Genomic DNA, 1,153,433 nt, shown 5'->3' on the forward strand with positions numbered 1-1,153,433 from the left:
GTGATGTCCGAAGTGGCTGACAAAATTAGGTACTAACACGATATATATGCATATTGCAAGGTATATGTATACCTTGCAAATTGTGATCGTTGCTCGCTCGCTCCGCTCGCTCGTAAAAATTTATTCCAACCTCACATCCGATCCGACACGTTCGCAAATTCGAAATAAGTCGCCACCATATCGAATAATGAACGCAAGATGGATTGGTTTTAGGTTACGCTATAGTTTTCGAGCGAGCGCAGCGAACGAGAGACGCGTAAAGGTGTGTCACAATCCAACGGTTTGGCACACACGGACATTGAAACATTCGCACCAGCCCGAGGAGCCGGAAGTCTTTATCCTATTGCCTGCTGACAAATGTTTACAGTTTGTGAATAGTTTCACATAAATAGTACTATTTCCACATACTACAGTCCAATGTGATGTCCGAAGTGGCTGACAAAATTAGGTACTAACACGATATATATGCATATTGCAAGGTATATGTATACCTTGCATATTGTGATCGATGCTCGCTCGCTCCGCTCGCTCGTAAAAATTTAGTCCAACCTCACATCCGATCCGACACGTTCGCAAATTCGAAATAAGTCGCCACCATATCGAATAATGAACGCAAGATGCATTGGTTTTAGGTTACGCTATAGTTTTCGAGCGAGCGCAGCGAGCGAGAGACGCGTAAAGGTGTGTCACAATCCAACGGTTTGGCACATACTGACATTGAAACATTCGCACCAGCCCGAGGAGCCGGATGTCTTTATCCTATTGCCTCCTGACAAATGTTTACAGTTTGTGAATAGTTTCACATAAATAGTACTATTTCCACATACTACAGTCCAATGTGATGTCCGAAGTGGCTGACAAAATTAGGTACTAACACGATATATATACATATTGCAAGGTATATGTATACCTTGCAAATTGTGATCGTTGCTCGCTCGCTCCGCTCGCTCGTAAAAATTTAGTCCAACCTCACATCCGATCCGACACGTTCGCAAATTCGAAATAAGTCGCCACCATATCGAATAATGAACGCAAGATGGATTGGTTTTAGGTTACGCTATAGTTTTCGAGCGAGCGCAGCGAACGAGAGACGCGTAAAGGTGTGTCACAATCCAACGGTTTGGCACACACGGACATTGAAGCATTCGCACCAGCCCGAGGAGCCGGAAGTCTTTATCCTATTGCCTGCTGACAAATGTTTACAGTTTGTGAATAGTTTCACATAAATAGTACTATTTCCACATACTACAGTCCAATGTGATGTCCGAAGTGGCTGACAAAATTAGGTACTAACACGAAATATATGCAAGGCAATATAAGGTATATGTATACCTTGCAAATTGTGATCGTTGCTCGCTCGCTCCGCTCGCTCGTAAAAATTTAGGCCAACCTCACATCCGATCCGACACGTTCGCAAATTCGAAATAAGTCGCCACCATATCGATTAATGAACGCAAGATGGATTGGTTTTAGGTTACGCTATAGTTTTCGAGCGAGCGCAGCGAACGAGAGACGCGTAAAGGTGTGTCACAATCCAACGGTTTGGCACATACGGACATTGAAACATTCGCACCAGCCCGAGGAGCCGGAAGTCTTTATCCTATTGCCTGCTGACAAATGTTTACAGTTTGTGAATAGTTCCACATAAATAGTACTGTTTCCACATTGTACAGTGCAATGTGATGTCCGAAATGGCTGACAAAATTAGGTAATAACACGAAATATATGCATGGCAATATAAGGTATATGTATAGCTTGGAAATTGTGATCGTTGCTCGCTCGCTCCGCTCGCTCGTAAAAATTTAGTCCAACCTCACACCCGATCCGACACGTTCGCAAATTCGAAATAAGTCGCCACCATATCGAATAATGAACGCAAGATGGATTGGTTTTAGGTTACGCTATAGTTTTCGAGCGAGCGCTGCGAACGAGAGACGCGTAAAGGTGTGTCACAATCCAACGGTTTGGCACATACGGACATTGAAACATTCGCACCAGCCCGAGGAGCCGGAAGTCTTTATCCTATTGCCTGCTGACAAATGTTTACAGTTTGTGAATAGTTTCACATAAATAGTACTATTTCCACATACTACAGGCCAATGTGATGTCCGAAGTGGCTGACAAAATTAGGTACTAACACGAAATATATGCAAGGCAATATAAGGTATATGTATACCTTGCAAATTGTGATCGTTGCTCGCTCGCTCCGCTCGCTCGTGAAAATTTAGGCCAACCTCACATCCGATCCGACACGTTCGCAAATTCGAAATAAGTCGCCACCATATCGATTAATGAACGCAAGATGGATTGGTTTTAGGTTACGCTATAGTTTTCGAGCGAGCGCAGCGAACGAGAGACGCGTAAAGGTGTGTCACAATCCAACGGTTTGGCACATACTGACATTGAAACATTCGCACCAGCCCGAGGAGCCGGATGTCTTTATCATATTGCCTGCTGACAAATGTTTACAGTTTGTGAATAGTTTCACATAAATAGTACTATTTCCACATACTACAGAGCAATGTGTTGTCCGAAGTGGCTGACGAAATTAGGTACTAACACGATATATATGCATATTGCAAGGTATATGTATACCTTGCATATTGTGATCGATGCTCTCTCGCTCCGCTCGCTCGTAAAAATTTAGTCCAACCTCACATCCGATCCGACACGTCCGCAAATTCGAAATAAGTCGCCACCATATCGAATAATGAACGCAAGATGGATTGGTTCTAGGTTACGCTATAGCTTTCGAGCGAGCGCAGCGAACGAGAGACGCGTAAAGGTGTGTCACAATCCAACGGTTTGGCACATACTGACATTGAAACATTCGCACCAGCCCGAGGAGCCGGATGTCTTTATCATATTGCCTACTGACAAATGTTTACAGTTTGTGAATAGTTTCACATAAATAGTACTATTTCCACATACTACAGTGCAATGTGATGTCCGAAGTGGCTGACAAAATTAGGTACTAACACGATATATATGTATATTGCAAGGTATATGTATACCATGCAAATTGTGATCGTTGCTCGCTCGCTCCGCTCGCTCGTAAAAATTTAGTCCAACCTCACATCCGATCCGACACGTTCGCAAATTCGAAATAAGTCGCCTTCATATCGAATGACTAACGCAAGAGGGATTGGTTTTAGGTTAGGCTATAGTTTTCGAGCGAGCGCAGCGAGCGAGAGACGCGTAAAGGTGTATCACAATCTAACGGTTTGTCACATACGGACATTGAAACATTCGCACCAGCCCGAGGAGCCAGAAGTCTTTATCCTATTGCCTGCTGACAAATGTTTACAGTTTGTGAATAGTTTCACATAAATAGTACTATTTCCACATACTACAGTCCAATGTGATGTCCGAAGTGGCTGACAAAATTAGGTACTAACACGAAATATATGCAAGGCTACATAAGGTATATGTATACCTTGCAAATTGTGATCGTTGCTCGCTCGCTCCGCTCGCTCGTAAAAATTTAGTCCAACCTCACATACGATCCGACACGTTCGCAAATTCGAAATAAGTTGCCTTCATATCGAATGACTAACGCAAGATGGATTGGGTTTAGGTTAGGGTACAGCTTTCGAGCGAGCGCAGCGAGCGAGAGACGCGTAAAGGTGTGTCACAATCCAACGGTTTGGCACATACTGACATTGAAACATTCGCACCAGCCCGTGGAGCCGGATGTCTTTATCATATTACCTGCTGACAAATGTTTACAGTTTGTGAATAGTTTCACATAAATAGTACTATTTCCACATACTACAGGGCAATGTGATGTCCGAAGTGGCTGACGAAATTAGGTACTAACACGATATATATGCATATTGCAAGGTATATGTATACCTTGCATATTGTGATCGATGCTCGCTCGCTCCGCTCGCTCGTAAAAATTTAGTCCAACCTCACACCCGATCCGACACGTTCGCAAATTCGAAATAAGTCGCCACCATATCGAATAATGAACGCAAGATGGATTGGTTTTAGGTTACGCTATAGTTTTCGAGCGAGCGCAGCGAACGAGAGACGCGTAAAGGTGTGTCACAATCCAACGGTTTGGCACATACGGACATTGAAACATTCGCACCAGCCCGAGGAGCCGGAAGTCTTTATCCTATTGCCTGCTGACAAATGTTTACAGTTTGTGAATAGTTTCACATAAATAGTACTATTTCCACATACTACAGTCCAATGTGATGTCCGAAGTGGCTGACAAAATTAGGTACTAACACGAAATATATGCAAGGCAATATAAGGTATATGTATACCTTGCAAATTGTGATCGTTGCTCGCTCGCTCCGCTCGCTCGTAAAAATTTAGGCCAACCTCACATCCGATCCGACACGTTCGCAAATTCGAAATAAGTCGCCACCATATCGATTAATGAACGCAAGATGGATTGGTTTTAGGTTACGCTATAGTTTTCGAGCGAGCGCAGCGAACGAGAGACGCGTAAAGGTGTGTCACAATCCAACGGTTTGGCACATACGGACATTGAAACATTCGCACCAGCCCGAGGAGCCGGATGTCTTTATCCTATTGCCTGCTGACAAATGTTTACAGTTTGTGAATAGTTTCACATAAATAGTACTATTTCCACATACTACAGGGCAATGTGATGTCCGAAGTGGCTGACGAAATTAGGTACTAACACGATATATATGCATATTGCAAGGTATATGTATACCTTGCATATTGTGATCGATGCTCGCTCGCTCCGCTCGCTCGTAAAAATTTAGTCCAACCTCACATCCGATCCGACACGTTCGCAAATTCGAAATAAGTCGCCACCATATCGAATAATGAACGCAAGATGGATTGGTTTTAGATTACGCTATAGTTTTCGAGCGAGCGCAGCGAGCGAGAGACGCGTAAAGGTGTGTCACAATCCAACGGTTTGGCACATACTGACATTGAAACATTCGCACCAGCCCGAGGAGCCGGAAGTCATTATCATATTGCCTACTGACAAATGTTTACAGTTTGTGAATAGTTTCACATAAATAGTACTATTTCGACATACTACAGTGCAGTGTGATGTCCGAAGTGGCTGACAAAATTAGGTACTAACACGATATATATACATATTGCAAGGTATATGTATACCTTGCAAATTGTGATCGTTGCTCGCTCGCTCCGCTCGCTCGTAAAAATTTAGTCCAACCTCACATCCGATCCGACACGTTCGCAAATTCGAAATAAGTCGCCTTCATATCGAATGACTAACGCAAGAGGGATTGGTTTTAGGTTAGGCTATAGTTTTCGAGCGAGCGCAGCGAGCGAGAGACGCGTAAAGGTGTATCACAATCTAACGGTTTGGCACATACGGACATTGAAACATTCGCACCAGGCAGAGGAGCCGGAAGTATTTATCCTATTGCCTGCTGACAAATGTTTACAGTTTGTGAATAGTTCGTTGGAATGATGGCGGCAAGCCGAACGGACACGTGCACGTTGCTCCGTAGGCATATCCGAAATATCCCGGTATATTAAAGAATTCGGGCGGAAAGTGCACGAAAGTGAAGTTTCTAGTGCGCCGGAATGAGTGGGAACACAAGTGATAGGTGAGCTCGCTGGTATAAAAGCGAGAGAAACGATTGAAAGTGCTGTGTGTGAAAAGTGTGGTTAGGGGCAGAGCGGGGGCCATCTTGGGTCGCGCGATCGAAGCGCCACCGTGCGGGCCACCTGGGTAACCAAGGAGTGGTGGAGAGCGCCCCCGTGGAGGGCCAGTCAAACTCCCCGCGGCGAACAGTCACGAATCGCATACACGCGGAAGGATACAGCGGGATTATACGACGACCGGCTACGTTGAAGGACACCCATCTCAAACAACATATATATATATATATATTTATATATATATATATATATATATATATAATATATATAATATAATATAATAATATAATATAATATAATATAATAATATAATATAATAATATATATATATATATATAAATATATATATATATATATATATATATATATATACGTATATAAGACAAGCACAATATGGACAAGTACTGTAAGTCAAGTAAACTTACGGCTCAGGGGGTTTCGGAGCTTCCAGGCCCCGTCGGGGATTCGAGCAGCGTCCCAGGCTCGACCCGACGGTCACCCAACGACTGGACGAACGGCGAGGGGAAGGTCGATCCCAGGGCCTCCCCTCGTTCGGTAAACACGACCGGGGACCAAGAAACACCCGCAGTTGTCACAGAGGAAATGACGGGCATGAAAAGCACTAGAAGATGCCTCGAATTTGATGAAGACAACGCGGGAATCAGCGAGGATGTCGAGATGCCAATGCAGGCACTCAAGGACAAGACACCACTCACCGAAAAGGCGACCCGAATCGCCAAGGAAAGAATCTTCAGAGGTGACAAGATCACCAGATATATGAGAAAGTCCCCAATGGAGGGGGGCGCGTGCATGACAACGAGAAGCCTGGCCAGGAGCCAGCCGGGGGCAACGAGGGACGAAGCGGCCAGCACCTCGGAGCCAGACACGCCGGCGGAAATGTCGGACAGCGGCAGCGAAGCGGCGGCACCAAGAGAATGGCTCAGGAGGAAGGCCATGGCGAACAGAGCAACGGCCGAGACCGAAGGCAACGACGAGGACAGCATCGTCATTAAGATGAGCGAATGGAAGGCGATGACGGAAATCATCACAGAAGTCTTCCGCGAAATCCAACACATAGGTAGCAGACTCTACCTCATGAGCAAAAAGGATACCGACATCAAGAAAAGGAGGGACGCCATCAGTAAAAAAGCAATCAAGCTCCACTCGATGTTGGACGAGATGAGGCTCAAGAGGAACGCGAGGACAGTCACGGCCACCAGGATGACCACCCCTCCGGGGAGGACTGAGGAGAAGGAAGGAAAAAGGAAGGAGATATCGCCCGTCGAGGGGAAGGGAGACACCAAGAGAAAGAGACCAACGACCGCGGAGGCCTCCTACGCAGGAGCCTGTGCCGGCAACAGCTCAGTAAAAGCGACTACGGAATGCACGGACAGCGATGTAAAGGAAGACTGGATCCCTGCCCGCGGAAGGAGAGGAAAAGGAACGGACACCCCGACGGTGGTCAGGAAGGCGAACGCAGGAAGGGCGGCATTGGACAAGCCAATGAGGCCGGAGGGACCGAAGAGGATACGTAACAGACCCGAAGCCATCCTCGTCAAAGTAGGGCAGGACAAGGAGTGGATCCAGGTCTACAAAGACTTGATGGGGGCAAGGGAATCCCTCAAAGAGAGCTGCGGGATCAGGAGGACCAGAACAGGTGACATCCTGATCGAGCTGAAAGCAGGTAGCAACGCCAAAAAGACCGCGGCGGATATGAACACGGCGCTAAGAGGCAAGGTGAGAGCGCTACCAATGCGCGACAAGACCTCCGTAGAGATCAGGGATATAGACCCGCTCGTAGGCAAGGAAGAACTAGCCAGGGAGATAGTAGAGCAACTGGGCGTAAGCGACATCACTGAGGTCGAAGTAAAGACCCTAAAAATGGCGCCGTGGGGCACCCAATCGGCAATAGTGACGATGCCGAAAGCCTACCTGGCCAAAGAGGGGGCGAGCCGGAAGATCAGAACCGGCTTGACGATAGCCTCGATAAAGGCACTACCTAATGTGGTAAAGTGCTTCAGATGTCACATGTTTGGGCATATCGCGAACAAGTGCACGGCGATAAGCCCTGGAAAGGAGATTTGCAGGAAGTGCGGAGCCAAAGACCACACGATAGCTGACTGCGCCAACGCACCCTGCTGCTCCATCTGCAGCAAGGAGAAAGGAGTGAAATTTGACCACGTAACCGGATCCCTGGCTTGTCCAGAATATAGAAGGCGGTTGAAAGCGGGTAAATGAGGATACTGCAGATAAACCTCAATAGATGCAAGCTGGCGCAGGACATGATGCACCAATGCGCGATCGAACTTAGGCCGGATATAATAATAATTTCCGAGCCGAACAGGCAGCTACCGCACTGGTTTAATGACACCAAAGGAGACGCCTCGATATGGGTCACACTCCTCAATGGCAAGCTGCCTGATGAAGCATCGGAGGTCACGAGCGACGGGATAGTGGGCGTCCGTGTTGGCGACGTCTTCTGCTTCAGCGGATACTGTTCGCCCAACATAAACAAGCCAGCATACTGCAAATACATAGACACGCTGTCGGCTATGACGAAGAGTGTTACTAGAAGACACGACAAGGTCGTCGTGGCCGGAGACTTCAACGCAAAGTCAACCTGTTGGGGAGGATCGACCACAGACAAGAGAGGGAGAGTCTTAATGGAGGCACTAAGCGCCCACCGGGTGTTTCCATTGAGGCTCAAGGAAAAGTACACCTTCTTCATGAACGGGAAGACGAGCTTCCCCGACATAATGAGCGTATCCAACAAGGTCAGCGAGATACACGCCGGAAGCGCGGTCTTAGACAAATACTCGGCCTCGGACCATCTGTACGTGCTCCACAGGTTTAAGACGAGAAGGACCCGAACCGTATCGAAGTTCTACAGGTATGTGACCAAGGACATGTCGCCGGAGGAGTTCCTGAGCAGATTCGACGTCACACTGAAGAAGGAGGACCTCAACGCGGCTAGCGGTGAGGATGGGGCCGAGCTCTTGCAAAAGAGCATAGAAGGTGCGTGCGAAGGGATGCTAAGGAAGTCGAACGGCGCAGCGAGCCACAAGTACGCGAACTACTGGTGGAACCAGAGGATCGCGGAACTGAGAGCGCAGGCGCACAAAGCGCTCAGGAAGGTGACGAGAGAAAGAAAGAAGAACGCCGGCAACACCGAGCCCCTCGTCAACGCCTTCAAGGAGATCCGTAGGCAGTTAAAAAAGGAGATCGCCTGTAGCAAAAAAACAGCTTGGGCTGAATGCTGCAAGATACTGGAGAGCGACCCTTGGGGCAAACCCTATCGCACGGTCATGAAGAAGTGTAAAAGCAAGGGACCAACAAACGACATGCCGATCGACATGGTGAAGGCAGTCCTACAGAGGCTATTCACCCTGGGACACGGACCCTCCAATTATGAGGGCCGCGAAGAGGCAGAGCACGAAGAAGAAGGAGATATTAGCCTCAGCGTCGCCATCGGCGAAGGCGATGTCGTCGATGCCGCCGGAAGAATGAACTCCAAGAAGGCTGCAGGAGTCGATGGCGTGCCGGGCGAGATCGCGAAGCTGGTAGCGAGTCGCAGGAGCGAGCTCGTGACAAGAGCGTTCAACGGCATCACCGAATCAGGAAGGAACCCAGACAGCTGGAAGACGGCCAGAGTAATACTGCTAAGGAAACCAGGAAAGGATCCCAGTCTCCCCAACGCGTACCGGCCGATAAGCATACTCCCAACCATGAGCAAGATCTGGGAAAAATGCTTTAAGAGGATCATCGAGAGATGCATCGGGACGGACCCGTTCCATCGGAGGCAATATGGCTTCAGAAGGAAGAGGAGCACAGTAGATGCCATCACGCAGGTGATGAAGTTTGCCAACATCTGCAAACAGAAGAAGGTAATATGCGTGATGATCACCCTGGATATTAGCAATGCCTTCAATTCGCTCAGCTGGAAGAGCATATACGAGGAATTTGACAAGAGGAAGCTGCCATGGAAGGTCAAAAGACTAATCGGCAGTTACCTATCCGGAAGGAGGATCATCGTGAGCAACCAGCACGGCACGGTGGAGCACGAGGTGGCGGCGGGAGTCCCGCAGGGATCCATCCTCGGACCATTCCTGTGGAACTTGGTATACGACCGGTTGCTCGAGAGACTCGACAACATGCCAATGGTCAGAGCAACCGCCTTCGCGGATGATCTGGCCATCACATGTTCCGTCGGGAGGAGCGAAGATGCCTCCGCCAAGGTCAACACGATGCTAAGGATCGCCAACGATTGGTGCATGAGTGTCGGGCTCACCCTGGCGAGGGAAAAGACGGAGGTTATGCTCATCACAAGCTTGCGAGTGCCGAGAGTGGTGAAACTCAGGTTGGGCCCCTCGGACATCGAAACGGTCGACCGCATCAGGTATCTCGGAGTCGTCATCGACTCCAGTCGGAGGTTCGGTGCGCATATCGAGATGGTGTGTAACAGAGCCGACAAGTTAATAGGAGCCCTTAGGGGAATCCTACCCAACATCAATGGGCCGCCCAGCCTGGCTCGTAGGCTCTACTACAATGTGTGGGAGTCCATCGTAACCTATGGAGCACCGGTGTGGGCTAGAGCAGCGAATACCGATAAGAACAGGAAAAAGCTGAAACGAGCACAACGAACGGCCCTGTGCATAACAACGACGGCATACCGTACCGTCTCCCACGCGGCACTTTGTGTGTTGACCGGGAATCTCCCGATCTACATAAAGATAAAGATGCTCGGAGAGACCTACGAGAGGAACAAGAACCATGGGACCAGGATTGGCACGGAGGACGGCTCCAAGCTGAAGGAGGAACTGGAGGCGATCCGCAAGAAGGCCCAAGAGGATTGGCAGAAGGAGTGGAACAACTACAAAAAAGAAAATATCACAAAGAAGCTAATACCGAGTGCGTTGCTATTTACCAAAAAGAAGATGGACATCGATCACCACACCATGCAGCTGCTAACCGGGCATGGGAGCTTCGGTGTCTATAGGAAAAGGATTGGCAGGGACAGCGACAGCAACTGCCTCGACTGCGGAGACCCGAACGACGATGCAGAGCACGCCCTATTCGCGTGCCCGAAGTGGACGGACAGAAGGATCGAGCTGGAGAACGCTTTGGGCGGGAAGATAGACGTGGGCAATCTGATCGCCACGGTGACCGCCAAGGACGAGAGCTGGAATAAATTCAGGCAATTCTGCAAGACCGTCATGTGTCACAGGAGGGTGACAGTGAGGGCCTGGGAAGAGGCAAGGAGGAGAACGAGCGAAACAACAACTACGCGGAGCAATGAGGGCAAGATCATGAAACAACGGCAAACCGTAGAAGGAGACCAGCCCAGTATTCTGAACTGGCTGAGAGGACGACATGAGCAGTAACTGCCCGAAGAAGTAGACACAACGGGGCACGAAAGGACAACTCTGATGACTGCCGACAGGTTTTACCGGGGTTGTCTGCCCCCTAAGCGGAGGAAGAAGGAGGAGGGGTTTTTAGTGGGTATGGCAACGACATCCGACCGACTCCCACATAACCCAGTGATGCGGGTCACTGGGCATGCGTAATAGCATTTTCCCCTCCCCACGCAAAAAAAAAAAAAAAAAAAAAAAAAACAGTTTGTGAATAGTTTCACATAAATAGTAATATTTCCACATACTACAGTCCAATGTCATGTCCGAAGTGGCTAACAAAATTAGGTGCTAACACGATATATATGCATATTGCAAGGTATATGTATACCTTGCAAATTGTGATCGTTGCTCGCTCGCTCCGCTCGCTCGTAAAAATTTAGGCCAACCTCACATCCGATCCGACACGTTCGCAAATTCGAAATAAGTCGCCACCATATAGATTAATGAACGCAAGATGGATTGGTTTTAGGTTACGCTATAGTTTTCGAGCGAGCGCTGCGAACGAGAGACGCGTAAAGGTGTTTCACAATCCAACGGTTTGGCACATACGGACATTGAAACATTCGCACCAGCCCGAGGAGCCGGAAGTCTTTATCCTATTGCCTGCTGACAAATGTTTACAGTTTGTGAATAGTTTCACATAAATAGTACTATTTCCACATACTACAGTCCAATGTGATGTCCGAAGTTGCTGACAAAATTAGGTACTAACACGAAATATATGCAAGGCAATATAAGGTATATGTATACCTTGCAAATTGTGATCGTTGCTCGCTCGCTCCGCTCGCTCGTAAAAATTTAGTCCAACCTCACATACGATCCGACACGTTCGCAAATTCGAAATAAGTTGCCTTCATATCGAATGACTAACGCAAGATGGATTGGGTTTAGGTTAGGCTACAGCTGTCGAGCGAGCGCAGCGAGCGAGAGACGCGTAAAGGTGTGTCACAATCCAACGGTTTGGCACATACTGACATTGAAACATTCGCACCAGCCCGAGGAGCTGGATGTCTTTATCATATTGCCTGCTGACAAATGTTTACAGTTTGTGAATAGTTTCACATAAATAGTACTATTTCCACATACTACAGGGCAATGTGATGTCCGAAGTGGCTGACAAAATTAGGTACTAACACGAAATATATGCAAGGCAATATAAGGTATATGTATACCTTGCAAATTGTGATCGTTGCTCGCTCGCTCCGCTCGCTCGTAAAAATTTAGTCCAACCTCACATACGATCCGACACGTTCGCAAATTCGAAATAAGTGGCCTTCATATCGAATGACTAACGCAAGAGGGATTGGTTTTAGGTTAGGCTATAGTTTTCGAGCGAGCGCAGCGAACGAGAGACGCGTAAAGGTGTGTCACAATCCAACGGTTTGGCACATACGGACATTGAAACATTCGCACCAGCCCGAGGAGCCGGAAGTCTTTATCCTATTGCCTGCTGACAAATGTTTACAGTTTGTGAATAGTTCCACATAAATAGTACTGTTTCCACATTGTACAGTGCAATGTGATGTCCGAAATGGCTGACAAAATTAGGTAATAACACGAAATATATGCAAGGCAATATAAGGTATATGTATAGCTTGGAAATTGTGATCGTTGCTCGCTCGCTCCGCTCGCTCGTAAAAATTTAGTCCAACCTCACACCGGATCCGACACGTTCGCAAATTCGAAATAAGTCGCCACCATATCGAATAATGAACGCAAGATGGATTGGTTTTAGGTTACGCTATAGTTTTCGAGCGAGCGCAGCGAACGAGAGACGCGTAAAGGTGTGTCACAATCCAACGGTTTGGCACATACGGACATTGAAACATTCGCACCAGCCCGAGGAGCCGGATGTCTTTATCATATTGCCTGCTGACAAATGTTTACAGTTTGTGAATAGTTTCACATAAATAGTACTATTTCCACATACTACACGGCAATGTGATGTCCGAAGTGGCTGACGAAATTAGGTACTAACACGATATATATGCATATTGCAAGGTATATGTATACCTTGCATATTGTGATCGATGCTCGCTCGCTCCGCTCGCTCGTAAAAATTTAGGCCAACCTCACATCCGATCCGACACGTTCGCAAATTCGAAATAAGTCGCCACCATATCGATTAATGAACGCAAGATAGATTGGTTTTAGGTTACGCTATAGTTTTCGAGCGAGCGCAGCGAACGAGAGACGCGTAAAGGTGTGTCACAATCCAACGGTTTGGCACATACGGACATTGAAACATTCGCACCAGCCCGAGGAGCCGGAAGTCTTTATCCTATTGCCTGCTGACAAATGTTTACAGTTTGTGAATAGTTTCACATAAATAGTACTATTTCCACATACTACAGTCCAATGTGATGTCCGAAGTGGCTGACAAAATTAGGTACTAACACGAAATATATGCAAGGCAATATAAGGTATATGTATACCTTGCAAATTGTGATCGTTGCTCGCTCGCTCCGCTCGCTCGTAAAAATTTAGTCCAACCTCACATACGATCCGACACGTTCGCAAATTCGAAATAAGTTGCCTTCATATCGAATGACTAACGCAAGATGGATTGGGTTTAGGTTAGGCTACAGCTGTCGAGCGAGCGCAGCGAGCGAGAGACGCGTAAAGGTGTGTCACAATCCAACGGTTTGGCACATACTGACATTGAAACATTCGCACCAGCCCGAGGAGCTGGATGTCTTTATCATATTGCCTGCTGACAAATGTTTACAGTTTGTGAATAGTTTCACATAAATAGTACTATTTCCACATACTACAGGGCAATGTGATGTCCGAAGTGGCTGACAAAATTAGGTACTAACACGAAATATATGCAAGGCAATATAAGGTATATGTATACCTTGCAAATTGTGATCGTTGCTCGCTCGCTCCGCTCGCTCGTAAAAATTTAGTCCAACCTCACATACGATCCGACACGTTCGCAAATTCGAAATAAGTGGCCTTCATATCGAATGACTAACGCAAGAGGGATTGGTTTTAGGTTAGGCTATAGTTTTCGAGCGAGCGCAGCGAACGAGAGACGCGTAAAGGTGTGTCACAATCCAACGGTTTGGCACATACGGACATTGAAACATTCGCACCAGCCCGAGGAGCCGGAAGTCTTTATCCTATTGCCTGCTGACAAATGTTTACAGTTTGTGAATAGTTCCACATAAATAGTACTGTTTCCACATTGTACAGTGCAATGTGATGTCCGAAATGGCTGACAAAATTAGGTAATAACACGAAATATATGCAAGGCAATATAAGGTATATGTATAGCTTGGAAATTGTGATCGTTGCTCGCTCGCTCCGCTCGCTCGTAAAAATTTAGTCCAACCTCACACCGGATCCGACACGTTCGCAAATTCGAAATAAGTCGCCACCATATCGAATAATGAACGCAAGATGGATTGGTTTTAGGTTACGCTATAGTTTTCGAGCGAGCGCAGCGAACGAGAGACGCGTAAAGGTGTGTCACAATCCAACGGTTTGGCACATACGGACATTGAAACATTCGCACCAGCCCGAGGAGCCGGATGTCTTTATCATATTGCCTGCTGACAAATGTTTACAGTTTGTGAATAGTTTCACATAAATAGTACTATTTCCACATACTACACGGCAATGTGATGTCCGAAGTGGCTGACGAAATTAGGTACTAACACGATATATATGCATATTGCAAGGTATATGTATACCTTGCATATTGTGATCGATGCTCGCTCGCTCCGCTCGCTCGTAAAAATTTAGGCCAACCTCACATCCGATCCGACACGTTCGCAAATTCGAAATAAGTCGCCACCATATCGATTAATGAACGCAAGATAGATTGGTTTTAGGTTACGCTATAGTTTTCGAGCGAGCGCAGCGAACGAGAGACGCGTAAAGGTGTGTCACAATCCAACGGTTTGGCACATACGGACATTGAAACATTCGCACCAGCCCGAGGAGCCGGAAGTCTTTATCCTATTGCCTGCTGACAAATGTTTACAGTTTGTGAATAGTTTCACATAAATAGTACTATTTCCACATACTACAGTCCAATGTGATGTCCGAAGTGGCTGACAAAATTAGGTACTAACACGAAATATATGCAAGGCAATATAAGGTATATGTATACCTTGCAAATTGTGATCGTTGCTCGCTCGCTCCGCTCGCTCGTAAAAATTTAGTCCAACCTCACATACGATCCGACACGTTCGCAAATTCGAAATAAGTTGCCTTCATATCGAATGACTAACGCAAGATGGATTGGGTTTAGGTTAGGCTACAGCTTTCGAGCGAGCGCAGCGAGCGAGAGACGCGTAAAGGTGTGTCACAATCCAACGGTTTGGCACATACTGACATTGAAACATTCGCACCAGCCCGAGGAGCCGGATGTCTTTATCATATTGCCTGCTGACAAATGTTTACAGTTTGTGAATAGTTTCACATAAATAGTACTATTTCCACATACTACAGGGCAATGTGATGTCCGAAGTGGCTGACGAAATTAGGTACTAACACGATATATATGCATATTGCAAGGTATATGTATACCTTGCATATTGTGATCGATGCTCGCTCGCTCCGCTCGCTCGTAAAAATTTAGTCCAACCTCACATCCGATCCGACACGTCCGCAAATTCGAAATAAGTCGCCACCATATCGAATAATGAATGCAAGATGGATTGGTTTTAAGTTACGCTATGGTTTTCGAGCGAGCGCAGCGAGCGAGAGACGCGTAAACGTGTGTCACAATCCAACGGTTTGGCACATACTGACATTGAAACATTCGCACCAGCCCGAGGAGCCGGATGTCTTTATCATATTGCCTACTGACAAATGTTTACAGTTTGTGAATAGTTTCACATAAATAGTACTATTTCGACATACTACAGTGCAATGTGATGTCCGAAGTGGCTGACAAAATTAGGTACTAACACGATATATATGTATATTGCAAGGTATATGTATACCATGCAAATTGTGATTGTTGCTCGCTCGCTCCGCTCGCTCGTAAAAATTTAGTACAACCTCACATCCGATCCGACACGTTCGCAAATTCGAAATAAGTCGCCTTCATATCGAATGACTAACGCAAGATGGATTGGTTTTAGGTTAGGCTATAGTTTTCGAGCGAGCGCAGCGAGCGAGAGACGCGTAAAGGTGTGTCACAATCCAACGGTTTGGCACATACGGACATTGAAACATTCGCACCAGCCCGAGGAGCCGGAAGTCTTTATCCTATTGCCTGCTGACAAATGTTTACAGTTTGTGAATAGTTTCACATAAATAGTACTATTTCCACATACTACAGTCCAGTGTGATGTCCGAAGTGGCTGACAAAATTAGGTACTAACACGAAATATATGCAAGGCAATATAAGGTATATGTATACCTTGCAAATTGCGATCGTTGCTCGCTCGCTCGTAAAAATTTAGGCCAACCTCACATCCGATCCGACACGTTCGCAAATTCGAAATAAGTCGCCACCATATCGATTAATGAACGCAAGATGGATTGGTTTTAGGTTACGCTATAGTTTTCGAGCGAGCGCTGCGAACGAGAGACGCGTAAAGGTGTTTCACAATCCAACGGTTTGGCACATACGGACATTGAAACATTCGCACCAGCCCGAGGAGCCGGAAGTCTTTATCCTATTGCCTGCTGACAAATGTTTACAGTTTGTGAATAGTTTCACATAAATAGTACTATTTCCACATACTACAGTCCAATGTGATGTCCGATGTGGCTGACAAAATTAGGTACTAACACGAAATATATGCAAGGCAATATAAGGTATATGTATACCTTGCAAATTGTGATCGTTGCTCGCTCGCTCCGCTCGCTCGTAAAAATTTAGTCCAACCTCACATACGATCCGACACGTTCGCAAATTCGAAATAAGTTGCCTTCATATCGAATGACTAACGCAAGATGGATTGGGTTTAGGTTAGGCTACAGCTTTCGAGCGAGCGCAGCGAGCGAGAGACGCGTAAAGGTGTGTCACAATCCAACGGTTTGGCACATACTGACATTGAAACATTCGCACCAGCCCGAGGAGCCGGATGTCTTTATCATATTGCCTGCTGACAAATGTTTACAGTTTGTGAATAGTTTCACATAAATAGTACTATTTCCACATACTACAGGGCAATGTGATGTCCGAAGTGGCTGACGAAATTAGGTACTAACACGATATATATGCATATTGCAAGGTATATGTATACCTTGCATATTGTGATCGATGCTCGCTCGCTCCGCTCGCTCGTAAAAATTTAGTCCAACCTCACATCCGATCCGACACGTCCGCAAATTCGAAATAAGTCGCCACCATATCGATTAATGAACGCAAGATGGATTGGTTTTAGGTTACGCTATAGTTTTCGAGCGAGCAAAGCGAACGAGAGACGCGTAAAGGTGTGTCACAATCCAACGGTTTGGCACATACGGACATTGAAACATTCGCACCAGCCCGAGGAGCCGGAAGTCTTTATCCTATTGCCTGCTGACAAATGTTTACAGTTTGTGAATAGTTTCACATAAATAGTACTATTTCCACATACTACAGTCCAATGTGATGTCCGAAGTGGCTGACAAAATTAGGTACTAACACGAAATATATGCAAGGCAATATAAGGTATATGTATAGCTTGGGAATTGTGATCGTTGCTCGCTCGCTCCGCTCGCTCGCTCCGCTCGCTCGTAAAAATTTAGTCCAACCTCACACCCGATCCGACACGTTCGCAAATTCGAAATAAGTCGCCACCATATCGAATAATGAACGCAGGATGGATTGGTTTTAGGTTACGCTATAGTTTTCGAGCGAGCGCAGCGAACGAGAGACGCGTAAAGGTGTGTCACAATCCAACGGTTTGGCACATACGGACATTGAAACATTCGCACCAGCCCGAGGAGCCGGAAGTCTTTATCCTATTGCCTGCTGACAAATGTTTACAGTTTGTGAATAGTTTCACATAAATAGTACTATTTCCACATACTACAGTCCAATGTGATGTCCGAAGTGGCTGACAAAATTAGGTACTAACACGAAATATATGCAAGGCAATATAAGGTATATGTATACCTTGCAAATTGTGATCGTTGCTCGCTCGCTCCGCTCGCTCGTAAAAATTTAGGCCAACCTCACATCCGATCCGACACGTTCGCAAATTCGAAATAAGTCGCCACCATATCGATTAATGAACGCAAGATGGATTGGTTTTAGGTTACGCTATAGTTTTCGAGCGAGCGCAGCGAACGAGAGACGCGTAAAGGTGTGTCACAATCCAACGGTTTGGCACATACGGACATTGAAACATTCGCACCAGCCCGAGGAGCCGGAAGTCTTTATCCTATTGCCTGCTGACAAATGTTTACAGTTTGTGAATAGTTTCACATAAATAGTACTATTTCCACATATTACAGTCCAATGTGATGTCCGAAGTGGCTAACAAAATTAGGTACTAACACGATATATATGCATATTGCAAGGTATATGTATACCTTGCAAATTGTGATCGTTGCTCGCTCGCTCCGCTCGCTCGTAAAAATTTAGTCCAACCTCACATACGATCCGACACGTTCGCAAATTCGAAATAAGTTGCCTTCGTATCGAATGACTAACGCAAGATGGATTGGGTTTAGGTTAGGCTACAGCTTTCGAGCGAGCGCAGCGAGCGAGAGACGCGTAAAGGTGTGTCACAATCCAACGGTTTGGCACATACTGACATTGAAACATTCGCACCAGCCCGAGGAGCCGGATGTCTTTATCATATTGCCTGCTGACAAATGTTTACAGTTTGTGAATAGTTTCACATAAATAGTACTATTTCCACATACTACAGGGCAATGTGATGTCCGAAGTGGCTGACGAAATTAGGTACTAACACGATATATATGCATATTGCAAGGTATATGTATACCTTGCATATTGTGATCGATGCTCGCTCGCTCCGCTCGCTCGTAAAAATTTAGTCCAACCTCACATCCGATCCGACACGTCCGCAAATTCGAAATAAGTCGCCACCATATCGAATAATGAATGCAAGATGGATTGGTTTTAAGTTACGCTATAGTTTTCGAGCGAGCGCAGCGAGCGAGAGACGCGTAAACGTGTGTCACAATCCAACGGTTTGGCACATACTGACATTGAAACATTCGCACCAGCCCGAGGAGCCGGATGTCTTTATCATATTGCCTACTGACAAATGTTTACAGTTTGTGAATAGTTTCACATAAATAGTACTATTTCGACATACTACAGTGCAATGTGATGTCCGAAGTGGCTGACAAAATTAGGTACTAACACGATATATATGTATATTGCAAGGTATATGTATACCATGCAAATTGTGATTGTTGATCGCTCGCTCCGCTCGCTCGTAAAAATTTAGTCCAACCTCACATCCGATCCGACACGTTCGCAAATTCGAAATAAGTCGCCTTCATATCGAATGACTAACGCAAGATGGATGGTTTTAGGTTAGGCTATAGTTTTCGAGCGAGCGCAGCGAGCGAGAGACGCGTAAAGGTGTGTCACAATCCAACGGTTTGGCACATACGGACATTGAAACATTCGCACCAGCCCGAGGAGCCGGAAGTCTTTATCCTATTGCCTGCTGACAAATGTTTACAGTTTGTGAATAGTTTCACATAAATAGTACTATTTCCACATACTACAGTCCAGTGTGATGTCCGAAGTGGCTGACAAAATTAGGTACTAACACGAAATATATGCAAGGCAATATAAGGTATATGTATACCTTGCAAATTGTGATCGTTGCTCGCTCGCTCGTAAAAATTTAGGCCAACCTCACATCCGATCCGACACGTTCGCAAATTCGAAATAAGTCGCCACCATATCGATTAATGAACGCAAGATGGATTGGTTTTAGGTTACGCTATAGTTTTCGAGCGAGCGCTGCGAACGAGAGACGCGTAAAGGTGTTTCACAATCCAACGGTTTGGCACATACGGACATTGAAACATTCGCACCAGCCCGAGGAGCCGGAAGTCTTTATCCTATTGCCTGCTGACAAATGTTTACAGTTTGTGAATAGTTTCACATAAATAGTACTATTTCCACATACTACAGTCCAATGTGATGTCCGAAGTGGCTGACAAAATTAGGTACTAACACGAAATATATGCAAGGCAATATAAGGTATATGTATACCTTGCAAATTGTGATCGTTGCTCGCTCGCTCCGCTCGCTCGTAAAAATTTAGTCCAACCTCACATACGATCCGACACGTTCGCAAATTCGAAATAAGTTGCCTTCATATCGAATGACTAACGCAAGATGGATTGGGTTTAGGTTAGGCTACAGCTTTCGAGCGAGCGCAGCGAGCGAGAGACGCGTAAAGGTGTGTCACAATCCAACGGTTTGGCACATACTGACATTGAAACATTCGCACCAGCCCGAGGAGCCGGATGTCTTTATCATATTGCCTGCTGACAAATGTTTACAGTTTGTGAATAGTTTCACATAAATAGTACTATTTCCACATACTACAGGGCAATGTGATGTCCGAAGTGGCTGACGAAATTAGGTACTAACACGATATATATGCATATTGCAAGGTATATGTATACCTTGCATATTGTGATCGATGCTCGCTCGCTCCGCTCGCTCGTAAAAATTTAGTCCAACCTCACATCCGATCCGACACGTCCGCAAATTCGAAATAAGTCGCCACCATATCGAATAATGAATGCAAGATGGATTGGTTTTAAGTTACGCTATAGTTTTCGAGCGAGCGCAGCGAGCGAGAGACGCGTAAACGTGTGTCACAATCCAACGGTTTGGCACATACTGACATTGAAACATTCGCACCAGCCCGAGGAGCCGGATGTCTATCATATTGCCTACTGACAAATGTTTACAGTTTGTGAATAGTTTCACATAAATAGTACTATTTCGACATACTACAGTGCAATGTGATGTCCGAAGTGGCTGACAAAATTAGGTACTAACACGATATATATGTATATTGCAAGGTATATGTATACCATGCAAATTGTGATCGTTGCTCGCTCGCTCCGCTCGCTCGTAAAAATTTAGTCCAACCTCACATCCGATCCGACACGTTCGCAAATTCGAAATAAGTTGCCTTCATATCGAATGACTAACGCAAGATGGATTGGGTTTAGGTTAGGCTACAGCTTTCGAGCGAGCGCAGCGAGCGAGAGACGCGTAAAGGTGTGTCACAATCCAACGGTTTGGCACATACTGACATTGAAACATTCGCACCAGCCCGAGGAGCCGGATGTCTTTATCCTATTGCCTGCTGACAAATGTTTACAGTTTGTGAATAGTTTCACATAAATAGTACTATTTCCACATACTACAGTCCAATGTGATGTCTGAAGTGGCTGACAAAATTAGGTACTAACACGAAATATATGCAAGGCAATATAAGGTATATGTATACCTTGCAAATTGTGATCGTTGCTCGCTCGCTCCGCTCGCTCGTAAAAATTTAGTCCAACCTCACATACGATCCGACACGTTCGCAAATTCGAAATAAGTTGCCTTCATATCGAATGACTAACGCAAGATGGATTGGGTTTAGGTTAGGCTACAGCTTTCGAGCGAGCGCAGCGAGCGAGAGACGCGTAAAGGTGTGTCACAATCCAACGGTTTGGCACATACTGACATTGAAACATTCGCACCAGCCCGAGGAGCCGGATGTCTTTATCATATTGCCTGCTGACAAATGTTTACAGTTTGTGAATAGTTTCACATAAATAGTACTATTTCCACATACTACAGGGCAATGTGATGTCCGAAGTGGCTGACGAAATTAGGTACTAACACGATATATATGCATATTGCAAGGTATATGTATACCTTGCATATTGTGATCGATGCTCGCTCGCTCCGCTCGCTCGTAAAAATTTAGTCCAACCTCACATCCGATCCGACACGTTCGCAAATTCGAAATAAGTCGCCACCATATCGAATAATGAACGCAAGATGGATTGGTTTTAGGTTACGCTATAGTTTTCGAGCGAGCGCAGCGAGCGAGAGACGCGTAAAGGTGTGTCACAATCCAACGGTTTGGCACATACTGACATTGAAACATTCGCACCAGCCCGAGGAGCCGGATGTCTTTATCATATTGCCTGCTGACAAATGTTTACAGTTTGTGAATAGTTTCACATAAATAGTACTATTTCCACATACTACAGTCCAGTGTGATGTCCGAAGTGGCTGACAAAATTAGGTACTAACACGAAATATATGCAAGGCAATATAAGGTATATGTATACCTTGCAAATTGTGATCGTTGCTCGCTCGCTCGTAAAAATTTAGGCCAACCTCACATCCGATCCGACACGTTCGCAAATTCGAAATAAGTCGCCACCATATCGATTAATGAACGCAAGATGGATTGGTTTTAGGTTACGCTATAGTTTTCGAGCGAGCGCTGCGAACGAGAGACGCGTAAAGGTGTTTCACAATCCAACGGTTTGGCACATACGGACATTGAAACATTCGCACCAGCCCGAGGAGCCGGATGTCTTTATCATATTGCCTGCTGACAAATGTTTACAGTTTGTGAATAGTTTCACATAAATAGTACTATTTCCACATACTACAGGGCAATGTGATGTCCGAAGTGGCTGACGAAATTAGGTACTAACACGATATATATGCATATTGCAAGGTATATGTATACCTTGCATATTGTGATCGATGCTCGCTCGCTCCGCTCGCTCGTAAAAATTTAGTCCAACCTCACATCCGATCCGACACGTCCGCAAATTCGAAATAAGTCGCCACCATATCGAATAATGAATGCAAGATGGATTGGTTTTAAGTTACGCTATAGTTTTCGAGCGAGCGCAGCGAGCGAGAGACGCGTAAACGTGTGTCACAATCCAACGGTTTGGCACATACTGACATTGAAACATTCGCACCAGCCCGAGGAGCCGGATGTCTTTATCATATTGCCTACTGACAAATGTTTACAGTTTGTGAATAGTTTCACATAAATAGTACTATTTCGACATACTACAGTGCAATGTGATGTCCGAAGTGGCTGACAAAATTAGGTACTAACACGATATATATGTATATTGCAAGGTATATGTATACCATGCAAATTGTGATCGTTGCTCGCTCGCTCCGCTCGCTCGTAAAAATTTAGTCCAACCTCACATCCGATCTGACACGTTCGCAAATTCGAAATAAGTCGCCTTCATATCGAATGACTAACGCAAGAGGGATTGGTTTTAGGTTACGCTATAGTTTTCGAGCGAGCGCAGCGAACGAGAGACGCGTAAAGGTGTGTCACAATCCAACGGTTTGGCACATACGGACATTGAAACATTCGCACCAGCCAGAGGAGCCGGAAGTATTTATCCTATTGCCTGCTGACAAATGTTTACAGTTTGTGAATAGTTTCACATAAATAGTACTATTTCCACGTACTACAGTCCAATGTGATGTCCGAAGTGGCTAACAAAATTAGGTACTAACACGAAATATATGCAAGGCAATATAAGGTATATGTATGCCTTGCAAATTGTGATCGTTGCTCGCTCGCTCCGCTCGCTCGTAAAAATTTAGTCCAACCTCACACCCGATCCGACACGTTCGCAAATTCGAAATAAGTCGCCACCATATCGATTAATGAACGCAAGATGGATTGGTTTTAGGTTACGCTATAGTTTTCGAGCGAGCGCAGCGAACGAGAGACGCGTAAAGGTGTGTCACAATCCAACGGTTTGGCACATACGGACATTGAAACATTCGCACCAGCCCGAGGAGCCGGAAGTCTTTATCCTATTGCCTGCTGACAAATGTTTACAGTTTGTGAATAGTTTCACATAAATAGTACTATTTCCACATACTACAGTCCAATGTGATGTCCGAAGTGGCTGACAAAATTAGGTACTAACACGAAATATATGCAAGGCAATATAAGGTATATGTATAGCTTGGGAATTGTGATCGTTGCTCGCTCGCTCCGCTCGCTCGTAAAAATTTAGTCCAACCTCACACCCGATCCGACACGTTCGCAAATTCGAAATAAGTCGCCACCATATCGAATAATGAACGCAAGATGGATTGGTTTTAGGTTACGCTATAGTTTTCGAGCGAGCGCAGCGAACGAGAGACGCGTAAAGGTGTGTCACAATCCAACGGTTTGGCACATACGGACATTGAAACATTCGCACCAGCCCGAGGAGCCGGAAGTCTTTATCCTATTGCCTGCTGACAAATGTTTACAGTTTGTGAATAGTTTCACATAAATAGTACTATTTCCACATACTACAGTCCAATGTGATGTCCGAAGTGGCTGACAAAATTAGGTACTAACACGAAATATATGCAAGGCAATATAAGGTATATGTATACCTTGCAAATTGTGATCGTTGCTCGCTCGCTCCGCTCGCTCGTAAAAATTTAGGCCAACCTCACATCCGATCCGACACGTTCGCAAATTCGAAATAAGTCGCCACCATATCGATTAATGAACGCAAGATGGATTGGTTTTAGGTTACGCTATAGTTTTCGAGCGAGCGCAGCGAACGAGAGACGCGTAAAGGTGTGTCACAATCCAACGGTTTGGCACATACGGACATTGAAACATTCGCACCAGCCCGAGGAGCCGGAAGTCTTTATCCTATTGCCTGCTGACAAATGTTTACAGTTTGTGAATAGTTTCACATAAATAGTACTATTTCCACATATTACAGTCCAATGTGATGTCCGAAGTGGCTAACAAAATTAGGTACTAACACGATATATATGCATATTGCAAGGTATATGTATACCTTGCAAATTGTGATCGTTGCTCGCTCGCTCCGCTCGCTCGTAAAAATTTAGTCCAACCTCACATCCGATCCGACACGTTCGCAAATTCGAAATAAGTCGCCACCATATCGGATAATGAACGCAAGATGGATTGGTTTTAGGTTACGCTATAGTTTTCGAGCGAGCGCAGCGAACGAGAGACGCGTAAAGGTGTGTCACAATCCAACGGCTTGGCACACACGGACATTGAAACATTCGCACCAGCCCGAGGAGCCGGAAGTCTTTATCCTATTGCCTGCTGACAAATGTTTACAGTTTGTGAATAGTTTTACATAAATAGTACTATTTCCACATACTACAGTCCAATGTGATGTCCGAAGTGGCTGACAAAATTAGGTACTAACACGATATATATGCATATTGCAAGGTATATGTATACCTTGCATATTGTGATCGATGCTCGCTCGCTCCGCTCGCTCGTAAAAATTTAGTCCAACCTCACATCCGATCCGACACGTTCGCAAATTCGAAATAAGTCGCCACCATATCGAATAATGAACGCAAGATGGATTGGTTTTAGGTTACGCTATAGTTTTCGAGCGAGCGCAGCGAGCGAGAGACGCGTAAAGGTGTGTCACAATCCAACGGTTTGGCACATACTGACATTGAAACATTCGCACCATCCCGAGGAGCCGGATGTCTTTATCATATTGCCTGCTGACAAATGTTTACAGTTTGTGAACAGTTTCACATAAATAGTACTATTTCCACATACTACAGGGCAATGTGATGTCCGAAGTGGCTGACGAAATTAGGTACTAACACGATATATATGCATATTGCAAGGTATATGTATACCTTGCATATTGTGATCGATGCTCGCTCGCTCCGCTCGCTCGTAAAAATTTAGTCCAACCTCACATCCGATCCGACACGTCCGCAAATTCGAAATAAGTCGCCACCATATCGAATAATGAACGCAAGATGGATTGGTTTTAGGTTACGCTATAGTTTTCGAGCGAGCGCAGCGAGCGAGAGACGCGTAAAGGTGTGTCACAATCCAACGGTTTGGCACATACGGACATTGAAACATTCGCACCAGCCCGAGGAGCCGGAAGCCTTTATCCTATTGCCTGCTGACAAATGTTTACAGTTTGTGAATAGTTTCACATAAATAGTACTATTTCCACATATTACAGTCCAATGTGATGTCCGAAGTGGCTGACAAAATTAGGTACTAACACGATATATATGTATATTGCAAGGTATATGTATACCATGCAAATTGTGATCGTTGCTCGCTCGCTCCGCTCGCTCGTAAAAATTTAGTCCAACCTCACATCCGATCCGACACGTTCGCAAATTCGAAATAAGTCGCCTTCATATCGAATGACTAACGCAAGAGGGATTGGTTTTAGGTTAGGCTATAGTTTTCGAGCGAGCGCAGCGAGCGAGAGACGCGTAAAGGTGTATCACAATCTAACGGTTTGGCACATACGGACATTGAAACATTCGCACCAGCCCGAGGAGCCGGAAGTCTTTATCCTATTGCCTGCTGACAAATGTTTACAGTTTGTGAATAGTTTCACATAAATAGTACTATTTCCACATACTACAGTCCAATGTGATGTCCGAAGTGGCTGACAAAATTAGGTACTAACACGATACATATGCATATTGCAAGGTATATGTATACCTTGCATATTGTGATCGATGCTCGCTCGCTCCGCTCGCTCGTAAAAATTTAGTCCAACCTCACATCCGATCCGACACGTTCGCAAATTCGAAATAAGTCGCCACCATATCGAATAATGAACGCAAGATGGATTGGTTTTAGGTTACGCTATAGTTTTCGAGCGAGCGCAGCGAGCGAGAGACGCGTAAAGGTGTGTCACAATCCAACGGTTTGGCACATACTGACATTGAAACATTCGCACCAGCCCGAGGAGCCGGAAGTCTTTATCATATTGCCTACTGACAAATGTTTACAGTTTGTGAATATTTTCGCATAAATAGTACTATTTCGACATACTACAGTGCAATGTGATGTCCGAAGTGGCTGACAAAATTAGGTACTAACACGATATATATGCATATTGCAAGGTATATGTATACCTTGCAAATTGTGATCGTTGCTCGCTCGCTCCGCTCGCTCGTAAAAATTTAGTCCAACCTCAAATCCGATCCGACACGTTCGCAAATTCGAAATAAGTCGCCTTCATATCGAATGACTAACGCAAGAGGGATTGGTTTTAGGTTAGGCTATAGTTTTCGAGCGAGCGCAGCGAGCGAGAGACGCGTAAAGGTGTATCACAATCTAACGGTTTGGCACATACGGACATTGAAACATTCGCACCAGCCAGAGGAGCCGGAAGTATTTATCCTATTGCCTGCTGACAAATGTTTACAGTTTGTGAATAGTTTCACATAAATAGTACTATTTCCACGTACTACAGTCCAATGTGATGTCCGAAGTGGCTAACAAAATTAGGTACTAACACGATATATATGCATATTGCAAGGTATATGTATACCTTGCAAATTGTGATCGTTGCTCGCTCGCTCCGCTCGCTCGTAAAAATTTAGTCCAACCTCACATCCGATCCGACACGTTCGCAAATTCGAAATAAGTCGCCACCATATCGAATAATGAACGCAAGATGGATTGGTTTTAGGTTAAGCTATAGTTTTCGAGCGAGCGCAGCGAACGAGAGACGCGTAAAGGTGTGTCACAATCCAACGGTTTGGCACATACGGACATTGAAACATTCGCACCAGCCCGAGGAGCCGGAAGTCTTTATCCTATTGCCTGCTGACAAATGTTTACAGTTTGTGAATAGTTTCACATAAATAGTACTATTTCCACATACTACAGTCCAATGTGATGTCCGAAGTGGCTGACCAAATTAGGTACTAACACGATATATATGCATATTGCAAGGTATATGTATACCTTGCATATTGTGATCGATGCCCGCTCGCTCCGCTCGCTCGTAAAAATTTAGTCCAACCTCACATCCGATCCGACACGTTCGCAAATTCGAAATAAGTCGCCACCATATCGAATAATGAACGCAAGATGGATTAGTTTTAGGTTACGCTATAGTTTTCGAGCGAGCGCAGCGAACGAGAGACGCGTAAAGGTGTGTCACAATCCAACGGCTTGGCACACACGGACATTGAAACATTCGCACCAGCCCGAGGAGCCGGAAGTCTTTATCCTATTGCCTGCTGACAAATGTTTACAGTTTGTGAATAGTTTCACATAAATAGTACTATTTCCACATACTACAGTCCAATGTGATGTCCGAAGTGGCTGACAAAATTAGGTACTAACACGATATATATGCATATTGCAAGGTATATGTATACCTTGCATATTGTGATCGATGCTCGCTCGCTCCGCTCGCTCGTAAAAATTTAGTCCAACCTCACATCCGATCCGACACGTTCGCAAATTCGAAATAAGTCGCCACCATATCGAATAATGAACGCAAGATGGATTGGTTTTAGGTTACGCTATAGTTTTCGAGCGAGCGCAGCGAGCGAGAGACGCGTAAAGGTGTGTCACAATCCAACGGTTTGGCACATACTGACATTGAAACATTCGCACCATCCCGAGGAGCCGGATGTCTTTATCATATTGCCTGCTGACAAATGTTTACAGTTTGTGAACAGTTTCACATAAATAGTACTATTTCCACATACTACAGGGCAATGTGATGTCCGAAGTGGCTGACGAAATTAGGTACTAACACGATATATATGCATATTGCAAGGTATATGTATACCTTGCATATTGTGATCGATGCTCGCTCGCTCCGCTCGCTCGTAAAAATTTAGTCCAACCTCACATCCGATCCGACACGTCCGCAAATTCGAAATAAGTCGCCACCATATCGAATAATGAACGCAAGATGGATTGGTTTTAGGTTACGCTATAGTTTTCGAGCGAGCGCAGCGAGCGAGAGACGCGTAAAGGTGTGTCACAATCCAACGGTTTGGCACATACGGACATTGAAACATTCGCACCAGCCCGAGGAGCCGGAAGCCTTTATCCTATTGCCTGCTGACAAATGTTTACAGTTTGTGAATAGTTTCACATAAATAGTACTATTTCCACATATTACAGTCCAATGTGATGTCCGAAGTGGCTGACAAAATTAGGTACTAACACGATATATATGTATATTGCAAGGTATATGTATACCATGCAAATTGTGATCGTTGCTCGCTCGCTCCGCTCGCTCGTAAAAATTTAGTCCAACCTCACATCCGATCCGACACGTTCGCAAATTCGAAATAAGTCGCCTTCATATCGAATGACTAACGCAAGAGGGATTGGTTTTAGGTTAGGCTATAGTTTTCGAGCGAGCGCAGCGAGCGAGAGACGCGTAAAGGTGTATCACAATCTAACGGTTTGGCACATACGGACATTGAAACATTCGCACCAGCCCGAGGAGCCGGAAGTCTTTATCCTATTGCCTGCTGACAAATGTTTACAGTTTGTGAATAGTTTCACATAAATAGTACTATTTCCACATACTACAGTCCAATGTGATGTCCGAAGTGGCTGACAAAATTAGGTACTAACACGATACATATGCATATTGCAAGGTATATGTATACCTTGCATATTGTGATCGATGCTCGCTCGCTCCGCTCGCTCGTAAAAATTTAGTCCAACCTCACATCCGATCCCACACGTTCGCAAATTCGAAATAAGTCGCCACCATATCGAATAATGAACGCAAGATGGATTGGTTTTAGGTTACGCTATAGTTTTCGAGCGAGCGCTGCGAACGAGAGACGCGTAAAGGTGTTTCACAATCCAACGGTTTGGCACATACGGACATTGAAACATTCGCACCAGCCCGAGGAGCCGGAAGTCTTTATCCTATTGCCTGCTGACAAATGTTTACAGTTTGTGAATAGTTTCACATAAATAGTACTATTTCCACATACTACAGTCCAATGTGATGTCCGAAGTGGCTGACAAAATTAGGTACTAACACGAAATATATGCAAGGCAATATAAGGTATATGTATACCTTGCAAATTGTGATCGTTGCTCGCTCGCTCCGCTCGCTCGTAAAAATTTAGTCCAACCTCACATACGATCCGACACGTTCGCAAATTCGAAATAAGTTGCCTTCATATCGAATGACTAACGCAAGATGGATTGGGTTTAGGTTAGGCTACAGCTTTCGAGCGAGCGCAGCGAGCGAGAGACGCGTAAAGGTGTGTCACAATCCAACGGTTTGGCACATACTGACATTGAAACATTCGCACCAGCCCGAGGAGCCGGATGTCTTTATCATATTGCCTGCTGACAAATGTTTACAGTTTATGAATAGTTTCACATAAATAGTACTATTTCCACATACTACAGGGCAATGTGATGTCCGAAGTGGCTGACGAAATTAGGTACTAACACGATATATATGCATATTGCAAGGTATATGTATACCTTGCATATTGTGATCGTTGCTCGCTCGCTCCGCTCGCTCGTAAAAATTTAGTCCAACCTCACATCCGATCCGACACGTCCGCAAATTCGAAATAAGTCGCCACCATATCGAATAATGAATGCAAGATGGATTGGTTTTAAGTTACGCTATAGTTTTCGAGCGAGCGCAGCGAGCGAGAGACGCGTAAACGTGTGTCACAATCCAACGGTTTGGCACATACTGACATTGAAACATTCGCACCAGCCCGAGGAGCCGGATGTCTTTATCATATTGCCTACTGACAAATGTTTACAGTTTGTGAATAGTTTCACATAAATAGTACTATTTCGACATACTACAGTGCAATGTGATGTCCGAAGTGGCTGACAAAATTAGGTACTAACACGATATATATGTATATTGCAAGGTATATGTATACCATGCAAATTGTGATCGTTGCTCGCTCGCTCCGCTCGCTCGTAAAAATTTAGTCCAACCTCAAATCCGATCCGACACGTTCGCAAATTCGAAATAAGTCGCCTTCATATCGAATGACTAACGCAAGAGGGATTGGTTTTAGGTTAGGCTATAGTTTTCGAGCGAGCGCAGCGAGCGAGAGACGCGTAAAGGTGTATCACAATCTAACGGTTTGGCACATACGGACATTGAAACATTCGCACCAGCCAGAGGAGCCGGAAGTATTTATCCTATTGCCTGCTGACAAATGTTTACAGTTTGTGAATAGTTTCACATAAATAGTACTATTTCCACGTACTACAGTCCAATGTGATGTCCGAAGTGGCTAACAAAATTAGGTACTAACACGATATATATGCATATTGCAAGGTATATGTATACCTTGCAAATTGTGATCGTTGCTCGCTCGCTCCGCTCGCTCGTAAAAATTTAGTCCAACCTCACATCCGATCCGACACGTTCGCAAATTCGAAATAAGTCGCCACCATATCGAATAATGAACGCAAGATGGATTGGTTTTAGGTTAAGCTATAGTTTTCGAGCGAGCGCAGCGAACGAGAGACGCGTAAAGGTGTGTCACAATCCAACGGTTTGGCACATACGGACATTGAAACATTCGCACCAGCCCGAGGAGCCGGAAGTCTTTATCCTATTGCCTGCTGACAAATGTTTACAGTTTGTGAATAGTTTCACATAAATAGTACTATTTCCACATACTACAGTCCAATGTGATGTCCGAAGTGGCTGACCAAATTAGGTACTAACACGATATATATGCATATTGCAAGGTATATGTATACCTTGCATATTGTGATCGATGCCCGCTCGCTCCGCTCGCTCGTAAAAATTTAGTCCAACCTCACATCCGATCCGACACGTTCGCAAATTCGAAATAAGTCGCCACCATATCGAATAATGAACGCAAGATGGATTGGTTTTAGGTTACGCTATAGTTTTCGAGCGAGCGCAGCGAGCGAGAGACGCGTAAAGGTGTGTCACAATCCAACGGTTTGGCACATACTGACATTGAAACATTCGCACCAGCCCGAGGAGCCGGATGTCTTTATCCTATTGCCTGCTGACAAATGTTTACAGTTTATGAATAGTTTCACATAAATAATACTATTTCCACATACTACAGTCCAATGTGATGTCCGAAGTGGCTGACAAAATTAGGTACTAACACGATATATATGCATATTGCAAGGTATATGTATACCTTGCATATTGTGATCGATGCTCGCTCGCTCCGCTCGCTCGTAAAAATTTAGTCCAACCTCACATCCGATCCGACACGTTCGCAAATTCGAAATAAGTCGCCACCATATCGAATAATGAACGCAAGATGGATTGGTTTTAGGTTACGCTATAGTTTTCGAGCGAGCGCAGCGAGCGAGAGACGCGTAAAGGTGTGTCACAATCCAACGGTTTGGCACATACTGACATTGAAACATTCGCACCAGCCCGGGGAGCCGGAAGTCTTTATCCTATTGCCTGCTGACAAATGTTTACAGTTTGTGAATAGTTTCACATAAATAGTACTATTTCCACATACTACAGTCCAATGTGATGTCCGAAGTGGCTGACAAAATTAGGTACTGACACGAAATATATGCAAGGCAATATAAGGTATATGTATACCTTGCAAATTGTGATCGTTGCTCGCTCGCTCCGCTCGCTCGTAAAAATTTAGTCCAACCTCACACCCGATCCGACACGTTCGCAAATTCGGAATAAGTCGCCACCATATCGAATGACTAACGCAAGATGGATTGGGTTTAGGTTAGGCTACAGCTTTCGAGCGAGCGCAGCGAGCGAGAGACGCGTAAAGGTGTGTCACAATCCAACGGTTTGGCACATACTGACATTGAAACATTCGCACCAGCCCGAGGAGCCGGATGTCTTTATCATATTGCCTGCTGACAAATGTTTACAGTTTGTGAATAGTTTCACATAAATAGTACTATTTCCACATACTACAGGGCAATGTGATGTCCGAAGTGGCTGACGAAATTAGGTACTAACACGATATATATGCATATTGCAAGGTATATGTATACCTGGCAAATTGTGATCGTTGCTCGCTCGCTCCGCTCGCTCGTAAAAATTTAGTCCAACCTCACACCCGATCCGACACGTTCGCAAATTCGGAATAAGTCGCCACCATATCGAATAATGAACGCAAGATGGATTGGTTTTAGGTTACGCTATAGTTTTCGAGCGAGCGCAGCGAACGAGAGACGCGTAAAGGTGTGTCACAATCCAACGGTTTGGCACATACGGACATTGAAACATTCGCACCAGCCCGAGGAGCCGGAAGTCTTTATCCTATTGCCTGCTGACAAATGTTTACAGTTTGTGAATAGTTTCACATAAATAGTACTATTTCCACATACTACAGGGCAATGTGATGTCCGAAGTGGCTAACGAAATTAGGTACTAACACGATATATATGCATATTGCAAGGTATATGTATACCTGGCAAATTGTGATCGTTGCTCGCTCGCTCCGCTCGCTCGTAAAAATTTAGTCCAACCTCACACCCGATCCGACACGTTCGCAAATTCGGAATAAGTCGCCTTCATATCGAATGACTAACGCAAGAGGGATTGGTTTTAGGTTAGGCTATAGTTTTCGAGCGAGCGCAGCGAGCGAGAGACGCGTAAAGGTGTATCACAATCTAACGGTTTGGCACATACGGACATTGAAACATTCGCACCAGCCAGAGGAGCCGGAAGTATTTATCCTATTGCCTGCTGACAAATGTTTACAGTTTGTGAATAGTTTCACATAAATAGTACTATTTCCACGTACTACAGTCCAATGTGATGTCCGAAGTGGCTAACAAAATTAGGTACTAACACGATATATATGCATATTGCAAGGTATATGTATACCTTGCAAATTGTGATCGTTGCTCGCTCGCTCCGCTCGCTCGTAAAAATTTAGTCCAACCTCACATCCGATCCGACACGTTCGCAAATTCGAAATAAGTCGCCACCATATCGAATAATGAACGCAAGATGGATTGGTTTTAGGTTAAGCTATAGTTTTCGAGCGAGCGCAGCGAACGAGAGACGTGTAAAGGTGTGTCACAATCCAACGGTTTGGCACATACGGACATTGAAACATTCGCACCAGCCCGAGGAGCCGGAAGTCTTTATCCTATTGCCTGCTGACAAATGTTTACAGTTTGTGAATAGTTTCACATAAATAGTACTATTTCCACATACTACAGTCCAATGTGATGTCCGAAGTGGCTGACAAAATTAGGTACTAACACGAAATATATGCAAGGCAATATAAGGTATATGTATACCTTGCAAATTGTGATCGTTGCTCGCTCGCTCCGCTCGCTCGTAAAAATTTAGTCCAACCTCACATCCGGTCCGACACGTTCGCAAATTCGAAATAAGTCGCCACTATATCGAATAATGAACGCAAGATGGATTGGTTTTAGGTTACGCTATAGTTTTCGAGCGAGCGCAGCGAACGAGAGACGCGTAAAGGTGTGTCACAATCCAACGGTTAAGCATATACAGACATTGAAACATTCGCACCAGCCCGAGGAGCCGGAAGTCTTTATCCTATTGCCTGCTGACAAATGTTTACAGTTTGTGAATAGTTTCACATAAATAGTACTATTTCCACATACTACAGTCCAATGTGATGTCCGAAGTGGCTGACAAAATTAGGTACTAACACGAAATATATGCAAGGCAATATAAGGTGTATGTATACCTTGCAAATTGTGATCGTTGCTCGCTCGCTCCGCTCGCTCGCAAAAATTTATTCCAACCTCACATACGATCCGACACGTTCGCAAATTCGAAATAAGTCGCCACCATGTCGAATAATGAACGCAAGATGGATTGGTTTTAGGTTACGCTATAGTTTTCGAGCGAGCGCAGCGAGCGAGAGACGCGTAAAGGTGTGTCACAATCCAACGGTTTGGCACATACTGACATTGAAACATTCGCACCAGCCCGAGGAGCCGGATGTCTTTATCATATTGCCTGCTGACAAATGTTTACAGTTTGTGAATAGTTTCACATAAATAGTACTATTTCCACATACTACAGGGCAATGTGATGTCCGAAGTGGCTGACGAAATTAGGTACTAACACGATATATATGCATATTGCAAGGTATATGTATACCTTGCATATTGTGATCGATGCTCGCTCGCTCCTCTCGCTCGTAAAAATTTAGTCCAACCTCACATCCGATCCGACACGTTCGCAAATTCGAAATAAGTCGCCACCATATCGAATAATGAACGCAAGATGGATTGGTTTTAGGTTACGCTATAGTTTTCGAGCGAGCGCAGCGAGCGAGAGACGCGTAAAGGTGTGTCACAATCCAACGGTTTGGCACATACTGACATTGAAACATTCGCACCAGCCCGAGGAGCCGGAAGTCTTTATCATATTGCCTACTGACAAATGTTTACAGTTTGTGAATATTTTCACATAAATAGTACAATTTCGACATACTACAGTGCAATGTGATGTCCGAAGTGGCTGACAAAATTAGGTACTAACACGATATATATGCATATTGCAAGGTATATGTATACCTTGCAAATTGTGATCGTTGCTCGCTCGCTCCGCTCGCTCGTAAAAATTTAGGCCAACCTCACATCCGATCCGACACGTTCGCAAATTCGAAATAAGTCGCCACCATATCGATTAATGAACGCAAGATGGATTGGTTTTAGGTTACGCTATAGTTTTCGAGCGAGCGCAGCGAACGAGAGACGCGTAAAGGTGTGTCACAATCCAACGGTTTGGCACATACGGACATTGAAACATTCGCACCAGCCCGAGGAGCCGGAAGTCTTTATCCTATTGCCTGCTGACAAATGTTTACAGTTTGTGAATAGTTTCACATAAATAGTACTATTTCCACATACTACAGTCCAATGTGATGTCCGAAGTGGCTGACAAAATTAGGTACTAACACGAAATATATGCAAGGCAATATAAGGTATATGTATACCTTGCAAATTGTGATCGTTGCTCGCTCGCTCCGCTCGCTCGTAAAAATTTAGTCCAACCTCACATACGATCCGACACGTTCGCAAATTCGAATTAAGTTGCCTTCATATCGAATGACTAACGCAGGATGGATTGGGTTTAGGTTAGGCTACAGCTTTCGAGCGAGCGCAGCGAGCGAGAGACGCGTAAACGTGTGTCACAATCCAACGGTTTGGCACATACTGACATTGAAACATTCGCACCAGCCCGAGGAGCCGGATGTCTTTATCATATTGCCTGCTGACAAATGTTTACAGTTTGTGAATAGTTTCACATAAATAGTACTATTTCCACATACTACAGGGCAATGTGATGTCCGAAGTGGCTGACGAAATTAGGTACTAACACGATATATATGCATATTGCAAGGTATATGTATACCTTGCATATTGTGATCGATGCTCGCTCGCTCCGCTCGCTCGTAAAAATTTAGTCCAACCTCACATCCGATCCGACACGTCCGCAAATTCGAAATAAGTCGCCACCATATCGAATAATGAACGCAAGATGGATTGGTTTTAGGTTACGCTATAGTTTTCGAGCGAGCGCAGCGAGTGAGAGACGCGTAAAGGTGTGTCACAATCCAACGGTTTGGCACATACGGACATTGAAACATTCGCACCAGCCCGAGGAGCCGGAAGTCTTTATCCTATTGCCTGCTGACAAATGTTTACAGTTTGTGAATAGTTTCACATAAATAGTACTATTTCCACATACTACAGTCCAATGTGATGTCCGAAGTGGCTGACAAAATTAGGTACTGACACGAAATATATGCAAGGCAATATAAGGTATATGTATACCTTGCAAATTGTGATCGTTGCTCGCTCGCTCCGCTCGCTCGTAAAAATTTAGGCCAACCTCACATCCGATCCGACACGTTCGCAAATTCGAAATAAGTCGCCACCATATCGATTAATGAACGCAAGATGGATTGGTTTTAGGTTACGCTATAGTTTTCGAGCGAGCGCAGCGAACGAGAGACGCGTAAAGGTGTGTCACAATCCAACGGTTTGGCACATACGGACATTGAAACATTCGCACCAGCCCGAGGACCCGGAAGTCTATCCTATTGCCTGCTGACAAATGTTTACAGTTCGTGAATAGTTTCACATAAATAATACTATTTCCACATAATACAGTCCAATGTGATGTCCGAAGTGGCTGACAAAATTAGGTACTAACACGAAATATATGCTAGGCAATATAAGGTATATGTATACCTTGCAAATTGTGATCGTTGCTCGCTCGCTCCGCTCGCTCGTAAAAATTTAGTCCAACCTCACATACGATCCGACACGTTCGCAAATTCGAAATAAGTTGCCTTCATATCGAATGACTAACGCAAGATGGATTGGGTTTAGGTTAGGCTACAGCTTTCGAGCGAGCGCAGCGAGCGAGAGACGCGTAAAGGTGTGTCACAATCCAACGGTTTGGCACATACTGACATTGAAACATTCGCACCAGCCCGAGGAGCCGGATGTCTTTATCATATTGCCTGCTGACAAATGTTTACAGTTTGTGAATAGTTTCACATAAATAGTACTATTTCCACATACTACAGGGCAATGTGATGTCCGAAGTGGCTGACGAAATTAGGTACTAACACGATATATATGCATATTGCAAGGTATATGTATACCTTGCACATTGTGATCGATGCTCGCTCGCTCCGCTCGCTCGTAAAAATTTAGTCCAACCTCACATCCGATCCGACACGTCCGCAAATTCGAAATAAGTCGCCACCATATCGAATAATGAACGCAAGATGGATTGGTTTTAGGTTACGCTATAGTTTTCGAGCGAGCGCAGCGAGTGAGAGACGCGTAAACGTGTGTCACAATCCAACGGTTTGGCACATACTGACATTGAAACATTCGCACCAGCCCGAGGAGCCGGAAGTCTTTATCATATTGCCTACTGACAAATGTTTACAGTTTGTGAATATTTTCACATAAATAGTACAATTTCGACATACTACAGTGCAATGTGATGTCCGAAGTGGCTGACAAAATTAGGTACTAACACGATATATATGCATATTGCAAGGTATATGTATACCTTGCAAATTGTGATCGTTGCTCGCTCGCTCCGCTCGCTCGTAAAAATTTAGGCCAACCTCACATCCGATCCGACACGTTCGCAAATTCGAAATAAGTCGCCACCATATCGATTAATGAACGCAAGATGGATTGGTTTTAGGTTACGCTATAGTTTTCGAGCGAGCGCAGCGAACGAGAGACGCGTAAAGGTGTGTCACAATCCAACGGTTTGGCACATACGGACATTGAAACATTCGCACCAGCCCGAGGAGCCGGAAGTCTTTATCCTATTGCCTGCTGACAAATGTTTACAGTTTGTGAATAGTTTCACATAAATAGTACTATTTCCACATACTACAGTCCAATGTGATGTCCGAAGTGGCTGACAAAATTAGGTACTAACACGAAATATATGCAAGGCAATATAAGGTATATGTATACCTTGCAAATTGTGATCGTTGCTCGCTCGCTCCGCTCGCTCGTAAAAATTTAGTCCAACCTCACATACGATCCGACACGTTCGCAAATTCGAATTAAGTTGCCTTCATATCGAATGACTAACGCAGGATGGATTGGGTTTAGGTTAGGCTACAGCTTTCGAGCGAGCGCAGCGAGCGAGAGACGCGTAAAGGTGTGTCACAATCCAACGGTTTGGCACATACTGACATTGAAACATTCGCACCAGCCCGAGGAGCCGGATGTCTTTATCATATTGCCTGCTGACAAATGTTTACAGTTTGTGAATAGTTTCACATAAATAGTACTATTTCCACATACTACAGGGCAATGTGATGTCCGAAGTGGCTGACGAAATTAGGTACTAACACGATATATATGCATATTGCAAGGTATATGTATACCTTGCATATTGTGATCGATGCTCGCTCGCTCCGCTCGCTCGTAAAAATTTAGTCCAACCTCACATCCGATCCGACACTTCCGCAAATTCGAAATAAGTCGCCACCATATCGAATAATGAACGCAAGATGGATTAGTTTTAGGTTACGCTATAGTTTTCGATCGAGCGCAGCGAGTGAGAGACGCGTAAACGTGTGTCACAATCCAACGGTTTGGCACATACTGACATTGAAACATTCGCACCAGCCCGAGGAGCCGGATGTCTTTATCATATTGCCTGCTGACAAATGTTTACAGTTTGTGAATAGTTTCACATAAATAGTACTATTTCCACATACTACAGGGCAATGTGATGTCCGAAGTGGCTGACGAAATTAGGTACTAACACGATATATATGCATATTGCAAGGTATATGTATACCTGGCAAATTGTGATCGTTGCTCGCTCGCTCCGCTCGCTCGTAAAAATTTAGTCCAACCTCACACCCGATCCGACACGTTCGCAAATTCGGAATAAGTCGCCACCATATCGAATAATGAACGCAAGATGGATTGGTTTTAGGTTACGCTATAGTTTTCGAGCGAGCGCAGCGAACGAGAGACGCGTAAAGGTGTGTCACAATCCAACGGTTTTGCACATACGGACATTGAAACATTCGCACCAGCCCGAGGAGCCGGAAGTCTTTATCCTATTGCCTGCTGACAAATGTTTACAGTTTGTGAATAGTTTCACATAAATAGTACTATTTCCACATACTACAGTCCAATGTGATGTCCGAAGTGGCTGACAAAATTAGGTACTGACACGAAATATATGCAAGGCAATATAGGGTATATGTATACCTTGCAAATTGTGATCGTTGCTCGCTCGCTCCGCTCGCTCGTAAAAATTTAGGCCAACCTCACATCCGATCCGACACGTTCGCAAATTCGAAATAAGTCGCCACCATATCGATTAATGAACGCAAGATGGATTGGTTTTAGGTTACGCTATAGTTTTCGAGCGAGCGCAGCGAACGAGAGACGCGTAAAGGTGTGTCACAATCCAACGGTTTGGCACATACGGACATTGAAACATTCGCACCAGCCCGAGGAGCCGGAAGTCTTTATCCTATTGCCTGCTGACAAATGTTTACAGTTTGTGAATAGTTTCACATAAATAGTACTATTTCCACATAATACAGTCCAATGTGATGTCCGAAGTGGCTGACAAAATTAGGTACTAACACGAAATATATGCAAGGCAATATAAGGTATATGTATACCTTGCAAATTGTGATCGTTGCTCGCTCGCTCCGCTCGCTCGTAAAAATTTAGTCCAACCTCACATACGATCCGACACGTTCGCAAATTCGAAATAAGTTGCCTTCATATCGAATGGCTAACGCAAGATGGATTGGGTTTAGGTTAGGCTACAGCTTTCGAGCGAGCGCAGCGAGCGAGAGACGCGTAAAGGTGTGTCACAATCCAACGGTTTGGCACATACTGACATTGAAACATTCGCACCAGCCCGAGGAGCCGGATGTCTTTATCATATTGCCTGCTGACAAATGTTTACAGTTTGTGAATAGTTTCACATAAATAGTACTATTTCCACATACTACAGGGCAATGTGATGTCCGAAGTGGCTGACGAAATTAGGTACTAACACGATATATATGCATATTGCAAGGTATATGTATACCTTGCATATTGTGATCGATGCTCGCTCGCTCCGCTCGCTCGTAAAAATTTAGTCCAACCTCACATCCGATCCGACACTTCCGCAAATTCGAAATAAGTCGCCACCATATCGAATAATGAACGCAAGATGGATTGGTTTTAGGTTACGCTATAGTTTTCGATCGAGCGCAGCGAGTGAGAGACGCGTAAACGTGTGTCACAATCCAACGGTTTGGCACACACGGACATTGAAACATTCGCACCAGCCCGAGGAGCCGGAAGTCTTTATCATATTGCCTACTGACAAATGTTTACAGTTTGTGAATAGTTTCACATAAATAGTACTATTTCCACGTAATACAGTCCAATGTGATGTCCGAAGTGGCTAACAAAATTAGGTACTAACACGATATATATGCATATTGCAAGGTATATGTATACCTTGCAAATTGTGATCGTTGCTCGCTCGCTCCGCTCGCTCGTAAAAATTTAGTCCAACCTCACATCCGATCCGACACGTTCGCAAATTCGAAATAAGTCGCCACCATATCGAATAATGAACGCAAGATGGATTGGTTTTAGTTTACGCTATAGTTTTCGAGCGAGCGCAGCGAGCGAGAGACGCGTAAAGGTGTGTCACAATCCAACGGTTTGGCACATACTGACATTGAAACATTCGCACCAGCCCGAGGAGCCGGAAGTCTTTATCATATTGCCTACTGACAAATGTTTACAGTTTGTGAATATTTTCACATAAATAGTACAATTTCGACATACTACAGTGCAATGTGATGTCCGAAGTGGCTGACAAAATTAGGTACTAACACGATATATATGCATATTGCAAGGTATATGTATACCTTGCAAATTGTGATCGTTGCTCGCTCGCTCCGCTCGCTCGTAAAAATTTAGTCCAACCTCAAATCCGATCCGACACGTTCGCAAATTCGAAATAAGTCGCCTTCATATCGAATGACTAACGCAAGAGGGATTGGTTTTAGGTTAGGCTATAGTTTTCGAGCGAGCGCAGCGAGCGAGAGACGCGTAAAGGTGTATCACAATCTAACGGTTTGGCACATACGGACATTGAAACATTCGCACCAGCCAGAGGAGCCGGAAGTATTTATCCTATTGCCTGCTGACAAATGTTTACAGTTTGTGAATAGTTTCACATAAATAGTACTATTTCCACGTACTACAGTCCAATGTGATGTCCGAAGTGGCTAACAAAATTAGGTACTAACACGATATATATGCATATTGCAATGTATATGTATACCTTGCAAATTGTGATCGTTGCTCGCTCGCTCCGCTCGCTCGTAAAAATTTAGTCCAACCTCACATACGATCCGACACGTTCGCAAATTCGAAATAAGTTGCCTTCATATCGAATGACTAACGCAAGATGGATTGGTTTTAGGTTACGCTATAGTTTTCGAGCGAGCGTAGCGAGCGAGAGACGCGTAAACGTGTGTCACAATCCAACGGTTTGGCACATACTGACATTGAAACATTCGCACCAGCCCGAGGAGCCGGATGTCTTTATCATATTGCCTACTGACAAATGTTTACAGTTTGTGAATAGTTTCACATAAATAGTACTATTTCGACATACCTACAGTGCAATGTGATGTCCGAAGTGGCTGACAAAATTAGGTACTAACACGATATATATGTATATTGCAAGGTATATGTATACCATGCAAATTGTGATCGTTGCTCGCTCGCTCCGCTCGCTCGTAAAAATTTAGTCCAACCTCACATCCGATCCGACACGTTCGCAAATTCGAAATAAGTCGCCTTCATATCGAATGACTAACGCAAGAGGGATTGGTTTTAGGTTAGGCTATAGTTTTCGAGCGAGCGCAGCGAGCGAGCGACGCGTAAAGGTGTGTCACAATCCAACGGTTTGGCACATACGGACATTGAAACATTCGCACCAGCCCGAGGAGCCGGAAGTCTTTATCCTATTGCCTGCTGACAAATGTTTACAGTTTGTGAATAGTTTCACATAAATAGTACTATTTCCACATACTACAGTCCAATGTGATGTCCGAAGTGGCTGACAAAATTAGGTACTGACACGAAATATATGCAAGGCAATATAAGGTATATGTATACCTTGCAAATTGTGATCGTTGCTCGCTCGCTCCGCTCGCTCGTAAAAATTTAGGCCAACCTCAAATCCGATCCGACACGTTCGCAAATTCGAAATAAGTCGCCTTCATATCGAATGACTAACGCAAGAGGGATTGGTTTTAGGTTAGGCTATAGTTTTCGAGCGAGCGCAGCGAGCGAGAGACGCGTAAAGGTGTATCACAATCTAACGGTTTGGCACATACGGACATTGAAACATTCGCACCAGCCAGAGGAGCCGGAAGTATTTATCCTATTGCCTGCTGACAAATGTTTACAGTTTGTGAATAGTTTCACATAAATAGTACTATTTCCACGTACTACAGTCCAATGTGATGTCCGAAGTGGCTAACAAAATTAGGTACTAACACGATATATATGCATATTGCAATGTATATGTATACCTTGCAAATTGTGATCGTTGCTCGCTCGCTCCGCTCGCTCGTAAAAATTTAGTCCAACCTCACATACGATCCGACACGTTCGCAAATTCGAAATAAGTTGCCTTCATATCGAATGACTAACGCAAGATGGATTGGTTTTAGGTTACGCTATAGTTTTCGAGCGAGCGTAGCGAGCGAGAGACGCGTAAACGTGTGTCACAATCCAACGGTTTGGCACATACTGACATTGAAACATTCGCACCAGCCCGAGGAGCCGGATGTCTTTATCATATTGCCTACTGACAAATGTTTACAGTTTGTGAATAGTTTCACATAAATAGTACTATTTCGACATACCTACAGTGCAATGTGATGTCCGAAGTGGCTGACAAAATTAGGTACTAACACGATATATATGTATATTGCAAGGTATATGTATACCATGCAAATTGTGATCGTTGCTCGCTCGCTCCGCTCGCTCGTAAAAATTTAGTCCAACCTCACATCCGATCCGACACGTTCGCAAATTCGAAATAAGTCGCCTTCATATCGAATGACTAACGCAAGAGGGATTGGTTTTAGGTTAGGCTATAGTTTTCGAGCGAGCGCAGCGAGCGAGCGACGCGTAAAGGTGTGTCACAATCCAACGGTTTGGCACATACGGACATTGAAACATTCGCACCAGCCCGAGGAGCCGGAAGTCTTTATCCTATTGCCTGCTGACAAATGTTTACAGTTTGTGAATAGTTTCACATAAATAGTACTATTTCCACATACTACAGTCCAATGTGATGTCCGAAGTGGCTGACAAAATTAGGTACTGACACGAAATATATGCAAGGCAATATAAGGTATATGTATACCTTGCAAATTGTGATCGTTGCTCGCTCGCTCCGCTCGCTCGTAAAAATTTAGGCCAACCTCACATCCGATCCGACACGTTCGCAAATTCGAAATAAGTCGCCACCATATCGATTAATGAACGCAAGATGGATTGGTTTTAGGTTACGCTATAGTTTTCGAGCGAGCGCAGCGAACGAGAGACGCGTAAAGGTGTGTCACAATCCAACGGTTTGGCACATACGGACATTGAAACATTCGCACCAGCCCGAGGAGCCGGAAGTCTTTATCCTATTGCCTGCTGACAAATGTTTACAGTTTGTGAATAGTTTCACATAAATAGTACTATTTCCACATACTACAGTCCAATGTGATGTCCGAAGTGGCTGACAAAATTAGGTACTAACACGAAATATATGCAAGGCAATATAAGGTATATGTATACCTTGCAAATTGTGATCGTTGCTCGCTCGCTCCGCTCGCTCGTAAAAATTTAGTCCAACCTCACATACGATCCGACACGTTCGCAAATTCGAAATAAGTTGCCTTCATATCGAATGACTAACGCAAGATGGATTGGGTTTAGGTTAGGGTACAGCTTTCGAGCGAGCGCAGCGAGCGAGAGACGCGTAAAGGTGTGTCACAATCCAACGGTTTGGCACACACTGACATTGAAACATTCGCACCAGCCCGAGGAGCCGGAAGTCTTTATCATATTGCCTACTGACAAATGTTTACAGTTTGTGAATAGTTTCACATAAATAGTACTATTTCCACATACTACAGTGCAATGTGATGTCCGAAGTGGCTGACAAAATTAGGTACTAACACGATATATATGCATATTGCAAGGTATATGTATACCTTGCAAATTGTGATCGTTGCTCGCTCGCTCCGCTCGCTCGTAAAAATTTAGTCCAACCTCACATCCGATCCGACACGTTCGCAAATTCGAAATAAGTCGCCTTCATATCGAATGACTAACGCAATAGGGATTGGTTTTAGGTTACGCTATAGTTTTCGAGCGAGCGCAGCGAGCGAGAGACGCGTAAACGTGTGTCACAATCCAACGGTTTGGCACATACTGACATTGAAACATTCGCACCAGCCCGAGGAGCCGGATGTCTTTATCATATTGCCTACTGACAAATGTTTACAGTTTGTGAATAGTTTCACATAAATAGTACTATTTCGACATACTACAGTGCAATGTGATGTCCGAAGTGGCTGACAAAATTAGGTACTAACACGATATATATGTATATTGCAAGGTATATGTATACCATGCAAATTGTGATCGTTGCTCGCTCGCTCCGCTCGCTCGTAAAAATTTAGCCCAATCTCACATCCGATCCGACACGTTCGCAAATTCGAAATAAGTCGCCTTCATATCGAATGACTAACGCAAGAGGGATTGGTTTTAGGTTAGGCTATAGTTTTCGAGCGAGCGCAGCGAGCGAGAGACGCGTAAAGGTGTATCACAATCTAACGGTTTGGCACATACGGACATTGAAACATTCGCACCAGCCAGAGGAGCCGGAAGTATTTATCCTATTGCCTGCTGACAAATGTTTACAGTTTGTGAATAGTTTCACATAAATAGTACTATTTCCACATACTACAGTCCAATGTGATGTCCGAAGTAGCTGACAAAATTAGGTACTAACACGAAATATATGCAAGGCAATATAAGGTATATGTATACCTTGCAAATTGTGATCGTTGCTCGCTCGCTCCGCTCGCTCGTAAAAATTTAGGCCAACCTCACATCCGATCCGACACGTTCGCAAATTCGAAATAAGTCGCCACCATATCGATTAATGAACGCAAGATGGATTGGTTTTAGGTTACGCTATAGTTTTCGAGCGAGCGCAGCGAACGAGAGACGCGTAAAGGTGTGTCACAATCCAACGGTTTGGCACATACGGACATTGAAACATTCGCACCAGCCCGAGGAGCCGGAAGTCTTTATCCTATTGCCTGCTGACAAATGTTTACAGTTTGTGAATAGTTTCACATAAATAGTACTATTTCCACATACTACAGTCCAATGTGATGTCCGAAGTGGCTGACAAAATTAGGTACTAACACGAAATATATGCAAGGCAATATAAGGTATATGTATACCTTGCAAATTGTGATCGTTGCTCGCTCGCTCCGCTCGCTCGTAAAAATTTAGTCCAACCTCACATCCGATCCGACACGTTCGCAAATTCGAAATAAGTCGCCTTCATAACGAATGACTAACGCAAGAGGGATTGGTTTTAGGTTAGGCTATAGTTTTCGAGCGAGCGCAGCGAGCGAGAGACGCGTAAAGGTGTGTCACAATCCAACGGTTTGGCACATACGGACATTGAAACATTCGCACCAGCCCGAGGAGCCGGAAGTCTTTATCCTATTGCCTGCTGACAAATGTTTACAGTTTGTGAATAGTTTCACATAAATAGTACTATTTCCACATACTACAGTCCAATGTGATGTCCGAAGTGGCTGACAAAATTAGGTACTGACACGAAATATATGCAAGGCAATATAAGGTATATGTATACCTTGCAAATTGTGATCGTTGCTCGCTCGCTCCGCTCGCTCGTAAAAATTTAGTCCAACCTCACATACGATCCGACACGTTCGCAAATTCGAAATAAGTTGCCTTCATATCGAATGACTAACGCAAGAGGGATTGGTTTTAGGTTAGGCTATAGTTTTCGAGCGAGCGCAGCGAGCGAGAGACGCGTGAACGTGTGTCACAATCCAACGGTTTGGCACATACTGACATTGAAACATTCGCACCAGCCCGAGGAGCCGGATGTCTTTATCATATTGCCTACTGACAAATGTTTACAGTTTGTGAATAGTTTCACATAAATAGTACTATTTCGACATACCACAGTGCAATGTGATGTCCGAAGTGGCTGACAAAATTAGGTACTAACACGATATATATGTATATTGCAAGGTATATGTATACCATGCAAATTGTGATCGTTGCTCGCTCGCTCCGCTCGCTCGTAAAAATTTAGTCCAACCTCACATCCGATCCGACACGTTCGCAAATTCGAAATAAGTCGCCTTCATATCGAATGACTAACGCAAGAGGGATTGGTTTTAGGTTACGCTATAGTTTTCGAGCGAGCGCAGCGAGCGAGAGACGCGTAAAGGTGTATCACAATCTAACGGTTTGGCTCATACGGACATTGAAACATTCGCACCAGCACGAGGAGCCGGAAGTCTTTATCCTATTGCCTGCTGACAAATGTTTACAGTTTGTGAATAGTTTCACATAAATAGTACTATTTCCACATACTACAGTCCAATGTGATGTCCGAAGTGGCTGACAAAATTAGGTACTAACACGAAATATATGCAAGGCAATATAAGGTATATGTATACCTTGCAAATTGTGATCGTTGCTCGCTCGCTCCGCTCGCTCGTAAAAATTTAGTCCAACCTCACATACGATCCGACACGTTCGCAAATTCGAAATAAGTTGCCTTCATATCGAATGACTAACGCAAGAGGGATTGGTTTTAGGTTAGGCTATAGTTTTCGAGCGAGCGCAGCGAGCGAGAGACGCGTAAACGTGTGTCACAATCCAACGGTTTGGCACATACTGACATTGAAACATTCGCTCCAGCCCGAGGAGCCGGATGTCTTTATCATATTGCCTACTGACAAATGTTTACAGTTTGTGAATAGTTTCACATAAATAGTACTATTTCGACATACCACAGTGCAATGTGATGTCCGAAGTGGCTGACAAAATTAGGTACTAACACGATATATATGTATATTGCAAGGTATATGTATACCATGCAAATTGTGATCGTTGCTCGCTCGCTCCGCTCGCTCGTAAAAATTTAGTCCAACCTCACATCCGATCCGACACGTTCGCAAATTCGAAATAAGTCGCCTTCATATCGAATGACTAACGCAAGAGGGATTGGTTTTAGGTTAGGCTATAGTTTTCGAGCGAGCGCAGCGAGCGAGAGACGCGTAAAGGTGTATCACAATCTAACGGTTTGGCTCATACGGACATTGAAACATTCGCACCAGCACGAGGAGCCGGAAGTCTTTATCCTATTGCCTGCTGACAAATGTTTACAGTTTGTGAATAGTTTCACATAAATAGTACTATTTCCACATACTACAGTCCAATGTGATGTCCGAAGTGGCTGACAAAATTAGGTACTAACACGAAATATATGCAAGGCAATATAAGGTATATGTATACCTTGCAAATTGTGATCGTTGCTCGCTCGCTCCGCTCGCTCGTAAAAATTTAGTCCAACCTCACATACGATCCGACACGTTCGCAAATTCGAAATAAGTTGCCTTCATATCGAATGACTAACGCAAGAGGGATTGGTTTTAGGTTAGGCTATAGTTTTCGAGCGAGCGCAGCGAGCGAGAGACGCGTAAACGTGTGTCACAATCCAACGGTTTGGCACATACTGACATTGAAACATTCGCTCCAGCCCGAGGAGCCGGATGTCTTTATCATATTGCCTACTGACAAATGTTTACAGTTTGTGAATAGTTTCACATAAATAGTACTATTTCGACATACCACAGTGCAATGTGATGTCCGAAGTGGCTGACAAAATTAGGTACTAACACGATATATATGTATATTGCAAGGTATATGTATACCATGCAAATTGTGATCGTTGCTCGCTCGCTCCGCTCGCTCGTAAAAATTTAGTCCAACCTCACATCCGATCCGACACGTTCGCAAATTCGAAATAAGTCGCCTTCATATCGAATGACTAACGCAAGAGGGATTGGTTTTAGGTTAGGCTATAGTTTTCGAGCGAGCGCAGCGAGCGAGAGACGCGTAAACGTGTGTCACAATCCAACGGTTTGGCACATACTGACATTGAAACATTCGCACCAGCCCGAGGAGCCGGATGTCTTTATCATATTGCCTACTGACAAATGTTTACAGTTTGTGAATAGTTTCACATAAATAGTACTATTTCGACATACCACAGTGCAATGTGATGTCCGAAGTGGCTGACAAAATTAGGTACTGACACGAAATATATGCAAGGCAATATAAGGTATATGTATACCTTGCAAATTGTGATCGTTGCTCGCTCGCTCCGCTCGCTCGTAAAAATTTAGTCCAACCTCACATACGATCCGACACGTTCGCAAATTCGAAATAAGTTGCCTTCATATCGAATGACTAACGCAAGATGGATTGGGTTTAGGTTAGGGTACAGCTTTCGAGCGAGCGCAGCGAGCGAGAGACGCGTAAATGTGTCACAATCCAACGGTTTGGCACATACTGACATTGAAACATTCGCACCAGCCCGAGGAGCCGGAAGTCTGTATCATATTGCCTACTGACAAATGTTTACAGTTTGTGAATAGTTTCACATAAATAGTACTATTTCCACATACTACAGTCCAATGTGATGTCCGAAGTGGCTGACAAAATTAGGTACTAACACGATATATATGCATATTGCAAGGTATATGTATACCTTGCAAATTGTGATCGTTGCTCGCTCGCTCCGCTCGCTCGTAAAAATTTAGTCCAACCTCACATACGATCCGACACGTTCGCAAATTCGAAATAAGTCGCCTTCATATCGAATGACTAACGCAAGAGTGATTGGTTTTAGGTTACGCTATAGTTTTCGAGCGAGCGCAGCGAACGAGAGACGCGTAAAGGTGTGTCACAATCCAACGGTTTGGCACATACGGACATTGAAACATTCGCACCAGCCAGAGGAGCCGGAAGTCTTTATCCTATTGCCTGCTGACAAATGTTTACAGTTTGTGAATAGTTTCACATAAATAGTACTATTTCGACATACTACAGTGCAATGTGATGTCCGAAGTGGCTGACAAAATTAGGTACTAACACGATATATATGTATATTGCAAGGTATATGTATACCATGCAAATTGTGATCGTTGCTCGCTCGCTCCGCTCGCTCGTAAAAATTTAGCCCAATCTCACATCCGATCCGACACGTTCGCAAATTCGAAATAAGTCGCCTTCATATCGAATGACTAACGCAAGAGGGATTGGTTTTAGGTTAGGCTATAGTTTTCGAGCGAGCGCAGCGAGCGAGAGACGCGTAAAGGTGTATCACAATCTAACGGTTTGGCACATACGGACATTGAAACATTCGCACCAGCCAGAGGAGCCGGAAGTATTTATCCTATTGCCTGCTGACAAATGTTTACAGTTTGTGAATAGTTTCACATAAATAGTACTATTTCCACATACTACAGTCCAATGTGATGTCCGAAGTGGCTGACAAAATTAGGTACTAACACGAAATATATGCAAGGCAATATAAGGTATATGTATACCTTGCAAATTGTGATCGTTGCTCGCTCGCTCCGCTCGCTCGTAAAAATTTAGGCCAACCTCACATCCGATCCGACACGTTCGCAAATTCGAAATAAGTCGCCACCATATCGATTAATGAACGCAAGATGGATTGGTTTTAGGTTACGCTATAGTTTTCGAGCGAGCGCAGCAAACGAGAGACGCGTAAAGGTGTGTCACAATCCAACGGTTTGGCACATACGGACATTGAAACATTCGCACCAGCCCGAGGAGCCGGAAGTCTTTATCCTATTGCCTGCTGACAAATGTTTACAGTTTGTGAATAGTTTCACATAAATAGTACTATTTCCACATACTACAGTCCAATGTGATGTCCGAAGTGGCTGACAAAATTAGGTACTAACACGAAATATATGCAAGGCAATATAAGGTATATGTATACCTTGCAAATTGTGATCGTTGCTCGCTCGCTCCGCTCGCTCGTAAAAATTTAGTCCAACCTCACATACGATCCGACACGTTCGCAAATTCGAAATAAGTTGCCTTCATATCGAATGACTAACGCAAGATGGATTGGTTTTAGGTTACGCTATAGTTTTCGAGCGAGCGCAGCGAGCGAGAGACGCGTAAACGTGTGTCACAATCCAACGGTTTGGCACATACTGACATTGAAACATTCGCACCAGCCCGAGGAGCCGGATGTCTTTATCATATTGCCTACTGACAAATGTTTACAGTTTGTGAATAGTTTCACATAAATAGTACTATTTCGACATACCACAGTGCAATGTGATGTCCGAAGTGGCTGACAATATTAGGTACTAACACGATATATATGTATATTGCAAGGTATATGTATACCATGCAAATTGTGATCGTTGCTCGCTCGCTCCGCTCGCTCGTAAAAATTTAGTCCAACCTCACATCCGATCCGACACGTTCGCAAATTCGAAATAAGTCGCCTTCATAACGAATGACTAACGCAAGAGGGATTGGTTTTAGGTTAGGCTATAGTTTTCGAGCGAGCGCAGCGAGCGAGAGACGCGTAAAGGTGTGTCACAATCCAACGGTTTGGCACATACGGACATTGAAACATTCGCACCAGCCCGAGGAGCCGGAAGTCTTTATCCTATTGCCTGCTGACAAATGTTTACAGTTTGTGAATAGTTTCACATAAATAGTACTATTTCCACATACTACAGTCCAATGTGATGTCCGAAGTGGCTGACAAAATTAGGTACTGACACGAAATATATGCAAGGCAATATAAGGTATATGTATACCTTGCAAATTGTGATCGTTGCTCGCTCGCTCCGCTCGCTCGTAAAAATTTAGTCCAACCTCACATACGATCCGACACGTTCGCAAATTCGAAATAAGTTGCCTTCATATCGAATGACTAACGCAAGAGGGATTGGTTTTAGGTTAGGCTATAGTTTTCGAGCGAGCGCAGCGAGCGAGAGACGCGTAAACGTGTGTCACAATCCAACGGTTTGGCACATACTGACATTGAAACATTCGCACCAGCCCGAGGAGCCGGATGTCTTTATCATATTGCCTACTGACAAATGTTTACAGTTTGTGAATAGTTTCACATAAATAGTACTATTTCGACATACCACAGTGCAATGTGATGTCCGAAGTGGCTGACAAAATTAGGTACTAACACGATATATATGTATATTGCAAGGTATATGTATACCATGCAAATTGTGATCGTTGCTCGCTCGCTCCGCTCGCTCGTAAAAATTTAGTCCAACCTCACATCCGATCCGACACGTTCGCAAATTCGAAATAAGTCGCCTTCATATCGAATGACTAACGCAAGAGGGATTGGTTTTAGGTTAGGCTATAGTTTTCGAGCGAGCGCAGCGAGCGAGAGACGCGTAAAGGTGTATCACAATCTAACGGTTTGGCACATACGGACATTGAAACATTCGCACCAGCACGAGGAGCCGGAAGTCTTTATCCTATTGCCTGCTGACAAATGTTTACAGTTTGTGAATAGTTTCACATAAATAGTACTATTTCCACATACTACAGTCCAATGTGATATCCGAAGTGGCTGACAAAATTAGGTACTAACACGATATATATGCATATTGCAAGGTATATGTATACCTTGCAAATTGTGATCGTTGCTCGCTCGCTCCGCTCGCTCGTAAAAATTTAGTCCAACCTCACATACGATCCGACACGTTCGCAAATTCGAAATAAGTTGCCTTCATATCGAATGACTAACGCAAGATGGATTGGGTTTAGGTTAGGGTACAGCTTTCGAGCGAGCGCCGCGAGCGAGAGACGCGTAAATGTGTCACAATCCAACGGTTTGGCACATACTGACATTGAAACATTCGCACCAGCCCGAGGAGCCGGAAGTCTCTATCATATTGCCTACTGACAAATGTTTACAGTTTGTGAATAGTTTCACATAAATAGTACTATTTCCACATACTACAGTGCAATGTGATGTCCGAAGTGGCTGACAAAATTAGGTACTAACACGATATATATGCATATTGCAAGGTATATGTATACCTTGCAAATTGTGATCGTTGCTCGCTCGCTCCGCTCGCTCGTAAAAATTTAGTCCAACCTCACATACGATCCGACACGTTCGCAAATTCGAAATAAGTCGCCTTCATATCGAATGACTAACGCAAGAGTGATTGGTTTTAGGTTACGCTATAGTTTTCGAGCGAGCGCAGCGAACGAGAGACGCGTAAAGGTGTGTCACAATCCAACGGTTTGGCACATACGGACATTGAAACATTCGCACCAGCCAGAGGAGCCGGAAGTCTTTATCCTATTGCCTGCTGACAAATGTTTACAGTTTGTGATTAGTTTCACATAAATAGTACTATTTCGACATACTACAGTGCAATGTGATGTCCGAAGTGGCTGACAAAATTAGGTACTAACACGATATATATGTATATTGCAAGGTATATGTATACCATGCAAATTGTGATCGTTGCTCGCTCGCTCCGCTCGCTCGTAAAAATTTAGCCCAATCTCACATCCGATCCGACACGTTCGCAAATTCGAAATAAGTCGCCTTCATATCGAATGACTAACGCAAGAGGGATTGGTTTTAGGTTAGGCTATAGTTTTCGAGCGAGCGCAGCGAGCGAGAGACGCGTAAAGGTGTATCACAATCTAACGGTTTGGCACATACGGACATTGAAACATTCGCACCAGCCAGAGGAGCCGGAAGTATTTATCCTATTGCCTGCTGACAAATGTTTACAGTTTGTGAATAGTTTCACATAAATAGTACTATTTCCACATACTACAGTCCAATGTGATGTCCGAAGTGGCTGACAAAATTAGGTACTAACACGAAATATATGCAAGGCAATATAAGGTATATGTATAGCTTGGAAATTGTGATCGTTGCTCGCTCGCTCCGCTCGCTCGTAAAAATTTAGTCCAACCTCACACCCGATCCGACACGTTCGCAAATTCGAAATAAGTCGCCACCATATCGAATAATGAACGCAAGATGGATTGGTTTTAGGTTACGCTATAGTTTTCGAGCGAGCGCAGCGAACGAGAGACGCGTAAAGGTGTGTCACAATCCAACGGTTTGGCACATACGGACATTGAAACATTCGCACCAGCCCGAGGAGCCGGAAGTCTTTATCCTATTGCCTGCTGACAAATGTTTACAGTTTGTGAATAGTTTCACATAAATAGTACTATTTCCACATACTACAGTCCAATGTGATGTCCGAAGTGGCTGACGAAATTAGGTACTAACACGATATATATGCATATTGCAAGGTATATGTATACCTTGCATATTGTGATCGATGCTCGCTCGCTCCGCTCGCTCGTAAAAATTTAGTCCAACCTCACATCCGATCCGACACGTCCGCAAATTCGAAATAAGTCGCCACCATATCGAATAATGAACGCAAGATGGATTGGTTTTAGGTTACGCTATAGTTTTCGAGCGAGCGCAGCGAACGAGAGACGCGTAAAGGTGTGTCACAATCCAACGGTTTGGCACATACTGACATTGAAACATTCGCACCAGCCCGAGGAGCCGGATGTCTTTATCCTATTGCCTGCTGACAAATGTTTACAGTTTGTGAATAGTTTCACATAAATAGTACTATTTCGACATACTACAGTGCAATGTGATGTCCGAAGTGGCTGACAAAATTAGGTACTAACACGATATATATGTATATTGCAAGGTATATGTATACCATGCAAATTGTGATCGTTGCTCGCTCGCTCCGCTCGCTCGTAAAAATTTAGCCCAATCTCACATCCGATCCGACACGTTCGCAAATTCGAAATAAGTCGCCTTCATATCGAATGACTAACGCAAGAGGGATTGGTTTTAGGTTAGGCTATAGTTTTCGAGCGAGCGCAGCGAGCGAGAGACGCGTAAAGGTGTATCACAATCTAACGGTTTGGCACATACGGACATTGAAACATTCGCACCAGCCAGAGGAGCCGGAAGTATTTATCCTATTGCCTGCTGACAAGTGTTTACAGTTTGTGAATAGTTTCACATAAATAGTACTATTTCCACATACTACAGTCCAATGTGATGTCCGAAGTGGCTGACAAAATTAGGTACTAACACGAAATATATGCAAGGCAATATAAGGTATATGTATACCTTGCAAATTGTGATCGTTGCTCGCTCGCTCCGCTCGCTCGTAAAAATTTAGTCCAACCTCACATACGATCCGACACGTTCGCAAATTCGAAATAAGTTGCCTTCATATCGAATGACTAACGCAAGATGGATTGGTTTTAGGTTACGCTATAGTTTTCGAGCGAGCGCAGCGAGCGAGAGACGCGTAAACGTGTGTCACAATCAAACGGTTTGGCACATACTGACATTGAAACATTCGCACCAGCCCGAGGAGCCGGATGTCTTTATCATATTGCCTACTGACAAATGTTTACAGTTTGTGAATAGTTTCACATAAATAGTACTATTTCGACATACCACAGTGCAATGTGATGTCCGAAGTGGCTGACAAAATTAGGTACTAACACGATATATATGTATATTGCAAGGTATATGTATACCATGCAAATTGTGATCGTTGTTCGCTCGCTCCGCTCGCTCGTAAAAATTTAGTCCAACCTCACATCCGATCCGACACGTTCGCAAATTCGAAATAAGTCGCCTTCATATCGAATGACTAACGCAAGAGGGATTGGTTTTAGGTTAGGCTATAGTTTTCGAGCGAGCGCAGCGAGCGAGAGACGCGTAAAGGTGTGTCACAATCCAACGGTTTGGCACATACGGACATTGAAACATTCGCACCAGCCCGAGGAGCCGGAAGTCTTTATCCTATTGCCTGCTGACAAATGTTTACAGTTTGTGAATAGTTTCACATAAATAGTACTATTTCCACATACTACAGTCCAATGTGATGTCCGAAGTGGCTGACAAAATTAGGTACTGACACGAAATATATGCAAGGCAATATAAGGTATATGTATACCTTGCAAATTGTGATCGTTGCTCGCTCGCTCCGCTCGCTCGTAAAAATTTAGTCCAACCTCACATAAGATCCGACACGTTCGCAAATTCGAAATAAGTTGCCTTCATATCGAATGACTAACGCAAGATGGATTGGTTTTAGGTTACGCTATAGTTTTCGAGCGAGCGCAGCGAGCGAGAGACGCGTAAACGTGTGTCACAATCCAACGGTTTGGCACATACTGACATTGAAACATTCGCACCAGCCCGAGGAGCCGGATGTCTTTATCATATTGCCTACTGACAAATGTTTACAGTTTGTGAATAGTTTCACATAAATAGTACTATTTCGACATACCACAGTGCAATGTGATGTCCGAAGTGGCTGACAAAATTAGGTACTAACACGATATATATGTATATTGCAAGGCATATGTATACCATGCAAATTGTGATCGTTGCTCGCTCGCTCCGCTCGCTCGTAAAAATTTAGTCCAACCTCACATCCGATCCGACACGTTCGCAAATTCGAAATAAGTCGCCTTCATATCGAATGACTAACGCAAGAGGGATTGGTTTTAGGTTAGGCTATAGTTTTCGAGCGAGGGCAGCGAGCGAGAGACGTGTAAAGGTGTATCACAATCTAACGGTTTGGCACATACGGACATTGAAACATTCGCACCAGCCCGAGGAGCCGGAAGTCTTTATCCTATTGCCTGCTGACAAATGTTTACAGTTTGTGAATAGTTTCACATAAATAGTACTATTTCCACATACTACAGTCCAATGTGATGTCCGAAGTGGCTGACAAAATTAGGTACTAACACGAAATATATGCAAGGCAATATAAGGTATATGTATACCTTGCAAATTGTGATCGTTGCTCGCTCGCTCCGCTCGCTCGTAAAAATTTAGTCCAACCTCACATACGATCCGACACGTTCGCAAATTCGAAATAAGTTGCCTTCATATCGAATGACTAACGCAAGATGGATTGGTTTTAGGTTACGCTATAGTTTTCGAGCGAGCGCAGCGAGCGAGAGACGCGTAAACGTGTGTCACAATCCAACGGTTTGGCACATACTGACATTGAAACATTCGCACCAGCCCGAGGAGCCGGATGTCTTTATCATATTGCCTACTGACAAATGTTTACAGTTTGTGAATAGTTTCACATAAATAGTACTATTTCCACATACTACAGTCCAATGTGATGTCCGAAGTGGCTGACGAAATTAGGTACTAACACGATATATATGCATATTGCAAGGTATATGTATACCTTGCATATTGTGATCGATGCTCGCTCGCTCCGCTCGCTCGTAAAAATTTAGTCCAACCTCACATCCGATCCGACACGTCCGCAAATTCGAAATAAGTCGCCACCATATCGAATAATGAACGCAAGATGGATTGGTTTTAGGTTACGCTATAGTTTTCGAGCGAGCGCAGCGAACGAGAGACGCGTAAAGGTGTGTCACAATCCAACGGTTTGGCACATACTGACATTGAAACATTCGCACCAGCCCGAGGAGCCGGATGTCTTTATCCTATTGCCTGCTGACAAATGTTTACAGTTTGTGAATAGTTTCACATAAATAGTACTATTTCGACATACTACAGTGCAATGTGATGTCCGAAGTGGCTGACAAAATTAGGTACTAACACGATATATATGTATATTGCAAGGTATATGTATACCATGCAAATTGTGATCGTTGCTCGCTCGCTCCGCTCGCTCGTAAAAATTTAGCCCAATCTCACATCCGATCCGACACGTTCGCAAATTCGAAATAAGTCGCCTTCATATCGAATGACTAACGCAAGAGGGATTGGTTTTAGGTTAGGCTATAGTTTTCGAGCGAGCGCAGCGAGCGAGAGACGCGTAAAGGTGTATCACAATCTAACGGTTTGGCACATACGGACATTGAAACATTCGCACCAGCCAGAGGAGCCGGAAGTATTTATCCTATTGCCTGCTGACAAGTGTTTACAGTTTGTGAATAGTTTCACATAAATAGTACTATTTCCACATACTACAGTCCAATGTGATGTCCGAAGTGGCTGACAAAATTAGGTACTAACACGAAATATATGCAAGGCAATATAAGGTATATGTATACCTTGCAAATTGTGATCGTTGCTCGCTCGCTCCGCTCGCTCGTAAAAATTTAGTCCAACCTCACATACGATCCGACACGTTCGCAAATTCGAAATAAGTTGCCTTCATATCGAATGACTAACGCAAGATGGATTGGTTTTAGGTTACGCTATAGTTTTCGAGCGAGCGCAGCGAGCGAGAGACGCGTAAACGTGTGTCACAATCCAACGGTTTGGCACATACTGACATTGAAACATTCGCACCAGCCCGAGGAGCCGGATGTCTTTATCATATTGCCTACTGACAAATGTTTACAGTTTGTGAATAGTTTCACATAAATAGTACTATTTCGACATACCACAGTGCAATGTGATGTCCGAAGTGGCTGACAAAATTAGGTACTAACACGATATATATGTATATTGCAAGGTATATGTATACCATGCAAATTGTGATCGTTGTTCGCTCGCTCCGCTCGCTCGTAAAAATTTAGTCCAACCTCACATCCGATCCGACACGTTCGCAAATTCGAAATAAGTCGCCTTCATATCGAATGACTAACGCAAGAGGGATTGGTTTTAGGTTAGGCTATAGTTTTCGAGCGAGCGCAGCGAGCGAGAGACGCGTAAAGGTGTGTCACAATCCAACGGTTTGGCACATACGGACATTGAAACATTCGCACCAGCCCGAGGAGCCGGAAGTCTTTATCCTATTGCCTGCTGACAAATGTTTACAGTTTGTGAATAGTTTCACATAAATAGTACTATTTCCACATACTACAGTCCAATGTGATGTCCGAAGTGGCTGACAAAATTAGGTACTGACACGAAATATATGCAAGGCAATATAAGGTATATGTATACCTTGCAAATTGTGATCGTTGCTCGCTCGCTCCGCTCGCTCGTAAAAATTTAGTCCAACCTCACATAAGATCCGACACGTTCGCAAATTCGAAATAAGTTGCCTTCATATCGAATGACTAACGCAAGATGGATTGGTTTTAGGTTACGCTATAGTTTTCGAGCGAGCGCAGCGAGCGAGAGACGCGTAAACGTGTGTCACAATCCAACGGTTTGGCACATACTGACATTGAAACATTCGCACCAGCCCGAGGAGCCGGATGTCTTTATCATATTGCCTACTGACAAATGTTTACAGTTTGTGAATAGTTTCACATAAATAGTACTATTTCGACATACCACAGTGCAATGTGATGTCCGAAGTGGCTGACAAAATTAGGTACTAACACGATATATATGTATATTGCAAGGCATATGTATACCATGCAAATTGTGATCGTTGCTCGCTCGCTCCGCTCGCTCGTAAAAATTTAGTCCAACCTCACATCCGATCCGACACGTTCGCAAATTCGAAATAAGTCGCCTTCATATCGAATGACTAACGCAAGAGGGATTGGTTTTAGGTTAGGCTATAGTTTTCGAGCGAGGGCAGCGAGCGAGAGACGTGTAAAGGTGTATCACAATCTAACGGTTTGGCACATACGGACATTGAAACATTCGCACCAGCCCGAGGAGCCGGAAGTCTTTATCCTATTGCCTGCTGACAAATGTTTACAGTTTGTGAATAGTTTCACATAAATAGTACTATTTCCACATACTACAGTCCAATGTGATGTCCGAAGTGGCTGACAAAATTAGGTACTAACACGAAATATATGCAAGGCAATATAAGGTATATGTATACCTTGCAAATTGTGATCGTTGCTCGCTCGCTCCGCTCGCTCGTAAAAATTTAGTCCAACCTCACATACGATCCGACACGTTCGCAAATTCGAAATAAGTTGCCTTCATATCGAATGACTAACGCAAGATGGATTGGTTTTAGGTTACGCTATAGTTTTCGAGCGAGCGCAGCGAGCGAGAGACGCGTAAACGTGTGTCACAATCCAACGGTTTGGCACATACTGACATTGAAACATTCGCACCAGCCCGAGGAGCCGGATGTCTTTATCATATTGCCTACTGACAAATGTTTACAGTTTGTGAATAGTTTCACATAAATAGTACTATTTCGACATACCACAGTGCAATGTGATGTCCGAAGTCGCTGACAAAATTAGGTACTAACACGATATATATGTATATTGCAAGGTATATGTATACCATGCAAATTGTGATCGTTGTTCGCTCGCTCCGCTCGCTCGTAAAAATTTAGTCCAACCTCACATCCGATCCGACACGTTCGCAAATTCGAAATAAGTCGCCTTCATATCGAATGACTAACGCAAGAGGGATTGGTTTTAGGTTAGGCTATAGTTTTCGAGCGAGCGCAGCGAGCGAGAGACGCGTAAAGGTGTGTCACAATCCAACGGTTTGGCACATACGGACATTGAAACATTCGCACCAGCCCGAGGAGCCGGAAGTCTTTATCCTATTGCCTGCTGACAAATGTTTACAGTTTGTGAATAGTTTCACATAAATAGTACTATTTCCACATACTACAGTCCAATGTGATGTCCGAAGTGGCTGACAAAATTAGGTACTGACACGAAATATATGCAAGGCAATATAAGGTATATGTATACCTTGCAAATTGTGATCGTTGCTCGCTCGCTCCGCTCGCTCGTAAAAATTTAGTCCAACCTCACATACGATCCGACACGTTCGCAAATTCGAAATAAGTTGCCTTCATATCGAATGACTAACGCAAGATGGATTGGTTTTAGGTTACGCTATAGTTTTCGAGCGAGCGCAGCGAGCGAGAGACGCGTAAACGTGTGTCACAATCCAACGGTTTGGCACATACTGACATTGAAACATTCGCACCAGCCCGAGGAGCCGGATGTCTTTATCATATTGCCTACTGACAAATGTTTACAGTTTGTGAATAGTTTCACATAAATAGTACTATTTCGACATACCACAGTGCAATGTGATGTCCGAAGTGGCTGACAAAATTAGGTACTAACACGATATATATGTATATTGCAAGGCATATGTATACCATGCAAATTGTGATCGTTGCTCGCTCGCTCCGCTCGCTCGTAAAAATTTAGTCCAACCTCACATCCGATCCGACACGTTCGCAAATTCGAAATAAGTCGCCTTCATATCGAATGACTAACGCAAGAGGGATTGGTTTTAGGTTAGGCTATAGTTTTCGAGCGAGGGCAGCGAGCGAGAGACGTGTAAAGGTGTATCACAATCTAACGGTTTGGCACATACGGACATTGAAACATTCGCACCAGCCCGAGGAGCCGGAAGTCTTTATCCTATTGCCTGCTGACAAATGTTTACAGTTTGTGAATAGTTTCACATAAATAGTACTATTTCCACATACTACAGTCCAATGTGATGTCCGAAGTGGCTGACAAAATTAGGTACTAACACGAAATATATGCAAGGCAATATAAGGTATATGTATACCTTGCAAATTGTGATCGTTGCTCGCTCGCTCCGCTCGCTCGTAAAAATTTAGTCCAACCTCACATACGATCCGACACGTTCGCAAATTCGAAATAAGTTGCCTTCATATCGAATGACTAACGCAAGATGGATTGGTTTTAGGTTACGCTATAGTTTTCGAGCGAGCGCAGCGAACGAGAGACGCGTAAAGGTGTGTCACAATCCAACGGTTTGGCACATACTGACATTGAAACATTCGCACCAGCCCGAGGAGCCGGATGTCTTTATCCTATTGCCTGCTGAAAAATGTTTACAGTTTGTGAATAGTTTCACATAAATAGTACTATTTCGACATACTACAGTGCAATGTGATGTCCGAAGTGGCTGACAAAATTAGGTAGTAACACGATATATATGTATATTGCAAGGTATATGTATACCATGCAAATTGTGCTCGTTGCTCGCTCGCTCCGCTCGCTCGTAAAAATTTAGCCCAATCTCACATCCGATCCGACACGTTCGCAAATTCGAAATAAGTCGCCTTCATATCGAATGACTAACGCAAGAGGGATTGGTTTTAGGTTAGGCTATAGTTTTCGAGCGAGCGCAGCGAGCGAGAGACGCGTAAAGGTGTATCACAATCTGACGGTTTGGCACATACGGACATTGAAACATTCGCACCAGCCAGAGGAGCCGGAAGTATTTATCCTATTGCCTGCTGACAAGTGTTTACAGTTTGTGAATAGTTTCACATAAATAGTACCATTTCCACATACTACAGTCCAATGTGATGTCCGAAGTGGCTGACAAAATTAGGTACTAACACGAAATATATGCAAGGCAATATAAGGTATATGTATACCTTGCAAATTGTGATCGTTGCTCGCTCGCTCCGCTCGCTCGTAAAAATTTAGTCCAACCTCACATACGATCCGACACGTTCGCAAATTCGAAATAAGTTGCCTTCATATCGAATGACTAACGCAAGATGGATTGGTTTTAGGTTACGCTATAGTTTTCGAGCGAGCGCAGCGAGCGAGAGACGCGTAAACGTGTGTCACAATCCAACGGTTTGGCACATACGGACATTGAAACATTCGCACCAGCCCGAGGAGCCGGATGTCTTTATCATATTGCCTACTGACAAATGTTTACAGTTTGTGAATAGTTTCACATAAATAGTACTATTTCGACATACCACAGTGCAATGTGATGTCCGAAGTGGCTGACAAAATTAGGTACTAACACGATATATATGTATATTGCAAGGTATATGTATACCATGCAAATTGTGATCGTTGTTCGCTCGCTCCGCTCGCTCGTAAAAATTTAGTCCAACCTCACATCCGATCCGACACGTTCGCAAATTCGAAATAAGTCGCCTTCATATCGAATGACTAACGCAAGAGGGATTGGTTTTAGGTTAGGCTATAGTTTTCGAGCGAGCGCAGCGAGCGAGAGACGCGTAAAGGTGTATCACAATCTAACGGTTTGGCACATACGGACATTGAAACATTCGCACCAGCCAGAGGAGCCGGAAGTATTTATCCTATTGCCTGCTGACAAGTGTTTACAGTTTGTGAATAGTTTCACATAAATAGTACTATTTCCACATACTACAGTCCAATGTGATGTCCGAAGTGGCTGACAAAATTAGGTACTAACACGAAATATATGCAAGGCAATATAAGGTATATGTATACCTTGCAAATTGTGATCGTTGCTCGCTCGCTCCGCTCGCTCGTAAAAATTTAGTCCAACCTCACATACGATCCGACACGTTCGCAAATTCGAAATAAGTTGCCTTCATATCGAATGACTAACGCAAGATGGATTGGTTTTAGGTTACGCTATAGTTTTCGAGCGAGCGCAGCGAGCGAGAGACGCGTAAACGTGTGTCACAATCCAACGGTTTGGCACATACGGACATTGAAACATTCGCACCAGCCCGAGGAGCCGGATGTCTTTATCATATTGCCTACTGACAAATGTTTACAGTTTGTGAATAGTTTCACATAAATAGTACTATTTCGACATACCACAGTGCAATGTGATGTCCGAAGTGGCTGACAAAATTAGGTACTAACACGATATATATGTATATTGCAAGGTATATGTATACCATGCAAATTGTGATCGTTGTTCGCTCGCTCCGCTCGCTCGTAAAAATTTAGTCCAACCTCACATCCGATCCGACACGTTCGCAAATTCGAAATAAGTCGCCTTCATATCGAATGACTAACGCAAGAGGGATTGGTTTTAGGTTAGGCTATAGTTTTCGAGCGAGCGCAGCGAGCGAGAGACGCGTAAAGGTGTGTCACAATCCAACGGTTTGGCACATACGGACATTGAAACATTCGCACCAGCCCGAGGAGCCGGAAGTCTTTATCCTATTGCCTGCTGACAAATGTTTACAGTTTGTGAATAGTTTCACATAAATAGTACTATTTCCACATACTACAGTCCAATGTGATGTCCGAAGTGGCTGACAAAATTAGGTACTGACACGAAATATATGCAAGGCAATATAAGGTATATGTATACCTTGCAAATTGTGATCGTTGCTCGCTCGCTCCGCTCGCTCGTAAAAATTTAGTCCAACCTCACATACGATCCGACACGTTCGCAAATTCGAAATAAGTTGCCTTCATATCGAATGACTAACGCAAGATGGATTGGTTTTAGGTTACGCTATAGTTTTCGAGCGAGCGCAGCGAGCGAGAGACGCGTAAACGTGTGTCACAATCCAACGGTTTGGCACATACTGACATTGAAACATTCGCACCAGCCCGAGGAGCCGGATGTCTTTATCATATTGCCTACTGACAAATGTTTACAGTTTGTGAATAGTTTCACATAAATAGTACTATTTCGACATACCACAGTGCAATGTGATGTCCGAAGTGGCTGACAAAATTAGGTACTAACACGATATATATGTATATTGCAAGGCATATGTATACCATGCAAATTGTGATCGTTGCTCGCTCGCTCCGCTCGCTCGTAAAAATTTAGTCCAACCTCACATCCGATCCGACACGTTCGCAAATTCGAAATAAGTCGCCTTCATATCGAATGACTAACGCAAGAGGGATTGGTTTTAGGTTAGGCTATAGTTTTCGAGCGAGGGCAGCGAGCGAGAGACGTGTAAAGGTGTATCACAATCTAACGGTTTGGCACATACGGACATTGAAACATTCGCACCAGCCCGAGGAGCCGGAAGTCTTTATCCTATTGCCTGCTGACAAATGTTTACAGTTTGTGAATAGTTTCACATAAATAGTACTATTTCCACATACTACAGTCCAATGTGATGTCCGAAGTGGCTGACAAAATTAGGTACTAACACGAAATATATGCAAGGCAATATAAGGTATATGTATACCTTGCAAATTGTGATCGTTGCTCGCTCGCTCCGCTCGCTCGTAAAAATTTAGTCCAACCTCACATACGATCCGACACGTTCGCAAATTCGAAATAAGTTGCCTTCATATCGAATGACTAACGCAAGATGGATTGGTTTTAGGTTACGCTATAGTTTTCGAGCGAGCGCAGCGAACGAGAGACGCGTAAAGGTGTGTCACAATCCAACGGTTTGGCACATACTGACATTGAAACATTCGCACCAGCCCGAGGAGCCGGATGTCTTTATCCTATTGCCTGCTGAAAAATGTTTACAGTTTGTGAATAGTTTCACATAAATAGTACTATTTCGACATACTACAGTGCAATGTGATGTCCGAAGTGGCTGACAAAATTAGGTACTAACACGATATATATGTATATTGCAAGGTATATGTATACCATGCAAATTGTGATCGTTGCTCGCTCGCTCCGCTCGCTCGTAAAAATTTAGCCCAATCTCACATCCGATCCGACACGTTCGCAAATTCGAAATAAGTCGCCTTCATGTCGAATGACTAACGCAAGAGGGATTGGTTTTAGGTTAGGCTATAGTTTTCGAGCGAGCGCAGCGAGCGAGAGACGCGTAAAGGTGTATCACAATCTAACGGTTTGGCACATACGGACATTGAAACATTCGCACCAGCCAGAGGAGCCGGAAGTATTTATCCTATTGCCTGCTGACAAGTGTTTACAGTTTGTGAATAGTTTCACATAAATAGTACCATTTCCACATACTACAGTCCAATGTGATGTCCGAAGTGGCTGACAAAATTAGGTACTAACACGAAATATATGCAAGGCAATATAAGGTATATGTATACCTTGCAAATTGTGATCGTTGCTCGCTCGCTCCGCTCGCTCGTAAAAATTTAGTCCAACCTCACATACGATCCGACACGTTCGCAAATTCGAAATAAGTTGCCTTCATATCGAATGACTAACGCAAGATGGATTGGTTTTAGGTTACGCTATAGTTTTCGAGCGAGCGCAGCGAGCGAGAGACGCGTAAACGTGTGTCACAATCCAACGGTTTGGCACATACTGACATTGAAACATTCGCACCAGCCCGAGGAGCCGGATGTCTTTATCATATTGCCTACTGACAAATGTTTACAGTTTGTGAATAGTTTCACATAAATAGTACTATTTCGACATACCACAGTGCAATGTGATGTCCGAAGTGGCTGACAAAATTAGGTACTAACACGATATATATGTATATTGCAAGGTATATGTATACCATGCAAATTGTGATCGTTGCTCGCTCGCTCCGCTCGCTCGTAAAAATTTAGCCCAATCTCACATCCGATCCGACACGTTCGCAAATTCGAAATAAGTCGCCTTCATATCGAATGACTAACGCAAGAGGGATTGGTTTTAGGTTAGGCTATAGTTTTCGAGCGAGCGCAGCGAGCGAGAGACGCGTAAAGGTGTATCACAATCTAACGGTTTGGCACATACGGACATTGAAACATTCGCACCAGCCAGAGGAGCCGGAAGTATTTATCCTATTGCCTGCTGACAAGTGTTTACAGTTTGTGAATAGTTTCACATAAATAGTACTATTTCCACATACTACAGTCCAATGTGATGTCCGAAGTGGCTGACAAAATTAGGTACTAACACGAAATATATGCAAGGCAATATAAGGTATATGTATACCTTGCAAATTGTGATCGTTGCTCGCTCGCTCCGCTCGCTCGTAAAAATTTAGTCCAACCTCACATACGATCCGACACGTTCGCAAATTCGAAATAAGTTGCCTTCATATCGAATGACTAACGCAAGATGGATTGGTTTTAGGTTACGCTATAGTTTTCGAGCGAGCGCAGCGAGCGAGAGACGCGTAAACGTGTGTCACAATCCAACGGTTTGGCACATACTGACATTGAAACATTCGCACCAGCCCGAGGAGCCGGATGTCTTTATCATATTGCCTACTGACAAATGTTTACAGTTTGTGAATAGTTTCACATAAATAGTACTATTTCGACATACCACAGTGCAATGTGATGTCCGAAGTGGCTGACAAAATTAGGTACTAACACGATATATATGTATATTGCAAGGTATATGTATACCATGCAAATTGTGATCGTTGTTCGCTCGCTCCGCTCGCTCGTAAAAATTTAGTCCAACCTCACATCCGATCCGACACGTTCGCAAATTCGAAATAAGTCGCCTTCATATCGAATGACTAACGCAAGAGGGATTGGTTTTAGGTTAGGCTATAGTTTTCGAGCGAGCGCAGCGAGCGAGAGACGCGTAAAGGTGTGTCACAATCCAACGGTTTGGCACATACGGACATTGAAACATTCGCACCAGCCCGAGGAGCCGGAAGTCTTTATCCTATTGCCTGCTGACAAATGTTTACAGTTTGTGAATAGTTTCACATAAATAGTACTATTTCCACATACTACAGTCCAATGTGATGTCCGAAGTGGCTGACAATATTAGGTACTGACACGAAATATATGCAAGGCAATATAAGGTATATGTATACCTTGCAAATTGTGATCGTTGCTCGCTCGCTCCGCTCGCTCGTAAAAATTTAGTCCAACCTCACATACGATCCGACACGTTCGCAAATTCGAAATAAGTTGCCTTCATATCGAATGACTAACGCAAGATGGATTGGTTTTAGGTTACGCTATAGTTTTCGAGCGAGCGCAGCGAGCGAGAGACGCGTAAACGTGTGTCACAATCCAACGGTTTGGCACATACTGACATTGAAACATTCGCACCAGCCCGAGGAGCCGGATGTCTTTATCATATTGCCTACTGACAAATGTTTACAGTTTGTGAATAGTTTCACATAAATAGTACTATTTCGACATACCACAGTGCAATGTGATGTCCGAAGTGGCTGACAAAATTAGGTATTAACACGATATATATGTATATTGCAAGGCATATGTATACCATGCAAATTGTGATCGTTGCTCGCTCGCTCCGCTCGCTCGTAAAAATTTAGTCCAACCTCACATCCGATCCGACACGTTCGCAAATTCGAAATAAGTCGCCTTCATATCGAATGACTAACGCAAGAGGGATTGGTTTTAGGTTAGGCTATAGTTTTCGAGCGAGGGCAGCGAGCGAGAGACGTGTAAAGGTGTATCACAATCTAACGGTTTGGCACATACGGACATTGAAACATTCGCACCAGCCCGAGGAGCCGGAAGTCTTTATCCTATTGCCTGCTGACAAATGTTTACAGTTTGTGAACAGTTTCACATAAATAGTACTATTTCCACATACTACAGTCCAATGTGATGTCCGAAGTGGCTGACAAAATTAGGTACTAACACGAAATATATGCAAGGCAATATAAGGTATATGTATACCTTGCAAATTGTGATCGTTGCTCGCTCGCTCCGCTCGCTCGTAAAAATTTAGTCCAACCTCACATACGATCCGACACGTTCGCAAATTCGAAATAAGTTGCCTTCATATCGAATGACTAACACAAGATGGATTGGGTTTAGGTTAGGGTACAGCTTTCGAGCGAGCGCAGCGAGCGAGAGACGCGTAAAGGTGTGACACAATCCAACGGTTTGGCACACACTGACATTGAAACATTCGCACCAGCCCGAGGAGCCGGAAGTCTTTATCATATTGCCTACTGACAAATGTTTACAGTTTGTGATTAGTTTCACATAAATAGTACTATTTCCACATACTACAGTGCAATGTGATGTCCGAAGTGGCTGACAAAATTAGGTACTAACACGATATATATGTATATTGCAAGGTATATGTATACCATGCAAATTGTGATCGTTGCTCGCTCGCTCCGCTCGCTCGTAAAAATTTAGTCCAACCTCACATCCGATCCGACACGTTCGCAAATTCGAAATAAGTCGCCTTCATATCGAATGACTAACGCAAGAGGGATTGGTTTTAGGTTAGGCTATAGTTTTCGAGCGAGCGCAGCGAGCGAGAGACGCGTAAAGGTGTATCACAATCTAACGGTTTGGCACATACGGACATTGAAACATTCGCACCAGCCCGAGGAGCCGGAAGTCTTTATCCTATTGCCTCCTGACAAATGTTTACAGTTTGTGAATAGTTTCACATAAATAGTACTATTTCCACATACTACAGTCCAATGTGATGTCCGAAGTGGCTGACAAAATTAGGTACTAACACGAAATATATGCAAGGCAATATAAGGTATATGTATACCTTGCAAATTGTGATCGTTGCTCGCTCGCTCCGCTCGCTCGTAAAAATTTAGTCCAACCTCACATACGATCCGACACGTTCGCAAATTCGAAATAAGTTGCCTTCATATCGAATGACTAACGCAAGATGGATTGGGTTTAGGTTAGGGTACAGCTTTCGAGCGAGCGCAGCGAGCGAGCGACGCGTAAATGTGTCACATTCCAACGGTTTGGCACATACTGACATTGAAACATTTGCACCAGCCCGAGGAGCCGGAAGTCTTTATCATATTGCCTACTGACAAATGTTTACAGTTTGTGAATAGTTTCACATAAATAGTACTATTTCCACATACTACAGTGCAATGTGATGTCCGAAGTGGCTGACAAAATTAGGTACTAACACGATATATATGCATATTGCAAGGTATATGTATACCTTGCAAATTGTGATCGTTGCTCGCTCGCTCCGCTCGCTCGTAAAAATTTAGTCCAACCTCACATCCGATCCGACACGTTCGCAAATTCGAAATAAGTCGCCTTCATATCGAATGACTAACGCAAGAGGGATTGGTTTTAGGTTACGCTATAGTTTTCGAGCGAGCGCAGCGAGCGAGAGACGCGTAAACGTGTGTCACAATCCAACGGTTTGGCACATACTGACATTGAAACATTCGCACCAGCCCGAGGAGCCGGATGTCTTTATCATATTGCCTACTGACAAATGTTTACAGTTTGTGAATAGTTTCACATAAATAGTACTATTTCGACATACCACAGTGCAATGTGATGTCCGAAGTGGCTGACAAAATTAGGTACTAACACGATATATATGTATATTGCAAGGTATATGTATACCATGCAAATTGTGATCGTTGCTCGCTCGCTCCGCTCGCTCGTAAAAATTTAGTCCAACCTCACATCCGATCCGACACGTTCGCAAATTCGAAATAAGTCGCCTTCATATCGAATGACTAACGCAAGAGGGATTGGTTTTAGGTTAGGCTATAGTTTTCGAGCGAGCGCAGCGAGCGAGAGACGCGTAAACGTGTGTCACAATCCAACGGTTTGGCACATACTGACATTGAAACATTCGCACCAGCCCGAGGAGCCGGATGTCTTTATCATATTGCCTACTGACAAATGTTTACAGTTTGTGAATAGTTTCACATAAATAGTACTATTTCGACATACCACAGTGCAATGTGATGTCCGAAGTGGCTGACAAAATTAGGTACTAACACGATATATATGTATATTGCAAGGTATATGTATACCATGCAAATTGTGATCGTTGCTCGCTCGCTCCGCTCAATCGTAAAAATTTAGTCCAACCTCACATCCGATCCGACACGTTCGCAAATTCGAAATAAGTCGCCTTCATATCGAATGACTAACGCAAGAGGGATTGGTTTTAGGTTAGGCTATAGTTTTCGAGCGAGCGCAGCGAGCGAGAGACGCGTAAAGGTGTATCACAATCTAACGGTTTGGCACATACGGACATTGAAACATTCGCACCAGCCCGAGGAGCCGGAAGTCTTTATCCTATTGCCTGCTGACAAATGTTTACAGTTTGTGAATAGTTTCACATAAATAGTACTATTTCCACATACTACAGTCCAATGTGATGTCCGAAGTGGCTGACAAAATTAGGTACTAACACGAAATATATGCAAGGCAATATAAGGTATATGTATACCTTGCAAATTGTGATCGTTGCTCGCTCGCTCCGCTCGCTCGTAAAAATTTAGTCCAACCTCACATACGATCCGACACGTTCGCAAATTCGAAATAAGTTGCCTTCATATCGAATGACTAACGCAAGATGGATTGGTTTTAGGTTACGCTATAGTTTTCGAGCGAGCGCAGCGAGCGAGAGACGCGTAAACGTGTGTCACAATCCAACGGTTTGGCACATACTGACATTGAAACATTCGCACCAGCCCGAGGAGCCGGATGTCTTTATCATATTGCCTACTGACAAATGTTTACAGTTTGTGAATAGTTTCACATAAATAGTACTATTTCGACATACCACAGTGCAATGTGATGTCCGAAGTGGCTGACAAAATTAGGTACTAACACGATATATATGTATATTGCAAGGTATATGTATACCATGCAAATTGTGATCGTTGTTCGCTCGCTCCGCTCGCTCGTAAATATTTAGTCCAACCTCACATCCGATCCGACACGTTCGCAAATTCGAAATAAGTCGCCTTCATATCGAATGACTAACGCAAGAGGGATTGGTTTTAGGTTAGGCTATAGTTTTCGAGCGAGCGCAGCGAGCGAGAGACGCGTAAAGGTGTATCACAATCTAACGGTTTGGCACATACGGACATTGAAACATTCGCACTAGCCCGAGGAGCCGGAAGTCTTTATCCTATTGCCTGCTGACAAATGTTTACAGTTTGTGAATAGTTTCACATAAATAGTACTATTTCCACATACTACAGTCCAATGTGATGTCCGAAGTGGCTGACAAAATTAGGTACTAACACGAAATATATGCAAGGCAATATAAGGTATATGTATACCTTGCAAATTGTGATCGTTGCTCGCTCGCTCCGCTCGCTCGTAAAAATTTAGTCCAACCTCACATACGATCCGACACGTTCGCAAATTCGAAATAAGTTGCCTTCATATCGAATGACTAACGCAAGATGGATTGGGTTTAGGTTAGGGTACAGCTTTCGAGCGAGCGCAGCGAGCGAGCGACGCGTAAATGTGTCACATTCCAACGGTTTGGCACATACTGACATTGAAACATTCGCACCAGCCCGAGGAGCCGGAAGTCTTTATCATATTGCCTACTGACAAATGTTTACAGTTTGTGAATAGTTTCACATAAATAGTACTATTTCCACATACTACAGTGCAATGTGATGTCCGAAGTGGCTGACAAAATTAGGTACTAACACGATATATATGCATATTGCAAGGTATATGTATACCTTGCAAATTGTGATCGTTGCTCGCTCGCTCCGCTCGCTCGTAAAAATTTAGTCCAACCTCACATCCGATCCGACACGTTCGCAAATTCGAAATAAGTCGCCTTCATATCGAATGACTAACGCAAGAGGGATTGGTTTTAGGTTACGCTATAGTTTTCGAGCGAGCGCAGCGAGCGAGAGACGCGTAAACGTGTGTCACAATCCAACGGTTTGGCACATACTGACATTGAAACATTCGCACCAGCCCGAGGAGCCGGATGTCTTTATCATATTGCCTACTGACAAATGTTTACAGTTTGTGAATAGTTTCACATAAATAGTACTATTTCGACATACCACAGTGCAATGTGATGTCCGAAGTGGCTGACAAAATTAGGTACTAACACGATATATATGTATATTGCAAGGTATATGTATACCATGCAAATTGTGATCGTTGCTCGCTCGCTCCGCTCGCTCGTAAAAATTTAGTCCAACCTCACATCCGATCCGACACGTTCGCAAATTCGAAATAAGTCGCCTTCATATCGAATGACTAACGCAAGAGGGATTGGTTTTAGGTTAGGCTATAGTTTTCGAGCGAGCGCAGCGAGCGAGAGACGCGTAAAGGTGTATCACAATCTAACGGTTTGGCACATACGGACATTGAAACATTCGCACCAGCCCGAGGAGCCGGAAGTCTTTATCCTATTGCCTGCTGACAAATGTTTACAGTTTGTGAATAGTTTCACATAAATAGTACTATTTCCACATACTACAGTCCAATGTGATGTCCGAAGTGGCTGACAAAATTAGGTACTAACACGAAATATATGCAAGGCAATATAAGGTATATGTATACCTTGCAAATTGTGATCGTTGCTCGCTCGCTCTGCTCGCTCGTAAAAATTTAGTCCAACCTCACATACGATCCGACACGTTCGCAAATTCGAAATAAGTTGCCTTCATATCGAATGACTAACGCAAGATGGATTGGTTTTAGGTTACGCTATAGTTTTCGAGCGAGCGCAGCGAGCGAGAGACGCGTAAACGTGTGTCACAATCCAACGGTTTGGCACATACTGACATTGAAACATTCGCAGCAGCCCGAGGAGCCGGATGTCTTTATCATATTGCCTACTGACAAATGTTTACAGTTTGTGAATAGTTTCACATAAATAGTACTATTTCGACATACCACAGTGCAATGTGATGTCCGAAGTGGCTGACAAAATTAGGTACTAACACGATATATATGTATATTGCAAGGTATATGTATACCATGCAAATTGTGATCGTTGTTCGCTCGCTCCGCTCGCTCGTAAAAATTTAGTCCAACCTCACATCCGATCCGACACGTTCGCAAATTCGAAATAAGTCGCCTTCATATCGAATGACTAACGCAAGAGGGATTGGTTTTAGGTTACGCTATAGTTTTCGAGCGAGCGCAGCGAACGAGAGACGCGTAAAGGTGTGTCACAATCCAACGGTTTGGCACATACGGACATTGAAACATTCGCACCAGCCAGAGGAGCCGGAAGTATTTATCCTATTGCCTGCTGACAAATGTTTACAGTTTGTGAATAGTTTCACATAAATAGTACTATTTCCACATACTACAGTCCAATGTGATATCCAAAGTGGCTAACAAAATTAGGTACTAACACGATATATATGTATATTGCAAGGTATATGTATACCATGCAAATTGTGATCGTTGCTCGCTCCCTCCGCTCGCTCGTAAAAATTTAGTCCAACCTCACATCCGATCCGACACGTTCGCAAATTCGAAATAAGTCGCCTTCATATCGAATGACTAACGCAAGAGGGATTGGTTTTAGGTTAGGCTATAGTTTTCGAGCGAGCGCAGCGAGCGAGAGACGCGTAAACGTGTGTCACAATCCAACGGTTTGGCACATACTGACATTGAAACATTCGCACCAGCCCGAGGAGCCGGATGTCTTTATCATATTGCCTACTGACAAATGTTTACAGTTTGTGAATAGTTTCACATAAATAGTACTATTTCGACATACCACAGTGCAATGTGATGTCCGAAGTGGCTGACAAAATTAGGTACTAACACGATATATATGTATATTGCAAGGTATATGTATACCATGCAAATTGTGATCGTTGCTCGCTCGCTCCGCTCAATCGTAAAAATTTAGTCCAACCTCACATCCGATCCGACACGTTCGCAAATTCGAAATAAGTCGCCTTCATATCGAATGACTAACGCAAGAGGGATTGGTTTTAGGTTAGGCTATAGTTTTCGAGCGAGCGCAGCGAGCGAGAGACGCGTAAAGGTGTATCACAATCTAACGGTTTGGCACATACGGACATTGAAACATTCGCACCAGCCCGAGGAGCCGGAAGTCTTTATCCTATTGCCTGCTGACAAATGTTTACAGTTTGTGAATAGTTTCACATAAATAGTACTATTTCCACATACTACAGTCCAATGTGATGTCCGAAGTGGCTGACAAAATTAGGTACTAACACGAAATATATGCAAGGCAATATAAGGTATATGTATACCTTGCAAATTGTGATCGTTGCTCGCTCGCTCCGCTCGCTCGTAAAAATTTAGTCCAACCTCACATACGATCCGACACGTTCGCAAATTCGAAATAAGTTGCCTTCATATCGAATGACTAACGCAAGATGGATTGGTTTTAGGTTACGCTATAGTTTTCGAGCGAGCGCAGCGAGCGAGAGACGCGTAAACGTGTGTCACAATCCAACGGTTTGGCACATACTGACATTGAAACATTCGCACCAGCCCGAGGAGCCGGATGTCTTTATCATATTGCCTACTGACAAATGTTTACAGTTTGTGAATAGTTTCACATAAATAGTACTATTTCGACATACCACAGTGCAATGTGATGTCCGAAGTGGCTGACAAAATTAGGTACTAACACGATATATATGTATATTGCAAGGTATATGTATACCATGCAAATTGTGATCGTTGTTCGCTCGCTCCGCTCGCTCGTAAAAATTTAGTCCAACCTCACATCCGATCCGACACGTTCGCAAATTCGAAATAAGTCGCCTTCATATCGAATGACTAACGCAAGAGGGATTGGTTTTAGGTTAGGCTATAGTTTTCGAGCGAGCGCAGCGAGCGAGAGACGCGTAAAGGTGTATCACAATCTAACGGTTTGGCACATACGGACATTGAAACATTCGCACTAGCCCGAGGAGCCGGAAGTCTTTATCCTATTGCCTGCTGACAAATGTTTACAGTTTGTGAATAGTTTCACATAAATAGTACTATTTCCACATACTACAGTCCAATGTGATGTCCGAAGTGGCTGACAAAATTAGGTACTAACACGAAATATATGCAAGGCAATATAAGGTATATGTATACCTTGCAAATTGTGATCGTTGCTCGCTCGCTCCGCTCGCTCGTAAAAATTTAGTCCAACCTCACATACGATCCGACACGTTCGCAAATTCGAAATAAGTTGCCTTCATATCGAATGACTAACGCAAGATGGATTGGGTTTAGGTTAGGGTACAGCTTTCGAGCGAGCGCAGCGAGCGAGCGACGCGTAAATGTGTCACATTCCAACGGTTTGGCACATACTGACATTGAAACATTCGCACCAGCCCGAGGAGCCGGAAGTCTTTATCATATTGCCTACTGACAAATGTTTACAGTTTGTGAATAGTTTCACATAAATAGTACTATTTCCACATACTACAGTGCAATGTGATGTCCGAAGTGGCTGACAAAATTAGGTACTAACACGATATATATGCATATTGCAAGGTATATGTATACCTTGCAAATTGTGATCGTTGCTCGCTCGCTCCGCTCGCTCGTAAAAATTTAGTCCAACCTCACATCCGATCCGACACGTTCGCAAATTCGAAATAAGTCGCCTTCATATCGAATGACTAACGCAAGAGGGATTGGTTTTAGGTTACGCTATAGTTTTCGAGCGAGCGCAGCGAGCGAGAGACGCGTAAACGTGTGTCACAATCCAACGGTTTGGCACATACTGACATTGAAACATTCGCACCAGCCCGAGGAGCCGGATGTCTTTATCATATTGCCTACTGACAAATGTTTACAGTTTGTGAATAGTTTCACATAAATAGTACTATTTCGACATACCACAGTGCAATGTGATGTCCGAAGTGGCTGACAAAATTAGGTACTAACACGATATATATGTATATTGCAAGGTATATGTATACCATGCAAATTGTGATCGTTGCTCGCTCGCTCCGCTCGCTCGTAAAAATTTAGTCCAACCTCACATCCGATCCGACACGTTCGCAAATTCGAAATAAGTCGCCTTCATATCGAATGACTAACGCAAGAGGGATTGGTTTTAGGTTAGGCTATAGTTTTCGAGCGAGCGCAGCGAGCGAGAGACGCGTAAAGGTGTATCACAATCTAACGGTTTGGCACATACGGACATTGAAACATTCGCACCAGCCCGAGGAGCCGGAAGTCTTTATCCTATTGCCTGCTGACAAATGTTTACAGTTTGTGAATAGTTTCACATAAATAGTACTATTTCCACATACTACAGTCCAATGTGATGTCCGAAGTGGCTGACAAAATTAGGTACTAACACGAAATATATGCAAGGCAATATAAGGTATATGTATACCTTGCAAATTGTGATCGTTGCTCGCTCGCTCCGCTCGCTCGTAAAAATTTAGTCCAACCTCACATACGATCCGACACGTTCGCAAATTCGAAATAAGTTGCCTTCATATCGAATGACTAACGCAAGATGGATTGGTTTTAGGTTACGCTATAGTTTTCGAGCGAGCGCAGCGAGCGAGAGACGCGTAAACGTGTGTCACAATCCAACGGTTTGGCACATACTGACATTGAAACATTCGCACCAGCCCGAGGAGCCGGATGTCTTTATCATATTGCCTACTGACAAATGTTTACAGTTTGTGAATAGTTTCACATAAATAGTACTATTTCGACATACCACAGTGCAATGTGATGTCCGAAGTGGCTGACAAAATTAGGTACTAACACGATATATATGTATATTGCAAGGTATATGTATACCATGCAAATTGTGATCGTTGTTCGCTCGCTCCGCTCGCTCGTAAAAATTTAGTCCAACCTCACATCCGATCCGACACGTTCGCAAATTCGAAATAAGTCGCCTTCATATCGAATGACTAACGCAAGAGGGATTGGTTTTAGGTTAGGCTATAGTTTTCGAGCGAGCGCAGCGAGCGAGAGACGCGTAAAGGTGTGTCACAATCCAACGGTTTGGCACATACGGACATTGAAACATTCGCACCAGCCCGAGGAGCCGGAAGTCTTTATCCTATTGCCTGCTGACAAATGTTTACAGTTTGTGAATAGTTTCACATAAATAGTACTATTTCCACATACTACAGTCCAATGTGATGTCCGAAGTGGCTGACAAAATTAGGTACTAACACGAAATATATGCAAGGCAATATAAGGTATATGTATACCTTGCAAATTGTGATCGTTGCTCGCTCGCTCCGCTCGCTCGTAAAAATTTAGTCCAACCTCACATACGATCCGACACGTTCGCAAATTCGAAATAAGTTGCCTTCATATCGAATGACTAACGCAAGATGGATTGGTTTTAGGTTACGCTATAGTTTTCGAGCGAGCGCAGCGAGCGAGAGACGCGTAAACGTGTGTCACAATCCAACGGTTTGGCACATACTGACATTGAAACATTCGCACCAGCCCGAGGAGCCGGATGTCTTTATCATATTGCCTACTGACAAATGTTTACAGTTTGTGAATAGTTTCACATAAATAGTACTATTTCGACATACCACAGTGCAATGTGATGTCCGAAGTGGCTGACAAAATTAGGTACTAACACGATATATATGTATATTGCAAGGTATATGTATACCATGCAAATTGTGATCGTTGTTCGCTCGCTCCGCTCGCTCGTAAAAATTTAGTCCAACCTCACATCCGATCCGACACGTTCGCAAATTCGAAATAAGTCGCCTTCATATCGAATGACTAACGCAAGAGGGATTGGTTTTAGGTTAGGCTATAGTTTTCGAGCGAGCGCAGCGAGCGAGAGACGCGTAAAGGTGTGTCACAATCCAACGGTTTGGCACATACGGACATTGAAACATTCGCACCAGCCCGAGGAGCCGGAAGTCTTTATCCTATTGCCTGCTGACAAATGTTTACAGTTTGTGAATAGTTTCACATAAATAGTACTATTTCCACATACTACAGTCCAATGTGATGTCCGAAGTGGCTGACAATATTAGGTACTGACACGAAATATATGCAAGGCAATATAAGGTATATGTATACCTTGCAAATTGTGATCGTTGCTCGCTCGCTCCGCTCGCTCGTAAAAATTTAGTCCAACCTCACATACGATCCGACACGTTCGCAAATTCGAAATAAGTTGCCTTCATATCGAATGACTAACGCAAGATGGATTGGTTTTAGGTTACGCTATAGTTTTCGAGCGAGCGCAGCGAGCGAGAGACGCGTAAACGTGTGTCACAATCCAACGGTTTGGCACATACTGACATTGAAACATTCGCACCAGCCCGAGGAGCCGGATGTCTTTATCATATTGCCTACTGACAAATGTTTACAGTTTGTGAATAGTTTCACATAAATAGTACTATTTCGACATACCACAGTGCAATGTGATGTCCGAAGTGGCTGACAAAATTAGGTATTAACACGATATATATGTATATTGCAAGGCATATGTATACCATGCAAATTGTGATCGTTGCTCGCTCGCTCCGCTCGCTCGTAAAAATTTAGTCCAACCTCACATCCGATCCGACACGTTCGCAAATTCGAAATAAGTCGCCTTCATATCGAATGACTAACGCAAGAGGGATTGGTTTTAGGTTAGGCTATAGTTTTCGAGCGAGGGTAGCGAGCGAGAGACGTGTAAAGGTGTATCACAATCTAACGGTTTGGCACATACGGACATTGAAACATTCGCACCAGCCCGAGGAGCCGGAAGTCTTTATCCTATTGCCTGCTGACAAATGTTTACAGTTTGTGAATAGTTTCACATAAATAGTACTATTTCCACATACTACAGTCCAATGTGATGTCCGAAGTGGCTGACAAAATTAGGTACTAACACGAAATATATGCAAGGCAATATAAGGTATATGTATACCTTGCAAATTGTGATCGTTGCTCGCTCGCTCCGCTCGCTCGTAAAAATTTAGTCCAACCTCACATACGATCCGACACGTTCGCAAATTCGAAATAAGTTGCCTTCATATCGAATGACTAACACAAGATGGATTGGGTTTAGGTTAGGGTACAGCTTTCGAGCGAGCGCAGCGAGCGAGAGACGCGTAAAGGTGTGACACAATCCAACGGTTTGGCACACACTGACATTGAAACATTCGCACCAGCCCGAGGAGCCGGAAGTCTTTATCATATTGCCTACTGACAAATGTTTACAGTTTGTGATTAGTTTCACATAAATAGTACTATTTCCACATACTACAGTGCAATGTGATGTCCGAAGTGGCTGACAAAATTAGGTACTAACACGATATATATGTATATTGCAAGGTATATGTATACCATGCAAATTGTGATCGTTGCTCGCTCGCTCCGCTCGCTCGTAAAAATTTAGTCCAACCTCACATCCGATCCGACACGTTCGCAAATTCGAAATAAGTCGCCTTCATATCGAATGACTAACGCAAGAGGGATTGGTTTTAGGTTAGGCTATAGTTTTCGAGCGAGCGCAGCGAGCGAGAGACGCGTAAAGGTGTATCACAATCTAACGGTTTGGCACATACGGACATTGAAACATTCGCACCAGCCCGAGGAGCCGGAAGTCTTTATCCTATTGCCTGCTGACAAATGTTTACAGTTTGTGAATAGTTTCACATAAATAGTACTATTTCCACATACTACAGTCCAATGTGATGTCCGAAGTGGCTGACAAAATTAGGTACTAACACGAAATATATGCAAGGCAATATAAGGTATATGTATACCTTGCAAATTGTGATCGTTGCTCGCTCGCTCCGCTCGCTCGTAAAAATTTAGTCCAACCTCACATACGATCCGACACGTTCGCAAATTCGAAATAAGTTGCCTTCATATCGAATGACTAACGCAAGATGGATTGGGTTTAGGTTAGGGTACAGCTTTCGAGCGAGCGCAGCGAGCGAGCGACGCGTAAATGTGTCACATTCCAACGGTTTGGCACATACTGACATTGAAACATTCGCACCAGCCCGAGGAGCCGGAAGTCTTTATCATATTGCCTACTGACAAATGTTTACAGTTTGTGAATAGTTTCACATAAATAGTACTATTTCCACATACTACAGTGCAATGTGATGTCCGAAGTGGCTGACAAAATTAGGTACTAACACGATATATATGCATATTGCAAGGTATATGTATACCTTGCAAATTGTGATCGTTGCTCGCTCGCTCCGCTCGCTCGTAAAAATTTAGTCCAACCTCACATCCGATCCGACACGTTCGCAAATTCGAAATAAGTCGCCTTCATATCGAATGACTAACGCAAGAGGGATTGGTTTTAGGTTACGCTATAGTTTTCGAGCGAGCGCAGCGAGCGAGAGACGCGTAAACGTGTGTCACAATCCAACGGTTTGGCACATACTGACATTGAAACATTCGCACCAGCCCGAGGAGCCGGATGTCTTTATCATATTGCCTACTGACAAATGTTTACAGTTTGTGAATAGTTTCACATAAATAGTACTATTTCGACATACCACAGTGCAATGTGATGTCCGAAGTGGCTGACAAAATTAGGTACTAACACGATATATATGTATATTGCAAGGTATATGTATACCATGCAAATTGTGATCGTTGCTCGCTCGCTCCGCTCGCTCGTAAAAATTTAGTCCAACCTCACATCCGATCCGACACGTTCGCAAATTCGAAATAAGTCGCCTTCATATCGAATGACTAACGCAAGAGGGATTGGTTTTAGGTTAGGCTATAGTTTTCGAGCGAGCGCAGCGAGCGAGAGACGCGTAAAGGTGTATCACAATCTAACGGTTTGGCACATACGGACATTGAAACATTCGCACCAGCCCGAGGAGCCGGAAGTCTTTATCCTATTGCCTGCTGACAAATGTTTACAGTTTGTGAATAGTTTCACATAAATAGTACTATTTCCACATACTACAGTCCAATGTGATGTCCGAAGTGGCTGACAAAATTAGGTACTAACACGAAATATATGCAAGGCAATATAAGGTATATGTATACCTTGCAAATTGTGATCGTTGCTCGCTCGCTCCGCTCGCTCGTAAAAATTTAGTCCAACCTCACATACGATCCGACACGTTCGCAAATTCGAAATAAGTTGCCTTCATATCGAATGACTAACGCAAGATGGATTGGTTTTAGGTTACGCTATAGTTTTCGAGCGAGCGCAGCGAGCGAGAGACGCGTAAACGTGTGTCACAATCCAACGGTTTGGCACATACTGACATTGAAACATTCGCACCAGCCCGAGGAGCCGGATGTCTTTATCATATTGCCTACTGACAAATGTTTACAGTTTGTGAATAGTTTCACATAAATAGTACTATTTCGACATACCACAGTGCAATGTGATGTCCGAAGTGGCTGACAAAATTAGGTACTAACACGATATATATGTATATTGCAAGGTATATGTATACCATGCAAATTGTGATCGTTGTTCGCTCGCTCCGCTCGCTCGTAAAAATTTAGTCCAACCTCACATCCGATCCGACACGTTCGCAAATTCGAAATAAGTCGCCTTCATATCGAATGACTAACGCAAGAGGGATTGGTTTTAGGTTAGGCTATAGTTTTCGAGCGAGCGCAGCGAGCGAGAGACGCGTAAAGGTGTGTCACAATCCAACGGTTTGGCACATACGGACATTGAAACATTCGCACCAGCCCGAGGAGCCGGAAGTCTTTATCCTATTGCCTGCTGACAAATGTTTACAGTTTGTGAATAGTTTCACATAAATAGTACTATTTCCACATACTACAGTCCAATGTGATGTCCGAAGTGGCTGACAAAATTAGGTACTGACACGAAATATATGCAAGGCAATATAAGGTATATGTATACCTTGCAAATTGTGATCGTTGCTCGCTCGCTCCGCTCGCTCGTAAAAATTTAGTCCAACCTCACATACGATCCGACACGTTCGCAAATTCGAAATAAGTTGCCTTCATATCGAATGACTAACCCAAGATGGATTGGGTTTAGGTTAGGGTACAGCTTTCGAGCGAGCGCAGCGAGCGAGAGACGCGTAAAGGTGTGACACAATCCAACGGTTTGGCACACACTGACATTGAAACATTCGCACCAGCCCGAGGAGCCGGAAGTCTTTATCATATTGCCTACTGACAAATGTTTACAGTTTGTGAATAGTTTCACATAAATAGTACTATTTCCACATAATACAGTGCAATGTGATGTCCGAAGTGGCTGACAAAATTAGGTACTAACACGATATATATGCATATTGCAAGGTATATGTATACCTTGCAAATTGTGATCGTTGCTCGCTCGCTCCGCTCGCTCGTAAAAATTTAGTCCAACCTCACATCCGATCCGACACGTTCGCAAATTCGAAATAAGTCGCCTTCATATCGAATGACTAACGCAAGAGGGATTGGTTTTAGGTTACGCTATAGTTTTCGAGCGAGCGCAGCGAACGAGAGACGCGTAAAGGTGTGTCACAATCCAACGGTTTGGCACATACGGACATTGAAACATTCGCACCAGCCCGAGGAGCCGGAAGTCTTTATCCTATTGCCTGCTGACAAATGTTTACAGTTTGTGAATAGTTTCACATAAATAGTACTGTTTCCACATTGTACAGTGCAATGTGATGTCCGAAATGGCTGACAAAATTAGGTAATAACACGAAATATATGCAAGGCAATATAAGGTATATGTATAGCTTGGAAATTGTGATCGTTGCTCGCTCGCCCCGCTCGCTCGTAAAAATTTAGTCCAACCTCACACCCGATCCGACACGTTCGCAAATTCGAAATAAGTCGCCACCATATCGAATAATGAACGCAAGATGGATTGGTTTTAGGTTACGCTATAGTTTTCGAGCGAGCGCAGCGAACGAGAGACGCGTAAAGGTGTGTCACAATCCAACGGTTTGGCACATACGGACATTGAAACATTCGCACCAGCCCGAGGAGCCGGAAGTCTTTATCCTATTGCCTGCTGACAAATGTTTACAGTTTGTGAATAGTTTCACATAAATAGTACTATTTCCACATACTACAGTCCAATGTGATGTCCGAAGTGGCTGACGAAATTAGGTACTAACACGATATATATGCATATTGCAAGGTATATGTATACCTTGCATATTGTGATCGATGCTCGCTCGCTCCGCTCGCTCGTAAAAATTTAGTCCAACCTCACATCCGATCCGACACGTTCGCAAATTCGAAATAAGTCGCCACCATATCGAATAATGAACGCAAGATGGATTGGTTTTAGGTTACGCTATAGTTTTCGAGCGAGCGCAGCGAGCGAGAGACGCGTAAAGGTGTGTCACAATCCAACGGTTTGGCACATACTGACATTGAAACATTCGCACCAGCCCGAGGAGCCGGAAGTCTTTATCATATTGCCTACTGACAAATGTTTACAGTTTGTGAATAGTTTCACATAAATAGTACTATTTCCACATACTACAGTGCAATGTGATGTCCGAAGTGGCTGACAAAATTAGGTACTAACACGATATATATGCATATTGCAAGGTATATGTATACCTTGCAAATTGTGATCGTTGCTCGCTCGCTCCGCTCGCTCGTAAAAATTTAGTCCAACCTCACATCCGATCCGACACGTTCGCAAATTCGAAATAAGTCGCCTTCATATCGAATGACTAACGCAAGAGGGATTGGTTTTAGGTTACGCTATAGTTTTCGAGCGAGCGCAGCGAACGAGAGACGCGTAAAGGTGTGTCACAATCCAACGGTTTGGCACATACGGACATTGAAACATTCGCACCAGCCAGAGGAGCCGGAAGTATTTATCCTATTGCCTGCTGACAAATGTTTACAGTTTGTGAATAGTTTCACATAAATAGTACTATTTCCACATACTACAGTCCAATGTGATATCCAAAGTGGCTAACAAAATTAGGTACTAACACGATATATATGTATATTGCAAGGTATATGTATACCATGCAAATTGTGATCGTTGCTCGCTCCCTCCGCTCGCTCGTAAAAATTTAGTCCAACCTCACATACGATCCGACACGTTCGCAAATTCGAAATAAGTCGCCTTCATATCGAATGACTAACGCAAGAGGGATTGGTTTTAGGTTAGGCTATAGTTTTCGAGCGAGCGCAGCGAGCGAGAGACGCGTAAACGTGTGTCACAATCCAACGGTTTGGCACATACTGACATTGAAACATTCGCACCAGCCCGAGGAGCCGGATGTCTTTATCATATTGCCTACTGACAAATGTTTACAGTTTGTGAATAGTTTCACATAAATAGTACTATTTCGACATACCACAGTGCAATGTGATGTCCGAAGTGGCTGACAAAATTAGGTACTAACACGATATATATGTATATTGCAAGGTATATGTATACCATGCAAATTGTGATCGTTGCTCGCTCGCTCCGCTCAATCGTAAAAATTTAGTCCAACCTCACATCCGATCCGACACGTTCGCAAATTCGAAATAAGTCGCCTTCATATCGAATGACTAACGCAAGAGGGATTGGTTTTAGGTTAGGCTATAGTTTTCGAGCGAGCGCAGCGAGCGAGAGACGCGTAAAGGTGTATCACAATCTAACGGTTTGGCACATACGGACATTGAAACATTCGCACCAGCCCGAGGAGCCGGAAGTCTTTATCCTATTGCCTGCTGACAAATGTTTACAGTTTGTGAATAGTTTCACATAAATAGTACTATTTCCACATACTACAGTCCAATGTGATGTCCGAAGTGGCTGACAAAATTAGGTACTAACACGAAATATATGCAAGGCAATATAAGGTATATGTATACCTTGCAAATTGTGATCGTTGCTCGCTCGCTCCGCTCGCTCGTAAAAATTTAGTCCAACCTCACATACGATCCGACACGTTCGCAAATTCGAAATAAGTTGCCTTCATATCGAATGACTAACGCAAGATGGATTGGTTTTAGGTTACGCTATAGTTTTCGAGCGAGCGCAGCGAGCGAGAGACGCGTAAACGTGTGTCACAATCCAACGGTTTGGCACATACTGACATTGAAACATTCGCACCAGCCCGAGGAGCCGGATGTCTTTATCATATTGCCTACTGACAAATGTTTACAGTTTGTGAATAGTTTCACATAAATAGTACTATTTCGACATACCACAGTGCAATGTGATGTCCGAAGTGGCTGACAAAATTAGGTACTAACACGATATATATGTATATTGCAAGGTATATGTATACCATGCAAATTGTGATCGTTGTTCGCTCGCTCCGCTCGCTCGTAAAAATTTAGTCCAACCTCACATCCGATCCGACACGTTCGCAAATTCGAAATAAGTCGCCTTCATATCGAATGACTAACGCAAGAGGGATTGGTTTTAGGTTAGGCTATAGTTTTCGAGCGAGCGCAGCGAGCGAGAGACGCGTAAAGGTGTATCACAATCTAACGGTTTGGCACATACGGACATTGAAACATTCGCACCAGCCCGAGGAGCCGGAAGTCTTTATCCTATTGCCTGCTGACAAATGTTTACAGTTTGTGAATAGTTTCACATAAATAGTACTATTTCCACATACTACAGTCCAATGTGATGTCCGAAGTGGCTGACAAAATTAGGTACTAACACGAAATATATGCAAGGCAATATAAGGTATATGTATACCTTGCAAATTGTGATCGTTGCTCGCTCGCTCCGCTCGCTCGTAAAAATTTAGTCCAACCTCACATACGATCCGACACGTTCGCAAATTCGAAATAAGTTGCCTTCATATCGAATGACTAACGCAAGATGGATTGGGTTTAGGTTAGGGTACAGCTTTCGAGCGAGCGCAGCGAGCGAGCGACGCGTAAATGTGTCACATTCCAACGGTTTTGCACATACTGACATTGAAACATTCGCACCAGCCCGAGGAGCCGGAAGTCTTTATCATATTGCCTACTGACAAATGTTTACAGTTTGTGAATAGTTTCACATAAATAGTACTATTTCCACATACTACAGTGCAATGTGATGTCCGAAGTGGCTGACAAAATTAGGTACTAACACGATATATATGCATATTGCAAGGTATATGTATACCTTGCAAATTGTGATCGTTGCTCGCTCGCTCCGCTCGCTCGTAAAAATTTAGTCCAACCTCACATCCGATCCGACACGTTCGCAAATTCGAAATAAGTCGCCTTCATATCGAATGACTAACGCAAGAGGGATTGGTTTTAGGTTACGCTATAGTTTTCGAGCGAGCGCAGCGAGCGAGAGACGCGTAAACGTGTGTCACAATCCAACGGTTTGGCACATACTGACATTGAAACATTCGCACCAGCCCGAGGAGCCGGATGTCTTTATCATATTGCCTACTGACAAATGTTTACAGTTTGTGAATAGTTTCACATAAATAGTACTATTTCGACATACCACAGTGCAATGTGATGTCCGAAGTGGCTGACAAAATTAGGTACTAACACGATATATATGTATATTGCAAGGTATATGTATACCATGCAAATTGTGATCGTTGCTCGCTCGCTCCGCTCGCTCGTAAAAATTTAGTCCAACCTCACATCCGATCCGACACGTTCGCAAATTCGAAATAAGTCGCCTTCATATCGAATGACTAACGCAAGAGGGATTGGTTTTAGGTTAGGCTATAGTTTTCGAGCGAGCGCAGCGAGCGAGAGACGCGTAAAGGTGTATCACAATCTAACGGTTTGGCACATACGGACATTGAAACATTCGCACCAGCCCGAGGAGCCGGAAGTCTTTATCCTATTGCCTGCTGACAAATGTTTACAGTTTGTGAATAGTTTCACATAAATAGTACTATTTCCACATACTACAGTCCAATGTGATGTCCGAAGTGGCTGACAAAATTAGGTACTAACACGAAATATATGCAAGGCAATATAAGGTATATGTATACCTTGCAAATTGTGATCGTTGCTCGCTCGCTCCGCTCGCTCGTAAAAATTTAGTCCAACCTCACATAAGATCCGACACGTTCGCAAAGTCGAAATAAGTTGCCTTCATATCGAATGACTAACGCAAGATGGATTGGTTTTAGGTTACGCTATAGTTTTCGAGCGAGCGCAGCGAGCGAGAGACGCGTAAACGTGTGTCACAATCCAACGGTTTGGCACATACTGACATTGAAACATTCGCACCAGCCCGAGGAGCCGGATGTCTTTATCATATTGCCTACTGACAAATGTTTACAGTTTGTGAATAGTTTCACATAAATAGTACTATTTCGACATACCACAGTGCAATGTGATGTCCGAAGTGGCTGACAAAATTAGGTACTAACACGATATATATGTATATTGCAAGGTATATGTATACCATGCAAATTGTGATCGTTGTTCGCTCGCTCCGCTCGCTCGTAAAAATTTAGTCCAACCTCACATCCGATCCGACACGTTCGCAAATTCGAAATAAGTCGCCTTCATATCGAATGACTAACGCAAGAGGGATTGGTTTTAGGTTAGGCTATAGTTTTCGAGCGAGCGCAGCGAGCGAGAGACGCGTAAAGGTGTGTCACAATCCAACGGTTTGGCACATACGGACATTGAAACATTCGCACCAGCCCGAGGAGCCGGAAGTCTTTATCCTATTGCCTGCTGACAAATGTTTACAGTTTGTGAATAGTTTCACATAAATAGTACTATTTCCACATACTACAGTCCAATGTGATGTCCGAAGTGGCTGACAAAATTAGGTACTGACACGAAATATATGCAAGGCAATATAAGGTATATGTATACCTTGCAAATTGTGATCGTTGCTCGCTCGCTCCGCTCGCTCGTAAAAATTTAGTCCAACCTCACATACGATCCGACACGTTCGCAAATTCGAAATAAGTTGCCTTCATATCGAATGACTAACGCAAGATGGATTGGGTTTAGGTTAGGGTACAGCTTTCGAGCGAGCGCAGCGAGCGAGAGACGCGTAAAGGTGTGACACAATCCAACGGTTTGGCACACACTGACATTGAAACATTCGCACCAGCCCGAGGAGCCGGAAGTCTTTATCATATTGCCTACTGACAAATGTTTACAGTTTGTGAATAGTTTCACATAAATAGTACTATTTCCACATAATACAGTGCAATGTGATGTCCGAAGTGGCTGACAAAATTAGGTACTAACACGATATATATGCATATTGCAAGGTATATGTATACCTTGCAAATTGTGATCGTTGCTCGCTCGCTCCGCTCGCTCGTAAAAATTTAGTCCAACCTCACATCCGATCCGACACGTTCGCAAATTCGAAATAAGTCGCCTTCATATCGAATGACTAACGCAAGAGGGATTGGTTTTAGGTTACGCTATAGTTTTCGAGCGAGCGCAGCGAACGAGAGACGCGTAAATGTGTGTCACAATCCAACGGTTTGGCACATACGGACATTGAAACATTCGCACCAGCCCGAGGAGCCGGAAGTCTTTATCCTATTGCCTGCTGACAAATGTTTACAGTTTGTGAATAGTTTCACATAAATAGTACTATTTCCACATACTACAGTCCAATGTGATGTCCGAAGTGGCTGACAAAATTAGGTACTAACACGAAATATATGCAAGGCAATATAAGGTATATGTATACCTTGCAAATTGTGATCGTTGCTCGCTCGCTCCGCTCGCTCGTAAAAATTTAGTCCAACCTCACATACGATCCGACACGTTCGCAAATTCGAAATAAGTTGCCTTCATATCGAATGACTAACGCAAGATGGATTGGGTTTAGGTTAGGGTACAGCTTTCGAGCGAGCGCAGCGAGCGAGCGACGCGTAAATGTGTCACATTCCAACGGTTTGGCACATACTGACATTGAAACATTCGCACCAGCCCGAGGAGCCGGAAGTCTTTATCATATTGCCTACTGACAAATGTTTACAGTTTGTGAATAGTTTCACATAAATAGTACTATTTCCACATACTACAGTGCAATGTGATGTCCGAAGTGGCTGACAAAATTAGGTACTAACACGATATATATGCATATTGCAAGGTATATGTATACCTTGCAAATTGTGATCGTTGCTCGCTCGCTCCGCTCGCTCGTAAAAATTTAGTCCAACCTCACATCCGATCCGACACGTTCGCAAATTCGAAATAAGTCGCCTTCATATCGAATGACTAACGCAAGAGGGATTGGTTTTAGGTTACGCTATAGTTTTCGAGCGAGCGCAGCGAGCGAGAGACGCGTAAACGTGTGTCACAATCCAACGGTTTGGCACATACTGACATTGAAACATTCGCACCAGCCCGAGGAGCCGGATGTCTTTATCATATTGCCTACTGACAAATGTTTACAGTTTGTGAATAGTTTCACATAAATAGTACTATTTCGACATACCACAGTGCAATGTGATGTCCGAAGTGGCTGACAAAATTAGGTACTAACACGATATATATGTATATTGCAAGGTATATGTATACCATGCAAATTGTGATCGTTGCTCGCTCGCTCCGCTCGCTCGTAAAAATTTAGTCCAACCTCACATCCGATCCGACACGTTCGCAAATTCGAAATAAGTCGCCTTCATATCGAATGACTAACGCAAGAGGGATTGGTTTTAGGTTAGGCTATAGTTTTCGAGCGAGCGCAGCGAGCGAGAGACGCGTAAAGGTGTATCACAATCCAACGGTTTGGCACATACGGACATTGAAACATTCGCACCAGCCCGAGGAGCCGGAAGTCTTTATCCTATTGCCTGCTGACAAATGTTTACAGTTTGTGAATAGTTTCACATAAATAGTACTATTTCCACATACTACAGTCCAATGTGAGGTCCGAAGTGGCTGACAAAATTAGGTACTAACACGAAATATATGCAAGGCAATATAAGGTATATGTATACCTTGCAAATTGTGATCGTTGCTCGCTCGCTCCGCTCGCTCGTAAAAATTTAGTCCAACCTCACATACGATCCGACACGTTCGCAAATTCGAAATAAGTTGCCTTCATATCGAATGACTAACGCAAGATGGATTGGTTTTAGGTTACGCTATAGTTTTCGAGCGAGCGCAGCGAGCGAGAGACGCGTAAACGTGTGTCACAATCCAACGGTTTGGCACATACTGACATTGAAACATTCGCACCAGCCCGAGGAGCCGGATGTCTTTATCATATTGCCTACTGACAAATGTTTACAGTTTGTGAATAGTTTCACATAAATAGTACTATTTCGACATACCACAGTGCAATGTGATGTCCGAAGTGGCTGACAAAATTAGGTACTAACACGATATATATGTATATTGCAAGGTATATGTATACCATGCAAATTGTGATCGTTGTTCGCTCGCTCCGCTCGCTCGTAAAAATTTAGTCCAACCTCACATCCGATCCGACACGTTCGCAAATTCGAAATAAGTCGCCTTCATATCGAATGACTAACGCAAGAGGGATTGGTTTTAGGTTAGGCTATAGTTTTCGAGCGAGCGCAGCGAGCGAGAGACGCGTAAAGGTGTGTCACAATCCAACGGTTTGGCACATACGGACATTGAAACATTCGCACCAGCCCGAGGAGCCGGAAGTCTTTATCCTATTGCCTGCTGACAAATGTTTACAGTTTGTGAATAGTTTCACATAAATAGTACTATTTCCACATACTACAGTCCAATGTGATGTCCGAAGTGGCTGACAAAATTAGGTACTGACACGAAATATATGCATATTGCAAGGTATATGTATACCTTGCAAATTGTGATCGTTGCTCGCTCGCTCCGCTCGCTCGTAAAAATTTAGTCCAACCTCACATCCGATCCGACACGTTCGCAAATTCGAAATAAGTCGCCTTCATATCGAATGACTAACGCAAGAGGGATTGGTTTTAGGTTACGCTATAGTTTTCGAGCGAGCGCAGCGAACGAGAGACGCGTAAATGTGTGTCACAATCCAACGGTTTGGCACATACGGACATTGAAACATTCGCACCAGCCCGAGGAGCCGGAAGTCTTTATCCTATTGCCTGCTGACAAATGTTTACAGTTTGTGAATAGTTTCACATAAATAGTACTGTTTCCACATTGTACAGTGCAATGTGATGTCCGAAATGGCTGACAAAATTAGGTAATAACACGAAATATATGCAAGGCAATATAAGGTATATGTATAGCTTGGAAATTGTGATCGTTGCTCGCTCGCCCCGCTCGCTCGTAAAAATTTAGTCCAACCTCACACCCGATCCGACACGTTCGCAAATTCGAAATAAGTCGCCACCATATCGAATAATGAACGCAAGATGGATTGGTTTTAGGTTACGCTATAGTTTTCGAGCGAGCGCAGCGAACGAGAGACGCGTAAAGGTGTGTCACAATCCAACGGTTTGGCACATACGGACATTGAAACATTCGCACCAGCCCGAGGAGCCGGAAGTCTTTATCCTATTGCCTGCTGACAAATGTTTACAGTTTGTGAATAGTTTCACATAAATAGTACTATTTCCACATACTACAGTCCAATGTGATGTCCGAAGTGGCTGACGAAATTAGGTACTAACACGATATATATGCATATTGCAAGGTATATGTATACCTTGCATATTGTGATCGATGCTCGCTCGCTCCGCTCGCTCGTAAAAATTTAGTCCAACCTCACATCCGATCCGACACGTTCGCAAATTCGAAATAAGTCGCCACCATATCGAATAATGAACGCAAGATGGATTGGTTTTAGGTTACGCTATAGTTTTCGAGCGAGCGCAGCGAGCGAGAGACGCGTAAAGGTGTGTCACAATCCAACGGTTTGGCACATACTGACATTGAAACATTCGCACCAGCCCGAGGAGCCGGAAGTCTTTATCATATTGCCTACTGACAAATGTTTACAGTTTGTGAATAGTTTCACATAAATAGTACTATTTCCACATACTACAGTGCAATGTGATGTCCGAAGTGGCTGACAAAATTAGGTACTAACACGATATATATGCATACTGCAAGGTATATGTATACCTTGCAAATTGTGATCGTTGCTCGCTCGCTCCGCTCGCTCGTAAAAATTTAGTCCAACCTCACATCCGATCCGACACGTTCGCAAATTCGAAATAAGTCGCCTTCATATCGAATGACTAACGCAAGAGGGATTGGTTTTAGGTTACGCTATAGTTTTCGAGCGAGCGCAGCGAACGAGAGACGCGTAAAGGTGTGTCACAATCCAACGGTTTGGCACATACGGACATTGAAACATTCGCACCAGCCAGAGGAGCCGGAAGTATTTATCCTATTGCCTGCTGACAAATGTTTACAGTTTGTGAATAGTTTCACATAAATAGTACTATTTCCACATACTACAGTCCAATGTGATATCCAAAGTGGCTAACAAAATTAGGTACTAACACGATATATATGTATATTGCAAGGTATATGTATACCATGCAAATTGTGATCGTTGCTCGCTCCCTCCGCTCGCTCGTAAAAATTTAGTCCAACCTCACATCCGATCCGACACGTTCGCAAATTCGAAATAAGTCGCCTTCATATCGAATGACTAACGCAAGAGGGATTGGTTTTAGGTTAGGCTATAGTTTTCGAGCGAGCGCAGCGAGCGAGAGACGCGTAAACGTGTGTCACAATCCAACGGTTTGGCACATACTGACATTGAAACATTCGCACCAGCCCGAGGAGCCGGATGTCTTTATCATATTGCCTACTGACAAATGTTTACAGTTTGTGAATAGTTTCACATAAATAGTACTATTTCGACATACCACAGTGCAATGTGATGTCCGAAGTGGCTGACAAAATTAGGTACTAACACGATATATATGTATATTGCAAGGCATATGTATACCATGCAAATTGTGATCGTTGCTCGCTCGCTCCGCTCGCTCGTAAAAATTTAGTCCAACCTCACATCCGATCCGACACGTTCGCAAATTCGAAATAAGTCGCCTTCATATCGAATGACTAACGCAAGAGGGATTAGTTTTAGGTTAGGCTATAGTTTTCGAGCGAGGGCAGCGAGCGAGAGACGCGTAAAGGTGTATCACAATCTAACGGTTTGGCACATACGGACATTGAAACATTCGCACCAGCCCGAGGAGCCGGAAGTCTTTATCCTATTGCCTGCTGACAAATGTTTACAGTTTGTGAATAGTTTCACATAAATAGTACTATTTCCACATACTACAGTCCAATGTGATGTCCGAAGTGGCTGACAAAATTAGGTACTAACACGAAATATATGCAAGGCAATATAAGGTATATGTATACCTTGCAAATTGTGATCGTTGCTCGCTCGCTCCGCTCGCCCGTAAAAATTTAGTCCAACCTCACATACGATCCGACACGTTCGCAAATTCGAAATAAGTTGCCTTCATATCGAATGACTAACGCAAGATGGATTGGGTTTAGGTTAGGGTACAGCTTTCGAGCGAGCGCAGCGAGCGAGCGACGCGTAAATGTGTCACATTCCAACGGTTTGGCACATACTGACATTGAAACATTCGCACCAGCCCGAGGAGCCGGAAGTCTTTATCATATTGCCTGCTGACAAATGTTTACAGTTTGTGAATAGTTTCACATAAATAGTACTATTTCCACATACTACAGTCCAATGTGATGTCCGAAGTGGCTGACAAAATTAGGTACTGACACGAAATATATGCAAGGCAATATAAGGTATATGTATACCTTGCAAATTGTGATCGTTGCTCGCTCGCTCCGCTCGCTCGTAAAAATTTAGTCCAACCTCACATACGATCCGACACGTTCGCAAATTCGAAATAAGTTGCCTTCATATCGAATGACTAACGCAAGATGGATTGGGTTTAGGTTGGGGTACAGCTTTCGAGCGAGCGCAGCGAGCGAGAGACGCGTAAAGGTGTGACACAATCCAACGGTTTGGCACACACTGACATTGAAACATTCGCACCAGCCCGAGGAGCCGGAAGTCTTTATCATATTGCCTACTGACAAATGTTTACAGTTTGTGAATAGTTTCACATAAATAGTACTATTTCCACATAATACAGTGCAATGTGATGTCCGAAGTGGCTGACAAAATTAGGTACTAACACGATATATATGCATATTGCAAGGTATATGTATACCTTGCAAATTGTGATCGTTGCTCGCTCGCTCCGCTCGCTCGTAAAAATTTAGTCCAACCTCACATCCGATCCGACACGTTCGCAAATTCGAAATAAGTCGCCTTCATATCGAATGACTAACGCAAGAGGGATTGGTTTTAGGTTACGCTATAGTTTTCGAGCGAGCGCAGCGAACGAGAGACGCGTAAAGGTGTGTCACAATCCAACGGTTTGGCACATACGGACATTGAAACATTCGCACCAGCCCGAGGAGCCGGAAGTCTTTATCCTATTGCCTGCTGACAAATGTTTACAGTTTGTGAATAGTTTCACATAAATAGTACTGTTTCCACATTGTACAGTGCAATGTGATGTCCGAAATGGCTGACAAAATTAGGTAATAACACGAAATATATGCAAGGCAATATAAGGTATATGTATAGCTTGGAAATTGTGATCGTTGCTCGCTCGCCCCGCTCGCTCGTAAAAATTTAGTCCAACCTCACACCCGATCCGACACGTTCGCAAATTCGAAATAAGTCGCCACCATATCGAATAATGAACGCAAGATGGATTGGTTTTAGGTTACGCTATAGTTTTCGAGCGAGCGCAGCGAACGAGAGACGCGTAAAGGTGTGTCACAATCCAACGGTTTGGCACATACGGACATTGAAACATTCGCACCAGCCCGAGGAGCCGGAAGTCTTTATCCTATTGCCTGCTGACAAATGTTTACAGTTTGTGAATAGTTTCACATAAATAGTACTATTTCCACATACTACAGTCCAATGTGATGTCCGAAGTGGCTGACGAAATTAGGTACTAACACGATATATATGCATATTGCAAGGTATATGTATACCTTGCATATTGTGATCGATGCTCGCTCGCTCCGCTCGCTCGTAAAAATTTAGTCCAACCTCACATCCGATCCGACACGTTCGCAAATTCGAAATAAGTCGCCACCATATCGAATAATGAACGCAAGATGGATTGGTTTTAGGTTACGCTATAGTTTTCGAGCGAGCGCAGCGAGCGAGAGACGCGTAAAGGTGTGTCACAATCCAACGGTTTGGCACATACTGACATTGAAACATTCGCACCAGCCCGAGGAGCCGGAAGTCTTTATCATATTGCCTACTGACAAATGTTTACAGTTTGTGAATAGTTTCACATAAATAGTACTATTTCCACATACTACAGTGCAATGTGATGTCCGAAGTGGCTGACAAAATTAGGTACTAACACGATATATATGCATATTGCAAGGTATATGTATACCTTGCAAATTGTGATCGTTGCTCGCTCGCTCCGCTCGCTCGTAAAAATTTAGTCCAACCTCACATCCGATCCGACACGTTCGCAAATTCGAAATAAGTCGCCTTCATATCGAATGACTAACGCAAGAGGGATTGGTTTTAGGTTACGCTATAGTTTTCGAGCGAGCGCAGCGAACCAGAGACGCGTAAAGGTGTGTCACAATCCAACGGTTTGGCACATACGGACATTGAAACATTCGCACCAGCCAGAGGAGCCGGAAGTATTTATCCTATTGCCTGCTGACAAATGTTTACAGTTTGTGAATAGTTTCACATAAATAGTACTATTTCCACATACTACAGTCCAATGTGATATCCAAAGTGGCTAACAAAATTAGGTACTAACACGATATATATGTATATTGCAAGGTATATGTATACCATGCAAATTGTGATCGTTGCTCGCTCCCTCCGCTCGCTCGTAAAAATTTAGTCCAACCTCACATCCGATCCGACACGTTCGCAAATTCGAAATAAGTCGCCTTCATATCGAATGACTAACGCAAGAGGGATTGGTTTTAGGTTAGGCTATAGTTTTCGAGCGAGCGCAGCGAGCGAGAGACGCGTAAACGTGTGTCACAATCCAACGGTTTGGCACATACTGACATTGAAACATTCGCACCAGCCCGAGGAGCCGGATGTCTTTATCCTATTGCCTACTGACAAATGTTTACAGTTTGTGAATAGTTTCACATAAATAGTACTATTTCGACATACCACAGTGCAATGTGATGTCCGAAGTGGCTGACAAAATTAGGTACTAACACGATATATATGTATATTGCAAGGTATATGTATACCATGCAAATTGTGATCGTTGCTCGCTCGCTCCGCTCGCTCGTAAAAATTTAGTCCAACCTCACATCCGATCCGACACGTTCGCAAATTCGAAATAAGTCGCCTTCATATCGAATGACTAACGCAAGAGGGATTGGTTTTAGGTTAGGCTATAGTTTTCGAGCGAGCGCAGCGAGCGAGAGACGCGTAAAGGTGTATCACAATCTAACGGTTTGGCACATACGGACATTGAAACATTCGCACCAGCCCGAGGAGCCGGAAGTCTTTATCCTATTGCCTGCTGACAAATGTTTACAGTTTGTGAATAGTTTCACATAAATAGTACTATTTCGACATACTACAGTGCAATGTGATGTCCGAAGTGGCTGACAAAATTAGGTACTAACACGAAATATATGCAAGGCAATATAAGGTATATGTATACCTTGCAAATTGTGATCGTTGCTCGCTCGCTCCGCTCGCTCGTAAAAATTTAGTCCAACCTCACATACGATCCGACACGTTCGCAAATTCGAAATAAGTTGCCTTCATATCGAATGACTAACGCAAGATGGATTGGTTTTAGGTTACGCTATAGTTTTCGAGCGAGCGCAGCGAGCGAGAGACGCGTAAACGTGTGTCACAATCCAACGGTTTGGCACATACTGACATTGAAACATTCGCACCAGCCCGAGGAGCCGGATGTCTTTATCATATTGCCTACTGACAAATGTTTACAGTTTGTGAATAGTTTCACATAAATAGTACTATTTCGACATACCACAGTGCAATGTGATGTCCGAAGTGGCTGACAAAATTAGGTACTAACACGATATATATGTATATTGCAAGGTATATGTATACCATGCAAATTGTGATCGTTGTTCGCTCGCTCCGCTCGCTCGTAAAAATTTAGTCCAACCTCACATCCGATCCGACACGTTCGCAAATTCGAAATAAGTCGCCTTCATATCGAATGACTAACGCAAGAGGGATTGGTTTTAGGTTAGGCTATAGTTTTCGAGCGAGCGCAGCGAGCGAGAGACGCGTAAAGGTGTATCACAATCTAACGGTTTGGCACATACGGACATTGAAACATTCGCACCAGCCCGAGGAGCCGGAAGTCTTTATCCTATTGCCTGCTGACAAATGTTTACAGTTTGTGAATAGTTTCACATAAATAGTACTATTTCCACATACTACAGTCCAATGTGATGTCCGAAGTGGCTGACAAAATTAGGTACTAACACGAAATATATGCAAGGCAATATAAGGTATATGTATACCTTGCAAATTGTGATCGTTGCTCGCTCGCTCCGCTCGCTCGTAAAAATTTAGTCCAACCTCACATACGATCCGACACGTTCGCAAATTCGAAATAAGTTGCCTTCATATCGAATGACTAACGCAAGATGGATTGGGTTTAGGTTAGGGTACAGCTTTCGAGCGAGCGCAGCGAGCGAGCGACGCGTAAATGTGTCACATTCCAACGGTTTGGCACATACTGACATTGAAACATTCGCACCAGCCCGAGGAGCCGGAAGTCTTTATCATATTGCCTACTGACAAATGTTTACAGTTTGTGAATAGTTTCACATAAATAGTACTATTTCCACATACTACAGTGCAATGTGATGTCCGAAGTGGCTGACAAAATTAGGTACTAACACGATATATATGCATATTGCAAGGTATATGTATACCTTGCAAATTGTGATCGTTGCTCGCTCGCTCCGCTCGCTCGTAAAAATTTAGTCCAACCTCACATCCGATCCGACACGTTCGCAAATTCGAAATAAGTCGCCTTCATATCGAATGACTAACGCAAGAGGGATTGGTTTTAGGTTACGCTATAGTTTTCGAGCGAGCGCAGCGAGCGAGAGACGCGTAAACGTGTGTCACAATCCAACGGTTTGGCACATACTGACATTGAAACATTCGCACCAGCCCGAGGAGCCGGATGTCTTTATCATATTGCCTACTGACAAATGTTTACAGTTTGTGAATAGTTTCACATAAATAGTACTATTTCGACATACCACAGTGCAATGTGATGTCCGAAGTGGCTGACAAAATTAGGTACTAACACGATATATATGTATATTGCAAGGTATATGTATACCATGCAAATTGTGATCGTTGCTCGCTCGCTCCGCTCGCTCGTAAAAATTTAGTCCAACCTCACATCCGATCCGACACGTTCGCAAATTCGAAATAAGTCGCCTTCATATCGAATGACTAACGCAAGAGGGATTGGTTTTAGGTTAGGCTATAGTTTTCGAGCGAGCGCAGCGAGCGAGAGACGCGTAAAGGTGTATCACAATCTAACGGTTTGGCACATACGGACATTGAAACATTCGCACCAGCCCGAGGAGCCGGAAGTCTTTATCCTATTGCCTGCTGACAAATGTTTACAGTTTGTGAATAGTTTCACATAAATAGTGCTATTTCCACATACTACAGTCCAATGTGATGTCCGAAGTGGCTGACAAAATTAGGTACTAACACGAAATATATGCAAGGCAATATAAGGTATATGTATACCTTGCAAATTGTGATCGTTGCTCGCTCGCTCCGCTCGCTCGTAAAAATTTAGTCCAACCTCACATACGATCCGACACGTTCGCAAATTCGAAACAAGTTGCCTTCATATCGAATGACTAACGCAAGATGGATTGGTTTTAGGTTACGCTATAGTTTTCGAGCGAGCGCAGCGAGCGAGAGACGCGTAAACGTGTGTCACAATCCAACGGTTTGGCACATACTGACATTGAAACATTCGCACCAGCCCGAGGAGCCGGATGTCTTTATCATATTGCCTACTGACAAATGTTTACAGTTTGTGAATAGTTTCACATAAATAGTACTATTTCGACATACCACAGTGCAATGTGATGTCCGAAGTGGCTGACAAAATTAGGTACTAACACGATATATATGTATATTGCAAGGTATATGTATACCATGCAAATTGTGATCGTTGTTCGCTCGCTCCGCTCGCTCGTAAAAATTTAGTCCAACCTCACATCCGATCCGACACGTTCGCAAATTCGAAATAAGTCGCCTTCATATCGAATGACTAACGCAAGAGGGATTGGTTTTAGGTTAGGCTATAGTTTTCGAGCGAGCGCAGCGAGCGAGAGACGCGTAAAGGTGTGTCACAATCCAACGGTTTGGCACATACGGACATTGAAACATTCGCACCAGCCCGAGGAGCCGGAAGTCTTTATCCTATTGCCTGCTGACAAATGTTTACAGTTTGTGAATAGTTTCACATAAATAGTACTATTTCCACATACTACAGTCCAATGTGATGTCCGAAGTGGCTGACAAAATTAGGTACTGACACGAAATATATGCAAGGCAATATAAGGTATATGTATACCTTGCAAATTGTGATCGTTGCTCGCTCGCTCCGCTCGCTCGTAAAAATTTAGTCCAACCTCACATACGATCCGACACGTTCGCAAATTCGAAATAAGTTGCCTTCATATCGAATGACTAACGGAAGATGGATTGGGTTTAGGTTAGGGTACAGCTTTCGAGCGAGCGCAGCGAGCGAGAGACGCGTAAAGGTGTGACACAATCCAACGGTTTGGCACACACTGACATTGAAACATTCGCACCAGCCCGAGGAGCCGGAAGTCTTTATCATATTGCCTACTGACAAATGTTTACAGTTTGTGAATAGTTTCACATAAATAGTACTATTTCCACATAATACAGTGCAATGTGATGTCCGAAGTGGCTGACAAAATTAGGTACTAACACGATATATATGCATATTGCAAGGTATATGTATACCTTGCAAATTGTGATCGTTGCTCGCTCGCTCCGCTCGCTCGTAAAAATTTAGTCCAACCTCACATCCGATCCGACACGTTCGCAAATTCGAAATAAGTCGCCTTCATATCGAATGACTAACGCAAGAGGGATTGGTTTTAGGTTACGCTATAGTTTTCGAGCGAGCGCAGCGAACGAGAGACGCGTAAAGGTGTGTCACAATCCAACGGTTTGGCACATACGGACATTGAAACATTCGCACCAGCCCGAGGAGCCGGAAGTCTTTATCCTATTGCCTGCTGACAAATGTTTACAGTTTGTGAATAGTTTCACATAAATAGTACTGTTTCCACATTGTACAGTGCAATGTGATGTCCGAAATGGCTGACAAAATTAGGTAATAACACGAAATATATGCAAGGCAATATAAGGTATATGTATAGCTTGGAAATTGTGATCGTTGCTCGCTCGCCCCGCTCGCTCGTAAAAATTTAGTCCAACCTCACACCCGATCCGACACGTTCGCAAATTCGAAATAAGTCGCCACCATATCGAATAATGAACGCAAGATGGATTGGTTTTAGGTTACGCTATAGTTTTCGAGCGAGCGCAGCGAACGAGAGACGCGTAAAGGTGTGTCACAATCCAACGGTTTGGCACATACGGACATTGAAACATTCGCACCAGCCCGAGGAGCCGGAAGTCTTTATCCTATTGCCTGCTGACAAATGTTTACAGTTTGTGAATAGTTTCACATAAATAGTACTATTTCCACATACTACAGTCCAATGTGATGTCCGAAGTGGCTGACGAAATTAGGTACTAACACGATATATATGCATATTGCAAGGTATATGTATACCTTGCATATTGTGATCGATGCTCGCTCGCTCCGCTCGCTCGTAAAAATTTAGTCCAACCTCACATCCGATCCGACACGTTCGCAAATTCGAAATAAGTCGCCACCATATCGAATAATGAACGCAAGATGGATTGGTTTTAGGTTACGCTATAGTTTTCGAGCGAGCGCAGCGAGCGAGAGACGCGTAAAGGTGTGTCACAATCCAACGGTTTGGCACATACTGACATTGAAACATTCGCACCAGCCCGAGGAGCCGGAAGTCTTTATCATATTGCCTACTGACAAATGTTTACAGTTTGTGAATAGTTTCACATAAATAGTACTATTTCCACATACTACAGTGCAATGTGATGTCCGAAGTGGCTGACAAAATTAGGTACTAACACGATATATATGCATATTGCAAGGTATATGTATACCTTGCAAATTGTGATCGTTGCTCGCTCGCTCCGCTCGCTCGTAAAAATTTAGTCCAACCTCACATCCGATCCGACACGTTCGCAAATTCGAAATAAGTCGCCTTCATATCGAATGACTAACGCAAGAGGGATTGGTTTTAGGTTACGCTATAGTTTTCGAGCGAGCGCAGCGAACCAGAGACGCGTAAAGGTGTGTCACAATCCAACGGTTTGGCACATACGGACATTGAAACATTCGCACCAGCCAGAGGAGCCGGAAGTATTTATCCTATTGCCTGCTGACAAATGTTTACAGTTTGTGAATAGTTTCACATAAATAGTACTATTTCCACATACTACAGTCCAATGTGATATCCAAAGTGGCTAACAAAATTAGGTACTAACACGATATATATGTATATTGCAAGGTATATGTATACCATGCAAATTGTGATCGTTGCTCGCTCCCTCCGCTCGCTCGTAAAAATTTAGTCCAACCTCACATCCGATCCGACACGTTCGCAAATTCGAAATAAGTCGCCTTCATATCGAATGACTAACGCAAGAGGGATTGGTTTTAGGTTAGGCTATAGTTTTCGAGCGAGCGCAGCGAGCGAGAGACGCGTAAACGTGTGTCACAATCCAACGGTTTGGCACATACTGACATTGAAACATTCGCACCAGCCCGAGGAGCCGGATGTCTTTATCCTATTGCCTACTGACAAATGTTTACAGTTTGTGAATAGTTTCACATAAATAGTACTATTTCGACATACCACAGTGCAATGTGATGTCCGAAGTGGCTGACAAAATTAGGTACTAACACGATATATATGTATATTGCAAGGTATATGTATACCATGCAAATTGTGATCGTTGCTCGCTCGCTCCGCTCGCTCGTAAAAATTTAGTCCAACCTCACATCCGATCCGACACGTTCGCAAATTCGAAATAAGTCGCCTTCATATCGAATGACTAACGCAAGAGGGATTGGTTTTAGGTTAGGCTATAGTTTTCGAGCGAGCGCAGCGAGCGAGAGACGCGTAAAGGTGTATCACAATCTAACGGTTTGGCACATACGGACATTGAAACATTCGCACCAGCCCGAGGAGCCGGAAGTCTTTATCCTATTGCCTGCTGACAAATGTTTACAGTTTGTGAATAGTTTCACATAAATAGTACTATTTCGACATACTACAGTGCAATGTGATGTCCGAAGTGGCTGACAAAATTAGGTACTAACACGAAATATATGCAAGGCAATATAAGGTATATGTATACCTTGCAAATTGTGATCGTTGCTCGCTCGCTCCGCTCGCTCGTAAAAATTTAGTCCAACCTCACATACGATCCGACACGTTCGCAAATTCGAAATAAGTTGCCTTCATATCGAATGACTAACGCAAGATGGATTGGTTTTAGGTTACGCTATAGTTTTCGAGCGAGCGCAGCGAGCGAGAGACGCGTAAACGTGTGTCACAATCCAACGGTTTGGCACATACTGACATTGAAACATTCGCACCAGCCCGAGGAGCCGGATGTCTTTATCATATTGCCTACTGACAAATGTTTACAGTTTGTGAATAGTTTCACATAAATAGTACTATTTCGACATACCACAGTGCAATGTGATGTCCGAAGTGGCTGACAAAATTAGGTACTAACACGATATATATGTATATTGCAAGGTATATGTATACCATGCAAATTGTGATCGTTGTTCGCTCGCTCCGCTCGCTCGTAAAAATTTAGTCCAACCTCACATCCGATCCGACACGTTCGCAAATTCGAAATAAGTCGCCTTCATATCGAATGACTAACGCAAGAGGGATTGGTTTTAGGTTAGGCTATAGTTTTCGAGCGAGCGCAGCGAGCGAGAGACGCGTAAAGGTGTATCACAATCTAACGGTTTGGCACATACGGACATTGAAACATTCGCACCAGCCCGAGGAGCCGGAAGTCTTTATCCTATTGCCTGCTGACAAATGTTTACAGTTTGTGAATAGTTTCACATAAATAGTACTATTTCCACATACTACAGTCCAATGTGATGTCCGAAGTGGCTGACAAAATTAGGTACTAACACGAAATATATGCAAGGCAATATAAGGTATATGTATACCTTGCAAATTGTGATCGTTGCTCGCTCGCTCCGCTCGCTCGTAAAAATTTAGTCCAACCTCACATACGATCCGACACGTTCGCAAATTCGAAATAAGTTGCCTTCATATCGAATGACTAACGCAAGATGGATTGGGTTTAGGTTAGGGTACAGCTTTCGAGCGAGCGCAGCGAGCGAGCGACGCGTAAATGTGTCACATTCCAACGGTTTGGCACATACTGACATTGAAACATTCGCACCAGCCCGAGGAGCCGGAAGTCTTTATCATATTGCCTACTGACAAATGTTTACAGTTTGTGAATAGTTTCACATAAATAGTACTATTTCCACATACTACAGTGCAATGTGATGTCCGAAGTGGCTGACAAAATTAGGTACTAACACGATATATATGCATATTGCAAGGTATATGTATACCTTGCAAATTGTGATCGTTGCTCGCTCGCTCCGCTCGCTCGTAAAAATTTAGTCCAACCTCACATCCGATCCGACACGTTCGCAAATTCGAAATAAGTCGCCTTCATATCGAATGACTAACGCAAGAGGGATTGGTTTTAGGTTACGCTATAGTTTTCGAGCGAGCGCAGCGAGCGAGAGACGCGTAAACGTGTGTCACAATCCAACGGTTTGGCACATACTGACATTGAAACATTCGCAGCAGCCCGAGGAGCCGGATGTCTTTATCATATTGCCTACTGACAAATGTTTACAGTTTGTGAATAGTTTCACATAAATAGTACTATTTCGACATACCACAGTGCAATGTGATGTCCGAAGTGGCTGACAAAATTAGGTACTAACACGATATATATGTATATTGCAAGGTATATGTATACCATGCAAATTGTGATCGTTGCTCGCTCGCTCCGCTCGCTCGTAAAAATTTAGTCCAACCTCACATCCGATCCGACACGTTCGCAAATTCGAAATAAGTCGCCTTCATATCGAATGACTAACGCAAGAGGGATTGGTTTTAGGTTAGGCTATAGTTTTCGAGCGAGCGCAGCGAGCGAGAGACGCGTAAAGGTGTATCACAATCTAACGGTTTGGCACATACGGACATTGAAACATTCGCACCAGCCCGAGGAGCCGGAAGTCTTTATCCTATTGCCTGCTGACAAATGTTTACAGTTTGTGAATAGTTTCACATAAATAGTGCTATTTCCACATACTACAGTCCAATGTGATGTCCGAAGTGGCTGACAAAATTAGGTACTAACACGAAATATATGCAAGGCAATATAAGGTATATGTATACCTTGCAAATTGTGATCGTTGCTCGCTCGCTCCGCTCGCTCGTAAAAATTTAGTCCAACCTCACATACGATCCGACACGTTCGCAAATTCGAAACAAGTTGCCTTCATATCGAATGACTAACGCAAGATGGATTGGTTTTAGGTTACGCTATAGTTTTCGAGCGAGCGCAGCGAGCGAGAGACGCGTAAACGTGTGTCACAATCCAACGGTTTGGCACATACTGACATTGAAACATTCGCACCAGCCCGAGGAGCCGGATGTCTTTATCATATTGCCTACTGACAAATGTTTACAGTTTGTGAATAGTTTCACATAAATAGTACTATTTCGACATACCACAGTGCAATGTGATGTCCGAAGTGGCTGACAAAATTAGGTACTAACACGATATATATGTATATTGCAAGGTATATGTATACCATGCAAATTGTGATCGTTGTTCGCTCGCTCCGCTCGCTCGTAAAAATTTAGTCCAACCTCACATCCGATCCGACACGTTCGCAAATTCGAAATAAGTCGCCTTCATATCGAATGACTAACGCAAGAGGGATTGGTTTTAGGTTAGGCTATAGTTTTCGAGCGAGCGCAGCGAGCGAGAGACGCGTAAAGGTGTGTCACAATCCAACGGTTTGGCACATACGGACATTGAAACATTCGCACCAGCCCGAGGAGCCGGAAGTCTTTATCCTATTGCCTGCTGACAAATGTTTACAGTTTGTGAATAGTTTCACATAAATAGTACTATTTCCACATACTACAGTCCAATGTGATGTCCGAAGTGGCTGACAAAATTAGGTACTGACACGAAATATATGCAAGGCAATATAAGGTATATGTATACCTTGCAAATTGTGATCGTTGCTCGCTCGCTCCGCTCGCTCGTAAAAATTTAGTCCAACCTCACATACGATCCGACACGTTCGCAAATTCGAAATAAGTTGCCTTCATATCGAATGACTAACGGAAGATGGATTGGGTTTAGGTTAGGGTACAGCTTTCGAGCGAGCGCAGCGAGCGAGAGACGCGTAAAGGTGTGACACAATCCAACGGTTTGGCACACACTGACATTGAAACATTCGCACCAGCCCGAGGAGCCGGAAGTCTTTATCATATTGCCTACTGACAAATGTTTACAGTTTGTGAATAGTTTCACATAAATAGTACTATTTCCACATAATACAGTGCAATGTGATGTCCGAAGTGGCTGACAAAATTAGGTACTAACACGATATATATGCATATTGCAAGGTATATGTATACCTTGCAAATTGTGATCGTTGCTCGCTCGCTCCGCTCGCTCGTAAAAATTTAGTCCAACCTCACATCCGATCCGACACGTTCGCAAATTCGAAATAAGTCGCCTTCATATCGAATGACTAACGCAAGAGGGATTGGTTTTAGGTTACGCTATAGTTTTCGAGCGAGCGCAGCGAACGAGAGACGCGTAAAGGTGTGTCACAATCCAACGGTTTGGCACATACGGACATTGAAACATTCGCACCAGCCCGAGGAGCCGGAAGTCTTTATCCTATTGCCTGCTGACAAATGTTTACAGTTTGTGAATAGTTTCACATAAATAGTACTGTTTCCACATTGTACAGTGCAATGTGATGTCCGAAATGGCTGACAAAATTAGGTAATAACACGAAATATATGCAAGGCAATATAAGGTATATGTATAGCTTGGAAATTGTGATCGTTGCTCGCTCGCCCCGCTCGCTCGTAAAAATTTAGTCCAACCTCACACCCGATCCGACACGTTCGCAAATTCGAAATAAGTCGCCACCATATCGAATAATGAACGCAAGATGGATTGGTTTTAGGTTACGCTATAGTTTTCGAGCGAGCGCAGCGAACGAGAGACGCGTAAAGGTGTGTCACAATCCAACGGTTTGGCACATACGGACATTGAAACATTCGCACCAGCCCGAGGAGCCGGAAGTCTTTATCCTATTGCCTGCTGACAAATGTTTACAGTTTGTGAATAGTTTCACATAAATAGTACTATTTCCACATACTACAGTCCAATGTGATGTCCGAAGTGGCTGACGAAATTAGGTACTAACACGATATATATGCATATTGCAAGGTATATGTATACCTTGCATATTGTGATCGATGCTCGCTCGCTCCGCTCGCTCGTAAAAATTTAGTCCAACCTCACATCCGATCCGACACGTTCGCAAATTCGAAATAAGTCGCCACCATATCGAATAATGAACGCAAGATGGATTGGTTTTAGGTTACGCTATAGTTTTCGAGCGAGCGCAGCGAGCGAGAGACGCGTAAAGGTGTGTCACAATCCAACGGTTTGGCACATACTGACATTGAAACATTCGCACCAGCCCGAGGAGCCGGAAGTCTTTATCATATTGCCTACTGACAAATGTTTACAGTTTGTGAATAGTTTCACATAAATAGTACTATTTCCACATACTACAGTGCAATGTGATGTCCGAAGTGGCTGACAAAATTAGGTACTAACACGATATATATGCATATTGCAAGGTATATGTATACCTTGCAAATTGTGATCGTTGCTCGCTCGCTCCGCTCGCTCGTAAAAATTTAGTCCAACCTCACATCCGATCCGACACGTTCGCAAATTCGAAATAAGTCGCCTTCATATCGAATGACTAACGCAAGAGGGATTGGTTTTAGGTTACGCTATAGTTTTCGAGCGAGCGCAGCGAACGAGAGACGCGTAAAGGTGTGTCACAATCCAACGGTTTGGCACATACGGACATTGAAACATTCGCACCAGCCAGAGGAGCCGGAAGTATTTATCCTATTGCCTGCTGACAAATGTTTACAGTTTGTGAATAGTTTCACATAAATAGTACTATTTCCACATACTACAGTCCAATGTGATATCCAAAGTGGCTAACAAAATTAGGTACTAACACGATATATATGTATATTGCAAGGTATATGTATACCATGCAAATTGTGATCGTTGCTCGCTCCCTCCGCTCGCTCGTAAAAATTTAGTCCAACCTCACATCCGATCCGACACGTTCGCAAATTCGAAATAAGTCGCCTTCATATCGAATGACTAACGCAAGAGGGATTGGTTTTAGGTTAGGCTATAGTTTTCGAGCGAGCGCAGCGAGCGAGAGACGCGTAAACGTGTGTCACAATCCAACGGTTTGGCACATACTGACATTGAAACATTCGCACCAGCCCGAGGAGCCGGATGTCTTTATCATATTGCCTACTGACAAATGTTTACAGTTTGTGAATAGTTTCACATAAATAGTACTATTTCGACATACCACAGTGCAATGTGATGTCCGAAGTGGCTGACAAAATTAGGTACTAACACGATATATATGTATATTGCAAGGTATATGTATACCATGCAAATTGTGATCGTTGCTCGCTCGCTCCGCTCGCTCGTAAAAATTTAGTCCAACCTCACATCCGATCCGACACGTTCGCAAATTCGAAATAAGTCGCCTTCATATCGAATGACTAACGCAAGAGGGATTGGTTTTAGGTTAGGCTATAGTTTTCGAGCGAGCGCAGCGAGCGAGAGACGCGTAAAGGTGTATCACAATCTAACGGTTTGGCACATACGGACATTGAAACATTCGCACCAGCCCGAGGAGCCGGAAGTCTTTATCCTATTGCCTGCTGACAAATGTTTACAGTTTGTGAATAGTTTCACATAAATAGTACTATTTCCACATACTACAGTCCAATGTGATGTCCGAAGTGGCTGACAAAATTAGGTACTAACACGAAATATATGCAAGGCAATATAAGGTATATGTATACCTTGCAAATTGTGATCGTTGCTCGCTCGCTCCGCTCGCTCGTAAAAATTTAGTCCAACCTCACATACGATCCGACACGTTCGCAAATTCGAAATAAGTTGCCTTCATATCGAATGACTAACGCAAGATGGATTGGTTTTAGGTTACGCTATAGTTTTCGAGCGAGCGCAGCGAGCGAGAGACGCGTAAACGTGTGTCACAATCCAACGGTTTGGCACATACTGACATTGAAACATTCGCACCAGCCCGAGGAGCCGGATGTCTTTATCATATTGCCTACTGACAAATGTTTACAGTTTGTGAATAGTTTCACATAAATAGTACTATTTCGACATACCACAGTGCAATGTGATGTCCGAAGTGGCTGACAAAATTAGGTACTAACACGATATATATGTATATTGCAAGGTATATGTATACCATGCAAATTGTGATCGTTGTTCGCTCGCTCCGCTCGCTCGTAAAAATTTAGTCCAACCTCACATCCGATCCGACACGTTCGCAAATTCGAAATAAGTCGCCTTCATATCGAATGACTAACGCAAGAGGGATTGGTTTTAGGTTAGGCTATAGTTTTCGAGCGAGCGCAGCGAGCGAGAGACGCGTAAAGGTGTGTCACAATCCAACGGTTTGGCACATACGGACATTGAAACATTCGCACCAGCCCGAGGAGCCGGAAGTCTTTATCCTATTGCCTGCTGACAAATGTTTACAGTTTGTGAATAGTTTCACATAAATAGTACTATTTCCACATACTACAGTCCAATGTGATGTCCGAAGTGGCTGACAAAATTAGGTACTGACACGAAATATATGCAAGGCAATATAAGGTATATGTATACCTTGCAAATTGTGATCGTTGCTCGCTCGCTCCGCTCGCTCGTAAAAATTTAGTCCAACCTCACATACGATCCGACACGTTCGCAAATTCGAAATAAGTTGCCTTCATATCGAATGACTAACGCAAGATGGATTGGTTTTAGGTTACGCTATAGTTTTCGAGCGAGCGCAGCGAGCGAGAGACGCGTAAACGTGTGTCACAATCCAACGGTTTGGCACATACTGACATTGAAACATTCGCACCAGCCCGAGGAGCCGGATGTCTTTATCATATTGCCTACTGACAAATGTTTACAGTTTGTGAATAGTTTCACATAAATAGTACTATTTCGACATACCACAGTGCAATGTGATGTCCGAAGTGGCTGACAAAATTAGGTACTAACACGATATATATGTATATTGCAAGGCATATGTATACCATGCAAATTGTGATCGTTGCTCGCTCGCTCCGCTCGCTCGTAAAAATTTAGTCCAACCTCACATCCGATCCGACACGTTCGCAAATTCGAAATAAGTCGCCTTCATATCGAATGACTAACGCAAGAGGGATTAGTTTTAGGTTAGGCTATAGTTTTCGAGCGAGGGCAGCGAGCGAGAGACGCGTAAAGGTGTATCACAATCTAACGGTTTGGCACATACGGACATTGAAACATTCGCACCAGCCCGAGGAGCCGGAAGTCTTTTTCCTATTGCCTGCTGACAAATGTTTACAGTTTGTGAATAGTTTCACATAAATAGTACTATTTCCACATACTACAGTCCAATGTGATGTCCGAAGTGGCTGACAAAATTAGGTACTAACACGAAATATATGCAAGGCAATATAAGGTATATGTATACCTTGCAAATTGTGATCGTTGCTCGCTCGCTCCGCTCGCCCGTAAAAATTTAGTCCAACCTCACATACGATCCGACACGTTCGCAAATTCGAAATAAGTTGCCTTCATATCGAATGACTAACGCAAGATGGATTGGGTTTAGGTTAGGGTACAGCTTTCGAGCGAGCGCAGCGAGCGAGCGACGCGTAAATGTGTCACATTCCAACGGTTTGGCACATACTGACATTGAAACATTCGCACCAGCCCGAGGAGCCGGAAGTCTTTATCATATTGCCTACTGACAAATGTTTACAGTTTGTGAATAGTTTCACATAAATAGTACTATTTCCACATACTACAGTGCAATGTGATGTCCGAAGTGGCTGACAAAATTAGGTACTAACACGATATATATGCATATTGCAAGGTATATGTATACCTTGCAAATTGTGATCGTTGCTCGCTCGCTCCGCTCGCTCGTAAAAATTTAGTCCAACCTCACATCCGATCCGACACGTTCGCAAATTCGAAATAAGTCGCCTTCATATCGAATGACTAACGCAAGAGGGATTGGATTTAGGTTACGCTATAGTTTTCGAGCGAGCGCAGCGAACGAGAGACGCGTAAAGGTGTGTCACAATCCAACGGTTTGGCACATACGGACATTGAAACATTCGCACCAGCCCGAGGAGCCGGAAGTCTTTATCCTATTGCCTGCTGACAAATGTTTACAGTTTGTGAATAGTTTCACATAAATAGTACTGTTTCCACATTGTACAGTGCAATGTGATGTCCGAAATGGCTGACAAAATTAGGTAATAACACGAAATATATGCAAGGCAATATAAGGTATATGTATAGCTTGGAAATTGTGATCGTTGCTCGCTCGCTCCGCTCGCTCGTAAAAATTTAGTCCAACCTCACACCCGATCCGACACGTTCGCAAATTCGAAATAAGTCGCCACCATATCGAATAATGAACGCAAGATGGATTGGTTTTAGGTTACGCTATAGTTTTCGTGCGAGCGCAGCGAGCGAGAGACGCGTAAAGGTGTGTCACAATCCAACGGTTTGGCACATACTGACATTGAAACATTCGCACCAGCCCGAGGAGCCGGAAGTCTTTATCATATTGCCTACTGACAAATGTTTACAGTTTGTGAATAGTTTCACATAAATAGTACTATTTCCACATACTACAGTGCAATGTGATGTCCGAAGTGGCTGACAAAATTAGGTACTAACACGATATATATGCATATTGCAAGGTATATGTATACCTTGCAAATTGTGATCGTTGCTCGCTCGCTCCGCTCGCTCGTAAAAATTTAGTCCAACCTCACATCCGATCCGACACGTTCGCAAATTCGAAATAAGTCGCCTTCATATCGAATGACTAACGCAAGAGGGATTGGTTTTAGGTTACGCTATAGTTTTCGAGCGAGCGCAGCGAACGAGAGACGCGTAAAGGTGTGTCACAATCCAACGGTTTGGCACATACGGACATTGAAACATTCGCACCAGCCAGAGGAGCCGGAAGTATTTATCCTATTGCCTGCTGACAAATGTTTACAGTTTGTGAATAGTTTCACATAAATAGTACTATTTCCACATACTACAGTCCAATGTGATATCCAAAGTGGCTAACAAAATTAGGTACTAACACGATATATATGTATATTGCAAGGTATATGTATACCATGCAAATTGTGATCGTTGCTCGCTCCCTCCGCTCGCTCGTAAAAATTTAGTCCAACCTCACATCCGATCCGACACGTTCGCAAATTCGAAATAAGTCGCCTTCATATCGAATGACTAACGCAAGAGGGATTGGTTTTAGGTTAGGCTATAGTTTTCGAGCGAGCGCAGCGAACGAGAGACGCGTAAAGTGTGTCACAATCCAACGGTTTGGCACATACTGACATTGAAACATTCGCACCAGCCCGAGGAGCCGGATGTCTTTATCATATTGCCTACTGACAAATGTTTACAGTTTGTGAATAGTTTCACATAAATAGTACTATTTCGACATACCACAGTGCAATGCGATGTCCGAAGTGGCTGACAAAATTAGGTACTAACACGATATATATGTATATTGCAAGGTATATGTATACCATGCAAATTGTGATCGTTGCTCGCTCGCTCCGCTCGCTCGTAAAAATTTAGTCCAACCTCACATCCGATCCGACACGTTCGCAAATTCGAAATAAGTCGCCTTCATATCGAATGACTAACGCAAGAGGGATTGGTTTTAGGTTAGGCTATAGTTTTCGAGCGAGCGCAGCGAGCGAGAGACGCGTAAAGGTGTATCACAATCTAACGGTTTGGCACATACGGACATTGAAACATTCGCACCAGCCCGAGGAGCCGGAAGTCTTTATCCTATTGCCTGCTGACAAATGTTTACAGTTTGTGAACAGTTTCACATAAATAGTACTATTTCCACATACTACAGTCCAATGTGATGTCCGAAGTGGCTGACAAAATTAGGTACTAACACGAAATATATGCAAGGCAATATAAGGTATATGTATACCTTGCAAATTGTGATCGTTGCTCGCTCGCTCCGCTCGCTCGTAAAAATTTAGTCCAACCTCACATACGATCCGACACGTTCGCAAATTCGAAATAAGTTGCCTTCATATCGAATGACTAACGCAAGATGGATTGGTTTTAGGTTACGCTATAGTTTTCGAGCGAGCGCAGCGAGCGAGAGACGCGTAAACGTGTGTCACAATCCAACGGTTTGGCACATACTGACATTGAAACATTCGCACCAGCCCGAGGAGCCGGATGTCTTTATCATATTGCCTACTGACAAATGTTTACAGTTTGTGAATAGTTTCACATAAATAGTACTATTTCGACATACCACAGTGCAATGTGATGTCCGAAGTGGCTGACAAAATTAGGTACTAACACGATATATATGTATATTGCAAGGTATATGTATACCTTGCAAATTGTGATCGTTGTTCGCTCGCTCCGCTCGCTCGTAAAAATTTAGTCCAACCTCACATCCGATCCGACACGTTCGCAAATTCGAAATAAGTCGCCTTCATATCGAATGACTAACGCAAGAGGGATTGGTTTTAGGTTAGGCTATAGTTTTCGAGCGAGCGCAGCGAGCGAGAGACGCGTAAAGGTGTGTCACAATCCAACGGTTTGGCACATACGGACATTGAAACATTCGCACCAGCCCGAGGAGCCGGAAGTCTTTATCCTATTGCCTGCTGACAAATGTTTACAGTTTGTGAATAGTTTCACATAAATAGTACTATTTCCACATACTACAGTCCAATGTGATGTCCGAAGTGGCTGACAAAATTAGGTACTGACACGAAATATATGCAAGGCAATATAAGGTATATGTATACCTTGCAAATTGTGATCGTTGCTCGCTCGCTCCGCTCGCTCGTAAAAATTTAGTCCAACCTCACATACGATCCGACACGTTCGCAAATTCGAAATAAGTTGCCTTCATATCGAATGACTAACGCAAGATGGATTGGTTTTAGGTTACGCTATAGTTTTCGAGCGAGCGCAGCGAGCGAGAGACGCGTAAACGTGTGTCACAATCCAACGGTTTGGCACATACTTACATTGAAACATTCGCACCAGCCCGAGGAGCCGGATGTCTTTATCATATTGCCTACTGACAAATGTTTACAGTTTGTGAATAGTTTCACATAAATAGTACTATTTCGACATACCACAGTGCAATGTGATGTCCGAAGTGGCTGACAAAATTAGGTACTAACACGATATATATGTATATTGCAAGGCATATGTATACCATGCAAATTGTGATCGTTGCTCGCTCGCTCCGCTCGCTCGTAAAAATTTAGTCCAACCTCACATCCGATCCGACACGTTCGCAAATTCGAAATAAGTCGCCTTCATATCGAATGACTAACGCAAGAGGGATTAGTTTTAGGTTAGGCTATAGTTTTCGAGCGAGGGCAGCGAGCGAGAGACGCGTAAAGGTGTATCACAATCTAACGGTTTGGCACATACGGACATTGAAACATTCGCACCAGCCCGAGGAGCCGGAAGTCTTTATCCTATTGCCTGCTGACAAATGTTTACAGTTTGTGAATAGTTTCACATAAATAGTACTATTTCCACATACTACAGTCCAATGTGATGTCCGAAGTGGCTGACAAAATTAGGTACTAACACGAAATATATGCAATGCAATATAAGGTATATGTATACCTTGCAAATTGTGATCGTTGCTCGCTCGCTCCGCTCGCTCGTAAAAATTTAGTCCAACCTCACATACGATCCGACACGTTCGCAAATTCGAAATAAGTTGCCTTCATATCGAATGACTAACGCAAGATGGATTGGGTTTAGGTTAGGGTACAGCTTTCGAGCGAGCGCAGCGAGCGAGCGACGCGTAAATGTGTCACATTCCAACGGTTTGGCACATACTGACATTGAAACATTCGCACCAGCCCGAGGAGCCGGAAGTCTTTATCATATTGCCTACTGACAAATGTTTACAGTTTGTGAATAGTTTCACATAAATAGTACTATTTCCACATACTACAGTGCAATGTGATGTCCGAAGTGGCTGACAAAATTAGGTACTAACACGATATATATGCATATTGCAAGGTATATGTATACCTTGCAAATTGTGATCGTTGCTCGCTCGCTCCGCTCGCTCGTAAAAATTTAGTCCAACCTCACATCCGATCCGACACGTTCGCAAATTCGAAATAAGTCGCCTTCATATCGAATGACTAACGCAAGAGGGATTGGTTTTAGGTTACGCTATAGTTTTCGAGCGAGCGCAGCGAACGAGAGACGCGTAAAGGTGTGTCACAATCCAACGGTTTGGCACATACGGACATTGAAACATTCGCACCAGCCCGAGGAGCCGGAAGTCTTTATCCTATTGCCTGCTGACAAATGTTTACAGTTTGTGAATAGTTTCACATAAATAGTACTGTTTCCACATTGTACAGTGCAATGTGATGTCCGAAATGGCTGACAAAATTAGGTAATAACACGAAATATATGCAAGGCAATATAAGGTATATGTATAGCTTGGAAATTGTGATCTTTGCTCGCTCGCTCCGCTCGCTCGTAAAAATTTAGTCCAACCTCACACCCGATCCGACACGTTCGCAAATTCGAAATAAGTCGCCACCATATCGAATAATGAACGCAAGATGGATTGGTTTTAGGTTACGCTATAGTTTTCGAGCGAGCGCAGCGAGCGAGAGACGCGTAAAGGTGTGTCACAATCCAACGGTTTGGCACATACTGACATTGAAACATTCGCACCAGCCCGAGGAGCCGGAAGTCTTTATCATATTGCCTACTGACAAATGTTTACAGTTTGTGAATAGTTTCACATAAATAGTACTATTTCCACATACTACAGTGCAATGTGATGTCCGAAGTGGCTGACAAAATTAGGTACTAACACGATATATATGCATATTGCAAGGTATATGTATACCTTGCAAATTGTGATCGTTGCTCGCTCGCTCCGCTCGCTCGTAAAAATTTAGTCCAACCTCACATCCGATCCGACACGTTCGCAAATTCGAAATAAGTCGCCTTCATATCGAATGACTAACGCAAGAGGGATTGGTTTTAGGTTACGCTATAGTTTTCGAGCGAGCGCAGCGAACGAGAGACGCGTAAAGGTGTGTCACAATCCAACGGTTTGGCACATACGGACATTGAAACATTCGCACCAGCCAGAGGAGCCGGAAGTATTTATCCTATTGCCTGCTGACAAATGTTTACAGTTTGTGAATAGTTTCACATAAATAGTACTATTTCCACATACTACAGTCCAATGTGATATCCAAAGTGGCTAACAAAATTAGGTACTAACACGATATATATGTATATTGCAAGGTATATGTATACCATGCAAATTGTGATCGTTGCTCGCTCCCTCCGCTCGCTCGTAAAAATTTAGTCCAACCTCACATCCGATCCGACACGTTCGCAAATTCGAAATAAGTCGCCTTCATATCGAATGACTAACGCAAGAGGGATTGGTTTTAGGTTAGGCTATAGTATTCGAGCGAGCGCAGCGAACGAGAGACGCGTAAAGTGTGTCACAATCCAACGGTTTGGCACATACGGACATTGAAACATTCGCACCAGCCAGAGGAGCCGGAAGTATTTATCCTATTGCCTGCTGACAAATGTTTACAGTTTGTGAATAGTTTCACATAAATAGTACTATTTCCACATACTACAGTCCAATGTGATGTCCGAAGTGGCTGACAAAATTAGGTACTAACACGAAATATATGCAAGGCAATATAAGGTATATGTATACCTTGCAAATTGTGATCGTTGCTCGCTCGCTCCGCTCGCTCGTAAAAATTTAGGCCAACCTCACATCCGATCCGACACGTTCGCAAATTCGAAATAAGTCGCCACCATATCGATTAATGAACGCAAGATGGATTGGTTTTAGGTTACGCTATAGTTTTCGAGCGAGCGCAGCGAGCGAGAGACGCGTAAACGTGTGTCACAATCCAACGGTTTGGCACATACTGACATTGAAACATTCGCACCAGCCCGAGGAGCCGGAAGTCTTTATCCTATTGCCTGCTGACAAATGTTTACAGTTTGTGAATAGTTTCACATAAATAGTACTATTTCCACATACTACAGTCCAATGTGATGTCCGAAGTGGCTGACAAAATTAGGTACTAACACGAAATATATGCAAGGCAATATAAGGTATATGTATACCTTGCAAATTGTGATCGTTGCTCGCTCGCTCCGCTCGCTCGTAAAAATTTAGTCCAACCTCACATACGATCCGACACGTTCGCAAATTCGAAATAAGTTGCCTTCATATCGAATGACTAACGCAAGATGGATTGGTTTTAGGTTACGATATAGTTTTCGAGCGAGCGCAGCGAGCGAGAGACGCGTAAAGGTGTGTCACAATCCAACGGTTTGGCACATACTGACATTGAAACATTCGCACCAGCCCGAGGAGCCGGAAGTCTTTATCATATTGCCTACTGACAAATGTTTACAGTTTGTGAATAGTTTCACATAAATAGTACTATTTCCACATACTACAGTGCAATGTGATGTCCGAAGTGGCTGACAAAATTAGGTACTAACACGATATATATGCATATTGCAAGGTATATGTATACCTTGCAAATTGTGATCGTTGCTCGCTCGCTCCGCTCGCTCGTAAAAATTTAGTCCAACCTCACATCCGATCCGACACGTTCGCAAATTCGAAATAAGTCGCCTTCATATCGAATGACTAACGCAAGAGGGATTGGTTTTAAGTTACGCTATAGTTTTCGGGCGAGCGCAGCGAACGAGAGACGCGTAAAGGTGTGTCACAATCCAACGGCTTGGCACATACGGACATTGAAACATTCGCACCAGCCAGAGGAGCCGGAAGTATTTATCCTATTGCCTGCTGACAAATGTTTACAGTTTGTGAATAGTTTCACATAAATAGTACTATTTGCACATACTACAGTCCAATGTGATGTCCGAAGTGGCTAACAAAATTAGGTTCTAACACGATATATATGCATATTGCAAAGTATATGTATACCTTGCAAATTGTGATCGTAGCTCGCTCGCTCCGCTCGCTCGTAAAAATTTAGTCCAACCTCACATCCGATCCGACACGTTCGCAAATTCGAAATAAGTCGCCTTCATATCGAATGACTAACGCAAGAGGGATTGGTTTTAGGTTAGGCTATAGTCTTCGAGCGAGCGCAGCGAACGAGAGAAGCGTAAAGGTGTGTCACAATCCAACGGTTTGGCACATACGGACATTGAAACATTCGCACCAGCCCGAGGAGCCGGAAGTCTTTATCCTATTGCCTGCTGACAAATGTTTACAGTTTGTGAATAATTTCACATAAATAGTACTATTTCCACATACTACAGTCCAATGTGTTGTCCGAAGTGGCTGACGAAATTAGGTACTAACACGATATATATGCATATTGCAAGGTATATGTATACCTTGCATATTGTGATCGATGCTCGCTCGCTCCGCTCGCTCGTAAAAATTTAGTCCAACCTCACATCCGATCCGACACGTTCGCAAATTCGAAATAAGTCGCCACCATATCGAATAATGAACGCAAGATGGATTGGTTTTAGGTTACGCTATAGTTTTCGAGCGAGCGCAGCGAGCGAGAGACGCGTAAAGGTGTGTCACAATCCAACGGTTTGGCACATACTGACATTGAAACATTCGCACCAGCCGGAAAGGCCGGAAGTCTTTATCATATTGCCTACTGACAAATGTTTACAGTTTGTGAATAGTTTCACATAAATAGTACTATTTCGACATACTACAGTGCAATGTGATGTCCGAAGTGGCTGACAAAATTAGGTACTAGCACGATATATATACATATTGCAAGGTATATGTATACCTTGCAAATTGTGATCGTTGCTCGCTCGCTCCGCTCGCTCGTAAAAATTTAGTCCAACCTCACATCCGATCCGACACGTTCGCAAATTCGAAATAAGTCGCCTTCATATCGAATGACTAACGCAAGAGGGATTGGTTTTAGGTTAGGCTATAGTTTTCGAGCGAGCGCAGCGATTGAGAGACGCGTAAAGGTGTATCACAATCTAACGGTTTGGCACATACGGACATTGAAACATTCGCACCAGCCAGAGGAGCCGGATGTCTTTATCATATTGCCTACTGACAAATGTTTACAGTTTGTGAATAGTTTCACATAAATAGTACTATTTCGACATACTACAGTGCAATGTGATGTCCGAAGTGGCTGACGAAATTAGGTACTAACACGATATATATGCATATTGCAAGGTATATGTATACCTTGCATATTGTGATCGATGCTCGCTCGCTCCGCTCGCTCGTAAAAATTTAGTCCAACCTCACATCCGATCCGACACGTTCGCAAATTCGAAATAAGTCGCCACCATATCGAATAATGAACGCAAGATGGATTGGTTTTAGGTTACGCTATAGTTTTCGAGCGAGCGCAGCGAGCGAGAGACGCGTAAAGGTGTGTCACAATCCAACGGTTTGGCACATACTGACATTGAAACATTCGCACCAGCCCGAGGAGCCGGAAGTCTTTATCATATTGCCTACTGACAAATGTTTACAGTTTGTGAATAGTTTCACATAAATAGTACTATTTCGACATACTACAGTGCAATGTGATGTCCGAAGTGGCTGACAAAATTAGGTACTAGCACGATATATATACATATTGCAAGGTATATGTATACCTTGCAAATTGTGATCGTTGCTCGCTCGCTCCGCTCGCTCGTAAAAATTTAGTCCAACCTCACATCCGATCCGACACGTTCGCAAATTCGAAATAAGTCGCCTTCATATCGAATGACTAACGCAAGAGGGATTGGTTTTAGTTTAGGCTATAGTTTTCGAGCGAGCGCAGCGATTGAGAGACGCGTAAAGGTGTATCACAATCTAACGTTTTGGCACATACGGACATTGAAACATTCGCACCAGCCAGAGGAGCCGGATGTCTTTATCATATTGCCTACTGACAAATGTTTACAGTTTGTGAATAGTTTCACATAAATAGTACTATTTCGACATACTACAGTGCAATGTGATGTCCGAAGTGGCTGACAAAATTAGGTACTAACACGATATATATGTATATTGCAAGGTATATGTATACCATGCAAATTGTGATCGTTGCTCGCTCGCTCCGCTCGCTCGTAAAAATTTAGTCCAACCTCACATCCGATCCGACACGTTCGCCAATTCGAAATAAGTCGCCTTCATATCGAATGACTAACGCAAGAGGGATTGGTTTTAGGTTAGGCTATAGTTTTCGAGCGAGCGCAGCGAGCGAGAGACGCGTAAAGGTGTATCACAATCTAACGGTTTGGCACATACGGACATTGAAACATTCGCACCAGCCCGAGGAGCCGGAAGTCTTTATCCTATTGCCTGCTGACAAATGTTTACAGTTTGTGAATAGTTCCACATAAATAGTACTGTTTCCACATTGTACAGTGCAATGTGATGTCCGAAATGGCTGACAAAATTAGGTAATAACACGAAATATATGCAAGGCAATATAAGGTATATGTATAGCTTGGAAATTGTGATCGTTGCTCGCTCGCTCCGCTCGCTCGTAAAAATTTAGTCCAACCTCACACCCGATCCGACACGTTCGCAAATTCGAAATAAGTCGCCACCATATCGAATAATGAACGCAAGATGGATTGGTTTTAGGTTACGCTATAGTTTTCGAGCGAGCGCAGCGAACGAGAGACGCGTAAAGGTGTGTCACAATCCAACGGTTTGGCACATACGGACATTGAAACATTCGCACCAGCCAGAGGAGCCGGAAGTATTTATCCTATTGCCTGCTGACAAATGTTTACAGTTTGTGAACAGTTTCACATAAATAGTAATATTTCCACATACTACAGTCCAATGTCATGTCCGAAGTGGCTAACAAAATTAGGTACTAACACGATATATATGCATATTGCAAGGTATATGTATACCTTGCAAATTGTGATCGTTGCTCGCTCGCTCCGCTCGCTCGTAAAAATTTAGTCCAACCTCACATCCGATCCGACACGTTCGCAAATTCGAAATAAGTCGCCTTCATATCGAATGACTAACGCAAGAGGGATTGGTTTTAGGTTAGGCTATAGTTTTCGAGCGAGCGCAGCGAGCGAGAGACGCGTAAAGGTGTATCACAATCTAACGGTTTGGCACATACGGACATTGAAACATTCGCACCAGCCAGAGGAGCCGGAAGTATTTATCCTATTGCCTGCTGACAAATGTTTACAGTTTGTGAATAGTTTCACATAAATAGTAATATTTCCACATACTACAGTCCAATGTGATGTCCGAAGTGGCTAACAAAATTAGGTACTAAAACGATATATATGCATATTGCAAGGTATATGTATACCTTGCAAATTGTGATCGTTGCTCGCTCGCTCCGCTCGCTCGTAAAAATTTAGTCCAACCTCACATCCGATCCGACACGTTCGCAAATTCGAAATAAGTCGCCACCATATCGATTAATGAACGCAAGATGGATTGGTTTTAGGTTACGCTATAGTTTTCGAGCGAGCGCAGCGAACGAGAGTCGCGTAAAGGTGTGTCACAATCCAACGGTTTGGCACATACGGACATTGAAACAATCGCACCAGCCCGAGGAGCCGGAAGTCTTTATCCTATTGCCTGCTGACAAATGTTTACAGTTTGTGAATGGTTTCACATTAATAGTACTATTTCCACATACTACAGTCCAATGTGATGTCCGAAGTGGCTGACAAAATTAGGTACTAACACGAAATATATGCAAGGCAATATAAGGTATATGTACACCTTGCAAATTGTGATCGTTGCTCGCTCGCTCCGCTCGCTCGTAAAAATTTAGTCCAACCTCACATCCGATCCGACACGTTCGCAAATTCGAAATAAGTTGCCTTCATATCGAATGACTAACGCACGATGGATTGGGTTTAGGTTAGGCTACAGCTTTCGAGCGAGCGCAGCGAGCGAGAGACGCGTAAAGGTATGTCACAATCCAACGGTTTGGCACATACGGACATTGAAACATTCGCACCAGCCCGAGGAGCCGGATGTCTTTATCATATTGCCTGCTGACAAATGTTTACAGTTTGTGAATAGTTTCACATAAATAGTACTATTTCCACATACTACAGGGCAATGTGATGTCCGAAGTGGCTGACGAAATTAGGTACTAACACGATATATATGCATATTGCAAGGTATATGTATACCTTGCATATTGTGATCGATGCTCGCTCGCTCCGCTCGCTCGTAAAAATTTAGTCCAACCTCACATCCGATCCGACACGTCCGCAAATTCGAAATAAGTCGCCACCATATCGAATAATGAACGCAAGATGGATTGGTTTTAGGTTACGCTATAGTTTTCGAGCGAGCGCAGCGAGCGAGAGACGCGTAAACGTGTGTCACAATCCAACGGTTTGGCACATACTGGCATTGAAACATTCGCACCAGCCCGAGGAGCCGGATGTCTTTATCATATTGCCTGCTGACAAATGTTTACAGTTTGTGAATAGTTTCACATAAATAGTACTATTTCCACATATTACAGTCCAATGTGATGTCCGAAGTGGCTAACAAAATTAGGTACTAACACGATGTATATGCATATTGCAAGGTATATGTATACCTTGCAAATTGTGATCGTTGCTCGCTTGCTCCGCTCGCTCGTAAAAATTTAGTCCAACCTCACATCCGATCCGACACGTTCGCAAATTCGAAATAAGTCGCCTTCATATCGAATGACTAACGCAAGGGGGATTGGTTTTAGGTTAGGCTATAGTTTTCGAGCGAGCGCAGCGAGCGAGAGACGCGTAAAGGTGTATCACAATCTAACGGTTTGGCACATACGGACATTGAAACATTCGCACCAGCCCGAGGAGCCGGAAGTCTTTATCCTATTGCCTGCTGACAAATGTTTACAGTTTATGAATAGTTCCACATAAATAGTACTGTTTCCACATTGTACAGTGCAATGTGATGTCCGAAATGGCTGACAAAATTAGGTAATAACACGAAATATATGCAAGGCAATATAAGGTATATGTATAGCTTGGAAATTGTGATCGTTGCTCGCTCGCTCCGCTCGCTCGTAAAAATTTAGTCCAACCTCACACCCGATCCGACACGTTCGCAAATTCGAAATAAGTCGCCACCATATCGAATAATGAACGCAAGATGGATTGGTTTTAGGTTACGCTATAGTTTTCGAGCGAGCGCAGCGAACGAGAGACGCGTAAAGGTGTGTCACAATCCAACGGTTTGGCACATACGGACATTGAAACATTCGCACCAGCCAGAGTAGCCGGAAGTATTTATCCTATTGCCTGCTGACAAATGTTTACAGTTTGTGAACAGTTTCACATAAATAGTAATATTTCCACATACTACAGTCCAATGTCATGTCCGAAGTGGCTAACAAAATTAGGTACTAACACGATATATATGCATATTGCAAGGTATATGTATACCTTGCAAATTGTGATCGTTGCTCGCTCGCTCCGCTCGCTCGTAAAAATTTAGTCCAACCTCACATCCGATCCGACACGTTCGCAAATTCGAAATAAGTCGCCTTCATATCGAATGACTAACGCAAGAGGGATTGGTTTTAGGTTAGGCTATAGTTTTCGAGCGAGCGCAGCGAGCGAGAGACGCGTAAAGGTGTATCACAATCTAACGGTTTGGCACATACGGACATTGAAACATTCGCACCAGCCAGAGGAGCCGGAAGTATTTATCCTATTGCCTGCTGACAAATGTTTACAGTTTGTGAATAGTTTCACATAAATAGTAATATTTCCACATACTACAGTCCAATGTCATGTCCGAAGTGGCTAACAAAATTAGGTACTAAAACGATATATATGCATATTGCAAGGTATATGTATACCTTGCAAATTGTGATCGTTGCTCGCTCGCTCCGCTCGCTCGTAAAAATTTAGTCCAACCTCACACCCGATCCGACACGTTCGCAAATTCGAAATAAGTCGCCACCATATCGATTAATGAACGCAAGATGGATTGGTTTTAGGTTACGCTATAGTTTTCGAGCGAGCGCAGCGAGCGAGAGTCGCGTAAAGGTGTGTCACAATCCAACGGTTTGGCACATACGGACATTGAAACAATCGCACCAGCCCGAGGAGCCGGAAGTCTTTATCCTATTGCCTGCTGACAAATGTTTACAGTTTGTGAATGGTTTCACATTAATAGTACTATTTCCACATACTACAGTCCAATGTGATGTCCGAAGTGGCTGACAAAATTAGGTACTAACACGAAATATATGCAAGGCAATATAAGGTATATGTACACCTTGCAAATTGTGATCGTTGCTCGCTCGCTCCGCTCGCTCGTAAAAATTTAGTCCAACCTCACATCCGATCCGACACGTTCGCAAATTCGAAATAAGTTGCCTTCATATCGAATGACTAACGCACGATGGATTGGGTTTAGGTTAGGCTACAGCTTTCGAGCGAGCGCAGCGAGCGAGAGACGCGTAAAGGTATGTCACAATCCAACGGTTTGGCACATACGGACATTGAAACATTCGCACCAGCCCGAGGAGCCGGATGTCTTTATCATATTGCCTGCTGACAAATGTTTACAGTTTGTGAATAGTTTCACATAAATAGTACTATTTCCACATACTACAGGGCAATGTGATGTCCGAAGTGGCTGACGAAATTAGGTACTAACACGATATATATGCATATTGCAAGGTATATGTATACCTTGCATATTGTGATCGATGCTCGCTCGCTCCGCTCGCTCGTAAAAATTTAGTCCAACCTCACATCCGATCCGACACGTCCGCAAATTCGAAATAAGTCGCCACCATATCGAATAATGAACGCAAGATGGATTGGTTTCAGGTTACGCTATAGTTTTCGAGCGAGCGCAGCGAGCGAGAGACGCGTAAACGTGTGTCACAATCCAACGGTTTGGCACATACTGGCATTGAAACATTCGCACCAGCCCGAGGAGCCGGATGTCTTTATCATATTGCCTGCTGACAAATGTTTACAGTTTGTGAATAGTTTCACATAAATAGTACTATTTCCACATACTACAGGGCAATGTGATGTCCGAAGTGGCTGACGAAATTAGGTACTAACACGATATATATGCATATTGCAAGGTATATGTATACCTTGCAAATTGTGATCGTTGCTCGCTCGCTCCGCTCGCTCGTAAAAATTTAGTCCAACCTCACATCCGATCCGTCACGTTCGCAAATTCGAAATAAGTCGCCACCATATCGAATAATGAACGCAAGATGGATTGGTTTTAGGTTACGCTATAGTTTTCGAGCGAGCGCAGCGAGCGAGAGACGCGTAAAGGTGTGTCACAATCCAACGGTTTGGCACATACGGACATTGAAACATTCGCACCAGCCCGAGGAGCCGGAAGTCTTTATCCTATTGCCTGCTGACAAATGTTTACAGTTTGTGAATGGTTTCACATAAATAGTACTATTTCCACATATTACAGTCCAATGTGATGTCCGAAGTGGCTAACAAAATTAGGTACTAACACGATATATATGCATATTGCAAGGTATATGTATACCTTGCAAATTGTGATCGTTGCTCGCTCGCTCCGCTCGCTCGTAAAAATTTAGTCCAACCTCACATCCGATCCGACACGTTCGCAAATTCGAAATAAGTCGCCACCATATCGAATAATGAACGCAAGATGGATTGGTTTTAGGTTACGCTATAGTTTTCGAGCGAGCGCAGCGAACGAGAGACGCGTAAAGGTGTGTCACAATCCAACGGTTTGGCACATACGGACATTGAAACATTCGCACCAGCCAGAGGAGCCGGAAGTATTTATCCTATTGCCTGCTGACAAATGTTTACAGTTTGTGAACAGTTTCACATAAATAGTAATATTTCCACATACTACAGTCCAATGTCATGTCCGAAGTGGCTAACAAAATTAGGTACTAACACGATATATATGCATATTGCAAGGTATATGTATACCTTGCAAATTGTGATCGTTGCTCGCTCGCTCCGCTCGCTCGTAAAAATTTAGTCCAACCTCACATCCGATCCGACACGTTCGCAAATTCGAAATAAGTCGCCTTCATATCGAATGACTAACGCAAGAGGGATTGGTTTTAGGTTAGGCTATAGTTTTCGAGCGAGCGCAGCGAGCGAGAGACGCGTAAAGGTGTATCACAATCTAACGGTTTGGCACATACGGACATTGAAACATTCGCACCAGCCAGAGGAGCCGGAAGTATTTATCCTATTGCCTGCTGACAAATGTTTACAGTTTGTGAATAGTTTCACATAAATAGTAATATTTCCACATACTACAGTCCAATGTCATGTCCGAAGTGGCTAACAAAATTAGGTACTAACACGATATATATGCATATTGCAAGGTATATGTATACCTTGCAAATTGTGATCGTTGCTCGCTCGCTCCGCTCGCTCGTAAAAATTTAGTCCAACCTCACACCCGATCCGACACGTTCGCAAATTCGAAATAAGTCGCCACCATATCGATTAATGAACGCAAGATGGATTGGTTTTAGGTTACGCTATAGTTTTCGAGCGAGCGCAGCGAACGAGAGTCGCGTAAAGGTGTGTCACAATCCAACGGTTTGGCACATACGGACATTGAAACAATCGCACCAGCCCGAGGAGCCGGAAGTCTTTATCCTATTGCCTGCTGACAAATGTTTACAGTTTGTGAATGGTTTCACATTAATAGTACTATTTCCACATACTACAGTCCAATGTGATGTCCGAAGTGGCTGACAAAATTAGGTACTAACACGAAATATATGCAAGGCAATATAAGGTATATGTACACCTTGCAAATTGTGATCGTTGCTCGCTCGCTCCGCTCGCTCGTAAAAATTTAGTCCAACCTCACATCCGATCCGACACGTTCGCAAATTCGAAATAAGTTGCCTTCATATCGAATGACTAACGCACGATGGATTGGGTTTAGGTTAGGCTACAGCTTTCGAGCGAGCGCAGCGAGCGAGAGACGCGTAAAGGTATGTCACAATCCAACGGTTTGGCACATACGGACATTGAAACATTCGCACCAGCCCGAGGAGCCGGATGTCTTTATCATATTGCCTGCTGACAAATGTTTACAGTTTGTGAATAGTTTCACATAAATAGTACTATTTCCACATACTACAGGGCAATGTGATGTCCGAAGTGGCTGACGAAATTAGGTACTAACACGATATATATGCATATTGCAAGGTATATGTATACCTTGCATATTGTGATCGATGCTCGCTCGCTCCGCTCGCTCGTAAAAATTTAGTCCAACCTCACATCCGATCCGACACGTCCGCAAATTCGAAATAAGTCGCCACCATATCGAATAATGAACGCAAGATGGATTGGTTTTAGGTTACGCTATAGTTTTCGAGCGAGCGCAGCGAGCGAGAGACGCGTAAACGTGTGTCACAATCCAACGGTTTGGCACATACTGGCATTGAAACATTCGCACCAGCCCGAGGAGCCGGATGTCTTTATCATATTGCCTGCTGACAAATGTTTACAGTTTGTGAATAGTTTCACATAAATAGTACTATTTCCACATATTACAGTCCAATGTGATGTCCGAAGTGGCTAACAAAATTAGGTACTAACACGATGTATATGCATATTGCAAGGTATATGTATACCTTGCAAATTGTGATCGTTGCTCGCTTGCTCCGCTCGCTCGTAAAAATTTAGTCCAACCTCACATCCGATCCGACACGTTCGCAAATTCGAAATAAGTCGCCTTCATATCGAATGACTAACGCAAGGGGGATTGGTTTTAGGTTAGGCTATAGTTTTCGAGCGAGCGCAGCGAGCGAGAGACGCGTAAAGGTGTATCACAATCTAACGGTTTGGCACATACGGACATTGAAACATTCGCACCAGCCCGAGGAGCCGGAAGTCTTTATCCTATTGCCTGCTGACAAATGTTTACAGTTTATGAATAGTTCCACATAAATAGTACTGTTTCCACATTGTACAGTGCAATGTGATGTCCGAAATGGCTGACAAAATTAGGTAATAACACGAAATATATGCAAGGCAATATAAGGTATATGTATAGCTTGGAAATTGTGATCGTTGCTCGCTCGCTCCGCTCGCTCGTAAAAATTTAGTCCAACCTCACACCCGATCCGACACGTTCGCAAATTCGAAATAAGTCGCCACCATATCGAATAATGAACGCAAGATGGATTGGTTTTAGGTTACGCTATAGTTTTCGAGCGAGCGCAGCGAACGAGAGACGCGTAAAGGTGTGTCACAATCCAACGGTTTGGCACATACGGACATTGAAACATTCGCACCAGCCAGAGTAGCCGGAAGTATTTATCCTATTGCCTGCTGACAAATGTTTACAGTTTGTGAACAGTTTCACATAAATAGTAATATTTCCACATACTACAGTCCAATGTCATGTCCGAAGTGGCTAACAAAATTAGGTACTAACACGATATATATGCATATTGCAAGGTATATGTATACCTTGCAAATTGTGATCGTTGCTCGCTCGCTCCGCTCGCTCGTAAAAATTTAGTCCAACCTCACATCCGATCCGACACGTTCGCAAATTCGAAATAAGTCGCCTTCATATCGAATGACTAACGCAAGAGGGATTGGTTTTAGGTTAGGCTATAGTTTTCGAGCGAGCGCAGCGAGCGAGAGACGCGTAAAGGTGTATCACAATCTAACGGTTTGGCACATACGGACATTGAAACATTCGCACCAGCCAGAGGAGCCGGAAGTATTTATCCTATTGCCTGCTGACAAATGTTTACAGTTTGTGAATAGTTTCACATAAATAGTAATATTTCCACATACTACAGTCCAATGTCATGTCCGAAGTGGCTAACAAAATTAGGTACTAAAACGATATATATGCATATTGCAAGGTATATGTATACCTTGCAAATTGTGATCGTTGCTCGCTCGCTCCGCTCGCTCGTAAAAATTTAGTCCAACCTCACACCCGATCCGACACGTTCGCAAATTCGAAATAAGTCGCCACCATATCGATTAATGAACGCAAGATGGATTGGTTTTAGGTTACGCTATAGTTTTCGAGCGAGCGCAGCGAGCGAGAGTCGCGTAAAGGTGTGTCACAATCCAACGGTTTGGCACATACGGACATTGAAACAATCGCACCAGCCCGAGGAGCCGGAAGTCTTTATCCTATTGCCTGCTGACAAATGTTTACAGTTTGTGAATGGTTTCACATTAATAGTACTATTTCCACATACTACAGTCCAATGTGATGTCCGAAGTGGCTGACAAAATTAGGTACTAACACGAAATATATGCAAGGCAATATAAGGAATATGTACACCCTGCAAATTGTGATCGTTGCTCGCTCGCTCCGCTCGCTCGTAAAAATTTAGTCCAACCTCACATCCGATCCGACACGTTCGCAAATTCGAAATAAGTTGCCTTCATATCGAATGACTAACGCACGATGGATTGGGTTTAGGTTAGGCTACAGCTTTCGAGCGAGCGCAGCGAGCGAGAGACGCGTAAAGGTATGTCACAATCCAACGGTTTGGCACATACGGACATTGAAACATTCGCACCAGCCCGAGGAGCCGGATGTCTTTATCATATTGCCTGCTGACAAATGTTTACAGTTTGTGAATAGTTTCACATAAATAGTACTATTTCCACATACTACAGGGCAATGTGATGTCCGAAGTGGCTGACGAAATTAGGTACTAACACGATATATATGCATATTGCAAGGTATATGTATACCTTGCATATTGTGATCGATGCTCGCTCGCTCCGCTCGCTCGTAAAAATTTAGTCCAACCTCACATCCGATCCGACACGTCCGCAAATTCGAAATAAGTCGCCACCATATCGAATAATGAACGCAAGATGGATTGGTTTCAGGTTACGCTATAGTTTTCGAGCGAGCGCAGCGAGCGAGAGACGCGTAAACGTGTGTCACAATCCAACGGTTTGGCACATACTGGCATTGAAACATTCGCACCAGCCCGAGGAGCCGGATGTCTTTATCATATTGCCTGCTGACAAATGTTTACAGTTTGTGAATAGTTTCACATAAATAGTACTATTTCCACATATTACAGTCCAATGTGATGTCCGAAGTGGCTAACAAAATTAGGTACTAACACGATATATATGCATATTGCAAGGTATATGTATACCTTGCAAATTGTGATCGTTGCTCGCTCGCTCCGCTCGCTCGTAAAAATTTAGTCCAACCTCACATCCGATCCGACACGTTCGCAAATTCGAAATAAGTCGCCACCATATCGAATAATGAACGCAAGATGGATTGGTTTTAGGTTACGCTATAGTTTTCGAGCGAGAGCAGCGAACGAGAGACGCGTAAAGGTGTGTCACAATCCAACGGTTTGGCACATACGGACATTGAAACATTCGCACCAGCCCGAGGAGCCGGATGTCTATCATATTGCCTACTGACAAATGTTTACAGTTTGTGAATAGTTTCACATAAATAGTACTATTTCGACATACTACAGTGCAATGTGATGTCCGAAGTGGCTGACAAAATTAGGTACTAACACGATATATATGCATATTGCAAGGTATATGTATACCTTGCAAATTGTGATCGTTGCTCCCTCGCTCCGCTCGCTCGTAAAAATTTAGTCCAACCTCACATCCGATCCGACACGTTCGCAAATTCGAAATAAGTCGCCACCATATCGAATAAAGAACGCAAGATGGATTGGTTTTAGGTTACGCTATAGTTTTCGAGCGAGCGCAGCGAACGAGAGACGCGTAAAGGTGTGTCACAATCCAACGGTTTGGCACATACGGACATTGAAACATTCGCACCAGCCCGAGGAGCCGGAGGTCTTTATCCTATTGCCTGCTGACAAATGTTTACAGTTTGTGAATAGTTTCACATAAATAGTACTATTTCCAAATACTACAGTCCAATGTGATGTCCGAAGTGGCTGACAAAATTAGGTACTAACACGAAATATATGCAAGGCAATATAAGGTATATGTATACCTTGCAAATTGTGATCGTTGCTCGCTCGCTCCGCTCGCTCGTAAAAATTTAGTCCAACCTCACATCCGATCCGACACGTTCGCAAATTCGACATAAGTCGCCACCATATCGAATAATGAACGCAAGATGGATTGGTTTTAGGTTACGCTATAGTTTTCGAGCGAGCGCAGCGAACGAGAGACGCGTAAAGGTGTGTCACAATCCAACGGTTTGGCACATACGGACATTGAAACATTCGCACCAGCCCGAGGAGCCGGAAGTCTTTATCCTATTGCCTGCTGACAAATGTTTACAGTTTGTGAATAGTTTCACATAAATAGTACTATTTCCACATACTACAGTCCAATGTGATGTCCGAAGTGGCTGACAAAATTAGGTACTAACACGAAATATATGCAAGGCAATATAAGGTATATGTATACCTTGCAAATTGTGATCGTTGCTCGCTCGCTCCGCTCGCTCGCAAAAATTTATTCCAACCTCACATACGATCCGACACGTTCGCAAATTCGAAATAAGTTGCCTTCATATCGAATGACTAACGCAAGATGGATTGGGTTTAGGTTAGGCTACAGCATTCGAGCGAGCGCAGCGAGCGAGAGACGCGTAAAGGTGTGTCACAATCCAACGGTTTGGCACATACTGACATTGAAACATTCGCACCAGCCCGAGCAGCCGGATGTCTTTATCATATTGCCTGCTGACAAATGTTTACAGTTTGTGAATAGTTTCACATAAATAGTACTATTTCGACATACTACAGTGCAATGTGATGTCCGAAGTGGCTGACGAAATTAGGTACTAACACGATATATATGCATATTGCAAGGTATATGTATACCTTGCATATTGTGATCGATGCTCGCTCGCTCCGCTCGCTCGTAGAAATTTAGTCCAACCTCACATCCGATCCGACACGTCCGCAAATTCGAAATAAGTCGCCACCATATCGAATAATGAACGCAAGATGGATTGGTTTTAGGTTACGCTATAGTTTTCGAGCGAGCGCAGCGAGCGAGAGACGCGTAAACGTGTGTCACAATCCAACGGTTTGGCACATACTGACATTGAAACATTCGCACCAGCCCGAGGAGCCGGATGTCTTTATCATATTGCCTACTGACAAATGTTTACAGTTTGTGAATAGTTTCACATAAATAGTACTATTTCCACATACTACAGGGCAATGTGATGTCCGAAGTGGCTGACGAAATTAGGTACTAACACGATATATATGCATATTGCAAGGTATATGTATACCTTGCATATTGTGATCGATGCTCGCTCGCTCCGCTCGCTCGTAAAAATTTAGTCCAACCTCACATCCGATCCGACACGTTCGCAAATTCAAAATAAGTCGCCACCATATCGAATAATGAACGCAAGATGGATTGGTTTTAGGTTACGCTATAGTTTTCGAGCGAGCGCAGCGAGCGAGAGACGCGTAAAGGTGTGTCACAATCCAACGGTTTGGCACATACTGACATTGAAACATTCGCACCAGCCCGAGGAGCCGGAAGTCTTTATCATATTGCCTACTGACAAATGTTTACAGTTTGTGAATAGTTTCACATAAATAGTACTATTTCGACATACTACAGTGCAATGTGATGTCCGAAGTGGCTGACAAAATTAGGTACTAACACAATATATATGCATATTGCAAGGTATATGTATACCTTGCAAATTGTGATCGTTGCTCGCTCGCTCCGCTCGCTCGTAAAAATTTAGTCCAACCTCACATCCGATCCGACACGTTCGCAAATTCGAAATAAGTCGCCACCATATCGAATAATGAACGCAAGATGGATTGGTTTTAGGTTACGCTATAGTTTTCGAGCGAGCGCAGCGAACGAGAGACGCGTAAAGGTGTGTCACAATCCAACGGTTTGGCACATACGGACATTGAAACATTCGCACCAGCCCGAGGAGCCGGACGTCTTTATCCTATTGCCTGCTGACAAATGTTTACAGTTTGTGAATAGTTTCACATAAATAGTACTATTTCCAAATACTACAGTCCAATGTGACGTCCGAAGTGGCTGACAAAATTAGGTACTAACACGAAATATATGCAAGGCAATATAAGGTATATGTATACCTTGCAAATTGTGATCGTTGCTCGCTCGCTCCGCTCGCTCGTAAAAATTTAGTCCAACCTCACATCCGATCCGACACGTTCGCAAATTCGAAATAAGTCGCCACCATATCGAATAATGAACGCAAGATGGATTGGTTTTAGGTTACGCTATAGTTTTCGAGCGAGCGCAGCGAACGAGAGACGCGTAAAGGTGTGTCACAATCCAACGGTTTGGCACATACGGACATTGAAACATTCGCACCAGCCCGAGGAGCCGGAAGTCTTTATCCTATTGCCTGCTGACAAATGTTGACAGTTTGTGAATAGTTTCACATAAATAGTACTATTTCCACATACTACAGTCCAATGTGATGTTCGAAGTGGCTGACAAAATTAGGTACTAACACGAAATATATGCAAGGCAATATAAGGTATATGTATACCTTGCAAATTGTGATCGTTGCTCGCTCGCTCCGCTCGCTCGTAAAAATTTAGGCCAACCTCACATCCCATCCGACACGTTCGCAAACTCGAAATAAGTCGCCACCATATCGATTAATGAACGCAAGATGGATTGGTTTTAGGTTACGCTATAGTTTTCGAGCGAGCGCAGCGAACGAGAGACGCGTAAAGGTGTGTCACAATCCAACGGTTTGGCACATACGGACATTGAAACATTCGCACCAGCCCGAGGAGCCGGAAGTCTTTATCCTATTGCCTGCTGACAAATGTTTACAGTTTGTGAATAGTTTCACATAAATAGTACTATTTCCACATACTACAGTCCAATGTGATGTCCGAAGTGGCTGACAAAATTAGGTACTAACACGAAATATATGCAAGGCAATATAAGGTATATGTATACCTTGCAAATTGTGATCGTTGCTCGCCCGCTCCGCTTGCTCGTAAAAATTTAGTCCAACCTCACATACGATCCGACACGTTCGCAAATTCGAAATAAGTTGCCTTCATATCGAATGACTAACGCAAGATGGATTGGGTTTAGGTTAGGCTACAGCTTTCGAGCGAGCGCAGCGAGCGAGAGACGCGTAAAGGTATGTCACAATCCAACGGTTTGGCACATACTGACATTGAAACATTCGCACCAGCCCGAGGAGCCGGAAGTCTTTATCATATTGCCTACTGACAAATGTTTACAGTTTGTGAATAGTTTCACATAAATAGTACTATTTCGACATACTACAGTCCAATGTGATGTCCGAAGTGGCTAACAAAATTAGGTACTAACACGATATATATGCATATTGCAAGGTATATGTATACCTTGCAAATTGTGATCGTTGCTCGCTCGCTCCGCTCGCTCGTAAAAATTTAGTCCAACCTCACATCCGATCCGACACGTTCGCAAATTCGAAATAAGTCGCCACCATATCGAATAATGAACGCAAGATGGATTGGTTTTAGGTTACGCTATAGTTTTCGAGCGAGCGCAGCGCACGAGAGACGCGTAAAGGTGTGTCACAATCCAACGGTTTGGCACATACTGACATTGAAACATTCGCACCAGCCCGAGGAGCCGGATGTCTTTATCATATTGCCTGCTGACAAATGTTTACAGTTTGTGAATAGTTTCACATAAATAGTACTATTTCCACATACTACAGGGCAATGTGATGTCCGAAGTGGCTGACGAAATTAGGTACTAACACGATATATATGCATATTGCAAGGTATATGTATACCTTGCATATTGTGATCGATGCTCGCTCGCTCCGCTCGCTCGTAAAAATTTAGTCCAACCTCACATCCGATCCGACACGTTCGCAAATTCGAAATAAGTCGCCACCATATCGAATAATGAACGCAAGATGGATTGGTTTTAGGTTACGCTATAGTTTTCGAGCGAGCGCAGCGAGCGAGAGACGCGTAAACGTGTGTCACAATCCAACGGTTTGGCACATACTGGCATTGAAACATTCGCACCAGCCCGAGGAGCCGGATGTCTTTATCATATTGCCTGCTGACAAATGTTTACAGTTTGTGAATAGTTTCACATAAATAGTACTATTTCCACATATTACAGTCCAATGTGATGTCCGAAGTGGCTAACAAAATTAGGTACTAACACGATGTATATGCATATTGCAAGGTATATGTATACCTTGCAAATTGTGATCGTTGCTCGCTTGCTCCGCTCGCTCGTAAAAATTTAGTCCAACCTCACATCCGATCCGACACGTTCGCAAATTCGAAATAAGTCGCCTTCATATCGAATGACTAACGCAAGAGGGATTGGTTTTAGGTTAGGCTATAGTTTTCGAGCGAGCGCAGCGAGCGAGAGACGCGTAAAGGTGTATCACAATCTAACGGTTTGGCACATACGGACATTGAAACATTCGCACCAGCCCGAGGAGCCGGAAGTCTTTATCCTATTGCCTGCTGACAAATGTTTACAGTTTATGAATAGTTCCACATAAATAGTACTGTTTCCACATTGTACAGTGCAATGTGATGTCCGAAATGGCTGACAAAATTAGGTAATAACACGAAATATATGCAAGGCAATATAAGGTATATGTATAGCTTGGAAATTGTGATCGTTGCTCGCTCGCTCCGCTCGCTCGTAAAAATTTAGTCCAACCTCACACCCGATCCGACACGTTCGCAAATTCGAAATAAGTCGCCACCATATCGAATAATGAACGCAAGATGGATTGGTTTTAGGTTAAGCTATAGTTTTCGAGCGAGCGCAGCGAACGAGAGACGCGTAAAGGTGTGTCACAATCCAACGGTTTGGCACATACGGACATTGAAACATTCGCACCAGCCAGAGTAGCCGGAAGTATTTATCCTATTGCCTGCTGACAAATGTTTACAGTTTGTGAACAGTTTCACATAAATAGTAATATTTCCACATACTACAGTCCAATGTCATGTCCGAAGTGGCTAACAAAATTAGGTACTAACACGATATATATGCATATTGCAAGGTATATGTATACCTTGCAAATTGTGATCGTTGCTCGCTCGCTCCGCTCGCTCGTAAAAATTTAGTCCAACCTCACATCCGATCCGACACGTTCGCAAATTCGAAATAAGTCGCCTTCATATCGAATGACTAACGCAAGAGGGATTGGTTTTAGGTTAGGCTATAGTTTTCGAGCGAGCGCAGCGAGCGAGAGACGCGTAAAGGTGTATCACAATCTAACGGTTTGGCACATACGGACATTGAAACATTCGCACCAGCCAGAGGAGCCGGAAGTATTTATCCTATTGCCTGCTGACAAATGTTTACAGTTTGTGAATAGTTTCACATAAATAGTAATATTTCCACATACTACAGTCCAATGTCATGTCCGAAGTGGCTAACAAAATTAGGTACTAAAACGATATATATGCATATTGCAAGGTATATGTATACCTTGCAAATTGTGATCGTTGCTCGCTCGCTCCGCTCGCTCGTAAAAATTTAGTCCAACCTCACACCCGATCCGACACGTTCGCAAATTCGAAATAAGTCGCCACCATATCGATTAATGAACGCAAGATGGATTGGTTTTAGGTTACGCTATAGTTTTCGAGCGAGCGCAGCGAACGAGAGTCGCGTAAAGGTGTGTCACAATCCAACGGTTTGGCACATACGGACATTGAAACAATCGCACCAGCCCGAGGAGCCGGAAGTCTTTATCCTATTGCCTGCTGACAAATGTTTACAGTTTGTGAATGGTTTCACATTAATAGTACTATTTCCACATACTACAGTCCAATGTGATGTCCGAAGTGGCTGACAAAATTAGGTACTAACACGAAATATATGCAAGGCAATATAAGGTATATGTACACCTTGCAAATTGTGATCGTTGCTCGCTCGCTCCGCTCGCTCGTAAAAATTTAGTCCAACCTCACATCCGATCCGACACGTTCGCAAATTCGAAATAAGTTGCCTTCATATCGAATGACTAACGCACGATGGATTGGGTTTAGGTTAGGCTACAGCTTTCGAGCGAGCGCAGCGAGCGAGAGACGCGTAAAGGTATGTCACAATCCAACGGTTTGGCACATACGGACATTGAAACATTCGCACCAGCCCGAGGAGCCGGATGTCTTTATCATATTGCCTGCTGACAAATGTTTACAGTTTGTGAATAGTTTCACATAAATAGTACTATTTCTACATACTACAGGGCAATGTGATGTCCGAAGTGGCTGACGAAATTAGGTACTAACACGATATATATGCATATTGCAAGGTATATGTATACCTTGCATATTGTGATCGATGCTCGCTCGCTCCGCTCGCTCGTAAAAATTTAGTCCAACCTCACATCCGATCCGACACGTCCGCAAATTCGAAATAAGTCGCCACCATATCGAATAATGAACGCAAGATGGATTGGTTTCAGGTTACGCTATAGTTTTCGAGCGAGCGCAGCGAGCGAGAGACGCGTAAACGTGTGTCACAATCCAACGGTTTGGCACATACTGGCATTGAAACATTCGCACCAGCCCGAGGAGCCGGATGTCTTTATCATATTGCCTGCTGACAAATGTTTACAGTTTGTGAATAGTTTCACATAAATAGTACTATTTCCACATATTACAGTCCAATGTGATGTCCGAAGTGGCTAACAAAATTAGGTACTAACACGATATATATGCATATTGCAAGGTATATGTATACCTTGCAAATTGTGATCGTTGCTCGCTCGCTCCGCTCGCTCGTAAAAATTTAGTCCAACCTCACATCCGATCCGACACGTTCGCAAATTCGAAATAAGTCGCCACCATATCGAATAATGAACGCAAGATGGATTGGTTTTAGGTTACGCTATAGTTTTCGAGCGAGAGCAGCGAACGAGAGACGCGTAAAGGTGTGTCACAATCCAACGGTTTGGCACATACGGACATTGAAACATTCGCACCAGCCCGAGGAGCCGGATGTCTATCATATTGCCTACTGACAAATGTTTACAGTTTGTGAATAGTTTCACATAAATAGTACTATTTCGACATACTACAGTGCAATGTGATGTCCGAAGTGGCTGACAAAATTAGGTACTAACACGATATATATGCATATTGCAAGGTATATGTATACCTTGCAAATTGTGATCGTTGCTCGCTCGCTCCGCTCGCTCGTAAAAATTTAGTCCAACCTCACATCCGATCCGACACGTTCGCAAATTCGAAATAAGTCGCCACCATATCGAATAAAGAACGCAAGATGGATTGGTTTTAGGTTACGCTATAGTTTTCGAGCGAGCGCAGCGAACGAGAGACGCGTAAAGGTGTGTCACAATCCAACGGTTTGGCACATACGGACATTGAAACATTCGCACCAGCCCGAGGAGCCGGAGGTCTTTATCCTATTGCCTGCTGACAAATGTTTACAGTTTGTGAATAGTTTCACATAAATAGTACTATTTCCAAATACTACAGTCCAATGTGATGTCCGAAGTGGCTGACAAAATTAGGTACTAACACGAAATATATGCAAGGCAATATAAGGTATATGTATACCTTGCAAATTGTGATCGTTGCTCGCTCGCTCCGCTCGCTCGTAAAAATTTAGTCCAACCTCACATCCGATCCGACACGTTCGCAAATTCGACATAAGTCGCCACCATATCGAATAATGAACGCAAGATGGATTGGTTTTAGGTTACGCTATAGTTTTCGAGCGAGCGCAGCGAACGAGAGACGCGTAAAGGTGTGTCACAATCCAACGGTTTGGCACATACGGACATTGAAACATTCGCACCAGCCCGAGGAGCCGGAAGTCTTTATCCTATTGCCTGCTGACAAATGTTTACAGTTTGTGAATAGTTTCACATAAATAGTACTATTTCCACATACTACAGTCCAATGTGATGTCCGAAGTGGCTGACAAAATTAGGTACTAACACGAAATATATGCAAGGCAATATAAGGTATATGTATACCTTGCAAATTGTGATCGTTGCTCGCTCGCTCCGCTCGCTCGCAAAAATTTATTCCAACCTCACATACGATCCGACACGTTCGCAAATTCGAAATAAGTTGCCTTCATATCGAATGACTAACGCAAGATGGATTGGGTTTAGGTTAGGCTACAGCTTTCGAGCGAGCGCAGCGAGCGAGAGACGCGTAAAGGTGTGTCACAATCCAACGGTTTGGCACATACTGACATTGAAACATTCGCACCAGCCCGAGGAGCCGGATGTCTTTATCATATTGCCTGCTGACAAATGTTTACAGTTTGTGAATAGTTTCACATAAATAGTACTATTTCGACATACTACAGTGCAATGTGATGTCCGAAGTGGCTGACGAAATTAGGTACTAACACGATATATATGCATATTGCAAGGTATATGTATACCTTGCATATTGTGATCGATGCTCGCTCGCTCCGCTCGCTCGTAGAAATTTAGTCCAACCTCACATCCGATCCGACACGTCCGCAAATTCGAAATAAGTCGCCACCATATCGAATAATGAACGCAAGATGGATTGGTTTTAGGTTACGCTATAGTTTTCGAGCGAGCGCAGCGAGCGAGAGACGCGTAAACGTGTGTCACAATCCAACGGTTTGGCACATACTGACATTGAAACATTCGCACCAGCCCGAGGAGCCGGATGTCTTTATCATATTGCCTACTGACAAATGTTTACAGTTTGTGAATAGTTTCACATAAATAGTACTATTTCCACATACTACAGGGCAATGTGATGTCCGAAGTGGCTGACGAAATTAGGTACTAACACGATATATATGCATATTGCAAGGTATATGTATACCTTGCATATTGTGATCGATGCTCGCTCGCTCCGCTCGCTCGTAAAAATTTAGTCCAACCTCACATCCGATCCGACACGTTCGCAAATTCAAAATAAGTCGCCACCATATCGAATAATGAACGCAAGATGGATTGGTTTTAGGTTACGCTATAGTTTTCGAGCGAGCGCAGCGAGCGAGAGACGCGTAAAGGTGTGTCACAATCCAACGGTTTGGCACATACTGACATTGAAACATTCGCACCAGCCCGAGGAGCCGGAAGTCTTTATCATATTGCCTACTGACAAATGTTTACAGTTTGTGAATAGTTTCACATAAATAGTACTATTTCGACATACTACAGTGCAATGTGATGTCCGAAGTGGCTGACAAAATTAGGTACTAACACAATATATATGCATATTGCAAGGTATATGTATACCTTGCAAATTGTGATCGTTGCTCGCTCGCTCCGCTCGCTCGTAAAAATTTAGTCCAACCTCACATTCGATCCGACACGTTCGCAAATTCGAAATAAGTCGCCACCATATCGAATAATGAACGCAAGATGGATTGGTTTTAGGTTACGCTATAGTTTTCGAGCGAGCGCAGCGAACGAGAGACGCGTAAAGGTGTGTCACAATCCAACGGTTTGGCACATACGGACATTGAAACATTCGCACCAGCCCGAGGAGCCGGACGTCTTTATCCTATTGCCTGCTGACAAATGTTTACAGTTTGTGAATAGTTTCACATAAATAGTACTATTTCCAAATACTACAGTCCAATGTGACGTCCGAAGTGGCTGACAAAATTAGGTACTAACACGAAATATATGCAAGGCAATATAAGGTATATGTATACCTTGCAAATTGTGATCGTTGCTCGCTCGCTCCGCTCGCTCGTAAAAATTTAGTCCAACCTCACATCCGATCCGACACGTTCGCAAATTCGAAATAAGTCGCCACCATATCGAATAATGAACGCAAGATGGATTGGTTTTAGGTTACGCTATAGTTTTCGAGCGAGCGCAGCGAACGAGAGACGCGTAAAGGTGTGTCACAATCCAACGGTTTGGCACATACGGACATTGAAACATTCGCACCAGCCCGAGGAGCCGGAAGTCTTTATCCTATTGCCTGCTGACAAATGTTGACAGTTTGTGAATAGTTTCACATAAATAGTACTATTTCCACATACTACAGTCCAATGTGATGTTCGAAGTGGCTGACAAAATTAGGTACTAACACGAAATATATGCAAGGCAATATAAGGTATATGTATACCTTGCAAATTGTGATCGTTGCTCGCTCGCTCCGCTCGCTCGTAAAAATTTAGGCCAACCTCACATCCCATCCGACACGTTCGCAAACTCGAAATAAGTCGCCACCATATCGATTAATGAACGCAAGATGGATTGGTTTTAGGTTACGCTATAGTTTTCGAGCGAGCGCAGCGAACGAGAGACGCGTAAAGGTGTGTCACAATCCAACGGTTTGGCACATACGGACATTGAAACATTCGCACCAGCCCGAGGAGCCGGAAGTCTTTATCCTATTGCCTGCTGACAAATGTTTACAGTTTGTGAATAGTTTCACATAAATAGTACTATTTCCACATACTACAGTCCAATGTGATGTCCGAAGTGGCTGACAAAATTAGGTACTAACACGAAATATATGCAAGGCAATATAAGGTATATGTATACCTTGCAAATTGTGATCGTTGCTCGCCCGCTCCGCTTGCTCGTAAAAATTTAGTCCAACCTCACATACGATCCGACACGTTCGCAAATTCGAAATAAGTTGCCTTCATATCGAATGACTAACGCAAGATGGATTGGGTTTAGGTTAGGCTACAGCTTTCGAGCGAGCGCAGCGAGCGAGAGACGCGTAAAGGTATGTCACAATCCAACGGTTTGGCACATACTGACATTGAAACATTCGCACCAGCCCGAGGAGCCGGAAGTCTTTATCATATTGCCTACTGACAAATGTTTACAGTTTGTGAATAGTTTCACATAAATAGTACTATTTCGACATACTACAGTCCAATGTGATGTCCGAAGTGGCTAACAAAATTAGGTACTAACACGATATATATGCATATTGCAAGGTATATGTATACCTTGCAAATTGTGATCGTTGCTCGCTCGCTCCGCTCGCTCGTAAAAATTTAGTCCAACCTCACATCCGATCCGACACGTTCGCAAATTCGAAATAAGTCGCCACCATATCGAATAATGAACGCAAGATGGATTGGTTTTAGGTTACGCTATAGTTTTCGAGCGAGCGCAGCGCACGAGAGACGCGTAAAGGTGTGTCACAATCCAACGGTTTGGCACATACTGACATTGAAACATTCGCACCAGCCCGAGGAGCCGGATGTCTTTATCATATTGCCTGCTGACAAATGTTTACAGTTTGTGAATAGTTTCACATAAATAGTACTATTTCCACATACTACAGGGCAATGTGATGTCCGAAGTGGCTGACGAAATTAGGTACTAACACGATATATATGCATATTGCAAGGTATATGTATACCTTGCATATTGTGATCGATGCTCGCTCGCTCCGCTCGCTCGTAAAAATTTAGTCCAACCTCACATCCGATCCGACACGTTCGCAAATTCGAAATAAGTCGCCACCATATCGAATAATGAACGCAAGATGGATTGGTTTTAGGTTACGCTATAGTTTTCGAGCGAGCGCAGCGAGCGAGAGACGCGTAAAGGTGTGTCACAATCCAACGGTTTGGCACATACTGACATTGAAACATTCGCACCAGCCCGAGGAGCCGGAAGTCTTTATCATATTGCCTACTGACAAATGTTTACAGTTTGTGAATAGTTTCACATAAATAGTACTATTTCGACATACTACAGTGCAATGTGATGTCCGAAGTGGCTGACAAAATTAGGTACTAACACGATATATATACATATTGCAAGGTATATGTATACCTTGCAAATTGTGATCGTTGCTCGCTTGCTCCGCTCGCTCGTAAAAATTTAGTCCAACCTCACATCCGATCCGACACGTTCGCAAATTCGAAATAAGTCGCCTTCATATCGAATGACTAACGCAAGAGGGATTGGTTTTAGGTTAGGCTATAGTTTTCGAGCGAGCGCAGCGAGCGAGAGACGCGTAAAGGTGTATCACAATCTAACGGTTTGGCACATACGGACATTGAAACATTCGCACCAGCCAGAGGAGCCGGAAGTATTTATCCTATTGCCTGCTGACAAATGTTTACAGTTTGTGAATAGTTTCACATAAATAGTAATATTTCCACATACTACAGTCCAATGTGATGTCCGAAGTGGCTAACAAAATTAGGTACTAACACGAAATATATGCAAGGCAATATAAGGTATATGTATACCTTGCAAATTGTGATCGTTGCTCGCTCGCTCCGCTCGCTCGTAAAAATTTAGGCCAACCTCACATCCGATCCGACACGTTCGCATATTCGAAATAAGTCGCCTTCATATCGATTAATGAACGCAAGATGGATTGGTTTTAGGTTACGCTATAGTTTTCGAGCGAGCGCAGCGAACGAGAGACGCGTAAAGGTGTGTCACAATCCAACGGTTTGGCACATACGGACATTGAAACATTCGCACCAGCCCGAGGAGCCGGAAGTTTTTGTCCTATTGCCTGCTGACAAATGTTTACAGTTTGTGAATAGTTTCACATAAATAGTACTATTTCGACATACTACAGTGCAATGTGATGTCCGAAGTGGCTGACAAAATTAGGTACTAACACGATATATATACATATTGCAAGGTATATGTATACCTTGCAAATTGTGATCGTTGCTCGCTCGCTCCGCTCGCTCGTAAAAATTTAGTCCAACCTCACATCCGATCCGACACGTTCGCAAATTCGAAATAAGTCGCCTTCATATCGAATGACTAACGCAAGAGGGATTGGTTTTAGGTTAGGCTATAGTTTTCGAGCGAGCGCAGCGAGCGAGAGACGCGTAAAGGTGTATCACAATCTAACGGTTTGGCACATACGGACATTGAAACATTCGCACCAGCCAGAGGAGCCGGAAGTATTTATCCTATTGCCTGCTGACAAATGTTTACAGTTTGTGAATAGTTTCACATAAATAGTAATATTTCCACATACTACAGTCCAATGTCATGTCCGAAGTGGCTAACAAAATTAGGTACTAACACGAAATATATGCAAGGCAATATAAGGTATATGTATACCTTGCAAATTGTGATCGTTGCTCGCTCGCTCCGCTCGCTCGTAAAAATTTAGTCCAACCTCACATACGATCCGACACGTTCGCAAATTCGAAATAAGTTGCCTTCATATCGAATGACTACTGCAAGATGGATTGGGTTTAGGTTAGGCTACAGCTTTCGAGCGAGCGCAGCGAGCGAGAGACGCGTAAAGGTATGTCACAATCCAACGGTTTGGCACATACTGACATTGAAACATTCGCACCAGCCGGAGGAGCCGGATGTCTTTATCATATTGCCTGCTGACAAATGTTTACAGTTTGTGAATAGGTTCACATAAATAGTACTATTTCCACATACTACAGGGCAATGTGATGTCCGAAGTGGCTGACGAAATTAGGTACTAACACGATATATATGCATAATGCAAGGTATACATATACCTTGCATATTGTGATCGATGCTCGCTCGCTCCGCTCGCTCGTAAAAATTTAGTCCAACCTCACATCCGATCCGACACGTTCGCAAATTCGAAATAAGTCGCCACCATATCGAATAATGAACGCAAGATGGATTGGTTTTAGGTTACGCTATAGTTTTCGAGCGAGCGCAGCGAGCGAGAGACGCGTAAAGGTGTGTCACAATCCAACGGTTTGGCACATACTGACATTGAAACATTCGCACCAGCCCGAGGAGCCGGAAGTCTTTATCATATTGCCTACTGACAAATGTTTACAGTTTGTGAATAGTTTCACATAAATAGTACTATTTCGACATACTACAGTGCAATGTGATGTCCGAAGTGGCTGACAAAATTAGGTACTAACACGATATATATGTATGTTGCAAGGTATATGTATACCTTGCATATTGTGATCGATGCTCGCTCGCTCCGCTCGCTCGTAAAAATTTAGTCCAACCTCACATCCGATCCGACACGTTCGCAAATTCGAAATAAGTCGCCACCATATCGAATAATGAACGCAAGATGGATTGGTTTTAGGTTACGCTATAGTTTTCGAGCGAGCGCAGCGAACGAGAGACGCGTAAAGGTGTGTCACAATCCAACGGTTTGGCACATACGGACATTGAAACATTCGCACCAGCCCGAGGAGCCGGAAGTCTTTATCCTATTGCCTGCTGACAAATGTTTACTGTTTGTGAATAGTTTCACATAAATAGTACTATTTCCACATACTACAGTCCAATGTGATGTCCGAAGTGGCTGACAAAATTAGGTACTAACACGAAATATATGCAAGGCAATATAAGGTATATGTATACCTTGCAAATTGTGATCGTTGCTCGCTCGCTCCGCTCGCTCGTAAAAATTTAGGCCAACCTCACATCCGATCCGACACGTTCGCAAATTCGAAATAAGTCGCCACCATATCGATTAATGAACGCAAGATGGATTGGTTTTAGGTTACGCTATAGTTTTCGAGCGAGCGCAGCGAACGAGAGACGCGTAAAGGTGTGTCACAATCCAACGGTTTGGCACATACGGACATTGAAACATTCGCACCAGCCCGAGGAGCCGGAAGTCTTTATCCTATTGCCTGCTGACAAATGTTTACAGTTTGTGAATAGTTTCACATAAATAGTACTATTTCCACATACTACAGTCCAATGTGATGTCCGAAGTGGCTGACAAAATTAGGTACTAACACGAAATATATACAAGGCAATATAAGGTATATGTATACCTTGCAAATTGTGATCGTTGCTCGCTCGCTCCGCTCGCTCGTAAAAATTTAGTCCAACCTCACATACGATCCGACACGTTCGCAAATTCGAAATAAGTTGCCTTCATATCGAATGACTACTGCAAGATGGATTGGGTTTAGGTTAGGCTACAGCTTTCGAGCGAGCGCAGCGAGCGAGAGACGCGTAAAGGTATGTCACAATCCAACGGTTTGGCACATACTGACATTGAAACATTCGCACCAGCCGGAGGAGCCGGATGTCTTTATCATATTGCCTGCTGACAAATGTTTACAGTTTGTGAATAGGTTCACATAAATAGTACTATTTCCACATACTACAGGGCAATGTGATGTCCGAAGTGGCTGACGAAATTAGGTACTAACACGATATATATGCATAATGCAAGGTATATGTATACCTTGCATATTGTGATCGATGCTCGCTCGCTCCGCTCGCTCGTAAAAATTTAGTCCAACCTCACATCCGATCCGACACGTTCGCAAATTCGAAATAAGTCGCCACCATATCGAATAATGAACGCAAGATGGATTGGTTTTAGGTTACGCTATAGTTTTCGAGCGAGCGCAGCGAGCGAGAGACGCGTAAAGGTGTGTCACAATCCAACGGTTTGGCACATACTGACATTGAAACATTCGCACCAGCCCGAGGAGCCGGAAGTCTTTATCATATTGCCTACTGACAAATGTTTACAGTTTGTGAATAGTTTCACATAAATAGTACTATTTCGACATACTACAGTGCAATGTGATGTCCGAAGTGGCTGACAAAATTAGGTACTAACACGATATATATGTATGTTGCAAGGTATATGTATACCTTGCATATTGTGATCGATGCTCGCTCGCTCCGCTCGCTCGTAAAAATTTAGTCCAACCTCACATCCGATCCGACACGTTCGCAAATTCGAAATAAGTCGCCACCATATCGAATAATGAACGCAAGATGGATTGGTTTTAGGTTACGCTATAGTTTTCGAGCGAGCGCAGCGAACGAGAGACGCGTAAAGGTGTGTCACAATCCAACGGTTTGGCACATACGGACATTGAAACATTCGCACCAGCCCGAGGAGCCGGAAGTCTTTATCCTATTGCCTGCTGACAAATGTTTACTGTTTGTGAATAGTTTCACATAAATAGTACTATTTCCACATACTACAGTCCAATGTGATGTCCGAAGTGGCTGACAAAATTAGGTACTAACACGAAATATATGCAAGGCAATATAAGGTATATGTATACCTTGCAAATTGTGATCGTTGCTCGCTCTCTCCGCTCGCTCGTAAAAATTTAGTCCAACCTCACATACGATCCGACACGTTCGCAAATTCGAAATAAGTTGCCTTCATATCGAATGACTAACGCAAGATGGATTGGGTTTAGGTTAGGCTACAGCTTTCGAGCGAGCGCAGCGAGCGAGAGACGCGTAAAGGTATGTCACAATCCAACGGTTTGGCACATACTGACATTGAAACATTCGCACCAGCCCGAGGAGCCGGATGTCTTTATCATATTGCCTGCTGACAAATGTTTACAGTTTGTGAATAGTTTCACATAAATAGTACTATTTCCACATACTACAGGGCAATGTGATGTCCGAAGTGGCTGACGAAATTAGGTACTAACACGATATATATGCATATTGCAAGGTATATGTATACCTTGCATATTGTGATCGATGCTCGCTCGCTCCGCTCGCTCGTAAAAATTTAGTCCAACCTCACATCCGATCCGACACGTCCGCAAATTCGAAATAAGTCGCCACCATATCGAATAATGAACGCAAGATGGATTGGTTTTAGGTTACGCTATAGTTTTCGAGCGAGCGCAGCGAACGAGAGACGCGTAAAGGTGTGTCACAATCCAACGGTTTGGCACATACGGACATTGAAACATTCGCACCAGCCCGAGGAGCCGGAAGTCTTTATCCTATTGCCTGCTGACAAATGTTTACAGTTTGTGAATAGTTTCACATAAATAGTACTATTTCCACATATTACAGTCCAATGTGATGTCCGAAGTGGCTAACAAAATTAGGTACTAACACGATATATATGCATATTGCAAGGTATATGTATACCTTGCAAATTGTGATCGTTGCTCGCTCGCTCCGCTCGCTCGTAAAAATTTAGTCCAACCTCACATCCGATCCGACACGTTCGCAAATTCGAAATAAGTCGCCACCATATCGAATAATGAACGCAAGATGGATTGGTTTTAGGTTACGCTACAGTTTTCGAGCGAGCGCAGCGAACGAGAGACGCGTAAAGGTGTGTCACAATCCAACGGTTTGGCACACACGGACATTGAAACATTCGCACCAGCCCGAGGAGCCGGAAGTCTTTATCCTATTGCCTGCTGACAAATGTTTACAGTTTGTGAATAGTTTCACATAAATAGTACTATTTCCACATACTACAGTCCAATGTGATGTCCGAAGTGGCTGACAAAATTAGGTACTAACACGATATATATGCATATTGCAAGGTATATGTATACCTTGCATATTGTGATCGATGCTCGCTCGCTCCGCTCGCTCGTAAAAATTTAGTCCAACCTCACATCCGATCCGACACGTTCGCAAATTCGAAATAAGTCGCCACCATATCGAATAATGAACGCAAGATGCATTGGTTTTAGGTTACGCTATAGTTTTCGAGCGAGCGCAGCGAGCGAGAGACGCGTAAAGGTGTGTCACAATCCAACGGTTTGGCACATACGGACATTGAAACATTCGCACCAGCCCGAGGAGCCGGAAGTCTTTATCCTATTGCCTGCTGACAAATGTTTACAGTTTGTGAATAGTTTCACATAAATAGTACTATTTCCACATACTACAGTCCAATGTGATGTCCGAAGTGGCTGACAAAATTAGGTACTAACACGAAATATATGCAAGGCAATATAAGGTATATGTATACCTTGCAAATTGTGATCGTTGCTCGCTCGCTCCGCTCGCTCGTAAAAATTTAGGCCAACCTCACATCCGATCCGACACGTTCGCAAATTCGAAATAAGTCGCCACCATATCGATTAATGAACGCAAGATGGATTGGTTTTAGGTTACGCTATAGTTTTCGAGCGAGCGCAGCGAACGAGAGACGCGTAAAGGTGTGTCACAATCCAACGGTTTGGCACATACGGACATTGAAACATTCGCACCAGCCCGAGGAGCCGGAAGTCTTTATCCTATTGCCTGCTGACAAATGTTTACAGTTTGTGAATAGTTTCACATAAATAGTACTATTTCCACATACTACAGTCCAATGTGATGTCCGAAGTGGCTGTCAAAATTAGGTACTAACACGAAATATATACAAGGCAATATAAGGTATATGTATACCTTGCAAATTGTGATCGTTGCTCGCTCGCTCCGCTCGCTCGTAAAAATTTAGTCCAACCTCACATACGATCCGACACGTTCGCAAATTCGAAATAAGTTGCCTTCATATCGAATGACTACTGCAAGATGGATTGGGTTTAGGTTAGGCTACAGCTTTCGAGCGAGCGCAGCGAGCGAGAGACGCGTAAAGGTATGTCACAATCCAACGGTTTGGCACATACTGACATTGAAACATTCGCACCAGCCGGAGGAGCCGGATGTCTTTATCATATTGCCTGCTGACAAATGTTTACAGTTTGTGAATAGGTTCACATAAATAGTACTATTTCCACATACTACAGGGCAATGTGATGTCCGAAGTGGCTGACGAAATTAGGTACTAACACGATATATATGCATTATGCAAGGTATACATATACCTTGCATATTGTGATCGATGCTCGCTCGCTCCGCTCGCTCGTAAAAATTTAGTCCAACCTCACATCCGATCCGACACGTTCGCAAATTCGAAATAAGTCGCCACCATATCGAATAATGAACGCAAGATGGATTGGTTTTAGGTTACGCTATAGTTTTCGAGCGAGCGCAGCGAGCGAGAGACGCGTAAAGGTGTGTCACAATCCAACGGTTTGGCACATACTGACATTGAAACATTCGCACCAGCCCGAGGAGCCGGAAGTCTTTATCATATTGCCTACTGACAAATGTTTACAGTTTGTGAATAGTTTCACATAAATAGTACTATTTCGACATACTACAGTGCAATGTGATGTCCGAAGTGGCTGACAAAATTAGGTACTAACACGATATATATGTATGTTGCAAGGTATATGTATACCATGCATATTGTGATCGATGCTCGCTCGCTCCGCTCGCTCGCAAAAATTTAGTCCAACCTCACATCCGATCCGACACGTTCGCAAATTCGAAATAAGTCGCCACCATATCGAATAATGAACGCAAGATGCATTGGTTTTAGGTTACGCTATAGTTTTCGAGCGAGCGCAGCGAACGAGAGACGCGTAAAGGTGTGTCACAATCCAACGGTTTGGCACATACGGACATTGAAACATTCGCACCAGCCCGAGGAGCCGGAAGTCTTTATCCTATTGCCTGCTGACAAATGTTTACTGTTTGTGAATAGTTTCACATAAATAGTACTATTTCCACATACTACAGTCCAATGTGATGTCCGAAGTGGCTGACAAAATTAGGTACTAACACGATATATATGCATATTGCAAGGTATATGTATACCTTGCATATTGTGATCGATGCTCGCTCGCTCCGCTCGCTCGCAAAAATTTAGTCCAACCTCACATCCGATCCGACACGTTCGCAAATTCGAAATAAGTCGCCACCATATCGAATAATGAACGCAAGATGGATTGGTTTTAGGTTACGCTATAGTTTTCGAGCGAGCGCAGCGAACGAGAGACGCGTAAAGGTGTGTCACAATCCAACGGTTTGGCACATACGGACATTGAAACATTCGCACCAGCCCGAGGAGCCGGAAGTCTTTATCCTATTGCCTGCTGACAAATGTTTACTGTTTGTGAATAGTTTCACATAAATAGTACTATTTCCACATACTACAGTCCAATGTGATGTCCGAAGTGGCTGACAAAATTAGGTACTAATACGATATATATGCATATTGCAAGGTATATGTATACCTTGCATATTGTGATCGATGCTCGCTCGCTCCGCTCGCTCGTAAAAATTTAGTCCAACCTCACATCCGATCCGACACGTTCGCAAATTCGAAATAAGTCGCCACCATATCGAATAATGAACGCAAGATGGATTGGTTTTAGGTTACGCTATAGTTTTCGAGCGAGCGCAGCGAGCGAGAGGCGCGTAAAGGTGTGTCACAATCCAACGGTTTGGCACATACTGACATTGAAACATTCGCACCAGCCCGAGGAGCCGGATGTCTTTATCCTATTGCCTGCTGACAAATGTTTACAGTTTGTGAATTGTTTCACATAAATAGTACTATTTCCACATACTACAGTCCAATGTGATGTCCGAAGTGGCTGACAAAATTAGGTACTAACACGATATATATGCATATTGCAAGGTATATGTATACCTTGCATATTGTGATCGATGCTCGCTCGCTCCGCTCGATCGTAAAAATTTAGTCCAACCTCACATCCGATCCGACACGTTCGCAAATTCGAAATAAGTCGCCACCATATCGAATAATGAACGCAAGATGCATTGGTTTTAGGTTACGCTATAGTTTTCGAGCGAGCGCAGCGAGCGAGAGACGCGTAAAGGTGTGTCACAATCCAACGGTTTGGCACATACGGACATTGAAACATTCGCACCAGCCCGAGGAGCCGGATGTCTTTATCCTATTGCCTGCTGACAAATGTTTACAGTTTGTGAATTGTTTCACATAAATAGTACTATTTCCACATACTACAGTCCAATGTGATGTCCGAAGTGGCTGACAAAATTAGGTACTAACACGATATATATGCATATTGCAAGGTATATGTATACCTTGCATATTGTGATCGATGCTCGCTCGCTCCGCTCAATCGTAAAAATTTAGTCCAACCTCACATCCGATCCGACACGTTCGCAAATTCGAAATAAGTCGCCACCATATCGAATAATGAACGCAAGATGCATTGGTTTTAGGTTACGCTATAGTTTTCGAGCGAGCGCAGCGAGCGAGAGACGCGTAAAGGTGTGTCACAATCCAACGGTTTGGCACATACTGACATTGAAACATTCGCACCAGCCCGAGGAGCCGGATGTCTTTATCATATTGCCTGCTGACAAATGTTTACAGTTTGTGAATAGTTTCACATAAATAGTACTATTTCCACATACTACAGGGCAATGTGATGTCCGAAGTGGCTGACGAAATTAGGTACTAACACGATATATATGCATATTGCAAGGTATATGTATACCTTGCATATTGTGATCGATGCTCGCTCGCTCCGCTCGCTCGTAAAAATTTAGTCCAACCTCACATCCGATCCGACACGTTCGCAAATTCGAAATAAGTCGCCACCATATCGAATAATGAACGCAAGATGGATTGGTTTTAGGTAACGCTATAGTTTTCGAGCGAGCGCAGCGAGCGAGAGACGCGTAAAGGTGTGTCACAATCCAACGGTTTGGCACATACTGACATTGAAACATTCGCACCAGCCCGAGGAGCCGGATGTCTTTATCATATTGCCTACTGACAAATGTTTACAGTTTGTGAATAGTTTCACATAAATAGTACTATTTCGACATACTACAGTGCAATGTGATGTCCGAAGTGGCTGACAAAATTAGGTACTAACACGATATATATGTATATTGCAAGGTATATGTATACCATGCAAATTGTGATCGTTGCTCGCTCGCTCCGCTCGCTCGTAAAAATTTAGTCCAACCTCACATCCGATCCGACACGTTCGCAAATTCGAAATAAGTCGCCACCATATCGAATAATGAACGCAAGATGGATTGGTTTTAGGTTACGCTATAGTTTTCGAGCGAGCGCAGCGAGCGAGAGACGCGTAAACGTGTGTCACAATCCAACGGTTTGGCACATACTGACATTGAAACATTCGCACCAGCCCGAGGAGCCGGATGTCTTTGTCATATTGCCTGCTGACAAATGTTTACAGTTTGTGAATAGTTCCACATAAATAGTACTGTTTCCACATTGTACAGTGCAATGTGACTTCCGAAATGGCTGACAAAATTAGGTAATAACACGAAATGTATGCAAGGCAATATAAGGTATATGTATAGCTTGGAAATTGTGATCGTTGCTCGCTCGCTCCGCTCGATCGTAAAAATTTAGTCCAACCTCACATCCGATCCGACACGTTCGCAAATTCGAAATAAGTCGCCACCATATCGAATAATGAACGCAAGATGCATTGGTTTTAGGTTACGCTATAGTTTTCGAGCGAGCGCAGCGAGCGAGAGACGCGTAAAGGTGTGTCACAATCCAACGGTTTGGCACATACTGACATTGAAACATTCGCACCAGCCCGAGGAGCCGGATGTCTTTATCATATTGCCTGCTGACAAATGTTTACAGTTTGTGAATAGTTTCACATAAATAGTACTATTTCCACATACTACAGGGCAATGTGATGTCCGAAGTGGCTGACGAAATTAGGTACTAACACGATATATATGCATATTGCAAGGTATATGTATACCTTGCATATTGTGATCGATGCTCGCTCGCTCCGCTCGCTCGTAAAAATTTAGTCCAACCTCACATCCGATCCGACACGTTCGCAAATTCGAAATAAGTCGCCACCATATCGAATAATGAACGCAAGATGGATTGGTTTTAGGTAACGCTATAGTTTTCGAGCGAGCGCAGCGAGCGAGAGACGCGTAAAGGTGTGTCACAATCCAACGGTTTGGCACATACTGACATTGAAACATTCGCACCAGTCCGAGGAGCCGGAAGTCTTTATCATATTGCCTATTGACAAATGTTTACAGTTTGTGAATATTTTCACATAAATAGTACTATTTCGACATACTACAGTGAAATGTGATGTCCGAAGTGGCTGACAAAATTAGGTACTAACACGGTATATATGCATATTGCAAGGTATATGTATACCTTGCAAATTGTGATCGTTGCTCGCTCGCTCCGCTCGCTCGTAAAAATTTAGTCCAACCTCACATCCGATCCGACACGTTCGCAAATTCGAAATAAGTCGCCACCATATCGAATAATGAACGCAAGATGGATTGGTTTTAGGTTACGCTATAGTTTTCGAGCGAGCGCAGCGAGCGAGAGACGCGTAAACGTGTGTCGCAATCCAACGGTTTGGCACATACTGACATTGAAACATTCGCACCAGCCCGAGGAGCCGGATGTCTTTGTCATATTGCCTGCTGACAAATGTTTACAGTTTGTGAATAGTTCCACATAAATAGTACTGTTTCCACATTGTACAGTGCAATGTGACTTCCGAAATGGCTGACAAAATTAGGTAATAACACGAAATGTATGCAAGGCAATATAAGGTATATGTATAGCTTGGAAATTGTGATCGTTGCTCGCTCGCTCCGCTCGCTCGTAAAAATTTAGTCCAACCTCACATACGATCCGACACGTTCGCAAATTCGAAATAAGTTGCCTTCATATCGAATGACTAACGCAAGATGGATTGGGTTTAGGTTAGGCTACAGCTTTCGAGCGAGCGCAGCGAGCGAGAGACGCGTAAAGGTGTGTCACAATCCAACGGTTTGGCACATACTGACATTGAAACATTCGCACCAGCCCGAGGAGCCGGATGTCTTTATCATATTGCCTGCTGACAAATGTTTACAGTTTGTGAATAGTTTCACATAAATAGTACTATTTCCACATACTACAGGGCAATGTGATGTCCGAAGTGGCTGACGAAATTAGGTACTAACACGATATATATGCATATTGCAAGGTATATGTATACCTTGCATATTGTGATCGATGCTCGCTCGCTCCGCTCGCTCGTAAAAATTTAGTCCAACCTCACATCCGATCCGACACGTCCGCAAATTCGAAATAAGTCGCCACCATATCGAATAATGAACGCAAGATGGATTGGTTTTAGGTTACGCTATAGTTTTCGAGCGAGCGCAGCGAACGAGAGACGCGTAAAGGTGTGTCACAATCCAACGGTTTGGCACATACGGACATTGAAACATTCGCACCAGCCCGAGGAGCCGGATGTCTTTATCATATTGCCTACTGACAAATGTTTACAGTTTGTGAATAGTTTCACATAAATAGTACTATTTCGACATACTACAGTGCAATGTGATGTCCGAAGTGGCTGACAAAATTAGGTACTAACACGATATATATGTATATTGCAAGGTATATGTATACCATGCAAATTGTGATCGTTGCTCGCTCGCTCCGCTCGCTCGTAAAAATTTAGTCCAACCTCACATCCGATCCGACACGTTCGCAAATTCGAAATAAGTCGCCTTCATATCGAATGACTAACGCAAGAGGGATTGGTTTTAGGTTAGGCTATAGTTTTCGAGCGAGCGCAGCGAGCGAGAGACGCGTAAAGGTGTATCACAATCTAACGGTTTGGCACATACGGACATTGAAACATTCGCACCAGCCAGAGGAGCCGGAAGTATTTATCCTATTGCCTGCTGACAAATGTTTACAGTTTGTGAATAGTTTCACATAAATAGTACAATTTCCACATACTACAGTCCAATGTGATGTCCGAAGTTGCTGACAAAATTAGGTACTAACACGAAATATATGCAAGGCAATATAAGGTACATGTATACCTTGCAAATTGTGATCGTTGCTCGCTCGCTCCGCTCGCTCGTAAAAATTTAGTCCAACCTCACATACGATCCGACACGTTCGCAAATTCGAAATAAGTTGCCTTCATATCGAATGACTAACGCAAGATGGATTGGGTTTAGGTTAGGCTACAGCTTTCGAGCGAGCGCAGCGAGCGAGAGACGCGTAAAGGTGTGTCACAATCCAACGGTTTGGCACATACTGACATTGAAACATTCGCACCAGACCGAGGAGCCGGATGTCTTTATCATATTGCCTGCTGACAAATGTTTACAGTTTGTGAATAGTTTCACATAAATAGTACTATTTCCACATACTACAGGGCAATGTGATGTCCGAAGTGGCTGACGAAATTAGGTACTAACACGATATATATGCATATTGCAAGGTATATGTATACCTTGCATATTGTGATCGATGCTCGCTCGCTCCGCTCGCTTGTAAAAATTTAGTCCAACCTCATATCCGATCCGACACGTTCGCAAATTCGAAATAAGTCGCCACCATATCGAATAATGAACGCAAGATGGATTGGTTTTAGGTTACGCTATAGTTTTCGAGCGAGCGCAGCGAGCGAGATACGCGTAAACGTGTGTCACAATCCAACGGTTTGGCACATACTGACATTGAAACATTCGCACCAGCCCGAGGAGCCGGATGTCTTTATCATATTGCCTACTGACAAATGTTTACAGTTTGTGAATAGTTTCACATAAATAGTACTATTTCGACATACTACAGTGCAATGTGATGTCCGAAGTGGCTGACAAAAATTAGGTACTAACACGATATATATGTATATTGCAAGGTATATGTATACCATGCAAATTGTGATCGTTGCTCGCTCGCTCCGCTCGCTCGTAAAAATTTAGTCCAACCTCACATCCGATCCGACACGTTCGCAAATTCGAAATAAGTCGCCTTCATATCGAATGACTAACGCAAGAGGGATTGGTTTTAGGTTAGGCTATAGTTTTCGAGCGAGCGCAGCGGGCGAGAGACGCGTAAAGGTGTATCACAATCTAACGGTTTGGCACATACGGACATTGAAACATTCGCACCAGCCAGAGGAGCCGGAAGTATTTATCCTATTGCCTGCTGACAAATGTTTACAGTTTGTGAATAGTTTCACATAAATAGTACTATTTCCACATACTACAGTCCAATGTGATGTCCGAAGTGGCTAACAAAATTAGGTACTAACACGATATATATGCATATTGCAAGGTATATGTATACCTTGCAAATTGTGATCGTTGCTCGCTCGCTCCGCTCGCTCGTAAAAATTTAGTCCAACCTCGCATCCGATCCGACACGTTCGCAAATTCGAAATATGTCGCCACCATATCGAATAATGAACGCAAGATGGATTGGTTTTAGGTTACGCTATAGTATTCGAGCGAGCGCAGCGAACGAGAGACGCGTAAAGGTGTGTCACAATCCAACGGTTTGGCACATACGGACATTGAAACATTCGCACCAGCCCGAGGAGCCGGAAGTCTTTGTCATATTGCCTGCTGACAAATGTTTACAGTTTGTGAATAGTTCCACATAAATAGTACTGTTTCCACATTGTACAGTGCAATGTGACTTCCGAAATGGCTGACAAAATTAGGTAATAACACGAAATGTATGCAAGGCAATATAAGGTATATGTATAGCTTGGAAATTGTGATCGTTGCTCGCTCGCTCCGCTCGCTCGTAAAAATTTAGTCCAACCTCACATACGATCCGACACGTTCGCAAATTCGAAATAAGTTGCCTTCATATCGAATGACTAACGCAAAATGGATTGGGTTTAGGTTAGGCTACAGCTTTCGAGCGAGCGCAGCGAGCGAGAGACGCGTAAAGGTGTGTCACAATCCAACGGTTTGGCACATACTGACATTGAAACATTCGCACCAGCCCGAGGAGCCGGATGTCTTTATCATATTGCCTGCTGACAAATGTTTACAGTTTGTGAATAGTTTCACATAAATAGTACTATTTCCACATACTACAGGGCAATGTGATGTCCGAAGTGGCTGACGAAATTAGGTACTAACACGATATATATGCATATTGCAAGGTATATGTATACCTTGCATATTGTGATCGATGCTCGCTCGCTCCGCTCGCTCGTAAAAATTTAGTCCAACCTCACATCCGATCCGACACGTCCGCAAATTCGAAATAAGTCGCCACCATATCGAATAATGAACGCAAGATGGATTGGTTTTAGGTTACGCTATAGTTTTCGAGCGAGCGCAGCGAGCGAGATACGCGTAAACGTGTGTCACAATCCAACGGTTTGGCACATACTGACATTGAAACATTCGCACCAGCCCGAGGAGCCGGATGTCTTTATCATATTGCCTACTGACAAATGTTTACAGTTTGTGAATAGTTTCACATAAATAGTACTATTTCGACATACTACAGTGCAATGTGATGTCCGAAGTGGCTGACAAAATTAGGTACTAACACGATATATATGTATATTGCAAGGTATATGTATACCATGCAAATTGTGATCGTTGCTCGCTCGCTCCGCTCGCTCGTAAAAATTTAGTCCAACCTCACATCCGATCCGACACGTTCGCAAATTCGAAATAAGTCGCCTTCATATCGAATGACTAACGCAAGAGGGATTGGTTTTAGGTTAGGCTATAGTTTTCGAGCGAGCGCAGCGAGCGAGAGACGCGTAAAGGTGTATCACAATCTAACGGTTTGGCACATACGGACATTGAAACATTCGCACCAGCCAGAGGAGCCGGAAGTATTTATCCTATTGCCTGCTGACAAATGTTTACAGTTTGTGAATAGTTTCACATAAATAGTACAATTTCCACATACTACAGTCCAATGTGATGTCCGAAGTTGCTGACAAAATTAGGTACTAACACGAAATATATGCAAGGCAATATAAGGTACATGTATACCTTGCAAATTGTGATCGTTGCTCGCTCGCTCCGCTCGCTCGTAAAAATTTAGTCCAACCTCACATCCGATCCGACACGTTCGCAAATTCGAAATAAGTCGCCTACATATCGAATGACTAACGCAAGAGGGATTGGTTTTAGGTTAGGCTATAGTTTTCGAGCGAGCGCAGCGAGCGAGAGACGCGTAAAGGTGTATCACAATCTAACGGTTTGGCACATACGGACATTGAAACATTCGCACCAGCCAGAGGTGCCGGAAGTATTTATCCTATTGCCTGCTGACAAATGTTTACAGTTTGTGAATAGTTTCACATAAATAGTACTATTTCCACATACTACAGTCCAATGTGATGTCCGAAGTGGCTAACAAAATTAGGTACTAACACGATATATATGCATATTGCAAGGTATATGTATACCTTGCAAATTGTGATCGTTGCTCGCTCGCTCCGCTCGCTCGTAAAAATTTAGTCCAACCTCGCATCCGATCCGACACGTTCGCAAATTCGAAATATGTCGCCACCATATCGAATAATGAACGCAAGATGGATTGGTTTTAGGTTACGCTATAGTATTCGAGCGAGCGCAGCGAACGAGAGACGCGTAAAGGTGTGTCACAATCCAACGGTTTGGCACATACGGACATTGAAACATTCGCACCAGCCCGAGGAGCCGGAAGTCTTTGTCATATTGCCTGCTGACAAATGTTTACAGTTTGTGAATAGTTCCACATAAATAGTACTGTTTCCACATTGTACAGTGCAATGTGACTTCCGAAATGGCTGACAAAATTAGGTAATAACACGAAATGTATGCAAGGCAATATAAGGTATATGTATAGCTTGGAAATTGTGATCGTTGCTCGCTCGCTCCGCTCGCTCGTAAAAATTTAGTCCAACCTCACATACGATCCGACACGTTCGCAAATTCGAAATAAGTTGCCTTCATATCGAATGACTAACGCAAAATGGATTGGGTTTAGGTTAGGCTACAGCTTTCGAGCGAGCGCAGCGAGCGAGAGACGCGTAAAGGTGTGTCACAATCCAACGGTTTGGCACATACTGACATTGAAACATTCGCACCAGCCCGAGGAGCCGGATGTCTTTATCATATTGCCTGCTGACAAATGTTTACAGTTTGTGAATAGTTTCACATAAATAGTACTATTTCCACATACTACAGGGCAATGTGATGTCCGAAGTGGCTGACGAAATTAGGTACTAACACGATATATATGCATATTGCAAGGTATATGTATACCTTGCATATTGTGATCGATGCTCGCTCGCTCCGCTCGCTCGTAAAAATTTAGTCCAACCTCACATCCGATCCGACACGTCCGCAAATTCGAAATAAGTCGCCACCATATCGAATAATGAACGCAAGATGGATTGGTTTTAGGTTACGCTATAGTTTTCGAGCGAGCGCAGCGAGCGAGATACGCGTAAACGTGTGTCACAATCCAACGGTTTGGCACATACTGACATTGAAACATTCGCACCAGCCCGAGGAGCCGGATGTCTTTATCATATTGCCTACTGACAAATGTTTACAGTTTGTGAATAGTTTCACATAAATAGTACTATTTCGACATACTACAGTGCAATGTGATGTCCGAAGTGGCTGACAAAATTAGGTACTAACACGATATATATGTATATTGCAAGGTATATGTATACCATGCAAATTGTGATCGTTGCTCGCTCGCTCCGCTCGCTCGTAAAAATTTAGTCCAACCTCACATCCGATCCGACACGTTCGCAAATTCGAAATAAGTCGCCTTCATATCGAATGACTAACGCAAGAGGGATTGGTTTTAGGTTAGGCTATAGTTTTCGAGCGAGCGCAGCGAGCGAGAGACGCGTAAAGGTGTATCACAATCTAACGGTTTGGCACATACGGACATTGAAACATTCGCACCAGCCAGAGGAGCCGGAAGTATTTATCCTATTGCCTGCTGACAAATGTTTACAGTTTGTGAATAGTTTCACATAAATAGTACAATTTCCACATACTACAGTCCAATGTGATGTCCGAAGTTGCTGACAAAATTAGGTACTAACACGAAATATATGCAAGGCAATATAAGGTACATGTATACCTTGCAAATTGTGATCGTTGCTCGCTCGCTCCGCTCGCTCGTAAAAATTTAGTCCAACCTCACATCCGATCCGACACGTTCGCAAATTCGAAATAAGTCGCCTACATATCGAATGACTAACGCAAGAGGGATTGGTTTTAGGTTAGGCTATAGTTTTCGAGCGAGCGCAGCGAGCGAGAGACGCGTAAAGGTGTATCACAATCTAACGGTTTGGCACATACGGACATTGAAACATTCGCACCAGCCAGAGGTGCCGGAAGTATTTATCCTATTGCCTGCTGACAAATGTTTACAGTTTGTGAATAGTTTCACATAAATAGTACAATTTCCACATACTACAGTCCAATGTGATGTCCGACGTTGCTGACAAAATTAGGTACTAACACGAAATATATGCAAGGCAATATAAGGTACATGTATACCTTGCAAATTGTGATCGTTGCTCGCTCGCTCCGCTCGCTCGTAAAAATTTAGTCCAACCTCACATACGATCCGACACGTTCGCAAATTCGAAATAAGTTGCCTTCATATCGAATGACTAACGCAAGATGGATTGGGTTTAGGTTAGGCTACAGCTTTCGAGCGAGCGCAGCGAGCGAGAGACGCGTAAAGGTGTGTCACAATCCAACGGTTTGGCACATACTGACATTGAAACATTCGCACCAGACCGAGGAGCCGGATGTCTTTATCATATTGCCTGCTGACAAATGTTTACAGTTTGTGAATAGTTTCACATAAATAGTACTATTTCCACATACTACAGGGCAATGTGATGTCCGAAGTGGCTGACGAAATTAGGTACTAACACGATATATATGCATATTGCAAGGTATATGTATACCTTGCATATTGTGATCGATGCTCGCTCGCTCCGGTCGCTTGTAAAAATTTAGTCCAACCTCATATCCGATCCGACACGTTCGCAAATTCGAAATAAGTCGCCACCATATCGAATAATGAACGCAAGATGGATTGGTTTTAGGTTACGCTATAGTTTTCGAGCGAGCGCAGCGAGCGAGATACGCGTAAACGTGTGTCACAATCCAACGGTTTGGCACATACTGACATTGAAACATTCGCACCAGCCCGAGGAGCCGGATGTCTTTATCATATTGCCTACTGACAAATGTTTACAGTTTGTGAATAGTTTCACATAAATAGTACTATTTCGACATACTACAGTGCAATGTGATGTCCGAAGTGGCTGACAAAAATTAGGTACTAACACGATATATATGTATATTGCAAGGTATATGTATACCATGCAAATTGTGATCGTTGCTCGCTCGCTCCGCTCGCTCGTAAAAATTTAGTCCAACCACACATCCGATCCGACACGTTCGCAAATTCGAAATAAGTCGCCTTCATATCGAATGACTAACGCAAGAGGGATTGGTTTTAGGTTAGGCTATAGTTTTCGAGCGAGCGCAGCGGGCGAGAGACGCGTAAAGGTGTATCACAATCTAACGGTTTGGCACATACGGACATTGAAACATTCGCACCAGCCAGAGGAGCCGGAAGTATTTATCCTATTGCCTGCTGACAAATGTTTACAGTTTGTGAATAGTTTCACATAAATAGTACTATTTCCACATACTACAGGGCAATGTGATGTCCGAAGTGGCTGACGAAATTAGGTACTAACACGATATATATGCATATTGCAAGGTATATGTATACCTTGCATATTGTGATCGATGCTCGCTCGCTCCGCTCGCTTGTAAAAATTTAGTCCAACCTCATATCCGATCCGACACGTTCGCAAATTCGAAATAAGTCGCCACCATATCGAATAATGAACGCAAGATGGATTGGTTTTAGGTTACGCTATAGTTTTCGAGCGAGCGCAGCGAGCGAGATACGCGTAAACGTGTGTCACAATCCAACGGTTTGGCACATACTGACATTGAAACATTCGCACCAGCCCGAGGAGCCGGATGTCTTTATCATATTGCCTACTGACAAATGTTTACAGTTTGTGAATAGTTTCACATAAATAGTACTATTTCGACATACTACAGTGCAATGTGATGTCCGAAGTGGCTGACAAAAATTAGGTACTATCACGATATATATGTATATTGCAAGGTATATGTATACCATGCAAATTGTGATCGTTGCTCGCTCGCTCCGCTCGCTCGTAAAAATTTAGTCCAACCTCACATACGATCCGACACGTTCGCAAATTCGAAATAAGTTGCCTTCATATCGAATGACTAACGCAAAATGGATTGGGTTTAGGTTAGGCTACAGCTTTCGAGCGAGCGCAGCGAGCGAGAGACGCGTAAAGGTGTGTCACAATCCAACGGTTTGGCACATACTGACATTGAAACATTCGCACCAGCCCGAGGAGCCGGATGTCTTTATCATATTGCCTGCTGACAAATGTTTACAGTTTGTGAATAGTTTCACATAAATAGTACTATTTCCACATACTACAGGGCAATGTGATGTCCGAAGTGGCTGACGAAATTAGGTACTAACACGATATATATGCATATTGCAAGGTATATGTATACCTTGCATATTGTGATCGATGCTCGCTCGCTCCGCTCGCTCGTAAAAATTTAGTCCAACCTCACATCCGATCCGACACGTCCGCAAATTCGAAATAAGTCGCCACCATATCGAATAATGAACGCAAGATGGATTGGTTTTAGGTTACGCTATAGTTTTCGAGCGAGCGCAGCGAGCGAGATACGCGTAAACGTGTGTCACAATCCAACGGTTTGGCACATACTGACATTGAAACATTCGCACCAGCCCGAGGAGCCGGATGTCTTTATCATATTGCCTACTGACAAATGTTTACAGTTTGTGAATAGTTTCACATAAATAGTACTATTTCGACATACTACAGTGCAATGTGATGTCCGAAGTGGCTGACAAAATTAGGTACTAACACGATATATATGTATATTGCAAGGTATATGTATACCATGCAAATTGTGATCGTTGCTCGCTCGCTCCGCTCGCTCGTAAAAATTTAGTCCAACCTCACATCCGATCCGACACGTTCGCAAATTCGAAATAAGTCGCCTTCATATCGAATGACTAACGCAAGAGGGATTGGTTTTAGGTTAGGCTATAGTTTTCGAGCGAGCGCAGCGAGCGAGAGACGCGTAAAGGTGTATCACAATCTAACGGTTTGGCACATACGGACATTGAAACATTCGCACCAGCCAGAGGAGCCGGAAGTATTTATCCTATTGCCTGCTGACAAATGTTTACAGTTTGTGAATAGTTTCACATAAATAGTACAATTTCCACATACTACAGTCCAATGTGATGTCCGAAGTTGCTGACAAAATTAGGTACTAACACGAAATATATGCAAGGCAATATAAGGTACATGTATACCTTGCAAATTGTGATCGTTGCTCGCTCGCTCCGCTCGCTCGTAAAAATTTAGTCCAACCTCACATCCGATCCGACACGTTCGCAAATTCGAAATAAGTCGCCTACATATCGAATGACTAACGCAAGAGGGATTGGTTTTAGGTTAGGCTATAGTTTTCGAGCGAGCGCAGCGAGCGAGAGACGCGTAAAGGTGTATCACAATCTAACGGTTTGGCACATACGGACATTGAAACATTCGCACCAGCCAGAGGTGCCGGAAGTATTTATCCTATTGCCTGCTGACAAATGTTTACAGTTTGTGAATAGTTTCACATAAATAGTACAATTTCCACATACTACAGTCCAATGTGATGTCCGACGTTGCTGACAAAATTAGGTACTAACACGAAATATATGCAAGGCAATATAAGGTACATGTATACCTTGCAAATTGTGATCGTTGCTCGCTCGCTCCGCTCGCTCGTAAAAATTTAGTCCAACCTCACATACGATCCGACACGTTCGCAAATTCGAAATAAGTTGCCTTCATATCGAATGACTAACGCAAGATGGATTGGGTTTAGGTTAGGCTACAGCTTTCGAGCGAGCGCAGCGAGCGAGAGACGCGTAAAGGTGTGTCACAATCCAACGGTTTGGCACATACTGACATTGAAACATTCGCACCAGACCGAGGAGCCGGATGTCTTTATCATATTGCCTGCTGACAAATGTTTACAGTTTGTGAATAGTTTCACATAAATAGTACTATTTCCACATACTACAGGGCAATGTGATGTCCGAAGTGGCTGACGAAATTAGGTACTAACACGATATATATGCATATTGCAAGGTATATGTATACCTTGCATATTGTGATCGATGCTCGCTCGCTCCGGTCGCTTGTAAAAATTTAGTCCAACCTCATATCCGATCCGACACGTTCGCAAATTCGAAATAAGTCGCCACCATATCGAATAATGAACGCAAGATGGATTGGTTTTAGGTTACGCTATAGTTTTCGAGCGAGCGCAGCGAGCGAGATACGCGTAAACGTGTGTCACAATCCAACGGTTTGGCACATACTGACATTGAAACATTCGCACCAGCCCGAGGAGCCGGATGTCTTTATCATATTGCCTACTGACAAATGTTTACAGTTTGTGAATAGTTTCACATAAATAGTACTATTTCGACATACTACAGTGCAATGTGATGTCCGAAGTGGCTGACAAAAATTAGGTACTAACACGATATATATGTATATTGCAAGGTATATGTATACCATGCAAATTGTGATCGTTGCTCGCTCGCTCCGCTCGCTCGTAAAAATTTAGTCCAACCACACATCCGATCCGACACGTTCGCAAATTCGAAATAAGTCGCCTTCATATCGAATGACTAACGCAAGAGGGATTGGTTTTAGGTTAGGCTATAGTTTTCGAGCGAGCGCAGCGAGCGAGAGACGCGTAAAGGTGTATCACAATCTAACGGTTTGGCACATACGGACATTGAAACATTCGCACCAGCCAGAGGTGCCGGAAGTATTTATCCTATTGCCTGCTGACAAATGTTTACAGTTTGTGAATAGTTTCACATAAATAGTACAATTTCCACATACTACAGTCCAATGTGATGTCCGACGTTGCTGACAAAATTAGGTACTAACACGAAATGTATGCAAGGCAATATAAGGTATATGTATAGCTTGGAAATTGTGATCGTTGCTCGCTCGCTCCGCTCGCTCGTAAAAATTTAGTCCAACCTCACATACGATCCGACACGTTCGCAAATTCGAAATAAGTTGCCTTCATATCGAATGACTAACGCAAAATGGATTGGGTTTAGGTTAGGCTACAGCTTTCGAGCGAGCGCAGCGAGCGAGAGACGCGTAAAGGTGTGTCACAATCCAACGGTTTGGCACATACTGACATTGAAACATTCGCACCAGCCCGAGGAGCCGGATGTCTTTATCATATTGCCTGCTGACAAATGTTTACAGTTTGTGAATAGTTTCACATAAATAGTACTATTTCCACATACTACAGGGCAATGTGATGTCCGAAGTGGCTGACGAAATTAGGTACTAACACGATATATATGCATATTGCAAGGTATATGTATACCTTGCATATTGTGATCGATGCTCGCTCGCTCCGCTCGCTCGTAAAAATTTAGTCCAACCTCACATCCGATCCGACACGTCCGCAAATTCGAAATAAGTCGCCACCATATCGAATAATGAACGCAAGATGGATTGGTTTTAGGTTACGCTATAGTTTTCGAGCGAGCGCAGCGAGCGAGAGACGCGTAAACGTGTGTCACAATCCAACGGTTTGGCACATACTGACATTGAAACATTCGCACCAGCCCGAGGAGCCGGATGTCTTTATCATATTGCCTACTGACAAATGTTTACAGTTTGTGAATAGTTTCACATAAATAGTACTATTTCGACATACTACAGTGCAATGTGATGTCCGAAGTGGCTGACAAAATTAGGTACTAACACGATATATATGTATATTGCAAGGTATATGTATACCATGCAAATTGTGATCGTTGCTCGCTCGCTCCGCTCGCTCGTAAAAATTTAGTCCAACCTCACATCCGATCCGACACGTTCGCAAATTCGAAATAAGTCGCCTTCATATCGAATGACTAACGCAAGAGGGATTGGTTTTAGGTTAGGCTATAGTTTTCGAGCGAGCGCAGCGAGCGAGAGACGCGTAAAGGTGTATCACAATCTAACGGTTTGGCACATACGGACATTGAAACATTCGCACCAGCCAGAGGAGCCGGAAGTATTTATCCTATTGCCTGCTGACAAATGTTTACAGTTTGTGAATAGTTTCACATAAATAGTACAATTTCCACATACTACAGTCCAATGTGATGTCCGACGTTGCTGACAAAATTAGGTACTAACACGAAATATATGCAAGGCAATATAAGGTACATGTATACCTTGCAAATTGTGATCGTTGCTCGCTCGCTCCGCTCGCTCGTAAAAATTTAGTCCAACCTCACATCCGATCCGACACGTTCGCAAATTCGAAAGAAGTCGCCTTCATATCGAATGACTAACGCAAGAGGGATTGGTTTTAGGTTAGGCTATAGTTTTCGAGCGAGCGCAGCGAGCGAGAGACGCGTAAAGGTGTATCACAATCTAACGGTTTGGCACATACGGACATTGAAACATTCGCACCAGCCAGAGGAGCCGGAAGTATTTATCCTATTGCCTGCTGACAAATGTTTACAGTTTGTGAATAGTTTCACATAAATAGTACAATTTCCACATACTACAGTCCAATGTGATGTCCGAAGTTGCTGACAAAATTAGGTACTAACACGAAATATATGCAAGGCAATATAAGGTACATGTATACCTTGCAAATTGTGATCGTTGCTCGCTCGCTCCGCTCGCTCGTAAAAATTTAGTCCAACCTCACATACGATCCGACACGTTCGCAAATTCGAAATAAGTTGCCTTCATATCGAATGACTAACGCAAGATGGATTGGGTTTAGGTTAGGCTACAGCTTTCGAGCGAGCGCAGCGAGCGAGAGACGCATAAAGGTGTGTCACAATCCAACGGTTTGGCACATACTGACATTGAAACATTCGCACCAGACCGAGGAGCCGGATGTCTTTATCATATTGCCTGCTGACAAATGTTTACAGTTTGTGAATAGTTTCACATAAATAGTACTATTTCCACATACTACAGGGCAATGTGATGTCCGAAGTGGCTGACGAAATTAGGAACTAACACGATATATATGCATATTGCAAGGTATATGTATACCTTGCATATTGTGATCGATGCTCGCTCGCTCCGCTCGCTTGTAAAAATTTAGTCCAACCTCATATCCGATCCGACACGTTCGCAAATTCGAAATAAGTCGCCACCATATCGAATAATGAACGCAAGATGGATTGGTTTTAGGTTACGCTATAGTTTTCGAGCGAGCGCAGCGAGCGAGATACGCGTAAACGTGTGTCACAATCCAACGGTTTGGCACATACTGACATTGAAACATTCGCACCAGCCCGAGGAGCCGGATGTCTTTATCATATTGCCTACTGACAAATGTTTACAGTTTGTGAATAGTTTCACATAAATAGTACTATTTCGACATACTACAGTGCAATGTGATGTCCGAAGTGGCTGACAAAAATTAGGTACTAACACGATATATATGTATATTGCAAGGTATATGTATACCATGCAAATTGTGATCGTTGCTCGCTCGCTCCGCTCGCTCGTAAAAATTTAGTCCAACCACACATCCGATCCGACACGTTCGCAAATTCGAAATAAGTCGCCTTCATATCGAATGACTAACGCAAGAGGGATTGGTTTTAGGTTAGGCTATAGTTTTCGAGCGAGCGCAGCGGGCGAGAGACGCGTAAAGGTGTATCACAATCTAACGGTTTGGCACATACGGACATTGAAACATTCGCACCAGCCAGAGGAGCCGGAAGTATTTATCCTATTGCCTGCTGACAAATGTTTACAGTTTGTGAATAGTTTCACATAAATAGTACTATTTCCACATACTACAGTCCAATGTGATGTCCGAAGTGGCTAACAAAATTAGGTACTAACACGATATATATGCATATTGCAAGGTATATGTATGCCTTCCAAATTGTGATCGTTGCTCGCTCGCTCCGCTCGCTCGTAAAAATTTAGTCCAACCTCGCATCCGATCCGACACGTTCGCAAATTCGAAATATGTCGCCACCATATCGAATAATGAACGCAAGATGGATTGGTTTTAGGTTACGCTATAGTATTCGAGCGAGCGCAGCGAACGAGAGACGCGTAAAGGTGTGTCACAATCCAACGGTTTGGCACATACGGACATTGAAACATTCGCACCAGCCCGAGGAGCCGGAAGTCTTTGTCATATTGCCTGCTGACAAATGTTTACAGTTTGTGAATAGTTCCACATAAATAGTACTGTTTCCACATTGTACAGTGCAATGTGACTTCCGAAATGGCTGACAAAATTAGGTAATAACACGAAATGTATGCAAGGCAATATAAGGTATATGTATAGCTTGGAAATTGTGATCGTTGCTCGCTCGCTCCGCTCGCTCGTAAAAATTTAGTCCAACCTCACATGCGATCCGACACGTTCGCAAATTCGAAATAAGTTGCCTTCATATCGAATGACTAACGCAAAATGGATTGGGTTTAGGTTAGGCTACAGCTTTCGAGCGAGCGCAGCGAGCGAGAGACGCGTAAAGGTGTGTCACAATCCAACGGTTTGGCACATACTGACATTGAAACATTCGCGCCAGCCCGAGGAGCCGGATGTCTTTATCATATTGCCTGCTGACAAATGTTTACAGTTTGTGAATAGTTTCACATAAATAGTACTATTTCCACATACTACAGGGCAATGTGATGTCCGAAGTGGCTGACGAAATTAGGTACTAACACGATATATATGCATATTGCAAGGTATATGTATACCTTGCATATTGTGATCGATGCTCGCTCGCTCCGCTCGCTCGTAAAAATTTAGTCCAACCTCACATCCGATCCGACACGTCCGCAAATTCGAAATAAGTCGCCACCATATCGAATAATGAACGCAAGATGGATTGGTTTTAGGTTACGCTATAGTTTTCGAGCGAGCGCAGCGAGCGAGAGACGCGTAAACGTGTGTCACAATCCAACGGTTTGGCACATACTGACATTGAAACATTCGCACCAGCCCGAGGAGCCGGATGTCTTTATCATATTGCCTACTGACAAATGTTTACAGTTTGTGAATAGTTTCACATAAATAGTACTATTTCGACATACTACAGTGCAATGTGATGTCCGAAGTGGCTGACAAAATTAGGTACTAACACGATATATATGTATATTGCAAGGTATATGTATACCATGCAAATTGTGATCGTTGCTCGCTCGCTCCGCTCGCTCGTAAAAATTTAGTCCAACCTCACATCCGATCCGACACGTTCGCAAATTCGAAATAAGTCGCCTTCATATCGAATGACTAACGCAAGAGGGATTGGTTTTAGGTTAGGCTATAGTTTTCGAGCGAGCGCAGCGAGCGAGAGACGCGTAAAGGTGTATCACAATCTAACGGTTTGGCACATACGGACATTGAAACATTCGCACCAGCCAGAGGAGCCGGAAGTATTTATCCTATTGCCTGCTGACAAATGTTTACAGTTTGTGAATAGTTTCACATAAATAGTACAATTTCCACATACTACAGTCCAATGTGATGTCCGAAGTTGCTGACAAAATTAGGTACTAACACGAAATATATGCAAGGCAATATAAGGTACATGTATACCTTGCAAATTGTGATCGTTGCTCGCTCGCTCCGCTCGCTCGTAAAAATTTAGTCCAACCTCACATACGATCCGACACGTTCGCAAATTCGAAATAAGTTGCCTTCATATCGAATGACTAACGCAAGATGGATTGGGTTTAGGTTAGGCTACAGCTTTCGAGCGAGCGCAGCGAGCGAGAGACGCGTAAAGGTGTGTCACAATCCAACGGTTTGGCACATACTGACATTGAAACATTCGCACCAGACCGAGGAGCCGGATGTCTTTATCATATTGCCTGCTGACAAATGTTTACAGTTTGTGAATAGTTTCACATAAATAGTACTATTTCCACATACTACAGGGCAATGTGATGTCCGAAGTGGCTGACGAAATTAGGTACTAACACGATATATATGCATATTGCAAGGTATATGTATACCTTGCATATTGTGATCGATGCTCGCTCGCTCCGCTCGCTCGTAAAAATTTAGTCCAACCTCATATCCGATCCGACACGTTCGCAAATTCGAAATAAGTCGCCACCATATCGAATAATGAACGCAAGATGGATTGGTTTTAGGTTACGCTATAGTTTTCGAGCGAGCGCAGCGAGCGAGATACGCGTAAACGTGTGTCACAATCCAACGGTTTGGCACATACTGACATTGAAACATTCGCACCAGCCCGAGGAGCCGGATGTCTTTATCATATTGCCTACTGACAAATGTTTACAGTTTGTGAATAGTTTCACATAAATAGTACTATTTCGACATACTACAGTGCAATGTGATGTCCGAAGTGGCTGACAAAAATTAGGTACTATCACGATATATATGTATATTGCAAGGTATATGTATACCATGCAAATTGTGATCGTTGCTCGCTCGCTCCGCTCGCTCGTAAAAATTTAGTCCAACCACACATCCGATCCGACACGTTCGCAAATTCGAAATAAGTCGCCTTCATATCGAATGACTAACGCAAGAGGGATTGGTTTTAGGTTAGGCTATAGTTTTCGAGCGAGCGCAGCGGGCGAGAGACGCGTAAAGGTGTATCACAATCTAACGGTTTGGCACATACGGACATTGAAACATTCGCACCAGCCAGAGGAGCCGGAAGTATTTATCCTATTGCCTGCTGACAAATGTTTACAGTTTGTGAATAGTTTCACATAAATAGTACTATTTCCACATACTACAGTCCAATGTGATGTCCGAAGTGGCTAACAAAATTAGGTACTAACACGATATATATGCATATTGCAAGGTATATGTATACCTTGCAAATTGTGATCGTTGCACGCTCGCTCCGCTCTCTCGTAAAAATTTAGTCCAACCTCGCATCCGATCCGACACGTTCGCAAATTCGAAATATGTCGCCACCATATCGAATAATGAACGCAAGATGGATTGGTTTTAGGTTACGCTATAGTATTCGAGCGAGCGCAGCGAACGAGAGACGCGTAAAGGTGTGTCACAATCCAACGGTTTGGCACATACGGACATTGAAACATTCGCACCAGCCCGAGGAGCCGGAAGTCTTTGTCATATTGCCTGCTGACAAATGTTTACAGTTTGTGAATAGTTCCACATAAATAGTACTGTTTCCACATTGTACAGTGCAATGTGACTTCCGAAATGGCTGACAAAATTAGGTACTAACACGATATATATGTATATTGCAAGGTATATGTATACCATGCAAATTGTGATCGTTGCTCGCTCGCTCCGCTCGCTCGTAAAAATTTAGTCCAACCACACATCCGATCCGACACGTTCGCAAATTCGAAATAAGTCGCCTTCATATCGAATGACTAACGCAAGAGGGATTGGTTTTAGGTTAGGCTATAGTTTTCGAGCGAGCGCAGCGGGCGAGAGACGCGTAAAGGTGTATCACAATCTAACGGTTTGGCACATACGGACATTGAAACATTCGCACCAGCCAGAGGAGCCGGAAGTATTTATCCTATTGCCTGCTGACAAATGTTTACAGTTTGTGAATAGTTTCACATAAATAGTACTATTTCCACATACTACAGTCCAATGTGATGTCCGAAGTGGCTAACAAAATTAGGTACTAACACGATATATATGCATATTGCAAGGTATATGTATATCTTGCAAATTGTGATCGTTGCTCGCTCGCTCCGCTCGCTCGTAAAAATTTAGTCCAACCTCGCATCCGATCCGACACGTTCGCAAATTCGAAATATGTCGCCACCATATCGAATAATGAACGCAAGATGGATTGGTTTTAGGTTACGCTATAGTATTCGAGCGAGCGCAGCGAACGAGAGACGCGTAAAGGTGTGTCACAATCCAACGGTTTGGCACATACGGACATTGAAACATTCGCACCAGCCCGAGGAGCCGGAAGTCTTTGTCATATTGCCTGCTGACAAATGTTTACAGTTTGTGAATAGTTCCACATAAATAGTACTGTTTCCACATTGTACAGTGCAATGTGACTTCCGAAATGGCTGACAAAATTAGGTAATAACACGAAATATATGCAAGGCAATATAAGGTATATGTATAGCTTGGAAATTGTGATCGTTGCTCGCTCGCTCCGCTCGCTCGTAAAAATTTAGTCCAACCTCACACCCGATCCGACACGTTCGCAAATTCGAAATAAGTCGCCACCATATCGAATAATGAACGCAAGATGGATTGGTTTTAGGTTACGCTATAGTTTTCGAGCGAGCGCAGCGAACGAGAGACGCGTAAAGGTGTGTCACAATCCAACGGTTTGGCACATACGGACATTGAAACATTCGCACCAGCCCGAGGAGCCGGAAGTCTTTATCCTATTGCCTGCTGACAAATGTTTACAGTTTGTGAATAGTTTCACATAAATAGTACTATTTCGACATACTACAGTGCAATGTGATGTCCGAAGTGGCTGACGAAATTAGGTACTAACACGATATATATGTATATTGCAAGGTATATGTATACCATGCAAATTGTGATCGTTGCTCGCTCGCTCCGCTCGCTCGTAAAAATTTAGTCCAACCACACATCCGATCCGACACGTTCGCAAATTCGAAATAAGTCGCCTTCATATCGAATGACTAACGCAAGAGGGATTGGTTTTAGGTTAGGCTATAGTTTTCGAGCGAGCGCAGCGGGCGAGAGACGCGTAAAGGTGTATCACAATCTAACGGTTTGGCACATACGGACATTGAAACATTCGCACCAGCCAGAGGAGCCGGAAGTATTTATCCTATTGCCTGCTGACAAATGTTTACAGTTTGTGAATAGTTTCACATAAATAGTACTATTTCCACATACTACAGTCCAATGTGATGTCCGAAGTGGCTAACAAAATTAGGTACTAACACGATATATATGCATATTGCAAGGTATATGTATACCTTGCAAATTGTGATCGTTGCTCGCTCGCTCCGCTCGCTCGTAAAAATTTAGTCCAACCTCGCATCCGATCCGACACGTTCGCAAATTCGAAATATGTCGCCACCATATCGAATAATGAACGCAAGATGGATTGGTTTTAGGTTACGCTATAGTATTCGAGCGAGCGCAGCGAACGAGAGACGCGTAAAGGTGTGTCACAATCCAACGGTTTGGCACATACGGACATTGAAACATTCGCACCAGCCCGAGGAGCCGGAAGTCTTTGTCATATTGCCTGCTGACAAATGTTTACAGTTTGTGAATAGTTCCACATAAATAGTACTGTTTCCACATTGTACAGTGCAATGTGACTTCCGAAATGGCTGACAAAATTAGGTAATAACACGAAATGTATGCAAGGCAATATAAGGTATATGTATAGCTTGGAAATTGTGATCGTTGCTCGCTCGCTCCGCTCGCTCGTAAAAATTTAGTCCAACCTCACATACGATCCGACACGTTCGCAAATTCGAAATAAGTTGCCTTCATATCGAATGACTAACGCAAAATGGATTGGGTTTAGGTTAGGCTACAGCTTTCGAGCGAGCGCAGCGAGCGAGAGACGCGTAAAGGTGTGTCACAATCCAACGGTTTGGCACATACTGACATTGAAACATTCGCACCAGCCCGAGGAGCCGGATGTCTTTATCATATTGCCTGCTGACAAATGTTTACAGTTTGTGAATAGTTTCACATAAATAGTACTATTTCCACATACTACAGGGCAATGTGATGTCCGAAGTGGCTGACGAAATTAGGTACTAACACGATATATATGCATATTGCAAGGTATATGTATACCTTGCATATTGTGATCGATGCTCGCTCGCTCGTAAAAATTTAGTCCAACCTCACATCCGATCCGACACGTCCGCAAATTCGAAATAAGTCGCCACCATATCGAATAATGAACGCAAGATGGATTGGTTTTAGGTTACGCTATAGTTTTCGAGCGAGCGCAGCGAGCGAGAGACGCGTAAACGTGTGTCACAATCCAACGGTTTGGCACATACTGACATTGAAACATTCGCACCAGCCCGAGGAGCCGGATGTCTTTATCATATTGCCTACTGACAAATGTTTACAGTTTGTGAATAGTTTCACATAAATAGTACTATTTCGACATACTACAGTGCAATGTGATGTCCGAAGTGGCTGACAAAATTAGGTACTAACACGATATATATGTATATTGCAAGGTATATGTATACCATGCAAATTGTGATCGTTGCTCGCTCGCTCCGCTCGCTCGTAAAAATTTAGTCCAACCTCACATCCGATCCGACACGTTCGCAAATTCGAAATAAGTCGCCTTCATATCGAATGACTAACGCAAGAGGGATTGGTTTTAGGTTAGGCTATAGTTTTCGAGCGAGCGCAGCGAGCGAGAGACGCGTAAAGGTGTATCACAATCTAACGGTTTGGCACATACGGACATTGAAACATTCGCACCAGCCAGAGGAGCCGGAAGTATTTATCCTATTGCCTGCTGACAAATGTTTACAGTTTGTGAATAGTTTCACATAAATAGTACAATTTCCACATACTACAGTCCAATGTGATGTCCGAAGTTGCTGACAAAATTAGGTACTAACACGAAATATATGCAAGGCAATATAAGGTACATGTATACCTTGCAAATTGTGATCGTTGCTCGCTCGCTCCGCTCGCTCGTAAAAATTTAGTCCAACCTCACATACGATCCGACACGTTCGCAAATTCGAAATAAGTTGCCTTCATATCGAATGACTAACGCAAGATGGATTGGGTTTAGGTTAGGCTACAGCTTTCGAGCGAGCGCAGCGAGCGAGAGACGCGTAAAGGTGTGTCACAATCCAACGGTTTGGCACATACTGACATTGAAACATTCGCACCAGACCGAGGAGCCGGATGTCTTTATCATATTGCCTGCTGACAAATGTTTACAGTTTGTGAATAGTTTCACATAAATAGTACTATTTCCACATACTACAGGGCAATGTGATGTCCGAAGTGGCTGACGAAATTAGGTACTAACACGATATATATGCATATTGCAAGGTATATGTATACCTTGCATATTGTGATCGATGCTCGCTCGCTCCGCTCGCTCGTAAAAATTTAGTCCAACCTCATATCCGATCCGACACGTTCGCAAATTCGAAATAAGTCGCCACCATATCGAATAATGAACGCAAGATGGATTGGTTTTAGGTTACGCTATAGTTTTCGAGCGAGCGCAGCGAGCGAGATACGCGTAAACGTGTGTCACAATCCAACGGTTTGGCACATACTGACATTGAAACATTCGCACCAGCCCGAGGAGCCGGATGTCTTTATCATATTGCCTACTGACAAATGTTTACAGTTTGTGAATAGTTTCACATAAATAGTACTATTTCGACATACTACAGTGCAATGTGATGTCCGAAGTGGCTGACAAAATTAGGTACTAACACGATATATATGTATATTGCAAGGTATATGTATACCATGCAAATTGTGATCGTTGCTCGCTCGCTCCGCTCGCTCGTAAAAATTTAGTCCAACCACACATCCGATCCGACACGTTCGCAAATTCGAAATAAGTCGCCTTCATATCGAATGACTAACGCAAGAGGGATTGGTTTTAGGTTAGGCTATAGTTTTCGAGCGAGCGCAGCGGGCGAGAGACGCGTAAAGGTGTATCACAATCTAACGGTTTGGCACATACGGACATTGAAACATTCGCACCAGCCAGAGGAGCCGGAAGTATTTATCCTATTGCCTGCTGACAAATGTTTACAGTTTGTGAATAGTTTCACATAAATAGTACTATTTCCACATACTACAGTCCAATGTGATGTCCGAAGTGGCTAACAAAATTAGGTACTAACACGATATATATGCATATTGCAAGGTATATGTATACCTTGCAAATTGTGATCGTTGCTCGCTCGCTCCGCTCGCTCGTAAAAATTTAGTCCAACCTCGCATCCGATCCGACACGTTCGCAAATTCGAAATATGTCGCCACCATATCGAATAATGAACGCAAGATGGATTGGTTTTAGGTTACGCTATAGTATTCGAGCGAGCGCAGCGAACGAGAGACGCGTAAAGGTGTGTCACAATCCAACGGTTTGGCACATACGGACATTGAAACATTCGCACCAGCCCGAGGAGCCGGAAGTCTTTATCCTATTGCCTGCTGACAAATGTTTACAGTTTGTGAATAGTTTCACATAAATAGTACTATTTCGACATACTACAGTGCAATGTGATGTCCGAAGTGGCTGACAAAATTAGGTACTAACACGATATATATGTATATTGCAAGGTATATGTATACCATGTAAATTGTGATCGTTGCTCGCTCGCTCCGCTCGCTCGTAAAAATTTAGTCCAACCTCACATCCGATCCGACACGTTCGCAAATTCGAAATAAATCGCCTTCATATCGAATGACTAACGCAAGAGGGATTGGTTTTTGGTTAGGCTATAGTTTTCGAGCGAGCGCAGCGAGCGAGAGACGCGTAAAGGTGTGTCACAATCCAACGGTTTGGCACATACGGACATTGAAACATTCGCACCAGCCCGAGGAGCCGGAAGTCTTTATCCTATTGCCTGCTGACAAATGTTTACAGTTTGCGAATAGTTCCACATAAATAGTACTGTTTCCACATTGTACAGTGCAATGTGACTTCCGAAATGGCTGACAAAATTAGGTAATAACACGAAATATATGCAAGGCAATATAAGGTATATGTATAGCTTGGAAATTGTGATCGTTGCTCGCTCGCTCCGCTCGCTCGTAAAAATTTAGTCCAACCTCACACCCGATCCGACACGTTCGCAAATTCGAAATAAGTCGCCACCATATCGAATAATGAACGCAAGATGGATTGGTTTTAGGTTACGCTATAGTTTTCGAGCGAGCGCAGCGAACGAGAGACGCGTAAAGGTGTGTCACAATCCAACGGTTTGGCACATACGGACATTGAAACATTCGCACCAGCCCGAGGAGCCGGAAGTCTTTATCCTATTGCCTGCTGACAAATGTTTACAGTTTGTGAATAGTTTCACATAAATAGTACTATTTCCACATACTACAGGGCAATGTGATGTCCGAAGTGGCTGACGAAATTAGGTACTAACACGATATATATGCATATTGCAAGGTATATGTATACCTTGCATATTGTGATCGATGCTCGCTCGCTCCGCTCGCTCGTAAAAATTTAGTCCAACCTCACATCCGATCCGACACGTCCGCAAATTCGAAATAAGTCGCCACCATATCGAATAATGAACGCAAGATGGATTGGTTTTAGGTTACGCTATAGTTTTCGAGCGAGCGCAGCGAGCGAGAGACGCGTAAACGTGTGTCACAATCCAACGGTTTGGCACATACTGACATTGAAACATTCGCACCAGCCCGAGGAGCCGGATGTCTTTATCATATTGCCTACTGACAAATGTTTACAGTTTGTGAATAGTTTCACATAAATAGTACTATTTCGACATACTACAGTGCAATGTGATGTCCGAAGTGGCTGACAAAATTAGGTACTAACACGATATATATGTATATTGCAAGGTATATGTATACCATGCAAATTGTGATCGTTGCTCGCTCGCTCCGCTCGCTCGTAAAAATTTAGTCCAACCTCACATCCGATCCGACACGTTCGCAAATTCGAAATAAGTCGCCTTCATATCGAATGACTAACGCAAGAGGGATTGGTTTTAGGTTAGGCTATAGTTTTCGAGCGAGCGCAGCGAGCGAGAGACGCGTAAAGGTGTATCACAATCTAACGGTTTGGCACATACGGACATTGAAACATTCGCACCAGCCAGAGGAGCCGGAAGTATTTATCCTATTGCCTGCTGACAAATGTTTACAGTTTGTGAATAGTTTCACATAAATAGTACAATTTCCACATACTACAGTCCAATGTGATGTCCGAAGTTGCTGACAAAATTAGGTACTAACACGAAATATATGCAAGGCAATATAAGGTATATGTATACCTTGCAAATTGTGATCGTTGCTCGCTCGCTCCGCTCGCTCGTAAAAATTTAGGCGAACCTCACATCCGATCCGACACGTTCGCAAATTCGAAATAAGTCGCCACCATATCGATTAATGAACGCAAGATGGATTGGTTTTAGGTTACGCTATAGTTTTCGAGCGAGCGCAGCGAACGAGAGACGCGTAAAGGTGTGTCACAATCCAACGGTTTGGCACATACGGACATTGAAACATTCGCACCAGCCCGAGGAGCCGGAAGTCTTTATCCTATTGCCTGCTGACAAAATGTTACAGTTTGTGAATAGTTTCACATAAATAGTACTATTTCCACATACTACAGTCCAATGTGATGTCCGAAGTGGCTGACAAAATTAGGTACTAACACGAAATATATGCAAGGCAATATAAGGTATATGTATAACTTGCAAATTGTGATCGTTGCTCGCTCGCTCCGCTCGCTCGTAAAAATTTAGGCGAACCTCACATCCGATCCGACACGTTCGCAAATTCGAAATAAGTCGCCACCATATCGATTAATGAACGCAAGATGGATTGGTTTTAGGTTACGCTATAGTTTTCGAGCGAGCGCAGCGAACGAGAGACGCGTAACGGTGTGTCACAATCCAACGGTTTGGCACATACGGACATTGAAACATTCGCACCAGCCCGAGGAGCCGGAAGTCTTTATCCTATTGCCTGCTGACAAATGTTTACAGTTTGTGAATAGTTTCACATAAATAGTACTATTTCCACATACTACAGGGCAATGTGATGTCCGAAGTGGCTGACGAAATTAGGTACTAACACGATATATATGCATATTGCAAGGTATATGTATACCTTGCATATTGTGATCGATGCTCGCTCGCTCCGCTCGCTCGTAAAAATTTAGTCCAACCTCATATCCGATCCGACACGTTCGCAAATTCGAAATAAGTCGCCACCATATCGAATAATGAACGCAAGATGGATTGGTTTTAGGTTACGCTATAGTTTTCGAGCGAGCGCAGCGAGCGAGATACGCGTAAACGTGTGTCACAATCCAACGGTTTGGCACATACTGACATTGAAACATTCGCACCAGCCCGAGGAGCCGGATGTCTTTATCATATTGCCTACTGACAAATGTTTACAGTTTGTGAATAGTTTCACATAAATAGTACTATTTCGACATACTACAGTGCAATGTGATGTCCGAAGTGGCTGACAAAAATTAGGTACTATCACGATATATATGTATATTGCAAGGTATATGTATACCATGCAAATTGTGATCGTTGCTCGCTCGCTCCGCTCGCTCGTAAAAATTTAGTCCAACCACACATCCGATCCGACACGTTCGCAAATTCGAAATAAGTCGCCTTCATATCGAATGACTAACGCAAGAGGGATTGGTTTTAGGTTAGGCTATAGTTTTCGAGCGAGCGCAGCGGGCGAGAGACGCGTAAAGGTGTATCACAATCTAACGGTTTGGCACATACGGACATTGAAACATTCGCACCAGCCAGAGGAGCCGGAAGTATTTATCCTATTGCCTGCTGACAAATGTTTACAGTTTGTGAATAGTTTCACATAAATAGTACTATTTCCACATACTACAGTCCAATGTGATGTCCGAAGTGGCTAACAAAATTAGGTACTAACACGATATATATGCATATTGCAAGGTATATGTATACCTTGCAAATTGTGATCGTTGCTCGCTCGCTCCGCTCTCTCGTAAAAATTTAGTCCAACCTCGCATCCGATCCGACACGTTCGCAAATTCGAAATATGTCGCCACCATATCGAATAATGAACGCAAGATGGATTGGTTTTAGGTTACGCTATAGTATTCGAGCGAGCGCAGCGAACGAGAGACGCGTAAAGGTGTGTCACAATCCAACGGTTTGGCACATACGGACATTGAAACATTCGCACCAGCCCGAGGAGCCGGAAGTCTTTGTCATATTGCCTGCTGACAAATGTTTACAGTTTGTGAATAGTTCCACATAAATAGTACTGTTTCCACATTGTACAGTGCAATGTGACTTCCGAAATGGCTGACAAAATTAGGTACTAACACGATATATATGTATATTGCAAGGTATATGTATACCATGCAAATTGTGATCGTTGCTCGCTCGCTCCGCTCGCTCGTAAAAATTTAGTCCAACCACACATCCGATCCGACACGTTCGCAAATTCGAAATAAGTCGCCTTCATATCGAATGACTAACGCAAGAGGGATTGGTTTTAGGTTAGGCTATAGTTTTCGAGCGAGCGCAGCGGGCGAGAGACGCGTAAAGGTGTATCACAATCTAACGGTTTGGCACATACGGACATTGAAACATTCGCACCAGCCAGAGGAGCCGGAAGTATTTATCCTATTGCCTGCTGACAAATGTTTACAGTTTGTGAATAGTTTCACATAAATAGTACTATTTCCACATACTACAGTCCAATGTGATGTCCGAAGTGGCTAACAAAATTAGGTACTAACACGATATATATGCATATTGCAAGGTATATGTATATCTTGCAAATTGTGATCGTTGCTCGCTCGCTCCGCTCGCTCGTAAAAATTTAGTCCAACCTCGCATCCGATCCGACACGTTCGCAAATTCGAAATATGTCGCCACCATATCGAATAATGAACGCAAGATGGATTGGTTTTAGGTTACGCTATAGTATTCGAGCGAGCGCAGCGAACGAGAGACGCGTAAAGGTGTGTCACAATCCAACGGTTTGGCACATACGGACATTGAAACATTCGCACCAGCCCGAGGAGCCGGAAGTCTTTGTCATATTGCCTGCTGACAAATGTTTACAGTTTGTGAATAGTTCCACATAAATAGTACTGTTTCCACATACTACAGTCCAATGTGATGTCCGAAGTTGCTGACAAAATTAGGTACTAACACGAAATATATGCAAGGCAATATAAGGTACATGTATACCTTGCAAATTGTGATCGTTGCTCGCTCGCTCCGCTCGCTCGTAAAAATTTAGTCCAACCTCACATACGATCCGACACGTTCGCAAATTCGAAATAAGTTGCCTTCATATCGAATGACTAACGCAAGATGGATTGGGTTTAGGTTAGGCTACAGCTTTCGAGCGAGCGCAGCGAGCGAGAGACGCGTAAAGGTGTGTCACAATCCAACGGTTTGGCACATACTGACATTGAAACATTCGCACCAGACCGAGGAGCCGGATGTCTTTATCATATTGCCTGCTGACAAATGTTTACAGTTTGTGAATAGTTTCACATAAATAGTACTATTTCCACATACTACAGGGCAATGTGATGTCCGAAGTGGCTGACGAAATTAGGTACTAACACGATATATATGCATATTGCAAGGTATATGTATACCTTGCATATTGTGATCGATGCTCGCTCGCTCCGCTCGCTCGTAAAAATTTAGTCCAACCTCATATCCGATCCGACACGTTCGCAAATTCGAAATAAGTCGCCACCATATCGAATAATGAACGCAAGATGGATTGGTTTTAGGTTACGCTATAGTTTTCGAGCGAGCGCAGCGAGCGAGATACGCGTAAACGTGTGTCACAATCCAACGGTTTGGCACATACTGACATTGAAACATTCGCACCAGCCCGAGGAGCCGGATGTCTTTATCATATTGCCTGCTGACAAATGTTTACAGTTTGTGAATAGTTTCACATAAATAGTACTATTTCGACATACTACAGTGCAATGTGATGTCCGAAGTGGCTGACAAAATTAGGTACTAACACGATATATATGTATATTGCAAGGTATATGTATACCATGCAAATTGTGATCGTTGCTCGCTCGCTCCGCTCGCTCGTAAAAATTTAGTCCAACCACACATCCGATCCGACACGTTCGCAAATTCGAAATAAGTCGCCTTCATATCGAATGACTAACGCAAGAGGGATTGGTTTTAGGTTAGGCTATAGTTTTCGAGCGAGCGCAGCGGGCGAGAGACGCGTAAAGGTGTATCACAATCTAACGGTTTGGCACATACGGACATTGAAACATTCGCACCAGCCAGAGGAGCCGGAAGTATTTATCCTATTGCCTGCTGACAAATGTTTACAGTTTGTGAATAGTTTCACATAAATAGTACTATTTCCACATACTACAGTCCAATGTGATGTCCGAAGTGGCTAACAAAATTAGGTACTAACACGATATATATGCATATTGCAAGGTATATGTATACCTTGCAAATTGTGATCGTTGCTCGCTCGCTCCGCTCGCTCGTAAAAATTTAGTCCAACCTCGCATCCGATCCGACACGTTCGCAAATTCGAAATATGTCGCCACCATATCGAATAATGAACGCAAGATGGATTGGTTTTAGGTTACGCTATAGTATTCGAGCGAGCGCAGCGAACGAGAGACGCGTAAAGGTGTGTCACAATCCAACGGTTTGGCACATACGGACATTGAAACATTCGCACCAGCCCGAGGAGCCGGAAGTCTTTATCCTATTGCCTGCTGACAAATGTTTACAGTTTGTGAATAGTTTCACATAAATAGTACTATTTCGACATACTACAGTGCAATGTGATGTCCGAAGTGGCTGACAAAATTAGGTACTAACACGATATATATGTATATTGCAAGGTATATGTATACCATGTAAATTGTGATCGTTGCTCGCTCGCTCCGCTCGCTCGTAAAAATTTAGTCCAACCTCACATCCGATCCGACACGTTCGCAAATTCGAAATAAATCGCCTTCATATCGAATGACTAACGCAAGAGGGATTGGTTTTAGGTTAGGCTATAGTTTTCGAGCGAGCGCAGCGAGCGAGAGACGCGTAAAGGTGTGTCACAATCCAACGGTTTGGCACATACGGACATTGAAACATTCGCACCAGCCCGAGGAGCCGGAAGTCTTTATCCTATTGCCTGCTGACAAATGTTTACAGTTTGCGAATAGTTCCACATAAATAGTACTGTTTCCACATTGTACAGTGCAATGTGACTTCCGAAATGGCTGACAAAATTAGGTAATAACACGAAATATATGCAAGGCAATATAAGGTATATGTATAGCTTGGAAATTGTGATCGTTGCTCGCTCGCTCCGCTCGCTCGTAAAAATTTAGTCCAACCTCACACCCGATCCGACACGTTCGCAAATTCGAAATAAGTCGCCACCATATCGAATAATGAACGCAAGATGGATTGGTTTTAGGTTACGCTATAGTTTTCGAGCGAGCGCAGCGAACGAGAGACGCGTAAAGGTGTGTCACAATCCAACGGTTTGGCACATACGGACATTGAAACATTCGCACCAGCCCGAGGAGCCGGAAGTCTTTATCCTATTGCCTGCTGACAAATGTTTACAGTTTGTGAATAGTTTCACATAAATAGTACTATTTCCACATACTACAGGGCAATGTGATGTCCGAAGTGGCTGACGAAATTAGGTACTAACACGATATATATGCATATTGCAAGGTATATGTATACCTTGCATATTGTGATCGATGCTCGCTCGCTCCGCTCGCTCGTAAAAATTTAGTCCAACCTCACATCCGATCCGACACGTCCGCAAATTCGAAATAAGTCGCCACCATATCGAATAATGAACGCAAGATGGATTGGTTTTAGGTTACGCTATAGTTTTCGAGCGAGCGCAGCGAGCGAGAGACGCGTAAACGTGTGTCACAATCCAACGGTTTGGCACATACTGACATTGAAACATTCGCACCAGCCCGAGGAGCCGGATGTCTTTATCATATTGCCTACTGACAAATGTTTACAGTTTGTGAATAGTTTCACATAAATAGTACTATTTCGACATACTACAGTGCAATGTGATGTCCGAAGTGGCTGACAAAATTAGGTACTAACACGATATATATGTATATTGCAAGGTATATGTATACCATGCAAATTGTGATCGTTGCTCGCTCGCTCCGCTCGCTCGTAAAAATTTAGTCCAACCTCACATCCGATCCGACACGTTCGCAAATTCGAAATAAGTCGCCTTCATATCGAATGACTAACGCAAGAGGGATTGGTTTTAGGTTAGGCTATAGTTTTCGAGCGAGCGCAGCGAGCGAGAGACGCGTAAAGGTGTATCACAATCTAACGGTTTGGCACATACGGACATTGAAACATTCGCACCAGCCAGAGGAGCCGGAAGTATTTATCCTATTGCCTGCTGACAAATGTTTACAGTTTGTGAATAGTTTCACATAAATAGTACAATTTCCACATACTACAGTCCAATGTGATGTCCGAAGTTGCTGACAAAATTAGGTACTAACACGAAATATATGCAAGGCAATATAAGGTATATGTATACCTTGCAAATTGTGATCGTTGCTCGCTCGCTCCGCTCGCTCGTAAAAATTTAGGCGAACCTCACATCCGATCCGACACGTTCGCAAATTCGAAATAAGTCGCCACCATATCGATTAATGAACGCAAGATGGATTGGTTTTAGGTTACGCTATAGTTTTCGAGCGAGCGCAGCGAACGAGAGACGCGTAAAGGTGTGTCACAATCCAACGGTTTGGCACATACGGACATTGAAACATTCGCACCAGCCCGAGGAGCCGGAAGTCTTTATCCTATTGCCTGCTGACAAAATGTTACAGTTTGTGAATAGTTTCACATAAATAGTACTATTTCCACATACTACAGTCCAATGTGATGTCCGAAGTGGCTGACAAAATTAGGTACTAACACGAAATATATGCAAGGCAATATAAGGTATATGTATAACTTGCAAATTGTGATCGTTGCTCGCTCGCTCCGCTCGCTCGTAAAAATTTAGGCGAACCTCATATCCGATCCGACACGTTCGCAAATTCGAAATAAGTCGCCACCATATCGATTAATGAACGCAAGATGGATTGGTTTTAGGTTACGCTATAGTTTTCGAGCGAGCGCAGCGAGCGAGAGACGCGTAAACGTGTGTCACAATCCAACGGTTTGGCACATACTGACATTGAAACATTCGCACCAGCCCGAGGAGCCGGATGTCTTTATCATATTGCCTACTGACAAATGTTTACAGTTTGTGAATAGTTTCACATAAATAGTACTATTTCGACATACTACAGTGCAATGTGATGTCCGAAGTGGCTGACAAAATTAGGTACTAACACGATATATATGTATATTGCAAGGTATATGTATACCATGCAAATTGTGATCGTTGCTCGCTCGCTCCGCTCGCTCGTAAAAATTTAGTCCAACCACACATCCGATCCGACACGTTCGCAAATTCGAAATAAGTCGCCTTCATATCGAATGACTAACGCAAGAGGGATTGGTTTTAGGTTAGGCTATAGTTTTCGAGCGAGCGCAGCGAGCGAGAGACGCGTAAAGGTGTATCACAATCTAACGGTTTGGCACATACGGACATTGAAACATTCGCACCAGCCAGAGGCGCCGGAAGTATTTATCCTATTGCCTGCTGACAAATGTTTACAGTTTGTGAATAGTTTCACATAAATAGTACTATTTCCACATACTACAGTCCAATGTGATGTCCGAAGTGGCTAACAAAATTAGGTACTAACACGATATATATGCATATTGCAAGGTATATGTATACCTTGCAAATTGTGATCGTTGCTCGCTCGCTCCGCTCGCTCGTAAAAATTTAGTCCAACCTCGCATCCGATCCGACACGTTCGCAAATTCGAAATATGTCGCCACCATATCGAATAATGAACGCAAGATGGATTGGTTTTAGGTTACGCTATAGTTTTCGAGCGAGCGCAGCGAACGAGAGACGCGTAAAGGTGTGTCACAATCCAACGGTTTGGCACATACGGACATTGAAACATTCGCACCAGCCCGAGGAGCCGGAAGTCTTTATCCTATTGCCTGCTGACAAATGTTTACAGTTTGTGAATAGTTTCACATAAATAGTACTATTTCCACATACTACAGTCCAATGTGATGTCCGAAGTGGCTGACAAAATTAGGTACTAACACGAAATATATGCAAGGCAATATAAGGTATATGTATACCTTGCAAATTGTGATCGTTGCTCGCTCGCTCCGCTCGCTCGTAAAAATTTAGGCCAACCTCACATCCGATCCGACACGTTCGCAAATTCGAAATAAGTCGCCATCATATCGATTAATGAACGCAAGATGGATTGGTTTTAGGTTACGCTATATTTTTCGAGCGAGCGCAGCGAACGAGAGACGCGTAAAGGTGTGTCACAATCCAACGGTTTGGCACATACGGACATTGAAACATTCGCACCAGCCCGAGGAGCCGGAAGTCTTTATCCTATTGCCTGCTGACAAATGTTTACAGTTTGTGAATAGTTTCACATAAATAGTACTATTTCGATATACTACAGTCCAATGTGATGTCCGAAGTGGCTAACAAAATTAGGTACTAACACGATATATATGCATATTGCAAGGTATATGTATACCTTGCAAATTGTGATCGTTGCTCTCTCGCTCCGCTCGCTCGTAAAAATTTAGTCCAACCTCGCATCCGATCCGACACGTTCGCAAATTCGAAATAAGTTGCCTTCATATCGAATGACTAACGCAAGATGGATTGGGTTTATGTTAGGCTACAGCTTTCGAGCGAGCGCAGCGAGCGAGAGACGCGTAAAGGTGTGTCACAATCCAACGGTTTGGCACATACTGACATTGAAACATTCGCACCAGCCCGAGGAGCCGGATGTCTTTATCATATTGCCTGCTGACAAATGTTTACAGTTTGTGAATAGTTTCACATAAATAGTACTATTTCCACATACTACAGGGCAATGTGATGTCCGAAGTGGCTGACGAAATTAGGTACTAACACGATATATATGCATATTGCAAGGTATATGTATACCTTGCATATTGTGATCGATGCTCGCTCGCTCCGCTCGCTCGTAAAAATTTAGTCCAACCTCACATCCGATCCGACACGTCCGCAAATTCGAAATAAGTCGCCACCATATCGAATAATGAACGCAAGATGGATTGGTTTTAGGTTACGCTATAGTTTTCGAGCGAGCGCAGCGAGCGAGAGACGCGTAAACGTGTGTCACAATCCAACGGTTTGGCACATACTGACATTGAAACATTCGCACCAGCCCGAGGAGCCGGATGTCTTTATCATATTGCCTGCTGACAAATGTTTACAGTTTGTGAATAGTTTCACATAAATAGTACTATTTCCACATACTACAGTCCAATGTGATGTCCGAAGTGGCTAACAAAATTAGGTACTAACACGATATATATGCATATTGCAAGGTATATGTATACCTTGCAAATTGTGATCGTTGCTCGCTCGCTCCGCTCGCTCGTAAAAATTTAGTCCAACCTCACATCCGATCCGACACGTTCGCAAATTCGAAATAAGTCGCCACCATATCGAATAATGAACGCAAGATGGATTGGTTTTAGGTTACGCTATAGTTTTCGAGCGAGCGCAGCGAACGAGAGACGCGTAAAGGTGTGTCACAATCCAACGGTTTGGCACATACGGACATTGAAACATTCGCACCAGCCCGAGGAGCCGGAAGTCTTTATCCTATTGCCTGCTGACAAATGTTTACAGTTTGTGAATGGTTTCACATAAATAGTACTATTTCCACATATTACAGTCCAATGTGATGTCCGAAGTGGCTAACAAAATTAGGTACTAACACGATATATATGCATATTGCAAGGTATATGTATACCTTGCAAATTGTGATCGTTGCTCGCTCGATCCGCTCGCTCGTAAAAATTTAGTCCAACCTCACATCCGATCCGACACGTTCGCAAATTCGAAATAAGTCGAGACCATATCGAATAATGAACGCAAGATGGATTGGTTTTAGGTTACGCTATAGTTTTCGAGCGAGCGCAGCGAGCGAGAGACGCGTAAAGGTGTGTCACAATCCAACGGTTTGGCACATACTGACATTGAAACATTCGCACCAGCCCGAGGAGCCGGATGTCTTTATCATATTGCCTGCTGACAAATGTTTACAGTTTGTGAATAGTTTCACATAAATAATACTATTTCCACATACTACAGGGCAATGTGATGTCCGAAGTGGCTGACGAAATTAGGTACTAACACGATATATATGCATATTGCAAGGTATATGTATACCATGCAAATTGTGATCGTTGCTCGCTCGCTCCGCTCGCTCGTAAAAATTTAGTCCAACCTCACATCCGATCCGACACGCTCGCAAATTCGAAATAAGTCGCCTTCATATCGAATGACTAACGCAAGAGGGATTGGTTTTAGGTTAGGCTATAGTTTTCGAGCGAGCGCAGCGAGCGAGAGACTCGTAAAGGTGTATCACAATCTAACGGTTTGGCACATACGGACATTGAAACATTCGCACCAGCCAGAGGAGCCGGAAGTATTTATCCTATTGCCTGCCTACAAATGTTTACAGTTTGTGAATAGTTTCACATAAATAGTACTATTTCCACATACTACAGTCCAATGTGATGTCCGAAGTGGCTGACAAAATTAGGTACTAACACGAAATATATGCAAGGCAATATAAGGTATATGTATACCTTGCAAATTGTGATCGTTGCTCGCTCGCTCCGCTCGCTCGTAAAAATTTAGTCCAACCTCACATACGATCCGACACGTTCGCAAATTCGAAATAAGTTGCCTTCATATCGAATGACTAACGCAAGATGGATTGGGTTTAGGTTAGGCTACAGCTTTCGAGCGAGCGCAGCGAGCGAGTGACGCGTAAAGGTGTGTCACAATCCAACGGTTTGGCACATACTGACATTGAAACATTCGCACCAGCCCGAGGAGCCGGATGTCTTTATCATATTGCCTGCTGACAAATGTTTACAGTTTGTGAATAGTTTCACATAAATAGTACTATTTCCACATACTACAGGGCAATGTGATGTCCGAAGTGGCTGACGAAATTAGGTACTAACACGATATATATGCATATTGCACGGTATATGTATACCTTGCATATTGTGATCGATGCTCGCTCTCTCCGCTCGCTCGTAAAAATTTAGTCCAACCTCATATCCGATCCGACACGTTCGCAAATTCGAAATAAGTCGCCACCATATCGAATAATGAACGCAAGATGGATTGGTTTTAGGTTACGCTATAGTTTTCGAGCGAGCGCAGCGAGCGAGAGACGCGTAAACGTGTGTCACAATCCAACGGTTTGGCACATACTGACATTGAAACATTCGCACCAGCCCGAGGAGCCGGATATCTTTATCATATTGCCTACTGACAAATGTTTACAGTTTGTGAATTGTTTCACATAAATAGTACTATTTCGACATACTACAGTGCAATGTGATGTCCGAAGTGGCTGACAAAATTAGGTACTAACACGATATATATGTATATTGCAAGGTAAATGTATACCATGCAAATTGTGATCGTTGCTCGCTCGCTCCGCTCGCTCGTAAAAATTTAGTCCAACCACACATCCGATCCGACACGTTCGCAAATTCGAAATATGTCGCCTTCATATCGAATGACTAACGCAAGAGGGATTGGTTTTAGGTTAGGCTATAGTTTTCGAGCGAGCGCAGCGAGCGAGAGACGCGTAAAGGTGTATCACAATCTAACGGTTTGGCACATACGGACATTGAAACATTCGCACCAGCCAGAGGAGCCGGAAGTATTTATCCTATTGCCTGCTGACAAATGTTTACAGTTTGTGAATAGTTTCACATAAATAGTACTATTTCCACATACTACAGTCCAATGTGATGTCCGAAGTGGCTAACAAAATTAGGTACTAACACGATATATATGCATATTGCAAGGTATATGTATACCTTGCAAATTGTGATCGTTGCTCGCTCGCTCCGCTCGCTCGTAAAAATTTAGTCCAACCTCGCATCCGATCCGACACGTTCGCAAATTCGAAATATGTCGCCACCATATCGAATAATGAACGCAAGATGGATTGGTTTTAGGTTACGCTATAGTATTCGAGCGAGCGCAGCGAACGAGAGACGCGTAAAGGTGTGTCACAATCCAACGGTTTGGCACATACGGACATTGAAACATTCGCACCAGCCCGAGGAGCCGGAAGTCTTTATCCTATTGCCTGCTGACAAATGTTTACAGTTTGTGAATAGTTTCACATAAATAGTACTATTTCCACATACTACAGTCCAATGTGATGTCCGAAGTGGCTAACAAAATTAGGTACTAACACGATATATATGCATATTGCAAGGTATATGTATACCTTGCAAATTGTGATCGTTGCTCGCTCGCTCCGCTCGCTCGTAAAAATTTAGTCCAACCTCGCATCCGATCCGACACGTTCGCAAATTCGAAATATGTCTCCACCATATCGAATAATGAACGCAAGATGGATTGGTTTTAGGTTACGCTATAGTTTTCGAGCGAGCGCAGCGAACGAGAGACGCGTAAAGGTGTGTCACAATCCAACGGTTTGGCACATACGGACATTGAAACATTCGCACCAGCCCGAGGAGCCGGAAGTCTTTATCCTATTGCCTGCTGACAAATGTTTACAGTTTGTGAATAGTTTCACATAAATAGTACTATTTCCACATACTACAGTCCAATGTGATGTCCGAAGTGGCTGACAAAATTAGGTACTAACACGAAATATATGCAAGGCAATATAAGGTATATGTATACCTTGCAAATTGTGATCGTTGCTCGCTCGCTCCGCTCGCTCGTAAAAATTTAGGCCAACCTCACATCCGATCCGACACGTTCGCAAATTCGAAATAAGTCGCCACCATATCGATTAATGAACGCAAGATGGATTGGTTTTAGGTTACGCTATAGTTTTCGAGCGAGCGCAGCGAACGAGAGACGCGTAAAGGTGTGTCACAATCCAACGGTTTGGCACATACGGACATTGAAACATTCGCACCAGCCCGAGGAGCCGGAAGTCTTTATCCTATTGCCTGCTGACAAATGTTTACAGTTTGTGAATAGTTTCACATAAATAGTACTATTTCCACATACTACAGTCCAATGTGATGACCGAAGTGGTTGACAAAATTAGGTACTAACTCGAAATATATGCAAGGCAATATAAGGTATATGTATACCTTGCAAATTGTGATCGTTGCTCGCTCGCTCCGCTCGCTCGTAAATATTTAGTCCAACCTCACATACGATCCGACACGTTCGCAAATTCGAAATAAGTTGCCTTCATATCGAATGACTAACGCAAGATGGATTGGGTTTAGGTTAAGCTACAACTTTCGAGCGAGCGCAGCGAGCGAGAGACGCGTAAAGGTGTGTCACAATCCAACGGTTTGGCACATACTGACTTTGAAACATTCGCACCAGCCCGAGGAGCCGGATGTCTTTATCATATTGCCTGCTGACAAATGTTTACAGTTTGTGAATAGTTTCACATAAATAGTACTATTTCCACATACTACAGGGCAATGTGATGTCCGAAGTGGCTGACGAAATTAGGTACTAACACGATATATATGCATATTGCAAGGTATATGTATACCTTGCAAATTGTGATCGTTGCTCGCTCGCTCCGCTCGCTCGTAAAAATTTAGTCCAACCTCACATCCGATCCGTCACGTTCGCAAATTCGAAATAAGTCGCCACCATATCGAATAATGAACGCAAGATGGATTGGTTTTAGGTTACGCTATAGTTTTCGAGCGAGCGCAGCGAGCGAGAGACGCGTAAAGGTGTGTCACAATCCAACGGTTTGGCACATACGGACATTGAAACATTCGCACCAGCCCGAGGAGCCGGAAGTCTTTATCCTATTGCCTGCTGACAAATGTTTACAGTTTGTGAATGGTTTCACATAAATAGTACTATTTCCACATATTACAGTCCAATGTGATGTCCGAAGTGGCTAACAAAATTAGGTACTAACACGATATATATGCATATTGCAAGGTATATGTATACCTTGCAAATTGTGATCGTTGCTCGCTCGCTCCGCTCGCTCGTAAAAATTTAGTCCAACCTCACATCCGATCCGACACGTTCGCAAATTCGAAATAAGTCGCCACCATATCGAATAATGAACGCAAGATGGATTGGTTTTAGGTTACGCTATAGTTTTCGAGCGAGCGCAGCGCACGAGAGACGCGTAAAGGTGTGTCACAATCCAACGGTTTGGCACATACGGACATTGAAACATTCGCACCAGCCCGAGGAGCCGGAAGTCTTTATCCTATTGCCTGCTGACAAATGTTTACAGTTTGTGAATAGTTTCACATAAATAGTACTATTTCCACATACTACAGTCCAATGTGATGTCCGAAGTGGCTAACAAAATTAGGTACTAACACGATATATATGCATATTGCAAGGTATATGTATACCTTGCAAATTGTGATCGTTGCTCGCTCGCTCCGCTCGCTCGTAAAAATTTAGTCCAACCTCGCATCCGATCCGACACGTTCGCAAATTCGAAATATTTCGCCACCATATCGAATAATGAACGCAAGATGGATTGGTTTTAGGTTACGCTATAGTATTCGAGCGAGCGCAGCGAACGAGAGACGCGTAAAGGTGTGTCACAATCCAACGGTTTGGCACATACGGACATTGAAACATTCGCACCAGCCCGAGGAGCCGGAAGTCTTTATCCTATTGCCTGCTGACAAATGTTTACAGTTTGTGAATAGTTTCACATAAATAGTACTATTTCCACATACTACAGTCCAATGTGATGTCCGAAGTGGCTAACAAAATTAGGTACTAACACGATATATATGCATATTGCAAGGTATATGTATACCTTGCAAATTGTGATCGTTGCTCGCTCGCTCCGCTCGCTCGTAAAAATTTAGTCCAACCTCGCATCCGATCCGACACGTTCGCAAATTCGAAATATGTCTCCACCATATCGAATAATGAACGCAAGATGGATTGGTTTTAGGTTACGCTATAGTTTTCGAGCGAGCGCAGCGAACGAGAGACGCGTAAAGGTGTGTCACAATCCAACGGTTTGGCACATACGGACATTGAAACATTCGCACCAGCCCGAGGAGCCGGAAGTCTTTATCCTATTGCCTGCTGACAAATGTTTACAGTTTGTGAATAGTTTCACATAAATAGTACTATTTCCACATACTACAGTCCAATGTGATGTCCGAAGTGGCTGACAAAATTAGGTACTAACACGAAATATATGCAAGGCAATATAAGGTATATGTATACCTTGCAAATTGTGATCGTTGCTCGCTCGCTCCGCTCGCTCGTAAAAATTTAGGCCAACCTCACATCCGATCCGACACGTTCGCAAATTCGAAATAAGTCGCCACCATATCGATTAATGAACGCAAGATGGATTGGTTTTAGGTTACGCTATAGTTTTCGAGCGAGCACAGCGAACGAGAGACGCGTAAAGGTGTGTCACAATCCAACGGTTTGGCACATACGGACATTGAAACATTCGCACCAGACCGAGGAGCCGGAAGTCTTTATCCTATTGCCTGCTGACAAATGTTTACAGTTTGTGAATAGTTTCACATAAATAGTACTATTTCCACATACTACAGTCCAATGTGATGACCGAAGTGGTTGACAAAATTAGGTACTAACTCGAAATATATGCAAGGCAATATAAGGTATATGTATACCTTGCAAATTGTGATCGTTGCTCGCTCGCTCCGCTCGCTCGTAAATATTTAGTCCAACCTCACATACGATCCGACACGTTCGCAAATTCGAAATAAGTTGCCTTCATATCGAATGACTAACGCAAGATGGATTGGGTTTAGGTTAGGCTACAGCTTTCGAGCGAGCGCAGCGAGCGAGAGACGCGTAAAGGTGTGTCACAATCCAACGGTTTGGCACATACTGACATTGAAACATTCGCACCAGCCCGAGGAGCCGGATGTCTTTATCATATTGCCTGCTGACAAATGTTTACAGTTTGTGAATAGTTTCACATAAATAGTACTATTTCCACATACTACAGGGCAATGTGATGTCCGAAGTGGCTGACGAAATTAGGTACTAACACGATATATATGCATATTGCAAGGTATATGTATACCTTGCATATTGTGATCGATGCTCGCTCGCTCCGCTCGCTCGTAAAAATTTAGTCCAACCACACATCCGATCCGACACGTCCGCAAATTCGAAATAAGTCGCCACCATATCGAATAATGAACGCAAGATGGATTGGTTTTAGGTTACGCTATAGTTTTCGAGCGAGCGCAGCGAGCGAGAGACGCGTAAACGTGTGTCACAATCCAACGGTTTGGCACATACTGACATTGAAACATTCGCACCAGCCCGAGGAGCCGGATGTCTTTGTCATATTGCCTACTGACAAATGTTTACAGTTTGTGAATAGTTTCACATAAATAGTACTATTTCGACATACTACAGTGCAATGTGATGTCCGAAGTGGCTGACAAAATTAGGTACTAACACGATATATATGTATATTGCAAGGTATATGTATACCATGTAAATTGTGATCGTTGCTCGCTCGCTCCGCTCGCTCGTAAAAATTTAGTCCAACCTCACATCCGATCCGACACGTTCGCAAATTCGAAATAAGTCGCCTTCATATCGAATGACTAACGCAAGAGGGATTGGTTTTAGGTTAGGCTATAGTTTTCGAGCGAGCGCAGCGAGCGAGAGACGCGTAAAGGTGTATCACAATCTAACGGTTTGGCACATACTGCCATTGAAACATTCGCACCAGCCAGAGGAGCCGGAAGTATTTATCCTATTGCCTGCTGACAAATGTTTACAGTTTGTGAATAGTTTCACATAAATAGTACTATTTCCACATACTACAGTCCAATGTGATGTCCGAAGTGGCTAACAAAATTAGGTACTAACACGATATATATGCATATTGCAAGGTATATGTATACCTTGCAAATTGTGATCGTTGCTCGCTCGCTCCGCTCGCTCGTAAAAATTTAGTCCAACCTCACATCCGATCCGACACGTTCGCAAATTCGAAATAAGTCGCCACCATATCGAATAATGAACGCAAGATGGATTGGTTTTAGGGTACGCTATAGTTTTCGAGCGAGCGCAGCGAACGAGAGACGCGTAAAGGTGTGTCACAATCCAACGGTTTGGCACATACGGACATTGAAACATTCGCAACAGCCCGAGGAGCCGGAAGTCTTTATCCTATTGCCTGCTGACAAATGTTTACAGTTTGTGAATGGTTTCACATAAATAGTACTATTTCCACATATTACAGTCCAATGTGATGTCCGAAGTGGCTAACAAAATTAGGTACTAACACGATATATATGCATATTGCAAGGTATATGTATACCTTGCATATTGTGTTCGATGCTCGCTCGCTCCGCTCGCTCGTAAAAATTTAGTCCAACCTCACATCCGATCCGACACGTTCGCAAATTCGAAATAAGTCGCCACCATATCGAATAATGAACGCAAGATGGATTGGTTTTAGGTTACGCTATAGTTTTCGAGCGAGCGCAGCGAGCGAGAGACGCGTAAAGGTGTGTCACAATCCAACGGTTTGGCACATACGGACATTGAAACATTCGCACCAGCCCGAGGAGCCGGAAGTCTTTATCCTATTGCCTGCTGACAAATGTTTACAGTTTGTGAATGGTTTCACATAAATAGTACTATTTCCACATATTACAGTCCAATGTGATGTCCGAAGTGGCTAACAAAATTAGGTACTAACACGATATATATGCATATTGCAAGGTATATGTATACCTTGCATATTGTGTTCGATGCTCGCTCGCTCCGCTCGCTCGTAAAAATTTAGTCCAACCTCACATCCGATCCGTCACGTTCGCAAATTCGAAATAAGTCGCCACCATATCGAATAATGAACGCAAGATGGATTGGTTTTAGGTTACGCTATAGTTTTCGAGCGAGCGCAGCGAGCGAGAGACGCGTAAAGGTGTGTCACAATCCAACGGTTTGGCACATACGGACATTGAAACATTCGCACCAGCCCGAGGAGCCGGAAGTCTTTATCCTATTGCCTGCTGACAAATGTTTACAGTTTGTGAATGGTTTCACATAAATAGTACTATTTCCACATATTACAGTCCAATGTGATGTCCGAAGTGGCTAACAAAATTAGGTACTAACACGATATATATGCATATTGCAAGGTATATGTATACCTTGCAAATTGTGATCGTTGCTCGCTCGCTCCGCTCGCTCGTAAAAATTTAGTCCAACCTCACATCCGATCCGACACGTTCGCAAATTCGAATTAAGTCGCCACCATATCGAATAATGAACGCAAGATGGATTGGTTTTAGGTTACGCTATAGTTTTCGAGCGAGCGCAGCGAAAGAGAGACGCGTAAAGGTGTGTCACAATCCAACGGTTTGGCACATACTGACATTGAAACATTCGCACCAGCCCGAGGAGCCGGATGTCTTTATCATATTGCCTGCTGACAAATGTTTACAGTTTGTGAATAGTTTCACATAAATAATACTATTTCCACATACTACAGGGCAATGTGATGTCCGAAGTGGCTGACGAAATTAGGTACTAACACGATATATATGCATATTGCAAGGTATATGTATACCATGCAAATTGTGATCGTTGCTCGCTCGCTCCGCTCGCTCGTAAAAATTTAGTCCAACCTCACATCCGATCCGACACGCTCGCAAATTCGAAATAAGTCGCCTTCATATCGAATGACTAACGCAAGAGGGATTGGTTTTAGGTTAGGCTATAGTTTTCGAGCGAGCGCAGCGAGCGAGAGACTCGTAAAGGTGTATCACAATCTAACGGTTTGGCACATACGGACATTGAAACATTCGCACCAGCCAGAGGAGCCGGAAGTATTTATCCTATTGCCTGCCTACAAATGTTTACAGTTTGTGAATAGTTTCACATAAATAGTACTATTTCCACATACTACAGTCCAATGTGATGTCCGAAGTGGCTGACAAAATTAGGTACTAACACGAAATATATGCAAGGCAATATAAGGTATATGTATACCTTGCAAATTGTGATCGTTGCTCGCTCGCTCCGCTCGCTCGTAAAAATTTAGTCCAACCTCACATACGATCCGACACGTTCGCAAATTCGAAATAAGTTGCCTTCATATCGAATGACTAACGCAAGATGGATTGGGTTTAGGTTAGGCTACAGCTTTCGAGCGAGCGCAGCGAGCGAGTGACGCGTAAAGGTGTGTCACAATCCAACGGTTTGGCACATACTGACATTGAAACATTCGCACCAGCCCGAGGAGCCGGATGTCTTTATCATATTGCCTGCTGACAAATGTTTACAGTTTGTGAATAGTTTCACATAAATAGTACTATTTCCACATACTACAGGGCAATGTGATGTCCGAAGTGGCCGACGAAATTAGGTACTAACACGATATATATGCATATTGCACGGTATATGTATACCTTGCATATTGTGATCGATGCTCGCTCTCTCCGCTCGCTCGTAAAAATTTAGTCCAACCTCATATCCGATCCGACACGTTCGCAAATTCGAAATAAGTCGCCACCATATCGAATAATGAACGCAAGATGGATTGGTTTTAGGTTACGCTATAGTTTTCGAGCGAGCGCAGCGAGCGAGAGACGCGTAAACGTGTGTCACAATCCAACGGTTTGGCACATACTGACATTGAAACATTCGCACCAGCCCGAGGAGCCGGATGTCTTTATCATATTGCCTACTGACAAATGTTTACAGTTTGTGAATAGTTTCACATAAATAGTACTATTTCGACATACTACAGTGCAATGTGATGTCCGAAGTGGCTGACAAAATTAGGTACTAACACGATATATATGTATATTGCAAGGTAAATGTATACCATGCAAATTGTGATCGTTGCTCGCTCGCTCCGCTCGCTGGTAAAAATTTAGTCCAACCACACATCCGATCCGACACGTTCGCAAATTCGAAATATGTCGCCTTCATATCGAATGACTAACGCAAGAGGGATTGGTTTTAGGTTAGGCTATAGTTTTCGAGCGAGCGCAGCGAGCGAGAGACGCGTAAAGGTGTATCACAATCTAACGGTTTGGCACATACGGACATTGAAACATTCGCACCAGCCAGAGGAGCCGGAAGTATTTATCCTATTGCCTGCTGACAAATGTTTACAGTTTGTGAATAGTTTCACATAAATAGTACTATTTCCACATACTACAGTCCAATGTGATGTCCGAAGTGGCTAACAAAATTAGGTACTAACACGATATATATGCATATTGCAAGGTATATGTATACCTTGCAAATTGTGATCGTTGCTCGCTCGCTCCGCTCGCTCGTAAAAATTTAGTCCAACCTCGCATCCGATCCGACACGTTCGCAAATTCGAAATATGTCGCCACCATATCGAATAATGAACGCAAGATGGATTGGTTTTAGGTTACGCTATAGTATTCGAGCGAGCGCAGCGAACGAGAGACGCGTAAAGGTGTGTCACAATCCAACGGTTTGGCACATACGGACATTGAAACATTCGCACCAGCCCGAGGAGCCGGAAGTCTTTATCCTATTGCCTGCTGACAAATGTTTACAGTTTGTGAATAGTTTCACATAAATAGTACTATTTCCACATACTACAGTCCAATGTGATGTCCGAAGTGGCTAACAAAATTAGGTACTAACACGATATATATGCATATTGCAAGGTATATGTATACCTTGCAAATTGTGATCGTTGCTCGCTCGCTCCGCTCGCTCGTAAAAATTTAGTCCAACCTCGCATCCGATCCGACACGTTCGCAAATTCGAAATATGTCTCCACCATATCGAATAATGAACGCAAGATGGATTGGTTTTAGGTTACGCTATAGTTTTCGAGCGAGCGCAGCGAACGAGAGACGCGTAAAGGTGTGTCACAATCCAACGGTTTGGCACATACGGACATTGAAACATTCGCACCAGCCCGAGGAGCCGGAAGTCTTTATCCTATTGCCTGCTGACAAATGTTTACAGTTTGTGAATAGTTTCACATAAATAGTACTATTTCCACATACTACAGTCCAATGTGATGTCCGAAGTGGCTGACAAAATTAGGTACTAACACGAAATATATGCAAGGCAATATAAGGTATATGTATACCTTGCAAATTGTGATCGTTGCTCGCTCGCTCCGCTCGCTCGTAAAAATTTAGGCCAACCTCACATCCGATCCGACACGTTCGCAAATTCGAAATAAGTCGCCACCATATCGATTAATGAACGCAAGATGGATTGGTTTTAGGTTACGCTATAGTTTTCGAGCGAGCGCAGCGAACGAGAGACGCGTAAAGGTGTGTCACAATCCAACGGTTTGGCACATACGGACATTGAAACATTCGCACCAGCCCGAGGAGCCGGAAGTCTTTATCCTATTGCCTGCTGACAAATGTTTACAGTTTGTGAATAGTTTCACATAAATAGTACTATTTCCACATACTACAGTCCAATGTGATGACCGAAGTGGTTGACAAAATTAGGTACTAACTCGAAATATATGCAAGGCAATATAAGGTATATGTATACCTTGCAAATTGTGATCGTTGCTCGCTCGCTCCGCTCGCTCGTAAATATTTAGTCCAACCTCACATACGATCCGACACGTCCGCAAATTCGAAATAAGTTGCCTTCATATCGAATGACTAACGCAAGATGGATTGGGTTTAGGTTAGGCTACAACTTTCGAGCGAGCGCAGCGAGCGAGAGACGCGTAAAGGTGTGTCACAATCCAACGGTTTGGCACATACTGACTTTGAAACATTCGCACCAGCCCGAGGAGCCGGATGTCTTTATCATATTGCCTGCTGACAAATGTTTACAGTTTGTGAATAGTTTCACATAAATAGTACTATTTCCACATACTACAGGGCAATGTGATGTCCGAAGTGGCTGACGAAATTAGGTACTAACACGATATATATGCATATTGCAAGGTATATGTATACCTTGCAAATTGTGATCGTTGCTCGCTCGCTCCGCTCGCTCGTAAAAATTTAGTCCAACCTCACATCCGATCCGTCACGTTCGCAAATTCGAAATAAGTCGCCACCATATCGAATAATGAACGCAAGATGGATTGGTTTTAGGTTACGCTATAGTTTTCGAGCGAGCGCAGCGAGCGAGAGACGCGTAAAGGTGTGTCACAATCCAACGGTTTGGCACATACGGACATTGAAACATTCGCACCAGCCCGAGGAGCCGGAAGTCTTTATCCTATTGCCTGCTGACAAATGTTTACAGTTTGTGAATGGTTTCACATAAATAGTACTATTTCCACATATTACAGTCCAATGTGATGTCCGAAGTGGCTAACAAAATTAGGTACTAACACGATATATATGCATATTGCAAGGTATATGTATACCTTGCAAATTGTGATCGTTGCTCGCTCGCTCCGCTCGCTCGTAAAAATTTAGTCCAACCTCACATCCGATCCGACACGTTCGCAAATTCGAAATAAGTCGCCACCATATCGAATAATGAACGCAAGATGGATTGGTTTTAGGTTACGCTATAGTTTTCGAGCGAGCGCAGCGAAAGAGAGACGCGTAAAGGTGTGTCACAATCCAACGGTTTGGCACATACGGACATTGAAACATTCGCACCAGCCCGAGGAGCCGGAAGTCTTTATCCTATTGCCTGCTGACAAATGTTTACAGTTTGTGAATAGTTTCACATAAATAGTACTATTTCCACATACTACAGTCCAATGTGATGTCCGAAGTGGCTAACAAAATTAGGTACTAACACGATATATATGCATATTGCAAGGTATATGTATACCTTGCAAATTGTGATCGTTGCTCGCTCGCTCCGCTCGCTCGTAAAAATTTAGTCCAACCTCGCATCCGATCCGACACGTTCGCAAATTCGAAATATGTCTCCACCATATCGAATAATGAACGCAAGATGGATTGGTTTTAGGTTACGCTATAGTTTTCGAGCGAGCGCAGCGAACGAGAGACGCGTAAAGGTGTGTCACAATCCAACGGTTTGGCACATACGGACATTGAAACATTCGCACCAGCCCGAGGAGCCGGAAGTCTTTATCCTATTGCCTGCTGACAAATGTTTACAGTTTGTGAATAGTTTCACATAAATAGTACTATTTCCACATACTACAGTCCAATGTGATGTCCGAAGTGGCTGACAAAATTAGGTACTAACACGAAATATATGCAAGGCAATATAAGGTATATGTATACCTTGCAAATTGTGATCGTTGCTCGCTCGCTCCGCTCGCTCGTAAAAATTTAGGCCAACCTCACATCCGATCCGACACGTTCGCAAATTCGAAATAAGTCGCCACCATATCGATTAATGAACGCAAGATGGATTGGTTTTAGGTTACGCTATAGTTTTCGAGCGAGCACAGCGAACGAGAGACGCGTAAAGGTGTGTCACAATCCAACGGTTTGGCACATACGGACATTGAAACATTCGCACCAGCCCGAGGAGCCGGAAGTCTTTATCCTATTGCCTGCTGACAAATGTTTACAGTTTGTGAATAGTTTCACATAAATAGTACTATTTCCACATACTACAGTCCAATGTGATGACCGAAGTGGCTGACGAAATTAGGTACTAACACGATATATATGCATATTGCAAGGTATATGTATACCTTGCATATTGTGATCGATGCTCGCTCGCTCCGCTCGCTCGTAAAAATTTAGTCCAACCGCACATCCGATCCGACACGTCCGCAAATTCGAAATAAGTCGCCACCATATCGAATAATGAACGCAAGATGGATTGGTTTTAGGTTACGCTATAGTTTTCGAGCGAGCGCAGCGAGCGAGAGACGCGTAAACGTGTGTCACAATCCAACGGTTTGGCACATACTGACATTGAAACATTCGCACCAGCCCGAGGAGCCGGATGTCTTTGTCATATTGCCTACTGACAAATGTTTACAGTTTGTGAATAGTTTCACATAAATAGTACTATTTCGACATACTACAGTGCAATGTGATGTCCGAAGTGGCTGACAAAATTAGGTACTAACACGATATATATGTATATTGCAAGGTATATGTATACCATGTAAATTGTGATCGTTGCTCGCTCGCTCCGCTCGCTCGTAAAAATTTAGTCCAACCTCACATCCGATCCGACACGTTCGCAAATTCGAAATAAGTCGCCTTCATATCGAATGACTAACGCAAGATGGATTGGGTTTAGGTTAGGCTACAACTTTCGAGCGAGCGCAGCGAGCGAGAGACGCGTAAAGGTGTGTCACAATCCAACGGTTTGGCACATACTGACTTTGAAACATTCGCACCAGCCCGAGGAGCCGGATGTCTTTATCATATTGCCTGCTGACAAATGTTTACAGTTTGTGAATAGTTTCACATAAATAGTACTATTTCCACATACTACAGGGCAATGTGATGTCCGAAGTGGCTGACGAAATTAGGTACTAACACGATATATATGCATATTGCAAGGTATACATATACCTTGCAAATTGTGATCGTTGCTCGCTCGCTCCGCTCGCTCGTAAAAATTTAGTCCAACCTCACATCCGATCCGTCACGTTCGCAAATTCGAAATAAGTCGCCACCATATCGAATAATGAACGCAAGATGGATTGGTTTTAGGTTACGCTATAGTTTTCGAGCGAGCGCAGCGAGCGAGAGACGCGTAAAGGTGTGTCACAATCCAACGGTTTGGCACATACGGACATTGAAACATTCGCACCAGCCCGAGGAGCCGGAAGTCTTTATCCTATTGCCTGCTGACAAATGTTTACAGTTTGTGAATGGTTTCACATAAATAGTACTATTTCCACATATTACAGTCCAATGTGATGTCCGAAGTGGCTAACAAAATTAGGTACTAACACGATATATATGCATATTGCAAGGTATATGTATACCTTGCAAATTGTGATCGTTGCTCGCTCGCTCCGCTCGCTCGTAAAAATTTAGTCCAACCTCACATCCGATCCGACACGTTCGCAAATTCGAAATAAGTCGCCACCATATCGAATAATGAACGCAAGATGGATTGGTTTTAGGTTACGCTATAGTTTTCGAGCGAGCGCAGCGAAAGAGAGACGCGTAAAGGTGTGTCACAATCCAACGGTTTGGCACATACGGACATTGAAACATTCGCACCAGCCCGAGGAGCCGGAAGTCTTTATCCTATTGCCTGCTGACAAATGTTTACAGTTTGTGAATAGTTTCACATAAATAGTACTATTTCCACATACTACAGTCCAATGTGATGTCCGAAGTGGCTAACAAAATTAGGTACTAACACGATATATATGCATATTGCAAGGTATATGTATACCTTGCAAATTGTGATCGTTGCTCGCTCGCTCCGCTCGCTCGTAAAAATTTAGTCCAACCTCGCATCCGATCCGACACGTTCGCAAATTCGAAATATTTCGCCACCATATCGAATAATGAACGCAAGATGGATTGGTTTTAGGTTACGCTATAGTATTCGAGCGAGCGCAGCGAACGAGAGACGCGTAAAGGTGTGTCACAATCCAACGGTTTGGCACATACGGACATTGAAACATTCGCACCAGCCCGAGGAGCCGGAAGTCTTTATCCTATTGCCTGCTGACAAATGTTTACAGTTTGTGAATAGTTTCACATAAATAGTACTATTTCCACATACTACAGTCCAATGTGATGTCCGAAGTGGCTAACAAAATTAGGTACTAACACGATATATATGCATATTGCAAGGTATATGTATACCTTGCAAATTGTGATCGTTGCTCGCTCGCTCCGCTCGCTCGTAAAAATTTAGTCCAACCTCGCATCCGATCCGACACGTTCGCAAATTCGAAATATGTCTCCACCATATCGAATAATGAACGCAAGATGGATTGGTTTTAGGTTACGCTATAGTTTTCGAGCGAGCGCAGCGAACGAGAGACGCGTAAAGGTGTGTCACAATCCAACGGTTTGGCACATACGGACATTGAAACATTCGCACCAGCCCGAGGAGCCGGAAGTCTTTATCCTATTGCCTGCTGACAAATGTTTACAGTTTGTGAATAGTTTCACATAAATAGTACTATTTCCACATACTACAGTCCAATGTGATGTCCGAAGTGGCTGACAAAATTAGGTACTAACACGAAATATATGCAAGGCAATATAAGGTATATGTATACCTTGCAAATTGTGATCGTTGCTCGCTCGCTCCGCTCGCTCGTAAAAATTTAGGCCAACCTCACATCCGATCCGACACGTTCGCAAATTCGAAATAAGTCGCCACCATATCGATTAATGAACGCAAGATGGATTGGTTTTAGGTTACGCTATAGTTTTCGAGCGAGCACAGCGAACGAGAGACGCGTAAAGGTGTGTCACAATCCAACGGTTTGGCACATACGGACATTGAAACATTCGCACCAGACCGAGGAGCCGGAAGTCTTTATCCTATTGCCTGCTGACAAATGTTTACAGTTTGTGAATAGTTTCACATAAATAGTACTATTTCCACATACTACAGTCCAATGTGATGACCGAAGTGGTTGACAAAATTAGGTACTAACTCGAAATATATGCAAGGCAATATAAGGTATATGTATACCTTGCAAATTGTGATCGTTGCTCGCTCGCTCCGCTCGCTCGTAAATATTTAGTCCAACCTCACATACGATCCGACACGTTCGCAAATTCGAAATAAGTTGCCTTCATATCGAATGACTAACGCAAGATGGATTGGGTTTAGGTTAGGCTACAGCTTTCGAGCGAGCGCAGCGAGCGAGAGACGCGTAAAGGTGTGTCACAATCCAACGGTTTGGCACATACTGACATTGAAACATTCGCACCAGCCCGAGGAGCCGGATGTCTTTATCATATTGCCTGCTGACAAATGTTTACAGTTTGTGAATAGTTTCACATAAATAGTACTATTTCCACATACTACAGGGCAATGTGATGTCCGAAGTGGCTGACGAAATTAGGTACTAACACGATATATATGCATATTGCAAGGTATATGTATACCTTGCATATTGTGATCGATGCTCGCTCGCTCCGCTCGCTCGTAAAAATTTAGTCCAACCGCACATCCGATCCGACACGTCCGCAAATTCGAAATAAGTCGCCACCATATCGAATAATGAACGCAAGATGGATTGGTTTTAGGTTACGCTATAGTTTTCGAGCGAGCGCAGCGAGCGAGAGACGCGTAAACGTGTGTCACAATCCAACGGTTTGGCACATACTGACATTGAAACATTCGCACCAGCCCGAGGAGCCGGATGTCTTTGTCATATTGCCTACTGACAAATGTTTACAGTTTGTGAATAGTTTCACATAAATAGTACTATTTCGACATACTACAGTGCAATGTGATGTCCGAAGTGGCTGACAAAATTAGGTACTAACACGATATATATGTATATTGCAAGGTATATGTATACCATGTAAATTGTGATCGTTGCTCGCTCGCTCCGCTCGCTCGTAAAAATTTAGTCCAACCTCACATCCGATCCGACACGTTCGCAAATTCGAAATAAGTCGCCTTCATATCGAATGACTAACGCAAGAGGGATTGGTTTTAGGTTAGGCTATAGTTTTCGAGCGAGCGCAGCGAGCGAGAGACGCGTAAAGGTGTATCACAATCTAACGGTTTGGCACATACTGCCATTGAAACATTCGCACCAGCCAGAGGAGCCGGAAGTATTTATCCTATTGCCTGCTGACAAATGTTTACAGTTTGTGAATAGTTTCACATAAATAGTACTATTTCCACATACTACAGGGCAATGTGATGTCCGAAGTGGCTGACGAAATTAGGTACTAACACGATATATATGCATATTGCAAGGTATATGTATACCTTGCATATTGTGATCGATGCTCGCTCGCTCCGCTCGCTCGTAAAAATTTAGTCCAACCGCACATCCGATCCGACACGTCCGCAAATTCGAAATAAGTCGCCACCATATCGAATAATGAACGCAAGATGGATTGGTTTTAGGTTACGCTATAGTTTTCGAGCGAGCGCAGCGAGCGAGAGACGCGTAAACGTGTGTCACAATCCAACGGTTTGGCACATACTGACATTGAAACATTCGCACCAGCCCGAGGAGCCGGATGTCTTTGTCATATTGCCTACTGACAAATGTTTACAGTTTGTGAATAGTTTCACATAAATAGTACTATTTCGACATACTACAGTGCAATGTGATGTCCGAAGTGGCTGACAAAATTAGGTACTAACACGATATATATGTATATTGCAAGGTATATGTATACCATGTAAATTGTGATCGTTGCTCGCTCGCTCCGCTCGCTCGTAAAAATTTAGTCCAACCTCACATCCGATCCGACACGTTCGCAAATTCGAAATAAGTCGCCTTCATATCGAATGACTAACGCAAGAGGGATTGGTTTTAGGTTAGGCTATAGTTTTCGAGCGAGCGCAGCGAGCGAGAGACGCGTAAAGGTGTATCACAATCTAACGGTTTGGCACATACTGCCATTGAAACATTCGCACCAGCCAGAGGAGCCGGAAGTATTTATCCTATTGCCTGCTGACAAATGTTTACAGTTTGTGAATAGTTTCACATAAATAGTACTATTTCCACATACTACAGTCCAATGTGATGTCCGAAGTGGCTAACAAAATTAGGTACTAACACGATATATATGCATATTGCAAGGTATATGTATACCTTGCAAATTGTGATCGTTGCTCGCTCGCTCCGCTCGCTCGTAAAAATTTAGTCCAACCTCACATCCGATCCGACACGTTCGCAAATTCGAAATAAGTCGCCACCATATCGAATAATGAACGCAAGATGGATTGGTTTTAGGGTACGCTATAGTTTTCGAGCGAGCGCAGCGAACGAGAGACGCGTAAAGGTGTGTCACAATCCAACGGTTTGGCACATACGGACATTGAAACATTCGCAACAGCCCGAGGAGCCGGAAGTCTTTATCCTATTGCCTGCTGACAAATGTTTACAGTTTGTGAATGGTTTCACATAAATAGTACTATTTCCACATATTACAGTCCAATGTGATGTCCGAAGTGGCTAACAAAATTAGGTACTAACACGATATATATGCATATTGCAAGGTATATGTATACCTTGCATATTGTGTTCGATGCTCGCTCGCTCCGCTCGCTCGTAAAAATTTAGTCCAACCTCACATCCGATCCGTCACGTTCGCAAATTCGAAATAAGTCGCCACCATATCGAATAATGAACGCAAGATGGATTGGTTTTAGGTTACGCTATAGTTTTCGAGCGAGCGCAGCGAGCGAGAGACGCGTAAAGGTGTGTCACAATCCAACGGTTTGGCACATACGGACATTGAAACATTCGCACCAGCCCGAGGAGCCGGAAGTCTTTATCCTATTGCCTGCTGACAAATGTTTACAGTTTGTGAATGGTTTCACATAAATAGTACTATTTCCACATATTACAGTCCAATGTGATGTCCGAAGTGGCTAACAAAATTAGGTACTAACACGATATATATGCATATTGCAAGGTATATGTATACCTTGCATATTGTGTTCGATGCTCGCTCGCTCCGCTCGCTCGTAAAAATTTAGTCCAACCTCACATCCGATCCGTCACGTTCGCAAATTCGAAATAAGTCGCCACCATATCGAATAATGAACGCAAGATGGATTGGTTTTAGGTTACGCTATAGTTTTCGAGCGAGCGCAGCGAGCGAGAGACGCGTAAAGGTGTGTCACAATCCAACGGTTTGGCACATACGGACATTGAAACATTCGCACCAGCCCGAGGAGCCGGATGTCTTTATCATATTGCCTGCTGACAAATGTTTACAGTTTGTGAATAGTTTCACATAAATAATACTATTTCCACATACTACAGGGCAATGTGATGTCCGAAGTGGCTGACGAAATTAGGTACTAACACGATATATATGCATATTGCAAGGTATATGTATACCATGCAAATTGTGATCGTTGCTCGCTCGCTCCGCTCGCTCGTAAAAATTTAGTCCAACCTCACATCCGATCCGACACGCTCGCAAATTCGAAATAAGTCGCCTTCATATCGAATGACTAACGCAAGAGGGATTGGTTTTAGGTTAGGCTATAGTTTTCGAGCGAGCGCAGCGAGCGAGAGACTCGTAAAGGTGTATCACAATCTAACGGTTTGGCACATACGGACATTGAAACATTCGCACCAGCCAGAGGAGCCGGAAGTATTTATCCTATTGCCTGCCTACAAATGTTTACAGTTTGTGAATAGTTTCACATAAATAGTACTATTTCCACATACTACAGTCCAATGTGATGTCCGAAGTGGCTGACAAAATTAGGTACTAACACGAAATATATGCAAGGCAATATAAGGTATATGTATACCTTGCAAATTGTGATCGTTGCTCGCTCGCTCCGCTCGCTCGTAAAAATTTAGTCCAACCTCACATACGATCCGACACGTTCGCAAATTCGAAATAAGTTGCCTTCATATCGAATGACTAACGCAAGATGGATTGGGTTTAGGTTAGGCTACAGCTTTCGAGCGAGCGCAGCGAGCGAGTGACGCGTAAAGGTGTGTCACAATCCAACGGTTTGGCACATACTGACATTGAAACATTCGCACCAGCCCGAGGAGCCGGATGTCTTTATCATATTGCCTGCTGACAAATGTTTACAGTTTGTGAATAGTTTCACATAAATAGTACTATTTCCACATACTACAGGGCAATGTGATGTCCGAAGTGGCCGACGAAATTAGGTACTAACACGATATATATGCATATTGCACGGTATATGTATACCTTGCATATTGTGATCGATGCTCGCTCTCTCCGCTCGCTCGTAAAAATTTAGTCCAACCTCATATCCGATCCGACACGTTCGCAAATTCGAAATAAGTCGCCACCATATCGAATAATGAACGCAAGATGGATTGGTTTTAGGTTACGCTATAGTTTTCGAGCGAGCGCAGCGAGCGAGAGACGCGTAAACGTGTGTCACAATCCAACGGTTTGGCACATACTGACATTGAAACATTCGCACCAGCCCGAGGAGCCGGATGTCTTTATCATATTGCCTACTGACAAATGTTTACAGTTTGTGAATAGTTTCACATAAATAGTACTATTTCGACATACTACAGTGCAATGTGATGTCCGAAGTGGCTGACAAAATTAGGTACTAACACGATATATATGTATATTGCAAGGTAAATGTATACCATGCAAATTGTGATCGTTGCTCGCTCGCTCCGCTCGCTGGTAAAAATTTAGTCCAACCACACATCCGATCCGACACGTTCGCAAATTCGAAATATGTCGCCTTCATATCGAATGACTAACGCAAGAGGGATTGGTTTTAGGTTAGGCTATAGTTTTCGAGCGAGCGCAGCGAGCGAGAGACGCGTAAAGGTGTATCACAATCTAACGGTTTGGCACATACGGACATTGAAACATTCGCACCAGCCAGAGGAGCCGGAAGTATTTATCCTATTGCCTGCTGACAAATGTTTACAGTTTGTGAATAGTTTCACATAAATAGTACTATTTCCACATACTACAGTCCAATGTGATGTCCGAAGTGGCTAACAAAATTAGGTACTAACACGATATATATGCATATTGCAAGGTATATGTATACCTTGCAAATTGTGATCGTTGCTCGCTCGCTCCGCTCGCTCGTAAAAATTTAGTCCAACCTCGCATCCGATCCGACACGTTCGCAAATTCGAAATATGTCGCCACCATATCGAATAATGAACGCAAGATGGATTGGTTTTAGGTTACGCTATAGTATTCGAGCGAGCGCAGCGAACGAGAGACGCGTAAAGGTGTGTCACAATCCAACGGTTTGGCACATACGGACATTGAAACATTCGCACCAGCCCGAGGAGCCGGAAGTCTTTATCCTATTGCCTGCTGACAAATGTTTACAGTTTGTGAATAGTTTCACATAAATAGTACTATTTCCACATACTACAGTCCAATGTGATGTCCGAAGTGGCTAACAAAATTAGGTACTAACACGATATATATGCATATTGCAAGGTATATGTATACCTTGCAAATTGTGATCGTTGCTCGCTCGCTCCGCTCGCTCGTAAAAATTTAGTCCAACCTCGCATCCGATCCGACACGTTCGCAAATTCGAAATATGTCTCCACCATATCGAATAATGAACGCAAGATGGATTGGTTTTAGGTTACGCTATAGTTTTCGAGCGAGCGCAGCGAACGAGAGACGCGTAAAGGTGTGTCACAATCCAACGGTTTGGCACATACGGACATTGAAACATTCGCACCAGCCCGAGGAGCCGGAAGTCTTTATCCTATTGCCTGCTGACAAATGTTTACAGTTTGTGAATAGTTTCACATAAATAGTACTATTTCCACATACTACAGTCCAATGTGATGTCCGAAGTGGCTGACAAAATTAGGTACTAACACGAAATATATGCAAGGCAATATAAGGTATATGTATACCTTGCAAATTGTGATCGTTGCTCGCTCGCTCCGCTCGCTCGTAAAAATTTAGGCCAACCTCACATCCGATCCGACACGTTCGCAAATTCGAAATAAGTCGCCACCATATCGATTAATGAACGCAAGATGGATTGGTTTTAGGTTACGCTATAGTTTTCGAGCGAGCGCAGCGAACGAGAGACGCGTAAAGGTGTGTCACAATCCAACGGTTTGGCACATACGGACATTGAAACATTCGCACCAGCCCGAGGAGCCGGAAGTCTTTATCCTATTGCCTGCTGACAAATGTTTACAGTTTGTGAATAGTTTCACATAAATAGTACTATTTCCACATACTACAGTCCAATGTGATGACCGAAGTGGTTGACAAAATTAGGTACTAACTCGAAATATATGCAAGGCAATATAAGGTATATGTATACCTTGCAAATTGTGATCGTTGCTCGCTCGCTCCGCTCGCTCGTAAATATTTAGTCCAACCTCACATACGATCCGACACGTTCGCAAATTCGAAATAAGTTGCCTTCATATCGAATGACTAACGCAAGATGGATTGGGTTTAGGTTAGGCTACAACTTTCGAGCGAGCGCAGCGAGCGAGAGACGCGTAAAGGTGTGTCACAATCCAACGGTTTGGCACATACTGACTTTGAAACATTCGCACCAGCCCGAGGAGCCGGATGTCTTTATCATATTGCCTGCTGACAAATGTTTACAGTTTGTGAATAGTTTCACATAAATAGTACTATTTCCACATACTACAGGGCAATGTGATGTCCGAAGTGGCTGACGAAATTAGGTACTAACACGATATATATGCATATTGCAAGGTATATGTATACCTTGCAAATTGTGATCGTTGCTCGCTCGCTCCGCTCGCTCGTAAAAATTTAGTCCAACCTCACATCCGATCCGTCACGTTCGCAAATTCGAAATAAGTCGCCACCATATCGAATAATGAACGCAAGATGGATTGGTTTTAGGTTACGCTATAGTTTTCGAGCGAGCGCAGCGAGCGAGAGACGCGTAAAGGTGTGTCACAATCCAACGGTTTGGCACATACGGACATTGAAACATTCGCACCAGCCCGAGGAGCCGGAAGTCTTTATCCTATTGCCTGCTGACAAATGTTTACAGTTTGTGAATGGTTTCACATAAATAGTACTATTTCCACATATTACAGTCCAATGTGATGTCCGAAGTGGCTAACAAAATTAGGTACTAACACGATATATATGCATATTGCAAGGTATATGTATACCTTGCAAATTGTGATCGTTGCTCGCTCGCTCCGCTCGCTCGTAAAAATTTAGTCCAACCTCACATCCGATCCGACACGTTCGCAAATTCGAAATAAGTCGCCACCATATCGAATAATGAACGCAAGATGGATTGGTTTTAGGTTACGCTATAGTTTTCGAGCGAGCGCAGCGAAAGAGAGACGCGTAAAGGTGTGTCACAATCCAACGGTTTGGCACATACGGACATTGAAACATTCGCACCAGCCCGAGGAGCCGGAAGTCTTTATCCTATTGCCTGCTGACAAATGTTTACAGTTTGTGAATAGTTTCACATAAATAGTACTATTTCCACATACTACAGTCCAATGTGATGTCCGAAGTGGCTAACAAAATTAGGTACTAACACGATATATATGCATATTGCAAGGTATATGTATACCTTGCATATTGTGATCGATGCTCGCTCTCTCCGCTCGCTCGTAAAAATTTAGTCCAACCTCATATCCGATCCGACACGTTCGCAAATTCGAAATAAGTCGCCACCATATCGAATAATGAACGCAAGATGGATTGGTTTTAGGTTACGCTATAGTTTTCGAGCGAGCGCAGCGAGCGAGAGACGCGTAAACGTGTGTCACAATCCAACGGTTTGGCACATACTGACATTGAAACATTCGCACCAGCCCGAGGAGCCGGATGTCTTTATCATATTGCCTACTGACAAATGTTTACAGTTTGTGAATAGTTTCACATAAATAGTACTATTTCGACATACTACAGTGCAATGTGATGTCCGAAGTGGCTGACAAAATTAGGTACTAACACGATATATATGTATATTGCAAGGTAAATGTATACCATGCAAATTGTGATCGTTGCTCGCTCGCTCCGCTCGCTGGTAAAAATTTAGTCCAACCACACATCCGATCCGACACGTTCGCAAATTCGAAATATGTCGCCTTCATATCGAATGACTAACGCAAGAGGGATTGGTTTTAGGTTAGGCTATAGTTTTCGAGCGAGCGCAGCGAGCGAGAGACGCGTAAAGGTGTATCACAATCTAACGGTTTGGCACATACGGACATTGAAACATTCGCACCAGCCAGAGGAGCCGGAAGTATTTATCCTATTGCCTGCTGACAAATGTTTACAGTTTGTGAATAGTTTCACATAAATAGTACTATTTCCACATACTACAGTCCAATGTGATGTCCGAAGTGGCTAACAAAATTAGGTACTAACACGATATATATGCATATTGCAAGGTATATGTATACCTTGCAAATTGTGATCGTTGCTCGCTCGCTCCGCTCGCTCGTAAAAATTTAGTCCAACCTCGCATCCGATCCGACACGTTCGCAAATTCGAAATATGTCGCCACCATATCGAATAATGAACGCAAGATGGATTGGTTTTAGGTTACGCTATAGTATTCGAGCGAGCGCAGCGAACGAGAGACGCGTAAAGGTGTGTCACAATCCAACGGTTTGGCACATACGGACATTGAAACATTCGCACCAGCCCGAGGAGCCGGAAGTCTTTATCCTATTGCCTGCTGACAAATGTTTACAGTTTGTGAATAGTTTCACATAAATAGTACTATTTCCACATACTACAGTCCAATGTGATGTCCGAAGTGGCTAACAAAATTAGGTACTAACACGATATATATGCATATTGCAAGGTATACATATACCTTGCAAATTGTGATCGTTGCTCGCTCGCTCCGCTCGCTCGTAAAAATTTAGTCCAACCTCGCATCCGATCCGACACGTTCGCAAATTCGAAATATGTCTCCACCATATCGAATAATGAACGCAAGATGGATTGGTTTTAGGTTACGCTATAGTTTTCGAGCGAGCGCAGCGAACGAGAGACGCGTAAAGGTGTGTCACAATCCAACGGTTTGGCACATACGGACATTGAAACATTCGCACCAGCCCGAGGAGCCGGAAGTCTTTATCCTATTGCCTGCTGACAAATGTTTACAGTTTGTGAATAGTTTCACATAAATAGTACTATTTCCACATACTACAGTCCAATGTGATGTCCGAAGTGGCTGACAAAATTAGGTACTAACACGAAATATATGCAAGGCAATATAAGGTATATGTATACCTTGCAAATTGTGATCGTTGCTCGCTCGCTCCGCTCGCTCGTAAAAATTTAGGCCAACCTCACATCCGATCCGACACGTTCGCAAATTCGAAATAAGTCGCCACCATATCGATTAATGAACGCAAGATGGATTGGTTTTAGGTTACGCTATAGTTTTCGAGCGAGCGCAGCGAACGAGAGACGCGTAAAGGTGTGTCACAATCCAACGGTTTGGCACATACGGACATTGAAACATTCGCACCAGCCCGAGGAGCCGGAAGTCTTTATCCTATTGCCTGCTGACAAATGTTTACAGTTTGTGAATAGTTTCACATAAATAGTACTATTTCCACATACTACAGTCCAATGTGATGACCGAAGTGGTTGACAAAATTAGGTACTAACTCGAAATATATGCAAGGCAATATAAGGTATATGTATACCTTGCAAATTGTGATCGTTGCTCGCTCGCTCCGCTCGCTCGTAAATATTTAGTCCAACCTCACATACGATCCGACACGTTCGCAAATTCGAAATAAGTTGCCTTCATATCGAATGACTAACGCAAGATGGATTGGGTTTAGGTTAGGCTACAACTTTCGAGCGAGCGCAGCGAGCGAGAGACGCGTAAAGGTGTGTCACAATCCAACGGTTTGGCACATACTGACTTTGAAACATTCGCACCAGCCCGAGGAGCCGGATGTCTTTATCATATTGCCTGCTGACAAATGTTTACAGTTTGTGAATAGTTTCACATAAATAGTACTATTTCCACATACTACAGGGCAATGTGATGTCCGAAGTGGCTGACGAAATTAGGTACTAACACGATATATATGCATATTGCAAGGTATATGTATACCTTGCAAATTGTGATCGTTGCTCGCTCGCTCCGCTCGCTCGTAAAAATTTAGTCCAACCTCACATCCGATCCGTCACGTTCGCAAATTCGAAATAAGTCGCCACCATATCGAATAATGAACGCAAGATGGATTGGTTTTAGGTTACGCTATAGTTTTCGAGCGAGCGCAGCGAGCGAGAGACGCGTAAAGGTGTGTCACAATCCAACGGTTTGGCACATACGGACATTGAAACATTCGCACCAGCCCGAGGAGCCGGAAGTCTTTATCCTATTGCCTGCTGACAAATGTTTACAGTTTGTGAATGGTTTCACATAAATAGTACTATTTCCACATATTACAGTCCAATGTGATGTCCGAAGTGGCTAACAAAATTAGGTACTAACACGATATATATGCATATTGCAAGGTATATGTATACCTTGCAAATTGTGATCGTTGCTCGCTCGCTCCGCTCGCTCGTAAAAATTTAGTCCAACCTCACATCCGATCCGACACGTTCGCAAATTCGAAATAAGTCGCCACCATATCGAATAATGAACGCAAGATGGATTGGTTTTAGGTTACGCTATAGTTTTCGAGCGAGCGCAGCGAAAGAGAGACGCGTAAAGGTGTGTCACAATCCAACGGTTTGGCACATACGGACATTGAAACATTCGCACCAGCCCGAGGAGCCGGAAGTCTTTATCCTATTGCCTGCTGACAAATGTTTACAGTTTGTGAATAGTTTCACATAAATAGTACTATTTCCACATACTACAGTCCAATGTGATGTCCGAAGTGGCTAACAAAATTAGGTACTAACACGATATATATGCATATTGCAAGGTATATGTATACCTTGCAAATTGTGATCGTTGCTCGCTCGCTCCGCTCGCTCGTAAAAATTTAGTCCAACCTCGCATCCGATCCGACACGTTCGCAAATTCGAAATATGTCTCCACCATATCGAATAATGAACGCAAGATGGATTGGTTTTAGGTTACGCTATAGTTTTCGAGCGAGCGCAGCGAACGAGAGACGCGTAAAGGTGTGTCACAATCCAACGGTTTGGCACATACGGACATTGAAACATTCGCACCAGCCCGAGGAGCCGGAAGTCTTTATCCTATTGCCTGCTGACAAATGTTTACAGTTTGTGAATAGTTTCACATAAATAGTACTATTTCCACATACTACAGTCCAATGTGATGTCCGAAGTGGCTGACAAAATTAGGTACTAACACGAAATATATGCAAGGCAATATAAGGTATATGTATACCTTGCAAATTGTGATCGTTGCTCGCTCGCTCCGCTCGCTCGTAAAAATTTAGGCCAACCTCACATCCGATCCGACACGTTCGCAAATTCGAAATAAGTCGCCACCATATCGATTAATGAACGCAAGATGGATTGGTTTTAGGTTACGCTATAGTTTTCGAGCGAGCACAGCGAACGAGAGACGCGTAAAGGTGTGTCACAATCCAACGGTTTGGCACATACGGACATTGAAACATTCGCACCAGCCCGAGGAGCCGGAAGTCTTTATCCTATTGCCTGCTGACAAATGTTTACAGTTTGTGAATAGTTTCACATAAATAGTACTATTTCCACATACTACAGTCCAATGTGATGACCGAAGTGGCTGACGAAATTAGGTACTAACACGATATATATGCATATTGCAAGGTATATGTATACCTTGCATATTGTGATCGATGCTCGCTCGCTCCGCTCGCTCGTAAAAATTTAGTCCAACCGCACATCCGATCCGACACGTCCGCAAATTCGAAATAAGTCGCCACCATATCGAATAATGAACGCAAGATGGATTGGTTTTAGGTTACGCTATAGTTTTCGAGCGAGCGCAGCGAGCGAGAGACGCGTAAACGTGTGTCACAATCCAACGGTTTGGCACATACTGACATTGAAACATTCGCACCAGCCCGAGGAGCCGGATGTCTTTGTCATATTGCCTACTGACAAATGTTTACAGTTTGTGAATAGTTTCACATAAATAGTACTATTTCGACATACTACAGTGCAATGTGATGTCCGAAGTGGCTGACAAAATTAGGTACTAACACGATATATATGTATATTGCAAGGTATATGTATACCATGTAAATTGTGATCGTTGCTCGCTCGCTCCGCTCGCTCGTAAAAATTTAGTCCAACCTCACATCCGATCCGACACGTTCGCAAATTCGAAATAAGTCGCCTTCATATCGAATGACTAACGCAAGAGGGATTGGTTTTAGGTTAGGCTATAGTTTTCGAGCGAGCGCAGCGAGCGAGAGACGCGTAAAGGTGTATCACAATCTAACGGTTTGGCACATACTGCCATTGAAACATTCGCACCAGCCAGAGGAGCCGGAAGTATTTATCCTATTGCCTGCTGACAAATGTTTACAGTTTGTGAATAGTTTCACATAAATAGTACTATTTCCACATACTACAGTCCAATGTGATGTCCGAAGTGGCTAACAAAATTAGGTACTAACACGATATATATGCATATTGCAAGGTATATGTATACCTTGCAAATTGTGATCGTTGCTCGCTCGCTCCGCTCGCTCGTAAAAATTTAGTCCAACCTCACATCCGATCCGACACGTTCGCAAATTCGAAATAAGTCGCCACCATATCGAATAATGAACGCAAGATGGATTGGTTTTAGGGTACGCTATAGTTTTCGAGCGAGCGCAGCGAACGAGAGACGCGTAAAGGTGTGTCACAATCCAACGGTTTGGCACATACGGACATTGAAACATTCGCAACAGCCCGAGGAGCCGGAAGTCTTTATCCTATTGCCTGCTGACAAATGTTTACAGTTTGTGAATGGTTTCACATAAATAGTACTATTTCCACATATTACAGTCCAATGTGATGTCCGAAGTGGCTAACAAAATTAGGTACTAACACGATATATATGCATATTGCAAGGTATATGTATACCTTGCATATTGTGTTCGATGCTCGCTCGCTCCGCTCGCTCGTAAAAATTTAGTCCAACCTCACATCCGATCCGTCACGTTCGCAAATTCGAAATAAGTCGCCACCATATCGAATAATGAACGCAAGATGGATTGGTTTTAGGTTACGCTATAGTTTTCGAGCGAGCGCAGCGAGCGAGAGACGCGTAAAGGTGTGTCACAATCCAACGGTTTGGCACATACGGACATTGAAACATTCGCACCAGCCCGAGGAGCCGGAAGTCTTTATCCTATTGCCTGCTGACAAATGTTTACAGTTTGTGAATGGTTTCACATAAATAGTACTATTTCCACATATTACAGTCCAATGTGATGTCCGAAGTGGCTAACAAAATTAGGTACTAACACGATATATATGCATATTGCAAGGTATATGTATACCTTGCATATTGTGTTCGATGCTCGCTCGCTCCGCTCGCTCGTAAAAATTTAGTCCAACCTCACATCCGATCCGTCACGTTCGCAAATTCGAAATAAGTCGCCACCATATCGAATAATGAACGCAAGATGGATTGGTTTTAGGTTACGCTATAGTTTTCGAGCGAGCGCAGCGAGCGAGAGACGCGTAAAGGTGTGTCACAATCCAACGGTTTGGCACATACGGACATTGAAACATTCGCACCAGCCCGAGGAGCCGGAAGTCTTTATCCTATTGCCTGCTGACAAATGTTTACAGTTTGTGAATGGTTTCACATAAATAGTACTATTTCCACATATTACAGTCCAATGTGATGTCCGAAGTGGCTAACAAAATTAGGTACTAACACGATATATATGCATATTGCAAGGTATATGTATACCTTGCAAATTGTGATCGTTGCTCGCTCGCTCCGCTCGCTCGTAAAAATTTAGTCCAACCTCACATCCGATCCGACACGTTCGCAAATTCGAAATAAGTTGCCTTCATATCGAATGACTAACGCAAGAGGGATTGGTTTTAGGTTAGGCTATAGTTTTCGAGCGAGCGCAGCGAGCGAGAGACGCGTAAAGGTGTATCACAATCTAACGGTTTGGCTCATACGGACATTGAAACATTCGCACCAGCCAGAGGAGCCGGAAGTATTTATCCTATTGCCTGCTGACAAATGTTTACAGTTTGTGAATAGTTTCACATAAATAGTACTATTTCCACATACTACAGGGCAATGTGATGTCCGAAGTGGCTGACGAAATTAGGTACTAACACGATATATATGCATATTGCAAGGTATATGTATACCTTGCATATTGTGATCGATGCTCGCTCGCTCCGCTCGCTCGTAAAAATTTAGTCCAACCTCACATCCGATCCGACACGTTCGCAAATTCGAAATAAGTCGCCACCATATCGAATAATGAACGCAAGATGGATTGGTTTTAGGTTACGCTATAGTTTTCGAGCGAGCGCAGCGAGCGAGAGACGCGTAAAGGTGTGTCACAATCCAACGGTTTGGCACATACTGACATTGAAACATTCGCACCAGCCCGAGGAGCCGGAAGTCTTTATCATATTGCCTACTGACAAATGTTTACAGTTTGTGAATAGTTTCACATAAATAGTACTATTTCGACATACTACAGTGCAATGTGATGTCCGAAGTGGCTGACAAAATTAGGTACTAACATGATATATATGCATATTGCAAGGTATATGTATACCTTGCAAATTGTGATCGTTGCTCGCTCGCTCCGCTCGCTCGTAAGAATTTAGTCCAACCTCACATCCGATCCGACACGTTCGCAAATTCGAAATAAGTCGCCTTCATATCGAATGACTATCGCAAGAGGGATTGGTTTTAGGTTAGGCTATAGTTTTCGAGCGAGCGCAGCGAGCGAGAGACGCGTAAAGGTGTATCACAATCTAATGGTTTGGCACATACGGACATTGAAACATTCGCACCAGCCAGAGGAGCTGGAAGTGTTTATCCTATTGCCTGCTGACAAATGTTTACAGTTTGTGAATAGTTTCACATAAATAGTACTATTTCCACATACTACAGTCCAATGTGATGTCCGAAGTGGCTAACAAAATTAGGTACTAACACGATATATATGCATATTGCAAGGTATATGTATACCTTGCATATTGTGTTCGATGCTCGCTCGCTCCGCTCGCTCGTAAAAATTTAGTCCAACCTCACATCCGATCCGTCACGTTCGCAAATTCGAAATAAGTCGCCACCATATCGAATAATGAACGCAAGATGGATTGGTTTTAGGTTACGCTATAGTTTTCGAGCGAGCGCAGCGAGCGAGAGACGCGTAAAGGTGTGTCACAATCCAACGGTTTGGCACATACGGACATTGAAACATTCGCACCAGCCCGAGGAGCCGGAAGTCTTTATCATATTGCCTACTGACAAATGTTTACAGTTTGTGAACAGTTTCACATAAATAGTACTATTTCGACATACTACAGTGCAATGTGATGTCCGAAGTGGCTGACAAAATTAGGTACTAACACGATATATATGCATATTGCAAGGTATATGTATACCTTGCATATTGTGATCGATGCTCGCTCGCTCCGCTCGCTCGTAAAAATTTAGTCCAACCTAACATCCGATCCGACACGTTCGCAAATTCGAAATAAGTCGCCACCATATCGAATAATGAACGCAAGATGGATTGGTTTTAGGTTACGCTATAGTTTTCGAGCGAGCGCAGCGAGCGAGATACGCGTAAAGGTGTATCACAATCTAACGGTTTGGCACATACGGACATTGAAACATTCGCACCAGCCAGAGGAGCCGGAAGTATTTATCCTATTGCCTGCTGACAAATGTTTACAGTTTGTGAATAGTTTCACATAAATAGTACTATTTCCACATACTACAGTCCAATGTGATGTCCGAAGTGGCTAACAAAATTAGGTACTAACACGATATATATGCATATTGCAAGGTATATGTATACCTTGCAAATTGTGATCGTTGCTCGCTCGCTCCGCTCGCTCGTAAAAATTTAGTCCAACCTCACATCCGATCCGACACGTTCGCAAATTCGAAATAAGTCGCCTCCATATCGAATAATGAACGCAAGATGGATTGGTTTTAGGTTACGCTATAGTTTTCGAGCGAGCGCAGCGAACGAGAGACGCGTAAAGGTGTGTCACAATCCAACGGTTTGGCACATACGGACATTGAAACATTCGCACCAGCCCGAGGAGCCGGAAGTCTTTATCCTATTGCCTGCTGACAAATGTTTACAGTTTGTGAATATTTTCACATAAATAGTACTATTTCCACATACTACAGTCCAATGTGATGTCCGAAGTGGCTAGCAAAATTAGGTACTAACACGATATATATGCATATTGCAAGGTATATGTATACCTTGCAAATTGTGATCGTTGCTCGCTCGCTCCGCTCGCTCGTAAAAATTTAGTCCAACCTCACATCCGATCCGACACGTTCGCAAATTCGAAATAAGTCGCCACCATATCGAATAATGAACGCAAGATGGATTGGTTTTAGGTTACGCTATAGTTTTCGAGCGAGCGCAGCGAACGAGAGACGCGTAAAGGTGTGTCACAATCCAACGGTTCGGCACATACGGACATTGAAACATTCGCACCAGCCCGAGGAACCGGAAGTCTTTATCCTATTGCCTGCTGACAAATGTTTACAGTTTGTGAATAGTTTCACATAAATAGTACTATTTCCACATACTACAGTCCAATGTGATGTCCGAAGTGGCTGACAAAATTAGGTACTAACACGAAATATATGCAAGGCAATATAAGGTATATGTATACCTTGCAAATTGTGATCGTTGCTCGCTCGCTCCGCTCGCTCGTAAAAATTTAGTCCAACCTCACATCCGATCCGACACGTTCGCAAATTCGAAATAAGTCGCCACCATATCGAATAATGAACGCAAGATGGATTGGTTTTAGGTTACGCTATAGTTTTCGAGCGAGCGCAGCGAACGAGAGACGCGTAGAGGTGTGTCACAATCCAACGGTTTTTCACATACGGACATTGAAACATTCGCACCAGCCCGAGGAGCCGGAAGTCTTTATCCTATTGCCTGCTGACAAATGTTTACAGTTTGTGAATAGTTTCACATAAATAGTACTATTTCCACATACTACAGTCCAATGTGATGTCCGAAGTGGCTAACAAAATTAGGTACTAACACGATATATATGCATATTGCAAGGTATATGTATACCTTGCATATTGTGTTCGATGCTCGCTCGCTCCGCTCGCTCGTAAAAATTTAGTCCAACCTCACATCCGATCCGTCACGTTCGCAAATTCGAAATAAGTCGCCACCATATCGAATAATGAACGCAAGATGGATTGGTTTTAGGTTACGCTATAGTTTTCGAGCGAGCGCAGCGAGCGAGAGACGCGTAAAGGTGTGTCACAATCCAACGGTTTGGCACATACGGACATTGAAACATTCGCACCAGCCCGAGGAGCCGGAAGTCTTTATCATATTGCCTACTGACAAATGTTTACAGTTTGTGAACAGTTTCACATAAATAGTACTATTTCGACATACTACAGTGCAATGTGATGTCCGAAGTGGCTGACAAAATTAGGTACTAACACGATATATATGCATATTGCAAGGTATATGTATACCTTGCATATTGTGATCGATGCTCGCTCGCTCCGCTCGCTCGTAAAAATTTAGTCCAACCTAACATCCGATCCGACACGTTCGCAAATTCGAAATAAGTCGCCACCATATCGAAAAATGAACGCAAGATGGATTGGTTTTAGGTTAGGCTATAATTTTCGAGCGAGCGCAGCGAGCGAGAGACGCGTAAAGGTGTATCACAATCTAATGGTTTGGCACATACGGACATTGAAACATTCGCACCAGCCAGAGGAGCTGGAAGTATTTATCCTATTGCCTGCTGACAAATGTTTACAGTTTGTGAATAGTTTCACATAAATAGTACTATTTCCACATACTACAGTCCAATGTGATGTCCGAAGTGGCTAACAAAATTAGGTACTAACAAGATATATATGCATATTGCAAGGTATATGTATACCTTGCAAATTGTGATCGTTGCTCGCTCGCTCCGCTCGCTCGTAGAAATTTAGTCCAACCTCACATCCGATCCGACACGTTCGCAAATTCGAAATAAGTCGCCACCATATCGAATAATGAACGCAAGATGGATTGGTTTTAGGTTACGCTATAGTTTTCGAGCGAGCGCAGCGAACGAGAGACGCGTAAAGGTGTGTCACAATCCAACGGTTCGGCACATACGGACATTGAAACATTCGCACCAGCCCGAGGAGCCGGAAGTCTTTATCCTATTGCCTGCTGACAAATGTTTACAGTTTGTGAATAGTTTCACATAAATAGTACTATTTCCACATACTACAGTCCAATGTGATGTCCGAAGTGGCTAACAAAATTAGGTACTAACACGATATATATGCATATTGCAAGGTATATGTATACCTTGCATATTGTGTTCGATGCTCGCTCGCTCCGCTCGCTCGTAAAAATTTAGTCCAACCTCACATCCGATCCGTCACGTTCGCAAATTCGAAATAAGTCGCCACCATATCGAATAATGAACGCAAGATGGATTGGTTTTAGGTTACGCTATAGTTTTTGAGCGAGCGCAGCGAGCGAGAGACGCGTAAAGGTGTGTCACAATCCAACGGTTTGGCACATACTGACATTGAAACGTTCGCACCAGCCCGAGGAGCTGGAAGTCTTTATCGTATTGCCTACTGTCAAATGTTTATAGTTTGTGAATAGTTTCACATAAATAGTACTATTTCTACATACTACAGTGCAATGTGATGTCCGAAGTGGCTGACAAAATTAGGTACTAACACGATATATATGCATATTGCAAGGTATATGTATACCTTGCAAATTGTGATAGTTGCTCGCTCGCTCCGCTCGCTCGTAAAAATTTAGTCCAACCTCACATCCGATCCGACACGTTCGCAAATTCGAAATAAGTTGCCTTCATATCGAATGACTAACGCAAGAGGGATTGGTTTTAGGTTAGGCTATAGTTTTCGAGCGAGCGCAGCGAGCGAGAGACGCGTAAAGGTGTATCACAATCTAACGGTTTGGCACATACGGACATTGAAACATTCGCACCAGCCAGAGGAGCCGGAAGTATTTATCCTATTGCCTGCTGACAAATGTTTACAGTTTGTGAATAGTTTCACATAAATAGTACTATTTCCACATACTACAGTCCAATGTGATGTCCGAAGTGGCTAACAAAATTAGGTACTAACACGATATATATGCATATTGCAAGGTATATGTATACCTTGCAAATTGTGATCGTTGCTCGCCCGCTCCGCTCGCTCGTAAAAATTTAGTCCAACCTCACATCCGATCCGACACGTTCGCAAATTCGAAATAAGTCGCCACCATATCGAATAATGAACGCAAGATGGATTGGTTTTAGGTTACGCTATAGTTTTCGAGCGAGCGCAGCGAAAGAGAGACGCGTAAAGGTGTGTCACAATCCAACGGTTTGGCACATACGGACATTGAAACATTCGCACCAGCCCGAGGAGCCGGAAGTCTTTATCCTATTGCCTGCTAACAAAAGTTTACAGTTTGTGAATAGTTTCACATAAATAGTACTATTTACACATACTACAGTCCAATGTGATGTCCGAAGTGGCTAACAAAATTAGGTACTAACACGATATATATGCATATTGCAAGGTATATGTATACCTTGCAAATTGTGATCGTTGCTCGCTCGCTCCGCTCGCTCGTAAAAATTTAGTCCAACCTCACATCCGATCCGACACGTTCGCAAATTCGAAATAAGTCGCCACCATATCGAATAATGAACGCAAGATGCATTGGTTTTAGGTTACGCTATAGTTTTCGAGCGAGCGCAGCGAACGAGAGACGCGTAGAGGTGTGTCACAATCCAACGGTTTGGCACATACGGACATTGAAACATTCGCACCAGCCCGAGGAGCCGGAAGTCTTTATCCTATTGCCTGCTGACAAATGTTTACAGTTTGTGAATAGTTTCACATAAATAGTACTATTTCGACATACTACAGTGCAATGTGATGTCCGAAGTGGCTGACAAAATTAGGTACTAACACGATATATATGCATATTGCAAGGTATATGTATACCTTGCAAATTGTGATCGTTGCTCGCTCGCTCCGCTCGCTCGTAAAAATTTAGTCCAACCTCACATCCGATCCGACACGTTCGCAAATTCGAAATAAGTCGCCTTCATATCGAATGACTAACGCAAGAGGGATTGGTTTTAGGTTAGGCTATAGTTTTCGAGCGAGCGCAGCGAGCGAGAGACGCGTAAAGGTGTGTCACAATCCAACGGTTTGGCACATACGGACATTGAAACATTCGCACCAGCCCGAGGAACCGGAAGTCTTTATCCTATTGCCTGCTGACAAATGTTTACAGTTTGTGAATAGTTTCACATAAATAGTACTATTTCCACATACTACAGTCCAATGTGATGTCCGAAGTGGCTGACAAAATTAGGTACTAACACGAAATATATGCAAGGCAATATAAGGTATATGTATACCTTGCAAATTGTGATCGTTGCTCGCTCGCTCCGCTCGCTCGTAAAAATTTAGTCCAACCTCACATCCGATCCGACACGTTCGCAAATTCGAAATAAGTCGCCACCATATCGAATAATGAACGCAAGATGGATTGGTTTTAGGTTACGCTATAGTTTTCGAGCGAGCGCAGCGAACGAGAGACGCGTAGAGGTGTGTCACAATCCAACGGTTTGGCACATACGGACATTGAAACATTCGCACCAGCCCGAGGAGCCGGAAGTCTTTATCCTATTGCCTGCTGACAAATGTTTACAGTTTGTGAATAGTTTCACATAAATAGTACTATTTCCACATACTACAGTCCAATGTGATGTCCGAAGTGGCTAACAAAATTAGGTACTAACACGATATATATGCATATTGCAAGGTATATGTATACCTTGCATATTGTGTTCGATGCTCGCTCGCTCCGCTCGCTCGTAAAAATTTAGTCCAACCTCACATCCGATCCGTCACGTTCGCAAATTCGAAATAAGTCGCCACCATATCGAATAATGAACGCAAGATGGATTGGTTTTAGGTTACGCTATAGTTTTCGAGCGAGCGCAGCGAGCGAGAGACGCGTAAAGGTGTGTCACAATCCAACGGTTTGGCACATACTGACATTGAAACATTCGCACCAGCCCGAGGAGACGGAAGTCTTTATCATATTGCCTACTGACAAATGTTTACAGTTTGTGAATAGTTTCACATAAATAGTACTATTTCGACATACTACAGTGCAATGTGATGTCCGAAGTGGCTGACAAAATTAGGTACTAACACGATATATATGCATATTGCAAGGTATATGTATACCTTGCAAATTGTGATAGTTGCTCGCTCGCTCCGCTCGCTCGTAAAAATTTAGTCCAACCTCACATCCGATCCGACACGTTCGCAAATTCGAAATAAGTTGCCTTCATATCGAATGACTAACGCAAGAGGGATTGGTTTTAGGTTAGGCTATAGTTTTCGAGCGAGCGCAGCGAGCGAGAGACGCGTAAAGGTGTATCACAATCTAACGGTTTGGCTCATACGGACATTGAAACATTCGCACCAGCCAGAGGAGCCGGAAGTATTTATCCTATTGCCTGCTGACAAATGTTTACAGTTTGTGAATAGTTTCACATAAATAGTACTATTTCCACATACTACAGGGCAATGTGATGTCCGAAGTGGCTGACGAAATTAGGTACTAACACGATATATATGCATATTGCAAGGTATATGTATACCTTGCATATTGTGATCGATGCTCGCTCGCTCCGCTCGCTCGTAAAAATTTAGTCCAACCTCACATCCGATCCGACACGTTCGCAAATTCGAAATAAGTCGCCACCATATCGAATAATGAACGCAAGATGGATTGGTTTTAGGTTACGCTATAGTTTTCGAGCGAGCGCAGCGAGCGAGAGACGCGTAAAGGTGTGTCACAATCCAACGGTTTGGCACATACTGACATTGAAACATTCGCACCAGCCCGAGGAGCCGGAAGTCTTTATCATATTGCCTACTGACAAATGTTTACAGTTTGTGAATAGTTTCACATAAATAGTACTATTTCGACATACTACAGTGCAATGTGATGTCCGAAGTGGCTGACAAAATTAGGTACTAACATGATATATATGCATATTGCAAGGTATATGTATACCTTGCAAATTGTGATCGTTGCTCGCTCGCTCCGCTCGCTCGTAAAAATTTAGTCCAACCTCACATCCGATCCGACACGTTCGCAAATTCGAAATAAGTCGCCTTCATATCGAATGACTATCGCAAGAGGGATTGGTTTTAGGTTAGGCTATAGTTTTCGAGCGAGCGCAGCGAGCGAGAGACGCGTAAAGGTGTATCACAATCTAATGGTTTGGCACATACGGACATTGAAACATTCGCACCAGCCAGAGGAGCTGGAAGTGTTTATCCTATTGCCTGCTGACAAATGTTTACAGTTTGTGAATAGTTTCACATAAATAGTACTATTTCCACATACTACAGTCCAATGTGATGTCCGAAGTGGCTAACAAAATTAGGTACTAACACGATATATATGCATATTGCAAGGTATATGTATACCTTGCATATTGTGTTCGATGCTCGCTCGCTCCGCTCGCTCGTAAAAATTTAGTCCAACCTCACATCCGATCCGTCACGTTCGCAAATTCGAAATAAGTCGCCACCATATCGAATAATGAACGCAAGATGGATTGGTTTTAGGTTACGCTATAGTTTTCGAGCGAGCGCAGCGAGCGAGAGACGCGTAAAGGTGTGTCACAATCCAACGGTTTGGCACATACGGACATTGAAACATTCGCACCAGCCCGAGGAGCCGGAAGTCTTTATCATATTGCCTACTGACAAATGTTTACAGTTTGTGAACAGTTTCACATAAATAGTACTATTTCGACATACTACAGTGCAATGTGATGTCCGAAGTGGCTGACAAAATTAGGTACTAACACGATATATATGCATATTGCAAGGTATATGTATACCTTGCATATTGTGATCGATGCTCGCTCGCTCCGCTCGCTCGTAAAAATTTAGTCCAACCTAACATCCGATCCGACACGTTCGCAAATTCGAAATAAGTCGCCACCATATCGAATAATGAACGCAAGATGGATTGGTTTTAGGTTACGCTATAGTTTTCGAGCGAGCGCAGCGAACGAGAGACGCGTAAAGGTGTGTCACAATCCAACGGTTCGGCACATACGGACATTGAAACATTCGCACCAGCCCGAGGAACCGGAAGTCTTTATCCTATTGCCTGCTGACAAATGTTTACAGTTTGTGAATAGTTTCACATAAATAGTACTATTTCCACATACTACAGTCCAATGTGATGTCCGAAGTGGCTGACAAAATTAGGTACTAACACGAAATATATGCAAGGCAATATAAGGTATATGTATACCTTGCAAATTGTGATCGTTGCTCGCTCGCTCCGCTCGCTCGTAAAAATTTAGTCCAACCTCACATCCGATCCGACACGTTCGCAAATTCGAAATAAGTCGCCACCATATCGAATAATGAACGCAAGATGGATTGGTTTTAGGTTACGCTATAGTTTTCGAGCGAGCGCAGCGAACGAGAGACGCGTAGAGGTGTGTCACAATCCAACGGTTTTTCACATACGGACATTGAAACATTCGCACCAGCCCGAGGAGCCGGAAGTCTTTATCCTATTGCCTGCTGACAAATGTTTACAGTTTGTGAACAGTTTCACATAAATAGTACTATTTCGACATACTACAGTGCAATGTGATGTCCGAAGTGGCTGACAAAATTAGGTACTAACACGATATATATGCATATTGCAAGGTATATGTATACCTTGCATATTGTGATCGATGCTCGCTCGCTCCGCTCGCTCGTAAAAATTTAGTCCAACCTAACATCCGATCCGACACGTTCGCAAATTCGAAATAAGTCGCCACCATATCGAAAAATGAACGCAAGATGGATTGGTTTTAGGTTAGGCTATAATTTTCGAGCGAGCGCAGCGAGCGAGAGACGCGTAAAGGTGTATCACAATCTAATGGTTTGGCACATACGGACATTGAAACATTCGCACCAGCCAGAGGAGCTGGAAGTATTTATCCTATTGCCTGCTGACAAATGTTTACAGTTTGTGAATAGTTTCACATAAATAGTACTATTTCCACATACTACAGTCCAATGTGATGTCCGAAGTGGCTAACAAAATTAGGTACTAACAAGATATATATGCATATTGCAAGGTATATGTATACCTTGCAAATTGTGATCGTTGCTCGCTCGCTCCGCTCGCTCGTAGAAATTTAGTCCAACCTCACATCCGATCCGACACGTTCGCAAATTCGAAATAAGTCGCCACCATATCGAATAATGAACGCAAGATGGATTGGTTTTAGGTTACGCTATAGTTTTCGAGCGAGCGCAGCGAACGAGAGACGCGTAAAGGTGTGTCACAATCCAACGGTTCGGCACATACGGACATTGAAACATTCGCACCAGCCCGAGGAGCCGGAAGTCTTTATCCTATTGCCTGCTGACAAATGTTTACAGTTTGTGAATAGTTTCACATAAATAGTACTATTTCCACATACTACAGTCCAATGTGATGTCCGAAGTGGCTAACAAAATTAGGTACTAACACGATATATATGCATATTGCAAGGTATATGTATACCTTGCATATTGTGTTCGATGCTCGCTCGCTCCGCTCGCTCGTAAAAATTTAGTCCAACCTCACATCCGATCCGACACGTTCGCAAATTCGAAATAAGTTGCCTTCATATCGAATGACTAACGCAAGAGGGATTGGTTTTAGGTTAGGCTATAGTTTTCGAGCGAGCGCAGCGAGCGAGAGACGCGTAAAGGTGTATCACAATCTAACGGTTTGGCACATACGGACATTGAAACATTCGCACCAGCCAGAGGAGCCGGAAGTATTTATCCTATTGCCTGCTGACAAATGTTTACAGTTTGTGAATAGTTTCACATAAATAGTACTATTTACACATACTACAGTCCAATGTGATGTCCGAAGTGGCTAACAAAATTAGGTACTAACACGATATATATGCATATTGCAAGGTATATGTATACCTTGCAAATTGTGATCGTTGCTCGCTCGCTCCGCTCGCTCGTAAAAATTTAGTCCAACCTCACATCCGATCCGACACGTTCGCAAATTCGAAATAAGTCGCCACCATATCGAATAATGAACGCAAGATGCATTGGTTTTAGGTTACGCTATAGTTTTCGAGCGAGCGCAGCGAACGAGAGACGCGTAGAGGTGTGTCACAATCCAACGGTTTGGCACATACGGACATTGAAACATTCGCACCAGCCCGAGGAGCCGGAAGTCTTTATCCTATTGCCTGCTGACAAATGTTTACAGTTTGTGAATAGTTTCACATAAATAGTACTATTTCGACATACTACAGTGCAATGTGATGTCCGAAGTGGCTGACAAAATTAGGTACTAACACGATATATATGCATATTGCAAGGTATATGTATACCTTGCATATTGTGTTCGATGCTCGCTCGCTCCGCTCGCTCGTAAAAATTTAGTCCAACCTCACATCCGATCCGTCACGTTCGCAAATTCGAAATAAGTCGCCACCATATCGAATAATGAACGCAAGATGGATTGGTTTTAGGTTACGCTATAGTTTTTGAGCGAGCGCAGCGAGCGAGAGACGCGTAAAGGTGTGTCACAATCCAACGGTTTGGCACATACTGACATTGAAACGTTCGCACCAGCCCGAGGAGCTGGAAGTCTTTATCGTATTGCCTACTGTCAAATGTTTATAGTTTGTGAATAGTTTCACATAAATAGTACTATTTCTACATACTACAGTGCAATGTGATGTCCGAAGTGGCTGACAAAATTAGGTACTAACACGATATATATGCATATTGCAAGGTATATGTATACCTTGCAAATTGTGATCGTTGCTCGCTCGCTCCGCTCGCTCGTAAAAATTTAGTCCAACCTCACATCCGATCCGACACGTTCGCAAATTCGAAATAAGTCGCCACCATATCGAATAATGAACGCAAGATGCATTGGTTTTAGGTTACGCTATAGTTTTCGAGCGAGCGCAGCGAACGAGAGACGCGTAGAGGTGTGTCACAATCCAACGGTTTGGCACATACGGACATTGAAACATTCGCACCAGCCCGAGGAGCCGGAAGTCTTTATCCTATTGCCTGCTGACAAATGTTTACAGTTTGTGAATAGTTTCACATAAATAGTACTATTTCGACATACTACAGTGCAATGTGATGTCCGAAGTGGCTGACAAAATTAGGTACTAACACGATATATATGCATATTGCAAGGTATATGTATACCTTGCAAATTGTGATCGTTGCTCGCTCGCTCCGCTCGCTCGTAAAAATTTAGTCCAACCTCACATCCGATCCGACACGTTCGCAAATTCGAAATAAGTCGCCTTCATATCGAATGACTAACGCAAGAGGGATTGGTTTTAGGTTAGGCTATAGTTTTCGAGCGAGCGCAGCGAGCGAGAGACGCGTAAAGGTGTATCACAATCTAATGGTTTGGCACATACGGACATTGAAACATTCGCACCAGCCAGAGGAGCTGGAAGTATTTATCCTATTGCCTGCTGACAAATGTTTACAGTTTGTGAATAGTTTCACATAAATAGTACTATTTCCACATACTACAGTCCAATGTGATGTCCGAAGTGGCTAACAAAATTAGGTACTAACAAGATATATATGCATATTGCAAGGTATATGTATACCTTGCAAATTGTGATCGTTGCTCGCTCGCTCCGCTCGCTCGTAGAAATTTAGTCCAACCGCGCATCCGATCCGACACGTTCGCAAATTCGAAATAAGTCGCCACCATATCGAATAATGAACGCAAGATGGATTGGTTTTAGGTTACGCTATAGTTTTCGAGCGAGCGCAGCGAGCGAGAGACGCGTAAAGGTTTGTCACAATCCAACGGTTTGGCACATACGGACATTGAAACATTCGCACCAGCCCGAGGAGCCGGAAGTCTTTATCATATTGCCTACTGACAAATGTTTACAGTTTGTGAATAGTTTCACATAAATAGTACTATTTCGACATACTACAGTGCAATGTGATGTCCGAAGTGGCTGACAAAATTAGGTACTAACACGATATATATGCATATTGCAAGGTATATGTATACCTTGCATATTGTGATCGATGCTCGCTCGCTCCGCTCGCTCGTAGAAATTTAGTCCAACCTCACATCCGATCCGACACGTTCGCAAATTCGAAATAAGTCGCCACCATATCGAATAATGAACGCAAGATGGATTGGTTTTAGGTTACGCTATAGTTTTCGAGCGAGCGCAGCGAGCGAGAGACGCGTAAAGGTGTATCACAATCTAACGGTTTGGCACATACGGACATTGAAACATTCGCACCAGCCAGAGGAGCCGGAAGTATTTATCCTATTGCCTGCTGACAAATGTTTACAGTTTGTGAATAGTTTCACATAAATAGTACTATTTCCACATACTACAGTCCAATGTGATGTCCGAAGTGGCTAACAAAATTAGGTACTAACACGATATATATGCATATTGCAAGGTATATGTATACCTTGCAGATTGTGATCGTTGCTCGCTCGCTCCGCTCGCTCGTAAAAATTTAGTCCAACCTCACATCCGATCCGACACGTTCGCAAATTCGAAATAAGTCGCCACCATATCGAATAATGAACGCAAGATGGATTGGTTTTAGGTTACGCTATAGTTTTCGAGCGAGCGCAGCGAACGAGAGACGCGTAAAGGTGTGTCACAATCCAACGGTTTGGCACATACGGACATTGAAACATTCGCAACAGCCCGAGGAGCCGGAAGTCTTTATCCTATTGCCTGCTGACAAATGTTTACAGTTTGTGAATAGTTTCACATAAATAGTACTATTTCCACATACTACAGTCCAATGTGATGTCCGAAGTGGTTAACAAAATTAGGTACTAACACGATATATATGCATATTGCAAGGTATATGTATACCTTGCAAATTGTGATCGTTGCTCGCTCGCTCCGCGCGCTCGTAAAAATTTAGTCCAACCTCACATCCGATCCGACACGTTCGCAAATTCGAAATAAGTCGCCTTCATATCGAATGACTAACGCAAGAGGGATTGGTTTTAGGTTAGGCTATAGTTTTTGAGCGAGCGCAGCGAGCGAGAGACGCGTAAAGGTGTATCACAATCTAACGGTTTGGCACATACGGACATTGAAACATTCGCACCAGCCAGAGGAGCCGGAAGTGTTTATCCTATTGCCTGCTGACAAATGTTTACAGTTTGTGAATAGTTTCACATAAATAGTACTATTTCCACATACTACAGTCCAATGTGATGTCCGAAGTGGCTGACAAAATTAGGTACTAACACGATATATATGCATATTGCAAAGTGTATGTATACCTTGCAAATTGTGATCGTTGCTCGCTCGCTCCGCTCGCTCGTAAAAATTTAGTCCAACCTCACATCCGATCCGACACGTTCGCAAATTCGAAATAAGTCGCCACCATATCGAATAATGAACGCAAGATGGATTGGTTTTAGGTTACGCTATAGTTTTCGAGCGAACGCAGCGAGCGAGAGACGCGTAAAGGTGTGTCACAATCCAACGGTTTGGCACATACGGACCCTGAAACACTCGCACCAGCCGGAGGAGCCGGAAGTCTTTATCCTATTGCCTGCTGACAAATGTTTACAGTTTGTGAATAGTTTCACATAAATAGTACTATTTCCACATACTACAGTCCAATGTGATGTCCGAAGTGGCTAACAAAATTAGGTACTAACACGATATATATGCATATTGCAAGGTATATGTATACCTTGCAAATTGTGATCGTTGCTCGCTCGCTCCGCTCGCTCGTGAAAATTTAGTCCAACCTCACATCCGATCCGACACGTTCGCAAATTCGAAATAAGTCGCCACCATATCGAATAATGAACGCAAGATGGATTGGTTTTAGCTTACGCTATAGTTTTCGAGCGAGCGCAGCGAACGAGAGACGCGTAAAGGTGTGTCACAATCCAACGGTTTGGCACATACGGACATTGAAACATTCGCACCAGCCCGAGGAGCCGGAAGTCTTTATCCTATTGCCTGCTGACAAATGTTTACAGTTTGTGAATAGTTTCACATAAATAGTACTATTTCCACATACTACAGTCCAATGTGATGTCCGAAGTGGCTGACAAAATTAGGTACTAACACGAAATATATGCAAGGCAATATAAGGTATATGTATACCTTGCAAATTGTGATCGTTGCTCGCTCGCTCCGCTCGCTCGTAAAAATTTAGTCCAACCTCACATCCGATCCGTCACGTTCGCAAATTCGAAATAAGTCGCCACCATATCGAATAATGAACGCAAGATGGATTGGTTTTAGGTTACGCTATAGTTTTCGAGCGAGCGCAGCGAGCGAGAGACGCGTAAAGGTGTGTCACAATCCTACGGTTTGGCACATACTGACATTGAAACATTCGCACCAGCCCGAGGAGACGGAAGTCTTTATCATATTGCCTACTGACAAATGTTTACAGTTTGTGAATAGTTTCACATAAATAGTACTATTTCGACATACTACAGTGCAATGTGATGTCCGAAGTGGCTGACAAAATTAGGTACTAACACGATATATATGCATATTGCAAGGTATATGTATACCTTGCAAATTGTGATCGTTGCTCGCTCGCTCCGCTCGCTCGTAAAAATTTAGTCCAACCTCACATCCGATCCGACTCCGTTCGCAAATTCGAAATAAGTCGCCTTCATATCGAATGACTAACGCAAGAGGGATTGGTTTTAGGTTAGGCTATAGTTTTCGAGCGAGCGCAGCGAGCGAGAGACGCGTAAAGGTGTATCACAATCTAACGGTTTGGCACATACGGACATTGAAACATTCGCACCAGCCAGAGGAGCCGGAAGTATTTATCCTATTGCCTGCTGACAAATGTTTACAGTTTGTGAATAGTTTCACATAAATAGTACTATTTCCACACACTACAGTCCAATGTGATGTCCGAAGTGGCTAACAAAATTAGGTACTAACACGATATATATGCATATTGCAAGGTATATGTATACCTTGCAAATTGTGATCGTTGCTCGCTCGCTCCGCTCGCTCGTAAAAATTTAGTCAAACCTCACATCCGATCCGACACGTTCGCAAATTCGAAATAAGTCGCCACCATATCGAATAATGAACGCAAGATGGATTGGTTTTAGGTTACGCTATAGTTTTTGAGCGAGCGCAGCGAGCGAGAGACGCGTAAAGGTGTGTCACAATCCAACGGTTTGGCACATACTGACATTGAAACGTTCGCACCAGCCCGAGGAGCTGGAAGTCTTTATCGTATTGCCTACTGTCAAATGTTTATAGTTTGTGAATAGTTTCACATAAATAGTACTATTTCTACATACTACAGTGCAATGTGATGTCCGAAGTGGCTGACAAAATTAGGTACTAACACGATATATATGCATATTGCAAGGTATATGTATACCTTGCAAATTGTGATAGTTGCTCGCTCGCTCCGCTCGCTCGTAAAAATTTAGTCCAACCTCACATCCGATCCGACACGTTCGCAAATTCGAAATAAGTTGCCTTCATATCGAATGACTAACGCAAGAGGGATTGGTTTTAGGTTAGGCTATAGTTTTCGAGCGAGCGCAGCGAGCGAGAGACGCGTAAAGGTGTATCACAATCTAACGGTTTGGCACATACGGACATTGAAACATTCGCACCAGCCAGAGGAGCCGGAAGTATTTATCCTATTGCCTGCTGACAAATGTTTACAGTTTGTGAATAGTTTCACATAAATAGTACTATTTCCACATACTACAGTCCAATGTGATGTCCGAAGTGGCTAACAAAATTAGGTACTAACACGATATATATGCATATTGCAAGGTATATGTATACCTTGCAAATTGTGATCGTTGCTCGCCCGCTCCGCTCGCTCGTAAAAATTTAGTCCAACCTCACATCCGATCCGACACGTTCGCAAATTCGAAATAAGTCGCCACCATATCGAATAATGAACGCAAGATGGATTGGTTTTAGGTTACGCTATAGTTTTCGAGCGAGCGCAGCGAAAGAGAGACGCGTAAAGGTGTGTCACAATCCAACGGTTTGGCACATACGGACATTGAAACATTCGCACCAGCCCGAGGAGCCGGAAGTCTTTATCCTATTGCCTGCTAACAAATGTTTACAGTTTGTGAATAGTTTCACATAAATAGTACTATTTACACATACTACAGTCCAATGTGATGTCCGAAGTGGCTAACAAAATTAGGTACTAACACGATATATATGCATATTGCAAGGTATATGTATACCTTGCAAATTGTGATCGTTGCTCGCTCGCTCCGCTCGCTCGTAAAAATTTAGTCCAACCTCACATCCGATCCGACACGTTCGCAAATTCGAAATAAGTCGCCACCATATCGAATAATGAACGCAAGATGGATTGGTTTTAGGTTACGCTATAGTTTTCGAGCGAGCGCAGCGAGCGAGAGACGCGTAAAGGTGTGTCACAATCCAACGGTTTGGCACATACGGACATTGAAACATTCGCACCAGCCCGAGGAGCCGGAAGTCTTTATCCTATTGCCTGCTGACAAATGTTTACAGTTTGTGAATAGTTTCACATAAATAGTACTATTTCCACATACTACAGTCCAATGTGATGTCCGAAGTGGCTAACAAAATTAGGTACTAACACGATATATATGCATATTGCAAGGTATATGTATACCTTGCAAATTGTGATCGTTGCTCGCTCGCTCCGCTCGCTCGTAAAAATTTAGTCCAACCTCACATCCGATCCGACACGTTCGCAAATTCGAAATAAGTCGCCACCATATCGAATAATGAACGCAAGATGCATTGGTTTTAGGTTACGCTATAGTTTTCGAGCGAGCGCAGCGAACGAGAGACGCGTAGAGGTGTGTCACAATCCAACGGTTTGGCACATACGGACATTGAAACATTCGCACCAGCCCGAGGAGCCGGAAGTCTTTATCCTATTGCCTGCTGACAAATGTTTACAGTTTGTGAATAGTTTCACATAAATAGTACTATTTCGACATACTACAGTGCAATGTGATGTCCGAAGTGGCTGACAAAATTAGGTACTAACACGATATATATGCATATTGCAAGGTATATGTATACCTTGCAAATTGTGATCGTTGCTCGCTCGCTCCGCTCGCTCGTAAAAATTTAGTCCAACCTCACATCCGATCCGACACGTTCGCAAATTCGAAATAAGTCGCCTTCACATCGAATGACTAACGCAAGAGGGATTGGTTTTAGGTTAGGCTATAGTTTTCGAGCGAGCGCAGCGAGCGAGAGACGCGTAAAGGTGTGTCACAATCCAACGGTTTGGCACATACGGACATTGAAACATTCGCACCAGCCCGAGGAACCGGAAGTCTTTATCCTATTGCCTGCTGACAAATGTTTACAGTTTGTGAATAGTTTCACATAAATAGTACTATTTCCACATACTACAGTCCAATGTGATGTCCGAAGTGGCTGACAAAATTAGGTACTAACACGAAATATATGCAAGGCAATATAAGGTATATGTATACCTTGCAAATTGTGATCGTTGCTCGCTCGCTCCGCTCGCTCGTAAAAATTTAGTCCAACCTCACATCCGATCCGACACGTTCGCAAATTCGAAATAAGTCGCCACCATATCGAATAATGAACGCAAGATGGATTGGTTTTAGGTTACGCTATAGTTTTCGAGCGAGCGCAGCGAACGAGAGACGCGTAGAGGTGTGTCACAATCCAACGGTTTGGCACATACGGACATTGAAACATTCGCACCAGCCCGAGGAGCCGGAAGTCTTTATCCTATTGCCTGCTGACAAATGTTTACAGTTTGTGAATAGTTTCACATAAATAGTACTATTTCCACATACTACAGTCCAATGTGATGTCCGAAGTGGCTAACAAAATTAGGTACTAACACGATATATATCCATATTGCAAGGTATATGTATACCTTGCATATTGTGTTCGATGCTCGCTCGCTCCGCTCGCTCGTAAAAATTTAGTCCAACCTCACATCCGATCCGTCACGTTCGCAAATTCGAAATAAGTCGCCACCATATCGAATAATGAACGCAAGATGGATTGGTTTTAGGTTACGCTATAGTTTTTGAGCGAGCGCAGCGAGCGAGAGACGCGTAAAGGTGTGTCACAATCCAACGGTTTGGCACATACTGACATTGAAACGTTCGCACCAGCCCGAGGAGCTGGAAGTCTTTATCGTATTGCCTACTGTCAAATGTTTATAGTTTGTGAATAGTTTCACATAAATAGTACTATTTCTACATACTACAGTGCAATGTGATGTCCGAAGTGGCTGACAAAATTAGGTACTAACACGATATATATGCATATTGCAAGGTATATGTATACCTTGCAAATTGTGATAGTTGCTCGCTCGCTCCGCTCGCTCGTAAAAATTTAGTCCAACCTCACATCCGATCCGACACGTTCGCAAATTCGAAATAAGTTGCCTTCATATCGAATGACTAACGCAAGAGGGATTGGTTTTAGGTTAGGCTATAGTTTTCGAGCGAGCGCAGCGAGCGAGAGACGCGTAAAGGTGTATCACAATCTAACGGTTTGGCACATACGGACATTGAAACATTCGCACCAGCCAGAGGAGCCGGAAGTATTTATCCTATTGCCTGCTGACAAATGTTTACAGTTTGTGAATAGTTTCACATAAATAGTACTATTTCCACATACTACAGTCCAATGTGATGTCCGAAGTGGCTAACAAAATTAGGTACTAACACGATATATATGCATATTGCAAGGTATATGTATACCTTGCAAATTGTGATCGTTGCTCGCCCGCTCCGCTCGCTCGTAAAAATTTAGTCCAACCTCACATCCGATCCGACACGTTCGCAAATTCGAAATAAGTCGCCACCATATCGAATAATGAACGCAAGATGGATTGGTTTTAGGTTACGCTATAGTTTTCGAGCGAGCGCAGCGAAAGAGAGACGCGTAAAGGTGTGTCACAATCCAACGGTTTGGCACATACGGACATTGAAACATTCGCACCAGCCCGAGGAGCCGGAAGTCTTTATCCTATTGCCTGCTGACAAATGTTTACAGTTTGTGAATAGTTTCACATAAATAGTACTATTTCCACATACTACAGTCCAATGTGATGTCCGAAGTGGCTAACAAAATTAGGTACTAACACGATATATATGCATATTGCAAGGTATATGTATACCTTGCAAATTGTGATCGTTGCTCGCTCGCTCCGCTCGCTCGTAAAAATTTAGTCCAACCTCACATCCGATCCGACACGTTCGCAAATTCGAAATAAGTCGCCACCATATCGAATAATGAACGCAAGATGCATTGGTTTTAGGTTACGCTATAGTTTTCGAGCGAGCGCAGCGAACGAGAGACGCGTAGAGGTGTGTCACAATCCAACGGTTTGGCACATACGGACATTGAAACATTCGCACCAGCCCGAGGAGCCGGAAGTCTTTATCCTATTGCCTGCTGACAAATGTTTACAGTTTGTGAATAGTTTCACATAAATAGTACTATTTCGACATACTACAGTGCAATGTGATGTCCGAAGTGGCTGACAAAATTAGGTACTAACACGATATATATGCATATTGCAAGGTATATGTATACCTTGCAAATTGTGATCGTTGCTCGCTCGCTCCGCTCGCTCGTAAAAATTTAGTCCAACCTCACATCCGATCCGACACGTTCGCAAATTCGAAATAAGTCGCCTTCATATCGAATGACTAACGCAAGAGGGATTGGTTTTAGGTTAGGCTATAGTTTTCGAGCGAGCGCAGCGAGCGAGAGACGCGTAAAGGTGTATCACAATCTAATGGTTTGGCACATACGGACATTGAAACATTCGCACCAGCCAGAGGAGCTGGAAGTATTTATCCTATTGCCTGCTGACAAATGTTTACAGTTTGTGAATAGTTTCACATAAATAGTACTATTTCCACATACTACAGTCCAATGTGATGTCCGAAGTGGCTAACAAAATTAGGTACTAACAAGATATATATGCATATTGCAAGGTATATGTATACCTTGCAAATTGTGATCGTTGCTCGCTCGCTCCGCTCGCTCGTAGAAATTTAGTCCAACCGCGCATCCGATCCGACACGTTCGCAAATTCGAAATAAGTCGCCACCATATCGAATAATGAACGCAAGATGGATTGGTTTTAGGTTACGCTATAGTTTTCGAGCGAGCGCAGCGAGCGAGAGACGCGTAAAGGTGTGTCACAATCCAACGGTTTGGCACATACGGACATTGAAACATTCGCACCAGCCCGAGGAGCCGGAAGTCTTTATCATATTGCCTACTGACAAATGTTTACAGTTTGTGAATAGTTTCACATAAATAGTACTATTTCGACATACTACAGTGCAATGTGATGTCCGAAGTGGCTGACAAAATTAGGTACTAACACGATATATATGCATATTGCAAGGTATATGTATACCTTGCATATTGTGATCGATGCTCGCTCGCTCCGCTCGCTCGTAGAAATTTAGTCCAACCTCACATCCGATCCGACACGTTCGCAAATTCGAAATAAGTCGCCACCATATCGAATAATGAACGCAAGATGGATTGGTTTTAGGTTACGCTATAGTTTTCGAGCGAGCGCAGCGAGCGAGAGACGCGTAAAGGTGTATCACAATCTAACGGTTTGGCACATACGGACATTGAAACATTCGCACCAGCCAGAGGAGCCGGAAGTATTTATCCTATTGCCTGCTGACAAATGTTTACAGTTTGTGAATAGTTTCACATAAATAGTACTATTTCCACATACTACAGTCCAATGTGATGTCCGAAGTGGCTAACAAAATTAGGTACTAACACGATATATATGCATATTGCAAGGTATATGTATACCTTGCAGATTGTGATCGTTGCTCGCTCGCTCCGCTCGCTCGTAAAAATTTAGTCCAACCTCACATCCGATCCGACACGTTCGCAAATTCGAAATAAGTCGCCACCATATCGAATAATGAACGCAAGATGGATTGGTTTTAGGTTACGCTATAGTTTTCGAGCGAGCGCAGCGAACGAGAGACGCGTAAAGGTGTGTCACAATCCAACGGTTTGGCACATACGGACATTGAAACATTCGCACCAGCCCGAGGAGCCGGAAGTCTTTATCCTATTGCCTGCTGACAAATGTTTACAGTTTGTGAATAGTTTCACATAAATAGTACTATTTCGACATACTACAGTCCAATGTGATGTCCGAAGTGGTTAACAAAATTAGGTACTAACACGATATATATGCATATTGCAAGGTATATGTATACCTTGCAAATTGTGATCGTTGCTCGCTCGCTCCGCGCGCTCGTAAAAATTTAGTCCAACCTCACATCCGATCCGACACGTTCGCAAATTCGAAATAAGTCGCCTTCATATCGAATGACTAACGCAAGAGGGATTGGTTTTAGGTTAGGCTATAGTTTTTGAGCGAGCGCAGCGAGCGAGAGACGCGTAAAGGTGTATCACAATCTAACGGTTTGGCACATACGGACATTGAAACATTCGCACCAGCCAGAGGAGCCGGAAGTATTTATCCTATTGCCTGCTGACAAATGTTTACAGTTTGTGAATAGTTTCACATAAATAGTACTATTTCCACATACTACAGTCCAATGTGATGTCCGAAGTGGCTGACAAAATTAGGTACTAACACGATATATATGCATATTGCAAAGTGTATGTATACCTTGCAAATTGTGATCGTTGCTCGCTCGCTCCGCTCGCTCGTAAAAATTTAGTCCAACCTCACATCCGATCCGACACGTTCGCAAATTCGAAATAAGTCGCCACCATATCGAATAATGAACGCAAGATGGATTGGTTTTAGGTTACGCTATAGTTTTCGAGCGAACGCAGCGAGCGAGAGACGCGTAAAGGTGTGTCACAATCCAACGGTTTGGCACATACGGACCCTGAAACACTCGCACCAGCCGGAGGAGCCGGAAGTCTTTATCCTATTGCCTGCTGACAAATGTTTACAGTTTGTGAATAGTTTCACATAAATAGTACTATTTCCACATACTACAGTCCAATGTGATGTCCGAAGTGGCTAACAAAATTAGGTACTAACACGATATATATGCATATTGCAAGGTATATGTATACCTTGCAAATTGTGATCGTTGCTCGCTCGCTCCGCTCGCTCGTGAAAATTTAGTCCAACCTCACATCCGATCCGACACGTTCGCAAATTCGAAATAAGTCGCCACCATATCGAATAATGAACGCAAGATGGATTGGTTTTAGCTTACGCTATAGTTTTCGAGCGAGCGCAGCGAACGAGAGACGCGTAAAGGTGTGTCACAATCCAACGGTTTGGCACATACGGACATTGAAACATTCGCACCAGCCCGAGGAGCTGGAAGTATTTATCCTATTGCCTGCTGACAAATGTTTACAGTTTGTGAATAGTTTCACATAAATAGTACTATTTCCACATACTACAGTCCAATGTGATGTCCGAAGTGGCTAACAAAATTAGGTACTAACAAGATATATATGCATATTGCAAGGTATATGTATACCTTGCAAATTGTGATCGTTGCTCGCTCGCTCCGCTCGCTCGTAGAAATTTAGTCCAACCGCGCATCCGATCCGACACGTTCGCAAATTCGAAATAAGTCGCCACCATATCGAATAATGAACGCAAGATGGATTGGTTTTAGGTTACGCTATAGTTTTCGAGCGAGCGCAGCGAGCGAGAGACGCGTAAAGGTGTGTCACAATCCAACGGTTTGGCACATACGGACATTGAAACATTCGCACCAGCCCGAGGAGCCGGAAGTCTTTATCATATTGCCTACTGACAAATGTTTACAGTTTGTGAATAGTTTCACATAAATAGTACTATTTCGACATACTACAGTGCAATGTGATGTCCGAAGTGGCTGACAAAATTAGGTACTAACACGATATATATGCATATTGCAAGGTATATGTATACCTTGCATATTGTGATCGATGCTCGCTCGCTCCGCTCGCTCGTAGAAATTTAGTCCAACCTCACATCCGATCCGACACGTTCGCAAATTCGAAATAAGTCGCCACCATATCGAATAATGAACGCAAGATGGATTGGTTTTAGGTTACGCTATAGTTTTCGAGCGAGCGCAGCGAGCGAGAGACGCGTAAAGGTGTATCACAATCTAACGGTTTGGCACATACGGACATTGAAACATTCGCACCAGCCAGAGGAGCCGGAAGTATTTATCCTATTGCCTGCTGACAAATGTTTACAGTTTGTGAATAGTTTCACATAAATAGTACTATTTCCACATACTACAGTCCAATGTGATGTCCGAAGTGGCTAACAAAATTAGGTACTAACACGATATATATGCATATTGCAAGGTATATGTATACCTTGCAGATTGTGATCGTTGCTCGCTCGCTCCGCTCGCTCGTAAAAATTTAGTCCAACCTCACATCCGATCCGACACGTTCGCAAATTCGAAATAAGTCGCCACCATATCGAATAATGAACGCAAGATGGATTGGTTTTAGGTTACGCTATAGTTTTCGAGCGAGCGCAGCGAACGAGAGACGCGTAAAGGTGTGTCACAATCCAACGGTTTGGCACATACGGACATTGAAACATTCGCAACAGCCCGAGGAGCCGGAAGTCTTTATCCTATTGCCTGCTGACAAATGTTTACAGTTTGTGAATAGTTTCACATAAATAGTACTATTTCCACATACTACAGTCCAATGTGATGTCCGAAGTGGTTAACAAAATTAGGTACTAACACGATATATATGCATATTGCAAGGTATATGTATACCTTGCAAATTGTGATCGTTGCTCGCTCGCTCCGCGCGCTCGTAAAAATTTAGTCCAACCTCACATCCGATCCGACACGTTCGCAAATTCGAAATAAGTCGCCTTCATATCGAATGACTAACGCAAGAGGGATTGGTTTTAGGTTAGGCTATAGTTTTTGAGCGAGCGCAGCGAGCGAGAGACGCGTAAAGGTGTATCACAATCTAACGGTTTGGCACATACGGACATTGAAACATTCGCACCAGCCAGAGGAGCCGGAAGTGTTTATCCTATTGCCTGCTGACAAATGTTTACAGTTTGTGAATAGTTTCACATAAATAGTACTATTTCCACATACTACAGTCCAATGTGATGTCCGAAGTGGCTGACAAAATTAGGTACTAACACGATATATATGCATATTGCAAAGTGTATGTATACCTTGCAAATTGTGATCGTTGCTCGCTCGCTCCGCTCGCTCGTAAAAATTTAGTCCAACCTCACATCCGATCCGACACGTTCGCAAATTCGAAATAAGTCGCCACCATATCGAATAATGAACGCAAGATGGATTGGTTTTAGGTTACGCTATAGTTTTCGAGCGAACGCAGCGAGCGAGAGACGCGTAAAGGTGTGTCACAATCCAACGGTTTGGCACATACGGACCCTGAAACACTCGCACCAGCCGGAGGAGCCGGAAGTCTTTATCCTATTGCCTGCTGACAAATGTTTACAGTTTGTGAATAGTTTCACATAAATAGTACTATTTCCACATACTACAGTCCAATGTGATGTCCGAAGTGGCTAACAAAATTAGGTACTAACACGATATATATGCATATTGCAAGGTATATGTATACCTTGCAAATTGTGATCGTTGCTCGCTCGCTCCGCTCGCTCGTGAAAATTTAGTCCAACCTCACATCCGATCCGACACGTTCGCAAATTCGAAATAAGTCGCCACCATATCGAATAATGAACGCAAGATGGATTGGTTTTAGCTTACGCTATAGTTTTCGAGCGAGCGCAGCGAACGAGAGACGCGTAAAGGTGTGTCACAATCCAACGGTTTGGCACATACGGACATTGAAACATTCGCACCAGCCCGAGGAGCCGGAAGTCTTTATCCTATTGCCTGCTGACAAATGTTTACAGTTTGTGAATAGTTTCACATAAATAGTACTATTTCCACATACTACAGTCCAATGTGATGTCCGAAGTGGCTGACAAAATTAGGTACTAACACGAAATATATGCAAGGCAATATAAGGTATATGTATACCTTGCAAATTGTGATCGTTGCTCGCTCGCTCCGCTCGCTCGTAAAAATTTAGTCCAACCTCACATCCGATCCGTCACGTTCGCAAATTCGAAATAAGTCGCCACCATATCGAATAATGAACGCAAGATGGATTGGTTTTAGGTTACGCTATAGTTTTCGAGCGAGCGCAGCGAGCGAGAGACGCGTAAAGGTGTGTCACAATCCTACGGTTTGGCACATACTGACATTGAAACATTCGCACCAGCCCGAGGAGACGGAAGTCTTTATCATATTGCCTACTGACAAATGTTTACAGTTTGTGAATAGTTTCACATAAATAGTACTATTTCGACATACTACAGTGCAATGTGATGTCCGAAGTGGCTGACAAAATTAGGTACTAACACGATATATATGCATATTGCAAGGTATATGTATACCTTGCAAATTGTGATCGTTGCTCGCTCGCTCCGCTCGCTCGTAAAAATTTAGTCCAACCTCACATCCGATCCGACTCCGTTCGCAAATTCGAAATAAGTCGCCTTCATATCGAATGACTAACGCAAGAGGGATTGGTTTTAGGTTAGGCTATAGTTTTCGAGCGAGCGCAGCGAGCGAGAGACGCGTAAAGGTGTATCACAATCTAACGGTTTGGCACATACGGACATTGAAACATTCGCACCAGCCAGAGGAGCCGGAAGTATTTATCCTATTGCCTGCTGACAAATGTTTACAGTTTGTGAATAGTTTCACATAAATAGTACTATTTCCACACACTACAGTCCAATGTGATGTCCGAAGTGGCTAACAAAATTAGGTACTAACACGATATATATGCATATTGCAAGGTATATGTATACCTTGCAAATTGTGATCGTTGCTCGCTCGCTCCGCTCGCTCGTAAAAATTTAGTCAAACCTCACATCCGATCCGACACGTTCGCAAATTCGAAATAAGTCGCCACCATATCGAATAATGAACGCAAGATGGATTGGTTTTAGGTTACGCTATAGTTTTCAAGCGAGCGCAGCGAGCGAGAGACGCGTAAAGGTGTATCACAATCTAACGGTTTGGCACATACGGACATTGAAACATTCGCACCAGCCAGAGGAGCCGGAAGTATTTATCCTATTGCCTGCTGACAAATGTTTACTGTTTGTGAATAGTTTCACATAAATAGTACTATTTCCACATACTACAGTCCAATGTGATGTCCGAAGTGGCTAACAAAATTAGGTACTAACACGATATATATGCATATTGCAAGGTATATGTATACCTTGCAAATTGTGATCGTTGCTCGCTCGCTCCGCTCGCTCGTAAAAATTTAGTCAAACCTCACATCCGATCCGACACGTTCGCAAATTCGAAATAAGTCGCCACCATATCGAATAATGAACGCAAGATGGATTGGTTTTAGGTTACGCTATAGTTTTCGAGCGAGCGCAGCGAACGAGAGAGGCGTAAAGGTGTGTCACAATCCAACGGTTTGGCACATACGGACATTGAAACATTCGCACCAGCCCGAGGAGCCGGAAGTCTTTATCCTATTGCCTGCTGACAAATGTTTACAGTTTGTGAATAGTTTCACATAAATAGTACTATTTCCACATACTACAGTCCAATGTGATGTCCGAAGTGGCTGACAAAATTAGGTACTAACACGAAATATATGCAAGGCAATATAAGGTATATGTATAGCTTGCAAATTGTGATCGTTGCTCGCTCGCTCCGCTCGCTCGTAAAAATTTAGTCCAACCTCACATCCGATCCGTCACGTTCGCAAATTCGAAATAAGTCGCCACCATATCGAATAATGAACGCAAGATGGATTGGTTTTAGGTTACGCTATAGTTTTCGAGCGAGCGCAGCGAGCAAGAGACGCGTAAAGGTGTGTCACAATCCAACGGTTTGGCACATACTGACATTGAAACATTCGCACCAGCCCGAGGAGACGGAAGTATTTATCATATTGCCTACTGACAAATGTTTACAGTTTGTGAATAGTTTCACATAAATAGTACTATTTCGACATACTACAGTGCAATGTGATGTCCGAAGTGGCTGACAAAATTAGGTACTAACACGATATATATGCATATTGCAAGGTATATGTATACCTTGCAAATTGTGATCGTTGCTCGCTCGCTCCGCTCGCTCGTAAAAATTTAGTCCAACCTCACATCCGATCCGACTCCGTTCGCAAATTCGAAATAAGTCGCCTTCATATCGAATGACTAACGCAAGAGGGATTGGTTTTAGGTTAGGCTATAGTTTTCGAGCGAGCGCAGCGAGCGAGAGACGCGTAAAGGTGTATCACAATCTAACGGTTTGGCACATACGGACATTGAAACATTCGCACCAGCCAGAGGAGCCGGAAGTATTTATCCTATTGCCTGCTGACAAATGTTTACAGTTTGTGAATAGTTTCACATAAATAGTACTATTTCCACATACTACAGTCCAATGTGATGTCCGAAGTGGCTAACAAAATTAGGTACTAACAAGATATATATGCATATTGCAAGGTATATGTATACCTTGCAAATTGTGATCGTTGCTCGCTCGCTCCGCTCGCTCGTAAAAATTTAGTCCAACCTCACATCCGATCCGACACGTTCGCAAATTCGAAATAAGTCGCCACCATATCGAATAATGACCGCAAGATGGATTGGTTTTAGGTTACGCTATAGTTTTCGAGCGAGCGCAGCGAGCGAGAGACGCGTAAAGGTGTGTCACAATCCAACGGTTTGGCACATACGGACATTGAAACATTCGCACCAGCCCGAGGAGCCGGAAGTCTTTATCATATTGCCTACTGACAAATGTTTACAGTTTGTGAATAGTTTCACATAAATAGTACTATTTCGACATACTACAGTGCAATGTGATGTCCGAAGTGGCTGACAAAATTAGGTACTAACACGATATATATGCATATTGCAAGGTATATGTATAGCTTGCAAATTGTGATCGTTGCTCGCTCGCTCCGCTCGCTCGTAAAAATTTAGTCCAACCTCACATCCGATCCGACACGTTCGCAAATTCGAAATAAGTCGCCTTCATATCGAATGACTAACGCAAGAGGGATTGGTTTTAGGTTAGGCTATAGTTTTCGAGCGAGCGCAGCGAGCGAGAGACGCGTAAAGGTGTATCACAATCTAACGGTTTGGCACATACGGACATTGAAACATTCGCACCAGCCAGAGGAGCCGGAAGTATTTATCCTATTGCCTGCTGACAAATGTTTACAGTTTGTGAATAGTTTCACATAAATAGTACTATTTCCACATACTACAGTCCAATGTGATGTCCGAAGTGGCTAACAAAATTAGGTACTAACACGATATATATGCATATTGCAAGGTATATGTATACCTTGCAAATTGTGATCGTTGCTCGCTCGCTCCGCTCGCTCGTAAAAATTTAGTCCAACCTCACATCCGATCCGACACGTTCGCAAATTCGAAATAAGTCGCCTTCATATCGAATGACTAACGCAAGAGGGATTGGTTTTAGGTTAGGCTATAGTTTTCGAGCGAGCGCAGCGAGCGAGAGACGCGTAAAGGTGTATCACAATCTAACGGTTTGGCACATACGGACATTGAAACATTCGCACCAGCCAGAGGAGCCGGAAGTATTTATCCTATTGCCTGCTGACAAATGTTTACAGTTTGTGAATAGTTTCACATAAATAGTACTATTTCCACATACTACAGTCCAATGTGATGTCCGAAGTGGCTAACAAAATTAGGTACTAACACGATATATATGCATATTGCAAGGTATATGTATAGCTTGCAAATTGTGATCGTTGCTCGCTCGCTCCGCTCGCTCGTAAAAATTTAGTCCAACCTCACATCCGATCCGACACGTTCGCAAATTCGAAATAAGTCGCCACCATATCGAATAATGAACGCAAGATGGATTGGTTTTAGGTTACGCTATAGTTTTCGAGCGAGCGCAGCGAACGAGAGACGCGTAAAGGTGTGTCACAATCCAACGGTTTGGCACATACGGACATTGAAACATTCGCACCAGCCCGAGGAGCCGGAAGTCTTTATCCTAATGCCTGCTGACAAATGTTTACAGTTTGTGAATAGTTTCACATAAATAGTACTATTTCCACATACTACAGTCCAATGTGATGTCCGAAGTGGCTAACAAAATTAGGTACTAACACGATATATATGCATATTGCAAGGTATATGTATACCTTGCAAATTGTGATCGTTGCTCGCTCGCTCCGCTCGCTCGTAAAAATTTAGTCCAACCTCACATCCGATCCGACACGTTCGCAAATTCGAAATAAGTCGCCACCATATCGAATAATGAACGCAAGATGGATTGGTTTTAGGTTACGCTGTAGTTTTCGAGCGAGCGCAGCGAACGAGAGACGCGTAAAGGTGTGTCACAATCCAACGGTTTGGCACATACGGACATTGAAACATTCGCACCAGCCCGAGGAGCCGGAAGTCTTTATCCTATTGCCTGCTGACAAATGTTTACAGTTTGTGAATAGTTTCACATAAATAGTACTATTTCGACATACTACAGTGCAATGTGATGTCCGAAGTGGCTGACAAAATTAGGTACTAACACGATATATATGCATATTGCAAGGTATATGTATACCTTGCAAATTGTGATCGTTGCTCGCTCGCTCCGCACGCTCGTAAAAATTTAGTCCAACCTCACATCCGATCCGACACGTTCGCAAATTCGAAATAAGTCGCCTTCATATCGAATGACTAACGCAAGAGGGATTGGTTTTAGGTTAGGCTATAGTTTTCGAGCGAGCGCAGCGTGCGAGAGACGCGTAAAGGTGTATCACAATCTAATGGTTTGGCACATACGGACATTGAAACATTCGCACCAGCCAGAGGAGCTGGAAGTATTTATCCTATTGCTTGCTGACAAATGTTTACAGTTTGTGAATAGTTTCACATAAATAGTACTATTTCCACATACTACAGTCCAATGTGATGTCCGAAGTGGCTAACAAAATTAGGTACTAACACGATATATATGCATATTGCAAGGTATATGTATACCTTGCAAATTGTGATCGTTGCTCGCTCGCTCCGCTCGCTCGTAAAAATTTAGTCCAACCTCACATCCGATCCGACACGTTCGCAAATTCGAAATAAGTCGCCTTCATATCGAATGACTAACGCAAGAGGGATTGGTTTTAGGTTAGGCTATAGTTTTCGAGCGAGCGCAGCGTGCGAGAGACGCGTAAAGGTGTATCACAATCTAATGGTTTGGCACATACGGACATTGAAACATTCGCACCAGCCAGAGGAGCTGGAAGTATTTATCCTATTGCTTGCTGACAAATGTTTACAGTTTGTGAATAGTTTCACATAAATAGTACTATTTCCACATACTACAGTCCAATGTGATGTCCGAAGTGGCTAACAAAATTAGGTACTAACAAGATATATATGCATATTGCAAGGTATATGTATACCTTGCAAATTGTGATCGTTGCTCGCTCGCTCCGCTCGCTCGTAAAAATTTAGTCCAACCTCACATCCGATCCGACACGTTCGCAAATTCGAAATAAGTCGCCACCATATCGAATAATGACCGCAAGATGGATTGGTTTTAGGTTACGCTATAGTTTTCGAGCGAGCGCAGCGAGCGAGAGACGCGTAAAGGTGTGTCACAATCCAACGGTTTGGCACATACGGACATTGAAACATTCGCACCAGCCCGAGGAGCCGGAAGTCTTTATCATATTGCCTACTGACAAATGTTTACAGTTTGTGAATAGTTTCACATAAATAGTACTATTTCGACATACTACAGTGCAATGTGATGTCCGAAGTGGCTGACAAAATTAGGTACTAACACGATATATATGCATATTGCAAGGTATATGTATACCTTGCATATTGTGATCGATGCTCGCTCGCTCCGCTCGCTCGTAAAAATTTATTCCAACCTCACATCCGATCCGACACGTTCGCAAATTCGAAATAAGTCGCCACCATATCGAATAATGAACGCAAGATGGATTGGTTTTAGCTTACGCTATAGTTTTCGAGCGAGCGCAGCGAACGAGAGAGGCGTAAAGGTGTGTCACAATCCAACGGTTTGGCACATACGGACATTGAAACATTCGCACCAGCCCGAGGAGCCGGAAGTCTTTATCCTATTGCCTGCTGACAAATGTTTACAGTTTGTGAATAGTTTCACATAAATAGTACTATTTCCACATACTACAGTCCAATGTGATGTCCGAAGTGGCTGACAAAATTAGGTACTAACACGAAATATATGCAAGGCAATATAAGGTATATGTATACCTTGCAAATTGTGATCGTAGCTCGCTCGCTCCGCTCGCTCGTAAAAATTTAGTCCAACCTCACATCCGATCCGTCACGTTCGCAAATTCGAAATAAGTCGCCACCATATCGAATAATGAACGCAAGATGGATTGGTTTTAGGTTACGCTATAGTTTTCGAGCGAGCGCAGCGAGCGAGAGACGCGTAAAGGTGTGTCACAATTCAACGGTTTGGCACATACTGACATTGAAACATTCGCACCAGCCCGAGGAGACGGAAGTCTTTATCATATTGCCTACTGACAAATGTTTACAGTTTGTGAATAGTTTCACATAAATAGTACTATTTCGACATACTACAGTGCAATGTGATGTCCGAAGTGGCTGACAAAATTAGGTACTAACACGATATATATGCATATTGCAAGGTATATGCATACCTTGCAAATTGTGATCGTTGCTCGCTCGCTCCGCTCGCTCGTAAAAATTTAGTCCAACCTCACATCCGATCCGACTCCGTTCGCAAATTCGAAATAAGTCGCCTTCATATCGAATGACTAACGCAAGAGGGATTGGTTTTAGGTTAGGCTATAGTTTTCGAGCGAGCGCAGCGAGCGAGAGACGCGTAAAGGTGTATCACAATCTAACGGTTTGGCACATACGGACATTGAAACATTCGCACCAGCCCGAGGAGCCGGAAGTATTTATCCTATCGCCTGCTGACAAATGTTTACAGTTTGTGAATAGTTTCACATAAATAGTACTATTTCGACATACTACAGTCCAATGTGATGTCCGAAGTGGCTAACAAAATTAGGTACTAACACGATATATATGCATATTGCAAGGTATATGTATACCTTGCAAATTGTGATCGTTGCTCGCTCGCTCCGCTCGCTCGTAAAAATTTAGTCCAACCTCACATCCGATCCGACACGTTCGCAAATTCGAAATAAGTCGCCACCATATCGAATAATGAACGGAAGATGGATTGGTTTTAGGTTACGCTATATTTTTCGAGCGAGCGCAGCGAACGAGAGACGCGTAAAGGTGTGTCACAATCCAACGGTTTGGCACACACGGACATTGAAACATTCGCACCAGCCCGAGGAGCCGGAAGTCTTTATCCTATTGCCTGCTGACAAATGTTTACAGTTTGTGAATAGTTTCACATAAATAGTACTATTTCCACATACTACAGTCCAATGTGATGTCCGAAGTGGCTGACAAAATTAGGTACTAACACGATATATATGCATATTGCAAGGTATATGTATACCTTGCAAATTGTGATCGTTGCTCGCTCGCTCCGCTCGCTCGTAAAAATTTAGTCCAACCTCACATCCGATCCGACACGTTCGCAAATTCGAAATAAGTCGCCACCATATCGAATAATGAACGCAAGATGGATTGGTTTTAGGTTACGCTATAGTTTTCGAGCGAGCGCAGCGTGCGAGAGACGCGTAAAGGTGTGTCACAATCCAACGGTTTGGCACATACGGACATTGAAACATTCGCACCAGCCCGAGGAGCCGGAAGTCTTTATCCTATTGCCTGCTGACAAATGTTTACAGTTTGTGAATAGTTTCACATAAATAGTACTATTTCCACATACTACAGTCCAATGTGATGTCCGAAGTGGCTAACAAAATTAGGTACTAACACGATATATATGCATATTGCAAGGTATATGTATACCTTGCAAATTGTGATCGTTGCTCGCTCGCTCCGCTCGCTCGTAAAAATTTAGTCCAACCTCACATCCGATCCGACACGTTCGCAAATTCGAAATAAGTCGCCACCATATCGAATAATGAACGCAAGATGGATTGGTTTTAGGTTACGCTATAGTTTTCGAGCGAGCGCAGCGAACGAGAGACGCGTAAAGGTGTGTCACAATCCAACGGTTTGGCACACACGGACATTGAAACATTCGCACCAGCCCGAGGAGCCGGAAGTCTTTATCCTATTGCCTGCTGACAAATGTTTACAGTTTGTGAATAGTTTCACATAAATAGTACTATTTCCACATACTACAGTCCAATGTGATGTCCGAAGTGGCTGACAAAATTAGGTACTAACACGATATATATGCATATTGCAAGGTATATGTATACCTTGCAAATTGTGATCGTTGCTCGCTCGCTCCGCTCGCTCGTAAAAATTTAGTCCAACCTCACATCCGATCCGACACGTTCGCAAATTCGAAATAAGTCGCCACCATATCGAATAATGAACGCAAGATGGATTGGTTTTAGGTTACGCTATAGTTTTCGAGCGAGCGCAGCGTGCGAGAGACGCGTAAAGGTGTGTCACAATCCAACGGTTTGGCACATACGGACATTGAAACATTCGCACCAGCCCGAGGAGCCGGAAGTCTTTATCCTATTGCCTGCTGACAAATGTTTACAGTTTGTGAATAGTTTCACATAAATAGTACTATTTCCACATACTACAGTCCAATGTGATGTCCGAAGTGGCTAACAAAATTAGGTACTAACACGATATATATGCATATTGCAAGGTATATGTATAGCTTGCAAATTGTGATCGTTGCTCGCTCGCTCCGCTCGCTCGTAAAAATTTAGTCCAACCTCACATCCGATCCGACACGTTCGCAAATTCGAAATAAGTCGCCTTCATATCGAATGACTAACGCAAGAGGGATTGGTTTTAGGTTAGGCTATAGTTTTCGAGCGAGCGCAGCGTGCGAGAGACGCGTAAAGGTGTATCACAATCTAATGGTTTGGCACATACGGACATTGAAACATTCGCACCAGCCAGAGGAGCTGGAAGTATTTATCCTATTGCTTGCTGACAAATGTTTACAGTTTGTGAATAGTTTCACATAAATAGTACTATTTACACATACTACAGTCCAATGTGATGTCCGAAGTGGCTAACAAAATTAGGTACTAACACGATATATATGCATATTGCAAGGTATATGTATACCTTGCAAATTGTGATCGTTGCTCGCTCGCTCCGCTCGCTCGTAAAAATTTAGTCCAACCTCACATCCGATCCGACACGTTCGCAAATTCGAAATAAGTCGCCTTCATATCGAATGACTAACGCAAGAGGGATTGGTTTTAGGTTAGGCTATAGTTTTCGAGCGAGCGCAGCGTGCGAGAGACGCGTAAAGGTGTATCACAATCTAATGGTTTGGCACATACGGACATTGAAACATTCGCACCAGCCAGAGGAGCTGGAAGTATTTATCCTATTGCTTGCTTACAAATGTTTACAGTTTGTGAATAGTTTCACATAAATAGTACTATTTCCACATACTACAGTCCAATGTGATGTCCGAAGTGGCTAACAAAATTAGGTACTAACAAGATATATATGCATATTGCAAGGTATATGTATACCTTGCAAATTGTGATCGTTGCTCGCTCGCTCCGCTCGCTCGTAAAAATTTAGTCCAACCTCACATCCGATCCGACACGTTCGCAAATTCGAAATAAGTCGCCACCATATCGAATAATGACCGCAAGATGGATTGGTTTTAGGTTACGCTATAGTTTTCGAGCGAGCGCAGCGAGCGAGAGACGCGTAAAGGTGTGTCACAATCCAACGGTTTGGCACATACGGACATTGAAACATTCGCACCAGCCCGAGGAGCCGGAAGTCTTTATCATATTGCCTACTGACAAATGTTTACAGTTTGTGAATAGTTTCACATAAATAGTACTATTTCGACATACTACAGTGCAATGTGATGTCCGAAGTGGCTGACAAAATTAGGTACTAACACGATATATATGCATATTGCAAGGTATATGTATACCTTGCATATTGTGATCGATGCTCGCTCGCTCCGCTCGCTCGTAAAAATTTATTCCAACCTCACATCCGATCCGACACGTTCGCAAATTCGAAATAAGTCGCCACCATATCGAATAATGAACGCAAGATGGATTGGTTTTAGCTTACGCTATAGTTTTCGAGCGAGCGCAGCGAACGAGAGAGGCGTAAAGGTGTGTCACAATCCAACGGTTTGGCACATACGGACATTGAAACATTCGCACCAGCCCGAGGAGCCGGAAGTCTTTATCCTATTGCCTGCTGACAAATGTTTACAGTTTGTGAATAGTTTCACATAAATAGTACTATTTCCACATACTACAGTCCAGTGTGATGTCCGAAGTGGCTGACAAAATTAGGTACTAACACGAAATATATGCAAGGCAATATAAGGTATATGTATACCTTGCAAATTGTGATCGTTGCTCGCTCGCTCCGCTCGCTCGTAAAAATTTAGTCCAACCTCACATCCGATCCGTCACGTTCGCAAATTCGAAATAAGTCGCCACCATATCGAATAATGAACGCAAGATGGATTGGTTTTAGGTTACGCTATAGTTTTCGAGCGAGCGCAGCGAGCGAGAGACGCGTAAAGGTGTGTCACAATCCAACGGTTTGGCACATACTGACATTGAAACATTCGCACCAGCCCGAGGAGACGGAAGTCTTTATCATATTGCCTACTGACAAATGTTTACAGTTTGTGAATAGTTTCACATAAATAGTACTATTTCGACATACTACAGTCCAATGTGATGTCCGAAGTGGCTGACAAAATTAGGTACTAACACGATATATATGCATATTGCAAGGTATATGTATACCTTGCAAATTGTGATCGTTGCTCGCTCGCTCCGCTCGCTCGTAAAAATTTAGTCCAACCTCACATCCGATCCGACTCCGTTCGCAAATTCGAAATAAGTCGCCTTCATATCGAATGACTAACGCAGGAGGGATTGGTTTTAGGTTAGGCTATAGTTTTCGAGCGAGCGCAGCGAGCGAGAGACGCGTAAAGGTGTATCACAATCTAACGGTTTGGCACATATGGACATTGAAACATTCGCACCAGACAGAGGAGCCGGAAGTATTTATCCTATCGCCTGCTGACAAATGTTTACAGTTTGTGAATAGTTTCACATAAATAGTACTATTTCCACATACTACAGTCCAATGTGATGTCCGAAGTGGCTAACAAAATTAGGTACTAACACGATATATATGCATATTGCAAGGTATATGTATACCTTGCAAATTGTGATCGTTGCTCGCTCGCTCCGCTCGCTCGTAAAAATTTAGTCCAACCTCACATCCGATCCGACACGTTCGCAAATTCGAAATAAGTCGCCACCATATCGAATAATGAACGCAAGATGGATTGGTTTTAGGTTACGCTATAGTTTTCGAGCGAGCGCAGCGAACGAGAGACGCGTAAAGGTGTGTCACAATCCAACGGTTTGGCACACACGGACATTGAAACATTCGCACCAGCCCGAGGAGCCGGAAGTCTTTATCCTATTGCCTGCTGACAAATGTTTACAGTTTGTGAATAGTTTCACATAAATAGTACTATTTCCACATACTACAGTCCAATGTGATGTCCGAAGTGGCTGACAAAATTAGGTACTAACACGAAATATATGCAAGGCAATATAAGGTATATGTATACCTTGCAAATTGTGATCGTTGCTCGCTCGCTCCGCTCGCTCGTAAAAATTTAGTCCAACCTCACATCCGATCCGTCACGTTCGCAAATTCGAAATAAGTCGCCACCATATCGAATAATGAACGCAAGATGGATTGGTTTTAGGTTACGCTATAGTTTTCGAGCGAGCGCAGCGAGCGAGAGACGCGTAAAGGTGTGTCACAATCCAACGGTTTGGCACACACTGACATTGAAACATTCGCACCAGCCCGAGGAGACGGAAGTCTTTATCATATTGCCTACTGACAAATGTTTACAGTTTGTGAATAGTTTCACATAAATAGTACTATTTCGACATACTACAGTGCAATGTGATGTCCGAAGTGGCTGACAAAATTAGGTACTAACACGATATATATGCATATTGCAAGGTATATGTATACCTTGCAAATTGTGATCGTTGCTCGCCCGCTCCGCTCGCTCGTAAAAATTTAGTCCAACCTCACATCCGATCCGACACGTTCGCAAATTCGAAATAAGTCGCCTTCATATCGAATGACTAACGCAAGAGGGATTGGTTTTAGGTTAGGCTATAGTTTTCGAGCGAGCGCAGCGAGCGAGAGACGCGTAAAGGTGTATCACAATCTAACGGTTTGGCACATACGGACATTGAAACATTCGCACCAGCCAGAGGAGCCGGAAGTATTTATCCTATTGCCTGCTGACAAATGTTTACAGTTTGTGAATAGTTTCACATAAATAGTACTATTTCCACATACTACAGTCCAATGTGATGTCCGAAGTGGCTAACAAAATTAGGTACTAACACGATATATATGCATATTGCAAGGTATATGTATACCTTGCAAATTGTGATCGTTGCTCGCTCGCTCCGCTCGCTCGTAAAAATTTAGTCCAACCTCACATCCGATCCGACACGTTCGCAAATTCGAAATAAGTCGCCACCATATCGAATAATGAACGCAAGATGGATTGGTTTTAGGTTACGCTATAGTTTTCGAGCGAGCGCAGCGAACGAGAGACGCGTAAAGGTGTGTCACAATCCAACGGTTTGGCACATACGGACATTGAAACATTCGCACCAGCCCGAGGAGCCGGAAGTCTTTATCCTATTGCCTGCTGACAAATGTTTACAGATGTGAATAGTTTCACATAAATAGTACTATTTCGACATACTGCAGTGCAATGTGATGTCCGAAGTGGCTGACAAAATTAGGTACTAACACGATATATATGCATATTGCAAGGTATATGTATACCTTGCAAATTGTGATCGTTGCTCGCTCGCTCCGCTCGCTCGTAAAAATTTAGTCCAACCTCACATCCGATCCGACACGTTCGCAAATTCGAAATAAGTCGCCTTCATATCGAATGACTAACGCAAGAGGGATTGGTTTTAGGTTAGGCTATAGTTTTCGAGCGAGCGCAGCGTGCGAGAGACGCGTAAAGGTGTATCACAATCTAATGGTTTGGCACATACGGACATTGAAACATTCGCACCAGCCAGAGGAGCTGGAAGTATTTATCCTATTGCTTGCTGACAAATGTTTACAGTTTGTGAATAGTTTCACATAAATAGTACTATTTCCACATACTACAGTCCAATGTGATGTCCGAAGTGGCTAACAAAATTAGGTACTAACAAGATATATATGCATATTGCAAGGTATATGTATACCTTGCAAAGTGTGATCGTTGCTCGCTCGCTCCGCTCGCTCGTAAAAATTTAGTCCAACCTCACATCCGATCCGACACGTTCGCAAATTCGAAATAAGTCGCCACCATATCGAATAATGACCGCAAGATGGATTGGTTTTAGGTTACGCTATAGTTTTCGAGCGAGCGCAGCGAGCGAGAGACGCGTAAAGGTGTGTCACAATCCAACGGTTTGGCACATACGGACATTGAAACATTCGCACCAGCCCGAGGAGCCGGAAGTCTTTATCATATTGCCTACTGACAAATGTTTACAGTTTGTGAATAGTTTCACATAAATAGTACTATTTCGACATACTACAGTGCAATGTGATGTCCGAAGTGGCTGACAAAATTAGGTACTAACACGATATATATGCATATTGCAAGGTATATGTATACCTTGCATATTGTGATCGATGCTCGCTCGCTCCGCTCGCTCGTAAAAATTTATTCCAACCTCACATCCGATCCGACACGTTCGCAAATTCGAAATAAGTCGCCACCATATCGAATAATGAACGCAAGATGGATTGGTTTTAGCTTACGCTATAGTTTTCGAGCGAGCGCAGCGAACGAGAGAGGCGTAAAGGTGTGTCACAATCCAACGGTTTGGCACATACGGACATTGAAACATTCGCACCAGCCCGAGGAGCCGGAAGTCTTTATCCTATTGCCTGCTGACAAATGTTTACAGTTTGTGAATAGTTTCACATAAATAGTACTATTTCCACATACTACAGTCCAATGTCATGTCCGAAGTGGCTGACAAAATTAGGTACTAACACGAAATATATGCAAGGCAATATAAGGTATATGTATACCTTGCAAATTGTGATCGTTGCTCGCTCGCTCCGCTCGCTCGTAAAAATTTAGTCCAACCTCACATCCGATCCGTCACGTTCGCAAATTCGAAATAAGTCGCCACCATATCGAATAATGAACGCAAGATGGATTGGTTTTAGGTTACGCTATAGTTTTCGAGCGAGCGCAGCGAGCGAGAGACGCGTAAAGGTGTGTCACAATCCAACGGTTTGGCACACACTGACATTGAAACATTCGCACCAGCCCGAGGAGACGGAAGTCTTTATCATATTGCCTACTGACAAATGTTTACAGTTTGTGAATAGTTTCACATAAATAGTACTATTTCGACATACTACAGTGCAATGTGATGTCCGAAGTGGCTGACAAAATTAGGTACTAACACGATATATATGCATATTGCAAGGTATATGTATACCTTGCAAATTGTGATCGTTGCTCGCCCGCTCCGCTCGCTCGTAAAAATTTAGTCCAACCTCACATCCGATCCGACTCCGTTCGCAAATTCGAAATAAGTCGCCTTCATATCGAATGACTAACGCAAGAGGGATTGGTTTTAGGTTAGGCTATAGTTTTCGAGCGAGCGCAGCGAGCGAGAGACGCGTAAAGGTGTATCACAATCTAACGGTTTGGCACATACGGACATTGAAACATTCGCACCAGCCAGAGGAGCCGGAAGTATTTATCCTATCGCCTGCTGACAAATGTTTACAGTTTGTGAATAGTTTCACATAAATAGTACTATTTCCACATACTACAGTCCAATGTGATGTCCGAAGTGGCTAACAAAATTAGGTACTAACACGATATATATGCATATTGCAAGGTATATGTATACCTTGCAAATTGTGATCGTTGCTCGCTCGCTCCGCTCGCTCGTAAAAATTTAGTCCAACCTCACATCCGATCCGACACGTTCGCAAATTCGAAATAAGTCGCCACCATATCGAATAATGAACGCAAGATGGATTGGTTTTAGGTTACGCTATAGTTTTCGAGCGAGCGCAGCGAACGAGAGACGCGTAAAGGTGTGTCACAATCCAACGGTTTGGCACACACGGACATTGAAACATTCGCACCAGCCCGAGGAGCCGGAAGTCTTTATCCTATTGCCTGCTGACAAATGTTTACAGTTTGTGAATAGTTTCACATAAATAGTACTATTTCCACATACTACAGTCCAATGTGATGTCCGAAGTGGCTGACAAAATTAGGTACTAACACGATATATATGCATATTGCAAGGTATATGTATACCTTGCAAATTGTGATCGTTGCTCGCTCGCTCCGCTCGCTCGTAAAAATTTAGTCCAACCTCACATCCGATCCGACACGTTCGCAAATTCGAAATAAGTCGCCACCATATCGAATAATGAACGCAAGATGGATTGGTTTTAGGTTACGCTATAGTTTTCGAGCGAGCGCAGCGTGCGAGAGACGCGTAAAGGTGTGTCACAATCCAACGGTTTGGCACATACGGAGATTGAAACATTCGCACCAGCCCGAGGAGCCGGAAGTCTTTATCCTATTGCCTGCTGACAAATGTTTACAGTTTGTGAATAGTTTCACATAAATAGTACTATTTCCACATACTACAGTCCAATGTGATGTCCGAAGTGGCTAACAAAATTAGGTACTAACACGATATATATGCATATTGCAAGGTATATGTATAGCTTGCAAATTGTGATCGTTGCTCGCTCGCTCCGCTCGCTCGTAAAAATTTAGTCCAACCTCACATCCGATCCGACACGTTCGCAAATTCGAAATAAGTCGCCTTCATATCGAATGACTAACGCAAGAGGGATTGGTTTTAGGTTAGGCTATAGTTTTCGAGCGAGCGCAGCGAGCGAGAGACGCGTAAAGGTGTATCACAATCTAACGGTTTGGCACATACGGACATTGAAACATTCGCACCAGCCAGAGGAGCCGGAAGTATTTATCCTATTGCCTGCTGACAAATGTTTACAGTTTGTGAATAGTTTCACATAAATAGTACTATTTCCACATACTACAGTCCAATGTGATGTCCGAAGTGGCTAACAAAATTAGGTACTAACACGATATATATGCATATTGCAAGGTATATGTATACCTTGCAAATTGTGATCGTTGCTCGCTCGCTCCGCTCGCTCGTAAAAATTTAGTCCAACCTCACATCCGATCCGACACGTTCGCAAATTCGAAATAAGTCGCCTTCATATCGAATGACTAACGCAAGAGGGATTGGTTTTAGGTTAGGCTATAGTTTTCGAGCGAGCGCAGCGAGCGAGAGACGCGTAAAGGTGTATCACAATCTAACGGTTTGGCACATACGGACATTGAAACATTCGCACCAGCCAGAGGAGCCGGAAGTATTTATCCTATTGCCTGCTGACAAATGTTTACAGTTTGTGAATAGTTTCACATAAATAGTAGTATTTCCACATACTACAGTCCAATGTGATGTCCGAAGTGGCTAACAAAATTAGGTACTAACACGATATATATGCATATTGCAAGGTATATGTATAGCTTGCAAATTGTGATCGTTGCTCGCTCGCTCCGCTCGCTCGTAAAAATTTAGTCCAACCTCACATCCGATCCGACACGTTCGCAAATTCGAAATAAGTCGCCACCATATCGAATAATGAACGCAAGATGGATTGGTTTTAGGTTACGCTATAGTTTTCGAGCAAGCGCAGCGAACGAGAGACGCGTAAAGGTGTGTCACAATCCAACGGTTTGGCACATACGGACATTGAAACATTCGCACCAGCCAGAGGAGCCGGAAGTATTTATCCTATTGCCTGCTGACAAATGTTTACAGTTTGTGAATAGTTTCACATAAATAGTACTATTTCCACATACTACAGTCCAATGTGATGTCCGAAGTGGCTGACAAAATTAGGTACTAACACGAAATATATGCAAGGCAATATAAGGTATATGTATACCTTGCAAATTGTGATCGTTGCTCGCTCGCTCCGCTCGCTCGTAAAAATTTAGTCCAACCTCACATACGATCCGACACGTTCGCAAATTCGAAATAAGTCGCCACCATATCGAATAATGAACGCAAGATGGATTGGTTTTAGGTTACGCTATAGTTTTCGAGCGAGCGCAGCGAACGAGAGACGCGTAGAGGTGTGTCACAATCCAACGGTTTGGCACATACGGACATTGAAACATTCGCACCAGCCCGAGGAGCCGGAAGTCTTTATCCTATTGCCTGCTGACAAATGTTTACAGTTTGTGAATAGTTTCACATAAATAGTACTATTTCCACATACTACAGTCCAATGTGATGTCCGAAGTGGCTAACAAAATTAGGTACTAACACGATATATATGCATATTGCAAGGTATATGTATACCTTGCAAATTGTGATCGTTGCTCGCTCGCTCCGCTCGCTCGTAAAAATTTAGTCCAACCTCACATCCGATCCGACACGTTCGCAAATTCGAAATAAGTCGCCTTCATATCGAATGACTAACGCAAGAGGGATTGGTTTTAGGTTAGGCTATAGTTTTCGAGCGAGCGCAGCGTGCGAGAGACGCGTAAAGGTGTATCACAATCTAATGGTTTGGCACATACGGACATTGAAACATTCGCACCAGCCAGAGGAGCTGGAAGTATTTATCCTATTGCTTGCTGACAAATGTTTACAGTTTGTGAATAGTTTCACATAAATAGTACTATTTCCACATACTACAGTCCAATGTGATGTCCGAAGTGGCTGACAAAATTAGGTACTAACACGATATATATGCATATTGCAAGGTATATGTATACCTTGCATATTGTGATCGATGCTCGCTCGCTCCGCTCGCTCGTAAAAATTTATTCCAACCTCACATCCGATCCGACACGTTCGCAAATTCGAAATAAGTCGCCACCATATCGAATAATGAACGCAAGATGGATTGGTTTTAGCTTACGCTATAGTTTTCGAGCGAGCGCAGCGAACGAGAGAGGCGTAAAGGTGTGTCACAATCCAACGGTTTGGCACATACGGACATTGAAACATTCGCACCAGCCCGAGGAGCCGGAAGTCTTTATCCTATTGCCTGCTGACAAATGTTTACAGTTTGTGAATAGTTTCACATAAATAGTACTATTTCCACATACTACAGTCCAATGTGATGTCCGAAGTGGCTGACAAAATTAGGTACTAACACGAAATATATGCAAGGCAATATAAGGTATATGTATACCTTGCAAATTGTGATCGTTGCTCGCTCGCTCCGCTCGCTCGTAAAAATTTAGTCCAACCTCACATCCGATCCGTCACGTTCGCAAATTCGAAATAAGTCGCCACCATATCGAATAATGAACGCAAGATGGATTGGTTTTAGGTTACGCTATAGTTTTCGAGCGAGCGCAGCGAGCGAGAGACGCGTAAAGGTGTGTCACAATCCAACGGTTTGGCACACACTGACATTGAAACATTCGCACCAGCCCGAGGAGACGGAAGTCTTTATCATATTGCCTACTGACAAATGTTTACAGTTTGTGAATAGTTTCACATAAATAGTACTATTTCGACATACTACAGTGCAATGTGATGTCCGAAGTGGCTGACAAAATTAGGTACTAACACGATATATATGCATATTGCAAGGTATATGTATACCTTGCAAATTGTGATCGTTGCTCGCCCGCTCCGCTCGCTCGTAAAAATTTAGTCCAACCTCACATCCGATCCGACTCCGTTCGCAAATTCGAAATAAGTCGCCTTCATATCGAATGACTAACGCAAGAGGGATTGGTTTTAGGTTAGGCTATAGTTTTCGAGCGAGCGCAGCGAGCGAGAGACGCGTAAAGGTGTATCACAATCGAACGGTTTGGCACATACGGACATTGAAACATTCGCACCAGCCAGAGGAGCCGGAAGTATTTATCCTATCGCCTGCTGACAAATGTTTACAGTTTGTGAATAGTTTCACATAAATAGTACTATTTCCACATACTACAGTCCAATGTGATGTCCGAAGTGGCTAACAAAATTAGGTACTAACACGATATATATGCATATTGCAAGGTATATGTATACCTTGCAAATTGTGATCGTTGCTCGCTCGCTCCGCTCGCTCGTAAAAATTTAGTCCAACCTCACATCCGATCCGACACGTTCGCAAATTCGAAATAAGTCGCCACCATATCGAATAATGAACGCAAGATGGATTGGTTTTAGGTTACGCTATAGTTTTCGAGCGAGCGCAGCGTGCGAGAGACGCGTAAAGGTGTGTCACAATCCAACGGTTTGGCACATACGGAGATTGAAACATTCGCACCAGCCCGAGGAGCCGGAAGTCTTTATCCTATTGCCTGCTGACAAATGTTTACAGTTTGTGAATAGTTTCACATAAATAGTACTATTTCCACATACTACAGTCCAATGTGATGTCCGAAGTGGCTAACAAAATTAGGTACTAACACGATATATATGCATATTGCAAGGTATATGTATAGCTTGCAAATTGTGATCGTTGCTCGCTCGCTCCGCTCGCTCGTAAAAATTTAGTCCAACCTCACATCCGATCCGACACGTTCGCAAATTCGAAATAAGTCGCCTTCATATCGAATGACTAACGCAAGAGGGTTTGGTTTTAGGTTAGGCTATAGTTTTCGAGCGAGCGCAGCGAGCGAGAGACGCGTAAAGGTGTATCACAATCTAACGGTTTGGCACATACGGACATTGAAACATTCGCACCAGCCAGAGGAGCCGGAAGTATTTATCCTATTGCCTGCTGACAAATGTTTACAGTTTGTGAATAGTTTCACATAAATAGTACTATTTCCACATACTACAGTCCAATGTGATGTCCGAAGTGGCTAACAAAATTAGGTACTAACACGATATATATGCATATTGCAAGGTATATGTATACCTTGCAAATTGTGATCGTTGCTCGCTCGCTCCGCTCGCTCGTAAAAATTTAGTCCAACCTCACATCCGATCCGACACGTTCGCAAATTCGAAATAAGTCGCCTTCATATCGAATGACTAACGCAAGAGGGATTGGTTTTAGGTTAGGCTATAGTTTTCGAGCGAGCGCAGCGAGCGAGAGACGCGTAAAGGTGTATCACAATCTAACGGTTTGGCACATACGGACATTGAAACATTCGCACCAGCCAGAGGAGCCGGAAGTATTTATCCTATTGCCTGCTGACAAATGTTTACAGTTTGTGAATAGTTTCACATAAATAGTAGTATTTCCACATACTACAGTCCAATGTGATGTCCGAAGTGGCTAACAAAATTAGGTACTAACACGATATATATGCATATTGCAAGGTATATGTATAGCTTGCAAATTGTGATCGTTGCTCGCTCGCTCCGCTCGCTCGTAAAAATTTAGTCCAACCTCACATCCGATCCGACACGTTCGCAAATTCGAAATAAGTCGCCACCATATCGAATAATGAACGCAAGATGGATTGGTTTTAGGTTACGCTATAGTTTTCGAGCAAGCGCAGCGAACGAGAGACGCGTAAAGGTGTGTCACAATCCAACGGTTTGGCACATACGGACATTGAAACATTCGCACCAGCCCGAGGAGCCGGAAGTCTTTATCCTATTGCCTGCTGACAAATGTTTACAGTTTGTGAATAGTTTCACATAAATAGTACTATTTCCACATACTACAGTCCAATGTGATGTCCGAAGTGGCTGACAAAATTAGGTACTAACACGAAATATATGCAAGGCAATATAAGGTATATGTATACCTTGCAAATTGTGATCGTTGCTCGCTCGCTCCGCTCGCTCGTAAAAATTTAGTCCAACCTCACATACGATCCGACACGTTCGCAAATTCGAAATAAGTCGCCACCATATCGAATAATGAACGCAAGATGGATTGGTTTTAGGTTACGCTATAGTTTTCGTGCGAGCGCAGCGAACGAGAGACGCGTAGAGGTGTGTCACAATCCAACGGTTTGGCACATACGGACATTGAAACATTCGCACCAGCCCGAGGAGCCGGAAGTCTTTATCCTATTGCCTGCTGACAAATGTTTACAGTTTGTGAATAGTTTCACATAAATAGTACTATTTCCACATACTACAGTCCAATGTGATGTCCGAAGTGGCTAACAAAATTAGGTACTAACACGATATATATGCATATTGCAAGGTATATGTATACCTTGCATATTGTGTTCGATGCTCGCTCGCTCCGCTCGCTCGTAAAAATTTAGTCCAACCTCACATCCGATCCGTCACGTTCGCAAATTCGAAATAAGTCGCCACCATATCGAATAATGAACGCAAGATGGATTGGTTTTAGGTTACGCTATAGTTTTCGAGCGAGCGCAGCGAGCGAGAGACGCGTAAAGGTGTGTCACAATCCAACGGTTTGGCACATACTGACATTGAAACATTCGCACCAGCCCGAGGAGACGGAAGTCTTTATCATATTGCCTACTGACAAATGTTTACAGTTTGTGAATAGTTTCACATAAATAGTACTATTTCGACATACTACAGTGCAATGTGATGTCCGAAGTGGCTGACAAAATTAGGTACTAACACGATATATATGCATATTGCAAGGTATATGTATACCTTGCAAATTGTGATCGTTGCTCGCTCGCTCCGCTCGCTCGTAAAAATTTAGTCCAACCTCATATCCGATCCGACTCCGTTCGCAAATTCGAAATAAGTCGCCTTCATATCGAATGACTAACGCAAGAGGGATTGGTTTTAGGTTAGGCTATAGTTTTCGAGCGAGCGCAGCGAGCGAGAGACGCGTAAAGGTGTATCACAATCTAACGGTTTGGCACATACGGACATTGAAACATTCGCACCAGCCAGAGGAGCCGGAAGTATTTATCCTATTGCCTGCTGACAAATGTTTACAGTTTGTGAATAGTTTCACATAAATAGTACTATTTCCACATACTACAGTCCAATGTGATGTCCGAAGTGGCTAACAAAATTAGGTACTAACACGATATATATGCATATTGCAAGGTATATGTATACCTTGCAAATTGTGATCGTTGCTCGCTCGCTCCGCTCGCTCGTAAAAATTTAGTCCAACCTCACATCCGATCCGACACGTTCGCAAATTCGAAATAAGTCGCCACCATATCGAATAATGAACGCAAGATGGATTGGTTTTAGGTTACGCTATAGTTTTCGAGCGAGCGCAGCGAACGAGAGACGCGTAAAGGTGTGTCACAATCCAACGGTTTGGCACACACGGACATTGAAACATTCGCACCAGCCCGAGGAGCCGGAAGTCTTTATCCTATTGCCTGCTGACAAATGTTTACATTTTGTGAATAGTTTCACATAAATAGTACTATTTCCACATACTACAGTCCAATGTGATGTCCGAAGTGGCTGACAAAATTAGGTACTAACACGATATATATGCATATTGCAAGGTATATGTATACCTTGCAAATTGTGATCGTTGCTCGCTCGCTCCGCTCGCTCGTAAAAATTTAGTCCAACCTCACATCCGATCCGACACGTTCGCAAATTCGAAATAAGTCGCCACCATATCGAATAATGAACGCAAGATGGATTGGTTTTAGGTTACGCTATAGTTTTCGAGCGAGCGCAGCGAACGAGAGACGCGTAAAGGTGTGTCACAATCCAACGGTTTGGCACATACGGACATTGAAACATTCGCACCAGCCCGAGGAGCCGGAAGTCTTTATCCTATTGCCTGCTGACAAATGTTTACAGTTTGTGAATAGTTTCACATAAATAGTACTATTTCGACATACTACAGTGCAATGTGATGTCTGAAGTGGCTGACAAAATTAGGTACTAACACGATATATATGCATATTGCAAGGTATATGTATACCTTGCAAATTGTGATCGTTGCTCGCTCGCTCCGCTCGCTCGTAAAAATTTAGTCCAACCTCACATCCGATCCGACACGTTCGCAAATTCGAAATAAGTCGCCTTCATATCGAATGACTAACGCAAGAGGGATTGGTTTTAGGTTAGGCTATAGTTTTCGAGCGAGCGCAGCGAGCGAGAGACGCGTAAAGGTGTATCACAATCTAACGGTTTGGCACATACGGACATTGAAACATTCGCACCAGCCAGAGGAGCCGGAAGTATTTATCCTATTGCCTGCTGACAAATGTTTACAGTTTGTGAATAGTTTCACATAAATAGTACTATTTCCACATACTACAGTCCAATGTGATGTCCGAAGTGGCTAACAAAATTAGGTACTAACACGATATAAATGCATATTGCAAGGTATATGTATAGCTTGCAAATTGTGATCGTTGCTCGCTCGCTCCGCTCGCTCGTAAAAATTTAGTCCAACCTCACATCCGATCCGACACGTTCGCAAATTCGAAATAAGTCGCCACCATATCGAATAATGAACGCAAGATGGATTGGTTTTAGGTTACGCTATAGTTTTCGAGCGAGCGCAGCGAACGAGAGACGCGTAAAGGTGTGTCACAATCCAACGGTTTGGCACATACGGACATTGAAACATTCGCACCAGCCCGAGGAGCCGGAAGTCTTTATCCTATTGCCTGCTGACAAATGTTTACAGTTTGTGAATAGTTTCACATAAATAGTACTATTTCCACATACTACAGTCCAATGTGATGTCCGAAGTGGCTAACAAAATTAGGTACTAACACGATATATATGCATATTGCAAGGTATATGTATACCTTGCAAATTGTGATCGTTGCTCGCTCGCTCCGCTCGCTCGTAAAAATTTAGTCCAACCTCACATCCGATCCGACACGTTCGCAAATTCGCAATAAGTCGCCACCATATCGAATAATGAACGCAAGATGGATTGGTTTTAGGTTACGCTATAGTTTTCGAGCGAGCGCAGCGAACGAGAGACGCGTAAAGGTGTGTCACAATCCAACGGTTTGGCACATACGGACATTGAAACATTCGCACCAGCCCGAGGAGCCGGAAGTCTTTATCCTATTGCCTGCTGACAAATGTTTACAGTTTGTGAATAGTTTCACATAAATAGTACTATTTCGACATACTACAGTGCAATGTGATGTCCGAAGTGGCTGACAAAATTAGGTACTAGCACGATATATATGCATATTGCAAGGTATATGTATACCTTGCAAATTGTGATCGTTGCTCGCTCGCTCCGCTCGCTCGTAAAAATTTAGTCCAACCTCACATCCGATCCGACACGTTCGCAAATTCGAAATAAGTCGCCTTCATATCGAATGACTAACGCAAGAGGGATTGGTTTTAGGTTAGGCTATAGTTTTCGAGCGAGCGCAGCGTGCGAGAGACGCGTAAAGGTGTATCACAATCTAATGGTTTGGCACATACGGACATTGAAACATTCGCACCAGCCAGAGGAGCTGGAAGTATTTATCCTATTGCCTGCTGACAAATGTTTACAGTTTGTGAATAGTTTCACATAAATAGTACTATTTCCACATACTACAGTCCAATGTGATGTCCGAAGTGGCTAACAAAATTAGGTACTAACAAGATATATATGCATATTGCAAGGTATATGTATACCTTGCAAATTGTGATCGTTGCTCGCTCTCTCCGCTCGCTCGTAAAAATTTAGTCCAACCTCACATCCGATCCGACACGTTCGCAAATTCGAAATAAGTCGCCACCATATCGAATAATGACCGCAAGATGGATTGGTTTTAGGTTACGCTATAGTTTTCGAGCGAGCGCAGCGAGCGAGAGACGCGTAAAGGTGTGTCACAATCCAACGGTTTGGCACATACGGACATTGAAACATTCGCACCAGCCCGAGGAGCCGGAAGTCTTTATCATATTGCCTACTGACAAATGTTTACAGTTTGTGAATAGTTTCACATAAATAGTACTATTTCGACATACTACAGTGCAATGTGATGTCCGAAGTGGCTGACAAAATTAGGTACTAACACGATATATATGCATATTGCAAGGTATATGTATACCTTGCATATTGTGATCGATGCTCGCTCGCTCCGCTCGCTCGTAAAAATTTAGTCCAACCTCACATCCGATCCGACACGTTCGCAAATTCGAAATAAGTCGCCACCATATCGAATAATGAACGCAAGATGGATTGGTTTTAGGTTACGCTATAGTTTTCGAGCGAGCGCAGCGAGCGAGAGACGCGTAAAGGTGTATCACAATCTAACGGTTTGGCACATACGGACATTGAAACATTCGCACCAGCCAGAGGAGCCGGAAGTATTTATCCTATTGCCTGCTGACAAATGTTTACAGTTTGTGAATAGTTTCACATAAATAGTACTATTTCCACATACTACAGTCCAATGTGATGTCCGAAGTGGCTAACAAAATTAGGTACTAACACGATATATATGCATATTGGAAGGTATATGTATACCTTGCAAGTTGTGATCGTTGCTCGCTCGCTCCGCTCGCTCGTAAAAATTTAGTCCAACCTCACATCCGATCCGACACGTTCGCAAAATCGAAATAAGTCGCCACCATATCGAATAATGAACGCAAGATGGATTGGTTTTAGGTTACGCTATAGTTTTCGAGCGAGCGCAGCGAACGAGAGACGCGTAAAGGTGTGTCACAATCCAACGGTTTGGCACATACGGACATTGAAACATTCGCACCAGCCCGAGGAGCCGGAAGTCTTTATCCTATTGCCTGCTGACAAATGTTTACAGTTTGTGAATAGTTTCACATAAATAGTACTATTTCCACATACCACAGTCCAATGTGATGTCCGAAGTGGCTAACAAAGTTAGGTACTAACACGATATATATGCATATTGCAAGGTATATGTATACCTTGCAAATTGTGATCGTTGCTCGCTCGCTCCGCTCGCTCGTAAAAATTTAGTCCAACCTCACATCCGATCCGACACGTTCGCAAATTCGAAATAAGTTGCCACCATATCGAATAATGAACGCAAGATGGATTGGTTTTAGGTTACGCTATAGTTTTCGAGCGAGCGCAGCGAACGAGAGACGCGTAAAGGTGTGTCACAATCCAACGGTTTGGCACATACGGACATTGAAACATTCGCTCCAGCCGGAGGAGCCGGAAGTCTTTATCCTATTGCCTGCTGACAAATGTTTACAGTTTGTGAATAGTTTCACATAAATAGTACTATTTCCACATACTACAGTCCAATGTGATGTCCGAAGTGGCTAACAAAATTAGGTACTAACACGATATATATGCATATTTCAAGGTATATGTATACCTTGCAAATTGTGATCGTTGCTCGCTCGCTCCGCTCGCTCGTAAAAATTTAGTCCAACCTCACATCCGATCCGACACGTTCGCAAATTCGAAATAAGTCGCCACCATATCGAATAATGAACGCAAGATGGATTGGTTTTAGGTTACGCTATAGTTTTCGAGCGAGCGCAGCGAACGAGAGACGCGTAAAGGTGTGTCACAATCCAACGGTTTGGCACATACGGACATTGAAACATTCGCACCAGCCCGAGGAGCCGGAAGTCTTTATCCTATTGCCTGCTGACAAATGTTTACAGTTTGTGAATAGTTTCACATAAATAGTACTATTTCCACATACTACAGTCCAATATGATGTCCGAAGTGGCTGACAAAATTAGGTACTAACACGAAATATATGCAAGGCAATATAAGGTATATGTATACCTTGCAAATTGTGATCGTTGCTCGCTCGCTCCGCTCGCTCGTAAAAATTTAGTCCAACCTCACATCCGATCCGACACGTTCGCAAATTCGAAATAAGTCGCCTTCATATCGAATAATGAACGCAAGATGGATTGGTTTTAGGTTACGCTATAGTTTTCGAGCGAGCGCAGCGAACGAGAGACGCGTAAAGGTGTGTCACAATCCAACGGTTTGGCACATACGGACATTGAAACATTCGCACCAGCCCGAGGAGCCGGAAGTCTTTATCCTATTGCCTGCTGACAAATGTTTACAGTTTGTGAATAGTTTCACATAAATAGTACTATTTCGACATACTACAGTGCAATGTGATGTCCGAAGTGGCTGACAAAATTAGGTACTAACACGATATATATGCATATTGCAAGGTATATGTATACCTTGCAAATTGTGATCGTTGCTCGCTCGCTCCGCTCGCTCGTAAAAATTTAGTCCAACCTCACATCCGATCCGACACGTTCGCAAATTCGAAATAAGTCGCCTTCATATCGAATGACTAACGCAAGAGGGATTGGTTTTAGGTTAGGCTATAGTTTTCGAGCGAGCGCAGCGTGCGAGAGACGCGTAAAGGTGTGTCACAATCCAACGGTTTGGCACATACGGACATTGAAACATTCGCACCAGCCCGAGGAGCCGGAAGTCTTTATCCTATTGCCTGCTGACAAATGTTTACAGTTTGTGAATAGTTTCACATAAATAGTACTATTTCCACATACTACAGTCCAATGTGATGTCCGAAGTGGCTGACAAAATTAGGTACTAATAAGATATAAATGCATATTGCAAGGTATATGTATACCTTGCAAATTGTGATCGTTGCTCGCTCGCTCCGCTCGCTCGTAAAAATTTAGTCCAACCTCACATCCGATCCGACACGTTCGCAAATTCGAAATAAGTCGCCACCATATCGAATAATGACCGCAAGATGGATTGGTTTTAGGTTACGCTATAGTTTTCGAGCGAGCGCAGCGAGCGAGAGACGCGTAAAGGTGTGTCACAATCCAACGGTTTGGCACATACGGACATTGAAACATTCGCACCAGCCCGAGGAGCCGGAAGTCTTTATCTTATTGCCTACTGACAAATGTTTACAGTTTGTGAATAGTTTCACATAAATAGTACTATTTCGACATACTACAGTGCAATGTGATGTCCGAAGTGGCTGACAAAGTTAGGTACTAACACGATATATATGCATATTGCAAGGTATATGCATACCTTGCATATTGTGATCGATGCTCGCTCGCTCCGCTCGCTCGTAAAAATTTAGTCCAACCTCACATCCGATCCGACACGTTCGCAAATTCGAAATAAGTCGCCACCATATCGAATAATGAACGCAAGATGGATTGGTTTTAGGTTACGCTATAGTTTTCGAGCGAGCGCAGCGAGCGAGAGACGCGTAAAGGTGTATCACAATCTAACGGTTTGGCACATACGGACATTGAAACATTCGCACCAGCCAGAGGAGCCGGAAGTATTTATCCTATTGCCTGCTGACAAATGTTTACAGTTTGTGAATAGTTTCACATAAATAGTACTATTTCCACATACTACAGTCCAATGTGATGTCCGAAGTGGCTAACAAAATTAGGTACTAACACGATATATATGCATATTGCAAGGTATATGTATACCTTGCAAATTGTGATCGTTGCTCGCTCGCTCCGCTCGCTCGTAAAAATTTAGTCCAACCTCACATCCGATCCGACACGTTCGCAAATTCGAAATAAGTCGCCACCATATCGAATAATGAACGCAAGATGGATTGGTTTTAGGTTACGCTATAGTTTTCGAGCGAGCGCAGCGAACGAGAGACCCGTAAAGGTATGTCACAATCCAACGGTTTGGCACATACTGACATTGAAACATTCCCACCAGCCCGAGGAGACGGAAGTCTTTATCATATTGCCTACTGACAAATGTTTACAGTTTGTGAATAGTTTCACATAAATAGTACTATTTGGACATACTACAGTGCAATGTGATGTCCGAAGTGGCTGACAAAATTAGGTACTAACACGATATATATGCATATTGCAAGGTATATGTATACCTTGCAAATTGTGATCGTTGCTCGCTCGCTCCGCTCGCTCGTAAAAATTTAGTCCAACCTCACATCCGATCCGACACGTTCGCAAATTCGAAATAAGTCGCCTTCATATCGAATGACTACCGCAAGAGGGATTGGTTTTAGGTTAGGCTATAGTTTTCGAGCGAGCGCAGCGAGCGAGAGACGCGTAAAGGTGTATCACAATCTAACGGTTTGGCACATACGGACATTGAAACATTCGCACCAGGCAGTGGAGCCGGAAGTATTTATCCTATTGCCTGCTGACAAATGTTTACAGTTTGTGAATAGTTTCACATAAATAGTACTATTTCCACATACTACAGTCCAATGTGATGTCCGAAGTGGCTAACAAAATTAGGTACTAACACGATATATATGCATATTGCAAGGTATATGTATACCTTGCAAATTGTGATCGTTGCTCGCTCGCTCCGCTCGCTCGTAAAAATTTAGTCCAACCTCACATCCGATCCGACACGTTCGCAAATTCGAAATAAGTCGCCACCATATCGAATAATGAACGCAAGATGGATTGGTTTTAGGTTACGCTATAGTTTTCGAGCGAGCGCAGCGAACGAGAGACGCGTAGAGGTGTGTCACAATCCAACGGTTTGGCACATACGGACATTGAAACATTCGCACCAGCCCGAGGAGCCGGACGTCTTTATCCTATTGCCTGCTGACAAATGTTTACAGTTTGTGAATAGTTTCACATAAATAGTACTATTTCCACATACTACAGTCCAATGTGATGTCCGAAGTGGCTAACAAAATTAGGTACTAACACGATATATATGCATATTGCAAGGTATATGTATACCTTGCATATTGTGTTCGATGCTCGCTCGCTCCGCTCGCTCGTAAAAATTTAGTCCAACCTCACATCCGATCCGTCACGTTCGCAAATTCGAAATAAGTCGCCACCATATCGAATAATGAACGCAAGATGGATTGGTTTTAGGTTACGCTATAGTTTTCGAGCGAGCGCAGCGAGCGAGAGACGCGTAAAGGTGTGTCACAATCCAACGGTTTGGCACATACTGACATTGAAACATTCGCACCAGCCCGAGGAGACGGAAGTCTTTATCATATTGCCTACTGACAAATGTTTATAGTTTGTGAATAGTTTCACATAAATAGTACTATTTCGACATACTACAGTGCAATGTGATGTCCGAAGTGGCTGACAAAATTAGGTACTAACACGATATATATGCATATTGCAAGGTATATGTATACCTTGCAAATTGTGATCGTTGCTCGCTCGCTCCGCTCGCTCGTAAAAATTTAGTCCAACCTCACATCCGATCCGACACGTTCGCAAATTCGAAATAAGTCGCCTTCATATCGAATGACTAACGCAAGAGGGATTGGTTTTAGGTTAGGCTATAGTTTTCGAGCGAGCGCAGCGAGCGAGAGACGCGTAAAGGTGTATCACAATCTAACGGTTTGGCACATACGGACATTGAAACATTCGCACCAGCCAGAGGAGCCGGAAGTATTTATCCTATTGCCTGCTGACAAATGTTTACAGTTTGTGAATAGTTTCACATAAATAGTACTATTTCCACATACTACAGTCCAATGTGATGTCCGAAGTGGCTAACAAAATTAGGTACTAACACGATATATATGCATATTGCAAGGTATATGTATACCTTGCAAATTGTGATCGTTGCTCGCTCGCTCCGCTCGCTCGTAAAAATTTAGTCCATCCTCACATCCGATCCGACACGTTCGCAAATTCGAAATAAGTCGCCACCATATCGAATAATGAACGCAAGATGGATTGGTTTTAGGTTACGCTATAGTTTTCGAGCGAGCGCAGCGAACGAGAGACGCGTAAAGGTGTGTCACAATCCAACGGTTTGGCACATACGGACATTGAAACATTCGCACCAGCCCGAGGAGCCGGAAGTCTTTATCCTATTGCCTGCTGACAAATGTTTACAGTTTGTGAATAGTTTCACATAAATAGTACTATTTCGACATACTACAGTGCAATGTGATGTCCGAAGTGGCTGACAAAATTAGGTACTAACACGATATATATGCATATTGCAAGGTATATGTATACCTTGCAAATTGTGATCGTTGCTCGCTCGCTCCGCTCGCTCGTAAAAATTTAGTCCAACCTCACATCCGATCCGACACGTTCGCAAATTCGAAATAAGTCGCCACCATATCGAATAATGAACGCAAGATGGATTGGTTTTAGGTTACGCTATAGTTTTCGAGCGAGCGCAGCGAACGAGAGACGCGTAAAGGTGTGTCACAATCCAACGGTTTGGCACATACGGACATTGAAACATTCGCACCAGCCCGAGGAGCCGGAAGTCTTTATCCTATTGCCTGCTGACAAATGTTTACAGTTTGTGAATAGTTTCACATAAATAGTACTATTTCGACATACTACAGTGCAATGTGATGTCCGAAGTTGCTGACAAAATTAGGTACTAACACGATATATATGCATATTGCAAGGTATATGTATACCTTGCAAATTGTCATCGTTGCTCGCTCGCTCCGCTCGCTCGTAAAAATTTAGTCCAACCTCACATCCGGTCCGACACGTTCGCAAATTCGAAATAAGTCGCCTTCTTATCGAATGACTAACGCAAGAGGGATTGGTTTTAGGTTAGGCTATAGTTTTCGAGCGAGCGCAGCGTGCGAGAGACGCGTAAAGGTGTGTCACAATCCAACGGTTTGGCACATACGGACATTGAAACATTCGCACCAGCCCGAGGAGCCGGAAGTCTTTATCCTATTGCCTGCTGACAAATGTTTACAGTTTGTGAATAGTTTCACATAAATAGTACTATTTCCACATACTACAGTCCAATGTGATGTCCGAAGTGGCTGACAAAATTAGGTACTAACACGAAATATATGCAAGGCAATAGAAGGTATATGTATACCTTGCAAATTGTGATCGTTGCTCGCTCGCTCCGCTCGCTCGTAAAAATGTAGTCCAACCTCACATACGATCCGACACGTTCGCAAATTCGAAATAAGTCGCCACCATATCGAATAATGAACGCAAGATGGATTGGTTTTAGGTTACGCTACAGTTTTCGAGCGAGCGCAGCGAACGAGAGACGCGTAGAGGTGTGTCACAATCCAACGGTTTGGCACATACGGACATTGAAACATTCGCACCAGACCGAGGAGCCGGTAGTCTTTATCCTATTGCCTGCTGACAAATGTTTACAGTTTGTGAATAGTTTCAAATAAATAGTATTATTTCCACATACTACAGTCCAATGTGATGTCCGAAGTAGCTAACAAAATTGGGTACTAACACGATATATATGCATATTGCAAGGTATATGTATACCTTGCATATTGTGTTCGATGCTCGCTCGCTCCGCTCGCTCGTAAAAATTTAGTCCAACCTCACATCCGATCCGACACGTTCGCAAATTCGAAATAAGTCGCCACCATATCGAATAATGAACGCAAGATGGATTGGTTTTAGGTTACGCTATAGTTTTCGAGCGAGCGCAGCGAACGAGAGACGCGTAAAGGTGTGTCACAATCCAACGGTTTGGCACATACGGACATTGAAACATTCGCACCAGCCCGAGGAGCCGGAAGTCTTTATCCTATTGCCTGCTGACAAATGTTTACAGTTTGTGAATAGTTTCACATAAATAGTACTATTTCCACATACTACAGTCCAATGTGATGTCCGAAGTGGCTAACAAAATTAGGTACTAACACGATATATATGCATATTGCAAGGTATATGTATACCTTGCAAATTGTGATCGTTGCTCGCTCGCTCCGCTCGCTCGTAAAAATTTAGTCCAACCTCACATCCGATCCGACACGTTCGCAAATTCGAAATAAGTCGCCACCATATCGAATAATGAACGCAAGATGGATTGGTTTTAGGTTACGCTATAGTTTTCGAGCGAGCGCAGCGAGCGAGAGACGCGTAAAGGTGTGTCACAATCCAACGGTTTGGCACATACGGACATTGAAACATTCGCACCAGCCCGAGGAGCCGGAAGTCTTTATCATATTGCCTACTGACAAATGTTTACAGTTTGTGAATAGTTTCACATAAATAGTACTATTTCGACATACTACAGTGCAATGTGATGTCCGAAGTGGCTAACAAAATTAAGTACTAACACGATATATATGCATATTGCAAGGTATATGTATACCTTCCAAATTGTGATCGTTGCTCGCTCGCTCCGCTCGCTCGTAAAAATTTAGTCCAACCTCACATCCGATCCGACACGTTCGCAAATTCGAAATAAGTCGCCACCATATCGAATAATGAACGCAAGATGGATTGGTTTTAGGTTACGCTATAGTTTTCGAGGGAGCGCAGCGAACGAGAGACGCGTAAAGGTGTGTCACAATCCAACGGTTTGGCACATACGGACATTGAAACATTCGCACCAGCCCGAGGAGCCGGAAGTCTTTATCCTATTGCCTGCTGACAAATGTTTACAGTTTGTGAATAGTTTCACATAAATAGTACTATTTCCACATACTACAGTCCAATGTGATGTCCGAAGTGGCTAACAAAATTAGGTACTAACACGATATATATGCATATTGCAAGGTATATGTATACCTTGCAAATTGTGATCGTTGCTCGCTCGCTCCGCTCGCTCGTAAAAATTTAGTCCAACCTCACATCCGATCCGACACGTTCGCAAATTCGAAATAAGTCGCCACCATATCGAATAATGAACGCAAGATGGATTGGTTTTAGGTTACGCTATAGTTTTCGAGCGAGCGCAGCGAACGAGAGACGCGTAAAGGTGTGTCACAATCCAACGGTTTGGCACATACGGACATTGAAACATTCGCACCAGCCACAGGAGCCGGAAGTATTTATCCCATTGCCTGCTGACAAATGTTTACAGTTTGTGAATAGTTTCACATAAATAGTACTATTTCCACATACTACAGTCCAATCTGATGTCCGAAGTGGCTAACAAAATTAGGTACTAACACGAAATATATGCAAGGCAATATAAGGTATATGTATACCTTGCAAATTGTGATCGTTGCTCGCTCGCTCCGCTCGCTCGTAAAAATTTAGTCCAACCTCACATCCGATCCGACACGTTCGCAAATTCGAAATGAGTCGCCACCATATCGAATAATGAACGCAAGATGGATTGGTTTTAGGTTACGCTATAGTTTTCGAGCGAGCGCAGCGAGCGAGAGACGCGTAAAGGTGTGTCACAATCCAACGGTTTGGCACATACGGACATTGGAACATTCGCACCAGCCCGAGGAGCCGGAAGTCTTTATCATATTGCCTACTGACAAATGCTTACAGTTTGTGAATAGTTTCACATAAATAGTACTATTTCGACATACTACAGTGCAATGTGATGTCCGAAGTGGCTGACAAAATTAGGTACTAACACGATATATATGCATATTGCAAGGTATATGTATACCTTGCAAATTGTGATCGTTGCTCGCTCGCTCCGCTCGCTCGTAAAAATTTAGTCCAACCTCACATCCGATCCGACACGTTCGCAAATTCGAAATAAGTCGCCACCATATCGAATAATGAACGCAAGATGGATTGGTTTTAGGTTACGCTATAGTTTTCGAGCGAGCGCAGCGAACGAGAGACGCGTAAAGGTGTGTCACAATCCAACGGTTTGGCACATACGGACATTGAAACATTCGCACCAGCCCGAGGAGCCGGAAGTCTTTATCCTATTGCCTGCTGACAAATGTTTACAGTTTGTGAATAGTTTCACATAAATAGTACTATTTCGACATACTACAGTGCAATGTGATGTCCGAAGTGGCTGACAAAATTAGGTACTAACACGATATATATGCATATTGCAAGGTATATGTATACCTTGCAAATTGTGATCGTTGCTCGCTCGCTCCGCTCGCTCGTAAAAATTTAGTCCAACCTCACATCTGATCCGACACGTTCGCAAATTCGAAATAAGTCGCCACCATATCGAATAATGAACGCAAGATGGATTGGTTTTAGGTTACGCTATAGTTTTCGAGCGAGCGCAGCGAACGAGAGACGCGTAAAGGTGTGTCACAATCCAACGGTTTGGCACATACGGACATTGAAACATTCGCACCAGCCCGAGGAGCCGGAAGTCTTTATCCTATTGCCTGCTGACAAATGTTTACAGTTTGTGAATAGTTTCACATAAATAGTACTATTTCGACATACTACAGTCCAATGTGATGTCCGAAGTGGCTAACAAAATTAGGTACTAACACGATATATATGCATATTGCAAGGTATATGTATACCTTGCAAATTGTGATCGTGCTCGCTCGCTCCGCTCGCTCGTAAAAATTTAGTCCATCCTCACATCCGATCCGACACGTTCGCAAATTCGAAATAAGTCGCCACCATATCGAATAATGAACGCAAGATGGATTGGTTTTAGGTTACGCTATAGTTTTCGATCGAGCGCAGCGAACGAGAGACGCGTAAAGGTGTGTCACAATCCAACGGTTTGGCACATACGGACATTGAAACATTCGCACCAGCCCGAGGAGCCGGAAGTCTTTATCCTATTGCCTGCTGACAAATGTTTACAGTTTGTGAATAGTTTCACATAAATAGTACTATTTCGACATACTACAGTGCAATGTGATGTCCGAAGTGGCTGACAAAATTAGGTACTAACACGATATATATGCATATTGCAAGGTATATGTATACCTTGCAAATTGTGATCGTTGCTCGCTCGCTCCGCTCGCTCGTAAAAATTTAGTCCAACCTCACATCCGATCCGACACGTTCGCAAATTCGAAATAAGTCGCCACCATATCGAATAATGAACGCAAGATGGATTGGTTTTAGGTTACGCTATAGTTTTCGAGCGAGCGCAGCGAACGAGAGACGCGTAAAGGTGTGTCACAATCCAACGGTTTGGCACATACGGACATTGAAACATTCGCACCAGCCCGAGGAGCCGGAAGTCTTTATCCTATTGCCTGCTGACAAATGTTTACAGTTTGTGAATAGTTTCACATAAATAGTACTATTTCCACATACTACAGTCCAATGTGATGTCCGAAGTGGCTAACAAAATTAGGTACTAACAAGATATATATGCATATTGCAAGGTATATGTATACCTTGCAAATTGTGATCGTTGCTCGCTCGCTCCGCTCGCTCGTAAAAATTTAGTCCAACCTCACATCCGATCCGACACGTTCGCAAATTCGAAATAAGTCGCCACCATATCGAATAATGAACGCAAGATGGATTGGTTTTAGGTTACGCTATAGTTTTCGAGCGAGCGCAGCGAACGAGAGACGCGTAAAGGTGTGTCACAATCCAACGGTTTGGCACATACGGACATTGAAACATTCGCACCAGCCCGAGGAGCCGGAAGTCTTTATCCTATTGCCTGCTGACAAATGTTTACAGTTTGTGAATAGTTTCACATAAATAGTACTATTTCCACATACTACAGTCCAATGTGATGTCCGAAGTGGCTAACAAAATTAGGTACTAACACGATATATATGCATATTGCAAGGTATATGTATACCTTGCAAATTGTGATCGTTGCTCGCTCGCTCCGCTCGCTCGTAAAAATTTAGTCCAACCTCACATCCGATCCGACACGTTCGCAAATTCGAAATAAGTCGCCACCATATCGAATAATGAACGCAAGATGGATTGGTTTTAGGTTACGCTATAGTTTTCGAGCGAGCGCAGCGAGCGAGAGACGCGTAAAGGTGTGTCACAATCCAACGGTTTGGCACATACGGACATTGAAACATTCGCACCAGCCCGAGGAGCCGGAAGTCTTTATCATATTGCCTACTGACAAATGTTTACAGTTTGTGAATAGTTTCACATAAATAGTACTATTTCGACATACTACAGTGCAATGTGATGTCCGAAGTGGCTAACAAAATTAAGTACTAACACGATATATATGCATATTGCAAGGTATATGTATACCTTCCAAATTGTGATCGTTGCTCGCTCGCTCCGCTCGCTCGTAAAAATTTAGTCCAACCTCACATCCGATCCGACACGTTCGCAAATTCGAAATAAGTCGCCACCATATCGAATAATGAACGCAAGATGGATTGGTTTTAGGTTACGCTATAGTTTTCGAGGGAGCGCAGCGAACGAGAGACGCGTAAAGGTGTGTCACAATCCAACGGTTTGGCACATACGGACATTGAAACATTCGCACCAGCCCGAGGAGCCGGAAGTCTTTATCCTATTGCCTGCTGACAAATGTTTACAGTTTGTGAATAGTTTCACATAAATAGTACTATTTCCACATACTACAGTCCAATGTGATGTCCGAAGTGGCTAACAAAATTAGGTACTAACACGATATATATGCATATTGCAAGGTATATGTATACCTTGCAAATTGTGATCGTTGCTCGCTCGCTCCGCTCGCTCGTAAAAATTTAGTCCAACCTCACATCCGATCCGACACGTTCGCAAATTCGAAATAAGTCGCCACCATATCGAATAATGAACGCAAGATGGATTGGTTTTAGGTTACGCTATAGTTTTCGAGCGAGCGCAGCGAACGAGAGACGCGTAAAGGTGTGTCACAATCCAACGGTTTGGCACATACGTACATTGAAACATTCGCACCAGCCCGAGGAGCCGGAAGTCTTTATCCTATTGCCTGCTGACAAATGTTTACAGTTTGTGAATAGTTTCACATAAATAGTACTATTTCCACATACTACAGTCCAATGTGATGTCCGAAGTGGCTAACAAAATTAGGTACTAACACGATATATATGCATATTGCAAGGTATATGTATACCTTGCAAATTGTGATCGTTGCTCGCTCGCTCCGCTCGCTCGTAAAAATTTAGTCCAACCTCACATCCGATCCGACACGTTCGCAAATTCGAAATAAGTCGCCACCATATCGAATAATGAACGCAAGATGGATTGGTTTTAGGTTACGCTATAGTTTTCGAGCGAGCGCAGCGAACGAGAGACGCGTAAAGGTGTGTCACAATCCAACGGTTTGGCACATACGGACATTGAAACATTCGCACCAGCCACAGGAGCCGGAAGTATTTATCCCATTGCCTGCTGACAAATGTTTACAGTTTGTGAATAGTTTCACATAAATAGTACTATTTCCACATACTACAGTCCAATCTGATGTCCGAAGTGGCTAACAAAATTAGGTACTAACACGAAATATATGCAAGGCAATATAAGGTATATGTATACCTTGCAAATTGTGATCGTTGCTCGCTCGCTCCGCTCGCTCGTAAAAATTTAGTCCAACCTCACATCCGATCCGACACGTTCGCAAATTCGAAATGAGTCGCCACCATATCGAATAATGAACGCAAGATGGATTGGTTTTAGGTTACGCTATAGTTTTCGAGCGAGCGCAGCGAGCGAGAGACGCGTAAAGGTGTGTCACAATCCAACGGTTTGGCACATACGGACATTGGAACATTCGCACCAGCCCGAGGAGCCGGAAGTCTTTATCATATTGCCTACTGACAAATGTTTACAGTTTGTGAATAGTTTCACATAAATAGTACTATTTCGACATACTACAGTGCAATGTGATGTCCGAAGTGGCTGACAAAATTAGGTACTAACACGATATATATGCATCTTGCAAGGTATATGTATACCTTGCAAATTGTGATCGTTGCTCGCTCGCTCCGCTCGCTCGTAAAAATTTAGTCCAACCTCACATCCGATCCGACACGTTCGCAAATTCGAAATAAGTCGCCACCATATCGAATAATGAACGCAAGATGGATTGGTTTTAGGTTACGCTATAGTTTTCGAGCGAGCGCAGCGAACGAGAGACGCGTAAAGGTGTGTCACAATCCAACGGTTTGGCACATACGGACATTGAAACATTCGCACCAGCCCGAGGAGCCGGAAGTCTTTATCCTATTGCCTGCTGACAAATGTTTACAGTTTGTGAATAGTTTCACATAAATAGTACTATTTCGACATACTACAGTGCAATGTGATGTCCGAAGTGGCTGACAAAATTAGGTACTAACACGATATATATGCATATTGCAAGGTATATGTATACCTTGCAAATTGTGATCGTTGCTCGCTCGCTCCGCTCGCTCGTAAAAATTTAGTCCAACCTCACATCTGATCCGACACGTTCGCAAATTCGAAATAAGTCGCCACCATATCGAATAATGAACGCAAGATGGATTGGTTTTAGGTTACGCTATAGTTTTCGAGCGAGCGCAGCGAACGAGAGACGCGTAAAGGTGTGTCACAATCCAACGGTTTGGCACATACGGACATTGAAACATTCGCACCAGCCCGAGGAGCCGGAAGTCTTTATCCTATTGCCTGCTGACAAATGTTTACAGTTTGTGAATAGTTTCACATAAATAGTACTATTTCGACATACTACAGTCCAATGTGATGTCCGAAGTGGCTAACAAAATTAGGTACTAACACGATATATATGCATATTGCAAGGTATATGTATACCTTGCAAATTGTGATCGTGCTCGCTCGCTCCGCTCGCTCGTAAAAATTTAGTCCAACCTCACATCCGATCCGACGCGTTCGCAAATTCGAAATAAGTCGCCACCATATCGAATAATGAACGCAAGATGGATTGGTTTTAGGTTACGCTATAGTTTTCGAGCGAGCGCAGCGAGCGAGAGACGCGTAAAGGTGTGTCACAATCCAACGGTTTGGCACATACTGACATTGAAACATTCGCACTAGCCCGAGGAGACGGAAGTCTTTATCATATTGCCTACTGACAAATGTTTACAGTTTGTGAATAGTTTCACATAAATAGTACTATTTCGACATACTACAGTGCAATGTGATGTCCGAAGTGGCTGACAAAATTAGGTACTAACACGATATATATGCATATTGCAAGGTATATGTATACCTTGCAAATTGTGATCGTTGCTCGCTCGCTCCGCTCGCTCGTAAAAATTTAGTCCAACCTCACATCCGATCCGACACGTTCGCAAATTCGAAATAAGTCGCCTTCATATCGAATTACTAACGCAAGAGGGATTGGTTTTAGGTTAGGCTATAGTTTTCGAGCGAGCGCAGCGAGCGAGAGACGCGTAAAGGTGTATCACAATCTAACGGTTTGGCACATACGGACATTGAAACATTCGCACCAGCCAGAGGAGCCGGAAGTCTTTATCATATTGCCTACTGACAAATGTTTACAGTTTGTGAATAGTTTCACATAAATAGTACTATTTCGACATACTACAGTGCAATGTGATGTCCGAAGTGGCTGACAAAATTAGGTACTAACACGATATATATGCATATTGCAAGGTATATGTATACCTTGCAAATTGTGATCGTTGCTCGCTCGCTCCGCTCGCTCGTAAAAATTTAGTCCAACCTCACATCCGATCCGACACGTTCGCAAATTCGAAATAAGTCGCCTTCATATCGAATGACTAACGCAAGAGGGATTGGTTTTAGGTTAGGCTATAGTTTTCGAGCGAGCGCAGCGAGCGAGAGACGCGTAAAGGTGTATCACAATCTAACGGTTTGGCACATACGGACATTGAAACATTCGCACCAGCCAGAGGAGCCGGAAGTATTTATCCTATTGCCTGCTGACAAATGTTTACAGTTTGTGAATAGTTTCACATAAATAGTACTATTTCCACATACTACAGTCCAATGTGATGTCCGAAGTTGCTAACAAAATTAGGTACTAACACGATATATATGCATATTGCAAGGTATATGTATACCTTGCAAATTGTGATCGTTGCTCGCTCGCTCCGCTCGCTCGTAAAAATTTAGTCCAACCTCACATCCGATCCGACACGTTCGCAAATTCGAAATAAGTCGCCACCATATCGAATAATGAACGCAAGATGGATTGGTTTTAGGTTACGCTATAGTTTTCGAGCGAGCGCAGCGAACGAGAGACGCGTAAAGGTGTGTCACAATCCAACGGTTTGGCACATACGGACATTGAAACATTCGCACCAGCCCGAGGAGCCGGAAGTCTTTATCCTATTGCCTGCTGACAAATGTTTACAGTTTGTGAATAGTTTCACATAAATAGTACTATTTCCACATACTACAGTGCAATGTGATGTCCGAAGTGGCTGACAAAATTAGGTACTAACACGATATATATGCATATTGCAAGGTATATGTATACCTTGCATATTGTGATCGATGCTCGCTCGCTCCGCTCGCTCGTAAAAATTTATTCCAACCTCACATCCGATCCGACACGTTCGCAAATTCGAAATAAGTCGCCACCATATCGAATAATGAACGCAAGATGGATTGGTTTTAGCTTACGCTATAGTTTTCGAGCGAGCGCAGCGAACGAGAGAGGCGTAAAGGTGTGTCACAATCCAACGGTTTGGCACATACGGACATTGAAACATTCGCACCAGCCCGAGGAGCCGGAAGTCTTTATCCTATTGCCTGCTGACAAATGTTTACAGTTTGTGAATAGTTTCACATAAATAGTACTATTTCGACATACTACAGTGCTCTGTGATGTCCGAAGTGGCTGACAAAATTAGGTACTAACACGATATATAAGCATATTGCAAGGTATATGTATACCTTGCAAATTGTGATCGTTGCTCGCTCGCTCCGCTCGCTCGTAAAAATTTAGTCCAACCTCACATCCGATCCGACACGTTCGCAAATTCGAAATAAGTCGCCTTCATATCGAATGACTAACGCAAGATGGATTGGTTTTAGGTTACGCTATAGTTTTCGAGCGAGCGCAGCGAGCGAGAGACGCGTAAAGGTGTGTCACAATTCAACGGTTTGGCACATACTGACATTGAAACATTCGCACCAGCCCGAGGAGACGGAAGTCCTTATCATACTGCCTACTGACAAATGTTTACAGTTTGTGAATAGTTTCACATAAATAGTACTATTTCGACATACTACAGTGCTCTGTGATGTCCGAAGTGGCTGACAAAATTAGGTACTAACACGATATATAAGCATATTGCAAGGTATATGTATACCTTGCAAATTGTGATCGTTGCTCGCTCGCTCCGCTCGCTCGTAAAAATTTAGTCCAACCTCACATCCGATCCGACACGTTCGCAAATTCGAAATAAGTCGCCTTCATATCGAATGACTAACGCAAGAGGGATTGGTTTTAGGTTAGGCTATAGTTTTCGAGCGAGCGCAGCGAGCGAGAGACGCGTAAAGGTGTATCACAATCTAACGGTTTGGCACATACGGACATTGAAACATTCGCACCAGCCAGAGGAGCCGGAAGTATTTATCCTATTGCCTGCTGACAAATGTTTACAGTTTGTGAATAGTTTCACATAAATAGTGCTATTTCCACATACTACAGTCCAATGTGATGTCCGAAGTGGCTAACAAAATTAGGTACTAACACGATATATATGCATATTGCAAGGTATATGTATACCTTGCAAATTGTGATCGTTGCTCGCTCGCTCCGCTCGCTCGTAAAAATTTAGTCCAACCTCACATCCGATCCGACACGTTCGCAAATTCGAAATAAGTCGCCACCATATCGAATAATGAACGCAAGATGGATTGGTTTTAGGTTACGCTATAGTTTTCGAGCGAGCGCAGCGAACGAGAGACGCGTAAAGGTGTGTCACAATCCAACGGTTTGGCACATACGGACATTGAAACATTCGCACCAGCCCGAGGAGCCGGATGTCTTTATCATATTGCCTGCTGACAAATGTTTACAGTTTGTGAATAGTTACACATAAATAGTACTATTTCCACATACTACAGGGCAATGTGATGTCCGAAGTGGCTGACGAAATTAGGTACTCACACGATATATATGCATATTGCAAGGTATATGTATACCTTGCAAATTGTGATCGTTGCTCGCTCGCTCCGCTCGCTCGTAAAAATTTAGTCCAACCTCACATCCGATCCGACACGTTCGCAAATTCGAAATAAGTCGCCTTCATATCGAATGACTAACGCAAGATGGATTGGTTTTAGGTTACGCTATAGTTTTCGAGCGAGCGCAGCGAGCGAGAGACGCGTAAAGGTGTGTCACAATTCAACGGTTTGGCACATACTGACATTGAAACATTCGCACCAGCCCGAGGAGACGGAAGTCCTTATCATACTGCCTACTGACAAATGTTTACAGTTTGTGAATAGTTTCACATAAATAGTACTATTTCGACATACTACAGTGCTCTGTGATGTCCGAAGTGGCTGACAAAATTAGGTACTAACACGATATATAAGCATATTGCAAGGTATATGTATACCTTGCAAATTGTGATCGTTGCTCGCTCGCTCCGCTCGCTCGTAAAAATTTAGTCCAACCTCACATCCGATCCGACACGTTCGCAAATTCGAAATAAGTCGCCTTCATATCGAATGACTAACGCAAGAGGGATTGGTTTTAGGTTAGGCTATAGTTTTCGAGCGAGCGCAGCGAGCGAGAGACGCGTAAAGGTGTATCACAATCTAACGGTTTGGCACATACGGACATTGAAACATTCGCACCAGCCAGAGGAGCCGGAAGTATTTATCCTATTGCCTGCTGACAAATGTTTACAGTTTGTGAATAGTTTCACATAAATAGTGCTATTTCCACATACTACAGTCCAATGTGATGTCCGAAGTGGCTAACAAAATTAGGTACTAACACGATATATATGCATATTGCAAGGTATATGTATACCTTGCAAATTGTGATCGTTGCTCGCTCGCTCCGCTCGCTCGTAAAAATTTAGTCCAACCTCACATCCGATCCGACACGTTCGCAAATTCGAAATAAGTCGCCACCATATCGAATAATGAACGCAAGATGGATTGGTTTTAGGTTACGCTATAGTTTTCGAGCGAGCGCAGCGAACGAGAGACGCGTAAAGGTGTGTCACAATCCAACGGTTTGGCACATACGGACATTGAAACATTCGCACCAGCCCGAGGAGCCGGAAGTCTTTATCCTATTGCCTGCTGACAAATGTTTACAGTTTGTGAATAGTTTCACATAAATAGTACTATTTCCACATACTACAGTCCAATGTGATGTCCGAAGTGGCTAACAAAATTACGTACTAACACGATATAAATGCATATTGCAAGGTATATGTATACCTTGCAAATTGTGATCGTTGCTCGCTCGCTCCGCTCGCTCGTAAAAATTTAGTCCAACCTCACATCCGATCCGACACGTTCGCAAATTCGAAATAAGTCGCCACCATATCGAATAATGAACGCAAGATGGATTGGTTTTAGGTTACGCTATAGTTTTCGAGCGAGCGCAGCGAACGAGAGACGCGTAAAGGTGTGTCAAAATCCAACGGTTTGGCACATACGGACATTGAAACATTCGCACCAGCCCGAGGAGCCGGAAGTCTTTATCCTATTGCCTGCTGACAAATGTTTACAGTTTGTGAATAGTTTCACATAAATAGTACTATTTCGACATACTACAGTGCAATGTGATGTCCGAAGTGGCTGACAAAATTAGGTACTAACACGATATATATGCATATTGCAAGGTATATGTATACCTTGCAAATTGTGATCGTTGCTCGCTCGCTCCGCTCGCTCGTAAAAATTTAGTCCAACCTCACATCCGATCCGACACGTTCGCAAATTCGAAATAAGTCGCCACCATATCGAATGACTAACGCAAGAGGGATTGGTTTTAGGTTAGGCTATAGTTTTCGAGCGAGCGCAGCGAGCGAGAGACGCGTAAAGGTGTATCACAATCTAACGGTTTGGCACATACGGACATTGAAACATTCGCACCAGCCAGAGGAGCCGGAAGTATTTATCCTATTGCCTGCTGACAAATGTTTACAGTTTGTGAATAGTTTCACATAAATAGTGCTATTTCCACATACTACAGTCCAATGTGATGTCCGAAGTGGCTAACAAAATTAGGTACTAACACGATATATATGCATATTGCAAGGTATATGTATAACTTGCAAATTGTGATCGTTGCTCGCTCGCTCCGCTCGCTCGTAAAAATTTAGTCCAACCTCACATCCGATCCGACACGTTCGCAAATTCGAAATAAGTCGCCACCATATCGAATAATGAACGCAAGATGGATTGGTTTTAGGTTACGCTATAGTTTTCGAGCGAGCGCAGCGAACGAGAGACGCGTAAAGGTGTGTCACAATCCAACGGTTTGGCACATACGGACATTGAAACATTCGCACCAGCCCGAGGAGCCGGAAGTCTTTATCCTATTGCCTGCTGACAAATGTTTACAGTTTGTGAATAGTTTCACATAAATAGTACTATTTCCACATACTACAGTCCAATGTGATGTCCGAAGTGGCTAACAAAATTACGTACTAACACGATATATATGCATATTGCAAGGTATATGTATACCTTGCAAATTGTGATCGTTGCTCGCTCGCTCCGCTCGCTCGTAAAAATTTAGTCCAACCTCACATCCGATCCGACACGTTCGCAAATTCGAAATAAGTCGCCACCATATCGAATAATGAACGCAAGATGGATTGGTTTTAGGTTACGCTATAGTTTTCGAGCGAGCGCAGCGAACGAGAGACGCGTAAAGGTGTGTCACAATCCAACGGTTTGGCACATACGGACATTGAAACATTCGCACCAGCCCGAGGAGCCGGAAGTCTTTATCCTATTGCCTGCTGACAAATGTTTACAGTTTGTGAATTGTTTCACATAAATAGTACTATTTCGACATACTACAGTCCAATGTGATGTCCGAAGTGGCTAACAAAATTAGGTACTAACACGATATATATGCATATTGCAAGGTATATGTATACCTTGCAAATTGTAATCGTTGCTCGCTCGCTCCGCTCGCTCGTAAAAATTTAGTCCAACCTCACATCCGATCCGACACGTTCGCAAATTCGAAATAAGTCGCCACCATATCGAATAATGAACGCAAGATGGATTGGTTTTAGGTTACGCTATAGTTTTCGAGCGAGCGCAGCGAGCGAGAGACGCGTAAAGGTGTGTCACAATCCAACGGTTTGGCACATACTGACAATGAAACATTCGCACCAGCCCGAGGAGACGGAAGTCTTTATCATATTGCCTACTGACAAATGTTTACAGTTTGTGAATAGTTTCACATAAATAGTACTATTTCCACATACTACAGTCCAATGTGATGTCCGAAGTGGCTGACAAAATTAGGTACTAACACGATATATATGCATATTGCAAGGTATATGTATACCTTGCAAATTGTGATCATTGCTCGCTCGCTCCGCTCGCTCGTAAAAATTTAGTCCAACCTCACATCCGATCCGACACGTTCGCAAATTCGAAATAAGTCGCCTTCATATCGAATGACTAACGCAAGAGGGATTGGTTTTAGGTTAGGCTATAGTTTTCGAGCGAGCGCAGCGAGCGAGAGACGCCTAAAGGTGTATCACAATCTAACGGTTTGGCACATACGGACATTGAAACATTCGCACCAGCCAGAGGAGCCGGAAGTATTTATCCTATTGCCTGCTGACAAATGTTTACAGTTTGTGAATAGTTTCACATAAATAGTACTATTTCCACATACTACAGTCCAATGTGATGTCCGAAGTGGCTAACAAAATTAGGTACTAACACGATATATATGCATATTGCAAGGTATATGTATACCTTGCAAATTGTGATCGTTGCTCGCTCGCTCCGCTCGCTCGTAAAAATTTAGTCCAACCTCACATCCGATCCGACACGTTCGCAAATTCGAAATAAGTCGCCACCATATCGAATAATGAACGCAAGATGGATTGGTTTTAGGTTACGCTATAGTTTTCGAGCGAGCGCAGCGAACGAGAGACGCGTAAAGGTGTGTCACAATCCAACGGTTTGGCACATACGGACATTGAAACATTCGCACCAGCCCGAGGAGCCGGAAGTCTTTATCCTATTGCCTGCTGACAAATGTTTACAGTTTGTGAATAGTTTCACATAAATAGTACTATTTCCACATACTACAGTCCAATGTGATGTCCGAAGTGGCTAACAAAATTAGGTACTAACACGATATATATGCATATTGCAAGGTATATGTATACCTTGCAAATTGTGATCGTTGCTCGCTCGCTCCGCTCGCTCGTAAAAATTTAGTCCAACCTCACATCCGATCCGACACGTTCGCAAATTCGAAATAAGTCGCCACCATATCGAATAATGAACGCAAGATGGATTGGTTTTAGGTTACGCTATAGTTTTCGAGCGAGCGCAGCGAACGAGAGACGCGTAAACGTGTGTCACAATCCAACGGTTTGGCACATACGGACATTGAAACATTCGCACCAGCCCGAGGAGCCGGAAGTCTTTATCCTATTGCCTGCTGACAAATGTTTACAGTTTGTGAATAGTTTCACATAAATAGTACTATTTCGACATACTACAGTGCAATGTGATGTCCGAAGTGGCTGACAAAATTAGGTACTAACACGATATATATGCATATTGCAAGGTATATGTATACCTTGCAAATTGTGATCGTTGCTCGCTCGCTCCGCTCGCTCGTAAAAATTTAGTCCAACCTCACATCCGATCCGACACGTTCGCAAATTCGAAATAAGTCGCCTTCATATCGAATGACTAACGCAAGAGGGATTGGTTTTAGGTTAGGCTATAGTTTTCGAGCGAGCGCAGCGAGCGAGAGACGCGTAAAGGTGTATCACAATCTAACGGTTTGGCACATACGGACATTGAAACATTCGCACCAGCCAGAGGAGCCGGAAGTATTTATCCTATTGCCTGCTGACAAATGTTTACAGTTTGTGAATAGTTTCACATAAATAGTGCTATTTCCACATACTACAGTCCAATGTGATGTCCGAAGTGGCTAACAAAATTAGGTACTAACACGATATATATGCATATTGCAAGGTATATGTATACCTTGCAAATTGTGATCGTTGCTCGCTCGCTCCGCTCGCTCGTAAAAATTTAGTCCAACCTCACATCCGATCCGACACGTTCGCAAATTCGAAATAAGTCGCCACCATATCGAATAATGAACGCAAGATGGATTGGTTTTAGGTTACGCTATAGTTTTCGAGCGAGCGCAGCGAACGAGAGACGCGTAAAGGTGTGTCACAATCCAACGGTTTGGCACATACGGACATTGAAACATTCGCACCAGCCCGAGGAGCCGGAAGTCTTTATCCTATTGCCTGCTGACAAATGTTTACAGTTTGTGAATAGTTTCACATAAATAGTACTATTTCCACATACTACAGTCCAATGTGATGTCCGAAGTGGCTAACAAAATTAGGTACTAACACGATATATATGCATATTGCAAGGTATATGTATACCTTGCAAATTGTGATCGTTGCTCGCTCGCTCCGCTCGCTCGTAAAAATTTAGTCCAACCTCACATCCGATCCGACACGTTCGCAAATTCGAAATAAGTCGCCTTCATATCGAATGACTAACGCAAGAGGGATTGGTTTTAGGTTAGGCTATAGTTTTCGAGCGAGCGCAGCGAGCGAGAGACGCGTAAAGGTGTATCACAATCTAACGGTTTGGCACATACGGACATTGAAACATTCGCACCAGCCAGAGGAGCCGGAAGTATTTATCCTATTGCCTGCTGACAAATGTTTACAGTTTGTGAATAGTTTCACATAAATAGTACTATTTCCACATACTACAGTCCAATGTGATGTCCGAAGTGGCTAACAAAATTAGGTACTAACACGATATATATGCATATTGCAAGGTATATGTATACCTTGCAAATTGTGGTCGTTGCTCGCTCGCTCCGCTCGCTCGTAATAATTTAGTCCAACCTCACATCCGATCCGACACGTTCGCAAATTCGAAATAAGTCGCCACCATATCGAATAATGAACGCAAGATGGATTGGTTTTAGGTTACGCTATAGTTTTCGAGCGAGCGCAGCGAACGAGAGACGCGTAAAGGTGTGTCACAATCCAACGGTTTGGCACATACGGACATTGAAACATTCGCACCAGCCCGAGGAGCCGGAAGTCTTTATCCTATTGCCTGCTGACAAATGTTTACAGTTTGTGAATAGTTTCACATAAATAGTACTATTTCGACATACTACAGTGCAATGTGATGTCCGAAGTGGCTGACAAAATTAGGTACTAACACGATATATATGCATATTGCAAGGTATATGTATACCTTGCAAATTGTGATCGTTGCTCGCTCGCTCCGCTCGCTCGTAAAAATTTAGTCCAACCTCACATCCGATCCGACACGTTCGCAAATTCGAAATAAGTCGCCACCATATCGAATAATGAACGCAAGATGGATTGGTTTTAGGTTACGCTATAGTTTTCGAGCGAGCGCAGCGAACGAGAGACGCGTAAAGGTGTGTCACAATCCAACGGTTTGGCACATACGGACATTGAAACATTCGCACCAGCCCGAGGAGCCGGAAGTCTTTATCCTATTGCCTGCTGACAAATGTTTACAGTTTGTGAATAGTTTCACATAAATAGTACTATTTCGACATACTACAGTGCAATGTGATGTCCGAAGTGGCTGACAAAATTAGGTACTAACACGATATATATGCATATTGCAAGGTATATGTATACCTTGCAAATTGTGATCGTTGCTCGCTCGCTCCGCTCGCTCGTAAAAATTTAGTCCAACCTCACATACGATCCGTCACGTTCGCAAATTCGAAATAAGTCGCCACCATATCGAATAATGAACGCAAGATGGATTGGTTTTAGGTTACGCTATAGTTTTCGAGCGAGCGCAGCGAGCGAGAGACGCGTAAAGGTGTGTCACAATTCAACGGTTTGGCACATACTGACATTGAAACATTCGCACCAGCCCGAGGAGACGGAAGTCTTTATCATACTGCCTACTGACAAATGTTTACAGTTTGTGAATAGTTTCACATAAATAGTACTATTTCGACATACTACAGTGCTCTGTGATGTCCGAAGTGGCTGACAAAATTAGGTACTAACACGATATATAAGCATATTGCAAGGTATATGTATACCTTGCAAATTGTGATCGTTGCTCGCTCGCTCCGCTCGCTCGTAAAAATTTAGTCCAACCTCACATCCGATCCGACACGTTCGCAAATTCGAAATAAGTCGCCTTCATATCGAATGACTAACGCAAGAGGGATTGGTTTTAGGTTAGGCTATAGTTTTCGAGCGAGCGCAGCGAACGAGAGACGCGTAAAGGTGTGTCACAATCCAACGGTTTGGCACATACGGACATTGAAACATTCGCACCAGCCCGAGGAGCCGGAAGTCTTTATCCTATTGCCTGCTGACAAATGTTTACAGTTTGTGAATAGTTTCACATAAATAGTACTATTTCCACATACTACAGTCCAATGTGATGTCCGAAGTGGCTAACAAAATTAGGTACTAACACGATATATATGCATATTGCAAGGTATATGTATACCTTGCAAATTGTGATCGTTGCTCGCTCGCTCCGCTCGCTCGTAAAAATTTAGTCCAACCTCACATCCGATCCGACACGTTCGCAAATTCGAAATAAGTCGCCACCATATCGAATAATGAACGCAAGATGGATTGGTTTTAGGTTACGCTATAGTTTTCGAGCGAGCGCAGCGAACGAGAGACGCGTAAACGTGTGTCACAATCCAACGGTTTGGCACATACGGACATTGAAACATTCGCACCAGCCCGAGGAGCCGGAAGTCTTTATCCTATTGCCTGCTGACAAATGTTTACAGTTTGTGAATAGTTTCACATAAATAGTACTATTTCGACATACTACAGTGCAATGTGATGTCCGAAGTGGCTGACAAAATTAGGTACTAACACGATATATATGCATATTGCAAGGTATATGTATACCTTGCAAATTGTGATCGTTGCTCGCTCGCTCCGCTCGCTCGTAAAAATTTAGTCCAACCTCACATACGATCCGTCACGTTCGCAAATTCGAAATAAGTCGCCACCATATCGAATAATGAACGCAAGATGGATTGGTTTTAGGTTACGCTATAGTTTTCGAGCGAGCGCAGCGAGCGAGAGACGCGTAAAGGTGTGTCACAATTCAACGGTTTGGCACATACTGACATTGAAACATTCGCACCAGCCCGAGGAGACGGAAGTCTTTATCATACTGCCTACTGACAAATGTTTACAGTTTGTGAATAGTTTCACATAAATAGTACTATTTCGACATACTACAGTGCTCTGTGATGTCCGAAGTGGCTGACAAAATTAGGTACTAACACGATATATAAGCATATTGCAAGGTATATGTATACCTTGCAAATTGTGATCGTTGCTCGCTCGCTCCGCTCGCTCGTAAAAATTTAGTCCAACCTCACATCCGATCCGACACGTTCGCAAATTCGAAATAAGTCGCCTTCATATCGAATGACTAACGCAAGAGGGATTGGTTTTAGGTTAGGCTATAGTTTTCGAGCGAGCGCAGCGAGCGAGAGACGCGTAAAGGTGTATCACAATCTAACGGTTTGGCACATACGGACATTGAAACATTCGCACCAGCCAGAGGAGCCGGAAGTATTTATCCTATTGCCTGCTGACAAATGTTTACAGTTTGTGAATAGTTTCACATAAATAGTGCTATTTCCACATACTACAGTCCAATGTGATGTCCGAAGTGGCTAACAAAATTAGGTACTAACACGATATATATGCATATTGCAAGGTATATGTATACCTTGCAAATTGTGATCGTTGCTCGCTCGCTCCGCTCGCTCGTAAAAATTTAGTCCAACCTCACATCCGATCCGACACGTTCGCAAATTCGAAATAAGTCGCCTTCATATCGAATGACTAACGCAAGAGGGATTGGTTTTAGGTTAGGCTATAGTTTTCGAGCGAGCGCAGCGAGCGAGAGACGCGTAAAGGTGTATCACAATCTAACGGTTTGGCACATACGGACATTGAAACATTCGCACCAGCCAGAGGAGCCGGAAGTATTTATCCTATTGCCTGCTGACAAATGTTTACAGTTTGTGAATAGTTTCACATAAATAGTACTATTTCCACATACTACAGTCCAATGTGATGTCCGAAGTGGCTAACAAAATTAGGTACTAACACGATATATATGCATATTGCAAGGTATATGTATACCTTGCAAATTGTGATCGTTGCTCGCTTGCTCCGCTCGCTCGTAAAAATTTAGTCCAACCTCACATCCGATCCGACACGTTCGCAAATTCGAAATAAGTCGCCACCATATCGAATAATGAACGCAAGATGGATTGGTTTTAGGTTACGCTATAGTTTTCGAGCGAGCGCAGCGAACGAGAGACGCGTAAAGGTGTGTCACAATCCAACGGTTTGGCACATACGGACATTGAAACATTCGCACCAGCCCGAGGAGCCGGAAGTCTTTATCCTATTGCCTGCTGACAAATGTTTACAGTTTGTGAATAGTTTCACATAAATAGTACTATTTCCACATACTACAGTCCAATGTGATGTCCGAAGTGGCTAACAAAATTAGGTACTAACACGATATATATGCATATTGCAAGGTATATGTATACCTTGCAAATTGTGATCGTTGCTCGCTCGCTCCGCTCGCTCGTAAAAATTTAGTCCAACCTCACATCCGATCCGACACGTTCGCAAATTCGAAATAAGTCGCCACCATATCGAATAATGAACGCAAGATGGATTGGTTTTAGGTTACGCTATAGTTTTCGAGCGAGCGCAGCGAACGAGAGACGCGTAAAGGTGTCTCACAATCCAACGGTTTGGCACATACGGACATTGAAACATTCGCACCAGCCCGAGGAGCCGGAAGTCTTTATCCTATTGCCTGCTGACAAATGTTTACAGTTTGTGAATAGTTTCACATAAATAGTACTATTTCGACATACTACAGTGCAATGTGATGTCCGAAGTGGCTGACAAAATTAGGTACTAACACGATATATATGCATATTGCAAGGTATATGTATACCTTGCAAATTGTGATCGTTGCTCGCTCGCTCCGCTCGCTCGTAAAAATTTAGTCCAACCTCACATACGATCCGTCACGTTCGCAAATTCGAAATAAGTCGCCACCATATCGAATAATGAACGCAAGATGGATTGGTTTTAGGTTACGCTATAGTTTTCGAGCGAGCGCAGCGAGCGAGAGACGCGTAAAGGTGTGTCACAATTCAACGGTTTGGCACATACTGACATTGAAACATTCGCACCAGCCCGAGGAGACGGAAGTCTTTATCATACTGCCTACTGACAAATGTTTACAGTTTGTGAATAGTTTCACATAAATAGTACTATTTCGACATACTACAGTGCTCTGTGATGTCCGAAGTGGCTGACAAAATTAGGTACTAACACGATATATAAGCATATTGCAAGGTATATGTATACCTTGCAAATTGTGATCGTTGCTCGCTCGCTCCGCTCGCTCGTAAAAATTTAGTCCAACCTCACATCCGATCCGACACGTTCGCAAATTCGAAATAAGTCGCCTTCATATCGAATGACTAACGCAAGAGGGATTGGTTTTAGGTTAGGCTATAGTTTTCGAGCGACCGCAGCGAGCGAGAGACGCGTAAAGGTGTATCACAATCTAACGGTTTGGCACATACGGACATTGAAACATTCGCACCAGCCAGAGGAGCCGGAAGTATTTATCCTATTGCCTGCTGACAAATGTTTACAGTTTGTGAATAGTTTCACATAAATAGTGCTATTTCCACATACTACAGTCCAATGTGATGTCCGAAGTGGCTAACAAAATTAGGTACTAACACGATATATATGCATATTGCAAGGTATATGTATACCTTGCAAATTGTGATCGTTGCTCGCTCGCTCCGCTCGCTCGTAAAAATTTAGTCCAACCTCACATCCGATCCGACACGTTCGCAAATTCGAAATAAGTCGCCACCATATCGAATAATGAACGCAAGATGGATTGGTTTTAGGTTACGCTATAGTTTTCGAGCGAGCGCAGCGAACGAGAGACGCGTAAAGGTGTGTCACAATCCAACGGTTTGGCACATACGGACATTGAAACATTCGCACCAGCCCGAGGAGCCGGAAGTCTTTATCCTATTGCCTGCTGACAAATGTTTACAGTTTGTGAATAGTTTCACATAAATAGTACTATTTCCACATACTACAGTCCAATGTGATGTCCGAAGTGGCTAACAAAATTAGGTACTAACACGATATATATGCATATTGCAAGGTATATGTATACCTTGCAAATTGTGATCGTTGCTCGCTCGCTCCGCTCGCTCGTAAAAATTTAGTCCAACCTCACATCCGATCCGACACGTTCGCAAATTCGAAATAAGTCGCCACCATATCGAATAATGAACGCAAGATGGATTGGTTTTAGGTTACGCTATAGTTTTCGAGCGAGCGCAGCGAACGAGAGACGCGTAAAGGTGTGTCAAAATCCAACGGTTTGGCACATACGGACATTGAAACATTCGCACCAGCCCGAGGAGCCGGAAGTCTTTATCCTATTGCCTGCTGACAAATGTTTACAGTTTGTGAATAGTTTCACATAAATAGTACTATTTCGACATACTACAGTGCAATGTGATGTCCGAAGTGTCTGACAAAATTAGGTACTAACACGATATATATGCATATTGCAAGGTATATGTATACCTTGCAAATTGTGATCGTTGCTCGCTCGCTCCGCTCGCTCGTAAAAATTTAGTCCAACCTCACATCCGATCCGACACGTTCGCAAATTCGAAATAAGTCGCCTTCATATCGAATGACTAACGCAAGAGGGATTGGTTTTAGGTTAGGCTATAGTTTTCGAGCGAGCGCAGCGAGCGAGAGACGCGTAAAGGTGTATCACAATCTAACGGTTTGGCACATACGGACATTGAAACATTCGCACCAGCCAGAGGAGCCGGAAGTATTTATCCTATTGCCTGCTGACAAATGTTTACAGTTTGTGAATAGTTTCACATAAATAGTACTATTTCCACATACTACAGTCCAATGTGATGTCCGAAGTGGCTAACAAAATTAGGTACTAACACGATATATATGCATATTGCAAGGTATATGTATACCTTGCAAATTGTGATCGTTGCTCGCTTGCTCCGCTCGCTCGTAAAAATTTAGTCCAACCTCACATCCGATCCGACACGTTCGCAAATTCGAAATAAGTCGCCACCATATCGAATAATGAACGCAAGATGGATTGGTTTTAGGTTACGCTATAGTTTTCGAGCGAGCGCAGCGAACGAGAGACGCGTAAAGGTGTGTCACAATCCAACGGTTTGGCACATACGGACATTGAAACATTCGCACCAGCCCGAGGAGCCGGAAGTCTTTATCCTATTGCCTGCTGACAAATGTTTACAGTTTGTGAATAGTTTCACATAAATAGTACTATTTCCACATACTACAGTCCAATGTGATGTCCGAAGTGGCTAACAAAATTAGGTACTAACACGATATATATGCATATTGCAAGGTATATGTATACCTTGCAAATTGTGATCGTTGCTCGCTCGCTCCGCTCGCTCGTAAAAATTTAGTCCAACCTCACATCCGATCCGACACGTTCGCAAATTCGAAATAAGTCGCCACCATATCGAATAATGAACGCAAGATGGATTGGTTTTAGGTTACGCTATAGTTTTCGAGCGAGCGCAGCGAACGAGAGACGCGTAAACGTGTGTCACAATCCAACGGTTTGGCACATACGGACATTGAAACATTCGCACCAGCCCGAGGAGCCGGAAGTCTTTATCCTATTGCCTGCTGACAAATGTTTACAGTTTGTGAATAGTTTCACATAAATAGTACTATTTCGACATACTACAGTGCAATTTGATGTCCGAAGTGGCTGACAAAATTAGGTACTAACACGATATATATGCATATTGCAAGGTATATGTATACCTTGCAAATTGTGATCGTTGCTCGCTCGCTCCGCTCGCTCGCAAAAATTTAGTCCAACCTCACATACGATCCGTCACGTTCGCAAATTCGAAATAAGTCGCCACCATATCGAATAATGAACGCAAGATGGATTGGTTTTAGGTTACGCTATAGTTTTCGAGCGAGCGCAGCGAGCGAGAGACGCGTAAAGGTGTGTCACAATTCAACGGTTTGGCACATACTGACATTGAAACATTCGCACCAGCCCGAGGAGACGGAAGTCTTTATCATACTGCCTACTGACAAATGTTTACAGTTTGTGAATAGTTTCACATAAATAGTACTATTTCGACATACTACAGTGCTCTGTGATGTCCGAAGTGGCTGACAAAATTAGGTACTAACACGATATATAAGCATATTGCAAGGTATATGTATACCTTGCAAATTGTGATCGTTGCTCGCTCGCTCCGCTCGCTCGTAAAAATTTAGTCCAACCTCACATCCGATCCGACACGTTCGCAAATTCGAAATAAGTCGCCTTCATATCGAATGACTAACGCAAGAGGGATTGGTTTTAGGTTAGGCTATAGTTTTCGAGCGAGCGCAGCGAGCGAGAGACGCGTAAAGGTGTATCACAATCTAACGGTTTGGCACATACGGACATTGAAACATTCGCACCAGCCAGAGGAGCCGGAAGTATTTATCCTATTGCCTGCTGACAAATGTTTACAGTTTGTGAATAGTTTCACATAAATAGTGCTATTTCCACATACTACAGTCCAATGTGATGTCCGAAGTGGCTGACAAAATTAGGTACTAACACGATATATATGCATATTGCAAGGTATATGTATACCTTGCAAATTGTGATCGTTGCTCGCTCGCTCCGCTCGCTCGTAAAAATTTAGTCCAACCTCACATCCGATCCGACACGTTCGCAAATTCGAAATAAGTCGCCACCATATCGAATAATGAACGCAAGATGGATTGGTTTTAGGTTACGCTATAGTTTTCGAGCGAGCGCAGCGAACGAGAGACGCGTAAAGGTGTGTCACAATCCAACGGTTTGGCACATACGGACATTGAAACATTCGCACCAGCCCGAGGAGCCGGAAGTCTTTATCCTATTGCCTGCTGACAAATGTTTACAGTTTGTGAATAGTTTCACATAAATAGTACTATTTCCACATACTACAGTCCAATGTGATGTCCGAAGTGGCTAACAAAATTAGGTACTAACACGATATATATGCATATTGCAAGGTATATGTATACCTTGCAAATTGTGATCGTTGCTCGCTCGCTCCGCTCGCTCGTAAAAATTTAGTCCAACCTCACATCCGATCCGACACGTTCGCAAATTCGAAATAAGTCGCCACCATATCGAATAATGAACGCAAGATGGATTGGTTTTAGGTTACGCTATAGTTTTCGAGCGAGCGCAGCGAGCGAGAGACGCGTAAAGGTGTGTCAAAATCCAACGGTTTGGCACATACGGACATTGAAACATTCGCACCAGCCCGAGGAGCCGGAAGTCTTTATCCTATTGCCTGCTGACAAATGTTTACAGTTTGTGAATAGTTTCACATAAATAGTACTATTTCGACATACTACAGTGCAATGTGATGTCCGAAGTGGCTGACAAAATTAGGTACTAACACGATATATATGCATATTGCAAGGTATATGTATACCTTGCAAATTGTGATCGTTGCTCGCTCGCTCCGCTCGCTCGTAAAAATTCAGTCCAACCTCACATACGATCCGACACGTTCGCAAATTCGAAATAAGTCGCCACCATATCGAATAATGAACGCAAGATGGATTGGTTTTAGGTTACGCTATAGTTTTCGAGCGAGCGCAGCGAACGAGAGACGCGTAGAGGTGTGTCACAATCCAACGGTTTGGCACATACGGACATTGAAACATTCGCACCAGCCCGAGGAGCCGGAAGTCTTTATCCTATTGCCTGCTGACAAATGTTTACAGTTTGTGAATAGTTTCACATAAATAGTACTATTTCCACATACTACAGTCCAATGTGATGTCCGAAGTGGCTAACAAAATTAGGTACTAACACGATATATATGCATATTGCAAGGTATATGTATACCTTGCAAATTGTGATCGTTGCTCGCTCGCTCCGCTCGCTCGTAAAAATTTAGTCCAACCTCACATCCGATCCGACACGTTCGCAAATTCGAAATAAGTCGCCACCATATCGAATAATGAACGCAAGATGGATTGGTTTTAGGTTACGCTATAGTTTTCGAGCGAGCGCAGCGAACGAGAGACGCGTAAAGGTGTGTCACAATCCAACGGTTTGGCACATACGGACATTGAAACATTCGCACCAGCCCGAGGATCCGGAAGTCTTTATCCTATTGCCTGCTGACAAATGTTTACAGTTTGTGAATAGTTTCACATAAATAGTACTATTTCGACATACTACAGTGCAATGTGATGTCCGAAGTGGCTGACAAAATTAGGTACTAACACGATATATATGCATATTGCAAGGTATATGTATACCTTGCAAATTGTGATCGTTGCTCGCTCGCTCCGCTCGCTCGTAAAAATTTAGTCCAACCTCACATCCGATCCGACACGTTCGCAAATTCGAAATAAGTCGCCACCATATCGAATAATGAACGCAAGATGGATTGGTTTTAGGTTACGCTATAGTTTTCGAGCGAGCGCAGCGAACGAGAGACGCGTAAAGGTGTCTCACAATCCAACGGTTTGGCACATACGGACATTGAAACATTCGCACCAGCCCGAGGAGCCGGAAGTCTTTATCCTATTGCCTGCTGACAAATGTTTACAGTTTGTGAATAGTTTCACATAAATAGTACTATTTCGACATACTACAGTGCAATGTGATGTCCGAAGTGGCTGACAAAATTAGGTACTAACACGATATATATGCATATTGCAAGGTATATGTATACCTTGCAAATTGTGATCGTTGCTCGCTCGCTCCGCTCGCTCGTAAAAATTTAGTCCAACCTCACATCCAATCCGACACGTTCGCAAATTCGAAATAAGTCGCCACCATATCGAATAATGAACGCAAGATGGATTGGTTTTAGGTTACGCTATAGTTTTCGAGCGAGCGCAGCGAACGAGAGACGCGTAAAGGTGTGTCACAATCCAACGGTTTGGCACATACGGACATTGAAACATTCACACCAGCCCGAGGAGCCGGAAGTCTTTATCCTATTGCCTGCTGACAAATGTTTACAGTTTGTGAATAGTTTCACATAAATAGTACTATTTCCACATACTACAGTCCAATGTGATGTCCGAAGTGGCTGACAAAATTAGGTACTAACACGAAATATATGCAAGGCAATATAAGGTATATGTATACCTTGCAAATTGTGATCGTTGCTCGCTCGCTCCGCTCGCACGTAAAAATTTAGTCCAACCTCACATACGATCCGACACGTTCGCAAATTCGAAATAAGTCGCCACCATATCGAATAATGAACGCAAGATGGATTGGTTTTAGGTTACGCTGTAGTTTTCGAGCGAGCGCAGCGAACGAGAGACGCGTAGAGGTGTGTCACAATCCAACGGTTTGGCACATACGGACATTGAAACATTCGCACCAGCCCGAGGAGCCGGAAGTCTTTATCCTATTGCCTGCTGACAAATGTTTACAGTTTGTGAATAGTTTCACATAAATAGTACTATTTCCACATACTACAGTCCAATGTGATGTCCGAAGTGGCTAACAAAATTAGGTACTAACACGATATATATGCATATTGCAAGGTATATGTATACCTTGCAAATTGTGATCGTTGCTCGCTCGCTCCGCTCGCTCGTAAAAAATTAGTCCAACCTCACATCCGATCCGACACGTTCGCAAATTCGAAATAAGTCGCCACCATATCGAATAATGAACGCAAGATGGATTGGTTTTAGGTTACGCTATAGTTTTCGAGCGAGCGCAGCGAACGAGAGACGCGTAAAGGTGTGTCACAATCCAACGGTTTGGCACATACGGACATTGAAACATTCGCACCAGCCCGAGGAGCCGGAAGTCTTTATCCTATTGCCTGCTGACAAATGTTTACAGTTTGTGAATAGTTTCACATAAATAGTACTATTTCCACATACTACAGTCCAATGTGATGTCCGAAGTGGCTAACAAAATTAGGTACTAACACGATATATATGCATATTGCAAGGTATATGTATACCTTGCAAATTGTGATCGTTGCTCGCTCGCTCCGCTCGCTCGTAAAAATTTAGTCCAACCTCACATCCCATCCGACACGTTCGCAAATTCGAAATAAGTCGCCACCATATCGAATAATGAACGCAAGATGGATTGGTTTTAGGTTACGCTATAGTTTTCGAGCGAGCGCAGCGAACGAGAGACGCGTAAAGGTGTGTCACAATCCAACGGTTTGGCACATACGGACATTGAAACATTCGCACCAGCCCGAGGAGCCGGAAGTCTTTATCCTATTGCCTGCTGACAAATGTTTACAGTTTGTGAATAGTTTCACATAAATAGTACTATTTCGACATACTACAGTGCAATGTGATGTCCGAAGTGGCTGACAAAATTAGGTACTAACACGATATATATGCATATTGCAAGGTATATGTATACCTTGCAAATTGTGATCGTTGCTCGCTCGCTCCGCTCGCTCGTAAAAATTTAGTCCAACCTCACATCCGATCCGACACGTTCGCAAATTCGAAATAAGTCACCACCATATCGAATAATGAACGCAAGATGGATTGGTTTTAGGTTACGCTATAGTTTTCGAGCGAGCGCAGCGAACGAGAGACGCGTAAAGGTGTGTCACAATCCAACGGTTTGGCACATACGGACATTGAAACATTCGCACCAGCCCGAGGAGCCGGAAGTCTTTATCCTATTGCCTGCTGACAAATGTTCACAGTTTGTGAATAGTTTCACATAAATAGTACTATTTCGACATACTACAGTGCAATGTGATGTCCGAAGTGGCTGACAAAATTAGGTACTAACACGATATATATGCATATTGCAAGGTATATGTATACCTTGCAAATTGTGATCGTTGCTCGCTCGCTCCGCTCGCTCGTAAAAATTTAGTCCAACCTCACATCCGATCCGACACGTTCGCAAATTCGAAATAAGTCGCCTTCATATCGAATGACTAACGCAAGAGGGATTGGTTTTAGGTTACGCTATAGTTTTCGAGCGAGCGCAGCGAACGAGAGACGCGTAAAGGTGTGTCACAATCCAACGGTTCGGCACATACGGACATTGAAACATTCGCACCAGCCCGAGGAGCCGGAAGTCTTTATCCTCTTGCCTGCTGACAAATGTTTACAGTTTGTGAATAGTTTCACATAAATAGTACTATTTCCACATACTACAGTCCAATGTGATGTCCGAAGTGGCTAACAAAATTAGGTACTAACACGATATATATGCATATTGCAAGGTATATGTATACCTTGCAAATTGTGATCGTTGCTCGCTCGCTCCGCTCGCTCGTAAAAATTTAGTCCAACCTCACATCCGATCCGACACGTTCGCAAATTCGAAATAAGTCGCCACCATATCGAATAATGAACGCAAGATGGATTGGTTTTAGGTTACGCTATAGTTTTCGAGCGAGCGCAGCGAACGAGAGACGCGTAAAGGTGTGTCACAATCCAACGGTTTGGCACATACGGACATTGAAACATTCGCACCAGCCCGAGGAGCCGGAAGTCTTTATCCTATTGCCTGCTGACAAATGTTTACAGTTTGTGAATAGTTTCACATAAATAGTACTATTTCCACATACTACAGTCCAATGTGATGTCCGAAGTGGCTGACAAAATTAGGTACTAACACGATATATATGCATATTGCAAGGTATATGTATACCTTGCAAATTGTGATCGTTGCTCGCTCGCTCTGCTCGCTCGTAAAAATTTAGTCCAACCTCACATACGATCCGACACGTTCGCAAATTCGAAATAAGTCGCCACCATTTCGAATAATGAACGCAAGATGGATTGGTTTTAGGTTACGCTATAGTTTTCGAGCGAGCGCAGCGAACGAGAGACGCGTAGAGGTGTGTCACAATCCAACGGTTTGGCACATACGGACATTGAAACATTCGCACCAGCCCGAGGAGCCGGAAGTCTTTATCCTATTGCCTGCTGACAAATGTTTACAGTTTTTGAATAGTTTCACATAAATAGTACTATTTCCACATACTACAGTCCAATGTGATGTCCGAAGTGGCTAACAAAATTAGGTACTAACACGATATATATGCATATTGCAAGGTATATGTATACCTTGCAAATTGTGATCGTTGCTCGCTCGCTCCGCTCGCTCGTAAAAATTTAGTCCAACCTCACATCCGATCCGACACGTTCGCAAATTCGAAATAAGTCGCCACCATATCGAATAATGAACGCAAGATGGATTGGTTTTAGGTTACGCTATAGTTTTCGAGCGAGCGCAGCGAACGAGAGACGCGTAAAGGTGTGTCACAATCCAACGGTTTGGCACATACGGACATTGAAACATTCGCACCAGCCCGAGGAGCCAGAAGTCTTTATCCTATTGCCTGCTGACAAATGTTTACAGTTTGTGAATAGTTTCACATAAATAGTACTATTTCGACATACTACAGTCCAATGTGATGTCCGAAGTGGCTGACAAAATTAGGTACTAACACGATATATATGCATATTGCAAGGTATATGTATACCTTGCAAATTGTGATCGTTGCTCGCTCGCTCTGCTCGCTCGTAAAAATTTAGTCCAACCTCACATACGATCCGACACGTTCGCAAATTCGAAATAAGTCGCCACCATATCGAATAATGAACGCAAGATGGATTGGTTTTAGGTTACGCTATAGTTTTCGAGCGAGCGCAGCGAACGAGAGACGCGTAGAGGTGTGTCACAATCCAACGGTTTGGCACATACGGACATTGAAACATTCGCACCAGCCCGAGGAGCCGGAAGTCTTTATCCTATTGCCTGCTGACAAATGTTTACAGTTTGTGAATAGTTTCACATAAATAGTACTATTTCCACATACTACAGTCCAATGTGATGTCCGAAGTGGCTAACAAAATTAGGTACTAACACGATATATATGCATATTGCAAGGTATATGTATACCTTGCAAATTGTGATCGTTGCTCGCTCGCTCCGCTCGCTCGTAAAAATTTAGTCCAACCTCACATCCGATCCGACACGTTCGCAAATTCGAAATAAGTCGCCACCATATCGAATAATGAACGCAAGATGGATTGGTTTTAGGTTACGCTATAGTTTTCGAGCGAGCGCAGCGAACGAGAGACGCGTAAAGGTGTGTCACAATCCAACGGTTTGGCACATACGGACATTGAAACATTCGCACCAGCCCGAGGAGCCAGAAGTCTTTATCCTATTGCCTGCTGACAAATGTTTACAGTTTGTGAATAGTTTCACATAAATAGTACTATTTCGACATACTACAGTGCAATGTGATGTCCGAAGTGGCTGACAAAATTAGGTACTAACACGATATATATGCATATTGCAAGGTATATGTATACCTTGCAAATTGTGATCGTTGCTCGCTCGCTCCGCTCGCTCGTAAAAATTTAGTCCAACCTCACATCCGATCCGACACGTTCGCAAATTCGAAATAAGTCGCCTTCATATCGAATGACTAACGCAAGAGGGATTGGTTTTAGGTTAGGCTATAGTTTTCGAGCGAGCGCAGCGAGCGAGAGACGCGTAAAGGTGTATCACAATCTAACGGTTTGGCACATACGGACATTGAAACATTCGCACCAGCCAGAGGAGCCGGAAGTATTTATCCTATTGCCTGCTGACAAATGTTTACAGTTTGTGAATAGTTTCACATAAATAGTACTATTTCGACATACTACAGTGCAATGTGATGTCCGAAGTGGCTAACAAAATTAGGTACTAACACGATATATATGCATATTGCAAGGTATATGTATACCTTGCAAATTGTGATCGTTGCTCGCTCGCTCCGCTCGCTCGTAAAAATTTAGTCCAACCTCACATCTGATCCGACACGTTCGCAAATTCGAAATAAGTCGCCACCATATCGAATAATGAACGCAAGATGGATTGGTTTTAGGTTACGCTATAGTTTTCGAGCGAGCGCAGCGAACGAGAGACGCGTAAAGGTGTGTCACAATCCAACGGTTTGGCACATACGGACATTGAAACATTCGCACCAGCCCGAGGAGCCGGAAGTCTTTATCCTATTGCCTGCTGACAAATGTTTACAGTTTGTGAATAGTTTCACATAAATAGTACTATTTCGACATACTACAGTGCAATGTGATGTCCGAAGTGGCTGACAAAATTAGGTACTAACACGATATATATGCATATTGCAAGGTATATGTATACCTTGCAAATTGTGATCGTTGCTCGCTCGCTCCGCTCGCTCGTAAAAATTTAGTCCAACCTCACATCCGATCCGACACGTTCGCAAATTCGAAATAAGTCGCCACCATATCGAATAATGAACGCAAGATGGATTGGTTTTAGGTTACGCTATAGTTTTCGAGCGAGCGCAGCGAACGAGAGACGCGTAAAGGTGTGTCACAATCCAACGGTTTGGCACATACGGACATTGAAACATTCGCACCAGCCCGAGGAGCCGGAAGTCTTTATCCTATTGCCTGCTGACAAATGTTCACAGTTTGTGAATAGTTTCACATAAATAGTACTATTTCGACATACTACAGTGCAATGTGATGTCCGAAGTGGCTGACAAAATTAGGTACTAACACGATATATATGCATATTGCAAGGTATATGTATACCTTGCAAATTGTGATCGTTGCTCGCTCGCTCCGCTCGCTCGTAAAAATTTAGTCCAACCTCACATCCGATCCGACACGTTCGCAAATTCGAAATAAGTCGCCTTCATATCGAATGACTAACGCAAGAGGGATTGGTTTTAGGTTAGGCTATAGTTTTCGAGCGAGCGCAGCGAGCGAGAGACGCGTAAAGGTGTATCACAATCTAACGGTTTGGCACATACGGACATTGAAACATTCGCACCAGCCAGAGGAGCCGGAAGTATTTATCCTATTGCCTGCTGACAAATGTTTACAGTTTGTGAATAGTTTCACATAAATAGTACTATTTCCACATACTACAGTCCAATGTGATGTCCGAAGTGGCTAACAAAATTAGGTACTAACAAGATATATATGCATATTGCAAGGTATATGTATACCTTGCAAATTGTGATCGTTGCTCGCTCGCTCCGCTCGCTCGTAAAAATTTAGTCCAACCTCACATCCGATCCGACACGTTCGCAAATTCGAAATAAGTCGCCACCATATCGAATAATGAACGCAAGATGGATTGGTTTTAGGTTACGCTATAGTTTTCGAGCGAGCGCAGCGAACGAGAGACGCGTAAAGGTGTGTCACAATCCAACGGTTTGGCACATACGGACATTGAAACATTCGCACCAGCCCGAGGAGCCGGAAGTCTTTATCCTATTGCCTGCTGACAAATGTTTACCGTTTGTGAATAGTTTCACATAAATAGTACTATTTCGACATACTACAGTGCAATGTGATGTCCGAAGTGGCTGACAAAATTAGGTACTAACACGATATATATGCATATTGCAAGGTATATGTATACCTTGCAAATTGTGATCGTTGCTCGCTCGCTCCGCTCGCTCGTAAAAATTTAGTCCAACCTCACATCCGATCCGACACGTTCGCAAATTCGAAATAAGTCGCCACCATATCGAATAATGAACGCAAGATGGATTGGTTTTAGGTTACGCTATAGTTTTCGAGCGAGCGCAGCGAACGAGAGACGCGTAAAGGTGTGTCACAATCCAACGGTTTGGCACATACGGACATTGAAACATTCGCACCAGCCCGAGGAGCCGGAAGTCTTTATCCTATTGCCTGCTGACAAATGTTTACAGTTTGTGAATAGTTTCACATAAATAGTACTATTTCGACATACTACAGTGCAATGTGATGTCCGAAGTGGCTGAGAAAATTAGGTACTAACACGATATATATGCATATTGCAAGGTATATGTATACCTTGCAAATTGTGATCGTTGCTCGCTCGCTCCGCTCGCTCGTAAAAATTTAGTCCAACCTCACATCCGATCCGACACGTTCGCAAATTCGAAATAAGTCGCCTTCATATCGAATGACTAACGCAAGAGGGATTGGTTTTAGGGTAGGCTATAGCTTTCGAGCGAGCGCAGCGAGCGAGAGACGCGTAAAGGTGTATCACAATCTAACGGTTTGGCACATACGGACATTGAAACATTCGCACCAGCCAGAGGAGCCGGAAGTATTTATCCTATTGCCTGCTGACAAATGTTTACAGTTTGTGAATAGTTTCACATAAATAGTACTATTTCCACATACTACAGTCCAATGTGATGTCCGAAGTGGCTAACAAAATTAGGTACTAACAAGATATATATGCATATTGCAAGGTATATGTATACCTTGCAAATTGTGATCGTTGCTCGCTCGCTCCGCTCGCTCGTAAAAATTTAGTCCAACCTCACATCCGATCCGACACGTTCGCAAATTCGAAATAAGTCGCCACCATATCGAATAATGAACGCAAGATGGATTGGTTTTAGGTTACGCTATAGTTTTCAAGCGTGCGCAGCGAGCGAGAGACGCGTAAAGGTGTGTCACAATCCAACGGTTTGGCACATACGGACATTGAAACATTCGCACCAGCCCGAGGAGCCGGAAGTCTTTATCATATTGCCTACTGACAAATGTTTACAGTTTGTGAATAGTTTCACATAAATAGTACTATTTCGACATACTACAGTGCAATGTGATGTCCGAAGTGGCTGACAAAATTAGGTACTAACACGATATATATTCATATTGCAAGGTATATGTATACCTTGCATATTGTGATCGATGCTCGCTCGCTCCGCTCGCTCGTAAAAATTTAGTCCAACCTCACATCCGATCCGACACGTTCGCAAATTCGAAATAAGTCGCTACCATATCGAATAATGAACGCAAGATGGATTGGTTTTAGGTTACGCTATAGTTTTCGAGCGAGCGCAGCGAGCGAGAGACGCGTAAAGGTGTGTCACCATCCAACGGTTTGGCACATACTGACATTGAAACATTCGCACCAGCCCGAGGAGACGGAAGTCTTTATCATATTGCCTACTGACAAATGTTTACAGTTTGTGAATAGTTTCACATAAATAGTACTATTTCGACATACTACAGTGCAATGTGATGTCCGAAGTGGCTGACAGAATTAGGTACTAACACGATATATATGCATATTGCAAGGTATATGTATACCTTCCAAATCGTGATCGTTGCTCGCTCGCTCCGCTCGCTCGTAAAAATTTAGTCCAACCTCACATCCGATCCGACACGTTCGCAAATTCGAAATAAGTCGCCTTCATATCGAATGACTAACGCAAGAGGGATTGGTTTTAGGTTAGGCTATAGTTTTCGAGCGAGCGCAGCGAGCGAGAGACGCGTAAAGGTGTATCACAATCTAACGGTTTGGCACATACGGACATTGAAACATTCGCACCAGCCAGAGGAGCCGGAAGTATTTATCCTATTGCCTGCTGACAAATGTTTACAGTTTGTGAATAGTTTCACATAAATAGTACTATTTCCACATACTACAGTCCAATGTCATGTCCGAAGTGGCTAACAAAATTAGGTACTAACAGGATATATATGCATATTGCAAGGTATATGTATACCTTGCAAATTGTGATCGTTGCTCGCTCGCTCCGCTCGCTCGTAAAAATTTAGTCCAACCTCACATCCGGTCCGACACGTTCGCAAATTCGAAATAAGTCGCCACCATATCGAATAATGAACGCAAGATGGATTAGTTTTAGGTTACGCTATAGTTTTCGAGCGAGCGCAGCGAACGAGAGACGCGTAAAGGTGTGTCACAATCCAACGGTTTGGCACATACGGACATTGAAACATTCGCACCAGCCCGAGGAGCCGGAAGTCTTTATCCTATTGCCTGCTGACAAATGTTTACAGTTTGTGAATAGTTTCACATAAATAGTACTATTTCCACATACTACAGTCCAATGTGATGTCCGAAGTGGCTAACAAAATTAGGTACTAACACGATATATATGCATATTGCAAGGTATATGTATACCTTGCAAATTGTGATCGTTGCTCGCTCGCTCCGCTCGCTCGTAAAAATTTAGTCCAACCTCACATCCGATCCGACACGTTCGCAAATTCGAAATAAGTCGCCACCATATCGAATAATGAACGCAAGATGGATTGGTTTTAGGTTACGCTATAGTTTTCGAGCGAGCGCAGCGAACGAGAGACGCGTAAAGGTGTGTCACAATCCAACGGTTTGGCACATACGGACATTGAAACATTCGCACCAGCCCGAGGAGCCGGAAGTCTTAATCCTATTGCCTGCTGACAAATGTTTACAGTTTGTGAATAGTTTCACATAAATAGTACTATTTCGACATACTACAGTGCAATGTGATGTCCGAAGTGGCTGACAAAATTAGGTACTAACACGATATATATGCATATTGCAAGGTATATGTATACCTTGCAAATTGTGATCGTTGCTCGCTCGCTCCGCTCGCTCGTAAAAATTTAGTCCAACCTCACATCCGATCCGACACGTTCGCAAATTCGAAATAAGTCGCCTTCATATCGAATGACTAACGCAAGAGGGATTGGTTTTAGGTTAGGCTATAGTTTTCGAGCGAGCGCAGCGAGCGAGAGACGCGTAAAGGTGTATCACAATCTAACGGTTTGGCACATACGGACATTGAAACATTCGCACCAGCCAGAGGAGCCGGAAGTCTTTATCCTATTGCCTGCTGACAAATGTTTACAGTTTGTGAATAGTTTCACATAAATAGTACTATTTCCACATACTACAGTCCAATGTGATGTCCGAAGTGGCTGACAAAATTAGGTACTAACACGATATATATGCATATTGCAAGGTATATGTATACCTTGCATATTGTGATCGATGCTCGCTCGCTCCGCTCGCTCGTAAAAATTTAGTCCAACCTCACATCCGATCCGACACGTTCGCAAATTCGAAATAAGTCGCCACCATATCGAATAATGAACGCAAGATGGATTGGTTTTAGGTTACGCTATAGTTTTCGAGCGAGCGCAGCGAACGAGAGACGCGTAAAGGTGTGTCACAATCCAACGGTTTGGCACATACGGACATTGAAACATTCGCACCAGCCCGAGGAGCCGGAAGTCTTTATCCTATTGCCTGCTGACAAATGTTTACAGTTTGTGAATAGTTTCACATAAATAGTACTATTTCCACATACTACAGTCCAATGTGATGTCCGAAGTGGCTAACAAAATTAGGTACTAACACGATATATATGCATATTGCAAGGTATATGTATACCTTGCATATTGTGTTCGATGCTCGCTCGCTCCGCTCGCTCGTAAAAATTTAGTCCAACCTCACATCCGATCCGTCACGTTCGCAAATTCGAAATAAGTCGCCACCATATCGAATTATGAACGCAAGATGGATTGGTTTTAGGTTACGCTATAGTTTTCGAGCGAGCGCAGCGAGCGAGAGACGCGTAAAGGTGTGTCACAATCCAACGGTTTGGCACATACTGACATTGAAACATTCGCACCAGCCCGAGGAGACGGAAGTCTTTATCATATTGCCTACTGACAAATGTTTACAGTTTGTGAATAGTTTCACATAAATAGTACTATTTCGACATACTACAGTCCAATGTGATGTCCGAAGTGGCTAACAAAATTAGGTACTAACACGATATATATGCATATTGCAAGGTATATGTATACCTTGCAAATTGTGATCGTTGCTCGCTCGCTCCGCTCGCTCGTAAAAATTTAGTCCAACCTCACATCCGATCCGACACGTTCGCAAATTCGAAATAAGTCGCCACCATATCGAATAATGAACGCAAGATGGATTGGTTTTAGGTTACGCTATAGTTTTCGAGCGAGCGCAGCGAACGAGAGACGCGTAAAGGTGTGTCACAATCCAACGGTTTGGCACATACGGACATTGAAACATTCGCACCAGCCCGAGGAGCCGGAAGTCTTTATCCTATTGCCTGCTGACAAATGTTTACAGTTTGTGAATAGTTTCACATAAATAGTACTATTTCCACATACTACAGTCCAATGTGATGTCCGAAGTGGCTAACAAAATTAGGTACTAACACGATATATATGCATATTGCAAGGTATATGTATACCTTGCATATTGTGTTCGATGCTCGCTCGCTCCGCTCGCTCGTAAAAGTTTAGTCCAACCTCACATCCGATCCGTCACGTTCGCAAATTCGAAATAAGTCGCCACCATATCGAATAATGAACGCAAGATGGATTGGTTTTAGGTTACGCTATAGTTTTCGAGCGAGCGCAGCGAGCGAGAGACGCGTAAAGGTGTGTCACAATGCAACGGTTTGGCACATACTGACATTGAAACATTCGCACCAGCCCGAGGAGACGGAAGTCTTTATCATATTGCCTACTGACAAATGTTTACAGTTTGTGAATAGTTTCACATAAATAGTACTATTTCCACATACTACAGTCCAATGTGATGTCCGAAGTGGCTGACAAAATTAGGTACTAACACGAAATATATGCAAGGCAATATAAGGTATATGTATACCTTGCAAATTGTGATCGTTGCTCGCTCGCTCCGCTCGCTCGTAAAAATTTAGTCCAACCTCACATCCGATCCGACACGTTCGCAAATTCGAAATTAGTCGCCACCATATCGAATAATGAACGCAAGATGGATTGGTTTTAGGTTACGCTATAGTTTTCGAGCGAGCGCAGCGAGCGAGAGACGCGTAAAGGTGTGTCACATTCCAACGGTTTGGCACATACTGACATTGAAACATTCGCACCAGCCCGAGGAGACGGAAGTCTTTATCATATTGTCTGCTGACAAATGTTTACAGTTTGTGAATAGTTTCACATAAATAGTACTATTTCCACATACTACAGTCCAATGTGATGTCCGAAGTGGCTGACAAAATTAGGTACTAACACGAAATATATGCAAGGCAATATAAGGTATATGTATACCTTGCAAATTGTGATCGTTGCTCGCTCGTAAAAATTTAGTCCAACCTCACATCCGATCCGTCACGTTCGCAAATGCGAAATAAGTCGCCACCATATCGAATAATGAACGCAAGATGGATTGGTTTTAGGTTACGCTATAGTTTTCGAGCGAGCGCAGCGAGCGAGAGACGCGTAAAGGTCTGTCACAATCCAACGGTTTGGCACATACTGACATTGAAACATTCGCACCAGCCCGAGGAGACGGAAGTCTTTATCATATTGCCTACTGACAAATGTTTACAGTTTGTGAATAGTTTCACATAAATAGTACTATTTCGACATACTACAGTCCAATGTGATGTCCGAAGTGGCTAACAAAATTAGGTACTAACACGATATATATGCATATTGCAAGGTATATGTATACCTTGCAAATTGTGATCGTTGCTCGCTCGCTCCGCTCGCTCGTAAAAATTTAGTCCAACCTCACATCCGATCCGACACGTTCGCAAATTCGAAATAAGTCGCCACCATATCGAATAATGAACGCAAGATGGATTGGTTTTAGGTTACGCTATAGTTTTCGAGCGAGCGCAGCGAACGAGAGACGCGTAAAGGTGTGTCACAATCCAACGGTTTGGCACATACGGACATTGAAACATTCGCACCAGCCCGAGGAGCCGGAAGTCTTTATCCTATTGCCTGCTGACAAATGTTTACAGTTTGTGAATAGTTTCACATAAATAGTACTATTTCCACATACTACAGTCCAATGTGATGTCCGAAGTGGCTGACAAAATTAGGTACTAACACGAAATATATGCAAGGCAATATAAGGTATATGTATACCTTGCAAATTGTGATCGTTGCTCGCTCGCTCCGCTCGCTCGTAAAAATTTAGTCCAACCTCACATCCGATCCGACAAGTTCGCAAATTCGAAATTAGTCGCCACCATATCGAATAATGAACGCAAGATGGATTGGTTTTAGGTTACGCTATAGTTTTCGAGCGAGCGCAGCGAGCGAGAGACGCGTAAAGGTGTGTCACAATCCAACGGTTTGGCACATACGGACATTGAAACATTCGCACCAGCCCGAGGAGCCGGAAGTCTTTATCCTATTGCCTGCTGACAAATGTTTACAGTTTGTGAATAGTTTCACATAAATAGTACTATTTCCACATACTACAGGGCAATGTGATGTCCGAAGTGGCTGACGAAATTAGGTACTAACACGATATATATGCATATTGCAAGGTATATGTATACCTTGCATATTGTGATCGATGCTCGCTCGCTCCGCTCGCTCGTAAAAATTTAGTCCAACCTCACATCCGATCCGACACGTTCGCAAATTCGAAATAAGTCGCCACCATATCGAATAATGAACGCAAGATGGATTGGTTTTAGGTTACGCTATAGTTTTCGAGCGAGCGCAGCGAGCGAGAGACGCGTAAAGGTGTGTCACAATCCAACGGTTTGGCACATACGGACATTGAAACATTCGAACCAGCCCGAGGAGCTGGAAGTCTTTATCATATTGCCTACTGACAAATGTTTACAGTTTGTGAATAGTTTCACATAAATAGTACTATTTCGACATACTACAGTGCAATGTGATGTCCGAAGTGGCTGACAAAATTAGGTACTAACACGATATATATGCATATTGCAAGGTATATGTATACCTTGCAAATTGTGATCGTTGCTCGCTCTCTGCGCTCGCTCGTAAAAATTTAGTCCAACCTCACATCCGATCCGACACGTTCGCAAATTCGAAATAATTCGCCACCATATCGAATAATGAACGCAAGATGGATTGGTTTTAGGTTACGCTATAGTTTTCGAGCGAGCGCAGCGAGCGAGAGACGCGTAAAGGTGTGTCACAATCCAACGGTTTGGCACATACTGACATTGAAACATTCGCACCAGCCCGAGGAGCCGGAAGTCTTTATCGTATTGCCTGCTGACAAATGTTTACAGTTTGTGAATAGTTTCACATAAATAGTACTATTTCCACATACTACAGTCCAATGTGATGTCCGAAGTGGCTGACAAAATTCGGTACTAACACGATATATATGCATATTGCAAGGTATATGTATACCTTGCAAATTGTGATCGTTTCTCGCTCGCTCCGCTCGCTCGTAAAAATTTAGTCCAACCTCACATCCGATCCGACACGTTCGCAAATTCGAAATAAGTCGCCACCATATCGAATGACTAACGCAAGAGGGATTGGTTTTAGGTTACGCTATAGTTTTCGAGCGAGCGCAGCGAGCGAGAGACGCGTAATGGTGTATCACAATCTAACGGTTTGGCACATACGGACATTGAAACATTCTCACCAGCCAGAGGAGCCGGAAGTATTTATCCTATTGCCTGCTGACAAATGTTTACAGTTTGTGAATAGTTTCACATAAATAGTACTATTTCCACATACTACAGTCCAATGTGATGTCCGAAGTGGCTAACAAAATTAGGTACTAACACGATATATATGCATATTGCAAGGTATATGTATACCTTGAAAATTGTGATCGTTGCTCGCTCGCTCCGCTCGCTCGTAAAAATTTAGTCCAACCTCACATCCGATCCGACACGTTCGCAAATTCGAAATAATTCGCCACCATATCGAATAATGAACGCAAGATGGATTGGTTTTAGGTTACGCTATAGTTTTCGAGCGAGCGCAGCGAGCGAGAGACGCGTAATGGTGTGTCACAATCCAACGGTTTGGCACATACTGACATTGAAACATTCGCACCAGCCCGAGGAGCCGGATGTCTTTATCATATTGCCTGCTGACAAATGTTTACAGTTTGTGAATAGTTTCACATAAATAGTACTATTTCCACATACTACAGTGCAATGTGATGTCCGAAGTGGCTGACAAAATTAGGTACTAGCACGATATATATGCATATTGCAAGGTATATGTATACCTTGCAAATTGTGATCGTTGCTCGCTCGCTCCGCTCACTCGTAAAAATTTAGTCCAACCTCACATCCGATCCGACATGTTCGCAAATTCGAAATAAGTCGCCTTCATATCGAATGACTAACGCAAGAGGGATTGGCTTTAGGTTAGGCTATAGTTTTCGAGCGAGCGCAGCGAGCGAGAGACGCGTAAAGGTGTATCACAATCTAACGGTATGGCACATACGGACATTGAAACATTCGCACCAGCCCGAGGAGCCGGAAGTCTTTATCCTATTGCCTGCTGACAAATGTTTACAGTTTGTGAATAGTTTCACATAAATAGTACTATTTTCACATACTACAGTGCAATGTGATGTCCGAAGTGGCTGACAAAATTAGGTACTAACACGATATATATGCATATTGCAAGGTATATGTATACCTTGCAAATTGTGATCGTTGCTCGCTCGCTCCGCTCGCTCGTAAAAATTTAGTCCAACCTCACATCCGATCCGAGACGTTCGCAAATTCGAAATAAGTCGCCTTCATATCGAATGACTAACGCAAGAGGGATTGGTTTTAGGTTAGGCTATAGTTTTCGAGCGACCGCAGCGAGCGAGAGACGCGTAAAGGTGTGTCACAATCCAACGGTTTGGCACATACGGACATTGAAACATTCGCACCAGCCCGAGGAGCCGGAAGTCTTTATCCTATTGCCTAATGACAAATGTTTACAGTTTGTGAATAGTTTCACATAAATGGTACTATTTCCACATACTACAGTCCAATGTGATGTCCGAAGTGGCTGACAAAATTAGGTACTAACACGAAATATATGCAAGGCAATATAAGGTATATGTATACCTTGCAAATTGTGATCGTTGCTCGCTCGCTGCGCTCGCTCGTAAAAATTTAGTCCAACCTCACATCCGATCCGACACGTTCGCAAATTCGAAATAAGTCGCCTTCATATCGAATGACTAACGCAAGAGGGATTGGTTTTAGGTTAGGCTATAGTTTTCGAGCGAGCGCAGCGAGCGAGAGACGCGTAAAGGTGTATCACAATCTAACGGTTTGGCACATACGGACATTGAAACATTCGCACCAGCCAGAGGAGCCGGAAGTATTTATCCTATTGCCTGCTGACAAGCGTTTACAGTTTGTGAATTGTTTCACATAAATAGTACTATTTCCACATAATACAGTCCAATGTGATGTCCGAAGTGGCTAACAAAATTAGGTACTAACACGATATATATGCATATTGCAAGGTATAAGTATACCTTGCAAATTGTGATCGTTGCTCGCTCGCTCCGCTCGCTCGTAAAAATTTAGTCCAACCTCACATCCGATCCGACACGTTCGCAAATTCGAAATAAGTCGCCACCATATCGAATAATGAACGCAAGATGGATTGGTTTTAGGTTACGCTATAGTTTTCGAGCGAGCGCAGCGAGCGAGAGACGCGTAAAGGTGTGTCACAATCCAACGGTTTGGCACATACTGACATTGAAACATTCGCACCAGCCCGAGGAGCTGGAAGTCTTTATCGTATTGCCTGCTGACAAATGTTTACAGTTTGTGAATAGTTTCACATAAATAGTACTATTTCCACATACTACAGTGCAATGTGATGTCCGAAGTGGCTGACAAAATTCGGTACTAACACGATATATATGCATATTCCAAGGTATATGTATACCTTGCAAATTGTGATCGTTGCTCGCTCGCTCCGCTCGATCGTAAAAATTTAGTCCAACCTCACATCCGATCCGACACGTTCGCAAATTCGAAATAAGTCGCCTTCATATCGAATGACTAACGCAAGAGGGATTGGTTTTAGGTTAGGCTATAGTTTTCGAGCGAGCGCAGCGAGCGAGAGACGCGTAAAGGTGTGTCACAATCCAACGGTTTGGCACATACGGACATTGAAACATTCGCACCAGCCCGAGGAGCCGGAAGTCTTTATCATATTGCCTACTGACAAGTGTTTACAGTTTGTGAATAGTTCCACATAAATAGTACTGTTTCCACATAGTACAGTGCAATGTGATGTCCGAAATGGCTGACAAAATTAGGTAATAACACGAAATATATGCAAGGCAATATAAGGTATATGTATAGTTTGGAAATTGTGATCGTTGCTCGCTCGCTCCGCTCGCTCGTAAAAATCTACTCCAACCTCACAACCGACCCGACACGTTCGCAAATTCGAAATATGTCGCCACCATATCGAATAATGAACGCAAGATGGATTTCTTTTAGGTTAGGCTATAGTTTTCGAGCGAGCGCAGCGAGCGAGAGACGCGTACAGGTGTGTCACAATCCAACGGTTTGGCACATACTGACATTGAAACATTCGCACCAGCCCGAGGAGCCGGAAGTCTTTATCGTATTGCCTACTGACAAATGTTTACAGTTTATGAATAGTATCACATAAATAGTACTGTTTCCACATAGTACAGTGCAATGTGATGTCCGAAATGGCTGACAAAATTAGGTAATAACACGAAATATATGCAAGGCAATATAAGGTATATGTATAGCTTGGAAATTGTGATCGTTGCTCGCTCGCTCCGCTCGCTCGTAAAAATCTACTCCAACCTCACAACCGATCCGACACGTTCGCAAATTCGAAATATGTCGCCACCATATCGAATAATGAACGCAAGATGGATTTCTTTTAGGTTAGGCTATAGTTTTCGAGCGAGCGCAGCGAGCGAGAGACGCGTACAGGTGTGTCACAATCCAACGGTTTGGCACATACTGACATTGAAACATTCGCACCAGCCCGAGGAACCGGAAGTCTTTCTCGTATTGCCTACTGACAAATGTTTACAGTTTATGAATAGTATCACATAAATAGTACTATTTCCACATACTACAGTGCAATGTGATGTCCGAAGTGGCTGACAAAATTAGGTACTAACAAGATATATATGCATATTGCAAGGTATATGTATACCTTGCAAATTGTGATCGTTGCTCGCTCGCTCCGCTCGCTCGTAAAAATTTAGTCCAACCTCACATACGATCCGACACGTTCGCAAATTCGAAATAAGTTGCCTTCATATCGAATGACTAACGCAAGATGGATTGGGTTTAGGTTAGGCTACAGCTTTCGAGCGAGCGCAGCGAGCGAGAGACGCGTAAAGGTGTGTCACAATCCAACGGTTTGGCACATTCTGACATTGAAACATTCGCACCAGCCCGAGGAGCCGGAAGTCTTTATCCTATTGCCTGCTGACAAATGTTTACAGTCTGTGAATAGTTTCACATAAATAGTACTATTTCTACATACTACAGTGCAATGTGATGTCCGAAGTGGCTGACAAAATTAGGTACTAGCACGATATATATGCATATTGCAAGGTATATGTATACCTTGCAAATTGTGATCGTTGCTCGCTCGCTCCGCTCGCTCGTAAAAATTTAGTCCAACCTCACATCCGATCCGACACGTTCGCAAATTTGAAATAAGTCGCCTTCATATCGAATGACTAACGCAAGAGGGATTGGTTTTAGGTTAGGCTATAGTTTTCGAGCGAGCGCAGCGAGCGAGAGACGCGTAAAGGTGTATCACAATCTAACGGTTTGGCACATACGGACATTGAAACATTCGCACCAGCCAGAGGAGCCGGAAATATTTATCCTATTGCCTGCTGACAAATGTTTACAGTTTGTGAATAGTTTCACATAAATAGTACTATTTCCACATACTACAGTCCAATGTGATGTCCGAAGTGGCTAACAAAATTAGGTACTAACACGATATATATGCATATTGCAAGGTATATGTATACCTTGCAAATTGTGATCGTTGCTCGCTCGCTCCGCTCGCTCGTAAAAATCTACTCCAACCTCACAACCGATCCGACACGTTCGCAAATTCGAAATATGTCGCCACCATATCGAATAATGAACGCAAGATGGATTTCTTTTAGGTTAGGCTATAGTTTTCGAGCGAGCGCAGCGAGCGAGAGACGCGTACAGGTGTGTCACAATCCAACTGTTTGGCACATACTGACATTGAAACATTCGCACCAGCCCGAGGAGCCGGAAGTGTTTATCGTATTGCCTACTGACAAATGTTTACAGTTTATGAATAGTATCACATAAATAGTACTATTTCCACATACTACAGTGCAATGTGATGTCCGAAGTGGCTGACAAAATTAGGTACTAACACGATATATATGCATATTGCAAGGTATATGTATACCTTGCAAATTGTGATCGTTGCTCGCTCGCTCCGCTCGCTCGTAAAAATTTAGTCCAACCTCACATACGATCCGACACGATCGCAATTTCGAAATAAGTTGCCTTCATATCGAATGACTAACGCAAGATGGATTGGGTTTAGGTTAGGCTACAGCTTTCGAGCGAGCGCAGCGAGCGAGAGACGCGTAAAGGTGTGTCACAATCCAACGGTTTGGCACATACTGACATTGAAACATTCGCACCAGCCAGAGGAGCCGGAAGTATTTATCCTATTGCCTGCTGACAAATGTTTACAGTTTGTGAATAGTTTCACATATATAGTACTATTTCCACATACTACAGTCCAATGTGATGTCCGAAGTGGCTAACAAAATTAGGTACTAACACGATATATATGCATATTGCAAGGTATATGTATACCTTGCAAATTGTGATCGTTGCTCGCTCGCTCCGCTCGCTCGTAAAAATTTAGTCCAACCTCACATCCGATCCGACACGTTCGCAAATTCGAAATAAGTCGCCTTCATATCGAATGACTAACGCAAGAGGGATTGGTTTTAGGTTAGGCTATAGTTTTCGAGCGAGCGCAGCGAGCGAGAGACGCGTAAAGGTGTGTCACAATCCAACGGTTTGGCACATACTGACATTGAAACATTCGCACCAGCCCGAGGAGCCGGAAGACTTTATCATATTGCCTACTGACAAGTGTTTACAGTTTGTGAATAGTTCCACATAAATAGTACTGTTTCCACATAGTACAGTGCAATGTGATGTCCGAAGTGGCTAACAAAATTAGGTACTAACACGATATATATGCATATTGCAAGGTATATGTATACCTTGCAAATTGTGATCGTTGCTCGCTCGCTCCGCTCGCTCGTAAAAATCTACTCCAACCTCACAACCGATCCGACACGTTCGCAAATTCGAAATATGTCGCCACCATATCGAATAATGAACGCAAGATGGATTTCTTTTAGGTTAGGCTATAGTTTTCGAGCGAGCGCAGCGAGCGAGAGACGCGTACAGGTGTGTCACAATCCAACGGTTTGGCACATACTGACATTGAAACATTCGCACCAGCCCGAGGAGCCGGAAGTCTTTATCGTATTGCCTACTGACAAATGTTTACAGTTTATGAATAGTATCACATAAATAGTACTATTTCCACATACTACAGTGCAATGTGATGTCCGAAGTGGCTGACAAAATTAGGTACTAACACGATATATATGCATATTGCAAGGTATATGTATACCTTGCAAATTGTGATCGTTGCTCGCTGGCTCCGCTCGCTCGTAAAAATTTAGTCCAACCTCACATACGATCCGACACGATCGCAATTTCGAAATAAGTTGCCTTCATATCGAATGACTAACGCAAAATGGATTGGGTTTAGGTTAGGCTACAGCTTTCGAGCGAGCGCAGCGAGCGAGAGACGCGTACAGGTGTGTCACAATCCAACGGTTTGGCACATACTGACATTGAAACATTCGCACCAGCCAGAGGAGCCGGAAGTATTTATCCTATTGCCTGCTGACAAATGTTTACAGTTTGTGAATAGTTTCACATAAATAGTACTATTTCCACATACTACAGTCCAATGTGATGTCCGAAGTGGCTAACAAAATTAGGTACTAACACGATATATATGCATATTGCAAGGTATATGTATACCTTGCAAATTGTAATCGTTGCTCGCTCGCTCCGCTCGCTCGTAAAAATTTAGTCCAACCTCACATCCGATCCGACACGTTCGCAAATTCGAAATAAGTCGCCTTCATATCGAATGACTAACGCAAGAGGGATTGGTTTTAGGTTAGGCTATAGTTTTCGAGCGAGCGCAGCGAGCGAGAGACGCGTAAAGGTGTGTCACAATCCAACGGTTTGGCACATACTGACATTGAAACATTCGCACCAGCCCGAGGAGCCGGAAGTCTTTATCATATTGCCTACTGACAAGTGTTTACAGTTTGTGAATAGTTCCACATAAATAGTACTGTTTCCACATAGTACAGTGCAATGTGATGTCCGAAATGGCTGACAAAATTAGGTAATAACACGAAATATATGCAAGGCAATATAAGGTATATGTATAGCTTGGAAATTGTGATCGTTGCTCGCTCGCTCCGCTCGCTCTTAAAAATCTACTCCAACCTCACAACCGATCCGACACGTTCGCAAATTCGAAATATGTCGCCACCATATCGAATAATGAACGCAAGATGGATTTCTTTTAGGTTAGGCTATAGTTTTCGAGCGAGCGCAGCGAGCGAGAGACGCGTACAGGTGTGTCACAATCCAACGGTTTGGCACATACTGACATTGAAACATTCGCACCAGCCCGAGGAGCCGGAAGTCTTTATCGTATTGCCTACTGACAAATGTTTACAGTTTATGAATAGTATCACATAAATAGTACTATTTCCACATACTACAGTGCAATGTGATGTCCGAAGTGGCTGACAAAATTAGGTACTAACACGATAAATATGCATATTGCAAGGTATATGTATACCTTGCAAATTGTGATCGTTGCTCGCTCGCTCCGCTCGCTCGTAAAAATTTAGTCCAACCTCACATACGATCCGACACGTTCGCAAATTCGAAATATGTCGCCATCATATCGAATAATGAACGCAAGATGGATTTCTTTTAGGTTAGGCTATAGTTTTCGACCGAGCGCAGCGAGCGAGAGACGCGTACAGGTGTGTCACAATCCAACGGTTTGGCACATACTGACATTGAAACATTCGCACCAGCCCGAGGAGCCGGAAGTCTTTATCGTATTGCCTACTGACAAATGTTTACAGTTTATGAATAGTATCACATAAATAGTACTATTTCCACATACTACAGTGCAATGTGATGTCCGAAGTGGCTGACAAAATTAGGTACTAACACGATATATATGCATATTGCAAGGTATATGTATACCTTGCAAATTGTGATCGTTGCTCGCTCGCTCCGCTCGCTCGTAAAAATTTAGTCCAACCTCACATACGATCCGACACGTTCGCAATTTCGAAATAAGTTGCCTTCATATCGAATGACTAACGCAAGATGGATTGGGTTTAGGTTAGGCTACAGCTTTCGAGCGAGCGCAGCGAGCGAGAGACGCGTAAAGGTGTGTCACAATCCAAAGGTTTGGCACATACTGACATTGAAACATTCGCACCAGCCAGAGGAGCCGGAAGTATTTATCCTATTGCCTGCTGACAAATGTTTACAGTTTGTGAATAGTTTCACATAAATAGTACTATTTCCACATACTACAGTCCAATGTGATGTCCGAAGTGGCTAACAAAATTAGGTACTAACACGATATATATGCATATTGCAAGGTATATGTATACCTTGCAAATTGTGATCGTTGCACGCTCGCTCCGCTCGCTCGTAAAAATTTAGTCCAACCTCACATCCGATCCGACACGTTCGCAAATTCGAAATAAGTCGCCTTCATATCGAATGACTAACGCAAGAGGGATTGGTTTTAGGTTAGGCTATAGTTTTCGAGCGAGCGCAGCGAGCGAGAGACGTGTAAAGGTGTGTCACAATCCAACGGTTTGGCACATACTGACATTGAAACATTCGCACCAGCCCGAGGAGCCGGAAGTCTTTATCGTATTGCCTACTGACAAATGTTTACAGTTTATGAATAGTATCACATAAATAGTACTATTTCCACATACTACAGTGCAATGTGATGTCCGAAGTGGCTGACAAAATTAGGTACTAACACGATAAATATGCATATTGCAAGGTATATGTATACCTTGCAAATTGTGATCGTTGCTCGCTCGCTCCGCTCGCTCGTAAAAATTTAGTCCAACCTCACATACGATCCGACACGTTCGCAAATTCGAAATATGTCGCCACCATATCGAATAATGAACGCAAGATGGATTTCTTTTAGGTTAGGCTATAGTTTTCGAGCGAGCGCAGCGAGCGAGAGACGCGTACAGGTGTGTCACAATCCAACGGTTTGGCACATACTGACATTGAAACATTCGCACCAGCCCGAGGAGCCGGAAGTCTTTATCGTATTGCCTACTGACAAATGTTTACAGTTTATGAATAGTATCACATAAATAGTACTATTTCCACATACTACAGTGCAATGTGATGTCCGAAGTGGCTGACAAAATTAGGTACTAACACGATATATATGCATATTGCAAGATATATGTATACCTTGCAAATTGTGATCGTTGCTCGCTCGCTCCGCTCGCTCGTAAAAATTTAGTCCAACCTCACATACGATCCGACACGTTCGCAAATTCGAAATAAGTTGCCTTCATATCGAATGACTAACGCAAGATGGATTGGGTTTAGGTTAGGCTACAGCTTTCGAGCGAGCGCAGCGAGCGAGAGACGCGTAAAGGTGTGTCACAATCCAACGGTTTGGCACATACTGACATTGAAACATTCGCACCAGCCCGAGGAGCCGGAAGTCTTTATCGTATTGCCTACTGACAAATGTTTACAGTTTATGAATAGTATCACATAAATAGTACTATTTCCACATACTACAGTGCAATGTGATGTCCGAAGTGGCTGACAAAATTAGGTACTAACACGATATATATGCATATTGCAAGGTATATGTATACCTTGCAAATTGTGATCGTTGCTCGCTCGCTCCGCTCGCTCGTAAAAATTTAGTCCAACCTCACATCCGATCCGACACGTTCGCAAATTCGAAATAAGTCGCCACCATATCGAATAATGAACGCAAGATGGATTGGTTTTAGGTTACGCTATAGTTTTCGAGCGAGCGCAGCGAACGAGAGACGCGTAAAGGTGTGTCACAATCCAACGGTTTGGCACATACTGACATTGAAACATTCGCACCAGCCCGAGGAGCCGGAAGTCTTTATCATATTGCCTACTGACAAATGTTTACAGTTTGTGAATAGTTTCACATAAATAGTACTATTTCGACATACTACAGTGCAATATGATGTCCGAAGTGGCTGACAAAATTAGGTACTAACACGATATATATGCATATTGCAAGGTATATGTATACCTTGCAAATTGTGATCGTTGCACGCTCGCTCCGCTCGCTCGTAAAAATTTAGTCCAACCTCACATCCGATCCGACACGTTCGCAAATTCGAAATAAGTCGCCTTCATATCGAATGACTAACGCAAGAGGGATTGGTTTTAGGTTAGGCTATAGTTTTCGAGCGAGCGCAGCGAGCGAGAGACGCGTAAAGGTGTATCACAATCTAACGGTTTGGCACATACGGACATTGAAACATTCGCACCAGCCAGAGGAGCCGGAAGTATTTATCCTATTGCCTGCTGACAAATGTTTACAGTTTGTGAATAGTTTCACATAAATAGTACTATTTCCACATACTACAGTCCAATGTGATGTCCTAAGTGGCTGACAAAATTAGGTACTAACACGAAATATATGCAAGGCAATATAGGGTATATGTATACCTTGCAAATTGTGATCGTTGCTCGCTCGCTCCGCTCGCTCGTAAATATTTAGTCCAAACTCACATACGATCCGACACGTTCGCAAATTCGAAATAAGTCGCCTTCATATCGAATGACTAACGCAAGAGGGATTGGTTTTAGGTTAGGCTATAGTTTTCGAGCGAGCGCAGCGAGCGAGAGACGCGTAAAGGTGTGTCACAATCCAACGGTTTGGCACATACTGACATTGAAACATTCGCACCAGCCCGAAGAGCCGGAAGTCTTTATCATATTGCCTACTGACAAGTGATTACAGTTTGTGAATAGTTCCACATAAATAGTACTGTTTCCACATAGTACAGTGCAATGTGATGTCCGAAATGGCTGACAAAATTAGGTAATAACACGAAATATATGCAAGGCAATATAAGGTATATGTATAGCTTGGAAATTGTGATCGTTGCTCGCTCGCTCCGCTCGCTCGTAAAAATCTACTCCAACCTCACAACCGATCCGACACGTTCGCAAATTCGAAATATGTCGCCACCATATCGAATAATGAACGCAAGATGGATTTCTTTTAGGTTAGGCTATAGTTTTCGAGCGAGCGCAGCGAGCGAGAGACGCGTACAGGTGTGTCACAATCCAACGGTTTGGCACATACTGACATTGAAACATTCGCACCAGCCCGAGGAGCCGGAAGTCTTTATCGTATTGCCTACTGACAAATGTTTACAGTTTATGAATAGTATCACATAAATAGTACTATTTCCACATACTACAGTGCAATGTGATGTCCGAAGTGGCTGACAAAATTAGGTACTAACACGATAAATATGCATATTGCAAGGTATATGTATACCTTGCAAATTGTGATCGTTGCTCGCTCGCTCCGCTCGCTCGTAAAAATTTAGTCCAACCTCACATACGATCCGACACGTTCGCAAATTCGAAATATGTCGCCACCATATCGAATAATGAACGCAAGATGGATTTCTTTTAGGTTAGGCTATAGTTTTCGAGCGAGCGCAGCGAGCGAGAGACGCGTACAGGTGTGTCACAATCCAACGGTTTGGCACATACTGACATTGAAACATTCGCACCAGCCCGAGGAGCCGGAAGTCTTTATCATATTGCCTACTGACAAATGTTTACAGTTTGTGAATAGTTTCACATAAATAGTACTATTTCGACATACTACAGTGCAATATGATGTCCGAAGTGGCTGACAAAATTAGGTACTAACACGATATATATGCATATTGCAAGGTATATGTATACCTTGCAAATTGTGATCGTTGCACGCTCGCTCCGCTCGCTCGTAAAAATTTAGTCCAACCTCACATCCGATCCGACACGTTCGCAAATTCGAAATAAGTCGCCTTCATATCGAATGACTAACGCAAGAGGGATTGGTTTTAGGTTAGGCTATAGTTTTCGAGCGAGCGCAGCGAGCGAGAGACGTGTAAAGGTGTGTCACAATCCAACGGTTTGGCACATGCTGACATTGAAACATTCGCACCAGCCCGAGGAGCCGGAAGTCTTTATCATATTGCCTACTGACAAGTGTTTACAGTTTGTGAATAGTTCCACATAAATAGTACTGTTTCCACATAGTACAGTGCAATGTGATGTCCGAAATGGCTGACAAAATTAGGTAATAACACGAAATATATGCAAGGCAATATAAGGTATACGTATAGCTTGGAAATTGTGATCGTTGCTCGCTCGCTCCGCTCGCTCGTAAAAATCTACTCCAACCTCACAACCGATCCGACACGTTCGCAAATTCGAAATATGTCGCCACAATATCGAATAATGAACGCAAGATGGATTTCTTTTAGGTTAGGCTATAGTTTTCGAGCGAGCGCAGCGAGCGAGAGACGCGTACAGGTGTGTCACAATCCAACGGTTTGGCACATACTGACATTGAAACATTCGCACCAGCCCGAGGAGCCGGAAGTCTTTATCGTATTGCCTACTGACAAATGTTTACAGTTTATGAATAGTATCACATAAATAGTACTATTTCCACATACTACAGTGCAATGTGATGTCCGAAGTGGCTGACAAAATTAGGTACTAACACGATATATATGCATATTGCAAGGTATATGTATACCTTGCAAATTGTGATCGTTGCTCGCTCGCTCCGCTCGCTCGTAAAAATTTAGTCCAACCTCACATACGATCCGACACGTTCGCAAATTCGAAATAAGTTGCCTTCATATCGAATGACTAACGCAGGATGGATTGGGTTTAGGTTAGGCTACAGCTTTCGAGCGAGCGCAGCGAGCGAGAGACGCGTAAAGGTGTGTCACAATCCAACGGTTTGGCACATACTGACATTGAAACATTCGCACCTGCCCGAGGAGCCGGATGTCTTTATCATATTGCCTGCTGACAAATGTTTACAGTTTGTGAATAGTTTCACATAAATAGTACTATTTCCACATACTACAGGGCAATGTGATGTCCGAAGTGGCTGACGAAATTAGGTACTAACACGATATATATGCATATTGCAAGGTATATGTATACCTTGCAAATTGTGATCGTTGCTCGCTCGCTCCGCTCGCTCGTAAAAATTTAGTCCAACCTCACATCCGATCCGACACGTTCGCAAATTCGAAATAAGTCGCCTTCATATCGAATGACTAACGCAAGAGGGATTGGTTTTAGGTTAGGCTATAGTTTTCGAGCGAGCGCAGCGAGCGAGAGACGCGTAAAGGTGTATCACAATCTAACGGTTTGGCACATACGGACATTGAAACATTCGCACCAGCCAGAGGAGCCGGAAGTATTTATCCTATTGCCTGCTGACATATGTTTACAGTTTGTGAATAGTTTCACATAAATAGTACTATTTCCACATACTACAGTGCAATGTGATGTCCGAAGTGGCTGACAAAATTCGGTACTAACACGATATATATGCATATTGCAAGGTATATGTATACCTTGCAAATTGTGATCGTTGCTCGCTCGCTCCGCTCGCTCGTAAAAATTTAGTCCAACCTCACATCCGATCCGACACGTTCGCAAATTCGAAATAAGTCGCCTTCATATCGAATGACTAACGCAAGAGGGATTGGTTTTAGGTTAGGCTATAGTTTTCGAGCGAGCGCAGCGAGCGAGAGACGCGTGAAGGTGTATCACAATCTAACGGTTTGGCACATACGGACATTGAAACATTCGCACCAGCCAGAGGAGCCGGAAGTATTTATCCTATTGCCTGCTGACAAATGTTTACAGTTTGTGAATAGTTTCACATAAATAGTACTATTTCCACATACTACAGTGCAATGTGATGTCCGAAGTGGCTAACAAAATTAGGTACTAACACGATATATATGCATATTGCAAGGTATATGTATACCTTGCAAATTGTGATCGTTGCTCGCTCGCTCCGCTCGCTCGTAAAAATTTAGTCCAACCTCACATACGATCCGACACGTTCGCAAATTCGAAATAAGTTGCCTTCATATCGAATGACTAACGCAAGATGGATTGGGTTTAGGTTAGGCTACAGCTTTCGAGCGAGCGCAGCGAGCGAGAGACGCGTAAAGGTGTGTCACAATCCAACGGTTTGGCACATACTGACATTGAAACATTGGCACCAGCCCGAGGAGCCGGATGTCTTTATCATATTGCCTGCTGACAAATGTTTACAGTTTGTGAATAGTTTCACATAAATAGTACTATTTCCACATACTACAGGGCAATGTGATGTCCGAAGTGGCTGACGAAATTAGGTACTAACACGATATATATGCATATTGCAAGGTATATGTATACCTTGCAAATTGTGATCGTTGCTCGCACGCTCCGCTCGCTCGTAAAAATTTAGTCCAACCTCACATCCGATCCGACACGTTCGCAAATTCGAAATAAGTTGCCTTCATATCGAATGACTAACGCAAGAGGGATTGGTTTTAGGTTAGGCTATAGTTTTCGAGCGAGCGCAGCGAGCGAGGGACGCGTAAAGGTGTATCACAATCTAACGGTTTGGCACATACGGACATTGAAACATTCGCACCAGCCAGAGGAGCCGGAAGTATTTATCCTATTGCCTGCTGACAAATGTTTACAGTTTGTGAATAGTTTCACATAAATAGTACTATTTCCACATACTACAGTCCAATGTGATGTCCGAAGTGGCTGACAAAATTAGGTAATAACACGAAATATATGCAAGGCAATATAAGGTATATGTATAGCTTGGAAATTGTGATCGTTGCTCGCTCGCTCCGCTCGCTCGTAAAAATCTACTCCAACCTCACAACCGATCCGACACGTTCGCAAATTCGAAATATGTCGCCACCATATCGAATAATGAACGCAAGATGGATTTCTTTTAGGTTAGGCTATAGTTTTCGAGCGAGCGCAGCGAGCGAGAGACGCGTACAGGTGTGTCACAATCCAACGGTTTGGCACATACTGACATTGAAACATTCGCACCAGCCCGAGGAGCCGGAAGTCTTTATCGTATTGCCTACTGACAAATGTTTACAGTTTATGAATATTATCGCATAAATAGTACTATTTCCACATACTACAGTGCAATGTGATGTCCGAAGTGGCTGACAAAATTAGGTACTAACACGATATATATGCATATTGCAAGGTATATGTATACCTTGCAAATTGTGATCGTTGCTCGCTCGCTCCGCTCGCTCGTAAAAATTTAGTCCAACCTCACATACGATCCGACACGTTCGCAAATTCGAAATAAGTTGCCTTCATATCGAATGACTAACGCAAGATGGATTGGGTTTAGGTTAGGCTACAGCTTTCGAGCGAGCGCAGCGAGCGAGAGACGCGTAAAGGTGTGTCACAATCCAACGGTTTGGCACATACTGACATTGAAACATTCGCACCAGCCCGAGGAGCCGGATGTCTTTATCATATTGCCTGCTGACAAATGTTTACAGTTTGTGAATAGTTTCACATAAATAGTACTATTTCCACATACTACAGGGCAATGTGATGTCCGAAGTGGCTGACGAAATTAGGTACTAACACGATATATATGCAAGGCAATATAGGGTATATGTATACCTTGCAAATTGTGATCGTTGCTCGCTCGCTCCGCTCGCTCGTAAATATTTAGTCCAAACTCACATACGATCCGACACGTTCGCAAATTCGAAATAAGTCGCCTTCATATCGAATGACTAACGCAAGAGGGATTGGTTTTAGGTTAGGCTATAGTTTTCGAGCGAGCGCAGCGAGCGAGAGACGTGTAAAGGTGTGTCACAATCCAACGGTTTGGCACATGCTGACATTGAAACATTCGCACCAGCCCGAGGAGCCGGAAGTCTTTATCATATTGCCTACTGACAAGTGTTTACAGTTTGTGAATAGTTCCACATAAATAGTACTGTTTCCACATAGTACAGTGCAATGTGATGTCCGAAATGGCTGACAAAATTAGGTAATAACACGAAATATATGCAAGGCAATATAAGGTATACGTATAGCTTGGAAATTGTGATCGTTGCTCGCTCGCTCCGCTCGCTCGTAAAAATCTACTCCAACCTCACAACCGATCCGACACGTTCGCAAATTCGAAATATGTCGCCACCATATCGAATAATGAACGCAAGATGGATTTCTTTTAGGTTAGGCTATAGTTTTCGAGCGAGCGCAGCGAGCGAGAGACGCGTACAGGTGTGTCACAATCCAACGGTTTGGCACATACTGACATTGAAACATTCGCACCAGCCCGAGGAGCCGGAAGTCTTTATCGTATTGCCTACTGACAAATGTTTACAGTTTGTGAATAGTTTCACATAAATAGTACTATTTCCACATACTACAGTGCAATGTGATGTCCGAAGTGGCTGACAAAATTAGGTACTAACACGATATATATGCATATTGCAAGGTATATGTATACCTTGCAAATTGTGATCGTTGCTCGCTCGCTCCGCTCGCTCGTAAAAATTTAGTCCAACCTCACATACGATCCGACACGTTCGCAAATTCGAAATAAGTTGCCTTCATATCGAATGACTAACGCAAGATGGATTGGGTTTAGGTTAGGCTACAGCTTTCGAGCGAGCGCAGCGAGCGAGAGACGCGTAAAGGTGTGTCACAATCCAACGGTTTGGCACATACTGACATTGAAACATTCGCACCAGCCCGAGGAGCCGGATGTCTTTATCATATTGCCTGCTGACAAATGTTTACAGTTTGTGAATAGTTTCACATAAATAGTACTATTTCCACATACTACAGGGCAATGTGATGTCCGAAGTGGCTGACGAAATTAGGTACTAACACGATATATATGCAAGGCAATATAGGGTATATGTATACCTTGCAAATTGTGATCGTTGCTCGCTCGCTCCGCTCGCTCGTAAATATTTAGTCCAAACTCACATACGATCCGACACGTTCGCAAATTCGAAATAAGTCGCCTTCATATCGAATGACTAACGCAAGAGGGATTGGTTTTAGGTTAGGCTATAGTTTTCGAGCGAGCGCAGCGAGCGAGAGACGTGTAAAGGTGTGTCACAATCCAACGGTTTGGCACATGCTGACATTGAAACATTCGCACCAGCCCGAGGAGCCGGAAGTCTTTATCATATTGCCTACTGACAAGTGTTTACAGTTTGTGAATAGTTCCACATAAATAGTACTGTTTCCACATAGTACAGTGCAATGTGATGTCCGAAATGGCTGACAAAATTAGGTAATAACACGAAATATATGCAAGGCAATATAAGGTATACGTATAGCTTGGAAATTGTGATCGTTGCTCGCTCGCTCCGCTCGCTCGTAAAAATCTACTCCAACCTCACAACCGATCCGACACGTTCGCAAATTCGAAATATGTCGCCACAATATCGAATAATGAACGCAAGATGGATTTCTTTTAGGTTAGGCTATAGTTTTCGAGCGAGCGCAGCGAGCGAGAGACGCGTACAGGTGTGTCACAATCCAACGGTTTGGCACATACTGACATTGAAACATTCGCACCAGCCCGAGGAGCCGGAAGTCTTTATCGTATTGCCTACTGACAAATGTTTACAGTTTATGAATAGTATCACATAAATAGTACTATTTCCACATACTACAGTGCAATGTGATGTCCGAAGTGGCTGACAAAATTAGGTACTAACCCGATATATATGCATATTGCAAGGTATATGTATACCTTGCAAATTGTGATCGTTGCTCGCTCGCTCCGCTCGCTCGTAAAAATTTAGTCCAACCTCACATACGATCCGACACGTTCGCAAATTCGAAATAAGTTGTCTTCATATCGAATGACTAACGCAAGATGGATTGGGTTTAGGTTAGGCTACAGCTTTCGAGCGAGCGCAGCGAGCGAGAGACGCGTAAAGGTGTGTCACAATCCAACGGTTTGGCACATACTGACATTGAAACATTCGCACCAGCCCGAGCAGCCGGATGTCTTTATCATATTGCCTGCTGACAAATGTTTACAGTTTGTGAATAGTTTCACATAAATAGTACTATTTCCACATACTACAGGGCAATGTGATGTCCGAAGAGGCTGACGAAATTAGGTACTAACACGATATATATGCATATTGCAAGGTATATGTATACCTTGCAAATTGTGATCGTTGCTCGCTCGCTCCGCTCGCTCGTAAAAATTTAGTCCAACCTCACATCCGATCCGACACGTTCGCAAATTCGAAATAAGTCGCCTTCATATCGAATGACTAACGCAAGAGGGATTGGTTTTAGGTTAGGCTATAGTTTTCGAGCGAGCGCAGCGAGCGAGAGACGCGTAAAGGTGTGTCACAATCCAACGGTTTGGCACATACTGACATTGAAACATTCGCACCAGCCCGAGGAGCCGGAAGTCTTTATCATATTGCCTACTGACAAGTGTTTACAGTTTGTGAATAGTTCCACATAAATAGTACTGTTTCCACATAGTACAGTGCAATGTGATGTCCGAAATGGCTGACAAAATTAGGTAATAACACGAAATATATGCAAGGCAATATAAGGTATATGTATAGCTTGGAAATTGTGATCGTTGCTCGCTCGCTCCGCTCGCTCGTAAAAATCTACTCCAACCTCACAACCGATCCGACACGTTCGCAAATTCGAAATATGTCGCCACCATATCGAATAATGAACGCAAGATGGATTTCTTTTAGGTTAGGCTATAGTTTTCGAGCGAGCGCAGCGAGCGAGAGACGCGTACAGGTGTGTCACAATCCAACGGTTTGGCACATACTGACATTGAAACATTCGCACCAGCCCGAGGGGCCGGAAGTCTTTATCGTATTGCCTACTGACAAATGTTTACAGTTTATGAATAGTATCACATAAATAGTACTATTTCCACATACTACAGTGCAATGTGATGTCCGAAGTGGCTGACAAAATTAGGTACTAACACGATAAATATGCATATTGCAAGGTATATGTATACCTTGCAAATTGTGATCGTTGCTCGCTCGCTCCGCTCGCTCGTAAAAATTTAGTCCAACCTCACATACGATCCGACACGTTCGCAAATTCGAAATATGTCGCCACCATATCGAATAATGAACGCAAGATGGATTTCTTTTAGGTTAGGCTATAGTTTCCGAGCGAGCGCAGCGAGCGAGAGACGCGTACAGGTGTGTCACAATCCAACGGTTTGGCACATACTGACATTGAAACATTCGCACCAGCCCGAGGAGCCGGAAGTCTTTATCGTATTGCCTACTGACAAATGTTTACAGTTTATGAATAGTATCACATAAATAGTACTATTTCCACATACTACAGTCCAATGTGATGTCCGAAGTGGCTGACAAAATTAGGTACTAACACGATATATATGCATATTGCAAGGTATATGTATACCTTGCAAATTGTGATCGTTGCTCGCTCGCTCCGCTCGCTCGTAAAAATTTAGTCCAACCTCACATCCGATCCGACACGTTCGCAAATTCGAAATAAGTCGCCACCATATCGAATAATGAACGCAAGATGGATTGGTTTTAGGTTACGCTATAGTTTTCGAGCGAGCGCAGCGAACGAGTGACGCGTAAAGGTGTGTCACAATCCAACGGTTTGGCACATACTGACATTGAAACATTCGCACCAGCCCGAGGAGCCGGAAGTCTTTATCATATTGCCTACTGACAAATGTTTACAGTTTGTGAATAGTTTCACATAAATAGTACTATTTCGACATACTACAGTGCAATATGATGTCCGAAGTGGCTGACAAAATTAGGTACTAACACGATATATATGCATATTGCAAGGTATATGTATACCTTGCAAATTGTGATCGTTGCACGCTCGCTCCGCTCGCTCGTAAAAATTTAGTCCAACCTCACATCCGATCCGACACGTTCGCAAATTCGAAATAAGTCGCCTTCATATCGAATGACTAACGCAAGAGGGATTGGTTTTAGGTTAGGCTATAGTTTTCGAGCGAGCGCAGCGAGCGAGAGACGTGTAAAGGTGTGTCACAATCCAACGGTTTGGCACATGCTGACATTGAAACATTCGCACCAGCCCGAGGAGCCGGAAGTCTTTATCATATTGCCTACTGACAAGTGTTTACAGTTTGTGAATAGTTCCACATAAATAGTACTGTTTCCACATAGTACAGTGCAATGTGATGTCCGAAATGGCTGACAAAATTAGGTAATAACACGAAATATATGCAAGGCAATATAAGGTATACGTATAGCTTGGAAATTGTGATCGTTGCTCGCTCGCTCCGCTCGCTCGTAAAAATCTACTCCAACCTCACAACCGATCCGACACGTTCGCAAATTCGAAATATGTCGCCACAATATCGAATAATGAACGCAAGATGGATTTCTTTTAGGTTAGGCTATAGTTTTCGAGCGAGCGCAGCGAGCGAGAGACGCGTACAGGTGTGTCACAATCCAACGGTTTGGCACATACTGACATTGAAACATTCGCACCAGCCCGAGGAGCCGGAAGTCTTTATCGTATTGCCTACTGACAAATGTTTACAGTTTATGAATAGTATCACATAAATAGTACTATTTCGACATACTACAGTGCAATGTGATGTCCGAAGTGGCTGACAAAATTAGGTACTAACACGATATATATGCATATTGCAAGGTATATGTATACCTTGCAAATTGTGATCGTTGCTCGCTCGCTCCGCTCGCTCGTAAAAATTTAGTCCAACCTCACATACGATCCGACACGTTCGCAAATTCGAAATAAGTTGCCTTCATATCGAATGACTAACGCAAGATGGATTGGGTTTAGGTTAGGCTACAGCTTTCGAGCGAGCGCAGCGAGCGAGAGACGCGTAAAGGTGTGTCACAATCCAACGGTTTGGCACATACTGACATTGAAACATTCGCACCTGCCCGAGGAGCCGGATGTCTTTATCATATTGCCTGCTGACAAATGTTTACAGTTTGTGAATAGTTTCACATAAATAGTACTATTTCCACATACTACAGGGCAATGTGATGTCCGAAGTGGCTGACGAAATTAGGTACTAACACGATATATATGCATATTGCAAGGTATATGTATACCTTGCAAATTGTGATCGTTGCTCGCTCGCTCCGCTCGCTCGTAAAAATTTAGTCCAACCTCACATCCGATCCGACACGTTCGCAAATTCGAAATAAGTCGCCTTCATATCGAATGACTAACGCAAGAGGGATTGGTTTTAGGTTAGGCTATAGTTTTCGAGCGAGCGCAGCGAGCGAGAGACGCGTAAAGGTGTATCACAATCTAACGGTTTGGCACATACGGACATTGAAACATTCGCACCAGCCAGAGGAGCCGGAAGTATTTATCCTATTGCCTGCTGACATATGTTTACAGTTTGTGAATAGTTTCACATAAATAGTACTATTTCCACATACTACAGTGCAATGTGATGTCCGAAGTGGCTGACAAAATTCGGTACTAACACGATATATATGCATATTGCAAGGTATATGTATACCTTGCAAATTGTGATCGTTGCTCGCTCGCTCCGCTCGCTCGTAAAAATTTAGTCCAACCTCACATCCGATCCGACACGTTCGCAAATTCGAAATAAGTCGCCTTCATATCGAATGACTAACGCAAGAGGGATTGGTTTTAGGTTAGGCTATAGTTTTCGAGCGAGCGCAGCGAGCGAGAGACGCGTAAAGGTGTATCACAATCTAACGGTTTGGCACATACGGACATTGAAACATTCGCACCAGCCAGAGGAGCCGGAAGTATTTATCCTATTGCCTGCTGACAAATGTTTACAGTTTGTGAATAGTTTCACATAAATAGTACTATTTCCACATACTACAGTGCAATGTGATGTCCGAAGTGGCTAACAAAATTAGGTACTAACACGATATATATGCATATTGCAAGGTATATGTATACCTTGCAAATTGTGATCGTTGCTCGCTCGCTCCGCTCGCTCGTAAAAATTTAGTCCAACCTCACATACGATCCGACACGTTCGCAAATTCGAAATAAGTTGCCTTCATATCGAATGACTAACGCAAGATGGATTGGGTTTAGGTTAGGCTACAGCTTTCGAGCGAGCGCAGCGAGCGAGAGACGCGTAAATGTGTGTCACAATCCAACGGTTTGGCACATACTGACATTGAAACATTGGCACCAGCCCGAGGAGCCGGATGTCTTTATCATATTGCCTGCTGACAAATGTTTACAGTTTGTGAATAGTTTCACATAAATAGTACTATTTCCACATACTACAGGGCAATGTGATGTCCGAAGTGGCTGACGAAATTAGGTACTAACACGATATATATGCATATTGCAAGGTATATGTATACCTTGCAAATTGTGATCGTTGCTCGCACGCTCCGCTCGCTCGTAAAAATTTAGTCCAACCTCACATCCGATCCGACACGTTCGCAAATTCGAAATAAGTTGCCTTCATATCGAATGACTAACGCAAGAGGGATTGGTTTTAGGTTAGGCTATAGTTTTCGAGCGAGCGCAGCGAGCGAGGGACGCGTAAAGGTGTATCACAATCTAACGGTTTGGCACATACGGACATTGAAACATTCGCACCAGCCAGAGGAGCCGGAAGTATTTATCCTATTGCCTGCTGACAAATGTTTACAGTTTGTGAATAGTTTCACATAAATAGTACTATTTCCACATACTACAGTCCAATGTGATGTCCGAAGTGGCTGACAAAATTAGGTAATAACACGAAATATATGCAAGGCAATATAAGGTATATGTATAGCTTGGAAATTGTGATCGTTGCTCGCTCGCTCCGCTCGCTCGTAAAAATCTACTCCAACCTCACAACCGATCCGACACGTTCGCAAATTCGAAATATGTCGCCACCATATCGAATAGTGAACGCAAGATGGATTTCTTTTAGGTTAGGCTATAGTTTTCGAGCGAGCGCAGCGAGCGAGAGACGCGTACAGGTGTGTCACAATCCAACGGTTTGGCACATACTGACATTGAAACATTCGCACCAGCCCGAGGAGCCGGAAGTCTTTATCGTATTGCCTACTGACAAATGTTTACAGTTTATGAATATTATCGCATAAATAGTACTATTTCCACATACTACAGTGCAATGTGATGTCCGAAGTGGCTGACAAAATTAGGTACTAACACGATATATATGCATATTGCAAGGTATATGTATACCTTGCAAATTGTGATCGTTGCTCGCTCGCTCCGCTCGCTCGTAAAAATTTAGTCCAACCTCACATACGATCCGACACGTTCGCAAATTCGAAATAAGTTGCCTTCATATCGAATGACTAACGCAAGATGGATTGGGTTTAGGTTAGGCTACAGCTTTCGAGCGAGCGCAGCGAGCGAGAGACGCGTAAAGGTGTGTCACAATCCAACGGTTTGGCACATACTGACATTGAAACATTCGCACCAGCCCGAGGAGCCGGATGTCTTTATCATATTGCCTGCTGACAAATGTTTACAGTTTGTGAATAGTTTCACATAAATAGTACTATTTCCACATACTACAGGGCAATGTGATGTCCGAAGTGGCTGACGAAATTAGGTACTAACACGATATATATGCAAGGCAATATAGGGTATATGTATACCTTGCAAATTGTGATCGTTGCTCGCTCGCTCCGCTCGCTCGTAAATATTTAGTCCAAACTCACATACGATCCGACACGTTCGCAAATTCGAAATAAGTCGCCTTCATATCGAATGACTAACGCAAGAGGGATTGGTTTTAGGTTAGGCTATAGTTTTCGAGCGAGCGCAGCGAGCGAGAGACGTGTAAAGGTGTGTCACAATCCAACGGTTTGGCACATGCTGACATTGAAACATTCGCACCAGCCCGAGGAGCCGGAAGTCTTTATCATATTGCCTACTGACAAGTGTTTACAGTTTGTGAATAGTTCCACATAAATAGTACTGTTTCCACATAGTACAGTGCAATGTGATGTCCGAAATGGCTGACAAAATTAGGTAATAACACGAAATATATGCAAGGCAATATAAGGTATATGTATAGCTTGGAAATTGTGATCGTTGCTCGCTCGCTCCGCTCGCTCGTAAAAATCTACTCCAACCTCACAACCGATCCGACACGTTCGCAAATTCGAAATAAGTTGCCTTCATATCGAATGACTAACGCAAGATGGATTGGGTTTAGGTTAGGCTACAGCTTTCGAGCGAGCGCAGCGAGCGAGAGACGCGTAAAGGTGTGTCACAATCCAACGGTTTGGCACATACTGACATTGAAACATTCGCACCTGCCCGAGGAGCCGGATGTCTTTATCATATTGCCTGCTGACAAATGTTTACAGTTTGTGAATAGTTTCACATAAATAGTACTATTTCCACATACTACAGGGCAATGTGATGTCCGAAGTGGCTGACGAAATTAGGTACTAACACGATATATATGCATATTGCAAGGTATATGTATACCTTGCAAATTGTGATCGTTGCTCGCTCGCTCCGCTCGCTCGTAAAAATTTAGTCCAACCTCACATCCGATCCGACACGTTCGCAAATTCGAAATAAGTCGCCACCATATCGAATAATGAACGCAAGATGGATTGGTTCTAGGTTACGCTATAGTTTTCGAGCGAGCGCAGCGAACGAGAGACGCGTAAAGGTGTGTCACAATCCAACGGTTTGGCACATACTGACATTGAAACATTGGCACCAGCCCGAGGAGCCGGATGTCTTTATCATATTGCCTGCTGACAAATGTTTACAGTTTGTGAATAGTTTCACATAAATAGTACTATTTCCACATACTACAGGGCAATGTGATGTCCGAAGTGGCTGACGAAATTAGGTACTAACACGATATATATGCATATTGCAAGGTATATGTATACCTTGCAAATTGTGATCGTTGCTCGCACGCTCCGCTCGCTCGTAAAAATTTAGTCCAACCTCACATCCGATCCGACACGTTCGCAAATTCGAAATAAGTTGCCTTCATATCGAATGACTAACGCAAGAGGGATTGGTTTTAGGTTAGGCTATAGTTTTCGAGCGAGCGCAGCGAGCGAGGGACGCGTAAAGGTGTATCACAATCTAACGGTTTGGCACATACGGACATTGAAACATTCGCACCAGCCAGAGGAGCCGGAAGTATTTATCCTATTGCCTGCTGACAAATGTTTACAGTTTGTGAATAGTTTCACATAAATAGTACTATTTCCACATACTACAGTCCAATGTGATGTCCGAAGTGGCTGACAAAATTAGGTAATAACACGAAATATATGCAAGGCAATATAAGGTATATGTATAGCTTGGAAATTGTGATCGTTGCTCGCTCGCTCCGCTCGCTCGTAAAAATCTACTCCAACCTCACAACCGATCCGACACGTTCGCAAATTCGAAATATGTCGCCACCATATCGAATAATGAACGCAAGATGGATTTCTTTTAGGTTAGGCTATAGTTTTCGAGCGAGCGCAGCGAGCGAGAGACGCGTACAGGTGTGTCACAATCCAACGGTTTGGCACATACTGACATTGAAACATTCGCACCAGCCCGAGGAGCCGGAAGTCTTTATCGTATTGCCTACTGACAAATGTTTACAGTTTATGAATAGTATCGCATAAATAGTACTATTTCCACATACTACAGTGCAATGTGATGTCCGAAGTGGCTGACAAAATTAGGTACTAACACGATATATATGCATATTGCAAGGTATATGTATACCTTGCAAATTGTGATCGTTGCTCGCTCGCTCCGCTCGCTCGTAAAAATTTAGTCCAACCTCACATACGATCCGACACGTTCGCAAATTCGAAATAAGTTGCCTTCATATCGAATGACTAACGCAAGATGGATTGGGTTTAGGTTAGGCTACAGCTTTCGAGCGAGCGCAGCGAGCGAGAGACGCGTAAAGGTGTGTCACAATCCAACGGTTTGGCACATACTGACATTGAAACATTCGCACCAGCCCGAGGAGCCGGATGTCTTTATCATATTGCCTGCTGACAAATGTTTACAGTTTGTGAATAGTTTCACATAAATAGTACTATTTCCACATACTACAGGGCAATGTGATGTCCGAAGTGGCTGACGAAATTAGGTACTAACACGATATATATGCATATTGCAAGGTATATGTATACCTTGCATATTGTGATCGTTGCTCGCTCGCTCCGCTCGCTCGTAAAAATTTAGTCCAACCTCACATCCGATCCGACACGTTCGCAAATTCGAAATAAGTCGCCACCATATCGAATAATGAACGCAAGATGGATTTCTTTTAGGTTAGGCTATAGTTTTCGAGCGAGCGCAGCGAGCGATAGACGCGTAAAGGTGTGTCACAATCCAACGGTTTGGCACATACTGTCATTGAAACATTCGCACCAGCCCGAGGAGCCGGAAGTCTTTATCGTATTGCATACTGACAAATGTTTACAGTTTGTGAATAGTTTCACATAAATAGTACTATTTCGACATACTACAGTGCAATGTGATGTCCGAAGTGGCTGACAAAATTAGGTACTAACACGATATATATGCATATTGCAAGGTATATGTATACCTTGCAAATTGTGATCGTTGCTCGCTCGCTCCGCTCGCTCGTAAAAATTTAGTCCAACCTCACATCCGATCCGACACGTTCGCAAATTCGAAATAAGTCGCCTTCATATCGAATGACTAACGCAAGAGGGATTGGTTTTAGGTTAGGCTATAGTTTTCGAGCGAGCGCAGCGAGCGAGAGACGCGTAAAGGTGTATCACAATCTAACGGTTTGGCACATACTGACATTGAAACATTCGCACCAGCCCGAGGAGCCGGATGTCTTTATCATATTGCCTGCTGACAAATGTTTACAGTTTGTGAATAGTTTCACATAAATAGTACTATTTCCACATACTACAGTCCAATGTGATGTCCGAAGTGGCTAACAAAATTAGGTACTAACACGATATATATGCAAATTGCAAGGTATATGTATACCTTGCAAATTGTGATCGTTGCTCGCTCGCTCCGCTCGCTCGTGAAAATTTAGTCCAACCTCACATCCGATCCGACACGTTCGCAAATTCGAAATAAGTCGCCACCATATCGAATAATGAACGCAAGATGGATTTCTTTTAGGTTAGGCTATAGTTTTCGAGCGAGCGCAGCGAACGAGAGACGCGTAAAGGAGTGTCACAATCCAACGGTTTGGCACATACGGACATTGAAACATTCGCACCAGCCCGAGGAGCCGGAAGTATTTATCCTATTGCCTGCTGACAAATGTTTACAGTTTGTGAATAGTTTCACATAAATAGTACTATTTCCACATACTACAGTCCAATGTGATGTCCGAAGTGGCTGGCAAAATTAGGTACTAACACGAAATATATGCAAGGCAATATAAGGTATATGTATACCTTGCAAATTGTGATCGTTGCTCGCTCGCTCCGCTCGCTCGTAAAAATCTACTCCAACCTCACAACCGATCCGACACGTTCGCAAATTCGAAATATGTCGCCACCATATCGAATAATGAACGCAAGATGGATTTCTTTTAGGTTAGGCTATAGTTTTCGAGCGAGCGCAGCGAGCGAGAGACGCGTACAGGTGTGTCACAATCCAACGGTTTGGCACATACTGACATTGAAACATTCGCACCAGCCCGAGGAGCCGGAAGTCTTTATCGTATTGCCTACTGACAAATGTTTACAGTTTATGAATAGTATCACATAAATAGTACTATTTCCACATACTACAGTGCAATGTGATGTCCGAAGTGGCTGACAAAATTAGGTACTAACACGATATATATGCATATTGCAAGGTATATGTATACCTTGCAAATTGTGATCGTTGCTCGCTCGCTCCGCTCGCTCGTAAAAATTTAGTCCAACCTCACATACGATCCGACACGTTCGCAAATTCGAAATAAGTTGCCTTCATATCGAATGACTAACGCAAGATGGATTGGGTTTAGGTTAGGCTACAGCTTTCGAGCGAGCGCAGCGAGCGAGAGACGCGTAAAGGTGTGTCACAATCCAACGGTTTGGCACATACTGACATTGAAACATTCGCACTAGCCAGAGGAGCCGGAAGTATTTATCCTATTGCCTGCTGACAAATGTTTACAGTTTGTGAATAGTTTCACATAAATAGTACTATTTCCACATACTACAGTCCAATGTGATGTCCGAAGTGGCTGACGAAATTAGGTACTAACACGATATATATGCATATTGCAAGGTATATGTATACCTTGCATATTGTGATCGTTGCTCGCTCGCTCCGCTCGCTCGTAAAAATTTAGTCCAACCTCACATCCGATCCGACACGTTCGCAAATTCGAAATAAGTCGCCACCATATCGAATAATGAACGCAAGATGGATTTCTTTTAGGTTACGCTATAGTTTTCGAGCGAGCGCAGCGAGCGAGAGACGCGTAAAGGTGTGTCACAATCCAACGGTTTGGCACATACTGACATTGAAACATTCGCACCAGCCCGAGGAGCCGGAAGTCTTTATCATATTGCATACTGACAAATGTTTACAGTTTGTGAATAGTTACACATAAATAGTACTATTTCGACATACTACAGTGCAATGTGATGTCCGAAGTGGCTGACAAAATTAGTTACTAACACGATATATATGCATATTGCAAGGTATATGTATACCTTGCAAATTGTGATCGTTGCTCGCTCGCTCCGCTCGCTCGTAAAAATTTAGTCCAACCTCACATCCGATCCGACACGTTCGTAAATTCGAAATAAGTCGCCTTCATATCGAATGACTAACGCAAGAGGGATTGGTTTTAGGTTAGGCTATAGTTTTCGAGCGAGCGCAGCGAGCGAGAGACGCGTAAAGGTGTATCACAATCTAACGGTTTGGCACATACGGACATTGAAACATTCGCACCAGCCAGAGGAGCCGGAAGTATTTATCCTATTGCCTGCTGACAAATGTTTACAGTTTGTGAATAGTTTCACATAAATAGTACTATTTCCACATACTACAGTCCAATGTGATGTCCGAAGTGGCTAACAAAATTAGGTACTAACACGATATATATGCATATTGCAAGGTATATGTATACCTTGCAAATTGTGATCGTTGCTCGCTCGCTCGTAAAAATTTAGTCCAACCTCACATCCGATCCGACACGTTCGCAAATTCGAAATAAGTCGCCACCATATCGAATAATGAACGCAAGATGCATTGGTTTTAGGTTACGCTATAGTTTTCGAGCGAGCGCAGCGAACGAGAGACGCGTAAAGGTGTGTCACAATCCAACGGTTTGGCACATACGGACATTGAAACATTCGCACCAGCCCGAGGAGCCGGAAGTCTTTATCCTATTGCCTGCTGACAATTGTTTACAGTTTGTGAATAGTTTCACATAAATAGTACTATTTCCACATACTACAGTCCAATGTGATGTCCGAAGTGGCTGACAAAATTAGGTACTAACACGAAATATATGCAAGGCAATATAAGGTATATGTATACCTTGCAAATTGTGATCGTTGCTCGCTCGCTCCGCTCGCTCGTAAAAATTTAGTCCAACCTCACATACGATCCGACACGTTCGCAAATTCGAAATAAGTTGCCTTCATATCGAATGACTAACGCAAGATGGATTGGGTTTAGGTTAGGCTACAGCTTTCGAGCGAGCGCAGCGAGCGAGAGACGCGTAAAGGTGTGTCACGATCCAACGGTTTGGCACATACTGACATTGAAACATTCGCACCAGCCCGAGGAGCCGGAAGTCTTTATCGTATTGCCTACTGACAAATGTTTACAGTTTATGAATAGTATCACATAAATAGTACTATTTCCACATACTACAGTGCAATGTGATGTCCGAAGTGGCTGACAAAATTAGGTACTAACACGATATATATGCATATTGCAAGGTATATGTATACCTTGCAAATTGTGATCGTTGCTCGCTCGCTCCGCTCGCTCGTAAAAATTTAGTCCATCCTCACATACGATCCGACACGTTCGCAAATTCGAAATAAGTTGCCTTCATATCGAATGACTAACGCAAGATGGATTGGGTTTAAGTTAGGCTACAGCTTTCGAGCGAGCGCAGCGAGCGAGAGACGCGTAAAGGTGTGTCACAATCCAACGGTTTGGCACATACTGACATTGAAACATTCGCACCAGCCCGAGGAGCCGGATGTCTTTATCATATTGCCTGCTGACAAATGTTTACAGTTTGTGAATAGTTTCACATAAATAGTACTATTTCCACATACTACAGGGCAATGTGATGTCCGAAGTGGCTGACGAAATTAGGTACTAACACGATATATATGCATATTGCAAGGTATATGTATACCTTGCATATTGTGATCGTTGCTCGCTCGCTCCGCTCGCTCGTAAAAATTTAGTCCAACCTCACATCCGATCCGACACGTTCGCAAATTCGAAATAAGTCGCCACCATATCGAATAATGAACGCAAGATGGATTTCTTTTAGGTTAGGCTATAGTTTTCGAGCGAGCGCAGCGAGCGATAGACGCGTAAAAGTGTGTCACAATCCAACGGTTTGGCACATACTGACATTGAAACATTCGCACCAGCCCGAGGAGCCGGAAGTCTTTATCGTATTGCATACTGACAAATGTTTACAGTTTGTGAATAGTTTCACATAAATAGTACTATTTCGACATACTACAGTGCAATGTGATTTCCGAAGTGGCTGACAAAATTAGGTACTAACACGATATATATGCATATTGCAAGGTATATGTATACCTTGCAAATTGTGATCGTTGCTCGCTCGCTCCGCTCGCTCGTAAAAATTTAGTCCAACCTCACATCCGATCCGACACGTTCGCAAATTCGAAATAAGTCGCCTTCATATCGAATGACTAACGCAAGAGGGATTGGTTTTAGGTTAGGCTATAGTTTTCGAGCGAGCGCAGCGAGCGAGAGACGCGTAAAGGTGTATCACAATCTAACGGTTTGGCACATACGGACATTGAAACATTCGCACCAGCCAGAGGAGCCGGAAGTATTTATCCTATTGCCTGCTGACAAATGTTTACAGTTTGTGAATAGTTTCACATAAATAGTACTATTTCCACATACTACAGTCCAATGTGATGTCCGAAGTGGCTAACAAAATTAGGTACTAACACGATATATATGCATATTGCAAGGTATATGTATACCCTGCAAATTGTGATCGTTGTTCGCTCGCTCCGCTCGCTCGTAAAAATTTAGTCCAACCTCACATCCGATCCGACACGTTCGCAAATTCGAAATAAGTCGCCACCATATCGAATAATGAACGCAAGATGGATTGGTTTTAGGTTACGCTATAGTTTTCGAGCGAGCGCAGCGAACGAGAGACGCGTAAAGGTGTGTCACAATCCAACGGTTTGGCACATACGGACATTGAAACATTCGCACCAGCCCGAGGAGCCGGCAGTCTTTATCCTATTGCCTGCTGACAAATGTTTACAGTTTGTGAATAGTTTCACATAAATAGTACTATTTCCACATACTACAGTCCAATGTGATGTCCGAAGTGGCTGACAAAATTAGGTACTAACACGAAATATATGCAAGGCAATATAAGGTATATGTATACCTTGCAAATTGTGATCGTTGCTCGCTCGCTCCGCTCGCTCGTAAAAATTTAGTCCAACCTCACATACGATCCGACACGTTCGCAAATTCGAAATAAGTTGCCTTCATATCGAATGACTAACGCAAGATGGATTGGGTTTAGGTTAGGCTACAGCTTTCGAGCGAGCGCAGCGAGCGAGAGACGCGTAAAGGTGTGTCACAATCCAACGGTTTGGCACATACTGACATTGAAACATTCGCACCAGCCCGAGGAGCCGGATGTCTTTATCATATTGCCTGCTGACAAATGTTTACAGTTTGTGAATAGTTTCACATAAATAGTACTATTTCCACATACTACAGGGCAATGTGATGTCCGAAGTGGCTGACGAAATTAGGTACTAACACGATATATATGCATATTGCAAGGTATATGTATACCTTGCATATTGTGATCGTTGCTCGCTCGCTCCGCTCGCTCGTAAAAATTTAGTCCAACCTCACATCCGATCCGACACGTTCGCAAATTCGAAATAAGTCGCCACCATATCGAATAATGAACGCAAGATGGATTTCTTTTAGGTTACGCTATAGTTTTCGAGCGAGCGCAGCGAGCGAGAGACGCGTAAAGGTGTGTCACAATCCAACGGTTTGGCACATACTGACATTGAAACATTCGCACCAGCTCGAGGAGCCGGAAGTCTTTATCATATTGCATACTGACAAATGTTTACAGTTTGTGAATAGTTTCACATAAATAGTACTATTTCGACATACTACAGTGCAATGTGATGTCCGAAGTGGCTGACAAAATTAGGTACTAACACGAAATATATGCAAGGCAATATAAGGTATATGTATACCTTGCAAATTGTGATCGTTGCTCGCTCGCTCCGCTCGCTCGTAAAAATTTAGTCCAACCTCACATCCGATCCGACACGTTCGTAAATTCGAAATAAGTCGCCTTCATATCGAATGACTAACGCAAGAGGGATTGGTTTTAGGTTAGGCTATAGTTTTCGAGCGAGCGCAGCGAGCGAGAGACGCGTAAAGGTGTATCACAATCTAACGGTTTGGCACATACGGACATTGAAACATTCGCACCAGCCAGAGGAGCCGGAAGTATTTATCCTATTGCCTGCTGACAAATGTTTACAGTTTGTGAATAGTTTCACATAAATAGTACTATTTCCACATACTACAGTCCAATGTGATGTCCGAAGTGGCTAACAAAATTAGGTACTAACACGATATATATGCATATTGCAAGGTATATGTATACCTTGCAAATTGTGATCGTTGCTCGCTCGCTCGTAAAAATTTAGTCCAACCTCACATCCGATCCGACACGTTCGCAAATTCGAAATAAGTCGCCACCATATCGAATAATGAACGCAAGATGCATTGGTTTTAGGTTACGCTATAGTTTTCGAGCGAGCGCAGCGAACGAGAGACGCGTAAAGGTGTGTCACAATCCAACGGTTTGGCACATACGGACATTGAAACATTCGCACCAGCCCGAGGAGCCGGAAGTCTTTATCCTATTGCCTGCTGACAATTGTTTACAGTTTGTGAATAGTTTCACATAAATAGTACTATTTCCACATACTACAGTCCAATGTGATGTCCGAAGTGGCTGACAAAATTAGGTACTAACACGAAATATATGCAAGGCAATATAAGGTATATGTATACCTTGCAAATTGTGATCGTTGCTCGCTCGCTCCGCTCGCTCGTAAAAATTTAGTCCAACCTCACATACGATCCGACACGTTCGCAAATTCGGAATAAGTTGCCTTCATATCGAATGACTAACGCAAGATGGATTGGGTTTAGGTTAGGCTACAGCTTTCGAGCGAGCGCAGCGAGCGAGAGACGCGTAAAGGTGTGTCACAATCCAACGGTTTGGCACATACTGACATTGAAACATTCGCACCAGCCCGAGGAGCCGGATGTCTTTATCATATTGCCTGCTGACAAATGTTTACAGTTTGTGAATAGTTTCACATAAATAGTACTATTTCCACATACTACAGTCCAATGTGATGTCCGAAGTGGCTAACGAAATTAGGTACTAACACGATATATATGCATATTGCAAGGTATATGTATACCTTGCAAATTGTGATCGTTGCTCGCTCGCTCCGCTCGCTCGTAAAAATTTAGTCCAACCTCACATCCGATCCGACACGTTCGCAAATTCGAAATAAGTCGCCTTCATATCGAATGACTAACGCAAGAGGGATTGGTTTTAGGTTAGGCTATAGTTTTCGAGCGAGCGCAGCGAGCGAGAGACGCGTAAAGATGTATCACAATCTAACGGTTTGGCACATACGGACATTGAAACATTCGCACCAGCCAGAGGAGCCGGAAGTATTTATCCTATTGCCTGCTGACAAATGTTTACAGTTTGTGAATAGCTTCACGTAAATAGTACTATTTCCATATACTACAGTCCAATGTGATGTCCGAAGTGGCTAACAAAATTAGGTACTAACACGATATATATGCAAATTGCAAGGTATATGTATACCTTGCAAATTGTGATCGTTGCTCGCTCGCTCCGCTCGCTCGTGAAAATTTAGTCCAACCTCACATCCGATCCGACACGTTCGCAAATTCGAAATAAGTCGCCACCATATCGAATAATGAACGCAAGATGGATTGGTTTTAGGTTACGCTATAGTTTTCGAGCGAGCGCAGCGAACGAGAGACGCGTAAAGGTGTGTCACAATCCAACGGTTTGGCACATACGGACATTGAAACATTCGCACCAGCCCGAGGAGCCGGAAGTCTTTATCCTATTGCCTGCTGACAAATGTTTACAGTTTGTGAATAGTTTCACATAAATAGTACTATTTCCACATACTACAGTCCAATGTGATGTCCGAAGTGGCTGACAAAATTAGGTACTAACACGATAAATATGCATATTGCAAGGTATATGTATACCTTGCAAATTGTGATCGTTGCTCGCTCGCTCCGCTCGCTCGTAAAAATTTAGTCCAACCTCACATCCGATCCGACACGTTCGCAAATTCGAAATAAGTCGCCACCATATCGAATAATGAACGCAAGATGGATTGGTTTTAGGTTACGCTATAGTTTTCGATCGAGCGCAGCGAACGAGAGACGCGTAAAGGTGTGTCACAATCCAACGGTTTGGCACATACGGACATTGAAACATTCGCACCAGCCAGAGGAGCCGGAAGTATTTATCCTATTGCCTGCTGACAAATGTTTACAGTTTGTGAATAGTTTCACATAAATCGTACTATTTCCACATACTACAGTCCAATGTGATGTCCGAAGTGGCTAACAAAATTAGGTACTAACACGATATATATGCATATTGCAAGGTATATGTATACCTTGCAAATTGTGATCGTTGCTCGCTCGCTCCGCTCGCTCGTAAAAATTTAGTCCAACCTCACATCCGATCCGACACGTTCGCAAATTCGAAATAAGTCGCCACCATATCGAATAATGAACGCAAGATGGATTGGTTTTAGGTTACGCTATAGTTTTCGAGCGAGCGCAGCGAACGAGAGACGCGTAAAGGTGTGTCACAATCCAACGGTTTGGCACATACGGACATTGAAACATTCGCACCAGCCCGAGGAGCCGGAAGTCTTTATCCTATTGCCTGCTGTCAAATGTTTACAGTTTGTGAATAGTTTCACGTAAATAGTACTATTTCCACATACTACAGTCCAATGTGATGTCCGAAGTTGCTAACAAAATTAGGTACTAACACGATATATATGCAAATTGCAAGGTATATGTATACCTTGCAAATTGTGATCGTTGCTCGCTCGCTCCGCTCGCTCGTAAAAATTTAGTCCAACCTCACATCCGATCCGACACGTTCGCAAATTCGAAATAAGTCGCCACCATATCGAATAATGAACGCAAGATGCATTGGTTTTAGGTTACGCTATAGTTTTCGAGCGAGCGCAGCGAACGAGAGACGCGTAAAGGTGTGTCACAATCCAACGGTTTGGCACATACGGACATTGAAACATTCGCACCAGCCCGAGGAGCCGGAAGTCTTTATCCTATTGCCTGCTGACAATTGTTTACAGTTTGTGAATAGTTTCACATAAATAGTACTATTTCCACATACTACAGTCCAATGTGATGTCCGAAGTGGCTGACAAAATTAGGTACTAACACGAAATATATGCAAGGCAATATAAGGTATATGTATACCTTGCAAATTGTGATCGTTGCTCGCTCGCTCCGCTCGCTCGTAAAAATTTAGTCCAACCTCACATCCGATCCGACACGTTCGCAAATTCGAAATAAGTTGCCACCATATCGAATAATGAACGCAAGATGGATTGGTTTTAGGTTACGCTATAGTTTTCGATCGAGCGCAGCGAACGAGAGACGCGTAAAGGTGTGTCACAATCCAACGGTTTGGCACATACTGACATTGAAACATTCGCACCAGCTCGAGGAGCCGGAAGTCTTTATCATATTGCATACTGACAAATGTTTACAGTTTGTGAATAGTTTCACATAAATAGTACTATTTCGACATACTACAGTGCAATGTGATGTCCGAAGTGGCTGACAAAATTAGGTACTAACACGAAATATATGCAAGGCAATATAAGGTATATGTATACCTTGCAAATTGTGATCGTTGCTCGCTCGCTCCGCTCGCTCGTAAAAATTTAGTCCAACCTCACATCCGATCCGACACGTTCGTAAATTCGAAATAAGTCGCCTTCATATCGAATGACTAACGCAAGAGGGATTGGTTTTAGGTTAGGCTATAGTTTTCGAGCGAGCGCAGCGAGCGAGAGACGCGTAAAGGTGTATCACAATCTAACGGTTTGGCACATACGGACATTGAAACATTCGCACCAGCCAGAGGAGCCGGAAGTATTTATCCTATTGCCTGCTGACAAATGTTTACAGTTTGTGAATAGTTTCACATAAATAGTACTATTTCCACATACTACAGTCCAATGTGATGTCCGAAGTGGCTAACAAAATTAGGTACTAACACGATATATATGCATATTGCAAGGTATATGTATACCTTGCAAATTGTGATCGTTGCTCGCTCGCTCGTAAAAATTTAGTCCAACCTCACATCCGATCCGACACGTTCGCAAATTCGAAATAAGTCGCCACCATATCGAATAATGAACGCAAGATGCATTGGTTTTAGGTTACGCTATAGTTTTCGAGCGAGCGCAGCGAACGAGAGACGCGTAAAGGTGTGTCACAATCCAACGGTTTGGCACATACGGACATTGAAACATTCGCACCAGCCCGAGGAGCCGGAAGTCTTTATCCTATTGCCTGCTGACAATTGTTTACAGTTTGTGAATAGTTTCACATAAATAGTACTATTTCCACATACTACAGTCCAATGTGATGTCCGAAGTGGCTGACAAAATTAGGTACTAACACGAAATATATGCAAGGCAATATAAGGTATATGTATACCTTGCAAATTGTGATCGTTGCTCGCTCGCTCCGCTCGCTCGTAAAAATTTAGTCCAACCTCACATACGATCCGACACGTTCGCAAATTCGGAATAAGTTGCCTTCATATCGAATGACTAACGCAAGATGGATTGGGTTTAGGTTAGGCTACAGCTTTCGAGCGAGCGCAGCGAGCGAGAGACGCGTAAAGGTGTGTCACAATCCAACGGTTTGGCACATACTGACATTGAAACATTCGCACCAGCCCGAGGAGCCGGATGTCTTTATCATATTGCCTGCTGACAAATGTTTACAGTTTGTGAATAGTTTCACATAAATAGTACTATTTCCACATACTACAGTCCAATGTGATGTCCGAAGTGGCTAACGAAATTAGGTACTAACACGATATATATGCATATTGCAAGGTATATGTATACCTTGCAAATTGTGATCGTTGCTCGCTCGCTCCGCTCGCTCGTAAAAATTTAGTCCAACCTCACATCCGATCCGACACGTTCGCAAATTCGAAATAAGTCGCCTTCATATCGAATGACTAACGCAAGAGGGATTGGTTTTAGGTTAGGCTATAGTTTTCGAGCGAGCGCAGCGAGCGAGAGACGCGTAAAGATGTATCACAATCTAACGGTTTGGCACATACGGACATTGAAACATTCGCACCAGCCAGAGGAGCCGGAAGTATTTATCCTATTGCCTGCTGACAAATGTTTACAGTTTGTGAATAGCTTCACGTAAATAGTACTATTTCCATATACTACAGTCCAATGTGATGTCCGAAGTGGCTAACAAAATTAGGTACTAACACGATATATATGCAAATTGCAAGGTATATGTATACCTTGCAAATTGTGATCGTTGCTCGCTCGCTCCGCTCGCTCGTGAAAATTTAGTCCAACCTCACATCCGATCCGACACGTTCGCAAATTCGAAATAAGTCGCCACCATATCGAATAATGAACGCAAGATGGATTGGTTTTAGGTTACGCTATAGTTTTCGAGCGAGCGCAGCGAACGAGAGACGCGTAAAGGTGTGTCACAATCCAACGGTTTGGCACATACGGACATTGAAACATTCGCACCAGCCCGAGGAGCCGGAAGTCTTTATCCTATTGCCTGCTGACAAATGTTTACAGTTTGTGAATAGTTTCACATAAATAGTACTATTTCCACATACTACAGTCCAATGTGATGTCCGAAGTGGCTGACAAAATTAGGTACTAACACGATAAATATGCATATTGCAAGGTATATGTATACCTTGCAAATTGTGATCGTTGCTCGCTCGCTCCGCTCGCTCGTAAAAATTTAGTCCAACCTCACATCCGATCCGACACGTTCGCAAATTCGAAATAAGTCGCCACCATATCGAATAATGAACGCAAGATGGATTGGTTTTAGGTTACGCTATAGTTTTCGATCGAGCGCAGCGAACGAGAGACGCGTAAAGGTGTGTCACAATCCAACGGTTTGGCACATACGGACATTGAAACATTCGCACCAGCCAGAGGAGCCGGAAGTATTTATCCTATTGCCTGCTGACAAATGTTTACAGTTTGTGAATAGTTTCACATAAATCGTACTATTTCCACATACTACAGTCCAATGTGATGTCCGAAGTGGCTAACAAAATTAGGTACTAACACGATATATATGCATATTGCAAGGTATATGTATACCTTGCAAATTGTGATCGTTGCTCGCTCGCTCCGCTCGCTCGTAAAAATTTAGTCCAACCTCACATCCGATCCGACACGTTCGCAAATTCGAAATAAGTCGCCACCATATCGAATAATGAACGCAAGATGGATTGGTTTTAGGTTACGCTATAGTTTTCGAGCGAGCGCAGCGAACGAGAGACGCGTAAAGGTGTGTCACAATCCAACGGTTTGGCACATACGGACATTGAAACATTCGCACCAGCCCGAGGAGCCGGAAGTCTTTATCCTATTGCCTGCTGTCAAATGTTTACAGTTTGTGAATAGTTTCACATAAATAGTACTATTTCCACATACTACAGTCCAATGTGATGTCCGAAGTTGCTAACAAAATTAGGTACTAACACGATATATATGCATATTGCAAGGTATATGTATACCTTGCAAATTGTGATCGTTGCTCGCTCGCTCGTAAAAATTTAGTCCAACCTCACATCCGATCCGACACGTTCGCAAATTCGAAATAAGTCGCCACCATATCGAATAATGAACGCAAGATGCATTGGTTTTAGGTTACGCTATAGTTTTCGAGCGAGCGCAGCGAACGAGAGACGCGTAAAGGTGTGTCACAATCCAACGGTTTGGCACATACGGACATTGAAACATTCGCACCAGCCCGAGGAGCCGGAAGTCTTTATCCTATTGCCTGCTGACAATTGTTTACAGTTTGTGAATAGTTTCACATAAATAGTACTATTTCCACATACTACAGTCCAATGTGATGTCCGAAGTGGCTGACAAAATTAGGTACTAACACGAAATATATGCAAGGCAATATAAGGTATATGTATACCTTGCAAATTGTGATCGTTGCTCGCTCGCTCCGCTCGCTCGTAAAAATTTAGTCCAACCTCACATACGATCCGACACGTTCGCAAATTCGGAATAAGTTGCCTTCATATCGAATGACTAACGCAAGATGGATTGGGTTTAGGTTAGGCTACAGCTTTCGAGCGAGTGCAGCGAGCGAGAGACGCGTAAAGGTGTGTCACAATCCAACGGTTTGGCACATACTGACATTGAAACATTCGCACCAGCCCGAGGAGCCGGATGTCTTTATCATATTGCCTGCTGACAAATGTTTACAGTTTGTGAATAGTTTCACATAAATAGTACTATTTCCACATACTACAGTCCAATGTGATGTCCGAAGTGGCTAACGAAATTAGGTACTAACACGATATATATGCATATTGCAAGGTATATGTATACCTTGCAAATTGTGATCGTTGCTCGCTCGCTCCGCTCGCTCGTAAAAATTTAGTCCAACCTCACATCCGATCCGACACGTTCGCAAATTCGAAATAAGTCGCCTTCATATCGAATGACTAACGCAAGAGGGATTGGTTTTAGGTTAGGCTATAGTTTTCGAGCGAGCGCAGCGAGCGAGAGACGCGTAAAGATGTATCACAATCTAACGGTTTGGCACATACGGACATTGAAACATTCGCACCAGCCAGAGGAGCCGGAAGTATTTATCCTATTGCCTGCTGACAAATGTTTACAGTTTGTGAATAGCTTCACGTAAATAGTACTATTTCCATATACTACAGTCCAATGTGATGTCCGAAGTGGCTAACAAAATTAGGTACTAACACGATATATATGCAAATTGCAAGGTATATGTATACCTTGCAAATTGTGATCGTTGCTCGCTCGCTCCGCTCGCTCGTGAAAATTTAGTCCAACCTCACATCCGATCCGACACGTTCGCAAATTCGAAATAAGTCGCCACCATATCGAATAATGAACGCAAGATGGATTGGTTTTAGGTTACGCTATAGTTTTCGAGCGAGCGCAGCGAACGAGAGACGCGTAAAGGTGTGTCACAATCCAACGGTTTGGCACATACGGACATTGAAACATTCGCACCAGCCCGAGGAGCCGGATGTCTTTATCCTATTGCCTGCTGACAAATGTTTACAGTTTGTGAATAGTTTCACATAAATAGTACTATTTCCACATACTACAGTCCAATGTGATGTCCGAAGTGGCTGACAAAATTAGGTACTAACACGATAAATATGCATATTGCAAGGTATATGTATACCTTGCAAATTGTGATCGTTGCTCGCTCGCTCCGCTCGCTCGTAAAAATTTAGTCCAACCTCACATCCGATCCGACACGTTCGCAAATTCGAAATAAGTCGCCACCATATCGAATAATGAACGCAAGATGGATTGGTTTTAGGTTACGCTATAGTTTTCGAGCGAGCGCAGCGAACGAGAGACGCGTAAAGGTGTGTCACAATCCAACGGTTTGGCACATACGGACATTGAAACATTCGCACCAGCCAGAGGAGCCGGAAGTATTTATCCTATTGCCTGCTGACAAATGTTTACAGTTTGTGAATAGTTTCACATAAATAGTACTATTTCCACATACTACAGTCCAATGTGATGTCCGAAGTGGCTAACAAAATTAGGTACTAACACGATATATATGCAAATTGCAAGGTATATGTATACCTTGCAAATTGTGATCGTTGCTCGCTCGCTCCGCTCGCTCGTAAAAATTTAGTCCAACCTCACATCCGATCCGACACGTTCGCAAATTCGAAATAAGTCGCCACCATATCGAATAATGAACGCAAGATGGATTGGTTTTAGGTTACGCTATAGTTTTCGAGCGAGCGCAGCGAACGAGAGACGCGTAAAGGTGTGTCACAATCCAACGGTTTGGCACATACGGACATTGAAACATTCGCACCAGCCCGAGGAGCCGGAAGTCTTTATCCTATTGCCTGCTGTCAAATGTTTACAGTTTGTGAATAGTTTCACATAAATAGTACTATTTCCACATACTACAGTCCAATGTGATGTCCGAAGTTGCTAACAAAATTAGGTACTAACACGATATATATGCATATTGCAAGGTATATGTATACCTTGCAAATTGTGATCGTTGCTCGCTCGCTCCGCTCGCTCGTAAAAATTTAGTCCAACCTCACATCCGATCCGACACGTCCGCAAATTCGAAATAAGTCGCCACCATATCGAATAATGAACGCAAGATGGATTGGTTTTAGGTTACGCTATAGTTTTCGAGCGAGCGCAGCGAACGAGAGACGCGTAAAGGTGTGTCACAATCCAACGGTTTGGCACATACGGACATTGAAACATTCGCACCAGCCCGAGGAGCCGGAAGTATTTATCCTATTGCCTGCTGACAAATGTTTACAGTTTGTGAATAGTTTCACATAAATAGTACTATTTCCACATACTACAGTCCAATGTGATGTCCGAAGTGGCTGACAAAATTAGGTACTAACACGATATATATGCATATTGCAAGGTATATGTATACCTTGCAAATTGTGATCGTTGCTCGCTCGCTCCGCTCGCTCGTAAAAATTTAGGCCACCCTCACATCCGATCCGACACGTTCGCAAATTCGAAATAAGTCGCCACCATAGCGAATAATGAACGCAAGATGGATTGGTTTTATGTTACGCTATAGTTTTCGAGCGAGCGCAGCGAACGAGAGACGCGTAAAGGTGTGTCACAATCCAATCGTTTGGCACATATGGACATTGAAACATTCGCACCAGCCCGAGGAGCCGGAAGTTTTTATCCTATTGCCTGCTGACAAATGTTTAGTTTGTGAATAGTTTCACATAAATAGTACTATTTCCACATACTACAGTCCAATGTGATGTCCGAAGTGGCTGACAAAATTAGGTACTAACACGAAATATATGCAAGGCAATATAAGGTATATGTATACCTTGCAAATTGTGATCGTTGCTCGCTCGCTCCGCTCGCTCGTAAAAATTTAGTCCAACCTCACATCCGATCCGACACGTTCGCAAATTCGAAATAAGTCGCCTTCATATCGAATGACTAACGCAAGAGGGATTGGTTTTAGGTTAGGCTATAGTTTTCGAGCGAGCGCAGCGAGCGAGAGACGCGTAAAGGTGTATCACAATCTAACGGTTTGGCACATGCGGACATTAAAACATTCGCACCAGCCAGAGGAGCCGGAAGTATTTATCCTATTGCCTGCTGACAAATGTTTACAGTTTGTGAATAGTTTCACATAAATAGTACTATTTCCACATACTACAGTCCAATGTGATGTCCGAAGTGGCTAACAAAATTAGGTACTAACACGATATATATGCATATTGCAAGGTATATGTATACCTTGCAAATTGTGATCGTTGCTCGCTCGCTCCGCTCGCTCGTAAAAATTTAGTCCAACCTCACATCCGATCCGACACGTTCGCAAATTCGAAATAAGTCGCCACCATATCGAATAATGAACGCAAGATGGATTGGTTTTAGGTTACGCTATAGTTTTCGATCGAGCGCAGCGAACGAGAGACGCGTAAAGGTGTGTCACAATCCAACGGTTTGGCACATACGGACATTGAAACATTCGCACCAGCCAGAGGAGGCGGAAGTATTTATCCTATTGCCTGCTGACAAATGTTTACAGTTTGTGAATAGTTTCACATAAATAGTACTATTTCCACATACTACAGTCCAATGTGATGTCCGAAGTGGCTAGCAAAATTAGGTACTAACACGATATATATGCAAATTGCAAGGTATATGTATACCTTGCAGATTGTGATCGTTGCTCGCTCGCTCCGCTCGCTCGTAAAAATTTAGTCCAACCTCACATACGATCCGACACGTTCGCAAATTCGAAATAAGTCGCCACCATATCGAATAATGAACGCAAGATGGATTGGTTTTAGGTTACGCTATAGTTTTCGAGCGAGCGCAGCGAACGAGAGACGCGTAAAGGTGTGTCACAATCCAACGGTTTGGCACATACGGACATTGAAACATTCGCACCAGCCCGAGGAGCCGGAAGTCTTTATCCTATTGCCTGCTGTCAAATGTTTACAGTTTGTGAATAGTTTCACATAAATAGTACTATTTCCACATACTACAGTCCAATGTGATGTCCGAAGTGGCTAACAAAATTAGGTACTAACACGATATATATGCATATTGCAAGGTATATGTATACCTTGCAAATTGTGATCGTTGCTCGCTCGCTCCGCTCGCACGTAAAAATTTAGACCAACCTCACATACGATCCGACACGTTCGCAAATTCGAAATAAGTTGCCTTCATATCGAATGACTGACGCAAGATGGATTGGGTTTAGGTTAGGCTACAGCTTTCGAGCGAGCGCAGCGAGCGAGAGACGCGTAAAGGTGTGTCACAATCCAACGGTTTGGCACATACTGACATTGAAACATTCGCACCAGCCCGAGGAGCCGGATGTCTTTATCATATTGCCTGCTGACAAATGTTTACAGTTTGTGAATAGTTTCACATAAATAGTACTATTTCCACATACTACAGGGCAATGTGATGTCCGAAGTGGCTGACGAAATTAGGTACTAACACGATATATATGCATATTGCAAGGTATATGTATACCTTGCATATTGTGATCGATGCTCGCTCGCTCCGCTCGCTCGTAAAAATTTAGTCCAACCTCACATCCGATCCGACACGTTCGCAAATTCGAAATAAGTCGCCACCATATCGAATAATGAACGCAAGATGGATTGGTTTTAGGTTACGCTATAGTTTTCGAGCGAGCGCAGCGAACGAGAGACGCGTAAAGGTGTGTCACAATCCAACGGTTTGGCACATACGGACATTGAAACATTCGCACCAGCCAGAGGAGCCGGAAGTATTTATCCTATTGCCTGCTGACAAATGTTTACAGTTTGTGAATAGTTTCACATAAATCGTACTATTTCCACATACTACAGTCCAATGTGATGTCCGAAGTGGCTAACAAAATTAGGTACTAACACGATATATATGCATATTGCAAGGTATATGTATACCTTGCAAATTGTGATCGTTGCTCGCTCGCTCCGCTCGCTCGTAAAAATTTAGTCCAACCTCACATCCGATCCGACACGTTCGCAAATTCGAAATAAGTCGCCACCATATCGAATAATGAACGCAAGATGGATTGGTTTTAGGTTACGCTATAGTTTTCGAGCGAGCGCAGCGAACGAGAGACGCGTAAAGGTGTGTCACAATCCAACGGTTTGGCACATACGGACATTGAAACATTCGCACCAGCCCGAGGAGCCGGAAGTCTTTATCCTATTGCCTGCTTACAAATGTTTACAGTTTGTGAATAGTTTCACATAAATAGTACTATTTCGACATACTACAGTGCAATGTGATGTCCGAAGTGGCTGACAAAATTAGGTACTAACACGAAATATATGCAAGGCAATATAAGGTATATGTATACCTTGCAAATTGTGATCGTTGCTCGCTCGCTCCGCTCGCTCGTAAAAATTTAGTCCAACCTCACATCCGATCCGACACGTTCACATATTCGAAATAAGTCGCCACCATATCGAATAATGAACGCAAGATGGATTGGTTTTAGGTTACGCTATAGTTTTCGAGCGAGCGCAGCGAACGAGAGACGCGTAAAGGTGTGTCACAATCCAACGGTTTGGCACATACGGACATTGAAACATTCGCACCAGCCCTAGGAGCCGGAAGTCTTTATCCTATTGCCTGCTGACAAATGTTTACAGTTTGTGAATAGTTTCACATAAATAGTACTATTTCCACATACTACAGTCCAATGTGATGTCCGAAGTGGCTAACAAAATTAGGTACTAACACGATATATATGCATATTGCAAGGTATATGTATACCTTGCAAATTCTGATCGTTGCTCGCTCGCTCCGCTCGCTCGTAAAAATTTAGTCCAACCTCACATCCGATCCGACACGTTCGCAAATTCGAAATAAGTCGCTTTCATATCGAATGACTAACGCAAGAGGGATTGGTTTTAGGTTACGCTATAGTTTTCGAGCGAGCGCAGCGAACGAGAGACGCGTAAAGGTGTGTCACAATCCAACGGTTTGGCACATACGGACATTGAAACATTCGCACCAGCCCGAGGAGCCGGAAGTCTTTATCCTATTGCCTGCTGACAAATGTTTACAGTTTGTGAATAGTTTCACATAAATAGTACTATTTCGACATACTACAGTGCAATGTGATGTCCGAAGTGGCTGACAAAATTAGGTACTAACACGAAATATATGCAAGGCAATATAAGGTATATGTATACCTTGCAAATTGTGATCGTTGCTCGCTCGCTCCGCTCGCTCGTAAAAATTTAGTCCAACCTCACATCCGATCCGACACGTTCGCATATTCGAAATAAGTCGCCACCATATCGAATAATGAACGCAAGATGGATTGGTGTTAGGTTACGCTATAGTTTTCGAGCGAGCGCAGCGAACGAGAGACGCGTAAAGGTGTGTCACAATCCAACGGTTTGGCACATACGGACATTGAAACATTCGCACCAGCCCGAGGAGCCGGAAGTCTTTATCCTATTGCCTGCTGACAAATGTTTAGTTTGTGAATCGTTTCACATAAATAGTACTATTTCCACATACTACAGTCCAATGTGATGTCCGAAGTGGCTGACAAAATTAGGTACTAACACGAAATATATGCAAGGCAATATAAGGTATATGTATACCTTGCAAATTGTGATCGTTGCTCGCTCGCTCCGCTCGCTCGTAAAAATTTAGTCCAACCTCACATCCGATCCGACACGTTCGCAAATTCGAAATAAGTCGCCTTCATATCGAATGACTAACGCAAGAGGGATTGGTTTTAGGTTAGGCTATAGTTTTCGAGCGAGCGCAGCGAGCGAGAGACGCGTAAAGGTGTATCACAATCTAACGGTTTGGCACATGCGGACATTGAAACATTCGCACCAGCCAGAGGAGCCGGAAGTATTTATCCTATTGCCTGCTGACAAATGTTTACAGTTTGTGAATAGTTTCACATAAATAGTACTATTTCCACATACTACAGTCCAATGTGATGTCCGAAGTGGCTAACAAAATTAGGTACTAACACGATATATATGCATATTGCAAGGTATATGTATACCTTGCAAATTGTGATCGTTGCTCGCTCGCTCCGCTCGCTCGTAAAAATTTAGTCCAACCTCACATCCGATCCGACACGTTTGCAAATTCGAAATAAGTCGCCACCATATCGAATATTGAACGCAAGATGGATTGGTTTTAGGTTACGCTATAGTTTTCGATCGAGCGCAGCGAACGAGAGACGCGTAAAGGTGTGTCACAATCCAACGGTTTGGCACATACGGACATTGAAACATTCGCACCAGCCAGAGGAGGCGGAAGTATTTATCCTATTGCCTGCTGACAAATGTTTACAGTTTGTGAATAGTTTCACATAAATAGTACTATTTCCACATACTACAGTCCAATGTGATGTCCGAAGTGGCTAGCAAAATTAGGTACTAACACGATATATATGCAAATTGCAAGGTATATGTATACCTTGCAGATTGTGATCGTTGCTCGCTCGCTCCGCTCGCTCGTAAAAATTTAGTCCAACCTCACATACGATCCGACACGTTCGCAAATTCGAAATAAGTCGCCACCATATCGAATAATGAACGCAAGATGGATTGGTTTTAGGTTACGCTATAGTTTTCGAGCGAGCGCAGCGAACGAGAGACGCGTAAAGGTGTGTCACAATCCAACGGTTTGGCACATACGGACATTGAAACATTCGCACCAGCCCGAGGAGCCGGAAGTCTTTATCCTATTGCCTGCTGTCAAATGTTTCCAGTTTGTGAATAGTTTCACATAAATAGTACTATTTCCACATACTACAGTCGAATGTGATGTCCGAAGTGGCTAACAAAATTAGGTACTAACACGATATATATGCATATTGCAAGGTATATGTATACCTTGCAAATTGTGATCGTTGCTCGCTCGCTCCGCTCGCTCGTAAAAATTTAGTCCAACCTCACATACGATCCGACACGTTCGCAAATTCGAAATAAGTTGCCTTCATATCGAATGACTGACGCAAGATGGATTGGGTTTAGGTTAGGCTACAGCTTTCGAGCGAGCGCAGCGAGCGAGAGACGCGTAAAGGTGTGTCACAATCCAACGGTTTGGCACATACTGACATTGAAACATTCGCACCAGCCCGAGGAGCCGGATGTCTTTATCATATTGCCTGCTGACAAATGTTTACAGTTTGTGAATAGTTTCACATAAATAGTACTATTTCCACATACTACAGGGCAATGTGATGTCCGAAGTGGCTGACGAAATTAGGTACTAACACGATATATATGCATATTGCAAGGTATATGTATACCTTGCATATTGTGATCGATGCTCGCTCGCTCCGCTCGCTCGTAAAAATTTAGTCCAACCTCACATCCGATCCGACACGTTCGCGAATTCGAAATAAGTCGCCACCATATCGAATAATGAACGCAAGATGGATTGGTTTTAGGTTACGCTATAGTTTTCGAGCGAGCGCAGCGAACGAGAGACGCGTAAAGGTGTGTCACAATCCAACGGTTTGGCACATACGGACATTGAAACATTCGCACCAGCCAGAGGAGCCGGAAGTATTTATCCTATTGCCTGCTGACAAATGTTTACAGTTTGTGAATAGTTTCACATAAATCGTACTATTTCCACATACTACAGTCCAATGTGATGTCCGAAGTGGCTAACAAAATTAGGTACTAACACGATATATATGCATATTGCAAGGTATATGTATACCTTGCAAATTGTGATCGTTGCTCGCTCGCTCCGCTCGCTCGTAAAAATTTAGTCCAACCTCACATCCGATCCGACACGTTCGCAAATTCGAAATAAGTCGCCACCATATCGAATAATGAACGCAAGATGGATTGGTTTTAGGTTACGCTATAGTTTTCGAGCGAGCGCAGCGAACGAGAGACGCGTAAAGGTGTGTCACAATCCAACGGTTTGGCACATACGGACATTGAAACATTCGCACCAGGCCTAGGAGCCGGAAGTCTTTATCCTATTGCCTGCTGACAAATGTTTACAGTTTGTGAATAGTTTCACATAAATAGTACTATTTCCACATACTACAGTCCAATGTGATGTCCGAAGTGGCTAACAAAATTAGGTACTAACACGATATATATGCATATTGCAAGGTATATGTATACCTTGCAAATTCTGATCGTTGCTCGCTCGCTCCGCTCGCTCGTAAAAATTTAGTCCAACCTCACATCCGATCCGACACGTTCGCAAATTCGAAATAAGTCGCTTTCATATCGAATGACTAACGCAAGAGGGATTGGTTTTAGGTTACGCTATAGTTTTCGAGCGAGCGCAGCGAACGAGAGACGCGTAAAGGTGTGTCACAATCCAACGGTTTGGCACATACGGACATTGAAACATTCGCACCAGCCCGAGGAGCCGGAAGTCTTTATCCTATTGCCTGCTGACAAATGTTTACAGTTTGTGAATAGTTTCACATAAATAGTACTATTTCGACATACTACAGTGCAATGTGATGTCCGAAGTGGCTGACAAAATTAGGTACTAACACGAAATATATGCAAGGCAATATAAGGTATATGTATACCTTGCAAATTGTGATCGTTGCTCGCTCGCTCCGCTCGCTCGTAAAAATTTAGTCCAACCTCACATCCGATCCGACACGTTCGCATATTCGAAATAAGTCGCCACCATATCGAATAATGAACGCAAGATGGATTGGTGTTAGGTTACGCTATAGTTTTCGAGCGAGCGCAGCGAACGAGAGACGCGTAAAGGTGTGTCACAATCCAACGGTTTGGCACATACGGACATTGAAACATTCGCACCAGCCCGAGGAGCCGGAAGTCTTTATCCTATTGCCTGCTGACAAATGTTTAGTTTGTGAATCGTTTCACATAAATAGTACTATTTCCACATACTACAGTCCAATGTGATGTCCGAAGTGGCTGACAAAATTAGGTACTAACACGAAATATATGCAAGGCAATATAAGGTATATGTATACCTTGCAAATTGTGATCGTTGCTCGCTCGCTCCGCTCGCTCGTAAAAATTTAGTCCAACCTCACATCCGATCCGACACGTTCGCAAATTCGAAATAAGTCGCCTTCATATCGAATGACTAACGCAAGAGGGATTGGTTTTAGGTTAGGCTATAGTTTTCGAGCGAGCGCAGCGAGCGAGAGACGCGTAAAGGTGTATCACAATCTAACGGTTTGGCACATGCGGACATTGAAACATTCGCACCAGCCAGAGGAGCCGGAAGTATTTATCCTATTGCCTGCTGACAAATGTTTACAGTTTGTGAATAGTTTCACATAAATAGTACTATTTCCACATACTACAGTCCAATGTGATGTCCGAAGTGGCTAACAAAATTAGGTACTAACACGATATATATGCATATTGCAAGGTATATGTATACCTTGCAAATTGTGATCGTTGCTCGCTCGCTCCGCTCGCTCGTAAAAATTTAGTCCAACCTCACATCCGATCCGACACGTTTGCAAATTCGAAATAAGTCGCCACCATATCGAATAATGAACGCAAGATGGATTGGTTTTAGGTTACGCTATAGTTTTCGATCGAGCGCAGCGAACGAGAGACGCGTAAAGGTGTGTCACAATCCAACGGTTTGGCACATACGGACATTGAAACATTCGCACCAGCCAGAGGAGGCGGAAGTATTTATCCTATTGCCTGCTGACAAATGTTTACAGTTTGTGAATAGTTTCACATAAATAGTACTATTTCCACATACTACAGTCCAATGTGATGTCCGAAGTGGCTAGCAAAATTAGGTACTAACACGATATATATGCAAATTGCAAGGTATATGTATACCTTGCAGATTGTGATCGTTGCTCGCTCGCTCCGCTCGCTCGTAAAAATTTAGTCCAACCTCACATACGATCCGACACGTTCGCAAATTCGAAATAAGTCGCCACCATATCGAATAATGAACGCAAGATGGATTGGTTTTAGGTTACGCTATAGTTTTCGAGCGAGCGCAGCGAACGAGAGACGCGTAAAGGTGTGTCACAATCCAACGGTTTGGCACATACGGACATTGAAACATTCGCACCAGCCCGAGGAGCCGGAAGTCTTTATCCTATTGCCTGCTGACAAATGTTTACAGTTTGTGAATAGTTTCACATAAATAGTACTATTTCCACATACTACAGGGCAATGTGATGTCCGAAGTGGCTGACGAAATTAGGTACTAACACGATATATATGCATATTGCAAGGTATATGTATACCTTGCATATTGTGATCGATGCTCGCTCGCTCCGCTCGCTCGTAAAAATTTAGTCCAACCTCACATCCGATCCGACACGTTCGCGAATTCGAAATAAGTCGCCACCATATCGAATAATGAACGCAAGATGGATTGGTTTTAGGTTACGCTATAGTTTTCGAGCGAGCGCAGCGAACGAGAGACGCGTAAAGGTGTGTCACAATCCAACGGTTTGGCACATACGGACATTGAAACATTCGCACCAGCCAGAGGAGCCGGAAGTATTTATCCTATTGCCTGCTGACAAATGTTTACAGTTTGTGAATAGTTTCACATAAATCGTACTATTTCCACATACTACAGTCCAATGTGATGTCCGAAGTGGCTAACAAAATTAGGTACTAACACGATATATATGCATATTGCAAGGTATATGTATACCTTGCAAATTGTGATCGTTGCTCGCTCGCTCCGCTCGCTCGTAAAAATTTAGTCCAACCTCACATCCGATCCGACACGTTCGCAAATTCGAAATAAGTCGCCACCATATCGAATAATGAACGCAAGATGGATTGGTTTTAGGTTACGCTATAGTTTTCGAGCGAGCGCAGCGAACGAGAGACGCGTAAAGGTGTGTCACAATCCAACGGTTTGGCACATACGGACATTGAAACATTCGCACCAGGCCTAGGAGCCGGAAGTCTTTATCCTATTGCCTGCTGACAAATGTTTACAGTTTGTGAATAGTTTCACATAAATAGTACTATTTCCACATACTACAGTCCAATGTGATGTCCGAAGTGGCTAACAAAATTAGGTACTAACACGATATATATGCATATTGCAAGGTATATGTATACCTTGCAAATTCTGATCGTTGCTCGCTCGCTCCGCTCGCTCGTAAAAATTTAGTCCAACCTCACATCCGATCCGACACGTTCGCAAATTCGAAATAAGTCGCTTTCATATCGAATGACTAACGCAAGAGGGATTGGTTTTAGGTTACGCTATAGTTTTCGAGCGAGCGCAGCGAACGAGAGACGCGTAAAGGTGTGTCACAATCCAACGGTTTGGCACATACGGACATTGAAACATTCGCACCAGCCCGAGGAGCCGGAAGTCTTTATCCTATTGCCTGCTGACAAATGTTTACAGTTTGTGAATAGTTTCACATAAATAGTACTATTTCGACATACTACAGTGCAATGTGATGTCCGAAGTGGCTGACAAAATTAGGTACTAACACGAAATATATGCAAGGCAATATAAGGTATATGTATACCTTGCAAATTGTGATCGTTGCTCGCTCGCTCCGCTCGCTCGTAAAAATTTAGTCCAACCTCACATCCGATCCGACACGTTCGCATATTCGAAATAAGTCGCCACCATATCGAATAATGAACGCAAGATGGATTGGTGTTAGGTTACGCTATAGTTTTCGAGCGAGCGCAGCGAACGAGAGACGCGTAAAGGTGTGTCACAATCCAACGGTTTGGCACATACGGACATTGAAACATTCGCACCAGCCCGAGGAGCCGGAAGTCTTTATCCTATTGCCTGCTGACAAATGTTTAGTTTGTGAATCGTTTCACATAAATAGTACTATTTCCACATACTACAGTCCAATGTGATGTCCGAAGTGGCTGACAAAATTAGGTACTAACACGAAATATATGCAAGGCAATATAAGGTATATGTATACCTTGCAAATTGTGATCGTTGCTCGCTCGCTCCGCTCGCTCGTAAAAATTTAGTCCAACCTCACATCCGATCCGACACGTTCGCAAATTCGAAATAAGTCGCCTTCATATCGAATGACTAACGCAAGAGGGATTGGTTTTAGGTTAGGCTATAGTTTTCGAGCGAGCGCAGCGAGCGAGAGACGCGTAAAGGTGTATCACAATCTAACGGTTTGGCACATGCGGACATTGAAACATTCGCACCAGCCAGAGGAGCCGGAAGTATTTATCCTATTGCCTGCTGACAAATGTTTACAGTTTGTGAATAGTTTCACATAAATAGTACTATTTCCACATACTACAGTCCAATGTGATGTCCGAAGTGGCTAACAAAATTAGGTACTAACACGATATATATGCATATTGCAAGGTATATGTATACCTTGCAAATTGTGATCGTTGCTCGCTCGCTCCGCTCGCTCGTAAAAATTTAGTCCAACCTCACATCCGATCCGACACGTTTGCAAATTCGAAATAAGTCGCCACCATATCGAATAATGAACGCAAGATGGATTGGTTTTAGGTTACGCTATAGTTTTCGATCGAGCGCAGCGAACGAGAGACGCGTAAAGGTGTGTCACAATCCAACGGTTTGGCACATACGGACATTGAAACATTCGCACCAGCCAGAGGAGGCGGAAGTATTTATCCTATTGCCTGCTGACAAATGTTTACAGTTTGTGAATAGTTTCACATAAATAGTACTATTTCCACATACTACAGTCCAATGTGATGTCCGAAGTGGCTAGCAAAATTAGGTACTAACACGATATATATGCAAATTGCAAGGTATATGTATACCTTGCAGATTGTGATCGTTGCTCGCTCGCTCCGCTCGCTCGTAAAAATTTAGTCCAACCTCACATACGATCCGACACGTTCGCAAATTCGAAATAAGTCGCCACCATATCGAATAATGAACGCAAGATGGATTGGTTTTAGGTTACGCTATAGTTTTCGAGCGAGCGCAGCGAACGAGAGACGCGTAAAGGTGTGTCACAATCCAACGGTTTGGCACATACGGACATTGAAACATTCGCACCAGCCCGAGGAGCCGGAAGTCTTTATCCTATTGCCTGCTGTCAAATGTTTCCAGTTTGTGAATAGTTTCACATAAATAGTACTATTTCCACATACTACAGTCGAATGTGATGTCCGAAGTGGCTAACAAAATTAGGTACTAACACGATATATATGCATATTGCAAGGTATATGTATACCTTGCAAATTGTGATCGTTGCTCGCTCGCTCCGCTCGCTCGTAAAAATTTAGTCCAACCTCACATACGATCCGACACGTTCGCAAATTCGAAATAAGTTGCCTTCATATCGAATGACTGACGCAAGATGGATTGGGTTTAGGTTAGGCTACAGCTTTCGAGCGAGCGCAGCGAGCGAGAGACGCGTAAAGGTGTGTCACAATCCAACGGTTTGGCACATACTGACATTGAAACATTCGCACCAGCCCGAGGAGCCGGATGTCTTTATCATATTGCCTGCTGACAAATGTTTACAGTTTGTGAATAGTTTCACATAAATAGTACTATTTCCACATACTACAGGGCAATGTGATGTCCGAAGTGGCTGACGAAATTAGGTACTAACACGATATATATGCATATTGCAAGGTATATGTATACCTTGCATATTGTGATCGATGCTCGCTCGCTCCGCTCGCTCGTAAAAATTTAGTCCAACCTCACATCCGATCCGACACGTTCGCGAATTCGAAATAAGTCGCCACCATATCGAATAATGAACGCAAGATGGATTGGTTTTAGGTTACGCTATAGTTTTCGAGCGAGCGCAGCGAACGAGAGACGCGTAAAGGTGTGTCACAATCCAACGGTTTGGCACATACGGACATTGAAACATTCGCACCAGCCAGAGGAGCCGGAAGTATTTATCCTATTGCCTGCTGACAAATGTTTACAGTTTGTGAATAGTTTCACATAAATCGTACTATTTCCACATACTACAGTCCAATGTGATGTCCGAAGTGGCTAACAAAATTAGGTACTAACACGATATATATGCATATTGCAAGGTATATGTATACCTTGCAAATTGTGATCGTTGCTCGCTCGCTCCGCTCGCTCGTAAAAATTTAGTCCAACCTCACATCCGATCCGACACGTTCGCAAATTCGAAATAAGTCGCCACCATATCGAATAATGAACGCAAGATGGATTGGTTTTAGGTTACGCTATAGTTTTCGAGCGAGCGCAGCGAACGAGAGACGCGTAAAGGTGTGTCACAATCCAACGGTTTGGCACATACGGACATTGAAACATTCGCACCAGGCCTAGGAGCCGGAAGTCTTTATCCTATTGCCTGCTGACAAATGTTTACAGTTTGTGAATAGTTTCACATAAATAGTACTATTTCCACATACTACAGTCCAATGTGATGTCCGAAGTGGCTAACAAAATTAGGTACTAACACGATATATATGCATATTGCAAGGTATATGTATACCTTGCAAATTCTGATCGTTGCTCGCTCGCTCCGCTCGCTCGTAAAAATTTAGTCCAACCTCACATCCGATCCGACACGTTCGCAAATTCGAAATAAGTCGCTTTCATATCGAATGACTAACGCAAGAGGGATTGGTTTTAGGTTACGCTATAGTTTTCGAGCGAGCGCAGCGAACGAGAGACGCGTAAAGGTGTGTCACAATCCAACGGTTTGGCACATACGGACATTGAAACATTCGCACCAGCCCGAGGAGCCCGAAGTCTTTATCCTATTGCCTGCTGACAAATGTTTACAGTTTGTGAATAGTTTCACATAAATAGTACTATTTCCACATACTACAGTCCAATGTGATGTCCGAAGTGGCTGACAAAATTAGGTACTAACACGAAATATATGCAAGGCAATATAAGGTATATGTATACCTTGCAAATTGTGATCGTTGCTCGCTCGCTCCGCTCGCTCGTAAAAATTTAGTCCAACCTCACATCCGATCCGACACGTTCGCATATTCGAAATAAGTCGCCACCATATCGAATAATGAACGCAAGATGGATTGGTTTTAGGTTACGCTATAGTTTTCGAGCGAGCGCAGCGAACGAGAGACGCGTAAAGGTGTGTCACAATCCAACGGTTTGGCACATACGGACATTGAAACATTCGCACCAGCCCTAGGAGCCGGAAGTCTTTATCCTATTGCCTGCTGACAAATGTTTACAGTTTGTGAATAGTTTCACATAAATTGTACTATTTCCACATACTACAGTCCAATGTGATGTCCGAAGTGGCTAACAAAATTAGGTACTAACACGATATATATGCATATTGCAAGGTATATGTATACCTTGCAAATTCTGATCGTTGCTCGCTCGCTCCGCTCGCTCGTAAAAATTTAGTCCAACCTCACATCCGATCCGACACGTTCGCAAATTCGAAATAAGTCGCTTTCATATCGAATGACTAACGCAAGAGGGATTGGTTTTAGGTTACGCTATAGTTTTCGAGCGAGCGCAGCGAACGAGAGTCGCGTAAAGGTGTGTCACAATCCAACGGTTTGGCACATACGGACATTGAAACATTCGCACCAGCCCGAGGAGCCGGAAGTCTTTATCCTATTGCCTGCTGACAAATGTTTACAGTTTGTGAATAGTTTCACATAAATAGTACTATTTCGACATACTACAGTGCAATGTGATGTCCGAAGTGGCTGACAAAATTAGGTACTAACACGAAATATATGCAAGGCAATATAAGGTATATGTATACCTTGCAAATTGTGATCGTTGCTCGCTCGCTCCGCTCGCTCGTAAAAATTTAGTCCAACCTCACATCCGATCCGACACGTTCGCATATTCGAAATAAGTCGCCACCATATCGAATAATGAACGCAAGATGGATTGGTTTTAGGTTACGCTATAGTTTTCGAGCGAGCGCAGCGAACGAGAGACGCGTAAAGGTGTGTCACAATCCAACGGTTTGGCACATACGGACATTGAAACATTCGCACCAGCCCTAGGAGCCGGAAGTCTTTATCCTATTGCCTGCTGACAAATGTTTACAGTTTGTGAATAGTTTCACATAAATTGTACTATTTCCACATACTACAGTCCAATGTGATGTCCGAAGTGGCTAACAAAATTAGGTACTAACACGATATATATGCATATTGCAAGGTATATGTATACCTTGCAAATTCTGATCGTTGCTCGCTCGCTCCGCTCGCTCGTAAAAATTTAGTCCAACCTCACATCCGATCCGACACGTTCGCAAATTCGAAATAAGTCGCTTTCATATCGAATGACTAACGCAAGAGGGATTGGTTTTAGGTTACGCTATAGTTTTCGAGCGAGCGCAGCGAACGAGAGACGCGTAAAGGTGTGTCACAATCCAACGGTTTGGCACATACGGACATTGAAACATTCGCACCAGCCCGAGGAGCCGGAAGTCTTTATCCTATTGCCTGCTGACAAATGTTTACAGTTTGTGAATAGTTTCACATAAATAGTACTATTTCGACATACTACAGTGCAATGTGATGTCCGAAGTGGCTGACAAAATTAGGTACTAACACGAAATATATGCAAGGCAATATAAGGTATATGTATACCTTGCAAATTGTGATCGTTGCTCGCTCGCTCCGCTCGCTCGTAAAAATTTAGTCCAACCTCACATCCGATCCGACACGTTCGCATATTCGAAATAAGTCGCCACCATATCGAATAATGAACGCAAGATGGATTGGTGTTAGGTTACGCTATAGTTTTCGAGCGAGCGCAGCGAACGAGAGACGCGTAAAGGTGTGTCACAATCCAACGGTTTGGCACATACGGACATTGAAACATTCGCACCAGCCCGAGGAGCCGGAAGTCTTTATCCTATTGCCTGCTGACAAATGTTTAGTTTGTGAATCGTTTCACATAAATAGTACTATTTCCACATACTACAGTCCAATGTGATGTCCGAAGTGGCTGACAAAATTAGGTACTAACACGAAATATATGCAAGGCAATATAAGGTATATGTATACCTTGCAAATTGTGATCGTTGCTCGCTCGCTCCGCTCGCTCGTAAAAATTTAGTCCAACCTCACATCCGATCCGACACGTTCGCAAATTCGAAATAAGTCGCCTTCATATCGAATGACTAACGCAAGAGGGATTGGTTTTAGGTTAGGCTATAGTTTTCGAGCGAGCGCAGCGAGCGAGAGACGCGTAAAGGTGTATCACAATCTAACGGTTTGGCACATGCGGACATTGAAACATTCGCACCAGCCAGAGGAGCCGGAAGTATTTATCCTATTGCCTGCTGACAAATGTTTACAGTTTGTGAATAGTTTCACATAAATAGTACTATTTCCACATACTACAGTCCAATGTGATGTCCGAAGTGGCTAACAAAATTAGGTACTAACACGATATATATGCATATTGCAAGGTATATGTATACCTTGCAAATTGTGATCGTTGCTCGCTCGCTCCGCTCGCTCGTAAAAATTTAGTCCAACCTCACATCCGATCCGACACGTTTGCAAATTCGAAATAAGTCGCCACCATATCGAATAATGAACGCAAGATGGATTGGTTTTAGGTTACGCTATAGTTTTCGATCGAGCGCAGCGAACGGGAGACGCGTAAAGGTGTGTCACAATCCAACGGTTTGGCACATACGGACATTGAAACATTCGCACCAGCCAGAGGAGGCGGAAGTATTTATCCTATTGCCTGCTGACAAATGTTTACAGTTTGTGAATAGTTTCACATAAATAGTACTATTTCCACATACTACAGTCCAATGTGATGTCCGAAGTGGCTAGCAAAATTAGGTACTAACACGATATATATGCAAATTGCAAGGTATATGTATACCTTGCAGATTGTGATCGTTGCTCGCTCGCTCCGCTCGCTCGTAAAAATTTAGTCCAACCTCACATACGATCCGACACGTTCGCAAATTCGAAATAAGTCGCCACCATATCGAATAATGAACGCAAGATGGATTGGTTTTAGGTTACGCTATAGTTTTCGAGCGAGCGCAGCGAACGAGAGACGCGTAAAGGTGTGTCACAATCCAACGGTTTGGCACATACGGACATTGAAACATTCGCACCAGCCCGAGGAGCCGGAAGTCTTTATCCTATTGCCTGCTGTCAAATGTTTACAGTTTGTGAATAGTTTCACATAAATAGTACTATTTCCACATACTACAGTCGAATGTGATGTCCGAAGTGGCTAACAAAATTAGGTACTAACACGATATATATGCATATTGCAAGGTATATGTATACCTTGCAAATTGTGATCGTTGCTCGCTCGCTCCGTTCGCTCGTAAAAATTTAGTCCAACCTCACATACGATCCGACACGTTCGCAAATTCGAAATAAGTTGCCTTCATATCGAATGACTGACGCAAGATGGATTGGGTTTAGGTTAGGCTACAGCTTTCGAGCGAGCGCAGCGAGCGAGAGACGCGTAAAGGTGTGTCACAATCCAACGGTTTGGCACATACTGACATTGAAACATTCGCACCAGCCCGAGGAGCCGGATGTCTTTATCATATTGCCTGCTGACAAATGTTTACCGTTTGTGAATAGTTTCACATAAATAGTACTATTTCCACATACTACAGGGCAATGTGATGTCCGAAGTGGCTGACGAAATTAGGTACTAACACGATATATATGCATATTGCAAGGTATATGTATACCTTGCATATTGTGATCGATGCTCGCTCGCTCCGCTCGCTCGTAAAAATTTAGTCCAACCTCACATCCGATCCGACACGTTCGCAAATTCGAAATAAGTCGCCACCATATCGAATAATGAACGCAAGATGGATTGGTTTTAGGTTACGCTATAGTTTTCGAGCGAGCGCAGCGAACGAGAGACGCGTAAAGGTGTGTCACAATCCAACGGTTTGGCACATACGGACATTGAAACATTCGCACCAGCCAGAGGAGCCGGAAGTATTTATCCTATTGCCTGCTGACAAATGTTTACAGTTTGTGAATAGTTTCACATAAATCGTACTATTTCCACATACTACAGTCCAATGTGATGTCCGAAGTGGCTAACAAAATTAGGTACTAACACGATATATATGCATATTGCAAGGTATATGTATACCTTGCAAATTGTGATCGTTGCTCGCTCGCTCCGCTCGCTCGTAAAAATTTAGTCCAACCTCACATCCGATCCGACACGTTCGCAAATTCGAAATAAGTCGCCACCATATCGAATAATGAACGCAAGATGGATTGGTTTTAGGTTACGCTATAGTTTTCGAGCGAGCGCAGCGAACGAGAGACGCGTAAAGGTGTGTCACAATCCAACGGTTTGGCACATACGGACATTGAAACATTCGCACCAGCCCGAGGAGCCGGAAGTCTTTATCCTATTGCCTGCTGACAAATGTTTACAGTTTGTGAATAGTGTCACATAAATAGTACTATTTCCACATACTACAGTCCAATGTGATGTCCGAAGTGGCTGACAAAATTAGGTACTAACACGAAATATATGCAAGGCAATATAAGGTATATGTATACCTTGCAAATTGTGATCGTTGCTCGCTCGCTCCGCTCGCTCGTAAAAATTTAGTCCAACCTCACATCCGATCCGACACGTTCGCAAATTCGAAATAAGTCGCCACCATATCGAATAATGAACGCAAGATGGATTGGTTTTAGGTTACGCTATAGTTTTCGAGCGAGCGCAGCGAACGAGAGACGCGTAAAGGTGTGTCACAATCCAACGGTTTGGCACATACGGACATTGAAACATTCGCACCAGCCAGAGGAGCCGGAAGTATTTATCCTATTGCCTGCTGACAAATGTTTACAGTTTGTGAATAGTTTCACATAAATCGTACTATTTCCACATACTACAGTCCAATGTGATGTCCGAAGTGGCTAACAAAATTAGGTACTAACACGATATATATGCATATTGCAAGGTATATGTATAGCTTGCAAATTGTGATCGTTGCTCGCTCGCTCCGCTCGCTCGTAAAAATTTAGTCCAACCTCACATCCGATCCGACACGTTCGCATATTCGAAATAAGTCGCCACCATATCGAATAATGAACGCAAGATGGATTGGTTTTAGGTTACGCTATAGTTTTCGAGCGAGCGCAGCGAACGAGAGACGCGTAAAGGTGTGTCACAATCCAACGGTTTGGCACATACTGACATTGAAACATTCGCACCAGCCCTAGGAGCCGGAAGTCTTTATCCTATTGCCTGCTGACAAATGTTTACAGTTTGTGAATAGTTTCACATAAATAGTACTATTTCCACATACTACAGTCCAATGTGATGTCCGAAGTGGCTAACAAAATTAGGTACTAACACGATATATATGCATATTGCAAGGTATATGTATACCTTGCAAATTGTGATCGTTGCTCGCTCGCTCCGCTCGCTCGTAAAAATTTAGTCCAACCTCACATCCGATCCGACACGTTCGCAAATTCGAAATAAGTCGCTTTCATATCGAATGACTAACGCAAGAGGGATTGGTTTTAGGTTACTCTATAGTTTTCGAGCGAGCGCAGCGAACGAGAGACGCGTAAAGGTGTGTCAGAATCCAACGGTTTGGCACATACGGACATTGAAACATTCGCACCAGCCCGAGGAGCCGGAAGTCTTTATCCTATTGCCTGCTGACAAATGTTTACAGTTTGTGAATAGTTTCACATAAATAGTACTATTTCGACATACTACAGTGCAATGTGATGTCCGAAGTGGCTGACAAAATTAGGTACTAACACGAAATATATGCAAGGCAATATAAGGTATATGTATGCCTTGCAAATTGTGATCGTTGCTCGCTCGCTCCGCTCGCTCGTAAAAATTTAGTCCAACCTCACATCCGATCCGACACGTTCGCATATTCGAAATAAGTCGCCACCATATCGAATAATGAACGCAAGATGGATTGGTGTTAGGTTACGCTATAGTTTTCGAGCGAGCGCAGCGAACGAGAGACGCGTAAAGGTGTGTCACAATCCAACGGTTTGGCACATACGGACATTGGAACATTCGCACCAGCCCGAGGAGCCGGAAGTCTTTATCCTATTGCCTGCTGACAAATGTTTACAGTTTGTGAATAGTTTCACATAAATAGAACTATTTCCACATACTACAGTCCAATGTGATGTCCGAAGTGGCTGACAAAATTAGGTACTAACACGAAATATATGCAAGGCAATATAAGGTATATGTATACCTTGCACATTGTGATCGTTGCTCGCTCGCTCCGCTCGCTCGTAAAAATTTAGTCCAACCTCACATACGATCCGGCACGTTCGCAAATTCGAAATAAGTTGCCTTCATATCGAATGACTAACGCAAGATGGATTGGGTTTAGGTTCGGCTACAGCTTTCGAGCGAGCGCAGCGAGCGAGAGACGCGTAAAGGTGTGTCACAATCCAACGGTTTGGCACATACTGACATTGAAACATTCGCACCAGCTCGAGGAACCGGATGTCTTTATCATATTGCCTGCTGACAAATGTTTACAGTTTGTGAATAGTTTCACATAAATAGTACTATTTCCACATACTACAGAGCAATGTGATGTCCGAAGTGGCTGACGAAATTAGGTACTAACACGATATATATGCATATTGCAAGGTATATGTATGCCTTGCATATTGTGATCGATGCTCTCTCGCTCCGCTCGCTCGTAAAAATTTAGTCCAACCTCACATCCGATCCGACACGTTCGCAAATTCGAAATAAGTCGCAACCATATCGAATAATGAACGCAAGATGGATTGGTTTTAGGTTACGCTATAGTTTTCGAGCGAGCGCAGCGAACGAGAGACGCGTAAAGGTGTGTCACAATCCAACGGTTTGGCACATACGGACATTGAAACATTCGCACCAGCCAGAGGAGCCGGAAGTATTTATCCTATTGCCTGCTGACAAAAGTTTACAGTTTGTGAATAGTTTCACATAAATCGTACTATTTCCACATACTACAGTCCAATGTGATGTCCGAAGTGGCTAACAAAATTAGGTACTAACACGATATATATGCATATTGCAAGGTATATGTATACCTTGCAAATTGTGATCGTTGCTCGCTCGCTCCGTTCGCTCGTAAAAATTTAGTCCAACCTCACATCCGATCCGACACGTTCGCAAATTCGAAATAAGTCGCCACCATATCGAATAATGAACGCAAGATGGATTGGTTTTAGGTTACGCTATAGTTTTCGAGCGAGCGCAGCGAACGAGAGACGCGTAAAGGTGTGTCACAATCCAACGGTTTGGCACATACGGACATTGAAACATTCGCACCAGCCAGAGGAGCCGGAAGTATTTATCCTATTGCCTGCTGACAAATGTTTACAGTTTGTGAATAGTTTCACATAAATCGTACTATTTCCACATACTACAGTCCAATGTGATGTCCGAAGTGGCTAACAAAATTAGGTACTAACACGATATATATGCATATTGCAAGGTATATGTATACCTTGCAAATTGTGACCGTTGCTCGCTCGCTCCGCTCGCTCGTAAAAATTTAGTCCAACCTCACATCCGATCCGACACGTTCGCATATTCGAAATAAGTCGCCACCATATCGAATAATGAACGCAAGATGGATTGGTTTTAGGTTACGCTATAGTTTTCGAGCGAGCGCAGCGAACGAGAGACGCGTAAAGGTGTGTCACAATCCAATCGTTTGGCACATACGGACATTGAAACACTCGCACCAGCCCGAGGAGCCGGAAGTCTTTATCCTATTGCCTGCTGACAAATGTTTAGTTTGTGAATAGTTTCACATAAATAGTACTATTTCCACATACTACAGTCCAATGTGATGTCCGAAGTGGCTGACAAAATTAGGTACTAACACGAAATTTATGCAAGGCAATATAAGGTATATGTATACCTTGCACATTGTGATCGTTGCTCGCTCGCTCCGCTCGCTCGTAAAAATTTAGTCCAACCTCACATACGATCCGGCACGTTCGCAAATTCGAAATAAGTTGCCTTCATATCGAATGACTAACGCAAGATGGATTGGGTTTAGGTTAGGCTACAGCTTTCGAGCGAGCGCAGCGAGCGAGAGACGCGTAAAGGTGTGTCACAATCCAACGGCTTGGCACATACTGACATTGAAACATTCGCACCAGCCCGAGGAGCCGGATGTCTTTATCATATTGCCTGCGGACAAATGTTTACAGTTTGTGAATAGTTTCACATAAATAGAACTATTTCCACCTACTACAGAGCAATGTGATGTCCGAAGTGGCTGACGAAATTAGGTACTAACACGATATATATGCATATTGCAAGGTATATGTATACCTTGCATATTGTGATCGATGCTCGCTCGCTCCGCACGCTCGTAAAAATTTAGTCCAACCTCACATCCGATCCGACACGTTCGCAAATTCGAAATAAGTCGCCACCATATCGAATAATGAACGCAAGATGGATTGGTTTTAGGTTACGCTATAGTTTTCGAGCGAGCGCAGCGAACGAGAGACGCGTAAAGGTGTGTCACAATCCAACGGTTTGGCACATACGGACATTGAAACATTCGCACCAGCCCGAGGAGCCGGAAGTCTTTATCCTATTGCCTGCTGACAAATGTTTAGTTTGTGAATCGTTTCACATAAATAGTTCTATTTCCACATACTACAGTCCAATGTGATGTCCGAAGTGGCAGACAAAATTAGGTACTAACACGAAATATATGCAAGGCAATATAAGGTATATGTATACCTTGCAAATTGTGATCGTTGCTCGCTCGCTCCGCTCGCTCGTAAAAATTTAGTCCAACCGCACATCCGATCCGACACGTTCGCAAATTCGAAATAAGTCGCCTTCATATCGAATGACTAACGCAAGAGGGATTGGTTTTAGGTTAGGCTATAGTTTTCGAGCGAGCGCAGCGAACGAGAGACGCGTAAAGGTGTATCACAATCTAACGGTTTGGCACATACGGACATTGAAACATTCGCACCAGCCAGAGGAGCCGGAAGTATTTATCCTATTGCCTGCTGACAAATGTTTACAGTTTGTGAATAGTTTCACATAAATAGTACTATTTCCACATACTACAGTCCAATGTGATGTCCGAAGTGGCTAACAAAATTAGGTACTAACACGATATATATGCATATTGCAAGGTATATGTATACCTTGCAAATTGTGATCGTTGCTTGCTCGCTCCGCTCGCTCGTAAAAATTTAGTCCAACCTCACATCCGATCCGACACGTTCGCAAGTTCGAAATAAGTCGCCACCATATCGAATAATGAACGCAAGATGGATTGGTTTTAGGTTACGCTATAGTTTTCGAGCGAGCGCAGCGAACGAGAGACGCGTAAAGGTGTGTTACAATCCAACGGTTTGGCACATACGGACATTGAAACATTCGCACCAGCCCGAGGAGCCGGAAGTCTTTATCCTATTGCCTGCTGACAAATGTTTACAGTTTGTGAATAGTTTCACATAAATAGTACTATTTCCACATACTACAGTCCAATGTGATGTCCGAAGTGGCTGACAAAATTAGGTACTAACACGAAATATATGCAAGGCAATATAAGGTATATGTATACCTTGCAAATTGTGATCGCTGCTCGCTCGCTCCGCTCGCTCGTAAAAATTTAGTCCAACCTCACATACCATCCGACACGTTCGCAAATTCGAAATAAGTTGCCTTCATATCGAATGACTAACGCATGAGGGATTGGTTTTAGGTTAGGCTACAGCTTTCGAGCGAGCGAGAGACGCGTAAAGGTGTGTCACAATCCAACGGTTTGGCACATACTGACATTGAAACATTCGCACCAGCCCGAGGAGCCGGAAGTCTTTATCATATTGCCTACTGACAAAGGTTTACAGTTTGTGAGTAGTTTCACATAAATAGTACTATTTCGACATACTACAGTGCAATGTGATGTCCGAAGTGGCTGACAAAATTAGGTACTAACACGATATATATGCATATTGCAAGGTATATGTATACCTTGCAAATTGTGATCGTTGCTCGCTCGCTCCGCTCGCTCGTAAAAATTTAGTCCAACCTCACATCCGATCCGACACGTTCGCAAATTCGAAATAAGTCGCCACCATATCGAATAATGAACGCAAGATGGATTGGTTTTAGGTTACGCTATAGTTTTCGAGCGAGCGCAGCGAACGAGAGACGCGTAAAGGTGTGTCACAATCCAACGGTTTGGCACATACTGACATTGAAACATTCGCACCAGCCCGAGGAGCCGGAAGTCTTTATCATATTGCCTGCTGACAAATGTTTACAGTTTGTGAATAGTTTCACATAAATAGTACTATTTCCACATACTACAGGGCAATGTGATGTCCGAAGTGGCTGACGAAATTAGGTACTAACACGATATATATGCATATTGCACGGTATATGTATACCTTGCATATTGTGATCGATGCTCGCTCGCTCCGCTCGCTCGTAAAAATTTAGTCCAACCTCACATCCGATCCGACACGTTCGCAAATTCGAAATAACTCGCCACCATATCGAATAATGAACGCAAGATGGATTGGTTTTAGGTTACGCTATAGTTTTCGAGCGAGCGCAGCGAGCGAGAGACGCGTAAAGGTGTGTCACAATCCAACGGTTTGGCACATACTGACATTGAAACATTCGCACCAGCCCGAGGAGCCGGAAGTCTTTATCATATTGCCTACTGACAAATGTTTACAGTTTGTGAATAGTTTCACATAAATAGTACTATTTCCACATACTACAGTCCAATGTGATGTCCGAAGTGGCTGACAAAATTAGGTACTAACACGAAATATATGCAAGGCAATATAAGGTATATGTATACCTTGCAAATTGTGATCGTTGCTCGCTCGCTCCGCTCGCTCGTAAAAATTTAGTCCAACCTCACATACGATCCGACACGTTCGCAAATTCGAAATAAGTTGCCTTCATATCGAATGACTAACGCAAGATGGATTGGGTTTAGGTTAGGCTACAGCTTTCGAGCGAGCGCAGCGAGCGTGCGACGCGTAAAGTTGTGTCACAATCCAACGGTTTGGCACATACTGACATTGAAACGTTCGCACCAGCCCGAGGAGCCGGATGTCTTTATCATATTGCCTGCTGACAAATGTTTACAGTTTGTGAATAGTTTCACATAAATAGTACTATTTCCACATACTACAGGGCAATGTGATGTCCGAAGTGGCTGACGAAATTAGGTACTAACACGATATATATGCATATTGCAAGGTATATGTATACCTTGCATATTGTGATCGATGCTCGCTCGCTCCGCTCGCTCGTAAAAATTTAGTCCAACTTCACATCCGATCCGACACGTTCGCAAATTCGAAATAAGTCGCCTTCATATCGAATGACTGACGCAAGAGGGATTGGTTTTATGTTAGGCTATAGTTTTCGAGCGAGCGCAGCGAGCGAGAGACGCGTAAAGGTGTATCACAATCTAACGGTTTGGCACATACGGACATTGAAACATTCGCACCAGCCAGAGGAGCCGGAAGTATTTATCCTATTGCCTGCTGACAAATGTTTACAGTTTGTGAATAGTTTCACATAAATAGTACTATTTCCACATACTACAGTCCAATGTGATGTCCGAAGTGGCTGACAAAATTAGGTACTAACACGAAATATATGCAAGGCAATATAAGGTATATGTATACCTTGCAAATTGTGATCGTTGCTCGCTCGCTCCGCTCGCTCGTAAAAATTTAGTCCAACCTCACATCCGATTCGACACGTTCGCAAATTCGAAATAAGTCGCCACCATATCGAATAATGAACGCAAGATGGATTGGTTTTAGGTTACGCTATAGTTTTCGAGCGAGCGCAGCGAACGAGAGACGCGTAAAGGTGTGTCACAATCGAACGGTTTGGCACATACGGACATTGAAACATTCGCACCAGCCCGAGGAGCCGGAAGTCTTTATCCTATTGCCTGCTGACAAATGTTTACAGTTTGTGAATAGTTTCACATAAATAGTACTATTTCCACATACTACAGTCCAATGTGATGTCCGACGTGGCTGACAAAATTAGGTACTAACACGAAATATATGCAAGGCAATATAAGGTATATGTATACCTTGCAAATTGTGATCGTTGCTCGCTCGCCCCGCTCGCTCGTAAAAATTTAGTCCAATCTCACATCCGATCCGACACGTTCGCAAATTCGAAGTAAGTCGCCACCATATCGAATAATGAACGCAAGATGGATTGGTTTTAGGTTACGCTATAGATTTCGAGCGAGCGCAGCGAACGAGAGACGCGTAAAGGTGTGTCACAATCCAACGGTTTGGCACATACGGACATTGAAACATTCGCACCAGCCCGAGGAGCCGGAAGTCTTTATCCTATTGCCTGCTGACAAATGTTTACAGTTTGTGAATAGTTTCACATAAATAGTACTATTTCCACATACTACAGTCCAATGTGATGTCCGAAGTGGCTAACAAAATTAGGTACTAACACGATATATATGCATATTGCAAGGTATATGTATACCTTGCAAATTGTGATCGTTGCTCGCTCGCTCCGCTCGCTCGTAAAAATTTAGTCAACCTCACATCCGACCCGACACGTTCGCAAATTCGAAATAAATCGCCACCATATCGAATAATGAACGCAAGATGGATTGGTTTTAGGTTACGCTATAGTTTTCGAGCGAGCGCAGCGAACGAGAGACGCGTAAAGGTGTGTCACAATCCAACGGTTTGGCACATACGGACATTGAAACATTCGCACCAGCCCGAGGAGCCGGAAGTCTTTATCCTATTGCCTGCTGACAAATGTTTACAGTTTGTGAATAGTTTCACATAAATAGTACTATTTCCACATACTACAGTCCAATGTGATGTCCGAAGTGGCTGACAAAATTAGGTACTAACACGAAATATATGCAAGGCAATATAAGGTATATGTATACCTTGCAAATTGTGATCGTTGCTCGCTCGCTCCGCTCGCTCGTAAAAATTTAGTCCAACCTCACATACGATCCGACACGTTCGCAAATTCGAAATAAGTTGCCTTCATATCGAATGACTAACGCAAGATTGATTGGGTTTAGGTTAGGCTACAGCTTTCGAGCGAGCGAGAGACGCGTAAAGGTGTGTCACAATCCAACGGTTTGGCACATACTGACATTGAAACATTCGCACCAGCCCGAGGAGCCGGATGTCTTTATCATATTGCCTGCTGACAAATGTTTACAGTTTGTGAATAGTTTCAAATAAATAGTACTATTTCCACATACTACAGGGCAATGTGATGTCCGAAGTGGCTGACGAAATTAGGTACTAACACGATATATATGCATATTGCAAGGTATATGTATACCTTGCATATTGTGATCGATGCTCGCTCGCTCCGCTCGCTCGTAAAAATTTAGTCCAACCTCACATCCGACCCGACACGTTCGCAAATTCGAAATAAATCGCCACCATATCGAATAATGAACGCAAGATGGATTGGTTTTAGGTTACGCTATAGTTTTCGAGCGAGCGCAGCGAACGAGAGACGCGTAAAGGTGTGTCACAATCCAACGGTTTGGCACATACGGACATTGAAACATTCGCACCAGCCCGAGGAGCCGGAAGTCTTTATCCTATTGCCTGCTGACAAATGTTTACAGTTTGTGAATAGTTTCACATAAATAGTACTATTTCCACATACTACAGTCCAATGTGATGTCCGAAGTGGCTGACAAAATTAGGTACTAACACGAAATATATGCAAGGCAATATAAGGTATATGTATACCTTGCAAATTGTGATCGTTGCTCGCTCGCTCCGCTCGCTCGTAAAAATTTAGTCCAACCTCACATCCGATCCGACACGTTCGCAAATTCGAAATAAGTTGCCTTCATATCGAATGACTAACGCAAGATTGATTGGGTTTAGGTTAGGCTACAGCTTTCGAGCGAGCGAGAGACGCATAAAGGTGTGTCACAATCCAACGGTTTGGCACATACTGACATTGAAACATTCGCACCAGCCCGAGGAGCCGGATGTCTTTATCATATTGCCTGCTGACAAATGTTTACAGTTTGTGAATAGTTTCACATAAATAGTACTATTTCCACATACTACAGGGCAATGTGATGTCCGAAGTGGCTGACGAAATTAGGTACTAACACGATATATATGCATATTGCAAGGTATATGTATACCTTGCATATTGTGATCGATGCTCGCTCGCTCCGCTCGCTCGTAAAAATTTAGTCCAACCTCACATCCGATCCGACACGTTCGCAAATTCGAAATAAGTTGCCTTCATATCGAATGACTGACGCAAGATGGATTGGGTTTAGGTTAGGCTACAGCTTTCGAGCGAGCGCAGCGAGCGAGAGACGCGTAAAGGTGTGTCACAATCCAACGGTTTGGCACATACTGACATTGAAACATTCGCACCAGCCCGAGGAGCCGGATGTCTTTATCATATTGCCTGCTGACAAATGTTTACAGTTTGTGAATAGTTTCACATAAATAGTACTATTTCCACATACTACAGGGCAATGTGATGTCCGAAGTGGCTGACGAAATTAGGTACTAACACGATATATATGCATATTGCAAGGTATATGTATACCTTGCATATTGTGATCGATGCTCGCTCGCTCCGCTCGCTCGTAAAAATTTAGTCCAACCTCACATCCGATCCGACACGTTCGCAAATTCGAAATAAGTCGCCACCATATCGAATAATGAACGCAAGATGGATTGGTTTTAGGTTACGCTATAGTTTTCGAGCGAGCGCAGCGAACGAGAGACGCGTAAAGGTGTGTCACAATCCAACGGTTTGGCACATACGGACATTGAAACATTCGCACCAGCCAGAGGAGCCGGAAGTATTTATCCTATTGCCTGCTGACAAATGTTTACAGTTTGTGAATAGTTTCACATAAATCGTACTATTTCCACATACTACAGTCCAATGTGATGTCCGAAGTGGCTAACAAAATTAGGTACTAACACGATATATATGCATATTGCAAGGTATATGTATACCTTGCAAATTGTGATCGTTGCTCGCTCGCTCCGCTCGCTCGTAAAAATTTAGTCCAACCTCACATCCGATCCGACACGTTCGCAAATTCGAAATAAGTCGCCACCATATCGAATAATGAACGCAAGATGGATTGGTTTTAGGTTACGCTATAGTTTTCGAGCGAGCGCAGCGAACGAGAGACGCGTAAAGGTGTGTCACAATCCAACGGTTTGGCACATACGGACATTGAAACATTCGCACCAGCCCGAGGAGCCGGAAGTCTTTATCCTATTGCCTGCTGACAAATGTTTACAGTTTGTGAATAGTTTCACATAAATAGTACTATTTCCACATACTACAGTCCAATGTGATGTCCGAAGTGGCTGACAAAATTAGGTACTAACACGAAATATATGCAAGGCAATATAAGGTATATGTATACCTTGCAAATTGTGATCGTTGCTCGCTCGCTCCGCTCGCTCGTAAAAATTTAGTCCAACCTCACATCCGATCCGACACGTTCGCAAATTCGAAATAAGTCGCCACCATATCGAATAATGAACGCAAGATGGATTGGTTTTAGGTTACGCTATAGTTTTCGAGCGAGCGCAGCGAACGAGAGACGCGTAAAGGTGTGTCACAATCCAACGGTTTGGCACATACGGACATTGAAACATTCGCACCAGCCAGAGGAGCCGGAAGTATTTATCCTATTGCCTGCTGACAAATGTTTACAGTTTGTGAATAGTTTCACATAAATCGTACTATTTCCACATACTACAGTCCAATGTGATGTCCGAAGTGGCTAACAAAATTAGGTACTAACACGATATATATGCATATTGCAAGGTATATGTATACCTTGCAAATTGTGATCGTTGCTCGCTCGCTCCGCTCGCTCGTAAAAATTTAGTCCAACCTCACATCCGATCCGACACGTTCGCATATTCGAAATAAGTCGCCACCATATCGAATAATGAACGCAAGATGGATTGGTTTTAGGTTACGCTATAGTTTTCGAGCGAGCGCAGCGAACGAGAGACGCGTAAAGGTGTGTCACAATCCAACGGTTTGGCACATACTGACATTGAAACATTCGCACCAGCCCTAGGAGCCGGAAGTCTTTATCCTATTGCCTGCTGACAAATGTTTACAGTTTGTGAATAGTTTCACATAAATAGTACTATTTCCACATACTACAGTCCAATGTGATGTCCGAAGTGGCTAACAAAATTAGGTACTAACACGATATATATGCATATTGCAAGGTATATGTATACCTTGCAAATTGTGATCGTTGCTCGCTCGCTCCGCTCGCTCGTAAAAATTTAGTCCAACCTCACATCCGATCCGACACGTTCGCAAATTCGAAATAAGTCGCTTTCATATCGAATGACTAACGCAAGAGGGATTGGTTTTAGGTTACGCTATAGTTTTCGAGCGAGCGCAGCGAACGAGAGACGCGTAAAGGTGTGTCACAATCCAACGGTTTGGCACATACGGACATTGAAACATTCGCACCAGCCCGAGGAGCCGGAAGTCTTTATCCTATTGCCTGCTGACAAATGTTTACAGTTTGTGAATAGTTTCACATAAATAGTACTATTTCGACATACTACAGTGCAATGTGATGTCCGAAGTGGCTGACAAAATTAGGTACTAACACGAAATATATGCAAGGCAATATAAGGTATATGTATACCTTGCAAATTGTGATCGTTGCTCGCTCGCTCCGCTCGCTCGTAAAAATTTAGTCCAACCTCACATCCGATCCGACACGTTCGCATATTCGAAATAAGTCGCCACCATATCGAATAATGAACGCAAGATGGATTGGTGTTAGGTTACGCAATAGTTTTCGAGCGAGCGCAGCGAACGAGAGACGCGTAAAGGTGTGTCACAATCCAACGGTTTGGCACATACGGACATTGGAACATTCGCACCAGCCCGAGGAGCCGGAAGTCTTTATCCTATTGCCTGCTGACAAATGTTTACAGTTTGTGAATAGTTTCACATAAATAGAACTATTTCCACATACTACAGTCCAATGTGATGTCCGAAGTGGCTGACAAAATTAGGTACTAACACGAAATATATGCAAGGCAATATAAGGTATATGTATACCTTGCACATTGTGATCGTTGCTCGCTCGCTCCGCTCGCTCGTAAAAATTTAGTCCAACCTCACATACGATCCGGCACGTTCGCAAATTCGAAATAAGTTGCCTTCATATCGAATGACTAACGCAAGATGGATTGGGTTTAGGTTCGGCTACAGCTTTCGAGCGAGCGCAGCGAGCGAGAGACGCGTAAAGGTGTGTCACAATCCAACGGTTTGGCACATACTGACATTGAAACATTCGCACCAGCTCGAGGAACCGGATGTCTTTATCATATTGCCTGCTGACAAATGTTTACAGTTTGTGAATAGTTTCACATAAATAGTACTATTTCCACATACTACAGAGCAATGTGATGTCCGAAGTGGCTGACGAAATTAGGTACTAACACGATATATATGCATATTGCAAGGTATATGTATACCTTGCATATTGTGATCGATGCTCGCTCGCTCCGCTCGCTCGTAAAAATTTAGTCCAACCTCACATCCGATCCGACACGTTCGCAAATTCGAAATAAGTCGCCACCATATCGAATAATGAACGCAAGATGGATTGGTTTTAGGTTACGCTATAGTTTTCGAGCGAGCGCAGCGAACGAGAGACGCGTAAAGGTGTGTCACAATCCAACGGTTTGGCACATACGGACATTGAAACATTCGCACCAGCCAGAGGAGCCGGAAGTATTTATCCTATTGCCTGCTGACAAATGTTTACAGTTTGTGAATAGTTTCACATAAATCGTACTATTTCCACATACTACAGTCCAATGTGATGTCCGAAGTGGCTAACAAAATTAGGTACTAACACGATATATATGCATATTGCAAGGTATATGTATACCTTGCAAATTGTGATCGTTGCTCGCTCGCTCCGTTCGCTCGTAAAAATTTAGTCCAACCTCACATCCGATCCGACACGTTCGCAAATTCGAAATAAGTCGCCACCATATCGAATAATGAACGCAAGATGGATTGGTTTTAGGTTACGCTATAGTTTTCGAGCGAGCGCAGCGAACGAGAGACGCGTAAAGGTGTGTCACAATCCAACGGTTTGGCACATACGGACATTGAAACATTCGCACCAGCCAGAGGAGCCGGAAGTATTTATCCTATTGCCTGCTGACAAATGTTTACAGTTTGTGAATAGTTTCACATAAATCGTACTATTTCCACATACTACAGTCCAATGTGATGTCCGAAGTGGCTAACAAAATTAGGTACTAACACGATATATATGCATATTGCAAGGTATATGTATACCTTGCAAATTGTGACCGTTGCTCGCTCGCTCCGCTCGCTCGTAAAAATTTAGTCCAACCTCACATCCGATCCGACACGTTCGCATATTCGAAATAAGTCGCCACCATATCGAATAATGAACGCAAGATGGATTGGTTTTAGGTTACGCTATAGTTTTCGAGCGAGCGCAGCGAACGAGAGACGCGTAAAGGTGTGTCACAATCCAATCGTTTGGCACATACGGACATTGAAACACTCGCACCAGCCCGAGGAGCCGGAAGTCTTTATCCTATTGCCTGCTGACAAATGTTTAGTTTGTGAATAGTTTCACATAAATAGTACTATTTCCACATACTACAGTCCAATGTGATGTCCGAAGTGGCTGACAAAATTAGGTACTAACACGATATATATGCATATTGCAAGGTATATGTATACCTTGCAAATTGTGATCGTTGCTCGCTCGCTCCGCTCGCTCGTAAAAATTTAGTCCAACCTCACATCCGATCCGACACGTTCGCAAATTCGAAATAAGTCGCTTTCATATCGAATGACTAACACAAGAGGGATTGGTTTTAGGTTACGCTATAGTTTTCGAGCGAGCGCAGCGAACGAGAGACGCGTAAAGGTGTGTCACAATCCAACGGTTTGGCACATACGGACATTGAAACATTCGCACCAGCCCGAGGAGCCGGAAGTCTTTATCCTATTGCCTGCTGACAAATGTTTACAGTTTGTGAATAGTTTCACATAAATAGTGCTATTTCGACATACTACAGTGCAATGTGATGTCCGAAGTGGCTGACAAAATTAGGTACTAACACGAAATATATGCAAGGAAATATTAGGTATATGTATACCTTGCAAATTGTGATCGTTGCTCGCTCGCTCCGCTCGCTCGTAAAAAATTAGTCCAACCTCACATCCGATCCGACACGTTCGCAAATTCGAAATAAGTCGCCACCATATCGAATAATGAACGCAAGATGGATTGGTTTTAGGTTACGCTATAGTTTTCGAGCGAGCGCAGCGAACGAGAGACGCGTAAAGGTGTGTCACAATCCAACGGTTTGGCACATACGGACATTGGAACATTCGCACCAGCCCGAGGAGCCGGAAGTCTTTATCCTATTGCCTGCTGACAAATGTTTAGTTTGTGAATCGTTTCACATAAATAGTTCTATTTCCACATACTACAGTCCAATGTGATGTCCGAAGTGGCAGACAAAATTAGGTACTAATACGATATATATGCATATTGCAAGGTATATGTATACCTTGCAAATTGTGATCGTTGCTCGCTCGCTCCGCTCGCTCGAAAAAATTTAGTCCAACCTCACATCCGATCCGACACGTTCGCAAATTCGAAATAAGTCGCCACCATATCGAATAATGAACGCAAGATGGATTGGTTTTAGGTTACGCTATAGTTTTCGAGCGAGCGCAGCGAACGAGAGACGCGTAAAGGTGTATCACAATCTAACGGTTTGGCACATACGGACATTGAAACATTCGCACCAGCCAGAGGAGCCGGAAGTATTTATCCTATTGCCTGCTGACAAATGTTTACAGTTTGTGAATAGTTTCACATAAATAGTACTATTTCCACATACTACAGTCCAATGTGATGTCCGAAGTGGCTAACAAAATTAGGTACTAACACGATATATATGCATATTGCAAGGTATATGTATACCTTGCAAATTGTGATCGTTGCTTGCTCGCTCCGCTCGCTCGTAAAAATTTAGTCCAACCTCACATCCGATCCGACACGTTCGCAAGTTCGAAATAAGTCGCCACCATATCGAATAATGAACGCAAGATGGATTGGTTTTAGGTTACGCTATAGTTTTCGAGCGAGCGCAGCGAACGAGAGACGCGTAAAGGTGTGTTACAATCCATCGGTTTGGCACATACGGACATTGAAACATTCGCACCAGCCCGAGGAGCCGGAAGTCTTTATCCTATTGCCTGCTGACAAATGTTTACAGTTTGTGAATAGTTTCACATAAATAGTACTATTTCCACATACTACAGTCCAATGTGATGTCCGAAGTGGCTGACAAAATTAGGTACTAACACGAAATATATGCAAGGCAATATAAGGTATATGTATACCTTGCAAATTGTGATCGTTGCTCGCTCGCTCCGCTCGCTCGCAAAAATTTAGTCCAACCTCACATCCGATCCGACACGTTCGCAAATTCGAAATAAGTTGCCTTCATATCGAATGACTAACGCAAGAGGGATTGGTTTTAGGTTAGGCTATAGTTTTCGAGCGAGCGCAGCGAGCGTGCGACGCGTAAAGGTGTGTCACAATCCAACGGTTTGGCACATACTGACATTGAAACATTCGCACCAGCCCGAGGAGCCGGAAGTCTTTATCATATTGCCTACTGACAAATGTTTACAGTTTGTGAGTAGTTTCACATAAATAGTACTATTTCGACATACTACAGTGCAATGTGATGTCCGAAGTGGCTGACAAAATTAGGTACTAACACGATATATATGCATATTGCAAGGTATATGTATACCTTGCAAATTGTGATCGTTGCTCGCTCGCTCCGCTCGCTCGTAAAAATTTAGTCCAACCTCACATCCGATCCGACACGTTCGCAAATTCGAAATAAGTCGCCACCATACCGAATAATGAACGCAAGATGGATTGGTTTTAGGTTACGCTATAGTTTTCGAGCGAGCGCAGCGAACGAGAGACGCGTAAAGGTGTGTCACAATCCAACGGTTTGGCACATACTGACATTGAAACATTCGCACCAGCCCGAGGAGCCGGAAGTCTTTATCATATTGCCTGCTGACAAATGTTTACAGTTTGTGAATAGTTTCACATAAATAGTACTATTTCCACATACTACAGTGCAATGTGATGTCCGAAGTGGCTGACAAAATTAGGTACTAATACGATATATATGCATATTGCAAGGTATATGTATACCTTGCAAATTGTGATCGTTGCTCGCTCGCTCCGCTCGCTCGAAAAAATTTAGTCCAACCTCACATCCGATCCGACACGTTCGCAAATTCGAAATAAGTCGCCACCATATCGAATAATGAACGCAAGATGGATTGGTCTTAGGTTACGCTATAGTTTTCGAGCGAGCGCAGCGAACGAGAGACGCGTAAAGGTGTGTCACAATCCAACGGTTTGGCACATACGGACATTGAAACATTCGCACCAGCCCGAGGTGCCGGAAGTCTTTATCCTATTGCCTGCTGACAAATGTTTACAGTTTGTGAATAGTTTCACATAAATAGTACTATTTCCACATACTACAGTCCAATGTGATGTCCGAAGTGGCTGACAAAATTAGGTACTAACACGAAATATATGCAAGGCAATATAAGGTATATGTATACCTTGCAAATTGTGATCGCTGCTCGCTCGCTCCGCTCGCTCGTAAAAATTTAGTCCAACCTCACATACCATCCGACACGTTCGCAAATTCGAAATAAGTTGCCTTCATATCGAATGACTAACGCATGAGGGATTGGTTTTAGGTTAGGCTATAGTTTTCGAGCGAGCGCAGCGAGCGTGCGACGCGTAAAGGTGTGTCACAATCCAACGGTTTGGCACATACTGACATTGAAACATTCGCACCAGCCCGAGGAGCCGGAAGTCTTTATCATATTGCCTACTGACAAATGTTTACAGTTTGTGAGTAGTTTCACATAAATAGTACTATTTCGACATACTACAGTGCAATGTGATGTCCGAAGTGGCTGACAAAATTAGGTACTAACACGATATATATGCATATTGCAAGGTATATGTATACCTTGCAAATTGTGATCGTTGCTCGCTCGCTCCGCTCGCTCGTAAAAATTTAGTCCAACCTCACATCCGATCCGACACGTTCGCAAATTCGAAATAAGTCGCCACCATATCGAATAATGAACGCAAGATGGATTGGTTTTAGGTTACGCTATAGTTTTCGAGCGAGCGCAGCGAACGAGAGACGCGTAAAGGTGCGTCACAATCCAACGGTTTGGCACATACTGACATTGAAACATTCGCACCAGCCCGAGGAGCCGGAAGTCTTTATCATATTGCCTGCTGACAAATGTTTACAGTTTGTGAATAGTTTCACATAAATAGTACTATTTCCACATACTACAGGGCAATGTGATGTCCGAAGTGGCTGACGAAATTAGGTACTAACACGATATATATGCATATTGCACGGTATATGTATACCTTGCATATTGTGATCGATGCTCGCTCGCTCCGCTCGCTCGTAAAAATTTAGTCCAACCTCACATCCGATCCGACACGTTCGCAAATTCGAAATAACTCGCCACCATATCGAATAATGAACGCAAGATGGATTGGTTTTAGGTTACGCTATAGTTTTCGAGCGAGCGCAGCGAGCGAGAGACGCGTAAAGGTGTGTCACAATCCAACGGTTTGGCACATACTGACATTGAAACATTCGCACCAGCCCGAGGAGCCGGAAGTCTTTATCATATTGCCTACTGACAAATGTTTACAGTTTGTGAATAGTTTCACATAAATAGTACTATTTCCACATACTACAGTCCAATGTGATGTCCGAAGTGGCTGACAAAATTAGGTACTAACACGAAATATATGCAAGGCAATATAAGGTATATGTATACCTTGCAAATTGTGATCGTTGCTCGCTCGCTCCGCTCGCTCGTAAAAATTTAGTCCAACCTCACATACGATCCGACACGTTCGCAAATTCGAAATAAGTTGCCTTCATATCGAATGACTAACGCAAGATGGATTGGGTTTAGGTTAGGCTACAGCTTTCGAGCGAGCGCAGCGAGCGTGCGACGCGTAAAGTTGTGTCACAATCCAACGGTTTGGCACATACTGACATTGAAACGTTCGCACCAGCCCGAGGAGCCGGATGTCTTTATCATATTGCCTGCTGACAAATGTTTACAGTTTGTGAATAGTTTCACATAAATAGTACTATTTCCACATACTACAGGGCAATGTGATGTCCGAAGTGGCTGACGAAATTAGGTACTAACACGATATATATGCATATTGCAAGGTATATGTATACCTTGCATATTGTGATCGATGCTCGCTCGCTCCGCTCGCTCGTAAAAATTTAGTCCAACTTCACATCCGATCCGACACGTTCGCAAATTCGAAATAAGTCGCCTTCATATCGAATGACTGACGCAAGAGGGATTGGTTTTATGTTAGGCTATAGTTTTCGAGCGAGCGCAGCGAGCGAGAGACGCGTAAAGGTGTATCACAATCTAACGGTTTGGCACATACGGACATTGAAACATTCGCACCAGCCAGAGGAGCCGGAAGTATTTATCCTATTGCCTGCTGACAAATGTTTACAGTTTGTGAATAGTTTCACATAAATAGTACTATTTCCACATACTACAGTCCAATGTGATGTCCGAAGTGGCTGACAAAATTAGGTACTAACACGAAATATATGCAAGGCAATATAAGGTATATGTATACCTTGCAAATTGTGATCGTTGCTCGCTCGCTCCGCTCGCTCGTAAAAATTTAGTCCAACCTCACATCCGATCCGACACGTTCGCAAATTCGAAATAAGTCGCCACCATATCGAATAATGAACGCAAGATGGATTGGTTTTAGGATACGCTATAGTTTTCGAGCGAGCGCAGCGAACGAGAGACGCGTAAAGGTGTGTCACAATCGAACGGTTTGGCACATACGGACATTGAAACATTCGCACCAGCCCGAGGAGCCGGAAGTCTTTATCCTATTGCCTGCTGACAAATGTTTACAGTTTGTGAATAGTTTCACATAAATAGTACTATTTCCACATACTACAGTCCAATGTGATGTCCGACGTGGCTGACAAAATTAGGTACTAACACGAAATATATGCAAGGCAATATAAGGTATATGTATACCTTGCAAATTGTGATCGTTGCTCGCTCGCCCCGCTCGCTCGTAAAAATTTAGTCCAATCTCACATCCGATCCGACACGTTCGCAAATTCGAAGTAAGTCGCCACCATATCGAATAATGAACGCAAGATGGATTGGTTTTAGGTTACGCTATAGATTTCGAGCGAGCGCAGCGAACGAGAGACGCGTAAAGGTGTGTCACAATCCAACGGTTTGGCACATACGGACATTGAAACATTCGCACCAGCCCGAGGAGCCGGAAGTCTTTATCCTATTGCCTGCTGACAAATGTTTACAGTTTGTGAATAGTTTCACATAAATAGTACTATTTCCACATACTACAGTCCAATGTGATGTCCGAAGTGGCTAACAAAATTAGGTACTAACACGATATATATGCATATTGCAAGGTATATGTATACCTTGCAAATTCTGATCGTTGCTCGCTCGCTCCGCTCGCTCGTAAAAATTTAGTCAACCTCACATCCGACCCGACACGTTCGCAAATTCGAAATAAATCGCCACCATATCGAATAATGAACGCAAGATGGATTGGTTTTAGGTTACGCTATAGTTTTCGAGCGAGCGCAGCGAACGAGAGACGCGTAAAGGTGTGTCACAATCCAACGGTTTGGCACATACGGACATTGAAACATTCGCACCAGCCCGAGGAGCCGGAAGTCTTTATCCTATTGCCTGCTGACAAATGTTTACAGTTTGTGAATAGTTTCACATAAATAGTACTATTTCCACATACTACAGTCCAATGTGATGTCCGAAGTGGCTGACAAAATTAGGTACTAACACGAAATATATGCAAGGCAATATAAGGTATATGTATACCTTGCAAATTGTGATCGTTGCTCGCTCGCTCCGCTCGCTCGTAAAAATTTAGTCCAACCTCACATACGATCCGACACGTTCGCAAATTCGAAATAAGTTGCCTTCATATCGAATGACTAACGCAAGATTGATTGGGTTTAGGTTAGGCTACAGCTTTCGAGCGAGCGAGAGACGCGTAAAGGTGTGTCACAATCCAACGGTTTGGCACATACTGACATTGAAACATTCGCACCAGCCCGAGGAGCCGGATGTCTTTATCATATTGCCTGCTGACAAATGTTTACAGTTTGTGAATAGTTTCACATAAATAGTACTATTTCCACATACTACAGGGCAATGTGATGTCCGAAGTGGCTGACGAAATTAGGTACTAACACGATATATATGCATATTGCAAGGTATATGTATACCTTGCATATTGTGATCGATGCTCGCTCGTTCCGCTCGCTCGTAAAAATTTAGTCCAACCTCACATCCGACCCGACACGTTCGCAAATTCGAAATAAATCGCCACCATATCGAATAATGAACGCAAGATGGATTGGTTTTAGGTTACGCTATAGTTTTCGAGCGAGCGCAGCGAACGAGAGACGCGTAAAGGTGTGTCACAATCCAACGGTTTGGCACATACGGACATTGAAACATTCGCACCAGCCCGAGGAGCCGGAAGTCTTTATCCTATTGCCTGCTGACAAATGTTTACAGTTTGTGAATAGTTTCACATAAATAGTACTATTTCCACATACTACAGTCCAATGTGATGTCCGAAGTGGCTGACAAAATTAGGTACTAACACGAAATATATGCAAGGCAATATAAGGTATATGTATACCTTGCAAATTGTGATCGTTGCTCGCTCGCTCCGCTCGCTCGTAAAAATTTAGTCCAACCTCACATCCGATCCGACACGTTCGCAAATTCGAAATAAGTTGCCTTCATATCGAATGACTAACGCAAGATTGATTGGGTTTAGGTTAGGCTACAGCTTTCGAGCGAGCGAGAGACGCATAAAGGTGTGTCACAATCCAACGGTTTGGCACATACTGACATTGAAACATTCGCACCAGCCCGAGGAGCCGGATGTCTTTATCATATTGCCTGCTGACAAATGTTTACAGTTTGTGAATAGTTTCACATAAATAGTACTATTTCCACATACTACAGGGCAATGTGATGTCCGAAGTGGCTGACGAAATTAGGTACTAACACGATATATATGCATATTGCAAGGTATATGTATACCTTGCATATTGTGATCGATGCTCGCTCGCTCCGCTCGCTCGTAAAAATTTAGACCAACCTCACATCCGATCCGACACGTTCGCAAATTCGAAATAAGTCGCCACCATATCGAATAATGAACGCAAGATGGATTGGTTTTAGGTTACGCTATAGTTTTCGAGCGAGCGCAGCGAACGAGAGACGCGTAAAGGTGTGTCACAATCGAACGGTTTGGCACATACGGACATTGAAACATTCGCACCAGCCCGAGGAGCCGGAAGTCTTTATCCTATTGCCTGCTGACAAATGTTTACAGTTTGTGAATAGTTTCACATAAATAGTACTATTTCCACATACTACAGTCCAATGTGATGTCCGACGTGGCTGACAAAATTAGGTACTAACACGAAATATATGCAAGGCAATATAAGGTATATGTATACCTTGCAAATTGTGATCGTTGCTCGCTCGCCCCGCTCGCTCGTAAAAATTTAGTCCAATCTCACATCCGATCCGACACGTTCGCAAATTCGAAGTAAGTCGCCACCATATCGAATAATGAACGCAAGATGGATTGGTTTTAGGTTACGCTATAGATTTCGAGCGAGCGCAGCGAACGAGAGACGCGTAAAGGTGTGTCACAATCCAACGGTTTGGCACATACGGACATTGAAACATTCGCACCAGCCCGAGGAGCCGGAAGTCTTTATCCTATTGCCTGCTGACAAATGTTTACAGTTTGTGAATAGTTTCACATAAATAGTACTATTTCCACATACTACAGTCCAATGTGATGTCCGAAGTGGCTAACAAAATTAGGTACTAACACGATATATATGCATATTGCAAGGTATATGTATACCTTGCAAATTGTGATCGTTGCTCGCTCGCTCCGCTCGCTCGTAAAAATTTAGTCAACCTCACATCCGACCCGACACGTTCGCAAATTCGAAATAAATCGCCACCATATCGAATAATGAACGCAAGATGGATTGGTTTTAGGTTACGCTATAGTTTTCGAGCGAGCGCAGCGAACGAGAGACGCGTAAAGGTGTGTCACAATCCAACGGTTTGGCACATACGGACATTGAAACATTCGCACCAGCCCGAGGAGCCGGAAGTCTTTATCCTATTGCCTGCTGACAAATGTTTACAGTTTGTGAATAGTTTCACATAAATAGTACTATTTCCACATACTACAGTCCAATGTGATGTCCGAAGTGGCTGACAAAATTAGGTACTAACACGAAATATATGCAAGGCAATATAAGGTATATGTATACCTTGCAAATTGTGATCGTTGCTCGCTCGCTCCGCTCGCTCGTAAAAATTTAGTCCAACCTCACATACGATCCGACACGTTCGCAAATTCGAAATAAGTTGCCTTCATATCGAATGACTAACGCAAGATTGATTGGGTTTAGGTTAGGCTACAGCTTTCGAGCGAGCGAGAGACGCGTAAAGGTGTGTCACAATCCAACGGTTTGGCACATACTGACATTGAAACATTCGCACCAGCCCGAGGAGCCGGATGTCTTTATCATATTGCCTGCTGACAAATGTTTACAGTTTGTGAATAGTTTCACATAAATAGTACTATTTCCACATACTACAGGGCAATGTGATGTCCGAAGTGGCTGACGAAATTAGGTACTAACACGATATATATGCATATTGCAAGGTATATGTATACCTTGCATATTGTGATCGATGCTCGCTCGCTCCGCTCGCTCGTAAAAATTTAGTCCAACCTCACATCCGACCCGACACGTTCGCAAATTCGAAATAAATCGCCACCATATCGAATAATGAACGCAAGATGGATTGGTTTTAGGTTACGCTATAGTTTTCGAGCGAGCGCAGCGAACGAGAGACGCGTAAAGGTGTGTCACAATCCAACGGTTTGGCACATACGGACATTGAAACATTCGCACCAGCCCGAGGAGCCGGAAGTCTTTATCCTATTGCCTGCTGACAAATGTTTACAGTTTGTGAATAGTTTCACATAAATAGTACTATTTCCACATACTACAGTCCAATGTGATGTCCGAAGTGGCTGACAAAATTAGGTACTAACACGAAATATATGCAAGGCAATATAAGGTATATGTATACCTTGCAAATTGTGATCGTTGCTCGCTCGCTCCGCTCGCTCGTAAAAATTTAGTCCAACCTCACATCCGATCCGACACGTTCGCAAATTCGAAATAAGTTGCCTTCATATCGAATGACTAACGCAAGATTGATTGGGTTTAGGTTAGGCTACAGCTTTCGAGCGAGCGAGAGACGCATAAAGGTGTGTCACAATCCAACGGTTTGGCACATACTGACATTGAAACATTCGCACCAGCCCGAGGAGCCGGATGTCTTTATCATATTGCCTGCTGACAAATGTTTACAGTTTGTGAATAGTTTCACATAAATAGTACTATTTCCACATACTACAGGGCAATGTGATGTCCGAAGTGGCTGACGAAATTAGGTACTAACACGATATATATGCATATTGCAAGGTATATGTATACCTTGCATATTGTGATCGATGCTCGCTCGCTCCGCTCGCTCGTAAAAATTTAGTCCAACCTCACATCCGATCCGACACGTTCGCAAATTCGAAATAAGTCGCCACCATATCGAATAATGAACGCAAGATGGATTGGTTTTAGGTTACGCTATAGTTTTCGAGCGAGCGCAGCGAACGAGAGACGCGTAAAGGTGTGTCACAATCGAACGGTTTGGCACATACGGACATTGAAACATTCGCACCAGCCCGAGGAGCCGGAAGTCTTTATCCTATTGCCTGCTGACAAATGTTTACAGTTTGTGAATAGTTTCACATAAATAGTACTATTTCCACATACTACAGTCCAATGTGATGTCCGACGTGGCTGACAAAATTAGGTACTAACACGAAATATATGCAAGGCAATATAAGGTATATGTATACCTTGCAAATTGTGATCGTTGCTCTCTCGCCCCGCTCGCTCGTAAAAATTTAGTCCAATCTCACATCCGATCCGACACGTTCGCAAATTCGAAGTAAGTCGCCACCATATCGAATAATGAACGCAAGATGGATTGGTTTTAGGTTACGCTATAGATTTCGAGCGAGCGCAGCGAACGAGAGACGCGTAAAGGTGTGTCACAATCCAACGGTTTGGCACATACGGACATTGAAACATTCGCACCAGCCCGAGGAGCCGGAAGTCTTTATCCTATTGCCTGCTGACAAATGTTTACAGTTTGTGAATAGTTTCACATAAATAGTACTATTTCCACATACTACAGTCCAATGTGATGTCCGAAGTGGCTAACAAAATTAGGTACTAACACGATATATATGCATATTGCAAGGTATATGTATACCTTGCAAATTGTGATCGTTGCTCGCTCGCTCCGCTCGCTCGTAAAAATTTAGTCAACCTCACATCCGACCCGACACGTTCGCAAATTCGAAATAAATCGCCACCATATCGAATAATGAACGCAAGATGGATTGGTTTTAGGTTACGCTATAGTTTTCGAGCGAGCGCAGCGAACGAGAGACGCGTAAAGGTGTGTCACAATCCAACGGTTTGGCACATACGGACATTGAAACATTCGCACCAGCCCGAGGAGCCGGAAGTCTTTATCCTATTGCCTGCTGACAAATGTTTACAGTTTGTGAATAGTTTCACATAAATAGTACTATTTCCACATACTACAGTCCAATGTGATGTCCGAAGTGGCTGACAAAATTAGGTACTAACACGAAATATATGCAAGGCAATATAAGGTATATGTATACCTTGCAAATTGTGATCGTTGCTCGCTCGCTCCGCTCGCTCGTAAAAATTTAGTCCAACCTCACATACGATCCGACACGTTCGCAAATTCGAAATAAGTTGCCTTCATATCGAATGACTAACGCAAGATTGATTGGGTTTAGGTTAGGCTACAGCTTTCGAGCGAGCGAGAGACGCGTAAAGGTGTGTCACAATCCAACGGTTTGGCACATACTGACATTGAAACATTCGCACCAGCCCGAGGAGCCGGATGTCTTTATCATATTGCCTGCTGACAAATGTTTACAGTTTGTGAATAGTTTCACATAAATAGTACTATTTCCACATACTACAGGGCAATGTGATGTCCGAAGTGGCTGACGAAATTAGGTACTAACACGATATATATGCATATTGCAAGGTATATGTATACCTTGCATATTGTGATCGATGCTCGCTCGCTCCGCTCGCTCGTAAAAATTTAGTCCAACCTCACATCCGACCCGACACGTTCGCAAATTCGAAATAAATCGCCACCATATCGAATAATGAACGCAAGATGGATTGGTTTTAGGTTACGCTATAGTTTTCGAGCGAGCGCAGCGAACGAGAGACGCGTAAAGGTGTGTCACAATCCAACGGTTTGGCACATACGGACATTGAAACATTCGCACCAGCCCGAGGAGCCGGAAGTCTTTATCCTATTGCCTGCTGACAAATGTTTACAGTTTGTGAATAGTTTCACATAAATAGTACTATTTCCACATACTACAGTCCAATGTGATGTCCGAAGTGGCTGACAAAATTAGGTACTAACACGAAATATATGCAAGGCAATATAAGGTATATGTATACCTTGCAAATTGTGATCGTTGCTCGCTCGCTCCGCTCGCTCGTAAAAATTTAGTCCAACCTCACATCCGATCCGACACGTTCGCAAATTCGAAATAAGTTGCCTTCATATCGAATGACTAACGCAAGATTGATTGGGTTTAGGTTAGGCTACAGCTTTCGAGCGAGCGAGAGACGCATAAAGGTGTGTCACAATCCAACGGTTTGGCACATACTGACATTGAAACATTCGCACCAGCCCGAGGAGCCGGATGTCTTTATCATATTGCCTGCTGACAAATGTTTACAGTTTGTGAATAGTTTCACATAAATAGTACTATTTCCACATACTACAGGGCAATGTGATGTCCGAAGTGGCTGACGAAATTAGGTACTAACACGATATATATGCATATTGCAAGGTATATGTATACCTTGCATATTGTGATCGATGCTCGCTCGCTCCGCTCGCTCGTAAAAATTTAGTCCAACCTCACATCCGATCCGACACGTTCGCAAATTCGAAATAAGTCGCCACCATATCGAATAATGAACGCAAGATGGATTGGTTTTAGGTTACGCTATAGTTTTCGAGCGAGCGCAGCGAACGAGAGACGCGTAAAGGTGTGTCACAATCCAACGGTTTGGCACATACGGACATTGAAACATTCGCACCAGCCAGAGGAGCCGGAAGTATTTATCCTATTGCCTGCTGACAAATGTTTACAGTTTGTGAATAGTTTCACATAAATAGTACTATTTCCACCTACTACAGGGCAATGTGATGTCCGAAGTGGCTGACGAAATTAGGTACTAACACGATATATATGCATATTGCAAGGTATATGTATACCTTGCATATTGTGATCGATGCTCGCTCGCTCCGCTCGCTCGTAAAAATTTAGTCCAACCTCACATCCGATCCGACACGTTCGCAAATTCGAAATAAGTCGCCACCATATCGAATAATGAACGCAAGATGGATTGGTTTTAGATTACGCTATAGTTTTCGAGCGAGCGCAGCGAGCGAGAGACGCGTAAAGGTGTGTCACAATCCAACGGTTTGGCACATACTGACATTGAAACATTCGCACCAGCCCGAGGAGCCGGAAGTCTTTATCCTATTGCCTGCTGACAAATGTTTACAGTTTGTGAATAGTTTCACATAAATAGTACTATTTCCACATACTACAGTGCAATGTGATGTCCGAAGTGGCTGACAAAATTAGGTACTAATGCGATATATATGCATATTGCAAGGTATATGTATACCTTGCAAATTGTGATCGTTGCTCGCTCGCTCCGCTCGCTCGAAGAAATTTAGTCCAACCTCACATCCGATCCGACACGTTCGCAAATTCGAAATAAGTCGCCTTCATATCGAATGACCAACGCAAGAGGGATTGGTTTTAGGTTAGGCTATAGTTTTCGAGCGAGCGCAGCGAGCGAGAGACGCGTAAAGGTGTATCACAATCTAACGGTTTGGCACATACGGACATTGAAACATTCGCACCAGCCAGAGGAGCCGGAAGTATTTATCCTATTGTCTGCTGACAAATGTTTACAGTTTGTGAATAGTTTCACATAAATAGTACTATTTCCACATACTACAGTCCAATGTGATGTCCGAAGTGGCTAACAAAATTAGGTACTAACACGATATATATGCATATTGCAAGGTACATGTATACCTTGCAAATTGTGATCGTTGCTCGCTCGCTCCGCTCGCTCGTAAAAATTTAGTCCAACCTCACATCCGATCCGACACGTTCGCAAATTCGAAATAAGTCGCCACCATATCGAATAATGAACGCAAGATGGATTGGTTTTAGGTTACGCTATAGTTTTCGAGCGGGCGCAGCGAACGAGAGACGCGTAAAGGTGTGTCACAATCCAACGGTTTGGCACATACGGACATTGAAACATTCGCACCAGCCCGAGGAGCCGGAAGTCTTTATCCTATTTCCTGCTGACAAATTTTTACAGTTTGTGAATAGTTTCACATAAATAGTACTATTTCCACATACTACAGTCCAATGTGATGTCCGAAGTGGATGACAAAATTAGGTACTAACACGAAATATATGCAAGGCAATATAAGGTATATGTATACCTTGCAAATTGTGATCGTTGCTCGCTCGCTCCGCTCGCTCGTAAAAATTTAGTCCAACCTCACATACGATCCGACACGTTCGCAAATTCGAAATAAGTTGCCTTCATATCGAATGACTAACGCAAGATGGATTGGGTTTAGGTTGGGCTACAGCTTTCGAGCGAGCGCAGCGAGCGTGCGACGCGTAAAGGTGTGTCACAATCCAACGGTTTGGCACATACTGACATTGAAACGTTCGCACCAGCCCGAGGAGCCGGATGTCTTTATCATATTGCCTGCTGACAAATGTTTACAGTTTGTGAACAGTTTCACATAAATAGTACTATTTCCACATACTACAGGGCAATGTGATGTCCGAAGTGGCTGACGAAATTAGGTACTAACACGATATATATGCATATTGCAAGGTATATGTATACCTTGCATATTGTGATCGATGCTCGCTCGCTCCGCTCGCTCGTAAAAATTTAGTCCAACTTCACATCCGATCCGACACGTTCGCAAATTCGAAATAAGTCGCCTTCATATCGAATGACTAACGCAAGAGGGATTGGTTTTAGGTTAGGCTATAGTTTTCGAGCGAGCGCAGCGAGCGTGCGACGCGTAAAGGTGTGTCACAATCCAACGGTTTGGCACATACTGACATTGAAACATTCGCACCAGTCCGAGGAGCCGGAAGTCTTTATCATATTGCCTACTGACAAATGTTTACAGTTTGTGAGTAGTTTCACATAAATAGTACTATTTCCACATACTACAGTCCAATGTGATGTCCGAAGTGGCTAACAAAATTAGGTACTAACACGATATATATGCATATTGCAAGGTACATGTATACCTTGCAAATTGTGATCGTTGCTCGCTCGCTCCGCTCGCTCGTAAAAATTTAGTCCAACCTCACATCCGATCCGACACGTTCGCAAATTCGAAATAAGTCGCCACCATATCGAATAATGAACGCAAGATGGATTGGTTTTAGGTTACGCTATAGTTTTCGAGCGAGCGCAGCGAACGAGAGACGCGTAAAGGTGTGTCACAATCCAACGGTTTGGCACATACGGACATTGAAACATTCGCACCAGCCCGAGGTGCCGGAAGTCTTTATCCTATTGCCTGCTGACAAATGTTTACAGTTTGTGAATAGTTTCACATAAATAGTACTATTTCCACATACTACAGTCCAATGTGATGTCCGAAGTGGCTGACAAAATTAGGTACTAACACGAAAAATATGCAAGGCAATATAAGGTATATGTATACCTTGCAAATTGTGATCGCTGCTCGCTCGCTCCGCTCGCTCGTAAAAATTTAGTCCAACCTCACATACCATCCGACACGTTCGCAAATTCGAAATAAGTTGCCTTCATATCGAATGACTAACGCAAGAGGGATTGGTTTTAGGTTAGGCTATAGTTTTCGAGCGAGCGCAGCGAGCGTGCGACGCGTAAAGGTGTGTCACAATCCAACGGTTTGGCACATACTGACATTGAAACATTCGCACCAGCCCGAGGAGCCGGAAGTCTTTATCATATTGCCTACTGACAAATGTTTACAGTTTGTGAGTAGTTTCACATAAATAGTACTATTTCGACATACTACAGTGCAATGTGATGTCCGAAGTGGCTGACAAAATTAGGTACTAACACGATATATGTGCATATTGCAAGGTATATGTATACCTTACAAATTGTGATCGTTGCTCGCTCGCTCCGCTCGCTCGTAAAAATTTAGTCCAACCTCACATCCGATCCGACACGTTCGCAAATTCGAAATAAGTCGCCACCATATCGAATAATGAACGCAAGATGGATTGGTTTTAGGTTACGCTATAGTTTTCGAGCGAGCGCAGCGAACGAGAGACGCGTAAAGGTGTGTCACAATCCAACGGTTTGGCACATACGGACATTGAAACATTCGCACCAGCCCGAGGAGCCGGAAGTCTTTATCCTATTTCCTGCTGACAAATGTTTACAGTTTGTGAATAGTTTCACATAAATAGTACTATTTCCACATACTACAGTCCAATGTGATGGCCGAAGTGGCTGACAAAATTAGGTACTAACACGAAATATATGCAAGGCAATATAAGGTATATGTATACCTTGCAAATTGTGATCGTTGCTCGCTCGCTCCGCTCGCTCGTAAAAATTTAGTCCAACCTCACATACGATCCGACACGTTCGCAAATTCGAAATAAGTTGCCTTCATATCGAATGACTAACGCAAGATGGATTGGGTTTAGGTTAGGCTACAGCTTTCGAGCGAGCGCAGCGAGCGTGCGACGCGTAAAGGTGTGTCACAATCCAACGGTTTGGCACATACTGACATTGAAACGTTCGCACCAGCTCGAGGAGCCGGATGTCTTTATCATATTGCCTGCTGACAAATGTTTACAGTTTGTGAACAGTTTCACATAAATAGTACTATTTCCACATACTACAGGGCAATGTGATGTCCGAAGTGGCTGAAGAAATTAGGTACTAACACGATATATATGCATATTGCAAGGTATATGTATACCTTGCATATTGTGATCGATGCTCGCTCGCTCCGCTCGCTCGTAAAAATTTAGTCCAACCTCACATCCGATCCGACACGTTCGCAAATTCGAAATAAGTCGCCACCATATCGAATAATGAACGCAAGATGGATTGGTTTTAGGTTACGCTATAGTTTTCGAGCGAGCGCAGCGAGCGAGAGACGCGTAAAGGTGTGTCACAATCCAACGGTTTGGCACATACTGACATTGAAACATTCGCACCAGCCCGAGGAGCCTGATGTCTTTATCATATTGCCTGCTGACAAATGTTTACAGTTTGTGAATAGTTTCACATAAATAGTACTATTTCCACATACTACAGGGCAATGTGATGTCCGAAGTGGCTGACGAAATTAGGTACTAACACGATATATATGCATATTTCAAGGTATATGTATACCTTGCATATTGTGATCGATGCTCGCTCGCTCCGCTCGCTCGTAAAAATTTAGTCCAACCTCACATCCGATCCGACACGTACGCAAATTCGAAATAAGTCGCCTTCATATCGAATGACTAACGCAAGAGGGATTGGTTTTAGGTTAGGCTATAGTTTTCGAGCGAGCGCAGCGAGCGAGAGACGCGTAAAGGTGTATCACAATCTAACGGTTTGGCACATACGGACATTGAAACATTCGCACCAGCCAGAGGAGCCGGAAGTATTTATCCTATTGCCTGCTGACAAATGTTTACAGTTTGTGAATAGTTTCACATAAATAGTACTATTTCCACATACTACAGTCCAATGTGATGTCCGAAGTGGCTAACAAAATTAGGTACTAACACGATATATATGCATATTGCAAGGTATATGTATACCTTGCAAATTGTGATCGTTGCTCGCTCGCTCCGCTCGCTCGTAAAAATTTAGTCCAACCTCACATCCGATCCGACACGTTCGCAAATTCGAAATAAGTCGCCACCATATCGAATAATGAACGCAAGATGGATTGGTTTTAGGTTACGCTATAGTTTTCGAGCGAGCGCAGCGAACGAGAGACGCGTAAAGGTGCGTCACAATCCAACGGTTTGGCACATACGGACATTGAAACATTCGCACCAGCCCGAGGAGCCGGAAGTCTTTATCCTATTGCCTGCTGACAAATGTTTACAGTTTGTGAATAGTTTCACATAAATAGTACTATTTCCACATACTACAGTCCAATGTGATGTCCGAAGTGGCTGACAAAATTAGGTACTAACACGATATATATGCATATTGCAAGGTATATGTATACCTTGCATATTGTGATCGATGCTCGCTCGCTCCGCTCGCTCGTAAAAATTTAGTCCAACCTCACATCCGATCCGACACGTTCGCAAATTCGAAATAAGTCGCCACCATATCGAATAATGAACGCAAGATGGATTGGTTTTAGGTTACGCTATAGTTTTCGAGCGAGCGCAGCGAGCGAGAGACGCGTAAAGGTGTGTCACAATCCAACGGTTTGGCACATACTGACATTGAAACATTCGCACCAGCCCGAGGAGCCGGAAGTCTTTATCCTATTGCCTGCTGACAAATGTTTACAGTTTGTGAATAGTTTCACATAAATAGTACTATTTCCACATACTACAGTGCAATGTGATGTCCGAAGTGGCTGACAAAATTAGGTACTAATACGATATATATGCATATTGCAAGGTATATGTATACCTTGCAAATTGTGATCGTTGCTCGCTCGCTCCGCTCGCTCGAAAAAATTTAGTCCAACCTCACATCCGATCCGACACGTTCGCAAATTCGAAATAAGTCGCCTTCATATCGAATGACTAACGCAAGAGGGATTGGTTTTAGGTTAGGCTATAGTTTTCGAGCGAGCGCAGCGAGCGAGAGACGCGTAAAGGTGTATCACAATCTAACGGTTTGGCACATACGGACATTGAAACATTCGCACCAGCCAGAGGAGCCGGAAGTATTTATCCTATTGCCTGCTGACAAATGTTTACAGTTTGTGAATAGTTTCACATAAATAGTACTATTTCCACATACTACAGTCCAATGTGATGTCCGAAGTGGCTAACAAAATTAGGTACTAACACGATATATATGCATATTGCAAGGTATATGTATACCTTGCAAATTGTGATCGTTGCTCGCTCGCTCCGCTCGCTCGTAAAAATTTAGTCCAACCTCACATCCGATCCGACACGTTCGCAAATTCGAAATAAGTCGCCACCATATCGAATAATGAACGCAAGATGGATTGGTTTTAGGTTACGCTATAGTTTTCGAGCGAGCGCAGCGAACGAGAGACGCGTAAAGGTGTGTCACAATCCAACGGTTTGGCACATACGGACATTGAAACATTCGCACCAGCCCGAGGAGCCGGAAGTCTTTATCCTATTGCCTGCTGACAAATGTTTACAGTTTGTGAATAGTTTCACATAAATAGTACTATTTCCACATACTACAGTCCAATGTGATGTCCGAAGTGGCTGACAAAATTAGGTACTAACACGAAATATATGCAAGGCAATATAAGGTATATGTATACCTTGCAAATTGTGATCGTTGCTCGCTCGCTCCACTCGCTCGTAAAAATTTAGTCCAACCTCACATCCGATCCGACACGTTCGCAAATTCGAAATAAGTAGCCACCATATCGAATAATGAACGCAAGATGGATTGGTTTTAGGTTACGCTATAGATTTCGAGCGAGCGCAGCGAGCGAGAGACGCGTAAAGGTGTGTCACAATCCAACGGTTTGGCACATACTGACATTGAAACATTCGCACCAGCCCGAGGAGCCGGATGTCTTTATCTTATTGCCTGCTGACAAATGTTTACAGTTTGTGAATAGTTTCCCATAAATAGTACTATTTCGACATACTACAGTGCAATGTGATGTCCGAAGTGGCTGACAAAATTAGGTACTAACACGATATATATGCATATTGCAAGGTATATGTATACCTTGCAAATTGTGATCGTTGCTCGCTCGCTCCGCTCGCTCGTAAAAATTTAGTCCAACCTCACATCCGATCCGACACGTTCGCAAATTCGAAATAAGTCGCCACCATATCGAATAATGAACGCAAGATGGATTGGTTTTAGGTTACGCTATAGTTTTCGAGCGAGCGCAGCGAACGAGAGACGCGTAAAGGTGTGTCACAATCCAACGGTTTGGCACATACGGACATTGAAACATTCGCACCAGCCCGAGGAGCCGGAAGTCTTTATCCTATTTCCTGCTGACAAATGTTTACAGTTTGTGAATAGTTTCACATAAATAGTACTATTTCCACATACTACAGTCCAATGTGATGGCCGAAGTGGCTGACAAAATTAGGTACTAACACGAAATATATGCAAGGCAATATAAGGTATATGTATACCTTGCAAATTGTGATCGTTGCTCGCTCGCTCCGCTCGCTCGTAAAAATTTAGTCCAACCTCACATACGATCCGACACGTTCGCAAATTCGAAATAAGTTGCCTTCATACCGAATGACTAACGCAAGATGGATTGGGTTTAGGTTAGGCTACAGCTTTCGAGCGAGCGCAGCGAGCGTGCGACGCGTAAAGGTGTGTCACAATCCAACGGTTTGGCACATACTGACATTGAAACGTTCGCACCAGCCCGAGGAGCCGGATGTCTTTATCATATTGCCTGCTGACAAATGTTTACAGTTTGTGAACAGTTTCACATAAATAGTACTATTTCCACATACTACAGGGCAATGTGATGTCCGAAGTGGCTGAAGAAATTAGGTACTAACACGATATATATGCATATTGCAAGGTATATGTATACCTTGCATATTGTGATCGATGCTCGCTCGCTCCGCTCGCTCGTAAAAATTTAGTCCAACCTCACATCCGATCCGACACGTTCGCAAATTCGAAATAAGTCGCCACCATATCGAATAATGAACGCAAGATGGATTGGTTTTAGGTTACGCTATAGTTTTCGAGCGAGCGCAGCGAGCGAGAGACGCGTAAAGGTGTGTCACAATCCAACGGTTTGGCACATACTGACATTGAAACATTCGCACCAGCCCGAGGAGCCTGATGTCTTTATCATATTGCCTGCTGACAAATGTTTACAGTTTGTGAATAGTTTCACATAAATAGTACTATTTCCACATACTACAGGGCAATGTGATGTCCGAAGTGGCTGACGAAATTAGGTACTAACACGATATATATGCATATTTCAAGGTATATGTATACCTTGCATATTGTGATCGATGCTCGCTCGCTCCGCTCGCTCGTAAAAATTTAGTCCAACCTCACATCCGATCCGACACGTACGCAAATTCGAAATAAGTCGCCTTCATATCGAATGACTAACGCAAGAGGGATTGGTTTTAGGTTAGGCTATAGTTTTCGAGCGAGCGCAGCGAGCGAGAGACGCGTAAAGGTGTATCACAATCTAACGGTTTGGCACATACGGACATTGAAACATTCGCACCAGCCAGAGGAGCCGGAAGTATTTATCCTATTGCCTGCTGACAAATGTTTACAGTTTGTGAATAGTTTCACATAAATAGTACTATTTCCACATACTACAGTCCAATGTGATGTCCGAAGTGGCTAACAAAATTAGGTACTAACACGATATATATGCATATTGCAAGGTATATGTATACCTTGCAAATTGTGATCGTTGCTCGCTCGCTCCGCTCGCTCGTAAAAATTTAGTCCAACCTCACATCCGATCCGACACGTTCGCAAATTCGAAATAAGTCGCCACCATATCGAATAATGAACGCAAGATGGATTGGTTTTAGGTTACGCTATAGTTTTCGAGCGAGCGCAGCGAACGAGAGACGCGTAAAGGTGTGTCACAATCCAACGGTTTGGCACATACGGACATTGAAACATTCGCACCAGCCCGAGGAGCCGGAAGTCTTTATCCTATTGCCTGCTGACAAATGTTTACAGTTTGTGAATAGTTTCACATAAATAGTACTATTTCCACATACTACAGTCCAATGTGATGTCCGAAGTGGCTGACAAAATTAGGTACTAACACGATATATATGCATATTGCAAGGTATATGTATACCTTGCATATTGTGATCGATGCTCGCTCGCTCCGCTCGCTCGTAAAAATTTAGTCCAACCTCACATCCGATCCGACACGTTCGCAAATTCGAAATAAGTCGCCACCATATCGAATAATGAACGCAAGATGGATTGGTTTTAGGTTACGCTATAGTTTTCGAGCGAGCGCAGCGAGCGAGAGACGCGTAAAGGTGTGTCACAATCCAACGGTTTGGCACATACTGACATTGAAACATTCGCACCAGCCCGAGGAGCCGGAAGTCTTTATCCTATTGCCTGCTGACAAATGTTTACAGTTTGTGAATAGTTTCACATAAATAGTACTATTTCCACATACTACAGTGCAATGTGATGTCCGAAGTGGCTGACAAAATTAGGTACTAATACGATATATATGCATATTGCAAGGTATATGTATACCTTGCAAATTGTGATCGTTGCTCGCTCGCTCCGCTCGCTCGAAAAAATTTAGTCCAACCTCACATCCGATCCGACACGTTCGCAAATTCGAAATAAGTCGCCTTCATATCGAATGACTAACGCAAGAGGGATTGGTTTTAGGTTAGGCTATAGTTTTCGAGCGAGCGCAGCGAGCGAGAGACGCGTAAAGGTGTATCACAATCTAACGGTTTGGCACATACGGACATTGAAACATTCGCACCAGCCAGAGGAGCCGGAAGTATTTATCCTATTGCCTGCTGACAAATGTTTACAGTTTGTGAATAGTTTCACATAAATAGTACTATTTCCACATACTACAGTCCAATGTGATGTCCGAAGTGGCTAACAAAATTAGGTACTAACACGATATATATGCATATTGCAAGGTATATGTATACCTTGCAAATTGTGATCGTTGCTCGCTCGCTCCGCTCGCTCGTAAAAATTTAGTCCAACCTCACATCCGATCCGACACGTTCGCAAATTCGAAATAAGTCGCCACCATATCGAATAATGAACGCAAGATGGATTGGTTTTAGGTTACGCTATAGTTTTCGAGCGAGCGCAGCGAACGAGAGACGCGTAAAGGTGTGTCACAATCCAACGGTTTGGCACATACGGACATTGAAACATTCGCACCAGCCCGAGGAGCCGGAAGTCTTTATCCTATTGCCTGCTGACAAATGTTTACAGTTTGTGAATAGTTTCACATAAATAGTACTATTTCCACATACTACAGTCCAATGTGATGTCCGAAGTGGCTGACAAAATTAGGTACTAACACGAAATATATGCAAGGCAATATAAGGTATATGTATACCTTGCAAATTGTGATCGTTGCTCGCTCGCTCCACTCGCTCGTAAAAATTTAGTCCAACCTCACATCCGATCCGACACGTTCGCAAATTCGAAATAAGTAGCCACCATATCGAATAATGAACGCAAGATGGATTGGTTTTAGGTTACGCTATAGATTTCGAGCGAGCGCAGCGAGCGAGAGACGCGTAAAGGTGTGTCACAATCCAACGGTTTGGCACATACTGACATTGAAACATTCGCACCAGCCCGAGGAGCCGGATGTCTTTATCATATTGCCTGCTGACAAATGTTTACAGTTTGTGAATAGTTTCCCATAAATAGTACTATTTCGACATACTACAGTGCAATGTGATGTCCGAAGTGGCTGACAAAATTAGGTACTAACACGATATATATGCATATTGCAAGGTATATGTATACCTTGCAAATTGTGATCGTTGCTCGCTCGCTCCGCTCGCTCGTAAAAATTTAGTCCAACCTCACATCCGATCCGACACGTTCGCAAATTCGAAATAAGTCGCCACCATATCGAATAATGAACGCAAGATGGATTGGTTTTAGGTTACGCTATAGTTTTCGAGCGAGCGCAGCGAACGAGAGACGCGTAAAGGTGTGTCACAATCCAACGGTTTGGCACATACGGACATTGAAACATTCGCACCAGCCCGAGGAGCCGGAAGTCTTTATCCTATTTCCTGCTGACAAATGTTTACAGTTTGTGAATAGTTTCACATAAATAGTACTATTTCCACATACTACAGTCCAATGTGATGTCCGAAGTGGCTGACAAAATTAGGTACTAACACGAAATATATGCAAGGCAATATAAGGTATATGTATACCTTGCAAATTGTGATCGTTGCTCGCTCGCTCCGCTCGCTCGTAAAAATTTAGTCCAACCTCACATACGATCCGACACGTTCGCAAATTCGAAATAAGTTGCCTTCATATCGAATGACTAACGCAAGATGGATTGGGTTTAGGTTAGGCTACAGCTTTCGAGCGAGCGCAGCGAGCGTGCGACGCGTAAAGGTCTGTCACAATCCAACGGTTTGGCACATACTGACATTGAAACATTCGCACCAGCCCGAGGAGCCGGAAGTCTTTATCCTATTGCCTGCTGACAAATGTTTACAGTTTGTGAATAGTTTCACATAAATAGTACTATTTCCACATACTACAGTCCAATGTGATGTCCGAAGTGGCTGACAAAATTAGGTACTAACACGAAATATATGCAAGGCAATATAAGGTATATGTATACCTTGCAAATTGTGATCGTTGCTCGCTCGCCCCGCTCGCTCGTAAAAATTTAGTCCAACCTCACATCCGATCCGACACGTTCGCAAATTCGAAGTAAGTCGCCACCATATCGAATAATGAACGCAAGATGGATTGGTTTTAGGTTACGCTATAGATTTCGAGCGAGCGCAGCGAACGAGAGACGCGTAAAGGTGTGTCACAATCCAACGGTTTGGCACATACGGACATTGAAACATTCGCACCAGCCCGAGGAGCCGGAAGTCTTTATCCTATTGCCTGCTGACAAATGTTTACAGTTTGTGTATTGTTTCACATAAATAGTACTATTTCCACATACTACAGTCCAATGTGATGTCCGAAGTGGCTGACAAAATTAGGTACTAACACGAAATATATGCAAGGCAATATAAGGTATATGTATACCTTGCAACTTGTGATCGTTGCTCGCTCGCTCCGCTCGCTCGTAAAAATTTAGTCCAACCTCACATCCGATCCGACACGTTCGCAAATTCGAAATAAGTCGCCTTCATATCGAATGACTAACGCAAGAGGGATTGGTTTTAGGTTAGGCTATAGTTTTCGAGCGAGCGCAGCGAGCGAGAGACGCGTAAAGGTGTATCACAATCTAACGGTTTGGCACATACGGACATTGAAACATTCGCACCAGCCAGAGGAGCCGGAAGTATTTATCCTATTGCCTGCTGACAAATGTTTACAGTTTGTGAATAGTTTCACATAAATAGTACTATTTCCACATACTACAGTCCAATGTGATGTCCGAAATGGCTAACAAAATTAGGTACTAACACGATATATATGCATATTGCAAGGTATATGTATACCTTGCAAATTGTGATCGTTGCTCGCTCGCTCCGCTCGCTCGTAAAAATTTAGTCCAACCTCACATCCGATCCGACACGTTCGCAAATTCGAAATAAGTCGCCACCATATCGAATAATGAACGCAAGATGGATTGGTTTTAGGTTACGCTATAGTTTTCGAGCGAGCGCAGCGAACGAGAGACGCGTAAAGGTGTGTCACAATCCAACGGTTTGGCACATACGGACATTGAAACATTCGCACCAGCCCGAGGAGCCGGAAGTCTTTATCCTATTGCCTGCTGACAAATGTTTACAGTTTGTGAATAGTTTGACATAAATAGTACTATTTCCACATACTACAGTCCAATGTGATGTCCGAAGTGGCTGACAAAATTAGGTACTAACACGAAATATATGCAAGGCAATATAAGGTATATGTATACCTTGCAAATTGTGATCGTTGCTCGCTCGCTCCACTCGCTCGTAAAAATTTAGTCCAACCTCACATCCGATCCGACACGTTCGCAAATTCGAAATAAGTCGCCACCATATCGAATAATGAACGCAAGATGGATTGGTTTTAGGTTACACTATAGATTTCGAGCGAGCGCAGCGAGCGAGAGACGCGTAAAGGTGTGTCACAATCCAACGGTTTGGCACATACTGACATTGAAACATTCGCACCAGCCCGAGGAGCCGGATGTCTTTATCATATTGCCTGCTGACAAATGTTTACAGTTTGTGAATAGTTTCCCATAAATAGTACTATTTCGACATACTACAGTGCAATGTGATGTCCGAAGTGGCTGACAAAATTAGGTACTAACACGATATATATGCATATTGCAAGGTATATGTATACCTTGCAAATTGTGATCAATGCTCGCTCGCTCCGCTCGCTCGTAAAAATTTAGTCCAACTTCACATCCGATCCGACACGTTCGCAAATTCGAAATAAGTCGCCTTCATATCGAATGACTAACGCAAGAGGGATTGGTTTTAGGTTAGGCTATAGTTTTCGAGCGAGCGCAGCGAGCTAGAGACGCGTAAAGGTGTATCACAATCTAACGGTTTGGCACATACGGACATTGAAACATTCGCACCAGCCAGAGGAGCCGGAAGTATTTATCCTATTGCCTGCTGACAAATGTTTACAGTTTGTGAATAGTTTCACATAAATAGTACTATTTCCACATACTACAGTCCAATGTGATGTCCGAAGTGGCTGACAAAATTAGGTACTAACACGAAATATATGCAAGGCAATATAAGGTATATGTATACCTTGCAAATTGTGATCGTTGCTCGCTCGCTCCGCTCGCTCGTAAAAATTTAGTCCAACCTCACATCCGATCCGACACGTTCGCAAATTCGAAATAAGTCGCCACCATATCGAATAATGAACGCAAGATGGATTGGTTTTAGGTTACGCTACAGTTTTCGAGCGAGCGCAGCGAACGAGAGACGCGTAAAGGTGTGTCACAATCCAACGGTTTGGCACATACGGACATTGAAACATTCGCACCAGCCCGAGGAGCCGGAAGTCTTTATCCTATTGCCTGCTGACAAATGTTTACAGTTTGTGAATAATTTCACATAAATAGTACTATTTCCACATACTACAGTCCAATGTGATGTCCGAAGTGGCTGACAAAATTAGGTACTAACACGAAATATATGCAAGGCAATATAAGGTATATGTATACCTTGCAAATTGTGATCGTTGCTCGCTCGCCCCGCTCGCTCGTAAAAATTTAGTCCAACCTCACATCCGATCCGACACGTTCGCAAATTCGAAGTAAGTCGCCACCATATCGAATAATGAACGCAAGATGGATTGGTTTTAGGTTACGCTATAGATTTCGAGCGAGCGCAGCGAACGAGAGACGCGTAAAGGTGTGTCACAATCCAACGGTTTGGCACATACGGACATTGAAACATTCGCACCAGCCCGAGGAGCCGGAAGTCTTCATCCTATTGCCTGCTGACAAATGTTTACAGTTTGTGAATAGTTTCACATAAATAGTACTATTTCCACATACTACAGTCCAATGTGATGTCCGAAGTGGCTGACAAAATTAGGTACTAACACGAAATATATGCAAGGCAATATAAGGTATATGTATACCTTGCAAATTGTGATCGTTGCTCGCTCGCTCCGCTCGCTCGTAAAAATTTAGTCCAACCTCACATCCGATCCGACACGTTCGCAAATTCGAAATAAGTCGCCTTCATATCGAATGACTAACGCAAGAGGGATTGGTTTTAGGTTAGGCTATAGTTTTCGAGCGAGCGCAGCGAGCGAGAGACGCGTAAAGGTGTATCACAATCTAACGGTTTGGCACATACGGACATTGAAACATTCGCACCAGCCAGAGGAGCCGGAAGTATTTATCCTATTGCCTGCTGACAAATGTTTACAGTTTGTGAATAGTTTCACATAAATAGTACTATTTCCACATACTACAGTCCAATGTGATGTCCGAAGTGGCTAACAAAATTAGGTACTAACACGATATATATGCATATTGCAAGGTATATGTATACCTTGCAAATTGTGATCGTTGCTCGCTCGCTCCGCTCGCTCGTAAAAATTTAGTCAACCTCACATCCGACCCGACACGTTCGCAAATTCGAAATAAGTCGCCACCATATCGAATAATGAACGCAAGATGGATTGGTTTTAGGTTACGCTATAGTTTTCGAGCGAGCGCAGCGAACGAGAGACGCGTAAAGGTGTGTCACAATCGAACGGTTTGGCACATACGGACATTGAAACATTCGCACCAGCCCGAGGAGCCGGAAGTCTTTATCCTATTGCCTGCTGACAAATGTTTACAGTTTGTGAATAGTTTCACATAAATAGTACTATTTCCACATACTACAGTCCAATGTGATGTCCGAAGTGGCTGACAAAATTAGGTACTAACACGAAATATATGCAAGGCAATATAAGGTATATGTATACCTTGCAAATTGTGATCGTTGCTCGCTCGCCCCGCTCGCTCGTAAAAATTTAGTCCAACCTCACATCCGATCCGAAACGTTCGCAAATTCGAAGTAAGTCGCCACCATATCGAATAATGAACGCAAGATGGATTGGTTTTAGGTTACGCTATAGATTTCGAGCGAGCGCAGCGAACGAGAGACGCGTAAAGGTGTGTCACAATCCAACGGTTTGGCACATACGGACATTGAAACATTCGCACCAGCCCGAGGAGCCGGAAGTCTTTATCCTATTGCCTGCTGACAAATGTTTACAGTTTGTGAATTGTTTCACATAAATAGTACTATTTCCACATACTACAGTCCAATGTGATGTCCGAAGTGGCTGACAAAATTAGGTACTAACACGAAATATATGCAAGGCAATATAAGGTATATGTATACCTTGCAAATTGTGATCGTTGCTCGCTCGCTCCGCTCGCTCGTAAAAATTTAGTCCAACCTCACATCCGATCCGACACGTTCGCAAATTCGAAATAAGTCGCCTTCATATCGAATGACTAACGCAAGAGGGATTGGTTTTAGGTTAGGCTATAGTTTTCGAGCGAGCGCAGCGAGCGAGAGACGCGTAAAGGTGTATCACAATCTAACGGTTTGGCACATACGGACATTGAAACATTCGCACCAGCCAGAGGAGCCGGAAGTATTTATCCTATTGCCTGCTGACAAATGTTTACAGTTTGTGAATAGTTTCACATAAATAGTACTATTTCCACATACTACAGTCCAATGTGATGTCCGAAGTGGCTAACAAAATTAGGTACTAACACGATATATATGCATATTGCAAGGTATAGGTATACCTTGCAAATTGTGATCGTTGCTCGCTCGCTCCGCTCGCTCGTAAAAATTTAGTCCAACCTCACATCCGATCCGACACGTTCGCAAATTCGAAATAAGTCGCCACCATATCGAATAATGAACGCAAGATGGATTGGTTTTAGGTTACGCTATAGTTTTCGAGCGAGCGCAGCGAACGAGAGACGCGTAAAGGTGTGTCACAATCCAACGGTTTGGCACATACGGACATTGAAACATTCGCACCAGCCCGAGGAGCCGGAAGTCTTTATCCTATTGCCTGCTGACAAATGTTTACAGTTTGTGAATAGTTTCACATAAATAGTACTATTTCCACATACTACAGTCCAATGTGATGTCCGAAGTGGCTGACAAAATTAGGTACTAACACGATATATATGCATATTGCAAGGTATATGTATACCTTGCAAATTGTGATCGTTGCTCGCTCGCTCCGCTCGCTCGTAAAAATTTAGTCCAACCTCACATCCGATCCGACACGTTCGCAAATTCGAAGTAAGTCGCCACCATATCGAATAATGAACGCAAGATGGATTGGTTTTAGGTTACGCTATAGATTTCGAGCGAGCGCAGCGAACGAGAGACGCGTAAAGGTGTGTCACAATCCAACGGTTTGGCACATACGGACATTGAAACATTCGCACCAGCCCGAGGAGCCGGAAGTCTTCATCCTATTGCCTGCTGACAAATGTTTACAGTTTGTGAATAGTTTCACATAAATAGTACTATTTCCACATACTACAGTCCAATGTGATGTCCGAAGTGGCTGACAAAATTAGGTACTAACACGAAATATATGCAAGGCAATATAAGGTATATGTATACCTTGCAAATTGTGATCGTTGCTCGCTCGCTCCGCTCGCTCGTAAAAATTTAGTCCAACCTCACATCCGATCCGACACGTTCGCAAATTCGAAATAAGTCGCCTTCATATCGAATGACTAACGCAAGAGGGATTGGTTTTAGGTTAGGCTATAGTTTTCGAGCGAGCGCAGCGAGCGAGAGACGCGTAAAGGTGTATCACAATCTAACGGTTTGGCACATACGGACATTGAAACATTCGCACCAGCCAGAGGAGCCGGAAGTATTTATCCTATTGCCTGCTGACAAATGTTTACAGTTTGTGAATAGTTTCACATAAATAGTACTATTTCCACATACTACAGTCCAATGTGATGTCCGAAGTGGCTAACAAAATTAGGTACTAACACGATATATATGCATATTGCAAGGTATATGTATACCTTGCAAATTGTGATCGTTGCTCGCTCGCTCCGCTCGCTCGTAAAAATTTAGTCAACCTCACATCCGACCCGACACGTTCGCAAATTCGAAATAAGTCGCCACCATATCGAATAATGAACGCAAGATGGATTGGTTTTAGGTTACGCTATAGTTTTCGAGCGAGCGCAGCGAACGAGAGACGCGTAAAGGTGTGTCACAATCGAACGGTTTGGCACATACGGACATTGAAACATTCGCACCAGCCCGAGGAGCCGGAAGTCTTTATCCTATTGCCTGCTGACAAATGTTTACAGTTTGTGAATAGTTTCACATAAATAGTACTATTTCCACATACTACAGTCCAATGTGATGTCCGAAGTGGCTGACAAAATTAGGTACTAACACGAAATATATGCAAGGCAATATAAGGTATATGTATACCTTGCAAATTGTGATCGTTGCTCGCTCGCCCCGCTCGCTCGTAAAAATTTAGTCCAACCTCACATCCGATCCGACACGTTCGCAAATTCGAAGTAAGTCGCCACCATATCGAATAATGAACGCAAGATGGATTGGTTTTAGGTTACGCTATAGATTTCGAGCGAGCGCAGCGAACGAGAGACGCGTAAAGGTGTGTCAGAATCCAACGGTTTGGCACATACGGACATTGAAACATTCGCACCAGCCCGAGGAGCCGGAAGTCTTTATCCTATTGCCTGCTGACAAATGTTTACAGTTTGTGAATTGTTTCACATAAATAGTACTATTTCCACATACTACAGTCCAATGTGATGTCCGAAGTGGCTGACAAAATTAGGTACTAACACGAAATATATGCAAGGCAATATAAGGTATATGTATACCTTGCAAATTGTGATCGTTGCTCGCTCGCTGCGCTCGCTCGAAAACTATAGTCCAACCTCACATCCGATCCGACACGTTCGCAAATTCGAAATAAGTCGCCTTCATATCGAATGACTAACGCAAGAGGGATTGGTTTTAGGTTAGGCTATAGTTTTCGAGCGAGCGCAGCGAGCGAGAGACGCGTAAAGGTGTATCACAATCTAACGGTTTGGCACATACGGACATTGAAACATTCGCACCAGCCAGAGGAGCCGGAAGTATTTATCCTATTGCCTGCTGACAAATGTTTACAGTTTGTGAATAGTTTCACATAAATAGTACTATTTCCACATACTACAGTCCAATGTGATGTCCGAAGTGGCTAACAAAATTAGGTACTAACACGATATATATGCATATTGCAAGGTATATGTATACCTTGCAAATTGTGATCGTTGCTCGCTCGCTCCGCTCGCTCGTAAAAATTTAGTCCAACCTCACATCCGATCCGACACGTTCGCAAATTCGAAATAAGTCGCCACCATATCGAATAATGAACGCAAGATGGATTGGTTTTAGGTTACGCTATAGTTTTCGAGCGAGCGCAGCGAACGAGAGACGCGTAAAGGTGTGTCACAATCCAACGGTTTGGCACATACGGACATTGAAACATTCGCACCAGCCCGAGGAGCCGGAAGTCTTTATCCTATTGCCTGCTGACAAATGTTTACAGTTTGTGAATAGTTTCACATAAATAGTACTATTTCCACATACTACAGTCCAATGTGATGTCCGAAGTGGCTGACAAAATTAGGTACTAACACGATATATATGCATATTGCAAGGTATATGTATACCTTGCAAATTGTGATCGTTGCTCGCTCGCTCCGCTCGCTCGTAAAAATTTAGTCCAACCTCACATCCGATCCGAGACGTTCGCAAATTCGAAATAAGTCGCCACCATATCGAATAATGAACGCAAGATGGATTGGTTTTAGGTTACGCTATAGTTTTCGAGCGAGCGCAGCGAACGAGAGACGCGTAAAGGTGTGTCACAATCCAACGGTTTGGCACATACGGACATTGAAACATTCGCACCAGCCCGAGGAGCCGGAAGTCTTTATCCTATTTCCTGCTGACAAATGTTTACAGTTTGTGAATAGTTTCACATAAATAGTACTATTTCCACATACTACAGTCCAATGTGATGTCCGAAGTGGCTGACAAAATTAGGTACTAACACGAAATATATGCAAGGCAATATAAGGTACATGTATACCTTGCAAATTGTGATCGTTGCTCGCTCGCTCCGCTCGCTCGTAAAAATTTAGTCCAACCTCACATACGATCCGACACGTTCGCAAATTCGAAATAAGTTGCCTTCATATCGAATGACTAACGCAAGATGGATTGGGTTTAGGTTAGGCTACAGCTTTCGAGCGAGCGCAGCGAGCGTGCGACGCGTAAAGGTGTGTCACAATCCAACGGTTTGGCACATACTGACATTGAAACGTTCGCACCAGCCCGAGGAGCCGGATGTCTTTATCATATTGCCTGCTGACAAATGTTTACAGTTTGTGAATAGTTTCACATAAATAGTACTATTTCCACATACTACAGGGCAATGTGATGTCCGAAGTGGCTGACGAAATTAGGTACTAACACGATATATATGCATATTGCAAGGTATATGTATACCTTGCATATTGTGATCGATGCTCGCTCGCTCCGCTCGCTCGTAAAAATTTAGTCCAACTTCACATCCGATCCGACACGTTCGCAAATTCGAAATAAGTCGCCTTCATATCGAATGACTAACGCAAGAGGGATTGGTTTTAGGTTAGGCTATAGTTTTCGAGCGAGCGCAGCGAGCGAGAGACGCGTAAAGGTGTATCACAATCTAACGGTTTGGCACATACGGACATTGAAACATTCGCACCAGCCAGAGGAGCCGGAAGTATTTATCCTATTGCCTGCTGACAAATGTTTACAGTTTGTGAATAGTTTCACATAAATAGTACTATTTCCACATACTACAGTCCAATGTGATGTCCGAAGTGGCTGACAAAATTAGGTACTAACACGAAATATATGCAAGGCAATATAAGGTATATGTATACCTTGCAAATTGTGATCGTTGCTCGCTCGCCCCGCTCGCTCGTAAAAATTTAGTCCAACCTCACATCCGATCCGACACGTTCGCAAATTCGAAGTAAGTCGCCACCATATCGAATAATGAACGCAAGATGGATTGGTTTTAGGTTACGCTATAGATTTCGAGCGAGCGCAGCGAACGAGAGACGCGTAAAGGTGTGTCACAATCCAACGGTTTGGCACATACGGACATTGAAACATTCGCACCAGCCCGAGGAGCCGGAAGTCTTTATCCTATTGCCTGCTGACAAATGTTTACAGTTTGTGAATAGTTTCACATAAATAGTACTATTTCCACATACTACAGTCCAATGTGATGTCCGAAGTGGCTGACAAAATTAGGTACTAACACGAAATATATGCAAGGCAATATAAGGTATATGTATACCTTGCAAATTGTGATCGTTGCTCGCTCGCTCCGCTCGCTCGTAAAAATTTAGTCCAACCTCACATCCGATCCGTCACGTTCGCAAATTCGAAATAAGTCGCCTTCATATCGAATGACTAACGCAAGAGGGATTGGTTTTAGGTTAGGCTATAGTTTTCGAGCGAGCGCAGCGAGCGAGAGACGCGTAAAGGTGTATCACAATCTAACGGTTTGGCACATACGGACATTGAAACATTCGCACCAGCCAGAGGAGCCGGAAGTATTTATCCTATTGCCTGCTGACAAATGTTTACAGTTTGTGAATAGTTTCACATAAATAGTACTATTTCCACATACTACAGTCCAATGTGATGTCCGAAGAGGCTAACAAAATTAGGTACTAACACGATATATATGCATATTGCAAGGTATAGGTATACCTTGCAAATTGTGATCGTTGCTCGCTCGCTCCGCTCGCTCGTAAAAATTTAGTCCAACCTCACATCCGATCCGACACGTTCGCAAATTCGAAATAAGTCGCCACCATATCGAATAATGAACGCAAGATGGATTGGTTTTAGGTTACGCTATAGTTTTCGAGCGAGCGCAGCGAACGAGAGACGCGTAAAGGTGTGTCACAATCCAACGGTTTGGCACATACGGACATTGAAACATTCGCACCAGCCCGAGGAGCCGGAAGTCTTTATCCTATTGCCTGCTGACAAATGTTTACAGTTTGTGAATAGTTTCACATAAATAGTACTATTTCCACATACTACAGTCCAATGTGATGTCCGAAGTGGCTGACAAAATTAGGTACTAACACGATATATATGCATATTGCAAGGTATATGTATACCTTGCAAATTGTGATCGTTGCTCGCTCGCTCCGCTCGCTCGTAAAAATTTAGTCCAACCTCACATCCGATCCGACACGTTCGCAAATTCGAAGTAAGTCGCCACCATATCGAATAATGAACGCAAGATGGATTGGTTTTAGGTTACGCTATAGATTTCGAGCGAGCGCAGCGAACGAGAGACGCGTAAAGGTGTGTCACAATCCAACGGTTTGGCACATACGGACATTGAAACATTCGCACCAGCCCGAGGAGCCGGAAGTCTTCATCCTATTGCCTGCTGACAAATGTTTACAGTTTGTGAATAGTTTCACATAAATAGTACTATTTCCACATACTACAGTCCAATGTGATGTCCGAAGTGGCTGACAAAATTAGGTACTAACACGAAATATATGCAAGGCAATATAAGGTATATGTATACCTTGCAAATTGTGATCGTTGCTCGCTCGCTCCGCTCGCTCGTAAAAATTTAGTCCAACCTCACATCCGATCCGACACGTTCGCAAATTCGAAATAAGTCGCCTTCATATCGAATGACTAACGCAAGAGGGATTGGTTTTAGGTTAGGCTATAGTTTTCGAGCGAGCGCAGCGAGCGAGAGACGCGTAAAGGTGTATCACAATCTAACGGTTTGGCACATACGGACATTGAAACATTCGCACCAGCCAGAGGAGCCGGAAGTATTTATCCTATTGCCTGCTGACAAATGTTTACAGTTTGTGAATAGTTTCACATAAATAGTACTATTTCCACATACTACAGTCCAATGTGATGTCCGAAGTGGCTAACAAAATTAGGTACTAACACGATATATATGCATATTGCAAGGTATATGTATACCTTGCAAATTGTGATCGTTGCTCGCTCGCTCCGCTCGCTCGTAAAAATTTAGTCAACCTCACATCCGACCCGACACGTTCGCAAATTCGAAATAAGTCGCCACCATATCGAATAATGAACGCAAGATGGATTGGTTTTAGGTTACGCTATAGTTTTCGAGCGAGCGCAGCGAACGAGAGACGCGTAAAGGTGTGTCACAATCGAACGGTTTGGCACATACGGACATTGAAACATTCGCACCAGCCCGAGGAGCCGGAAGTCTTTATCCTATTGCCTGCTGACAAATGTTTACAGTTTGTGAATAGTTTCACATAAATAGTACTATTTCCACATACTACAGTCCAATGTGATGTCCGAAGTGGCTGACAAAATTAGGTACTAACACGAAATATATGCAAGGCAATATAAGGTATATGTATACCTTGCAAATTGTGATCGTTGCTCGCTCGCCCCGCTCGCTCGTAAAAATTTAGTCCAACCTCACATCCGATCCGACACGTTCGCAAATTCGAAGTAAGTCGCCACCATATCGAATAATGAACGCAAGATGGATTGGTTTTAGGTTACGCTATAGATTTCGAGCGAGCGCAGCGAACGAGAGACGCGTAAAGGTGTGTCAGAATCCAACGGTTTGGCACATACGGACATTGAAACATTCGCACCAGCCCGAGGAGCCGGAAGTCTTTATCCTATTGCCTGCTGACAAATGTTTACAGTTTGTGAATTGTTTCACATAAATAGTACTATTTCCACATACTACAGTCCAATGTGATGTCCGAAGTGGCTGACAAAATTAGGTACTAACACGAAATATATGCAAGGCAATATAAGGTATATGTATACCTTGCAAATTGTGATCGTTGCTCGCTCGCTGCGCTCGCTCGAAAACTATAGTCCAACCTCACATCCGATCCGACACGTTCGCAAATTCGAAATAAGTCGCCTTCATATCGAATGACTAACGCAAGAGGGATTGGTTTTAGGTTAGGCTATAGTTTTCGAGCGAGCGCAGCGAGCGAGAGACGCGTAAAGGTGTATCACAATCTAACGGTTTGGCACATACGGACATTGAAACATTCGCACCAGCCAGAGGAGCCGGAAGTATTTATCCTATTGCCTGCTGACAAATGTTTACAGTTTGTGAATAGTTTCACATAAATAGTACTATTTCCACATACTACAGTCCAATGTGATGTCCGAAGTGGCTAACAAAATTAGGTACTAACACGATATATATGCATATTGCAAGGTATATGTATACCTTGCAAATTGTGATCGTTGCTCGCTCGCTCCGCTCGCTCGTAAAAATTTAGTCCAACCTCACATCCGATCCGACACGTTCGCAAATTCGAAATAAGTCGCCACCATATCGAATAATGAACGCAAGATGGATTGGTTTTAGGTTACGCTATAGTTTTCGAGCGAGCGCAGCGAACGAGAGACGCGTAAAGGTGTGTCACAATCCAACGGTTTGGCACATACGGACATTGAAACATTCGCACCAGCCCGAGGAGCCGGAAGTCTTTATCCTATTGCCTGCTGACAAATGTTTACAGTTTGTGAATAGTTTCACATAAATAGTACTATTTCCACATACTACAGTCCAATGTGATGTCCGAAGTGGCTGACAAAATTAGGTACTAACACGATATATATGCATATTGCAAGGTATATGTATACCTTGCAAATTGTGATCGTTGCTCGCTCGCTCCGCTCGCTCGTAAAAATTTAGTCCAACCTCACATCCGATCCGAGACGTTCGCAAATTCGAAATAAGTCGCCACCATATCGAATAATGAACGCAAGATGGATTGGTTTTAGGTTACGCTATAGTTTTCGAGCGAGCGCAGCGAACGAGAGACGCGTAAAGGTGTGTCACAATCCAACGGTTTGGCACATACGGACATTGAAACATTCGCACCAGCCAGCGGAGCCGGAAGTATTTATCCTATTGCCTGCTGACAAATGTTTACAGTTTGTGAATAGTTTCACATAAATAGTACTATTTCCACATACTACAGTCCAATGTGATGTCCGAAGTGGCTAACAAAATTAGGTACTAACACGATATATATGCATATTGCAAGGTATATGTATACCTTGCAAATTGTGATCGTTGCTCGCTCGCTCCGCTCGCTCGTAAAAATTTAGTCAACCTCACATCCGACCCGACACGTTCGCAAATTCGAAATAAGTCGCCACCATATCGAATAATGAACGCAAGATGGATTGGTTTTAGGTTACGCTATAGTTTTCGAGCGAGCGCAGCGAACGATAGACGCGTAAAGGTGTGTCACAATCCAACGGTTTGGCACATACGGACATTGAAACATTCGCACCAGCCCGAGGAGCCGGAAGTCTTTATCCTATTGCCTGCTGACAAATGTTTACAGTTTGTGAATAGTTTCACATAAATAGTACTATTTCCACATACTACAGTCCAATGTGATGTCCGAAGTGGCTGACAAAATTAGGTACTAACACGAAATATATGCAAGGCAATATAAGGTATATGTATACCTTGCAAATTGTGATCGTTGCTCGCTCGCTCCGCTCGCTCGTAAAAATTTAGTCCAACCTCACATCCGATCCGACACGTTCGCAAATTCGAAATAAGTCGCCACCATATCGAATAATGAACGCAAGATGGATTGGGTTTAGGTTAGGCTACAGCTTTCGAGCGAGCGCAGCGAGCGAGAGACGCGTAAAGGTGTGTCACAATCCAACGGTTTGGCACATACTGACATTGAAACATTCGCACCAGCCCGAGGAGCCGGAAGTCTTTATCCTATTGCCTGCTGACAAATGTTTACAGTTTGTGAATGGTTTCACATAAATAGTACTATTTCCACATACTACAGTCCAATGTGATGTCCGAAGTGGTTAACAAAATTAGGTACTAACACGATATATATGCATATTGCAAGGTATATGTATACCTTGCAAATTGTGATCATTGCTCGCTCGCTCCGCTCGCTCGTAAAAATTTAGTCCAACCTCACATCCGATCCGACACGTTCGCAAATTCGAAATAAGTCGCCACCATATCGAATAATGAACGCAAGATGGATTGGTTTTAGGTTACGCTATTGTTTTCGAGCGAGCGCAGCGAGCGAGAGACGCGTAAAGGTGTGTCACAATCCAACGGTTTGGCACATACTGACATTGAAACATTCGCACCAGCCCGAGGAGCCTGATGTCTTTATCATATTGCCTGCTGACAAATGTTTACAGTTTGTGAATAGTTTCACATAAATAGTACTATTTCCACATACTACAGGGCAATGTGATGTCCGAAGTGGCTGACGAAATTAGGTACTAACACGATATATATGCATATTTCAAGGTATATGTATACCTTGCATATTGTGATCGATGCTCGCTCGCTCCGCTCGCTCGTAAAAATTTAGTCCAACCTCACATCCGATCCGACACGTTCGCAAATTCGAAATAAGTCGCCTTCATATCGAATGACTAACGCAAGAGGGATTGGTTTTAGGTTAGGCTATAGTTTTCGAGCGAGCGCAGCGAGCGAGAGACGCGTAAAGGTGTATCACAATCTAACGGTTTGGCACATACGGACATTGAAACATTCGCACCAGCCAGAGGAGCCGGAAGTATTTATCCTATTGCCTGCTGACAAATGTTTACAGTTTGTGAATAGTTTCACATAAATAGTACTATTTCCACATACTACAGTCCAATGTGATGTCCGAAGTGGCTAACAAAATTAGGTACTAACACGATATATATGCATATTGCAAGGTATATGTATACCTTGCAAATTGTGATCGTTGCTCGCTCGCTACGCTCGCTCGTAAAAATTTAGTCCAACCTCACATCCGACCCGACACGTTCGCAAATTCGAAATAAGTCGCCACCATATCGAATAATGAACGCAAGATGGATTGGTTTTAGGTTACGCTATAGTTTTCGAGCGAGCGCAGCGAACGAGAGACGCGTAAAGGTGTGTCACAATCCAACGGTTTGGCACATACGGACATTGAAACATTCGCACCAGCCCGAGGAGCCGGAAGCCTTTATCCTATTGCCGGCTGACAAATGTTTACAGTTTGTGAATAGTTTCACATAAATAGTACTATTTCCACATACTACAGTCCAATGTGATGTCCGAAGTGGCTGACAAAATTAGGTACTAACACGAAATATATGCAAGGCAATATAAGGTATATGTATACCTTGCAAATTGTGATCGTTGCTCGCTCGCCCCGCTCGCTCGTAAAAATTTAGTCCAACCTCACATCCGATCCGACACGTTCGCAAATTCGAAGTAAGTCGCCACCATATCGAATAATGAACGCAAGATGGATTGGTTTTAGGTTACGCTATAGTTTTCGAGCGAGCGCAGCGAACGAGAGACGCGTAAAGGTGTGTCACAATCCAACGGTTTGGCACATACGGACATTGAAACATTCGCACCAGCCCGAGGAGCCGGAAGTCTTTATCCTATTGCCTGCTGACAAATGTTTACAGTTTGTGAATAGTTTCACATAAATAGTACTATTTCCACATACTACAGTCCAATGTGATGTCCGAAGTGGCTGACAAAATTAGGTACTAACACGAAATATATGCAAGGCAATATAAGGTATATGTATACCTTGCAAATTGTGATCGTTGCTCGCTCGCTCCGCTCGCTCGTAAAAATTTAGTCCAACCTCACATCCGATCCGACACGTTCGCAAATTCGAAATAAGTCGCCTTCATATCGAATGACTAACGTAAGAGGGATTGGTTTTAGGTTAGGCTATAGTTTTCGAGCGAGCGCAGCGAGCGAGAGACGCGCAAAGGTGTATCACAATCTAACGGTTTGGCACATACGGACATTGAAACATTCGCACCAGCCAGAGGAGCCGGAAGTATTTATCCTATTGCCTGCTGACAAATGTTTACAGTTTGTGAATGGTTTCACATAAATAGTACTATTTCCACATACTACAGTCCAATGTGGTGTCCGATGTGGCTAACAAAATTAGGTACTAACACGATATATATGCATATTGCAAGGTATATGTATACCTTGCAAATTGTGATCGTTGCTCGCTCGCTCCGCTCGCTCGTAAAAATTTAGTCAACCTCACATCCGACCCGACACGTTCGCAAATTCGAAATAAGTCGCCACCATATCGAATAATGAACGCAAGATGGATTGGTTTTAGGTTACGCTATATTTTTCGAGCGAGCGCAGCGAACGAGAGACGCGTAAAGGTGTGTCACAATCGAACGGTTTGGCACATACGGACATTGAAACATTCGCACCAGCCCGAGGAGCCGGAAGTCTTTATCCTATTGCCTGCTGACAAATGTTTACAGTTTGTGAATAGTTTCACATAAATAGTACTATTTCCACATACTACAGTCCAATGTGATGTCCGAAGTGGCTGACAAAATTAGGTACTAACACGAAATATATGCAAGGCAATATAAGGTATATGTATACCTTGCAAATTGTGATCGTTGCTCGCTCGCCCCGCTCGCTCGTAAAAATTTAGTCCAACCTCACATCCGATCCGACACGTTCGCAAATTCGAAGTAAGTCGCCACCATATCGAATAATGAACGCAAGATGGATTGGTTTTAGGTTACGCTATAGATTTCGAGCGAGCGCAGCGAACGAGAGACGCGTAAAGGTGTGTCACAATCCAACGGTTTGGCACATACGGACATTGAAACATTCGCACCAGCCCGAGGAGCCGGAAGTCTTTATCCTATTGCCTGCTGACAAATGTTTACAGTTTGTGAATTGTTTCACATAAATAGTACTATTTCCACATACTACAGTCCAATGTGATGTCCGAAGTGGCTGACAAAATTAGGTACTAACACGAAATATATGCAAGGCAATATAAGGTATATGTATACCTTGCAAATTGTGATCGTTGCTCGCTCGCTCCGCTCGCTCGTAAAAATTTAGTCCAACCTCACATCCGATCCGACACGTTCGCAAATTCGAAATAAGTCGCCTTCATATCGAATGACTAACGTAAGAGGGATTGGTTTTAGGTTAGGCTATAGTTTTCGAGCGAGCGCAGCGAGCGAGAGACGCGCAAAGGTGTATCACAATCTAACGGTTTGGCACATACGGACATTGAAACATTCGCACCAGCCAGAGGAGCCGGAAGTATTTATCCTATTGCCTGCTGACAAATGTTTACAGTTTGTGAATGGTTTCACATAAATAGTACTATTTCCACATACTACAGTCCAATGTGGTGTCCGATGTGGCTAACAAAATTAGGTACTAACACGATATATATGCATATTGCAAGGTATATGTATACCTTGCAAATTGTGATCGTTGCTCGCTCGCTCCGCTCGCTCGTAAAAATTTAGTCAACCTCACATCCGACCCGACACGTTCGCAAATTCGAAATAAGTCGCCACCATATCGAATAATGAACGCAAGATGGATTGGTTTTAGGTTACGCTATATTTTTCGAGCGAGCGCAGCGAACGAGAGACGCGTAAAGGTGTGTCACAATCGAACGGTTTGGCACATACGGACATTGAAACATTCGCACCAGCCCGAGGAGCCGGAAGTCTTTATCCTATTGCCTGCTGACAAATGTTTACAGTTTGTGAATAGTTTCACATAAATAGTACTATTTCCACATACTACAGTCCAATGTGATGTCCGAAGTGGCTGACAAAATTAGGTACTAACACGAAATATATGCAAGGCAATATAAGGTATATGTATACCTTGCAAATTGTGATCGTTGCTCGCTCGCCCCGCTCGCTCGTAAAAATTTAGTCCAACCTCACATCCGATCCGACACGTTCGCAAATTCGAAATAAGTCGCCACCATATCGAATAATGAACGCAAGATGGATTGGTTTTAGGTTACGCTATAGATTTCGAGCGAGCGCAGCGAACGAGAGACGCGTAAAGGTGTGTCACAATCCAACGGTTTGGCACATACGGACATTGAAACATTCGCACCAGCCCGAGGAGCCGGAAGTCTTTATCCTATTGCCTGCTGACAAATGTTTACAGTTTGTGAATTGTTTCACATAAATAGTACTATTTCCACATACTACAGTCCAATGTGATGTCCGAAGTGGCTGACAAAATTAGGTACTAACACGAAATATATGCAAGGCAATATAAGGTATATGTATACCTTGCAAATTGTGATCGTTGCTCGCTCGCTCCGCTCGCTCGTAAAAATTTAGTCCAACCTCACATCCGATCCGACACGTTCGCAAATTCGAAATAAGTCGCCTTCATATCGAATGACTAACGCAAGAGGGATTGGTTTTAGGTTAGGCTATAGTTTTCGAGCGAGCGCAGCGAGCGAGAGACGCGTAAAGGTGTATCACAATCTAACGGTTTGGCACATACGGACATTGAAACATTCGCACCAGCCAGAGGAGCCGGAAGTATTTATCCTATTGCCTGCTGACAAATGTTTACAGTTTGTGAATAGTTTCACATAAATAGTACTATTTCCACATACTACAGTCCAATGTGATGTCCGAAGTGGCTAACAAAATTAGGTACTAACACGATATATATGCATATTGCAAGGTATATGTATACCTTGCAAATTGTGATCGTTGCTCGCTCGCTCCGCTCGCTCGTAAAAATTTAGTCCAACCTCACATCCGATCCGACACGTTCGCAAATTCGAAATAAGTCGCCACCATATCGAATAATGAACGCAAGATGGATTGGTTTTAGGTTACGCTATAGTTTTCGAGCGAGCGCAGCGAACGAGAGACGCGTAAAGGTGTGTCACAATCCAACGGTTTGGCACATACGGACATTGAAACATTCGCACCAGCCCGAGGAGCCGGAAGTCTTTATCCTATTGCCTGCTGACAAATGTTTACAGTTTGTGAATAGTTTCACATAAATAGTACTATTTCCACATACTACAGTCCAATGTGATGTCCGAAGTGGCTGACAAAATTAGGTACTAACACGAAATATATGCAAGGCAATATAAGGTATATGTATACCTTGCAAATTGTGATCGTTGCTCGCTCGCCCCGCTCGCTCGTAAAAATTTAGTCCAACCTCACATCCGATCCGACACGTTCGCAAATTCGAAGTAAGTCGCCACCATATCGAATAATGAACGCAAGATGGATTGGTTTTAGGTTACGCTATAGATTTCGAGCGAGCGCAGCGAACGAGAGACGCGTAAAGGTGTGTCACAATCCAACGGTTTGGCACATACGGACATTGAAACATTCGCACCAGCCCGAGGAGCCGGAAGTCTTTATCCTATTGCCTGCTGACAAATGTTTACAGTTTGTGAATTGTTTCACATAAATAGTACTATTTCCACATACTACAGTCCAATGTGATGTCCGAAGTGGCTGACAAAATTAGGTACTAACACGAAATATATGCAAGGCAATATAAGGTATATGTATACCTTGCAAATTGTGATCGTTGCTCGCTCGCTCCGCTCGCTCGTAAAAATTTAGTCCAACCTCACATCCGATCCGACACGTTCGCAAATTCGAAATAAGTCGCCTTCATATCGAATGACTAACGCAAGAGGGATTGGTTTTAGGTTAGGCTATAGTTTTCGAGCGAGCGCAGCGAGCGAGAGACGCGTAAAGGTGTATCACAATCTAACGGTTTGGCACATACGGACATTGAAACATTCGCACCAGCCAGAGGAGCCGGAAGTATTTATCCTATTGCCTGCTGACAAATGTTTACAGTTTGTGAATAGTTTCACATAAATAGTACTATTTCCACATACTACAGTCCAATGTGATGTCCGAAGTGGCTAACAAAATTAGGTACTAACACGATATATATGCATATTGCAAGGTATATGTATACCTTGCAAATTGTGATCGTTGCTCGCTCGCTACGCTCGCTCGTAAAAATTTAGTCCAACCTCACATCCGACCCGACACGTTCGCAAATTCGAAATAAGTCGCCACCATATCGAATAATGAACGCAAGATGGATTGGTTTTAGGTTACGCTATAGTTTTCGAGCGAGCGCAGCGAACGAGAGACGCGTAAAGGTGTGTCACAATCCAACGGTTTGGCACATACGGACATTGAAACATTCGCACCAGCCCGAGGAGCCGGAAGCCTTTATCCTATTGCCGGCTGACAAATGTTTACAGTTTGTGAATAGTTTCACATAAATAGTACTATTTCCACATACTACAGTCCAATGTGATGTCCGAAGTGGCTGACAAAATTAGGTACTAACACGAAATATATGCAAGGCAATATAAGGTATATGTATACCTTGCAAATTGTGATCGTTGCTCGCTCGCCCCGCTCGCTCGTAAAAATTTAGTCCACCCTCACATCCGATCCGACACGTTCGCAAATTCGAAGTAAGTCGCCACCATATCGAATAATGAACGCAAGATGGATTGGTTTTAGGTTACGCTATAGATTTCGAGCGAGCGCAGCGAACGAGAGACGCGTAAAGGTGTGTCACAATCCAACGGTTTGGCACATACGGACATTGAAACATTCGCACCAGCCCGAGGAGCCGGAAGTCTTTATCCTATTGCCTGCTGCCAAATGTTTACAGTTTGTGAATAGTTTCACATAAATAGTACTATTTCCACATACTACAGTCCAATGTGATGTCCGAAGTGGCTGACAAAATTAGGTACTAACACGAAATATATGCAAGGCAATATAAGGTATATGTATACCTTGCAAATTGTGATCGTTGCTCGCTCGCTCCGCTCGCTCGTAAAAATTTAGTCCAACCTCACATCCGATCCGACACGTTCGCAAATTCGAAATAAGTCGCCTTCATATCGAATGACTAACGTAAGAGGGATTGGTTTTAGGTTAGGCTATAGTTTTCGAGCGAGCGCAGCGAGCGAGAGACGCGCAAAGGTGTATCACAATCTAACGGTTTGGCACATACGGACATTGAAACATTCGCACCAGCCAGAGGAGCCGGAAGTATTTATCCTATTGCCTGCTGACAAATGTTTACAGTTTGTGAATGGTTTCACATAAATAGTACTATTTCCACATACTACAGTCCAATGTGGTGTCCGATGTGGCTAACAAAATTAGGTACTAACACGATATATATGCATATTGCAAGGTATATGTATACCTTGCAAATTGTGATCGTTGCTCGCTCGCTCCGCTCGCTCGTAAAAATTTAGTCAACCTCACATCCGACCCGACACGTTCGCAAATTCGAAATAAGTCGCCACCATATCGAATAATGAACGCAAGATGGATTGGTTTTAGGTTACGCTATATTTTTCGAGCGAGCGCAGCGAACGAGAGACGCGTAAAGGTGTGTCACAATCGAACGGTTTGGCACATACGGACATTGAAACATTCGCACCAGCCCGAGGAGCCGGAAGTCTTTATCCTATTGCCTGCTGACAAATGTTTACAGTTTGTGAATAGTTTCACATAAATAGTACTATTTCCACATACTACAGTCCAATGTGATGTCCGAAGTGGCTGACAAAATTAGGTACTAACACGAAATATATGCAAGGCAATATAAGGTATATGTATACCTTGCAAATTGTGATCGTTGCTCGCTCGCCCCGCTCGCTCGTAAAAATTTAGTCCAACCTCACATCCGATCCGACACGTCCGCAAATTCGAAGTAAGTCGCCACCATATCGAATAATGAACGCAAGATGGATTGGTTTTAGGTTACGCTATAGATTTCGAGCGAGCGCAGCGAACGAGAGACGCGTAAAGGTGTGTCACAATCCAACGGTTTGGCACATACGGACATTGAAACATTCGCACCAGCCCGAGGAGCCGGAAGTCTTTATCCTATTGCCTGCTGACAAATGTTTACAGTTTGTGAATTGTTTCACATAAATAGTACTATTTCCACATACTACAGTCCAATGTGATGTCCGAAGTGGCTGACAAAATTAGGTACTAACACGAAATATATGCAAGGCAATATAAGGTATATGTATACCTTGCAAATTGTGATCGTTGCTCGCTCGCTCCGCTCGCTCGTAAAAATTTAGTCCAACCTCACATCCGATCCGACACGTTCGCAAATTCGAAATAAGTCGCCTTCATATCGAATGACTAACGTAAGAGGGATTGGTTTTAGGTTAGGCTATAGTTTTCGAGCGAGCGCAGCGAGCGAGAGACGCGCAAAGGTGTATCACAATCTAACGGTTTGGCACATACGGACATTGAAACATTCGCACCAGCCAGAGGAGCCGGAAGTATTTATCCTATTGCCTGCTGACAAATGTTTACAGTTTGTGAATGGTTTCACATAAATAGTACTATTTCCACATACTACAGTCCAATGTGGTGTCCGATGTGGCTAACAAAATTAGGTACTAACACGATATATATGCATATTGCAAGGTATATGTATACCTTGCAAATTGTGATCGTTGCTCGCTCGCTCCGCTCGCTCGTAAAAATTTAGTCAACCTCACATCCGACCCGACACGTTCGCAAATTCGAAATAAGTCGCCACCATATCGAATAATGAACGCAAGATGGATTGGTTTTAGGTTACGCTATATTTTTCGAGCGAGCGCAGCGAACGAGAGACGCGTAAAGGTGTGTCACAATCGAACGGTTTGGCACATACGGACATTGAAACATTCGCACCAGCCCGAGGAGCCGGAAGTCTTTATCCTATTGCCTGCTGACAAATGTTTACAGTTTGTGAATAGTTTCACATAAATAGTACTATTTCCACATACTACAGTCCAATGTGATGTCCGAAGTGGCTGACAAAATTAGGTACTAACACGAAATATATGCAAGGCAATATAAGGTATATGTATACCTTGCAAATTGTGATCGTTGCTCGCTCGCCCCGCTCGCTCGTAAAAATTTAGTCCAACCTCACATCCGATCCGACACGTTCGCAAATTCGAAATAAGTCGCCACCATATCGAATAATGAACGCAAGATGGATTGGTTTTAGGTTACGCTATAGATTTCGAGCGAGCGCAGCGAACGAGAGACGCGTAAAGGTGTGTCACAATCCAACGGTTTGGCACATACGGACATTGAAACATTCGCACCAGCCCGAGGAGCCGGAAGTCTTTATCCTATTGCCTGCTGACAAATGTTTACAGTTTGTGAATTGTTTCACATAAATAGTACTATTTCCACATACTACAGTCCAATGTGATGTCCGAAGTGGCTGACAAAATTAGGTACTAACACGAAATATATGCAAGGCAATATAAGGTATATGTATACCTTGCAAATTGTGATCGTTGCTCGCTCGCTCCGCTCGCTCGTAAAAATTTAGTCCAACCCCACATCCGATCCGACACGTTCGCAAATTCGAAATAAGTCGCCTTCATATCGAATGACTAACGCAAGAGGGATTGGTTTTAGGTTAGGCTATAGTTTTCGAGCGAGCGCAGCGAGCGAGAGACGCGTAAAGGTGTATCACAATCTAACGGTTTGGCACATACGGACATTGAAACATTCGCACCAGCCAGAGGAGCCGGAAGTATTTATCCTATTGCCTGCTGACAAATGTTTACAGTTTGTGAATAGTTTCACATAAATAGTACTATTTCCACATACTACAGTCCAATGTGATGTCCGAAGTGGCTAACAAAATTAGGTACTAACACGATATATATGCATATTGCAAGGTATATGTATACCTTGCAAATTGTGATCGTTGCTCGCTCGCTCCGCTCGCTCGTAAAAATTTAGTCCAACCTCACATCCGATCCGACACGTTCGCAAATTCGAAATAAGTCGCCACCATATCGAATAATGAACGCAAGATGGATTGGTTTTAGGTTACGCTATAGTTTACGAGCGAGCGCAGCGAACGAGAGACGCGTAAAGGTGTGTCACAATCCAACGGTTTGGCACATACGGACATTGAAACATTCGCACCAGCCCGAGGAGCCGGAAGTCTTTATCCTATTGCCTGCTGACAAATGTTTACAGTTTGTGAATAGTTTCACATAAATAGTACTATTTCCACATACTACAGTCCAATGTGATGTCCGAAGTGGCTGACAAAATTAGGTACTAACACGAAATATATGCAAGGCAATATAAGGTATATGTATACCTTGCAAATTGTGATCGTTGCTCGCTCGCCCCGCTCGCTCGTAAAAATTTAGTCCAACCTCACATCCGATCCGACACGTTCGCAAATTCGAAGTAAGTCGCCACCATATCGAATAATGAACGCAAGATGGATTGGTTTTAGGTTACGCTATAGATTTCGAGCGAGCGCAGCGAACGAGAGACGCGTAAAGGTGTGTCACAATCCAACGGTTTGGCACATACGGACATTGAAACATTCGCACCAGCCCGAGGAGCCGGAAGTCTTTATCCTATTGCCTGCTGACAAATGTTTACAGTTTGTGAATTGTTTCACATAAATAGTACTATTTCCACATACTACAGTCCAATGTGATGTCCGAAGTGGCTGACAAAATTAGGTACTAACACGAAATATATGCAAGGCAATATAAGGTATATGTATACCTTGCAAATTGTGATCGTTGCTCGCTCGCTCCGCTCGCTCGTAAAAATTTAGTCCAACCTCACATCCGATCCGACACGTTCGCAAATTCGAAATAAGTCGCCTTCATATCGAATGACTAACGCAAGAGGGATTGGTTTTAGGTTAGGCTATAGTTTTCGAGCGAGCGCAGCGAGCGAGAGACGCGTAAAGGTGTATCACAATCTAACGGTTTGGCACATACGGACATTGAAACATTCGCACCAGCCAGAGGAGCCGGAAGTATTTATCCTATTGCCTGCTGACAAATGTTTACAGTTTGTGAATAGTTTCACATAAATAGTACTATTTCCACATACTACAGTCCAATGTGATGTCCGAAGTGGCTAACAAAATTAGGTACTAACACGATATATATGCATATTGCAAGGTATATGTATACCTTGCAAATTGTGATCGTTGCTCGCTCGCTACGCTCGCTCGTAAAAATTTAGTCCAACCTCACATCCGACCCGACACGTTCGCAAATTCGAAATAAGTCGCCACCATATCGAATAATGAACGCAAGATGGATTGGTTTTAGGTTACGCTATAGTTTTCGAGCGAGCGCAGCGAACGAGAGACGCGTAAAGGTGTGTCACAATCCAACGGTTTGGCACATACGGACATTGAAACATTCGCACCAGCCCGAGGAGCCGGAAGCCTTTATCCTATTGCCGGCTGACAAATGTTTACAGTTTGTGAATAGTTTCACATAAATAGTACTATTTCCACATACTACAGTCCAATGTGATGTCCGAAGTGGCTGACAAAATTAGGTACTAACACGAAATATATGCAAGGCAATATAAGGTATATGTATACCTTGCAAATTGTGATCGTTGCTCGCTCGCCCCGCTCGCTCGTAAAAATTTAGTCCAACCTCACATCCGATCCGACACGTTCGCAAATTCGAAGTAAGTCGCCACCATATCGAATAATGAACGCAAGATGGATTGGTTTTAGGTTACGCTATAGATTTCGAGCGAGCGCAGCGAACGAGAGACGCGTAAAGGTGTGTCACAATCCAACGGTTTGGCACATACGGACATTGAAACATTCGCACCAGCCCGAGGAGCCGGAAGTCTTTATCCTATTGCCTGCTGACAAATGTTTACAGTTTGTGAATAGTTTCACATAAATAGTACTATTTCCACATACTACAGTCCAATGTGATGTCCGAAGTGGCTGACAAAATTAGGTACTAACACGAAATATATGCAAGGCAATATAAGGTATATGTATACCTTGCAAATTGTGATCGTTGCTCGCTCGCTCCGCTCGCTCGTAAAAATTTAGTCCAACCTCACATCCGATCCGACACGTTCGCAAATTCGAAATAAGTCGCCTTCATATCGAATGACTAACGTAAGAGGGATTGGTTTTAGGTTAGGCTATAGTTTTCGAGCGAGCGCAGCGAGCGAGAGACGCGCAAAGGTGTATCACAATCTAACGGTTTGGCACATACGGACATTGAAACATTCGCACCAGCCAGAGGAGCCGGAAGTATTTATCCTATTGCCTGCTGACAAATGTTTACAGTTTGTGAATGGTTTCACATAAATAGTACTATTTCCACATACTACAGTCCAATGTGGTGTCCGATGTGGCTAACAAAATTAGGTACTAACACGATATATATGCATATTGCAAGGTATATGTATACCTTGCAAATTGTGATCGTTGCTCGCTCGCTCCGCTCGCTCGTAAAAATTTAGTCAACCTCACATCCGACCCGACACGTTCGCAAATTCGAAATAAGTCGCCACCATATCGAATAATGAACGCAAGATGGATTGGTTTTAGGTTACGCTATATTTTTCGAGCGAGCGCAGCGAACGAGAGACGCGTAAAGGTGTGTCACAATCGAACGGTTTGGCACATACGGACATTGAAACATTCGCACCAGCCCGAGGAGCCGGAAGTCTTTATCCTATTGCCTGCTGACAAATGTTTACAGTTTGTGAATAGTTTCACATAAATAGTACTATTTCCACATACTACAGTCCAATGTGATGTCCGAAGTGGCTGACAAAATTAGGTACTAACACGAAATATATGCAAGGCAATATAAGGTATATGTATACCTTGCAAATTGTGATCGTTGCTCGCTCGCCCCGCTCGCTCGTAAAAATTTAGTCCAACCTCACATCCGATCCGACACGTTCGCAAATTCGAAGTAAGTCGCCACCATATCGAATAATGAACGCAAGATGGATTGGTTTTAGGTTACGCTATAGATTTCGAGCGAGCGCAGCGAACGAGAGACGCGTAAAGGTGTGTCACAATCCAACGGTTTGGCACATACGGACATTGAAACATTCGCACCAGCCCGAGGAGCCGGAAGTCTTTATCCTATTGCCTGCTGACAAATGTTTACAGTTTGTGAATTGTTTCACATAAATAGTACTATTTCCACATACTACAGTCCAATGTGATGTCCGAAGTGGCTGACAAAATTAGGTACTAACACGAAATATATGCAAGGCAATATAAGGTATATGTATACCTTGCAAATTGTGATCGTTGCTCGCTCGCTCCGCTCGCTCGTAAAAATTTAGTCCAACCTCACATCCGATCCGACACGTTCGCAAATTCGAAATAAGTCGCCTTCATATCGAATGACTAACGTAAGAGGGATTGGTTTTAGGTTAGGCTATAGTTTTCGAGCGAGCGCAGCGAGCGAGAGACGCGCAAAGGTGTATCACAATCTAACGGTTTGGCACATACGGACATTGAAACATTCGCACCAGCCAGAGGAGCCGGAAGTATTTATCCTATTGCCTGCTGACAAATGTTTACAGTTTGTGAATGGTTTCACATAAATAGTACTATTTCCACATACTACAGTCCAATGTGGTGTCCGATGTGGCTAACAAAATTAGGTACTAACACGATATATATGCATATTGCAAGGTATATGTATACCTTGCAAATTGTGATCGTTGCTCGCTCGCTCCGCTCGCTCGTAAAAATTTAGTCAACCTCACATCCGACCCGACACGTTCGCAAATTCGAAATAAGTCGCCACCATATCGAATAATGAACGCAAGATGGATTGGTTTTAGGTTACGCTATATTTTTCGAGCGAGCGCAGCGAACGAGAGACGCGTAAAGGTGTGTCACAATCGAACGGTTTGGCACATACGGACATTGAAACATTCGCACCAGCCCGAGGAGCCGGAAGTCTTTATCCTATTGCCTGCTGACAAATGTTTACAGTTTGTGAATAGTTTCACATAAATAGTACTATTTCCACATACTACAGTCCAATGTGATGTCCGAAGTGGCTGACAAAATTAGGTACTAACACGAAATATATGCAAGGCAATAAAAGGTATATGTATACCTTGCAAATTGTGATCGTTGCTCGCTCGCCCCGCTCGCTCGTAAAAATTTAGTCCAACCTCACATCCGATCCGACACGTTCGCAAATTCGAAGTAAGTCGCCACCATATCGAATAATGAACGCAAGATGGATTGGTTTTAGGTTACGCTATAGATTTCGAGCGAGCGCAGCGAACGAGAGACGCGTAAAGGTGTGTCACAATCCAACGGTTTGGCACATACGGACATTGAAACATTCGCACCAGCCCGAGGAGCCGGAAGTCTTTATCCTATTGCCTGCTGACAAATGTTTACAGTTTGTGAATTGTTTCACATAAATAGTACTATTTCCACATACTACAGTCCAATGTGATGTCCGAAGTGGCTGACAAAATTAGGTACTAACACGAAATATATGCAAGGCAATATAAGGTATATGTATACCTTGCAAATTGTGATCGTTGCTCGCTCGCTCCGCTCGCTCGTAAAAATTTAGTCCAACCTCACATCCGATCCGACACGTTCGCAAATTCGAAATAAGTCGCCTTCATATCGAATGACTAACGCAAGAGGGATTGGTTTTAGGTTAGGCTATAGTTTTCGAGCGAGCGCAGCGAGCGCGAGACGCGTAAAGGTGTATCACAATCTAACGGTTTGGCACATACGGACATTGAAACATTCGCACCAGCCAGAGGAGCCGGAAGTATTTATCCTATTGCCTGCTGACAAATGTTTACAGTTTGTGAATAGTTTCACATAAATAGTACTATTTCCACATACTACAGTCCAATGTGATGTCCGAAGTGGCTAACAAAATTAGGTACTAACACGATATATATGCATATTGCAAGGTATATGTATACCTTGCAAATTGTGATCGTTGCTCGCTCGCTCCGCTCGCTCGTAAAAATTTAGTCCAACCTCACATCCGATCCGACACGTTCGCAAATTCGAAATAAGTCGCCACCATATCGAATAATGAACGCAAGATGGATTGGTTTTAGGTTACGCTATAGTTTTCGAGCGAGCGCAGCGAACGAGAGACGCGTAAAGGTGTGTCACAATCCAACGGTTTGGCACATACGGACATTGAAACATTCGCACCAGCCCGAGGAGCCGGAAGTCTTTATCCTATTGCCTGCTGACAAATGTTTACAGTTTGTGAATAGTTTCACATAAATAGTACTATTTCCACATACTACAGTCCAATGTGATGTCCGAAGTGGCTGACAAAATTAGGTACTAACACGAAATATATGCAAGGCAATATAAGGTATATGTATACCTTGCAAATTGTGATCGTTGCTCGCTCGCCCCGCTCGCTCGTAAAAATTTAGTCCAACCTCACATCCGATCCGACACGTTCGCAAATTCGAAGTAAGTCGCCACCATATCGAATAATGAACGCAAGATGGATTGGTTTTAGGTTACGCTATAGATTTCGAGCGAGCGCAGCGAACGAGAGACGCGTAAAGGTGTGTCACAATCCAACGGTTTGGCACATACTGACATTGAAACATTCGCACCAGCCCGAGGAGCCGGAAGTCTTTATCCTATTGCCTGCTGACAAATGTTTACAGTTTGTGAATGGTTTCACATAAATAGTACTATTTCCACATACTACAGTCCAATGTGATGTCCGAAGTGGCTGACAAAATTAGGTACTAACACGAAATATATGCAAGGCAATATAAGGTATATGTATACCTTGCAAATTGTGATCGTTGCTCGCTCGCCCCGCTCGCTCGTAAAAATTTAGTCCAACCTCACATCCGATCCGACACGTTCGCAAATTCGAAGTAAGTCGCCACCATATCGAATGACTAACGCAAGAGGGATTGGTTTTAGGTTAGGCTATAGTTTTCGAGCGAGCGCAGCGAGCGAGAGACGCGTAAAGGTGTATCACAATCTAACGGTTTGGCACATACGGACATTGAAACATTCGCACCTGCCAGCGGAGCCGGAAGTATTTATCCTATTGCCTGCTGACAAATGTTTACAGTTTGTGAATAGTTTCACATAAATAGTACTATTTCCACATACTACAGTCCAATGTGATGTCCGAAGTGGCTAACAAAATTAGGTACTAACACGATATATATGCATATTGCAAGGTATATGTATACCTTGCAAATTGTGATCGTTGCTCGCTCGCTCCGCTCGCTCGTAAAAATTTAGTCAACCTCACATCCGACCCGACACGTTCGCAAATTCGAAATAAGTCGCCACCATATCGAATAATGAACGCAAGATGGATTGGTTTTAGGTTACGCTATAGTTTTCGAGCGAGCGCAGCGAACGAGAGACGCGTAAAGGTGTGTCACAATCGAACGGTTTGGCACATACGGACATTGAAACATTCGCACCAGCCCGAGGAGCCGGAAGTCTTTATCCTATTGCCTGCTGACAAATGTTTACAGTTTGTGAATAGTTTCACATAAATAGTACTATTTCCACATACTACAGTCCAATGTGATGTCCGAAGTGGCTGACAAAATTAGGTACTAACACGAAATATATGCAAGGCAATATAAGGTATATGTATACCTTGCAAATTGTGATCGTTGCTCGCTCGCCCCGCTCGCTCGTAAAAATTTAGTCCAACCTCACATCCGATCCGACACGTTCGCAAATTCGAAGTAAGTCGCCACCATATCGAATAATGAACGCAAGATGGATTGGTTTTAGGTTACGCTATAGATTTCGAGCGAGCGCAGCGAACGAGAGACGCGTAAAGGTGTGTCACAATCCAACGGTTTGGCACATACGGACATTGAAACATTCGCACCAGCCCGAGGAGCCGGAAGTCTTTATCCTATTGCCTGCTGACAAATGTTTACAGTTTGTGAATTGTTTCACATAAATAGTACTATTTCCACATACTACAGTCCAATGTGATGTCCGAAGTGGCTGACAAAATTAGGTACTAACACGAAATATATGCAAGGCAATATAAGGTATATGTATACCTTGCAAATTGTGATCGTTGCTCGCTCGCTCCGCTCGCTCGTAAAAATTTAGTCCAACCTCACATCCGATCCGACACGTTCGCAAATTCGAAATAAGTCGCCTTCATATCGAATGACTAACGCAAGAGGGATTGGTTTTAGGTTAGGCTATAGTTTTCGAGCGAGCGCAGCGAGCGAGAGACGCGTAAAGGTGTATCACAATCTAACGGTTTGGCACATACGGACATTGAAACATTCGCACCAGCCAGAGGAGCCGGAAGTATTTATCCTATTGCCTGCTGACAAATGTTTACAGTTTGTGAATAGTTTCACATAAATAGTACTATTTCCACATACTACAGTCCAATGTGATGTCCGAAGTGGCTAACAAAATTAGGTACTAACACGATATATATGCATATTGCAAGGTATATGTATACCTTGCAAATTGTGATCGTTGCTCGCTCGCTCCGCTCGCTCGTAAAAATTTAGTCCAACCTCACATCCGATCCGACACGTTCGCAAATTCGAAATAAGTCGCCACCATATCGAATAATGAACGCAAGATGGATTGGTTTTAGGTTACGCTATAGTTTTCGAGCGAGCGCAGCGAACGAGAGACGCGTAAAGGTGTGTCACAATCCAACGGTTTGGCACATACGGACATTGAAACATTCGCACCAGCCCGAGGAGCCGGAAGTCTTTATCCTATTGCCTGCTGACAAATGTTTACAGTTTGTGAATAGTTTCACATAAATAGTACTATTTCCACATACTACAGTCCAATGTGATGTCCGAAGTGGCTGACAAAATTAGGTACTAACACGAAATATATGCAAGGCAATATAAGGTATATGTATACCTTGCAAATTGTGATCGTTGCTCGCTCGCTCCGCTCGCTCGTAAAAATTTAGTCCAACCTCACATCCGATCCGACACGTTCGCAAATTCGAAATAAGTCGCCACCATATCGAATAATGAACGCAAGATGGATTGGGTTTAGGTTAGGCTACAGCTTTCGAGCGAGCGCAGCGAGCGAGAGACGCGTAAAGGTGTGTCACAATCCAACGGTTTGGCACATACTGACATTGAAACATTCGCACCAGCCCGAGGAGCCGGAAGTCTTTATCCTATTGCCTGCTGACAAATGTTTACAGTTTGTGAATGGTTTCACATAAATAGTACTATTTCCACATACTACAGTCCAATGTGATGTCCGAAGTGGCTGACAAAATTAGGTACTAACACGAAATATATGCAAGGCAATATAAGGTATATGTATACCTTGCAAATTGTGATCGTTGCTCGCTCGCCCCGCTCGCTCGTAAAAATTTAGTCCAACCTCACATCCGATCCGACACGTTCGCAAATTCGAAGTAAGTCGCCACCATATCGAATGACTAACGCAAGAGGGATTGGTTTTAGGTTAGGCTATAGTTTTCGAGCGAGCGCAGCGAGCGAGAGACGCGTAAAGGTGTATCACAATCTAACGGTTTGGCACATACGGACATTGAAACATTCGCACCTGCCAGCGGAGCCGGAAGTATTTATCCTATTGCCTGCTGACAAATGTTTACAGTTTGTGAATAGTTTCACATAAATAGTACTATTTCCACATACTACAGTCCAATGTGATGTCCGAAGTGGCTAACAAAATTAGGTACTAACACGATATATATGCATATTGCAAGGTATATGTATACCTTGCAAATTGTGATCGTTGCTCGCTCGCTCCGCTCGCTCGTAAAAATTTAGTCAACCTCACATCCGACCCGACACGTTCGCAAATTCGAAATAAGTCGCCACCATATCGAATAATGAACGCAAGATGGATTGGTTTTAGGTTACGCTATAGTTTTCGAGCGAGCGCAGCGAACGAGAGACGCGTAAAGGTGTGTCACAATCGAACGGTTTGGCACATACGGACATTGAAACATTCGCACCAGCCCGAGGAGCCGGAAGTCTTTATCCTATTGCCTGCTGACAAATGTTTACAGTTTGTGAATAGTTTCACATAAATAGTACTATTTCCACATACTACAGTCCAATGTGATGTCCGAAGTGGCTGACAAAATTAGGTACTAACACGAAATATATGCAAGGCAATATAAGGTATATGTATACCTTGCAAATTGTGATCGTTGCTCGCTCGCCCCGCTCGCTCGTAAAAATTTAGTCCAACCTCACATCCGATCCGACACGTTCGCAAATTCGAAGTAAGTCGCCACCATATCGAATGACTAACGCAAGAGGGATTGGTTTTAGGTTAGGCTATAGTTTTCGAGCGAGCGCAGCGAGCGAGAGACGCGTAAAGGTGTATCACAATCTAACGGTTTGGCACATACGGACATTGAAACATTCGCACCAGCCAGCGGAGCCGGAAGTATTTATCCTATTGCCTGCTGACAAATGTTTACAGTTTGTGAATAGTTTCACATAAATAGTACTATTTCCACATACTACAGTCCAATGTGATGTCCGAAGTGGCTAACAAAATTAGGTACTAACACGATATATATGCATATTGCAAGGTATATGTATACCTTGCAAATTGTGATCGTTGCTCGCTCGCTCCGCTCGCTCGTAAAAATTTAGTCAACCTCACATCCGACCCGACACGTTCGCAAATTCGAAATAAGTCGCCACCATATCGAATAATGAACGCAAGATGGATTGGTTTTAGGTTACGCTATAGTTTTCGAGCGAGCGCAGCGAACGAGAGACGCGTAAAGGTGTGTCACAATCCAACGGTTTGGCACATACGGACATTGAAACATTCGCACCAGCCCGAGGAGCCGGAAGTCTTTATCCTATTGCCTGCTGACAAATGTTTACAGTTTGTGAATAGTTTCACATAAATAGTACTATTTCCACATACTACAGTCCAATGTGATGTCCGAAGTGGCTGACAAAATTAGGTACTAACACGAAATATATGCAAGGCAATATAAGGTATATGTATACCTTGCAAATTGTGATCGTTGCTCGCTCGCTCCGCTCGCTCGTAAAAATTTAGTCCAACCTCACATCCGATCCGACACGTTCGCAAATTCGAAATAAGTCGCCACCATATCGAATAATGAACGCAAGATGGATTGGGTTTAGGTTAGGCTACAGCTTTCGAGCGAGCGCAGCGAGCGAGAGACGCGTAAAGGTGTGTCACAATCCAACGGTTTGGCACATACTGACATTGAAACATTCGCACCAGCCCGAGGAGCCGGAAATCTTTATCCTATTGCCTGCTGACAAATGTTTACAGTTTGTGAATGGTTTCACATAAATAGTACTATTTCCACATACTACAGTCCAATGTGATGTCCGAAGTGGCTAACAAAATTAGGTACTAACACGATATATATGCATATTGCAAGGTATATGTATACCTTGCAAATTGTGATCATTGCTCGCTCGCTCCGCTCGCTCGTAAAAATTTAGTCCAACCTCACATCCGATCCGACACGTTCGCAAATTCGAAATAAGTCGCCACCATATCGAATAATGAACGCAAGATGGATTGGTTTTAGGTTACGCTATTGTTTTCGAGCGAGCGCAGCGAGCGAGAGACGCGTAAAGGTGTGTCACAATCCAACGGTTTGGCACATACTGACATTGAAACATTCGCACCAGCCCGAGGAGCCTGATGTCTTTATCATATTGCCTGCTGACAAATGTTTACAGTTTGTGAATAGTTTCACATAAATAGTACTATTTCCACATACTACAGGGCAATGTGATGTCCGAAGTGGCTGACGAAATTAGGTACTAACACGATATATATGCATATTTCAAGGTATATGTATACCTTGCATATTGTGATCGATGCTCGCTCGCTCCGCTCGCTCGTAAAAATTTAGTCCAACCTCACATCCGATCCGACACGTTCGCAAATTCGAAATAAGTCGCCTTCATATCGAATGACTAACGCAAGAGGGATTGGTTTTAGGTTAGGCTATAGTTTTCGAGCGAGCGCAGCGAGCGAGAGACGCGTAAAGGTGTATCACAATCTAACGGTTTGGCACATACGGACATTGAAACATTCGCACCAGCCAGAGGAGCCGGAAGTATTTATCCTATTGCCTGCTGACAAATGTTTACAGTTTGTGAATAGTTTCACATAAATAGTACTATTTCCACATACTACAGTCCAATGTGATGTCCGAAGTGGCTAACAAAATTAGGTACTAACACGATATATATGCATATTGCAAGGTATATGTATACCTTGCAAATTGTGATCGTTGCTCGCTCGCTCCGCTCGCTCGTAAAAATTTAGTCCAACCTCACATCCGACCCGACACGTTCGCAAATTCGAAATAAGTCGCCACCATATCGAATAATGAACGCAAGATGGATTGGTTTTAGGTTACGCTATAGTTTTCGAGCGAGCGCAGCGAACGAGAGACGCGTAAAGGTGTGTCACAATCCAACGGTTTGGCACATACGGACATTGAAACATTCGCACCAGCCCGAGGAGCCGGAAGCCTTTATCCTATTGCCGGCTGACAAATGTTTACAGTTTGTGAATAGTTTCACATAAATAGTACTATTTCCACATACTACAGTTCAATGTGATGTCCGAAGTGGCTGACAAAATTAGGTACTAACACGAAATATATGCAAGGCAATATAAGGTATATGTATACCTTGCAAATTGTGATCGTTGCTCGCTCGCCCCGCTCGCTCGTAAAAATTTAGTCCAACCTCACATCCGATCCGACACGTTCGCAAATTCGAAGTAAGTCGCCACCATATCGAATAATGAACGCAAGATGGATTGGTTTTAGGTTACGCTATAGATTTCGAGCGAGCGCAGCGAACGAGAGACGCGTAAAGGTGTGTCACAATCCAACGGTTTGGCACATACGGACATTGAAACATTCGCACCAGCCCGAGGAGCCGGAAGTCTTTATCCTATTGCCTGCTGACAAATGTTTACAGTTTGTGAATAGTTTCACATAAATAGTACTATTTCCACATACTACAGTCCAATGTGATGTCCGAAGTGGCTGACAAAATTAGGTACTAACACGAAATATATGCAAGGCAATATAAGGTATATGTATACCTTGCAAATTGTGATCGTTGCTCGCTCGCTCCGCTCGCTCGTAAAAATTTAGTCCAACCTCACATCCGATCCGACACGTTCGCAAATTCGAAATAAGTCGCCTTCATATCGAATGACTAACGTAAGAGGGATTGGTTTTAGGTTAGGCTATAGTTTTCGAGCGAGCGCAGCGAGCGAGAGACGCGCAAAGGTGTATCACAATCTAACGGTTTGGCACATACGGACATTGAAACATTCGCACCAGCCAGAGGAGCCGGAAGTATTTATCCTATTGCCTGCTGACAAATGTTTACAGTTTGTGAATGGTTTCACATAAATAGTACTATTTCCACATACTACAGTCCAATGTGGTGTCCGATGTGGCTAACAAAATTAGGTACTAACACGATATATATGCATATTGCAAGGTATATGTATACCTTGCAAATTGTGATCGTTGCTCGCTCGCTCCGCTCGCTCGTAAAAATTTAGTCAACCTCACATCCGACCCGACACGTTCGCAAATTCGAAATAAGTCGCCACCATATCGAATAATGAACGCAAGATGGATTGGTTTTAGGTTACGCTATATTTTTCGAGCGAGCGCAGCGAACGAGAGACGCGTAAAGGTGTGTCACAATCGAACGGTTTGGCACATACGGACATTGAAACATTCGCACCAGCCCGAGGAGCCGGAAGTCTTTATCCTATTGCCTGCTGACAAATGTTTACAGTTTGTGAATAGTTTCACATAAATAGTACTATTTCCACATACTACAGTCCAATGTGATGTCCGAAGTGGCTGACAAAATTAGGTACTAACACGAAATATATGCAAGGCAATATAAGGTATATGTATACCTTGCAAATTGTGATCGTTGCTCGCTCGCCCCGCTCGCTCGTAAAAATTTAGTCCAATCTCACATCCGATCCGACACGTTCGCAAATTCGAAGTAAGTCGCCACCATATCGAATAATGAACGCAAGATGGATTGGTTTTAGGTTACGCTATAGATTTCGAGCGAGCGCAGCGAACGAGAGACGCGTAAAGGTGTGTCACAATCCAACGGTTTGGCACATACGGACATTGAAACATTCGCACCAGCCCGAGGAGCCGGAAGTCTTTATCCTATTGCCTGCTGACAAATGTTTACAGTTTGTGAATTGTTTCACATAAATAGTACTATTTCCACATACTACAGTCCAATGTGATGTCCGAAGTGGCTGACAAAATTAGGTACTAACACGAAATATATGCAAGGCAATATAAGGTATATGTATACCTTGCAAATTGTGATCGTTGCTCGCTCGCTCCGCTCGCTCGTAAAAATTTAGTCCAACCTCACATCCGATCCGACACGTTCGCAAATTCGAAATAAGTCGCCTTCATATCGAATGACTAACGCAAGAGGGATTGGTTTTAGGTTAGGCTATAGTTTTCGAGCGAGCGCAGCGAGCGAGAGAAGCGTAAAGGTGTATCACAATCTAACGGTTTGGCACATACGGACATTGAAACATTCGCACCAGCCAGAGGAGCCGGAAGTATTTATCCTATTGCCTGCTGACAAATGTTTACAGTTTGTGAATAGTTTCACATAAATAGTACTATTTCCACATACTACAGTCCAATGTGATGTCCGAAGTGGCTAACAAAATTAGGTACTAACACGAAATATATGCAAGGCAATATAAGGTATATGTATACCTTGCAAATTGTGATCGTTGCTCGCTCGCCCCGCTCGCTCGTAAAAATTTAGTCCAACCTCACATCCGACCCGACACGTTCGCAAATTCGAAATAAGTCGCCACCATATCGAATAATGAACGCAAGATGGATTGGTTTTAGGTTACGCTATATTTTTCGAGCGAGCGCAGCGAACGAGAGACGCGTAAAGGTGTGTCACAATCGAACGGTTTGGCACATACGGACATTGAAACATTCGCACCAGCCCGAGGAGCCGGAAGTCTTTATCCTATTGCCTGCTGACAAATGTTTACAGTTTGTGAATGGTTTCACATAAATAGTACTATTTCCACATACTACAGTCCAATGTGATGTCCGAAGTGGCTAACAAAATTAGGTACTAACACGATATATATGCATATTGCAAGGTATATGTATACCTTGCAAATTGTGATCGTTGCTCGCTCGCTCCGCTCGCTCGTAAAAATTTAGTCCAACCTCACATCCGATCCGACACGTTCGCAAATTCGAAATAAGTCGCCTTCATATCGAATGACTAACGTAAGAGGGATTGGTTTTAGGTTAGGCTATAGTTTTCGAGCGAGCGCAGCGAGCGAGAGACGCGCAAAGGTGTATCACAATCTAACGGTTTGGCACATACGGACATTGAAACATTCGCACCAGCCAGAGGAGCCGGAAGTATTTATCCTATTGCCTGCTGACAAATGTTTACAGTTTGTGAATAGTTTCACATAAATAGTACTATTTCCACATACTACAGTCCAATGTGGTGTCCGATGTGGCTAACAAAATTAGGTACTAACACGATATATATGCATATTGCAAGGTATATGTATACCTTGCAAATTGTGATCGTTGCTCGCTCGCTCCGCTCGCTCGTAAAAATTTAGTCAACCTCACATCCGACCCGACACGTTCGCAAATTCGAAATAAGTCGCCACCATATCGAATAATGAACGCAAGATGGATTGGTTTTAGGTTACGCTATATTTTTCGAGCGAGCGCAGCGAACGAGAGACGCGTAAAGGTGTGTCACAATCGAACGGTTTGGCACATACGGACATTGAAACATTCGCACCAGCCCGAGGAGCCGGAAGTCTTTATCCTATTGCCTGCTGACAAATGTTTACAGTTTGTGAATAGTTTCACATAAATAGTACTATTTCCACATACTACAGTCCAATGTGATGTCCGAAGTGGCTGACAAAATTAGGTACTAACACGAAATATATGCAAGGCAATATAAGGTATATGTATACCTTGCAAATTGTGATCGTTGCTCGCTCGCCCCGCTCGCTCGTAAAAATTTAGTCCAACCTCACATCCGATCCGACACGTTCGCAAATTCGAAGTAAGTCGCCACCATATCGAATAATGAACGCAAGATGGATTGGTTTTAGGTTACGCTATAGATTTCGAGCGAGCGCAGCGAACGAGAGACGCGTAAAGGTGTGTCACAATCCAACGGTTTGGCACATACGGACATTGAAACATTCGCACCAGCCCGAGGAGCCGGAAGTCTTTATCCTATTGCCTGCTGACAAATGTTTACAGTTTGTGAATTGTTTCACATAAATAGTACTATTTCCACATACTACAGTCCAATGTGATGTCCGAAGTGGCTGACAAAATTAGGTACTAACACGAAATATATGCAAGGCAATATAAGGTATATGTATACCTTGCAAATTGTGATCGTTGCTCGCTCGCTCCGCTCGCTCGTAAAAATTTAGTCCAACCTCACATCCGATCCGACACGTTCGCAAATTCGAAATAAGTCGCCTTCATATCGAATGACTAACGTAAGAGGGATTGGTTTTAGGTTAGGCTATAGTTTTCGAGCGAGCGCAGCGAGCGAGAGACGCGCAAAGGTGTATCACAATCTAACGGTTTGGCACATACGGACATTGAAACATTCGCACCAGCCAGAGGAGCCGGAAGTATTTATCCTATTGCCTGCTGACAAATGTTTACAGTTTGTGAATGGTTTCACATAAATAGTACTATTTCCACATACTACAGTCCAATGTGGTGTCCGATGTGGCTAACAAAATTAGGTACTAACACGATATATATGCATATTGCAAGGTATATGTATACCTTGCAAATTGTGATCGTTGCTCGCTCGCTCCGCTCGCTCGTAAAAATTTAGTCAACCTCACATCCGACCCGACACGTTCGCAAATTCGAAATAAGTCGCCACCATATCGAATAATGAACGCAAGATGGATTGGTTTTAGGTTACGCTATTGTTTTCGAGCGAGCGCAGCGAGCGAGAGACGCGTAAAGGTGTGTCACAATCCAACGGTTTGGCACATACTGACATTGAAACATTCGCACCAGCCCGAGGAGCCTGATGTCTTTATCATATTGCCTGCTGACAAATGTTTACAGTTTGTGAATAGTTTCACATAAATAGTACTATTTCCACATACTACAGGGCAATGTGATGTCCGAAGTGGCTGACGAAATTAGGTACTAACACGATATATATGCATATTTCAAGGTATATGTATACCTTGCATATTGTGATCGATGCTCGCTCGCTCCGCTCGCTCGTAAAAATTTAGTCCAACCTCACATCCGATCCGACACGTTCGCAAATTCGAAATAAGTCGCCTTCATATCGAATGACTAACGCAAGAGGGATTGGTTTTAGGTTAGGCTATAGTTTTCGAGCGAGCGCAGCGAGCGAGAGACGCGTAAAGGTGTATCACAATCTAACGGTTTGGCACATACGGACATTGAAACATTCGCACCAGCCAGAGGAGCCGGAAGTATTTATCCTATTGCCTGCTGACAAATGTTTACAGTTTGTGAATAGTTTCACATAAATAGTACTATTTCCACATACTACAGTCCAATGTGATGTCCGAAGTGGCTAACAAAATTAGGTACTAACACGATATATATGCATATTGCAAGGTATATGTATACCTTGCAAATTGTGATCGTTGCTCGCTCGCTCCGCTCGCTCGTAAAAATTTAGTCCAACCTCACATCCGACCCGACACGTTCGCAAATTCGAAATAAGTCGCCACCATATCGAATAATGAACGCAAGATGGATTGGTTTTAGGTTACGCTATAGTTTTCGAGCGAGCGCAGCGAACGAGAGACGCGTAAAGGTGTGTCACAATCCAACGGTTTGGCACATACGGACATTGAAACATTCGCACCAGCCCGAGGAGCCGGAAGTCTTTATCCTATTGCCTGCTGACAAATGTTTACAGTTTGTGAATAGTTTCACATAAATAGTACTATTTCCACATACTACAGTCCAATGTGATGTCCGAAGTGGCTGACAAAATTAGGTACTAACACGAAATATATGCAAGGCAATATAAGGTATATGTATACCTTGCAAATTGTGATCGTTGCTCGCTCGCCCCGCTCGCTCGTAAAAATTTAGTCCAACCTCACATCCGATCCGACACGTTCGCAAATTCGAAGTAAGTCGCCACCATATCGAATAATGAACGCAAGATGGATTGGTTTTAGGTTACGCTATAGATTTCGAGCGAGCGCAGCGAACGAGAGACGCGTAAAGGTGTGTCACAATCCAACGGTTTGGCACATACGGACATTGAAACATTCGCACCAGCCCGAGGAGCCGGAAGTCTTTATCCTATTGCCTGCTGACAAATGTTTACAGTTTGTGAATTGTTTCACATAAATAGTACTATTTCCACATACTACAGTCCAATGTGATGTCCGAAGTGGCTGACAAAATTAGGTACTAACACGAAATATATGCAAGGCAATATAAGGTATATGTATACCTTGCAAATTGTGATCGTTGCTCGCTCGCTCCGCTCGCTCGTAAAAATTTAGTCCAACCTCACATCCGATCCGACACGTTCGCAAATTCGAAATAAGTCGCCTTCATATCGAATGACTAACGCAAGAGGGATTGGTTTTAGGTTAGGCTATAGTTTTCGAGCGAGCGCAGCGAGCGAGAGAAGCGTAAAGGTGTATCACAATCTAACGGTTTGGCACATACGGACATTGAAACATTCGCACCAGCCAGAGGAGCCGGAAGTATTTATCCTATTGCCTGCTGACAAATGTTTACAGTTTGTGAATAGTTTCACATAAATAGTACTATTTCCACATACTACAGTCCAATGTGATGTCCGAAGTGGCTAACAAAATTAGGTACTAACACGAAATATATGCAAGGCAATATAAGGTATATGTATACCTTGCAAATTGTGATCGTTGCTCGCTCGCCCCGCTCGCTCGTAAAAATTTAGTCCAACCTCACATCCGACCCGACACGTTCGCAAATTCGAAATAAGTCGCCACCATATCGAATAATGAACGCAAGATGGATTGGTTTTAGGTTACGCTATATTTTTCGAGCGAGCGCAGCGAACGAGAGACGCGTAAAGGTGTGTCACAATCGAACGGTTTGGCACATACGGACATTGAAACATTCGCACCAGCCCGAGGAGCCGGAAGTCTTTATCCTATTGCCTGCTGACAAATGTTTACAGTTTGTGAATGGTTTCACATAAATAGTACTATTTCCACATACTACAGTCCAATGTGATGTCCGAAGTGGCTAACAAAATTAGGTACTAACACGATATATATGCATATTGCAAGGTATATGTATACCTTGCAAATTGTGATCGTTGCTCGCTCGCTCCGCTCGCTCGTAAAAATTTAGTCCAACCTCACATCCGATCCGACACGTTCGCAAATTCGAAATAAGTCGCCTTCATATCGAATGACTAACGTAAGAGGGATTGGTTTTAGGTTAGGCTATAGTTTTCGAGCGAGCGCAGCGAGCGAGAGACGCGCAAAGGTGTATCACAATCTAACGGTTTGGCACATACGGACATTGAAACATTCGCACCAGCCAGAGGAGCCGGAAGTATTTATCCTATTGCCTGCTGACAAATGTTTACAGTTTGTGAATGGTTTCACATAAATAGTACTATTTCCACATACTACAGTCCAATGTGGTGTCCGATGTGGCTAACAAAATTAGGTACTAACACGATATATATGCATATTGCAAGGTATATGTATACCTTGCAAATTGTGATCGTTGCTCGCTCGCTCCGCTCGCTCGTAAAAATTTAGTCAACCTCACATCCGACCCGACACGTTCGCAAATTCGAAATAAGTCGCCACCATATCGAATAATGAACGCAAGATGGATTGGTTTTAGGTTACGCTATATTTTTCGAGCGAGCGCAGCGAACGAGAGACGCGTAAAGGTGTGTCACAATCGAACGGTTTGGCACATACGGACATTGAAACATTCGCACCAGCCCGAGGAGCCGGAAGTCTTTATCCTATTGCCTGCTGACAAATGTTTACAGTTTGTGAATAGTTTCACATAAATAGTACTATTTCCACATACTACAGTCCAATGTGATGTCCGAAGTGGCTGACAAAATTAGGTACTAACACGAAATATATGCAAGGCAATATAAGGTATATGTATACCTTGCAAATTGTGATCGTTGCTCGCTCGCCCCGCTCGCTCGTAAAAATTTAGTCCAACCTCACATCCGATCCGACACGTTCGCAAATTCGAAGTAAGTCGCCACCATATCGAATAATGAACGCAAGATGGATTGGTTTTAGGTTACGCTATAGATTTCGAGCGAGCGCAGCGAACGAGAGACGCGTAAAGGTGTGTCACAATCCAACGGTTTGGCACATACGGACATTGAAACATTCGCACCAGCCCGAGGAGCCGGAAGTCTTTATCCTATTGCCTGCTGACAAATGTTTACAGTTTGTGAATTGTTTCACATAAATAGTACTATTTCCACATACTACAGTCCAATGTGATGTCCGAAGTGGCTGACAAAATTAGGTACTAACACGAAATATATGCAAGGCAATATAAGGTATATGTATACCTTGCAAATTGTGATCGTTGCTCGCTCGCTCCGCTCGCTCGTAAAAATTTAGTCCAACCTCACATCCGATCCGACACGTTCGCAAATTCGAAATAAGTCGCCTTCATATCGAATGACTAACGTAAGAGGGATTGGTTTTAGGTTAGGCTATAGTTTTCGAGCGAGCGCAGCGAGCGAGAGACGCGCAAAGGTGTATCACAATCTAACGGTTTGGCACATACGGACATTGAAACATTCGCACCAGCCAGAGGAGCCGGAAGTATTTATCCTATTGCCTGCTGACAAATGTTTACAGTTTGTGAATGGTTTCACATAAATAGTACTATTTCCACATACTACAGTCCAATGTGGTGTCCGATGTGGCTAACAAAATTAGGTACTAACACGATATATATGCATATTGCAAGGTATATGTATACCTTGCAAATTGTGATCGTTGCTCGCTCGCTCCGCTCGCTCGTAAAAATTTAGTCAACCTCACATCCGACCCGACACGTTCGCAAATTCGAAATAAGTCGCCACCATATCGAATAATGAACGCAAGATGGATTGGTTTTAGGTTACGCTATATTTTTCGAGCGAGCGCAGCGAACGAGAGACGCGTAAAGGTGTGTCACAATCGAACGGTTTGGCACATACGGACATTGAAACATTCGCACCAGCCCGAGGAGCCGGAAGTCTTTATCCTATTGCCTGCTGACAAATGTTTACAGTTTGTGAATAGTTTCACATAAATAGTACTATTTCCACATACTACAGTCCAATGTGATGTCCGAAGTGGCTGACAAAATTAGGTACTAACACGAAATATATGCAAGGCAATATAAGGTATATGTATACCTTGCAAATTGTGATCGTTGCCCGCTCGCCCCGCTCGCTCGTAAAAATTTAGTCCAACCTCACATCCGATCCGACACGTTCGCAAATTCGAAGTAAGTCGCCACCATATCGAATAATGAACGCAAGATGGATTGGTTTTAGGTTACGCTATAGATTTCGAGCGAGCGCAGCGAACGAGAGACGCGTAAAGGTGTGTCACAATCCAACGGTTTGGCACATACGGACATTGAAACATTCGCACCAGCCCGAGGAGCCGGAAGTCTTTATCCTATTGCCTGCTGACAAATGTTTACAGTTTGTGAATTGTTTCACATAAATAGTACTATTTCCACATACTACAGTCCAATGTGATGTCCGAAGTGGCTGACAAAATTAGGTACTAACACGAAATATATGCAAGGCAATATAAGGTATATGTATACCTTGCAAATTGTGATCGTTGCTCGCTCGCTCCGCTCGCTCGTAAAAATTTAGTCCAACCTCACATCCGATCCGACACGTTCGCAAATTCGAAATAAGTCGCCTTCATATCGAATGACTAACGCAAGAGGGATTGGTTTTAGGTTAGGCTATAGTTTTCGAGCGAGCGCAGCGAGCGAGAGACGCGTAAAGGTGTATCACAATCTAACGGTTTGGCACATACGGACATTGAAACATTCGCACCAGCCAGAGGAGCCGGAAGTATTTATCCTATTGCCTGCTGACAAATGTTTACAGTTTGTGAATAGTTTCACATAAATAGTACTATTTCCACATACTACAGTCCAATGTGATGTCCGAAGTGGCTAACAAAATTAGGTACTAACACGATATATATGCATATTGCAAGGTATATGTATACCTTGCAAATTGTGATCGTTGCTCGCTCGCTCCGCTCGCTCGTAAAAATTTAGTCCAACCTCACATCCGATCCGACACGTTCGCAAATTCGAAATAAGTCGCCACCATATCGAATAATGAACGCAAGATGGATTGGTTTTAGGTTACGCTATAGTTTTCGAGCGAGCGCAGCGAACGAGAGACGCGTAAAGGTGTGTCACAATCCAACGGTTTGGCACATACGGACATTGAAACATTCGCACCAGCCCGAGGAGCCGGAAGTCTTTATCCTATTGCCTGCTGACAAATGTTTACAGTTTGTGAATAGTTTCACATAAATAGTACTATTTCCACATACTACAGTCCAATGTGATGTCCGAAGTGGCTGACAAAATTAGGTACTAACACGAAATATATGCAAGGCAATATAAGGTATATGTATACCTTGCAAATTGTGATCGTTGCTCGCTCGCTCCGCTCGCTCGTAAAAATTTAGTCCAACCTCACATCCGATCCGACACGTTCGCAAATTCGAAATAAGTCGCCACCATATCGAATAATGAACGCAAGATGGATTGGGTTTAGGTTAGGCTACAGCTTTCGAGCGAGCGCAGCGAGCGAGAGACGCGTAAAGGTGTGTCACAATCCAACGGTTTGGCACATACTGACATTGAAACATTCGCACCAGCCCGAGGAGCCGGAAGTCTTTATCCTATTGCCTGCTGACAAATGTTTACAGTTTGTGAATGGTTTCACATAAATAGTACTATTTCCACATACTACAGTCCAATGTGATGTCCGAAGTGGCTGACGAAATTAGGTACTAACACGATATATATGCATATTGCAAGGTATATGTATACCTTGCAAATTGTGATCGTTGCTCGCTCGCTCCGCTCGCTCGTAAAAATTTAGTCCAACCTCACATCCGATCCGACACGTTCGCAAATTCGAAATAAGTCGCCACCATATCGAATAATGAACGCAAGATGGATTGGTTTTAGGTTACGCTATAGTTTTCGAGCGAGCGCAGCGAACGAGAGACGCGTAAAGGTGTGTCACAATCCAACGGTTTGGCACATACGGACATTGAAACATTCGCACCAGCCCGAGGAGCCGGAAGTCTTTATCCTATTGCCTGCTGACAAATGTTTACAGTTTGTGAATAGTTTCACATAAATAGTACTATTTCCACATACTACAGTGCAATGTGATGTCCGAAGTGGCTGACAAAATTAGGTACTAACACGAAATATATACAAGGCAATATAAGGTATATGTATACCTTGCAAATTGTGATCGTTGCTCGCTCGCTCCGCTCGCTCGTAAAAATTTAGTCCAACCTCACATCCGATCCGACACGTTCGCAAATTCGAAATAAGTCGCCACCATATCGAATACTGAACGCAAGATGGATTGGTTTTAGGTTACGCTATAGTTTTCGAGCGAGCGCAGCGAACGAGAGACGCGTAAAGGTGTGTCACAATCCAACGGTTTGGCACATACGGACATTGAAACATTCGCACCAGCCCGAGGAGCCGGAAGCCTTTATCCTATTGCCGGCTGACAAATGTTTACAGTTTGTGAATAGTTTCACATAAATAGTACTATTTCCACATACTACAGTTCAATGTGATGTCCGAAGTGGCTGACAAAATTAGGTACTAACACGAAATATATGCAAGGCAATATAAGGTATATGTATACCTTGCAAATTGTGATCGTTGCTCGCTCGCCCCGCTCGCTCGTAAAAATTTAGTCCAACCTCACATCCGATCCGACACGTTCGCAAATTCGAAGTAAGTCGCCACCATATCGAATAATGAACGCAAGATGGATTGGTTTTAGGTTACGCTATAGATTTCGAGCGAGCGCAGCGAACGAGAGACGCGTAAAGGTGTGTCACAATCCAACGGTTTGGCACATACGGACATTGAAACATTCGCACCAGCCCGAGGAGCCGGAAGTCTTTATCCTATTGCCTGCTGACAAATGTTTACAGTTTGTGAATAGTTTCACATAAATAGTACTATTTCCACATACTACAGTCCAATGTGATGTCCGAAGTGGCTGACAAAATTAGGTACTAACACGAAATATATGCAAGGCAATATAAGGTATATGTATACCTTGCAAATTGTGATCGTTGCTCGCTCGCTCCGCTCGCTCGTAAAAATTTAGTCCAACCTCACATCCGATCCGACACGTTCGCAAATTCGAAATAAGTCGCCTTCATATCGAATGACTAACGTAAGAGGGATTGGTTTTAGGTTAGGCTATAGTTTTCGAGCGAGCGCAGCGAGCGAGAGACGCGCAAAGGTGTATCACAATCTAACGGTTTGGCACATACGGACATTGAAACATTCGCACCAGCCAGAGGAGCCGGAAGTATTTATCCTATTGCCTGCTGACAAATGTTTACAGTTTGTGAATGGTTTCACATAAATAGTACTATTTCCACATACTACAGTCCAATGTGGTGTCCGATGTGGCTAACAAAATTAGGTACTAACACGATATATATGCATATTGCAAGGTATATGTATACCTTGCAAATTGTGATCGTTGCTCGCTCGCTCCGCTCGCTCGTAAAAATTTAGTCAACCTCACATCCGACCCGACACGTTCGCAAATTCGAAATAAGTCGCCACCATATCGAATAATGAACGCAAGATGGATTGGTTTTAGGTTACGCTATATTTTTCGAGCGAGCGCAGCGAACGAGAGACGCGTAAAGGTGTGTCACAATCGAACGGTTTGGCACATACGGACATTGAAACATTCGCACCAGCCCGAGGAGCCGGAAGTCTTTATCCTATTGCCTGCTGACAAATGTTTACAGTTTGTGAATAGTTTCACATAAATAGTACTATTTCCACATACTACAGTCCAATGTGATGTCCGAAGTGGCTGACAAAATTAGGTACTAACACGAAATATATGCAAGGCAATATAAGGTATATGTATACCTTGCAAATTGTGATCGTTGCTCGCTCGCCCCGCTCGCTCGTAAAAATTTAGTCCAACCTCACATCCGATCCGACACGTTCGCAAATTCGAAGTAAGTCGCCACCATATCGAATAATGAACGCAAGATGGATTGGTTTTAGGTTACGCTATAGATTTCGAGCGAGCGCAGCGAACGAGAGACGCGTAAAGGTGTGTCACAATCCAACGGTTTGGCACATACGGACATTGAAACATTCGCACCAGCCCGAGGAGCCGGAAGTCTTTATCCTATTGCCTGCTGACAAATGTTTACAGTTTGTGAATTGTTTCACATAAATAGTACTATTTCCACATACTACAGTCCAATGTGATGTCCGAAGTGGCTGACAAAATTAGGTACTAACACGAAATATATGCAAGGCAATATAAGGTATATGTATACCTTGCAAATTGTGATCGTTGCTCGCTCGCTCCGCTCGCTCGTAAAAATTTAGTCCAACCTCACATCCGATCCGACACGTTCGCAAATTCGAAATAAGTCGCCTTCATATCGAATGACTAACGCAAGAGGGATTGGTTTTAGGTTAGGCTATAGTTTTCGAGCGAGCGCAGCGAGCGAGAGACGCGTAAAGGTGTATCACAATCTAACGGTTTGGCACATACGGACATTGAAACATTCGCACCAGCCAGAGGAGCCGGAAGTATTTATCCTATTGCCTGCTGACAAATGTTTACAGTTTGTGAATAGTTTCACATAAATAGTACTATTTCCACATACTACAGTCCAATGTGATGTCCGAAGTGGCTAACAAAATTAGGTACTAACACGATATATATGCATATTGCAAGGTATATGTATACCTTGCAAATTGTGATCGTTGCTCGCTCGCTCCGCTCGCTCGTAAAAATTTAGTCCAACCTCACATCCGATCCGACACGTTCGCAAATTCGAAATAAGTCGCCACCATATCGAATAATGAACGCAAGATGGATTGGTTTTAGGTTACGCTATAGTTTTCGAGCGAGCGCAGCGAACGAGAGACGCGTAAAGGTGTGTCACAATCCAACGGTTTGGCACATACGGACATTGAAACATTCGCACCAGCCCGAGGAGCCGGAAGTCTTTATCCTATTGCCTGCTGACAAATGTTTACAGTTTGTGAATAGTTTCACATAAATAGTACTATTTCCACATACTACAGTCCAATGTGATGTCCGAAGTGGCTGACAAAATTAGGTACTAACACGAAATATATGCAAGGCAATATAAGGTATATGTATACCTTGCAAATTGTGATCGTTGCTCGCTCGCTCCGCTCGCTCGTAAAAATTTAGTCCAACCTCACATCCGATCCGACACGTTCGCAAATTCGAAATAAGTCGCCACCATATCGAATAATGAACGCAAGATGGATTGGGTTTAGGTTAGGCTACAGCTTTCGAGCGAGCGCAGCGAGCGAGAGACGCGTAAAGGTGTGTCACAATCCAACGGTTTGGCACATACTGACATTGAAACATTCGCACCAGCCCGAGGAGCCGGAAGTCTTTATCCTATTGCCTGCTGACAAATGTTTACAGTTTGTGAATGGTTTCACATAAATAGTACTATTTCCACATACTACAGTCCAATGTGATGTCCGAAGTGGCTGACAAAATTAGGTACTAACACGAAATATATGCAAGGCAATATAAGGTATATGTATACCTTGCAAATTGTGATCGTTGCTCGCTCGCCCCGCTCGCTCGTAAAAATTTAGTCCAACCTCACATCCGATCCGACACGTTCGCAAATTCGAAGTAAGTCGCCACCATATCGAATGACTAACGCAAGAGGGATTGGTTTTAGGTTAGGCTATAGTTTTCGAGCGAGCGCAGCGAGCGAGAGACGCGTAAAGGTGTATCACAATCTAACGGTTTGGCACATACGGACATTGAAACATTCGCACCTGCCAGCGGAGCCGGAAGTATTTATCCTATTGCCTGCTGACAAATGTTTACAGTTTGTGAATAGTTTCACATAAATAGTACTATTTCCACATACTACAGTCCAATGTGATGTCCGAAGTGGCTAACAAAATTAGGTACTAACACGATATATATGCATATTGCAAGGTATATGTATACCTTGCAAATTGTGATCGTTGCTCGCTCGCTCCGCTCGCTCGTAAAAATTTAGTCCAACCTCACATCCGATCCGACACGTTCGCAAATTCGAAATAAGTCGCCACCATATCGAATAATGAACGCAAGATGGATTGGTTTTAGGTTACGCTATAGTTTTCGAGCGAGCGCAGCGAACGAGAGACGCGTAAAGGTGTGTCACAATCCAACGGTTTGGCACATACGGACATTGAAACATTCGCACCAGCCCGAGGAGCCGGAAGTCTTTATCCTATTGCCTGCTGACAAATGTTTACAGTTTGTGAATAGTTTCACATAAATAGTACTATTTCCACATACTACAGTGCAATGTGATGTCCGAAGTGGCTGACAAAATTAGGTACTAACACGAAATATATACAAGGCAATATAAGGTATATGTATACCTTGCAAATTGTGATCGTTGCTCGCTCGCTCCGCTCGCTCGTAAAAATTTAGTCCAACCTCACATCCGATCCGACACGTTCGCAAATTCGAAATAAGTCGCCACCATATCGAATACTGAACGCAAGATGGATTGGTTTTAGGTTACGCTATAGTTTTCGAGCGAGCGCAGCGAACGAGAGACGCGTAAAGGTGTGTCACAATCGAACGGTTTGGCACATACGGACATTGAAACATTCGCACCACCCGGAGGAGCCGGAAGTCTTTATCCTATTGCCTGCTGACAAATGTTTACAGTTTGTGAATAGTTTCACATAAATAGTACTATTTCCACATACTACAGTCCAATGTGATGTCCGAAGTGGCTGACAAAATTAGGTACTAACACGAAATATATGCAAGGCAATATAAGGTATATGTATACCTTGCAAATTGTGATCGTTGCTCGCTCGCCCCGCTCGCTCGTAAAAATTTAGTCCAACCTCACATCCGATCCGACACGTTCGCAAATTCGAAGTAAGTCGCCACCATATCGAATAATGAACGCAAGATGGATTGGTTTTAGGTTACGCTATAGATTTCGAGCGATCGCAGCGAACGAGAGACGCGTAAAGGTGTGTCACAATCCAACGGTTTGGCACATACGGACATTGAAACATTCGCACCAGCCCGAGGAGCCGGAAGTCTTTATCCTATTGCCTGCTGACAAATGTTTACAGTTTGTGAATAGTTTCACATAAATAGTACTATTTCCACATACTACAGTCCAATGTGATGTCCGAAGTGGCTGACAAAATTAGGTACTAACACGAAATATATGCAAGGCAATATAAGGTATATGTATACCTTGCAAATTGTGATCGTTGCTCGCTCGCTCCGCTCGCTCGTAAAAATTTAGTCCAACCTCACATCCGATCCGACACGTTCGCAAATTCGAAATAAGTCGCCTTCATATCGAATGACTAACGTAAGAGGGATTGGTTTTAGGTTAGGCTATAGTTTTCGAGCGAGCGCAGCGAGCGAGAGACGCGCAAAGGTGTATCACAATCTAACGGTTTGGCACATACGGACATTGAAACATTCGCACCAGCCAGAGGAGCCGGAAGTATTTATCCTATTGCCTGCTGACAAATGTTTACAGTTTGTGAATAGTTTCACATAAATAGTACTATTTCCACATACTACAGTCCAATGTGATGTCCGAAGTGGCTGACAAAATTAGGTACTAACACGAAATATATGCAAGGCAATATAAGGTATATGTATACCTTGCAAATTGTGATCGTTGCTCGCTCGCTCCGCTCGCTCGTAAAAATTTAGTCCAACCTCACATCCGATCCGACACGTTCGCAAATTCGAAATAAGTCGCCACCATATCGAATAATGAACGCAAGATGGATTGGGTTTAGGTTAGGCTACAGCTTTCGAGCGAGCGCAGCGAGCGAGAGACGCGTAAAGGTGTGTCACAATCCAACGGTTTGGCACATACTGACATTGAAACATTCGCACCAGCCCGAGGAGCCGGAAGTCTTTATCCTATTGCCTGCTGACAAATGTTTACAGTTTGTGAATGGTTTCACATAAATAGTACTATTTCCACATACTACAGTCCAATGTGATGTCCGAAGTGGCTAACAAAATTAGGTACTAACACGATATATATGCATATTGCAAGGTATATGTATACCTTGCAAATTGTGATCATTGCTCGCTCGCTCCGCTCGCTCGTAAAAATTTAGTCCAAACTCACATCCGATCCGACACGTTCGCAAATTCGAAATAAGTCGCCACCATATCGAATAATGAACGCAAGATGGATTGGTTTTAGGTTACGCTATAGTTTTCGAGCGAGCGCAGCGAACGAGAGACGCGTAAAGGTGTGTCACAATCGAACGGTTTGGCACATACGGACATTGAAACATTCGCACCAGCCCGAGGAGCCGGAAGTCTTTATCCTATTGCCTGCTGACAAATGTTTACAGTTTGTGAATAGTTTCACATAAATAGTACTATTTCCACATACTACAGTCCAATGTGATGTCCGAAGTGGCTGACAAAATTAGGTACTAACACGAAATATATGCAAGGCAATATAAGGTATATGTATACCTTGCAAACTGTGATCGTTGCTCGCTCGCCCCGCTCGCTCGTAAAAATTTAGTCCAACCTCACATCCGATCCGACACGTTCGCAAATTCGAAGTAAGTCGCCACCATAACGAATAATGAACGCAAGATGGATTGGTTTTAGGTTACGCTATAGATTTCGAGCGAGCGCAGCGAACGAGAGACGCGCAAAGGTGTGTCACAATCCAACGGTTTGGCACATACGGACATTGAAACATTCGCACCAGCCCGAGGAGCCGGAAGTCTTTATCCTATTGCCTGCTGACAAATGTTTACAGTTTGTGAATAGTTTCACATAAATAGTACTATTTCCACATACTACAGTCCAATGTGATGTCCGAAGTGGCTGACAAAATTAGGTACTAACACGAAATATATGCAAGGCAATATAAGGTATATGTATACCTTGCAAATTGTGATCGTTGCTCGCTCGCTCCGCTCGCTCGTAAAAATTTAGTCCAACCTCACATCCGATCCGACACGTTCGCAAATTCGAAATAAGTCGCCACCATATCGAATAATGAACGCAAGATGGATTGGTTTTAGGTTACGCTATAGTTTTCGAGCGAGCGCAGCGAGCCAGAGACGCGTAAAGGTGTGTCACAATCCAACGGTTTGGCACATACTGACATTGAAACATTCGCACCAGCCCGAGGAACCGGAAGTCTTTATCATATTGCCTAGTGACAAATGTTTACAGTTTGTGAATAGTTTCACATAAATAGTACTATTTCCACATACTACAGTGCAATGTGATGTCCGATGTGGCTGACAAAATTAGGTACTCACACGATATATATGCATATTGCAAGGTATATGTATACCTTGCAAATTGTGATCGTTGCTCGCTCGCTCCGCTCGCTCGTAAAAATTTAGTCCAACCTCACATCCGATCCGACACGTTCGCAAATTCGAAATAAGTCGCCTTCATATCGAATGACTAACGCAAGAGGGATAGGTTTTAGGTTAGGCTATAGTTTTCGAGCGAGCGCAGCGAGCGAGAGACGCGTAAAGGTGTATCACAATCTAACGGTTTGGCACATACGGACATTGAAACATTCGCACCAGCCAGAGGAGCCGGAAGTATTTATCCTATTGCCTGCTGACAAAAGTTTACAGTTTGTGAATAGTTTCACATAAATAGTACTATTTCCACATACTACAGTCCAATGTGATGTCCGAAGTGGCTAACAAAATTAGGTGCTAACACGATATATATGCATATTGCAAGGTATATGTATACCTTGCAAATTGTGATCGTTGCTCGCTCGCTCCGCTCGCTCGTAAAAATTTAGTCCAACCTCACATCCGATCCGACACGTTCACAAATTCGAAATAAGTCGCCACCATATCGAATAATGAACGCAAGATGGATTGGTTTGAGGTTACGCTATAGTTTTCGAGCGAGCGCAGCGAACGAGAGACGCGTAAAGGTGTGTCACAATCCAACGGTTTGGCACATACGGACATTGAAACATTCGCACCAGCCCGAGGAGCCGGAAGTCTTTATCCTATTGCCTGCTGACAAATGTTTACAGTTTGTGAATAGTTTCACATAAATAGTACTATTTCCACATACTACAGTCCAATGTGATGTCCGAAGTGGCTAACAAAATTAGGTACTAACACGATATATATGCATATTGCAAGGTATATGTATACCTTACAAATTGTGATCGTTGCTCGCTCGCTCCGCTCGCTCGTAAAAATTTTGTCCAACCTCACATCCGATCCGACACGTTTGCAAATTCGAAATAAGTCGCCACCATATCGAATAATGAACGCAAGATGGATTGGTTTTAGGTTACGCTATAGTTTTCGAGCGAGCGCAGAGAACGAGAGACGCGTAAAGGTGTGTCACAATCCAACGGTTTGGCACATACGGACATAGAAACATTCGCACCAGCCCGAGGAGCCGGAAGTCTTTATCCTATTGCCTGCTGACAAATGTTTACAGTTTGTGAATAGTTTCACATAAATAGTACTACTTCGACATACTACAGGGCAATGTGATGTCCGAAGTGGCTGACAAAATTAGGTACTAACACGATATATATGCATATTGCAAGGTATATGTATACCTTGCAAATTGTGGAGGTTGCTCGCTCGCTCCGCTCGCTCGTAAAAATTTAGTCCAACCTCACATCCGATCCGACACGTTCGCAAATTCGAAATAAGTCGCCACCATATCGAATAATGAACGCAAGATGGATTGGTTTTAGGTTACGCTATAGTTTTCGAGCGAGCGCAGCGAGCCAGAGACGCGTAAAGGTGTGTCACAATCCAACGGTTTGGCACATACTGTCATTGAAACATTCGCACCAGCCCGAGGAGCCTGATGTCTTTATCATATTGCCTGCTGACAAATGTTTACAGTTTGTGAATAGTTTCACATAAATAGTACTATTTCCACATACTACAGGGCAATGTGATGTCCGAAGTGGCTAACAAAATTAGGTACTAACACGATATATATGCATATTGCAAGGTATATGTATACCTTGCAAATTGTGATCGTTGCTCGCTCGCTCCGCTCGCTCGTAAAAATTTAGTCCAACCTCACATCCGACCCGACACGTTCGCAAATTCGAAATAAGTCGCCACCATATCGAATAATGAACGCAAGATGGATTGGTTTTAGGTTACGCTATAGTTTTCGAGCGAGCGCAGCGAACGAGAGACGCGTAAAGGTGTGTCACAATCCAACGGTTTGGCACATACGGACATTGAAACATTCGCACCAGCCAGATGAGCCGGAAGTCTTTATCCTATTGCCTGCTGACAAATGTTTACAGTTTGTGAATAGTTTCACATAAATAGTACTATTTCCACATACTACAGTCCAATGTGATGTCCGAAGTGGCTGACAAAATTAGGTACTAACACGAAATATATACAAGGCAATATAAGGTATATGTATACCTTGCAAATTGTGATCGTTGCTCGCTCGCTCCGCTCGCTCGTAAAAATTTAGTCCAACCTCACATCCGATCCGACACGTTCGCAAATTCGAAATAAGTCGCCACCATATCGAATAATGAACGCAAGATGGATTGGGTTTAGGTTAGGCTACAGCTTTCGAGCGAGCGCAGCGAGCGAGAGACGCGTAAAGGTGTGTCACAATCCAACGGTTTGGCACATACTGACATTGAAACATTCGCACCAGCCCGAGGAGCCGGAAGTCTTTATCCTATTGCCTGCTGACAAATGTTTACAGTTTGTGAATGGTTTCACATAAATAGTACTATTTCCACATACTACAGTCCAATGTGATGTCCGAAGTGGCTAACAAAATTAGGTACTAACACGATATATATGCATATTGCAAGGTATATGTATACCTTGCAAATTGTGATCATTGCTCGCTCGCTCCGCTCGCTCGTAAAAATTTAGTCCAACCTCACATCCGATCCGACACGTTCGCAAATTCGAAATAAGTCGCCACCATATCGAATAATGAACGCAAGATGGATTGGTTTTAGGTTACGCTATAGTTTTCGAGCGAGCGCAGCGAGCGAGAGACGCGTAAAGGTGTGTCACAATCCAACGGTTTGGCACATACTGACATTGAAACATTCGCACCAGCCCGAGGAGCCTGATGTCTTTATCATATTGCCTGCTGACAAATGTTTACAGTTTGTGAATAGTTTCACATAAATAGTACTATTTCCACATACTACAGGGCAATGTGATGTCCGAAGTGGCTGACGAAATTAGGTACTAACACGATATATATGCATATTTCAAGGTATATGTATACCTTGCATATTGTGATCGATGCTCGCTCGCTCCGCTCGCTCGTAAAAATTTAGTCCAACCTCACATCCGATCCGACACGTTCGCAAATTCGAAATAAGTCGCCACCATATCGAATAATGAACGCAAGATGGATTGGTTTTAGGTTACGCTATAGTTTTCGAGCGAGCGCAGCGAACGAGAGACGCGTAAAGGTGTGTCACAATCCAACGGTTTGGCACATACGGACATTGAAACATTCGCACCAGCCCGAGGAGCCGGAAGTCTTTATCCTATTGCCGGCTGACAAATGTTTACAGTTTGTGAATAGTTTCACATAAATAGTACTATTTCCACATACTACAGTCCAATGTGATGTCCGAAGTGGCTGACAAAATTAGGTACTAACACGAAATATATGCAAGGCAATATAAGGTATATGTATACCTTGCAAATTGTGATCGTTGCTCGCTCGCTCCGCTCGCTCGTAAAAATTTAGTCCAACCTCACATCCGACCCGACACGTTCGCAAATTCGAAATAAGTCGCCACCATATCGAATAATGAACGCAAGATGGATTGGTTTTAGGTTACGCTATAGTTTTCGAGCGAGCGCAGCGAACGCGAGACGCGTAAAGGTGTGTCACAATCCAACGGTTTGGCACATACGGACATTGAAACATTCGCACCAGCCCGAGGAGCCGGAAGTCTTTATCCTATTGCCTGCTGACAAATGTTTACAGTTTGTGAATAGTTTCTCATAAATAGTACTATTTCCACATACTACAGTCCAATGTGATGTCCGAAGTGGCTAACAAAATTAGGTACTAACACGATATATATGCATATTGCAAGGTATATGTATACCTTGCAAATTGTGATCGTTGCTCGCTCGCTCCGCTCGCTCGTAAAAATTTTGTCCAACCTCACATCCGATCCGAAACGTTCGCAAATTCGAAATAAGTCGCCACCATATCGAATAATGAACGCAAGATGGATTGGTTTTAGGTTACGCTATAGTTTTCGAGCGAGCGCAGCGAACGAGAGACGCGTAAAGGTGTGTCACAATCCAACGGTTTGGCACATACGGACATTGAAACATTCGCACCAGCCCGAGGAGCCGGAAGTCTTTATCCTATTGCCTGCTGACAAATGTTTACAGTTTGTGAATAGTTTCACATAAATAGTACTACTTCGACATACTACAGGGCAATGTGATGTCCGAAGTGGCTGACAAAATTAGGTACTAACACGATATATATGCATATTGCAAGGTATATGTATACCTTGCAAATTGTGATCGTTGCTCGCTCGCTCCGCTCGCTCGTAAAAATTTAGTCCAACCTCACATCCGATCCGACACGTTCGCAAATTCGAAATAAGTCGCCACCATATCGAATAATGAACGCAAGATGGATTGGTTTTAGGTTACGCTATAGTTTTCGAGCGAGCGCAGCGAGCCAGAGACGCGTAAAGGTGTGTCACAATCCAACGGTTTGGCACATACTGACATTGAAACATTCGCACCAGCCCGAGGAACCGGAAGTCTTTATCCTATTGCCTGCTGACAAATGTTTACAGTTTGTGAATAGTTTCACATAAATAGTACTATTTCCACATACTACAGTCCAATGTGATGTCCGAAGTGGCTAACAAAATTAGGTACTAACACGATATATATGCATATTGCAAGGTATATGTATACCTTGCAAATTGTGATCTTTGCTCGCTCGCTCCGCTCGCTCGTAAAAATTTTGTCCAACCTCACATCCGATCCGAAACGTTCGCAAATTCGAAATAAGTCGCCACCATATCGAATAATGAACGCAAGATGGATTGGTTTTAGGTTACGCTAAATTTTTCGAGCGAGCGCAGCGAACGAGAGACGCGTAAAGGTGTGTCACAATCCAACGGTTTGGCACATACGGACATTGAAACATTCGCACCAGCCCGAGGAGCCGGAAGTCTTTATCCTATTGCCTGCTGACAAATGTTTACAGTTTGTGAATAGTTTCACATAAATAGTACTACTTCGACATACTACAGGGCAATGTGATGTCCGAAGTGGCTGACAAAATTAGGTACTAACACGATATATATGCATATTGCAAGGTATATGTATACCTTGCAAATTGTGATCGTTGCTCGCTCGCTCCGCTCGCTCGTAAAAATTTAGTCCAACATCACATCCGATCCGACACGTTCGCAAATTCGAAATAAGTCGCCACCATATCGAATAATGAAGGCAAGATGGATTGGCTTTAGGTTACGCTATAGTTTTCGAGCGAGCGCAGCGAACGAGAGACGCGTAAAGGTGTGTCACAATCCAACGGTTTGGCACATACGGACATTGAAACATTCGCACCAGCCCGAGGAGCCGGAAGTCTTTATCCTATTGCCTGCTGACAAATGTTTACAGTTTGTGAATAGTTTCACATAAATAGTACTATTTCCACATACTACAGTGCAATGTGATGTCCGAAGTGGCTGACAAAATTAGGTACTCACACGATATATATGCATATTGCAAGGTATATGTATACCTTGCAAATTGTGATCGTTGCTCGCTCGCTCCGCTCGCTCGTAAAAATTTAGTCCAACCTCACATCCGATCCGACACGTTCGCAAATTCGAAATAAGTCGCCTTCATATCGAATGACTAACGCAAGAGGGATAGGTTTTAGGTTAGGCTATAGTTTTCGAGCGAGCGCAGCGAGCGAGAGACGCGTAAAGGTGTATCACAATCCAACGGTTTGGCACATACGGACATTGAAACATTCGCACCAGCCCGAGGAGCCGGAAGTCTTTATCCTATTGCCTGCTGACAAATGTTTACAGTTTGTGAATAGTTTCACATAAATAGTACTATTTCCACATACTACAGTCCAATGTGATGTCCGAAGTGGCTAACAAAATTAGGTACTAACACGATATATATGCATATTGCAAGGTATATGTATACCTTGCAAATTGTGATCGTTGCTCGCTCGCTCCGCTCGCTCGTAAAAATTTAGTCCAACCTCACATCCGACCCGACACGTTCGCAAATTCGAAATAAGTCGCCACCATATCGAATAATGAACGCAAGATGGATTGGATTTGGTTACGCTATAGTTTTCGAGCGAGCGCAGCGAGCCAGAGACGCGTAAAGGTGTGTCACAATCCAACGGTTTGGCACATACTGACATTGAAACATTCGCACCAGCCCGAGGAACCGGAAGTCTTTATCATATTGCCTAGTGACAAATGTTTACAGTTTGTGAATAGTTTCACATAAATAGTACTATTTCCACATACTACAGTGCAATGTGATGTCCGAAGTGGCTGACAAAATTAGGTACTCACACGATATATATGCATATTGCAAGGTATATGTATACCTTGCAAATTGTGATCGTTGCTCGCTCGCTCCGCTCGCTCGTAAAAATTTAGTCCAACCTCACATCCGATCCGACACGTTCGCAAATTCGAAATAAGTCGCCTTCATATCGAATGACTAACGCAAGAGGGATAGGTTTTAGGTTAGGCTATAGTTTTCGAGCGAGCGCAGCGAGCGAGAGACGCGTAAAGGTGTATCACAATCTAACGGTTTGGCACATACGGACATTGAAACATTCGCACCAGCCAGAGGAGCCGGAAGTATTTATCCTATTGCCTGCTGACAAAAGTTTACAGTTTGTGAATAGTTTCACATAAATAGTACTATTTCCACATACTACAGTCCAATGTGATGTCCGAAGTGGCTAACAAAATTAGGTGCTAACACGATATATATGCATATTGCAAGGTATATGTATACCTTGCAAATTGTGATCGTTGCTCGCTCGCTCCGCTCGCTCGTAAAAATTTAGTCCAACCTCACACCCGATCCGACACGTTCGCAAATTCGAAATAAGTCGCCACCATATCGAATAATGAACGCAAGATGGATTGGTTTTAGGTTACGCTATAGTTTTCGAGCGAGCGCAGCGAGCGAGAGACGCGTAAAGGTGTGTCACAATCCAACGGTTTGGCACATACTGACATTGAAACATTAGCACCAGCCCGAGGAACCGGAAGTCTTTATCATATTGCCTAGTGACAAATGTTTACAGTTTGTGAATAGCTTCACATAAATAGTACTATTTCCACATACTACAGTGCAATGTGATGTCCGAAGTGGCTGACAAAATTAGGTACTCACACGATATATATGCATATTGCAAGGTATATGTATACCTTGCAAATTGTGATCGTTGCTCGCTCGCTCCGCTCGCTCGTAAAAATTTAGTCCAACCTCACATCCGATCCGACACGTTCGCAAATTCGAAATAAGTCGCCTTCATATCGAATGACTAACGCAAGAGGGATTGGTTTTAGGTTAGGCTATAGTTTTCAAGCGAGCGCAGCGAACGAGAGACGCGTAAAGGTGTGTCACAATCCAACGGTTTGGCACATACGGACATTGAAACATTCGCAACAGCCCGAGGAGCCGGAAGTCTTTATCCTATTGCCTGCTGACAAATGTTTACAGTTTGTGAATAGTTTCACATAAATAGTACTATTTCCACATACTACAGTCCAATGTGATGTCCGAAGTGGCTGACAAAATTAGGTACTAACACGAAATATATGCAAGGCAATATAAGGTATATGTATACCTTGCAAATTGTGATCGTTGCTCGCTCGCTCCGCTCGCTCGTAAAAATTTAGTCCAACCTCACATCCGATCCGACACGTTCGCAAATTCGAAATAAGTCGCCACCATATCGAATAATGAACGCAAGATGGATTGGTTTTAGGTTACGCTATAGTTTTCGAGCGAGCGCAGCGAGCGAGAGACGCGTAAAGGTGTGTCACAATCCAACGGTTTGGCACATACTGACATTGAAACATTCGCACCAGCCCGAGGAACCGGAAGTCTTTATCCTATTGCCTGCTGACAAATGTTTACAGTTTGTGAATAGTTTCACATAAATAGTACTATTTCCACATACTACAGTCCAATGTGATGTCCGAAGTGGCTAACAAAATTAGGTACTAACACGATATATATGCATATTGCAAGGTATATGTATACCTTGCAAATTGTGATCTTTGCTCGCTCGCTCCGCTCGCTCGTAAAAATTTTGTCCAACCTCACATCCGATCCGAAACGTTCGCAAATTCGAAATAAGTCGCCACCATATCGAATAATGAACGCAAGATGGATTGGTTTTAGGTTACGCTAAATTTTTCGAGCGAGCGCAGCGAACGAGAGACGCGTAAAGGTATGTCACAATCCAACGGTTTGGCACATACGGACATTGAAACATTCGCACCAGCCCGAGGAGCCGGAAGTCTTTATCCTATTGCCTGCTGACAAATGTTTACAGTTTGTGAATAGTTTCACATAAATAGTACTACTTCGACATACTACAGGGCAATGTGATGTCCGAAGTGGCTGACAAAATTAGGTACTAACACGATATATATGCATATTGCAAGGTATATGTATACCTTGCAAATTGTGATCGTTGCTCGCTCGCTCCGCTCGCTCGTAAAAATTTAGTCCAACATCACATCCGATCCGACACGTTCGCAAATTCGAAATAAGTCGCCACCATATCGAATAATGAAGGCAAGATGGATTGGCTTTAGGTTACGCTATAGTTTTCGAGCGAGCGCAGCGAACGAGAGACGCGTAAAGGTGTGTCACAATCCAACGGTTTGGCACATACGGACATTGAAACATTCGCACCAGCCCGAGGAGCCGGAAGTCTTTATCCTATTGCCTGCTGACAAATGTTTACAGTTTGTGAATAGTTTCACATAAATAGTACTATTTCCACATACTACAGTGCAATGTGATGTCCGAAGTGGCTGACAAAATTAGGTACTCACACGATATATATGCATATTGCAAGGTATATGTATACCTTGCAAATTGTGATCGTTGCTCGCTCGCTCCGCTCGCTCGTAAAAATTTAGTCCAACCTCACATCCGATCCGACACGTTCGCAAATTCGAAATAAGTCGCCTTCATATCGAATGACTAACGCAAGAGGGATAGGTTTTAGGTTAGGCTATAGTTTTCGAGCGAGCGCAGCGAGCGAGAGACGCGTAAAGGTGTATCACAATCTAACGGTTTGGCACATACGGACATTGAAACATTCGCACCAGCCAGAGGAGCCGGAAGTATTTATCCTATTGCCTGCTGACAAATGTTTACAGTTTGTGAATAGTTTCACATAAATAGTACTATTTCCACATACTACAGTCCAATGTGATGTCCGAAGTGGCTAACAAAATTAGGTACTAACACGATATATATGCATATTGCAAGGTATATGTATACCTTGCAAATTGTGATCGTTGCTCGCTCGCTCCGCTCGCTCGTAAAAATTTAGTCCAACCTCACATCCGACCCGACACGTTCGCAAATTCGAAATAAGTCGCCACCATATCGAATAATGAACGCAAGATGGATTGGATTTGGTTACGCTATAGTTTTCGAGCGAGCGCAGCGAACGAGAGACGCGTAAAGGTGTGTCACAATCCAACGGTTTGGCACATACGGACATTGAAACATTCGCACCAGCCCGAGGAGCCGGAAGTCTTTATCCTATTGCCGGCTGACAAATGTTTACAGTTTGTGAATAGTTTCACATAAATAGTACTATTTCCACATACTACAGTGCAATGTGATGTCCGAAGTTGCTGACAAAATTAGGTACTAACACGATATATATGCATATTGCACGGTATATGTATACCTTGGAAATTGTGGAGGTTGCTCGCTCGCTCCGCTCGCTCGTAAAAATTTAGTCCAACCTCACATCCGATCCGACACGTTCGCAAATTCGAAATAAGTCGCCACCATATCGAATAATGAACGCAAGATGGATTGGTGTTAGGTTACGCTATAGTTTTCGAGCGAGCGCAGCGAGCCAGAGACGCGTAAAGGTGTGTCACAATCCAACGGTTTGGCACATACTGACATTGAAACATTCGCACCAGCCCGAGGAACCGGAAGTCTTTATCATATTGCCTAGTCACAAATGTTTACAGTTTGTGAATAGTTTCACATAAATAGTACTATTTCCACATACTACAGTGCAATGTGATGTCCGAAGTGGCTGACAAAATTAGGTACTCACACGATATATATGCATATTGCAAGGTATATGTATACCTTGCAAATTGTGATCGTTGCTCGCTCGCTCCGCTCGCTCGTAAAAATTTAGTCCAACCTCACATCCGATCCGACACGTTCGCAAATTCGAAATAAGTCGCCTTCATATCGAATGACTAACGCAAGAGGGATAGGTTTTAGGTTAGGCTATAGTTTTCGAGCGAGCGCAGCGAGCGAGAGACGCGTAAAGGTGTATCACAATCTAACGGTTTGGCACATACGGACATTGAAACATTCGCACCAGCCAGAGGAGCCGGAAGTATTTATCCTATTGCCTGCTGACAAAAGTTTACAGTTTGTGAATAGTTTCACATAAATAGTACTATTTCCACATACTACAGTCCAATGTGATGTCCGAAGTGGCTAACAAAATTAGGTACTAACACGATATATATGCATATTGCAAGGTATATGTATACCTTGCAAATTGTGATCGTTGCTCGCTCGCTCCGCTCGCTCGTAAAAATTTAGTCCAACCTCACACCCGATCCGACACGTTCGCAAATTCGAAATAAGTCGCCACCATATCGAATAATGAACGCAAGATGGATTGGTTTTAGGTTACGCTATAGTTTTCGAGCGAGCGCAGCGAGCGAGAGACGCGTAAAGGTGTGTCACAATCCAACGGTTTGGCACATACTGACATTGAAACATTAGCACCAGCCCGAGGAACCGGAAGTCTTTATCATATTGCCTAGTGACAAATGTTTACAGTTTGTGAATAGTTTCACATAAATAGTACTATTTCCACATACTACAGTGCAATGTGATGTCCGAAGTGGCTGACAAAATTAGGTACTCACACGATATATATGCATATTGCAAGGTATATGTATACCTTGCAAATTGTGATCGTTGCTCGCTCGCTCCGCTCGCTCGTAAAAATTTAGTCCAACCTCACATCCGATCCGACACGTTCGCAAATTCGAAATAAGTCGCCTTCATATCGAATGACTAACGCAAGAGGGATTGGTTTTAGGTTAGGCTATAGTTTTCAAGCGAGCGCAGCGAACGAGAGACGCGTAAAGGTGTGTCACAATCCAACGGTTTGGCACATACGGACATTGAAACATTCGCAACAGCCCGAGGAGCCGGAAGTATTTATCCTATTGCCTGCTGACAAATGTTTACAGTTTGTGAATAGTTTCACATAAATAGTACTATTTCCACATACTACAGTCCAATGTGATGTCCGAAGTGGCTGACGAAATTAGGTACTAACACGAAATATATGCAAGGCAATATAAGGTATATGTATACCTTGCAAATTGTGATCGTTGCTCGCTCGCTCCGCTCGCTCGTAAAAATTTAGTCCAACCTCACATCCGATCCGACACGTTCGCAAATTCGAAATAAGTCGCCACCATATCGAATAATGAAGGCAAGATGGATTGGCTTTAGGTTACGCTACAGCTTTCGAGCGAGCGCAGCGAGCGAGAGACGCGTAAAGGTGTGTCACAATCCAACGGTTTGGCACATACTGACATTGAAACATTCGCACCAGCCCGAGGAGCCGGATGTCTTTATCATATTGCCTGCTGACAAATGTTTACAGTTTGTGAATAGTTTCACATAAATAGTACTATTTCCACATACTACAGGGCAATGTGATGTCCGAAGTGGCTGACGAAATTAGGTACTAACACGATATATATGCATATTGCAAGGTATATGTATACCTTGCATATTGTGATCGATGCTCGCTCGCTCAGCTCGCTCGTAAAAATTTAGTCCAACCTCACTTCCGATCCGACACGTTCGCAAATTCGAAATAAGTCGCCACCATATCGAATAATGAACGCAAGATGGATTGGTTTTAGGTTACGCTATAGTTTTCGAGCGAGCGCAGCGAGCGAGAGACGCGTAAAGGTGTGTCACAATCCAACGGTTTGGCTCATACTGACATTGAAACATTAGCACCAGCCCGAGGAACCGGAAGTCTTTATCCTATTGCCTGCTGACAAATGTTTACAGTTTGTGAAAAGTTTCACATAAATAGTACTATTTCCACATACTACAGTGCAATGTGATGTCCGAAGTGGCTGACAAAATTAGGTACTCACACGATATATATGCATATTGCAAGGTATATGTATACCTTGCAAATTGTGATCGTTGCTCGCTCGCTCCGCTCGCTCGTAAAAATTTAGTCCAACATCACATCCGATCCGACACGTTCGCAAATTCGAAATAAGTCGCCACCATATCGAATAATGAAGGCAAGATGGATTGGCTTTAGGTTACGCTATAGTTTTCGAGCGAGCGCAGCGAACGAGAGACGCGTAAAGGTGTGTCACAATCCAACGGTTTGGCACATACGGACATTGAAACATTCGCACCAGCCCGAGGAGCCGGAAGTCTTTATCCTATTGCCTGCTGACAAATGTTTACAGTTTGTGAATAGTTTCACATAAATAGTACTATTTCCACATACTACAGTGCAATGTGATGTCCGAAGTGGCTGACAAAATTAGGTACTAACACGATATATATGCATATTGCAAGGTATATGTATACCTTGCAAATTGTGATCTTTGCTCGCTCGCTCCGCTCGCTCGTAAAAATTTTGTCCAACCTCACATCCGATCCGAAACGTTCGCAAATTCGAAATAAGTCGCCACCATATCGAATAATGAACGCAAGATGGATTGGTTTTAGGTTACGCTAAATTTTTCGAGCGAGCAGAGCGAACGAGAGACGCGTAAAGGTGTGTCACAATCCAACGGTTTGGCACATACGGACATTGAAACATTCGCACCAGCCCGAGGAGCCGGAAGTCTTTATCCTATTGCCTGCTGACAAATGTTTACAGTTTGTGAATAGTTTCACATAAATAGTACTACTTCGACATACTACAGGGCAATGTGATGTCCGAAGTGGCTGACAAAATTAGGTACTAACACGATATATATGCATATTGCAAGGTATATGTATACCTTGCAAATTGTGATCGTTGCTCGCTCGCTCCGCTCGCTCGTAAAAATTTAGTCCAACATCACATCCGATCCGACACGTTCGCAAATTCGAAATAAGTCGCCACCATATCGAATAATGAAGGCAAGATGGATTGGCTTTAGGTTACGCTATAGTTTTCGAGCGAGCGCAGCGAACGAGAGACGCGTAAAGGTGTGTCACAATCCAACGGTTTGGCACATACGGACATTGAAACATTCGCACCAGCCCGAGGAGCCGGAAGTCTTTATCCTATTGCCTGCTGACAAATGTTTACAGTTTGTGAATAGTTTCACATAAATAGTACTATTTCCACATACTACAGTGCAATGTGATGTCCGAAGTGGCTGACAAAATTAGGTACTCACACGATATATATGCATATTGCAAGGTATATGTATACCTTGCAAATTGTGATCGTTGCTCGCTCGCTCCGCTCGCTCGTAAAAATTTAGTCCAACCTCACATCCGATCCGACACGTTCGCAAATTCGAAATAAGTCGCCTTCATATCGAATGACTAACGCAAGAGGGATAGGTTTTAGGTTAGGCTATAGTTTTCGAGCGAGCGCAGCGAGCGAGAGACGCGTAAAGGTGTATCACAATCTAACGGTTTGGCACATACGGACATTGAAACATTCGCACCAGCCAGAGGAGCCGGAAGTATTTATCCTATTGCCTGCTGACAAATGTTTACAGTTTGTGAATAGTTTCACATAAATAGTACTATTTCCACATACTACAGTCCAATGTGATGTCCGAAGTGGCTAACAAAATTAGGTACTAACACGATATATATGCATATTGCAAGGTATATGTATACCTTGCAAATTGTGATCGTTGCTCGCTCGCTCCGCTCGCTCGTAAAAATTTAGTCCAACCTCACATCCGACCCGACACGTTCGCAAATTCGAAATAAGTCGCCACCATATCGAATAATGAACGCAAGATGGATTGGATTTGGTTACGCTATAGTTTTCGAGCGAGCGCAGCGAACGAGAGACGCGTAAAGGTGTGTCACAATCCAACGGTTTGGCACATACGGACATTGAAACATTCGCACCAGCCCGAGGAGCCGGAAGTCTTTATCCTATTGCCGGCTGACAAATGTTTACAGTTTGTGAATAGTTTCACATAAATAGTACTATTTCCACATACTACAGTGCAATGTGATGTCCGAAGTTGCTGACAAAATTAGGTACTAACACGATATATATGCATATTGCACGGTATATGTATACCTTGCAAATTGTGGAGGTTGCTCGCTCGCTCCGCTCGCTCGTAAAAATTTAGTCCAACCTCACATCCGATCCGACACGTTCGCAAATTCGAAATAAGTCGCCACCATATCGAATAATGAACGCAAGATGGATTGGTGTTAGGTTACGCTATAGTTTTCGAGCGAGCGCAGCGAGCCAGAGACGCGTAAAGGTGTGTCACAATCCAACGGTTTGGCACATACTGACATTGAAACATTCGCACCAGCCCGAGGAACCGGAAGTCTTTATCATATTGCCTAGTGACAAATGTTTACAGTTTGTGAATAGTTTCACATAAATAGTACTATTTCCACATACTACAGTGCAATGTGATGTCCGAAGTGGCTGACAAAATTAGGTACTCACACGATATATATGCATATTGCAAGGTATACATATACCTTGCAAATTGTGATCGTTGCTCGCTCGCTCCGCTCGCTCGTAAAAATTTAGTCCAACCTCACATCCGATCCGACACGTTCGCAAATTCGAAATAAGTCGCCTTCATATCGAATGACTAACGCAAGAGGGATAGGTTTTAGGTTAGGCTATAGTTTTCGAGCGAGCGCAGCGAGCGAGAGACGCGTAAAGGTGTATCACAATCTAACGGTTTGGCACATACGGACATTGAAACATTCGCACCAGCCAGAGGAGCCGGAAGTATTTATCCTATTGCCTGCTGACAAAAGTTTACAGTTTGTGAATAGTTTCACATAAATAGTACTATTTCCACATACTACAGTCCAATGTGATGTCCGAAGTGGCTAACAAAATTAGGTGCTAACACGATATATATGCATATTGCAAGGTATATGTATACCTTGCAAATTGTGATCGTTGCTCGCTCGCTCCGCTCGCTCGTAAAAATTTAGTCCAACCTCACACCCGATCCGACACGTTCGCAAATTCGAAATAAGTCGCCACCATATCGAATAATGAACGCAAGATGGATTGGTTTTAGGTTACGCTATAGTTTTCGAGCGAGCGCAGCGAGCGAGAGACGCGTAAAGGTGTGTCACAATCCAACGGTTTGGCACATACTGACATTGAAACATTAGCACCAGCCCGAGGAACCGGAAGTCTTTATCATATTGCCTAGTGACAAATGTTTACAGTTTGTGAATAGTTTCACATAAATAGTACTATTTCCACATACTACAGTGCAATGTGATGTCCGAAGTGGCTGACAAAATTAGGTACTCACACGATATATATGCATATTGCAAGGTATATGTATACCTTGCAAATTGTGATCGTTGCTCGCTCGCTCCGCTCGCTCGTAAAAATTTAGTCCAACCTCACATCCGATCCGACACGTTCGCAAATTCGAAATAAGTCGCCTTCATATCGAATGACTAACGCAAGAGGGATTGGTTTTAGGTTAGGCTATAGTTTTCAAGCGAGCGCAGCGAACGAGAGACGCGTAAAGGTGTGTCACAATCCAACGGTTTGGCACATACGGACATTGAAACATTCGCAACAGCCCGAGGAGCCGGAAGTATTTATCCTATTGCCTGCTGACAAATGTTTACAGTTTGTGAATAGTTTCACATAAATAGTACTATTTCCACATACTACAGTCCAATGTGATGTCCGAAGTGGCTGACAAAATTAGGTACTAACACGAAATATATGCAAGGCAATATAAGGTATATGTATACCTTGCAAATTGTGATCGTTGCTCGCTCGCTCCGCTCGCTCGTAAAAATTTAGTCCAACCTCACATCCGATCCGACACGTTCGCAAATTCGAAATAAGTCGCCACCATATCGAATAATGAAGGCAAGATGGATTGGCTTTAGGTTACGCTACAGCTTTCGAGCGAGCGCAGCGAGCGAGAGACGCGTAAAGGTGTGTCACAATCCAACGGTTTGGCACATACTGACATTGAAACATTCGCACCAGCCCGAGGAGCCGGATGTCTTTATCATATTGCCTGCTGACAAATGTTTACAGTTTGTGAATAGTTTCACATAAATAGTACTATTTCCACATACTACAGGGCAATGTGATGTCCGAAGTGGCTGACGAAATTAGGTACTAACACGATATATATGCATATTGCAAGGTATATGTATACCTTGCATATTGTGATCGATGCTCGCTCGCTCAGCTCGCTCGTAAAAATTTAGTCCAACCTCACTTCCGATCCGACACGTTCGCAAATTCGAAATAAGTCGCCACCATATCGAATAATGAACGCAAGATGGATTGGTTTTAGGTTACGCTATAGTTTTCGAGCGAGCGCAGCGAGCGAGAGACGCGTAAAGGTGTGTCACAATCCAACGGTTTGGCTCATACTGACATTGAAACATTAGCACCAGCCCGAGGAACCGGAAGTCTTTATCCTATTGCCTGCTGACAAATGTTTACAGTTTGTGAAAAGTTTCACATAAATAGTACTATTTCCACATACTACAGTGCAATGTGATGTCCGAAGTGGCTGACAAAATTAGGTACTCACACGATATATATGCATATTGCAAGGTATATGTATACCTTGCAAATTGTGATCGTTGCTCGCTCGCTCCGCTCGCTCGTAAAAATTTAGTCCAACATCACATCCGATCCGACACGTTCGCAAATTCGAAATAAGTCGCCACCATATCGAATAATGAAGGCAAGATGGATTGGCTTTAGGTTACGCTATAGTTTTCGAGCGAGCGCAGCGAACGAGAGACGCGTAAAGGTGTGTCACAATCCAACGGTTTGGCACATACGGACATTGAAACATTCGCACCAGCCCGAGGAGCCGGAAGTCTTTATCCTATTGCCTGCTGACAAATGTTTACAGTTTGTGAATAGTTTCACATAAATAGTACTATTTCCACATACTACAGTGCAATGTGATGTCCGAAGTGGCTGACAAAATTAGGTACTAACACGAAATATATGCAAGGCAATATAAGGTATATGTATACCTTGCAAATTGTGATCGTTGCTCGCTCGCTCCGCTCGCTCGTAAAAATTTAGTCCAACCTCACATCCGATCCGACACGTTCGCAAATTCGAAATAAGTCGCCACCATATCGAATAATGAACGCAAGATGGATTGGTTTGAGGTTACGCTATAGTTTTCGAGCGAGCGCAGCGAACGAGAGACGCGTAAAGGTGTGTCACAATCCAACGGTTTGGCACATACGGACATTGAAACATTCGCACCAGCCCGAGGAGCCGGAAGTCTTTATCCTATTGCCTGCTGACAAATGTTTACAGTTTGTGAATAGTTTCACATAAATAGTACTATTTCCACATACCACAGTCCAATGTGATGTCCGAAGTGGCTAACAAAATTAGGTACTAACACGATATATATGCATATTGCAAGGTATATGTATACCTTGCAAATTGTGATCGTTGCTCGCTCGCTCCGCTCGCTCGTAAAAATTTTGTCCAACCTCACATCCGATCCGACACGTTCGCAAATTCGAAATAAGTCGCCACCATATCGAATAATGAACGCAAGATGGATTGGTTTTAGGTTACGCTATAGTTTTCGAGCGAGCGCAGAGAACGAGAGACGCATAAAGGTGTGTCACAATCCAACGGTTTGGCACATACGGACATAGAAACATTCGCACCAGCCCGAGGAGCCGGAAGTCTTTATCCTATTGCCTGCTGACAAATGTTTACAGTTTGTGAATAGTTTCACATAAATAGTACTACTTCGACATACTACAGGGCAATGTGATGTCCGAAGTGGCTGACAAAATTAGGTACTAACACGATATATATGCATATTGCAAGGTATATGTATACCTTGCAAATTGTGGAGGTTGCTCGCTCGCTCCGCTCGCTCGTAAAAATTTAGTCCAACCTCACATCCGATCCGACACGTTCGCAAATTCGAAATAAGTCGCCACCATATCGAATAATGAACGCAAGATGGATTGGTGTTAGGTTACGCTATAGTTTTCGAGCGAGCGCAGCGAGCCAGAGACGCGTAAAGGTGTGTCACAATCCAACGGTTTGGCACATACTGACATTGAAACATTCGCACCAGCCCGAGGAACCGGAAGTCTTTATCATATTGCCTAGTGACAAATGTTTACAGTTTGTGAATAGTTTCACATAAATAGTACTATTTCCACATACTACAGTGCAATGTGATGTCCGAAGTGGCTGACAAAATTAGGTACTCACACGATATATATGCATATTGCAAGGTATATGTATACCTTGCAAATTGTGATCGTTGCTCGCTCGCTCCGCTCGCTCGTAAAAATTTAGTCCAACCTCACATCCGATCCGACACGTTCGCAAATTCGAAATAAGTCGCCTTCATATCGAATGACTAACGCAAGAGGGATAGGTTTTAGGTTAGGCTATAGTTTTCGAGCGAGCGCAGCGAGCGAGAGACGCGTAAAGGTGTATCACAATCTAACGGTTTGGCACATACGGACATTGAAACATTCGCACCAGCCAGAGGAGCCGGAAGTATTTATCCTATTGCCTGCTGACAAAAGTTTACAGTTTGTGAATAGTTTCACATAAATAGTACTATTTCCACATACTACAGTCCAATGTGATGTCCGAAGTGGCTAACAAAATTAGGTGCTAACACGATATATATGCATATTGCAAGGTATATGTATACCTTGCAAATTGTGATCGTTGCTCGCTCGCTCCGCTCGCTCGTAAAAATTTAGTCCAACCTCACATCCGATCCGACACGTTCGCAAATTCGAAATAAGTCGCCACTATATCGAATAATGAACGCAAGATGGATTGGTTTTAGGTTACGCTATAGTTTTCAAGCGAGCGCAGCGAACGAGAGGCGCGTAAAGGAGTGTCACAATCCAACGGTTTGGCACATACGGACATTGAAACATTCGCACCAGCCCGAGGAGCCGGAAGTCTTTATCCTATTGCCTGCTGACAAATGTTTACAGTTTGTGAATAGTTTCACATAAATAGTACTATTTCCACATACTACAGTCCAATGTGATGTCCGAGGTGGCTGACAAAATTAGGTACTAACACGATATATATGCATATTGCAAGGTATATGTATACCTTGCAAATTGTGATCGTTGCTCGCTCGCTCCGCTCGCTCGTAAAAATTTAGTCCAACCTCACATACGATCCGACACGTTCGCAAATTCGAAATAAGTTGCCTTCATATCGAATGACCAATGCAACATGGATTGGGTTTAGGTTAGGCTACAGCTTTCGAGCGAGCGCAGCGAGCGAGAGACGCGTAAAGGTGTGTCACAATCCAACGGTTTGGCACATACTGACATTGAAACATTCGCACCAGCCCGAGGAGCCGGATGTCTTTATCATATTGCCTGCTGACAAATGTTTACAGTTTGTGAATAGTTTCACATAAATAGTACTATTTCCACATACTACAGGGCAATGTGATGTCCGAAGTGGCTGACGAAATTAGGTACTAACACGATATATATGCATATTGCAAGGTATATGTATACCTTGCATATTGTGATCGATGCTCGCTCGCTCAGCTCGCTCGTAAAAATTTAGTCCAACCTCACACCCGATCCGACACGTTCGCAAATTCGAAATAAGTCGCCACCATATCGAATAATGAACGCAAGATGGATTGGTTTTAGGTTACGCTATAGTTTTCGAGCGAGCGCAGCGAGCGAGAGACGCGTAAAGGTGTGTCACAATCCAACGGTTTGGCACATACTGACATTGAAACATTAGCACCAGCCCGAGGAACCGGAAGTCTTTATCATATTGCCTAGTGACAAATGTTTACAGTTTGTGAATAGTTTCACATAAATAGTACTATTTCCACATACTACAGTGCAATGTGATGTCCGAAGTGGCTGACAAAATTAGGTACTCACACGATATATATGCATATTGCAAGGTATATGTATACCTTGCAAATTGTGATCGTTGCTCGCTCGCTCCGCTCGCTCGTAAAAATTTAGTCCAACCTCACATCCGATCCGACACGTTCGCAAATTCGAAATAAGTCGCCTTCATATCGAATGACTAACGCAAGAGGGATTGGTTTTAGGTTAGGCTATAGTTTTCAAGCGAGCGCAGCGAACGAGAGACGCGTAAAGGTGTGTCACAATCCAACGGTTTGGCACATACGGACATTGAAACATTCGCAACAGCCCGAGGAGCCGGAAGTCTTTATCCTATTGCCTGCTGACAAATGTTTACAGTTTGTGAATAGTTTCACATAAATAGTACTATTTCCACATACTACAGTCCAATGTGATGTCCGAAGTGGCTGACAAAATTAGGTACTAACACGATATATATGCATATTGCAAGGTATATGTATACCTTGCAAATTGTGATCGTTGCTCGCTCGCTCCGCTCGCTCGTAAAAATTTAGTCCAACATCACATCCGATCCGACACGTTCGCAAATTCGAAATAAGTCGCCACCATATCGAATAATGAAGGCAAGATGGATTGGCTTTAGGTTACGCTATAGTTTTCGAGCGAGCGCAGCGAACGAGAGACGCGTAAAGGTGTGTCACAATCCAACGGTTTGGCACATACGGACATTGAAACATTCGCACCAGCCCGAGGAGCCGGAAGTCTTTATCCTATTGCCTGCTGACAAATGTTTACAGTTTGTGAATAGTTTCACATAAATAGTACTATTTCCACATACTACAGTCCAATGTGATGTCCGAAGTGGCTGACAAAATTAGGTACTAACACGAAATATATGCAAGGCAATATAAGGTATATGTATACCTTGCAAATTGTGATCGTTGCTCGCTCGCTCCGCTCGCTCGTAAAAATTTAGTCCAACCTCACATCCGATCCGACACGTTCGCAAATTCGAAATAAGTCGCCACCATATCGAATAATGAAGGCAAGATGGATTGGTTTTAGGTTACGCTATAGTTTTCGAGCGAGCGCAGCGAGCGAGAGACGCGTAAAGGTGTGTCACAATCCAACGGTTTGGCACATACGGACATTGAAACATTCGCACCAGCCCGAGGAGCCGGAAGTCTTTATCCTATTGCCTGCTGACAAATGTTTACAGTTTGTGAATAGTTTCACATAAATAGTACTATTTCCACATACTACAGTGCAATGTGATGTCCGAAGTGGCTGACAAAATTAGGTACTAACATGAAATATATGCAAGGCAATATAAGGTATATGTATACCTTGCAAATTGTGATCGTTGCTCGCTCGCTCCGCTCGCTCGTAAAAATTTAGTCCAACCTCACATCCGATCCGACACGTTCGCAAATTCGAAATAAGTCGCCACCATATCGAATAATGAACGCAGGATGGATTGGTTTTAGGTTACGCTATAGTTTTCGAGCGAGCGCAGCGAACGAGAGACGCGTAAAGGTGTGTCACAATCCAACGGTTTGGCACATACGGACATTGAAACATTCGCACCAGCCCGAGGAGCCGGAAGTCTTTATCCTATTGCCTGCTGACAAATGTTTACAGTTTGTGAATAGTTTCACATAAATAGTACTATTTCCACATACTACAGTCCAATGTGATGTCCGAAGTGGCTAACAAAATTAGGTACTAACACGATATATATGCATATTGCAAGGTATATGTATACCTTGCAAATTGTGATCGTTGCTCGCTCGCTCCGCTCGCTCGTAAAAATTTTGTCCAACCTCACATCCGATCCGACACGTTCGCAAATTCGAAATAAGTCGCCACCATATCGAATAATGAACGCAAGATGGATTGGTTTTAGGTTACGCTATAGTTTTCGAGCGAGCGCAGCGAACGAGAGACGCGTAAAGGTGTGTCACAATCCAACGGTTTGGCACATACGGACATTGAAACATTCGCACCAGCCCGAGGAGCCGGAAGTCTTTATCCTATTGCCTGCTGACAAATGTTTACAGTTTGTGAATAGTTTCACATAAATAGTACTACTTCGACATACTACAGGGCAATGTGATGTCCGAAGTGGCTGACAAAATTAGGTACTAACACGATATATATGCATATTGCAAGGTATATGTATACCTTGCAAATTGTGGAGGTTGCTCGCTCGCTCCGCTCGCTCGTAAAAATTTAGTCCAACCTCACATCCGATCCGACACGTTCGCAAATTCGAAATAAGTCGCCACCATATCGAATAATGAACGCAAGATGGATTGGTTTTAGGTTACGCTATAGTTTTCGAGCGAGCGCAGCGAGCCAGAGACGCGTAAAGGTGTGTCACAATCCAACGGTTTGGCACATACTGACATTGAAACATTCGCACCAGCCCGAGGAACCGGAAGTCTTTATCATATTGCCTAGTGACAAATGTTTACAGTTTGTGAATAGTTTCACATAAATAGTACTATTTCCACATACTACAGTGCAATGTGATGTCCGAAGTGGCTGACAAAATTAGGTACTCACACGATATATATGCATATTGCAAGGTATATGTATACCTTGCAAATTGTGATCGTTGCTCGCTCGCTCCGCTCGCTCGTAAAAATTTAGTCCAACCTCACATCCGATCCGACACGTTCGCAAATTCGAAATAAGTCGCCTTCATATCGAATGACTAACGCAAGAGGGATAGGTTTTAGGTTAGGCTATAGTTTTCGAGCGAGCGCAGCGAGCGAGAGACGCGTAAAGGTGTATCACAATCTAACGGTTTGGCACATACGGACATTGAAACATTCGCACCAGCCAGAGGAGCCGGAAGTATTTATCCTATTGCCTGCTGACAAAAGTTTACAGTTTGTGAATAGTTTCACATAAATAGTACTATTTCCACATACTACAGTCCAATGTGATGTCCGAAGTGGCTAACAAAATTAGGTGCTAACACGATATATATGCATATTGCAAGGTATATGTATACCTTGCAAATTGTGATCGTTGCTCGCTCGCTCCGCTCGCTCGTAAAAATTTAGTCCAACCTCACATCCGATCCGACACGTTCGCAAATTCGAAATAAGTCGCCACCATATCGAATAATGAACGCAAGATGGATTGGTTTTAGGTTACGCTATAGTTTTCGAGCGAGCGCAGCGAGCGAGAGACGCGTAAAGGTGTGTCACAATCCAACGGTTTGGCACATACTGACATTGAAACATTAGCACCAGCCCGAGGAACCGGAAGTCTTTATCATATTGCCTAGTGACAAATGTTTACAGTTTGTGAATAGTTTCACATAAATAGTACTATTTCCACATACTACAGTGCAATGTGATGTCCGAAGTGGCTGACAAAATTAGGTACTCACACGATATATATGCATATTGCAAGGTATATGTATACCTTGCAAATTGTGATCGTTGCTCGCTCGCTCCGCTCGCTCGTAAAAATTTAGTCCAACCTCACATCCGATCCGACACGTTCGCAAATTCGAAATAAGTCGCCTTCATATCGAATGACTAACGCAAGAGGGATTGGTTTTAGGTTAGGCTATAGTTTTCAAGCGAGCGCAGCGAACGAGAGACGCGTAAAGGTGTGTCACAATCCAACGGTTTGGCACATACGGACATTGAAACATTCGCAACAGCCCGAGGAGCCGGAAGTCTTTATCCTATTGCCTGCTGACAAATGTTTACAGTTTGTGAATAGTTTCACATAAATAGTACTATTTCCACATACTACAGTCCAATGTGATGTCCGAAGTGGCTGACAAAATTAGGTACTAACACGATATATATGCATATTGCAAGGTATATGTATACCTTGCAAATTGTGATCGTTGCTCGCTCGCTCCGCTCGCTCGTAAAAATTTAGTCCAACATCACATCCGATCCGACACGTTCGCAAATTCGAAATAAGTCGCCACCATATCGAATAATGAAGGCAAGATGGATTGGCTTTAGGTTACGCTATAGTTTTCGAGCGAGCGCAGCGAACGAGAGACGCGTAAAGGTGTGTCACAATCCAACGGTTTGGCACATACGGACATTGAAACATTCGCACCAGCCCGAGGAGCCGGAAGTCTTTATCCTATTGCCTGCTGACAAATGTTTACAGTTTGTGAATAGTTTCACATAAATAGTACTATTTCCACATACTACAGTCCAATGTGATGTCCGAAGTGGCTGACAAAATTAGGTACTAACACGAAATATATGCAAGGCAATATAAGGTATATGTATACCTTGCAAATTGTGATCGTTGCTCGCTCGCTCCGCTCGCTCGTAAAAATTTAGTCCAACCTCACATCCGATCCGGCACGTTCGCAAATTCGAAATAAGTCGCCACCATATCGAATAATGAAGGCAAGATGGATTGGTTTTAGGTTACGCTATAGTTTTCGAGCGAGCGCAGCGAGCGAGAGACGCGTAAAGGTGTGTCACAATCCAACGGTTTGGCACATACGGACATTGAAACATTCGCACCAGCCCGAGGAGCCGGAAGTCTTTATCCTATTGCCTGCTGACAAATGTTTACAGTTTGTGAATAGTTTCACATAAATAGTACTATTTCCACATACTACAGTGCAATGTGATGTCCGAAGTGGCTGACAAAATTAGGTACTAACATGAAATATATGCAAGGCAATATAAGGTATATGTATACCTTGCAAATTGTGATCGTTGCTCGCTCGCTCCGCTCGCTCGTAAAAATTTAGTCCAACCTCACATCCGATCCGACACGTTCGCAAATTCGAAATAAGTCGCCACCACATCGAATAATGAACGCAAGATGGATTGGTTTTAGGTTACGCTATAGTTTTCGAGCGAGCGCAGCGAACGAGAGACGCGTAAAGGTGTGTCACAATCCAACGGTTTGGCACATACGGACATTGAAACATTCGCACCAGCCCGAGGAGCCGGAAGTCTTTATCCTATTGCCTGCTGACAAATGTTTACAGTTTGTGAATAGTTTCACATAAATAGTACTATTTCCACATACTACAGTCCAATGTGATGTCCGAAGTGGCTAACAAAATTAGGTACTAACACGATATATATGCATATTGCAAGGTATATGTATACCTTGCAAATTGTGATCGTTGCTCGCTCGCTCCGCTCGCTCGTAAAAATTTTGTCCAACCTCACATCCGATCCGACACGTTCGCAAATTCGAAATAAGTCGCCACCATATCGAATAATGAACGCAAGATGGATTGGTTTTAGGTTACGCTATAGTTTTCGAGCGAGCGCAGCGAACGAGAGACGCGTAAAGGTGTGTCACAATCCAACGGTTTGGCACATACGGACATTGAAACATTCGCACCAGCCCGAGGAGCCGGAAGTCTTTATCCTATTGCCTGCTGACAAATGTTTACAGTTTGTGAATAGTTTCACATAAATAGTACTATTTCCACATACTACAGTCCAATGTGATGTCCGAAGTGGCTGACAAAATTAGGTACTAACACGAAATATATGCAAGGCAATATAAGGTATATGTATACCTTGCAAATTGTGATCGTTGCTCGCTCGCTCCGCTCGCTCGTAAAAATTTAGTCCAACCTCACATCCGATCCGGCACGTTCGCAAATTCGAAATAAGTCGCCACCATATCGAATAATGAAGGCAAGATGGATTGGTTTTAGGTTACGCTATAGTTTTCGAGCGAGCGCAGCGAGCGAGAGACGCGTAAAGGTGTGTCACAATCCAACGGTTTGGCACATACGGACATTGAAACATTCGCACCAGCCCGAGGAGCCGGAAGTCTTTATCCTATTGCCTGCTGACAAATGTTTACAGTTTGTGAATAGTTTCACATAAATAGTACTATTTCCACATACTACAGTGCAATGTGATGTCCGAAGTGGCTGACAAAATTAGGTACTAACATGAAATATATGCAAGGCAATATAAGGTATATGTATACCTTGCAAATTGTGATCGTTGCTCGCTCGCTCCGCTCGCTCGTAAAAATTTAGTCCAACCTCACATCCGATCCGACACGTTCGCAAATTCGAAATAAGTCGCCACCACATCGAATAATGAACGCAAGATGGATTGGTTTTAGGTTACGCTATAGTTTTCGAGCGAGCGCAGCGAACGAGAGACGCGTAAAGGTGTGTCACAATCCAACGGTTTGGCACATACGGACATTGAAACATTCGCACCAGCCCGAGGAGCCGGAAGTCTTTATCCTATTGCCTGCTGACAAATGTTTACAGTTTGTGAATAGTTTCACATAAATAGTACTATTTCCACATACTACAGTCCAATGTGATGTCCGAAGTGGCTAACAAAATTAGGTACTAACACGATATATATGCATATTGCAAGGTATATGTATACCTTGCAAATTGTGATCGTTGCTCGCTCGCTCCGCTCGCTCGTAAAAATTTTGTCCAACCTCACATCCGATCCGACACGTTCGCAAATTCGAAATAAGTCGCCACCATATCGAATAATGAACGCAAGATGGATTGGTTTTAGGTTACGCTATAGTTTTCGAGCGAGCGCAGCGAACGAGAGACGCGTAAAGGTGTGTCACAATCCAACGGTTTGGCACATACGGACATTGAAACATTCGCACCAGCCCGAGGAGCCGGAAGTCTTTATCCTATTGCCTGCTGACAAATGTTTACAGTTTGTGAATAGTTTCACATAAATAGTACTACTTCGACATACTACAGGGCAATGTGATGTCCGAAGTGGCTGACAAAATTAGGTACTAACACGAAATATATGCAAGGCAATATAAGGTATATGTATACCTTGCAAATTGTGATCGTTGCTCGCTCGCTCCGCTCGCTCGTAAAAATTTAGTCCAACCTCACATCCGATCCGACACGTTCGCAAATTCGAAATAAGTCGCCACCATATCGAATAATGAACGCAAGATGGATTGGTTTTAGGTTACGCTATAGTTTTCGAGCGAGCGCAGCGAGCCAGAGACGCGTAAACGTGTGTCACAATCCAACGGTTTGGCACATACTGACATTGAAACATTCGCACCAGCCCGAGGAACCGGAAGTCTTTATCATATTGCCTAGTGACAAATGTTTACAGTTTGTGAATAGTTTCACATAAATAGTACTATTTCCACATACTACAGTGCAATGTGATGTCCGAAGTGGCTGACAAAATTAGGTACTCACACGATATATATGCATATTGCAAGGTATATGTATACCTTGCAAATTGTGATCGTTGCTCGCTCGCTCCGCTCGCTCGTAAAAATTTAGTCCAACCTCACATCCGATCCGACACGTTCGCAAATTCGAAATAAGTCGCCTTCATATCGAATGACTAACGCAAGAGGGATAGGTTTTAGGTTAGGCTATAGTTTTCGAGCGAGCGCAGCGAGCGAGAGACGCGTAAAGGTGTATCACAATCTAACGGTTTGGCACATACGGACATTGAAACATTCGCACCAGCCAGAGGAGCCGGAAGTATTTATCCTATTGCCTGCTGACAAAAGTTTACAGTTTGTGAATAGTTTCACATAAATAGTACTATTTCCACATACTACAGTCCAATGTGATGTCCGAAGTGGCTAACAAAATTAGGTGCTAACACGATATATATGCATATTGCAAGGTATATGTATACCTTGCAAATTGTGATCGTTGCTCGCTCGCTCCGCTCGCTCGTAAAAATTTAGTCCAACCTCACATCCGATCCGACACGTTCGCAAATTCGAAATAAGTCGCCACTATATCGAATAATGAACGCAAGATGGATTCGTTTTAGGTTACGCTATAGTTTTCAAGCGAGCGCAGCGAACGAGAGACGCGTAAAGGAGTGTCACAATCCAACGGTTTGGCACATACGGACATTGAAACATTCGCACCAGCCCGAGGAGCCGGAAGTCTTTATCCTATTGCCTGCTGACAAATGTTTACAGTTTGTGAATAGTTTCACATAAATAGTACTATTTCCACATACTACAGTCCAATGTGATGTCCGAGGTGGCTGACAAAATTAGGTACTAACACGATATATATGCATATTGCAAGGTATATGTATACCTTGCAAATTGTGATCACTGCTCGCTCGCTCCGCTCGCTCGTAAAAATTTAGTCCAACCTCACATACGATCCGACACGTTCGCAAATTCGAAATAAGTTGCCTTCATATCGAATGACTAATGCAACATGGATTGGGTTTAGGTTAGGCTACAGCTTTCGAGCGAGCGCAGCGAACGAGAGACGCGTAAAGGTGTGTCACATTCCAACGGTTTGGCACATACGGACATTGAAACATTCGCACCAGCCCGAGGAGCCGGAAGTCTTTATCCTATTGCCTGCTGACAAATGTTTACAGTTTATGAATAGTTTCACATAAATAGTACTATTTCCACATACTACAGTCCAATGTGATGTCCGAAGTGGCTAACAAAATTAGGTACTAACACGATATATATGCATATTGCAAGGTATATGTATACCTTGCAAATTGTGATCGTTGCTCGCTCGCTCCGCTCGCTCGTAAAAATTTTGTCCAACCTCACATCCGATCCGACACGTTCGCAAATTCGAAATAAGTCGCCACCATATCGAATAATGAACGCAAGATGGATTGGTTTTAGGTTACGCTATAGTTTTCGAGCGAGCGCAGCGAACGAGAGACGCGTAAAGGTGTGTCACAATCCAACGGTTTGGCACATACGGACATTGAAACATTCGCACCAGCCCGATGAACCGGAAGTCTTTATCATATTGCCTAGTGACAAATGTTTACAGTTTGTGAATAGTTTCACATAAATAGTACTATTTCCACATACTACAGTGCAATGTGATGTCCGAAGTGGCTGACAAAATTAGGTACTAACACGATATATATGCATATTGCAAGGTATATGTATACCTTGCAAATTGTGATCGTTGCTCGCTCGCTCCGCTCGCTCGTAAAAATTTAGTCCAACCTCACATCCGATCCGACACGTTCGCAAATTCGAAATAAGTCGCCTTCATATCGAATGACTAACGCAAGAGGGATAGGTTTTAGGTTAGGCTATAGTTTTCGAGCGAGCGCAGCGAGCGAGAGACGCGTAAAGGTGTATCACAATCTAACGGTTTGGCACATACGGACATTGAAACATTCGCACCAGCCAGAGGAGCCGGAAGTATTTATCCTATTGCCTGCTGACAAAAGTTTACAGTTTGTGAATAGTTTCACATAAATAGTACTATTTCCACATACTACAGTCCAATGTGATGTCCGAAGTGGCTAACAAAATTAGGTGCTAACACGATATATATGCATATTGCAAGGTATATGTATACCTTGCAAATTGTGATCGTTGCTCGCTCGCTCCGCTCGCTCGTAAAAATTTAGTCCAACCTCACATCCGATCCGACACGTTCGCAAATTCGAAATAAGTCGCCACTATATCGAATAATGAACGCAAGATGGATTGGTTTTAGGTTACGCTATAGTTTTCAAGCGAGCGCAGCGAACGAGAGACGCGTAAAGGAGTGTCACAATCCAACGGTTTGGCACATACGGACATTGAAACATTCGCACCATCCCGAGGAGCCGGAAGTCTTTATCCTATTGCCTGCTGACAAATGTTTACAGTTTGTGAATAGTTTCACATAAATAGTACTATTTCCACATACTACAGTCCAATGTGATGTCCGAGGTGGCTGACAAAATTAGGTACTAACACGATATATATGCATATTGCAAGGTATATGTATACCTTGCAAATTGTGATCGTTGCTCGCTCGCTCCGCTCGCTCGTAAAAATTTAGTCCAACCTCACATACGATCCGACACGTTCGCAAATTCGAAATAAGTTGCCTTCATATCGAATGACTAATGCAACATGGATTGGGTTTAGGTTAGGCTACAGCTTTCGAGCGAGCGCAGCGAACGAGAGACGCGTAAAGGTGTGTCACAATCCAACGGTTTGGCACATACGGACATTGAAACATTCGCACCAGCCCGAGGAGGCGGAAGTCTTTATCCTATTGCCTGCTGACAAATGTTTACAGTTTGTGAATAGTTTCACATAAATAGTACTACTTCGACATACTACAGGGCAATGTGATGTCCGAAGTGACTGACAAAATTAGGTACTAACACGATATATATGCATATTGCAAGGTATATGTATACCTTGCAAATTGTGATCGTTGCTCGCTCGCTCCGCTCGCTCGTAAAAATTTAGTCCAACCTCACATCCGATCCGACACGTTCGCAAATTCGAAATAAGTTGCCTTCATATCGAATAATGAACGCAAGATGGATTGGTTTTAGGTTACGCTATAGTTTTCGAGCGAGCGCAGCGAGCCAGAGACGCGTAAAGGTGTGTCACAATCCAACGGTTTGGCACATACTGACATTGAAACATTCGCACCAGCCCGAGGAACCGGAAGTCTTTATCATATTGCCTAGTGACAAATGTTTACAGTTTGTGAATAGTTTCACATAAATAGTACTATTTCCACATACTACAGTGCAATGTGATGTCCGAAGTGGCTGACAAAATTAGGTACTCACACGATATATATGCATATTGCAAGGTATATGTATACCTTGCAAATTGTGATCGTTGCTCGCTCGCTCCGCTCGCTCGTAAAAATTTAGTCCAACCTCACATCCGATCCGACACGTTCGCAAATTCGAAATAAGTCGCCTTCATATCGAATGACTAACGCAAGAGGGATAGGTTTTAGGTTAGGCTATAGTTTTCGAGCGAGCGCAGCGAGCGAGAGACGCGTAAAGGTGTATCACAATCTAACGGTTTGGCACATACGGACATTGAAACATTCGCACCAGCCAGAGGAGCCGGAAGTATTTATCCTATTGCCTGCTGACAAAAGTTTACAGTTTGTGAATAGTTTCACATAAATAGTACTATTTCCACATACTACAGTCCAATATGATGTCCGAAGTGGCTAACAAAATTAGGTGCTAACACGATATATATGCATATTGCAAGGTATATGTATACCTTGCAAATTGTGATCGTTGCTCGCTCGCTCCGCTCGCTCGTAAAAATTTAGTCCAACCTCACATCCGATCCGACACGTTCGCAAATTCGAAATAAGTCGCCACTATATCGAATAATGAACGCAAGATGGATTGGTTTTAGGTTACGCTATAGTTTTCAAGCGAGCGCAGCGAACGAGAGACGCGTAAAGGAGTGTCACAATCCAACGGTTTGGCACATACGGACATTGAAACATTCGCACCAGCCCGAGGAGCCGGAAGTCTTTATCCTATTGCCTGCTGACAAATGTTTACAGTTTGTGAATAGTTTCACATAAATAGTACTATTTCCACATACTACAGTCCAATGTGATGTCCGAGGTGGCTGACAAAATTAGGTACTAACACGATATATATGCATATTGCAAGGTATATGTATACCTTGCAAATTGTGATCGTTGCTCGCTCGCTCCGCTCGCTCGTAAAAATTTAGTCCAACCTCACATACGATCCGACACGTTCGCAAATTCGAAATAAGTTGCCTTCATATCGAATGACTAATGCAACATGGATTGGGTTTAGGTTAGGCTACAGCTTTCGAGCGAGCGCAGCGAGCGAGAGACGCGTAAAGGTGTGTCACAATCCAACGGTTTGGCACATACTGACATTGAAACATTCGCACCAGCCCGAGGAGCCGGATGTCTTTATCATATTGCCTGCTGACAAATGTTTACAGTTTGTGAATAGTTTCACATAAATAGTACTATTTCCACATACTACAGGGCAATGTGATGTCCGAAGTGGCTGACGAAATTAGGTACTAACACGATATATATGCATATTGCAAGGTATATGTATACCTTGCATATTGTGATCGATGCTCGCTCGCTCAGCTCGCTCGTAAAAATTTAGTCCAACCTCACATCCGATCCGACACGTTCGCAAATTCGAAATAAGTCGCCACCATATCGAATAATGAACGCAAGATGGATTGGTTTTAGGTTACGCTATAGTTTTCGAGCGAGCGCAGCGAGCGAGAGACGCGTAAAGGTGTGTCACAATCCAACGGTTTGGCACATACTGACATTGAAACATTAGCACCAGCCCGAGGAACCGGAAGTCTTTATCATATTGCCTAGTGACAAATGTTTACAGTTTGTGAATAGTTTCACATAAATAGTACTATTTCCACATACTACAGTGCAATGTGATGTCCGAAGTGACTGACAAAATTAGGTACTAACACGATATATATGCATATTGCAAGGTATATGTATACCTTGCAAATTGTGATCGTTGCTCGCTCGCTCCGCTCGCTCGTAAAAATTTAGTCCAACATCACATCCGATCCGACACGTTCGCAAATTCGAAATAAGTCGCCACCATATCGAATAATGAAGGCAAGATGGATTGGCTTTAGGTTACGCTATAGTTTTCGAGCGAGCGCAGCGAACGAGAGACGCGTAAAGGTGTGTCACAATCCAACGGTTTGGCACATACGGACATTGAAACATTCGCACCAGCCCGAGGAGCCGGAAGTCTTTATCCTATTGCCTGCTGACAAATGTTTACAGTTTGTGAATAGTTTCACATAAATAGTACTATTTCCACATACTACAGTCCAATGTGATGTCCGAAGTGGCTGACAAAATTAGGTACTAACACGAAATATATGCAAGGCAATATAAGGTATATGTATACCTTGCAAATTGTGATCGTTGCTCGCTCGCTCCGCTCGCTCGTAAAAATTTAGTCCAACCTCACATCCGATCCGACACGTTCGCAAATTCGAAATAAGTCGCCACTATATCGAATAATGAACGCAAGATGGATTGGTTTTAGGTTACGCTATAGTTTTCAAGCGAGCGCAGCGAACGAGAGACGCGTAAAGGAGTGTCACAATCCAACGGTTTGGCACATACGGACATTGAAACATTCGCACCAGCCCGAGGAGCCGGAAGTCTTTATCATATTGCCTGCTGACAAATGTTTACAGTTTGTGAATAGTTTCACATAAATAGTACTATTTCCACATACTACAGTCCAATGTGATGTCCGAGGTGGCTGACAAAATTAGGTACTAACACGATATATATGCATATTGCAAGGTATATGTATACCTTGCAAATTGTGATCGTTGCTCGCTCGCTCCGCTCGCTCGTAAAAATTTTGTCCAACCTCACATCCGATCCGACACGTTCGCAAATTCGAAATAAGTCGCCACCATATCGAATAATGAACGCAAGATGGATTGGTTTTAGGTTACGCTATAGTTTTCGAGCGAGCGCAGCGAACGAGAGACGCGTAAAGGTGTGTCACAATCCAACGGTTTGGCACATACGGACATTGAAACATTCGCACCAGCCCGAGGAGCCGGAAGTCTTTATCCTATTGCCTGCTGACAAATGTTTACAGTTTGTGAATAGTTTCACATAAATAGTACTATTTCCACATACTACAGTCCAATGTGATGTCCGAAGTGGCTGACAAAATTAGGTACTAACACGAAATATATGCAAGGCAATATAAGGTATATGTATACCTTGCAAATTGTGATCGTTGCTCGCTCGCTCCGCTCGCTCGTAAAAATTTAGTCCAACCTCACATCCGATCCGGCACGTTCGCAAATTCGAAATAAGTCGCCACCATATCGAATAATGAAGGCAAGATGGATTGGTTTTAGGTTACGCTATAGTTTTCGAGCGAGCGCAGCGAGCGAGAGACGCGTAAAGGTGTGTCACAATCCAACGGTTTGGCACATACGGACATTGAAACATTCGCACCAGCCCGAGGAGCCGGAAGTCTTTATCCTATTGCCTGCTGACAAATGTTTACAGTTTGTGAATAGTTTCACATAAATAGTACTATTTCCACATACTACAGTGCAATGTGATGTCCGAAGTGGCTGACAAAATTAGGTACTAACATGAAATATATGCAAGGCAATATAAGGTATATGTATACCTTGCAAATTGTGATCGTTGCTCGCTCGCTCCGCTCGCTCGTAAAAATTTAGTCCAACCTCACATCCGATCCGACACGTTCGCAAATTCGAAATAAGTCGCCACCACATCGAATAATGAACGCAAGATGGATTGGTTTTAGGTTACGCTATAGTTTTCGAGCGAGCGCAGCGAACGAGAGACGCGTAAAGGTGTGTCACAATCCAACGGTTTGGCACATACGGACATTGAAACATTCGCACCAGCCCGAGGAGCCGGAAGTCTTTATCCTATTGCCTGCTGACAAATGTTTACAGTTTGTGAATAGTTTCACATAAATAGTACTATTTCCACATACTACAGTCCAATGTGATGTCCGAAGTGGCTAACAAAATTAGGTACTAACACGATATATATGCATATTGCAAGGTATATGTATACCTTGCAAATTGTGATCGTTGCTCGCTCGCTCCGCTCGCTCGTAAAAATTTTGTCCAACCTCACATCCGATCCGACACGTTCGCAAATTCGAAATAAGTCGCCACCATATCGAATAATGAACGCAAGATGGATTGGTTTTAGGTTACGCTATAGTTTTCGAGCGAGCGCAGCGAACGAGAGACGCGTAAAGGTGTGTCACAATCCAACGGTTTGGCACATACGGACATTGAAACATTCGCACCAGCCCGAGGAGCCGGAAGTCTTTATCCTATTGCCTGCTGACAAATGTTTACAGTTTGTGAATAGTTTCACATAAATAGTACTACTTCGACATACTACAGGGCAATGTGATGTCCGAAGTGGCTGACAAAATTAGGTACTAACACGAAATATATGCAAGGCAATATAAGGTATATGTATACCTTGCAAATTGTGATCGTTGCTCGCTCGCTCCGCTCGCTCGTAAAAATTTAGTCCAACCTCACATCCGATCCGACACGTTCGCAAATTCGAAATAAGTCGCCACCATATCGAATAATGAACGCAAGATGGATTGGTTTTAGGTTACGCTATAGTTTTCGAGCGAGCGCAGCGAGCCAGAGACGCGTAAACGTGTGTCACAATCCAACGGTTTGGCACATACTGACATTGAAACATTCGCACCAGCCCGAGGAACCGGAAGTCTTTATCATATTGCCTAGTGACAAATGTTTACAGTTTGTGAATAGTTTCACATAAATAGTACTATTTCCACATACTACAGTGCAATGTGATGTCCGAAGTGGCTGACAAAATTAGGTACTCACACGATATATATGCATATTGCAAGGTATATGTATACCTTGCAAATTGTGATCGTTGCTCGCTCGCTCCGCTCGCTCGTAAAAATTTAGTCCAACCTCACATCCGATCCGACACGTTCGCAAATTCGAAATAAGTCGCCTTCATATCGAATGACTAACGCAAGAGGGATAGGTTTTAGGTTAGGCTATAGTTTTCGAGCGAGCGCAGCGAGCGAGAGACGCGTAAAGGTGTATCACAATCTAACGGTTTGGCACATACGGACATTGAAACATTCGCACCAGCCAGAGGAGCCGGAAGTATTTATCCTATTGCCTGCTGACAAATGTTTACAGTTTGTGAATAGTTTCACATAAATAGTACTATTTCCACATACTACAGTCCAATGTGATGTCCGAAGTGGCTAACAAAATTAGGTGCTAACACGATATATATGCATATTGCAAGGTATATGTATACCTTGCAAATTGTGATCGTTGCTCGCTCGCTCCGCTCGCTCGTAAAAATTTAGTCCAACCTCACATCCGATCCGACACGTTCGCAAATTCGAAATAAGTCGCCACTATATCGAATAATGAACGCAAGATGGATTGGTTTTAGGTTACGCTATAGTTTTCAAGCGAGCGCAGCGAACGAGAGACGCGTAAAGGAGTGTCACAATCCAACGGTTTGGCACATACGGACATTGAAACATTCGCACCAGCCCGAGGAGCCGGAAGTCTTTATCCTATTGCCTGCTGACAAATGTTTACAGTTTGTGAATAGTTTCACATAAATAGTACTATTTCCACATACTACAGTCCAATGTGATGTCCGAGGTGGCTGACAAAATTAGGTACTAACACGATATATATGCATATTGCAAGGTATATGTATACCTTGCAAATTGTGATCGTTGCTCGCTCGCTCCGCTCGCTCGTAAAAATTTAGTCCAACCTCACATACGATCCGACACGTTCGCAAATTCGAAATAAGTTGCCTTCATATCGAATGACTAATGCAACATGGATTGGGTTTAGGTTAGGCTACAGCTTTCGAGCGAGCGCAGCGAACGAGAGACGCGTAAAGGTGTGTCACAATCCAACGGTTTGGCACATACGGACATTGAAACATTCGCACCAGCCCGAGGAGGCGGAAGTCTTTATCCTATTGCCTGCTGACAAATGTTTACAGTTTGTGAATAGTTTCACATAAATAGTACTACTTCGACATACTACAGGGCAATGTGATGTCCGAAGTGACTGACAAAATTAGGTACTAACACGATATATATGCATATTGCAAGGTATATGTATACCTTGCAAATTGTGATCGTTGCTCGCTCGCTCCGCTCGCTCGTAAAAATTTAGTCCAACCTCACATCCGATCCGACACGTTCGCAAATTCGAAATAAGTTGCCTTCATATCGAATAATGAACGCAAGATGGATTGGTTTTAGGTTACGCTATAGTTTTCGAGCGAGCGCAGCGAGCCAGAGACGCGTAAAGGTGTGTCACAATCCAACGGTTTGGCACATACTGACATTGAAACATTCGCACCAGCCCGAGGAACCGGAAGTCTTTATCATATTGCCTAGTGACAAATGTTTACAGTTTGTGAATAGTTTCACATAAATAGTACTATTTCCACATACTACAGTGCAATGTGATGTCCGAAGTGGCTGACAAAATTAGGTACTCACACGATATATATGCATATTGCAAGGTATATGTATACCTTGCAAATTGTGATCGTTGCTCGCTCGCTCCGCTCGCTCGTAAAAATTTAGTCCAACCTCACATCCGATCCGACACGTTCGCAAATTCGAAATAAGTCGCCTTCATATCGAATGACTAACGCAAGAGGGATAGGTTTTAGGTTAGGCTATAGTTTTCGAGCGAGCGCAGCGAGCGAGAGACGCGTAAAGGTGTATCACAATCTAACGGTTTGGCACATACGGACATTGAAACATTCGCACCAGCCAGAGGAGCCGGAAGTATTTATCCTATTGCCTGCTGACAAAAGTTTACAGTTTGTGAATAGTTTCACATAAATAGTACTATTTCCACATACTACAGTCCAATATGATGTCCGAAGTGGCTAACAAAATTAGGTGCTAACACGATATATATGCATATTGCAAGGTATATGTATACCTTGCAAATTGTGATCGTTGCTCGCTCGCTCCGCTCGCTCGTAAAAATTTAGTCCAACCTCACATCCGATCCGACACGTTCGCAAATTCGAAATAAGTCGCCACTATATCGAATAATGAACGCAAGATGGATTGGTTTTAGGTTACGCTATAGTTTTCAAGCGAGCGCAGCGAACGAGAGACGCGTAAAGGAGTGTCACAATCCAACGGTTTGGCACATACGGACATTGAAACATTCGCACCAGCCCGAGGAGCCGGAAGTCTTTATCCTATTGCCTGCTGACAAATGTTTACAGTTTGTGAATAGTTTCACATAAATAGTACTATTTCCACATACTACAGTCCAATGTGATGTCCGAGGTGGCTGACAAAATTAGGTACTAACACGATATATATGCATATTGCAAGGTATATGTATACCTTGCAAATTGTGATCGTTGCTCGCTCGCTCCGCTCGCTCGTAAAAATTTAGTCCAACCTCACATACGATCCGACACGTTCGCAAATTCGAAATAAGTTGCCTTCATATCGAATGACTAATGCAACATGGATTGGGTTTAGGTTAGGCTACAGCTTTCGAGCGAGCGCAGCGAGCGAGAGACGCGTAAAGGTGTGTCACAATCCAACGGTTTGGCACATACTGACATTGAAACATTCGCACCAGCCCGAGGAGCCGGATGTCTTTATCATATTGCCTGCTGACAAATGTTTACAGTTTGTGAATAGTTTCACATAAATAGTACTATTTCCACATACTACAGGGCAATGTGATGTCCGAAGTGGCTGACGAAATTAGGTACTAACACGATATATATGCATATTGCAAGGTATATGTATACCTTGCATATTGTGATCGATGCTCGCTCGCTCAGCTCGCTCGTAAAAATTTAGTCCAACCTCACATCCGATCCGACACGTTCGCAAATTCGAAATAAGTCGCCACCATATCGAATAATGAACGCAAGATGGATTGGTTTTAGGTTACGCTATAGTTTTCGAGCGAGCGCAGCGAGCGAGAGACGCGTAAAGGTGTGTCACAATCCAACGGTTTGGCACATACTGACATTGAAACATTAGCACCAGCCCGAGGAACCGGAAGTCTTTATCATATTGCCTAGTGACAAATGTTTACAGTTTGTGAATAGTTTCACATAAATAGTACTATTTCCACATACTACAGTGCAATGTGATGTCCGAAGTGACTGACAAAATTAGGTACTAACACGATATATATGCATATTGCAAGGTATATGTATACCTTGCAAATTGTGATCGTTGCTCGCTCGCTCCGCTCGCTCGTAAAAATTTAGTCCAACATCACATCCGATCCGACACGTTCGCAAATTCGAAATAAGTCGCCACCATATCGAATAATGAAGGCAAGATGGATTGGCTTTAGGTTACGCTATAGTTTTCGAGCGAGCGCAGCGAACGAGAGACGCGTAAAGGTGTGTCACAATCCAACGGTTTGGCACATACGGACATTGAAACATTCGCACCAGCCCGAGGAGCCGGAAGTCTTTATCCTATTGCCTGCTGACAAATGTTTACAGTTTGTGAATAGTTTCACATAAATAGTACTATTTCCACATACTACAGTCCAATGTGATGTCCGAAGTGGCTGACAAAATTAGGTACTAACACGAAATATATGCAAGGCAATATAAGGTATATGTATACCTTGCAAATTGTGATCGTTGCTCGCTCGCTCCGCTCGCTCGTAAAAATTTAGTCCAACCTCACATCCGATCCGACACGTTCGCAAATTCGAAATAAGTCGCCACCATATCGAATAATGAAGGCAAGATGGATTGGTTTTAGGTTACGCTATAGTTTTCGAGCGAGCGCAGCGAGCGAGAGACGCGTAAAGGTGTGTCACAATCCAACGGTTTGGCACATACTGACATTGAAACATTCGCACCAGCCCGAGGAGCCGGAAGTCTTTATCATATTGCCTACTGACAAATGTTTACAGTTTGTGAATAGTTTCACATAAATAGTACTATTTCCACATACTACAGGGCAATGTGATGTCCGAAGTGGCTAACGAAATTAGGTACTAACACGATATATATGCATATTGCAAGGTATATGTATACCTTGCATATTGTGATCGATGCTCGCTCGCTCCGCTCGCTCGTAAAAATTTAGTCCAACCTCACATCCGAACCGACATGTTCGCAAATTCGAAATAAGTCGCCTTCATATCGAATGACTAACGCAAGAGGGATTGGTTTTAGGTTAGGCTATAGTTTTCGAGCGAGCGCAGCGAGCGAGAGACGCGTAAAGGTGTATCACAATCTAACGGTTTGGCACATACGGACATTGAAACATTCGCACCAGCCAGAGGAGCCGGAAGTATTTATCCTATTGCCTGCTGACAAATGTTTACAGTTTGTGAATAGTTTCACATAAATAGTACTATTTCCACATAATACAGTCCAATGTGATGTCCGAAGTGGCTAACAAAATTAGGTACTAACACGATATATATGCATATTGCAAGGTATATGTATACCTTGCATATTGTGATCGATGCTCGCTCGCTCCGCTCGCTCGTAAAAATTTAGTCAACCTCACATCCGACCCGACACGTTCGCAAATTCGAAATAAGTCGCCACCATATCGAATAATGAACGCAAGATGGATTGGTTTTAGGTTACGCTATAGTTTTCGAGCGAGCGCAGCGAACGAGAGACGCGTAAAGGTGTGTCACAATCCAACGGTTTGGCACATACGGACATTGAAACATTCGCACCAGCCCGAGGAGCCGGAAGTCTTTATCCTATTGCCTGCTGACAAATGTTTACAGTTTGTGAATAATTTCACATAAATAGTACTATTTCCACATACTACAGTCCAATGTGATGTCCGAAGTGGCTGACAAAATTAGGTACTAACACGAAATATATGCAAGGCAATATAAGGTATATGTATACCTTGCAAATTGTGATCGTTGCTCGCTCGCTCCGCTCGCTCGTAAAAATTTAGTCCAACTTCACATCCGATCCGACACGTTCGCAAATTCGAAATAAGTCGCCACCATATCGAATAATGAACGCAAGATGGATTGGGTTTAGGTTAGGCTACAGCTTTCGAGCGAGCGCAGCGAGCGAGAGACGCGTAAAGGTGTGTCACAATCCAACGGTTTGGCACATACTGACATTGAATATTTGGAACCAGCCCGAGGAGCCAGAAGTCTTTATCCTATTGCCTGCTGATAAATGTTTACAGTTTGTGAATGGTTTCACATAAATAGTACTAATTCCACATACTACAGTCCAATGTGATGTCCGAAGTGGCTAACAAAATTAGGTACTAACACGATATATATGCATATTGCAAGGTATATGTATACCTTGCAAATTGTGATCATTGCTCGCTCGCTCCGCTCGCTCGTAAAAATTTAGTCCAACCTTACATCCGATCCGACACGTTCGCAAATTCGAAATAAGTCGCCACCATATCGAATAATGAACGCAAGATGGATTGGTTTTAGGTTACGCTATAGTTTTCGAGCGAGCGCAGCGAACGAGAGACGCGTAAAGGTGTGTCACAATCCAACGGTTTGGCACATACGGACATTGAAACATTCGCACCAGCCCTAGGAGCCGGAAGTCTTTATCCTATTGCCTGCTGACAAATGTTTACAGTTTGTGAATAGTTTCACATAAATAGTACCATTTCCACATACTACAGTCCAATGTGATGTCCGAAGTGGCTGACAAAATTAGGTACTAACACGAAATATATGCAAGGCAATATAAGGTATATGTATACCTTGCAAATTGTGATCGTTGCTCGCTCGCTCCGCTCGCTCGTAAAAATTTAGTCCAACCTCACATCCGATCCGACACGTTCGCAAATTCGAAATAAGTCGCCTTCATATCGAATGACTAACGCAAGAGGGATTGGTTTTAGGTTAGGCTATAGTTTTCGAACGAGCGCAGCGAGCGAGAGACGCGTAAAGGTGTATCACAACCTAACGGTTTGGCACATACGGACATTGAAACATTCGCACCAGCCAGAGGAGCCGTAAGTATTTATCCTATTGCCTGCTGACAAATGTTTACAGTTTGTGAATAGTTTCACATAAATAGTACTATTTCCACATACTACAGTCCAATGTGATGTCCGAAGTGGCTAACAAAATTAGGTACTAACACGATATATATGCATATTGCAAGGTATATGTATACCTTGCAAACTGTGATCGTTGCTCGCTCGCTCCGCTCGCTCGTAAAAATTTAGTCCAACCTCACATACGATCCGACACGTTCGCAAATTCGAAATAAGTTGCCTTCATATCGAATGACTAATGCAACATGGATTGGGTTTAGGTTAGGCTACAGCTTTCGAGCGAGCGCAGCGAGCGAGAGACGCGTAAAGGTGTGTCACAATCCAACGGTTTGGCACATACTGACATTGAAACATTCGCACCAGCCCGAGGAGCCGGATGTCTTTATCATATTGCCTGCTGACAAATGTTTACAGTTTGTGAATAGTTTCACATAAATAGTACTATTTCCACATACTACAGGGCAATGTGATGTCCGAAGTGGCTGACGAAATTAGGTACTAACACGATATATATGCATATTGCAAGGTATATGTATACCTTGCATATTGTGATCGATGCTCTCTCGCTCAGCTCGCTCGTAAAAATTTAGTCCAACCTCACATCCGATCCGACACGTTCGCAAATTCGAAATAAGTCGCCACCATATCGAATAATGAACGCAAGATGGATTGGTTTTAGGTTACGCTATAGTTTTCGAGCGAGCGCAGCGAGCGAGAGACGCGTAAAGGTGTGTCACAATCCAACGGTTTGGCACATACTGACATTGAAACATTAGCACCAGCCCGAGGAACCGGAAGTCTTTATCATATTGCCTAGTGACAAATGTTTACAGTTTGTGAATAGTTTCACATAAATAGTACTATTTCCACATACTACAGTGCAATGTGATGTCCGAAGTGGCTGACAAAATTAGGTACTAACACGAAATATATGCAAGGCAATATAAGGTATGTGTATACCTTGCAAATTGTGATCGTTGCTCGCTCGCTCCGCTCGCTCGTAAAAATTTAGTCCAACCTCACAAACGATCCGACACGTTCGCAAATTCGAAATAAGTTGCCTTCATATCGAATGACTAACGCAAGATGGATTGGGTTTAGGTTAGGCTACAGCTTTCGAGCGAGCGCAGCGAGCGAGAGACGCGTAAAGGTGTGTCACAATCCAACGGTTTGGCACATACTGACATTGAAACATTCGCACCAGCCGAGGAGCCGGAAGTCTTTATCATATTGCCTGCTGACAAATGTTTACAGTTTGTGAATAGTTTCACATAAATAGTACTATTTCCTCATACTGCAGGGCAATGTGATGTCCGAAGTGGCTGACGAAATTAGGTACTAACACGAAATATATGCAAGGCAATATAAGGTATATGTATACCTTGCAAATTGTGATCGTTGCTCGCTCGCTCCGCTCGCTCGTAAAAATTTAGTCCAACCTCACATCCGATCCGACACGTTCGCAAATTCGAAATAAGTCGCCTTCATATCGAATGACTAACGCAAGAGGGATTGGTTTTAGGTTAGGCTATAGTTTTCGAGCGAGCGCAGCGAGCGAGAGACGCGTAAAGGTGTGTCACAATCCAACGGTTTGGCACATACGGACATTGAAACATTCGCACCAGCCCGAGGAGCCGGAAGTCTTTATCCTATTGCCTGCTGACAAATGTTTACAGTTTGTGAATAGTTTCACATAAATAGTACTATTTCCACATACTACAGTCCAATGTGATGTCCGAAGTGGCTGACAAAATTAGGTACTAACACGATATATATGCATATTGCAAGGTATATGTATACCTTGCAAATTGTGATCGTTGCTCGCTCGCTCCGCTCGCTCGTAAAAATTTAGTCCAACCTCACATCCGATCCGACACGTTCGCAAATTCGAAATAAGTCGCCACCATATCGAATAATGAACGCAAGATGGATTGGTTTTAGGTTACGCTATAGTTTTCGAGCGAGCGCAGCGAACGAGAGACGCGTAAAGGTGTGTCACAATCCAACGGTTTGGCACATACGGACATTGAAACATTCGCACCAGCCCGAGGAGCCGGAAGTCTTTATCCTATTGCCTGCTGACAAATGTTTACAGTTTGTGAATAGTTTCACATAAATAGTACTATTTCCACATACTACAGTCCAATGTGATGTCCGAAGTGGCTGACAAAATTAGGTACTAACACGATATATATGCATATTGCAAGGTATATGTATACCTTGCAAATTGTGATCGTTGCTCGCTCGCTCCGCTCGCTCGTAAAAATTTAATCCAACCTCACATCCGATCCGACACGTTCGCAAATTCGAAATAAGTCGCCTTCATATCGAATGACTAACGCAAGAGGGATTGGTTTTAGGTTAGGCTATAGTTTTCGAGCGAGCGCAGCGAGCGAGAGACGCGTAAAGGTGTGTCACAATCCAACGGTTTGGCACATACTGACATTGAAACATTCGCACCAGCCCGCGGAGCCTGAAGTCTTTATCCTATGCCTGCAGACAAATGTTTACAGTTTGTGAATAGTTTCACATAAATAGTACTATTTCCACATACTACAGGGCAATGTGATGTCCGAAGTGGCTGACGAAATTAGGTACTAACACGATATATATGCATATTGCAAGGTATATGTATACCTTGCATATTGTGATCGATGCTCGCTCGCTCCGCTCGCTCGTAAAAATTTAATCCAACCTCACATCCGATCCGACACGTTCGCAAATTCGAAATAAGTCGCCTTCATATCGAATAACTAACGCAAGAGGGATTGGTTTTAGGTTAGGCTATAGTTTTCGAGCGAGCGCAGCGAGCGAGAGACGCGTAAAGGTGTATCACAATCTAACGGTTTGGCACATACGGACATTGAAACATTCGCACCAGCCAGAGGAGCCGGAAGTATTTATCCTATTGCCTGCTGACAAATGTTTACAGTTTGTGAATAGTTTCACATAAATAGTGCTATTTCCACATACTACAGTCCAATGTGATGTCCGAAGTGGCTGACAAAATTAGGTACTAACACGATATATATGCATATTGCAAGGTATATGTATACCTTGCAAATTGTGATCGTTGCTCGCTCGCTCCGCTCGCTCGTAAAAATTTAATCCAACCTCACATCCGATCCGACACGTTCGCAAATTCGAAATAAGTCGCCTTCATATCGAATGACTAACGCAAGAGGGATTGGTTTTAGGTTAGGCTATAGTTTTCGAGCGAGCGCAGCGAGCGAGAGACGCGTAAAGGTGTGTCACAATCCAACGGTTTGGCACATACTGACATTGAAACATTCGCACCAGCCCGCGGAGCCTGAAGTCTTTATCCTATGCCTGCAGACAAATGTTTACAGTTTGTGAATAGTTTCACATAAATAGTACTATTTCCACATACTACAGGGCAATGTGATGTCCGAAGTGGCTGACGAAATTAGGTACTAACACGATATATATGCATATTGCAAGGTATATGTATACCTTGCATATTGTGATCGATGCTCGCTCGCTCCGCTCGCTCGTAAAAATTTAATCCAACCTCACATCCGATCCGACACGTTCGCAAATTCGAAATAAGTCGCCTTCATATCGAATAACTAACGCAAGAGGGATTGGTTTTAGGTTAGGCTATAGTTTTCGAGCGAGCGCAGCGAGCGAGAGACGCGTAAAGGTGTATCACAATCTAACGGTTTGGCACATACGGACATTGAAACATTCGCACCAGCCAGAGGAGCCGGATGTCTTTATCATATTGCCTGCTGACAAATGTTTACAGTTTATGAATAGTTTCACATAAATAGTACTATTTCCACATACTACAGTCCAATGTGATGTCCGAAGTGGCTGACAAAATTAGGTACTCACACGATATATATGCAAGGCAATATAAGGTATGTGTATACCTTGCAAATTGTGATCGTTGCTCGCTCGCTCCGCTCGCTCGTAAAAATTTTGTCCAACCTCACATACGATCCGACACGTTCGCAAATTCGAAATAAGTTGCCTTCATATCGAATGACTAACGCAAGATGGATTGGGTTTAGGTTAGGCTACAGCTTTCGAGCGAGCGCAGCGAGCGAGAGACGCGTAAAGGTGTGTCACAATCCAACGGTTTGGCACATACTGACATTGAAACATTCGCACCAGCCCGAGGAGCCGGAAGTCTTTATCCTATTGCCTGCTGACAAATGTTTACAGTTTGTGAATAGTTTCACATAAATAGTACTATTTCCACATACTACAGTCCAATGTGATGTCCGAAGTGGCTGACAAAATTAGGTACTAACACGAAATATATGCAAGGCAATATAAGGTATATGTATCCCTTGCAAATTGTGATCGTTGCTCGCTCGCTCCGCTCGCTCGTAAAAATTTAGTCCAACCTCACATCCGATCCGACACGTTAGCAAATTCGAAATAAGTCGCCACCATATCGAATAATGAACGCAAAATGGATTGGTTTTAGGTTACGCTATAGTTTTCGAGCGAGCGCAGCGAACGAGAGACGCGTAAAGGTGTGTCACAATCCAACGGTTTGTCACATACGGACATTGAAACATTCGCACCAGCCCGAGGAGCCGGAAGTCTTTATCCTATTGCCTGCTGACAAATGTTTACAGTTTGTGAATAGTTTCACATAAATAGTACTATTTCCACATACTACAGTCCAATGTGATGTCCGAAGTGGCTGACAAAATTAGGTACTAACACGAAATATATGCAAGGCAATATAAGGTATGTGTATACCTTGCAAATTGTGATCGTTGCTCGCTCGCTCCGCTCGCTCGTAAAAATTTAGTCCAACCTCACATACGATCCGACACGTTCGCAAATTCGAAATAAGTTGCCTTCATATCGAAAGACTAACGCAAGATGGATTGGGTTTAGGTTAGGCTACAGCTTTCGAGCGAGCGCAGCGAGCGAGAGACGCGTAAAGGTGTGTCACAATCCAACGGTTTGGCACATACTGACATTGAAACATTCGCACCAGCCCGAGGAGCCGGAAGTCTTTATCATATTGCCTACTGACAAATGTTTACAGTTTGTGAATAGTTTCACATAAATAGTACTATTTCGACATACTACAGTGCAATGTGATGTCCGAAGTGGCTGACAAAATTAGGTACTAACACGATATATATGCATATTGCAAGGTATATGTATACCTTGCAAATTGTGATCGTTGCTCGCTCGCCCCGCTCGCTCGTAAAAATTTAGTCCAACCTCACATCCGATCCGACACGTTAGCAAATTCGAAATAAGTCGCCACCATATCGAATAATGAACGCAAAAGGGATTGGTTTTAGGTTACGCTATAGTTTTCGAGCGAGCGCAGCGGACGAGAGACGCGTAAAGGTGTGTCACAATCCAACGGTTTGGCACATACGGACATTGAAACATTCGCACCAGCCAGTGGAGCCGGAAGTATCTATCCTATTGCCTGCTGACAAATGTTTACAGTTTGTGAATAGTTTCACATAAATAGTACTATTTCCACATACTACAGTGCAATGTGATGTCCGAAGTGGCTGACAAAATTAGGTACTCACACGATATATATGCATATTGCAAGGTATATGTATACCTTGCAAATTGTGATCGTTGCTCGCTCGCTCCGCTCGCTCGTAAAAAATTAGTCCAACCTCACATCCGATCCGACACGTTCGCAAATTCGAAATAAGTCGCCTTCATATCGAATGACTAACGCAAGATGGATTGGGTTTAGGTTAGGCTACAGCTTTCGAGCGAGCGCAGCGAGCGAGAGACGCGTAAAGGTGTGTCACAATCCAACGGTTTGGCACATACTGACATTGAAACATTCGCACCAGCCCGAGGAGCCGGAAGTCTTTATCCTATTGCCTGCTGACAAATGTTTACAGTTTGTGAATAGTTGCACATAAATAGTACTATTTCCACATACTACAGTCCAATGTGATGTCCGAAGTGGCTGACAAAATTAGGTACTAACACGAAATATATGCAAGGCAATATAAGGTATGTGTATACCTTGCAAATTGTGATCGTTGCTCGCTCGCTCCGCTCGCTCGTAAAAATTTAGACCAACCTCACATACGATCCGACACGTTCGCAAATTCGAAATAAGTTGCCTTCATATCGAATGACTAACGCAAGATGGATTGGGTTTAGGTTAGGCTACAGCTTTCGAGCGAGCGCAGCGAGCGAGAGACGCGTAAAGGTGTGTCACAATCCAACGGTTTGGCACATACTGACATTGAAACATTCGCACCAGCCCGAGGAGCCGAAAGTCTTTATCATATTGCCTGCTGACAAATGTTTACAGTTTGTGAATAGTTTCACATAAATAGTACTATTTCCACATACTACAGGGCAATGTGATGTCCGAAGTGGCTGACGAAATTAGGTACTAACACGAAATATATGCAAGGCAATATAAGGTATATGTATACCTTGCAAATTGTGATCGTTGCTCGCTCGCTCCGCTCGCTCGTAAAAATTTAGTCCAACCTCACATCCGATCCGACACGTTCGCAAATTCGAAATAAGTCGCCACCATATCGAATAATGAACGCAAGATGGATTGGTTTTAGGTTACGCTATAGTTTTCGAACGAGCGCAGCGAACGAGAGACGCGTAAAGGTGTGTCACAATCCAACGGTTTGGCACATACGGACATTGAAACATTCGCACCAGCCCGGGGAGCCGGAAGTCTTTACCATATTGCCTGCTGACAAATGTTTACAGTTTGTGAATAGTTTCACATAAATAGTACTATTTCCACATACTACAGGGCAATGTGATGTCCGAAGTGGCTGACGAAATTAGGTACTAACACGAAATATATGCAAGGCAATATAAGGTATATGTATCCCTTGCAAATTGTGATCGTTGCTCGCTCGCTCCGCTCGCTCGTAAAAATTTAGTCCAACCTCACATCCGATCCGACACGTTAGCAAATTCGAAATAAGTCGCCACCATATCGAATAATGAACGCAAAATGGATTGGTTTTAGGTTACGCTATAGTTTTCGAGCGAGCGCAGCGAACGAGAGACGCGTAAAGGTGTGTCACAATCCAACGGTTTGGCACATACGGACATTGAAACATTCGCACCAGCCCGAGGAGCCGGAAGTCTTTATCCTATTGCCTGCTGACAAATGTTTACAGTTTGTGAATAGTTTCACATAAATAGTACTATTTCGACATACTACAGTGCAATGTGATGTCCGAAGTGGCTGACAAAATTAGGTACTAACATGATATATATGCATATTGCAAGGTATATGTATACCTTGCATATTGTGATCGATGCTCGCTCGCTCCGCTCGCTCGTAAAAATTTAATCCAACCTCACATCCGATCCGACACGTTCGCAAATTCGAAATAAGTCGCCTTCATATCGAATAACTAACGCAAGAGGGATTGGTTTTAGGTTAGGCTATAGTTTTCGAGCGAGCGCAGCGAGCGAGAGACGCGTAAAGGTGTATCACAATCTAACGGTTTGGCACATACGGACATTGAAACATTCGCACCAGCCAGAGGTGCCGGATGTCTTTATCATATTGCCTGCTGACAAATGTTTACAGTTTATGAATAGTTTCACATAAATAGTACTATTTCCACATACTACAGTCCAATGTGATGTCCGAAGTGGCTGACAAAATTAGGTACTCACACGATATATATGCAAGGCAATATAAGGTATGTGTATACCTTGCAAATTGTGATCGTTGCTCGCTCGCTCCGCTCGCTCGTAAAAATTTTGTCCAACCTCACATACGATCCGACACGTTCGCAAATTCGAAATAAGTTGCCTTCATATCGAATGACTAACGCAAGATGGATTGGGTTTAGGTTAGGCTACAGCTTTCGAGCGAGCGCAGCGAGCGAGAGACGCGTAAAGGTGTGTCACAATCCAACGGTTTGGCACATACTGACATTGAAACATTCGCACCAGCCCGAGGAGCCGGAAGTCTTTATCCTATTGCCTGCTGACAAATGTTTACAGTTTGTGAATAGTTTCACATAAATAGTACTATTTCCACATACTACAGTCCAATGTGATGTCCGAAGTGGCTGACAAAATTAGGTACTAACACGAAATATATGCAAGGCAATATAAGGTATATGTATCCCTTGCAAATTGTGATCGTTGCTCGCTCGCTCCGCTCGCTCGTAAAAATTTAGTCCAACCTCACATCCGATCCGACACGTTAGCAAATTCGAAATAAGTCGCCACCATATCGAATAATGAACGCAAAATGGATTGGTTTTAGGTTACGCTATAGTTTTCGAGCGAGCGCAGCGAACGAGAGACGCGTAAAGGTGTGTCACAATCCAACGGTTTGTCACATACGGACATTGAAACATTCGCACCAGCCCGAGGAGCCGGAAGTCTTTATCCTATTGCCTGCTGACAAATGTTTACAGTTTGTGAATAGTTTCACATAAATAGTACTATTTCCACATACTACAGTCCAATGTGATGTCCGAAGTGGCTGACAAAATTAGGTACTAACACGAAATATATGCAAGGCAATATAAGGTATGTGTATACCTTGCAAATTGTGATCGTTGCTCGCTCGCTCCGCTCGCTCGTAAAAATTTAGTCCAACCTCACATACGATCCGACACGTTCGCAAATTCGAAATAAGTTGCCTTCATATCGAAAGACTAACGCAAGATGGATTGGGTTTAGGTTAGGCTACAGCTTTCGAGCGAGCGCAGCGAGCGAGAGACGCGTAAAGGTGTGTCACAATCCAACGGTTTGGCACATACTGACATTGAAACATTCGCACCAGCCCGAGGAGCCGGAAGTCTTTATCATATTGCCTACTGACAAATGTTTACAGTTTGTGAATAGTTTCACATAAATAGTACTATTTCGACATACTACAGTGCAATGTGATGTCCGAAGTGGCTGACAAAATTAGGTACTAACACGATATATATGCATATTGCAAGGTATATGTATACCTTGCAAATTGTGATCGTTGCTCGCTCGCCCCGCTCGCTCGTAAAAATTTAGTCCAACCTCACATCCGATCCGACACGTTAGCAAATTCGAAATAAGTCGCCACCATATCGAATAATGAACGCAAAAGGGATTGGTTTTAGGTTACGCTATAGTTTTCGAGCGAGCGCAGCGGACGAGAGACGCGTAAAGGTGTGTCACAATCCAACGGTTTGGCACATACGGACATTGAAACATTCGCACCAGCCAGTGGAGCCGGAAGTATCTATCCTATTGCCTGCTGACAAATGTTTACAGTTTGTGAATAGTTTCACATAAATAGTACTATTTCCACATACTACAGTGCAATGTGATGTCCGAAGTGGCTGACAAAATTAGGTACTCACACGATATATATGCATATTGCAAGGTATATGTATACCTTGCAAATTGTGATCGTTGCTCGCTCGCTCCGCTCGCTCGTAAAAAATTAGTCCAACCTCACATCCGATCCGACACGTTCGCAAATTCGAAATAAGTCGCCTTCATATCGAATGACTAACGCAAGATGGATTGGGTTTAGGTTAGGCTACAGCTTTCGAGCGAGCGCAGCGAGCGAGAGACGCGTAAAGGTGTGTCACAATCCAACGGTTTGGCACATACTGACATTGAAACATTCGCACCAGCCCGAGGAGCCGGAAGTCTTTATCCTATTGCCTGCTGACAAATGTTTACAGTTTGTGAATAGTTGCACATAAATAGTACTATTTCCACATACTACAGTCCAATGTGATGTCCGAAGTGGCTGACAAAATTAGGTACTAACACGAAATATATGCAAGGCAATATAAGGTATGTGTATACCTTGCAAATTGTGATCGTTGCTCGCTCGCTCCGCTCGCTCGTAAAAATTTAGACCAACCTCACATACGATCCGACACGTTCGCAAATTCGAAATAAGTTGCCTTCATATCGAATGACTAACGCAAGATGGATTGGGTTTAGGTTAGGCTACAGCTTTCGAGCGAGCGCAGCGAGCGAGAGACGCGTAAAGGTGTGTCACAATCCAACGGTTTGGCACATACTGACATTGAAACATTCGCACCAGCCCGAGGAGCCGAAAGTCTTTATCATATTGCCTGCTGACAAATGTTTACAGTTTGTGAATAGTTTCACATAAATAGTACTATTTCCACATACTACAGGGCAATGTGATGTCCGAAGTGGCTGACGAAATTAGGTACTAACACGAAATATATGCAAGGCAATATAAGGTATATGTATACCTTGCAAATTGTGATCGTTGCTCGCTCGCTCCGCTCGCTCGTAAAAATTTAGTCCAACCTCACATCCGATCCGACACGTTCGCAAATTCGAAATAAGTCGCCACCATATCGAATAATGAACGCAAGATGGATTGGTTTTAGGTTACGCTATAGTTTTCGAACGAGCGCAGCGAACGAGAGACGCGTAAAGGTGTGTCACAATCCAACGGTTTGGCACATACGGACATTGAAACATTCGCACCAGCCCGGGGAGCCGGAAGTCTTTACCATATTGCCTGCTGACAAATGTTTACAGTTTGTGAATAGTTTCACATAAATAGTACTATTTCCACATACTACAGGGCAATGTGATGTCCGAAGTGGCTGACGAAATTAGGTACTAACACGAAATATATGCAAGGCAATATAAGGTATATGTATCCCTTGCAAATTGTGATCGTTGCTCGCTCGCTCCGCTCGCTCGTAAAAATTTAGTCCAACCTCACATCCGATCCGACACGTTAGCAAATTCGAAATAAGTCGCCACCATATCGAATAATGAACGCAAAATGGATTGGTTTTAGGTTACGCTATAGTTTTCGAGCGAGCGCAGCGAACGAGAGACGCGTAAAGGTGTGTCACAATCCAACGGTTTGGCACATACGGACATTGAAACATTCGCACCAGCCTGAGGAGCCGGAAGTCTTTATCCTATTGCCTGCTGACAAATGTTTACAGTTTGTGAATAGTTTCACATAAATAGTACTATTTCCACATACTGCAGTCCAATGTGATGTCCGAAGTGGCTGACAAAATTAGGTACTAACACGAAATATATGCAAGGCAATATAAGGTATGTGTATACCTTGCAAATTGTGATCGTTGCTCGCTCGCTCCGCTCGCTCGTAAAAATTTAGTCCAACCTCACATACGATCCGACACGTTCGCAAATTCGAAATAAGTTGCCTTCATATCGAATGACTAACGCAAGATGGATTGGGTTTAGGTTAGGCTACAGCTTTCGAGCGAGCGCAGCGAGCGAGAGACGCGTAAAGGTGTGTCACAATCCAACGGTTTGGCACATACTGACATTGAAACATTCGCACCAGCCCGAGGAGCCGGAAGTCTTTATCATATTGCCTACTGACAAATGTTTACAGTTTGTGAATAGTTTCACATAAATAGTACTATTTCGACATACTACAGTGCAATGTGATGTACGAAGTGGCTGACAAAATTAGGTACTAACACGATATATATGCATATTGCAAGGTATATGTATACCTTGCAAATTGTGATCGTTGCTCGCTCGCCCCGCTCGCTCGTAAAAATTTAGTCCAACCTCACATCCGATCCGACACGTTAGCAAATTCGAAATAAGTCGCCACCATATCGAATAATGAACGCAAAAGGGATTGGTTTTAGGTTACGCTATAGTTTTCGAGCGAGCGCAGCGGACGAGAGACGCGTAAAGGTGTGTCACAATCCAACGGTTTGGCACATGCGGACATTGAAACATTCGCACCAGCCAGTGGAGCCGGAAGTATCTATCCTATTGCCTGCTGACAAATGTTTACAGTTTGTGAATAGTTTCACATAAATAGTACTATTTCCACATACTACAGTGCAATGTGATGTCCGAAGTGGCTGACAAAATTAGGTACTCACACGATATATATGCATATTGCAAGGTATATGTATACCTTGCAAATTGTGGTCGTTGCTCGCTCGCTCCGCTCGCTCGTAAAAAATTAGTCCAACCTCACATCCGATCCGACACGTTCGCAAATTCGAAATAAGTCGCCTTCATATCGAATGACTAACGCAAGATGGATTGGGTTTAGGTTAGGCTACAGCTTTCGAGCGAGCGCAGCGAGCGAGAGACGCGTAAAGGTGTGTCACAATCCAACGGTTTGGCACATACTGACATTGAAACATTCGCACCAGCCCGAGGAGCCGGAAGTCTTTATCCTATTGCCTGCTGACAAATGTTTACAGTTTGTGAATAGTTGCACATAAATAGTACTATTTCCACATACTACAGTCCAATGTGATGTCCGAAGTGGCTGACAAAATTAGGTACTAACACGAAATATATGCAAGGCAATATAAGGTATGTGTATACCTTGCAAATTGTGATCGTTGCTCGCTCGCTCCGCTCGCTCGTAAAAATTTAGACCAACCTCACATACGATCCGACACGTTCGCAAATTCGAAATAAGTTGCCTTCATATCGAATGACTAACGCAAGATGGATTGGGTTTAGGTTAGGCGACAGCTTTCGAGCGAGCGCAGCGAGCGAGCGACGCGTAAAGGTGTGTCACAATCCAACGGTTTGGCACATACTGACATTGAAACATTCGCACCAGCCCGAGGAGCCGGAAGTCTTTATCATATTGCCTGCTGACAAATGTTTACAGTTTGTGAATAGTTTCACATAAATAGTACTATTTCCACATACTACAGGGCAATGTGATGTCCGAAGTGGCTGACGAAATTAGGTACTAACACGAAATATATGCAAGGCAATATAAGGTATATGTATACCTTGCAAATTGTGATCGTTGCTCGCTCGCTCCGCTCGCTCGTAAAAATTTAGTCCAACCTCACATCCGATCCGACACGTTCGCAAATTCGAAATAAGTCGCCACCATATCGAATAATGAACGCAAGATGGATTGGTTTTAGGTTACGCTATAGTTTTCGAACGAGCGCAGCGAACGAGAGACGCGTAAAGGTGTGTCACAATCCAACGGTTTGGCACATACGGACATTGAAACATTCGCACCAGCCCGGGGAGCCGGAAGTCTTTACCATATTGCCTGCTGACAAATGTTTACAGTTTGTGAATAGTTTCACATAAATAGTACTATTTCCACATACTACAGGGCAATGTGATGTCCGAAGTGGCTGACGAAATTAGGTACTAACACGAAATATATGCAAGGCAATATAAGGTATATGTATACCTTGCAAATTGTGATCGTTGCTCGCTCGCTCCGCTCGCTCGTAAAAATTTAGTCCAACCTCACATCCGATCCGACACGTTCGCAAATTCGAAATAAGTCGCCACCATATCGAATAATGAACGCAAGATGGATTGGTTTTAGGTTACGATATAGTTTTCGAGCGAGCGCAGCGAGCGAGATACGCGTAAAGGTGTGTCACAATCCAACGGTTTGGCACATACTGACATTGAAACATTCGCACCAGCCCGAGGAGCCGGAAGTCTTTATCATATTGCCTACTGACAAATGTTTACGGTTTGTGAATAGTTTCACATAAATAGTACTATTTCGACATACTACAGTGCAATGTGATGTCCGAAGTGGCTGACAAAATTAGGTACTAACACGAAATATATGCAAGGCAATATAAGGTATGTGTATACCTTGCAAATTGTGATCGTTGCCCGCTCGCTCCGCTCGCTCGTAAAAATTTAGTCCAACCTCACATACGATCCGACACGTTCGCAAATTCGAAATAAGTTGCCTTCATATCGAATGACTAACGCAAGATGGATTGGGTTTAGGTTAGGCTACAGCTTTCGAGCGAGCGCAGCGAGCGAGAGACGCGTAAAGGTGTGTCACAATCCAACGGTTTGGCACATACTGACATTGAAACATTCGCACCAGCCCGAGGAGCCGGAAGTCTTTATCATATTGCCTACTGACAAATGTTTACAGTTTGTGAATAGTTTCACATAAATAGTACTATTTCGACATACTACAGTGCAATGTGATGTCCGAAGTGGCTGACAAAATTAGGTACTAACACGATATATATGCATATTGCAAGGTATATGTATACCTTGCAAATTGTGATCGTTGCTCGCTCGCCCCGCTCGCTCGTAAAAATTTAGTCCAACCTCACATCCGATCCGATACGTTCGCAAATTCGAAATAAGTCGCCTTCATATCGAATGACTAACGCAAGAGGGATTGGTTTTAGGTTAGGCTATAGTTTTCGAGCGAGCGCAGCGAGCGAGAGACGCGTAAAGGTGTATCACAATCTAACGGTTTGGCACATACGGACATTGAAACATTCGCACCAGCCAGTGGAGCCGGAAGTATTTATCATATTGCCTACTGACAAATGTTTACGGTTTGTGAATAGTTTCACATAAATAGTACTATTTCGACATACTACAGTGCAATGTGATGTCCGAAGTGGCTGACAAAATTAGGTACTAACACGATATATATGCATATTGCAAGGTATATGTATACCTTGCAAATTGTGATCGTTGCTCGCTCGCTCCGCTCGCTCGTAAAAATTTAGTCCAACCTCACATCCGATCCGACACGTTCGCAAATTCGAAATAAGTCGCCTTCATATCGAATGACTAACGCAAGATGGATTGGGTTTAGGTTAGGCTACAGCTTTCGAGCGAGCGCAGCGAGCGAGAGACGCGTAAAGGTGTGTCACAATCCAACGGTTTGGCACATAGTGACATTGAAACATTCGCACCAGCCCGAGGAGGCGGAAGTCTTTATCATATTGCCTGCTGACAAATGTTTACAGTTTGTGAATAGTTTCACATAAATAGTACTATTTCCACATACTACAGGGCAATGTGATGTCCGAAGTGGCTGACGAAATTAGGTACTAACACGAAATATATGCAAGGCAATATAAGGTATATGTATACCTTGCAAATTGTGATCGTTGCTCGCTCGCTCCGCTCGCTCGTAAAAATTTAGTCCAACCTCACATACGATCCGACACGTTCGCAAATTCGAAATAAGTTGCCTTCATATCGAATGACTAACGCAAGATGGATTGGGTTTAGGTTAGGCTACAGCTTTCGAGCGAGCGCAGCGAGCGAGAGACGCGTAAAGGTGTGTCACAATCCAACGGTTTGGCACATACTGACATTGAAACATTCGCACCAGCCCGAGGAGCCGGAAGTCTTTATCATATTGCCTACTGACAAATGTTTACAGTTTGTGAATAGTTTCACATAAATAGTACTATTTCGACATACTACAGTGCAATGTGATGTCCGAAGTGGCTGACAAAATTAGGTACTAACACGATATATATGCATATTGCAAGGTATATGTATACCTTGCAAATTGTGATCGTTGCTCGCTCGCCCCGCTCGCTCGTAAAAATTTAGTCCAACCTCACATCCGATCCGATACGTTCGCAAATTCGAAATAAGTCGCCTTCATATCGAATGACTAACGCAAGAGGGATTGGTTTTAGGTTAGGCTATAGTTTTCGAGCGAGCGCAGCGAGCGAGAGACGCGTAAAGGTGTATCACAATCTAACGGTTTGGCACATACGGACATTGAAACATTCGCACCAGCCAGTGGAGCCGGAAATATTTATCCTATTGCCTGCTGACAAATGTTTACAGTTTGTGAATAGTTTCACATAAATAGTACTATTTCCACATACTACAGTGCAATGTGATGTCCGAAGTGGCTGACAAAATTAGGTACTCACACGATATATATGCATATTGCAAGGTATATGTATACCTTGCAAATTGTGATCGTTGCTCGCTCGCTCCGCTCGCTCGTAAAAAATTAGTCCAACCTCACATCCGATCCGACACGTTCGCAAATTCGAAATAAGTCGCCTTCATATCGAATGACTAACGCAAGAGGGATTGGTTTTAGGTTAGGCTATAGTTTTCGAGCGAGCGCAGCGAGCGAGAGACGCGTAAAGGTGTGTCACAATCCAACGGTTTGGCACATACTGACATTGAAACATTCGCACCAGCCCGAGGAGCCGGAAGTCTTTATCATATTGCCTGCTGACAAATGTTTACAGTTTGTGAATAGTTTCACATAAATAGTACTATTTCCACATACTACAGTCCAATGTGATGTCCGAAGTGGCTGACAAAATTAGGTACTAACACGAAATATATGCAAGGCTATATAAGGTATATGTATACCTTGCAAATTGTGATCGTTGCTCGCTCGCTCCGCTCGCTCGTAAAAATTTAGTCCAACCTCACATCCGATCCAACACGTTAGCAAATTCGAAATAAGTCGCCACCATATCGAATAATGAACGCAAAATGGATTGGTTTTAGGTTACGCTATAGTTTTCGAGCGAGCGCAGCGAACGAGAGACGCGTAAAGGTGTGTCACAATCCAACGGTTTGGCACATACGGACATTGAAACATTCGCACCAGCCCGAGGAGCCGGAAGTCTTTATCCTATTGCCTGCTGACAAATGTTTACAGTTTGTGAATAGTTTCACATAAATAGTACTATTTCGACATACTACAGTGCAATGTGATGTCCGAAGTGGCTGACAAAATTAGGTACTAACACGATATATATGCATATTGCAAGGTATATGTATACCTTGCAAATTGTGATCGTTGCTCGCTCGCTCCGCTCGCTCGTAAAAATTTAGTCCAACCTCACATCCGATCCGACACGTTCGCAAATTCGAAATAAGTCGCCACCATATCGAATAATGAACGCAAGATGGATTGGTTTTAGGTTACGCTATAGTTTTCGAGCATGCGCAGCGAACGAGAGACGCGTAAAGGTGTGTCACAATCCAACGGTTTGGCACATACGGACATTGAAACATTCGCACCAGCCCGAGGAGCCGGAAGTTTTTATCCTATTGCCTGCTGACAAATGTTTACAGTTTGTGAATAGTTTCACATAAATAGTACTATTTCGACATACTACAGTAAAATGTGATGTCCGAAGTGGCTGACAAAATTAGGTACTAACACGAAATATATGCAAGGCAATATAAGGTATATGTATACCTTGCAAATTGTGATCGTTGCTCGCTCGCTCCGCTCGCTCGTAAAAATTTAGTCCAACCTCACATACGATCCGACACGTTCGCAAATTCGAAATAAGTTGCCTTCATATCGAATGACTAACGCAAGATGGATTGGGTTTAGGTTAGGCTACAGCTTTCGAGCGAGCGCAGCGAGCGAGAGACGCGTAAAGGTGTGTCACAATCCAACGGTTTGGCACATACTGACATTGAAACATTCGCACCAGCCCGAGGAGCCGGAAGTCTTTATCATATTGCCTGCTGACAAATGTTTACAGTTTGTGAATAGTTTCACATAAATAGTACTATTTCCACATACTACAGGGCAATGTGATGTCCGAAGTGGCTGACGAAATTAGGTACTAACACGAAATATATGCAAGGCAATATAAGGTATATGTATACCTTGCAAATTGTGATCGTTGCTCGCTCGCTCCGCTCGCTCGTAAAAATTTAGTCCAACCTCACATCCGATCCGACACGTTCGCAAATTCGAAATAAGTCGCCACCATATCGAATAATGAACGCAAGATGGATTGGTTTTAGGTTACGCTATAGTTTTCGAACGAGTGCAGCGAACGAGAGACGCGTAAAGGTGTGTCACAATCCAACGGTTTGGCACATACGGACATTGAAACATTCGCACCAGCCCGGGGAGCCGGAAGTCTTTACCATATTGCCTGCTGACAAATGTTTACAGTTTGTGAATAGTTTCACATAAATAGTACTATTTCCACATACTACAGGGCAATGTGATGTCCGAAGTGGCTGACGAAATTAGGTACTAACACGAAATATATGCAAGGCAATATAAGGTATATGTATACCTTGCAAATTGTGATCGTTGCTCGCTCGCTCCGCTCGCTCGTAAAAATTTAGTCCAACCTCACATCCGATCCGACACGTTCGCAAATTCGAAATAAGTCGCCACCATATCGAATAATGAACGCAAGATGGATTGGTTTTAGGTTACGCTATAGTTTTCGAGCGAGCGCAGCGAGCGAGATACGCGTAAAGGTGTGTCACAATCCAACGGTTTGGCACATACTGACATTGAAACATTCGCACCAGCCCGAGGAGCCGGAAGTCATTATCATATTGCCTACTGACAAATGTTTACGGTTTGTGAATAGTTTCACATAAATAGTACTATTTCGACATACTACAGTGCAATGTGATGTCCGAAGTGGCTGACAAAATTAGGTACTAACACGAAATATATGCAAGGCAATATAAGGTATGTGTATACCTTGCAAATTGTGATCGTTGCCCGCTCGCTCCGCTCGCTCGTAAAAATTTAGTCCAACCTCACATACGATCCGACACGTTCGCAAATTCGAAATAAGTTGCCTTCATATCGAATGACTAACGCAAGATGGATTGGGTTTAGGTTAGGCTACAGCTTTCGAGCGAGCGCAGCGAGCGAGAGACGCGTAAAGGTGTGTCACAATCCAACGGTTTGGCACATACTGACATTGAAACATTCGCACCAGCCCGAGGAGCCGGAAGTCTTTATCATATTGCCTACTGACAAATGTTTACAGTTTGTGAATAGTTTCACATAAATAGTACTATTTCGACATACTACAGTGCAATGTGATGTCCGAAGTGGCTGACAAAATTAGGTACTAACACGATATATATGCATATTGCAAGGTATATGTATACCTTGCAAATTGTGATCGTTGCTCGCTCGCCCCGCTCGCTCGTAAAAATTTAGTCCAACCTCACATCCGATCCGATACGTTCGCAAATTCGAAATAAGTCGCCTTCATATCGAATGACTAACGCAAGAGGGATTGGTTTTAGGTTAGGCTATAGTTTTCGAGCGAGCGCAGCGAGCGAGAGACGCGTAAAGGTGTATCACAATCTAACGGTTTGGCACATACGGACATTGAAACATTCGCACCAGCCAGTGGAGCCGGAAGTATTTATCATATTGCCTACTGACAAATGTTTACGGTTTGTGAATAGTTTCACATAAATAGTACTATTTCGACATACTACAGTGCAATGTGATGTCCGAAGTGGCTGACAAAATTAGGTACTAACACGATATATATGCATATTGCAAGGTATATGTATACCTTGCAAATTGTGATCGTTGCTCGCTCGCTCCGCTCGCTCGTAAAAATTTAGTCCAACCTCACATCCGATCCGACACGTTCGCAAATTCGAAATAAGTCGCCTTCATATCGAATGACTAACGCAAGATGGATTGGGTTTAGGTTAGGCTACAGCTTTCGAGCGAGCGCAGCGAGCGAGAGACGCGTAAAGGTGTGTCACAATCCAACGGTTTGGCACATACTGACATTGAAACATTCGCACCAGCCCGAGGAGCCGGAAGTCTTTATCATATTGCCTACTGACAAATGTTTACAGTTTGTGAATAGTTTCACATAAATAGTACTATTTCCACATACTACAGTGCAATGTGATGTCCGAAGTGGCTGACAAAATTAGGTACTAACACGATATATATGCATATTGCAAGGTATATGTATACCTTGCAAATTGTGATCGTTGCTCGCTCGCCCCGCTCGCTCGTAAAAATTTAGTCCAACCTCACATCCGATCCGATACGTTCGCAAATTCGAAATAAGTCGCCTTCATATCGAATGACTAACGCAAGAGGGATTGGTTTTAGGTTAGGCTATAGTTTTCGAGCGAGCGCAGCGAGCGAGAGACGCGTAAAGGTGTATCACAATCTAACGGTTTGGCACATACGGACATTGAAACATTCGCACCAGCCAGTGGAGCCGGAAATATTTATCCTATTGCCTGCTGACAAATGTTTACAGTTTGTGAATAGTTTCACATAAATAGTACTATTTCCACATACTACAGTGCAATGTGATGTCCGAAGTGGCTGACAAAATTAGGTACTCACACGATATATATGCATATTGCAAGGTATATGTATACCTTGCAAATTGTGATCGTTGCTCGCTCGCTCCGCTCGCTCGTAAAAAATTAGTCCAACCTCACATCCGATCCGACACGTTCGCAAATTCGAAATAAGTCGCCTTCATATCGAATGACTAACGCAAGAGGGATTGGTTTTAGGTTAGGCTATAGTTTTCGAGCGAGCGCAGCGAGCGAGAGACGCGTAAAGGTGTGTCACAATCCAACGGTTTGGCACATACTGACATTGAAACATTCGCACCAGCCCGAGGAGCCGGAAGTCTTTATCATATTGCCTGCTGACAAATGTTTACAGTTTGTGAATAGTTTCACATAAATAGTACTATTTCCACATACTACAGTCCAATGTGATGTCCGAAGTGGCTGACAAAATTCGGTACTAACACGAAATATATGCAAGGCTATATAAGGTATATGTATACCTTGCAAATTGTGATCGTTGCTCGCTCGCTCCGCTCGCTCGTAAAAATTTAGTCCAACCTCACATCCGATCCGACACGTTAGCAAATTCGAAATAAGTCGCCACCATATCGAATAATGAACGCAAAATGGATTGGTTTTAGGTTACGCTATAGTTTTCGAGCGAGCGCAGCGAACGAGAGACGCGTAAAGGTGTGTCACAATCCAACGGTTTGGCACATACGGACATTGAAACATTCGCACCAGCCCGAGGAGCCGGAAGTCTTTATCCTATTGCCTGCTGACAAATGTTTACAGTTTGTGAATAGTTTCACATAAATAGTACTATTTCGACATACTACAGTGCAATGTGATGTCCGAAGTGGCTGACAAAATTAGGTACTAACACGATATATATGCATATTGCAAGGTATATGTATACCTTGCAAATTGTGATCGTTGCTCGCTCGCTCCGCTCGCTCGTAAAAATTTAGTCCAACCTCACATCCGATCCGACACGTTCGCAAATTCGAAATAAGTCGCCACCATATCGAATAATGAACGCAAGATGGATTGGTTTTAGGTTACGCTATAGTTTTCGAGCATGCGCAGCGAACGAGAGACGCGTAAAGGTGTGTCACAATCCAACGGTTTGGCACATACGGACATTGAAACATTCGCACCAGCCCGAGGAGCCGGAAGTTTTTATCCTATTGCCTGCTGACAAATGTTTACAGTTTGTGAATAGTTTCACATAAATAGTACTATTTCGACATACTACAGTAAAATGTGATGTCCGAAGTGGCTGACAAAATTAGGTACTAACACGAAATATATGCAAGGCAATATAAGGTATATGTATACCTTGCAAATTGTGATCGTTGCTCGCTCGCTCCGCTCGCTCGTAAAAATTTAGTCCAACCTCACATACGATCCGACACGTTCGCAAATTCGAAATAAGTTGCCTTCATATCGAATGACTAACGCAAGATGGATTGGGTTTAGGTTAGGCTACAGCTTTCGAGCGAGCGCAGCGAGCGAGAGACGCGTAAAGGTGTGTCACAATCCAACGGTTTGGCACATACTGACATTGAAACATTCGCACCAGCCCGAGGAGCCGGAAGTCTTTATCATATTGCCTGCTGACAAATGTTTACAGTTTGTGAATAGTTTCACATAAATAGTACTATTTCCACATACTACAGGGCAATGTGATGTCCGAAGTGGCTGACGAAATTAGGTACTAACACGAAATATATGCAAGGCAATATAAGGTATATGTATACCTTGCAAATTGTGATCGTTGCTCGCTCGCTCCGCTCGCTCGTAAAAATTTAGTCCAACCTCACATCCGATCCGACACGTTCGCAAATTCGAAATAAGTCGCCACCATATCGAATAATGAACGCAAGATGGATTGGTTTTAGGTTACGCTATAGTTTTCGAACGAGCGCAGCGAACGAGAGACGCGTAAAGGTGTGTCACAATCCAACGGTTTGGCACATACGGACATTGAAACATTCGCACCAGCCCGGGGAGCCGGAAGTCTTTACCATATTGCCTGCTGACAAATGTTTACAGTTTGTGAATAGTTTCACATAAATAGTACTATTTCCACATACTACAGGGCAATGTGATGTCCGAAGTGGCTGACGAAATTAGGTACTAACACGAAATATATGCAAGGCAATATAAGGTATATGTATACCTTGCAAATTGTGATCGTTGCTCGCTCGCTCCGCTCGCTCGTAAAAATTTAGTCCAACCTCACATCCGATCCGACACGTTCGCAAATTCGAAATAAGTCGCCACCATATCGAATAATGAACGCAAGATGGATTGGTTTTAGGTTACGCTATAGTTTTCGAGCGAGCGCAGCGAGCGAGATACGCGTAAAGGTGTGTCACAATCCAACGGTTTGGCACATACTGACATTGAAACATTCGCACCAGCCCGAGGAGCCGGAAGTCATTATCATATTGCCTACTGACAAATGTTTACGGTTTGTGAATAGTTTCACATAAATAGTACTATTTCGACATACTACAGTGCAATGTGATGTCCGAAGTGGCTGACAAAATTAGGTACTAACACGAAATATATGCAAGGCAATATAAGGTATGTGTATACCTTGCAAATTGTGATCGTTGCCCGCTCGCTCCGCTCGCTCGTAAAAATTTAGTCCAACCTCACATACGATCCGACACGTTCGCAAATTCGAAATAAGTTGCCTTCATATCGAATGACTAACGCAAGATGGATTGGGTTTAGGTTAGGCTACAGCTTTCGAGCGAGCGCAGCGAGCGAGAGACGCGTAAAGGTGTGTCACAATCCAACGGTTTGGCACATACTGACATTGAAACATTCGCACCAGCCCGAGGAGCCGGAAGTCTTTATCATATTGCCTACTGACAAATGTTTACAGTTTGTGAATAGTTTCACATAAATAGTACTATTTCGACATACTACAGTGCAATGTGATGTCCGAAGTGGCTGACAAAATTAGGTACTAACACGATATATATGCATATTGCAAGGTATATGTATACCTTGCAAATTGTGATCGTTGCTCGCTCGCCCCGCTCGCTCGTAAAAATTTAGTCCAACCTCACATCCGATCCGATACGTTCGCAAATTCGAAATAAGTCGCCTTCATATCGAATGACTAACGCAAGAGGGATTGGTTTTAGGTTAGGCTATAGTTTTCGAGCGAGCGCAGCGAGCGAGAGACGCGTAAAGGTGTATCACAATCTAACGGTTTGGCACATACGGACATTGAAACATTCGCACCAGCCAGTGGAGCCGGAAGTATTTATCATATTGCCTACTGACAAATGTTTACGGTTTGTGAATAGTTTCACATAAATAGTACTATTTCGACATACTACAGTGCAATGTGATGTCCGAAGTGGCTGACAAAATTAGGTACTAACACGATATATATGCATATTGCAAGGTATATGTATACCTTGCAAATTGTGATCGTTGCTCGCTCGCTCCGCTCGCTCGTAAAAATTTAGTCCAACCTCACATCCGATCCGACACGTTCGCAAATTCGAAATAAGTCGCCTTCATATCGAATGACTAACGCAAGATGGATTGGGTTTAGGTTAGGCTACAGCTTTCGAGCGAGCGCAGCGAGCGAGAGACGCGTAAAGGTGTGTCACAATCCAACGGTTTGGCACATACTGACATTGAAACATTCGCACCAGCCCGAGGAGCCGGAAGTCTTTATCATATTGCCTACTGACAAATGTTTACAGTTTGTGAATAGTTTCACATAAATAGTACTATTTCCACATACTACAGTGCAATGTGATGTCCGAAGTGGCTGACAAAATTAGGTACTAACACGATATATATGCATATTGCAAGGTATATGTATACCTTGCAAATTGTGATCGTTGCTCGCTCGCCCCGCTCGCTCGTAAAAATTTAGTCCAACCTCACATCCGATCCGATACGTTCGCAAATTCGAAATAAGTCGCCTTCATATCGAATGACTAACGCAAGAGGGATTGGTTTTAGGTTAGGCTATAGTTTTCGAGCGAGCGCAGCGAGCGAGAGACGCGTAAAGGTGTATCACAATCTAACGGTTTGGCACATACGGACATTGAAACATTCGCACCAGCCAGTGGAGCCGGAAATATTTATCCTATTGCCTGCTGACAAATGTTTACAGTTTGTGAATAGTTTCACATAAATAGTACTATTTCCACATACTACAGTGCAATGTGATGTCCGAAGTGGCTGACAAAATTAGGTACTCACACGATATATATGCATATTGCAAGGTATATGTATACCTTGCAAATTGTGATCGTTGCTCGCTCGCTCTGCTCGCTCGTAAAAAATTAGTCCAACCTCACATCCGATCCGACACGTTCGCAAATTCGAAATAAGTCGCCTTCATATCGAATGACTAACGCAAGAGGGATTGGTTTTAGGTTAGGCTATAGTTTTCGAGCGAGCGCAGCGAGCGAGAGACGCGTAAAGGTGTGTCACAATCCAACGGTTTGGCACATACTGACATTGAAACATTCGCACCAGCCCGAGGAGCCGGAAGTCTTTATCATATTGCCTGCTGACAAATGTTTACAGTTTGTGAATAGTTTCACATAAATAGTACTATTTCCACATACTACAGTCCAATGTGATGTCCGAAGTGGCTGACAAAATTCGGTACTAACACGAAATATATGCAAGGCTATATAAGGTATATGTATACCTTGCAAATTGTGATCGTTGCTCGCTCGCTCCGCTCGCTCGTAAAAATTTAGTCCAACCTCACATCCGATCCGACACGTTAGCAAATTCGAAATAAGTCGCCACCATATCGAATAATGAACGCAAAATGGATTGGTTTTAGGTTACGCTATAGTTTTCGAGCGAGCGCAGCGAACGAGAGACGCGTAAAGGTGTGTCACAATCCAACGGTTTGGCACATACGGACATTGAAACATTCGCACCAGCCCGAGGAGCCGGAAGTCTTTATCCTATTGCCTGCTGACAAATGTTTACAGTTTGTGAATAGTTTCACATAAATAGTACTATTTCGACATACTACAGTGCAATGTGATGTCCGAAGTGGCTGACAAAATTAGGTACTAACACGATATATATGCATATTGCAAGGTATATGTATACCTTGCAAATTGTGATCGTTGCTCGCTCGCTCCGCTCGCTCGTAAAAATTTAGTCCAACCTCACATCCGATCCGACACGTTCGCAAATTCGAAATAAGTCGCCACCATATCGAATAATGAACGCAAGATGGATTGGTTTTAGGTTACGCTATAGTTTTCGAGCATGCGCAGCGAACGAGAGACGCGTAAAGGTGTGTCACAATCCAACGGTTTGGCACATACGGACATTGAAACATTCGCACCAGCCCGAGGAGCCGGAAGTTTTTATCCTATTGCCTGCTGACAAATGTTTACAGTTTGTGAATAGTTTCACATAAATAGTACTATTTCGACATACTACAGTAAAATGTGATGTCCGAAGTGGCTGACAAAATTAGGTACTAACACGAAATATATGCAAGGCAATATAAGGTATATGTATACCTTGCAAATTGTGATCGTTGCTCGCTCGCTCCGCTCGCTCGTAAAAATTTAGTCCAACCTCACATACGATCCGACACGTTCGCAAATTCGAAATAAGTTGCCTTCATATCGAATGACTAACGCAAGATGGATTGGGTTTAGGTTAGGCTACAGCTTTCGAGCGAGCGCAGCGAGCGAGAGACGCGTAAAGGTGTGTCACAATCCAACGGTTTGGCACATACTGACATTGAAACATTCGCACCAGCCCGAGGAGCCGGAAGTCTTTATCATATTGCCTACTGACAAATGTTTACAGTTTGTGAATAGTTTCACATAAATAGCACTATTTCGACATACTACAGTGCAATGTGATGTCCGAAGTGGCTGACAAAATTAGGTACTAACACGATATATATGCATATTGCAAGGTATATGTATACCTTGCAAATTGTGATCGTTGCTCGCTCGCCCCGCTCGCTCGTAAAAATTTAGTCCAACCTCACATCCGATCCGATACGTTCGCAAATTCGAAATAAGTCGCCTTCATATCGAATGACTAACGCAAGAGGGATTGGTTTTATGTTAGGCTATAGTTTTCGAGCGAGCGCAGCGAGCGAGAGACGCGTAAAGGTGTATCACAATCTAACGGTTTGGCACATACGGACATTGAAACATTCGCACCAGCCAGTGGAGCCGGAAGTATTTATCCTATTGCCTGCTGACAAATGTTTACAGTTTGTGAATAGTTTCACATAAATAGTACTATTTCCACATACTACAGTGCAATGTGATGTCCGAAGTGGCTGGCAAAATTGGGTACTCACACGATATATATGCATATTGCAAGGTATATGTATACCTTGCAAATTGTGATCGTTGCGCGCTCGCTCCGCTCGCTCGTAAAAAATTAGTCCAACCTCACATCCGATCCGACACGTTCGCAAATTCGAAATAAGTCGCCTTCATATCGAATGACTAACGCAAGAGGGATTGGTTTTAGGTTAGGCTATAGTTTTCGAGCGAGCGCAGCGAGCGAGAGACGCGTAAAGGTGTGTCACAATCCAACGGTTTGGCACATACTGACATTGAAACATTCGCACCAGCCCGAGGAGCCGGAAGTCTTTATCCTATTGCCTGCTGACAAATGTTTACAGTTTGTGAATAGTTTCACATAAATAGTACTATTTCCACATACTACAGTCCAATGTGATGTCCGAAGTGGCTGACAAAATTAGTTACTAACACGAAATATATGCAAGGCAATATAAGGTATATGTATACCTTGCAAATTGTGATCGTTGCTCGCTCGCTCCGCTCGCTCGTAAAAATTTAGTCCAACCTCACATCCGATCCGACACGTTCGCAAATTCGAAATAAGTCGCCACCATATCGAATAATGAACGCAAGAGGGATTGGTTTTAGGTTAGGCTATAGTTTTCGAGCGAGCGCAGCGAGCGAGAGACGCGTAAAGGTGTATCACAATCTAACGGTTTGGCACATACGGACATTGAAACATTCGCACCAGCCAGTGGAGCCGGAAATATTTATCCTATTGCCTGCTGACAAATGTTTACAGTTTGTGAATAGTTTCACATAAATAGTACTATTTCCACATACTACAGTGCAATGTGATGTCCGAAGTGGCTGACAAAATTAGGTACTCACACGATATATATGCATATTGCAAGGTATATGTATACCTTGCAAATTGTGATCGTTGCTCGCTCGCTCCGCTCGCTCGTAAAAAATTAGTCCAACCTCACATCCGATCCGACACGTTCGCAAATTCGAAATAAGTCGCCTTCATATCGAATGACTAACGCAAGAGGGATTGGTTTTAGGTTAGGCTATAGTTTTCGAGCGAGCGCAGCGAGCGAGAGACGCGTAAAGGTGTGTCACAATCCAACGGTTTGGCACATACTGACATTGAAACATTCGCACCAGCCCGAGGAGCCGGAAGTCTTTATCATATTGCCTGCTGACAAATGTTTACAGTTTGTGAATAGTTTCACATAAATAGTACTATTTCCACATACTACAGTCCAATGTGATGTCCGAAGTGGCTGACAAAATTAGGTACTAACACGAAATATATGCAAGGCTATATAAGGTATATGTATACCTTGCAAATTGTGATCGTTGCTCGCTCGCTCCGCTCGCTCGTAAAAATTTAGTCCAACCTCACATCCGATCCGACACGTTAGCAAATTCGAAATAAGTCGCCACCATATCGAATAATGAACGCAAAATGGATTGGTTTTAGGTTACGCTATAGTTTTCGAGCGAGCGCAGCGAACGAGAGACGCGTAAAGGTGTGTCACATTCCAACGGTTTGGCACATACGGACATTGAAACATTCGCACCAGCCCGAGGAGCCGGAAGTCTTTATCCTATTGCCTGCTGACAAATGTTTACAGTTTGTGAATAGTTTCACATAAATAGTACTATTTCGACATACTACAGTGCAATGTGATGTCCGAAGTGGCTGACAAAATTAGGTACTAACACGATATATATGCATATTGCAAGGTATATGTATACCTTGCAAATTGTGATCGTTGCTCGCTCGCTCCGCTCGCTCGTAAAAATTTAGTCCAACCTCACATCCGATCCGACACGTTCGCAAATTCGAAATAAGTCGCCACCATATCGAATAATGAACGCAAGATGGATTGGTTTTAGGTTACGCTATAGTTTTCGAGCATGCGCAGCGAACGAGAGACGCGTAAAGGTGTGTCACAATCCAACGGTTTGGCACATACGGACATTGAAACATTCGCACCAGCCCGAGGAGCCGGAAGTTTTTATCCTATTGCCTGCTGACAAATGTTTACAGTTTGTGAATAGTTTCACATAAATAGTACTATTTCGACATACTACAGTAAAATGTGATGTCCGAAGTGGCTGACAAAATTAGGTACTAACACGAAATATATGCAAGGCAATATAAGGTATATGTATACCTTGCAAATTGTGATCGTTGCTCGCTCGCTCCGCTCGCTCGTAAAAATTTAGTCCAACCTCACATTCGATCCGACACGTTCGCAAATTCGAAATAAGTTGCCTTCATATCGAATGACTAACGCAAGATGGATTGGGTTTAGGTTAGGCTACAGCTTTCGAGCGAGCGCAGCGAGCGAGAGACGCGTAAAGGTGTGTCACAATCCAACGGTTTGGCACATACTGACATTGAAACATTCGCACCAGCCCGAGGAGCCGGAAGTCTTTATCATATTGCCTACTGACAAATGTTTACAGTTTGTGAATAGTTTCACATAAATAGCACTATTTCGACATACTACAGTGCAATGTGATGTCCGAAGTGGCTGACAAAATTAGGTACTAACACGATATATATGCATATTGCAAGGTATATGTATACCTTGCAAATTGTGATCGTTGCTCGCTCGCCCCGCTCGCTCGTAAAAATTTAGTCCAACCTCACATCCGATCCGATACGTTCGCAAATTCGAAATAAGTCGCCTTCATATCGAATGACTAACGCAAGAGGGATTGGTTTTATGTTAGGCTATAGTTTTCGAGCGAGCGCAGCGAGCGAGAGACGCGTAAAGGTGTATCACAATCTAACGGTTTGGCACATACGGACATTGAAACATTCGCACCAGCCAGTGGAGCCGGAAGTATTTATCCTATTGCCTGCTGACAAATGTTTACAGTTTGTGAATAGTTTCACATAAATAGTACTATTTCCACATACTACAGTGCAATGTGATGTCCGAAGTGGCTGACAAAATTGGGTACTCACACGATATATATGCATATTGCAAGGTATATGTATACCTTGCAAATTGTGATCGTTGCGCGCTCGCTCCGCTCGCTCGTAAAAAATTAGTCCAACCTCACATCCGATCCGACACGTTCGCAAATTCGAAATAAGTCGCCTTCATATCGAATGACTAACGCAAGAGGGATTGGTTTTAGGTTAGGCTATAGTTTTCGAGCGAGCGCAGCGAGCGAGAGACGCGTAAAGGTGTGTCACAATCCAACGGTTTGGCACATACTGACATTGAAACATTCGCACCAGCCCGAGGAGCCGGAAGTCTTTATCCTATTGCCTGCTGACAAATGTTTACAGTTTGTGAATAGTTTCACATAAATAGTACTATTTCCACATACTACAGTCCAATGTGATGTCCGAAGTGGCTGACAAAATTAGTTACTAACACGAAATATATGCAAGGCAATATAAGGTATATGTATACCTTGCAAATTGTGATCGTTGCTCGCTCGCTCCGCTCGCTCGTAAAAATTTAGTCCAACCTCACATCCGATCCGACACGTTCGCAAATTCGAAATAAGTCGCCACCATATCGAATAATGAACGCAAGATGGATTGGTTTTAGGTTACGCTATAGTTTTCGAGCGAGCGCAGCGAGCGAGAGACGCGTAAAGGTGTGTCACAATCCAACGGTTTGGCACATACGGACATTGAAACATTCGCACCAGCCCGAGGAGCCGGAAGTCTTTATCCTATTGCCTGCTGACAAATGTTTACAGTTTGTGAATAGTTTCACATAAATAGTACTATTTCGACATACTACAGTGCAATGTGATGTCCGAAGTGGCTGACAAAATTAGGTACTAACACGATATGTATGCATATTGCAAGGTATATGTATACCTTGCAAATTGTGATCGTTGCTCGCTCGCTCCGCTCGCTCGTAAAAATTTAGTCCAACCTCACATCCGATCCGACACGTTCGCAAATTCGAAATAAGTCGCCACCATATCGAATAATGAACGCAAGATGGATTGGTTTTAGGTTACGCTATAGTTTTCGAGCGAGCGCAGCGAGCGAGATACGCGTAAAGGTGTGTCACAATCCAACGGTTTGGCACATACTGACATTGAAACATTCGCACCAGCCCGAGGAGCCGGAAGTCTTTATCATATTGCCTACTGACAAATGTTTACGGTTTGTGAATAGTTTCACATAAATAGTACTATTTCGACATACTACAGTGCAATGTGATGTCCGAAGTGGCTGACAAAATTAGGTACTCACACGATATATATGCATATTGCAAGGTATATGTATACCTTGCAAATTGTGATCGTTGCTCGCTCGCTCCGCTCGCTCGTAAAAATTTAGTCCAACCTCACATCCGATCCGACACGTTCGCAAATTCGAAATAAGTCGCCACCATATCGAATAATGAACGCAAGATGGATTGGTTTTAGGTTACGCTATAGTTTTCGAGCGAGCGCAGCGAGCGAGATACGCGTAAAGGTGTGTCACAATCCAACGGTTTGGCACATACTGACATTGAAACATTCGCACCAGCCCGAGGAGCCGGAAGTCTTTATCATATTGCCTGCTGACAAATGTTTACAGTTTGTGAATAGTTTCACATAAATAGTACTATTTCCACATACTACAGTCCAATGTGATGTCCGAAGTGGCTGACAAAATTAGGTACTAACACGAAATATATGCAAGGCAATATAAGGTATATGTATACCTTGCAAATTGTGATCGTTGCTCGCTCGCTCCGCTCGCTCGTAAAAATTTAGTCCAACCTCACATCCGATCCGACACGTTAGCAAATTCGAAATAAGTCGCCACCATATCGAATAATGAACGCAAAATGGATTGGTTTTAGGTTACGCTATAGTTTTCGAGCGAGCGCAGCGAACGAGAGACGCGTAAAGGTGTGTCACAATCCAACGGTTTGGCACATACGGACATTGAAACATTCGCACCAGCCCGAGGAGCCGGAAGTCTTTATCCTATTGCCTGCTGACAAATGTTTACAGTTTGTGAATAGTTTCACATAAATAGTACTATTTCGACATACTACAGTGCAATGTGATGTCCGAAGTGGCTGACAAAATTAGGTACTAACACGATATATATGCATATTGCAAGGTATATGTATACCTTGCAAATTGTGATCGTTGCTCGCTCGCTCCGCTCGCCCGTAAAAATTTAGTCCAACCTCACATCCGATCCGATACGTTCGCAAATTCGAAATAAGTCGCCTTCATATCGAATGACTAACGCAAGAGGGATTGGTTTTAGGTTAGGCTATAGTTTTCGAGCCAGCGCAGCGAGCGAGAGACGCGTAAAGGTGTATCACAATCTAACGGTTTGGCACATACGGACATTGAAACATTCGCACCAGCCAGTGGAGCCGGAAGTATTTATCCTATTGCCTGCTGACAAATGTTTACAGTTTGTGAATAGTTTCACATAAATAGTACTATTTCCACATACTACAGTGCAATGTGATGTCCGAAGTGGCTGACAAAATTAGGTACTCACACGATATATATGCATATTGCAAGGTATATGTATACCTTGCAAATTGTGATCGTTGCTCGCTCGCTCCGCTCGCTCGTAAAAAATTAGTCCAACCTCACATCCGATCCGACACGTTCGCAAATTCGAAATAAGTCGCCTTCATATCGAATGACTAACGCAAGAGGGATTGGTTTTAGGTTAGGCTATAGTTTTCGAGCGAGCGCAGCGAGCGAGAGACGCGTAAAGGTGTGTCACAATCCAACGGTTTGGCACATACTGACATTGAAACATTCGCACCAGCCCGAGGAGCCGGAAGTCTTTATCCTATTGCCTGCTGACAAATGTTTACAGTTTGTGAATAGTTTCACATAAATAGTACTATTTCCACATACTACAGTCCAATGTGATGTCCGAAGTGGCTGACAAAATTAGGTACTAACACGAAATATATGCAAGGCAATATAAGGTATATGTATACCTTGCAAATTGTGATCGTTGCTCGCTCGCTCCGCTCGCTCGTAAAAATTTAGTCCAACCTCACATCCGATCCGACACGTTAGCAAATTCGAAATAAGTCGCCACCATATCGAATAATGAACGCAAAATGGATTGGTTTTAGGTTACGCTATAGTTTTCGAGCGAGCGCAGCGAACGAGAGACGCGTAAAGGTGTGTCACAATCCAACGGTTTGGCACATACGGACATTGAAACATTCGCACCAGCCCGAGGAGCCGGAAGTCTTTATCCTATTGCCTGCTGACTAATGTTTACAGTTTGTGAATAGTTTCACATAAATAGTACTATTTCCACATACTACAGTCCAATGTGATGTCCGAAGTGGCTGACAAAATTAGGTACTAACACGAAATATATGCAAGGCAATATAAGGTATGTGTATACCTTGCAAATTGTGATCGTTGCTCGCTCGCTCCGCTCGCTCGTAAAAATTTAGTCCAACCTCACATACGATCCGACACGTTCGCAAATTCGAAATAAGTTGCCTTCATATCGAATGACTAACGCAAGATGGATTGGGTTTAGGTTAGGCTACAGCTTTCGAGCGTGCGCAGCGAGCGAGAGACGCGTAAAGGTGTGTCACAATCCAACGGTTTGGCACATACTGACATTGAAACATTTGCACCAGCCCGAGGAGCCGGAAGTCTTTATCATATTGCCTGCTGACAAATGTTTACAGTTTGTGAATAGTTTCACATAAATAGTACTATTTCCACATACTACAGGGCAATGTGATGTCCGAAGTGGCTGACGAAATTAGGTACTAACACGAAATATATGCAAGGCAATATAAGGTATATGTATACCTTGCAAATTGTGATCGTTGCTCGCTCGCTCCGCTCGCTCGTAAAAATTTAGTCCAACCTCACATCCGATCCGACACGTTCGCAAATTCGAAATAAGTCGCCACCATATCGAATAATGAACGCAAGATGGATTGGTTTTAGGTTACGCTATAGTTTTCGAGCGAGCGCAGCGAACGAGAGACGCGTAAAGGTGTGTCACAATCCAACGGTTTGGCACATACTGACATTGAAACATTCGCACCAGCCCGAGGAGCCGGAAGTCTTTATCATATTGCCTGCTGACAAATGTTTACAGTTTGTGAATAGTTTCACATAAATAGTACTATTTCCACATACTACAGGGCAATGTGATGTCCGAAGTGGCTGACGAAATTAGGTACTAACACGAAATATATGCAAGGCAATATAAGGTATATGTATACCTTGCAAATTGTGATCGTTGCTCGCTCGCTCCGCTCGCTCGTAAAAATTTAGTCCAACCTCACATCCGATCCGACACGTTCGCAAATTCGAAATAAGTCGCCACCATATCGAATAATGAACGCAAGATGGATTGGTTTTAGGTTACGCTATAGTTTTCGAGCGAGCGCAGCGAGCGAGATACGCGTAAAGGTGTGTCACAATCCAACGGTTTGGCACATACTGACATTGAAACATTCGCACCAGCCCGAGGAGCCGGAAGTCTTTATCATATTGCCTACTGACAAATGTTTACGGTTTGTGAATAGTTTCACATAAATAGTACTATTTCGACATACTACAGTGCAATGTGATGTCCGAAGTGGCTGACAAAATTAGGTACTAACACGATATATATGCATATTGCAAGGTATATGTATACCTTGCAAATTGTGATCGTTGCTCGCTCGCTCCGCTCGCTCGTAAAAATTTAGTCCAACCTCACATCCGATCCGACACGTTCGCAAATTCGAAATAAGTCGCCTTCATATCGAATGACTAACGCAAGAGGGATTGGTTTTAGGTTAGGCTATAGTTTTCGAGCGAGCGCAGCGAGCGAGAGACGCGTAAAGGTGTATCACAATCTAACGGTTTGCCACATACGGACATTGAAACATTCGCACCAGCCAGAGGAGCCGGATGTATTTATCCTATTGCCTGCTGACAAATGTTTACAGTTTGTGAATAGTTTCACATAAATAGTACTATTTCGACATACTACAGTGCAATGTGATGTCCGAAGTGGCTGACAAAATTAGGTACTAACACGATATATATGCATATTGCAAGGTATATGTATACCTTGCAAATTGTGATCGTTGCGCGCTCGCTCCGCTCGCTCGTAAAAAATTAGTCCAACCTCACATCCGATCCGACACGTTCGCAAATTCGAAATAAGTCGCCTTCATATCGAATGACTAACGCAAGAGGGATTGGTTTTAGGTTAGGCTATAGTTTTCGAGCGAGCGCAGCGAGCGAGAGACGCGTAAAGGTGTGTCACAATCCAACGGTTTGGCACATACTGACATTGAAACATTCGCACCAGCCCGAGGAGCCGGAAGTCTTTATCCTATTGCCTGCTGACAAATGTTTACAGTTTGTGAATAGTTTCACATAAATAGTACTATTTCCACATACTACAGTCCAATGTGATGTCCGAAGTGGCTGACAAAATTAGGTACTAACACGAAATATATGCAAGGCAATATAAGGTATATGTATACCTTGCAAATTGTGATCGTTGCTCGCTCGCTCCGCTCGCTCGTAAAAATTTAGTCCAACCTCACATCCGATCCGACACGTTCGCAAATTCGAAATAAGTCGCCACCATATCGAATAATGAACGCAAGATGGATTGGTTTTAGGTTACGCTATAGTTTTCGAGCGAGCGCAGCGAGCGAGAGACGCGTAAAGGTGTGTCACAATCCAACGGTTTGGCACATACGGACATTGAAACATTCGCACCAGCCCGAGGAGCCGGAAGTCTTTATCCTATTGCCTGCTGACAAATGTTTACAGTTTGTGAATAGTTTCACATAAATAGTACTATTTCGACATACTACAGTGCAATGTGATGTCCGAAGTGGCTGACAAAATTAGGTACTAACACGATATATATGCATATTGCAAGGTATATGTATACCTTGCAAATTGTGATCGTTGCTCGCTCGCTCCGCTCGCTCGTAAAAATTTAGTCCAACCTCACATCCGATCCGACACGTTCGCAAATTCGAAATAAGTCGCCACCATATCGAATAATGAACGCAAGATGGATTGGTTTTAGGTTACGCTATAGTTTTCGAGCGAGCGCAGCGAACGAGAGACGCGTAAAGGTGTGTCACAATCCAACGGTTTGGCACATACTGACATTGAAACATTCGCACCAGCCCGAGGAGCCGGAAGTCTTTATCATATTGCCTGCTGACAAATGTTTACAGTTTGTGAATAGTTTCACATAAATAGTACTATTTCCACATACTACAGGGCAATGTGATGTCCGAAGTGGCTGACGAAATTAGGTACTAACACGAAATATATGCAAGGCAATATAAGGTATATGTATACCTTGCAAATTGTGATCGTTGCTCGCTCGCTCCGCTCGCTCGTAAAAATTTAGTCCAACCTCACATCCGATCCGACACGTTAGCAAATTCGAAATAAGTCGCCACCATATCGAATAATGAACGCAAAATGGATTGGTTTTAGGTTACGCTATAGTTTTCGAGCGAGCGCAGCGAACGAGAGACGCGTAAAGGTGTGTCACAATCCAACGGTTTGGCACATACGGACATTGAAACATTCGCACCAGCCCGAGGAGCCGGAAGTCTTTATCCTATTGCCTGCTGACAAATGTTTACAGTTTGTGAATAGTTTCACATAAATAGTACTATTTCGACATACAACAGTGCAATGTGATGTCCGAAGTGGCTGACAAAATTAGGTACTAACACGATATATATGCATATTGCAAGGTATATGTATACCTTGCAAATTGTGATCGTTGCTCGCTCGCTCCGCTCGCCCGTAAAAATTTAGTCCAACCTCACATCCGATCCGATACGTTCGCAAATTCGAAATAAGTCGCCTTCATATCGAATGACTAACGCAAGAGGGATTGGTTTTAGGTTAGGCTATAGTTTTCGAGCCAGCGCAGCGAGCGAGAGACGCGTAAAGGTGTATCACAATCTAACGGTTTGGCACATACGGACATTGAAACATTCGCACCAGCCAGTGGAGCCGGAAGTATTTATCCTATTGCCTGCTGACAAATGTTTACAGTTTGTGAATAGTTTCACATAAATAGTACTATTTCCACATACTACAGTGCAATGTGATGTCCGAAGTGGCTGACAAAATTAGGTACTCACACGATATATATGCATATTGCAAGGTATATGTATACCTTGCAAATTGTGATCGTTGCTCGCTCGCTCCGCTCGCTCGTAAAAATTTAGTCCAACCTCACATCCGATCCGACACGTTCGCAAATTCGAAATAAGTCGCCTTCATATCGAATGACTAACGCAAGAGGGATTGGTTTTAGGTTAGGCTATAGTTTTCGAGCGAGCGCAGCGAGCGAGAGACGCGTAAAGGTGTATCACAATCTAACGGTTTGCCACATACGGACATTGAAACATTCGCACCAGCCAGAGGAGCCGGAAGTATTTATCCTATTGCCTGCTGACAAATGTTTACAGTTTGTGAATAGTTTCACATAAATAGTACTATTTCGACATACTACAGTGCAATGTGATGTCCGAAGTGGCTGACAAAATTAGGTACTAACACGATATATATGCATATTGCAAGGTATATGTATACCTTGCAAATTGTGATCGTTGCTCGCTCGCTCCGCTCGCTCGTAAAAATTTAGTCCAACCTCACATCCGATCCGACACGTTCGCAAATTCGAAATAAGTCGCCACCATATCGAATAATGAACGCAAGATGGATTGGTTTTAGGTTACGCTATAGTTTTCGAGCGAGCGCAGCGAACGAGAGACGCGTAAAGGTGTGTCACAATCCAACGGTTTGGCACATACTGACATTGAAACATTCGCAACAGCCCGAGGAGCCGGAAGTCTTTATCATATTGCCTGCTGACAAATGTTTACAGTTTGTGAATAGTTTCACATAAATAGTACTATTTCCACATACTACAGGGCAATGTGATGTCCGAAGTGGCTGACGAAATTAGGTACTAACACGAAATATATGCAAGGCAATATAAGGTATATGTATACCTTGCAAATTGTGATCGTTGCTCGCTCGCTCCGCTCGCTCGTAAAAATTTAGTCCAACCTCACATCCGATCCGACACGTTCGCAAATTCGAAATAAGTCGCCACCATATCGAATAATGAACGCAAGATGGATTGGTTTTAGGTTACGCTATAGTTTTCGAGCGAGCGCAGCGAACGAGAGACGCGTAAAGGTGTGTCACAATCCAACGGTTTGGCACATACTGACATTGAAACATTCGCACCAGCCCGAGGAGCCGGAAGTCTTTATCATATTGCCTGCTGACAAATGTTTACAGTTTGTGAATAGTTTCACATAAATAGTACTATTTCCACATACTACAGGGCAATGTGATGTCCGAAGTGGCTGACGAAATTAGGTACTAACACGAAATATATGCAAGGCAATATAAGGTATATGTATACCTTGCAAATTGTGATCGTTGCTCGCTCGATCAGCTCGCTCGTAAAAATTTAGTCCAACCTCACATCCGATCCGACACGTTCGCAAATTCGAAATAAGTCGCCACCATATCGAATAATGAACGCAAGATGGATTGGTTTTATGTTACGCTATAGTTTTCGAGCGAGCGCAGCGAGCGAGATACGCGTAAAGGTGTGTCACAATCCAACGGTTTGGCACATACTGACATTGAAACATTCGCACCAGCCCGAGGAGCCGGAAGTCTTTATCATATTGCCTACTGACAAATGTTTACGGTTTGTGAATAGTTTCACATAAATAGTACTATTTCGACATACTACAGTGCAATGTGATGTCCGAAGTGGCTGACAAAATTAGGTACTAACACGATATATATGCATATTGCAAGGTATATGTATACCTTGCAAATTGTGATCGTTGCTCGCTCGCTCCGCTCGCTCGTAAAAATTTAGTCCAACCTCACATCCGATCCGACACGTTCGCAAATTCGAAATAAGTCGCCTTCATATCGAATGACTAACGCAAGAGGGATTGGTTTTAGGTTAGGCTATAGTTTTCGAGCGAGCGCAGCGAGCGAGAGACGCGTAAAGGTGTATCACAATCTAACGGTTTGGCACATACGGACATTGAAACATTCGCACCAGCCAGAGGAGCCGGAAGTCTTTATCCTATTGCCTGCTGACAAATGTTTACAGTTTGTGAATAGTTTCACATAAATAGTACTATTTCCACATACTACAGTCCAATGTGATGTCCGAAGTGGCTGACAAAATTAGGTACTAACACGAAATATATGCAAGGCAATATAAGGTATATGTATACCTTGCAAATTGTGATCGTTGCTCGCTCGCTCCGCTCGCTCGTAAAAATTTAGTCCAACCTCACATCCGATCCGACACGTTAGCAAATTCGAAATAAGTCGCCACCATATCGAATAATGAACGCAAAATGGATTGGTTTTAGGTTACGCTATAGTTTTCGAGCGAGCGCAGCGAACGAGAGACGCGTAAAGGTGTGTCACAATCCAACGGTTTGGCACATACGGACATTGAAACATTCGCACCAGCCCGAGGAGCCGGAAGTCTTTATCCTATTGCCTGCTGACAAATGTTTACAGTTTGTGAATAGTTTCACATAAATAGTACTATTTCCACATACTACAGTCCAATGTGATGTCCGAAGTGGCTGACAAAATTAGGTACTAACACGAAATATATGCAAGGCAATATAAGGTATGTGTATACCTTGCAAATTGTGATCGTTGCTCGCTCGCTCCGCTCGCTCGTAAAAATTTAGTCCAACCTCACATACGATCCGACACGTTCGCAAATTCGAAATAAGTTGCCTTCATATCGAATGACTAACGCAAGATGGATTGGGTTTAGGTTAGGCTACAGCTTTCGAGCGTGCGCAGCGAGCGAGAGACGCGTAAAGGTGTGTCACAATCCAACGGTTTGGCACATACTGACATTGAAACATTCGCACCAGCCCGAGGAGCCGGAAGTCTTTATCATATTGCCTGCTGACAAATGTTTACAGTTTGTGAATAGTTTCACATAAATAGTACTATTTCCACATACTACAGGGCAATGTGATGTCCGAAGTGGCTGACGAAATTAGGTACTAACACGAAATATATGCAAGGCAATATAAGGTATATGTATACCTTGCAAATTGTGATCGTTGCTCGCTCGCTCCGCTCGCTCGTAAAAATTTAGTCCAACCTCACATCCGATCCGACATGTTCGCAAATTCGAAATAAGTCGCCACCATATCGAATAATGAACGCAAGATGGATTGGTTTTAGGTTACGCTATAGTTTTCGAGCGAGCGCAGCGAACGAGAGACGCGTAAAGGTGTGTCACAATCCAACGGTTTGGCACATACGGACATTGAAACATTCGCACCAGCCCGAGGAGCCGGAAGTCTTTATCCTATTGCCTGCTGACAAATGTTTACAGTTTGTGAATAGTTTCACATAAATAGTACTATTTCGACATACAACAGTGCAATGTGATGTCCGAAGTGGCTGACAAAATTAGGTACTAACACGATATATATGCATATTGCAAGGTATATGTATACCTTGCAAATTGTGATCGTTGCTCGCTCGCTCCGCTCGCCCGTAAAAATTTAGTCCAACCTCACATCCGATCCGATACGTTCGCAAATTCGAAATAAGTCGCCTTCATATCGAATGACTAACGCAAGAGGGATTGGTTTTAGGTTAGGCTATAGTTTTCGAGCCAGCGCAGCGAGCGAGAGACGCGTAAAGGTGTATCACAATCTAACGGTTTGGCACATACGGACATTGAAACATTCGCACCAGCCAGTGGAGCCGGAAGTATTTATCCTATTGCCTGCTGACAAATGTTTACAGTTTGTGAATAGTTTCACATAAATAGTACTATTTCCACATACTACAGTGCAATGTGATGTCCGAAGTGGCTGACAAAATTAGGTACTCACACGATATATATGCATATTGCAAGGTATATGTATACCTTGCAAATTGTGATCGTTGCTCGCTCGCTCCGCTCGCTCGTAAAAATTTAGTCCAACCTCACATCCGATCCGACACGTTCGCAAATTCGAAATAAGTCGCCTTCATATCGAATGACTAACGCAAGAGGGATTGGTTTTAGGTTAGGCTATAGTTTTCGAGCGAGCGCAGCGAGCGAGAGACGCGTAAAGGTGTATCACAATCTAACGGTTTGCCACATACGGACATTGAAACATTCGCACCAGCCAGAGGAGCCGGAAGTATTTATCCTATTGCCTGCTGACAAATGTTTACAGTTTGTGAATAGTTTCACATAAATAGTACTATTTCGACATACTACAGTGCAATGTGATGTCCGAAGTGGCTGACAAAATTAGGTACTAACACGATATATATGCATATTGCAAGGTATATGTATACCTTGCAAATTGTGATCGTTGCTCGCTCGCTCCGCTCGCTCGTAAAAATTTAGTCCAACCTCACATCCGATCCGACACGTTCGCAAATTCGAAATAAGTCGCCACCATATCGAATAATGAACGCAAGATGGATTGGTTTTAGGTTACGCTATAGTTTTCGAGCGAGCGCAGCGAACGAGAGACGCGTAAAGGTGTGTCACAATCCAACGGTTTGGCACATACTGACATTGAAACATTCGCAACAGCCCGAGGAGCCGGAAGTCTTTATCATATTGCCTGCTGACAAATGTTTACAGTTTGTGAATAGTTTCACATAAATAGTACTATTTCCACATACTACAGGGCAATGTGATGTCCGAAGTGGCTGACGAAATTAGGTACTAACACGAAATATATGCAAGGCAATATAAGGTATATGTATACCTTGCAAATTGTGATCGTTGCTCGCTCGCTCCGCTCGCTCGTAAAAATTTAGTCCAACCTCACATCCGATCCGACACGTTCGCAAATTCGAAATAAGTCGCCACCATATCGAATAATGAACGCAAGATGGATTGGTTTTAGGTTACGCTATAGTTTTCGAGCGAGCGCAGCGAACGAGAGACGCGTAAAGGTGTGTCACAATCCAACGGTTTGGCACATACTGACATTGAAACATTCGCACCAGCCCGAGGAGCCGGAAGTCTTTATCATATTGCCTGCTGACAAATGTTTACAGTTTGTGAATAGTTTCACATAAATAGTACTATTTCCACATACTACAGGGCAATGTGATGTCCGAAGTGGCTGACGAAATTAGGTACTAACACGAAATATATGCAAGGCAATATAAGGTATATGTATACCTTGCAAATTGTGATCGTTGCTCGCTCGATCAGCTCGCTCGTAAAAATTTAGTCCAACCTCACATCCGATCCGACACGTTCGCAAATTCGAAATAAGTCGCCACCATATCGAATAATGAACGCAAGATGGATTGGTTTTATGTTACGCTATAGTTTTCGAGCGAGCGCAGCGAGCGAGATACGCGTAAAGGTGTGTCACAATCCAACGGTTTGGCACATACTGACATTGAAACATTCGCACCAGCCCGAGGAGCCGGAAGTCTTTATCATATTGCCTACTGACAAATGTTTACGGTTTGTGAATAGTTTCACATAAATAGTACTATTTCGACATACTACAGTGCAATGTGATGTCCGAAGTGGCTGACAAAATTAGGTACTAACACGATATATATGCATATTGCAAGGTATATGTATACCTTGCAAATTGTGATCGTTGCTCGCTCGCTCCGCTCGCTCGTAAAAATTTAGTCCAACCTCACATCCGATCCGACACGTTCGCAAATTCGAAATAAGTCGCCTTCATATCGAATGACTAACGCAAGAGGGATTGGTTTTAGGTTAGGCTATAGTTTTCGAGCGAGCGCAGCGAGCGAGAGACGCGTAAAGGTGTATCACAATCTAACGGTTTGGCACATACGGACATTGAAACATTCGCACCAGCCAGAGGAGCCGGAAGTCTTTATCCTATTGCCTGCTGACAAATGTTTACAGTTTGTGAATAGTTTCACATAAATAGTACTATTTCCACATACTACAGTCCAATGTGATGTCCGAAGTGGCTGACAAAATTAGGTACTAACACGAAATATATGCAAGGCAATATAAGGTATATGTATACCTTGCAAATTGTGATCGTTGCTCGCTCGCTCCGCTCGCTCGTAAAAATTTAGTCCAACCTCACATCCGATCCGACACGTTCGCAAATTCGAAATAAGTCGCCTTCATATCGAATGACTAACGCAAGAGGGATTGGTTTTAGGTTAGGCTATAGTTTTCGAGCGAGCGCAGCGAGCGAGAGACGCGTAAAGGTGTGTCACAATCCAACGGTTTGGCACATACTGACATTGAAACATTCGCACCAGCCCGAGGAGCCGGAAGTCTTTATCATATTGCCTACTGACAAGTGTTTACAGTTTGTGAACAGTTCCACATATATAGTACTGTTTCCACATAGTACAGTGCAATGTGATGTCCGAAATGGCTGACAAAATTAGGTAATAACACGAAATATATGCAAGGCAATATAAGGTATATGTATAGCTTGGAAATTGTGATCGTTGCTCGCTCGCTCCGCTCGCTCGTAAAAATCTACTCCAACCTCACATCCGATCCGACACGTTCGCAAATTCGAAATAAGTCGCCACCATATCGAATAATGAACGCAAGATGGATTGGTTTTAGGTTACGCTATAGTTTTCGAGCGAGCGCAGCGAACGAGAGACGCGTAAAGGTGTGTCACAATCCAACGGTTTGGCACATACGGACATTGAAACATTCGCACCAGCCCGAGGAGCCGGAAGTCTTTATCCTATTGCCTGCTGACAAATGTTTACAGTTTGTGAATAGTTTCACATAAATAGTACTATTTCAACATACTACAGTGCAATGTGATGTCCGAAGTGGCTGACGAAATTAGGTACTAACACGATATATATGCATATTGCAAGGTATATGTATACCTTGCAAATTGTGATCGTTGCTCGCTCGCTCCGCTCGCTCGTAAAAATTTAGTCCAACCTCACATCCGATCCGACACGTTCGCAAATTCGAAATAAGTCGCCACCATATCGAATAATGAACGCAAGATGGATTGGTTTTAGGTTACGCTATAGTTTTCGAGCGAGCGCAGCGAACGAGAGACGCGTAAAGGTGTGTCACAATCCAACGGTTTGGCACATACGGACATTGAAACATTCGCACCAGCCCGAGGAGCCGGAAGTCTTTATCCTATTGCCTGCTGACAAATGTTTACAGTTTGTGAATAGTTTCACATAAATAGTACTATTTCGACATACAACAGTGCAATGTGATGTCCGAAGTGGCTGACAAAATTAGGTACTAACACGATATATATGCATATTGCAAGGTATATGTATACCTTGCAAATTGTGATCGTTGCTCGCTCGCTCCGCTCGCCCGTAAAAATTTAGTCCAACCTCACATCCGATCCGATACGTTCGCAAATTCGAAATAAGTCGCCTTCATATCGAATGACTAACGCAAGAGGGATTGGTTTTAGGTTAGGCTATAGTTTTCGAGCCAGCGCAGCGAGCGAGAGACGCGTAAAGGTGTATCACAATCTAACGGTTTGGCACATACGGACATTGAAACATTCGCACTAGCCAGTGGAGCCGGAAGTATTTATCCTATTGCCTGCTGACAAATGTTTACAGTTTGTGAATAGTTTCACATAAATAGTACTATTTCCACATACTACAGTGCAATGTGATGTCCGAAGTGGCTGACAAAATTAGGTACTCACGCGATATATATGCATATTGCAAGGTATATGTATACCTTGCAAATTGTGATCGTTGCTCGCTCGCTCCGCTCGCTCGTAAAAATTTAGTCCAACCTCACATCCGATCCGACACGTTCGCAAATTCGAAATAAGTCGCCTTCATATCGAATGACTAACGCAAGAGGGATTGGTTTTAGGTTAGGCTATAGTTTTCGAGCGAGCGCAGCGAGCGAGAGACGCGTAAAGGTGTATCACAATCTAACGGTTTGCCACATACGGACATTGAAACATTCGCACCAGCCAGAGGAGCCGGAAGTATTTATCCTATTGCCTGCTGACAAATGTTTACAGTTTGTGAATAGTTTCACATAAATAGTACTATTTCGACATACTACAGTGCAATGTGATGTCCGAAGTGGCTGACAAAATTAGGTACTAACACGATATATATGCATATTGCAAGGTATATGTATACCTTGCAAATTGTGATCGTTGCTCGCTCGCTCCGCTCGCTCGTAAAAATTTAGTCCAACCTCACATCCGATCCGACACGTTCGCAAATTCGAAATAAGTCGCCACCATATCGAATAATGAACGCAAGATGGATTGGTTTTAGGTTACGCTATAGTTTTCGAGCGAGCGCAGCGAACGAGAGACGCGTAAAGGTGTGTCACAATCCAACGGTTTGGCACATACTGACATTGAAACATTCGCAACAGCCCGAGGAGCCGGAAGTCTTTATCATATTGCCTGCTGACAAATGTTTACAGTTTGTGAATAGTTTCACATAAATAGTACTATTTCCACATACTACAGGGCAATGTGATGTCCGAAGTGGCTGACGAAATTAGGTACTAACACGAAATATATGCAAGGCAATATAAGGTATATGTATACCTTGCAAATTGTGATCGTTGCTCGCTCGCTCCGCTCGCTCGTAAAAATTTAGTCCAACCTCACATCCGATCCGACACGTTCGCAAATTCGAAATAAGTCGCCACCATATCGAATAATGAACGCAAGATGGATTGGTTTTAGGTTACGCTATAGTTTTCGAGCGAGCGCAGCGAACGAGAGACGCGTAAAGGTGTGTCACAATCCAACGGTTTGGCACATACTGACATTGAAACATTCGCACCAGACCGAGGAGCCGGAAGTCTTTATCATATTGCCTGCTGACAAATGTTTACAGTTTGTGAATAGTTTCACATAAATAGTACTATTTCCACATACTACAGGGCAATGTGATGTCCGAAGTGGCTGACGAAATTAGGTACTAACACGAAATATATGCAAGGCAATATAAGGTATATGTATACCTTGCAAATTGTGATCGTTGCTCGCTCGATCAGCTCGCTCGTTAAAATTTAGTCCAACCTCACATCCGATCCGACACGTTCGCAAATTCGAAATAAGTCGCCACCATATCGAATAATGAACGCAAGATGGATTGGTTTTATGTTACGCTATAGTTTTCGAGCGAGCGCAGCGAGCGAGATACGCGTAAAGGTGTGTCACAATCCAACGGTTTGGCACATACTGACATTGAAACATTCGCACCAGCCCGAGGAGCCGGAAGTCTTTATCATATTGCCTACTGACAAATGTTTACGGTTTGTGAATAGTTTCACATAAATAGTACTATTTCGACATACTACAGTGCAATGTGATGTCCGAAGTGGCTGACAAAATTAGGTACTAACACGATATATATGCATATTGCAAGGTATATGTATACCTTGCAAATTGTGATCGTTGCTCGCTCGCTCCGCTCGCTCGTAAAAATTTAGTCCAACCTCACATCCGATCCGACACGTTCGCAAATTCGAAATAAGTCGCCTTCATATCGAATGACTAACGCAAGAGGGATTGGTTTTAGGTTAGGCTATAGTTTTCGAGCGAGCGCAGCGAGCGAGAGACGCGTAAAGGTGTATCACAATCTAACGGTTTGGCACATACGGACATTGAAACATTCGCACCAGCCAGAGGAGCCGGAAGTCTTTATCCTATTGCCTGCTGACAAATGTTTACAGTTTGTGAATAGTTTCACATAAATAGTACTATTTCCACATACTACAGTCCAATGTGATGTCCGAAGTGGCTGACAAAATTAGGTACTAACACGAAATATATGCAAGGCAATATAAGGTATATGTATACCTTGCAAATTGTGATCGTTGCTCGCTCGCTCCGCTCGCTCGTAAAAATTTAGTCCAACCTCACATCCGATCCGACACGTTAGCAAATTCGAAATAAGTCGCCACCATATCGAATAATGAACGCAAAATGGATTGGTTTTAGGTTACGCTATAGTTTTCGAGCGAGCGCAGCGAACGAGAGACGCGTAAAGGTGTGTCACAATCCAACGGTTTGGCACATACGGACATTGAAACATTCGCACCAGCCCGAGGAGCCGGAAGTCTTTATCCTATTGCCTGCTGACAAATGTTTACAGTTTGTGAATAGTTTCACATAAATAGTACTATTTCCACATACTACAGTCCAATGTGATGTCCGAAGTGGCTGACAAAATTAGGTACTAACACGAAATATATGCAAGGCAATATAAGGTATGTGTATACCTTGCAAATTGTGATCGTTGCTCGCTCGCTCCGCTCGCTCGTAAAAATTTAGTCCAACCTCACATACGATCCGACACGTTCGCAAATTCGAAATAAGTTGCCTTCATATCGAATGACTAACGCAAGATGGATTGGGTTTAGGTTAGGCTACAGCTTTCGAGCGTGCGCAGCGAGCGAGAGACGCGTAAAGGTGTGTCACAATCCAACGGTTTGGCACATACTGACATTGAAACATTCGCACCAGCCCGAGGAGCCGGAAGTCTTTATCATATTGCCTGCTGACAAATGTTTACAGTTTGTGAATAGTTTCACATAAATAGTACTATTTCCACATACTACAGGGCAATGTGATGTCCGAAGTGGCTGACGAAATTAGGTACTAACACGAAATATATGCAAGGCAATATAAGGTATATGTATACCTTGCAAATTGTGATCGTTGCTCGCTCGCTCCGCTCGCTCGTAAAAATTTAGTCCAACCTCACATCCGATCCGACACGTTCGCAAATTCGAAATAAGTCGCCACCATATCGAATAATGAACGCAAGATGGATTGGTTTTAGGTTACGCTATAGTTTTCGAGCGAGCGCAGCGAACGAGAGACGCGTAAAGGTGTGTCACAATCCAACGGTTTGGCACATACGGACATTGAAACATTCGCACCAGCCCGAGGAGCCGGAAGTCTTTATCCTATTGCCTGCTGACAAATGTTTACAGTTTGTGAATAGTTTCACATAAATAGTACTATTTCAACATACTACAGTGCAATGTGATGTCCGAAGTGGCTGACGAAATTAGGTACTAACACGATATATATGCATATTGCAAGGTATATGTATACCTTGCAAATTGTGATCGTTGCTCGCTCGCTCCGCTCGCTCGTAAAAATTTAGTCCAACCTCACATCCGATCCGACACGTTCGCAAATTCGAAATAAGTCGCCACCATATCGAATAATGAACGCAAGATGGATTGGTTTTAGGTTACGCTATAGTTTTCGAGCGAGCGCAGCGAACGAGAGACGCGTAAAGGTGTGTCACAATCCAACGGTTTGGCACATACGGACATTGAAACATTCGCACCAGCCCGAGGAGCCGGAAGTCTTTATCCTATTGCCTGCTGACAAATGTTTACAGTTTGTGAATAGTTTCACATAAATAGTACTATTTCGACATACTACAGTGCAATGTGATGTCCGAAGTGGCTGACAAAATTAGGTACTAACACGATATATATGCATATTGCAAGGTATATGTATACCTTGCAAATTGTGATCGTTGCTCGCTCGCTCCGCTCGCCCGTAAAAATTTAGTCCAACCTCACATCCGATCCGATACGTTCGCAAATTCGAAATAAGTCGCCTTCATATCGAATGACTAACGCAAGAGGGATTGGTTTTAGGTTAGGCTATAGTTTTCGAGCCAGCGCAGCGAGCGAGAGACGCGTAAAGGTGTATCACAATCTAACGGTTTGGCACATACGGACATTGAAACATTCGCACCAGCCAGTGGAGCCGGAAGTATTTATCCTATTGCCTGCTGACAAATGTTTACAGTTTGTGAATAGTTTCACATAAATAGTACTATTTCCACATACTACAGTGCAATGTGATGTCCGAAGTGGCTGACAAAATTAGGTACTCACACGATATATATGCATATTGCAAGGTATATGTATACCTTGCAAATTGTGATCGTTGCTCGCTCGCTCCGCTCGCTCGTAAAAAATTAGTCCAACCTCACATCCGATCCGACACGTTCGCAAATTCGAAATAAGTCGCCTTCATATCGAATGACTAACGCAAGAGGGATTGGTTTTAGGTTAGGCTATAGTTTTCGAGCGAGCGCAGCGAGCGAGAGACGCGTAAAGGTGTGTCACAATCCAACGGTTTGGCACATACTGACATTGAAACATTCGCACCAGCCTGAGGAGCCGGAAGTCTTTATCCTATTGCCTGCTGACAAATGTTTACAGTTTGTGAATAGTTTCACATAAATAGTACTATTTCCACATACTACAGTCCAATGTGATGTCCGAAGTGGCTGACAAAATTAGGTACTAACACGAAATATATGCAAGGCAATATAAGGTATATGTATACCTTGCAAATTGTGATCGTTGCTCGCTCGCTCCGCTCGCTCGTAAAAATTTAGTCCAACCTCACATCCGATCCGACACGTTAGCAAATTCGAAATAAGTCGCCACCATATCGAATAATGAACGCAAAATGGATTGGTTTTAGGTTACGCTATAGTTTTCGAGCGAGCGCAGCGAACGAGAGACGCGTAAAGGTGTGTCACAATCCAACGGTTTGGCACATACGGACATTGAAACATTCGCACCAGCCCGAGGAGCCGGAAGTCTTTATCCTATTGCCTGCTGACAAATGTTTACAGTTTGTGAATAGTTTCACATAAATAGTACTATTTCCACATACTACAGTCCAATGTGATGTCCGAAGTGGCTGACAAAATTAGGTACTAACACGAAATATATGCAAGGCAATATAAGGTATGTGTATACCTTGCAAATTGTGATCGTTGCTCGCTCGCTCCGCTCGCTCGTAAAAATTTAGTCCAACCTCACATACGATCCGACACGTTCGCAAATTCGAGATAAGTTGCCTTCATATCGAATGACTAACGCAAGATGGATTGGGTTTAGGTTAGGCTACAGCTTTCGAGCGTGCGCAGCGAGCGAGAGACGCGTAAAGGTGTGTCACAATCCAACGGTTTGGCACATACTGACATTGAAACATTCGCACCAGCCCGAGGAGCCGGAAGTCTTTATCATATTGCCTGCTGACAAATGTTTACAGTTTGTGAAAAGTTTCACATAAATAGTACTATTTCCACATACTACAGGGCAATGTGATGTCCGAAGTGGCTGACGAAATTAGGTACTAACACGAAATATATGCAAGGCAATATAAGGTATATGTATACCTTGCAAATTGTGATCGTTGCTCGCTCGCTCCGCTCGCTCGTAAAAATTTAGTCCAACCTCACATCCGATCCGACACGTTCGCAAATTCGAAATAAGTCGCCACCATATCGAATAATGAACGCAAGATGGATTGGTTTTAGGTTACGCTATAGTTTTCGAGCGAGCGCAGCGAACGAGAGACGCGTAAAGGTGTGTCACAATCCAACGGTTTGGCACATACTGACATTGAAACATTCGCACCAGCCCGAGGAGCCGGAAGTCTTTATCATATTGCCTGCTGACAAATGTTTACAGTTTGTGAATAGTTTCACATAAATAGTACTATTTCCACATACTACAGGGCAATGTGATGTCCGAAGTGGCTGACGAAATTAGGTACTAACACGAAATATATGCAAGGCAATATAAGGTATATGTATACCTTGCAAATTGTGATCGTTGCTCGCTCGCTCCGCTCGCTCGTAAAAATTTAGTCCAACCTCACATCCGATCCGACACGTTCGCAAATTCGAAATAAGTCGCCACCATATCGAATAATGAACGCAAGATGGATTGGTTTTAGGTTACGCTATAGTTTTCGAGCGAGCGCAGCGAGCGAGATACGCGTAAAGGTGTGTCACAATCCAACGGTTTGGCACATACTGACATTGAAACATTCGCACCAGCCCGAGGAGCCGGAAGTCTTTATCATATTGCCCACTGACAAATGTTTACGGTTTGTGAATAGTTTCACATAAATAGTACTATTTCGACATACTACAGTGCAATGTGATGTCCGAAGTGGCTGACAAAATTAGGTACTAACACGATATATATGCATATTGCAAGGTATATGTATACCTTGCAAATTGTGATCGTTGCTCGCTCGCTCCGCTCGCTCGTAAAAATTTAGTCCAACCTCACATCCGATCCGACACGTTCGCAAATTCGAAATAAGTCGCCTTCATATCGAATGACTAACGCAAGAGGGATTGGTTTTAGGTTAGGCTATAGTTTTCGAGCGAGCGCAGCGAGCGAGAGACGCGTAAAGGTGTATCACAATCTAACGGTTTGCCACATACGGACATTGAAACATTCGCACCAGCCAGAGGAGCCGGAAGTATTTATCCTATTGCCTGCTGACAAATGTTTACAGTTTGTGAATAGTTTCACATAAATAGTACTATTTCGACATACTACAGTGCAATGTGATGTCCGAAGTGGCTGACAAAATTAGGTACTAACACGATATATATGCATATTGCAAGGTATATGTATACCCTGCAAATTGTGATCGTTGCTCGCTCGCTCCGCTCGCTCGTAAAAATTTAGTCCAACCTCACATCCGATCCGACACGTTCGCAAATTCGAAATAAGTCGCCACCATATCGAATAATGAACGCAAGATGGATTGGTTTTAGGTTACGCTATAGTTTTCGAGCGAGCGCAGCGAACGAGAGACGCGTAAAGGTGTGTCACAATCCAACGGTTTGGCACATACTGACATTGAAACATTCGCACCAGCCCGAGGAGCCGGAAGTCTTTATCATATTGCCTGCTGACAAATGTTTACAGTTTGTGAATAGTTTCACATAAATAGTACTATTTCCACATACTACAGGGCAATGTGATGTCCGAAGTGGCTGACGAAATTAGGTACTAACACGAAATATATGCAAGGCAATATAAGGTATATGTATACCTTGCAAATTGTGATCGTTGCTCGCTCGCTCCGCTCGCTCGTAAAAATTTAGTCCAACCTCACATCCGATCCGACACGTTCGCAAATTCGAAATAAGTCGCCACCATATCGAATAATGAACGCAAGATGGATTGGTTTTAGGTTGCGCTATAGTTTTCGAGCGAGCGCAGCGAACGAGAGACGCGTAAAGGTGTGTCACAATCCAACGGTTTGGCACATACGGACATTGAAACATTCGCACCAGCCCGAGGAGCCGGAAGTCTTTATCCTATTGCCTGCTGACAAATGTTTACAGTTTGTGAATAGTTTCACATAAATAGTACTATTTCGACATACTACAGTGCAATGTGATGTCCGAAGTGGCTGACAAAATTAGGTACTAACACGATATATATGCATATTGCAAGGTATATGTATACCTTGCAAATTGTGATCGTTGCTCGCTCGCTCCGCTCGCCCGTAAAAATTTAGTCCAACCTCACATCCGATCCGATACGTTCGCAAATTCGAAATAAGTCGCCTTCATATCGAATGACTAACGCAAGAGGGATTGGTTTTAGGTTAGGCTATAGTTTTCGAGCCAGCGCAGCGAGCGAGAGACGCGTAAAGGTGTATCACAATCTAACGGTTTGGCACATACGGACATTGAAACATTCGCACCAGCCAGAGGAGCCGGAAGTCTTTATCCTATTGCCTGCTGACAAATGTTTACAGTTTGTGAATAGTTTCACATAAATAGTACTATTTCCACATACTACAGTCCAATGTGATGTCCGAAGTGGCTGACAAAATTAGGTACTAACACGAAATATATGCAAGGCAATATAAGGTATGTGTATACCTTGCAAATTGTGATCGTTGCTCGCTCGCTCCGCTCGCTCGTAAAAATTTAGTCCAACCTCACATACGATCCGACACGTTCGCAAATTCGAAATAAGTTGCCTTCATATCGAATGACTAACGCAAGATGGATTGGGTTTAGGTTAGGCTACAGCTTTCGAGCGTGCGCAGCGAGCGAGAGACGCGTAAAGGTGTGTCACAATCCAACGGTTTGGCACATACTGACATTGAAACATTCGCACCAGCCCGAGGAGCCGGAAGTCTTTATCATATTGCCTGCTGACAAATGTTTACAGTTTGTGAATAGTTTCACATAAATAGTACTATTTCCACATACTACAGGGCAATGTGATGTCCGAAGTGGCTGACGAAATTAGGTACTAACACGAAATATATGCAAGGCAATATAAGGTATATGTATACCTTGCAAATTGTGATCGTTGCTCGCTCGCTCCGCTCGCTCGTAAAAATTTAGTCCAACCTCACATCCGATCCGACACGTTAGCAAATTCGAAATAAGTCGCCACCATATCGAATAATGAACGCAAAATGGATTGGTTTTAGGTTACGCTATAGTTTTCGAGCGAGCGCAGCGAACGAGAGACGCGTAAAGGTGTGTCACAATCCAACGGTTTGGCACATACGGACATTGAAACATTCGCACCAGCCCGAGGAGCCGGAAGTCTTTATCCTATTGCCTGCTGACAAATGTTTACAGTTTGTGAATAGTTTCACATAAATAGTACTATTTCAACATACTACAGTGCAATGTGATGTCCGAAGTGGCTGACAAAATTAGGTACTAACACGATATATATGCATATTGCAAGGTATATGTATACCTTGCAAATTGTGATCGTTGCTCGCTCGCTCCGCTCGCTCGTAAAAATTTAGTCCAACCGCACATCCGATCCGACACGTTCGCAAATTCGAAATAAGTCGCCACCATATCGAATAATGAACGCAAGATGGATTGGTTTTAGGTTACGCTATAGTTTTCGAGCGAGCGCAGCGAACGAGAGACGCGTAAAGGTGTGTCACAATCCAACGGTTTGGCACATACTGACATTGAAACATTCGCATCAGCCCGAGGAGCCGGAAGTCTTTATCATATTGCCTGCTGACAAATGTTTACAGTTTGTGAATAGTTTCACATAAATAGTACTATTTCCACATACTACAGGGCAATGTGATGTCCGAAGTGGCTGACGAAATTAGGTACTAACACGAAATATATGCAAGGCAATATAAGGTATATGTATACCTTGCAAATTGTGATCGTTGCTCGCTCGATCAGCTCGCTCGTAAAAATTTAGTCCAACCTCACATCCGATCCGACACGTTCGCAAATTCGAAATAAGTCGCCACCATATCGAATAATGAACGCAAGATGGATTGGTTTTAGGTTACGCTATAGTTTTCGAGCGAGCGCAGCGAGCGAGATACGCGTAAAGGTGTGTCACAATCCAACGGTTTGGCACATACTGACATTGAAACATTCGCACCAGCCCGAGGAGCCGGAAGTCTTTATCATATTGCCTACTGACAAATGTTTACGGTTTGTGAATAGTTTCACATAAATAGTACTATTTCGACATACTACAGTGCAATGTGATGTCCGAAGTGGCTGACAAAATTAGGTACTAACACGATATATATGCATATTGCAAGGTATATGTATACCTTGAAAATTGTGATCGTTGCTCGCTCGCTCCGCTCGCTCGTAAAAATTTAGTCCAACCTCACATCCGATCCGACACGTTCGCAAATTCGAAATAAGTCGCCTTCATATCGAATGACTAACGCAAGAGGGATTGGTTTTAGGTTAGGCTATAGTTTTCGAGCGAGCGCAGCGAGCGAGAGACGCGTAAAGGTGTATCACAATCTAACGGTTTGGCACATACGGACATTGAAACATTCGCACCAGCCAGAGGAGCCGGAAGTCTTTATCCTATTGCCTGCTGACAAATGTTTACAGTTTGTGAATAGTTTCACATAAATAGTACTATTTTCACATACTACAGTCCAATGTGATGTCCGAAGTGGCTAACAAAATTAGGTACTAACACGATATATATGCATATTGCAAGGTATATGTATACCTTGCAAATTGTGATCGTTGCTCGCTCGCTCCGCTCGCTCGTAAAAATTTAGTCCAACCTCACATCCGATCCGACACGTTCGCAAATTCGAAATAAGTCGCCACCATATCGAATAATGAACGCAAGATGGATTGGTTTTAGGTTACGCTATAGTTTTCGAGCGTGCGCAGCGAACGAGAGACGCGTAAAGGTGTGTCACAATCCAACGGTTTGGCACATACGGACATTGAAACATTCGCACCAGCCCGAGGAGCCGGAAGTCTTTATCCTATTGCCTGCTGACAAATGTTTACAGTTTATGAATAGTTTCACATAAATAGCACTATTTCCACATACTACAGTCCAATGTGATGTCCGAAGTGGCTGACAAAATTAGGTACTAGCACGAAATATATGCAAGGCAATATAAGGTATGTGTATACCTTGCAAATTGTGATCGTTGCTCGCTCGCTCCGCTCGCTCGTAAAAATTTAGTCCAACCTCACATCCGATCCGATACGTTCGCAAATTCGAAATAAGTCGCCTTCATATCGAATGACTAACGCAAGATGGATTGGGTTTAGGTTAGGCTACAGCTTTCGAGCGAGCGCAGCGAGCGAGAGACGCGTAAAGGTGTGTCACAATCCAACGGTTTGGCACATACTGTCATTGAAACATTCGCACCAGCCCGAGGAGCCGGAAGACTTTATCATATTGCCTACTGACAAATGTTTACAGTTTGTGAATAGTTTCACATAAATAGTACTATTTCGACATACTACAGTGCAATGTGATGTCCGAAGTGGCTGACAAAATTAGGTACTAACACGATATATATGCATATTGCAAGGTATATGTATACCTTGCAAATTGTGATCGTTGCTCGCTCGCCCCGCTCGCTCGTAAAAATTTAGTCCAACCTCACATCCGATCCGATACGTTCGCAAATTCGAAATAAGTCGCCTTCATATCGAATGACTAACGCAAGAGGGATTGGTTTTAGGTTAGGCTATAGTTTTCGAGCGAGCGCAGCGAGCGAGAGACGCGTAAAGGTGTGTCACAATCCAACGGTTTGGCACATACTGACATTGAAACATTCGCACCAGCCCGAGGAGCCGGAAGTCTTTATCATATTGCCTGCTGACAAATGTTTACAGTTTGTGAATAGTTTCACATAAATAGTACTATTTCCACATACTACAGTCCAATGTGATGTCCGAAGTGGCTGGCAAAATTAGGTACTAACACGAAATATATGCAAGGCAATATAAGGTATATGTATACCTTGCAAATTGTGATCGTTGCTCGCTCGCTCCGCTCGCTCGTAAAAATTTAGTCCAACCTCACATCCGATCCGACACGTTAGCAAATTCGAAATAAGTCGCCACCATATCGAATAATGAACGCAAAATGGATTGGTTTTAGGTTACGCTATAGTTTTCGAGCGAGCGCAGCGAACGAGAGACGCGTAAAGGTGTGTCACAATCCAACGGTTTGGCACATACGGACATTGAAACATTCGCACCAGCCCGAGGAGCCGGAAGTCTTTATCCTATTGCCTGCTGACAAATGTTTACAGTTTGTGAATAGTTTCACATAAATAGTACTATTTCCACATACTACAGTCCAATGTGATGTCCGAAGTGGCTGACAAAATTAGGTACTAACACGAAATATATGCAAGGCAATATAAGGTATATGTATACCTTGCAAATTGTGATCGTTGCTCGCTCGCTCCGCTCGCTCGTAAAAATTTAGTCCAACCTCACATCCGATCCGACACGTTCGCAAATTCGAAATAAGTCGCCACCATATCGAATAATGAACGCAAGATGGATTGGTTTTAGGTTACGCTATAGTTTTCGAGCGAGCGCAGCGAACGAGAGACGCGTAAAGGTGTGTCACACTCCAACGGTTTGGCACATACGGACATTGAAACATTCGCACCAGCCCGAGGAGCCGGAAGTCTTTATCCTATTGCCTGCTGACAAATGTTTACAGTTTGTGAATAGTTTCACATGAATAGTACTATTTCGACATACTACAGTGCAATGTGATGTCCGAAGTGGCTGACAAAATTAGGTACTAACACGATATATATGCATATTGCAAGGTATATGTATACCTTGCAAATTGTGATCGTTGCTCGCTCGCTCCGCTCGCTCGTAAAAATTTAGTCCAACCTCACATCCGATCCGACACGTTCGCAAATTCGAAATAAGTCGCAACCATATCGAATAATGAACGCAAGATGGATTGGTTTTAGGTTACGCTATAGTTTTCGAGCGAGCGCAGCGAACGAGAGACGCGTAAAGGTGTGTCACAATCCAACGGTTTGGCACATACTGACATTGAAACATTCGCACCAGCCCGAGGAGCCGGAAGTCTTTATCATATTGCCTGCTGACAAATGTTTACAGTTTGTGAATAGTTTCACTTAAATAGTACTATTTCCACATACTACAGGGCAATGTGATGTCCGAAGTGGCTGACGAAATTAGGTACTAACACGAAATATATGCAAGGCAATATAAGGTATATGTATACCTTGCAAATTGTGATCGTTGCTCGCTCGCTCCGCTCGCTTGTAAAAATTTAGTCCAACCTCACATCCGATCCGACACGTTCGCAAATTCGAAATAAGTCGCCACCATATCGAATAATGAACGCAAGATGGATTGGTTTTAGGTTACGCTATAGTTTTCGAGCGAGCGCAGCGAGCGAGATACGCGTAAAGGTGTGTCACAATCCAACGGTTTGGCACATACGGACATTGAAACATTCGCACCAGAACGAGGAGCCGGAAGTTTTTATCCTATTGCCTGCTGACAAATGTTTACAGTTTGTGATTAGTTTCTCATAAATAGTACTATTTCCACATACTACAGTCCAATGTGATGTCCGAAGTGGCTGACAAAATTAGGTACTAACACGAAATATATGCAAGGCAATATAAGGTATATGTATACCTTGCAAATTGTGATCGTTGCTCGCTCGCTCCGCTCGCTCGTAAAAATTTAGTCCAACCTCACATCCGATCCGACACGTTCGCAAATTCGAAATAAGTCGCAACCATATCGAATAATGAACGCAAGATGGATTGGTTTTAGGTTACGCTATAGTTTTCGAGCGAGCGCAGCGAACGAGAGACGCGTAAAGGTGTGTCACAATCCAACGGTTTGGCACATACTGACATTGAAACATTCGCACCAGCCCGAGGAGCCGGAAGTCTTTATCATATTGCCTGCTGACAAATGTTTACAGTTTGTGAATAGTTTCACTTAAATAGTACTATTTCCACATACTACAGGGCAATGTGATGTCCGAAGTGGCTGACGAAATTAGGTACTAACACGAAATATATGCAAGGCAATATAAGGTATATGTATACCTTGCAAATTGTGATCGTTGCTCGCTCGCTCCGCTCGCTCGTAAAAATTTAGTCCAACCTCACATCCGATCCGACACGTTCGCAAATTCGAAATAAGTCGCCACCATATCGAATAATGAACGCAAGATGGATTGGTTTTAGGTTACGCTATAGTTTTCGAGCGAGCGCAGCGAGCGAGATACGCGTAAAGGTGTGTCACAATCCAACGGTTTGGCACATACGGACATTGAAACATTCGCACCAGAACGAGGAGCCGGAAGTTTTTATCCTATTGCCTGCTGACAAATGTTTACAGTTTGTGATTAGTTTCTCATAAATAGTACTATTTCCACATACTACAGTCCAATGTGATGTCCGAAGTGGCTGACAAAATTAGGTACTAACACGAAATATATGCAAGGCAATATAAGGTATATGTATACCTTGCAAATTGTGATCGTTGCTCGCTCGCTCCGCTCGCTCGTAAAAATTTAGTCCAACCTCACATCCGATCCGACACGTTCGCAAATTCGAAATAAGTCGCAACCATATCGAATAATGAACGCAAGATGGATTGGTTTTAGGTTACGCTATAGTTTTCGAGCGAGCGCAGCGAACGAGAGACGCGTCAAGGTGTGTCACAATCCAACGGTTTGGCACATACTGACATTGAAACATTCGCACCAGCCCGAGGAGCCGGAAGTCTTTATCATATTGCCTGCTGACAAATGTTTACAGTTTGTGAATAGTTTCACTTAAATAGTACTATTTCCACATACTACAGGGCAATGTGATGTCCGAAGTGGCTGACGAAATTAGGTACTAACACGAAATATATGCAAGGCAATATAAGGTATATGTATACCTTGCAAATTGTGATCGTTGCTCGCTCGCTCCGCTCGCTCGTAAAAATTTAGTCCAACCTCACATCCGATCCGACACGTTCGCAAATTCGAAATAAGTCGCCACCATATCGAATAATGAACGCAAGATGGATTGGTTTTAGGTTACGCTATAGTTTTCGAGCGAGCGCAGCGAGCGAGATACGCGTAAAGGTGTGTCACAATCCAACGGTTTGGCACATACGGACATTGAAACATTCGCACCAGCCCGAGGAGCCGGAAGTCTTTATCATATTGCCTACTGACAAATGTTTACGGTTTGTGAATAGTTTCACATAAATAGTACTATTTCGACATACTACAGTGCAATGTGATGTCCGAAGTGGCTGACAAAATTAGGTACTAACACGATATATATGCATATTGCAAGGTATATGTATACCTTGCAAATTGTGATCGTTGCTCGCTCGCTCCGCTCGCTCGTAAAAATTTAGTCCAACCTCACATCCGATCCGACACGTTCGCAAATTCGAAATAAGTCGCCTTCATATCGAATGACTAACGCAAGAGGGATTGGTTTTAGGTTAGGATATAGTTTTCGAGCGAGCGCAGCGAGCGAGAGACGCGTAAAGGTGTATCACAATCTAACCGTTTGGCACATACGGACATTGAAACATTCGCACCAGCCAGTGGAGCCGGAAGTATTTATCCTATTGCCTGCTGACAAATGTTTACAGTTTGTGAATAGTTTCACATAAATAGTACTATTTCCACATACTACAGTGCAATGTGATGTCCGAAGTGGCTGACAAAATTAGGTACTCACACGATATATATGCATATTGCAAGGTATATGTATACCTTGCAAATTGTGATCGTTGCTCGCTCGCTTCGCTCGCTCGTAAAAATTTAGTCCAACCTCACATCCGATCCGACACGTTCGCAAATTCGAAATAAGTCGCCACCATATCAAATGACTAACGCAAGATGGATTGGTTTTAGGTTACGCTATAGTTTTCGAGCGAGCGCAGCGAACGAGAGACGCGTAAAGGTGTGTCACAATCCAACGGTTTGGCACATACGGACATTGAAACATTCGCACCAAAACGAGGAGCCGGAAGTTTTTATCCTATTGCCTGCTGACAAATGTTTACAGTTTGTGATTAGTTTCTCATAAATAGTACTATTTCCACATACTACAGTCCAATGTGATGTCCGAAGTGGCTGACAAAATTAGGTACTAACACGAAATATATGCAAGGCAATATAAGGTATATGTATACCTTGCAAATTGTGATCGTTGCTCGCTCGCTCCGCTCGCTCGTAAAAATTTAGTCCAACCTCACATCCGATCCGACACGTTCGCAAATTCGAAATAAGTCGCAACCATATCGAATAATGAACGCAAGATGGATTGGTTTTAGGTTACGCTATAGTTTTCGAGCGAGCGCAGCGAACGAGAGACGCGTAAAGGTGTGTCACAATCCAACGGTTTGGCACATACTGACATTGAAACATTCGCACCAGCCCGAGGAGCCGGAAGTCTTTATCATATTGCCTGCTGACAAATGTTTACAGTTTGTGAATAGTTTCACTTAAATAGTACTATTTCCACATACTACAGGGCAATGTGATGTCCGAAGTGGCTGACGAAATTAGGTACTAACACGAAATATATGCAAGGCAATATAAGGTATATGTATACCTTGCAAATTGTGATCGTTGCTCGCTCGCTCCGCTCGCTCGTAAAAATTTAGTCCAACCTCACATCCGATCCGACACGTTCGCAAATTCGAAATAAGTCGCCACCATATCGAATAATGAACGCAAGATGGATTGGTTTTAGGTTACGCTATAGTTTTCGAGCGAGCGCAGCGAGCGAGATACGCGTAAAGGTGTGTCACAATCCAACGGTTTGGCACATACGGACATTGAAACATTCGCACCAGAACGAGGAGCCGGAAGTTTTTATCCTATTGCCTGCTGACAAATGTTTACAGTTTGTGATTAGTTTCTCATAAATAGTACTATTTCCACATACTACAGTCCAATGTGATGTCCGAAGTGGCTGACAAAATTAGGTACTAACACGAAATATATGCAAGGCAATATAAGGTATATGTATACCTTGCAAATTGTGATCGTTGCTCGCTCGCTCCGCTCGCTCGTAAAAATTTAGTCCAACCTCACATCCGATCCGACACGTTCGCAAATTCGAAATAAGTCGCAACCATATCGAATAATGAACGCAAGATGGATTGGTTTTAGGTTACGCTATAGTTTTCGAGCGAGCGCAGCGAACGAGAGACGCGTCAAGGTGTGTCACAATCCAACGGTTTGGCACATACTGACATTGAAACATTCGCACCAGCCCGAGGAGCCGGAAGTCTTTATCATATTGCCTGCTGACAAATGTTTACAGTTTGTGAATAGTTTCACTTAAATAGTACTATTTCCACATACTACAGGGCAATGTGATGTCCGAAGTGGCTGACGAAATTAGGTACTAACACGAAATATATGCAAGGCAATATAAGGTATATGTATACCTTGCAAATTGTGATCGTTGCTCGCTCGCTCCGCTCGCTCGTAAAAATTTAGTCCAACCTCACATCCGATCCGACACGTTCGCAAATTCGAAATAAGTCGCCACCATATCGAATAATGAACGCAAGATGGATTGGTTTTAGGTTACGCTATAGTTTTCGAGCGAGCGCAGCGAGCGAGATACGCGTAAAGGTGTGTCACAATCCAACGGTTTGGCACATACTGACATTGAAACATTCGCACCAGCCCGAGGAGCCGGAAGTCTTTATCATATTGCCTACTGACAAATGTTTACGGTTTGTGAATAGTTTCACATAAATAGTACTATTTCGACATACTACAGTGCAATGTGATGTCCGAAGTGGCTGACAAAATTAGGTACTAACACGATATATATGCATATTGCAAGGTATATGTATACCTTGCAAATTGTGATCGTTGCTCGCTCGCTCCGCTCGCTCGTAAAAATTTAGTCCAACCTCACATCCGATCCGACACGTTCGCAAATTCGAAATAAGTCGCCTTCATATCGAATGACTAACGCAAGAGGGATTGGTTTTAGGTTAGGATATAGTTTTCGAGCGAGCGCAGCGAGCGAGAGACGCGTAAAGGTGTATCACAATCTAACCGTTTGGCACATACGGACATTGAAACATTCGCACCAGCCAGTGGAGCCGGAAGTATTTATCCTATTGCCTGCTGACAAATGTTTACAGTTTGTGAATAGTTTCACATAAATAGTACTATTTCCACATACTACAGTCCAATGTGATGTCCGAAGTGGCTGACAAAATTAGGTACTAACACGAAATATATGCAAGGCAATATAAGGTATATGTATACCTTGCAAATTGTGATCGTTGCTCGCTCGCTCCGCTCGCTCGTAAAAATTTAGTCCAACCTCACATCCGATCCGACACGTTCGCAAATTCGAAATAAGTCGCAACCATATCGAATAATGAACGCAAGATGGATTGGTTTTAGGTTACGCTATAGTTTTCGAGCGAGCGCAGCGAACGAGAGACGCGTAAAGGTGTGTCACAATCCAACGGTTTGGCACATACTGACATTGAAACATTCGCACCAGCCCGAGGAGCCGGAAGTCTTTATCATATTGCCTGCTGACAAATGTTTACAGTTTGTTAATAGTTTCACTTAAATAGTACTATTTCCACATACTACAGGGCAATGTGATGTCCGAAGTGGCTGACGAAATTAGGTACTAACACGAAATATATGCAAGGCAATATAAGGTATATGTATACCTTGCAAATTGTGATCGTTGCTCGCTCGCTCCGCTCGCTCGTAAAAATTTAGTCCAACCTCACATCCGATCCGACACGTTCGCAAATTCGAAACAAGTCGCCACCATATCGAATAATGAACGCAAGATGGATTGGTTTTAGGTTACGCTATAGTTTTCGAGCGAGCGCAGCGAGCGAGATACGCGTAAAGGTGTGTCACAATCCAACGGTTTGGCACATACGGACATTGAAACATTCGCACCAGAACGAGGAGCCGGAAGTTTTTATCCTATTGCCTGCTGACAAATGTTTACAGTTTGTGATTAGTTTCTCATAAATAGTACTATTTCCACATACTACAGTCCAATGTGATGTCCGAAGTGGCTGACAAAATTAGGTACTAACACGAAATATATGCAAGGCAATATAAGGTATATGTATACCTTGCAAATTGTGATCGTTGCTCGCTCGCTCCGCTCGCTCGTAAAAATTTAGTCCAACCTCACATCCGATCCGACACGTTCGCAAATTCGAAATAAGTCGCAACCATATCGAATAATGAACGCAAGATGGATTGGTTTTAGGTTACGCTATAGTTTTCGAGCGAGCGCAGCGAACGAGAGACGCGTAAAGGTGTGTCACAATCCAACGGTTTGGCACATACTGACATTGAAACATTCGCACCAGCCCGAGGAGCCGGAAGTCTTTATCATATTGCCTGCTGACAAATGTTTACAGTTTGTGAATAGTTTCACTTAAATAGTACTATTTCCACATACTACAGGGCAATGTGATGTCCGAAGTGGCTGACGAAATTAGGTACTAACACGAAATATATGCAAGGCAATATAAGGTATATGTATACCTTGCAAATTGTGATCGTTGCTCGCTCGCTCCGCTCGCTCGTAAAAATTTAGTCCAACCTCACATCCGATCCGACACGTTCGCAAATTCGAAATAAGTCGCCACCATATCGAATAATGAACGCAAGATGGATTGGTTTTAGGTTACGCTATAGTTTTCGAGCGAGCGCAGCGAGCGAGAGACGCGTAAAGGTGTGTCACAATCCAACGGTTTGGCACATACTGACATTGAAACATTCGCACCAGCCCGGGGAGCCGGATGTCTTTATCATATTGCCTGCTGACAAATGTTTACAGTTTGTGAATAGTTTCACATAAATAGTACTATTTCCACATACTACAGGGCAATGTGATGTCCGAAGTCGCTGACAAAATTAGGTACTCACACGATATATATGCATATTGCAAGGTATATGTATACCTTGCAAATTGTGATCGTTGCTCGCTCGCTCCGCTCGCTCGTAAAAATTTAGTCCAACCTCACATCCGATCCGACACGTTCGCAAATTCGAAATAAGTCGCCTTCATATCGAATGACTAACGCAAGAGGGATTGGTTTTAGGTTAGGCTATAGTTTTCGAGCGAGCGCAGCGAGCCAGAGACGCGTAAAGGTGTGTCACAATCCAACGGTTTGGCACATACTGACATTGAAACATTCGCACCAGCCCGAGGAGCCGGAAGTCTTTATCCTATTGCCTGCTGACAAATGTTTACAGTTTGTGAATAGTTTCACATAAATAGTACTATTTCCACATACTACAGTCCAATGTGATGTCCGAAGTGGCTGACAAAATTAGGTACTAACACGATATATATGCATATTGCAAGGTATATGTATACCTTGCAAATTGTGATCGTTGCTCGCTCGCTCCGCTCGCTCGTAAAAATTTAGTCCAACCTCACATCCGATCCGACACGTTCGCAAATTCGAAATAAGTCGCCTTCATATCGAATGACTAACGCAAGAGGGATTGGTTTTAGGTTAGGATATAGTTTTCGAGCGAGCGCAGCGAGCGAGAGACGCGTAAAGGTGTATCACAATCTAACCGTTTGGCACATACGGACATTGAAACATTCGCACCAGCCAGTGGAGCCGGAAGTATTTATCCTATTGCCTGCTGACAAATGTTTACAGTTTGTGAATAGTTTCACATAAATAGTACTATTTCCACATACTACAGTGCAATGTGATGTCCGAAGTGGCTGACAAAATTAGGTACTCACACGATATATATGCATATTGCAAGGTATATGTATACCTTGCAAATTGTGATCGTTGCTCGCTCGCTCCGCTCGCTCGTAAAAAATTAGTCCAACCTCACATTCGATCCGACACGTTCGCAAATTCGAAATAAGTCGCCTTCATATCGAATGACTAACGCAAGAGGGATTGGGTTTAGGTTACGCTATAGTTTTCGAGCGAGCGCAGCGAACGAGAGACGCGTAAAGGTGTGTCACAATCCAACGGTTTGGCACATACGGACATTGAAACATTGGCACCAGCCCGAGGAGCCGGAAGTCTTTATCCTATTGCCTGCTGACAAATGTTTACAGTTTCTGAATAGTTTCACATAAATAGTACTATTTCCACATACTACAGTCCAATGTGATGTCCGAAGTGGCTGACAAAATTAGGTACTAACACGAAATATATGCAAGGCAATATAAGGTATGTGTATACCTTGCAAATTGTGATCGTTGCTCGCTCGCTCCGCTCGCTCGTAAAAATTTAGTCCAACCTCACATACGATCCGACACGTTCGCAAATTCGAAATAAGTTGCCTTCATATCGAATGACTAACGCAAGATGGATTGGGTTTAGGTTAGGCTACAGCTTTCGAGCGAGCACAGCGAGCGAGAGACGTGTAAAGGTGTGTCACAATCCAACGGTTTGGCACATACTGACATTGAAACATTCGCACCAGCCCGAGGAGCCGGAAGTCTTTATCATATTGCCTACTGACAAATGTTTACAGTTTGTGAATAGTTTCACATAAATAGTACTATTTCCACATACTACAGTCCAATGTGATGTCCGAAGTGGCTGACAAAATTAGGTACTAACACGAAATATATGCAAGGCAATATAAGGTATATGTATACCTTGCAAATTGTGATCGTTGCTCGCTCGCTCCGCTCGCTCGTAAAAATTTAGTCCAACCTCACATCCGATCCGACACGTTCGCAAATTCGAAATAAGTCGCCACCATATCAAATGACTAACGCAAGATGGATTGGTTTTAGGTTACGCTATAGTTTTCGAGCGAGCGCAGCGAACGAGAGACGCGTAAAGGTGTGTCACAATCCAACGGTTTGGCACATACGGACATTGAAACATTCGCACCAGAACGAGGAGCCGGAAGTTTTAATCCTATTGCCTGCTGACAAATGTTTACAGTTTGTGATTAGTTTCTCATAAATAGTACTATTTCCACATACTACAGTCCAATGTGATGTCCGAAGTGGCTGACAAAATTAGGTACTAACACGAAATATATGCAAGGCAATATAAGGTATATGTATACCTTGCAAATTGTGATCGTTGCTCGCTCGCTCCGCTCGCTCGTAAAAATTTAGTCCAACCTCACATCCGATCCGACACGTTCGCAAATTCGAAATAAGTCGCAACCATATCGAATAATGAACGCAAGATGGATTGGTTTTAGGTTACGCTATAGTTTTCGAGCGAGCGCAGCGAACGAGAGACGCGTAAAGGTGTGTCACAATCCAACGGTTTGGCACATACGGACATTGAAACATTCGCACCAGCCCGAGGAGCCGGAAGTCTTTATCCTATTGCCTGCTGACAAATATTTACAGTTTGTGAATAGTTTCACATAAATAGTACTATTTCCACATACTACAGTCCAATGTGATGTCCGAAGTGGCTGACAAAATTAGGTACTCACACGATATATATGCATATTGCAAGGTATATGTATACCTTGCAAATTGTGATCGTTGCTCTCTCGCTTCGCTCGCTCGTAAAAATTTAGTCCAACCTCACATCCGATCCGACACGTTCGCAAATTCGAAATAAGTCGCCTTCATATCGAATGACTAACGCAAGAGGGATTGGTTTTAGGTTAGGCTATAGTTTTCGAGCGAGCGCAGCGAGCGAGAGACGCGTAAAGGTGTGTCACAATCCAACGGTTTGGCACATACTGACATTGAAACATTCGCACCAGCCCGAGGAGCCGGATGTCTTTATCATATTGCCTGCTGACAAATGTTTACAGTTTGTGAATAGTTTCACATAAATAGTACTATTTCCACATACTACAGGGCAATGTGATGTCCGAAGTCGCTGACAAAATTAGGTACTCACACGATATATATGCATATTGCAAGGTATATGTATACCTTGCAAATTGTGATCGTTGCTCGCTCGCTCCGCTCGCTCGTAAAAATTTAGTCCAACCTCACATCCGATCCGACACGTTCGCAAATTCGAAATAAGTCGCCTTCATATCGAATGACTAACGCAAGAGGGATTGGTTTTAGGTTAGGCTATAGTTTTCGAGCGAGCGCAGCGAGCCAGAGACGCGTAAAGGTGTGTCACAATCCAACGGTTTGGCACATACTGACATTGAAACATTCGCACCAGCCCGAGGAGCCGGAAGTCTTTATCCTATTGCCTGCTGACAAATGTTTACAGTTTGTGAATAGTTTCACATAAATAGTACTATTTCCACATACTACAGTCCAATGTGATGTCCGAAGTGGCTGACAAAATTAGGTACTAACACGATATATATGCATATTGCAAGGTATATGTATACCTTGCAAATTGTGATCGTTGCTCGCTCGCTCCGCTCGCTCGTAAAAATTTAGTCCAACCTCACATCCGATCCGACACGTTCGCAAATTCGAAATAAGTCGCCTTCATATCGAATGACTAACGCAAGAGGGATTGGTTTTAGGTTAGGATATAGTTTTCGAGCGAGCGCAGCGAGCGAGAGACGCGTAAAGGTGTATCACAATCTAACCGTTTGGCACATACGGACATTGAAACATTCGCACCAGCCAGTGGAGCCGGAAGTATTTATCCTATTGCCTGCTGACAAATGTTTACAGTTTGTGAATAGTTTCACATAAATAGTACTATTTCCACATACTACAGTGCAATGTGATGTCCGAAGTGGCTGACAAAATTAGGTACTCACACGATATATATGCATATTGCAAGGTATATGTATACCTTGCAAATTGTGATCGTTGCTCGCTCGCTCCGCTCGCTCGTAAAAAATTAGTCTAACCTCACATCCGATCCGACACGTTCGCAAATTCGAAATAAGTCGCCTTCATATCGAATGACTAACGCAAGAGGGATTGGGTTTAGGTTACGCTATAGTTTTCGAGCGAGCGCAGCGAACGAGAGACGCGTAAAGGTGTGTCACAATCCAACGGTTTGGCACATACGGACATTGAAACATTCGCACCAGCCCGAGGAGCCGGAAGTCTTTATCCTATTGCCTGCTGACAAATGTTTACAGTTTATGAATAGTTTCACATAAATAGTACTATTTCCACATACTACAGTCCAATGTGATGTCCGAAGTGGCTGACAAAATTAGGTACTAACACGAAATATATGCAAGGCAATATAAGGTATGTGTATACCTTGCAAATTGTGATCGTTGCTCGCTCGCTCCGCTCGCTCGTAAAAATTTAGTCCAACCTCACATACGATCCGACACGTTCGCAAATTCGAAATAAGTTGCCTTCATATCGAATGACTAACGCAAGATGGATTGGGTTTAGGTTAGGCTACAGCTTTCGAGCGAGCGCAGCGAGCGAGAGACGTGTAAAGGTGTGTCACAATCCAACGGTTTGGCACATACTGACATTGAAACATTCGCACCAGCCCGAGGAGCCGGAAGTCTTTATCATATTGCCTACTGACAAATGTTTACAGTTTGTGAATAGTTTCACATAAATAGTACTATTTCCACATACTACAGTCCAATGTGATGTCCGAAGTGGCTGACAAAATTAGGTACTAACACGAAATATATGCAAGGCAATATAAGGTATATGTATACCTTGCAAATTGTGATCGTTGCTCGCTCGCTCCGCTCGCTCGTAAAAATTTAGTCCAACCTCACATCCGATCCGACACGTTCGCAAATTCGAAATAAGTCGCCACCATATCAAATGACTAACGCAAGATGGATTGGTTTTAGGTTACGCTATAGTTTTCGAGCGAGCGCAGCGAACGAGAGACGCGTAAAGGTGTGTCACAATCCAACGGTTTGGCACATACGGACATTGAAACATTCGCACCAGAACGAGGAGCCGGAAGTTTAAATCCTATTGCCTGCTGACAAATGTTTACAGTTTGTGATTAGTTTCTCATAAATAGTACTATTTCCACATACTACAGTCCAATGTGATGTCCGAAGTGGCTGACAAAATTAGGTACTAACACGAAATATATGCAAGGCAATATAAGGTATATGTATACCTTGCAAATTGTGATCGTTGCTCGCTCGCTCCGCTCGCTCGTAAAAATTTAGTCCAACCTCACATCCGATCCGACACGTTCGCAAATTCGAAATAAGTCGCAACCATATCGAATAATGAACGCAAGATGGATTGGTTTTAGGTTACGCTATAGTTTTCGAGCGAGCGCAGCGAACGAGAGACGCGTAAAGGTGTGTCACAATCCAACGGTTTGGCACATACGGACATTGAAACATTCGCACCAGCCCGAGGAGCCGGAAGTCTTTATCCTATTGCCTGCAGACAAATATTTACAGTTTGTGAATAGTTTCACATAAATAGTACTATTTCCACATACTACAGTCCAATGTGATGTCCGAAGTGGCTGACAAAATTAGGTACTCACACGATATATATGCATATTGCAAGGTATATGTATACCTTGCAAATTGTGATCGTTGCTCGCTCGCTTCGCTCGCTCGTAAAAATTTAGTCCAACCTCACATCCGATCCGACACGTTCGCAAATTCGAAATAAGTCGCCTTCATATCGAATGACTAACGCAAGAGGGATTGGTTTTAGGTTAGGCTATAGTTTTCGAGCGAGCGCAGCGAGCGAGAGACGCGTAAAGGTGTGTCACAATCCAACGGTTTGGCACATACTGACATTGAAACATTCGCACCAGCCCGAGGAGCCGGATGTCTTTATCATATTGCCTGCTGACAAATGTTTACAGTTTGTGAATAGTTTCACATAAATAGTACTATTTCCACATACTACAGGGCAATGTGATGTCCGAAGTCGCTGACAAAATTAGGTACTCACACGATATATATGCATATTGCAAGGTATATGTATACCTTGCAAATTGTGATCGTTGCTCGCTCGCTCCGCTCGCTCGTAAAAATTTAGTCCAACCTCACATCCGATCCGACACGTTCGCAAATTCGAAATAAGTCGCCTTCATATCGAATGACTAACGCAAGAGGGATTGGTTTTAGGTTAGGCTATAGTTTTCGAGCGAGCGCAGCGAGCCAGAGACGCGTAAAGGTGTGTCACAATCCAACGGTTTGGCACATACTGACATTGAAACATTCGCACCAGCCCGAGGAGCCGGAAGTCTTTATCCTATTGCCTGCTGACAAATGTTTACAGTTTGTGAATAGTTTCACATAAATAGTACTATTTCCACATACTACAGTCCAATGTGATGTCCGAAGTGGCTGACAAAATTAGGTACTAACACGATATATATGCATATTGCAAGGTATATGTATACCTTGCAAATTGTGATCGTTGCTCGCTCGCTCCGCTCGCTCGTAAAAATTTAGTCCAACCTCACATCCGATCCGACACGTTCGCAAATTCGAAATAAGTCGCCTTCATATCGAATGACTAACGCAAGAGGGATTGGTTTTAGGTTAGGATATAGTTTTCGAGCGAGCGCAGCGAGCGAGAGACGCGTAAAGGTGTATCACAATCTAACCGTTTGGCACATACGGACATTGAAACATTCGCACCAGCCAGTGGAGCCGGAAGTATTTATCCTATTGCCTGCTGACAAATGTTTACAGTTTGTGAATAGTTTCACATAAATAGTACTATTTCCACATACTACAGTGCAATGTGATGTCCGAAGTGGCTGACAAAATTAGGTACTCACACGATATATATGCATATTGCAAGGTATATGTATACCTTGCAAATTGTGATCGTTGCTCGCTCGCTCCGCTCGCTCGTAAAAAATTAGTCCAACCTCACATCCGATCCGACACGTTCGCAAATTCGAAATAAGTCGCCTTCATATCGAATGACTAACGCAAGAGGGATTGGGTTTAGGTTACGCTATAGTTTTCGAGCGAGCGCAGCGAACGAGAGACGCGTAAAGGTGTGTCACAATCCAACGGTTTGGCACATACGGACATTGAAACATTCGCACCAGCCCGAGGAGCCGGAAGTCTTTATCCTATTGCCTGCTGACAAATGTTTACAGTTTATGAATAGTTTCACATAAATAGTACTATTTCCACATACTACAGTCCAATGTGATGTCCGAAGTGGCTGACAAAATTAGGTACTAACACGAAATATATGCAAGGCAATATAAGGTATGTGTATACCTTGCAAATTGTGATCGTTGCTCGCTCGCTCCGCTCGCTCGTAAAAATTTAGTCCAACCTCACATACGATCCGACACGTTCGCAAATTCGAAATAAGTTGCCTTCATATCGAATGACTAACGCAAGATGGATTGGGTTTAGGTTAGGCTACAGCTTTCGAGCGAGCGCAGCGAGCGAGAGACGTGTAAAGGTGTGTCACAATCCAACGGTTTGGCACATACTGACATTGAAACATTCGCACCAGCCCGAGGAGCCGGAAGTCTTTATCATATTGCCTACTGACAAATGTTTACGGTTTGTGAATAGTTTCACATAAATAGTACTATTTCCACATACTACAGTCCAATGTGATGTCCGAAGTGGCTGACAAAATTAGGTACTAACACGAAATATATGCAAGGCAATATAAGGTATATGTATACCTTGCAAATTGTGATCGTTGCTCGCTCGCTCCGCTCGCTCGTAAAAATTTAGTCCAACCTCACATCCGATCCGACACGTTCGCAAATTCGAAATAAGTCGCCACCATATCAAATGACTAACGCAAGATGGATTGGTTTTAGGTTACGCTATAGTTTTCGAGCGAGCGCAGCGAACGAGAGACGCGTAAAGGTGTGTCACAATCCAACGGTTTGGCACATACGGACATTGAAACATTCGCACCAGAACCAGGAGCCGGAAGTTTTAATCCTATTGCCTGCTGACAAATGTTTACAGTTTGTGATTAGTTTCTCATAAATAGTACTATTTCCACATACTACAGTCCAATGTGATGTCCGAAGTGGCTGACAAAATTAGGTACTAACACGAAATATATGCAAGGCAATATAAGGTATATGTATACCTTGCAAATTGTGATCGTTGCTCGCTCGCTCCGCTCGCTCGTAAAAATTTAGTCCAACCTCACATCCGATCCGACACGTTCGCAAATTCGAAATAAGTCGCAACCATATCGAATAATGAACGCAAGATGGATTGGTTTTAGGTTACGCTATAGTTTTCGAGCGAGCGCAGCGAACGAGAGACGCGTAAAGGTGTGTCACAATCCAACGGTTTGGCACATACGGACATTGAAACATTCGCACCAGCCCGAGGAGCCGGAAGTCTTTATCCTATTGCCTGCTGACAAATATTTACAGTTTGTGAATAGTTTCACATAAATAGTACTATTTCCACATACTACAGTCCAATGTGATGTCCGAAGTGGCTGACAAAATTAGGTACTCACACGATATATATGCATATTGCAAGGTATATGTATACCTTGCAAATTGTGATCGTTGCTCGCTCGCTTCGCTCGCTCGTAAAAATTTAGTCCAACCTCACATCCGATCCGACACGTTCGCAAATTCGAAATAAGTCGCCTTCATATCGAATGACTAACGCAAGAGGGATTGGTTTTAGGTTAGGCTATAGTTTTCGAGCGAGCGCAGCGAGCGAGAGACGCGTAAAGGTGTGTCACAATCCAACGGTTTGGCACATACTGACATTGAAACATTCGCACCAGCCCGAGGAGCCGGATGTCTTTATCATATTGCCTGCTGACAAATGTTTACAGTTTGTGAATAGTTTCACATAAATAGTACTATTTCCACATACTACAGGGCAATGTGATGTCCGAAGTCGCTGACAAAATTAGGTACTCACACGATATATATGCATATTGCAAGGTATATGTATACCTTGCAAATTGTGATCGTTGCTCGCTCGCTCCGCTCGCTCGTAAAAATTTAGTCCAACCTCACATCCGATCCGACACGTTCGCAAATTCGAAATAAGTCGCCTTCATATCGAATGACTAACGCAAGAGGGATTGGTTTTAGGTTAGGCTATAGTTTTCGAGCGAGCGCAGCGAGCCAGAGACGCGTAAAGGTGTGTCACAATCCAACGGTTTGGCACATACTGACATTGAAACATGCGCACCAGCCCGAGGAGCCGGAAGTCTTTATCCTATTGCCTGCTGACAAATGTTTACAGTTTGTGAATAGTTTCACATAAATAGTACTATTTCCACATACTACAGTCCAATGTGATGTCCGAAGTGGCTGACAAAATTAGGTACTAACACGAAATATATGCAAGGCAATATAAGGTATATGTATACCTTGCAAATTGTGATCGTTGCTCGCTCGCTCCGCTCGCTCGTAAAAATTTAGTCCAACCTCACATCCGATCCGACACGTTCGCAAATTCGAAATAAGTCGCCACCATATCAAATGACTAACGCAAGATGGATTGGTTTTAGGTTACGCTATAGTTTTCGAGCGAGCGCAGCGAACGAGAGACGCGTAAAGGTGTGTCACAATCCAACGGTTTGGCACATACGGACATTGAAACATTCGCACCAGAACGAGGAGCCGGAAGTTTTTATCCTATTGCCTGCTGACAAATGTTTACAGTTTGTGATTAGTTTCTCATAAATAGTACTATTTCCACATACTACAGTCCAATGTGATGTCCGAAGTGGCTGACAAAATTAGGTACTAACACGAAATATATGCAAGGCAATATAAGGTGTATGTATACCTTGCAAATTGTGATCGTTGCTCGCTCGCTCCGCTCGCTCGTAAAAATTTAGTCCAACCTCACATCCGATCCGACACGTTCGCAAATTCGAAATAAGTCGCAACCATATCGAATAATGAACGCAAGATGGATTGGTTTTCGGTTACGCTATAGTTTTCGAGCGAGCGCAGCGAACGAGAGACGCGTAAAGGTGTGTCACAATCCAACGGTTTGGCACATACTGACATTGAAACATTCGCACCAGCCCGAGGAGCCGGAAGTCTTTATCCCATTGCCTGCTGACAAATGTTTACAGTTTGTGAATAGTTTCACTTAAATAGTACTATTTCCACATACTACAGGGCAATGTGATGTCCGAAGTGGCTGACGAAATTAGGTACTAACACGAAATATATGCAAGGCAATATAAGGTATATGTATACCTTGCAAATTGTGATCGTTGCTCGCTCGCTCCGCTCGCTCGTAAAAATTTAGTCCAACCTCACATCCGATCCGACACGTTCGCAAATTCGAAATAAGTCGCCACCATATCGAATAATGAACGCAAGATGGATTGGTTTTAGTTTACGCTATAGTTTTCGAGCGAGCGCAGCGAGCGAGATACGCGTAAAGGTGTGTCACAATCCAACGGTTTGGCACATAATGACATTGAAACATTCGCACCAGCCCGAGGAGCCGGAAGTCTTTATCATATTGCCTACTGACAAATGTTTACGGTTTGTGAATAGTTTCACATAAATAGTACTATTTCGACATACTACAGTGCAATGTGATGTCCGAAGTGGCTGACAAAATTAGGTACTAACACGATATATATGCATATTGCAAGGTATATGTATACCTTGCAAATTGTGATCGTTGCTCGCTCGCTCCGCTCGCTCGTAAAAATTTAGTCCAACCTCACATCCGATCCGACACGTTCGCAAATTCGAAATAAGTCGCCTTCATATCGAATGACTAACGCAAGAGGGATTGGTTTTAGGTTAGGCTATAGTTTTCGAGCGAGCGCAGCGAGCGAGAGACGCGTAAAGGTGTATCACAATCTAACCGTTTGGCACATACGGACATTCAAACATTCGCACCAGCCAGTGGAGCCGGAAGTATTTATCCTATTGCCTGCTGACAAATGTTTACAGTTTGTGAATAGTTTCACATAAATAGTACTATTTCCACATACTACAGTGCAATGTGATGTCCGAAGTGGCTGACAAAATTAGGTACTCACACGATATATATGCATATTGCAAGGTATATGTATACCTTGCAAATTGTGATCGTTGCTCGCTCGCTCCGCTCGCTCGTAAAAAATTAGTCCAACCTCACATCCGATCCGACACGTTCGCAAATTCGAAATAAGTCGCCTTCATATCGAATGACTAACGCAAGAGGGATTGGGTTTAGGTTACGCTATAGTTTTCGAGCGAGCGCAGCGAACGAGAGACGCGTAAAGGTGTGTCACAATCCAACGGTTTGGCACATACGGACATTGAAACATTCGCACCAGCCCGAGGAGCCGGAAGTCTTTATCCTATTGCCTGCTGACAAATGTTTACAGTTTATGAATAGTTTCACATAAATAGTACTATTTCCACATACTACAGTCCAATGTGATGTCCGAAGTGGCTGACAAAATTAGGTACTAACACGAAATATATGCAAGGCAATATAAGGTATGTGTATACCTTGCAAATTGTGATCGTTGCTCGCTCGCTCCGCTCGCTCGTAAAAATTTAGTCCAACCTCACATACGATCCGACACGTTCGCAAATTCGAAATAAGTTGCCTTCATATCGAATGACTAACGCAAGATGGATTGGGTTTAGGTTAGGCTACAGCTTTCGAGCGAGCGCGGCGAGCGAGAGACGTGTAAAGGTGTGTCACAATCCAACGGTTTGGCACATACTGACATTGAAACATTCGCACCAGCCCGAGGAGCCGGAAGTCTTTATCATATTGCCTACTGACAAATGTTTACAGTTTGTGAATAGTTTCACATAAATAGTACTATTTCCACATACTACAGTCCAATGTGATGTCCGAAGTGGCTGACAAAATTAGGTACTAACACGAAATATATGCAAGGCAATATAAGGTATATGTATACCTTGCAAATTGTGATCGTTGCTCGCTCGCTCCGCTCGCTCGTAAAAATTTAGTCCAACCTCACATCCGATCCGACACGTTCGCAAATTCGAAATAAGTCGCCACCATATCAAATGACTAACGCAAGATGGATTGGTTTTAGGTTACGCTATAGTTTTCGAGCGAGCGCAGCGAACGAGAGACGCGTAAAGGTGTGTCACAATCCAACGGTTTGGCACATACGGACATTGAAACATTCGCACCAGAACGAGGAGCCGGAAGTTTTTATCCTATTGCCTGCTGACAAATGTTTACAGTTTGTGATTAGTTTCTCATAAATAGTACTATTTCCACATACTACAGTCCAATGTGATGTCCGAAGTGGCTGACAAAATTAGGTACTAACACGAAATATATGCAAGGCAATATAAGGTATATGTATACCTTGCAAATTGTGATCGTTGCTCGCTCGCTCCGCTCGCTCGTAAAAATTTAGTCCAACCTCACATCCGATCCGACACGTTCGCAAATTCGAAATAAGTCGCAACCATATCGAATAATGAACGCAAGATGGATTGGTTTTAGGTTACGCTATAGTTTTCGAGCGAGCGCAGCGAGCGAGAGACGCGTAAAGGTGTGTCACAATCCAACGGTTTGGCACATACTGACATTGAAACATTCGCACCAGCCCGAGGAGCCGGATGTCTTTATCATATTGCCTGCTGACAAATGTTTACAGTTTGTGAATAGTTACACATAAATAGTACTATTTCCACATACTACAGGGCAATGTGATGTCCGAAGTGGCTGACGAAATTAGGTACTCACACGATATATATGCATATTGCAAGGTATATGTATACCTTGCAAATTGTGATCGTTGCTCGCTCGCTCCGCTCGCTCGTAAAAATTTAGTCCAACCTCACATCCGATCCGACACGTTCGCAAATTCGAAATAAGTCGCCTTCATATCGAATGACTAACGCAAGAGGGATTGGTTTTAGGTTAGGCTATAGTTTTCGAGCGAGCGCAGCGAGCCAGAGACGCGTAAAGGTGTGTCACAATCCAACGGTTTGGCACATACTGACATTGAAACATTCGCACCAGCCCGAGGAGCCGGAAGTCTTTATCCTATTGCCTGCTGACAAATGTTTACAGTTTGTGAATAGTTTCACATAAATAGTACTATTTCCACATACTACAGTCCAATGTGATGTCCGAAGTGGCTGACAAAATTAGGTACTAACACGAAATATATGCAAGGCAATATAAGGTATATGTATACCTTGCAAATTGTGATCGTTGCTCGCTCGCTCCGCTCGCTCGTAAAAATTTAGTCCAACCTCACATCCGATCCGACACGTTCGCAAATTCGAAATAAGTCGCCACCATATCAAATGACTAACGCAAGATGGATTGGTTTTAGGTTACGCTATAGTTTTCGAGCGAGCGCAGCGAACGAGAGACGCGTAAAGGTGTGTCACAATCCAACGGTTTGGCACATACGGACATTGAAACATTCGCACCAGAACGAGGAGCCGGAAGTTTTTATCCTATTGCCTGCTGACAAATGTTTACAGTTTGTGATTAGTTTCTCATAAATAGTACTATTTCCACATACTACAGTCCAATGTGATGTCCGAAGTGGCTGACAAAATTAGGTACTAACACGAAATATATGCAAGGCAATATAAGGTGTATGTATACCTTGCAAATTGTAATCGTTGCTCGCTCGCTCCGCTCGCTCGTAAAAATTTAGTCCAACCTCACATCCGATCCGACACGTTCGCAAACTCGAAATAAGTCGCAACCATATCGAATAATGAACGCAAGATGGATTGGTTTTCGGTTACGCTATAGTTTTCGAGCGAGCGCAGCGAACGAGAGACGCGTAAAGGTGTGTCACAATCCAACGGTTTGGCACATACGGACATTGAAACATTCGCACCAGCCCGAGGAGCCGGAAGTCTTTATCCTATTGCCTGCTGACAAATGTTTACAGTTTGTGAATAGTTTCACATAAATAGTACTATTTCCACATACTACAGTCCAATGTGATGTCCGAAGTGGCTGACAAAATTAGGTACTCACACGATATATATGCATATTGCAAGGTATATGTATACCTTGCAAATTGTGATCGTTGCTCGCTCGCTTCGCTCGCTCGTAAAAATTTAGTCCAACCTCACATCCGATCCGACACGTTCGCAAATTCGAAATAAGTCGCCTTCATATCGAATGACTAACGCAAGAGGGATTGGGTTTAGGTTAGGCTATAGTTTTCGAGCGAGCGCAGCGAACGAGAGACGCGTAAAGGTGTGTCACAATCCAACGGTTTGGCACATACGGACATTGAAACATTCGCACCAGCCCGAGGAGCCGGAAGTCTTTGTCCTATTGCCTGCTGACAAATGTTTACAGTTTATGAATAGTTTCACATAAATAGTACTATTTCCACATACTACAGTCCAATGTGATGTCCGAAGTGGCTGACAAAATTAGGTACTAACACGAAATATATGCAAGGCAATATAAGGTATGTGTATACCTTGCAAATTGTGATCGTTGCTCGCTCGCTCCGCTCGCTCGTAAAAATTTAGTCCAACCTCACATACGATCCGACACGTTCGCAAATTCGAAATAAGTTGCCTTCATATCGAATGACTAACGCAAGATGGATTGGGTTTAGGTTAGGCTACAGCTTTCGAGCGAGCGCAGCGAGCGAGAGACGCGTAAAGGTGTGTCACAATCCAACGGTTTGGCACATACTGACATTGAAACATTCGCACCAGCCCGAGGAGCCGGATGTCTTTATCATATTGCCTGCTGACAAATGTTTACAGTTTGTGAATAGTTTCACATAAATAGTACTATTTCCACATACTACAGGGCAATGTGATGTCCGAAGTCAATGACAAAATTAGGTACTCACACGATATATATGCATATTGCAAGGTATATGTATACCTTGCAAATTGTGATCGTTGCTCGCTCGCTCCGCTCGCTCGTAAAAAATTAGTCCAACCTCACATCCGATCCGACACGTTCGCAAATTCGAAATAAGTCGCCTTCATATCGAATGACTAACGCAAGAGGGATTGGGTTTAGGTTACGCTATAGTTTTCGAGCGAGCGCAGCGAACGAGAGACGCGTAAAGGTGTGTCACAATCCAACGGTTTGGCACATACGGACATTGAAACATTCGCACCAGCCCGAGGAGCCGGAAGTCTTTATCCTATTGCCTGCTGACAAATGTTTACAGTTTATGAATAGTTTCACATAAATAGTACTATTTCCACATACTACAGTCCAATGTGATGTCCGAAGTGGCTGACAAAATTAGGTACTAACACGAAATATATGCAAGGCAATATAAGGTATGTGTATACCTTGCAAATTGTGATCGTTGCTCGCTCGCTCCGCTCGCTCGTAAAAATTTAGTCCAACCTCACATACGATCCGACACGTTCGCAAATTCGAAATAAGTTGCCTTCATATCGAATGACTAACGCAAGATGGATTGGGTTTAGGTTAGGCTACAGCTTTCGAGCGAGCGCGGCGAGCGAGAGACGTGTAAAGGTGTGTCACAATCCAACGGTTTGGCACATACTGACATTGAAACATTCGCACCAGCCCGAGGAGCCGGAAGTCTTTATCATATTGCCTACTGACAAATGTTTACAGTTTGTGAATAGTTTCACATAAATAGTACTATTTCCACATACTACAGTCCAATGTGATGTCCGAAGTGGCTGACAAAATTAGGTACTAACACGAAATATATGCAAGGCAATATAAGGTATATGTATACCTTGCAAATTGTGATCGTTGCTCGCTCGCTCCGCTCGCTCGTAAAAATTTAGTCCAACCTCACATCCGATCCGACACGTTCGCAAATTCGAAATAAGTCGCCACCATATCAAATGACTAACGCAAGATGGATTGGTTTTAGGTTACGCTATAGTTTTCGAGCGAGCGCAGCGAACGAGAGACGCGTAAAGGTGTGTCACAATCCAACGGTTTGGCACATACGGACATTGAAACATTCGCACCAGAACGAGGAGCCGGAAGTTTTTATCCTATTGCCTGCTGACAAATGTTTACAGTTTGTGATTAGTTTCTCATAAATAGTACTATTTCCACATACTACAGTCCAATGTGATGTCCGAAGTGGCTGACAAAATTAGGTACTAACACGAAATATATGCAAGGCAATATAAGGTATATGTATACCTTGCAAATTGTGATCGTTGCTCGCTCGCTCCGCTCGCTCGTAAAAATTTAGTCCAACCTCACATCCGATCCGACACGTTCGCAAATTCGAAATAAGTCGCAACCATATCGAATAATGAACGCAAGAGGGATTGGTTTTAGGTTACGCTATAGTTTTCGAGCGAGCGCAGCGAGCGAGAGACGCGTAAAGGTGTGTCACAATCCAACGGTTTGGCACATACTGACATTGAAACATTCGCACCAGCCCGAGGAGCCGGATGTCTTTATCATATTGCCTGCTGACAAATGTTTACAGTTTGTGAATAGTTACACATAAATAGTACTATTTCCACATACTACAGGGCAATGTGATGTCCGAAGTGGCTGACGAAATTAGGTACTCACACGATATATATGCATATTGCAAGGTATATGTATACCTTGCAAATTGTGATCGTTGCTCGCTCGCTCCGCTCGCTCGTAAAAATTTAGTCCAACCTCACATCCGATCCGACACGTTCGCAAATTCGAAATAAGTCGCCTTCATATCGAATGACTAACGCAAGAGGGATTGGTTTTAGGTTAGGCTATAGTTTTCGAGCGAGCGCAGCGAGCCAGAGACGCGTAAAGGTGTGTCACAATCCAACGGTTTGGCACATACTGACATTGAAACATTCGCACCAGCCCGAGGAGCCGGAAGTCTTTATCCTATTGCCTGCTGACAAATGTTTACAGTTTGTGAATAGTTTCACATAAATAGTACTATTTCCACATACTACAGTCCAATGTGATGTCCGAAGTGGCTGACAAAATTAGGTACTAACACGAAATATATGCAAGGCAATATAAGGTATATGTATACCTTGCAAATTGTGATCGTTGCTCGCTCGCTCCGCTCGCTCGTAAAAATTTAGTCCAACCTCACATCCGATCCGACACGTTCGCAAATTCGAAATAAGTCGCCACCATATCAAATGACTAACGCAAGATGGATTGGTTTTAGGTTACGCTATAGATTTCGAGCGAGCGCAGCGAACGAGAGACGCGTAAAGGTGTGTCACAATCCAACGGTTTGGCACATACGGACATTGAAACATTCGCACCAGCCCGAGGAGCCGGAAGTCTTTATCCTATTGCCTGCTGACAAATGTTTACAGTTTGTGAATAGTTTCACATAAATAGTACTATTTCCACATACTACAGTCCAATGTGATGTCCGAAGTGGCTGACAAAATTAGGTACTCACACGATATATATGCATATTGCAAGGTATATGTATACCTTGCAAATTGTGATCGTTGCTCGCTCGCTTCGCTCGCTCGTAAAAATTTAGTCCAACCTCACATCCGATCCGACACGTTCGCAAATTCGAAATAAGTCGCCTTCATATCGAATGACTAACGCAAGAGGGATTGGGTTTAGGTTAGGCTATAGTTTTCGAGCGAGCGCAGCGAACGAGAGACGCGTAAAGGTGTGTCACAATCCAACGGTTTGGCACATACGGACATTGAAACATTCGCACCAGCCCGAGGAGCCGGAAGTCTTTGTCCTATTGCCTGCTGACAAATGTTTACAGTTTATGAATAGTTTCACATAAATAGTACTATTTCCACATACTACAGTCCAATGTGATGTCCGAAGTGGCTGACAAAATTAGGTACTAACACGAAATATATGCAAGGCAATATAAGGTATGTGTATACCTTGCAAATTGTGATCGTTGCTCGCTCGCTCCGCTCGCTCGTAAAAATTTAGTCCAACCTCACATACGATCCGACACGTTCGCAAATTCGAAATAAGTTGCCTTCATATCGAATGACTAACGCAAGATGGATTGGGTTTAGGTTAGGCTACAGCTTTCGAGCGAGCGCAGCGAGCGAGAGACGCGTAAAGGTGTGTCACAATCCAACGGTTTGGCACATACTGACATTGAAACATTCGCACCAGCCCGAGGAGCCGGATGTCTTTATCATATTGCCTGCTGACAAATGTTTACAGTTTGTGAATAGTTTCACATAAATAGTACTATTTCCACATACTACAGGGCAATGTGATGTCCGAAGTCGCTGACAAAATTAGGTACTCACACGATATATATGCATATTGCAAGGTATATGTATACCTTGCAAATTGTGATCGTTGCTCGCTCGCTCCGCTCGCTCGTAAAAATTTAGTCCAACCTCACATCCGATCCGACACGTTCGCAAATTCGAAATAAGTCGCCTTCATATCGAATGACTAACGCAAGAGGGATTGGTTTTAGGTTAGGCTATAGTTTTCGAGCGAGCGCAGCGAGCCAGAGACGCGTAAAGGTGTGTCACAATCCAACGGTTTGGCACATACTGACATTGAAACATTCGCACCAGCCCGAGGAGCCGGAAGTCTTTATCCTATTGCCTGCTGACAAATGTTTACAGTTTGTGAATAGTTTCACATAAATAGTACTATTTCCACATACTACAGTCCAATGTGATGTCCGAAGTGGCTGACAAAATTAGGTACTAACACGAAATATATGCAAGGCAATATAAGGTATGTGTATACCTTGCAAATTGTGATCGTTGCTCGCTCGCTCCGCTCGCTCGTAAAAATTTAGTCCAACCTCACATACGATCCGACACGTTCGCAAATTCGAAATAAGTTGCCTTCATATCGAATGACTAACGCAAGATGGATTGGGTTTAGGTTAGGCTACAGCTTTCGAGCGAGCGCAGCGAGCGAGAGACGCGTAAAGGTGTGTCACAATCCAACGGTTTGGCACATACTGACATTGAAACATTCGCACCAGCCCGAGGAGCCGGATGTCTTTATCATATTGCCTGCTGACAAATGTTTACAGTTTGTGAATAGTTTCACATAAATAGTACTATTTCCACATACTACAGGGCAATGTGATGTCCGAAGTCGCTGACAAAATTAGGTACTCACACGATATATATGCATATTGCAAGGTATATGTATACCTTGCAAATTGTGATCGATGCCCGCTCGCTCCGCTCGCTCGTAAAAATTTAGTCCAACCTCACATCCGATCCGACACGTTCGCAAATTCGAAATAAGTCGCCTTCATATCGAATGACTAACGCAAGAGGGATTGGTTTTAGGTTAGGCTATAGTTTTCGAGCGAGCGCAGCGAGCGAGAGACGCGTAAAGGTGTGTCACAATCCAACGGTTTGGCACATACTGACATTGAAACATTCGCACCAGCCCGAGGAGCCGGAAGTCTTTATCCTATGCCTGCTGACAAATGTTTACAGTTTGTGAATAGTTTCACATAAATAGTACTATTTCCACATACTACAGTCCAATGTGATGTCCGAAGTGGCTGACAAAATTAGATACTAACACGAAATATATGCAAGGCAATATAAGGTATATGTATACCTTGCAAATTGTGATCGTTGCTCGCTCGCTCCGCTCGCTCGTAAAAATTTAGTCCAACCTCACATCCGATCCGACACGTTCGCAAATTCGAACTAAGTCGCCACCATATCGAATAATGAACGCAAGATGGATTGGTTTTAGGTTACGCTATAGTTTTCGAGCGAGCGCAGCGAACGAGAGACGCCTAAAGGTGTGTCACAATCCAACGGTTTGGCACATACGGACATTGAAACATTCGCACCAGCCCGAGGAGCCGGAAGTCTTTGTCCTATTGCCTGCTGACAAATGTTTACAGTTTATGAATAGTTTCACATAAATAGTACTATTTCCACATACTACAGTCCAATGTGATGTCCGAAGTGGCTGACAAAATTAGGTACTAACACGAAATATATGCAAGGCAATATAAGGTATGTGTATACCTTGCAAATTGTGATCGTTGCTCGCTCGCTCCGCTCGCTCGTAAAAATTTAGTCCAACCTCACATACGATCCGACACGTTCGCAAATTCGAAATAAGTTGCCTTCATATCGAATGACTAACGCAAGATGGATTGGGTTTAGGTTAGGCTACAGCTTTCGAGCGAGCGCAGCGAGCGAGAGACGCGTAAAGGTGTGTCACAATCCAACGGTTTGGCACATACTGACATTGAAACATTCGCACCAGCCCGAGGAGCCGGATGTCTTTATCATATTGCCTGCTGACAAATGTTTACAGTTTGTGAATAGTTTCACATAAATAGTACTATTTCCACATACTACAGGGCAATGTGATGTCCGAAGTCGCTGACAAAATTAGGTACTCACACGATATATATGCATATTGCAAGGTATATGTATACCTTGCAAATTGTGATCGTTGCTCGCTCTCTCCGCTCGCTCGTAAAAATTTAGTCCAACCTCACATCCGATCCGACACGTTCGCAAATTCGAAATAAGTCGCCTTCATATCGAATGACTAACGCAAGAGGGATTGGTTTTAGGTTAGGCTATAGTTTTCGAGCGAGCGCAGCGAGCCAGAGACGCGTAAAGGTGTGTCACAATCCAACGGTTTGGCACATACTGACATTGAAACATTCGCACCAGCCCGAGGAGCCGGAAGTCTTTATCCTATTGCCTGCTGACAAATGTTTACAGTTTGTGAATAGTTTCACATAAATAGTACTATTTCCACATACTACAGTCCAATGTGATGTCCGAAGTGGCTGACAAAATTAGGTACTAACACGAAATATATGCAAGGCAATATAAGGTATGTGTATACCTTGCAAATTGTGATCGTTGCTCGCTCGCTCCGCTCGCTCGTAAAAATTTAGTCCAACCTCACATACGATCCGACACGTTCGCAAATTCGAAATAAGTTGCCTTCATATCGAATGACTAACGCAAGATGGATTGGGTTTAGGTTAGGCTACAGCTTTCGAGCGAGCGCAGCGAGCGAGAGACGCGTAAAGGTGTGTCACAATCCAACGGTTTGGCACATACTGACATTGAAACATTCGCACCAGCCCGAGGAGCCGGATGTCTTTATCATATTGCCTGCTGACAAATGTTTACAGTTTGTGAATAGTTTCACATAAATAGTACTATTTCCACATACTACAGGGCAATGTGATGTCCGAAGTCGCTGACAAAATTAGGTACTCACACGATATATATGCATATTGCAAGGTATATGTATACCTTGCAAATTGTGATCGATGCCCGCTCGCTCCGCTCGCTCGTAAAAATTTAGTCCAACCTCACATCCGATCCGACACGTTCGCAAATTCGAAATAAGTCGCCTTCATATCGAATGACTAACGCAAGAGGGATTGGTTTTAGGTTAGGCTATAGTTTTCGAGCGAGCGCAGCGAGCGAGAGACGCGTAAAGGTGTGTCACAATCCAACGGTTTGGCACATACTGACATTGAAACATTCGCACCAGCCCGAGGAGCCGGAAGTCTTTATCCTATGCCTGCTGACAAATGTTTACAGTTTGTGAATAGTTTCACATAAATAGTACTATTTCCACATACTACAGTCCAATGTGATGTCCGAAGTGGCTGACAAAATTAGATACTAACACGAAATATATGCAAGGCAATATAAGGTATATGTATACCTTGCAAATTGTGATCGTTGCTCGCTCGCTCCGCTCGCTCGTAAAAATTTAGTCCAACCTCACATCCGATCCGACACGTTCGCAAATTCGAACTAAGTCGCCACCATATCGAATAATGAACGCAAGATGGATTGGTTTTAGGTTACGCTATAGTTTTAGAGCGAGCGCAGCGAACGAGAGACGCCTAAAGGTGTGTCACAATCCAACGGTTTGGCACATACTGACATTGAAACATTCGCACCAGCCCGAGGAGCCGGATGTCTTTATCATATTGCCTGCTGACAAATGTTTACAGTTTGTGAATAGTTTCACATAAATAGTACTATTTCCACATACTACAGGGCAATGTGATGTCCGAAGTGGCTGACGAAATTAGGTACTAACACGAAATATATGCAAGGCAATATAAGGTATATGTATACCTTGCAAATTGTGATCGTTGCTCGCTCGCTCCGCTCGCTCGTAAAAATTTAGTCCAACCTCACATCCGATCCGACACGTTCGCAAATTCGAAATAAGTCGCCTTCATATCGAATGACTAACGCAAGAGGGATTGGTTTTAGGTTAGGCTATAGTTTTCGAGCGAGCGCAGCGAGCGAGAGACGCGTAAAGGTGTATCACAATCTAACGGTTTGGCACATACTGACATTGAAACATTCGCACCAGCCCGAGGAGCCGGATGTCTTTATCATATTGCCTGCTGACAAATGTTTACAGTTTGTGAATAGTTACACATAAATAGTACTATTTCCACATACTACAGGGCAATGTGATGTCCGAAGTGGCTGACGAAATTAGGTACTCACACGATATATATGCATATTGCAAGGTATATGTATACCTTGCAAATTGTGATCGTTGCTCGCTCGCTCCGCTCGCTCGTAAAAATTTAGTCCAACCTCACATCCGATCCGACACGTTCGCAAATTCGAAATAAGTCGCCTTCATATCGAATGACTAACGCAAGAGGGATTGGTTTTAGGTTAGGCTATAGTTTTCGAGCGAGCGCAGCGAGCGAGAGACGCGTAAAGGTGTGTCACAATCCAACGGTTTGGCACATACTGACATTGAAACATTCGCACCAGCCCGAGGAGCCGGAAGTCTTTATCCTATTGCCTGCTGACAAATGTTTACAGTTTGTGAATAGTTTCACATAAATAGTACTATTTCCACATACTACAGTCCAGTGTGATGTCCGAAGTGGCTGACAAAATTAGGTACTAACACGAAATATATGCAAGGCAATATAAGGTATATGTATACCTTGCAAATTGTGATCGTTGCTCGCTCGCTCCGCTCGCTCGTAAAAATTTAGTCCAACCTCACATCCGATCCGACACGTTCGCAAATTCGAAATAAGTCGCCACCATATCAAATGACTAACGCAAGATGGATTGGTTTTAGGTTACGCTATAGTTTTCGAGCGAGCGCAGCGAGCGAGAGACGCGTAAAGGTGTGTCACAATCCAACGGTTTGGCACATACGGACATTGAAACATTCGCACCAGCCCGAGGAGCCGGAAGTTTTTATCCTATTGCCTGCTGACAAATGTTTACAGTTTGTGATTAGTTTCACATAAATAGTACTATTTCCACATACTACAGTCCAATGTGATGTCCGAAGTGGCTGACAAAATTAGGTACTAACACGAAATATATGCAAGGCAATATAAGGTATATGTATACCTTGCAAATTGTGATCGTTGCTCGCTCGCTCCGCTCGCTCGTAAAAATTTAGTCCAACCTCACATCCGATCCGACACGTTCGCAAATTCGAAATAAGTCGCCTTCATATCGAATGACTAACGCAAGAGGGATTGGTTTTAGGTTAGGCTATAGTTTTCGAGCGAGCGCAGCGAGCGAGAGACGCGTAAAGGTGTGTCACAATCCAACGGTTTGGCACATACTGACATTGAAACATTCGCACCAGCCCGAGGAGCCGGAAGTCTTTATCATATTGCCTGCTGACAAATGTTTACAGTTTGTGAATAGTTTCACATAAATAGTACTATTTCCACATACTACAGTCCAATGTGATGTCCGAAGTGGCTGACAAAATTAGGTACTAACACGAAATATATGCAAGGCAATATAAGGTATATGTATACCTTGCAAATTGTGATCGTTGCTCGCTCGCTCCGCTCGCTCGTAAAAATTTAGTCCAACCTCACATCCGATCCGACACGTTAGCAAATTCGAAATAAGTCGCCACCATATCGAATAATGAACGCAAAATGGATTGGTTTTAGGTTACGCTATAGTTTTCGAGCGAGCGCAGCGAACGAGAGACGCGTAAAGGTGTGTCACAATCCAACGGTTTGGCACATACGGACATTGAAACATTCGCACCAGCCCGAGGAGCCGGAAGTCTTTATCCTATTGCCTGCTGACAAATGTTTACAGTTTGTGAATAGTTTCACATAAATAGTACTATTTCGACATACTACAGTGCAATGTGATGTCCGAAGTGGCTGACAAAATTAGGTACTAACACGATATATATGCATATTGCAAGGTATATGTATACCTTGCAAATTGTGATCGTTGCTCGCTCGCTCCGCTCGCTCGTAAAAATTTAGTCCAACCTCACATCCGATCCGACACGTTCGCAAATTCGAAATAAGTCGCCACCATATCGAATAATGAACGCAAGATGGATTGGTTTTAGGTTACGCTATAGTTTTCGAGCGAGCGCAGCGAACGAGAGACGCGTAAAGGTGTGTCACAATCCAACGGTTTGGCACATACTGACATTGAAACATTCGCACCAGCCCGAGCAGCCGGAAGTCTTTATCATATTGCCTGCTGACAAATGTTTACAGTTTGTGAATAGTTTCACTTAAATAGTACTATTTCCACATACTACAGGGCAATGTGATGTCCGAAGTGGCTGACGAAATTAGGTACTAACACGAAATATATGCAAGGCAATATAAGGTATATGTATACCTTGCAAATTGTGATCGTTGCTCGCTCGCTCCGCTCGCTCGTAAAAATTTAGTCCAACCTCACATCCGATCCGACACGTTCGCAAATTCGAAATAAGTCGCCACCATATCGAATAATGAACGCAAGATGGATTGGTTTTAGGTTACGCTATAGTTTTCGAGCGAGCGCAGCGAGCGAGATACGCGTAAAGGTGTGTCACAATCCAACGGTTTGGCACATACTGACATTGAAACATTCGCACCAGCCCGAGGAGCCGGAAGTCTTTATCATATTGCCTACTGACAAATGTTTACGGTTTGTGAATAGTTTCACATAAATAGTACTATTTCGACATACTACAGTGCAATGTGATGTCCGAAGTGGCTGACAAAATTAGGTACTAACACGATATATATGCATATTGCAAGGTATATGTATACCTTGCAAATTGTGATCGTTGCTCGCTCGCTCCGCTCGCTCGTAAAAATTTAGTCCAACCTCACATCCGATCCGACACGTTCGCAAATTCGAAATAAGTCGCCTTCATATCGAATGACTAACGCAAGAGGGATTGGTTTTAGGTTAGGCTATAGTTTTCGAGCGAGCGCAGCGAGCGAGAGACGCGTAAAGGTGTATCACAATCTAACGGTTTGGCACATACGGACATTGAAACATTCGCACCAGCCAGAGGAGCCGGAAGTCTTTATCCTATTGCCTGCTGACAAATGTTTACAGTTTGTGAATAGTTTCACATAAATAGTACTATTTTCACATACTACAGTCCAATGTGATGTCCGAAGTGGCTAACAAAATTAGGTACTAACACGATATATATGCATATTGCAAGGTATATGTATACCTTGCAAATTGTGATCGTTGCTCGCTCGCTCCGCTCGCTCGTAAAAATTTAGTCCAACCTCACATCCGATCCGACACGTTCGCAAATTCGAAATAAGTCGCCACCATATCGAATAATGAACGCAAGATGGATTGGTTTTAGGTTACGCTATAGTTTTCGAGCGTGCGCAGCGAACGAGAGACGCGTAAAGGTGTGTCACAATCCAACGGTTTGGCACATACGGACATTGAAACATTCGCACCAGCCCGAGGAGCCGGAAGTCTTTATCCTATTGCCTGCTGACAAATGTTTACAGTTTATGAATAGCTTCACATAAATAGTACTATTTCCACATACTACAGTCCAATGTGATGTCCGAAGTGGCTGACAAAATTAGGTACTAACACGAAATATATGCAAGGCAATATAAGGTATGTGTATACCTTGCAAATTGTGATCGTTGCTCGCTCGCTCCGCTCGCTCGTAAAAATTTAGTCCAACCTCACATACGATCCGACACGTTCGCAAATTCGAAATAAGTTGCCTTCATATCGAATGACTAACGCAAGATGGATTGGGTTTAGGTTAGGCTACAGCTTTCGAGCGAGCGCAGCGAGCGAGAGACGCGTAAAGGTGTGTCACAATCCAACGGTTTGGCACATACTGACATTGAAACATTCGCACCAGCCCGAGGAGCCGGAAGTCTTTATCCTATTGCCTGCTGACAATTGTTTACAGTTTGTGAATAGTTTCACATAAATAGTACTATTTCCACATACTACAGTCCAATGTGATGTCCGAAGTGGCTGACAAAATTAGGTACTAACACGATATATATGCATATTGCAAGGTATATGTATACCTTGCAAATTATGATCGTTGCTCGCTCGCCCCGCTCGCTCGTAAAAATTTAGTCCAACCTCACATCCGATCCGATACGTTCGCAAATTCGAAATAAGTCGCCTTCATATCGAATGACTAACGCAAGAGGGATTGGTTTTAGGTTAGGCTATAGTTTTCGAGCGAGCGCAGCGAGCGAGAGACGCGTAAAGGTGTATCACAATCTAACCGTTTGGCACATACGGACATTGAAACATTCGCACCAGCCAGTGGAGCCGGAAGTATTTATCCTATTGCCTGCTGACAAATGTTTACAGTTTGTGAATAGTTTCACATAAATAGTACTATTTCCACATACTACAGTGCAATGTGATGTCCGAAGTGGCTGACAAAATTAGGTACTAACACGAAATATATGCAAGGCAATATAAGGTATGTGTATACCTTGCAAATTGTGATCGTTGCTCGCTCGTTCCGCTCGCTCGTAAAAATTTAGTCCAACCTCACATACGATCAGACACGTTCGCAAATTCGAAATAAGTTGCCTTCATATCGAATGACTAACGCAAGATGGATTGGGTTTAGGTTAGGCTACAGCTTTCGAGCGAGCGCAGCGAGCGAGAGACGTGTAAAGGTGTGTCACAATCCAACGGTTTGGCACATACTGACATTGAAACATTCGCACCAGAACGAGGAGCCGGAAGTTTTTATCCTATTGCCTGCTGACAAATGTTTACAGTTTGTGATTAGTTTCTCATAAATAGTACTATTTCCACATACTACAGTCCAATGTGATGTCCGAAGTGGCTGACAAAATTAGGTACTAACACGAAATATATGCAAGGCAATATAAGGTATATGTATACCTTGCAAATTGTGATCGTTGCTCGCTCGCTCCGCTCGCTCGTAAAAATTTAGTCCAACCTCACATCCGATCCGACACGTTCGCAAATTCGAAATAAGTCGCAACCATATCGAATAATGAACGCAAGATGGATTGGTTTTAGGTTACGCTATAGTTTTCGAGCGAGCGCAGCGAACGAGAGACGCGTAAAGGTGTGTCACAATCCAACGGTTTGGCACATACGGACATTGAAACATTCGCACCAGCCCGAGGAGCCGGAAGTCTTTATCCTATTGCCTGCTGACAAATGTTTACAGTTTGTGAATAGTTTCACATAAATAGTACTATTTCCACATACTACAGTCCAATGTGATGTCCCAAGTGGCTGACAAAATTAGGTACTCACACGATATATATGCATATTGCAAGGTACATGTATACCTTGCAAATTGTGATCGTTGCTCGCTCGCTTCGCTCGCTCGTAAAAATTTAGTCCAACCTCACATCCGATCCGACACGTTCGCAAATTCGAAATAAGTCGCCTTCATATCGAATGACTAACGCAAGAGGGATTGGGTTTAGGTTAGGCTATAGTTTTCGAGCGAGCGCAGCGAACGAGAGACGCGTAAAGGTGTGTCACAATCCAACGGTTTGGCACATACGGACATTGAAACATTCGCACCAGCCCGAGGAGCCGGAAGTCTTTGTCCTATTGCCTGCTGACAAATGTTTACAGTTTATGAATAGTTTCACATAAATAGTACTATTTCCACATACTACAGTCCAATGTGATGTCCGAAGTGGCTGACAAAATTAGGTACTAACACGAAATATATGCAAGGCAATATAAGGTATGTGTATACCTTGCAAATTGTGATCGTTGCTCGCTCGCTCCGCTCGCTCGTAAAAATTTAGTCCAACCTCACATACGATGCGACACGTTCGCAAATTCGAAATAAGTTGCCTTCATATCGAATGACTAACGCAAGATGGATTGGGTTTAGGTTAGGCTACAGCTTTCGAGCGAGCGCAGCGAGCGAGAGACGCGTAAAGGTGTGTCACAATCCAACGGTTTGGCACATACTGACATTGAAACATTCGCACCAGCCCGAGGAGCCGGATGTCTTTATCATATTGCCTGCTGACAAATGTTTACAGTTTGTGAATAGTTTCACATAAATAGTACTATTTCCACATACTACAGGGCAATGTGATGTCCGAAGTCGCTGACAAAATTAGGTACTCACACGATATATATGCATATTGCAAGGTATATGTATACCTTGCAAATTGTGATTGTTGCTCGCTCGCTCCGCTCGCTCGTAAAAATTTAGTCCAACCTCACATCCGATCCGACACGTTCGCAAATTCGAAATAAGTCGCCTTCATATCGAATGACTAACGCAAGAGGGATTGGTTTTAGGTTAGGCTATAGTTTTCGAGCGAGCGCAGCGAGCGAGAGACGCGTAAAGGTGTATCACAATCTAACGGTTTGGCACATACGGACATTGAAACATTCGCACCAGCCCGAGGAGCCGGAAGTCTTTATCATATTGCCTACTGACAAATGTTTACAGTTTGTGAATAGTTTCACATAAATAGTACTATTTCCACATACTACAGTCCAATGTGATGTCCGAAGTGGCTAACAAAATTAGGTACTAACACGATATATATGCATATTGCAAGGTATATGTATACCTTGCATATTGTGATCGATGCTCGCTCGTTCCGCTCGCTCGTAAAAATTTAGTCCAACCTCACATCCGATCCGACACGTTCGCAAATTCGAAATAAGTCGCCTTCATATCGAATGACTAACGCAAGAGGGATTGGTTTTAGGTTAGGCTATAGTTTTCGAGCGAGCGCAGCGAGCCAGAGACGCGTAAAGGTGTGTCACAATCCAACGGTTTGGCACATACTGACATTGAAACATTCGCACCAGCCCGAGGAGCCGGAAGTCTTTATCCTATTGCCTGCTGACAAATGTTTACAGTTTGTGAATAGTTTCACATAAATAGTACTATTTCCACATACTACAGTCCAATGTGATGTCCGAAGTGGCTGACAAAATTAGGTACTAACACGAAATATATGCAAGGCAATATAAGGTATATGTATACCTTGCAAATTGTGATCGTTGCTGGCTCGCTCCGCTCGCTCGTAAAAATTTAGTCCAACCTCACATCCGATCCGACACGTTCGCAAATTCGAAATAAGTCGCCACCATATCAAATGACTAACGCAAGATGGATTGGTTTTAGGTTACGCTATAGTTTTCGAGCGAGCGCAGCGAACGAGAGACGCGTAAAGGTGTGTCACAATCCAACGGTTTGGCACGTACGGACATTGGTACATTCGCACCAGAACGAGGAGCCGGAAGTTTTTATCCTATTGCCTGCTGACAAATGTTTACAGTTTGTGATTAGTTTCTCATAAATAGTACTATTTCCACATACTACAGTCCAATGTGATGTCCGAAGTGGCTGACAAAATTAGGTACTAACACGAAATATATGCAAGGCAATATAAGGTGTATGTATACCTTGCAAATTGTGATCGTTGCTCGCTCGCTCCGCTCGCTCGTAAAAATTTAGTCCAACCTCACATCCGATCCGACACGTTCGCAAATTCGAAATAAGTCGCAACCATATCGAATAATGAACGCAAGATGGATTGGTTTTAGGTTACGCTATAGTTTTCGAGCGAGAGCAGCGAACGAGAGACGCGTAAAGGTGTGTCACAATCCAACGGTTTGGCACATACGGACATTGAAACATTCGCACCAGCCCGAGGAGCCGGAAGTCTTTATCCTATTGCCTGCTGACAAATGTTTACAGTTTGTGAATAGTTTCACATAAATAGTACTATTTCCACATACTACAGTCCAATGTGATGTCCGAAGTGGCTGACAAAATTAGGTACTCACACGATATATATGCATATTGCAAGGTATATGTATACCTTGCAAATTGTGATCGTTGCTCGCTAGCTTCGCTCGCTCGTAAAAATTTTGTCCAACCTCACATCCGATCCGACACGTTCGCAAATTCGAAATAAGTCGCCACCATATCAAATGACTAACGCAAGATGGATTGGTTTTAGGTTACGCTATAGTTTTCGAGCGAGCGCAGCGAACGAGAGACGCGTAAAGGTGTGTCACAATCCAACGGTTTGGCACATACGGACATTGAAACATTCGCACCAGAACGAGGAGCCGGAAGTTTTTATCCTATTGCCTGCTGACAAATGTTTACAGTTTGTGATTAGTTTCTCATAAATAGTACTATTTCCACATACTACAGTCCAATGTGATGTCCGAAGTGGCTGACAAAATTAGGTACTAACACGAAATATATGCAAGGCAATATATGGTGTATGTATACCTTGCAAATTGTGATCGTTGCTCGCTCGCTCCGCTCGCTCGTAAAAATTTAGTCCAACCTCACATCCGATCCGACACGTTCGCAAATTCGAAATAAGTCGCAACCATATCGAATAATGAACGCAAGATGGATTGGTTTTAGGTTACGCTATAGTTTTCGAGCGAGCGCAGCGAACGAGAGACGCGTAAAGGTGTGTCACAATCCAACGGTTTGGCACATACGGACATTGAAACATTCGCACCAGCCCGAGGAGCCGGAAGTCTTTATCCTATTGCCTGCTGACAAATGTTTACAGTTTGTGAATAGTTTCACATAAATAGTACTATTTCCACATACTACAGTCCAATGTGATGTCCGAAGTGGCTGACAAAATTAGGTACTCACACGATATATATGCATATTGCAAGGTATATGTATACCTTGCAAATTGTGATCGTTGCTCGCTCGCTTCGCTCGCTCGTAAAAATTTTGTCCAACCTCACATCCGATCCGACACGTTCGCAAATTCGAAATAAGTCGCCTTCATATCGAATGACTAACGCAAGAGGGATTGGGTTTAGGTTAGGCTATAGTTTTCGAGCGAGCGCAGCGAACGAGAGACGCGTAAAGGTGTGTCACAATCCAACGGTTTGGCACATACTGACATTGAAACATTCGCACCAGCCCGAGGAGCCGGATGTCTTTATCATATTGCCTGCTGACAAATGTTTACAGTTTGTGAATAGTTTCACATAAATAGTACTATTTCCACATACTACAGGGCAATGTGATGTCCGAAGTCGCTGACAAAATTAGGTACTCACACGATATATATGCATATTGCAAGGTATATGTATACCTTGCAAATTGTGATCGATGCTCGCTCGCTCCGCTCGCTCGTAAAAATTTAGTCCAACCTCACATCCGATCCGACACGTTCGCAAATTCGAAATAAGTCGCCTTCATATCGAATGACTAACGCAAGAGGGATTGGTTTTAGGTTAGGCTATAGTTTTCGAGCGAGCGCAGCGAGCGAGAGACGCGTAAAGGTGTGTCACAATCCAACGGTTTGGCACATACTGACATTGAAACATTCGCACCAGCCCGAGGAGCCGGAAGTCTTTATCCTATGCCTGCTGACAAATGTTTACAGTTTGTGAATAGTTTCACATAAATAGTACTATTTCCACATACTACAGTCCAATGTGATGTCCGAAGTGGCTGACAAAATTAGATACTAACACGAAATATATGCAAGGCAATATAAGGTATATGTATACCTTGCAAATTGTGATCGTTGCTCGCTCGCTCCGCTCGCTCGTAAAAATTTAGTCCAACCTCACATCCGATCCGACACGTTCGCAAATTCGAACTAAGTCGCCACCATATCGAATAATGAACGCAAGATGGATTGGTTTTAGGTTACGCTATAGTTTTCGAGCGAGCGCAGCGAACGAGAGACGCCTAAAGGTGTGTCACAATCCAACGGTTTGGCACATACTGACATTGAAACATTCGCACCAGCCCGAGGAGCCGGATGTCTTTATCATATTGCCTGCTGACAAATGTTTACAGTTTGTGAATAGTTTCACATAAATAGTACTATTTCCACATACTACAGGGCAATGTGATGTCCGAAGTGGCTGACGAAATTAGGTACTAACACGAAATATATGCAAGGCAATATAAGGTATATGTATACCTTGCAAATTGTGATCGTTGCTCGCTCGCTCCGCTCGCTCGTAAAAATTTAGTCCAACCTCACATCCGATCCGACACGTTCGCAAATTCGAAATAAGTCGCCTTCATATCGAATGACTAACGCAAGAGGGATTGGTTTTAGGTTAGGCTATAGTTTTCGAGCGAGCGCAGCGAGCGAGAGACGCGTAAAGGTGTATCACAATCTAACGGTTTGGCTCATACGGACATTGAAACATTCGCACCAGCCAGAGGAGCCGGAAGTATTTATCCTATTGCCTGCTGACAAATGTTTACAGTTTGTGAATAGTTTCACATAAATAGTACTATTTCCACATACTACAGTGCAATGTGATGTCCGAAGTCGCTGACAAAATTAGGTACTCACACGATATATATGCATATTGCAAGGTATATGTATACCTTGCAAATTGGGATCGTTGCTCGCTCGCTCCGCTCGCTCGTAAAAATTTAGTCCAACCTCACATCCGATCCGACACGTTCGCAAATTCGAAATAAGTCGCCTTCATATCGAATGACTAACGCAAGAGGGATTGGTTTTAGGTTAGGCTATAGTTTTCGAGCGAGCGCAGCGAGCGAGAGACGCGTAAAGGTGTGTCACAATCCAACGGTTTGGCACATACTGACATTGAAACATTCCCACCAGCCCGAGGAGCCGGAAGTCTTTATCCTATGCCTGCTGACAAATGTTTACAGTTTGTGAATAGTTTCACATAAATAGTACTATTTCCACGTACTACAGTCCAATGTGATGTCCGAAGTGGCTGACAAAATTAGGTACTCACACGATATATATGCATATTGCAAGGTATATGTATACCTTGCAAATTGTGATCGTTGCTCGCTCGCTCCGCTCGCTCGTAAAAATTTAGTCCAACCTCACATCCGATCCGACACGTTCGCAAATTCGAAATAAGTCGCCTTCATATCGAATGACTAACGCAAGAGGGATTGGGTTAGGTTAGGCTATAGTTTTCGAGCGAGCGCAGCGAACGAGAGACGCGTAAAGGTGTGTCACAATCCAACGGTTTGGCACATACGGACATTGAAACATTCGCACCAGCCCGAGGAGCCGGAAGTCTTTGTCCTATTGCCTGCTGACAAATGTTTACAGTTTACGAATAGTTTCACATAAATAGTACTATTTCCACATACTACAGTCCAATGTGATGTCCGAAGTGGCTGACAAAATTAGGTACTAACACGAAATATATGCAAGGCAATATAAGGTATGTGTATACCTTGCAAATTGTGATCGTTGCTCGCTCGCTCCGCTCGCTCGTAAAAATTTAGTCCAACCTCACATACGATCCGACACGTTCGCAAATTCGAAATAAGTTGCCTTCATATCGAATGACTAACGCAAGATGGATTGGGTTTAGGTTAGGCTACAGCTTTCGAGCGAACGCAGCGAGCGAGAGACGCGTAAAGGTGTGTCACAATCCAACGGTTTGGCACATACTGACATTGAAACATTCGCACCAGCCCGAGGAGCCGGATGTCTTTATCATATTGCCTGCTGACAAATGTTTACAGTTTGTGAATAGTTTCACATAATTAGTACTATTTCCACATACTACAGGGCAATGTGATGTCCGAAGTGGCTGACGAAATTAGGTACTAACACGAAATATATGCAAGGCAATATAAGGTATATGTATACCTTGCAAATTGTGATCGTTGCTCGCTCGCTCCGCTCGCTCGTAAAAATTTAGTCCAACCTCACATCCGGTCCGACACGTTCGCAAATTCGAAATAAGTCGCCACCATATCGAATAATGAACGCAAGATGGATTGGTTTTAGGTTACGCTATAGTTTTCGAGCGAGCGCAGCGAGCGAGAGACGCGTAAAGGTGTGTCACAATCCAACGGTTTGGCACATACTGACATTGAAACATTCGCACCAGCCCGAGGAGCCGGAAGTCTTTATCATATTGCCTACTGACAAATGTTTACAGTTTGTGAATAGTTTCACATAAATAGTACTATTTCGACATACTACAGTGCAATGTGATGTCCGAAGTGGCTGACAAAATTAGGTACTAACACGATATATATGCATATTGCAAGGTATATGTATACCTTGCAAATTATGATCGTTGCTCGCTCGCTCCGCTCGCTCGTAAAAATTTAGTCCAACCTCACATCCGATCCGACACGTTCGCAAATTCGAAATAAGTCGCCTTCATATCGAATGACTAACGCAAGAGGGATTGGTTTTAGGTTAGGCTATAGTTTTCGAGCGAGCGCAGCGAGCGAGAGACGCGTAAAGGTGTATCACAATCTAACGGTTTGGCACATACGGACATTGAAACATTCGCACCAGCCAGAGGAGCCGGAAGTCTTTATCCTATTGCCTGCTGACAAATGTTTACAGTTTGTGAATAGTTTTACATAAATAGTACTATTTCCACATACTACAGTCCAATGTGATGTCCGAAGTGGCTGACAAAATTAGGTACTAACACGAAATATATGCAAGGCAATATAAGGTATATGTATACCTTGCAAATTGTGATCGTTGCTCGCTCGCTCCGCTCGCTCGTAAAAATTTAGTCCAACCTCACATACGATCCGACACGTTCGCAAATTCGAAATAAGTTGCCTTCATATCGAATGACTAACGCAAGATGGATTGGGTTTAGGTTAGGCTACAGCTTTCGAGCGAGCGCAGCGAGCGAGAGACGCGTAAAGGTGTGTCACAATCCAACGGTTTGGCACATACTGACATTGAAACATTCGCACCAGCCCGAGGAGCCGGATGTCTTTATCATATTGCCTGCTGACAAATGTTTACAGTTTGTGAATAGTTACACATAAATAGTACTATTTCCACATACTACAGGGCAATGTGATGTCCGAAGTGGCTGACGAAATTAGGTACTAACACGATATATATGCATATTGCAAGGTATATGTATACCTTGCATATTGTGATCGATGCTCGCTCGCTCCGCTCGCTCGTAAAAATTTAGTCCAACCTCACATCCGATCCGACACGTTCGCAAATTCGAAATAAGTCGCCTTCATATCGAATGACTAACGCAAGAGGGATTGGTTTTAGGTTAGGCTATAGTTTTCGAGCGAGCGCAGCGAGCGAGAGACGCGTAAAGGTGTGTCACAATCCAACGGTTTGGCACATACTGACATTGAAACATTCCCACCAGCCCGAGGAGCCGGAAGTCTTTATCCTATGCCTGCTGACAAATGTTTACAGTTTGTGAATAGTTTCACATAAATAGTACTATTTCCACGTACTACAGTCCAATGTGATGTCCGAAGTGGCTGACAAAATTAGGTACTCACACGATATATATGCATATTGCAAGGTATATGTATACCTTGCAAATTGTGATCGTTGCTCGCTCGCTCCGCTCGCTCGTAAAAATTTAGTCCAACCTCACATCCGATCCGACACGTTCGCAAATTCGAAATAAGTCGCCTTCATATCGAATGACTAACGCAAGAGGGATTGGGTTTAGGTTAGGCTATAGTTTTCGAGCGAGCGCAGCGAACGAGAGACGCGTAAAGGTGTGTCACAATCCAACGGTTTGGCACATACGGACATTGAAACATTCGCACCAGCCCGAGGAGCCGGAAGTCTTTGTCCTATTGCCTGCTGACAAATGTTTACAGTTTACGAATAGTTTCACATAAATAGTACTATTTCCACATACTACAGTCCAATGTGATGTCCGAAGTGGCTGACAAAATTAGGTACTAACACGAAATATATGCAAGGCAATATAAGGTATGTGTATACCTTGCAAATTGTGATCGTTGCTCGCTCGCTCCGCTCGCTCGTAAAAATTTAGTCCAACCTCACATACGATCCGACACGTTCGCAAATTCGAAATAAGTTGCCTTCATATCGAATGACTAACGCAAGATGGATTGGGTTTAGGTTAGGCTACAGCTTTCGAGCGAACACAGCGAGCGAGAGACGCGTAAAGGTGTGTCACAATCCAACGGTTTGGCACATACTGACATTGAAACATTCGCACCAGCCCGAGGAGCCGGATGTCTTTATCATATTGCCTGCTGACAAATGTTTACAGTTTGTGAATAGTTTCACATAAATAGTACTATTTCCACATACTACAGGGCAATGTGATGTCCGAAGTGGCTGACGAAATTAGGTACTAACACGAAATATATGCAAGGCAATATAAGGTATATGTATACCTTGCAAATTGTGATCGTTGCTCGCTCGCTCCGCTCGCTCGTAAAAATTTAGTCCAACCTCACATCCGATCCGACACGTTCGCAAATTCGAAATAAGTCGCCACCATATCGAATAATGAACGCAAGATGGATTGGTTTTAGGTTACGCTATAGTTTTCGAGCGAGCGCAGCGAGCGAGAGACGCGTAAAGGTGTGTCACAATCCAACGGTTTGGCACATACTGACATTGAAACATTCGCACCAGCCCGAGGAGCCGGAAGTCTTTATCATATTGCCTACTGACAAATGTTTACAGTTTGTGAATAGTTTCACATAAATAGTACTATTTCGACATACTACAGTGCAATGTGATGTCCGAAGTGGCTGACAAAATTAGGTACTAACACGATATATATGCATATTGCAAGGTATATGTATACCTTGCAAATTATGATCGTTGCTCGCTCGCTCCGCTCGCTCGTAAAAATTTAGTCCAACCTCACATCCGATCCGACACGTTCGCAAATTCGAAATAAGTCGCCTTCATATCGAATGACTAACGCAAGAGGGATTGGTTTTAGGTTAGGCTATAGTTTTCGAGCGAGCGCAGCGAGCGAGAGACGCGTAAAGGTGTATCACAATCTAACGGTTTGGCACATACGGACATTGAAACATTCGCACCAGCCAGAGGAGCCGGAAGTCTTTATCCTATTGCCTGCTGACAAATGTTTACAGTTTGTGAATAGTTTTACATAAATAGTACTATTTCCACATACTACAGTCCAATGTGATGTCCAAAGTGGCTGACAAAATTAGGTACTAACACGATATATATGCATATTGCAAGGTATATGTATACCTTGCAAATTATGATCGTTGCTCGCTCGCTCCGCTCGCTCGTAAAAATTTAGTCCAACCTCACATACGATCCGACACGTTCGCAAATTCGAAATAAGTTGCCTTCATATCGAATGACTAACGCAAGATGGATTGGGTTTAGGTTAGGCTACAGCTTTCGAGCGAGCGCAGCGAGCGAGAGACGCGTAAAGGTGTGTCACAATCCAACGGTTTGGCACATACTGACATTGAAACATTCGCACCAGCCCGAGGAGCCGGATGTCTTTATCATATTGCCTGCTGACAAATGTTTACAGTTTGTGAATAGTTACACATAAATAGTACTATTTCCACATACTACAGGGCAATGTGATGTCCGAAGTGGCTGACGAAATTAGGTACTAACACGATATATATGCATATTGCAAGGTATATGTATACCTTGCATATTGTGATCGATGCTCGCTCGCTCCGCTCGCTCGTAAAAATTTAGTCCAACCTCACATCCGATCCGACACGTTCGCAAATTCGAAATAAGTCGCCTTCATATCGAATGACTAACGCAAGAGGGATTGGTTTTAGGTTAGGCTATAGTTTTCGAGCGAGCGCAGCGAGCGAGAGACGCGTAAAGGTGTATCACAATCTAACGGTTTGGCACATACGGACATTGAAACATTCGCACCAGCCAGAGGAGCCGGAAGTCTTTATCCTATTGCCTGCTGACAAATGTTTACAGTTTGTGAATAGTTTCACATAAATAGTACTATTTCCACATACTACAGTCCAATGTGATGTCCGAAGTGGCTGACAAAATTAGGTACTAACACGAAATATATGCAAGGCAATATAAGGTATATGTATACCTTGCAAATTGTGATCGTTGCTCGCTCGCTCCGCTCGCTCGTAAAAATTTAGTCCAACCTCACATCCGATCCGACACGTTCGCAAATTCGAAATAAGTCGCCACCATATCGAATGACTAACGCAAGATGGATTGGTTTTAGGTTACGCTATAGTTTTCGAGCGAGCGCAGCGAACGAGAGACGCGTAAAGGTGTGTCACAATCCAACGGTTTGGCACATACGGACATTGAAACATTCGCACCAGCCCGAGGAGCCGGAAGTTTTTATCCTATTGCCTGCTGACAAATGTTTACAGTTTGTGATTAGTTTCACATAAATAGTACTATTTCCACATACTACAGTCAATGTGATGTCCGAAGTGGCTGACAAAATTAGGTACTAACACGAAATATATGCAAGGCAATATAAGGTATATGTATACCTTGCAAATTGTGATCGTTGCTCGCTCGCTCCGCTCGCTCGTAAAAATTTAGTCCAACCTCACATACGATCCGACACGTTCGCAAATTCGAAATAAGTTGCCTTCATATCGAATGACTAACGCAAGATGGATTGGGTTTAGGTTAGGCAACAGCTTTCGAGCGAGCGCAGCGAACGAGAGACGCCTAAAGGTGTGTCACAATACAACGGTTTGGCACATACTGACATTGAAACATTCGCACCAGCCCGTGGAGCCGGATGTCTTTATCATATTGCCTGCTGACAAATGTTTACAGTTTGTGAATAGTTTCACATAAATAGTACTATTTCCACATACTACAGGGCAATGTGATGTCCGAAGTGGCTGACGAAATTAGGTACTAACACGAAATATATGCAAGGCAATATAAGGTATATGTATACCTTGCAAATTGTGATCGTTGCTCGCTCGCTCCGCTCGCTCGTAAAAATTTAGTCCAACCTCACATCCGATCCGACACGTTCGCAAATTCGAAATAAGTCGCCTTCATATCGAATGACTAACGCAAGAGGGATTGGTTTTAGGTTAGGCTATAGTTTTCGAGCGAGCGCAGCGAGCGAGAGACGCGTAAAGGTGTATCACAATCTAACGGTTTGGCTCATACGGACATTGAAACATTCGCACCAGCCAGAGGAGCCGGAAGTATTTATCCTATTGCCTGCTGACAAATGTTTACAGTTTGTGAATAGTTTCACATAAATAGTACTATTTCCACATACTACAGTGCAATGTGATGTCCGAAGTCGCTGACAAAATTAGGTACTCACACGATATATATGCATATTGCAAGGTATATGTATACCTTGCAAATTGTGATCGTTGCTCGCTCGCTCCGCTCGCTCGTAAAAATTTAGTCCAACCTCACATCCGATCCGACACGTTCGCAAATTCGAAATAAGTCGCCTTCATATCGAATGACTAACGCAAGAGGGATTGGTTTTAGGTTAGGCTATAGTTTTCGAGCGAGCGCAGCGAGCCAGAGACGCGTAAAGGTGTGTCACAATCCAACGGTTTGGCACATACTGACATTGAAACATTCCCACCAGCCCGAGGAGCCGGAAGTCTTTATCCTATGCCTGCTGACAAATGTTTACAGTTTGTGAATAGTTTCACATAAATAGTACTATTTCCACGTACTACAGTCCAATGTGATGTCCGAAGTGGCTGACAAAATTAGGTACTCACACGATATATATGCATATTGCAAGGTATATGTATACCTTGCAAATTGTGATCGTTGCTCGCTCGCTCCGCTCGCTCGTAAAAATTTAGTCCAACCTCACATCCGATCCGACACGTTCGCAAATTCGAAATAAGTCGCCTTCATATCGAATGACTAACGCAAGAGGGATTGGGTTTAGGTTAGGCTATAGTTTTCGAGCGAGCGCAGCGAACGAGAGACGCGTAAAGGTGTGTCACAATCCAACGGTTTGGCACATACGGACATTGAAACATTCGCACCAGCCCGAGGAGCCGGAAGTTTTTATCCTATTGCCTGCTGACAAATGTTTACAGTTTGTGATTAGTTTCACATAAATAGTACTATTTCCACATACTACAGTCAATGTGATGTCCGAAGTGGCTGACAAAATTAGGTACTAACACGAAATATATGCAAGGCAATATAAGGTATATGTATACCTTGCAAATTGTGATCGTTGCTCGCTCGCTCCGCTCGCTCGTAAAAATTTAGTCCAACCTCACATACGATCCGACACGTTCGCAAATTCGAAATAAGTTGCCTTCATATCGAATGACTAACGCAAGATGGATTGGGTTTAGGTTAGGCTACAGCTTTCGAGCGAGCGCAGCGAGCGAGAGACGCGTAAAGGTGTGTCACAATCCAACGGTTTGGCACATACTGACATTGAAACATTCGCACCAGCCCGAGGAGCCGGATGTCTTTATCATATTGCCTGCTGACAAATGTTTACAGTTTGTGAATAGTTTCACATAAATAGTACTATTTCCACATACTACAGCGCAATGTGATGTCCGAAGTGGCTGACGAAATTAGGTACTAACACGATATATATGCATATTGCAAGGTATATGTATACCTTGCATATTGTGATCGATGCTCGCTCGCTCCGCTCGCTCGTAAAAATTTAGTCCAACCTCACATCCGATCCGACACGTTCGCAAATTCGAAATAAGTCGCCTTCATATCGAATGACTAACGCAAGAGGGATTGGTTTTAGGTTAGGCTATAGTTTTCGAGCGAGCGCAGCGAGCGAGAGACGCGTAAAGGTGTGTCACAATCCAACAGTTTGGCACATACTGACATTGAAACATTCCCACCAGCCCGAGGAGCCGGAAGTCTTTATCCTATGCCTGCTGACAAATGTTTACAGTTTGTGAATAGTTTCACATAAATAGTACTATTTCCACGTACTACAGTCCAATGTGATGTCCGAAGTGGCTGACAAAATTAGGTACTCACACGATATATATGCATATTGCAAGGTATATGTATACCTTGCAAATTGTGATCGTTGCTCGCTCGCTCCGCTCGCTCGTAAAAATTTAGTCCAACCTCACATCCGATCCGACACGTTCGCAAATTCGAAATAAGTCGCCTTCATATCGAATGACTAACGCAAGAGGGATTGGGTTTAGGTTAGGCTATAGTTTTCGAGCGAGCGCAGCGAACGAGAGACGCGTAAAGGTGTGTCACAATCCAACGGTTTGGCACATACGGACATTGAAACATTCGCACCAGCCCGAGGAGCCGGAAGTTTTTATCCTATTGCCTGCTGACAAATGTTTACAGTTTGTGATTAGTTTCACATAAATAGTACTATTTCCACATACTACAGTCAATGTGATGTCCGAAGTGGCTGACAAAATTAGGTACTAACACGAAATATATGCAAGGCAATATAAGGTATATGTATACCTTGCAAATTGTGATCGTTGCTCGCTCGCTCCGCTCGCTCGTAAAAATTTAGTCCAACCTCACATACGATCCGACACGTTCGCAAATTCGAAATAAGTTGCCTTCATATCGAATGACTAACGCAAGATGGATTGGGTTTAGGTTAGGCTACAGCTTTCGAGCGAGCGCAGCGAGCGAGAGACGCGTAAAGGTGTGTCACAATCCAACGGTTTGGCACATACTGACATTGAAACATTCGCACCAGCCCGAGGAGCCGGATGTCTTTATCATATTGCCTGCTGACAAATGTTTACAGTTTGTGAATAGTTTCACATAAATAGTACTATTTCCACATACTACAGGGCAATGTGATGTCCGAAGTGGCTGACGAAATTAGGTACTAACACGATATATATGCATATTGCAAGGTATATGTATACCTTGCATATTGTGATCGATGCTCGCTCGCTCCGCTCGCTCGTAAAAATTTAGTCCAACCTCACATCCGATCCGACACGTTCGCAAATTCGAAATAAGTCGCCACCATATCGAATGACTAACGCAAGATGGATTGGTTTTAGGTTACGCTATAGTTTTCGAGCGAGCGCAGCGAACGAGAGACGCGTAAAGGTGTGTCACAATCCAACGGTTTGGCACATACTGACATTGAAACATTCGCACCAGCCCGAGGAGCCGGAAGTCTTTATCCTATTGCCTGCTGACAAATGTTTACAGTTTGTGAATAGTTTCACATAAATAGTACTATTTCCAGATACTACAGTCCAATGTGATGTCCGAAGTGGCTGACAAAATTAGGTACTAACACGAAATATATGCAAGGCAATATAAGGTATATGTATACCTTGCAAATTGTGATCGTTGCTCGCTCGCTCCGCTCGCTCGTAAAAATTTAGTCCAACCTCACATCCGATCCGACACGTTCGCAAATTCGAAATAAGTCGCCACCATATCAAATGACTAACGCAAGATGGATTGGTTTTAGGTTACGCTATAGTTTTCGAGCGAGCGCAGCGAACGAGAGACGCGTAAAGGTGTGTCACAATCCAACGGTTTGGCACATACGGACATTGAAACATTCGCACCAGCCCGAGGAGCCGGAAGTTTTTATCCTATTGCCTGCTGACAAATGTTTACAGTTTGTGATTAGTTTCACATAAATAGTACTATTTCCACATACTACAGTCCAATGTGATGTCCGAAGTGGCTGACAAAATTAGGTACTAACACGAAATATATGCAAGGCAATATAAGGTATATGTATACCTTGCAAATTGTGATCGTTGCTCGCTCGCTCCGCTCGCTCGTAAAAATTTAGTCCAACCTCACATACGATCCGACACGTTCGCAAATTCGAAATAAGTTGCCTTCATATCGAATGACTAACGCAAGATGGATTGGGTTTAGGTTAGGCTACAGCTTTCGAGCGAGCGCAGCGAGCGAGAGACGCGTAAAGGTGTGTCACAATCCCACGGTTTGGCACATACTGACATTGAAACATTCGCACCAGCCCGAGGAGCCGGAAGTCTTTATCCTATTGCCTGCTGACAAATGTTTACAGTTTGTGAATAGTTTCACATAAATAGTACTATTTCCACATACTACAGTCCAATGTGATGTCCGAAGTGGCTGACAAAATTAGGTACTAACACGAAATATATGCAAGGCAATATAAGGTATATGTATACCTTGCAAATTGTGATCGTTGCTCGCTCGCTCCGCTCGCTCGTAAAAATTTAGTCCAACCTCACATACGATCCGACACGTTCGCAAATTCGAAATAAGTTGCTTTCATATCGAATGACTAACGCAAGATGGATTGGTTTTAGGTTAGGCTACAGCTTTCGAGCGAGCGCAGCGAGCGAGAGACGCGTAAAGGTGTGTCACAATCCAACGGTTTGGCACATACTGACATTGAAACATTCGCACCAGCCCGAGGAGCCGGATGTCTTTATCATATTGCCTGCTGACAAAAGTTTACAGTTTGTGAATAGTTACACATAAATAGTACTATTTCCACATACTACAGGGCAATGTCATGTCCGAAGTGGCTGACGAAATTAGGTACTAACACGATATATATGCATATTGCAAGGTATATGTATACCTTGCATATTGTGATCGATGCTCGCTCGCTCCGCTCGCTCGTAAAAATTTAGTCCAACCTCACATCCCATCCGACACGTTCGCAAATTCGAAATAAGTCGCCTTCATATCGAATGACTAACGCAAGAGGGATTGGTTTTAGGTTAGGCTATAGTTTTCGAGCGAGCGCAGCGAGCGAGAGACGCGTAAAGGTGTGTCACAATCCAACGGTTTGGCACATACTGACATTGAAACATTCCCACCAGCCCGAGGAGCCGGAAGTCTTTATCCTATGCCTGCTGACAAATGTTTACAGTTTGTGAATAGTTTCACATAAATAGTACTATTTCCACGTACTACAGTCCAATGTGATGTCCGAAGTGGCTGACAAAATTAGGTACTCACACGATATATATGCATATTGCAAGGTATATGTATACCTTGCAAATTGTGATCGTTGCTCGCTCGCTCCGCTCGCTCGTAAAAATTTAGTCCAACCTCACATCCGATCCGACACGTTCGCAAATTCGAAATAAGTCGCCTTCATATCGAATGACTAACGCAAGAGGGATTGGGTTTAGGTTAGGCTATAGTTTTCGAGCGAGCGCAGCGAACGAGAGACGCGTAAAGGTGTGTCACAATCCAACGGTTTGGCACATACGGACATTGAAACATTCGCACCAGCCCGGGGAGCCGGAAGTCTTTGTCCTATTGCCTGCTGACAAATGTTTACAGTTTACGAATAGTTTCACATAAATAGTACTATTTCCACATACTACAGTCCAATGTGATGTCCGAAGTGGCTGACAAAATTAGGTACTAACACGAAATATATGCAAGGCAATATAAGGTATGTGTATACCTTGCAAATTGTGATCGTTGCTCGCTCGCTCCGCTCGCTCGTAAAAATTTAGTCCAACCTCACATACGATCCGACACGTTCGCAAATTCGAAATAAGTTGCCTTCATATCGAATGACTAACGCAAGATGGATTGGGTTTAGGTTAGGCTACAGCTTTCGAGCGAACGCAGCGAGCGAGAGACGCGTAAAGGTGTGTCACAATCCAACGGTTTGGCACATACTGACATTGAAACATTCGCACCAGCCCGAGGAGCCGGATGTCTTTATCATATTGCCTGCTGACAAATGTTTACAGTTTGTGAATAGTTTCACATAAATAGTACTATTTCCACATACTACAGGGCAATGTGATGTCCGAAGTGGCTGACGAAATTAGGTACTAACACGAAATATATGCAAGGCAATATAAGGTATATGTATACCTTGCAAATTGTGATCGTTGCTCGCTCGCTCCGCTCGCTCGTAAAAATTTAGTCCAACCTCACATCCGATCCGACACGTTCGCAAATTCGAAATAAGTCGCCACCATATCGAATAATGAACGCAAGATGGATTGGTTTTAGGTTACGCTATAGTTTTCGAGCGAGCGCAGCGAGCGAGAGACGCGTAAAGGTGTGTCACAATCCAACGGTTTGGCACATACTGACATTGAAACATTCGCACCAGCCCGAGGAGCCGGATGTCTTTATCATATTGCCTGCTGACAAATGTTTACAGTTTGTGAATAGTTACACATAAATAGTACTATTTCCACATACTACAGGGCAATGTGATGTCCGAAGTGGCTGACGAAATTAGGTACTAACACGATATATATGCATATTGCAAGGTATATGTATACCTTGCATATTGTGATCGATGCTCGCTCGCTCCGCTCGCTCGTAAAAATTTAGTCCAACCTCACATCCGATCCGACACGTTCGCAAATTCGAAATAAGTCGCCTTCATATCGAATGACTAACGCAAGAGGGATTGGTTTTAGGTTAGGCTATAGTTTTCGAGCGAGCGCAGCGAGCGAGAGACGCGTAAAGGTGTATCACAATCTAACGGTTTGGCACATGCGGACATTGAAACATTCGCACCAGCCAGAGGAGCCGGAAGTCTTTATCCTATTGCCTGCTGACAAATGTTTACAGTTTGTGAATAGTTTCACATAAATAGTACTATTTCCACATACTACAGTCCAATGTGATGTCCGAAGTGGCTGACAAAATTAGGTACTAACACGAAATATATGCAAGGCAATATAAGGTATATGTATACCTTGCAAATTGTGATCGTTGCTCGCTCGCTCCGCTCGCTCGTAAAAATTTAGTCCAACCTCACATCCGATCCGACACGTTCGCAAATTCGAAATAAGTCGCCACCATATCGAATGACTAACGCAAGATGGATTGGTTTTAGGTTACGCTATAGTTTTCGAGCGAGCGCAGCGAACGAGAGACGCGTAAAGGTGTGTCACAATCCAACGGTTTGGCACATACGGACATTGAAACATTCGCACCAGCCCGAGGAGCCGGAAGTTTTTATCCTATTGCCTGCTGACAAATGTTTACAGTTTGTGATTAGTTTCACATAAATAGTACTATTTCCACATACTACAGTCAATGTGATGTCCGAAGTGGCTGACAAAATTAGGTACTAACACGAAATATATGCAAGGCAATATAAGGTATATGTATACCTTGCAAATTGTGATCGTTGCTCGCTCGCTCCGCTCGCTCGTAAAAATTTAGTCCAACCTCACATACGATCCGACACGTTCGCAAATTCGAAATAAGTTGCCTTCATATCGAATGACTAACGCAAGATGGATTGGGTTTAGGTTAGGCTACAGCTTTCGAGCGAGCGCAGCGAACGAGAGACGCCTAAAGGTGTGTCACAATCCAACGGTTTGGCACATACTGACATTGAAACATTCGCACCAGCCCGTGGAGCCGGATGTCTTTATCATATTGCCTGCTGACAAATGTTTACAGTTTGTGAATAGTTTCACATAAATAGTACTATTTCGACATACTACAGTGCAATGTGATGTCCGAAGTGGCTGACAAAATTAGGTACTAACACGATATATATGCATATTGCAAGGTATATGTATACCTTGCAAATTATGATCGTTGCTCGCTCGCTCCGCTCGCTCGTAAAAATTTAGTCCAACCTCACATCCGATCCGACACGTTCGCAAATTCGAAATAAGTCGCCTTCATATCGAATGACTAACGCAAGAGGGATTGGTTTTAGGTTAGGCTATAGTTTTCGAGCGAGCGCAGCGAGCGAGAGACGCGTAAAGGTGTATCACAATCTAACGGTTTGGCACATACGGACATTGAAACATTCGCACCAGCCAGAGGAGCCGGAAGTCTTTATCCTATTGCCTGCTGACAAATGTTTACAGTTTGTGAATAGTTTCACATAAATAGTACTATTTCCACATACTACAGTCCAATGTGATGTCCGAAGTGGCTGACAAAATTAGGTACTAACACGAAATATATGCAAGGCAATATAAGGTATATGTATACCTTGCAAATTGTGATCGTTGCTCGCTCGCTCCGCTCGCTCGTAAAAATTTAGTCCAACCTCACATCCGATCCGACACGTTCGCAAATTCGAAATAAGTCGCCACCATATCGAATGACTAACGCAAGATGGATTGGTTTTAGGTTACGCTATAGTTTTCGAGCGAGCGCAGCGAACGAGAGACGCGTAAAGGTGTGTCACAATCCAACGGTTTGGCACATACGGACATTGAAACATTCCCACCAGCCCGAGGAGCCGGAAGTTTTTATCCTATTGCCTGCTGACAAATGTTTACAGTTTGTGATTAGTTTCACATAAATAGTACTATTTCCACATACTACAGTCAATGTGATGTCCGAAGTGGCTGACAAAATTAGGTACTAACACGAAATATATGCAAGGCAATATAAGGTATATGTATACCTTGCAAATTGTGATCGTTGCTCGCTCGCTCCGCTCGCTCGTAAAAATTTAGTCCAACCTCACATACGATCCGACACGTTCGCAAATTCGAAATAAGTTGCCTTCATATCGAATGACTAACGCAAGATGGATTGGGTTTAGGTTAGGCTACAGCTTTCGAGCGAGCGCAGCGAACGAGAGACGCCTAAAGGTGTGTCACAATCCAACGGTTTGGCACATACTGACATTGAAACATTCGCACCAGCCCGTGGTGCCGGATGTCTTTATCATATTGCCTGCTGACAAATGTTTACAGTTTGTGAATAGTTTCACATAAATAGTACTATTTCCACATACTACAGGGCAATGTGATGTCCGAAGTGGCTGACGAAATTAGGTACTAACACGAAATATATGCAAGGCAATATAAGGTATATGTATACCTTGCAAATTGTGATCGTTGCTCGCTCGCTCCGCTCGCTCGTAAAAATTTAGTCCAACCTCACATCCGATCCGACACGTTCGCAAATTCGAAATAAGTCGCCTTCATATCGAATGACTAACGCAAGAGGGATTGGTTTTAGGTTAGGCTATAGTTTTCGAGCGAGCGCAGCGAGCGAGAGACGCGTAAAGGTGTATCACAATCCAACGGTTTGGCACATACTGACATTGAAACATTCGCACCAGCCCGTGGAGCCGGATGTCTTTATCATATTGCCTGCTGACAAATGTTTACAGTTTGTGAATAGTTTCACATAAATAGTACTATTTCCACATACTACAGTCCAATGTGATGTCCGAAGTGGCTGACAAAATTAGGTACTAACACGAAATATATGCAAGGCAATATAAGGTATATGTATACCTTGCAAATTGTGATCGTTGCTCGCTCGCTCCGCTCGCTAGTAAAAATTTAGTCCAACCTCACATCCGATCCGACACGTTCGCAAATTCGAAATAAGTCGCCACCATATCGAATGACTAACGCAAGATGGATTGGTTTTAGGTTACGCTATAGTTTTCGAGCGAGCGCAGCGAACGAGAGACGCGTAAAGGTGTGTCACAATCCAACGGTTTGGCACATACGGACATTGAAACATTCGCACCAGCCCGAGGAGCCGGAAGTTTTTATCCTATTGCCTGCTGACAAATGTTTACAGTTTGTGATTAGTTTCACATAAATAGTACTATTTCCACATACTACAGTCAATGTGATGTCCGAAGTGGCTGACAAAATTAGGTACTAACACGAAATATATGCAAGGCAATATAAGGTATATGTATACCTTGCAAATTGTGATCGTTGCTCGCTCGCTCCGCTCGCTCGTAAAAATTTAGTCCAACCTCACATACGATCCGACACGTTCGCAAATTCGAAATAAGTTGCCTTCATATCGAATGACTAACGCAAGATGGATTGGGTTTAGGTTAGGCTACAGCTTTCGAGCGAGCGCAGCGAACGAGAGACGCCTAAAGGTGTGTCACAATACAACGGTTTGGCACATACTGACATTGAAACATTCGCACCAGCCCGTGGAGCCGGATGTCTTTATCATATTGCCTGCTGACAAATGTTTACAGTTTGTGAATAGTTTCACATAAATAGTACTATTTCCACATACTACAGGGCAATGTGATGTCCGAAGTGGCTGACGAAATTAGGTACTAACACGAAATATATGCAAGGCAATATAAGGTATATGTATACCTTGCAAATTGTGATCGTTGCTCGCTCGCTCCGCTCGCTCGTAAAAATTTAGTCCAACCTCACATCCGATCCGACACGTTCGCAAATTCGAAATAAGTCGCCTTCATATCGAATGACTAACGCAAGAGGGATTGGTTTTAGGTTAGGCTATAGTTTTCGAGCGAGCGCAGCGAGCGAGAGACGCGTAAAGGTGTATCACAATCTAACGGTTTGGCTCATACGGACATTGAAACATTCGCACCAGCCAGAGGAGCCGGAAGTATTTATCCTATTGCCTGCTGACAAATGTTTACAGTTTGTGAATAGTTTCACATAAATAGTACTATTTCCACATACTACAGTGCAATGTGATGTCCGAAGTCGCTGACAAAATTAGGTACTCACACGATATATATGCATATTGCAAGGTATATGTATACCTTGCAAATTGTGATCGTTGCTCGCTCGCTCCGCTCGCTCGTAAAAATTTAGTCCAACCTCACATCCGATCCGACACGTTCGCAAATTCGAAATAAGTCGCCTTCATATCGAATGACTAACGCAAGAGGGATTGGGTTTAGGTTAGGCTACAGCTTTCGAGCGAGCGCAGCGAACGAGAGACGCCTAAAGGTGTGTCACAATCCAACGGTTTGGCACATACTGACATTGAAACATTCGCACCAGACCGTGGTGCCGGATGTCTTTATCATATTGCCTGCTGACAAATGTTTACAGTTTGTGAATAGTTTCACATAAATAGTACTATTTCCACATACTACAGGGCAATGTGATGTCCGAAGTGGCTGACGAAATTAGGTACTAACACGAAATATATGCAAGGCAATATAAGGTATATGTATACCTTGCAAATTGTGATCGTTGCTCGCTCGCTCCGCTCGCTCGTAAAAATTTAGTCCAACCTCACATCCGATCCGACACGTTCGCAAATTCGAAATAAGTCGCCTTCATATCGAATGACTAACGCAAGAGGGATTGGTTTTAGGTTAGGCTATAGTTTTCGAGCGAGCGCAGCGAGCGAGAGACGCGTAAAGGTGTATCACAATCCAACGGTTTGGCACATACTGACATTGAAACATTCGCACCAGCCCGTGGAGCCGGATGTCTTTATCATATTGCCTGCTGACAAATGTTTACAGTTTGTGAATAGTTTCACATAAATAGTACTATTTCCACATACTACAGTCCAATGTGATGTCCGAAGTGGCTGACAAAATTAGGTACTAACACGAAATATATGCAAGGCAATATAAGGTATATGTATACCTTGCAAATTGTGATCGTTGCTCGCTCGCTCCGCTCGCTCGTAAAAATTTAGTCCAACCTCACATCCGATCCGACACGTTCGCAAATTCGAAATAAGTCGCCATCATATCGAATAACTAACGCAAGATGGATTGGTTTTAGGTTACGCTATAGTTTTCGAGCGAGCGCAGCGAACGAGAGACGCGTAAAGGTGTGTCACAATCCAACGGTTTGGCACATACGGACATTGAAACATTCGCACCAGCCCGAGGAGCCGGAAGTTTTTATCCTATTGCCTGCTGACAAATGTTTACAGTTTGTGATTAGTTTCACATAAATAGTACTATTTCCACATACTACAGTCAATGTGATGTCCGAAGTGGCTGACAAAATTAGGTACTAACACGAAATATATGCAAGGCAATATAAGGTATATGTATACCTTGCAAATTGTGATCGTTGCTCGCTCGCTCCGCTCGCTCGTAAAAATTTAGTCCAACCTCACATACGATCCGACACGTTCGCAAATTCGAAATAAGTTGCCTTCATATCGAATGACTAACGCAAGATGGATTGGGTTTAGGTTAGGCTACAGCTTTCGAGCGAGCGCAGCGAACGAGAGACGCCTAAAGGTGTGTCACAATCCAACGGTTTGGCACATACTGACATTGAAACATTCGCACCAGCCCGTGGAGCCGGATGTCTTTATCATATTGCCTGCTGACAAATGTTTACAGTTTGTGAATAGTTTCACATAAATAGTACTATTTCCACATACTACAGGGCAATGTGATGTCCGAAGTGGCTGACGAAATTAGGTACTAACACGAAATATATGCAAGGCAATATAAGGTATATGTATACCTTGCAAATTGTGATCGTTGCTCGCTCGCTCCGCTCGCTCGTAAAAATTTAGTCCAACCTCACATCCGATCCGACACGTTCGCAAATTCGAAATAAGTCGCCTTCATATCGAATGACTAACGCAAGAGGGATTGGTTTTAGGTTAGGCTATAGTTTTCGAGCGAGCGCAGCGAGCGAGAGACGCGTAAAGGTGTATCACAATCTAACGGTTTGGCTCATACGGACATTGAAACATTCGCACCAGCCAGAGGAGCCGGAAGTATTTATCCTATTGCCTGCTGACAAATGTTTACAGTTTGTGAATAGTTTCACATAAATAGTACTATTTCCACATACTACAGTGCAATGTGATGTCCGAAGTCGCTGACAAAATTAGGTACTCACACGATATATATGCATATTGCAAGGTATATGTATACCTTGCAAATTGTGATCGTTGCTCGCTCGCTCCGCTCGCTCGTAAAAATTTAGTCCAACCTCACATCCGATCCGACACGTTCGCAAATTCGAAATAAGTCGCCTTCATATCGAATGACTAACGCAAGAGGGATTGGGTTTAGGTTAGGCTACAGCTTTCGAGCGAGCGCAGCGAGCGAGAGACGCCTAAAGGTGTGTCACAATCCAACGGTTTGGCACATACTGACATTGAAACATTCGCACCAGCCCGTGGTGCCGGATGTCTTTATCATATTGCCTGCTGACAAATGTTTACAGTTTGTGAATAGTTTCACATAAATAGTACTATTTCCACATACTACAGGGCAATGTGATGTCCGAAGTGGCTGACGAAATTAGGTACTAACACGAAATATATGCAAGGCAATATAAGGTATATGTATACCTTGCAAATTGTGATCGTTGCTCGCTCGCTCCGCTCGCTCGTAAAAATTTAGTCCAACCTCACATCCGATCCGACACGTTCGCAAATTCGAAATAAGTCGCCTTCATATCGAATGACTAACGCAAGAGGGATTGGTTTTAGGTTAGGCTATAGTTTTCGAGCGAGCGCAGCGAGCGAGAGACGCGTAAAGGTGTATCACAATCCAACGGTTTGGCACATACTGACATTGAAACATTCGCACCAGCCCGTGGAGCCGGATGTCTTTATCATATTGCCTGCTGACAAATGTTTACAGTTTGTGAATAGTTTCACATAAATAGTACTATTTCCACATACTACAGTCCAATGTGATGTCCGAAGTGGCTGACAAAATTAGGTACTAACACGAAATATATGCAAGGCAATATAAGGTATATGTATACCTTGCAAATTGTGATCGTTGCTCGCTCGCTCCGCTCGCTCGTAAAAATTTAGTCCAACCTCACATCCGATCCGACACGTTCGCAAATTCGAAATAAGTCGCCACCATATCGAATGACTAACGCAAGATGGATTGGTTTTAGGTTACGCTATAGTTTTCGAGCGAGCGCAGCGAACGAGAGACGCGTAAAGGTGTGTCACAATCCAACGGTTTGGCACATACGGACATTGAAACATTCGCACCAGCCCGAGGAGCCGGAAGTTTTTATCCTATTGCCTGCTGACAAATGTTTACAGTTTGTGATTAGTTTCACATAAATAGTACTATTTCCACATACTACAGTCAATGTGATGTCCGAAGTGGCTGACAAAATTAGGTACTAACACGAAATATATGCAAGGCAATATAAGGTATATGTATACCTTGCAAATTGTGATCGTTGCTCGCTCGCTCCGCTCGCTCGTAAAAATTTAGTCCAACCTCACATACGATCCGACACGTTCGCAAATTCGAAATAAGTTGCCTTCATATCGAATGACTAACGCAAGATGGATTGGGTTTAGGTTAGGCTACAGCTTTCGAGCGAGCGCAGCGAACGAGAGACGCCTAAAGGTGTGTCACAATACAACGGTTTGGCACATACTGACATTGAAACATTCGCACCAGCCCGTGGAGCCGGATGTCTTTATCATATTGCCTGCTGACAAATGTTTACAGTTTGTGAATAGTTTCACATAAATAGTACTATTTCCACATACTACAGGGCAATGTGATGTCCGAAGTGGCTGACGAAATTAGGTACTAACACGAAATATATGCAAGGCAATATAAGGTATATGTATACCTTGCAAATTGTGATCGTTGCTCGCTCGCTCCGCTCGCTCGTAAAAATTTAGTCCAACCTCACATCCGATCCGACACGTTCGCAAATTCGAAATAAGTCGCCTTCATATCGAATGACTAACGCAAGAGGGATTGGTTTTAGGTTAGGCTATAGTTTTCGAGCGAGCGCAGCGAGCGAGAGACGCGTAAAGGTGTATCACAATCTAACGGTTTGGCTCATACGGACATTGAAACATTCGCACCAGCCAGAGGAGCCGGAAGTATTTATCCTATTGCCTGCTGACAAATGTTTACAGTTTGTGAATAGTTTCACATAAATAGTACTATTTCCACATACTACAGTGCAATGTGATGTCCGAAGTCGCTGACAAAATTAGGTACTCACACGATATATATGCATATTGCAAGGTATATGTATACCTTGCAAATTGTGATCGTTGCTCGCTCGCTCCGCTCGCTCGTAAAAATTTAGTCCAACCTCACATCCGATCCGACACGTTCGCAAATTCGAAATAAGTCGCCTTCATATCGAATGACTAACGCAAGAGGGATTGGTTTTAGGTTAGGCTATAGTTTTCGAGCGAGCGCAGCGAGCGAGAGACGCGTAAAGGTGTGTCACAATCCAACGGTATGGCACATGGTGACATTGAAACATTCGCACCAGCCCGAGGAGCCGGAAGTCTTTATCCTATTGCCTGCTGACAAATGTTTACAGTTTGTGAATAGTTTCACATAAATAGTACTATTTCCACATACTACAGTCCAATGTGATGTCCGAAGTGGCTGACAAAATTAGGTACTAACACGAAATATATGCAAGGCAATATAAGGTATATGTATACCTTGCAAATTGTGATCGTTGCTCGCTCGCTCCGCTCGCTCGTAAAAATTTAGTCCAACCTCACATCCGATCCGACACGTTCGCAAATTCGAAATAAGTCGCCACCATATCAAATGACTAACGCAAGATGGATTGGTTTTAGGTTAGGCTACAGCTTTGGAGCGAGCGCAGCGAACGAGAGACGCCTAAAGGTGTGTCACAATCCAACGGTTTGGCACATACTGACATTGAAACATTCGCACCAGCCCGTGGAGCCGGATGTCTTTATCATATTGCCTGCTGACAAATGTTTACAGTTTGTGAATAGTTTCACATAAATAGTACTATTTCCACATACTACAGGGCAATGTGATGTCCGAAGTGGCTGACGAAATTAGGTACTAACACGAAATATATGCAAGGCAATATAAGGTATATGTATACCTTGCAAATTGTGATCGTTGCTCGCTCGCTCCGCTCGCTCGTAAAAATTTAGTCCAACCTCACATCCGATCCGACACGTTCGCAAATTCGAAATAAGTCGCCTTCATATCGAATGACTAACGCAAGAGGGATTGGTTTTAGGTTAGGCTATAGTTTTCGAGCGAGCGCAGCGAGCGAGAGACGCGTAAAGGTGTATCACAATCTAACGGTTTGGCTCATACGGACATTGAAACATTCGCACCAGCCAGAGGAGCCGGAAGTATTTATCCTATTGCCTGCTGACAAATGTTTACAGTTTGTGAATAGTTTCACATAAATAGTACTATTTCCACATACTACAGTGCAATGTGATGTCCGAAGTCGCTGACAAAATTAGGTACTCACACGATATATATGCATATTGCAAGGTATATGTATACCTTGCAAATTGTGATCGTTGCTCGCTCGCTCCGCTCGCTCGTAAAAATTTAGTCCAACCTCACATCCGATCCGACACGTTCGCAAATTCGAAATAAGTCGCCTTCATATCGAATGACTAACGCAAGAGGGATTGGGTTTAGGTTAGGCTACAGCTTTCGAGCGAGCGCAGCGAACGAGAGACGCCTAAAGGTGTGTCACAATCCAACGGTTTGGCACATACTGACATTGAAACATTCGCACCAGCCCGTGGTGCCGGATGTCTTTATCATATTGCCTGCTGACAAATGTTTACAGTTTGTGAATAGTTTCACATAAATAGTACTATTTCCACATACTACAGGGCAATGTGATGTCCGAAGTGGCTGACGAAATTAGGTACTAACACGAAATATATGCAAGGCAATATAAGGTATATGTATACCTTGCAAATTGTGATCGTTGCTCGCTCGCTCCGCTCGCTCGTAAAAATTTAGTCCAACCTCACATCCGATCCGACACGTTCGCAAATTCGAAATAAGTCGCCTTCATATCGAATGACTAACGCAAGAGGGATTGGTTTTAGGTTAGGCTATAGTTTTCGAGCGAGCGCAGCGAGCGAGAGACGCGTAAAGGTGTATCACAATCCAACGGTTTGGCACATACTGACATTGAAACATTCGCACCAGCCCGTGGAGCCGGATGTCTTTATCATATTGCCTGCTGACAAATGTTTACAGTTTGTGAATAGTTTCACATAAATAGTACTATTTCCACATACTACAGTCCAATGTGATGTCCGAAGTGGCTGACAAAATTAGGTACTAACACGAAATATATGCAAGGCAATATAAGGTATATGTATACCTTGCAAATTGTGATCGTTGCTCGCTCGCTCCGCTCGCTCGTAAAAATTTAGTCCAACCTCACATCCGATCCGACACGTTCGCAAATTCGAAATAAGTCGCCACCATATCGAATGACTAACGCAAGATGGATTGGTTTTAGGTTACGCTATAGTTTTCGAGCGAGCGCAGCGAACGAGAGACGCGTAAAGGTGTGTCACAATCCAACGGTTTGGCACATACGGACATTGAAACATTCGCACCAGCCCGAGGAGCCGGAAGTTTTTATCCTATTGCCTGCTGACAAATGTTTACAGTTTGTGATTAGTTTCACATAAATAGTACTATTTCCACATACTACAGTCAATGTGATGTCCGAAGTGGCTGACAAAATTAGGTACTAACACGAAATATATGCAAGGCAATATAAGGTATATGTATACCTTGCAAATTGTGATCGTTGCTCGCTCGCTCCGCTCGCTCGTAAAAATTTAGTCCAACCTCACATACGATCCGACACGTTCGCAAATTCGAAATAAGTTGCCTTCATATCGAATGACTAACGCAAGATGGATTGGGTTTAGGTTAGGCTACAGCTTTCGAGCGAGCGCAGCGAACGAGAGACGCCTAAAGGTGTGTCACAATCCAACGGTTTGGCACATACTGACATTGAAACATTCGCACCAGCCCGTGGAGCCGGATGTCTTTATCATATTGCCTGCTGACAAATGTTTACAGTTTGTGAATAGTTTCACATAAATAGTACTATTTCCACATACTACAGGGCAATGTGATGTCCGAAGTGGCTGACGAAATTAGGTACTAACACGAAATATATGCAAGGCAATATAAGGTATATGTATACCTTGCAAATTGTGATCGTTGCTCGCTCGCTCCGCTCGCTCGTAAAAATTTAGTCCAACCTCACATCCGATCCGACACGTTCGCAAATTCGAAATAAGTCGCCTTCATATCGAATGACTAACGCAAGAGGGATTGGTTTTAGGTTAGGCTATAGTTTTCGAGCGAGCGCAGCGAGCGAGAGACGCGTAAAGGTGTATCACAATCTAACGGTTTGGCTCATACGGACATTGAAACATTCGCACCAGCCAGAGGAGCCGGAAGTATTTATCCTATTGCCTGCTGACAAATGTTTACAGTTTGTGAATAGTTTCACATAAATAGTACTATTTCCACATACTACAGTGCAATGTGATGTCCGAAGTCGCTGACAAAATTAGGTACTCACACGATATATATGCATATTGCAAGGTATATGTATACCTTGCAAATTGTGATCGTTGCTCGCTCGCTCCGCTCGCTCGTAAAAATTTAGTCCAACCTCACATCCGATCCGACACGTTCGCAAATTCGAAATAAGTCGCCTTCATATCGAATGACTAACGCAAGAGGGATTGGTTTTAGGTTAGGCTATAGTTTTCGAGCGAGCGCAGCGAGCGAGAGACGCGTAAAGGTGTGTCACAATCCAACGGTATGGCACATACTGACATTGAAACATTCGCACCAGCCCGAGGAGCCGGAAGTCTTTATCCTATTGCCTGCTGACAAATGTTTACAGTTTGTGAATAGTTTCACATAAATAGTACTATTTCCACATACTACAGTCCAATGTGATGTCCGAAGTGGCTGACAAAATTAGGTACTAACACGAAATATATGCAAGGCAATATAAGGTATATGTATACCTTGCAAATTGTGATCGTTGCTCGCTCGCTCCGCTCGCTCGTAAAAATTTAGTCCAACCTCACATCCGATCCGACACGTTCGCAAATTCGAAATAAGTCGCCACCATATCAAATGACTAACGCAAGATGGATTGGTTTTAGGTTAGGCTACAGCTTTGGAGCGAGCGCAGCGAACGAGAGACGCCTAAAGGTGTGTCACAATCCAACGGTTTGGCACATACTGACATTGAAACATTCGCACCAGCCCGTGGAGCCGGATGTCTTTATCATATTGCCTGCTGACAAATGTTTACAGTTTGTGAATAGTTTCACATAAATAGTACTATTTCCACATACTACAGGGCAATGTGATGTCCGAAGTGGCTGACGAAATTAGGTACTAACACGAAATATATGCAAGGCAATATAAGGTATATGTATACCTTGCAAATTGTGATCGTTGCTCGCTCGCTCCGCTCGCTCGTAAAAATTTAGTCCAACCTCACATCCGATCCGACACGTTCGCAAATTCGAAATAAGTCGCCTTCATATCGAATGACTAACGCAAGAGGGATTGGTTTTAGGTTAGGCTATAGTTTTCGAGCGAGCGCAGCGAGCGAGAGACGCGTAAAGGTGTATCACAATCTAACGGTTTGGCTCATACGGACATTGAAACATTCGCACCAGCCAGAGGAGCCGGAAGTATTTATCCTATTGCCTGCTGACAAATGTTTACAGTTTGTGAATAGTTTCACATAAATAGTACTATTTCCACATACTACAGTGCAATGTGATGTCCGAAGTCGCTGACAAAATTAGGTACTCACACGATATATATGCATATTGCAAGGTATACATATACCTTGCAATTGTGATCGTTGCTCGCTCGCTCCGCTCGCTCGTAAAAATTTAGTCCAACCTCACATCCGATCCGACACGTTCGCAAATTCGAAATAAGTCGCCTTCATATCGAATGACTAACGCAAGAGGGATTGGGTTTAGGTTAGGCTACAGCTTTCGAGCGAGCGCAGCGAACGAGAGACGCCTAAAGGTGTGTCACAATCCAACGGTTTGGCACATACTGACATTGAAACATTCGCACCAGCCCGTGGTGCCGGATGTCTTTATCATATTGCCTGCTGACAAATGTTTACAGTTTGTGAATAGTTTCACATAAATAGTACTATTTCCACATACTACAGGGCAATGTGATGTCCGAAGTGGCTGACGAAATTAGGTACTAACACGAAATATATGCAAGGCAATATAAGGTATATGTATACCTTGCAAATTGTGATCGTTGCTCGCTCGCTCCGCTCGCTCGTAAAAATTTAGTCCAACCTCACATCCGATCCGACACGTTCGCAAATTCGAAATAAGTCGCCTTCATATCGAATGACTAACGCAAGAGGGATTGGTTTTAGGTTAGGCTATAGTTTTCGAGCGAGCGCAGCGAGCGAGAGACGCGTAAAGGTGTATCACAATCCAACGGTTTGGCACATACTGACATTGAAACATTCGCACCAGCCCGTGGAGCCGGATGTCTTTATCATATTGCCTGCTGACAAATGTTTACAGTTTGTGAATAGTTTCACATAAATAGTACTATTTCCACATACTACAGTCCAATGTGATGTCCGAAGTGGCTGACAAAATTAGGTACTAACACGAAATATATGCAAGGCAATATAAGGTATATGTATACCTTGCAAATTGTGATCGTTGCTCGCTCGCTCCGCTCGCTCGTAAAAATTTAGTCCAACCTCACATCCGATCCGACACGTTCGCAAATTCGAAATAAGTCGCCACCATATCGAATGACTAACGCAAGATGGATTGGTTTTAGGTTACGCTATAGTTTTCGAGCGAGCGCAGCGAACGAGAGACGCGTAAAGGTGTGTCACAATCCAACGGTTTGGCACATACGGACATTGAAACATTCGCACCAGCCCGAGGAGCCGGAAGTTTTTATCCTATTGCCTGCTGACAAATGTTTACAGTTTGTGATTAGTTTCACATAAATAGTACTATTTCCACATACTACAGTCAATGTGATGTCCGAAGTGGCTGACAAAATTAGGTACTAACACGAAATATATGCAAGGCAATATAAGGTATATGTATACCTTGCAAATTGTGATCGTTGCTCGCTCGCTCCGCTCGCTCGTAAAAATTTAGTCCAACCTCACATACGATCCGACACGTTCGCAAATTCGAAATAAGTTGCCTTCATATCGAATGACTAACGCAAGATGGATTGGGTTTAGGTTAGGCTACAGCTTTCGAGCGAGCGCAGCGAACGAGAGACGCCTAAAGGTGTGTCACAATACAACGGTTTGGCACATACTGACATTGAAACATTCGCACCAGCCCGTGGAGCCGGATGTCTTTATCATATTGCCTGCTGACAAATGTTTACAGTTTGTGAATAGTTTCACATAAATAGTACTATTTCCACATACTACAGGGCAATGTGATGTCCGAAGTGGCTGACGAAATTAGGTACTAACACGAAATATATGCAAGGCAATATAAGGTATATGTATACCTTGCAAATTGTGATCGTTGCTCGCTCGCTCCGCTCGCTCGTAAAAATTTAGTCCAACCTCACATCCGATCCGACACGTTCGCAAATTCGAAATAAGTCGCCTTCATATCGAATGACTAACGCAAGAGGGATTGGTTTTAGGTTAGGCTATAGTTTTCGAGCGAGCGCAGCGAGCGAGAGACGCGTAAAGGTGTATCACAATCTAACGGTTTGGCTCATACGGACATTGAAACATTCGCACCAGCCAGAGGAGCCGGAAGTATTTATCCTATTGCCTGCTGACAAATGTTTACAGTTTGTGAATAGTTTCACATAAATAGTACTATTTCCACATACTACAGTGCAATGTGATGTCCGAAGTCGCTGACAAAATTAGGTACTCACACGATATATATGCATATTGCAAGGTATATGTATACCTTGCAAATTGTGATCGTTGCTCGCTCGCTCCGCTCGCTCGTAAAAATTTAGTCCAACCTCACATCCGATCCGACACGTTCGCAAATTCGAAATAAGTCGCCTTCATATCGAATGACTAACGCAAGAGGGATTGGTTTTAGGTTAGGCTATAGTTTTCGAGCGAGCGCAGCGAGCGAGAGACGCGTAAAGGTGTGTCACAATCCAACGGTATGGCACATACTGACATTGAAACATTCGCACCAGCCCGAGGAGCCGGAAGTCTTTATCCTATTGCCTGCTGACAAATGTTTACAGTTTGTGAATAGTTTCACATAAATAGTACTATTTCCACATACTACAGTCCAATGTGATGTCCGAAGTGGCTGACAAAATTAGGTACTAACACGAAATATATGCAAGGCAATATAAGGAATATGTATACCTTGCAAATTGTGATCGTTGCTCGCTCGCTCCGCTCGCTCGTAAAAATTTAGTCCAACCTCACATCCGATCCGACACGTTCGCAAATTCGAAATAAGTCGCCACCATATCAAATGACTAACGCAAGATGGATTGGTTTTAGGTTACGCTATAGTTTTCGAGCGAGCGCAGCGAACGAGAGACGCGTAAAGGTGTGTCACAATCCAACGGTTTGGCACATACGGACATTGAAACATTCGCACCAGCCCGAGGAGCCGGAGGTTTTTATCCTATTGCCTGCTGACAAATGTTTACAGTTTGTGATTAGTTTCACATAAATAGTACTATTTCCACATACTACAGTCCAATGTGATGTCCGAAGTGGCTGACAAAATTAGGTACTAACACGAAATATATGCAAGGCAATATAAGGTATATGTATACCTTGCAAATTGTGATCGTTGCTCGCTCGCTCCGCTCGCTCGTAAAAATTTAGTCCAACCTCACATCCGATCCGACACGTTCGCAAATTCGAAATAAGTCGCCTTCATATCGAATGACTAACGCAAGAGGGATTGGGTTTAGGTTAGGCTATAGTTTTCGAGCGAGCGCAGCGAACGAGAGACGCGTAAAGGTGTGTCACAATCCAACGGTTTGGCACATACGGACATTGAAACATTCGCACCAGCCCGAGGAGCCGGAAGTCTTTGTCCTATTGCCTGCTGACAAATTTTTACAGTTTACGAATAGTTTCACATAAATAGTACTATTTCCACATACTACAGTCCAATGTGATGTCCGAAGTGGCTGACAAAATTAGGTACTAACACGAAATATATGCAAGGCAATATAAGGTATGTGTATACCTTGCAAATTGTGATCGTTGCTCGCTCGCTCCGCTCGCTCGTAAAAATTTAGTCCAACCTCACATACGATCCGACACGTTCGCAAATTCGAAATAAGTTGCCTTCATATCGAATGACTAACGCAAGATGGATTGGGTTTAGGTTAGGCTACAGCTTTCGAGCGAACGCAGCGAGCGAGAGACGCGTAAAGGTGTGTCACAATCCAACGGTTTGGCACATACTGACATTGAAACATTCGCACCAGCCCGAGGAGCCGGATGTCTTTATCATATTGCCTGCTGACAAATGTTTACAGTTTGTGAATAGTTTCACATAAATAGTACTATTTCCACATACTACAGGGCAATGTGATGTCCGAAGTGGCTGACGAAATTAGGTACTAACACGAAATATATGCAAGGCAATATAAGGTATATGTATACCTTGCAAATTGTGATCGTTGCTCGCTCGCTCCGCTCGCTCGTAAAAATTTAGTCCAACCTCACATCCGATCCGACACGTTCGCAAATTCGAAATAAGTCGCCACCATATCGAATAATGAACGCAAGATGGATTGGTTTTAGGTTACGCTATAGTTTTCGAGCGAGCGCAGCGAGCGAGAGACGCGTAAAGGTGTGTCACAATCCAACGGTTTGGCACATACTGACATTGAAACATTCGCACCAGCCCGAGGAGCCGGAAGTCTTTATCATATTGCCTACTGACAAATGTTTACAGTTTGTGAATAGTTTCACATAAATAGTACTATTTCGACATACTACAGTGCAATGTGATGTCCGAAGTGGCTGACAAAATTAGGTACTAACACGATATATATGCATATTGCAAGGTATATGTATACCTTGCAAATTATGATCGTTGCTCGCTCGCTCCGCTCGCTCGTAAAAATTTAGTCCAACCTCACATCCGATCCGACACGTTCGCAAATTCGAAATAAGTCGCCTTCATATCGAATGACTAACGCAAGAGGGATTGGTTTTAGGTTAGGCTATAGTTATCGAGCGAGCGCAGCGAGCGAGAGACGCGTAAAGGTGTATCACAATCTAACGGTTTGGCACATACGGACATTGAAACATTCGCACCAGCCAGAGGAGCCGGAAGTCTTTATCCTATTGCCTGCTGACAAATGTTTACAGTTTGTGAATAGTTTCACATAAATAGTACTATTTCCACATACTACAGTCCAATGTGATGTCCGAAGTGGCTGACAAAATTAGGTACTAACACGAAATATATGCAAGGCAATATAAGGTATATGTATACCTTGCAAATTGTAATCGTTGCTCGCTCGCTCCGCTCGCTCGTAAAAATTTAGTCCAACCTCACATCCGATCCGACACGTTCGCAAATTCGAAATAAGTCGCCACCATATCGAATGACTAACGCAAGATGGATTGGTTTTAGGTTACGCTATAGTTTTCGAGCGAGCGCAGCGAACGAGAGACGCGTAAAGGTGTGTCACAATCCAACGGTTTGGCACATACGGACATTGAAACATTCGCACCAGCCCGAGGAGCCGGAAGTTTTTATCCTATTGCCTGCTGACAAATGTTTACAGTTTGTGATTAGTTTCACATAAATAGTACTATTTCCACATACTACAGTCAATGTGATGTCCGAAGTGGCTGACAAAATTAGGTACTAACACGAAATATATGCAAGGCAATATAAGGTATATGTATACCTTGCAAATTGTGATCGTTGCTCGCTCGCTCCGCTCGCTCGTAAAAATTTAGTCCAACCTCACATACGATCCGACACGTTCTCAAATTCGAAATAAGTTGCCTTCATATCGAATGACTAACGCAAGATGGATTGGGTTTAGGTTAGGCTACAGCTTTCGAGCGAGCGCAGCGAGCGAGAGACGCGTAAAGGTGTGCCACAATCCAACGGTTTGGCACATACTGACATTGAAACATTCGCACCAGCCCGAGGAGCCGGATGTCTTTATCATATTGCCTGCTGACAAATGTTTACAGTTTGTGAATAGTTACACATAAATAGTACTATTTCCACATACTACAGGGCAATGTGATGTCCGAAGTGGCTGACGAAATTAGGTACTAACACGATATATATGCATATTGCAAGGTATATGTATACCTTGCATATTGTGATCGATGCTCGCTCGCTCCGCTCGCTCGTAAAAATTTAGTCCAACCTCACATCCGATCCGACACGTTCGCAAATTCGAAATAAGTCGCCTTCATATCGAATGACTAACGCAAGAGGGATTGGTTTTAGGTTAGGCTATAGTTTTCGAGCGAGCGCAGCGAGCGAGAGACGCGTAAAGGTGTGTCACAATCCAACGGTTTGGCACATACTGACATTGAAACATTCCCACCAGCCCGAGGAGCCGGAAGTCTTTATCCTATGCCTGCTGACAAATGTTTACAGTTTGTGAATAGTTTCACATAAATAGTACTATTTCCACGTACTACAGTCCAATGTGATGTCCGAAGTGGCTGACAAAATTAGGTACTCACACGATATATATGCATATTGCAAGGTATATGTATACCTTGCAAATTGTGATCGTTGCTCGCTCGCTCCGCTCGCTCGTAAAAATTTAGTCCAACCTCACATCCGATCCGACACGTTCGCAAATTCGAAATAAGTCGCCTTCATATCGAATGACTAACGCAAGAGGGATTGGTTTTAGGTTAGGCTATAGTTTTCGAGCGAGCGCAGCGAGCGAGAGACGCGTAAAGGTGTATCACAATCTAACGGTTTGGCTCATACGGACATTGAAACATTCGCACCAGCCAGAGGAGCCGGAAGTATTTATCCTATTGCCTGCTGACAAATGTTTACAGTTTGTGAATAGTTTCACATAAATAGTACTATTTCCACATACTACAGTGCAATGTGATGTCCGAAGTCGCTGACAAAATTAGGTACTCACACGATATATATGCATATTGCAAGGTATATGTATACCTTGCAAATTGTGATCGTTGCTCGCTCGCTCCGCTCGCTCGTAAAAATTTAGTCCAACCTCACATCCGATCCGACACGTTCGCAAATTCGAAATAAGTCGCCTTCATATCGAATGACTAACGCAAGAGGGATTGGTTTTAGGTTAGGCTATAGTTTTCGAGCGAGCGCAGCGAGCGAGAGACGCGTAAAGGTGTGTCACAATCCAACGGTATGGCACATACTGACATTGAAACATTCGCACCAGCCCGAGGAGCCGGAAGTCTTTATCCTATTGCCTGCTGACAAATGTTTACAGTTTGTGAATAGTTTCACATAAATAGTACTATTTCCACATACTACAGTCCAATGTGATGTCCGAAGTGGCTGACAAAATTAGGTACTAACACGAAATATATGCAAGGCAATATAAGGTATATGTATACCTTGCAAATTGTGATCGTTGCTCGCTCGCTCCGCTCGCTCGTAAAAATTTAGTCCAACCTCACATCCGATCCGACACGTTCGCAAATTCGAAATAAGTCGCCACCATATCAAATGACTAACGCAAGATGGATTGGTTTTAGGTTAGGCTACAGCTTTGGAGCGAGCGCAGCGAACGAGAGACGCCTAAAGGTGTGTCACAATCCAACGGTTTGGCACATACTGACATTGAAACATTCGCACCAGCCCGTGGAGCCGGATGTCTTTATCATATTGCCTGCTGACAAATGTTTACAGTTTGTGAATAGTTTCACATAAATAGTACTATTTCCACATACTACAGGGCAATGTGATGTCCGAAGTGGCTGACGAAATTAGGTACTAACACGAAATATATGCAAGGCAATATAAGGTATATGTATACCTTGCAAATTGTGATCGTTGCTCGCTCGCTCCGCTCGCTCGTAAAAATTTAGTCCAACCTCACATCCGATCCGACACGTTCGCAAATTCGAAATAAGTCGCCTTCATATCGAATGACTAACGCAAGAGGGATTGGTTTTAGGTTAGGCTATAGTTTTCGAGCGAGCGCAGCGAGCGAGAGACGCGTAAAGGTGTATCACAATCTAACGGTTTGGCTCATACGGACATTGAAACATTCGCACCAGCCAGAGGAGCCGGAAGTATTTATCCTATTGCCTGCTGACAAATGTTTACAGTTTGTGAATAGTTTCACATAAATAGTACTATTTCCACATACTACAGTGCAATGTGATGTCCGAAGTCGCTGACAAAATTAGGTACTCACACGATATATATGCATATTGCAAGGTATATGTATACCTTGCAAATTGTGATCGTTGCTCGCTCGCTCCGCTCGCTCGTAAAAATTTAGTCCAACCTCACATCCGATCCGACACGTTCGCAAATTCGAAATAAGTCGCCTTCATATCGAATGACTAACGCAAGAGGGATTGGGTTTAGGTTAGGCTACAGCTTTCGAGCGAGCGCAGCGAACGAGAGACGCCTAAAGGTGTGTCACAATCCAACGGTTTGGCACATACTGACATTGAAACATTCGCACCAGCCCGTGGTGCCGGATGTCTTTATCATATTGCCTGCTGACAAATGTTTACAGTTTGTGAATAGTTTCACATAAATAGTACTATTTCCACATACTACAGGGCAATGTGATGTCCGAAGTGGCTGACGAAATTAGGTACTAACACGAAATATATGCAAGGCAATATAAGGTATATGTATACCTTGCAAATTGTGATCGTTGCTCGCTCGCTCCGCTCGCTCGTAAAAATTTAGTCCAACCTCACATCCGATCCGACACGTTCGCAAATTCGAAATAAGTCGCCTTCATATCGAATGACTAACGCAAGAGGGATTGGTTTTAGGTTAGGCTATAGTTTTCGAGCGAGCGCAGCGAGCGAGAGACGCGTAAAGGTGTATCACAATCCAACGGTTTGGCACATACTGACATTGAAACATTCGCACCAGCCCGTGGAGCCGGATGTCTTTATCATATTGCCTGCTGACAAATGTTTACAGTTTGTGAATAGTTTCACATAAATAGTACTATTTCCACATACTACAGTCCAATGTGATGTCCGAAGTGGCTGACAAAATTAGGTACTAACACGAAATATATGCAAGGCAATATAAGGTATATGTATACCTTGCAAATTGTGATCGTTGCTCGCTCGCTCCGCTCGCTCGTAAAAATTTAGTCCAACCTCACATCCGATCCGACACGTTCGCAAATTCGAAATAAGTCGCCACCATATCGAATGACTAACGCAAGATGGATTGGTTTTAGGTTACGCTATAGTTTTCGAGCGAGCGCAGCGAACGAGAGACGCGTAAAGGTGTGTCACAATCCAACGGTTTGGCACATACGGACATTGAAACATTCGCACCAGCCCGAGGAGCCGGAAGTTTTTATCCTATTGCCTGCTGACAAATGTTTACAGTTTGTGATTAGTTTCACATAAATAGTACTATTTCCACATACTACAGTCAATGTGATGTCCGAAGTGGCTGACAAAATTAGGTACTAACACGAAATATATGCAAGGCAATATAAGGTATATGTATACCTTGCAAATTGTGATCGTTGCTCGCTCGCTCCGCTCGCTCGTAAAAATTTAGTCCAACCTCACATACGATCCGACACGTTCGCAAATTCGAAATAAGTTGCCTTCATATCGAATGACTAACGCAAGATGGATTGGGTTTAGGTTAGGCTACAGCTTTCGAGCGAGCGCAGCGAACGAGAGACGCCTAAAGGTGTGTCACAATACAACGGTTTGGCACATACTGACATTGAAACATTCGCACCAGCCCGTGGAGCCGGATGTCTTTATCATATTGCCTGCTGACAAATGTTTACAGTTTGTGAATAGTTTCACATAAATAGTACTATTTCCACATACTACAGGGCAATGTGATGTCCGAAGTGGCTGACGAAATTAGGTACTAACACGAAATATATGCAAGGCAATATAAGGTATATGTATACCTTGCAAATTGTGATCGTTGCTCGCTCGCTCCGCTCGCTCGTAAAAATTTAGTCCAACCTCACATCCGATCCGACACGTTCGCAAATTCGAAATAAGTCGCCTTCATATCGAATGACTAACGCAAGAGGGATTGGTTTTAGGTTAGGCTATAGTTTTCGAGCGAGCGCAGCGAGCGAGAGACGCGTAAAGGTGTATCACAATCTAACGGTTTGGCTCATACGGACATTGAAACATTCGCACCAGCCAGAGGAGCCGGAAGTATTTATCCTATTGCCTGCTGACAAATGTTTACAGTTTGTGAATAGTTTCACATAAATAGTACTATTTCCACATACTACAGTGCAATGTGATGTCCGAAGTCGCTGACAAAATTAGGTACTCACACGATATATATGCATATTGCAAGGTATATGTATACCTTGCAAATTGTGATCGTTGCTCGCTCGCTCCGCTCGCTCGTAAAAATTTAGTCCAACCTCACATCCGATCCGACACGTTCGCAAATTCGAAATAAGTCGCCTTCATATCGAATGACTAACGCAAGAGGGATTGGTTTTAGGTTAGGCTATAGTTTTCGAGCGAGCGCAGCGAGCGAGAGACGCGTAAAGGTGTGTCACAATCCAACGGTATGGCACATACTGACATTGAAACATTCGCACCAGCCCGAGGAGCCGGAAGTCTTTATCCTATTGCCTGCTGACAAATGTTTACAGTTTGTGAATAGTTTCACATAAATAGTACTATTTCCACATACTACAGTCCAATGTGATGTCCGAAGTGGCTGACAAAATTAGGTACTAACACGAAATATATGCAAGGCAATATAAGGTATATGTATACCTTGCAAATTGTGATCGTTGCTCGCTCGCTCCGCTCGCTCGTAAAAATTTAGTCCAACCTCACATCCGATCCGACACGTTCGCAAATTCGAAATAAGTCGCCACCATATCAAATGACTAACGCAAGATGGATTGGTTTTAGGTTAGGCTACAGCTTTGGAGCGAGCGCAGCGAACGAGAGACGCCTAAAGGTGTGTCACAATCCAACGGTTTGGCACATACTGACATTGAAACATTCGCACCAGCCCGTGGAGCCGGATGTCTTTATCATATTGCCTGCTGACAAATGTTTACAGTTTGTGAATAGTTTCACATAAATAGTACTATTTCCACATACTACAGGGCAATGTGATGTCCGAAGTGGCTGACGAAATTAGGTACTAACACGAAATATATGCAAGGCAATATAAGGTATATGTATACCTTGCAAATTGTGATCGTTGCTCGCTCGCTCCGCTCGCTCGTAAAAATTTAGTCCAACCTCACATCCGATCCGACACGTTCGCAAATTCGAAATAAGTCGCCTTCATATCGAATGACTAACGCAAGAGGGATTGGTTTTAGGTTAGGCTATAGTTTTCGAGCGAGCGCAGCGAGCGAGAGACGCGTAAAGGTGTATCACAATCTAACGGTTTGGCTCATACGGACATTGAAACATTCGCACCAGCCAGAGGAGCCGGAAGTATTTATCCTATTGCCTGCTGACAAATGTTTATAGTTTGTGAATAGTTTCACATAAATAGTACTATTTCCACATACTACAGTGCAATGTGATGTCCGAAGTCGCTGACAAAATTAGGTACTCACACGATATATATGCATATTGCAAGGTATATGTATACCTTGCAAATTGTGATCGTTGCTCGCTCGCTCCGCTCGCTCGTAAAAATTTAGTCCAACCTCACATCCGATCCGACACGTTCGCAAATTCGAAATAAGTCGCCTTCATATCGAATGACTAACGCAAGAGGGATTGGGTTTAGGTTAGGCTACAGCTTTCGAGCGAGCGCAGCGAACGAGAGACGCCTAAAGGTGTGTCACAATCCAACGGTTTGGCACATACTGACATTGAAACATTCGCACCAGCCCGTGGTGCCGGATGTCTTTATCATATTGCCTGCTGACAAATGTTTACAGTTTGTGAATAGTTTCACATAAATAGTACTATTTCCACATACTACAGGGCAATGTGATGTCCGAAGTGGCTGACGAAATTAGGTACTAACACGAAATATATGCAAGGCAATATAAGGTATATGTATACCTTGCAAATTGTGATCGTTGCTCGCTCGCTCCGCTCGCTCGTAAAAATTTAGTCCAACCTCACATCCGATCCGACACGTTCGCAAATTCGAAATAAGTCGCCTTCATATCGAATGACTAACGCAAGAGGGATTGGTTTTAGGTTAGGCTATAGTTTTCGAGCGAGCGCAGCGAGCGAGAGACGCGTAAAGGTGTATCACAATCCAACGGTTTGGCACATACTGACATTGAAACATTCGCACCAGCCCGTGGAGCCGGATGTCTTTATCATATTGCCTGCTGACAAATGTTTACAGTTTGTGAATAGTTTCACATAAATAGTACTATTTCCACATACTACAGTCCAATGTGATGTCCGAAGTGGCTGACAAAATTAGGTACTAACACGAAATATATGCAAGGCAATATAAGGTATATGTATACCTTGCAAATTGTGATCGTTGCTCGCTCGCTCCGCTCGCTCGTAAAAATTTAGTCCAACCTCACATCCGATCCGACACGTTCGCAAATTCGAAATAAGTCGCCACCATATCGAATGACTAACGCAAGATGGATTGGTTTTAGGTTACGCTATAGTTTTCGAGCGAGCGCAGCGAACGAGAGACGCGTAAAGGTGTGTCACAATCCAACGGTTTGGCACATACGGACATTGAAACATTCGCACCAGCCCGAGGAGCCGGAAGTTTTTATCCTATTGCCTGCTGACAAATGTTTACAGTTTGTGATTAGTTTCACATAAATAGTACTATTTCCACATACTACAGTCAATGTGATGTCCGAAGTGGCTGACAAAATTAGGTACTAACACGAAATATATGCAAGGCAATATAAGGTATATGTATACCTTGCAAATTGTGATCGTTGCTCGCTCGCTCCGCTCGCTCGTAAAAATTTAGTCCAACCTCACATACGATCCGACACGTTCGCAAATTCGAAATAAGTTGCCTTCATATCGAATGACTAACGCAAGATGGATTGGGTTTAGGTTAGGCTACAGCTTTCGAGCGAGCGCAGCGAACGAGAGACGCCTAAAGGTGTGTCACAATACAACGGTTTGGCACATACTGACATTGAAACATTCGCACCAGCCCGTGGAGCCGGATGTCTTTATCATATTGCCTGCTGACAAATGTTTACAGTTTGTGAATAGTTTCACATAAATAGTACTATTTCCACATACTACAGGGCAATGTGATGTCCGAAGTGGCTGACGAAATTAGGTACTAACACGAAATATATGCAAGGCAATATAAGGTATATGTATACCTTGCAAATTGTGATCGTTGCTCGCTCGCTCCGCTCGCTCGTAAAAATTTAGTCCAACCTCACATCCGATCCGACACGTTCGCAAATTCGAAATAAGTCGCCTTCATATCGAATGACTAACGCAAGAGGGATTGGTTTTAGGTTAGGCTATAGTTTTCGAGCGAGCGCAGCGAGCGAGAGACGCGTAAAGGTGTATCACAATCTAACGGTTTGGCTCATACGGACATTGAAACATTCGCACCAGCCAGAGGAGCCGGAAGTATTTATCCTATTGCCTGCTGACAAATGTTTACAGTTTGTGAATAGTTTCACATAAATAGTACTATTTCCACATACTACAGTGCAATGTGATGTCCGAAGTCGCTGACAAAATTAGGTACTCACACGATATATATGCATATTGCAAGGTATATGTATACCTTGCAAATTGTGATCGTTGCTCGCTCGCTCCGCTCGCTCGTAAAAATTTAGTCCAACCTCACATCCGATCCGACACGTTCGCAAATTCGAAATAAGTCGCCTTCATATCGAATGACTAACGCAAGAGGGATTGGTTTTAGGTTAGGCTATAGTTTTCGAGCGAGCGCAGCGAGCGAGAGACGCGTAAAGGTGTGTCACAATCCAACGGTATGGCACATACTGACATTGAAACATTCGCACCAGCCCGAGGAGCCGGAAGTCTTTATCCTATTGCCTGCTGACAAATGTTTACAGTTTGTGAATAGTTTCACATAAATAGTACTATTTCCACATACTACAGTCCAATGTGATGTCCGAAGTGGCTGACAAAATTAGGTACTAACACGAAATATATGCAAGGCAATATAAGGAATATGTATACCTTGCAAATTGTGATCGTTGCTCGCTCGCTCCGCTCGCTCGTAAAAATTTAGTCCAACCTCACATCCGATCCGACACGTTCGCAAATTCGAAATAAGTCGCCACCATATCAAATGACTAACGCAAGATGGATTGGTTTTAGGTTACGCTATAGTTTTCGAGCGAGCGCAGCGAACGAGAGACGCGTAAAGGTGTGTCACAATCCAACGGTTTGGCACATACGGACATTGAAACATTCGCACCAGCCCGAGGAGCCGGAGGTTTTTATCCTATTGCCTGCTGACAAATGTTTACAGTTTGTGATTAGTTTCACATAAATAGTACTATTTCCACATACTACAGTCCAATGTGATGTCCGAAGTGGCTGACAAAATTAGGTACTAACACGAAATATATGCAAGGCAATATAAGGTATATGTATACCTTGCAAATTGTGATCGTTGCTCGCTCGCTCCGCTCGCTCGTAAAAATTTAGTCCAACCTCACATCCGATCCGACACGTTCGCAAATTCGAAATAAGTCGCCTTCATATCGAATGACTAACGCAAGAGGGATTGGGTTTAGGTTAGGCTATAGTTTTCGAGCGAGCGCAGCGAACGAGAGACGCGTAAAGGTGTGTCACAATCCAACGGTTTGGCACATACGGACATTGAAACATTCGCACCAGCCCGAGGAGCCGGAAGTCTTTGTCCTATTGCCTGCTGACAAATTTTTACAGTTTACGAATAGTTTCACATAAATAGTACTATTTCCACATACTACAGTCCAATGTGATGTCCGAAGTGGCTGACAAAATTAGGTACTAACACGAAATATATGCAAGGCAATATAAGGTATGTGTATACCTTGCAAATTGTGATCGTTGCTCGCTCGCTCCGCTCGCTCGTAAAAATTTAGTCCAACCTCACATACGATCCGACACGTTCGCAAATTCGAAATAAGTTGCCTTCATATCGAATGACTAACGCAAGATGGATTGGGTTTAGGTTAGGCTACAGCTTTCGAGCGAACGCAGCGAGCGAGAGACGCGTAAAGGTGTGTCACAATCCAACGGTTTGGCACATACTGACATTGAAACATTCGCACCAGCCCGAGGAGCCGGATGTCTTTATCATATTGCCTGCTGACAAATGTTTACAGTTTGTGAATAGTTTCACATAAATAGTACTATTTCCACATACTACAGGGCAATGTGATGTCCGAAGTGGCTGACGAAATTAGGTACTAACACGAAATATATGCAAGGCAATATAAGGTATATGTATACCTTGCAAATTGTGATCGTTGCTCGCTCGCTCCGCTCGCTCGTAAAAATTTAGTCCAACCTCACATCCGATCCGACACGTTCGCAAATTCGAAATAAGTCGCCACCATATCGAATAATGAACGCAAGATGGATTGGTTTTAGGTTACGCTATAGTTTTCGAGCGAGCGCAGCGAGCGAGAGACGCGTAAAGGTGTGTCACAATCCAACGGTTTGGCACATACTGACATTGAAACATTCGCACCAGCCCGAGGAGCCGGAAGTCTTTATCATATTGCCTACTGACAAATGTTTACAGTTTGTGAATAGTTTCACATAAATAGTACTATTTCGACATACTACAGTGCAATGTGATGTCCGAAGTGGCTGACAAAATTAGGTACTAACACGATATATATGCATATTGCAAGGTATACATATACCTTGCAATATGATCGTTGCTCGCTCGCTCCGCTCGCTCGTAAAAATTTAGTCCAACCTCACATCCGATCCGACACGTTCGCAAATTCGAAATAAGTCGCCTTCATATCGAATGACTAACGCAAGAGGGATTGGTTTTAGGTTAGGCTATAGTTATCGAGCGAGCGCAGCGAGCGAGAGACGCGTAAAGGTGTATCACAATCTAACGGTTTGGCACATACGGACATTGAAACATTCGCACCAGCCAGAGGAGCCGGAAGTCTTTATCCTATTGCCTGCTGACAAATGTTTACAGTTTGTGAATAGTTTCACATAAATAGTACTATTTCCACATACTACAGTCCAATGTGATGTCCGAAGTGGCTGACAAAATTAGGTACTAACACGAAATATATGCAAGGCAATATAAGGTATATGTATACCTTGCAAATTGTAATCGTTGCTCGCTCGCTCCGCTCGCTCGTAAAAATTTAGTCCAACCTCACATCCGATCCGACACGTTCGCAAATTCGAAATAAGTCGCCACCATATCGAATGACTAACGCAAGATGGATTGGTTTTAGGTTACGCTATAGTTTTCGAGCGAGCGCAGCGAACGAGAGACGCGTAAAGGTGTGTCACAATCCAACGGTTTGGCACATACGGACATTGAAACATTCGCACCAGCCCGAGGAGCCGGAAGTTTTTATCCTATTGCCTGCTGACAAATGTTTACAGTTTGTGATTAGTTTCACATAAATAGTACTATTTCCACATACTACAGTCAATGTGATGTCCGAAGTGGCTGACAAAATTAGGTACTAACACGAAATATATGCAAGGCAATATAAGGTATATGTATACCTTGCAAATTGTGATCGTTGCTCGCTCGCTCCGCTCGCTCGTAAAAATTTAGTCCAACCTCACATACGATCCGACACGTTCTCAAATTCGAAATAAGTTGCCTTCATATCGAATGACTAACGCAAGATGGATTGGGTTTAGGTTAGGCTACAGCTTTCGAGCGAGCGCAGCGAGCGAGAGACGCGTAAAGGTGTGCCACAATCCAACGGTTTGGCACATACTGACATTGAAACATTCGCACCAGCCCGAGGAGCCGGATGTCTTTATCATATTGCCTGCTGACAAATGTTTACAGTTTGTGAATAGTTACACATAAATAGTACTATTTCCACATACTACAGGGCAATGTGATGTCCGAAGTGGCTGACGAAATTAGGTACTAACACGATATATATGCATATTGCAAGGTATATGTATACCTTGCATATTGTGATCGATGCTCGCTCGCTCCGCTCGCTCGTAAAAATTTAGTCCAACCTCACATCCGATCCGACACGTTCGCAAATTCGAAATAAGTCGCCTTCATATCGAATGACTAACGCAAGAGGGATTGGTTTTAGGTTAGGCTATAGTTTTCGAGCGAGCGCAGCGAGCGAGAGACGCGTAAAGGTGTGTCACAATCCAACGGTTTGGCACATACTGACATTGAAACATTCCCACCAGCCCGAGGAGCCGGAAGTCTTTATCCTATGCCTGCTGACAAATGTTTACAGTTTGTGAATAGTTTCACATAAATAGTACTATTTCCACGTACTACAGTCCAATGTGATGTCCGAAGTGGCTGACAAAATTAGGTACTCACACGATATATATGCATATTGCAAGGTATATGTATACCTTGCAAATTGTGATCGTTGCTCGCTCGCTCCGCTCGCTCGTAAAAATTTAGTCCAACCTCACATCCGATCCGACACGTTCGCAAATTCGAAATAAGTCGCCTTCATATCGAATGACTAACGCAAGAGGGATTGGGTTTAGGTTAGGCTATAGTTTTCGAGCGAGCGCAGCGAACGAGAGACGCGTAAAGGTGTGTCACAATCCAACGGTTTGGCACATACGGACATTGAAACATTCGCACCAGCCCGAGGAGCCGGAAGTCTTTGTCCTATTGCCTGCTGACAAATGTTTACAGTTTACGAATAGTTTCACATAAATAGTACTATTTCCACATACTACAGTCCAATGTGATGTCCGAAGTGGCTGACAAAATTAGGTACTAACACGAAATATATGCAAGGCAATATAAGGTATATGTATACCTTGCAAATTGTGATCGTTGCTCGCTCGCTCCGCTCGCTCGTAAAAATTTAGTCCAACCTCACATCCGATCCGACACGTTCGCAAATTCGAAATAAGTCGCCACCATATCGAATAATGAACGCAAGATGGATTGGTTTTAGGTTACGCTATAGTTTTCGAGCGAGCGCAGCGAGCGAGAGACGCGTAAAGGTGTGTCACAATCCAACGGTTTGGCACATACTGACATTGAAACATTCGCACCAGCCCGAGGAGCCGGAATTCTTTATCATATTGCCTACTGACAAATGTTTACAGTTTGTGAATAGTTTCACATAAATAGTACTATTTCGACATACTACAGTGCAATGTGATGTCCGAAGTGGCTGACAAAATTAGGTACTAACACGATATATATGCATATTGCAAGGTATATGTATACCTTGCAAATTATGATCGTTGCTCGCTCGCTCCGCTCGCTCGTAAAAATTTAGTCCAACCTCACATCCGATGCGACACGTTCGCAAATTCGAAATAAGTCGCCTTCATATCGAATGACTAACGCAAGAGGGATTGGTTTTAGGTTAGGCTATAGTTTTCGAGCGAGCGCAGCGAGCGAGAGACGCGTAAAGGTGTATCACAATCTAACGGTTTGGCACATACGGACATTGAAACATTCGCACCAGCCAGAGGAGCCGGAAGTCTTTATCCTATTGCCTGCTGACAAATGTTTACAGTTTGTGAATAGTTTCACATAAATAGTACTATTTCCACATACTACAGTCCAATGTGATGTCCGAAGTGGCTGACAAAATTAGGTACTAACACGAAATATATGCAAGGCAATATAAGGTATATGTACACCTTGCAAATTGTGATCGTTGCTCGCTCGCTCCGCTCGCTCGTAAAAATTTAGTCCAACCTCACATCCGATCCGACACGTTCGCAAATTCGAAATAAGTCGCCAGCATATCGAATGACTAACGCAAGATGGATTGGTTTTAGGTTACGCTATAGTTTTCGAGCGAGCGCAGCGAACGAGAGACGCGTAAAGGTGTGTCACAATCCAACGGTTTGGCACATACGGACATTGAAACATTCGCACCAGCCCGAGGAGCCGGAAGTTTTTATCCTATTGCCTGCTGACAAATGTTTACAGTTTGTGATTAGTTACACATAAATAGTACTATTTCCACATACTACAGTCAATGTGATGTCCGAAGTGGCTGACAAAATTAGGTACTAACACGAAATATATGCAAGGCAGTATAAGGTATATGTATACCTTGCAAATTGTGATCGTTGCTCGCTCGCTCCGCTCGCTCGTAAAAATTTAGTCCAACCTCACATACGATCCGACACGTTCGCAAATTCGAAATAAGTTGCCTTCATATCGAATGACTAACGCAAGATGGATTGGGTTTAGGTTAGGCTACAGCTTTCGAGCGAGCGCAGCGAGCGAGAGACGCGTAAAGGTGTGTCACAATCCAACGGTTTGGCACATACTGACATTGAAACATTCGCACCAGCCCGAGGAGCCGGATGTCTTTATCATATTGCCTGCTGACAAATGTTTACAGTTTGTGAATAGTTTCACACAAATAGTACTATTTCCACATACTACAGGGCAATGTGATGTCCGAAGTGGCTGACGAAATTAGGTACTAACACGATATATATGCATATTGCAAGGTATATGTATACCTTGCATATTGTGATCGATGCTCGCTCGCTCCGCTCGCTCGTAAAAATTTAGTCCAACCTCACATCCGATCCGACACGTTCGCAAATTCGAAATAAGTCGCCTTCATATCGAATGACTAACGCAACAGGGATTGGTTTTAGGTTAGGCTATAGTTTTCGAGCGAGCGCAGCGAGCGAGAGACGCGTAAAGTGTGTCACAATCCAACGGTTTGGCACATACTGACATTGAAACATTCGCATCAGCCCGAGGAGCCGGAAGTCTTTATCCTATGCCTGCTGACAAATGTTTACAGTTTGTGAATAGTTTCACATAAATAGTACTATTTCCACATACTACAGTCCAATGTGATGTCCGAAGTGGCTAACAAAATTAGGTACTAACACGATATATATGCATATTGCAAGGTATATGTATACCTTGCAAATTGTGATCGTTGCTCGCTCGCTCCGGTCGCTCGTAAAAATTTAGTCCAACCTCACATCCGATCCGACACGTTCGCAAATTCGAAATAAGTCGCCACCATATCGAATAATGAACGCAAGATGGATTGGTTTTAGGTTACGCTATAGTTTTCGAGCGAGCGCAGCGAACGCGAGACGCGTAAAGGTGTGTCACAATCCAACGGTTTGGCACATACGGACATTGAAACATTCGCACCAGCCCGAGGAGCCGGAAGTCTTTATCCTATTGCCTGCTGACAAATGTTTAGAGTTTGTGAATAGTTTCACATAAATAGTACTATTTCCACATACTACAGTCCAATGTGATGTCCGAAGTGGCTGACAAAATTAGGTACTAACACGAAATATATGCAAGGCAATATAAGGTATATGTATACCTTGCAAATTGTGATCGTTGCTCGCTCGCTCCGCTCGCTCGTAAAAATTTAGTCCAACCTCACATCCGATCCGACACGTTCGCAAATTCGAAATAAGTCGCCACCGTATCGAATAATGAACGCAAGATGGATTGGTTTTAGGTTACGCTATAGTTTTCGAGCGAGCGCAGCGAACGAGAGACGCGTAAAGGTGTGTCACAATCCAACGGTTTGGCACATACGGACATTGAAACATTCGCACCAGCCCGAGGAGCCGGAAGTCTTTATCCTATTGCCTGCTGACAAATGTTTAGAGTTTGTGAATAGTTTCACATAAATAGTACTATTTCCACATACTACAGTCCAATGTGATGTCCGAAGTGGCTGACAAAATTAGGTACTAACACGAAATATATGCAAGGCAATATAAGGTATATGTATACCTTGCAAATTGTGATCGTTGCTCGCTCGCTCCGCTCGCTCGTAAAAATTTAGTCCAACCTCACATCCGATCCGACACGTTCGCAAATTCGAAATAAGTCGCCACCGTATCGAATAATGAACGCAAGATGGATTGGTTTTAGGTTACGCTATAGTTTTCGAGCGAGCGCAGCGAACGAGAGACGCGTAAAGGTGTGTCACAATCCAACGGTTTGGCACATACGGACATTGAAACATTCGCACCAGCCCGAGGAGCCGGAAGTTTTTATCCTATTGCCTGCTGACAAATGTTTACAGTTTGTGATTAGTTTCACATAAATAGTACTATTTCCACATACTACAGTCAATGTGATGTCCGAAGTGGCTGACAAAATTAGGTACTAACACGAAATATATGCAAGGCAATATAAGGTATATGTATACCTTGCAAATTGTGATCGTTGCTCGCTCGCTCCGCTCGCTCGTAAAAATTTAGTCCAACCTCACATACGATCCGACACGTTCGCAAATTCGAAATAAGTTGCCTTCATATCGAATGACTAACGCAAGATAGATTGGGTTTAGGTTAGGCTACAGCTTTCGAGCGAGCGCAGCGAGCGAGAGACGCGTAAAGGTGTGTCACAATCCAACGGTTTGGCACATACTGACATTGAAACATTCGCACCAGCCCGAGGAGCCGGATGTCTTTATCATATTGCCTGCTGACAAATGTTTACAGTTTGTGAATAGTTTCACATAAATAGTACTATTTCCACATACTACAGGGCAATGTGATGTCCGAAGTGGCTGACAAAATTAGGTACTCACACGATATATATGCATATTGCAAGGTATATGTATACCTTGCAAATTGTGATCGTTGCTCGCTCGCTCCGGTCGCTCGTAAAAATTTAGTCCAACCTCACATCCGATCCGACACGTTCGCAAATTCGAAATAAGTCGCCTTCATATCGATTGACTAACGCAAGAGGGATTGGTTTTAGGTTAGGCTATAGTTTTCGAGCGAGCGCAGCGAGCGAGAGACGCGTAAAGGTGTGTCACAATCCAACGGTTTGGCACATACTCACATTGAAACATTCGCACCAGCCCGAGGAGCCGGAAGTCTTTATCCTATTGCCTGCTGACAAATGTTTACAGTTTGTGAATAGTTTCACATAAATAGTACTATTTCCACATACTACAGTCCAATGTGATGTCCGAAGTGGCTGACAAAATTAGGTACTAACACGAAATATATACAAGGCAATATAAGGTATATGTATACCTTGCAAATTGTGATCGTTGCTCGCTCGCTCCGCTCGCTCGTAAAAATTTAGTCCAACCTCACATCCGATCCGACACGTTCGCAAATTCGAAATAAGTCGCCTTCATATCGAATGACTAACGCAAGAGGGATTGGTTTTAGGTTAGGCTATAGTTTTCGAGCGAGCGCAGCGAGCGAGAGACGCGTAAAGGTGTGTCACAATCCAACGGTTTGGCACATACTGACATTGAAACATTCCCACCAGCCCGAGGAGCCGGAAGTCTTTATCCTATGCCTGCTGGCAAATGTTTACAGTTTGTGAATAGTTTCACATAAATAGTACTATTTCCACGTACTACAGTCCAATGTGATGTCCGAAGTGGCTGACAAAATTAGGTACTCACACGATATATATGCATATTGCAAGGTATATGTATACCTTGCAAATTGTGATCGTTGCTCGCTCGCTCCGCTCGCTCGTAAAAATTTAGTCCAACCTCACATCCGATCCGACACGTTCGCAAATTCGAAATAAGTCGCCTTCATATCGAATGACTAACGCAAGAGGGATTGGGTTTAGGTTAGGCTATAGTTTTCGAGCGAGCGCAGCGAACGAGAGACGCGTAAAGGTGTGTCACAATCCAACGGTTTGGCACATACGGACATTGAAACATTCGCACCAGCCCGAGGAGCCGGAAGTCTTTGTCCTATTGCCTGCTGACAAATGTTTACAGTTTACGAATAGTTTCACATAAATAGTACTATTTCCACATACTACAGTCCAATGTGATGTCCGAAGTGGCTGACAAAATTAGGTACTAACACGAAATATATGCAAGGCAATATAAGGTATGTGTATACCTTGCAAATTGTGATCGTTGCTCGCTCGCTCCGCTCGCTCGTAAAAATTTAGTCCAACCTCACATACGATCCGACACGTTCGCAAATTCGAAATAAGTTGCCTTCATATCGAATGACTAACGCAAGATGGATTGGGTTTAGGTTAGGCTACAGCTTTCGAGCGAACGCAGCGAGCGAGAGACGCGTAAAGGTGTGTCACAATCCAACGGTTTGGCACATACTGACATTGAAACATTCGCACCAGCCCGAGGAGCCGGATGTCTTTATCATATTGCCTGCTGACAAATGTTTACAGTTTGTGAATAGTTTCACATAAATAGTACTATTTCCACATACTACAGGGCAATGTGATGTCCGAAGTGGCTGACGAAATTAGGTACTAACACGAAATATATGCAAGGCAATATAAGGTATATGTATACCTTGCAAATTGTGATCGTTGCTCGCTCGCTCCGCTCGCTCGTAAAAATTTAGTCCAACCTCACATCCGATCCGACACGTTCGCAAATTCGAAATAAGTCGCCACCATATCGAATAATGAACGCAAGATGGATTGGTTTTAGGTTACGCTATAGTTTTCGAGCGAGCGCAGCGAGCGAGAGACGCGTAAAGTGTGTCACAATCCAACGGTTTGGCACATACTGACATTGAAACATTCGCATCAGCCCGAGGAGCCGGAAGTCTTTATCCTATGCCTGCTGACAAATGTTTACAGTTTGTGAATAGTTTCACATAAATAGTACTATTTCCACATACTACAGTCCAATGTGATGTCCGAAGTGGCTAACAAAATTAGGTACTAACACGATATATATGCATATTGCAAGGTATATGTATACCTTGCAAATTGTGATCGTTGCTCGCTCGCTCCGGTCGCTCGTAAAAATTTAGTCCAACCTCACATCCGATCCGACACGTTCGCAAATTCGAAATAAGTCGCCACCATATCGAATAATGAACGCAAGATGGATTGGTTTTAGGTTACGCTATAGTTTTCGAGCGAGCGCAGCGAACGCGAGACGCGTAAAGGTGTGTCACAATCCAACGGTTTGGCACATACGGACATTGAAACATTCGCACCAGCCCGAGGAGCCGGAAGTCTTTATCCTATTGCCTGCTGACAAATGTTTAGAGTTTGTGAATAGTTTCACATAAATAGTACTATTTCCACATACTACAGTCCAATGTGATGTCCGAAGTGGCTGACAAAATTAGGTACTAACACGAAATATATGCAAGGCAATATAAGGTATATGTATACCTTGCAAATTGTGATCGTTGCTCGCTCGCTCCGCTCGCTCGTAAAAATTTAGTCCAACCTCACATCCGATCCGACACGTTCGCAAATTCGAAATAAGTCGCCACCGTATCGAATAATGAACGCAAGATGGATTGGTTTTAGGTTACGCTATAGTTTTCGAGCGAGCGCAGCGAACGAGAGACGCGTAAAGGTGTGTCACAATCCAACGGTTTGGCACATACGGACATTGAAACATTCGCACCAGCCCGAGGAGCCGGAAGTTTTTATCCTATTGCCTGCTGACAAATGTTTACAGTTTGTGATTAGTTTCACATAAATAGTACTATTTCCACATACTACAGTCAATGTGATGTCCGAAGTGGCTGACAAAATTAGGTACTAACACGAAATATATGCAAGGCAATATAAGGTATATGTATACCTTGCAAATTGTGATCGTTGCTCGCAAGCTCCGCTCGCTCGTAAAAATTTAGTCCAACCTCACATACGATCCGACACGTTCGCAAATTCGAAATAAGTTGCCTTCATATCGAATGACTAACGCAAGATGGATTGGGTTTAGGTTAGGCTACAGCTTTCGAGCGAGCGCAGCGAGCGAGAGACGCGTAAAGGTGTGTCACAATCCAACGGTTTGGCACATACTGACATTGAAACATTCGCACCAGCCCGAGGAGCCGGATGTCTTTATCATATTGCCTGCTGACAAATGTTTACAGTTTGTGAATAGTTTCACATAAATAGTACTATTTCCACATACTACAGGGCAATGTGATGTCCGAAGTGGCTGACAAAATTAGGTACTCACACGATATATATGCATATTGCAAGGTATATGTATACCTTGCAAATTGTGATCGTTGCTCGCTCGCTCCGGTCGCTCGTAAAAATTTAGTCCAACCTCACATCCGATCCGACACGTTCGCAAATTCGAAATAAGTCGCCTTCATATCGATTGACTAACGCAAGAGGGATTGGTTTTAGGTTAGGCTATAGTTTTCGAGCGAGCGCAGCGAGCGAGAGACGCGTAAAGGTGTGTCACAATCCAACGGTTTGGCACATACTCACATTGAAACATTCGCACCAGCCCGAGGAGCCGGAAATCTTTATCCTATTGCCTGCTGACAAATGTTTACAGTTTGTGAATAGTTTCACATAAATAGTACTATTTCCACATACTACAGTCCAATGTGATGTCCGAAGTGGCTGACAAAATTAGGTACTAACACGAAATATATACAAGGCAATATAAGGTATATGTATACCTTGCAAATTGTGATCGTTGCTCGCTCGCTCCGCTCGCTCGTAAAAATTTAGTCCAACCTCACATCCGATCCGACACGTTCGCAAATTCGAAATAAGTCGCCTTCATATCGAATGACTAACGCAAGAGGGATTGGTTTTAGGTTAGGCTATAGTTTTCGAGCGAGCGCAGCGAGCGAGAGACGCGTAAAGGTGTGTCACAATCCAACGGTTTGGCACATACTGACATTGAAACATTCCCACCAGCCCGAGGAGCCGGAAGTCTTTATCCTATGCCTGCTGACAAATGTTTACAGTTTGTGAATAGTTTCACATAAATAGTACTATTTCCACGTACTACAGTCCAATGTGATGTCCGAAGTGGCTGACAAAATTAGGTACTCACACGATATATATGCATATTGCAAGGTATATGTATACCTTGCAAATTGTGATCGTTGCTCGCTCGCTCCGCTCGCTCGTAAAAATTTAGTCCAACCTCACATCCGATCCGACACGTTCGCAAATTCGAAATAAGTCGCCTTCATATCGAATGACTAACGCAAGAGGGATTGGGTTTAGGTTAGGCTATAGTTTTCGAGCGAGCGCAGCGAACGAGAGACGCGTAAAGGTGTGTCACAATCCAACGGTTTGGCACATACGGACATTGAAACATTCGCACCAGCCCGAGGAGCCGGAAGTCTTTGTCCTATTGCCTGCTGACAAATGTTTACAGTTTACGAATAGTTTCACATAAATAGTACTATTTCCACATACTACAGTCCAATGTGATGTCCGAAGTGGCTGACAAAATTAGGTACTAACACGAAATATATGCAAGGCAATATAAGGTATGTGTATACCTTGCAAATTGTGATCGTTGCTCGCTCGCTCCGCTCGCTCGTAAAAATTTAGTCCAACCTCACATACGATCCGACACGTTCGCAAATTCGAAATAAGTTGCCTTCATATCGAATGACTAACGCAAGATGGATTGGGTTTAGGTTAGGCTACAGCTTTCGAGCGAACGCAGCGAGCGAGAGACGCGTAAAGGTGTGTCACAATCCAACGGTTTGGCACATACTGACATTGAAACATTCGCACCAGCCCGAGGAGCCGGATGTCTTTATCACATTGCCTGCTGACAAATGTTTACAGTTTGTGAATAGTTTCACATAAATAGTACTATTTCCACATACTACAGGGCAATGTGATGTCCGAAGTGGCTGACGAAATTAGGTACTAACACGAAATATATGCAAGGCAATATAAGGTATATGTATACCTTGCAAATTGTGATCGTTGCTCGCTCGCTCCGCTCGCTCGTAAAAATTTAGTCCAACCTCACATCCGATCCGACACGTTCGCAAATTCGAAATAAGTCGCCACCATATCGAATAATGAACGCAAGATGGATTGGTTTTAGGTTACGCTATAGTTTTCGAGCGAGCGCAGCGAGCGAGAGACGCGTAAAGGTGTGTCACAATCCAACGGTTTGGCACATACTGACATTGAAACATTCGCACCAGCCCGAGGAGCCGGAAGTCTTTATCCTATTGCCTGCTGACAAATGTTTACAGTTTGTGAATAGTTTCACATAAATAGTACTATTTCCACATACTACAGTCCAATGTGATGTCCGAAGTGGCTGACAAAATTAGGTACTAACACGAAATATATGCAAGGCAATATAAGGTATATGTATACCTTGCAAATTGTAATCGTTGCTCGCTCGCTCCGCTCGCTCGTAAAAATTTAGTCCAACCTCACATCCGATCCGACACGTTCGCAAATTCGAAATAAGTTGCCTTCATATCGAATGACTAACGCAAGATGGATTGGGTTTAGGTTAGGCTACAGCTTTCGAGCGAGCGCAGCGAGCGAGAGACGCGTAAAGGTGTGTCACAATCCAACGGTTTGGCACATACTGACATTGAAACATTCGCACCAGCCCGAGGAGCCGGATGTCTTTATCATATTGCCTGCTGACAAATGTTTACAGTTTGTGAATAGTTACACATAAATAGTACTATTTCCACATACTACAGGGCAATGTGATGTCCGAAGTGGCTGACGAAATTAGGTACTAACACGATATATATGCATATTGCAAGGTATATGTATACCTTGCATATTGTGATCGATGCTCGCTCGCTCCGCTCGCTCGTAAAAATTTAGTCCAACCTCACATCCGATCCGACACGTTCGCAAATTCGAAATAAGTCGCCTTCATATCGAATGACTAACGCAAGAGGGATTGGTTTTAGGTTAGGCTATAGTTTTCGAGCGAGCGCAGCGAGCGAGAGACGCGTAAAGGTGTGTCACAATCCAACGGTTTGGCACATACTGACATTGAAACATTCCCACCAGCCCGAGGAGCCGGAAGTCTTTATCCTATGCCTGCTGACAAATGTTTACAGTTTGTGAATAGTTTCACATAAATAGTACTATTTCCACGTACTACAGTCCAATGTGATGTCCGAAGTGGCTGACAAAATTAGGTACTCACACGATATATATGCATATTGCAAGGTATATGTATACCTTGCAAATTGTGATCGTTGCTCGCTCGCTCCGCTCGCTCGTAAAAATTTAGTCCAACCTCACATCCGATCCGACACGTTCGCAAATTCGAAATAAGTCGCCTTCATATCGAATGACTAACGCAAGAGGGATTGGGTTTAGGTTAGGCTATAGTTTTCGAGCGAGCGCAGCGAACGAGAGACGCGTAAAGGTGTGTCACAATCCAACGGTTTGGCACATACGGACATTGAAACATTCGCACCAGCCCGAGGAGCCGGAAGTCTTTGTCCTATTGCCTGCTGACAAATGTTTACAGTTTACGAATAGTTTCACATAAATAGTACTATTTCCACATACTACAGTCCAATGTGATGTCCGAAGTGGCTGACAAAATTAGGTACTAACACGAAATATATGCAAGGCAATATAAGGTATATGTATACCTTGCAAATTGTGATCGTTGCTCGCTCGCTCCGCTCGCTCGTAAAAATTTAGTCCAACCTCACATCCGATCCGACACGTTCGCAAATTCGAAATAAGTCGCCACCATATCGAATAATGAACGCAAGATGGATTGGTTTTAGGTTACGCTATAGTTTTCGAGCGAGCGCAGCGAGCGAGAGACGCGTAAAGGTGTGTCACAATCCAACGGTTTGGCACATACTGACATTGAAACATTCGCACCAGCCCGAGGAGCCGGAATTCTTTATCATATTGCCTACTGACAAATGTTTACAGTTTGTGAATAGTTTCACATAAATAGTACTATTTCGACATACTACAGTGCAATGTGATGTCCGAAGTGGCTGACAAAATTAGGTACTAACACGATATATATGCATATTGCAAGGTATATGTATACCTTGCAAATTATGATCGTTGCTCGCTCGCTCCGCTCGCTCGTAAAAATTTAGTCCAACCTCACATCCGATCCGACACGTTCGCAAATTCGAAATAAGTCGCCTTCATATCGAATGACTAACGCAAGAGGGATTGGTTTTAGGTTAGGCTATAGTTTTCGAGCGAGCGCAGCGAGCGAGAGACGCGTAAAGGTGTATCACAATCTAACGGTTTGGCACATACGGACATTGAAACATTCGCACCAGCCAGAGGAGCCGGAAGTCTTTATCCTATTGCCTGCTGACAAATGTTTACAGTTTGTGAATAGTTTCACATAAATAGTACTATTTCCACATACTACAGTCCAATGTGATGTCCGAAGTGGCTGACAAAATTAGGTACTAACACGAAATATATGCAAGGCAATATAAGGTATATGTATACCTTGCAAATTGTGATCGTTGCTCGCTCGCTCCGCTCGCTCGTAAAAATTTAGTCCAACCTCACATCCGATCCGACACGTTCGCAAATTCGAAATAAGTCGCCACCATATCGAATGACTAACGCAAGATGGATTGGTTTTAGGTTACGCTATAGTTTTCGAGCGAGCGCAGCGAACGAGAGACGCGTAAAGGTGTGTCACAATCCAACGGTTTGGCACATACGGACATTGAAACATTCGCACCAGCCCGAGGAGCCGGAAGTTTTTATCCTATTGCCTGCTGACAAATGTTTACAGTTTGTGATTAGTTTCACATAAATAGTACTATTTCCACATACTACAGTCAATGTGATGTCCGAAGTGGCTGACAAAATTAGGTACTAACACGAAATATATGCAAGGCAGTATAAGGTATATGTATACCTTGCAAATTGTGATCGTTGCTCGCTCGCTCCGCTCGCTCGTAAAAATTTAGTCCAACCTCACATCCGATCCGACACGTTCGCAAATTCGAAATAAGTTGCCTTCATATCGAATGACTAACGCAAGATGGATTGGGTTTAGGTTAGGCTACAGCTTTCGAGCGAGCGCAGCGAGCGAGAGACGCGTAAAGGTGTGTCACAATCCAACGGTTTGGCACATACTGACATTGAAACATTCGCACCAGCCCGAGGAGCCGGATGTCTTTATCATATTGCCTGCTGACAAATGTTTACAGTTTGTGAATAGTTACACATAAATAGTACTATTTCCACATACTACAGGGCAATGTGATGTCCGAAGTGGCTGACGAAATTAGGTACTAACACGATATATATGCATATTGCAAGGTATATGTATACCTTGCATATTGTGATCGATGCTCGCTCGCTCCGCTCGCTCGTAAAAATTTAGTCCAACCTCACATCCGATCCGACACGTTCGCAAATTCGAAATAAGTCGCCTTCATATCGAATGACTAACGCAAGAGGGATTGGTTTTAGGTTAGGCTATAGTTTTCGAGCGAGCGCAGCGAGCGAGAGACGCGTAAAGGTGTGTCACAATCCAACGGTTTGGCACATACTGACATTGAAACATTCGCACCAGCCCGAGGAGCCGGAAGTCTTTATCCTATGCCTGCTGACAAATGTTTACAGTTTGTGAATAGTTTCACATAAATAGTACTATTTCCACGTACTACAGTCCAATGTGATGTCCGAAGTGGCTGACAAAATTAGGTACTCACACGATATATATGCATATTGCAAGGTATATGTATACCTTGCAAATTGTGATCGTTGCTCGCTCGCTCCGCTCGCTCGTAAAAATTTAGTCCAACCTCACATCCGATCCGACACGTTCGCAAATTCGAAATAAGTCGCCTTCATATCGAATGACTAACGCAAGAGGGATTGGGTTTAGGTTAGGCTATAGTTTTCGAGCGAGCGCAGCGAACGAGAGACGCGTAAAGGTGTGTCACAATCCAACGGTTTGGCACATACGGACATTGAAACATTCGCACCAGCCCGAGGAGCCGGAAGTCTTTGTCCTATTGCCTGCTGACAAATGTTTACAGTTTACGAATAGTTTCACATAAATAGTACTATTTCCACATACTACAGTCCAATGTGATGTCCGAAGTGGCTGACAAAATTAGGTACTAACACGAAATATATGCAAGGCAATATAAGGTATATGTATACCTTGCAAATTGTGATCGTTGCTCGCTCGCTCCGCTCGCTCGTAAAAATTTAGTCCAACCTCACATCCGATCCGACACGTTCGCAAATTCGAAATAAGTCGCCACCATATCGAATAATGAACGCAAGATGGATTGGTTTTAGGTTACGCTATAGTTTTCGAGCGAGCGCAGCGAGCGAGAGACGCGTAAAGGTGTGTCACAATCCAACGGTTTGGCACATACTGACATTGAAACATTCGCACCAGCCCGAGGAGCCGGAATTCTTTATCATATTGCCTACTGACAAATGTTTACAGTTTGTGAATAGTTTCACATAAATAGTACTATTTCGACATACTACAGTGCAATGTGATGTCCGAAGTGGCTGACAAAATTAGGTACTAACACGATATATATGCATATTGCAAGGTATATGTATACCTTGCAAATTATGATCGTTGCTCGCTCGCTCCGCTCGCTCGTAAAAATTTAGTCCAACCTCACATCCGATCCGACACGTTCGCAAATTCGAAATAAGTCGCCTTCATATCGAATGACTAACGCAAGAGGGATTGGTTTTAGGTTAGGCTATAGTTTTCGAGCGAGCGCAGCGAGCGAGAGACGCGTAAAGGTGTATCACAATCTAACGGTTTGGCACATACGGACATTGAAACATTCGCACCAGCCAGAGGAGCCGGAAGTCTTTATCCTATTGCCTGCTGACAAATGTTTACAGTTTGTGAATAGTTTCACATAAATAGTACTATTTCCACATACTACAGTCCAATGTGATGTCCGAAGTGGCTGACAAAATTAGGTACTAACACGAAATATATGCAAGGCAATATAAGGTATATGTATACCTTGCAAATTGTGATCGTTGCTCGCTCGCTCCGCTCGCTCGTAAAAATTTAGTCCAACCTCACATCCGATCCGACACGTTCGCAAATTCGAAATAAGTCGCCACCATATCGAATGACTAACGCAAGATGGATTGGTTTTAGGTTACGCTATAGTTTTCGAGCGAGCGCAGCGAACGAGAGACGCGTAAAGGTGTGTCACAATCCAACGGTTTGGCACATACGGACATTGAAACATTCGCACCAGCCCGAGGAGCCGGAAGTTTTTATCCTATTGCCTGCTGACAAATGTTTACAGTTTGTGATTAGTTTCACATAAATAGTACTATTTCCACATACTACAGTCAATGTGATGTCCGAAGTGGCTGACAAAATTAGGTACTAACACGAAATATATGCAAGGCAGTATAAGGTATATGTATACCTTGCAAATTGTGATCGTTGCTCGCTCGCTCCGCTCGCTCGTAAAAATTTAGTCCAACCTCACATACGATCCGACACGTTCGCAAATTCGAAATAAGTTGCCTTCATATCGAATGACTAACGCAAGATGGATTGGGTTTAGGTTAGGCTACAGCTTTCGAGCGAGCGCAGCGAGCGAGAGACGCGTAAAGGTGTGTCACAATCCAACGGTTTGGCACATACTGACATTGAAACATTCGCACCAGCCCGAGGAGCCGGATGTCTTTATCATATTGCCTGCTGACAAATGTTTACAGTTTGTGAATAGTTTCACACAAATAGTACTATTTCCACATACTACAGGGCAATGTGATGTCCGAAGTGGCTGACGAAATTAGGTACTAACACGATATATATGCATATTGCAAGGTATATGTATACCTTGCATATTGTGATGGATGCTCGCTCGCTCCGCTCGCTCGTAAAAATTTAGTCCAACCTCACATCCGATCCGACACGTTCGCAAATTCGAAATAAGTCGCCTTCATATCGAATGACTAACGCAACAGGGATTGGTTTTAGGTTAGGCTATAGTTTTCGAGCGAGCGCAGCGAGCGAGAGACGCGTAAAGTGTGTCACAATCCAACGGTTTGGCACATACTGACATTGAAACATTCGCATCAGCCCGAGGAGCCGGAAGTCTTTATCCTATGCCTGCTGACAAATGTTTACAGTTTGTGAATAGTTTCACATAAATAGTACTATTTCCACATACTACAGTCCAATGTGATGTCCGAAGTGGCTAACAAAATTAGGTACTAACACGATATATATGCATATTGCAAGGTATATGTATACCTTGCAAATTGTGATCGTTGCTCGCTCGCTCCGGTCGCTCGTAAAAATTTAGTCCAACCTCACATCCGATCCGACACGTTCGCAAATTCGAAATAAGTCGCCACCATATCGAATAATGAACGCAAGATGGATTGGTTTTAGGTTACGCTATAGTTTTCGAGCGAGCGCAGCGAACGCGAGACGCGTAAAGGTGTGTCACAATCCAACGGTTTGGCACATACGGACATTGAAACATTCGCACCAGCCCGAGGAGCCGGAAGTCTTTATCCTATTGCCTGCTGACAAATGTTTAGAGTTTGTGAATAGTTTCACATAAATAGTACTATTTCCACATACTACAGTCCAATGTGATGTCCGAAGTGGCTGACAAAATTAGGTACTAACACGAAATATATGCAAGGCAATATAAGGTATATGTATACCTTGCAAATTGTGATCGTTGCTCGCTCGCTCCGCTCGCTCGTAAAAATTTAGTCCAACCTCACATCCGATCCGACACGTTCGCAAATTCGAAATAAGTCGCCACCGTATCGAATAATGAACGCAAGATGGATTGGTTTTAGGTTACGCTATAGTTTTCGAGCGAGCGCAGCGAACGAGAGACGCGTAAAGGTGTGTCACAATCCAACGGTTTGGCACATACGGACATTGAAACATTCGCACCAGCCCGAGGAGCCGGAAGTTTTTATCCTATTGCCTGCTGACAAATGTTTACAGTTTGTGATTAGTTTCACATAAATAGTACTATTTCCACATACTACAGTCAATGTGATGTCCGAAGTGGCTGACAAAATTAGGTACTAACACGAAATATATGCAAGGCAATATAAGGTATATGTATACCTTGCAAATTGTGATCGTTGCTCGCTCGCTCCGCTCGCTCGTAAAAATTTAGTCCAACCTCACATACGATCCGACACGTTCGCAAATTCGAAATAAGTTGCCTTCATATCGAATGACTAACGCAAGATGGATTGGGTTTAGGTTAGGCTACAGCTTTCGAGCGAGCGCAGCGAGCGAGAGACGCGTAAAGGTGTGTCACAATCCAACGGTTTGGCACATACTGACATTGAAACATTCGCACCAGCCCGAGGAGCCGGATGTCTTTATCATATTGCCTGCTGACAAATGTTTACAGTTTGTGAATAGTTTCACATAAATAGTACTATTTCCACATACTACAGGGCAATGTGATGTCCGAAGTGGCTGACAAAATTAGGTACTCACACGATATATATGCATATTGCAAGGTATATGTATACCTTGCAAATTGTGATCGTTGCTCGCTCGCTCCGGTCGCTCGTAAAAATTTAGTCCAACCTCACATCCGATCCGACACGTTCGCAAATTCGAAATAAGTCGCCTTCATATCGATTGACTAACGCAAGAGGGATTGGTTTTAGGTTAGGCTATAGTTTTCGAGCGAGCGCAGCGAGCGAGAGACGCGTAAAGGTGTGTCACAATCCAACGGTTTGGCACATACTCACATTGAAACATTCGCACCAGCCCGAGGAGCCGGAAGTCTTTATCCTATTGCCTGCTGACAAATGTTTACAGTTTGTGAATAGTTTCACACAAATAGTACTATTTCCACATACTACAGTCCAATGTGATGTCCGAAGTGGCTGACAAAATTAGGTACTAACACGAAATATATACAAGGCAATATAAGGTATATGTATACCTTGCAAATTGTGATCGTTGCTCGCTCGCTCCCCTCGCTCGTAAAAATTTAGTCCAACCTCACATCCGATCCGACACGTTCGCAAATTCGAAATAAGTCGCCTTCATATCGATTGACTAACGCAAGAGGGATTGGTTTTAGGTTAGGCTATAGTTTTCGAGCGAGCGCAGCGAGCGAGAGACGCGTAAAGGTGTGTCACAATCCAACGGTTTGGCACATACTCACATTGAAACATTCGCACCAGCCCGAGGAGCCGGATGTCTTTATCATATTGCCTGCTGACAAATGTTTACAGTTTGTGAATAGTTTCACATAAATAGTACTATTTCCACATACTACAGGGCAATGTGATGTGAGAAGTGGCTGACGAAATTAGGTACTAACACGATATATATGCATATTGCAAGGTATATGTATAACTTGCAAATTGTGATCGTTGCTCGCTCGCTCCCCTCGCTCGTAAAAATTTAGTCCAACCTCACATCCGATCCGACACGTTCGCAAATTCGAAATAAGTCGCCTTCATATCGAATGACTAACGCAAGAGGGATTGGTTTTAGGTTAGGCTATAGTTTTCGAGCGAGCGCAGCGAGCGAGAGACGCGTAAAGGTGTATCACAATCTAACGGTTTGGCACATACGGACATTGAAACATTCGCACCAGCCAGAGGAGCCGGAAGTATTTATCCTATTGCCTGCTGACAAATGTTTACAGTTTGTGAATAGTTTCACATAAATAGTACTATTTCCACATACTACAGTGCAATGTGATGTCCGAAGTGGCTGACAAAATTAGGTACTCACACGATATATATGCATATTGCAAGGTATATGTATACCTTGCAAATTGTGATCGTTGCTCGCTCGCTCCGCTCGCTCGTAAAAATTTAGTCCAACCTCACATACGATCCGACACGTTCGCAAATTCGAAATAAGTTGCCTTCATATAGAATGACTAACGCAAGATGGATTGGGTTTAGGTTAGGCTACAGCTTTCGAGCGAGCGCAGCGAGCGAGAGACGCGTAAAGGTGTGTCACAATCCAACGGTTTGGCACATACTGACATTGAAACATTCGCACCAGCCCGAGGAGCCGGATGTCTTTATCATATTGCCTGCTGACAAATGTTTACAGTTTGTGAATAGTTTCACATAAATAGTACTATTTCCACATACTACAGGGCAATGTGATGTCCGAAGTGGCTGACGAAATTAGGTACTAACACGAAATATATGCAAGGCAATATAAGGTATATGTATACCTTGCATATTGTGATCGATGCTCGCTCGCTCCGCTCGCTCGTAAAAATTTAGTCCAACCTCACATCCGATCCGACACGTTCGCAAATTCGAAATAAGTCGCCACCATATCGAATAATGAACGCAAGATGGATTGGTTTTAGGTTACGCTATAGTTTTCGAGCGAGCGCAGCGAGCGAGAGACGCGTAAAGGTGTGTCACAATCCAACGGTTTGGCACATACTGACATTGAAACATTCGCACCAGCCCGAGGAGCCGGAAGTCTTTATCCTATTGCCTGCTGACAAATGTTTACAGTTTGTGAATAGTTTCACATAAATAGTACTATTTCCACATACTACAGTCCAATGTGATGTCCGAAGTGGCTGACAAAATTAGGTACTAACACGAAATATATGCAAGGCAATATAAGGTATATGTATACCTTGCAAATTGTGATAGCTGTTCGCTCGCTCCGCTCGCTCGTAAAAATTTAGTCCAACCTCACATCCGATCCGACACGTTCGCAAATTCGAAATAAGTCGCCACCATATCGAATAATGAACGCAAGATGGATTGGTTTTAGGTTACGCTATAGTTTTCGAGCGAGCGCAGCGAACGAGAGACGCGTAAAGGTGTGTCACAATCCAACGGTTTGGCACATACGGACATTGAAACATTCGCACCAGCCCGAGGAGCCGGAAGTCTTTATCCTATTGCCTGCTGACAAATGTTTACAGTTTGTGAATAGTTTCACATAAATAGTACTATTTCCACATACTACAGGGCAATGTGATGTCCGAAGTGGCTAACAAAATTAGGTACTAACACGATATATATGCATATTGCAAGGTATATGTATACCTTGCAAATTGTGATCGTTGCTCGCTCGCTCCGCTCGCTCGTAAAAGTTCAGTCCACCCTCACATCCGATCCGACACGTTCGCAAATTCGAAATAAGTCGCCACCATATCGAATAATGAACGCAAGATGGATTGGTTTTAGGTTACGCTATAGTTTTCGAGCGAGCGCAGCGAGCGAGAGACGCGTAAAGGTGTGTCACAATCCAACGGTTTGGCACATACTGACATTGAAACATTCGCACCAGCCCGAGGAGCCGGAAGTCTTTATCCTATGCCTGCTGACAAATGTTTGCAGTTTGTGAATAGTTTCACATAAATAGTACTATTTCCACATACTACAGTCCAATGTGATGTCCGAAGTGGCTGACAAAATTAGGTACTAACACGAAATATATGCAAGGCAATATAAGGTATATGTATACCTTGCAAATTGTGATCGTTGCTCGCTCGCTCCGCTCGCTCGTAAAAATTTAGTCCAACCTCACATCCGATCCGACACGTTCGCAAATTCGAAATAAGTCGCCTTCATATCGAATGACTAACGCAAGAGGGATCGGTTTTAGGTTAGGCTATAGTTTTCGAGCGAGCGCAGCGAGCGAGAGACGCGTAAAGGTGTGTCACAATCCAACGGTTTGGCACATACTCACATTGAAACATTCGCACCAGCCCGAGGAGCCGGAAGTCTTTATCCTATTGCCTGCTGACAAATGTTTACAGTTTGTGAATAGTTTCACATAAATAGTACTATTTCCACATACTACAGTCCAATGTGATGTCCGAAGTGGCTGACAAAATTAGGTACTAACACGATATATATGCATATTGCAAGGTATATGTATAACTTGCAAATTGTGAACGTTGCTCGCTCGCTCCCCTCGCTCGTAAAAATTTAGTCCAACCTCACATCCGACCCGACACGTTCGCAAATTCGAAATAAGTCGCCTTCATATCGAATGACTAACGCAAGAGGGATTGGTTTTAGGTTAGGCTATAGTTTTCGAGCGAGCGCAGCGAGCGAGAGATGCGTAAAGGTGTATCACAATCTAACGGTTTGGCACATACGGACATTGAAACATTCGCACCAGCCAGAGGAGCCGGAAGTATTTATCCTATTGCCTGCTGACAAATGTTTACAGTTTGTGAATAGTTTCACATAAATAGTTCTATTTCCACATACTACAGTGCAATGTGATGTCCGAAGTGGCTGACAAAATTAGGTACTCACACGATATATATGCATATTGCAAGGTATATGTATACCTTGCAAATTGTGATCGTTGCTCGCTCGCTCCGCTCGCTCGTAAAAATTTAGTCCAACCTCACATCCGATCCGACACGTTCGCAAATTCGAAATAAGTCGCTTTCATATCGAATGACTAACGCAAGAGGGATTGGTTTTAGGTTAGGCTATAGTTTTCGAGCGAGCGCAGCGAGCGAGAGACGCGTAAAGGTGTGTCACAATCCAACGGTTTGGCACATACTGACATTGAAACATTCGCACCAGCCCGAGGAGCCGGAAGTCTTTATCCTATTGCCTGCTGACAAATGTTTACAGTTTGTGAATAGTTTCACATAAATAGTACTATTTCCACATACTACAGTCCAATGTGATGTCCGAAGTGGCTGACAAAATTAGGTACTAACACGAAATATATGCAAGGCAATATAAGGTATATGTATACCTTGCAAATTGTGATCGCTGCTCGCTCGCTCCGCTCGCTCGTAAAAATTTAGTCCAACCTCACATACGATCCGACACGTTCGCAAATTCGAAATAAGTTGCCTTCATATCGAATGACTAACGCAAGATGGATTGGGTTTAGGTTAGGCTACAGCTTTCGAGCGAGCGCAGCGAGCGAGAGACGCGCAAAGGTGTGTCACAATCCAACGGTTTGTCACATACTGACATTGAAACATTCGCACCAGCCCGAGGAGCCGGATGTCTTTATCATATTGCCTGCTGACAAATGTTTACAGTTTGTGAATAGTTTCACATAAATAGTACTATTTCCACATACTACAGGGCAATGTGATGTCCGAAGTGGCTGACGAAATTAGGTACTAACACGATATATATGCATATTGCAAGGTATATGTATAGCTTGCAAATTGTGATCGTTGCTCGCTCGCTCCCCTCGCTCGTAAAAATTTAGTCCAACCTCACATCCGATCCGACACGTTCGCAAATTCGAAATAAGTCGCCTTCATATCGAATGACTAACGCAAGAGGGATTGGTTTTAGGTTAGGCTATAGTTTTCGAGCGAGCGCTTCGAGCGAGAGACGCGTAAAGGTGTATCACAATCTAACGGTTTGGCACATACGGACATTGAAACATTCGCACCAGCCAGAGGAGCCGGAAGTATTTATCCTATTGCCTGCTGACAAATGTTTACAGTTTGTGAATAGTTTCACATAAATAGTACTATTTCCACATACTACAGTGCAATGTGATGTCCGAAGTGGCTGACAAAATTAGGTACTCACACGATATATATGCATATTGCAAGGTATATGTATACCTTGCAAATTGTGATCGTTGCTCGCTCGCTCCGCTCGCTCGTAAAAATTTAGTCCAACCTCACATCCGATCCGACACGTTCGCAAATTCGAAATAAGTCGCCTTCATATGGAATGACTAACGCAAGAGGGATTGGTTTTAGGTTAGGCTATAGTTTTCGAGCGAGCGCAGCGAGCGAGAGACGCGTAAAGGTGTGTCACAATCCAACGGTTTGGCACATACTGACATTGAAACATTCGCACCAGCCCGAGGAGCCGGAAGTCTTTATCCTATTGCCTGCTGACAAATGTTTACAGTTTGTGAATAGTTTCACATAAATAGTACTATTTCAACATACTACAGTGCAATGTGATGTCCGAAGTGGCTAACAAAATTAGGTACTAACACGATATATATGCATATTGCAAGGTATATGTATACCTTGCAAATTGTGATCGTTGCTCGCTCGCTCCGCTCGCTCGTAAAAATTTAGTCCAACCTCACATCCGATCCGACACGTTCGCAAATTCGAAATAAGTCGCCTTCATATCGAATGACTAACGCAAGAGGGATTGGTTTTAGGTTAGGCTATAGTTTTCGAGCGAGCGCAGCGAGCGAGAGACGCGTAAAGGTGTGTCACAATCCAACGGTTTGGCACATACTCACATTGAAACATTCGCACCAGCCCGAGGAGCCGGAAGTCTTTATCCTATTGCCTGCTGACAAATGTTTACAGTTTGTGAATAGTTTCACATAAATAGTACTATTTCCACATACTACAGTCCAATGTGATGTCCGAAGTGGCTGACAAAATTAGGTACTAACACGATATATATGCATATTGCAAGGTATATGTATAACTTGCAAATTGTGAACGTTGCTCGCTCGCTCCCCTCGCTCGTAAAAATTTAGTCCAACCTCACATCCGACCCGACACGTTCGCAAATTCGAAATAAGTCGCCTTCATATCGAATGACTAACGCAAGAGGGATTGGTTTTAGGTTAGGCTATAGTTTTCGAGCGAGCGCAGCGAGCGAGAGATGCGTAAAGGTGTATCACAATCTAACGGTTTGGCACATACGGACATTGAAACATTCGCACCAGCCAGAGGAGCCGGAAGTATTTATCCTATTGCCTGCTGACAAATGTTTACAGTTTGTGAATAGTTTCACATAAATAGTTCTATTTCCACATACTACAGTGCAATGTGATGTCCGAAGTGGCTGACAAAATTAGGTACTCACACGATATATATGCATATTGCAAGGTATATGTATACCTTGCAAATTGTGATCGTTGCTCGCTCGCTCCGCTCGCTCGTAAAAATTTAGTCCAACCTCACATCCGATCCGACACGTTCGCAAATTCGAAATAAGTCGCTTTCATATCGAATGACTAACGCAAGAGGGATTGGTTTTAGGTTAGGCTATAGTTTTCGAGCGAGCGCAGCGAGCGAGAGACGCGTAAAGGTGTGTCACAATCCAACGGTTTGGCACATACTGACATTGAAACATTCGCACCAGCCCGAGGAGCCGGAAGTCTTTATCCTATTGCCTGCTGACAAATGTTTACAGTTTGTGAATAGTTTCACATAAATAGTACTATTTCCACATACTACAGTCCAATGTGATGTCCGAAGTGGCTGACAAAATTAGGTACTAACACGAAATATATGCAAGGCAATATAAGGTATATGTATACCTTGCAAATTGTGATCGCTGCTCGCTCGCTCCGCTCGCTCGTAAAAATTTAGTCCAACCTCACATACGATCCGACACGTTCGCAAATTCGAAATAAGTTGCCTTCATATCGAATGACTAACGCAAGATGGATTGGGTTTAGGTTAGGCTACAGCTTTCGAGCGAGCGCAGCGAGCGAGAGACGCGCAAAGGTGTGTCACAATCCAACGGTTTGTCACATACTGACATTGAAACATTCGCACCAGCCCGAGGAGCCGGATGTCTTTATCATATTGCCTGCTGACAAATGTTTACAGTTTGTGAATAGTTTCACATAAATAGTACTATTTCCACATACTACAGGGCAATGTGATGTCCGAAGTGGCTGACGAAATTAGGTACTAACACGATATATATGCATATTGCAAGGTATATGTATAGCTTGCAAATTGTGATCGTTGCTCGCTCGCTCCCCTCGCTCGTAAAAATTTAGTCCAACCTCACATCCGATCCGACACGTTCGCAAATTCGAAATAAGTCGCCTTCATATCGAATGACTAACGCAAGAGGGATTGGTTTTAGGTTAGGCTATAGTTTTCGAGCGAGCGCTTCGAGCGAGAGACGCGTAAAGGTGTATCACAATCTAACGGTTTGGCACATACGGACATTGAAACATTCGCACCAGCCAGAGGAGCCGGAAGTATTTATCCTATTGCCTGCTGACAAATGTTTACAGTTTGTGAATAGTTTCACATAAATAGTACTATTTCCACATACTACAGTGCAATGTGATGTCCGAAGTGGCTGACAAAATTAGGTACTCACACGATATATATGCATATTGCAAGGTATATGTATACCTTGCAAATTGTGATCGTTGCTCGCTCGCTCCGCTCGCTCGTAAAAATTTAGTCCAACCTCACATCCGATCCGACACGTTCGCAAATTCGAAATAAGTCGCCTTCATATGGAATGACTAACGCAAGAGGGATTGGTTTTAGGTTAGGCTATAGTTTTCGAGCGAGCGCAGCGAGCGAGAGACGCGTAAAGGTGTGTCACAATCCAACGGTTTGGCACATACTGACATTGAAACATTCGCACCAGCCCGAGGAGCCGGAAGTCTTTATCCTATTGCCTGCTGACAAATGTTTACAGTTTGTGAATAGTTTCACATAAATAGTACTATTTCAACATACTACAGTGCAATGTGATGTCCGAAGTGGCTAACAAAATTAGGTACTAACACGATATATATGCATATTGCAAGGTATATGTATACCTTGCAAATTGTGATCGTTGCTCGCTCGCTCCGCTCGCTCGTAAAAATTTAGTCCAACCTCACATCCGATCCGACACGTTCGCAAATTCGAAATAAGTCGCCACCATATCGAATAATGAACGCAAGATGGATTGGTTTTAGGTTACGCTATAGTTTTCGAGCGAGCGCAGCGAACGAGAGACGCGTAAAGGTGTGTCACAATCCAACGGTTTGGCACATACGGACATTGAAACATTCGCACCAGCTCGAGGAGCCGGAAGTTTTTATCCTATTGCCTGCTGACAAATGTTTACAGTTTGTGATTAGTTTCACATAAATAGTACTATTTCCACATACTACAGTCAATGTGATGTCCGAAGTGGCTGACAAAATTAGGTACTAACACGAAATATATGCAAGGCAATATAAGGTATATGTATACCTTGCAAATTGTGATCGTTGCTCGCTCGCTCCGCTCGCTCGTAAAAATTTAGTCCAACCTCACATACGATCCGACACGTTCGCAAATTCGAAATAAGTTGCCTTCATACCGAATGACTAACGCAAGATGGATTGGGTTTAGGTTAGGCTACAGCTTTCGAGCGAGCGCAGCGAGCGAGAGACGCGTAAAGGTGTGTCACAATCCAACGGTTTGGCACATACTGACATTGAAACATTCGCACCAGCCCGAGGAGCCGGATGTCTTTATCATATTGCCTGCTGACAAATGTTTACAGTTTGTGAATAGTTTCACATAAATAGTACTATTTCCACATACTACAGGGCAATGTGATGTCCGAAGTGGCTAACAAAATTAGGTACCAACACGATATATATGCATATTGCAAGGTATATGTATACCTTGCAAATTGTGATCGTTGCTCGCTCGCTCCGCTCGCTCGTAAAAATTTAGTCCAACCTCACATCCGATCCGACACGTTCGCAAATTCGAAATAAGTCGCCACCATATCGAATAATGAACGCAAGATGGATTGGTTTTAGGTTACGCTATAGTTTTCGAGCAAGCGCAGCGAGCGAGAGACGCGTAAAGGTGTGTCACAATCCAACGGTTTGGCACATACTGACATTGAAACATTCGCACCAGCCCGAGGAGCCGGAAGTCTTTATCCTATGCCTGCTGACAAATGTTTGCAGTTTGTGAATAGTTTCACATAAATAGTACTATTTCCACATACTACAGTCCAATGTGATGTCCGAAGTGGCTGACAAAATTAGGTACTAACACGAAATATATGCAAGGCAATATAAGGTATATGTATACCTTGCAAATTGTGATCGTTGCTCGCTCGCTCCGCTCGCTCGTAAAAATTTAGTCCAACCTCACATCCGATCCGACACGTTCGCAAATTCGAAATAAGTCGCCACCATATCGAATAATGAACGCAAGATGGATTGGTTTTAGGTTACGCTATAGTTTTCGAGCGAGCGCAGCGAACGAGAGACGCGTAAAGGTGTGTCACAATCCAACGGTTTGGCACATACGGACATTGAAACATTCGCACCAGCCCGAGGAGCCGGAAGTCTTTATCCTATTGCCTGCTGACAAATGTTTACAGTTTGTGAATAGTTTCACATAAATAGTACTATTTCCACATACTACAGTCCAATGTGATGTCCGAAGTGGCTGACAAAATTAGGTACTAACACGAAATATATGCAAGGCAATATAAGGTATATGTATACCTTGCAAATTGAGATCGTTGCTCGCTCGCTCCGCTCGCTCGTAAAAATTTAGTCCAACCTCACATCCGATCCGACACGTTCGCAAATTCGAATTAAGTCGCCACCATATCGAATAATGAACGCAAGATGGATTGGTTTTAGGTTACGCTATAGTTTTCGAGCGAGCGCAGCGAACGAGAGACGCCTAAAGGTGTGTCACAATCCAACGGTTTGGCACATACGGACATTGAAACATTCGCAGCAGCCCGAGGAGCCGGAAGTCTTTATCCTATTGCCTGCTGACAAATGTTTACAGTTTGTGAATAGTTTCACATAAATAGTACTATTTCCACATACTACAGTCCAATGTGATGTCCGAAGTGGCTGACAAAATTAGGTACTAACACGAAATATATGCAAGGCAATATAAGGTATATGTATACCTTGCAAATTGTGATCGTTGCTCGCTCGCTCCGGTCGCTCGTAAAAATTTAGTCCAACCTCACATCCGATCCGACACGTTCGCAAATTCGAAATAAGTCGCCTTCATATCGAATGACTAACGCAAGAGGGATTGGTTTTAGGTTAGGCTATAGTTTTCGAGCGAGCGCAGCGAGCGAGAGACGCGTAAAGGTGTGTCACAATCCAACGGTTTGGCACATACTCACATTGAAACATTCGCACCAGCCCGAGGAGCCGGAAGTCTTTATCCTATTGCCTGCTGACAAATGTTTACAGTTTGTGAATAGTTTCACATAAATAGTACTATTTCCACATACTACAGGGCAATGTGATGTCCGAAGTAGCTGACGAAATTAGGTACTAACACGAAATATATGCAAGGCAATATAAGGTATATGTATACCTTGCATATTGTGATCGATGCTCGCTCGCTCCGCTCGCTCGTAAAAATTTAGTCCAACCTCACATCCGATCCGACACGTTCGCAAATTCGAAATAAGTCGCCACCATATCGAATAATGAACGCAAGATGGATTGGTTTTAGGTTAGGCTACAGCTTTCGAGCGAGCGCAGCGATCGAGAGACGCGTAAAGGTGTGTCACAATCCAACGGTTTGGCACATACTGACATTGAAACATTCGCACCAGCCCGAGGAGCCGGAAGCCTTTATCATATTGCCTACTGACAAATGTTTACAGTTTGTGAATAGTTTCACATAAATAGTACTATTTCCACATACTACAGTGCAATGTGATGTCCGAAGTGGCTGACAAAATTAGGTACTCACACGATATATATGCATATTGCAAGGTATATGTATAACTTGCAAATTGTGAACGTTGCTCGCTCGCTCCCCTCGCTCGTAAAAATTTAGTCCAACCTCACATCCGATCCGACACCTTCGCAAATTCGAAATAAGTCGCCTTCATATCGAATGACTAACGCAAGAGGGATTGGTTTTAGGTTAGGCTATAGTTTTCGAGCGAGCGCAGCGAGCGAGAGATGCGTAAAGGTGTATCACAATCTAACGGTTTGGCACATACGGACATTGAAACATTCGCACCAGCCAGAGGAGCCGGAAGTATTTATCCTATTGCCTGCTGACAAATGTTTACAGTTTGTGAATAGTTTCACATAAATAGTACTATTTCCACATACTACAGTGCAATGTGATGTCCGAAGTGGCTGACAAAATTAGGTACTCACACGATATATATGCATATTGCAAGGTATATGTATACCTTGCAAATTGTGATCGTTGCTCGCTCGCTCCGCTCGCTCGTAAAAATTTAGTCCAACCTCACATCCGATCCGACACGTTCGCAAATTCGAAATAAGTCGCTTTCATATCGAATGACTAACGCAAGAGGGATTGGTTTTAGGTTAGGCTATAGTTTTCGAGCGAGCGTAGCGAGCGAGAGACGCGTAAAGGTGTGTCACAATCCAACGGTTTGGCACATACTGACATTGAAACATTCGCACCAGCCCGAGGAGCCGGAAGTCTTTATCCTATTGCCTGCTGACAAATGTTTACAGTTTGTGAATAGTTTCACATAAATAGTACTATTTCCACATACTACAGTCCAATGTGATGTCCGAAGTGGCTGACAAAATTAGGTACTAACACGAAATATATGCAAGGCAATATAAGGTATATGTATACCTTGCAAATTGTGATCGCTGCTCGCTCGCTCCGCTCGCTCGTAAAAATTTAGTCCAACCTCACATCCGATCCGACACGTTCGCAAATTCGAAATAAGTCGCCACCATATCGAATAATGAACGCAAGATGGATTGGTTTTAGGTTACGCTATAGTTTTCGAGCGAGCGTAGCGAACGAGAGACGCGTAAAGGTGTGTCACAATCCAACGGTTTGGCACATACGGACATTGAAACATTCGCACCAGCCCGAGGAGCCGGAAGTCTTTATCCTATTGCCTGCTGACAAATGTTTACAGTTTGTGAATAGTTTCACATAAATAGTACTATTTCCACATACTACAGGGCAATGTGATGTCCGAAGTGGCTAACAAAATTAGGTACTAACACGATATATATGCATATTGCAAGGTATATGTATACCTTGCAAATTGTGATCGTTGCTCGCTCGCTCCGCTCGCTCGTAAAAGTTCAGTCCACCCTCACATCCGATCCGACACGTTCGCAAATTCGAAATAAGTCGCCACCATATCGAATAATGAACGCAAGATGGATTGGTTTTAGGTTACGCTATAGTTTTCGAGCGAGCGCAGCGAGCGAGAGACGCGTAAAGGTGTGTCACAATCCAACGGTTTGGCACATACTGACATTGAAACATTCGCACCAGCCCGAGGAGCCGGAAGTCTTTATCCTATGCCTGCTGACAAATGTTTGCAGTTTGTGAATAGTTTCACATAAATAGTACTATTTCCACATACTACAGTCCAATGTGATGTCCGAAGTGGCTGACAAAATTAGGTACTAACACGAAATATATGCAAGGCAATATAAGGTATATGTATACCTTGCAAATTGTGATCGTTGCTCGCTCGCTCCGCTCGCTCGTAAAAATTTAGTCCAACCTCACATCCGATCCGACACGTTCGCAAATTCGAAATAAGTCGTCTTCATATCGAATGACTAACGCAAGAGGGATTGGTTTTAGGTTACGCTATAGTTTTCGAGCGAGCGCAGCGAGCGAGAGACGCGTAAAGGTGTGTCACAATCCAACGGTTTGGCACATACTGACATTGAAACATTCGCACCAGCCCGAGGAGCCGGAAGTCTTTATCCTATGCCTGCTGACAAATGTTTGCAGTTTGTGAATAGTTTCACATAAATAGTACTATTTCCACATACTACAGTCCAATGTGATGTCCGAAGTGGCTGACAAAATTAGGTACTAACACGAAATATATGCAAGGCAATATAAGGTATATGTATACCTTGCAAATTGTGATCGTTGCTCGCTCGCTCCGCTCGCTCGTAAAAATTTAGTCCAACCTCACATCCGATCCGACACGTTCGCAAATTCGAAATAAGTCGCCTTTATATCGAATGACTAACGCAAGAGGGATTGGTTTTAGGTTAGGCTATAGTTTTCGAGCGAGCGCAGCGAGCGAGAGACGCGTAAAGGTGTGTCACAATCCAACGGTTTGGCACATACTCACATTGAAACATTCGCACCAGCCCGAGGAGCCGGAAGTCTTTATCCTATGCCTGCTGACAAATGTTTGCAGTTTGTGAATAGTTTCACATAAATAGTACTATTTCCACATACTACAGTCCAATGTGATGTCCGAAGTGGCTGACAAAATTAGGTACTAACACGATATATATGCATATTGCAAGGTATATGTATAACTTGCAAATTGTGAACGTTGCTCGCTCGCTCCCCTCGCTCGTAAAAATTTAGTCCAACCTCACATCCGATCCGACACGTTCGCAAATTCGAAATAAGTCGCCTTCATATCGAATGACTAACGCAAGAGGGATTGGTTTTAGGTTAGGCTATAGTTTTCGAGCGAGCGAAGCGAGCGAGAGATGCGTAAAGGTGTATCACAATCTAACGGTTTGGCACATACGGACATTGAAACATTCGCACCAGCCAGAGGAGCCGGAAGTATTTATCCTATTGCCTGCTGACAAATGTTTACAGTTTGTGAATAGTTTCACATAAATAGTACTATTTCCACATACTACAGTGCAATGTGATGTCCGAAGTGGCTGACAAAATTAGGTACTCACACGATATATATGCATATTGCAAGGTATATGTATACCTTGCAAATTGTGATCGTTGCTCGCTCGCTCCGCTCGCTCGTAAAAATTTAGTCCAACCTCACATCCGATCCGACACGTTCGCAAATTCGAAATAAGTCGCTTTCATATCGAATGACTAACGCAAGAGGGATTGGTTTTAGGTTAGGCTATAGTTTTCGAGCGAGCGCAGCGAGCGAGAGACGCGTAAAGGTGTGTCACAATCCAACGGTTTGGCACATACTGACATTGAAACATTCGCACCAGCCCGAGGAGCCGGAAGTCTTTATCCTATTGCCTGCTGACAAATGTTTACAGTTTGTGAATAGTTTCACATAAATAGTACTATTTCCACATACTACAGTCCAATGTGATGTCCGAAGTGGCTGACAAAATTAGGTACTAACACGAAATATATGCAAGGCAATATAAGGTATATGTATACCTTGCAAATTGTGATCGCTGCTCGCTCGCTCCGCTCGCTCGTAAAAATTTAGTCCAACCTCACATCCGATCCGACACGTTCGCAAATTCGAAATAAGTCGCCACCATAACGAATAATGAACGCAAGATGGATTGGTTTTAGGTTACGCTATAGTTTTCGATTGAGCGCAGCGAACGAGAGACGCGTAAAGGTGTGTCACAATCCAACGGTTTGGCACATACGGACATTGAAACATTCGCACCAGCCCGAGGAGCCGGAAGTCTTTATCCTATTGCCTGCTGACAAATGTTTACAGTTTGTGAATAGTTTCACATAAATAGTACTATTTCCACATACTACAGTTCAATGTGATGTCCGAAGTGGCTGACAAAATTAGGTACTAACACGAAATATATGCAAGGCAATATAAGGTATATGTATACCTTGCAAATTGTGATCGTTGCTCGCTCGCTCCGCTCGCTCGTAAAAATTTAGTCCAACCTCACATCCGATCCGACACGTTCGCAAATTCGAAATAAGTCGCCACCATATCGAATAATGAACGCAAGATGGATTGGTTTTAGGTTACGCTATAGTTTTCGAGCGAGCGCAGCGAACGAGAGACGCGTAAAGGTGTGTCACAATCCAACGGTTTGGCACATACGGACATTGAAACATTCGCACCAGCCCGAGGAGCCGGAAGACTTTATCCTATTGCCTGCTGACAAATGTTTACAGTTTGTGAATAGTTTCACATAAATAGTACTATTTCCACATACTACAGTCCAATGTGATGTCCGAAGTGGCTGACAAAATTAGGTACTAACACGAAATATATGCAAGGCAATATAAGGTATATGTATACCTTGCAAATTGTGATCGTTGCTCGCTCGCTCCGCTCGCTCGTAAAAATTTAGTCCAACCTCACATACGATCCGACACGTTCGCAAATTCGAAATAAGTTGCCTTCATATCGAATGACTAACGCAAGATGGATTGGGTTTAGGTTAGGCTACAGCTTTCGAGCGAGCGCAGCGAGCGAGAGACGCGCAAAGGTGTGTCACAATCCAACGGTTTGTCACATACTGACATTGAAACATTCGCACCAGCCCGAGGAGCCGGAAGTCTTTATCATATTGCCTACTGACAAATGTTTACAGTTTGTGAACAGTTTCACATAAATAGTACTATTTCCACATACTACAGTGCAATGTGATGTCCGAAGTGGCTGACAAAATTAGGTACTCACACGATATATATGCATATTGCAAGGTATATGTATAACTTGCAAATTGTGAACGTTGCTCGCTCGCTCCCCTCGCTCGTAAAAATTTAGTCCAACCTCACATCCGATCCGACACGTTCGCAAATTCGAAATAAGTCGCCTTCATATCGAATGACTAACGCAAGAGGGATTGGTTTTAGGTTAGGCTATAGTTTTCGAGCGAGCGCAGCGAGCGAGAGACGCGTAAAGGTGTATCACAATCTAACGGTTTGGCACATACGGACATTGAAACATTCGCACCAGCCAGAGGAGCCGGAAGTATTTATCCTATTGCCTGCTGACAAATGTTTACAGTTTGTGAATAGTTTCACATAAATAGTACTATTTCCACATACTACAGTGCAATGTGATGTCCGAAGTGGCTGACAAAATTAGGTACTCACACGATATATATGCATATTGCAAGGTATATGTATACCTTGCAAATTGTGATCGTTGCTCGCTCGCTCCGCTCGCTCGTAAAAATTTAGTCCAACCTCACATCCGATCCGACACGTTCGCAAATTCGAAATAAGTCGCCACCATATCGAATAATGAACGCAAGATGGATTGGTTTTAGGTTACGCTATAGTTTTCGAGCGAGCGCAGCGAACGAGAGACGCGTAAAGGTGTGTCACAATCCAACGGTTTGGCACATACGGACATTGAAACATTCGCACCAGCCCGAGGAGCCGGAAGACTTTATCCTATTGCCTGCTGACAAATGTTTACAGTTTGTGAATAGTTTCACATAAATAGTACTATTTCCACATACTACAGTCCAATGTGATGTCCGAAGTGGCTGACAAAATTAGGTACTAACACGAAATATATGCAAGGCAATATAAGGTATATGTATACCTTGCAAATTGTGATCGTTGCTCGCTCGCTCCGCTCGCTCGTAAAAATTTAGTCCAACCTCACATCCGATCCGACACGTTCGCAAATTCGAAATAAGTCGCCACCATATCGAATAATGAACGCAAGATGGATTGGTTTTAGGTTACGCTATAGTTTTCGAGCGAGCGCAGCGAACGAGAGACGCGTAAAGGTGTGTCACAATCCAACGGTTTGGCACATACGGACATTGAAACATTCGCACCAGCCCGAGGAGCCGGAAGTCTTTATCCTATTGCCTGCTGACAAATGTTTACAGTTTGTGAATAGTTTCACATAAATAGTACTATTTCCACATACTACAGTCCAATGTGATGTCCGAAGTGGCTAACAAAATTAGGTACTAACACGATATATATGCATATTGCAAGGTATATGTATACCTTGCAAATTGTGATCGTTGCTCGCTCGCTCCGCTCGCTCGTAAAAATTTAGTCCAACCTCACATACGATCCGACACGTTCGCAAATTCGAAATATGTCGCCACCATATCGAATAATGAACGCAAGATGGATTGGTTTTAGGTTACGCTATAGTTTTCGAGCGAGCGCAGCGAACGAGAGACGCGTAAAGGTGTGTCACAATCCAACGGTTTGGCACATACGGACATTGAAACATTCGCACCAGCCCGAGGAGCCGGAAGTATTTATCCTATTGCCTGCTGACAAATGTTTACAGTTTGTGAATAGTTTCACATAAATAGTACTATTTCCACATACTACAGTCCAATGTGATGTCCGAAGTGGCTGACGAAATTAGGTACTAAGACGAAATATATGCAAGGCAATATAAGGTATATGTATACCTTGCAAATTGTGATCGTTGCTCGCTCGCTCCGCTCGCTCGTAAAAATTTAGTCCAACCTCACACACGATCCGACACGTTCGCAAATTCGAAATAAGTTGCCTTCATATCGAATGACTAACGCAAGATGGATTGGGTTTAGGTTAGGCTACAGCTTTCGAGCGAGCGCAGCGAGCGAGAGACGCGTAAAGGTGTGTCACAATCCAACGGTTTGGCACATACTGACATTGAAACATTCGCACCAGCCCGAGGAGCCGGATGTCTTTATCATATTGCCTGCTGACAAATGTTTACAGTTTGTGAATAGTTTCACATAAATAGTACTATTTCCACATACTACAGGGCAATGTGATGTCCGAAGTGGCTGACGAAATTAGGTACTAACACGAAATATATGCAAGGCAATATAAGGTATATGTATACCTTGCATATTGTGATCGATGCTCGCTCGCTCCGCTCGCTCGTAAAAATTTAGTCCAACCTCACATCCGATCCGACACGTTCGCAAATTCGAAATAAGTCGCCACCATATCGAATAATGAACGCAAGATGGATTGGTTTTAGGTTACGCTATAGTTTTCGAGCGAGCGCAGCGAGCGAGAGACGCGTAAAGGTGTGTCACAATCCAACGGTTTGGCACATACTGACATTGAAACATTCGCACCAGCCCGAGGAGCCGGAAGTCTTTATCATATTGCCTACTGACAAATGTTTACAGTTTGTGAATAGTTTCACATAAATAGTACTATTTCCACATACTACAGTGCAATGTGATGTCCGAAGTGGCTGACAAAATTAGGTACTCACACGATATATATGCATATTGCAAGGTATATGTATAACTTGCAAATTGTGAACGTTGCTCGCTCGCTCCCCTCGCTCGTAAAAATTTAGTCCAACCTCACATCCGATCCGACACGTTCGCAAATTCGAAATAAGTCGCCTTCATATCGAATGACTAACGCAAGAGGGATTGGTTTTAGGTTAGGCTATAGTTTTCGAGCGAGCGCAGCGAGCGAGAGACGCGTAAAGGTGTGTCACAATCCAACGGTTTGGCACATACTGACATTGAAACATTCGCACCAGCCCGAGGAGCCGGAAGTCTTTATCCTATTGCCTGCTGACAAATGTTTACAGTTTGTGAATAGTTTCACATAAATAGTACTATTTCCACATACTACAGTCCAATGTGATGTCCGAAGTGGCTAACAAAATTAGGTACTAACACGATATATATGCATATTGCAAGGTATATGTATACCTTGCAAATTGTGATCGTTGCTCGCTCGCTCCGCTCGCTCGTAAAAATTTAGTCCAACCTCACATCCGATCCGACACGTTCGCAAATTCGAAATAAGTCGCCACCATATCGAATAATGAACGCAAGATGGATTGGTTTTAGGTTACGCTATAGTTTTCGAGCGAGCGCAGCGAACGAGAGACGCGTAAAGGTGTGTCACAATCCAACGGTTTGGCACATACGGACATTGAGACATTCGCACCAGCCCGAGGAGCCGGAAGTCTTTATCCTATTGCCTGCTGACAAATGTTTACAGTTTGTGAATAGTTTCACATAAATAGTACTATTTCCACATACTACAGTCCAATGTGATGTCCGAAGTGGCTAACAAAATTAGGTACTAACACGATATATATGCATATTGCAAGGTACATGTATACCTTGCAAATTGTGATCGTTGCTCGCTCGCTCCGCTCGCTCGTAAAAATTTAGTCCAACCTTACATCCGATCCGACACGTTCGCAAATTCGAAATAAGTCGCCACCATATCGAATAATGAACGCAAGATGGATTGGTTTTAGGTTACGCTATAGTTTTCGAGCGAGCGCAGCGAACGAGAGACGCGTAAAGGTGTGTCACAATCCAACGGTTTGGCACATACGGACATTGAAACATTCGCACCAGCCCGAGGAGCCGGAAGTCTTTATCCTATTGCCTGCTGACAAATGTTTACAGTTTGTGAATAGTTTCACATAAATAGTACTATTTCCACATACTACAGTCCAATGTGATGTCCGAAGTGGCTGACAAAATTAGGTACTAACACGAAATATATGCAAGGCAATATAAGGTATATGTATACCTTGCAAATTGTGATCGTTGATCGCTCGCTACGCTCGCTCGTAAAAATTTAGTCCAACCTCACATACGATCCGACACGTTCGCAAATTCGAAATAAGTCGCCACCATATCGAATAATGAACGCAAGATGGATTGGTTTTAGGTTACGCTATAGTTTTCGAGCGAGCGCAGCGAACGAGAGACGCGTAAAGGTATGTCACAATCCAACGGTTTGGCACATACGGACATTGAAACATTCGCACCAGCCCGAGGAGCCGGAAGTATTTATCCTATTGCCTGCTGACAAATGTTTACAGTTTGTGAATAGTTTCACATAAATAGTACTATTTCCACATACTACAGTCCAATGTGATGTCCGAAGTGGCTGACGAAATTAGGTACTAAGACGAAATATATGCAAGGCAATATAAGGTATATGTATACCTTGCAAATTGTGATCGTTGCTCGCTCGCTCCGCTCGCTCGTAAAAATTTAGTCCAACCTCACATACGATCCGACACGTTCGCAAATTCGAAATAAGTTGCCTTCATATCGAATGACTAACGCAAGATGGATTGGGTTTAGGTTAGGCTACAGCTTTCGAGCGAGCGCAGCGAGCAAGAGACGCGCAAAGGTGTGTCACAATCCAACGGTTTGTCACATACTGACATTGAAACATTCGCACCAGCCCGAGGAGCCGGATGTCTTTATCATATTGCCTGCTGACGAATGTTTACAGTTTGTGAATAGTTTCACATAAATAGTACTATTTCCACATACTACAGGGCAATGTGATGTCCGAAGTGGCTGATGAAATTAGGTACTAACACGATATATATGCATATTGCAAGGTATATGTATAACTTGCAAGTTGTGATCGTTGCTCGCTCGCTCCGCTCGCTCGTAAAAATTTAGTCCAACCTCACATCCGATCCGACACGTTCGCAAATTCGAAATAAGTCGCCTTCATATCGAATGACTAACGCAAGAGGGATTGGTTTTAGGTTAGGCTATAGTTTTCGAGCGAGCGCAGCGAGCGAGAGACGCGTAAAGGTGTGTCACAATCCAACGGTTTGGCACATACTGACATTGAAACATTCGCACCAGCCAGAGGAGCCGGAAGTATTTATCCTATTGCCTGCTGACAAATGTTTACAGTTTGTGAATAGTTTCACATAAATAGTACTATTTCCACATACTACAGGGCAATGTGATGTCCGAAGTGGCTGACGAAATTAGGTACTAACACGAAATATATGCAAGGCAATATAAGGTATATGTATACCTTGCATATTGTGATCGATGCTCGCTCGCTCCGCTCGCTCGTAAAAATTTAGTCCAACCTCACATCCGATCCGACACGTTCGCAAATTCGAAATAAGTCGCCACCATATCGAATAATGAACGCAAGATGGATTGGTTTTAGGTTACGCTATAGTTTTCGAGCGAGCGCAGCGAGCGAGAGACGCGTAAAGGTGTGTCACAATCCAACGGTTTGGCACATACTGACATTGAAACATTCGCACCAGCCCGAGGAGCCGGAAGTCTTTATCATATTGCCTACTGACAAATGTTTACAGTTTGTGAATAGTTTCACATAAATAGTACTATTTCCACATACTACAGTGCAATGTGATGTCCGACGTGGCTGACAAAATTAGGTACTCACACGATATATATGCATATTGCAAGGTATATGTATAACTTGCAAATTGTGAACGTTGCTCGCTCGCTCCCCTCGCTCGTAAAAATTTAGTCCAACCTCACATCCGATCCGACACGTTCGCAAATTCGAAATAAGTCGCCTTCATATCGAATGACTAACGCAAGATGGATTGGTTTTAGGTTACGCTATAGTTTTCGAGCGAGCGCAGCGAACGAGAGACGCGTAAAGGTGTGTCACAATCCAACGGTTTGGCACATACGGACATTGAAACATTCGCACCAGCCCGAGGAGCCGGAAGTCTTTATCCTATTGCCTGCTGACAAATGTTTACAGTTTGTGAATAGTTTCACATAAATAGTACTATTTCCACATACTACAGTCCAATGTGATGTCCGAAGTGGCTGACAAAATTAGGTACTAACACGAAATATATGCAAGGCAATATAAGGTATATGTATACCTTGCAAATTGTGATCGTTGCTCGCTCGCTCCGCTCGCTCGTAAAAATTTAGTCCAACCTCACATCCGATCCGACACGTTCGCAAATTCGAAATAAGTCGCCACCATATCGAATAATGAACGCAAGATGGATTGGTTTTAGGTTACGCTATAGTTTTCGAGCGAGCGCAGCGAACGAGAGACGCGTAAAGGTGTGTCACAATCCAACGGTTTGGCACATACGGACATTGAAACATTCGCAACAGCCCGAGGAGCCGGAAGTCTTTATCCTATTGCCTGCTGACAAATGTTTACAGTTTGTGAATAGTTTCACATAAATAGTACTATTTCCACATACTACAGTCCAATGTGATGTCCGAAGTGGCTGACGAAATTAGGTACTAAGACGAAATATATGCATATTGCAAGGTACATGTATACCTTGCAAATTGTGATCGTTGCTCGCTCGCTCCGCTCGCTCGTAAAAATTTAGTCCAACCTCACACACGATCCGACACGTTCGCAAATTCGAAATAAGTTGCCTTCATATCGAATGACTAACGCAAGATGGATTGGGTTTAGGTTAGGCTACAGCTTTCGAGCGAGCGCAGCGAGCGAGAGACGCGTAAAGGTGTGTCACAATCCAACGGTTTGGCACATACTGACATTGAAACATTCGCACCAGCCCGAGGAGCCGGAAGTCTTTATCATATTGCCTACTGACAAATGTTTACAGTTTGTGAATAGTTTCACATAAATAGTACTATTTCCACATACTACAGTGCAATGTGATGTCCGAAGTGGCTGACAAAATTAGGTACTCACACGATATATATGCATATTGCAAGGTATATGTATAACTTGCAAATTGTGAACGTTGCTCGCTCGCTCCCCTCGCTCGTAAAAATTTAGTCCAACCTCACATCCGATCCGACACGTTCGCAAATTCGAAATAAGTCGCCTTCATATCGAATGACTAACGCAAGAGGGATTGGTTTTAGGTTAGGCTATAGTTTTCGAGCGAGCGCAGCGAGCGAGAGACGCGTAAAGGTGTGTCACAATCCAACGGTTTGGCACATACTGACATTGAAACATTCGCACCAGCCCGAGGAGCCGGAAGTCTTTATCCTATTGCCTGCTGACAAATGTTTACAGTTTGTGAATAGTTTCACATAAATAGTACTATTTCCACATACTACAGTCCAATGTGATGTCCGAAGTGGCTAACAAAATTAGGTACTAACACGATATATATGCATATTGCAAGGTATATGTATACCTTGCAAATTGTGATCGTTGCTCGCTCGCTCCGCTCGCTCGTAAAAATTTAGTCCAACCTCACATCCGATCCGACACGTTCGCAAATTCGAAATAAGTCGCCACCATATCGAATAATGAACGCAAGATGGATTGGTTTTAGGTTACGCTATAGTTTTCGAGCGAGCGCAGCGAACGAGAGACGCGTAAAGGTGTGTCACAATCCAACGGTTTGGCACATACGGACATTGAGACATTCGCACCAGCCCGAGGAGCCGGAAGTCTTTATCCTATTGCCTGCTGACAAATGTTTACAGTTTGTGAATAGTTTCACATAAATAGTACTATTTCCACATACTACAGTCCAATGTGATGTCCGAAGTGGCTAACAAAATTAGGTACTAACACGATATATATGCATATTGCAAGGTACATGTATACCTTGCAAATTGTGATCGTTGCTCGCTCGCTCCGCTCGCTCGTAAAAATTTAGTCCAACCTTACATCCGATCCGACACGTTCGCAAATTCGAAATAAGTCGCCACCATATCGAATAATGAACGCAAGATGGATTGGTTTTAGGTTACGCTATAGTTTTCGAGCGAGCGCAGCGAACGAGAGACGCGTAAAGGTGTGTCACAATCCAACGGTTTGGCACATACGGACATTGAAACATTCGCACCAGCCCGAGGAGCCGGAAGTCTTTATCCTATTGCCTGCTGACAAATGTTTACAGTTTGTGAATAGTTTCACATAAATAGTACTATTTCCACATACTACAGTCCAATGTGATGTCCGAAGTGGCTGACAAAATTAGGTACTAACACGAAATATATGCAAGGCAATATAAGGTATATGTATACCTTGCAAATTGTGATCGTTGATCGCTCGCTACGCTCGCTCGTAAAAATTTAGTCCAACCTCACATACGATCCGACACGTTCGCAAATTCGAAATAAGTCGCCACCATATCGAATAATGAACGCAAGATGGATTGGTTTTAGGTTACGCTATAGTTTTCGAGCGAGCGCAGCGAGCGAGAGACGCGTAAAGGTGTGTCACAATCCAACGGTTTGGCACATACTGACATTGAAACATTCGCACCAGCCAGAGGAGCCGGAAGTATTTATCCTATTGCCTGCTGACAAATGTTTACAGTTTGTGAATAGTTTCACATAAATAGTACTATTTCCACATACTACAGGGCAATGTGATGTCCGAAGTGGCTGACGAAATTAGGTACTAACACGAAATATATGCAAGGCAATATAAGGTATATGTATACCTTGCATATTGTGATCGATGCTCGCTCTCTCCGCTCGCTCGTAAAAATTTAGTCCAACCTCACATCCGATCCGACACGTTCGCAAATTCGAAATAAGTCGCCACCATATCGAATAATGAACGCAAGATGGATTGGTTTTAGGTTACGCTATAGTTTTCGAGCGAGCGCAGCGAGCGAGAGACGCGTAAAGGTGTGTCACAATCCAACGGTTTGGCACATACTGACATTGAAACATTCGCACCAGCCCGAGGAGCCGGAAGTCTTTATCATATTGCCTACTGACAAATGTTTACAGTTTGTGAATAGTTTCACATAAATAGTACTATTTCCACATACTACAGTGCAATGTGATGTCCGACGTGGCTGACAAAATTAGGTACTCACACGATATATATGCATATTGCAAGGTATATGTATAACTTGCAAATTGTGAACGTTGCTCGCTCGCTCCCCTCGCTCGTAAAAATTTAGTCCAACCTCACATCCGATCCGACACGTTCGCAAATTCGAAATAAGTCGCCTTCATATCGAATGACTAACGCAAGATGGATTGGTTTTAGGTTACGCTATAGTTTTCGAGCGAGCGCAGCGAACGAGAGACGCGTAAAGGTGTGTCACAATCCAACGGTTTGGCACATACGGACATTGAAACATTCGCACCAGCCCGAGGAGCCGGAAGTCTTTATCCTATTGCCTGCTGACAAATGTTTACAGTTTGTGAATAGTTTCACATAAATAGTACTATTTCCACATACTACAGTGCAATGTGATGTCCGAAGTGGCTGACAAAATTAGGTACTCACACGATATATATGCATATTGCAAGGTATATGTATACCTTGCAAATTGTGATCGTTGCTCGCTCGCTCCGCTCGCTCGCAAAAATTTAGTCCAACCTCACATCCGATCCGACACGTTCGCAAATTCGAAATAAGTCGCCTTCATATCGAATGACTAACGCAAGAGGGATTGGTTTTAGGTTAGGCTATAGTTTTCGAGCGAGCGCAGCGAACGAGAGACGCGTAAAGGTGTGTCACAATTCAACGGTTTGGCACATACGGACATTGAAACATTCGCACCAGCCCGAGGAGCCGGAAGTCTTTATCCTATTGCCTGCTGACAAATGTTTACAGTTTGTGAATAGTTTCACATAAATAGTACTATTTCCACATACTACAGTCCAATGTGATGTCCGAAGTGGCTGACGAAATTAGGTACTAAGACGAAATATATGCAAGGCAATATAAGGTATATGTATACCTTGCAAATTGTGATCGTTGCTCGCTCGCTCCGCTCGCTCGTAAAAATTTAGTCCAACCTCACACACGATCCGACACGTTCGCAAATTCGAAATAAGTTGCCTTCATATCGAATGACTAACGCAAGATGGATTGGGTTTAGGTTAGGCTACAGCTTTCGAGCGAGCGCAGCGAGCGAGAGACGCGTAAAGGTGTGTCACAATCCAACGGTTTGGCACATACTGACATTGAAACATTCGCACCAGCCCGAGGAGCCGGATGTCTTTATCATATTGCCTGCTGACAAATGTTTACAGTTTGTGAATAGTTTCACATAAATAGTACTATTTCCACATACTACAGGGCAATGTGATGTCCGAAGTGGCTGACGAAATTAGGTACTAACACGAAATATATGCAAGGCAATATAAGGTATATGTATACCTTGCATATTGTGATCGATGCTCGCTCGCTCCGCTCGCTCGTAAAAATTTAGTCCAACCTCACATCCGATCCGACACGTTCGCAAATTCGAAATAAGTCGCCACCATATCGAATAATGAACGCAAGATGGATTGGTTTTAGGTTACGCTATAGTTTTCGAGCGAGCGCAGCGAGCGAGAGACGCGTAAAGGTGTGTCACAATCCAACGGTTTGGCACATACTGACATTGAAACATTCGCACCAGCCCGAGGAGCCGGAAGTCTTTATCATATTGCCTACTGACAAATGTTTACAGTTTGTGAATAGTTTCACATAAATAGTACTATTTCCACATACTGCAGTGCAATGTGATGTCCGAAGTGGCTGACAAAATTAGGTACTCACACGATATATATGCATATTGCAAGGTATATGTATACCTTGCAAATTGTGATCGTTGCTCGCTCGCTCCGCTCGCTCGTAAAAATTTAGTCCAACCTCACATCCGATCCGACACGTTCGCAAATTCGAAATAAGTCGCCTTCATATCGAATGACTAACGCAAGAGGGATTGGTTTTAGGTTAGGCTATAGTTTTCGAGCGAGCGCAGCGAGCGAGAGACGCGTAAAGGTGTATCACAATCTAACGGTTTGGCACATACGGACATTGAAACATTCGCACCAGCCAGAGGAGCCGGAAGTCTTTATCCTATTGCCTGCTGACAAATGTTTACAGTTTGTGAATAGTTTCACATAAATAGTACTATTTTCACATACTACAGTCCAATGTGATGTCCGAAGTGGCTAACAAAATTAGGTACTAACACGATATATATGCATATTGCAAGGTACATGTATACCTTGCAAATTGTGATCGTTGCTCGCTCGCTCCGCTCGCTCGTAAAAATTTAGTCCAACCTCACATCCGATCCGACACGTTCGCAAATTCGAAATAAGTCGCCACCATATCGAATAATGAACGCAAGATGGATTGGTTTTAGGTTACGCTATAGTTTTCGAGCGAGCGCAGCGAACGAGAGACGCGTAAAGGTGTGTCACAATCCAACGGTTTGGCACATACGGACATTGAAACATTCGCACCAGCCCGAGGAGCCGGAAGTCTTTATCCTATTGCCTGCTGACAAATGTTTACAGTTTGTGAATAGTTTCACATAAATAGTACTATTTCCACATACTACAGTCCAATGTGATGTCCGAAGTGGCTGACAAAATTAGGTACTAACACGAAATATATGCAAGGCAATATAAGGTATATGTATACCTTGCAAATTGTGATCGTTGCTCGCTCGCTCCGCTCGCTCGTAAAAATTTAGTCTAACCTCACATCCGATCCGACACGTTCGCAAATTCGAAATAAGTCGCCACCATATCGAATAATGAACGCAAGATGGATTGGTTTTAGGTTACGCTATAGTTTTCGAGCGAGCGCAGCGAACGAGAGACGCGTAAAGGTGTGTCACAATCCAACGGTTTGGCACATACGGACATTGAAACATTCGCACCAGCCCGAGGAGCCGGAAGTCTTTATCCTATTGCCTGCTGACAAATGTTTACAGTTTGTGAATAGTTTCACATAAATAGTACTATTTCCACATACTACAGTCCAATGTGATGTCCGAAGTGGCTAACAAAATTAGGTACTAACACGATATATATGCATATTGCAAGGTATATGTATACCTTGCAAATTGTGATCGTTGCTCGCTCGCTCCGCTCGCTCGTAAAAATTTAGTCCAACCTCACATCCGATCCGACACGTTCGCAAATTCGAAATAAGTCGCCACCATATCGAATAATGAACGCAAGATGGATTGGTTTTAGGTTACGCTATAGTTTTCGAGCGAGCGCAGCGAACGAGAGACGCGTAAAGGTGTGTCACAATTCAACGGTTTGGCACATACGGACATTGAAACATTCGCACCAGCCCGAGGAGCCGGAAGTCTTTATCCTATTGCCTGCTGACAAATGTTTACAGTTTGTGAATAGTTTCACATAAATAGTACTATTTCCACATACTACAGTCCAATGTGATGTCCGAAGTGGCTGACGAAATTAGGTACTAAGACGAAATATATGCAAGGCAATATAAGGTATATGTATACCTTGCAAATTGTGATCGTTGCTCGCTCGCTCCGCTCGCTCGTAAAAATTTAGTCCAACCTCACACACGATCCGACACGTTCGCAAATTCGAAATAAGTTGCCTTCATATCGAATGACTAACGCAAGATGGATTGGGTTTAGGTTAGGCTACAGCTTTCGAGCGAGCGCAGCGAGCGAGAGACGCGTAAAGGTGTGTCACAATCCAACGGTTTGGCACATACTGACATTGAAACATTCGCACCAGCCCGAGGAGCCGGATGTCTTTATCATATTGCCTGCTGACAAATGTTTACAGTTTGTGAATAGTTTCACATAAATAGTACTATTTCCACATACTACAGGGCAATGTGATGTCCGAAGTGGCTGACGAAATTAGGTACTAACACGAAATATATGCAAGGCAATATAAGGTATATGTATACCTTGCATATTGTGATCGATGCTCGCTCGCTCCGCTCGCTCGTAAAAATTTAGTCCGACCTCACATCCGATCCGACACGTTCGCAAATTCGAAATAAGTCGCCACCATATCGAATAATGAACGCAAGATGGATTGGTTTTAGGTTACGCTATAGTTTTCGAGCGAGCGCAGCGAGCGAGAGACGCGTAAAGGTGTGTCACAATCCAACGGTTTGGCACATACGGACATTGAAACATTCGCACCAGCCCGAGGAGCCGGAAGTTTTTATCCTATTGCCTGCTGACAAATGTTTACAGTTTGTGATTAGTTTCACATAAATAGTACTATTTCCACATACTACAGTCAATGTGATGTCCGAAGTGGCTGACAAAATTAGGTACTAACACGAAATATATGCAAGGCAGTATAAGGTATATGTATACCTTGCAAATTGTGATCGTTGCTCGCTCGCTCCGCTCGCTCGTAAAAATTTAGTCCAACCTCACATCCGATCCGACACGTTCGCAAATTCGAAATAAGTCGCCTTCATATCGAATGACTAACGCAAGAGGGATTGGTTTTAGGTTAGGCTATAGTTTTCGAGCGAGCGCAGCGAGCGAGAGACGCGTAAAGGTGTGTCACAATCCAACGGTTTGGCACATACTGACATTGAAACATTCGCACCAGCCCGAGGAGCCGGAAGTCTTTGTCCTATTGCCTGCTGACAAATGTTTACAGTTTACGAATAGTTTCACATAAATAGTACTATTTCCACATACTACAGTCCAATGTGATGTCCGAAGTGGCTAACATAATTAGGTACTAACACGATATATATGCATATTGCAAGGTATATGTATACCTTGCAAATTGTGATCGTTGCTCGCTCGCTCCGCTCGCTCGTAAAAATTTAGTCCAACCTCACATCCGATCCGACACGTTCGCAAATTCGAAATAAGTCGCCACCATATCGAATAATGAACGCAAGATGGATTGGTTTTAGGTTACGCTATAGTTTTCGAGCGAGCGCAGCGAACGAGAGACGCGTAAAGGTGTGTCACAATTCAACGGTTTGGCACATACGGACATTGAAACATTCGCACCAGCCCGAGGAGCCGGAAGTCTTTATCCTATTGCCTGCTGACAAATGTTTACAGTTTGTGAATAGTTTCACATAAATAGTACTATTTCCACATACTACAGGGCAATGTGATGTCCGAAGTGGCTGACGAAATTAGGTACTAACACGAAATATATGCAAGGCAATATAAGGTATATGTATACCTTGCATATTGTGATCGATGCTCGCTCGCTCCGCTCGCTCGTAAAAATTTAGTCCAACCTCACATCCGATCCGACACGTTCGCAAATTCGAAATAAGTCGCCACCATATCGAATAATGAACGCAAGATGGATTGGTTTTAGGTTACGCTATAGTTTTCGAGCGAGCGCAGCGAGCGAGAGACGCGTAAAGGTGTGTCACAATCCAACGGTTTGGCACATACTGACATTGAAACATTCGCACCAGCCCGAGGAGCCGGAAGTCTTTATCATATTGCCTACTGACAAATGTTTACAGTTTGTGAATAGTTTCACATAAATAGTACTATTTCCACATACTACAGTGCAATGTGATGTCCGAAGTGGCTGACAAAATTAGGTACTCACACGATATATATGCATATTGCAAGGTATATGTATAACTTGCAAATTGTGAACGTTGCTCGCTCGCTCCCCTCGCTCGTAAAAATTTAGTCCAACCTCACATCCGATCCGACACGTTCGCAAATTCGAAATAAGTCGCCTTCATATCGAATGACTAACGCAAGAGGGATTGGTTTTAGGTTAGGCTATAGTTTTCGAGCGAGCGCAGCGAGCGAGAGACGCGTAAAGGTGTATCACAATCTAACGGTTTGGCACATACGGACATTGAAACATTCGCACCAGCCAGAGGAGCCGGAAGTATTTATCCTATTGCCTGCTGACAAATGTTTACAGTTTGTGAATAGTTTCACATAAATAGTACTATTTCCACATACTACAGTGCAATGTGATGTCCGAAGTGGCTGACAAAATTAGGTACTCACACGATATATATGCATATTGCAAGGTATATGTATACCTTGCAAATTGTGATCGTTGCTCGCTCGCTCCGCTCGCTCGCAAAAATTTAGTCCAACCTCACATCCGATCCGACACGTTCGCAAATTCGAAATAAGTCGCCTTCATATCGAATGACTAACGCAAGAGGGATTGGTTTTAGGTTAGGCTATAGTTTTCGAGCGAGCGCAGCGAACGAGAGACGCGTAAAGGTGTGTCACAATTCAACGGTTTGGCACATACGGACATTGAAACATTCGCACCAGCCCGAGGAGCCGGAAGTCTTTATCCTATTGCCTGCTGACAAATGTTTACAGTTTGTGAATAGTTTCACATAAATAGTACTATTTCCACATACTACAGTCCAATGTGATGTCCGAAGTGGCTGACGAAATTAGGTACTAAGACGAAATATATGCAAGGCAATATAAGGTATATGTATACCTTGCAAATTGTGATCGTTGCTCGCTCGCTCCGCTCGCTCGTAAAAATTTAGTCCAACCTCACACACGATCCGACACGTTCGCAAATTCGAAATAAGTTGCCTTCATATCGAATGACTAACGCAAGATGGATTGGGTTTAGGTTAGGCTACAGCTTTCGAGCGAGCGCAGCGAGCGAGAGACGCGTAAAGGTGTGTCACAATCCAACGGTTTGGCACATACTGACATTGAAACATTCGCACCAGCCCGAGGAGCCGGATGTCTTTATCATATTGCCTGCTGACAAATGTTTACAGTTTGTGAATAGTTTCACATAAATAGTACTATTTCCACATACTACAGGGCAATGTGATGTCCGAAGTGGCTGACGAAATTAGGTACTAACACGAAATATATGCAAGGCAATATAAGGTATATGTATACCTTGCATATTGTGATCGATGCTCGCTCGCTCCGCTCGCTCGTAAAAATTTAGTCCGACCTCACATCCGATCCGACACGTTCGCAAATTCGAAATAAGTCGCCACCATATCGAATAATGAACGCAAGATGGATTGGTTTTAGGTTACGCTATAGTTTTCGAGCGAGCGCAGCGAGCGAGAGACGCGTAAAGGTGTGTCACAATCCAACGGTTTGGCACATACGGACATTGAAACATTCGCACCAGCCCGAGGAGCCGGAAGTTTTTATCCTATTGCCTGCTGACAAATGTTTACAGTTTGTGATTAGTTTCACATAAATAGTACTATTTCCACATACTACAGTCAATGTGATGTCCGAAGTGGCTGACAAAATTAGGTACTAACACGAAATATATGCAAGGCAGTATAAGGTATATGTATACCTTGCAAATTGTGATCGTTGCTCGCTCGCTCCGCTCGCTCGTAAAAATTTAGTCCAACCTCACATCCGATCCGACACGTTCGCAAATTCGAAATAAGTCGCCTTCATATCGAATGACTAACGCAAGAGGGATTGGTTTTAGGTTAGGCTATAGTTTTCGAGCGAGCGCAGCGAGCGAGAGACGCGTAAAGGTGTGTCACAATCCAACGGTTTGGCACATACTGACATTGAAACATTCGCACCAGCCCGAGGAGCCGGAAGTCTTTGTCCTATTGCCTGCTGACAAATGTTTACAGTTTACGAATAGTTTCACATAAATAGTACTATTTCCACATACTACAGTCCAATGTGATGTCCGAGGTGGCTAACATAATTAGGTACTAACACGATATATATGCATATTGCAAGGTATATGTATACCTTGCAAATTGTGATCGTTGCTCGCTCGCTCCGCTCGCTCGTAAAAATTTAGTCCAACCTCACATCCGATCCGACACGTTCGCAAATTCGAAATAAGTCGCCACCATATCGAATAATGAACGCAAGATGGATTGGTTTTAGGTTACGCTATAGTTTTCGAGCGAGCGCAGCGAACGAGAGACGCGTAAAGGTGTGTCACAATTCAACGGTTTGGCACATACGGACATTGAAACATTCGCACCAGCCCGAGGAGCCGGAAGTCTTTATCCTATTGCCTGCTGACAAATGTTTACAGTTTGTGAATAGTTTCACATAAATAGTACTATTTCCACATACTACAGGGCAATGTGATGTCCGAAGTGGCTGACGAAATTAGGTACTAACACGAAATATATGCAAGGCAATATAAGGTATATGTATACCTTGCATATTGTGATCGATGCTCGCTCGCTCCGCTCGCTCGTAAAAATTTAGTCCAACCTCACATCCGATCCGACACGTTCGCAAATTCGAAATAAGTCGCCACCATATCGAATAATGAACGCAAGATGGATTGGTTTTAGGTTACGCTATAGTTTTCGAGCGAGCGCAGCGAGCGAGAGACGCGTAAAGGTGTGTCACAATCCAACGGTTTGGCACATACTGACATTGAAACATTCGCACCAGCCCGAGGAGCCGGAAGTCTTTATCATATTGCCTACTGACAAATGTTTACAGTTTGTGAATAGTTTCACATAAATAGTACTATTTCCACATACTACAGTGCAATGTGATGTCCGAAGTGGCTGACAAAATTAGGTACTCACACGATATATATGCATATTGCAAGGTATATGTATAACTTGCAAATTGTGAACGTTGCTCGCTCGCTCCCCTCGCTCGTAAAAATTTAGTCCAACCTCACATCCGATCCGACACGTTCGCAAATTCGAAATAAGTCGCCTTCATATCGAATGACTAACGCAAGAGGGATTGGTTTTAGGTTAGGCTATAGTTTTCGAGCGAGCGCAGCGAGCGAGAGACGCGTAAAGGTGTATCACAATCTAACGGTTTGGCACATACGGACATTGAAACATTCGCACCAGCCAGAGGAGCCGGAAGTATTTATCCTATTGCCTGCTGACAAATGTTTACAGTTTGTGAATAGTTTCACATAAATAGTACTATTTCCACATACTACAGTGCAATGTGATGTCCGAAGTGGCTGACAAAATTAGGTACTCACACGATATATATGCATATTGCAAGGTATATGTATACCTTGCAAATTGTGATCGTTGCTCGCTCGCTCCGCTCGCTCGCAAAAATTTAGTCCAACCTCACATCCGATCCGACACGTTCGCAAATTCGAAATAAGTCGCCTTCATATCGAATGACTAACGCAAGAGGGATTGGTTTCAGGTTAGGCTATAGTTTTCGAGCGAGCGCAGCGAGCGAGAGACGCGTAAAGGTGTGTCACAATCCAACGGTTTGGCACATACTGACATTGAAACATTCGCACCAGCCCGAGGAGCCGGAAGTCTTTATCCTATTGCCTGCTGACAAATGTTTACAGTTTGTGAATAGTTTCACATAAATAGTACTATTTCCACATACTACAGTCCAATGTGATGTCCGAAGTGGCTAACATAATTAGGTACTAACACGATATATATGCATATTGCAAGGTATATGTATACCTTGCAAATTGTGATCGTTGCTCGCTCGCTCCGCTCGCTCGTAAAAATTTAGTCCAACCTCACATCCGATCCGACACATTCGCAAATTTGACATAAGTCGCCACCATATCGAATAATGAACGCAAGATGGATTGGTTTTAGGTTACGCTATAGTTTTCGAGCGAGCGCAGCGAACGAGAGACGCGTAAAGGTGTGTCACAATCCAACGGTTTGGCACATACGGACATTGAGACATTCGCACCAGCCCGAGGAGCCGGAAGTCTTTATCCTATTGCCTGCTGACAAATGTTTACAGTTTGTGAATAGTTTCACATAAATAGTACTATTTCCACGTACTACAGTCCAATGTGATGTCCGAAGTGGCTGACAAAATTAGGTACTCACACGATATATATGCATATTGCAAGGTATATGTATACCTTGCAAATTGTGATCGTTGCTCGCTCGTAAAAATTTAGTCCAACCTCACATCCGATCCGACACGTTCGCAAATTCGAAATAAGTCGCCTTCATATCGAATGACTAACGCAAGAGGGATTGGGTTTAGGTTAGGCTATAGTTTTCGAGCGAGCGCAGCGAACGAGAGACGCGTAAAGGTGTGTCACAATCCAACGGTTTGGCACATACGGACAATGAAACATTCGCACCAGCCCGAGGAGCCGGAAGTCTTTGTCCTATTGCCTGCTGACAAATGTTTACAGTTTACGAATAGTTTCACATAAATAGTACTATTTCCACATACTATAGTCCAATGTGATGTCCGAAGTGGCTGACAAAATTAGGTACTAACACGAAATATATGCAAGGCAATATAAGGTATGTGTATACCTTGCAAATTGTGATCGTTGCTCGCTCGCTCCGCTCGCTCGTAAAAATTTAGTCCAACCTCACATACGATCCGACACATTCGCAAATTCGAAATAAGTTGCCTTCATATCGAATGACTAACGCAAGATGGATTGGGTTTAGGTTAGGCTACAGCTTTCGAGCGAACGCAGCGAGCGAGAGACGCGTAAAGGTGTGTCACAATCCAACGGTTTGGCACATACTGACATTGAAACATTCGCACCAGCCCGAGGAGCCGGATGTCTTTATCATATTGCCTGCTGACAAATGTTTACAGTTTGTGAATAGTTTCACATAAATAGTACTATTTCCACATACTACAGGGCAATGTGATGTCCGAAGTGGCTGACGAAATTAGGTACTAACACGAAATATATGCAAGGCAATATAAGGTATATGTATACCTTGCAAATTGTGATCGTTGCTCGCTCGCTCCGCTCGCTCGTAAAAATTTAGTCCAACCTCACATCCGATCCGACACGTTCGCAAATTCGAAATAAGTCGCCACCATATCGAATAATGAACGCAAGATGGATTGGTTTTAGGTTACGCTATAGTTTTCGAGCGAGCGCAGCGAGCGAGAGACGCGTAAAGGTGTGTCACAATCCAACGGTTTGGCACATACTGACATTGAAACATTCGCACCAGCCCGAGGAGCCGGAAGTCTTTATCATATTGCCTACTGACAAATGTTTACAGTTTGTGAATAGTTTCACATAAATAGTACTATTTCGACATACTACAGTGCAATGTGATGTCCGAAGTGGCTGACAAAATTAGGTACTAACACGATATATATGCATATTGCAAGGTATATCTATACCTTGCAAATTATGATCGTTGCTCGCTCGCTCCGCTCGCTCGTAAAAATTTAGTCCAACCTCACATCCGATCCGACACGTTCGCAAATTCGAAATAAGTCGCCTTCATATCGAATGACTAACGCAAGAGGGATTGGTTTTAGGTTAGGCTATAGTTATCGAGCGAGCGCAGTGAGCGAGAGACGCGTAAAGGTGTGTCACAATCCAACGGTTTGGCACATACGGACATTGAAACATTCGCACCAGCCCGAGGAGCCGGAAGTTTTTATCCTATTGCCTGCTGACAAATGTTTACAGTTTGTGATTAGTTTCACATAAATAGTACTATTTCCACATACTACAGTCAATGTGATGTCCGAAGTGGCTGACAAAATTAGGTACTAACACGAAATATATGCAAGGCAATATAAGGTATATGTATACCTTGCAAATTGTGATCGTTGCTCGCTCGCTCCGCTCGCTCGTAAAAATTTAGTCCAACCTCACATACGATCCGACACGTTCGCAAATTCGAAATAAGTTGCCTTCATATCGAATGACTAACGCAAGATGGATTGGGTTTAGGTTAGGCTACAGCTTTCGAGCGAGCGCAGCGAGCGAGAGACGCGTAAAGGTGTGTCACAATCCAACGGTTTGGCACATACTGACATTGAAACATTCGCACCAGCCCGAGGAGCCGGATGTCTTTATCATATTGCCTGCTGACAAATGTTTACAGTTTGTGAATAGTTACACATAAATAGTACTATTTCCACATACTACAGGGCAATGTGATGTCCGAAGTGGCTGACGAAATTAGGTACTAACACGATATATATGCATATTGCAAGGTATATGTATACCTTGCATATTGTGATCGATGCTCGCTCGCTCCGCTCGCTCGTAAAAATTTAGTCCAACCTCACATCCGATCCGACACGTTCGCAAATTCGAAATAAGTCGCCTTCATATCGAATGACTAACGCAAGAGGGATTGGTTTTAGGTTAGGCTATAGTTTTCGAGCGAGCGCAGCGAGCGAGAGACGCGTAAAGGTGTGTCACAATCCAACGGTTTGGCACATACTGACATTGAAACATTCCCACCAGCCCGAGGAGCCGGAAGTCTTTATCCTATGCCTGCTGACAAATGTTTACAGTTTGTGAATAGTTTCACATAAATAGTACTATTTCCACGTACTACAGTCCAATGTGATGTCCGAAGTGGCTGACAAAATTAGGTACTCACACGATATATATGCATATTGCAAGGTATACATATACCTTGCAAATTGTGATCGTTGCTCGCTCGCTCCGCTCGCTCGTAAAAATTTAGTCCAACCTCACATCCGATCCGACACGTTCGCAAATTCGAAATAAGTCGCCTTCATATCGAATGACTAACGCAAGAGGGATTGGGTTTAGGTTAGGCTATAGTTTTCGAGCGAGCGCAGCGAACGAGAGACGCGTAAAGGTGTGTCACAATCCAACGGTTTGGCACATACGGACAATGAAACATTCGCACCAGCCCGAGGAGCCGGAAGTCTTTGTCCTATTGCCTGCTGACAAATGTTTACAGTTTACGAATAGTTTCACATAAATAGTACTATTTCCACATACTACAGTCCAATGTGATGTCCGAAGTGGCTGACAAAATTAGGTACTAACACGAAATATATGCAAGGCAATATAAGGTATGTGTATACCTTGCAAATTGTGATCGTTGCTCGCTCGCTCCGCTCGCTCGTAAAAATTTAGTCCAACCTCACATACGATCCGACACGTTCGCAAATTCAAAATAAGTTGCCTTCATATCGAATGACTAACGCAAGATGGATTGGGTTTAGGTTAGGCTACAGCTTTCGAGCGAACGCAGCGAGCGAGAGACGCGTAAAGGTGTGTCACAATCCAACGGTTTGGCACATACTGACATTGAAACATTCGCACCAGCCCGAGGAGCCGGATGTCTTTATCATATTGCCTGCTGACAAATGTTTACAGTTTGTGAATAGTTTCACATAAATAGTACTATTTCCACATACTACAGGGCAATGTGATGTCCGAAGTGGCTGACGAAATTAGGTACTAACACGAAATATATGCAAGGCAATATAAGGTATATGTATACCTTGCAAATTGTGATCGTTGCTCGCTCGCTCCGCTCGCTCGTAAAAATTTAGTCCAACCTCACATCCGATCCGACACGTTCGCAAATTCGAAATAAGTCGCCACCATATCGAATAATGAACGCAAGATGGATTGGTTTTAGGTTACGCTATAGTTTTCGAGCGAGCGCAGCGAGCGAGAGACGCGTAAAGGTGTGTCACAATCCAACGGTTTGGCACATACTGACATTGAAACATTCGCACCAGCCCGAGGAGCCGGAAGTCTTTATCATATTGCCTACTGACAAATGTTTACAGTTTGTGAATAGTTTCACATAAATAGTACTATTTCGACATACTACAGTGCAATGTGATGTCCGAAGTGGCTGACAAAATTAGGTACTAACACGATATATATGCATATTGCAAGGTATATGTATACCTTGCAAATTATGATCGTTGCTCGCTCGCTCCGCTCGCTCGTAAAAATTTAGTCCAACCTCACATCCGATCCGACACGTTCGCAAATTCGAAATAAGTCGCCTTCATATCGAATGACTAACGCAAGAGGGATTGGTTTTAGGTTAGGCTATAGTTATCGAGCGAGCGCAGCGAGCGAGAGACGCGTAAAGGTGTATCACAATCTAACGGTTTGGCACATACGGACATTGAAACATTCGCACCAGCCAGAGGAGCCGGAAGTCTTTATCCTATTGCCTGCTGACAAATGTTTACAGTTTACGAATAGTTTCACATAAATAGTACTATTTCCACATACTACAGTCCAATGTGATGTCCGAAGTGGCTGACAAAATTAGGTACTAACACGAAATATATGCAAGGCAATATAAGGTATGTGTATACCTTGCAAATTGTGATCGTTGCTCGCTCGCTCCGCTCGCTCGTAAAAATTTAGTCCAACCTCACATACGATCCGACACATTCGCAAATTCGAAATAAGTTGCCTTCATATCGAATGACTAACGCAAGATGGATTGGGTTTAGGTTAGGCTACAGCTTTCGAGCGAACGCAGCGAGCGAGAGACGCGTAAAGGTGTGTCACAATCCAACGGTTTGGCACATACTGACATTGAAACATTCGCACCAGCCCGAGGAGCCGGATGTCTTTATCATATTGCCTGCTGACAAATGTTTACAGTTTGTGAATAGTTTCACATAAATAGTACTATTTCCACATACTACAGGGCAATGTGATGTCCGAAGTGGCTGACGAAATTAGGTACTAACACGAAATATATGCAAGGCAATATAAGGTATATGTATACCTTGCAAATTGTGATCGTTGCTCGCTCGCTCCGCTCGCTCGTAAAAATTTAGTCCAACCTCACATCCGATCCGACACGTTCGCAAATTCGAAATATGTCGCCACCATATCGAATAATGAACGCAAGATGGATTGGTTTTAGGTTACGCTATAGTTTTCGAGCGAGCGCAGCGAGCGAGAGACGCGTAAAGGTGTGTCACAATCCAACGGTTTGGCACATACTGACATTGAAACATTCGCACCAGCCCGAGGAGCCGGAAGTCTTTATCATATTGCCTACTGACAAATGTTTACAGTTTGTGAATAGTTTCACATAAATAGTACTATTTCGACATACTACAGTGCAATGTGATGTCCGAAGTGGCTGACAAAATTAGGTACTAACACGATATATATGCATATTGCAAGGTATATGTATACCTTGCAAATTATGATCGTTGCTCGCTCGCTCCGCTCGCTCGTAAAAATTTAGTCCAACCTCACATCCGATCCGACACGTTCGCAAATTCGAAATAAGTCGCCTTCATATCGAATGACTAACGCAAGAGGGATTGGTTTTAGGTTAGGCTATAGTTATCGAGCGAGCGCAGTGAGCGAGAGACGCGTAAAGGTGTGTCACAATCCAACGGTTTGGCACATACGGACATTGAAACATTCGCACCAGCCCGAGGAGCCGGAAGTTTTTATCCTATTGCCTGCTGACAAATGTTTACAGTTTGTGATTAGTTTCACATAAATAGTACTATTTCCACATACTACAGTCAATGTGATGTCCGAAGTGGCTGACAAAATTAGGTACTAACACGAAATATATGCAAGGCAATATAAGGTATATGTATACCTTGCAAATTGTGATCGTTGCTCGCTCGCTCCGCTCGCTCGTAAAAATTTAGTCCAACCTCACATACGATCCGACACGTTCGCAAATTCGAAATAAGTTGCCTTCATATCGAATGACTAACGCAAGATGGATTGGGTTTAGGTTAGGCTACAGCTTTCGAGCGAGCGCAGCCAGCGAGAGACGCGTAAAGGTGTGTCACAATCCAACGGTTTGGCACATACTGACATTGAAACATTCGCACCAGCCCGAGGAGCCGGATGTCTTTATCATATTGCCTGCTGACAAACGTTTACAGTTTGTGAATAGTTACACATAAATAGTACTATTTCCACATACTACAGGGCAATGTGATGTCCGAAGTGGCTGACGAAATTAGGTACTAACACGATATATATGCATATTGCAAGGTATATGTATACCTTGCATATTGTGATCGATGCTCGCTCGCTCCGCTCGCTCGTAAAAATTTAGTCCAACCTCACATCCGATCCGACACGTTCGCAAATTCGAAATAAGTCGCCTTCATATCGAATGACTAACGCAAGAGGGATTGGTTTTAGGTTAGGCTATAGTTTTCGAGCGAGCGCAGCGAGCGAGAGACGCGTAAAGGTGTGTCACAATCCAACGGTTTGGCACATACTGACATTGAAACATTCCCACCAGCCCGAGGAGCCGGAAGTCTTTATCCTATGCCTGCTGACAAATGTTTACAGTTTGTGAATAGTTTCACATAAATAGTACTATTTCCACGTACTACAGTCCAATGTGATGTCCGAAGTGGCTGACAAAATTAGGTACTCACACGATATATATGCATATTGCAAGGTATATGTATACCTTGCAAATTGTGATCGTTGCTCGCTCGCTCCGCTCGCTCGTAAAAATTTAGTCCAACCTCACATCCGATCCGACACGTTCGCAAATTCGAAATAAGTCGCCTTCATATCGAATGACTAACGCAAGAGGGATTGGGTTTAGGTTAGGCTATAGTTTTCGAGCGAGCGCAGCGAACGAGAGACGCGTAAAGGTGTGTCACAATCCAACGGTTTGGCACATACGGACAATGAAACATTCGCACCAGCCCGAGGAGCCGGAAGTCTTTGTCCTATTGCCTGCTGACAAATGTTTACAGTTTACGAATAGTTTCACATAAATAGTACTATTTCCACATACTACAGTCCAATGTGATGTCCGAAGTGGCTGACAAAATTAGGTACTAACACGAAATATATGCAAGGCAATATAAGGTATGTGTATACCTTGCAAATTGTGATCGTTGCTCGCTCGCTCCGCTCGCTCGTAAAAATTTAGTCCAACCTCACATACGATCCGACACGTTCGCAAATTCAAAATAAGTTGCCTTCATATCGAATGACTAACGCAAGATGGATTGGGTTTAGGTTAGGCTACAGCTTTCGAGCGAACGCAGCGAGCGAGAGACGCGTAAAGGTGTGTCACAATCCAACGGTTTGGCACATACTGACATTGAAACATTCGCACCAGCCCGAGGAGCCGGATGTCTTTATCATATTGCCTGCTGACAAATGTTTACAGTTTGTGAATAGTTTCACATAAATAGTACTATTTCCACATACTACAGGGCAATGTGATGTCCGAAGTGGCTGACGAAATTAGGTACTAACACGAAATATATGCAAGGCAATATAAGGTATATGTATACCTTGCAAATTGTGATCGTTGCTCGCTCGCTCCGCTCGCTCGTAAAAATTTAGTCCAACCTCACATCCGATCCGACACGTTCGCAAATTCGAAATAAGTCGCCACCATATCGAATAATGAACGCAAGATGGATTGGTTTTAGGTTACGCTATAGTTTTCGAGCGAGCGCAGCGAGCGAGAGACGCGTAAAGGTGTGTCACAATCCAACGGTTTGGCACATACTGACATTGAAACATTCGCACCAGCCCGAGGAGCCGGAAGTCTTTATCATATTGCCTACTGACAAATGTTTACAGTTTGTGAATAGTTTCACATAAATAGTACTATTTCGACATACTACAGTGCAATGTGATGTCCGAAGTGGCTGACAAAATTAGGTACTAACACGATATATATGCATATTGCAAGGTATATGTATACCTTGCAAATTATGATCGTTGCTCGCTCGCTCCGCTCGCTCGTAAAAATTTAGTCCAACCTCACATCCGATCCGACACGTTCGCAAATTCGAAATAAGTCGCCTTCATATCGAATGACTAACGCAAGAGGGATTGGTTTTAGGTTAGGCTATAGTTATCGAGCGAGCGCAGCGAGCGAGAGACGCGTAAAGGTGTATCACAATCTAACGGTTTGGCACATACGGACATTGAAACATTCGCACCAGCCAGAGGAGCCGGAAGTCTTTATCCTATTGCCTGCTGACAAATGTTTACAGTTTGTGAATAGTTTCACATAAATAGTACTATTTCCACATACTACAGTCCAATGTGATGTCCGAAGTGGCTGACAAAATTAGGTACTAACACGAAATATATGCAAGGCAATATAAGGTATATGTATACCTTGCAAATTGTGATCGTTGCTCGCTCGCTCCGCTCGCTCGTAAAAATTTAGTCCAACCTCACATACGATCCGACACGTTCGCAAATTCGAAATAAGTTGCCTTCATATCGAATGACTAACGCAAGATGGATTGGGTTTAGGTTAGGCTACAGCTTTCGAGCGAGCGCAGCGAGTGAGAGACGCGTAAAGGTGTGTCACAATCCAACGGTTTGGCACATACTGACATTGAAACATTCGCACCAGCCCGAGGAGCCGGATGTCTTTGTCATATTGCCTGCTGACAAATGTTTACAGTTTGTGAATAGTTTCACATAAATAGTACTATTTCCACATACTACAGGGCAATGTGATGTCCGAAGTGGCTGACGAAATTAGGTACTAACACGAAATATATGCAAGGCAATATAAGGTATATGTATACCTTGCATATTGTGATCGATGCTCGCTCGCTCCGCTCGCTCGTAAAAATTTAGTCCAACCTCACATCCGATCCGACACGTTCGCAAATTCGAAATAAGTCGCCTTCATATCGAATGACTAACGCAAGAGGGATTGGTTTTAGGTTAGGCTATAGTTTTCGAGCGAGCGCAGCGAGCGAGAGACGCGTAAAGGTGTGTCACAATCCAACGGTTTGGCACATACTGACATTGAAACATTCCCACCAGCCCGAGGAGCCGGAAGTCTTTATCCTATGCCTGCTGACAAATGTTTACAGTTTGTGAATAGTTTCACATAAATAGTACTATTTCCACGTACTACAGTCCAATGTGATGTCCGAAGTGGCTGACAAAATTAGGTACTCACACGATATATATGCATATTGCAAGGTATATGTATACCTTGCAAATTGTGATCGTTGCTCGCTCGCTCCGCTCGCTCGTAAAAATTTAGTCCAACCTCACATCCGATCCGACACGTTCGCAAATTCGAAATAAGTCGCCTTCATATCGAATGACTAACGCAAGAGGGATTGGGTTTAGGTTAGGCTATAGTTTTCGAGCGAGCGCAGCGAACGAGAGACGCGTAAAGGTGTGTCACAATCCAACGGTTTGGCACATACGGACATTGAAACATTCGCACCAGCCCGAGGAGCCGGAAGTCTTTGTCCTATTGCCTGCTGACAAATGTTTACAGTTTACGAATAGTTTCACATAAATAGTACTATTTCCACATACTACAGTCCAATGTGATGTCCGAAGTGGCTGACAAAATTAGGTACTAACACGAAATATATGCAAGGCAATATAAGGTATGTGTATACCTTGCAAATTGTGATCGTTGCTCGCTCGCTCCGCTCGCTCGTAAAAATTTAGTCCAACCTCACATACGATCCGACACGTTCGCAAATTCGAAATAAGTTGCCTTCATATCGAATGACTAACGCAAGATGGATTGGGTTTAGGTTAGGCTACAGCTTTCGAGCGAACGCAGCGAGCGAGAGACGCGTAAAGGTGTGTCACAATCCAACGGTTTGGCACATACTGACATTGAAACATTCGCACCAGCCCGAGGAGCCGGATGTCTTTATCATATTGCCTGCTGACAAATGTTTACAGTTTGTGAATAGTTTCACATAAATAGTACTATTTCCACATACTACAGGGCAATGTGATGTCCGAAGTGGCTGACGAAATTAGGTACTAACACGATATATATGCATATTGCAAGGTATATGTATACCTTGCATATTGTGATCGATGCTCGCTCGCTCCGCTCGCTCGTAAAAATTTAGTCCAACCTCACATCCGATCCGACACGTTCGCAAATTCGAAATAAGTCGCCTTCATATCGAATGACTAACGCAAGAGGGATTGGTTTTAGGTTAGGCTATAGTTTTCGAGCGAGCGCAGCGAGCGAGAGACGCGTAAAGGTGTGTCACAATCCAACGGTTTGGCACATACTGACATTGAAACATTCCCACCAGCCCGAGGAGCCGGAAGTCTTTATCCTATGCCTGCTGACAAATGTTTACAGTTTGTGAATAGTTTCACATAAATAGTACTATTTCCACGTACTACAGTCCAATGTGATGTCCGAAGTGGCTGACAAAATTAGGTACTCACACGATATATATGCATATTGCAAGGTATATGTATACCTTGCAAATTGTGATCGTTGCTCGCTCGCTCCGCTCGCTCGTAAAAATTTAGTCCAACCTCACATCCGATCCGACACGTTCGCAAATTCGAAATAAGTCGCCTTCATATCGAATGACTAACGCAAGAGGGATTGGGTTTAGGTTAGGCTATAGTTTTCGAGCGAGCGCAGCGAACGAGAGACGCGTAAAGGTGTGTCACAATCCAACGGTTTGGCACATACGGACAATGAAACATTCGCACCAGCCCGAGGAGCCGGAAGTCTTTGTCCTATTGCCTGCTGACAAATGTTTACAGTTTACGAATAGTTTCACATAAATAGTACTATTTCCACATACTACAGTCCAATGTGATGTCCGAAGTGGCTGACAAAATTAGGTACTAACACGAAATATATGCAAGGCAATATAAGGTATGTGTATACCTTGCAAATTGTGATCGTTGCTCGCTCGCTCCGCTCGCTCGTAAAAATTTAGTCCAACCTCACATACGATCCGACACGTTCGCAAATTCAAAATAAGTTGCCTTCATATCGAATGACTAACGCAAGATGGATTGGGTTTAGGTTAGGCTACAGCTTTCGAGCGAACGCAGCGAGCGAGAGACGCGTAAAGGTGTGTCACAATCCAACGGTTTGGCACATACTGACATTGAAACATTCGCACCAGCCCGAGGAGCCGGATGTCTTTATCATATTGCCTGCTGACAAATGTTTACAGTTTGTGAATAGTTTCACATAAATAGTACTATTTCCACATACTACAGGGCAATGTGATGTCCGAAGTGGCTGACGAAATTAGGTACTAACACGAAATATATGCAAGGCAATATAAGGTATATGTATACCTTGCAAATTGTGATCGTTGCTCGCTCGCTCCGCTCGCTCGTAAAAATTTAGTCCAACCTCACATCCGATCCGACACGTTCGCAAATTCGAAATAAGTCGCCACCATATCGAATAATGAACGCAAGATGGATTGGTTTTAGGTTACGCTATAGTTTTCGAGCGAGCGCAGCGAGCGAGAGACGCGTAAAGGTGTGTCACAATCCAACGGTTTGGCACATACTGACATTGAAACATTCGCACCAGCCCGAGGAGCCGGAAGTCTTTATCATATTGCCTACTGACAAATGTTTACAGTTTGTGAATAGTTTCACATAAATAGTACTATTTCGACATACTACAGTGCAATGTGATGTCCGAAGTGGCTGACAAAATTAGGTACTAACACGATATATATGCATATTGCAAGGTATATGTATACCTTGCATATTGTGATCGATGCTCGCTCGCTCCGCTCGCTCGTAAAAATTTAGTCCAACCTCACATCCGATCCGACACGTTCGCAAATTCGAAATAAGTCGCCACCATATCGAATAATGAACGCAAGATGGATTGGTTTTAGGTTAGGCTATAGTTTTCGAGCGAGCGCAGCGAGCGAGAGACGCGTAAAGGTGTGTCACAATCCAACGGTTTGGCACATACTGACATTGAAACATTCCCACCAGCCCGAGGAGCCGGAAGTCTTTATCCTATGCCTGCTGACAAATGTTTACAGTTTGTGAATAGTTTCACATAAATAGTACTATTTCCACGTACTACAGTCCAATGTGATGTCCGAAGTGGCTGACAAAATTAGGTACTCACACGATATATATGCATATTGCAAGGTATATGTATACCTTGCAAATTGTGATCGTTGCTCGCTCGCTCCGCTCGCTCGTAAAAATTTAGTCCAACCTCACATCCGATCCGACACGTTCGCAAATTCGAAATAAGTCGCCTTCATATCGAATGACTAACGCAAGAGGGATTGGGTTTAGGTTAGGCTATAGTTTTCGAGCGAGCGCAGCGAACGAGAGACGCGTAAAGGTGTGTCACAATCCAACGGTTTGGCACATACGGACATTGAAACATTCGCACCAGCCCGAGGAGCCGGAAGTCTTTGTCCTATTGCCTGCTGACAAATGTTTACAGTTTACGAATAGTTTCACATAAATAGTACTATTTCCACATACTACAGTCCAATGTGATGTCCGAAGTGGCTGACAAAATTAGGTACTAACACGAAATATATGCAAGGCAATATAAGGTATGTGTATACCTTGCAAATTGTGATCGTTGCTCGCTCGCTCCGCTCGCTCGTAAAAATTTAGTCCAACCTCACATACGATCCGACACGTTCGCAAATTCGAAATAAGTTGCCTTCATATCGAATGACTAACGCAAGATGGATTGGGTTTAGGTTAGGCTACAGCTTTCGAGCGAACGCAGCGAGCGAGAGACGCGTAAAGGTGTGTCACAATCCAACGGTTTGGCACATACTGACATTGAAACATTCGCACCAGCCCGAGGAGCCGGATGTCTTTATCATATTGCCTGCTGACAAATGTTTACAGTTTGTGAATAGTTTCACATAAATAGTACTATTTCCACATACTACAGGGCAATGTGATGTCCGAAGTGGCTGACGAAATTAGGTACTAACACGATATATATGCATATTGCAAGGTATATGTATACCTTGCATATTGTGATCGATGCTCGCTCGCTCCGCTCGCTCGTAAAAATTTAGTCCAACCTCACATCCGATCCGACACGTTCGCAAATTCGAAATAAGTCGCCTTCATATCGAATGACTAACGCAAGAGGGATTGGTTTTAGGTTAGGCTATAGTTTTCGAGCGAGCGCAGCGAGCGAGAGACGCGTAAAGGTGTGTCACAATCCAACGGTTTGGCACATACTGACATTGAAACATTCCCACCAGCCCGAGGAGCCGGAAGTCTTTATCCTATGCCTGCTGACAAATGTTTACAGTTTGTGAATAGTTTCACATAAATAGTACTATTTCCACGTACTACAGTCCAATGTGATGTCCGAAGTGGCTGACAAAATTAGGTACTCACACGATATATATGCATATTGCAAGGTATATGTATACCTTGCAAATTGTGATCGTTGCTCGCTCGCTCCGCTCGCTCGTAAAAATTTAGTCCAACCTCACATCCGATCCGACACGTTCGCAAATTCGAAATAAGTCGCCTTCATATCGAATGACTAACGCAAGAGGGATTGGGTTTAGGTTAGGCTATAGTTTTCGAGCGAGCGCAGCGAACGAGAGACGCGTAAAGGTGTGTCACAATCCAACGGTTTGGCACATACGGACAATGAAACATTCGCACCAGCCCGAGGAGCCGGAAGTCTTTGTCCTATTGCCTGCTGACAAATGTTTACAATTTACGAATAGTTTCACATAAATAGTACTATTTCCACATACTACAGTCCAATGTGATGTCCGAAGTGGCTGACAAAATTAGGTACTAACACGAAATATATGCAAGGCAATATAAGGTATGTGTATACCTTGCAAATTGTGATCGTTGCTCGCTCGCTCCGCTCGCTCGTAAAAATTTAGTCCAACCTCACATACGATCCGACACGTTCGCAAATTCAAAATAAGTTGCCTTCATATCGAATGACTAACGCAAGATGGATTGGGTTTAGGTTAGGCTACAGCTTTCGAGCGAACGCAGCGAGCGAGAGACGCGTAAAGGTGTGTCACAATCCAACGGTTTGGCACATACTGACATTGAAACATTCGCACCAGCCCGAGGAGCCGGATGTCTTTATCATATTGCCTGCTGACAAATGTTTACAGTTTGTGAATAGTTTCACATAAATAGTACTATTTCCACATACTACAGGGCAATGTGATGTCCGAAGTGGCTGACGAAATTAGGTACTAACACGAAATATATGCAAGGCAATATAAGGTATATGTATACCTTGCAAATTGTGATCGTTGCTCGCTCGCTCCGCTCGCTCGTAAAAATTTAGTCCAACCTCACATCCGATCCGACACGTTCGCAAATTCGAAATAAGTCGCCACCATATCGAATAATGAACGCAAGATGGATTGGTTTTAGGTTAGGCTATAGTTATCGAGCGAGCGCAGCGAGCGAGAGACGCGTAAAGGTGTATCACAATCTAACGGTTTGGCACATACGGACATTGAAACATTCGCACCAGCCAGAGGAGCCGGAAGTCTTTATCCTATTGCCTGCTGACAAATGTTTACAGTTTGTGAATAGTTTCACATAAATAGTACTATTTCCACATACTACAGTCCAATGTGATGTCCGAAGTGGCTGACAAAATTAGGTACTAACACGAAATATATGCAAGGCAATATAAGGTATATGTATACCTTGCAAATTGTGATCGTTGCTCGCTCGCTCCGCTCGCTCGTAAAAATTTAGTCCAACCTCACATACGATCCGACACGTTCGCAAATTCGAAATAAGTTGCCTTCATATCGAATGACTAACGCAAGATGGATTGGGTTTAGGTTAGGCTACAGCTTTCGAGCGAGCGCAGCGAGTGAGAGACGCGTAAAGGTGTGTCACAATCCAACGGTTTGGCACATACTGACATTGAAACATTCGCACCAGCCCGAGGAGCCGGATGTCTTTGTCATATTGCCTGCTGACAAATGTTTACAGTTTGTGAATAGTTTCACATAAATAGTACTATTTCCACATACTACAGGGCAATGTGATGTCCGAAGTGGCTGACGAAATTAGGTACTAACACGAAATATATGCAAGGCAATATAAGGTATATGTATACCTTGCATATTGTGATCGATGCTCGCTCGCTCCGCTCGCTCGTAAAAATTTAGTCCAACCTCACATCCGATCCGACACGTTCGCAAATTCGAAATAAGTCGCCTTCATATCGAATGACTAACGCAAGAGGGATTGGTTTTAGGTTAGGCTATAGTTTTCGAGCGAGCGCAGCGAGCGAGAGACGCGTAAAGGTGTGTCACAATCCAACGGTTTGGCACATACTGACATTGAAACATTCCCACCAGCCCGAGGAGCCGGAAGTCTTTATCCTATGCCTGCTGACAAATGTTTACAGTTTGTGAATAGTTTCACATAAATAGTACTATTTCCACGTACTACAGTCCAATGTGATGTCCGAAGTGGCTGACAAAATTAGGTACTCACACGATATATATGCATATTGCAAGGTATATGTATACCTTGCAAATTGTGATCGTTGCTCGCTCGCTCCGCTCGCTCGTAAAAATTTAGTCCAACCTCACATCCGATCCGACACGTTCGCAAATTCGAAATAAGTCGCCTTCATATCGAATGACTAACGCAAGAGGGATTGGGTTTAGGTTAGGCTATAGTTTTCGAGCGAGCGCAGCGAACGAGAGACGCGTAAAGGTGTGTCACAATCCAACGGTTTGGCACATACGGACATTGAAACATTCGCACCAGCCCGAGGAGCCGGAAGTCTTTGTCCTATTGCCTGCTGACAAATGTTTACAGTTTACGAATAGTTTCACATAAATAGTACTATTTCCACATACTACAGTCCAATGTGATGTCCGAAGTGGCTGACAAAATTAGGTACTAACACGAAATATATGCAAGGCAATATAAGGTATGTGTATACCTTGCAAATTGTGATCGTTGCTCGCTCGCTCCGCTCGCTCGTAAAAATTTAGTCCAACCTCACATACGATCCGACACGTTCGCAAATTCGAAATAAGTTGCCTTCATATCGAATGACTAACGCAAGATGGATTGGGTTTAGGTTAGGCTACAGCTTTCGAGCGAACGCAGCGAGCGAGAGACGCGTAAAGGTGTGTCACAATCCAACGGTTTGGCACATACTGACATTGAAACATTCGCACCAGCCCGAGGAGCCGGATGTCTTTATCATATTGCCTGCTGACAAATGTTTACAGTTTGTGAATAGTTTCACATAAATAGTACTATTTCCACATACTACAGGGCAATGTGATGTCCGAAGTGGCTGACGAAATTAGGTACTAACACGAAATATATGCAAGGCAATATAAGGTATATGTATACCTTGCAAATTGTGATCGTTGCTCGCTCGCTCCGCTCGCTCGTAAAAATTTAGTCCAACCTCACATCCGATCCGACACGTTCGCAAATTCGAAATAAGTCGCCACCATATCGAATAATGAACGCAAGATGGATTGGTTTTAGGTTACGCTATATTTTTCGAGCGAGCGCAGCGAGCGAGAGACGCGTAAAGGTGTGTCACAATCCAACGGTTTGGCACATACTGATATTGAAACATTCGCACCAGCCCGAGGAGCCGGAAGTCTTTATCATATTGCCTACTGACAAATGTTTACAGTTTGTGAATAGTTTCACATAAATAGTACTATTTCGACATACTACAGTGCAATGTGATGTCCGAAGTGGCTGACAAAATTAGGTACTAACACGATATATATGCATATTATAAGGTATATGTATACCTTGCAAATTATGATCGTTGCTCGCTCGCTCCGCTCGCTCGTAAAAATTTAGTCCAACCTCACATCCGATCCGACACGTTCGCAAATTCGAAATAAGTCGCCTTCATATCGAATGACTAACGCAAGAGGGATTGGTTTTAGGTTAGGCTATAGTTATCGAGCGAGCGCAGCGAGCGAGAGACGCGTAAAGGTGTATCACAATCTAACGGTTTGGCACATACGGACATTGAAACATTCGCACCAGCCAGAGGAGCCGGAAGTCCTTATCCTATTGCCTGCTGACAAATGTTTACAGTTTGTGAATAGTTTCACATAAATAGTACTATTTCCACATACTACAGTCCAATGTGATGTCCGAAGTGGCTGACAAAATTAGGTACTTACACGAAATATATGCAAGGCAATATAAGGTATATGTATACCTCGCAAATTGTGATCGTTGCTCGCTCGCTCCGCTCGCTCGTAAAAATTTAGTCCAATCTCACATCCGATCCGACACGTTCGCAAATTAGAAATAAGTCGCCACCATATCGAATAATGAACGCAAGATGGATTGGTTTTAGGTTACGCTATAGTTTTCGAGCGAGCGCAGCGAACGAGAGACGCGTAAAGGTGTGTCACAATCCAACGGTTTGGCACATACGGACATTGAAACATTCGCTCCAGCCCGAGGAGCCGGAAGTCTTTATCCTATTGCCTGCTGACAAATGTTTACAGTTTGTGAATAGTTTCACATAAATAGTACTATTTCCACATACTACAGTCCAATGTGATGTCCGAAGTGGCTGACAAAATTAGGTACTAACACGAAATATATGCAAGGCAATATAAGGTATATGTATACCTTGCAAATTGTGATCGTTGCTCGCTCGCTCCGCTCGCTCGTAAAAATTTAGTCCAACCTCACATACGATCCGACACGTTCGCAAATTCGAAATAAGTTGCCTTCATATCGAATGACTAACGCAAGATGGATTGGGTTTAGGTTAGGCTACAGCTTTCGAGCGAGCGCAGCGAGCGAGAGACGCGCAAAGGTGTGTCACAATCCAACGGTTTGTCACATACTGACATTGAAACATTCGCACCAGCCCGAGGAGCCGGATGTCTTTATCATATTGCCTGCTGACAAATGTTTACAGTTTGTGAATAGTTTCACATAAATAGTACTATTTCCACATACTACAGGGCAATGTGATGTCCGAAGTGGCTGACGAAATTAGGTACTAACACGAAATATATGCAAGGCAATATAAGGTATGTGTATACCTTGCAAATTGTGATCGTTGCTCGCTCGCTCCGCTCGCTCGTAAAAATTTAGTCCAACCTCACATACGATCCGACACATTCGCAAATTCGAAATAAGTTGCCTTCATATCGAATGACTAACGCAAGATGGATTGGGTTTAGGTTAGGCTACAGCTTTCGAGCGAACGCAGCGAGCGAGAGACGCGTAAAGGTGTGTCACAATCCAACGGTATGGCACATACTGACATTGAAACATTCGCACCAGCCCGAGGAGCCGGATGTCTTTATCATATTGCCTGCTGACAAATGTTTACAGTTTGTGAATAGTTTCACATAAATAGTACTATTTCCACATACTACAGGGCAATGTGATGTCCGAAGTGGCTGACGAAATTAGGTACTAACACGAAATATATGCAAGGCAATATAAGGTATATGTATACCTTGCAAATTGTGATCGTTGCTCGCTCGCTCCGCTCGCTCGTAAAAATTTAGTCCAACCTCACATCCGATCCGACACGTTCGCAAATTCGAAATAAGTCGCCACCATATCGAATAATGAACGCAAGATGGATTGGTTTTAGGTTACGCTATAGTTTTCGAGCGAGCGCAGCGAGCGAGAGACGCGTAAAGGTGTGTCACAATCCAACGGTTTGGCACATACTGACATTGAAACATTCGCACCAGCCCGAGGAGCCGGAAGTCTTTATCATATTGCCTACTGACAAATGTTTACAGTTTGTGAATAGTTTCACATAAATAGTACTATTTCGACATACTACAGTGCAATGTGATGTCCGAAGTGGCTGACAAAATTAGGTACTAACACGATATATATGCATATTGCAAGGTATATGTATACCTTGCAAATTATGATCGTTGCTCGCTCGCTCTGCTCGCTCGTAAAAATTTAGTCCAACCTCACATCCGATCCGACACGTTCGCAAATTCGAAATAAGTCGCCTTCATATCGAATGACTAACGCAAGAGGGATTGGTTTTAGGTTAGGCTATAGTTATCGAGCGAGCGCAGCGAGCGAGAGACGCGTAAAGGTGTGTCACAATCCAACGGTTTGGCACATACGGACATTGAAACATTCGCACCAGCCCGAGGAGCCGGAAGTTTTTATCCTATTGCCTGCTGACAAATGTTTACAGTTTGTGATTAGTTTCACATAAATAGTACTATTTCCACATACTACAGTCAATGTGATGTCCGAAGTGGCTGACAAAATTAGGTACTAACACGAAATATATGCAAGGCAATATAAGGTATATGTATACCTTGCAAATTGTGATCGTTGCTCGCTCGCTCCGCTCGCTCGTAAAAATTTAGTCCAACCTCACATACGATCCGACACGTTCGCAAATTCGAAATAAGTTGCCTTCATATCGAATGACTAACGCAAGATGGATTGGGTTTAGGTTAGGCTACAGCTTTCGAGCGAGCGCAGCGAGCGAGAGACGCGTAAAGGTGTGTCACAATCCAACGGTTTGGCACATACTGACATTGAAACATTCGCACCAGCCCGAGGAGCCGGATGTCTTTATCATATTGCCTGCTGACAAATGTTTACAGTTTGTGAATAGTTACACATAAATAGTACTATTTCCACATACTACAGGGCAATGTGATGTCCGAAGTGGCTGACGAAATTAGGTACTAACACGATATATATGCATATTGCAAGGTATATGTATACCTTGCATATTGTGATCGATGCTCGCTCGCTCCGCTCGCTCGTAAAAATTTAGTCCAACCTCACATCCGATCCGACACGTTCGCAAATTCGAAATAAGTCGCCTTCATATCGAATGACTAACGCAAGAGGGATTGGTTTTAGGTTAGGCTATAGTTTTCGAGCGAGCGCAGCGAGCGAGAGACGCGTAAAGGTGTGTCACAATCCAACGGTTTGGCACATACTGACATTGAAACATTCCCACCAGCCCGAGGAGCCGGAAGTCTTTATCCTATGCCTGCTGACAAATGTTTACAGTTTGTGAATAGTTTCACATAAATAGTACTATTTCCACGTACTACAGTCCAATGTGATGTCCGAAGTGGCTGACAAAATTAGGTACTCACACGATATATATGCATATTGCAAGGTATATGTATACCTTGCAAATTGTGATCGTTGCTCGCTCGCTCCGCTCGCTCGTAAAAATTTAGTCCAACCTCACATCCGATCCGACACGTTCGCAAATTCGAAATAAGTCGCCTTCATATCGAATGACTAACGCAAGAGGGATTGGGTTTAGGTTAGGCTATAGTTTTCGAGCGAGCGCAGCGAACGAGAGACGCGTAAAGGTGTGTCACAATCCAACGGTTTGGCACATACGGACAATGAAACATTCGCACCAGCCCGAGGAGCCGGAAGTTTTTATCCTATTGCCTGCTGACAAATGTTTACAGTTTGTGATTAGTTTCACATAAATAGTACTATTTCCACATACTACAGTCAATGTGATGTCAGAAGTGGCTGACAAAATTAGGTACTAACACGAAATATATGCAAGGCAATATAAGGTATATGTATACCTTGCAAATTGTGATCGTTGCTCGCTCGCTCCGCTCGCTCGTAAAAATTTAGTCCAACCTCACATACGATCCGACACGCTCGCAAATTCGAAATAAGTTGCCTTCATATCGAATGACTAACGCAAGATGGATTGGGTTTAGGTTAGGCTACAGCTTTCGAGCGAGCGCAGCGAGCGAGAGACGCGTAAAGGTGTGTCACAATCCAACGGTTTGGCACATACTGACATTGAAACATTCGCACCAGCCCGAGGAGCCGGATGTCTTTATCATATTGCCTGCTGACAAATGTTTACAGTTTGTGAATAGTTTCACATAAATAGTACTATTTCCACATACTACAGGGCAATGTGATGTCCGAAGTGGCTGACAAAATTAGGTACCCACACGATATATATGCATATTGCAAGGTATATGTATACCTTGCAAATTGTGATCGTTGCCCGCTCGCTCCGGTCGCTCGTAAAAATTTAGTCCAACCTCACATACGATCCGACACGTTCGCAAATTCGAAATAAGTTGCCTTCATATCGAATGACTAACGCAAGATGGATTGGGTTTAGGTTAGGCTACAGCTTTCGAGCGAGCGCAGCGAGCGAGAGACGCGCAAAGGTGTGTCACAATCCAACGGTTTGTCACATACTGACATTGAAACATTCGCACCAGCCCGAGGAGCCGGATGTCTTTATCATATTGCCTGCTGACAAATGTTTACAGTTTGTGAATAGTTTCACATAAATAGTACTATTTCCACATACTACAGGGCAATGTGATGTCCGAAGTGGCTGATGAAATTAGGTACTAACACGATATATATGCATATTGCAAGGTATATGTATAATTTGCAAATTGTGATCGTTGCTCGCTCGCTCCCCTCGCTCGTAAAAATTTAGTCCAACCTCACATCCGATCCGACACGTTCGCAAATTCGAAATAAGTCGCCTTCATATCGAATGACTAACGCAAGAGGGATTGGTTTTAGGTTAGGCTATAGTTATCGAGCGAGCGCAGCGAGCGAGAGACGCGTAAAGGTGTGTCACAATCCAACGGTTTGGCACATACGGACATTGAAACATTCGCACCAGCCCGAGGAGCCGGAAGTTTTTATCCTATTGCCTGCTGACAAATGTTTACAGTTTGTGATTAGTTTCACATAAATAGTACTATTTCCACATACTACAGTCAATGTGATGTCCGAAGTGGCTGACAAAATTAGGTACTAACACGAAATATATGCAAGGCAATATAAGGTATATGTATACCTTGCAAATTGTGATCGTTGCTCGCTCGCTCCGCTCGCTCGTAAAAATTTAGTCCAACCTCACATACGATCCGACACGTTCGCAAATTCGAAATAAGTTGCCTTCATATCGAATGACTAACGCAAGATGGATTGGGTTTAGGTTAGGCTACAGCTTTCGAGCGAGCGCAGCGAGCGAGAGACGCGTAAAGGTGTGTCACAATCCAACGGTTTGGCACATACTGACATTGAAACATTCGCACCAGCCCGAGGAGCCGGATGTCTTTATCATATTGCCTGCTGACAAATGTTTACAGTTTGTGAATAGTTACACATAAATAGTACTATTTCCACATACTACAGGGCAATGTGATGTCCGAAGTGGCTGACAAAATTAGGTACTCACACGATATATATGCATATTGCAAGGTATATGTATACCTTGCAAATTGTGATCGTTGCCCGCTCGCTCCGGTCGCTCGTAAAAATTTAGTCCAACCTCACATACGATCCGACACGTTCGCAAATTCGAAATAAGTTGCCTTCATATCGAATGACTAACGCAAGATGGATTGGGTTTAGGTTAGGCTACAGCTTTCGAGCGAGCGCAGCGAGCGAGAGACGCGCAAAGGTGTGTCACAATCCAACGGTTTGTCACATACTGACATTGAAACATTCGCACCAGCCCGAGGAGCCGGATGTCTTTATCATATTGCCTGCTGACAAATGTTTACAGTTTGTGAATAGTTTCACATAAATAGTACTATTTCCACATACTACAGGGCAATGTGATGTCCGAAGTGGCTGACGAAATTAGGTACTAACACGATATATATGCATATTGCAAGGTATATGTATAATTTGCAAATTGTGATCGTTGCTCGCTCGCTCCCCTCGCTCGTAAAAATTTAGTCCAACCTCACATCCGATCCGACACGTTCGCAAATTCGAAATAAGTCGCCTTCATATCGAATGACTAACGCAAGAGGGATTGGTTTTAGGTTAGGCTATAGTTTTCGAGCGAGCGCAGCGAGCGAGAGACGCGTAAAGGTGTGTCACAATCTAACGGTTTGGCACATACGGACATTGAAACATTCGCACCAGCCAGAGGAGCCGGAAGTCTTTGTCCTATTGCCTGCTGACAAATGTTTACAGTTTACGAATAGTTTCACATAAATAGTACTATTTCCACATACTACAGTCCAATGTGATGTCCGAAGTGGCTGACAAAATTAGGTACTAACACGAAATATATGCAAGGCAATATAAGGTATGTGTATACCTTGCAAATTGTGATCGTTGCTCGCTCGCTCCGCTCGCTCGTAAAAATTTAGTCCAACCTCACATACGATCCGACACATTCGCAAATTCGAAATAAGTTGCCTTCATATCGAATGACTAACGCAAGATGGATTGGGTTTAGGTTAGGCTACAGCTTTCGAGCGAACGCAGCGAGCGAGAGACGCGTAAAGGTGTGTCACAATCCAACGGTTTGGCACATACTGACATTGAAACATTCGCACCAGCCCGAGGAGCCGGATGTCTTTATCATATTGCCTGCTGACAAATATTTACAGTTTGTGAATAGTTTCACATAAATAGTACTATTTCCACATACTACAGGGCAATGTGATGTCCGAAGTGGCTGACGAAATTAGGTACTAACACGAAATATATGCAAGGCAATATAAGGTATATGTATACCTTGCAAATTGTGATCGTTGCTCGCTCGCTCCGCTCGCTCGTAAAAATTTAGTCCAACCTCACATCCGATCCGACACGTTCGCAAATTCGAAATAAGTCGCCACCATATCGAATAATGAACGCAAGATGGATTGGTTTTAGGTTACGCTATAGTTTTCGAGCGAGCGCAGCGAGCGAGAGACGCGTAAAGGTGTGTCACAATCCAACGGTTTGGCACATACTGACATTGAAACATTCGCACCAGCCCGAGGAGCCGGAAGTCTTTATCATATTGCCTACTGACAAATGTTTACAGTTTGTGAATAGTTTCACATAAATAGTACTATTTCGACATACTACAGTGCAATGTGATGTCCGAAGTGGCTGACAAAATTAGGTACTAACACGATATATATGCATATTGCAAGGTATATGTATACCTTGCAAATTATGATCGTTGCTCGCTCGCTCCGCTCGCTCGTAAAAATTTAGTCCAACCTCACATCCGATCCGACACGTTCGCAAATTCGAAATAAGTCGCCTTCATATCGAATGACTAACGCAAGAGGGATTGGTTTTAGGTTAGGCTATAGTTATCGAGCGAGCGCAGCGAGCGAGAGACGCGTAAAGGTGTGTCACAATCCAACGGTTTGGCACATACGGACATTGAAACATTCGCACCAGCCCGAGGAGCCGGAAGTTTTTATCCTATTGCCTGCTGACAAATGTTTACAGTTTGTGATTAGTTTCACATAAATAGTACTATTTCCACATACTACAGTCAATGTGATGTCCGAAGTGGCTGACAAAATTAGGTACTAACACGAAATATATGCAAGGCAATATAAGGTATATGTATACCTTGCAAATTGTGATCGTTGCTCGCTCGCTCCGCTCGCTCGTAAAAATTTAGTCCAACCTCACATACGATCCGACACGTTCGCAAATTCGAAATAAGTTGCCTTCATATCGAATGACTAACGCAAGATGGATTGGGTTTAGGTTAGGCTACAGCTTTCGAGCGAGCGCAGCGAGCGAGAGCCGCGTAAAGGTGTGTCACAATCCAACGGTTTGGCACATACTGACATTGAAACATTCGCACCAGCCCGAGGAGCCGGATGTCTTTATCATATTGCCTGCTGACAAATGTTTACAGTTTGTGAATAGTTACACATAAATAGTACTATTTCCACATACTACAGGGCAATGTGATGTCCGAAGTGGCTGACGAAATTAGGTACTAACACGATATATATGCATATTGCAAGGTATATGTATACCTTGCAAATTGTGATCGTTGCTCGCTCGTAAAAATTTAGTCCAACCTCACATACGATCCGACACGTTCGCAAATTCGAAATAAGTTGCCTTCATATCGAATGACTAACGCAAGATGGATTGGGTTTAGGTTAGGCTACAGCTTTCGAGCGAACGCAGCGAGCGAGAGACGCGTAAAGGTGTGTCACAATCCAACGGTTTGGCACATACTGACATTGAAACATTCGCACCAGCCCGAGGAGCCGGATGTCTTTATCATATTGCCTGCTGACAAATGTTTACAGTTTGTGAATAGTTTCACATAAATAGTACTATTTCCACATACTACAGGGCAATGTGATGTCCGAAGTGGCTGACGAAATTAGGTACTAACACGAAATATATGCAAGGCAATATAAGGTATATGTATACCTTGCAAATTGTGATCGTTGCTCGCTCGCTCCGCTCGCTCGTAAAAATTTAGTCCAACCTCACATCCGATCCGACACGTTCGCAAATTCGAAATAAGTCGCCACCATATCGAATAATGAACGCAAGATGGATTGGTTTTAGGTTACGCTATATTTTTCGAGCGAGCGCAGCGAGCGAGAGACGCGTAAAGGTGTGTCACAATCCAACGGTTTGGCACATACTGACATTGAAACATTCGCACCAGCCCGAGGAGCCGGAAGTCTTTATCATATTGCCTACTGACAAATGTTTACAGTTTGTGAATAGTTTCACATAAATAGTACTATTACGACATACTACAGTGCAATGTGATGTCCGAAGTGGCTGACAAAATTAGGTACTAACACGATATATATGCATATTGCAAGGTATATGTATACCTTGCAAATTATGATCGTTGCTCGCTCGCTCCGCTCGCTCGTAAAAATTTAGTCCAACCTCACATCCGATCCGACACGTTCGCAAATTCGAAATAAGTCGCCTTCATATCGAATGACTAACGCAAGAGGGATTGGTTTTAGGTTAGGCTACAGCTTTCGAGCGAGCGCAGCGAGCGAGAGACGCGTAAAGGTGTGTCACAATCTAACGGTTTGGCACATACGGACATTGAAACATTCGCACCAGCCAGAGGAGCCGGAAGTCTTTATCCTATTGCCTGCTGACAAATGTTTACAGTTTGTGAATAGTTTCACATAAATAGTACTATTTCCACATACTACAGTCCAATGTGATGTCCGAAGTGGCTGACAAAATTAGGTACTAACACGAAATATATGCAAGGCAATATAAGGTATATGTATACCTTGCAAATTGTGATCGTTGCTCGCTCGCTCCGCTCGCTCGTAAAAATTTAGTCCAACCTCACATCCGATCCGACACGTTCGCAAATTCGAAATAAGTCGCCACCATATCGAATGACTAACGCAAGATGGATTGGTTTTAGGTTACGCTATAGTTTTCGAGCGAGCGCAGCGAACGAGAGACGCGTAAAGGTGTGTCACAATCCAACGGTTTGGCACATACGGACATTGAAACATTCGCACCAGCCCGAGGAGCCGGAAGTTTTTATCCTATTGCCTGCTGACAAATGTTTACAGTTTGTGATTAGTTTCACATAAATAGTACTATTTCCACATACTACAGTCAATGTGATGTCCGAAGTGGCTGACAAAATTAGGTACTAACACGAAATATATGCAAGGCAATATAAGGTATATGTATACCTTGCAAATTGTGATCGTTGCTCGCTCGCTCCGCTCGCTCGTAAAAATTTAGTCCAACCTCACATACGATCCGACACTCTCGCAAATTCGAAATAAGTTGCCTTCATATCGAATGACTAACGCAAGATGGATTGGGTTTAGGTTAGGCTACAGCTTTCGAGCGAGCGCAGCGAGCGAGAGACGCGTAAAGGTGTGTCACAATCCAACGGTTTGGCACATACTGACATTGAAACATTCGCACCAGCCCGAGGAGCCGGATGTCTTTATCATATTGCCTGCTGACAAATGTTTACAGTTTGTGAATAGTTTCACATAAATAGTACTATTTCCACATACTACAGGGCAATGTGATGTCCGAAGTGGCTGACAAAATTAGGTACTCACACGATATATATGCATATTGCAAGGTATATGTATACCTTGCAAATTGTGATCGTTGCCCGCTCGCTCCGGTCGCTCGTAAAAATTTAGTCCAACCTCACATACGATCCGACACGTTCGCAAATTCGAAATAAGTTGCCTTCATATCGAATGACTAACGCAAGATGGATTGGGTTTAGGTTAGGCTACAGCTTTCGAGCGAGCGCAGCGAGCGAGAGACGCGTAAAGGTGTGTCACAATCCAACGGTTTGGCACATACTGACATTGAAACATTCGCACCAGCCCAAGGAGCCGGATGTCTTTATCATATTGCCTGCTGACAAATGTTTACAGTTTGTGAATAGTTTCACATAAATAGTACTATTTCCACATACTACAGGGCAATGTGATGTCCGAAGTGGCTGACAAAATTAGGTACTCACACGATATATATGCATATTGCAAGGTATATGTATACCTTGCAAATTGTGATCGTTGCTCGCTCGCTCCGGTCGCTCGTAAAAATTTAGTCCAACCTCACATCCGATCCGACACGTTCGCAAATTCGAAATAAGTCGCCTTCATATCGATTGACTAACGCAAGAGGGATTGGTTTTAGGTTAGGCTATAGTTTTCGAGCGAGCGCAGCGAACGAGAGACGCGTAAAGGTGTGTCACAATCCAACGGTTTGGCACATACGGACATTGAAACATTCGCACCAGCTCGAGGAGCCGGAAGTTTTTATCCTATTGCCTGCTGACAAATGTTTACAGTTTGTGATTAGTTTCACATAAATAGTACTATTTCCACATACTACAGTCAATGTGATGTCCGAAGTGGCTGACAAAATTAGGTACTAACACGAAATATATGCAAGGCAATATAAGGTATATGTATACCTTGCAAATTGTGATCGTTGCTCGCTCGCTCCGCTCGCTCGTAAAAATTTAGTCCAACCTCACATCCCATCCGACACGTTCGCAAATTCGAAATAAGTCGCCTTCATATCGATTGACTAACGCAAGAGGGATTGGTTTTAGGTTAGGCTATAGTTTTCGAGCGAGCGCAGCGAACGAGAGACGCGTAAAGGTGTGTCACAATCCAACGGTTTGGCACATACGGACATTGAAACATTCGCACCAGCTCGAGGAGCCGGAAGTTTTTATCCTATTGCCTGCTGACAAATGTTTACAGTTTGTGATTAGTTTCACATAAATAGTACTATTTCCACATACTACAGTCAATGTGATGTCCGAAGTGGCTGACAAAATTAGGTACTAACACGAAATATATGCAAGGCAATATAAGGTATATGTATACCTTGCAAATTGTGATCGTTGCTCGCTCGCTCCGCTCGCTCGTAAAAATTTAGTCCAACCTCACATACGATCCGACACGTTCGCAAATTCGAAATAAGTTGCCTTCATACCGAATGACTAACGCAAGATGGATTGGGTTTAGGTTAGGCTACAGCTTTCGAGCGAGCGCAGCGAGCGAGAGACGCGTAAAGGTGTGTCACAATCCAACGGTTTGGCACATACTGACATTGAAACATTCGCACCAGCCCGAGGAGCCGGATGTCTTTATCATATTGCCTGCTGACAAATGTTTACAGTTTGTGAATAGTTTCACATAAATAGTACTATTTCCACATACTACAGGGCAATGTGATGTCCGAAGTGGCTAACAAAATTAGGTACTAACACGATATATATGCATATTGCAAGGTATATGTATACCTTGCAAATTGTGATCGTTGCTCGCTCGCTCCGCTCGCTCGTAAAAATTTAGTCCAACCTCACATCCGATCCGACACTTTCGCAAATTCGAAATAAGTCGCCACCATATTGAATAATGAACGCAAGATGGATTGGTTTTAGGATACGCTATAGTTTTCGAGCGAGCGCAGAGAACGAGAGACGCGTAAAGGTGTGTCACAATCCAACGGTTTGGCACATACGGACATTGAAACATTCGCTCCAGCCCGAGGAGCCGGAAGTCTTTATCCTATTGCCTGCTGACAAATGTTTACAGTTTGTGAATAGTTTCACATAAATAGTACTATTTCCACATACTACAGTCCAATGTGATGTCCGAAGTGGCTGACAAAATTAGGTACTCACACGATATATATGCATATTGCAAGGTATATGTATACCTTGCAAATTGTGATCGTTGCTCGCTCGCTCCGCTCGCTCGTAAAAATTTAGTCCAACCTCACATCCGATCCGACACGTTCGCAAATTCGAAATAAGTCGCCTTCATATCGAATGACTAACGCAAGAGGGATTGGTTTTAGGTTAGGCTATAGTTTTCGAGCGAGCGCAGCGAGCGAGAGACGCGTAAAGGTGTGTCACAATCCAACGGTTTGGCACATACTCACATTGAAACATTCGCACCAGCCCGAGGAGCCGGAAGTCTTTATCCTATTGCCTGCTGACAAATGTTTACAGTTTGTGAATAGTTTCACATAAATAGTACTATTTCCACATACTACAGTCCAATGTGATGTCCGAAGTGGCTGACAAAATTAGGTACTAACACGAAATATATGCAAGGCAATATAAGGTATATGTATACATTGCAAATTGTGATCGTTGCTCGCTCGCTCCGCTCGCTCGTAAAAATTTAGTCCAACCTCACATCCGATCCGACACGTTCGCAAATTCGAAATAAGTCGCCACCATATCGAATAATGAACGCAAGATGGATTGGTTTTAGGTTAGGCTACAGCTTTCGAGCGAGCGCAGCGAGCGAGAGACGCGTAAAGGTGTGTCACAATCCAACGGTTTGGCACATACTGACATTGAAACATTCGCACCAGCCCGAGGAGCCGGAAGTCTTTATCATATTGCCTACTGACAAATGTTTACAGTTTGTGAATAGTTTCACATAAATAGTACTATTTCCACATACTACAGTGCAATGTGATGTCCGAAGTGGCTGACAAAATTAGGTACTAACACGATATATATGCATATTGCAAGGTATATGTATAACTTGCAAATTGTGAACGTTGCTCGCTCGCTCCCCTCGCTCGTAAAAATTTAGTCCAACCTCACATCCGATCCGACACGTTCGCAAATTCGAAATAAGTCGCCTTCATATCGAATGACTAACGCAAGAGGGATTGGTTTTAGGTTAGGCTATAGTTTTCGAGCGAGCGCAGCGAGCGAGAGATGCGTAAAGGTGTATCACAATCTAACGGTTTGGCACATACGGACATTGAAACATTCGCACCAGCCAGAGGAGCCGGAAGTATTTATCCTATTGCCTGCTGACAAATGTTTACAGTTTGTGAATAGTTTCACATAAATAGTACTATTTCCACATACTACAGTGCAATGTGATGTCCGAAGTGGCTGACAAAATTAGGTACTCACACGATATATATGCATATTGCAAGGTATATGTATACCTTGCAAATTGTGATCGTTGCTCGCTCGCTCCGCTCGCTCGTAAAAATTTAGTCCAACCTCACATCCGATCCGACACGTTCGCAAATTCGAAATAAGTCGCCTTCATATCGAATGACTAACGCAAGAGGGATTGGTTTTAGGTTAGGCTATAGTTTTCGAGCGAGCGCAGCGAGCGAGAGACGCGTAAAGGTGTGTCACAATCCAACGGTTTGGCACATACTGACATTGAAACATTCGCACCAGCCCGAGGAGCCGGAAGTCTTTATCCTATTGCCTGCTGACAAATGTTTACAGTTTGTGAATAGTTTCACATAAATAGTACTATTTCCACATACTACAGTCCAATGTGATGTCCGAAGTGGCTGACAAAATTAGGTACTAACACGAAATATATGCAAGGCAATATAAGGTATATGTATACCTTGCAAATTGTGATCGCTGCTCGCTCGCTCCGCTCGCTCGTAAAAATTTAGTCCAACCTCACATCCGATCCGACACGTTCGCAAATTCGAAATAAGTCGCCACCATATCGAATAATGAACGCAAGATGGATTGGTTTTAGGTTACGCTATAGTTTTCGAGCGAGCGCAGCGAACGAGAGACGCGTAAAGGTGTGTCACAATCCAACGGTTTGGCACATACGGACATTGAAACATTCGCACCAGCCCGAGGAGCCGGAAGTCTTTATCCTATTGCCTGCAGACAAATGTTTACAGTTTGTGAATAGTTTCACATAAATAGTACTATTTCCACATACTACAGGGCAATGTGATGTCCGAAGTGGCTAACAAAATTAGGTACTAACACGATATATATGCATATTGCAAGGTATATGTATACCTTGCAAATTGTGATCGTTGCTCGCTCGCTCCGCTCGCTCGTAAAAGTTCAGTCCACCCTCACATCCGATCCGACACGTTCGCAAATTCGAAATAAGTCGCCACCATATCGAATAATGAACGCAAGATGGATTGGTTTTAGGTTGCGCTATAGTTTTCGAGCGAGCGCAGCGAGCGAGAGACGCGTAAAGGTGTGTCACAATCCAACGGTTTGGCACATACTCACATTGAAACATTCGCACCAGCCCGAGGAGCCGGAAGTCTTTATCCTGTTGCCTGCTGACAAATGTTTACAGTTTGTGAATAGTTTCACATAAATAGTACTATTTCCACATACTACAGTCCAATGTGATGTCCGAAGTGGCTGACAAAATTAGGTACTAACACGAAATATATGCAAGGCAATATAAGGTATATGTATACATTGCAAATTGTGATCGTTGCTCGCTCGCTCCGCTCGCTCGTAAAAATTTAGTCCAACATCACATACGATCCGACACGTTCGCAAATTCGAAATAAGTTGCCTTCATATCGAATGACTAACGCAAGATGGATTGGGTTTAGGTTAGGCTACAGCTTTCGAGCGAGCGCAGCGAGCGAGAGACGCGTAAAGGTGTGTCACAATCCAACGGTTTGGCACATACTGACATTGAAACATTCGCACCAGCCCGAGGAGCCGGATGTCTTTATCATATTGCCTGCTGACAAATGTTTACAGTTTGTGAATAGTTTTACATAAATAGTACTATTTCCACATACTACAGGGCAATGTGATGTCCGAAGTGGCTGACGAAATTAGGTACTAACACGAAATATATGCAAGGCAATATAAGGTATATGTATACCTTGCAAATTGTGATCGTTGTTCGCTCGCTCCGCTCGCTCGTAAAAATTTAGTCCAACCTCACATCCGATCCGACACGTTCGCAAATTCGAAATAAGTCGCCTTCATATCGAATGACTAACGCAAGAGGGATTGGTTTTAGGTTAGGCTATAGTTTTCGTGCGAGCGCAGCGAGCGAGAGACGCGTAAAGGTGTGTCACAATCCAACGGTTTGGCACATATTGACATTGAAACATTCGCACCAGCCCGAGGAGCCGGAAGTCTTTATCCTATTGCCTGCTGACAAATGTTTACAGTTTGTGAATAGTTTCACATAAATAGTACTATTTCCACATACTACAGTCCAATGTGATGTCCGAAGTGGCTAACAAAATTAGGTACTAACACGATATATATGCATATTGCAAGGTATATGTATACCTTGCAAATTGTGATCGTAGCTCGCTCGCTCCGCTCGCACGTAAAAATTTAGTCCAACCTCACATCCGATCCGACACGTTCGCAAATTCGAAATAAGTCGCCACAATATCGAATAATGAACGCAAGATGGATTGGTTTTAGGTTACGCTATAGTTTTCGAGCGAGCGCAGCGAACGAGAGACGCGTAAAGGTGTGTCACAATCCAACGGTTTGGCACATACGGACATTGAAACATTCGCACCAGCCCGAGGAGCCGGAAGTCTTTATCCTATTGCCTGCTGACAAATGTTTACAGTTTGTGAATAGTTTCACATAAATAGTACTATTTCCACATACTACAGTCCAATGTGATGTCCGAAGTGGCTGACGAAATTAGGTACTAAGACGAAATATATGCAAGGCAATATAAGGTATATGTATACCTTGCAAATTGTGATCGTTGCTCGCTCGCTCCGCTCGCTCGTAAAAATTTAGTCCACCCTCACATACGATCCGACACGTTCGCAAATTCGAAATAAGTTGCCTTCATATCGAATGACTAACGCAAGATGGATTGGGTTTAGGTTAGGCTACAGCTTTCGAGCGAGCGCAGCGAGCGAGAGACGCGCAAAGGTGTGTCACAATCCAACGGTTTGTCACATACTGACATTGAAACATTCGCACCAGCCCGAGGAGCCGGAAGTCTTTATCATATTCCCTACTGACAAATGTTTACAGTTTGTGAACAGTTTCACATAAATAGTACTATTTCCACATACTACAGTGCAATGTGATGTCCGAAGTGGCTGACAAAATTAGGTACTCACACGATATATATGCATATTGCAAGGTATATGTATACCTTGCAAATTGTGATCGTTGCTCGCTCGCTCCGCTCGCTCGTAAAAATTTAGTCCAACCTCACATCCGATCCGACACGTTCGCAAATTCGAAATAAGTCGCCTTCATATCGAATGACTAACGCAAGAGGGATTGGTTTTAGGTTAGGCTATAGTTTTCGAGCGAGCGCAGCGAGCGAGAGACGCGTAAAGGTGTGTCACAATCCAACGGTTTGGCACATACTGACATTGAAACATTCGCACCAGCCCGAGGAGCCGGAAGTCTTTATCCTATTGCCTGCTGACAAATGTTTACAGTTTGTGAATAGTTTCACATAAATAGTACTATTTCCACATACTACAGTCCAATGTGATGTCCGAAGTGGCTAACAAAATTAGGTACTAACACGATATATATGCATATTGCAAGGTATATGTATACCTTGCAAATTGTGATCGTTGCTCGCTCGCTCCGCTCGCTCGTAAAAATTTAGTCCAACCTCACATCCGATCCGACACGTTCGCAAATTCGAAATAAGTCGCCACCATATCGAATAATGAACGCAAGATGGATTGGGTTTAGGTTAGGCTACAGCTTTCGAGCGAGCGCAGCGAGCGAGAGACGCGCAAAGGTGTGTCACAATCCAACGGTTTGTCACATACTGACATTGAAACATTCGCACCAGCCCGAGGAGCCGGAAGTCTTTATCATATTGCCTACTGACAAATGTTTACAGTTTGTGAACAGTTTCACATAAATAGTACTATTTCCACATACTACAGTGCAATGTGATGTCCGAAGTGGCTGACAAAATTAGGTACTCACACGATATATATGCATATTGCAAGGTATATGTATACCTTGCAAATTGTGATCGTTGCTCGCTCGCTCCGCTCGCTCGTAAAAATTTAGTCCAACCTCACATCCGATCCGACACGTTCGCAAATTCGAAATAAGTCGCCACCATATCGAATAATGAACGCAAGATGGATTGGTTTTAGGTTACGCTATAGTTTTCGAGCGAGCGCAGCGAACGAGAGACGCGTAAAGGTGTGTCACAATCCAACGGTTTGGCACATACGGACATTGAAACATTCGCACCAGCCCGAGGAGCCGGAAGTATTTATCCTATTGCCTGCTGACAAATGTTTACAGTTTGTGAATAGTTTCACATAAATAGTACTATTTCCACATACTACAGTCCAATGTGATGTCCGAAGTGGCTGACGAAATTAGGTACTAAGACGAAATATATGCAAGGCAATATAAGGTATATGTATACCTTGCAAATTGTGATCGTTGCTCGCTCGCTCCGCTCGCTCGTAAAAATTTAGTCCAACCTCACACACGATCCGACACGTTCGCAAATTCGAAATAAGTTGCCTTCATATCGAATGACTAACGCAAGATGGATTGGGTTTAGGTTAGGCTACAGCTTTCGAGCGAGCGCAGCGAGCGAGAGACGCGTAAAGGTGTGTCACAATCCAACGGTTTGGCACATACTGACATTGAAACATTCGCACCAGCCCGAGGAGCCGGATGTCTTTATCATATTGCCTGCTGACAAATGTTTACAGTTTGTGAATAGTTTCACATAAATAGTACTATTTCCACATACTACAGGGCAATGTGATGTCCGAAGTGGCTGACGAAATTAGGTACTAACACGAAATATATGCAAGGCAATATAAGGTATATGTATACCTTGCATATTGTGATCGATGCTCGCTCGCTCCGCTCGCTCGTAAAAATTTAGTCCAACCTCACATCCGATCCGACACGTTCGCAAATTCGAAATAAGTCGCCACCATATCGAATAATGAACGCAAGATGGATTGGTTTTAGGTTACGCTATAGTTTTCGAGCGAGCGCAGCGAGCGAGAGACGCGTAAAGGTGTGTCACAATCCAACGGTTTGGCACATACTGACATTGAAACATTCGCACCAGCCCGAGGAGCCGGAAGTCTTTATCATATTGCCTACTGACAAATGTTTACAGTTTGTGAATAGTTTGCCATAAATAGTACTATTTCCACATACTACAGTGCAATGTGATGTCCGAAGTGGCTGACAAAATTAGGTACTCACACGATATATATGCATATTGCAAGGTATATGTATAACTTGCAAATTGTGAACGTTGCTCGCTCGCTCCCCTCGCTCGTAAAAATTTAGTCCAACCTCACATCCGATCCGACACGTTCGCAAATTCGAAATAAGTCGCCTTCATATCGAATGACTAACGCAAGAGGGATTGGTTTTAGGTTAGGCTATAGTTTTCGAGCGAGCGCAGCGAGCGAGAGACGCGTAAAGGTGTATCACTATCTAACGGTTTGGCACATACGGACATTGAAACATTCGCACCAGCCAGAGGAGCCGGAAGTATTTATCCTATTGCCTGCTGACAAATGTTTACAGTTTGTGAATAGTTTCACATAAATAGTACTATTTCCACATACTACAGTGCAATGTGATGTCCGAAGTGGCTGACAAAATTAGGTACTCACACGATATATATGCATATTGCAAGGTATATGTATACCTTGCAAATTGTGATCGTTGCTCGCTCGCTCCGCTCGCTCGTAAAAATTTAGTCCAACCTCACATCCGATCCGACACGTTCGCAAATTCGAAATAAGTCGCCACCATATCGAATAATGAACGCAAGATGGATTGGTTTTAGGTTACGCTATAGTTTTCGAGCGAGCGCAGCGAACGAGAGACGCGTAAAGGTGTGTCACAATCCAACGGTTTGGCACATACGGACATTGAGACATTTGCACCAGCCCGAGGAGCCGGAAGTCTTTATCCTATTGCCTGCTGACAAATGTTTACAGTTTGTGAATAGTTTCACATAAATAGTACTATTTCCACATACTACAGTCCAATGTGATGTCCGAAGTGGCTGACAAAATTAGGTACTAACACGAAATATATGCAAGGCAATATAAGGTATATGTATACCTTGCAAATTGTGATCGTTGATCGCTCGCTACGCTCGCTCGTAAAAATTTAGTCCAACCTCACACACGATCCGACACGTTCGCAAATTCGAAATAAGTCGCCACCATATCGAATAATGAACGCAAGATGGATTGGTTTTAGGTTACGCTATAGTTTTCGAGCGAGCGCAGCGAACGAGAGACGCGTAAAGGTATGTCACAATCCAACGGTTTGGCACATACGGACATTGAAACATTCGCACCAGCCCGAGGAGCCGGAAGTATTTATCCTATTGCCTGCTGACAAATGTTTACAGTTTGTGAATAGTTTCACATAAATAGTACTATTTCCACATACTACAGTCCAATGTGATGTCCGAAGTGGCTGACGAAATTAGGTACTAAGACGAAATATATGCAAGGCAATATAAGGTATATGTATACCTTGCAAATTGTGATCGTTGCTCGCTCGCTCGTAAAAATTTAGTCCAACCTCACATACGATCCGACACGTTCGCAAATTCGAAATAAGTTGCCTTCATATCGAATGACTAACGCAAGATGGATTGGGTTTAGGTTAGGCTACAGCTTTCGAGCGAGCGCAGCGAGCAAGAGACGCGCAAAGGTGTGTCACAATCCAACGGTTTGTCACATACTGACATTGAAACATGCGCACCAGCCCGAGGAGCCGGATGTCTTTATCATATTGCCTGCTGACAAATGTTTACAGTTTGTGAATAGTTTCACATAAATAGTACTATTTCCACATACTACAGGGCAATGTGATGTCCGAAGTGGCTGACAAAATTAGGTACTCACACGATATATATGCATATTGCAAGGTATATGTATACCTTGCAAATTGTGATCGTTGCTCGCTCGCTCCGGTCGCTCGTAAAAATTTAGTCCAACCTCACATCCGATCCGACACGTTCGCAAATTCGAAATAAGTCGCCTTCATATCGATTGACTAACGCAAGAGGGATTGGTTTTAGGTTAGGCTATAGTTTTCGAGCGAGCACAGCGAGCGAGAGACGCGTAAAGGTGTGTCACAATCCAACGGTTTGGCACATACTGACATTGAAACATTCGCACCAGCCCGAGGAGCCGGAAGTCTTTATCCTATTGCCTGCTGACAAATGTTTACAGTTTGTGAATAGTTTCACATAAATAGTACTATTTCCACATACTACAGTGCAATGTGATGTCCGAAGTGGCTGACAAAATTAGGTACTCACACGATATATATGCATATTGCAAGGTATATGTATACCTTGCAAATTGTGATCGTTGCTCGCTCGCTCCGCTCGCTCGTAAAAATTTAGTCCAACCTCACATCCGATCCGACACGTTCGCAAATTCGAAATAAGTCGCCTTCATATCGAATGACTAACGCAAGAGGGATTGGTTTTAGGTTAGGCTATAGTTTTCGAGCGAGCGCAGCGAGCGAGAGACGCGTAAAGGTGTGTCACAATCCAACGGTTTGGCACATACTGACATTGAAACATTCGCACCAGCCCGAGGAGCCGGAAGTCTTTATCCTATTGCCTGCTGACAAATGTTTACAGTTTGTGAATAGTTTCACATAAATAGTACTATTTCCACATACTACAGTCCAATGTGATGTCCGAAGTGGCTAACAAAATTAGGTACTAACACGATATATATGCATATTGCAAGGTATATGTATACCTTGCAAATTGTGATCGTTGCTCGCTCGCTCCGCTCGCTCGTAAAAATTTAGTCCAACCTCACATCCGATCCGACACGTTCGCAAATTCGAAATAAGTCGCCACCATATCGAATAATGAACGCAAGATGGATTGGTTTTAGGTTACGCTATAGTTTTCGAGCGAGCGCAGCGAACGAGAGACGCGTAAAGGTGTGTCACAATCCAACGGTTTGGCACATACGGACATTGAGACATTCGCACCAGCCCGAGGAGCCGGAAGTCTTTATCCTATTGCCTGCTGACAAATGTTTACAGTTTGTGAATAGTTTCACATAAATAGTACTATTTCCACATACTACAGTCCAATGTGATGTCCGAAGTGGCTAACAAAATTAGGTACTAACACGATATATATGCATATTGCAAGGTACATGTATACCTTGCAAATTGTGATCGTTGCTCGCTCGCTCCGCTCGCACGTAAAAATTTAGTCCAACCTTACATCCGATCCGACACGTTCGCAAATTCGAAATAAGTCGCCACCATATCGAATAATGAACGCAAGATGGATTGGTTTTAGGTTACGCTATAGTTTTCGAGCGAGCGCAGCGAACGAGAGACGCGTAAAGGTGTGTCACAATCCAACGGTTTGGCACATACGGACATTGAAACATTCGCACCAGCCCGTGGAGCCGGAAGTCTTTATCCTATTGCCTGCTGACAAATGTTTACAGTTTGTGAATAGTTTCACATAAATAGTACTATTTCCACATACTACAGTCCAATGTGATGTCCGAAGTGGCTGACGAAATTAGGTACTAAGACGAAATATATGCAAGGCAATATAAGGTATATGTATACCTTGCAAATTGTGATCGTTGCTCGCTCGCTCCGCTCGCTCGTAAAAATTTAGTCCAACCTCACATACGATCCGACACGTTCGCAAATTCGAAATAAGTTGCCTTCATATCGAATGACTAACGCAAGATGGATTGGGTTTAGGTTAGGCTACAGCTTTCGAGCGAGCGCAGCGAGCAAGAGACGCGCAAAGGTGTGTCACAATCCAACGGTTTGTCACATACTGACATTGAAACATTCGCACCAGCCCGAGGAGCCGGATGTCTTTATCATATTGCCTGCTGACAAATGTTTACAGTTTGTGAATAGTTTCACATAAATAGTACTATTTCCACATACTACAGGGCAATGTGATGTCCGAAGTGGCTGACAAAATTAGGTACTCACACGATATATATGCATATTGCAAGGTATATGTATACCTTGCAAATTGTGATCGTTGCTCGCTCGCTCCGGTCGCTCGTAAAAATTTAGTCCAACCTCACATCCGATCCGACACGTTCGCAAATTCGAAATAAGTCGCCTTCATATCGATTGACTAACGCAAGAGGGATTGGTTTTAGGTTAGGCTATAGTTTTCGAGCGAGCGCAGCGAGCGAGAGACGCGTAAAGGTGTGTCACAATCCAACGGTTTGGCACATACTGACATTGAAACATTCGCACCAGCCCGAGGAGCCGGAAGTCTTTATCCTATTGCCTGCTGACAAATGTTTACAGTTTGTGAATAGTTTCACATAAATAGTACTATTTCCACATACTACAGTGCAATGTGATGTCCGAAGTGGCTGACAAAATTAGGTACTCACACGATATATATGCATATTGCAAGGTATATGTATACCTTGCAAATTGTGATCGTTGCTCGCTCGCTCCGCTCGCTCGTAAAAATTTAGTCCAACCTCACATCCGATCCGACACGTTCGCAAATTCGAAATAAGTCGCCTTCATATCGAATGACTAACGCAAGAGGGATTGGTTTTAGGTTAGGCTATAGTTTTCGAGCGAGCGCAGCGAGCGAGAGACGCGTAAAGGTGTGTCACAATCCAACGGTTTGGCACATACTGACATTGAAACATTCGCACCAGCCCGAGGAGCCGGAGGTCTTTATCCTATTGCCTGCTGACAAATGTTTACAGTTTGTGAATAGTTTCACATAAATAGTACTATTTCCACATACTACAGTCCAATGTGATGTCCGAAGTGGCTAACAAAATTAGGTACTAACACGATATATATGCATATTGCAAGGTATATGTATACCTTGCAAATTGTGATCGTTGCTCGCTCGCTCCGCTCGCTCGTAAAAATTTAGTCCAACCTCACATCCGATCCGACACGTTCGCAAATTCGAAATAAGTCGCCACCATATCGAATAATGAACGCAAGATGGATTGGTTTTAGGTTACGCTATAGTTTTCGAGCGAGCGCAGCGAACGAGAGACGCGTAAAGGTGTGTCACAATCCAACGGTTTGGCACATACGGACATTGAGACATTCGCACCAGCCCGAGGAGCCGGAAGTCTTTATCCTATTGCCTGCTGACAAATGTTTACAGTTTGTGAATAGTTTCACATAAATAGTACTATTTCCACATACTACAGTCCAATGTGATGTCCGAAGTGGCTAACAAAATTAGGTACTAACACGATATATATGCATATTGCAAGGTACATGTATACCTTGCAAATTGTGATCGTTGCTCGCTCGCTCCGCTCGCACGTAAAAATTTAGTCCAACCTTACATCCGATCCGACACGTTCGCAAATTCGAAATAAGTCGCCACCATATCGAATAATGAACGCAAGATGGATTGGTTTTAGGTTACGCTATAGTTTTCGAGCGAGCGCAGCGAACGAGAGACGCGTAAAGGTGTGTCACAATCCAACGGTTTGGCACATACGGACATTGAAACATTCGCACCAGCCCGTGGAGCCGGAAGTCTTTATCCTATTGCCTGCTGACAAATGTTTACAGTTTGTGAATAGTTTCACATAAATAGTACTATTTCCACATACTACAGTCCAATGTGATGTCCGAAGTGGCTGACAAAATTAGGTACTAACACGAAATATATGCAAGGCAATATAAGGTATATGTATACCTTGCAAATTGTGATCGTTGATCGCTCGCTACGCTCGCTCGTAAAAATTTAGTCCAACCTCACATACGATCCGACACGTTCGCAAATTCGAAATAAGTCGCCACCATATCGAATAATGAACGCAAGATGGATTGGTTTTAGGTTACGCTATAGTTTTCGAGCGAGCGCAGCGAACGAGAGACGCGTAAAGGTATGTCACAATCCAACGGTTTGGCACATACGGACATTGAAACATTCGCACCAGCCCGAGGAGCCGGAAGTATTTATCCTATTGCCTGCTGACAAATGTTTACAGTTTGTGAATAGTTTCATATAAATAGTACTATTTCCACATACTACAGTCCAATGTGATGTCCGAAGTGGCTGACGAAATTAGGTACTAAGACGAAATATATGCAAGGCAATATAAGGTATATGTATACCTTGCAAATTGTGATCGTTGCTCGCTCGCTCCGCTCGCTCGTAAAAATTTAGTCCAACCTCACATACGATCCGACACGTTCGCAAATTCGAAATAAGTCGCCTTCATATCGATTGACTAACGCAAGAGGGATTGGTTTTAGGTTAGGCTATAGTTTTCGAGCGAGCGCAGCGAGCGAGAGACGCGTAAAGGTGTGTCACAATCCAACGGTTTGGCACATACTGACATTGAAACATTCGCACCAGCCCGAGGAGCCGGAAGTCTTTATCCTATTGCCTGCTGACAAATGTTTACAGTTTGTGAATAGTTTCACATAAATAGTACTATTTCCACATACTACAGTGCAATGTGATGTCCGAAGTGGCTGACAAAATTAGGTACTCACACGATATATATGCATATTGCAAGGTATATGTATACCTTGCAAATTGTGATCGTTGCTCGCTCGCTCCGCTCGCTCGTAAAAATTTAGTCCAACCTCACATCCGATCCGACACGTTCGCAAATTCGAAATAAGTCGCCTTCATATCGAATGACTAACGCAAGAGGGATTGGTTTTAGGTTAGGCTATAGTTTTCGAGCGAGCGCAGCGAGCGAGAGACGCGTAAAGGTGTGTCACAATCCAACGGTTTGGCACATACTGACATTGAAACATTCGCACCAGCCCGAGGAGCCGGAAGTCTTTATCCTATTGCCTGCTGACAAATGTTTACAGTTTGTGAATAGTTTCACATAAATAGTACTATTTCCACATACTACAGTCCAATGTGATGTCCGAAGTGGCTAACAAAATTAGGTACTAACACGATATATATGCATATTGCAAGGTATATGTATACCTTGCAAATTGTGATCGTTGCTCGCTCGCTCCGCTCGCTCGTAAAAATTTAGTCCAACCTCACATCCGATCCGACACGTTCGCAAATTCGAAATAAGTCGCCACCATATCGAATAATGAACGCAAGATGGATTGGTTTTAGGTTACGCTATAGTTTTCGAGCGAGCGCAGCGAGCGAGAGACGCGTAAAGGTGTGTCACAATCCAACGGTTTGGCACATACTGACATTGAAACATTCGCACCAGCCCGAGGAGCCGGAAGTCTTTATCATATTGCCTACTGACAAATGTTTACAGTTTGTGAATAGTTTCACATAAATAGTACTATTTCCACATACTACAGGGCAATGTGATGTCCGAAGTGGCTGACAAAATTAGGTACTCACACGATATATATGCATATTGCAAGGTATATGTATACCTTGCAAATTGTGATCGTTGCTCGCTCGCTCCGGTCGCTCGTAAAAATTTAGTCCAACCTCACATCCGATCCGACACGTTCGCAAATTCGAAATAAGTCGCCTTCATATCGATTGACTAACGCAAGAGGGATTGGTTTTAGGTTAGGCTATAGTTTTCGAGCGAGCGCAGCGAGCGAGAGACGCGTAAAGGTGTGTCACAATCCAACGGTTTGGCACATACTGACATTGAAACATTCGCACCAGCCCGAGGAGCCGGAAGTCTTTATCCTATTGCCTGCTGACAAATGTTTACAGTTTGTGAATAGTTTCACATAAATAGTACTATTTCCACATACTACAGTGCAATGTGATGTCCGAAGTGGCTGACAAAATTAGGTACTCACACGATATATATGCATATTGCAAGGTATATGTATACCTTGCAAATTGTGATCGTTGCTCGCTCGCTCCGCTCGCTCGTAAAAATTTAGTCCAACCTCACATCCGATCCGACACGTTCGCAAATTCGAAATAAGTCGCCTTCATATCGAATGACTAACGCAAGAGGGATTGGTTTTAGGTTAGGCTATAGTTTTCGAGCGAGCGCAGCGAGCGAGAGACGCGTAAAGGTGTGTCACAATCCAACGGTTTGGCACATACTGACATTGAAACATTCGCACCAGCCCGAGGAGCCGGAAGTCTTTATCCTATTGCCTGCTGACAAATGTTTACAGTTTGTGAATAGTTTCACATAAATAGTACTATTTCCACATACTACAGTCCAATGTGATGTCCGAAGTGGCTAACAAAATTAGGTACTAACACGATATATATGCATATTGCAAGGTATATGTATACCTTGCAAATTGTGATCGTTGCTCGCTCGCTCCGCTCGCTCGTAAAAATTTAGTCCAACCTCACATCCGATCCGACACGTTCGCAAATTCGAAATAAGTCGCCACCATATCGAATAATGAACGCAAGATGGATTGGTTTTAGGTTACGCTATAGTTTTCGAGCGAGCGCAGCGAACGAGAGACGCGTAAAGGTGTGTCACAATCCAACGGTTTGGCACATACGGACATTGAGACATTCGCACCAGCCCGAGGAGCCGGAAGTCTTTATCCTATTGCCTGCTGACAAATGTTTACAGTTTGTGAATAGTTTCACATAAATAGTACTATTTCCACACACTACAGTCCAATGTGATGTCCGAAGTGGCTAACAAAATTAGGTACTAACACGATATATATGCATATTGCAAGGTACATGTATACCTTGCAAATTGTGATCGTTGCTCGCTCGCTCCGCTCGCACGTAAAAATTTAGTCCAACCTTACATCCGATCCGACACGTTCGCAAATTCGAAATAAGTCGCCACCATATCGAATAATGAACGCAAGATGGATTGGTTTTAGGTTACGCTATAGTTTTCGAGCGAGCGCAGCGAACGAGAGACGCGTAAAGGTGTGTCACAATCCAACGGTTTGGCACATACGGACATTGAAACATTCGCACCAGCCCGTGGAGCCGGAAGTCTTTATCCTATTGCCTGCTGACAAATGTTTACAGTTTGTGAATAGTTTCACATAAATAGTACTATTTCCACATACTACAGTCCAATGTGATGTCCGAAGTGGCTGACAAAATTAGGTACTAACACGAAATATATGCAAGGCAATATAAGGTATATGTATACCTTGCAAATTGTGATCGTTGATCGCTCGCTACGCTCGCTCGTAAAAATTTAGTCCAACCTCACATACGATCCGACACGTTCGCAAATTCGAAATAAGTCGCCACCATATCGAATAATGAACGCAAGATGGATTGGTTTTAGGTTACGCTATAGTTTTCGAGCGAGCGCAGCGAACGAGAGACGCGTAAAGGTATGTCACAATCCAACGGTTTGGCACATACGGACATTGAAACATTCGCACCAGCCCGAGGAGCCGGAAGTATTTATCCTATTGCCTGCTGACAAATGTTTACAGTTTGTGAATAGTTTCATATAAATAGTACTATTTCCACATACTACAGTCCAATGTGATGTCCGAAGTGGCTGACGAAATTAGGTACTAAGACGAAATATATGCAAGGCAATATAAGGTATATGTATACCTTGCAAATTGTGATCGTTGCTCGCTCGCTCCGCTCGCTCGTAAAAATTTAGTCCAACCTCACATACGATCCGACACGTTCGCAAATTCGAAATAAGTCGCCTTCATATCGATTGACTAACGCAAGAGGGATTGGTTTTAGGTTAGGCTATAGTTTTCGAGCGAGCGCAGCGAGCGAGAGACGCGTAAAGGTGTGTCACAATCCAACGGTTTGGCACATACTCACATTGAAACATTCGCACCAGCCCGAGGAGCCGGAAGTCTTTATCCTATTGCCTGCTGACAAATGTTTACAGTTTGTGAATAGTTTCACATAAATAGTACTATTTCCACATACTACAGTCCAATGTGATGTCCGAAGTGGCTGACAAAATTAGGTACTAACACGAAATATATGCAAGGCAATATAAGGTATATGTATACCTTGCAAATTGTGATCGTTGCTCGCTCGCTCCGCTCGCTCGTAAAAATTTAGTCCAACCTCACATCCGATCCGACACGTTCGCAAATTCGAAATAAGTCGCCACCATATCGAATAATGAACGCAAGATGGATTGGTTTTAGGTTACGCTATAGTTTTCGAGCGAGCGCAGCGAACGAGAGACGCGTAAAGGTGTGTCACAATCCAACGGTTTGGCACATACGGACATTGAAACATTCGCTCCAGCCCGAGGAGCCGGAAGTCTTTATCCTATTGCCTGCTGACAAATGTTTACAGTTTGTGAATAGTTTCACATAAATAGTACTATTTCCACATACTACAGTCCAATGTGATGTCCGAAGTGGCTGACAAAATTAGGTACTAACACGAAATATATGCAAGGCAATATAAGGTATATGTATACCTTGCAAATTGTGATCGTTGCTCGCTCGCTCCGCTCGCTCGTAAAAATTTAGTCCAACCTCACATCCGATCCGACACGTTCGCAAATTCGAAATAAGTCGCCACCATATCGAATAATGAACGCAAGATGGATTGGTTTTAGGTTACGCTATAGTTTTCGAGCGAGCGCAGCGAACGAGAGACGCGTAAAGGTGTGTCACAATCCAACGGTTTGGCACATACGGACATTGAAACATTCGCTCCAGCCCGAGGAGCCGGAAGTCTTTATCCTATTGCCTGCTGACAAATGTTTACAGTTTGTGAATAGTTTCACATAAATAGTACTATTTCCACATACTACAGTCCAATGTGATGTCCGAAGTGGCTGACAAAATTAGGTACTAACACGAAATATATGCAAGGCAATATAAGGTATATGTATACCTTGCAAATTGTGATCGTTGCTCGCTCGCTCCGCTCGCTCGTAAAAATTTAGTCCAACCTCACATTCGATCCGACACGTTCGCAAATTCGAAATAAGTCGCCACCATATCGAATAATGAACGCAAGATGGATTGGTTTTAGGTTACGCTATAGTTTTCGAGCGAGCGCAGCGAACGAGAGACGCGTAAAGGTGTGTCACAATCCAACGGTTTGGCACATACGGACATTGAAACATTCGCACCAGCCCGAGGAGCCGGAAGTCTTTATCCTATTGCCTGCTGACAAATGTTTACAGTTTGTGAATAGTTTCACATAAATAGTACTATTTCCACATACTACAGTCCAATGTGATGTCCGAAGTGGCTAACAAAATTAGGTACTAACACGATATATATGCATATTGCAAGGTATATGTATACCTTGCAAATTGTGATCGTTGCTCGCTCGCTCCGCTCGCTCGTAAAAATTTAGTCCAACCTCACATACGATCCGACACGTTCGCAAATTCGAAATATGTCGCCACCATATCGAATAATGAACGCAAGATGGATTGGTTTTAGGTTACGCTATAGTTTTCGAGCGAGCGCAGCGAACGAGAGACGCGTAAAGGTGTGTCACAATCCAACGGTTTGGCACATACGGACATTGAAACATTCGCACCAGCCCGAGGAGCCGGAAGTATTTATCCTATTGCCTGCTGACAAATGTTTACAGTTTGTGAATAGTTTCACATAAATAGTACTATTTCCACATACTACAGTCCAATGTGATGTCCGAAGTGGCTGACGAAATTAGGTACTAAGACGAAATATATGCAAGGCAATATAAGGTATATGTATACCTTGCAAATTGTGATCGTTGCTCGCTCGCTCCGCTCGCTCGTAAAAATTTAGTCCAACCTCACACACGATCCGACACGTTCGCAAATTCGAAATAAGTTGCCTTCATATCGAATGACTAACGCAAGATGGATTGGGTTTAGGTTAGGCTACAGCTTTCGAGCGAGCGCAGCGAGCGAGAGACGCGTAAAGGTGTGTCACAATCCAACGGTTTGGCACATACTGACATTGAAACATTCGCACCAGCCCGAGGAGCCGGATGTCTTTATCATATTGCCTGCTGACAAATGTTTACAGTTTGTGAATAGTTTCACATAAATAGTACTATTTCCACATACTACAGGGCAATGTGATGTCCGAAGTGGCTGACGAAATTAGGTACTAACACGAAATATATGCAAGGCAATATAAGGTATATGTATACCTTGCATATTGTGATCGATGCTCGCTCGCTCCGCTCGCTCGTAAAAATTTAGTCCAACCTCACATCCGATCCGACACGTTCGCAAATTCGAAATAAGTCGCCACCATATCGAATAATGAACGCAAGATGGATTTGTTTTAGGTTACGCTATAGTTTTCGAGCGAGCGCAGCGAGCGAGAGACGCGTAAAGGTGTGTCACAATCCAACGGTTTGGCACATACTGACATTGAAACATTCGCACCAGCCCGAGGAGCCGGAAGTCTTTATCATATTGCCTACTGACAAATGTTTACAGTTTGTGAATAGTTTCACATAAATAGTACTATTTCCACATACTACAGTGCAATGTGATGTCCGAAGTGGCTGACAAAATTAGGTACTCACACGATATATATGCATATTGCAAGGTATATGTATAACTTGCAAATTGTGAACGTTGCTCGCTCGCTCCCCTCGCTCGTAAAAATTTAGTCCAACCTCACATCCGATCCGACACGTTCGCAAATTCGAAATAAGTCGCCTTCATATCGAATGACTAACGCAAGAGGGATTGGTTTTAGGTTAGGCTATAGTTTTCGAGCGAGCGCAGCGAGCGAGAGACGCGTAAAGGTGTATCACAATCTAACGGTTTGGCACATACGGACATTGAAACATTCGCACCAGCCAGAGGAGCCGGAAGTATTTATCCTATTGCCTGCTGACAAATGTTTACAGTTTGTGAATAGTTTCACATAAATAGTACTATTTCCACATACTACAGTGCAATGTGATGTCCGAAGTGGCTGACAAAATTAGGTACTCACACGATATATATGCATATTGCAAGGTATATGTATACCTTGCAAATTGTGATCGTTGCTCGCTCGCTCCGCTCGCTCGTAAAAATTTAGTCCAACCTCACATCCGATCCGACACGTTCGCAAATTCGAAATAAGTCGCCTTCATATCGAATGACTAACGCAAGAGGGATTGGTTTTAGGTTAGGCTATAGTTTTCGAGCGAGCGCAGCGAGCGAGAGACGCGTAAAGGTGTGTCACAATCCAACGGTTTGGCACATACTGACATTGAAACATTCGCACCAGCCCGAGCAGCCGGAAGTCTTTATCCTATTGCCTGCTGACAAATGTTTACAGTTTGTGAATAGTTTCACATAAATAGTACTATTTCCACATACTACAGTCCAATGTGATGTCCGAAGTGGCTAACAAAATTAGGTACTAACACGATATATATGCATATTGCAAGGTATATGTATACCTTGCAAATTGTGATCGTTGCTCGCTCGCTCCGCTCGCTCGTAAAAATTTAGTCCAACCTCACATCCGATCCGACACGTTCGCAAATTCGAAATAAGTCGCCACCATATCGAATAATGAACGCAAGATGGATTGGTTTTAGGTTACGCTATAGTTTTCGAGCGAGCGCAGCGAACGAGAGACGCGTAAAGGTGTGTCACAATCCAACGGTTTGGCACATACGGACATTGAGACATTCGCACCAGCCCGAGGAGCCGGAAGTCTTTATCCTATTGCCTGCTGACAAATGTTTACAGTTTGTGAATAGTTTCACATAAATAGTACTATTTCCACATACTACAGTCCAATGTGATGTCCGAAGTGGCTAACAAAATTAGGTACTAACACGATATATATGCATATTGCAAGGTACATGTATACCTTGCAAATTGTGATCGTTGCTCGCTCGCTCCGCTCGCACGTAAAAATTTAGTCCAACCTTACATCCGATCCGACACGTTCGCAAATTCGAAATAAGTCGCCACCATATCGAATAATTAACGCAAGATGGATTGGTTTTAGGTTACGCTATAGTTTTCGAGCGAGCGCAGCGAACGAGAGACGCGTAAAGGTGTGTCACAATCCAACGGTTTGGCACATACGGACATTGAAACATTCGCACCAGCCCGAGGAGCCGGAAGTCTTTATCCTATTGCCTGCTGACAAATGTTTACAGTTTGTGAATAGTTTCACATAAATAGTACTATTTCCACATACTACAGTCCAATGTGATGTCCGAAGTGGCTGACAAAATTAGGTACTAACACGAAATATATGCAAGGCAATATAAGGTATATGTATACCTTGCAAATTGTGATCGCTGATCGCTCGCTACGCTCGCTCGTAAAAATTTAGTCCAACCTCACATACGATCCGACACGTTCGCAAATTCGAAATAAGTCGCCACCATATCGAATAATGAACGCAAGATGGATTGGTTTTAGGTTACGCTACAGCTTTCGAGCGAGCGCAGCGAGCAAGAGACGCGCAAAGGTGTGTCACAATCCAACGGTTTGTCACATACTGACATTGAAACATTCGCACCAGCCCGAGGAGCCGGATGTCTTTATCATATTGCCTGCTGACAAATGTTTACAGTTTGTGAATAGTTTCACATAAATAGTACTATTTCCACATACTACAGGGCAATGTGATGTCCGAAGTGGCTGACAAAATTAGGTACTCACACGATATATATGCATATTGCAAGGTATATGTATACCTTGCAAATTGTGATCGTTGCTCGCTCGCTCCGGTCGCTCGTAAAAAATTAGTCCAACCTCACATCCGATCCGACACGTTCGCATATTCGAAATAAGTCGCCTTCATATCGATTGACTAACGCAAGAGGGATTGGTTTTAGGTTAGGCTATAGTTTTCGAGCGAGCGCAGCGAGCGAGAGACGCGTAAAGGTGTGTCACAATCCAACGGTTTGGCACATACTCACATTGAAACATTCGCACCAGCCCGAGGAGCCGGAAGTCTTTATCCTATTGCCTGCTGACAAATGTTTACAGTTTGTGAATAGTTTCACATAAATAGTACTATTTCCACATACTACAGTCCAATGTGATGTCCGAAGTGGCTGACAAAATTAGGTACTAACACGAAATATATGCAAGGCAATATAAGGTATATGTATACCTTGCAAATTGTGATCGTTGCTCGCTCGCTCCGCTCGCTCGTAAAAATTTAGTCCAACCTCACATCCGATCCGACACGTTCGCAAATTCGAAATAAGTCGCCACCATATCGAATAATGAACGCAAGATGGATTGGTTTTAGGTTACGCTATAGTTTTCGAGCGAGCGCAGCGAACGAGAGACGCGTAAAGGTGTGTCACAATCCAACGGTTTGGCACATACGGACATTGAAACATTCGCTCCAGCCCGAGGAGCCGGAAGTCTTTATCCTATTGCCTGCTGACAAATGTTTACAGTTTGTGAATAGTTTCACATAAATAGTACTATTTCCACATACTACAGTCCAATGTGATGTAGGAAGTGGCTGACGAAATTAGGTACTAAGATGAAATATATGCAAGGCAATATAAGGTATATGTATACCTTGCAAATTGTGATCGTTGCTCGCTCGCTCCGCTCGCTCGTAAAAATTTAGTCCAACCTCACATACGATCCGACACGTTCGCAAATTCGAAATAAGTTGCCTTCATATCGAATGACTAACGCAAGATGGATTGGGTTTAGGTTAGGCTACAGCTTTCGAGCGAGCGCAGCGAGCAAGAGACGCGCAAAGGTGTGTCACAATCCAACGGTTTGTCACATACTGACATTGAAACATTCGCACCAGCCCGAGGAGCCGGATGTCTTTATCATATTGCCTGCTGACAAATGTTTACAGTTTGTGAATAGTTTCACATAAATAGTACTATTTCCACATACTACAGTCCAATGTGATGTCCGAAGTGGCTAACAAAATTAGGTACTAACACGATATATATGCATATTGCAAGGTATATGTATAACTTGCAAATTGTGATCGTTGCTCGCTCGCTCCGCTCGCTCGTAAAAATTTAGTCCAACCTCACATCCGATCCGACACGTTCGCAAATTCGAAATAAGTCGCCACCATATCGAATAATGAACGCAAGATGGATTGGTTTTAGGTTACGCTATAGTTTTCGAGCGAGCGCAGCGAACGAGAGACGCGTAAAGGTGTGTCACAATCCAACGGTTTGGCACATACGGACATTGAAACATTCGCTCCAGCCCGAGGAGCCGGAAGTCTTTATCCTATTGCCTGCTGACAAATGTTTACAGTTTGTGAATAGTTTCACATAAATAGTACTATTTCCACATACTACAGTCCAATGTGATGTCCGAAGTGGCTAACAAAATTAGGTACTAACACGATATATATGCATATTGCAAGGTACATGTATACCTTGCAAATTGTGATCGTTGCTCGCTCGCTCCGCTCGCTCGTAAAAATTTAGTCCAACCTCACATACGATCCGACACGTTCGCAAATTCGAAATAAGTCGCCTTCATATCGAATGACTAACGCAAGAGGGATTGGTTTTAGGTTAGGCTATAGTTTTCGAGCGAGCGCAGCGAGCGAGAGACGCGTAAAGGTGTGTCACAATCCAACGGTTTGGCACATACTGACATTGAAACATTCGCACCAGCCCGAGGAGCCGGAAGTCTTTATCCTATTGCCTGCTGACAAATGTTTACAGTTTGTGAATAGTTTCACATAAATAGTACTATTTCCACATACTACAGTCCAATGTGATGTCCGAAGTGGCTAACAAAATTAGGTACTAACACGATATATATGCATATTGCAAGGTATATGTATACCTTGCAAATTGTGATCGTTGCTCGCTCGCTCCGCTCGCTCGTAAAAATTTAGTCCAACCTCACATCTGATCCGACACGTTCGCAAATTCGAAATAAGTCGCCACCATATCGAATAATGAACGCAAGATGGATTGGTTTTAGGTTACGCTATAGTTTTCGAGCGAGCGCAGCGAACGAGAGACGCGTAAAGGTGTGTCACAATCCAACGGTTTGGCACATACGGACATTGAAACATTCGCACCAGCCCGAGGAGCCGGAAGTCTTTATCCTATTGCCTGCTGACAAATGTTTACAGTTTGTGAATAGTTTCACATAAATAGTACTATTTCCACATACTACAGTCCAATGTGATGTCCGAAGTGGCTGACAAAATTAGGTACTAACACGAAATATATGCAAGGCAATATAAGGTATATGTATACCTTGCAAATTGTGATCGTTGCTCGCTCGCTCCGCTCGCTCGTAAAAATTTAGTCCAACCTCACATCCGATCCGACACGTTCGCAAATTCGAAATAAGTCGCCACCATATCGAATAATGAACGCAAGATGGATTGGTTTTAGGTTACGCTATAGTTTTCGAGCGAGCGCAGCGAACGAGAGACGCGTAAAGGTGTGTCACAATCCAACGGTTTGGCACATACGGACATTGAAACGTTCGCACCAGCCCGAGGAGCCGGAAGTCTTTATCCTATTGCCTGCTGACAAATGTTTACAGTTTGTGAATAGTTTCACATAAATAGTACTATTTCCACATACTACAGTCCAATGTGATGTCCGAAGTGGCTAACAAAATTAGGTACTAACACGATATATATGCATATTGCAAGGTATATGTATACCTTGCAAATTGTGATCGTTGCTCGCTCGCTCCGCTCGCTCGTAAAAATTTAGTCCAACCTCACATCCGATCCGACACGTTCGCAAATTCGAAATAAGTCGCCACCATATCGAATAATGAACGCAAGATGGATTGGTTTTAGGTTACGCTATAGTTTTCGAGCGAGCGCAGCGAACGAGAGACGCGTAAAGGTATGTCACAATCCAACGGTTTGGCACATACGGACATTGAAACATTCGCACCAGCCCGAGGAGCCGGAAGTCTTTATCCTATTGCCTGCTGACAAATGTTTACAGTTTGTGAATAGTTTCACATAAATAGTACTATTTCCACATACTACAGTCCAATGTGATGTCCGAAGTGGCTGACGAAATTATTTACTAAGACGAAATATATGCAAGGCAATATAAGGTATATGTATACCTTGCAAATTGTGATCGTTGCTCGCTCGCTCCGCTCGCTCGTAAAAATTTAGTCCAACCTCACACACGATCCGACACGTTCGCAAATTCGAAATAAGTTGCCTTCATATCGAATGACTAACGCAAGATGGATTGGGTTTAGGTTAGGCTACAGCTTTCGAGCGAGCGCAGCGAGCGAGAGACGCGTAAAGGTGTGTCACAATCCAACGGTTTGGCACATACTGACATTGAAACATTCGCACCAGCCCGAGGAGCCGGATGTCTTTATCATATTGCCTGCTGACAAATGTTTACAGTTTGTGAATAGTTTCACATAAATAGTACTATTTCCACATACTACAGGGCAATGTGATGTCCGAAGTGGCTGATGAAATTAGGTACTAACACGATATATATGCATATTGCAAGGTATATGTATAACTTGCAAATTGTGATCGTTGCTCGCTCGCTCCGCTCGCTCGTAAAAATTTAGTCCAACCTCACATACGATCCGACACGTTCGCAAATTCGAAATAAGTTGCCTTCATATCGAATGACTAACGCAAGATGGATTGGGTTTAGGTTAGGCTACAGGTAAAGGTGTGTCACAATCCAACGGTTTGGCACATACTGACATTGAAACATTCGCACCAGCCCGAGGAGCCGGAAGTCTTTATCATATTGCCTACTGACAAATGTTTACAGTTTGTGAATAGTTTCACATATATAGTACTATTTCGACATACTACAGTGCAATGTGATGTCCGAAGTGGCTGACAAAATTAGGTACTAACACGAAATATATGCAAGGCAATATAAGGTATATGTATACCTTGCAAATTGTGATCGTTGCTCGCTCGCTCCGCTCGCTCGTAAAAATTTAGTCCAACCTCACATCCGATCCGACACGTTCGCAAATTCGAAATAAGTCGCCACCATATCGAATAATGAACGCAAGATGGATTGGTTTTGGGTTACGCTATAGTTTTCGAGCGAGCGCAGCGAACGAGAGACGCGTAAAGGTGTGTCACAATCCAACGGTTTGGCACATACGGACATTGAAACATTCGCACCAGCCCGAGGAGCCGGAAGTCTTTATCCTATTGCCTGCTGACAAATGTTTACAGTTTGTGAATAGTTTCACATAAATAGTACTATTTCCACATACTACAGTCCAATGTGATGTCCGAAGTGGCTGACGAAATTAGGTACTAAGACGAAATATATGCAAGGCAATATAAGGTATATGTATACCTTGCAAATTGTGATCGTTGCTCGCTCGCTCCGCTCGCTCGTAAAAATTTAGTCCAACCTCACATCCGATCCGACACGTTCGCAAATTCGAAATAAGTCGCCTTCATATCGAATGACTAACGCAAGATGGATTGGGTTTAGGTTAGGCTACAGCTTTCGAGCGAGCGCAGCGAGCGAGAGACGCGCAAAGGTGTGTCACAATCCAACGGTTTGTCACATACTGACATTGAAACGTTCGCACCAGCCCGAGGAGCCGGAAGTCTTTATCATATTGCCTACTGACAAATGTTTACAGTTTGTGAATAGTTTCACATAAATAGTACTATTTCCACATACTACAGTGCAATGTGATGTCCGAAGTGGCTGACAAAATTAGGTACTCACACGATATATATGCATATTGCAAGGTATATGTATAACTTGCAAATTGTGAACGTTGCTCGCTCGCTCCCCTCGCTCGTAAAAATTTAGTCCAACCTCACATCCGATCCGACACGTTCGCAAATTCGAAATAAGTCGCCTTCATATCGAATGACTAACGCAAGAGGGATTGGTTTTAGGTTAGGCTATAGTTTTCGAGCGAGCGCAGCGAGCGAGAGACGCGTAAAGGTGTATCACAATCTAACGGTTTGGCACATACGGACATTGAAACATTCGCACCAGCCAGAGGAGCCGGAAGTATTTATCCTATTGCCTGCTGACAAATGTTTACAGTTTGTGAATAGTTTCACATAAATAGTACTATTTCCACATACTACAGTGCAATGTGATGTCCGAAGTGGCTGACAAAATTAGGTACTCACAATATATATATGCATATTGCAAGGTATATGTATACCTTGCAAATTGTGATCGTTGCTCGCTCGCTCCGCTCGCTCGTAAAAATTTAGTCCAACCTCACATCCGATCCGACACGTTCGCAAATTCGAAATAAGTCGCCTTCATATCGAATGACTAACGCAAGAGGGATTGGTTTTAGGTTAGGCTATAGTTTTCGAGCGAGCGCAGCGAGCGAGAGACGCCTAAAGGTGTGTCACAATCCAACGGTTTGTCACATACTGACATTGAAACGTTCGCACCAGCCCGAGGAGCCGGAAGTCTTTATCCTATTGCCTGCTGACAAATGTTTACAGTTTGTGAATAGTTTCACATAAATAGTACTATTTCCACATACTACAGTCCAATGTGATGTCCGAAGTGGCTAACAAAATTAGGTACTAACACGATATATATGCATATTGCAAGGTATATGTATACCTTGCAAATTGTGATCGTTGCTCGCTCGCTCCGCTCGCTCGTAAAAATTTAGTCCAACCTCACATCCGATCCGACACGTTCGCAAATTCGAAATAAGTCGCCTTCATATCGAATGACTAACGCAAGAGGGATTGGTTTTAGGTTAGGCTATAGTTTTCGAGCGAGCGCAGCGAGCGAGAGACGCGTAAAGGTGTATCACAATCTAACGGTTTGGCTCATACGGACATTGAAACATTCGCACCAGCCAGAGGAGCCGGAAGTATTTATCCTATTGCCTGCTGACAAATGGTTACAGTTTGTGAATAGTTTCACATAAATAGTACTATTTCCACATACTACAGTGCAATGTGATGTCCGAAGTCGCTGACAAAATTAGGTACTCACACGATATATATGCATATTGCAAGGTATATGTATACCTTGCAAATTGTGATCGTTGCTCGCTCGCTCCGCTCGCTCGTAAAAATTTAGTCCAACCTCACATCCGATCCGACACGTTCGCAAATTCGAAATAAGTCGCCTTCATATCGAATGACTAACGCAAGATGGATTGGGTTTAGGTTAGGCTACAGCTTTCGAGCGAGCGCAGCGAGCGAGAGACGCGCAAAGGTGTGTCACAATCCAACGGTTTGTCACATACTGACATTGAAACGTTCGCACCAGCCCGAGGAGCCGGAAGTCTTTATCATATTGCCTACTGACAAATGTTTACAGTTTGTGAATAGTTTCACATAAATAGTACTATTTCCACATACTACAGTGCAATGTGATGTCCGAAGTGGCTGACAAAATTAGGTACTCACACGATATATATGCATATTGCAAGGTATATGTATAACTTGCAAATTGTGAACGTTGCTCGCTCGCTCCCCTCGCTCGTAAAAATTTAGTCCAACCTCACATCCGATCCGACACGTTCGCAAATTCGAAATAAGTCGCCTTCATATCGAATGACTAACGCAAGAGGGATTGGTTTTAGGTTAGGCTATAGTTTTCGAGCGAGCGCAGCGAGCGAGAGACGCGTAAAGGTGTGTCACAATCCAACGGTTTGGCACATACGGACATTGAAACATTCGCACCAGCCAGAGGAGCCGGAAGTATTTATCCTATTGCCTGCTGACAAATGTTTACAGTTTGTGAATAGTTTCACATAAATAGTACTATTTCCACATACTACAGTGCAATGTGATGTCCGAAGTGGCTGACAAAATTAGGTACTCACACGATATATATGCATATTGCAAGGTATATGTATACCTTGCAAATTGTGATCGTTGCTCGCTCGCTCCGCTCGCTCGTAAAAATTTAGTCCAACCTCACATCCGATCCGACACGTTCGCAAATTCGAAATAAGTCGCCTTCATATCGAATGACTAACGCAAGAGGGATTGGTTTTAGGTTAGGCTATAGTTTTCGAGCGAGCGCAGCGAGCGAGAGACGCCTAAAGGTGTGTCACAATCCAACGGTTTGGCACATACTGACATTGAAACATTCGCACCAGCCCGAGGAGCCGGAAGTCTTTATCCTATTGCCTGCTGACAAATGTTTACAGTTTGTGAATAGTTTCACATAAATAGTACTATTTCCACATACTACAGTCCAATGTGATGTCCGAAGTGGCTAACAAAATTAGGTACTAACACGATATATATGCATATTGCAAGGTATATGTATACCTTGCAAATTGTGATCGTTGCTCGCTCGCTCCGCTCGCTCGTAAAAATTTAGTCCAACCTCACATCCGATCCGACACGTTCGCAAATTCGAAATAAGTCGCCTTCATATCGAATGACTAACGCAAGAGGGATTGGTTTTAGGTTAGGCTATAGTTTTCGAGCGAGCGCAGCGAGCGAGAGACGCGTAAAGGTGTATCACAATCTAACGGTTTGGCTCATACGGACATTGAAACATTCGCACCAGCCAGAGGAGCCGGAAGTATTTATCCTATTGCCTGCTGACAAATGGTTACAGTTTGTGAATAGTTTCACATAAATAGTACTATTTCCACATACTACAGTGCAATGTGATGTCCGAAGTCGCTGACAAAATTAGGTACTCACACGATATATATGCATATTGCAAGGTATATGTATACCTTGCAAATTGTGATCGTTGCTCGCTCGCTCCGCTCGCTCGTAAAAATTTAGTCCAACCTCACATCCGATCCGACACGTTCGCAAATTCGAAATAAGTCGCCTTCATATCGAATGACTAACGCAAGAGGGATTGGTTTTAGGTTAGGCTATAGTTTCCGAGCGAGCGCAGCGAGCGAGAGACGCGTAAAGGTGTGTCACAATCCAACGGTTTGGCACATACTGACATTGAAACATTCGCACCAGCCCGAGGAGCCGGAAGTCTTTATCCTATTGCCTGCTGACAAATGTTTACAGTTTGTGAATAGTTTCACATAAATAGTACTATTTCCACATATTACAGTCCAATGTGATGTCCGAAGTGGCTGACAAAATTAGGTACTAACACGAAATATATGCAAGGCAATATAAGGTATATGTATACCTTGCAAATTGTGATCGTTGCTCGCTCGCTCCGCTCGCTCGTAAAAATTTAGTCCAACCTCACATCCGATCCGACACGTTCGCAAATTCGAAATAAGTCGCCTTCATATCGAATGACTAACGCAAGAGGGATTGGTTTTAGGTTAGGCTATAGTTTTCGAGCGAGCGCAGCGAGCGAGAGACGCGTAAAGGTGTGTCACAATCCAACGGTTTGGCACATACTGACATTGAAACATTCGCACCAGCCCGAGGAGCCGGAAGTCTTTATCATATTGCCTACTGACAAATGTTTACAGTTTGTGAATAGTTTCACATAAATAGTACTATTTCCACATACTACAGTGCAATGTGATGTCCGAAGTGGCTGACAAAATTAGGTACTCACATGATATATATGCATATTGCAAGGTATATGTATAACTTGCAAATTGTGAACGTTGCTCGCTCGCTCCCCTCGCTCGTAAAAATTTAGTCCAACCTCACATCCGATCCGACACGTTCGCAAATTCGAAATAAGTCGCCTTCATATCGAATGACTAACGCAAGAGGGATTGGTTTTAGGTTAGGCTATAGTTTTCGAGCGAGCGCAGCGAGCGAGAGACGCGTAAAGGTGTATCACAATCTAACGGTTTGGCACATACGGACATTGAAACATTCGCACCAGCCAGAGGAGCCGGAAGTATTTATCCTATTGCCTGCTGACAAATGTTTACAGTTTGTGAATAGTTTCACATAAATAGTACTATTTCCACATACTACAGTGCAATGTGATGTCCGAAGTGGCTGACAAAATTAGGTACTAACACGATATATATGCATATGGCAAGGTATATGTATACTTTGCAAATTGTGATCGTTGCTCGCTCGCTCCGCTCGCTCGTAAAAATTTAGTCCAACCTCACATCCGATCCGACACGTTCGCAAATTCGAAATAAGTCGCCACCATATCGAATAATGAACGCAAGATGGATTGGTTTTAGGTTACGCTATAGTTTTCGAGCGAGCGCAGCGAACGAGAGACGCGTAAAGGTGTGTCACAATCCAACGGTTTGGCACATACGGACATTGAAACATTCGCACCAGCCCGAGGAGCCGGAAGTCCTTATCCTATTGCCTGCTGACAAATGTTTACAGTTTGTGAATAGTTTCACATAAATAGTACTATTTCCACATACTACAGTCCAATGTGATGTCCGAAGTGGCTGACAAAATTAGGTACTAACACGAAATATATGCAAGGCAATATAAGGTATATGTATACCTTGCAAATTGTGATCGTTGCTCGCTCGCTCCGCTCGCTCGTAAAAATTTAGTCCAACCTCACATCCGATCCGACACGTTCGCAAATTCGAAATAAGTCGCCACCATATCGAATAATGAACGCAAGATGGATTGGTTTTAGGTTACGCTATAGTTTTCGAGCGAGCGCAGCGAACGAGAGACGCGTAAAGGTGTGTCACAATCCAACGGTTTGGCACATACGGACATTGAAACATTCGCACCAGCCCGAGGAGCCGGAAGTCTTTATCCTATTGCCTGCTGACAAATGTTTACAGTTTGTGAATAGTTTCACATAAATAGTACTATTTCCACATACTACAGTCCAATGTGATGTCCGAAGTGGCTAACAAAATTAGGTACTAACACGATATATATGCATATTGCAAGGTATATGTATACCTTGCAAATTGTGATCGTTGCTCGCTCGCTCCGCTCGCTCGTAAAAATTTAGTCCAACCTCACATCCGATCCGACACGTTCGCAAATTCGAAATAAGTCGCCACCATATCGAATAATGAACGCAAGATGGATTGGTTTTAGGTTACGCTATAGTTTTCGAGCGAGCGCAGCGAACGAGAGACGCGTAAAGGTGTGTCACAATCCAACGGTTTGGCACATACGGACATTGAAACATTCGCACCAGCCCGAGGAGCCGGAAGTCTTTATCCTATTGCCTGCTGACAAATGTTTACAGTTTGTGAATACTTTCACATAAATAGTACTATTTCCACATACTACAGTCCAATGTGATGTCCGAAGTGGCTGACGAAATTAGGTACTAAGACGAAATATATGCAAGGCAATATAAGGTATATGTATACCTTGCAAATTGTGATCGTTGCTCGCTCGCTCCGCTCGCTCGTAAAAATTTAGTCCAACCTCACATACGATCCGACACGTTCGCAAATTCGAAATAAGTTGCCTTCATATCGAATGACTAACGCAAGATGGATTGGGTTTAGGTTAGGCTACAGCTTTCGAGCGAGCGCAGCGAGCGAGAGACGCGTAAAGGTGTGTCACAATCCAACGGTTTGGCACATACTGACATTGAAACATTCGCACCAGCCCGAGGAGCCGGATGTCTTTATCATATTGCCTGCTGACAAATGTTTACAGTTTGTGAATAGTTTCACATAAATAGTACTATTTCCACATACTACAGGGCAATGTGATGTCCGAAGTGGCTGACGAAATTAGGTACTAACACGAAATATATGCAAGGCAATATAAGGTATATGTATACCTTGCATATTGTGATCGATGCTCGCTCGCTCCGCTCGCTCGTAAAAATTTAGTCCAACCTCACATCCGATCCGACACGTTCGCAAATTCGAAATAAGTCGCCACCATATCGAATAATGAACGCAAGATGGATTGGTTTTAGGTTACGCTATAGTTTTCGAGCGAGCGCAGCGAGCGAGAGACGCGTAAAGGTGTGTCACAATCCAACGGTTTGGCACATACTGACATTGAAACATTCGCACCAGCCCGAGGAGCCGGAAGTCTTTATCATATTGCCTACTGACAAATGTTTACAGTTTGTGAATAGTTTCACATAAATAGTACTATTTCCACATACTACAGTGCAATGTGATGTCCGAAGTGGCTGACAAAATTAGGTACTCACACGATATATATGCATATTGCAAGGTATATGTATAACTTGCAAATTGTGAACGTTGCTCGCTCGCTCCCCTCGCTCGTAAAAATTTAGTCCAACCTCACATCCGATCCGACACGTTCGCAAATTCGAAATAAGTCGCCTTCATATCGAATGACTAACGCAAGAGGGATTGGTTTTAGGTTAGGCTATAGTTTTCGAGCGAGCGCAGCGAGCGAGAGACGCGTAAAGGTGTATCACAATCTAACGGTTTGGCACATACGGACATTGAAACATTCGCACCAGCCAGAGGAGCCGGAAGTATTTATCCTATTGCCTGCTGACAAATGTTTACAGTTTGTGAATAGTTTCACATAAATAGTACTATTTCCACATACTACAGTGCAATGTGATGTCCGAAGTGGCTGACAAAATTAGGTACTCACACGATATATATGCATATTGCAAGGTATATGTATAAATTGCAAATTGTGATCGTTGCTCGCTCGCTCCGCTCGCTCGTAAAAATTTAGTCCAACCTCACATCCGATCCGACACGTTCGCAAATTCGAAATAAGTCGCCTTCATATCGAATGACTAACGCAAGAGGGATTGGTTTTAGGTTAGGCTATAGTTTTCGAGCGAGCGCAGCGAGCGAGAGACGCGTAAAGGTGTGTCACAATCCAACGGTTTGGCACATACTGACATTGAAACATTCGCACCAGCCCGAGGAGCCGGAAGTCTTTATCCTATTGCCTGCTGACAAATGTTTACAGTTTGTGAATAGTTTCACATAAATAGTACTATTTCCACATACTACAGTCCAATGTGATGTCCGAAGTGGCTAACAAAATTAGGTACTAACACGATATATATGCATATTGCAAGGTATATGTATACCTTGCAAATTGTGATCGTTGCTCGCTCGCTCCGCTCGCTCGTAAAAATTTAGTCCAACCTCACATCCGATCCGACACGTTCTTAAATTCGAAATAAGTCGCCACCATATCGAATAATGAACGCAAGATGGATTGGTTTTAGGTTACGCTATAGTTTTCGAGCGAGCGCAGCGAACGAGAGACGCGTAAAGGTGTGTCACAATCTAACGGTTTGGCACATACGGACATTGAAACATTCGCACCAGCCCGAGGAGCCGGAAGTCTTTATCCTATTGCCTGCTGACAAATGTTTACTGTTTGTGAATAGTTTCACATAAATAGTACTATTTCGACATACTGCAGTGCAATGTGATGTCCGAAGTGGCTGACAAAATTAGGTACTAACACGATATATATGCATATTGCAAGGTATATGTATACCTTGCAAATTGTGATCGTTGCTCGCTCGCTCCGCTCGCTCGTAAAAATTTAGTCCAACCTCACATCCGATCCGACACGTTCGCAAATTCGAAATAAGTCGCCTTCATATCGAATGACTAACGCAAGAGGGATTGGTTTTAGGTTAGGCTATAGTTTTCGAGCGAGCGCAGCGAGCGAGAGACGCGTAAAGGTGTATCACAATCTAACGGTTTGGCACATACTGACATTGAAACATTCGCACCAACCCGAGGAGCCGGAAGTCTTTATCATATTGCCTGCTGACAAATGTTTACAGTTTGTGAATAGTTTCACATAAATAGTACTATTTCCACATACTACAGTCCAATGTGATGTCCGAAGTGGCTGACAAAATTAGGTACTAACACGAAATATATGCAAGGCAATATACGGTATATGTATACCTTGTAAATTGTGATCGTTGCTCGCTCGCTCCGCTCGCTCGTAAAAATTTAGTCCAACCTCACATCCGATCCGACACGTCCGCAAATTCGAAATAAGTCGCCTTCATATCGAATGACTAACGCAAGAGGGATTGGTTTTAGGTTAGGCTATAGTTTTCGAGCGAGCGCAGCGAGCGAGAGACGCGTAAAGGTGTATCACAATCGAACGGTTTGGCACATACGGACATTGAAACATTCGCACCAGCCAGAGGAGCCGGAAGTATTTATCCTATTGCCTGCTGACAAATGTTTACAGTTCGTGAATAGTTTCACAAAAATAGTACTATTTCCACATACTACAGTGCAATGTGATGTCCGAAGTGGCTGACAAAATTAGGTACTCACACGATATATATGCATATTGCAAGGTATATGTATAACTTGCAAATTGTGAACGTTGCTCGCTCGCTCCCCTCGCTCGTAAAAATTTAGTCCAACCTCACATCCGATCCGACACGTTCACAAATTCGAAATAAGTCGCCTTCATATCGAATGACTAACGCAAGAGGGATTGGTTTTAGGTTAGGCTATAGTTTTCGAGCGAGCGCAGCGAGCGAGAGACGCGTAAAGGTGTATCACAATCTAACGGTTTGGCACATACGGACATTGAAACATTCGCACCAGCCAAAGGAGCCGGAAGTATTTATCCTATTGCCAGCTGACAAATGTTTACAGTTTGTGAATAGTTTCACATAAATAGTACTATTTCCACATACTACAGTCCAATGTGATGTCCGAAGTGGCTAACAAAATTAGGTACTAACACGATATATATGCATATTGCAAGGTATATGTATACCTTGCAAATTGTGATCGTTGCTCGCTCGCTCCGCCCGCTCGTAAAAATTTAGTCCAACCTCACATACGATCCGACACGTTCGCAAATTCGAAATAAGTTGCCTTCATATCGAATGACTAACGCAAGAGGGATTGGTTTTATGTTAGGCTATAGTTTTCGAGCGAGCGCAGCGAGCGAGAGACGCGTAAAGGTGTATCACAATCTAACGGTTTGGCACATACGGACATTGAAACATTCGCACCAGCCAAAGGAGCCGGAAGTATTTATCCTATTGCCAGCTGACAAATGTTTACAGTTTGTGAATAGTTTCACATAAATAGTACTATTTCCACATACTACAGTCCAATGTGATGTCCGAAGTGGCTAACAAAATTAGGTACTAACACGATATATATGCATATTGCAAGGTATATGTATACCTTGCAAATTGTGATCGTTGCTCGCTCGCTCCGCTCGCTCGTAAAAATTTAGTCCAACCTCACATCCGATCCGACACGTTCGCAAATTCGAAATAAGTCGCCTTCATATCGAATGACTAACGCAAGTGGGATTGGTTTTAGGTTAGGCTATAGTATTCGAGCGAGCGCAGCGAGCGAGAGACGCGTAAAGGTGTATCACAATCTAACGGTTCGGCACATACGGACATTGAAACATTCGCACCAGCCCGAGGAGCCGGAAGTCTTTATCCTATTGCCTGCTGACAAATGTTTACAGTTTGTGAATAGTTTCACATAAATAGTACTATTTCCACATACTACAGTGCAATGTGATGTCCGAAGTGGCTGACAAAATTAGGTACTAACACGATATATATGCATATTGCAAGGTATATGTATACCTTGCAAATTGTGATCGTTGCTCGCTCGCTCCGCTCGCTCGTAAAAATTTAGTCCAACCTCACATCCGATCCGACACGTTCGCAAATTCGAAATAAGTCGCCACCATATCGAATAATGAACGCAAGATGGATTGGTTTTAGGTTACGCTATAGTTTTCGAGCGAGCGCAGCGAACGAGAGACGCCTAAAGGTGTGTCACAATCCAACGGTTTGGCACATACGGACATTGAAACATTCGCACCAGCCCGAGGAGCCGGAAGTCTTTATCCTATTGCCTGCTGACAAATGTTTACAGTTTGTGAATAGTTTCACATAAATAGTACTATTTCCACATACTACAGTCCAATGTGATGTCCGAAGTGGCTGACAAAATTAGGTACTAACACGAAATATATGCAAGGCAATATAAGGTATATGTATACCTTGCAAATTGTGATCGTTGATCGCTCGCTACGCTCGCTCGTAAAAATTTAGTCCAACCTCACATACGATCCGACACGTTCGCAAATTCGAAATAAGTCGCCACCATATCGAATAATGAACGCAAGATGGATTGGTTTTAGGTTACGCTATAGTTTTCGAGCGAGCGCAGCGAACGAGAGACGCGTAAAGGTATGTCACAATCCAACGGTTTGGCACATACGGACATTGAAACATTCGCACCAGCCCGAGGAGCCGGAAGTATTTATCCTATTGCCTGCTGACAAATGTTTACAGTTTGTGAATAGTTTCACATAAATAGTACTATTTCCACATACTACAGTCCAATGTGATGTCCGAAGTGGCTGACGAAATTAGGTACTAAGACGAAATATATGCAAGGCAATATAAGGTATATGTATACCTTGCAAATTGTGATCGTTGCTCGCTCGCTCCGCTCGCTCGTAAAAATTTAGTCCAACCTCACATACGATCCGACACGTTCGCAAATTCGAAATAAGTTGCCTTCATATCGAATGACTAACGCAAGATGGATTGGGTTTAGGTTAGGCTACAGCTTTCGAGCGAGCGCAGCGAGCAAGAGACGCGCAAAGGTGTGTCACAATCCAACGGTTTGTCACATACTGACATTGAAACATTCGCACCAGCCCGAGGAGCCGGATGTCTTTATCATATTGCCTGCTGACAAATGTTTACAGTTTGTGAATAGTTTCACATAAATAGTACTATTTCCACATACTACAGTGCAATGTGATGTCCGAAGTGGCTGACAAAATTAGGTACTCACACGATATATATGCATATTGCAAGGTATATGTATATCTTGCAAATTGTGATCGTTGCTCGCTCGCTCCGCTCGCTCGTAAAAATTTAGTCCAACCTCACATCCGATCCGACACGTTCGCAAATTCGAAATAAGTCGCCTTCATATCGAATGACTAACGCAAGAGGGATTGGTTTTAGGTTAGGCTATAGTTTTCGAGCGAGCGCAGCGAGCGAGAGACGCGTAAAGGTGTGTCACAATCCAACGGTTTGGCACATACTGACATTGAAACATTCGCACCAGCCCGAGGAGCCGGAAGTCTTTATCCTATTGCCTGCTGACAAATGTTTACAGTTTGTGAATAGTTTCACATAAATAGTACTATTTCCACATACTACAGTCCAATGTGATGTCCGAAGTGGCTGACAAAATTAGGTACTAACACGAAATATATGCAAGGCAATATAAGGTATATGTATACCTTGCAAATTGTGATCGTTGCTCGCTCGCTCCGCTCGCTCGTAAAAATTTAGTCCAACCTCACATACGATCCGACACGTTCGCAAATTCGAAATAAGTTGCCTTCATATCGAATGACTAACGCAAGATGGATTGGGTTTAGGTTAGGCTACAGCTTTCGAGCGAGCGCAGCGAGCGAGAGACGCGTAAAGGTGTGTCACAATCCAACGGTTTGGCACATACTGACATTGAAACATTCGCACCAGCCCGAGGAGCCGGATGTCTTTATCATATTGCCTGCTGACAAATGTTTACAGTTTGTGAATAGTTTCACATAAATAGTACTATTTCCACATACTACAGGGCAATGTGATGTCCGAAGTGGCTGACGAAATTAGGTACTAACACGAAATATATGCAAGGCAATATAAGGTATATGTATACCTTGCATATTGTGATCGATGCTCGCTCGCTCCGCTCGCTCGTAAAAATTTAGTCCAACCTCACATCCGATCCGACACGTTCGCAAATTCGAAATAAGTCGCCACCATATCGAATAATGAACGCAAGATGGATTGGGTTTAGGTTAGGCTACAGCTTTCGAGCGAGCGCAGCGAGCGAGAGACGCGTAAAGGTGTGTCACAATCCAACGGTTTGGCACATACTGACATTGAAACATTCGCACCAGCCCGAGGAGCCGGATGTCTTTATCATATTGCCTGCTGACAAATGTTTACAGTTTGTGAATAGTTTCACATAAATAGTACTATTTCCACATACTACAGTGCAATGTGATGTCCGAAGTGGCTGACAAAATTAGGTACTCACACGATATATATGCATATTGCAAGGTATATGTATAACTTGCAAATTGTGAACGTTGCTCGCTCGCTCCCCTCGCTCGTAAAAATTTAGTCCAACCTCACATCCGATCCGACACGTTCGCAAATTCGAAATAAGTCGCCTTCATATCGAATGACTAACGCAAGAGGGATTGGTTTTAGGTTAGGCTATAGTTTTCGAGCGAGCGCAGCGAGCGAGAGACGCGTAAAGGTGTATCACAATCTAACGGTTTGGCACATACGGACATTGAAACATTCGCACCAGCCAGAGGAGCCGGAAGTATTTATCCTATTGCCTGCTGACAAATGTTTACAGTTTGTGAATAGTTTCACATAAATAGTACTATTTCCACATACTACAGTGCAATGTGATGTCCGAAGTGGCTGACAAAATTAGGTACTAACACGATATATATGCATATTGCAAGGTATATGTATACCTTGCAAATTGTGATCGTTGTTCGCTCGCTCCGCTCGCTCGTAAAAATTTAGTCCAACCTCACATCCGATCCGACATGTTCGCAAATTCGAAATAAGTCGCCACCATATCGAATAATAAACGCAAGATGGATTGGTTTTAGGTTACGCTATAGTTTTCGAGCGAGCGCAGCGAACGAGAGACGCGTAAAGGTGTGTCACAATCCAACCGTTTGGCACATACGGACATTGAAACATTCGCACCAGCCCGAGGAGCCGGAAGTCTTTATCCTATTGCCTGCTGACAAATGTTTACAGTTTGTGAATAGTTTCACATAAATAGTACTATTTCCACATACTACAGTCCAATGTGATGTCCGAAGTGGCTAACAAAATTAGGTACTAACACGATATATATGCATATTGCAAGGTACATGTATACCTTGCAAATTGTGATCGTTGCTCGCTCGCTCCGCTCGCTCGTAAAAATTTAGTCCAACCTTACATCCGATCCGACACGTTCGCAAATTCGAAATAAGTCGCCACCATATCGAATAATGAACGCAAGATGGATTGGTTTTAGGTTAGGCTATAGTTTTCGAGCGAGAGCAGCGAGCGAGAGACGCGTAAAGGTGTATCACAATCTAACGGTTTGGCACATACTGACATTGAAACATTCGCACCAGCCCGAGGAGCCGGATGTCTTTATCATATTGCCTGCTGACAAATGTTTACAGTTTGTGAATAGTTTCACATATATAGTACTATTTCGACATACTACAGTGCAATGTGATGTCCGAAGTGGCTGACAAAGTTAGGTACTAACACGAAATATATGCAAGGCAATAAAAGGTATATGTATACCTTGCAAATTGTGATCGTCGCTCGCTCGCTCCGCTCGCTCGTAAAAATTTAGTCCAACCTCACATACGATCCGACACGTTCGCAAATTCGAAATAAGTCGCCACCATATCGAATAATGAACGCAAGATGGATTGGTTTTAGGTTACGCTATAGTTTTCGAGCGAGCGCAGCGCACGAGAGACGCGTAAAGGTGTGTCACAATCCAACGGTTTGGCACATACGGACATTGAAACATTCGCACCAGCCCGAGGAGCCGGAAGTCTTTATCCTACTGCCTGCTGACAAATGTTTACAGTTTGTGAATAGTTTCACATAAATAGTACTATTTCCACATACTACAGTCCAATGTGATGTCCGAAGTGGCTGACAAAATTAGGTACTAACACGAAATATATGCAAGGCAATATAAGGTATATGTATACCTTGCAAATTGTGATCGTTGCTCGCTCGCTCCGCTCGCTCGTAAAAATTTAGTCCAACCTCACATACGATCCGACACGTTCGCAAATTCGAAATAGGTTGCCTTCATATCGAATGACTAACGCAAGATGGATTGGGTTTAGGTTAGGCTACAGCTTTCGAGCGAGCGCAGCGAGCGAGAGACGCGTAAAGGTGTGTCACAATCCAACGGTTTGGCACATACTGACATTGAAACATTCGCACCAGTCCGAGGAGCCGGAAGTCTTTATCATATTGCCTACTGACAAATGTTTACAGTTTGTGAATAGTTTCACATAAATAGTACTATTCCGACATACTACAGTGCAATGTGATGTCCGAAGTGGCTGACAAAATTAGGTACTAACACGAAATATATGCAAGGCAATATAAGGTATATGTATACCTTGCAAATTGTGATCGTTGCTCGCTCGCTCCGCTCGCTCGTAAAAATTTAGTCCAACCTCACATACGATCCGACACGTTCGCAAATTCGAAATAAGTTGCCTTCATATCGAATGACTAACGCAAGAGGGATTTTTTTTAGGTTAGGCTATAGTTTTCGAGCGAGCGCAGCGAGCGAGAGATGCGTAAAGGTGTATCACAATCGAACGGTTTGGCACATACTGACATTGAAACATTCGCACCAGCCCGAGGAGCCGGAAGTCTTTATCCTATTGCCTGCTGACAAATGTTTACAGTTTGTGAATAGCTTCACATAAATAGTACTATTTCCACATACTACAGGGCAATGTGATGTCCGAGGTGGCTGACGAAATTAGGTACTAACACGATATATATGCATATTGCAAGGTATATGTATACCTTGCATATTGTGATCGATGCTCGCTCGCTCCGCTCGCTCGTAAAAATTTAGTCCAACCTCACATACGATCCGACACGTTCGCAAATTCGAAATAGGTTGCCTTCATATCGAATGACTAACGCAAGATGGATTGGGTTTAGGTTAGGCTGCAGCTTTCGAGCGAGCGCAGCGAGCGAGAGACGCGTAAAGGTGTGTCACAATCCAACGGTTTGGCACATACTGACATTGAAACATTCGCACCAGTCCGAGGAGCCGGAAGTCTTTATCATATTGCCTACTGACAAATGTTTGCAGTTTGTGAATAGTTTCACATAAATAGTACTATTTCGACATACTACAGTGCAATGTGATGTCCGAAGTGGCTGACAAAATTAGGTACTAACACGATATATATGCATATTGCAAGGTATATGTATACCTTGCAAATTGTGATCGTTGCTCGCTCGCTCCGCTCGCTCGTAAAAATTTAGTCCAACCTCACATACGATCCGACACGTTCGCAAATTCGAAATAAGTTGCCTTCATATCGAATGACTAACGCAAGAGGGATTTTTTTTAGGTTAGGCTATAGTTTTCGAGCGAGCGCAGCGAGCGAGAGATGCGTAAAGGTGTATCACAATCGAACGGTTTGGCACATACTGACATTGAAACATTCGCACCAGCCCGAGGAGCCGGAAGTCTTTATCCTATTGCCTGCTGACAAATGTTTACAGTTTGTGAATAGCTTCACATAAATAGTACTATTTCCACATACTACAGGGCAATGTGATGTCCGAGGTGGCTGACGAAATTAGGTACTAACACGATATATATGCATATTGCAAGGTATATGTATACCTTGCATATTGTGATCGATGCTCGCTCGCTCCGCTCGCTCGTAAAAATTTAGTCCAACCTCACATACGATCCGACACGTTCGCAAATTCGAAATAGGTTGCCTTCATATCGAATGACTAACGCAAGATGGATTGGGTTTAGGTTAGGCTGCAGCTTTCGAGCGAGCGCAGCGAGCGAGAGACGCGTAAAGGTGTGTCACAATCCAACGGTTTGGCACATACTGACATTGAAACATTCGCACCAGTCCGAGGAGCCGGAAGTCTTTATCATATTGCCTACTGACAAATGTTTGCAGTTTGTGAATAGTTTCACATAAATAGTACTATTTCGACATACTACAGTGCAATGTGATGTCCGATGTGGCTGACAAAATTAGGTACTAACACGAAATATATGCAAGGCAATATAAGGTATATGTATACCTTGCAAATTGTGATCGTTGCTCGCTCGCTCCGCTCGCTCGTAAAAATTTAGTCCAACCTCACATACGATCCGACACGTTCGCAAATTCGAAATAAGTTGCCTTCATATCGAATGACTAACGCAAGAGGGATTGGTTTTAGGTTAGGCTATAGTTTTCGAGCGAGCGCAGCGAGCGAGAGATGCGTAAAGGTGTATCACAATCGAACGGTTTGGCACATACTGACATTGAAACATTCGCACCAGCCCGAGGAGCCGGAAGTCTTTATCCTATTGCCTGCTGACAAATGTTTACAGTTTGTGAATAGTTTCACATAAATAGTACTATTTCCACATACTACAGTCCAATGTGATGTCCGAAGTGGCTGACAAAATTAGGTACAAACACGAAATATATGCAAGGCAATATAAGGTATATGTATACCTTGCAAATTGTGATCGTTGCTCGCTCGCTCGTAAAAATTTAGTCCAACCTCACATACGATCCGACACGTTCGCAAATTCGAAATAAGTTGCCTTCATATCGAATGACTAACGCAAGGTGGATTGGGTTTAGGTTAGGCTACAGCTTTCGAGCGAGCGCAGCGAGCGAGAGACGCGTAAAGGTGTGTCACAATCCAACGGTTTGGCACATACTGACATTGAAACATTCGCACCAGTCCGAGGAGCCGGATGTCTTTATCATATTGCCTACTGACAAATGTTTACAGTTTGTGAATAGTTTCACATAAATAGTACTATTTCGACATACTACAGTGCAATGTGATGTCCGAAGTGGCTGACAAAATTAGGTACTAACACGATATATATGCATATTGCAAGGTATATGTATACCTTGCAAATTGTCATCGTTGCTCGCTCGCTCCGCTCGCTCGTAAAAATTTAGTCCAACCTCACATCCGATCCGACACGTTCGCAAATTCGAAATAAGTCGCCTTCATATCGAATGTCTAACGCAAGATGGATTGGGTTTAGGTTAGGCTACAGCTTTCGAGCGAGCGCAGCGAGCGAGAGACGCGTAAAGGTGTGTCACAATCCAACGGTTTGGCACATACAGACATTGAAACATTCGCACCAGCCCGAGGAGCCGGAAGTCATTATCCTATTGCCTGCTGACAAAAGTTTACAGTTTGTGAATAGTTTCACATAAATAGTACTATTTCCACATACTACAGACCAATGTGATGTCCGAAGTGGCTAACAAAATTAGGTACTAACACGATATATATGCATATTGCAAGGTATATGTATACCTTACAAATTGTGATCGTTGCTCGCTCGCTCCGCTCGCTCGTAAAAATTTAGTCCAACCTCACATCCGATCCGACACGTTCGCAAATTCGAAATAAGTCGCCTTCATATCGAATGACTAACGCAAGAGGGATTGGTTTTAGGTTAGGCTATAGTATTCGAGCGAGCGCAGCGAGCGAGAGACGCGTAAAGGTGTATCACAATCTAACGGTTCGGCACATACGGACATTGAAACATTCGCACCAGCCAGAGGAGCCGGAAGTCTTTATCCTATTGCCTGCTGACAAATGTTTACAGTTTGTGAATAGTTTCACATAAATAGTACTATTTCCACATACTACAGTCCAATGTGATGTCCGAAGTGGCTGACAAAATTAGGTACTAACACGAAATATATGCAAGGCAATATAAGGTATATGTATACCTTGCAAATTGTGATCGTTGCTCGCTCGCTCGTAAAAATTTAGTCCAACCTCACATACGATCCGACACGTTCGCAAATTCGAAATAAGTTGCCTTCATATCGAATGACTAACGCAAGGTGGATTGGGTTTAGGTTACGCTACAGCTTTCGAGCGAGCGCAGCGAGCGAGAGACGCGTAAAGGTGTGTCACAATCCAACGGTTTGGCACATACTGACATTGAAACATTCGCACCAGCCCGAGGAGCCGGATGTCTTTATCATATTGCCTGCTGACAAATGTTTACAGTTTGTGAATAGTTTCACATAAATAGTACTATTTCCACATACTACAGTGCAATGTGATGTCCGAAGTGGCTGACAAAATTAGGTACTAACACGATATATATGCATATTGCAAGGTATATGTATACATTGCAAATTGTGATCGTTGCTCGCTCGCTCCGCTCGCTCGTAAAAATTTAGTCCAACCTCACATCCGATCCGACACGTTCGCAAATTCGAAATAAGTCGCCACCATATCGAATAATGAACGCAAGATGGATTGGTTTTAGGTTACGCTATAGTTTTCGAGCGAGCGCAGCGAACGAGAGACGCGTAAAGGTGTGTCACAATCCAACGGTTTGGCACATACGGACATTGAAACATTCGCACCAGCCCGAGGAGCCGGAAGTCTTTATCCTATTGCCTGCTGACAAATGTTTACAGTTTGTGAATAGTTTCACATAAATAGTACTATTTCCACATACTACAGTCCAATGTGATGTCCGAAGTGGCTGACAAAATTAGGTACTAACACGAAATATATGCAAGGCAATATAAGGTATATGTATACCTTGCAAATTGTGATCGTTGATCGCTCGCTACGCTCGCTCGTAAAAATTTAGTCCAACCTCACATACGATCCGACACGTTCGCAAATTCGAAATAAGTTGCCTTCATATCGAATGACTAACGCAAGATGGATTGGGTTTAGGTTAGGCTACAGCTGTCGAGCGAGCGCAGCGAGCGAGAGACGCGTAAAGGTGTGTCACAATCCAACGGTTTGGCACATACTGACATTGAAACATTCGCACCAGCCCGAGGAGCCGGATGTCTTTATCATATTGCCTGCTGACAAATGTTTACAGTTTGTGAATAGCTTCATATAAATAGTACTATTTCCACATACTACAGGGCAATGTGATGTCCGAAGTGGCTGACGAAATTAGGTACTAACACGATATATATGCATATTGCAAGGTATATGTATACCTTGCATATTGTGATCGATGCTCGCTCGCTCCGCTCGCTCGTAAAAATTTAGTCCAACCTCACATACGATCCGACACGTTCGCAAATTCGAAATAGGTTGCCTTCATATCGAATGACTAACGCAAGATGGATTGGGTTTAGGTTAGGCTACAGCTTTCGAGCGAGCGCAGCGAGCGAGAGACGCGTAAAGGTGTGTCACAATCCAACGGTTTGGCACATACTGACATTGAAACATTCGCACCAGTCCGAGGAGCCGGAAGTCTTTATCATATTGCCTACTGACAAATGTTTACAGTTTGTGAATAGTTTCACATAAATAGTACTATTCCGACATACTACAGTGCAATGTGATGTCCGAAGTGGCTGACAAAATTAGGTACTAACACGAAATATATGCAAGGCAATATAAGGTATATGCATACCTTGCAAATTGTGATCGTTGCTCGCTCGCTCCGCTCGCTCGTAAAAATTTAGTCCAACCTCACATACGATCCGACACGTTCGCAAATTCGAAATAAGTTGCCTTCATATCGAATGACTAACGCAAGAGGGATTGGTTTTAGGTTAGGCTATAGTTTTCGAGCGAGCGCAGCGAGCGAGAGATGCGTAAAGGTGTATCACAATCGAACGGTTTGGCACATACTGACATTGAAACATTCGCACCAGCCCGAGGAGCCGGAAGTCTTTATCCTATTGCCTGCTGACAAATGTTTACAGTTTGTGAATAGCTTCACATAAATAGTACTATTTCCACATACTACAGGGCAATGTGATGTCCGAAGTGGCTGACGAAATTAGGTACTAACACGATATATATGCATATTGCAAGGTATATGTATACCTTGCATATTGTGATCGATGCTCGCTCGCTCCGCTCGCTCGTAAAAATTTAGTCCAACCTCACATACGATCCGACACGTTCGCAAATTCGAAATAGGTTGCCTTCATATCGAATGACTAACGCAAGATGGATTGGCTTTAGGTTAGGCTACAGCTTTCGAGCGAGCGCAGCGAGCGAGAGACGCGTAAAGGTGTGTCACAATCCAACGGTTTGGCACATACTGACATTGAAACATTCGCACCAGTCCGAGGAGCCGGAAGTCTTTATCATATTGCCTACTGATAAATGTTTACAGTTTGTGAATAGTTTCACATAAATAGTACTATTTCGACATACTACAGTGCAATGTGATGTCCGATGTGGCTGACAAAATTAGGTACTAACACGAAATATATGCAAGGCAATATAAGGTATATGTATACCTTGCAAATTGTGATCGTTGCTCGCTCGCTCCGCTCGCTCGTAAAAATTTAGTCCAACCTCACATACGATCCGACACGTTCGCAAATTCGAAATAAGTTGCCTTCATATCGAATGACTAACGCAAGAGGGATTGGTTTTAGGTTAGGCTATAGTTTTCGAGCGAGCGCAGCGAGCGAGAGATGCGTAAAGGTGTATCACAATCGAACGGTTTGGCACATACTGACATTGAAACATTCGCACCAGCCCGAGGAGCCGGAAGTCTTTATCCTATTGCCTGCTGACAAATGTTTACAGTTTGTGAATAGTTTCACATAAATAGTACTATTTCCACATACTACAGTCCAATGTGATGTCCGAAGTGGCTGACAAAATTAGGTACAAACACGAAATATATGCAAGGCAATATAAGGTATATGTATACCTTGCAAATTGTGATCGTTGCTCGCTCGCTCGTAAAAATTTAGTCCAACCTCACATACGATCCGACACGTTCGCAAATTCGAAATAAGTTGCCTTCATATCGAATGACTAACGCAAGGTGGATTGGGTTTAGGTTAGGCTACAGCTTTCGAGCGAGCGCAGCGAGCGAGAGACGCGTAAAGGTGTGTCACAATCCAACGGTTTGGCACATACTGACATTGAAACATTCGCACCAGTCCGAGGAGCCGGAAGTCTTTATCATATTGCCTACTGACAAATGTTTACAGTTTGTGAATAGTTTCACATAAATAGTACTATTTCGACATACTACAGTGCAATGTGATGTCCGAAGTGGCTGACAAAATTAGGTACTAACACGATATATATGCATATTGCAAGGTATATGTATACCTTGCAAATTGTCATCGTTGCTCGCTCGCTCCGCTCGCTCGTAAAAATTTAGTCCAACCTCACATCCGATCCGACACGTTCGCAAATTCGAAATAAGTCGCCTTCATATCGAATGTCTAACGCAAGATGGATTGGGTTTAGGTTAGGCTACAGCTTTCGAGCGAGCGCAGCGAGCGAGAGACGCGTAAAGGTGTGTCACAATCCAACGGTTTGGCACATACAGACATTGAAACATTCGCACCAGCCCGAGGAGCCGGAAGTCATTATCCTATTGCCTGCTGACAAAAGTTTACAGTTTGTGAATAGTTTCACATAAATAGTACTATTTCCACATACTACAGACCAATGTGATGTCCGAAGTGGCTAACAAAATTAGGTACTAACACGATATATATGCATATTGCAAGGTATATGTATACCTTACAAATTGTGATCGTTGCTCGCTCGCTCCGCTCGCTCGTAAAAATTTAGTCCAACCTCACATCCGATCCGACACGTTCGCAAATTCGAAATAAGTCGCCTTCATATCGAATGACTAACGCAAGAGGGATTGGTTTTAGGTTAGGCTATAGTATTCGAGCGAGCGCAGCGAGCGAGAGACGCGTAAAGGTGTATCACAATCTAACGGTTCGGCACATACGGACATTGAAACATTCGCACCAGCCAGAGGAGCCGGAAGTGTTTATCCTATTGCCTGCTGACAAATGTTTACAGTTTGTGAATAGTTTCACATAAATAGTACTATTTCCACATACTACAGTCCAATGTGATGTCCGAAGTGGCTGACAAAATTAGGTACTAACACGAAATATATGCAAGGCAATATAAGGTATATGTATACCTTGCAAATTGTGATCGTTGCTCGCTCGCTCGTAAAAATTTAGTCCAACCTCACATACGATCCGACACGTTCGCAAATTCGAAATAAGTTGCCTTCATATCGAATGACTAACGCAAGGTGGATTGGGTTTAGGTTAGGCTACAGCTTTCGAGCGAGCGCAGCGAGCGAGAGACGCGTAAAGGTGTGTCACAATCCAACGGTTTGGCACATACTGACATTGAAACATTCGCACCAGCCCGAGGAGCCGGATGTCTTTATCATATTGCCTGCTGACAAATGTTTACAGTTTGTGAATAGTTTCACATAAATAGTACTATTTCCACATACTACAGTGCAATGTGATGTCCGAAGTGGCTGACAAAATTAGGTACTAACACGATATATATGCATATTGCAAGGTATATGTATACATTGCAAATTGTGATCGTTGCTCGCTCGCTCCGCTCGCTCGTAAAAATTTAGTCCAACCTCACATCCGATCCGACACGTTCGCAAATTCGAAATAAGTCGCCTTCATATCGAATGACTAACGCAAGAGGGATTGGTTTTAGGTTAGGCTATAGTATTCGAGCGAGCGCAGCGAGCGAGAGACGCGTAAAGGTGTATCACAATCTAACGGTTCGGCACATACGGACATTGAAACATTCGCACCAGCCAGAGGAGCCGGAAGTGTTTATCCTATTGCCTGCTGACAAATGTTTACAGTTTGTGAATAGTTTCACATAAATAGTACTATTTCCACATACTACAGTCCAATGTGATGTCCGAAGTGGCTGACAAAATTAGGTACTAACACGAAATATATGCAAGGCAATATAAGGTATATGTATACCTTGCAAATTGTGATCGTTGCTCGCTCGCTCGTAAAAATTTAGTCCAACCTCACATACGATCCGACACGTTCGCAAATTCGAAATAAGTTGCCTTCATATCGAATGACTAACGCAAGGTGGATTGGGTTTAGGTTAGGCTACAGCTTTCGAGCGAGCGCAGCGAGCGAGAGACGCGTAAAGGTGTGTCACAATCCAACGGTTTGGCACATACTGACATTGAAACATTCGCACCAGCCCGAGGAGCCGGATGTCTTTATCATATTGCCTGCTGACAAATGTTTACAGTTTGTGAATAGTTTCACATAAATAGTACTATTTCCACATACTACAGTGCAATGTGATGTCCGAAGTGGCTGACAAAATTAGGTACTAACACGAAATATATGCAAGGCAATATAAGGTATATGTATACCTTGCAAATTGTGATCGTTGCTCGCTCGCTCCGCTCGCTCGTAAAAATTTAGTCCAACCTCACATACGATCCGACACGTTCGCAAATTCGAAATAAGTTGCCTTCATATCGAATGACTAACGCAAGAGGGATTGGTTTTAGGTTAGGCTATAGTTTTCGAGCGAGCGCAGCGAGCGAGAGATGCGTAAAGGTGTATCACAATCGAACGGTTTGGCACATACTGACATTGAAACATTCGCACCAGCCCGAGGAGCCGGAAGTCTTTATCCTATTGCCTGCTGACAAATGTTTACAGTTTGTGAATAGTTTCACATAAATAGTACTATTTCCACATACTACAGTCCAATGTGATGTCCGAAGTGGCTGACAAAATTAGGTACAAACACGAAATATATGCAAGGCAATATAAGGTATATGTATACCTTGCAAATTGTGATCGTTGCTCGCTCGCTCGTAAAAATTTAGTCCAACCTCACATACGATCCGACACGTTCGCAAATTCGAAATAAGTTGCCTTCATATCGAATGACTAACGCAAGGTGGATTGGGTTTAGGTTAGGCTACAGCTTTCGAGCGAGCGCAGCGAGCGAGAGACGCGTAAAGGTGTGTCACAATCCAACGGTTTGGCACATACTGACATTGAAACATTCGCACCAGTCCGAGGAGCCGGAAGTCTTTATCATATTGCCTACTGACAAATGTTTACAGTTTGTGAATAGTTTCACATAAATAGTACTATTTCGACATACTACAGTGCAATGTGATGTCCGAAGTGGCTGACAAAATTAGGTACTAACACGATATATATGCATATTGCAAGGTATATGTATACCTTGCAAATTGTCATCGTTGCTCGCTCGCTCCGCTCGCTCGTAAAAATTTAGTCCAACCTCACATCCGATCCGACACGTTCGCAAATTCGAAATAAGTCGCCTTCATATCGAATGTCTAACGCAAGATGGATTGGGTTTAGGTTAGGCTACAGCTTTCGAGCGAGCGCAGCGAGCGAGAGACGCGTAAAGGTGTGTCACAATCCAACGGTTTGGCACATACAGACATTGAAACATTCGCACCAGCCCGAGGAGCCGGAAGTCATTATCCTATTGCCTGCTGACAAAAGTTTACAGTTTGTGAATAGTTTCACATAAATAGTACTATTTCCACATACTACAGACCAATGTGATGTCCGAAGTGGCTAACAAAATTAGGTACTAACACGATATATATGCATATTGCAAGGTATATGTATACCTTACAAATTGTGATCGTTGCTCGCTCGCTCCGCTCGCTCGTAAAAATTTAGTCCAACCTCACATCCGATCCGACACGTTCGCAAATTCGAAATAAGTCGCCTTCATATCGAATGACTAACGCAAGAGGGATTGGTTTTAGGTTAGGCTATAGTATTCGAGCGAGCGCAGCGAGCGAGAGACGCGTAAAGGTGTATCACAATCTAACGGTTCGGCACATACGGACATTGAAACATTCGCACCAGCCAGAGGAGCCGGAAGTGTTTATCCTATTGCCTGCTGACAAATGTTTACAGTTTGTGAATAGTTTCACATAAATAGTACTATTTCCACATACTACAGTCCAATGTGATGTCCGAAGTGGCTGACAAAATTAGGTACTAACACGAAATATATGCAAGGCAATATAAGGTATATGTATACCTTGCAAATTGTGATCGTTGCTCGCTCGCTCGTAAAAATTTAGTCCAACCTCACATACGATCCGACACGTTCGCAAATTCGAAATAAGTTGCCTTCATATCGAATGACTAACGCAAGGTGGATTGGGTTTAGGTTAGGCTACAGCTTTCGAGCGAGCGCAGCGAGCGAGAGACGCGTAAAGGTGTGTCACAATCCAACGGTTTGGCACATACTGACATTGAAACATTCGCACCAGCCCGAGGAGCCGGATGTCTTTATCATATTGCCTGCTGACAAATGTTTACAGTTTGTGAATAGTTTCACATAAATAGTACTATTTCCACATACTACAGTGCAATGTGATGTCCGAAGTGGCTGACAAAATTAGGTACTAACACGATATATATGCATATTGCAAGGTATATGTATACATTGCAAATTGTGATCGTTGCTCGCTCGCTCCGCTCGCTCGTAAAAATTTAGTCCAACCTCACATCCGATCCGACACGTTCGCAAATTCGAAATAAGTCGCCTTCATATCGAATGACTAACGCAAGAGGGATTGGTTTTAGGTTAGGCTATAGTATTCGAGCGAGCGCAGCGAGCGAGAGACGCGTAAAGGTGTATCACAATCTAACGGTTCGGCACATACGGACATTGAAACATTCGCACCAGCCAGAGGAGCCGGAAGTGTTTATCCTATTGCCTGCTGACAAATGTTTACAGTTTGTGAATAGTTTCACATAAATAGTACTATTTCCACATACTACAGTCCAATGTGATGTCCGAAGTGGCTGACAAAATTAGGTACTAACACGAAATATATGCAAGGCAATATAAGGTATATGTATACCTTGCAAATTGTGATCGTTGCTCGCTCGCTCGTAAAAATTTAGTCCAACCTCACATACGATCCGACACGTTCGCAAATTCGAAATAAGTTGCCTTCATATCGAATGACTAACGCAAGGTGGATTGGGTTTAGGTTAGGCTACAGCTTTCGAGCGAGCGCAGCGAGCGAGAGACGCGTAAAGGTGTGTCACAATCCAACGGTTTGGCACATACTGACATTGAAACATTCGCACCAGCCCGAGGAGCCGGATGTCTTTATCATATTGCCTGCTGACAAATGTTTACAGTTTGTGAATAGTTTCACATAAATAGTACTATTTCCACATACTACAGTGCAATGTGATGTCCGAAGTGGCTGACAAAATTAGGTACTAACACGATATATATGCATATTGCAAGGTATATGTATACATTGCAAATTGTGATCGTTGCTCGCTCGCTCCGCTCGCTCGTAAAAATTTAGTCCAACCTCACATCCGATCCGACACGTTCGCAAATTCGAAATAAGTCGCCTTCATATCGAATGACTAACGCAAGAGGGATTGGTTTTAGGTTAGGCTATAGTATTCGAGCGAGCGCAGCGAGCGAGAGACGCGTAAAGGTGTATCACAATCTAACGGTTCGGCACATACGGACATTGAAACATTCGCACCAGCCAGAGGAGCCGGAAGTGTTTATCCTATTGCCTGCTGACAAATGTTTACAGTTTGTGAATAGTTTCACATAAATAGTACTATTTCCACATACTACAGTCCAATGTGATGTCCGAAGTGGCTGACAAAATTAGGTACTAACACGAAATATATGCAAGGCAATATAAGGTATATGTATACCTTGCAAATTGTGATCGTTGCTCGCTCGCTCGTAAAAATTTAGTCCAACCTCACATACGATCCGACACGTTCGCAAATTCGAAATAAGTTGCCTTCATATCGAATGACTAACGCAAGGTGGATTGGGTTTAGGTTAGGCTACAGCTTTCGAGCGAGCGCAGCGAGCGAGAGACGCGTAAAGGTGTGTCACAATCCAACGGTTTGGCACATACTGACATTGAAACATTCGCACCAGCCCGAGGAGCCGGATGTCTTTATCATATTGCCTGCTGACAAATGTTTACAGTTTGTGAATAGTTTCACATAAATAGTACTATTTCCACATACTACAGTGCAATGTGATGTCCGAAGTGGCTGACAAAATTAGGTACTAACACGAAATATATGCAAGGCAATATAAGGTATATGTATACCTTGCAAATTGTGATCGTTGCTCGCTCGCTCCGCTCGCTCGTAAAAATTTAGTCCAACCTCACATACGATCCGACACGTTCGCAAATTCGAAATAAGTTGCCTTCATATCGAATGACTAACGCAAGAGGGATTGGTTTTAGGTTAGGCTATAGTTTTCGAGCGAGCGCAGCGAGCGAGAGATGCGTAAAGGTGTATCACAATCGAACGGTTTGGCACATACTGACATTGAAACATTCGCACCAGCCCGAGGAGCCGGAAGTCTTTATCCTATTGCCTGCTGACAAATGTTTACAGTTTGTGAATAGTTTCACATAAATAGTACTATTTCCACATACTACAGTCCAATGTGATGTCCGAAGTGGCTGACAAAATTAGGTACAAACACGAAATATATGCAAGGCAATATAAGGTATATGTATACCTTGCAAATTGTGATCGTTGCTCGCTCGCTCGTAAAAATTTAGTCCAACCTCACATACGATCCGACACGTTCGCAAATTCGAAATAAGTTGCCTTCATATCGAATGACTAACGCAAGGTGGATTGGGTTTAGGTTAGGCTACAGCTTTCGAGCGAGCGCAGCGAGCGAGAGACGCGTAAAGGTGTGTCACAATCCAACGGTTTGGCACATACTGACATTGAAACATTCGCACCAGTCCGAGGAGCCGGAAGTCTTTATCATATTGCCTACTGACAAATGTTTACAGTTTGTGAATAGTTTCACATAAATAGTACTATTTCGACATACTACAGTGCAATGTGATGTCCGAAGTGGCTGACAAAATTAGGTACTAACACGATATATATGCATATTGCAAGGTATATGTATACCTTGCAAATTGTCATCGTTGCTCGCTCGCTCCGCTCGCTCGTAAAAATTTAGTCCAACCTCACATCCGATCCGACACGTTCGCAAATTCGAAATAAGTCGCCTTCGTATCGAATGTCTAACGCAAGATGGATTGGGTTTAGGTTAGGCTACAGCTTTCGAGCGAGCGCAGCGAGCGAGAGACGCGTAAAGGTGTGTCACAATCCAACGGTTTGGCACATACAGACATTGAAACATTCGCACCAGCCCGAGGAGCCGGAAGTCATTATCCTATTGCCTGCTGACAGAAGTTTACAGTTTGTGAATAGTTTCACATAAATAGTACTATTTCCACATACTACAGACCAATGTGATGTCCGAAGTGGCTAACAAAATTAGGTACTAACACGATATATATGCATATTGCAAGGTATATGTATACCTTACAAATTGTGATCGTTGCTCGCTCGCTCCGCTCGCTCGTAAAAATTTAGTCCAACCTCACATCCGATCCGACACGTTCGCAAATTCGAAATAAGTCGCCTTCATATCGAATGACTAACGCAAGAGGGATTGGTTTTAGGTTAGGCTATAGTATTCGAGCGAGCGCAGCGAGCGAGAGACGCGTAAAGGTGTATCACAATCTAACGGTTCGGCACATACGGACATTGAAACATTCGCACCAGCCAGAGGAGCCGGAAGTGTTTATCCTATTGCCTGCTGACAAATGTTTACAGTTTGTGAATAGTTTCACATAAATAGTACTATTTCCACATACTACAGTCCAATGTGATGTCCGAAGTGGCTGACAAAATTAGGTACTAACACGAAATATATGCAAGGCAATATAAGGTATATGTATACCTTGCAAATTGTGATCGTTGCTCGCTCGCTCGTAAAAATTTAGTCCAACCTCACATACGATCCGACACGTTCGCAAATTCGAAATAAGTTGCCTTCATATCGAATGACTAACGCAAGGTGGATTGGGTTTAGGTTAGGCTACAGCTTTCGAGCGAGCGCAGCGAGCGAGAGACGCGTAAAGGTGTGTCACAATCCAACGGTTTGGCACATACTGACATTGAAACATTCGCACCAGCCCGAGGAGCCGGATGTCTTTATCATATTGCCTGCTGACAAATGTTTACAGTTTGTGAATAGTTTCACATAAATAGTACTATTTCCACATACTACAGTGCAATGTGATGTCCGAAGTGGCTGACAAAATTAGGTACTAACACGATATATATGCATATTGCAAGGTATATGTATACATTGCAAATTGTGATCGTTGCTCGCTCGCTCCGCTCGCTCGTAAAAATTTAGTCCAACCTCACATCCGATCCGACACGTTCGCAAATTCGAAATAAGTCGCCACCATATCGAATAATGAACGCAAGATGGATTGGTTTTAGTTTACGCTATAGTTTTCGAGAGAGCGCAGCGAACGAGAGACGCGTAAAGGTGTGTCACAATCCAACGGTTTGGCACATACGGACATTGAAACATTCGCACCAGCCCGAGGAGCCGGAAGTCTTTATCCTATTGCCTGCTGACAAATGTTTACAGTTTGTGAATAGTTTCACATAAATAGTACTATTTCCACATACTACAGTCCAATGTGATGTCCGAAGTGGCTGACAAAATTAGGTACTAACACGAAATATATGCAAGGCAATATAAGGTATATGTATACCTTGCAAATTGTGATCGTTGATCGCTCGCTACGCTCGCTCGTAAAAATTTAGTCCAACCTCACATACGATCCGACACGTTCGCAAATTCGAAATAAGTTGCCTTCATATCGAATGACTAACGCAAGATGGATTGGGTTTAGGTTAGGCTACAGCTTTCGAGCGAGCGCAGCGAGCGAGAGACGCGTAAAGGTGTGTCACAATCCAACGGTTTGGCACATACTGACATTGAAACATTCGCACCAGCCCGAGGAGCCGGATGTCTTTATCATATTGCCTGCTGACAAATGTTTACAGTTTGTGAATAGCTTCACATAAATAGTACTATTTCCACATACTACAGGGCAATGTGATGTCCGAAGTGGCTGACGAAATTAGGTACAAACACGAAATATATGCAAGGCAATATAAGGTATATGTATACCTTGCAAATTGTGATCGTTGCTCGCTCGCTCGTAAAAATTTAGTCCAACCTCACATACGATCCGACACGTTCGCAAATACGAAATAGGTTGCCTTCATATCGAATGACTAACGCAAGATGGATTGGGTTTAGGTTAGGCTACAGCTTTCGAGCGAGCGCAGCGAGCGAGAGACGCGTAAAGGTGTGTCACAATCCAACGGTTTGGCACATACTGACATTGAAACATTCGCACCAGTCCGAGGAGCCGGAAGTCTTTATCATATTGCCTACTGACAAATGTTTACAGTTTGTGAATAGTTTCACATAAATAGTACTATTTCGACATACTACAGTGCAATGTGATGTCCGAAGTGGCTGACAAAATTAGGTACTAACACGAAATATATGCAAGGCAATATAAGGTATATGTATACCTTGCAAATTGTGATCGTTGCTCGCTCGCTCCGCTCGCTCGTAAAAATTTAGTCCAACCTCACATACGATCCGACACGTTCGCAAATTCGAAATAAGTTGCCTTCATATCGAATGACTAACGCAAGAGGGATTGGTTTTAGGTTAGGCTATAGTTTTCGAGCGAGCGCAGCGAGCGAGAGATGCCTAAAGGTGTATCACAATCGAACGGTTTGGCACATACTGACATTGAAACATTCGCACCAGCCCGAGGAGCCGGAAGTCTTTATCCTATTGCCTGCTGACAAATGTTTACAGTTTGTGAATAGTTTCACATAAATAGTACTATTTCCACATACTACAGTCCAATGTGATGTCCGAAGTGGCTGACAAAATTAGGTACTAACACGAAATATATGCAAGGCAATATAAGGTATATGTATACCTTGCAAATTGTGATCGTTGATCGCTCGCTACGCTCGCTCGTAAAAATTTAGTCCAACCTCACATACGATCCGACACGTTCGCAAATTCGAAATAAGTTGCCTTCATATCGAATGACTAACGCAAGATGGATTGGGTTTAGGTTAGGCTACAGCTTTCGAGCGAGCGCAGCGAGCGAGAGACGCGTAAAGGTGTGTCACAATCCAACGGTTTGGCACATACTGACATTGAAACATTCGCACCAGCCCGAGGAGCCGGATGTCTTTATCATATTGCCTGCTGACAAATGTTTACAGTTTGTGAATAGCTTCACATAAATAGTACTATTTCCACATACTACAGGGCAATGTGATGTCCGAAGTGGCTGACGAAATTAGGTACTAACACGATATATATGCATATTGCAAGGTATATGTATACCTTGCATATTGTGATCGATGCTCGCTCGCTCCGCTCGCTCGTAAAAATTTAGTCCAACCTCACATACGATCCGACACGTTCGCAAATTCGAAATAGGTTGCCTTCATATCGAATGACTAACGCAAGATGGATTGGGTTTAGGTTAGGCTACAGCTTTCGAGCGAGCGCAGCGAGCGAGAGACGCGTAAAGGTGTGTCACAATCCAACGGTTTGGCACATACTGACATTGAAACATTCGCACCAGTCCGAGGAGCCGGAAGTCTTTATCATATTGCCTACTGACAAATGTTTACAGTTTGTGAATAGTTTCACATAAATAGTACTATTTCGACATACTACAGTGCAATGTGATGTCCGAAGTGGCTGACAAAATTAGGTACTAACACGAAATATATGCAAGGCAATATAAGGTATATGTATACCTTGCAAATTGTGATCGTTGCTCGCTCGCTCCGCTCGCTCGTAGAAATTTAGTCCAACCTCACATACGATCCGACACGTTCGCAAATTCGAAATAAGTTGCCTTCATATCGAATGACTAACGCAAGAGGGATTGGTTTTAGGTTAGGCTATAGTTTTCGAGCGAGCGCAGCGAGCGAGAGATGCGTAAAGGTGTATCACAATCGAACGGTTTGGCACATACTGACATTGAAACATTCGCACCAGCCCGAGGAGCCGGAAGTCTTTATCCTATTGCCTGCTGACAAATGTTTACAGTTTGTGAATAGTTTCACATAAATAGTACTATTTCCACATACTACAGTCCAATGTGATGTCCGAAGTGGCTGACAAAATTAGGTACTAACACGAAATATATGCAAGGCAATATAAGGTATATGTATACCTTGCAAATTGTGATCGTTGATCGCTCGCTACGCTCGCTCGTAAAAATTTAGTCCAACCTCACATACGATCCGACACGTTCGCAAATTCGAAATAAGTTGCCTTCATATCGAATGACTAACGCAAGATGGATTGGGTTTAGGTTAGGCTACAGCTTTCGAGCGAGCGCAGCGAGCGAGAGACGCGTAAAGGTGTGTCACAATCCAACGGTTTGGCACATACTGACATTGAAACATTCGCACCAGCCCGAGGAGCCGGATGTCTTTATCATATTGCCTGCTGACAAATGTTTACAGTTTGTGAATAGCTTCACATAAATAGTACTATTTCCACATACTACAGGGCAATGTGATGTCCGAAGTGGCTGACGAAATTAGGTACTAACACGATATATATGCATATTGCAAGGTATATGTATACCTTGCATATTGTGATCGATGCTCGCTCGCTCCGCTCGCTCGTAAAAATTTAGTCCAACCTCACATACGATCAGACGCGTTCGCAAATTCGAAATAGGTTGCCTTCATATCGAATGACTAACGCAAGATGGATTGGGTTTAGGTTAGGCTACAGCTTTCGAGCGAGCGCAGCGAGCGAGAGACGCGTAAAGGTGTGTCACAATCCAACGGTTTGGCACATACTGACATTGAAACATTCGCACCAGTCCGAGGAGCCGGAAGTCTTTATCATATTGCCTACTGACAAATGTTTACAGTTTGTGAATAGTTTCACATAAATAGTACTATTTCGACATACTACAGTACAATGTGATGTCCGAAGTGGCTGACAAAATTAGGTACTAACACGAAATATATGCAAGGCAATATAACGTATATGTATACCTTGCAAATTGTGATCGTTGCTCGCTCGCTCCGCTCGCTCGTAGAAATTTAGTCCAACCTCACATACGATCCGACACGTTCGCAAATTCGAAATAAGTTGCCTTCATATCGAATGACTAACGCAAGAGGGATTGGTTTTAGGTTAGGCTATAGTTTTCGAGCGAGCGCAGCGAGCGAGAGATGCGTAAAGGTGTATCACAATCGAACGGTTTGGCACATACTGACATTGAAACATTCGCACCAGCCCGAGGAGCCGGAAGTCTTTATCCTATTGCCTGCTGACAAATGTTTACAGTTTGTGAATAGTTTCACATAAATAGTACTATTTCCACATACTACAGTCCAATGTGATGTCCGAAGTGGCTGACAAAATTAGGTACTAACACGAAATATATGCAAGGCAATATAAGGTATATGTATACCTTGCAAATTGTGATCGTTGATCGCTCGCTCGTAAAAATTTAGTCCAACCTCACATACGATCCGACACGTTCGCAAATTCGAAATAAGTTGCCTTCATATCGAAAGACTAACGCAAGGTGGATTGGGTTTAGGTTAGGCTACAGCTTTCGAGCGAGCGCAGCGAGCGAGAGACGCGTAAAGGTGTGTCACAATCCAATGGTTTGGCACATACTGACATTGAAACATTCGCACCAGCCCGAGGAGGCGGATGTCTTTATCATATTGCCTGCTGACAAATGTTTACAGTTTGTGAATAGTTTCACATAAATAGTACTATTTCCACATACTACAGTGCAATGTGATGTCCGAAGTGGCTGACAAAATTAGGTACTAACACGATATATATGCATATTGCAAGGTATATGTATACCTTGCAAATTGTTATCGTTGCTCGCTCGCTCCGCTCGCTCGTAAAAATTTAGTCCAACCTCACATCCGATCCGACACGTTCGCAAATTCGAAATAAGTCGCCTTCATATCGAATGACTAACGCAAGAGGGATTGGTTTTAGGTTAGGCTATAGTTTTCGAGCGAGCGCAGCGAGCGAGAGACGCGTAAAGGTGTGCCACAATCCAACGGTTTGGCACATACACACATTGAAACATTCGCACCAGCCCGAGGAGCCGGAAGTCATTATCCTATTGCCTGCTGACAAAAGTTTACAGTTTGTGAATAGTTTCACATAAATAGTACTATTTCCACATACTACAGTCCAATGTGATGTCCGAAGTGGCTGACAAAATTAGGTACAAACACGAAATATATGCATATTGCAAGGTATATGTATATCTTGCAAATTGTGATCGTTGCTCGCTCGTAAAAATTTAGTCCATCCTCACATCCGATCCGACACGTTCGCAAATTCGAAATAAGTCGCCACCATATCGAATAATGAACGCAAGATGGATTGGTTTTAGGTTACGCTATAGTTTTCGAGCGAGCGCAGCGAGCGAGAGACGCGTAAAGGTGTGTCACAATCGAACGGTTTGGCACATACTGACATTGAAACATTCGCACCAGCCCGTGGAGCCGGAAGTCTTTATCATATTGCCTACTGACAAATGTTTACAGTTTGTGAATAGTTTCACATAAATAGTACTATTTCGACATACTACAGTGCAATGTGATGTCCGAAGTGGCTGACAAAATTAGGTACTAACACGATATATATGCATATTGCAAGGTATATGTATACCTTGCAAATTGTGATCGTTGCTCGCTCGCTCCGCTCGCTCGTAAAAATTTAGTCCAACCTCACATCCGATCCGACACGTTCGCAAATTCGAAATAAGTCGCCTTCATATCGAATGACTAACGCAAGAGGGATTGGTTTTAGGTTAGGCTATAGTTTTCGAGCGAGCGCAGCGAGCGAGAGACGCGTAAAGGTGTATCACAATCTAACGGTTTGGCACATACTGACATTGAAACATTCGCACCAGCCCCAGGAGCCGGATGTCTTTATCATATTGCCTGCTGACAAATGTTTACAGTTTGTGAATAGTTTCACATAAATAGTACTATTTCCACATACTACAGTCCAATGTGATGTCCGAAGTGGCTAACAAAATTAGGTACTAACACGATATATATGCATATTGCAAGGTATATGTATACCTTGCAAATTGTGATCGTTGCTCGCTCGCTGCGCTCGCTCGTAAAAATTTAGTCCAACCTCACATCCGATCCGACACGTTCGCAAATTCGAAATAAGTCGCCACCATATCGAATAATGAACGCAAGATGGATTGGTTTTAGGTTACGCTATAGTTTTCGAGCGAGCGCAGCGAACGAGAGACGCGTAAAGGTGTGTCACAATCCAACGGTTTGGCACATACGGACATTGAAACATTCGCACCAGCCCGAGGAGCCGGAAGTCTTTATCCTATTGCCTGCTGACAAATGTTTACAGTTTGTGAATAGTTTCACATAAATAGTACTATTTCCACATACTACAGTCCAATGTGATGTCCGAAGTGGCTGACAAAATTAGGTACTAACACGAAATATATGCAAGGCAATATAAGGTATATGTATACCTTGCAAATTGTGATCGTTGCTCGCTCGCTCCGCTCGCTCGTAAAAATTTAGTCCAACCTCACATACGATCCGACACGTTCGCAAATTCGAAATAAGTTGCCTTCATATCGAATGACTAACGCAAGATGGATTGGTTTTAGGTTACGCTATAGTTTTCGAGCGAGCGCAGCGAACGAGAGACGCGTAAAGGTGTGTCACAATCCAACGGTTTGGCACATACGGACATTGAAACATTCGCACCAGCCCGAGGAGCCGGAAGTCTTTATCCTATTGCCTGCTGACAAATGTTTACAGTTTGTGAATAGTTTCACATAAATAGTACTATTTCCACATACTACAGTCCAATGTGATGTCCGAAGTGGCTGACAAAATTAGGTACAAACACGAAATATATGCAAGGCAATATAAGGTATATGTATACCTTGCAAATTGTGATCGTTGCTCGCTCGCTCGTAAAAATTTAGTCCAACCTCACATACGATCCGACACGTTCGCAAATTCGAAATAAGTTGCCTTCATATCGAATGACTAACGCAAGGTGGATTGGGTTTAGGTTAGGCTACAGCTTTCGAGCGAGCGCAGCGAGCGAGAGACGCGTAAAGGTGTGTCACAATCCAACGGTTTGGCACATACTGACATTGAAACATTCGCACCAGCCCGAGGAGCCGGATGACTTTATCATATTGCCTGCTGACAAATGTTTACAGTTTGTGAATAGTTTCACATAAATAGTACTATTTCCACATACTACAGTGCAATGTGATGTCCGAAGTGGCTGACAAAATTAGGTACTAACACGAAATATATGCAAGGCAATATAAGGTATATGTATACCTTGCAAATTGTGATCGTTGATCGCTCGCTCCGCTCGCTCGTAAAAATTTAGTCCAACCTCACATACGATCCGACACGTTCGCAAATTCGAAATAAGTTGCCTTCATATCGAATGACTAACGCAAGATGGATTGGGTTTAGGTTAGGCTACAGCTTTCGAGCGAGAGCAGCGAGCGAGAGACGCGTAAAGGTGTGTCACAATCCAACGGTTTGGCACATACTGACATTGAAACATTCGCACCAGCCGGAGGAGCCGGATGTCTTTATCATATTGCCTGCTGACAAATGTTTACAGTTTGTGAATAGCTTCACATAAATAGTACTACTTCCACATACTACAGGGCAATGTGATGTCCGAAGTGGCTGACGAAATTAGGTACTAACACGATATATATGCATATTGCAAGGTATATGTATACCTTGCATATTGTGATCGATGCTCGCTCGCTCCGCTCGCTCGTAAAAATTTAGTCCAGCCTCACATACGATCCGACACGTTCGCAAATTCGAAATAGGTTGCCTTCATATCGAATGACTAACGCAAGATGGATTGGGTTTAGGTTAGGCTACAGCTTTCGAGCGAGCGCAGCGAGCGAGAGACGCGTAAAGGTTTGTCACAATCCAACGGTTTGGCACATACTGACATTGAAACATTCGCACCAGTGCGAGGAGCCGGAAGTCTTTATCATATTGCCTACTGACAAATGTTTACAGTTTGTGAATAGTTTCACATAAATAGTACTATTTCCACATACTACAGTCCAATGTGATGTCCGAAGTGGCTGACAAAATTAGGTACAAACACGAAATATATGCAAGGCAATATAAGGTATATGTATACCTTGCAAATTGTGATCGTTGCTCGCTCGCTCGTAAAAATTTAGTCCAACCTCACATACGATCCAACACGTTCGCAAATTCGAAATAAGTTGCCTTCATATTGAATGACTAACGCAAGGTGGATTGGGTTTAGGTTAGGCTACAGCTTTCGAGCGAGCGCAGCGAGCGAGAGACGCGTAAAGGTGTGTCACAATCCAACGGTTTGGCACATACTGACATTGAAACATTCGCACCAGCCCGAGGAGCCGGATGTCTTTATCATATTGCCTGCTGACAAATGTTTACAGTTTGTGAATAGTTTCACATAAATAGTACTATTTCCACATACTACAGTGCAATGTGATGTCCGAAGTGGCTGACAAAATTAGGTACTAACACGATATATATGCACATTGCAAGGTATATGTATAGCTTGCAAATTGTGATCGTTGCTCGCTCGCTCCGCTCGCTCGTAAAAATTTAGTCCAGCCTCACATCCGATCCGACACGTTCGCAAATTCGAAATAAGTCGCCTTCATATCGAATGACTAACGCAAGAGGGATTGGTTTTAGGTTAGGCTATAGTTTTCGAGCGAGCGCAGCGAGCGAGAGACGCGTAAAGGTGTGCCACAATCCAACGGTTTGGCACATACGGACATTGAAACATTCGCACCAGCCCGAGGAGCCGGAAGTCTTTATCCTATTGCCTGCTGACAAATGTTTACAGTTTGTGAATAGTTTCACATAAATAGTACTATTTCCACATACTACAGTCCAATGTGATGTCCGAAGTGGCTAACAAAATTAGGTACTAACACGATATATATGCATATTGCAAGGTATATGTATACCTTGCAAATTGTGATCGTTGCTCGCTCGCTCCGCTCGCTCGTAAAAATTTAGTCCAACCTCACATACGATCCGACACGTTCGCAAATTCGAAATAAGTTGCCTTCATATCGAATGACTAACGCAAGATGGATTGGGTTTAGGTTAGGCTACAGCTTTCGAGCGAGCGCAGCGAGCGAGAGACGCGTAAAGGTGTGTCACAATCCAACGGTTTGGCACATACTGACATTGAAACATTCGCACCAGCCCGAGGAGCCAGATGTCTTTATCATATTGCCTGCTGACAAATGTTTACAGTTTGTGAATAGCTTCACATAAATAGTACTACTTCCACATACTACAGGGCAATGTGATGTCCGAAGTGGCTGACGAAATTAGGTACTAACACGATATATATGCATATTGCAAGGTATATGTATACCTTGCATATTGTGATCGATGCTCGCTCGCTCCGCTCGCTCGTAAAAATTTAGTCCAGCCTCACATACGATCCGACACGTTCGCAAATTCGAAATAGGTTGCCTTCATATCGAATGACTAACGCAAGATGGATTGGGTTTAGGTTAGGCTACAGCTTTCGAGCGAGCGCAGCGAGCGAGAGACGCGTAAAGGTGTGTCACAATCCAACGGTTTGGCACATACTGACATTGAAACATTCGCACCAGTGCGAGGAGCCTGAAGTCTTTATCATATTGCCTACTGACAAATGTTTACAGTTTGTGAATAGTTTCACATAAATAGTACTATTTCGACATACTACAGTGCAATGTGATGTCCGAAGTGGCTGACAAAATTAGGTACTAACACGAAATATATGCAAGGCAATATAAGGTATATGTATACCTTGCAAATTGTGATCGATGCTCGCTCGCTCCGCTCGCTCGTAAAAATTTAGTCCAACCTCACATACGATCCGACACGTTCGCAAATTCGAAAGAAGTTGCCTTCATATCGAATGACTAACGCAAGAGGGATTGGTTTTAGGTTAGGCTATAGTTTTCGAGCGAGCGCAGCGAGCGAGAAATGCGTAAAGGTGTATCACAATCGAACGGTTTGGCACATACTGACATTGAAACATTCGCACCAGCCCGAGGAGCCGGAAGTCTTTATCCTATTGCCTGCTGACAAATGTTTACAGTTTGTGAATAGTTTCACATAAATAGTACTATTTCCACATACTACAGTCCAATGTGATGTCCGAAGTGGCTGACAAAATTAGGTACAAACACGAAATATATGCAAGGCAATATAAGGTATATGTATACCTTGCAAATTGTGATCGTTGCTCGCTCGCTCGTAAAAATTTAGTCCAACCTCACATACGATCCGACACGTTCGCAAATTCGAAATAAGTTGCCTTCATATCGAATGACTAACGCAAGGTGGATTGGGTTTAGGTTAGGCTACAGCTTTCGAGCGAGCGCAGCGAGCGAGAGACGCGTAAAGATGTGTCACAATCCAACGGTTTGGCACATACTGACATTGAAACATTCGCACCAGCCCGAGGAGCCGGATGACTTTATCATATTGCCTGCTGACAAATGTTTACAGTTTGTGAATAGTTTCACATAAATAGTACTATTTCCACATACTACAGTGCAATGTGATGTCCGAAGTGGCTGACAAAATTAGGTACTAACACGAAATATATGCAAGGCAATATAAGGTATATGTATACCTTGCAAATTGTGATCGTTGATCGCTCGCTCCGCTCGCTCGTAAAAATTTAGTCCAACCTCACATACGATCCGACACGTTCGCAAATTCGAAATAAGTTGCCTTCATATCGAATGACTAACGCAAGATGGATTGGGTTTAGGTTAGGCTACAGCTTTCGAGCGAGCGCAGCGAGCGAGAGACGCGTAAAGGTGTGTCACAATCCAACGGTTTGGCACATACTGACATTGAAACATTCGCACCAGCCCGAGGAGCCGGATGTCTTTATCATATTGCCTGCTGACAAATGTTTACAGTTTGTGAATAGCTTCACATAAATAGTACTACTTCCACATACTACAGGGCAATGTGATGTCCGAAGTGGCTGACGAAATTAGGTACTAACACGATATATATGCATATTGCAAGGTATATGTATACCTTGCATATTGTGATCGATGCTCGCTCGCTCCGCTCGCTCGTAAAAATTTAGTCCAGCCTCACATACGATCCGACACGTTCGCAAATTCGAAATAGGTTGCCTTCATATCGAATGACTAATGCAAGATGGATTGGGTTTAGGTTAGGCTACAGCTTTCGAGCGAGCGCAGCGAGCGAGAGACGCGTAAAGGTGTGTCACAATCCAACGGTTTGGCACATACTGACATTGAAACATTCGCACCAGTGCGAGGAGCCGGAAGTCTTTATCATATTGCCTACTGACAAATGTTTACAGTTTGTGAATAGTTTCACATAAATAGTACTATTTCGACATACTACAGTGCAATGTGATGTCCGAAGTGGCTGACAAAATTAGGTACTAACACGAAATATATGCAAGGCAATATAAGGTATATGTATACCTTGCAAATTGTGATCGATGCTCGCTCGCTCCGCTCGCTCGTAAAAATTTAGTCCAACCTCACATACGATCCGACACGTTCGCAAATTCGAAAGAAGTTGCCTTCATATCGAATGACTAACGCAAGAGGGATTGGTTTTAGGTTAGGCTATAGTTTTCGAGCGAGCGCAGCGAGCGAGAAATGCGTAAAGGTGTATCACAATCGAACGGTTTGGCACATACTGACATTGAAACATTCGCACCAGCCCGAGGAGCCGGAAGTCTTTATCCTATTGCCTGCTGACAAATGTTTACAGTTTGTGAATAGTTTCACATAAATAGTACTATTTCCACATACTACAGTCCAATGTGATGTCCGAAGTGGCTGACAAAATTAGGTACAAACACGAAATATATGCAAGGCAATATAAGGTATATGTATACCTTGCAAATTGTGATCGTTGCTCGCTCGCTCGTAAAAATTTAGTCCAACCTCACATACGATCCGACACGTTCGCAAATTCGAAATAAGTTGCCTTCATATTGAATGACTAACGCAAGGTGGATTGGGTTTAGGTTAGGCTACAGCTTTCGAGCGAGCGCAGCGAGCGAGAGACGCGTAAAGGTGTGTCACAATCCAACGGTTTGGCACATACTGACATTGAAACATTCGCACCAGCACGAGGAGCCGGATGTCTTTATCATATTGCCTGCTGACAAATGTTTACAGTTTGTGAATAGTTTCACATAAATAGTACTATTTCCACATACTACAGTGCAATGTGATGTCCGAAGTGGCTGACAAAATTAGGTACTAACACGATATATATGCACATTGCAAGGTATATGTATAGCTTGCAAATTGTGATCGTTGCTCGCTCGCTCCGCTCGCTCGTAAAAATTTAGTCCAGCCTCACATCCGATCCGACACGTTCGCAAATTCGAAATAAGTCGCCTTCATATCGAATGACTAACGCAAGAGGGATTGGTTTTAGGTTAGGCTATAGTTTTCGAGCGAGCGCAGCGAGCGAGAGACGCGTAAAGGTGTGCCACAATCCAACGGTTTGGCACATACGGACATTGAAACATTCGCACCAGCCCGAGGAGCCGGAAGTCTTTATCCTATTGCCTGCTGACAAATGTTTACAGTTTGTGAATAGTTTCATATAAATAGTACTATTTCCACATACTACAGTCCAATGTGATGTCCGAAGTGGCTAACAAAATTAGGTACTAACACGATATATATGCATATTGCAAGGTATATGTATACCTTGCAAATTGTGATCGTTGCTCGCTCGTAAAAATTTAGTCCATCCTCACATCCGATCCGACACGTTCGCAAATTCGAAATAAGTCGCCACCATATCGAATAATGAACGCAAGATGGATTGGTTTTAGGTTACGCTATAGTTTTCGAGCGAGCGCAGCGAGCGAGAGACGCGTAAAGGTGTGTCACAATCGAACGGTTTGGCACATACGGACATTGAAACATTCGCACCAGCCCGAGGAGCCGGAAGTCTTTATCCTATTGCCTGCTGACAAATGTTTACAGTTTGTGAATAGTTTCACATAAATAGTACTATTTCCACATACTACAGTCCAATGTGATGTCCGAAGTGGCTGACAAAATTAGGTACAAACACGAAATATATGCAAGGCAATATAAGGTATATGTATACCTTGCAAATTGTGATCGTTGCTCGCTCGCTCGTAAAAATTTAGTCCAACCTCACATACGATCCGACACGTTCGCAAATTCGAAATAAGTTGCCTTCATATCGAATGACTAACGCAAGGTGGATTGGGTTTAGGTTAGGCTACAGCTTTCGAGCGAGCGCAGCGAGCGAGAGACGCGTAAAGGTGTGTCACAATCCAACGGTTTGGCACATACTGACATTGAAACATTCGCACCAGCCCGAGGAGCCGGATGACTTTATCATATTGCCTGCTGACAAATGTTTACAGTTTGTGAATAGTTTCACATAAATAGTACTATTTCCACATACTACAGGGCAATGTGATGTCCGAAGTGGCTGACAAAATTAGGTACTAACACGAAATATATGCAAGGCAATATAAGGTATATGTATACCTTGCAAATTGTGATCGTTGATCGCTCGCTCCGCTCGCTCGTAAAAATTTAGTCCAACCTCACATACGATCCGACACGTTCGCAAATTCGAAATAAGTTGCCTTCATATCGAATGACTAACTCAAGATGGATTGGGTTTAGGTTAGGCTACAGCTTTCGAGCGAGCGCAGCGAGCGAGAGACGCGTAAAGGTGTGTCACAATCCAACGGTTTGGCACATACTGACATTGAAACATTCGCACCAGCCCGAGGAGCCGGATGTCTTTATCATATTGCCTGCTGACAAATGTTTACAGTTTGTGACTAGCTTCACATAAATAGTACTACTTCCACATACTACAGGGCAATGTGATGTCCGAAGTGGCTGACGAAATTAGGTACTAACACGATATATATGCATATTGCAAGGTATATGTATACCTTGCATATTGTGATCGATGCTCGCTCGCTCCGCTCGCTCGTAAAAATTTAGTCCAGCCTCACATACGATCCGACACGTTCGCAAATTCGAAATAGGTTGCCTTCATATCGAATGACTAACGCAAGATGGATTGGGTTTAGGTTAGGCTACAGCTTTCGAGCGAGCGCAGCGAGCGAGAGACGCGTAAAGGTGTGTCACAATCCAACGGTTTGGCACATACTGACATTGAAACATTCGCACCAGTGCGAGGAGCCGGAAGTCTTTATCATATTGCCTACTGACAAATGTTTACAGTTTGTGAATAGTTTCACATAAATAGTACTATTTCGACATACTACAGTGCAATGTGATGTCCGAAGTGGCTGACAAAATTAGGTACTAACACGAAATATATGCAAGGCAATATAAGGTATATGTATACCTTGCAAATTGTGATCGATGCTCGCTCGCTCCGCTCGCTCGTAAAAATTTAGTCCAACCTCACATACGATCCGACACGTTCGCAAATTCGAAAGAAGTTGCCTTCATATCGAATGACTAACGCAAGAGGGATTGGTTTTAGGTTAGGCTATAGATTTCGAGCGAGCGCAGCGAGCGAGAAATGCGTAAAGGTGTATCACAATCGAACGGTTTGGCACATACTGACATTGAAACATTCGCACCAGCCCGAGGAGCCGGAAGTCTTTATCCTATTGCCTGCTGACAAATGTTTACAGTTTGTGAATAGTTTCACATAAATAGTACTATTTCCACATACTACAGTCCAATGTGATGTCCGAAGTGGCTGACAAAATTAGGTACAAACACGAAATATATGCAAGGCAATATAAGGTATATGTATACCTTGCAAATTGTGATCGTTGCTCGCTCGCTCGTAAAAATTTAGTCCAACCTCACATACGATCCGACACGTTCGCAAATTCGAAATAAGTTGCCTTCATATTGAATGACTAACGCAAGGTGGATTGGGTTTAGGTTAGGCTACAGCTTTCGAGCGAGCGCAGCGAGCGAGAGACGCGTAAAGGTGTGTCACAATCCAACGGTTTGGCACATACTGACATTGAAACAATCGCACCAGCCCGAGGAGCCGGATGTCTTTATCATATTGCCTGCTGACAAATGTTTACAGTTTGTGACTAGCTTCACATAAATAGTACTACTTCCACATACTACAGGGCAATGTGATGTCCGAAGTGGCTGACGAAATTAGGTACTAACACGATATATATGCATATTGCAAGGTATATGTATACCTTGCATATTGTGATCGATGCTCGCTCGCTCCGCTCGCTCGTAAAAATTTAGTCCAGCCTCACATACGATCCGACACGTTCGCAAATTCGAAATAGGTTGCCTTCATATCGAATGACTAACGCAAGATGGATTGGGTTTAGGTTAGGCTACAGCTTTCGAGCGAGCGCAGCGAGCGAGAGACGCGTAAAGGTGTGTCACAATCCAACGGTTTGGCACATACTGACATTGAAACATTCGCACCAGTGCGAGGAGCCGGAAGTCTTTATCATATTGCCTACTGACAAATGTTTACAGTTTGTGAATAGTTTCACATAAATAGTACTATTTCGACATACTACAGTGCAATGTGATGTCCGAAGTGGCTGACAAAATTAGGTACTAACACGAAATATATGCAAGGCAATATAAGGTATATGTATACCTTGCAAATTGTGATCGATGCTCGCTCGCTCCGCTCGCTCGTAAAAATTTAGTCCAACCTCACATACGATCCGACACGTTCGCAAATTCGAAAGAAGTTGCCTTCATATCGAATGACTAACGCAAGAGGGATTGGTTTTAGGTTAGGCTATAGATTTCGAGCGAGCGCAGCGAGCGAGAAATGCGTAAAGGTGTATCACAATCGAACGGTTTGGCACATACTGACATTGAAACATTCGCACCAGCCCGAGGAGCCGGAAGTCTTTATCCTATTGCCTGCTGACAAATGTTTACAGTTTGTGAATAGTTTCACATAAATAGTACTATTTCCACATACTACAGTCCAATGTGATGTCCGAAGTGGCTGACAAAATTAGGTACAAACACGAAATATATGCAAGGCAATATAAGGTATATGTATACCTTGCAAATTGTGATCGTTGCTCGCTCGCTCGTAAAAATTTAGTCCAACCTCACATACGATCCGACACGTTCGCAAATTCGAAATAAGTTGCCTTCATATTGAATGACTAACGCAAGGTGGATTGGGTTTAGGTTAGGCTACAGCTTTCGAGCGAGCGCAGCGAGCGAGAGACGCGTAAAGGTGTGTCACAATCCAACGGTTTGGCACATACTGACATTGAAACATTCGCACCAGCACGAGGAGCCGGATGTCTTTATCATATTGCCTGCTGACAAATGTTTACAGTTTGTGAATAGTTTCACATAAATAGTACTATTTCCACATACTACAGTGCAATGTGATGTCCGAAGTGGCTGACAAAATTAGGTACTAACACGATATATATGCACATTGCAAGGTATATGTATAGCTTGCAAATTGTGATCGTTGCTCGCTCGCTCCGCTCGCTCGTAAAAATTTAGTCCAGCCTCACATCCGATCCGACACGTTCGCAAATTCGAAATAAGTCGCCTTCATATCGAATGACTAACGCAAGAGGGATTGGTTTTAGGTTAGGCTATAGTTTTCGAGCGAGCGCAGCGAGCGAGAGACGCGTAAAGGTGTGCCACAATCCAACGGTTTGGCACATACGGACATTGAAACATTCGCACCAGCCCGAGGAGCCGGAAGTCTTTATCCTATTGCCTGCTGACAAATGTTTACAGTTTGTGAATAGTTTCACATAAATAGTACTATTTCCACATACTACAGTCCAATGTGATGTCCGAAGTGGCTAACAGAATTAGGTACTAACACGATATATATGCATATTGCAAGGTATATGTATACCTTACAAATTGTGATCGTTGCTCGCTCGCTCCGCTCGCTCGTAAAAATTTAGTCCAACCTCACATCCGATCCGACACGTTCGCAAATTCGAAATAAGACGCCTTCATATCGAATGACTAACGCAAGAGGGATTGGTTTTAGGTTAGGCTATAGTTTTCGAGCGAGCGCAGCGAGCGAGAGACGCGTAAAGGTGTGTCACAATCCAACGGTTTGGCACATACTGACATTGAAACATTCGCACCAGCCCGAGGAGCCGGAAGTCTTTATCCTATTGCCTGCTGACAAATGTTTACAGTTTGTGAATAGTTTCATATAAATAGTACTATTTCCACATACTACAGTCCAATGTGATGTCCGAAGTGGCTAACAAAATTAGGTACTAACACGATATATATGCATATTGCAAGGTATATGTATACCTTGCAAATTGTGATCGTTGCTCGCTCGTAAAAATTTAGTCCATCCTCACATCCGATCCGACACGTTCGCAAATTCGAAATAAGTCGCCACCATATCGAATAATGAACGCAAGATGGATTGGTTTTAGGTTACGCTATAGTTTTCGAGCGAGCGCAGCGAGCGAGAGACGCGTTAAGGTGTGTCACAATCGAACGGTTTGGCACATACGGACATTGAAACATTCGCACCAGCCCGAGGAGCCGGAAGTCTTTATCCTATTGCCTGCTGACAAATGTTTACAGTTTGTGAATAGTTTCACATAAATAGTACTATTTCCACATACTACAGTCCAATGTGATGTCCGAAGTGGCTGACAAAATTAGGTACAAACACGAAATATATGCAAGGCAATATAAGGTATATGTATACCTTGCAAATTGTGATCGTTGCTCGCTCGCTCGTAAAAATTTAGTCCAACCTCACATACGATCCGACACGTTCGCAAATTCGAAATAAGTTGCCTTCATATCGAATGACTAACGCAAGGTGGATTGGGTTTAGGTTAGGCTACAGCTTTCGAGCGAGCGCAGCGAGCGAGAGACGCGTAAAGGTGTGTCACAATCCAACGGTTTGGCACATACTGACATTGAAACATTCGCACCAGCCCGAGGAGCCGGATGACTTTATCATATTGCCTGCTGACAAATGTTTACAGTTTGTGAATAGTTTCACATAAATAGTACTATTTCCACATACTACAGGGCAATGTGATGTCCGAAGTGGCTGACAAAATTAGGTACTAACACGAAATATATGCAAGGCAATATAAGGTATATGTATACCTTGCAAATTGTGATCGTTGATCGCTCGCTCCGCTCGCTCGTAAAAATTTAGTCCAACCTCACATACGATCCGACACGTTCGCAAATTCGAAATAAGTTGCCTTCATATCGAATGACTAACGCAAGATGGATTGGGTTTAGGTTAGGCTACAGCTTTCGAGCGAGCGCAGCGAGCGAGAGACGCGTAAAGGTGTGTCACAATCCAACGGTTTGGCACATACTGACATTGAAACATTCGCACCAGCCCGAGGAGCCGGATGTCTTTATCATATTGCCTGCTGACAAATGTTTACAGTTTGTGACTAGCTTCACATAAATAGTACTACTTCCACATACTACAGGGCAATGTGATGTCCGAAGTGGCTGACGAAATTAGGTACTAACACGATATATATGCATATTGCAAGGTATATGTATACCTTGCATATTGTGATCGATGCTCGCTCGCTCCGCTCGCTCGTAAAAATTTAGTCCAGCCTCACATACGATCCGACACGTTCGCAAATTCGAAATAGGTTGCCTTCATATCGAATGACTAACGCAAGATGGATTGGGTTTAGGTTAGGCTACAGCTTTCGAGCGAGCGCAGCGAGCGAGAGACGCGTAAAGGTGTGTCACAATCCAACGGTTTGGCACATACTGACATTGAAACATTCGCACCAGTGCGAGGAGCCGGAAGTCTTTATCATATTGCCTACTGACAAATGTTTACAGTTTGTGAATAGTTTCACATAAATAGTACTATTTCGACATACTACAGTGCAATGTGATGTCCGAAGTGGCTGACAAAATTAGGTACTAACACGAAATATATGCAAGGCAATATAAGGTATATGTATACCTTGCAAATTGTGATCGATGCTCGCTCGCTCCGCTCGCTCGTAAAAATTTAGTCCAACCTCACATACGATCCGACACGTTCGCAAATTCGAAAGAAGTTGCCTTCATATCGAATGACTAACGCAAGAGGGATTGGTTTTAGGTTAGGCTATAGATTTCGAGCGAGCGCAGCGAGCGAGAAATGCGTAAAGGTGTATCACAATCGAACGGTTTGGCACATACTGACATTGAAACATTCGCACCAGCCCGAGGAGCCGGAAGTCTTTATCCTATTGCCTGCTGACAAATGTTTACAGTTTGTGAATAGTTTCACATAAATAGTACTATTTCCACATACTACAGTCCAATGTGATGTCCGAAGTGGCTGACAAAATTAGGTACAAACACGAAATATATGCAAGGCAATATAAGGTATATGTATACCTTGCAAATTGTGATCGTTGCTCGCTCGCTCGTAAAAATTTAGTCCAACCTCACATACGATCCGACACGTTCGCAAATTCGAAATAAGTTGCCTTCATATTGAATGACTAACGCAAGGTGGATTGGGTTTAGGTTAGGCTACAGCTTTCGAGCGAGCGCAGCGAGCGAGAGACGCGTAAAGGTGTGTCACAATCCAACGGTTTGGCACATACTGACATTGAAACAATCGCACCAGCCCGAGGAGCCGGATGTCTTTATCATATTGCCTGCTGACAAATGTTTACAGTTTGTGACTAGCTTCACATAAATAGTACTACTTCCACATACTACAGGGCAATGTGATGTCCGAAGTGGCTGACGAAATTAGGTACTAACACGATATATATGCATATTGCAAGGTATATGTATACCTTGCATATTGTGATCGATGCTCGCTCGCTCCGCTCGCTCGTAAAAATTTAGTCCAGCCTCACATACGATCCGACACGTTCGCAAATTCGAAATAGGTTGCCTTCATATCGAATGACTAACGCAAGATGGATTGGGTTTAGGTTAGGCTACAGCTTTCGAGCTAGCGCAGCGAGCGAGAGACGCGTAAAGGTGTGTCACAATCCAACGGTTTGGCACATACTGACATTGAAACATTCGCACCAGTGCGAGGAGCCGGAAGTCTTTATCATATTGCCTACTGACAAATGTTTACAGTTTGTGAATAGTTTCACATAAATAGTACTATTTCGACATACTACAGTGCAATGTGATGTCCGAAGTGGCTGACAAAATTAGGTACTAACACGAAATATATGCAAGGCAATATAAGGTATATGTATACCTTGCAAATTGTGATCGATGCTCGCTCGCTCCGCTCGCTCGTAAAAATTTAGTCCAACCTCACATACGATCCGACACGTTCGCAAATTCGAAAGAAGTTGCCTTCATATCGAATGACTAACGCAAGAGGGATTGGTTTTAGGTTAGGCTATAGATTTCGAGCGAGCGCAGCGAGCGAGAAATGCGTAAAGGTGTATCACAATCGAACGGTTTGGCACATACTGACATTGAAACATTCGCACCAGCCCGAGGAGCCGGAAGTCTTTATCCTATTGCCTGCTGACAAATGTTTACAGTTTGTGAATAGTTTCACATAAATAGTACTATTTCCACATACTACAGTCCAATGTGATGTCCGAAGTGGCTGACAAAATTAGGTACAAACACGAAATATATGCAAGGCAATATAAGGTATATGTATACCTTGCAAATTGTGATCGTTGCTCGCTCGCTCGTAAAAAATTAGTCCAACCTCACATACGATCCGACACGTTCGCAAATTCGAAATAAGTTGCCTTCATATTGAATGACTAACGCAAGGTGGATTGGGTTTAGGTTAGGCTACAGCTTTCGAGCGAGCGCAGCGAGCGAGAGACGCGTAAAGGTGTGTCACAATCCAACGGTTTGGCACATACTGACATTGAAACATTCGCACCAGCCCGAGGAGCCGGATGTCTTTATCATATTGCCTGCTGACAAATGTTTACAGTTTGTGAATAGTTTCACATAAATAGTACTATTTCCACATACTACAGTGCAATGTGATGTCCGAAGTGGCTGACAAAATTAGGTACTAACACGATATATATGCACATTGCAAGGTATATTATAGCTTGCAAATTGTGATCGTTGCTCGCTCGCTCCGCACGCTCGTAATAATTTAGTCCAGCCTCACATCCGATCCGACACGTTCGCAAATTCGAAATAAGTCGCCTTCATATCGAATGACTAACGCAAGAGGGATTGGTTTTAGGTTAGGCTATAGTTTTCGAGCGAGCGCAGCGAGCGAGAGACGCGTAAAGGTGTGCCACAATCCAACGGTTTGGCACATACGGACATTGAAACATTCGCACCAGCCCGAGGAGCCGGAAGTCTTTATCCTATTGCCTGCTGACAAATGTTTACAGTTTGTGAATAGTTTCACATAAATAGTACTATTTCCACATACTACAGTCCAATGTGATGTCCGAAGTGGCTAACAAAATTAGGTACTAACACGATATATATGCATATTGCAAGGTATATGTATACCTTGCAAATTGTGATCGTTGCTCGCTCGCTCCGCTCGCTCGTAAAAATTTAGTCCAACCTCACATCCGATCCGACACGTTCGCAAATTCGAAATAAGTCGCCACCATATCGAATAATGAACGCAAGATGGATTGGTTTTAGGTTACGCTATAGTTTTCGAGCGAGCGCAGCGAACGAGAGACGCGTAAAGGTGTGTCACAATCCAACGGTTTGGCACATACGGACATTGAAACATTCGCACCAGCCCGAGGAGCCGGAAGTCTTTATCCTATTGCCTGCTGACAAATGTTTACAGTTTGTGAATAGTTTCACATAAATAGTACTATTTCCACATACTACAGTCCAATGTGATGTCCGAAGTGGCTGACAAAATTAGGTACTAACACGAAATATATGCAAGGCAATATAAGGTATATGTATACCTTGCAAATTGTGATCGTTGCTCGCTCGCTCCGCTCGCTCGTAAAAATTTAGTCCAACCTCACATACGATCCGACACGTTCGCAAATTCGAAATAAGTTGCCTTCATATCGAATGACTAACGCAAGATGGATTGGTTTTAGGTTACGCTATAGTTTTCGAGCGAGCGCAGCGAACGAGAGACGCGTAAAGGTGTGTCACAATCCAACGGTTTGGCACATACGGACATTGAAACATTCGCACCAGCCCGAGGAGCCGGAAGTCTTTATCCTATTGCCTGCTGACAAATGTTTACAGTTTGTGAATAGTTTCACATAAATAGTACTATTTCCACATACTACAGTCCAATGTGATGTCCGAAGTGGCTGACAAAATTAGGTACAAACACGAAATATATGCAAGGCAATATAAGGTATATGTATACCTTGCAAATTGTGATCGTTGCTCGCTCGCTCGTAAAAATTTAGTCCAACCTCACATACGATCCGACACGTTCGCAAATTCGAAATAAGTTGCCTTCATATCGAATGACTAACGCAAGGTGGATTGGGTTTAGGTTAGGCTACAGCTTTCGAGCGAGCGCAGCGAGCGAGAGACGCGTAAAGGTGTGTCACAATCCAACGGTTTGGCACATACTGACATTGAAACATTCGCACCAGCCCGAGGAGCCGGATGACTTTATCATATTGCCTGCTGACAAATGTTTACAGTTTGTGAATAGTTTCACATAAATAGTACTATTTCCACATACTACAGTGCAATGTGATGTCCGAAGTGGCTGACAAAATTAGGTACTAACACGAAATATATGCAAGGCAATATAAGGTATATGTATACCTTGCAAATTGTGATCGTTGATCGCTCGCTCCGCTCGCTCGTAAAAATTTAGTCCAACCTCACATACGATCCGACACGTTCGCAAATTCGAAATAAGTTGCCTTCATATCGAATGACTAACGCAAGATGGATTGGGTTTAGGTTAGGCTACAGCTTTCGAGCGAGCGCAGCGAGCGAGAGACGCGTAAAGGTGTGTCACAATCCAACGGTTTGGCACATACTGACATTGAAACATTCGCACCAGCCCGAGGAGCCGGATGTCTTTATCATATTGCCTGCTGACAAATGTTTACAGTTTGTGAATAGCTTCACATAAATAGTACTACTTCCACATACTACAGGGCAATGTGATGTCCGAAGTGGCTGACGAAATTAGGTACTAACACGATATATATGCATATTGCAAGGTATATGTATACCTTGCATATTGTGATCGATGCTCGCTCGCTCCGCTCGCTCGTAAAAATTTAGTCCAGCCTCACATACGATCCGACACGTTCGCAAATTCGAAATAGGTTGCCTTCATATCGAATGACTAACGCAAGATGGATTGGGTTTAGGTTAGGCTACAGCTTTCGAGCGAGCGCAGCGAGCGAGAGACGCGTAAAGGTGTGTCACAATCCAACGGTTTGGCACATACTGACATTGAAACATTCGCACCAGTGCGAGGAGCCGGAAGTCTTTATCATATTGCCTACTGACAAATGTTTACAGTTTGTGAATAGTTTCACATAAATAGTACTATTTCGACATACTACAGTGCAATGTGATGTCCGAAGTGGCTGACAAAATTAGGTACTAACACGAAATATATGCAAGGCAATATAAGGTATATGTATACCTTGCAAATTGTGATCGATGCTCGCTCGCTCCGCTCGCTCGTAAAAATTTAGTCCAACCTCACATCCGATCCGACACGTTCGCAAATTCGAAAGAAGTTGCCTTCATATCGAATGACTAACGCAAGAGGGATTGGTTTTAGGTTAGGCTATAGTTTTCGAGCGAGCGCAGCGAGCGAGAAATGCGTAAAGGTGTATCACAATCGAACGGTTTGGCACATACTGACATTGAAACATTCGCACCAGCCCGAGGAGCCGGAAGTCTTTATCCTATTGCCTGCTGACAAATGTTTACAGTTTGTGAATAGTTTCACATAAATAGTACTATTTCCACATACTACAGTCCAATGTGATGTCCGAAGTGGCTGACAAAATTAGGTACTAACACGAAATATATGCAAGGCAATATAAGGTATATGTATACTTTGCAAATTGTGATCGTTGCTCGCTCGCTCCGCTCGCTCGTAAAAATTTAGTCCAACCTCACATACGATCCGACACGTTCGCAAATTCGAAATAAGTTGCCTTCATATCGAATGGCTAACGCAAGATGGATTGGTTTTAGGTTACGCTATAGTTTTCGAGCGAGCGCAGCGAACGAGAGACGCGTAAAGGTGTGTCACAATCCAACGGTTTGGCACATACGGACATTGAAACATTCGCACCAGCCCGAGGAGCCGGAAGTCTTTATCCTATTGCCTGCTGACAAATGTTTACAGTTTGTGAATAGTTTCACATAAATAGTACTATTTCCACATACTACAGTCCAATGTGATGTCCGAAGTGGCTGACAAAATTAGGTACAAACACGAAATATATGCAAGGCAATATAAGGTATATGTATACCTTGCAAATTGTGATCGTTGCTCGCTCGCTCGTAAAAATTTAGTCCAACCTCACATACGATCCGACACGTTCGCAAATTCGAAATAAGTTGCCTTCATATCGAATGACTAACGCAAGGTGGATTGGGTTTAGGTTAGGCTACAGCTTTCGAGCGAGCGCAGCGAGCGAGAGACGCGTAAAGGTGTGTCACAATCCAACGGTTTGGCACATACTGACATTGAAACATTCGCACCAGCCCGAGGAGCCGGATGACTTTATCATATTGCCTGCTGACAAATGTTTACAGTTTGTGAATAGTTTCACATAAATAGTACTATTTCCACATACTACAGTGCAATGTGATGTCCGAAGTGGCTGACAAAATTAGGTACTAACACGAAATATATGCAAGGCAATATAAGGTATATGTATACCTTGCAAATTGTGATCGTTGATCGCTCGCTCCGCTCGCTCGTAAAAATTTAGTCCAACCTCACATACGATCCGACACGTTCGCAAATTCGAAATAAGTTGCCTTCATATCGAATGACTAACGCAAGATGGATTGGGTTTAGGTTAGGCTACAGCTTTCGAGCGAGCGCAGCGAGCGAGAGACGCGTAAAGGTGTGTCACAATCCAACGGTTTGGCACATACTGACATTGAAACATTCGCACCAGCCCGAGGAGCCGGATGTCTTTATCATATTGCCTGCTGACAAATGTTTACAGTTTGTGAATAGCTTCACATAAATAGTACTACTTCCACATACTACAGGGCAATGTGATGTCCGAAGTGGCTGACGAAATTAGGTACTAACACGATATATATGCATATTGCAAGGTATATGTATACCTTGCATATTGTGATCGATGCTCGCTCGCTCCGCTCGCTCGTAAAAATTTAGTCCAGCCTCACATACGATCCGACACGTTCGCAAATTCGAAATAGGTTGCCTTCATATCGAATGACTAACGCAAGATGGATTGGGTTTAGGTTAGGCTACAGCTTTCGAGCGAGCGCAGCGAGCGAGAGACGCGTAAAGGTGTGTCACAATCCAACGGTTTGGCACATACTGACATTGAAACATTCGCACCAGTGCGAGGAGCCGGAAGTCTTTATCATATTGCCTACTGACAAATGTTTACAGTTTGTGAATAGTTTCACATAAATAGTACTATTTCGACATACTACAGTGCAATGTGATGTCCGAAGTGGCTGACAAAATTAGGTACTAACACGAAATATATGCAAGGCAATATAAGGTATATGTATACCTTGCAAATTGTGATCGATGCTCGCTCGCTCCGCTCGCTCGTAAAAATTTAGTCCAACCTCACATCCGATCCGACACGTTCGCTAATTCGAAAGAAGTTGCCTTCATATCGAATGACTAACGCAAGAGGGATTGGTTTTAGGTTAGGCTATAGTTTTCGAGCGAGCGCAGCGAGCGAGAAATGCGTAAAGGTGTATCACAATCGAACGGTTTGGCACATACTGACATTGAAACATTCGCACCAGCCCGAGGAGCCGGAAGTCTTTATCCTATTGCCTGCTGACAAATGTTTACAGTTTGTGAATAGTTTCACATAAATAGTACTATTTCCACATACTACAGTCCAATGTGATGTCCGAAGTGGCTGACAAAATTAGGTACAAACACGAAATATATGCAAGGCAATATAAGGTATATGTATACCTTGCAAATTGTGATCGTTGCTCGCTCGCTCGTAAAAATTTAGTCCAACCTCACATACGATCCGACACGTTCGCAAATTCGAAATAAGTTGCCTTCATATTGAATGACTAACGCAAGGTGGATTGGGTTTAGGTTAGGCTACAGCTTTCGAGCGAGCGCAGCGAGCGAGAGACGCGTAAAGGTGTGTCACAATCCAACGGTTTGGCACATACTGACATTGAAACATTCGCACCAGCCCGAGGAGCCGGATGTCTTTATCATATTGCCTGCTGACAAATGTTTACAGTTTGTGAATAGTTTCACATAAATAGTACTATTTCCACATACTACAGTCCAATGTGATGTCCGAAGTGGCTAACAAAATTAGGTACTAACACGATATATATGCATATTGCAAGGTATATGTATACCTTACAAATTGTGATCGTTGCTCGCTCGCTCCGCTCGCTCGTAAAAATTTAGTCCAACCTCACATCCGATCCGACACGTTCGCAAATTCGAAATAAGTCGCCTTCATATCGAATGACTAACGCAAGAGGGATTGGTTTTAGGTTAGGCTATAGTTTTCGAGCGAGCGCAGCGAGCGAGAGACGCGTAAAGGTGTGTCACAATCCAACGGTTTGGCACATACTGACATTGAAACATTCGCACCAGCCCGAGGAGCCGGAAGACTTTATCCTATTGCCTGCTGACAAATGTTTACAGTTTGTGAATAGTTTCATATAAATAGTACTATTTCCACATACTACAGTCCAATGTGATGTCCGAAGTGGCTAACAAAATTAGGTACTAACACGATATATATGCATATTGCAAGGTATATGTATACCTTGCAAATTGTGATCGTTGCTCGCTCGTAAAAATTTAGTCCATCCTCACATCCGATCCGACACGTTCGCAAATTCGAAATAAGTCGCCACCATATCGAATAATGAACGCAAGATGGATTGGTTTTAGGTTACGCTATAGTTTTCGAGCGAGCGCAGCGAGCGAGAGACGCGTAAAGGTGTGTCACAATCGAACGGTTTGGCACATACTGACATTGAAACATTCGCACCAGCCCCAGGAGCCGGAAGTCTTTATCATATTGCCTACTGACAAATGTTTACAGTTTGTGAATAGTTTCACATAAATAGTACTATTTCGACATACTACAGTGCAATGTGATGTCCGAAGTGGCTGACAAAATTAGGTACTAACACGATATATATGCATATTGCAAGGTATATGTATACCTTGCAAATTGTGATCGTTGCTCGCTCGCTCCGCTCGCTCGTAAAAATTTAGTCCAACCTCACATCCGATCCGACACGTTCGCAAATTCGAAATAAGTCGCCTTCATATCGAATGACTAACGCAAGAGGGATTGGTTTTAGGTTAGGCTATAGTTTTCGAGCGAGCGCAGCGAGCGAGAGACGCGCAAAGGTGTGTCACAATCCAACGGTTTGGCACATACGGACATTGAAACATTCGCACCAGCCCGAGGAGCCGGAAGTCTTTATCCTATTGCCTGCTGACAAATGTTTACAGTTTGTGAATAGTTTCACATAAATAGTACTATTTCCACATACTACAGTCCAATGTGATGTCCGAAGTGGCTGACAAAATTAGGTACTAACACGAAATATATGCAAGGCAATATAAGGTATATGTATACTTTGCAAATTGTGATCGTTGCTCGCTCGCTCCGCTCGCTCGTAAAAATTTAGTCCAACCTCACATACGATCCGACACGTTCGCAAATTCGAAATAAGTTGCCTTCATATCGAATGGCTAACGCAAGATGGATTGGTTTTAGGTTACGCTATAGTTTTCGAGCGAGCGCAGCGAACGAGAGACGCGTAAAGGTGTGTCACAATCCAACGGTTTGGCACATACGGACATTGAAACATTCGCACCAGCCCGAGGAGCCGGAAGTCTTTATCCTATTGCCTGCTGACAAATGTTTACAGTTTGTGAATAGTTTCACATAAATAGTACTATTTCCACATACTACAGTCCAATATGATGTCCGAAGTGGCTGACAAAATTAGGTACAAACACGAAATATATGCAAGGCAATATAAGGTATATGTATACCTTGCAAATTGTGATCGTTGCTCGCTCGCTCGTAAAAATTTAGTCCAACCTCACATACGATCCGACACGTTCGCAAATTCGAAATAAGTTGCCTTCATATCGAATGACTAACGCAAGGTGGATTGGGTTTAGGTTAGGCTACAGCTTTCGAGCGAGCGCAGCGAGCGAGAGACGCGTAAAGGTGTGTCACAATCCAACGGTTTGGCACATACTGACATTGAAACATTCGCACCAGCCCGAGGAGCCGGATGTCTTTATCATATTGCCTGCTGACAAATGTTTACAGTTTGTGAATAGTTTCACATAAATAGTACTATTTCCACATACTACAGTGCAATGTGATGTCCGAAGTGGCTGACAAAATTAGGTACTAACACGAAATATATGCAAGGCAATATAAGGTATATGTATACCTTGCAAATTGTGATCGTTGATCGCTCGCTCCGCTCGCTCGTAAAAATTTAGTCCAACCTCACATACGATCCGACACGTTCGCAAATTCGAAATAAGTTGCCTTCATATCGAATGACTAACGCAAGATGGATTGGGTTTAGGTTAGGCTACAGCTTTCGAGCGAGCGCAGCGAGCGAGAGACGCGTAAAGGTGTGTCACAATCCAACGGTTTGGCACATACTGACATTGAAACATTCGCACCAGCCCGAGGAGCCGGATGTCTTTATCATATTGCCTGCTGACAAATGTTTACAGTTTGTGAATAGCTTCACATAAATAGTACTATTTCCACATACTACAGGGCAATGTGATGTCCGAAGTGGCTGACAAAATTAGGTACTAACACGATATATATGCATATTGCAAGGTATATGTATACCTTGCATATTGTGATCGATGCTCGCTCGCTCCGCTCGCTCGTAAAAATTTAGTCCAACCTCACATACGATCCGACACGTTCGCAAATTCGAAATAGGTTGCCTTCATATCGAATGACTAACGCAAGATGGATTGGGTTTAGGTTAGGCTACAGCTTTCGAGCGAGCGCAGCGAGCGAGAGACGCGTAAAGGTGTGTCACAATCCAACGGTTTGGCACATACTGACATTGAAACATTCGCACCAGTCCGAGGAGCCGCAAGTCTTTATCATATTGCCTACTGACAAATGTTTACAGTTTTTGAATAGTTTCACATAAATAGTACTATTTCGACATACTACAGTGCAATGTGATGTCCGAAGTGGCTGACAAAATTAGGTACTAACACGAAATATATGCAAGGCAATATAAGGTATATGTATACCCTGCAAATTGTGATCGTTGCTCGCTCGCTCCGCTCGCTCGTAAAAATTTAGTCCAACCTCACATACGATCCGACACGTTCGCAAATTCGAAATAAGTTGCCTTCATATGGAATGACTAACGCAAGGTGGATTGGGTTTAGGTTAGGCTACAGCTTTCGAGCGAGCGCAGCGAGCGAGAGACGCGTAAAGGTTTGTCACAATCCGACGGTTTGGCACATACTGACATTGAAACATTCGCACCAGCCCTAGGAGCCGGATGTCTTTATCATATTGCCTGCTGACAAATGTTTACAGTTTGTGAATAGTTTCACATAAATAGTACTATTTCCACATACTACAGTGCAATGTGATGTCCGAAGTGGCTGACAAAATTAGGTACTAACACGATATATATGCACATTGCAAGGTATATGTATAGCTTGCAAATTGTGATCTTTGCTCGCTCGCTCCGCTCGCTCGTAAAAATTTAGTCCAACCTCACATCCGATCCGACACGTTCGCAAATTCGAAATAAGTCGCCTTCATATCGAATGACTAACGCAAGAGGGATTGGTTTTAGGTTAGGCTATAGTTTTCGAGCGAGCGCAGCGAGCGAGAGACGCGTAAAGGTGTGCCACAATCCAACGGTTTGGCACATACTGACATTGAAACATTCGCATCAGCCCGAGGAGCCGGAAGTCTTTATCTTATTGCCTGCTGACAAAAGTTTACAGTTTGTGAATAGTTCCACATAAATAGTACTATTTCCACATACTACAGTCCAATGTGATGTCCGAAGTGGCTAACAAAATTAGGTACTAACACGATATATATGCATATTGCAAGGTATATGTATACCTTGCAAATTGTGATCGTTGCTCGCTCGTAAAAATTTAGTCCAACCTCACATCCGATCCGACACGTTCGCAAATTCGAAATAAGTCGCCACCATATCGAATAATGAACGCAAGATGGATTGGTTTTAGGTTACGCTATAGTTTTCGAGCGAGCGCAGCGAGCGAGAGACCCGTAAAGGTGTGTCACAATCGAACGGTTTGGCACATACTGACATTGAAACATTCGCACCAGCCCGAGGAGCCGGAAGTCTTTATCAGATTGCCTACTGACAAATGTTTACAGTTTGTGAATAGTTTCACATAAATAGTACTATTTCGACATACTACAGTGCAATGTGATGTCCGAAGTGGCTGACAAAATTAGGTACTAACACGATATATATGCATATTGCAAGGTATATGTATACCTTGCAAATTGTGATCGTTGCTCGCTCGCTCCGCTCGCTCGTAAAAATTTAGTCCAACCTCACATCCGATCCGACACGTTCGCAAATTCGAAATAAGTCGCCACCATATCGAATAATGAACGCAAGATGGATTGGTTTTAGGTTACGCTATAGTTTTCGAGCGAGCGCAGCGAACGAGAGACGCGTAAAGGTGTGTCACAATCCAACGGTTTGGCACATACGGACATTGAAACATTCGCACCAGCCCGAGGAGCCGGAAGTCTTTATCCTATTGCCTGCTGACAAATGTTTACAGTTTGTGAATAGTTTCACATAAATAGTACTATTTCCACATACTACAGTCCAATGTGATGTCCGAAGTGGCTGACAAAATTAGGTACTAACACGATATATATGCATATTGCAAGGTATATGTATACCTTGCAAATTGTGATCGTTGCTCGCTCGTAAAAATTTAGTCCAACCTCACATCCGATCCGACACGTTCGCAAATTCGAAATAAGTCGCCACCATATCGAATAATGAACGCAAGATGGATTGGTTTTAGGTTACGCTATAGTTTTCGAGCGAGCGCAGCGAGCGAGAGACGCGTAAAGGTGTGTCACAATCGAACGGTTTGGCACATACTGACATTGAAACATTCGCACCAGCCCGAGGAGCCGGAAGTCTTTATCATATTGCCTCCTGACAAATGTTTACAGTTTGTGAATAGTTTCACATAAATAGTACTATTTCGACATACTACAGTGCAATGTGATGTCCGAAGTGGCTGACAAAATTAGGTACTAACACGATATATATGCATATTGCAAGGTATATGTATACCTTGCAAATTGTGATCGTTGCTCGCTCGCTGCGCTCGCTCGTAAAAATTTAGTCCAACCTCACATCCGATCCGACACGTTCGCAAATTCGAAATAAGTCGCCTTCATATCGAATGACTAACGCAAGAGGGATTGGTTTTAGGTTAGGCTATAGTTTTCGAGCGAGCGCAGCGAGCGAGAGACGCGTAAAGGTGTATCACAATCTAACGGTTTGGCACATACTGACATTGAAACATTCGCACCAGCCCGAGCAGCCGGATGTCTTTATCATATTGCCTGCTGACAAATGTTTACAGTTTGTGAATAGTTTCACATAAATAGTACTATTTCCACATACTACAGTGCAATGTGATGTCCGAAGTGGCTGACAAAATTAGGTACTAACACGATATATATGCATATTGCAAGGTATATGTATACCTTGCAAATTGTGATCGTTGCTCGCTCGCTCCGCTCGCTCGTAAAAATTTAGTCCAACCTCACATCCGATCCGACACGTTCGCAAATTCGAAATAAGTCGCCACCATATCGAATAATGAACGCAAGATGGATTGGTTTTAGGTTACGCTATAGTTTTCGAGCGAGCGCAGCGAACGAGAGACGCGTAAAGGTGTGTCACAATCCAACGGTTTGGCACATACGGACATTGAAACATTCGCACCAGCCCGAGGAGCCGGAAGTCTTTATCCTATTGCCTGCTGACAAATGTTTACAGTTTGTGAATAGTTTCACATAAATAGTACTACTTCCACATACTACAGTCCAATGTGATGTCCGAAGTGGCTGACAAAATTAGGTACTAACACGAAATATATGCAAGGCAATATAAGGTATATGTATACCTTGCAAATTGTGATCGTTGCTCGCTCGCTCCGCTCGCTCGTAAAAATTTAGTCCAACCTCACATACGATCCGACACGTTCGCAAATTCGAAATAAGTTGCCTTCATATCGAATGACTAACGCAAGATGAATTGGTTTTAGGTTACGCTATAGTTTTCGAGCGAGCGCAGCGAGCGAGAGACGCGTAAAGGTGTGTCACAATCCAACGGTTTGGCACATACGGACATTGAAACATTCGCACCAGCCCGAGGAGCCGGAAGTCTTTATCCTATTGCCTGCTGACAAATGTTTACAGTTTGTGAATAGTTTCACATAAATAGTACTATTTACACATAATACAGTCCAATGTGATGTCCGAAGTGGCTGACAAAATTAGGTACTAACACGAAATATATGCATATTGCAAGGTATATGTATACCTTGCAAATTGTGATCGTTGCTCGCTCGCTCCGCTCGCTCGTAAAAATTTAGTCCAACCTCACATCCGATCCGACACGTTCGCAAATTCGAAATAAGTCGCCACCATATCGAATAATGAACGCAAGATGGATTGGTTTTAGGTTACGCTATAGTTTTCGAGCGAGCGCAGCGAACGAGAGACGCGTAAAGGTGTGTCACAATCCAACGGTTTGGCACATACGGACATTGAAACATTCGCACCAGCCCGAGGAGCCGGAAGTCTTTATCCTATTGCCTGCTGACAAATGTTTACAGTTTGTGAATAGTTTCACATAAATAGTACTACTTCCACATACTACAGTCCAATGTGATGTCCGAAGTGGCTGACAAAATTAGGTACTAACACGAAATATATGCAAGGCAATATAAGGTATATGTATACCTTGCAAATTGTGATCGTTGCTCGCTCGCTCCGCTCGCTCGTAAAAATTTAGTCCAACCTCACATACGATCCGACACGTTCGCAAATTCGAAATAAGTTGCCTTCATATCGAATGACTAACGCAAGATGAATTGGTTTTAGGTTACGCTATAGTTTTCGAGCGAGCGCAGCGAACGAGAGACGCGTAAAGGTGTGTCACAATCCAACGGTTTGGCACATACGGACATTGAAACATTCGCACCAGCCCGAGGAGCCGGAAGTCTTTATCCTATTGCCTGCTGACAAATGTTTACAGTTTGTGAATAGTTTCACATAAATAGTACTATTTCCACATAATACAGTCCAATGTGATGTCCGAAGTGGCTGACAAAATTAGGTACTAACACGAAATATATGCAAGGCAATATAAGGTATATGTATACCTTGCAAATTGTGATCGTTGCTCGCTCGCTCCGCTCGCTCGTAAAAATTTAGTCCAACCTCACATACGATCCGACACGTTCGCAAATTCGAAATAAGTTGCCTTCATATCGAATGACTAACGCAAGATGGATTGGGTTTAGGTTAGGCTACAGCTTTCGAGCGAGCGCAGCGAGCGAGAGACGCGTAAAGGTGTATCACAATCTAACGGTTTGGCACATACGGACATTGAAACATTCGCACCAGCCCGAGGAGCCGGAAGTCTTTATCATATTGCCTGCTGACAAATGTTTACAGCTTGTGAATAGCTTCACATAAATAGTACTATTTGCACATACTACAGGGCAATGTGATGTCCGAAGTGGCTGACGAAATTAGGTACTAACACGATATACATGCATATTGCAAGGTATATGTATACCTTGCATATTGTGATCGATGCTCGCTCGCTCCGCTCGCTCGTAAAAATTTAGTCCAACCTCACATCCGATCCGACACGTTCGCAAATTCGAAATAAGTCGCCACCATATCGAATAATGAACGCAAGATGGATTGGTTTTAGGTTACGCTATAGTTTTCGAGCGAGCGCAGCGAGCGAGAGACGCGTAAAGGTGTGTCACAATCCAACGGTTTGGCACATACTGACATTGAAACATTCGCACCAGCCCGAGGAGCCGGAAGTATTTATCATATTGCCTACTGACAAATGTTTACAGTTTGTGAATAGTTTCACATAAATAGTACTATTTCGACATACTACAGTGCAATGTGATGTCCGAAGTGGCTGACAAAATTAGGTACTAACACGATACATATGCATATTGCAAGGTATATGTATACCTTGCAAATTGTGATCGTAGCTCGCTCGCTCCGCTCGCTCGTAAAAATTTAGTCCAACCTCACATCCGATCCGACACGTTCGCAAATTCGAAATAAGTCGCCTTCATATCGAATGACTAACGCAAGATGGATTGGGTTTAGCTTAGGCTACAGCTTTCGAGCGAGCGCAGCGAGCGAGAGACGCGTAAAGGTGTGTCACAATCCAACGGTTTGGCACATACGGACATTGAAACATTCGCACCAGCCAGAGGAGCCGGAAGTATTTATCATATTGCCTACTGACAAATGTTTACAGTTTGTGAATAGTTTCACATAAATAGTACTATTTCGACATACTACAGTGCAATGTGATGTCCGAAGTGGCTGACAAAATTAGGTACTAACACGATATATATGCATATTGCAAGGTATATGTATACCTTGCAAATTGTGATCGTTGCTCGCTCGCTCCGCTCGCTCGTAAAAATTTAGTCCAACCTCACATCCGATCCGACACGTTCGCAAATTCGAAATAAGTCGCCTTCATATCGAATGACTAACGCAAGAGGGATTGGTTTTAGGTTAGGCTATAGTTTTCGAGCGAGCGCAGCGAGCGAGATACGCGTAAAGGTGTATCACAATCTAACGGTTTGGCACATACGGACATTGAAACATTCGCACCAGCCCGAGGAGCCGGAAGTCTTTATCCTATTGCCTGCTGACAAATGTTTACAGTTTGTGAATAGTTTCACATAAATAGTACTATTTCCACATACTACAGTCCAATGTGATGTCCGAAGTGGCTAACAAAATTAGGTACTAACACGATATATATGCATATTGCAAGGTATATGTATACCTTGCAAATTGTGATCGTTGCTCGCTCGTAAAAATTTAGTCCAACCTCACATCCGATCCGACACGTTCGCAAATTCGAAATAAGTCGCCACCATATCGAATAATGAACGCAAGATGGATTGGTTTTAGGTTACGCTATAGTTTTCGAGCGAGCGCAGCGAGCGAGAGACCCGTAAAGGTGTGTCACAATCGAACGGTTTGGCACATACTGACATTGAAACATTCGCACCAGCCCGAGGAGCCGGAAGTCTTTATCAGATTGCCTACTGACAAATGTTTACAGTTTGTGAATAGTTTCACATAAATAGTACTATTTCGACATACTACAGTGCAATGTGATGTCCGAAGTGGCTGACAAAATTAGGTACTAACACGATATATATGCATATTGCAAGGTATATGTATACCTTGCAAATTGTGATCGTTGCTCGCTCGCTCCGCTCGCTCGTAAAAATTTAGTCCAACTTCACATCCGATCCGACACGTTCGCAAATTCGAAATAAGTCGCCACCATATCGAATAATGAACGCAAGATGGATTGGTTTTAGGTTACGCTATAGTTTTCGAGCGAGCGCAGCGAACGAGAGACGCGTAAAGGTGTGTCACAATCCAACGGTTTGGCACATACGGACATTGAAACATTCGCACCAGCCCGAGGAGCCGGAAGTCTTTATCCTATTGCCTGCTGACAAATGTTTACAGTTTGTGAATAGTTTCACATAAATAGTACTACTTCCACATACTACAGTCCAATGTGATGTCCGAAGTGGCTGACAAAATTAGGTACTAACACGAAATATATGCAAGGCAATATAAGGTATATGTATACCTTGCAAATTGTGATCGTTGCTCGCTCGCTCCGCTCGCTCGTAAAAATTTAGTCCAACCTCACATACGATCCGACACGTTCGCAAATTCGAAATAAGTTGCCTTCATATCGAATGACTAACGCAAGATGAATTGGTTTTAGGTTACGCTATAGTTTTCGAGCGAGCGCAGCGAACGAGAGACGCGTAAAGGTGTGTCACAATCCAACGGTTTGGCACATACGGACATTGAAACATTCGCACCAGCCCGAGGAGCCGGAAGTCTTTATCCTATTGCCTGCTGACAAATGTTTACAGTTTGTGAATAGTTTCACATAAATAGTACTATTTCCACATAATACAGTCCAATGTGATGTCCGAAGTGGCTGACAAAATTAGGTACTAACACGAAATATATGCAAGGCAATATAAGGTATATGTATACCTTGCAAATTGTGATCGTTGCTCGCTCGCTCCGCTCGCTCGTAAAAATTTAGTCCAACCTCACATACGATCCGACACGTTCGCAAATTCGAAATAAGTTGCCTTCATATCGAATGACTAACGCAAGATGGATTGGGTTTAGGTTAGGCTACAGCTTTCGAGCGAGCGCAGCGAGCGAGAGACGCGTAAAGGTGTATCACAATCTAACGGTTTGGCACATACGGACATTGAAACATTCGCACCAGCCCGAGGAGCCGGAAGTCTTTATCATATTGCCTGCTGACAAATGTTTACAGCTTGTGAATAGCTTCACATAAATAGTACTATTTGCACATACTACAGGGCAATGTGATGTCCGAAGTGGCTGACGAAATTAGGTACTAACACGATATACATGCATATTGCAAGGTATATGTATACCTTGCATATTGTGATCGATGCTCGCTCGCTCCGCTCGCTCGTAAAAATTTAGTCCAACCTCACATCCGATCCGACACGTTCGCAAATTCGAAATAAGTCGCCACCATATCGAATAATGAACGCAAGATGGATTGGTTTTAGGTTACGCTATAGTTTTCGAGCGAGCGCAGCGAGCGAGAGACGCGTAAAGGTGTGTCACAATCCAACGGTTTGGCACATACTGACATTGAAACATTCGCACCAGCCCGAGGAGCCGGAAGTATTTATCATATTGCCTACTGACAAATGTTTACAGTTTGTGAATAGTTTCACATAAATAGTACTATTTCGACATACTACAGTGCAATGTGATGTCCGAAGTGGCTGACAAAATTAGGTACTAACACGATACATATGCATATTGCAAGGTATATGTATACCTTGCAAATTGTGATCGTAGCTCGCTCGCTCCGCTCGCTCGTAAAAATTTAGTCCAACCTCACATCCGATCCGACACGTTCGCAAATTCGAAATAAGTCGCCTTCATATCGAATGACTAACGCAAGATGGATTGGGTTTAGCTTAGGCTACAGCTTTCGAGCGAGCGCAGCGAGCGAGAGACGCGTAAAGGTGTATCACAATCTAACGGTTTGGCACATACGGACATTGAAACATTCGCACCAGCCAGAGGAGCCGGAAGTATTTATCATATTGCCTACTGACAAATGTTTACAGTTTGTGAATAGTTTCACATAAATAGTACTATTTCGACATACTACAGTGCAATGTGATGTCCGAAGTGGCTGACAAAATTAGGTACTAACACGATATATATGCATATTGCAAGGTATATGTATACCTTGCAAATTGTGATCGTTGCTCGCTCGCTCCGCTCGCTCGTAAAAATTTAGTCCAACCTCACATCCGATCCGACACGTTCGCAAATTCGAAATAAGTCGCCTTCATATCGAATGACTAACGCAAGAGGGATTGGTTTTAGGTTAGGCTATAGTTTTCGAGCGAGCGCAGCGAGCGAGATACGCGTAAAGGTGTATCACAATCTAACGGTTTGGCACATACGGACATTGAAACATTCGCACCAGCCCGAGGAGCCGGAAGTCTTTATCCTATTGCCTGCTGACAAATGTTTACAGTTTGTGAATAGTTTCACATAAATAGTACTATTTCCACATACTACAGTCCAATGTGATGTCCGAAGTGGCTAACAAAATTAGGTACTAACACGATATATATGCATATTGCAAGGTATATGTATACCTTGCAAATTGTGATCGTTGCTCGCTCGTAAAAATTTAGTCCAACCTCACATCCGATCCGACACGTTCGCAAATTCGAAATAAGTCGCCACCATATCGAATAATGAACGCAAGATGGATTGGTTTTAGGTTACGCTATAGTTTTCGAGCGAGCGCAGCGAGCGAGAGACCCGTAAAGGTGTGTCACAATCGAACGGTTTGGCACATACTGACATTGAAACATTCGCACCAGCCCGAGGAGCCGGAAGTCTTTATCAGATTGCCTACTGACAAATGTTTACAGTTTGTGAATAGTTTCACATAAATAGTACTATTTCGACATACTACAGTGCAATGTGATGTCCGAAGTGGCTGACAAAATTAGGTACTAACACGATATATATGCATATTGCAAGGTATATGTATACCTTGCAAATTGTGATCGTTGCTCGCTCGCTCCGCTCGCTCGTAAAAATTTAGTCCAACTTCACATCCGATCCGACACGTTCGCAAATTCGAAATAAGTCGCCACCATATCGAATAATGAACGCAAGATGGATTGGTTTTAGGTTACGCTATAGTTTTCGAGCGAGCGCAGCGAACGAGAGACGCGTAAAGGTGTGTCACAATCCAACGGTTTGGCACATACGGACATTGAAACATTCGCACCAGCCCGAGGAGCCGGAAGTCTTTATCCTATTGCCTGCTGACAAATGTTTACAGTTTGTGAATAGTTTCACATAAATAGTACTATTTCCACATACTACAGTCCAATGTGATGTCCGAAGTGGCTGACAAAATTAGGTACTAACACGATATATATGCATATTGCAAGGTATATGTATACCTTGCAAATTGTGATCGTTGCTCGCTCGTAAAAATTTAGTCCAACCTCACATCCGATCCGACACGTTCGCAAATTCGAAATAAGTCGCCACCATATCGAATAATGAACGCAAGATGGATTGGTTTTAGGTTACGCTATAGTTTTCGAGCGAGCGCAGCGAGCGAGAGACGCGTAAAGGTGTGTCACAATCGAACGGTTTGGCACATACTGACATTGAAACATTCGCACCAGCCCGAGGAGCCGGAAGTCTTTATCATATTGCCTCCTGACAAATGTTTACAGTTTGTGAATAGTTTCACATAAATAGTACTATTTCGACATACTACAGTGCAATGTGATGTCCGAAGTGGCTGACAAAATTAGGTACTAACACGATATATATGCATATTGCAAGGTATATGTATACCTTGCAAATTGTGATCGTTGCTCGCTCGCTGCGCTCGCTCGTAAAAATTTAGTCCAACCTCACATCCGATCCGACACGTTCGCAAATTCGAAATAAGTCGCCTTCATATCGAATGACTAACGCAAGAGGGATTGGTTTTAGGTTAGGCTATAGTTTTCGAGCGAGCGCAGCGAGCGAGAGACGCGTAAAGGTGTATCACAATCTAACGGTTTGGCACATACTGACATTGAAACATTCGCACCAGCCCGAGGAGCCGGATGTCTTTATCATATTGCCTGCTGACAAATGTTTACAGTTTGTGAATAGTTTCACATAAATAGTACTATTTCCACATACTACAGTGCAATGTGATGTCCGAAGTGGCTGACAAAATTAGGTACTAACACGATATATATGCATATTGCAAGGTATATGTATACCTTGCAAATTGTGATCGTTGCTCGCTCGCTCCGCTCGCTCGTAAAAATTTAGTCCAACCTCACATCCGATCCGACACGTTCGCAAATTCGAAATAAGTCGCCACCATATCGAATAATGAACGCAAGATGGATTGGTTTTAGGTTCCGCTATAGTTTTCGAGCGAGCGCAGCGAACGAGAGACGCGTAAAGGTGTGTCACAATCCAACGGTTTGGCACATACGGACATTGAAACATTCGCACCAGCCCGAGGAGCCGGAAGTCTTTATCCTATTGCCTGCTGACAAATGTTTACAGTTTGTGAATAGTTTCACATAAATAGTACTACTTCCACATACTACAGTCCAATGTGATGTCCGAAGTGGCTGACAAAATTAGGTACTAACACGAAATATATGCAAGGCAATATAAGGTATATGTATACCTTGCAAATTGTGATCGTTGCTCGCTCGCTCCGCTCGCTCGTAAAAATTTAGTCCAACCTCACATACGATCCGACACGTTCGCAAATTCGAAATAAGTTGCCTTCATATCGAATGACTAACGCAAGATGAATTGGTTTTAGGTTACGCTATAGTTTTCGAGCGAGCGCAGCGAACGAGAGACGCGTAAAGGTGTGTCACAATCCAACGGTTTGGCACATACGGACATTGAAACATTCGCACCAGCCCGAGGAGCCGGAAGTCTTTATCCTATTGCCTGCTGACAAATGTTTACAGTTTGTGAATAGTTTCACATAAATAGTACTATTTCCACATAATACAGTCCAATGTGATGTCCGAAGTGGCTGACAAAATTAGGTACTAACACGAAATATATGCATATTGCAAGGTATATGTATACCTTGCAAATTGTGATCGTTGCTCGCTCGCTCCGCTAGCTCGTAAAAATTTAGTCCAACCTCACATCCGATCCGACACGTTCGCAAATTCGAAATAAGTCGCCACCATATCGAATAATGAACGCAAGATGGATTGGTTTTAGGTTACGCTATAGTTTTCGAGCGAGCGCAGCGAACGAGAGACGCGTAAAGGTGTGTCACAATCCAACGGTTTGGCACATACGGACATTGAAACATTCGCACCAGCCCGAGGAGCCGGAAGTCTTTATCCTATTGCCTGCTGACAAATGTTTACAGTTTGTGAATAGTTTCACATAAATAGTACTACTTCCACATACTACAGTCCAATGTGATGTCCGAAGTGGCTGACAAAATTAGGTACTAACACGAAATATATGCAAGGCAATATAAGGTATATGTATACCTTGCAAATTGTGATCGTTGCTCGCTCGCTCCGCTCGCTCGTAAAAATTTAGTCCAACCTCACATACGATCCGACACGTTCGCAAATTCGAAATAAGTTGCCTTCATATCGAATGACTAACGCAAGATGAATTGGTTTTAGGTTACGCTATAGTTTTCGAGCGAGCGCAGCGAACGAGAGACGCGTAAAGGTGTGTCACAATCCAACGGTTTGGCACATACGGACATTGAAACATTCGCACCAGCCCGAGGAGCCGGAAGTCTTTATCCTATTGCCTGCTGACAAATGTTTACAGTTTGTGAATAGTTTCACATAAATAGTACTATTTCCACATAATACAGTCCAATGTGATGTCCGAAGTGGCTGACAAAATTAGGTACTAACACGAAATATATGCAAGGCAATATAAGGTATATGTATACCTTGCAAATTGTGATCGTTGCTCGCTCGCTCCGCTCGCTCGTAAAAATTTAGTCCAACCTCACATACGATCCGACACGTTCGCAAATTCGAAATAAGTTGCCTTCATATCGAATGACTAACGCAAGATGGATTGGGTTTAGGTTAGGCTACAGCTTTCGAGCGAGCGCAGCGAGCGAGAGACGCGTAAAGGTGTATCACAATCTAACGGTTTGGCACATACGGACATTGAAACATTCGCACCAGCCCGAGGAGCCGGAAGTCTTTATCATATTGCCTGCTGACAAATGTTTACAGCTTGTGAATAGCTTCACATAAATAGTACTATTTGCACATACTACAGGGCAATGTGATGTCCGAAGTGGCTGACGAAATTAGGTACTAACACGATATACATGCATATTGCAAGGTATATGTATACCTTGCATATTGTGATCGATGCTCGCTCGCTCCGCTCGCTCGTAAAAATTTAGTCCAACCTCACATCCGATCCGACACGTTCGCAAATTCGAAATAAGTCGCCACCATATCGAATAATGAACGCAAGATGGATTGGTTTTAGGTTACGCTATAGTTTTCGAGCGAGCGCAGCGAGCGAGAGACGCGTAAAGGTGTGTCACAATCCAACGGTTTGGCACATACTGACATTGAAACATTCGCACCAGCCCGAGGAGCCGGAAGTCTTTATCATATTGCCTACTGACAAATGTTTACAGTTTGTGAATAGTTTCACATAAATAGTACTATTTCGACATACTACAGTGCAATGTGATGTCCGAAGTGGCTGACAAAATTAGGTACTAACACGATACATATGCATATTGCAAGGTATACATATACCTTGCAAATTGTGATCGTAGCTCGCTCGCTCCGCTCGCTCGTAAAAATTTAGTCCAACCTCACATCCGATCCGACACGTTCGCAAATTCGAAATAAGTCGCCTTCATATCGAATGACTAACGCAAGATGGATTGGGTTTAGCTTAGGCTACAGCTTTCGAGCGAGCGCAGCGAGCGAGAGACGCGTAAAGGTGTATCACAATCTAACGGTTTGGCACATACGGACATTGAAACATTCGCACCAGCCAGAGGAGCCGGAAGTATTTATCATATTGCCTACTGACAAATGTTTACAGTTTGTGAATAGTTTCACATAAATAGTACTATTTCGACATACTACAGTGCAATGTGATGTCCGAAGTGGCTGACAAAATTAGGTACTAACACGATATATATGCATATTGCAAGGTATATGTATACCTTGCAAATTGTGATCGTTGCTCGCTCGCTCCGCTCGCTCGTAAAAATTTAGTCCAACCTCACATCCGATCCGACACGTTCGCAAATTCGAAATAAGTCGCCTTCATATCGAATGACTAACGCAAGAGGGATTGGTTTTAGGTTAGGCTATAGTTTTCGAGCGAGCGCAGCGAGCGAGAGACGCGTAAAGGTGTATCACAATCTAACGGTTTGGCACATACGGACATTGAAACATTCGCACCAGCCCGAGGAGCCGGAAGTCTTTATCCTATTGCCTGCTGACAAATGTTTACAGTTTGTGAATAGTTTCACATAAATAGTACTATTTCGACATACTACAGTGCAATGTGATGTCCGAAGTGGCTGACAAAATTAGGTACTAACACGATACATATGCATATTGCAAGGTATATGTATACCTTGCAAATTGTGATCGTAGCTCGCTCGCTCCGCTCGCTCGTAAAAATTTAGTCCAACCTCACATCCGATCCGACACGTTCGCAAATTCGAAATAAGTCGCCTTCATATCGAATGACTAACGCAAGATGGATTGCGTTTAGCTTAGGCTACAGCTTTCGAGCGAGCGCAGCGAGCGAGAGACGCGTAAAGGTGTATCACAATCTAACGGTTTGGCACATACGGACATTGAAACATTCGCACCAGCCAGAGGAGCCGGAAGTATTTATCATATTGCCTACTGACAAATGTTTACAGTTTGTGAATAGTTTCACATAAATAGTACTATTTCGACATACTACAGTGCAATGTGATGTCCGAAGTGGCTGACAAAATTAGGTACTAACACGATATATATGCATATTGCAAGGTATATGTATACCTTGCAAATTGTGATCGTTGCTCGCTCGCTCCGCTCGCTCGTAAAAATTTAGTCCAACCTCACATCCGATCCGACACGTTCGCAAATTCGAAATAAGTCGCCTTCATATCGAATGACTAACGCAAGAGGGATTGGTTTTAGGTTAGGCTATAGTTTTCGAGCGAGCGCAGCGAGCGAGAGACGCGAAAAGGTGTGTCACAATCTAACGGTTTGGCACATACTGACATTGAAACATTCGCACCAGCCCGAGGAGCCGGAAGTATTTATCATATTGCCTACTGACAAATGTTTACAGTTTGTGAATAGTTTCACATAAATAGTACTATTTCCACATACTACAGTCCAATGTGATGTCCGAAGTGGCTGACAAAATTAGGTACTAACACGAAATATATGCAAGGCAATATAAGGTATATGTATACCTTACAAATTGTGATCGTTGCTCGCTCGCTCCGCTCGCTCGTAAAAATTTAGTCCAACCTCACATACGATCCGACACGTTCGCAAATTCGAAATAAGTTGCCTTTCATATCGAATGACTAACGCAAGATGGATTGGGTTTAGGTTAGGCTACAGCTTTCGAGCGAGCGCAGCGAGCGAGAGAAGCGTAAAGGTGTGTCACAATCCAACGGTTTGGCACATACTGACATTGAAACATTCGCACCAGCCCGAGGAGCCGGATGTCTTTATCATATTGCCTGCTGACAAATGTTTACAGTTTGTGAATAGTTTCACATAAATAGTACTATTTCCACATACTACAGTCCAATGTGATGTCCGAAGTGGCTGACATAATTAGGTACTAACACGATACATATGCATATTGCAAGGTATATGTATACCTTGCAAATTGTGATCGTAGCTCGCTCGCTCCGCTCGCTCGTAAAAATTTAGTCCAACCTCACATCCGATCCGACACGTTCGCAAATTCGAAATAAGTCGCCTTCATATCGAATGACTAACGCAAGATGGATTGGGTTTTGCTTAGGCTACAGCTTTCGAGCGAGCGCAGCGAGCGAGAGACGCGTAAAGGTGTATCACAATCTAACGGTTTGGCACATACGGACATTGAAACATTCGCACCAGCCAGAGGAGCCGGAAGTATTTATCATATTGCCTACTGACAAATGTTTACAGTTTGTGAATAGTTTCACATAAATAGTACTATTTCCACATACTACAGTCCAATGTGATGTCCGAAGTGGCTAACAAAATTAGGTACTAACACGATATATATGCATATTGCAAGGTATATGTATACCTTGCAAATTGTGATCGTTGCTCGCTCGCTCCGCTCGCTCGTAAAAATTTAGTCCAACCTCACATCCGATCCGACACGTTCGCAAATTCGAAATAAGTCGCCTTCATATCGAATGACTAACGCAAGAGGGATTGGTTTTAGGTTAGGCTATAGTTTTCGAGCGAGCGCAGCGAGCGAGAGACGCGTAAAGGTGTGTCACAATCCAACGGTTTGGCACATACTGACATTGAAACATTCGCACCAGCCCGAGGAGCCGGAAGTCTTTATCCTATTGCCTGCTGACAAATGTTTACAGTTTGTGAATAGTTTCACATAAATAGTACTATTTCCACATACTACAGTCCAATGTGATGTCCGAAGTGGCTAACAAAATTAGGTACTAACACGATATATATGCATATTGCAAGGTATATGTATACCTTGCAAATTGTGATCGTTGCTCGCTCGTAAAAATTTAGTCCAACCTCACATCCGATCCGACACGTTCGCAAATTCGAAATAAGTCGCCACCATATCGAATAATGAACGCAAGATGGATTGGTTTTAGGTTACGCTATAGTTTTCGAGCGAGCGCAGCGAGCGAGAGACGCGTAAAGGTGTGTCACAATCGAACGGTTTGGCACATACTGACATTGAAACATTCGCACCAGCCCGAGGAGCCGGAAGTCTTTATCATATTGCCTCCTGACAAATGTTTACAGTTTGTGAATAGTTTCACATAAATAGTACTATTTCGACATACTACAGTGCAATGTGATGTCCGAAGTGGCTGACAAAATTAGGTACTAACACGATATATATGCATATTGCAAGGTATATGTATACCTTGCAAAGTGTGATCGTTGCTCGCTCGCTCCGCTCGCTCGTAAAAATTTAGTCCAACCTCACATCCGATCCGACACGTTCGCAAATTCGAAATAAGTCGCCTTCATATCGAATGACTAACGCAAGAGGGATTGGTTTTAGGTTAGGCTATAGTTTTCGAGCGAGCGCAGCGAGCGAGAGACGCGTAAAGGTGTATCACAATCTAACGGTTTGGCACATACTGACATTGAAACATTCGCACCAGCCCGAGGAGCCGGATGTCTTTATCATATTGCCTGCTGACAAATGTTTACAGTTTGTGAATAGTTTCACATAAATAGTACTATTTCCACATACTACAGTGCAATGTGATGTCCGAAGTGGCTGACAAAATTAGGTACTAACACGATATATATGCATATTGCAAGGTATATGTATACCTTGCAAATTGTGATCGTTGCTCGCTCGCTCCGCTCGCTCGTAAAAATTTAGTCCAACCTCACATCCGATCCGACACGTTCGCAAATTCGAAATAAGTCGCCACCATATCGAATAATGAACGCAAGATGGATTGGTTTTAGGTTACGCTATAGTTTTCGAGCGAGCGCAGCGAACGAGAGACGCGTAAAGGTGTGTCACAATCCAACGGTTTGGCACATACGGACATTGAAACATTCGCACCAGCCCGAGGAGCCGGAAGTCTTTATCCTATTGCCTGCTGACAAATGTTTACAGTTTGTGAATAGTTTCACATAAATAGTACTACTTCCACATACTACAGTCCAATGTGATGTCCGAAGTGGCTGACAAAATTAGGTACTAACACGAAATATATGCAAGGCAATATAAGGTATATGTATACCTTGCAAATTGTGATCGTTGCTCGCTCGCTCCGCTCGCTCGTAAAAATTTAGTCCAACCTCACATACGATCCGACACGTTCGCAAATTCGAAATAAGTTGCCTTCATATCGAATGACTAACGCAAGATGGATTGGTTTTAGGTTACGCTATAGTTTTCGAGCGAGCGCAGCGAACGAGAGACGCGTAAAGGTGTGTCACAATCCAACGGTTTGGCACATACGGACATTGAAACATTCGCACCAGCCCGAGGAGCCGGAAGTCTTTATCCTATTGCCTGCTGACAAATGTTTACAGTTTGTGAATAGTTTCACATAAATAGTACTATTTCCACATAATACAGTCCAATGTGATGTCCGAAGTGGCTGACAAAATTAGGTACTAACACGAAATATATGCAAGGCAATATAAGGTATATGTATACCTTGCAAATTGTGATCGTTGCTCGCTCGCTCCGCTCGCTCGTAAAAATTTAGTCCAACCTCACATACGATCCGACACGTTCGCAAATTCGAAATAAGTTGCCTTCATATCGAATGACTAACGCAAGGTGGATTGGGTTTAGGTTAGGCTACAGCTTTCGAGCGAGCGCAGCGAGCGAGAGACGCGTAAAGGTGTGTCACAATCCAACGGTTTGGCACATACTGACATTGAAACATTCGCACCAGCCCGAGCAGCCGGATGTCTTTATCATATTGCCTGCTGACAAATGTTTACAGTTTGTGAATAGTTTCACATAAATAGTACTATTTCCACATACTACAGGGCAATGTGATGTCCGAAGTGGCTGACGAAATTAGGTACTAACACGATATATATGCATATTGCAAGGTATATGTATACCTTGCATATTGTGATCGATGCTCGCTCGCTCCGCTCGCTCGTAAAAATTTAGTCCAACCTCACATCCGATCCGACACGTTCGCAAATTCGAAACAAGTCGCCACCATATCGAATAATGAACGCAAGATGGATTGGTTTTAGGTTACGCTATAGTTTTCGAGCGAGCGCAGCGAGCGAGAGACTCGTAAAGGTGTATCACAATCTAACGGTTTGGCACATACTGACATTGAAACATTCGCACCAGCCCGAGGAGCCGGATGTCTTTATCATATTGCCTGCTGACAAATGTTTACAGTTTGTGAATAGTTTCACATAAATAGTACTATTTCCACATACTACAGTCCAATGTGATGTCCGAAGTGGCTAACAAAATTAGGTACTAACACGATATATATGCATATTGCAAGGTATATGTATACCTTGCAAATTGTGATCGTTGCTCGCTCGCTCCGCTCGCTCGTAAAAATTTAGTCCAACCTCACATACGATCCGACACGTTCGCAAATTCGAAATAAGTTGCCTTCATATCGAATGACTAACGCAAGATGGATTGGGTTTAGGTTAGGCTACAGCTTTCGAGCGAGCGCAGCGAGCGAGAGACGCGTAAAGGTGTATCACAATCTAACGGTTTGGCACATACGGACATTGAAACATTCGCACCAGCCAGAGGAGCCGGAAGTATTTATCCTATTGCCTGCTGACAAATGTTTACAGTTTGTGAATAGTTTCACATAAATAGTACTATTTCCACATAATACAGTCCAATGTGATGTCCGAAGTGGCTGACAAAATTAGGTACTAACACGAAATATATGCAAGGCAATATAAGGTATATGTATACCTTGCAAATTGTGATCGTTGCTCGCTCGCTCCGCTCGCTCGTAAAAATTTAGTCCAACCTCACATACGATCCGACACGTTCGCAAATTCGAAATAAGTTGCCTTCATATCGAATGACTAACGCAAGATGGATTGGGTTTAGGTTAGGCTACAGCTTTCGAGCGAGCGCAGCGAGCGAGAGACGCGTAAAGGTGTATCACAATCTAACGGTTTGGCACATACGGACATTGAAACATTCGCACCAGCCCGAGGAGCCGGAAGTCTTTATCATATTGCCTGCTGACAAATGTTTACAGCTTGTGAATAGCTTCACATAAATAGTACTATTTGCACATACTACAGGGCAATGTGATGTCCGAAGTGGCTGACGAAATTAGGTACTAACACGATATACATGCATATTGCAAGGTATATGTATACCTTGCATATTGTGATCGATGCTCGCTCGCTCCGCTCGCTCGTAAAAATTTAGTCCAACCTCACATCCGATCCGACACGTTCGCAAATTCGAAATAAGTCGCCACCATATCGAATAATGAACGCAAGATGGATTGGTTTTAGGTTACGCTATAGTTTTCGAGCGAGCGCAGCGAGCGAGAGACGCGTAAAGGTGTGTCACAATCCAACGGTTTGGCACATACTGACATTGAAACATTCGCACCAGCCCGAGGAGCCGGAAGTCTTTATCATATTGCCTACTGACAAATGTTTACAGTTTGTGAATAGTTTCACATAAATAGTACTATTTCGACATACTACAGTGCAATGTGATGTCCGAAGTGTCTGTCAAAATTAGGTACTAACACGATACATATGCATATTGCAAGGTATACATATACCTTGCAAATTGTGATCGTAGCTCGCTCGCTCCGCTCGCTCGTAAAAATTTAGTCCAACCTCACATCCGATCCGACACGTTCGCAAATTCGAAATAAGTCGCCTTCATATCGAATGACTAACGCAAGATGGATTGGGTTTAGCTTAGGCTACAGCTTTCGAGCGAGCGCAGCGAGCGAGAGACGCGTAAAGGTGTATCACAATCTAACGGTTTGGCACATACGGACATTGAAACATTCGCACCAGCCAGAGGAGCCGGAAGTATTTATCATATTGCCTACTGACAAATGTTTACAGTTTGTGAATAGTTTCACATAAATAGTACTATTTCGACATACTACAGTGCAATGTGATGTCCGAAGTGGCTGACAAAATTAGGTACTAACACGATATATATGCATATTGCAAGGTATATGTATACCTTGCAAATTGTGATCGTTGCTCGCTCGCTCCGCTCGCTCGTAAAAATTTAGTCCAACCTCACATCCGATCCGACACGTTCGCAAATTCGAAATAAGTCGCCTTCATATCGAATGACTAACGCAAGAGGGATTGGTTTTAGGTTAGGCTATAGTTTTCGAGCGAGCGCAGCGAGCGAGAGACGCGTAAAGGTGTATCACAATCTAACGGTTTGGCACATACGGACATTGAAACATTCGCACCAGCCCGAGGAGCCGGAAGTCTTTATCATATTGCCTACTGACAAATGTTTACAGTTTGTGAATAGTTTCACATAAATAGTACTATTTCGACATACTACAGTGCAATGTGATGTCCGAAGTGGCTGACAAAATTAGGTACTAACACGATACATATGCATATTGCAAGGTATATGTATACCTTGCAAATTGTGATCGTAGCTCGCTCGCTCCGCTCGCTCGTAAAAATTTAGTCCAACCTCACATCCGATCCGACACGTTCGCAAATTCGAAATAAGTCGCCTTCATATCGAATGACTAACGCAAGATGGATTGGGTTTAGCTTAGGCTACAGCTTTCGAGCGAGCGCAGCGAGCGAGAGACGCGTAAAGGTGTATCACAATCTAACGGTTTGGCACATACGGACATTGAAACATTCGCACCAGCCAGAGGAGCCGGAAGTATTTATCATATTGCCTACTGACAAATGTTTACAGTTTGTGAATAGTTTCACATAAATAGTACTATTTCGACATACTACAGTGCAATGTGATGTCCGAAGTGGCTGACAAAATTAGGTACTAACACGATATATATGCATATTGCAAGGTATATGTATACCTTGCAAATTGTGATCGTTGCTCGCTCGCTCCGCTCGCTCGTAAAAATTTAGTCCAACCTCACATCCGATCCGACACGTTCGCAAATTCGAAATAAGTCGCCTTCATATCGAATGACTAACGCAAGAGGGATTGGTTTTAGGTTAGGCTATAGTTTTCGAGCGAGCGCAGCGAGCGAGAGACGCGTAAAGGTGTATCACAATCTAACGGTTTGGCACATACGGACATTGAAACATTCGCACCAGCCCGAGGAGCCGGAAGTCTTTATCCTATTGCCTGCTGACAAATGTTTACAGTTTGTGAATAGTTTCACATAAATAGTACTATTTCGACATACTACAGTGCAATGTGATGTCCGAAGTGGCTGACAAAATTAGGTACTAACACGATACATATGCATATTGCAAGGTATATGTATACCTTGCAAATTGTGATCGTAGCTCGCTCGCTCCGCTCGCTCGTAAAAATTTAGTCCAACCTCACATCCGATCCGACACGTTCGCAAATTCGAAATAAGTCGCCTTCATATCGAATGACTAACGCAAGATGGATTGGGTTTAGCTTAGGCTACAGCTTTCGAGCGAGCGCAGCGAGCGAGAGACGCGTAAAGGTGTATCACAATCTAACGGTTTGGCACATACGGACATTGAAACATTCGCACCAGCCAGAGGAGCCGGAAGTATTTATCATATTGCCTACTGACAAATGTTTACAGTTTGTGAATAGTTTCACATAAATAGTACTATTTCGACATACTACAGTGCAATGTGATGTCCGAAGTGGCTGACAAAATTAGGTACTAACACGATATATATGCATATTGCAAGGTATATGTATACCTTGCAAATTGTGATCGTTGCTCGCTCGCTCCGCTCGCTCGTAAAAATTTAGTCCAACCTCACATCCGATCCGACACGTTCGCAAATTCGAAATAAGTCGCCTTCATATCGAATGACTAACGCAAGAGGGATTGGTTTTAGGTTAGGCTATAGTTTTCGAGCGAGCGCAGCGAGCGAGAGACGCGTAAAGGTGTATCACAATCTAACGGTTTGGCACATACGGACATTGAAACATTCGCACCAGCCCGAGGAGCCGGAAGTCTTTATCATATTGCCTACTGACAAATGTTTACAGTTTGTGAATAGTTTCACATAAATAGTACTATTTCGACATACTACAGTGCAATGTGATGTCCGAAGTGGCTGACAAAATTAGGTACTAACACGATACATATGCATATTGCAAGGTATATGTATACCTTGCATATTGTGATCGATGCTCGCTCGCTCCGCTCGCTCGTAAAAATTTAGTCCAACCTCACATCCGATCCGACACGTTCGCAAATTCGAAATAAGTCGCCACCATATCGAATAATGAACGCAAGATGGATTGGTTTTAGGTTACGCTATAGTTTTCGAGCGAGCGCAGCGAGCGAGAGACGCGTAAAGGTGTGTCACAATCCAACGGTTTGGCACATACTGACATTGAAACATTCGCACCAGCCCGAGGAGCCGGAAGTCTTTATCATATTGCCTACTGACAAATGTTTACAGTTTGTGAATAGTTTCACATAAATAGTACTATTTCGACATACTACAGTGCAATGTGATGTCCGAAGTGGCTGACAAAATTAGGTACTAACACGATACATATGCATATTGCAAGGTATATGTATACCTTGCAAATTGTGATCGTAGCTCGCTCGCTCCGCTCGCTCGTAAAAATTTAGTCCAACCTCACATCCGATCCGACACGTTCGCAAATTCGAAATAAGTCGCCTTCATATCGAATGACTAACGCAAGATGGATTGGGTTTAGCTTAGGCTACAGCTTTCGAGCGAGCGCAGCGAGCGAGAGACGCGTAAAGGTGTATCACAATCTAACGGTTTGGCACATACGGACATTGAAACATTCGCACCAGCCAGAGGAGCCGGAAGTATTTATCATATTGCCTACTGACAAATGTTTACAGTTTGTGAATAGTTTCACATAAATAGTACTATTTCGACATACTACAGTGCAATGTGATGTCCGAAGTGGCTGACAAAATTAGGTACTAACACGATATATATGCATATTGCAAGGTATATGTATACCTTGCAAATTGTGATCGTTGCTCGCTCGCTCCGCTCGCTCGTAAAAATTTAGTCCAACCTCACATCCGATCCGACACGTTCGCAAATTCGAAATAAGTCGCCTTCATATCGAATGACTAACGCAAGAGGGATTGGTTTTAGGTTAGGCTATAGTTTTCGAGCGAGCGCAGCGAGCGAGAGACGCGTAAAGGTGTATCACAATCTAACGGTTTGGCACATACGGACATTGAAACATTCGCACCAGCCCGAGGAGCCGGAAGTCTTTATCATATTGCCTACTGACAAATGTTTACAGTTTGTGAATAGTTTCACATAAATAGTACTATTTCGACATACTACAGTGCAATGTGATGTCCGAAGTGGCTGACAAAATTAGGTACTAACACGATACATATGCATATTGCAAGGTATACGTATACCTTGCAAATTGTGATCGTAGCTCGCTCGCTCCGCTCGCTCGTAAAAATTTAGTCCAACCTCACATCCGATCCGACACGTTCGCAAATTCGAAATAAGTCGCCTTCATATCGAATGACTAACGCAAGATGGATTGGGTTTAGCTTAGGCTACAGCTTTCGAGCGAGCGCAGCGAGCGAGAGACGCGTAAAGGTGTATCACAATCTAACGGTTTGGCACATACGGACATTGAAACATTCGCACCAGCCAGAGGAGCCGGAAGTATTTATCATATTGCCTACTGACAAATGTTTACAGTTTGTGAATAGTTTCACATAAATAGTACTATTTCGACATACTACAGTGCAATGTGATGTCCGAAGTGGCTGACAAAATTAGGTACTAACACGATATATATGCATATTGCAAGGTATATGTATACCTTGCAAATTGTGATCGTTGCTCGCTCGCTCCGCTCGCTCGTAAAAATTTAGTCCAACCTCACATCCGATCCGACACGTTCGCAAATTCGAAATAAGTCGCCTTCATATCGAATGACTAACGCAAGAGGGATTGGTTTTAGGTTAGGCTATAGTTTTCGAGCGAGCGCAGCGAGCGAGAGACGCGTAAAGGTGTATCACAATCTAACGGTTTGGCACATACGGACATTGAAACATTCGCACCAGCCCGAGGAGCCGGAAGTCTTTATCCTATTGCCTGCTGACAAATGTTTACAGTTTGTGAATAGTTTCACATAAATAGTACTATTTCGACATACTACAGTGCAATGTGATGTCCGAAGTGGCTGACAAAATTAGGTACTAACACGATACATATGCATATTGCAAGGTATACATATACCTTGCAAATTGTGATCGTAGCTCGCTCGCTCCGCTCGCTCGTAAAAATTTAGTCCAACCTCACATCCGATCCGACACGTTCGCAAATTCGAAATAAGTCGCCTTCATATCGAATGACTAACGCAAGATGGATTGGGTTTAGCTTAGGCTACAGCTTTCGAGCGAGCGCAGCGAGCGAGAGACGCGTAAAGGTGTATCACAATCTAACGGTTTGGCACATACGGACATTGAAACATTCGCACCAGCCAGAGGAGCCGGAAGTATTTATCATATTGCCTACTGACAAATGTTTACAGTTTGTGAATAGTTTCACATAAATAGTACTATTTCGACATACTACAGTGCAATGTGATGTCCGAAGTGGCTGACAAAATTAGGTACTAACACGATATATATGCATATTGCAAGGTATATGTATACCTTGCAAATTGTGATCGTTGCTCGCTCGCTCCGCTCGCTCGTAAAAATTTAGTCCAACCTCACATCCGATCCGACACGTTCGCAAATTCGAAATAAGTCGCCTTCATATCGAATGACTAACGCAAGAGGGATTGGTTTTAGGTTAGGCTATAGTTTTCGAGCGAGCGCAGCGAGCGAGAGACGCGTAAAGGTGTATCACAATCTAACGGTTTGGCACATACGGACATTGAAACATTCGCACCAGCCCGAGGAGCCGGAAGTCTTTATCATATTGCCTACTGACAAATGTTTACAGTTTGTGAATAGTTTCACATAAATAGTACTATTTCGACATACTACAGTGCAATGTGATGTCCGAAGTGGCTGACAAAATTAGGTACTAACACGATACATATGCATATTGCAAGGTATATGTATACCTTGCAAATTGTGATCGTAGCTCGCTCGCTCCGCTCGCTCGTAAAAATTTAGTCCAACCTCACATCCGATCCGACACGTTCGCAAATTCGAAATAAGTCGCCTTCATATCGAATGACTAACGCAAGATGGATTGGGTTTAGCTTAGGCTACAGCTTTCGAGCGAGCGCAGCGAGCGAGAGACGCGTAAAGGTGTATCACAATCTAACGGTTTGGCACATACGGACATTGAAACATTCGCACCAGCCAGAGGAGCCGGAAGTATTTATCATATTGCCTACTGACAAATGTTTACAGTTTGTGAATAGTTTCACATAAATAGTACTATTTCGACATACTACAGTGCAATGTGATGTCCGAAGTGGCTGACAAAATTAGGTACTAACACGATATATATGCATATTGCAAGGTATATGTATACCTTGCAAATTGTGATCGTTGCTCGCTCGCTCCGCTCGCTCGTAAAAATTTAGTCCAACCTCACATCCGATCCGACACGTTCGCAAATTCGAAATAAGTCGCCTTCATATCGAATGACTAACGCAAGAGGGATTGGTTTTAGGTTAGGCTATAGTTTTCGAGCGAGCGCAGCGAGCGAGAGACGCGTAAAGGTGTATCACAATCTAACGGTTTGGCACATACTGACATTGAAACATTCGCACCAGCCCGAGGAGCCGGATGTCTTTATCATATTGCCTGCTGACAAATGTTTACAGTTTGTGAATAGTTTCACATAAATAGTACTATTTCCACATACTACAGTGCAATGTGATGTCCGAAGTTGCTGACAAAATTAGGTACTAACACGATATATATGCATATTGCAAGGTATATGTATACCTTGCAAATTGTGATCGTTGCTCGCTCGCTCCGCTCGCTCGTAAAAATTTAGTCCAACCTCACATCCGATCCGACACGTTCGCAAATTCGAAATAAGTCGCCACCATATCGAATAATGAACGCAAGATGGATTGGTTTTAGGTTACGCTATAGTTTTCGAGCGAGCGCAGCGAACGAGAGACGCGTAAAGGTGTGTCACAATCCAACGGTTTGGCACATACGGACATTGAAACATTCGCACCAGCCCGAGGAGCCGGAAGTCTTTATCCTATTGCCTGCTGACAAATGTTTACAGTTTGTGAATAGTTTCACATAAATAGTACTACTTCCACATACTACAGTCCAATGTGATGTCCGAAGTGGCTGACAAAATTAGGTACTAACACGAAATATATGCAAGGCAGTATAAGGTATATGTATACCTTGCAAATTGTGATCGTTGCTCGCTCGCTCCGCTCGCTCGTAAAAATTTAGTCCAACCTCACATACGATCCGACACGTTCGCAAATTCGAAATAAGTTGCCTTCATATCGAATGACTAACGCAAGATGGATTGGTTTTAGGTTACGCTATAGTTTTCGAGCGAGCGCAGCGAACGAGAGACGCGTAAAGGTGTGTCACAATCCAACGGTTTGGCACATACGGACATTGAAACATTCGCACCAGCCCGAGGAGCCGGAAGTCTTTATCCTATTGCCTGCTGACAAATGTTTACAGTTTGTGAATAGTTTCACATAAATAGTACTATTTCCACATAATACAGTCCAATGTGATGTCCGAAGTGGCTGACAAAATTAGGTACTAACACGAAATATATGCAAGGCAATATAAGGTATATGTATACCTTGCAAATTGTGATCGTTGCTCGCTCGCTCCGCTCGCTCGTAAAAATTTAGTCCAACCTCACATACGATCCGACACGTTCGCAAATTCGAAATAAGTTGCCTTCATATCGAATGACTAACGCAAGGTGGATTGGGTTTAGGTTAGGCTACAGCTTTCGAGCGAGCGCAGCGAGCGAGAGACGCGTAAAGGTGTGTCACAATCCAACGGTTTGGCACATACTGACATTGAAACATTCGCACCAGCCCGAGCAGCCGGATGTCTTTATCATATTGCCTGCTGACAAATGTTTACAGTTTGTGAATAGTTTCACATAAATAGTACTATTTCCACATACTACAGGGCAATGTGATGTCCGAAGTGGCTGACGAAATTAGGTACTAACACGATATATATGCATATTGCAAGGTATATGTATACCTTGCATATTGTGATCGATGCTCGCTCGCTCCGCTCGCTCGTAAAAATTTAGTCCAACCTCACATCCGATCCGACACGTTCGCAAATTCGAAACAAGTCGCCACCATATCGAATAATGAACGCAAGATGGATTGGTTTTAGGTTACGCTATAGTTTTCGAGCGAGCGCAGCGAGCGAGAGACTCGTAAAGGTGTATCACAATCTAACGGTTTGGCACATACTGACATTGAAACATTCGCACCAGCCCGAGGAGCCGGATGTCTTTATCATATTGCCTGCTGACAAATGTTTACAGTTTGTGAATAGTTTCACATAAATAGTACTATTTCCACATACTACAGTCCAATGTGATGTCCGAAGTGGCTAACAAAATTAGGTACTAACACGATATATATGCATATTGCAAGGTATATGTATACCTTGCAAATTGTGATCGTTGCTCGCTCGCTCCGCTCGCTCGTAAAAATTTAGTCCAACCTCACATACGATCCGACACGTTCGCAAATTCGAAATAAGTTGCCTTCATATCGAATGACTAACGCAAGATGGATTGGGTTTAGGTTAGGCTACAGCTTTCGAGCGAGCGCAGCGAGCGAGAGACGCGTAAAGGTGTATCACAATCTAACGGTTTGGCACATACGGACATTGAAACATTCGCACCAGCCAGAGGAGCCGGAAGTATTTATCCTATTGCCTGCTGACAAATGTTTACAGTTTGTGAATAGTTTCACATAAATAGTACTATTTCCACATAATACAGTCCAATGTGATGTCCGAAGTGGCTGACAAAATTAGGTACTAACACGAAATATATGCAAGGCAATATAAGGTATATGTATACCTTGCAAATTGTGATCGTTGCTCGCTCGCTCCGCTCGCTCGTAAAAATTTAGTCCAACCTCACATACGATCCGACACGTTCGCAAATTCGAAATAAGTTGCCTTCATATCGAATGACTAACGCAAGATGGATTGGGTTTAGGTTAGGCTACAGCTTTCGAGCGAGCGCAGCGAGCGAGAGACGCGTAAAGGTGTATCACAATCTAACGGTTTGGCACATACGGACATTGAAACATTCGCACCAGCCCGAGGAGCCGGAAGTCTTTATCATATTGCCTGCTGACAAATGTTTACAGCTTGTGAATAGCTTCACATAAATAGTACTATTTGCACATACTACAGGGCAATGTGATGTCCGAAGTGGCTGACGAAATTAGGTACTAACACGATATACATGCATATTGCAAGGTATATGTATACCTTGCATATTGTGATCGATGCTCGCTCGCTCCGCTCGCTCGTAAAAATTTAGTCCAACCTCACATCCGATCCGACACGTTCGCAAATTCGAAATAAGTCGCCACCATATCGAATAATGAACGCAAGATGGATTGGTTTTAGGTTACGCTATAGTTTTCGAGCGAGCGCAGCGAGCGAGAGACGCGTAAAGGTGTGTCACAATCCAACGGTTTGGCACATACTGACATTGAAACATTCGCACCAGCCCGAGGAGCCGGAAGTCTTTATCATATTGCCTACTGACAAATGTTTACAGTTTGTGAATAGTTTCACATAAATAGTACTATTTCGACATACTACAGTGCAATGTGATGTCCGAAGTGGCTGACAAAATTAGGTACTAACACGATACATATGCATATTGCAAGGTATATGTATACCTTGCAAATTGTGATCGTAGCTCGCTCGCTGCGCTCGCTCGTAAAAATTTAGTCCAACCTCACATCCGATCCGACACGTTCGCAAATTCGAAATAAGTCGCCTTCATATCGAATGACTAACGCAAGATGGATTGGGTTTAGCTTAGGCTACAGCTTTCGAGCGAGCGCAGCGAGCGAGAGACGCGTAAAGGTGTATCACAATCTAACGGTTTGGCACATACGGACATTGAAACATTCGCACCAGCCAGAGGAGCCGGAAGTATTTATCATATTGCCTACTGACAAATGTTTACAGTTTGTGAATAGTTTCACATAAATAGTACTATTTCGACATACTACAGTGCAATGTGATGTCCGAAGTGGCTGACAAAATTAGGTACTAACACGATATATATGCATATTGCAAGGTATATGTATACCTTGCAAATTGTGATCGTTGCTCGCTCGCTCCGCTCGCTCGTAAAAATTTAGTCCAACCTCACATCCGATCCGACACGTTCGCAAATTCGAAATAAGTCGCCTTCATATCGAATGACTAACGCAAGAGGGATTGGTTTTAGGTTAGGCTATAGTTTTCGAGCGAGCGCAGCGAGCGAGAGACGCGTAAAGGTGTATCACAATCTAACGGTTTGGCACATACGGACATTGAAACATTCGCACCAGCCCGAGGAGCCGGAAGTCTTTATCATATTGCCTACTGACAAATGTTTACAGTTTGTGAATAGTTTCACATAAATAGTACTATTTCGACATACTACAGTGCAATGTGATGTCCGAAGTGGCTGACAAAATTAGGTACTAACACGATACATATGCATATTGCAAGGTATATGTATACCTTGCAAATTGTGATCGTAGCTCGCTCGCTCCGCTCGCTCGTAAAAATTTAGTCCAACCTCACATCCGATCCGACACGTTCGCAAATTCGAAATAAGTCGCCTTCATATCGAATGACTAACGCAAGATGGATTGGGTTTAGCTTAGGCTACAGCTTTCGAGCGAGCGCAGCGAGCGAGAGACGCGTAAAGGTGTATCACAATCTAACGGTTTGGCACATACGGACATTGAAACATTCGCACCAGCCAGAGGAGCCGGAAGTATTTATCATATTGCCTACTGACAAATGTTTACAGTTTGTGAATAGTTTCACATAAATAGTACTATTTCGACATACTACAGTGCAATGTGATGTCCGAAGTGGCTGACAAAATTAGGTACTAACACGATATATATGCATATTGCAAGGTATATGTATACCTTGCAAATTGTGATCGTTGCTCGCTCGCTCCGCTCGCTCGTAAAAATTTAGTCCAACCTCACATCCGATCCGACACGTTCGCAAATTCGAAATAAGTCGCCTTCATATCGAATGACTAACGCAAGAGGGATTGGTTTTAGGTTAGGCTATAGTTTTCGAGCGAGCGCAGCGAGCGAGAGACGCGTAAAGGTGTATCACAATCTAACGGTTTGGCACATACGGACATTGAAACATTCGCACCAGCCCGAGGAGCCGGAAGTCTTTATCCTATTGCCTGCTGACAAATGTTTACAGTTTGTGAATAGTTTCACATAAATAGTACTATTTCGACATACTACAGTGCAATGTGATGTCCGAAGTGGCTGACAAAATTAGGTACTAACACGATACATATGCATATTGCAAGGTATATGTATACCTTGCAAATTGTGATCGTAGCTCGCTCGCTCCGCTCGCTCGTAAAAATTTAGTCCAACCTCACATCCGATCCGACACGTTCGCAAATTCGAAATAAGTCGCCTTCATATCGAATGACTAACGCAAGATGGATTGGGTTTAGCTTAGGCTACAGCTTTCGAGCGAGCGCAGCGAGCGAGAGACGCGTAAAGGTGTATCACAATCTAACGGTTTGGCACATACGGACATTGAAACATTCGCACCAGCCAGAGGAGCCGGAAGTATTTATCATATTGCCTACTGACAAATGTTTACAGTTTGTGAATAGTTTCACATAAATAGTACTATTTCGACATACTACAGTGCAATGTGATGTCCGAAGTGGCTGACAAAATTAGGTACTAACACGATATATATGCATATTGCAAGGTATATGTATACCTTGCAAATTGTGATCGTTGCTCGCTCGCTCCGCTCGCTCGTAAAAATTTAGTCCAACCTCACATCCGATCCGACACGTTCGCAAATTCGAAATAAGTCGCCTTCATATCGAATGACTAACGCAAGAGGGATTGGTTTTAGGTTAGGCTATAGTTTTCGAGCGAGCGCAGCGAGCGAGAGACGCGAAAAGGTGTGTCACAATCTAACGGTTTGGCACATACTGACATTGAAACATTCGCACCAGCCCGAGGAGCCGGAAGTATTTATCATATTGCCTACTGACAAATGTTTACAGTTTGTGAATAGTTTCACATAAATAGTACTATTTCCACATACTACAGTCCAATGTGATGTCCGACGTGGCTGACAAAATTAGGTACTAACACGAAATATATGCAAGGCAATATAAGGTATATGTATACCTTACAAATTGTGATCGTTGCTCGCTCGCTCCGCTCGCTCGTAAAAATTTAGTCCAACCTCACATACGATCCGACACGTTCGCAAATTCGAAATAAGTTGCCTTCATATCGAATGACTAACGCAAGATGGATTGGGTTTAGGTTAGGCTACAGCTTTCGAGCGAGCGCAGCGAGCGAGAGAAGCGTAAAGGTGTGTCACAATCCAACGGTTTGGCACATACTGACATTGAAACATTCGCACCAGCCCGAGGAGCCGGATGTCTTTATCATATTGCCTGCTGACAAATGTTTACAGTTTGTGAATAGTTTCACATATATAGTACTATTTCCACATACTACAGTCCAATGTGATGTCCGAAGTGGCTAACAAAATTAGGTACTAACACGATATATATGCATATTGCAAGGTATATGTATAACTTGCAAATTGTGATCGTAGCTCGCTCGCTCCGCTCGCTCGTAAAAATTTAGTCCAACCTCACATCCGATCCGACACGTTCGCAAATTCGAAATAAGTCGCCACCATATCGAATGACTAACGCAAGAGGGATTGGTTTTAGGTTAGGCTATAGTTTTCGAGCGAGCGCAGCGAGCGAGAGACGCGTAAAGGTGTGTCACAATCCAACGGTTTGGCACATACTGACATTGAAACATTCGCACCAGCCCGAGGAGCCGGAAGTCTTTATCCTATTGCCTGCTGACAAATGTTTACAGTTTGTGAATAGTTTCACATAAATAGTACTATTTCCACATACTACAGTCCAATGTGATGTCCGAAGTGGCTAACAAAATTAGGTACTAACACGATATATACGCATATTGCAAGGTATATGTATACCTTGCAAATTGTGATCGTTGCTCGCTCGTAAAAATTTAGTCCAACCTCACATCCGATCCGACACGTTCGCAAATTCGAAATAAGTCGCCACCATATCGAATAATGAACGCAAGATGGATTGGTTTTAGGTTACGCTATAGTTTTCGAGCGAGCGCAGCGAGCGAGAGACGCGTAAAGGTGTGTCACAATCGAACGGTTTGGCACATACTGACATTGAAACATTCGCACCAGCCCGAGGAGCCGGAAGTCTTTATCATATTGCCTCCTGACAAATGTTTACAGTTTGTGAATAGTTTCACATAAATAGTACTATTTCGACATACTACAGTGCAATGTGATGTCCGAAGTGGCTGACAAAATTAGGTACTAACACGATATATATGCATATTGCAAGGTATATGTATACCTTGCAAATTGTGATCGTTGCTCGCTCGTAAAAATTTAGTCCAACCTCACATCCGATCCGACACGTTCGCAAATTCGAAATAAGTCGCCACCATATCGAATAATGAACGCAAGATGGATTGGTTTTAGGTTAGGCTATAGTTTTCGAGCGAGCGCAGCGAGCGAGAGACGCGTAAAGGTGTATCACAATCTAACGGTTTGGCACATACTGACATTGAAACATTCGCACCAGCCCGAGGAGCCGGATGTCTTTATCATATTGCCTGCTGACAAATGTTTACAGTTTGTGAATAGTTTCACATAAATAGTACTATTTCCACATACTACAGTGCAATGTGATGTCTGAAGTGGCTGACAAAATTAGGTACTAACACGATATATATGCATATTGCAAGGTATATGTATACCTTGCAAATTGTGATCGTTGCTCGCTCGCTCCGCTCGCTCGTAAAAATTTAGTCCAACCTCACATACGATCCGACACGTTCGCAAATTCGAAATAAGTTGCCTTCATATCGAATGACTAACGCAAGATGGATTGGTTTTAGGTTACGCTATAGTTTTCGAGCGAGCGCAGCGAACGAGAGACGCGTAAAGGTGTGTCACAATCCAACGGTTTGGCACATACGGACATTGAAACATTCGCACCAGCCCGAGGAGCCGGAAGTCTTTATCCTATTGCCTGCTGACAAATGTTTACAGTTTGTGAATAGTTTCACATAAATAGTACTATTTCCACATAATACAGTCCAATGTGATGTCCGAAGTGGCTGACAAAATTAGGTACTAACACGAAATATATGCAAGGCAATATAAGGTATATGTATACCTTGCAAATTGTGATCGTTGCTCGCTCGCTCCGCTCGCTCGTAAAAATTTAGTCCAACCTCACATACGATCCGACACGTTCGCAAATTCGAAATAAGTTGCCTTCATATCGAATGACTAACGCAAGGTGGATTGGGTTTAGGTTAGGCTACAGCTTTCGAGCGAGCGCAGCGAGCGAGAGACGCGTAAAGGTGTGTCACAATCCAACGGTTTGGCACATACTGACATTGAAACATTCGCACCAGCCCGAGCAGCCGGATGTCTTTATCATATTGCCTGCTGACAAATGTTTACAGTTTGTGAATAGTTTCACATAAATAGTACTATTTCCACATACTACAGGGCAATGTGATGTCCGAAGTGGCTGACGAAATTAGGTACTAACACGATATATATGCATATTGCAAGGTATATGTATACCTTGCATATTGTGATCGATGCTCGCTCGCTCCGCTCGCTCGTAAAAATTTAGTCCAACCTCACATCCGATCCGACACGTTCGCAAATTCGAAACAAGTCGCCACCATATCGAATAATGAACGCAAGATGGATTGGTTTTAGGTTACGCTATAGTTTTCGAGCGAGCGCAGCGAGCGAGAGACGCGTAAAGGTGTATCACAATCTAACGGTTTGGCACATACTGACATTGAAACATTCGCACCAGCCCGAGGAGCCGGATGTCTTTATCATATTGCCTGCTGACAAATGTTTACAGTTTGTGAATAGTTTCACATAAATAGTACTATTTCCACATACTACAGTCCAATGTGATGTCCGAAGTGGCTAACAAAATTAGGTACTAACACGATATATATGCATATTGCAAGGTATATGTATACCTTGCAAATTGTGATCGTTGCTCGCTCGCTCCGCTCGCTCGTAAAAATTTAGTCCAACCTCACATACGATCCGACACGTTCGCAAATTCGAAATAAGTTGCCTTCATATCGAATGACTAACGCAAGATGGATTGGGTTTAGGTTAGGCTACAGCTTTCGAGCGAGCGCAGCGAGCGAGAGACGCGTAAAGGTGTATCACAATCTAACGGTTTGGCACATACGGACATTGAAACATTCGCACCAGCCAGAGGAGCCGGAAGTATTTATCCTATTGCCTGCTGACAAATGTTTACAGTTTGTGAATAGTTTCACATAAATAGTACTATTTCCGCATACTACAGTCCAATGTGGTGTCCGAAGTGGCTGACAAAATTAGGTACTAACACGAAATATATGCAAGGCAATATATGGTATATGTATACCTTGCAAATTGTGATCGTTGCTCGCTCGCTCCGCTCGCTCGTAAAAATTTAGTCCAACCTCACATCCGATCCGACACGTTCGCAAATTCGAAATAAGTCGCCTTCATATCGAATGACTAACGCAAGAGGGATTGGTTTTAGGTTAGGCTATAGTTTTCGAGCGAGCGCAGCGAGCGAGATACGCGTAAAGGTGTATCACAATCTAACGGTTTGGCACATACTGACATTGAAACATTCGCACCAGCCCGAGGAGCCGGATGTCTTTATCATATTGCCTGCTGACAAATGTTTACAGTTTGTGAATAGTTTCACATAAATAGTACTATTTCCACATACTACAGTCCAATGTGATGTCCGAAGTGGCTAACAAAATTAGGTACTAACACGATATATATGCATATTGCAAGGTATATGTATACCTTGCAAATTGTGATCGTTGCTCGCTCGCTCCGCTCGCTCGTAAAAATTTAGTCCAACCGCACATCCGATCCGACACGTTCGCAAATTCGAAATAAGTCGCCACCATATCGAATAATGAACGCAAGATGGATTGGTTTTAGGTTACGCTATAGTTTTCGAGCGAGCGTAGAGAACGAGAGACGCGTAAAGGTGTGTCACAATCCAACGGTTTGGCACATACGGACATTGAAACATTCGCACCAGCCCGAGGTGCCGGAAGTCTTTATCCTATTGCCTGCTGACAAATGTTTACAGTTTGTGAATAGTTTCACATAAATAGTACTATTTCCACATACTACAGTGCAATGTGATGTCCGAAGTGGCTGACAAAATTAGGTACTAACACGATACATATGCATATTGCAAGGTATATGTATACCTTGCAAATTGTGATCGTAGCTTGCTCGCTCCGCTCGCTCGTAAAAATTTAGTCCAACCTCACATCCGATCCGACACGTTCGCAAATTCGAAATAAGTCGCCTTCATATCGAATGACTAACGCAAGATGGATTGGGTTTAGCTTAGGCTACAGCTTTCGAGCGAGCGCAGCGAGCGAGAGACGCGTAAAGGTGTATCACAATCTAACGGTTTGGCACATACTGACATTGAAACATTCGCACCAGCCCGAGCAGCCGGATGTCTTTATCATATTGCCTGCTGACAAATGTTTACAGTTTGTGAATAGTTTCACATAAATAGTACTATTTCCACATACTACAGGGCAATGTGATGTCCGAAGTGGCTGACGAAATTAGGTACTAACACGATATATATGCATATTGCAAGGTATATGTATACCTTGCAAATTGTGATCGTAGCTTGCTCGCTCCGCTCGCTCGTAAAAATTTAGTCCAACCTCACATCCGATCCGACACGTTCGCAAATTCGAAATAAGTCGCCTTCATATCGAATGACTAACGCAAGATGGATTGGGTTTAGCTTAGGCTACAGCTTTCGAGCGAGCGCAGCGAGCGAGAGACGCGTAAAGGTGTATCACAATCTAACGGTTTGGCACATACGGACATTGAAACATTCGCACCAGCCAGAGGAGCCGGAAGTATTTATCATATTGCCTACTGACAAATGTTTACAGTTTGTGAATAGTTTCACATAAATAGTACTATTTCGACATACTACAGTGCAATGTGATGTCCGAAGTGGCTGACAAAATTAGGTACTAACACGATATATATGCATATTGCAAGGTATATGTATACCTTGCAAATTGTGATCGTTGCTCGCTCGCTCCGCTCGCTCGTAAAAATTTAGTCCAACCTCACATCCGATCCGACACGTTCGCAAATTCGAAATAAGTCGCCTTCATATCGAATGACTAACGCAAGAGGGATTGGTTTTAGGTTAGGCTATAGTTTTCGAGCGAGCGCAGCGAGCGAGAGACGCGAAAAGGTGTGTCACAATCTAACGGTTTGGCACATACTGACATTGAAACATTCGCACCAGCCCGAGGAGCCGGATGTCTTTATCATATTGCCTGCTGACAAATGTTTACAGTTTGTGAATAGTTTCACATAAATAGTACTATTTCCACATACTACAGTCCAATGTGATGTCCGAAGTGGCTGACAAAATTAGGTACTAACACGAAATATATGCAAGGCAATATAAGGTATACATATACCTTACAAATTGTGATCGTTGCTCGCTCGCTCCGCTCGCTCGTAAAAATTTAGTCCAACCTCACATACGATCCGACACGTTCGCAAATTCGAAATAAGTTGCCTTCATATCGAATGACTAACGCAAGATGGATTGGGTTTAGGTTAGGCTACAGCTTTCGAGCGAGCGCAGCGAGCGAGAGAAGCGTAAAGGTGTGTCACAATCCAACGGTTTGGCACATACTGACATTGAAACATTCGCACCAGCCCGAGGAGCCGGATGTCTTTATCATATTGCCTGCTGACAAATGTTTACAGTTTGTGAATAGTTTCACATAAATAGTACTATTTCCACATACTACAGTCCAATGTGATGTCCGAAGTGGCTAACAAAATTAGGTACTAACACGATATATATGCATATTGCAAGGTATATGTATAACTTGCAAATTGTGATCGTAGCTCGCTCGCTCCGCTCGCTCGTAAAAATTTAGTCCAACCTCACATCCGATCCGACACGTTCGCAAATTCGAAATAAGTCGCCACCATATCGAATAATGAACGCAAGATGGATTGGTTTTAGGTTACGCTATAGTTTTCGAGCGAGCGCAGCGAGCGAGAGACGCGTAAAGGTGTGTCACAATCCAACGGTTTGGCACATACAGACATTGAAACATTCGCACCAGCCCGAGGAGCCGGAAGTCTTTATCATATTGCCTACTGACAAATGTTTACAGTTTGTGAATAGTTTCACATAAATAGTACTATTTCGACATACTACAGTGCAATGTGATGTCCGAAGTGGCTGACATAATTAGGTACTAACACGATACATATGCATATTGCAAGGTATATGTATACCTTGCAAATTGTGATCGTAGCTCGCTCGCTCCGCTCGCTCGTAAAAATTTAGTCCAACCTCACATCCGATCCGACACGTTCGCAAATTCGAAATAAGTCGCCTTCATATCGAATGACTAACGCAAGATGGATTGGGTTTTGCTTAGGCTACAGCTTTCGAGCGAGCGCAGCGAGCGAGAGACGCGTAAAGGTGTATCACAATCTAACGGTTTGGCACATACGGACATTGAAACATTCGCACCAGCCAGAGGAGCCGGAAGTATTTATCATATTGCCTACTGACAAATGTTTACAGTTTGTGAATAGTTTCACATAAATAGTACTATTTCCACATACTACAGTCCAATGTGATGTCCGAAGTGGCTAACAAAATTAGGTACTAACACGATATATATGCATATTGCAAGGTATATGTATACCTTGCAAATTGTGATCGTTGCTCGCTCGCTCCGCTCGCTCGTAAAAATTTAGTCCAACCTCACATCCGATCCGACACGTTCGCAAATTCGAAATAAGTCGCCTTCATATCGAATGACTAACGCAAGAGGGATTGGTTTTAGGTTAGGCTATAGTTTTCGAGCGAGCGCAGCGAGCGAGAGACGCGTAAAGGTGTATCACAATCTAACGGTTTGGCACATACGGACATTGAAACATTCGCACCAGCCCGAGGAGCCGGAAGTCTTTATCCTATTGCCTGCTGACAAATGTTTACAGTTTGTGAATAGTTTCACATAAATAGTACTATTTCGACATACTACAGTGCAATGTGATGTCCGAAGTGGCTGACAAAATTAGGTACTAACACGATACATATGCATATTGCAAGGTATATGTATACCTTGCAAATTGTGATCGTAGCTCGCTCGCTCCGCTCGCTCGTAAAAATTTAGTCCAACCTCACATCCGATCCGACACGTTCGCAAATTCGAAATAAGTCGCCTTCATATCGAATGACTAACGCAAGATGGATTGGGTTTAGCTTAGGCTACAGCTTTCGAGCGAGCGCAGCGAGCGAGAGACGCGTAAAGGTGTATCACAATCTAACGGTTTGGCACATACGGACATTGAAACATTCGCACGAGCCCGAGGAGCCGGATGTCTTTATCATATTGCCTGCTGACAAATGTTTACAGTTTGTGAATAGTTTCACATAAATAGTACTATTTCCACATACTACAGTCCAATGTGATGTCCGAAGTGGCTAACAAAATTAGGTACTAACACGATATATATGCATATTGCAAGGTATATGTATAACTTGCAAATTGTGATCGTAGCTCGCTCGCTCCGCTCGCTCGTAAAAATTTAGTCCAACCTCACATCCGATCCGACACGTTCGCAAATTCGAAATAAGTCGCCACCATATCGAATAATGAACGCAAGATGGATTGGTTTTAGGTTACGCTATAGTTTTCGAGCGAGCGCAGCGAGCGAGAGACGCGTAAAGGTGTGTCACAATCCAACGGTTTGGCACATACAGACATTGAAACATTCGCACCAGCCCGAGGAGCCGGAAGTCTTTATCATATTGCCTACTGACAAATGTTTACAGTTTGTGAATAGTTTCACATAAATAGTACTATTTCGACATACTACAGTGCAATGTGATGTCCGAAGTGGCTGACATAATTAGGTACTAACACGATACATATGCATATTGCAAGGTATATGTATACCTTGCAAATTGTGATCGTAGCTCGCTCGCTCCGCTCGCTCGTAAAAATTTAGTCCAACCTCACATCCGATCCGACACGTTCGCAAATTCGAAATAAGTCGCCTTCATATCGAATGACTAACGCAAGATGGATTGGGTTTTGCTTAGGCTACAGCTTTCGAGCGAGCGCAGCGAGCGAGAGACGCGTAAAGGTGTATCACAATCTAACGGTTTGGCACATACGGACATTGAAACATTCGCACCAGCCAGAGGAGCCGGAAGTATTTATCATATTGCCTACTGACAAATGTTTACAGTTTGTGAATAGTTTCACATAAATAGTACTATTTCCACATACTACAGTCCAATGTGATGTCCGAAGTGGCTAACAAAATTAGGTACTAACACGATATATATGCATATTGCAAGGTATATGTATACCTTGCAAATTGTGATCGTTGCTCGCTCGCTCCGCTCGCTCGTAAAAATTTAGTCCAACCTCACATCCGATCCGACACGTTCGCAAATTCGAAATAAGTCGCCTTCATATCGAATGACTAACGCAAGAGGGATTGGTTTTAGGTTAGGCTATAGTTTTCGAGCGAGCGCAGCGAGCGAGAGACGCGTAAAGGTGTGTCACAATCCAACGGTTTGGCACATACTGACATTGAAACATTCGCACCAGCCCGAGGAGCCGGAAGTCTTTATCCTATTGCCTGCTGACAAATGTTTACAGTTTGTGAATAGTTTCACATAAATAGTACTATTTCCACATACTACAGTCCAATGTGATGTCCGAAGTGGCTAACAAAATTAGGTACTAACACGATATATATGCATATTGCAAGGTATATGTATACCTTGCAAATTGTGATCGTTGCTCGCTCGTAAAAATTTAGTCCAACCTCACATCCGATCCGACACGTTCGCAAATTCGAAATAAGTCGCCACCATATCGAATAATGAACGCAAGATGGATTGGTTTTAGGTTACGCTATAGTTTTCGAGCGAGCGCAGCGAGCGAGAGACGCGTAAAGGTGTGTCACAATCGAACGGTTTGGCACATACTGACATTGAAACATTCGCACCAGCCCGAGGAGCCGGAAGTCTTTATCATATTGCCTCCTGACAAATGTTTACAGTTTGTGAATAGTTTCACATAAATAGTACTATTTCGACATACTACAGTGCAATGTGATGTCCGAAGTGGCTGACAAAATTAGGTACTAACACGATATATATGCATATTGCAAGGTATATGTATACCTTGCAAAGTGTGATCGTTGCTCGCTCGCTCCGCTCGCTCGTAAAAATTTAGTCCAACCTCACATCCGATCCGACACGTTCGCAAATTCGAAATAAGTCGCCTTCATATCGAATGACTAACGCAAGAGGGATTGGTTTTAGGTTAGGCTATAGTTTTCGAGCGAGCGCAGCGAGCGAGAGACGCGTAAAGGTGTATCACAATCTAACGGTTTGGCACATACTGACATTGAAACATTCGCACCAGCCCGAGGAGCCGGATGTCTTTATCATATTGCCTGCTGACAAATGTTTATAGTTTGTGAATAGTTTCACATAAATAGTACTATTTCCACATACTACAGTGCAATGTGATGTCCGAAGTGGCTGACAAAATTAGGTACTAACACGATATATATGCATATTGCAAGGTATATGTATACCTTGCAAATTGTGATCGTTGCTCGCTCGCTCCGCTCGCTCGTAAAAATTTAGTCCAACCTCACATCCGATCCGACACGTTCGCAAATTCGAAATAAGTCGCCACCATATCGAATAATGAACGCAAGATGGATTGGTTTTAGGTTACGCTATAGTTTTCGAGCGAGCGCAGCGAACGAGAGACGCGTAAAGGTGTGTCACAATCCAACGGTTTGGCACATACGGACATTGAAACATTCGCACCAGCCCGAGGAGCCGGAAGTCTTTATCCTATTGCCTGCTGACAAATGTTTACAGTTTGTGAATAGTTTCACATAAATAGTACTACTTCCACATACTACAGTCCAATGTGATGTCCGAAGTGGCTGACAAAATTAGGTACTAACACGATATATATGCATATTGCAAGGTATATGTATACCTTGCATATTGTGATCGATGCTCGCTCGCTCCGCTCGCTCGTAAAAATTTAGTCCAACCTCACATCCGATCCGACACGTTCGCAAATTCGAAACAAGTCGCCACCATATCGAATAATGAACGCAAGATGGATTGGGTTTAGGTTAGGCTACAGCTTTCGAGCGAGCGCAGCGAGCGAGAGACGCGTAAAGGTGTGTCACAATCCAACGGTTTGGCACATACTGACATTGAAACATTCGCACCAGCCCGAGCAGCCGGATGTCTTTATCATATTGCCTGCTGACAAATGTTTACAGTTTGTGAATAGTTTCACATAAATAGTACTATTTCCACATACTACAGGGCAATGTGATGTCCGAAGTGGCTGACGAAATTAGGTACTAACACGATATATATGCATATTGCAAGGTATATGTATACCTTGCATATTGTGATCGATGCTCGCTCGCTCCGCTCGCTCGTAAAAATTTAGTCCAACCTCACATCCGATCCGACACGTTCGCAAATTCGAAACAAGTCGCCACCATATCGAATAATGAACGCAAGATGGATTGGTTTTAGGTTACGCTATAGTTTTCGAGCGAGCGCAGCGAGCGAGAGACGCGTAAAGGTGTATCACAATCTAACGGTTTGGCACATACTGACATTGAAACATTCGCACCAGCCCGAGGAGCCGGATGTCTTTATCATATTGCCTGCTGACAAATGTTTACAGTTTGTGAATAGTTTCACATAAATAGTACTATTTCCACATACTACAGTCCAATGTGATGTCCGAAGTGGCTAACAAAATTAGGTACTAACACGATATATATGCATATTGCAAGGTATATGTATACCTTGCAAATTGTGATCGTTGCTCGCTCGCTCCGCTCGCTCGTAAAAATTTAGTCCAACCTCACATACGATCCGACACGTTCGCAAATTCGAAATAAGTTGCCTTCATATCGAATGACTAACGCAAGATGGATTGGGTTTAGGTTAGGCTACAGCTTTCGAGCGAGCGCAGCGAGCGAGAGACGCGTAAAGGTGTATCACAATCTAACGGTTTGGCACATACGGACATTGAAACATTCGCACCAGCCAGAGGAGCCGGAAGTATTTATCCTATTGCCTGCTGACAAATGTTTACAGTTTGTGAATAGTTTCACATAAATAGTACTACTTCCACATACTACAGTCCAATGTGATGTCCGAAGTGGCTGACAAAATTAGGTACTAACACGAAATATATGCAAGGCAATATAAGGTATATGTATACCTTGCAAATTGTGATCGTTGCTCGCTCGCTCCGCTCGCTCGTAAAAATTTAGTCCAACCTCACATACGATCCGACACGTTCGCAAATTCGAAATAAGTTGCCTTCATATCGAATGACTAACGCAAGATGGATTGGTTTTAGGTTACGCTATAGTTTTCGAGCGAGCGCAGCGAACGAGAGACGCGTAAAGGTGTGTCACAATCCAACGGTTTGGCACATACGGACATTGAAACATTCGCACCAGCCCGAGGAGCCGGAAGTCTTTATCCTATTGCCTGCTGACAAATGTTTACAGTTTGTGAATAGTTTCACATAAATAGTACTATTTCGACATACTACAGTGCAATGTGATGTCCGAAGTGGCTGACAAAATTAGGTACTAACACGATATATATGCATATTGCAAGGTATATGTATACCTTGCAAATTGTGATCGTTGCTCGCTCGCTCCGCTCGCTCGTAAAAATTTAGTCCAACCTCACATCCGATCCGACACGTTCGCAAATTCGAAATAAGTCGCCTTCATATCGAATGACTAACGCAAGAGGGATTGGTTTTAGGTTAGGCTATAGTTTTCGAGCGAGCGCAGCGAGCGAGAGACGCGTAAAGGTGTATCACAATCTAACGGTTTGGCACATACGGACATTGAAACATTCGCACCAGCCCGAGGAGCCGGAAGTCTTTATCCTATTGCCTGCTGACAAATGTTTACAGTTTGTGAATAGTTTCACATAAATAGTACTATTTCGACATACTACAGTGCAATGTGATGTCCGAAGTGGCTGACAAAATTAGGTACTAACACGATACATATGCATATTGCAAGGTATATGTATACCTTGCAAATTGTGATCGTAGCTCGCTCGCTCCGCTCGCTCGTAAAAATTTAGTCCAACCTCACATCCGATCCGACACGTTCGCAAATTCGAAATAAGTCGCCTTCATATCGAATGACTAACGCAAGATGGATTGGGTTTAGCTTAGGCTACAGCTTTCGAGCGAGCGCAGCGAGCGAGAGACGCGTAAAGGTGTATCACAATCTAACGGTTTGGCACATACGGACATTGAAACATTCGCACCAGCCAGAGGAGCCGGAAGTATTTATCATATTGCCTACTGACAAATGTTTACAGTTTGTGAATAGTTTCACATAAATAGTACTATTTCGACATACTACAGTGCAATGTGATGTCCGAAGTGGCTGACAAAATTAGGTACTAACACGATATATATGCATATTGCAAGGTATATGTAAACCTTGCAAATTGTGATCGTTGCTCGCTCGCTCCGCTCGCTCGTAAAAATTTAGTCCAACCTCACATCCGATCCGACACGTTCGCAAATTCGAAATAAGTCGCCTTCATATCGAATGACTAACGCAAGAGGGATTGGTTTTAGGTTAGGCTATAGTTTTCGAGCGAGCGCAGCGAGCGAGAGACGCGAAAAGGTGTGTCACAATCTAACGGTTTGGCACATACTGACATTGAAACATTCGCACCAGCCCGAGGAGCCGGAAGTATTTATCATATTGCCTACTGACAAATGTTTACAGTTTGTGAATAGTTTCACATAAATAGTACTATTTCCACATACTACAGTCCAATGTGATGTCCGAAGTGGCTGACAAAATTAGGTACTAACACGAAATATATGCAAGGCAATATAAGGTATATGTATACCTTACAAATTGTGATCGTTGCTCGCTCGCTCCGCTCGCTCGTAAAAATTTAGTCCAACCTCACATACGATCCGACACGTTCGCAAATTCGAAATAAGTTGCCTTCATATCGAATGACTAACGCAAGATGGATTGGGTTTAGGTTAGGCTACAGCTTTCGAGCGAGCGCAGCGAGCGAGAGAAGCGTAAAGGTGTGTCACAATCCAACGGTTTGGCACATACTGACATTGAAACATTCGCACCAGCCCGAGGAGCCGGATGTCTTTATCATATTGCCTGCTGACAAATGTTTACAGTTTGTGAATAGTTTCACATAAATAGTACTATTTCCACATACTACAGTCCAATGTGATGTCCGAAGTGGCTAACAAAATTAGGTACTAACACGATATATATGCATATTGCAAGGTATATGTATAACTTGCAAATTGTGATCGTAGCTCGCTCGCTCCGCTCGCTCGTAAAAATTTAGTCCAACCTCACATCCGATCCGACACGTTCGCAAATTCGAAATAAGTCGCCACCATATCGAATAATGAACGCAAGATGGATTGGTTTTAGGTTACGCTATAGTTTTCGAGCGAGCGCAGCGAGCGAGAGACGCGTAAAGGTGTGTCACAATCCAACGGTTTGGCACATACAGACATTGAAACATTCGCACCAGCCCGAGGAGCCGGAAGTCTTTATCATATTGCCTACTGACAAATGTTTACAGTTTGTGAATAGTTTCACATAAATAGTACTATTTCGACATACTACAGTGCAATGTGATGTCCGAAGTGGCTGACATAATTAGGTACTAACACGATACATATGCATATTGCAAGGTATATGTATACCTTGCAAATTGTGATCGTAGCTCGCTCGCTCCGCTCGCTCGTAAAAATTTAGTCCAACCTCACATCCGATCCGACACGTTCGCAAATTCGAAATAAGTCGCCTTCATATCGAATGACTAACGCAAGATGGATTGGGTTTTGCTTAGGCTACAGCTTTCGAGCGAGCGCAGCGAGCGAGAGACGCGTAAAGGTGTATCACAATCTAACGGTTTGGCACATACGGACATTGAAACATTCGCACCAGCCAGAGGAGCCGGAAGTATTTATCATATTGCCTACTGACAAATGTTTACAGTTTGTGAATAGTTTCACATAAATAGTACTATTTCCACATACTACAGTCCAATGTGATGTCCGAAGTGGCTAACAAAATTAGGTACTAACACGATATATATGCATATTGCAAGGTATATGTATACCTTGCAAATTGTGATCGTTGCTCGCTCGCTCCGCTCGCTCGTAAAAATTTAGTCCAACCTCACATCCGATCCGACACGTTCGCAAATTCGAAATAAGTCGCCTTCATATCGAATGACTAACGCAAGAGGGATTGGTTTTAGGTTAGGCTATAGTTTTCGAGCGTGCGCAGCGAGCGAGAGACGCGTAAAGGTGTGTCACAATCCAACGGTTTGGCACATACTGACATTGAAACATTCGCACCAGCCCGAGGAGCCGGAAGTCTTTATCCTATTGCCTGCTGACAAATGTTTACAGTTTGTGAATAGTTTCACATAAATAGTACTATTTCCACATACTACAGTCCAATGTGATGTCCGAAGTGGCTAACAAAATTAGGTACTAACACGATATATATGCATATTGCAAGGTATATGTATACCTTGCAAATTGTGATCGTTGCTCGCTCGTAAAAATTTAGTCCAACCTCACATCCGATCCGACACGTTCGCAAATTCGAAATAAGTCGCCACCATATCGAATAATGAACGCAAGATGGATTGGTTTTAGGTTACGCTATAGTTTTCGAGCGAGCGCAGCGAGCGAGAGACGCGTAAAGGTGTGTCACAATCGAACGGTTTGGCACATACTGACATTGAAACATTCGCACCAGCCCGAGGAGCCGGAAGTCTTTATCATATTGCCTCCTGACAAATGTTTACAGTTTGTGAATAGTTTCACATAAATAGTACTATTTCGACATACTACAGTGCAATGTGATGTCCGAAGTGGCTGACAAAATTAGGTACTAACACGATATATATGCATATTGCAAGGTATATGTATACCTTGCAAAGTGTGATCGTTGCTCGCTCGCTCCGCTCGCTCGTAAAAATTTAGTCCAACCTCACATCCGATCCGACACGTTCGCAAATTCGAAATAAGTCGCCACCATATCGAATAATGAACGCAAGATGGATTGGTTTTAGGTTACGCTATAGTTTTCGAGCGAGCGCAGCGAGCGAGAGACGCGTAAAGGTGTATCACAATCTAACGGTTTGGCACATACTGACATTGAAACATTCGCACCAGCCCGAGGAGCCGGATGTCTTTATCATATTGCCTGCTGACAAATGTTTACAGTTTGTGAATAGTTTCACATAAATAGTACTATTTCCACATACTACAGTGCAATGTGATGTCCGAAGTGGCTGACAAAATTAGGTACTAACACGATATATATGCATATTGCAAGGTATATGTATACCTTGCAAATTGTGATCGTTGCTCGCTCGCTCCGCTCGCTCGTAAAAATTTAGTCCAACCTCACATCCGATCCGACACGTTCGCAAATTCGAAATAAGTCGCCACCATATCGAATAATGAACGCAAGATGGATTGGTTTTAGGTTACGCTATAGTTTTCGAGCGAGCGCAGCGAACGAGAGACGCGTAAAGGTGTGTCACAATCCAACGGTTTGGCACATACGGACATTGAAACATTCGCACCAGCCCGAGGAGCCGGAAGTCTTTATCCTATTGCCTGCTGACAAATGTTTACAGTTTGTGAATAGTTTCACATAAATAGTACTACTTCCACATACTACAGTCCAATGTGATGTCCGAAGTGGCTGACAAAATTAGGTACTAACACGAAATATATGCAAGGCAATATAAGGTATATGTATACCTTGCAAATTGTGATCGTTGCTCGCTCGCTCCGCTCGCTCGTAAAAATTTAGTCCAACCTCACATACGATCCGACACGTTCGCAAATTCGAAATAAGTTGCCTTCATATCGAATGACTAACGCAAGATGGATTGGTTTTAGGTTACGCTATAGTTTTCGAGCGAGCGCAGCGAACGAGAGACGCGTAAAGGTGTGTCACAATCCAACGGTTTGGCACATACGGACATTGAAACATTCGCACCAGCCCGAGGAGCCGGAAGTCTTTATCCTATTGCCTGCTGACAAATGTTTACAGTTTGTGAATAGTTTCACATAAATAGTACTATTTCCACATAATACAGTCCAATGTGATGTCCGAAGTGGCTGACAAAATTAGGTACTAACACGAAATATATGCAAGGCAATATAAGGTATATGTATACCTTGCAAATTGTGATCGTTGCTCGCTCGCTCCGCTCGCTCGTAAAAATTTAGTCCAACCTCACATACGATCCGACACGTTCGCAAATTCGAAATAAGTTGCCTTCATATCGAATGACTAACGCAAGGTGGATTGGGTTTAGGTTAGGCTACAGCTTTCGAGCGAGCGCAGCGAGCGAGAGACGCGTAAAGGTGTGTCACAATCCAACGGTTTGGCACATACTGACATTGAAACATTCGCATCAGCCCGAGGAGCCGGATGTCTTTATCATATTGCCTGCTGACAAATGTTTACAGTTTGTGAATAGTTTCACATAAATAGTACTATTTCCACATACTACAGGGCAATGTGATGTCCGAAGTGGCTGACGAAATTAGGTACTAACACGATATATATGCATATTGCAAGGTATATGTATACCTTGCATATTGTGATCGATGCTCGCTCGCTCCGCTCGCTCGTAAAAGTTTAGTCCAACCTCACATCCGATCCGACACGTTCGCAAATTCGAAACAAGTCGCCACCATATCGAATAATGAACGCAAGATGGATTGGTTTTAGGTTACGCTATAGTTTTCGAGCGAGCGCAGCGAGCGAGAGACGCGTAAAGGTGTATCACAATCTAACGGTTTGGCACATACTGACATTGAAACATTCGCACCAGCCCGAGGAGCCGGAAGTATTTATCATATTGCCTACTGACAAATGTTTACAGTTTGTGAATAGTTTCACATAAATAGTACTATTTCCACATACTACAGTCCAATGTGATGTCCGAAGTGGCTGACAAAATTAGGTACTAACACGAAATATATGCAAGGCAATATAAGGTATATGTATACCTTACAAATTGTGATCGTTGCTCGCTCGCTCCGCTCGCTCGTAAAAATTTAGTCCAACCTCACATACGATCCGACACGTTCGCAAATTCGAAATAAGTTGCCTTCATATCGAATGACTAACGCAAGATGGATTGGGTTTAGGTTAGGCTACAGCTTTCGAGCGAGCGCAGCGAGCGAGAGAAGCGTAAAGGTGTGTCACAATCCAACGGTTTGGCACATACTGACATTGAAACATTCGCACCAGCCCGAGGAGCCGGATGTCTTTATCATATTGCCTGCTGACAAATGTTTACAGTTTGTGAATAGTTTCACATAAATAGTACTATTTCCACATACTACAGTCCAATGTGATGTCCGAAGTGGCTAACAAAATTAGGTACTAACACGATATATATGCATATTGCAAGGTATATGTATAACTTGCAAATTGTGATCGTAGCTCGCTCGCTCCGCTCGCTCGTAAAAATTTAGTCCAACCTCACATCCGATCCGACACGTTCGCAAATTCGAAATAAGTCGCCACCATATCGAATAATGAACGCAAGATGGATTGGTTTTAGGTTACGCTATAGTTTTCGAGCGAGCGCAGCGAGCGAGAGACGCGTAAAGGTGTGTCACAATCCAACGGTTTGGCACATACGGACATTGAAACATTCGCACCAGCCCGAGGAGCCGGAAGTCTTTATCATATTGCCTACTGACAAATGTTTACAGTTTGTGAATAGTTTCACATAAATAGTACTATTTCGACATACTACAGTGCAATGTGATGTCCGAAGTGGCTGACATAATTAGGTACTAACACGATACATATGCATATTGCAAGGTATATGTATACCTTGCAAATTGTGATCGTAGCTCGCTCGCTCCGCTCGCTCGTAAAAATTTAGTCCAACCTCACATCCGATCCGACACGTTCGCAAATTCGAAATAAGTCGCCTTCATATCGAATGACTAACGCAAGATGGATTGGGTTTTGCTTAGGCTACAGCTTTCGAGCGAGCGCAGCGAGCGAGAGACGCGTAAAGGTGTATCACAATCTAACGGTTTGGCACATACGGACATTGAAACATTCGCACCAGCCAGAGGAGCCGGAAGTATTTATCATATTGCCTACTGACAAATGTTTACAGTTTGGGAATAGTTTCACATAAATAGTACTATTTCCACATACTACAGTCCAATGTGATGTCCGAAGTGGCTAACAAAATTAGGTACTAACACGATATATATGCATATTGCAAGGTATATGTATACCTTGCAAATTGTGATCGTTGCTCGCTCGCTCCGCTCGCTCGTAAAAATTTAGTCCAACCTCACATCCGATCCGACACGTTCGCAAATTCGAAATAAGTCGCCTTCATATCGAATGACTAACGCAAGAGGGATTGGTTTTAGGTTAGGCTATAGTTTTCGAGCGAGCGCAGCGAGCGAGAGACGCGTAAAGGTGTGTCACAATCCAACGGTTTGGCACATACTGACATTGAAACATTCGCACCAGCCCGAGGAGCCGGAAGTCTTTATCCTATTGCCTGCTGACAAATGTTTACAGTTTGTGAATAGTTTCACATAAATAGTACTATTTCCACATACTACAGTCCAATGTGATGTCCGAAGTGGCTAACAAAATTAGGTACTAACACGATATATATGCATATTGCAAGGTATATGTATACCTTGCAAATTGTGATCGTTGCTCGCTCGTAAAAATTTAGTCCAACCTCACATCCGATCCGACACGTTCGCAAATTCGAAATAAGTCGCCACCATATCGAATAATGAACGCAAGATGGATTGGTTTTAGGTTACGCTATAGTTTTCGAGCGAGCGCAGCGAGCGAGAGACGCGTAAAGGTGTGTCACAATCGAACAGTTTGGCACATACTGACATTGAAACATTCGCACCAGCCCGAGGAGCCGGAAGTCTTTATCATATTGCCTCCTGACAAATGTTTACAGTTTGTGAATAGTTTCACATAAATAGTACTATTTCGACATACTACAGTGCAATGTGATGTCCGAAGTGGCTGACAAAATTAGGTACTAACACGATATATATGCATATTGCAAGGTATATGTATACCTTGCAAAGTGTGATCGTTGCTCGCTCGCTCCGCTCGCTCGTAAAAATTTAGTCCAACCTCACATCCGATCCGACACGTTCGCAAATTCGAAATAAGTCGCCTTCATATCGAATGACTAACGCAAGAGGGATTGGTTTTAGGTTAGGCTATAGTTTTCGAGCGAGCGCAGCGAGCGAGAGACGCGTAAAGGTGTATCACAATCTAACGGTTTGGCACATACTGACATTGAAACATTCGCACCAGCCCGAGGAGCCGGATGTCTTTATCATATTGCCTGCTGACAAATGTTTACAGTTTGTGAATAGTTTCACATAAATAGTACTATTTCCACATACTACAGTGCAATGTGATGTCCGAAGTGGCTGACAAAATTAGGTACTAACACGATATATATGCATATTGCAAGGTATATGTATACCTTGCAAATTGTGATCGTTGCTCGCTCGCTCCGCTCGCTCGTAAAAATTTAGTCCAACCTCACATCCGATCCGACACGTTCGCAAATTCGAAATAAGTCGCCACCATATCGAATAATGAACGCAAGATGGATTGGTTTTAGGTTACGCTATAGTTTTCGAGCGAGCGCAGCGAACGAGAGACGCGTAAAGGTGTGTCACAATCCAACGGTTTGGCACATACGGACATTGAAACATTCGCACCAGCCCGAGGAGCCGGAAGTCTTTATCCTATTGCCTGCTGACAAATGTTTACAGTTTGTGAATAGTTTCACATAAATAGTACTACTTCCACATACTACAGTCCAATGTGATGTCCGAAGTGGCTGACAAAATTAGGTACTAACACGAAATATATGCAAGGCAATATAAGGTATATGTATACCTTGCAAATTGTGATCGTTGCTCGCTCGCTCCGCTCGCTCGTAAAAATTTAGTCCAACCTCACATACGATCCGACACGTTCGCAAATTCGAAATAAGTTGCCTTCATATCGAATGACTAACGCAAGATGGATTGGTTTTAGGTTACGCTATAGTTTTCGAGCGAGCGCAGCGAACGAGAGACGCGTAAAGGTGTGTCACAATCCAACGGTTTGGCACATACGGACATTGAAACATTCGCACCAGCCCGAGGAGCCGGAAGTCTTTATCCTATTGCCTGCTGACAAATGTTTACAGTTTGTGAATAGTTTCACATAAATAGTACTATTTCCACATAATACAGTCCAATGTGATGTCCGAAGTGGCTGACAAAATTAGGTACTAACACGAAATATATGCAAGGCAATATAAGGTATATGTATACCTTGCAAATTGTGATCGTTGCTCGCTCGCTCCGCTCGCTCGTAAAAATTTAGTCCAACCTCACATACGATCCGACACGTTCGCAAATTCGAAATAAGTTGCCTTCATATCGAATGACTAACGCAAGGTGGATTGGGTTTAGGTTAGGCTACAGCTTTCGAGCGAGCGCAGCGAGCGAGAGACGCGTAAAGGTGTGTCACAATCCAACGGTTTGGCACATACTGACATTGAAACATTCGCACCAGCCCGAGGAGCCGGATGTCTTTATCATATTGCCTGCTGACAAATGTTTACAGTTTGTGAATAGTTTCACATAAATAGTACTATTTCCACATACTACAGGGCAATGTGATGTCCGAAGTGGCTGACGAAATTAGGTACTAACACGATATATATGCATATTGCAAGGTATATGTATACCTTGCATATTGTGATCGATGCTCGCTCGCTCCGCTCGCTCGTAAAAGTTTAGTCCAACCTCACATCCGATCCGACACGTTCGCAAATTCGAAACAAGTCGCCACCATATCGAATAATGAACGCAAGATGGATTGGTTTTAGGTTACGCTATAGTTTTCGAGCGAGCGCAGCGAGCGAGAGACGCGTAAAGGTGTATCACAATCTAACGGTTTGGCACATACTGACATTGAAACATTCGCACCAGCCCGAGGAGCCGGATGTCTTTATCATATTGCCTGCTGACAAATGTTTACAGTTTGTGAATAGTTTCACATAAATAGTACTATTTCCACATACTACAGTCCAATGTGATGTCCGAAGTGGCTAACAAAATTAGGTACTAACACGATATATATGCATATTGCAAGGTATATGTATACCTTGCAAATTGTGATCGTTGCTCGCTCGCTCCGCTCGCTCGTAAAAATTTAGTCCAACCTCACATACGATCCGACACGTTCGCAAATTCGAAATAAGTTGCCTTCATATCGAATGACTAACGCAAGATGGATTGGGTTTAGGTTAGGCTACAGCTTTCGAGCGAGCGCAGCCAGCGAGAGACGCGTAAAGGTGTGTCACAATCCAACGGTTTGGCACATACTGACATTGAAACATTCGCACCAGCCCGAGGAGCCGGATGTCTTTATCATATTGCCTGCTGACAAATGTTTACAGTTTGTGAATAGTTTCACATAAATAGTACTATTTCCACATACTACAGTCCAATGTGATGTCCGAAGTGGCTAACAAAATTAGGTACTAACACGATATATATGCATATTGCATGGTATATGTATACCTTGCAAATTGTGATCGTTGCTCGCTCGCTCCGCTCGCTCGTAAAAATTTAGTCCAACCTCACATACGATCCGACACGTTCGCAAATTCGAAATAAGTTGCCTTCATATCGAATGACTAACGCAAAATGGATTGGGTTTAGGTTAGGCTACAGCTTTCGAGCGAGCACAGCGAGCGAGAGACGCGTAAAGGTGTATCACAATCTAACGGTTTGGCACATACGGACATTGAAACATTCGCACCAGCCCGAGGAGCCGGAAGTCTTTATCATATTGCCTGCTGACAAATGTTTACAGCTTGTGAATAGCTTCACATAAATAGTACTATTTCCACATACTACAGGGCAATGTGATGTCCGAAGTGGCTGACGAAATTAGGTACTAACACGATATACATGCATATTGCAAGGTATATGTATACCTTGCATATTGTGATCGATGCTCGCTCGCTCCGCTCGCTCGTAAAAATTTAGTCCAACCTCACATCCGATCCGACACGTTCGCAAATTCGAAATAAGTCGCCACCATATCGAATAATGAACGCAAGATGGATCGGTTTTAGGTTACGCTATAGTTTTCGAGCGAGCGCAGCGAGCGAGAGACGCGTAAAGGTGTGTCACAATCCAACGGTTTGGCACATACTGACATTGAAACATTCGCACCAGCCCGTGGAGCCGGAAGTCTTTATCATATTGCCTACTGACAAATGTTTACAGTTTGTGAATAGTTTCACATAAATAGTACTATTTCGACATACTACAGTGCAATGTGATGTCCGAAGTGTCTGTCAAAATTAGGTACTAACACGATACATATGCATATTGCAAGGTATATGTATACCTTGCAAATTGTGATCGTAGCTCGCTCGCTCCGCTCGCTCGTAAAAATTTAGTCCAACCTCACATCCGATCCGACACGTTCGCAAATTCGAAATAAGTCGCCTTCATATCGAATGACTAACGCAAGATGGATTGGGTTTAGCTTAGGCTACAGCTTTCGAGCGAGCGCAGCGAGCGAGAGACGCGTAAAGGTGTATCACAATCTAACGGTTTGGCACATACGGACATTGAAACATTCGCACCAGCCAGAGGAGCCGGAAGTATTTATCATATTGCCTACTGACAAATGTTTACAGTTTGTGAATAGTTTCACATAAATAGTACTATTTCGACATACTACAGTGCAATGTGATGTCCGAAGTGGCTGACAAAATTAGGTACTAACACGATATATATGCATATTGCAAGGTATATGTATACCTTGCAAATTGTGATCGTTGCTCGCTCGCTCCGCTCGCTCGTAAAAATTTAGTCCAACCTCACATCCGATCCGACACGTTCGCAAATTCGAAATAAGTCGCCTTCATATCGCATGACTAACGCAAGAGGGATTGGTTTTAGGTTAGGCTATAGTTTTCGAGCGAGCGCAGCGAGCGAGAGACGCGAAAAGGTGTGTCACAATCTAACGGTTTGGCACATACTGACATTGAAACATTCGCACCAGCCCGAGGAGCCGGATGTCTTTATCATATTGCCTGCTGACAAATGTTTACAGTTTGTGAATAGTTTCACATAAATAGTACTATTTCCACATACTACAGTCCAATGTGATGTCCGAAGTGGCTGACAAAATTAGGTACTAACACGAAATATATGCAAGGCAATATAAGGTATATGTATACCTTACAAATTGTGATCGTTGCTCGCTCGCTCCGCTCGCTCGTAAAAATTTAGTCCAACCTCACATACGATCCGACACGTTCGCAAATTCGAAATAAGTCGCCACCATATCGAATAATGAACGCAAGATGGATTGGTTTTAGGTTACGCTATAGTTTTCGAGCGAGCGCAGCGAGCGAGAGACGCGTAAAGGTGTGTCACAATCCAACGGTTTGGCACATACAGACATTGAAACATTCGCACCAGCCCGAGGAGCCGGAAGTCTTTATCATATTGCCTACTGACAAATGTTTACAGTTTGTGAATAGTTTCACATAAATAGTACTATTTCGACATACTACAGTGCAATGTGATGTCCGAAGTGGCTGACATAATTAGGTACTAACACGATACATATGCATATTGCAAGGTATATGTATACCTTGCAAATTGTGATCGTAGCTCGCTCGCTCCGCTCGCTCGTAAAAATTTAGTCCAACCTCACATCCGATCCGACACGTTCGCAAATTCGAAATAAGTCGCCTTCATATCGAATGACTAACGCAAGATGGATTGGGTTTTGCTTAGGCTACAGCTTTCGAGCGAGCGCAGCGAGCGAGAGACGCGTAAAGGTGTATCACAATCCAACGGTTTGGCACATACTGACATTGAAACATTCGCACCAGCCCGAGGAGCCGGATGTCTTTATCATATTGCCTGCTGACAAATGTTTACAGTTTGTGAATAGTTTCACATAAATAGTACTATTTCCACATACTACAGTCCAATGTGATGTCCGAAGTGGCTAACAAAATTAGGTACTAACACGATATATATGCATATTGCAAGGTATATGTATACCTTGCAAATTGTGATCGTTGATCGCTCGCTCCGCTCGCTCGTAAAAATTTAGTCCAACCTCACATACGATCCGACACGTTCGCAAATTCGAAATAAGTTGCCTTCATATCGAATGACTAACGCAAGATGGATTTAGGTTAGGCTACAGCTTTCGAGCGAGCGCAGCGAGCGAGAGACGCGTAAAGGTGTGTCACAATCTAACGGTTTGGCACATACGGACATTGAAACATTCGCACCAGCCCGAGGAGCCGGAAGTCTTTATCCTATTGCCTGCTGACAAATGTTTACAGTTTGTGAATAGTTTCACATAAATAGTACTATTTCCACATACTACAGTCCAATGTGATGTCCGAAGTGGCTGACAAAATTAGGTACTAACACGAAATATATGCAAGGCAATATAAGGTATATGTATACCTTACAAATTGTGATCGTTGCTCGCTCGCTCCGCTCGCTCGTAAAAATTTAGTCCAACCTCACATACGATCCGACACGTTCGCAAATTCGAAATAAGTTGCCTTCATATCGAATGACTAACGCAAGATGGATTGGGTTTAGGTTAGGCTACAGCTTTCGAGCGAGCGCAGCGAGCGAGAGACGCGTAAAGGTGTGTCACAATCCAACGGTTTGGCACATACTGACATTGAAACATTCGCACCAGCCCGAGGAGCCGGATGTCTTTATCATATTGCCTGCTGACAAATGTTTACAGTTTGTGAATAGTTTCACATAAATAGTACTATTTCCACATACTACAGTCCAATGTGATGTCCGAAGTGGCTAACAAAATTAGGTACTAACACGATATATATGCATATTGCAAGGTATATGTATACCTTGCAAATTGTGATCGTTGCTCGCTCGCTCCGCTCGCTCGTAAAAATTTAGTCCAACCTCACATACGATCCGACACGTTCGCAAATTCGAAATAAGTTGCCTTCATATCGAATGACTAACGCAAGATGTATTGGGTTTAGGTTAGGCTACAGCTTTCGAGCGAGCGCAGCGAGCGAGAGACGCGTAAAGGTGTATCACAATCTAACGGTTTGGCACATACGGACATTGAAACGTTCGCACCAGCCAGAGGAGCCGGAAGTATTTATCCTATTGCCTGCTGACAAATGTTTACAGTTTGTGAATAGTTTCACATAAATAGTACTATTTCCACATACTACAGTCCAATGTGATGTCCGAAGTGGCTGACAAAATTAGGTACTAACACGAAATATATGCAAGGCAATATAAGGTATATGTATACCTTGCAAATTGTGATCGTTGCTCGCTCGCTCCGCTCGCTCGTAAAAATTTAGTCCAACCTCACATCCGATCCGACACGTTCGCAAATTCGAAATAAGTCGCCTTCATATCGAATGACTAACGCAAGAGGGATTGGTTTTAGGTTAGGCTATAGTTTTCGAGCGAGCGCAGCGAGCGAGAGACGCGTAAAGGTGTATCACAATCTAACGGTTTGGCACATACGGACATTGAAACATTCGCACCAGCCAGAGGAGCCGGAAGTATTTATCCTATTGCCTGCTGACAAATGTTTACAGTTTGTGAATAGTTTCACATAAATAGTACTATTTCGACATACTACAGTCCAATGTGATGTCCGAAGTGGCTAACAAAATTAGGTACTAACACGATATATATGCATATTGCAAGGTATATGTATACCTTGCAAATTGTGATCGTTGCACGCTCGTTCCGCTCGCTCATAAAAATTTAGTCCAACCTCACATCCGATCCGACACGTTCGCAAATTCGAAATAAGTCGCCACCATATCGAATAATGAACGCAAGATGGATTGGTTTTAGGTTACGCTATAGTTTTCGAGCGAGCGCAGCGAACGAGAGACGCGTAAAGGTGTGTCACAATCCAACGGTTTGGCACATACGGACATTGAAACATTCGCACCAGCCCGAGGAGCCGGAAGTCTTTATCCAATTGCCTGCTGACAAATGTTTACAGTTTGTGAATAGTTTCACATAAATAGTACTATTTCGACATACTACAGTCCAATGTGATGTCCGATGTGGCTGACAAAATTAGGTACTAACACGATATATATGCATATTGCAAGGTATATGTATACCTTGCAAATTGTGATCGTTGCTCGCTCGCTCCGCTCACTCGTAAAAATTTAGTCCAACCTCACATCCGATCCGACACGTTCGCAAATTCGAAATAAGTCGCCACCATATCGAATAATGAACGCAAGATGGATTGGTTTTAGGTTACGCTATAGTTTTCGAGCGAGCGCAGCGAACGAGAGACGCGTAAAGGTGTGTCACAATCCAACGGTTTGGCACATACGGACATTGAAACATTCGCACCAGCCCGAGGAGCCGGAAGTCTTTATCATATTGCCTACTGACAAATGTTTACAGTTTGTGAATAGTTTCACATAAATAGTACTATTTCGACATACTACAGTCCAATGGGATGTCCGAAGTGGCTGACAAAATTAGGTACTAACACGAAATATATGCAAGGCAATATAAGGTATATGTATACCTTGCAAATTGGGATCGTTGCTCGCTCGCTCCGCTCGCTCGTAAAAATTTAGTCCAACCTCACATACGATCCGACACGTTCGCAAATTCGGAATAAGTTGCCTTCATATCGAATGACTAACGCAAGATGGATTGGGTTTAGGTTAGGCTACAGCTTTCGAGCGAGCGCAGCGAGCGAGAGACGCGTAAAGGTGTGTCACAATCCAACGGTTTGGCACATACGGACATTGAAACATTCGCACCAGCCCGAGGAGCCGGAAGTCTTTATCCTATTGCCTGCTGACAAATGTTTACAGTTTGTGAATAGTTTCACATAAATAGTACTATTTCGACATACTACAGTCCAATGGGATGTCCGAAGTGGCTGACAAAATTAGGTACTAACACGAAATATATGCAAGGCAATATAAGGTATATGTATACCTTGCAAATTGGGATCGTTGCTCGCTCGCTCCGCTCGCTCGTAAAAATTTAGTCCAACCTCACATACGATCCGACACGTTCGCAAATTCGGAATAAGTTGCCTTCATATCGAATGACTAACGCAAGATGGATTGGGTTTAGGTTAGGCTACAGCTTTCGAGCGAGCGCAGCGAGCGAGAGACGCGTAAAGGTGTGTCACAATCCAACGGTTTGGCACATACGGACATTGAAACATTCGCACCAGCCCGAGGAGCCGGAAGTCTTTATCCTATTGCCTGCTGACAAATGTTTACAGTTTGTGAATAGTTTCACATAAATAGTACTATTTCGACATACTACAGTGCAATGTGATGTCCGAAGTGGCTGACAAAATTAGGTACTAACACGAAATATATGCAAGGCAATATAAGGTATATGTATACCTTGCAAATTGTGATCGTTGCTCGATCGCTCCGCTCGCTCGTAAAAATTTAGTCCAACCTCACATCCGATCCGACACGTTCGCAAATTCGAAATAAGTCGTCTTCATATCGAATGACTAACGCAAGAGGGATTGGTTTTAGGTTAGGCTATAGTTTTCGAGCGAGCGCAGCGAGCGAGAGACGCGTAAAGGTGTATCACAATCTAACGGTTTGGCACATACGGACATTGAAACATTCGCACCAGCCCGAGGAGCCGGAAGTCTTTATCATATTGCCTGCTGACAAATGTTTACAGCTTGTGAATAGCTTCACATAAATAGTACTATTTCCACATACTACAGGGCAATGTGATGTCCGAAGTGGCTGACGAAATTAGGTACTAACACGATATACATGCATATTGCAAGGTATATGTATACCTTGCATATTGTGATCGATGCTCGCTCGCTCCGCTCGCTCGTAAAAATTTAGTCCAACCTCACATCCGATCCGACACGTTCGCAAATTCGAAATAAGTCGCCACCATACCGAATAATGAACGCAAGATGGATTGGTTTTAGGTTACGCTATAGTTTTCGAGCGAGCGCAGCGAACGAGAGACGCGTAAAGGTGTGTCACAATCCAACGGTTTGGCACATACGGACATTGAAACATTCGCACCAGCCCGAGGAGCCGGAAGTCTTTATCCTATTGCCTGCTGACAAATGTTTACAGTTTGTGAATAGTTTCACATAAATAGTACTATTTCCACATACTACAGTCCAATGTGATGTCCGAAGTGGCTGACAAAATTAGGTACTAACACGAAATATATGCAAGGCAATATAAGGTATATGTATACCTTGCAAATTGTGATCGTTGCTCGCTCGCTCCGCTCGCTCGTAAAAATTTAGTCCAACCTCACAACCGATCCGACACGTTCGCAAGTTCGAAATAAGTCGCCACCATATCGAATAATGAACGCAAGATGGATTGGTTTTAGTTTACGCTATAGTTTTCGAGCGAGCGCAGCGAACGAGAGACGCGTAAAGGTGTGTCACAATCCAACGGTTTGGCACATACGGACATTGAAACATTCGCACCAGCCCGAGGAGCCGGAAGTCTTTATCCTATTGCCTGCTGACAAATGTTTACAGTTTGTGAATAGTTTCACATAAATAGTACTATTTCCACATACTACAGGGCAATGTGATGTCCGAAGTGGCTGACGAAATTAGGTACTAACACGATATATATGCATATTGCAAGGTATATGTATACCTTGCATATTGTGATCGATGCTCGCTCGCTCCGCTCGCTCGTAAAAATTTAGTCCAACCTCACATCCGATCCGACACGTTCGCAAATTCGAAATAAGTCGCCACCATATCGAATAATGAACGCAAGATGGATTGGTTTTAGGTTACGCTATAGTTTTCGAGCGAGCGCAGCGAGCGAGAGACGCGTAAAGGTGTGTCACAATCCAACGGTTTGGCACATACTGACATTGAAACATTCGCACCAGCCCGAGGAGCCGGAAGTCTTTATCATATTGCCTACTGACAAATGTTTACAGTTTGTGAATAGTTTCACATAAATAGTACTATTTCGACATACTACAGTGCAATGTGATGTCCGAAGTGGCTGACAAAATTAGGTACTAACACGAAATATATGCAAGGCAATATAAGGTATATGTATACCTTGCAAATTGTGAGCGTTGCTCGCTCGCTCCGCTCGCTCGTAAAAATTTAGTCCAACCTCACATCCGATCTGACACGTTCGCAAATTCGAAATAAGTCGCCTTCATATCGAATGACTAACGCAAGAGGGATTGGTTTTAGGTTAGGCTATAGTATTCGAGCGAGCGCAGCGAGCGAGAGACGCGTAAAGGTGTATCACAATCTAACGGTTCGGCACATACGGACATTGAAACATTCGCACCAGCCAGAGGAGCCGGAAGTCTTTATCCTATTGCCTGCTGACAAATGTTTACAGTTTGTGAATAGTTTCACATAAATAGTACTATTTCCACATACTACAGGGCAATGTGATGTCCGAAGTGGCTGACGAAATTAGGTACTAACACAATATATGTGCATATTGCAAGGTATATGTATACCTTGCATATTGTGATCGATGCTCGCTCGCTCCGCTCGCTCGTAAAAATTTAGTCCAACCTCACATCCGATCCGACACGTTCGCAAATTCGAAATAAGTCGCCACCATATCGAATAATGAACGCAAGATGGATTGGTTTTAGGTTACGCTATAGTTTTCGAGCGAGCGCAGCGAGCGAGAGACGCGTAAAGGTGTGTCACAATCCAACGGTTTGGCACATACGGACATTGAAACATTCGCACCAGCCCGAGGAGCCGGAAGTCTTTATCCTATTGCCTGCTGACAAATGTTTACAGTTCGTGAATAGTTTCACATATATAGTACTATTTCGACATACTACAGTACAATGGGATGTCCGAAGTGGCTGACAAAATTAGGTACTAACACGATATATATGCATATTGCAAGGTATATGTATACCTTGCAAATTGTGATCGTTGCACGCTCGTTCCGCTCGCTCATAAAAATTTAGTCCAACCTCACATCCGATCCGACACGTTCGCAAATTCGAAATAAGTCGCCACCATATCGAATAATGAACGCAAGATGGATTGGTTTTAGGTTACGCTATAGTTTTCGAGCGAGCGCAGCGAACGAGAGACGCGTAAAGGTGTGTCACAATCCAACGGTTTGGCACATACGGACATTGAAACATTCGCACCAGCCCGAGGAGCCGGAAGTCTTTATCCAATTGCCTGCTGACAAATGTTTACAGTTTGTGAATAGTTTCACATAAATAGTACTATTTCGACATACTACAGTCCAATGTGATGTCCGATGTGGCTGACAAAATTAGGTACTAACACGATATATATGCATATTGCAAGGTATATGTATACCTTGCATATTGTGATCGATGCTCGCTCGCTCCGCTCGCTCGTAAAAATTTAGTCCAACCTCACATCCGATCCGACACGTTCGCAAATTCGAAATAAGTCGCCACCATATCGAATAATGAACGCAAGATGGATTGGTTTTAGGTTACGCTATAGTTTTCGAGCGAGCGCAGCGAGCGAGAGACGCGTAAAGGTGTGTCACAATCCAACGGTTTGGCACATACTGACATTGAAACATTCGCACCAGCCCGAGGAGCCGGAAGTCTTTATCATATTGCCTACTGACAAATGTTTACAGTTTGTGAATAGTTTCACATAAATAGTACTATTTCGACATACTACAGTGCAATGTGATGTCCGAAGTGGCTGACAAAATTAGGTACTAACACGAAATATATGCAAGGCAATATAAGGTATATGTATACCTTGCAAATTGTGATCGTTGCTCGCTCGCTCCGCTCGCTCGTAAAAATTTAGTCCAACCTCACATCCGATCTGACACGTTCGCAAATTCGAAATAAGTCGCCTTCATATCGAATGACTAACGCAAGAGGGATTGGTTTTAGGTTAGGCTATAGTATTCGAGCGAGCGCAGCGAGCGAGAGACGCGTAAAGGTGTATCACAATCTAACGGTTCGGCACATACGGACATTGAAACATTCGCACCAGCCAGAGGAGCCGGAAGTCTTTATCCTATTGCCTGCTGACAAATGTTTACAGTTTGTGAATAGTTTCACATAAATAGTACTATTTCCACATACTACAGGGCAATGTGATGTCCGAAGTGGCTGACGAAATTAGGTACTAACACAATATATGTGCATATTGCAAGGTATATGTATACCTTGCATATTGTGATCGATGCTCGCTCGCTCCGCTCGCTCGTAAAAATTTAGTCCAACCTCACATCCGATCCGACACGTTCGCAAATTCGAAATAAGTCGCCACCATATCGAATAATGAACGCAAGATGGATTGGTTTTAGGTTACGCTATAGTTTTCGAGCGAGCGCAGCGAGCGAGAGACGCGTAAAGGTGTGTCACAATCCAACGGTTTGGCACATACGGACATTGAAACATTCGCACCAGCCCGAGGAGCCGGAAGTCTTTATCCTATTGCCTGCTGACAAATGTTTACAGTTCGTGAATAGTTTCACATATATAGTACTATTTCGACATACTACAGTACAATGGGATGTCCGAAGTGGCTGACAAAATTAGGTACTAACACGAAATATATGCAAGGCAATATAAGGTATATGTATACCTTGCAAATTGTGATCGTTGCTCGCTCGCTCCGCTCGCTCGTAAAAATTTAGTCCAACCTCACAACCGATCCGACACGTTCGCAAATTCGAAATAAGTCGCCACCATATCGAATAATGAACGCAAGATGGATTGGTTTTAGGTTACGCTATAGTTTTCGAGCGAGCGCAGCGAACGAGAGACGCGTAAAGGTGTGTCACAATCCAACGGTTTGGCACATACGGACATTGAAACATTCGCACCAGCCCGAGGAGCCGGAAGTCTTTATCCTATTGCCTGCTGACAAATGTTTACAGTTTGTGAATAGTTTCACATAAATAGTACTATTTCCACATACTACAGGGCAATGTGATGTCCGAAGTGGCTGACGAAATTAGGTACTAACACGATATATATTCATATTGCAAGATATATGTATACCTTGCATATTGTGATCGATGCTCGCTCGCTCCGCTCGCTCGTAAAAATTTAGTCCAACCTTACATCCGATCCGACACGTTCGCAAATTCGAAATAAGTCGCCACCATATCGAATAATGAACGCAAGATGGATTGGTTTTAGGTTACGCTATAGTTTTCGAGCGAGCGCAGCGAGCGAGAGACGCGTAAAGGTGTGTCACAATCCAACGGTTTGGCACATACTGACATTGAAACATTCGCACCAGCCCGAGGAGCCGGAAGTCTTTATCATATTGCCTACTGACAAGTGTTTACAGTTTGTGAATAGTTTCACATAAATAGTACTATTTCGACATACTACAGTGCAATGTGATGTCCGAAGTGGCTGACAAAATTAGGTACTAACACGAAATATATGCAAGGCAATATAAGGTACATGTATACCTTGCAAATTGTGATCGTTGCTCGCTCGCTCCGCTCGCTCGTAAAAATTTAGTCCAACCTCACATCCGATCCGACACGTTCGCAAATTCGAAATAAGTCGCCTTCATATCGAATGACTAACGCAAGATGGATTGGGTTTAGCTTAGGCTACAGCTTTCGAGCGAGCGCAGCGAGCGAGAGACGCGTAAAGGTGTATCACAATCTAACGGTTTGGCACATACGGACATTGAAACATTCGCACCAGCCAGAGGAGCCGGAAGTATTTATCATATTGCCTACTGACAAATGTTTACAGTTTGTGAATAGTTTCACATAAATAGTACTATTTCCACATACTACAGTCCAATGTGATGTCCGAAGTGGCTGACAAAATTAGGTACTAACACGAAATATATGCAAGGCAATACAAGGTATATGTATACCTTACAAATTGTGATCGTTGCTCGCTCGCTCCGCTCGCTCGTAAAAATTTAGTCCAACCTCACAACCGATCCGACACGTTCGCAAATTCGAAATAAGTCGCCACCATATCGAATAATGAACGCAAGATGGATTGGTTTTAGGTTACGCTATAGTTTTCGAGCGAGCGCAGCGATCGAGAGACGCGTAAAGGTGTGTCACAATCCAACGGTTTGGCACATACGGACATTGAAACATTCGCACCAGCCCGAGGAGCCGGAAGTCTTTATCCTATTGCCGGCTGACAAATGTTTACAGTTTGTGAATAGTTTCACATAAATAGTACTATTTCCACATACTACAGGGCAATGTGATGTCCGAAGTGGCTGACGAAATTAGGTACTAACACGATATATATTCATATTGCAAGATATATGTATACCTTGCATATTGTGATCGATGCTCGCTCGCTCCGCTCGCTCGTAAAAATTTAGTCCAACCTTACATCCGATCCGACACGTTCGCAAATTCGAAATAAGTCGCCACCATATCGAATAATGAACGCAAGATGGATTGGTTTTAGGTTACGCTATAGTTTTCGAGCGAGCGCAGCGAGCGAGAGACGCGTAAAGGTGTGTCACAATCCAACGGTTTGGCACATACTGACATTGAAACATTCGCACCAGCCCGAGGAGCCGGAAGTCTTTATCATATTGCCTACTGACAAATGTTTACAGTTTGTGAATAGTTTCACATAAATAGTACTATTTCGACATACTACAGTGCAATGTGATGTCCGAAGTGGCTGACAAAATTAGGTACTAACACGAAATATATGCAAGGCAATATAAGGTACATGTATACCTTGCAAATTGTGATCGTTGCTCGCTCGCTCCGCTCGCTCGTAAAAATTTAGTCCAACCTCACATCCGATCCGACACGTTCGCAAATTCGAAATAAGTCGCCTTCATATCGAATGACTAACGCAAGATGGATTGGGTTTAGCTTAGGCTACAGCTTTCGAGCGAGCGCAGCGAGCGAGAGACGCGTAAAGGTGTATCACAATCTAACGGTTTGGCACATACGGACATTGAAATATTCGCACCAGCCAGAGGAGCCGGAAGTATTTATCATATTGCCTACTGACAAATGTTTACAGTTTGTGAATAGTTTCACATAAATAGTACTATTTCCACATACTACAGTCCAATGTGATGTCCGAAGTGGCTGACAAAATTAGGTACTAACACGAAATATATGCAAGGCAATATAAGGTATATGTATACCTTACAAATTGTGATCGTTGCTCGCTCGCTCCGCTCGCTCGTAAAAATTTAGTCCAACCTCACATACGATCCGACACGTTCGCAAATTCGAAATAAGTTGCCTTCATATCGAATGACTAACGCAAGATGGATTGGGTTTAGGTTAGGCTATAGTTTTCGAGCGAGCGCAGCGAACGAGAGACGCGTAAAGGTGTGTCACAATCCAACGGTTTGGCACATACGGACATTGAAACATTCGCACCAGCCCGAGGAGCCGGATGTCTTTATCATATTGCCTACTGACAAATGTTTACAGTTTGTGAATAGTTTCACATAAATAGTACTATTTCCACATACTACAGTCCAATGTGATGTCCGAAGTGGCTAACAAAATTAGGTACTAACACGATATATATGCATATTGCAAGGTATATGTATACCTTGCAAATTGTGATCGTTGCTCGCTCGCTCCGCTCGCTCGTAAAAATTTAGTCCAACCTCACATACGATCCGACACGTTCGCAAATTCGAAATAAGTTGCCTTCATATCGAATGACTAACGCAAGATGGATTGGGTTTAGCTTAGGCTACAGCTTTCGAGCGAGCGCAGCGAGCGAGAGACGCGTAAAGGTGTATCACAATCTAACGGTTTGGCACATACGGACATTGAAACATTCGCACCAGCCCGAGGAGCCGGAAGTCTTTATCATATTGCCTGCTGACAAATGTTTACAGCTTGTGAATAGCTTCACATAAATAGTACTATTTCCACATACTACAGGGCAATGTGATGTCCGAAGTGGCTGACGAAATTAGGTACTAACACGATATACATGCATATTGCAAGGTATATGTATACCTTGCATATTGTGATCGATGCTCGCTCGCTCCGCTCGCTCGTAAAAATTTAGTCCAACCTCACATCCGATCCGACACGTTCGCAAATTCGAAATAAGTCGCCAGCATATCGAATAATGAACGCAAGATGGATTGGTTTTAGGTTACGCTATAGTTTTCGAGCGATCGCAGCGAGCGAGAGACGCGTAAAGGTGTGTCACAATCCAACGGTTTGGCACATACTGACATTGAAACATTCGCACCAGCCCGAGGAGCCGGAAGTCTTTATCATATTGCCTACTGACAAATGTTTACAGTTTGTGAATAGTTTCACATAAATAGTACTATTTCGACATACTACAGTGCAATGTGATGTCCGAAGTGGCTGACAAAATTAGGTACTAACACGATACATATGCATATTGCAAGGTATATGTATACCTTGCAAATTGTGATCGTAGCTCGCTCGCTCCGCTCGCTCGTAAAAATTTAGTCCAACCTCACATCCGATCCGACACGTTCGCAAATTCGAAATAAGTCGCCTTCATATCGAATGACTAACGCAAGATGGATTGGGTTTAGCTTAGGCTACAGCTTTCGAGCGAGCGCAGCGAGCGAGAGACGCGTAAAGGTGTATCACAATCTAACGGTTTGGCACATACGGACATTGAAACATTCGCACCAGCCAGAGGAGCCGGAAGTATTTATCATATTGCCTACTGACAAATGTTTACAGTTTGTGAATAGTTTCACATAAATAGTACTATTTCGACATACTACAGTGCAATGTGATGTCCGAAGTGGCTGACAAAATTAGGTACTAACACGATATATATGCATATTGCAAGGTATATGTATACCTTGCAAATTGTGATCGTTGCTCGCTCGCTCCGCTCGCTCGTAAAAATTTAGTCCAACCTCACATCCGATCCGACACGTTCGCAAATTCGAAATAAGTCGCCTTCATATCGAATGACTAACGCAAGAGGGATTGGTTTTAGGTTAGGCTATAGTTTTCGAGCGAGCGCAGCGAGCGAGAGACGCGAAAAGGTGTGTCACAATCTAACGGTTTGGCACATACTGACATTGAAACATTCGCACCAGCCCGAGGAGCCGGATGTCTTTATCATATTGCCTGCTGACAAATGTTTACAGTTTGTGAATAGTTTCACATAAATAGTACTATTTCCACATACTACAGTCCAATGTGATGTCCGAAGTGGCTGACAAAATTAGGTACTAACACGAAATATATGCAAGGCAATATAAGGTATATGTATACCTTACAAATTGTGATCGTTGCTCGCTCGCTCCGCTCGCTCGTAAAAATTTAGTCCAACCTCACATACGATCCGACACGTTCGCAAATTCGAAATAAGTTGCCTTCATATCGAATGACTAACGCAAGATGGATTGGGTTTAGGTTAGGCTACAGCTTTCGAGCGAGCGCAGCGAGCGAGAGACGCGTAAAGGTGTGTCACAATCCAACGGTTTGGCACATACTGACATTGAAACATTCGCACCAGCCCGAGGAGCCGGATGTCTTTATCATATTGCCTGCTGACAAATGTTTACAGTTTGTGAATAGTTTCACATAAATAGTACTATTTCCACATACTACAGTCCAATGTGATGTCCGAAGTGGCTAACAAAGTTAGGTACTAACACGATATATATGCATATTGCAAGGTATATGTATAACTTGCAAATTGTGATCGTAGCTCGCTCGCTCCGCTCGCTCGTAAAAATTTAGTCCAACCTCACATCCGATCCGACACGTTCGCAAATTCGAAATAAGTCGCCACCATATCGAATAATGAACGCAAGATGGATTGGTTTTAGGTTACGCTATAGTTTTCGAGCGAGCGCAGCGAGCGAGAGACGCGTAAAGGTGTGTCACAATCCAACGGTTTGGCACATACTGACATTGAAACATTCGCACCAGCCCGAGGAGCCGGAAGTCTTTATCATATTGCCTACTGACAAATGTTTACAGTTTGTGAATAGTTTCACATAAATAGTACTATTTCGACATACTACAGTGCAATGTGATGTCCGAAGTGGCTGACAAAATTAGGTACTAACACGATACATATGCATATTGCAAGGTATACGTATACCTTGCAAATTGTGATCGATGCTCGCTCGCTCCGCTCGCTCGTAAAAATTTAGTCCAACCTCACATCCGATCCGACACGTTCGCAAATTCGAAATAAGTCGCCTTCATATCGAATGACTAACGCAAGATGGATTGGGTTTTGCTTAGGCTACAGCTTTCGAGCGAGCGCAGCGAGCGAGAGACGCGTAAAGGTGTATCACAATCTAACGGTTTGGCACATACGGACATTGAAACATTCGCACCAGCCAGAGGAGCCGGAAGTATTTATCATATTGCCTACTGACAAATGTTTACAGTTTGTGAATAGTTTCACATAAATAGTACTATTTCGACATACTACAGTGCAATGTGATGTCCGAAGTGGCTGACAAAATTAGGTACTAACACGATATATATGCATATTGCAAGGTATATGTATACCTTGCAAATTGTGATCGTTGCTCGCTCGCTCCGCTCGCTCGTAAAAATTTAGTGCAACCTCACATCCGATCCGACACGTTCGCAAATTCGAAATAAGTCGCCTTCATATCGAATGACTAACGCAAGAGGGATTGGTTTTAGGTTAGGCTATAGTTTTCGAGCGAGCGCAGCGAGCGAGAGACGCGTAAAGGTGTATCACAATCTAACGGTTTGGCACATACGGACATTGAAACATTCGCACCAGCCCGAGGAGCCGGAAGTCTTTATCCTATTGCCTGCTGACAAATGTTTACAGTTTGTGAATAGTTTCACATAAATAGTACTATTTCGACATACTACAGTGCAATGTGATGTCCGAAGTGGCTGACAAAATTAGGTACTAACACGATACATATGCATATTGCAAGGTATATGTATACCTTGCAAATTGTGATCGTAGCTCGCTCGCTCCGCTCGCTCGTAAAAATTTAGTCCAACCTCACATCCGATCCGACACGTTCGCAAATTCGAAATAAGTCGCCTTCATATCGAATGACTAACGCAAGATGGATTGGGTTTAGCTTAGGCTACAGCTTTCGAGCGAGCGCAGCGAGCGAGAGACGCGTAAAGGTGTATCACAATCTAACGGTTTGGCACATACGGACATTGAAACATTCGCACCAGCCAGAGGAGCCGGAAGTATTTATCATATTGCCTACTGACAAATGTTTACAGTTTGTGAATAGTTTCACATAAATAGTACTATTTCGACATACTACAGTGCAATGTGATGTCCGAAGTGGCTGACAAAATTAGGTACTAACACGATATATATGCATATTGCAAGGTATATGTATACCTTGCAAATTGTGATCGTTGCTCGCTCGCTCCGCTCGCTCGTAAAAATTTAGTCCAACCTCACATCCGATCCGACACGTTCGCAAATTCGAAATAAGTCGCCTTCATATCGAATGACTAACGCAAGAGGGATTGGTTTTAGGTTAGGCTATAGTTTTCGAGCGAGCGCAGCGAGCGAGAGACGCGAAAAGGTGTGTCACAATCTAACGGTTTGGCACATACTGACATTGAAACATTCGCACCAGCCCGAGGAGCCGGATGTCTTTATCATATTGCCTGCTGACAAATGTTTACAGTTTGTGAATAGTTTCACATAAATAGTACTATTTCCACATACTACAGTCCAATGTGATGTCCGAAGTGGCTGACAAAATTAGGTACTAACACGAAATATATGCAAGGCAATATAAGGTATATGTATACCTTACAAATTGTGATCGTTGCTCGCTCGCTCCGCTCGCTCGTAAAAATTTAGTCCAACCTCACATACGATCCGACACGTTCGCAAATTTGAAATAAGTTGCCTTCATATCGAATGACTAACGCAAGATGGATTGGGTTTAGGTTAGGCTACAGCTTTCGAGCGAGCGCAGCGAGCGAGAGACGCGTAAAGGTGTGTCACAATCCAACGGTTTGGCACATACTGACATTGAAACATTCGCACCAGCCCGAGGAGCCGGATGTCTTTATCATATTGCCTGCTGACAAATGTTTACAGTTTGTGAATAGTTTCACATAAATAGTACTATTTCCACATACTACAGTCCAATGTGATGTCCGAAGTGGCTAACAAAATTAGGTACTAACACGATATATATGCATATTGCAAGGTATATGTATAACTTGCAAATTGTGATCGTAGCTCGCTCGCTCCGCTCGCTCGTAAAAATTTAGTCCAACCTCACATCCGATCCGACACGTTCGCAAATTCGAAATAAGTCGCCACCATATCGAATAATGAACGCAAGATGGATTGGTTTTAGGTTACGCTATAGTTTTCGAGCGAGCGCAGGGAGCGAGAGACGCGTAAAGGTGTGTCACAATCCAACGGTTTGGCACATACTGACATTGAAACATTCGCACCAGCCCGAGGAGCCGGAAGTCTTTATCATATTGCCTACTGACAAATGTTTACAGTTTGTGAATAGTTTCACATAAATAGTACTATTTCGACATACTACAGTGCAATGTGATGTCCGAAGTGGCTGACAAAATTAGGTACTAACACGATACATATGCATATTGCAAGGTATATGTATACCTTGCAAATTGTGATCGTAGCTCGCTCGCTCCGCTCGCTCGTAAAAATTTAGTCCAACCTCACATCCGATCCGACACGTTCGCAAATTCGAAATAAGTCGCCTTCATATCGAATGACTAACGCAAGATGGATTGGGTTTTGCTTAGGCTACAGCTTTCGAGCGAGCGCAGCGAGCGAGAGACGCGTAAAGGTGTATCACAATCTAACGGTTTGGCACATACGGACATTGAAACATTCGCACCAGCCAGAGGAGCCGGAAGTATTTATCATATTGCCTACAGACAAATGTTTACAGTTTGTGAATAGTTTCACATAAATAGTACTATTTCGACATACTACAGTGCAATGTGATGTCCGAAGTGGCTGACAAAATTAGGTACTAACACGATATATATGCATATTGCAAGGTATATGTATACCTTGCAAATTGTGATCGTTGCTCGCTCGCTCCGCTCGCTCGTAAAAATTTAGTCCAACCTCACATCCGATCCGACACGTTCGCAAATTCGAAATAAGTCGCCTTCATATCGAATGACTAACGCAAGAGGGATTGGTTTTAGGTTAGGCTATAGTTTTCGAGCGAGCGCAGCGAGCGAGAGACGCGTAAAGGTGTATCACAATCTAACGGTTTGGCACATACGGACATTGAAACATTCGCACCAGCCCGAGGAGCCGGAAGTCTTTATCCTATTGCCTGCTGACAAATGTTTACAGTTTGTGAATAGTTTCACATAAATAGTACTATTTCCACATACTACAGTCCAATGTGATGTCCGAAGTGGCTGACAAAATTAGGTACTAACACGAAATATATGCAAGGCAATATAAGGTATATGTATACCTTGCAAATTGTGATCGTTGATCGCTCGCTCCGCTCGCTCGTAAAAATTTAGTCCAACCTCACATACGATCCGACACGTTCGCAAATTCGAAATAAGTTGCCTTCATATCGAATGACTAACGCAAGATGGATTGGGTTTAGGTTAGGCTACAGCTTTCGAGCGAGCGCAGCAAGCGAGAGACGCGTAAAGGTGTGTCACAATCTAACGGTTTGGCACATACTGACATTGAAACATTCGCACCAGCCCGAGGAGCCGGATGTCTTTATCATATTGCCTGCTGTCAAATGTCTACAGTTTGTGAATAGTTTCACATAAATAGTACTATTTCCACATACTACAGTCCAATGTGATGTCCGAAGTGGCTGACAAAATTAGGTACTAACACGAAATATATGCAAGGCAATATAAGGTATATGTATACCTTACAAATTGTGATCGTTGCTCGCTCGCTCCGCTCGCTCGTAAAAATTTAGTCCAACCTCACATCCGATCCGACACGTTCGCAAATTCGAAATAAGTCGCCTTCATATCGAATGACTAACGCAAGATGGATTGGGTTTTGCTTAGGCTACAGCTTTCGAGCGAGCGCAGCGAGCGAGAGACGCGTAAAGGTGTATCACAATCTAACGGTTTGGCACATACGGACATTGAAACATTCGCACCGGCCAGAGGAGCCGGAAGTATTTATCATATTGCCTACAGACAAATGTTTACAGTTTGTGAATAGTTTCACATAAATAGTACTATTTCGACATACTACAGTGCAATGTGATGTCCGAAGTGGCTGACAAAATTAGGTACTAACACGATATATATGCATATTGCAAGGTATATGTATACCTTGCAAATTGTGATCGTTGCTCGCTCGCTCCGCTCGCTCGTAAAAATTTAGTCCAACCTCACATCCGATCCGACACGTTCGCAAATTCGAAATAAGTCGCCTTCATATCGAATGACTAACGCAAGAGGGATTGGTTTTAGGTTAGGCTATAGTTTTCGAGCGAGCGCAGCGAGCGAGAGACGCGTAAAGGTGTATCACAATCTAACGGTTTGGCACATACGGACATTGAAACATTCGCACCAGCCCGAGGAGCCGGAAGTCTTTATCCTATTGCCTGCTGACAAATGTTTACAGTTTGTGAATAGTTTCACATAAATAGTACTATTTCCACATACTACAGTCCAATGTGATGTCCGAAGTGGCTGACAAAATTAGGTACTAACACGAAATATATGCAAGGCAATATAAGGTATATGTATACCTTGCAAATTGTGATCGTTGATCGCTCGCTCCGCTCGCTCGTAAAAATTTAGTCCAACCTCACATACGATCCGACACGTTCGCAAATTCGAAATAAGTTGCCTTCATATCGAATGACTAACGCAAGATGGATTGGGTTTAGGTTAGGCTACAGCTTTCGAGCGAGCGCAGCGAGCGAGAGACGCGTAAAGGTGTGTCACAATCTAACGGTTTGGCACATACTGACATTGAAACATTCGCACCAGCCCGAGGAGCCGGATGTCTTTATCATATTGCCTGCTGTCAAATGTCTACAGTTTGTGAATAGTTTCACATAAATAGTACTATTTCCACATACTACAGTCCAATGTGATGTCCGAAGTGGCTGACAAAATTAGGTACTAACACGAAATATATGCAAGGCAATATAAGGTATATGTATACCTTACAAATTGTGATCGTTGCTCGCTCGCTCCGCTCGCTCGTAAAAATTTAGTCCAACCTCACATACGATCCGACACGTTCGCAAATTCGAAATAAGTTGCCTTCATATCGAATGACTAACGCAAGATGGATTGGGTTTAGGTTAGGCTACAGCTTTCGAGCGAGCGCAGCGAGCGAGAGACGCGTAAAGGTGTGTCACAATCCAACGGTTTGGCACATACTGACATTGAAACATTCGCACCAGCCCGAGGAGCCGGATGTCTTTATCATATTGCCTGCTGACAAATGTTTACAGTTTGTGAATAGTTTCACATAAATAGTACTATTTCCACATACTACAGTCCAATGTGATGTCCGAAGTGGCTAACAAAATTAGGTACTAACACGATATATATGCATATTGCAAGGTATATGTATACCTTGCAAATTGTGATCGTTGCTCGCTCGCTCCGCTCGCTCGTAAAAATTTAGTCCAACCTCACATACGATCCGACACGTTCGCAAATTCGAAATAAGTTGCCTTCATATCGAATGACTAACGCAAGATGGATTGGGTTTAGGTTAGGCTACAGCTTTCGAGCGAGCGCAGCGAGCGAGAGACGCGTAAAGGTGTATCACAATCTAACGGTTTGGCACATACGGACATTGAAACATTCGCACCAGCCAGAGGAGCCGGAAGTATTTATCCTATTGCCTGCTGACAAATGTTTACAGTTTGTGAATAGTTTCACATAAATAGTACTATTTCCACATACTACAGTCCAATGTGATGTCCGAAGTGGCTGACAAAATTAGGTACTAACACGAAATGTATGCAAGGCAATATAAGGTATATGTATACCTTGCAAATTGTGATCGTTGCTCGCTCGCTCCGCTCGCTCGTAAAAATTTAGTCCAACCTCACATCCGATCCGACACGTTCGCAAATTCGAAATAAGTCGCCTTCATATCGAATGACTAACGCAAGAGGGATTGGTTTTACGTTAGGCTATAGTTTTCGAGCGAGTGCAGCGAACGAGAGACGCGTAAAGGTGTATCACAATCTAACGGTTTGGCACATACGGACATTGAAACATTCGCACCAGCCAGAGGAGCCGGAAGTATTTATCCTATTGCCTGCTGACAAATGTTTACAGTTTGTGAATAGTTTCACATAAATAGTACTATTTCGACATACTACAGTCCAATGTGATGTCCGAAGTGGCTAACAAAATTAGGTACTAACACGATATATATGCATATTGCAAGGTATATGTATACCTTGCAAATTGTGATCGTTGCACGCTCGTTCCGCTCGCTCGTAAAAATTTAGTCCAACCTCACATCCGATCCGACACGTTCGCAAATTCGAAATAAGTCGCCACCATATCGAATAATGAACGCAAGATGGATTGGTTTTAGGTTACGCTATAGTTTTCGAGCGAGCGCAGCGAACGACAGACGCGTAAAGGTGTGTCACAATCCAACGGTTTGGCACATACGGACATTGAAACATTCGCACCAGCCCGAGGAGCCGGAAGTCTTTATCCAATTGCCTGCTGACAAATGTTTACAGTTTGTGAATAGTTTCACATAAATAGTACTATTTCGACATACTACAGTCCAATGTGATGTCCGATGTGGCTGACAAAATTAGGTACTAACACGATATATATGCATATTGCAAGGTATATGTATACCTTGCAAATTGTGATCGTTGCTCGCTCGCTCCGCTCACTCGTAAAAATTTAGTCCAACCTCACATCCGATCCGACACGTTCGCAAATTCGAAATAAGTCGCCACCATATCGAATAATGAACGCAAGATGGATTGGTTTTAGGTTACGCTATAGTTTTCGAGCGAGCGCAGCGAACGAGAGACGCGTAAAGGTGTGTCACAATCCAACGGTTTGGCACATACGGACATTGAAACATTCGCACCAGCCCGAGGAGCCGGAAGTCTTTATCATATTGCCTACTGACAAATGCTTACAGTTTGTGAATAGTTTCACATAAATAGTACTATTTCGACATACTACAGTCCAATGGGATGTCCGAAGTGGCTGACAAAATTAGGTACTAACACGAAATATATGCAAGGCAATATAAGGTATATGTATACCTTGCAAATTGGGATCGTTGCTCGCTCGCTCCGCTCGCTCGTAAAAATTTAGTCCAACCTCACATACGATCCGACACGTTCGCAAATTCGGAATAAGTTGCCTTCATATCGAATGACTAACGCAAGATGGATTGGGTTTAGGTTAGGCTACAGCTTTCGAGCGAGCGCAGCGAGCGAGAGAAGCGTAAAGGTGTGTCACAATCCAACGGTTTGGCACATACGGACATTGAAGCATTCGCACCAGCCCGAGGAGCCGGAAGTCTTTATCCTATTGCCTGCTGACAAATGTTTACAGTTTGTGAATAGTTTCACATAAATAGTACTATTTCGACATACTACAGTGCAATGTGATGTCCGAAGTGGCTGACAAAATTAGGTACTAACACGAAATATATGCAAGGCAATATAAGGTATATGTATACCTTGCAAATTGTGATCGTTGCTCGATCGCTCCGCTCGCTCGTAAAAATTTAGTCCAACCTCACATCCGATCCGACACGTTCGCAAATTCGAAATAAGTCGTCTTCATATCGAATGACTAACGCAAGAGGGATTGGTTTTAGGTTAGGCTATAGTTTTCGAGCGAGCGCAGCGAGCGAGAGACGCGTAAAGGTGTATCACAATCTAACGGTTTGGCACATACGGACATTGAAACATTCGCACCAGCCAGAGGAGCCGGAGGTATTTATCCTATTGCCTGCTGACAAATGTTTACAGTTTGTGAATAGTTTCACATAAATAGTACTATTTCCACATACTACAGTCCAATGTGATGTCCGAAGTGGCTAACAAAATTAGGTACTAACACGATATATATGCATATTGCAAGGTATATGTATACCTTGCAAATAGTGATCGTTGCTCGTTCGCTCCGCTCGCTCGTAAAAATTTAGTCCAACCTCACATCCGATCCGACACGTTCGCAAATTAGAAATAAGTCGCCACCATATCGAATGATGAACGCAAGATGGATTGGTTTTAGGTTACGCTATAGTTTTCGAGCGAGCGCAGCGAACGAGAGACGCGTAAAGGTGTGTCACAATCCAACGGTTTGGCACATACGGACATTGAAACATTCGCACCAGCCCGAGGAGCCGGAAGTCTTTATCCTATTGCCTGCTGACAAATGTTTACAGTTTGTGAATAGTTTCACATAAATAGTACTAATTCCACATACTACAGTCCAATGTGATGTCCGAAGTGGCTGACAAAATTAGGTACTAACACGAAATATATGCAAGGCAATATAAGGTATATGTATACCTTGCAAATTGTGATCGTTGCTCGCTCGCTCCGCTCGCTCGTAAAAATTTAGTCCAACCTCACAACCGATCCGACACGTTCGCAAATTCGAAATAAGTCGCCACCATATCGAATAATGAACGCAAGATGGATTGGTTTTAGTTTACGCTATAGTTTTCGAGCGAGCGCAGCGAACGAGAGACGCGTAAAGGTGTGTCACAATCCAACGGTTTGGCACATACGGACATTGAAACATTCGCACCAGCCCGAGGAGCCGGAAGTCTTTATCCTATTGCCTGCTGACAAATGTTTACAGTTTGTGAATAGTTTCACATAAATAGTACTAATTCCACATACTACAGGGCAATGTGATGTCCGAAGTGGCTGACGAAATTAGGTACTAACACGATATATATGCATATTGCAAGGTATATGTATACCTTGCATATTGTGATCGATGCTCGCTCGCTCCGCTCGCTCGTAAAAATTTAGTCCAACCTCACATCCGATCCGACACGTTCGCAAATTCGAAATAAGTCGCCACCATATCGAATAATGAACGCAAGATGGATTGGTTTTAGGTTACGCTATAGTTTTCGAGCGAGCGCAGCAAGCGAGAGACGCGTAAAGGTGTGTCACAATCCAACGGTTTGGCACATACTGACATTGAAACATTCGCACCAGCCCGAGGAGCCGGAAGTCTTTATCATATTGCCTACTGACAAATGTTTACAGTTTGTGAATAGTTTCACATAAATAGTACTATTTCGACATACTACAGTGCAATGTGATGTCCGAAGTGGCTGACAAAATTAGGTACTAACACGAAATATATGCAAGGCAATATAAGGTATATGTATACCTTGCAAATTGTGATCGTTGCTCGCTCGCTCCGCTCGCTCGTAAAAATTTAGTCCAACCTCACATCCGATCTGACACGTTCGCAAATTCGAAATAAGTCGCCTTCATATCGAATGACTAACGCAAGAGGGATTGGTTTTAGGTTAGGCTATAGTATTCGAGCGAGCGCAGCGAGCGAGAGACGCGTAAAGGTGTATCACAATCTAACGGTTCGGCACATACGGACATTGAAACATTCGCACCAGCCAGAGGAGCCGGAAGACTTTATCCTATTGCCTGCTGACAAATGTTTACAGTTTGTGAATAGTTTCACATAAATAGTACTATTTCCACATACTACAGGGCAATGTGATGTCCGAAGTGGCTGACAAAATTAGGTACTAACACGATATATATGCATATTGCAAGGTATATGTATACCTTGCATATTGTGATCGATGCTCGCTCGCTCCGCTCGCTCGTAAAAATTTAGTCCAACCTCACATCCGATCCGACACGTTCGCAAATTCGAAATAAGTCGCCACCATATCGAATAATGAACGCAAGATGGATTGGTTTTAGGTTACGCTATAGTTTTCGAGCGAGCGCAGCGAGCGAGAGACGCGTAAAGGTGTGTCACAATCCAACGGTTTGGCACATACGGACATTGAAACATTCGCACCAGCCCGAGGAGCCGGAAGTCTTTATCCTATTGCCTGCTGACAAATGTTTACAGTTTGTGAATAGTTTCACATATATAGTACTATTTCGACATACTACAGTACAATGGGATGTCCGAAGTGGCTGACAAAATTAGGTACTAACACGAAATATATGCAAGGCAATATAAGGTATATGTATACCTTGCAAATTGTGATCGTTGCTCGCTCGCTCCGCTCGCTCGTAAAAATTTAGTCCAACCTCACAACCGATCCGACACGTTCGCAAATTCGAAATAAGTCGCCACCATATCGAATAATGAACGCAAGATGGATTGATTTTAGGTTACGCTATAGTTTTCGAGCGAGCGCAGCGAACGAGAGACGCGTAAAGGTGTGTCACAATCCAACGGTTTGGCACATACGGACATTGAAACATTCGCACCAGCCCGAGGAGCCGGAAGTCTTTATCCTATTGCCTGCTGACAAATGTTTACAGTTTGTGAATAGTTTCACATAAATAGTACTATTTCCACATACTACAGTCCAATGTGATGTCCGAAGTGGCTAACAAAATTAGGTACTAACACGATATATTAGCATATTGCAAGGTATATGTATACCTTGCAAATTGTGATCGTTGATCGCTCGCTCCGCTCGCTCGTAAAAATTTAGTCCAACCTCACATCCGATCCAACACGTTCGCAAATTCGAAATAAGTCGCCACCATATCGAATAATGAACGCAAGATGGATTGGTTTTAGGTTACGCTATAGTTTTCGAGCGAGCGCAGCGAACGAGAGACGCGTAAAGGTGTGTCACAATCCAACGATTTGGCACATGCGGACATTGAAACATTCGCACCAGCCCGAGGAGCCGGAAGTCTTTATCCTATTGCCTGGTGACAAATGTTTACAGTTTGTGAATAGTTTCACATAAATAGTACTAATTCCACATACTACAGTCCAATGTGATGTCCGAAGTGGCTGACAAAATTAGGTACTAACACGAAATATATGCAAGGCAATATAAGGTATATGTATACCTTGCAAATTGTGATCGTTGCTCGCTCGCTCCGCTCGCTCGTAAAAATTTAGTCCAACCTCACAACCGATCCGACACGTTCGCAAATTCGAAATAAGTCGCCACCATATCGAATAATGAACGCAAGATGGATTGGTTTTAGGTTACGCTATAGTTTTCGAGCGAGCGCAGCGAACGAGAGACGCGTAAAGGTGTGTCACAATCCAACGGTTTGGCACATACGGACATTGAAACATTCGCACCAGCCCGAGGAGCCGGAAGTCTTTATCCTATTGCCTGCTGACAAATGTTTACAGTTTGTGAATAGTTTCACATAAATAGTACTATTTCCACATACTACAGTGCAATGTGATGTCCGAAGTGGCTGACAAAATTAGGTACTAACACGATATATATGCATATTGCAAGGTATATGTATACCTTGCAAATTGTGATCGTTGCTCGGTCGCTCCGCTCGCTCGTAAAAATTTAGTCCAACCTCACATCCGATCCGACACGTTCGCAAATTCGAAATAAGTCGCCACCATATCGAATAATGAACGCAAGATGGATTGGTTTTAGGTTACGCTATAGTTTTCGAGCGAGCGCAGCGAGCGAGAGACGCGTAAAGGTGTGTCACAATCCAACGGTTTGGCACATACGGACATTGAAACATTCGCACCAGCCCGAGGAGCCGGAAGTCTTTATCCTATTGCCTGCTGACAAATGTTTACAGTTTGTGAATAGTTTCACATATATAGTACTATTTCGACATACTACAGTACAATGGGATGTCCGAAGTGGCTGACAAAATTAGGTACTAACACGAAATATATGCAAGGCAATATAAGGTATATGTATACCTTGCAAATTGTGATCGTTGCTCGCTCGCTCCGCTCGCTCGTAAAAATTTAGTCCAACCTCACAACCGATCCGACACGTTCGCAAATTCGAAATAAGTCGCCACCATATCGAATAATGAACGCAAGATGGATTGATTTTAGGTTACGCTATAGTTTTCGAGCGAGCGCAGCGAACGAGAGACGCGTAAAGGTGTGTCACAATCCAACGGTTTGGCACATACGGACATTGAAACATTCGCACCAGCCCGAGGAGCCGGAAGTCTTTATCCTATTGCCTGCTGACAAATGTTTACAGTTTGTGAATAGTTTCACATAAATAGTACTATTTCCACATACTACAGTCCAATGTGATGTCCGAAGTGGCTGACAAAATTATGTACTAACACGATATATATGCATATTGCAAGGTATATGTATACCTTGCAAATTGTGATCGTTGCTCGCTCGCTCCGCTCGCTCGTAAAAATTTAGTCCAACTTCACATACGATCCGACACGTTCGCAAATTCGAAATAAGTTGCCTTCATATCGAAAGACTAACGCAAGATGGATTGGGTTTATGTTAGGCTACAGCTTTCGAGCGAGCGCAGCGAGCGAGAGACGCGTAAAGGTGTGTCACAATCCGACGGTTTGGTACATACTGACATTGAAACATTCGCACCAGCCCGAGGAGCCGGATGTCTTTATCATATTGCCTGCTGACAAATGTTTACAGTTTGTGAATAGTTTCACAGAAATAGTACTATTTCCACATACTACAGTCCAATGTGATGTCCGAAGTGGCTAACAAAATTAGGTACTAACACGATATATTAGCATATTGCAAGGTATATGTATACCTTGCAAATTGTGATCGTTGATCGCTCGCTCCGCTCGCTCGAAAAAATTTAGTCCAACCTCACATCCGATCCAACACGTTCGCAAATTCGAAATAAGTCGCCACCATATCGAATAATGAACGCAAGATGGATTGGTTTTAGGTTACGCTATAGTTTTCGAGCGAGCGCAGCGAACGAGAGACGCGTAAAGGTGTGTCACAATCCAACGATTTGGCACATGCGGACATTGAAACATTCGCACCAGCCCGAGGAGCCGGAAGTCTTTATCCTATTGCCTGGTGACAAATGTTTACAGTTTGTGAATAGTTTCACATAAATAGTACTAATTCCACATACTACAGTCCAATGTGATGTCCGAAGTGGCTGACAAAATTAGGTACTAACACGAAATATATGCAAGGCAATATAAGGTATATGTATACCTTGCAAATTGTGATCGTTGCTCGCTCGCTCCGCTCGCTCGTAAAAATTTAGTCCAACCTCACAACCGATCCGACACGTTCGCAAATTCGAAATAAGTCGCCACCATATCGAATAATGAACGCAAGATGGATTGGTTTTAGTTTACGCTATAGTTTTCAAGCGAGCGCAGCGAACGAGAGACGCGTAAAGGTGTGTCACAATCCAACGGTTTGGCACATACGGACATTGAAACATTCGCACCAGCCCGAGGAGCCGGAAGTCTTTATCCTATTGCCTGCTGACAAATGTTTACAGTTTGTGAATAGTTTCACATAAATAGTACTAATTCCACATACTACAGGGCAATGTGATGTCCGAAGTGGCTGACGAAATTAGGTACTAACACGATATATATGCATATTGCAAGGTATATGTATACCTTGCATATTGTGATCGATGCTCGCTCGCTCCGCTCGCTCGTAAAAATTTAGTCCAACCTCACATCCGATCCGACACGTTCGCAAATTCGAAATAAGTCGCCACCATATCGAATAATGAACGCAAGATGGATTGGTTTTAGGTTACGCTATAGTTTTCGAGCGAGCGCAGCGAACGAGAGACGCATAAAGGTGTGTCACAATCCAACGGTTTGGCACATACTGACATTGAAACATTCGCACCAGCCCGAGGAGCCGGAAGTCTTTATCATATTGCCTACTGACAAATGTTTACAGTTTGTGAATAGTTTCACATAAATAGTACTATTTCGACATACTACAGTGCAATGTGATGTCCGAAGTGGCTGACAAAATTAGGTACTAACACGAAATATATGCAAGGCAATATAAGGTATATGTATACCTTGCAAATTGTGATCGTTGCTCGCTCGCTCCGCTCGCTCGTAAAAATTTAGTCCAACCTCACATCCGATCTGACACGTTCGCAAATTCGAAATAAGTCGCCTTCATATCGAATGACTAACGCAAGAGGGATTGGTTTTAGGTTAGGCTATAGTATTCGAGCGAGCGCAGCGAGCGAGAGACGCGTAAAGGTGTATCACAATCTAACGGTTCGGCACATACGGACATTGAAACATTCGCACCAGCCAGAGGAGCCGGAAGACTTTATCCTATTGCCTGCTGACAAATGTTTACAGTTTGTGAATAGTTTCACATAAATAGTACTATTTCCACATACTACAGGGCAATGTGATGTCCGAAGTGGCTGACAAAATTAGGTACTAACACGATATATATGCATATTGCAAGGTATATGTATACCTTGCATATTGTGATCGATGCTCGCTCGCTCCGCTCGCTCGTAAAAATTTAGTCCAACCTCACATCCGATCCGACACGTTCGCAAATTCGAAATAAGTCGCCACCATATCGAATAATGAACGCAAGATGGATTGGTTTTAGGTTACGCTATAGTTTTCGAGCGAGCGCAGCGAGCGAGAGACGCGTAAAGGTGTGTCACAATCCAACGGTTTGGCACATACGGACATTGAAACATTCGCACCAGCCCGAGGAGCCGGAAGTCTTTATCCTATTGCCTGCTGACAAATGTTTACAGTTTGTGAATAGTTTCACATATATAGTACTATTTCGACATACTACAGTACAATGGGATGTCCGAAGTGGCTGACAAAATTAGGTACTAACACGAAATATATGCAAGGCAATATAAGGTATATGTATACCTTGCAAATTGTGATCGTTGCTCGCTCGCTCCGCTCGCTCGTAAAAATTTAGTCCAACCTCACATCCGATCTGACACGTTCGCAAATTCGAAATAAGTCGCCTTCATATCGAATGACTAACGCAAGAGGGATTGGTTTTAGGTTAGGCTATAGTATTCGAGCGAGCGCAGCGAGCGAGAGACGCGTAAAGGTGTATCACAATCTAACGGTTCGGCACATACGGACATTGAAACATTCGCACCAGCCAGAGGAGCCGGAAGACTTTATCCTATTGCCTGCTGACAAATGTTTACAGTTTGTGAATAGTTTCACATAAATAGTACTATTTCCACATACTACAGGGCAATGTGATGTCCGAAGTGGCTGACGAAATTAGGTACTAACACAATATATATGCATATTGCAAGGTATATGTATACCTTGCATATTGTGATCGATGCTCGCTCGCTCCGCTCGCTCGTAAAAATTTAGTCCAACCTCACATCCGATCCGACACGTTCGCAAATTCGAAATAAGTCGCCACCATATCGAATAATGAACGCAAGATGGATTGGTTTTAGGTTACGCTATAGTTTTCGAGCGAGCGCAGCGAGCGAGAGACGCGTAAAGGTGTGTCACAATCCAACGGTTTGGCACATACGGACATTGAAACATTCGCACCAGCCCGAGGAGCCGGAAGTCTTTATCCTATTGCCTGCTGACAAATGTTTACAGTTTGTGAATAGTTTCACATATATAGTACTATTTCGACATACTACAGTACAATGGGATGTCCGAAGTGGCTGACAAAATTAGGTACTAACACGAAATATATGCAAGGCAATATAAGGTATATGTATACCTTGCAAATTGTGATCGTTGCTCGCTCGCTCCGCTCGCTCGTAAAAATTTAGTCCAACCTCACAACCGATCCGACACGTTCGCAAATTCGAAATAAGTCGCCACCATATCGAATAATGAACGCAAGATGGATTGATTTTAGGTTATGCTATAGTTTTCGAGCGAGCGCAGCGAACGAGAGACGCGTAAAGGTGTGTCACAATCCAACGGTTTGGCACATACGGACATTGAAACATTCGCACCAGCCCGAGGAGCCGGAAGTCTTTATCCTATTGCCTGCTGACAAATGTTTACAGTTTGTGAATAGTTTCACATAAATAGTACTATTTCCACATACTACAGTGCAATGTGATGTCCGAAGTGGCTGACAAAATTAGGTACTAACACGATATATATGCATATTGCAAGGTATATGTATACCTTGCAAATTGTGATCGTTGCTCGGTCGCTCCGCTCGCTCGTAAAAATTTAGTCCAACCTCACATCCGATCCGACACGTTCGCAAATTCGAAATAAGTCGCCACCATATCGAATAATGAACGCAAGATGGATTGGTTTTAGGTTACGCTATAGTTTTCGAGCGAGCGCAGCGAACGAGAGACGCGTAAAGGTGTGTCACAATCCAACGGTTTGGCACATACGGACATTGAAACATTCGCACCAGCCCGAGGAGCCGGAAGTCTTTATCCTATTGCCTGCTGAGAAATGTTTACAGTTTGTGAATAGTTTCACATAAATAGTACTATTTCCACATACTACAGTGCAATGTGATGTCCGAAGTGGCTGACAAAATTAGGTACTCACACGATATATATGCATATTGCAAGGTATATGTATACCTTGCAAATTGTGATCGTTGCTCGCTCGCTCCGCTCGCTCCTAAAAATTTAGTCCAACCTCACAACCGATCCGACACGTTCGCAAATTCGAAATAAGTCGCCTTCATATCGAATGACTAACGCAAGAGGGATTGGTTTTAGGTTAGGCTATAGTTTTCGAGTGAGCGCAGCGAGCGAGAGACGCGTAAAGGTGTGTCACAATCCAACGGTTTGGCACATACTGACATTGAAACATTCGCACCAGCCCGAGGAGCCGGAAGTCTTTATCATATTGCCTACTGACAAGTGTTTACAGTTTGTGAATAGTTCCACATAAATAGTACTGTTTCCACATAGTACAGTGCAATGTGATGTCCGAAATGGCTGACAAAATTAGGTAATAACACGAAATATATGCAAGGCAATATAAGGTATATGTATAGTTTGGAAATTGTGATCGTTGCTCGCTCGCTCCGCTCGCTCGTAAAAATCTACTCCAACCTCACAACCGATCCGACACGTTCGCAAATTCGAAATATGTCGCCACCATATCGAATAATGAACGCAAGATGGATTTCTTTTAGGTTAGGCTATAGTTTTCGAGCGAGCGCAGCGAGCGAGAGACGCGTACAGGTGTGTCACAATCCAACGGTTTGGCACATACTGACATTGAAACATTCGCACCAGCCCGAGGAGCCGGAAGTCTTTATCGTATTGCCTACTGACAAATGTTTACAGTTTATGAATAGTATCACATAAATAGTACTATTTCCACATACTACAGTGCAATGTGATGTCCGAAGTGGCTGACAAAATTATGTACTAACACGATATATATGCATATTGCAAGGTATATGTATACCTTGCAAATTGTGATCGTTGCTCGCTCGCTCCGCTCGCTCGTAAAAATTTAGTCCAACCTCACATACGATCCGACACGTTCGCAAATTCGAAATAAGTTGCCTTTATATCGAATGACTAACGCAAGATGGATTGGGTTTAGGTTAGGCTACAGCTTTCGTGCGAGCGCAGCGAGCGAGAGACGCGTAAAGGTGTGTCACAATCGAACGGTTTGGCACATACTGACATTGAAACATTCGCACCAGCCCGAGGAGCCGGATGTCTTTATCATATTGCCTGCTGACAAATGTTTACAGTTTGTGAATAGTTTCACATAAATAGTACTATTTCCACATACTACAGTCCAATGTGATGTCCGAAGTGGCTAACAAAATTAGGTACTAACACGATATATATGCATATTGCAAGGTATATGTATACCTTGCAAATTGTGATCGTTGCTCGCTCGCTCCGCTCGCTCGTAAAAATTTAGTCCAACCTCACATCCGATCCGACACGTTCGCAAATTCGAAATAAGTCGCCACCATATCGAATAATGAACGCAAGATGGATTGGTTTTAGGTTACGCTATAGTTTTCGAGCGAGCGCAGCGAACGAGAGACGCGTAAAGGTGTGTCACAATCCAACGATTTGTCATATGCGGACATTGAAACATTCGCACCAGCCCGAGGAGCCGCAAGTCTTTATCCTATTGCCTGCTGACAAATGTTTACAGTTTGTGAATAGTTTCACATAAATAGTACTATTTCCACATACTACAGTCCAATGTGATGTCCGAAGTGGCTGACAAAATTAGGTACTAACACGAAATATATGCAAGGCAATATAAGGTATATGTATACCTTGCAAATTGTGATCGTTGCTCGCTCGCTCCGCTCGCCCGTAAATATTTAGTCCAGCCTCACATCCGATCCGACACGTTCGCAAATTCGAAATAAGTCGCCACCATATCGAATAATGAACGCAAGATGGATTGGTTTTAGGTTACGCTATAGTTTTCGAGCGAGCGCAGCGAGCGAGAGACGCGTAAAGGTGTGTCACAATCCAACGGTTGGGCACATACTGACATTGAAACATTCGCACCAGCCCGAGGAGCCGGAAGTCTTTATCATATTGCCTACTGAGAAATGTTTACAGTTTGTGAATAGTTTCACATAAACAGTACTATTTCGACATACTACAGTGCAATGTGATGTCCGAAGTGGCTGACCAAATTAGGTACTAACACGAAATATATGCAAGGCAATATAAGGTATATGTATACCTTGCAAATTGTGATCGTTGCTCGCTCGCTCCGCTCGCTCGTAAAAATTTAGTCCAACCTCACATCCGATCTGACACGTTCGCAAATTCGAAATAAGTCGCCTTCATATCGAATGACTAACGCAAGAGGGATTGGTTTTAGGTTAGGCTATAGTATTCGAGCGAGCGCAGCGAGCGAGAGACGCGTAAAGGTGTATCACAATCTAACGGTTCGGCACATACGGACATTGAAACATTCGCACCAGCCAGAGGAGCCGGAAGACTTTATCCTATTGCCTGCTGACAAATGTTTACAGTTTGTGAATAGTTTCACATAAATAGTACTATTTCCACATACTACAGGGCAATGTGATGTCCGAAGTGGCTGACAAAATTAGGTACTAACACGATATATATGCATATTGCAAGGTATATGTATACCTTGCATATTGTGATCGATGCTCGCTCGCTCCGCTCGCTCGTAAAAATTTAGTCCAACCTCACATCCGATCCGACACGTTCGCAAATTCGAAATAAGTCGCCACCATATCGAATAATGAACGCAAGATGGATTGGTTTTAGGTTACGCTATAGTTTTCGAGCGAGCGCAGCGAGCGAGAGACGCGTAAAGGTGTGTCACAATCCAACGGTTTGGCACATACGGACATTGAAACATTCGCACCAGCCCGAGGAGCCGGAAGTCTTTATCCTATTGCCTGCTGACAAATGTTTACAGTTTGTGAATAGTTTCACATATATAGTACTATTTCGACATACTACAGTACAATGGGATGTCCGAAGTGGCTGACAAAATTAGGTACTAACACGAAATATATGCAAGGCAATATAAGGTATATGTATACCTTGCAAATTGTGATCGTTGCTCGCTCGCTCCGCTCGCTCGTAAAAATTTAGTCCAACCTCACATCCGATCTGACACGTTCGCAAATTCGAAATAAGTCGCCTTCATATCGAATGACTAACGCAAGAGGGATTGGTTTTAGGTTAGGCTATAGTATTCGAGCGAGCGCAGCGAGCGAGAGACGCGTAAAGGTGTATCACAATCTAACGGTTCGGCACATACGGACATTGAAACATTCGCACCAGCCAGAGGAGCCGGAAGACTTTATCCTATTGCCTGCTGACAAATGTTTACAGTTTGTGAATAGTTTCACATAAATAGTACTATTTCCACATACTACAGGGCAATGTGATGTCCGAAGTGGCTGACGAAATTAGGTACTAACACAATATATATGCATATTGCAAGGTATATGTATACCTTGCATATTGTGATCGATGCTCGCTCGCTCCGCTCGCTCGTAAAAATTTAGTCCAACCTCACATCCGATCCGACACGTTCGCAAATTCGAAATAAGTCGCCACCATATCGAATAATGAACGCAAGATGGATTGGTTTTAGGTTACGCTATAGTTTTCGAGCGAGCGCAGCGAGCGAGAAACGCGTAAAGGTGTGTCACAATCCAACGGTTTGGCACATACGGACATTGAAACATTCGCACCAGCCCGAGGAGCCGGAAGTCTTTATCCTATTGCCTGCTGACAAATGTTTACAGTTTGTGAATAGTTTCACATATATAGTACTATTTCGACATACTACAGTACAATGGGATGTCCGAAGTGGCTGACAAAATTAGGTACTAACACGAAATATATGCAAGGCAATATAAGGTATATGTATACCTTGCAAATTGTGATCGTTGCTCGCTCGCTCCGCTCGCTCGTAAAAATTTAGTCCAACCTCACAACCGATCCGACACGTTCGCAAATTCGAAATAAGTCGCCACCATATCGAATAATGAACGCAAGATGGATTGGTTTTAGGTTACGCTATAGTTTTCGAGCGAGCGCAGCGAACGAGAGACGCGTAAAGGTGTGTCACAATCCAACGGTTTGGCACATACGGACATTGAAACATTCGCACCACCCCGAGGAGCCGGAAGTCTTTATCCTATTGCCTGCTGACAAATGTTTACAGTTTGTGAATAGTTTCACATAAATAGTACTATTTCCACATACTACAGTCCAATGTGATGTCCGAAGCGGCTAACAAAATTAGGTACTAACACGATATATATCCATATTGCAAGGTATATGTATACCTTGCAAATTGTGATCGTTGCTCGCTCGCTCCGCTCGCTCGTAAAAATTTAGTCCAACCTCACATCCGATCCGACACGTTCGCAAATTCGAAATAAGTCGCCACCATATCGAATAATGAACGCAAGATGGATTGGTTTTAGGTTACGCTATAGTTTTCGAGCGAGCGCAGCGAACGAGAGACGCGTAAAGGTGTGTCACAATCCAACGGTTTGGCACATACGGACATTGAAACATTCGCACCAGCCCGAGGAGCCGGAAGTCTTTATCCTATTGCCTGCTGACAAATGTTTACAGTTTGTGAATAGTTTCACATAAATAGTACTATTTCCACATACTACAGTCCAATGTGATGTCCGAAGTGGCTAACAAAATTAGGTACTAACACGATATATTAGCATATTGCAAGGTATATGTATACCTTGCAAATTGTGATCGTTGATCGCTCGCTCCGCTCGCTCGTAAAAATTTAGTCCAACCTCACATCCGATCCGACACGTTCGCAAATTCGAAATAAGTCGCCACCATATCGAATAATGAACGCAAGATGGATTGGTTTTAGGTTACGCTATAGTTTTCGAGCGAGCGCAGCGAGCGAGAGACGCGTAAAGGTGTGTCACAATCCAACGGTTTGGCACATACGGACATTGAAACATTCGCACCAGCCCGAGGAGCCGGAAGTCTTTATCCTATTGCCTGCTGACAAATGTTTACAGTTTGTGAATAGTTTCACATATATAGTACTATTTCGACATACTACAGTACAATGGGATGTCCGAAGTGGCTGACAAAATTAGGTACTAACACGAAATATATGCAAGGCAATATAAGGTATATGTATACCTTGCAAATTGTGATCGTTGCTCGCTCGCTCCGCTCGCTCGTAAAAATTTAGTCCAACCTCACATCCGATCTGACACGTTCGCAAATTCGAAATAAGTCGCCTTCATATCGAATGACTAACGCAAGAGGGATTGGTTTTACGTTAGGCTATAGTATTCGAGCGAGCGCAGCGAGCGAGAGACGCGTAAAGGTGTATCACAATCTAACGGTTCGGCACATACGGACATTGAAACATTCGCACCAGCCAGAGGAGCCGGAAGACTTTATCCTATTGCCTGCTGACAAATGTTTACAGTTTGTGAATAGTTTCACATAAATAGTACTATTTCCACATACTACAGGGCAATGTGATGTCCGAAGTGGCTGACGAAATTAGGTACTAACACAATATATATGCATATTGCAAGGTATATGTATACCTTGCATATTGTGATCGATGCTCGCTCGCTCCGCTCGCTCGTAAAAATTTAGTCCAACCTCACATCCGATCCGACACGTTCGCAAATTCGAAATAAGTCGCCACCATATCGAATAATGAACGCAAGATGGATTGGTTTTAGGTTACGCTATAGTTTTCGAGCGAGCGCAGCGAGCGAGAGACGCGTAAAGGTGTGTCACAATCCAACGGTTTGGCACATACGGACATTGAAACATTCGCACCAGCCCGAGGAGCCGGAAGTCTTTATCCTATTGCCTGCTGACAAATGTTTACAGTTTGTGAATAGTTTCACATATATAGTACTATTTCGACATACTACAGTACAATGGGATGTCCGAAGTGGCTGACAAAATTAGGTACTAACACGAAATATATGCAAGGCAATATAAGGTATATGTATACCTTGCAAATTGTGATCGTTGCTCGCTCGCTCCGCTCGCTCGTAAAAATTTAGTCCAACCTCACAACCGATCCGACACGTTCGCAAATTCGAAATAAGTCGCCACCATATCGAATAATGAACGCAAGATGGATTGATTTTAGGTTACGCTATAGTTTTCGAGCGAGCGCAGCGAACGAGAGACGCGTAAAGGTGTGTCACAATCCAACGGTTTGGCACATACGGACATTGAAACATTCGCACCAGCCCGAGGAGCCGGAAGTCTTTATCCTATTGCCTGCTGACAAATGTTTACAGTTTGTGAATAGTTTCACATAAATAGTACTATTTCCACATACTACAGTCCAATGTGATGTCCGAAGTGGCTAACAAAATTAGGTACTAACACGATATATTAGCATATTGCAAGGTATATGTATACCTTGCAAATTGTGATCGTTGATCGCTCGCTCCGCTCGCTCGTAAAAATTTAGTCCAACCTCACATCCGATCCAACACGTTCGCAAATTCGAAATAAGTCGCCACCATATCGAATAATGAACGCAAGATGGATTGGTTTTAGGTTACGCTATAGTTTTCGAGCGAGCGCAGCGAACGAGAGACGCGTAAAGGTGTGTCACAATCCAACGATTTGGCACATGCGGACATTGAAACATTCGCACCAGCCCGAGGAGCCGGAAGTCTTTATCCTATTGCCTGGTGACAAATGTTTACAGTTTGTGAATAGTTTCACATAAATAGTACTAATTCCACATACTACAGTCCAATGTGATGTCCGAAGTGGCTGACAAAATTAGGTACTAACACGAAATATATGCAAGGCAATATAAGGTATATGTATACCTTGCAAATTGTGATCGTTGCTCGCTCGCTCCGCTCGCTCGTAAAAATTTAGTCCAACCTCACAACCGATCCGACACGTTCGCAAATTCGAAATAAGTCGCCACCATATCGAATAATGAACGCAAGATGGATTGGTTTTAGGTTACGCTATAGTTTTCGAGCGAGCGCAGCGAACGAGAGACGCGTAAAGGTGTGTCACAATCCAACGGTTTGGCACATACGGACATTGAAACATTCGCACCAGCCCGAGGAGCCGGAAGTCTTTATCCTATTGCCTGCTGACAAATGTTTACAGTTTGTGAATAGTTTCACATAAATAGTACTATTTCCACATACTACAGTGCAATGTGATGTCCGAAGTGGCTGACAAAATTAGGTACTAACACGATATATATGCATATTGCAAGGTATATGTATACCTTGCAAATTGTGATCGTTGCTCGGTCGCTCCGCTCGCTCGTAAAAATTTAGTCCAACCTCACATCCGATCCGACACGTTCGCAAATTCGAAATAAGTCGCCACCATATCGAATAATGAACGCAAGATGGATTGGTTTTAGGTTACGCTATAGTTTTCGAGCGAGCGCAGCGAACGAGAGACGCGTAAAGGTGTGTCACAATCCAACGGTTTGGCACATACGGACATTGAAACATTCGCACCAGCCCGAGGAGCCGGAAGTCTTTATCCTATTGCCTGCTGAGAAATGTTTACAGTTTGTGAATAGTTTCACATAAATAGTACTATTTCCACATACTACAGTGCAATGTGATGTCCGAAGTGGCTGACAAAATTAGGTACTCACACGATATATATGCATATTGCAAGGTATATGTATACCTTGCAAATTGTGATCGTTGCTCGCTCGCTCCGCTCGCTCGTAAAAATTTAGTCCAACCTCACAACCGATCCGACACGTTCGCAAATTCGAAATAAGTCGCCTTCATATCGAATGACTAACGCAACAGGGATTGGTTTTAGGTTAGGCTATAGTTTTCGAGTGAGCGCAGCGAGCGAGAGACGCGTAAAGGTGTGTCACAATCCAACGGTTTGGCACATACTGACATTGAAACATTCGCACCAGCCCGAGGAGCCGGAAGTCTTTATCATATTGCCTACTGACAAGTGTTTACAGTTTGTGAATAGTTCCACATAAATAGTACTGTTTCCACATAGTACAGTGCAATGTGATGTCCGAAATGGCTGACAAAATTAGGTAATAACACGAAATATATGCAAGGCAATATAAGGTATATGTATAGCTTGGAAATTGTGATCGTTGCTCGCTCGCTCCGCTCGCTCCGCTCGCTCGTAAAAATCTACTCCAACCTCACAACCGATCCGACACGTTCGCAAATTCGAAATATGTCGCCACCATATCGAATAATGAACGCAAGATGGATTTCTTTTAGGTTAGGCTATAGTTTTCGAGCGAGCGCAGCGAGCGAGAGACGCGTACAGGTGTGTCACAATCCAACGGTTTGGCACATACTGACATTGAAACATTCGCACCAGCCCGAGGAGCCGGAAGTCTTTATCGTATTGCCTACTGACAAATGTTTACAGTTTATGAATAGTATCACATAAATAGTACTATTTCCACATACTACAGTGCAATGTGATGTCCGAAGTGGCTGACAAAATTATGTACTAACACGATATATATGCATATTGCAAGGTATATGTATACCTTGCAAATTGTGATCGTTGCTCGCTCGCTCCGCTCGCTCGTAAAAATTTAGTCCAACCTCACATACCATCCGACACGTTCGCAAATTCGAAATAAGTTGCCTTCATATCGAATGACTAACGCAAGATGGATTGGGTTTAGGTTAGGCTACAGCTTTCGTGCGAGCGCAGCGAGCGAGAGACGCGTAAAGGTGTGTCACAATCGAACGGTTTGGCACATACTGACATTGAAACATTCGCACCAGCGCGAGGAGCCGGATGTCTTTATCATATTGCCTGCTGACAAATGTTTACAGTTTGTGAATAGTTTCACATAAATAGTACTATTTCCACATACTACAGTCCAATGTGATGTCCGAAGTGGCTAACAAAATTAGGTACTAACACGATATATATGCATATTGCAAGGTATATGTATACCTTGCAAATTGTGATCGTTGCTCGCTCGCTCCGCTCGCTCGTAAAAATTTAGTCCAACCTCACATCCGATCCGACACGTTCGCAAATTCGAAATAAGTCGCCACCATATCGAATAATGAACGCAAGATGGATTGGTTTTAGGTTACGCTATAGTTTTCGAGCGAGCGCAGCGAACGAGAGACGCGTAAAGGTGTGTCACAATCCAACGATTTGTCACATGCGGACATTGAAACATTCGCACCAGCCCGAGGAGCCGGAAGTCTTTATCCTATTGCCTGCTGACAAATGTTTACAGTTTGTGAATAGTTTCACATAAATAGTACTATTTCCACATACTACAGTCCAATGTGATGTCCGAAGTGGCTGACAAAATTAGGTACTAACACGAAATATATGCAAGGCAATATAAGGTATATGTATACCTTGCAAATTGTGATCGTTGCTCGCTCGCTCCGCTCGCCCGTAAAAATTTAGTCCAACCTCACATCCGATCCGACACGTTCGCAAATTCGAAATAAGTCGCCACCATATCGAATAATGAACGCAAGATGGATTGGTTTTAGGTTACGCTATAGTTTTCGAGCGAGCGCAGCGAACGAGAGACGCGTAAAGGTGTGTCACAATCCAACGGTTTGGCACATACGGACATTGAAACATTCGCACCAGCCCGAGGAGCCGGAAGTCTTTATCCTATTGCCTGCTGACAAATGTTTACAGTTTGTGAATAGTTTCACATAAATAGTACTATTTCCACATACTACAGTCCAATGTGATGTCCGAAGTGGCTGACAAAATTAGGTACTAACACGAAATATATGCAAGGCTATATAAGGTATATGTATCCCTTGCAAATTGTGATCGTTGCTCGCTCGCTCCGCTCGCTCGTAAAAATTTAGTCCAACCTCACATCCGATCCGACACGTTCGCAAATTCGAAATAAGTCGCCACCATATCGAATAATGAACGCAAGATGGATTGGTTTTAGGTTACGCTATAGTTTTCGAGCGAGCGCAGCGAACGAGAGACGCGTAAAGGTGTGTCACAATCCAACGGTTTGGCACATACGGACATTGAAACATCCGCACCAGCCCGAGGAGCCGGAAGTCTTTATCCTATTGCCTGCTGACAAATGTTTACAGTTTGTGAATTGTTTCACATAAATAGTACTATTTCCACATACTACAGTGCAATGTGATGTCCGAAGTGGCTGACAAAATTAGGTACTCACACGATACATATGCATATTGCAAGGTATATGTATACCTTGCAAATTGTGATCGTTGCTCGCTCGCTCCGCTCGCTCGTAAAAATTTAGTCCAACCTCACATCCGATCCGACACGTTCGCAAATTCGAAATAAGTCGCCACCATATCGAATAATGAACGCAAGATGGATTGGTTTTAGGTTACGCTATAGTTTTCGAGCGAGCGCAGCGAACGAGAGACGCGTAAAGGTGTGTCACAATCCAACGGTTTGGCACATACGGACATTGAAACATCCGCACCAGCCCGAGGAGCCGGAAGTCTTTATCCTATTGCCTGCTGACAAATGTTTACAGTTTGTGAATAGTTTCACATAAATAGTACTATTTCCACATACTACAGTGCAATGTGATGTCCGAAGTGGCTGACAAAATTAGGTACTCACACGATATATATGCATATTGCAAGGTATATGTATACCTTGCAAATTGTGATCGTTGCTCGCTCGCTCCGCTCGCTCGTAAAAATTTAGTCCAACCTCACATCCGATCCGACACGTTCGCAAATTCGAAATAAGTCGCCTTCATATCGAATGACTAACGCAAGAGGGATTGGTTTTAGGTTAGGCTATAGTTTTCGAGTGAGCGCAGCGAGCGAGAGACGCGTAAAGGTGTGTCACAATCCAACGGTTTGGCACATACTGACATTGAAACATTCGCACCAGCCCGAGGAGCCGGAAGTCTTTATCATATTGCCTACTGACAAGTGTTTACAGTTTGTGAATAGTTCCACATAAATAGTACTGTTTCCACATAGTACAGTGCAATGTGATGTCCGAAATGGCTGACAAAATTAGGTAATAACACGCAATATATGCAAGGCAATATAAGGTATATGTATAGCTTGGAAATTGTGATCGTTGCTCGCTCGCTCCGCTCGCTCGTAAAAATCTACTCCAACCTCACAACCGATCCGACACGTTCGCAAATTCGAAATATGTCGCCACCATATCGAATAATGAACGCAAGATGGATTTCTTTTAGGTTAGGCTATAGTTTTCGAGCGAGCGCAGCGAGCGAGAGACGCGTACAGGTGTGTCACAATCCAACGGTTTGGCACATACTGACATTGAAACATTCGCACCAGCCCGAGGAGCCGGAAGTCTTTATCGTATTGCCTACTGACAAATGTTTACAGTTTATGAATAGTATCACATAAATAGTACTATTTCCACATACTACAGTGCAATGTGATGTCCGAAGTGGCTGACAAAATTAGGTACTAACACGATATATATGCATATTGCAAGGTATATGTATACCTTGCAAATTGTGATCGTTGCTCGCTCGCTCCGCTCGCTCGTAAAAATTTAGTCCAACCTCACATACGATCCGACACGTTCGCAAATTCGAAATAAGTTGCCTTCATATCGAATGACTAACGCAAGATGGATTGGGTTTAGGTTAGGCTATAGTTTTCGAGTGAGCGCAGCGAGCGAGAGACGCGTAAAGGTGTGTCACAATCCAACGGTTTGGCACATACTGACATTGAAACATTCGCACCAGCCCGAGGAGCCGGAAGTCTTTATCATATTGCCTACTGACAAGTGTTTACAGTTTGTGAATAGTTCCACATAAATAGTACTGTTTCCACATAGTACAGTGCAATGTGATGTCCGAAATGGCTGACAAAATTAGGTACTCACACGAAATATATGCAAGGCAATATAAGGTATATGTATAGCTTGGAAATTGTGATCGTTGCTCGCTCGCTCCGCTCGCTCGTAAAAATTTAGTCCAACCTCACATCCGATCCGACACGTTCGCAAATTCGAAATAAGTCGCCACCATATCGAATAATGAACGCAAGATGGATTGGTTTTAGGTTACGCTATAGTTTTCGAGCGAGCGCAGCGAACGAGAGACGCGTAAAGGTGTGTCACAATCCAACGGTTTGGCACATACGGACATTGAAACATTCGCACCAGCCCGAGGAGCCGGAAGTCTTTATCCTATTGCCTGCTGACAAATGTTTACAGTTTGTGAATAGTTTCACATAAATAGTACTATTTCCACATACTACAGTCCAATGTGATGTCCGAAGTGGCTGACAAAATTAGGTACTAACACGAAATATATGCAAGGCTATATAAGGTATATGTATCCCTTGCAAATTGTGATCGTTGCTCGCTCGCTCCGCTCGCTCGCAAAAATTTAGTCCAACCTCACATCCGATCCGACACGTTCGCAAATTCGAAATAAGTCGCCACCATATCGAATAATGAACGCAAGATGGATTGGTTTTAGGTTACGCTATAGTTTTCGAGCGAGCGCAGCGAACGAGAGACGCGTAAAGGTGTGTCACAATCCAACGGTTTGGCACATACGGACATTGAAACATCCGCACCAGCCCGAGGAGCCGGAAGTCTTTATCCTATTGCCTGCTGACAAATGTTTACAGTTTGTGAATTGTTTCACATAAATAGTACTATTTCCACATACTACAGTGCAATGTGATGTCCGAAGTGGCTGACAAAATTAGGTACTCACACGATACATATGCATATTGCAAGGTATATGTATACCTTGCAAATTGTGATCGTTGCTCGCTCGCTCCGCTCGCTCGTAAAAATTTAGTCCAACCTCACATCCGATCCGACACGTTCGCAAATTCGAAATAAGTCGCCACCATATCGAATAATGAACGCAAGATGGATTGGTTTTAGGTTACGCTATAGTTTTCGAGCGAGCGCAGCGAACGAGAGACGCGTAAAGGTGTGTCACAATCCAACGGTTTGGCACATACGGACATTGAAACATCCGCACCAGCCCGAGGAGCCGGAAGTCTTTATCCTATTGCCTGCTGACAAATGTTTACAGTTTGTGAATAGTTTCACATAAATAGTACTATTTCCACATACTACAGTGCAATGTGATGTCCGAAGTGGCTGACAAAATTAGGTACTCACACGATATATATGCATATTGCAAGGTATATGTATACCTTGCAAATTGTGATCGTTGCTCGCTCGCTCCGCTCGCTCGTAAAAATTTAGTCCAACCTCACATCCGATCCGACACGTTCGCAAATTCGAAATAAGTCGCCTTCATATCGAATGACTAACGCAAGAGGGATTGGTTTTAGGTTAGGCTATAGTTTTCGAGTGAGCGCAGCGAGCGAGAGACGCGTAAAGGTGTGTCACAATCCAACGGTTTGGCACATACTGACATTGAAACATTCGCACCAGCCCGAGGAGCCGGAAGTCTTTATCATATTGCCTACTGACAAGTGTTTACAGTTTGTGAATAGTTCCACATAAATAGTACTGTTTCCACATAGTACAGTGCAATGTGATGTCCGAAATGGCTGACAAAATTAGGTAATAACACGCAATATATGCAAGGCAATATAAGGTATATGTATAGCTTGGAAATTGTGATCGTTGCTCGCTCGCTCCGCTCGCTCGTAAAAATCTACTCCAACCTCACAACCGATCCGACACGTTCGCAAATTCGAAATATGTCGCCACCATATCGAATAATGAACGCAAGATGGATTTCTTTTAGGTTAGGCTATAGTTTTCGAGCGAGCGCAGCGAGCGAGAGACGCGTACAGGTGTGTCACAATCCAACGGTTTGGCACATACTGACATTGAAACATTCGCACCAGCCCGAGGAGCCGGAAGTCTTTATCGTATTGCCTACTGACAAATGTTTACAGTTTATGAATAGTATCACATAAATAGTACTATTTCCACATACTACAGTGCAATGTGATGTCCGAAGTGGCTGACAAAATTAGGTACTAACACGATATATATGCATATTGCAAGGTATATGTATACCTTGCAAATTGTGATCGTTGCTCGCTCGCTCCGCTCGCTCGTAAAAATTTAGTCCAACCTCACATACGATCCGACACGTTCGCAAATTCGAAATAAGTTGCCTTCATATCGAATGACTAACGCAAGATGGATTGGGTTTAGGTTAGGCTATAGTTTTCGAGTGAGCGCAGCGAGCGAGAGACGCGTAAAGGTGTGTCACAATCCAACGGTTTGGCACATACTGACATTGAAACATTCGCACCAGCCCGAGGAGCCGGAAGTCTTTATCATATTGCCTACTGACAAGTGTTTACAGTTTGTGAATAGTTCCACATAAATAGTACTGTTTCCACATAGTACAGTGCAATGTGATGTCCGAAATGGCTGACAAAATTAGGTACTCACACGAAATATATGCAAGGCAATATAAGGTATATGTATAGCTTGGAAATTGTGATCGTTGCTCGCTCGCTCCGCTCGCTCGTAAAAATTTAGTCCAACCTCACATCCGATCCGATACGTTCGCAAATTCGAAATAAGTCGCCACCATATCGAATAATGAACGCAAGATGGATTGGTTTTAGGTTACGCTATAGTTTTCGAGCGAGCGCAGCGAACCGGAGACGCGTAAAGGTGTGTCACAATCCAACGATTTGGCACATACGGACATTGAAACATTCGCACCAGCCCGAGGAGCCGGAAGTCTTTATCCTATTGCCTGCTGACAAATGTTTACAGTTTGTGAATAGTTTCACATAAATAGTACTATTTCCACATACTACAGTCCAATGTGATGACCGAAGTGGCTGACAAAATTAGGTACTAACACGAAATATATGCAAGGCAATATAAGGTATATGTATACCATGCAAATTGTGATCGTTGCTCGCTCGCTCCGCTCGCTCGTAAAAATTTAGTCCAACCTCACATCCGATCCGACACGTTCGCAAATTCGAAATAAGTCGCCACCATATCGCATAATGAACGCAAGATGGATTGGTTTTAGGTTACGCTATAGTTTTCGAGCGAGCGCAGCGAACGAGAGACGCGTAAAGGTGTGTCACAATCCAACGGTTTGGCACATACGGACATTGAAACATTCGCACCAGCCCGAGGAGCCGGAAGTCTTTATCCTATTGCCTGCTGACAAATGTTTACAGTTTGTGAATAGTTTCACATAAATAGTACTATTTCCACATACTACAGTGCAATGTGATGTCCGAAGTGGCTGACAAAATTAGGTACTCACACGATATATATGCATATTGCAAGGTATATGTATACCTTGCAAATTGTGATCGTTGCTCGCTCGCTCCGCTCGCTCGTAAAAATTTAGTCCAACCTCACAACCGATCCGACACGTTCGCAAATTCGAAATAAGTCGCCTTCATATCGAATGACTAACGCAAGAGGGATTGGTTTTAGGTTAGGCTATAGTTTTCGAGTGAGCGCAGCGAGCGAGAGACGCGTAAAGGTGTGTCACAATCCAACGGTTTGGCACATACTGACATTGAAACATTCGCACCAGCCCGAGGAGTCGGAAGTCTTTATCATATTGCCTACTGACAAGTGTTTACAGTTTGTGAATAGTTCCACATAAATAGTACTGTTTCCACATAGTACAGTGCAATGTGATGTCCGAAATGGCTGACAAAATTAGGTAATAACACGAAATATATGCAAGGCAATATAAGGTATATGTATAGCTTGGAAATTGTGATCGTTGCTCGCTCGCTCCGCTCGCTCGTAAAAATCTACTCCAACCTCACAACCGATCCGGCACGTTCGCAAATTCGAAATATGTCGCCACCATATCGAATAATGAACGCAAGATGGATTTCTTTTAGGTTAGGCTATAGTTTTCGAGCGAGCGCAGCGAGCGAGAGACGCGTACAGGTGTGTCACAATCCAACGGTTTGGCACATACTGACATTGAAACATTCGCACCAGCCCGAGGAGCCGGAAGTCTTTATCGTATTGCCTGCTGACAAATGTTTACAGTTTGTGAATAGTTTCACATAAATAGTACTATTTCCACATACTACAGTGCAATGTGATGTCCGAAGTGGCTGACAAAATTATGTACTAACACGATATATATGCATATTGCAAGGTATATGTATACCTTGCAAATTGTGATCGTTGCTCGCTCGCTCCGCTCGCTCGTAAAAATTTAGTCCAACCTCACATCCGATCCGACACGTTCGCAAATTCGAAATAAGTCGCCACCATATCGAATAATGAACGCAAGATGGATTGGTTTTAGGTTACGCTATAGTTTTCGAGCGAGCGCAGCGAACGAGAGACGCGTAAAGGTGTGTCACAATCCAACGGTTTGGCACATACGGACATTGAAACATCCGCACCAGCCCGAGTAGCCGGAAGTCTTTATCCTATTGCCTGCTGACAAATGTTTACAGTTTGTGAATAGTTTCACATAAATAGTACTATTTCCACATACTACAGTGCAATGTGATGTCCGAAGTGGCTGACAAAATTAGGTACTCACACGATATATATGCATATTGCAAGGTATATGTATACCTTGCAAATTGTGATCGTTGCTCGCTCGCTCCGCTCGCTCGTAAAAATTTAGTCCAACCTCACATCCGATCCGACACGTTCGCAAATTCGAAATAAGTCGCCACCATATCGAATAATGAACGCAAGATGGATTGGTTTTAGGTTACGCTATAGTTTTCGAGCGAGCGCAGCGAACGAGAGACGCGTAAAGGTGTGTCACAATCCAACGGTTTGGCACATACGGACATTGAAACATCCGCACCAGCCCGAGGAGCCGGAAGTCTTTATCCTATTGCCTGCTGACAAATGTTTACTGTTTGTGAATAGTTTCACATAAATAGTACTATTTCCACATACTACAGTGCAATGTGATGTCCGAAGTGGCTGACAAAATTAGGTACTCACACGATATATATGCATATTGCAAGGTATATGTATACCTTGCAAATTGTGATCGTTGCTCGCTCGCTCCGCTCGCTCGTAAAAATTTAGTCCAACCTCACATCCGATCCGACACGTTCGCAAATTCGAAATAAGTCGCCTTCATATCGAATGACTAACGCAAGAGGGATTGGTTTTAGGTTAGGCTATAGTTTTCGAGTGAGCGCAGCGAGCGAGAGACGCGTAAAGGTGTGTCACAATCCAACGGTTTGGCACATACTGACATTGAAACATTCGCACCAGCCCGAGGAGCCGGAAGTCTTTATCATATTGCCTACTGACAAGTGTTTACAGTTTGTGAATAGTTCCACATAAATAGTACTGTTTCCACATAGTACAGTGCAATGTGATGTCCGAAATGGCTGACAAAATTAGGTAATAACACGCAATATATGCAAGGCAATATAAGGTATATGTATAGCTTGGAAATTGTGATCGTTGCTCGCTCGCTCCGCTCGCTCGTAAAAATCTACTCCAACCTCACAACCGATCCGACACGTTCGCAAATTCGAAATATGTCGCCACCATATCGAATAATGAACGCAAGATGGATTGGTTTTAGGTTACGCTATAGTTTTCGAGCGAGCGCAGCGAACCGGAGACGCGTAAAGGTGTGTCACAATCCAACGATTTGGCACATACGGACATTGAAACATTCGCACCAGCCCGAGGAGCCGGAAGTCTTTATCCTATTGCCTGCTGACAAATGTTTACAGTTTGTGAATAGTTTCACATAAATAGTACTATTTCCACATACTACAGTCCAATGTGATGACCGAAGTGGCTGACAAAATTAGGTACTAACACGAAATATATGCAAGGCAATATAAGGTATATGTATACCATGCAAATTGTGATCGTTGCTCGCTCGCTCCGCTCGCTCGTAAAAATTTAGTCCAACCTCACATCCGATCCGACACGTTCGCAAATTCGAAATAAGTCGCCACCATATCGCATAATGAACGCAAGATGGATTGGTTTTAGGTTACGCTATAGTTTTCGAGCAAGCGCAGCGAACGAGAGACGCGTAAAGGTGTGTCACAATCCAACGGTTTGGCACATACGGACATTGAAACATTCGCACCAGCCCGAGGAGCCGGAAGTCTTTATCCTATTGCCTGCTGACAAATGTTTACAGTTTGTGAATAGTTTCACATAAATAGTACTATTTCCACATACTACAGTGCAATGTGATGTCCGAAGTGGCTGACAAAATTAGGTACTCACACGATATATATGCATATTGCAAGGTATATGTATACCTTGCAAATTGTGATCGTTGCTCGCTCGCTCCGCTCGCTCGTAAAAATTTAGTCCAACCTCACAACCGATCCGACACGTTCGCAAATTCGAAATAAGTCGCCTTCATATCGAATGACTAACGCAAGAGGGATTGGTTTTAGGTTAGGCTATAGTTTTCGAGTGAGCGCGGCGAGCGAGAGACGCGTAAAGGTGTGTCACAATCCAACGGTTTGGCACATACTGACATTGAAACATTCGCACCAGCCCGAGGAGCCGGAAGTCTTTATCATATTGCCTACTGACAAGTGTTTACAGTTTGTGAATAGTTCCACATAAATAGTACTGTTTCCACATAGTACAGTGCAATGTGATGTCCGAAATGGCTGACAAAATTAGGTAATAACACGAAATATATGCAAGGCAATATAAGGTATATGTATAGCTTGGAAATTGTGATCGTTGCTCGCTCGCTCCGCTCGCTCGTAAAAATCTACTCCAACCTCACAACCGATCCGGCACGTTCGCAAATTCGAAATATGTCGCCACCATATCGAATAATGAACGCAAGATGGATTTCTTTTAGGTTAGGCTATAGTTTTCGAGCGAGCGCAGCGAGCGAGAGACGCGTACAGGTGTGTCACAATCCAACGGTTTGGCACATACTGACATTGAAACATTCGCACCAGCCCGAGGAGCCGGAAGTCTTTATCGTATTGCCTACTGACAAATGTTTACAGTTTATGAATAGTATCACATAAATAGTACTATTTCCACATACTACAGTGCAATGTGATGTCCGAAGTGGCTGACAAAATTATGTACTAACACGATATATATGCATATTGCAAGGTATATGTATACCTTGCAAATTGTGATCGTTGCTCGCTCGCTCCGCTCGCTCGTAAAAATTTAGTCCAACCTCACATACGATCCGACACGTTCGCAAATTCGAAATAAGTTGCCTTCATATCGAATGACTAACGCAAGATGGATTGGGTTTAGGTTAGGCTACAGCTTTCGTGCGAGCGCAGCGAGCGAGAGACGCGTAAAGGTGTGTCACAATCCAACGGTTTGGCACATACTGACATTGAAACATTCGCACCAGCCCGAGGAGCCGGATGTCATTATCATATTGCCTGCTGACAAATGTTTACAGTTTGTGAATAGTTTCACATAAATAGTACTATTTCCACATACTACAGTCCAATGTGATGTCCGAAGTGGCTAACAAAATTAGGTACTAACACGATATATATGCATATTGCAAGGTATATGTATACCTTGCAAATTGTGATCGTTGCTCGCTCGCTCCGCTCGCTCGTAAAAATTTAGTCCAACCTCACATCCGATCCGACACGTTCGCAAATTCGAAATAAGTCGCCACCATATCGAATAATGAACGCAAGATGGATTGGTTTTAGGTTACGCTATAGTTTTCGAGCGAGCGCAGCGAACGAGAGACGCGTAAAGGTGTGTCACAATCCAACGATTTGTCACATGCGGACATTGAAACATTCGCACCAGCCCGAGGAGCCGGAAGTCTTTATCCTATTGCCTGCTGACAAATGTTTACAGTTTGTGAATAGTTTCACATAAATAGTACTATTTCCACATACTACAGTCCAATGTGATGTCCGAAGTGGCTGACAAAATTAGGTACTAACACGAAATATATGCAAGGCAATATAAGGTATATGTATACCTTGGAAATTGTGATCGTTGCTCGCTCGCTCCGCTCGCTCGTAAAAATTTAGTCCAACCTCACATACGATCCGACACGTTCGCAAATTCGAAATAAGTCGCCACCATATCGAATAATGAACGCAAGATGGATTGGTTTTAGGTTACGCTATAGTTTTCGAGCGAGCGCAGCGAACGAGAGACGCGTAAAGGTGTGTCACAATCCAACGGTTTGGCACATACGGACATTGAAACATTCGCACCAGCCCGAGGAGCCGGAAGTCTTTATCCTATTGCCTGCTGACAAATGTTTACAGTTTGTGAATAGTTTCACATAAATAGTACTATTTCCACATACTACAGTGCAATGTGATGTCCGAAGTGGCTGACAAAATTAGGTACTCACACGATATATATGCATATTGCAAGGTATATGTATACCTTGCAAATTGTGATCGTTGCTCGCTCGCTCCGCTCGCTCGTAAAAATTTAGTCCAACCTCACAACCGATCCGACACGTTCGCAAATTCGAAATAAGTCGCCTTCATATCGAATGACTAACGCAAGAGGGATTGGTTTTAGGTTAGGGTATAGTTTTCGAGTGAGCGCAGCGAGCGAGAGACGCGTAAAGGTGTGTCACAATCCAACGGTTTGGCACATACTGACATTGAAACATTCGCACCAGCCCGAGGAGCCGGAAGTCTTTATCATATTGCCTACTGACAAGTGTTTACAGTTTGTGAATAGTTCCACATAAATAGTACTGTTTCCACATAGTACAGTGCAATGTGATGTCCGAAATGGCTGACAAAATTAGGTAATAACACGAAATATATGCAAGGCAATATAAGGTATATGTATAGCTTGGAAATTGTGATCGTTGCTCGCTCGCTCCGCTCGCTCGTAAAAATCTACTCCAACCTCACAACCGATCCGGCACGTTCGCAAATTCGAAATATGTCGCCACCATATCGAATAATGAACGCAAGATGGATTTCTTTTAGGTTAGGCTATAGTTTTCGAGCGAGCGCAGCGAGCGAGAGACGCGTACAGGTGTGTCACAATCCAACGGTTTGGCACATACTGACATTGAAACATTCGCACCAGCCCGAGGAGCCGGAAGTCTTTATCGTATTGCCTACTGACAAATGTTTACAGTTTATGAATAGTATCACATAAATAGTACTATTTCCACATACTACAGTGCAATGTGATGTCCGAAGTGGCTGACAAAATTATGTACTAACACAATATATATGCATATTGCAAGGTATATGTATACCTTGCAAATTGTGATCGTTGCTCGCTCGCTCCGCTCGCTCGTAAAAATTTAGTCCAACCTCACATACGATCCGACACGTTCGCAAATTCGAAATAAGTTGCCTTCATATCGAATGACTAACGCAAGATGGATTGGGTTTAGGTTAGGCTACAGCTTTCGTGCGAGCGCAGCGAGCGAGAGACGCGTAAAGGTGTGTCACAATCCAACGGTTTGGCACATACTGACATTGAAACATTCGCACCAGCCCGAGGAGCCGGATGTCTTTATCATATTGCCTGCTGACAAATGTTTACAGTTTGTGAATAGTTTCACATAAATAGTACTATTTCCACATACTACAGTCCAATGTGATGTCCGAAGTGGCTAACAAAATTAGGTACTAACACGATATATATGCATATTGCAAGGTATATGTATACCTTGCAAATTGTGATCGTTGCTCGCTCGCTCCGCTCGCTCGTAAAAATTTAGTCCAACCTCACATCCGATCCGACACGTTCGCAAATTCGAAATAAGTCGCCACCATATCGAATAATGAACGCAAGATGGATTGGTTTTAGGTTACGCTATAGTTTTCGAGCGAGCGCAGCGAACGAGAGACGCGTAAAGGTGTGTCACAATCCAACGATTTGTCACATGCGGACATTGAAACATTCGCACCAGCCCGAGGAGCCGGAAGTCTTTATCCTATTGCCTGCTGACAAATGTTTACAGTTTGTGAATAGTTTCACATAAATAGTACTATTTCCACATACTACAGTCCAATGTGATGTCCGAAGTGGCTGACAAAATTAGGTACTAACACGAAATATATGCAAGGCAATATAAGGTATATGTATACCTTGCAAATTGTGATCGTTGCTCGCTCGCTCCGCTCGCTCGTAAAAATTTAGTCCAACCTCACATCCGATCCGACACGTTCGCAAATTCGAAATAAGTCGCCACCATATCGAATAATGAACGCAAGATGGATTGGTTTTAGGTTACGCTATAGTTTTCGAGCGAGCGCAGCGAACGAGAGACGCGTAAAGGTGTGTCACAATCCAACGGTTTGGCACATACGGACATTGAAACATTCGCACCAGCCCGAGGAGCCGGAAGTCTTTATCCTATTGCCTGCTGACAAATGTTTACAGTTTGTGAATAGTTTCACATAAATAGTACTATTTCCACATACTACAGTGCAATGTGATGTCCGAAGTGGCTGACAAAATTAGGTACTCACACGATATATATGCATATTGCAAGGTATATGTATACCTTGCAAATTGTGATCGTTGCTCGCTCGCTCCGCTCGCTCGTAAAAATTTAGTCCAACCTCACAACCGATCCGACACGTTCGCAAATTCGAAATAAGTCTCCTTCATATCGAATGACTAACGCAAGAGGGATTGGTTTTAGGTTAGGCTATAGTTTTCGAGTGAGCGCAGCGAGCGAGAGACGCGTAAAGGTGTGTCACAATCCAACGGTTTGGCACATACTGACATTGAAACATTCGCACCAGCCCGAGGAGCCGGAAGTCTTTATCATATTGCCTACTGACAAGTGTTTACAGTTTGTGAATAGTTCCACATAAATAGTACTGTTTCCACATAGTACAGTGCAATGTGATGTCCGAAATGGCTGACAAAATTAGGTAATAACACGAAATATATGCAAGGCAATATAAGGTATATGTATAGCTTGGAAATTGTGATCGTTGCTCGCTCGCTCCGCTCGCCCGTAAAAATCTACTCCAACCTCACAACCGATCCGACACGTTCGCAAATTCGAAATATGTCGCCACCATATCGAATAATGAACGCAAGATGGATTTCTTTTAGGTTAGGCTATAGTTTTCGAGCGAGCGCAGCGAGCGAGAGACGCGTACAGGTGTGTCACAATCCAACGGTTTGGCACATACTGACATTGAAACATTCGCACCAGCCCGAGGAGCCGGAAGTCTTTATCGTATTGCCTACTGACAAATGTTTACAGTTTATGAATAGTATCACATAAATAGTACTATTTCCACATACTACAGTGCAATGTGATGTCCGAAGTGGCTGACAAAATTATGTACTAACACGATATATATGCATATTGCAAGGTATATGTATACCTTGCACATTGTGATCGTTGCTCGCTCGCTCCGCTCGCTCGTAAAAATTTAGTCCAACCTCACATACGATCCGACACGTTCGCAAATTCGAAATAAGTTGCCTTCATATCGAATGACTAACGCAAGATGGATTGGTTTTAGGTTACGCTATAGTTTTCGAGCGAGCGCAGCGAACCGGAGACGCGTAAAGGTGTGTCACAATCCAACGATTTGGCACATACGGACATTGAAACATTCGCACCAGCCCGAGGAGCCGGAAGTCTTTATCCTATTGCCTGCTGACAAATGTTTACAGTTTGTGAATAGTTTCACATAAATAGTACTATTTCCACATACTACAGTCCAATGTGATGACCGAAGTGGCTGACAAAATTAGGTACTCACACGATATATATGCATATTGCAAGGTATATGTATACCTTGCAAATTGTGATCGTTGCTCGCTCGCTCCGCTCGCTCGTAAAAATTTAGTCCAACCTCACATCCGATCCGACACGTTCGCAAATTCGAAATAAGTCGCCTTCATATCGAATGACTAACGCAAGAGGGATTGGTTTTAGGTTAGGCTATAGTTTTCGAGTGAGCGCAGCGAGCGAGAGACGCGTAAAGGTGTGTCACAATCCAACGGTTTGGCACATACTGACACTGAAACATTCGCACCAGCCCTAGGAGCCGGAAGTCTTTATCATATTGCCTACTGACAAGTGTTTACAGTTTGTGAATAGTTCCACATAAATAGTACTGTTTCCACATAGTACAGTGCAATGTGATGTCCGAAATGGCTGACAAAATTAGGTAATAACACGCAATATATGCAAGGCAATATAAGGTATATGTATAGCTTGGAAATTGTGATCGTTGCTCGCTCGCTCCGCTCGCTCGTAAAAATCTACTCCAACCTCACAACCGATCCGACACGTTCGCAAATTCGAAATATGTCGCCACCATATCGAATAATGAACGCAAGATGGATTTCTTTTAGGTTAGGCTATAGTTTTCGAGCGAGCGCAGCGAGCGAGAGACGCGTACAGGTGTGTCACAATCCAACGGTTTGGCACATACTGACATTGAAACATTCGCACCAGCCCGAGGAGCCGGAAGTCTTTATCGTATTGCCTACTGACAAATGTTTACAGTTTATGAATAGTATCACATAAATAGTACTATTTCCACATACTACAGTGCAATGTGATGTCCGAAGTGGCTGACAAAATTAGGTACTAACACGATATATATGCATATTGCAAGGTATATGTATACCTTGCAAATTGTGATCGTTGCTCGCTCGCTCCGCTCGCTCGTAAAAATTTAGTCCAACCTCACATACGATCCGACACGTTCGCAAATTCGAAATAAGTTGCCTTCATATCGAATGACTAACGCAAGATGGATTGGGTTTAGGTTAGGCTATAGTTTTCGAGTGAGCGCAGCGAGCGAGAGACGCGTAAAGGTGTGTCACAATCCAACGGTTTGGCACATACTGACATTGAAACATTCGCACCAGCCCGAGGAGCCGGAAGTCTTTATCATATTGCCTACTGACAAGTGTTTACAGTTTGTGAATAGTTCCACATAAATAGTACTGTTTCCACATAGTACAGTGCAATGTGATGTCCGAAATGGCTGACAAAATTAGGTACTCACACGAAATATATGCAAGGCAATATAAGGTATATGTATAGCTTGGAAATTGTGATCGTTGCTCGCTCGCTCCGCTCGCTCGTAAAAATTTAGTCCAACCTCACATCCGATCCGATACGTTCGCAAATTCGAAATAAGTCGCCACCATATCGAATAATGAACGCAAGATGGATTGGTTTTAGGTTACGCTATAGTTTTCGAGCGAGCGCAGCGAACCGGAGACGCGTAAAGGTGTGTCACAATCCAACGATTTGGCACATACGGACATTGAAACATTCGCACCAGCCCGAGGAGCCGGAAGTCTTTATCCTATTGCCTGCTGACAAATGTTTACAGTTTGTGAATAGTTTCACATAAATAGTACTATTTCCACATACTACAGTCCAATGTGATGACCGAAGTGGCTGACAAAATTAGGTACTAACACGAAATATATGCAAGGCAATATAAGGTATATGTATACCTTGCAAATTGTGATCGTTGCTCACTCGCTCCGCTCGCTCGTAAAAATTTAGTCCAACCTCACATCCGATCCGACACGTTCGCAAATTCGAAATAAGTCGCCACCATATCGAATAATGAACGCAAGATGGATTGGTTTTAGGTTACGCTATAGTTTTCGAGCGAGCGCAGCGAACGAGAGACGCGTAAAGGTGTGTCACAATCCAACGGTTTGGCACATACGGACATTGAAACATTCGCACCAGCCCGAGGAGCCGGAAGTCTTTATCCTATTGCCTGCTGACAAATGTTTACAGTTTGTGAATAGTTTCACATAAATAGTACTATTTCCACATACTACAGTGCAATGTGATGTCCGAAGTGGCTGACAAAATTAGGTACTCACACGATATATATGCATATTGCAAGGTATATGTATACCTTGCAAATTGTGATCGTTGCTCGCTCGCTCCGCTCGCTCGTAAAAATTTAGTCCAACCTCACAACCGATCCGACACGTTCGCAAATTCGAAATAAGTCGCCTTCATATCGAATGACTAACGCAAGAGGGATTGGTTTTAGGTTAGGCTATAGTTTTCGAGTGAGCGCAGCGAGCGAGAGACGCGTAAAGGTGTGTCACAATCCAACGGTTTGGCACATACTGACATTGAAACATTCGCACCAGCCCGAGGAGCCGGAAGTCTTTATCATATTGCCTACTGACAAGTGTTTACAGTTTGTGAATAGTTCCACATAAATAGTACTGTTTCCACATAGTACAGTGCAATGTGATGTCCGAAATGGCTGACAAAATTAGGTAATAACACGAAATATATGCAAGGCAATATAAGGTATATGTATAGCTTGGAAATTGTGATCGTTGCTCGCTCGCTCCGCTCGCTCGTAAAAATCTACTCCAACCTCACAACCGATCCGGCACGTTCGCAAATTCGAAATATGTCGCCACCATATCGAATAATGAACGCAAGATGGATTTCTTTTAGGTTAGGCTATAGTTTTCGAGCGAGCGCAGCGAGCGAGAGACGCGTACAGGTGTGTCACAATCCAACGGTTTGGCACATACTGACATTGAAACATTCGCACCAGCCCGAGGAGCCGGAAGTCTTTATCGTATTGCCTACTGACAAATGTTTACAGTTTATGAATAGTATCACATAAATAGTACTATTTCCACATACTACAGTGCAATGTGATGTCCGAAGTGGCTGACAAAATTATGTACTAACACGATATATATGCATATTGCAAGGTATATGTATACCTTGCAAATTGTGATCGTTGCTCGCTCGCTCCGCTCGCTCGTAAAAATTTAGTCCAACCTCACATACGATCCGACACGTTCGCAAATTCGAAATAAGTTGCCTTCATATCGAATGACTAACGCAAGATGGATTGGGTTTAGGTTAGGCTACAGCTTTCGTGCGAGCGCAGCGAGCGAGAGACGCGTAAAGGTGTGTCACAATCCAACGGTTTGGCACATACTGACATTGAAACATTCGCACCAGCCCGAGGAGCCGGATGTCTTTATCATATTGCCTGCTGACAAATGTTTACAGTTTGTGAATAGTTTCACATAAATAGTACTATTTCCACATACTACAGTCCAATGTGATGTCCGAAGTGGCTAACAAAATTAGGTATTAACACGATATATATGCATATTGCAAGGTATATGTATACCTTGCAAATTGTGATCGTTGCTCGCTCGCTCCGCTCGCTCGTAAAAATTTAGTCCAACCTCACAACCGATCCGACACGTTCGCAAATTCGAAATAAGTCTCCTTCATATCGAATGACTAACGCAAGAGGGATTGGTTTTAGGTTAGGCTATAGTTTTCGAGTGAGCGCAGCGAGCGAGAGACGCGTAAAGGTGTGTCACAATCCAACGGTTTGGCACATACTGACATTGAAACATTCGCACCAGCCCGAGGAGCCGGAAGTCTTTATCATATTGCCTACTGACAAGTGTTTACAGTTTGTGAATAGTTCCACATAAATAGTACTGTTTCCACATAGTACAGTGCAATGTGATGTCCGAAATGGCTGACAAAATTAGGTAATAACACGAAATATATGCAAGGCAATATAAGGTATATGTATAGCTTGGAAATTGTGATCGTTGCTCGCTCGCTCCGCTCGCCCGTAAAAATCTACTCCAACCTCACAACCGATCCGACACGTTCGCAAATTCGAAATATGTCGCCACCATATCGAATAATGAACGCAAGATGGATTTCTTTTAGGTTAGGCTATAGTTTTCGAGCGAGCGCAGCGAGCGAGAGACGCGTACAGGTGTGTCACAATCCAACGGTTTGGCACATACTGACATTGAAACATTCGCACCAGCCCGAGGAGCCGGAAGTCTTTATCGTATTGCCTACTGACAAATGTTTACAGTTTATGAATAGTATCACATAAATAGTACTATTTCCACATACTACAGTGCAATGTGATGTCCGAAGTGGCTGACAAAATTATGTACTAACACGATATATATGCATATTGCAAGGTATATGTATACCTTGCACATTGTGATCGTTGCTCGCTCGCTCCGCTCGCTCGTAAAAATTTAGTCCAACCTCACATACGATCCGACACGTTCGCAAATTCGAAATAAGTTGCCTTCATATCGAATGACTAACGCAAGATGGATTGGTTTTAGGTTACGCTATAGTTTTCGAGCGAGCGCAGCGAACCGGAGACGCGTAAAGGTGTGTCACAATCCAACGATTTGGCACATACGGACATTGAAACATTCGCACCAGCCCGAGGAGCCGGAAGTCTTTATCCTATTGCCTGCTGACAAATGTTTACAGTTTGTGAATAGTTTCACATAAATAGTACTATTTCCACATACTACAGTCCAATGTGATGACCGAAGTGGCTGACAAAATTAGGTACTAACACGAAATATATGCAAGGCAATATAAGGTATATGTATACCTTGCAAATTGTGATCGTTGCTCGCTCGCTCCGCTCGCTCGTAAAAATTTAGTCCAACCTCACATCCGATCCGACACGTTCGCAAATTCGAAATAAGTCGCCACCATATCGAATAATGAACGCAAGATGGATTGGTTTTAGGTTACGCTATAGTTTTCGAGCGAGCGCAGCGAACGAGAGACGCGTAAAGGTGTGTCACAATCCAACGGTTTGGCACATACGGACATTGAAACATCCGCACCAGCCCGAGGAGCCGGAAGTCTTTATCCTATTGCCTGCTGACAAATGTTTACAGTTTGTGAATAGTTTCACATAAATAGTACTATTTCCACATACTACAGTGCAATGTGATGTCCGAAGTGGCTGACAAAATTAGGTACGCACACGATATATATGCATATTGCAAGGTATATGTATACCTTGCAAATTGTGATCGTTGCTCGCTCGCTCCGCTCGCTCGTAAAAATTTAGTCCAACCTCACATCCGATCCGACACGTTCGCAAATTCGAAATAAGTCGCCTTCATATCGAATGACTAACGCAAGAGGGATTGGTTTTAGGTTAAGCTGTAGTTTTCGAGTGAGCGCAGCGAGCGAGAGACGCGTAAAGGTGTGTCACAATCCAACGGTTTGGCACATACTGACATTGAAACATTCGCACCAGCCCGAGGAGCCGGAAGTCTTTATCATATTGCCTACTGACAAGTGTTTACAGTTTGTGAATAGTTCCACATAAATAGTACTGTTTCCACATAGTACAGTGCAATGTGATGTCCGAAATGGCTGACAAAATTAGGTAATAACACGAAATATATGCAAGGCAATATAAGGTATATGTATAGCTTGGAAATTGTGATCGTTGCTCGCTCGCTCCGCTCGCTCGTAAAAATCTACTCCAACCTCACAACCGATCCGACACGTTCGCAAATTCGAAATATGTCGCCACCATATCGAATAATGAACGCAAGATGGATTTCTTTTAGGTTAGGCTATAGTTTTCGAGCGAGCGCAGCGAGCGAGAGACGCGTACAGGTGTGTCACAATCCAACGGTTTGGCACATACTGACATTGAAACATTCGCACCAGCCCGAGGAGCCGGAAGTCTTTATCGTATTGCCTACTGACAAATGTTTACAGTTTCTGAATAGTATCACATAAATAGTACTATTTCCACATACTACAGTGCAATGTGATGTCCGAAGTGGCTGACAAAATTATGTACTAACACGATATATATGCATATTGCAAGGTATATGTATACCTTGCACATTGTGATCGTTGCTCGCTCGCTCCGCTCGCTCGTAAAAATTTAGTCCAACCTCACATACGATCCGACACGTTCGCAAATTCGAAATAAGTTGCCTTCATATCGAATGACTAACGCAAGATGGATTGGGTTTAGGTTAGGCTACAGCTTTCGTGCGAGCGCAGCGAGCGAGAGACGCGTAAAGGTGTGTCACAATCCAACGGTTTGGCACATACTGACATTGAAACATTCGCACCAGCCCGAGGAGCCGGATGTCTTTATCATATTGCCTGCTGACAAATGTTTACAGTTTGTGAATAGTTTCACATAAATAGTACTATTTCCACATACTACAGTCCAATGTGATGTCCGAAGTGGCTAACAAAATTAGGTACTAACACGATATATATGCATATTGCAAGGTATATGTATACCTTGCAAATTGTGATCGTTGCTCGCTCGCTCCGCTCGCTCGTAAAAATTTAGTCCAACCTCACATCCGATCCGACACGTTCGCAAATTCGAAATAAGTCGCCACCATATCGAATAATGAACTCAAGATGGATTGGTTTTAGGTTACGCTATAGTTTTCGAGCGAGCGCAGCGAACGAGAGACGCGTAAAGGTGTGTCACAATCCAACGATTTGTCACATGCGGACATTGAAACATTCGCACCAGCCCGAGGAGCCGGAAGTCTTTATCCTATTGCCTGCTGACAAATGTTTACAGTTTGTGAATAGTTTCACATAAATAGTACTATTTCCACATACTACAGTCCAATGTGATGTCCGAAGTGGCTGACAAAATTAGGTACTCACACGATATATATGCATATTGCAAGGTATATGTATACCTTGCAAATTGTGATCGTTGCTCGCTCGCTCCGCTCGCTCGTAAAAATTTAGTCCAACCTCACATCCGATCCGACACGTTCGCAAATTCGAAATAAGTCGCCACCATATCGAATAATGAACGCAAGATGGATTGGTTTTAGGTTACGCTATAGTTTTCGAGCGAGCGCAGCGAACGAGAGACGCGTAAAGGTGTGTCACAATCCAACGGTTTGGCACATACGGACATTGAAACATTCGCACCAGCCCGAGGAGCCGGAAGTCTTTATCCTATTGCCTGCTGACAAATGTTTACAGTTTGTGAATAGTTTCACATAAATAGTACTATTTCCACATACTACAGTGCAATGTGATGTCCGAAGTGGCTGACAAAATTAGGTACTCACACGATATATATGCATATTGCAAGGTATATGTATACCTTGCAAATTGTGATCGTTGCTCGCTCGCTCCGCTCGCTCGTAAAAATTTAGTCCAACCTCACATCCGATCCGACACGTTCGCAAATTCGAAATATGTCGCCACCATATCGAATAATGAACGCAAGATGGATTTCTTTTAGGTTAGGCTATAGTTTTCGAGCGAGCGCAGCGAGCGAGAGACGCGTACAGGTGTGTCACAATCCAACGGTTTGGCACATACTGACATTGAAACATTCGCACCAGCCCGAGGAGCCGGAAGTCTTTATCGTATTGCCTACTGACAAATGTTTACAGTTTCTGAATAGTATCACATAAATAGTACTATTTCCACATACTACAGTGCAATGTGATGTCCGAAGTGGCTGACAAAATTATGTACTAACACGATATATATGCATATTGCAAGGTATATGTATACCTTGCACATTGTGATCGTTGCTCGCTCGCTCCGCTCGCTCGTAAAAATTTAGTCCAACCTCACATACGATCCGACACGTTCGCAAATTCGAAATAAGTTGCCTTCATATCGAATGACTAACGCAAGATGGATTGGGTTTAGGTTAGGCTACAGCTTTCGTGCGAGCGCAGCGAGCGAGAGACGCGTAAAGGTGTGTCACAATCCAACGGTTTGGCACATACTGACATTGAAACATTCGCACCAGCCCGAGGAGCCGGATGTCTTTATCATATTGCCTGCTGACAAATGTTTACAGTTTGTGAATAGTTTCACATAAATAGTACTATTTCCACATACTACAGTCCAATGTGATGTCCGAAGTGGCTAACAAAATTAGGTACTAACACGATATATATGCATATTGCAAGATATATGTATACCTTGCAAATTGTGATCGTTGCTCGCTCGCTCCGCTCGCTCGTAAAAATTTAGTCCAACCTCACATCCGATCCGACACGTTCGCAAATTCGAAATAAGTCGCCACCATATCGAATAATGAACTCAAGATGGATTGGTTTTAGGTTACGCTATAGTTTTCGAGCGAGCGCAGCGAACGAGAGACGCGTAAAGGTGTGTCACAATCCAACGATTTGTCACATGCGGACATTGAAACATTCGCACCAGCCCGAGGAGCCGGAAGTCTTTATCCTATTGCCTGCTGACAAATGTTTACAGTTTGTGAATAGTTTCACATAAATAGTACTATTTCCACATACTACAGTCCAATGTGATGTCCGAAGTGGCTGACAAAATTAGGTACTCACACGATATATATGCATATTGCAAGGTATATGTATACCTTGCAAATTGTGATCGTTGCTCGCTCGCTCCGCTCGCTCGTAAAAATTTAGTCCAACCTCACATCCGATCCGACACGTTCGCAAATTCGAAATAAGTCGCCACCATATCGAATAATGAACGCAAGATGGATTGGTTTTAGGTTACGCTATAGTTTTCGAGCGAGCGCAGCGAACGAGAGACGCGTAAAGGTGTGTCACAATCCAACGGTTTGGCACATACGGACATTGAAACATTCGCACCAGCCCGAGGAGCCGGAAGTCTTTATCCTATTGCCTGCTGACAAATGTTTACAGTTTGTGAATAGTTTCACATAAATAGTACTATTTCCACATACTACAGTGCAATGTGATGTCCGAAGTGGCTGACAAAATTAGGTACTCACACGATATATATGCATATTGCAAGGTATATGTATACCTTGCAAATTGTGATCGTTGCTCGCTCGCTCCGCTCGCTCGTAAAAATTTAGTCCAACCTCACATCCGATCCGACACGTTCGCAAATTCGAAATAAGTCGCCTTCATATCGAATGACTAACGCAAGAGGGATTGGTTTTAGGTTAGGCTGTAGTTTTCGAGTGAGCGCAGCGAGCGAGAGACGCGTAAAGGTGTGTCACAATCCAACGGTTTGGCACATACTGACATTGAAACATTCGCACCAGCCCGAGGAGCCGGAAGTCTTTATCATATTGCCTACTGACAAGTGTTTACAGTTTGTGAATAGTTCCACATAAATAGTACTGTTTCCACATAGTACAGTGCAATGTGATGCCCGAAATGGCTGACAAAATTAGGTAATAACACGAAATATATGCAAGGCAATATAAGGTATATGTATAGCTTGGAAATTGTGATCGTTGCTCGCTCGCTCCGCTCGCTCGTAAAAATCTACTCCAACCTCACAACCGATCCGACACGTTCGCAAATTCGAAATATGTCGCCACCATATCGAATAATGAACGCAAGATGGATTTCTTTTAGGTTAGGCTATAGTTTTCGAGCGAGCGCAGCGAGCGAGAGACGCGTACAGGTGTGTCACAATCCAACGGTTTGGCACATACTGACATTGAAACATTCGCACCAGCCCGAGGAGCCGGAAGTCTTTATCGTATTGCCTACTGACAAATGTTTACAGTTTATGAATAGTATCACATAAATAGTACTATTTCCACATACTACAGTGCAATGTGATGTCCGAAGTGGCTGACAAAATTAGGTACTAACACGATATATATGCATATTGCAAGGTATATGTATACCTTGCAAATTGTGATCGTTGCTCGCTCGCTCCGCTCGCTCGTAAAAATTTAGTCCAACCTCACATACGATCCGACACGTTCGCAAATTCGAAATAAGTTGCCTTCATATCGAATGACTAACGCAAGATGGATTGGGTTTAGGTTAGGCTACAGCTTTCGAGCGAGCGCAGCGAGCGAGAGACGCGTAAAGGTGTGTCACAATCCAACGGTTTGGCACATACTGACATTGAAACATTCGCACCAGCCCGAGGAGCCGGATGTCTTTATCATATTGCCTGCTGACAAATGTTTACAGTTTGTGAATAGTTTCACATAAATAGTACTATTTCCAAATACTACAGTCCAATGTGATGTCCGAAGTGGCTGACAAAATTAGGTACTCACACGATATATATGCATATTGCAAGGTATATGTATACCTTGCAAATTGTGATCGTTGCTCGCTCGCTCCGCTCGCTCGTAAAAATTTGGTCCAACCTCACATCCGATCCGACACGTTCGCAAATTCGAAATAAGTTGCCTTCATATCGAATGACTAACGCAAGATGGATTGGGTTTAGGTTAGGCTACAGCTTTCGAGCGAGCGCAGCGAGCGAGAGACGCGTAAAGGTGTGTCACAATCCAACGGTTTGGCACATACTGACATTGAAACATTCGCACCAGCCCGTGGAGCCGGATGTCTTTATCATATTGCCTGCTGACAAATGTTTACAGTTTGTGAATAGTTTCACATAAATAGTACTATTTCCACATACTACAGTCCAATGTGATGTCCGAAGTGGCTAACAAAATTAGGTACTAACACGATATATATGCATATTGCAAGGTATATGTATACCTTGCAAATTGTGATCGTTGCTCGCTCGCTCCGCTCGCTCGTAAAAATTTAGTCCAACCTCACATCCGATCCGACACGTTCGCAAATTCGAAATAAGTCGCCACCATATCGAATAATGAACGCAAGATGGATTGGTTTTAGGTTACGCTGTAGTTTTCGAGCGAGCGCAGCGAACGAGAGACGCGTAAAGGTGTGTCACAATCCAACGATTTGGCACATACGGACATTGAAACATTCGCACCAGCCCGAGGAGCCGGAAGTCTTTATCCTATTGCCTGCTGACAAATGTTTACAGTTTGTGAATAGTTTCACATAAATAGTACTATTTCCACATACTACAGTCCAATGTGATGTCCGAAGTGGCTGACAAAATTAGGTACTCACACGATATATATGCATATTGCAAGGTATATGTATACCTTGCATATTGTGATCGTTGCTCGCTCGCTCCGCTCGCTCGTAAAAATTTAGTCCAACCTCACATCCGATCCGACACGTTCGCAAATTCGAAATAAGTCGCCACCATATCGAATAATGAACGCAAGATGGATTGGTTTTAGGTTACGCTATAGTTTTCGAGCGAGCGCAGCGAACGAGAGACGCGTAAAGGTGTGTCACAATCCAACGGTTTGGCACATACGGACATTGAAACATCCGCACCAGCCCGAGGAGCCGGAAGTCTTTATCCTATTGCCTGCTGACAGATGTTTACAGTTTGTGAATAGTTTCACATAAATAGTACTATTTCCACATACTACAGTGCAATGTGATGTCCGAAATGGCTGACAAAATTAGGTAATAACACGAAATATATGCAAGGCAATATAAGGTATATGTATAGCTTGGAAATTGTGATCGTTGCTCGCTCGCTCCGCTCGCTCGTAAAAATCTACTCCAACCTCACAACCGATCCGACACGTTCGCAAATTCGAAATATGTCGCCACCATATCGAATAATGAACGCAAGATGGATTTCTTTTAGGTTAGGCTATAGTTTTCGAGCGAGCGCAGCGAGCGAGAGACGCGTACAGGTGTGTCACAATCCAACGGTTTGGCACATACTGACATTGAAACATTCGCACCAGCCCGAGGAGCCGGAAGTCTTTATCGTATTGCCTACTGACAAATGTTTACAGTTTATGAATAGTATCACATAAATAGTACTATTTCCACATACTACAGTGCACTGTGATGTCCGAAGTGGCTGACAAAATTAGGTACTAACACGATATATATGCATATTGCAAGGTATATGTATACCTTGCAAATTGTGATCGTTGCTCGCTCGCTCCGCTCGCTCGTAAAAATTTAGTCCAACCTCACATACGATCCGACACGTTCGCAAATTCGAAATAAGTTGCCTTCATATCGAATGACTAACGCAAGATGGATTGGGTTTAGGTTAGGCTACAGCTTTCGAGCGAGCGCAGCGAGCGAGAGACGCGTAAAGGTGTGTCACAATCCAACGGTTTGGCACATACTGACATTGAAACATTCGCACCAGCCCGAGGAGCCGGATGTCTTTATCATATTGCCTGCTGACAAATGTTTACAGTTTGTGAATAGTTTCACATAAATAGTACTATTTCCACATACTACAGTCCAATGTGATGTCCGAAGTGGCTGACAAAATTAGGTACTCACACGATATATATGCATATTGCAAGGTATATGTATACCTTGCAAATTGTGATCGTTGCTCGCTCGCTCCGCTCGCTCGTAAAAATTTGGTCCAACCTCACATCCGATCCGACACGTTCGCAAATTCGAAATAAGTCGCCTTCATATCGAATGACTAACGCAAGAGGGATTGGTTTTAGGTTAGGCTATAGTTTTCGAGTGAGCGCAGCGAGCGAGAGACGCGTAAAGGTGTGTCACAATCCAACGGTTTGGCACATACTGACATTGAAACATTCGCACCAGCCCGAGGAGCCGGAAGTCTTTATCATATTGCCTACTGACAAGTGTTTACAGTTTGTGAATAGTTCCACATAAATAGTACTGTTTCCACATAGTACAGTGCAATGTGATGTCCGAAATGGCTGACAAAATTAGGTAATAACACGAAATATATGCAAGGCAATATAAGGTATATGTATAGCTTGGAAATTGTAATCGTTGCTCGCTCGCTCCGCTCGCTCGTAAAAATCTACTCCAACCTCACAACCGATCCGACACGTTCGCAAATTCGAAATATGTCGCCACCATATCGAATAATGAACGCAAGATGGATTTCTTTTAGGTTAGGCTATAGTTTTCGAGCGAGCGCAGCGAGCGAGAGACGCGTACAGGTGTGTCACAATCCAACGGTTTGGCACATACTGACATTGAAACATTCGCACCAGCCCGAGGAGCCGGAAGTCTTTATCGTATTGCCTACTGACAAATGTTTACAGTTTATGAATAGTATCACATAAATAGTACTATTTCCACATACTACAGTGCAATGTGATGTCCGAAGTGGCTGACAAAATTAGGTACTAACACGATATATATGCATATTGCAAGGTATATGTATACCTTGCAAATTGTGATCGTTGCTCGCTCGCTCCGCTCGCTCGTAAAAATTTAGTCCAACCTCACATACGATCCGACACGTTCGCAAATTCGAAATAAGTCGCCACCATAACGAATAATGAACGCAAGATGGATTGGTTTTAGGTTACGCTATAGTTTTCGAGCGAGCGCAGCGAACCGGAGACGCGTAAAGGTGTGTCACAATCCAACGATTTGGCACATACGGACATTGAAACATTCGCACCAGCCCGAGGAGCCGGAAGTCTTTATCCTATTGCCTGCTGACAAATGTTTACAGTTTGTGAATAGTTTCACATAAATAGTACTATTTCCACATACTACAGTCCAATGTGATGTCCGAAGTGGCTGACAAAATTAGGTACTCACACGATATATATGCATATTGCAAGGTATATGTATACCTTGCAAATTGTGATCGTTGCTCGCTCGCTCCGCTCGCTCGTAAAAATCTACTCCAACCTCACAACCGATCCGACACGTTCGCAAATTCGAAATATGTCGCCACCATATCGAATAATGAACGCAAGATGGATTTCTTTTAGGTTAGGCTATAGTTTTCGAGCGAGCGCAGCGAGCGAGAGACGCGTACAGGTGTGTCACAATCCAACGGTTTGGCACATACTGACATTGAAACATTCGCACCAGCCCGAGGAGCCGGAAGTCTTTATCGTATTGCCTACTGACAAATGTTTACAGTTTATGAATAGTATCACATAAATAGTACTATTTCCACATACTACAGTGCAATGTGATGTCCGAAGTGGCTGACAAAATTATGTACTAACACGATATATATGCATATTGCAAGGTATATGCATACCTTGCAAATTGTGATCGTTGCTCGCTCGCTCCGCTCGCTCGTAAAAATTTAGTCCAACCTCACATCCGATCCGACACGTTCGCAAATTCGAAATAAGTCGCCTTCATATCGAATGACTAACGCAAGAGGGATTGGTTTTAGGTTAGGCTATAGTTTTCGAGCGAGCGCAGCGAGCGAGAGACGCGTAAAGGTGTATCACAATCTAACGGTTTGGCACATACGGACATTGAAACATTCGCACCAGCCCGAGGAGCCGGAAGTCTTTATCCTATTGCCTGCTGACAAATGTTTACAGTTTGTGAATAGTTTCACATAAATAGTACTATTTCCACATACTACAGTCCAATGTGATGTCCGAAGTGGCTGACAAAATTAGGTACTAACACGAAATATATGCAAGGCAATATAAGGTATATGTATACCTTGCAAATTGTGATCGTTGATCGCTCGCTCCGCTCGCTCGTAAAAATTTAGTCCAACCTCACATACGATCCGACACGTTCGCAAATTCGAAATAAGTTGCCTTCATATCGAATGACTAACGCAAGATGGATTGGGTTTAGGTTAGGCTACAGCTTTCGAGCGAGCGCAGCGAGCGAGAGACGCGTAAAGGTGTGTCACAATCTAACGGTTTGGCACATACTGACATTGAAACATTCGCACCAGCCCGAGGAGCCGGATGTCTTTATCATATTGCCTGCTGACAAATGTTTACAGTTTGTGAATAGTTTCACATAAATAGTACTATTTCCACATACTACAGTCCAATGTGATGTCCGAAATGGCTGACAAAATTAGGTAATAACACGAAATATATGCAAGGCAATATAAGGTATATGTATAGCTTGGAAATTGTGATCGTTGCTCGCTCGCTCCGCTCGCTCGTAAAAATCTACTCCAACCTCACAACCGATCCGACACGTTCGCAAATTCGAAATATGTCGCCACCATATCGAATAATGAACGCAAGATGGATTTCTTTTAGGTTAGGCTATAGTTTTCGAGCGAGCGCAGCGAGCGAGAGACGCGTACAGGTGTGTCACAATCCAACGGTTTGGCGCATACTGACATTGAAACATTCGCACCAGCCCGAGGAGCCGGAAGTCTTTATCGTATTGCCTACTGACAAATGTTTACAGTTTATGAATAGTATCACATAAATAGTACTATTTCCACATACTACAGTGCAATGTGATGTCCGAAGTGGCTGACAAAATTAGGTACTAACACGATATATATGCATATTGCAAGGTATATGTATACCTTGCAAATTGTGATCGTTGCTCGCTCGCTCCGCTCGCTCGTAAAAATTTAGTCCAACCTCACATACGATCCGACACGTTCGCAAATTCGAAATAAGTTGCCTTCATATCGAATGACTAACGCAAGATGGATTGGGTTTAGGTTAGGCTACAGCTTTCGAGCGAGCGCAGCGAGCGAGAGACGCGTAAAGGTGTGTCACAATCCAACGGTTTGGCACATACTGACATTGAAACATTCGCACCAGCCCGAGGAGCCGGATGTCTTTATCATATTGCCTGCTGACAAATGTTTACAGTTTGTGAATAGTTTCACATAAATAGTACTATTTCCACATACTACAGTCCAATGTGATGTCCGAAGTGGCTGACAAAATTAGGTACTCACACGATATATATGCATATTGCAAGGTATATGTATACCTTGCAAATTGTGATCGTTGCTCGCTCGCTCCGCTCGCTCGTAAAAATTTGGTCCAACCTCACATCCGATCCGACACGTTCGCAAATTCGAAATAAGTCGCCTTCATATCGAATGACTAACGCAAGAGGGATTGGTTTTAGGTTAGGCTATAGTTTTCGAGTGAGCGCAGCGAGCGAGAGACGCGTAAAGGTGTGTCACAATCCAACGGTTTGGCACATACTGACATTGAAACATTCGCACCAGCCCGAGGAGCCGGAAGTCTTTATCATATTGCCTACGGACAAGTGTTTACAGTTTGTGAATAGTTCCACATAAATAGTACTGTTTCCACATAGTACAGTGCAATGTGATGTCCGAAATGGCTGACAAAATTAGGTAATAACACGAAATATATGCAAGGCAATATAAGGTATATGTATAGCTTGGAAATTGTAATCGTTGCTCGCTCGCTCCGCTCGCTCGTAAAAATCTACTCCAACCTCACAACCGATCCGACACGTTCGCAAATTCGAAATATGTCGCCACCATATCGAATAATGAACGCAAGATGGATTGGGTTTAGGTTAGGCTACAGCTTTCGAGCGAGCGCAGCGAGCGAGAGACGCGTAAAGGTGTGTCACAATCTAACGGTTTGGCACATACTGACATTGAAACATTCGCACCAGCCCGAGGAGCCGGATGTCTTTATCATATTGCCTGCTGTCAAATGTCTACAGTTTGTGAATAGTTTCACATAAATAGTACTATTTCCACATACTACAGTCCAATGTGATGTCCGAAGTGGCTAACAAAATTAGGTACTAACACGATATATATGCATATTGCAAGGTATATGTATACCTTGCAAATTGTGATCGTTGCTCGCTCGCTCCGCTCGCTCGTAAAAATTTAGTCCAACCTCACATCCGATCCGACACGTTCGCAAATTCGAAATAAGTCGCCACCATATCGAATAATGAACGCAAGATGGATTGGTTTTAGGTTACGCTATAGTTTTCGAGCGAGCGCAGCGAACGAGAGACGCGTAAAGGTGTGTCACAATCCAACGATTTGTCACATGCGGACATTGAAACATTCGCACCAGCCCGAGGAGCCGGAAGTCTTTATCCTATTGCCTGCTGACAAATGTTTACAGTTTGTGAATAGTTTCACATAAATAGTACTATTTCCACATACTACAGTCCAATGTGATGTCCGAAGTGGCTGACAAAATTAGGTACTAACACGAAATATATGCAAGGCAATATAAGGTATATGTATACCTTGCAAATTGTGATCGTTGCTCGCTCGCTCCGCTCGCCCGTAAAAATTTAGTCCAACCTCACATCCGATCCGACACGTTCGCAAATTCGAAATAAGTCGCCACCATATCGAATAATGAACGCAAGATGGATTGGTTTTAGGTTACGCTATAGTTTTCGAGCGAGCGCAGCGAACGAGAGACGCGTAAAGGTGTGTCACAATCCAACGGTTTGGCACATACGGACATTGAAACATTCGCACCAGCCCGAGGAGCCGGAAGTCTTTATCCTATTGCCTGCTGACAAATGTTTACAGTTTGTGAATAGTTTCACATAAATAGTACTATTTCCACATACTACAGTCCAATGTGATGTCCGAAGTGGCTGACAAAATTAGGTACTAACACGAAATATATGCAAGGCTATATAAGGTATATGTATACCTTGCAAATTGTGATCGTTGCTCGCTCGCTCCGCTCGCTCGTAAAAATTTAGTCCAACCTCACATCCGATCCGACACGTTCGCAAATTCGAAATAAGTCGCCACCATAACGAATAATGAACGCAAGATGGATTGGTTTTAGGTTACGCTATAGTTTTCGAGCGAGCGCAGCGAACGAGAGACGCGTAAAGGTGTGTCACAATCCAACGGTTTGGCACATACAGACATTGAAACATCCGCACCAGCCCGAGGAGCCGGAAGTCTTTATCCTATTGCCTGCTGACAAATGTTTACAGTTTGTGAATAGTTTCACATAAATAGTACTATTTCCACATACTACAGTGCAATGTGATGTCCGAAGTGGCTGACAAAATTAGGTACTCACACGATATATATGCATATTGCAAGGTATATGTATACCTTGCAAATTGTGATCGTTGCTCGCTCGCTCCGCTCGCTCGTAAAAATTTAGTCCAACCTCACATCCGATCCGGCACGTTCGCAAATTCGAAATAAGTTGCCTTCATATCGAATGACTAACGCAAGATGGATTGGGTTTAGGTTAGGCTACAGCTTTCGAGCGAGCGCAGCGAGCGAGAGACGCGTAAAGGTGTGTCACAATCCAACGGTTTGGCACATACTGACATTGAAACATTCGCACCAGCCCGAGGAGCCGGATGTCTTTATCATATTGGCTGCTGACAAATGTTTACAGTTTGTGAATAGTTTCACATAAATAGTACTATTTCCACATACTACAGTCCAATGTGATGTCCGAAATGGCTGACAAAATTAGGTAATAACACGAAATATATGCAAGGCAATATAAGGTATATGTATAGCTTGGAAATTGTGATCGTTGCTCGCTCGCTCCGCTCGCTCGTAAAAATCTACTCCAACCTCACAACCGATCCGACACGTTCGCAAATTCGAAATATGTCGCCACCATATCGAATAATGAACGCAAGATGGATTTCTTTTAGGTTAGGCTATAGTTTTCGAGCGAGCGCAGCGAGCGAGAGACGCGTACAGGTGTGTCACAATCCAACGGTTTGGCACATACTGACATTGAAACATTCGCACCAGCCCGAGGAGCCGGAAGTCTTTATCGTATTGCCTACTGACAAATGTTTACAGTTTATGAATAGTATCACATAAATAGTACTATTTCCACATACTACAGTGCAATGTGATGTCCGAAGTGGCTGACAAAATTAGGTACTAACACGATATATATGCATATTGCAAGGTATATGTATACCTTGCAAATTGTGATCGTTGCTCGCTCGCTCCGCTCGCTCGTAAAAATTTAGTCCAACCTCACATACGATCCGACACGTTCGCAAATTCGAAATAAGTTGCCTTCATATCGAATGACTAACGCAAGATGGATTGGGTTTAGGTTAGGCTACAGCTTTCGAGCGAGCGCAGCGAGCGAGAGACGCGTAAAGGTGTGTCACAATCCAACGGTTTGGCACATACTGACATTGAAACATTCGCACCAGCCCGAGGAGCCGGATGTCTTTATCATATTGCCTGCTGACAAATGTTTACAGTTTGTGAATAGTTTCACATAAATAGTACTATTTCCACATACTACTGTCCAATGTGATGTCCGAAGTGGCTGACAAAATTAGGTACTCACACGATATATATGCATATTGCAAGGTATATGTATACCTTGCAAATTGTGATCGTTGCTCGCTCGCTCCGCTCGCTCGTAAAAATTTGGTCCAACCTCACATCCCATCCGACACGTTCGCAAATTCGAAATAAGTCGCCTTCATATCGAATGACTAACGCAAGAGGGATTGGTTTTAGGTTAGGCTATAGTTTTCGAGTGAGCGCAGCGAGCGAGAGACGCGTAAAGGTGTGTCACAATCCAACGGTTTGGCACATACTGACATTGAAACATTCGCACCAGCCCGAGGAGCCGGAAGTCTTCATCATATTGCCTACTGACAAGTGTTTACAGTTTGTGAATAGTTCCACATAAATAGTACTGTTTCCACATAGTACAGTGCAATGTGATGTCCGAAATGGCTGACAAAATTAGGTAATAACACGAAATATATGCAAGGCAATATAAGGTATATGTATAGTTTGGAAATTGTAATCGTTGCTCGCTCGCTCCGCTCGCTCGTAAAAATCTACTCCAACCTCACAACCGATCCGACACGTTCGCAAATTCGAAACATGTCGCCACCATATCGAATAATGAACGCAAGATGGATTTCTTTTAGGTTAGGCTATAGTTTTCGAGCGAGCGCAGCGAGCGTGAGACGCGTACAGGTGTGTCACAATCCAACGGTTTGGCGCATACTGACATTGAAACATTCGCACCAGCCCGAGGAGCCGGAAGTCTTTATCGTATTGCCTACTGACAAATGTTTACAGTTTATGAATAGTATCACATAAATAGTACTATTTCCACATACTACAGTGCAATGTGATGTCCGAAGTGGCTGACAAAATTAGGTACTAACACGATATATATGCATATTGCAAGGTATATGTATACCTTGCAAATTGTGATCGTTGCTCGCTCGCTCCGCTCGCTCGTAAAAATTTAGTCCAACCTCACATACGATCCGACACGTTCGCAAATTCGAAATAAGTTGCCTTCATATCGAATGACTAACGCAAGATGGATTGGGTTTAGGTTAGGCTACAGCTTTCGAGCGAGCGCAGCGAGCGAGAGACGCGTAAAGGTGTGTCACAATCCAACGGTTTGGCACATACTGACATTGAAACATTCGCACCAGCCCGAGGAGCCGGATGTCTTTATCATATTGCCTGCTGACAAATGTTTACAGTTTGTGAATAGTTTCACATAAATAGTACTATTTCCACATACTACAGTCCAATGTGATGTCCGAAGTGGCTGACAAAATTAGGTACTCACACGATATATATGCATATTGCAAGGTATATGTATACCTTGCAAATTGTGATCGTTGCTCGCTCGCTCCGCTCGCTCGTAAAAATTTGGTCCAACCTCACATCCGATCCGACACGTTCGCAAATTCGAAATAAGTCGCCTTCATATCGAATGACTAACGCAAGAGGGATTGGTTTTAGGTTAGGCTATAGTTTTCGAGTGAGCGCAGCGAGCGAGAGACGCGTAAAGGTGTGTCACAATCCAACGGTTTGGCACATACTGACATTGAAACATTCGCACCAGCCCGAGGAGCCGGAAGTCTTTATCATATTGCCTACTGACAAGTGTTTACAGTTTGTGAATAGTTCCACATAAATAGTACTGTTTCCACATAGTACAGTGCAATGTGATGTCCGAAATGGCTGACAAAATTAGGTAATAACACGAAATATATGCAAGGCAATATAAGGTATATGTATAGCTTGGAAATTGTAATCGTTGCTCGCTCGCTCCGCTCGCTCGTAAAAATCTACTCCAACCTCACAACCGATCCGACACGTTCGCAAATTCGAAATATGTCGCCACCATATCGAATAATGAACGCAAGATGGATTTCTTTTAGGTTAGGCTATAGTTTTCGAGCGAGCGCAGCGAGCGATAGACGCGTACAGGTGTGTCACAATCCAACGGTTTGGCACATACTGACATTGAAACATTCGCACCAGCCCGAGGAGCCGGAAGTCTTTATCGTATTGCCTACTGACAAATGTTTACAGTTTATGAATAGTATCACATAAATAGTACTATTTCCACATACTACAGTGCAATGTGATGTCCGAAGTGGCTGACAAAATTAGGTACTAACACGATATATATGCATATTGCAAGGTATATGTATACCTTGCAAATTGTGATCGTTGCTCGCTCGCTCCGCTCGCTCGTAAAAATTTAGTCCAACCTCACATACGATCCGACACGTTCGCAAATTCGAAATAAGTCGCCACCATAACGAATAATGAACGCAAGATGGATTGGTTTTAGGTTACGCTATAGTTTTCGAGCGAGCGCAGCGAACCGGAGACGCGTAAAGGTGTGTCACAATCCAACGATTTGGCACATACGGACATTGAAACATTCGCACCAGCCCGAGGAGCCGGAAGTCTTTATCCTATTGCCTGCTGACAAATGTTTACAGTTTGTGAATAGTTTCACATAAATAGTACTATTTCCACATACTACAGTCCAATGTGATGTCCGAAGTGGCTGACAAAATTAGGTACTCACACGATATATATGCATATTGCAAGGTATATGTATACCTTGCAAATTGTGATCGTTGCTCGCTCGCTCCGCTCGCTCGTAAAAATCTACTCCAACCTCACAACCGATCCGACACGTTCGCAAATTCGAAATATGTCGCCACCATATCGAATAATGAACGCAAGATGGATTTCTTTTAGGTTAGGCTATAGTTTTCGAGCGAGCGCAGCGAGCGAGAGACGCGTACAGGTGTGTCACAATCCAACGGTTTGGCACATACTGACATTGAAACATTCGCACCAGCCCGAGGAGCCGGAAGTCTTTATCGTATTGCCTACTGACAACTGTTTACAGTTTATGAATAGTATCACATAAATAGTACTATTTCCACATACTACAGTGCAATGTGATGTCCGAAGTGGCTGACAAAATTATGTACTAACACGATATATATGCATATTGCAAGGTATATGCATACCTTGCAAATTGTGATCGTTGCTAGCTCGCTCCGCTCGCTCGTAAAAATTTAGTCCAACCTCACATACGATCCGACACGTTCGCAAATTCGAAATAAGTTGCCTTCATATCGAATGACTAACGCAAGATGGATTGGGTTTAGGTTAGGCTACAGCTTTCGTGCGAGCGCAGCGAGCGAGAGACGCGTAAAGGTGTGTCACAATCCAACGGTTTGGCACATACTGACATTGAAACATTCGCACCAGCCCGAGGAGCCGGATGTCTTTATCATATTGCCTGCTGACAAATGTTTACAGTTTGTGAATAGTTTCACATAAATAGTACTATTTCCACATACTACAGTCCAATGTGATGTCCGAAGTGGCTAACAAAATTAGGTACTAACACGATATATATGCATATTGCAAGGTATATGTATACCTTGCAAATTGTGATCGTTGCTCGCTCGCTCCGCTCGCTCGTAAAAATTTAGTCCAACCTCACATCCGATCCGACACGTTCGCAAATTCGAAATAAGTCGCCACCATATCGAATAATGAACGCAAGATGGATTGGTTTTAGGTTACGCTATAGTTTTCGAGCGAGCGCAGCGAACGAGAGACGCGTAAAGGTGTGTCACAATCCAACGATTTGTCACATGCGGACATTGAAACATTCGCACCAGCCCGAGGAGCCGGAAGTCTTTATCCTATTGCCTGCTGACAAATGTTTACAGTTTGTGAATAGTTTCACATAAATAGTACTATTTCCACATACTACAGTCCAATGTGATGTCCGAAGTGGCTGACAAAATTAGGTACTAACACGAAATATATGCAAGGCAATATAAGGTATATGTATACCTTGCAAATTGTGATCGTTGCTCGCTCGCTCCGCTCGCCCGTAAAAATTTAGTCCAACCTCACATCCGATCCGACACGTTCGCAAATTCGAAATAAGTCGCCACCATATCGAATAATGAACGCAAGATGGATTGGTTTTAGGTTACGCTATAGTTTTCGAGCGAGCGCAGCGAACGAGAGACGCGTAAAGGTGTGTCACAATCCAACGGTTTGGCACATACGGACATTGAAACATTCGCACCAGCCCGAGGAGCCGGAAGTCTTTATCCTATTGCCTGCTGACAAATGTTTACAGTTTGTGAATAGTTTCACATAAATAGTACTATTTCCACATACTACAGTCCAATGTGATGTCCGAAGTGGCTGACAAAATTAGGTACTAACACGAAATATATGCAAGGCTATATAAGGTATATGTATACCTTGCAAATTGTGATCGTTGCTCGCTCGCTCCGCTCGCTCGTAAAAATTTAGTCCAACCTCACATCCGATCCGACACGTTCGCAAATTCGAAATAAGTCGCCACCGTAACGAATAATGAACGCAAGATGGATTGGTTTTAGGTTACGCTATAGTTTTCGAGCGAGCGCAGCGAACGAGAGACGCGTAAAGGTGTGTCACAATCCAACGGTTTGGCACATACAGACATTGAAACATCCGCACCAGCCCGAGGAGCCGGAAGTCTTTATCCTATTGCCTGCTGACAAATGTTTACAGTTTGTGAATAGTTTCACATAAATAGTACTATTTCCACATACTACAGTGCAATGTGATGTCCGAAGTGGCTGACAAAATTAGGTACTCACACGATATATATGCATATTGCAAGGTATATGTATACCATGCAAATTGTGATCGTTGCTCGCTCGCTCTGCTCGCTCGTAAAAATTTAGTCCAACCTCACATCCGATCCGGCACGTTCGCAAATTCGAAATAAGTTGCCTTCATATCGAATGACTAACGCAAGATGGATTGGGTTTAGGTTAGGCTACAGCTTTCGAGCGAGCGCAGCGAGCGAGAGACGCGTAAAGGTGTGTCACAATCCAACGGTTTGGCACATACTGACATTGAAACATTCGCACCAGCCCGAGGAGCCGGATGTCTTTATCATATTGCCTGCTGACAAATGTTTACAGTTTGTGAATAGTTTCACATAAATAGTACTATTTCCACATACTACAGTCCAATGTGATGTCCGAAATGGCTGACAAAATTAGGTAATAACACGAAATATATGCAAGGCAATATAAGGTATATGTATAGCTTGGAAATTGTGATCGTTGCTCGCTCGCTCCGCTCGCTCGTAAAAATCTACTCCAACCTCACAACCGATCCGACACGTTCGCAAATTCGAAATATGTCGCCACCATATCGAATAATGAACGCAAGATGGATTTCTTTTAGGTTAGGCTATAGTTTTCGAGCGAGCGCAGCGAGCGAGAGACGCGTACAGGTGTGTCACAATCCAACGGTTTGGCACATACTGACATTGAAACATTCGCACCAGCCCGAGGAGCCGGAAGTCTTTATCGTATTGCCTACTGACAAATGTTTACAGTTTATGAATAGTATCACATAAATAGTACTATTTCCACATACTACAGTGCAATGTGATGTCCGAAGTGGCTGACAAAATTAGGTACTAACACGATATATATGCATATTGCAAGGTATATGTATACCTTGCAAATTGTGATCGTTGCTCGCTCGCTCCGCTCGCTCGTAAAAATTTGGTCCAACCTCACATCCGATCCGACACGTTCGCAAATTCGAAATAAGTCGCCTTCATATCGAATGACTAACGCAAGAGGGATTGGTTTTAGGTTAGGCTATAGTTTTCGAGTGAGCGCAGCGAGCGAGAGACGCGTAAAGGTGTGTCACAATCCAACGGTTTGGCACATACTGACATTGAAACATTCGCACCAGCCCGAGGAGCCGGAAGTCTTCATCATATTGCCTACTGACAAGTGTTTACAGTTTGTGAATAGTTCCACATAAATAGTACTGTTTCCACATAGTACAGTGCAATGTGATGTCCGAAATGGCTGACAAAATTAGGTAATAACACGAAATATATGCAAGGCAATATAAGGTATATGTATAGTTTGGAAATTGTAATCGTTGCTCGCTCGCTCCGCTCGCTCGTAAAAATCTACTCCAACCTCACAACCGATCCGACACGTTCGCAAATTCGAAATATGTCGCCACCATATCGAATAATGAACGCAAGATGGATTTCTTTTAGGTTAGGCTATAGTTTTCGAGCGAGCGCAGCGAGCGAGAGACGCGTACAGGTGTGTCACAATCCAACGGTTTGGCGCATACTGACATTGAAACATTCGCACCAGCCCGAGGAGCCGGAAGTCTTTATCGTATTGCCTACTGACAAATGCTTACAGTTTATGAATAGTATCACATAAATAGTACTATTTCCACATACTACAGTGCAATGTGATGTCCGAAGTGGCTGACAAAATTAGGTACTAACACGATATATATGCATATTGCAAGGTATATGTATACCTTGCAAATTGTGATCGTTGCTCGCTCGCTCCGCTCGCTCGTAAAAATTTAGTCCAACCTCACATACGATCCGACACGTTCGCAAATTCGAAATAAGTTGCCTTCATATCGAATGACTAACGCAAGATGGATTGGGTTTAGGTTAGGCTACAGCTTTCGAGCGAGCGCAGCGAGCGAGAGACGCGTAAAGATGTGTCACAATCCAACGGTTTGGCACATACTGACATTGAAACATTCGCACCAGCCCGTGGAGCCGGATGTCTTTATCATATTGCCTGCTGACAAATGTTTACAGTTTGTGAATAGTTTCACATAAATAGTACTATTTCCACATACTACAGTCCAATGTGATGTCCGAAGTGGCTAACAAAATTAGGTACTAACACGATATATATGCATATTGCAAGGTATATGTATACCTTGCAAATTGTGATCGTTGCTCGCTCGCTCCGCTCGCTCGTAAAAATTTAGTCCAACCTCACATCCGATCCGACACGTTCGCAAATTCGAAATAAGTCGCCACCATATCGAATAATGAACGCAAGATGGATTGGTTTTAGGTTACGCTGTAGTTTTCGAGCGAGCGCAGCGAACGAGAGACGCGTAAAGGTGTGTCACAATCCAACGATTTGGCACATACGGACATTGAAACATTCGCACCAGCCCGAGGAGCCGGAAGTATTTATCCTATTGCCTGCTGACAAATGTTTACAGTTTGTGAATAGTTTCACATAAATAGTACTATTTCCACATACTACAGTCCAATGTGATGTCCGAAGTGGCTGACAAAATTAGGTACTAACACGAAATATATGCAAGGCAATATAAGGTATATGTATACCTTGCAAATTGTGATCGTTGCTCGCTCGCTCCGCTCGCTCGTAAAAATTTAGTCCAACCTCACATCCGATCCGACACGTTCGCAAATTCGAAATAAGTCGCCACCATATCGAATAATGAACGCAAGATGGATTGGTTTTAGGTTACGCTATAGTTTTCGAGCGAGCGCAGCGAACGAGAGACGCGTAAAGGTGTGTCACAATCCAACGGTTTGGCACATACGGACATTGAAACATTCGCACCAGCCCGAGGAGCCGGAAGTCTTTATCCTATTGCCTGCTGACAAATGTTTACAGTTTGTGAATAGTTTCACATAAATAGTACTATTTCCACATACTACAGTCCAATGCGATGTCCGAAGTGGCTAACAAAATTAGGTACTAACACGATATATATGCATATTGCAAGGTATATGTATACCTTGCAAATTGTGATCGTTGCTCGCTCGCTCCGCTCGCTCGTAAAAATTTAGTCCAACCTCACATCCGATCCGATACGTTCGCAAATTCGAAATAAGTCGCCACCATATCGAATAATGAACGCAAGATGGATTGGTTTTAGGTTACGCTATAGTTTTCGAGCGAGCGCAGCGAACCGGAGACGCGTAAAGGTGTGTCACAATCCAACGATTTGGCACATACGGACATTGAAACATTCGCACCAGCCCGAGGAGCCGGAAGTCTTTATCCTATTGCCTGCTGACAAATGTTTACAGTTTGTGAATAGTTTCACATAAATAGTACTATTTCCACATACTACAGTCCAATGTGATGTCCGAAGTGGCTGACAAAATTAGGTACTCACACGATATATATGCATATTGCAAGGTATATGTATACCTTGCAAATTGTGATCGTTGCTCGCTCGCTCCGCTCGCTCGTAAAAATTTAGTCCAACCTCACAACCGATTCGCAAATTCGAAATAAGTCGCCTTCATATCGAATGACTATCGCAAGAGGGATTGGTTTTAGGTTAGGCTATAGTTTTCGAGTGAGCGCAGCGAGCGAGAGACGCGTAAAGGTGTGTCACAATCCAACGGTATGGCACATACTGACATTGAAACATTCGCACCAGCCCGAGGAGCCGGAAGTCTTTATCATATTGCCTACTGACAAGTGTTTACAGTTTGTGAATAGTTCCACATAAATAGTACTGTTTCCACATAGTACAGTGCAATGTGATGTCCGAAATGGCTGACAAAATTAGGTAATAACACGAAATATATGCAAGGCAATATAAGGTATATGTATAGCTTGGAAATTGTGATCGTTGCTCGCTCGCTCCGCTCGCTCGTAAAAATCTACTCCAACCTCACAACCGATCCGACACGTTCGCAAATTCGAAATATGTCGCCACCATATCGAATAATGAACGCAAGATGGATTTCTTTTAGGTTAGGCTATAGTTTTCGAGCGAGCGCAGCGAGCGAGAGACGCGTACAGGTGTGTCACAATCCAACGGTTTGGCACATACTGACATTGAAACATTCGCACCAGCCCGAGGAGCCGGAAGTCTTTATCGTATTGCCTACTGACAAATGTTTACAGTTTATGAATAGTATCACATAAATAGTACTATTTCCACATACTACAGTGCAATGTGATGTCCGAAGTGGCTGACAAAATTATGTACTAACACGATATATATGCATATTCCAAGGTATATGCATACCTTGCAAATTGTGATCGTTGCTCGCTCGCTCCGCTCGCTCGTAAAAATTTAGTCCAACCTCACATACGATCCGACACGTTCGCAAATTCGAAATAAGTTGCCTTCATATCGAATGACTAACGCAAGATGGATTGGGTTTAGGTTAGGCTACAGCTTTCGTGCGAGCGCAGCGAGCGAGAGACGCGTAAAGGTGTGTCACAATCCAACGGTTTGGCACATACTGACATTGAAACATTCGCACCAGCCCGAGGAGCCGGATGTCTTTATCATATTGCCTGCTGACAAATGTTTACAGTTTGTGAATAGTTTCACATAAATAGTACTATTTCCACATACTACAGTCCAATGTGATGTCCGAAGTGGCTAACAAAATTAGGTACTAACACGATATATATGCATATTGCAAGGTATATGTATACCTTGCAAATTGTGATCGTTGCTCGCTCGCTCCGCTCGCTCGTAAAAATTTAGTCCAACCTCACATCCGATCCGACACGTTCGCAAATTCGAAATAAGTCGCCACCATATCGAATAATGAACGCAAGATGGATTGGTTTTAGGTTACGCTATAGTTTTCGAGCGAGCGCAGCGAACGAGAGACGCGTAAAGGTGTGTCACAATCCAACGATTTGTCACATGCGGACATTGAAACATTCGCACCAGCCCGAGGAGCCGGAAGTCTTTATCCTATTGCCTGCTGACAAATGTTTACAGTTTGTGAATAGTTTCACATAAATAGTACTATTTCCACATACTACAGTCCAATGTGATGTCCGAAGTGGCTGACAAAATTAGGTACTAACACGAAATATATGCAAGGCAATATAAGGTATATGTATACCTTGCAAATTGTGATCGTTGCTCGCTCGCTCCGCTCGCCCGTAAAAATTTAGTCCAACCTCACATCCGATCCGACACGTTCGCAAATTCGAAATAAGTCGCCACCATATCGAATAATGAACGCAAGATGGATTGGTTTTAGGTTACGCTATAGTTTTCGAGCGAGCGCAGCGAACGAGAGACGCGTAAAGGTGTGTCACAATCCAACGGTTTGGCACATACGGACATTGAAACATTCGCACCAGCCCGAGGAGCCGGAAGTCTTTATCCTATTGCCTGCTGACAAATGTTTACAGTTTGTGAATAGTTTCACATAAATAGTACTATTTCCACATACTACAGTCCAATGTGATGTCCGAAGTGGCTGACAAAATTAGGTACTAACACGAAATATATGCAAGGCTATATAAGGTATATGTATACCTTGCAAATTGTGATCGTTGCTCGCTCGCTCCGCTCGCTCGTAAAAATTTAGTCCAACCTCACATCCGATCCGACACGTTCGCAAATTCGAAATAAGTCGCCACCATAACGAATAATGAACGCAAGATGGATTGGTTTTAGGTTACGCTATAGTTTTCGAGCGAGCGCAGCGAACGAGAGACGCGTAAAGGTGTGTCACAATCCAACGGTTTGGCACATACGGACATTGAAACATCCGCACCAGCCCGAGGAGCCGGAAGTCTTTATCCTATTGCCTGCTGACAAATGTTTACAGTTTGTGAATAGTTTCACATAAATAGTACTATTTCCACATACTACAGTGCAATGTGATGTCCGAAGTGGCTGACAAAATTAGGTACTCACACGATATATATGCATATTGCAAGGTATATGTATACCTTGCAAATTGTGATCGTTGCTCGCTCGCTCCGCTCGCTCGTAAAAATTTAGTCCAACCTCACATCCGATCCGGCACGTTCGCAAATTCGAAATAAGTTGCCTTCATATCGAATGACTAACGCAAGATGGATTGGGTTTAGGTTAGGCTACAGCTTTCGAGCGAGCGCAGCGAGCGAGAGACGCGTAAAGGTGTGTCACAATCCAACGGTTTGGCACATACTGACATTGAAACATTCGCACCAGCCCGAGGAGCCGGATGTCTTTATCATATTGCCTGCTGACAAATGTTTACAGTTTGTGAATAGTTTCACATAAATAGTACTATTTCCACATACTACAGTCCAATGTGATGTCCGAAATGGCTGACAAAATTAGGTAATAACACGAAATATATGCAAGGCAATATAAGGTATATGTATAGCTTGGAAATTGTGATCGTTGCTCGCTCGCTCCGCTCGCTCGTAAAAATCTACTCCAACCTCACAACCGATCCGACACGTTCGCAAATTCGAAATATGTCGCCACCATATCGAATAATGAACGCAAGATGGATTTCTTTTAGGTTAGGCTATAGTTTTCGAGCGAGCGCAGCGAGCGAGAGACGCGTACAGGTGTGTCACAATCCAACGGTTTGGCACATACTGACATTGAAACATTCGCACCAGCCCGAGGAGCCGGAAGTCTTTATCGTATTGCCTACTGACAAATGTTTACAGTTTATGAATAGTATCACATAAATAGTACTATTTCCACATACTACAGTGCAATGTGATGTCCGAAGTGGCTGACAAAATTAGGTACTAACACGATATATATGCATATTGCAAGGTATATGTATACCTTGCAAATTGTGATCGTTGCTCGCTCGCTCCGCTCGCTCGTAAAAATTTAGTCCAACCTCACATACGATCCGACACGTTCGCAAATTCGAAATAAGTTGCCTTCATATCGAATGACTAACGCAAGATGGATTGGGTTTAGGTTAGGCTACAGCTTTCGAGCGAGCGCAGCGAGCGAGAGACGCGTAAAGGTGTGTCACAATCCAACGGTTTGGCACATACTGACATTGAAACATTCGCACCAGCCCGAGGAGCCGGATGTCTTTATCATATTGCCTGCTGACAAATGTTTACAGTTTGTGAATAGTTTCACATAAATAGTACTATTTCCACATACTACTGTCCAATGTGATGTCCGAAGTGGCTGACAAAATTAGGTACTCACACGATATATATGCATATTGCAAGGTATATGTATACCTTGCAAATTGTGATCGTTGCTCGCTCGCTCCGCTCGCTCGTAAAAATTTGGTCCAACCTCACATCCGATCCGACACGTTCGCAAATTCGAAATAAGTCGCCTTCATATCGAATGACTAACGCAAGAGGGATTGGTTTTAGGTTAGGCTATAGTTTTCGAGTGAGCGCAGCGAGCGAGAGACGCGTAAAGGTGTGTCACAATCCAACGGTTTGGCACATACGGACATTGAAACATTCGCACCAGCCCGAGGAGCCGGAAGTCTTTATCCTATTGCCTGCTGACAAGTGTTTACAGTTTGTGAATAGTTTCACATAAATAGTACTATTTCCACATACTACAGTCCAATGCGATGTCCGAAGTGGCTAACAAAATTAGGTACTAACACGATATATATGCATATTGCAAGGTATATGTATACCTTGCAAATTGTGATCGTTGCTCGCTCGCTCCGCTCGCTCGTAAAAATTTAGTCCAACCTCACATCCGATCCGATACGTTCGCAAATTCGAAATAAGTCGCCACCATATCGAATAATGAACGCAAGATGGATTGGTTTTAGGTTACGCTATAGTTTTCGAGCGAGCGCAGCGAACCGGAGACGCGTAAAGGTGTGTCACAATCCAACGATTTGGCACATACGGACATTGAAACATTCGCACCAGCCCGAGGAGCCGGAAGTCTTTATCCTATTGCCTGCTGACAAATGTTTACAGTTTGTGAATAGTTTCACATAAATAGTACTATTTCCACATACTACAGTCCAATGTGATGTCCGAAGTGGCTGACAAAATTAGGTACTCACACGATATATATGCATATTGCAAGGTATATGTATACCTTGCAAATTGTGATCGTTGCTCGCTCGCTCCGCTCGCTCGTAAAAATTTAGTCCAACCTCACAACCGATTCGCAAATTCGAAATAAGTCGCCTTCATATCGAATGACTATCGCAAGAGGGATTGGTTTTAGGTTAGGCTATAGTTTTCGAGTGAGCGCAGCGAGCGAGAGACGGGTAAAGGTGTGTCACAATCCAACGGTATGGCACATACTGACATTGAAACATTCGCACCAGCCCGAGGAGCCGGAAGTCTTTATCATATTGCCTACTGACAAGTGTTTACAGTTTGTGAATAGTTCCACATAAATAGTACTGTTTCCACATAGTACAGTGCAATGTGATGTCCGAAATGGCTGACAAAATTAGGTAATAACACGAAATATATGCAAGGCAATATAAGGTATATGTATAGCTTGGAAATTGTGATCGTTGCTCGCTCGCTCCGCTCGCTCGTAAAAATCTACTCCAACCTCACAACCGATCCGACACGTTCGCAAATTCGAAATATGTCGCCACCATATCGAATAATGAACGCAAGATGGATTTCTTTTAGGTTAGGCTATAGTTTTCGAGCGAGCGCAGCGAGCGAGAGACGCGTACAGGTGTGTCACAATCCAACGGTTTGGCACATACTGACATTGAAACATTCGCACCAGCCCGAGGAGCCGGAAGTCTTTATCGTATTGCCTACTGACAAATGTTTACAGTTTATGAATAGTATCACATAAATAGTACTATTTCCACATACTACAGTGCAATGTGATGTCCGAAGTGGCTGACAAAATTATGTACTAACACGATATATATGCATATTGCAAGGTATATGTATACCTTGCAAATTGTGATCGTTGCTCGCTCGCTCCGCTCGCTCGTAAAAATTTAGTCCAACCTCACATACGATCCGACACGTTCGCAAATTCGAAATAAGTTGCCTTCATATCGAATGACTAACGCAAGATGGATTGGGTTTAGGTTAGGCTACAGCTTTCGTGCGAGCGCAGCGAGCGAGAGACGCGTAAAGGTGTGTCACAATCCAACGGTTTGGCACATACTGACATTGAAACATTCGCACCAGCCCGAGGAGCCGGATGTCTTTATCATATTGCCTGCTGACAAATGTTTACAGTTTGTGAATAGTTTCACATAAATAGTACTATTTCCACATACTACAGTCCAATGTGATGTCCGAAGTGGCTAACAAAATTAGGTACTAACACGATATATATGCATATTGCAAGGTATATGTATACCTTGCAAATTGTGATCGTTGCTCGCTCGCTCCGCTCGCTCGTAAAAATTTAGTCCAACCTCACATCCGATCCGACACGTTCGCAAATTCGAAATAAGTCGCCACCATATCGAATAATGAACGCAAGATGGATTGGTTTTAGGTTACGCTATAGTTTTCGAGCGAGCGCAGCGAACGAGAGACGCGTAAAGGTGTGTCACAATCCAACGATTTGTCACATGCGGACATTGAAACATTCGCACCAGCCCGAGGAGCCGGAAGTCTTTATCCTATTGCCTGCTGACAAATGTTTACAGTTTGTGAATAGTTTCACATAAATAGTACTATTTCCACATACTACAGTCCAATGTGATGTCCGGAGTGGCTGACAAAATTAGGTACTAACACGAAATATATGCAAGGCAATATAAGGTATATGTATACCTTGCAAATTGTGATCGTTGCTCGCTCGCTCCGCTCGCCCGTAAAAATTTAGTCCAACCTCACATCCGATCCGACACGTTCGCAAATTCGAAATAAGTCGCCACCATATCGAATAATGAACGCAAGATGGATTGGTTTTAGGTTACGCTATAGTTTTCGAGCGAGCGCAGCGAACGAGAGACGCGTAAAGGTGTGTCACAATCCAACGGTTTGGCACATACGGACATTGAAACATTCGCATCAGCCCGAGGAGCCGGAAGTCTTTATCCTATTGCCTGCTGACAAATGTTTACAGTTTGTGAATAGTTTCACATAAATAGTACTATTTCCACATACTACAGTCCAATGTGATGTCCGAAGTGGCTGACAAAATTAGGTACTAACACGAAATATATGCAAGGCTATATAAGGTATATGTATACCTTGCAAATTGTGATCGTTGCTCGCTCGCTCCGCTCGCTCGTAAAAATTTAGTCCAACCTCACATCCGATCCGACACGTTCGCAAATTCGAAATAAGTCGCCACCATAACGAATAATGAACGCAAGATGGATTGGTTTTAGGTTACGCTATAGTTTTCGAGCGAGCGCAGCGAACGAGAGACGCGTAAAGGTGTGTCACAATCCAACGGTTTGGCACATACGGACATTGAAACATCCGCACCAGCCCGAGGAGCCGGAAGTCTTTATCCTATTGCCTGCTGACAAATGTTTACAGTTTGTGAATAGTTTCACATAAATAGTACTATTTCCACATACTACAGTGCAATGTGATGTCCGAAGTGGCTGACAAAATTAGGTACTCACACGATATATATGCATATTGCTAGGTATATGTATACCTTGCAAATTGTGATCGTTGCTCGCTCGCTCCGCTCGCTCGTAAAAATTTAGTCCAACCTCACATCCGATCCGGCACGTTCGCAAATTCGAAATAAGTCGCCTTCATATCGAATGACTAACGCAAGAGGGATTGGTTTTAGGTTAGGCTATAGTTTTCGAGCGAGCGCAGCGAGCGAGAGACGCGTACAGGTGTGTCACAATCCAACGGTTTGGCACATACTGACATTGAAACATTCGCACCAGCCCGAGGAGCCGGAAGTCTTTATCGTATTGCCTACTGACAAATGTTTACAGTTTATGAATAGTATCACATAAATAGTACTATTTCCACATACTACAGTGCAATGTGATGTCCGAAGTGGCTGACAAAATTATGTACTATCACGATATATATGCATATTGCAAGGTATATGTATACCTTGCAAATTGTGATCGTTGCTCGCTCGCTCCGCTCGCTCGTAAAAATTTAGTCCAACCTCACATACGATCCGACACGTTCGCAAATTCGAAATAAGTTGCCTTCATATCGAATGACTAACGCAAGATGGATTGGGTTTAGGTTAGGCTACAGCTTTCGTGCGAGCGCAGCGAGCGAGAGACGCGTAAAGGTGTGTCACAATCCAACGGTTTGGCACATACTGACATTGAAACATTCGCACCAGCCCGAGGAGCCGGATGTCTTTATCATATTGCCTGCTGACAAATGTTTACAGTTTGTGAATAGTTTCACATAAATAGTACTATTTCCACATACTACAGTCCAATGTGATGTCCGAAGTGGCTAACAAAATTAGGTACTAACACGATATATATGCATATTGCAAGGTATATGTATACCTTGCAAATTGTGATCGTTGCTCGCTCGCTCCGCTCGCTCGTAAAAATTTAGTCCAACCTCACATCCGATCCGACACGTTCGCAAATTCGAAATACGTCGCCACCATATCGAATAATGAACGCAAGATGGATTGGTTTTAGGTTACGCAATAGTTTTCGAGCGAGCGCAGCGAACGAGAGACGCGTAAAGGTGTGTCACAATCCAACGATTTGTCACATGCGGACATTGAAACATTCGCACCAGCCCGAGGAGCCGGAAGTCTTTATCCTATTGCCTGCTGACAAATGTTTACAGTTTGTGAATAGTTTCACATAAATAGTACTATTTCCACATACTACAGTCCAATGTGATGTCCGAAGTGGCTGACAAAATTAGGTACTAACACGAAATATATGCAAGGCAATATAAGGTATATGTATACCTTGCAAATTGTGATCGTTGCTCGCTCTCTCCGCTCGCCCGTAAAAATTTAGTCCAACCTCACATCCGATCCGACACGTTCGCAAATTCGAAATAAGTCGCCACCATATCGAATAATGAACGCAAGATGGATTGGTTTTAGGTTACGCTATAGTTTTCGAGCGAGCGCAGCGAACGAGAGACGCGTAAAGGTGTGTCACAATCCAACGGTTTGGCACATACGGACATTGAAACATTCGCACCAGCCCGAGGAGCCGGAAGTCTTTATCCTATTGCCTGCTGACAAATGTTTACAGTTTGTGAATAGTTTCACATAAATAGTACTATTTCCACATACTACAGTCCAATGTGATGTCCGAAGTGGCTGACAAAATTAGGTACTAACACGAAATATATGCAAGGCTATATAAGGTATATGTATACCTTGCAAATTGTGATCGTTGCTCGCTCGCTCCGCGCGCTCGTAAAAATCTACTCCAACCTCACAACCGATCCGACACGTTCGCAAATTCGAAATATGTCGCCACCATATCGAATAATGAACGCAAGATGGATTTCTTTTAGGTTAGGCTATAGTTTTCGAGCGAGCGCAGCGAGCGAGAGACGCGTACAGGTGTGTCACAATCCAACGGTTTGGCACATACTGACATTGAAACATTCGCACCAGCCCGAGGAGCCGGAAGTCTTTATCGTATTGCCTACTGACAAATGTTTACAGTTTATGAATAGTATCACATAAATAGTACTATTTCCACATACTACAGTGCAATGTGATGTCCGAAGTGGCTGACAAAATTAGGTACTAACACGATATATATGCATATTGCAAGGTATATGTATACCTTGCAAATTGTGATCGTTGCTCGCTCGCTCCGCTCGCTCGTAAAAATTTAGTCCAACCTCACATACGATCCGACACGTTCGCAAATTCGAAATAAGTTGCCTTCATATCGAATGACTAACGCAAGATGGATTGGGTTTAGGTTAGGCTACAGCTTTCGAGCGAGCGCAGCGAGCGAGAGACGCGTAAAGGTGTGTCACAATCCAACGGTTTGGCACATACTGACATTGAAACATTCGCACCAGCCCGAGGAGCCGGATGTCTTTATCATATTGCCTGCTGACAAATGTTTACAGTTTGTGAATAGTTTCACATAAATAGTACTATTTCCACATACTACAGTCCAATGTGATGTCCGAAGTGGCTGACAAAATTAGGTACTAACACGAAATATATGCAAGGCAATATAAGGTATATGTATACCTTGCAAATTGTGATCGTTGCTCGCTCGCTCCGCTCGCTCGTAAAAATTTAGTCCAACCTCACATCCGATCCGACACGTTCGCAAATTCGAAATAAGTCGCCACCATATCGAATAATGAACGCAAGATGGATTGGTTTTAGGTTACGCTATAGTTTTCGAGCGAGCGCAGCGAACGAGAGACGCGTAAAGGTGTGTCACAATCCAACGGTTTGGCACATACGGACATTGAAACATTCGCATCAGCCCGAGGAGCCGGAAGTCTTTATCCTATTGCCTGCTGACAAATGTTTACAGTTTGTGAATAGTTTCACATAAATAGTACTATTTCCACATACTACAGTCCAATGTGATGTCCGAAGTGGCTGACAAAATTAGGTACTAACACGAAATATATGCAAGGCTATATAAGGTATATGTATACCTTGCAAATTGTGATCGTTGCTCGCTCGCTCCGCTCGCTCGTAAAAATTTAGTCCAACCTCACATCCGATCCGACACGTTCGCAAATTCGAAATAAGTCGCCACCATAACGAATAATGAACGCAAGATGGATTGGTTTTAGGTTACGCTATAGTTTTCGAGCGAGCGCAGCGAACGAGAGACGCGTAAAGGTGTGTCACAATCCAACGGTTTGGCACATACGGACATTGAAACATCCGCACCAGCCCGAGGAGCCGGAAGTCTTTATCCTATTGCCTGCTGACAAATGTTTACAGTTTGTGAATAGTTTCACATAAATAGTACTATTTCCACATACTACAGTGCAATGTGATGTCCGAAGTGGCTGACAAAATTAGGTACTCACACGATATATATGCATATTGCAAGGTATATGTATACCTTGCAAATTGTGATCGTTGCTCGCTCGCTCCGCTCGCTCGTAAAAATTTAGTCCAACCTCACATCCGATCCGGCACGATCGCAAATTCGAAATAAGTCGCCTTCATATCGAATGACTAACGCAAGAGGGATTGGTTTTAGGTTAGGCTATAGTTTTCGAGCGAGCGCAGCGAGCGAGAGACGCGTACAGGTGTGTCACAATCCAACGGTTTGGCACATACTGACATTGAAACATTCGCACCAGCCCGAGGAGCCGGAAGTCTTTATCGTATTGCCTACTGACAAATGTTTACAGTTAATGAATAGTATCACATAAATAGTACTATTTCCACATACTACAGTGCAATGTGATGTCCGAAGTGGCTGACAAAATTATGTACTAACACGATATATATGCATATTGCAAGGTATATGTATACCTTGCAAATTGTGATCGTTGCTCGCTCGCTCCGCTCGCTCGTAAAAATTTAGTCCAACCTCACATACGATCCGACACGTTCGCAAATTCGAAATAAGTTGCCTTCATATCGAATGACTAACGCAAGATGGATTGGGTTTAGGTTAGGCTACAGCTTTCGTGCGAGCGCAGCGAGCGAGAGACGCGTAAAGGTGTGTCACAAACCAACGGTTTGGCACATACTGACATTGAAACATTCGCACCAGCCCGAGGAGCCGGATGTCTTTATCATATTGCCTGCTGACAAATGTTTACAGTTTGTGAATAGTTTCACATAAATAGTACTATTTCCACATACTACAGTCCAATGTGATGTCCGAAGTGGCTAACAAAATTAGGTACTAACACGATATATATGCATATTGCAAGGTATATGTATACCTTGCAAATTGTGATCGTTGCTCGCTCGCTCCGCTCGCTCGTAAAAATTTAGTCCAACCTCACATCCGATCCGACACGTTCGCAAATTCGAAATAAGTCGCCACCATATCGAATAATGAACGCAAGATGGATTGGTTTTAGGTTACGCTATAGTTTTCGAGCGAGCGCAGCGAACGAGAGACGCGTAAAGGTGTGTCACAATCCAACGATTTGTCACATGCGGACATTGAAACATTCGCACCAGCCCGAGGAGCCGGAAGTCTTTATCCTATTGCCTGCTGACAAATGTTTACAGTTTGTGAATAGTTTAACATAAATAGTACTATTTCCACATACTACAGTCCAATGTGATGTCCGAAGTGGCTGACAAAATTAGGTACTAACACGAAATATATGCAAGGCAATATAAGGTATATGTATACCTTGCAAATTGTGATCGTTGCTCGCTCGCTCCGCTCGCCCGTAAAAATTTAGTCCAACCTCACATCCGATCCGACACGTTCGCAAATTCGAAATAAGTCGCCACCATATCGAATAATGAACGCAAGATGGATTGGTTTTAGGTTACGCTATAGTTTTCGAGCGAGCGCAGCGAACGAGAGACGCGTAAAAGTGTGTCACAATCCAACGGTTTGGCACATACGGACATTGAAACATTCGCACCAGCCCGAGGAGCCGGAAGTCTTTATCCTATTGCCTGCTGACAAATGTTTACAGTTTGTGAATAGTTTCACATAAATAGTACTATTTCCACATACTACAGTCCAATGTGATGTCCGAAGTGGCTGACAAAATTATGTACTAACACGATATATATGCATATTGCAAGGTATATGTATACCTTGCAAATTGTGATCGTTGCTCGCTCGCTCCGCTCGCTCGTAAAAATTTAGTCCAACCTCACATACGATCCGACACGTTCGCAAATTCGAAATAAGTTGCCTTCATATCGAATGACTAACGCAAGATGGATTGGGTTTAGGTTAGGCTACAGCTTTCGTGCGAGCGCAGCGAGCGAGAGACGCGTAAAGGTGTGTCACAATCCAACGGTTTGGCACATACTGACATTGAAACATTCGCACCAACCCGAGGAGCCGGATGTCTTTATCATATTGCCTGCTGACAAATGTTTACAGTTTGTGAATAGTTTCACATAAATAGTACTATTTCCACATACTACAGTCCAATGTGATGTCCGAAGTGGCTAACAAAATTAGGTACTAACACGATATATATGCATATTGCAAGGTATATGTATACCTTGCAAATTGTGATCGTTGCTCGCTCGCTCCGCTCGCTCGTAAAAATTTAGTCCAACCTCACATCCGATCCGACACGTTCGCAAATTCGAAATACGTCGCCACCATATCGAATAATGAACGCAAGATGGATTGGTTTTAGGTTACGCTATAGTTTTCGAGCGAGCGCAGCGAACGAGAGACGCGTAAAGGTGTGTCACAATCCAACGATTTGTCACATGCGGACATTGAAACATTCGCACCAGCCCGAGGAGCCGGAAGTCTTTATCCTATTGCCTGCTGACAAATGTTTACAGTTTGTGAATAGTTTCACATAAATAGTACTATTTCCACATACTACAGTGCAATGTGATGTCCGAAGTGGCTGACAAAATTATGTACTAACACGATATATATGCATATTGCAAGGTATATGCATACCTTGCAAATTGTGATCGTTGCTCGCTCGCTCCGCTCGCTCGTAAAAATTTAGTCCAACCTCACATACGATCCGACACGTTCGCAAATTCGAAATAAGTTGCCTTCATATCGAATGACTAACGCAAGATGGATTGGGTTTAGGTTAGGCTACAGCTTTCGTGCGAGCGCAGCGAGCGAGAGACGCGTAAAGGTGTGTCACAATCCAACGGTTTGGCACATACTGACATTGAAACATTCGCACCAGCCCGAGGAGCCGGATGTCTTTATCATATTGCCTGCTGACAAATGTTTACAGTTTGTGAATAGTTTCACATAAATAGTACTATTTCCACATACTACAGTCCAATGTGATGTCCGAAGTGGCTAACAAAATTAGGTACTAACACGATATATATGCATATTGCAAGGTATATGTATACCTTGCAAATTGTGATCGTTGCTCGCTCGCTCCGCTCGCTCGTAAAAATTTAGTCCAACCTCACATCCGATCCGACACGTTCGCAAATTCAAAATAAGTCGCCACCATATCGAATAATGAACGCAAGATGGATTGGTTTTAGGTTACGCTATAGTTTTCGAGCGAGCGCAGCGAACGAGAGACGCGTAAAGGTGTGTCACAATCCAACGATTTGTCACATGCGGACATTGAAACATTCGCACCAGCCCGAGGAGCCGGAAGTCTTTATCCTATTGCCTGCTGACAAATGTTTACAGTTTGTGAATAGTTTCACATAAATAGTACTATTTCCACATACTACAGTCCAATGTGATGTCCGAAGTGGCTGACAAAATTAGGTACTAACACGAAATATATGCAAGGCAATATAAGGTATATGTATACCTTGCAAATTGTGATCGTTGCTCGCTCGCTCCGCTCGCCCGTAAAAATTTAGTCCAACCTCACATCCGATCCGACACGTTCGCAAATTCGAAATAAGTCGCCACCATATCGAATAATGAACGCAAGATGGATTGGTTTTAGGTTACGCTATAGTTTTCGAGCGAGCGCAGCGAACGAGAGACGCGTAAAGGTGTGTCACAATCCAACGGTTTGGCACATACGGACATTGAAACATTCGCACCAGCCCGAGGAGCCGGAAGTCTTTATCCTATTGCCTGCTGACAAATGTTTACAGTTTGTGAATAGTTTCACATAAATAGTACTATTTCCACATACTACAGTCCAATGTGATGTCCGAAGTGGCTGACAAAATTAGGTACTAACACGAAATATATGCAAGGCTATATAAGGTATATGTATACCTTGCAAATTGTGATCGTTGCTCGCTCGCTCCGCTCGCTCGTAAAAATCTACTCCAACCTCACAACCGATCCGACACGTTCGCAAATTCGAAATATGTCGCCACCATATCGAATAATGAACGCAAGATGGATTTCTTTTAGGTTAGGCTATAGTTTTCGAGCGAGCGCAGCGAGCGAGAGACGCGTACAGGTGTGTCACAATCCAACGGTTTGGCACATACTGACATTGAAACATTCGCACCAGCCCGAGGAGCCGGAAGTCTTTATCGTATTGCCTACTGACAAATGTTTACAGTTTATGAATAGTATCACATAAATAGTACTATTTCCACATACTACAGTGCAATGTGATGTCCGAAGTGGCTGACAAAATTAGGTACTAACACGATATATATGCATATTGCAAGGTATATGTATACCTTGCAAATTGTGATCGTTGCTCGCTCGCTCCGCTCGCTCGTAAAAATTTAGTCCAACCTCACATACGATCCGACACGTTCGCAAATTCGAAATAAGTTGCCTTCATATCGAATGACTATCGCAAGATGGATTGGGTTTAGGTTAGGCTACAGCTTTCGAGCGAGCGCAGCGAGCGAGAGACGCGTAAAGGTGTGTCACAATCCAACGGTTTGGCACATACTGACATTGAAACATTCGCACCAGCCCGAGGAGCCGGATGTCTTTATCATATTGCCTGCTGACAAATGTTTACAGTTTGTGAATAGTTTCACATAAATAGTACTATTTCCACATACTACAGTCCAATGTGATGTCCGAAGTGGCTGACAAAATTAGGTACTAACACGAAATATATGCAAGGCAATATAAGGTATATGTATACCTTGCAAATTGTGATCGTTGCTCGCTCGCTCCGCTCGCTCGTAAAAATTTAGTCCAACCTCACATCCGATCCGACACGTTCGCAAATTCGAAATAAGTCGCCACCATATCGAATAATGAACGCAAGATGGATTGGTTTTAGGTTACGCTATAGTTTTCGAGCGAGCGCAGCGAACGAGAGACGCGTAAAAGTGTGTCACAATCCAACGGTTTGGCACATACGGACATTGAAACATTCGCATCAGCCCGAGGAGCCGGAAGTCTTTATCCTATTGCCTGCTGACAAATGTTTACAGTTTGTGAATAGTTTCACATAAATAGTACTATTTCCACATACTACAGTCCAATGTGATGTCCGAAGTGGCTGACAAAATTAGGTACTAACACGAAATATATGCAAGGCTATATAAGGTATATGTATACCTTGCAAATTGTGATCGTTGCTCGCTCGCTCCGCTCGCTCGTAAAAATTTAGTCCAACCTCACATACGATCCGACACGTTCGCAAATTCGAAATAAGTTGCCTTCATATCGAATGACTAACGCAAGATGGATTGGGTTTAGGTTAGGCTACAGCTTTCGAGCGAGCGCAGCGAACGAGAGACGCGTAAAGGTGTGTCACAATCCAACGGTTTGGCACATACGGACATTGAAACATTCGCACCAGCCCGAGGAGCCGGAAGTCTTTATCCTATTGCCTGCTGACAAATGTTTACAGTTTGTGAATAGTTTCACATAAATAGTACTATTTCCACATACTACAGTGCAATGTGATGTCCGAAGTGGCTGACAAAATTAGGTACTCACACGATATATATGCATATTGCAAGGTATATGTATACCTTGCAAATTGTGATCGTTGCTCGCTCGCTCCGCTCGCTCGTAAAAATTTAGTCCAACCTCACAACCGATCCGACACGTTCGCAAATTCGAAATAAGTCGCCTTCATATCGAATGACTAACGCAAGAGGGATTGGTTTTAGGTTAGGCTATAGTTTTCGAGTGAGCGCAGCGAGCGAGAGACGCGTAAAGGTGTGTCACAATCCAACGGTTTGGCACATATTGACATTGAAACATTCGCACCAGCCCGAGGAGCCGGAAGTCTTTATCATATTGCCTACTGACAAGTGTTTACAGTTTGTGAATAGTTCCACATAAATAGTACTGTTTCCACATAGTACAGTGCAATGTGATGTCCGAAATGGCTGACAAAATTAGGTAATAACACGAAATATATGCAAGGCAATATAAGGTATATGTATAGCTTGGAAATTGTGATCGTTGCTCGCTCGCTCCGCTCGCTCGTAAAAATCTACTCCAACCTCACAACCGATCCGACACGTTCGCAAATTCGAAATATGTCGCCACCATATCGAATAATGAACGCAAGATGGATTTCTTTTAGGTTAGGCTATAGTTTTCGAGCGAGCGCAGCGAGCGAGAGACGCGTACAGGTGTGTCACAATCCAACGGTTTGGCACATACTGACATTGAAACATTCGCACCAGCCCGAGGAGCCGGAAGTCTTTATCGTATTGCCTACTGACAAATGTTTACAGTTTATGAATAGTATCACATAAATAGTACTATTTCCACATACTACAGTGCAATGTGATGTCCGAAGTGGCTGACAAAATTATGTACTAACACGATATATATGCATATTGCAAGGTATATGTATACCTTGCAAATTGTGATCGTTGCTCGCTCGCTCCGCTCGCTCGTAAAAATTTAGTCCAACCTCACATACGATCCGACACGTTCGCAAATTCGAAATAAGTTGCCTTCATATCGAATGACTAACGCAAGATCGATTGGGTTTAGGTTAGGCTACAGCTTTCGATCGAGCGCAGCGAGCGAGAGACGCGTAAAGGTGTGTCACAATCCAACGGTTTGGCACATACTGACATTGAAACATTCGCACCAGCCCGAGGAGCCGGATGTCTTTATCATATTGCCTGCTGACAAATGTTTACAGTTTGTGAATAGTTTCACATAAATAGTACTATTTCCACATACTACAGTCCAATGTGATGTCCGAAGTGGCTAACAAAATTAGGTACTAACACGATATATATGCATATTTCAAGGTATATGTATACCTTGCAAATTGTGATCGTTGCTCGCTCGCTCCGCTCGCTCGTAAAAATTTAGTCCAACCTCACATCCGATCCGACACGTTCGCAAATTCGAAATAAGTCGCCACCATATCGAATAATGAACGCAAGATGGATTGGTTTTAGGTTACGCTATAGTTTTCGAGCGAGCGCAGCGAACGAGAGACGCGTAAAGGTGTGTCACAATCCAACGATTTGTCACATGCGGACATTGAAACATTCGCACCAGCCCGAGGAGCCGGAAGTCTTTATCATATTGCCTGCTGACAAATGTTTACAGTTTGTGAATAGTTTCACATAAATAGTACTATTTCCACATACTACAGTCCAATGTGATGTCCGAAGTGGCTAACAAAATTAGGTACTAACACGATATATATGCATATTGCAAGGTATATGTATACCTTGCAAATTGTGATCGTTGCTCGCTCGCTCCGCTCGCTCGTAAAAATTTAGTCCAACCTCACATCCGATCCGACACGTTCGCAAATTCGAAATAAGTCGCCTTCATATCGAATGACTAACGCAAGAGGGATTGGTTTTAGGTTAGGCTATAGTTTTCGAGTGAGCGCAGCGAGCGAGAGACGCGTAAAGGTGTGTCACAATCCAACGGTTTGGCACATACTGACATTGAAACATTCGCACCAGCCCGAGGAGCCGAAGTCTTTATCATATTGCCTACTGACAAGTGTTTACAGTTTGTGAATAGTTCCACATAAATAGTACTGTTTCCACATAGTACAGTGCAATGTGATGTCCGAAATGGCTGACAAAATTAGGTAATAACACGAAATATATGCAAGGCAATATAAGGTATATGTATAGCTTGGAAATTGTGATCGTTGCTCGCTCGCTCCGCTCGCTCGTAAAAATCTACTCCAACCTCACAACCGATCCGACACGTTCGCAAATTCGAAATATGTCGCCACCATATCGAATAATGAACGCAAGATGGATTTCTTTTAGGTTAGGCTATAGTTTTCGAGCGAGCGCAGCGAGCGAGAGACGCGTACAGGTGTGTCACAATCCAACGGTTTGGCACATACTGACATTGAAACATTCGCACCAGCCCGAGGAGCCGGAAGTCTTTATCGTATTGCCTACTGACAAATGTTTACAGTTTATGAATAGTATCACATAAATAGTACTATTTCCACATACTACAGTGCAATGTGATGTCCGAAGTGGCTGACAACATTAGGTACTAACACGATATATATGCATATTGCAAGGTATATGTATACCTTGCAAATTGTGATCGTTGCTCGCTCGCTCCGCTCGCTCGTAAAAATTTAGTCCAACCTCACATACGATCCGACACGTTCGCAAATTCGAAATAAGTTGCCTTCATATCGAATGACTAACGCAAGATGGATTGGGTTTAGGTTAGGCTACAGCTTTCGAGCGAGCGCAGCGAGCGAGAGACGCGTAAAGGTGTGTCACAATCCAACGGTTTGGCACATACTGACATTGAAACATTCGCACCAGCCCGAGGAGCCGGATGTCTAAATCATATTGCCTGCTGACAAATGTTTACAGTTTGTGAATAGTTTCACATAAATAGTACTATTTCCACATACTACAGTCCAATGTGATGTCCGAAGTGGCTGACAAAATTAGGTACTCACACGATATATATGCATATTGCAAGGTATATGTATACCTTGCAAATTGTGATCGTTGCTCGCTCGCTCCGCTCGCTCGTAAAAATTTAGTCCAACCTCACATCCGATCCGACACGTTCGCAAATTCGAAATAAGTCGCCTTCATATCGAATGACTAACGCAAGAGGGATTGGTTTTAGGTTAGGCTATAGTTTTCGAGTGAGCGCAGCGAGCGAGAGACGCGTAAAGGTGTGTCACAATCCAACGGTTTGGCACATACTGACATTGAAACATTCGCACCAGCCCGAGGAGCCGGAAGTCTTTATCATATTGCCTACTGACAAGTGTTTACAGTTTGTGAATAGTTCCACATAAATAGTACTGTTTCCACATAGTACAGTGCAATGTGATGTCCGAAATGGCTGACAAAATTAGGTAATAACACGAAATATATGCAAGGCAATATAAGGTATATGTATAGCTTGGAAATTGTAATCGTTGCTCGCTCGCTCCGCTCGCTCGTAAAAATCTACTCCAACCTCACAACCGATCCGACACGTTCGCAAATTCGAAATATGTCGCCACCATATCGAATAATGAACGCAAGATGGATTTCTTTTAGGTTAGGCTATAGTTTTCGAGCGAGCGCAGCGAGCGAGAGACGCGTACAGGTGTGTCACAATCCAGCGGTTTGGCACATACTGACATTGAAACATTCGCACCAGCCCGAGGAGCCGGAAGTCTTTATCGTATTGCCTACTGACAAATGTTTACAGTTTATGAATAGTATCACATAAATAGTACTATTTCCACATACTACAGTGCAATGTGATGTCCGAAGTGGCTGACAAAATTAGGTACTAACACGATATATATGCATATTGCAAGGTATATGTATACCTTGCAAATTGTGATCGTTGCTCGCTCGCTCCGCTCGCTCGTAAAAATTTAGTCCAACCTCACATACGATCCGACACGTTCGCAAATTCGAAATAAGTTGCCTTCATATCGAATGACTATCGCAAGATGGATTGGGTTTAGGTTAGGCTACAGATTTCGAGCGAGCGCAGCGAGCGAGAGACGCGTAAAGGTGTGTCACAATCCAACGGTTTGGCACATACTGACATTGAAACATTCGCACCAGCCCGAGGAGCCGGATGTCTTTATCATATTGCCTGCTGACAAATGTTTACAGTTTGTGAATAGTTTCACATAACTAGTACTATTTCCACATACTACAGTCCAATGTGATGTCCGAAGTGGCTAACAAAATTAGGTACTAACACGATATATATGCATATTGCAAGGTATATGTATACCTTGCAAATTGTGATCGTTGCTCGCTCGCTCCGCTCGCTCGTAAAAATTTAGTCCAACCTCACATCCGATCCGACACGTTCGCAAATTCGAAATAAGTCGCCACCATATCGAATAATGAACGCAAGATGGATTGGTTTTAGGTTACGCTGTAGTTTTCGAGCGAGCGCAGCGAACGAGAGACGCGTAAAGGTGTGTCACAATCCAACGATTTGGCACATACGGACATTGAAACATTCGCACCAGCCCGAGGAGCCGGAAGTCTTTATCCTATTGCCTGCTGACAAATGTTTACAGTTTGTGAATAGTTTCACATAAATAGTACTATTTCCACATACTACAGTCCAATGTGATGTCCGAAGTGGCTGACAAAATTAGGTACTAACACGAAATATATGCAAGGCAATATAAGGTATATGTATACCTTGCAAATTGTGATCGTTGCTCGCTCGCTCCGCTCGCTCGTAAAAATTTAGTCCAACCTCACATCCGATCCGACACGTTCGCAAATTCGAAATAAGTCGCCACCATATCGAATAATGAACGCAAGATGGATTGGTTTTAGGTTACGCTATAGTTTTCGAGCGAGCGCAGCGAACGAGAGACGCGTAAAGGTGTGTCACAATCCAACGGTTTGGCACATACGGACATTGAAACATTCGCACCAGCCCGAGGAGCCGGAAGTCTTTATCCTATTGCCTGCTGACAAATGTTTACAGTTTGTGAATAGTTTCACATAAATAGTACTATTTCCACATACTACAGTGCAATGTGATGTCCGAAGTGGCTGATAAAATTAGGTACTCACACGATATATATGCATATTGCAAGGTATATGTATACCTTGCAAATTGTGATCGTTGCTCGCTCGCTCCGCTCGCTCGTAAAAATTTAGTCCAACCTCACATCCGATCCGACACGTTCGCAAATTCGAAATAAGTCGCCTTCATATCGAATGACTAACGCAAGAGGGATTGGTTTTAGGTTAGGCTATAGTTTTCGAGTGAGCGCAGCGAGAGGGAGACGCGTAAAGGTGTGTCACAATCCAACGGTTTGGCACATACTGACATTGAAACATTCGCACCAGCCCGAGGAGCCGGAAGTCTTTATCATATTGCCTACTGACAAGTGTTTACAGTTTGTGAATAGTTCCACATAAATAGTACTGTTTCCACATAGTACAGTGCAATGTGATGTCCGAAATGGCTGACAAAATTAGGTAATAACACGAAATATATGCAAGGCAATATAAGGTATATGTATAGCTTGGAAATTGTGATCGTTGCTCGCTCGCTCCGCTCGCTCGTAAAAATCTACTCCAACCTCACAACCGATCCGACACGTTCGCAAATTCGAAATCTGTCGCCACCATATCGAATAATGAACGCAAGATGGATTTCTTTTAGGTTAGGCTATAGTTTTCGAGCGAGCGCAGCGAGCGAGAGACGCGTACAGGTGTGTCACAATCCAACGGTTTGGCACATACTGACATTGAAACATTCGCACCAGCCCGAGGAGCCGGAAGTCTTTATCGTATTGCCTACTGACAAATGTTTACAGTTTATGAATAGTATCACATAAATAGTACTATTTCCACATACTACAGTGCAATGTGATGTCCGAAGTGGCTGACAAAATTAGGTACTAACACGAAATATATGCAAGGCAATATAAGGTATATGTATACCTTGCAAATTGTGATCGTTGCTCGCTCGCTCCGCTCGCTCGTAAAAATTTAGTCCAACCTCACATCCGATCCGACACGTTCGCAAATTCGAAATAAGTCGCCTTCATATCGAATGACTAACGCAAGAGGGATTGGTTTTAGGTTAGGCTATAGTTTTCGAGTGAGCGCAGCGAGCGAGAGACGCGTAAAGGTGTGTCACAATCCAACGGTTTGGCACATACTGACATTGAAACATTCGCACCAGCCCGAGGAGCCGGAAGTCTTTATCATATTGCCTACTGACAAGTGTTTACAGTTTGTGAATAGTTCCACATAAATAGTACTGTTTCCACATAGTACAGTGCAATGTGATGTCCGAAATGGCTGACAAAATTAGGTAATAACACGAAATATATGCAAGGCAATATAAGGTATATGTATAGCTTGGAAATTGTGATCGTTGCTCGCTCGCTCCGCTCGCTCGTAAAAATCTACTCCAACCTCACAACCGATCCGACACGTTCGCAAATTCGAAATATGTCGCCACCATATCGAATAATGAACGCAAGATGGATTTCTTTTAGGTTAGGCTATAGTTTTCGAGCGAGCGCAGCGAGCGAGAGACGCGTACAGGTGTGTCACAATCCAACGGTTTGGCACATACTGACATTGAAACATTCGCACCAGCCCGAGGAGCCCGAAGTCTTTATCGTATTGCCTACTGACAAGTGTTTACAGTTTGTGAATAGTTCCACATAAATAGTACTGTTTCCACATAGTACAGTGCAATGTGATGTCCGAAATGGCTGACAAAATTAGGTAATAACACGAAATATATGCAAGGCAATATAAGGTATATGTATAGCTTGGAAATTGTGATCGTTGCTCGCTCGCTCCGCTCGCTCGTAAAAATCTACTCCAACCTCACAACCGATCCGACACGTTCGCAAATTCGAAATATGTCGCCACCATATCGAATAATGAACGCAAGATGGATTTCTTTTAGGTTAGGCTACAGCTTTCGAGCGAGCGCAGCGAGCGAGAGACGCGTAAAGGTGTGTCACAATCCAACGGTTTGGCACATACTGACATTGAAACATTCGCACCAGCCCGAGGAGCCGGATGTCTTTATCATATTGCCTGCTGACAAATGTTTACAGTTTGTGAATAGTTTCACATAAATAGTACTATTTCCACATACTACAGTCCAATGTGATGTCCGAAGTGGCTGACAAAATTAGGTACTCACACGATATATATGCATATTGCAAGGTATATGTATACCTTGCAAATTGTGATCGTTGCTCGCTCGCTCCGCTCGCTCGTAAAAATTTAGTCCAACCTCACATCCGATCCGACACGTTCGCAAATTCGAAATAAGTCGCCACCATATCGAATAATGAACGCAAGATGGATTGGTTTTAGGTTACGCTGTAGTTTTCGAGCGAGCGCAGCGAACGAGAGACGCGTAAAGGTGTGTCACAATCCAACGATTTGGCACATACGGACATTGAAACATTCGCACCAGCCCGAGGAGCCGGAAGTCTTTATCCTATTGCCTGCTGACAAATGTTTACAGTTTGTGAATAGTTTCACATAAATAGTACTATTTCCACATACTACAGTCCAATGTGATGTCCGAAGTGGCTGACAAAATTAGGTACTAACACGAAATATATGCAAGGCAATATAAGGTATATGTATACCTTGCAAATTGTGATCGTTGCTCGCTCGCTCCGCTCGCTCGTAAAAATTTAGTCCAACCTCACATCCGATCCGACACGTTCGCAAATTCGAAATAAGTCGCCACCATATCGAATAATGAACGCAAGATGGATTGGTTTTAGGTTACGCTATAGTTTTCGAGCGAGCGCAGCGAACGAGAGACGCGTAAAGGTGTGTCACAATCCAACGGTTTGGCACATACGGACATTGAAACATTCGCACCAGCCCGAGGAGCCGGAAGTCTTTATCCTATTGCCTGCTGACAAATGTTTACAGTTTGTGAATAGTTTCACATAAATAGTACTATTTCCACATACTACAGTGCAATGTGATGTCCGAAGTGGCTGATAAAATTAGGTACTCACACGATATATATGCATATTGCAAGGTATATGTATACCTTGCAAATTGTGATCGTTGCTCGCTCGCTCCGCTCGCTCGTAAAAATTTAGTCCAACCTCACATCCGATCCGACACGTTCGCAAATTCGAAATAAGTCGCCTTCATATCGAATGACTAACGCAAGAGGGATTGGTTTTAGGTTAGGCTATAGTTTTCGAGTGAGCGTAGCGAGCGAGAGACGCGTAAACGTGTGTCACAATCCAACGGTTTGGCACATACTGACATTGAAACATTCGCACCAGCCCGAGGAGCCGAAGTCTTTATCATATTGCCTACTGACAAGTGTTTACAGTTTGTGAATAGTTCCACATAAATAGTACTGTTTCCACATAGTACAGTGCAATGTGATGTCCGAAATGGCTGACAAAATTAGGTAATAACACGAAATATATGCAAGGCAATATAAGGTATATGTATAGCTTGGAAATTGTGATCGTTGCTCGCTCGCTCCGCTCGCTCGTAAAAATCTACTCCAACCTCACAACCGATCCGACACGTTCGCAAATTCGAAATATGTCGCCACCATATCGAATAATGAACGCAAGATGGATTTCTTTTAGGTTAGGCTATAGTTTTCGAGCGAGCGCAGCGAGCGAGAGACGCGTACAGGTGTGTCACAATCCAACGGTTTGGCACATACTGACATTGAAACATTCGCACCAGCCCGAGGAGCCGGAAGTCTTTATCGTATTGCCTACTGACAAATGTTTACAGTTTATGAATAGTATCACATAAATAGTACTATTTCCACATACTACAGTGCAATGTGATGTCCGAAGTGGCTGACAAAATTAGGTACTAACACGATATATATGCATATTGCAAGGTATATGTATACCTTGCAAATTGTGATCGTTGCTCGCTCGCTCCGCTCGCTCGTAAAAATTTAGTCCAACCTCACATACGATCCGACACGTTCGCAAATTCGAAATAAGTTGCCTTCATATCGAATGACTAATGCAAGATGGATTGGGTTTAGGTTAGGCTACAGCTTTCGAGCGAGCGCAGCGAGCGAGAGACGCGTAAAGGTGTGTCACAATCCAACGGTTTGGCACATACTGACATTGAAACATTCGCACCAGCCCGAGGAGCCGGATGTCTTTATCATATTGCCTGCTGACAAATGTTTACAGTTTGTGAATAGTTTCACATAAATAGTACTATTTCCACATACTACAGTCCAATGTGATGTCCGAAGTGGCTGACAAAATTAGGTACTCACACGATATATATGCATATTGCAAGGTATATGTATACCTTGCAAATTGTGATCGTTGCTCGCTCGCTCCGCTCGCTCGTAAAAATTTAGTCCAACCTCACATCCGATCCGACACGTTCGCAAATTCGAAATAAGTCGCCTTCATATCGAATGACTAACGCAAGAGGGATTGGTTTTAGGTTAGGCTATAGTTTTCGAGTGAGCGCAGCGAGCGAGAGACGCGTAAAGGTGTGTCACAATCCAACGGTTTGGCACATACTGACATTGAAACATTCGCACCAGCCCGAGGAGCCGGAAGTCTTTATCATATTGCCTACTGACAAGTGTTTACAGTTTGTGAATAGTTCCACATAAATAGTACTGTTTCCACATAGTACAGTGCAATGTGATGTCCGAAATGGCTGACAAAATTAGGTACTCACACGATATATATGCATATTGCAAGGTATATGTATACCTTGCAAGTTGTGATCGTTGCTCGCTCGCTCCTCTCGCTCGTAAAAATTTAGTCCAACCTCACATCCGATCCGACACGTTCGCAAATTCGAAATAAGTCGCCACCATATCGAATAATGAACGCAAGATGGATTGGTTTTAGGTTACGCTGTAGTTTTCGAGCGAGCGCAGCGAACGAGAGACGCGTAAAGGTGTGTCACAATCCAACGATTTGGCACATACGGACATTGAAACATTCGCACCAGCCCGAGGAGCCGGAAGTCTTTATCCTATTGCCTGCTGACAAATGTTTACAGTTTGTGAATAGTTTCACATAAATAGTACTATTTCCACATACTACAGTCCAATGTGATGTCCGAAGTGGCTGACAAAATTAGGTACTAACACGAAATATATGCAAGGCAATATAAGGTATATGTATACCTTGCAAATTGTGATCGTTGCTCGCTCGCTCCGCTCGCTCGTAAAAATTTAGTCCAACCTCACATCCGATCCGACACGTTCGCAAATTCGAAATAAGTCGCCACCATATCGAATAATGAACGCAAGATGGATTGGTTTTAGGTTACGCTATAGTTTTCGAGCGAGCGCAGCGAACGAGAGACGCGTAAAGGTGTGTCACAATCCAACGGTTTGGCACATACGGACATTGAAACATTCGCACCAGCCCGAGGAGCCGGAAGTCTTTATCCTATTGCCTGCTGACAAATGTTTACAGTTTGTGAATAGTTTCACATAAATAGTACTATTTCCACATACTACAGTGCAATGTGATGTCCGAAGTGGCTGATAAAATTAGGTACTCACACGATATATATGCATATTGCAAGGTATATGTATACCTTGCAAATTGTGATCGTTGCTCGCTCGCTCCGCTCGCTCGTAAAAATTTAGTCCAACCTCACATCCGATCCGACACGTTCGCAAATTCGAAATAAGTCGCCTTCATATCGAATGACTAACGCAAGAGGGATTGGTTTTAGGTTAGGCTATAGTTTTCGAGTGAGCGCAGCGAGCGAGAGACGCGTAAACGTGTGTCACAATCCAACGGTTTGGCACATACTGACATTGAAACATTCGCACCAGCCCGAGGAGCCGAAGTCTTTATCATATTGCCTACTGACAAGTGTTTACAGTTTGTGAATAGTTCCACATAAATAGTACTGTTTCCACATAGTACAGTGCAATGTGATGTCCGAAATGGCTGCCAAAATTAGGTAATAACACGAAATATATGCAAGGCAATATAAGGTATATGTATAGCTTGGAAATTGTGATCGTTGCTCGCTCGCTCCGCTCGCTCGTAAAAATCTACTCCAACCTCACAACCGATCCGACACGTTCGCAAATTCGAAATATGTCGCCACCATATCGAATAATGAACGCAAGATGGATTTCTTTTAGGTTAGGCTATAGTTTTCGAGCGAGCGCAGCGAGCGAGAGACGCGTACAGGTGTGTCACAATCCAACGGTTTGGCACATACTGACATTGAAACATTCGCACCAGCCCGAGGAGCCGGAAGTCTTTATCGTATTGCCTACTGACAAATGTTTACAGTTTATGAATAGTATCACATAAATAGTACTATTTCCACATACTACAGTGCAATGTGATGTCCGAAGTGGCTGACAAAATTAGGTACTAACACGATATATATGCATATTGCAAGGTATATGTATACCTTGCAAATTGTGATCGTTGCTCGCTCGCTCCGCTCGCTCGTAAAAATTTAGTCCAACCTCACATACGATCCGACACGTTCGCAAATTCGAAATAAGTTGCCTTCATATCGAATGACTAATGCAAGATGGATTGGGTTTAGGTTAGGCTACAGCTTTCGAGCGAGCGCAGCGAGCGAGAGACGCGTAAAGGTGTGTCACAATCCAACGGTTTGGCACATACTGACATTGAAACATTCGCACCAGCCCGAGCAGCCGGATGTCTTTATCATATTGCCTGCTGACAAATGTTTACAGTTTGTGAATAGTTTCACATAAATAGTACTATTTCCACATACTACAGTCCAATGTGATGTCCGAAGTGGCTGACAAAATTAGGTACTCACACGATATATATGCATATTGCAAGGTATATGTATACCTTGCAAATTGTGATCGTTGCTCGCTCGCTCCGCTCGCTCGTAAAAATTTAGTCCAACCTCACATCCGATCCGACACGTTCGCAAATTCGAAATAAGTCGCCTTCATATCGAATGACTAACGCAAGAGGGATTGGTTTTAGGTTAGGCTATAGTTTTCGAGTGAGCGCAGCGAGCGAGAGACGCGTAAAGGTGTGTCACAATCCAACGGTTTGGCACATACTGACATTGAAACATTCGCACCAGCCCGAGGAGCCGGAAGTCTTTATCATATTGCCTACTGACAAGTGTTTACAGTTTGTGAATAGTTCCACATAAATAGTACTGTTTCCACATAGTACAGTGCAATGTGATGTCCGAAATGGCTGACAAAATTAGGTAATAACACGAAATATATGCAAGGCAATATAAGGTATATGTATAGCTTGGAAATTGTAATCGTTGCTCGCTCGCGCCGCTCGCTCGTAAAAATCTACTCCAACCTCACAACCGATCCGACACGTTCGCAAATTCGAAATATGTCGCCACCATATCGAATAATGAACGCAAGATGGATTTCTTTTAGGTTAGGCTATAGTTTTCGAGCGAGCGCAGCGAGCGAGAGACGCGTACAGGTGTGTCACAATCCAGCGGTTTGGCACATACTGACATTGAAACATTCGCACCAGCCCGAGGAGCCGGAAGTCTTTATCGTATTGCCTACTGACAAATGTTTACAGTTTATGAATAGTATCACATAAATAGTACTATTTCCACATACTACAGTGCAATGTGATGTCCGAAGTGGCTGACAAAATTAGGTACTAACACGATATATATGCATATTGCAAGGTATATGTATACCTTGCAAATTGTGATCGTTGCTCGCTCGCTCCGCTCGCTCGTAAAAATTTAGTCCAACCTCACATCCGATCCGACACGTTCGCAAATTCGAAATAAGTCGCCTTCATATCGAATGACTAACGCAAGAGGGATTGGTTTTAGGTTAGGCTATAGTTTTCGAGCGAGCGCAGCGAGCGAGAGACGCGTAAAGGTGTATCACAATCTAACGGTTTGGCACATACGGACATTGAAACATTCGCACCAGCCAGAGGAGCCGGAAGTATTTATCCTATTGCCTGCTGACAAATGTTTACAGTTTGTGAATAGTATCACATAAATAGTACTATTTCCACATACTACAGTGCAATGTGATGTCCGAAGTGGCTGACAAAATTAGGTACTAACACGAAATATATGCAAGGCAATATAAGGTATATGTATACCTTGCAAATTGTGATCGTTGCTCGCTCGCTCCGCTCGCTCGTAAAAATTTAGTCCAACCTCACATCCGATCCGACACGTTCGCAAATTCGAAATAAGTCGCCTTCATATCGAATGACTAACGCAAGAGGGATTGGTTTTAGGTTAGGCTATAGTTTTCGAGTGAGCGCAGCGAGCGAGAGACGCGTAAAGGTGTGTCACAATCCAACGGTTTGGCACATACTGACATTGAAACATTCGCACCAGCCCGAGGAGCCGGAAGTCTTTATCATATTGCCTACTGACAAGTGTTTACAGTTTGTGAATAGTTCCACATAAATAGTACTGTTTCCACATAGTACAGTGCAATGTGATGTCCGAAATGGCTGACAAAATTAGGTAATAACACGAAATATATGCAAGGCAATATAAGGTATATGTATAGCTTGGAAATTGTGATCGTTGCTTGCTCGCTCCGCTCGCTCGTAAAAATCTACTCCAACCTCACAACCGATCCGACACGTTCGCAAATTCGAAATATGTCGCCACCATATCGAATAATGAACGCAAGATGGATTTCTTTTAGGTTAGGCTATAGTTTTCGAGCGAGCGCAGCGAGCGAGAGACGCGTACAGGTGTGTCACAATCCAACGGTTTGGCACATACTGACATTGAAACATTCGCACCAGCCCGAGGAGCCGGAAGTCTTTATCGTATTGCCTACTGACAAGTGTTTACAGTTTGTGAATAGTTCCACATAAATAGTACTGTTTCCACATAGTACAGTGCAATGTGATGTCCGAAATGGCTGACAAAATTAGGTAATAACACGAAATATATGCAAGGCAATATAAGGTATATGTATAGCTTGGAAATTGTGATCGTTGCTCGCTCGCTCCGCTCGCTCGTAAAAATCTACTCCAACCTCACAACCGATCCGACACGTTCGCAAATTCAAAATATGTCGCCGCCATATCGAATAATGAACGCAAGATGGATTTCTTTTAGGTTAGGCTACAGCTTTCGAGCGAGCGCAGCGAGCGAGAGACGCGTAAAGGTGTGTCACAATCCAACGGTTTGGCACATACTGACATTGAAACATTCGCACCAGCCCGAGGAGCCGGATGTCTTTATCATATTGCCTGCTGACAAATGTTTACAGTTTGTGAATAGTTTCACATAAATAGTACTATTTCCACATACTACAGTCCAATGTGATGTCCGAAGTGGCTGACAAAATTAGGTACTCACACGATATATATGCATATTGCAAGGTATATGTATACCTTGCAAATTGTGATCGTTGCTCGCTCGCTCCGCTCGCTCGTAAAAATTTAGTCCAACCTCACATCCGATCCGACACGTTCGCAAATTCGAAATAAGTCGCCTTCATATCGAATGACTAACGCAAGAGGGATTGGTTTTAGGTTAGGCTATAGTTTTCGAGTGAGCGCAGCGAGCGAGAGACGCGTAAAGGTGTTTCACAATCCAACGGTTTGGCACATACTGACATTGAAACATTCGCACCAGCCCGAGGAGCCGGAAGTCTTTATCATATTGCCTACTGACAAGTGTTTACAGTTTGTGAATAGTTCCACATAAATAGTACTGTTTCCACATAGTACAGTGCAACGTGATGTCCGAAATGGCTGACAAAATTAGGTAATAACACGAAATATATGCAAGGCAATATAAGGTATATGTATAGCTTGGAAATTGTAATCGTTGCTCGCTCGCTCCGCTCGCTCGTAAAAATCTACTCCAACCTCACAACCGATCCGACACGTTCGCAAATTCGAAATATGTCGCCACCATATCGAATAATGAACGCAAGATGGATTTCTTTTAGGTTAGGCTATAGTTTTCGAGCGAGCGCAGCGAGCGAGAGACGCGTACAGGTGTGTCACAATCCAACGGTTTGGCACATACTGACATTGAAACATTCGCACCAGCCCGAGGAGCCGGAAGTCTTTATCGTATTGCCTACTGACAAATGTTTACAGTTTATGAATAGTATCACATAAATAGTACTATTTCCACATACTACAGTGCAATGTGATGTCCGAAGTGGCTGACAAAATTAGGTACTAACACGATATATATGCATATTGCAAGGTATATGTATACCTTGCAAATTGTGATCGTTGCTCGCTCGCTCCGCTCGCTCGTAAAAATTTAGTCCAACCTCACATACGATCCGACACGTTCGCAAATTCGAAATAAGTTGCCTTCATATCGAATGACTATCGCAAGATGGATTGGGTTTAGGTTAGGCTACAGCTTTCGAGCGAGCGCAGCGAGCGAGAGACGCGTAAAGGTGTGTCACAATCCAACGGTTTGGCACATACTGACATTGAAACATTCGCACCAGCCCGAGGAGCCGGATGTCTTTATCATATTGCCTGCTGACAAATGTTTACAGTTTGTGAATAGTTTCACATAAATAGTACTATTTCCACATACTACAGTCCAATGTGATGTCCGAAGTGGCTAACAAAATTAGGTACTAACACGATATATATGCATATTGCAAGGTATATGTATACCTTGCAAATTGTGATCGTTGCTCGCTCGCTCCGCTCGCTCGTAAAAATTTAGTCCAACCTCACATCCGATCCGACACGTTCGCAAATTCGAAATAAGTCGCCTTCATATCGAATGACTAACGCAAGAGGGATTGGTTTTAGGTTAGGCTATAGTTTTCGAGTGAGCGCAGCGAGAGGGAGACGCGTAAAGGTGTGTCACAATCCAACGGTTTGGCACATACTGACATTGAAACATTCGCACCAGCCCGAGGAGCCGGAAGTCTTTATCATATTGCCTACTGACAAGTGTTTACAGTTTGTGAATAGTTCCACATAAATAGTACTGTTTCCACATAGTACAGTGCAATGTGATGTCCGAAATGGCTGACAAAATTAGGTAATAACACGAAATATATGCAAGGCAATATAAGGTATATGTATAGCTTGGAAATTGTGATCGTTGCTCGCTCGCTCCGCTCGCTCGTAAAAATCTACTCCAACCTCACAACCGATCCGACACGTTCGCAAATTCGAAATATGTCGCCACCATATCGAATAATGAACGCAAGATGGATTTCTTTTAGGTTAGGCTATAGTTTTCGAGCGAGCGCAGCGAGCGAGAGACGCGTAAAGGTGTGTCACAATCCAACGGTTTGGCACATACTGACATTGAAACATTCGCACCAGCCCGAGGAGCCGGAAGTCTTTATCGTATTGCCTACTGACAAATGTTTACAGTTTATGAATAGTATCACATAAATAGTACTATTTCCACATACTACAGTGCAATGTGATGTCCGAAGTGGCTGACAAAATTAGGTACTAACACGAAATATATGCAAGGCAATATAAGGTATATGTATACCTTGCAAATTGTGATCGTTGCTCGCTCGCTCCTCTCGCTCGTAAAAATTTAGTCCAACCTCACATCCGATCCGACACGTTCGCAAATTCGAAATAAGTCGCCTTCATATCGAATGACTAACGCAAGAGGGATTGGTTTTAGGTTAGGCTATAGTTTTCGAGTGAGCGCAGCGAGCGAGAGACGCGTAAAGGTGTGTCACAATCCAACGGTTTGGCACATACTGACATTGAAACATTCGCACCAGCCCGAGGAGCCGGAAGTCTTTATCATATTGCCTACTGACAAGTGTTTACAGTTTGTGAATAGTTCCACATAAATAGTACTGTTTCCACATAGTACAGTGCAATGTGATGTCCGAAGTGGCTAACAAAATTAGGTACTAACACGATATATATGCATATTGCAAGGTATATGTATACCTTGCAAATTGTGATCGTTGCTCGCTCGCTCCGCTCGCTCGTAAAAATTTAGTCCAACCTCACATCCGATCCGACACGTTCGCAAATTCGAAATAAGTCGCCACCATATCGAATAATGAACGCAAGATGGATTGGTTTTAGGTTACGCTGTAGTTTTCGAGCGAGCGCAGCGAACGAGAGACGCGTAAAGGTGTGTCACAATCCAACGATTTGGCACATACGGACATTGAAACATTCGCACCAGCCCGAGGAGCCGGAAGTCTTTATCCTATTGCCTGCTGACAAATGTTTACAGTTTGTGAATAGTTTCACATAAATAGTACTATTTCCACATACTACAGTCCAATGTGATGTCCGAAGTGGCTGACAAAATTAGGTACTAACACGAAATATATGCAAGGCAATATAAGGTATATGTATACCTTGCAAATTGTGATCGTTGCTCGCTCGCTCCGCTCGCTCGTAAAAATTTAGTCCAACCTCACATCCGATCCGACACGTTCGCAAATTCGAAATAAGTCGCCACCATATCGAATAATGAACGCAAGATGGATTGGTTTTAGGTTACGCTATAGTTTTCGAGCGAGCGCAGCGAACGAGAGACGCGTAAAGGTGTGTCACAATCCAACGGTTTGGCACATACGGACATTGAAACATTCGCACCAGCCCGAGGAGCCGGAAGTCTTTATCCTATTGCCTGCTGACAAATGTTTACAGTTTGTGAATAGTTTCACATAAATAGTACTATTTCCACATACTACAGTGCAATGTGATGTCCGAAGTGGCTGATAAAATTAGGTACTCACACGATATATATGCATATTGCAAGGTATATGTATACCTTGCAAATTGTGATCGTTGCTCGCTCGCTCCGCTCGCTCGTAAAAATTTAGTCCAACCTCACATCCGATCCGACACGTTCGCAAATTCGAAATAAGTCGCCACCATATCGAATAATGAACGCAAGATGGATTGGTTTTAGGTTACGCTATAGTTTTCGAGCGAGCGCAGCGAACGAGAGACGCGTAAAGGTGTGTCACAATCCAACGGTTTGGCACATACGGACATTGAAACATTCGCACCAGCCCGAGGAGCCGGAAGTCTTTATCCTATTGCCTGCTGACAAATGTTTACAGTTTGTGAATAGTTTCACATAAATAGTACTATTTCCACATACTACAGTGCAATGTGATGTCCGAAGTGGCTGATAAAATTAGGTACTCACACGATATATATGCATATTGCAAGGTATATGTATACCTTGCAAATTGTGATCGTTGCTCGCTCGCTCCGCTCGCTCGTAAAAATTTAGTCCAACCTCACATCCGATCCGACACGTTCGCAAATTCGAAATAAGTCGCCTTCATATCGAATGACTAACGCAAGAGGGATTGGTTTTAGGTTAGGCTATAGTTTTCGAGTGAGCGCAGCGAGAGGGAGACGCGTAAAGGTGTGTCACAATCCAACGGTTTGGCACATACTGACATTGAAACATTCGCACCAGCCCGAGGAGCCGGAAGTCTTTATCATATTGCCTACTGACAAGTGTTTACAGTTTGTGAATAGTTCCACATAAATAGTACTGTTTCCACATAGTACAGTGCAATGTGATGTCCGAAATGGCTGACAAAATTAGGTAATAACACGAAATATATGCAAGGCAATATAAGGTATATGTATAGCTTGGAAATTGTGATCGTTGCTCGCTCGCTCCGCTCGCTCGTAAAAATCTACTCCAACCTCACAACCGATCCGACACGTTCGCAAATTCGAAATATGTCGCCACCATATCGAATAATGAACGCAAGATGGATTTCTTTTAGGTTAGGCTATAGTTTTCGAGCGAGCGCAGCGAGCGAGAGACGCGTACAGGTGTGTCACAATCCAACGGTTTGGCACATACTGACATTGAAACATTCGCACCAGCCCGAGGAGCCGGAATTCTTTATCGTATTGCCTACTGACAAATGTTTACAGTTTATGAATAGTATCACATAAATGGTACTATTTCCACATACTACAGTGCAATGTGATGTCCGAAGTGGCTGACAAAATTAGGTACTAACACGAAATATATGCAAGGCAATATAAGGTATATGTATACCTTGCAAATTGTGATCGTTGCTCGCTCGCTCCGCTCGCTCGTAAAAATTTAGTCCAACCTCACATACGATCCGACACGTTCGCAAATTCGAAATAAGTTGCCTTCATATCGAATGACTAACGCAAGATGGATTGGGTTTAGGTTAGGCTACAGCTTTCGAGCGAGCGCAGCGAGCGAGAGACGCGTAAAGGTGTGTCACAATCCAACGGTTTGGCACATACTGACATTGAAACATTCGCACCAGCCCGAGGAGCCGGATGTCTTTATCATATTGCCTGCTGACAAATGTTTACAGTTTGTGAATAGTTTCACATAAATAGTACTATTTCCACATACTACAGTCCAATGTGATGTCCGAAGTGGCTGACAAAATTAGGTACTCACACGATATATATGCATATTGCAAGGTATATGTATACCTTGCAAATTGTGATCGTTGCTTGCTCGCTCCGCTCGCTCGTAAAAATTTAGTCCAACCTCACATCCGATCCGACACGTTCGCAAATTCGAAATAAGTCGCCTTCATATCGAATGACTAACGCAAGAGGGATTGGTTTTAGGTTAGGCTATAGTTTTCGAGTGAGCGCAGCGAGCGAGAGACGCGTAAAGGTGTGTCACAATCCAACGGTTTGGCACATACTGACATTGAAACATTCGCACCAGCCCGAGGAGCCGGAAGTCTTTATCATATTGCCTACTGACAAGTGTTTACAGTTTGTGAATAGTTCCACATAAATAGTACTGTTTCCACATAGTACAGTGCAATGTGATGTCCGAAATGGCTGACAAAATTAGGTAATAACACGAAATATATGGAAGGCAATATAAGGTATATGTATAGCTTGGAAATTGTAATCGTTGCTCGCTCGCTCCGCTCGCTCGTAAAAATCTACTCCAACCTCACAACCGATCCGACACGTTCGCAAATTCGAAATATGTTGCCACCATATCGAATAATGAACGCAAGATGGATTTCTTTTAGGTTAGGCTATAGTTTTCGAGCGAGCGCAGCGAGCGAGAGACGCGTACAGGTGTGTCACAATCCAACGGTTTGGCACATACTGACATTGAAACATTCGCACCAGCCCGAGGAGCCGGAAGTCTTTATCGTATTGCCTACTGACAAATGTTTACAGTTTATGAATAGTATCACATAAATAGTACTATTTCCACATACTACAGTGCAATGTGATGTCCGAAGTGGCTGACAAAATTAGGTACTAATACGATATATATGCATATTGCAAGGTATATGTATACCTTGCAAATTGTGATCGTTGCTCGCTCGCTCCGCTCGCTCGTAAAAACTTAGTCCAACCTCACATACGATCCGACACGTTCGCAAATTCGAAATAAGTTGCCTTCATATCGAATGACTAACGCAAGATGGATTGGGTTTAGGTTAGGCTACAGCTTTCGAGCGAGCGCAGCGAGCGAGAGACGCGTAAAGGTGTGTCACAATCCAACGGTTTGGCACATACTGACATTGAAACATTCGCACCAGCCCGAGGAGCCGGATGTCTTTATCATATTGCCTGCTGACAAATGTTTACAGTTTGTGAATAGTTTCACATAAATAGTACTATTTCCACATACTACAGTCCAATGTGATGTCCGAAGTGGCTAACAAAATTAGGTACTAACACGATATATATGCATATTGCAAGGTATATGTATACCTTGCAAATTGTGATCGTTGCTCGCTCGCTCCGCTCGCTCGTAAAAATTTAGTCCAACCTCACATCCGATCCGACACGTTCGCAAATTCGAAATAAGTCGCCACCATATCGAATAATGAACGCAAGATGGATTGGTTTTAGGTTACGCTATAGTTTTCGAGCGAGCGCAGCGAACGAGAGACGCGTAAAGGTGTGTCACAATCCAACGGTTTGGCACATACGGACATTGAAACATTCGCACCAGCCCGAGGAGCCGGAAGTCTTTATCCTATTGCCTGCTGACAAATGTTTACAGTTTGTGAATAGTTTCACATAAATAGTACTATTTCCACATACTACAGTGCAATGTGATGTCCGAAGTGGCTGATAAAATTAGGTACTCACACGATATATATGCATATTGCAAGGTATATGTATACCTTGCAAATTGTGATCGTTGCTCGCTCGCTCCGCTCGCTCGTAAAAATTTAGTCCAACCTCACATCCGATCCGACACGTTCGCAAATTCGAAATAAGTCGCCTTCATATCGAATGACTAACGCAAGAGGGATTGGTTTTAGGTTAGGCTATAGTTTTCGAGTGAGCGCAGCGAGAGGGAGACGCGTAAAGGTGTGTCACAATCCAACGGTTTGGCACATACTGACATTGAAACATTCGCACCAGCCCGAGGAGCCGGAAGTCTTTATCATATTGCCTACTGACAAGTGTTTACAGTTTGTGAATAGTTCCACATAAATAGTACTGTTTCCACATAGTACAGTGCAATGTGATGTCCGAAATGGCTGACAAAATTAGGTAATAACACGAAATATATGCAAGGCAATATAAGGTATATGTATAGCTTGGAAATTGTGATCGTTGCTCGCTCGCTCCGCTCGCTCGTAAAAATCTACTCCAACCTCACAACCGATCCGACACGTTCGCAAATTCGAAATATGTCGCCACCATATCGAATAATGAACGCAAGATGGATTTCTTTTAGGTTAGGCTATAGTTTTCGAGCGAGCGCAGCGAGCGAGAGACGCGTACAGGTGTGTCACAATCCAACGGTTTGGCACATACTGACATTGAAACATTCGCACCAGCCCGAGGAGCCGGAATTCTTTATCGTATTGCCTACTGACAAATGTTTACAGTTTATGAATAGTATCACATAAATAGTACTATTTCCACATACTACAGTGCAATGTGATGTCCGAAGTGGCTGACAAAATTAGGTACTAACACGAAATATATGCAAGGCAATATAAGGTATATGTATACCTTGCAAATTGTGATCGTTGCTCGCTCGCTCCGCTCGCTCGTAAAAACTTAGTCCAACCTCACATACGATCCGACACGTTCGCAAATTCGAAATAAGTTGCCTTCATATCGAATGACTAACGCAAGATGGATTGGGTTTAGGTTAGGCTACAGCTTTCGAGCGAGCGCAGCGAGCGAGAGACGCGTAAAGGTGTGTCACAATCCAACGGTTTGGCACATACTGACATTGAAACATTCGCACCAGCCCGAGGAGCCGGATGTCTTTATCATATTGCCTGCTGACAAATGTTTACAGTTTGTGAATAGTTTCACATAAATAGTACTATTTCCACATACTACAGTCCAATGTGATGTCCGAAGTGGCTAACAAAATTAGGTACTAACACGATATATATGCATATTGCAAGGTATATGTATACCTTGCAAATTGTGATCGTTGCTCGCTCGCTCCGCTCGCTCGTAAAAATTTAGTCCAACCTCACATCCGATCCGACACGTTCGCAAATTCGAAATAAGTCGCCACCATATCGAATAATGAACGCAAGATGGATTGGTTTTAGGTTACGCTATAGTTTTCGAGCGAGCGCAGCGAACGAGAGACGCGTAAAGGTGTGTCACAATCCAACGGTTTGGCACATACGGACATTGAAACATTCGCACCAGCCCGAGGAGCCGGAAGTCTTTATCCTATTGCCTGCTGATAAATGTTTACAGTTTGTGAATAGTTTCACATAAATAGTACTATTTCCACATACTACAGTGCAATGTGATGTCCGAAGTGGCTGATAAAATTAGGTACTCACACGATATATATGCATATTGCAAGGTATATGTATACCTTGCAAATTGTGATCGTTGCTCGCTCGCTCCGCTCGCTCGTAAAAATTTAGTCCAACCTCACATCCGATCCGACACGTTCGCAAATTCGAAATAAGTCGCCTTCATATCGAATGACTAACGCAAGAGGGATTGGTTTTAGGTTAGGCTATAGTTTTCGAGTGAGCGCAGCGAGAGGGAGACGCGTAAAGGTGTGTCACAATCCAACGGTTTGGCACATACTGACATTGAAACATTCGCACCAGCCCGAGGAGCCGGAAGTCTTTATCATATTGCCTACTGACAAGTGTTTACAGTTTGTGAATAGTTCCACATAAATAGTACTGTTTCCACATAGTACAGTGCAATGTGATGTCCGAAATGGCTGACAAAATTAGGTAATAACACGAAATATATGCAAGGCAATATAAGGTATATGTATAGCTTGGAAATTGTGATCGTTGCTCGCTCGCTCCGCTCGCTCGTAAAAATCTACTCCAACCTCACAACCGATCCGACACGTTCGCAAATTCGAAATATGTCGCCACCATATCGAATAATGAACGCAAGATGGATTTCTTTTAGGTTAGGCTATAGTTTTCGAGCGAGCGCAGCGAGCGAGAGACGCGTACAGGTGTGTCACAATCCAACGGTTTGGCACATACTGACATTGAAACATTCGCACCAGCCCGAGGAGCCGGAATTCTTTATCGTATTGCCTACTGACAAATGTTTACAGTTTATGAATAGTATCACATAAATGGTACTATTTCCACATACTACAGTGCAATGTGATGTCCGAAGTGGCTGACAAAATTAGGTACTAACACGAAATATATGCAAGGCAATATAAGGTATATGTATACCTTGCAAATTGTGATCGTTGCTCGCTCGCTCCGCTCGCTCGTAAAAATTTAGTCCAACCTCACATACGATCCGACACGTTCGCAAATTCGAAATAAGTTGCCTTCATATCGAATGACTAACGCAAGATGGATTGGGTTTAGGTTAGGCTACAGCTTTCGAGCGAGCGCAGCGAGCGAGAGACGCGTAAAGGTGTGTCACAATCCAACGGTTTGGCACATACTGACATTGAAACATTCGCACCAGCCCGAGGAGCCGGATGTCTTTATCATATTGCCTGCTGACAAATGTTTACAGTTTGTGAATAGTTTCACATAAATAGTACTATTTCCACATACTACAGTCCAATGTGATGTCCGAAGTGGCTGACAAAATTAGGTACTCACACGATATATATGCATATTGCAAGGTATATGTATACCTTGCAAATTGTGATCGTTGCTTGCTCGCTCCGCTCGCTCGTAAAAATTTAGTCCAACCTCACATCCGATCCGACACGTTCGCAAATTCGAAATAAGTCGCCTTCATATCGAATGACTAACGCAAGAGGGATTGGTTTTAGGTTAGGCTATAGTTTTCGAGTGAGCGCAGCGAGCGAGAGACGCGTAAAGGTGTGTCACAATCCAACGGTTTGGCACATACTGACATTGAAACATTCGCACCAGCCCGAGGAGCCGGAAGTCTTTATCATATTGCCTACTGACAAATGTTTACAGTTTGTGAATAGTTTCACATAAATAGTACTATTTCCACATACTACAGTCCAATGTGATGTCCGAAGTGGCTAACAAAATTAGGTACTAACACGATATATATGCATATTGCAAGGTATATGTATACCTTGCAAATTGTGATCGTTGCTCGCTCGCTCCGCTCGCTCGTAAAAATTTAGTCCAACCTCACATCCGATCCGACACGTTCGCAAATTCGAAATAAGTCGCCACCATATCGAATAATGAACGCAAGATGGATTGGTTTTAGGTTACGCTATAGTTTTCGAGCGAGCGCAGCGAACGAGAGACGCGTAAAGGTGTGTCACAATCCAACGGTTTGGCACATACGGACATTGAAACATTCGCACCAGCCCGAGGAGCCGGAAGTCTTTATCCTATTGCCTGCTGACAAATGTTTACAGTTTGTGAATAGTTTCACATAAATAGTACTATTTCCACATACTACAGTGCAATGTGATGTCCGAAGTGGCTGATAAAATTAGGTACTCACACGATATATATGCATATTGCAAGGTATATGTATACCTTGCAAATTGTGATCGTTGCTCGCTCGCTCCGCTCGCTCGTAAAAATTTAGTCCAACCTCACATCCGATCCGACACGTTCGCAAATTCGAAATAAGTCGCCTTCATATCGAATGACTAACGCAAGAGGGATTGGTTTTAGGTTAGGCTATAGTTTTCGAGTGAGCGCAGCGAGAGGGAGACGCGTAAAGGTGTGTCACAATCCAACGGTTTGGCACATACTGACATTGAAACATTCGCACCAGCCCGAGGAGCCGGATGTCTTTATCATATTGCCTGCTGACAAATGTTTACAGTTTGTGAATAGTTTCACATAAATAGTACTATTTCCACATACTACAGTCCAATGTGATGTCCGAAGTGGCTAACAAAATTAGGTACTAACACGATATATATGCATATTGCAAGGTATATGTATACCTTGCAAATTGTGATCGTTGCTCGCTCGCTCCGCTCGCTCGTAAAAATTTAGTCCAACCTCACATCCGATCCGACACGTTCGCAAATTCGAAATAAGTCGCCACCATATCGAATAATGAACGCAAGATGGATTGGTTTTAGGTTACGCTATAGTTTTCGAGCGAGCGCAGCGAACGAGAGACGCGTAAAGGTGTGTCACAATCCAACGGTTTGGCACATACGGACATTGAAACATTCGCACCAGCCCGAGGAGCCGGAAGTCTTTATCCTATTGCCTGCTGACAAATGTTTACAGTTTGTGAATAGTTTCACATAAATAGTACTATTTCCACATACTACAGTGCAATGTGATGTCCGAAGTGGCTGATAAAATTAGGTACTCACACGATATATATGCATATTGCAAGGTATATGTATACCTTGCAAATTGTGATCGTTGCTCGCTCGCTCCGCTCGCTCGTAAAAATTTAGTCCAACCTCACATCCGATCCGACACGTTCGCAAATTCGAAATAAGTCGCCTTCATATCGAATGACTAACGCAAGAGGGATTGGTTTTAGGTTAGGCTATAGTTTTCGAGTGAGCGCAGCGAGAGGGAGACGCGTAAAGGTGTGTCACAATCCAACGGTTTGGCACATACTGACATTGAAACATTCGCACCAGCCCGAGGAGCCGGAAGTCTTTATCATATTGCCTACTGACAAGTGTTTACAGTTTGTGAATAGTTCCACATAAATAGTACTGTTTCCACATAGTACAGTGCAATGTGATGTCCGAAATGGCTGACAAAATTAGGTAATAACACGAAATATATGCAAGGCAATATAAGGTATATGTATAGCTTGGAAATTGTGATCGTTGCTCGCTCGCTCCGCTCGCTCGTAAAAATCTACTCCAACCTCACAACCGATCCGACACGTTCGCAAATTCGAAATATGTCGCCACCATATCGAATAATGAACGCAAGATGGATTTCTTTTAGGTTAGGCTATAGTTTTCGAGCGAGCGCAGCGAGCGAGAGACGCGTACAGGTGTGTCACAATCCAACGGTTTGGCACATACTGACATTGAAACATTCGCACCAGCCCGAGGAGCCGGAATTCTTTATCGTATTGCCTACTGACAAATGTTTACAGTTTATGAATAGTATCACATAAATGGTACTATTTCCACATACTACAGTGCAATGTGATGTCCGAAGTGGCTGACAAAATTAGGTACTAACACGAAATATATGCAAGGCAATATAAGGTATATGTATACCTTGCAAATTGTGATCGTTGCTCGCTCGCTCCGCTCGCTCGTAAAAATTTAGTCCAACCTCACATACGATCCGACACGTTCGCAAATTCGAAATAAGTTGCCTTCATATCGAATGACTAACGCAAGATGGATTGGGTTTAGGTTAGGCTACAGCTTTCGAGCGAGCGCAGCGAGCGAGAGACGCGTAAAGGTGTGTCACAATCCAACGGTTTGGCACATACTGACATTGAAACATTCGCACCAGCCCGAGGAGCCGGATGTCTTTATCATATTGCCTGCTGACAAATGTTTACAGTTTGTGAATAGTTTCACATAAATAGTACTATTTCCACATACTACAGTCCAATGTGATGTCCGAAGTGGCTGACAAAATTAGGTACTCACACGATATATATGCATATTGCAAGGTATATGTATACCTTGCAAATTGTGATCGTTGCTTGCTCGCTCCGCTCGCTCGTAAAAATTTAGTCCAACCTCACATCCGATCCGACACGTTCGCAAATTCGAAATAAGTCGCCTTCATATCGAATGACTAACGCAAGAGGGATTGGTTTTAGATTAGGCTATAGTTTTCGAGTGAGCGCAGCGAGCGAGAGACGCGTAAAGGTGTGTCACAATCCAACGGTTTGGCACATACTGACATTGAAACATTCGCACCAGCCCGAGGAGCCGGAAGTCTTTATCATATTGCCTACTGACAAGTGTTAACAGTTTGTGAATAGTTCCACATAAATAGTACTGTTTCCACATAGTACAGTGCAATGTGATGTCCGAAATGGCTGACAAAATTAGGTAATAACACGAAATATATGGAAGGCAATATAAGGTATATGTATAGCTTGGAAATTGTAATCGTTGCTCGCTCGCTCCGCTCGCTCGTAAAAATCTACTCCAACCTCACAACCGATCCGACACGTTCGCAAATTCGAAATATGTCGCCACCATATCGAATAATGAACGCAAGATGGATTTCTTTTAGGTTAGGCTATAGTTTTCGAGCGAGCGCAGCGAGCGAGAGACGCGTACAGGTGTGTCACAATCCAACGGTTTGGCACATACTGACATTGAAACATTCGCACCAGCCCGAGGAGCCGGAAGTCTTTATCGTATTGCCTACTGACAAATGTTTACAGTTTATGAATAGTATCACATAAATAGTACTATTTCCACATACTACAGTGCAATGTGATGTCCGAAGTGGCTGACAAAATTAGGTACTAATACGATATATATGCATATTGCAAGGTATATGTATACCTTGCAAATTGTGATCGTTGCTCGCTCGCTCCGCTCGCTCGTAAAAACTTAGTCCAACCTCACATACGATCCGACACGTTCGCAAATTCGAAATAAGTTGCCTTCATATCGAATGACTAACGCAAGATGGATTGGGTTTAGGTTAGGCTACAGCTTTCGAGCGAGCGCAGCGAGCGAGAGACGCGTAAAGGTGTGTCACAATCCAACGGTTTGGCACATACTGACATTGAAACATTCGCACCAGCCCGAGGAGCCGGATGTCTTTATCATATTGCCTGCTGACAAATGTTTACAGTTTGTGAATAGTTTCACATAAATAGTACTATTTCCACATACTACAGTCCAATGTGATGTCCGAAGTGGCTAACAAAATTAGGTACTAACACGATATATATGCATATTGCAAGGTATATGTATACCTTGCAAATTGTGATCGTTGCTCGCTCGCTCCGCTCGCTCGTAAAAATTTAGTCCAACCTCACATCCGATCCGACACGTTCGCAAATTCGAAATAAGTCGCCACCATATCGAATAATGAACGCAAGATGGATTGGTTTTAGGTTACGCTATAGTTTTCGAGCGAGCGCAGCGAACGAGAGACGCGTAAAGGTGTGTCACAATCCAACGGTTTGGCACATACGGACATTGAAACATTCGCACCAGCCCGAGGAGCCGGAAGTCTTTATCCTATTGCCTGCTGACAAATGTTTACAGTTTGTGAATAGTTTCACATAAATAGTACTATTTCCACATACTACAGTGCAATGTGATGTCCGAAGTGGCTGATAAAATTAGGTACTCACACGATATATATGCATATTGCAAGGTATATGTATACCTTGCAAATTGTGATCGTTGCTCGCTCGCTCCGCTCGCTCGTAAAAATTTAGTCCAACCTCACATCCGATCCGACACGTTCGCAAATTCGAAATAAGTCGCCTTCATATCGAATGACTAACGCAAGAGGGATTGGTTTTAGGTTAGGCTATAGTTTTCGAGTGAGCGCAGCGAGAGGGAGACGCGTAAAGGTGTGTCACAATCCAACGGTTTGGCACATACTGACATTGAAACATTCGCACCAGCCCGAGGAGCCGGAAGTCTTTATCATATTGCCTACTGACAAGTGTTTACAGTTTGTGAATAGTTCCACATAAATAGTACTGTTTCCACATAGTACAGTGCAATGTGATGTCCGAAATGGCTGACAAAATTAGGTAATAACACGAAATATATGCAAGGCAATATAAGGTATATGTATAGCTTGGAAATAGTGATCGTTGCTCGCTCGCTCCGCTCGCTCGTAAAAATCTACTCCAACCTCACAACCGATCCGACACGTTCGCAAATTCGAAATATGTCGCCACCATATCGAATAATGAACGCAAGATGGATTTCTTTTAGGTTAGGCTATAGTTTTCGAGCGAGCGCAGCGAGCGAGAGACGCGTACAGGTGTGTCACAATCCAACGGTTTGGCACATACTGACATTGAAACATTCGCACCAGCCCGAGGAGCCGGAATTCTTTATCGTATTGGCTACTGACAAATGTTTACAGTTTATGAATAGTATCACATAAATAGTACTATTTCCACATACTACAGTGCAATGTGATGTCCGAAGTGGCTGACAAAATTAGGTACTAACACGAAATATATGCAAGGCAATATAAGGTATATGTATACCTTGCAAATTGTGATCGTTGCTCGCTCGCTCCGCTCGCTCGTAAAAATTTAGTCCAACCTCACATACGATCCGACACGTTCGCAAATTCGAAATAAGTTGCCTTCATATCGAATGACTAACGCAAGATGGATTGGGTTTAGGTTAGGCTACAGCTTTCGAGCGAGCGCAGCGAGCGAGAGACGCGTAAAGGTGTGTCACAATCCAACGGTTTGGCACATACTGACATTGAAACATTCGCACCAGCCCGAGGAGCCGGATGTCTTTATCATATTGCCTGCTGACAAATGTTTACAGTTTGTGAATAGTTTCACATAAATAGTACTATTTCCACATACTACAGTCCAATGTGATGTCCGAAGTGGCTAACAAAATTAGGTACTAACACGATATATATGCATATTGCAAGGTATATGTATACCTTGCAAATTGTGATCGTTGCTCGCTCGCTCCGCTCGCTCGTAAAAATTTAGTCCAACCTCACATCCGATCCGACACGTTCGCAAATTCGAAATAAGTCGCCACCATATCGAATAATGAACGCAAGATGGATTGGTTTTAGGTTACGCTATAGTTTTCGAGCGAGCGCAGCGAACGAGAGACGCGTAAAGGTGTGTCACAATCCAACGGTTTGGCACATACGGACATTGAAACATTCGCACCAGCCCGAGGAGCCGGAAGTCTTTATCCTATTGCCTGCTGACAAATGTTTACAGTTTGTGAATAGTTTCACATAAATAGTACTATTTCCACATACTACAGTGCAATGTGATGTCCGAAGTGGCTGATAAAATTAGGTACTCACACGATATATATGCATATTGCAAGGTATATGTATACCTTGCAAATTGTGATCGTTGCTCGCTCGCTCCGCTCGCTCGTAAAAATTTAGTCCAACCTCACATCCGATCCGACACGTTCGCAAATTCGAAATAAGTCGCCACCATATCGAATAATGAACGCAAGAGGGATTGGTTTTAGGTTAGGCTATAGTTTTCGAGTGAGCGCAGCGAGAGGGAGACGCGTAAAGGTGTGTCACAATCCAACGGTTTGGCACATACTGACATTGAAACATTCGCACCAGCCCGAGGAGCCGGAAGTCTTTATCATATTGCCTACTGACAAGTGTTTACAGTTTGTGAATAGTTCCACATAAATAGTACTGTTTCCACATAGTACAGTGCAATGTGATGTCCGAAATGGCTGACAAAATTAGGTAATAACACGAAATATATGCAAGGCAATATAAGGTATATGTATAGCTTGGAAATTGTGATCGTTGCTCGCTCGCTCCGCTCGCTCGTAAAAATCTACTCCAACCTCACAACCGATCCGACACGTTCGCAAATTCGAAATATGTCGCCACCATATCGAATAATGAACGCAAGATGGATTTCTTTTAGGTTAGGCTATAGTTTTCGAGCGAGCGCAGCGAGCGAGAGACGCGTACAGGTGTGTCACAATCCAACGGTTTGGCACATACTGACATTGAAACATTCGCACCAGCCCGAGGAGCCGGAATTCTTTATCGTATTGCCTACTGACAAATGTTTACAGTTTATGAATAGTATCACATATATGGTACTATTTCCACATACTACAGTGCAATGTGATGTCCGAAGTGGCTGACAAAATTAGGTACTAACACGAAATATATGCAAGGCAATATAAGGTATATGTATACCTTGCAAATTGTGATCGTTGCTCGCTCGCTCCGCTCGCTCGTAAAAATTTAGTCCAACCTCACATACGATCCGACACGTTCGCAAATTCGAAATAAGTTGCCTTCATATCGAATGACTAACGCAAGATGGATTGGGTTTAGGTTAGGCTACAGCTTTCGAGCGAGCGCAGCGAGCGAGAGACGCGTAAAGGTGTGTCACAATCCAACGGTTTGGCACATACTGACATTGAAACATTCGCACCAGCCCGAGGAGCCGGATGTCTTTATCATATTGCCTGCTGACAAATGTTTACAGTTTGTGAATAGTTTCACATAAATAGTACTATTTCCACATACTACAGTCCAATGTGATGTCCGAAGTGGCTGACAAAATTAGGTACTCACACGATATATATGCATATTGCAAGGTATATGTATACCTTGCAAATTGTGATCGTTGCTTGCTCGCTCCGCTCGCTCGTAAAAATTTAGTCCAACCTCACATCCGATCCGACACGTTCGCAAATTCGAAATAAGTCGCCTTCATATCGAATGACTAACGCAAGAGGGATTGGTTTTAGGTTAGGCTATAGTTTTCGAGTGAGCGCAGCGAGCGAGAGACGCGTAAAGGTGTGTCACAATCCAACGGTTTGGCACATACTGACATTGAAACATTCGCACCAGCCCGAGGAGCCGGAAGTCTTTATCATATTGCCTACTGACAAGTGTTAACAGTTTGTGAATAGTTCCACATAAATAGTACTGTTTCCACATAGTACAGTGCAATGTGATGTCCGAAATGGCTGACAAAATTAGGTAATAACACGAAATATATGGAAGGCAATATAAGGTATATGTATAGCTTGGAAATTGTAATCGTTGCTCGCTCGCTCCGCTCGCTCGTAAAAATCTACTCCAACCTCACAACCGATCCGACACGTTCGCAAATTCGAAATATGTCGCCACCATATCGAATAATGAACGCAAGATGGATTTCTTTTAGGTTAGGCTATAGTTTTCGAGCGAGCGCAGCGAGCGAGAGACGCGTACAGGTGTGTCACAATCCAACGGTTTGGCACATACTGACATTGAAACATTCGCACCAGCCCGAGGAGCCGGAAGTCTTTATCGTATTGCCTACTGACAAATGTTTACAGTTTATGAATAGTATCACATAAATAGTACTATTTCCACATACTACAGTGCAATGTGATGTCCGAAGTGGCTGACAAAATTAGGTACTAATACGATATATATGCATATTGCAAGGTATATGTATACCTTGCAAATTGTGATCGTTGCTCGCTCGCTCCGCTCGCTCGTAAAAACTTAGTCCAACCTCACATACGATCCGACACGTTCGCAAATTCGAAATAAGTTGCCTTCATATCGAATGACTAACGCAAGATGGATTGGGTTTAGGTTAGGCTACAGCTTTCGAGCGAGCGCAGCGAGCGAGAGACGCGTAAAGGTGTGTCACAATCCAACGGTTTGGCACATACTGACATTGAAACATTCGCACCAGCCCGAGGAGCCGGATGTCTTTATCATATTGCCTGCTGACAAATGTTTACAGTTTGTGAATAGTTTCACATAAATAGTACTATTTCCACATACTACAGTCCAATGTGATGTCCGAAGTGGCTAACAAAATTAGGTACTAACACGATATATATGCATATTGCAAGGTATATGTATACCTTGCAAATTGTGATCGTTGCTCGCTCGCTCCGCTCGCTCGTAAAAATTTAGTCCAACCTCACATCCGATCCGACACGTTCGCAAATTCGAAATAAGTCGCCACCATATCGAATAATGAACGCAAGATGGATTGGTTTTAGGTTACGCTATAGTTTTCGAGCGAGCGCAGCGAACGAGAGACGCGTAAAGGTGTGTCACAATCCAACGGTTTGGCACATACGGACATTGAAACATTCGCACCAGCCCGAGGAGCCGGAAGTCTTTATCCTATTGCCTGCTGACAAATGTTTACAGTTTGTGAATAGTTTCACATAAATAGTACTATTTCCACATACTACAGTGCAATGTGATGTCCGAAGTGGCTGATAAAATTAGGTACTCACACGATATATATGCATATTGCAAGGTATATGTATACCTTGCAAATTGTGATCGTTGCTCGCTCGCTCCGCTCGCTCGTAAAAATTTAGTCCAACCTCACATCCGATCCGACACGTTCGCAAATTCGAAATAAGTCGCCTTCATATCGAATGACTAACGCAAGAGGGATTGGTTTTAGGTTAGGCTATAGTTTTCGAGTGAGCGCAGCGAGAGGGAGACGCGTAAAGGTGTGTCACAATCCAACGGTTTGGCACATACTGACATTGAAACATTCGCACCAGCCCGAGGAGCCGGAAGTCTTTATCATATTGCCTACTGACAAGTGTTTACAGTTTGTGAATAGTTCCACATAAATAGTACTGTTTCCACATAGTACAGTGCAATGTGATGTCCGAAATGGCTGACAAAATTAGGTAATAACACGAAATATATGCAAGGCAATATAAGGTATATGTATAGCTTGGAAATTGTGATCGTTGCTCGCTCGCTCCGCTCGCTCGTAAAAATCTACTCCAACCTCACAACCGATCCGACACGTTCGCAAATTCGAAATATGTCGCCACCATATCGAATAATGAACGCAAGATGGATTTCTTTTAGGTTAGGCTATAGTTTTCGAGCGAGCGCAGCGAGCGAGAGACGCGTACAGGTGTGTCACAATCCAACGGTTTGGCACATACTGACATTGAAACATTCGCACCAGCCCGAGGAGCCGGAATTCTTTATCGTATTGCCTACTGACAAATGTTTACAGTTTATGAATAGTATCACATAAATAGTACTATTTCCACATACTACAGTGCAATGTGATGTCCGAAGTGGCTGACAAAATTAGGTACTAACACGAAATATATGCAAGGCAATATAAGGTATATGTATACCTTGCAAATTGTGATCGTTGCTCGCTCGCTCCGCTCGCTCGTAAAAATTTAGTCCAACCTCACATACGATCCGACACGTTCGCAAATTCGAAATAAGTTGCCTTCATATCGAATGACTAACGCAAGATGGATTGGGTTTAGGTTAGGCTACAGCTTTCGAGCGAGCGCAGCGAGCGAGAGACGCGTAAAGGTGTGTCACAATCCAACGGTTTGGCACATACTGACATTGAAACATTCGCACCAGCCCGAGGAGCCGGATGTCTTTATCATATTGCCTGCTGACAAATGTTTACAGTTTGTGAATAGTTTCACATAAATAGTACTATTTCCACATACTACAGTCCAATGTGATGTCCGAAGTGGCTAACAAAATTAGGTACTAACACGATATATATGCATATTGCAAGGTATATGTATACCTTGCAAATTGTGATCGTTGCTCGCTCGCTCCGCTCGCTCGTAAAAATTTAGTCCAACCTCACATCCGATCCGACACGTTCGCAAATTCGAAATAAGTCGCCACCATATCGAATAATGAACGCAAGATGGATTGGTTTTAGGTTACGCTATAGTTTTCGAGCGAGCGCAGCGAACGAGAGACGCGTAAAGGTGTGTCACAATCCAACGGTTTGGCACATACGGACATTGAAACATTCGCACCAGCCCGAGGAGCCGGAAGTCTTTATCCTATTGCCTGCTGACAAATGTTTACAGTTTGTGAATAGTTTCACATAAATAGTACTATTTCCACATACTACAGTGCAATGTGATGTCCGAAGTGGCTGATAAAATTAGGTACTCACACGATATATATGCATATTGCAAGGTATATGTATACCTTGCAAGTTGTGATCGTTGCTCGCTCGCTCCTCTCGCTCGTAAAAATTTAGTCCAACCTCACATCCGATCCGACACGTTCGCAAATTCGAAATAAGTCGCCTTCATATCGAATGACTAACGCAAGAGGGATTGGTTTTAGGTTAGACTATAGTTTTCGAGTGAGCGCAGCGAGCGAGAGACGCGTAAAGGTGTGTCACAATCCAACGGTTTGGCACATACTGACATTGAAACATTCGCACCAGCCCGAGGAGCCGGAAGTCTTTATCATATTGCCTACTGACAAGTGTTTACAGTTTGTGAATAGTTCCACATAAATAGTACTGTTTCCACATAGTACAGTGCAATGTGATGTCCGAAATGGCTGACAAAATTAGGTAATAACACGAAATATATGCAAGGCAATATAAGGTATATGTATAGCTTGGAAATTGTGATCGTTGCTCGCTCGCTCCGCTCGCTCGTAAAAATCTACTCCAACCTCATAACCGATCCGACACGTTCGCAAATTCGAAATATGTCGCCACCATATCGAATAATGAACGCAAGATGGATTTCTTTTAGGTTAGGCTATAGTTTTCGAGCGAGCGCAGCGAGCGAGAGACGCGTACAGGTGTGTCACAATCCAACGGTTTGGCACATACTGACATTGAAACATTCGCACCAGCCCGAGGAGCCGGAAGTCTTTATCGTATTGCCTACTGACAAATGTTTACAGTTTATGAACAGTATCACATAAATAGTACTATTTCCACATACTACAGTGCAATGTGATGTCCGAAGTGGCTGACAAAATTAGGTACTAACACGAAATATATGCAAGGCAATATAAGGTATATGTATACCTTGCAAATTGTGATCGTTGCTCGCTCGCTCCTCTCGCTCGTAAAAATTTAGTCCAACCTCACATCCGATCCGACACGTTCGCAAATTCGAAATAAGTCGCCTTCATATCGAATGACTAACGCAAGAGGGATTGGTTTTAGGTTAGGCTATAGTTTTCGAGTGAGCGCAGCGAGCGAGAGACGCGTAAAGGTGTGTCACAATCCAACGGTTTGGCACATACTGACATTGAAACATTCGCACCAGCCCGAGGAGCCGGAAGTCTTTATCATATTGCCTACTGACAAGTGTTTACAGTTTGTGAATAGTTCCACATAAATAGTACTGTTTCCACATAGTACAGTGCAATGTGATGTCCGAAATGGCTGACAAAATTAGGTAATAACACGAAATATATGCAAGGCAATATAAGGTATATGTATAGCTTGGAAATTGTGATCGTTGCTCGCTCGCTCCGCTCGCTCGTAAAAATCTACTCCAACCTCACAACCGATCCGACACGTTCGCAAATTCGAAATATGTCGCCACCATATCGAATAATGAACGCAAGATGGATTGGTTTTAGGTTACGCTATAGTTTTCGAGCGAGCGCAGCGAACGAGAGACGCGTAAAGGTGTGTCACAATCCAACGGTTTGGCACATACGGACATTGAAACATTCGCACCAGCCCGAGGAGCCGGAAGTCTTTATCCTATTGCCTGCTGACAAATGTTTACAGTTTGTGAATAGTTTCACATAAATAGTACTATTTCCACATACTACAGTCCAATGTGATGTCCGAAGTGGCTGACAAAATTAGGTACTAACACGAAATATATGCAAGGCTATATAAGGTATATGTATACCTTGCAAATTGTGATCGTTGCTCGCTCGCTCCGCTCGCTCGTAAAAATTTAGTCCAACCTCACATACGATCCGACACGTTCGCAAATTCGAAATAAGTTGCCTTCATATCGAATGACTAACGGAAGATGGATTGGGTTTAGGTTAGGCTACAGCTTTCGAGCGAGCGCAGCGAGCGAGAGACGCGTAAAGGTGTGTCACAATCCAACGGTTTGGCACATACTGACATTGAAACATTCGCACCAGCCCGAGGAGCCGGATGTCTTTATCATATTGCCTGCTGACAAATGTTTACAGTTTGTGAATAGTTTCACATAAATAGTACTATTTCCACATACTACAGTCCAATGTGATGTCCGAAGTGGCTAACAAAATTAGGTACTAACACGATATATATGCATATTGCAAGGTATATGTATACCTTGCAAATTGTGATCGTTGCTCGCTCGCTCCGCTCGCTCGTAAAAATTTAGTCCAACCTCACATCCGATCCGACACGTTCGCAAATTCGAAATAAGTCGCCACCATATCGAATAATGAACGCAAGATGGATTGGTTTTAGGTTACGCTGTAGTTTTCGAGCGAGCGCAGCGAACGAGAGACGCGTAAAGGTGTGTCACAATCCAACGATTTGGCACATACGGACATTGAAACATTCGCACCAGCCCGAGGAGCCGGAAGTCTTTATCATATTGCCTGCTGACAAATGTTTACAGTTTGTGAATAGTTTCACATAAATAGTACTATTTCCACATACTACAGTCCAATGTGATGTCCGAAGTGGCTAACAAAATTAGGTACTAACACGATATATATGCATATTGCAAGGTATATGTATACCTTGCAAATTGTGATCGTTGCTCGCTCGCTCCGCTCGCTCGCTCCGCTCGCTCCGCTCGCTCGTAAAAATTTAGTCCAACCTCACATCCGATCCGACACGTTCGCAAATTCGAAATAAGTCGCCACCATATCGAATAATGAACGCAAGATGGATTGGTTTTAGGTTACGCTATAGTTTTCGAGCGAGCGCAGCGAACGAGAGACGCGTAAAGGTGTGTCACAATCCAACGATTTGTCACATGCGGACATTGAAACATTCGCACCAGCCCGAGGAGCCGGAAGTCTTTATCCTATTGCCTGCTGACAAATGTTTACAGTTTGTGAATAGTTTCACATAAATAGTACTATTTCCACATACTACAGTCCAATGTGATGTCCGAAGTGGCTGACAAAATTAGGTACTAACACGAAATATATGCAAGGCAATATAAGGTATATGTATACCTTGCAAATTGTGATCGTTGCTCGCTCGCTCCGCTCGCTCGTAAAAATTTAGTCCAACCTCACATCCGATCCGACACGTTCGCAAATTCGAAATAAGTCGCCACCATATCGAATAATGAACGCAAGATGGATTGGTTTTAGGTTACGCTATAGTTTTCGAGCGAGCGCAGCGAACGAGAGACGCGTAAAGGTGTGTCACAATCCAACGGTTTGGCACATACGGACATTGAAACATTCGCACCAGCCCGAGGAGCCGGAAGTCTTTATCCTATTGCCTGCTGACAAATGTTTACAGTTTGTGAATAGTTTCACATAAATAGTACTATTTCCACATACTACAGTGCAATGTGATGTCCGAAGTGGCTGACAAAATTAGGTACTAACACGAAATATATGCAAGGCTATATAAGGTATATGTATACCTTGCAAATTGTGATCGTTGCTCGCTCGCTCCGCTCGCTCGTAAAAATTTAGTCCAACCTCACATCCGATCCGACACGTTCGCAAATTCGAAATAAGTCGCCACCATATCGAATAATGAACGCAAGATGGATTGGTTTTAGGTTACGCTATAGTTTTCGAGCGAGCGCAGCGAACGAGAGACGCGTAAAGGTGTGTCACAATCCAACGGTTTGGCACATACGGACATTGAAACATCCGCACCAGCCCGAGGAGCCGGAAGTCTTTATCCTATTGCCTGCTGACAAATGTTTACAGTTTGTGAATAGTTTCACATAAATAGTACTATTTCCACATACTACAGTGCAATGTGATGTCCGAAGTGGCTGACAAAATTAGGTACTCACACGATATATATGCATATTGCAAGGTATATGTATACCTTGCAAATTGTGATCGTTGCTCGCTCGCTCCGCTCGCTCGTAAAAATTTAGTCCAACCTCACATCCGATCCGGCACGTTCGCAAATTCGAAATAAGTCGCCTTCATATCGAATGACTAACGCAAGAGGGATTGGTTTTAGGTTAGGCTATAGTTTTCGAGTGAGCGCAGCGAGCGAGAGACGCGTAAAGGTGTGTCACAATCCAACGGTTTGGCACATACTGACATTGAAACATTCGCATCAGCCCGAGGAGCCGGAAGTCTTTATCATATTGCCTACTGACAAGTGTTTACAGTTTGTGAATAGTTCCACATAAATAGTACTGTTTCCACATAGTACAGTGCAATGTGATGTCCGAAATGGCTGACAAAATTAGGTAATAACACGAAATATATGCAAGGCAATATAAGGTATATGTATAGCTTGGAAATTGTGATCGTTGCTCGCTCGCTCCGCTCGCTCGTAAAAATCTACTCCAACCTCACAACCGATCCGACACGTTCGCAAATTCGAAATATGTCGCCACCATATCGAATAATGAACGCAAGATGGATTTCTTTTAGGTTAGGCTATAGTTTTCGAGCGAGCGCAGCGAGCGAGAGACGCGTACAGGTGTGTCACAATCCAACGGTTTGGCACATACTGACATTGAAACATTCGCACCAGCCCGAGGAGCCGGAAGTCTTTATCGTATTGCCTACTGACAAGTGTTTACAGTTTGTGAATAGTTCCACATAAATAGTACTGTTTCCACATAGTACAGTGCAATGTGATGTCCGAAATGGCTGACAAAATTAGGTAATAACACGAAATATATGCAAGGCAATATAAGGTATATGTATAGCTTGGAAATTGTGATCGTTGCTCGCTCGCTCCGCTCGCTCGTAAAAATCTACTCCAACCTCACATCCGATCCGACACGTTCGCAAATTCGAAATAAGTCGCCTTCATATCGAATGACTAACGCAAGAGGGATTGGTTTTAGGTTAGGCTATAGTTTTCGAGTGAGCGCAGCGAGCGAGAGACGCGTAAAGGTGTGTCACAATCCAACGGTTTGGCACATACTGACATTGAAACATTCGCACCAGCCCGAGGAGCCGGAAGTCTTTATCATATTGCCTACTGACAAGTGTTTACAGTTTGTGAATAGTTCCACATAAATAGTACTGTTTCCACATAGTACAGTGCAATGTGATGTCCGAAATGGCTGACAAAATTAGGTAATAACACGAAATATATGCAAGGCAATATAAGGTATATGTATAGCTTGGAAATTGTGATCGTTGCTCGCTCGCTCCGCTCGCTCGTAAAAATCTACTCCAACCTCACAACCGATCCGACACGTTCGCAAATTCGAAATATGTCGCCACCATATCGAATAATGAACGCAAGATGGATTTCTTTTAGGTTAGGCTATAGTTTTCGAGCGAGCGCAGCGAGCGACAGACGCGTACAGGTGTGTCACAATCCAACGGTTTGGCACATACTGACATTGAATCATTCGCACCAGCCCGAGGAGCCGGAATTCTTTATCGTATTGCCTACTGACAAATGTTTACAGTTTATGAATAGTATCACATAAATAGTACTATTTCCACATACTACAGTGCAATGTGATGTCCGAAGTGGCTGACAAAATTAGGTACTAACACGAAATATATGCAAGGCAATATAAGGTATATGTATACCTTGCAAATTGTGATCGTTGCTCGCTCGCTCCGCTCGCTCGTAAAAATTTAGTCCAACCTCACATACGATCCGACACGTTCGCAAATTCGAAATAAGTTGCCTTCATATCGAATGACTAACGCAAGATGGATTGGGTTTAGGTTAGGCTACAGCTTTCGAGCGAGCGCAGCGAGCGAGAGACGCGTAAAGGTGTGTCACAATCCAACGGTTTGGCACATACTGACATTGAAACATTCGCACCAGCCCGAGGAGCCGGATGTCTTTATCATATTGCCTGCTGACAAATGTTTACAGTTTGTGAATAGTTTCACATAAATAGTACTATTTCCACATACTACAGTCCAATGTGATGTCCGAAGTGGCTGACAAAATTAGGTACTCACACGATATATATGCATATTGCAAGGTATATGTATACCTTGCAAATTGTGATCGTTGCTCGCTCGCTCCGCTCGCTCGTAAAAATTTAGTCCAACCTCACATCCGATCCGACACGTTCGCAAATTCGAAATAAGTCGCCTTCATATCGAATGACTAACGCAAGAGAGATTGGTTTTAGGTTAGGCTATAGTTTTCGAGTGAGCGCAGCGAGCGAGAGACGCGTAAAGGTGTGTCACAATCCAACGGTTTGGCACATACTGACATTGAAACATTCGCACCAGCCCGAGGAGCCGGAAGTCTTTATCATATTGCCTACTGACAAGTGTTTACAGTTTGTGAATAGTTCCACATAAATAGTACTGTTTCCACATAGTACAGTGCAATGTGATGTCCGAAATGGCTGACAAAATTAGGTAATAACACGAAATATATGCAAGGCAATATAAGGTATATGTATAGCTTGGAAATTGTAATCGTTGCTCGCTCGCTCCGCTCGCTCGTAAAAATCTACTCCAACCTCACAACCGATCCGACACGTTCGCAAATTCGAAATATGTCGCCACCATATCGAATAATGAACGCAAGATGGATTTCTTTTAGGTTAGGCTATAGTTTTCGAGCGAGCGCAGCGAGCGAGAGACGCGTACAGGTGTGTCACAATCCAACGGTTTGGCACATACTGACATTGAAACATTCGCACCAGCCCGAGGAGCCGGAAGTCTTTATCGTATTGCCTACTGACAAATGTTTACAGTTTATGAATAGTATCACATAAATAGTACTATTTCCACATACTACAGTGCAATGTGATGTCCGAAGTGGCTGACAAAATTAGGTACTAACACGAAATATATGCAAGGCAATATAAGGTATATGTATACCTTGCAAATTGTGATCGTTGCTCGCTCGCTCCGCTCGCTCGTAAAAATTTAGTCCAACCTCACATACGATCCGACACGTTCGCAAATTCGAAATAAGTTGCCTTCATATCGAATGACTAACGCAAGATGGATTGGGTTTAGGTTAGGCTACAGCTTTCGAGCGAGCGCAGCGAGCGAGAGACGCGTAAAGGTGTGTCACAATCCAACGGTTTGGCACATACTGACATTGAAACATTCGCACCAGCCCGAGGAGCCGGATGTCTTTATCATATTGCCTGCTGACAAATGTTTACAGTTTGTGAATAGTTTCACATAAATAGTACTATTTCCACATACTACAGTCCAATGTGATGTCCGAAGTGGCTGACAAAATTAGGTACTCACACGATATATATGCATATTGCAAGGTATATGTATACCTTGCAAATTGTGATCGTTGCTCGCTCGCTCCGCTCGCTCGTAAAAATTTAGTCCAACCTCACATCCGATCCGACACGTTCGCAAATTCGAAATAAGTCGCTTTCATATCGAATGACTAACGCAAGAGGGATTGGTTTTAGGTTAGGCTATAGTTTTCGAGTGAGCGCAGCGAGCGAGAGACGCGTAAAGGTGTGTCACAATCCAACGGTTTGGCACATACTGACATTGAAACATTCGCACCAGCCCGAGGAGCCGGAAGTCTTTATCATATTGCCTACTGACAAGTGTTTACAGTTTGTGAATAGTTCCACATAAATAGTACTGTTTCCACATAGTACAGTGCAATGTGATGTCCGAAATGGCTGACAAAATTAGGTAATAACACGAAATATATGCAAGGCAATATAAGGTATATGTATAGCTTGGAAATTGTAATCGTTGCTCGCTCGCTCCGCTCGCTCGTAAAAATCTACTCCAACCTCACAACCGATCCGACACGTTCGCAAATTCGAAATATGTCGCCACCATATCGAATAATGAACGCAAGATGGATTTCTTTTAGGTTAGGCTATAGTTTTCGAGCGAGCGCAGCGAGCGAGAGACGCGTACAGGTGTGTCACAATCCAACGGTTTGGCACATACTGACATTGAAACATTCGCACCAGCCCGAGGAGCCGGAAGTCTTTATCGTATTGCCTACTGACAAATGTTTACAGTTTATGAATAGTATCACATAAATAGTACTATTTCCACATACTACAGTGCAATGTGATGTCCGAAGTGGCTGACAAAATTAGGTACTAACACGATATATATGCATATTGCAAGGTATATGTATACCTTGCAAATTGTGATCGTTGCTCGCTCGCTCCGCTCACTCGTAAAAATTTAGTCCAACCTCACATACGATCCGACACGTTCGCAAATTCGAAATAAGTTGCCTTCATATCGAATGACTATCGCAAGATGGATTGGGTTTAGGTTAGGCTACAGCTTTCGAGCGAGCGCAGCGAGCGAGAGACGCGTAAAGGTGTGTCACAATCCAACGGTTTGGCACATACTGACATTGAAACATTCGCACCAGCCCGAGGAGCCGGATGTGTTTATCATATTGCCTGCTGACAAATGTTTACAGTTTGTGAATAGTTTCACATAAATAGTACTATTTCCACATACTACAGTCCAATGTTATGTCCGAAGTGGCTAACAAAATTAGGTACTAACACGATATATATGCATATTGCAAGGTATATGTATACCTTGCAAATTGTGATCGTTGCTCGCTCGCTCCACTCGCTCGTAAAAATTTAGTCCAACCTCACATCCGATCCGACACGTTCGCAAATTCGAAATAAGTCGCCACCATATCGAATAATGAACGCAAGATGGATTGGTTTTAGGTTACGCTGTAGTTTTCGAGCGAGCGCAGCGAACGAGAGACGCGTAAAGGTGTGTCACAATCCAACGATTTGGCACATACGGACATTGAAACATTCGCACCAGCCCGAGGAGCCGGAAGTCTTTATCCTATTGCCTGCTGACAAATGTTTACAGTTTGTGAATAGTTTCACATAAATAGTACTATTTCCACATACTACAGTCCAATGTGATGTCCGAAGTGGCTGACAAAATTAGGTACTAACACGAAATATATGCAAGGCAATATAAGGTATATGTATACCTTGCAAATTGTGATCGTTGCTCGCTCGCTCCGCTCGCTCGTAAAAATTTAGTCCAACCTCACATCCGATCCGACACGTTCGCAAATTCGAAATAAGTCGCCACCATATCGAATAATGAACGCAAGATGGATTGGCTTTAGGTTACGCTATAGTTTTCGAGCGAGCGCAGCGAACGAGAGACGCGTAAAGGTGTGTCACAATCCAACGGTTTGGCACATACGGACATTGAAACATTCGCACCAGCCCGAGGAGCCGGAAGTCTTTATCCTATTGCCTGCTGACAAATGTTTACAGTTTGTGAATAGTTTCACATAAATAGTACTATTTCCACATACTACAGTGCAATGTGATGTCCGAAGTGGCTGATAAAATTAGGTACTCACACGATATATATGCATATTGCAAGGTATATGTATACCTTGCAAATTGTGATCGTTGCTCGCTCGCTCCGCTCGCTCGTAAAAATTTAGTCCAACCTCACATCCGATCCGACACGTTCGCAAATTCGAAATAAGTCGCCTTCATATCGAATGACTAACGCAAGAGGGATTGGTTTTAGGTTAGGCTATAGTTTTCGAGTGAGCGCAGCGAGAGGGAGACGCGTAAAGGTGTGTCACAATCCAACGGTTTGGCACATACTGACATTGAAACATTCGCACCAGCCCGAGGAGCCGGAAGTCTTTATCATATTGCCTACTGACAAGTGTTTACAGTTTGTGAATAGTTCCACATAAATAGTACTGTTTCCACATAGTACAGTGCAATGTGATGTCCGAAATGGCTGACAAAATTAGGTAATAACACGAAATATATGCAAGGCAATATAAGGTATATGTATAGCTTGGAAATTGTGATCGTTGCTCGCTCGCTCCGCTCGCTCGTAAAAATCTACTCCAACCTCACAACCGATCCGACACGTTCGCAAATTCGAAATATGTCGCCACCATATCGAATAATGAACGCAAGATGGATTTCTTTTAGGTTAGGCTATAGTTTTCGAGCGAGCGCAGCGAGCGAGAGACGCGTACAGGTGTGTCACAATCCAACGGTTTGGCACATACTGACATTGAAACATTCGCACCAGCCCGAGGAGCCGGAAGTCTTTATCGTATTGCCTACTGACAAATGTTTACAGTTTATGAATAGTATCACATAAATAGTACTATTTCCACATACTACAGTGCAATGTGATGTCCGAAGTGGCTGACAAAATTAGGTACTAACACGATATATATGCATATTGCAAGGTATATGTATACCTTGCAAATTGTGATCGTTGCTCGCTCGCTCCGCTCACTCGTAAAAATTTAGTCCAACCTCACATACGATCCGACACGTTCGCAAATTCGAAATAAGTTGCCTTCATATCGAATGACTATCGCAAGATGGATTGGGTTTAGGTTAGGCTACAGCTTTCGAGCGAGCGCAGCGAGCGAGAGACGCGTAAAGGTGTGTCACAATCCAACGGTTTGGCACATACTGACATTGAAACATTCGCACCAGCCCGAGGAGCCGGATGTCTTTATCATATTGCCTGCTGACAAATGTTTACAGTTTGTGAATAGTTTCACATAAATAGTACTATTTCCACATACTACAGTCCAATGTTATGTCCGAAGTGGCTAACAAAATTAGGTACTAGCACGATATATATGCATATTGCAAGGTATATGTATACCTTGCAAATTGTGATCGTTGCTCGCTCGCTCCGCTCGCTCGTAAAAATTTAGTCCAACCTCACATCCGATCCGACACGTTCGCAAATTCGAAATAAGTCGCCACCATATCGAATAATGAACGCAAGATGGATTGGTTTTAGGTTACGCTGTAGTTTTCGAGCGAGCGCAGCGAACGAGAGACGCGTAAAGGTGTGTCACAATCCAACGATTTGGCACATACGGACATTGAAACATTCGCACCAGCCCGAGGAGCCGGAAGTCTTTATCCTATTGCCTGCTGACAAATGTTTACAGTTTGTGAATAGTTTCACATAAATAGTACTATTTCCACATACTACAGTCCAATGTGATGTCCGAAGTGGCTGACAAAATTAGGTACTAACACGAAATATATGCAAGGCAATATAAGGTATATGTATACCTTGCAAATTGTGATCGTTGCTCGCTCGCTCCGCTCGCTCGTAAAAATTTAGTCCAACCTCACATCCGATCCGACACGTTCGCAAATTCGAAATAAGTCGCCACCATATCGAATAATGAACGCAAGATGGATTGGCTTTAGGTTACGCTATAGTTTTCGAGCGAGCGCAGCGAACGAGAGACGCGTAAAGGTGTGTCACAATCCAACGGTTTGGCACATACGGACATTGAAACATTCGCACCAGCCCGAGGAGCCGGAAGTCTTTATCCTATTGCCTGCTGACAAATGTTTACAGTTTGTGAATAGTTTCACATAAATAGTACTATTTCCACATACTACAGTGCAATGTGATGTCCGAAGTGGCTGATAAAATTAGGTACTCACACGATATATATGCATATTGCAAGGTATATGTATACCTTGCAAATTGTGATCGTTGCTCGCTCGCTCCGCTCGCTCGTAAAAATTTAGTCCAACCTCACATCCGATCCGACACGTTCGCAAATTCGAAATAAGTCGCCTTCATATCGAATGACTAACGCAAGAGGGATTGGTTTTAGGTTAGGCTATAGTTTTCGAGTGAGCGCAGCGAGAGGGAGACGCGTAAAGGTGTGTCACAATCCAACGGTTTGGCACATACTGACATTGAAACATTCGCACCAGCCCGAGGAGCCGGAAGTCTTTATCATATTGCCTACTGACAAGTGTTTACAGTTTGTGAATAGTTCCACATAAATAGTACTGTTTCCACATAGTACAGTGCAATGTGATGTCCGAAATGGCTGACAAAATTAGGTAATAACACGAAATATATGCAAGGCAATATAAGGTATATGTATAGCTTGGAAATTGTGATCGTTGCTCGCTCGCTCCGCTCGCTCGTAAAAATCTACTCCAACCTCACAACCGATCCGACACGTTCGCAAATTCGAAATATGTCGCCACCATATCGAATAATGAACGCAAGATGGATTTCTTTTAGGTTAGGCTATAGTTTTAGAGCGAGCGCAGCGAGCGAGAGACGCGTACAGGTGTGTCACAATCCAACGGTTTGGCACATACTGACATTGAAACATTCGCACCAGCCCGAGGAGCCGGAAGTCTTTATCGTATTGCCTACTGACAAATGTTTACAGTTTATGAATAGTATCACATAAATAGTACTATTTCCACATACTACAGTGCAATGTGATGTCCGAAGTGGCTGACAAAATTAGGTACTAACACGAAATATATGCAAGGCAATATAAGGTATATGTATACCTTGCAAATTGTGATCGTTGCTCGCTCGCTCCGCTCGCTCGTAAAAATTTAGTCCAACCTCACATACGATCCGACACGTTCGCAAATTCGAAATAAGTTGCCTTCATATCGAATGACTAACGCAAGATGGATTGGGTTTAGGTTAGGCTACAGCTTTCGAGCGAGCGCAGCGAGCGAGAGACGCGTAAAGGTGTGTCACAATCCAACGGTTTGGCACATACTGACATTGAAACATTCGCACCAGCCCGAGGAGGCGGATGTCTTTATCATATTGCCTGCTGACAAATGTTTACAGTTTGTGAATTGTTTCACATAAATAGTACTATTTCCACATACTACAGTCCAATGTGATGTCCGAAGTGGCTAACAAAATTAGGTACTAACACGATATATATGCATATTGCAAGGTATATGTATACCTTGCAAATTGTGATCGTTGCTCGCTCGCTCCGCTCGCTCGTAAAAATTTAGTCCAACCTCACATCCGATCCGACACGTTCGCAAATTCGAAATAAGTCGCCACCATATCGAATAATGAACGCAAGATGGATTGGTTTTAGGTTACGCTGTAGTTTTCGAGCGAGCGCAGCGAACGAGAGACGCGTAAAGGTGTGTCACAATCCAACGATTTGGCACATACGGACATTGAAACATTCGCACCAGCCCGAGGAGCCGGAAGTCTTTATCATATTGCCTGCTGACAAATGTTTACAGTTTGTGAATAGTTTCACATAAATAGTACTATTTCCACATACTACAGTCCAATGTGATGTCCGAAGTGGCTAACAAAATTAGGTACTAACACGATATATATGCATATTGCAAGGTATATGTATACCTTGCAAATTGTGATCGTTGCTCGCTCGCTCCGCTCGCTCGTAAAAATTTAGTCCAACCTCACATCCGATCCGACACGTTCGCAAATTCGAAATAAGTCGCCACCATATCGAATAATGAACGCAAGATGGATTGGTTTTAGGTTACGCTGTAGTTTTCGAGCGAGCGCAGCGAACGAGAGACGCGTAAAGGTGTGTCACAATCCAACGATTTGGCACATACGGACATTGAAACATTCGCACCAGCCCGAGGAGCCGGAAGTCTTTATCCTATTGCCTGCTGACAAATGTTTACAGTTTGTGAATAGTTTCACATAAATAGTACTATTTCCACATACTACAGTCCAATGTGATGTCCGAAGTGGCTGACAAAATTAGGTACTAACACGAAATATATGCAAGGCAATATAAGGTATATGTATACCTTGCAAATTGTGATCGTTGCTCGCTCGCTCCGCTCGCTCGTAAAAATTTAGTCCAACCTCACATCCGATCCGACACGTTCGCAAATTCGAAATAAGTCGCCACCATATCGAATAATGAACGCAAGATGGATTGGTTTTAGGTTACGCTATAGTTATCGAGCGAGCGCAGCGAACGAGAGACGCGTAAAGGTGTGTCACAATCCAACGGTTTGGCACATACGGACATTGAAACATTCGCACCAGCCCGAGGAGCCAGAAGTCTTTATCCTATTGCCTGCTGACAAATGTTTACAGTTTGTGAATAGTTTCACATAAATAGTACTATTTCCACATACTACAGTCCAATGTGATGTCCGAAGTGGCTGACAAAATTAGGTACTAACACGAAATATATGCAAGGCTATATAAGGTATATGTATACCTTGCAAATTGTGATCGTTGCTCGCTCGCTCCGCTCGCTCGTAAAAATTTAGTCCAACCTCACATCCGATCCGACACGTTCGCAAATTCGAAATAAGTCGCCTTCATATCGAATGACTAACGCAAGAGGGATTGGTTTTAGGATAGGCTATAGTTTTCGAGCGAGCGCAGCGAGCGAGAGACGCGTAAAGGTGTATCACAATCTAACGGTTTGGCACATACGGACATTGAAACATTCGCACCAGCCAGAGGAGCCGGAAGTATTTATCGTATTGCCTGCTGACAAATGTTTACAGTTTGTGAATAGTTTCACATAAATAGTACTATTTCCACATACTACAGTCCAATGTGATGTCCGAAGTGGCTGACAAAATTAGGTACTAACACGAAATATATGCAAGGCAATATAAGGTATATGTATACCTTGCAAATTGTGATCGTTGCTCGCTCGCTCCGCTCGCTCGTAAAAATTTAGTCCAACCTCACATACGATCCGACACGCTCGCAAATTCGAAATAAGTTGCCTTCATATCGAATGACTAACGCAAGATGGATTGGGTTTAGGTTAGGCTACAGCTTTCGAGCGAGCGCAGCGAGCGAGAGACGCGTAAAGGTGTGTCACAATCCAACGGTTTGGCACATACTGACATTGAAACATTCGCACCAGCCCGAGGAGCCGGATGTCTTTATCATATTGCCTGCTGACAAATGTTTACAGTTTGTGAATAGTTTCACATAAATAGTACTATTTCCACATACTACAGGGCAATGTGATGTCCGAAGTGGCTGACGAAATTAGGTACTAACACGATATATATGCATATTGCAAGGTATATGTATACCTTGCATATTGTGATCGATGCTCGCTCGCTCCGCTCGCTCGTAAAAATTTAGTCCAACCTCACATCCGACCCGACACGTTCGCAAATTCGAAATAAGTCGCCACCATATCGAATAACGAACGCAAGATGGATTGGTTTTAGGTTAGGCTATAGTTTTCGAGCGAGCGCAGCGAGCGAGAGACGCGTAAAGGTGTGTCACAATCCAACGGTTTGGCACATACTGACATTGAAACATTCGCACCAGCCCGAGGAGCCGGAAGTCTTTATCCTATTGCCTGCTGACAAATGTTTACAGTTTGTGAATAGTTTCACATAAATAGTACTATTTCCACATACTACAGTCCAATGTGATGTCCGAAGTGGCTGACAATTAGGTACTAACACGAAATATATGCAAGGCAATGTAAGGTATATGTATACCTTGCAAATTGTGATCGTTGCTCGCTCGCTCCGCTCGCTCGTAAAAATTTAGTCCAACCTCACATACGATCCGACACGTTCGCAAATTCGAAATAAGTTGCCTTCATATCGAATGACTAACGCAAGAGGGATTGGTTTTAGGATAGGCTATAGTTTTCGAGCGAGCGCAGCGAGCGAGAGACGCGTAAAGGTGTATCACAATCTAACGGTTTGGCACATACGGACATTGAAACATTCGCACCAGCCCGAGGAGCCGGAAGTCTTTATCATATTGCCTACTGACAAGTGTTTACAGTTTGTGAATAGTTCCACATAAATAGTACTGTTTCCACATAGTACAGTGCAATGTGATGTCCGAAATGGCTGACAAAATTAGGTAATAACACGAAATATATGCAAGGCAATATAAGGTATATGTATAGCTTGGAAATTGTGATCGTTGCTCGCTCGCTCCGCTCGCTCGTAAAAATCTACTCCAACCTCACAACCGATCCGACACGTTCGCAAATTCGAAATATGTCGCCACCATATCGAATAATGAACGCAAGATGGATTTCTTTTAGGTTAGGCTATAGTTTTCGAGCGAGCGCAGCGAGCGAGAGACGCGTACAGGTGTGTCACAATCCAACGGTTTGGCACATACTGACATTGAAACATTCGCACCAGCCCGAGGAGCCGGAAGTCTTTATCGTATTGCCTACTGACAAATGTTTACAGTTTATGAATAGTATCACATAAATGGTACTATTTCCACATACTACAGTGCAATGTGATGTCCGAAGTGGCTGACAAAATTAGGTACTCACACGATATATATGCATATTGCAAGGTATATGTATACCTTGCAAATTGTGATCGTTGCTCGCTCGCTCCGCTCGCTCGTAAAAATTTAGTCCAACCTCACATCCGATCCGACACGTTCGCAAATTCGAAATAAGTCGCCTTCATATCGAATGACTAACGCAAGAGGGATTGGTTTTAGGTTAGGCTATAGTTTTCGAGTGAGCGCAGCGAGCGAGAGACGCGTAAAGGTGTGTCACAATCCAACGGTTTGGCACATACTGACATTGAAACATTCGCACCAGCCCGAGGAGCCGGAAGTCTTTATCATATTGCCTACTGACAAGTGTTTACAGTTTGTGAATAGTTCCACATAAATAGTACTGTTTCCACATAGTACAGTGCAATGTGATGTCCGAAATGGCTGACAAAATTAGGTAATAACACGAAATATATGCAAGGCAATATAAGGTATATGTATAGCTTGGAAATTGTGATCGTTGCTCGCTCGCTCCGCTCGCTCGTAAAAATCTACTCCAACCTCACAACCGATCCGACACGTTCGCAAATTCGAAATATGTCGCCACCATATCGAATAATGAACGCAAGATGGATTTCTTTTAGGTTAGGCTATAGTTTTCGAGCGAGCGCAGCGAGCGAGAGACGCGTACAGGTGTGTCACAATCCAACGGTTTGGCACATACTGACATTGAAACATTCGCACCAGCCCGAGGAGCCGGAAGTCTTTATCGTATTGCCTACTGACAAATGTTTACAGTTTATGAATAGTATCACATAAATAGTACTATTTCCACATACTACAGTGCAATGTGATGTCCGAAGTGGCTGACAAAATTATGTACTAACACGATATATATGCATATTGCAAGGTATATGTATACCTTGCAAATTGTGATCGTTGCTCGCTCGCTCCGCTCGCTCGTAAAAATTTAGTCCAACCTCACATACGATCCGACACGTTCGCAAATTCGAAATAAGTTGCCATCATTAACTAGCGCAAGATGGATTGGGTTTAGGATAGGCTACAGCTTTCGTGCGAGCGCAGCGAGCGAGAGACGCGTAAAGGTGTGTCACAATCCAACGGTTTGGCACATACTGACATTGAAACATTCGCACCAGCCCGAGGAGCCGGATGTCTTTATCATATTGCCTGCTGACAAATGTTTACAGTTTGTGAATAGTTTCACATAAATAGTACTATTTCCACATACTACAGTCCAATGTGATGTCCGAAGTGGCTAACAAAATTAGGTACTAACACGATATATATGCATATTGCAAGGTATATGTATACCTTGCAAATTGTGATCGTTGCTCGCTCGCTCCGCTCGCTCGTAAAAATTTAGTCCAACCTCACATCCGATCCGACACGTTCGCAAATTCGAAATAAGTCGCCACCATATCGAATAATGAACGCAAGATGGATTGGTTTTAGGTTACGCTGTAGTTTTCGAGCGAGCGCAGCGAACGAGAGACGCGTAAAGGTGTGTCACAATCCAACGATTTGGCACATACGGACATTGAAACATTCGCACCAGCCCGAGGAGCCGGAAGTCTTTATCCTATTGCCTGCTGACAAATGTTTACAGTTTGTGAATAGTTTCACATAAATAGTACTATTTCCACATACTACAGTCCAATGTGATGTCCGAAGTGGCTGACAAAATTAGGTACTAACACGAAATATATGCAAGGCAATATAAGGTATATGTATACCTTGCAAATTGTGATCGTTGCTCGCTCGCTCCGCTCGCTCGTAAAAATTTAGTCCAACCTCACATCCGATCCGACACGTTCGCAAATTCAAAATAAGTCGCCACCATATCGAATAATGAACGCAAGATGGATTGGTTTTAGGTTACGCTATAGTTTTCGAGCGAGCGCTGCGAACGAGAGACGCGTAAAGGTGTGTCACAATCCAACGGTTTGGCACATACGGACATTGAAACATTCGCACCAGCCCGAGGAGCCGGAAGTCTTTATCATATTGCCTACTGACAAGTGTTTACAGTTTGTGAATAGTTCCACATAAATAGTACTGTTTCCACATAGTACAGTGCAATGTGATGTCCGAAATGGCTGACAAAATTAGGTAATAACACGAAATATATGCAAGGCAATATAAGGTATATGTATAGCTTGGAAATTGTGATCGTTGCTCGCTCGCTCCGCTCGCTCGTAAAAATCTACTCCAACCTCAAAACCGATCCGACACGTTCGCAAATTCGAAATATGTCGCCACCATATCGAATAATGAACGCAAGATGGATTTCTTTTAGGTTAGGCTATAGTTTTCGAGCGAGCGCAGCGAGCGGGAGACGCGTACAGGTGTGTCACAATCCAACGGTTTGGCACATACTGACATTGAAACATTCGCACCAGCCCGAGGAGCCGGAAGTCTTTATCGTATTGCCTCCTGACAAATGTTTACAGTTTATGAATAGTATCACATAAATAGTACTATTTCCACATACTACAGTGCAATGTGATGTCCGAAGTGGCTGACAAAATTAGGTACTAACACGATATATATGCATATTGCAAGGTATATGTATACCTTGCAAATTGTGATCGTTGCTCGCTCGCTCCGCTCGCTCGTAAAAATTTAGTCCAACCTCACATACGATCCGACACGTTCGCAAATTCGAAATAAGTTGCCTTCATATCGAATGACTAACGCAAGATGGATTGGGTTTAGGTTAGGCTACAGCTTTCGAGCGAGCGCAGCGAGCGAGAGACGCGTAAAGGTGTGTCACAATCCAACGGTTTGGCACATACTGACATTGAAACATTCGCACCAGCCCGAGGAGCCGGATGTCTTTATCATATTGCCTGCTGACAAATGTTTACAGTTTGTGAATAGTTTCACATAAATAGTACTATTTCCACATACTACAGTCCAATGTGATGTCCGAAGTGGCTAACAAAATTAGGTACTAACACGATATATATGCATATTGCAAGGTATATGTATACCTTGCAAATTGTGATCGTTGCTCGCTCGCTCCGCTCGCTCGTAAAAATTTAGTCCAACCTCACATCCGATCCGACACGTTCGCAAATTCGAAATAAGTCGCCACCATATCGAATAATGAACGCAAGATGGATTGGTTTTAGGTTACGCTATAGTTTTCGAGCGAGCGCTGCGAACGAGAGACGCGTAAAGGTGTGTCACAATCCAACGGTTTGGCACATACGGACATTGAAACATTCGCACCAGCCCGAGGAGCCGGAAGTCTTTATCCTATTGCCTGCTGACAAATGTTTACAGTTTGTGAATAGTTTCACATAAATAGTACTATTTCCACATACTACAGTGCAATGTGATGTCCGAAGTGGCTGACAAAATTAGGTACTCACACGATATATATGCATATTGCAAGGTATATGTATACCTTGCAAATTGTGATCGTTGCTCGCTCACTCCGCTCGCTCGTAAAAATTTAGTCCAACCTCACATCCGATCCGACACGTTCGCAAATTCGAAATAAGTCGCCACCATATCGAATAATGAACGCAAGATGGATTGGTTTTAGGTTACGCTGTAGTTTTCGAGCGAGCGCAGCGAACGAGAGACGCGTAAAGGTGTGTCACAATCCAACGATTTGGCACATACGGACATTGAAACATTCGCACCAGCCCGAGGAGCCGGAAGTCTTTATCCTATTGCCTGCTGACAAATGTTTACAGTTTGTGAATAGTTTCACATAAATAGTACTATTTCCACATACTACAGTCCAATGTGATGTCCGAAGTGGCTGACAAAATTAGGTACTAACACGAAATATATGCAAGGCAATATAAGGTATATGTATACCTTGCAAATTGTGATCGTTGCTCGCTCGCTCCGCTCGCTCGTAAAAATTTAGTCCAACCTCACATCCGATCCGACACGTTCGCAAATTCGAAATAAGTCGCCACCATATCGAATAATGAACGCAAGATGGATTGGTTTTAGGTTACGCTATAGTTTTCGAGCGAGCGCAGCGAACGAGAGACGCGTAAAGGTGTGTCACAATCCAACGGTTTGGCACATACGGACATTGAAACATTCGCACCAGCCCGAGGAGCCGGAAGTCTTTATCCTATTGCCTGCTGACAAATGTTTACAGTTTGTGAATAGTTTCACATAAATAGTACTATTTCCACATACTACAGTGCAATGTGATGTCCGAAGTGGCTGACAAAATTAGGTACTCACACGATATATATGCATATTGCAAGGTATATGTATACCTTGCAAATTGTGATCGTTGCTCGCTCGCTCCGCTCGCTCGTAAAAATTTAGTCCAACCTCACAACCGATCCGACACGTTCGCAACTTCGAAATAAGTCGCCTTCATATCGAATGACTAACGCAAGAGGGATTGGTTTTAGGTTACGCTGTAGTTTTCGAGCGAGCGCAGCGAACGAGAGACGCGTAAAGGTGTGTCACAATCCAACGATTTGGCACATACGGACATTGAAACATTCGCACCAGCCCGAGGAGCCGGAAGTCTTTATCCTATTGCCTGCTGACAAATGTTTACAGTTTGTGAATAGTTTCACATAAATAGTACTATTTCCACATACTACAGTCCAATGTGATGTCCGAAGTGGCTGACAAAATTAGGTACTAACACGAAATATATGCAAGGCAATATAAGGTATATGTATACCTTGCAAATTGTGATCGTTGCTCGCTCGCTCCGCTCGCTCGTAAAAATTTAGTCCAACCTCACATCCGATCCGACACGTTCGCAAATTCGAAATAAGTCGCCACCATATCGAATAATGAACGCAAGATGGATTGGTTTTAGGTTACGCTATAGTTTTCGAGCGAGCGCAGCGAACGAGAGACGCGTAAAGGTGTGTCACAATCCAACGGTTTGGCACATACGGACATTGAAACATTCGCACCAACCCGAGGAGCCGGAAGTCTTTATCCTATTGCCTGCTGACAAATGTTTACTGTTTGTGAATAGTTTCACATAAATAGTACTATTTCCACATACTACAGTGCAATGTGATGTCCGAAGTGGCTGATAAAATTAGGTACTCACACGATATATATGCATATTGCAAGGTATATGTATACCTTGCAAATTGTGATCGTTGCTCGCTCGCTCCGCTCGCTCGTAAAAATTTAGTCCAACCTCACATCCGATCCGACACGTTCGCAAATTCGAAACAAGTCGCCTTCATATCGAATGACTAACGCAAGAGGGATTGGTTTTAGGTTAGGCTATAGTTTTCGAGTGAGCGCAGCGAGCGAGAGACGCGTAAAGGTGTGTCACAATCCAACGGTTTGGCACATACTGACATTGAAACATTCGCACCAGCCCGAGGAGCCGGAAGTCTTTATCATATTGCCTACTGACAAGTGTTTACAGTTTGTGAATAGTTCCACATAAATAGTACTGTTTCCACATAGTACAGTGCAATGTGATGTCCGAAATGGCTGACAAAATTAGGTAATAACACGAAATATATGCAAGGCAATATAAGGTATATGTATAGCTTGGAAATTGTGATCGTTGCTCGCTCGCTCCGCTCGCTCGTAAAAATCTACTCCAACCTCACAACCGATCCGACACGTTCGCAAATTCGAAATATGTCGCCACCATATCGAATAATGAACGCAAGATGGATTTCTTTTAGGTTAGGCTATAGTTTTCGAGCGAGCGCAGCGAGCGAGAGACGCGTACAGGTGTGTCACAATCCAACGGTTTGGCACATACTGACATTGAAACATTCGCACCAGCCCGAGGAGCCGGAAGTCTTTATCGTATTGCCTACTGACAAATGTTTACAGTTTATGAATAGTATCACATAAATAGTACTATTTCCACATACTACAGTGCAATGTGATGTCCGAAGTGGCTGACAAAATTAGGTACTAACACGAAATATATGCAAGGCAATATAAGGTATATGTATACCTTGCAAATTGTGATCGTTGCTCGCTCGCTCCGCTCGCTCGTAAAAATTTAGTCCAACCTCACATACGATCCGACACGTTCGCAAATTCGAAATAAGTTGCCTTCATATCGAATGACTAACGCAAGATGGATTGGGTTTAGGTTAGGCTACAGCTTTCGAGCGAGCGCAGCGAGCGAGAGACGCGTAAAGGTGTGTCACAATCCAACGGTTTGGCACATACTGACATTGAAACATTCGCACCAGCCCGAGGAGCCGGATGTCTTTATCATATTGCCTGCTGACAAATGTTTACAGTTTGTGAATAGTTTCACATAAATAGTACTATTTCCACATACTACAGTCCAATGTGATGTCCGAAATGGCTGACAAAATTAGGTAATAACACGAAATATATGCAAGGCAATATAAGGTATATGTATAGCTTGGAAATTGTGATCGTTGCTCGCTCGCTCCGCTCGCTCGTAAAAATCTACTCCAACCTCACAACCGATCCGACACGTTCGCAAATTCGAAATATGTCGCCACCATATCGAATAATGAACGCAAGATGGATTTCTTTTAGGTTAGGCTATAGTTTTCGAGCGAGCGCAGCGAGCGAGAGACGCGTACAGGTGTGTCACAATCCAACGGTTTGGCACATACTGACATTGAAACATTCGCACCAGCCCGAGGAGCCGGAAGTCTTTATCGTATTGCCTACTGACAAATGTTTACAGTTTATGAATAGTATCACATAAATAGTACTATTTCCACATACTACAGTGCAATGTGATGTCCGAAGTGGCTGACAAAATTAGGTACTAACACGATATATATGCATATTGCAAGGTATATGTATACCTTGCAAATTGTGATCGTTGCTCGCTCGCTCCGCTCGCTCGTAAAAATTTAGTCCAACCTCACATACGATCCGACACGTTCGCAAATTCGAAATAAGTTGCCTTCATATCGAATGACTAACGCAAGATGGATTGGGTTTAGGTTAGGCTACAGCTTTCGAGCGAACGCAGCGAGCGAGAGACGCGTAAAGGTGTGTCACAATCCAGCGGTTTGGCACATACTGACATTGAAACATTCGCACCAGCCCGAGGAGCCGGATGTCTTTATCCTATTGCCTGCTGACAAATGTTTACAGTTTGTGAATAGTTTCACATAAATAGTACTATTTCCACATACTACAGTGCAATGTGATGTCCGAAGTGGCTGACAAAATTAGGTACTCACACGATATATATGCATATTGCAAGGTATATGTATACCTTGCAAATTGTGATCGTTGCTCGCTCGCTCCGCTCGCTCGTAAAAATTTAGTCCAACCTCACATCCGATCCGACACGTTCGCAAATTCGAAATAAGTCGCCTTCATATCGAATGACTAACGCAAGAGGGATTGGTTTTAGGTTAGGCTATAGTTTTCGAGTGAGCGCAGCGAGCGAGAGACGCGTAAAGGTGTGTCACAATCCAACGGTTTGGCACATACTGACATTGAAACATTCGCACCAGCCCGAGGAGCCGGAAGTCTTTATCATATTGCCTACTGACAAGTGTTTACAGTTTGTGAATAGTTCCACATAAATAGTACTGTTTCCACATAGTACAGTGCAATGTGATGTCCGAAATGGCTGACAAAATTAGGTAATAACACGAAATATATGCAAGGCAATATAAGGTATATGTATAGCTTGGAAATTGTAATCGTTGCTCGCTCGCTCCGCTCGCTCGTAAAAATCTACTCCAACCTCACAACCGATCCGACACGTTCGCAAATTCGAAATATGTCGCCACCATATCGAATAATGAACGCAAGATGGATTTCTTTTAGGTTAGGCTATAGTTTTCGAGCGAGCGCAGCGAGCGAGAGACGCGTACAGGTGTGTCACAATCCAACGGTTTGGCACATACTGACATTGAAACATTCGCACCAGCCCGAGGAGCCGGAAGTCTTTATCGTATTGCCTACTGACAAATGTTTACAGTTTATGAATAGTATCACATAAATAGTACTATTTCCACATACTACAGTGCAATGTGATGTCCGAAGTGGCTGACAAAATTAGGTACTAACACGAAATATATGCATATTGCATGGTATATGTATACCTTGCAAATTGTGATCGTTGCTCGCTCGCTCCGCTCGCTCGTAAAAATTTAGTCCAACCTCACATACGATCCGACACGTTCGCAAATTCGAAATAAGTTGCCATCATTAACTAGCGCAAGATGGATTGGGTTTAGGATAGGCTACAGCTTTCGTGCGAGCGCAGCGAGCGAGAGACGCGTAAAGGTGTGTCACAATCCAACGGTTTGGCACATACTGACATTGAAACATTCGCACCAGCCCGAGGAGCCGGATGTCTTTATCATATTGCCTGCTGACAAATGTTTACAGTTTGTGAATAGTTTCACATAAATAGTACTATTTCCACATACTACAGTCCAATATGATGTCCGAAGTGGCTAACAAAATTAGGTACTAACACGATATATATGCATATTGCAAGGTATATGTATACCTTGCAAATTGTGATCGTTGCTCGCTCGCTCCGCTCGCTCGTAAAAATTTAGTCCAACCTCACATCCGATCCGACACGTTCGCAAATTCGAAATAAGTCGCCACCATATCGAATAATGAACGCAAGATGGATTGGTTTTAGGTTACGCTGTAGTTTTCGAGCGAGCGCAGCGAACGAGAGACGCGTAAAGGTGTGTCACAATCCAACGATTTGGCACATACGGACATTGAAACATTCGCACCAGCCCGAGGAGCCGGAAGTCTTTATCCTATTGCCTGCTGACAAATGTTTACAGTTTGTGAATAGTTTCACATAAATAGTACTATTTCCACATACTACAGTCCAATGTGATGTCCGAAGTGGCTGACAAAATTAGGTACTAACACGAAATATATGCAAGGCAATATAAGGTATATGTATACCTTGCAAATTGTGATCGTTGCTCGCTCGCTCCGCTCGCTCGTAAAAATTTAGTCCAACCTCACATCCGATCCGACACGTTCGCAAATTCAAAATAAGTCGCCACCATATCGAATAATGAACGCAAGATGGATTGGTTTTAGGTTACGCTATAGTTTTCGAGCGAGCGCTGCGAACGAGAGACGCGTAAAGGTGTGTCACAATCCAACGGTTTGGCACATACGGACATTGAAACATTCGCACCAGCCCGAGGAGCCGGAAGTCTTTATCATATTGCCTACTGACAAGTGTTTACAGTTTGTGAATAGTTCCACATAAATAGTACTGTTTCCACATAGTACAGTGCAATGTGATGTCCGAAATGGCTGACAAAATTAGGTAATAACACGAAATATATGCAAGGCAATATAAGGTATATGTATAGCTTGGAAATTGTGATCGTTGCTCGCTCGCTCCGCTCGCTCGTAAAAATCTACTCCAACCTCAAAACCGATCCGACACGTTCGCAAATTCGAAATATGTCGCCACCATATCGAATAATGAACGCAAGATGGATTTCTTTTAGGTTAGGCTATAGTTTTCGAGCGAGCGCAGCGAGCGGGAGACGCGTACAGGTGTGTCACAATCCAACGGTTTGGCACATACTGACATTGAAACATTCGCACCAGCCCGAGGAGCCGGAAGTCTTTATCGTATTGCCTCCTGACAAATGTTTACAGTTTATGAATAGTATCACATAAATAGTACTATTTCCACATACTACAGTGCAATGTGATGTCCGAAGTGGCTGACAAAATTAGGTACTAACACGATATATATGCATATTGCAAGGTATATGTATACCTTGCAAATTGTGATCGTTGCTCGCTCGCTCCGCTCGCTCGTAAAAATTTAGTCCAACCTCACATACGATCCGACACGTTCGCAAATTCGAAATAAGTTGCCTTCATATCGAATGACTAACGCAAGATGGATTGGGTTTAGGTTAGGCTACAGCTTTCGAGCGAGCGCAGCGAGCGAGAGACGCGTAAAGGTGTGTCACAATCCAACGGTTTGGCACATACTGACATTGAAACATTCGCACCAGCCCGAGGAGCCGGATGTCTTTATCATATTGCCTGCTGACAAATGTTTACAGTTTGTGAATAGTTTCACATAAATAGTACTATTTCCACATACTACAGTCCAATGTGATGTCCGAAGTGGCTAACAAAATTAGGTACTAACACGATATATATGCATATTGCAAGGTATATGTATACCTTGCAAATTGTGATCGTTGCTCGCTCGCTCCGCTCGCTCGTAAAAATTTAGTCCAACCTCACATCCGATCCGACACGTTCGCAAATTCGAAATAAGTCGCCACCATATCGAATAATGAACGCAAGATGGATTGGTTTTAGGTTACGCTATAGTTTTCGAGCGAGCGCTGCGAACGAGAGACGCGTAAAGGTGTGTCACAATCCAACGGTTTGGCACATACGGACATTGAAACATTCGCACCAGCCCGAGGAGCCGGAAGTCTTTATCCTATTGCCTGCTGACAAATGTTTACAGTTTGTGAATAGTTTCACATAAATAGTACTATTTCCACATACTACAGTGCAATGTGATGTCCGAAGTGGCTGACAAAATTAGGTACTCACACGATATATATGCATATTGCAAGGTATATGTATACCTTGCAAATTGTGATCGTTGCTCGCTCACTCCGCTCGCTCGTAAAAATTTAGTCCAACCTCACATCCGATCCGACACGTTCGCAAATTCGAAATAAGTCGCCACCATATCGAATAATGAACGCAAGATGGATTGGTTTTAGGTTACGCTGTAGTTTTCGAGCGAGCGCAGCGAACGAGAGACGCGTAAAGGTGTGTCACAATCCAACGATTTGGCACATACGGACATTGAAACATTCGCACCAGCCCGAGGAGCCGGAAGTCTTTATCCTATTGCCTGCTGACAAATGTTTACAGTTTGTGAATAGTTTCACATAAATAGTACTATTTCCACATACTACAGTCCAATGTGATGTCCGAAGTGGCTGACAAAATTAGGTACTAACACGAAATATATGCAAGGCAATATAAGGTATATGTATACCTTGCAAATTGTGATCGTTGCTCGCTCGCTCCGCTCGCTCGTAAAAATTTAGTCCAACCTCACATCCGATCCGACACGTTCGCAAATTCGAAATAAGTCGCCACCATATCGAATAATGAACGCAAGATGGATTGGTTTTAGGTTACGCTGTAGTTTTCGAGCGAGCGCAGCGAACGAGAGACGCGTAAAGGTGTGTCACAATCCAACGATTTGGCACATACGGACATTGAAACATTCGCACCAGCCCGAGGAGCCGGAAGTCTTTATCCTATTGCCTGCTGACAAATGTTTACAGTTTGTGAATAGTTTCACATAAATAGTACTATTTCCACATACTACAGTCCAATGTGATGTCCGAAGTGGCTGACAAAATTAGGTACTAACACGAAATATATGCAAGGCAATATAAGGTATATGTATACCTTGCAAATTGTGATCGTTGCTCGCTCGCTCCGCTCGCTCGTAAAAATTTAGTCCAACCTCACATCCGATCCGACACGTTCGCAAATTCGAAATAAGTCGCCACCATATCGAATAATGAACGCAAGATGGATTGGTTTTAGGTTACGCTATAGTTTTCGAGCGAGCGCAGCGAACGAGAGACGCGTAAAGGTGTGTCACAATCCAACGGTTTGGCACATACGGACATTGAAACATTCGCACCAGCCCGAGGAGCCGGAAGTCTTTATCCTATTGCCTGCTGACAAATGTTTACAGTTTGTGAATAGTTTCACATAAATAGTACTATTTCCACATACTACAGTGCAATGTGATGTCCGAAGTGGCTGACAAAATTAGGTACTCACACGATATATATGCATATTGCAAGGTATATGTATACCTTGCAAATTGTGATCGTTGCTCGCTCGCTCCGCTCGCTCGTAAAAATTTAGTCCAACCTCACAACCGATCCGACACGTTCGCAACTTCGAAATAAGTCGCCTTCATATCGAATGACTAACGCAAGAGGGATTGGTTTTAGGTTAGGCTATAGTTTTCGAGTGAGCGCAGCGAGCGAGAGACGCGTAAAGGTGTGTCACAATCCAACGGTTTGGCACATACTGACATTGAAACATTCGCACCAGCCCGAGGAGCCGGAAGTCTTTATCATATTGCCTGCTGACAAATGTTTACAGTTTGTGAATAGTTTCACATAAATAGTACTATTTCCACATACTACAGTCCAATGTGATGTCCGAAGTGGCTGACAAAATTAGGTACTAACACGAAATATATGCAAGGCAATATAAGGTATATGTATACCTTGCAAATTGTGATCGTTGCTCGCTCGCTCCGCTCGCTCGTAAAAATTTAGTCCAACCTCACATCCGATCCGACACGTTCGCAAATTCGAAATAAGTCGCCACCATATCGAATAATGAACGCAAGATGGATTGGTTTTAGGTTACGCTATAGTTTTCGAGCGAGCGCAGCGAACGAGAGACGCGTAAAGGTGTGTCACAATCCAACGGTTTGGCACATACGGACATTGAAACATTCGCACCAGCCCGAGGAGCCGGAAGTCTTTATCCTATTGCCTGCTGACAAATGTTTACAGTTTGTGAATAGTTTCACATAAATAGTACTATTTCCACATACTACAGTGCAATGTGATGTCCGAAGTGGCTGACAAAATTAGGTACTCACACGATATATATGCATATTGCAAGGTATATGTATACCTTGCAAATTGTGATCGTTGCTCGCTCGCTCCGCTCGCTCGTAAAAATTTAGTCCAACCTCACAACCGATCCGACACGTTCGCAACTTCGAAATAAGTCGCCTTCATATCGAATGACTAACGCAAGAGGGATTGGTTTTAGGTTACGCTGTAGTTTTCGAGCGAGCGCAGCGAACGAGAGACGCGTAAAGGTGTGTCACAATCCAACGATTTGGCACATACGGACATTGAAACATTCGCACCAGCCCGAGGAGCCGGAAGTCTTTATCCTATTGCCTGCTGACAAATGTTTACAGTTTGTGAATAGTTTCACATAAATAGTACTATTTCCACATACTACAGTCCAATGTGATGTCCGAAGTGGCTAACAAAATTAGGTACTAACACGATATATATGCATATTGCAAGGTATATGTATACCTTGCAAATTGTGATCGTTGCTCGCTCGCTCCGCTCGCTCGTAAAAATTTAGTCCAACCTCACATCCGATCCGACACGTTCGCAAATTCGAAATAAGTCGCCACCATATCGAATAATGAACGCAAGATGGATTGGTTTTAGGTTACGCTGTAGTTTTCGAGCGAGCGCAGCGAACGAGAGACGCGTAAAGGTGTGTCACAATCCAACGATTTGGCACATACGGACATTGAAACATTCGCACCAGCCCGAGGAGCCGGAAGTCTTTATCCTATTGCCTGCTGACAAATGTTTACAGTTTGTGAATAGTTTCACATAAATAGTACTATTTCCACATACTACAGTCCAATGTGATGTCCGAAGTGGCTGACAAAATTAGGTACTAACACGAAATATATGCAAGGCAATATAAGGTATATGTATACCTTGCAAATTGTGATCGTTGCTCGCTCGCTCCGCTCGCTCGTAAAAATTTAGTCCAACCTCACATCCGATCCGACACGTTCGCAAATTCGAAATAAGTCGCCACCATATCGAATAATGAACGCAAGATGGATTGGTTTTAGGTTACGCTATAGTTTTCGAGCGAGCGCAGCGAACGAGAGACGCGTAAAGGTGTGTCACAATCCAACGGTTTGGCACATACGGACATTGAAACATTCGCACCAGCCCGAGGAGCCGGAAGTCTTTATCCTATTGCCTGCTGACAAATGTTTACAGTTTGTGAATAGTTTCACATAAATAGTACTATTTCCACATACTACAGTGCAATGTGATGTCCGAAGTGGCTGACAAAATTAGGTACTCACACGATATATATGCATATTGCAAGGTATATGTATACCTTGCAAATTGTGATCGTTGCTCGCTCGCTCCGCTCGCTCGTAAAAATTTAGTCCAACCTCACAACCGATCCGACACGTTCGCAACTTCGAAATAAGTCGCCTTCATATCGAATGACTAACGCAAGAGGGATTGGTTTTAGGTTACGCTGTAGTTTTCGAGCGAGCGCAGCGAACGAGAGACGCGTAAAGGTGTGTCACAATCCAACGATTTGGCACATACGGACATTGAAACATTCGCACCAGCCCGAGGAGCCGGAAGTCTTTATCCTATTGCCTGCTGACAAATGTTTACAGTTTGTGAATAGTTTCACATAAATAGTACTATTTCCACATACTACAGTCCAATGTGATGTCCGAAGTGGCTGACAAAATTAGGTACTAACACGAAATATATGCAAGGCAATATAAGGTATATGTATACCTTGCAAATTGTGATCGTTGCTCGCTCGCTCCGCTCGCTCGTAAAAATTTAGTCCAACCTCACATCCGATCCGACACGTTCGCAAATTCGAAATAAGTCGCCTTCATATCGAATGACTAACGCAAGAGGGATTGGTTTTAGGTTAGGCTATAGTTTTCGAGTGAGCGCAGCGAGCGAGAGACGCGTAAAGGTGTGTCACAATCCAACGGTTTGGCACATACTGACATTGAAACATTCGCACCAGCCCGAGGAGCCGGAAGTCTTTATCATATTGCCTGCTGACAAATGTTTACAGTTTGTGAATAGTTTCACATAAATAGTACTATTTCCACATACTACAGTCCAATGTGATGTCCGAAGTGGCTGACAAAATTAGGTACTAACACGAAATATATGCAAGGCAATATAAGGTATATGTATACCTTGCAAATTGTGATCGTTGCTCGCTCGCTCCGCTCGCTCGTAAAAATTTAGTCCAACCTCACATCCGATCCGACACGTTCGCAAATTCGAAATAAGTCGCCACCATATCGAATAATGAACGCAAGATGGATTGGTTTTAGGTTACGCTATAGTTTTCGAGCGAGCGCAGCGAACGAGAGACGCGTAAAGGTGTGTCACAATCCAACGGTTTGGCACATACGGACATTGAAACATTCGCACCAGCCCGAGGAGCCGGAAGTCTTTATCCTATTGCCTGCTGACAAATGTTTACAGTTTGTGAATAGTTTCACATAAATAGTACTATTTCCACATACTACAGTGCAATGTGATGTCCGAAGTGGCTGACAAAATTAGGTACTCACACGATATATATGCATATTGCAAGGTATATGTATACCTTGCAAATTGTGATCGTTGCTCGCTCGCTCCGCTCGCTCGTAAAAATTTAGTCCAACCTCACAACCGATCCGACACGTTCGCAACTTCGAAATAAGTCGCCTTCATATCGAATGACTAACGCAAGAGGGATTGGTTTTAGGTTACGCTGTAGTTTTCGAGCGAGCGCAGCGAACGAGAGACGCGTAAAGGTGTGTCACAATCCAACGATTTGGCACATACGGACATTGAAACATTCGCACCAGCCCGAGGAGCCGGAAGTCTTTATCCTATTGCCTGCTGACAAATGTTTACAGTTTGTGAATAGTTTCACATAAATAGTACTATTTCCACATACTACAGTCCAATGTGATGTCCGAAGTGGCTGACAAAATTAGGTACTAACACGAAATATATGCAAGGCAATATAAGGTATATGTATACCTTGCAAATTGTGATCGTTGCTCGCTCGCTCCGCTCGCTCGTAAAAATTTAGTCCAACCTCACATCCGATCCGACACGTTCGCAAATTCGAAATAAGTCGCCTTCATATCGAATGACTAACGCAAGAGGGATTGGTTTTAGGTTAGGCTATAGTTTTCGAGTGAGCGCAGCGAGCGAGAGACGCGTAAAGGTGTGTCACAATCCAACGGTTTGGCACATACTGACATTGAAACATTCGCACCAGCCCGAGGAGCCGGAAGTCTTTATCATATTGCCTGCTGACAAATGTTTACAGTTTGTGAATAGTTTCACATAAATAGTACTATTTCCACATACTACAGTCCAATGTGATGTCCGAAGTGGCTGACAAAATTAGGTACTAACACGAAATATATGCAAGGCAATATAAGGTATATGTATACCTTGCAAATTGTGATCGTTGCTCGCTCGCTCCGCTCGCTCGTAAAAATTTAGTCCAACCTCACATCCGATCCGACACGTTCGCAAATTCGAAATAAGTCGCCACCATATCGAATAATGAACGCAAGATGGATTGGTTTTAGGTTACGCTATAGTTTTCGAGCGAGCGCAGCGAACGAGAGACGCGTAAAGGTGTGTCACAATCCAACGGTTTGGCACATACGGACATTGAAACATTCGCACCAGCCCGAGGAGCCGGAAGTCTTTATCCTATTGCCTGCTGACAAATGTTTACAGTTTGTGAATAGTTTCACATAAATAGTACTATTTCCACATACTACAGTGCAATGTGATGTCCGAAGTGGCTGACAAAATTAGGTACTCACACGATATATATGCATATTGCAAGGTATATGTATACCTTGCAAATTGTGATCGTTGCTCGCTCGCTCCGCTCGCTCGCAAAAATTTAGTCCAACCTCACAACCGATCCGACACGTTCGCAACTTCGAAATAAGTCGCCTTCATATCGAATGACTAACGCAAGAGGGATTGGTTTTAGGTTACGCTGTAGTTTTCGAGCGAGCGCAGCGAACGAGAGACGCGTAAAGGTGTGTCACAATCCAACGATTTGGCACATACGGACATTGAAACATTCGCACAAGCCCGAGGAGCCGGAAGTCTTTATCCTATTGCCTGCTGACAAATGTTTACAGTTTGTGAATAGTTTCACATAAATAGTACTATTTCCACATACTACAGTCCAATGTGATGTCCGAAGTGGCTGACAAAATTAGGTACTAACACGAAATATATGCAAGGCAATATAAGGTATATGTATACCTTGCAAATTGTGATCGTTGCTCGCTCGCTCCGCTCGCTCGTAAAAATTTAGTCCAACCTCACATCCGATCCGACACGTTCGCAAATTCGAAATAAGTCGCCTTCATATCGAATGACTAACGCAAGAGGGATTGGTTTTAGGTTAGGCTATAGTTTTCGAGTGAGCGCAGCGAGCGAGAGACGCGTAAAGGTGTGTCACAATCCAACGGTTTGGCACATACTGACATTGAAACATTCGCACCAGCCCGAGGAGCCGGAAGTCTTTATCATATTGCCTACTGACAAGTGTTTACAGTTTGTGAATAGTTCCACATAAATAGTACTGTTTCCACATAGTACAGTGCAATGTGATGTCCGAAATGGCTGACAAAATTAGGTAATAACACGAAATATATGCAAGGCAATATAAGGTATATGTATACCTTGCAAATTGTGATCGTTGCTCGCTCGCTCCGCTCGCTCGTAAAAATCTACTCCAACCTCACAACCGATCCGACACGTTCGCAAATTCGAAATATGTCGCCACCATATCGAATAATGAACGCAAGATGGATTTCTTTTAGGTTAGGCTATAGTTTTCGAGCGAGCGCAGCGAGCGAGAGACGCGTACAGGTGTGTCACAATCCAACGGTTTGGCACATATTGACATTGAAACATTCGCACCAGCCCGAGGAGCCGGAAGTCTTTATCGTATTGCCTACTGACAAATGTTTACAGTTTATGAATAGTATCACATAAATAGTACTATTTCCACATACTACAGTGCAATGTGATGTCCGAAGTGGCTGACAAAATTAGGTACTAACACGAAATATATGCAAGGCAATATAAGGTATATGTATACCTTGCAAATTGTGATCGTTGCTCGCTCGCTCCGCTCGCTCGTAAAAATTTAGTCCAACCTCACATACGATCCGACACGTTCGCAAATTCGAAATAAGTTGCCTTCATATCGAATGACTAACGCAAGATGGATTGGGTTTAGGTTAGGCTACAGCTTTCGAGCGAGCGCAGCGAGCGAGAGACGCGTAAAGGTGTGTCACAATCCAACGGTTTGGCACATACTGACATTGAAACATTCGCACCAGCCCGAGGAGCCGGATGTCTTTATCATATTGCCTGCTGACAAATGTTTACAGTTTGTGAATAGTTTCACATAAATAGTACTATTTCCACATACTACAGTCCAATGTGATGTCCGAAATGGCTGACAAAATTAGGTAATAACACGAAATATATGCAAGGCAATATAAGGTATATGTATAGCTTGGAAATTGTGATCGTTGCTCGCTCGCTCCGCTCGCTCGTAAAAATCTACTCCAACCTCACAACCGATCCGACACGTTCGCAAATTCGAAATATGTCGCCACCATATCGAATAATGAACGCAAGATGGATTTCTTTTAGGTTAGGCTATAGTTTTCGAGCGAGCGCAGCGAGCGAGAGACGCGTACAGGTGTGTCACAATCCAACGGTTTGGCACATACTGACATTGAAACATTCGCACCAGCCCGAGGAGCCGGAAGTCTTTATCGTATTGCCTACTGACAAATGTTTACAGTTTATGAATAGTATCACATAAATAGTACTATTTCCACATACTACAGTGCAATGTGATGTCCGAAGTGGCTGACAAAATTAGGTACTAACACGATATATATGCATATTGCAAGGTATATGTATACCTTGCAAATTGTGATCGTTGCTCGCTCGCTCCGCTCGCTCGTAAAAATTTAGTCCAACCTCACATACGATCCGACACGTTCGCAAATTCGAAATAAGTTGCCTTCATATCGAATGACTAACGCAAGATGGATTGGGTTTAGGTTAGGCTACAGCTTTCGAGCGAACGCAGCGAGCGAGAGACGCGTAAAGGTGTGTCACAATCCAGCGGTTTGGCACATACTGACATTGAAACATTCGCACCAGCCCGAGGAGCCGGATGTCTTTATCATATTGCCTGCTGACAAATGTTTACAGTTTGTGAATAGTTTCACATAAATAGTACTATTTCCACATACTACAGTCCAATGTGATGTCCGAAGTGGCTGACAAAATTAGGTACTCACACGATATATATGCATATTGCAAGGTATATGTATACCTTGCAAATTGTGATCGTTGCTCGCTCGCTCCGCTCGCTCGTAAAAATTTAGTCCAACCTCACATCCGATCCGACACGTTCGCAAATTCGAAATAAGTCGCCTTCATATCGAATGACTAACTCAAGAGGGATTGGTTTTAGGTTAGGCTATAGTTTTCGAGTGAGCGCAGCGAGCGAGAGACGCGTAAAGGTGTGTCACAATCCAACGGTTTGGCACATACTGACATTGAAACATTCGCACCAGCCCGAGGAGCCGGAAGTCTTTATCATATTGCCTACTGACAAGTGTTTACAGTTTGTGAATAGTTCCACATAAATAGTACTGTTTCCACATAGTACAGTGCAATGTGATGTCCGAAATGGCTGACAAAATTAGGTAATAACACGAAATATATGCAAGGCAATATAAGGTATATGTATAGCTTGGAAATTGTAATCGTTGCTCGCTCGCTCCGCTCGCTCGTAAAAATCTACTCCAACCTCACAACCGATCCGACACGTTCGCAAATTCGAAATATGTCGCCACCATATCGAATAATGAACGCAAAATGGATTTCTTTTAGGTTAGGCTATAGTTTTCGAGCGAGCGCAGCGAGCGAGAGACGCGTACAGGTGTGTCACAATCCAACGGTTTGGCACATACTGACATTGAAACATTCGCACCAGCCCGAGGAGCCGGAAGTCTTTATCGTATTGCCTACTGACAAATGTTTACAGTTTATGAATAGTATCACATAAATAGTACTATTTCCACATACTACAGTGCAATGTGATGTCCGAAGTGGCTGACAAAATTAGGTACTAACACGATATATATGCATATTGCAAGGTATATGTATACCTTGCAAATTGTGATCGTTGCTCGCTCGCTCCGCTCGCTCGTAAAAATTTAGTCCAACCTCACATACGATCCGACACGTTCGCAAATTCGAAATAAGTTGCCTTCATATCGAATGACTATCGCAAGATGGATTGGGTTTAGGTTAGGCTACAGCTTTCGAGCGAGCGCAGCGAGCGAGAGACGCGTAAAGGTGTGTCACAATCCAACGGTTTGGCACATACTGACATTGAAACATTCGCACCAGCCCGAGGAGCCGGATGTCTTTATCATATTGCCTGCTGACAAATGTTTACAGTTTGTGAATAGTTTCACATAAATAGTACTATTTCCACATACTACAGTCCAATGTGATGTCCGAAGTGGCTGACAAAATTAGGTACTAACACGAAATATATGCAAGGCAATATAAGGTATATGTATACCTTGCAAATTGTGATCGTTGCTCGCTCGCTCCGCTCGCTCGTAAAAATTTAGTCCAACCTCACATCCGATCCGACACGTTCGCAAATTCGAAATAAGTCGCCACCATATCGAATAATGAACGCAAGATGGATTGGTTTTAGGTTACGCTATAGTTTTCGAGCGAGCGCAGCGAACGAGAGACGCGTAAAGGTGTGTCACAATCCAACGGTTTGGCACATACGGACATTGAAACATTCGCACCAGCCCGAGGAGCCGGAAGTCTTTATCCTATTGCCTGCTGACAAATGTTTACAGTTTGTGAATAGTTTCACATAAATAGTACTATTTCCACATACTACAGTGCAATGTGATGTCCGAAGTGGCTGACAAAATTAGGTACTCACACGATATATATGCATATTGCAAGGTATATGTATACCTTGCAAATTGTGATCGTTGCTCGCTCGCTCCGCTCGCTCGTAAAAATTTAGTCCAACCTCACAACCGATCCGACACGTTCGCAACTTCGAAATAAGTCGCCTTCATATCGAATGACTAACGCAAGAGGGATTGGTTTTAGGTTACGCTGTAGTTTTCGAGCGAGCGCAGCGAACGAGAGACGCGTAAAGGTGTGTCACAATCCAACGATTTGGCACATACGGACATTGAAACATTCGCACCAGCCCGAGGAGCCGGAAGTCTTTATCCTATTGCCTGCTGACAAATGTTTACAGTTTGTGAATAGTTTCACATAAATAGTACTATTTCCACATACTACAGTCCAATGTGATGTCCGAAGTGGCTGACAAAATTAGGTACTAACACGAAATATATGCAAGGCAATATAAGGTATATGTATACCTTGCAAATTGTGATCGTTGCTCGCTCGCTCCGCTCGCTCGTAAAAATTTAGTCCAACCTCACATCCGATCCGACACGTTCGCAAATTCGAAATAAGTCGCCTTCATATCGAATGACTAACGCAAGAGGGATTGGTTTTAGGTTAGGCTATAGTTTTCGAGTGAGCGCAGCGAGCGAGAGACGCGTAAAGGTGTGTCACAATCCAACGGTTTGGCACATACTGACATTGAAACATTCGCACCAGCCCGAGGAGCCGGAAGTCTTTATCATATTGCCTGCTGACAAATGTTTACAGTTTGTGAATAGTTTCACATAAATAGTACTATTTCCACATACTACAGTCCAATGTGATGTCCGAAGTGGCTGACAAAATTAGGTACTAACACGAAATATATGCAAGGCAATATAAGGTATATGTATACCTTGCAAATTGTGATCGTTGCTCGCTCGCTCCGCTCGCTCGTAAAAATTTAGTCCAACCTCACATCCGATCCGACACGTTCGCAAATTCGAAATAAGTCGCCACCATATCGAATAATGAACGCAAGATGGATTGGTTTTAGGTTACGCTATAGTTTTCGAGCGAGCGCAGCGAACGAGAGACGCGTAAAGGTGTGTCACAATCCAACGGTTTGGCACATACGGACATAGAAACATTCGCACCAGCCCGAGGAGCCGGAAGTCTTTATCCTATTGCCTGCTGACAAATGTTTACAGTTTGTGAATAGTTTCACATAAATAGTACTATTTCCACATACTACAGTGCAATGTGATGTCCGAAGTGGCTGACAAAATTAGGTACTCACACGATATATATGCATATTGCAAGGTATATGTATACCTTGCAAATTGTGATCGTTGCTCGCTCGCTCCGCTCGCTCGTAAAAATTTAGTCCAACCTCACAACCGATCCGACACGTTCGCAACTTCGAAATAAGTCGCCTTCATATCGAATGACTAACGCAAGAGGGATTGGTTTTAGGTTACGCTGTAGTTTTCGAGCGAGCGCAGCGAACGAGAGACGCGTAAAGGTGTGTCACAATCCAACGATTTGGCACATACGGACATTGAAACATTCGCACCAGCCCGAGGAGCCGGAAGTCTTTATCATATTGCCTGCTGACAAATGTTTACAGTTTGTGAATAGTTTCACATAAATAGTACTATTTCCACATACTACAGTCCAATGTGATGTCCGAAGTGGCTGACAAAATTAGGTACTAACACGAAATATATGCAAGGCAATATAAGGTATATGTATACCTTGCAAATTGTGATCGTTGCTCGCTCGCTCCGCTCGCTCGTAAAAATTTAGTCCAACCTCACATCCGATCCGACACGTTCGCAAATTCGAAATAAGTCGCCTTCATATCGAATGACTAACGCAAGAGGGATTGGTTTTAGGTTAGGCTATAGTTTTCGAGTGAGCGCAGCGAGCGAGAGACGCGTAAAGGTGTGTCACAATCCAACGGTTTGGCACATACTGACATTGAAACATTCGCACCAGCCCGAGGAGCCGGATGTCTTTATCATATTGCCTGCTGACAAATGTTTACAGTTTGTGAATAGTTTCACATAAATAGTACTATTTCCACATACTACAGTCCAATGTGATGTCCGAAATGGCTGACAAAATTAGGTAATAACACGAAATATATGCAAGGCAATATAAGGTATATGTATAGCTTGGAAATTGTGATCGTTGCTCGCTCGCTCCGCTCGCTCGTAAAAATCTACTCCAACCTCACAACCGATCCGACACGTTCGCAAATTCGAAATATGTCGCCACCATATCGAATAATGAACGCAAGATGGATTTCTTTTAGGTTAGGCTATAGTTTTCGAGCGAGCGCAGCGAGCGAGAGACGCGTACAGGTGTGTCACAATCCAACGGTTTGGCACATACTGACATTGAAACATTCGCACCAGCCCGAGGAGCCGGAAGTCTTTATCGTATTGCCTACTGACAAATGTTTACAGTTTATGAATAGTATCACATAAATAGTACTATTTCCACATACTACAGTGCAATGTGATGTCCGAAGTGGCTGACAAAATTAGGTACTAACACGATATATATGCATATTGCAAGGTATATGTATACCTTGCAAATTGTGATCGTTGCTCGCTCGCTCCGCTCGCTCGTAAAAATTTAGTCCAACCTCACATACGATCCGACACGTTCGCAAATTCGAAATAAGTTGCCTTCATATCGAATGACTAACGCAAGATGGATTGGGTTTAGGTTAGGCTACAGCTTTCGAGCGAACGCAGCGAGCGAGAGACGCGTAAAGGTGTGTCACAATCCAGCGGTTTGGCACATACTGACATTGAAACATTCGCACCAGCCCGAGGAGCCGGATGTCTTTATCATATTGCCTGCTGACAAATGTTTACAGTTTGTGAATAGTTTCACATAAATAGTACTATTTCCACATACTACAGTCCAATGTGATGTCCGAAGTGGCTGACAAAATTAGGTACTCACACGATATATATGCATATTGCAAGGTATATGTATACCTTGCAAATTGTGATCGTTGCTCGCTCGCTCCGCTCGCTCGTAAAAATTTAGTCCAACCTCACATCCGATCCGACACGTTCGCAAATTCGAAATAAGTCGCCTTCATATCGAATGACTAACGCAAGAGGGATTGGTTTTAGGTTAGGCTATAGTTTTCGAGTGAGCGCAGCGAGCGAGAGACGCGTAAAGGTGTGTCACAATCCAACGGTTTGGCACATACTGACATTGAAACATTCGCACCAGCCCGAGGAGCCGGAAGTCTTTATCATATTGCCTACTGACAAGTGTTTACAGTTTGTGAATAGTTCCACATAAATAGTACTGTTTCCACATAGTACAGTGCAATGTGATGTCCGAAATGGCTGACAAAATTAGGTAATAACACGAAATATATGCAAGGCAATATAAGGTATATGTATAGCTTGGAAATTGTAATCGTTGCTCGCTCGCTCCGCTCGCTCGTAAAAATCTACTCCAACCTCACAACCGATCCGACACGTTCGCAAATTCGAAATATGTCGCCACCATATCGAATAATGAACGCAAAATGGATTTCTTTTAGGTTAGGCTATAGTTTTCGAGCGAGCGCAGCGAGCGAGAGACGCGTACAGGTGTGTCACAATCCAACGGTTTGGCACATACTGACATTGAAACATTCGCACCAGCCCGAGGAGCCGGAAGTCTTTATCGTATTGCCTACTGACAAATGTTTACAGTTTATGAATAGTATCACATAAATAGTACTATTTCCACATACTACAGTGCAATGTGATGTCCGAAGTGGCTGACAAAATTAGGTACTAACACGATATATATGCATATTGCAAGGTATATGTATACCTTGCAAATTGTGATCGTTGCTCGCTCGCTCCGCTCGCTCGTAAAAATTTAGTCCAACCTCACATACGATCCGACACGTTCGCAAATTCGAAATAAGTTGCCTTCATATCGAATGACTATCGCAAGATGGATTGGGTTTAGGTTAGGCTACAGCTTTCGAGCGAGCGCAGCGAGCGAGAGACGCGTAAAGGTGTGTCACAATCCAACGGTTTGGCACATACTGACATTGAAACATTCGCACCAGCCCGAGGAGCCGGATGTCTTTATCATATTGCCTGCTGACAAATGTTTACAGTTTGTGAATAGTTTCACATAAATAGTACTATTTCCACATACTACAGTCCAATGTGATGTCCGAAGTGGCTAACAAAATTAGGTACTAACACGATATATATGCATATTGCAAGGTATATGTATACCTTGCAAATTGTGATCGTTGCTCGCTCGCTCCGCTCGCTCGTAAAAATTTAGTCCAACCTCACATCCGATCCGACACGTTCGCAAATTCGAAATAAGTCGCCACCATATCGAATAATGAACGCAAGATGGATTGGTTTTAGGTTACGCTGTAGTTTTCGAGCGAGCGCAGCGAACGAGAGACGCGTAAAGGTGTGTCACAATCCAACGATTTGGCACATACGGACATTGAAACATTCGCACCAGCCCGAGGAGCCGGAAGTCTTTATCCTATTGCCTGCTGACAAATGTTTACAGTTTGTGAATAGTTTCACATAAATAGTACTATTTCCACATACTACAGTCCAATGTGATGTCCGAAGTGGCTGACAAAATTAGGTACTAACACGAAATATATGCAAGGCAATATAAGGTATATGTATACCTTGCAAATTGTGATCGTTGCTCGCTCGCTCCGCTCGCTCGTAAAAATTTAGTCCAACCTCACATACGATCCGACACGTTCGCAAATTCGAAATAAGTTGCCTTCATATCGAATGACTATCGCAAGATGGATTGGGTTTAGGTTAGGCTACAGCTTTCGAGCGAGCGCAGCGAGCGAGAGACGCGTAAAGGTGTGTCACAATCCAACGGTTTGGCACATACTGACATTGAAACATTCGCACCAGCCCGAGGAGCCGGATGTCTTTATCATATTGCCTGCTGACAAATGTTTACAGTTTGTGAATAGTTTCACATAAATAGTACTATTTCCACATACTACAGTCCAATGTGATGTCCGAAGTGGCTAACAAAATTAGGTACTAACACGATATATATGCATATTGCAAGGTATATGTATACCTTGCAAATTGTGATCGTTGCTCGCTCGCTCCGCTCGCTCGTAAAAATTTAGTCCAACCTCACATCCGATCCGACACGTTCGCAAATTCGAAATAAGTCGCCACCATATCGAATAATGAACGCAAGATGGATTGGTTTTAGGTTACGCTGTAGTTTTCGAGCGAGCGCAGCGAACGAGAGACGCGTAAAGGTGTGTCACAATCCAACGATTTGGCACATACGGACATTGAAACATTCGCACCAGCCCGAGGAGCCGGAAGTCTTTATCCTATTGCCTGCTGACAAATGTTTACAGTTTGTGAATAGTTTCACATAAATAGTACTATTTCCACATACTACAGTCCAATGTGATGTCCGAAGTGGCTGACAAAATTAGGTACTAACACGAAATATATGCAAGGCAATATAAGGTATATGTATACCTTGCAAATTGTGATCGTTGCTCGCTCGCTCCGCTCGCTCGTAAAAATTTAGTCCAACCTCACATCCGATCCGACACGTTCGCAAATTCGAAATAAGTCGCCACCATATCGAATAATGAACGCAAGATGGATTGGTTTTAGGTTACGCTATAGTTTTCGAGCGAGCGCAGCGAACGAGAGACGCGTAAAGGTGTGTCACAATCCAACGGTTTGGCACATACGGACATTGAAACATTCGCACCAGCCCGAGGAGCCGGAAGTCTTTATCCTATTGCCTGCTGACAAATGTTTACTGTTTGTGAATAGTTTCACATAAATAGTACTATTTCCACATACTACAGTGCAATGTGATGTCCGAAGTGGCTGATAAAATTAGGTACTCACACGATATATATGCATATTGCAAGGTATATGTATACCTTGCAAATTGTGATCGTTGCTCGCTCGCTCCGCTCGCTCGTAAAAATTTAGTCCAACCTCACATCCGATCCGACACGTTCGCAAATTCGAAATAAGTCGCCTTAATATCGAATGACTAACGCAAGAGGGATTGGTTTTAGGTTAGGCTATAGTTTTCGAGTGAGCGCAGCGAGCGAGAGACGCGTAAAGGTGTGTCACAATCCAACGGTTTGGCACATACTGACATTGAAACATTCGCACCAGCCCGAGGAGCCGGAAGTCTTTATCATATTGCCTACTGACAAGTGTTTACAGTTTGTGAATAGTTCCACATAAATAGTACTGTTTCCACATAGTACAGTGCAATGTGATGTCCGAAATGGCTGACAAAATTAGGTAATAACACGAAATATATGCAAGGCAATATAAGGTATATGTATAGCTTGGAAATTGTGATCGTTGCTCGCTCGCTCCGCTCGCTCGTAAAAATCTACTCCAACCTCACAACCGATCCGACACGTTCGCAAATTCGAAATATGTCGCCACCATATCGAATAATGAACGCAAGATGGATTTCTTTTAGGTTAGGCTATAGTTTTCGAGCGAGCGCAGCGAGCGAGAGACGCGTACAGGTGTGTCACAATCCAACGGTTTGGCACATACTGACATTGAAACATTCGCACCAGCCCGAGGAGCCGGAAGTCTTTATCGTATTGCCTACTGACAAATGTTTACAGTTTATGAATAGTATCACATAAATAGTACTATTTCCACATACTACAGTGCAATGTGATGTCCGAAGTGGCTGACAAAATTAGGTACTAACACGAAATATATGCAAGGCAATATAAGGTATATGTATACCTTGCAAATTGTGATCGTTGCTCGCTCGCTCCGCTCGCTCGTAAAAATTTAGTCCAACCTCACATACGATCCGACACGTTCGCAAATTCGAAATAAGTTGCCTTCATATCGAATGACTAACGCAAGATGGATTGGGTTTAGGTTAGGCTACAGCTTTCGAGCGAGCGCAGCGAGCGAGAGACGCGTAAAGGTGTGTCACAATCCTACGGTTTGGCACATACTGACATTGAAACATTCGCACCAGCCCGAGGAGCCGGAAGTATTTATCCTATTGCCTGCTGACAAATGTTTACAGTTTGTGAATAGTTTCACATAAATAGTACTATTTCCACATACTACAGTCCAATGTGATGTCCGAAGTGGCTGACAAAATTAGGTACTAACACGAAATATATGCAAGGCAATATAAGGTATATGTATACCTTGCAAATTGTGATCGTTGCTCGCTCGCTCCGCTCGCTCGTAAAAATTTAGTCCAACCTCACATCCGATCCGACACGTTCGCAAATTCGAAATAAATCGCCACCATATCGAATAATGAACGCAAGATGGATTGGTTTTAGGTTACGCTATAGTTTTCGAGCGAGCGCAGCGAACGAGAGACGCGTAAAGGTGTGTCACAATCCAACGGTTTGGCACATACGGACATTGAAACATTCGCACCAGCCCGAGGAGCCGGAAGTCTTTATCCTATTGCCTGCTGACAAATGTTTACAGTTTGTGAATAGTTTCACATAAATAGTACTATTTCCACATACTACAGTCCAATGTGATGTCCGAAGTGGCTGACAAAATTAGGTAATAACACGAAATATATGCAAGGCAATATAAGGTATATGTATAGCTTGGAAATTGTGATCGTTGCTCGCTCGCTCCGCTCGCTCGTAAAAATCTACTCCAACCTCACAACCGATCCGACACGTTCGCAAATTCGAAATATGTCGCCACCATATCGAATAGTGAACGCAAGATGGATTTCTTTTAGGTTAGGCTATAGTTTTCGAGCGAGCGCAGCGAGCGAGAGACGCGTACAGGTGTGTCACAATCCAACGGTTTGGCACATACTGACATTGAAACATTCGCACCAGCCCGAGGAGCCGGAAGTCTTTATCGTATTGCCTACTGACAAATGTTTACAGTTTATGAATAGTATCACATAAATAGTACTATTTCCACATACTACAGTGCAATGTGATGTCCGATGTGGCTGACAAAATTAGGTACTAACACGATATATATGCATATTGCGAGGTATATGTATACATTTGCAAATTGTGATCGTTGCTCGCTCGCTCCGCTCGCTCGTAAAAATTTAGTCCAACCTCACATACGATCCGACACGTTCGCAAATTCGAAATAAGTTGCCTTCATATCGAATGACTAACGCAAGATGGATTGGGTTTAGGTTAGGCTACAGCTTTCGAGCGAGCGCAGCGAGCGAGAGACGCGTAAAGGTGTGTCACAATCCAACGGTTTGGCACATACTGACATTGAAACATACGCACCAGCCCGAGGAGCCGGATGTCTTTATCATATTGCCTGCTGACAAATGTTTACAGTTTGTGAATAGTTTCACATAAATAGTACTATTTCCACATACTACAGTCCAATGTGATGTCCGAAGTGGCTAACAAAATTAGGTACTAACACGATATATATGCATATTGCAAGGTATATGTATACCTTGCAAATTGTGATCGTTGCTCGCTCGCTCCGCTCGCTCGTAAAAATTTAGTCCAACCTCACATCCGATCCGACACGTTCGCAAATTCGAAATAAGTCGCCGCCATATCGAATAATGAACGCAAGATGGATTGGTTTTAGGTTACGCTGTAGTTTTCGAGCGAGCGCAGCGAACGAGAGACGCGTAAAGGTGTGTCACAATCCAACGATTTGGCACATACGGACATTGAAACATTCGCACCAGCCCGAGGAGCCGGAAGTCTTTATCCTATTGCCTGCTGACAAATGTTTACAGTTTGTGAATAGTTTCACATAAATAGTACTATTTCCACATACTACAGTCCAATGTGATGTCCGAAGTGGCTGACAAAATTAGGTACTAACACGAAATATATGCAAGGCAATATAAGGTGTATGTATACCTTGCAAATTGTGATCGTTGCTCGCTCGCTCCGCTCGCTCGTAAAAATTTAGTCCAACCTCACATCCGATCCGACACGTTCGCAAATTCGAAATAAATCGCCACCATATCGAATAATGAACGCAAGATGGATTGGTTTTAGGTTACGCTATAGTTTTCGAGCGAGCGCAGCGAACGAGAGACGCGTAAAGGTGTGTCACAATCCAACGGTTTGGCACATACGGACATTGAAACATTCGCACCAGCCCGAGGAGCCGGAAATCTTTATCCTATTGCCTGCTGACAAATGTTTACAGTTTGTGAATAGTTTCACATAAATAGTACTATTTCCACATACTGCAGTGCAATGTGATGTCCGAAGTGGCTGACAAAATTAGGTACTCACACGATATATATGCATATTGCAAGGTATATGTATACCTTGCAAATTGTGATCGTTTCTCGCTCGCTCCGCTCGCTCGTAAAAATTTAGTCCAACCGCACATCCGATCCGACACGTTCGCAAATTCGAAATAAGTCGCCTTCATATCGAATGACTAACGCAAGAGGGATTGGTTTTAGGTTAGGCTATAGTTTTCGAGTGAGCGCAGCGAGCGAGAGACGCGTAAAGGTGTGTCACAATCCAACGGTTTGGCACATACTGACATTGAAACATTCGCACCAGCCCGAGGAGCCGGAAGTCTTTATCATATTGCCTACTGACAAGTGTTTACAGTTTGTGAATAGTTCCACATAAATAGTACTGTTTCCACATAGTACAGTGCAATGTGATGTCCGAAATGGCTGACAAAATTAGGTAATAACACGAAATATATGCAAGGCAATATAAGGTATATGTATAGCTTGGAAATTGTGATCGTTGCTCGCTCGCTCCGCTCGCTCGTAAAAATCTACTCCAACCTCACAACCGATCCGACACGTTCGCAAATTCGAAATCTGTCGCCACCATATCGAATAATGAACGCAAGATGGATTTCTTTTAGGTTAGGCTATAGTTTTCGAGCGAGCGCAGCGAGCGAGAGACGCGTACAGGTGTGTCACAATCCAACGGTTTGGCACATACTGACATTGAAACATTCGCACCAGCCCGAGGAGCCGGAAGTCTTTATCGTATTGCCTACTGACAAATGTTTACAGTTTATGAATAGTATCACATAAATAGTACTATTTCCACATACTACAGTGCAATGTGATGTCCGAAGTGGCTGACAAAATTAGGTACTAACACGAAATATATGCAAGGCAATATAAGGTATATGTATACCTTGCAAATTGTGATCGTTGCTCGCTCGCTCCGCTCGCTCGTAAAAATTTAGTCCAACCTCACATACGATCCGACACGTTCGCAAATTCGAAATAAGTTGCCTTCATATCGAATGACTAACGCAAGATGGATTGGGTTTAGGTTAGGCTACAGCTTTCGAGCGAGCGCAGCGAGCGAGAGACGCGTAAAGGTGTGTCACAATCCAACGGTTTGGCACATACTGACATTGAAACATACGCACCAGCCCGAGGAGCCGGATGTCTTTATCATATTGCCTGCTGACAAATGTTTACAGTTTGTGAATAGTTTCACATAAATAGTACTATTTCCACATACTACAGTCCAATGTGATGTCCGAAGTGGCTAACAAAATTAGGTACTAACACGATATATATGCATATTGCAAGGTATATGTATACCTTGCAAATTGTGATCGTTGCTCGCTCGCTCCGCTCGCTCGTAAAAATTTAGTCCAACCTCACATCCGATCCGACACGTTCGCAAATTCGAAATAAATCGCCACCATATCGAATAATGAACGCAAGATGGATTGGTTTTAGGTTACGCTATAGTTTTCGAGCGAGCGCAGCGAACGAGAGACGCGTAAAGGTGTGTCATAATCCAACGGTTTGGCACATACGGACATTGAAACATTCGCACCAGCCCGAGGAGCCGGAAGTCTTTATCCTATTGCCTGCTGACAAATGTTTACAGTTTGTGAATAGTTTCACATAAATAGTACTATTTCCACATACTACAGTCCAATGTGATGTCCGAAGTGGCTGACAAAATTAGGTACTAACACGAAATATATGCAAGGCTATATAAGGTATATGTATACCTTGCAAATTGTGATCGTTGCTCGCTCGCTCCGCTCGCTCGTAAAAATTTAGTCCAACCTCACATCCGATCCGACACGTTCGCAAATTCGAAATAAGTCGCCACCATATCGAATAATGAACGCAAGATGGATTGGTTTTAGGTTACGCTGTAGTTTTCGAGCGAGCGCAGCGAACGAGAGACGCGTAAAGGTGTGTCACAATCCAACGATTTGGCACATACGGACATTGAAACATTCGCACCAGCCCGAGGAGCCGGAAGTCTTTATCCTATTGCCTGCTGACAAATGTTTACAGTTTGTGAATAGTTTCACATAAATAGTACTATTTCCACATACTACAGTCCAATGTGATGTCCGAAGTGGCTGACAAAATTAGGTACTAACACGAAATATATGCAAGGCAATATAAGGTGTATGTATACCTTGCAAATTGTGATCGTTGCTCGCTCGCTCCGCTCGCTCGTAAAAATTTAGTCCAACCTCACATCCGATCCGACACGTTCGCAAATTCGAAATAAGTCGCCACCATATCGAATAATGAACGCAAGATGGATTGGTTTTAGGTTACGCTATAGTTTTCGAGCGAGCGCAGCGAACGAGAGACGCGTAAAGGTGTGTCACAATCCAACGGTTTGGCACATACGGACATTGAAACATTCGCACCAGCCCGAGGAGCCGGAAGTCTTTATCATATTGCATACTGACAAGTGTTTACAGTTTGTGAATAGTTCCACATAAATAGTACTGTTTCCACATAGTACAGTGCAATGTGATGTCCGAAGTGGCTGACAAAATTAGGTACTCACACGATATATATGCATATTGCAAGGTATATGTATACCTTGCAAATTGTGATCGTTGCTCGCTCGCTCCGCTCGCTCGTAAAAATTTAGTCCAACCTCACATCCGATCCGACACGTTCGCAAATTCGAAATAAGTCGCCTTCATATCGAATGACTAACGCAAGAGGGATTGGTTTTAGGTTAGGCTATAGTTTTCGAGTGAGCGCAGCGAGCGAGAGACGCGTAAAGGTGTGTCACAATCCAACGGTTTGGCACATACTGACATTGAAACATTCGCACCAGCCCGAGGAGCCGGAAGTCTTTATCATATTGCATACTGACAAGTGTTTACAGTTTGTGAATAGTTCCACATAAATAGTACTGTTTCCACATAGTACAGTGCAATGTGATGTCCGAAATGGCTGACAAAATTAGGTAATAACACGAAATATATGCAAGGCAATATAAGGTATATGTATAGCTTGGAAATTGTGATCGTTGCTCGCTCGCTCCGCTCGCTCGTAAAAATCTACTCCAACCTCACAACCGATCCGACACGTTCGCAAATTCGAAATATGTTACCACCATATCGAATAATGAACGCAAGATGGATTTCTTTTAGGTTAGGCTATAGTTTTCGAGCGAGCGCAGCGAGCGAGAGACGCGTACAGGTGTGTCACAATCCAACGGTTTGGCACATACTGACATTGAAACATTCGCACCAGCCCGAGGAGCCGGAAGTCTTTATCGTATTGCCTACTGACAAATGTTTACAGTTTATGAATAGTATCACATAAATAGTACTATTTCCACATACTACAGTGCAATGTGATGTCCGAAGTGGCTGACAAAATTAGGTACCAACACGATATATATGCATATTGCAAGGTATATGTATACCTTGCAAATTGTGATCGTTGCTCGCTCGCTCCGCTCGCTCGTAAAAATTTAGTCCAACCTCACATACGATCCGACACGTTCGCAAATTCGAAATAAGTTGCCTTCATATCGAATGACTAACGCAAGATGGATTGGGTTTAGGTTAGGCTGCAGCTTTCGAGCGAGCGCAGCGAGCGAGAGACGCGTACAGGTGTATCACAATCCAACGGTTTGGCACATACTGACATTGAAACATTCGCACCAGCCCGAGGAGCCGGATGTCTTTATCATATTGCCTGCTGACAAATGTTTACAGTTTGTGAATAGTTTCACATAAATAGTACTTTTTCCACATACTACAGGGCAATGTGATGTCCGAAGTGGCTGACGAAATTAGGTACTAACACGATATATATGCATATTGCAAGGTATATGTATACCTTGCATATTGTGATCGTTGCTCGCTCGCTCCGCTCGCTCGTAAAAATCTACTCCAACCTCACAACCGATCCGACACGTTCGCAAATTCGAAATATGTCGCCACCATATCGAATAATGAACGCAAGATGGATTTCTTTTAGGTTAGGCTATAGTTTTCGAGCGAGCGCAGCGAGCGAGAGACGCGTACAGGTGTGTCACAATCCAACGGTTTGGCACATACTGACATTGAAACATTCGCACCAGCCCGAGGAGCCGGAAGTCTTTATCCTATTGCCTGCTGACAAATGTTTACAGTTTGTGAATAGTTTCACATAAATAGTACTATTTCCACATACTACAGTCCAATGTGATGTCCGAAGTGGCTGACAAAATTAGGTACTAACACGAAATATATGCAAGGCTATATAAAGTATATGTATACCTTGCAAATTGTGATCGTTGCTCGCTCGCTCCGCTCGCTCGTAAAAATTTAGTCCAACCTCACATACGATCCGACACGTTCGCAAATTCGAAATAAGTTGCCTTCATATCGAATGACTAACGCAAGATGGATTGGGTTTAGGTTAGGCTACAGCTTTCGAGCGAGCGCAGCGAGCGAGAGACGCGTAAAGGTGTGTCACAATCCAACGGTTTGGCACATACTGACATTGAAACATTCGCACCAGCCCGAGGAGCCGGATGTCTTTATCATATTGCCTGCTGACAAATGTTTACAGTTTGTGAATAGTTTCACATAAATAGTACTATTTCCACATACTACAGTCCAATGTGATGTCCGAAGTGGCTAACAAAATTAGGTACTAACACGATATATATGCATATTGCAAGGTATATGTATACCTTGCAAATTGTGATCGTTGCTCGCTCGCTCCGCTCGCTCGTAAAAATTTAGTCCAACCTCACATCCGATCCGACACGTTCGCAAATTCGAAATAAATCGCCACCATATCGAATAATGAACGCAAGATGGATTGGTTTTAGGTTACGCTATAGTTTTCGAGCGAGCGCAGCGAACGAGAGACGCGTAAAGGTGTGTCACAATCCAACGGTTTGGCACATACGGACATTGAAACATTCGCACCAGCCCGAGGAGCCGGAAGTCTTTATCCTATTGCCTGCTGACAAATGTTTACAGTTTGTGAATAGTTTCACATAAATAGTACTATTTCCACATACTACAGTCCAATGTGATGTCCGAAGTGGCTGACAAAATTAGGTACTAACACGAAATATATGTAAGGCTATATAAGGTATATGTATACCTTGCAAATTGTGATCGTTGCTCGCTCGCTCCGCTCGCTCGTAAAAATTTAGTCCAACCTCACATCCGATCCGACACGTTCGCAAATTCGAAATAAGTCGCCACCATATCGAATAATGAACGCAAGATGGATTGGTTTTAGGTTACGCTGTAGTTTTCGAGCGAGCGCAGCGAACGAGAGACGCGTAAAGGTGTGTCACAATCCAACGATTTGGCACATACGGACATTGAAACATTCGCACCAGCCCGAGGAGCCGGAAGTCTTTATCCTATTGCCTGCTGACAAATGTTTACAGTTTGTGAATAGTTTCACATAAATAGTACTATTTCCACATACTGCAGTGCAATGTGATGTCCGAAGTGGCTGACAAAATTAGGTACTCACACGATATATATGCATATTGCAAGGTATATGTATACCTTGCAAATTGTGATCGTTGCTCGCTCGCTCCGCTCGCTCGTAAAAATTTAGTCCAACCTCACATCCGATCCGACACGTTCGCAAATTCGAAATAAGTCGCCTTCATATCGAATGACTAACGCAAGAGGGATTGGTTTTAGGTTAGGCTATAGTTTTCGAGTGAGCGCAGCGAGCGAGAGACGCGTAAAGGTGTGTCACAATCCAACGGTTTGGCACATACTGACATTGAAACATTCGCACCAGCCCGAGGAGCCGGAAGTCTTTATCATATTGCATACTGACAAGTGTTTACAGTTTGTGAATAGTTCCACATAAATAGTACTGTTTCCACATAGTACAGTGCAATGTGATGTCCGAAATGGCTGACAAAATTAGGTAATAACACGAAATATATGCAAGGCAATATAAGGTATATGTATAGCTTGGAAATTGTGATCGTTGCTCGCTCGCTCCGCTCGCTCGTAAAAATCTACTCCAACCTCACAACCGATCCGACACGTTCGCAAATTCGAAATATGTTGCCACCATATCGAATAATGAACGCAAGATGGATTTCTTTTAGGTTAGGCTATAGTTTTCGAGCGAGCGCAGCGAGCGAGAGACGCGTACAGGTGTGTCACAATCCAACGGTTTGGGACATACTGACATTGAAACATTCGCAGCAGCCCGAGGAGCCGGAAGTCTTTATCGTATTGCCTACTGACAAATGTTTACAGTTTATGAATAGTATCACATAAATAGTACTATTTCCACATACTACAGTGCAATGTGATGTCCGAAGTGGCTGACAAAATTAGGTACCAACACGATATATATGCATATTGCAAGGTATATGTATACCTTGCAAATTGTGATCGTTGCTCGCTCGCTCCGCTCGCTCGTAAAAATTTAGTCCAACCTCACATACGATCCGACACGTTCGCAAATTCGAAATAAGTTGCCTTCATATCGAATGACTAACGCAAGATGGATTGGGTTTAGGTTAGGCTGCAGCTTTCGAGCGAGCGCAGCGAGCGAGAGACGCGTAGAGGTGTATCACAATCCAACGGTTTGGCACATACTGACATTGAAACATTCGCACCAGCCCGAGGAGCCGGATGTCTTTATCATATTGCCTGCTGACAAATGTTTACAGTTTGTGAATAGTTTCACATAAATAGTACTTTTTCCACATACTACAGGGCAATGTGATGTCCGAAGTGGCTGACGAAATTAGGTACTAACACGATATATATGCATATTGCAAGGTATATGTATACCTTGCATATTGTGATCGTTGCTCGCTCGCTCCGCTCGCTCGTAAAAATCTACTCCAACCTCACAACTGATCCGACACGTTCGCAAATTCGAAATATGTCGCCACCATATCGAATAATGAACGCAAGATGGATTTCTTTTAGGTTAGGCTATAGTTTTCGAGCGAGCGCAGCGAGCGAGAGACGCGTACAGGTGTGTCACAATCCAACGGTTTGGCACATACTGACATTGAAACATTCGCACCAGCCCGAGGAGCCGGAAGTCTTTATCCTATTGCCTGCTGACAAATGTTTACAGTTTGTGAATAGTTTCACATAAATAGTACTATTTCCACATACTACAGTCCACTGTGATGTCCGAAGTGGCTGACAAAATTAGGTACTAACACGAAATATATGCAAGGCAATATAAGGTATATGTATAGCTTGCAAATTGTGATCGTTGCTCGCTCGCTCCGCTCGCTCGTAAAAATTTAGTCCAACCTCACATCCGATCCGACACGTTCGCAAATTCGAAATAAGTCGCCTTCATATCGAATGACTAACGCAAGAGGGATTGGTTTTAGGTTAGGCTATAGTTTTCGAGTGAGCGCAGCGAGCGAGAGACGCGTAAAGGTGTGTCACAATCCAACGGTTTGGCACATACTGACATTGAAACATTCGCACCAGCCCGAGGAGCCGGAAGTCTTTATCATATTGCCTACTGACAAGTGTTTACAGTTTGTGAATAGTTCCACATAAATAGTACTGTTTCCACATAGTACAGTGCAATGTGATGTCCGAAATGGCTGACAAAATTAGGTAATAACACGAAATATATGCAAGGCAATATAAGGTATATGTATAGCTTGGAAATTGTGATCGTTGCTCGCTCGCTCCGCTCGCTCGTAAAAATCTACTCCAACCTCACAACCGATCCGACACGTTCGCAAATTCGAAATATGTCGCCACCATATCGAATAATGAACGCAAGATGGATTTTTTTAGGTTAGTCTATAGTTTTCGAGCGAGCGCAGCGAGCGAGAGACGCGTACAGGTGTGTCACAATCCAACGGTTTGGCACATACTGACATTGAAACATTCGCACCAGCCCGAGGAGCCGGAAGTCTTTATCGTATTGCCTACTGACAAATGTTTACAGTTTATGAATAGTATCACATAAATAGTACTATTTCCACATACTACAGTGCAATGTGATGTCCGAAGTGGCTGACAAAATTAGGTACTAACACGATATATATGCATATTGCAAGGTATATGTATACCTTGCAAATTGTGATCGTTGCTCGCTCGCTCCGCTCGCTCGTAAAAATTTAGTCCAACCTCACATACGATCCGACACGTTCGCAAATTCGAAATAAGTTGCCTTCATATCGAATGACTAACGCAAGATGGATTGGGTTTAGGTTAGGCTACAGCTTTCGAGCGAGCGCAGCGAGCGAGAGACGCGTAAAGGTGTGTCACAATCCAACGGTTTGGCACATACTGACATTGAAACATTCGCACCAGCCCGAGGAGCCGGATGTCTTTATCATATTGCCTGCTGACAAATGTTTACAGTTTGTGAATAGTTGCACATAAATAGTACTATTTCCACACACTACAGTCCAATGTGATGTCCGAAGTGGCTGACAAAATTAGGTACTCACACGATATATATGCATATTGCAAGGTATATGTATACCTTGCAAATTGTGATCGTTGCTCGCTCGCTCCGCTCGCTCGTAAAAATTTAGTCCAACCTCACATCCGATCCGACACGTTCGCAAATTCGAAATAAGTCGCCACCATATCGAATAATGAACGCAAGATGGATTGGTTTTAGGTTACGCTGTAGTTTTCGGGCGAGTGCAGCGAACGAGAGACGCGTAAAGGTGTGTCACAATCCAACGATTTGGCACATACGGACATTGAAACATTCGCACCAGCCCGAGGAGCCGGAAGTCTTTATCCTACTGCCTGCTGACAAATGTTTACAGTTTGTGAATAGTTTCACATAAATAGTACTATTTCCACATACTACAGTCCAATGTGATGTCCGAAGTGGCTGACAAAATTAGGTACTAACACGAAATATATGTAAGGCTATATAAGGTATATGTATACCTTGCAAATAGTGATCGTTGCTCGCTCGCTCCGCTCGCTCGTAAAAATTTAGTCCAACCTCACATCCGATCCGACACGTTCGCAAATTCGAAATAAGTCGCCACCATATCGAATAATGAACGCAAGATGGATTGGTTTTAGGTTACGCTGTAGTTTTCGAGCGAGCGCAGCGAACGAGAGACGCGTAAAGGTGTGTCACAATCCAACGATTTGGCACATACGGACATTGAAACATTCGCACCAGCCCGAGGAGCCGGAAGTCTTTATCCTATTGCCTGCTGACAAATGTTTACAGTTTGTGAATAGTTTCACATAAATAGTACTATTTCCACATACTGCAGTGCAATGTGATGTCCGAAGTGGCTGACAAAATTAGGTACTCACACGATATATATGCATATTGCAAGGTATATGTATACCTTGCAAATTGTGATCGTTGCTCGCTCGCTCCGCTCGCTCGTAAAAATTTAGTCCAACCTCACATCCGATCCGACACGTTCGCAAATTCGAAATAAGTCGCCTTCATATCGAATGACTAACGCAAGAGGGATTGGTTTTAGGTTAGGCTATAGTTTTCGAGTGAGCGCAGCGAGCGAGAGACGCGTAAAGGTGTGTCACAATCCAACGGTTTGGCACATACTGACATTGAAACATTCGCACCAGCCCGAGGAGCCGGAAGTCTTTATCATATTGCATACTGACAAGTGTTTACAGTTTGTGAATAGTTCCACATAAATAGTACTGTTTCCACATAGTACAGTGCAATGTGATGTCCGAAATGGCTGACAAAATTAGGTAATAACACGAAATATATGCAAGGCAATATAAGGTATATGTATAGCTTGGAAATTGTGATCGTTGCTCGCTCGCTCCGCTCGCTCGTAAAAATCTACTCCAACCTCACAACCGATCCGACACGTTCGCAAATTCGAAATATGTTGCCACCATATCGAATAATGAACGCAAGATGGATTTCTTTTAGGTTAGGCTATAGTTTTCGAGCGAGCGCAGCGAGCGAGAGACGCGTACAGGTGTGTCACAATCCAACGGTTTGGGACATACTGACATTGAAACATTCGCAGCAGCCCGAGGAGCCGGAAGTCTTTATCGTATTGCCTACTGACAAATGTTTACAGTTTATGAATAGTATCACATAAATAGTACTATTTCCACATACTACAGTGCAATGTGATGTCCGAAGTGGCTGACAAAATTAGGTACCAACACGATATATATGCATATTGCAAGGTATATGTATACCTTGCAAATTGTGATCGTTGCTCGCTCGCTCCGCTCGCTCGTAAAAATTTAGTCCAACCTCACATACGATCCGACACGTTCGCAAATTCGAAATAAGTTGCCTTCATATCGAATGACTAACGCAAGATGGATTGGGTTTAGGTTAGGCTGCAGCTTTCGAGCGAGCGCAGCGAGCGAGAGACGCGTAGAGGTGTATCACAATCCAACGGTTTGGCACATACTGACATTGAAACATTCGCACCAGCCCGAGGAGCCGGATGTCTTTATCATATTGCCTGCTGACAAATGTTTACAGTTTGTGAATAGTTTCACATAAATAGTACTTTTTCCACATACTACAGGGCAATGTGATGTCCGAAGTGGCTGACGAAATTAGGTACTAACACGATATATATGCATATTGCAAGGTATATGTATACCTTGCATATTGTGATCGTTGCTCGCTCGCTCCGCTCGCTCGTAAAAATCTACTCCAACCTCACAACCGATCCGACACGTTCGCAAATTCGAAATATGTCGCCACCATATCGAATAATGAACGCAAGATGGATTTCTTTTAGGTTAGGCTATAGTTTTCGAGCGAGCGCAGCGAGCGAGAGACGCGTACAGGTGTGTCACAATCCAACGGTTTGGCACATACTGACATTGAAACATTCGCACCAGCCCGAGGAGCCGGAAGTCTTTATCCTATTGCCTGCTGACAAATGTTTACAGTTTGTGAATAGTTTCACATAAATAGTACTATTTCCACATACTACAGTCCAATGTGATGTCCGAAGTGGCTGACAAAATTAGGTACTAACACGAAATATATGCAAGGCAATATAAGGTATATGTATAGCTTGCAAATTGTGATCGTTGCTCGCTCGCTCCGCTCGCTCGTAAAAATTTAGTCCAACCTCACATCCGATCCGACACGTTCGCAAATTCGAAATAAGTCGCCTTCATATCGAATGACTAACGCAAGAGGGATTGGTTTTAGGTTAGGCTATAGTTTTCGAGTGAGCGCAGCGAGCGAGAGACGCGTAAAGGTGTGTCACAATCCAACGGTTTGGCACATACTGACATTGAAACATTCGCACCAGCCCGAGGAGCCGGAAGTCTTTATCATATTGCCTACTGACAAGTGTTTACAGTTTGTGAATAGTTCCACATAAATAGTACTGTTTCCACATAGTACAGTGCAATGTGATGTCCGAAATGGCTGACAAAATTAGGTAATAACACGAAATATATGCAAGGCAATATAAGGTATATGTATAGCTTGGAAATTGTGATCGTTGCTCGCTCGCTCCGCTCGCTCGTAAAAATCTACTCCAACCTCACAACCGATCCGACACGTTCGCAAATTCGAAATATGTCGCCACCATATCGAATAATGAACGCAAGATGGATTTTTTTAGGTTAGTCTATAGTTTTCGAGCGAGCGCAGCGAGCGAGAGACGCGTACAGGTGTGTCACAATCCAACGGTTTGGCACATACTGACATTGAAACATTCGCACCAGCCCGAGGAGCCGGAAGTCCTTATCGTATTGCCTACTGACAAATGTTTACAGTTTATGAATAGTATCACATAAATAGTACTATTTCCACATACTACAGTGCAATGTGATGTCCGAAGTGGCTGACAAAATTAGGTACTAACACGATATATATGCATATTGCAAGGTATATGTATACCTTGCAAATTGTGATCGTTGCTCGCTCGCTCCGCTCGCTCGTAAAAATTTAGTCCAACCTCACATACGATCCGACACGTTCGCAAATTCGAAATAAGTTGCCTTCATATCGAATGACTAACGCAAGATGGATTGGGTTTAGGTTAGGCTACAGCTTTCGAGCGAGCGCAGCGAGCGAGAGACGCGTAAAGGTGTGTCACTATCCAACGGTTTGGCACATACTGACATTGAAACATTCGCACCAGCCCGAGGAGCCGGATGTCTTTATCATATTGCCTGCTGACAAATGTTTACAGTTTGTGAATAGTTTCACATAAATAGTACTATTTCCACACACTACAGTCCAATGTGATGTCCGAAGTGGCTGACAAAATTAGGTACTCACACGATATATATGCATATTGCAAGGTATATGTATACCTTGCAAATTGTGATCGTTGCTCGCTCGCTCCGCTCGCTCGTAAAAATTTAGTCCAACCTCACATCCGATCCGACACGTTCGCAAATTCGAAATAAGTCGCCACCATATCGAATAATGAACGCAAGATGGATTGGTTTTAGGTTACGCTGTAGTTTTCGAGCGAGTGCAGCGAACGAGAGACGCGTAAAGGTGTGTCACAATCCAACGATTTGGCACATACGGACATTGAAACATTCGCACCAGCCCGAGGAGCCGGAAGTCTTTATCCTACTGCCTGCTGACAAATGTTTACAGTTTGTGAATAGTTTCACATAAATAGTACTATTTCCACATACTACAGTCCAATGTGATGTCCGAAGTGGCTGACAAAATTAGGTACTAACACGAAATATATGCAAGGCAATATAAGGTATATGTATACCTTGCAAATTGTGATCGTTGCTCGCTCGCTCCGCTCGCTCGTAAAAATTTAGTCCAACCTCACATCCGATCCGACACGTTCGCAAATTCGAAATAAGTCGCCACCATATCGAATAATGAACGCAAGATGGATTGGTTTTAGGTTAGGCTATAGTTTTCGAGTGAGCGCAGCGAGCGAGAGACGCGTAAAGGTGTGTCACAATCCAACGGTTTGGCACATGCTGACATTGAAACATTCGCACCAGCCCGAGGAGCCGGAAGTCTTTATCATATTGCCTACTCACAAGTGTTTACAGTTTGTGAATAGTTCCACATAAATAGTACTGTTTCCACATAGTACAGTGCAATGTGATGTCCGAAATGGCTGACAAAATTAGGTAATAACACGAAATATATGCAAGGCAATATAAGGTATATGTATAGCTTGGAAATTGTGATCGTTGCTCGCTCGCTCCGCTCGCTCGTAAAAATCTACTCCAACCTCACAACCGATCCGACACGTTCGCAAATTCGAAATATGTCGCCACCATATCGAATAATGAACGCAAGATGGATTTCTTTTAGGTTAGGCTATAGTTTTCGAGCGCGCGCAGCGAGCGAGAGACGCGTACAGGTGTGTCACAATCCAACGGTTTGGCACATACTGACATTGAAACATTCGCACCAGCCCGAGGAGCCGGAAGTCTTTATCGTATTGCCTACTGACAAATGTTTACAGTTTATGAATAGTATCACATAAATAGTACTATTTCCACATACTACAGTGCAATGTGATGTCCGAAGTGGCTAACAAAATTAGGTACTAACACGATATATATGCATATTGCAAGGTATATGTATACCTTGCAAATTGTGATCGTTGCTCGCTCGCTCCGCTCGCTCGTAAAAATTTAGTCCAACCTCACATACGATCCGACACGTTCGCAAATTCGAAATAAGTTGCCTTCATATCGAATGACTAACGCAAGATGGATTGGGTTTTGGTTAGGCTACAGCCTTCGAGCGAGCGCAGCGAGCGAGAGACGCGTAAAGGTGTGTCACAATCCAACGGTTTGGCACATACTGACATTGAAACATTCGCACCAGCCCGAGGAGCCGGATGTCTTTATCATATTGCCTGCTGACAAATGTTTACAGTTTGTGAATAGTTTCACATAAATAGTACTATTTCCACATACTACAGTCCAATGTGATGTCCGAAGTGGCTGACAAAATTAGGTACTCACACGATATATATGCATATTGCAAGGTATATGTATACCTTGCAAATTGTGATCGTTGCTCGCTCGCTCCGCTCGCTCGTAAAAATTTAGTCCAACCTCACATCCGATCCGACACGTTCGCAAATTCGAAATAAGTCGCCACCATATCGAATAATGAACGCAAGATGGATTGGTTTTAGGTTACGCTATAGTTTTCGAGCGAGCGCAGCGAACGAGAGACGCGTAAAGGTGTGTCACAATCCAACGATTTGGCACATACGGACATTGAAACATTCGCACCAGCCCGAGGAGCCGGAAGTCTTTATCATATTGCCTGCTGACAAATGTTTACAGTTTGTGAATAGTTTCACATAAATAGTACTATTTCCACATACTACAGTCCAATGTGATGTCCGAAGTGGCTGACAAAATTAGGTACTAACACGAAATATATGCAAGGCAATATAAGGTATATGTATACCTTGCAAATTGTGATCGTTGCTCGCTCGCTCCGCTCGCTCGTAAAAATTTAGTCCAACCTCACATCCGATCCGACACGTTCGCAAATTCGAAATAAGTCGCCACCATATCGAATAATGAACGCAAGATGGATTGGTTTTAGGTTACGCTATAGTTTTCGAGCGAGCGCAGCGAACGAGAGACGCGTAAAGGTGTGTCACAATCCAACGGTTTGGCACATACGGACATTGAAACATTCGCACCAGCCCGAGGAGCCGGAAGTCTTTATCGTATTGCCTACTGACAAATGTTTACAGTTTATGAATAGTATCACATAAATAGTTCTATTTCCACATACTACAGTGCAATGTGATGTCCGAAGTGGCTGACAAAATTAGGTACTAACACGATATATATGCATATTGCAAGGTATATGTATACCTTGCATATTGTGATCGATGCTCGCTCGCTCCGCTCGCTCGTAAAAATTTAGTCCAACCTCACATCCGATCCGACACGTTCGCAAATTCGAAATAAGTCGCCACCATATCGAATAATGAACGCAAGATGGATTGGTTTTAGGTTACGCTATAGTTTTCGAGAGAGCGCAGCGAACGAGAGACGCGTAAAGGTGTGTCACAATCCATCGGTTTGGCACATACGGACATTGAAACATTCGCACCAGCCAGAGGAGCCGGAAGTATTTATCCTATTGCCTGCTGACAAATGTTTACAGTTTGTGAATAGTTTCACATAAATAGTACTATTTCCACATACTAGAGTCCAATGTGATGTCCGAAGTGGCCAACAAAATTAGATACTAACACGATATATATGCATATTGCAACGTATATGTATACCTTGCAAATTGTGATCGTTGCTCGCTCGCTCCGCTCGCTCGTAAAAATTTAGTCCAACCACACATCCGATCCGACACGTTCGCAAATTCGAAATAAGTCGCCACCATATCGAATAATGAACGCAAGATGGATTTCTTTTAGGTTAGGCTATAGTTTTCGAGCGAGCGCAGCGAGCGAGAGACGCGTAAAGGTGTATCACAATCTAACGGTTTGGCACATACGGACATTGAAACATTCGCACCAGCCAGAGGAGCCGGAAGTATTTATCCTATTGCCTGCTGACAAATGTTTACAGTTTGTGAATAGTTTCACATAAATAGTACTATTTCCACATACTACAGTCCAATGTGATGTCCGAAGTGGCTGACGAAATTAGGTACTAACACGATATATATGCATATTGCAAGGTATATGTATACCTTGCAGATTGTGATCGTTGCTCGCTCGCTCCGCTCGCTCGTAAAAATTTAGTCCAACCTCACATCCGATCCGACACGTTCGCAAATTCGAAATAAGTCGCCTTCATATCGAATGACTAACGCAAGAGGGATTGCTTTTAGGTTAGGCTATAGTTTTCGAGCGAGCGCAGCGAGCGAGAGACGCGTAAAGGTGTATCACAATCTAACGGTTTGGCACATATGGACATTGAAACATTCGCACCAGCCCGAGGAGCCGGAAGTCTTTATCGTATTGCCTGCTGACAAATGTTTACAGTTTGTGAATAGTTTCACATAAATAGTACTATTTCCACATACTACAGTGCAATGTGATGTCCGAAGTGGCTGACAAAATTAGGTACTAACACGATATATATGCAAGGCAATATAAGGTATATGTATAGCTTGGAAATTGTGATCGTTGCTCGCTCGCTCCGCTCGCTCGTAAAAATCTACTCCAACCTCACAACCGATCCGACACGTTCGCAAATTCGAAATAAGTCGCCTTCATATCGAATGACTAACGCAAGAGGGATTGGTTTTAGGTTAGGCTATAGTTTTCGAGCGAGCGCAGCGAGCGAGAGACGCGTAAAGGTGTATCACAATCTAACGGTTTGGCACATACGGACATTGAAACATTCGCACCAGCCAGAGGAGCCGGAAGTATTTATCCTATTGCCTGCTGACAAATGTTTACAGTTTGTGAATAGTTTCACATAAATAGTACTATTTCCACATACTACAGTCCAATGTGATGTCCGAAGTGGCTAACAAAATTAGGTACTAACGCGATATATATGCACATTGCAAGGTATATGTATACCTTGCAAACTGTGATCGTTGCTCGCTCGCTCCGCTCGCTCGTAAAAATTTAGTTCAACCTCACATCCGATCCGACACGTTCGCAAATTCGAAATAAGTCGCCACCATATCGAATAATGAACGCAAGATGGATTGGTTTTAGGTTACGCTATAGTTTTGGAGCGAGCGCAGCGAACGAGAGACGCGTAAAGGTGTGTCACAATCCAACGATTTGGCACATACGGACATTGAAACATTCGCACCAGCCCGAGGAGCCGGAAGTCTTTATCATATTGCCTGCTGACAAATGTTTACAGTTTGTGAATAGTTTCACATAAATAGTACTATTTCCACATACTACAGTCCAATGTGATGTCCGAAGTGGCTGACAAAATTAGGTACTAACATGAAATATATGCAAGGCAATATAAGGTATATGTATACCTTGCAAATTGTGATCGTTGCTCGCTCGCTCCGCTCGCTCGTAAAAATTTAGTCCAACCTCACATCCGATCCGACACGTTCGCAAATTCGAAATAAGTCGCCACCATATCGAATAATGAACGCAAGATGGATTGGTTTTAGGTTACGCTATAGTTTTCGAGCGAGCGCAGCGAACGAGAGACGCGTAAAAGTGTGTCACAATCCAACGGTTTGGCACATACGGACATTGAAACATTCGCACCAGCCCGAGGAGCCGGAAGTCTTTATCCTATTGCCTGCTGACAAATGTTTACAGTTTGTGAATAGTTTCACATAAATAGTACTATTTCCACATACTACAGTGCAATGTGATGTCCGAAGTGGCTGACAAAATTAGGTACTAACACGATATATATGCAAGGCAATATAAGGTATATGTATAGCTTGGAAATTGTGATCGTTGCTCGCTCGCTCCGCTCGCTCGTAAAAATCTACTCCAACCTCACAACCGATCCGACACGTTCGCAAATTCGAAATATGTCGCCACCATATCGAATAATGAACGCAAGATGGATTTCTTTTAGGTTAGGCTATAGTTTTCGAGCGAGCGCAGCGAGCGAGAGACGCGTACAGGTGTGTCACAATCCAACGGTTTGGCACATACTGACATTGAAACATTCGCACCAGCCCGAGGAGCCGGAAGTCTTTATCGTATTGCCTACTGACAAATGTTTACAGTTTATGAATAGTTTCACATAAATAGTACTATTTCCACATACTACAGTCCAATGTGATGTCCGAAGTGGCTAACAAAATTAGGTACTAACACGATATATATGCATATTGCAAGGTATATGTATACCTTGCAAATTGTGATCGTTGCTCGCTCGCTCCGCTCGCTCGTAAAAATTTAGTCCAACCTCACATCCGATCCGACACGTTCGCAAATTCGAAATAAGTCGCCACCATATCGAATAATGAACGCAAGATGGATTGGTTTTAGGTTACGCTATAGTTTTCGAGCGAGCGCAGCGAACGAGAGACGCGTAAAGGTGTGTCACAATCCAACGGTTTGGCACATACTGACATTGAAACATTCGCACCAGCCCGAGGAGCCGGAAGTCTTTATCGTATTGCCTACTGACAAATGTTTACAGTTTATGAATAGTATCACATAAATAGTACTATTTCCACATACTACAGTGCAATGTGATGTCCGAAGTGGCTGACAAAATTAGGTACTAACACGATATATATGCATATTGCAAGGTATATGTATACCTTGCAAATTGTGATCGTTGCTCGCTCGCTCCGCTCGCTCGTAAAAATTTAGTCCAACCTCACATACGATCCGACACGTTCGCAAATTCGAAATAAGTTGCCTTCATATCGAATGACTAACGCAAGATGGATTGGGTTTAGGTTAGGCTACAGCTTTCGAGCGAGCGCAGCGAGCGAGAGACGCGTAGAGGTGTATCACAATCCAACGGTTTGGCACATACTGACATTGAAACATTCGCACCAGCCCGAGGAGCCGGATGTCTTTATCATATTGCCTGCTGACAAATGTTTACAGTTTGTGAATAGTTTCACATAAATAGTACTTTTTCCACATACTACAGGGCAATGTGATGTCCGAAGTGGCTGACGAAATTAGGTACTAACACGATATATATGCATATTGCAAGGTATATGTATACCTTGCGTATTGTGATCGTTGGTCGCTCGCTCCGCTCGCTCGTAAAAATCTACTCCAACCTCACAACCGATCCGACACGTTCGCAAATTCGAAATATGTCGCCACCATATCGAATAATGAACGCAAGATGGATTTCTTTTAGGTTAGGCTATAGTTTTCGAGCGAGCGCAGCGAGCGAGAGACGCGTACAGGTGTGTCACAATCCAACGGTTTGGCACATACTGACATTGAAACATTCGCACCAGCCCGAGGAGCCGGAAGTCTTTATCGTATTGCCTACTGACAAATGTTTACAGTTTATGAGTAGTATCACATAAATAGTTCTATTTCCACATACTACAGTGCAATGTGATGTCCGAAGTGGTTGACAAAATTAGGTACTAACACGATATATATGCATATTGCAAGGTATATGTATACCTTGCATATTGTGATCGATGCTCGCTCGCTCCGCTCGCTCGTAAAAATTTAGTCCAACCTCACATCCGATCCGACACGTTCGCAAATTCGAAATAAGTCGCCACCATATCGAATAATGAACGCAAGATGGATTGGTTTTAGGTTACGCTATAGTTTTCGAGAGAGCGCAGCGAACGAGAGACGCGTAAAGGTGTGTCACAATCCATCGGTTTGGCACATACGGACATTGAAACATTCGCACCAGCCAGAGGAGCCGGAAGTATTTATCCTATTGCCTGCTGACAAATGTTTACAGTTTGTGAATAGTTTCACATAAATAGTACTATTTCCACATACTAGAGTCCAATGTGATGTCCGAAGTGGCCAACAAAATTAGATACTAACACGATATATATGCATATTGCAAGGTATATGTATACCTTGCAAATTGTGATCGTTGCTCGCTCGCTCCGCTCGCTCGTAAAAATTTAGTCCAACCACACATCCGATCCGACACGTTCGCAAATTCGAAATAAGTCGCCACCATATCGAATAATGAACGCAAGATGGATTTCTTTTAGGTTAGGCTATAGTTTTCGAGCGAGCGCAGCGAGCGAGAGACGCGTAAAGGTGTATCACAATCTAACGGTTTGGCACATACGGACATTGAAACATTCGCACCAGCCAGAGGAGCCGGAAGTATTTATCCTATTGCCTGCTGACAAATGTTTACAGTTTGTGAATAGTTTCACATAAATAGTACTATTTCCACATACTACAGTCCAATGTGATGTCCGAAGTGGCTGACGAAATTAGGTACTAACACGATATATATGCATATTGCAAGGTATATGTATACCTTGCAGATTGTGATCGTTGCTCGCTCGCTCCGCTCGCTCGTAAAAATTTAGTCCAACCTCACATCCGATCCGACACGTTCGCAAATTCGAAATAAGTCGCCTTCATATCGAATGACTAACGCAAGAGGGATTGCTTTTAGGTTAGGCTATAGTTTTCGAGCGAGCGCAGCGAGCGAGAGACGCGTAAAGGTGTATCACAATCTAACGGTTTGGCACATATGGACATTGAAACATTCGCACCAGCCCGAGGAGCCGGAAGTCTTTATCGTATTGCCTACTGACAAATGTTTACAGTTTATGAATAGTTTCACATAAATAGTACTATTTCCACATACTACAGTCCAATGTGATGTCCGAAGTGGCTAACAAAATTAGGTACTAACACGATATATATGCATATTGCAAGGTATATGTATACCTTGCAGATTGTGATCGTTGCTCGCTCGCTCCGCTCGCTCGTAAAAATTTAGTACAACCTCACATCCGATCCGATACGTTCGCAAATTCGAAATAAGTCGCCTTCATATCGAATTACTAACGCAAGAGGGATTGGTTTTAGGTTAGGCTATAGTTTTCGAGCGAGCGCAGCGAGCGAGAGACGCGTAAAGGTGTATCACAATCTAACGGTTTGGCACATACGGACATTGAAACATTCGCACCAGCCAGAGGAGCCGGAAGTATTTATCCTATTGCCTGCTGACAAATGTTTACAGTTTGTGAATAGTTTCACATAAATAGTACTATTTCCACATACTACAGTCCAATGTGATGTCCGAAGTGGCTGACAAAATTAGGTACTAACACGAAATATATGCAAGGCAATATAAGGTATATGTATACCTTGCAAATTGTGATCGTTGGTCGCTCGCTCCGCGCGCTCGTAAAAATTTAGTCCAACCTCACATCCGATCCGACACGTTCGCAAATTCGAAATAAGTCGCCACCATATCGAATAATGAACGCAAGATGGATTGGTTTTAGGTTACGCTATAGTTTTCGAGCGAGCGCAGAGAACGAGAGACGCGTAAAGGTGTGTCACAATCCAACGGTTTGGCACATACGGACATTGAAACATTCGCACAAGCCCGAGGAGCCGGAAGTATTTATCCTATTGCCTGCTGACAAATGTTTACAGTTTGTGAATAGTTTCACATAAATAGTACTATTTCCACATACTACAGTGCAATGTGATGTCCGAAGTGGCTGACAAAATTAGGTACTCACACGATATATATGCATATTGCAAGGTATATGTATACCTTGCAAATTGTGATCGTTGGTCGCTCGCTCCGCTCGCTCGTAATAATTTAGTCCAACCTCACATCCGATCCGACACGTTCGCAAATTCGAAATAAGTCGCCACCATATCGAATAATGAACGCAAGATGGATTGGTTTTAGGTTAGGCTATAGTTTTCGAGCGAGCGCAGCGAGCGAGAGACGCGTACAGGTGTGTCACAATCCAACGGTTTGGCACATACTGACATTGAAACATTCGCACCAGCCCGAGGAGCCGGAAGTCTTTATCGTATTGCCTACTGACAAATGTTTACAGTTTATGAATAGTATCACATAAATAGTTCTATTTCCACATACTACAGTGCAATGTGATGTCCGAAGTGGCTGACAAAATTAGGTACTAACACGAAATATATGCAAGGCAATATAAGGGATATGTATACCTTGCAAATTGTGATCGTTGCTCGCTCGCTCCGCTCGCTCGTTAAAATTTAGTCCAACCTCACATCCGATCCGACACGTTCGCAAATTCGAAATAAGTCGCCACCATATCGAATAATGAACGCAAGATGGATTGGTTTTAGGTTACGCTATAGTTTTCGAGCGAGCGCAGCGAACGAGAGACGCGTAAAGGTGTGTCACAATCCAACGGTTTGGCACATACGGACATTGAAACATTCGCACCAGCCCGAGGAGCCGGAAGTCTTTATCCTATTGCCTGCTGACAAATGTTTACAGTTTGTGAATAGTTTCACATAAATAGTACTATTTCCACATACTACAGTGCAATGTGATGTCCGAAGTGGCTGACAAAATTAGGTACTCACACGATATATATGCATATTGCAAGGTATATGTATACCTTGCAAATTGTGATCGTTGCTCGCTCGCTCGTAAAAATTTAGTCCAACCTCACAACCGATCCGACACGTTCGCAAATTCGAAATATGTCGCCACCATATCGAATAATGAACGCAAGATGGATTTCTTTTAGGTTAGGCTATAGTTTTCGAGCGAGCGCAGCGAGCGAGAGACGCGTACAGGTGTGTCACAATCCAACGGTTTGGCACATACTGACATTGAAACATTCGCACCAGCCCGAGGAGCCGGAAGTCTTTATCATATTGCCTACTGACAAGTGTTTACAGTTTGTGAATTGTTCCACATAAATAGTACTATTTCCACATACTACAGGGCAATGTGATGTCCGAAGTGGCTGACGAAATTAGGTACTAACACGATATATATGCATATTGCAAGGTATATGTATACCTTGCATATTGTGATCGATGCTCGCTCGCTCCGCTCGCTCGTAAAAATTTAGTCCAACCTCACATCCGATCCGACACGTTCGCAAATTCGAAATAAGTCGCCACCATATCGAATAATGAACGCAAGATGGATTGGTTTTAGGTTACGCTATAGTTTTCGAGCGAGCGCAGCGAACAAGAGACGCGTAAAGGTGTGTCACAATCCATCGGTTTGGCACATACGGACATTGAAACATTCGCACCAGCCAGAGGAGCCGGAAGTATTTATCCTATTGCCTGCTGACAAATGTTTACAGTTTGTGAATAGTTTCACATAAATAGTACTATTTCCACATACTAGAGTCCAATGTGATGTCCGAAGTGGCCAACAAAATTAGATACTAACACGATATATATGCATATTGCAAGGTATATGTATACCTTGCAAATTGTGATCGTTGCTCGCTCGCTCCGCTCGCTCGTAAAAATTTAGTCCAACCTCACATCCGACCCGACACGTTCGCAAATTCGAAATAAGTCGCCACCATATCGAATAATGAACGCAAGATGGATTGGTTTTAGGTTACGCTATAGTTTTCGAGCGAGCGCAGCGAACGAGAGACGCGTAAAGGTGTGTCACAATCCAACGGTTTGGCACATACGGACATTGAAACATTCGCACCAGCCCGAGGAGCCGGAAGTTTTTATCCTATTGCCTGCTGACAAATGTTTACAGTTTGTGAATAGTTTCACATAAATAGTACTATTTCGACATACTACAGTCCAATGTGATGTCCGAAGTGGCTGACAAAATTAGGTACTAACACGAAATATATGCAAGGCAATATAAGGTATATGTATACCTTGCAAATTGTGATCGTTGGTCGCTCGCTCCGCGCGCTCGTAAAAATTTAGTCCAACCTCACATCCGATCCGACACGTTCGCAAATTCGAAATAAGTCGCCACCATATCGAATAATGAACGCAAGATGGATTGGTTTTAGGTTACGCTATAGTTTTCGAGCGAGCGCAGAGAACGAGAGACGCGTAAAGGTGTGTCACAATCCAACGGTTTGGCACATACGGACATTGAAACATTCGCACAAGCCCGAGGAGCCGGAAGTATTTATCCTATTGCCTGCTGACAAATGTTTACAGTTTGTGAATAGTTTCACATAAATAGTACTATTTCCACATACTACAGTGCAATGTGATGTCCGAAGTGGCTGACAAAATTAGGTACTCACACGATATATATGCATATTGCAAGGTATATGTATACCTTGCAAATTGTGATCGTTGCTCGCTCGCTCCGCTCGCTCGTAATAATTTAGTCCAACCTCACATCCGATCCGACACGTTCGCAAATTCGAAATAAGTCGCCTTCATATCGAATGACTAACGCAAGAGGGATTGGTTTTAGGTTAGGCTATAGTTTTCGAGCGAGCGCAGCGAGCGAGAGACGCGTACAGGTGTGTCACAATCCAACGGTTTGGCACATACTGACATTGAAACATTCGCACCAGCCCGAGGAGCCGGAAGTCTTTATCGTATTGCCTACTGACAAATGTTTACAGTTTATGAATAGTATCACATAAATAGTTCTATTTCCACATACTACAGTGCAATGTGATGTCCGAAGTGGCTGACAAAATTAGGTACTAACACGAAATATATGCAAGGCAATATAAGGGATATGTATACCTTGCAAATTGTGATCGTTGCTCGCTCGCTCCGCTCGCTCGTTAAAATTTAGTCCAACCTCACATCCGATCCGACACGTTCGCAAATTCGAAATAAGTCGCCACCATATCGAATAATGAACGCAAGATGGATTGGTTTTAGGTTACGCTATAGTTTTCGAGCGAGCGCAGCGAACGAGAGACGCGTAAAGGTGTGTCACAATCCAACGGTTTGGCACATACGGACATTGAAACATTCGCACCAGCCCGAGGAGCCGGAAGTCTTTATCCTATTGCCTGCTGACAAATGTTTACAGTTTGTGAATAGTTTCACATAAATAGTACTATTTCCACATACTACAGTGCAATGTGATGTCCGAAGTGGCTGACAAAATTAGGTACTCACACGATATATATGCATATTGCAAGGTATATGTATACCTTGCAAATTGTGATCGTTGCTCGCTCGCTCGTAAAAATTTAGTCCAACCTCACAACCGATCCGACACGTTCGCAAATTCGAAATATGTCGCCACCATATCGAATAATGAACGCAAGATGGATTTCTTTTAGGTTAGGCTATAGTTTTCGAGCGAGCGCAGCGAGCGAGAGACGCGTACAGGTGTGTCACAATCCAACGGTTTGGCACATACTGACATTGAAACATTCGCACCAGCCCGAGGAGCCGGAAGTCTTTATCATATTGCCTACTGACAAGTGTTTACAGTTTGTGAATTGTTCCACATAAATAGTACTATTTCCACATACTACAGGGCAATGTGATGTCCGAAGTGGCTGACGAAATTAGGTACTAACACGATATATATGCATATTGCAAGGTATATGTATACCTTGCATATTGTGATCGATGCTCGCTCGCTCCGCTCGCTCGTAAAAATTTAGTCCAACCTCACATCCGATCCGACACGTTCGCAAATTCGAAATAAGTCGCCACCATATCGAATAATGAACGCAAGATGGATTGGTTTTAGGTTACGCTATAGTTTTCGAGCGAGCGCAGCGAACAAGAGACGCGTAAAGGTGTGTCACAATCCATCGGTTTGGCACATACGGACATTGAAACATTCGCACCAGCCAGAGGAGCCGGAAGTATTTATCCTATTGCCTGCTGACAAATGTTTACAGTTTGTGAATAGTTTCACATAAATAGTACTATTTCCACATACTAGAGTCCAATGTGATGTCCGAAGTGGCCAACAAAATTAGATACTAACACGATATATATGCATATTGCAAGGTATATGTATACCTTGCAAATTGTGATCGTTGCTCGCTCGCTCCGCTCGCTCGTAAAAATTTAGTCCAACCTCACATCCGACCCGACACGTTCGCAAATTCGAAATAAGTCGCCACCATATCGAATAATGAACGCAAGATGGATTGGTTTTAGGTTACGCTATAGTTTTCGAGCGAGCGCAGCGAACGAGAGACGCGTAAAGGTGTGTCACAATCCAACGGTTTGGCACATACGGACATTGAAACATTCGCACCAGCCCGAGGAGCCGGAAGTTTTTATCCTATTGCCTGCTGACAAATGTTTACAGTTTGTGAATAGTTTCACATAAATAGTACTATTTCGACATACTACAGTCCAATGTGATGTCCGAAGTGGCTGACAAAATTAGGTACTAACACGAAATATATGCAAGGCAATATAAGGTATATGTATACCTTGCAAATTGTGATCGTTGGTCGCTCGCTCCGCGCGCTCGTAAAAATTTAGTCCAACCTCACATCCGATCCGACACGTTCGCAAATTCGAAATAAGTCGCCACCATATCGAATAATGAACGCAAGATGGATTGGTTTTAGGTTACGCTATAGTTTTCGAGCGAGCGCAGAGAACGAGAGACGCGTAAAGGTGTGTCACAATCCAACGGTTTGGCACATACGGACATTGAAACATTCGCACAAGCCCGAGGAGCCGGAAGTATTTATCCTATTGCCTGCTGACAAATGTTTACAGTTTGTGAATAGTTTCACATAAATAGTACTATTTCCACATACTACAGTGCAATGTGATGTCCGAAGTGGCTGACAAAATTAGGTACTCACACGATATATATGCATATTGCAAGGTATATGTATACCTTGCAAATTGTGATCGTTGCTCGCTCGCTCCGCTCGCTCGTAATAATTTAGTCCAACCTCACATCCGATCCGACACGTTCGCAAATTCGAAATAAGTCGCCTTCATATCGAATGACTAACGCAAGAGGGATTGGTTTTAGGTTAGGCTATAGTTTTCGAGTAAGCGCAGCGAGCGAGAGACGCATAAAGGTGTGTCACAATCCAACGGTTTGACAGATACTGACATTGAAACATTCGCACCAGCCCGAGGAGCCGGAAGTCTTTATCATATTGCCTACTGACAAGTGTTTACAGTTTGTGAATAGTTCCACATAAATAGTACTGTTTCCACGTAGTACAGTGCAATGTGATGTCCGAAATGGCTGACAAAATTAGGTAATAACACGAAATATATGCAAGGCAATATAAGGTATATGTATAGCTTGGAAGTTGTGATCGTTGCTCGCTCGCTCCGCTCGCTCGTAAAAATCTACTCCAACCTCACAACCGATCCGACACGTTCGCAAATTCGAAATATGTCGCCACCATATCGAATAATGAACGCAAGATGGATTTCTTTTAGGTTAGGCTATAGTTTTCGAGCGAGCGCAGCGAGCGAGAGACGCGTACAGGTGTGTCACAATCCAACGGTTTGGCACATACTGACATTGAAACATTCGCACCAGCCCGAGGAGCCGGAAGTTTTTATCGTATTGCCTACTGACAAATGTTTACAGTTTATGAATAGTATCACACAAATAGTACTATTTCCACATACTACAGTGCAATGTGATGTCCGAAGTGGCTGACAAAATTAGGTACTAACACGATATATATGCATATTGCAAGGTATATGTATACCTTGCAAATTGTAATCGTTGCTCGCTCGCTCCGCTCGCTCGTAAAAATTTAGTCCAACCTCACATACGATCCGACACGTTCGCAAATTCGAAATAAGTTGCCTTCATATCGAATGACTAACGCAAGATGAATTGGGTTTAGGTTAGGCTACAGCTTTCGAGCGAGCGCAGCGAGCGAGAGACGCGTAAAGGTGTGTCACAATCCAACGGTTTGGCACATACTGACATTGAAACATTCGCACCAGCCCGAGGAGCCGGATGTCTTTATCATATTGCCTGCTAACAAATGTTTACAGTTTGTGAATAGTTTCACATAAATAGTACTATTTCCACATACTACAGGGCAATGTGATGTCCGGAGTGGCTGACGAAATTAGGTACTAACACGATATATATGCATATTGCAAGGTATATGTATACCTTGCATATTGTGATCGTTGCTCGCTCGCTCCGCTCGCTCGTAAAAATTTAGTCCAACCTCACATCCGATCCGACACGTTCGCAAATTCGTAATAAGTCGCCTTCATATCGAATGACTAACGCAAGAGGGATTGGTTTTAGGTTAGGCTATAGTTTTCGAGCGAGCGCAGCGAGCGAGCGACGCGTAAAGGTGTGTCACAATCCAACGGTTTGGCACATACGGACATTGAAACATTCGCACCAGCCCGAGGAGCCGGAAGTCTTTATCCTATTGCCTGCTGACAAATGTTTACAGTTTGTGAATAGTTTCACATAAATAGTACTATTTCGACATACTACAGTCCAATGTGATGTCCGAAGTGGCTGACAAAATTAGGTACTAACACGAAATATATGCAAGGCAATATAAGGTATATGTATACCTTGCAAATTGTGATCGTTGCTCGCTCGCTCCGCTCGCTCGTAAAAATTTAGTCCAACCTCACATACGATCCGACACGTTCGCAAATTCGAAATAAGTTGCCTTCATATCGAATGACTAACGCAAGATGGATTGGGTTTAGGTTAGGCTACAGCTTTCGAACGAGCGCAGCGAGCGAGAGACGCGTAAAGGTGTGTCACAATCCAACGGTTTGGCACATACTGACATTGAAACATTTGCACCAGCCCGAGGAGCCGGATGTCTTTATCATATTGCCTGCTGACAAATGTTTACAGTTTGTGAATAGTTTCACATAAATAGTACTATTTCCACATACTACAGGGCAATGTGATGTCCGAAGTGGCTGACGAAATTAGGTACTAACACGATATATATGCATATTGCAAGGTATATGTATACCTTGCATATTGTGATCGATGCTCGCTCGCTCCGCTCGCTCGTAAAAATTTAGTCCAACCTCACATCCGATCCGACACGTTCGCAAATTCGAAATAAGTCGCCACCATATCGAATAATGAACGCAAGATGGATTGGTTTTAGGTTACGCTATAGTTTTCGAGCGAGCGCAGCGAACGAGAGACGCGTAAAGGTGTGTCACAATCCAACGGTTTGGCACATACGGACATTGAAACATTCGCACCAGCCCGAGGAGCCGGAAGTCTTTATCCTATTGCCTGCTGACAAATGTTTACAGTTTGTGAATAGTTTCACATAAATAGTACTATTTCCACATAGTACAGTCCAATGTGATGTCCGAAGTGGCTGACAAATTTAGGTACTAACACGAAATATATGCAAGGCAATATAAGGTATATGTATAGCTTGCAAATTGTGATCGTTGCTCGCTCGCTCCGCTCGCTCGTAAAAATTTAGTCCAACCTCACATACGATCCGACACGTTCGCAAATTTGAAATAAGTTGCCTTCATATCGAATGACTAACGCAAGATGGATTGGTTTTAGGTTACGCTATAGTTTTCGAGCGAGCGCAGCGAACGAGATACGCGTAAACGTGTGTCACAATCCAACGGTTTGGCACACACGGACATTGAAACATTCGCACCAGCCCGAGGAGCCGGAAGTCTTTATCCTATTGCCTGCTGACAAATGTTTACAGTTTGTGAATAGTTTCACATAAATAGTACTATTTCCACATACTACAGTGCAATGTGATGTCCGAAGTGGCTGACAAAATTAGGTACTAACACGATATATATGCATATTGCAAGGTATATGTATACCTTGCAGATTGTGATCGTTGCTCGCTCGCTCCGCTCGCTCGTAAAAATTTAGTCCAACCTCACATCCGATCCGACACGTTCGCAAATTCGTAATAAGTCGCCTTCATATCGAATGACTAACGCAAGAGGGATTGGTTTTAGGTTAGGCTATAGTTTTCGAGCGAGCGCAGCGAGCGAGCGACGCGTAAAGGTGTGTCACAATCCAACGGTTTGGCACATACGGACATTGAAACATTCGCACCAGCCCGAGGAGCCGGAAGTCTTTATCCTATTGCCTGCTGACAAATGTTTACAGTTTGTGAATAGTTTCACATAAATAGTACTATTTCGACATACTACAGTCCAATGTGATGTCCGAAGTGGCTGACAAAATTAGGTACTAACACGAAATATATGCAAGGCAATATAAGGTATATGTATACCTTGCAAATTGTGATCGTTGCTCGCTCGCTCCGCTCGCTCGTAAAAATTTAGTCCAACCTCACATACGATCCGACACGTTCGCAAATTCGAAATAAGTTGCCTTCATATCGAATGACTAACGCAAGATGGATTGGGTTTAGGTTAGGCTACAGCTTTCGAGCGAGCGCAGCGAGCGAGAGACGCGTAAAGGTGTGTCACAATCCAACGGTTTGGCACATACTGACATTGAAACATTTGCACCAGCCCGAGGAGCCGGATGTCTTTATCATATTGCCTGCTGACAAATGTTTACAGTTTGTGAATAGTTTCACATAAATAGTACTATTTCCACATACTACAGGGCAATGTGATGTCCGAAGTGGCTGACGAAATCAGGTACTAACACGATATATATGCATATTGCAAGGTATATGTATACCTTGCATATTGTGATCGATGCTCGCTCGCTCCGCTCGCTCGTAAAAATTTAGTCCAACCTCACATCCGATCCGACACGTTCGCAAATTCGAAATAAGTCGCCACCATATCGAATAATGAACGCAAGATGGATTGGTTTTAGGTTACGCTATAGTTTTCGAGCGAGCGCAGCGAACGAGAGACGCGTAAAGGTGTGTCACAATCCAACGGTTTGGCACATACGGACATTGAAACATTCGCACCAGCCCGAGGAGCCGGAAGTCTTTATCCTATTGCCTGCTGACAAATGTTTACAGTTTGTGAATAGTTTCACATAAATAGTACTATTTCCACATAGTACAGTCCAATGTGATGTCCGAAGTGGCTGACAAATTTAGGTACTAACACGAAATATATGCAAGGCAATATAAGGTGTATGTATAGCTTGCAAATTGTGATCGTTGCTCGCTCGCTCCGCTCGCTCGTAAAAATTTAGTCCAACCTCACATACGATCCGACACGTTCGCAAATTTGAAATAAGTTGCCTTCATATCGAATGACTAACGCAAGATGGATTGGTTTTAGGTTACGCTATAGTTTTCGAGCGAGCGCAGCGAACGAGATACGCGTAAACGTGTGTCACAATCCAACGGTTTGGCACACACGGACATTGAAACATTCGCACCAGCCCGAGGAGCCGGAAGTCTTTATCCTATTGCCTGCTGACAAATGTTTACAGTTTGTGAATAGTTTCACATAAATAGTACTATTTCCACATACTACAGTGCAATGTGATGTCCGAAGTGGCTGACAAAATTAGGTACTAACACGATATATATGCATATTGCAAGGTATATGTATACCTTGCAGATTGTGATCGTTGCTCGCTCGCTCCGCTCGCTCGTAAAAATTTAGTCCAACCTCACATCCGATCCGACACGTTCGCAAATTCGAAATAAGTCGCCACCATATCGAATAATGAACGCAAGATGGATTGGTTTTAGGTTACGCTATAGTTTTCGAGCGAGCGCAGCGAACGAGAGATGCGTAAAGGTGTGTCACAATCCAACGGTTTGGCACATACGGACATTGAAACATTCGCACCAGCCCGAGGAGCCGGAAGTCTTTATCCTATTGCCTGCTGACAAATGTTTACAGTTTGTGAATAGTTTCACATAAATAGTACTATTTCGACATACTACAGTCCAATGTGATGTCCGAAGTGGCTGACAAAATTAGGTACTAACACGAAATATATGCAAGGCAATATAAGGTATATGTATACCTTGCAAATTGTGATCGTTGCTCGCTCGCTCCGCTCGCTCGTAAAAATTTAGTCCAACCTCACATACGATCCGACACGTTCGCAAATTCGAAATAAGTTGCCTTCATATCGAATGACTAACGCAAGATGGATTGGGTTTAGGTTAGGCTACAGCTTTCGCGCGAGCGCAGCGAGCGAGAGACGCGCAAAGGTGTGTCACAATCCAACGGTTTGGCACATACTGACATTGAAACATTCGCACCAGCCCGAGGAGCCGGAAGTCTTTATCCTATTGCCTGCTGACAAATGTTTACAGTTTGCGAATAGTTTCACATAAATAGTACTATTTCCACATACTACAGTCCAATGTGATGTCCGAAGTGGCTGACAAAATTAGGTACTAACACGAAATATATGCAAGGCAATATAAGGTATATGTATACCTTGCAAATTGTGATCGTTGCTCGCTCGCTCCGCTCGCTCGTAAAAATTTAGTCCAACCTCACATCCGATCCGACACGTTCGCAAATTCGAAATAAGTCGCCACCATATCAAATGACTAACGCAAGATGGATTGGTTTTAGGTTACGCTATAGTTTTCGAGCGAGCGCAGCGAACGAGAGACGCGTAAAGGTGTGTCACAATCCAACGGTTTGGCACATACGGACATTGAAACATTCGCACCAGCCCGAGGAGCCGGAAGTCTTTATCCTATTGCCTGCTGACAAATGTTTACAGTTTGTGAATAGTTTTACATTAATAGTACTATTTCGACATACTACAGTCCAATGTGATGTCCGAAGTGGCTGACAAAATTAGGTACTAACACGAAATATATGCAAGGCAATATAAGGTATATGTATACCTTGCAAATTGTGATCGTTGCTCGCTCGCTCCGCTCGCTCGTAAAAATTTAGTCCAACCTCACATACGATCCGACACGTTCGCAAATTCGAAATAAGTTGCCGCCATATCGAATGACTAACGCAAGATGGATTGGGTTTAGGTTAGGCTACAGCTTTCGAGCGAGCGCAGCGAGCGATAGACGCGTAAAGGTGTGTCACAATCCAACGGTTTGGCACATACTGACATTGAAACATTCGCACCAGCCCGAGGAGCCGGATGTCTTTATCATATTGCCTGCTGACAAATGTTTACAGTTTGTGAATTGTTTCACATAAATAGTACTATTTCGACATACTACAGTCCAATGTCATGTCCGAAGTGGCTGACAAAATTAGGTACTAACACGAAATATATGCAAGGCAATATAAGGTATATGTATACCTTGCAAATTGTGATCGTTGCTCGCTCGCTCCGCTCGCTCGTAAAAATTTAGTCCAACCTCACATACGATCCGACACGTTCGCAAATTCGAAATAAGTTGCCTTCATATCGAATGACTAACGCAAGATGGATTGGGTTTAGGTTAGGCTACAGCTTTCGAGCGAGCGCAGCGAGCGAGAGACGCGTAAAGGTGTGTCACAATCCAACGGTTTGGCACATACTGACATTGACACATTCGCACCAGCCCGAGGAGCCGGATGTCTTTATCATATTGCCTGCTGACAAATGTTTACAGTTTGTGAATAGTTTCACATAAATAGTACTATTTCCACATACTACAGGGCAATGTGATGTCCGAAGTGGCTGACGAAATTAGGTACTAACACGATATATATGCATATTGCAAGGTATATGTATACCTTGCATATTGTGATCGATGCTCGCTCGCTCCGCTCGCTCGTAAAAATTTAGTCCAACCTCACATCCGATCCGACACGTTCGCAAATTCGAAATAAGTTGCCTTCATATCGAATGACTAACGCAAGATGGATTGGTTTTAGGTTACGCTATAGTTTTCGAGCGAGCGCAGCGAACGAGATACGCGTAAACGTGTGTCACAATCCAACGGTTTGGCACATACGGATATTGAAACATTCGCACCAGCCCGAGGAGCCGGAAGTCTTTATCCTATTGCCTGCTGACAAATGTTTACAGTTTGTGAATAGTTTCACATAAATAGTACTATTTCCACATACTACAGTGCAATGTGATGTCCGAAGTGGCTGACAAAATTAGGTACTAACACGATATATATGCATATTGCAAGGTATATGTATACCTTGCAGATTGTGATCCTTGCTCGCTCGCTCCGCACGCTCGTAAAAATTTAGTCCAACCTCACATCCGATCCGACACGTTCGCAAATTCGAAATAAGTTGCCTTCATATCGAATGACTAACGCAAGATGGATTGGTTTTAGGTTACGCTATAGTTTTCGAGCGAGCGCAGCGAGCGAGAGACGCGTAAAGGTGTATCACAATCCAACGGTTTGGCACATACGGACATTGAAACATTCGCACCAGCCCGAGGAGCCGGAAGTCTTTATCCTATTGCCTGCTGACAAATGTTTACAGTTTGTGAATAGTTTCACATAAATAGTACTATTTCCACATACTACAGTCCAATGTGATGTCCGAAGTGGCTAACAGAATTAGGTACTAACACGATATATATGCATATTGCAAGATATATGTATACCTTGCAAATTGTGATCGTTGCTCGCTCGCTCCGCTCGCTCGTAAAAATTTAGTCCAACCTCACATCCGATCCGACACGTTCACAAATTCGAAATAAGTCGTCACCATATCGAATAATGAACGCAAGATGGATTGGGTTTAGGTTACGCTATAGTTTTCGAGCGAGCGCAGCGAACGAGAGACGCGTAAAGGCGTGTCACAATCGAACGGTTTGGCACATACGGACATTGAAACATTCGCACCAGCCCGAGGAGCCGGAAGTCTTTATCCTATTGCCTGCTGACAAATGTTTACAGTTTGTGAATAGTTTCACATAAATAGTACTATTTCCACATATTACAGTCCAATGTGATGTCCGAAGTGGCTGACAAAATTAGGTACTAACACGAAATATATGCAAGGCAATATAAGGTATATGTATACCTTGCAAATTGTGATCGTTGCTCGCTCGCTCCGCTCGCTCGTAAAAATTTAGTCCAACCTCACATCCGATCCGACACGTTCGCAAATTCGAAATAAGTCGCCACCATATCGAATAATGAACGCAAGATGGATTGGTTTTAGTTTACGCTATAGTTTTCGAGCGAGTGCAGCGAACGAGAGACGCGTAAAGGTGTGTCACAATCCAACGGTTTGGCACATACGGACATTGAAACATTCGCACCAGCCCGAGGAGCCGGAAGTCTTTATCCTATTGCCTGCTGACAAATGTTTACAGTTTGTGAATAGTTTCACATAAATAGTACTATTTCCACATACTACAGTCCAATGTGATGTCCGAAGTGGCTAACAGAATTAGGTACTAACACGATATATATGCATATTGCAAGATATATGTATACCTTGCAAATTGTGATCGTTGCTCGCTCGCTCCGCTCGCTCGTAAAAATTTAGTCCAACCTCACATCCGATCCGACACGTTCGCAAATTCGAAATAAGTCGTCACCATATCGAATAATGAACGCAAGATGGATTGGGTTTAGGTTACGCTATAGTTTTCGAGCGAGCGCAGCGAACGAGAGACGCGTAAAGGCGTGTCACAATCGAACGGTTTGGCACATACGGACATTGAAACATTCGCACCAGCCCGAGGAGCCGGAAGTCTTTATCCTATTGCCTGCTGACAAATGTTTGCAGTTTGTGAATAGTTTCACATAAATAGTACTATTTCCACATACTACAGTCCAATGTGATGTCCGAAGTGGCTGACAAAATTAGGTACTAACACGAAATATATGCAAGGCAATATAAGGTATATGTATACCTTGCAAATTGTGATCGTTGCTCGCTCGCTCCGCTCGCTCGTAAAAATTTAGTCCAACCTCACATCCGATCCGACACGTTCGCAAATTCGAAATAAGTCGCCACCATATCGAATAATGAACGCAAGATGGATTGGTTTTAGTTTACGCTATAGTTTTCCTGCGAGTGCAGCGAACGAGAGACGCGTAAAGGTGTGTCACAATCCAACGGTTTGGCACATACGGACATTGAAACATTCGCACCAGCCCGAGGAGCCGGAAGTCTTTATCCTATTGCCTGCTGACAAATGTTTACAGTTTGTGAATAGTTTCACATAAATAGTACTATTTCGACATACTACAGTCCCATGTGATGTCCGAAGTGGCTGACAAAATTAGGTACTAACACGAAATATATGCAAGGCAATATAAGGTATATGTATACCTTGCAAGTTGTGATCGTTGCTCGCTCGCTCGTAAAAATTTAGTCCAACCTCACATACGATCCGACACGTTCGCAAATTCGAAATAAGTTGCCTCCATATCGAATGACTAACGCAAGATGGATTGGGTTTAGGTTAGGCTACAGCTTTCGAGCGAGCGCAGCGAGCGAGAGACGCGTAAAGGTGTGTCACAATCCAACGGTTTGGCACATACTGACATTGAAACATTTGCACCAGCCCGAGGAGCCGGATGTCTTTATCATATTGCCTGCTGACAAATGTTTACAGTTTGTGAATAGTTTCACATAAATAGTACTATTTCCACATACTACAGGGCAATGTGATGTCCGAAGTGGCTGACGAAATCAGGTACTAACACGATATATATGCATATTGCAAGGTATATGTATACCTTGCATATTGTGATCGATGCTCGCTCGCTCCGCTCGCTCGTAAAAATTTAGTCCAACCTCACATCCGATCCGACACGTTCGCAAATTCGAAATAAGTCGCCACCATATCGAATAATGAACGCAAGATGGATTGGTTTTAGGTTACGCTATAGTTTTCGAGCGAGCGCAGCGAACGAGAGACGCGTAAAGGTGTGTCACAATCCAACGGTTTGGCACATACGGACATTGAAACATTCGCACCAGCCCGAGGAGCCGGAAGTCTTTATCCTATTGCCTGCTGACAAATGTTTACAGTTTGTGAATAGTTTCACATAAATAGTACTATTTCCACATAGTACAGTCCAATGTGATGTCCGAAGTGGCTGACAAATTTAGGTACTAACACGAAATATATGCAAGGCAATATAAGGTGTATGTATAGCTTGCAAATTGTGATCGTTGCTCGCTCGCTCCGCTCGCTCGTAAAAATTTAGTCCAACCTCACATACGATCCGACACGTTCGCAAATTTGAAATAAGTTGCCTTCATATCGAATGACTAACGCAAGATGGATTGGTTTTAGGTTACGCTATAGTTTTCGAGCGAGCGCAGCGAACGAGATACGCGTAAACGTGTGTCACAATCCAACGGTTTGGCACACACGGACATTGAAACATTCGCACCAGCCCGAGGAGCCGGAAGTCTTTATCCTATTGCCTGCTGACAAATGTTTACAGTTTGTGAATAGTTTCACATAAATAGTACTATTTCCACATACTACAGTGCAATGTGATGTCCGAAGTGGCTGACAAAATTAGGTACTAACACGATATATATGCATATTGCAAGGTATATGTATACCTTGCAGATTGTGATCGTTGCTCGCTCGCTCCGCTCGCTCGTAAAAATTTAGTCCAACCTCACATCCGATCCGACACGTTCGCAAATTCGAAATAAGTCGCCACCATATCGAATAATGAACGCAAGATGGATTGGTTTTAGGTTACGCTATAGTTTTCGAGCGAGCGCAGCGAACGAGAGATGCGTAAAGGTGTGTCACAATCCAACGGTTTGGCACATACGGACATTGAAACATTCGCACCAGCCCGAGGAGCCGGAAGTCTTTATCCTATTGCCTGCTGACAAATGTTTACAGTTTGTGAATAGTTTCACATAAATAGTACTATTTCGACATACTACAGTCCAATGTGATGTCCGAAGTGGCTGACAAAATTAGGTACTAACACGAAATATATGCAAGGCAATATAAGGTATATGTATACCTTGCAAATTGTGATCGTTGCTCGCTCGCTCCGCTCGCTCGTAAAAATTTAGTCCAACCTCACATACGATCCGACACGTTCGCAAATTCGAAATAAGTTGCCTTCATATCGAATGACTAACGCAAGATGGATTGGGTTTAGGTTAGGCTACAGCTTTCGCGCGAGCGCAGCGAGCGAGAGACGCGCAAAGGTGTGTCACAATCCAACGGTTTGGCACATACTGACATTGAAACATTCGCACCAGCCCGAGGAGCCGGAAGTCTTTATCCTATTGCCTGCTGACAAATGTTTACAGTTTGCGAATAGTTTCACATAAATAGTACTATTTCCACATACTACAGTCCAATGTGATGTCCGAAGTGGCTGACAAAATTAGGTACTAACACGAAATATATGCAAGGCAATATAAGGTATATGTATACCTTGCAAATTGTGATCGTTGCTCGCTCGCTCCGCTCGCTCGTAAAAATTTAGTCCAACCTCACATCCGATCCGACACGTTCGCAAATTCGAAATAAGTCGCCACCATATCAAATGACTAACGCAAGATGGATTGGTTTTAGGTTACGCTATAGTTTTCGAGCGAGCGCAGCGAACGAGAGACGCGTAAAGGTGTGTCACAATCCAACGGTTTGGCACATACGGACATTGAAACATTCGCACCAGCCCGAGGAGCCGGAAGTCTTTATCCTATTGCCTGCTGACAAATGTTTACAGTTTGTGAATAGTTTTACATTAATAGTACTATTTCGACATACTACAGTCCAATGTGATGTCCGAAGTGGCTGACAAAATTAGGTACTAACACGAAATATATGCAAGGCAATATAAGGTATATGTATACCTTGCAAATTGTGATCGTTGCTCGCTCGCTCCGCTCGCTCGTAAAAATTTAGTCCAACCTCACATACGATCCGACACGTTCGCAAATTCGAAATAAGTTGCCGCCATATCGAATGACTAACGCAAGATGGATTGGGTTTAGGTTAGGCTACAGCTTTCGAGCGAGCGCAGCGAGCGATAGACGCGTAAAGGTGTGTCACAATCCAACGGTTTGGCACATACTGACATTGAAACATTCGCACCAGCCCGAGGAGCCGGATGTCTTTATCATATTGCCTGCTGACAAATGTTTACAGTTTGTGAATTGTTTCACATAAATAGTACTATTTCGACATACTACAGTCCAATGTGATGTCCGAAGTGGCTGACAAAATTAGGTACTAACACGAAATATATGCAAGGCAATATAAGGTATATGTATACCTTGCAAATTGTGATCGTTGCTCGCTCGCTCCGCTCGCTCGTAAAAATTTAGTCCAACCTCACATACGATCCGACACGTTCGCAAATTCGAAATAAGTTGCCTTCATATCGAATGACTAACGCAAGATGGATTGGGTTTAGGTTAGGCTACAGCTTTCGAGCGAGCGCAGCGAGCGAGAGACGCGTAAAGGTGTGTCACAATCCAACGGTTTGGCACATACTGACATTGACACATTCGCACCAGCCCGAGGAGCCGGATGTCTTTATCATATTGCCTGCTGACAAATGTTTACAGTTTGTGAATAGTTTCACATAAATAGTACTATTTCCACATACTACAGGGCAATGTGATGTCCGAAGTGGCTGACGAAATTAGGTACTAACACGATATATATGCATATTGCAAGGTATATGTATACCTTGCATATTGTGATCGATGCTCGCTCGCTCCGCTCGCTCGTAAAAATTTAGTCCAACCTCACATCCGATCCGACACGTTCGCAAATTCGAAATAAGTTGCCTTCATATCGAATGACTAACGCAAGATGGATTGGTTTTAGGTTACGCTATAGTTTTCGAGCGAGCGCAGCGAACGAGATACGCGTAAACGTGTGTCACAATCCAACGGTTTGGCACATACGGACATTGAAACATTCGCACCAGCCCGAGGAGCCGGAAGTCTTTATCCTATTGCCTGCTGACAAATGTTTACAGTTTGTGAATAGTTTCACATAAATAGTACTATTTCCACATACTACAGTGCAATGTGATGTCCGAAGTGGCTGACAAAATTAGGTACTAACACGATATATATGCATATTGCAAGGTATATGTATACCTTGCAGATTGTGATCCTTGCTCGCTCGCTCCGCACGCTCGTAAAAATTTAGTCCAACCTCACATCCGATCCGACACGTTCGCAAATTCGAAATAAGTTGCCTTCATATCGAATGACTAACGCAAGATGGATTGGTTTTAGGTTACGCTATAGTTTTCGAGCGAGCGCAGCGAGCGAGAGACGCGTAAAGGTGTATCACAATCCAACGGTTTGGCACATACGGACATTGAAACATTCGCACCAGCCCGAGGAGCCGGAAGTCTTTATCCTATTGCCTGCTGACAAATGTTTACAGTTTGTGAATAGTTTCACATAAATAGTACTATTTCCACATACTACAGTCCAATGTGATGTCCGAAGTGGCTAACAGAATTAGGTACTAACACGATATATATGCATATTGCAAGATATATGTATACCTTGCAAATTGTGATCGTTGCTCGCTCGCTCCGCTCGCTCGTAAAAATTTAGTCCAACCTCACATCCGATCCGACACGTTCACAAATTCGAAATAAGTCGTCACCATATCGAATAATGAACGCAAGATGGATTGGGTTTAGGTTACGCTATAGTTTTCGAGCGAGCGCAGCGAACGAGAGACGCGTAAAGGCGTGTCACAATCGAACGGTTTGGCACATACGGACATTGAAACATTCGCACCAGCCCGAGGAGCCGGAAGTCTTTATCCTATTGCCTGCTGACAAATGTTTACAGTTTGTGAATAGTTTCACATAAATAGTACTATTTCCACATATTACAGTCCAATGTGATGTCCGAAGTGGCTGACAAAATTAGGTACTAACACGAAATATATGCAAGGCAATATAAGGTATATGTATACCTTGCAAATTGTGATCGTTGCTCGCTCGCTCCGCTCGCTCGTAAAAATTTAGTCCAACCTCACATCCGATCCGACACGTTCGCAAATTCGAAATAAGTCGCCACCATATCGAATAATGAACGCAAGATGGATTGGTTTTAGTTTACGCTATAGTTTTCGAGCGAGTGCAGCGAACGAGAGACGCGTAAAGGTGTGTCACAATCCAACGGTTTGGCACATACGGACATTGAAACATTCGCACCAGCCCGAGGAGCCGGAAGTCTTTATCCTATTGCCTGCTGACAAATGTTTACAGTTTGTGAATAGTTTCACATAAATAGTACTATTTCCACATACTACAGTCCAATGTGATGTCCGAAGTGGCTAACAGAATTAGGTACTAACACGATATATATGCATATTGCAAGATATATGTATACCTTGCAAATTGTGATCGTTGCTCGCTCGCTCCGCTCGCTCGTAAAAATTTAGTCCAACCTCACATCCGATCCGACACGTTCGCAAATTCGAAATAAGTCGTCACCATATCGAATAATGAACGCAAGATGGATTGGGTTTAGGTTACGCTATAGTTTTCGAGCGAGCGCAGCGAACGAGAGACGCGTAAAGGCGTGTCACAATCGAACGGTTTGGCACATACGGACATTGAAACATTCGCACCAGCCCGAGGAGCCGGAAGTCTTTATCCTATTGCCTGCTGACAAATGTTTGCAGTTTGTGAATAGTTTCACATAAATAGTACTATTTCCACATACTACAGTCCAATGTGATGTCCGAAGTGGCTGACAAAATTAGGTACTAACACGAAATATATGCAAGGCAATATAAGGTATATGTATACCTTGCAAATTGTGATCGTTGCTCGCTCGCTCCGCTCGCTCGTAAAAATTTAGTCCAACCTCACATCCGATCCGACACGTTCGCAAATTCGAAATAAGTCGCCACCATATCGAATAATGAACGCAAGATGGATTGGTTTTAGTTTACGCTATAGTTTTCCTGCGAGTGCAGCGAACGAGAGACGCGTAAAGGTGTGTCACAATCCAACGGTTTGGCACATACGGACATTGAAACATTCGCACCAGCCCGAGGAGCCGGAAGTCTTTATCCTATTGCCTGCTGACAAATGTTTACAGTTTGTGAATAGTTTCACATAAATAGTACTATTTCGACATACTACAGTCCCATGTGATGTCCGAAGTGGCTGACAAAATTAGGTACTAACACGAAATATATGCAAGGCAATATAAGGTATATGTATACCTTGCAAGTTGTGATCGTTGCTCGCTCGCTCGTAAAAATTTAGTCCAACCTCACATACGATCCGACACGTTCGCAAATTCGAAATAAGTTGCCTCCATATCGAATGACTAACGCAAGATGGATTGGGTTTAGGGTAGGCTACAGCTTTCGAGCGAGCGCAGCGAGCGAGAGACGCGTAAAGGTGTGTCACAATCCAACGGTTTGGCACATACTGACATTGAAACATTCGCACCAGCCCGAGGAGCCGGATGTCTTTATCATACTGCCTGCTGACAAATGTTTACAGTTTGTGAATAGTTTCACATAAATAGTACTATTTCCACATACTACAGGGCAATGTGATGTCCGAAGTGGCTGACGAAATTAGGTACTAACACGATATATATGCATATTGCAAGGTATATGTATACCTTGCAAATTGTGATCGTTGCTCGCTCGCTCCGCTCGCTCGTAAAAATTTAGTCCAACCTCACATCCGATCCGACACGTTCGCAAATTCGAAATAAGTCGCCACCATATCGAATAATGAACGCAAGATGGATTGGTTTTAGGTTACGCTATAGTTTTCGAGCGAGCGCAGCGAACGAGAGACGCGTAAAGGTGTGTCACAATCCAACGGTTTGGCACATACGGACATTGAAACATTCGCACCAGCCAGAGGAGCCGGAAGTATTTATCCTATTGCCAGCTGACAAATGTTTACAGTTTGTGAATAGTTTCACATAAATAGTACTATTTCCACATACTACAGTCCAGTGTGATGTCCGAAGTGGCTAACAGAATTAGGTACTAACACGATATATATGCATATTGCAAGATATATGTATAGCTTGCAAATTGTGATCGTTGCTCGCTCGCTCCGCTCGCTCGTAGAAATTTAGTCCAACCTCACATCCGATCCGACACGTTCACAAATTCGAAATAAGTCGTCACCATATCGAATAATGAACGCAAGATGGATTGGGTTTAGGTTACGCTATAGTTTTCGAGCGAGCGCAGCGAACGAGAGACGCGTAAAGGCGTGTCACAATCGAACGGTTTGGCACATACGGACATTGAAACATTCGCAACAGCCCGAGGAGCCGGAAGTCTTTATCCTATTGCCTGCTGACAAATGTTTACAGTTTGTGAATAGTTTCACATAAATAGTACTATTTCCACATACTACAGTCCAATGTGATGTCCGAAGTGGCTGACAAAATTAGGTACTAACACGAAATATATGCAAGGCAATATAAGGTATATGTATACCTTGCAAATTGTGATCGTTGCTCGCTCGCTCCGCTCGCTCGTAAAAATTTAGTCCAACCTCACATCCGATCCGACACGTTCGCAAATTCGAAATAAGTCGCCACCATATCGAATAATGAACGCAAGATGGATTGGTTTTAGTTTACGCTATAGTTTTCGAGCGAGTGCAGCGAACGAGAGACGCGTAAAGGTGTGTCACAATCCAACGGTTTGGCACATACGGACATTGAAACATTCGCACCAGCCCGAGGAGCCGGAAGTCTTTATCCTATTGCCTGCTGACAAATGTTTACAGTTTGTGAATAGTTTCACATAAATAGTACTATTTCCACATACTACAGTCCAATGTGATGTCCGAAGTGGCTAACAGAATTAGGTACTAACACGATATATATGCATATTGCAAGATATATGTATACCTTGCAAATTGTGATCGTTGCTCGCTCGCTCCGCTCGCTCGTAAAAATTTAGTCCAACCTCACATCCGATCCGACACGTTCGCAAATTCGAAATAAGTCGTCACCATATCGAATAATGAACGCAAGATGGATTGGGTTTAGGTTACGCTATAGTTTTCGAGCGAGCGCAGCGAACGAGAGACGCGTAAAGGCGTGTCACAATCGAACGGTTTGGCACATACGGACATTGAAACATTCGCACCAGCCCGAGGAGCCGGAAGTCTTTATCCTATTGCCTGCTGACAAATGTTTGCAGTTTGTGAATAGTTTCACATAAATAGTACTATTTCCACATACTACAGTCCAATGTGATGTCCGAAGTGGCTGACAAAATTAGGTACTAACACGAAATATATGCAAGGCAATATAAGGTATATGTATACCTTGCAAATTGTGATCGTTGCTCGCTCGCTCCGCTCGCTCGTAAAAATTTAGTCCAACCTCACATCCGATCCGACACGTTCGCAAATTCGAAATAAGTCGCCACCATATCGAATAATGAACGCAAGATGGATTGGTTTTAGTTTACGCTATAGTTTTCCTGCGAGTGCAGCGAACGAGAGACGCGTAAAGGTGTGTCACAATCCAACGGTTTGGCACATACGGACATTGAAACATTCGCACCAGCCCGAGGAGCCGGAAGTCTTTATCCTATTGCCTGCTGACAAATGTTTACAGTTTGTGAATAGTTTCACATAAATAGTACTATTTCGACATACTACAGTCCCATGTGATGTCCGAAGTGGCTGACAAAATTAGGTACTAACACGAAATATATGCAAGGCAATATAAGGTATATGTATACCTTGCAAGTTGTGATCGTTGCTCGCTCGCTCGTAAAAATTTAGTCCAACCTCACATACGATCCGACACGTTCGCAAATTCGAAATAAGTTGCCTCCATATCGAATGACTAACGCAAGATGGATTGGGTTTAGGGTAGGCTACAGCTTTCGAGCGAGCGCAGCGAGCGAGAGACGCGTAAAGGTGTGTCACAATCCAACGGTTTGGCACATACTGACATTGAAACATTCGCACCAGCCCGAGGAGCCGGATGTCTTTGTCATACTGCCTGCTGACAAATGTTTACAGTTTGTGAATAGTTTCACATAAATAGTACTATTTCCACATACTACAGGGCAATGTGATGTCCGAAGTGGCTGACGAAATTAGGTACTAACACGATATATATGCATATTGCAAGGTATATGTATACCTTGCAAATTGTGATCGTTGCTCGCTCGCTCCGCTCGCTCGTAAAAATTTAGTCCAACCTCACATCCGATCCGACACGTTCGCAAATTCGAAATAAGTCGCCACCATATCGAATAATGAACGCAAGATGGATTGGTTTTAGGTTACGCTATAGTTTTCGAGCGAGCGCAGCGAACGAGAGACGCGTAAAGGTGTGTCACAATCCAACGGTTTGGCACATACGGACATTGAAACATTCGCACCAGCCAGAGGAGCCGGAAGTATTTATCCTATTGCCTGCTGACAAATGTTTACAGTTTGTGAATAGTTTCACATAAATAGTACTATTTCCACATACTACAGTCCAGTGTGATGTCCGAAGTGGCTAACAGAATTAGGTACTAACACGATATATATGCATATTGCAAGATATATGTATAGCTTGCAAATTGTGATCGTTGCTCGCTCGCTCCGCTCGCTCGTAGAAATTTAGTCCAACCTCACATCCGATCCGACACGTTCACAAATTCGAAATAAGTCGTCACCATATCGAATAATGAACGCAAGATGGATTGGGTTTAGGTTACGCTATAGTTTTCGAGCGAGCGCAGCGAACGAGAGACGCGTAAAGGCGTGTCACAATCGAACGGTTTGGCACATACGGACATTGAAACATTCGCACCAGCCCGAGGAGCCGGAAGTCTTTATCCTATTGCCTGCTGACAAATGTTTACAGTTTGTGAATAGTTTCACATAAATAGTACTATTTCCACATACTACAGTCCAATGTGATGTCCGAAGTGGCTGACAAAATTAGGTACTAACACGAAATATATGCAAGGCAATATAAGGTATATGTATACCTTGCAAATTGTGATCGTTGCTCGCTCGCTCCGCTCGCTCGTAAAAATTTAGTCCAACCTCACATCCGATCCGACACGTTCGCAAATTCGAAATAAGTCGCCACCATATCGAATAATGAACGCAAGATGGATTGGTTTTAGTTTACGCTATAGTTTTCGAGCGAGTGCAGCGAACGAGAGACGCGTAAAGGTGTGTCACAATCCAACGGTTTGGCACATACGGACATTGAAACATTCGCACCAGCCCGAGGAGCCGGAAGTCTTTATCCTATTGCCTGCTGACAAATGTTTACAGTTTGTGAATAGTTTCACATAAATAGTACTATTTCCACATACTACAGTCCAATGTGATGTCCGAAGTGGCTAACAGAATTAGGTACTAACACGATATATATGCATATTGCAAGATATATGTATACCTTGCAAATTGTGATCGTTGCACGCTCGCTCCGCTCGCTCGTAAAAATTTAGTCCAACCTCACATCCGATCCGACACGTTCGCAAATTCGAAATAAGTCGTCACCATATCGAATAATGAACGCAAGATGGATTGGGTTTAGGTTACGCTATAGTTTTCGAGCGAGCGCAGCGAACGCGAGACGCGTAAAGGCGTGTCACAATCGAACGGTTTGGCACATACGGACATTGAAACATTCGCACCAGCCCGAGGAGCCGGAAGTCTTTATCCTATTGCCTGCTGACAAATGTTTGCAGTTTGTGAATAGTTTCACATAAATAGTACTATTTCCACATACTACAGTCCAATGTGATGTCCGAAGTGGCTGACAAAATTAGGTACTAACACGAAATATATGCAAGGCAATATAAGGTATATGTATACCTTGCAAATTGTGATCGTTGCTCGCTCGCTCCGCTCGCTCGTAAAAATTTAGTCCAACCTCACATCCGATCCGACACGTTCGCAAATTCGAAATAAGTCGCCACCATATCGAATAATGAACGCAAGATGGATTGGTTTTAGTTTACGCTATAGTTTTCCTGCGAGTGCAGCGAACGAGAGACGCGTAAAGGTGTGTCACAATCCAACGGTTTGGCACATACGGACATTGAAACATTCGCACCAGCCCGAGGAGCCGGAAGTCTTTATCCTATTGCCTGCTGACAAATGTTTACAGTTTGTGAATAGTTTCACATAAATAGTACTATTTCGACATACTACAGTCCCATGTGATGTCCGAAGTGGCTGACAAAATTAGGTACTAACACGAAATATATGCAAGGCAATATAAGGTATATGTATACCTTGCAAGTTGTGATCGTTGCTCGCTCGCTCGTAAAAATTTAGTCCAACCTCACATACGATCCGACACGTTCGCAAATTCGAAATAAGTTGCCTCCATATCGAATGACTAACGCAAGATGGATTGGGTTTAGGGTAGGCTACAGCTTTCGAGCGAGCGCAGCGAGCTAGAGACGCGTAAAGGTGTGTCACAATCCAACGGTTTGGCACATACTGACATTGAAACATTCGCACCAGCCCGAGGAGCCGGATGTCTTTATCATACTGCCTGCTGACAAATGTTTACAGTTTGTGAATAGTTTCACATAAAGAGTACTATTTCCACATACTACAGGGCAATGTGATGTCCGAAGTGGCTGACGAAATTAGGTACTAACACGATATATATGCATATTGCAAGGTATATGTATACCTTGCAAATTGTGATCGTTGCTCGCTCGCTCCGCTCGCTCGTAAAAATTTAGTCCAACCTCACATCCGATCCGACACGTTCGCAAATTCGAAATAAGTCGCCACCATATCGAATAATGAACGCAAGATGGATTGGTTTTAGGTTACGCTATAGTTTTCGAGCGAGCGCAGCGAACGAGAGACGCGTAAAGGTGTGTCACAATCCAACGGTTTGGCACATACGGACATTGAAACATTCGCACCAGCCAGAGGAGCCGGAAGTATTTATCCTATTGCCTGCTGACAAATGTTTACAGTTTGTGAATAGTTTCACATAAATAGTACTATTTCCACATACTACAGTCCAGTGTGATGTCCGAAGTGGCTAACAGAATTAGGTACTAACACGATATATATGCATATTGCAAGATATATGTATAGCTTGCAAATTGTGATCGTTGCTCGCTCGCTCCGCTCGCTCGTAGAAATTTAGTCCAACCTCACATCCGATCCGACACGTTCGCAAATTCGAAATAAGTCGCCACCATATCGAATAATGAACGCAAGATGGATTGGTTTTAGGTTACGCTATAGTTTTCGAGCGAGCGCAGCGAACGAGAGACGCGTAAAGGTGTGTCACAATCCAACGGTGTGGCACATACGGACATTGAAACATTCGCACCAGCCCGAGGAGCCGGAAGTCTTTATCCTATTGCCTGCTGACAAATGTTTACAGTTTGTGAATAGTTTCACATAAATAGTACTATTTCCACACACTACAGTCCAATGTGATGTCCGAAGTGGCTGACAAAATTAGGTACTAACACGAAATATATGCAAGGCAATATAAGGTATATGTATACCTTGCAAATTGTGATCGTTGCTCGCTCGCTCCGCTCGCTCGTAAAAATTTAGTCCACCCTCACATCCGATCCGACACGTTCGCAAATTCGAAATAAGTCGTCACCATATCGAATAATGAACGCAAGATGGATTGGTTTTAGGTTACGCTATAGTTTTCGAGCGAGCGCAGCGAACGAGAGACGCGTAAAGGTGTGTCACAATCGAACGGTTTGGCACATACGGACATTGAAACATTCGCACCAGCCCGAGGAGCCGGATGTCTTTATCATATTGCCTGCTGACAAATGTTTACAGTTTGTGAATAGTTTCACATAAATAGTACTATTTCGACATACTACAGTCCCATGTGATGTCCGAAGTGGCTGACAAAATTAGGTACTAACACGAAATATATGCAAGGCAATATAAGGTATATGTATACCTTGCAAGTTGTGATCGTTGCTCGCTCGCTCGTAAAAATTTAGTCCAACCTCACATACGATCCGACACGTTCGCAAATTCGAAATAAGTTGCCTCCATATCGAATGACTAACGCAAGATGGATTGGGTTTAGGGTAGGCTACAGCTTTCGAGCGAGCGCAGCGAGCGAGAGACGCGTAAAGGTGTGTCACAATCCAACGGTTTGGCACATACTGACATTGAAACATTCGCACCAGCCCGAGGAGCCGGATGTCTTTATCATACTGCCTGCTGACAAATGTTTACAGTTTGTGAATAGTTTCACATAAATAGTACTATTTCCACATACTACAGGGCAATGTGATGTCCGAAGTGGCTGACGAAATTAGGTACTAACACGATATATATGCATATTGCAAGGTATATGTATACCTTGCAAATTGTGATCGTTGCTCGCTCGCTCCGCTCGCTCGTAAAAATTTAGTCCAACCTCACATCCGATCCGACACGTTCGCAAATTCGAAATAAGTCGCCACCATATCGAATAATGAACGCAAGATGGATTGGTTTTAGGTTACGCTATAGTTTTCGAGCGAGCGCAGCGAACGAGAGACGCGTAAAGGTGTGTCACAATCCAACGGTTTGGCACATACGGACATTGAAACATTCGCACCAGCCAGAGGAGCCGGAAGTATTTATCCTATTGCCTGCTGACAAATGTTTACAGTTTGTGAATAGTTTCACATAAATAGTACTATTTCCACATACTACAGTCCAGTGTGATGTCCGAAGTGGCTAACAGAATTAGGTACTAACACGATATATATGCATATTGCAAGATATATGTATACCTTGCAAATTGTGATCGTTGCTCGCTCGCTCCGCTCGCTCGTAGAAATTTAGTCCAACCTCACATCCGATCCGACACGTTCGCAAATTCGAAATAAGTCGCCACCATATCGAATAATGAACGCAAGATAGATTGGTTTTAGGTTACGCTATAGTTTTCGAGCGAGCGCAGCGAACGAGAGACGCGTAAAGGTGTGTCACAATCCAACGGTGTGGCACATACGGACATTGAAACATTCGCACCAGCCCGAGGAGCCGGAAGTCTTTATCCTATTGCCTGCTGACAAATGTTTACAGTTTGTGAATAGTTTCACATAAATAGTACTATTTCCACACACTACAGTCCAATGTGATGTCCGAAGTGGCTGACAAAATTAGGTACTAACACGAAATATATGCAAGGCAATATAAGGTATATGTATACCTTGCAAATTGTGATCGTTGCTCGCTCGCTCCGCTCGCTCGTAAAAATTTAGTCCACCCTCACATCCGATCCGACACGTTCGCAAATTCGAAATAAGTCGTCACCATATCGAATAATGAACGCAAGATGGATTGGTTTTAGGTTACGCTATAGTTTTCGAGCGAGCGCAGCGAACGAGAGACGCGTAAAGGTGTGTCACAATCGAACGGTTTGGCACATACGGACATTGAAACATTCGCACCAGCCCGAGTAGCCGGATGTCTTTATCATATTGCCTGCTGACAAATGTTTACAGTTTGTGAATAGTTTCACATAAATAGTACTATTTCCACATACTACAGGGCAATGTGATGTCCGAAGTGGCTGACGAAATTAGGTAGTAACACGATATATATGCATATTGCAAGGTATATGTATACCTTCCAAATTGTGATCGTTGCTCGCTCGCTCCGCTCGCTCGTAAAAATTTAGTCCAACCTCACATCCGATCCGACACGTTCGCAAATTCGAAATAAGTCGCCACCATATCGAATAATGAACGCAAGATGGATTGGTTTTAGGTTACGCTATAGTTTTCGAGCGAGCGCAGCGAACGAGAGACGCGTAAAGGTGTGTCACAATCCAACGGTTTGGCACATACGGACATTGAAACATTCGCACCAGCCAGAGGAGCCGGAAGTATTTATCCTATTGCCTGCTGACAAATGTTTACAGTTTGTGAATAGTTTCACATAAATAGTACTATTTCCACACACTACAGTCCAATGTGATGTCCGAAGTGGCTGACATAATTAGGTACTAACACGAAATATATGCAAGGCAATATAAGGTATATGTATACCTTGCAAGTTGTGATCGTTGCTCGCTCGCTCCGCTCGCTCGTAAAAATTTAGTCCAACCTCACATACGATCCGACACGTTCGCAAATTCGAAATAAGTTGCCTCCATATCGAATGACTAACGCAAGATGGATTGGGTTTAGGGTAGGCTACAGCTTTCGAGCGAGCGCAGCGAACGAGAGACGCGTAAAGGCGTGTCACAATCGAACGGTTTGGCACATACGGACATTGAAACATTCGCACCAGCCCGAGGAGCCGGAAGTCTTTATCCTATTGCCTGCTGACAAATGTTTACAGTTTGTGAATAGTTTCACATAAATAGTACTATTTCCACATACTACAGTGCAATGTGATGTCCGAAGTGGCTGACAAAATTAGGTACTAACACGATATATATGCATATTGCAAGGTATATGTATACCTTGCAGATTGTGATCCTTGCTCGCTCGCTCCGCACGCTCGTAAAAATTTAGTCCAACCTCACATCCGATCCGACACGTTCGCAAATTCGAAATAAGTTGCCTTCATATCGAATGACTAACGCAAGATGGATTGGTTTTAGGTTACGCTATAGTTTTCGAGCGAGCGCAGCGAGCGAGAGACGCGTAAAGGTGTATCACAATCCAACGGTTTGGCACATACGGACATTGAAACATTCGCACCAGCCCGAGGAGCCGGAAGTCTTTATCCTATTGCCTGCTGACAAATGTTTACAGTTTGTGAATAGTTTCACATAAATAGTACTATTTCCACATACTACAGTCCAATGTGATGTCCGAAGTGGCTAACAGAATTAGGTACTAACACGATATATATGCATATTGCAAGATATATGTATACCTTGCAAATTGTGATCGTTGCTCGCTCGCTCCGCTCGCTCGTAAAAATTTAGTCCAACCTCACATCCGATCCGACACGTTCACAAATTCGAAATAAGTCGTTACCATATCGAATAATGAACGCAAGATGGATTGGGTTTAGGTTACGCTATAGTTTTCGAGCGAGCGCAGCGAACGAGAGACGCGTAAAGGCGTGTCACAATCGAACGGTTTGGCACATACGGACATTGAAACATTCGCACCAGCCCGAGGAGCCGGAAGTCTTTATCCTATTGCCTGCTGACAAATGTTTACAGTTTGTGAATAGTTTCACATAAATAGTACTATTTCCACATACTACAGTCCAATGTGATGTCCGAAGTGGCTGACAAAATTAGGTACTAACACGAAATATATGCAAGGCAATATAAGGTATATGTATACCTTGCAAATTGTGATCGTTGCTCGCTCGCTCCGCTCGCTCGTAAAAATTTAGTCCAACCTCACATCCGATCCGACACGTTCGCAAATTCGAAATAAGTCGCCACCATATCGAATAATGAACGCAAGATGGATTGGTTTTAGTTTACGCTATAGTTTTCGAGCGAGTGCAGCGAACGAGAGACGCGTAAAGGTGTGTCACAATCCAACGGTTTGGCACATACGGACATTGAAACATTCGCACCAGCCCGAGGAGCCGGAAGTCTTTATCCTATTGCCTGCTGACAAATGTTTACAGTTTGTGAATAGTTTCACATAAATAGTACTATTTCCACATACTACAGTCCAATGTGATGTCCGAAGTGGCTAACAGAATTAGGTACTAACACGATATATATGCATATTTCAAGATATATGTATACCTTGCAAATTGTGATCGTTGCTCGCTCGCTCCGCTCGCTCGTAAAAATTTAGTCCAACCTCACATCCGATCCGACACGTTCGCAAATTCGAAATAAGTCGTCACCATATCGAATAATGAACGCAAGATGGATTGGGTTTAGGTTACGCTATAGTTTTCGAGCGAGCGCAGCGAACGAGAGACGCGTAAAGGCGTGTCACAATCGAACGGTTTGGCACATACGGACATTGAAACATTCGCACCAGCCCGAGGAGCCGGAAGTCTTTATCCTATTGCCTGCTGACAAATGTTTACAGTTTGTGAATAGTTTCACATAAATAGTACTATTTCCACATACTACAGTCCAATGTGATGTCCGAAGTGGCTGACAAAATTAGGTACTAACACGAAATATATGCAAGGCAATATAAGGTATATGTATACCTTGCAAATTGTGATCGTTGCTCGCTCGCTCCGCTCGCTCGTAAAAATTTAGTCCAACATCACATCCGATCCGACACGTTCGCAAATTCGAAATAAGTCGCCACCATATCGAATAATGAACGCAAGATGGATTGGTTTTAGTTTACGCTATAGTTTTCCTGCGAGTGCAGCGAACGAGAGACGCGTAAAGGTGTGTCACAATCCAACGGTTTGGCACATACGGACATTGAAACATTCGCACCAGCCCGAGGAGCCGGTAGTCTTTATCCTATTGCCTGCTGACAAATGTTTACAGTTTGTGAATAGTTTCACATAAATAGTACTATTTCGACATACTACAGTCCCATGTGATGTCCGAAGTGGCTGACAAAATTAGGTACTAACACGAAATATATGCAAGGCAATATAAGGTATATGTATACCTTGCAAGTTGTGATCGTTGCTCGCTCGCTCGTAAAAATTTAGTCCAACCTCACATACGATCCGACACGTTCGCAAATTCGAAATAAGTTGCCTCCATATCGAATGACTAACGCAAGATGGATTGGGTTTAGGGTAGGCTACAGCTTTCGAGCGAGCGCAGCGAGCGAGAGACGCGTAAAGGTGTGTCACAATCCAACGGTTTGGCACATACTGACATTGAAACATTCGCACCAGCCCGAGGAGCCGGATGTCTTTATCATACTGCCTGCTGACAAATGTTTACAGTTTGTGAATAGTTTCACATAAATAGTACTATTTCCACATACTACAGGGCAATGTGATGTCCGAAGTGGCTGACGAAATTAGGTACTAACACGATATATATGCATATTGCAAGGTATATGTATACCTTGCAAATTGTGATCGTTGCTCGCTCGCTCCGCTCGCTCGTAAAAATTTAGTCCAACCTCACATCCGATCCGACACGTTCGCAAATTCGAAATAAGTCGCCACCATATCGAATAATGAACGCAAGATGGATTGGTTTTAGGTTACGCTATAGTTTTCGAGCGAGCGCAGCGAACGAGAGACGCGTAAAGGTGTGTCACAATCCAACGGTTTGGCACATACGGACATTGAAACATTCGCACCAGCCAGAGGAGCCGGAAGTATTTATCCTATTGCCTGCTGACAAATGTTTACAGTTTGTGAATAGTTTCACATAAATAGTACTATTTCCACATACTACAGTCCAGTGTGATGTCCGAAGTGGCTAACAGAATTAGGTACTAACACGATATATATGCATATTGCAAGATATATGTATACCTTGCAAATTGTGATCGTTGCTCGCTCGCTCCGCTCGCTCGTAGAAATTTAGTCCAACCTCACATCCGATCCGACACGTTCGCAAATTCGAAATAAGTCGCCACCATATCGAATAATGAACGCAAGATAGATTGGTTTTAGGTTACGCTATAGTTTTCGAGCGAGCGCAGCGAACGAGAGACGCGTAAAGGTGTGTCACAATCCAACGGTGTGGCACATACGGACATTGAAACATTCGCACCAGCCCGAGGAGCCGGAAGTCTTTATCCTATTGCCTGCTGACAAATGTTTACAGTTTGTGAATAGTTTCACATAAATAGTACTATTTCCACACACTACAGTCCAATGTGATGTCCGAAGTGGCTGACAAAATTAGGTACTAACACGAAATATATGCAAGGCAATATAAGGTATATGTATACCTTGCAAATTGTGATCGTTGCTCGCTCGCTCCGCTCGCTCGTAAAAATTTAGTCCACCCTCACATCCGATCCGACACGTTCGCAAATTCGAAATAAGTCGTCACCATATCGAATAATGAACGCAAGATGGATTGGTTTTAGGTTACGCTATAGTTTTCGAGCGAGCGCAGCGAACGAGAGACGCGTAAAGGTGTGTCACAATCGAACGGTTTGGCACATACGGACATTGAAACATTCGCACCAGCCCGAGTAGCCGGATGTCTTTATCATATTGCCTGCTGACAAATGTTTACAGTTTGTGAATAGTTTCACATAAATAGTACTATTTCCACATACTACAGGGCAATGTGATGTCCGAAGTGGCTGACGAAATTAGGTAGTAACACGATATATATGCATATTGCAAGGTATATGTATACCTTCCAAATTGTGATCGTTGCTCGCTCGCTCCGCTCGCTCGTAAAAATTTAGTCCAACCTCACATCCGATCCGACACGTTCGCAAATTCGAAATAAGTCGCCACCATATCGAATAATGAACGCAAGATGGATTGGTTTTAGGTTACGCTATAGTTTTCGAGCGAGCGCAGCGAACGAGAGATGCGTAAAGGTGTGTCACAATCCAACGGTTTGGCACATACGGACATTGAAACATTCGCACCAGCCAGAGGAGCCGGAAGTATTTATCCTATTGCCTGCTGACAAATGTTTACAGTTTGTGAATAGTTTCACATAAATAGTACTATTTCCACACACTACAGTCCAATGTGATGTCCGAAGTGGCTGACATAATTAGGTACTAACACGAAATATATGCAAGGCAATATAAGGTATATGTATACCTTGCAAGTTGTGATCGTTGCTCGCTCGCTCCGCTCGCTCGTAAAAATTTAGTCCAACCTCACATACGATCCGACACGTTCGCAAATTCGAAATAAGTTGCCTCCATATCGAATGACTAACGCAAGATGGATTGGGTTTAGGGTAGGCTACAGCTTTCGAGCGAGCGCAGCGAGCGAGAGACGCGTAAAGGTGTGTCACAATCGAACGGTTTGGCACATACGGACATTGAAACATTCGCACCAGCCCGAGGAGCCGGAAGTCTTTATCCTATTGCCTGCTGACAAATGTTTACAGTTTGTGAATAGTTTCACATAAATAGTACTATTTCCACATACTACAGTCCAATGTGATGTCCGAAGTGGCTGACAAAATTAGGTACTAACACGAAATATATGCAAGGCAATATAAGGTATATGTATACCTTGCAAATTGTGATCGTTGCTCGCTCGCTCCGCTCGCTCGTAAAAATTTAGTCCAACCTCACATCCGATCCGACACGTTCGCAAATTCGAAATAAGTCGCCACCATATCGAATAATGAACGCAAGATGGATTGGTTTTAGGTTACGCTATAGTTTTCGAGCGAACGCAGCGAACGAAAGACGCGTAAAGGTGTGTCACAATCCAACGGTTTGGCACATACGGACATTGAAACATTCGCACCAGCCCGAGGAGCCGGAAGTCTTTATCCTATTGCCTGCTGACAAACGTTTACAGTTTGTGAATAGTTTCACATAAATAGTACTATTTCCACATACTACAGTCCAATGTGATGTCCGAAGTGGCTGACAAAATTAGGTACTAACACGAAATATATGCAAGGCAATATAAGGTATATGTATACCTTGCAAATTGTGATCGTTGCTCGCTCGCTCCGCTCGCTCGTAAAAATTTAGTCCAACCTCACATACGATCCGACACGTTCGCAAATTCGAAATAAGTTGCCTCCATATCGAATGACTAACGCAAGATGGATTGGGTTTAGGTTAGGCTACAGCTTTCGAGCGAGCGCAGCTAGCGAGAGACGCGTAAGGGTGTGTCACAATCCAACGGTTTGGCACATACTGACATTGAAACATTCGCACCAGCCCGAGGAGCCGGATGTCTTTATCATATTGCCTGCTGACAAATGTTTACAGTTTGTGAATAGTTTCACATAAATAGTACTATTTCCACATACTACAGGGCAATGTGATGTCCGAAGTGGCTGACGAAATTAGGTACTAACACGATATATATGCATATTGCAAAGTATATGTATACCTTGCAAATTGTGATCGTTGCTCGCTCGCTCCGCTCGCTCGTAAAAATTTAGTCCAACCTCACTTCCGATCCGACACGTTCGCAAATTCGAAATAAGTCGCCACCATATCGAATAATGAACGCAAGATGGATTGGTTTTAGGTTACGCTATAGTTTTCGAGCGAGCGCAGCGAACGAGAGACGCGTAAAGGTGTGTCACAATCCAACGGTTTGGCACATACGGACATTGAAACATTCGCACCAGCCAGAGGAGCCGGAAGTATTTATCCTATTGCCTGCTGACAAATGTTTACAGTTTGTGAATAGTTTCACATAAATAGTACTATTTCCACATACTACAGTCCAATGTGATGTCCGAAGTGGCTAACAGAATTAGGTACTAACACGATATATATGCATATTGCAAGATATATGTATACCTTGCAAATTGTGATCGTTGCTCGCTCGCTCCGCTCGCTCGTAAAAATTTAGTCCAACCTCACATCCGATCCGACACGTTCGCAAATTCGAAATAAGTCGCCACCATATCGAATAATGAACGCAAGATGGATTGGTTTTAGGTTACGCTATAGTTTTCGAGCGAGCGCAGCGAACGAGAGACGCGGAAAGGTGTGTCACAATCCAACGGTTTGGCACATACGGACATTGAAACATTCGCACCAGCCCGAGGAGCCGGAAGTCTTTATCCTATTGCCTGCTGACAAATGTTTACAGTTTGTGAATAGTTTCACATAAATAGTACTATTTCGACATACTACAGTCCAATGTGATGTCCGAAGTGGCTGACAAAATTAGGTACTAACACGAAATATATGCAAGGCAATATAAGGTATATGTATACCTTGCAAATTGTGATCGTTGCTCGCTCGCTCCGCTCGCTCGTAAAAATTTAGTCCAACCTCACATACGATCCGACACGTTCGCAAATTCGAAATAAGCTGCCTCCATATCGAATGACTAACGCAAGATGGATTGGGTTTAGGTTAGGCTACAGCTTTCGAGCGAGCGCAGCGAGCGAGAGACGCGTAAAGGTGTGTCACAATCCAACGGTTTGGCACATACTGACATTGAAACATTCGCACCAGCCCGAGGAGCCGGATGTCCTTATCATATTGCCTGCTGACAAATGTTTACAGTTTGTGAATAGTTTCACATAAATAGTACTATTTCCACATACTCCAGGGCAATGTGATGTCCGAAGTGGCTGACGAAATTAGGTACTAACACGATATATATGCATATTGCAAGGTATATGTATACCTTGCAAATTGTGATCGTTGCTCGCTCGCTCCGCTCGCTCGTAAAAATTTAGTCCAACCTCACATCCGATCCGACACGTTCGCAAATTCGAAATAAGTCGCCACCATATCGAATAATGAACGCAAGATGGATTGGTTTTAGGTTACGCTATAGTTTTCGAGCGAGCGCAGCGAACAAGAGACGCGTAAAGGTATGTCACAATCCAACGGTTTGGCACATACGGACGTTGAAACATTCGCACCAGCCAGAGGAGCCGGAAGTATTTATCCTATTGCCTGCTGACAAATGTTTACAGTTTGTGAATAGTTTCACATAAATAGTACTATTTCCACATACTACAGGGCAATGTGATGTCCGAAGTGGCTGACGAAATTAGGTACTAACACGATATATATGCATATTGCAAAGTATATGTATACCTTGCAAATTGTGATCGTTGCTCGCTCGCTCCGCTCGCTCGTAAAAATTTAGTCCAACCTCACTTCCGATCCGACACGTTCGCAAATTCGAAATAAGTCGCCACCATATCGAATAATGAACGCAAGATGGATTGGTTTTAGGTTACGCTATAGTTTTCGAGCGAGCGCAGCGAACGAGAGACGCGTAAAGGTGTGTCACAATCCAACGGTTTGGCACATACGGACATTGAAACATTCGCACCAGCCAGAGGAGCCGGAAGTATTTATCCTATTGCCTGCTGACAAATGTTTACAGTTTGTGAATAGTTTCACATAAATAGTACTATTTCCACATACTACAGTCCAATGTGATGTCCGAAGTGGCTAACAGAATTAGGTACTAACACGATATATATGCATATTGCAAGATATATGTATACCTTGCAAATTGTGATCGTTGCTCGCTCGCTCCGCTCGCTCGTAAAAATTTAGTCCAACCTCACATCCGATCCGACACGTTCGCAAATTCGAAATAAGTCGCCACCATATCGAATAATGAACGCAAGATGGATTGGTTTTAGGTTACGCTATAGTTTTCGAGCGAGCGCAGCGAACGAGAGACGCGGAAAGGTGTGTCACAATCCAACGGTTTGGCACATACGGACATTGAAACATTCGCACCAGCCCGAGGAGCCGGAAGTCTTTATCCTATTGCCTGCTGACAAATGTTTACAGTTTGTGAATAGTTTCACATAAATAGTACTATTTCGACATACTACAGTCCAATGTGATGTCCGAAGTGGCTGACAAAATTAGGTACTAACACGAAATATATGCAAGGCAATATAAGGTATATGTATACCTTGCAAATTGTGATCGTTGCTCGCTCGCTCCGCTCGCTCGTAAAAATTTAGTCCAACCTCACATACGATCCGACACGTTCGCAAATTCGAAATAAGCTGCCTCCATATCGAATGACTAACGCAAGATGGATTGGGTTTAGGTTAGGCTACAGCTTTCGAGCGAGCGCAGCGAGCGAGAGACGCGTAAAGGTGTGTCACAATCCAACGGTTTGGCACATACTGACATTGAAACATTCGCACCAGCCCGAGGAGCCGGATGTCCTTATCATATTGCCTGCTGACAAATGTTTACAGTTTGTGAATAGTTTCACATAAATAGTACTATTTCCACATACTCCAGGGCAATGTGATGTCCGAAGTGGCTGACGAAATTAGGTACTAACACGATATATATGCATATTGCAAGGTATATGTATACCGTGCAAATTGTGATCGTTGCTCGCTCGCTCCGCTCGCTCGTAAAAATTTAGTCCAACCTCACATCCGATCCGACACGTTCGCAAATTCGAAATAAGTCGCCACCATATCGAATAATGAACGCAAGATGGATTGGTTTTAGGTTACGCTATAGTTTTCGAGCGAGCGCAGCGAACAAGAGACGCGTAAAGGTATGTCACAATCCAACGGTTTGGCACATACGGACGTTGAAACATTCGCACCAGCCAGAGGAGCCGGAAGTATTTATCCTATTGCCTGCTGACAAATGTTTACAGTTTGTGAATAGTTTCACATAAATAGTACTATTTCCACATACTACAGTCCAATGTGATGTCCGAAGTGGCTAACAGAATTAGGTACTAACACGATATATATGCATATTGCAAGATATATGTATACCTTGCAAATTGTGATCGTTGCTCGCTCGCTCCGCTCGCTCGTAAAAATTTAGTCCAACCTCACATCCGATCCGACACGTTCGCAAATTCGAAATAAGTCGCCACCATATCGAATAATGAACGCAAGATGGATTGGTTTTAGGTTACGCATTAGTTTTCGAGCGAGCGCAGCGAACGAGAGACGCGTAAAGGTGTGTCACAATCGAACGGTTTGGCACATACGGACATTGAAACATTCGCACCAGCCCGAGGAGCCGGAAGTCTTTATCCTATTGCCTGCTGACAAATGTTTACAGTTTGTGAATAGTTTCACATAAATAGTACTATTTCCACATACTACAGTCCAATGTGATGTCCGAAGTGGCTGACAAAATTAGGTACTAACACGAAATATATGCAAGGCAATATAAGGTATATGTATACCTTGCAAATTGTGATCGTTGCTCGCTCGCTCCGCCCGCTCGTAAAAATTTAGTCCAACCTCACATCCGATCCGACACGTTCGCAAATCCGAAATAAGTCGCCACAATATCGAATAATGAACGCAAGATGGATTGGTTTTAGGTTACGCTATAGTTTTCGAGCGAGCGCAGCGAACGAGAGACGCGTAAAGGTGTGTCACAATCCAACGGTTTGGCACATACGGACATTGAAACATTCGCACCAGCCCGAGGAGCCGGAAGTCTTTATCCTATTGCCTGCTGACAAATGTTTACAGTTTGTGAATAGTTTCACATAAATAGTACTATGTCGACATACTACAGTCCAATGTGATGTCCGAAGTGGCTGACAAAATTAGGTACTAACACGAAATATATGCAAGGCAATATAAGGTATATGTATACCTTGCAAATTGTGATCGTTGCTCGCTCGCTCCGCTCGCTCGTAAAAATTTAGTCCAACCTCACATACGATCCGACACGTTCGCAAATTCGAAATAAGTTGCCTCCATATCGAATGACTAACGCAAGATGGATTGGGTTTAGGTTAGGCTACAGCTTTCGAGCGAGCGCAGCGAGCGAGAGACGCGTAAAGGTGTGTCACAATCCAACGGTTTGGCACATACTGACATTGAAACATTCGCACCAGCCCGAGGAGCCGGATGTCTTTATCATATTGCCTGCTGACAAATGTTTACAGTTTGTGAATAGTTTCACATAAATAGTACTATTTCCACATACTACAGGGCAATGTGATGTCCGAAGTGGCTGACGAAATTAGGTACTAACACGATATATATGCATATTGCAAGGTATATGTATACCTTGCAAATTGTGATCGTTGCTCGCTCGCTGCGCTCGCTCGTAAAAATTTAGTCCAACCTCACATCCGATCCGACACGTTCGCAAATTCGAAATAAGTCGCCACCATATCGAATAATGAACGCAAGATGGATTGGTTTTAGGTTACGCTATAGTTTTCGAGCGAGCGCAGCGAACGAGAGACGCGTAAAGGTGTGTCACAATCCAACGGTTTGGCACATACGGACATTGAAACATTCGCACCAGCCAGAGGAGACGGAAGTATTTATCCTATTGCCTGCTGACAAATGTTTACAGTTTGTGAATAGTTTCACATAAATAGTACTATTTCCACATACTACAGTCCAATGTGATGTCCGAAGTGGCTAACAGAATTAGGTACTAACACGATATATATGCATATTGCAAGATATATGTATACCTTGCAAATTGTTATCGTTGCTCGCTCGCTCCGCTCGCTCGTAAAAATTTAGTCCAACCTCACATCCGATCCGACACGTTCGCAAATTCGAAATAAGTCGCCACCATATCGAATAATGAACGCAAGATGGATTGGTTTTAGGTTACGCAATAGTTTTCGAGCGAGCGCAGCGAACGAGAGACGCGTAAAGGTGTGTCACAATCCAACGGTTTGGCACATACGGACATTGAAACATTCGCACCAGCCCGAGGAGCCGGAAGTCTTTATCCTATTGCCTGATGACAAATGTTTACAGTTTGTGAATAGTTTCACATAAATAGTACTATTTCCACATACTACAGTGCAATGTGATGACCGAAGTGGCTGACGAAATTAGGTACTAACACGATATATATGCATATTGCAAGGTATATGTATACCTTGCATATTGTGATCGTTGCTCGCTCGCTCCGCTCGCTCGTAAAAATTTAGTCCAACCTCACATCCGATCCGACACGTTCGCAAATTCGAAAAAAGTCGCCTTCATATCGAATGACTAACGCAAGAGGGATTGGTTTTAGGTTAGGCTATAGTTTTCGAGCGAGCGCCGCGAGCGAGAAACGCGTAAAGGTGTATCACAATCCAACGGTTTGGCACATACGGACATTGAAACATTCGCACCAGCCCGAGGAGCCGGAAGTCTTTATCCTATTGCCTGCTGACAAATGTTTACAGTTTGTGAATAGTTTCACATAAATAGTACTATTTCCACATACTACAGTCCAATGTGATGTCCGAAGTGGCTAACAAAATTAGGTACTAACACGATATATATGCATATTGCAAGGTATATGTATACCTTGCAAATTGTGATCGTTGCTCGCTCGCTCCGCTCGCTCGTAAAAATTTAGTCCAACCTCACATCCGATCCGACACGTTCGCAAATTCGAAATAAGTCGCCACCATATCGAATAATGAACGCAAGATGGATTGGTTTTAGGTTACGCTATAGTTTTCGAGCGAGCGCAGCGAACGAGAGACGCGTAAAGGTGTGTCACAATCCAACGGTTTGGCACATACGGACATTGAAACATTCGCACCAGCCAGAGGAGCCGGAAGTATTTATCCTATTGCCTGCTGACAAATGTTTACAGTTTGTGAATAGTTTCACATAAATAGTACTATTTCCACACACTACAGTCCAATGTGATGTCCGAAGTGGCTGACAAAATTAGGTACTAACACGAAATATATGCAAGGCAATATAAGGTATATGTATACCTTGCAAGTTGTGATCGTTGCTCGCTCGCTCCGCTCGCTCGTAAAAATTTAGTCCAACCTCACATACGATCCGACACGTTCGCAAATTCGAAATAAGTTGCCTCCATATCGAATGACTAACGCAAGATGGATTGGGTTTAGGGTAGGCTACAGCTTTCGAGCGAGCGCAGCGAGCGAGAGACGCGTAAAGGTGTGTCACAATCGAACGGTTTGGCACATACGGACATTGAAACATTCGCACCAGCCCGAGGAGCCGGAAGTCTTTATCCTATTGCCTGCTGACAAATGTTTACAGTTTGTGAATAGTTTCACATAAATAGTACTATTTCCACATACTACAGTCCAATGTGATGTCCGAAGTGGCTGACAAAATTAGGTACTAACACGAAATATATGCAAGGCAATATAAGGTATATGTATACCTTGCAAATTGTGATCGTTGCTCGCTCGCTCCGCTCGCTCGTAAAAATTTAGTCCAACCTCACATCCGAACCGACACGTTCGCAAATTCGAAATAAGTCGACACCATATCGAATAATGAACGCAAGATGGATTGGTTTTAGGTTACGCTATAGTTTTCGAGCGAACGCAGCGAACGAAAGACGCGTAAAGGTGTGTCACAATCCAACGGTTTGGCACATACGGACATTGAAACATTCGCACCAGCCCGAGGAGCCGGAAGTCTTTATCCTATTGCCTGCTGACAAACGTTTACAGTTTGTGAATAGTTTCACATAAATAGTACTATTTCCACATACTACAGTCCAATGTGATGTCCGAAGTGGCTGACAAAATTAGGTACTAACACGAAATATATGCAAGGCAATATAAGGTATATGTATACCTTGCAAATTGTGATCGTTGCTCGCTCGCTCCGCTCGCTCGTAAAAATTTAGTCCAACCTCACATACGATCCGACACGTTCGCAAATTCGAAATAAGTTGCCTCCATATCGAATGACTAACGCAAGATGGATTGGGTTTAGGTTAGGCTACAGCTTTCGAGCGAGCGCAGCTAGCGAGAGACGCGTAAGGGTGTGTCACAATCCAACGGTTTGGCACATACTGACATTGAAACATTCGCACCAGCCCGAGGAGCCGGATGTCTTTATCATATTGCCTGCTGACAAATGTTTACAGTTTGTGAATAGTTTCACATAAATAGTACTATTTCCACATACTACAGGGCAATGTGATGTCCGAAGTGGCTGACGAAATTAGGTACTAACACGATATATATGCATATTGCAAAGTATATGTATACCTTGCAAATTGTGATCGTTGCTCGCTCGCTCCGCTCGCTCGTAAAAATTTAGTCCAACCTCACTTCCGATCCGACACGTTCGCAAATTCGAAATAAGTCGCCACCATATCGAATAATGAACGCAAGATGGATTGGTTTTAGGTTACGCTATAGTTTTCGAGCGAGCGCAGCGAACGAGAGACGCGTAAAGGTGTGTCACAATCCAACGGTTTGGCACATACGGACATTGAAACATTCGCACCAGCCAGAGGAGCCGGAAGTATTTATCCTATTGCCTGCTGACAAATGTTTACAGTTTGTGAATAGTTTCACATAAATAGTACTATTTCCACATACTACAGTCCAATGTGATGTCCGAAGTGGCTAACAGAATTAGGTACTAACACGATATATATGCATATTGCAAGATATATGTATACCTTGCAAATTGTGATCGTTGCTCGCTCGCTCCGCTCGCTCGTAAAAATTTAGTCCAACCTCACATCCGATCCGACACGTTCGCAAATTCGAAATAAGTCGCCACCATATCGAATAATGAACGCAAGATGGATTGGTTTTAGGTTACGCTATAGTTTTCGAGCGAGCGCAGCGAACGAGAGACGCGTAAAGGTGTGTCACAATCCAACGGTTTGGCACATACGGACATTGAAACATTCGCACCAGCCCGAGGAGCCGGAAGTCTTTATCCTATTGCCTGCTGACAAATGTTTACAGTTTGTGAATAGTTTCACATAAATAGTACTATTTCCACATACTACAGTCCAATGTGATGTCCGAAGTGGCTGACAAAATTAGGTACTAACACGAAATATATGCAAGGCAATATAAGGTATATGTATACCTTGCAAATTGTGATCGTTGCTCGCTCGCTCCGCCCGCTCGTAAAAATTTAGTCCAACCTCACATCCGATCCGACACGTTCGCAAATTCGAAATAAGTCGCCACCATATCGAATAATGAACGCAAGATGGATTGGTTTTAGGTTACGCTATAGTTTTCGAGCGAGCGCAGCGAACGAGAGACGCGTAAAGGTGTGTCACAATCCAACGGTTTGGCACATACGGACATTGAAACATTCGCACCAGCCCGATGAGCCGGAAGTCTTTATCCTATTGCCTGCTGACAAATGTTCACAGTTTGTGAATAGTTTCACATAAATAGTACTATGTCGACATACTACAGTCCAATGTGATGTCCGAAGTGGCTGACAAAATTAGGTACTAACACGAAATATATGCAAGGCAATATAAGGTATATGTATACCTTGCAAATTGTGATCGTTGCTCGCTCGCTCCGCTCGCTCGTAAAAATTTAGTCCAACCTCACATACGATCCGACACGTTCGCAAATTCGAAATAAGTTGCCTCCATATCGAATGACTAACGCAAGATGGATTGGGTTTAGGTTAGGCTACAGCTTTCGAGCGAGCGCAGCGAGCGAGAGACGCGTAAAGGTGTGTCACAATCCAACGGTTTGGCACATACTGACATTGAAACATTCGCACCAGCCCGAGGAGCCGGATGTCTTTATCATATTGCCTGCTGACAAATGTTTACAGTTTGTGAATAGTTTCACATAAATAGTACTATTTCCACATACTACAGGGCAATGTGATGTCCGAAGTGGCTGACGAAATTAGGTACTAACACGATATATATGCATATTGCAAGGTATATGTATACCTTGCAAATTGTGATCGTTGCTCGCTCGCTCCGCTCGCTCGTAAAAATTTAGTCCAACCTCACATCCGATCCGACACGTCCGCAAATTCGAAATAAGTCGCCTTCATATCGAATGACTAACGCAAGAGGGATTGGTTTTAGGTTAGGCTATAGTTTTCGAGCGAGCGCAGCGAGCGAGAGACGCGTAAAGGTGTGTCACAATCGAACGGTTTGGCACATACGGACATTGAAACATTCGCACCAGCCCGAGGAGCCGGAAGTCTTTATCCTATTGCCTGCTGACAAATGTTTACAGTTTGTGAATAGTTTCACATAAATAGTACTATTTCCACATACTACAGTCCAATGTGATGTCCGAAGTGGCTGACAAAATTAGGTACTAACACGAAATATATGCAAGGCAATATAAGGTATATGTATACCTTGCAAATTGTGATCGTTGCTCGCTCGCTCCGCCCGCTCGTAAAAATTTAGTCCAACCTCACATCCGATCCGACACGTTCGCAAATTCGAAATAAGTCGCCACCATATCGAATAATGAACGCAAGATGGATTGGTTTTAGGTTACGCTATAGTTTTCGAGCGAGCGCAGCGAACGAGAGACGCGTAAAGGTGTGTCACAATCCAACGGTTTGGCACATACGGACATTGAAACATTCGCACCAGCCCGAGGAGCCGGAAGTCTTTATCCTATTGCCTGCTGACAAATGTTTACAGTTTGTGAATAGTTTCACATAAATAGTACTATGTCGACATACTACAGTCCAATGTGATGTCCGAAGTGGCTGACAAAATTAGGTACTAACACGAAATATATGCAAGGCAATATAAGGTATATGTATACCTTGCAAATTGTGATCGTTGCTCGCTCGCTCCGCTCGCTCGTAAAAATTTAGTCCAACCTCACATACGATCCGACACGTTCGCAAATTCGAAATAAGTTGCCTCCATATCGAATGACTAACGCAAGATGGATTGGGTTTAGGTTAGGCTACAGCTTTCGAGCGAGCGCAGCGAGCGAGAGACGCGTAAAGGTGTGTCACAATCCAACGGTTTGGCACATACTGACATTGAAACATTCGCACCAGCCCGAGGAGCCGGATGTCTTTATCATATTGCCTGCTGACAAATGTTTACAGTTTGTGAATAGTTTCACATAAATAGTACTATTTCCACATACTACAGGGCAATGTGATGTCCGAAGTGGCTGACGAAATTAGGTACTAACACGATATATATGCATATTGCAAGGTATATGTATACCTTGCAAATTGTGATCGTTGCTCGCTCGCTGCGCTCGCTCGTAAAAATTTAGTCCAACCTCACATCCGATCCGACACGTTCGCAAATTCGAAATAAGTCGCCACCATATCGAATAATGAACGCAAGATGGATTGGTTTTAGGTTACGCTATAGTTTTCGAGCGAGCGCAGCGAACGAGAGACGCGTAAAGGTGTGTCACAATCCAACGGTTTGGCACATACGGACATTGAAACATTCGCACCAGCCAGAGGAGACGGAAGTATTTATCCTATTGCCTGCTGACAAATGTTTACAGTTTGTGAATAGTTTCACATAAATAGTACTATTTCCACATACTACAGTCCAATGTGATGTCCGAAGTGGCTAACAGAATTAGGTACTAACACGATATATATGCATATTGCAAGATATATGTATACCTTGCAAATTGTTATCGTTGCTCGCTCGCTCCGCTCGCTCGTAAAAATTTAGTCCAACCTCACATCCGATCCGACACGTTCGCAAATTCGAAATAAGTCGCCACCATATCGAATAATGAACGCAAGATGGATTGGTTTTAGGTTACGCAATAGTTTTCGAGCGAGCGCAGCGAACGAGAGACGCGTAAAGGTGTGTCACAATCCAACGGTTTGGCACATACGGACATTGAAACATTCGCACCAGCCCGAGGAGCCGGAAGTCTTTATCCTATTGCCTGCTGACAAATGTTTACAGTTTGTGAATAGTTTCACATAAATAGTACTATTTCCACATACTACAGTCCAATGTGATGTCCGAAGTGGCTAACAAAATTAGGTACTAACACGATATATATGCATATTGCAAGGTATATGTATACCTTGCAAATTGTGATCGTTGCTCGCTCGCTCCGCTCGCTCGTAAAAATTTAGTCCAACCTCACATCCGATCCGACACGTTCGCAAATTCGAAACAAGTCGCCACCATATCGAATAATGAACGCAAGATGGATTGGTTTTAGGTTACGCTATAGTTTTCGAGCGAGCGCAGCGAACGAGAGACGCGTAAAGGTGTGTCACAATCGAACGGTTTGGCACATACGGACATTGAAACATTCGCACCAGCCCGAGGAGACGGAAGTCTTTATCCTGTTGCCTGCTGACAAATGTTTACAGTTTGTGAATAGTTTCACATAAATAGTACTATTTCCACATACTACAGTCCAATGTGATGTCCGAAGTGGCTGACAAAATTAGGTACTAACACGAAATATATGCAAGGCAATATAAGGTATATGTATACCTTGCAAATTGTGATCGTTGCTCGCTCGCTCCGCTCGCTCGTAAAAATTTAGTCCAACCTCACATCCGATCCGACACGTTCGCAAATTCGAAATAAGTCGCCTTCATATCGAATGACTAACGCAAGAGGGATTGGTTTTAGGTTAGGCTATAGTTTTCGAGTGAGCGCAGCGAGCGGGAGACGCGTAAAGGTGTGTCACAATCCAACGGTTTGGCACATACTGACATTGAAACATTCGCACCAGCCCGAGGAGCCGGAAGTCTTTATCATATTGCCTACTGACAAGTGTTAACAGTTTGTGAATAGTTCCACATAAATAGTACTGTTTCCACATAGTACAGTGCAATGTGATGTCCGAAATGGCTGACAAAATTAGGTACTAACACGAAATATATGCAAGGCAATATAAGGTATATGTATACCTTGCAAATTGTGATCGTTGCTCGCTCGCTCCGCTCGCTCGTAAAAATTTAGTCCAACCTCACATCCGATCCGACACGTTCGCAAATTCGAAATAAGTCGCCACCATATCGAATAATGAACGCAAGATGGATTGGTTTTAGGTTACGCTATAGTTTTCGAGCGAGCGCAGCGAGCGAGAGACGCGTAAAGGTGTGTCACAATCCAACGGTTTGGCACATACGGACATTGAAACATTCGCACCAGCCCGAGGAGCCGGAAGTCTTTATCCTATTGCCTGCTGACAAATGTTTACAGTTTGTGAATAGTTTCACATAAATAGTACTATTTCGACATACTACAGTCCAATGTGATGTCCGAAGTGGCTGACAAAATTAGGTACTCACACGATATATATGCATATTGCAAGGTATATGTATACCTTGCAAATTCTGATCGTTGCTCGCTCGCTCCGCTCGCTCGTAAAAATTTAGTCCAACCTCACATACGATCCGACACGTTCGCAAATTCGAAATAAGTTGCCTCCATATCGAATGACTAACGCAAGATGGATTGGGTTTAGGTTAGGCTACAGCTTTCGAGCGAGCGCAGCGAGCGAGAGACGCGTAAAGGTGTGTCACAATCCAACGGTTTGGCACATACTGACATTGAAACATTCGCACCAGCCCGAGGAGCCGGATGTCTTTATCATATTGCCTGCTGACAAATGTTTACAGTTTGTGAATAGTTTCACATAAATAGTACTATTTCCACATACTACAGGGCAATGTGATGTCCGAAGTGGCTGACGAAATTAGGTACTAACACGATATATATGCATATTGCAAGGTATATGTATACCTTGCAAATTGTGATCGTTGCTCGCTCGCTCCGCTCGCTCGTAAAAATTTAGTCCAACCTCACATCCGATCCGACACGTTCGCAAATTCGAAATAAGTCGCCACCATATCGAATAATGAACGCAAGATGGATTGGTTTTAGGTTACGCTATAGTTTTCGAGCGAGCGCAGCGAACGAGAGACGCGTAAAGGTGTGTCACAATCCAACGGTTTGGCACATACGGACATTGAAACATTCGCACCAGCCAGAGGAGACGGAAGTATTTATCCTATTGCCTGCTGACAAATGTTTACAGTTTGTGACTAGTTTCTCATAAATAGTACTATTTCCACATACTACAGTCCAATGTGATGTCCGAAGTGGCTAACAGAATTAGGTACTAACACGATATATATGCATATTGCAAGATATATGTATACCTTGCAAATTGTTATCGTTGCACGCTCGCTCCGCTCGCTCGTAAAAATTTAGTCCAACCTCACATCCGATCCGACACGTTCGCAAATTCGAAATAAGTCGCCACCATATCGAATAATGAACGCAAGATGGATTGGTTTTAGGTTACGCAATAGTTTTCGAGCGAGCGCAGCGAACGAGAGACGCGTAAAGGTGTGTCACAATCCAACGGTTTGGCACATACGGACATTGAAACATTCGCACCAGCCCGAGGAGCCGGAAGTCTTTATCCTATTGCCTGCTGACAAATGTTTACAGTTTGTGAATAGTTTCACATAAATAGTACTATTTCCACATACTACAGTGCAATGTGATGTCCGAAGTGGCTGACGAAATTAGGTACTAACACGATATATATGCATATTGCAAGGTATATGTATACCTTGCATATTGTGATCGTTGCTCGCTCGCTCCGCTCGCTCGTAAAAATTTAGTCCAACCTCACATCCGATCCGACACGTTCGCAAATTCGAAAAAAGTCGCCTTCATATCGAATGACTAACGCAAGAGGGATTGGTTTTAGGTTAGGCTATAGTTTTCGAGCGAGCGCAGCGAGCGAGAGACGCGTAAAGGTGTATCACAATCCAACGGTTTGGCACATAGGGACATTGAAACATTCGCACCAGCCCGAGGAGCCGGAAGTCTTTATCCTATTGCCTGCTGACAAATGTTTACAGTTTGTGAATAGTTTCACATAAATAGTACTATTTCCACATACTACAGTCCAATGTGATGTCCGAAGTGGCTAACAAAATTAGGTACTAACACGAAATATATGCAAGGCAATATAAGGTATATGTATACCTTGCAAATTGTGATCGTTGCTCGCTCGCTCCGCTCGCTCGTAAAAATTTAGTCCAACCTCACATACGATCCGACACGTTCGCAAATTCGAAACAAGTTGCCTTCATATCGAATGACTAACGCAAGATTGATTGGGTTTAGGTTAGGCTACAGCTTTCGAGCGAGCGCAGCGAGCGAGAGACGCGTAAAGGTGTGTCACAATCCAACGGTTTGGCACATACGGACATTGAAACATTCGCACCAGCCCGAGGAGCCGGAAGTCTTTATCCTATTGCCTGCTGACAAATGTTTACAGTTTGTGAATGGTTTCACATAAATAGTGCAATTTCCACATACTACAGTGCAATGTGATGTCCGAAGTCGCTGACAAAATTAGGTACTCACACGATATATATGCATATTGCAAGGTATATGTATACCTTGCAAATTGTGATCGTTGCTCGCTCGCTCCGCTCGCTCGTAAAAATTTAGTCCAACCTCACATCCGATCCGACACGTTCGCAAATTCGAAATAAGTCGCCTTCATATCGAATGACTAACGCAAGATGGATTGGGTTTAGGTTAGGCTACAGCTTTCGAGCGAGCGCAGCGAGCGAGAGACGCGTAAAGGTGTGTCACAATCCAACGGTTTGGCACATACTGACATTGAAACATTCGCACCAGCCCGAGGAGCCGGATGTCTTTATCATATTGCCTGCTGACAAATGTTTACAGTTTGTGAATAGTTTCACATAAATAGTACTATTTCCACATACTACAGGGCAATGTGATGTTCGAAGTGGCTGACGAAATTAGGTAGTAACACGATATATATGCATATTGCAAGGTATATGTATACCTTGCAAATTGTGATCGTTGCTCGCTCGCTGCGCTCGCTCGTAAAAATTTAGTCCAACCTCACATCCGATCCGACACGTTCGCAAATTCGAAATAAGTCGCCTTCATATCGAATGACTAACGCAAGAGGGATTGGTTTTAGGTTAGGCTATAGTTTTCGAGTGAGCGCAGCGAGCGAGAGACGCGTAAAGGTGTGTCACAATCCAACGGTTTGGCACATACTGACATTGAAACATTCGCACCAGCCCGAGGAGCCGGAAGTCTTTATCATATTGCCTACTGACAAGTGTTAACAGTTTGTGAATAGTTCCACATAAATAGTACTGTTTCCACATAGTACAGTGCAATGTGATGTCCGAAATGGCTGACAAAATTAGGTACTAACACGAAATATATGCAAGGCAATATAAGGTATATGTATACCTTGCAAATTGTGATCGTTGCTCGCTCGCTCCGCTCGCTCGTAAAAATTTAGTCCAACCTCACATCCGATCCGACACGTTCGCAAATTCGAAATAAGTCGCCACCATATCGAATAATGAACGCAAGATGGATTGGTTTTAGGTTACGCTATAGTTTTCGAGCGAGCGCAGCGAACGAGAGACGCGTAAAGGTGTGTCACAATCCAACGGTTTGGCACATACGGACATTGAAACATTCGCACCAGCCAGGGGAGCCGGAAGTATTTATCCTATTGCCTGCTGACAAATGTTTACAGTTTGTGAATAGTTTCACATAAATAGTACTATTTCCACATATTACAGTCCAATGTGATGTCCGAAGTGGCTAACAGAATTAGGTACTAACACGATATATATGCATATTGCAAGATATATGTATACCTTGCATATTGTGATCGTTGCTCGCTCGCTCCGCTCTCTCGTAAAAATTTAGTCCAACCTCACATCCGATCCGACACGTTCGCAAATTCGAAATAAGTTGCCTCCATATCGAATGACTAACGCAAGATGGATTGGGTTTAGGTTAGGCTACAGCTTTCGAGCGAGCGCAGCGAGCGATAGACGCGTAAAGGTGTGTCACAATCCAACGGTTTGGCACATACTGACATTGAAACATTCGCACCAGCCCGAGGAGCCGGAAGTCTTTATCCTATTGCCTGCTGACAAATGTTTACAGTTTGTGAATGGTTTCACATAAATAGTGCAATTTCCACATACTACAGTGCAATGTGATGTCCGAAGTCGCTGACAAAATTAGGTACTCACACGATATATATGCATATTGCAAGGTATATGTATACCTTGCAAATTGTGATCGTTGCTCGCTCGCTCCGCTCGCTCGTAAAAATTTAGTCCAACCTCACATCCGATCCGACACGTTCGCAAATTCGAAATAAGTCGCCTTCATATCGAATGACTAACGCAAGATGGATTGGGTTTAGGTTAGGCTACAGCTTTCGAGCGAGCGCAGCGAGCGAGAGACGCGTAAAGGTGTGTCACAATCCAACGGTTTGGCACATACGGACATTGAAACATTCGCACCAGCCAGAGGAGACGGAAGTATTTATCCTATTGCCTGCTGACAAATGTTTACAGTTTGTGAATAGTTTCACATAAATAGTACTATTTCCACATACTACAGTCCAATGTGATGTCCGAAGTGGCTAACAGAATTAGGTACTAACACGATATATATGCATATTGCAAGATATATGTATACCTTGCAAATTGTTATCGTTGCTCGCTCGCTCCGCTCGCTCGTAAAAATTTAGTCCAACCTCACATCCGATCCGACACGTTCGCAAATTCGAAATAAGTCGCCACCATATCGAATAATGAACGCAAGATGGATTGGTTTTAGGTTACGCAATAGTTTTCGAGCGAGCGCAGCGAACGAGAGACGCGTAAAGGTGTGTCACAATCCAACGGTTTGGCACATACGGACATTGAAACATTCGCACCAGCCCGAGGAGCCGGAAGTCTTTATCCTATTGCCTGCTGACAAATGTTTACAGTTTGTGAATAGTTTCACATAAATAGTACTATTTCCACATACTACAGTCCAATGTGATGTCCGAAGTGGCTAACAAAATTAGGTACTAACACGATATATATGCATATTGCAAGGTATATGTATACCTTGCAAATTGTGATCGTTGCTCGCTCGCTCCGCTCGCTCGTAAAAATTTAGTCCAACCTCACATCCGATCCGACACGTTCGCAAATTCGAAACAAGTCGCCACCATATCGAATAATGAACGCAAGATGGATTGGTTTTAGGTTACGCTATAGTTTTCGAGCGAGCGCAGCGAACGAGAGACGCGTAAAGGTGTGTCACAATCGAACGGTTTGGCACATACGGACATTGAAACATTCGCACCAGCCCGAGGAGACGGAAGTCTTTATCCTGTTGCCTGCTGACAAATGTTTACAGTTTGTGAATAGTTTCACATAAATAGTACTATTTCCACATACTACAGTCCAATGTGATGTCCGAAGTGGCTGACAAAATTAGGTACTAACACGAAATATATGCAAGGCAATATAAGGTATATGTATACCTTGCAAATTGTGATCGTTGCTCGCTCGCTCCGCTCGCTCGTAAAAATTTAGTCCAACCTCACATCCGATCCGACACGTTCGCAAATTCGAAATAAGTCGCCTTCATATCGAATGACTAACGCAAGAGGGATTGGTTTTAGGTTAGGCTATAGTTTTCGAGTGAGCGCAGCGAGCGGGAGACGCGTAAAGGTGTGTCACAATCCAACGGTTTGGCACATACTGACATTGAAACATTCGCACCAGCCCGAGGAGCCGGAAGTCTTTATCATATTGCCTACTGACAAGTGTTAACAGTTTGTGAATAGTTCCACATAAATAGTACTGTTTCCACATAGTACAGTGCAATGTGATGTCCGAAATGGCTGACAAAATTAGGTACTAACACGAAATATATGCAAGGCAATATAAGGTATATGTATACCTTGCAAATTGTGATCGTTGCTCGCTCGCTCCGCTCGCTCGTAAAAATTTAGTCCAACCTCACATCCGATCCGACACGTTCGCAAATTCGAAATAAGTCGCCACCATATCGAATAATGAACGCAAGATGGATTGGTTTTAGGTTACGCTATAGTTTTCGAGCGAGCGCAGCGAGCGAGAGACGCGTAAAGGTGTGTCACAATCCAACGGTTTGGCACATACGGACATTGAAACATTCGCACCAGCCCGAGGAGCCGGAAGTCTTTATCCTATTGCCTGCTGACAAATGTTTACAGTTTGTGAATAGTTTCACATAAATAGTACTATTTCGACATACTACAGTCCAATGTGATGTCCGAAGTGGCTGACAAAATTAGGTACTCACACGATATATATGCATATTGCAAGGTATATGTATACCTTGCAAATTCTGATCGTTGCTCGCTCGCTCCGCTCGCTCGTAAAAATTTAGTCCAACCTCACATACGATCCGACACGTTCGCAAATTCGAAATAAGTTGCCTCCATATCGAATGACTAACGCAAGATGGATTGGGTTTAGGTTAGGCTACAGCTTTCGAGCGAGCGCAGCGAGCGAGAGACGCGTAAAGGTGTGTCACAATCCAACGGTTTGGCACATACTGACATTGAAACATTCGCACCAGCCCGAGGAGCCGGATGTCTTTATCATATTGCCTGCTGACAAATGTTTACAGTTTGTGAATAGTTTCACATAAATAGTACTATTTCCACATACTACAGGGCAATGTGATGTCCGAAGTGGCTGACGAAATTAGGTACTAACACGATATATATGCATATTGCAAGGTATATGTATACCTTGCAAATTGTGATCGTTGCTCGCTCGCTCCGCTCGCTCGTAAAAATTTAGTCCAACCTCACATCCGATCCGACACGTTCGCAAATTCGAAATAAGTCGCCACCATATCGAATAATGAACGCAAGATGGATTGGTTTTAGGTTACGCTATAGTTTTCGAGCGAGCGCAGCGAACGAGAGACGCGTAAAGGTGTGTCACAATCCAACGGTTTGGCACATACGGACATTGAAACATTCGCACCAGCCAGAGGAGACGGAAGTATTTATCCTATTGCCTGCTGACAAATGTTTACAGTTTGTGACTAGTTTCTCATAAATAGTACTATTTCCACATACTACAGTCCAATGTGATGTCCGAAGTGGCTAACAGAATTAGGTACTAACACGATATATATGCATATTGCAAGATATATGTATACCTTGCAAATTGTTATCGTTGCACGCTCGCTCCGCTCGCTCGTAAAAATTTAGTCCAACCTCACATCCGATCCGACACGTTCGCAAATTCGAAATAAGTCGCCACCATATCGAATAATGAACGCAAGATGGATTGGTTTTAGGTTACGCAATAGTTTTCGAGCGAGCGCAGCGAACGAGAGACGCGTAAAGGTGTGTCACAATCCAACGGTTTGGCACATACGGACATTGAAACATTCGCACCAGCCCGAGGAGCCGGAAGTCTTTATCCTATTGCCTGCTGACAAATGTTTACAGTTTGTGAATAGTTTCACATAAATAGTACTATTTCCACATACTACAGTGCAATGTGATGTCCGAAGTGGCTGACGAAATTAGGTACTAACACGATATATATGCATATTGCAAGGTATATGTATACCTTGCATATTGTGATCGTTGCTCGCTCGCTCCGCTCGCTCGTAAAAATTTAGTCCAACCTCACATCCGATCCGACACGTTCGCAAATTCGAAAAAAGTCGCCTTCATATCGAATGACTAACGCAAGAGGGATTGGTTTTAGGTTAGGCTATAGTTTTCGAGCGAGCGCAGCGAGCGAGAGACGCGTAAAGGTGTATCACAATCCAACGGTTTGGCACATACGGACATTGAAACATTCGCACCAGCCCGAGGAGCCGGAAGTCTTTATCCTATTGCCTGCTGACAAATGTTTACAGTTTGTGAATAGTTTCACATAAATAGTACTATTTCCACATACTACAGTCCAATGTGATGTCCGAAGTGGCTAACAAAATTAGGTACTAACACGAAATATATGCAAGGCAATATAAGGTATATGTATACCTTGCAAATTGTGATCGTTGCTCGCTCGCTCCGCTCGCTCGTAAAAATTTAGTCCAACCTCACATACGATCCGACACGTTCGCAAATTCGAAACAAGTTGCCTTCATATCGAATGACTAACGCAAGATTGATTGGGTTTAGGTTAGGCTACAGCTTTCGAGCGAGCGCAGCGAGCGAGAGACGCGTAAAGGTGTGTCACAATCCAACGGTTTGGCACATACGGACATTGAAACATTCGCACCAGCCCGAGGAGCCGGAAGTCTTTATCCTATTGCCTGCTGACAAATGTTTACAGTTTGTGAATGGTTTCACATAAATAGTGCAATTTCCACATACTACAGTGCAATGTGATGTCCGAAGTCGCTGACAAAATTAGGTACTCACACGATATATATGCATATTGCAAGGTATATGTATACCTTGCAAATTGTGATCGTTGCTCGCTCGCTCCGCTCGCTCGTAAAAATTTAGTCCAACCTCACATCCGATCCGACACGTTCGCAAATTCGAAATAAGTCGCCTTCATATCGAATGACTAACGCAAGATGGATTGGGTTTAGGTTAGGCTACAGCTTTCGAGCGAGCGCAGCGAGCGAGAGACGCGTAAAGGTGTGTCACAATCCAACGGTTTGGCACATACTGACATTGAAACATTCGCACCAGCCCGAGGAGCCGGATGTCTTTATCATATTGCCTGCTGACAAATGTTTACAGTTTGTGAATAGTTTCACATAAATAGTACTATTTCCACATACTACAGGGCAATGTGATGTTCGAAGTGGCTGACGAAATTAGGTAGTAACACGATATATATGCATATTGCAAGGTATATGTATACCTTGCAAATTGTGATCGTTGCTCGCTCGCTGCGCTCGCTCGTAAAAATTTAGTCCAACCTCACATCCGATCCGACACGTTCGCAAATTCGAAATAAGTCGCCTTCATATCGAATGACTAACGCAAGAGGGATTGGTTTTAGGTTAGGCTATAGTTTTCGAGTGAGCGCAGCGAGCGAGAGACGCGTAAAGGTGTGTCACAATCCAACGGTTTGGCACATACTGACATTGAAACATTCGCACCAGCCCGAGGAGCCGGAAGTCTTTATCATATTGCCTACTGACAAGTGTTAACAGTTTGTGAATAGTTCCACATAAATAGTACTGTTTCCACATAGTACAGTGCAATGTGATGTCCGAAATGGCTGACAAAATTAGGTACTAACACGAAATATATGCAAGGCAATATAAGGTATATGTATACCTTGCAAATTGTGATCGTTGCTCGCTCGCTCCGCTCGCTCGTAAAAATTTAGTCCAACCTCACATCCGATCCGACACGTTCGCAAATTCGAAATAAGTCGCCACCATATCGAATAATGAACGCAAGATGGATTGGTTTTAGGTTACGCTATAGTTTTCGAGCGAGCGCAGCGAACGAGAGACGCGTAAAGGTGTGTCACAATCCAACGGTTTGGCACATACGGACATTGAAACATTCGCACCAGCCAGGGGAGCCGGAAGTATTTATCCTATTGCCTGCTGACAAATGTTTACAGTTTGTGAATAGTTTCACATAAATAGTACTATTTCCACATATTACAGTCCAATGTGATGTCCGAAGTGGCTAACAGAATTAGGTACTAACACGATATATATGCATATTGCAAGATATATGTATACCTTGCATATTGTGATCGTTGCTCGCTCGCTCCGCTCTCTCGTAAAAATTTAGTCCAACCTCACATCCGATCCGACACGTTCGCAAATTCGAAATAAGTTGCCTCCATATCGAATGACTAACGCAAGATGGATTGGGTTTAGGTTAGGCTACAGCTTTCGAGCGAGCGCAGCGAGCGATAGACGCGTAAAGGTGTGTCACAATCCAACGGTTTGGCACATACTGACATTGAAACATTCGCACCAGCCCGAGGAGCCGGAAGTCTTTATCCTATTGCCTGCTGACAAATGTTTACAGTTTGTGAATGGTTTCACATAAATAGTGCAATTTCCACATACTACAGTGCAATGTGATGTCCGAAGTCGCTGACAAAATTAGGTACTCACACGATATATATGCATATTGCAAGGTATATGTATACCTTGCAAATTGTGATCGTTGCTCGCTCGCTCCGCTCGCTCGTAAAAATTTAGTCCAACCTCACATCCGATCCGACACGTTCGCAAATTCGAAATAAGTCGCCTTCATATCGAATGACTAACGCAAGATGGATTGGGTTTAGGTTAGGCTACAGCTTTCGAGCGAGCGCAGCGAGCGAGAGACGCGTAAAGGTGTGTCACAATCCAACGGTTTGGCACATACTGACATTGAAACATTCGCACCAGCCCGAGGAGCCGGATGTCTTTATCATATTGCCTGCTGACAAATGTTTACAGTTTGTGAATAGTTTCACATAAATAGTACTATTTCCACATACTACAGGGCAATGTGATGTCCGAAGTGGCTGACGAAATTAGGTAGTAACACGATATATATGCATATTGCAAGGTATATGTATACCTTGCAAATTGTGATCATTGCTCGCTCGCTCCGCTCGCTCGTAAAAATTTACTCCAACCTCACATCCGATCCGACACGTTCGCAAATTCGAAATAAGTTGCCTCCATATCGAATGACTAACGCAAGATGGATTGGGTTTAGGTTAGGCTACAGCTTTCGAGCGAGCGCAGCGAGCGAGAGACGCGTAAAGGTGTGTCACAATCCAACGGTTTGGCACATACGGACATTGAAACATTCGCACCAGCCAGAGGAGCCGGAAGTATTTATCCTATTGCCTGCTGACAAATGTTTACAGTTTGTGAATAGTTTCACATAAATAGTACTGTTTCCACATAGTACAGTCCAATGTGATGTCCGAAGTGGCTAACAGAATTAGGTACTAACACGATATATATGCATATTGCAAGATATATGTATACCTTGCAAATTGTGATCGTTGCTCGCTCGCTCCGCTCGCTCGTAAAAATTTAGTCCAACCTCACATCCGATCCGACACGTTCGCAAATTCGAAATAAGTCGCCACCATATCGAATAATGAACGCAAGATGGATTGGTTTTAGGTTACGCTATAGTTTTCGAGCGAGCGCAGCGAACGAGAGACGCGTAAAGGTGTGTCACAATCCAACGGTTTGGCACATACGGACATTGAAACATTCGAACCAGCCAAAGGAGCCGGAAGTATTTATCCTATTGCCTGCTGACAAATGTTTACAGTTTGTGAATAGTTTCACATAAATAGTACTATTTCCACATACTACAGGGCAATGTGATGTCCGAAGTGGCTGACGAAATTAGGTAGTAACACGATATATATGCATATTGCAAGATATATGTATACCTTGCATATTGTGATCGTTGCTCGCTCGCTCCGCTCTCTCGTAAAAATTTAGTCCAACCTCACATCCGATCCGACACGTTCGCAAATTCGAAATAAGTTGCCTCCATATCGAATGACTAACGCAAGATGGATTGGGTTTAGGTTAGGCTACAGCTGTCGAGCGAGCGCAGCGAGCGAGAGACGCGTAAAGGTGTGTCACAATCCAACGGTTTGGCACATACTGACATTGAAACATTCGCACCAGCCCGAGGAGCCGGATGTCTTTATCATATTGCCTGCTGACAAATGTTTACAGTTTGTGAATAGTTTCACATAAATAGTACTATTTCCACATACTACAGGGCAATGTGATGTCCGAAGTGGCTGACGAAATTAGGTAGTAACACGATATATATGCATATTGCAAGGTATATGTATACCTTCCAAATTGTGATCGTTGCTCGCTCGCTCCGCTCGCTCGTAAAAATTTAGTCCAACCTCACATCCGATCCGACACGTTCGCAAATTCGAAATAAGTCGCCACCATATCGAATAATGAACGCAAGATGGATTGGTTTTAGGTTACGCTATAGTTTTCGAGCGAGCGCAGCGAACGAGAGACGCGTAAAGGTGTGTCACAATCCAACGGTTTGGCTCATACGGACATTGAAACATTCGCACCAGCCAGAGGAGCCGGAAGTATTTATCCTATTGCCTGCTGACAAATGTTTACAGTTTGTGAATAGTTTCACATAAATAGTACTATTTCCACATATTACAGTCCAATGTGATGTCCGAAGTGGCTAACAGAATTAGGTACTAACACGATATATATGCATATTGCAAGATATATGTATACCTTGCAAATTGTGATCGTTGCTCGCTCGCTCCGCTCGCTCGTAAAAATTTAGTCCAACCTCACATCCGATCCGACACGTTCGCAAATTCGAAATAAGTCGCCACCATATCGAATAATGAACGCAAGATGGATTGGTTTTAGGTTACGCTATAGTTTTCGAGCGAGCGCAGCGAACGAGAGACGCGTAAAGGTGTGTCACAATCCAACGGTTTGGCACATACGGACATTGAAACATTCGAACCAGCCAGAGGAGCCGGAAGTATTTATCCTATTGCCTGCTGACAAATGTTTACAGTTTGTGAATAGTTTCACATAAATAGTACTATTTCCACATACTACAGTCCAATGTGATGTCCGAAGTGGCTGACGAAATTAGGTACTAACACGATATATATGCATATTGCAAGGTATATGTATACCTTGCAAATTGTGATCGTTGCTCGCTCGCTCCGCTCGCTCGTAAAAATTTAGTCCAACCTCACATCCGATCCGACACGTTCGCAAATTCGAAATAAGTCGCCACCATATCGAATAATGAACGCAAGATGGATTGGTTTTAGGTTACGCTATAGTTTTCGAGCGAGCGCAGCGAACGAGAGACGCGTAAAGGTGTGTCACAATCCAACGGTTTGGCACATACGGACATTGAAACATTCGAACCAGCCAGAGGAGCCGGAAGTATTTATCCTATTGCCTGCTGACAAATGTTTACAGTTTGTGAATAGTTTCACATAAATAGTACTATTTCCACATACTACAGGGCAATGTGATGTCCGAAGTGGCTGACGAAATTAGGTAGTAACACGATATATATGCATATTGCAAGGTATATGTATACCTTGCAAATTGTGATCATTGCTCGCTCGCTCCGCTCGCTCGTAAAAATTTACTCCAACCTCACATCCGATCCGACACGTTCGCAAATTCGAAATAAGTTGCCTCCATATCGAATGACTAACGCAAGATGGATTGGGTTTAGGTTAGGCTACAGCTTTCGAGCGAGCGCAGCGAGCGAGAGACGCGTAAAGGTGTGTCACAATCCAACGGTTTGGCACATACGGACATTGAAACATTCGCACCAGCCAGAGGAGCCGGAAGTATTTATCCTATTGCCTGCTGACAAATGTTTACAGTTTGTGAATAGTTTCACATAAATAGTACTATTTCCACATATTACAGTCCAATGTGATGTCCGAAGTGGCTAACAGAATTAGGTACTAACACGATATATATGCATATTGCAAGATATATGTATACCTTGCAAATTGTGATCGTTGCTCGCTCGCTCCGCTCGCTCGTAAAAATTTAGTCCAACCTCACATCCGATCCGACACGTTCGCAAATTCGAAATAAGTCGCCACCATATCGAATAATGAACGCAAGATGGATTGGTTTTAGGTTACGCTATAGTTTTCGAGCGAGCGCAGCGAACGAGAGACGCGTAAAGGTGTGTCACAATCCAACGGTTTGGCACATACGGACATTGAAACATTCGAACCAGCCAAAGGAGCCGGAAGTATTTATCCTATTGCCTGCTGACAAATGTTTACAGTTTGTGAATAGTTTCACATAAATAGTACTATTTCCACATACTACAGGGCAATGTGATGTCCGAAGTGGCTGACGAAATTAGGTAGTAACACGATATATATGCATATTGCAAGGTATATGTATACCTTGCAAATTGTGATCATTGCTCGCTCGCTCCGCTCGCTCGTAAAAATTTACTCCAACCTCACATCCGATCCGACACGTTCGCAAATTCGAAATAAGTTGCCTCCATATCGAATGACTAACGCAAGATGGATTGGGTTTAGGTTAGGCTACAGCTTTCGAGCGAGCGCAGCGAGCGAGAGACGCGTAAAGGTGTGTCACAATCCAACGGTTTGGCACATACGGACATTGAAACATTCGCACCAGCCAGAGGAGCCGGAAGTATTTATCCTATTGCCTGCTGACAAATGTTTACAGTTTGTGAATAGTTTCACATAAATAGTACTATTTCCACATATTACAGTCCAATGTGATGTCCGAAGTGGCTAACAGAATTAGGTACTAACACGATATATATGCATATTGCAAGATATATGTATACCTTGCAAATTGTGATCGTTGCTCGCTCGCTCCGCTCGCTCGTAAAAATTTAGTCCAACCTCACATCCGATCCGACACGTTCGCAAATTCGAAATAAGTCGCCACCATATCGAATAATGAACGCAAGATGGATTGGTTTTAGGTTACGCTATAGTTTTCGAGCGAGCGCAGCGAACGAGAGACGCGTAAAGGTGTGTCACAATCCAACGGTTTGGCACATACGGACATTGAAACATTCGAACCAGCCAAAGGAGCCGGAAGTATTTATCCTATTGCCTGCTGACAAATGTTTACAGTTTGTGAATAGTTTCACATAAATAGTACTATTTCCACATACTACAGTCCAATGTGATGTCCGAAGTGGCTAACAGAATTAGGTACTAACACGATATATATGCATATTGCAAGATATATGTATACCTTGCATATTGTGATCGTTGCTCGCTCGCTCCGCTCTCTCGTAAAAATTTAGTCCAACCTCACATCCGATCCGGCACGTTCGCAAATTCGAAATAAGTTGCCTCCATATCGAATGACTAACGCAAGATGGATTGGGTTTAGGTTAGGCTACAGCTGTCGAGCGAGCGCAGCGAGCGAGAGACGCGTAAAGGTGTGTCACAATCCAACGGTTTGGCACATACTGACATTGAAACATTCGCACCAGCCCGAGGAGCCGGATGTCTTTATCATATTGCCTGCTGACAAATGTTTACAGTTTGTGAATAGTTTCACATAAATAGTACTATTTCCACATACTACAGGGCAATGTGATGTCCGAAGTGGCTGACGAAATTAGGTAGTAACACGATATATATGCATATTGCAAGGTATATGTATACCTTGCAAATTGTGATCGTTGCTCGCTCGCTCCGCTCGCTCGTAAAAATTTACTCCAACCTCACATCCGATCCGACACGTTCGCAAATTCGAAATAAGTCGCCACCATATCGAATAATGAACGCAAGATGGATTGGTTTTAGGTTACGGTATAGTTTTCGAGCGTGCGCAGCGAACGAGAGACGCGTAAAGGTGTGTCACAATCCAACGGTTTGGCACATACGGACATTGAAACATTCGCACCAGCCAGAGGAGCCGGAAGTATTTATCCTATTGCCTGCTGACAAATGTTTACAGTTTGTGAATAGTTTCACATAAATAGTACTATTTCCACATACTACAGGGCAATGTGATGTCCGAAGTGGCTGACGAAATTAGGTACTAACACGATATATATGCATATTGCAAGGTATATGTATACCTTGCAAATTGTGATCGTTGCTCGCTCGCTCCGCTCGCTCGTAAAAATTTAGTCCAACCTCACATCCGATCCGACACGTTCGCAAATTCGAAATAAGTCGCCACCATATCGAATAATGAACGCAAGATGGATTGGTTTTAGGTTACGCTATAGTTTTCGAGCGAGCGCAGCGAACGAGAGACGCGTAAAGGTGTGTCACAATCCAACGGTTTGGCACATACGGACATTGAAACATTCGAACCAGCCAGAGGAGCCGGAAGTATTTATCCTATTGCCTGCTGACAAATGTTTACAGTTTGTGAATAGTTTCACATAAATAGTACTATTTCCACATACTACAGTCCAATGTGATGTCCGAAGTGGCTAACAGAATTAGGTACTAACACGATATATATGCATATTGCAAGATATATGTATACCTTGCAAATTGTGATCGTTGCTCGCTCGCTCCGCTCTCTCGTAAAAATTTAGTCCAACCTCACATCCGATCCGACACGTTCGCAAATTCGAAATAAGTTGCCTCCATATCGAATGACTAACGCAAGATGGATTGGGTTTAGGTTAGGCTACAGCTTTCGAGCGAGCGCAGCGAGCGAGAGACGCGTAAAGGTGTGTCACAATCCAACGGTTTGGCACATACTGACATTGAAACATTCGCACCAGCCCGAGGAGCCGGATGTCTTTATCATATTGCCTGCTGACAAATGTTTACAGTTTGTGAATAGTTTCACATAAATAGTACTATTTCCACATACTACAGGGCAATGTGATGTCCGATGTGGCTGACGAAATTAGGTAGTAACACGATATATATGCATATTGCAAGGTATATGTATACCTTGCAAATTGTGATCGTTGCTAGCTCGCTCCGCTCGCTCGTAAAAATTTACTCCAACCTCACATCCGATCCGACACGTTCGCAAATTCGAAATAAGTCGCCACCATATCGAATAATGAACGCAAGATGGATTGGTTTTAGGTTACGCTATAGTTTTCGAGCGAGCGCAGCGAACGAGAGACGCGTAAAGGTGTGTCACAATCCAACGGTTTGGCACATACGGACATTGAAACATTCGCACCAGCCAGAGGAGCCGGAAGTATTTATCCTATTGCCTGCTGACAAATGTTTACAGTTTGTGAATAGTTTCACATAAATAGTACTATTTCCACATACTACAGGGCAATGTGATGTCCGAAGTGGCTGACGAAATTAGGTACTAACACGATATATATGCATATTGCAAGGTATATGTATACCTTGCAAATTGTGATCGTTGCTCGCTCGCTCCGCTCGCTCGTAAAAATTTAGTCCAACCTCACATCCGATCCGACACGTTCGCAAATTCGAAATAAGTCGCCACCATATCGAATAATGAACGCAAGATGGATTGGTTTTAGGTTACGCTATAGTTTTCGAGCGAGCGCAGCGAACGAGAGACGCGTAAAGGTGTGTCACAATCCAACGGTTTGGCACATACGGACATTGAAACATTCGAACCAGCCAGAGGAGCCGGATGTCTTTATCATATTGCCTGCTGACAAATGTTTACAGTTTGTGAATAGTTTCACATAAATAGTACTATTTCCACATACTACAGGGCAATGTGATGTCCGAAGTGGCTGACGAAATTAGGTAGTAACACGATATATATGCATATTGCAAGGTATATGTATACCTTGCAAATTGTGATCGTTGCTCGCTCGCTCCGCTCGCTCGTAAAAATTTACTCCAACCTCACATCCGATCCGACACGTTCGCAAATTCGAAATAAGTCGCCACCATATCGAATAATGAACGCAAGATGGATTGGTTTTAGGTTACGCTATAGTTTTCGAGCGAGCGCAGCGAACGAGAGACGCGTAAAGGTGTGTCACAATCCAACGGTTTGGCACATCGGACATTGAAACATTCGCACCAGCCAGAGGAGCCGGAAGTATTTATCCTATTGCCTGCTGACAAATGTTTACAGTTTGTGAATAGTTTCACATAAATAGTACTATTTCCACATAATACAGGGCAATGTGATGTCCGAAGTGGCTGACGAAATTAGGTACTAACACGATATATATGCATATTGCAAGGTATATGTATACCTTGCAAATTGTGATCGTTGCTCGCTCGCTCCGCTCGCTCGTAAAAATTTAGTCCAACCTCACATCCGATCCGACACGTTCGCAAATTCGAAATAAGTCGCCACCATATCGAATAATGAACGCAAGATGGATTGGTTTTAGGTTACGCTATAGTTTTCGAGCGAGCGCAGCGAACGAGAGACGCGTAAAGGTGTGTCACAATCCAACGGTTTGGCACATACGGACATTGAAACATTCGAACCAGCCAGAGGAGCCGGAAGTATTTATCCTATTGCCTGCTGACAAATGTTTACAGTTTGTGAATAGTTTCACATAAATAGTACTATTTCCACATACTACAGTCCAATGTGATGTCCGAAGTGGCTAACAGAATTAGGTACTAACACGATATATATGCATATTGCAAGATATATGTATACCTTGCAAATTGTGATCGTTGCTCGCTCGCTCCGCTCTCTCGTAAAAATTTAGTCCAACCTCACATCCGATCCGACACGTTCGCAAATTCGAAATAAGTTGCCTCCATATCGAATGACTAACGCAAGATGGATTGGGTTTAGGTTAGGCTACAGCTTTCGAGCGAGCACAGCGAGCGAGAGACGCGTAAAGGTGTGTCACAATCCAACGGTTTGGCACATACTGACATTGAAACATTCGCACCAGCCCGAGGAGCCGGATGTCTTTATCATATTGCCTGCTGACAAATGTTTACAGTTTGTGAATAGTTTCACATAAATAGTACTATTTCCACATACTACAGGGCAATGTGATGTCCGAAGTGGCTGACGAAATTAGGTAGTAACACGATATATATGCATATTGCAAGGTATATGTATACCTTGCAAATTGTGATCGTTGCTCGCTCGCTCCGCTCGCTCGTAAAAATTTAGTCCAACCTCACATCCGATCCGACACGTTCGCAAATTCGAAATAAGTCGCCACCATATCGAATAATGAACGCAAGATGGATTGGTTTTAGGTTACGCTATAGTTTTCGAGCGAGCGCAGCGAACGAGAGACGCGTAAAGGTGTGTCACAATCCAACGGTTTGGCACATACGGACATTGAAACATTCGAACCAGCCAGAGGAGCCGGAAGTATTTATCCTATTGCCTGCTGACAAATGTTTACAGTTTGTGAATAGTTTCACATAAATAGTACTATTTCCACATACTACAGTCCAATGTGATGTCCGAAGTGGCTAACAGAATTAGGTACTAACACGATATATATGCATATTGCAAGATATATGTATACCTTGCAAATTGTGATCGTTGCTCGCTCGCTCCGCTCTCTCGTAAAAATTTAGTCCAACCTCACATCCGATCCGACACGTTCGCAAATTCGAAATAAGTTGCCTCCATATCGAATGACTAACGCAAGATGGATTGGGTTTAGGTTAGGCTACAGCTTTCGAGCGAGCGCAGCGAGCGAGAGACGCGTAAAGGTGTGTCACAATCCAACGGTTTGGCACATACTGACATTGAAACATTCGCACCAGCCCGAGGAGCCGGATGTCTTTATCATATTGCCTGCTGACAAATGTTTACAGTTTGTGAATAGTTTCACATAAATAGTACTATTTCCACATACTACAGGGCAATGTGATGTCCGATGTGGCTGACGAAATTAGGTAGTAACACGATATATATGCATATTGCAAGGTATATGTATACCTTGCAAATTGTGATCGTTGCTAGCTCGCTCCGCTCGCTCGTAAAAATTTACTCCAACCTCACATCCGATCCGACACGTTCGCAAATTCGAAATAAGTCGCCACCATATCGAATAATGAACGCAAGATGGATTGGTTTTAGGTTACGCTATAGTTTTCGAGCGAGCGCAGCGAACGAGAGACGCGTAAAGGTGTGTCACAATCCAACGGTTTGGCACATACGGACATTGAAACATTCGCACCAGCCAGAGGAGCCGGAAGTATTTATCCTATTGCCTGCTGACAAATGTTTACAGTTTGTGAATAGTTTCACATAAATAGTACTATTTCCACATACTACAGGGCAATGTGATGTCCGAAGTGGCTGACGAAATTAGGTACTAACACGATATATATGCATATTGCAAGGTATATGTATACCTTGCAAATTGTGATCGTTGCTCGCTCGCTCCGCTCGCTCGTAAAAATTTAGTCCAACCTCACATCCGATCCGACACGTTCGCAAATTCGAAATAAGTCGCCACCATATCGAATAATGAACGCAAGATGGATTGGTTTTAGGTTACGCTATAGTTTTCGAGCGAGCGCAGCGAACGAGAGACGCGTAAAGGTGTGTCACAATCCAACGGTTTGGCACATACGGACATTGAAACATTCGAACCAGCCAGAGGAGCCGGATGTCTTTATCATATTGCCTGCTGACAAATGTTTACAGTTTGTGAATAGTTTCACATAAATAGTACTATTTCCACATACTACAGGGCAATGTGATGTCCGAAGTGGCTGACGAAATTAGGTAGTAACACGATATATATGCATATTGCAAGGTATATGTATACCTTGCAAATTGTGATCGTTGCTCGCTCGCTCCGCTCGCTCGTAAAAATTTACTCCAACCTCACATCCGATCCGACACGTTCGCAAATTCGAAATAAGTCGCCACCATATCGAATAATGAACGCAAGATGGATTGGTTTTAGGTTACGCTATAGTTTTCGAGCGAGCGCAGCGAACGAGAGACGCGTAAAGGTGTGTCACAATCCAACGGTTTGGCACATCGGACATTGAAACATTCGCACCAGCCAGAGGAGCCGGAAGTATTTATCCTATTGCCTGCTGACAAATGTTTACAGTTTGTGAATAGTTTCACATAAATAGTACTATTTCCACATAATACAGGGCAATGTGATGTCCGAAGTGGCTGACGAAATTAGGTACTAACACGATATATATGCATATTGCAAGGTATATGTATACCTTGCAAATTGTGATCGTTGCTCGCTCGCTCCGCTCGCTCGTAAAAATTTAGTCCAACCTCACATCCGATCCGACACGTTCGCAAATTCGAAATAAGTCGCCACCATATCGAATAATGAACGCAAGATGGATTGGTTTTAGGTTACGCTATAGTTTTCGAGCGAGCGCAGCGAACGAGAGACGCATAAAGGTGTGTCACAATCCAACGGTTTGGCACATACGGACATTGAAACATTCGAACCAGCCAGAGGAGCCGGAAGTATTTATCCTATTGCCTGCTGACAAATGTTTACAGTTTGTGAATAGTTTCACATAAATAGTACTATTTCCACATACTACAGTCCAATGTGATGTCCGAAGTGGCTAACAGAATTAGGTACTAACACGATATATATGCATATTGCAAGATATATGTATACCTTGCAAATTGTGATCGTTGCTCGCTCGCTCCGCTCTCTCGTAAAAATTTAGTCCAACCTCACATCCGATCCGACACGTTCGCAAATTCGAAATAAGTTGCCTCCATATCGAATGACTAACGCAAGATGGATTGGGTTTAGGTTAGGCTACAGCTTTCGAGCGAGCGCAGCGAGCGAGAGACGCGTAAAGGTGTGTCACAATCCAACGGTTTGGCACATACTGACATTGAAACATTCGCACCAGCCCGAGGAGCCGGATGTCTTTATCATATTGCCTGCTGACAAATGTTTACAGTTTGTGAATAGTTTCACATAAATAGTACTATTTCCACATACTACAGGGCAATGTGATGTCCGAAGTGGCTGACGAAATTAGGTACTAACACGATATATATGCATATTGCAAGGTATATGTATACCTTGCAAATTGTGATCGTTGCTCGCTCGCTCCGCTCGCTCGTAAAAATTTAGTCCAACCTCACATCCGATCCGACACGTTCGCAAATTCGAAATAAGTCGCCACCATATCGAATAATGAACGCAAGATGGATTGGTTTTAGGTTACGCTATAGTTTTCGAGCGAGCGCAGCGAACGAGAGACGCGTAAAGGTGTGTCACAATCCAACGGTTTGGCACATACGGACATTGAAACATTCGAACCAGCCAGAGGAGCCGGAAGTATTTATCCTATTGCCTGCTGACAAATGTTTACAGTTTGTGAATAGTTTCACATAAATAGTACTATTTCCACATACTACAGTCCAATGTGATGTCCGAAGTGGCTAACAGAATTAGGTACTAACACGATATATATGCATATTGCAAGATATATGTATACCTTGCAAATTGTGATCGTTGCTCGCTCGCTCCGCTCTCTCGTAAAAATTTAGTCCAACCTCACATCCGATCCGACACGTTCGCAAATTCGAAATAAGTTGCCTCCATATCGAATGACTAACGCAAGATGGATTGGGTTTAGGTTAGGCTACAGCTTTCGAGCGAGCACAGCGAGCGAGAGACGCGTAAAGGTGTGTCACAATCCAACGGTTTGGCACATACTGACATTGAAACATTCGCACCAGCCCGAGGAGCCGGATGTCTTTATCATATTGCCTGCTGACAAATGTTTACAGTTTGTGAATAGTTTCACATAAATAGTACTATTTCCACATACTACAGGGCAATGTGATGTCCGAAGTGGCTGACGAAATTAGGTAGTAACACGATATATATGCATATTGCAAGGTATATGTATACCTTGCAAATTGTGATCGTTGCTCGCTCGCTCCGCTCGCTCGTAAAAATTTAGTCCAACCTCACATCCGATCCGACACGTTCGCAAATTCGAAATAAGTCGCCACCATATCGAATAATGAACGCAAGATGGATTGGTTTTAGGTTACGCTATAGTTTTCGAGCGAGCGCAGCGAACGAGAGACGCGTAAAGGTGTGTCACAATCCAACGGTTTGGCACATACGGACATTGAAACATTCGAACCAGCCAGAGGAGCCGGAAGTATTTATCCTATTGCCTGCTGACAAATGTTTACAGTTTGTGAATAGTTTCACATAAATAGTACTATTTCCACATACTACAGTCCAATGTGATGTCCGAAGTGGCTAACAGAATTAGGTACTAACACGATATATATGCATATTGCAAGATATATGTATACCTTGCAAATTGTGATCGTTGCTCGCTCGCTCCGCTCTCTCGTAAAAATTTAGTCCAACCTCACATCCGATCCGACACGTTCGCAAATTCGAAATAAGTTGCCTCCATATCGAATGACTAACGCAAGATGGATTGGGTTTAGGTTAGGCTACAGCTTTCGAGCGAGCGCAGCGAGCGAGAGACGCGTAAAGGTGTGTCACAATCCAACGGTTTGGCACATACTGACATTGAAACATTCGCACCAGCCCGAGGAGCCGGATGTCTTTATCATATTGCCTGCTGACAAATGTTTACAGTTTGTGAATAGTTTCACATAAATAGTACTATTTCCACATACTACAGGGCAATGTGATGTCCGATGTGGCTGACGAAATTAGGTAGTAACACGATATATATGCATATTGCAAGGTATATGTATACCTTGCAAATTGTGATCGTTGCTAGCTCGCTCCGCTCGCTCGTAAAAATTTACTCCAACCTCACATCCGATCCGACACGTTCGCAAATTCGAAATAAGTCGCCACCATATCGAATAATGAACGCAAGATGGATTGGTTTTAGGTTACGCTATAGTTTTCGAGCGAGCGCAGCGAACGAGAGACGCGTAAAGGTGTGTCACAATCCAACGGTTTGGCACATACGGACATTGAAACATTCGCACCAGCCAGAGGAGCCGGAAGTATTTATCCTATTGCCTGCTGACAAATGTTTACAGTTTGTGAATAGTTTCACATAAATAGTACTATTTCCACATACTACAGGGCAATGTGATGTCCGAAGTGGCTGACGAAATTAGGTACTAACACGATATATATGCATATTGCAAGGTATATGTATACCTTGCAAATTGTGATCGTTGCTCGCTCGCTCCGCTCGCTCGTAAAAATTTAGTCCAACCTCACATCCGATCCGACACGTTCGCAAATTCGAAATAAGTCGCCACCATATCGAATAATGAACGCAAGATGGATTGGTTTTAGGTTACGCTATAGTTTTCGAGCGAGCGCAGCGAACGAGAGACGCGTAAAGGTGTGTCACAATCCAACGGTTTGGCACATACGGACATTGAAACATTCGAACCAGCCAGAGGAGCCGGATGTCTTTATCATATTGCCTGCTGACAAATGTTTACAGTTTGTGAATAGTTTCACATAAATAGTACTATTTCCACATACTACAGGGCAATGTGATGTCCGAAGTGGCTGACGAAATTAGGTAGTAACACGATATATATGCATATTGCAAGGTATATGTATACCTTGCAAATTGTGATCGTTGCTCGCTCGCTCCGCTCGCTCGTAAAAATTTACTCCAACCTCACATCCGATCCGACACGTTCGCAAATTCGAAATAAGTCGCCACCATATCGAATAATGAACGCAAGATGGATTGGTTTTAGGTTACGCTATAGTTTTCGAGCGAGCGCAGCGAACGAGAGACGCGTAAAGGTGTGTCACAATCCAACGGTTTGGCACATCGGACATTGAAACATTCGCACCAGCCAGAGGAGCCGGAAGTATTTATCCTATTGCCTGCTGACAAATGTTTACAGTTTGTGAATAGTTTCACATAAATAGTACTATTTCCACATAATACAGGGCAATGTGATGTCCGAAGTGGCTGACGAAATTAGGTACTAACACGATATATATGCATATTGCAAGGTATATGTATACCTTGCAAATTGTGATCGTTGCTCGCTCGCTCCGCTCGCTCGTAAAAATTTAGTCCAACCTCACATCCGATCCGACACGTTCGCAAATTCGAAATAAGTCGCCACCATATCGAATAATGAACGCAAGATGGATTGGTTTTAGGTTACGCTATAGTTTTCGAGCGAGCGCAGCGAACGAGAGACGCATAAAGGTGTGTCACAATCCAACGGTTTGGCACATACGGACGTTGAAACATTCGCACCAGCCAGAGGAGCCGGAAGTATTTATCCTATTGCCTGCTGACAAATGTTTACAGTTTGTGAATAGTTTCACATAAATAGTACTATTTCCACATACTACAGTCCAATGTGATGTCCGAAGTGGCTGACAAAATTAGGTACTAACACGAAATATATGCAAGGCAATATAAGGTATATGTATACCTTGCAAATTGTGAACGTTGCTCGCTCGCTCCGCTCGCTCGTAAAAATTTAGTCCAACCTCACATCCGATCCGACACGTTCGCAAATTCGAAATAAGTCGTCTCCATATCGAATAATGAACGCAAGATGGATTGGTTTTAGGTTACGCCATAGCTTTCGAGCGAGCGCAGCGAACGAGAGACGCGTAAAGGTGTGTCACAATCGAACGGTTTGGCACATACGGACATTGAAACATTCGCACCAGCCCGAGGAGCCGGAAGTCTTTATCCTATTGCCTGCTGACAAATGTTTACAGTTTGTGAATAGTTTCGCATAAATAGTACTATTTCGACATACTACAGTCCAATGTGATGTCCGAAGTGGCAGACAAAATTAGGTACTAACACGAAATATATGCAAGGCAATATAAGGTATATGTGTACCTTGCAAATTGTGATCGTTGCTCGCTCGCTCCGCTCGCTCGTAAAAATTTAGTCCAACCTCACATCCGATCCGACACGTTCGCAAATTCGAAATAAGTCGCCACCATATCGAATAATGAACGCAAGATGGATTGGTTTTAGGTTACGCTATAGTTTTCGAGCGAGCGCAGCGAACGAGAGACGCGTAAAGGTGTGTCACAATCCAACGGTTTGGCACATACGGACATTGAAACATTCGCACCAGCCCGAGGAGCCGGAAGTCTTTATCCTATTGCCTGCTGACAAATGTTTACAGTTTGTGAATAGTTTCACATAAATAGTACTATTTCGACATACTACAGTCCAATGTGATGTCCGAAGTGGCTGACAAAATTAGGTACTAACACGAAATATATGCAAGGCAATATAAGGTATATGTATACCTTGCAAATTCTGATCGTTGCTCGCTCGCTCCGCTCGCTCGTAAAAATTTAGTCCAACCTCACATACGATCCGACACGTTCGCAAATTCGAAATAAGTTGCCTCCATATCGAATGACTAACGCAAGATGGATCGGGTTTAGGTTAGGCTACAGCTTTCGAGCGAGCGCAGCGAGCGAGAGACGCGTAAAGGTGTGTCACAATCCAACGGTTTGGCACATACGGACATTGAAACATCCGCACCAGCCCGAGGAGCCGGAAGTCTTTATCCTATTGCCTGCTGACAAATGTTTACAGTTTGTGAATAGTTTCACATAAATAGTACTATTTCCACATACTACAGTGCAATGTGATGTCCGAAGTGGCTGACAAAATTAGGTACTAACACGATATATATGCATATTGCAAGGTATATGTATACCTTGCATATTGTGATCGTTGCTCGCTCGCTCCGTTCGCTCGTAAAAATTTAGTCCAACCTCACATCCGTTCCGACACGTTCGCAAATTCGAAAAAAGTCGCCTTCATATCGAATGACTAACGCAAGAGGGATTGGTTTTAGGTTAGGCTATAGTTTTCGAGCGAGCGCAGCGAGCGAGAGACGCGTAAAGGTGTATCACAATCCAACGGTTTGGCACATACGGACATTGAAACATTCGCACCAGCCCGAGGAGCCGGAAGTCTTTATCCTATTGCCTGCTGACAAATGTTTACAGTTTGTGAATAGTTTCACATAAATAGTACTATTTCCACATACTACAGGGCAATGTGATGTCCGAAGTGGCTAACAAAATTAGGTACTAACACGATATATATGCATATTGCAAGGTATATGTATACCTTGCAAATTGTGATAGTTGCTCGCTCGCTCCGCTCGCTCGTAAAAATTTAGTCCAACCTCACATCCGATCCGACACGTTCGCAAATTCGAAACAAGTCGCCACCATATCGAATAATGAACGCAAGATGGATTGGTTTTAGGTTACGCTATAGTTTTCGAGCGAGCGCAGCGAACGAGAGACGCGTAAAGGTGTGTCACAATCCAACGGTTTGGCACATACGGACATTGAAACATTCGCACCAGCCCGAGGAGCCGGAAGTCTTTATCCTATTGCCTGCTGACAAATGTTTACAGTTTGTGAATAGTTTCGCATAAATAGTACTATTTCGACATACTACAGTCCAATGTGATGTCCGAAGTGGCTGACAAAATTAGGTACTAACACGAAATATATGCAAGGCAATATAAGGTATATGCATACCTTGCAAATTGTGATCGTTGCTCGCTCGCTCCGCTCGCTCGTAAAAATTTAGTCCAACCTCACATCCGATCCGACACGTTCGCAAATTCGAAATAAGTCGCCTTCATATCGAATGACTAACGCAAGAGGGATTGGTTTTAGGTTAGGCTATAGTTTTCGAGTGAGCGCAGCGAGCGAGAGACGCGTAAAGGTGTGTCACAATCCAACGGTTTGGCACATACGGACATTGAAACATTCGCACCAGCCCGAGGAGCCGGAAGTCTTTATCCTATTGCCTGCTGACAAATGTTTACAGTTTGTGAATAGTTTCACATAAATAGTACTATTTCCACATACTACAGGGCAATGTGATGTCCGAAGTGGCTGACGAAATTAGGTACTAACACGATATATATGCATATTGCAAGGTATATGTATACCTTGCATATTGTGATCGTTGCTCGCTCGCTCCGCTCGCTCGTAAAAATTTAGTCCAACCTCACATCCGATCCGACACGTTCGCAAATTCGAAATACGTTGCCTTCATATCGAATGACTAACGCAAGATGGATTGGGTTTAGGTTAGGCTACAGCTTTCGAGCGAGCGCAGCGAGCGAGAGACGCGTAAAGGTGTGTCACAATCCAACGGTTTGGCACATACGGACATTGAAACATTCGCACCAGCCCGAGGAGCCGGAAGTCTTTATCCTATTGCCTGCTGACAAATGTTTACAGTTTGTGAATAGTTTCACATAAATAGTACTATTTCCACATACTACAGTGCAATGTGATGTCCGAAGTGGCTGACAAAATTAGGTACTCACACGATATATATGCATATTGCAAGGTATATGTATACCTTGCAAATTGTGATCGTTGCTCGCTCGCTCCGCTCGCTCGTAAAAATTTAGTCCAACCTCACATCCGATCCGACACGTTCGCAAATTCGAAATAAGTCGCCTTCATATCGAATGACTAACGCAAGAGGGATTGGTTTTAGGTTAGGCTATAGTTTTCGAGGGAGCGCAGCGAGCGAGAGACGCGTAAAGGTGTGTCACAATCCAACGGTTTGGCACATACGGACATTGAAACATTCGCACCAGCCCGAGGAGCCGGAAGTCTTTATCCTATTGCCTGCTGACAAATGTTTACAGTTTGTGAATAGTTTCACATAAATAGTACTATTTCCACATACTACAGTGCAATGTGATGTCCGAAGTGGCTGACAAAATTAGGTACTAACACGATATATATGCATATTGCAAGGTATATGTATACCTTGCAAATTGTGATCGTTGCTCGCTCGCTCCGCTCGCTCGTAAAAATTTAGTCCAACCTCACATACGATCCGACACGTTCGCAAATTCGAAATAAGTTGCCTCCATATCGAATGACTAACGCAAGATGGATCGGGTTTAGGTTAGGCTACAGCTTTCGAGCGAGCGCAGCGAGCGAGAGACGCGTAAAGGTGTGTCACAATCCAACGGTTTGGCACATACGGACATTGAAACATCCGCACCAGCCCGAGGAGCCGGAAGTCTTTATCCTATTGCCTGCTGACAAATGTTTACAGTTTGTGAATAGTTTCACATAAATAGTACTATTTCCACATACTACAGTGCAATGTGATGTCCGAAGTGGCTGACAAAATTAGGTACTAACACGATATATATGCATATTGCAAGGTATATGTATACCTTGCATATTGTGATCGTTGCTCGCTCGCTCCGTTCGCTCGTAAAAATTTAGTCCAACCTCACATCCGATCCGACACGTTCGCAAATTCGAAAAAAGTCGCCTTCATATCGAATGACTAACGCAAGAGGGATTGGTTTTAGGTTAGGCTATAGTTTTCGAGCGAGCGCAGCGAGCGAGAGACGCGTAAAGGTGTATCACAATCCAACGGTTTGGCACATACGGACATTGAAACATTCGCACCAGCCCGAGGAGCCGGAAGTCTTTATCCTATTGCCTGCTGACAAATGTTTACAGTTTGTGAATAGTTTCACATAAATAGTACTATTTCCACATACTACAGGGCAATGTGATGTCCGAAGTGGCTAACAAAATTAGGTACTAACACGATATATATGCATATTGCAAGGTATATGTATACCTTGCAAATTGTGATAGTTGCTCGCTCGCTCCGCTCGCTCGTAAAAATTTAGTCCAACCTCACATCCGATCCGACACGTTCGCAAATTCGAAACAAGTCGCCACCATATCGAATAATGAACGCAAGATGGATTGGTTTTAGGTTACGCTATAGTTTTCGAGCGAGCGCAGCGAACGAGAGACGCGTAAAGGTGTGTCACAATCCAACGGTTTGGCACATACGGACATTGAAACGTTCGCACCAGCCCGAGGAGCCGGAAGTCTTTATCCTATTGCCTGCTGACAAATGTTTACAGTTTGTGAATAGTTTCGCATAAATAGTACTATTTCGACATACTACAGTCCAATGTGATGTCCGAAGTGGCTGACAAAATTAGGTACTAACACGAAATATATGCAAGGCAATATAAGGTATATGCATACCTTGCAAATTGTGATCGTTGCTCGCTCGCTCCGCTCGCTCGTAAAAATTTAGTCCAACCTCACATCCGATCCGACACGTTCGCAAATTCGAAATAAGTCGCCTTCATATCGAATGACTAACGCAAGAGGGATTGGTTTTAGGTTAGGCTATAGTTTTCGAGTGAGCGCTGCGAGCGAGAGACGCGTAAAGGTGTGTCACAATCCAACGGTTTGGCACATACGGACATTGAAACATTCGCACCAGCCCGAGGAGCCGGAAGTCTTTATCCTATTGCCTGCTGACAAATGTTTACAGTTTGTGAATAGTTTCACATAAATAGTACTATTTCCACATACTACAGGGCAATGTGATGTCCGAAATGGCTGACGAAATTAGGTACTAACACGATATATATGCATATTGCAAGGTATATGTATACCTTGCATATTGTGATCGTTGCTCGCTCGCTCCGCTCGCTCGTAAAAATTTAGTCCAACCTCACATCCGATCCGACACGTTCGCAAATTCGAAATAAGTTGCCTTCATATCGAATGACTAACGCAAGATGGATTGGGTTTAGGTTAGGCTACAGCTTTCGAGCGAGCGCAGCGAGCGAGAGACGCGTAAAGGTGTGTCACAATCCAACGGTTTGGCACATACGGACATTGAAACATTCGCACCAGCCCGAGGAGCCGGAAGTCTTTATCCTATTGCCTGCTGACAAATGTTTACAGTTTGTGAATAGTTTCACATAAATAGTACTATTTCCACATACTACAGTGCAATGTGATGTCCGAAGTGGCTGACAAAATTAGGTACTCACACGATATATATGCATATTGCAAGGTATATGTATACCTTGCAAATTGTGATCGTTGCTCGCTCGCTCCGCTCGCTCGTAAAAATTTAGTCCAACCTCACATCCGATCCGACACGTTCGCAAATTCGAAATAAGTCGCCTTCATATCGAATGACTAACGCAAGAGGGATTGGTTTTAGGTTAGGCTATAGTTTTCGAGGGAGCGCAGCGAGCGAGAGACGCGTAAAGGTGTGTCACAATCCAACGGTTTGGCACATACGGACATTGAAACATTCGCACCAGCCCGAGGAGCCGGAAGTCTTTATCCTATTGCCTGCTGACAAATGTTTACAGTTTGTGAATAGTTTCGCATAAATAGTACTATTTCGACATACTACAGTCCAATGTGATGTCCGAAGTGGCTGACAAAATTAGGTACTAACACGAAATATATGCAAGGCAATATAAGGTATATGTATACCTTGCAAATTCTGATCGTTGCTCGCTCGCTCCGCTCGCTCGTAAAAATTTAGTCCAACCTCACATACGATCCGACACGTTCGCAAATTCGAAATAAGTTGCCTCCATATCGAATGACTAACGCAAGATGGATCGGGTTTAGGTTAGGCTACAGCTTTCGAGCGAGCGCAGCGAGCGAGAGACGCGTAAAGGTGTGTCACAATCCAACGGTTTGGCACATACGGACATTGAAACATCCGCACCAGCCCGAGGAGCCGGAAGTCTTTATCCTATTGCCTGCTGACAAATGTTTACAGTTTGTGAATAGTTTCACATAAATAGTACTATTTCCACATACTACAGTGCAATGTGATGTCCGAAGTGGCTGACAAAATTAGGTACTAACACGATATATATGCATATTGCAAGGTATATGTATACCTTGCATATTGTGATCGTTGCTCGCTCGCTCCGCTCGCTCGTAAAAATTTAGTCCAACCTCACATCCGATCCGACACGTTCGCAAATTCGAAAAAAGTCGCCTTCATATCGAATGACTAACGCAAGAGGGATTGGTTTTAGGTTAGGCTATAGTTTTCGAGCGAGCGCAGCGAGCGAGAGACGCGTAAAGGTGTATCACAATCCAACGGTTTGGCACATACGGACATTGAAACATTCGCACCAGCCCGAGGAGCCGGAAGTCTTTATCCTATTGCCTGCTGACAAATGTTTACAGTTTGTGAATAGTTTCACATAAATAGTACTATTTCCACATACTACAGGGCAATGTGATGTCCGAAGTGGCTAACAAAATTAGGTACTAACACGATATATATGCATATTGCAAGGTATATGTATACCTTGCAAATTGTGATAGTTGCTCGCTCGCTCCGCTCGCTCGTAAAAATTTAGTCCAACCTCACATCCGATCCGACACGTTCGCAAATTCGAAACAAGTCGCCACCATATCGAATAATGAACGCAAGATGGATTGGTTTTAGGTTACGCTATAGTTTTCGAGCGAGCGCAGCGAACGAGAGACGCGTAAAGGTGTGTCACAATCCAACGGTTTGGCACATACGGACATTGAAACATTCGCACCAGCCCGAGGAGCCGGAAGTCTTTATCCTATTGCCTGCTGACAAATGTTTACAGTTTGTGAATAGTTTCGCATAAATAGTACTATTTCGACATACTACAGTCCAATGTGATGTCCGAAGTGGCTGACAAAATTAGGTACTAACACGAAATATATGCAAGGCAATATAAGGTATATGCATACCTTGCAAATTGTGATCGTTGCTCGCTCGCTCCGCTCGCTCGTAAAAATTTAGTCCAACCTCACATCCGATCCGACACGTTCGCAAATTCGAAATAAGTCGCCTTCATATCGAATGACTAACGCAAGAGGGATTGGTTTTAGGTTAGGCTATAGTTTTCGAGTGAGCGCAGCGAGCGAGAGACGCGTAAAGGTGTGTCACAATCCAACGGTTTGGCACATACGGACATTGAAACATTCGCACCAGCCCGAGGAGCCGGAAGTCTTTATCCTATTGCCTGCTGACAAATGTTTACAGTTTGTGAATAGTTTCACATAAATAGTACTATTTCCACATACTACAGGGCAATGTGATGTCCGAAGTGGCTGACGAAATTAGGTACTAACACGATATATATGCATATTGCAAGGTATATGTATACCTTGCATATTGTGATCGTTGCTCGCTCGCTCCGCTCGCTCGTAAAAATTTAGTCCAACCTCACATCCGATCCGACACGTTCGCAAATTCGAAATAAGTTGCCTTCATATCGAATGACTAACGCAAGATGGATTGGGTTTAGGTTAGGCTACAGCTTTCGAGCGAGCGCAGCGAGCGAGAGACGCGTAAAAGTGTGTCACAATCCAACGGTTTGGCACATACGGACATTGAAACATTCGCACCAGCCCGAGGAGCCGGAAGTCTTTATCCTATTGCCTGCTGACAAATGTTTACAGTTTGTGAATAGTTTCACATAAATAGTACTATTTCCACATACTACAGTGCAATGTGATGTCCGAAGTGGCTGACAAAATTAGGTACTCACACGATATATATGCATATTGCAAGGTATATGTATACCTTGCAAATTGTGATCGTTGCTCGCTCGCTCCGCTCGCTCGTAAAAATTTAGTCCAACCTCACATCCGATCCGACACGTTCGCAAATTCGAAATAAGTCGCCTTCATATCGAATGACTAACGCAAGAGGGATTGGTTTTAGGTTAGGCTATAGTTTTCGAGGGAGCGCAGCGAGCGAGAGACGCGTAAAGGTGTGTCACAATCCAACGGTTTGGCACATACGGACATTGAAACATTCGCACCAGCCCGAGGAGCCGGAAGTCTTTATCCTATTGCCTGCTGACAAATGTTTACAGTTTGTGAATAGTTTCACATAAATAGTACTATTTCCACATACTACAGTGCAATGTGATGTCCGAAGTGGCTGACAAAATTAGGTACTAACACGATATATATGCATATTGCAAGGTATATGTATACCTTGCAAATTGTGATCGTTGCTCGCTCGCTCCGCTCGCTCGTAAAAATTTAGTCCAACCTCACATACGATCCGACACGTTCGCAAATTCGAAATAAGTTGCCTCCATATCGAATGACTAACGCAAGATGGATCGGGTTTAGGTTAGGCTACAGCTTTCGAGCGAGCGCAGCGAGCGAGAGACGCGTAAAGGTGTGTCACAATCCAACGGTTTGGCACATACGGACATTGAAACATCCGCACCAGCCCGAGGAGCCGGAAGTCTTTATCCTATTGCCTGCTGACAAATGTTTACAGTTTGTGAATAGTTTCACATAAATAGTACTATTTCCACATACTACAGTGCAATGTGATGTCCGAAGTGGCTGACAAAATTAGGTACTAACACGATATATATGCATATTGCAAGGTATATGTATACCTTGCATATTGTGATCGTTGCTCGCTCGCTCCGTTCGCTCGTAAAAATTTAGTCCAACCTCACATCCGATCCGACACGTTCGCAAATTCGAAAAAAGTCGCCTTCATATCGAATGACTAACGCAAGAGGGATTGGTTTTAGGTTAGGCTATAGTTTTCGAGCGAGCGCAGCGAGCGAGAGACGCGTAAAGGTGTATCACAATCCAACGGTTTGGCACATACGGACATTGAAACATTCGCACCAGCCCGAGGAGCCGGAAGTCTTTATCCTATTGCCTGCTGACAAATCTTTACAGTTTGTGAATAGTTTCACATAAATAGTACTATTTCCACATACTACAGGGCAATGTGATGTCCGAAGTGGCTAACAAAATTAGGTACTAACACGATATATATGCATATTGCAAGGTATATGTATACCTTGCAAATTGTGATAGTTGCTCGCTCGCTCCGCTCGCTCGTAAAAATTTAGTCCAACCTCACATCCGATCCGACACGTTCGCAAATTCGAAACAAGTCGCCACCATATCGAATAATGAACGCAAGATGGATTGGTTTTAGGTTACGCTATAGTTTTCGAGCGAGCGCAGCGAACGAGAGACGCGTAAAGGTGTGTCACAATCCAACGGTTTGGCACATACGGACATTGAAACATTCGCACCAGCCCGAGGAGCCGGAAGTCTTTATCCTATTGCCTGCTGACAAATGTTTACAGTTTGTGAATAGTTTCGCATAAATAGTACTATTTCGACATACTACAGTCCAATGTGATGTCCGAAGTGGCTGACAAAATTAGGTACTAACACGAAATATATGCAAGGCAATATAAGGTATATGCATACCTTGCAAATTGTGATCGTTGCTCGCTCGCTCCGCTCGCTCGTAAAAATTTAGTCCAACCTCACATCCGATCCGACACGTTCGCAAATTCGAAATAAGTCGCCTTCATATCGAATGACTAACGCAAGAGGGATTGGTTTTAGGTTAGGCTATAGTTTTCGAGTGAGCGCAGCGAGCGAGAGACGCGTAAAGGTGTGTCACAATCCAACGGTTTGGCACATACGGACATTGAAACATTCGCACCAGCCCGAGGAGCCGGAAGTCTTTATCCTATTGCCTGCTGACAAATGTTTACAGTTTGTGAATAGTTTCACATAAATAGTACTATTTCCACATACTACAGGGCAATGTGATGTCCGAAATGGCTGACGAAATTAGGTACTAACACGATATATATGCATATTGCAAGGTATATGTATACCTTGCATATTGTGATCGTTGCTCGCTCGCTCCGCTCGCTCGTAAAAATTTAGTCCAACCTCACATCCGATCCGACACGTTCGCAAATTCGAAATAAGTTGCCTTCATATCGAATGACTAACGCAAGATGGATTGGGTTTAGGTTAGGCTACAGCTTTCGAGCGAGCGCAGCGAGCGAGAGACGCGTAAAGGTGTGTCACAATCCAACGGTTTGGCACATACGGACATTGAAACATTCGCACCAGCCCGAGGAGCCGGAAGTCTTTATCCTATTGCCTGCTGACAAATGTTTACAGTTTGTGAATAGTTTCACATAAATAGTACTATTTCCACATACTACAGTGCAATGTGATGTCCGAAGTGGCTGACAAAATTAGGTACTCACACGATATATATGCATATTGCAAGGTATATGTATACCTTGCAAATTGTGATCGTTGCTCGCTCGCTCCGCTCGCTCGTAAAAATTTAGTCCAACCTCACATCCGATCCGACACGTTCGCAAATTCGAAATAAGTCGCCTTCATATCGAATGACTAACGCAAGAGGGATTGGTTTTAGGTTAGGCTATAGTTTTCGAGGGAGCGCAGCGAGCGAGAGACGCGTAAAGGTGTGTCACAATCCAACGGTTTGGCACATACGGACATTGAAACATTCGCACCAGCCCGAGGAGCCGGAAGTCTTTATCCTATTGCCTGCTGACAAATGTTTACAGTTTGTGAATAGTTTCACATAAATAGTACTATTTCCACATACTACAGTGCAATGTGATGTCCGAAGTGGCTGACAAAATTAGGTACTAACACGATATATATGCATATTGCAAGGTATATGTATACCTTGCAAATTGTGATCGTTGCTCGCTCGCTCCGCTCGCTCGTAAAAATTTAGTCCAACCTCACATACGATCCGACACGTTCGCAAATTCGAAATAAGTTGCCTTCATATCGAATGACTAACGCAAGATGGACTGGGTTTAGGTTAGGCTACAGCTTTCGAGCGAGCGCAGCGAGCGAGAGACGCGTAAAGGTGTGTCACAATCCAATGGTTTGGCACATACGGACATTGAAACATTCGCACCAGCCCGAGGAGCCGGAAGTCTTTATCCTATTGCCTGCTGACAAATGTTTACAGTTTGTGAATAGTTTCACATAAATAGTACTATTTCCACATACTACAGTGCAATGTGATGTCCGAAGTGGCTGACAAAATTAGGTACTAACACGATATATATGCATATTGCAAGGTATATGTATACCTTGCAAATTGTGATCGTTGCTCGCTCGCTCCGCTCGCTCGTAAAAATTTAGTCCAACCTCACATACGATCCGACACGTTCGCAAATTCGAAATAAGTTGCCTTCATATCGAATGACTAACGCAAGATGGACTGGGTTTAGGTTAGGCTACAGCTTTCGAGCGAGCGCAGCGAGCGAGAGACGCGTAAAGGTGTGTCACAATCCAACGGTTTGGCACATACTGACATTGAAACATTCGCACCAGCCCGAGGAGCCGGATGTCTTTATCATATTGCCTGCTGACAAATGTTTACAGTTTGTGAATAGTTTCACATAAATAGTACTATTTCCACATACTACAGGGCAATGTGATGTCCGAAGTGGCTGACGAAATTAGGTACTAACACGATATATATGCATATTGCAAGGTATATGTATACCTTGCATATTGTGATCGTTGCTCGCTCGCTCCGCTCGCTCGTAAAAATTTAGTCCAACCTCACATCCGATCCGACACGTTCGCAAATTCGAAATAAGTCGCCTTCATATCGAATGACTAACGCAAGATGGATTGGGTTTAGGTTAGGCTACAGCTTTCGAGCGAGCGCAGCGAGCGAGAGACGCGTAAAGGTGTGTCATAATCCAACGGTTTGGCACATACGGACATTGAAACATTCGCACCAGCCCGAGGAGCCGGAAGTCTTTATCCTATTGCCTGCTGACAAATGTTTACAGTTTGTGAATAGTTTCACATAAATAGTACTATTTCCACATACTACAGTGCAATGTGATGTCCGAAGTGGCTGACAAAATTAGGTACTCACACGATATATATGCATATTGCAAGGTATATGTATACCTTGCAAATTGTGATCGTTGCTCGCTCGCTCCGCTCGCTCGTAAAAATTTAGTCCAACCTCACATCCGATCCGACACGTTCGCAAATTCGAAATAAGTCGCCTTCATATCGAATGACTAACGCAAGAGGGATTGGTTTTAGGTTAGGCTATAGTTTTCGAGGGAGCGCAGCGAGCGAGAGACGCGTAAAGGTGTGTCACAATCCAACGGTTTGGCACATACGGACATTGAAACATTCGCACCAGCCCGAGGAGCCGGAAGTCTTTATCCTATTGCCTGCTGACAAATGTTTACAGTTTGTGAATAGTTTCACATAAATAGTACTATTTCCACATACTACAGTGCAATGTGATGTCCGAAGTGGCTGACAAAATTAGGTACTAACACGATATATATGCATATTGCAAGGTATATGTATACCTTGCAAATTGTGATCGTTGCTCGCTCGCTCCGCTCGCTCGTAAAAATTTAGTCCAACCTCACATACGATCCGACACGTTCGCAAATTCGAAATAAGTTGCCTCCATATCGAATGACTAACGCAAGATGGATCGGGTTTAGGTTAGGCTACAGCTTTCGAGCGAGCGCAGCGAGCGAGAGACGCGTAAAGGTGTGTCACAATCCAACGGTTTGGCACATACGGACATTGAAACATCCGCACCAGCCCGAGGAGCCGGAAGTCTTTATCCTATTGCCTGCTGACAAATGTTTACAGTTTGTGAATAGTTTCACATAAATAGTACTATTTCCACATACTACAGTGCAATGTGATGTCCGAAGTGGCTGACAAAATTAGGTACTAACACGATATATATGCATATTGCAAGGTATATGTATACCTTGCATATTGTGATCGTTGCTCGCTCGCTCCGCTCGCTCGTAAAAATTTAGTCCAACCTCACATCCGATCCGACACGTTCGCAAATTCGAAAAAAGTCGCCTTCATATCGAATGACTAACGCAAGAGGGATTGGTTTTAGGTTAGGCTATAGTTTTCGAGCGAGCGCAGCGAGCGAGAGACGCGTAAAGGTGTATCACAATCCAACGGTTTGGCACATACGGACATTGAAACATTCGCACCAGCCCGAGGAGCCGGAAGTCTTTATCCTATTGCCTGCTGACAAATGTTTACAGTTTGTGAATAGTTTCACATAAATAGTACTATTTCCACATACTACAGGGCAATGTGATGTCCGAAGTGGCTAACAAAATTAGGTACTAACACGATATATATGCATATTGCAAGGTATATGTATACCTTGCAAATTGTGATAGTTGCTCGCTCGCTCCGCTCGCTCGTAAAAATTTAGTCCAACCTCACATCCGATCCGACACGTTCGCAAATTCGAAACAAGTCGCCACCATATCGAATAATGAACGCAAGATGGATTGGTTTTAGGTTACGCTATAGTTTTCGAGCGAGCGCAGCGAACGAGAGACGCGTAAAGGTGTGTCACAATCCAACGGTTTGGCACATACGGACATTGAAACATTCGCACCAGCCCGAGGAGCCGGAAGTCTTTATCCTATTGCCTGCTGACAAATGTTTACAGTTTGTGAATAGTTTCGCATAAATAGTACTATTTCGACATACTACAGTCCAATGTGATGTCCGAAGTGGCTGACAAAATTAGGTACTAACACGAAATATATGCAAGGCAATATAAGGTATATGCATACCTTGCAAATTGTGATCGTTGCTCGCTCGCTCCGCTCGCTCGTAAAAATTTAGTCCAACCTCACATCCGATCCGACACGTTCGCAAATTCGAAATAAGTCGCCTTCATATCGAATGACTAACGCAAGAGGGATCGGGTTTAGGTTAGGCTACAGCTTTCGAGCGAGCGCAGCGAGCGAGAGACGCGTAAAGGTGTGTCACAATCCAACGGTTTGGCACATACGGACATTGAAACATCCGCACCAGCCCGAGGAGCCGGAAGTCTTTATCCTATTGCCTGCTGACAAATGTTTACAGTTTGTGAATAGTTTCACATAAATAGTACTATTTCCACATACTACAGTGCAATGTGATGTCCGAAGTGGCTGACAAAATTAGGTACTAACACGATATATATGCATATTGCAAGGTATATGTATACCTTGCATATTGTGATCGTTGCTCGCTCGCTCCGTTCGCTCGTAAAAATTTAGTCCAACCTCACATCCGATCCGACACGTTCGCAAATTCGAAAAAAGTCGCCTTCATATCGAATGACTAACGCAAGAGGGATTGGTTTTAGGTTAGGCTATAGTTTTCGAGCGAGCGCAGCGAGCGAGAGACGCGTAAAGGTGTATCACAATCCAACGGTTTGGCACATACGGACATTGAAACATTCGCACCAGCCCGAGGAGCCGGAAGTCTTTATCCTATTGCCTGCTGACAAATGTTTACAGTTTGTGAATAGTTTCACATAAATAGTACTATTTCCACATACTACAGGGCAATGTGATGTCCGAAGTGGCTAACAAAATTAGGTACTAACACGATATATATGCATATTGCAAGGTATATGTATACCTTGCAAATTGTGATAGTTGCTCGCTCGCTCCGCTCGCTCGTAAAAATTTAGTCCAACCTCACATCCGATCCGACACGTTCGCAAATTCGAAACAAGTCGCCACCATATCGAATAATGAACGCAAGATGGATTGGTTTTAGGTTACGCTATAGTTTTCGAGCGAGCGCAGCGAACGAGAGACGCGTAAAGGTGTGTCACAATCCAACGGTTTGGCACATACGGACATTGAAACATTCGCACCAGCCCGAGGAGCCGGAAGTCTTTATCCTATTGCCTGCTGACAAATGTTTACAGTTTGTGAATAGTTTCGCATAAATAGTACTATTTCGACATACTACAGTCCAATGTGATGTCCGAAGTGGCTGACAAAATTAGGTACTAACACGAAATATATGCAAGGCAATATAAGGTATATGCATACCTTGCAAATTGTGATCGTTGCTCGCTCGCTCCGCTCGCTCGTAAAAATTTAGTCCAACCTCACATCCGATCCGACACGTTCGCAAATTCGAAATAAGTCGCCTTCATATCGAATGACTAACGCAAGAGGGATTGGTTTTAGGTTAGGCTATAGTTTTCGAGTGAGCGCAGCGAGCGAGAGACGCGTAAAGGTGTGTCACAATCCAACGGTTTGGCACATACGGACATTGAAACATTCGCACCAGCCCGAGGAGCCGGAAGTCTTTATCCTATTGCCTGCTGACAAATGTTTACAGTTTGTGAATAGTTTCACATAAATAGTACTATTTCCACATACTACAGGGCAATGTGATGTCCGAAGTGGCTGACGAAATTAGGTACTAACACGATATATATGCATATTGCAAGGTATATGTATACCTTGCATATTGTGATCGTTGCTCGCTCGCTCCGCTCGCTCGTAAAAATTTAGTCCAACCTCACATCCGATCCGACACGTTCGCAAATTCGAAATAAGTTGCCTTCATATCGAATGACTAACGCAAGATGGATTGGGTTTAGGTTAGGCTACAGCTTTCGAGCGAGCGCAGCGAGCGAGAGACGCGTAAAAGTGTGTCACAATCCAACGGTTTGGCACATACGGACATTGAAACATTCGCACCAGCCCGAGGAGCCGGAAGTCTTTATCCTATTGCCTGCTGACAAATGTTTACAGTTTGTGAATAGTTTCACATAAATAGTACTATTTCCACATACTACAGTGCAATGTGATGTCCGAAGTGGCTGACAAAATTAGGTACTCACACGATATATATGCATATTGCAAGGTATATGTATACCTTGCAAATTGTGATCGTTGCTCGCTCGCTCCGCTCGCTCGTAAAAATTTAGTCCAACCTCACATCCGATCCGACACGTTCGCAAATTCGAAATAAGTCGCCTTCATATCGAATGACTAACGCAAGAGGGATTGGTTTTAGGTTAGGCTATAGTTTTCGAGGGAGCGCAGCGAGCGAGAGACGCGTAAAGGTGTGTCACAATCCAACGGTTTGGCACATACGGACATTGAAACATTCGCACCAGCCCGAGGAGCCGGAAGTCTTTATCCTATTGCCTGCTGACAAATGTTTACAGTTTGTGAATAGTTTCACATAAATAGTACTATTTCCACATACTACAGTGCAATGTGATGTCCGAAGTGGCTGACAAAATTAGGTACTAACACGATATATATGCATATTGCAAGGTATACATATACCTTGCAAATTGTGATCGTTGCTCGCTCGCTCCGCTCGCTCGTAAAAATTTAGTCCAACCTCACATACGATCCGACACGTTCGCAAATTCGAAATAAGTTGCC

This window comes from Bombus terrestris, unplaced genomic scaffold (assembly GCF_910591885.1).
Source record: "Bombus terrestris unplaced genomic scaffold, iyBomTerr1.2, whole genome shotgun sequence".
In the NCBI taxonomy this organism is placed as follows: domain Eukaryota; kingdom Metazoa; phylum Arthropoda; class Insecta; order Hymenoptera; family Apidae; genus Bombus; species Bombus terrestris.